The sequence below is a fragment of the Grampus griseus genome, assembly GCF_964374135.1.
Source record: "Grampus griseus genome assembly, chromosome: 9".
NCBI classification, from domain to species: Eukaryota; Metazoa; Chordata; class Mammalia; order Artiodactyla; family Delphinidae; genus Grampus; species Grampus griseus.
The window spans coordinates 27,342,103-28,320,393 of record NC_139003.1 but is presented as its reverse complement, the minus strand read 5'-3'; the positions used below and the strand labels follow the sequence as shown (position 1 = coordinate 28,320,393).

General features: G+C 38.8%; 7 protein-coding genes and 1 pseudogene across 12 annotated transcripts; 1 reads left to right on the top strand and 7 right to left on the bottom strand.

Moving 5' to 3' along the window:
- Positions 1-6,171: 6,171 nt before the first annotated feature.
- Positions 6,172-77,061, bottom strand: AASS (aminoadipate-semialdehyde synthase). 2 transcript variants are annotated; one of them, XM_082661637.1, is made up of 24 exons: positions 76,950-77,061; positions 68,140-68,361; positions 64,990-65,166; positions 62,170-62,254; positions 59,248-59,315; positions 58,993-59,139; positions 57,997-58,075; positions 57,736-57,863; positions 56,180-56,328; positions 53,780-53,902; positions 53,282-53,393; positions 37,429-37,488; positions 37,172-37,239; positions 34,618-34,739; positions 34,304-34,430; positions 31,375-31,485; positions 31,173-31,281; positions 28,629-28,769; positions 21,580-21,747; positions 14,081-14,176; positions 11,810-11,925; positions 11,057-11,145; positions 10,369-10,545; positions 6,172-8,690 (listed from the first exon to the last, which is right to left on the bottom strand). In XM_082661637.1, the coding sequence occupies exons 2-24, from the start codon at positions 68,344-68,346 to the stop codon at positions 8,572-8,574; spliced, it is 2,778 nt and encodes a 925-aa protein (XP_082517763.1). In that variant the 5' UTR covers positions 68,347-68,361; positions 76,950-77,061; the 3' UTR covers positions 6,172-8,571. The 2 variants fall into 2 exon arrangements, with proteins under 2 accessions (XP_082517763.1, XP_082517764.1); XM_082661638.1 differs by lacking the exon at positions 14,081-14,176.
- On the top strand, positions 17,253-17,649 carry LOC309827670 (alpha-N-acetylgalactosaminide alpha-2,6-sialyltransferase 5-like; annotated as a pseudogene). The gene has a single exon. The product of its transcript is annotated as an alpha-N-acetylgalactosaminide alpha-2,6-sialyltransferase 5-like (transcript).
- An 83,714-nt stretch (positions 77,062-160,775) lies between the features above and the next one.
- On the bottom strand, positions 160,776-165,018 carry FEZF1 (FEZ family zinc finger 1; the record flags this gene model as incomplete). Of its 2 annotated transcripts, none has more annotated exons than XM_082661571.1 (5): positions 160,776-161,113; positions 161,552-161,684; positions 161,941-162,075; positions 162,332-163,205; positions 164,942-165,018. In XM_082661571.1, 4 exons carry the CDS (start codon positions 163,130-163,132, stop codon positions 160,776-160,778), a joined length of 1,407 nt encoding a protein of 468 aa, XP_082517697.1. The 2 variants fall into 2 exon arrangements, with proteins under 2 accessions (XP_082517697.1, XP_082517696.1); XM_082661570.1 differs by lacking the exon at positions 164,942-165,018 and having other exon boundaries at positions 162,332-162,553; positions 162,704-163,132.
- A 13,780-nt stretch (positions 165,019-178,798) lies between these two features.
- On the bottom strand, positions 178,799-669,609 carry CADPS2 (calcium dependent secretion activator 2; the record flags this gene model as incomplete). Of its 3 annotated transcripts, XM_082661437.1 has the most annotated exons (30): positions 178,799-179,706; positions 185,214-185,318; positions 204,412-204,519; positions 218,013-218,045; positions 218,152-218,235; positions 235,209-235,283; positions 242,156-242,170; positions 242,897-243,044; positions 244,426-244,581; positions 249,185-249,304; positions 249,430-249,571; positions 262,072-262,228; positions 276,251-276,354; positions 299,221-299,241; positions 301,309-301,432; positions 304,850-304,913; positions 314,411-314,512; positions 339,124-339,311; positions 341,588-341,724; positions 352,798-352,998; positions 354,041-354,149; positions 375,799-375,865; positions 415,249-415,388; positions 440,478-440,589; positions 487,610-487,731; positions 493,063-493,299; positions 499,328-499,408; positions 525,016-525,348; positions 564,123-564,236; positions 669,268-669,609. In XM_082661437.1, 30 exons carry the CDS (start codon positions 669,607-669,609, stop codon positions 179,533-179,535), a joined length of 3,915 nt encoding a protein of 1,304 aa, XP_082517563.1. In that variant the 3' UTR covers positions 178,799-179,532. The 3 variants fall into 3 exon arrangements, with proteins under 3 accessions (XP_082517563.1, XP_082517564.1, XP_082517565.1); XM_082661438.1 differs by lacking the exon at positions 249,185-249,304; XM_082661439.1 differs by lacking the exons at positions 242,156-242,170; positions 249,185-249,304.
- Positions 544,804-545,984, bottom strand: RNF133 (ring finger protein 133; the record flags this gene model as incomplete). Its single annotated transcript, XM_082662436.1, has 1 exon — positions 544,804-545,984. Exon 1 carries the CDS (start codon positions 545,929-545,931, stop codon positions 544,804-544,806), a length of 1,128 nt encoding a protein of 375 aa, XP_082518562.1. The 5' UTR covers positions 545,932-545,984.
- RNF148 (ring finger protein 148) lies at positions 548,490-549,401 on the bottom strand (the record flags this gene model as incomplete). The annotated part of the gene is made up of 1 exon (XM_082661751.1): positions 548,490-549,401. One exon carries the CDS (start codon positions 549,399-549,401, stop codon positions 548,490-548,492), a length of 912 nt encoding a protein of 303 aa, XP_082517877.1.
- An 86,353-nt stretch (positions 669,610-755,962) lies between the features above and the next one.
- TAS2R16 (taste 2 receptor member 16) lies at positions 755,963-756,879 on the bottom strand (the record flags this gene model as incomplete). Its single annotated transcript, XM_082662405.1, is given in 4 exon segments — positions 755,963-756,216; positions 756,219-756,329; positions 756,332-756,843; positions 756,845-756,879. Coding segments are annotated over 4 exon segments (891 nt in total). The 5' UTR covers positions 756,859-756,879.
- A 78,665-nt stretch (positions 756,880-835,544) lies between these two features.
- Positions 835,545-909,735, bottom strand: SLC13A1 (solute carrier family 13 member 1; the record flags this gene model as incomplete). The annotated part of the gene is made up of 15 exons (XM_082662026.1): positions 835,545-835,682; positions 837,390-837,527; positions 839,054-839,215; positions 844,186-844,295; positions 846,393-846,499; positions 849,631-849,732; positions 850,150-850,248; positions 854,486-854,605; positions 864,252-864,403; positions 884,767-884,815; positions 884,894-884,951; positions 885,561-885,748; positions 888,126-888,262; positions 890,102-890,230; positions 909,637-909,735. The coding sequence occupies 15 exons, from the start codon at positions 909,733-909,735 to the stop codon at positions 835,545-835,547; spliced, it is 1,788 nt and encodes a 595-aa protein (XP_082518152.1).
- Between the last annotated feature and the right edge of the window lie 68,556 nt (positions 909,736-978,291).

Genomic DNA, 978,291 nt, shown 5'->3' with positions numbered 1-978,291 from the left:
TTGTTTAAATGGTTTTTATCCAAGGCATTGCAAAAATAAATATAAATATTGCCATCAATTTGTGTTTGCTTGTGGAGTGCTGAGGCATGTGTAGCAGAAAATTGTGGACATGTTTCCTCTGAGATTATGGACGTGAAAGAAGGTTGATGGGATGGGACAGTGTATAGAGCTGATTCCCAAACTGTGCCTTAAGGCACACAGGAAACTCACAAAACTGAAGATTTTTGAGGACAACACAGCAATGTGTACTGACACTACACAATTACTACAACTAAATTATTTGGATCTAACTACTTAATAAACAGAACCATTATGTATTTCCTTTGGTTTAGGGGAGCTATGAAAATGTTACTCAGAAGCTGAGGGCATGATGTACCAAGAAATGTTGGGAAACTGGTTTAGAACCAAGCTGGGAGTTAGAAGCAGGCAGATTTGCCAGCGAGGGAGAAGCTAAGCTGGTTTGGGAGACAAGTGGGTGAATGGACAAGGACCAGGAGGTCCTAACTCCCAGAGTGGAAAAAGGTTAAGTCCTAGGTGACAATCCTATTGTCAGGATTTAAGAGCTATGTGGAGGTGAAGGGCAGGAAAACAGGGAATCATGGGTAGCAAGCCTGCTCTGATACTGGAAGCAGTCCCCTGCCTCAGCCAGGAGTGTTTTAGAACACTGCCCGCAAAGGGGGCACCAGTCCCCAACAATGCCCAGGTCAGTGCCTAAAGCGGGAGGCCAGGAAAAGTTTTGTTGAAACCAGTGGTTCTCAGAGTATGGTTCCCAGACCAGCAGCATGAGAAAAACCCAGGAACTTGTTAGAAATGCAAATCCTGGACTTCCATCCCAGATCTAAAATATCAGAAACTCTGAGGTTGGAACTCAGCAATCTATCGCAAGGTGCTGGGCTTCCCTGGTGGCGCAGTGGTTGAGCGTCCGCCTGCCGATGCAGGGGACGCGGGTTCGTGCCCCGGTCCGGGAAGATCCCACATGCCGCGGAGCGGCTAAGCCCGTGAGCCATGGCCGCTGAGCCTGCGCGTCCGGAGCCTGTGCCCCGCAACGGGAGAGGCCCCAACAGTGAGAGGCCCGCATAGAAACTTAAAAATAGAAACTTACACATTTTTTTTTTTTCTTTTTTTCCGGTACGCGGGCCTCTCCCGTTGCGGGGCACAGGCTCCGGACGCGCAGGCTCAGCGGCCATGGCTCACGGGCTTAGCCGCTCCGCGGCATGTGGGATCTTCCCGGACCGGGGCACGAACCCGCGTCCCCTGCATCGGCAGGCGGACGCTCAACCACTGCGCCACCAGGGAAGCCCTATGTTTCTGCCTTTTTAGCTTTCCTTTTAAGGCGATAGTCATGAGGGCTCTTCCCAGACCGGGGCACGAACCCGCGTCCCCTGCATCGGCAGGCGGACGCTCAACCACTGCGCCACCAGGGAAGCCCTATGTTTCTGCCTTTTTAGCTTTCCTTTTAAGGCGATAGTCATGAGGGCTCTTCCCAGACCGGGGCACGAACCCGCGTCCTCTGCATCGGCAGGCGGATTCTTAACCACTGCGCCACCAGAGAAGCCCTACGTTTCTACCTTTTTAGCTTTCCTTTTAAAGCAATAGTCATGAAGAGTTTTGAAATAGAAAAAAATTCCAACAAATAGTGTCACAAATCACAAAATATTGATAAGTACTGACCTACAGGGTATAAAACAATTAACATGCTTCTTTCTCACCCTCCCAGGGAGAGAAGGCCAGAAGGTTAATTCTGATTCCTTGGTTGCTTTCCTAGCCTTGTCTCTTACACCTCTTGTTTTACAGTTTTGTTTCCCCGTAACCCACAAAGTCTAATCTGAAAAAGGAGTCCATGTGACAATTATTTTTTCTATTTTTCCGTTTGCCTTTGTCCCAGGAACAAATGGCCTTTGAAGGGATATAGAATTTTTTTCCTTCATGGTTTTTTTTATTAGTGAGGTGCCTTGTAGGGTCTCTTCCAAGAGAATGTAATGTTGCAAGTGCAGGTATGATAACCAAGTATTTTATAGACAAATTCTAATAAAAATACCCTGAAACCAATAAAAAAAGACGATCCTGTCAGATATAGCAATCTTTCCTCATCTTATGAAGCTTAACTCTGAGACAATAATCAATTATGAGAAGTGAAAATAAATGAAGCCTCGTAAGTAAGCCTCATAAGTCTTACCCAATTATTTACCAAAATTTCATAGTTTCATTGCATTCACAGCTTTTATCCACACATTGTTTTATTACATAATTGTGGCCTTGTTATGAATATATTTTTATGCTGCCTTTCATGTTGTTACATAGGCATTTTTATTACACGTAATTATAAACCTATCATTGTTACTGTGTAATATTCTACCTTGTATAGTGGTTTTCAAACAGGGATAGTATTGCGCCCCAGGGGACATTTGGCAGTGTCTGGAGACATTTTTGGTTTTCGCATCTGAAGGGGATGTGCTGCTGGCACTTACTGGGCAGAAGCTAGAAATGCTGCTAAACATTCCGAAATGCACAGGACAGCCCTCACAACAAAGAATCGTACAGCACAGCATGTCGGTAGTACCAGGGTGGAGGAACCCGCCCTCGTGGTGTACCGGGGCTCTTGTGATCACTTTCGTGATGTCAGCTGTTTAGGCTCTTTTCAAATTCTTCCTAAACTACAAAACTATGATAAACATTTCTTTATGTAAAAGCCTTTTACCATATTTAGGATGTTTCCTTAGTACCAATTCCTGTAAGTGCCAGTTGGTGAGAAGATTGTATGAATATTTTTATGTGTCTTAATACTCTTTGGCTTTCCGAGAGTTGTACCTCCCACTGCTCAGGTATTGGAGTCTTAGGGCTCCACTCCTGGGTTCAGGCTTCTGCTCAAACATCTCTTTGAGCAGCATTCCCCAATCGGCCTGTTGGAAGCAGCATCCCCCTCCTCCTAAGGAAGATCTTCAGAATATTTAGTGCTGATCATTGGAAGGGACTTGAGCTGCCTCAGTGTCCCGCGTGTGCAAGCCGAATGTGGGGCCCCCTCTCCGCAAGCCCCTCACCCCAGGCCCTCCCGTCTCCTTACCCTGCTTTTTCTCCGGAGCACATTTTGCTTCCTGACGTATTTTATATTTGTTGTCTGTCCCCCCCTATTTGTATATAAGCTCCATGAGGAGAGGAACTTTGGCTCTTGTAAACCTCTGTATTTCTATACCTAGAACAGGACTGGGCACGTTAAAAACACTCACTACATTTTAGATAAATGAATGAATAAGGAGTGAATTAATGAATGAATTGGGGTTGTTTTGTTTTGCTTTACCTAGGACAAAAATGCTCTTTAGTGATCCTGGGAAACCCGACACTCTATAGGTAGTGTTCCTCAACATACAATAAATGTGTCAATTTTGACCCATTTTCTTTTTCTGTAGCACCTTTGTAAATTAGCCCAATTGAGAAATGGTGTTCTATACAGACTTTATCTCCGATATTAAATCACGTAGAGCAGTTTTGCAATCTGCAGAGAGGTATTAAAGATGAGCATGACCCACCTATTTAGCGAAATGCATGGGACTCTATATAGTCCATCATGGGTCTCAGCCTGATACTACCTGAGAATTTATGGCAGCTGCTCCTTCATATCAAATTAATACAAATATTTAATATGTGCATGTTCTACTCAATATTACACCATAGGACTCTTACTTAATTTTCACATTTCTCATCTGAAAGCCCCTAATTTGTTAGCATCCAAAATGACTTTAATAGACAAAACTTAGAAAATAAGAACCCTTTATAAGCAGATACATTTTAGTTTCTTAGAATTGAATTCCATTCATAAATAGCACATAGAGTCAGAAACACTAAGTATTTACTTAATTAAAGTGAACTTTTTAGGGAAAGTGGGAAAAATATACACATTTGTCAAAATAAACAAAAACACTTTTATTATTATAAATCATGATTGATTATCTATCATCCACTCACTGGCTAATTGCAAAATATTCTTGTATATTAGAGGTTTCCTCCTCATTAGTACAATATTGGTGTGTTAGGGTAGGTGGTATTAAATGTTAAGGCATATAAATAAAACACACTACACTGGTTTTAAAAATCTGGACATCCGGGATTTCCCTGGTGGCGCAGTGGTTAAGAATCCGCCTGCCAACACAGGGAACACGGGTTCGAGCCCTGGTCCGGGAAAATCCCACATGCCGCGAAGCAACTAAGCCCGTGGACCACAACTACTGAGCCCACGCGCCTAGAGCCTGTGCTCTGCAACAAGAGAAGCCACCACAATGAGAAGCTCGGGCACTGCCGCGAAGAGTGGCCCCTGCTCGCCGCAATTAGAGAGAGCCTGCATGCAGCAACGAAGACCCAATGCAGCCAAAAATTTTAAAAATAAATAAATTTATATATATAAAACAAATCTGGACATCCTTGGCATTAAAGTTAACAAGTTTCTTAAGGTAATCATTTTTAAAAAGAAAAAATAAGATTTGGAAGTGGGAGTAAGAAAAATTGTGTGTGAGATTGAAACTTCTTGTTACGTACACAACAAACTCCTAATCAGCCTGTCACCTGGGACACATTCTAACCAGCTCAAGACACACAGCCTGACCTTTGAAAAACTTCCCGGATATGCTAATTTGTAATCCTTTCCTCTGAAGCTTTGGACATGACTTTCTCAGATTCCTATTATCTTGCTTCAATCCTAGGGGAGTTGCTTTAGTTCTGAATTATCCACATGAGAAATGAACCGATGCAAGTAATTTTTTCCTTGCTGCTAAACTGTTTAATGAAGGTATGTATTGAAAACTATAGCATTAAGTTTCCTAATGGAAACTATTAGAGAAGTCTCTTACAGCACTTTTACTTCAGGTAAGTGTTTTAAAGGACTCGGGAGGTTAAAAGCACACTTCTTGGGCTTTTTAGAGAGTAAATGAAAAAATTCCACATTTTGTTTACACAGTATGTCTAGTTCTAATCTCACAGGATACATAAAAATGTTCAAAGAACCACCTGGAGAAAAAAAAATGAAATGGTTAGACAATAACTAAGGCCAATGAGGAAACATTGATAACTGGGGTCATTTACTGTATATTCACAGAATCCACCTACATGCCACTCTCCTTCTGGGGTGCCTTCCTGTGGCAGATTGTATTTTCCAAAAATAGCTCAACAATAGCTTTCAGCCCACATGTGACTCATTGAAACTCATCCCAGTGAGAGGTGGATCTATGGTCCCTTGCCTTGAATCTGGATGGACTTGTGACTACAATGAAAGTGATGCTACGTGATTTCTGAGGTTAAGTCGTAAAAGGCAACACAGCATCTGCCTGGTTCCCTTTATAACCATGCTGTGAGTTACTGCTGTCTTCAGTTTATGGAAAAGGAAACAGCTAGTATGTTGTAGGACTAATCACACTACTTCTCAGAGAAACTTCTGTCTCATGAGTCTAGGGTGAGGAAAGCTGGACATATAAATATCAGTATTATCTGGAGGAAGCCAAAAAAGTTAGAAAGACCTGGAAGATGTGAGCATTAAGTCTACCGAAATGGTTAGACCAGGGATTCCCAAACTGTGGCTCAGGGGCCACATGCTTCTAAGTACAGTATAATCTACCCATCCATACCCAGATCCTACCACCACCACCTTTACTATTGAAATTTCTGGTAGAAAACTTGTTACTGAGAGCCAATGCCGTGTTTCACTCTATATATCTTTACTCAAGCTTACTGACATTTCCTTTTCTAGCACTAACGTTAGACAGCCCCCCTTCAATCATATCCCCTTTATCACTCAGTTAAAGCCCAAACTAGTTATTATATTATCTCAGTGGGTTCCTGCTCCCACCCAAGGTGCTAGTGCCCTAGTTCCCATGCCATCTGGGTGCTCATCCAGACTGGGGGTGGAATCAATGCAACACAAGCGTTATTTCCTAACTGATGATGTTAAAATCAATGTTGTGGTTAAAAACAAAAAACTTTCATAACAGTTATGTCTTTACTTGTTAATAGATTACTGATCTCCATTATTGATATTTTTGGCAGGTGGGACCAGCTCGTAATCAACTTTGATCCTTTTCCAAAAGCATAGATGCTTTCTCAACTGCCATGTGTCCCACATACAATACCTGCTTATTTCGATGGCAGGATGTTTCATATGCCAGAATATGAGCACAGTCCCTCAGAAAGTTTAATTTTTATCCCTAAAGAGAAACATTCCTTTCCTCCAAGGAGAAACAAAGTTTTATTTGTACATCTTGGTACCTAATTCACACAGCATGCGGTTCACACAAAGTGCACAATTCAGTGATTTTTAGCATATTCACAGAGTTGCACCTCCATTACCACAATCAACTCTACACTTTCATCTCCCCCCAAAAACCCCCAAACTCATTAGCAGTCACTCCCACTTGCCCCCAAACCCCCCAGCCCTAGGCAACCACTAATCTACTTTCTCCATATAGAGATTTGACTATTCTGGACATTTCAAACAAATGAAATCATACAATATGTGGCTTTTCATGCTTGACTTCTTTCACTTAATATTTATCCATGTTGTAGCAAGTAACTGTACTTAATCTCTTTTTAATTGCCAAATAATATTCCATTGTATGGATATGCCACAGTTTGTTTATTCATTTATTATTGGATGTGCAGTTGACTTGTTTTGATTTCTGGCTGTAATGAATAATGCTGCTACGAACATCTGTTTACAAGGTGTTGCGTGGACATATTTTCATTTCTCTAATACCAAAGAGTGGAATTACTGGATCATATGGTAACTCTATGTTTAACCATTTGAGGAACTGCCAAACTGTTTTTCCAAGCAGTTGTACCATTTTGTATTTCCACCTGCAGTTTATGAGGGCTCCAATTTCTCCACATCTTCACCAGCACTTATTATTTTTTCACAGTAGCTATCCTGGTGACTTTGAAGTGGTATCTCATTGTAGGTTTGATTTGTATTTCCCTGATAGCTAATGTACATTAAGCATCTTTTCATGTGCTTATTGGCCTTTTGTATGTCTTCTTTGGAGAACTGTTAATTGCGATCCTTCGTCCATTTATTTTAATTGGGCTCTTTGACTTTTTCTTGAATACAGTAGTTCTTTACCTATTCTAAGTACAAGTTCTTCTCTCACTTGGTATATGATTTGCAAACATTTTTTCTCATTCTATGGGTTGTCTTTTGCCTTCTTGAGGTATTCTTGGAAGCACAGAAGTTTTTAATCATGATGATACCCAATTTATCTTTCAGTGCTTGTGCTTTTGGTGTCATTTATTTAAGAAAGCACTGCCTAATCCAAGGTCATAGAGATTTACACCTAGGATTTCATCTAAAAGTTTTATAGTGTTTGCTCTCATATTTAGGTATTTGGTCCATTTTGAGATAATTTTTATATGTGCTGTGAGGTAGGGAGTCCAACTTTATTCTTTTGTATGTGGATATCCAGTTGTTTCAGCACAAGTTGATGAAAAGATTATTTTCCTCAATTGAATTGTCCTAGCACCTTTTTCAAAAGTCAATTGACTGTAAATATGAGTTCTTTCTGGACTCTCAATCTATTGCTATTTTACACTTTTTCTTAGAATTGTTTTCTTAATATTACTTTTGCTTCATTCATTGATATTGTATACAAATACAATTTTTGAATATTAATCCTGTATCATGCAACTTTGCTGATCTCATGTATTAGTTCTAATGTTTTCTTAGAGTATTCCTTTGAATTTTCTTTGTATAACATTAGAGATAGTTTTACATCTTCCTTTCCAATCTGGATGTCCTTTACTTCATGTTCTTGCCTAATTGCCCAGCTATACCCTCCAGTACAAGTTGAATGGAAATGGCAAGAGTATACATCCTTGTCTTGTTTCTGGTTTTAGGGGGGAATCCTTCAGTCTTTCATCATTAACTATGATACTAGCTATGGTTTTTTCATAGATGCCCTTTATGAGGTTGAAGAATTCCCTTCTATTCCTAGTTTGTTGAGTGTTTTTATCATAAAAGTGTGTTGGATTTGTTAATGCTTTTCCTGTGCCTAATGAGGTGACCATGTGGATTTTGATTTAGTCTTACCTATTTCCTTCTCCAAACATTAAAAGAAAGCTATAAGAAATGTCACTTTCTAAATGAATCATCATTTTACAAAAAGGCATAAAATAGTATTATTGCAAAGCTTTGGTGATCTAAAAGCATCCAACTGAATCCGTTAGAAAAATAAAGCTGCATGAAGAAATTTTTTTCTTACTAAAAAGATAAAACTTCATCTGCTAATTATCGGAAAATGTATTCTTGTAAGAAAAAAGTTGCATAATAAATTAACAAGTAGTATAATCATTGTCACTTTTACATACACATGAAAAAATACATGATAGAATTATTAAAGTTCCCTGGTAATTACTGGCATCTCTTGTTCCAAATGTTTTCATATTAAAATAGAGATTTATATTTCAAAAACACCATTGTATTGACTTAATCAAAACATATCATGCTTTATGTTTTAAAATATCACATTAGCAAGCATGTTTGTGGCCTAAAAGTTCAGAGCTGTGTTGGCTGGGAAGATAAAAACAAAATATAATTCTCAATTACGGTTTGATTGTGCTCTGTGTAGTATACATAATGCCCTCTGCTTTAATTCGCTCCAGTATTGGTCCATAGATCTCCTTTGAAAAGGGCCCCATCAGGCCTTTAGCTTGAATTTCACCTAGAAGAAAATAAATTTGTAGTTACCATTTTAAAGGTGGTATGAAAGGTTAACTTCTACAGCAAGAGTCTCCATACAGCAGTAAACTGTGAGTCAACAAGTTGTTGGAGGCCTAGGGATTTTTCAAAATAGCAGCTTAAATGTCCCCTACTAAATTATTACTTTGGGACTTCCCTGGTGGTCCAGTGGGTAAGACTCTGCGTTCCCCATTCAGGGGACCTGGGTTCGATCCCTGGTCGGGGAGCTAGATCCCACATGCATGCCGCAACTAGTAGTTCGCATGCTGCAACTAAGAAGTCCACATGCCACAACTAAGAGCCCACATGCCGCAATGAAGATCCTGTGTGCCGCAACTAAGACCCGGCGCAGCCAAAATAAATACATAAATATTTTTTTAAATTATTACTTAATCAACACTGTAAGAAAAAGCAGTTAATTGAAAGCACAGCTGGAGTTAGGGACAGAGTCTGAATTTATACACTTAACTGCATTAACTACCAAATCAGAGAATAAAGTCTAGTAAGAAAGTAAAGTCAACCTAACGGGTCTGCTTTATTTGCTGATGTCATTTTTTAAAAAGCATGAGACCAACAGAATGAAATTAAAACCAGTCTGGTTATTTGGGCACTGGCATCTGTTAGGGTGGCTGAAAGAGTAAGTCTGGGCACTTTCCTTAAAGACTATGATGCCCTCATCCCTCATCACTTCTTCACTCTGGTTCCTCAATAACTAAGTAGGTGGTTTAATTTTTTTTCTTTTTTTTTTTGCGGTACGCGGGCCTCTCACTGCTGTGGCCTCTCCCGTTGCGGAGCACAGGCTCCGGACGCGCAGGCTCAGCGGCCATGGCTCACGGGCCCAGCCACTCCGCGGCATGTGGGATCTTCCCGGACCAGGGCACGAACCCGTGTCCCCTGCATCGGCAGGCAGACTCTCAACCACTGCATCACCAGGGAAGCCCTAGGTGGTTTAGCTAATATGATACTGTACGTTTTTTCCCCATTATTTCCCATTTATGTTTTGATGTTTTTTACTCCCCTCACACCTTCACAGGGGCCAAAGGGGTGTCATATTCAGAGCTGATGCTTATTGAATGCAAACATCATCTTAAGGGGAGAGTGGAGAGTTGAAATTTGAATTCATTTAGTTCAAAATATATATTTAGTATTGATAGTATGTTGAGACATGAGGATTAATAAAATGTGGCCTATATTTTTGAAGATCTGGAAATGAATACCCTCTGCTATTTCAGTGTTACCCCAAAAATACAAAAAAATAAGGAAAGAAAAGAAGGCAGTTAACATTCCCTGGGGAACCCCTCTATGTGGTAGGAGCTTTATGTATGATTTCACTTTAGTGTCACAACAACCCTACGAATTAGTCATGACAATCCCCACTTTAAAGATGAAGGAACTCTGACTCAGAGGTGCTAAGTAACTTGCACCCCATCACTCAGTCATCTTGCGACTGAGCTGGGACAGAAATCAGGTCTAACTCCAAAGCCAAGGTTTTTTATTCATCACAACGTGATCTCCCAGTCAGCCAGCCCTTAGATCTTCTGAACTGGCTCACTTTTAGTGAAAGCTATTGTCATACTCAAGACTAATTATTTGACATCCAGGCCCTGAATGACTTGGAGATAATATGGAGACAAACTTGGTCCCCCAGTGAAAGAACTTACCATCAAGTAACATCTTGGCTGCCATAGCAGTGGGTAACCCCACAGTTTTAGCCATAGCTGAAAAACCATTGACATCCCCGTAAACCACAAGATCAATAGTTTTATTTTCTAAATGTCCAGAAGGATGTCTGATTCCAAAGTTGTCTCTCATCACAATCATATCTTTCTCTCCAGGGCCTTAAAATAAATAAACATACAGTTTAAAATGTCACTATCATTACAACTCCAGTAGCGTACTTCATCCCCCTGCGCCTGCCCTTCTGCTCTCGTTTCCCTTCCCATTATGTATATCCTTAAACAATTATGTATACTGCTTTTTAGCCCAAAGACCAAATTAAAAATTCAAGGAAATGATAACTCTCACCAGGTTCCTCTGTCTAGGTGGGTATCACTGTAACCTGGTTACAGACACGAGGGCACTGCTGTAGAGGCCGTCCCTGCTTCTCCCCAAAACGCTCCTTCAGCATTTCCCTTAACGTGTCAAAAATTAAAAGTAAAACTAATGATTTTTTCCTTTGTCATATTACCCAAGTTCACTCTTACTTAATAGTTCTCTTATCCTCCCCTCTGGAAAAACAGTCTGCGTGTTCTTTCCCCATTCCCACTGTGTAGCTCCCGCCCTTCAGTCTAATTCACTGGTTCTTATGATTCCTCTGCTGGGATGTTTAGCCAATAGCCCACAGCCTACCATAGGAAAGCTTCATGGCCAAATGCTTGGAGAGTGCATCCACGAGAGACTCTGCCCGAGGGACTTGTTCATCCCCAAGCAAGCCCAACCTGAGAAGCACGAGAGATGGCTGCATTAGTTCAAGTCCTATACATATGCTCAGTTGGGAAGCAGAAGGGAACGCTCACTGGATTTTATCTTGAAAGGGCAGAATCACAAGACGACAGTTCAAGTTATAGGACTCTCAAGTTATTGTAAAATAATAATAATGAGAGTAATGTTTTAACCGTTAGAATCATCCCCAGACTCTCCCAGGAGTGTTGCCTGGAGCTAGACCTGATGCACTGTAAGTACACACTGTTGCAAAGCTTTTCATGAGATTAACTTACAGGTTAGTTCTCCCACATGAAGGATACCAGCAGAATGGGCCACAGCCACATGAATAAGTGTTGTAAAGTAGTTAAAGGAAGACTGGGAGAATGTCCTACAGGAGAGAAAAAATATCCCACCTTTCTCAGGAACTGAGTAGTGAAGCTGCTCAAAAATAAGTATTTCCCAAGTTATAATTGCCATTGACTTTCTCGCTTTACCTACTTTTCATCCCCACGTGAACATGGTACGTGGTAATCTCTGTACAACAGGCCAACATTAGAGCAGCAAATTAATCAAAGACAATGTAAAATGTTTGCTTCTATCTTGACTTTTCTTTGACTAGAAAGCACTAAGTAATCATTGATCCAGTATTTTGCTCTAGGTTGACTGGTGGGTACCTACCATTCAACAGCCTCCAGCTGGGTATTGTCTCCTTCTAGTTTCTTAAAGACAGCTTCCTTAAGCACATCACACTTGGAGGAGGGTGAAATTCCCACTAGATCACAGAGGAGTTCTTTCTGGTTATTAGAAAAACAAAGATACAAATTCTAAGCTCCAAATAAAATAAAAAATGAGTTGAGAAATTATCCTATTAAGACATTGGACCTCAAAAGAACCTCAAATTTTAAATTAGAAATAATTAGAAATAGTAAATTGTGGCACACACATGTGCATACACACATCTGCACACCCACACATCAATAAATGGGTATTTCAGAATGATATTTCAGCAATAAAAGAGTCATGACACCAAATCAATACCAAAAAGGTGACACCATATTTACCATCACATTGACTACCTTTGCAGGTCCTCTCTATCACCTTATCCCTCATTATCCCTCACCGTCTAGAAGTCAATTTTGGCCAGGATAGAGTGAAAGGGACTTATTGCTGTGGTTGCTAGTAGCAACTAGAGTTCTTTTGTAGGTTCAAGAAATGAGGAAAATTGTGCAGATAATAAAATCTCAAAGGACGAGCACTTAAACAGTGGTCATAGCTTTTTCTAATTTCTAAACAAGACTTTTTCCAGGCTCCCAAGGAAAATGTTATGCTCTAGATTAAGGATCAACAAACTAGTTCACAGGCCAAATTGAGCTCACCACCCGGTTTTGTAAATAAAAAGTTTTATTGGAACATAGCCATGCTCATTTGTTTACGAGCAGTCTGAACTGAGTAGCCTGACAGAGACCACATGACCCATAAAAGCCTAAAAAATTTACAATCTGGTCTTTTACCAAAAACAAAAAAAACGTTTGCCAGCCCCTGTTCTAGACTGTAGCTACCAAGACAAGGGGACCAGCCACAAGAATGCCTGCACCAACCTTCCCAATCAAACTGCCTCAATATCAGATTCACTATGGGTATTTATTCACTCCTGTCCAACAAGTAAGTTTATGAAATCTGAAACTTAGATTGAAAAGACTCTCAGATACACAAAAGAACTGAATTTAAAAGCAACTGGTGGGCTTCCCTGGTGGCTCAGTGGTTGAGAATCTGCCTGCCAATGCAGGGGACACGGGTTCGAGCCCTGGTCTGGGAGGATCCCACGTGCCGCGGAGCAACTAGGCCCGTGAGCCACAACTACTGAGCCTGCGCGTCTGGAGCTCGTGCTCCGCAACAAGAGAGGCCGCGACAGTGAGAGGCCCGCGCACCGCGATGAAGAGTGGCCCCCGCTCACCGCAACTGGAGAAAGCTCTCGCACAGAAACGAAGACCCAACACAGCCAAAAATAATAAATTAATTAATTAATTTTTTTTAAAAAAGCAACTGGCTAACCAGAATACCCAAGATCCAAGTTTCTTTGGGACACTTAATGGGATTAGCAGTATTGATTCTTTTCTCTTTGTGATAAATTTCTAGCATTTCTATTGGAATATGGGCACATTAATTTAAGTTGAATGACCAGCTGGTAACAAGTTAATTCCTGGCAGTTAGTGGAAGCTCTAGATTTTAATACAACACAGATATGGGCATAAACTCAGTAATTAAAAACTCAGATTACGCATGGTTACAAATGGTCAAATAAAGGAACGAATGGGATTCGGGCGTTGGGAATCTAGTTCTGCGATACCAGCCGGAGCTCTCCTGCTTTCTCAGTTTCAGGAGGCCCAAGCTTAACTCCTGTCATGGGGTCACCACTCAGACAAGCGGCAGAGCCCAGAGCACAGTGCAGAGAGCAAGCGCATCTCTGCTCAGGGCTGAGGGAGCAATCAAGTGGTAGAAGTTGCAGCAGGAAACGGGCCCCGAGAGTCAGCCTCCGTGTGCTCTCCATCCTCCGCAAACAATGAAGTGTGGAAAGGGGGGCTTTGGGGCTAGGACTTAACTTCCTGCACATAAGTCACAGAATGGGTTCTTTGCTGGTCCAAACCCACGTTCAAACCTGACCATTTCAGAAGGCATTTCTTTTTTTTTTTTTTTTTTTTTTTTGTGGTACGCGGGCCTCTCACTGTTGTGGCCTCTCCCATTGCGGAGCACAGGCTCCGGACGCGCAGGCTCAGCGGCCATGGCTCACGGGCCCAGCCGCTCCGTGGCCTGTGGGATCTTCCCGGACCGGGGCACGAACCGGTGTACCCTGCATCGGCAGGCGGACTCTCAACCACTGCGCCACCAGGGAAGCCCTCAGAAGGCATTTCTGAAGAGCAGCAGACAATGTATAATTCCGGAGTCACTCACCCAGGTGAGCGGATTGGCATCAGGTCGAAGGGCAGGAAATGCATCTCTGTTTATAAGACCCAATTTTACAAATCCATTCAAGGCTTTGGCATATCCCTGTAACAAGAGTTATTAAGCAATATATAAAAATTTGTCTTCAAAGAAAAACATTTTTTAATTTCTTGAAAATAAGGACCTATTTTTGTAGTTCATTTAGAAAACAGGCTGAGAATAGCCATTTGTGCTGCTAGTATTGATGCAGTCACCCTCGGGTTCAAACCAAAATCAGCAGCGTCACAACAATTCCACTGGTTTACACAAGAGCCCTTGCAAAACGTGGGTCTTTACTTTTGTTTCTGGGTAACATGCGAGTGGTGTTTTCTGACAGCATAAGGGAAAGTTTCATCTTGTGTTACATGCTCAGGTCAGCAGAACTGTATTTAATAGAATAGTTGTTCTCTCTCTTATAATGGAAGAAGGAGCTTGTAAGAATATCTCCCAACGAAGATAATCCATCCTACTGATTAAGAGCCATTATCCTAACGTATACAAGGAGCAAGGGGGAAAGGCAGGCATCAGAGAGGTATTTCTAAAATGCCATCACGCTGATAGAAATTCCTCACATGTCCTTCATTCTCTACAGGACAGGCCGAGGTTCTTGGCACTGTTATGTAGAACCCATCCCAATAAACCCCTCCAGCCTGACTCACTAATCATCCTCTCCACCACTCACCATCCTCCAAACAAGCTGCTGTGCTCTTCCAGAGACCTGGGGCTCGGTGCACGCTGCTCCCATGCTTGGAACATGGTAACCCCTCTTTCTCATCTATGAAATGTTTACTTTTCTCTTAAGACCCAGCTCAGCACACATACTGAGCTCCCTAGGTGAGTGGGCACTCCCTTCTTCTCTGTATTCCTGTAGCATTTTGTACATACGCACTCAACACAAACTGTAATTAATTGTCTATTCAGCTGCTGAACGGCAGGCATAGAAAGTATGTGTATGTGTGTCCTTCAACCCCATGTCCTCACCCCATTATCCATCATTCCAATATGCTGAAAGAGAACAAATGACTGGATGAATAGATTCTGAATGAAGATGAAGTGAAGGAGGATCATAATGTATGTTCTCCTGTGAGCAAGTTACACTGGGGGCCGGGAGGGAGGGGGGATTGGAAAGCCAAAATAAGGAGCTTTATAGCCACTGCAACTGAGAGACAGCAGGTGGGGGGAGGAGAAGAAGAAGAAGAAGAGAAGAAGGGCAGGAAATTATTTCAGGAAGCAGTAAAATTATTAAGATATAAAATAGTTCCTGTTGCCACTGGATGTTTCACAGTTTAATGTGTGAATTCTCACACGTCTGAACGGCTGTATTATTCAAACTGTCCAAAGTTACTAATTAAAGAATTAAAATTCATTTGCTCTAACCCAATGTAAATATACTTCAAAGAGGAGAAGCAAAAAAGCAATACCCCGAGCCTGCTTCTAGGATCTGATGAATGCTGGGGGCCCCTTCTTCCAACATCTCAAATACTGAGACATTTCTCAGCTATTTCTTCATCTCAGAAATAATTTTATGGTGACCTCTAGAAATGAATTTATTATGTGTATTCATTTATCACTAAGTACTTAGCAAAGTGCTGCCATGTGTGAGACTTGTGCTAGGGGCTGAGGCCACAGAGACGAAAAATGCAGTCCCTACCCATGAAGACACTACAGTCCAGGAGAAGGGTCAGATAAGTCCAACAAATAAGGCCTGGCCCATAGTGAGCAAAACCACGACCACTGAGGACTACGACACACTGGGCTATCACAGGTGCTACGACAGGTAAACGCCGAGCTGTGGGCACACAAGGAGGGGAACTCACGTAGATGTCGGGGAAGGGAGTCAAGGAGAGGAATTAAGAAAGATCCTGTAAGGTGATACAAGCTGGGTCTGGAAGGACTCAGGTGACAGGCAGGTGCAGGAGAGAAGTCAAGGTCTCCCTGTCATACTTGGGTGACAGGGTCTCATCTCTAACGCTGGAAAGAATCTTCAGGTTACTGAAGGGTTGCTGACATTGCTCAGGACGTGAACTCTATGACATCTTCCATCCTCTGGGGTTCTGTGGGGATGGCTCTCATCCATGCACATCCTTGAGAGCTTTAGTTAATTCTTAAATCTCAAAATCCTCTATTTCTGGGTCTATATGTTTGGCAGGAGCCTAAATCTATTGGAAAATCCTAACTCCTGAAACCCCTAGGGAAAAGAAACAGAATCAAGAATCTGTCAGATCTGAGGACAGTATGGCTGCAATTCACACTAGAATTTCTGCTGTGCTTGAAGGCTTCTGAAGCATCCATGGTTCCTCGATCTCCTTAGGATGCTGTCACTGACAATTCCTTTAATTCCTAGACAATGAGGACATCGCATTCATGAGAGCACAGGTACCGTGGAATCTCACAGGGCATCGAGATCTGAAATCAGGTCTCTAATTTTTAGAGATCTCTGTATTTTAGGTACGCTGGTTGTAGTGGGTTGAGTAGTGTATCCCTCATAACTCACGGCCACTCAGAACCTCAGAGTATGACCTTATGTGGCTCTTTGCAAATATAATTAGTTAAGGACCTCAGTATGAAGCGACCTATATTCGGGGTCCTAAATCCAGTGCCTGGTGTCCTGATAAGAAGAGGAGAGGACACAGTGATATAAACAAGAGAAGGTGGTATGAGGATGGAGACAAAGAGATGGGACCAGTATGTCTACAAGTTAAAGAACATCAACAGTCGCCAGCAACCACCAGAAGTGAGGCGAGAGTGGCAAGGGACAGTTTCTCCCTCGACGCCTCCAGAAGGCTTGCCCTGCCCACACTTTGATTTCAGACTGTGACCTCCTGGATAGTGAGAGAATAAATTTCCATCGTTTTAAGTTTGTAGTAATTTATTATAACCACCCTAGGAAACAATTACACTCATTGTCTCAATCTGGTCACACTTGTAACTACTCTTTAGTGATTACAAAACGTGTGCTGGAATCTCTGCAACGGCGGTGCTTCCTGGGTCCCGCGGCGGCTTCCCTGGTGAGTCAGGCGTGGCTGGCTGCTGGGCAAAAATCAGACCCGCCTCTGTCCCATCACCCACGACGGAAACCCTCCAAGAAAAAGTGGTCCCAGATGCGTGTGCCTGAGGATTCCGCACGAAAGAGGTGCCCAAAATGAAGACCCTGACGCGCCCGGGGCTGGCAATATGTTTTGCGCTCACCAGCACGTTCACCAGCTTGCAGCTCGTGTACAGCGGCCTTGGCGGCCAGAAGGAGCAGCCCCCGCAGCAGCAGCCGGCAGCGGCGACCGGCAGCGGCGACCGGCAGCGCGCAGCGGCCCGCAGAGAGCAGCCCCCTGCCGCGCCCCGAGGCCCCCGCGCGACCGCGGTCACTGCAAGGATACCTTGGCGTGGCGGACCACAAGGAAGATCTCCAACACTTGGCTCAGCACTGGCTGGTTCACAATGACGATTGCCCTGGAGCTCTGCGACAGGACCAATGTTTATGGCATGGATCCCCAAGACTTCTGCAGGGTTCCCAACCACCCTTCAGTACCTTATCACTATTATGAACCTTTTGGACCTGATGAATGTGCAATGTACCTCTCCCGTGAGTGAGGACGGAAGGGTAGTCATCACCGCTTTATCACAGAGAAAGGAGCCTTTAAGGACTACGCGCGAGGCTTCCCTGGTGGCGCAGTGGTTGAGAGTCCGCCTGCCGATGCAGGGGACACGGGTCCGTGCCCCGGTCTGGGAGGATCCCACATGCCGCGGAGCGGCTGGGCCCGTGAGCCATGGCCGCTGAGCCTGCGCGTCCGGAGCCTGTGCTCCGCAACGAGAAAGAACTGGGCACAGACATTAAATTTTCACTTTTCTCAACCAGACCGGAAACCAGAATCGCTTGCTAGAAGTCATCCTGAGAACAAACCTGTGTTCTGAGGAAAGTGTGTGGCCAGACTGAAATCCCAAGTACCCTCTGTATCAGACATCGGGCCCCTGAACTTCCTGAGTCACCAGACATGGAAGAGGAACAGAACTGGTCGCAGGGGTAGCTGCACTCCTCAAGAAGTGCCATGTACAGCTGCCTCTGAGGCCTGACTGCAAAGCAGTGCAGCTGGTTTACAAGGGGAAATTCCAGAACTAATACACCCTAATGAGTGCTGTCCCTTTCAAGAGGGGTGACCTTAGGACCTGAACACTCATTTCAATGATGCTGCCGTGGCTAAAAACATTTTGGATCTCTTTAAGTATTGCCTTTGAAACTGAGACACGAGCAACTCAACATTAGTTGTATTCCTTTGTAGAAATATCACGTTAAGAGTCATTTTTCTATCAGATTGTATCCTAACCTGAACCTTTGTCATCTGTTGGACTCTGTGTGGTTTGTAAAAAGCAGCCTTGAAAGTATGGACATGACTTCTGAAGAGTACATCTTTACTAAAACTAAAAATAGAATTACCATATGACCCAGCAATCCCACTCCTGGGCATATACCCAGAGAAAAGACATACACACCCCAATGTTTATTGTAGCACTATTTACAATAGCCAGGTCATGGAAGCAACCTAAATGCCCATTGACAGACGAATGGATAAAGAAGATGTGGTACCTATATACAATGGAATATAACTCAGCCATAAAAAGGAACAAAATTGGGTCATTTGTAGAGATGTGGATGGACCTAGAGACTGTCATACAGAATGAAGTAAGTCAGAAAGAGAAAAACAAATATCGTGTATTAACGCATATATGTGGAATCTAGAAAAATGGTTCAGATAAACTGGTTTGCAAGGCAGAAATAGAGACACAGATGTAGAGAACAAATGTATGGACACCAAAGGGGGAAAGCGGGGAGTTAGGGGGGATGAACTGAGAGACTGAGATTGACATGTATACACTAATATGTATAAAATAGATAACTAATAGGAACCTGCTGTATAAAAATAAAGAAATAAAATTTTTAAAAAAAGAGTACATCTTTACTGACTTTCAAAAGCAACTGCCCAATATTTATTTATTGAGAGTTTTTTAGTGTGCTCTAGGTCAGTATTTTTATAGATTATGATTATGTGGTAATTTATCCTTCCTAGTTCTTTAATCCTGAATGATGGTTGGAAAAGGCCCGGAACAGGGAGAGACGAGTTGCCGTGTTCACAGTGCTCACTGTTAGCATGTGATGGTATTTGGCTTGGAGATGTTGTGTTGCGTTTTTTGAACCCTCAGGCTTCAAGAACAGCTATGACGTTTTCCAAAGTGCAGAAATGCTCCAAGTGACAAAATTGAAAACCAAAAACTTGTTCATTCAAACAAAAAAGATACCAACAAGAGAAACTTAAAGACAATTTGCTTTAGTAATAATTGATGTAGGTCACTTCACTTAAGCCCTAGTTTCCTCTTCTGCAGAATGATATCACTGTACCAGAGGACCTCTTAAGTTTCATTCCAGATCTGAAATTCTCTCAACAAGCCTCTCGTTGACCCATGTAAGGACTTTGCACTTGGAATGATGGAGCTCCCACAGTAGCAGAAGCCTTATTTTAGGGGGTCTTTTATATCCCCCTACTACCTATCCCCCTCTTGTGGTTAAAAGCATACCTCCTCCCCAGACCCCATTGGCAGAAATCCATCCCCTGCTTCTCTGGTGCTTCTTGCACCAAAAAGAGTTGGCGGGGGAGAGAATTTTCATGCTTTTCCTTGGTGACAAGAATAAGGAACTGCACTTCTATGAGTTTTTGAGGAGAAGAGAATATAAGGAGATTCCCCATTATACTGCTCATTTATCCTATGAACTATTCAGATTCACTCACTGCAAATCTTACATTATGTTCACTGCCATTCCTTGGTGTTCAGGAGTATAAAGGACTCATTTTACTTAGAACCAAGATCAAACAGTATGACAGATTTTCATTTATGCAAGTAACATTGTTCAAAAATAGCCTTTAAAAAATATACCAATGTTTTCTTTACACATGGCTTAGGAGGCATTAATTCCTCTAATGCCAAATTTGAAGGCGTCAGCAAATATTATGTATGGGGACTGACGTTGTTTTACAAAACATGACCTGGTTTGTGATTAAAGAAGCTTTCTCACGTTAAAAAATAAAAAATAAAACCATTTTTAAAAATGTGTACTGGACATTCGTATTTATGGTCCTAGTAGCTACACTCCATTTTATGTAAAAACATTTCAGATTCACTCTGGGGAAAGTGACGCTGACTACATCGTCAGCACTGGGGACATAAAACAGGGGCCAAAGCTGATTGGCACCTTTTATTGCACTAACCTCAGGGGCTAATGAGACAAAAACTCGACTTCTGGCTGTGAAGAAGTACTTTTTCTTTCTCACTGGATTTGAACCTAAGAGGCTGCCACCATCTTGCCATCCCTGTGAAACAGGGGACGCAGCCAATGCTTGAAGGAAGAGCTGAGAGGTGAAGAGAAACTACTATGTGCCAGCGAGGTCATAACCCTCAAACCTCAGTACACCTGAAGCTGACCCTTCACCTGCCCCCCTTCTCCTGAGTCAAGAATTCCCTTTTTGCCCCAGCCACGCTGAGTTGTCTCCTGAAATGGTCAATCAAAAGAGCCCTGAGGGGAGAGCAGCTCAGGGCTCTGTGACCACCTAGAGCAGTGGGATAGCGAGGGTGGGAGGGAGACGCAAGAGGGAGGGGATATGGGGATATATGTATATGTATAACTGATTCACTTTGTTATAAAGCAGAAACTAACATGCCATTGTAAAGCAATTATACTCCAATAAAGATGTTTAAAAAAACCCAATTTTTAAGTAAAATATTTACATATAGAGTAAAAAAAAGAAAGAAAGAAAAGAGCCCTGAGAAAAAAAGATGCCAATCTGGTTTGTTTGTTTTGTTTTTTGTACATTACAAAATGCTCACCATGAAAAGTCAATTACCATCTGTCCCCATACAACGATACTACATTATTATGGACTACATTTCATACCCGTGACATGTACATTTCATACCTGACTCATTCATTTTGTAACTGGAAATCTGTACCTCTTAATAGCCCTCACCTATTTCCCCTTCCCTCTGGAAGCTACCTGTTTATTCTGTGTATCTAAGACTTTGTTTTTCTCTTTTTTAACATTTGTTCATTTATTTTGTTTTTAAATTCCACATATAAGTGAAATCATATGGTATTTGTCTTTCTCTGACTTATTTCATTTAGCATAACACCCTCCAGGTCCATCCATGTTGTTGCAAATGACAAGAGTTCATTCTTTTTTACAACTGAGTGATATTCCACTGCGTGTGTGTGTGTGTGTCTGTGTGTATGTATACACCACATCTTCTTTATCCATTTGTCTATTGATGGGCACTTAGCTTGCTTCCTTATCTTGGTTATTGTAAATAGTAAGCATAGGGGTGCCAGTCTGGTTTATCATCTTAATTATTTCAATTATGAAGAAAAATTAAGTGTTCACATCACTTATATCAAAACAGGCAACATGATCATCTCAGATAGAGCCACTTACCTTGTACCTCAGCGTCCCCCGTAATAAAGTGTGAGCAGACGGAATGCCATAAATCTCAGCATATTTGGTACTGTCTCTGTTAGGATAACTTTCCAAATTCAATCCAGGGAAATAATCCATAGGAGTAACCGAATCCAGAAAGGAGACACCCCCGACCACATTCACAACCTGAGGAACATTGAAAAGGCACACGTGGGGTTAAGAAAGTGCATTCCTCTTTGGATTCACCTGCATTCGTTTCATAAGGAAGAAATCCAGGTTTTACAAGAAAGCAATAGGGGATTTGAAAAAAAAAATGTAATGAAACTACGCTAATCAACATCCCATATTCAAGCTGTTCTACTAATATCATAATTCACAAGGCCATTGTTCTCCCAAGCTTTAAAATCTGACTTAAAGCATTTCGTTTTTTACTCAGATCTTGTTTCTGATTTTTCCTTGCCCCTGGATGAGATGGCACTGGATTATGTCTCAGTAGAGTTTTGTTTTGTTTTTAAATAAACAATACGCTATAAGCAACAGATACTCAAAGTGGCTTCTGTGCTCAAACAGCAATGGCCACGTTCTCACTCTGTTCTTTCTCTTCACTCCCATCCCCCTTCTCGAATGCTCGCTACATCAGGCACCAGTCTTGCACATCCATTCACACAGCTAGCATTTACGGACCACCTGCTACGTGTGTGCCAGGATCACACCTGGGAATAAGGACAGTGATGGATAAGATTCAACTCCTGCCTCCGTGCAATCCTTTGTTCATTGAACAAACCTTTACTTAATGTCTACCAAGACCCAGGAGCTGCACTAGAGCAACAATAAAGTGCTACAGCCTGGACTAGTCAACCAACATGTGTACGTTGGGAAATGGAGTGGGGGAGATGCCCTCTCACAAGGACAATGCAATGAACATACAGTGAAACTCAAAAAAAAAATACCACCTCCTGATCTTACTGCCTCTGAGGAGTTATGTCACCGATTCCCAAGCTCTTCTGATTTCTCAGTAATCCTCGTTCTTACATCTCTCCCCCCATCATACACAATCAAAATGCAGTGAAGCATTTTTTCCCGTTAATTTTGATTAAAGGGCTAAATTTTTCTTTCAGTTTGTGAGGTTGATGATCATCCTTGAGATCATGGAAAACATTCTGGAGTAATAAAATCAGGGCTGAGAATCCTGGTGGAACTAGACTTTTTGTCCTGCTTGCACCACTGGAAACAATCTCTGACCACATCTAAAAGCTGCACGAGAAAACACTGCACAAGGGAGCTGGTGACGTACCTTCTGGCGGAGTCTGAGCAATTTGCTCAAAGGAGTCTTCAGCTAAACTTAATGGTTCACAGGGTTTATTTGTAGGGAGGTTCTGCGTATGTCTTGGTATGAAAGGGAAAATGGAAAGGTATGTATATGTATAGCTGAAGCCCCAGAAGGAAACGGGCAGTGCTGACCACAGAGTCATGCCTGGAGGGGCCTCCGCAGTCAAAGCCTCACTTTGAAGAGCACCAAGGACCATCAAAAATCCCAAGAGTGAGGGGCTTCCCTGGTGGCGCAGTGGTTGGCGGTCCGCCTGCCGATGCAGGGGACACGGGTTCGTGCCCCTGTCTGGGAGGATCCCACATGCCGTGGAGCGGCTGGACCCATAAGCCATGGCCGCTGAGCCTGCGCGTCCAGAGCCTGTGCTCCGCAACAGGAGAGGCCACAGTGGTGAGAGGCCCGCGTACAGCAAAAAACAAAACAAAACAAAACAAAAAAATCCCAAGAGTGGGAATCAGAAGAAAGTGAGGAATGCTTTTCATTTAAGTTTCTTGTCAAACTCTTCTGAACTTCACAGTAAACATTTCCTGAAGAGCAATTTCTGTACTTTTTCTTTAAAACAAATTTCTTCCATCAGGATTCTAAATTTTTTTTAAAAGTCTAATAAAGAGGCAAATGTTGACTTTTACGGTCTTCCCCCCTATCTCTCTTCTACAACCTATGGCAATTCTAAAGTTTGGTTTACTTGTTTGCAGGTTACGGATTTTTAAAGAAAAATTCAATAAAGACCGCTATATTCCAGCACTGTACTAATCAGAAATAAATCAGCTGGTTCCTAAGTCTATCACGAGGTCCTTGTAAAGAAAACAGGGAAAATATAAGCTGAATGGTAACGATCCGTTTAGAGACTGACGGCTGCTAAAGGAACCTGACCCCAAAATCACTGGGTCATTTGATATCAATTCAGAGTTGTATTTCTAATGTCCTATCATGGGATTCATTAATAAGCCCCCCCCACATGACAGATAAGAAAGAGAGGCATATTTATCCATTTGCCAGAGAATATGCATTTTTTTTCTGACTCAACAATGATTCCATCCAAGACCCACTCCCAGCAGAAACAGTGGCTCAGTACTCGCTGCTGGTGCAGACTGCTCTAAGTGTGACTCTTCCCCACACATGCGTCCACACCCACACGTCCCCCAACCGCTGAGAACCACTGACAATAAGCTGGATTACTAAACCAACAAGACATTTAACACAGGCAATATACGGACAAGCATTTATGAGGGCCCACTGTGTGCCAGGTGCCTTATATACATTACCTTTAATCCACGCAATAACCCACTTTTCAGAGGTGAAAACTGAGGCTGATAGTCACCCCGGGGCAGATTTAAACCCATGTCTATTTGACTCCAGTGTCCGTGTTCTTTCTACTATATGATACTGTCCCCTTAATTGTGCTCATCTGTGGATCAGTAGTTTGAAAAGGATGTGAATTGACTAGGTACAGCATTCCTGATCATGCCACCAGTGATGCTCCTGAAAATTGAGTTAAGAATGGCTGCAGGTGGGCTTCCCTGGTGGCGCAGTGGTTAAGAATCCGCCTGCCAATGCAGGGGACACTGGTTCGAGTCCTGGTCCGGGAAGATCCCACATACCGCGGAGCAACTAAGCCCGTGTACCACAACTACTGAGCCTGCGCTCTATAGCCCGCAAACCACAACTACTGAAGCCCGTGAGCCACAACTACTGAAGCCTGCGCACCTAGAGCCCATGCTCCGCAACAAGAGAAGTCACTGCAATGAGATGCCTGTGCACTGCAACGAAGAGTAGCCCCCGCTTGCCGCAACTAGAGAAAGCCCATGTGCAGCAACAAAGACCCAGCATAGCCAAAAATAATAAATAAAATAAATAAATTTAAAAAAAAAAGAATGGCTGCAGGCAATAGAGAGCAGCAGCTACAGAGGGAAGGCTGGGTGCTACAGTCAAGGGAGGGGAAGGCAATAGGAAGAGAGCCAGAAAACCTATCTCAAATCTGTGTTTGCAGAGCGAGCACGATCCTTACTTAGTGTATTTGTTTAGCTTGGGAGTGGCTTGGGATAGGAGGCTGAAGGAGATGATGGCGAAGGTCTGCCATGTCACCCCCAGGTGTCACCAATGTCCCACCACCCATGGAGGGAACAGAACTCAGAGAAGACACAGTCACTGTCTCCAAACATGTGGAAGGAAATCAGATGCATTAGAAACAGGATTAGAAGTTAGAAGTTAGCAGTAGAACCAGAGGTAAATCTTGTCCTACATCCTTGCAGTTATTTCCAATGAGATACATCCTAATTCCTAGGCTACTGCCTGAGTTGCTGGAAAAGTTTAAGGTTTCAACTTAAAAGCAGAAGCCAGGGGTTTCTCTGGTGGCGCAGTGGTTGAGAGTCCGCCTGCCGATGCAGGGGACATGGGTTCGTGCCCTGGTCTGGGAAGATCCCACAGGCCACGGAGCGGCTGGGCCCGTGAGCCATGGCCGCTGAGCCTGCGCGTCCGGAGCCTGTGCTCCGCAACGGGAGAGGCCACAACAGTGAGAGGCCCGCGTACCGCAAAAAATAAATAAATAAATAAATAAAAGCAGAAGCCAGAGAAGTCACCTGGCTCCCCCATGATGATTCTGTGCATTACATAAGGCCTGCTCCATGGTGGAGGGTGATGGTGACAGAGGCAATGGAGGAACAAGAGAGGTTTTGAGATGTTTAACAATGGGTGAGAAGACAGATCGACACACTTGAATTACTGAGTGAATAATACAGCATCTGGAAAAAGTGTTAGATACAGACAACCAAAGTGTGGGAGTTCAGACAAAAGAATAGTGAACAGGGGCTGGAGTGGTCAGGAGGAGCTGCGTCCACAAGAGGAGACCTTGAAAAAAGTATGATTTTAGCAAAGAGAAGAAAAGCATCGTGTTTTCTCTGGGTGTCCTCCACAGTGTCAGGGAGATGCAAAAAGCACTCCTCTTTTACAAAAGGAGTTCAGGATAAAAGGGAAAAACTTCAAATTCAACAAATACAACTTTTGCTGCCTGAAAATAACCTCTTGCTTTTCCTGAGCTCCTACCACCATTAATTTCTTTATGCAGCTGATGTTTGCTAGGGGCTTAGGACACGCCCAGAGATCTGCTGTGTGGCAGATTGTAATCTATATGACCCCACTGAGCCCTACCGCAAGAACCCTGCAAGGCTGGTGTGATTATGCTTACCTTCAGGCAAGGAGCTCAAAGCTCAGAGAGATGAAATGATTGCTCTAGTGCCACCCAGCCAGCCATGGCAGAGCTAGAGGACCAAGTCAGACACACTGGTATCAGGTTCCATGCTCTTTCTGTTGCACATTGCATTCCACTGACCTCCTTGTTATCATCTTTATCTCTTTTTTTTTGTGGTACACGGGCCTCTCACTGTTGTGGCCTCTCCCGTTGCGGAGCACAGGCTCCAGACATGCAGGCACAGCAGCCATGGCTCACGGGCCCAGCCGCTCCGTGGCATGTGGGATCTTCCCAGACCGGGGCATGAACCCGCATCCCCTGCATTGGCAGGTGGACTCTCAACCACTGCGCCATCAGGGAAGCCCTCTTTATCTTTTATATGGCCTCCTGAGAATAAGCATTTTACCCAGTTGAAGCAAGAATTCTTCCTGCATTCACATGTGAGTTTATACCAAACATAGGCCAGTCTCTGTTCCATGATTGCAGAAGGTAGAAGGGGCAGTTGAAGAGGAGATCGGCAGTGGCATAGAAAAGGGCGTGTGTCTGGTAGAACGTGAGACTGAGACCCAAACCTTCATGATTCTTAGAATTGGAGAACTAGATTGCCTGGCCTTTGGTGACACTGAGGGATGTCAGCACTTGGACCACAACTCAAGGGTTCTGTTTCATATCCTGAACCATGTGAATGTGTCTTTCCAGAATCAAGGTCAAGTGTCTTGCTTGTCCAGTAGTGTTTTCAGTGCAGCTGTGGCCCTCTGGTCACTAAGTCAGTCCATCTCAAATTCAGCTGCACATTAGAACCATTTGGGAAGTTTTTAAAGATCCCCAAGCCCAAGCAAGTCAGAACCTCTGGGGATGAGGCCCAGACAGCAGGATTTTTTTAAGCGCCTTGGTGACTCCAGTGTTCGGCCACGGCTGTGAGCCGCGCTCACAGGTACAGAAGTCGATGGCTGACAATGACATTCACCTTAAGAGATTCTTTCAATTTACTCCGGTTTTTACACGAAATACACTTAGATCACAGATACACTGAGAACTTATAATACTGCTGCCAGAATAATCTTTGTTAAGACCCACATCCGATCAAGTAATTCATCGCTCCCTGCAGAGCTGGGACTACGGTGAGGTGAGTGAGGTGCTTAGGGCACAAAATATAAAGAGGAAGCCTTGGTCTAGTTATGTTTGTTCCTAAATGTGAGTCTTTCCTTACAGTCAAGAGCATAAACTACGAAAGCAGACAGATGTGATTTGGACACTGCTGAGCACAGTCATGAGTGGCAGTGTCTCTGCCAGGCTGGCGCCTTCTTATCCCTCAAGGCTGAGCACATCTTCTCTTCCCTGTTAATTTTCCTCTCCCTGACCTCCTCACCAAGGTCAAGTCAAAAGTCAATTGAACCTTGGGGTAAGAGAGGAATAAAGACACAGACCTACTAGAGAACGGACTTGAGGATATGGGGAGGGGGCAGGGTGAGCTGTGACAAAGCGAGACAGAGGCATGGACATATATACACTTATGTACTTATATACACATATATACACATGGACATATATTACGTTTGGACATATATACACCAAACGTAAGGTAGATAGCTAGTGGGAAGCAGCCGCATAGCACAGGGAGATCAGCTTGGTGCTTTGTGACCGCCTGGAGGGGTGGGATAGGGAGGGTGGGAGGGAGGGAGACGCAAGAGGGAAGAGATATGGGAACATATGTACATGTATAATTGATTCACTTTGTTATAAAGCAGAAACCAACACACCATTGTAAAGCAATTATACTCCAATAAAGATGTTAAAAAAAAAAAAGTCAATTGGCCTCTCATCTGCATCGCTGTGGCACTTTAGCATACTTTGGAACTCTCATTGAATTATACCTATTTATTCTACTGTCTGCCTTTCCTGCCGTGAAGCGATCTGGTAAAAGAGGGGGAAAAAAGGCTTTAGAGTTAGTTAGATCTGGGTTTGAATCCCAGCTGCATGACTGTGAACATTCTCTTTGCGCCACAGTTTCCTTATAGTAAAATGATGAAAACAGTACTAAACTCAGAGCGCTCTTACGTTCTGCCACACAGCAGCTGGGAAGAAATCTTAGTTTCCTTCCTTGACCCATCACACCCTCCATTCCGAGAGCTACCCCCATTCTAGTTGTGAGTTCTCTGAGATCAGAAACTTCATTCAGCATGACAACCTTTAGTGCCTTGGCCCAAGTCTAGCACATAGTAGGGATTCAGTAAATGTTTGTCAGGCTGAAATAAACTGCAAGATGACCAGTAGTTATGCACGCAGAGAAGTTAAGAAGTGAGTGTTTCAACGGCAGAAACAACTTGCAAGAGGGCAAAGAGGAAAGAATGAGCCTGGGCTTTGCTGGGAACCGTGAGGAGACCACACGGAATGGAACAGTAAACACACACTGGGAAACAGTGCAGGAGGAGAATGGAGAGCAAGCAGCACAGCCAGCGTTAAAGGGCGTTGGTATTGGGGAGAAAGTGTTTGGCCTTTCTTAGGCAGTTACTGCAGGTTTGTATCTCTAAAGCTTTGATGATGAGCCTTCACCTTTCCATTGAGCAGGTAGGTGGCGGGCTGCATTATGTTCATCAAAACTCCCACTGGACTCCAGCTAAATTTGTATCTCAAGGGATTGTCTGAATGTTCAGGGGCTGGAAGGCCACCGCAGTAGGAAACATAAGATTCAATCTGTAAGATAAAGAATCAATAAATTAGGGAAATTAACAATTAGTTACGGAGAATAATCTATCCAAATCTATCCGAGTAATTAATTGAGTACAGTGACACAAATAAGGTAAACTTGTTACAGTTTCTCCTTTCTTAAAGTTACAAAGGCTTTCAAAAATACATCCTTAAAGCCAAACACCATTTGGTGTTTGTCAGTTATATCTAGATTAAGTCAGTTATATTTATATATATATATATGTGTGTGTGTGTGTATATATATATATATATTTTTTTTTTTAATCATCTAGAGATTGTGGCTAACATTTTGCTCCGTTAAAAATCCAACCATTAGTTCAATTCTGCTTGGTCAGTGCCTCCTGACTTTTAATTCAAATTATATACTTCATTATAATTTGATTATATATGTATAATTATTAGTATTAATTAATATGTAATTAATATAAATATTATTAATTGATATGATATATAATTTAATTAATTTGATTCTATATTTGATTATATATATTACATATGTGTGTGTATATATATTATATAAAATATATATAACCTGTTTTAGGTTATATATATATTATGTTAGGTTAGGTTTAATCTGAGTCATCACATTTTCATGTCCAATAGTTCTTTCTTATGTGTAAAAGATACTTTATATACCAACAGGTTGATAATATTACAAAGAATTTTTCCCACTTTTAAAAGTCAAACCTTATTATAGAATCTCCAAAGCAGTCTAAAATCTTTTATCAAACCAAAATATATATTATAGTAGCATCTATTTCTCTAAAAATCTATTGTTAAAGCTTGGACTTTTTTTTTACCATACAAATATTTCTGCAGTTTCAAAATTTTACTTGAAATTTCTAGTCAAAGTATGAGTTAGAATATAGCAGTTTCTTCTCAAAATAGACTAAAGACCCTAAATGTAACACCAGAAACCATGAAACTCCTAAAGGAAAACATAGGCAGAACACTCTGACACAAATTGCAGCAATGTTTTTTTTGGATCTGTCTCCCAAAGCAAAGGAAATAAAAGCAAAAATAAACAAACGGGACCTAATTAAACTTAAAAGCTTGTGCACAGCAAAGGAAACTATCCACAAAGCAAAAAGACAATCTACTGAAAGGGAGAAAATATTTGCAAATGATATGACTGATAAGGGGTTAATATTCAAAATATAAGGGCTTCCCTGGTGGCGCATTGGTTGAGAGTCCGCCTGCCGATGCAGGGGACACGGGTTCGTGCCCCGGTCCGGGAGGATCCCACATGCCGCGGAGCGGCTGGGCCCGTGAGCCATGGCCGCTGAGCCTGCACGTCCGGAGCCTGTGCTCCGCAACGGGAGAGGCCACAATAGTGAGAAGCCCACGTACCGCAAAAAAAAAAAAAAAAAAATATATATATATATATAAATACATATAAATAGCCATATAACTTAACATCAAAAAAACAAACAACCTGAGTAAAGAATGGGCAGAAGACCTGAATAGACATTTTTCCAAAGAAGAAATGCAGATGGCCAACAGGCACATGAAAAGATGCTCAACATTGTTAATCATCAGGGGAATGCAAATCAAAACCACAGTGAGATATCACCTCACACCTGTCAGAGTGGCTGTCATCAATAAGAACACAAATCAAATGTTGGTGAGGATGTGGAGAAAATGGAACCTTCATACACTGTTGGTGGGAATGTAAATTGGTGCAGCCACTGTGAAAAACAGCATGGAGGTTTCTCAAAAAACTAAAAATAGAACTACCACATGACCCAGCAATCCCACTCCTGGGTATATATCTGAAAAAAACAAAAACACTAATTCAAAAAGATACATGCACCACAATGTTCATAGCAGCATTATTTACAATTGCCAAGATATGGAAGCAACCTAAGTGTCCATTAACAGATGAATGGATAAAGAAGATGTGGTACATATATACAATGGAATACTATTCAGCCATAAAAAAGAATGAAATTTTTCCATTTGCAACAACATGGATGGACTTGTAGGGTACTATGCTAAGTGAAATAAGCAGACAGAGAAAGGCAAATACTGTATGATATCACTTATATGTGGGATCTAAAAAATACAACAAACTAGTAAATACAGTAAAAAAGAAGCAGATTCACAGATACAGAGAACAAACTGGTGATTACCAATGAGGAGAGGGAAGGGAGGAGGGGTAGAGGATTAAGAGGTACAAACTATTAGGCATAAAATAAGCTACAAGGAATATATCCAACACAGGGAATATAGCCAACATTTAAAAATAATTATAAATGGAATATAACCTTTAAAAAAAGAATACAATAGTTTCTTTAATCAGAATTATAGAAAGAGTATTTCTGTACACAAAAATTGGGACCTCTTAATATTTTCCTAAATGGACCTTTGGGTGTCAGTTGGGCTCACCGTGGCTCCCACTTCTTTGGCCTTATCTATCGTTTCCATTGCCAACATATGATCAAGACCAGGGTCCAATCCCAATTCGCCAATGACTGTGATGCCAGCATCTTCCATACTGAAAGAGGTGGAAAGAGAAGGAAGGAAAATTTGGATAGAAAATAAGAACAATTCCATGGAGCTACTTTGTTGAAAACCTACAGAAACTTACCTCTTTTCTAATTCTTTTAGCACCGGGGTGATGTAGCTTGCAGTGATCATGTTAACCTTGCTTGCGATGCATGCCTTGGCCACAAGAGGATGCAATACATAAGGCAACAAGCTTAAAAACAGGAGAAACTAATCAGAAACTTTCTTTGCCAACCGTCCCTCCAATGCACCTTGAACTGCAGTAAAGTGAAGATATCACACTGATTATTCTCTCAGAGATGATCAATGACTCCTTGAAGACTACAGAATAAATTCATCCTGTTATCATATTTAAAACTCTCCACAATATGACCTTCACTTAACCTTTCTATTTTTCCTCCTTGCATCTCCTTCATAAACCATATATGGGGACCAAAGAAGCTATTGTAATTCTCCACTCACAGTCTTTACTTTTCCATTTGTGAATTTAAAGAAGATGTTGGGGGTAGGAGTTTAGTAATTTATTTATTTATATTTGCTGTGCTGGGTCTTCGTTTCTGTGCAAGGGCTTTCTCTAGTTGTGGCAAGCAGGGGCCACTCTTCATCGCGGTGCGCGGGCCTCTGACTATCGCGGCCTCTCTTGTTGCGGAGCACAGGCTCCAGACGCGCAGGCTCAGTAGTTGTGGCTCACGGGCCTAGTTGCTCCGCGGCATGTGGGATCTTCCCGGACCGGGGCACGAACCCGTGTCCCCTGCATCGGCAGGCGGACTCTCAACCACTATGCCACCAGGGAAGCCCTTTTTGGCTTTTTTAATCAAAAATAATTATTACTAAATGTGGTAGCCCTTTAAAAGCCAATGAATGAAATACTTGCAAAACTCTTAGTTGGAAAAGTATTAATAGAAAATGTTCAGTGGCATCATCTTAAAGGTTAGTGGGGATTTTTTGTCGCATTCTCCACGTTGAAAACCTGTCTGATAAAAATTTTATCCAGATCTAATATTTTTAAATTTGGGCATTATCAGCACTAACCTAATAATATGCTGAGAACTAGAACGATAGAACTTCCATTGATGGTGCCTATTTTAGACAAAGGGATTAGAGTTCATAATTCATTGTGTATGTAATATAGCAACTACTCAAGAGGACATAATTAACCCAAATAGTTGGAAATGCCACTTGTGAAAACATACACAAATAAATACACATCTAATTTTCAAAGTAATTTATCAAACTCAATTCCTACTTTGCATTAAATTGTTAAAAACCAGAACTGCAAAATAAAACCATGAGAATTTGACATATTATAAAATTTTTGTGAAACATATTCTTCACTCATTTTACTTTGATAGTCCCTAACATTGTGTTTACATCAAAACATTCTTTCTCCAACTTAAAAAATGAAAAGCTATGTAAGAAACACTACAGGAATGTTTAACATCATTTCCACTATTCACCACAGAAATTCAACCAACTGAGAAAAATGAAATATAAAACAGATTTTGCTCATGCTAAATCTTATTGAAGGTCACCAAGTCGTGGAATTCTAAATTTTACACCTGTTAATAGATTATTATCGTGTCCATTATCTTGTCATATTTTGCTTCTGATTTTGTTCAAAATGTGTTTTGTTATGTTCTTTTCTTTTTTTAATCAAAAAACAATGTTATGTTTAGGTACCTATGTGTGGCAAAACAAATTCTCTTTGTTTTATTCAGTAGGCTAGAATATTACATTTTGAAGGACTTACTTTCATAATTATAACCTGACAGACAAGGTCTATTGGTTATTGATAAACTTTTGCTAAAAAATAATTAATTCACATTAAATTTTTATAAATTGAATAATGTTTTTAAGTGTCCAAAGTGAGCCTATATTAAGAGATAATGCAAAAGTTCCCACTTAGAATTACCTTTCTTTGCGTCTGTTTTCCAACACCCACCCCCTTTTTTTAAGGAGGAAATCACAGAACTTGCACAGAACTTGCAGAACTTCCTCCAAAGATACCATTTGAATCTGATCTAACTATGAAAGTGATCTAATTATGAAAAAGCAGGTTAACTTTCTTCCTTCCATCTTGGAAAAATTATATTCTAAGAATAAACGGCTTATTCTTATCGCTTTGGTATTTTCAAAGTGAAGTATCTAGCCTTCATTTTGTAGCCCTGTATCTAGAGTTAGATCTGCAGTTGTATTAGATAGTAATGAATGATATATTTCAAGATATGTTCCTCTGCTAAGGCTAAAAATGGTCATAGGGCTAGAGAATCTACTCACTTTCATTTAAGCTTTATAAGTCCAAAGGAAAAAATAGCCACCAAAATACGTCGTTAGTGCCTCATGACCAGCATTTCCACTTCTAGGTGAATCCAACAGAAGTGTGTGTATACGGTAACCAAAAGACAAACACTACATTGTTCATGGCAGCACTATTCATAATAGCCAAATTCTGGAAACAACCTAAACACTCATCAGCAGTCAAATGGATAATAATAGTATATTCACGTAATGGAATATTACACAGTAAACAGAATAAACTACAGTTACAGACAACAACGCAAATGACAATCACAATGCTGAAGAAAGAAGGCAGCCACAAATGAGGACATACTGAAAGATTCCAACTGTACAAATTGAAAACCGGCAGAAACGAATCTCTATGTTAGAAGCCAGGACAGTGCTTACCCTTGAAGGATGGGGCTGGTAATAAAAGGGGGCACAAGGAGCACTTCTTGGATACTATTATATTCTGTTTCTGATGTGGATGATGGTTGCACCATGTGTTCACTTTGTGAAAATTCTTTGAACTACAAACTTATGATTTGTGCACTTTCCTGGAGGCACATGTGAGTGTAAAAGTTTACTGAGAGAAGAGAAGAGGAGAGAAGGGGGAAGGGAGGACAGGGGAGAGGAGGGGAGAAGAGAAGAGTAGAGAGGAGAGAAAATAAGGAAAGAGAAGTAACAGCAACGACAACAAAATATACGGCAATCATTTCTTACTATTTACTAACCTGATGACAAGATCCTGCGTTGCCACCAAGGAGTTCAACTTCACTTCTTGTTTACCGACGTACAGGCTAACAGGATTAATATTATATTTCTTGCCTAACTGTTCGATTTGATTCTCCATGTCAGAGCCTATTCAAGAATCAAAACATCCAATCTTTAGATCTCCTTCCACTAGTCAGAGAGTAAAACACATTTTAACATCTTCAAAAATAATTTTTCGAAGTTTAGAAGCAAGATAGTCATCTAACATTCACAGAGTAGCCATGTTTTGAAATCAATTTTACTTCCTCTTCTTTAAAAATTGGGGCTTATTTACCTACTGTTATTTCTATATTGTCGTCCCTCGACAGGTATTCCAACACCGGCTCAGATACGTAACCAGATCCAAGAACCAAGACCTTTTTCTTGGTGCTCGCTGAGAGTGACTGAACACGTTCCCTATAAATAAAAGGGGGGGGAGGGAATTTGAACAAAGAAACATTTCAAGTAACAAAATGTTGCTGTCCCCAAACCAGACTAAAACTTAGACTGTGAAGCAATTATTTTTTTCCCACACTTCTTATAGTAAGAACCTCAACAGGAGTTCCCAATACCAACATTTTTCATTATTTTAGATCTTGTATGATGAACAACAGACCCTGAGATCTTTGAGGTGTATGAGTTCCCTATACCACTAGTGAGGTGCAGATGCTGGCCCAGCACCTGGCTACTCACAACTGAGTAACTTGGTGTCACACTCTATCCTTCCGGGGGACATGATTCAAAATCATGCTGGGGGCCTTACATCGAACCTTATTTACTCCTCGCAACAATCCGAGAAGACAACGATCTGAGGAGGAGATTATTATCATATTAGACACTGTCTTGTGATTTATCTTCAGGGTCACTTGAAAACAGTTAAAACCATAATTTTGAAATCACAAACGCCATGGGTTAAACGTAGAAACCTACATGAGTCACTAGGCAGAACTCTAATTCTTGAATTTTTCTGTTGTTGGAATTTGTGCCTTCCTGACAGCTAACTCTTTGTCTTTCCTGCAAACTCTGACCTCCAAGACAGTGACTGAGTCTTAGCTGTCTTTATAAACTCACTATTGCTCACTGTGTTTTGCCTTAAAGATGGAAGATACTCATTAAATGTCTTTTGAATCAGAGTCCCAGATAACCATGGAATGGCTTGGTGACAGGGACTTAAGCAGAAGGCTCTGTTGCTGGAATCTTTTAGGACAGGATGTCTCTCAAACCTTAACCTTTATTTAACTTCACTTCATTTCATTAATTATAAGTGAATAAAAATAAATTTAAATGTAAAATGTTCCTGCCCCCTCTTCACCCCCAGAACTCATATTACTGATGAGGGGACGACTCCTTTAACTTCCACCCCCATCCCATTTCACCTCCCAGAAAGAAACACTATTACAGATCCTCTCTAACAGCACTTTCTGTAGTTTGTGTAATTGAAACACATTATTTTGATGTCCAAAAAATAAAATGTTCAAAATACATATTTAAGAACTCGCTCCTAGATTTTAATACTCTCCACCCCATCAGCAACCCCAAAACGCTCCAGGTTAATAATCATTGTGCTAAGGAACGAAGAGAACAAAAGAACAAGGCAGGGATTCAAGATAACTCCAATTTCCTTCCAAAATGCAATCTTCATTTTCAGTCTCTTGGCACAAGGTTCTACCTGGGAAGGAGGGCAGGAAGTCCTAGCAGTTGGGGCCAGCAGACCTGCCGCTACGTGAAATATAGTGTGTAAAGAGCGACTGGTCATGGTAGACACGTCATTGGATTAGTAATGTAAGAAAGAGATCATCTGATGATGACAATTCAAAGATACACAGAACTATGAAAAACAAATATGTGCAGTTTCCCCTACGAGACACTCTCCTATGGAGTTACAGAACTAGTTGCTTTTTTAAAAAACAAATTATACACTCTTGTATCATGCCAGAATATTTCACTGACACACAAAAAATTACTGTAAGCTAACAAACACATTTGGAAAAGGCGTAACAGTAGTACTTGATCTGGTCATATCTCTTATTTACTTCTTACAGGTGGAAAAACTGAGAAAGAAGACCAGGCAGTTTGTTTGTTTGTTTTTAATTTTCCCACTCTGGCTTCTCCTGAGAATTCAGTGCATGGGTTATTTTTTTTTAATGTGAATAGACCAGTGGAGCAGATATAAACATGGATCAAGTGCAATCAGTTGGAGACAAGAACATTCCAAAGAAATGCCAATGTTTCCAAACTTTTAGTAGTGAAACCAATTATAGAAACCAGGGCCTTAGCTAAGTATCTTCCTAAGAGAACTGTTCCCTCCAGTAGATTTGCCACATTACTTCCTGACACTTTCCTCCTAGTAAGAATCCCCAGGGGAAACTGACCTCTCATGATTTTCTTTCTTCACTACTTTTCTTAATTTCTAACCAAAGGCTCACTTTTCCGAGTATTATCCGAAACAAAAGAGAGTCCAAATCCTCAACCAAAAGTCAGCCTGAAAGCACCACAGAAAGCGTTAGCAAGCTCATTTTCCTCTGAGAGAATAGCTGAGACATTACAACATGCAAAATGCTGGAGAAGGAACAAGGACAGAGCTTTTGGAGTTTTGCTTACTTACACCCAAGTCTACATGGATAACAGAAAGCCAGAACGATGCTACACTACTGTTGAAGGGAAAATAATTCACAATGGTTCCAGGCAGTCACTTCGTTTGAATTTCCTATTATGTACAGACATTTTTTAAAATTACATATTGCATAATCCTAGCATCACGAACTCACATGGAAGCATTAAAAAAAAGGACTCATGAGATCCATGATAAGAATAAATGTATTAAACAAGAGGATGTGAATGATGCTTACCTGCTCTCCCGGAGTTTCTGGATATATTTATACTTATTAGACAATGTGCCGTTGGATGTAATCACTGCCTGAATATATACGATACAAGACATTTCTTTAGTCACCACATTTAGTCCCACAAACATGGGCTCATGACTAATAGAGAAAAGAGAGAGTAACAGAGAAAGACAGGGAGAGAAAAAGGAAAGGGGAGAATGGGGAGCAAGGATAGTGGTGGAAAAAGACATTCATGAAAAGAAATTCTTTTCATAACTTACATCTCGCACCACAGGAGAAAAATTCTGACTCTCAAGAGGCTGTGTCGCGTCTGATAATATCTGAAAAGGAAATGAGATTGGAAAGAGAGAAATGACATTGCAAAGAAGGCTTCTTGCTATTTTATCCATATGAAAGTATTAGTCAAAGGAAAGAAAATAGTTTAGAAAACAGTTTTTTGAAAATCACTGAATTGTATAGATAATTGGTAAAAGAAGTTTTCTATAAGCAATGAATTCTGCCCCCCTAAAACATTATTTTAGTACAATTATTTCAGTACAATTTCCAACTCTAAAACCAAAATTTAATCATGTTCGCTTACTGGAAGCACAAAATAACTTATGCTTCCCCACCAGTTAAATGTGTCACGTTGAGCGTGCTGGTAAATACCATCACACGCTTTATAACCATAGTCCTCCCTCTGAGGAACTCTACCCCTTCGCAAAAGGTTCAGGCTGGGGCTTCCCTGGTGGCGCAGTTGTTGAGAGTCCGCCTGCCGATGCAGGGGACGCGGGTTCGTGCCCCGGTCCGGGAAGATCCCATATGCCGTGGAGCGGCTGGGCCCGTGAGCCATGGCCGCTGAGCCTGCGCGTCCGGAGCCTGTGCTCCACAACGGGAGAGGCCACAGCAGTGAGAGGCCCGCGTACCGCAAAAAAAAAAAAAAAAAAAAAGAGTTCAGGCTGTTCTATTAGAAGTAGAGAATGGGTCTTGCAGACAAAAGAGCCACCAACCCTACAATAGAGAGTCTCCCTCGGGTCAATATTAGTTCTGTTTATAGGCACATCAGCATTTCCAAAGTGTCAAGGAAAATGCCTTGACCTAGTAAACTCAAAAAGTCATTCACACTCTTCCCATTATCTTGCAAGAATGAGTCAGATGGCCAACAACAAAGGCCACACCTCTCATATTAACATCCCAGCAACCCAGTCCTCCTCTTTTCTTCCAAGGTATAGAATCCTTGAATAGACTGCTAAAGGGTAAAGGTCATACAAGTCAGTATGATTGCTTCTGATGGCCAATGCGAGGATCATTCCTTCTTTATCCATAGGTTAAGGTCCAGAGCACTCATCCAACTATGAAAGTATAAAATGTACCTACCAGATGCTGGCAAGACAGTATCTGTTTACTGTATTAAAATAAATATAAAACTACTTCCATGTGTCTAAACCATAAGGCACCTAGGCTCTCTATTGCTGGGATAATGGCAAAGCCAGGGCATTCTTTGGGAAACTGATGAAATGGACACACCTGGGGTCTCCCCACTGCTTGTTTCTCCCAGGCACCTTTGGAGTATTTCCTTCTCAAGCTGACTTCTCCACCTACCAACCCTGTCTACAAGCCAGGAGCCATCAGTAAGTAGACAATGAAATGAGTTCGCATTTCACTCGGTATACGGTTAAACTGCTGAACTCTTGTGTATCTTTTCACTCTCTCTCTGCTCTTTATCTCTTAATTCCACAGCTTTATTTAGGCCTTACTGGGACCATGGGAACTACTTCCCACCTCTCTTTCCTCCATTTATCTCCAATCTACAACACAAATCTGATTATTTCTCCTGTGCCTATTTAAAATAATTCAGTAGCTTTCCGTTGCCTTCAAGTTAGTCTCAGGCTCCTCTACAGTCTGGCTCTGCCTCTCCTGCCTCAACCCTCCCATTGGCCTCACACCCAGCACTTCAGTCCTGCTAACAGCGTGGAGCTGTGTATCTGCGTCACACCCTCACCTGCCTCTGTGCCACGCCATGTAGATGCTTCCCATGCTATTCCTCTACCTGGAACTCCTCCTCTTTGGTCTCCAAGATGCAGCTGAAGAATTGCCTCCTCTGAAAAGCCTTTACCAAAATCTGCCCCCAGGCAGACCTGGAAAGTAGGAACTGCACTTGGCATCTTGCTGTATGCCTACTACATTATAAAATGGTAAATATTCAATAAATACCTTAGTGGATACATGCAATAATTACTTGAAGTTCAATGGATTTTTTTTCCCCAAGGAAACTAATAATTGTCTTGCACTGCAGTCCTCAGAGATGCCAATCCTCATTTCGTTTTTTTTTTTTTTTTTGGCCATGCTACACGGTATGCGGGATCTTAGTTCCCCAACCAGGGATAGAACCCGTGCCCCCTGCAGTGGAAGCGCGGAACTTAACCACTGGACCAACGGGGAAGTCCCTAATAATTGTCTTGAGTCCACCTAAAGAAACGCAAACATAAAAGACAACAAAAGGCTGTTTGATCACTGCATTTAACTGTCTCCCTTGCTAGAATTCGACCAGTACAAAACTTGCAAGCACAAGCCTCCTGGAACATGTGGTATGTCTCGTCACTTCCACATATAACACCTTTGAGGCTCATCACTCTTTTTTTTTTTTAATACATTTATTTTATTTACTTATTTATTTTTGGCTGTGTTGGGTCTTCGTTGCTGCCCTCGGGCTTTCTCTAGTTGCAGCAAGCGGGGGCTACTCTTCATTGCGGTGCGTGGGTTTCTCATTGCGGTGGCTTCTCTTGTTGCGGAGCATGGGCTCTAGGTGTGCAGGCTTCAGTAGTTGTGGCACACGGGCTCAGTAGTTGTAGCACGCGGGCTCAGTAGTTGTGGCTCACAGGCTCTAGAGCACAGGCTCAGTAGTTGTGGCCCACAGGATTAGTTGCTTCCCGACATGTGGGATCTTCCCGGACGGGGGCTGGAACTTGTGTCCCCTGCATTGGCAGGCAGATTCCTAACCACCGCGCCACCAGGGAAGTCCCTCATCAGTCTTTTCTAAATTAATTTCAAGCTATTTATCCTGGTGTTAAGACCCTTTTAACACAAAACCAACATATTTACCTTAACCCCACCAGACCAGACAACGCACAGAAAGCTTACATTAAATTACTCCCACCTTTGCTGCCGTCTCCATCACACAGGATGCCTCCCACACCTATGCAAATGAACAGATCCTATACATCTACCAAGAGCCAGCTCAAATGTCACCTTCCCTGACTTTCCCAACAGGGCAGATCCTCTCCCTCCACAACATCATTGGCATCTTTCTGATGGCTGTCACATTCCATCTTATGGCAGAGTTGCACACTCATCTTATCCCCTTCCTGGACCTCATACTCCTATAGGTCAGAAACTGTGTTTTAATTCTCTTCACTTATATGTGTGCCTTGTTCCAACAGACAAGAAATATCTATTGAACTCAACTGAAACAAAACTTCCATATTGGTTCAAAATGATATCTTGTGCCCTGCAGTGCTACAGGGTCCATAGGGACCTCAAGTCAAAAAGGAAAATCTGTGGGAAATAGGACAGTGCATATACCGGCATACCTTGTTCTATTGTGTTCAGTTTACTGTGGTTTACAGGTACTGATTTTTTTTTTTTTTTTTTTTTTACAAATTGGAGGTTTGTGGCAACCCTGTGTCGGGCAAGTCTATCAGTACCATTATTCCAAAAGCATTTGTTCACTTCATGTCTCTGTGTCACATTTTAGTAACTCTCCCAATATTTCAAAATTTTTCATTATTATTATTTTTGTTAAGCTGATCTGTGATCAGTGATCTTTAATGTTACTATTGCAAAAAGATAATGACTCATTGAAGGCTCAGATGATGGTTAACATATTTTAGCAATAAAGTATTTTTTTAATTGAAGTAGAGTTGATATACAATATTGTATTTCTTAATTAAGGCATGTACATTTTCTTTAGACTTAATGCTATTGCACACTAAATAGACTACAGTATAGTTTAAACATAACTTGTATATGCACTGGGAAATCAAAAAAATTTGTGTGACTCATTTTATTGTGATATTCACTTTACTGCAGTGGTCTGAAATTAAACCCACAATATCTCCGAGGTACTTTAAGTATAGCTCCCATACCATTATCAGAAAAGAATACAGAAAATATACTTAATTTTTTAGTGGTAAGCAGATACACATAGTATTAAAACTACATAGAGACACTCATCAGTTTTCAAAAATGTCCAGTGCTCAAAGATAGGCTGAGATAGATGTCTCCAAGACAATCCCACCACACTGTTTGGAAGACCTTAGTGACATATAAAAGGAAGGAGCTGTGACAACTTAGGGAAGTTGGCTTTGTCAACAGACATCGAAGCACTTTTCTTAGATGTAGTCACCAATGTGGAAGCAATGGCTGGGACGCTGAGCAGAGAGAAACTGAGAAGAGCTTTCGGCTGACCTTAAACAATAGGGTGACAAAAACTGGAGCTTAAGTTCTGTTGAAGGGGATCCTAATAAAGGCCAGATTTTCATTTGTGATCCTGAAAGACTATATTCTAAATAAATGGTAAATTGAAAAACATCAGTTTTCCAAAGGACCAAAGCCCACCTTTGAATCATCAATTGAGGTGATTTTTTTCCTAGCCTATCCCCCGTCAGAAACAAAGGAAATCTTCTCTGAAAAAAAATACACAAAATCCAGAGCCTCAAATCATCTCTAAAATTTTATAGACACAATATCCAACATTCAATCAAAACCAAACAGGCATAGTAAGTGATAAGAATTGACTGAAAACCAAGAAGAAGTAAAACAAAGAACATAAACAGACCCAAACGTTCACTGTAATTATCAGAAGTGAGTTTAAACTCAGATTAATATGTTCAAAAAATAAAATTTTCCCCAAAAAGGCAAAACTAATCCATAGTTTTTAGTCAAGATGATAGGTACCTTTCAGAAGGAGAGTGGAAACGGTGCTGGGAGAGGCACAAGGGGATTTCTGGGATGTTAACATTGTTCTCTTTTTTACCTATGTAGTGTTCACATGGGTGTCTTTGTGATAATTTATCATGCTGTATACTTACATATCACTTATCTGTGAGACTTTAATATTTTATGCTATTATATAATGTAAAAAAATTATATTTTCTTCTTTAAGAAAAATTTTATTTAAATTTTACTTATCCCTCATCAGTTACATGGGCTAACCCTCAAACACACTTTACTAAGGATTTCATTGAATTGGCTTGCTTTTCTCCTAACATCTGTATGAGATCAACTGTACTGAATGAATGGCAATTTTGATTAAGGACAAATTGGAATGAAAAACTGTGATCTAAGGTTCAAAAGAAATAAACTTGTAGGGCTTCCCTGGTGGCACAGTGGTTAAGAATCCACCTGCCAATGCAGGACACATGGGTTCAAGCCCTGGTCTGGGAAGATCCCACATGCTGTGGAGTAACGAAGCCCACGGGCCACAACTACTGAACCTGTGCTCTAGAGCCTGTAAGCCACAACTACTGAGCCCACGTGCCACAACTACTGAAGCCTGCACATCTAGATCCCGTGTTCCATAACAAGAGAAGCCACCGCAATGAGAAGCCCGTGCACCGCAACGAAGAGTAGCCCCTGCTCACCGCAACTAGAGAAAGCCCACGCACAGCAACAAAAGACCCAACTCAGACATAAATAAATAAATAAATAGATTAATTAATTAATTAAAAAAAAGAAAGAAAGAAACTTGTAATTGAAATTTTGAAACATAATAATTTGTGACTCGCAAATGGCTAGTAACAGCTTCTTAGAATGGTACATGATTTTAGAGCAGCCAAACCAAAAGACATTTCAAGAAATAACAGTCAAATCCATTCACAAAGGCAAATTAGCATGCAACATTTTCCATATTTTGGCCTAATAAGGTAAGAGTTGCACTGAAATGCATACTTGTAAGATTCAAAAGATGAATTAAAGCCAAAGGCTCACCGATAGCTCTTTTAGCTACTCCAAAGCTCTGCTGGAGTCAAGCTGATTTAATTAATGTATTATGACTGGGGAGTTCTCTTTTAGGTAGGGACTAAGCTCTAACAGACCATCCCTTCTACGCATAACAACGATAAACTCTGGACAGAATACAAACAAAACTAACTACGTGAGGGCTTCAGAGAATGAAGAATAGCAGGCGGTCTGGGGAGAGTGTCAAAACTCGGAAGAAATCAGCAGTGCCGTAGTTGAGCTTGCTGTTCTCTTGGCATTGCCCTGAGGAGGGGCCACGTGGTGTGAAGAGCTAAAAACCTGCAAGCAAGCTCATTGACTTTCTGATCTGAGGAAACAGGGCTAAAACCCACAGCACCACAGCCTCTGGAGTGTGACTGGAAAATGCCAAAAAGGACAGATTCAGATAAAGTGAAGCCCAACTTCCATGTAAACTCTGGTCCAAGTCTGGAAGGACTGAGCATGTACAGGTCAGATTACAAGCAATCCAGATAAAGATGAAAGAGCTGAACTTGAGCTACCTGTCTCAGGTGAGACAGAGTTTTCAGTTTAAGTCTAGCCAAGTTAATAAACCAAACAAAATCAACACTTTTCAGAGAAATGTAGCAATCCAGAATCTCCACAGCATGACTCTTCAACTCATCCAGGATGTTCTCCAAAACTATTCAGCTTAAGAAAACGAGAAAACTATGACGTGATCCATTCTCAAGGGAAAAGACAATCAATATATGTCACGCCCAAGTTTACCCAGAATTTTGGAAATATGAGGTAGACTGTAAAGTGGCTTTTACAGCTGTGCTCCATGTGATAGAGGAAACTACACTCAGAATAAATAAAAAGATAGAAATTCCCAGGAGAGAAAGAGAAAAACACATACTAAATGGAAAGTTTAGAACTAAAAGAGAATATCTGAAATAAAAATTCAAGTAAAGAGCTAAAGGAAGTTATTGATTCTTCAGGGAAATGATACCAGAGGGAAATGAATGAACATCACTGAAAACAGTAAACATCTAGGTAAATTTATTATTACTTTTTAAATATACACATGCTTTTCACCACTTAAACATTTACAATTACAGAATGTTAGAACTAGAGGGACCATTAAGATTATATATTAAAACCACCTTACTTTACAGGTGAAACATCTGAGGCTCAGAAAGGAAGTGACTGCCCGGCTCAAGGCCATAAAGCAAGTGATTGTCTCCAGTAAAACCTGGCATTTATACTCTCTTTCTCAGGCTACTTTAATCCCTCAGCACCAATTCCAGACACACTGCAGATCCAGTACTGCATCAGCAAGCTTTCTCAGCCTTAACTTCTTTGTGTCTCAGTTTTCTAATCAGTACAATGGGTTGATAATGGTACCTACCTGAAAGGGTGGTCACGAGTATTTAAAAATTAAAATATATAAAGTAATTTGAACACTGTCTGGAACATAGTAAGTGCTATATAATATTGTTTCCAACCATGATAATGCCTGCCACCATCATTTTCTAAAGCCTGTTACATCTCCCTGCTGACATATTCCAGGAGGAAAAACAAAGGGTCAAAATAGAATAATTTGTGAAAGAAAAGAAGAAAATGGGCTGGAAGTTGCACTTATTAATACCACACTACCTATTGCCCCATTTTAGTATGAGAGCTCCTGAGTGAAACCATGGATGAAAAGGACAAGAGCCACTCTTCATACCTTTGGAACCATTGCCTGAGGCAGACAGCCATAAGCAATAGAAATAAAGCAGGATGGGTATAAATGCTTAGGATAAATACTGAAATAAGAAAGCTTTTCCCGAAAAAGAAAATGGAATTTAGATAACACCGTATTTCAGCAGTCAATCGCTGATCACAGTAAATAATACATGACCAGTGGACCTTCAAGACAGCAGAGGAGAAAGATGTGGAGATCACCTTCCTCCCCACAAATACATCAAAAATACATCTACATGTGGAACGACTCCTACAGAACACCTACTGAACGCCGGCAGAAGACCTCAGACTTTCCTAAAGGCAAGAAACTTCCCACCTACCTGGGTAGGGCAAAAGAAAAAAGAAAAAACAGAGACAAAAGAATAGGGATGGGACCTGCACCTCGGGGAGGAAGCTGTGAAGGAGGAAAAGTTTCCACACACTAGCGGGTGGCAGAGGGGGGAAGCTTCGGAGCTGCGGAGGAGAGCGCAGCAACAGGGGTGCCGAGGGCAAAGTGGAGAGATTCCCGCACAGAGGATCGGTGCTGACCAGCACTCACCAGCCCGAGAGGCTTGTCTGCTCACCCGCCAGGGGGGTGGGGGCTGGGAACTGAGGCTCAGGCTTCGGGGGTCAGATCCCAGGAAGAGGACTGGGGTTGGCTGCCTGAACACAGCCTGAAGGGGGCTAGTGAGCCACAGCTAATCGGGAGGGAGTCCGGGAAAAAGTCTGGAACTGCCTAAGAGACAAAAGACCATTGTTTCGGGATGCGCAAGGAGAGGGGATTCAGAGCACAGCCTAAACGAGCTCCAGAGATGGGCGCAAGCCGCGGCTATCAGCGCAGACACCAGAGACGGGCATGAGATGCTAAGGCTGCTGCTGCAGCCACCAAGAAGCCTGTGTGCGAGCACAGGTCACTATCCACACCTCCCCTCCAGGGAGCCTGTGCAGCTCAGCCTGCCACTGCCAGGGCCCCATGATCCAGGGACAACTTCCTGGGAGAACACACGGCACGCCTCAGGCTGTTGCAACATCATGCTGGTCTCTGCCACCAGAGGCTCACCCCTCATTCTGTACCCCTCCCTTCCCCCAGGTGAGTGAGCCAGAGCCCCCTAATCAGCTTCTCCTTTAACCCGTCCTGTCTGGGTGGGAATAGACACCTGAGGGCGACCTACACGCAGAGGCGGGGCCAAACCCAAAGCTGAACCCCAGGAGCTGTGCGAACAAAGAAGAGAACGGGAAATCTCTCCCAGCAGCCTCAGAAGCAGCAGATTGACTCTCCACAGTCAACTTGATGTACCTGCACCTGTGGAATACCTGAATAGACAACGAATTGCCTCAAAATTGAGGTGGTGGACTTCGGGAGCAACGCTAGACTTGGGGTTTGCTTTCTGTGTCTAATTTGTTTCTGGTTTTATGTTTATCTTAGTTTAGTATTTAGAGCTTAATATCACTGTTAGATTTGTTTATTGATTTGGTTAGTCTCTTCCTTTTTATATATTTTTTTTCTTTTTCTCTTTTTGTGTGTATGTGTATGATTCTTTGTGTGATTCTGTCTGTATAGCTTTGCATTTACCATTTAACCTAGGGTTCTATATGTCCACTTTTTGGGGGTTTTTTTGTTTTGTATAGTATTTACCGTTAGTTATCATTGGTAGATTTCTTTATTGGTTTGGATGCTCTCTGCTTTCTTTCTTTTATTTTTTTTTTAATTTATTTTATTTTTATTCTTGGGTGCATTGGGTCTTTGTTACTGCGTGAGGGCCTTCTCTAGTTGCGGCGAGTGGGGGCTACTCTTCATTGCAGTGCGCAGGCTTCTCATTGCGGTGGCTTCTCTGGCTGCTGAGCACGGGCTCTAGGCAAGCGGGCTTCAGTAGTTGTGGCGCGCAGGCTCTAGAGCACAGGCTCAGTAGTTGTGGCACACAGGCTTAGTTGCTCTGTGGCATGTGGGATCTTCCCGGACCAGGGCATGAACCCGTGTCCCAGGCATTGGCAGGAAGATTCTTAACCACTGCACCACGAGGGAAGTCCTCTTTCTTTTTTTAAAAAATTATTTTGTTAATTTTTAATAATATATATTTTTAATAACTTTATTTTATTTTTTTTTTCTTTCTTTCTTTTTTTCTCCATTTTCTTCTGAGCCGTGAGGCTAACATGGTCTTGGTGCTCTGGCTGGGTGTCAGGCCTGAGTCTCTTAGATGGGATAGCCGAGTTCAGGACATTGGTCCACCAGAGATCTCAGACCCCACATAATACCAAACGATGAAAGCTCTCCCAGAGATCTCCATCTCAATGTGAAGACCCAGCTCCACTCAAAGACCAGTAAGCTACAGTGCTGGACACCCTATGCCAAACAACTAGCAAGACAGGAACCCAACCCCATCCATTAGCAGAGACGCTACCTAAAATCATAATAAGTCCACAGACACCCCAAAAGACACACCAGACGCAGTCCTGCCCACGAGAAAGACAAGATCCAGCCTCATCCACCAGAACACAAGCAAAAGTCCCCTCCACAAGGAAGTTCACACAAACCACTGAACCAACCTTACCAACTGGGGGCAGACACCAAAAACAACGGGAACTACGAACCTGCAGCCTGCAAAAAGGAGACCCCAAACACAGTAAGTTAAGAAAAATGAGAAGACAGAGAAATACACAAAATATGAGGGAGCAAGGTAAAAACCTACCAAACCAAACAAATAAAGAGGAAAAAGGCAGTCTACCTGAAAAAGAATTCAGAGTAATGATAGAAAAGATGATCCAAAATCTTGGGAAACAAGTGGAGAAAATACAAGAAACATTTAACAAGAACCTAGAAGGACTAAAGAGCAAACAAACAATGATGAACAACACAATAAATGAAATTAAAAATTCTCTAGAAGGAATCAATAGAAGAATAACTGGGGCAGAAGAAAGGATAAGAGCAGAGCAGGAAAGGATTTTCTGCAGAGCAGAAAAAAGAAAAAGAATGAAAAGAATTGAGGACAGTCTCAGAGACCTCTGGGACAATATTAAAAGCACCAACATTTGAATTATAGGGGTCCCAGAAGAAAAAGAGAAAAAGAAAGGGTCTGAGAAAATATTTGAAGAGATTATAGTTGAAAACTTCCCTAATATGGGAAAAGAAATAGTCAATCAAGTCCAGGAAGCGCAGAGAGTCCCACACAGGATAAATCCAAGGAGGAACACACAAAAACAAATATTAATCAAACTATCAAAAATTAAATACAAAGAAAAAATATTAAAAGCAGCAAGGGAAAAGCAACAAATAACATACAAGGGAATCCCCATAAGGTTAACAGCTGATTTCTCAGCAGAAAATCTGCAAGCCAGAAGGGTGTGGCAGGACATATTTAAAGTGACAAAAGGGAAAAACCTACAACCAAATTACTCTACTCAGCAAGGATCTCATTCAGATTTGATGGAGAAATTAAAAGCTTTACAGACAAGTAAAAGCTAAGAGAATTAAGCACCACCAAACCAGCTTTACAGCAAATGCTAAAGGAATTTCTCTAAGAAGGAAACACAAGACAAGGAAAAAACCTATAAAAACAAACCCAAAACAATAAAGAAAATGGTAATAGGAACATACGTATTGATAATCACTTTAAATGTAAATGGATTAAATGCTTCAACCAAAAGACACAGGCTTGCTGAATGGATATAAAAACAAGACCCACATGTATGCTGTCTACAAGAGACCCACTTCAGACCTAGGGACACATACAGACTGAAAGTAAGGGAATGGAAAAAGATATTCCATGCAAATGGAAACCAAAAGAAAGCTGGAGTAGCAATTCTCATATCAGACAAAATAGACTTTAAAATAAAGACTATTAGAAGAGACAAAGAAGGACACTACATAATGATCAAGGGATCAATCCAAGAAGAAGATATAACAACTGTAAATAGTTATGTATCCAACATAGGAGCACCTCAATACATAAGGAAAATGCTAACAGTCATGAAAGGGGAAATCGACAGTAACACAATCATAGTAGGGGGCTTTACCACCCCACTTTCACCAATGGACAGATCATCCAAAATTAAAATAAATAAGGAAAGACAAGCTTTAAATGATACATTAAACGACATGGACTTAACTGATATTTATAGGACATTCCATCCAAAAACAACAGAACACATATTCTTCTCAAGTGCTCGTGGAACACTCTCCAGATAGACCATATCTTGGGTCACAAATCAAGCCCTGGTAAATTTAAGAAAATTGAAATCGTATCAAGTATGTTTTCTGACCACAATGCTATGAGACTAGATATCAATTACAGGAAAAAAAACCTGTAAAAAATACAAACACATGGAGCTTAAGCAACACACTACTTAATAACCAAGAGATCACTGAAGAAATCAAAGAGGAAATGAAAAAATACCTAGAAACAAATGACAATGAAAACACAACAACCCCAAACCAATGGGATGCAGCAAAAGCAGTTATAAGAGGGAAGTTTATAGCAATACAATCCTACCTCAAGAAACAAGAAACATCTCAAATAAACAACCTAACCTTACACCTAAAGCAATTACAAAAAGAAGAACAAAAAAATCCCAAAGTTAGAAGAAGGAAAATAATAAAGATCAGATCAGAAATAACTGAAAAAGAAATGAAGGATACGACAGCAAAGATCAATAAAACTAAAAGCTGGTTCTTTGAGAAGATAAACAAAATTGATAAAACATTAGCCAGACTCATCAACAAAACAAGGGAGAAGACTCAAATCAACAGAGTTAGAAATGAAAAAGAAGTAACAACTGACGCTGCAGAAATACAAAGGATCATGAGAGATTACTACAAGCAACAATATGCCAATAAAATGGACAACCTGGAAGAAATGGGCAAATTCTTAGAAAAGCACAACCTTCCGAGACTGAACCAGGAAGAAATAGAAAATATAAACAGACCAATCACAAGTACTGAAATTGAGACTGTGATTAAAAATCTTCCAACCAACAAAAGCCCAGGACCAGATGGCTTCAAAGCCATCAAATGTTTGACTTCAAATGTTTGAATTCTATCAAACATTTAGAGAAGAGCTAACACCTATCCTTCTCAAACTCTTCCAAAATATAGCAGAGGGAGGGACACTCCCAAACTTATTCTATGAGGCCACCATCACCCTGATACCAAAACCAAAGATGTCACAAAGAAAGAAAACTACAGGCCAATATCACTGATGAATATAGATGCAAAAATCCTCTAGAAAATACTAGCAAACAGAATCCAACAGCACAATAAAAGGATCATACACCATGATCAAGTGGGATTTATCCCAGGAATGGAAGGATTCTTCAATATACGCAAATCAATCAATGTGATACACCATAATACCAAATTGAAGGATAGAAACCATATGATAATCTCAATAGTTACAGAAAGCTTTTGACAGAATTCAACAGCCATTTATGATAAAAAACTCTCCAGAAAGTAGGCATAGAGGGAACTTACCTCAACATAATAAAGGCCATATATAACAACCCCACAGCCAACATCGTCCTCAATGGTGAAAAACTGAAACCATTTCCACTAAGATCAGGAGCAAGACAAGGTTGTCCACTCTCACCACTATTACTCAACATAGTTTTGGAAGTTTTAGCCACAGCAATCAGAGAAGAAAAAGAAATAAAAGGAATCCAAATCAGAAAAGAACAAGTAAAACTGTCACTGTTTGCAGATGACATGATACTATACATAGAGAATCCTAAAGATGCTACCAGAAAACTACTAGAAGTAATCAATGAATTTGGTAAAGTAGCAGGATACAAAATTAATGCACAGAAATCTCATGCATTCCTATACACTAATGATGAAAAATCAGAAAGAGAAATTAAGTAAACACTCCCATTTACCACTGCAACAAAAAGAATAAAATACCTAGGAATAAACCTATGTAAGGATACAAAAGACCTGTATGCAGAAAACTATAAGATACTGATGAAGGAAATTAAAGATGATACAAACAGAGAGATATACCATGCTCTTGTATTGGAAGAACCAACATTGTGAAAATGACTATACTACCCAAAGCAATCTACAGATTCAATGCAATCCTTATCAAACTACCAATGGCATTTTTCACAAAACTAGAATAAAAAATTTCACAATTTGTATGGAAACACAAAAGACCCCGAATAGCAAAAGCAATCTTGAGAACAAAAAACGGAGCTGGAGGAATCAGGCTCCCTGACTTCAGACTATACTACAAAGCTACAGTAATCAAGACAGTATGGTACTGGCACAAAAACAGAAATATAGATCAATGGAACAGGATAGAAAGCCCAGAGATAAACCCATGCACATATGGTCACCTTATATTTGATAAAGTAGGCAAGAATATACAAGGGAGAAAAGACAGCCTCTTCAATACATGGTGCTGGAAAAACTGGACAGCTATTTGTAAAAGAATGAAATTAGAACACTCCCTAACGCCACACACAAAAATAAACTCAAAATGGATTAAAGACCTAAATGTAAGGCCAGACACTATAAAACTCTTAGAGGAAAACATAGGTAGAACACTCAGTGACATAAATCACCGCAAGAGGGCTTCCCTGGTGGCGCAGTGGTTGGGGGTCTGCCTGCCAATGCAGCGGACGCAGGTTTGTGCCCCGGTCCGGGAGGATCCCACATGCCACTGAGCTGCTGGGCCCGTGAGCCATGGCCACTAAGCCTGCGTGTCCGGAGCCTGTGCTCCGCAGCGGGAGAGGCCGCAGCAGTGAGAGGCCTGCGTACTGCAAAAAAATAAATAAATAAATAAAAATAAATCACTGCAAGATCCTTTTTGACCCACCTCCTAGAGGAATGGAAATAAAAACAAAAATAAACAAATGGGACCTCATAAAACCTAAAAGCTTTTGCCTAGCAAAGGAAACCATAAACAAGACGAAAAGACAACCCTCAGAATGAGAAAAAATATTTGCAAATAAAGCAACTGACAAAGGATTAATCTCCAAAATCTACAAGCAGCTCATGCAGCTCAATATCAAAAAAACAAACAACCCAATCCAAAAATGGGCAGAAGACCTAAATAGACATTTCTTCAAAAAAGATATACAGATTGCCAAGAAACACATGAAAGGATGCTCAACATCACTAGTCACTAGAAAAATGCAAATCAAAACTACAATGAGGTACCACCTCACACCAGTCAGGATGTCCATCATCAAAAAATCTACAAACAATAAATGCTGGAGAGGGTTTGGAGAAAAGGGAACCCTCTTGCACTGTTGGTGGGAATGTAAATTGATACAGCCACTATGGAGAACAGTATGTAGAGGTTCCTTAAAAAACTAAAAATAGAACTTCCATACAACCCAGTAATCCCACTGCTGGGCATATACCCTGAGAAGACCATAATTCAAAAAGAGTCATGTACCACAATGTTCACTGTAGCTCTATTTACAATAGCCAGGACATGGAAGCAACCTAAGTGTCCGTCGACAGATGAAGAGATAAAGAAGATGTGGCACATATATATAATGGAATATTAGCCACAAAAAGAAACGAAATTGAGTTATTTGTATTGAGGTGGATGTCCCTAGGGTGTGTCATACAGAGTGAAGTAAGTCAGAAAGAGAAAAGCAAATATCGTATGTTAACACATATACGTGGAATCTTAAAAAAAAAAAAAAAAAAAAAGTTTCTGAAGAGCCTAGGTGCAGGACAGGAATAAAGATGCAGACGTAGAGAATGGACTTGAGGACACACGGAGGGGGAAAAGTAAGCTGGGACGAAGTGAGAGAGTGGCAATGGACATATATACACTACCAAATGTAAAACAGATAGCTAGTCGGAAGCAACCGCATAGCACAGGGAGATCATCTGGGTGCTTTGTGACCACCTAGAGGGGTGGGATAGGGAGGGTGGGAGGGAGATGCAAGAGGGAGGAGATATGGGGATATATGTATATGTATAGCTGATTCACTTTGTTATACAGCAGAAACTAACAAACCATTGTAAAGCAATTATACTCCAATAAAGATGTTAAAAAATAATATTAATAATATATGACCAGAACATAGGCTGTCAATTAACCAAGCATGAGTGAGTAAAATCCAACAAAATTTTCTGTATTTCTGATTTTTCCAATCTATTAATCACAGCATAGTAAGAATGCCCCAAAATATGAATTGACCTAGAAAAGCAGAGAAAAAGTGAAAATAAAGTAAATCTTATTTCACATGTCAGGAACATTCTTAATAAAGTATGCATAATGAGAGGCAAATGCAATTGTAATTAAGCATGAAGGCAGTTACATATTTCCCATGAAACAATTATGCAGAATATGTAAAAATAAGAGTGTCAGTAAGTACTTCGGGGAAGCGCTGGCATTTCATTTTACAACAGATTTCTTAGACACAGAAGACCAGAACATTCATAAGATCACTCCAAAGTCCTATTTAAAGCCACAGAGGTGTTGCTACCAGTCCGCTTACCATTTCTTCAACATAAGGGTAAAGCATGTCTCCAAAGTATTCGGTAGATTCGATTGGAAGCTGTGCCGGCAAATTGTCAATGGAGCACATCAGAATCCCAGAGCCTTCGACGCTAGGAGAAGCAACGTGCTTTATTCGGATGGACAAAATTTATGTGTAAGCGCTAACTTTCGCAGATGTCTACTGCGTTATTTACACTTCATAATCATTTGTAATCTTCTACCACAGTATATAGGAAAATAAACAAGACTTTTCAAATAAAACTTTTCCCTTCTTCACAACCCATGGAAATGTAGTATGTGTGTGTGTGTATTTAAGTGCTCAAATCTGAATGTGGTTTTTCTACCAAATTTTTTAATATGCTTGAGCGTATCTCTGGAAATTTGCATAGCCTTCATAAAGCCGTGAAATATTGAGTATTTTAGAGTAGTATATCAAAGGAAGTAAATGATGCATTATTATGTATCTCTCCCCATCTAACAGCTTTAGCAAACTCACCTGTCATGAATAATATGCTGATCTGCATCATACATGCAGAAGGGATGCTCTATTGTCGTGCACTCAGTCATAAACTCAATAGATCCTCCGGTGTCAGCTGAAATGTCACATATTGCCACAAGTCTGTAAATAATATCAATACTTAGATGTGAACATGGATCTCTGAAGTCTCCGACAGAATTTAAAATGAGTAAAAATGAAAGGTGCTTGAACAATTTTCAATGTAGATGCTAAATATTTCCTAGGCTCCTTAGCTCTTTTTCCTACAGCTCACATGTTCAGGAAACTGTTCTTTTGGGATACAGAGAATCTTCCTAATAGGAGTTTTAGTCTCCCCAAGCAAAAAGAAAAAGAGGAAGAGGAGATGGATAGAGGAAGATAAGAAAGGAAAAGAGATAGAAGTAAAAGAAAAAAAAACCCTCCTTATACATACTACTATATATAAAATAGATAACTAATAAGGTCTATTGTATAGCAGAGGGGACCCTACTCAATACTCTGTAATGGCCTCTATGGGAAAAGAATCTAAAAAAGAGTGGATAGGGAAGCCCCTGGTGGCTCAGTGGGTAAGACTCCACACTCCCAGTGCAGGGGGCCCAGGATCAATCCCTGGTCAGGGAACTAGATCTGCATGCATGCCACAACTAAGAAGTCCACATGCCGCAACTAAGACTCAGTGCAGCCTAAATAAATAAATATTAAAAATAAAAAAGAGTGGAGATATATATATATATATATATATATATATATATATATATAACTGGTTCACTTTGCTGTACAGCAGAAACAACACAACATTGTAAATCAACTATACTCCAATAAAAATGAAAAAAAAAACCCTCCCTAGAGAAATCATTGACAACAGCCTAAAGTTAAGCTAGTCAGCCAACTTTAAATAACTTAGCAAGTTCGACTACACTACCTCCACCCCGCTTAGTAATACATCATTTTATGTGTTATTACATAGAAATCTCTGGAATTACGAACAAAAGTCTCAGCCCAGGATTCGAAATCCTTTTGAAGTTGACCCCAATTTTCCTGCCCGATCTCTAATTTCCACTTGCCCATATAAACCCTATACTAGGGCTACAGTGTCCCACTCACTGTCTTAAACTGTGCTTTGGTGGCTCCATAGTTATCAAGCACCAATCCTATCACTTGAAATCCCTGTTCTCACTCCTCCCTAGAGACTTTGCCGAGCCCATGCTCCCACTTTCTTCTAAACTCTTGCGATATTGATTGCTCCTAGCATTCCTTTGGAATTGAATTGATGCCAGCTACATGCCTGAGGGTAGCAACCACATTTTTTCTTTATCTCTCAGCTTAGCAGAGTGACAGGCAGACCAGGTGCTCCACAAATATTTATTTATTAACGAATTCATTCAACGTTTAGTAATTATTTGAATGAACATTATATGTCAAACAACGTACTGGGTACCTGTGGCCAAAACAAATAGGGCCCCTATCCTTAAGGAGATTAAGTTCTAGTAAGTTCTAGTGAGGCAGGAAATATCATAAACACAGGAAAATAAAAATCATAAACACATGAATTTCAGGGAAAAATATAGTAACAGACTGAAGAGTGATGGGAATGGGGAAGCAAGAGACGACCTCTCTGAGGAGCTTACTTTTGAGCTACGTGTGGAGTCCCATAAGAGAAGAGAATCTCAAGAAGGAGGAAAGGAAATAGACTCACAAACATAGAAAACAAACATATGGTTACCAACGCACAAAGGGGGGGGAGGGAGGGATAAATGAGGAGCTTGGGATTAACAGATATACACTACGATATATACAATGGATAAAAAATGAGGACCTACTGTATAGCACAGGGAACTATATTCAATATCTTATAATAACCTATAATGGAAAATAATCTGAAAAAGGAAAATATGTATATATATATATATGTATATATATATACATATATATATATGTAACTAAATCACTGTGCTGTATACTTGAAACTAACAGGGCATTGTAAATCAACTAGACTTCAATAAAAAAAATAAACTTGCTCCCTAGAGCAAACAAACAAAAAAAAGAAACTTTGCAATCTCAGTTATCCCTAACATGTTATCACCGAGTCCAGCTGATCACTTAACACAGTTAAGCCCAGAACACTTTTTCTAACTTTCGGGATGTCACCTTATACATATATATATAACTGAATCACTTTGCTGTACACCTGAAACTAACAACATTGTAAATCAACTATACTTTGATTAAAAAAAAAAAAGGAGGGAAGGTTAACTGTCAAATATTTCCAAGAGATTAAATAAGATAAGTCAGACAACTGGTTATTACTAGTCAAGTCCTGTGCTATGTGGGTCCCCTATGTGTGATACCCTCACAGTGGGCCTTGCTGCTGAAAACTGCCATCATTGCTGAAGTCCTTACTTGTGTGGCAGTGCAGGGCAGCCTTCAACACCAGCAACTGAGGACTTGCCTGGAGCCAGGAGACTCTGAGCATCTTGGCGGGTTAGTAGGCGAGGAGTGTTTTGTTCCCAGTAGATTCCATTAATTAAACAAGTTGTATAGGGTGCAATCTGTAAAGCAGATTCCAAGGTCAGCGAGATAGGAAACAGCCTTTTTCAAAGCAGTGTGCTGAAAGAGAGCTATCAGTAAAGTTCATGAGAAATAATTTAACGTTATTTCTAATTGACTTCGTTATTTGCCAAGTCAGTGGCCACCTTTCGAAGCAAAGACGATAAATACCCACCCAGATTTCAGTGGAAAATTATCTCATTATAGAAAAACACATGAATATAAATACATTAATATCTGTGTTCTATAATGCCTTGCATAGCCAAGAAAAAGGAAATAACAGAAGTTCAAGTGACCAAGTGCTCTATTTCCAGCTCAGCCTCTAGTAGCATGTGATCTAAAGCATGCTACCTTAACTTCTCTGGGCTCTGTTTTCCTTACCTGCCAGATGGGGATAACATGTACCCTATTCCTCAAAGGAATGCTGTGAAGATTAAATCAGATAACATCTGTAAGCTCCATGGGCAAATGTGCTACATGCATGCATACATGGTAACTAGGTCATTATAAGTTTGGGGATGCATCCAATCACCAGTATTTCTGTGACTGGGGAAGAGAAGGGATGGAAACTTACTGGATTCAAAATTTTTCAATTTGAAACTAGTTTTATAATTCCTGTTTCTTAAGCATCTCAAGCATTTTCAAGCCACAGGTAAGAGTTCTTCTATAATATGCTCTACATGCTATAACACTAAATTTCATACCAGAATCTAAAAATGTTATATTGTTCAAATACATTTAAAATTATTTAAAATATTCCTTTTCACAATTAGATGCATGCATTTTTTGTTGGTTTATTTTAAGAAGGACTGTTGCATGACCAATGACTACAAAACACACAAATATATTATCCTTCTTATAAGACGAGACCAGAGTGTCCCCATCAGGAGGATCTGAACTGGAAGTAACTTTTGTACAGTGGAGATGGGTCTTCCATAGCCATACTGTTTCACTCTGGTCCCCTGTAATCAATGGCATGTATTTCAAGATGGCTGGCTGAGGTTGACTGCAATTTGTGGCCATAGAAGGGATAGAACTATGTTGAGAACAACTCTCATAGACACTATGGTTTCTCAACAGTACTAACTAATTCAGGGTAAATACAGAAAAGAGTAACCCACAGGAAATGGTTTAGAGCAACTGGGCACAGGCAGACCTGAAGGAGAAACACAGTCAGTGAAGCAATGTGCATACCCATAGAAACTACCAAAGCCACAAAGCAAAGGCCACTCCAAACACCAAGAAAAGCCAACAACACCTAAGGACAACTCATAATACCCAAAGGACTCCCCACAAGTCAATATGGAGAACTGAAAACCAATGTACACAATCACAATCTCTCTCCTTCAAAGCAGCCTAACTATAGCGTATCACGAGCAACCAACTCAAAAGCGAGGCATGATACTCACATCAGTATTAAAACGGCTTATGTAGCGCTCAGGATATTTGTCATACTCTACAGGATCATAGATACCATCTGTTTTCCGGACGAGATGATGATGGCGACTTAACACTGTCCCGTACACTTTTCTCAGGTCTTGCAGAGGAGAAAGGAATTAGTCAAGTGGGTCACAAATGATAAAGGGTTATGGTGATAAAATATTATAACACTGAAACTGTTAAAAAAAACAGTAAAAGACACGAACACTCGCCCGCCCCGCCCTCCCTACCTCCATTTTGGGAAACTTCTTTTAATTCGTGCGGCTCCACGTATTCACAAGGTAATTCATTGAAGATTTCTTGGGCTCCCTGTAAATAATGCATGAGTGAAAACTCTAAAAATCAATCCGAGAAGAGCCAATACGATTTCCTGCAAAGGTTCCAACTCCTCTTCCCCACAATTTTATAGCTCAACTTGCCCTGCCCCGCAACTGGGACCACAACACGGAAGCACAGGTGAGCCTCTTGCATGCAGCCTGTGAACCAACTTTTATTCCCATTTAAACACCACTCATTGGAAGGGGCTTTAATTTTTTTACTTAAAGTTATTCAGCATAGAAGCAAGGGGGTTTAAGAACTGACAGTACGATAAAAATATTTCTATTTAATTTTTGCTCCATTGCAGAAATTATTTCAAGTGGGGAAACTATATTTCCTACTTATATCAGATGGCTATCTCACAGTACAATATAAATAGTGATGTCCTGTTTGTAAAATATTTTCGCTGAAGAAAGATCTATTTTGCAATTACAAGTTTCTCCATGGGATCAAAAATACATTCTCGAAACTACCCCAGAAGGAAGAAAGTAACAACAGTAGTCTTGAGTTAAGCCTCTTAACATCTTTTGGCAAAACTCCAAATCTTGTAAAATTTACATCCTGGGGTCACTTCCAAATTTTGAGATATCTCAGTGATAGAGGTAAAGCAGAGCACCCTAAGAATAGACCTTTACACAACACGGAGTTATCCCTCTAAAAAGAAAAAAAGAAAAGAAACACCATTCAAAGCCTCTGACAGCTTGGAATCAACTCAAAGCAAAGACACTAAGTTTGGACCAGTACTGCACTTTACTGTGGGAAAAGTACATAGGTAAGAAAAGTACCAAGAACAGAATGCCCAGTCATGGAAAAGAAGGGCTCTGAAATGTTACACAAAATGCCCACATCCTTTGGGTTAGTGTCAGAGTTTCAGACTGCTTTACAGAAAGAAGACAGTTGGAGCATACCTTAGATACATTACCAGTCCCTGTGAACACAAATGTTAAGGGCCCTATCGACTTTGGCATCAATCCCAGAGATATTTCATAGCCAGTGTCTCGGACAGCTTGCACAGCCTGACTGCTGTTCCTGTAGTTATGAGCCATGCCAATGTGCTGCAAGCAAGCACACGTGGATCACATTAGTCTACCACCTGAGACAGGTTTCTATTCTTAAAATGTGACATGTATTTAAAAAAAAAATAGACACAATAAACATCTCACCATAAAAGGTGTGTGATGTCCCAAAGCAAGGAGCCTTAAACCCATTCCATGTAAAATGTTGATCATCCCTGTTGCAGAATCAGACCAACAGAAAGACCATTAGTTGGGAGGAGTTGAAGCTGTTCTCTCTACCTGTCCTCCAACCTGCTCCGTGCTCTGAGAAAGCACAGACCACAGCATCTCAGATTTGGAAGGGGCCCCGGTAGTCATCTTATCCATTCCCTCAACTTTCTGCCATCGAAAGCGTTAACCCAGCTGCACCCCGACCTGTCCCCTCCACATCCAATCCTGCTAAAACGGAGAGTGCCCCTCTTTTTCTCTAAGGTTAATCTCTCCACCTTTGCTCCAGATCCCATCCCTTCCTGTCTCTCTCAGGAATTTACTCTTGAATTATGTCCTCTCTCTATCCCTCTCTATTGGTTCATTCTTATCAACATTTAAACACGCCTCCATTTCTCTCATACCAGAAACAAATGAATAAGCAAAAAAGAAGTCACCATTGACCCTATGACCCCTCCCCCCATCATTTCAGTGACCTACACAGCTAAACTCGTGGACACTTTTCAGATCTTGGCTTACTTGTCAGAGGTATCTGGCAATGTAGAGCCCCTCTTTGTTGGGACTCTCTTCCCTCAGCTTGCCTGGCTTGAACATTTTCACCCTACATTTCTGCAGGCTCCACTTCCCATGCCCATCCCTTTTATATGAGTGCCTTGCCCTTTGCTTGGTATTGGTCACTCTCAGGATTCTGTCCCAGGCACTATTCTCTTCAATCTCTACATTTTTCCCTTAGCTAATCTCATGCATTCCTAAATTTCAAGTACTCTCTGTATGATGATGACTCCAAGTCTGTATCTCTAACGCAGATATTTTATTTCAAGACCCAACCAACCACCTTATGGATTTCTCAATCTGGATGTCCTTCACGTAGCAGAAACTTAGCATGCCTGTAACGAAGACCTCAGCATCCATTCTCCCCTTCTTTTCCAGAAGGGAACTTTCCCTCTCCATATCCCTGACAAATTTTCTTTGACCTTTTTTCTGATGTCAACTTTTAAAGGAATAATTTACATACAACAAATCACACCAATTTAAAGTCTATAGTCTGATAACTGTTAACAAATGCACACACCCATATTACCACCAACATAATCAAAATACAGAATATTCCCATCACTCCAGTCAATCCTCCCCGAACTTCGGCCCCAAACAACTACTGATTTTATTTGTCTCTATAGATTCGTTTCTTCTACAGTTGTATACAAATGAAATTTTAAGTATTTACTCTTCTTTGTGTGTCTGCTTTTACTCAGGAAAATGTTTTTGAGATTCATGCATACTTTGTGCGTACAAGTAGTTTGCTTCTTTTTATTGCTGAGGAGTGTTCCGTTCTATGGATGTACCATGGTTTATTTACCCATTCCTCTGCGGATTGTCTGGGCTATTATGAATGAAGCTACTATAAATAATTCTTTACAAAAAATAATTTGTTTCTCTTGATAAATGCCTATGAGTGGAATTTATTTTGTACATTGATATGCAAGTGTTTTATTTATTCTTGAGATGAGTCTTTCAAGGATTTGCCTATTTTGTCAACGTTGTCAAATTTATTGGCTTATTCATAATATTCCCTTATCATTTTTAATATCTGTGACATATATAGTGATGATTCCTCTTGTATTCCTAATATTGGTAAAAAGTGGCTTCTCTCTCTTTTTTTAAAAAATCAATCTAACTGGAGGTTTATCAATTTTATTGATTATTTTTTTAAAAAAAGAACTGGCTTTTGATTTTCTCTATTATTTTCCTGTTTTAATTTAATTGATGTTCCCTCTTATCAATATTATTTCCTTCCTTCTATTTGCTTTGGGTTAATTTTGGGTTAATTTTGGGTTAATTAATTTATTTTTCTAGCTTCTTCTGATGGAAATTTAGATTACTAATTTAAGAACTTTCTTCTTTTCTAATGAAAGCATTAGAATGCTATAAATTTCCTTCTAAGCACCACTTTACCTGCATTCCACAAATTTTGGTGTGCTGTGTTTTAAATTTTCATTCAATTCAAAATATTTTCTAATTTTTCCTGTGATGTCTTCTGGACTCATGGGTTATTCAAAAATACATTGTTTATCTTCCAAATATTTGGAAGTTTCCTATATATCTTTGTATTATAATTCCAAAATCAATTTTATTATAGTCAGAGCACATACTCTATGATTTCAGACCTTTTAAATTTATTAAAAATTGTTTTGTGACCTAGCATATGGACCATCTGGATGAATGTTCCACAGGAAAGGAATGTGTTCTATTCTGCAAGTTGCTGGGTGGATTGCTGGGTGCTCAAGAACTTCCACTGATGTCAGGGCGGTTGATAGTGTTTTGTGTCCTCTATCCCTACAAATTTTCTGTCTACTTATTCTGACAATTATACACCTTCAAGTAGTCTAATCTGATATAGAGTTATAACATGTGGTGTTTCTCAACTAAAGATGGTTCAAAGTACTAACTGGGACAAAAATCAAGTACTGTTTTTCCCCAAACTCCAGCTTGTATCCTTGCTAGACTGCTCCTCTGTTGGCTCCTGTCCCCATACCTTTTCTCCCTCTTTTACCCTTTCTTCCATTCTTCAATTTCTCATCACCAAACTGACCTCTCTTTCCAGTCTTCCAAACAGTAAAAATTAAGAGCCTAAGCATAGCTGTTGTCCTTCTCCCTGCTCTCTTTTTCTTAATTTTTGTAATAAATATAGTTTAATGATTTTATTTTATTCCCCTGATATTCATCACCCTTAGTCACACCCCCATGTTTATTTTTATTGGTGGAAATGAACACTCCCATCCCCTTGCCACAAAAAAGAGAGAACGCAGTTACTCCCCAGGCAAATTTAGAAAATGGGTGATGTAACAGCCTTGGCATACCTACCTGCCACACCTGCCCACTGTCCAAACGCCACTACCCGTATTCCTCTATGATCCACCATTTTCTCATAATCAATAAGTCGGATTTCCTGAAGAAACAGTAAAAAATTTCTCAACCAGACCCATCCAGCTTAATTTGAATGAGTACAAAACATATATGAGCAAGTGATTATTTCACAGTATTCCCTCATAAAATAGATCTTGACTTGCCAGGTGCACCATGAAATATTTAGAAAATGCTGGGTCACAAATCAATGATAGGTTTGTGATGAGAAATGAAAGAATGGTCCTAGCAGGGTGCTAACACCCCTTGATAGTAGGCAATAAAATAACAAAGGCATGATTTCTTTTAACTTTTAGCCCAGCACCACTGACAAATATATCCACATACTGCCCCCACTCATCCTCACATCCTTCCCTCTAGTCTCAAAAACCACAAGTCTTTCCTGAGACTAATCCCTGTGAGCTAGATGCCAGCTTTATTCTATGTCCTCCAAGCCCTCTCAAACTTTTTCTTTCTTTTCTTTCTTCCTTCTTTACACTGTTCCTTTCCCTCAGCCATTGTAAATACACCCAGGTCTCTCTTCTACTTTAAAAATAACAACTATACACCCTCTCAAGTCCATACACACAAATCTATCTCATTCTCTCTCTCTCTCCTTCTGTCTCTCTTAGTATCTCTGTTTCTCTGTCTCTCTCTTTTTTTTCTCTCTCCAGCCTTTCACAAGCAAACTTTATTTTAAAAGTAGCACAAGCTGCTTGCTCTTCACTTCCTCACCTTCACTAAAATCTTGTCCTTCCTCTTTCCTTGGGAATCTTCCCTCTCTCTTGGAAATGTCCTATTACCTCATGCTTAAAAACTGCTGACACATTGGAATTATAGAATGTTTTAAATAGTCTCTTTCCTCAAAGATGATATAATTTTTGCCATGTGCTTGGATTTAAGAATATTTAATATTAATCCAACTCCAAGTAATTTGTTACAAAATGTTGCCCAAAAGCAGCCCTGCTGGGTCTGTTTTCATTAATTTTCTTGAAATGAACGAAACTTCATATAACCAAAAAGAAAAATGTTTCTAAAGTACTTTTTGAGGAGTTTTATCTGCTTAAAGTGAAACATTCTTCTATAATACTATTTCCTTTAATTACTTTTTGAATTGATTCTTATGAAACACTGTAAATTAACTACAGTGTCTGTTTAGTGAATCTGAAATTAGTAAGAATGTATTCTACAGGTTTATGTAAAATACATTTTCCTCCATTACTTTTACTGTTTGTGAAACTCTCCTGTCCTCTACCTATCGTCAGATTCAAGTCTAGTTTCTAATGCTCTAACATCCTTACTCCAGGACTTAGACCTTGGACTTCTCCATCTACAGTCACTCCTTACCCTCACCCAGTCTCATGGCTTTAGATACCATCTAGTCTCTGACAACTGAAAAATGTGTATCTGGAGAAGCTGCCCTCCTGAGCTACAGACTCACATCCAATGGCCCACTCAGCATCTCCCCTTACATGTCTAATGGGCAAATTAAACTCGACAGGCCCTAAGCTCAAATCTTCATCCTCCCACCCAAGCCTGCTCCTCGTGCAGTAGCATCATGTCAATCTAAAGCAACTCCTTTAAGTTACTCTAACCAAAATCCTGGAGTCGCCTCTGACTCCTCTCTTTCTCTCATAGTCCACATTCACCTCATCCATGAATCCTGCAGGATCAGACCTCTAAAATACATCCAAGATTGTCCATGTGTCACGACCTCCACTCCTGCCGCCCTCAACATCATTTGCAGCCTAGCATCTGGACTAGTCTAGACTAACAATCTTCTTATCAATTTTGCTCTCCTTCTCCAGTCTCCAACTTTTATTCACAGAGCAGGCAGAATAAGCATCTTAGAATATGATTAACTCTAATCCTCCATTCAAAAAGACTGTCTGTCGGGCTTTTGCACTACTATTCTCTCAGGCTGGAAGGCTTCTCTCAGATGGATATGGCTTGATCCTTTGCCTCTTACAAATTTTTGCTCAATGCCAATACTGCAATGAGGCACTCCCTGATCATCCTATTTCAAGTAGCATTATCACCTCCCCTAGTGCCCAGCACTCCTTTTTTTCTCCTGTATTATATTTATCTCCATTACACATATCACCAAGCGACATATGAGGTGCTGTTTATTTATTCTAGTGTCTCCTCGTACTAGAACGTAAGCTATGTTCATTGCAGTGATCAGTGTCAGACACATTGTAGGCACTTGGTAAATATTTGTTGAGTATTTTAAATAGATGGATTTTAAATAGATGATAGTTTTTCCACAGTATTTATATCTCAAAAAATGTTTCTTTTCCTTATGAATGTTAATAAATGTAAAAATAGTTTCCAGTACAGTTCTGGTACTACAGAGCTGTGCAGCCTCAGTCAAGTCACTTCACCTCTCTGGGCTCCATTTGAAAAATTAGGGTGGTTAAGTTATATGATCCCTGAGGTTCCTTTTAGCTCTAAAATTCTACTTGCTAATATTTGAACTATTAACCTTATAAGTTAATAATCATTTGGAGCAAATGCTCCTATCATTCTTCCCATTTCAGAATACAAAGGAATGAAGTGTGTTTGGTTCCTCTTATCACAAACTCCAAACTTGCCCAGCAGAGCAGCCCGAAGAGCGGCAGAACTATACAAGCACTAACTGCAGATCACCTCTCCTACTGAGGTGAATACGTGATGTATTTTCTAGATGCTGAAAGAAAACTAAAACTCTACTTGACAGTTAAAAGTTAAAAAATATATATGTTTCTATGTTAATATTTATGAATATTGGCCACTAATTACCTGTTTTAGGATCTCATCCAACAAACCCATATTGGCTTCCTGAGCCTTTATGGTGTGGGAGAAGAATGCATAGGTCTTCTTAGGCATTAGTTTTTCTTCTGGGGGTCTTTTAACTCCCAAAATTAAACAAGCTTCAGAAATATCCTCCTGAAGAATGCCACCAGCTTTGACATATTCCTGGGAATGTAATTTTGATTAAAAGTTATTCTCTTGATTTGTTGTATCCATATTTTCTTTAATAAATAAATGTAGCAGTTAAAGTCACAACCTTTTGAAGGAAACAAATATAAGGAACAAATCATAGAAAAACTACTTCTAATATTCTTACTTGCTGGCTAAAGATCAATCTAACATGTTTGACTTTTGTACCAGAAACAAAAAATTAGAGAATTCAGCACATACTTTAATCTAAGAACTGTTAATAGTTTGACCATAACTGCTAGCACATGTGATTTAAATATACATGTAAAATGTATATTTTGTGCCAACAATGCCCTGAAACATTAAGTGCTAAATAGCAATATACTTTTATACTTTTAAAGGAAATATATATACTTTTATATACAGGTATACTTTTAAAGGAAAGACATATATGCAATATTTTCTTTTCTTTTGTTTTTTGTTGTTCAGTTAGTATTTATTACTGCCCTACTCTGTTCCATGGACTGTGCTACAGATGAGATAGGACACAAAGAAACAGAGACAAGATCTCCCCTGTAAAGGAGCTCACAAAATATTGTAAAAAGAAGTCAGAGGCACAGTGCATGAGGCTGAATTCAAAAGAACATTATGAGTAGCATAATCTAAGTGATATATTAATTTAATGGATATTGAGATAACTCCCAGGTGAGATGATCAAGGAAATGTGGAAATTTAAATTAATCTAAAAGGCTGGGTAGGATTTGGAGGGATGGAGATGGGAAATACAAGCTGGTAATATCAGTAAGAGATAGTGAAGGAGATGGGAAAGTAAGGAGATGTTTAGGGCATAATAAGTGAATCAATTTAGAAAAATAGACTGAATATTATTATGGTGAATATGAGCTTTATTGGATAAAAATAAAAATAATAATTGATTTTTTTTTTTTTTTTTTTTGCGGTACGCGGGCCTCTCACTGTTGTGGCCTCTCCCATCGCGGAGCACAGGCTCCGGACGCGCAGGCTCAGCGGCCATGGCTCACAGGCCCAGCCACTCCGCAGCATGTGGGATCTTCCCAGACCGGGGCACGAACCCGTGTCCCCTGCATCGGCAGGCGGACTCTCAACCACTGCGCCACCAGGGAAGCCCCGTTGATATTTATTAATAAATTACTATGTGCTTTGCTAAGCTCTTTGGGTGAATTATCTCATTTAATTCTCAAAACTCCCATGAGGTAGGTACTATTATTATCCCCAATTTATCAATGGGAAACCTGAGTCCTACACATTAAACTGAGATTTCATAGCTAGTACATGGAGGCAATAGACAATCATTTCAGATTTTTAAATAAAGGGGTAGCATGATCCAGGCAGAATTTTTAAAGCATCTTAGATGGCAGTTGAATAAAATGAAGATAAATCTAGTTAGGAATCTACTTCAAAGTAAAGTACAAATGAATAGGAAAGAAAGTAAAAGAATGAACATATGGTTCATACCTGGTTTCTCTGAAAACAATCTATTTGCCCATTTATAGTAGACTGGTTAAATAAATCATGAAAAATAATGGAGTAATTATAGCAGCCATTAAATAGAATGAAGCTGATGTCTATGAACTGACATGAAGTGATTTCCAGGTATGCTGTAGAACAAAGCAAGGTGCAAAAGAGTATATACAGTATAAAACGTTCTGTATAAGATTGAAGGGAAAATAAGAAAACATACATACACACACATACACATGCTTATTTTTGCAAGAAGAAACACAGGAATGATAGATCAGAAACTGATGAAAATAGTAACCTATAGGGTGGGTGGGAATGGGATGTAAGGGATTAAGATGAGAGCAAGACTTCTCTGTGTCGCATCTTTTTATACAGTTTTAATCTTTGAAGCTTGTAAATGTTTAACTTATTTGAAAAATAAAACTAAATCAAAAAGGATTTAAAGCAAATATTAAAATGTCATAGAAACAAAAATAAATCCAACTGGATATCACATTGACATGTAACCACAGAGAAAAACTCATTCAGATATCTTTTGAACACAGCACTCCGAATATTCTTTGTGGGATGTATTCTAAAGGCCAAAAACAAAAAAATTCTTCTAAGAAATATTAAATTCCATTCAATATTCTCTTATTGAGGTATAATTAACATTATATTAGTTTCAGGTATACATCTAAATGATTCGACACTTGTATATATTGCAAAATGATCACGACAATAAGCCTAGTTAACAATAAGCCCAGTACTGTTCTAGATTAAAAGAACTAAAGATACATAATAATGAACCTTAATTAAGCCTTGATTAAAATAAAAACCATAAAAGACATTTGAGACAATGGGGAATTTGAAATGTGAGATGTGAGATGATATTGTGGAATTATTAATTTCTTAGGTGTGAAAAAGATACAGTGGTTACGCAGGAAGATGATTTATTCCTGGGAAATGTATACTGAAGCACTTGGAAATAAAGTGGCATTGTCTGCAGCATATTTTCAAACGGCTCAGGAAAGGAAAAACACATGCATGTATCTAAAATAAAAATAAAAGTCAAACCTGTGTCATAAGATTATTGTGAAGAATAAACAGAATGATGAATACGAGGGGCTTCACCTGGTGGCTGGCAAGGTAAACACTCATGAACAAACTCTACTCAGTGAAGCATTTCCTGCAGACATTTGTCTTTCCAGTCCTAGAACCAGGGTCACACATGAAGGAGAGAATGACTGAAGGATGTCATCTCCTAAAAGCAATCATTTTATCCCTCAGCTGGAAGAAAGCATGGAATGGGGTGAAAATAATACTTACTGGCTAAATTATGGGCTCAAGAAAGGATTCTAACTAGAAATCTCATAACTATATAATCTCATTATAACCGAAGTAAAGAAATATTGTCATGTGGTCTTTAAGTGACACTAGCAAACATTTTATTTTCACTCAGATGCTCCCTATTTTTCATACACAGGGTCATTTCAGTCCCACCTATTTTTAAAAATTGGAAATATTTACCTTATCGTGAATGGCCCGCCGATTGGAAGGCTGTATTAAGACCTTGTACCCCAGATTGGTGATCCCTTTGATGTGCCGGGGAGCCAGGGGAGCCCGCCTCTCCCAGGCGTTCACATCCTCCCGCCTCAATGCCATCACCGCCTTATAGTGAAGCCTGGAGAGGCTGAGGCCCAGCCTGCCCAGTTTGGTCCTAGGTACTCGCAGCATCTTGAAACCTGGTGACTGTAAAGAAATTGTAAGAGCAGGACAACAAAAGGCAAGAAGACCCACAGGTCAGTTCTGGTCTCCTGAGAAATCTGCTGTAAAATCCAACCAACTCAGGTGGTAACAGATTCAAGATGAAGAAGGGAGAGTGAAAACCTGGATGACATGATAATTTGCTGGTCATTGGGATGCTGTTCCTTTACCCAAACAAACCCAAACCTCCACAAACAAAGTTACTTCCAAAAAAAAAAAAAACAATAAAATGTCCCAAGCAACTTATGGGACACTAATCAATATCTGCTAAGTTGAACTCATTTTTTTAATGTATGTTTTATCAAACACACATTCAGCACAAAAGTTTTAAGCAAGTTAATCTACAATGCAAATACAGGAAGATAATTTATGCCAATTTTGATGATTAAAGTTTAGAATCCTTTCATAATGTACAAGATCCTTGACAATCTAGCTCCAACCGCTTTCGAGTTTCATCTCTGACCATTTCCTAAACTAGTTCTACTCAGTGTGTTTTATAGCCTGTTGTCAGTCAGTGACTGCTTTGTACTGGTCCACAATGAGATATGTACAGAAATAGAAAGTAAGCACTTAGAAACCTTTATATGACAGGATCATTTTTCTAGTAATTCATTGGTATTGAATTTTATAAAAGCATTGGTCCTGGAAGATTGGAAATTTAAGAAAACAAAACAAACAAACAATTTATCACCACAGGTGTTAGAAGCTGAAGAAGCACCTGACACCCCCAGCCTCACTTCTCTGACCCTGTTGTTGCTCTAAACATTCTCTTCCCGGGTTTCCCTGGTGGCACAGTGGTTAAGAATCAGCCTCCCAATGCAGGGCACACGGGTTTGAGCCCTGGTTCGGGAAGATCCCACATGTCGCGGAGCAACTAAGCCCATGCACCACAACTACTGAGCCTGCACTCTAGAGCCCGTGCTCTGCAACAAGAGAAGCCACCGCAATGAGAAGCCCGCGCACCGCAACGAAGAGTAGCCCACACTCACAGCAACTAGAGAAAGCTCGCGCACTGCAACAAAGACCCAATGCAGCCAAAAAAAACAAAAACAAAAACCATGCTCTTCCCTTTTCCAGAGTTTCCTCTACCAGACCACCTCCCCCTGCTATCATATTAAACCCAGACCTGTCTCAGTTTTCTAACTGCTATTCCAGATTCTGTAACTCTATTCATTAATTCAATTAAGAAATATTTACAAGAGGCTTACTATGTGTCAGCACAGAATAAATTTTACAGAAAATTTTAAAGCATAAGTATCAAACAGTATTCTGTGCCTCTTCAAATGGTTACATAAATTTAGTAGTCAGAAGTCATTTCAGATGATAATTTGCTGGTCATTTGAATGCTGAACCTTAGTTTTCTATGTTTAAGGTTGGCATGAAAATATAGAGACTAAATGATTTTACATCTTCTAGAAATTCCCTAGCATATAGCACAATTCTTATGGAACACATTTCTGTTACATCAGACTACAATCTCTAAATCAGACCCACCTTATAGACAGGGAAGTTTTGTCCAACAATGGAATGCACAAGTACTATTTCCTGGGGGCAAACTACTTATCACCCTAGATAGAAAACTTGTAGGATAACTCACAACACAGACTAAAAGAATAAAGCAAACAGCAAAGAGTCCGGCTAAGAAGGCTTTAGGAAGAAAAGGGGCAGGCAGAGAAAACACTGCACACAGCAAATGAACATGCCGGTCATGAGGAGTTCAGGCTAACTTTTACTCAGGCCAAAGTACGGATGACCGACTTTTCAGTAAAAGTCTGTTATATACTTTATCTAACTTTTTGGTTTACTTATATAGTTTCGTTTTTAAAAGAGACTATGCTAAGCCCCAATCCAAGCCCAAGCCCATAACATTTATTCTCCCCCAAGCCAAAGGAAAATCTGCAACGTCCCATAGAACTTGAATCCCTATGTTTGTAAATGAAATCAATTCCAAAGACAAATGAGTCTTCTAAACACACTGAGAAGCCCAGAAACAGTCCCATCTTCTCAGCAGGGGCTGCATCTCGCATACCATAGTTGACCAAGTGATCCTAATCCTCTATACTTAGTAGCAGTTCTTGGCACAAAGATTAGGAAACATGTCCAAATAATTCAGTCTCTTTCCTCAGCCCAAGCTTGATTTATAACCACAGCTTCCCCTTTCTCAGCAACACTCCCTCCTCTTCCACACCTCCTTTGCCTGGAGTCGGGGGTACAGCGTGGGAGGAGAGACATAACCACATACACTCATGTAATACACACATACACGTTTGCAGCGGCAGACCTTCCTCGGGACCTAGGAAAGGAAAGTAGCAGAGGCTGGCCTTCTGCCTTTTATTTGGGAAGCTACTTTCACTTTCATTTTTTGTAGGGAATTCTTGAATCACAATTCCTGACCCTTTGTTTTCAAAGAAATAGAACAATAGTCACCACTGATTTAACATTATATGCTAAGCACTATACTGAGCACTTTACAGACATTATCTCATTTCCTCCTTGTGAAAATCTCATTTAGTAGATACTATTATTAGCCCCATTTTACAGATGAAGAAACTGAAGTGAAATCCAACTAGAGCTGTTGCTTTTAAGCAGAAGCAGAATCCCTAGGGTAATATTCAACACTCAGGATTTTCTCTTCTTTGCGAAAGCCTGCAGATCCACACCTCGTACATCTGACATATGTTACTCTTGCCAGCTCAATTCAGAAATAGATCAGATCCATATGGCATATTATTAGTTCTCGCACAGCATGGGGTTCCTCCATCAACCCCTTTCTATGTGTCACCAAAAATCCTTCCTGAGTCCCTGCCAAGGTAAATTCTAAGTTTCTGGATGCTTAGAAAAAAGATGATTATAGCAGGTCTGATTATGTTAGCAATTGCTTGAACCTTGAAACTTGGTCTCAGCATAGAACTTTCTGGGACCGCCATTCATTTCATTCTCAGGTCATCAAGAAATATGTAACAGTGAGAATTTCTGAATTACTCTGAGGTATGGCACTGCAGGTGTCTGACATTTCATGGAAATGCCCAAGTGGGTTATTCTGGACTTCCCTGTCCTGTGTTTTATGGGCTTTTCCAAGAATATCGTGAAGTAAATGTCATGTATATTTCTGGCAATGCCTTCAAGTGGAAGCAAGGCAGTAAGACTCCGGACTTATTCACTGGCTCAAGTGAGGTTAATTGACAGGGTTGTGTGCTGGTAACAGCTTCTGGCATGAGCAAGGAGAATGTGGAAAAGCAAGAGAAGGAAAGGAAAGAGGAAAAATAAGGAGGAGGAAGAGGTGAGAAATAAGGGGAGAACGAGAAGTGTCACCCAGTCAGGGTTGGAGAACAAGGTCCTTTCCCTGACAATTTCTAAACAGTCTTCCCTTCAACACATGAAGGGCCAATGTTTCAAATGGCATTAAAATAAAATTTTAAAAGATTCTTCTGTATGTTTTTGTAAAACAAGAATAGCACTACAGGGCTTCCCTGGTGGTGCAGTGGTTGGGGGTCTGCCTGCCGATGCAGGGGACACGGGTTCGTGCCCCGGTCCGGGAAGATCCCACATGCCGCGGAGCGGCTGGGCCCGTGAGCCATGGCCGCTGAGCCTGCGCGTCCGGAGCCTGTGCTCCGCAACGGGAGAGGCCACAACAGTGAGAGGCCCACGTACCGCAAATAAATAAATAAATAAATAAAAGCCAGACATTTTCTTGATGAGCTATAATTTGCCCATTGATTATGGGAGAAGTGTTTTGATTTTCTTTCTTTAATTAAAAATAAATTTGGGGTTACTTAAGGTATGCATAGCGTGATGTTAGTTTCTTGTAAAGCAGCAGCAATCCAGTCCCCTGCTCATTTTCATGAGATCCAACAGGAGCAGCATGAAACAATTTTATCTAATTAAATGACCTCAAGCAGTATCTGCTGGTGACTTATCAATCACTAATTATAGCTGAATATTAGAGTCAGAGTGGATGGGAGAAAAGATCATCTCAAACCAGATAATACAAATGAAGGTAGCGTGCCTCATATAAATATGGGATTTCTCATGTTTCATAAACAGCATTTTCCAAGCATCTATGGATGAATCATAATAAAACAGTCTGCTCTTTGGTTGGTATAACTTTTAAATGTAACTGGATCAGGTTACATTTATCTGTTATTGTTCAGGTAGTACTTATGCCAGAAGACAGAGTACTTGATTTGCGCTGGTTTTCACGGGTTAGAGTGGTAGGTGGATGAAGAAAGCTGAGATCTACAGAGAGCTTTGTATCCTTCCATCGAATGTTCAAAAATATTTTAAGTCTCTTCAATCCTTTCCATACTATCAACCTAAACAGAAAACTTTTTAAACCTACAAACCACCTACCAAAGCCAGAACAATGTGCAAGCAAACACAAGAGCTTAAGTACAAAAGAGGGTTAGGCTTGGCCCCTTCTAATTTCTGGTGCTTCCACTGAGACATGTCAAAAGGATTACACATTCAGTATTAAAGAAATTTTAAGGCCAAATCATCTATCTTTAGCCCCCAAAGTGAGAGATGTGCTCTTTGTCCTTATATTTTAGATCTTTGAAATAATTCCACTAGAACATAATTCAGTGACTCACACTAAAACCATCCAATTACATGGGGAGATTTCTCAATGCCAAGTTATTTGCAAATGATCAGGCATACATCTTGGTTAAATATTGAGACACTAAGGATGGAGTAGCCTTGAGCTGACTAAAATAAATAATGAGTGAGAAATGCAAATGTTTTATATCCACACTTCCAGTTTATTCAAAAAGTGCAAGTGTATTTAAAAAGCCATGGTTTCCCAGGAAGCCTTGGTACTATAAATAAGGGTAGGCAGCTGCATGGCCATGAGTCTTGGCCTACACAACATATTTGGCATCCAGAACATAATAATCCTGTAGAGGTCCAAAAGAGTTCCAAATTAACAGAACACCCAGTGATGGCCCAGAACTAATCCAAATACCTCCCAACCCCAAGGCTTGCTAGAACTAGGCTTGGGTATGCAGCAACACTGTCCTCCATACTTTTATTTCCTGTTGCATAGCTACATTATTTTAATATTAAACTCCTTACAAAATAGTTAGCTAGAAGTAAAAACAAGCAGACTTGGGGAGTGCTTATTAGTGCTAAGTAATCTGGTCTGAGAATATTCATATGTTCTCAAGCCTATAAGCTACTCAAAGTCATCCAAAGACATAAGACCTATGAGTCTCCTGGTCTCTAGCCCACAAATGTAGCTTCACTGAGATGGAATGCAAAGTTAGTTCTGAATTGGAGTCTGATCCAAAATGTTTATCTGCATATTTGTCTGTCTCTTTGTTAAACTCTAAATTCTTTGAAGAAATGAATTGTGTTTTCCTCATCTCTGTATTCCCAGTGACCGCCCCATAGGAGAACTCAAGTGTTTTGCGAAAGAATGAAGAAATAAATGAGAAAATTTAAATGAATGTCATAAAGACCAATGTAGCAGAGAAAACAAAATAGACTGATGAATAAGAACAGGAATTCATATCTCCCATCCCTCCAACAATGCCCCACAAAAGGTCTAATCTCTTGCTGAAATCTCATAGACCAATGAATATTTTGAAATGCAAATAAAAATGGTAGCAAAATCCAGACCTGGTTGCTGAGACATTTAACTAGATATGGGGCTCCTTACCTGACTTCAGTTTCCTAATCCAGACTGGAATATAATACTAAAGTCCTTTTCAGCTCTGATGTACTGATTCTATTAAGGATAGTAGTGACTAGGCACTGTGCATTACAAAAGCATTAGAATTTTAGAACATAAATAGGCACTCTGACTCATGAAGATCCAGGTGAAGTACAGTAAACAGGGAGACAAAAATACCAAAAACACTACGGAGGAAGACAGGATATTCACTTAAATTACCTGGATTAACTGCAGTGACTAGGAGCCCAGAGCTTAAAACAGGAGGGGGTACCTCAAAGGAATTCTGACTCCTCTCTTCCACAAATGGCCTGGGTTCCTCAGCTTCCCAGTTACTCTATGACCTTGGTGAGTAACTTAACCTGTCTGTGCCTCATCGGCAAAATGGGAATCATACTATCTACCTTTTAGAGCTATTGTGAAGTTTATTTGCGCTAGTAGGCATAAAGTGCTGAGCACTGCCTTGCATGCCATAAACACTCAGTAAATGTTAAGAAAAAGGCTGCAAGCCTGCCCACTCCTCAAAGGTGAGCACAGGGGCTTCCCTAGTGGTGCAGTGGTTGAGAATCCGCCTGCCAGTGCAGGAGACACGGACTCAAGCCCTGGTCCGGGAAGATCCCACATGCTGCGGAGCAACTAAGCTCATGCACCACAACTACTGAGCCTGTGTGCCACAACTACTGAAGCCCAAGTGTCCTAGAGCCCATGCTCTGCAACAAGAGAAGCCACCACAATGAGAAGCCTGTACATCACAACAAAGAGTAGCCCGCGCTCGCCGCAACTAGAGAAAGCCCGTGCAGCAACGAAGACCCAATGCAGCCAAAAATAAACTAATAAATAAATTTATTTTAAAAAAAGGTGAGCACAACCATCACCACTGACAGAAGACACCACTTTTCCATACTCTGGGTCACACCGTGGGAAGGCCTTCACAATGGCTCCATATTAATCCCTCCCCTTTCTTATTTTTTTAGAAGCCCAGTAAACCATCTCTTTACCTTCACCCTTTAGGCATGAGTGTTCAAGAAAAATAAGTTATCATTTTAATACTGTATTTCACCAAATTTAAAACATGTTTTTTCACATTTTAGCATCCCCAAAATGGGAATGCATCTTATAATTGGTTGCACCTTAATTCTATGAACACGGTAATAATGTTGTTGGTTATTTCCCATTCCAAATGTACAGCATTTCCGTGATTCCATGAATTCCATAGAATTTTTTTGTGGCCTCAGCAAAGAAACTTGCCACTGTTGTAATGTTATCTCTATGAGAAAATTAGAAAAAGAATATTTGGAAAAATGAAAACTTTTTTGTTAAATTGGCATTGGTTACATACCAAAGATCACTTCCAAAGTCCTGAACCAAAATCTGCTAATGATTAAATAGAAGATTAGTTAGTAAAGGGGGAAATTTTTCAATTACAAATAAATCAAAATTCTGATGACGCTGTCACCAGTAACAAGTGAGACTGATAACAAATATGATTTTCTGGAGAGTGGGAAAGTCACTTGGGGACATTGGCTTAACCTTTGTCGTCCTAGCTCATTTTGCAGAACGGCCACCAGGTTACATGGCTAGAAGGTAGTCTGGCCCTAGGTTCACTCAGCTTTATAGCAAAAAAAAGAGGGGCTTCCCTGGTGGCGCAGTGGTTGAGAGTCTGCCTTCCAATGCAGGGGACACGGGTTGGAGCCCTGGTCTGGGAAGATCCCACATGCCGCGGAGCAACTGGGCCCCTGAGCCACAACTACTGAGCCTGCGCGTCTGGAGCCTGTGCTCTGCAACAAGAGAGGCCGAGGTAGTGAGAGGCCCGCGCACCGCGATGAAGAGTGGCCCCCGCTCGCTGCAACTACAGAAAGCCCTCGCACAGAAACGAAGACCCAACACAGCCAAAAATAAATAAATAAATTTATTTATTTATTTTTTAAAAAAAGGGGGGGGGGGAGTTCAAGTTACAAAACACACACACACAGAAGCGTCCACACCAAGTGCCATGGGTTTCTTGGTTTTTTTTTTTCTTCCAATATAAAGTATATGAAAGCCACGTGTCAAAGTCAGTGATGGTTCGGTCCTGTGCATAGCTAGGTCGGCGTAATAACAGCTACGCCTTTTCCACATTCCGATAGCTGACGACCCACAATATCAAAAAATGTTCATCTTTGTTAGAGTCACTAAACACACTCTCTCCCTCTCACCACACCCACTCCCGCTCTCCTAAAATCAGTGCCTAAAAAGCATATTTCTTCCAGAAGTAGTCGGGCCATTTAGTCCCACTGAATTAAACAGGGTAGATAACTGCTTCTAACCGCGCCCCCTCCCCGCGCAAACGCTCACATTGGCCCGCACAGCCCCTGCGGTTTCTCCGCAGTTCAGATGCGCCGAAAGAAATCGGGGTGGGGGGGACCGGGGGGCCGCGGGGAGGCCCCCCTCTCCGTCAACCACCTCCCACAGCTGCCTATCTAAATAAGCACACAGTCCAAGAATTAACAGAGGGTTTGCTCTACAGCTTCAATACCAATGCTTTACTCCCCAGCAACCGCTCCCCACCTCAGCCCTCGCCAAGAAAGAAATCCGAATTGCCATCCCCTGCCTTCTTCCTATACAGAAACTCCGGAGCCGCGCCCGCTGCGCCCCACCTCCCAGCCCTCGCGTGCAGAGAAACGCTAGCCGGGGAGGCCTGGCGAGGAGGCCCAAGCGCTCGCCACCCTCTTCCGTACGCTCGTCCCGGCAAAGGCCGGAGTCCGCAGAGCTCCCGGGTCCCCAGCGGCGCGGGGAGGGGGAGGCAAAGCTCGCCAGCACCGCCCGGCGGACTGGCAGAGCCCCGCCTGCGATCTCCAAATCCTTCTCACAGGCTGAGCCCACCGCCCATCTGCTCAGCCCCTCCGGGCACCCTCTCCCTGCTCACCTCGTCCGGTCCCCGCCGCCTCTGCGCTCCCGGGTCCGGGCTGAGTAGGATCCGAATTCCCAGCAGAAATTGGGATGGGGGCCTTGAGGAGGAGGTGTTTGCTCAACTTCGGAAGTCATGCCTCTTCCTCCGCAGCCAATCAGCGCCCGCCCTGAGGGAACAACCTTCTCCTCCACCAATCCGCGGCGCTGCTAGGTGCTAGGTCATGCCCTGCCCCTGCTCCTCCCCGAAAATCCTCCTGCCTTTTAGATCTCTGACCTACGTCCTTAGCTGGGGGCGTCACGTCCTTCCAGGACTGTTATTGACCAAGTTTGTAAACTATCCATAGCAGGAGACAGGCGGAGACGGAGAAGGACGAAAATAGTCCGGACATTACACGCTCAACAGATGCATGTATCTCCTGGGAAAAAAGTTTCCGTTTCATGTATATCACATTTGCTTAGCGATATGCACTTCTCAAAGCATTTTCACAGCCTCATAACAAGACTGTGAAGCCAGATGACAGTTCTTAAGGCCATTTTAGAGTCCAGCAAACTAAGACTGAGAAATTAAGTGTTGTGTATGCACATCCAATGAATATTAATGTTCATTAATGAATTTACTAATTTGAATAATGAATTTTCATTTTTATGAATAGTGTGTAGCCCCAGAGGCTTTTTGCTCAAGTCAATGAGATGATCAGAGTCGTGCACTTAAGGGAATATGGTCTAGATAGTGTATAGAAGGGGGTCAAGTAAAAGTGATAGTAAAGGGATTTAAAAGGACAGAGTCAACACCACCAGTAAGACTAACAGGCTAGAGGAAGAACTGAAACAAATTTGGTGTTTCAGGCTTGGCTAAGTGGTGATTAGGAAGTTGGTGATATCAAGAACAGTGCAGTAAAACACAGCAAGAAGGGAAGGCTTTAGAGGAGTGGTTAGGAATATGATTTGGCATGTGTAAAGCTAAAGATACAGAGGAAAACCCCAGCTTCCAGAGAATCTTCTCATTTTCTCTGTAATTGGAGATATGAGTGGAGTTTATAAAAATGTTCTAGGTTCAAGATCGTTGACATGAGCATTTAATAGTTAAACACATCTGTGGCAGTATGAGAAAAGTATGTGTTAGAGAAAGTTACAAAAACAGAAAGGAATATTACCCTCTGGCCATTGATTCCCTAGGAAGCCCACAGATGGACTTCAAGTGTTTTTTTCTGCCTCTAGTGCTGAGGCTAGTCTTCACAAAATGCATTTCCCCCTGACCCTCTAGGGCCATTTAGCCAGGACTTTTAAAGAACACTGGACTTTGTCACATATGCGTGAATTCTTAATATTCATTGGATGTGGATACCGTAAGTTTACATCTCAGTCTTGGTTTGCTGGACTCTGAAACTGTTCTAAGAACTGTCATCTGGCTTCACGGACTTGTTATGAGGCTGTGAAAACACTTTGAAAAGTGCATATCGCTAAACAAGTGTGATAGTCGTGAACTCAAAACTTTTTTCCAGGAGATACACACATCTGTTTAGTGTGTCATGCCTAGACTATTTAGCCCAAAGTCTTTCACACAATGTATGAGTTCCTTCAAGGTATGGCCAAAATCAGCCATCTCAGCTTTATTTCAACAGGAGCACCAGCCTGAAAAGAACAGTGAACCACAATCTGTGCTTTGTTATCTCCTAAGGATTAAGAGCCTGGATCAGAATCCTTACTTTTTCCCCTCAAGGTAGAAATCGTGGACAAGTTACTCAGTTTTCAAAAAGGCCTTGGTTTCCTTACCTGCTAATAGGAAAACAATAAGAACTACTTCATGGGGTCATTATGAGGATAAAGCAAGATGATGGCCAAAGTGCTCTGCCAAGTGTTTAGCTAAAGAAACAGGCAATTATTCTCCATTTTCCCAGAATCTCATGCTGTTTACTTACCTGTGGTTCTCTGTAATTCCAACGGGGTACATTAGGAGACATTAAGAGAGTGGGTACAGGGATAAAGAAGGGCAACAAAAGATGGTGATGCACCCCAGGGCTAGCCATAGTGAGAATACCTGTAGGCCTTGATAGGGCCAGGGGAAGAGACAGTTACCAGAACTCAGGAAGAGCCCTAGCTGTGGTGTAGCTGAAGCTATAGGAGGGCCACTTGACAGTGGTGACTTTTGACAGGCATGGAGATGCCTAAGGAATCAATAACCCTGCCCAGAGAGGGAGTTACCTAAGGCAGAGGTCAATAAACTTTATTCTGTAAAGGACAGAAAATTAATATTTTAGACTTTGCAGACCATTACGTCTGTGTCACAGTTACCCAACTCTGACATTTGGAGAGTAAAAGCAGCCATAGACAATACTTAAATGGATGGGCATGGCTGTGTGTCAATAAAACTTTATTTATAGAAATAAATTGCAGGCTAGATTTGGATCGAGGGTCACAGTTTGCAGATGCCCCACCTATGGAATGAATAACCCTACTTCCCTCTCCTGCCCTCCCCTCTCCTGCTAGTGCCTTCTACAAATTGAGCCCAAGGAAAGCCTGAGGCTTGGTACAGTCCATAAAGGTCAGTCCCTCAAGGACAGAGCAGGTACAGGAAGGGGCAGAAGTTCTACAAGGTTCAAAGGAACGTATTCAGCACAAAAGGTATTCAGCAAATGCTTGTTTAAATGAATGATTGGTCACTGTGAATTACTCTGCAAATGGTTGAACACTCGTAGGAAAACTACCAAAATTACATCCCTTAATGGGCAAAGCCAGGAAAGGGTCCTGGATTACGGTGACTCCACCGAGAGACTGGGATGCTCCGTTAGCCTCTCTCTTGCTTTATTTTGAAATCCCATGCACTCCTGACCTGCCGATGAAACATTAACCTGGCAAAAAGAATCCTTCCTTTTAATTCCAAACTACCGCTCAAATGCTTATGGCGTTCAAGAATTTTGCAAAATATGCACATGAGAAAACCTGTTCCTTAAAATGGGGGATTCAAATGTTTTTCATCGTAGTGACATTTGTTGTAATAAGTGTGACAGTTCTCAGAAATTTCTTCACAATGAAGAGACAACAGATGCAAGAAAAACAAGTCTTGGATACACCCCAAGTGCTTCCACAGTCAACTTTGGTAGTCAACCCCTCAGACTCCTTCAATATAGGAGAATTCTTCCTCCACCTACGTGGGGTGCTGAGCCAATACTCCTGAAATTGGAAAGTTGATTCTAGGCCACTCAAGCTGCCTCTCTTTCTCCCACATTCTTTGGCTTTCTCTCTCCCCTCGTTGTTCCTTACTTTGGTTTTGTTCTTCCTGAGAGGCCAAGAGGGTAGCAGTCCAGCATGGGAGCACTGGAGTGAGCCAGACCTAGACTTAATTCCTCCTTTGCCAACTCCCTAGTAAGTCATTTTCCCCCACCAGGACATTGGCAAACATCATAATGTTCTCAAGAAGATTAAGTGACGCACATTCTCAGGATACATGAGCTATCACTGGGGTTTACTGTTTTACTCTGTCTCCTCCTCCCCTCCCCTTTCTTTGTATGCAGAACCCATTTTTAATCTTAAGTGAACTTTGCCATAAGGAGAAAAGAGGTGGACATTTGTTCTATTTTTTTAATTAATTAATTAATTAATTTAATTTAATTTTTGGCTGCTTTGGGTCTTCGTTGCTGCACGCGGGCTTTCTCTAGTTGTGGCGAGCGGGGGCTACTCTTCGTTGCAGTGCGCAGGCTTCTCATTGCGGTGGCTTCTCTTGCTGCGGAGCACGGGCTCTAGGCACGCGGGCTTCAGTAGTTGCACCACATGGGCTCAGTAGTTGTGGCTCGTGGGATCTAGAGCTCAGGCTCAGGAGTTGTGGCGCATGGGCTTACTTGCTCTGCGGCATGTGGGATCTTCCTGGACCAGGGATCGAACCTGTGTCCCCTGTGTTGGCAGGCGGATTCTTAACCACTGCGCCACTAGGGAAGTCCCAAGAGGTGGACATTTGTTCTCTTGATCTCTCAAGACTTTATATCTCTCACATGAACAGCAAATTTCACAATATCACCTATATCAGCCCACCCTAATAAAATATTTGATTATTATAAATAGAACTTTCTTACAGACAGGAAGTACAAAGTCATGTTGTATAAAATAAGAAGTAGTTTAGGAAAGAAAAGTTTCTAAATGACAATTACTATTGTTGCCTAACTCCCAAATTATCTTGGGAATGAAACACACCTTCTTTACCATCAAGGAATTTAAAAATCTGATTAGGTAAGATAAGAGCAGGAACCACCCACAGAAAAATCACAATTCCTGCAAACAGGTTCTGGGTGGAGACAGTGATGTCCTGGGGGATTGTATTTTCCCCCACCCTTAGAAGAAAGAAGCGGAGAAAACTAATTTTTAGTTCACCTCCTCTACCATTACCAGTCCTTAGGGAGCCTTCCTGAAAAAAAATTTTAAAAAAATCCCAAGCCCCCTGGCATTTCCAGGGTCAACATTTGTTGGTTTCACAAAGTCCCCAAGCGTCCATGACCTCCCTCGAGAGTTACTTATGCAAACATAACTCACTGGACACGTTTGCTGTCCATCATCACCTGCTTAGTAACTGTTATTGTAAGTCTACCAGGACTTCTAAATTTTCAGTTACACAACAATGCATTTTATAGATTGAGTGACAATTATATGCCATGACAATGCAAGCATTGTACTGGGGATGCAGATTGTGGAATATATCTCCCTGACCAATAATGGATCTAATATATTCAGATCTAGGAAGAAAATCCAGCGTTCCTCCTCTCAGCCTCATTTGCATGAAAATCTCAAAAGAGAAGATGTCTTAAAGGACTGAGAAAAGATTGGATAAAGGAGGGAGGAAGTATTTAAAGCACAAATAAAATACAAGTGTAGTTTTTCTGGAGTAACTGCAAGTGTAATTGAGCTGGAGACAACCAGCAGGCCAGGAGGAGGAGGTAGGAGAGTCAGGACTTTCTCACTCTAGTCCTAATCTGGGTTAGGGACTGAACAAAACCAATCTTTTACTGTTGTCATCTCACTGTAGACATAGGAAGGAGAAAAGAATATAAAAATTGTTTTTTGCAGTGTAAGAAGTAGCAGCTAGGAAAAATAATCTCAGCATAGACATCAGGAAGCAGGAAGTCAAGTAGAGAAAGTATCCCTGACATTGAACTGACTCTCATGATCACTGCCATCTGTATAGCTCCTCGGAAACAAAGGTAATAGAATTGGAAAGGAAGAGAGAAAGAATATCAAAGGAAGATGTTCTCACTGAATGGTTTAATAATATGGACATTGCCCATGACAGGCACAGGCTTGTCTGGCATTATTATTTATCATTATTGAACGAACGACTCCCAACCCCCTAAAACAAAACAAAGGCAAAAGCCTGAAAGACAAGAATTTACTCCATAAAGAGAGTACTGCCTGGGCCTATATACACAGGTTAACTCCAAATATTTGTTAGCTATTTTATAAACATAGTTTAAATAAACACTTTCCCTACCCTAAGAAGCTAAATGCCTACAATGCCAAGGATGTGCTGAGACAAACACCACAACAATGAATAAACTCTTAGGAGTCCAAGACTTGTGCTCTGTCTTTGGAATCTCAGGTGTCCCCTGCCCGCCCTACACCCACTAGGCCCTGAGGGATCTGTGCAATTTTGTGAAAGTAATAGATTTAGACCGTGGATGAAATAGGCAACTGAAAAAAAAGAATAAAATGAGGAAGAGTGGAGAAAACAAGGATAAAGAATGAAGTGAGTGGAAGGTGAGAGGCCAGCAGCAGAAGGATTACAGCAAAGTTTACTCACTGCATGCAAGTCCCATGAGAAGGAGACAGGAGGATGAGCTGCCACAGAGGACACAAAAGGGTTTCAGAAAGGACAAATATGTCAAAGGTTTGGGGAATAACACCCACATCTCAGAACACCTCTATTGAATTTTAAGAAGGAATTAAGTTCAAGAAACCTTTTCCTGCTAGAAACCACTTCTGCTTCTTCCCCTCTCTTTCTTGGGCACAGGCTGCCTTGCCTGCTTATATCTTCGGCTTCCTGTCAGCATCCTGGCCACCGTGAAAGCTCCATGGCTGGTGGGAGCCTGGCTGTGCCATCTGCTGAGCCCACAACAGCGAAATACCATCTCCCTTGTCAGGAAGGGAACTGCGTTCCTACCACCTAATGGAATTCAGTGGCCTTTGTAATGGGTTGAATGATGTCCCCCAAAATTCATGTCCACCCAGAACCTTGAAATGTGACCTTATTTGGAGGTAGAGCCCTTGCAGGTATAATGAAGGAAAGAATCAAGTTGAGATCATATTTGTTTCCGGTGGGATTAAACTCACTGTAAGTGTCTTTAAATGAAAAGGACACGTGAAGGAAGAAGCCCAAGACAGAAGCAAAGATGGAGTTATGCTGCCACAAGCCAAGGAAACCCAGAAGCCACCAGGAACTTGAAGAAGCAAGGAAGGATTCTCCCTGCAGCGCCTACGGAGGGGCCATGGCCCTGCCAACACTTTGATATCGGACTTCTGGCCTCCAGAACGATGAAACAATACATTTCTGTGGTTCTAAGCCCCCCAGTCATTGGCACTTTGTTACGGAAGCCCTTAGGAACAGCCTTAATCCACCAAAGAGCTAGATTGCCCCCCAATGTTGTGGTGATTGCTCATGTATCGCTGTCTTAGGACACAAAACAAAATAAAATCACGCAATGAATAAAGAAGGTAGAAATATACCATAACTGCATAGGCAGGAATTCAAAGTCAAGGTCACTTCTTTAGATTGATCTTCCAAAGACTGTTTGCTCTGAAGATCTAGAGAAAATGAAGCTGAGCTACAGCTTCCCTGTGAGCTCTAAAATCAATTTGAAATACAGGTACACTGAAGCTGGTTGATTCTACTTTTAAAAGACCTATGCCTATGGATTTTGGAGAAACACCCTTATACCTGCAGTTTCTACAGACTCATTTAGCAAGAGTACTTCATTTACAAAAATGCCTATATGAAAAGAGAATGGTGGAAACAAACATTTTTAACCACTTCATCTCAGACAAGTCTTCTGTAACCCATGTTTCTTCATTAGGTAGACTGATAAAAAGCATATCAGAGAATTGGTGAATACTATCTTGAAAATGGTATTATTGTTATTATTTTACATGGTACACGGCACACTAATCTGACAATGTGAGAAAAAAGTCAGAAAAGTATCACCCTCAGGTGAAACATGACCAGCACCAAAATGGAGAGAAGAGCGGCCAACTTTAGAAATTGTTTTTAAATGAATCGCTGAAGGTACTAAGGAATTTTCCAGGTCTCTTTCAGGAGATCCTGTTGTCCTCTCAAGATCTCTATGGGATACAATAATGTAGACAAACTGTAACTTAATTGCTTGTTTTCTGCCTGAAGCAATGATATGGTAACCCCAGAGCTGTGAGATGCATGGAATCTAAAAAAAAAGGTGAACAGAGTCTTACCTATGAAGGAGAATCCTCTGCTCAGGCCAGCAGTGTCCATATCCCTGCGTTAGAGACACAGGAGAAGATCCAGATGTGGGGGAGCCCGAGATATCATCTGTTGGACTTCCTTCAATAAAAAAGACAAAATTATAAATTCAAAATTAAGTACAAGAATAAATTCTTATTTATACTAAGAAAAGAATTCACGATGGATTATTAGAGCCTTGAAAATTCAGGTCTCATTCTTCTGAGATCTCTTTAGGCAATTTACTAAAAATGTTTACATAGAAATACTTCCTGGTTGCAATTCTGGCTTCCCCTCTCTACCTAGAATACTCTACAGTTCACGTTCCAGTCCGCCCAGCACTCACAGGACTCAGGTAAGGGAGGGGCTGAAGCTGAAACCTGTTTATGCTACATCCAATTCTGCAGAGAGGGTTGTGTCCAGCTGTAACAGAGATTTCCCTGTCCAGGACAGAATGTACTGTCAAGCAGTGACATGAATTTCTTATCAAATATTAATAATAAATTGACATTTTGGCTTTTGAGTTCAACCTGCATGAATCAGTCCCTAAGAACCCAAAGTGCTGATAACAATGAGGGAGCTTGAATGTGGAGACTCTAGCAAATAACGTCATCCTGAGAATCCCTGGCTGAACAACTAGTCACACTGTGTCTTTGACATCTCCAACAAGGACCACTAGCTCCGTAAATACACCTAGCAAGAAATACTAGACTCTTCGCCTTCCTGGACACACACAAACACACACACCCCACAAGATACAGCTCACTCCATTCTTTAAGGATCAATTTTGATCTCAGTTTAAGATGAATTGTACACACACAAACACACACACCCCACAAGATACAGCTCACTCCATTCTTTAAGGATCAATTTTGATCTCAGTTTAAGATGAATTGTACACACACAAACACACACACCCCACAAGATACAGCTCACTCCATTCTTTAAGGATCAATTTTGATCTCAGTTTAAGATGAATTTATATCTTCTGCAGCAGTGCTCAACCTTGGCTGTTCATCAGATTTACAAGCAAGAAAATGCTCCAGTAAGAATGTATACAGGGCTTCCCTTCCCTGGTGGTGCAGTGCAGGGGACACAGGTTCGAGCCCTGGGCCAGGAAGATCCCATATGCTGCGGAGCAACTAAGCCCGTGCGCCACAACTACTGAGCCTGCGTGCCACAGCTACTGAAGCTCACTGCCACAACTACTGAAGCTCACGCGCCTAGAGCCCGTGCTCCACAACAAGAGAAGCCACCGCAATGAGAAGCCTGCACACCGCAAAGAGGAGTAGACCCCGCTCGCTGCATCTAGAGAAAGCCCCGCACACAGCAACGAAGACCCAATGCAGCCAAAATAAATTAAATAAATAAATAAATTTATTTTTTTTAAAAAAAGAATGTATACAAAATAAATTAAAAAAAAAAAAAAGAATGACCAAGTCCAATGGACCAAGGGATAAACGAATGCCTTAATTAAAAAGAGCCACATCATGTTTCCCTGAGACAAGGTGGTAGCAGTGCTGGTCGTGAAATGCGGAGTGGAGGAGTGTTGTGCTTTTTTAGAAGATAATGAGTAAAGTTTCATGCATATTTGGTGTGAGGTACCTGCAGCATATACCGAGGTAAAGATGTTTAGTAACCATGTACTACAGTTACATTCACACATGTCTTCAGCTCCTGGTAAATTGTGATCCCCATGAAGCCAGATAATAGATCTTATTCACATTTATATCCTTGGCATCCAACTCAGGACCTACAGTATAAACGGAGTTCAATACACATTTGGTGAGTGGATGAACAAACAAACTACTGTATGAAGTAAATGAACCAGTGTTTGATAATCTGTTCAGGAACTGAGTCATCGAGACTGAAGCTTTTCTGTACACTTGCCAAGTCCCAAAGAGAGATGAAAATTCTGGTGCCTGAAGCCCTGACACCTGAAAATCCTGATTCCCTTATTTTGTCCACTTGGCTAGCGGGTTCTCCCAAAGACTATCTTCTCTTGGATTCTTGGCTCCCTTATCCTTCATGCTTAGCAATTCACACCACTACCCCTTGCTATGACTGTAATGCTGATTGCTCATCTAGAATACCGTTATCTGTGCCCATATTCTCTGTACTCTCTACTCTGCCTTCCTAGCTGCATTTTCTCCACTACTTGTAGCTGCATCCCACTGCCAATGGCTGTCCTTACCTAGTCCCTCTCAATGTGTCCTTCCTTCCGTGGTGTATCAATGTACTAGCAGGAAAGAAATGGCAAACACAAAGGCTGTAACTGAGAGAGTTCCATGAAAGCGGTATGGGCAAGTCTTGGTGAAACACTCAGGGATCAGCAAGAGTGAGAAATCATTGCTACGTCACAACTGAAGGCACAAGAATGGGAAATAGTGTTTCCAGAGCCTAGGAAAAGTTTGGAGCCATAGAAGAGGAACTGAAGGACAGAAGCTCTAACTATAGAACACAGCCACTGCCCAAACTGTGGCCAAGCAAATGTAAGAGTGCAGAGGGAATAAATAACCCAACATGCTTCTCCTTTCATCTGCCAATACCCTGCCGCTGTCTCCCTTTGGCTAAACCCAGCTGGAAGCCAAAGGGCAAGGGCAGTCTGGTAATGTAATCCATAGAGGTCAGTGTCTGACGCACAGAAGGTAAAGGGCATGGTATGGATCAAGGTATGACGTGGGGGCATGCAAACAGAGAATAACCTATACAGTCCATTCCTTTTGCTACTCAGCTTTTACTCTTGACCTCTGCCTAGATGAAGAACTTGTGACCCCCATACAGGAGAAACACAAAATGTCATCAGTCATAGCGTCATTGTTGAGTGATGCCAGTTCTGTCACACTTCCCACCACTGGAATCTAAACTGTGATGTTAGCCACCATTAGCACTCTTCATAAAATGTAAGAAGGAAAGGGGGGAAACAATTAATTTAAAACTGCTGCAAAGCTTTTTGTAGTTAGTTACGAGATCTAAACTGATAACAAGAGCTTCCGTGTTTTAGCATTCATTCCCTCACTCTCTACCAGCATCTTGACTGAACAGAATTCTTTATCTAGTAGGGTTACCTAAAAATTCTTGCCTGCAGAATCTGAGTCCTTGGTGTTTCTGATTTATTGAGCTACTGGAGTTTTCCATTGACTAGTGTTTTGAACTGGGAATTCTAGACTTTAGGTTTATCTTTTGTGTATACTCTCCAGAGCAGACAGTGTCCAGTCCATTCCTCAATCCACCCCATGGTTGCCATAGCAACTAAGTGAAAGACTATTTGATCCCTCACTACTTTGTTCTCTCCCTCTAACTCCATCACATGCCGCCTTTAACGATAATCTGAGTAATGTGATATTATTACATCTCCTTTCCTCCCAACAAGGAGAGTATCCATGCATTCAAATACGTGACCATCACAACCTGAGCTTCCCATTTTGAGGATCACTTCTGAGAGCAGTATCAGCCAGGGTCACAGCAGGAACAAAGATAGCTCACTCAGAGTCCCTTGGCATAGTTTCCTTCCCATGCTCCAAACTTTGGCCAGAGTATCTCATCAACCCAACTCAACAGGAAATCTTAGGGCAAACCCTAGGGTTGCAATCCACAGAAGTCAGCCTCCTGGGTGTGGCACAGAACAAGTTAGAAACCTGGAGGATGGCTGTGATGTAGCGCTCAGACAATAATCAGCATACTTGGTCACACTGACATCTTTTAAAAAACAACTTGTTTTTTAAGTTATAACTCCTGAATTATAACAGTTAAGGTTGAGAAGGTTTTAAAATCTTCTTTACAGAGCAAACATATCAATATTTATCCCTCTAAATCAATTAACATAAAAGACTAAATGAACATGTGTATGTAAGTCTCTCTGTTCTAGAGGCCTGGGACACCACTATCTAAATCTACTTCTCAATGGAAAGATTACTCGGCAAATGCCAACATGCCTTATAATTACTGTACTTTGATTGTGTTTTCCTTCTGAGGTTTAATGAGTTTGAATAACTTGCTGATGCAATTTTGTTACAATGGAATTTATCAGTTTTAGAAATAATTGATTATAAATTATATTTGATATAATTATAACTAGAAATATTCTTCAATAATACTCTACATGTTTGCTAATGTCATTTGGAGCAAACAAAATTACCAGAGCATATCTGGACTTTTTCTTTATCTCCTGGCACTAACGGATACTCAACTCTTATCCTTATAATAGTCAACGGTCCTTGGAACTGACATTCTTCTCTTTGTTGAATTTTTGTGACCTGTTATGATGGCTTGTAAAACTGGGAATGATAGGTGTGGGTTATCCATGTAAATAATGTTAAAATACAGTGTAATGTAAACACTAAGGAATATTTACGGATGCTAACGTGTTTCATTTGGAGAACTTATAGAGCTCTGCTACTGATGGATGGAAATTCAGTTTAACGGCACTGATTATACTTTGCCTTGAAATGGAGTGGAGAAGTGGGAAGTAGAGGGCTTGGGAAGAGTAATGTTTGGAAAGGAGAAGGATAAGTGATTGAAGAATCACCAACATAAGATCTTATTGAGACTCAGCATCCTGGCTGAAGGACCACCATTTCCACTGAAATGATTTTTATCTGGATAATCAAATGTGGACTTTGATTAACCACAGGACCTGCTTCTCCAGACTCAGACGTAATGGAGAATATGTAGATTTGTAGAAATATCCCCATATAAAATTCTAGGGACTTGACTTCTTTTACTTTAGCTCTTGGCATAGTATTCCTAACAATATTTTGATGATGGGCTTACGTTACTTTCATTCCATGGAGAACACTGATTCTTGTGACGATGTATTTAAAGCAGGAATGTAGGAAAGCTATTTATATAAACACAAATGTTGGATTCTTACAGGAAATCAATGAGTTCCTAAATGTTTTCTATAGGGTATCAGTGAAAAATATGCTGCAAAAATCCTAAAGTACATGAAAACCATAACCTTAAAGGTTTCCATGAAAAAAAAGAAGTATGAACAACAGAGAGCGGTGAAATAAAAGTGGTGAAAGTATAGGTCAGACTCTAAGAATATAATGTATATTTTAGAAAGTCTTGAGAGAGAAGTAAAATTCGTATTTTATGGCAAGACAAGAAAAATTTAAACATAAAAACTTTTCTCTGTCCTTTGGCCTCCTCTCTCCCCTCTGCTGTGCATTGTGTATCTGCATTACGCATCGACCAAACATCCCCATTGGCAGAAATACCTGCTCAACCATAAATAGCAACATTCTCCTAGCACCAACAAGACAACTCCTTAAAAGATAACATTCTTTCCTGATCTTGTAAAGGGTCACTACGACCCACCACTTTGTGCTTACAGACCTGGGATTGTGTAAACTGTCAAAAATACATCATTTAAAGTTCAGCTCTCTGTCTCAAAAAAATTTTTATAACTGTGCCTCGACTTCTAATGGACAGGACAGCTCTCAGAGACTTCTGAGAGGCTGTACCCAGGATATAATCCTCCATTTGGCTCGAATAAAATTTTCCTCTTCTTTCTTAGATTGACCAATTGATTGACCAATTGACACAAGAAAGAAATTTAAAAGTATAAATGTATACAGGGATAAAATACAAACAATTAGGTAATTATATGGTAATAAAATGATAATAAGAAAAGTACCATGTTTGAACACCTATATGCCAGATATTGTGAAAAGTGCTAAACCTATAATATCTCATGCAGGCCCTACAGTATCACATGGGGTAGATATTAATAGTAGTTGCAATCTATTTGAGAAAACTGAGGCTCAGAAAAGTTAAGTGAAGACACTCAGATCCCTGCTGAGGAGCTAAACTTAGGTCAATTCCCTGGTGGATTCCAAAGCTCATGCTCTTAACCACTGTGCTATGATTCTTCTCAGAAAAACAATAATTTGTGAGTTTGAACCGGGACTAGTGGGGGTTTTTTTGTTTCGTTTTGTTTTAGTAAGGTGACTGCTTTTCTATACAATTTCCTGTCATAGAACTTGCCTGCCACAAATGGCCCTGAAGCATGGAAGCTTTTATCTTTTAGGGGTGGCAGCCTCTCTGATTCTGGGTACTTTGCTTCTCTCATCTTCAAAATCAATAGAAAATATAGTCCATCTATACAAGATGATCTATTTATTTCCAAGGCTGTAGACTTCATGCTGTCTGAACTGAAAGAAATGGGTAGATCCAGGGTCAGGGGTGGAGAAGAAGCTGTGTTTGGAACATCCTGAAGGAATTATTTATAGGTGGACAAATAGAAAAATTATAAGTTGTCAACAAGGACCTTTGGAGAAAAATGTGGGAAAAGAGCAGAGGTGTTTGAAGATTACCAGTAGTACACAAATGAAAGTAAAATTGAAGTTCTAAGAGGCAAAAGGTGGGGGGGGGGATGGAAAAAGCTCAGATGAAGTAACAGTTTGGGTCATACTTAGGGCATATCAAATATAAAATTGTGAAGAGATGAAATGCTTGGGAAGAAGGAGATTGGGGACCATCAAAGTGGTTGGAGAAAGTGGGTAAAAGCAAACCAATTCTTTAATTTTGCCTAAATGAACATAATCAAGATGAGATGTGTGTAAAATAGAATAAAGATACTCACTGCTCATGGGACTTCTCCCTAGTCCTTCACCCCCGCCAAATCTCACATCCCCTCCAGAAGGAATATCTGCAGCTCTTGCCAAAATTGAAGGAGGAGGGGGGAGGGGGAGGAGGAGAAGGAGAAGAAGAAGGAGAAGAAACACCACTGGATTAAAATTCAGAGGTCTGATTGTGATAGTTCAGAAATAAAGGATGGGGGACTTCCCTGGTGGCACAGTGGTTAAGAATCCGCCTGCCAATGCAGGGGACACGGGTTCGATCCCTGGTCCGGGAAGATCCCACATGCTGCGGAGCAGCTAAGCCCAGGCGCCACAGCTATGGAGCCTGCGCTCTGCAGCCCACGAGCTCACAGCTACTGAGCCCACATGCCACAACTAAAGCCCGCGCGCGCCTAGAGCCTGTGCTCCGCAACAAGAGGAGCCCCCACTCTCTGCAACTAGAGGAAAGCCTGCACGCAGCAACGAAGACCCAACACAGCCACAGTTAAAAATAAATAAATAAATAAAGTTATTTAAAAAAAAAAAAAAAGAAATAAAGGATGGGACAAGCCATCCCAAGATATGTTTTAGCTCTTGGCTGCCAGCTTCTCACACAGCTGACTTTAAATGTTTAATAACCATGTTAAGAGATTGCAGAGGATTCCCATCACCCAGCCAGGATGGATTTATTCCCACCCATTCATATCCATCTCACAGAGCCAGAGAAAAATTTGAGGAAGAGTGGGCAAAAAGCTTCATCTCCTGCATCTCCCTTACGGCCTCTCACCAGCGACACCTACTACTGTTCCCCATAACTGTCCATTTGAAGTGAGGGAGAGAAAGCAGGAAAGAGGGGGCTTGTGTTCAGGCTACTGCTGCTGCTACAAAGATAAACAGATTTATTCCAACATATGTATATTTAAAACAACATTAGCATGACCTAACTCTTATGTGTATTATTGGCTCAATAAATGGGAAAAAAGAGATGAAAGTGGAGAAGAGGAATTTCCTTTTTTCCCTGTTCATTATGATTATCAAATTGGTCCAGGGTCTACTCTTTCACCTGGAGCCTGATCTTAGCATTTATACTAGTTTACAGCTTGCACAATGAATGCATTCCACTGCCTTTATTGATGTTGTACTAGTTTGCTAGGGCTTCCAAAACAAAATACCACAGACTGGATATATTAAACAGAAATTAATTTTCTAGAGGCTGCAAATCCAAGGTCAAAATGTCAGCAGATTTGGTTTCTCCTGAGGCCTCTTTCCTTGGCTTGCAGATGGCCAACTTCTCGCTGTGTCCTCATGTAGCCTTTCCTCTGTGCAAGCACATCCCTGGTATCTTTCTGTATGTCCTAATCTCCTCTTTCTTTTATTTTTTAAGATTTATTTATTTATTTATTTATTTTTGGCTGCGTTGGATCTTCGTTGCTGCATGGGGGCTTTCTCTAGTTGCGGCGAGCGGGGGCTGCTCTTCTTTGCGGTGTCCAGGCTTCTCATTGCGATGACTTCTCTTGTTGCGGAGCATGGGCTCTAGGCCCACGGGCTTCAGTAGTTGTGGCATGCAGTCTCCGTAGTTGTGGCTCATGGGCTCTAGAGCACAGGCTCAGTAGTTGTGGTGCACGGACTTAGTTGCTCCTCAGCATCTTTCTGGGATCTTTCTGGACCAGGGCTCGAACCCATGTCCCCTGCATTGGCAGGTGGATTCTTAATCACTGCTCCACCAGAGAAGTCCTAATCTCCTCTTTTTATAAGGACACCAGTTAAACTGGATTAGGGTCCACCTCACAAGCTCATTTTAACTTAATTACCTCTTGGAAGTCCCTATCTTTAAATTCAGTCACATCTGAGGTACTAGGCGTTAAGGGCCTCAACTCATGAATTTTGAGGGGGACACAATTCAATCCCTAGCAGATGGTATGTTTATACTGCAACATCAACTGTTACCGAATGCAAGTTCATTTGTCCAACAGAGTGAGGTCAAACAAACCTTAAACATCAGAGTTTGGAGCAGAGAAAGCTTTACTGCAGGGCCAAGCAAGGAGAATGGGCAGCTCATGCTCAAAATACCCCAAACTCTCCACTGGTTTTTGGAGAAGTGTTTTTATAGGCAAAATTGGGGGTGAGGGCTGCTTTGTCTACACTATTGTTTCTTGACTCTTCCTCCTTTGTTTCTGCATTTCCTCCCTTTCCTAATTAGTAACTCTACCCTTTCGAAATCAGGGAAGGTCTGGGAGGCTGAAACCTTTTTCCTACAAACTAAAAATGGGGGACACGGAAAGGCTTTTTTACCTGGGAGGGTCCCACGGGGTCCAGCTTGGTTTCAATCCCCCTTTTATTTGATAATCCTCAGTCTTGAGGGGAACAGGTGTTCAGGTGTTAGGCAAGAAAGGGAATAACATTTGGATAGAGACGTTGATTATAAACTCGGCAGAGGAACTTGGTTTTAGGAGGACTCAGTTTCAATGCCAGGCTACCAGTTACACCTCCTTTCCTTCCCCTCCTTGGTGAATGTTCAGAGTTAACTGACAGAATTTTTATTGTTAAAGCATGTGATGAAGTAACCTAGTGATGACAAATAATTTTCTGGAACTCTTTTGGGGTATGTTGTTACCTATCATAAATCACCTAGTTATAAAATTATTGGCATGGGACTAGAGTCTGACTGTGTAGATGGTAGCGAACCCTAGGGAGCACATGTTGGAGTAGTAGAGAAGAAAAATGGGACAGAGTATGATCTGAAACCAGTAGGATCCAACACAAGAGAAAGTTTGAAGGAAGAAAAATAAGAGCAGGCCTGAAGAAGTTTCCAAATCAAAGCATAGACAGTTGAAGAGATGTTTTTTCAGTTCTCATGACTACCAGCATGGATGTAGTCATGAGACTGCCTGGAGCACTTCAGAAGCAGAAGAAAAGTGCATAGACATGAAAAGGAAGACCTATCTTGATGAGAAAAATAGTACAGAGGTAGAATCAATAGAACATTGAAGATGCCTGGAAAACGGAGGAGATAGAAATGGCAGAACTGGAAACGGGAGAATGGCAGGATAGTGACCAATACAGTAGTAGGCAGAGTTGAGGTGCTGGGTTAGATGAATTGAATGCAATGTTCTGGCAAGACATCTAAATGACAATGTATAGTAGGAACCTAGGAATTAATGACTAGAGTTAGAAAAGTTAAGGTTGTAGATAGGATTTGGTATCTGTAGGCATAGACAGCAAAAAAAAGAGAGGACACAGCCTTGTAAAAGCCTACATGGAAGGGGAAGACGAGAGCAAGGCATGAGAAGAGAGTGCGCCAAGAGAGTATGACACAGGGGACTTCGAGAGAAGGAGCTTCAAGGAGAATGTGGATGTGGGTAGATGGTTTTAAACCTGTTTTATGTTGCATGAAAATTTGATAATTTGTAAACTTTTGGAAACGTGATACAGTGAAATGTCATGTTGATACTAAGCAACACAACGAACTCTGCTTGAAGGATGGCCCCTGGACTGAGAGTTCTAGGTATGAATATACACACCTAGTGAGGAGCCATAATTTTGGCCTTCAGTGAGTGCAGTGACTTGCAAGGACCCTGGAAGAGATGGCTAATAAGTTGTTAGAAGAGATGGGCTCATGTGGAACATGGGGTTTCTAAGCCAGGGCTGCTCCCACCCTGGCTCAACATGGATCTTGTCATCTTGCATGAACTGTCATGGGGGAACCAGGGCCAAAGAGAATAACCCCCAGACAGGTGAATAGACTGGTGGGTTAATGGCTGCCACGAATACCAATGAAGTACCGAAACAAACCAACAAAACTATCAGAATACAATTATATACTCAGCCCTCCCCTGCCAATAAAATCATTCAAAGACAAAGGTGAAATAAAACCATTTTCAGGCAAACAAAAACTAAGAGAATTTGTCACCAGCAGTTCTGCCTTATGAGAAATATTGAAAGAAGTCCTAAATAAATGAAGAAAACCGAAAATGACAAATGTGAGGGTAAATATAAAATTTTTTTTCTAGGGCTTCCCTGGTGGCGCAGTGGTTAAGAATCCGCTGCCAATGCAGGGGACACGGGTTCGAGCCCTGGTCTGGGAATATCTCACGAGCCGCAGAGCAACTAAGCCCGTATGCCACAACTACTGAGCCTGCACTCTAGAGTCTGTGAGCCACAACTACTGAGCCCATGTGCCACAACTACTGAAGCCTGCACACCTAGAGCCCATGCTCTGCAACAAGAGAAGCCATCTCAGTGAGAAACCTGCACACCTCAACAAAAGGTAGCCCCCTGTTCGCTGCAACTAGAGAAAGCCCCCGTGCAGCAACGAAGACTGAATTCAGCCAAAAATAAATAAATAAAATAAGTAAATTTCTTAAAAAAATAAATAAAATATATTTTTTTTAACTTTCTTTAGAAGGTAATTGACTGTTTAAAGCAAAAAGAATAGCAATGTATTATGAATTTTTAATAAATGTGGACATAAAATGTATGACAACAATTGTGAAAATATACTATTATAGGATTCTTACATTGATTACATTGTATGTGAAGTAGCATAGTATCATTTGAAGGAAAACTGTTAAGTTGAAAATGTATGTGGTAAACTCTAGAGCACTAAAATAATAGTGCTACCACTAAACCACTAAAAAAATAACAATATAATAAAGAGATAATAAAACAAAGGGAGGGAAAAAACAAATTGTGGAAAAAAATAATCTAAAAGGACACCAAAAATGTTTTGAGTTGATGGAAATGTTTTATGTCTTGATTTTGGTTGTGGTTGTATGACTGTATACATTTGTAAAAACTCATTGAGATGTATACTTAAAATCAACAACTTATATCATTTGTAAATTAAACTTCAATAAAGATGATTTCCAAAAAAGTGGGCAGAAGCTTTTCCCAAATTGTGGTCCAAAGAAAACCAGTGTTGTAGGCTAAATGTTTGTGTCCCACCAAAATTCATATATTGAAGCCCAAGCCCCCAGTACGATAATATTTGGGACTGTGGCTTTTGAGAGGTAATTATACTTAGATTAGGTCATGAGGGTAGGACGCCCCCCCACCCATGGAATTAGTGCCCTTAGAAAAAGAGGAAGAAAGAGAGAGATTTCTTTCTCTCTCCAGGAGAACACATCAAGGAAATGCCACGTGAGGACACAGCAAGAAGGAGGCTTTCTACACTCCAGGAATCTCACCAGGAATTGAATCTGCTGGAATCTTGATCTTGGACTTCTCAGCCTCCAGAACTATGAAGAATAAATTTCTGTTGTTTAAGTCACCCAGTCTACGGTATTTTGTTACAGCGACCCAAACTGACTAAGATAACTGGAATCTTAGTGAGATGTTAATCAGTACTTCAAGAACAATAGATCTTCTAGTCCTAGAAGGTGGGTAATGTTGTGCCATAAGTTATTCTCTCAGAACTTCACAATAAACAATAGCACATTAAAGAATCTAGGAAATACCTTGTTATAACAAAAAAGGAAAAAAACCTATTTGAGTTGGGAAAGTTTTTTCCCATCAAAACTATTAATTTCTCCTGGAACTGTTTCCCTGAATAAACTAGTTTGAGAAGTTCTGGTGTCCAACATTCTTTTGAGAAATTTGTCAGCTAGTAAAATGAGATCACTGGGTCTTTCATCTGACTGATAAGGAAAAAATAAAAATAAGCACATATAATCATGACTTGGTTTTTAAATAAACATAGAGTAAAAGTTACCTTTTTAAATACAGTTCTATGAATTTTAACCCATGTACAGATTCATGTAACCACCACCACAATTAAGATACAGGACAGTTATATCATCCCTAAAACTCCCTCATGTTGGTAACATTCTTTGTAGTGACGTCCTGCTCCCATGTCTAACCCCAGGCAATCACTGATTTGTTTTCTATTGCTATAGTTTTGTCTTTTCAAGAATGACATAAAAGTGGAATCATACTGTCTATAATGTTGAGATTAGCTTCTTCCACTCATAATGTCTTCAGAAACCATCTAAGTTATAGTGTGTATCAATAGTTCATTCCTTCTTATCATTGCATAATATTCCACAGTGTCAATGTACCACAGTTCATCCATTCACTCACTAAAGGACATTTGGGTTGTTTCAGCTCTTGACAATTCTGAATAGAGCTGTAAATATTTGTGTACAGGTTGCTGTGTTTTCATTTTACTACCTAAGAGTGGGATTACTAGGTTTTAGGAAGTTTAACTTTATAAGGAACTGCCAATCGGGACTTCCCTGGCAGTCCAGTGGTTAAGATTCAGCACTTCCAAAGCAGGGCGCACAGGTTTGATCCCTGGTCAGGGAACTAAGATCCCACATGCCGTGTGGCGTGGTCAAAAGAAAAAAAAAAAAGAAAAGAAAAGAAACTGACAATCTGTTTTCCAGAGTGGCTCTACCATGTTTTACTACCACCAGGAGTCCAAAAGAGTTCCAGTTATTCTGCATCATCATCAGGACCTGGTATGTTTACTCTTCTTAATTTTAGATATTCTGATAGATATACAGTAGTGGTATTAAAAATGTGGCATTAATTTGTGTTTTCCTAGTGGCTAATGATGTTGGATATCTTTTCATGTGACTATTTGCTTATTTTTTGTCTACATAACCTGTTTTAGCGAAGTGTCTTTTCAAGTATTCCCACATTTTTAATTGGATTGTTTGTTTTCTTTCTCTTGAGTTTTGAGATATCTTATGTATTCTGGATATAAGTCCTTTGTAGAACATCTGGAACGCAAATATTTTCTTTCAATCTGTAAATTCTCTTTTTTATTCTCTGAAAAGTGTCTACCATAGAGGAAAAGGTTTTATGAAGTCTAATGTATTAATATTTTTCTTTTGTGGACTGTGCTTTTGATGCCTTGCCCAGAACTCTTGCCCAGGTCATAAAGATTTTTCCTAGATTTACTTCTAAAAATTTGTATGATTTTAAGTTTTACATTCAGATTTATGATCCATTTAAATTAATTTTTGCATAGGTGTGAAGTTATGTCAAGGTTCTTTTTTTTTTTTTTTTTTTGCTTATGGTTGTCTAATTGTTCCAGCATGGTTTGTTGAAAGGTTCCCCTTTCAACATTAAATTGCCTTTGCATCATTGTCAAAAATAAATCAACTGGGCTTCCCTGGTGGTGCAGTGGTTAAGAATCCGCCTGCCAATGCAGGGAACACGGGTTTGAGCCCTGGTCCAGGAAGATCGTACACGCCGCGGAGCAACTAAGCCCATGTGCCACAACTACTGAGACTGCACTCTAGAGCCCATGAGACACAACTAGTGAGCCCGAGAGCCACAACTACCGAGCTCACGTGCCACAATTACTGAAGCCCATTCACCTAGAGCCCATGCTCTGCAACAAGAGAAGCTACCGCAATGAGAAGCCTGCGCACTGCAATGACGAGTAGCACCCACTCACTGCAACTAGAGAAAGCGGGCACTCAGCAACGAAGACCCAACGCAGCCAAAAATAAAAATAAATAAATTTATAAAAAATGTTATATGTCAGAACGGTATTGGCTTCCGGAAGATGGCGGAAGAGTAAGACGCGGAGATCACCTTCCTCCCCACAGATACACCAGAAATACATCTACACGTGGAACAACTCCTACAGAACACCTACTGAACGCTGGCAGAAGACCTCAGACCTCCCAAAAGGCAAGAAACCACCCCCCCCCCCCACGTACCTGGGTAGGGCAAAAGAAAAAAGAAACAAAAGAGACAAAAGAATAGGGACGGGACCCGCACCAGTGGGAGGGAGCTGTGAAGGAGGAAAGTTTTCCACACACTAGAAGCCCCTTCGCGAGCGGAGACTGCGGGTGACGACGGGGGAAAGCTTCGGAGCCGCGGAGGAGAGCACAGCAACAGGGGTGCGGAGGGCAAAGCGGAGAGATTCCCGCACACAGGATCGGTGCCGACCAGCACTCACCAGCCCGAGAGGCTTGTCTGCTCACCCTCCAGGGCGGGCGGGGCCTGGAGTTGAGGCTCGGGCTTCAGTCGGAGCGCAGGGAGAGGACTGGCAGCGTGAACACAGCCTGCAGGGGGTTAGTGCGCCACGGCTAGCTGGGAGGGAGTCCGGGGAAAAGTCTGGACCTGCTGAAGAGGCAGGAGACATTTTCTTCCCTCTTTGTTTCCTGGTGCGCGAGGAGACGGGATTAAGAACGCTGCTTAAAGGAGCTCCAGAGACGGGCGCGAGCCGCAGCTAACAGCACGGACCCCAGAGACGGGCATGAGATGCTAAGGCTGCTGCTGCCGCCACCAAGAAGCCTGTGTGCGAGCACAGGTCACTATCCACACACCCCTTCCGGGGAGCCTGTGCAGCCCACCACTGCCAGGGTCCTGGGATCCAGGGACAACATCCCCGAGAAAACGCACGGCGCGCCGCAGGCTGCTGCGACGTCACGCAGGCCTCTGCCGCCGCAGGCCCGCCCCGCGCGCAGTGCCCCTCCCTCCCCCAGGCCTGAGTGAGCCAGAGCCCCCGAATCAGCGGCTCCTTTAACCCCATCCTGTCTGAGCGAAGAACAGACGCCCTCCGGCGACCTACACGCAGAGGCTGGGCCAAATCCAAAGCTGAGCCCCTGGGAGCTGTGAGAACAAAGAAAAGAAAGGGAAACACCTCCCAGCAGCCTCAGAAGCAGCGGATTAAAGCTCCACAATCAACTTGATGTACCCTGCATCTGTGGAATACATGAATTGAAAACGAATCATCCCAAATTGAGGAGGTGGACTTTGAGAGCAAGATTTAGGATTTTTTCCCCCTTTTCCTCTTTTTGTGAGTGTGTATGTGTATGCTTCTGTGTGAGATTTTGTCTGTATAGCTTTGTTTCCACCATTTGTCCAAGGGTTCTATCCGCCCGTTTTTTTTTTGTTGTTGTTGTTTTGGTTTTTTGGGTTTTTTAAATTTTTTTCTCTTAATAATTATTTTTTTATTTTAATAACTTTATTATATTTTATCTTACTTTATTTTATTTTACTTTATCTTCTTTCTTTTTTTCTTCCTTCCTTCCCTCCTTCCTTCCTTCCTCCCTCCCTCCCTCCCTCCCTCCCTCCTTTCTTTCTTTCTTTCTTTCTTTCTTTCTTTCTTTCTACTTCAACTAATTCTTTCTTTTTACTTTTTCTCCCTTTTATTCTGAGCCGTGTGGATGAAAGGCTCTTGGTGCTCCAGCCAGGAGTCAGTGCTGTACCTCTGAGGTGGGAGAGCCAACTTCAGGACACTGGTCCACACTGATCCCAGCTCCACATAATATCAAATGGCGAAAATCTCCCAGAGATCTCCATCTCAACACCCGCACCCAGCTTCACTCAACGACCAGCAAGCTACAGTGCTGGACGCCCTATGCCAAACAACTAGCAAGACAGGAACACAACACCACCCATTAGCAGAGAGGCTGCCTAAAATCATCATAAGTCCACAGACACCCCAAAACACACCACCAGACATGGACCTGCCCACCAGAAAGACAAGATCCAGCCTTATCCACCAGAACACAGGCACTAGTCCCCTCCACCAGGAAGCCTACACAACCCACTGAACCAACCTTAGCCACTGGGGACAGACACCAAAAACAACGGGAACTACGAACCTGCAGACTGCAAAAAGGAGACCCCAAACACAGTAAGTTAAGCAAAATGAGAAGACAGAAAAACACACAGCAGATGAAGGAGCAAGATTAAAACCACCAGACCTAACAAATTTAGAGGAAATAGGCAGTCTACCTGAAAAAGAATTCAGAATAATGATAGTAAAGATGATCCAAAATCTTGGAAATAGAATAGACAAAATGCAAGAAACGTTTAACAAGGACCTAGAAGAACTAAAGATAAAACAAACAATGATGAACAACACAATAAATGAAATTAAAAATACTCTAGATGGGATCAATAGCAGAATAACTGAGACAGAAGAACGGATAAGTGACCTGGAGATAAAATAATGGAAATAACTACTGCAGAGCAGAATAAAGAAAAAAGAATGAAAAGAACTGAGGACAGTCTCAGAGACCTCCGGGACAACATTAAACGCACCAACATTCGAATTATACGGGTCCCAGAAGAAGAAGAGAAAAAGAAAGGGACTGAGAAAATATTTGAAGAGATTATAGTTGAAAACGTCCCTAATATGGGAAAGGAAATAGTTAATCAAGTCCAGGAAGCACAGAGAGTCCCATACAGGATAAATCCAAGGAGAAATACACCAAGACACATATTAATCAAACTGTCAAAAATTAAATACAAAGAAAACATATTAAAAGCAGCAAGGGAAAAAGAACAAATAACACACAAGGGAATCCCCATAAGGTTAACAGCTGATCTTTCATCAGAAACTCTGCAAGCCAGAAGGGACTGGCAGGACATATTTAAAGTGATGAAGGAGAAAAACCTGCAACCAAGATTACTCTACCCAGCAAGGATCTCATTCGGATTTGACGGAGAAATTAAAACCTTTACAGACAAGCAAAAGCTGAGAGAGTTCAGCACCACCAAACCAGCTTTACAACAACTGCTAAAGGAACTTCTCTAGGCAAGAAACACAAGAGAAGGAAAAGACCTACAATAATGAACCCAAAACAATTAAGAAAATGGGAACAGGAACATACATATCGATAATTACCTTAAATGTAAATGGACTAAATGCTCCCACCAAAAGCCGCAGATTGGCTGAATGGATACAAAAACAAGACCCATATATTTGCTGTCTACAAGAGACCCACTTCAGACCTAGAGACACATACAGACTGAAAGTAAGAGGATGGAAAAAGATATTCATGCAAATGGAAACCAAAAGAAAGCTGGAGTAGCAATTCTCATATCAGACAAAATAGACTTTAAAATAAAGACTATTAAAAGAGACAAAGAAGGACACTACATAATGATCAAGGGATCGATCCAACAAGAAGATATAACAATTGTAAATATTTATGCACGCAATATAGGAGCACCTCAATACATAAGGCAAATACTAACAGCCGTAAAAGGGGAAATCGACAGTAACACATTCATAGTAGGGGACTTTAACACCCCACTTTCACCAATGGACAGATCATCCAAAATGAAAATAAATAAGGAAACACAAGCTTTAAATGATACATTAAACAAGATGGACTTAATTGATATTTATAGGACATTCCATCCACAATATCAACTTTTTACCCACCTGTTGCACCCACGATTCCTCCCTGTGCCCTAGTCTGAAAATCATTAACAATTGGAATTGCTGTTTAAAGCTGAGGGGTTGCAAACTTCTGCTGGAGGTGGTCAGAGAGAATAATAATCATAACTTAATAATCTTTTTTCCTTATCCTGTGATATAAAGGGTGAAAATGGTCCCCACTTGGGGTACTGTAAAATATAACTGTGCTTTCATCAGACGAAAGTTGGGATTTGGTTGAGAAGGGAGATAAAGGGATTGTTTGGAGTATTTCTGAGTTTGTTGACAACAGAATATCAGTTGAAAGGAAGGGGAGAGGTGTTGTCAGGAGGAAGTTTCAAGGAGATACAGGCCTGAGCTGGAGGCACAAGAACAGTTAGACTGAACTAGATAGGGAGGAAAAAGTGGTGAAAGGTAAACTGGAGGGTTCTCAGTGACATTTTAGTTCCTGTAACTTGCCTCTCCTCCTTTCTGGGGCTGCCTGATGAGAGATTATATTATCAAAAATCAAATAGATAAGCAAAAATTTATTGCCAGTTTTATGAACACCAGGGCAAGTACCCTATATCTCAATGGTAAAGGATGGATAAGAAGATACAGTTTAGTTTTCAGTTGAAGGGAGATCTCTTACTCTGGAGATCTTACGGGGAGGGAAGGGCAGGTAGAGGGTGGGATACTGTGCAGAGCATACATCTAATCACTAACGCAACCAGCAACAAAGATTAGAAGGGGCAGGCCTACTGCATCTACCCAGTCTTCTGCTTGTCGTGAAGACACTGTCCAATTTATCTAACTTTTGTTTAAATCCAACAGCACGTCGGAAAGCCAAGAGACTGTGCCACCAAACGGCATTGATTTAGCACAGGGACTTAGACTCCACTGAGTCAGACTTGCAACTCTCCCTCCTATGGAGAGGAATGAGTATGGGGTGGAAAAAAAGGAAGGCCAGAAGGACTCACTTCAAGCCTCCTGGGAAGTATGGAGTGGAGATAAGACTTAAGATTTGTAGTGAGATTGGTATTGAAAGCCAAGGACCAGGAGTCGATGATGAGATAACACCCAATTAGTTAGAAGGCAAGAACGAGATGCTGTCTGAATTGTTTAGGAGATGGTCACTAAATGAGAGCCACCAGGCTTTCATTTATAACGTGTCTCATTTGTTGCCTCGATCCAAAGGACATAGAAAATGACCAAAACTAGGGCTTAGACATTCACTTGAATTTCCTAAAGACCCACTGGCTGAGCTCTAGTCATATCAACAGTGCCACGCTAAACACACAAACCTTTCACCTTTTTTGTTTCTCTGCTTCCCCACTCCCTAGGCTGAAACCCTGCGTGAGCATTAACAGGCAGTAGGGTCCTGGTTTAACTCCCCCAGACTTTGCTTAAGGGACTCCCTCAGCTACCTCCCCATATTCTCACAGATCCGTTTCAGACGATCTATTGAGAAAGGTTAGGAAAGAGACTTGTTCTAGCTTCAGTGGAGGGGGTCACAGGTTCATATCCGTTTATGCCTCCAATAATTCTATTTGTTGCCTTTGCATTGTGTTCCAAGATAATGAATACCTCCATAGTAACACAAGTCTGAAAATAAACTGTTACCTTGATTTTCACATTTTCAAAGAAAAATCCCTCAAAGGCAACCAAACCAGAAGTCTCAGCAGTGAATATGCAATAACGGCTACAAGGTGAACAGTGTTTTTTATTCCATTTTCTAAGCAGCACCACTGATTGATTATCTTGGAAAGGAATTTAGATTGGATTAGGTGATCTTTTTTTTTTCTTCAGTTGTATAGCTTGTTATTAGCAATTAGAACATGCAGTTGCTTTTGAACAATGCAGGTGATAAGTGACTTTGAAGGACATTTATTGTATTGTGATACAAATGCTTTATAAATGCAATTTTATTTTAAAACGTCCACCTTTTCCTTTTCTCTGGTTACAACTGTCAAAGTATTCTGAAAGCAGAAAGAGTGTGCATAACTGGAAAAAAATATAACGAAATATTCCAGATATACTAAACACTTTACAGGCTGAATTCAAAGGACTGCTGTTGCTGTACTTTTTTTTTTTTAACCTATCACCTTTTCTCTTTGCACAACATACTTCAGGGACAACCCCACTTACACTGTGTGAAACCAGAAAACCCTTAGCAATGAACTAAAATTAGGAAAGATTATACCTATCAACCATGAGGAAATTGAGTTCTGGCAACTTTGAGGGTTCGAGATTCCCAGTGTTCAGCAGTGATATCTTTGTAAGGGTCCAACTGGACCCCCATATAGAACACAGGCATGTGCAAACAGAGTCCTGTAAACTCAGAACTTCAGTGAGCTCAGCTTAAGTCCTGAAAGGACAGCTCCCTAAACATCTATACTGGCTTGATTGGGTATCATTTTTAAAATGAAATATTTTTATTTCAATTTTCTGGACCCTGTGATTGTGGTTTTAGAGAGCCAATAAATAGCACTCCGCTTTTCCATACCCCAATAGATGCAGGAATCTGACAGAGATCAAAGCATAATCTTTATTATTGATAAAAGGTAGAAGGAAGATGTGGCTTAAATGTTCAGTCTCAATAGATTTCCTAACACTTTGTCACTGTATTAAACTTAGACCCTCTAATTTGTCAAAGGATGGAAACTGTCAATAAAAAATTAATCAGTCAATCTAAGAAAGAAATGAGAAATTTTATTCAGGCCAAATTGGTGATTATAACCCAGAAACAGCTCTCAGAAAACTTTGAGAACTGTCCCACTCATTAGAAGTCAAAGCACAGTTATTTAAGTTTTTTGAGACAGAGAGCTGAACTTTAAGCGATGTAGTTTTGACAGTTTACACAATCTCAGATCTGTAAGTGCAAAGTGGTGGGTCATCATGACTCCTTACAAGATCAAGAAGGAATGTTATCTTTTAACGAATTGTCTTGTTGATGCTAGAAGAAGGTTGCTCTTTATGGTTGAGCAGGTATTTCTGCCAATGGGGGATGTTTGGTTGATGCATAATTCAGATACACAATACACAGTAGAGGGGAAAGAGGAGGCCAAAAGGCAGAGACATTTTTTTTGTTTAAATTTTTCTTGTCTTGCCATAAATTGCGAATTTCATTTCACAAAACTAAATTTTTGGTGGTGAGAATACTGTAGTGTGTACAGAAGTAGCAATACAATGTTGAACACATGAAACTTATATAATGTTATAAACCAATGCTACCCCAATAAAAAATAAACTTACTCTCTAGGGGCACAACAATGGATCCATGGTACTGGGAGGTGAGACTGGCACCTGGACACTTTGAGCTCCTCATGACACTGAATCAACAGGCAGAAGAAGCAGTGACTGTACTGCTAGGGGTTGATTCATCCTGAGTGAAAAGGGGGAAATTGAGGTTGCAAGTGCATAATGAAAGAAACGATCCCTGGGACACCTCTTATTACTGTCATATCCTGTGAGTAAAGTCCATGGAAAATGGCAACAATTAATTCAAGCAGAACTTCTAATGGCTCAGACCCCTCAGGAATGAAGCTTAGGGTCACTTCACCAGGCAAAGGGTCATGACCAGTTGAGGTAAATCCTCGGGGCAAAGGAAATATAGAGGGTTAGTGAAAGGATGTCGTTATAAATATTAGCTACAACCATGTGACCTGTTGCAGATATGAGGAATGCAATACTTATGAGTGGTTTTACTTATTTTTATATGAACATTTTTGTTTTCTTACCTCTTTCATCCTTTATTATCTAATATAGGTTGTATTAATAGTAGATAGCTAAGTATTTATCAGGTTATCAAAAAGAGAGCGTAAATCAGATGGGAGAAGGATGAATACCCAAAGACAAAAAAGAGATGTAGCCTCTCCTGGGGAAATGCTTAGATGGTTTTTCAGCTATATGTGATAGAGTTGCAGCAAGTGAGATGGAAGTATGACTTTCTTACTGTCATAATCTGAGACTAACTTTGGTTTAAGAAATGTGAATACATATGGCTGTTCCTCAACCTGGATGACCAAAAACTTCCTGGTACTTCAAAAAAATGCATTTGTCAGCAGGCAGAGAGTTTCCTACACAGTGAGGATTTTCACTCTTCATTTTGGCCCCTGGAGAGATGGGTCTCATATTTTTCCTGTGAACGACTGAATATTTCAGACTTTTGCAAGGCTCTCGTAACTTGAACAAAACATTAAAAAAATTTTTTCAAATACACAAATATAAAGATTTTATTTAACATAGTGTAATATAAAAATCTTATTTGTCTAATGCAGTTGATGCCAAAGTATAATATGTATTTGCAATTTAGATCTTAAAAAATACATACATTTTTCCAGCTCTCAGCCATAATGTAGGCAACATAGTCCCTTTTTATAAATGAAGCAACTCCAGAACATCTGTCTCCCTTCTCTTAATTCAATATTTTTTCTATATTATATCATGTTGCAGTTAAATGTAATTCCAAACATGCCATTTTTCTTTTATAGTTATTGGTGTCTCTGTGAACTGTAGGGTATAATAAGGAACTAGTTTACAGTTCCAACGTGAAATTCTCCTCACAATTGCTCTTATGCGGCAATTCACAATTTCACCACTGGACGGCACCAGATTTTATCTTTTAAAGTTGATTTTTCAATTGAAATTGAGACTAGTGCACAGCAGTAAAGTAAATATTTAAGTTACAGGAGTTAATCAAGAACAAAATACTTCAATCAGGTAAAATCACACCCTAATCCTCAAGTCAACGCTAAAAACTAACATTTCTGCACCACATGTTTGTAAGTGAAGAAACAAAATATGTGTATAAATGAGCATTACAACTCAAAAGTGTTGACTCAAAGTAAATTGTATGTAACAACACCAACGAATGTTTAACCTTGAAATTAGATTAATCCAAAGGAAAACTGTTCAAATCCATAAGTCACAATAAACTTTAACAAACTCACAGTACAAAGACAGAAAGTAATTCAAATATGCTCCAGCCACATGAATTCAAGTTGGAGACTATCCAAAGCTTATGATAACCACCTGTTTTCCTGAACTATCTGCTCTAAGAGTTCACTCCAGTGTTTCATTCCCTTGGTGGGTTTTCTCAGCCTTGCTGTGGTCTATGAAGTCATCCTTTGATTTCCCTATCAAAGTGACCTTCTCTTAAAGGGAGTGAACCTTCAAGATGTTCTCGTCTCACGCTTCCTCTTTCTTCTTCCCTCTGATGGTAATTTACACATCCGATCCAAAATTGTACTTTAATCATGTTGCAATATATACGTATATCAAATCACGTTTTACACCTTAAACTTCCACAGTGTTATACGTCAATTGTCTCTCAAGAAACCCAGGGGAAAAAATGTACTTTATATACTGACAGGCTGGGCATCGTAACCAGAAGCCTACATACTACCAAGAAAAAAATATGCACAGGAGAAGGAGGAAAACCAGAAAAACATAGTGCATGGAACGCAAGAGAAAAGTCTTGTGGGACAATTCCTTCCTTCCAGTTGCTCAGACCAGAAATACTTGGAGTTAACCTTGACGCCTCTATTTTTCTCACACTGCAGATTCAATTCATTACCAAACTCTATTTTCTCTACCTTCAAAATATATACAGGTCTGTTACGGTCTGAATGTTTGTGTGCCCCTAAAATTCTTATGTTGAAATCCTAACAGCCATTGTGATGATATTAGGAGGTGGGGCCTTATAGATGTGCTTAAGTCATGAAGATGGAGCCCTCACGAATGGGATCAGTGCTTTTACAAAACAACCAAAAAACCCCACAGAGGTCCCTAACCCTTTCTGCCACGTGAGGATACAATGAGAAGTGTGCAACCCAGAGAGGGGCTTTGCCAGAACCCTACCAGACTGGCACTATGACCTTGGACTTCCAGTCTCCAGAACCATGAGCAATAAATTTCTGCGGTTATAAGCCCCCCAGTGTGCGGTAGTTTATTATAGCAGCCTGAACAGACCAAGACAAACACCCACTCACTTCACCCTACTCCTTCTCCTGTAACCCTGTTCCAAGCCACTACCATTTCTTGCCTCAATTATTTCTATAAACTCACGACTGCTCATGCTGTCACTGTCTTCCCTCCTACAGTCTACTGTCAACACAATGATCCTTTTAAATGTGAAATATTACTTTGCTGCTTAAAATTCTCCAATGGATTTTTCTTCTTCATTGATTGGAAAGGTTGCAATTTTTAAGGTGAATCTTTATATTTCCTTACATCAAAAATTATACATGTCCAATGTGATAAAGTCCATCATTTCTAAAATGAGTATTATAGACAGTGAAATTCCCGAGTAACCGTCTCTTCCTAGTAAAAACTACTATTGACAGTTTGATGGGTATTTTTTAATGCAGGTAGGATCATAATATAATATTTTTCTGCAAATTACTTTATTGGCTTAACCTTATATTTTTGGACAATTTTCCATGTCAATATATCTAGACCTACCTCACTCTTTTAAATAGCTGTACCACAATTCAATAGTATATTGAATGGCTCTGCCACGGTTTATTTAACAATAATTGATATAGGAACATTGGGGTCATTTTCAAAACATTTTTTTTTTTACTAATACTTCAGTGTTCATCATTGTGCAGGCATTTTTGCATGCATGTGAGTGTATGTCTGTAGGTAAAGTCCTAGAAGTGGAATTACTGGGTCATAGGGTATAAGACACATACATTGGTGTCAAAGCCTTGATTCTCCTAGTTGCCACTCCCCTACTCTACCCTTTCCTGTGAGGAAAAGTGCCTCCTCCCCCCAGTTCTCCTAGGGTTCTACATTGAGATCACAGTGCCTTGACATGACGCTCACCTCCCCTGGCCACAACACAGATGATCATCTCCACCTTGCAGGTGAGACAGATGAGTTCAAAGAGCCATGATAAGACCTCACATGTTTAGTAAGTGCATAAAATAAATGTTAAACCCAAGTCTGCATGACTCCAAAGCTGTGTTCATTTTCCTATGCTGCACTTTGATACAAATATAAGGAATTCTGTTGAAAACCATCTGAATATAGAAGCTAAGTGGATTCTCTGGGACTCAGGGTCTGGACCCTGGTTGGGTTTGTGCTGTTTTCTAAGCAACAAGAGAGGGGAAATCTCCACCCTGGCATCTAAATATTCTGACTCCGCAGGACCACACGTCAATGCTTCCAGATCTCCTGATATTTGGGTTTTGTTAATAAACCATGGACTGGATGTTTTATATTTTGTCTGGGTGTTTGGGGACTATAGAGACCAACAGAATGTGATTAAGCACAGTGTTCACAGTGAGATGCTCTGTTAATTGCAGCATTTGTGATTCAAGGAAAGAGGAAAACTGCTAGCGATAGAAACATTCATTTATTTGGACCTGATAAAGCACTCAGATATTGTTGATATTTATAATCCAATATGTGCTTATAGTGATAAGGAAAAAAGAATAAGGCTGCTAATTCCCTTGCATTGTATGGAACTCTTTATGGTAGCAGACATTTGTTTCCCTGTGGTAGGAGTCTCTCTTCTAATTCTTCTAGAATTACTGAGGCCCAGAGCATACACAGCTTTTATGTTCCTTACCCAATCCCCAGCAGGTCTCCAGTGGACAGTGTTGCTCTAACAGAACATACCTGCCTGAAGCAAACCTGGGAAGTGAGTCATGCTGCTTTCCTTAAAGCATCTATCTTTCCTATTGTAATAAAACCAATCAACGACAATGGTGATGAAGATGACATGATAACAGCTAACATACATTGAACATCAATGCATACGCTCGTGCTCCGTAAAAGTATTTCTAAGGATACTTTTAAAAATTGTACCAATGCCTATGATCTCCTCCCAAAACTCCTCCCTAGTTTGATGAACCAAACTTGGACCAGTTATGCCTAGAAAGAGGAATGGAGTTTCAGATTTCCCAAGAAAATGATTGATAGTTTATTTGGCTTTGTAAGCTTCCTTGCATGGTTTTTATATCTGTATTTTATTCCTATATGGTCACAGCTCTTGAAATTAATAAAAACAAATCTCAAACTAGCATAAACCAACAAGGTAACTAGGAAGTTCAAGGGATGAACACACAGACAAATCTGAATTCAGAGGCTCCAATGATAACATCAACCTTGGTCTCTTCCCTTCGTGTCTTAATTTTGCTACCTTCTACACTGGCTTTCCTCTCAGGCATTTTTTGTTTGTTTTTTTATGAGATGACCCATGAGCAGCTTCAGGCTTAAATTTTGCTAGCATAATTATTCATTCAAAGATTTTATTTTGCAACAGCTCTAGCAAAAATCTCAGAATTCAATTAACTGACTTGGGTCCCAAACCCAGATTTGAAGCAATCATCATAGCTGAAAAGTGAAACTGTCCAAAAGGCCAGGCCTGGGACATATATGCCTACTTCTAGGTAAACCCCAATCCAACACATGAATTGAGAGTGGGGTGGTCAAGTCCTCACAGAGTAAGAAGAGGTGTTGGATGGGAAAAAAAAGGTCTTTACAGTGTCTGTGTCTTAATCAGACTATAAGCTTATCAAGAGCAAGGACTACATCTGATAATTATTTGTATTCCCCAGAGAGTATTCAAAACAGTGCTATACATGAGCGCCCATAAATAAATTTTTATTTACAAAGTTTCTAGCTGCCTGAATACAATGGCTTAAAAGGGGCCTTTATCAAAAGATGGTGACATCACCATGCCCACCAAAACAAAAATATGTGAAATTCAAACAATAAAAAGTATTTTCTCTTTTTTTTTGCTAAAAAAAGGTGGGGGCATTCTATATAGATCAAAAGATACAATATTTCCCTCTCTAAATAACTTACTGTTTAAATTCCATTAATATTTATTGAGCAAAGATCATTTACAAGGCACTATATATAGTATTTTATGCATATTATTGCATGTAATAACTAGTCCAACCCTGTGGGGAAGTATTGTTATTTCTTTTACAGAATGAGGAAATTGAACTTCTGAGAGATTAAGTAATTTGCTCATAGTCTTAAAGTTAATACATGGTGAAGCTTGGAGAGATTTTTGATTCTACGGCATTCTCTGCACCAGACCAAAAGTGGACATTTAGAGACCACAGATGTGTCTGGACAGAAAGTTATGTTAAAAAATTTAAATGGATGTTAAAAAATTAAAATGGAATGCTTTTAGGAGAGACATTAATCACATGTTTATTGTATAAACCAATTTTTATTGACTTACAGCTGACTTCATCACACAGTTGTGATACCTGCATGGTCTCCAGAAGCACGTGGGTGAGGGAACTGCACAGGACCATGATGGACTTAAGCCATTCATGCTCCGTAGGCTCCCATCAGTATTATTTCCTTGTTAAAGTATGATATTTATACTGGCTATACATTTGGGGGGGTGAATTAAATTAGATTCTGTTCACACTATACAAAAAGTAAATTCTAAAAATAATACCAAAAGAAAATACTAAAAGATAACATAGGCACAACACTCTGACATAAATTGTAGCAAAATCTTTTTTGACCCACCTCCCACAGTAATGAGAATAAAAACAAAAATAAACAAATGGGACCTAATGAAATTTAAAAGTTTTTGCACAGCAAAGGAAACCATAAACAAAATGAAAAGACAACCCTCAGAATGGGAGAAAACATTTGCAAATGAATCGACTGACAAAGGATTAATCTCCAAAATATACAAACAGCTCATGCAGCTCAATATCAAAAAAACAACCCAGTCAAAAAATGGGCAGAAGACCTAAATAGCTATTTCTCCAAAGAAGACATTCAGATGGCCAAGAAGCACATGGAAAGATGCTCAACATCACTAATTATTAAAGAAATGTAAATCAAAACTACAATGAGGTATCACTTCACACCAATCAGAATGGCCATCATCAAAAAATCTACAAACAATAAATGCTGGAGAGGGTGTGGAGAAAAGGGAACCCTCTCGCACTGTTGGTGGGAATGTAAATTGATACAGCCACTATGGAGAACAGTATGGAGGTTCCTTAAAAAACTAAAAATAGAACTACCATATGACCCAGCAATCACACTGCTGGGCATATACCCAGAGAAAAACGTAATTTTTTACTGCATGGGGGCATTGGTGCCCCTAACCCCACATGGTTCTAGATATATATATGTCCTGGAGATATATATACATATATCTCCAATTTGTTCTGTTTCTCTGGAGGACCCTAATACGCTATAATTATTTCAAAATAATACATTAAAAAATAAATGCGTGCATGCTGAACAAGTTTTTTTTTTTTTTTAACTTGTGTTTCATGGGAAGTAATAAACATAAGGGTATCTACAGAGAAAAAAAGCAAATAGATTAAGGTTTCCATGGAATAGCACTGTCAGCACTGTCCAGGCTCTGAAGCCAACAAAGCTGCCCTGAAGTCCTTGCACTAGGCAGGTCCCGGCAAGTTCCTTAACCCATAAGCCTCAGTTTCTCATCTGTAAAATGGACGTTATAATAGCTATTGCTTTGGGGATACCGTGAGAATTAAATGAGCTAACTCCTGTAAGGCACTCAGTCCTGTGCCTGCCAGATAGTAAGTATTCAATACATTTAGTTATAATTAAAATTATATTCATTCATATTTAAGTATATTATGTAGCAATGCCCACATAATTTTGGATTTTTGTCATAGTTTTAAACCTGGTACAAGTATAAAAAATGTATGAGAGCTATTTTCAATCTCATTTTTGTACTAGAAAATAATTTATGAAATCTTTCATGGGAAACCTTTGGAGATTTAATTTTCTTCACTCTCTGTTTCTCAGCCTGCTGGAAAGTGTATTATGCCATTGGCTATTTAGTCTTGGAATTTCGTTCACACTGTTCTCAGGAAGTGTTGCCAAGGAACACAGATGAAAACCGGAATTGTGAACCTTTCTTATCCAAATCTCACTGCTAACTCCATCTCTGATGGCTGATCATATTAAAGACTAAAGTAAATCGTTATAATGTAACCTTCAACTTGCATGATCTTTTTATTAAAAAAGCATTATTTACTCAAATGGCAGCTGGGAGCCCAGAGCCCATGGCTACTTAAAACATTTTCTAATACAGGCAATTTTCTGCCCTAGAGACAAAACATGAATGGACCATCTATTGGGATGACCAATGGCAGTGAGGGGGTGGGGAAGGGATGACAGAAAACTAGTTAAAGGATAAAGACATAATTAAATGTCACTGACCAGTCTCATTATCATTAGGACATCAGATTTTTTGGAAGCTTGGTTTATATGATCAACTACCGAAAGCTGATTGGATGAAGACGATCACCACTGGATAAAACTGGACAGAAAGAAAACTCAGGAGGTTTAAAACTCTTCATGTAAGTCAATCAACTCATCAGTTCAAACTGTTTTATGCCTAAATTTTTTAAAACTAGAGTTAGAATTTATATTTTTGTTTAAAGCTTCAGGTAATAAATGCAAAATATTAATGAGATTTAAAATTAAGGAGCTGTGAAACAGTATGTTCTAGTTAATTGAGGCAGAATTTTAAAGGAACACCAAGGGACTCTAACCAAAATGATGAATTCTCTGATCAAAGAGGACAATTTGCCTTGAGAGCGGTGGTCTGAAGCAAGAGCAGGGGTGCTGGGAAGAGGTTGCAATGTCTTAGCTCTACTGTCAATTATCCTATCATCCAGGCATTTGAGATTTATCGACTCTGACTTGTAAAAGTTGTTAGAATCTCCCCCAAAATTTGATTTGCCCCAAGTGACCAGAGTGTTATGGTTTTATTAAGGGCCCAACTCTGGCCTCAGCTCGATTTCACGAAGCTCTTATGGTTCAGCTGCCCTGGGCACTGCTCCCAGAGCCCACTGAACAACGTCTCTGGACATGGAAGACTCCTATTATCTCTTAATATTAGTCAGGACTCTTCTGAATGTGAGTGACAGAGCTCTTACTCCAACCAGCTTAAGGAATAGAAAGGAAATATACGGGATCATAGAACCATTAGAAGCTAATGTTCACTTTACTACTGGACCCACTTTCCCATTCTTTCCTCCTTTAACATATACAATGTCGTAAGCTACTTCATTATTATTTACCAGAATTTTCTATAAACATGTGGACTAATTACTTATCATTATGGCATATATTAAGGAAACTTAGTAATGATAAAAGCTATAGTAAGCAACTACTATATTGATAAGGAGGGATAAAAAAGATCTCGAGTAACTGACTCAACTCAGTCCCTTGCCCAGCCTAGGCTAATCACCGTGACTGGGGTTCAGACATTCTGATTGGCTGTGTTCAAATCATGTGCTCCAATCATGTGCTTCCCAGATGAAGGGGGAGGGGACTGCTGAACAGACCTAGAGGTGTTCAACTTTAAATGTGGGTATTTTAAATGTGCAAGGCATTATAATTGAAATGAAAATAATTACTATAATTATACTTATATAAATATAAAATATAATAATAAATACATTATATAAAATGTAACATATATTAATCATTAAATATATTTATAATGTTATCTATTATAATATAATATGTAACATAATTATACTTATATAAATATTATAATTAATAAGCATTGTAGTTATAGGATTGCTTCTCATCCTTCCATCCCCCCCCAAGAATTAGGTGTTATTCTTACTTCATGGACAAAAACACTGAGGATTCAAGAGGTTAAGTAATTTCCCAGTCTCACTGGTAGTGAGCGGAGGTATGGGGGCTTGAACCCACCGAGTCCAAGTCCTTCTTAGCTGTTACACTGCTGGCAGCAGAGTCACAACCCTTTTTCTTTTTTCTGCTGTTTCTTTATCTAGTAAACATCTGCAACCCCTCTGGTCTTCAAATATTTGGTCTTCACATTTTCTTAATGAAAGACTGAAGTGATTTTAGTAGTCTGATCTATTATTATTCAGGATGTCGGGGCAAGGACAGAAGGACTTAATTTACACGAGTGAGGAAACCAAAACACTAAGATGTCTAGTAAAGATTGGACTCTTCTGTCCTCTCAGCAAGGAGCAACACAGAGCTGAGAGCTCACAGGGGCATGAAGAGGGCAAGAAAGAAGGGGCCTCCCAACAGCAAGTCCAGGTTAGGGGTGCACCTGTCAATGGCAAGATGGCGGAGTTGTTCTCACTTTCTGATATAATTATTTGCCCAGCACATCCATTCTGGAGCTAAGTTATCCATATTTATACCCTAGTTCATGTTGATGTCAATAATATAGCTCAGATTCTGTAAGGCAAATCAGCTGTAGTCTTCTTTTTGTTACCTGAGCTCCCCAAACTCATGACTACTGAAAATGGAGTCAGCATACTGGTAACTTGCATTATATGAATCAAAGAATTGATGCTCAGGGCGTCATAAATAGCACAAGCAGTGGATAAATACAACCAGAACTTCCTTGTTATCAGTCTTTGATCATAACACTAATGTCCCTAAGGTATGTGAAGGGGTTATACTCAATTCTTATCGAAATTTTCCTTCAATTGTTGTCTTTATTAACCGATTCTGAATTGGTCGTCCAAAGATAGAAGTATATTTTATTAAATGCTTATATAGAAGTATAAATATTGTTCAAGGTATATGCTTATATAGAAGTATAAATATTGTTCAAGGTATAGTCACCTTATTATTCAAGTAAGGTGATAAATGACTTCCCTAGAAGTGTACGCAAATTAAATTAACTTTGAGAGTGAAGTCTTCATTTTCAAGAGAATCCCACACAATCTACTGCTTTCGCTCCTGCTGAGAGTGTTAATTTATTTTTTCTTAACTAGAAAACCATAAGAAGATCTCCTTTAGGACTGCGTTTTCTATTTATTAATTTCTTTCATTGATTCTAAGATACTTTAACAACAACCTTGCATCAATGGTTATGGTATTTTCAAGCTATTTAATGTAATGTCAGACAATATGTTTCATAGTAGTATCCCTTTGGAGTGTTAGGCAGTTTGCCTCCCTGTATAAGCTATCAAAAGACAAACAGTAGCAAGTATTTATCACAGCCTCAGATGTCCAGTGATTGGTTGGAATTCTTTGGTCAACAACAGATACAGAGAGATGAATGTTAATTTTCCAAGCATTTTATTTAGAAAGCAATTCAGGTGAACATGTTCAAAGGAAATATTTAGTATTAATAGTGGTTGTTTATGACTTTTCCCTCTATTCACAGGAACTCAAAAACTAAGGAAAAAAGATAGTGGCACTGCTCTGCTTGTCGAAGGTAATTTATACTATAGCTAGTAAGTAAAGACACCTAGGTTAAATGATTTAACTATGTCTTCCATGCCTAAGACTCCAATTTGAAAACTCTTTCTGCTCTAAAATTAACTTGTAGCTTTAAATATTGTCAGAGTAGGGCTTCCCTGGTGGCGCAGTGGTTGAGAGTCCTCCTGCTAATGCAGGGGACGCGGGTTCGTGCCCCGGTCCGGGAAGATCCCACATGCCGCAGAGCGGCTGGGCCCGTGAGCCATGGCCTCTGGGCACTGCGCATCCGGAGCCTGTGCTCCGCAATGGGAGAGGTCACAACAGTGAGAAGCCCGTGTACCGCAAAAACCAAAATATATATATACATATATATATATATATATATATATATATATATATAGTCAAGGTAGGAGAGTATAGCTATACTACTAGTTGTGTGACCTTGGGCAAAAAACTTAGTTTCTCTGAGTTTAATTCTTCATATACCTAAGGGACGTAATTTCTAACTTACAGGATTATTGAGGAGATTTAATAAGATAGCGAATGCAAAATATTTAGTACACTTCTTAACACTTGACGTTATATGGAATATACCCCACTAAGGCCAATTTGAGCCATTTTAAAAATTGAAAAAAAATTATGTAAGTTAGCATCTAGCTCTAGAATAGAGAACATACAGGTTGTTTTTACAAGTAAATTTTTTACTGAAGATGAATGAATACATATAGTAAAGTCCACAAGTAATAAGTACATTGCTCAATATTTTTTAAAATTAATTTTTATTGGAGTATAGCTGCTTTACAATGTTGTGTTAGTTTCTACTGTACAGCAAAATGAATCAGCTATACATATACATATATCCCCTCTTTTTTGGATTTCCTTCACATTAGGTCACCACAGAGCACTGGGTAGAGTTCCCTGTGCTATACGTTAGGTTCTCATTAGTTATCTATTTTATACATAGTATCAATAGTGTATATATGTAAATCCAAATCTCCCAGTTCATCCCACCCCCCCATCCCCCTTGGTATCCACATGTTTGATCTCTATGTCTGTGTCTCTATTTCTGCTTTGCAAATAAGATCATCTATACCATTTTTCTAGATTCTACATATATGCCTTTTAATATACAACATTTGTTTTTCTCTTTCCGACTTGCTTCACTTGTATGACAGTCTCTAGGTCCACCCACATCTCTGAAAATGATCCAATTTCGTTCCTTTTTATGGCTGAGTAATATTCCATTGTATATATGTACCACATAAACACACAAGGTAACCAAATCAAGAAATAGAACATTACCAGTATTTCAAAAGCCCGTTCCTCTGTTCTTTCTCCTAGTCTCTACTCCCTTTTCAAAATTAATCAGTGTTCTGACTTCTAACATCATAGGTTAGTTTTGCCCATTCTTCAACTTTATATAAATGGAATATACCATATGCATTCTTCTGTCTGGCTTCTTGTCTTTCAACATTATTGAAATTAATCCATGTTGTTGTTATGTGTCACAGTACTTCATTTTCATTGCCCTGTTGTATGGATGGACCACAGTTTACTTTTCCATTCTAATGTTGATGGATTCTTGGAACAATTATATTATGAGTTAATGCTATTATGAAGATTCCTAACATAGTGATAGTATAGGATAATGCTATAATACAATGAAGATTCTCTGTACATGCTTTTCAGTGCATATATGTATACATTTCTTTTTCTTTTCTTTTTTTTTTTTTTTTGCGGTACGCGGGCCTCTCCCTGTTGTGGCCTCTCCCGTTGCGGAGCACAGGCTCCGGACGCACAGGCTCAGCAGCCATGGCTCACGGGCCTAGCCGCTCCGCAGCATGTGGGATCTTCCCGGACCGGGGCACGAACCCGAGTCCCCTGCATCGGCAGGCAGACTCTCAACCACTGCGCCACCGGGGAAGCCCTTTTAAAAGAGGCAGAACTCACATTTTTGTCAGCTTTTTTTTTTTTTTTTGCAGTACGCGGGCCTCTCCCTGTTGTGGCCTCTCCCGTTGCGGAGCACAGGCTCCGGACGTGCAGGCTCAGCGGCTATGGCTCACGGGCCCAGCCGCTCCGCGGCATGTGGGATCTTCCTGGACCGGGACACGAACCGGTGTCCCCTGCATCGGCAAGCGGACTCTCAACCACTGCACCAGCAGGGAAGCCCTCTTTTTCTTTTTAAAAATTTTTTTAACATCTTTATTGGAGTATAATTGCTTTACAGTGGTGTGTTAGTTTCTGCTTTATAACAAAGTGAATCAGCTATGCATATACATATAGTCCCATATCTCCTCCCTCTTGTGTCTCCCTCTCACCCTCCCTATCCCACCTCTCTAGGTGGTCACAAAGCACTAAGCTGATCTCCCTGTGCTATGCGGCTGCTTCCCACTAGCTATCTATTTCACATTTGGTAGCATATAAGTCCATGTTGGGTGTAATTTCTGTTGGGAGTGGAATTTCTGGGTCATAGCGCATGCACGAGTTTATTTTCAGTAGATACTGCCAAATTTTTCCAAAGAGGTTGCATCAATTTACACTCTCAGCAGTCATGTATGGGAATTCCACATGCTTGCTAACACTTGGTATTACCTCTCTTTTTTTATTTTAGCCCTGTGTCAGGTGTGTAATGATATTTAATTTTAATTTTAATTTCCCTGAATTGTAATGATGTTAAACACCTTATTATAGGCTTATTGACCATTTGGAAACTCTCTCTTTTTTGCCCCTTTATTTCTTTAATGTTTTTCATAGGCATGGAAATTTATTGGAAAGTGACCCAAAACCAAACAAAAAGCCAAACCTGCTGCCTGGAAGTCATCAGGTAAGAGAAAAGAGAAACACCATATCATAGGTATTACAATAGTTACTCTTCCATTTTTTCATAACGTCCAGACAAAAAAAGCACTTGCAAGTAAATTATAGTGAATGGTAACTCATTAAGAGAAATGAAATTCCCATAAAAATTTTATGGAACTGGAAATTGAGAGAGAAAAGAGCTAACATTCAATTTTAAGTGATTGACATTCTTGATATCAGTGATAAGGAAAATAATATTCCAAGGTTGATATATCTGTGGAAGTATAAATTGATGGTGTGTATGGTGAGGTGGCATTCAACATTCTTTTTTTTTTTAATTGAAGTATAGTTGATATACAATGTTGTGTTAGTTTCAGGCGTATAGCAAAGTGATTCAGATATATATATATATATATATATTCTTTTTCAGATTCTTTTCCATTATAGGTTATTATAAGATATTGAATATAGTTCTCTGTGCTATACAGTAGGTCCTTGTTGTTCATCTATTTTGTATATAGTAGTGGAAACTCTCTTTTGTGAAGTACCTGTTCAAGTTCTGTGCCCAATTTTCTAATGGTTTGTCATTATCTTTTTGATTTGTAGGTGGTTGATTTTCTTATACTCTGGATATACCTTGAATCAGACACATGAATACAAAAAACTTCCTTCCCTCTAAATCTTTACTTTTACTTTCTTAATGACGTTTTAATAATAAAATTATTGATTTTAATGTGGTCTAATTTATCAATCTTTTCTTTTTTAGTTATAGGTCATATGAGTAACAAATAGCATTAAAAACAAATAACAGATTCAGAAGACTGGGGCTTTAGATGTTGAAATTAAGATGCGGAATATAAAATTATTAGATAGAAAACACTTAAAAAATAGAATTTTTTGAATTAGGAAAAACTATTTAAAGCTTCTGAGATGATTTGAAAATTTTTTTTAATTTGTATTGGAAATTTGGTGCACAGAATTGATTTAATCATAACCCTTTAATCATGGCACATTAGAATCATTTGCCCAAGAATGGCCTTTTTTACTTTATTTCATCTTAAAAACATAACGAACATTTGGAAATTCACCACCTAATGCAAGAATTACAATATTAACAATAACTTACATTTACTACTGCTAGTAATACCACCTCAGTGGATAGGTTAACAGCTTGTTAAATGCGGTTGGAAGCAAATTGAAGAACCAAAAAAGAGAGCTTAAAAATTACCCTTATGCCAAAGACCTACTGTATAGCACAGGGAACTATACTATACTCAATATCTTGTAATAACCTATAAGGGAAAAGAATCTTCAAAAAAATGTATATACAATATAAAACTGAATCACTTTGCTGTATACCTGAAACTAACACAACACTGTAAACCAATTATACTTCAATAAAAAAAAGAAAAAATTTACCATAGTACAACCCAAAGAGACAGGAATATGGAAAATAGGAAAAGAAATTTAAGAGATGAGAAATTTCAATAAGATGGTCTAATTGGAGTCTAAGAAAGAGGCAATAGGGAGAATGGAGAAAAGTCAAAATATGAAGAGGTAATGCCTAACAATTTTCCAGACCTGATAAAAGATATCATCTCATTTTCAAAAAACATTAAAACCAAAGCATAATATATAAAAATTTGCTTATAGAAATATTGTAATGAAATTGGAGAACAAAAAGTTTGAAGCGAACATTTTTCAATTTAAAACTGCATTTGTAAAACAGCTGGAGAGAAAGGACTAAATAGATCAAAAGCAACTATGCTAGTGTCCATTGTTGCTAGAGAACAGTAAAATAATATATTTAGAGGTCACTGAGGAAAAAAAACAACTAGAATTATAAAGCCATCAGAACTATCTTTTAAGAACAAAAATTTCCTTTAATATATGTCTGGGCCTGGTGTTGTTTTTGTGGGAAGATAAAGAAAAACTGAGCACATAACAATACAGCCCCACTAAGAAACTTCTTAAGATGTACTTCAGGAAGAGCAAAACAAGTCCAGAAAGAAGGTGTAAATGCAAAAGGAAATGAAGGGAAAAATTGTGATTGTACATAAATCTAAGGCAGCATCGATCTGAATTAAGATGTGCCAAGCTCTTTGTCTGGATTGGGGATTAACAATTAATTTTGAATTTTATTAAATGTAATAAAAACCACTTGCCCAAAGAGATCTGTATGTCCATAGTCATTGGCAGCATTAATCACAATAGTCAAGGAATGGAAATAATCTGTGTCCATTAATGAATGAATGGATCAAGAAGATGTGGCATGTATTTACAATGAAATATATTCAGTCATAAAAAATAAATATTTTCATTTGCGACAACATGGTGTGACGTGATTTATAAGAAATATTTATTTGGGAACTTCCCTGGCGGTCCAGTGGTTGGGACTCTGTGCTCCCAATGCAGGGGGCATGGGTTCAATCCCTGGTTGGGGAACTAAGATTTGCATGCCTTGCGGCAAAAAAAGTATATATATATATATGTGTGTGTGTGTGTGTGTGTGTGTGTGTGTGTGTGTGTATGTATGTATATATATAGTCTTTATCCCCATTCCAAGCACAGAGCTCCTAAAACCCTTGGAGGTTCCTGAGATGAGAGCAATATAAGTGTCTTTGTTATATTAATGAGGTGGCTTTTGGAAAGCTGGTTGCCAGGGGAGCCAGCCACATGATTGGAGAGTTAGAGCTTTCAGTCCCACATCCATGATCTTTGTGAGGGGAGAGGATGAAGGTTGAATTAATCACCAATGTCTCTGTAATGAGGTTTCCATAAAAACCCAAAAGGACAGGGTTTGGAGAGCCTTCCGGTTGGTGAATCTGTGGGGATTTGGAGAGAGTGATACACTCAGAGAGCACATGGAAGCTCCAAATCCTTTCCCCCTTTCTTGCCCTAAGCATCTCTTCTATATGGCTGATTCTGAGTTATATCCTTTTGTACAAAACAGATAATCTAGTAATTAAAATGTTTCTCTGAGCTGTGTGAGCCACTCTAACAGATTAATGGAACCTGAGCCATGGGTCATTGGAACTTCTAATCTATAGCCAGTCAGTCAGAAACACAGGTGACAACTTGGACTTGCAATTGGCATCTTAAGTGGTTGGAGGTTGGCTGGGGGTGGAGTGGGTGCAGGTTTCTAGGAGTGAGCCCTAAAGCTATGGAATTTGACGCTACCTCCAGGTAGGTATTGTTAGGATTTAGTTGAATACTGGGACACCTGACTGATGTCTGAGAATTGCTTGGTGTGGTAAAAAAACGCCACACGTTGGAACTGGATGCATAATTGCACATGGATGAACCAGAAGGGCGTTATGTTAAGTGAAATAAGCCAGGGAGAGAAAGGCAAACACTGTGTGTTATTGCTTATTTGTGAAATCTAAAAAAAAAAAAAAAAAAAAGTCAAATTCAGAGAAATAAAGAATAGAAAAGTAGTTGCTAGGGGTTGGGGGGTGGGGGAACTATGGATAAAATGGTAAAAAGGGTGCCAACTTTCAGCAGTACAATGAATGAGGATTCAATGTGTAACATAATGATATACTTGATTACACTGTATTATATAACTGAAATTTGCTAACAGAGTAGAACTTAAATGTTTTCACCCAGAAAATCCCAGAAGGTAACTATGTGAGGCAATGGATGTGTTAATTAACTCAATGGGTAGAATCCTTTCACAATGTATACATATATCAAGTTATCATGTTGTATACTTTCAATATATTACACTTTTGTCAATCCAGCCTCAGTAAAACTGAAAAAATAAATATCTGTTTTGCATAAATAATAATTAGAGTTCACACTTGCTGAGTGTTATATCAGGAAAGTATGTAACATAAATAACACATTCAATCCTAAAAACAACCTCTGAGGCTTATTAGCCCCATTTTACAGATGAAGGAACTGAAGCATGAAGAGATTAAATAATTTATTCAAAGTCACAGAACTAGTCATCAGAGGAGACAGGATTCCACCCCGGTTTTCTGGCTCTAGAGCCTGGTTGCCTAGCAGCCCTATGCTGTCTTAACTACAGTCCAAAAAAAGAATTTTTAAAGCATGTATTTTTATATGCTTAGAACATTTTCTGGGAAAAAATAAACTAGAAATGATCAAAATAGTAGTTCCCTTTAAGGCAAGTGCCTTGGGAGGGAAGAGATATTTTTCTTCCTTTCAATCTTTCTATTTTTGTTGTTAATTTATTTGGAGAGAGGGTTAAAAATCATCACGCACCCAAAAGAATAAACGAAACATATATTACGAAGCATATATTTTGAAGCATAACAATGAAATGAATCCCTGTGAATCATGATCTTAAAAACACAAACATTACCAATGCTATTACATTTAGACCTCTGTTGTAACTTCCTAATCATGTGAATGTAGTACTTTAATTTTTAATTTAAAAATTCAGCTAGAAGTATTCTGATGGGGCAACTTATACCATTTTTCTCACTGGCAGAGCCCATTAACAATTCCCAGGAAATAAAAATAGAATCTGGATAATAAAATGAAGTCTAACCTTTATTTGCTCTTTTCCTTTGTGCTCAGTCTCATTTCACTTGCTCAAAGCGTGTCTGCTGCATGCAGAGGCCTCCAACCCAGTGCTTCAGACCAGAGTTCCTAGTGCGAAACACCTTAGCTGGGCAGGCTATGCGCTGAAGCGCTGCACACGACACTGCAATTCAGGACGGTGGGCAGCGGGCCGTGTGCAGAGGTGCTGCACCTGGCACTGCGATCTGGATCCGTGAACGGCATGATGCACTTGCCCCCCACCGGCGAGCACTCGGCCCCTTCTCCCTCCCCGCTGACGTGAACCCTCAAACCATCCCTGCCCATGAGCTACAAGAGCTGGACGGTGTGCGCTCCAGCTGAGCTCACCCTTCTCCATTCTTTGATCAAAGAATAAAGCTTTCCTTTGCTTCTGAACCAACCTTGGTCTCCTATTGGAGAGAGAGGCACCAGGCAGGAGGACGCTTGTTGGGTACTGACTTGGGAGGGTCAGTAGCATTTTTGTCTTCTTTATACGTTTCTAAATATTTTTTTGAGAAACCAAACAGTAAAGTGGGGAGGTGAATCAGAATGTTACATTTTCAAAAATGTAGTGGTTGTGAGTTCCAGTCACACCCAGGGATGTGACAGCACATTAAGCCTCCCAACGCCCTTGATTAAACCCATGTGTATCTCACGTGAGGCAATATGAAACACTACTGAATATCCATTGTAAGTTTATATAACAGGTTATTTTACAACCTCTGAAAGGCAAGTGAATTCCAAAGGGGAAGAAAAGCGATTTTATGCAAGTACGTCGCTTAAAAATAATAAGTGTATGAAAAAACTACCCGCAGCTAGAGACTCTTAACACTATTAAGGGTAGTATGAGAACTCATCTCTGCTGTTACCAGCAGCTTTTGTCACTGTACTCTTTGTCTTTGCCAACATCACTTTTGGTTTAAAAAAAAGAAAAGAAAAAAGCACCTGAAAACCTTGAAACCCAACAATCTTTCCCACATGATTCTGGGACAAACAAACAAGTATTGTTCAACTGCTCCATAATAAGGTTAAGGACCTTTAACGATAATGTCAGCATATTGACGATATTGTCAAAAGCTTTTTTATAATTCTGAACACACAGGCAGAATAAGTTGTGTCATTGGTGCTTTTAGGTGGTCTTTCAAAAACCTTTAAAACCTGGTACCATGTGAAATCCTTAGCACTTAATGGGGAAGTTTCAATTCTTGAGGACGCTACTTACATGAAATAATGTTTTTCATTAGCAAATTGAGCACCCACAAAAATTTTTAAATAAATTCAAGTTTCTTAGAAATACATTCTGTATAATACATTCTTTTTCAGTGAAGTTTACTTCTTTCATTGCAAACTGTCGAAAGGACATTTCAGGAAATTGGACGTGAAGATGCTATTTGAAACACTACACACACAAACTTCTATCCTTCATTATATTCTTAGCGCTGCTGGCACAGGGATGCCTTAGAGCAGAAGGATCTGAAAAGTGTGAGCCAACACAAGCCATGCTTCTAGAATAATCTGTACATTAGATAGACAGATAATCTGACACATCCCCCATCGTCCTCCTCCTAGTATATATCCACTGCCTTAGGCCTCTCACCCCACATCTGCACCTTGCTGCTTTGTAGCAGGGCAGTGTAGTGGCTAAGAGCCTGGACTTGGAAACCAGACTTTCCTGGCATCCAACCCTGACTCTGCAATTTACCACCCTTAGCTCTGTGGTGATGGATGAGTTAGGTAACCTCTCTTTGCCTGTTTTGTCATATGGAAAACAGACATTATAGTGCTGTTACAAATATTAAATGTTACTCTATGTAAAACACTTAAACAACACCTGCAGATAAGTGCTTCGTAAACATTGGCAATTATTACCTCATACATACTCTGTCTTCTGTATCCTAGGCCTCTAATCTTTTCCATAACACCTATCTGCTTTTTTCCATTTTCTTTTTCCCCCAACAAACTCCCACTCGTGACCTTGACCAAAGTGCTGCTTTGAGTGGGTGTGAGTGTGGAAAGGAGACCCACAATATAATCAAGACTGTTCCCTGTTACTCTTCCATCTGGACAATTTCCCCTGTTGCATCTTTTTTTTTTTTTTTTAATTATTTATTTTTGGCTGTGTTGGGTCTTCGTTTCTGTGTGAGGGCTTTCTCTAGTTGCGGCAAGCGGGGGCCACTCTTCATCGCGATGTGCGGGCCTCTCACTATCACGGCCTCTCTTATTGCGGAGCACAGGCGCCAGACGCGCAGGCTCAGTAGTTGTGGCTCACGGGCCTAGTTGCTCCGCGGCATGTGGGATCTTCCCAGACCAGGGCTCAAACCCGTGTCCCCTGCATTGGCAGGCAGATTCTCAACCACTGCGCCACCAGGGAAACCTCCTGTTGCATCTTATGAGTAACAAAAGTAAAAACAGTTTTCAAAGGCCTATTTCTTGAACTAAACCATATCATGATGCTGGTAATATAGCAGATTCTGTGAGAGCATTAGTGATGAAAAACACATGAAGCTCTCTCTATCTGCCAAAGTCACCTTTTCACTCACGGTGCTGGTGATAACACTTCTCCTGTGGCTTATGGGACCCGAAACCTATACCAACCACACAAGTGTGGTCTGCAAGCCGCCAAAGTAACTAGCTTTGTGGGATGATAACTTTGCTAGCCTTTACAAACCTTTTTCTATCTCCACCTTTACCCTGCCATCCCAGAAAGATCTAAAGTATGGGATAGAAAGAGCTTGCCCGATTTTCCTGCTATCATTACGATCACAACTCATTAGGAACACAAAAGGTTTCATTCAGAGAAAATACAAATAACAACACTTAGTTATTGCCACCAGAAACTAAAACTCCCCGGTTCCAGTATCTCCCTCTCACGGATGTTCCTTCATATCCGTCCTGGCCATGGCTCAGCCTCTCAGCCCTTCACATGTATTTCCTCAAACAAGTACAGCACCATTTCTTTCAAGCCTCCGCTGGGTGCTCGCCGCTTTGGATTACTTTAAACCCACCACTTATTCTCCAGAGCCTTTAAAGGTTCTTTCATTGTTGTGATCCCATAGGCCGTGTCCTATGCCTACAATATCATCCCTTCTAGATGATATTTGGGTGAGGGGGCAATAAGGGCCAGAGAGGGTTGCTAGGCAATCACCAGCCATCTTGGGCAATAATTTTGATGTCTTCTTCCAATCAATTCACAGATTGCACACCACCACCACCATACTGAACAGTTTTTTTTTTTTTCCAATTCATACCATATTCTCTACCGGTGACATGCCACAGCTGAACTTGTTGGTTACAACTTGTGAATTACAACACGGCCTACTTCTACTTCTAATCCTAATCAACCCCTGGCTTGGTGACCAGGTCATCTCCCTCTACTCTCTCTTCGTTGCAGTGCGCAGGCTTCTCATTGCGGTGGCTTCTCTTGTTGCAGAGCACAGGCTCTAAGCACATGGGCTTCAGTAGTTGCAGCACGCGGGCTCAGTAGTTGTGGTGCATGGGCTTAGTTGCTCCGCGGCATGTGGGATCTTCCTGGACCAGGGCTCAAACCTGTTTCCCCTGCATTGGCAGGCAGATTCTTAACCACTGCACCACCAGGGAAGCCCACAACCTGTACTCTTTTTCTTTTGATAATTCCTATTAAACAGGATGAAAGGGGAACTATTTAAATGTGTAATAAAACTTGAACTGTTGTATATATATATTTTTAAACTGAGGGGAAAAAGTAAAGTCAAAGCAATGTAGTTTTTTTTTTAAAACTGAGACTTTTCAAGGTATCAAGGCAAACACTGGAACATTTTAATTATAAGCTTTTATGACAACGCAAGAACAAATAGCTGGTTTGGCTGAATATTTCCTTAACGGACTTGCTTGATCAAGTAAATAGCTTGGTTTGCTACAAAGCAGATATATCCTAGACTTTCTGAATTTTTCTGATTTTTACAAGACCTATTTTTTTAACACCTTTCCAATTGCCTGTTTGTTATTTTCCTCACCATGGTACACAGCATAGGGGGGCAATATAATGCCTGGTTTCTAGCCACAATTTTTTTTTTTTTTTTTTTGCGGTATGCGGGCCTCTCACTGTTGTGGCCTCTCCCATTGCGGAGCACAGGCTCCGGACGCGCAGGCTCAGCGGCCATGGCTCATGGGCCCAGCTGCTCCGCGGCATGTGGGATCTTCCCGGACCAGGGCATGAACCCGTGTCCCCTGCATCGGCAGGCAGACTCTCAACCACTGCGCCACCAGGGAAGCCATGATTTTTTCATGCAGTGAAAGTACTTCACAAGTACTTTCTTAAACAAGTACTTTCTCTCCTGAGTATCATGACAGCTTTACTTCTGTAGTTCAATTAGATAAGTCATGGTATCTGTTATACATTCTCCTGCCAGATCTAATTGGTGACAATTAAATTTCACCGGTAGGTCTATTCCATATTAGTTTAGAGTGTACCATCCCAACTTAACCACAGGTAATAGATGCTGTTCTCGAAAAGACTCTCAAAGGGAAGCCTACTTTGCAATTACAGGACAGTGTGAAACTTGCATCTGTCTGCCCTTCTGTGTTCAATAATCACCGCCTTTGGGTTTCAGCCAGCTAACAGAAGACAATATATTGCCATCCTTCTTATTAGATTATGCAGGTGACAGCATGATGATCCACGTGCGTGAGCAGGACTGAAAAGAAGACGAAGGAGCAGAATTTTCTTTCTTCACAGCAAGCCTGTGAAGAAAGTCATTTGAATTTTGGCAAATGACACTGCCCTAAGAGCAGCCCTAGGTGTAGTTCGGCGTCTGCACTCTTCAGATTGTATCCTCGAAACATTTGCCTTATTTGTTTGCACTTTGCCCCCAGCCCCACCCCATGTTGTCAGCTTCTTGGAAGCAGGAAATCCAGTGTGTATTCCTCTGTGATCCCTAGGGAACCGGTGATCTTCTCTGAACAGTGGGTAATCAATAAGGACTCGTTAGCCTAATTTGTTTGCCACTCCTGTTTGCCAACAGCTCACAGCGACACCGCATTGCTTGATATAGTGCTTCAGTGAATCCCTTATGAGTCCTTATAACAGTGTCACATAATGGAAAAAGGAGGGAACAGAGGATTCTAATACCTGGATTTTGGTCCCAGTTTGCTGCTGACTTAGGTGTTGTGGAAGATGCTCAGGAAACTTCCCTTCTTTGGGCTTTCAGATTCTTTGATATCCTCCCACAGAGAACCTTTAATGTCACCTTTTTAAAGAGGCCTCTCCTAACTTAGTTAAAATTACAGCCACTACCAACTCCAACCCAGAAACCCTCTCCCTCGTCCTTCCTTTATTTTTCTCCATAAGACTTAACACCATTTCACATATTAACTTATTTTTTTTACTATCTCTTCTCACTAGAATGTAATCTCCATGAAATCAGGGACTTTTGCCTCTTGTAACAAAAGTATTTCCAACGTTTGGAACAATGCATGGTGATGTAGGCACTCAGTGAATATTTGTTAGCAAGCAATATATAACTACATTCTACTCACAGAATGAGGAGATGGAATTAATAGATTGGGACTGGACTAGGGTCCATTGCTCTTTGTGGGCTCTTTTCCCAGAAGATAGGACATATATTGCAACAAGGGAAGAGAACATATAATATTTGCAAATTTCTTATTACAAGTCCCTCTTTGTTTAGAAATTATGCAAACCCAGTCTTTGTGTTTCTTCTGGACAATAGGGAGAAACTTTCCCTCTAGCATTCCGTTTAATAGAAACTATCAAGAAAAAATGAGTGATGACTAGATTCCAGGTTATGTAAAGCATTTGCTGGAATTTGGCATCCCAGAGAAAGTTAACAAAAGGGGGTCATACTCACTCCTTCAGGAGATAGCACTTCAACACATCAGAGACTAAGTTGGAAGTTTCAAGAACCTCTTGTAGTCTATCCCCAATCCTGAGAAGATAATGTCATCTCATGGCCCAGAATCTTTCAATAATTGCAGAATCCCACCTTTAGGCAAAAAACCGGAAGTAGCAGTGAAACATCTCAGTATTGCTTAGTATTCTATTTGACAGGAAATAAATGGATTGAAAAGCTCTTTAGTATGTTCTGTCTCTTGGTGTCCTGCAATTTTCCCTTTTATTGTCATTTTAAAGAGTTAGAGAATAATGTAGCCCAGAGAGAGAAGTGCTGTGAGAAAGAGCCTTGCAAATTCTGGCAAGTATACTTCATAATAATTCTTCCAATCCTTCCCCAAAGGGTCCTATAGTTAGTTACTTGGGTAATTGCTTACTGGGGAGAGGGAATGCACAGTTTGGTTTGTTGTCGTTTTGCTTTTTTCTAGGACTCTTGGACAAATGGTCTGGGTTGAAATTGATATTCAGGAACTTGAAGTACCATTAGAGCCCAATTGCTAGAGTGGAAAAATATGGGAACCAAGTAATAAATGGTGCTCTGGCCTAGATTTGACTCATGGTAGGTCCACTGAACCCACTTCGATCATGGACTTACCCAGTGCCTCAATGTACATATTGAGTACTTAGTATTTGGGCAGAATTAATACAATAATCCCTTGACATGTAGGATAAGAGCCCCTGCAGTGAAGAAGACCAGGTGGAAACTTCTGAATCTTCCCTTACTCTCGCTGAGATAGTGAACAAAAAGCAAGAGACTTCCACTTGCAGTTAGAATACAGAAAGTAACAAGAGATTGTTCCAACCCTACTGCCAACAAGTTGAAAAAGCTAACCTTCCCACAAAAAAAATAAACCTTAAATCACGGCTTTATTTAACAACCAGAGAGCTGAGGACACAAAGAAACCAAAGTAAACTGAAAAACGTGAAGTGATGAGAGGCTTCCATCTCTTGCAAGGCAGTGGGAAGAGGAGGAACGCACCCTTGGTAGTGGTAAGGGGAAACCAACTGACCTTTAACAAGCTTCTGGAAGCAGCATCTGGGGATTGGAACCCTGAGAAGCCCAAGCCAAGAGAGAGCGCCTACTCGAACTTTCCTACAGGTTTTCATGGAGTGCAGAGGGAAGATACACAAAAGAATGGTTACAGTGCAGGAGAGCCAAGAGAAATACCCCCTGAAGTGCTCTCCAACCCGAAAAGCTGGTAACTAGGCTTTGGAGCACAAAGATCTCAGATCTCTGGCAAATTTCGGCACAGCTCAAAAACCAAGCACTACTGAAGAAAAGTCCTGATGTTTCCCCCAAAATATTTAAACCAGAGGTGAATTGAATTTAACTAAAGCTGCAACAAAGTTGAGATTCAGTTCAATTATAGATTAGATTACCTTAGTGTCCCATACCAGTAGCCTGCCAGAAAAAAAAAGGATTATCGTATTATTTACTTCAATCTCTATTACTCTCTTACATGTAATGTCTGGCCATACAATTAAACTGTGTAAGACACAGAAAGAAGCAAGAAAAAGACATCTGCAGCCAAGAAAGGAAAACCATGAATAGAAGCAGATTAAGAGATATTGCAAAAAAAGAATAAAAAAAAAAAAAAAAAGAGAGAGATATTGCAGAAAATACCCCATCATTAGAAGATAGTGATTTTAAAGTAATTATGATGAATGTTAAAAAGAGGTAGTGTAAAAGATGGACAACATGTATACATGAATTAATAGATGGAGAATTTTAGAAGAGAAATAGAAACTAAATAGAAGTTAAATAAAATTGCTAGAAATGAAAAATATGAAATCAAAATTAAGAATTCAAGAAATGTTCAACTATGCTTCAATAAAAATAAATTTAATTAAAAATTTTTTAAAATAATTCAAGCGATAGCCTTAACAGTACACTGGGTACTGCAGAGGAAAAATAAGTAAACTTGAAGATAAATCAATAAAAATTATTCACATTGAAATGAAAGAAAGGTGAAAAATGAAACAGAAACCTTAAATGTCTGGAACAATACCCAGGAGTCTGATATACATATAAATGGAGTGCCAGAAAGAGAGTAAGAAAATGGAACGGAAGAAATGTTCAGAGATAATGGTAATTTTTCCTCAAATCATAAAATATATCAATTCAGGGACACAAGCAGCTCAGTGAACCACAAGTGGAGTACAGCACACACGCACACACACACACACACACACGTGTAACACAGTCAAACTGCTGAAAAACAGAGACAAAGAGAAGATCTGAAAAAAACAGCCAGAAGAAAAAAACACATCATATACAGAGGAAAACCGGTATGGATTATGGCTCACTTCTCATCAGAAACAGCAAAAAAGTTAGTGGAATAGGCAAAAAAAAAAAAAAATGAAAAAGAAACTTTAAAATGCTGTAAGAAAAAAATTCCTAACCTAGAATCCCTTTTCTAGCAAAATTGTCCTTCAAAAATGAAGATGGGGACTTCCTTGGTGGCACAGTGGTTGGGAGCCTGTCTGCCAATTCAGGGGACACGGGTTCGGGCCCTGGTCTGGGAGGATCTCACATGCCGCAGAGCATCTAGGCCCGTGCGTCACACTGCTGAGCCTGCGCTCTAGAACCTGCGAGCCACAACTGCTGAGCCCGTGCGCCTTGAAAAGAGAAGCCACCGCAATAAGTCCACGTACTGCAACGAAGAGTATCCCCGGCTCGCTGCAGCTGGAGAAAGCTTACCCTGTACACAGCAATGAATACTCAACACAGTCAAAAATAAATAAATAAATTTTTTTTAAAAAAATGAAGATAAAATAAGGATATTCTCATTAGTGACAACCTGAGAGATTTTGTCTCCAGAAGACCATCAGAAACACTAAAAGAAGTTTCTCAGGCTGAAGAAAAAGACTGTCAAATGGAACATTGGATATGAGGAAGTGAAAAAAAACCATATATATATATATATATATATATATAATTTATTTAAAAGACTATTGATTATGAAAAACAATCACATTGATAATGTAGGGGTTATAGAATATACAGAAGTAAAATATAAAAGAATAAGAGAACAGGTGTCAGGAGAAGGAATAAAAACACTTGTTTTAAGATTATTACACTTTTTCATGAGATAATAGAATATTATTTGAAGGCACATTGTGATGAGATAAAACAAACAGAGATATAGCTTAAAACATAATCTAGGAGATAAAATAGGATACTTAAAACGTACTCACTTCATCAACAATAAGGCAGCAACGCAGGTGGGAATAAAATACACATAGTAAAATGAGGGGGGAAAAGTAGACAAATCCACTTGTTAGTTAGAGATTTTAACGGGTTTTTCTCAATATTTGGTAGAAAAGGTAACCCCACCCAATCACTGAAGATATAGAACTTTTGAATGACATTATCAACCAACTTTAATTAACATTGAGAGAAAACCACAAAGTTTCATAAGTTGGTGTATAAGAACAATTGTCAAAATAAATGACATACTGGACCATAAAACAAGTCAATAATTTAAAATGATAAAAATAAAGCAAAGTATGTTCTCTAACCGTGATGGTTTTAGATTAAAACATGCCTAGTAAAAACAAGGCATCTAGAAAATCCCTAATATTTGGAAATATAGCAACACACTTCTAAATAACCCATGAGTCCAGTGAGGAAAAATTACTAAAAAAATTGGAAAATATTTGTACTGAAAGATCATGAAAAGATAATGAAATGTTAGCATATCAAAATTTGTGAGATAGAGCAAAAAAAGTAGTGTTTTGAGAAAAATGTACTGGTCTAAATGCCTATATTAGAAAAGAAAGTGTAAAATAAATTATTTAAGCTTCCACCATAAGAAGTTATTTTTTAAGTAGAGCAAATAAAATCCAAAAGAATGGAAGAAACAATAAAAAGAATGGAAATCAATATAACAGCAAATAGGCAAACAATAGAGAAAAATCAAGAAAATTTTTCAAAAGTTGAAAAGTTCAATTGAATTTATAATCCTCTAGCAAGACTAATCAAAAAAACAGAAGAGACAAATTACTAATATCAATGTAGAAGGGGACCACACTACAGATGCTACAAATATTAAAACAATAATAAATGAATGTTATGAACAACTTCAATGCCAACAAATTTGGCAAATAAAGGAAAAGAACAAATTCCTTGAAAAATACAACTTTCCAAAATGGACAGAAGAGAAATCAAAAAGTCAAGTAGCCTTCTATCTATTAAGGAAAGTGTATTTGTAACCAAAATATTGTAACAAACAACTGCAGGTCCAGATAGCTTCACCAGTGAATTCTATTAAACATTTAAGGAAAAAATAATTCTAATCTCACACAAACTATTGATATTTCAGGAAATAGAAGAGAAGGGAACACTTCCTAAATCAGTTTAACAGGTTAGACTTGAAAGGACATTAACAAGGTATAAAAGCTACAGGATAATATCCTTTGGGAACATGGGCAAAAAATAATCTTAACAAATTTTTAGCAAATCAAATTCAGCAGTGCATATATAGGATAATACCACATGATCATGTGGGATTTAACTCAAAAATTTAAGATTGGCTTAACATTTTTCTATCAATCTATGTAATTCACCTTATTAACAACATAAAGGAGAAAATCATATTATCATCTTAATAGATGGAGAGAAACTATTTGACATCTTAGTAGATGGAAAAAATGTATTAATGATAAAAACTATTAAGCACACTATAAAAAGAAGGAAATTTCCTTTTGATAAAGGACATCCATGAAATACTATATCTAACGTTATACATAATGTGAAACACTAAACTCTTTTTCACTTATATTTGGAACATTGCAAGGAAGTCTGATCTCACTTCTTCCAGTCAACTTTGTAATATAAGTCCTAGCCAATGTTACAAAGCAAGGAAAAGAAATATAAAAGACTTATTAGAAAGGAAGAAGCATAATCAACACTACTCTCAAACAACATGCAAATACACATAGAAAACCTAATTAAATCTCTCCCAAAGTACTAATAAAACCACTAATAAAATAAAATACTAATAAATAATACTACTAATAAAAATACCAGTACTAATGAATTTATTAATTTGGTTGAATACAAAGTCAGTATGCAAAAATCAGTTGTAATCCAAAACACTGTAAAATTACATTTTAAAAAATATAATTTGTAAGTCCATCATAAACACCGTATAACTAGGAATAAATCCAACAAATGATACATAATACATCAACATTGGAAACTACAAAGCATTGCTGAAAGAAACTAAAGAAGACATATACAAATGAAAAGACATACCCCATTCATGGATTAAAAGACTCCATATCATAAATATTTCCCATCTCTCCAAATGCAGTGCAATCCCAGTCAAAATTCCAGGAAGGATTTTTACAGAAATGTACAAGTTGATTCTAAAATGTATATGAAAATACAAAGGACCTAGAATATCCAAAGCAATATCGAAAAAGAAGGACAAAGTAAAGGACTTTCTCTGCCTGACTCAAAAGTCTTTATAGCTACAAAAATAAGACATTTATTAAACATTGAATTGGCCTAAGCATCAATGAATAGATCAGTGAAGCAGAATAGAGAGTCCAGAAATAGATCGACACACATATGGTCAATTCAATGGGAAAAGGAAAGTCTTCTTAACAAATGACTCCAGAACTGGAAAAACATATGGAAAAAAACAGACCTCTACGCTTGTGCAACCATACACAAAAATTAATTCGAGCTAGATCATAGACCTAAATGTAAAACTAGATCCATAACCTTTTAGCAAAAAATATAGGCATATATCTTCATGACTTTGTGGTAGGAAGTTTTTTTTTACATCACAAGAAACATTAATCATGTAAGAAAAAAAGATAATTAAAAAACAAAAAGATAATTTAGATTTTATTAAAAGAAAAAGTTCTGCTCATCAAAGGCACCTTTAGAAATGAATAGTCAGCCCACAGATTGGGGAAAATATTCACAGTATATGCTTAAAAAAGAACTCATGGGGCTTCCCTGGTGGCGCAGTGGTTGAGAATCTGCCTGCTAATGCAGGGGACACGGGTTCGAGCCCTGGTCTGGGAGGATCCCACATGCCGCAGAGCAACTAGGCCTGTGAGCCACAACTACTGAGCCTGCACGTCTGGAGCCTGTGCTCCACAACAGGAAAGGCCGCGATAGTGAGAGGCCCGTGCACCGCAATGAAGAGTGGCCCCTGCTTGCCACAACTAGAGAAAGCCCTCGCACAGAAACGAAGACCCAACACAGCAAAAATAAATTAATTAATTAATAAACTCCTACCCCCAACATCTTCTTTAAAAAAAAAAAAAAAAACTCATGGCTGCAATATATTTTTAATAACTACTACAAAACAACAATAAAAAGAAAAACAACCCTATTTTTTAATGGGCAAAAGACTTGAACAGACACTTAATAAGAGAAAATGTAGGTATAGCTGATATCATATGTAAAGATGCTCAAAATCATTAATCATCAGGAAAATGCAAATTAAAACCACAATGGGGTACCATTTCACACCTGTTAAGAGTGGCTAAAAGTCAAAAAGTATGCCAGTACCAAATAAGGTCGTGGAGCAATTGATCCTCCCATATAGTCCCAGTGGGAGTGAAAAATTAGTATAACCTCCTTGGAGAATTGTTTGCAAGGTTTCCTGAAAGAGGTATAGACCATCTGGACATCCCTTGTGACATAACATTGGCCGTGATACCAATGTTATCATGCTAATTGAAACAGATGAGCAAAAGAAGCTAATATGTTGAAGCCTTTGGTAAAGTACCTGTGTTCCAGAGGGTTTAAAATAAACCTGATGAAGACTCAGAAGTCAAACACATCAGTAAAAAACTTTTTAGGATTTTAATGGTCTGAGGTATGCCAGGATTATCACATATTAGGTTCTGGAGACAGCACAGTTCACACTTGCAAATACTGCTCCAACCCATTTACTGAGTGACATGGAAGGCTGACAGATTTTAATGAGATCCAGAGAAGTAAAGGGCTCTGGGGCAGGATTAGGCTGTGGGACAAGCAGCCCTGTCACTTGGGCTGTGTAACCCAGCAGACACTATGATATTAAAGGAATCTGCGATGAAAAAGATGTTGCGTGGATTTATGGCAAGTTCCTGTAGGAGAATCATAACGTTAGACAAGTAAGGTTCTGGAGTGAGACCATGGCATCTGCAGCAGAGAATTAGCCATAATAAGATGGACGTGGTACACTGGAGATCGGTCCTGAGCAGGACGAAGAGGCACAGCAAGCTGCATGAGCCCAGACTCCAGTGACATACATTAGTATTGCAATGATGCCTCCTGCTGAGCTTACACCCGAAGGGAGTGCTACCTGAGGCCCAGAGGACAGAGGTGAAAAAAGGCCAAGCTGCATTCACAGGTGAGTTGGCTCAGTATATATATATGTGCAAGACAAAAACTGGCTGCAGTTTCACTATCTCCTCACTCAGAGGGAGAGGAGGTGTCTGAAAGAAAATAGTGACAGGAAAATCCTCCCCAAAGGCAGTCTTGGATGTGGGCTGCCCCTGGGGAAGCGGTATTCAAAGGCTTAGCCCCTCGCCTCGGTTCAGGACATGTCTGAAGTATTATCCCAGCTTCATAGCACAGTGTGGGGTTGGGTCAGGCTTCTCTGAGGCTGCACTACAGTCCAACTTCTCCCTCTGCCCAGCCCTGCTTCCCTCAACTCTTTATAGAGGTTATGCCCAAAAACACATCTCAATTATCTCCAGTTCAGCCTGTTTCCCAGGAAACCCAACTTGCAAACAATGAATAAAAAGAACCAGTGAAATAAATCAGGATTAACATTTCTACATTTAGAAAGTTTGTGGGAGGCATGGAGGGATGTTATTTCTGCTTGGAAATTCAAGTTATCAATTTTGATACTTGTTTTTTTAGTGCTCTTATTTCTGATGGTGGAGACATACACCTTGGCTAGAGCTATACCAGAATATAGACTTGGACTGCCACACCGCTACCCGAAAGCAGAGGGCGCTTTTGCCTGGAACATGTGAGAACAAATTATTTTCTCGTTACTTTTCTGCAGCAAGGGGAGTGTACCTCCCAAAAGGCTAATGCTTGCTGGTGGAATTGAGAGTTCTCTAGAGCTCTATCTATCTATACATAAATATATAAAAAGGCAAGGTGGGTAATTAATGTCCAGTACTGGGGGAAAAGACACATACTACAGTATAGGAACAGCCATGCTTAGAGTATGTTACTCAAAGGGCAAAATATGTATTTCTTTCCTCTTTTCCTTTGTCACATTTTTTTGATTGGGCGTCGGGTGCACAGAACTGCACTAACCATAATCCTAAATTCAGAACAGGCTTCCATCATCTATATATAAAAGGCTCTCTTTTATTTGTTTGTTGTTCATTTGTTGGTTTCAATAACAAAATAAACAATTGTGAAATCACCACCCAAGAGAAAATTTAAACGATGACAATATGATCCTCCTTGGGATCCAAACAATTCTCCTTGGGTGAGGATCTCATGGGACAATAACATTCACATGAGAGCCTCACCCATCCTATCCCCCTGGGTCTCACCTTGAAACTTGAGTTCACGTTGTCTTGCTTTCCTTTTGATATAATTATATTACACTTAACTCTGTTTCTTAATAGCATATACTTTTGTTTGGTCATTTTTAAATTTATAAAAAAGGGTCTCAAACCAATTTTACTGTATTATATTTCACAATGAAAAGGATTATTTAAAGGTATCATGCAAGATGTAATCTCTGGAGACTTTTCATTTAAAATTATATTCCTAAAATTCACCCATAGTGTCATATGTAGCTATGTTCATTCATCTTGTTTACTGAATTTTTTCTATCTTCAAGATCCATTTCTGGAAATTCATCTATAGACATCACCTTTTTTTCTTATCTTTTCCTTAAAAAACATTAAAACCTTTTTTTCTTTATTTCCTCTCTCCTCTTCCACAACATTCTCGTTTACTTTACTGTGTATCTCATACATGCCTTGCTTCTTCTTTTTCCAACATAGTTTCAAGGAACCCTGGCATCTCTTGTTTAGTTTCAGGAAGAGGGGTGTTTGTTTTCCTAGAAAACCAGAACAGAGAAATTCAAAATGCCTTTAATATAATGCCACATTTGAATACCCCCTGCGCCTACACATCCACCTTGTTCTCGTGGGTCCCTTAAGCCTACCTGAGGCCTTACACCAATTGAGCTGGTTGTAAAGATTCATTTGGTTGGGCATAAAGAAATCTCCTGCGGTACTGAAAAAACATCCCTCATAGAATAAAGGACCAAGCTGTTGGGCATAATGAAAATCAAGTATTAAACGTAAGCCATACAGGCACTTCACACACCTGGAACAACAGCCGGATGGTTTGGAGAGACAATGGCAGAAAATGAATCTCATGTGTATTCCAGATGGTTCTGAAGGCTCACAGACAAAAAGCATTCATTCTACCCCCTTTTCAGAGCAACTCCAATGAAAATGTCCTCCTACTCTCAGCTAAATTCGAAAAGTTAAGTGGTTAAATAAATGCCTGAGATGGGACGGGTTATCCTTATCCTTCCAACTTGCGTATGAATGTGAAGTCGTCTTGCAAGAAGAAATGACAAACACCCAAACGACTGTGATCACACTGACTTCTTCCTAGTGGACATGATGACCGACAGAACGTACAGATCACCACACTGAGATGAACACAGATGAGAGTTTAACACATGCTGAGACCCACAGCGCTGGACAGGCCAGGATGGGGACAGAGATCCCTCGCTCTGAGGAGTAGCAACAGTGGATGGTGCAGCCACATTTCTGCAGAGACAGAAAGAACGCAGTTCCGCCATTCACAACAGCTTTTAAAAGAGCAAATATTTTCTACTCGTTCTAAAGAAAATTATGTTTGTGAGAATAGAAAATTGTGTGGATGCAAATTCTCCAACCTGGTAATTATCTCCGATCCATTTCAATAAGCAAAGGTTTGGGGGAATTATTCACATCTGAATCATTTTCACTGCTTTTTATTTGCAGAATAGATTGGAACTCTATGAATAAGAGACCTTCAACTCCTATTAACATTTTTGCGTACAACTGAGGCTCTCCGGAAATGAAAAGACAAACATCAGTAAATCAATAAAAGAAAACATTATTTTATTTCACCTTGGGCTCAGCCACCCACTGCCTAGCTTCTCTCCATCCTTGGAAATTTTTCTTTTGAGCTGACCCAGCTGGAATGCAGACAGGCGGTGAGGAGGTGGGAGTGGGCATTGCAGCTGAAGGGAGCTGCTTGAGCAAAGGTGAGACTTCACCCAAAGGGAAAAGATGAAGTGACTCCTTTGGTTGGATTGAAGGGTTCACGTGGGAAAGTGGTTGTAGAGGAGGCACTTTGTGGAGGAATTTTAATGTCTGGATAATTGGAAGCCTCAGAGGCCACTGGGGTGAGTGTGTGTGTGTGTGTGTATGTAGGGAATGGGTGCTGTCCAAGGACTTCGGCTAATAAGGGACAGCCATAAGTGGCAATAGACCATTAGAGCACCGTAATGAAGATGGAAGGACTTGTGTCAGACCTACCACAGCTGAAATATTGGCTTGGCTACCTCCTAACTCTGCCACCTTGGGCAAGTTACTTATCTAAGGCCAAGGTACCGCCTCTCCTTGGGGAGAGGGGTGATATTATCTCCTTGGGGAGAGGGGTGATAAATGGGGGTGATATTAACAATTCCTAATTCATGGGTTGTTTGAGAGGCTAAACAGAATCATCTCTATAAAGTACTGGACACATTGTAAGACGAAGTATAAATATTAGACATTATCATTTTTATCATCTTCGTTATTATCATTATTATTTCAGGAAAATTAATTCTCTATATGAGATGAGTAGAGATATCATTCCACTACTGCGCATGGCTCTGATGGAAAGAACCCCATTCTCAGCAATACTATAAAGCAACTAAGATAGAGGCTGTTTTCATTTTGAACAGCCTCTAAAAATCTACATTTCTTGGAACAAGCCGTTATAAATTCCTTATTTAAAATATCCTTAGGGCAAAGCGAATTTTACCTCTTTAAATTGCAAAGAATAAACACAGGTGGACTTCAACTTAAGTTTCTCCGTAAACTATTTGTGGGAAAAACTTGGCCCAAGTCTAGAAAAAAGAAATAACTTACATGTTAAAGGCAAGTCCGTGCAGAGAACATACAGGAATGGCTGCATCAGCCAGGGAATCACCTCCCTCAGGGAGGAGCAGGGAGCTACAGATTGTAGCAGATGGGGATTATGTTTTCTTTGTTTGGCTTTAAGGGTTTGAGGCACAAGAACACGATGGAGTTACTCAATTGCAGAGTTAGGCAACTCCATACCCACCTACTGCCTCCAGTTTTCTTTTTATTAAAGGAATGAGGAAATTCAAAGGAACAGCCATGATTATTTTCTAAACAGGCGACTTAAAAGTCAAGACTTTTGTTACCTATTTAAGTGGGTGGCTGTGTGAGGTACAGGAAAGCTTACTGACATAAGGATGGGGTAAGTGAGATCAGATTCCACCTCCTAATTTAGGGACACTATGCACTACCTCATTTATAAGAAAAGGAAAGGGTTTGAATTAGATGGTCCAAAGGTTTCTCCCAGTTCTCAAATTCTGATTCTACATTAGCCACATTTTACATAGCAGTGTCTCCTAACTCCTCCAAATCAATGACCTTTCCCTGCATTAAAAACCTGTACGATTTTCCCCTCTTTTAGAATACTTGCTGTGCTCCACCTTGGATTATAGTTAAGGGTGTACCTGTTTATTTCCCCCTAATTGACTATAACATCCTTTAAGGCAGGAGACTTTTTTTTTTTTTTTTTTTTTTTTGCGGTACACAGGCCTCTCCCGCTGCGGAGCACAGGCTCCGGACGCGCAGGCTCAGCGGCCATGGCTCACGGGCCCAGCCGCTCCGCGGCATGCGGGATCCTCCCAGACCGGGGCACGAACCCGTGTCCCCTGCATCGGCAGGCGGACTCTCAACCACTGCGCCACCAGGGAAGCCCCAGGAGACATTTTTATTCATATTTGCATAATCCAAAAATGGATAGAAAGAATTTTATACACCACAGCCAAGAGGGACTTATTCCAAGTATCTAAGGCTAATTCAACATTCAAAAATCAATTAATCGGGCTTCCTTGGTGGTGCGGTGGTTAAGAATTCACCTGCCAATGCAGGGGACATGGGTTCGAGCCCTGGTCCAGGAAGATCCCACATGCCGTGGAGCAACTAAGCCCGTGCGCCACAACTACTGAGCCTGGGCTCTAGAGCCTGTGCACCACAACAAAGAGCAGCCCCTGCTCGCCGCAACTAAAGAAAGCCTGCGTGCAGCAACGAAGACCCAACAGTCAAAACTAAAATAAATAAATAAATTTTAAAAAATCAATTATTGTAATCCACCATATCAATAGCCTAAAAGAGAAAAATCATATGATCATAACAATTAATGCAGAAGGAGCTTTTGACAGTACCCAACTCTCATCAGTGACAAAAGCTCTCAGCAAACTAGGAACAAAGGAGAACTTCCTGAACTTGACAAGTACTATCTTCAATAAATCTATAGCTAACATCAAGCTTACCGATGAGCAACTGCATGCTTTACCCCCTAAAATTGGAATCAAGGCAAGGATGTTCTGTTTTACCACATTGTTCTTCAACATTGTTCTAGAAGTTCTAGCTAATGCACGAAGACAAGAAAAAGAAGTAAAAAGGCATACAGATTGGGACTTCCCTAGTGGCACAGTGGGTAAGAATCTGCCTGCCGATGCAGGGAACACAGGTTCCAGCCCTGGTCCAGGAAGATCCCACATTCCACGGAGCAACTAAGCCTGTGTGCCACAACTACTGAAGCCTGCGTGCCTAGAACCCATGCTCCGCAACACGAGAAGCCACCACAATGAGAAGCCTGTGCACCGCAACAAAGAGTAGTCCCTGCTCACCACAACTAGAGAAAGCCCGTGCACAGCAATGAAGACCCAACCAAAAATAAATAAAATAAAATAAAATAATTTTTAAGGCATACAGATCAGAAAAGAAGACATAAAACTACCTTTAGTGAGAGATGGCATGATTTTTATATAGAATTCGCCCGAAAATCTATGAAGAACTTCTGGAACTAAAAGGCTGATATAGCAAGGTGGCAGGATACAAGGTCAATGAGCAAAAGGAAAAAAATTTTTATATACCAGTAATGAACAATTGTAACCTGAATTTTTTTCTTTTTCTTTTTTTTTTTTGTGGCTGCACCACGCAACCTGCATGGTCTTAGTCTCCTGACCAGGGATCGAACCTACAGTGGAAGTGTGGAGTCTTAACCACTGGAAGTCCAGTGAAGTCCCAGGGAAGTCCTCTGTAATCTTAATTTTTTTAATGTTATTTACAATAACACTAAAATATATACTTTGGTATATATCTAGCATAATTTATACAGAATATATGTGGAAAACTATAAAACACTGATGAAAGAAATCTAAATAAATGGAGAGATAGTTTGCCTGAAAACCAATAAATGTTTGCCAGGGGCTCAAGGGAAAAGTGGGTTGAATATGTGAGGCACAGGAGATTTGGGGGGATGGTGAAATAATTCTGCATGGTACGATAATGGTGGATATATGATACCATGCATTTGTCAAAACCATGAAAGTTTATAGCACAAAGAGTAAACCTTAATGTGTGCAAATTTTAAAATTTCACTCAGAAGATCTTGGAATCCCAGGAAGGAAAGCAGACTGTCAAGAGGCTCTAACTGTATTACAAATGTATGATACAACATCAACCTCACTGAGTGGGATGGGATGAGATACAAAATGCTAACTTAAGTAATGTTGGAAATAAGTGGACATCGTATGACACAAGAACTGTACACAGGCACTGACCTCCAGCTGATGAAACCTTTTCCCATGAGTGTACAGGTTACCAATTCAGAAACCACTATACATGAACAAATAAATAAATGGATAGTGTATGGTGGGAACCAGATTTCTCATTGTTGGAGTGAGAAATTACAGATAAGAAAGAAGGGAGGGCTAGAAAGATCCATGTTGATTTTGACTCAAGTTAGAGACATCAATATGAACTCATGTTTAGCTTAATATAAATACATATAGAAATATTTATAAGTACATATATATACACCAGTTAGTATACACACACCTATCCCTGCTCTGACAGCTTAGAGGGCCGAGAAGCAATGACAGCTTAGTAGCAAAGAGCACATCTAGTGCCTAGATCTTGATTTCTTTTTTTTTTTTTTAATTTCTTTTGATGTGGACCATTTTTAAAGTCTTCACTGAATTTGTTACAATATTGCTTCTGGTTTATGTTTTGGTTTTTTGGCCGCGAGGCATGTGGGGTCTCAACTCCCTGACCAGGGATCAAACCCACACCCCCTGCATTGGAAGGCAAAACCTTAACCACTGGACCGCCAGGGAAGTCCCCTAGATCTTGATTTCTTATATCATTCTCCAAAAAAAGGAATGAGAGATCCTTAGGAAAATGGTTGATTCCAGGACTAGGGCAAGAAATGTATAGGATGAGCTTGAACATCTTGCAGTGCCAGCATGTAAGGAAGTACTCAAACACTCACATATACACGCACACACACATACACACACACACACACTGACAATGCTGGGATTATGTGTCAAAGGGACACAGGAGCCAACTGAAAGAGCTCTCAATGGCCAAAGCTGGAAAAATTTGAGCAAAACAATAAAGTAGTATTTTATTATAACTCAAAGTATAAAATAAACATCCATCAGTCCATACTGATATACATAAATGATTAAATAAATAAATGAATGGGGAAAAAAATCTCTCGTGCAGAAAATTTCCAAGTGCCTTAAGGGGGGTAGAACTCCCCCGCTGAGATTGAAACCAGGCGTATATAGTGGCATAAATCCACTCAGTTTTGTGGTTTTCTCCAACAGCATTTTAGCAAACTGTGTAATAAGAGAGAAAACAGGTATATGAATTGATTCAAGGTTGAGGCTTGAAGCTGGGGTGCAGTAGAAATAGAAGGAGACTAGTATGCTGAAAATGCTTGCAAGCGGGTGGCTGACGTCATGCACTGTAAAGTGTAGTCTAACTGGGGAAGGAGGCGAGGCTGTGAGAATGGCAATGACCTGGATGAAACAGAAGGAGGTCTCCGAGAAGTGTATTGAAGAGCAGCTGGCGATGGAATTGATGAATGGCTTGAAAGATGACGATGACTTTGTGTAAGTACAAAATTGACCAGGGAGACTTGCATTTTGACTATGGCAGGGGGTGAGGCGTGACAGGACAGCAGGATTGAATGGTCTTAAGGCTAAGTTTTTAAGCAGGCCTGAAGGAAACCTTGAGGGGTGTCAGCCTCTGTACTCCCCTTATCCTGGAACCCCACAAAGCACGTTGTGTCTGTTTAGTGTCACAAATAAAAGGATGGTGAGAGACTACTTGGCTGCTTTTGAAAAGTTGAAATTGGAAACTTCCTATTGTTCATCCACCTCTGAGGAACTGGTTCTTTCTCAAAAGCATTGTCGATGTCCTTCATTGACTATGAGTCTGAGCTTCTTTTTCCCCCAGCTTTGTTGAGGTATGATTGACAAATAAAATTATATACATTTAGGTTGTACAACGTGATGTTTTGATAAACGTATACATCGTGAAATGATCTCCACAATCAAGCTAATTCACATATCCATCACCTTATGTAGTTACTGTTTTTGTGTGTGGTGAGAACACTTGAGATCTACTCAGCAAATTTCAAGCATGTGATACATTATTATCAGCTATAATCATCATGCTATACGTTATGTCTGCAGAACTTACTCATCCCATAACTGAAAGTTTGTACCCTTTGACCAACATTTCTCTTTTCCACCCACTTTATAGCCCTTGGTAACCAACATTCTCCTCTCTGTTACTATGAGTTCAACTTTTTTTTTTAGATGCCACATATAAATGATACTATACAGTATTTGTCATTTCTTGACTGGCTTATTTCACTTAGCATGTTGTCCTCCAGTTTCATCCATGCTGTTGCAAATGACAGAATTTCCTGCTTTTAGGGCTGAGTAATATTCCATTCCGTGATATAAATATATATATATATATATATATATATATATATATATATATAATCTTCTTTACCCATTCATTCATTGATGCACACTTAGGTTGTTTCCATATCTTGGCTATTGTGAATAATGTGGCAATGAACATAGGAGTGCAAATATTTTTTTGAGATAGTAATTGCATTTCCTTTAGATATATACCCAGAAGTGGGATTGCTGGATCATATGGTAGTTCTGTTTTTAATTTTTTGAGGAACCCCTGTACTGGTGTGTTATCTTGTTTGTCTTCGTGTTGAAGAGGCTTAGAGAACACCAGCGTGGAGATTATAGAGCAAATGAGAGAGGATGCGGCGGACGTTTTAGGTGTAATTATTTCACCTTTGACCTGTTGGAGAAAGGTCTTAAGAATGACAAAAAAAAATTGTTTGAATCTTCCAGAATGTGGGAATAGAGAGTTCAGAAGTCCCGCTCCACAGCAAAACGACAGCTTAACTGGTAAAATAAGGATTTGTTTTCCCTTCCTCATATGGTAATAATTGTTACAATTTGCAGACGAAGAGCCTCTCCACCACCCCACCGCCCAAACTAACAGTATAATCAATTTTCTGTCCTACTTGGCTATACGTTTACAACCAGTTTATCTTGGAAATTTCATCAGTGAGTAAAGTTACACGGCTCAATGTTATATGTTACAAGATAGCTTGAGATTTTTTTTTTTTTTTTGAGATGAGTATTTGGTTACAACTGCCTTAAAATTTCTGCAGGCTAGATTCATTGCAGCCCTGTCCTATAACATAGAAAATTCGATTTGATGACTCATTGTAAGTAAGAGCAGAGTCAATATTAATGTCTTACAGGACTCTTGACCCTGTATAAAGGTATCCCTTGGGCCTCATCTATGGTATTGTGGTGTAGCAATCTATTCCAGCACATTACCTAGCCTAATTCCTCAATTTTCATAATAGGATTTTTAAATTTTTATTTATTTTTATTTTTGACTGTGTTGGGTCTTCGCTGCTGCACACAGGAATTTCTCCAGTTCTGGCGAGCGCGGACCACTCCTCGCTGCAGTGCGCGGGCCTCTCATTGCAGTGGCCTCTCCTGTTGTGGAGCACGGGCTCTAGGTGCGCGGGCTTCAGCAGTTGTGGCACGCAGGCCCAGTAGCTATGGCCCACAGGCTCTAGAGCGCAGGCTCAGCAGCTGTGGCGCACGGGCCTAGTCGCTCTGTGGCATGTGGGATCTTCCCCGACCAGGACTCGAACCCGTGTCCCCTGCATTGACAGGCAGACTCCCAACCACTGCGCCACCAGGGAAGCCCCATAATAGGATTTTAATCCTATCTTCCATCTCTATTGATTTTTAAAACATTGTTCATTGATTTAGTTAGCAATGTACATTACGGGTTCTATTACCTTAATTCACTGATGCTCAAAATTTTTTAAATCTCCATTAGGGGAAACACAATATTCATGAAAAAGTACCTGAAATACAGTCTAGCTATACCTGCAGAATCTCCATGTTTAGGAAGAACTGGAGAATTACATTTCTGAGTCAAACTGCTAGGCCCCTCAGTTGTACTTGGACATTTTGCCAATAGCCCAGGCTGAGCAAAGCTACACAAAACAATTTTGAAGAGTTTAGTGCTTACTATAAAGACATTTTTGAGGATGAAATTCTCTGTATCCTCTCAGTGTCTTCTCTCTAGGAAGACCTACCTGTGGAAATTGCTACCGTGTCTCACTACCAGCATAGTTATATTTCTTCCCAGCAAATCTTTTTATAGGTACAGTCAATCACACCACTGATGATTTCTCCCTTTTCATGTTTGCTTTTTGAAAGCGTAAAACAAAATTGGTGTCTCGGTGACAGGAAACCAACAAGATCCGGCAGCACTGTTCCGTGCACTAAACCTAATCCAGGCTTGATTTTATCTTTCCTGCCTTCTCATCTGTTCATTTAAACTTTATTTTCTTATTATATGTATGTATTTCAGTAATCTGTTTTAAATTCTTCCTGGAACAAAGAGAGTAATTTCTAATGTCCCTAAAGAAACCTTTCTTGGAATGTGCTTCCTGCTAAATTAAATGAAAATTCTGAGGGCATTTCAGGTAGCCAAGTAGAAAAAAACATTGTGTTTCATCACAAGGGTCCTCCTTTAAACGCTACTCTTCAACCTACTTTACCAGCCTATATAGAATGTCACTGTGAGGGAAGAAAGAAAAGATCTTTTGTAACTAATTTTTTTTTTTTTTTTTTTTTGCAGCACGCGGGCCTCTCACTGTTGTGGCCTCTCCCGTTGTGGGGCACAGGCTCCGGATGCGCAGGCTCAGCGGCCATGGCTCACGGGCCCACCCGCTCCGCGGCATGTGGGATCTTCCTAGACCGGGGCACGAACCCGTGTTCCCTGCATCGGCAGGCGGACTCTCAACCACTGCGCTACCAGGGAAGCCCTGTAACTCATTTTTGAAGGCTTTTTGATGAGCCTTGAATCTCTAATCTGGGGAAGCTCAGGCGGATGAGTGGAGTAAACATCCAAACACCATTCTCTGAGAGGCCAACGTGGTATTTCTGGCCAGGACTCATTGTTCTGAGCTATCAGCACTAGGACCCATGGCTGTGATGGAGTCATGTGTCCAGTGCAGTGGTGCTTGTGGCAGCATCCTAGGCAGGACCTTGGCTATGCCTTGCCTCCCTTTGCTTCTGTCTGAGTTCACTTCAAATCTCTGTAATCCAAACTGTGAGCAATTGGGTCTGTGAGCCAAATAATTCCCACTCAAGAAATTCCTTTTCTTTTCAGATCCACAGATCCAGTTTTGTGGGTTGTTTTTACAAATCTTGAATAGTACGTAGGACCACTCTCATTTTCTTTTTCTTTTTAAAATTTTTTTTTGGAGTATAGTTGATTTACAATGTTGTGTTAGTTTCAGGTATACAGCAAAGTGAATCAGTTATACATATACATATTTATATCGACTCTTTTTTAGATTCTTTTCCATATAGGCCATTATAGAGTATTGAGTAGAGTTCCCTGTGCTTTACACATATACCATAGATCCTTATTCGTTATCTATTTTATATATAGTAGTGTGTATACACTCAGTACACCCAATCTCTCAATTTATCCCTCCCCCACCTTACCTCCTGGTAACCATTAAGTTTGTTTTCTACATCTGTGACTCCTGTTTTGTAATTGTGACTCCTGTTTTGTAATTTGTACCCTTTTTTAGATTCCACATATAAGCAATATCATACAATATTTGTCTTTCTATGTCTGACTTACTTCACTCAGTATGACAATCTCTAGGTCCTTATAAACTAGAAGTAAACGATTAGAAAATTAAATTTAAATATAATTCAGTATACAGTAGGATCAAAAAATATTTAGGAATAAATTCAACAAAATATGTGTTAGACCTCTACACAGAAAACTATAAAACATGTCTCAGAGAGATTAAAGAATGTCTAAATAAATGAAGAGATAAGTCATATTCATGGAGTGGAAGACGATATTGCTACTATGTCAATTCTCACTAGGTTTATTCAGCACAATTATAATCATAATTCCAGGAGGATTTTGCATCAAACATGACAAGCTGATTCTCAAATGTGTATAGAAATCCAAACTGTCTAAAATATTGAAAGGAATCTTTGAAAAGTAATAATAAAGATGTACTTTAAAGATATAGTAATCAAGATACTATTAGATACTATTAGAATAAAGATAGACATATAAACTAATGAAACAGCATACCAACTCCAGAAATAGATCCTCAGTTATATGGCTATTATATTCTCAACAAAGGCACCAAAGAAATCCAATGAGAAAAAGAATAGTATTTTGACAAATAGTTATGGGAAAACTGGATATGTATATGGAAAAGAGATGATTCTCAACCCTTACTTCATATCATAGTCCAAAATTAAATCAAGATAGATTATGGACCTAAACACAAAAGCTAAAGCAATAATAATTTTAAAGGAAAACAGGAGAAATTCTTAATGACTTTGGAGTAATAGTAAGTTTCCTACAGAGAATGAATAAAAGAAAAAGATTAATAAATTAAATTTCATCAAAATTAAAACTGCTTATCCAAAGTCACTATTAAGAAAAGGTGTATGGAAGCTGCAGACTGGGAGAAAATATTTGCAAAATATATTTCTGATAAAGAACTGGTATGTAGGTTGTGTAAATAATTCCTACAAATTAATAATATAAAGAAGAGCACCTCAATTAAATAGGTAAAATATTTCAATAAATACTTCACAAAAAAGAATGTATGAAATGCTGATAAACACATGAAAAAGTGCTCAACATTATTAGTCACCAAGGAAATGAAGTACCACTGTATACCCACCACAATGCCAAATTTGGACTAACAGAGACTTGCATATATTTTTTTGTAGAGTGTAATATATTACAACCACCCAGGAAAACTTTCTTATAAAATTAAACATACACTTTCCCTATAACCCAACAATCCTACCTCTAGGTGGTTACTCAAGAGAAATAAAGACAAGTTTCCACAAAAAGACTTGCATAAAATGTTTATAGCAGCTTTACTAAAAATAGTCGAAAACTGGAAAAATCTCAGATGTCCATTCATAGATGAATGTACAGCTCTGATATAGTCATATAATGAAATACTACTACGTAATTAAAAAGGAAGAAACTACGATGCATGCAAGGACATGAATGAATCTCAAAAACCCTACGCTGAATGCAAAGAGTCTTACACGAAGGAGTACACAGATGTATGATTCTATTTATATAAAAGTCTAGAATAGGTAAAATTAATCTATGATAGAAAAAAAAACAGAACAGTTGTAGCCTCTTGGGGGAAGAGGTAGGGTTGACTTAGACGGGGAATGAGGGAAACTTCTGGAGTGACGGCAATGTACGTTGATAGGGATTTGGGTTACACGAGTGTATGCACTTATCACTTAAGATTTTTACATCTCATTTGAAAATTTTACTTCAAAAGAAAAAATTATAAACATATAATGACCTCTAGTTAATATTACATGTCTGAATTATCTAGTGAGAAGGGTAGGCATGTCTATAATTTACTTTGAAGTGCATTAAGAAATAAGATGGATTGATGGAATTATAGATGGATAGATATGTGATAAACCAAATACAGCAAAATATTAGTAGTAGAATCTTGGTGATACACATATGTGTTTACTGCAAAAATCCTTTATCTTTGCTAAACATTGTTTCATAATAAAATGCTGGGGAAAGAGGCCCAGAAAAAAAATTGTTTTATTCTTCTGAGTCTCTTTTTATGAGCAATGAAGCCTTTCCCCAAATAATAGAAGAATTTCCCTCATTTCTCATTTGCAGGAAGAGTGGTATCTTAGAGCTGGCTCATTGTGGCTTGCAAGAGTCAATTGTTAAATTTTCAGGAATTTTGTGAACCAGTTGATGTCACGTTGGAGTTTGAATTCACTACAGAGGGAGTATTCACACCAGAGAAATTGTTGAACGCTCCAAATCAGGACTTTTTTTTAAAAGAGCCAGTTGTTAAATATTTACCAATACACCACTGCCCACTCTCAACAAACCTCTGACATAGAAAACAAAACACAATGATAGGCATAAAGGAAAATACATCTGAGTTACAAGTCAGAATGCGAACACCTGAACCAAATTAGGTCTCTTCCAGCATGGAAGAAAGGAAAATGACTAATGGATAGGCTAGTAACAGTCTGACACACATTTACACAGACTCACAATTCAAAAGAGTATATAGTACTGTTTTGGTTCAAAAGGATACACAGTAAAATCTCTCCTCCCACCTCTCTCCATTTTCCCGCCCTTCCAGTCAGCCAGTTCTCTGACTGGGTAACCAAAATTACCTGTTCCTTGCACATCCTGCCAGTAAGATTACATGCATATACAAGCAGATGGCATTTTTCTTCTCACAGTGATAGTATACTGCTACTCTGCTTTAAAACCTTGTTGTGTGTGTGGTTTTTTTTTAACCTAACTTTGTAAAATTCTACCCACATTCTCATTTTTTGGTGATCGCATGGTTTCTATTATATGAATATAATGCAATGAATTTAACCTAGCCCTAGACGTGGATATACAGGTTGTTTCCAGTCTTTATTATTACAAATTATGCTGAAATAAATTATAGAGTATTTCCCACATATGAGATCAATTCCTAGGAGTAGAATTGTGGTGTCAAAGGGGATTTGCAACCTGTAATTTGAATGATATTGCCAAATTGCCCTCCACTGATATTGTATCAATTTAAGACACCACCAGCAATGACTGAGTGCCTGTTCCCACAAAACCTCACCATCAAAATGTGCTAAATCTTTGCTAATCAGATAGTTGAAAATTGCTTTATTGAAGTTTTGATCTACAATTCTCTTAACACAAGTGAGGTTGAACATCTTCTGATGGCTAACAAACATTTGTACTTTCTTTTTTAAGAACTATTTCTATAAACATTTGTAAGGTGCATCCTTTTCATAACAAATGTGTAAGGAACTCTTCTCATACAGTAAGGATATCTGCACTATGTTTGTTTTTTAAGTTGCAAATATTTTCCCCAGTTTGTCATTTTTCTTTTGACTTTGCTTAGTTTTTTTTAGATATGCATGACTTTTTTCATTTTTATGAGGTTGGTTTATCGACATCTATTTAATGTATTCTAGTTTTGTTGCCATACTTAGAAGGTTATACTTATCATGTGAGTATTTAAAAATATGCCATAATTTCTTCTATGACTTTTATGGTTACACACCTTTCATCTAAATTTTTGTCCTTTTGCAATTTACCTTGGTTAAGGTAGGCAGTATGAACCGTATTTGTTCTTCTCAATGACTGCTCAGCTGCTCCAGTACTGTTTAGTACTATGATTTATCATTTTTCTGAAAACACAGCATGGTCTAATTTATTAGTTATCTTGTTTTTCTGTTACTTAATTTTTTAATGATCAATTTTATCACTTCTATATTTCCTTCTGCTTCCCTAAACATTTTTTGTTCTTTTTCTAACTTCATGAGTTAAGTGCTTAATACATTTCTCTTCATTCTTTCCAGATTATTACTATAAATATTTAAGGACATGAATTTTCCTCTGATTTAGATGTATCCTAAAGGTTCTAAAATGTAGTGGTTTAATTTTTTTTATTAAATTTAATCAGATAAAAATAATAGCTATAAATTCTATTAGGAATCATCACACAACAAACACCTGTATACACACAGGCTAGTTTAATAAAAAGACTACAACTATTAATATCAAAGCCTCCTGTGTACCCTTCAATCTCATTGGCTTATTTCCTGCTTATAGGTAATCACTATTCTAAACATTTTTCTTCATTTATTGACCTTATTGATATATTTTTAACTTTTTAATGGATTCACATAGTGTGCATTCTTCAATGACCTGTGTTTTTGCTCAAATTATGTTCCTGAGATTTATCTATGATTTTGCATATAACAGTAATCCATTTATTTTCACTGCTATATACTATTACATTGTATAAGTATACCACAATTTATTATTTTCCTGTTAATAGACATTTGAGTTTTTCCCAGTTTTTTATAATTATAACAGTGTTATTATGAAATCTTGTACCCCGGTACCTATATGGCTCTGGTAACTGTGTGTGAGACACTCTCTAAGTTATGTAGCTAATAGAGGGATTTCTAGCTGATAGAAATAGTGTATGTATAGACAAATTACTAGCTAATGCCAACATGTTTTCTAAAGTGATTTCTAAAGTTAGTACAGATTCATTTGCTATCAAGAGGATATAGACGTCTTGGATGCTTTATATATTCACCACCTTTGCTATTGTAAGAATTTTAATTTGCCCAATTGGTTGGGTATGAAATTGGATCTCACTGTGGTGATATTTTGTATTTTGATGATGATTAAGAAGGCTAAGCATCTTTCTACATGTATATGGGCAGTTTGATTTCCTTCTCTGTAATTCCTTATCAAGTTTTTGCCTGTTTTTCGATTAGGTTTTTTTGGCCATTTCTTTTTGTTTTATAGATTTCTTTATATATGTTGGATGTATGTGGGATAACACAAATTATATGTGTTGAATGTTTTAGCTATTCTAGGCATTGCAAATACCTTCTGTATACTCGCTGTATACTTAGTAGCTCCATTTTCTTACTGTAAAATTTCTTAGTCTGAAAAATTCATGTGGTATGAAAGTAAGTGAGGAATTTAGAGAATCCATAGACGCAAGTGCTGGCAGAAACACTATGTACAAGAAAGACAAATCTATACAGAGTAAGTGCCTTACATACGAACGAGTTCCGATCCGAGAGCATGTTTGTAAGTCCAATTTGTTCATAAATCCAACAAAGTTAGCCTAGGTACCCAACTAACACAATCAGCTGTATACCGCTGCTTTTACGCTTGCTTCCGGACAGCCTGGGCTTGAAATAAAGACACTGTACTACTGTACCCTATACAGTACTGTACAGTGAAGTACACAAAAGCACAACCACTTGTAGAGGATGCACACACGTGACAATGTATGTGACAATGTACGGCCAGACACGTGAACTAACTTACGTGATTGGACATGCAAACGCACGTTTGCAACTTTGAAAGGTGACGGTTCGTATGTAGGGGACTTACTGTACAGAATATGTATCTCTTCCAGCAAAGACAGCATGATGTCCTCCATGCGGAAGGAGTCCAACGTAATCAGCGTATCATCAGCTGGTCACCTGGTCCCATAGTACCATGCCAGAGGTTCTGCATTAGATTCTAGTATTGGCTAGAAGGTCATTCATCCATGAAAACCACATCAATCTTAGTGAAAGGGAAATCTATTGATCCCATGCAAAACACTCTGTTTTCCATGATAGAATGTGAATTCCAGGAAGATAAAAAACATATGGGTGTTAATTCCTATTGCATACCCTCCACCTAAGCTGGCGCCTTGCACTTTGAATGAATCAATGAAATAATGAATGAATATTGAGTTTTAGTTCTGGTTTTCTTGGGACTTGGAGTGACTATACAATGCTGAGGTAGTCTCCATTTTATGTATTGCCTTTCGATTAACCCGTGCATGTATATGTTTCTTCTCACTATCTGAAATATCCTAGCCAATATAAATTTTCAATTGTCCTTTACCCTCAACATTTTGCTTCTCAAGAGAGTAACAGGTTCACTGATTCTCTTCCTTTACATTCTTTTATGTAAACTGACAATTATTTAATTGTTTTATTGTAGAATTATTTAATTCTACAAAAGGTTTAAAGCTCTATATTGTAATGGGATTAGTCCTGGAATCAGACTAAAAAGAACAGTATAAACAATGCAATTAATGCTTTATGGTGATAGGATTATGAATGTTTAGGGGGGAAATGTTTTCTGATATGATACAACTTACTGTAAAATATTTTTAAGTGAAAATTTAATCCAAGTATTCAGAATGTATAATATAATCTTGTTTACCATCACCCAGCTTCAACAATGATTAATTCATGGCCAATTTTATTGATCTGTACTTACACCCCTTCCCTTCTCCTGTATTATTTTTAAGCAAATTCTAGGGATCTTATCACTTCACCCTTAAACAGTTGAATACATAGCTCTAAAAGAACTATTTTTTAACAAAATCACAATGCTTTTTTCATATCTTAAAAAGTAAACATAATTCCTTAATTTTATTAAACACCCAGTCAGTGTTCAAATTTCCAGTAGTCTCGGATGTCATAAATGACTTTCATTTTTATAGTTTATTTTATTGACTTGGGATTGAAATAAGATTTACAGGTAGCAATTGATTATTAATGGCAACTGTTTTTAGCAACTGTTAAAATAAATAGCTGTGTTAAAAACATAGCAACTGTCTTTAAAATCTCTTTTACATGGTAGGTTTTCTTGTTCTGCTGTCCTGGTCCCCTTCCTCCTCTCTTTCCCTCCCCCTGCCCACTCCCCCTCCACTCTCTTCTCTTTTTCTAGCTCTCCCTCTGCCACTCTCCCTTACTACTGTTTGTTGAAGAAACTGGGTTGTTTGTTCCACAGAGGTTTGTTCCAAACTTTGGTTTTAGCTGACATTTTAAAAAATGCAAATCTTATTCGGAAATTTGTGTAAACAATTTACAGGTGTAGAATGTTTCACCAACTCCAGCTCTGGTTCACAGTTAACTGAAAAATTACCTTTCTATGGTGAGCTATCAAAAGACATCACTATATTTGTTACTATGATTCAAGGGCTCTGCATTTCTCACACGTAAAAAGTGTATATTATCATTATCAAGAAGAATAGAGTTAAATCAAACTGAAGATCTGTTCTTCATGTGAGTAAAGATTTCTAGCTCCAGTTAGGAACTGGTACGTGATGCTTTCTCTCCCCACTCCCACACCTTTGTACCCATGAGCAACATTTGTTTGACAGCAAAATATTAGCCCTGGAGACTTGTACTGACAGAATTTTACTTCATCTTTATTTAGTAACTTGATCTCCATACGACCAATAGCAACGTGATTTCATTTGACACCAATATCACCTCGAACTTGAACAGAAAATGTACACAGTTATTTGTGATAACTTTGTACCCATTCAAGTGCATGATGGATTTTGACTTTTCTTCAAAGTTCATTATGGGCAGCATGTCACAATACAAGCAGGAATAATATAATAGCAGAGGTAGATTTTCCTATCAGGGTCATTTAAACACCAAGTTTCCTCTTCTCTATTGCCTGGAGTGAGTAACCTATCCTGGTTTGAACTGCCCATTGCTTCAACACCAAGAGAATACAAATGACCAGTGTGTAGATTAATATAGCTTTGTTTTTAGTTAGTCTGCCTGGAGCTGGAATGGACATATGCACTGACTTCTAGAAACAATGAAATTTATAATAAGGTATCTGCTTACACTTATAAATATGATTTATTTTTTGGTTTTTAATTAACCTAATGGAAACATATAATTTCTTGTGCAAAATAATATGTGTTTTTGGCAAAAACATAGCAAAAAGGCAATGCTTTTCAGGGCCAGGCAACAACTTCATATTCTTACCCACTGAGATTTAGGTTTGTCTTTAATTTTTATGCTTTTAAAAATGTACTGTTTGGTAACAGAGTAAGTCATGATCATGATCCCTTAAAATCATAAACTTTATGTGTAATAAAGGTTCTACCCATTGAAAGTGTTTATAAAGTGACCCAAAAAATTTCTGTAAGAAATAAACCCTAATTTTGAATTTGAGATCATTTGTATTTTATATCGTATATTTGGGGGTGAATATTTTGCAAAGACAAAACATCCCATTACAGTTATAATTTAGTCACTGCTTTGAGCTGTCACCAAATCTAACAAAGTTATGATGTCTGACATTGTTACCTGCCACTAACATAAGGGACATCTATCTATCAAACAGTGTGCACAGTTCTGGAACTCATGAGTCCATTGCGCCTTGTGGGTTCATTTCTTCCATATTTGGAAAGGAGCAAAGTTCTATGATAGGCTCACTAAGCTTCAGACTTCATGAACAAGTAACTGCTTTGATGAGGCCCCTAAAAATGCTTTCATTTACTATTGAAAAATTGACACTTCACTCCTAATCTTGCATGATAATAACATGTTCTCAAACTAAATTTTTTTTAAAGTCGAACATATTATATCCTTTGGGAAGAGATTATTAGAAATCAGAATTTGGGATCTGGGTTAAAATAAAATCGGTAGGAATTAACTACTTAACGTTATTAATTCCATTCTATATTCTGATTTCCAAAACTGAACAAAACACAAGGCTCCAGGTCAGGAACTTTCTAAAACTGGTTCCTGCAGTCCAATAGGCCACCTTCCTCTGTACCAAAAGTTAACTCCAACAGACAGCTGGACATAAAACATTTCCCTCTGCAGATGATCTGAACACTGGCCACTCTTCCTAAACATGAGAGAATTTGCTGGCTAACTTCAAGTAAAGAGAAGGTGTATGGGGATGAGCCAATTTGCTATTCATACCATTGGGGTGCCTATTTCATGAATGAACATAAACATTTATATAAGCACACACAAATACAAACATACAGGTTAGAGAGTGAAGGGGCACCTTTTCACATTTGTTGGAGGTGGGAGAATTGTAAGGTCTTCCACTGACTATTAGCTAAGTATCCCTCTTCATCAATTTTTAACACCCCCCTCCCAGTCACCGCCACTCCAGCTAATCTCTAAGCTCATCCTATCTTTAAGGAGATTCTCCTTGATGTTTAGTGAGCTCTAACAGCTTTGTCATAAATCAAAGTTCATCGATAATTCACCTCCAGACAAGTAGTCCTCCTGAGTGCTTATTTTAGAGGATTTCCTTTTGGCTTCTCCTACTTAATCACCACTACTTCAGACTACTCAAACCTGTGACCAGACAGACTACTGTTTCCGTTGCCTGCCTTCTCTGGAACTGTTGCCCCATCCCAAATCAGACCTGCGCAAAGTCTCTCCAGATTACAATAACAGATCCCCTATATGCTCCCACCTCCCCAAACAGACCAATTCTATCCTTCCATAGAAGACTTCTTTTTCAATACGTCAAAGCACACTGACAGGGGCTAAAAGGTGGGAGTACCACATATAAGTACTTCCTAACTGTAAGTATTTTATGGCTTAGTAATTTTCCTCAACAATGTTCATTTTCTTTTCCACCAGTGAAATTGTGTCACCTTGAAAGTCTGGGAGAATTACATCCTGGGGTTCTGAGAATAAGTTCAAATACTGATTGAGAATAAATTCAAGAGACAAAAGCCATTTTCTGCCCTTTATAATTACCCCTGACCTCATTCTGTTTACTCAAAGAGAACAAACGCTTTCAAGGTTCGACTAAGTTACCTCGAAAAGGTGGCTACCCATAAGCTAACAGACATTTCCCCCAAGCTCCCTGGGGCACAGGCAGCTGTGAGGGAATGTGACAAGCACCTGGAAAAAGATTTTTCCACTTGGCTGTGATATTCAGGAGAAATGGCTCTTCTGCCAGCCTCTAAGATTCAGAATTTACCCAACTATGGAATTTCAAAACTATCTCTTTCTGAAGTCAAATCTAACACGGATCTAGCCTCAGTAAAGGATAAGGTGGGGTATGGGGACGTCAGGAAAAGAGAAAGGTAGGGATTCGATCTACTGATTGCTGGATTGGGACTTAAAAGTCCCAGTGCCCGAGGGCTTGCGTCCTGGGGCAAGAGCTGGGAAGTCTGGACCCGACGCCTGCACGTGGAATCAGGAATCCCCTGTTCTCGGGATCCCTCCCGTCCAGCTCCGTGCCCAGGATATTGGGGTCCCCCAACCTGAGAGCGGCCGCGGTGGAACTTGGCTCGGATGTCCCGTGGGGCCCGCTCACCCGCTTGTCCGCGGTCACCTCACCCAGGGTGTCTATCACCTCTCTGACTTGGGCCGCCGAGGAGGGCCTCGGGTCGTCGGCTCTCGGCGCCCGGAGCGGTCAATCCTTCCCCCACCTGGAAATGCGGGCTCTGGTTGCCAAGGAAATCGCCGCCTCGCCCCGGCGGTGCCCCCTACCCATCTCCCTTTCGTCCCGCCTGTCGCCTCCTGGCTCCGCATTTCCTTGAGCGCCCCCCAAGACGTACAAAAGCGGGGCAGGAGAGCAAATTTAAACTCGTTCCCTACGCCTCTCTTGCGACCGTCGAGGCGCTCGAAGAGCCGGCGAGGCCGCCCCGGGTGGGAGGGGATCCTGTGCCCGCCGTGCGGATCCGCGGTGGATTCTCCGCAGCGGCCAGGCCCGGCGGGAGCTCGAGGCCGAGGGAGGGGCCGAGACGCACCCCCGAGGCAGGCGGGGCTGCGGGGACCCCTGCGGCCCACTCCCCCCAGCCTCTGTCCCTGGATGTGGCCCCGCTGCAGCAGGGTGGCTGGGCTGGGAGCTTGTCTGGCAGCTTCTACTGAGCAGCTAATAGTATAACAACCCGGCTTTGATAAATCTGAACTAATTACCCCTCTTAATTAAAGTCTTTAGCAGTTGTTTCACTGTTTTGGCAAGAAAACAGGAGAGACTTGCAGTTAGAAAACACCAGAGCCCGAGCTCACAGCGGAGATGCTGATTAACACTTGAAGCATTTCAAGGACCTGGCACCCGCCACAGTTTGGTTTTCATCCATTTTTCCTCCTTGAACGGAAGTATATTCGTCTATAAACATATACACACACATAAAAACATGCAGGCTCCCTTTGCCAGCTATGTACAAGTCAGTATGTGCATTCAGAATGCAAACAATAGATCCCCGTCCACATGATATCATTGTAATGCCTGTGTGGGGACGTATATTACACACAGCTCCTATAGATATGTTGTTCCCACTTAACTTTGCACTACAAATATACCAGATGGTCCAGGACAAAGACGTGCTTCTGTTAGAAAGCTCCACATCTTCTGTCTCTGAACTTATCGAATTTCATTACTTTACCAAAGTTGTAACTATTTGGAGAGACTATTATTTGCTCCTGGTGAATTTTTCAGATGAAACATTGGGTGATACTAACCCAGGGTTGAACTTTTTAAAAAGGAAGAAAGAAGGCTGAGGGGGTCAGAATCAGGGATCCCTAGCTGAATAATATGAACAGAGCCCTGAAGGGTGTTGATTAAATAAGCATGTTCCAAGGATTTATTTCCAACAGTCAATGAATCAGTTTTCACGTGCAAGAATCAAAACCAAAATTCAAATTCATCCATAATGAACCGTCCTTATCTAATGTGTGTGTGTTTGTATGTGTGTGTGTGCTGATGAATGTGGACTGTGCCTTTACAGGCACACACATCTATGCGTGTATATATAACATACACACAGAATTGGGTTTTTTTTTTAACCTCAGGGAAAGAGGAACTGGTAATAAACAATCGGCAGGCATCTCGAGACCACAGAATCCACACAATGGAAGTATATACAATAATAAAATTAAAATGGTGCAGCATTCCCGGGTAGGATAATACAGATCTCAATAAATACAGCAGAAATTTGTGTTTAAAAAGCAAAACAAACACGATCTCTCCACCCGAGATGAAAATTCTTTGCAAATTTAAAAAAAAATCAGAAAACAAACCCCCAAATTTTCTCATAATTGTTAGTGCCTATATAGGATATAATACACAAAACCATTTAGCAGGTGCATGCAAGAGGCGAAAGGCCGGGGAATTCAGAGGCTTCTGGTTGGCGCTAACGTGTAAGGCCCAACATGCCCTGGGTTCTACAGGTGAGCTTGGGTAGAGAGGTCCAGCTCTATTCCGCCGCTGTCTCAGTAGTGGGGACCCCGGCTGGGGCTGGGAAGGGACTTCGGCCTTGATCACTGGTGGCCCGGGGGGAGCCCAGGCTGCAGGGGCCCAGGGGGCGGCAGTGGCGCGGGCAGCGGCTGCTGTAGAGGGGGGGACGGGTCCGCTCCCGGCTCCCCGGCAGAGGTGCAGGGCAGCCCCAGGCCGCTGTCGTGCAGCTTGCGGACGTGCTTCTTGAGGTCAAAGTTCCTGCAGAAGCCCTTGCCGCACGTGGGGCAGGTGAAGGGCTTCTTGTCATTGTGGGTGTGCATGTGGAATGTGAGGTTGTAAATCTGGTGGAAAGCCTTGTTGCAGATATTGCACTTGAACTGCTTCTCCCCGCTGTGGGTCAGCTTGTGGTTTTTGTAATTCCCTGAAACAGACAAATGACAGGGATGTGGATCTGAAAAGAAAGCTTGGAACGGGAGAAGCAGACGATTGAAGGACAACGAGTCTAGAGAAGAGGGGCCACAGCGCGGAGGGCCGGTGCAGTTCTATGCTGCCCGCCTGCACTTCGCTCCCCAAATTTATTTTTAAACATCAGCAGTGAGGTCGTTCCCTCCACGTTTTAATACAACAGTTATTAATCCAATTCTATAAAACGAGGACAAGCGGTTAAAAAGAAATGCCCCCTCTGTATACGAGCCATGCCTTTCTCTAGCACTCATCACACTTGAGGGTACGACGTTGGAATGGCAACACATGCGCTGGTAACTAGCTGCACTTAACAAATCGTTTTCTGAAATACCCCCCAAAGTTGAGGGCTTTTGGTAAGACTACTGCGAAAGACAACGCCTCCTGGGTTCGATACCTTTTTGATGAAATCCTTTGCCACAGAATTCACACACAAATGGTTTGTAGCCTGCGTGTATTCGGGTATGCGTGTTTAAAGTAGAACTTCTATTAAATGCTTTGCCACACTGGTTACATTTATGAGGTTTTTCCTAAGCGGAAAGGAGAAAAAGCAGAGAAGTTAAGGTATTTTGCTATTCAGTGGAGTCTGAAAAACTCACAAACACTGTAATGCTCTTCCACATGCTTTTAAGCAAAACAAAGGCAAACAATACCTGGCATTTCTCTCTCTCACACCCGGCACATTTTAAACAAACCTTACGCTAAAGAGTAAGAGTTTACTGGCCATTAAAAAAAAAACAAATCGTTCGGAAATAAACCAGGTGAAATTGAGACAGCCGAACACACCTGGGTGTGAATGATCTTGTGCCTGCACAGGGTGCTGGCTTGCCGGAAGCCCTTTCCACAAACTTTGCAAACGAAGGGTCTGGCTCCTGTGTGCACCGGCATGTGACGGGTTAAGTTATAGTGCGCGTTAAAGACCTTAAACACAAGTACAACAGGTTAGCTCAACAAGCCCTTGGAGATCAAACCAGGCAGAGGGAGGGGAGGGAGGTGATAACGTTATAACAAGTGTATACAAATAATTACAAAATAAAATTAAATGTGGAAAGAAAGAAGGGAGGGAGGAAGGGAGGGAGGAAGGAAGGAAGGAAGGAAGGAAGGAAGGAAGGAAGGAAGGAAGGAAGGAAGGAAGGAAGGAAGCCCCCCCCACCCCCACCCCTTACACAGTACTTGCCTTTCCACACACTTCGCAAGTGAAAACTTTGGGCTTGGTATGAGGAGAGCCGCGGCTGAAGTCAGAGGTTTTGAACGCTATTTTTTCCGACAGGAGCTGGGCGCTTTCTTTCATGTAATGCTGCAGCTGAGCCTGGGACAAGTCTTTGAAAGCTACTCCCGAGGGGTACTTCTCCACCGCCGGGACCACCAGTTTATTCCTTTCGGCTAAATACGTTTTTGGCTGCGGGTGCAAAGGGGAACTGAGGAAGTAGGAGGCCACCGGGTGGATGTTAACGCCGGCCGCCGGGTGGCACGGGCCGTCACCTCGATTCAGGTAGCACAGGGCTCCCATGGCGTGGAAGGAAGAATGGTTGACCACCCGCGGCCTTACCAGCTTGTACTGCTGCAGCGGGAGCGCGTCGCGGGCCAGGTCGCCCTTGAGAGTCAGCGCGCAGTTGAGCAGGTCGCTGCAGCTGAACGCGGGCGCCACGGGCGCTTCTGCAGGTGCAGCCGGAGCCTCCAGACTCGCCTTCCGCGGCTCCGAGCCCGTCATTCCCGCCTTAGGGCTCGTGTCGTACGCCACGGGCACGAAGGGGATCATGCAGGGGATCGACGAGTTAAGATGCAGAGAGTGCTTGGGGTCCCCCTTGGGCACGGCTCCCTGCAGGAAGTGGGGGACGGGCAGGGCTTTGGGCTCGGGGGTGCGTGCCATGATTCTTTCGATGGAGAAAGCCAAGGGTTTGGAGGTGTTCATCATGTTGCCCCGGGCCGGAGCGGTCGCTAACATTTTGGCAGTCGCGTTGTGGCAGCTACTGTCCATGTCTGAGTCTCCAGCGTCCCTCAGCCGGGGCCGGGCTGCGCCGTCGTTGCCTTGTTCCCTGCTTGTCACAGACCTGCGGAGAGGGGGACGGGCACCATCACCACCAACAGCCTCCTCCTCCTCCCCAGCATCACCAGCCGAACCTGCCTGCCCAGCCCAATGGACTCCTGCCAGCCCATCGCAGAGTTCTTGGCGCACCAATGACTCGGGGACAATCACTACTTATTTCTATCAATAGAAAGTGTTGTGTCAATAACGCAGCCAAGATCTCGCCAATCGTTAACTTCCAAGAGGAGAAGGTAAACTAGATAATTGCTCAATTCGCTTCCAACACTCAACAGGAAAACTTTTTTTTTTTCCTCTGCAGTCAGTGACTACTTTTCATTGGTGAGCGAGGTTCCCCCGCCCAGAAGAGGCGGGGGCGCTCTCCGAGGCGCGGCGGACCGTCGCCTCCGCGCACACACTCGCCGGCGGACACTTCGCTACCCTCCGCGTCGGCCCCCCCCCTTTGCTTTTTCCTGTCTTTTTAACTCTCAATCTGCTTAACCGGGCTTTAGAGGCCAAGCAAATCTGAGATCAATTTTCTCGTTTAGCTCTAAATGACATCATCTAAAATCATTGTACAAGGGCTAAATAAGGAAACAGACTCGAATTCAGGGGCAAACACCAGGCTATATTTATCAAACGCCAGGCTCTAGAAAGCCGCGGCCAGAAAGCCTCCGGCAAGAGAAATCCGAGCCTTCCAGGCATGGTTCCGCCGGGCCCGAGGTGGGCCCGGGTCGGAGCCCCGCTGCCTCCTCCGCAGTCCTCTTTCTTCCTCTAGAGCCTGGGGCTGAGGGCTCCTGGAATCCCGAAGTCTCCGTGGCCTGAACCGAGTCTGGACCATTTGGAAGACGCCAGCAGGTAACTGGCCTCCCCCCAAAGCCCCTGAGAATTAAAGGCCTTGGGAGGCTTGTTTTATGTTTGTGGTTTTGTAAGCGCGATGCCGTGACCTAAGCTTGGGAAAGACACGCTCCATCCACAAAGTTGAGGAGGAATTGCAAGGAATAAGCGGGTGTCACACCAAAAGAAACCTCGGCTAGGACTAGACACCCTCCCCCCACACCCACCAAACACACACGCGCGCTTTTTGGCGTTTCCATTGAGAGCCCGGAAAGAGAGTCTTTTAGTACTTGCGCTCAGCTAGAGCTCTCTCGGAGCATTTCAAATCCTGAATGTTGGGCAGAGAAGGGAAGCAACCTATTGATTCCCTCCCCCAACCTCCCGACTGCTGGTGTCCGCGCGCCTCCTCAAAGCAGCGCGGGCGGCAGCCAGGGTGTGTGTGCGCTCGGGGGCGACGAGCTGGCTGCATGCCTGTCGCGGCCTCAGCCGCGCTTTCGCCTCCCAGAGAGCGCGCGGAGACTAGGACCCGCAACGCCCCCCATCAAGGCGCCCTCCGTGTCCGGTGCCTGGGCCAAAACTCCCGGGGAGGAGCTGTAGAGAGTAAGGAATGTTCCCGGCAGCGACTCCGGCAGCGCGGGTTCTCATAGCTTAGGCGGGCGCCGCCCGGAGCGCGCCGGGAGCAGCAGCGCGCACCGTCCTCGTCGCTCCCCTTGGCAAGCCTGCAATCGTGCGGAGCTTAGCCCTGGGGCCAGGTGTGCTAGTGCCGGGCGTGCCCTAGCCGCTACACCGGGAGGACGCGGTAGCCGGGAGACCGCGCCAGGAGGCAGAGGAAGAGCACAGAGATGCCAGCTCCGGGCCTTGCGGCCTGCCCGCCCCTGTGAGTGGCCGCCCGCAGCAGCCCAGGGTGCCATCTACCTGGTGAGTTACCCCGAGTGGGTGCTTGTAGAACGGGTGGTGACGGGCGCCAGACATCGGGCCAAGCGGGTGTGGGCGTCCTCTTCCAGCAGGAGCGGTGGAAACGGTCGGCAGTGGGAGGCTGGATGCAAGCGGACTAGAAACCCTGGGATTGTTGAGCCGCTGACCAAATTACACACCAAATGCAAAGCCTGGACCCCAAACGGAGGAAATCGACCTCAAAACAGTCCCTCTTCCCTAACCCATTGCCCAGCACAGGCCAGGGACCACTCTCTCTAGCTTTGCTTGGGGGGTCTGCCCCGCCCCCGCCCGGCGGGCCAAGAGGAGTGGAAACCGAGAGAGTCTGGGCTGGGAGCGCGCCCGATGCCCAACCGCGAAGCAGAGCAGCTGGATGGGTGGCGAGGAAACCCAGTTGCTGGGGCAATGGGGGAGGAGACGCGAGTCCGCCTGGAAGTTGAAGGCAGCCAAAGGGCCAGGTGGGGGAAAGGTCCGGTTGCGACCGGCCTTAGCAACCAAGCCTGCAAGTGCCTGGTTTCAGGTCTCGAGGCGGCGTCGGGCTTGGAGGACAGATGCGGCGGTAGAGAAGTGCAGAATGAGGCGAGCGCAGAGCGCGGGGCCCGAGTCCAGGAAGAGGTGCCACACCCCCAGCGGTACTTTGGGGCGGTTTGAGGCCCAGGCGCAGTCGCCCAGGGTGCTCCCAGGCTGGAAATTTTCTTTCCGTTTGCTGCTGGGGCCGCAGAACCTGTCTCCTCTTCTCCCCTGCTCAGACAAAGAGCGCCGGACAGCTTTGCTAGGGGAAAGTGGGGGCGGGTCCCGCCACAGATGGGTCGCGATTAAGACTTTAATTGCTGCCTTTTGGGGGGCGGATCAGGTTTCCTTTCCTACCTGCCGCTTCCCAGCATCGAAGAATCCCCCTCCTGCTGCCCTCCTCCGAGGCAGGGCCAGATTTAAAGGAAAAAGCAAAGAAGCACGAAACTGCCCGACTCTGGAAAGCTTTGCAGCGCCCAGCTGACATATACAACTCACCCGCTTCCGGAGCGTTACCTGCCTTATTGACTGAATGCCACCAGTTTGTTTTATGTTCGTCGCGTGTCCCTCCCTCTCTTCCCCTCCCCCACTTCCTCCTCCTTAACGGCAAAAGAGCCTTGGTTTGACCTCGGTAAATTTCCCCTTCGTTGGACAGTGAACTAAAAAGGAAAATTATTGGCTAAGGGGTATACGTGTTTTGTATGGCTAATACTTCAGTAGTTTGCTTTCCACTGGTCTTTTTGGGATTTGCCTTTTTGACAAGTGTTGTTTGAAAGTACAGTGTCATTTGAGTAACACAAATAGCGCAAAGTAGCAATTATACCCTTCCTTTACTAGTGCCGAGCTTCCTAATCCTAAAGACCGAGGAAGTTCTTTATAAATCCAGGTCTTGTTATTCCAACATTTGTTGATGAGTGTTTTCCATTTAAAACCTAACATACATATATATATATATATATATATATATATATATATATATATATATATATAAAAGCCTAACCTATATGTTAATTTTAAAAAATCTCTATTAAGTAAGGATGGTCTTAAACAAAATGCACAATGTATTCAGCAAAGTCTTCCATTTTATTAACTAATCTATCCAGTACTTTGGGTTTTTTCCAAATACATTTGAAAAATAACAACAACAAAAATACCACCAATGAAAGCAGAGCTTATCTGACAAATTTAGAAGCTTCTAAATCAGTTCAACACTTTAAAATTATTTATTAAAAGAATGCAAAGAAGACTTGTTTGTTTTGTTAATGGCAAAATAGAAACTCGGTTATCGTTTCTTTGGATTTTCTTGGAGAATCCTATAATCCCCCCTTTTTCTCATCAGAGCTGATGATTAAGTTCCCTCCCCTTCCCAGCCTTGGAAAGCCAGTATTCATTTGCTCTACTACTTTAAATCCTTGGGGAAGGTGAGTTTTAATGTTTGGTTTATCCTGCATGAGATGTCCTAAGGGAAGCAGAAAAACCTTTGGTACAAAGAGACTAGGTAACAAGCTCCGAGTTAAGACTTTCTGAGAAAATAAGAAAGAAGTTCTACTCCGCTAAAGTAATTCAAAGTTCTCTTTTTCCTGGGGAATCTGATTTTGATCTCAATGCTTCCTAAACTATGTTCTTGATATTTTTCAAGAACTTGCATAATTTTCACATGCTTTTGATTTACATCCCTGTCATAAGGAAATGAAGCTTCTGGTCATGATTACTGCAATAAAAGACAATATAACAGAACCATCAATTGCCAAATAATCCACAATTTTTAATCTTTTCTCTTTAATGTCATCAAATACTGTTGACTATTTTAAAAATAAAAAATGGACTGGGAATTATTCAGCCTTCTGCCAAGTGCGCTAATTCATCCCTGGTCACGCTTTTAAGGTTTTCAGGCCTTTCCAACAACATCTACCACCCCGGCCTCTTTTTCAAAAGCAACAAACCAGCTTTCTTTTTGCTTCTTATTAACTACTGCAAGCTAAAAAAAAAAAGGAGAGAAGATTATTATTATGATGACCCCCCTCTCCCAGGCATTCAGGTTCATCCACACTTTTTCCTATTTAATAAATAGCACCAAGGGCAACGTACCTTCCTTCTAGAGGAGGAAAAACATTCCTAAATTCTTCTACAGTTTTGCTCAGTCTTTATCTCCGACTGGTCTTTTGTTATTTCTTGTGTGTGATGGAGGTGGGTGATGGACTAGGACACAAATAGGAAGGGTCTGCAAGGTTCGAGGAAAGAGTCTTGTTGAGTTCCTCTGATTAATTACTGAATACACAGTGGGAACTAACTTTCCAGTACATTAACAAATACATGGGCCACAAGTTCATACTGAAGGCTACTGCTTTTGCTTTTAGTTAGTTTAGTAGCAAATAAAGAATTCTTGCTAATTTCATATAGCACGTGAAAGGCAGTAAGTATCACAGGTTAGGAGTATAGGAGGCATCAGTTAACTCGCAGAGCCCTCTTTTCTTTGGGGGTCGGAGAGGCGGGAATATGGCTTGTTGTTTATCTCTAGGTCTTTGTTGTTAGTATTTCTTTCATACTAGGATTTCCCTTAAACCTAGTGAAATTATTCTCCTCAAAACAGCATTTGCATATTAAATCGGTTTGTGAAAGTAAATGAAGAGCCCCAAAGGTGAGAGCTGGTAATGAGCTGGCAGGCATTACAGACTCCGATCACCTGCCCTGGGTTTGTTGCTGCCCCTCCACTAATGCTGGGCTTTTTCTCACCCGTTCCAACAGGCCTGTGAGGTGTTTTCCCTCCAGACTGCCAGGCTCCGACTCAGGGCTGGACTTGATGGAAAAAGAAGTCTATAAACAAGCAACCCAATTTATCCAACATATTCGAGGAGCTGCCCCGAAGTCAAGCAACAAAACCCAGCAAAGTTTTACTTGCAATTTACAACGGTGTTATTGAAACCCGGCAAGTGGACAATTAGAAGAGGATGCCCCAAGTATGCGCTCTTGCCCTACACTGATAGCTCGTTATGCAATTGGCCGATTAGCATTTTGCCGCAGTCCCCAGTTTTTTCAAAGTCATTTCGTGGTCAAAATAAAAACTATATTTAACACAGCGCTACTCTTTCTTTGATACCACCCACAAGATTTAGAGCGGTTTTCATGTTGTTTTCAAACTTTCTTATCTCTCACACGAAATAAAAGTCGACAGTGGCCATTCAAATAACACAGAGCAAAGAATGAGCTTAGAGCAATGGAGAAGCAATCGAGGTAAATCAAAATCTTTGGGCGAGAAATCTCTGACAGCCGTTTATAAATTCAGTTTCCTCCCGGACCCCGGCCGTCGCAGCGCCCCGCGCCGACCCTCTGCCTCGGCCGCCTGGGCCTCCATCACAGCGGCGGCCTCGGCGCCCCCTGCCGTGGCCTCCAAGGGAGACTGCGTCCGGCTGTCGGCGTGGGAGCTGGGGCGCCCTCCTCACTCCCGAAGCGCTGGCCCGCGCTGAGCGAGGTGATAGAAGCCCGAAGTGAAACAGAAAAGCGGACCCACTCTCCCCGGCCGGCCGGGCTCTCTACTCATTGGCCCTTGCTCCCGAGTCCCAAACAGTAAAACTGACGTTGGCAAGGCCTAGGGCGACCTGGCTCCGTGCTGTGGCCTTGGAGGGGCCCGGGGGCGATGGCGCCTGGCGCCTGGAGGGGACTGGGACCTGGGGCGCCACTCGCTTAGCCCGACCTTCCCTTCCCGCCCGCCGCGCGGTGCGGTGCGCGTCCAGCTGGGCTCCGGGCCCCGGCGGGGCCTCCGGGGTGCCGGGTCCGCCAGCATCGCGCGGTCGCCGACCTGGTCCCTCTGACCTCGGGCCTCGGGGACCGCCACCGACCCCGCGGGCTCCGCGGCCCCTTCGGGGCTCGATCGCGCTCCTCCCCCTCCCCGCGCACCCCGCGGCTCCTGCCGCGGCTCCCTCTCGGTCCTCCCCTAGGCTGCAAGAATGGGGGGAGTCTCCAAAACTCCAAAGAGTTTCGGGAGGGGGAGGGGCTGCCGGATCGTGTTTAAAGACCCAGTAACAGATGGCAGAGAACTTCTGTTTGAAAAGTTTTTGAACAGAACATTCGCTAATAGACTTGCTTTGACGACTCCGAGTGTAACTGAAGGGTCATTTAATCTAGATGTCAGGTGAAAGAAAACAGGCCTGACGCTGTGGCACGCCCAAGAAGGAACTAGAGCATCTTTTTTACTAGTTTTGCCTGTCATTTTGAGTTTCCCAGAAAACACTTTCTTAAGCCAATTTTAAATGGGGGCGAAGGGGGGGCACCACTGTGTTCTCCCCAAACCTGTCACGTCCATTCCCGTACCGTATTTTCGTGCCCACTCCTCGCCCCCCAACCCCGCGAATCCTCCTTTCAGAGCCGTTTCGCTTGTCCTTACAATTAGTTGGAGTCTTCTGAAAGTCCTGGGGATGAGAGAGAGTTTTCTAACTAGATTCTCCTGTTTTAAGACATTTTCCTTCTACCTTCGCCTCTCGGCCCATCCTCCAACTTGTCCTTTTATTCGGGTTCCTGAGCTCTCCCTGTCAATCCCTTTTTTCCCCCCTTCAAAGGAGGAGATGGGACGGCTGTCCCCAGAGCACAATGCCCCCGCGGCCACCTCCAGCAGACCGCCCCAGTCCCGAAGGGGAGGAATCGCTCAGCCACTGGCCGGCCCCTTTTTCTCAGGGGCGCTGGACGCTCTTCTGCGATTCCCCCCGCCTCCCTCCCTAAGGCCTCTCTCGGACCAGATCCTACAGGCGTTGACCCTGTTTCAAGAGTTGAGCTGTAACATCCACGCCGAGGAGATCCCAAGATGACGCTTGATCCGTCGTTAAGGAATCTGACTTTTACAATGTTAGGTTAAATCATTGCCTTTGTTTTGGGAAGTCATTTTTCTTTTTCTCTTCCCACCGTCTCCTCTTTAAGTTCAGTTGATTCTTTGAATTTCACCAGCAGTGGGTCTGCTGCCCTCAAAGTTTCCCATCAGTCTCACAGAGGAAGAGGGTGCTGGAAACACCGCGAAGCTAAGCGGCCCGAGTCCGTGTGAACGCCGACTACAGGGGAACGGCGTCCGGCGGCCCGCGGTGACCTCGAGGGCCGGCCGCCTGATGTCACGAACGCTGCCCCGCCGCGGCTCCCAGGGCCCGGGTTGGCGGCTCTGTTTCCCTGCCGACCCGCGGGGTGGAGGGTGGGAAGGAAAGCTGGGTCCGGGAAAAAAGCGCGAGGAAGAAACGAGGCTGTGAATCATTCAAAGACTGAATGGGGTCGGTTCCAGTTGCAAGTGGAGGTGGGGGGACCCTCCTCGATCTAACCCTGTGATTCACAGCTTTTCAGAAATTTACATAATACCAGGGCGTGGATGTAAACCTAAAGGACAAAAATATGAATTCGACAGCACATGTTCCATTATTCGCACCATGGGCCTGGATATGTTCCCGGCGTTGGCATAGTAGCTGATTCCCCGAGCTTTGTACTCATGACGGAGAGTAACTGAACTTTCACAACAGCGTTGAAAGGAGAGGCAGAGAGGGAGGAAAAAAAGGGAGAGAGAGAGAAAATGGCTTTAGTGACTCTGATTTAGATTTCTTACTGACGGCAAAAGAGTTTTAAAAATTGAGAGCATATGCTGTGTTCAAAAGGCAGTGGGCATGATGGTAATTGGGGTCCCTCACTTTCCAAAGGATCTGTTCCCCTTTGATTTGGCTAACATGGACCTTTTATTTGAAAAGCAAATTCATTACCCTTTAATATTAATAGGACATTCCAATTCATTATTTCCCTAGATAAGTGAAGGCCACAACATCTACTGAGAGGCCCCGCTGTCAACTGGGCTCCAGCTGGCCAGCTCCAATGTAAGATCAAAAAGTAAGACGTGGCAGCTACAAAATACACGTGATTGGCTGTCTTGCCTTTTGGACTAGTATTTTTGTTTTGTTTTGTTCCTTCTGCATTTGAACTCGACACCACTAATAAATTCAAATTCTGGAGCCCTGCTGGAGGCATTTTCTCAATGATTCCCTGTGGAACACCGGGCATGGGGAAATCCAAGGGCAAGGTTTGTGGGATCCCAGCGTGCCCTTATTTTAGCGGGAAGGCTGCAGGAGTGCAGGTACCCTTGGTTTCGTGCTGTGCCTCGGCCAAGTGCATCTGGCATCCAGTCCACCCGCGGGTGAGCAGTGGAGCCCTCCCCTCTTGTTTAGTGGCGGACGTGGTGGTCACTGGAAATCGGAAAGAGGAAAGGCCTTTCTTCTCCCATCTCTGCCTTTCTGCATCTTACTGCTATTCCAGCCTCCCTCTTCTCTCCAAAACCTATGTGCAAAATTGGCCATATTCTCTCTCATTCAGTCCAACCCATCAGTAGTTTGCAGTTATTTTAAATTAATTTCTAGAGCTTTTAGTTAAACCTGTATGGGCAGGAACTTAAGAGGAGAAATCATCTACTTTTTCAAGTATGCAGTGAATTCTGCCTTCACTAACCACCCCCCCCCCGCAATTGCTGCCCCATAAAGGGTAAATAGTAATCCTCTTTTCTCCTCTTTGTCCCCTTCTATACTTTTAAAACTTGATTCTTCAATTATCCATTGAAATTGAGAACGTTTCCTCCCTTCTAAGAAACTTCTTTTTCATTAAGTACTCCTACCACCGATGTGTCCCAGGAGTTTTGAGGGCTGAAATAAATGATGCCAGTTTCCTGTCCTGCTTTAGCCTTCTAGCCAGGGAGTGCCAGGTTGGGGAGGGCCACCCAGCCAGTGGACTCCTTGTTAACCTGAATGGATAGTGGCAGTTCCCCTTTGCCTTGTTTTTCTGTAAAATGGGACTAAATCAAAGCCCACTTCATTCTTGGGAGGCTTTGAGATTGAAAAGAGATTTAAAAATAAAACTACTTTACATGTGAAAAGCTATCCATCACCTTGTTAAAAAATTAAGCTATAAAATTTTCCCAAATATTTTTCAGACAACTGTTTTTAAAAACAACGCTTCTGCTCAGTGATTTGCTTTCTGGTTATATACATGGAAATGTTAAAATACACATAAAAAAATCACATTTGCTAAATTATTTTTCACAACCTTGAGGACTTCCCTTATCCTTGGGGGCCTGCTCTCCCACGTCCAGTCTTGAGTTCCCCAGGGGACAATTTCTTCTGTAGATTTGTGAATTAACCTTTCACAAAAGCTTTTCAAAAATCCCAATTTGATTAAAGCTTCTCTTTCGAAGCTGTTATTTCTAAAATTAATCAACTTCCTGATAGACCATCATGATTATATGAAAGAACACACCAAGCTATCACCCAATGTAACAAAAAACTGGGCAGCTTGAATGAGTGACAGTGAACAAGCTTCTTCAATACAGCAACTTTGTAGTGTGTTTAAAAAAATCATTACCCAGCTTTGGGGTATGTGTGTAGGTCAGGGACACCTAACAAAAGCCCTCCCCTGACACAATCTGCTGCTATCCTGGCATTTCCATATTTCACTTTCCACGTTTTGAAATCCAGTCCTATTGGGTTCTGACCTTTTACTAATGTAACCCCTCTTTAATGAAACTTTTTCTACCTCCCTAGCAAAATCTCCTTCCAAGGTTACAATTAGTTTTGCTTCCTTGGCATTTTAAGGAAGCACCCTAAACAACAAACTTCAGCATTTTAAGTTTTCTTTCTGTCAATCACACCCAAGACAGGGGTTACCAGTTGGGTGTCAGGAAGGAGGCAGTGTTAAAAGGCAAACCAGAAGTGACTTAAAGTAGAAAAAGAAATAATTTGACATACCACTTTCAATTTGGCAAAGGTACATATTATGTGTAGGGGCTCCATAAACAAGCCTGTGCCAGGGGCCAGGAAAGAGTATCTACTCTGCCTGATGGTTCTTGTTTGAATTCAACTCTTCACTTCCTCTCAGACCAGAGAACCACTGATCCTAGGGATGGACCACGTGAAAGGAGATTTCAGACAACTCTAGACTATGTTTATTGTCTGATTTATTTATTTATTAAAAATAAATTTCTTTATTTATTTTGGCTGCCTTGGGTCTTCGTTGCTGTGCACGGGCTTTCTCTAGTTGCGGCGAGCGGGGGCTACTCTTCGTTGCGGTGCGGGGGCTTCTCATTGCAGTGGCTTCTCTTGCTGCGGAACACGGGCTCTAAGCGCGCGGGCTTCAGTAGTTGTGGCACGCGGGCTTCAGTAGTTGTGGCTCGCGGGCTCCAGAGCGCAGGCTCAGTAGTTGTGGCGCACGGGCTTTGTTGCTCCCCGTGTTCCCTGCATTGGCAGGCGGATTCTTTTTTTTTTTTTTTTTGGCGGTACGCGGGCCTCTCCCTGTTGTGGTCTCTCCCGTTGCGGAGCACAGGCTCCGGACGCGCAGGCTCAGCGGCCATGGCTCACGGGCCTAGCAGCTCCGCGGCACGTGGGATCTTCCCGGACCGGGGCACGAACCCGTGTCCCCTGCATCGGCAGGTGGACTCTCAACCACTGCGCCACCAGGGAAGCCCTGATTTATTTTTTTTAATCGCACTGCAAATAAGCACACAAATACAGCGGCCCGCAGTGTAAAGTTGCAAAGTAGGGGAGATTAAAGGCAACGTGGCATTCCGGAGTGGGAGGATGGGCGTGGGGCACGAATCCTGTTTCCTAGGTCTGGAACTCAGGAAGCTGCAAGTAGGCTATCTTAAAGGAATGATGGGGATGGGGAACATCTCTCCAGTTAAAAAAGCAGCTCTACGTCTGGGCCTGTGAGCCATGGCCGCTGAGCCTGCGCGTCCGGAGCCTGTGCTCCGCAACGGGAGAGGCCACAACAATGAAAGGCCCGCGTACCGCAAAAAAAAAAAAAAAAAAGCAGCTCTAGTCCTGGCACAAAGCAGGGTGCGATCTCTTTCCCCTTGGTGAGTGATCAGTTTCTCCCTCAAGGCCACCGCGTTCTTGGCCCCGGCACCACCTGGGCTCGCACCTCCCTCGCCACGGACATCCTGGCTTGTGACCCTGGGCGCGCCCTCGGCCCCGCGCTGGGTCTCTACGCTATTGGCGTTTCCCTGACGGCTTCGAAGGGCGGTCAGTTCAACACTCCGGGGCAGGACTCCGTGCTGGCTGTCGTCCTCAGAGCCTGCCGTTTTTTACTCTGTTGCCACGGCGGAGGTCACCTTGGGGCGCGCCGGGGCGGCCTTCGGTCTCCTCGGCCTCACTCCCGGTGCTGCTTCGCATTTTCCCGTGCCGTGTGCGCATCCCTGGGCTGAGACGCAGGACGCCATTAAAGGCCTCCTTAAATCTGGGAAAACACTAATGAACACCAATTTGCCCTTGAACTCAACCTACTGGTCACAGGCAGAGGCCTGAGATTCCTCGCTTGTGGTCTGACACCCCCCCACCCCCGATCATAACCGTCCGGTTTCGGAGGCCCTGACCAACAAACAATATCCTCATGTGGACCCAAAGACACGTCTCCAGCCGCCTCCCCTCCTAACTGCAGCTCCAAGGGCTGCTCTCGGAATACTGGCCCTTTTGGGAGACAGTCGACTTGCCCCTCCCGGTCTCCTCTCCTCCCACTAGGCTGGCTGTATAAGTAACCTTGAAACTGGACAGTTCTAGCCAGTCCACTGACACGCTAGGGACGGAGCCAAAGGTCCGCCGAGATGACTGTGATCTACACCTTGTGCCAACCCGGCGAGAACTGGGCGGTGCGAGTGGTGGTGTATGTTGGCAGGGGCAGGCCTCCCACAATTTCTTTCGAATCCACCCCCACATGAAGAGTCAACAACGGCCACAACTTATACGCATCACCTTCGTAACTGAGCGCCCACTTCACAGAGAGGTTACATAACTTGCCCAAGTACACAGAGCTCGGACGCGGGTAAGTGTAGTCGTTGGCACTCAGACCCAGGCTTTCCTGGCTCTAAGGCCCTGGCCCCTTACGGTTCCCCAAGCTGTGTCACGTTCACACGTTTCTGGGTAGATCTTTAAATCGAGGTCTTTTTCAACTTGGGAAACACATCGAATTCTTGTCTTACTTCCTGTCTCTCGGCTGTACACACTCACAGTCTAGTGCCTCCTTCTCCCTTAAAACGATCACGTATTGCACCTGGATAGAGGCTGTGGCTGACCGTCACCGTGGCTTCTAGAACCCAGGCTCAGAGCTTTGCGCTCACAGCCTGCACTCGCCTCGGGCCCCTTAAAGTATCATGCTTCAACGTTACAGAGAAGGGCAGTTGAAGGCACATCTGCCCTGCATCTACCAGCCCACGCGGCGGAAGGCGGGGAGGGTGGGGGAGGACGCCTCGCCCTGGGCTCTGGGGTGAAGCGCTCTGGAGCCGTCGCTCCTGCGGAGTCGCAACTGCTCTTTGCCTCTGGCCTGCTGCCCAGGCCCCTGGGCTTGACTCCATCTGCAGCTAAATACCGGGGCCAAACGAGCCGCCAGCTTTTCCCTAAGGTTCCTGCGGGTCCAGCGATCTGGACTTGAAGGGAAAAGGAGACCCAGGCCCATGGCGTCTCGCTACACAGTACCGGGAAGGGATGGGGACTCCGTGTAAAGGCGGGATGAGCCCCATCCTCCCGAACCCCCCCCAAACCAGGCCCGAATTCCGCACAAACCCCGCGGGGCTGGGAAGGGTCAAGGGCTGTGGGCGGGGCCGGGGTTGCGGTGAAGCGCGAGCGCGCGGGGGCCGACTCGGTGGCTCTCCGGCCGCGTAGCTGCCCCGCCAGCGGCGCGTGAACAACTCTCGGGAACATCGATTTGTCACCTCCCTTTAGGGACCCGGACCGGGAAATTTCCATTTTCTGTGCTGGGAGTAAGAAATGAAAGCGATCGAGCTCTTGCTCTAATTTCTTCCATCGGTCCTTCTACCAAAGGCGTGGCGGGAGGGGCTCGGAAGACCGGGTCTGCGCGGGGCGCCGGGCCTGGGGTTCCCCCGGGCTTTCGCGGGGTGGCTCGGGGCGCGCCCCTCTCGGGAGGGGTTTCGCGGTCCAGGAATGGCGACAGCTGAGTGGCCGCTTTCCCACCAAGGGCACCTTCCCGGAGCTCACGGACCCCCTCACCCACGATCGCCGCGGGACCAGGCCGGCTGTGACCCTGGAGGCGCGGGGGGAGCCCCGAGACACTTTGCATGGGCGCTTACTGCAAAAGTAGCAGGAAATCCTTTCTCCACAGCGAGGGACAATGAACAAGAACTAAGGGGAATTCAAGTGGAAAAATCCGTGAATACAAGAACGACCCCCAGCTGGAGCTGGGAGGTTTGCGTTAAGCTCTATGTGGTTCTCTCCCTTTCCGGGAAAAAGGCCTTATTATTATTTTTCTCCAACAAGAGCTTGGAGAAACTTTCCATCTAGGTGTGTTCTTTAACAAACTCATTCCGGCTGGACATTAGACTGTATTAGTTATTTTCTCCTTCAACATTCACCGAACTGGCCGAAGAATGCACTTTTTTCCCCCCCTCCCCAAGACCGTTTAGGAGAGTGGAACTATTTCTTTGAAGTTAAAAATGATTTTCCTTTCAAAAATTGTACTACATTTGTTAGGTTTTCAATTAAATTCTTTTTTAAAAGATTTTTGTTGTGTTTTGTTTTTAAAGAACACTTGGTATCCTTTAATAGACAGATGCTTGGGCATCCACTCTCACAGCTATACATATGGATGAATTATGAAGTCATTTCAAGCAATTTGCAGTTATGTTGAAGAGCATTTCTGGGTAAAAGCCCCAAACTAACTTTTCATTCTTTTTCAGGGTGACTTTATAAATTTCTCTCCATACACCCCTCTGTGGCTCAAAGGTTAGTCCACACAGTCCTCAGAAAACTGTGAGCGTCTCCACTACCTGCCCTTGATTGCTATTGTCCTCTCCCTGCAAGCCAGTGGAGGCTGGAGTGGGGGTGGAAGGTTTAGAAATCTCCTGGGTGTCTAAGGGAAGGAGCAGAGAATACCCAAATCTGGAGAGAAGCTACAAGAGGCTGACCAGCAAAGAGGGCCAGTGGGCAGGTTAAATAGGTCAGGTCAGCAGGGAGACCCTGCTGGCCCCAAGTACTTTCCCCTGTAACACATGCTTTCCCCTTTATTTCCGAATTCTATCAGCTAGATATTTCCTTTAAAAAAAAGTATATATATATATATGTATATATATATACACACATATATATATATACATATATATATATATATATATATATATGGCTAAGGGGGTGGGTTCATCAGTTATTCATACTTTAGGACAAGATGGGCCAATTACTCTGAGATAAGCTGCACCAAAGAAATAGACATTCGATATAAAGGAAAAGAAGGGTGGGTAAGTTCCAAGTAGAGAGCAATTTGAGCTGTGCAGAGCCAGCTTGGGGAGGGTACCGTTGGGGATTTGAGGGTAGCCTGACTAGACACCTGAGGGCTTGAGAAAGGATAGTATCGGCATGAGGGTGGAGAAGAAAGGGAAGGACAAGCATTCCAAGACAAACTGCCTTTCAACAATACTGAGCTCGTAGAGTGGGTCTCTAATCCAGGAAAGGAGAAGAAATTTCCATTCATGTTTATCTTGTAGCACAGGGTCTCTTACCCCTAGGACCCAGAATTGAGCCCAAACAATATTATATAATAACTGTGGATTAAATAGGTTTTTGTGGGCTAGTCTAGGTCAGGCACCAGAATAAATTTGGAGGGCCAAGAAGTTGTTTCACTTCCAAAGCTTCAGAACTTATGTTTACACAAATTCAGGGGTACCTTCACTTATTCTGCATTAACTCACTTCATTTAAGAACTACTTACCAGGGCTTCCCTGGTGGCGCAATGGTTGAGAGTCTGCCTGCCAATGCAGAGGACATGGGTTCGTGCCCCGGTCCAGGAAGATCCTACATGCCGCGGAGCGGCTGGGCCCGTGAGCCATGGCCACTGGGCCTGCGCATCCGGAGCCTGTACTCCGCAACGGGAGAGGCCACAACAGTGAGGGGCCCGCGTACCGCAAACAAAACAAAACAAAACAAACTACTTATGAATGAGTGCCAGCACATTTTTGAAAAAAATACAAAAATTAAAATTCAAAGATAAATTACAATTTAAAATTGTAGCCAGAAAATACTTTGGGGGAAGAAAAACTGTTAATATGTCAATTGCTAGTTAACATTACTAGCATTTCTAGTATTACTCATTATTAACTAATTGCTAATGTTAACTAGTAATACACAATCTATGAGTATGTAGTCAACATCAGCTTTGCTATGGAAATATGCTCTCATATTTAACCAGTTCTTTTAACAAGTGTGAGTGCCTACTAGATGGAAAGCAGTGTTAATACCTTTTACTCATTTGATTGTAAATAAACACAATAAAAACACAGAGCCAAATTGCTGAGATGGTTATAATACTGCAAACATATTTTACTGTATTTAATTTATACAAGTCTAATAAATACATAAGTGGTTAGGACCAAGTGGACTTTTATTGCCTGCAAGCTGTTACACTTAGTAGTAGGAGAATATGGTATGCTGACGACAGCACACTTACTACCCCACACTTTGGGATTTTTATACTTGAAGGAAAAAATGTTCAGAATGGAACAAGACACAAGCCCATTGGATAATCTAGCTTATATTTGGGTTTGGCGATCCTTTAAGCCCAGGAAGACCAATTCAGAGTACTAAGAACCAAGGTTAAAGTTTTAACACACATCACAACAATGATAAATTAACTAGGAAACAAACCTTGCACGTAAATGATAAACTGTCAAGTGCACACAATTTTAACAAGGGTACGTACAATAGAGCTGGCGCAATGATGAGAAGTGGCTTATTCTCACAATGTATCATGAGAAATACATATTTCACTTCATACAAGCGACATGACTTTGATGTAACTACAGGAAAAAAAGTCGAATCTTCTTTTAAAAAAAAAAAGGTTCATGTTCCAATCACAGAGCCAAAGGTCATCATTTTAGATCAAGCTACACAAAAAAGGCTGATCTTCTTCAAAAAAAATACTTGGCATTTTCTCTTTTAACTCTGCTTCAGGTTAACTTTTTAAAATGTAGAGTGAAATATAAGCATTTATATTTGGTCCAAACTATCAATGTAATTACAAGGACAGGTACAAAATAAACAATGTCAAGGCCCTCCTTCCTTCTGCAGAGCTGCATTTTATTAGCCTTCTTCTTCTTCGTCACTGTCTTTCATCGTGATGCCCTGAAGTCCACCTCCTTCCGAAACAGAAGCTGTAGCCTCCTCTACTGTTAAACGTCTGTGCAGGGTGTCATAGGTCTTACTGTTCAGGGTGCCTTCCAACACACCCTGCAATCGGAAGTCCCTATAGGTTTTCTGGAGGAAGGAGAGAGAATTTGCTTAGATCCCTTATGGATTATATGTCTGGATGGATGTATATGTGTATGTCTGAATGTATATATACTCAGTTGGCATTTCAGAAATGATCTTGGACAATTCACTAATGGATTCGGATTGTAGCTGCCCAGGCCAGTCATCCTGTTGGTGTAGGTTCTGGGGAGCAAATGAAATGAGAGACTTTTGATAGTGCTATTCAAACTAGAATCACTCTGAGTAGATCAAAATGTTGTGACTGTCAGATGACAAATGAGCTTTTTCCCCCCAAAATATTACTAATTGCGCAGAATTTACTATTTGAATAACCTGTAACAAAGGTAAAATTATATGTACTTATGTACATTTTCAATATGAAGGAATTCTTAGTTTTTCAATTGAGGAGGCTTTATTTTATTTTAGTATTGAAAAATACATTACATTTTATAAAATGCATTAGGTTTTTGGGGAAGGTGTGTGGAGGGAAGAGGATTAATCCTATTATCACTAAAAGAAGTTTGCATTTTCAGCATTTGTGAATTATAAAGTTTATTTATATGCACACTGGTTAAACTCTGTGTACACCTAAATGTCTGTATGAATTTTGCCCTTCTGAAATTGTCTTGGAATGTGAAGTGTTAAATTCTGGCATTAAACTTCCATTGATGGGCTAATAAAACATATTTACTTTTTTTGGTGTGAAACAGTAAATTATTATTTGGTGTATTATCTGTCAAAAATAGTGCAAATATCATGTTACTGTTTATACAGTGATTCTTAAAAACAAGAATAACAACGAAACTCTCATTTCTGTGGCTCTTAAGATATGTAACCTATAAAACTTTCCTTATTTTACTTTTCTCCTAAGTGAGACTTTCTTCACACATGAGTTTTTGATGACAAACAAGGCTGGTATTTTATTATTGATTTTTAAAGTTGTAGAAAAAGTCTAGAGTTAGTTCAATGGGGAAACAAAGCACAAATGAAGATAGCTCATTCTGTAGGGGCACTTCTAAGGCCGTTAAAATGCTAAATATCTTTAAAGATTTTTTTTTTAACTGTCCTATGTTAGATTTAGAATACTAAACAGCCAGATGTCAATTGACTGGACCAAAGTATCAATACATATCAATGTGCCACTTTTTTGTTCTAAATGATTGCTAACAGTCACTTTTTTGGGGGTTTGCACTTAACAGATGAAAAAAGTCAAATAAAAAAAGGAATGTTGTACTTCCTGGCCCCAAATTACAACTCCAATAGCTGAAAATTAACATTAAGGAATGCCTGATTTCACTCAACACAATTAGAAGGAAAATATAATATTCAAACAGCTCAGCTGAAGGTGCTTATTCACTTGAGGTAGGAAGTGCTGATGGATGGCATCTTAATCCCCTGGATATACACACCTGGTCTACAAACAGACTTCTGGGAAGGAACAGAACCATTACAAGGTAGTGGTGTCACTGGTGTTTTCACATTTTATCTTCCTGTCTTATATCATCTGCCTTATGCCCCACGGTACCATTCAAGTTTCAGAAGTGATATTCACTTGTTATAAATAAAATGTATAAATAAAGTCCACCTCATGTCCAAAAAATAAACTGGTGAGGAACACTGTACTGTATCTGAGGTCAGTATCTCAACAGCAAGAAAAATTTAGTGTTTTTTTCCTTAAATGACCCAAACTATTTAAATTTGATTATTTATTTATCTATTTATAGATAATGTGTTGGGTCTTGGTGCTATGTGTGGGCTTTCTCTAGTTATGGTGAACGGGGGCTACTCTTTGTTGCAGTGCACGGGCTTCTCGTTGCGGTGGCTTCTCTCGTTGTGGAGCACGGGCTCTAGGCACGCAGGCTTCTGTAGTTGTGGCACGTAGGCTCGGTAGTTGTGGCGCCCGGGCTTAGTGGCTCCGCGGCACGTGGGATCTTCCCGGACCAGGGCTCGAACCCGTGTCCCCTGCACTGGCAGGCGGATTCTTAACCACTGTGTCACCAGGGTAGTCCTTTTAATTTGATTTTAATATTTTGTATTAAGACACATAAATCCCACCATCCTCATATTCTCTTTCTAAACCATTAAAGCTTATTATTACTAAGGTGATACTTTCACACCAAAACATATGGTCATTTGCATCAGAACCCATGAAGTAACTCTGTAAGGTAAATTTTGTCTGGAAAAATCCGGTAACTAGTAGGCATGGTATTACTACCACAGAGATTTCTGTTCAAGCCTCTAACACTCTGATAGTTAGATTAAAAATATATCAAGCACAAAAACATTCATCTACAGCTAATACATCTGAAATAAAGTATTAGTGTTCCACTGAGAATTATATGCCAAGTTTGTGAGTCCCACTTTCTTATTTTATTGGAATGACTTTCCTTAGACTTAGCTTAATTATCAGTAAGTTGGCCAGGACAGAGTTGTATTGTGGATTTGCAGCCCTAAAGGCTTTCTAATTTGTATAAAATTAAGACTCTGCTTCCGTACTTTACTAGTAAGCAATAAGCAGTTAGGGGCACTGCAGGGCAGGTACCCTTGCAATCTCTCTCTTTCTCTTTTTTTAGAATTCATAACATGTTATTGACACTTAGAGATCCTCTGTGGCTGCCAAGAAGGTCTGCTTGGCTCTTATTTAAGACAAGTGCCTGCCGCAGGGTGCTGCTCACTTGTCCTCTTTTCTCCTAGTAAAAGAGGCAGCTCGTTTATGTTAACCGCTTTTAAATGTCAAATGGCCTCTAGGGAGAACAGAAATCCATCAGCCATTTTGATTATTTGAGGATTCTATTTTTCCCTTCCCCAAATAAACCATTCTGATGTTTACACTTTGTTAATTTCTTAGTCCTAAATCTTCTGTGAATATCTTACTGCAATTTGTCTCTTCTTAGTGAGCAACGTCAATGAACCAACTGGCGTCTAAGTGTCTTTGTGGGGCAAAGTTGGCTATCGTATACATCTTGATGGCATCTGGGTCTCCGTGGGCACAGGAGAATGACAATGCTTCTAAGGACTAGGCTGCCAGAGTCCAGTAGCTCTCGGCTCAGCTCCTGAGTAGAATGCACTACCCTACTGTAACATGCAGGTCCAGTCTAAGTGATGTGGATGGAAGGAAAGCCTACTCGGGGCCTGCACAATTCTATACATGTGCTGTTTAATAGCCGCTTAAATTCACTGGAAAATGAACATTATAAACATAGCCATATAGGCTCTGAAGAGCGATGAATCTATGTATGAAATTGGTTAAAGTCTGTTTATATTCAAAGTAGAAAAAAAACCAATTAGAACACTGAATTAATTCATCCTAATTTTCATTGTGAGAATAATCACTTTTAGTTATTAAATAAAGCCCTATGAGTTGATTAAACGTATCAGCCCAAGAAAGTAACGGCTGAGTTTGGGGACCTGCTTGCGAAAAACAAAACATGGAAAGTCAAACATATACATGAAATTTAATTTCATATTTATCAGTCTTGACTGTTGGTAGCCATCATGAAGACTATATTAAAATAAGATAAACTGACTGGTTTAGAATACAATGGAAATGTCACCCTATAATTAACAAAATTATTAATCATTTTTTCTGCTAAAATATTCGCTGGTGCTTGAACTGTTATGACTGTGAATATGAGAAGAGGAATAACTTTGAAATAAACAGATGATGGGCTAATAAAAAATGGAGATTATTATTATAAAAACAAAGAAAGAGCTTACCAATCTATCAACTAATACCAATCAGCCGACTATGTAATTTCTGACATCCTGAACGCAGTAGACATTAGCTTGAAAATATGGCTTATCCTAAGGGGAACAAGCTAATCCCAATATTAGTCACAGTATAGACTGCAATCTTAACATGTACACCTATTTAGAAGGTAAACACAGATTATTCTGATTCTCTTTTATGAAAAACAAACTTCAGTTGAAAGCTCTCCAAGTGACATTTGTAGAAACAAGGAAGAAACCATGGAGGAACTAAAGCAAACATGAACGTTATCATAATGTGTTTTCAGTTTCTTTGTAAAATAAATAACACCTGGTAAAAAGTGTTTTAGATCAAAGGTAGTCTGTCAATTGAAATGTAATGTTTTAGTGTATTAAAATTAGTGGGTGACCAATTTTACTTGTTATTTATGGCTAATCATGATTGCTATTACTGTGACATTATAGGTCTGGGTCTATGTTCCAGTAGATTTGCTGATTTCTGACTTTAGAACTTTCCTCTTGGTGGATCTTTCTATAACCTATGTGTCTGTGGCACAAAAGAATTCATATTCTGATGAGACTGCAGGAACCAAGAGAATGGTGGAAAATATTTTAATGTGGATAAAACTTTTAATGATGTGATACAGTGGTTCTTCTCAAACTTTATCTCTATCAGAATCCTCTGGAGGGCTTGTTCATGTACAGATGGCCAGGTCCCACTCTCAGACACTCTGACTTAGTGAGTCTGGTGTGGAGCCGAAGAATTTGCATGTCTAACAAGTTCCCAGGTGATGCTGATAATGTTATATCAGGAATGACATTGTGAGAACCACTGTGTGTGTGTGTGTACATATACACACATACACACAAATATACACATATACATATATATGTACGTGCAAATATAGATATACACATATATAGGCACACACACATATATATAAATACATCAATGGCATATGTATACCATTTGATAAATGGTACTAGAATGGAAGTAAAAGTTACTTATTTAAAGGAACAGCTGATTCACAAGAGCTTAGAGTTATGTTTTTTGCCATAATGTAGAATTTGTCTCAATTTTAAGAAAAAGTTATACCTGTGGTAAATTTTGTATTTCCACTGGAATTTATAAGGTGTGAGAAATCATGCTGAATAATGTATTACTTTAAAGCCCCTACTCACTCAATATAACATGCACGTGATTACATTTCCTCTTGAAAAGCAGACGTCAAAATGGCCTCATTGGACTGATATAACATCTGTTAGTGGTTATGGATGGTCCCGGACACTCATACTGATCATCTCTTACATATAAGAAGGGGCATGCTTCCAAAAGAATTCAGGCAGTGACAATGTTTTACTTTCATATCAGGATATAACAAAATAAAGGAGACTCTCCTTATCCTAGGGGCAAATATAATTCAAAAGCCCTCCTAATAATATATTAATAAATATGAAGGAAATATATTAGGAGAAAACATTTCTATACCTAAGACAATTCATACAAAATTATTGTGGACCTACTAGATTCAGGTAAATGTGCTAGGGGCTTTATGTATATATTATCTTCAAATATAATTACTTGAAACAAAATACTTTTATTAATACAAAAACAATAAATTTATGTTTATTTAGTAATCTAACTGAAAATGGAATAAACAGCAGCACATCATTGCTGAAAGTGATGTTTTTAAAGTACTTACATCCACTCAGGTATATTAAATACGATTTTCTTATATGTCAATATCTTGCCATTATTCTTTATAGCTTGCTGGGCAATACACATCTGAACACATTTTGTTTACCTTCACAATCTTGATTAGTGTCTTCAGTTGGTAAATATGAAGCTGCAGGTCTAACCTATCAGCCAACCACACACAAATGACTTTCATGGAACTGCTGTACCATTGCTGGAAAGAAGGGTGGGGGTGGGGGGGAGAAAACAGAAAAGAAAACAACCTCTGCAGTATTCATTTAACAGATTCGGTAATGAGGGGGTAATGAAACACTCTGAAATGACCATAGATCAGCACTTGAAGTCAATAATGCTATAATTTCCTGTTAACAGAATTGTATGTTTTGCTAGAAAATCTGCTAAGTTGACCTAGGCTGTTCTTTACATGAATTAACATTACAGTCTTTTAGCTGTAACATATTCATGGGAAACAGTGTTTTTGCACTTGCAGCCTAGCGGCCTGCTTTGTAATTTGTAGGTAACAATGGGTACTAAATACATGTTATGGGACTGAATGGACTGCCAAGCAGCAGGAAAAAAACAGGTAAATTATTTTCAAAGGGAAATTTCCCATTAGCCTGCATGTTATGTAAAAATCAGAGTAATTACCATCATGCATGTAGGCAATACCTAGAAATAGCATTTTAAAGGAGGGATGGTGAAAAACATCCACAGCTTACTAACCTCTAATCCCCAGTCACAACTTTATCTACTATCGGTTGTTAAGTATTTGCCAAGATGGTCTAAAACCACCTAAAATAAAGATTTCAGATCTTAGGAAGGAACATTATCAGGATGGAATTCTTGTGTCTTATAAGAATCACAAAAACAGATGTCAGTTGACCAAATTATAAAAGAAAACAATCTGTTTCATTTTGCAAGTGTTTTTGGAGGGTTCATATTTTCTCTCTGTTTATTATAACTCTCTTGGTGGGAAAATGGAAATTCTTCTCTAATGTACTTTCCTGCTCCTATATAATGCCTGTGAGTATAGTAAAAGAAGAAATTTTGTTCCTATTTTCAAAAAAGGGCAATCTGCCATTAGTGATGGCATTTTAAGGGATTCAGTACTTACACGCCAGAGCCAGGTTTAGGTAATACTGTAAGAAAATAATGCTAGTCATTCAGATAACTGTGAGAAATATCAATGTCCACGCAGCATTTAGGAAATGACAAAAGAGTTTTTGAAAGAGAAGGTATTTTGTGCCTTGCTTGTGTACACACAGTGACACTACAGATCACATATGTACGTGCATATGTTCTTAGGTATTCAAACACAGAAAAAAATCTTAAAAGATATTTTTCTTCCATAATAAAGCAGTAAATACAAATTTCTAAAAGAAATCTCAAGTGATACAAGTAAGTCTGAACTTCACCTGGACTTGTATTTATTAACATTGTTCTAATAAAATTTAGTATAAAGAATGGTAGTTTAAGCATAATATAAAAATGAATTAGTTTAACATTTCATCAGACTTATTTCTATTAGTTTGTTGGCATTCTGGACACACATGCATAAAATGAGATAAGCTAATGAAAATGAATAACTGATTTACTGAATACTGTGATATTAAATGGATGAATGAACATTCAAGTTTTTAAAATGTGAGATGGGCTACGGTTGTTTAAAAAAAATATTATTCATGTACCCAGTTTTTCTTTTTCCTAATGATTACTTTCCTAATTTTCAGGACATGTAAAAGTATCAGAAATAAGTTTTATAAAATGAGATACTCCTAAATTCTTAAAAAATAAACTGCTAAAAAATTCAGTACTTCAGCTGACATATTAAATCTTAATAGATTAGTATCTGGTATTTAAATTCTATACTTCCTTATTTCAATATAGCCTCAACTACTTGAGTTCTATTTTAATGCAGGTAAACACTCATAGGTATTGGTGATATTGAACATGAGTATACTGAATTAAAACCCTCGCCCCCAGCCCACCCTCCAAGTAACTTGAAAACTAAAATGTAGTCATAATAGTTATGACTCTTAAATTATAGTGCTTCTTCGAGGAATAATTTTTTTTTTTTAGTTGGGGGGACAAAATACGATACATTGTACAAAATTTATAACATACAAGTTAATTGGGCTGTTAGACTGTAAAGTTACTATATATATGGTAAGTTGCATGAATCTGAAGTAAATGAAAATGCTTTCTTAAAATTACTCCATATGCATCTTATGTTCTTAAAAAATCCTTAGGTAATTTAAAATTAATTTAACTTCATTTTTCCATTACATATGAGTGGTACTTATGATTAAGCGATAACTGAAAGGACATCTAACATAACACAGAAATTTATTTTTAATATAACTTCTTTAACACAATGCCAAAATTATAATTTTAAAGAAGAATAATTTGGGAATAAAATGATCTAAAGTTAACTATAAAAACAGAGAAAAAGAACTAATGTTAATAAAGTGCTTAAGCTACTTCATCATCATCTTACTTTAAAGGCAAACAAATTATTCTACAAGGAACATTCTATAAGAAAAATTATTCCATCTGCTAATCATGCATATTTCTTGGTTCCAAAGTCAAAGCATTTCGAAGAATTTCAGCTAAATCAAGCAAATGATGAAGAAAAATCAATAGCTTAGCTTAGAGTTTACGTTGCTATGAAGAATAAGCTAACAAACAAACAAAAAACCTTATTAGGACTGCTTCTTTCTTATATATGGTGAAACACACACACACACACACACACACACACACACACACACACACACACACACACACACACACACACACACACACACACACACACACACACACACACACACACACACACACACACACACACACACCAAACAGACAAAACCACAAAACAGAAATCACTAGCATTTTCCTATTTCTGGTGTTGGAATGGTTATGTCCTTCTTCTGGGTGGAGGACCATAGATTCCATTTTTTTCATCTTGAGAAAAATGTCAAAGGTAAGTTAGCATCATTCCCCCCACCCCACCAAACCAAACCAAACCACCCTCCAAAGCAAAGAAAAAAAAATTTGAAAGGGGTGAATGTGCACTGAAGTGTGACTGTTAGAAAATGCGCTTGCATTTTGGAAAAGTTAATTTTATAAAGCAACTTGTTTGACTATTCACTTTTCCTTTCAGGGGATGACAACGAAGGGGCACTGGAGCTTGCACTCAAGTCGTGGGTATGGCATTACTGCTTTATTCCCTGCTTGGTCTACTTAAGAATAAAGCAGTTAGTGTATATTCTACGCTTTTTTCCTCCATCAATCCATGCCAGCAGCCTACCACTTTAACAAAATATATGTGTTTTTTTTTTTTTCTTTTTTGTGGTTCATTCAACTCCTGTAAGGGCATGCCTTACTCACTTCATTTTCTTGAGATATCTCTTTTAAAGCAAAAAGAAAAGCAAAGGAAAGGCTAGGGTTGACTCTGTGAGACCCCTGTATTTATTCACACTTATTGTGCATGACTGTAGACTGGTAAATCATATTAGCAGCCCGTCTCCCCATCAAGCTGCTACTTGCTTTCCAGCCCTGGGAAGGTTCAACAAATCAACAGGAGCACGGAAAACAGAACATCAGTCTAATCTAGTGTTTAAGGTGAAGTTTTCAAACCCAATCTAAGATCTTTAGAGCAAGCAACAAGCTGAAGGGCTCAGAAGGTGGTATTGACAATGAAAGAGTGTTGAAATATTGAGGAGCGCAGCACTTGTGCATTTTTAATAACAAGAGGGTCAACAAGGACACAGCTCCCTCAGTGCCAGGAGTTGCCACTGACTATGGAAATTGCCACACCAGGGCTATAAACGCTTGCAGTTCATCAGCTTTTTTAAACAGTTCATCAGCTTTCTTAAACACCCTGAACCCCCTCAGTGGACCTTTAGTCTTGAATTAACAAACGAAAGCAATGAAAGAGGGTGCATTCTGAATGGCTGGCATTGATCCCCAACTGTGTCAGCACTGCTACAGGCCCTGAAAAACTCTCTCCATTGTCAATAGAAATTGACAAACCTCCTCTCCTAAATAGTGCAGCTGAGCCGGGCGGGATCCACGCAGCTGTAAAGGGCTCTGCTCTTGGGGCCGGGGAGCACTAACAATGGAACAAGCATGAGCTCTTTGTCAGTCCCAGACTCGGCAATTTTCTAACAAGGATTAAAGTTGTTTCTCGGCAGTGCTGGTGAAAAGAGATTTAGCAACATACCGTGCTTTCTTCATGCAAGTTAAAGAGAAGTAGTTAAGGAATTTCATTATGCTGTCGACTAGTGGAAATACAAAACAAATATATTAAATATGCACGGCTCCCTTTGCTGCCTAATTTATAACATTTTGAGGAGGATTCAATTAAATATAACACTTACTGCCTGGAAACAGGCGCTTCGCCTTTATTTTGGAAGTTTTATTTTTTAAAAAGTCCAGCTGCTTGCCACCTGGAATGAGGTCTCAATACATACTAATGCACAATGTCTTCAGACCTTCTGGGGCTAATATTCCTAAATCTGAGTCACAGGACCACATAGGGTTCCCATATTGCGGCTGCTTCAAGCAAATGATTTCTGTCAGAATGTGGCTTCTGAGGATGATGGCAGGGTAAAAATAGTTGCTTTGCTGGGGAACAAATCTGTGATATATTTTCTGCTTAAGTGTTTAGCTTTTTATTGATTATGAACTTGGTACAACTAGCTGATGTATTTTCATTCTTCTCCAGCTAGGCTCGTCTCAATAGGTTAACAACAACAACAACAACAGCAACAAAACAAACCCAACACTTTTTAGCGCCCCCAGATATGAAATGGCTACATTTCCACAGTATGTGTGCATTTCTTCATTTATTTCAAGAGAAGCTGATAGTTTTACCAGAGTCAAGTCACCGTGTTGAAATGACATACCATCTAGAAAATCTCATCTTAGGAAATATGTGTCTTTCAAATGTTAAGTTGAATTGGATAAAAGAATAATGGTTTTGAAAAGCTTGAAAAATATAAAGCACCCTTTAGGATCACTTCGTGGCTTCAGAGGGCAACCAATTATTTAGAAATGTTAATGCCCTACAATTTCACCAGTACATTAAAAAGTAAATAGAAATGTTTCTCTATACATGGAGTGTTCCTTTTGTCAATTGTACATCTGTTTAATATAACGAAATTCGTGGTCACTTCCCATTTCTAGGCACTAAAATGCAGATCTATATTAACGGTACATTTGATATAATAATACCAACATTTCCACCCTCTTTTCAAGCTAACCCACTCAAAATGATTATATTTGGTTCCACAAAACAGACCCTCAAAACACAAGCATTTAGGGCTTCCCTGGTGGCACAGTGGTTGAGAGTCCGCCTGCAGATGCAGGAGACACAGGTTCGTGCCCCGGTCCGGGAAGATCCCACATGTTGTGGAGCGGCTGGGCCCGTGAGCCATGGCCGCTGAGCCTGCGCGTCCGGAGCCTGTGCTCCGCAACGGGAGAGGCCACAACGGTAAGAGGCCCGCGTACCACAAAAAAAAAAAAACCCACAAGCATTTTGAAAGTTTTAAGTGTGAATTTTGTGTTGGCTTGGAATAGGATTAAAGGCTATATTTAAGGAAAACTGAAACCAGTCTATTAGGTTAAGAATACAGGAAGTGTTCAACCCAACCTACATCTATCAACCAGCTAGCCCCGGAGGCGCTCAGGAGGAGGGAAACAGAGACTCGCATCTGGACATGGAGGCTGAGGGCTGGCCGTGAACGCACCAGAGAAGAACATCAACACAGAAGCTGCAGGGGCCGCAGTGCCGGCCCCTGTGATGCGACTATTTGCTTGATTGAGTCTGTCGCTTGCTTTCTCTATGCCTCAGTTTTCTCATCTGTGATATGACGGACAGATTATATGAACTAGCTTTAAAATAAGATTTTTATGCTCTCCAGAAATACTATGAGATTAGATTTGACTGTGAAAGGAAGGGGCATGATTAGAAGCAATATAGCTTGTGATTCTCCTCAAAGAAGGGAAAAGCCAAATTGTTTTTTTTAATGCTACTTAAATATAGCTTTGTTCATCCAAATATGCAAGTCTAGGATTCCAGAAGTTTCATTTGGCCTTTTAATGAAGTACAGACATATTATAAAAATGAAACAATAAAGTACAATGAGGAATAAATGAAATCTATTAAGAACTGTGAAGTATTCTTATTATGATTTTATAATAACAAATAATGTTATATACAATATATTATATAATAATAATACTCTGATTATAAAGGTATCTGATGTTTTTAAAAAATCTTCCATGGGAAGTTCAAGTGCATCAGTTTTCATTTGATTCTTAAAACAACCTTGGTGAAGTGGTTATTATTCCTATTTTGCAGGGAAACTGAGCTCACGTAGGTAGAAAACTGAGTTTAGATTAAGCAATTTACTTATGTAAGTTTATGTAAGTGGCAAGGTTAAGATTCATCTTATATCTGTGCTCCAGAGTCCGTGCTCATGACTACTAGGTTATTCCATTTCCTTCTATGAAATAGTCTGTTCCATCAGTGAAGTCTCTGATTTTTTAAGAGTAGTTTGATGCTTGCAGCAAACAACTAAGAAAACAACTCTACCATTCCTGGTGGTCCCTGATAGTTATCATAACCCAGGACTGTGAAGTAATACAGGAGATGCTTGTTGTTTCAAAGAAGTCCATCACATTTTCTTGCAAGTTACTGTAATCTGCATTTCCAAAGATATTTGTACACCTGATAATGTAATTACATAATGTAATAAATTTTTGGAAGAGCCACACTCTGTTAGGGTAACCAACCAAATGGTCCTTGTGCTATGCATTTCCCACGTGTTTACTTCTTAAGTTGTTTTACAGGGCCATATACCCTAATGCTTAGGAATCCTGGGAAGAATTTTTTTTTCACTGCAACAAAACAAAGCAATGCGGAAAGAAGATCCTTAGTACATTCATGAGGGGACTCGATCTATATGTGCAGTTTTCTTCATCTTTTTTAAAAATACAGAACAGAGAAGAACTTGATTCATGCCTTTTTCCTTCCATATTCAATAAACTCACATTCAGGGAGATTTTCATTTCTTATCTCTATGAGGAAGTCTGCAAAGGAGAGCTCATGAGCACTATGATGTCTGTTAAGAAAGGGAAAATGTACAAAGTACTAACATGGGAGGGTTGGCATATAGTAGGTACCTAATAAATGCTTGTTGAATGCTGAAAAACCTTTCCTGCTCTTGAAGTTCAGTACTTTTTTTTTCCCATTCCTTTTTTTAAAAAAAATACATGAATATAATAACCAAGACGCTTCCAAGATGCATTCAATCCTCTTCACTTATAAAATAGGATAAGTTACATAACAGGGTAAGTTCCACAAATTGGGGGTTGCAAAAGCTCTTTTCCACTCACTACTATTTCATTAACCCCAAATTTCCTTTCTTCCAAAATATCCTGAAAGTAATATTATTAAACTAGCCTACCTATTCTCACGCTAGACAAAGAGCATTAAAATCAATACTATTCTTCACATTCATTATCATCAAGTGGGCAAGTGCCTTTGTAAATTTATTCTGTGGTTCTTTCCCTGGTGCTAAAAAGATTAGTGATTACAAAGTGAAAATTTCAGATCATCAGTTGTTCCCCCTCTCGCCTACTTATTGACAAATGATGGAATGCATACTGGTTTGGCTAATCTTTTGACTAATCAGTGGTTTGGTTGAACTCAGTGGTCAACCCAGTTATAATGGTGTGTGCACCAGTTTGGGGTGCAGACATAGACTATGAATGATTTATTTGGGCATATGACCTGTTCATCTGGTTGAATGACTCATCTTAAGTACTATATATAAAAGTTTGGTCGATATTGCATTTAAATCAATAATGTAGGATCCGGATAAAAATAAATTAGACTATTAAATGGTACAAGTTTGAGATAAAACCTAGGTCTGAGAATTAATGGTTAGCAAGTCTCTCTGCTTCAGTTTCCTTATAAAAAATAGGGAACAATTATTCCAAAGTCCCGTTTCCAGAGTGTGGTAGGGACTGGGATAAATAGCTGCCTTCCGGTCTCCGACTCATGGCGCACTCCCACAGGACCTGAATGACCTGCTGATCTGCTAGATGTTGGGTTTCTCTGTATCTATGGTTTTTGGACATGCCAATCCCTCTGTCTGGACTTTTATTCCCATGTACGTTTCATTGGCCAGATTCACGTTGACCTTTAAGACTCAGTTCAACTATCATTTCTGCTACGAAGCCAACACTATCTCTTACCAGGCAGACTTAGATGCTCCTGTATTTCCTGCTCCTAGAACCCTGTACAGGTGTCTATAAAAATACTGCACAATGTGCCCTATGTCTGCCTCACCAGGCTGTGAGTATCCATAAGGCAGAAACCAAGTCTTTTTATTGATATCTTGAGCCCTTGGCAGAATGTCTGGCACATGACATGCATTACATAATTGTTGAAGGACTGAATGCTTTTAAATATTTGGAAACATAAACTGTTACGTATATAATAGTGGCAGGGCAGCTTTTCAACAGAAAAAAGATAAAAGAATATCAGAGCCAGAGGAACTGTTGACTTGAATTAACATGTTTCATTAATAGCAAAATAATTTAATGCATGCTAAAGTTGTAGATATCATCAAAAAGAAAACAACTGCATCTGGCTAAAGACATTTAACATAGAACTGAAAATGTGACAGTCTAATTTCGTTTTAAGTGATGAATTAAGTAAAGGAGAAAGTACTGTAAACTAACAAACCCCCATGTCTATGTACATATATGAGTGTCCGCATATATACTCTTATACACAAAGATATGATGACATTATGTGCTCAGCGGTTGATGTGCTCAGCTCCTGGATTGGCCCTCAAGAGTCTGTCACGCATGCAGTGAGCTGCCCCTCCAGCATATGCTCAGGGGTATTGGTAGCTATTCCTGGGGGGTATCTGAGGCTGTGGGGGCATATCTGGTGTATGGCTGGCAGCACTGCCTGTGCATTTACACCAAGAAGTGACATGTCCTGGGTGCTTTCAGTGCTTGTTGGTTTTGTGAGAGGTGTTAAAAAAAAAGTGAGAAACATCATTGGTATGGCACTATTGACTTGAGTCTGAGGGGACATGAGAGCTCTCCTGGGAGCTGGTATAAGTCTGGCTTTTGAGCAAAGAATCCATGAAGGGTAGAGAGGGAGAGTGTGCCCTTGTTGTAACGTCACGGCATTTGATATTGCAGGCACTAGAGCTACGTACAACCCTTGCATTGGCCCTGAGTTCTGGCAAGTTTCCAACCATCCACTTGCAACGGAGAGAAAAAAATAAACGTCAGATTTAGATAATCACTATCATCTATTTTGAAAGGGTACTAAATTTTAATTCTCCATAGTACATCCATTTGGAAAAAATCTATTAAGGTCTATTCAATAGACGAAAATATGAAACATTTTAATGTAGAAATTAACAACTTTTTCAGAAGACCCACTTGGCCGTAAGAATGTAAGCTCCCTTAGGGCAGGAACTTGGTATATCTTATCTAACATTGCCTTCTCAGCCTCTAGCAGTGTGTGGCCTCTAGAAAATAAATACTGGTTGTATGAATAAATAATAAGAGGGGTTTTGATTTCCTATTTTAATTAGAATCCTACCGAGTCATTGTGACAGAGATACCCAACTATGTGGGAGGAAACAAATGCCTAACGTTTTTTTTTTCTTTTTTTGGCCGCACAGCATGTGGGATCTTAGTTTCCCAACCAGGGATTGAACCAGTGCCCCCTGCAGTGGAAGTGCAGAGTCTTAACCACTGGACCATCAGGGAAGTCCCAATGCCTAACCTTTTAATCCCAACATTCACCACCATCCCTTGCACTTCCTACTTGAAGGATGAATTGGATTTGTTTTCTAGATCTTATGCATCCAAAACGTCACATGAATGACCATCCTACATCTATAAACATATACATTTTTAACTGTATAACATAGGCAGTAAGAGGAAAGTCAACAAGAAATATGGGGAGTATATGGGACCAAATTTATAAGGATCAGTAGAGCAAAAGTATGGGAAAGTTATCCATGAGAATGCATAACTAGGAATATGCCTTGAAAAAAATATTGTTCAGCCACATTCAAATACTGCGTCCTATTCCTGACTCTAAACCCTAAGCATGACCGAGAACATTTTGAGAAGTTTCAAAGGACAGCCACAAAGATGATTAAAGGGCTAGAAAAGGGGCCTATGAAGAGAAGTTTAGCAAATAGGGATTATTTATCCTGGAGTAGACAAGTATGACAGGTGCCTTAATAATAGTCTTTATATATAGGAAGGATTATTCCCTAGAGATGCTGGCTACCTGCTTTTTGTTCTCCACTGAGAGGAAAAAGGGAAATGGGTTTAAAAAACAGCATGAAGAATTTTGGTGATGTAGGGGTTAGAACTTGCTTTATTTCAAACAAAACATCTTGCCCATATTAAGAGAGCAAAATTTAGATGGTCTCTTAATTAGGACTGGGCTGCGATCAAGAAATTGAGAGCTCTCTGAAGTTTAGGTATTTATAAATACCTGTGAAAATTGTTCTTTTATAGAGTTTCCTTTCAATGCATTCAATAAACACATGTTTTTGCCACAATGATGCTGATTTACTACAATAGCCGTTTCCTTACACGGATTTTTTTTTTTTGTAGTTGGACGTAGTCAATAGTGGCAATCTGGCTGCCACTGCTGTGCCCACTTGTGAATGGCACTGACCATGTAGATGGGGCTGCATGGAAAGCTTGCAGAGGGAGTGTCTGACGGAGGAGGAGTTCAAAAGGCTACCACAGAAAACGGCTTTAAAGCCATGTGTCATTTGCTTATGAAGTTAGGTTTGAAGAGAAGAACGGTAGCTATCATTTCTATGAAAACATCACACTGGTCAACTGAAAGAGATGCTGGTCTCAGGGGAGTCCTGGGTATTTTCTTTTTTTGTTTTTTCTGCGGTACGTGGGTCTCTCACTGTTGTGGCCTCTCCCGTTGCGGAGCACAGGCTCCGGATGCGCAGGCTCAGCGGCCGTGGCTCACGGGCCCAGCCGCTCCGCTCCGCTCCGTGCTTCCCAGACCGGGGCACGAACCCACGTCTCCTGCATCGGCAGGCGGACTCTCAACCACTGCGCCACCAGGGAAGCCCTGGGTATTTTCATTAATAAGTCAATGGTTGCCAGATGCAGTGCAAGCATGCAAACCACCGAGGAAAAGCCAGGCTCTGTGTGGAGAAGTCAGAGTTTTCAGACCATACTACATGTGAAGGCAGCATGAAATCAATACTAAATAACTTTTGAAATGCTCAACATGTTGCCTGTAATTATTTCAACTATCTTTGATAAAATCAGGAGGGAGAATATTCTAATTTCTTCCATGACTATTAAGTCACTGTTACCGGCTTGGGTGAATGAAAGCAAATGCGTACTTATGCGTTCGGTGTGAAGAAAAATTTCTCGATCGAAATGCAAGTTTTGACATTTTCCATTCATCAGAGAGAGTTTTACCATTGCTAAGGGATTTTAGGTGATCAACCACAATTTTTTTTTTTTTCTATTCAAACAAAAACCTCAGATCAGTTCACATGTGAGTTTTTTTTTTTGTTTTTTTAAAATTCTGAGCACAATTAAAGGTGAGTTAAGGCTCTGGTGGAAACCTAAAGAGCATCAGCAAATCTGAGCACTGCTCAGCTTTTGAATTGCTTTTCTACTTCTCAGTTCTTTTAAATGGTTTTCTATGGCAGGAACATTTTTCTTAATTAGTCACAGCTAATTAGTGTTCGGGCATAGACAAGTAATCAGAAATGTCAGAGCTGCAAGGCTACATCTCCCTAATCCTTTGATAATAATTTAGCCTCCTGGGAGGGCCCCAAGCTGCGGTAAGTAGTGACTGACAATAAGGCAAAATTAGGTGGGCAGCAGACCATTAGGGTAGAAAAATAAAAAGCACTACCCGGTCCCGCTGAGCACCATCAGGCAACTAACTGCGCTGCCAGATGAGGTGCCTGTTTAAGCCTGTGTTGTTAATTAGCTGATTCTACCAGACCTGCCACATATGTCCAGGTGCCTCACGCAAAGATGTGTATTTCTGGGCAAGCGCCAAATGACAATTGTGTCCCGTGATCACATTTCAAGAATCTAAGGAAGAAGTCCACATATTTCTGGAAGATTCTTTTGAATTATTAAAGAAATAAGATCAACACGCTACAATACATTTTCTTGTTGAGTTTCTTTTAGGCAATTAGGCACGCTTATCTCAAGTTTCTCAGGTCTTAATTCACCAACAGCTTAGGTTCAAATGAGGGCCTTTGGCCGCAGAGCCGCGTCTGGACTTGCCAAAGCTATTCTGGCACACACCGTACATCAAAAGTAGATCCTTTCACAAATCCTTACACTTACAAATGATAACATGAAAATAAGGATTATTAACTAAAATGAACGAGACGGCTGTAATTTGAGAGCAGAGGTTTTGAAGAGAAACAAACTTTGAGGGGAAAAAAGAAAACAGCTAAGGGGCAAGCTCTGTATGGCATTTACTGAGGCAGACATGACCATATACAGAACAAGTCTGACTACAACTGTCTTAAAAGACGTCCAACAACTTCAGTGGGAGTCTGAATACTGTGGGTAAAACAAAGCAGGAATATATATAATGAAAATAAAAACCACCACCTGGAAAACAATGTGTTAAAGCAGCGAAATCAGACATTGTTTAAATGTAGGAGATGTGAGATGCCGGTCCTATAACACAAGTAAGAAACAGACAGTTAAACTTCTTATCTACCTTTAGTGCGCAGTGTGGCCCAGGGTACACGACCTAACAGTGGGTAGAAATAAATGATCTCAAAGAGTCTCAAGGACATCCCTGAGCTTCTATCATCCATCTTTTCTAGTGATGGAAAAGGAAAAGAATGGAATGACATGAGAGTGATGGTAACATTTGAGTGCTGATAGGGAAATCATGACTGGGCATAATGTGCCAAAGTAATGCTTTCCATTTGACTTCTTTTTACATAGGGACAAAACCAAAAAGAAAATACGCTGTAACGGGAAGCTATACTGATTTAGGCAGGTGTATAACCACTTGCTCGTCATTTGAAAGTGAAAGATCATTGAAAAGAGGAAAAGTGCTATTTTTAAATCGACATTCACATATAAGAGAATATATCTATAATATCATGGAATGATAAGAAATGCAGGAAGGCAAAGAAGTCTTCTTAACGGGTCTTAACGGGTTCCAGCCTGCATTTCTAATAATGAGGTTGATTACATACACAAAGAAATTCATCCAAGGAATATGACTGAAAAAGTAGATGGTCAGTTCTAAATATATCCTACTATCTAGCAGCCATTCTTACCCATGTCCTGTTGATTTCATGTATTCTTGGGAAACCAACATGATAAATTTAATTTTTAAATAAGTTAAGAATAGTAGTGTCAGTCTTACTGAGGATGAATAAATTCTCAAATCAAAAATTTGGGCATTGGTGTGTGAAACAGTTAACTCAAAAATTCTGAGCATTTCCCCCCTTTTTCTTATTTGGGAGTCCAGAGACAAACAAGAGCATAGAAGTGCAAAATTAGTTTTATTTTGAAAAGCATATTCACTTGCAATAGTTTCATTTCTTTTTCTTACCATATCTTAAAATGACTACTGAACTCACTGACATAGTTTAGGTCGATTTTACTTAAAATGTTTAATTTAGAGTTTCTTTACTGAAAAGAATTCTTTTCAAGGAAAGTCCTAAGAAATTAATCCTTCATAAAACACTATTCGGATGAATATCACTGATTAATTATCATTTAAAGAATTACTTTTAATTTTAGAAGACATCACAACACGATTTAAAAAAAATCTCATTGAGATGAAACTCTTCAACAATTAGATATTTAATCAGTTTATAACACAAGAGAATGTTTAATCTGCATGATTTACCAATTAAATACTGCACCCTGATGTGTCTTCAGCAACACTAGAGCTAAATCGAAATTGTTTCAAAGGGACACAAGATGGGAAACGCCCTATAGATGCACAAAGGTTTAGAGAGGTAGGAAGGTTGAGTGTCTCTCCTGGGCAGCAGGATGCACTTCAGTCGACCCCTACGGGCCTCAGCATTGTAATATTCTTGGACATTAGGAAGTGACCACAGAGGATGCTCTCGTGGCGATTACCGTGGTGTCAGTTTTGATTTCTGAAACATCACCACTTTCCGACCCAGAGATCCAAAGCTCTCAGGGAAGTTGCCCAGCCTCTCTCCTGACCCATGGGCACTTGGGGCTCTCACTGTGTTTGCTGAAACTTGAGAGCGTGGGAAGAAACATCCATAGTAGGCATTAAAAATGGAACTTAAGAATTAGAAAATCATTGCCATGCCTTTATATTGGGATCAGACAAGTTGTAGACGGTTTTGATTTGATAAAATTTTTAAACAGCTACTGACAATGATGTTTTATACACTGAGGTAAGGGAGATTGCCTGCAAAGCAGAACACCTTCTTTTGGTGAATCCATATTCTCTTCTGCTACAGAACTTCCTTTAGATTTCTCTTACCCAGATAAGACACATTTTTTTAAATTGAAAAAGTAGATTTAACATGTATATTTTTTTCCTTTGGCTAAATTCAAAACATAATAAGTGAGTATAATTTTTTCTTTTTTAAAATTTAAGTATAGTTGCTATACAGTATTATATAAGTTACAGATATACAATATAGGGATTCACAACATTTAAAGGTTGTACTCCATTTATAGTTATAAAATATTGGCTATATTCCCCATGTTGTACAATATAAGCTACAAGAATATACTGCGCGACGCAGGGACCATTATATTAACATAAAAATTTTAAACACAGCTTGTGTACCACCAATGACCACTTGACAGGCAAAGACAGCCTCTGTTTAAGATATTCTGGTCACTCAGAAAGACTTAACATGAACACAGAATATATGAGTTCCAACCATTTTTCTAAATGTAGGGTTCAGAACCATGGTGGTAGCTGTACAGAATGTCAAATGACAGTCTTTACATAGAATCTATTTTCTACTTATCTACTGTAATTGCTACTGCTTATTGCTTTCACCTGGCCATCACAAAAAAACTTAAGAATTGATTGCTACTCCGGGGTGCAAGACTCAGCATGCAACCAACCCAGTAACTTTTGGCGCCACTGCTAAAATTAAAACTAATTTAATTGGTTGGTTTAAAATCTGGAAGGGATTTCAGAAACCATCTGGAGTTCTAGACTAGCTTCTTCAGTTTATATGTACTGCCTATACTGAGTCTCAAACAGGCGACATAACTTCTTGAAGCTCACTCATCCAATTAATGGCAGAACTGTGGCTGGAACTGAGGTTTCTGGATTCCTGGCCTAGCCCTCTTCCTACAAACACTGTTTTACCACTTCAAATTTTGTAAGTCTGAAGTATGGTAGACATAACATGGACTTTGAAACTAGAGAGACACAATTTCAAAGTCCGATTTAGCACTTAACAAGTCCTTTATTGTCTCTGGGTGGGAGATTCCTTAACCTGAAAATAAGGCTAAAATGGGGGTGGATGGCATCTACCCAGAAGGTTAGAAATGATATAGGTCAAGTATCTAGCACATTTCCTGGTACACGGAGGTGCCCTGCGAATAGTAGTGGTGACAGGGAAGGCTATTATAATTATTTTGACACTTTGAAAAGATTAGGGATGTACCTTAATCAAACTTAGTACCTTCCATTAAACAGGGGATCTGCCATCATTTACTTACACTTTTTGGAAATTATTTCCGTTTTAAGCAGAAAGTGTTTTATAAGTTTAACCATTTGTGGAGTAAAGCAGAATGTCTTGATATTTATCCTAATATTAACTGTTTTGATCTTCAAATGATACTTTTAGTTTTAATATTTCAAGATTTGATGTAAACGTCTAAGATTATCCTATCTATGGTCTTTCAGATAATACAGATTTTAGTCATCCCCCTCTTTAACACATTGAAGAAATAAGAAAACTTCCATTAGGGGCTAGAACAATAATAATAGCAGTGCAGGATGCTTAGGAAGCAGTCATGGTGTACGGCTGGGTGGGGGGCTGCACATGGACAACAGTAGAAGGTACCACTCTCCTCTGCAGGTGCCTCCCCAACACAATGGATGCAAATCCAGGGCAACGGTTATTTTTTTACCTTAGTCCCTGGTACAGTTATTTAATCAGAACCCTAAGGTATTTAGCCACAAGTATCAGGAACTAGTAAGATGCTTAATGGATCAAAAAGTTTCTGAGGCCAGGAACACCACAAGTAATTAATTACTACTCTCAGGGCCAGTTTCACAGAATTTTCAGCAGTCTTTTTCACGCGTGAGGCATCATGCGGAGAAAAATTCTTTAGTAAAACACATGCATTCTTTTTTAAAGTGTTGGTGTTGGTGGCAGGATGGGTGTTTTGTAGAATAATTGTTTTATATGGAAATACTGCTATGTGTTCTAGAACGAAGCGAACTTCATCTGGATAAAAAGCACATCTTTTGTAAGAAGTTAAGCTTTCCTATTTCATGACCAGAAACTGCAGGCCCTGTACTCTCATCTGGGTGGGTTAAAACCACTAAGTATTGACTCACTGCAGCGAGTGTGCGCGCGTCTGCGCGCAGGCGTGTGAGTGTGTGTGTGCGCATTTTCTTCTGCATCTGAAGGTGGGAGGCTCCATTTCCTTACTCAGGAAGCGAACTGGAATAGCAAAAGTTTGTCATGATGCCTGAATAAAACTGTTCATTCTTTTATCTGTAATAGGCTAAGGTTGCTAACAGGATTTATAGGGTCATTACTTTCAACTGTTTCTTGACACCTAACAATATTATTTTAAGCTCCAGCCAAGTAATTATATAACGTCTCTCAGTAATGATCTGTTGCTTAAGATACACATTCTACTTTACCTTTCAACACATACTTGATAACCTCTCATTTACTAACTGTAATTGAGGCAAATTCAGTCTTGGCTAATTAGGGGCTCTTGGTACCCCTTCATATGTTATTCTTGGTGACATATCAATAGAATTACAGTTTACTTTTTATTTTTAATTACAGTAATAAAAATGTGCAACTTAAAAATATTAGAATGTTTAAGGACATTATAACTATTTTACAAATAACAAGTCCAATGTTCTACTGGGGATACACAGAATGACAAAACCTTCACAACCAAAACAGAATGGTGGCTTGTCAAGGGTTCCCTTTAGAAGCAAACTCACAGCCATGTCTGATGCTTAGGCATTGAAAGGAAAGTATATACCTATCACCAGGACAATCAAACTAGCACATCATTTTAATGTTGGCCTCCTGGCATCCACTTTAGTTAGCTCCGTTTGTTATTGCTGCCATACAAAAGGTCTTCAAAAGAAGTTTGGTGAATGAAGGGGAGTTTAAGTAGGAAATAACTTTATGAAGAAAGAAATTCTGGGACTTCCCTGGTGGTGCAGTGGTTAAGAATCTGCCTGCCAATGCAGGGGACATTGGGTTCGAGCCCTGGTCCAGGAAGATACCACATGCCACGGAGCAACTAAGCCCGTGCGCCACAACTACTGAGCCTGCGCTCTATAGCCCGCAAGCCACAACTACTGAGCTCGCGTGCAACAACTACTGAAGCCTGCGCGCCTAGAGCCGGTGCTCCACAACAAGAGAAGCCACCACAATGAGAAGCCCGCGCACCGCAATGAAGAGTAGCCCCCGCTCACCGCAACTAGAGAAAGCCCGCGCACAGCAACGAAGACCCAACGCAGACAAAAATAAATAAATAAATAAATTTATAAAAAAAGAAAAGAAATTCTACCTCTGTTACAATCTGATGGCAAGATTTGTAGTAAATAGGTTGCCAAGACAAAAAATTTAAGATGTTAAGAAACACACACACACACACACACACACACACACACACACACACACACACAGTGGCCTATTTCCAGAATGACTCTACCATTTTTTCACCATAGAAGATGTGCTTTAGCTATACCAAGAAGAAACATAATGGGAATAACATCAACTCAACTTTTCTTTTCTGTTCAACATTTTTGAAAATTACCACATAAGCAAAAAAAGTAAAAGAGAACTTGGAAGTGAAACATATGCTTGTAAATTCAGAGCAATACCAAGTGGAAGCAGAAGTTGCTAATATGGTTTCAGTATTTTGTAAAGGAGCCAGCTGGATGGATGATAATTTTTCTACCCCTGCAGGGCATCAAAGCTTTTAGGAAATCATTCTTTTCACACATATTAACACTTAGCTTATTAAAACAGATGATACTTTTATTGTAAAACAGCCTGGGTAGAGGCTAGAAACATAAAATATGAAAGATAAGGCTCATTTTGACCACCCAATCTGACAAACAGCAAACACTGACATGACAGACCATGGTGGAGATGATGACGTAGCAGGACCTTCTGTAACTGCCACAGCTGAAGTGTCACCATGAAGCCCGTGAACTGCTGTTATGAAAACATTTGCAGTAACTTGCATAATTAAATGAAACTGCCAGAAAAGCATTTCTAAAATGCAGAGAAGATGTACATAAATAAATACAGTTCAAAGCAAATACTCCATTTCAGAATCAGCACTGTAGTGAATTATGCCAAGTTATGTCACAAGCAAAGTACCATTTCCTTTGAACTGACTGCTGAATAATTACAAATGAGTGACAACATTGTTGTTGAAATGGACTGCTCTCTTAGTCTCTTTTACAGGTACTCGGTGAATGAAACTTGCTGATCAGGCCATCTAAAACCACAACCTCCTCATTCTAGGAGCTGCCATGCCTCAGTGAAGACCTCCACGAGACTACAGCAGTATTCTGTTAGCAAACGTCAGTACTGGAAAGCAAGATGAAAGTGCACACTAACAGTACAGTGGCAGATATCTGCCTTTATTGCAGCTTATTTCTTTGTTTAAATGAAGAATATTATACTGACTTAAGAAAAACTTTTATAGTAGGGGCCAAATCCATTACAGTCTGATTCTGTTTATGGATTGCTGCAAAGGCAAGTGATGTAAACTATATACAACGGTAAACTGGATATCACCTTGCTTGCTAAAATTAACCTTAGAAGGATTTTGAGACTCTCACTCTAATAGTGACAGTTTTCAAGTACAGAAAAAAGCCAGTTAAGGCTTCTGTCAGCAGTCAAAGAAATAAAATGGGCAACTATATTAGCTGCGTAGAAGAAAAAGAAATAAAAAAAGAGAGTCTGCTTGGCAGACATACCATCAAAGTGTAACTGTTTCCTTCACAGTACAGCTGCAAAGCCAGCATGATTTGCAAGGGTACTTACATCAAACAACTTTTCTATATACATTTCCTCATTGACCTTTTCTCGAAGAATATCCTGGTTTTGCCGAACAAACATAATATAGGTGTCTGCCAGGTCCATTCCTGGTTTCTGTTGTGAGGGAAAAGCACAGGGAATAAAACAATATCACGTCTTGATTGTGAAAATGTTATTTAATCACCATCCTAGAAAATCATTCCTTATATCCTTTCAAAAGTTACAGTAGAAAAATATGCTTAAGATCAAATCAACAATGGACACCTTCAAATTCCATAATTAAAGTAAATGAACGTTTATTATTGAGGTCTATAACTTGAGGTCATAGTTACTTATCATTATTAAGATGATTAGAAATATGTGGTTGTAAGCTAGTAGATACTCTTTTTTTTTTTTTTTTTAATGGCTAACTTGCTAGGTCAATATGCCAAGCAGTATAAATGAATACATTTTTCAAAAAAATTCCCACATACAATAATCATTTCCTAATTGTAAGTTCAATTTCCTTTTCATCATTTCTGGCTGGTTTATCCATATATATTTTATTTTATTTATTTATTTATTTTCCCATATATATTTTAAAAAATGTTAGCTTTCCTTGGTTTGCCTTCCTCAACTACTATGGGTGTTCAAGGGATACATAATAAATTTTCTTATTAGGAAGATATTGAACAAAAAATATTTAATGCATTACAAAGTGAAATGCAAATCAAAATTTTGTGGGTTATCCATTGCTTCTACTCATCCATATTTATCAATACTACCTCAAGGATTTATATTATTTTAGAAATGCAATAAGAATACTGATGAACTAGTCTCCCATGAAGAGCCAAAGGTGTGGATTAGATAAGTTTCCCAAGTTACTCAACATTTGGTGTCTTCTAATATTAGACAAGATAAGGCAGTTAATAGAATTCCTCCTCCCTACAGAGTCTACAGAATCAGCACCAGGGAGGGACAAAAACCTGAATGGCTCCTAGAGAGTTTTCCTTCTAAATTTATCTCTAGTTCTTCTTTTAGTTTCACACAGCTGGACTAGATGATCTGTATACTCTATACCTGGGGTTGATTCATAGTCTGTATTGAGTAATTCATTTCATTAGAATAGGACAATAATAATGATGAAATGGTAGAACTGATGCCCGAATAAGTCAATGTCAGTCGTGCATACTTTCTTATCTATAGGATGCACTTACAGACTCCATCAATGGACTCTTTGTAAAAGTAAATAATGTAAGGAAACTAGGTGAAAGAGGATATGAATCATTTAACTATTACTACTGCAGGAAAGACAAGATATACATCTGAGTGATGCTAGGACAGTAGTAGTGCCTTTTCCTCAAATGAAGGACAAAGTTCTTATCACTTCTTTTTCTGGGAGGGGATTGTATTTTATGTATTGATACAATGATAAAACCGCCCATCTCTTAACCAGTGCACAGTATAGACATTGGGCATATCTCATTAATAAAAATTAATTTGATTTTTTGGTAACAAAGTTATTTCTGGGCAATGAAAATCACAGAAAGTTCTTATATATTTACCTCTTATATTTAGCCTAAAGGGAAATTTATAGCACATGGACGGAAGGATCCTTTCAAACATAACCTTGAGGGAGCTTCCCTGGTGGCGCAGTGGTTGAGAATCTGCCTGCCAATGCAGGGGACACCGGTTCGAGCCCTGATCTGGGAAGATCCCACATGCCGTGGAGCAACTGGGCCCGTGAGCCACAGCTACTGAGCCTGCGCGTCTGGAGCTTGTGCTCCGCAACAAGAGAGGCCACGACAGTGAGAGGCCCGCGCACCGTGACGAAAAGTGGCCCCCGCTCGCCGCAACTAGAGAAAAGCCCTCGCACAGATTTGAAGACCCAACACAGCCAAAAAAATAAATAAATTTATAAAACAAAAACCATAACCTTGTTATAACAAAATTCGTGACTAGCTATAATCTGAAACAACTGTTTATATAAATGTCTTCACTGATCTTTCCTTCCAGAGCATCCAAACACAATGTAGGAAATATATTCCAAACTTAATGGAGACAACTTACCAAATTCACGCCTTCACTATTTTTCTACATAATTCTCATAAGCAATGTCTGAAAGTTTAAATAATTACAAGGCTACTCAAGAGAAGCCTAGGTTATTTTCTTCTTTGGGGGCGAGGGGTGTTACACGTAAGTTTTTCCAGTAAAAAGGCAGGGTAACTTGTACAAGATTACTAACTACTATTAATGGTTGAAGATAGCTAGCCCATAAGATAAGGATTTCTCTCGGTGCCTCTCAAATTTGTCAAGACACCGAAAGTGTGAACATTCAGAAAGGATACTGCCGCAGAATGAAAATGACAGGAGAACGACTTTCTATACATGATAACAAGTCAGCTCCACATCTGAGTTTCAGTCAGGTGCTTAGAAACAAAATGCTGTGATATATATAATACCAAGGCAGCTGGGCACAGCCCAGAGGAACTGAGAGTTAAGAATCAACACATGAGAAGCGTGCCTCCTCCACCATTTTTCCCCACCGCTACCCCATTTTTATTTCTGCCTTTCAAAAGAAGAGTACGCTTAGAAGTTTAAACTAGTCAATCACTTGACCCATCAGACTCACTGGAAACTGAGTTACAGCCAGGAGAAATGGAGAATGATGGCTTTAAACGCTTGCCACAGACCCGAAGGTAATTTTTTTCCCATTTCCTTGATCACTTTTAAGATAACATTAGACATCATGAAACACTGTCCAGGAAGAATTTATCTTTTGTCATCTAAAACTAACAAATACTTTTAGAGTTTAAGCCTAAGAGAAAACTCAGTGCTATTTCCTTCTGCAGACCCGAGGGATATAATACTGAAATCTGTAAGCTGAGACAGTTCTACAGCTCTCTAAGAAAATCACAACCGTGGTTGAGGGTGTGAAGTAAAGCTCATTTAAAAGTTTATTTCAACAAATTAAGTGTTGTCTTTTTCTTTTTGAAATTACATTTTCTCCCCTTTGGCAAATTAAGATCCACTTGCCTAGAAAACAAAACCTACAATTCCTACATTCCTCATTAGTATTATTTCTTCCTTTATCTTTGAGCTGTTTACGTATTCTTGCAACTGTGACATACGGGAATTTCACACCTAGTGAATATATTTTCATGTAGCTTGTGGCATGAGACTATAATCATTAAAAGAATATACACAAGTAAGGATAACTGCAACAGCTGGTGACATTTACCAATTAGAATTATAGTTCTTTAAAACACTTTGTCCTTCCTTTGGTGTATGAAGGGTAATTATCTCTGATAAACTGCTGAAAAAGATGTAATTTTCCTTTTAAACAGTTTCTACTTACAGTACAAATGTGTTTGGATAGAAGACATTATCGCTGGTTCAGTGCTCCTTTGTGCAAAGACTCTGTTTTATGGCAGTAAGATCTACATATTTTGGAAGTCACTGCGTCTCACTCCATTATTACATGTTATCTTATTAGGAAATAAAGTTTAGTTAAAAAAGCAAAAAACTGAACACACTCAGTTAAGTTTTTGTTTGCTGGTGTGTAAATGAAAAGCATGCATGTGACTGCATCACCAGGTAGAATATTGCTACACATTCTGGTGCAAGTGGGTGTCTCCAACCTTATCAAAGGAGCAGCCTGTTAAACTTCAACAACTGTAGATCTGGATGAATTTTTATCACGGATATTTTGTTCTGGAGAGCTACATTTAGAAATCTTCGCTATATCTGTAATTACAGTTTCCTTAATGAACGAGAAAATAACAATTAAAAACCACATAGCGAGCACATTATGTATTAAATACCACTAAGAGAGAGTAAATGTTGTTTTTCATTCTCCCATTTAAAACTTTGAGATCATGCAGCGTAGAGAATGGGATTGAGGACACGGGGTCGGGGGAAGGGTAGGCTGGGACGAAGTGAGAGAGTGGCATGGACATATATACACTACCAAATGGAAAACAGCTAGTGGGAAGCAGCCACATGGCATGGGGAGATCAGCTCGGTGCTTTGTGACCACCTAGACGGGTGGGGTAGGGAGGGTGGGAGGTAGACACGAGAGGGAGGGGATATGGGGATATATGTATATGTATAGCTGATTCACTTTGTTATAAAGCAGAAACTAACACACCATTGTAAAGCAGTTATACTCCAATAAAGATGTTAAAAACAAAAACAAAAACTTTGAGATCCTCAGTTCATTAAGCACTAACTTCTCCATCTTGTTTCTTAGGGTAGTCATCTCTAAATCAAAATAAGCCTTCCTGGATTGCTTCTAATTCGATTCAGAAAAGAACAGAATTTGGCTAACGAAGTTATAGTAAAAGGATACAAATATCTAAAAACATTCCCCCACGAGCATAAAGAAATCAAATATGGACGGGAATGGAGTATGGTAAGGTGAGCTCCTCTGACTTTGGCTGCATAATAGAATACACCAGCGAGGGAATGAGTTTAAGTAAGGATGCAGACTCCAGCACATTTTTTTCGAGCGCTAATCACTGGTTAACCCAGTGAGATGAAAATGCCATTTAAAAAAAAAGAAAAGCAAAAAATTCCTTGTTAATTACACACTGCAAATGCTCTTACTTCCTGCTGCTACACCTAATCCCACAGGTGCAAGTCTTCACTTTCCCCATTCACGGGTGGGTGGGTGCAATGCTGCAGACATTTTTCACAGCTACAGATTTAGATACAGAAGAAGCCCGTTTAACCTTCCACAGGAGGTTAACAATACACTATGCAAACACTGTCACGGTGTCTATTTAACAAGGAGACAAATATATATATATTTTTTTCCTGCGGTACGCGGGCCTCTCACTGCTGTGGCCTCTCCCGTTGCGGAGCACAGGCTCCGGACGCACAGCCTCAGCGGCCATGGCTCATGGGCCCAGCCGCTCCGCGGCATGTGGGAATCTTCCCGAACCGGGGCACGAACCCGTGTCCCCTGCATCGGCAGGCGGGCTCTCAACCACTGCGCCACCAGGGAAGCCCTCCCACTAGGTTTTAGTCACTGATCCTAGTTCTATCCTCTTGATTGATACAGACTGAGGCTTCTTTAAATGGGAACTCCATGTATTAAACATGACTCTCTTGTCTCTTAGCGTTTTCCTCTCTCAGGGATAATATTCCAATTTCCCTTTTTTTCTTTATAAGCCATTATTTCCAGATCCCCTTAACTATGCTGGCTGCTCTCTTCAAAAGGAGGCGAAGTAAAAATTATATGTCGTTTTTAAAAGACTACAGATGGATTTTCCCACAGTAACACAGATGTGAACAAGATAGTATAGAGCAGAATGATTATTTTTTAGAATCTGGACACTAGATTTATTATAATCAGTAATAATGTATGACGACAACTAACATTTATTGATCACTAATTTCATTCCAGGAATCCTGAAAAGTGCTTAACATATTTACAACACGCCTAGAAGTGGTATGATTCTATTTCCATTTGATAAAGTAATTGATGTCCACACGGGTATATGCCTATGTCCAAACTCATCTAATGATGGACATTAAATATGTGCAGTTTTAAATATGTCAATTATACCTCAATAAAGCTGTAAAAAAAAAAAAAAAAAGGAAACTGATGCCCAAGGTCATACAGATACTGAGCAGAAGTGATGGAGCAAGGGTCCAAACTCAAGCAGTCTGGCTCCTGAGTTTGGGTTTGTAACTTCTCTGTTGTGCTACCTCGTGTTTGTTTTTTTAAGCAGCTACTTTACATTATGGTCTCACTTAATTTTTCATACAACTTTTTAACATACATTGCTATCATCTATATCCTCCCTACCTTATAGGGAGGCAATATTTTTGGGGGGGTGGTTAGTTTTAATATTCTACTTTAAATCTACTGAAGTTTTGGGTTGGGCCTAGTGTTCACGTCTGTAAAGCTAAAGTGAATGTTTTCATGCTGGTCCTACATCTACTATAGCCATTCTCCCTTCCCCTCTCTCAGGTCTGAGTTCCCTTCATCTAAGTTACTGTTGAGCAGGGGGAACAGATTCACGCCCTCGAGGTCTTGCTTTTCTTATATGTCTAAGGGCTTTGCCACCATGAACATTCCAAGGTTCTATGATGGAGCCTTGAACTGTGCACCTACAACAGGAACTGCTCTCCAGAATAGGGTTGTTTAACCAAGAAAAAATCTACCAAACCATCCGAGGGTCACAGTTTATCACCCTGATTAGAAAGATATCACGGGGGTGGGGAGGGGTCGGCTACTAGCTTCTTTGCTAAGAAGCAGGAGATAATGAAATTCACTTCTGTTCAGGAACATACTGATGATTTTTCTCTTACGTATGATATTTTTTCTTTCATAAAGAAGTGTCATGAAAGTACAGATTACAAAGATACATAAGACTATGGTCATAACATGTTATATTTAAATGACTTGATTTGAATCATTTTCTGTTATTGACTCTTTTTTAACATCTTTATTGGAGCATAATTGCTTTATAATGTTGTGTTAGTTTCTGCTGTATAACAAAGTGAATCAGCTATACATATACATATATCCCCATATCTCCCCCCTCTTGCGTCTCCCTCCCACCCTCCCTATCCCACCCCTCTCAGTGGTCACAAACCACCAGCTGATCTCCCTGTGCTATGTGGCTGCTTCCCACTAGCTATCTATATTACATCTGGCAGTGTATATATGTCCATGTCACTCTCTCACTTTGTCCCAGCTTACCCTTCCCCCTCCCCATGTCCTCAAGTCCATTCTCTACGTCTGTGTCTTTATTCCTGTCCTGACCCTAGGTTCTTCAGAACCATTTTTTTTGCTTTTTAGATTCCATATATATGTGTTAGCATACGGTATTTGCTTTTCTCTTTCTGACTTACTTCACTCTGTATGACAGACTCTGGGTCCATCCACCTCACTACAAATAACTCAATTTCGTTTCCTTTTATGGCTGAGTAATATTCCATTGTATATATGTGCCACATCTTCTTTATCCATTCATCTGTTAATGGACACTCAGGCTGCTTCCATGTCCTGGCTATTGTAAATAGTGCTGCAATGAACTTTGTGGTACATGACTCTTTTTGAATTATGGTTTTCTCAGGGTATATGCCCAGTAGTGGGATTGCTGGGTCGTATGGTAGTTCTATTTTTAGCTTTTTAAGGAACCTCCATACTGTTCTCCATAGTGACTGTATCAGTTTACATTCCCACCAACAGTGCAAGAGGGTTCCCTTTTCTCCACACCCTCTCCAGCGTTTATTGTTTGTAGATTTTTTGATGATGGCCATTCTTACTGGTGTGAGGTGAGACCTCATTGTAGTTTTGATTTGCATGTCTCTAATGATTACTGATGATGAGCATCCTTTCATGTGTTTGTTGGCCATCTGTATGTCTTCTTTGGAGAAATGTCTATTTAGGTCTTCTGCCCATTTTTGGATTGGGTTGTTTGTTTTTTTGATAGTGAGCTGCATGAGCTGCCTGTATATTTTGGAGGTTAATCCTTTGTCGGTTGCTTCATTTGCAAATATTTTCTCCCATTTGTTATTGACTCTTGTACATCTTCAGCTGTGCTATAATTATATGGAATACCTGACAATCAGGTATGTACTAGGATCATGAATTCCTCCTTCTCTTTTGTGTTAGGAATGCCACCTGATATCATAGATAATTTTATATTTCTAACGCTTCATTTCATAAAATGTATTTATTTTTTGCTTTTTCAAAATTTCAAAAATGAGATTATTTGCTAGAAGATGTTGTTCATTTCTCTGAAGAATTTTTTTTCTAGCTCTTTACCTTACTATCATCTTCTAAGTGACATTTATGGGCTCTGTTGTTTCTTGGATGGAATAGGACAGAGATCTAGAATTCACAGAATGATAGAATATCACAGTTAGAGGGACTAATGCAGTTTATATAACTTATTCATCCATTTTATAGATAACTTAACTGAGGCCACTGAAGTGAAGTAATGCCCAGGGTCATACAGTTAATCCAAGGGCATAGAGCAGCATAAGAGGAATTAAACCTCAGGTATTACGTCCTAGTCCATTGTCTTTTAATTTTTTTAAATTTTAGAATAATTTCAGATTTATAGAAAAATTGTGAAGATTGTATGGAGAATTCCCATTTACTCCCCACTAAGTTTCCCCTATTATTAATATCTTACATTAATATATTTGTTACAATTAATGAACAAATAATGATACATTATGAACTAAAGTCTATACTTTATTCGTATTTCTTTAGTTTTTACCTAACGTCCTTCTTATGTTCCACGATCCTGTCCAGAAGACCTCATTACATTTAATTAGTCATTATGTCTCCTTAACCTCTTCTTGTCAATTTATAAGACTTTCCTTCTTTTTGATGATCTTGAGAATTTGAGTACTGGTCAGATATTCTGTAGACTGTCCCTTTATTGGGATGTGTCTGTTGTTTTTCCTCTGATTAGACTGGAGTTATAGGCTTCTGGAAGGAGACCACAGAATATTTATCAAGAATAAATATTATCTATATAACTTATCACTGTTGATGTTGACCTCAGTAAACTGGCTGAGGTAATACTGTCAGGTTTCTCCCTGATAAATCCATTCTCCTCACCCTCCTTTTCATACTGTGCTCTTTGGAAGGGAGTTGCTATGTACAGCCTTAAGGAGTACGGAGGTGTACTGTCTCCTTGGAAGTAAAGTATCCACATTATTTATTTGGAATTCTTCTGCTTGGGAGATTTATCTTTTCCATTTCTTTTTTTTCTGGCAGCGCCGCACGTAGGATCTTAGTTCCCTGACTAGGGATCGAAACTGCGCCGCCTGCATTGGAAGCACCGAGTCTTAACCACTGTACCACCAGGGAAGTCCTTCCCCCATTTATTTATTTATTTATTAATTTTTGGCTGTGTTGGGTCTTCGTTTCTGTGCGAGGGCTTTCTCTAGTTGCAGCGAGTGGGGGCCACTCTTCATCGCGGTGCACAGGCCTCTCACTGTCGCGGCCTCTCTTGTGGCGGAGCACAGGATCCAGACGTGCAGGCTCAGCAGTTGTGGCTCATGGGCCCAGCTCATGGGATCTTCCCAGACCCGGGCTCGAACCCATGTCCCCTGCATCGGCAGGCAGATTCTCAACCACTGCGCCACCAGGGAAGCCCCCCTCCCCATTTATTTATTCAGTCAATCATTTACTTACGTCAGTATGGACTAACAGATATATATTTTATACTTTGTGTTATAAGCTAACACTACCTAATTTATCTGGTTGCTGAACTTACTCTAGCTCAGGCCATTGGGAGCTCTCTCAGGGGTCTCCTGGGTCCCTTTAACATATCTCCTATCATTGTGGGTTTTTCTTTCTAGACACTTCCTTACTTTCTCTGACACATATATAAGATGCTCCAGGCTCATCTTGTGTTTCCTGCCCCAGTCCTAGTGTCAGCCATTTCTTCAAGGAATCCTGGTTCATTTTATTGGAGATTAGAGACCACGATCTGGGCACTGGGTGTGCTTGTAGCTACTGGGATATCGCTGCTTCTAGGCTCTCTCAGCTAACAAACCGAGGAAATATATGTGTATATACTAACCCGTGCATATACGTATATCTAAAAATATTTCTATATGCAACCAGCTCTATCTATATTAAGCTAAAGACAAGTTCACATTGATGGCTCCAACTCCAATCCATTACCACAGCAATAATTCTAGCCTCTTCCTCTTGTTTGTCTTCAACATCTCACTCCATGGGAAACTTGGCTCCCACCAGCCACCACCCTTTACTTAATTGTTCAATTCCATTATACACATAGAGTGGTTTCTGAATTGTTAACCTGGGAGGAAACACTTTCTCAACAAGAGTACAATGTTTATGTACAGTACCTTTTTCCTTTATTTTTACATATGCCACCCATTTCAAAAGTGACTCAGATCAGCACTTTTTTCCTTCAACTTTTTTTAGTGAGGTTATTCCATACATTTGCAGTAGGGTTTAGATTATTTTATCACAGTCTCCATCCTAGGATCCCATGATATCCTAATTGATTTAAAATTTTTTTTCATATATTCAGATTCAATTTTTGTGCTATAAAGTTAGGACTTGACAGAAGCATAGTGTTTTATATCTATCATTACAGTATTACATGGAATAGTCTCACTGCTCCAAAAAGTTCCCTTGGCTTCACCTATTCAAGTCTCCCTGACCTTGAACTTATGGTAACCATTAACCTGTTTGTAATCTTTATACAGTTTATTTATAGTTTTTTAGATGTAGTTTTCCCTTTTAGAATGTGATATAAATGATATCATACAGTACGTAGCCTTCTCAGACTGGCTTCTTTCACTTAGCAATATGCCTTTAAGATTCATCTGTGTCTTTGTGTCACCTGATAGCTAATTTTTCTTCTTCTTCTTCTTTTTTTTTTTTTTTTGCTGACTAGTACACCAATTGTATGGATATACCACTGCTTGTTTATCCATTCACTGACTGAAAGACATTTTGGTTGCTTCCAATTCTTGAATATGAATAAAATTGCTATGAACACTTGTGTGCAGGTTTTGGTTGTGGACATATGTTTTCAAATCAGTTGGATAAATACCTAGGAGTGCAATCGGTGGTTTGCTAAAGACTATATTTAGCTTTGTAAGAAACTGCGAAATGGTCTTCCAAAATGGCTGTACCATTTGGTATTTCCATCAGCAATGAATGAGAGTCCCTACTGCTCTGCATCCTTGTCAACATTTTTTTTTTTTTTTTTTTTTTGCGGCACGCGGTCCTCTCACTGCTGTGGCCTCTCCCGTTGCGGAGTACAGGCTCTGGACGCGCAGGCCCAGCGGCCATGGCTCACGGGCCCAGCCGCTCCATGGCACGTGGGATCCTCCCGGACCGGGGCACGAACCCGCGTCCCCTGAATCGGCAGGCGGACTCTCAAACACTGCACCACCAGGGAAGCCCCCTTGTCAACATTTTGCTACTGTCAGTTTTTAAATTTTAGCCATGCTAATAGGTAATAGTATCTTATTGTTTTAATTTTCATTTCTCTAATGACAAATGATGTTGAGCATCTTTTCATTTGCCTATTTGATACCTATATGTCTTCACTGCAATGTCTGTTCTTATCTTTTGACCATCTTTTAATTGGGCTGTTTGTTTTCTTATTGTTGTGTATTAAGAGTTCTTTGTACATTTTAGATACAAGTCCTTGATCAAATATATGTCTGTGGCTTGTCTTTTCATTCCCTTAACAGTGCAGAGCAGTCAATTATTAAGTCCAACTTACAATGTTTTTCTTTCATGGATGCTTTTGGTGTTGTATCTAAAACCTTATCACCAAACTTAAGGCCATAAATATTTTCTCTATGTTTTCTTCTAGAAGAGTTTTATATTGTAGTTTGCATTTTACAGGTAGGTTTTTGATCAGCTTTGAGTTAATTTCTGTGAAAGGTGAGCCAGTGTTGTTGTTTTTTTTCTCATAAGGTTCTCCTTAAAAGACTGCTTCAGAAAGGTATCTTGCTGGAGTTTTAGCATAAACAAACAAACAAAAACAGTAACAGCCAACAGCACCTCATAGCTTTTGAAGTTAATGCTTACAGACATCAGTAATAGAGGTGTAATGTCTGGATCTAAGGGAGAAATTCTTCCTATAGCAATCTGCCATGGCCAGACCATATCTATGGTTTAGTATGCTTTGCTCTGGGTGGCAACTTGATTTAATAGTGAAATTGGTAAGCTGGAATTCATCTAGAGAGCGATTGGTATGATAAAGAGTCTGGGTACAATTGTTACAGCTGTTTTCATGATATGTCTATTTCCCTATCTCTTTTATTCCTAGACACTGAACAGCTTGTGGGCAGGACATATATATTTTTTCATCATACATGCCCAGAGTCTAGCACTTAGTACGTGTTAAATAAGTATTTAATTAGTGAATTCAGTGAAGAAGTTAAGGATGTTTAATACAGAAAATAAGAATTCTTCAGACAATATATCCCTTTGAATAGCTACCATATCTCTTGGGAAGAGGATGTATGATAATTATCAACAAATATTTGAAGGGCTATCATGCAGAAAAGGGATTAGAACCAAGACAGAATTCACAGAGGTACAGAATTTCAACTCATTATACATAAAAGGAGGCTGTCTTATGGTGAGCCTGCAATCACTGAAAAAATTAAAAGAGCTTGACTGAATCTTTGTGAGGGCTATCAGGAGAGGGGGCTTCTGCACTGAGAAGGAGAGTGAATGAACCACTTTCTGTGTCTTTCAATGCTGAAGCTCTATGGGCTCTAACAGATCTAGTACACAGTCAAATAAAGAATTTCAAAAGCTCTAAGAACAGAAATAATTATGGTGTCCTATTCAAAATTAAAAACAAAAATCTATATTATAAAGTATTTGCTAGGAATTCCAATAAAATTCATGTGTTCCCATGATTACTTGTCTTTTTTTTTCATACAGCGAGTATAAACCATTCCCCCCTTAATTCTCCCTTTCTCTCTTTCATGCTGTTCCTTTGCAGGACCATACAAATGTGATTATTTCTGCTTATTGCCCAGTACTGACTTTCTGATTCTAGGTACAAGACAAGGAGTATGCCGAGACTTCTTTTGGAATCATCTGTAAAACTAAAAACAAACAAACAAAAAACTACTCTGAAGAAACTCCAGGCAAAGGCAGGAAAGTCCATGGCCTTTTCATTTAAAATGTTCATTTATAATAACTATAGCAGCAATAAACCTGGAGACTGTCTAGTCCATAGTATAAAATGCAGTTATGCATTTCAAAAATAAGAGCCACCTACAACTGATACACAACGCTTGCCAGCTCTCAAACCACTAACATTCATAATGATGATCTAGAGATGGTGATGCTATTCAAGTACAGCCTTAATCAAAGATGAGATGACTTATATTCCACTTAGTTTTAAATTTTAAGTTTCTTCCCATTGTGCTCTAATTCTTTGAAAATTGATACACGTGCCAAAACACATGATTAAACAGAACATTTAGGCCTTGATCATATATACGTGATAACAGAATTTAAGGCAAAAGCTAATTTGTTAATGACTATCAACTTACAAATGCTGTACTAACTTGTTGATTATATTTAGCACATGAATTTTTTTTCATTGTAGCTAAGTAAGTTTCATACTTTCCTCTCATGGTATCTTAATTGTTGAACAAATTTACACGTCACGCATTATTTCCCAAGAATTCTGTGAAAAACCAAATGTTGAACTAAGTGAATACTGATTTATTTATAACACTTCTGTATTCAGAAAACTAGTTCTTTGATTCAACAGGTCTTGATTGTTACTTTAACTCCTATAAGAAACCTGTTAGAGCTTTCATGGAAAGGGAAGGAGAGTGAACCTTTTCCTATAAGTAATGTGAGTCATTTTCTCCCCCATCCTACAGCTGCCACTGAGCTGATATGTTCTCATGATGAATTGACCTCCCCAAGTTACAACGGAAAAGGTACACTGAAATAACCTTGCCAGGCCTTGCTATGAGGGTTAGTGCTTGCTTAAGAAAAATAAACTGCTCCCTGAGGCAATGATGCTAGATTAAAGACCTGAAATACACCCGTGGTGAACCATAATTATTTTTTTAAAGACTTATTTATAATTTTAAAAAGCAGATAAAAAAATACTTACTGGAACATCAACATATTTTGCGGCTGCTTTCACCTTAAGTGGAAAAGAGATAATTATGAGAATTATTTTCTTAACTGTTTGATAAGTACTGTGACAGCAGTCAAAAGACAGCAGAGGAGAACTCATTCAAAATACTCACAGTGAATGACAGAATGGATGAAAAGAAAGTACCTTCATCATATCTTGACAGCTTAGACAACACCCCTTCCAACACTGAAACAAACTAGAATACACGTTATAGTGAGTATTTAGGATAGTACTGTGCATACAAACAAATAACGGGGCAAACAACTCTTGGACCAACTTCTCCCGTGGCACAAAAACCTGAAATGTATAAAGTGACACAATGACAAAATCTCATTTTGAAGATGAACTCTAAGGTCCTTTTACATTGCTGGAAAAATACGCACATTTTTTAAGATAAAAGAATAATGTGTAATAGGAGTCTGGTTACTACGTGTGAGATGACTTAAACCATTAGTAAAAAACTTTAAATCCCTGTGACTCTTCCTTAATATAATTTTCAACTCCAATATAGATGTTTATAAGTCCTCATCACAAGAAAAAATGTTGTAACTATGTATGGGGATGGACTTATTTTGGTGATCATTTTGCAATTTATACAGATATCAAATCACTATGCTGTATACCTGCAACTAACATAATGTTGTATGTCAATGATACCTCAATAAAAAAAAATAGAGAGATGTTTCAAGGCAACGATGGTCAAGCTTCATCAAATTCCTTTCTATCATATAGCACTTGACCATTCCCCAACTTTTTCTATCTACAGAAGAGGTTGAATGACAAAGAACAGAAAATGAAAAGGTGTAACATTTGGGGCCCTTGTAACATTGAAATGAAGTATGATACATCAGCTAACGAGTATTCACCAAGCAGTTCCAATTGGGACATGTTAGGATCATCCCTGCTTTCAGAAGCTTACAAAGTAGTTGGGGAGCTCAAACAGATACACGCACTGCAGAGTACAATGAAAAGAGCACCAGACTGAGAACATAAATCCTGATTCTGTCATTGACTGACTGCTATGTGGGCTCCAGCCAACCAGTGCACCGGTTCCCCCATCAGTCAAAGGTGTGTTTGTGTTGGTGGGACGGGTATGGAATTAAAATTGTCTTAAGAGTTTTACATTTCTAAAATTTTATACTTCTATGAAATGAGAGTTAAGACATATATACTGTAATGTAATTAAAAATGTGGAGAATTTTATTTCATTGAGCAGAAACATTAAGATCTGGCATGAAGATAAATAAAAGATATTAATAAGGATCTACTGCCCTACATCTTTCCTCTTTAGAAGCAAAATAATATGCACTATTGACAAATTATACCTTCCCAAAGGGAAAATACCGACAAGGTTTTTTAAATACAAAAAGGGAAATTAATGAAGACTGGTTTTTGTTCACGTAGCAGCTTCTTCAACAAAGGGATAATAGTTCTAGGGACACACCTTATTGGTCTCTGGTGAGCAGAGAACTCGCTGAGAGTGCACAGGAGATAATCTTTTCTCTATGGCTGGTCAATTACTGCAAAATAGTTTATGCAAAAGAAACAAAAACTTCCCTGCAGGTTTCTCCATCACATCATTTGAGACATGATGTAAGAACACAGAAACAAATTCATGTGAACTGCTGACTAAAATTTTATTTTTATTAAAGAATGAGAACTATGTATGGTTGGTTAGTTATCCTAGGGGATACAAATAGCAAAAAACATAAAATTACAAATTGCTCACAACTAAAAGTCAGTTTAGCACGTTCCTCCTGCCCATTAAGATTTCTTACCAATCACAGCTGGCTAACTCAACTTCTTGTGGTTGGCAAAGACCCAGAAGACCTATACTCCAGGGCTATGACCAGGGGAAGGGGATGCCAAACTTAATGGCCCTCTGTGGAAAATGCCTCACCTCTTGTAACTCAAATCTTGAAAGCCAATGTGTGATGGGTGATATCATTTGCCATGAGGAGAGAGACAATTGCTATGGTTACCAGACAACGTGAACCACTGAAGGCTCTAGCATAGCATCTGGTTCACTTGCTTTTAAGGGAGTATGTGTTTACACAGGTGAGTGATGCTGCAGGACTAGGCAAAGTAGAGGCAGGTCCTGTGGATGGATTTAGAAGATCTTAGCTCGAGTTGAAGCTCTGCCACTCTCTGGAGGTGAGACAACAGTCTGGACATTCAGCTTCTCTAGCCTCAGTGTACTCATCAGTAAAACGGGGAAAATGTCACTGCTTTGCTCACAATAAGGTTGGTGTGAAAATCAGCAGAGATGATTTAGGTGAAGGAACTGTGAAAATGGCAACACACTAAGAGATATAAAGAATGAATATTATTGGTATGATGAGCTAAATCACTAGCCATTATATGTCTAAAAACCTACACAGGTTAAGTCACAAGTTAACGGGGGTAGCCTTGGGATTGTTTAGTGATAAGGAGAAATAATGCATTTGGTTACCAGCGAATGCGTCTAATTCAGTGACATGATATCTATGGAGGCAGGATAGAGTTGATGCTGTAAGTCAGAAGACCCATGTCGGAATCCCATCTGTATCAAGGTCATGTGGCTGACAGTAGAGGAGGGAGGCTTTGGACACAGGTGGTCTGGCTCCAAAGCCCGTGTTCTTTGCCATCACACTACAGAGTTGTAAGCATTAAATGATATAACTAATGTGCCTGGCATATAATAAGTGCTCAATAAATGCTATTTTCTTCTTCTTATTGAGCACCTAATACGGGGAATACAAAAAAAAAAAAAGAATCTTAGACCCTTCCCTCCAGGAATGCACAAACTAGTAGGAGAGACAGACGTGTACACAGTTGGTCATGACACAAGGCAGGAAGTGATGAGGGACAAACAGTGTAACTGAAACTAACTTCCATTGGAGGATACTGGGTAAGCTTCATTTGCATGGTGGCACAGGGGCTGAGCAGCAGGGTAGCAGAAATCGAGTGGCTAAAACAACACTTGGGGAAGCCCATTAGCAGATGACCTTAGGGCAGAAATTGCCCCACTGTGGCATCTGACAACCTGTCTGGCTCGTCTTCTCTTTAGAGTGTGAAGCAGCACCAGGTTATATCCCATGAAGTCCAGTGTGTGCACCTGCTGCATGCATGTCACAGCATTCTTGGGCTCCATTTTTTTTTTTTTTTTTTGGTATGCGGGCCTCTCACTGTTGTGGCCTCTCCCGTTGCGGAGCACAGGCTCCGTACGCGCAGGCTCAGCAGCCATGGCTCACGGGCCCAGCCGCTCCGCGGCATGTGGGATCTTCCGGGACCGGGGCACGAACCCGTGTCCCCTGCATCGGCAGGCGCACTCTCAACCACTGCGCCACCAGGGAAGCCCCTTGGCCTCCATTTTAACAATAGTGTAGAGCCTCTCCCTGGGATCCTCCCTACCCCAAATGGTCCCTGGGGAGGCCCAATACAGCAGGGACTCTAAGTGCTTACATGGCAGTGAACAGTGACTGCACCTCTGGGACCAACCACATGAGCCATACAGTTCCAAGAGGAAGGTTTTCTTTGTAAGATTTCTGTCAAGGCACACGTGGTGGAAGAGCTACCTTAAAACCCAAAATCTATTAACAAGATTGACTAATAATGATGTAGTTTCCATCTGGCTTTTAATTGTAGAAGGCAGCAAGATTCCAAAGAAATCCAGCTAAATGCTGGGTTTAGTTGCTGTGTCTTTAATTGCTTCCTGTGAACTTTCTCTGTACAGCTCAGGGAGGATATAAATACTTACAGGTTTGCCTTGCGCTCCCTGTTCTCCTGAGGGTGTCAGGTTGGAATGAAACCCTGTAATCTCTGTTTCCCTGCTTTTTATTGCGGATGTCATTTACTGGGTTTGTTTGAATAATATTTAGCGCCCAAAGTCTGTCCGGGTCATTACCAACTTTGCCTCATTAGGTACACTCTCAGGGAAATTAAAGATGAAGGTATGTTGAAAGAACTGGTAGAACGAAACATGAAGTACGCCACGAGGCATGTCGGTTTAAATCTCCTGCTGGATTTTAACAGGATATAGGATTCATTTTCCTACATGTATGGAAAGTAGAACGACAAATTCTGAGAAGTGATAGGAACGATTCAGCTGTAGATTGGTGGGTTCAAAACACGCAGTTCTTACTTTTTTCAACTGTGAAATTTCAGGAAGTAAACAAGGAATATTTGCATCATTTACACTGCAAGTTATTAAATCTTCCACAGAAAAAAGATGCACCCATAAACAAGACTAATCATGAAAAACTAGGTGTATTTTGGAGGGGGGAGGATACATAGGGCTGGAGATACCTATCAGATGTTTTATTTTTGTTTGGTACAATCAGGACTGACTAGTACTGTTAAAAATCCACCTGGAACCAGAATGTCATGGATTGGAAGAAAGCAGGTTTCCTTCCCTGAACTGGAATGTTAATGTTATGATACAATGGAAAATAATCCTCGCTTCTCCCACTGTGTATCCACGTCCTCTTTGAACCTTTGTTCCAAATGACTCCGAAAAGGTCCTTCCAGATGATCCAGATCGGTATTGAGGATGGACAGGATCTGACAGCACGTATTTATACGACATGCCTTGTTCTGCACAGTATCTCAGACAACTTCCAAAACAGCACGCCTAGCCCGGATGTTGGTGAAGTCTCCACATTCCTCTCATTGTTCCTTTCTCCCTTGTCTCCGAAATAGACTGAACTATGTTAGTTTGTATTTCTTTTCTTCTAATTACTCCTAACAGTGCATGTTATTCCTTTCAAGCACATTCTTGGGTTTCAACAGTTGTCTTCTGAATACATTGTCTTGATCCAAACAAGTAAATTTAACCAAGTTAACTTAATCAGACTGAATTGGTGGTGGTGGAGGAGACACTTTAATTGCATCATCTAGACAGTCAGGTCAGATTTGTCCTCTGTCCCTCTTAAGAGAAATTCAGGGTAAAATATTCTAGGTTATTAAAAAGAATAGGTGGGGCTTCCCTGGTGGCACAGTGGTTGAGAGTCCGCCTGCCGATGCAGGGGACGTGGGTTTGTGCCCCGGTCCGGGAAGATCCCACATGCCGCGGAGCAGCTGGGCCCGTGAGCCGTGGCCGCTGAGCCTGCGCGTCCGGAGCCTGTGCTCCGCAACGGGAGGGGCCACAACAGTGAGAGGCCTGCGTACCGCAAAAAAAAAAAAAAAAAAAAAAAAAAAATAGGTGTTGTGGTATGCACAGGTATTTACACCTACATACCTATATATCTATATATGTACTTAGTGAAAAAGTATATACTCTTTCCTAAATCCCTTTTTGCAATAGTTGAGAATTCAGGAAGTTGAATATACTGCTCTGGTCTTTTAATTCATACCCAGAATTTACTGAGCCCCTGTTACTGGAGTGCATCGCGAGAATAATCACTTTCTCACTCTTTGCTCTGTTGACCATTTCCTCCAAGCAGTTCTTTCCCACAGCCTTCCCAGTTTTTCTTCAGCATCCTGATGTTACACACAATGAATTCCACTCTCACCTACCTGACTCACAGCTGTCCCACATGATTGCCTGCCCACGCTGGTCCCACAGCGTGTATGCCTGCATGTAACAAATAGCGAAGGAAATATCCACAGAGCCTGGACATATAAAGGGGACATGAGAAGACTGCAGTGAAGCTCCCATTCTTTTCCTCTTGCTGAGTTCTGTGTGCTGTTGTGCAAAGATGACAGGCTTAGGGCTACAGGGTCAAGTCCTGGCTTCTCCGCCAGCCACTGTAAAACCGTGGGCCTTTGTTTCCTCATCTGTGAACAAGGAGACTGGACTCTGGGTGGATCAGGCCTGCCTTGGGAGATGGGGCTACACAGGTAAGCTCTGGCCTGCTTCCCCTCCTCAATCAGAATAGCTTTGCTTCCACCAGTGTTGTATCTGGGGTGCCACCTAAGATATATCTGAAGACATCAAATATATCTCATAAACATCATAAAAGTATTTAGAAATATGTCCTATAAACATTACAGAAGTGTTTGAAAAGTCTCTGTTAGACAATCTCAGGGTTCTCTTCCAACTCGTGTGTGCTATGGGACTTCAGAGCCTGCAGAGAAAAGATGCAGGTCCCTGGAAGCCTCCATACACAAACATATAGAAAGATCTTTGCTTTATTTATTTATTTTTTGATGTGGACCATTTTTAACGTCTTTATTGAATTTGTTACAATATTGCTTCTGTTTCATATTTTGGGTTTTTGGCCACAAGGCATGTGGGATCTTAGTTCCCTGACCAGGGATCGAACCCACACACCCTGCACTGGAAGGCGAAGTCTTAACCACTGAACCTCCATGGAAGTCCCCAGAATTTCTGCTTTAGACTGAGAAAAGGCTGTAGGTTTTCTTCTCATCCAGTATGCCTGCTTTTTTTTTAATGCGGAAACTGAGTCATGCAAGGAGACCCAGCTGGTAACATGAAGAAACAGGAATGGAGTCCAGTTCTCCTGAGCCTCCCACAGTTTATCTGACTGAATTAATTCTAATATAAGGCAGCAATAAATATAGCATTTCTTGTATCCTTTCCTTGGCAAGAGTTAATGTTCCTGCCTTCATTTTTTTTTTCTTGGTAAAAATTATCTATATCCTTTTCTGGATAGAAGCTTCTTTTTTGTTTTTGTTTTTGCCTTCTTTAAAATGGTTTTTATTTCTTCCATTTCATTTCTCCATGTCTTCCACAGGAGTTCCACTTATAACATATATACCTGAGAACAGCAGCCACTGATAGAATCATGTTCAATGGCTGAAATCTTATAATCCCATTGGTATTTTCATCCCATATCCTTCCTGTGAACTCCAGCCCCAAATACCTAAATATCTGAATGTCCCCTTGCTATCTCCTCCTTCAGGTATCTCAGAGGCAGCTCGATTCCCCCATGTCCAATTCTGACATGGGTTGTTCCCTCCAAATCTGTCCCTCTTCCAGGGGACCCTGCATCACCGAATGGCACAACATCCATCTCCTGCTGTAGGCTATAGACCTAGAGGTAATTGTCAACGTTTTCCCTTCTCTCCCCATTACTAACCCCTTGTCTTAGTCTTCTCAGGCTGCTATAACAGAATGCCATAGACTGGGTGGCTTATAAACCACAGTAACTTCTCATACTCTGGAGGCTGAGAAGGCCATAGTCAAGGCGCTGGCAGATTTCATGTCTGGTGAGGACTCAATTGCTGGTTCATAGATGATACCTTCTGGCTGTGTTTTCACATGGCAGAAGGGACTAGGGAGCTCTGTGGGGTGTTATTTATAACAAAGTGAATCAGCTATACGTATACATATATCCTCATATCCCTTCCCTCTTGCGTCTCCCTCCCACCCTCCCTATCCCACTCCTCTAGGTGGTCACAGAGCACCGAGCTGATCTCCCTGTGCTACGTGGCTGCTTCCCACTAGCTATCTATTTTACATTTGGTAGTGTATATATGTCCATGTCACTTTCTCACTTTGTCCCAGCTTACCCTTCCCCCTCCCAGTGTCCTCAAGCCCATTCTCTACGTCTGCATCTTTATTCTGGTCCTGCCCCTAGGCTCTTCAGAACCTTTTTTTTTTTTTTTAGATTCCATATATATGTGTTAGCATATGGTATTTGCTTTTTTCTTTCTGACTTACTTCACTCTGTATGACAGACTCTAGGTCCATCACCTCACTACAAATAACTCAATTTCATTTCTTTTTATGGCTGAGTAATTTTCCATTGTATATATGTGCCACATCTCCTTTATCTATTCATCTGTCAGTGGACACTTAGGTTGCTTCCATGTCCTAGCTATTGTAAATAGTGCTGCAGTGAACATTGTGGTACATGACTCTTTTTGAATTATGGTTTTCTCAGGGTATATGCCCAATAGTGGGATTGCTGAGTGGTCTGGTAGTTCTATTTTTAGTTTTTTAAGGAACCTCCATACTGTTCTCCATAGTGGCTGTATCAGTTTACATTCCCACCAACAGTGCAAGAGTGTTCCCTTTTCTCCACACCCTCTCCAGCATTTATTCTTTGTAGATTTTTTGATGATGGCCATTCTGACTGGTGTGAGATGATACCTCATTGTAGTTTTGATTTGCATTTCTCTAATGATTAGTGATGTTGAGCATCCTTTCATGAGTTTGTTGGCAATCTGTATAACTTCTTTGGAGAAATGTCTATTTAGGTCTTCTGCCCATTTTTGGATTGGGTTGTTTGTTTTTTTGATGTTGAGCTGCATGAGCTGTTTGTATGTTTTGGAGATTAATCCTTTGTCGGTTGCTTCATTTGCAAATATTTTCTCCCACTCTGAGGGCTGTCTTTTCATCTTCTTTAGGGTTTCCTTTATTGTGCAAAAGCTTTTAAGTTTCATTAGGTCCCATTTGTTTATTTTTATTTCCATTTCTCTAGGAGGTGGGTCAAAAAGGATCTTGCTGTGATTTATTATAGAGTGTTCCGCCTATGTTTTCCTCTAAGAGTTTTATATTTTCTGGCCTACGTTTAGGTCTTTAATCCATTTTGAGCTTATTTTTGGATATGGTGTTAGGGTGTGTTCTAATTTCATTCTTTTACATGTAGCTGTCCAGTTTTCCCAGCACCATTTATTGAAGGGGCTGTCTTTTCTCCATTGTATATTCTTGCCTCCTTTATCAAAGATAAGGTGGCCATATGTACGTGGGTTTATCTCTGGGCTTTCTGTCCTGTTCCATTGATCTATATTTGTTTTTGTGCCAGTACAATACGGTCTTGATTACTGTAGCTTTGTAGTATAGTCTGAAGTCAGGGAGCCTGATTCCTCCAGCTCCATTTTTCTTTCTCAAGATTGCTTTGGCTATTCGGGGTCTTTTGTGTTTCCATATAAATTGTGATATTTTTGTTCTAGTTCTGTGAAAAATGCCATTGGTAGTTTGATAGGGATTGCACTGACTCTGTAGATTCTTTTGGATAGTATAGTCATTTTCACAATGTTGATTCTTCCAATCCAAGAACATGGTAAATCTCTCCATCTGTCTGTATCATTTTAAATTTCTTTCATCAGTGTCTTATAGTTTTCTGCATATAGGTCTTTTGTCTCCTTAGGTAGGCTTATTCCTAGGTATTTTGTTCTTTGTGTTGCAGTGGTAAATGGGAGTGTTTCCTTAATTCCTCTTTCAGATTTTTCATCATTAGTGTATAGGAATGCATGAGATTTCTGTGCATTAATTTTGTATCCTGCTACTTTACCAAATTCATTGATTACCTCTAGTAGTTTTCTGGTAGCATCTTTAGGATTCTTTATGTATAGTATCATGTCATCTGCAAACAGTGACAGTTTTACTTCTTCTTTTCCAATTTGGATTCCTCTTATTTGTTTTTCTTCTCTGATTGCTGTGGCTAAAACTTCCAACACTATGTTGAATAACAGCAGTGAGAGTGGGCAACCTTGTCTTGTTCCTGATCTTAGTGGAGATGGTTTCAGTTTTTCACCATTGAGAATGATGTTGGCTGCGGGTTTATCATATATGGCCTTTATTATGTTGAGGTAAGTTCCCTCTATGCCTACCTTCTTGATAGTTTTTATCATAAATTGGTGTTGAATTTTGTTGAAAGCTTTTTCTGCATCTGTTGAGATGATCATATGGTTTTTATCCTTCAGTTTGTTAATAGGGTGTATTACAGTGATTGATTTGTGTATATTGAAGAATCCTTGCATTCCTGGGATAAACCTCACTTGATCATGGTGCATGGTCCTTTTAAAGTGCTGTTGGATTCTGTTGGCTAGTATTTTGTAGAGGATTTTTGCATCTAAGTTCATCAGTGATACTGGCCTGTAGTTTTCTTTTCTTGTGACACCTTTGTCTAGTTTTGGTATCAGGGTGATGGTGGCCTTGTAGAATGAGTTTGGGAGTGTTGCTCCCTCTGCTATATTTTGGAAGAGTTTGAGAAGGATGGTGTTAGCTCTTCTCTAAATGTTTTATAGAATTCACCTGTGAAGCCATCTGGTCCTGGGCTTTTGTTTGTTGGAAGATTTTTAATCGCTGTTTCAATTTCAGTACTTGTTATCGGTCTGTTTATGTTTTCTATTTCTTCCTGGTTCAGTTTCGGAAGGTTGTGTTTTTCTAAGAATTTGTCCATTTCTTCCAGGTTGTCCATTTCATTGGCATATAGTTGCTTGTTATAATCTCTCATGATCCTTTGTATTTCTGCAGTGTCAGTTGATACTTCTCCTTCTTCATTTCTAATTCTGTTGGTTTGTGTCTTCTCCCTTTTTTTCTTGATGAGTCTGGCTAATGGTTTATCAATTTTGTTTATCTTCTCAAAGAACCAGCTTTTACTTTAAGTGATCTTTGCTATTGTTTCCTTCATTTCTTTTTCATTTATTTCTGATCTGATCTTTATGATTTGTTTGCTTCTGCTAACTTTGGTATTTTCTGTTCTTCTTTCTCTAATTGCTTTAGGTGTAAGGTTAGGTTGTTTATTTGACATTTTTCTTGTTTCTTGAGGTAGGATTGTTTTGCTATAAACTTCCCTCTTCAAACTGCTTTTGCTGCATCCCATAGGTTCTGGGTCGTCGTGTTTTCATTGTCATTTGTTTCTAGGTATTTTCTGATTTCCCCTTTGATTTCTTCATTGATCTCTTGTTTATTTAGTAGCATATTGTTTAGCCTCCATGTATTTGTATTTTTTTACAGTTTTTTTTTCTGTAATTGATATCTAGTCTCATAACACTGTGGTTGGAAAAGATACTTGATACGATTTCAATTTTCTTAAATTTACCAAGGTTTGATTTGTGACCCAAGATATGATCTATCCTGGAGAATGGTCCATGAGCACTTGAGACACAAGTGTATTCTGTTGTTTTTGGATGGAATGCCCTATAAATATCAATTAAGTCCATCTGGTTTAATGTGTCATTTAAAGCTTGTGTTTCCTTATTTATTTTCATTTTGGATGATCTGTCCATTGGTGAAAGTGGGGTGTTAAAGTCCCCTACTATGATTGTGTCACTGTCAATTTCCCCTTTTACGGCTGTTATCATTTGCCTAATATACTGAGGTGCTCCTATGTTGGGTGCACAAATATTTACAATTGTTATATCTTCTTCTTGGATTGATCCCTTGATCATTATGTGGTGTCCTTCTCTGTCTCTTGTAATAGTCTTTATTTTAAAATCTATTTTGTCTGATATGAGAATTGCTACTCCAGCTTTCTTTTGATTTCCATTTGCATGGAATATCTTTTTCCATCCTCTTACTTTCAGTCTGTATGTGTCCCTAGGTCTGAAGTGGGTCTCTTGTAGACAGCATATATATGGGTCTTGTTTTTGTATCCATTCATCCAGTCTATGTCTTTTGGTTGGAGCATTTAATCCATTTGTATTTAAGGTAATTATTGATATGTATGTTCCTATTACCATTTTCTTAATTGTTTTGGGTTTGTTTTTGTAGGTCTTTTCCTTCTCCTGTGTTTCCTGCCTAGAGAAGTTCCTTTAGCATTTGTTGTAAAGCTGGTTTGGTGGTGCTGAATTCTCTTAGCTTTTGCTTATCTGCAAAGGTTTTAATTTCTCTGTCGAACCTGAATGAGATCCTTGCTGGGTAGGGTAATCTTGATTGTAGGTTTTTCCCTTTCATCACTTTAAATATGTCCTGCCACTCCCTTCTGGCTTGCAGAATTTCTGCTGAGAAATCAGCTGTTAACCTTATGGGGATTCCCTTGTATGTTATTTGTTGCTTTTCCCTTGCTGCTTTTAATATTTTTTCTTTGTATTTAAATTTTGATAGTTTGGTTAATATGTGTCTTGGGGTGTTTCTCCTTGGATTTATCCTGTATGGGACTTTCTGTGCTTCCTGGAGTTGATTGACTATTTCCTTTCCCATATTAGGGAAGTTTTTAACTATAACCTCTTCCAATATTTTCTCAGTCCTTTTCTTTTTCTCTTCTTCTGGGACCACTATAATTCGAATGTTGGTGCGTTTAATGTTGTCCCAGAGGTCTTTGAGACTGTCCTCAATTCTTTTCATTCTTTTTTCTTTATTCTGCCCTGCAGTAGTCATTTCCACTATTTTATCTTCCAGGTCACTTATCCGTTCTTCTGTCTTGGTTATTCTGCTGATTCCTTGCAGAGAATTTTTAATTTCATTTTTTGTGTTGTTCATCGTTTGTTTGCTCTTTAGTTCTTCTAGGTCCTTGTTAAATGTTTCTTGTATTTTCTCCATTCTATTTCCAACATTTGGGATCTTCTTTACTATCATTACTCTGAATTCTTTTTCAGGTAGACTGCCTATTTTCTCTTCATTTGTTTGGTCTGGTGGGTTTTTACCTTGCTCCTTCATCTACTGTGTATTTCTTGGTCTTCACATTTTGCTGAACTTACTGTGTTTGGGGTCTCCTTTTCACAGGTTGCAGGTTCGTAATTCCCGTTGTTTTTGGTGTCTGTCCCCAGTGGGTAAGGTTGGTTCAGTGGGTTGTGTAGGCTTTGTGGTGGAGGGGACTGATGCCTGTGTTCTGGTGGATGAAGTTGGATCTTGTCTTTCTGGTGGGCAGTACCATGTCTGGTGGTGTGTTTTGGGGTATCTGTGAACTTATTATGATTTTAGGCAGTCTCTCTGCTAATGGGTGGGATTGTGTTCCTGTCTTGCTAGTTGTTTGGCATGGGGTGTCCAGCACTGGAGCTTGCTGGTCGTTGAGTGGAGCTGGGTCTTAGCATTGAGACGGAGATCTCTGGGAGCGCTCTTGCTGATTGATATTACCTGGGGCCGGGAGGTCTCTGGTGGTCCAATATCCTGAACTCAGCCTCCCACCTCAGAGGCTCAGGCCTGACACCTGGCTGGGGCACCAAGACCCTGTCAGCCACATAGCTCCTGTTGCTTGAGGATCCACATTTCTTCTGGAAAGGACATAAATCTGGCAATCTCACTTCAGGCCTAGCCCATCCACCTTTTCTCCCTTTGTGCTTAGTCTGTTTCACTTGCTCATAATGGGCCCCATGCAGAGGCCTTGCCCCCGGCCTTCAGACCAGAGCTCCTCGTGAAATGGCTGGGCCGACACCTCAGCTTGGGATGTGCACTGAAGCTCCTCACAGGACACTCAACTCCTGTGGGGTGTTTTTTATAAGGCCACTAATCCCATTTATGATGGCTCTAACCTCATGACCTTATCACCTCCCAAAGGTCCCACCACCAAATACCATCACATTAGGGATTAGGTTTCAACATATGAATTTTGGGGGGACACAAACATTCAGTCTATGGCACCCTGCCCATTGTATATCTTAAATGCCTTTGGACTAGTCCAATAGAGAGAGACTAATGTTATAGCCTCCTTACTACTCCCTCTCAATCCGTTTGCTGTGGGCAATCAAATGAATTGTCTTACAATGCAAATATGATTAACTCTATACCCCTATTCCCCGCCTCTCCAACCATTCAGTGACTTCTCATTGTTCTAATGATGAAGACATTAAACTCCTCAGGCCTGTAGTTGGGCTTTTTTTTTGTGTGTGGTCCGCGGGCCTCTCACTGTTGTGGCCTCTCCCATTGTGGAGCACAGGCTCCGGACGCGCAGCCTCAGCGGCCATGGCTCACGGGTCCAGCCGCTCCGCGGCATGTGGGATCTTCCTGGACCAGGGCACAAACCCATGTCCCCTGCATCGGCAGGCGGACTCTCAACCACTGCGCCACCAGGGAAGCCCTGTAGTTAGTCTTTTAACCATGATTCCCTACTACCTCTCAGGTACAGAAATCATCAGCATGTAGTTAAACCAGAAGTGTGAAAGTCACAGATATATATATAGAATGAATTCAAAAGAAGACTAAAGATGGAAACCCAAGAATCCCACCATTTAGCTGCTAGGTGGAGAGAGAACATAGAGATGGAAAGCCAAGATCTTTTCTAGGCATGGGAAATGTGTGTGCAGGTGGGACACATCCTGTTGAGTGTTACATGTGATTAAGAGCCCTGGATCATTCTCAAAATATTTGTGAAGACATGTGGATAAAAGGAGGATGCAGAAGTTGAACTTAAGAAAAGAGATGAAAAGAATGTAGCAAACATATTTCTCAATATGCACAGAAGAATTGAAATATGGGCAGAAACATTTGGGATACAATACAAGGAATTCACTATTTTATGCATCTACTCTATATTGAATTAATTAATATGCTATAAAAATGTCTAGGACACAGCTCTTAGAATTTTCCAGAATAAAGACAGTTAATGTAGAAGTTACATATTTTAATTTTTAGTCTTTTGCTTTTTACTGATTTCCTGGAGATCTGGAATCAGCAAGTGCACTGGATTAGGAATCTGAAACTCAAAGGTTTGAATCCCAACTCTTGCACTTATTAGGTGTGTGACTCTGATCAGTTTACTATACTACTTTGAAGATTACATTCCTCTCTGTGAAATAGGGTAAGTCCACCCATTCCATAGGTGCTATGTAGTTTGAATTAAATAACATATGTATAGTAGCTGCTTCACAGTAGGTACTCCATAAATACCTCCTTTAAAAAAATCATTTCTTCTTTGGTGAAGACAAATGGGAACATACTATCTAAGCGGTTGTCTTGTTTTTAAATATACTGAAGTTTTAAGGTAGTTTGCATGTCCATCTGAGTGGAGGGTCATCAGAGCAGTGGTTCTCAAAGTCTGGCTCAGGGACTCCTACATCAAAATCACCATGGTGACTGGTTAAACATGCACATTCCTGCCCTTCTTCCAAAACTTCTGGAAAGCAGGGCTAAGGCACCTGTATTTTAAAAAGCTCTCAGGCAATTTTTTGGCATGCTAACATTTAAGGATTGTATTACAGAATCTTATTCATCTTTGTTTAATGAAATAAAATGCACCATTTATTGTCATCTTTGATGGAAGCTTAAGACAGTTGTCAAAACTATCAAATTAATTTATTTTATTCTTTTCAACTAAAGATTATTAAAAAGTACCATTTGACTGCAGGAGAATGGATCCAGAGAGAAAAACTATAATCTAGACCTGATTTCTAAATATAATAGCTAGTTACATTAGGCTATATAAGTTAAAATTAATTACAATTAAGTAAAATCAAAATTTCAATTCCTCAGTTGCACTAGCCACGTCTCAAGTGTTCCACAACCACATGTGGCTACTAGTTACCATACTGGATGGTGAAGGATAAACATTTCTATCATCACAGAAAGTTCTATTTCATAGTGCTGATCTCTAGGACACCATTTCCCAGCTTGACTCAAATATACTATTTTTTCAATTAACCAGATGCATTTGATATAGAAAAATTTAAGTTTTTTACTTTGCCAGAAACAAATGCAGAAATGATGTATAGACCTTCCTGCCTTTTCTGCAACCCTTCCTCCCCTTCGCCCCAAACCAAAACTCATTGTAGCCTTTTTGCCTTGTTGCCTATTTAACCCTTTATCAACTGCATGCTTGCAATTCAGTGGCTCTCTTTATGTACCCTTCTCACAGAAGACAACTTCCACAGGAGAACTGTGCTGATGGGAAGGCTCTACCTGGATAAAATTTCCCTGGATGGCTCGCCGACAATAAAGGTGCAGGGTTAACTATGTCTGTTCTATGGGCTGTAAGCTGCTGGGCTGGGCTCCTGGGAGGGCGGGAATCTCATGGTTCTTCCTGTAGGAGCTTCATTCTCCAGTGATCCACCTCTTCCTCTACCTCCCAGATGGTTTTCCTGTTAACACTTCCCCTTTCCCCCTGCTGGTGAATTTGTGTTGTAAGTGTAGGTGTTCAGTGCTGGGGTAGAAGCTGGGGGGCAAGAACAAACTGGGGAGGTGGCGCAGTTCTAAAATCCCCTTTCTTTGTGACTTTTTTTCTACCTCAAGACCTGTTACCAGAGAATTAGGAAGCACAAAACAATTTGAACCCCACCACCCCTGAATCAACTATAATCCCACCACCTAGATAAAAGCTCTGTTGGTACTGTGGTGTTTATCTGTCTTTTCTCTATGTGATGACAATTCAGATCATAGTTTACATTTCTAAATAGTCAGCTTTTTTCCCACTTACCACGATATTATGAAATTTTCCTTTAACATTATAGTCTTTGAAAGCAAACTTTATTAATATAGATGTCCCATAATTTACTTTACCGTTGCCCTCATGTTAAAGTTGATTCCTGTATTTTTCATTAGAAATAATGTGACATCTATCAATGTATATAAATTTTGTGCATCTCTCTGAGCAGTAAGAAAAAAGAAACGCAGAAAGAATTTTAGGTGAAGGGGTATTAATGTACTTGACATAGTTCCAAACTATCTTCTAGAAAGGCTGTAGCCATTTATACTCCCATAAATAGAAAATGTGAGTGTCCCACTTCACCTTTTCTAAAACTGGGTGATAGCTTAAAAACATCTATGCTAATTTGCTATAAAAATATTATATAAATTTTAGTTTTATTGGTATTCCTTAAACTATTGAGGCTTAACAGCTTTCATGCTTGTTGGGCATCTCTATTTTTTTTCTCTTCTAAACAATGTGTCCTTTGTCTGTTTATTGAATTGAGGGTGGCTTTTCCTTTGCTTTTTGCACATTCTTCCAATTGTCTTATGAAGCCTGGTCTAGGGCTCTTTGATTCAGCACCCGCTCTTATGAAAGTGACTCTTTGGGAGAAATCCATCCTCTCTCCTTACCCTCTTTCAGCTCCCCGTGCTCTCCGGTTGTTCATCTCTTTTCCTATCAGACCCTGATCTCAAATGTCATCTATGGCAGTCTGTTCCACCTTAGTGGGATTTTTAAATCACCTAATCATTCAGTGGAACACTCACTTATACTTCATCTCTCCTTATACAGCTAAAGGCCATAGCTTTTGTCAAAGATATCTGAAGTCTCAAATTTCCAGACCTAGAGTCCCAGTGATGTCACCACAAAAAAATAGGCTAAATTCAAGAACTGATGATGACTCAACTCATCCGTGGAGACAAACAATAAGAGAACATGAATGAGAAAGAATAAGGTATTACTGGAAGATAGAGTTATTTTTAGAAAGACAACAATTGCAAAAAAGCCAAAATTAATTATAAATGAAAAACCAAAAGTTACTGACAAAGTGTTCATAGTTTGCTCATAACTTTTCTTAAAATTTGAACTTTTCTTGCATCTGTCTTTAAAGCTACTATTTCTCCATTAGGTATTTAGAAACCTAAGACAGATATTTCTAAAAATTCTCAGTTGAAAATTATTTAATGTGATTTAAAAAGGTAAATAAAAAATACCTTACCTTTGAAACTAGAAGTGAAATGATTTCTTTTACAGTGTTGTCAATCAAATCATCTATTTTCGAATGGTACTGCTGCTGGATATTAAAAGACAATGATGCATTAGTTGATGTGGACACAAAACTTTTGTCGTAAGTCAAATGTTTTAAAGCTACTAGTTATGGCATATCCGATTTATACAAAATGGCCATTTTGCACATTAGAAGAACAAAACCTTGAAAACGATCCACCCAATCAACAGTTTTTACATTGTGGGGTTTGAAAATTTTCCCATGTGCTCTGTTGAGTGAAGCAGCTAATGGGGTTATTATATAGATGAATTGAGTTCTTTTTCTTATTCAGGAGAAGGAATGTGAAGGATACTTTTTGTCTTCTCCTCTATAATTAAGGTGGCTGTGTATTTTTCTAAAGGGTTGGTTTAGCTGGAGAAGCAAAAAGACTGGAAAAAGATTTAATTAATACAGCATTTCATGTCTGACAACTCTCATTCATAAGTTATTTTAAATGTGCTCTAGAAATAAAATGAGCTCCCAATTGTTCACACTGAAAGGACCTTTTTGTCAGCACAGGGAGCCGCAGTTTATACAATTCTTACAATATGCTCAAGCAAGGGCAAAATTAAAATTTCATCAACAAAGGTGATAGATGGTAACAAATTAATAGGCCATAAAAGGTATAATGAAACGGCACTCACTCCCCATAGTTTTATTACTGCTTCCTCTGAAAAAGACGCCTTTAAGTAAATGCAAAAAAGATGTATTTAAAATAAACCTGAAAGACTCTTTTTTTGCTTTCTTTAGAGAATACTAGAGAGTCCCCTTCTTAAGCTAGCAGGAGCTTCGGGCTTTGACAGTGTGTGAAGGCACACTTCACAGAGAATGTGACTTGTAAAGACTAACCCTATCTTGATGGTTCAAGGCTTCTTGCAACAGCTAACGTAATGCATAGAGTAAAAGTACTCAGGTCAGTATAAACATTAGACCAACTTAACAGCTGCTGGGTGAATGGTTTCCAAAGATGTAAGTTTTTGAAAGCTATTTTTTCTTCTGAAAACATGTCTCAAAGTTTCTACACAGAACAAAACATCAACTTAGGTCTGCGTTGGAATACGCAGGAATGAGGTCTCCCCACAGGCTCTGACAGTTACAAGCCATCATTTACCTGCACAAATAATGAAGAAAGGAAGCATAATTTTGGAGCATGTGAATTATTTTCTTTTCCTGCTTGTGTGTGTGTATGCATGTGTGTGTTGACAAGTGGTCTAAAATTAAGCATGCATATATGAACAAGGAAATTTCTAGGCATGTATTCCACTCAGTGAAACAAAATACTAAGCGTCCATCTCACGTAAAGCCTTACTGATCCTCAAATTTGTGCTCCCCAAAGGACAAACAGAACGGAAACCTAGATGGGGGATTTCTACTGCTGTAGTACTGACACTTTTGCTTTCAGAACAGCTTGAAGAGAAGGGAAAGGGAAGAGAACAAAGAAAAGCAAGGCAGAAGAGGAAGAACCTGAAAAACCTGGCTGGTAGTTGAGATGTCCAGGAAGCCCCCCACAGATACAGGTACAAAAACATCACTCCCCCTGGCCCCCACCAGCTGAAACTGTTCCAATGCCTCTGCAGTGGAGGAGCTTATGCAAATGAGCACAGCAGCTCTCCCTCCATGCACACACTCTTTTCAAATCCTTCTCTCTCCAAATTCGTGTCTGTGTAGCAGGAAGAGCTAAAATAGCAGCCTGAGGCTCCCTCCTCTTTGGGGTAGAATAAGAAAGGGATACAGGAGATGGGCTTCAAGCTTCTCTCATCCCTCTCACATGGAAAGTGCTACAGAACATTCAGGGGTTGAGGCACCCGAACCTGCAAACAGTTCCATCTTCTTAAATATGCCTTATCCTCCATGTTCATCTCCCTTTGCCATAAACTTTATTTTTAACTCAAAAATAATGAAATGCCATCAGAAGGCTATTGGATATAAAATAGTAGAGCTTATACATGTTAAACTTTTGCATTGGACCGATTTTGTCAATTCTTAAAGTCAAGAGATGAGCCACTGAAGAGGCCATTTATATCCTTTTTATCGAAAGGCAGGGAAAGCCACAGACTCTAGGAGCCATCAAATTCTCCTACTATACACATCTTTTGACTGCTGTTTTCTTTCATATCTAATCTAGCCAAAAGCAGAGATGGAGGGAAGGAGAGAGAGAGAGAGAAAGTCAAAAAGGAAGAAAGAAAATATACTATACATCTTAAATGTGTTACCCAGGGGGCAAACCCAAATAGTATAAGGGTTGCTAGATTTTTTTAATATGGGATTTTGCTACTGTAAATTTCTCTGATTAGCTCTTACACTAATTCTAAATCTGAAAGCTGTTGGGAACTTCCAGAGTCTGCTCTAGCTGCACAGTTGGTAGAGGTGGTCTAGGAGAACTGTGGGTGGAAATGGGGAGGTGGCCTGAGAATTCATAGTTTACATACATATTCTGCAAAGAGAATAGTTCAGAAATGCCACATACAGATAACAGATAATTAGCTAGAAAAAGTTATTCATTAGGAGATCCAGATAGCTTCCAAAGACAAATACAGACACATACAAAAACCACAAAACAGGTAAGAAGAGAATTTATCTGGAGACATTTACATTTCCTAAGCTAAAACTGATAGGTTTTTCATTTAGATTAGCAGACCAAATTTTTGTTAAAAACTTGCAAACTTTTTCTCGGCAACCATAAAAGCCTATAAATAAAATTCCTATCAGGATATTTCAAGTTGGATCAATGATTCTACAGACCAGGGTTTTGGTAATTTCCAGACCATTCTTAGACTAATTCTCCCCACATCTGCCCTCAGAAGTAAACCGCTGCTGCCTTGCTTCTCCAGTAGATGACTCCGAACTTAGATTAAGATGACCGTTGAGGAATTTTTACTTCATGGAGCCCAGGGAATTCAGATCAGGCACAGGTCTGAAATCCTTGCCCCCCTATATGTGGGTAAATATTCTCATTTCACCGGACTGTTCTCATGAGGAAACACGCAAGAAACGAAGACTAATCAAAGGCCACTGCAATCCAGCATTCTTAAAAGATTTTGGTCCTTCTGTTGGATTGGATTGTTCTGGTAACGGAAGTATTATACTGCAACTGAGAACAAATCCCGCATAAGTAGGGGCTCCCGAGTAGCTCCATTAATGTGCTTCCATCTTCAATGGACGGACCATGAGGTACAGTAGTTCTGAGAGCATATGACTGCCTAAGGCCCACGCAGTCATCTGCTTTTCTGCAGGAATGGATAAGGAGGATTTCTAAACACTGGTGGTTTTCTGATCCCCACATCTGTCCCTGAGGGCCTGGCCTGAGATTGCTGACTCATTACACACAGCTGTCACAAGAGCAGATCATTCACTCACTAATCACTCCATTAAATGCTGTTCTGGGCTGTGGCCCAGAGTGCTTGCATCATTGTGTGCCACGTAAGAAAACAGAATCATAATTTAGGAGCCCAGAAGAGGCTTCACTGTGGGTAAGGAGCTGGGAAGGTTTTATCCCAGCAATGACGATATAACAAATTTACTAGAGACTGTGGAGAGGTAATTCCCTTAAATTTAGAAAAAAAAAAAAAAAATCTGCTAGGTTTACCAATGTAGTATATATTTTTATAAGGTTCCAAATTGTGTAATAATCTAGTTTTTTCAACAACTTTATTTGTTGCTTGCTATACACTGGGGTCCGTTGGTTCACCTCTGTATGTAATGTATTCACCACTTTGCAATAATTCCAAAACTTGTCTCAAACACGTACAGGGAGGAAAAGCCTGTGCAATTATGTGCATATATTTCCTGGAGATTAAAAGCAAAGTATAAAATACTTCTTTTGCATTGAAATTCTTGTTTACCACTTTTCAGGGTTGCTAATGAGTTTTACACCTGCACATTTTGAACTATATTAATTGTGTGAAAGTTGTGGGAAACTAATTGTCTCTGGTGAGAAGGTACAGGTGCAAACATAATGAACAATAGCAGATTACTCTTCAAAACCATCCACCTATTAATGTAAAGAATCATTTGACAATGCAACAATGTTTTGTCATTTGTGCCTGTTTTGCTTTCAGAGTCCTACAGTGAGTTGTTTCTTACAGAGGAGGATTTTTTTTTTTTTTTAATGGGGGTAATATTTTTAAAGCAAAAAAAATCAGTCTGCTCATTCAACAAATATTTATTACGTGCCTATCAGTATCAGGTACTGCAGTGTATGTAAAAATAAGAACAAATGGATAAATTCAGTATTAATGGAAGAGGCAAGATCATTCTATCAACCTGATGAGAAATGGATGTGTGTATAAAGAAACTTAAGGCAATATTCCCAAGCAGACAATCAAAGGCTTACATCTGGCTATAGAAAACCAAGAGAAGGTGGTTATGAGCCATTGAGAGCCAAGCCAGCTGCCCACTCATTCAGGTAATTAGAGATAATAAATCACATCATAAGAGATCAGAGAATAATTACTGAACACTCTATAACACATACCAGCTACTTAATGTGTCTGTATGGTTGTATGCTGTGGTATTAGAAACACATCTTTTCCCCCTGAATTGCTCAAAGAATGAAAGATGTGTACACACACATAAGTTACAGCCAAATAGCTAATGTTTATCTCTGGGTTAAAAAGTATGAAATTCACAAATAGTGGGCCTTCTCATCCTCTTAGCAGTTACTTAAGCCTTTCTGCTTGGATGAGAATTGTTAGCCCAGTGAAGAGTTGGTTCTGAATTTGATTCCCAGGTGTCAACTGTAAGACTTGTAAGATTTAACATATTCATAGAGCACAAAAGCATTTGACCTATTAAAAAATATTTAGTCAATCCTGTAGGTATAAAAGGTTTTCTTTTTTTTGAAAATTTTAGATTTTATTGTCTCATTAGATGTAATTTTTTGATAAGAACATGATTAAGATATAGTTCTATTTTTTTTTTTTTTAAAGATGACTGGTTTGAACAAGAAACAAAGTGGTTCAGCAACTTGTGTTCACTGAATACCTGAACACTACAGAACAATGAACTTTGGGTGCATTAAAAATCAGTGAGAAATCCATAATGCATGAATCCTTCTGGAGAAGGATTTTTTTTTTTATTGGCGTATAGCTGCTTTACAATACTGTGTCAGTTTATACGGTACAGCAAAGTGAATCAGCTATATGTATAAATATATCCCCTCTTTTTTGGATTTCCTTCTCATTTAGGTCATTAGTTATCTATTTCATACATAGTTATCTATTTCTAGGTCATTAGTTATCTATTTCATACATAGTATCAATAGTGTATGTATCATACAGTCAATCCCAATCTCCCAATTCATCCCACCACCACCACCACCCCCTGCTTCCCCCTTGGTGTCCATACGTTTGTTCCCCATGCCTGTGTCTCTCTTTCTGCTTTGTAAATAAGATCATCTATACCCATTTTTTCAGATTCCACATATATGTGGTAATATATGATATTTTTCTCTTTCTGACTTACTTCACTCTGTATGACTATCTCTAGGTCCATCCATGTCTCTACAAATGACCCAATTTTGTTCCTTTTTACGGCTGAGTAATATTCCATTGTATATATGTACCACATCTTCTTTATCCATTCCTCTGTTGATGGACATTTAGGTTGCTTCTATGTCCTGGCTATTGTAAACAGTGCTGCAATGAACACTGTGGTACATGACTCTTTTTGGATTATGGTTTTCCCTGGGTATATGCCCAGTAGTGGGATTGCTGGGTCATATGGTAGTTCTATTTTTAGTTTTTTTAAGGAACCTCCCTACTGTTCTCCATAGTGGTTGTATCAATTTACATTCCCACCAACAGTGCAAGAGGGTTCCCTTTTCTCCACACCCTCTCCAGGATTTATTGTTTCTAGATTTTTTGATGATGGCCATTCTGACTGGTGTGAGGTGATACCTCATTGTGGTTTTGATTTGCATTTTTCTAATGATTAGTGATGTTGAGCATCCTTTCATGTGCTTCTTCTCCATCTGTATGTCTTCTTTGGAGAAATGTCTATTTAGGTCTTCTACCCATATTTTGATTGGGTTGTTTGTTTTTTTGATATTGAGCTGCATGAGCTGCTTGTATATTTTGGAGAGTAATCCTTTGTCAGTTGCTTCATTTGCAAATATTTTCTCCCATCCTGAGGGTTGTCTTTTCATCGTGTTTATGGTTTCCTTTGCTGTGCAAAAGCTTTTAAGTTTCATTAGGTCTCATTTGTTTATTTCTAAAAGGTTTTCAAACTGTGTTCCTCCTGAGGTTCTGGGTAGTACCTCAGGAAAACCTTGTGTCAGGGAGGAAGAAGGCTCCTGACACAGGCCTGCCTCTTCCCTGCCTCTGATGATGGTTACATCCCACACCATGAGTGGGAGGAAAGGCTGTTATCATGGTGGGCATGTCCCTCACTGAAATCCACATCTGGGTTCTTCTGTATGAAGTGACCTTAAGAGTTGCCTCCTGGTCTTCAAATTTAGAGGTCACCCTCATATATGCTATATGTCATCCAAAGCCCCAAACTCTAAATTCTTCTAGTATTAATGAAAGTACATAATACAGGTATATGCATCTTGAAAATGTTAACAATCACTCTGCTTCTGAATTTATTTAGAATTTAAAGGAGGGTGAATTCATTTGGTTTTAAATAATCTTATCTTTAAAAATTTTAAAGTAGTTTGCTGATTCTGCAGCTTAACAGGGAAGAAACATTCCCCTTGACACTATTTAAGGTATAAATATCGACACGTGTTTTAATGAGTCATTGGGTATTGCTATGTAGTGTTATATGCAGAAACCAAAAACCTGAAAATGGAATTAATTATATTATTTTAATTTGAAAAGACGAAAATAAAAAATGTACACATACGAAAATAATAATTCAAATGAAAATGTGCTGTTTTTTTAAAAAAAGAAACTTACCCACTGACTACCAAACTGGATCATGCCATGGGGGGGAAATGAAAAGATGATGAAGGAGAACATAAGGGAAAAATAAAGAAATGATGAAAAGGTAATTACCATGGGAAAAGATGCAATAAAACATCAACTTAAACAAATAATCTAAGAAAAAGAGATCCATTTCACCCAATCACCACTCTCAACAAAAATAAATCATGGGGTAAAATAAACTGTATTTCTGAGTATAGAATCAAAGAAAATAGAAATCAAATTGAAACAACGGGGTATTTATTGAAGAAAAGCAAAGCCCGATCTTTAAGTACATTTCTACTTGATCTTTAAAAGAAATGGAAACTTTTGTGTAAATAAAATATTTCATGCGCTATTTTCTGTGGCCTGTTTTTTGTATGCAAACTCTGGATACTCTATATTTGTATAAACAAAGTAAGTAGCTTTCTAGCTTTCTCATTTGCTTGTGAAAAGCAAGGTTTATGTAAATACACAACACCTAAGCCGTTAAAAGGTATATCTGAAATTCAATGGCCACTTGTAAAATTTTGGGCTGTCTTTATATTAAAAAGAAGAAATTGACAAGAGCAAAGGATAAAGGGGCATTCCATTATTATAGTAAAGATCAAACACTTGTATGGGGGAACGTGGTCTTTTTAATCTAGTCAAGTGAGAGACTTCTAGAAACAGCATCCTCCTCCACCAGGGCACCCAGTGGTGCATTTCCACATGGGACATTCAGTCTCCACTTACCTCCTGTCCTCCATCCAGGGCACAGAGTTTGGTGCTTTGCTTTTTGGCATCAACTAATACATTAAACATTGTACACACAGAGGCTGGGATGCGCAAGTCAGTTGTTTTGCTTGCCTTTTGCAGCTTGAGTTCGAATGCAGTTCTTGTTCTATTCATTAAAACATGAATTCAGAGTAAGAACTTCTGACATATGTCCCACCTGTTTTGTAAAAGTGAAATCAAAACTACAAGATGCTAATTTAAAACATGCAAATATGGGGTGTGGCATTGCCTGGGAGCGAGGAGGTAGGATGCTCTTCTTTTCAGGTGTCTCGTATGAAAGATCAGACTGTGGTATTTTATATTAAACATAGCTTTTGCAGTTGCTCAGACAATATTTCTACCCAAATGAAGCTATTTGTTACATCTAGTGTGTACTTTTCATGGAAAAACTTCATAGTTGCGCTTAACTGTCTGAATGAATATCCAAGTAGAAAAATCACCTGCTTCTCTATGTTAAAGCAGAACAAATCCTCTGTGTGTGTGTTCACCACATCAAAAAAAGGACAAGTCTAGAAAACACTAAAACACCATAATCAGTGTGCAATGGAGAATGTGTAATTCTTTTATGTCATTTAGGTTTCTCTTTCAAATACCTGAAGTTGCATTTAGGTTTTTTAAAGAAACTGCATAACAGGTAGTTTGGAAATGGTTTTGCCAAAGTATCCAAAGAATATCCATAGATTTGATACATCAGAATCACAGATGACGAACATGAATTTTTTTAAACATTAAATAATCTAATTCATGGCCTTGCTTTACAAAGCCATTAAACATTATTCGAAAGACAGGATTTTTCTTGCTTTAAAGAATTCAGGATTATTAATTGCTCCAACCAGAATCTGTTATTCCCGTATGCTGCCCTCATTGTTCTTGCACATATTGTGAACAAGGGCGATGGGGAAAACAATGCTAATTAGGATGCAATACTGATTTTGTAAAAAGTATTAAAGAAAAGGAAAGCACATGTGGAAGAATCCAAAGCCTCATAACTTATTTCTGGTTAAGTTCTGAAAGAATGTAAATAGATACTCGGAATTCATCCGATGTGGATAGAGAATGCCAGAAAAACAGAACAATTGATGGCAATGATCACCCATGGGGTTTGCCATGTCATTTCACAGCACACAGACACAGTAAGTAATGCATAAAGTACTTAACAGATCTCCTCCATATGTCTCAGGAAGTATTGCTTTGGGAATTTAAAGCACAGTATTCCCAGAGGATAATAAGCACAACAGAAAGGATTAATACGGTACGGGTGCTATTGATGAGGCTAATGGTTAGGAGACCCGAGAAAAAGTAGCAGGCCAATTTTATCAATTACACGGGTCCCCAGAATTCAGGTCAAAGGACCTCATGTCCTTGAAATTTCGGAAAAGTGGTACATGTTGAAACCTTCCTTGTGACAATTATATAGAAGAGACTTGGTGAAAAGTGGTATTTTGGGGGTTGGCAGAGTAAGCAGCAACTTGAAAATACATGTCTACCTTTTGACACAGGCCTCTATCATATCACTGGCCATTAGTTTAAGTCTTTGCTCTAAGTGATGGGCAAATTCTTGTTCTGGCCAGTGAAGATCAAATATAAACATTTGCAGTGCATCAAGTTTCCAAAAAAGGTCTTCTGATGTTGCTGAGCCATTGCTAGAAGAACAGGGAAAAATGAAGAACATCGTGAACTTCCACTGTTAGCTGCGTCACCAATACATTGTTTCTTCTTTTCTGTATCACTTGCCATCAGTGAAAAAATACTCCGTAAACCCCCTAGTGATCAATACTTTTCTTTGTTCAACCTTCTAATTTTCCCCTTTCACTTCTTCTTAATGAATAAGGCAAGGAGAACAAAATGGAAATATAGTAGTAGGGTTTCATTAAAAAGGGGTAAAATGAATAATGACTCTTTACTAAGGAAATCAAATTATATACATAGGAACAAATATCTTAAATCGTTCTTTACCAATCTCTAGGATAAAGATAAAATACACATTTCCTCCTAGATATTCAGAAAAGTATGTTTTATGCCAGAAAATTCATATAACAGCAACTAGCAGCTTTAGTTAACTCATGCATATGTGCCTCTGTCATCATGATGACAGCCATGATGATGGCTTCTGTTTATCTGTAGGTATGTAGCCTTCAGGGCCTTAAAATTCTCAGTTACAGGTAAAGGTGAAACAGGTACTGGGAATGAAGTAACAGGCTGGGTAGGGAAGCAAATCTTACTTTTACTTTGAAATGCTTTGTGCCTTTTCTCGTTCATAATCAAACCTAACTTAGTACCAGGTATGGTCTAACAGAGAAAAGATATTCAAGGTGCTCTCAAGTTGGAGCACCATCATATATTTCAGGTCCTTCCATCTATCTAACCATGGAGCCAAGGTCTGCTATGCATTCACTACTATGGTAAAGTTACTCTAGGGACCATATTTTCACACCATGTGAGAAGGTAATTTGTGTCAGAGTATACCATATTTGAGTAAAGGATAATATTATTACTTTTCATTAAGCAAGTATACAGCCTAATAGGAAAATAGATGATTTGAAAATAAAATATTCCTATGTATACTGAAACTTAATTGTAAAAGAGAACAAAAGAAAAAGAAAAAAACAAAAACTGCTGTATGATTCATTTCTGCTTAGCTTTCCAAAATTTTAACATACACTAACCTAAAATTTATATTTTAGGTTTGTAAAAGAAAAATATTAAAATAAAATAAACTAACTTATCACAAGGGCATGGTAGAAAAATTTTATAAAAAAGTCTTTTAAATAACCACATTGTTTAGCTAAATATATCTTAATTAGCCAAGCGTAAAAACAATCACCTCCTGCTCTGGCTAATTAAAAGCTTATTTCTGCCCTGCAGCGCCCAGCATCTTCGCTCCATCACCAATCTACTGTGCTTTCCTCCTCCCATTTTGCCAGTAATTCCTCATGATCTCCTCGTCTAGCCAAGATGTCCTCCGAGTTAAATTCTCAAGGGAATGATCACAGCAAAGCAGTGAACACTACCCATAGCACTTCCCTCACTCAATATCTCCAAACCTTAATATTCAGTGCCCCAAATGTATCATTGAACAAAAGAACCAGACAACCATGCTGACATTGCTGCAAAAAATGTTTGAGAAAACACTATAGTCAATTTTCCATTTTGCCATTTATATAATAAAAAATAAGAGAAAAAAGTCCTGAAGCAAAATCCTCCTGTACATCTGTAGTGTACAATTTAGTAGATAGAGGAACTATGTTTTAAGAGCTATTGAATATAATTGTCAAAGAAGCAAATCTACTTCTTATAATATTCTAATTTGGAGAAATATAAGTAACAGCACAACAAAACAACAGCAACAAAAGCCACCATCAAAACAAACCCCCAAATAGTAAAGGTAGAATTCTATTAAAAATGGACTTTCTCATCGTATGTGACAATTAAATCTTTATAGAGAAGATGGATATATGTTTTTTCTGTTCTTTGATGTTATGGTGAGATTCTGAATGATACATGTGCTTAATTGGGAATGTAAGTAAGATAACAAGAGTTTGTTATAATCAAATAGATGAAAAAATGTAAATAGGTTTTCTCTCAAGCTGGCATGTATAACCCACAATTTATTCAGAGCTTTTTCATTTTAAAATTATTTCTAATCAGTGACCTATCCCTAAAAGTATTAGTAACAGATTAAAGAATTCAAACGTGAAAAATGGAGTCTGAGATAATTTTCTCAAAACGCCAGCAGTAAACTTACCTGACTGGCATTCACTTCTAGAGCAAAAAAACCCAGAATGAAGATTTTACATACAGCGAGAGATTTGGAGGAGCACCTCTTAAGGTGGTTTATACATGAGTATGTAGAGATGCATCTTCAGACTCATGGCTAGTTTGGTATTATTTCTCTTTACTTTATCAGTAGTTGTATTTTTAACTCCTTATATATGTGAAATGGGATTTTTTTTCTTGTTATTTAATGCTTTATAAGAAAAGTTAAAAAAAACTTTGCAATGACATCAGAACATGATCAGTAATTCTGGCCACCTTGACACAAAGCCTAGTGTTGAAAACCTTGGCAGGTAAAGATAATGGTAACTAACTTGTAAAACATAATTTTTTATTTGCCCAGAATGATGAAAGTAGAAGCACTTTATTTACAAAGTCACAATTTGTTATAAAGACAGGACATTCCTGTCCTGAGACAGGTTATTTTTAAAAAGGGGCTCCTAATAATGAGATTTAGGGCTCACATATATCTCAAAGCTAATAGAGTAATTACAAAAAACCCCCACTAAATTTCACAAGGCAGTGCCCAAAATAGTGTTCTTCATTAAAATCAAGGATGTTAAACAGATGGGAAATGAGGAAGAAGAGTTAAATTAGAAAACCATGTAAAGAAGTACAAAAAAAATCATAAACTTAGAAAGGTTCACTACACTTCCTAGATAACTGAGGACACACAGACACCACTTGTAAAGCCCAAAGCATTTGCTTGTAAGAAAAAGATTCACATGTAACCTAATATCTTAATAATTATTATGAGTATAGTGTTGATGTTTAATTTGGAGAAAAACTGCCAAACTATTTTGCAAGTTATCATTCTCTTCCTTGGTCTTTGTTTCTCTCTCTTTTTTTTGATTATATGCAGATTAGACTGGGAATAGATTTGACATGTGGTGATGGGATAGGTTTTGGATGTCGGACAACTTTTTAATCAGTATATTCTCTGGAAGCAAAATATATTAATAATCGGAGTGAGAGCTTTGGAGTCAAGCAAACCTGGGTCCAAATCTTGTCTTTGTCATTTGCTTACTGTGAGACACTCGTAAGTTTTGCCTTTTGACTTCTTTGTGACTTAGTTTCCTTAACTGTAAAATAGGGAAAGTGACATTTACCTCACAGGGTTGTTACAAAGCTTAACCGAGATAAAGAATTTGGCACTTTATATAACAAATTCTCTATAAATGGTAGCTGATTTTCTTCTTATAATTATTATTCTTTCTAGCTGACTTCATGAGAGACCTTGTGCAAAGCATGGGCTGTTATTGAGTTCATTTGCTGTGAGGCTCATACTTTTGACAACCATACAGTTATGAGTAATAATGATGATTGACGATACTGTAATAATAATTATAGTAATAACAATCATAATGTAGAATAGGAGTGGTTATCATCTATCGAGGCCCTATGCTGTGCCAGGCACTTTTCAGTTTTTTAAAAAATTCTCACAAAAAACGTCTTTAAGTTAGGTGCCATAACCATTTCAGAGTTGAGGAAACTGAGGCAAAGGAAGACTTAACAATGAATAAGCTGGGATCTAAATGTGGGGCTGATCGATTTCAAAGCCCATGTCCTTTTCACTTTAATGACTCTTGGTTACTGAATCTGCAATAGGTAGGCTCAGCAAAATGTGGAGTTAATAAATATGGTTTGTAATGATATAAAGATTACTTAGGGCTCCCCTGGTGGCGCAGTGGTTGAGAGTCCGCCTGCTGATGCAGGGGACAGGGGTTCGTGCCCCGGTCCGGGAAGATCCCACATGCTGCGGAGCGGCTGGGCCCGTGAGCCATGGCTGCTGAGCCTGCGCGTCCGGAGCCTGTGCTCCGCAACGGGAGAGGCCACAACAGTGAGAGGCCCACGTACCGCAAAAAAAAAAAAAAAAAAAAAAAAGATTACTTAAAAATAACAAGGTGCGTCAAATGATATATGAAAGGACAAAAGAAGAACTTGTTGGTACTGAGAAACAAAGGACAACCCATTCTCTGGAGCCTGCATTATTATTTCTTTAAAGGTGAGACTAAGATTAAAGCAGAAAAAGATTATGTTCTTGAAACTGTTCTTACAAGGGTTTTTCTACATATACAAGAGAAATCAAGTGGCAGTAACAAAGCTGGAGCCAACTAAGGATCCTGGAGATACATACCAACCGTTAACCACACTGCTTGTCTGAATATGGAGAACTCTGGTTATACCACTTAGACTAGAGTCTACAACCTGGGTCACAAAATGACCCTTGCCCCACAGATTACATATGAATGACATCAAACCAGTGAGTATTTTTTTTTAAAAATCTATATTATTTATCATTGATATGCTAAGCTTAGCTTAATAGCTTCAAAAACTCAAAACAAATAAAATCAAACATAGTATTCCTCAACCAATGATAAATGCCATGCAATCTAAACACATCTGCACAGAATACAGCCCAGGCCATGCACCAGCTAACACAGCACCAGGAAATAAGTGAGGGATACACACGTGGACTCATATAAAGAAGCCATCCACGAAGGAGTAGAAAAGCTAGGAATCTGTGGAAGATTAAGAGGCAGACTTGGAACTTTTGGAAGAGCTACATTGGGAAGACTGTTGGCGATATTCCTGTAAAGAAACAAACAACGTGGGAAGGGACCACCATAAGCAATAACTACAGATGGCCACGTGTAAAGTCATAAGGTCAGCATAGAAGAGACAGGGGCTCTGTGGACACTAGGCAAGATACCTACTTGACAGGCTGCCATGTCTCTTGCTCAAAACCTCTGTGAATTGACTGGGCGATGGAGGACTCCATGAGATCCACGTAGCGGACAACCAAGGGCACAAAGATTTCTTGCAAGTGTTTATGAAATTTTCCATTACATAGAAGTGCTGAAATAGTCAAGCAGAAACAGTGTTTGTCAGAGGGATAATATCAGGCATTTGGAAAATATAGACGAAAAACTTTTCTGGAAAGAGTCTGACACAGAACCAATAAAATACAGAGGTCTGGCCCCTCACATTGGATATCGTGTCATGAAAATTGATCAAGAAGTACAATTGACCTCCTATATATGGCTGTCAAAACCACAGATAGATTATATCTCTATAAAATGTTCCTGCCAGGTGGTATGGTTTTATTTTCTAAGAGGTTTAGCACACAAGGCATCTGACCACTTGCTGGAGATTCAAGGGAGCTGCCGAATTCCCTGAAGGTCTTGACACGTGTAAATACAGCAATTAAACAGAGTTAGAATACCTGTGGTATGCTGTGTATCACAGAAGAGCTAAACCTGTTCAATTCTAAGAGATAAGTTTGATTGCTTCTAAGAGATACACTAGTTTAATTCAGCAGGAGGGTGACTGTGGCCTTGCGAATGTCTATTCTGCTTCATGCACTTTTTAGTTATTTGTGGATTTTCTTCTTAGGCATTTACTTTTTCACATGGGTATTAAAAAAGTCAGCATATCACATGCATTTTTTAGTTGTCCGTTAGTCTTCACTGAATTATGATATAGGACATCCAACCTGAAGCCGTTGCAGACGTCTAAGAATTTGCACTACTGGGACAGGACTGCTGGACAACATGCACTTACCTCCACTAAAAGATGGCTGCTTTCTATGCACAGGTCATAGTTTTATTAGAACACAGGTCAGTGCTGTAGACTGAATGTGTCTCTCCCAAATTCATATGTTGAAATCCTAACTCCCAGTATGATGGTATTAGGAGATGGGATCTTTGGGAGATGATCAGGTCTAGGGCAGAGCCCTCAAGAACAGGATTAGGATCCTTATCAAAGAGACCCCAGAAACATTCCCTTGACCCCTTCACCCTTGAAGATACAGTGAGAAGACAGCTGTCTGGGAACCAGGAAATCTAGCTCTCCCCAGACACTGAATCTGCTAGTGCTTTGCGTACCGCAAAAAAAAAAAAAAAAACAACTCAGTTACAACATGAAAAAGTGAAAAGGTTACCAAAACGATTATATTCAATGAACTGAAAAGTAAACTTAACTCAGAGAACATGATTCCTGCAGCTCTGCTCTTTCTCAAGATTATTTTGAATATTTGGGGTCTTTCTGCAATTTCACTCCTGTGTATATATCCAAAAAAACAAGAACACTAATTCAAAAAGATACATCCACCCCAATGTTCATAGCAGCATTATTTACAATTGCCAAGATAGGAAGCAACCTAAGTGTCCATCAACAGATGAATGGAGAAAGAAGATGTGGTATACGTATACAATGGAATACTACTCAGCCATTAAAAAAAGAAAGAAAAGAAATTTTACCATCTGCAGTAACATGGATGGACTTGGAAGGCATTATGCTAAGTGAGATAAGTCAGACAGAGAAAGACAAATACTGTATAATATCACTTATATGTGGAATATAAAAAATATAATAAACCAGTGAATAAAACAAAAAAGAGCCAGTGGGAAGGGGGAAGGGGACTAAGGGGTATAAACTATTAGGTATAAAGTAAGCTCCAAGGATATACTGTACAACACAGGGAATATAGCCAATATTTTACAATAACTATAAATGGAGTATAACCTTTCACAAATTGTGAATCACTATATTGTACACCTGTAACTTATATATTATACATCAACTATATTTCAATAAAAAAGTGAACACTGTGAAAATATTCAATGCGCTTATAATACGCATTGAAAGCTGGATAATTTTACATTGCTATACAGCTAGACTGTGTGCCTAAGCCTTCATTTATATGGCTTACTAATAAAAAGTATAAAGAACCTTAGGCTCTGCACCTTGATAGGTACTGTTAAATACTGTCATTATTTTTAAGTACACCAAAGCCAAAACATATGCTAGTGTTAACAAATCATTACCTCTGAAAATAAGCTTTCTACCTGATCAGTTCAGATGCTACTTTATTATACATTTAGAGATTAGGTATGTTGGCTATTAAGCCGTACTTACTTTCTTAAGATGAAGAAGCACATAAGGAGAATCACTCTCAGTTATTATTAAATGTTATAATGATTCTAAGACTAAGTAGCAGTTGACTCAAATGTGTTTCTAGCAAGAGCTCTCTTATGTAACAAATTATATCTACAAATGAGCACTCTGCCTCATCCATTCAAATGCTACTTTACTGTACATTTAGAGATTAGTTATGTTGGCTATGAAATCATACTTAGTTTGTTAAAATGAAGCACATAAGGAGAATCACACTCAGTTATTATTAAATGTTATAATGATTCTAAGATTAAGTAGCAGTTGACTGGGATGTATTTCTAGCAAGAGCTCTCTTTTTTGATAGCCTTGATAAGCACCGAATTCATTATCTTGTTAAATAAGCCTACTTCTCTTCTCTTATTCTCACCCTAGGAGTGAAAATAGGGATTGTCCACCTGATCATTATACCAGCAACCTGGAAGTTGTACCAGAGGTCTCTCCTTCACTTCCTACCTCCAATCAGTAGTCAAAACCTGCATATTTTATATCCTTATTATCTTTCTAACACTTCTCATCCCTCTCTTCATCACCACTGCTGTTGTCCTAGTTCCAGCCTTCTCATCTCCTGCTTTGGCTAATGCAATAATCTCCTAACTGGTCTTAGGCTCCTAATTTTCCTTCTGCCCATTCATCTTCTTAAAATCTCAAGCAGAGGGGCTTGCTAAAATGTAAAACAAATAATGTACCTCCCAAAGATTATAATCCTTTAATGGATCCTCAAGAAAAACTTCAAAAGCCTTAGCATGGAATGAAAGCCATCTATGAGATGTCTTTTTTTTTTTTTTAAAGATTTATTTATTATTTATTTATTTATTTTTGGCTGCATCGGGTCAGTTGCGGCATGCGGGATCTTCATTGAGGCATGCAGGATCTTTCGTTGCGGCATGCGGGTTTTCTCTTCTCTAGTTGTGGCACACAGGCTCCAGGGCGCGTGGGCTCTGTAGTTGTGGCGTGTGGGTTCCAGAGCGTGTGGGCTCCGTAGTTTGCAGCACGCAGGCTCTAGCTGAGGCGCGCGAGCTCAGTAGTTGTGGCGCGCGGGCTTAGTTGCCCCGTAGCATGTGGGATCTTAGTTCCCTGACCAGGGATCAAACCCACGTCCCCTGAATTGTAAGGTGGATTCTTTACCACTGGACCACCAGGGAAGTCCCTATGAGGTGTCTTAATATGACCTCTCTGGCTCTTTTCGTTTGCCTGACCCCCCTACTTCCTGTGGTCCAGACATAATGATTTTCATGTTTCAGTTCGAGTATACACTTTCCCCTCCAAGTCTTCCTTGAAATGCTTCATTCTGCTGTCCCTTTCCCTGATTACTGGTTTCCCATGTTTATTCTCCACCCTGCACAGGTTTCTACTGTAGTCCATGTTATACTTCTGTACTCATTGACATATCTCTTTCTTCCTATGAGTGTGCAAGGTCCTTGGAGAAGGGACCATGTCTGTATTCTTAGTATCCAACAAAGTCCCTGGCTAAGAGCAAGTGTTCAAACGTTTGTTGAATGAATGACTACCTGTATACACTATTAAGATTACTACATAGTTACTACATTATTATTCTGTATAAGAACGTCTGAGGCCTGTGTAGCTCTTCATATTTTCTATAAAATATATAGTACTAAATATTTTTATGAGAAATCCTATTTTTAGACCCATACGTCCAAGATCATGCTGCTAAAAGTTCTACTGGATATGAATGTTGTCTATTTTATGTCTCTTATTTTATTACTATTATTATTCTTTCGGCCATGCCGGGTTTCGTGGCTCGTGGGATCTTAGTTCCCTGACCAGGGATCAAACCAGGGTCCCGTCAGTGAAAGCCCGGAATCCTAACCACTGGAACACCAGGGAATTCTATGTCTCTTATTTTAATGAATGTACCAAAGGGAGGATTTTCTCTGTTCAGTCATGACTTGATAGCAAACTACTGCATCCTGCAGAATGAGGAGAAAATGGAGAGTTCCTGTATTTCCTAAGAATGGTCACAAATATTGAATTCTGGCCAAAAGTTTGCTTACGTTTCAGCAGAGTTTTCCTTTTCATTAAAGTAAATCCAATTATAAACCCATGTTCAAAAGTTTTAGAAAATTGGCAATTGGTAGTATTTCTTTGGTAATCAGGTTCAGGAAAGGCGAGGAAGAATGGAGGGAGAGATGGGATGGAGGGGAGAAAGAGGAAGAGGAAAAATGAGAAGAAATGAAGAGAAAATACACATAGAAAGGGAAAGAAAGAAAAGGGAGAATCCGGTTTCAAAAGGCAAGACTCCTGGAATACAGATGACACTATACTTGTGTATGTAAAGGCATGCTCCTTTTCTCAGTTGTCCATATGCCAGTTTGCATCCCATTCCTATCAGACACTGTCAAAAGCCTTCGTAATATGTAACCCCAGGCATCAGAATGAGTGTTTCTATCTTCTGCATATGGTTTAATAAGGATAGATTAGGATTTGGGGCTGCCACCTGTCCAAATCAAGCCTTTTCAAGGCTCCCATTGCAAAAGCTCATTGGAAGAGGCCAGTTCTCAATGTGGCCTCATCCAAGAACGCTTCTGACATTATACCAGAGGTGTGGAAGTAGAAAGAACTGCTCAGAAGGAGTCTCAAATAGTGGTCACGAGAACATAAGTGGAGGATTAGCATCTAGTTGGTTGATAAAAATATTTTTTTCCAAAAGATTCTATTCTATATCCCCAAATATCACCTTGTCAGAAAATAGGGAAGCATCAATGACATCAAGCCCAACAGTACAATCAGAAATGGCAAAGAGAAAGCAAAAGGCTTAAATAAAAGGTAAACTAGGGGGGCAGATGTGCCCAGTTATTTTGAGCATCCCAATAATTAATAAATTAGTGTTGATTCTTTACAGACCCAAAAGAGTCTTACATTTACAAAAGTACTTGTCATAGGCTTTTAATAGTAAGATTTCAACACAGAATTTAAACTACAATCCAATTAATAACGATTACTGAGACAATAACCACTGGATAAATTAAGGATAAGCAGATAAAAGAGTTCACATACTGTGTTTAGGGTAAAAATGCGCTGTTGACTCCTGAGACCATATAATCCAATTTTATATCTGCATTCCTCCTTCTAATTAGTCAGCATTAGTGGATTACTAGGAAGAATGAAACTCCCCCCTAAAATTCTAATTCTAATTAGGCATTTCAGAAGGGAATGAGTAATTTATGACCAGCAAAAAACCACAAAAAATACCCAACCACGCGAACCACAATAAAAACAATAGATTTTGCCAGAAAACAACAATTATTCAAGGGACTACAAACTGTACCAATCCTTAACAATGCAAGCACCATGGACTAAGATATAAAATTAATAGATCACTCTCTATGTTGACAAATACGTATAATGGGATCCCCATCACAGGAAATATGACTATGGGCTTCAGGAGAAAAGCCCGGAGGACTGCAGCCTAGAACAGCAGTATGTAAAAAGAAAACACATACACACAAACCAAACCAAACTTCCTCCCCACTCAGATCTAGGAATAGCGCCCAGCCAAGAAGCTGGCACATTAAGCAGGCACTCAATAAATATCTGTTTATTGAATAATCCACCCCCTAAAGGAAACTCTGAGAGCATCCTGCTGAGGTTTAAGTAAAATAGAAAACTCTTCAGTTTTTATTCTCCTTTTAACTAAAAATTTGATAAGCAATTTTACATAGTTTGGTAATATTTAATGTATACTATACTGGAATGATAACCTCCTAAATCCACACCCAACTCTTCCTTTCCTCTCAGGGCACTTGTTAAAAAATACCTATCTATCTATCTATCTATCTATCTATCTATCTATCTATCTATCTATCTATCTACCTACCTATCTATCTATCTATCTATCTATCTAGAGATAGGAGGTAACAAGGAATGAGAGCACTGACGTTATAATGTTTATTATTTTGGGGGCAACAAATCCAAATCAAACAAAACCAAGTTTAAAACTATAATTAAAAATGTCAGGGCTTCCCTGATGGCGCAGTGGTTGAGAGTCCGCCTGCCGATGCAGGGGACGCGGGTTCGTGCCCCGGTCCGGGAAGATCCCACATGCCGCGGAGAGGCTGGGCCCGTGAGCCATGGCCGCTGAGCCTGCGCGTCCGGAGCCTGTGCTCCGCAACGGGAGAGGCCACAACGGTGAGAGGCCCGCGTACCGCAAAGAAAAAAAAAAAAAAAAAGTCATAGCACAGAGTACACATAATTGAATTACAGTTTTACAATCTGTTGCATTATAGTTAGTACTGCATATATGCCCATATCCTCCACTAGCTTATATGCTTTTCAAGGGCAGGAATTGTTTTTTACCCATGTATCTGTAAGGTGACTGGGATTTGGTAAATTGTAGGCATTCAGCCCCCGTTTCTTGCAGAATTAATTCAGGAAAAAATCAATATAAACATTAAGCAAGGCTTAGGGCAAAAATAAGCAAAGTCTCGTGGTCTAGCAATTCTCATGCTGGATTTTATGAGACTAGTATTAAAGCCAAATGGAAATGTCTGAAATTTTACTCCAGTTACATACAACCTTCTGATCTTTGGGGTTATGTCCCACAATACCGTCCCGGTAATGGAAACAACTGAGTACGGCTGTAACATGATCAATAGCCCTCAAGTGTGGGGTTCCTGACGTTCATGGCCTTCAAGAGTTAAAGATGTTTCTACAAATCCATAGTGAAGAACACTGTTAGAGCATTTTAGGTTACTTTCTCTAAGGCACTAATTTCTAAGAAAATATACAGATTAAAATTTTAAAATGTCTACATGTAGTAAAAAGATACTAGAGCAGTACTGCAGCATTCCATTTAAGAAAAAGCTAGTGACTCCTTGCTTTTTCATTTCTTTTACTATATTAGTCAGTAAAACAAGTTCTGACACACAATTTTGAATTCAATCAGCTCTTGGGATTGGTGTTAAATACATTTTTGAGTTTTAGTGGTCATTTCATCATTTGTAAAAGAGCTATAAAACTAACCTGGCACACAGCTCTGCTATAATCTAGAAGTCATATCCTTTCTGCATTATTCCTAGTAGATGTATATACAGATATAACTGTAAACACCAATTTGTGAATTTCAGAGGTACAGCTCATTTAAGCTCTTGAGGTAGAATGACACGCAGGTGCCAGCCCTCCATATTTCAAAGCCTGAAAATTAACCTAATATGCAATATGGTGACCTAACTGTTCTTCATTTGAAAGAAATCTAAAAAATAATCTCTGATACAGCTGAAGTGTGAGAATAACCACCAGGATTTCCACCTCTTCATTTCTTAATGAGTTTTTTGATAATGAGAGGTGACTTTGCCAGTCACTCTGGGCTCTATTATGGCTAATTTGACTCCACTTCACTCTCCTTGTTAATTATTAACACTAGCCTTTTTATCCTCATGAGACCACATTCCAATTTTTCTTTTTTCCATTTTTATGAGCCCATCTTTATGAAGGTGAAAGTCTTGGAGGATAGGTTTTCACTTAGTGTAGAGCCTGAACATTTATTATTCGTTTAGGTAGAGACGCTGTGACATTGATTATATAAGCACGGGTGTTCTTAAGGATGGCTTTAATGTGCTAGCAATGTGAAAAGGCTGTTAATTAAAGAAGAAGCACCGTGGTATTTTTCAGCTGGGAATCAGTTCCCAACAGAATGGTCATTTGCCACTTGCTAGCATATCCACAGATTAAAAGGTGACTAGCTCCAAGAGTCTGTCTTTCGGTAGTACTGAAAGAGATGATTTGTGCCATTTGCAGATGGCTTTCATTTGTCAGAAGCAGTCACTTGCCATACGGATTATCGACAGGACAGGACAATTGTGGAAAACGGCACGCAAGGGTAGAATCTATTTGTACCAGCTTCACAGTCATTCAGGATCATTCAACTATCATGCTAATTGCTTCATTATGAAAACATTTATTTTCCCTAATTTTAATACATCTGTTTTTCAAAACTGTTTCCTGAGATACCATTTAAATTGATTACCCATCTAATTAAGACTTGAGTTGTGGGGAGTGGATCAGGATGTATGGAGGAAGGATGGAGAGGTAAGCAGGACTTCAGTCTTTTTTGGACAGAAATGAGGGAGCCGGAGTTTGTTGTCTTCATCAGTCCTTCTCTGGGAGTCAATGGGTGAGCCTGTGAGGGGCGGGAGACTGGGGACAGTTGCTACAATTGTGGTGCAGCTGGTACTCTTCCCTCGAGGAAAACCACATTTCATCTCCAAGGATCCTTGAGGCTAAGATTTTCCCTAATCACGCCCAACTGTAAGGAAACACACCTACCCCAGACACAGTTCTTTTTTCCCTCCTTAAAATAGCAACCGAATTCACTGTCTTGAATCTCTTTCCTCCTCTAATTAGTTCAGTCCCTGGAAATCTCGTCATGGATGTTTTATAAGGTACATGCTAAGACAATACTTTATCTCGTCCCTTCTGCACCCTTTAACCAACCTGCTTCCTTTGCCCCCATAATTCAAGGCCCTTATAAACATTTTATGAGGTAAAAATAAAAGTTCAAGGAATCTCCTATCTTCTTTAAAACTATGATCTTATTTTATAAATGCCCCCAGAATCTGCATTTGCGCCTGTAGACTGAGGTGGGCTGGAGACTAAGTGATCAGGCTGCAACTTGCCGCTGCCTTGGTTTCCTACCCGCAAGCCCCAGCCCAGGCACCTCGCCTCCTAGGGGTTTAGTTTGTTCATCTGGAAAATGAAGACGTTTGTCTAAGATCCTCTCCGCTCCCCTAAAGATAAACACTTATTTTTAAATATCAAAGCATAAATATTTTAACAAAATAAAGATGGTAAACATCCAGCAGGAACATCTAAATTATTCATTAAAAAAAAAAGCCCAAAACAACTCAGCTATAAAGCTTTCAAGGCACAAATAAAGCACAGATTCTAACTAATATTTCTGTTAGAGACGTGTTAGTAATTTTTATTTTGGAAAAGCAGACATAAGTATGTGACATTATTAGTAATAAATCACAACCACTTAAAATCTCTATATAATTAGTGGTATGCCACGTGTGGGGTAATAGTAAGCACTGTTATCCAGCAAATTATCTCCCTTAACAAGATTGGACATTTTGGAGCAATCTGTTCCTATTTTACCCCTGGCTAGTTGAGGTTTAAATTAATTAGAATTTGGACTATACCTCTAGTTGGGTCAATATGGTAAAAACTGTCAGGCCATGGCCAGTGATGTAAGAATCTTTCTTTCTTTGGGAGGTGGTGGTAAAGGACAGAAGTTTTATGTTTTCCTATAAGCTTTCCAAAAGGACAATTTGGGGGCAGCTATAGGTTGACATTTAACATTTGAATTGAATTCACTAAATCACCATCTGAATATTTCAGGAATTTAATGAAACAAACATAATTATTAACAATATTCTTCATTATTATCAAGGGTGATATTAATAGCAAAAAAAAAAATATGTCTTACCAACTACTGAGATATTACTAAGTGGTCTTGGCTTTGGATGGTAACTTGTGAGTTTGAGTTGAAAGTTACTGCATTCTATTTCAATTACCCAGACCACACTGTTCTCCCAGTACCAAAAGGAAATTACAGCACTGGGGAACTTTTCTATTTACCTCACTACATAGAGGAGCTGTTTTTCTCTGAAATAATTGATGTTTTCTAAAATATGTTAATCACTGCAAAATCAAAGCCTAGATCTAGACTTCCCCCCCCAAATTGATAACATTCAAAAGAAATCATTAATCAATGCTTTTGTGTGATTGAGTAATGTATACCAAAATGACATAACACAATACTTTATGTATTTAGTAGTAGCCAATATTATAAAAATGGTTTAAAACAGGAGAGGAATGTGATATTCTTTTGAATTAAATATTTGGCTAAAAATCACATTTCTGTTATACTCTTTTTACTGTTCTTTTTGATATGACTCATAAAATTACACTTGAATGTAAGAGCTCTTCTTAAAAATAAATTTTAAAAGATGTTAATTCATTGGCATTATAGTAGAGGTTCCCCAATTTCTAAGAAATCTACAGCATATTTATTTTCCTTATAAATAAATTCTAATATATTGAATAAGTTAAATGATTCAACATCTTTACTACTTCACTGAGAATATTAATAAATACTTTCATCTTTGAACAAACCCCCCAATAAATCTAAATATGGTCAATTCTTGAGTTTTCATGCAAGTGGAAAAGAGCAATGTTAGAAATAATCCTATGTTTATTTATTCTCATTTAGGGACTAAATGTATAATACTGTACATGTATTTATTTTTGGCAGCAAGTTTATTGATATATATTTGTTGTAAGAAAATATTAAACCTCGCTTGTAATTTCTTAGCAGAAAATAAAATGATGATAAGAGACTGGGAAAGAAGAAGGTCATTTGAGGTCTGCTAGCTGGCAGGAGGGAACCAAACTGGAATGTAAAAGTTGTCTGAGGACAATTTGCAGAATAAACGATTCACAGACGGATAACTGTGGGTATAGCAACTCCTGAGAGAAGACATTGTTGTTGAATCTGAACTAGGAATTGTAGCTTAGTTCTTTGGCTTTTTAATAAGGCCTTTTGGAAATGAAATTGGATAAGAGAATGAATAAGATGGCTAAAATAAATCAAGACTGAAATTGTAACTGATTAATATCTATAATATTTATTTAGCATTCATTATACATGAGCTATTACCTTCTTTAATCCTCACCACCAATGACACTGTAGGTACTATTATTTCTTTCTTTTATAGATGAAGAACCTAAAGTTTACCAAGGTTAAGCTATCGTCAAAGGTCAAGTAGTGAGCAGCAGAGACAGATGTGAATCTGTCTGGCACCAAAGCCCATGTTATTAATTAGCATAATATGATGCCTCTCTCTCTTATGTAATTAGTATAACATGTTATTAATTAGTATAACAAAGGTTCTTACCCTGGTGTCCCAAATCCAGATGTCCACGGGCAGTCCAATATTACACACAATTTCTTATCTATGTAGCTGTTTTTCTCCAGTAAAACAGTTGTAGTTTTATCATAGACTCAAAGGGATGAATAACCAAAGGAAGGTAAGAAATGATAGACTAGGGTGATGAACAAAATCAAGAGAGTCATTTTTAAAAAAACAAAGATAAATGTCAAAAAAAAAGATTTAAATTTAAACCTGGAAATACAGAGTAGTGATATCCTGGAAAGAGAGAAGCAAAGAGATCTGGAGTTTTAAAAGACAGCAAGTGTGAACTGTATCACCAGTGTGACTAAGCTCCTGGGAGAGAGGGCAGCCGTGGGCTGCAGGAAGACAGGGCAGAAGGCAGGCAGCTCTCCCTGGGGCCTGGGTTACCCAGGTAACGTTGTGGGCACCGTGTACTTCTTAGCATCACACTCCAGAGCAATATTGAAAAGCGGAGTGAGACCTTCTTAGAGGAAGGTGATAAAAATGGTGATGGGCATGAAAACGCTATCACATGAGAAAGAGTTAAATAACTGGGAATAATAGCTGGGAGAAGAACTTATGAAACAAAAGAAGGCCATTCCATGGATCCGGCAGAACAAGTCAGAACCAGAGGTTAGAAAGAGGCAGAGTTCAACCTGGTTTATACTGAGAGTAGTGTGATACAATAGGGAATTAGTGACCCCAAGACCACTGCAAGTGTTGAAGCAAAAGGCTGTCAGTAGAAACCAAACCTGAGTTGAAGGGAAACTTCAAAAAGAATCATCAGAGGAAAGGCCCACAGGAATCTGTAGGCTAAGAAATGCCTCCAAAAATCCTGACTGAAAACTAGGTTTATACTGGCTGCTAGAAGACCATGTACCAGAATAATTATAAAAGTTATTACTGCATTGGAAAAAAATATCGCAACAGAGGCCCGCGTACTGCAAAAAAAAAAAAAAAAAAAAAAATATCGCAACAGAGAACCTTTACGTTCTCTTCAATTTCTAAATACTGAGAGAGCAAGCAATACCGCAGGGCAATATTCCTATCATCTGTAGAACCGAATCTCTTCAGGCAAACAGTATTAGCACAGTGTGTGTTAGTAGAAGCCTTAACATGGCATGATGTCGAGAATAATAAGTTTCTAAGGCGTCTTTCAGAGATCTTAAATTCTCAGGTACTTTAGAAATGTTAGCCTTTGAAGATTTTCTGATTCCCAGGTACACTGAGAAGGTACCTATGTTGTCAGTGCCTGATGAAGCAGGAGGGTAGAATGAGAGCAATTTTAGAGGCCAGTGGAGCAATGTGAGAGTGCTGCTGGTCTCGCCCAGACCCGGGCCGGATATACCGGGGGAGACTGAGCAAATGTTAACGTTACCCGTGTTGATTCTTGTTGGGTGACCGCTAGAGCTCCTTAAATCCAGACTCACACACACAAAGTTCTCCCCTCCTCCCCATTTCTACCCTAAAGAAAATGCAAGTGCTTACCGTCATTTCTGAGGAAATTATTAAGCAGCTGGAAAAGAGGAAAACTGTCCCAGGAGTCTTGTGGTTGCGCTTCCAGTGCAGTATCCATATCCACTGTGAATAAAGCCCAAAATTTCTCTGCATGCTCTGCCAATAAATCAGGCCACCAGGCAAACGCCTGTAAACAAATAAAGAAATGATGTAAACATACATTACCTGTTAGAAACACACACAAATACTGTAAAAATATGTCATTAAAAGTGAAACTGTAGGACACTGTTGTAGAGTATGATACCAAATGTTTTAATATTTCTAGTCACAGAAAAAAGAATTGGAAATAAATATGCCAAATAGTAGTTATGTATAAATTATGAGATACAAGGAATTTTTGTTTTATGTATTTTTCAAATGTTCTAAATCACAAATGTGTTTTAAAAAATAAAGCAATAAATGTCATTTTACATTTTAATTCTACATTAGATTTCATATTTTATTTATCAATGCCAAATTTGTTTACTATTTAAATACACGTATCTACAAAATTATTTCCCATTTAAAAAAGATTACACTTTATTTGTAGTATTTTTTTATGAATCTAAGGTCTAAAGCTAAAACACACTTTCATAGAGAGGGATTTCCTGACCCTCCAGTGTAAATTATGTCCTCCTAGATAGTCTCTCTGATACCAAGTATTTCCATTTCACAGGACTTAGTACTGTATCTATGACCACACATATAAATATTTTAATGTCTGCCTCTTAAATTAGACTGTAAACCCCACAGGGGCAAGGCTGTGTTATGTCCTGTTTATTACTTTATACTCCACTGGGCATTTTTTAATGCCTTTTAGGTAGTAACAATAATCACTTAAAAAAAATCTCTGCTGTTTAGATGGGTGAAAAGAGTATTTACTTTTTAGGAGGTTCTCAAAAATAAGGTGGCCTGCCCATGTAACCTGGCAGCAGGCCCACCAGCCAGCCTGCCTATGGATCCTACCAACCAGACCACCCGGAATATCTGGCTGGGCTGACTGGTGAAGGCTTTCCCTGCTGAAGTCAGTCTGTAAAGAAAGGAAGAAGAGACAGTTTCTTCAAATGCACAACACCAAGGTAAGATTACCAGATCATGAAGAATCTAGAAATAGGATACCAAACAAAATAAAGCTCCCATAGACAATCCCAAAGAAATGGAGATCTACAAATTGCCTAAAAACGTTCAAAAATTCTTTTAAAGAAGTTCAGTGAGCTACAAGAGAACAAAGACAGACAACTAAATGAAATCAGGAAAATAATATATGAAAAAAATGAGAAGTTCAACAAAGAGAACCATAAAATGAACCAAATAAATATTCTGGAGCTGAAGAACACAATAACCAAAAAATTTAAAGGACAGCTTCAACAGTAGACTTGACCAAGTGGAAGAAAGAATCAATGAACTTGAAAACAAGTAATTTGAAATTATCTAGTCAGAGGAACAAAAAGAAAGAATGAAAAGGAGTGAAGAAAAGCCTATGAAATTTGTGGTACATCTTCAAGGGAACCAAGTTGATATGTATTATCAAATACATATTTCTGGAGTTCCAGAAAGATAAAGGAAAGAGAAAGGGTCAGGAAATTTATTTAAAGAAATAATGGCTGAAAACTTTCCAAATCTGAAAGAAATGGACATACACATTGATGAAGCCCAAAAGATCCCAAATGGGTTGACCAAAAGAGGTCTACTCTGAGACACATTATGACTAAAATGTCAAAAATTAAAGACAGAGAGAGGATTTTGAAAGCAGCAAGAGAAAAGTGACTCATCATATACAAGAATAAGGCTATTAGCAGATTTCTCAGTAGAAACCTTAGAGGCTTCGAGGGAGTGGTAAGATATATTCAAATAGCTAAAGAAAAAACTGCCAACCAAGAATACTATACACAGCAAAACTGTCCTTTAAAAATGAAGGCAAGATAAAGACTTTCCCAGACAAACTAAAACTGAGGAAGTTTGTCACCACTAGACCTGCCTTACAAAAAGTGTGAAAGAAAATTCAAGTTGAAACAAAAGGATGCTAAATGCAACACAAATGTATACGAAAGTATAAATCTCACTGGTAAAGGTAAATATGTAGACAAACAATACTGTAATGCTGTAATGGTGGTGCATAAATAACTTTTAACGCTAGTATAAAATCTAAAAGAGAAAAGTAGTAATAATAACTATAACCACAAAAATTTGTTACTGGATATATAGTACAGAAGAGGTAAAATTTGACATGAATAACATAAAGTATGTGTAGGAAGTCCAAGTGCAGGATTTTGTATATGATTGGAGTTATAGGTTTAAAATAGATGGTTAAAAGCTCTGAAGTCCAGTTGAGAGGTCAGCTTTACCTATTAGTAATTAATTTAAATGTAAATGGATTAAAATCTTCAATCAAAAGACACAGAGTGGCTGAATGGGTAAAACAACAAGATAAAACTATATGCTTGCTATCTATGAGAAACTCATTTTAGATTTAAGGATACACATAGGCTGAAAGTGAAGGGGTAGAAAAAGATATTCCATGCAAGTGATAACCAAAAGTGAGCAGGGGTGTCTATACTTATATCAAACAAACTACAGTATATGTTAAAAACTGCCAAAAGAAATAAAGAAGGTTATTACATAATGGGAAAGGGTCAATTCACCAGGAAGCTAGGACAATTATAAATATATAAGCATCCAAACATCAGAGCACCTAAACATGTAATCCAAACATTGACTCTGTAGGGAGAAATAGATGGCAACACAATTACAATACGAGACTTCAATACTGTACTTTGAATAATGGAGAGATCACCCAGACAGGAAGTTAGGAAACAGCAGACCTGAACACCACCAAATGGGCCTAACAGACACATACATACATTCCATACAACAGCAGTAGACTATACATTCTTCTCAAGTACTCATGAAACATTCTCTTGGAAAGATCACATGCTAGGTCACAAAAACAGTTTTACAAATTTAAGAAGATTGAAATCATCCCCAGTATCTTTTCCAACAACAGTAGAAAAAAGCTTGAAATGCAGAACAAAAGGAAAAGAGAAAAAACATAGAGACTAAACAAGATACTCTTGAACAAACATCAGATCAAAGACGAACGCAAAAAGAAAGTAGAAAATATCTTGAGACAAACAAAAAACATAACATACCAAAACTTATGGGATGCAGTGAAAGCAGTACTAAGAAGGAAGTTTATAGCAATGAACACCTACATTAAAAAAAGTTTAAAAATCTCAGATAAACAATATAACTTTACACCTCAAAGAACCAGAAAAAGAAGGACTAAGCTCAAAGTTAGAGAAAGAAAGGAATAATAAAGGTTAGAGTATAAATAAGTGAAACAGAAAATAGAAAAACAATAGAAAAAAATCAAGGAAACTAAGAGCTGTTTTTCCGAAAAGATGACAAAACTTTAGTTAGATTAAAAAGAAAAAAAACAAAGAAGACTCAAATAAATAAAATCATTTAAATGGAAGGGAGACATTTCAACTGATGCCACAGGAAAGAAAAAAGAATCATAAGAGACTAGAATGAACAATTATACATCAACAAATTAGACAACCTAGAAGAAAAGGATAAATTCCTAGAAATATATAATCTATCAAGACTGAATCAAGAAGAAACAGAAAACTTGAACAAACCAAAAACAAGTAAGGAATTTGAATCAGTAATCAACAACCTCCAAAGAAGAGAAGCCTAGGAACAGATAGCACTACAGGTTAATTCTATCAAACGTTTAAAGAAGAATTAAAACCAAGTCTTCTTAAACTCTTTCAAATAATAGAAGGGGGAACATTTCTTCTTTTTGCGGTACGCGGGCCTCTCACTGCTGTGGCCTCTCCCGTTGCGGAGCACAGGCTCCGGACATGCAGGCTCAGTGGCCATGGCTCATGGGCCTAGCCGCTCTGCGGCATGTGGGATCTTCCCGGACCAGGGCATGAACCTGTGTTCCCTGCATCGGCAGGTGGACTCTCAACCACTGCGCCACCAGGGAAGCCCAAGGGGGAACATTTCTAAACTCATTTTATGAGGAGAGTATCACCCTGATATCTAAGGCAGAAAAAGACACCATACGCAAAGAAAAATATAGGCCAATATCCTTGATAAACATGGATGTGAAAATTATCAACAAAATATTAGCACATCAATTTCAACAGCATATTAAAAGGACCAGACACTGTGACCAAGTGGGATTTACCCCTGGGATGTAAAGTTGGTTCAACACACACAAATCAGTCAATGTGATACACCAAATTAACAGAGAGAAGGATAAAAATCACATGATTGATCATCTCAGTAGATGCAGAAAAAACATTTGACAGAATTCAACATCCTTTTATGATAAAAATTCTTACAAATTAGGTATAGAAGGAACTTACCTCAACACAACAAAGGCCATATGTCAGAAGCTCACAGCTAACATCATATTCAGTGGTGAAAAACTGAAAACTTTCCCTTTAAAATCCAGAATATAGCAAAGATGCCCACTCTCATCACTTTTTTTTCAACACGGTAATGGAAATCCTTGCCAGAGCAATCAGGCAAGAAAAGGAAATAAATGGTATGCAAAGTGGAAGGGTAAAATTATCTTTGCAGATAATGTGATCTTGTACGTAGAAAAACCTAAATACTCTATAAAAATTGTTGGAACTAATGGACAAATTCAGCAAAGATGCAGGATATAAAATCAACATACAAAAATCAGTTGCATTTCTACACACAAACAATCTGAAAAAGAAATTAAGAAACAATCTCATTTACAATAGTATTAGAAAGCGTAAAAATTCTTAGAAGTAAACTTAACCAAACAGGTGAAAGTCCTGTAAACTGTAAGTATAAAACACTGATGAAAGAAATTAAAGTAGTTACAAATAAATGGAAAGATATCTGGTGTCATGGATTGGAAGAATTCATATTGTTAAAATGTCCATACTACCCAAAACAATCTTACAGATTCAACACAAACCCTATCAAAATTCCATTGAACTTTTTTTTACAGGAATAGAAAAAATAATCCTAAAACTCATATGGAACCACAAAAGATCCCAGATAGCTAAAGTGTTCTTAAGAAGAACAAAGCTGAAGGCATCACACTTTCTGATATCAAAATATGTATATTAGTAAGCTGTGGTAATTAAATCAATCTGGCACTGGCATCAAAACAGACACCTAGATTAAAGAAGCAGAATAGTGATCCCAGAAATAAACCCACACATATATGGTCAACTAATCTTCAACAAGGGTGACAAGAATATACAACGAGGAAGGGACAGTCCCTTCAATAAACGGTGCTGGGAAAAGTGGATATCCACAAGCAAAAGAATTAAACTGGACCCTTGTTTTACACCATATACAAAAATCAACTCAAAACGCATTAAATACTTAAACTTAAGACATGAAACTGTGAAATTCCTGGAAGAAAATAGAGAGAAAGCTTCTTAACTTTGCCTTGGCAACGATTTCTTAGATATGACACCAAAAGCACAGACAACATAAGCAAAAACAGGCAAATCATCAAACTAAAAAGCTAATGCACAGTAAAGAAAACAATCAACAAAGGAATGGGAGAAAATATTTGTGAGCCATATACTGGATAAAGGGTTAGTATCCAAAATATATAATACACTCCTAAAACTCAAAGCAAAAAAAGAAATAACCTGATTAAAAGGTGGACATGTGACCAAACAGACATTTCTCCAAAGAAGACTAACAAATGGCCAACAGGTATATGAAAAGGTCCTCAACATCACTAATCATCATTTGATTTTCAAATGCAAATCAAAACCACAATGAGATATCACCTCACACCTGTTAGAATGGCTATTATTAGCAAAAACAAAACGAAAGGTAAGTTTTGTTGAGGATGTAGAGGAGAGAACCCTTGTACACTGTTGGTAGGAATGTAAATTGGTGCAGTCACTATGGAAAACACTTGAAGGTTCCTCAAAAAATTAAAAATAGAACTATCATATGACCCATCAATCCCACTTCTGAGTATATATCTAAAGGAATTGAAATAAGGATCTCAAAGAGATACATATTCTACCATGGTCAATGCAGTATTAGTCACAATAGCTAAGACACAGAAGCAACCTAAATGTCCACAAATGAATGAATAGAAAATAAAGTATGATATTTATATACAATGGGATATTTTTCAGTCTGATAAAAGAAGGAGATCATGCCATTTGCGGCAACATGGCTGAACCTGGAGGATATTAAGTATAATAAGCCAGACACAGAAGGACAAATACTGTATGATCCCACTTATATGAGGAATCTAAAATAGTTAATTTCATAGGAGTAGAGAGTAGAATGGCTGGGGAAAGAGGGAAAAAGGGAGGTATTAGTGAAAGGGTACAAAGATTCAGTTATAGAAGATGAACACATCCTAGAGGTCTACATACAGCACAGTGCCTTTGGTTAACAACACTGTATTGTATGCTTAACATTTTGCTTAGAGGGTATATCTTATGTTAAGTGTTCTTATCACACTCACAAAAAATAATGTGGACTTCTCTGGCTATTGTATCTCAGTTTTGTTTTAATTTGCATTTGTCTAATTTTGAATGAGTTTAACATTTTACGTATGTTTTAGGGCTCTCTTTATACTGTTTTTAGTGAAATGTCTCTCAGGTCTTTTCCCCCTTATTTTCATTTAACTTTTGATAAGTGTTACAATTTTGTAACCAAATAACTACAAAGCACACACATTTCTGTGATACAGATGTTCTTGTTATTCTTCCAATTAAAAGTAACTTTTAATAAATGTTTAATCATACTATATACTCAGAGAAGTCCATATTTACTTTCAAGAACTTTCTAAGAACATGTGAGATTTGTGGTCGCAAAACTCCATTCAATTCCCTCCAGTATAAATTAGATTATAACAAAAAGAGTCAAACCACAAACCAAAAAAAGGTGGATTATAAAATATTGACATATTGAGTATTTTCTTAAAAACTTCTGTCACAATAATAATGTTCAATATGTTTATAAAAAACATTACCGTGTAACTAATTAGCAGACGGAAACTGAAGAAAACACTGGCTAAAAAAAAGAGCGGTGTAGTACAAATCACAGACTACAGAGGTAGGAACATTTTTAATGGTTGGCTCAAAGCATATAACTTCGACTTTGCTGTATAAACATGTGAATGTGAAAACCTGCTGGAAGTGGTATGTTCTATGTAAACCAAGCTATTGCTCTTTGAAAATATTATATTTGAATAATTTTTGTTTAAATTTCTACTAGAATGGTTATATGACAATAATATAAAAGGAAAAAAATAAAATAGCATACACAATTTCATTGCATATACCTTGCTCCTGTCTTTTAGAGCTGTGTTGGTGACATAGATAAGAAGAATCTGAGATTCCTCCCTCTGAGTAGAGCAGGATAGAAATGCTACTGAAAATGCAGCACTGCAAAGAGAGACATTTTCAAAGTCTCACTTCCAGTTCACAACCAATACCTTTGCGAAAGGTTAAAATTAAGACAATAACAGCCACGTTAGGTCAAGATTGTATCAAGAATCTGAGAAAAATTTCCAAAGCTCTTTTTAAAGTTTACTTGGAAGACAGAGTTGCAGTGGGGAATGGAACACGATGGAAGATAATTTTCTTTAAAATAACAGCTTCAGGTCGGCAAGACTTTGCTATCAACTGGAAATTTACATTATGTTTTGCTGAAGTATATATTTATGTTTCAAATTGTATCTCTGATGATGTTATTCCTAATGAACGTAAGCCAATCTGTGACGAATGCTTATTGTTCTAATGATGACCAGAGAAAGCTTTAAGGAACCACTGTCCTTGAAAACGAAAAGCAAGGGTTGCAGGCTGTTACCTTGAGAACACAGGGTCAGTTCTCCCACCTGTCCCCTCCTGCTTTTTGCCATCCCTCTGGGTGGCAGTCCTCGCACCCCGGGTTGGTGGTAAGAGCAGAGGCTATATAATTTCCGTCCTAGAGCGCCACTTCCTGGGAGTGGCTGAGGCTCCACAGCATGAGGGGCTCCACCAGGGAGGAGAAAACCCTTCTCAGCAACACACCCATCTGTAGGGCACCAATCAAAAGTCACGATTATCTAGGTTAGAGTTATCTTGGCTCTAAAGCTAAGCCACTAATTAGTGTAAATGAGACAGCACAGGCAGAAGGCAATGTTTAACTTGATTAAGAAGGAAATACAAAACAAAACTTGATTGTAATCCTTTAGCCATACGATTTCTATCAAAGTTCTAACAGTAAATAAATCTTGTACAGTGAGAACAATATTTGTGGCAGGCTGACAATACTTTGAAAGCCGTGTCTGTTTACTCAGAGTAGTTGAAAATAGTGGCAGGTAAGACTATCCCTGAAACTGGAAGCAGAGTACTGAGCTTTTGAACTTGGTGAGATTTAAGTGATGATGGGCAAATCAGTTCCCTCAGTGGATTTCCATTTCCTCATCTGCAAATTGCTAATAACGATACTTGTACCAGCCTCCTCCAGGGCTGTTTGGAAAAGTCAAGGAATATGAAAATCTCTTGCTGTACAAAAGTAAAAAAATGAATCATTATCAGTAACATAAAAATGAGACAAAAGTCACACAAATCTTATATTGTGACTTTATATATTTTTAAAATAATGATATCCAACATGAATGGAATAGTTTCTATGTGCCAAGTACAGTAAGTCCCCTACATACAAATGAGTTCTGTTGCAAGAGTGCGTTCGTTAAGTCCAATTTGTTCGTAAGTCCAACAAAGTTAGCCTAGGTACGCAACTAACACAATCAGCTATGTAGTACTGTACTGTAATAGGTTTATAATACTTTTCACACAAATAATACATAAAAAACAAACAAACAAAAATAAACATTTTTAATCTTACAGTACAGTATCTTGAAAAGTACAGTAGTACAGTACAACAGCTGGCATACAGGGGCTGGCATCGAGTGAACAGGCAAGCAGAGTTAGTGACTGGAGGAGGGAGAGGAGGTGGGAGATGGTAGAGGTGAAGGACTGTCAGCAATAGGAGACGGAGGGCAAGCTGCAATTTCACTCACGCCTGACACTGATGGCACAGGTTCTGGTTCCTTGCTGGATCCAATTCTATCTACCGTCTTGAAAAAACGATCCAGTGATGTCTGGGTAGTAGCTCTTTTTTTCTCGTCATAGATGACACGGTAGCACTGGATTCCATTCTGAACGGCTGCTGCAACCTTCGTGTACCATTCTACCTTCAGGTCCCGTGCCTCAAAAACTAACAGTGCCTCCCAACTAAAGAAAATCCCCTTGCCATTTCCTGCATCGTGAATCTCTTAGTTCTTCAGTTACTTCTTCTTCCTCTTGTCTCTCTTCGTCCTTCCTCTGGGCCTCCAATTCCATCAGGTCTTTATTAGTAAGCTCCTTGGTCTGCACAGGAAGGAGTTCGGTGAAGTTGTCCTCTTGTAGATCTAGCTTGAAATAAAGATACTGTACTACTGTACTCTATACAGTTGTGTACAGTAAAGTACACAAAAGCACAACCACCTGTAGAGGATGCAGGCACGTGACAATGTACACCAGACAGGTGAACTAACTTACGTGATTGGACATGAGAAAGTATGTTCGCATCTTTGAAAGTTAGCAACTTGAAGGTTCATATGTAGGGGGTTTACTGTAATATTCGAAAGGCTTTTTATACATTATCTTACTTATTCCTTTCAGGTAGATGGTATAATTATCCTTATCTTATAGGTTAGCAAACTCAGAGATTAAAGAACTTGCCTAAAGTTGGTAGGTAACAGAGCAATAATTTGAATCCAGGTCAGCTGGAGTGTAGAGACCAAGCTCTTACACATACAGCCTCTTCTTAATTAACTATACATGGCACAGGGCCTGTCTGTCTGTTGGTCTAGTTTTGCAGATCAGACCAATGTTAATGTCCTCTGATTTTTTTCTTGCCGGAGCACCTTTTAACGGTCTGATTTCTTTATATCTCTTCAAATTTCTTTGAGGTCTTAGGCTTTTGATTACTTTTACCCTCAAAATATAGTAAACATTTCATAATTTAAAATACCACAAAAAATATGGCTGCATAAATGAGCAAAAATAGCATGTCTGATTTTGTAATGTATTACATGCTTTTTCCCCCCCCCCAAGAAAAGATCAGCTTGCAATCCTGTATTTTGTAGATGATCCTAAAAGCCCTGGTGTCTAGGATACCCAGTGTCTAGGGCATCACCACAACCCCCAACATACACACAGAGCAACATAATGCTAAGGGGTCATATTCTAGAAATATTTAAGTGCTTTTGAGGAGCCAGCAGAATGGACTAAACTAAACTGGTGACACCTAAACTACTGCCAAACGAATCATAAGTTTTCTGCACTCTTGATTCACGAAAATCTTTCCCTAATTGTGTTCATAGATGAATATAAATACTGAAATAACCAAGTGAGATGAAGAACTGAAAATGCTTCAAAACATGTTGGGGTAAAGTGCTACTCTTAATATTATACATTTATAAGTCAGTGAGTGACTAACAAACATTTTTGATAGGATATTTTTGCCGATGCAGTTTCGTTTGAGAGTCACTGCTGCAAATTGAATTCTGCCTCTGTAGCTTAGTTGTATGAAAGCCACTTACTGGTCATCTTCTTCCAAAAAGAGGAACATTTGTTGGACCACAGGCTAATCTAACCCTAAACCCGTCCTAAAAAAGAAAATATCGATTTATCTCACTGGCTATCCAGATATAAATACTAGGCAAATAAGATGAACTCAACTGTTGAGATGAGTGCAATTTAGTTAGTAGTAGGTAGTAAACAGATCTTGTCTATGATCAAGTTTTGTATAACTACACTTTAAGATGGTCCTTAGATATGCATGGTAGTAGAGAGGAATAAGAATATGAGGAAGTAAAAACAATGGAAAAAAATTTAAAAATCAAACATCCATTCTCTTTATGTTAGAATCCATCCAGACGCATAATCTGGTCCAGATACCAATGTTCATGTGAATGACCACATGCACAAATATGTGTGTCCGTACTGAACTCCTCTCCCTGCCCTGACTCTGCTGCTGGAGCAGCCTGGGACCCAGCCAGCTGGAGGGCAGGATGCATCAACCATTTGCAGTGAATCGAGAGCTAAGTTGCAAATACTGAATTACCGCCAGACATCCCCCTGGCCTACAGTGTCACTGATATGGTGGACAATATCATATTTAAAATATTTCAGGGACCCTCAATTAAGATTCTGCTGCAACAATAAATCACAAAGTAACAACCTGAGCTGTGCTCATGTCGATCATGTCGCCTCTCTCTCTGCCCCTTCACTGAGGGATATTTCCAGCCCTCCATCCCCATAGCAGAGTCCCAAGATATGCCAGGAGAAGAGCCTGACAGAAGAGAAGGGACATCCCGAGGCTTGCACCATCCTCCTCCTCTCTGCGTTTATATCCCTGCTACGATGCTAAGTGCCAAACCTGCCAGCAAAACTAGGACAAGGCACTCATACCTGCCATTCTACAGAAACCAAGAAATAACAATGTGGTTCCCTGGAAAGTGTGGAGTATGGAGTTGGCCTGCGTCTTCACCCCGTCACTGACCAGCTGTGCACCTGGCAAGTTTTCTTAGCAGGAAAGTGCTGCGTGTGTGTGGAGGGAGTGGCTGGTGAGAGCCTAAGGCTTCCTGGTCGGCATCTGGGACTTGCCGCCTTTGTCAGAGTGAGTGGCCTTGGATGGACAGTTGTCAGATCCGTTTGTCTAAATTTCTGGTCAGACACAGTCTCATCACGGGAATGTGGAAGACGTCCTTCAAGATTTTCTGGAAAGGAGTGTGAACTGTCTTTCTCAAAAGAAAACACAGAAAATCGGAAGAAAAGCCTGAGGGGAGAGGTGGAGAGGCCTTCAGAGAGAAGGGAGGACTGTGTTATGAGTAAGTTACTGTCAAAGATCTGAAGGACGTGAAACCTGCTTAACTGAGAAATTGCTGAAGGACAGAAACAACCTCTTGGCCTTGTGAAGTGAACCGCCTCTGTGGAGGAAAGGAGAGGGAAATGAGAGGAGCTGACACACGGCCACTTGAAGGTCTCTGAGGCAGACGCATTAACCTTCACCAAGGGAGCCAGGCCGGGTCCTCTTTTGTGCAGTAGAGTCTAGCCTGGACATTCAGCAAAATCAAGATCAGTGTACAATGCAGTCCATCAATTCACTGTGGAAATGACTTTGGAATCAGATCAATTCACCCCCCCAATATTGTTCAAAGGAAAAGCTGGATCTCCTGGTTAAAAAAAGAAAAAGGCCAAAAAATCCGCTAAAAGATAAAACCAAAACCAAAATGGCAAAACCCTCTCAGTTGGCCTGTACTTAGATGGCCAGCAATAATTATGCATGCAATTACTAATAAGACACATTCACAGAAACAGTACAACAAAGAGTTGCCCATTTAAAGAGATACAGTCTTTAATTCCAAGGAGAGGGACTAAGGTGGCTTTAAAAGTGTAACCAGAGTGTGTTCTATCTTATCTTCACATAAAAGAGTTATTCCATGCTAGAAAAATGGTGAAAACAATTTTACTCACCTCTCTTCCCTGAAGAATCCCAAGAATTTGGAAGCATTGTGGAATGAAGACATGTCATGGTGTTACAAAGCATTTTAAAAAGAGGTCCTCATAACACTTCTATATTTTGGCATATAGTTGAGTTACATTTATGAGTTTTGATTACCTCTGTTCAAAAGAGTCAACTGTATTTTTGTGGATTAGAAACTAAGTAATATTTACATTTTAATTGTGTTTGGATACACTGTACTTTAACAAGCATGTAGTGGTTGCAGGGAGTATATAATGCTAATTACATTTAAAAGACAGGAGAGTTATTATTTCCCTTATTAGTGCAGGAAAATTAAATGTAATTTTTGTGAAAGGTATAGGAATATTAGATGTACCTGTTTAGATGAAATTGGATACCCAATCAGAATTTTTTTTAATTCAAAAAGGTCTAATACTCTGATGATAATACCTTTTAACAAAAGACAACACATACATACATTTTATCATATAATCATTTTCATTGTAACACAGCGGTAGTATTAGCCTAGAAAAGCTCCTCCTGGGAATTCACTTCAAATTATTGAAGCAGCTGTTTCTTCAGTTTAAAATAAAATATCCATAACAAGTTCACACATGACAGATGCAAGGTAAAAGCTAGATTCCATAGTGTGAGCTAGAAGCAGATGTTTTGAATGATCATATTTATAACCAGATACAATAAATCTTAGTTACCTATAGCAAGGTTTCATGAATATTCTTTTCTGAGAATTTGCTTAAAACGTACTTCCTGTAGTTTCTTATATTTTTGAGAACAAGGTTTCATTAAATATAAATATTCTATAAATTCTTCTGTACCTGGTCTTTTTCATACTTACTCATTTCACGCGCTTCCTCGAGAATAAAAGCACTGTTAGGGCGCTGAAATTTATTACATTTATTTAAACCTACACATTTCCCCTACCTAATTCAGTCAGAAGACTCTTGTTTTCTAAAATAAACTCATGGCTATTAGAAAGAATGACACTTTTAAGTCTCAGAATAAGCAGTTTGCCTGATGAAATACCATTCTATATTTTTAGTGCATGTCAGTATATAATTAGTACTAGAACTTTTAAAAACCTCTTAAAAACGAAAGTTTAGTGAAAATTTAGAAAAGTTTGACGGTGAAAGTGAAAGACTGGAGTTATCAATCATACAGCTCTGAACGTCTTCTATTCAGTTTTGGTGTCCTATAGTTTATCACTACTTTCCCTTTTGCACATGGATTAACTTACATTTCGAAACTAAAGCAATCGGGGCACGGGGGAAAAGCAAGTGATCTGGCATCACGAGATGGGGGTTCGTGTTCCAGCTCTGCTTCTTACTAGTTGTACACCTTAGGCAGATCCCATAAGTTCTCCCACGTTCCTCACAGGAAGACAGTTGTCAGGAACAGATACTAAATTATATACATATACAATTCCTTTGTAACATATAGGAGTTATATTTCCAGGAAATGCACACACGTTCTCAGTTTTCTGTAGATAAATGGCCAGATGTGTATCAAAAGGCACTTCTTAAAAAAAAAAAAAAAAAGCCACTTCTTCAGTGCTGCTCCCACTATGGTGAAACATTATGCGACGCTTTATGTGACAGTTAAAACAAGCCATCACCTCTGCATGATGCTCTTCATTCTGCTGTAGGACTTCTATGCAGAGCTCTGCTAGATGAAGAACCTCTTCCAGCTTCCTAGCAGGAGTCGCCTGGTTCATGGTCTCTGCATTAAAAACAGATCATAATAATGTTACCTTGAAAATAAAAAGCCAAGCAGATTCTAAGATGTTAATGATGAGACCAGGGTGTTGAAATAGAATGAGAAAGCACAGTTTTGAGAAATGAGAGACAAGAAATACAAATGAATACAGTCTTTAAAAAAAAATCAGTTCACAAGATTGCACAAAATATTTCACCCACAAAGCAATCATGGGAAACTGCAAGTGCTTTGCCATTTAACATATTACAACTAACAGGTGCATCAGCACATTAGATGCTCAACTTCTGCAACAAACAAGGTATAATTCTCCTCAAGGTCAGAAATACAAAGAAAGGCAGATACCACAGTCTTTTCCTTCTCTCTGTATTGTATTAGCAATATAATACCATTCTCACGAGATGAGTCATTCCTGGCATTAGTGAAACGCAGGCTTTTCTGTTGCTATTTAGATTTCCAGCCTGAAATGTCTAAGGTTCATGTTGATCTTAAATGGAAGAAGTACAAAGTCACCTAAAACAGCTCTGACAGGCTGCAATTAACTGATTTCCTCTCCTCCAACCGGGGAGGGCTTGAAGAGCCATTCTTTAAAGTTGAAGGTTCTCTCAGCATTACAGCAAACTGGTATAAAAAGGCCAGGCCACAATGAGATTAAGTGCAGCTGAAATTCAGCAACAGAGAAGGCAAAGCAGTTGATTTCAGAGATAAAACGAACTGGCAAAAATTAGAGGTGCCCTGTGTAATGAAACTGTTTCACAACTGTGAGGAATAGACTTTCCAATAAGCATACTAAAGATAAACGTTTCTGGACTCTCTCTTTGCCCCTGTATGGAGATTGTAAGGAAGAGAAATAAAATGTTTAGATAAAGAGCTTTTTCTGTGGAACCTAAGGAGTTCTTTTGTTTTTTGTTTTTTTGGCAGGGGCAGGGCAAGAGATCTATTCCCTCTACATCTCCCTATAACTTCAGCCTTAACTTTGGAAGACTTCCATTTGCTCTTAATTTGTTCCCAAGGGACATACGATTCAGTGAAACAGCCTATGATTGGTGCTTGTTCATTAAACACTTTTTATAAGCTCACTATGGGTCCCAGTGTGATGCACGTGGGGTTTCCCATCCTCCAACCCTGATACACATCCTCCCAAACTCCCCTGCAGGATTAAAGCCACTGCTCATCTGTCACAGGGATCAAAGAGCAGGATGATTCTTCAGGAAAACAGTCCGCCAAACACAACAGAGTTGAGTGTGCCTACAATAATCTTAGCTGTGGGAAGTAGGAGGAAGTAGATGACACGTCCCTGCTCTTAAACCACTCAGACTCCAAAAATCACTGCTGCTGGGACCCTCAGACATCCACTATCCAACCTCCCGTCTGTTTCATGATCACTTCAACATCCTCAAACGAGGGTGAAGTCAAGGAGGCTTGTGACTTTGCACGACAGTCTGCTCCACTTGGGGGCAGCTCTCGCTATTGCAGTGAGGAAACTTCAAAGTTTGGAAACAGTGTAAAGCAAACAGAGGGGAGGCAGGCGATGTTAGGAGAGACTGCTGAGAGCAGGTGTATTTAGGGGGGGCGGGCGGGATATCAGTGGGAAGATAAGCAGAACCTGAAGCAGGTCCTAAAGGAGAAGCAAATGACCTGGGTAAGAGGAGCAAGGGTTTCTAGAAATGCTTGCATGTCAGAGATGTGGTGCGTTTCAGAGGAAGGTGATGATGAAGGTGGCTACAAATGTCACCATTTATTGAGAGCCAATTACGTGTCAGACCCGGCACCAGGCACTTCCCATGTGTCATCACACTAATTTTCCTAACAGCTTTAAGCCGTTTGGTTATTTATTCATGTAAGTCGTAAATGAGGAAACAAGCTTGGAGAGATGAAATGCCACAGCTAACACGTGGTAAAGGTGAGACCTGACTTGGTGTGGGCTCTTAGCATCTCTACCCTGCATTTGCCTGGCTGGAGTAAAAAAGTTCTGGGAAATGATGGGTGAGGAGCCTGAGGTTGGATCGTGGCTTCCCTGGTGGTGCAGTGGTTGAGAGTCCACCTGCCGATGCAGGGGACACGGGTTCGTGCCCCGGTCCGGGAGGATCCCACATGCCGCGGAGCGGCTGGGCCCGTGAGCCATGGCCACTGAGCCTGCACGTCCGGAGCAGGGTTCTCTCAGCTTTTCTCTGAGGCTTTAAGTAAGAAAATAAATAGACTCAGTAATTAGATCCTATCTGGTAACCTGGAGCAAATGTTTCTTTGCCGGGCTTCAGAATAAATTAATTTTGGGAGAACGTATTTGTGGTTGTGTAGTACAAGGAAGGACTGGTGGGGACCAGGTCTAGCGTATGGGGAACTATGGGAAGACGGTAATGGGAACAGAAAAGAAGAGAAAGGTAGAAGGGACGCTTTGAAGAAAGGACTTGCAAGCCTTTGTGAGTGACTAGAAATTGCGGGTCAGGGAGGACAATGACCTTGAGGTTTGGAGACTGCATGGCTCAGAGAATGGAGATGCGTGGCTGATGAAACCACCAAATGGGTCTTCGGTGGGCCACCCCACCTAATTACCATGTACATAAAATTTAAAGCAAGCAAATTATTCTAAACTAAAAGAAAAGTGGTGCATTGTAAAATCTACATGCACAGGGAGTTAGGATATCTGGATCCTTTGCCTGGAAAACTCCTACTCATCATTCAAGACACAGCTTTAATGCTACCTTAAATGTAGGACCTTCTCAAAGTTCTGGGGCTGGGTGAGTCGCTCCTCCCTCTGGGTTCCCCTATTACCAGCTCATGAGCTGTTACTAGACGAGGCCCAGATCAGTCAGAAACTGGGTCTCATGATCTTGTGCTCTCACTACCTTGAATAGGCTTTGGACCATGACAGGTACTTAATGAATGTTTACTGAGGATGCAGTAGTATAATTTTTGGGAAAGGGCATGTTAAAAATAGAATCAATGCCCAAATTATTTCATTTCACTTTGTGTGGGATTGCAAATAGCTCTTCTGTCACTCACAAACCAAGGGTGAGTGACAGCAAGTCCATCAATGAAATGCAGCTGTAGTCCAAGGACACTGCTCAAATAATTGATGAAGCTGTGTTCTTAAATTATTAGAGATTTTGGGGTAGAGTTTTCAAAATAATTTTTAATTCTCAAGAGCATATCACTTATATTCTTTAATGTTTCCATCTTTAGATTTTTTTGTTTTTGCTTTTTTGGGCTGCATTGGGTCTTTGTTGCTGCGCATGGGCTTTCTCTAGTTGTGGCGAGTGGGAGCTACTCTTCATTGCAGTGGCTTCTCTTCTTGTGGAGCACGGGCTCTAGGCACAGGGGCTTCAGTAGTTGTGGCTCATGGGCTTAGTAGTTGCGGCTCATGGGCTCTAGAGTGCAGGCTCAGTAGTTGTGGAGCACGAACTTAGTTGCTCTGTGGTATGTGGGATCTTCCCAGACCAGGGATCGAACCCGTGTCCCCTGCATTGGCAGGCGGACTGTTAACCACTGCGCCACCAGGGAAGTCCCTCCATCTTTAGAATGAGGGTGTTGAATTAAGTTGAGGATTCTTAACCCTAGGGGTTAGGAATAGGTTTTAGGGAGTCCTTGAACCCCTTAAAATTATATGCTAATTTTTGTTTATAGAGGCATTTTTGGGGGAGTGAAGGATCACAACTTTCAGATTCTCAAAGTAGTCTATGAGCCAAACGAATGGTAAGCATCACTGAACCATATATGCGCTAAGATTCCTTCTAGCTAAGAGAGTCTATGCTTCCTATAAATTTTGGGCTTTACCTATATTGGATTATATCATTTCAACTTCATGAGGAAAGGGAAAGGCAACAAAATGTAATTGTTTTGATCACAGAAGAGAAACTTATTTTTCCTACATACTTTAGTACAATATTTACTCTATCCCTAAAACCATTCTGAAAGTTAGGGAATCAGGAGCCCCATTTCCAGATTAGGGAAAAGTGTCTTAGAGAGGTTAAAACAGTGATAATCCAGTGACTTGAATTCTTTTCCATTTTCAAATTCTCTGAATAGGATTAACATACACACACATACACTCAACTGAATATATATGTTCAATGTAAATTTCTGAAATAGCTGAAAGCTTGAGTTTATAAAGTCACCATATCCTTAGCCACAAGTAGGCAATAATGGGAAAGAATCAAGGAAGCAACCTGAAAACGTATTTCTGTTTATGTGTGAATATATCAAAACCAGCTTTTACATTTAACACTCCCTTAAGGAAAAACTCACAGAGTACCCTGTGTTCTACTGAAACTTAAAAACAGTCTGAAACACTTTATTCTTTCTAGATTAAATTTACTGAGAGGATCAAAACTTTGTACTTGAACATAATGACCACTCTAATACTTTAAACAAACAGCATTTTTATCAAGTACACTACGTATGCCATCTCTGGCTGCCACTCATTTGAGTACAGCCAAGAAGTTTAATGCATTTTTTAGCTAGAACTCTGCTAGATAACAAGGTTATCAACAGCTCCATTAAAATTCCGAGCACTGTGAATATTTGAGAATTCCCCCTTAAAATGTCCACTTTCCCTCTTTTTGCAACATTTCTACAGCATTACACAGATGCCTCTATATTCTTCAAGCTTCACGCCAAGTTGCTGGTAGTTGGTAACGCATTTCAAATAGTGGCATTTAAAACAAATACACCCCAAAGTAGCAAGGTTTCTTGATGACTTTCAATGTATTGCTCTTGGCTACGATACTTCTTCATTCTGGAACACTTTTACTTTTCTATGGCAACACTGCTAGGCTCCTCCAAGCAACCCCTTGTAATTATGCACCTGTGTACATTGAAGAAGAGATCTCACTGGAAAAAAAAGTCGGAGGTGGGGAGATGTAAGAAGACAGCCTGACCATTGTGTTGGCAGGCTTTAACTCTGCTCCCCTGCTTCAAAGAGGGTGCATACTCTCAGCATCCTCTCCTTGGCTGCCTCCTTTCCTGCCACTGCCTGTAACATTGGATACACAATGATGCTCACTGTGAAGGCTGTAAGGGGATATGGGGAGAAGACCAGTAAAATCATTTCAGTCCATTTTTCCCCATATAAGATACAAAGAAATTTGAAATATATTTGACCTTAACTTTTAACAGACTGATTGTATCTGTACTTGCAGCTAAACAAGGACTAGAATTCAAGATGGTGTTGGATTGAAGGGCTATGGTGATAATCCCACTGCAATACTGCCTCATCTACTCTCCTCTGCATCTACATCATGATAACAGCTAGAGTGCACCAACATATAATTCCTATATATGCGCTAAGATTTCTTTTTTTTAAACATCTTTATTGAAGTACAATTTATTGGAGAAACTAATAATATAGTTTCTGCTTTATAACAAAGTGAATCAGCTATACATATACATGCATCCCCATATCTCCTCCCTTGCGCTAAGATTTCTTGCTGGTTCTTCAACATCCCCAGATTTTGTGGCCCTGAATTTGATTCAACAAACATATATTGCATGTAAGATATTGTACTAATAACCGAGGGGATAAAATGATGAACAAAACAGTATTTCTGCCTTCAAACAATTTATGTATCTCTTTCCCTAACCAGTTTATAAAGTAGAGGAGAGAGCTGCATCCCATGCATTTTTGGTCAATATGAGGAAGTTCTATAATAAAGCTCTGATAAAGAGTGAATTAAATGCATTCAATACGCAAGAAAAGAGTTACTAGCTTGCAAGAAATAGGATCAAAGATATATCAAAAAGAGGGCTTTAAATTGCTCATGCGTAATATATGGAGTTCTTCAGAATCAAATTATCCTTTTAATGGGTGGGTGTTTGAGTTCAGAAACATTAGATCAGAGAAAGCAGCAGTCTGACACTGAGGTCTCCCATCTTTTTCCTCCTCCCATCTGAAGAAAAAGAACTCCCTCCCTCCAAAGGACAAAAATCAGATGAATGCGGAGAAAGCCCTGACATTCAGGAGGTAACTGAAGCAAGAAACTTGTATGCCTGAAGAAAAGACTGGGGAGAACTGCAGGTTCTGGGGAAAAAAAGAAAAAAAGCAGCCACATAGCACAGGGAGATCAGCTCGGTGCTTTGTGACCGTCTGGAGGGGTGGGATAGGGAGGGTGGGAGGGAGGGAGACGCAAGAGGGAAGAGATATGGGGACATATGTATATGTATAACTGATTCACTTTGTTATAAAGCAGAAACTAACACACCACTGTAAAGCAATTATACTCCAATAAAGATGTAAAAAAAAATCCTAAAAAATAAATAAAAAATAAAAGAAAAAGAAAGAAAAAAGAAGAGGAATGAGGGGGAGAAAATGGGCAAACGACTACTTTCTAGAGAAAGGAGTTAAAGGAAGGCCTACAGTTTGGAAGGAGTAAGGATGTCAGCAACATGGAAGCATCTACATGGGACACTGTGGAGATTCAAGTAGTGAGGCTCTGCCTTGTGAGGTTTAACTAAACAAGGAAGTTGGGCCAAGGGTACAACACCTGAGTTCTTCTACCTGAAACCCTAAAGTTCATTCAGTAGCAAGGACTGTCAGCACCCTCTCTGTGGACTGCTGGTCAGAAAAACTTATCTACCCACAGACCCCGATGAGAAATGGTGGAACGGACCCCTCTATTTCCTTGTGCCCCTTCTGCACCAAAGTAGACGGTGACTGCTCCCACCAGCCACCTCACCCTCTTACAAAAACATAGGGCAAAACCACAGTACACACGTTGCGCACTGCTATGGGCACATACATGATCTGTACCAGTTAGAGAGATCAGAAATGGTTCCATCTGAGCTACCACCTCCATCTTAAATGCCTTTTTCCATTCATACACCCCTTTAGGCCAGCCCAGCTGGCTCAGGGAATTTCTACTGGCTCCCTAGTTTGTCCTAATTTAAACCTACCTTAATTCTTGTCTGGGATCAGTGTTCTCCCTCTTCGCATGATCCAGACTGAGGACTCAGTTGGAAAGTGTAAATTTTATTGTGATTTTCTGACCCATCCTTTAGCTCCAGGCATAGCAACCTGTGGTGAGTGATACAGTACCAGAGTCTAGTACAGCTAGGCCCTTGGGAGTCCTACCCCTGCCAGATCTCAATACTCATGGGCCTTTTCATCCCAAGAGGGAAGGAGGGCAGGAGATCAAACACTTTCCCATTAAACAAAACAACCCCTCCCCCTCCCACCTGCCTGCCACCTTTAGAGCTTGTGACTAGATTAGATGATTCCGGGCGGGGGAATCTCCCTCGACTTAGTCCCCTAGAGGGAAGAGTATATAACTTTCTGGCTAAGAAGACCACCTCAGAATCCAGGAGAGAGGCGGTGTCTAAATCTAAACGCCACTTCTCCAGCCTGACCTATACTTACTTGCCCAGTATGTGACGCCCCAAGACTTGGTACTGTCAACTGATGCAAAAGGATGGAGAATCAGTGACTCTCTCTTGGTTTGTCTGACTGCAATCTATTATGGTTCTATGACTGCCAGACATAATACATCACTCTAATCAATGAATGGAGTATTTTCAGTATACGTCTGTAGTTTGCAACTTCATCATGCACCAGAATCACCTGGAGGGCTTGTTAAAACACAGATTGACAGCACTACCCCTAGAGTTTTTAGATTCAGAAGGTCTCGCTTGGGGTCAAAGAACTCGCAGTTCCCAGGAGATGCTGATGGTGCTGGTTTGGGGAATGCACTTTGAGAACTACTAGTGTTTATGAAAAACAAAGATGAACTGTTTAACCTTCAGATTATTTCCTCCTTTACCTACCCGAAATCAAGCGCTGTATATATATATATATATATATTTTTTTTTTTTAAAAGAAGATGTTGGGGGTAGGAGTTTATTAATTAATTTATTTATTTTTGCTGTGTTGGGTCTTCGTTTCTGTGCGAGGGCTTTCTCTAGTTGTGGCAAGCGGGGGCCACTCTTCATCGTGGTGCGCGGGCCTCTCACTATCACAGCCTCCCTTGTTGCGGAGCACAGGCTCCAGACGCGCAGGCTCAGTAGTTGCGGCTCACGGGCCTAGCTGCTCCGCGGCATGTGGGATCCTCCCAGACCACGGCTCGAACCCGTGTCCCCTGCATTAGCAGGCAGATTCTCAACCACTGCACCACCAGGGAAGCCCAAGCTATATCTTTACATAAAGTTCATTTTAGGAAAAAGGTGACTTTTGTGTAGAATCGGAACACATTTTACCTTTCAGTATTGTTATCCCAGATAGGATGAGGTACATATTTGGACAATCCTTAGATGAATGAAAATAATCTACGATGTTATGGCCTGCCTATGGACGTTTAAAATCCATGAGAATACCAATGCCACAGATGTTTGAAAACAATAGGTCTATGGCCTCCTAATTCCAAGGCTCCCTTTGGGGCCAACTTGTTTAATGACCCTGTCATTTAAACCAACAGTTGCAGTTAATATCTCCTTGGAACTAACCATGCTAATGATACACTGCTTTCGAGTAACTGTCCTGCAGCCACAGTCACATTAGCTGCTTTACCTGGATTATCTTTTGCATCAATAAGTTCATTTTTAAGGAAATGGTCAGCTATAGAGCAAAGGAGAATTGGACACTGGACTAGAGGCAATGGCAGTCAAACTGGATGCAAACTGAGCAATCTCCATAAGGCAACAGCCAGTGGTGATCCATGAGTGACTGGCCATAAAAAGTCAGATACCTCTGGATGTAAATGTCAGTGACACTTCGTGAACCTTCCTTGAGGAGGAATATGGAGGCATCGTCTCCTCTTAAGATCTTAAAGACATGATGGTGATGGAATTACAGAGAGAGGATTATTAGGACACACACACACAATTTAATATTATTTGGTTTAACATTTGTCACAGCCTTTCATAATTATGTGACTTATAGGAGTGGAGAAATAGGGGGGTTCCCTGGTGGCCTCATGGTTAGGATTCTGGGCTTTCACTGCCATGGCCAGGGTTCAATCCCTGGTCGGGGAACTGAGATGTCACTCAGTGCGGCCAAAAAAGAAAAAAAAAAAAAAAGATTGGAAAAACAGACACCTTGGTTTGAGTTTTATTAAAGTTTTAACTTAGTCCTTTTAGCTGTTGAGATTCTGGCTCTCCTTAAATCTGTGAAACCAGAAGATCTAAGATCTCACAGGAAGAAAATATCTGCATCGTGTTGCTGACTGCAGAGCCTGTGAAGGCTTGAAAGAGAAAAAAATTTTCTTACATGCATTTTTACTTTGCTCTGGTTAGCTCTGGCTAGAACTATGTGGTAGGATTCTAATGACAGCAGAAATTTTCCTCCACTGGCAGTTCTGTCAGCTAGTTGCATAACAGGGGCTTTTCTAGAGACTGGGCTTTAGCCATGATAGCTATATCTGTATTCACATACACAGATTACATTCAGCAGCTGAAACTGAGAAATGGTCCCTTCCCTGGTTTATTGCTCTTCATATATATATATACTGTATTTACTTCTCCCCAATATAATTCAGATTCAGAAATTGAAAACCATCAGAATAATCTCAATTATGCCATGCCAATACTAAATTATCATATAATTAAAGCCTATAGCGTCTTAAATTTCATGCCTAGATCTTCTTGTCTTCTAATTACATTTACCTGAAACAAGCAGCCTGTCCATAGTCGTTTGTTACATTCCCACAGAAAGGGAATAATACCCTTACACCTCCACACTTATACTTCTCCTGCCACTTATGCTCTTTTTTCCATTCTCAGGGAGAAAGTCTGCCTGTGAACAGTGGGGGTTAGGCAAGCAGGATCCAGTGAGGCAATGGAGGTGAAGACGGTTTGTTCAGGAATGAGCAGTGATTAAGGGGAAAGGCACTCCAGAGGCTTGCCAGCTGGGTAGCAAGCTGAAGGAGAAGAAACGAGAAGTTTCCCAGACACAGCAACTACAATATGAAAGAGATAATTTGAAGATTTGTAGCCTTGGGTGCTAAGAAATTAGTCAAAAGATCTTGACGTCTGTACATATGTCTTTGATTCCTTTGACACATAATCAAGATCTGTTAGGGCAGCCACCTCATGCATTAATGGTGATAAAGTATTTGATGCCAAGATTTGGAGAAAGTCTCCTAGCTGGACAAGTGTAAAGACCAAGTGTAGAGAGTAGGGTTGGGCTTGGTGACTTCCTGAGTATTTCTATGGTTGGTTTGAACATCGTGGGTCTGCCTGCCACTGTGAATGTGTGTGTATGCACCGATGATGCCTCAGGGATATTTTATAGGTTTCCCTTTTGAAAAAAATCCGGCATTACAAATTATTCAATTATGTCTTTAAATTGAGTGCTTGAAGCTCTACGTCCACTTCGCTCTGGTCTATAAGAAATCTCCCTAATTTCCCAAACTAGTCATCTGTCTAGGCTTTGAGTACTTACAAACTCTGTTGAGAAATAAAGAGGTGAAATCTGTCAGTTTGCATTACTCTCGTTTTGTCCAAGTGAAAAGACTTTTTAATACATCTAAACTACTCGGATTAACAAGGTGCTGCAGAAGCCACACTGCTGCATGTCACTTGGTTACCTGTTGACATGTGTTAGTAAATAAATAAGAGGGTCATCAATCAGTTGGTTTCAAACCCTGGATTTAGAGAATGATAAATTCTACAGAATTGCTCATGAAAGGAGGAAAGCTTGCTATTTCAAGACTGCATTTATCTGTGAATCACATTCCATATAAAAGTAAAAATAAAACAAAAACACAAAAAATACATGACACACTGTCAAGTGAGCTGAATAACCTGACATCATTTCTGAGACCTTTTAGGAAACAGGTGTTGAACACTTGTAATGAGATTTCCATGCATCTTCAGAGGAAGGAGATAGGATTCTAGCGAGAGCTGTTCAGAGTGTTACAGATCATGGCTGAGGGAACAGTTCTCAGTAAGGAACAAACTGAAAGAGATATTACATAAACGTTTGGTTTTCTCAGGAGGTGCTTATGTTTTAAGAATTTTTGCAGAAGGCAAATGTTCACACAAGAGAAGCTTTTGGAAGAATATAATTTTTCCAGATCCTGAGGAATCTGGGATATACTTAATTAAGTAAGTACTCCTGATACAATATCTTGTGCATTTACCTCATTATTTTACATCTTCTTCTGAAACTCTGAGAGTCAATGTGGTTCATGGAGCTTTCATTTCAGAGTGTGAAGTATTTTTTTCAAGCATAAATGGTTGGTTGACAATTCTATGTAGAAAATGAAGTAAGTAAATTGGACACTTAGAAAACTGAGGATGTGAAAAGGTAAAAATATTAGTTGAAGATAGTTACAATAAAGAGTAATGATGCATTTATAGTGATAGATGTTTTCTTCAACACTTTGAGGTCTCTCTGGAGACCACGTTTTTATCAGAGAGGGCTTCAGTTTATCTTAATCCATTTAGTGAGCCCTTCTTTCTAACATCTCTGAAACAGCCCATCCTTCCATACTGATTTGTGGTCCCACTTTATTCTCGATGAAGCATATCAGTCTCCCATTTATACATGACTCTGTCTCTGCATTCCTCTTCTGAGTATCCGCCTGATCCTGGGCTTTGGTGATGGCTTTGTAATTTGTCTTAGTATCTGGCAAGGCAAATCTCCACACTGTTTTATTTTTTCCTTAAGGTGATATAGTTTTCCAGTATCCTTTATTCTTTTACTTAAATTTTGAAGTAACTTTATCAAATTAAAAAAAAAAAACCCTGGAATTCTGATGGACATTGCAGTGATTTTATAGATTAATTTGGGGGGAGAGTTTATATATTATTAAGTCATCTCTCTTAAGGGCATGAACTGCCTCTACATCTATTTACATTACTCTCTGTGATCTTTATTTGAATTTCAAAATTTTTTTTATAGAGGTCTAGGAAGTTTTGTATAATCTGGTGAAGTTAACTCTTGGATGCCTTATAGTTTGGTGGTTACTATGAAAGGTACCTTATCTATCTATTTATCTATCTATCTGTCTATCTAGTTGAATGATGGTGCAGAATAGTGTTTCTGAGTGTGGTCCATGGACCACTGTGGATCCCTAAGACCTTTTGGGGGCCTGCATAGTCAAAAGTACTTTCATAATAAGATGTTTTGCCTTTTAAATTCTGTTGACATTTACAGTAATGATGCAAAAGCACTAGTGGGCAAAACTGTTACCTCAGCATGAATCAAGGTTATGGTGCTAAATTATACTCATCACGTATTCTTTATCACCATTCACTCAAGAAAAACAGCTAGTTTTACATAAGAATGTCCTTGAGGAAAGAGTAAAAAATTATTAATTTCATTGAATCTCTACGCTTGAGTATACATTTAAAAAAGTATCATCTGTGACAAAATGAGAAATTTGCATAAAGCACTTTTGTGTACTGAAGTATGATGACTATCTCAAGGAAAATTGTTTGTGTGACTGTTTGAGTCCAGGGCTGAGCTAATTGCTTTTTGTTTTCTTTCACAGAGAACCACTTGACTACTGGCAAAGTATGGTTATTCAGACTTGGAAGTTTGGTAGACACTTTCTGAAAAATGAAGTAAACCTCTCACTTCAAGGAAACAATAGATAGTATTTGTTGCCAACGATAAAACGGGAGCTTTTAAGGAAAAGTAGAATTTTAGAAAACTTGTATCTGTCAGGAGCTTGACAGCTTCCTAATACTTTAAGACTCTTCTGATGAGTCGGGGTGATATTCACAAGGGTGATTTTTTTGATATTACATAATATTTGTTAACATTAAGAAGATTGCAATTCACTGCATATTTTTCAAATAATCAATACATAATGTTAAAAATTATGCACGGTGAAAGATGTATTCAAAATACATGATAAACCAGTGGAATTTAATGTAATAGCATGAAAAGTTCATTGATGTACTTTCAGACTCCACATTTCAATTAAACTGCAACGAACTTCCAGTTGCCAAGTTTTGGTATAATATCAAAGAAGAAAACCCACAATTATCTGAAAAGTTTTCTAAAATATTCCTCCCTTTTCAACTACATATAAGCCCAGATTTGTTTTTCGTGTCTTAACCAAAATAATATATTGCAATAGACTGAATGCAGAGCAGGTATGAGAATCTAGTTGTTTTCTATTAGGGAAGCCATTAAAGAGATGTACGAAAAGGTAAAACACTGTAAACTTCTCACTACATAGTTTTTTGTTTGTTTTGGAAATTTTTTCTTTCATAAAAATGTTTTATGTTGACAAGTAATGAGTTTATATTTATTTTTAAACAATGACATTTTATAAATTTATTTCTAGTATGGTAAATATTGGTAGATATAACCTACATAAACAAAAGCTCTTTGGGATCTGTGTTAATTTTTAAGAGTGTGATGGGTCCTGAAACTAAAAAGTTTGTGGACCTCTGATCTAGAGAAAGGCTATTGATTTTAACAGGCTGGCTTTACAACCTTGCTGAACTTTTGTATCTAATAGGCTCTATTTAGATCCTGTAGAATATTCTAGGGAGATGATCATTTCATCTGCAAACAATGATGGTTTTATCTCCTCTCTTTCCACTCTTTTGATTCACCTTTTTTTCATTCATTTTATGTAGAGTCTGAGACTCTCAGTACTGTGAAAAATGAAAGTTTATGTACTTGTCTTGTTCCTAATCCTAGAGAATGCCTTTAAACTTTCTTCATTAAATATTCACTGTAGGTCTTTTCCTATATGGATTTTATAAAGCTAAGGAAGTCTATCTAGGCTAACAGTCTATTTTTTTTTTTTATTTTATGGCTAAGTGTTAAACTGTTTCACCCTTTTAAAAATATCTATTGAGGGGCTTCCCTGGTGGCGCAGTGGTTGAGAGTCTGCCTGCCGATGCAGGGGACACGGGTTCGTGCCCCGGTCTGGGAAGATCCCACATGCCACGGAGCGGCTGGGCCCGTGAGCCATGGCCGCTGAGCCTGCGCGTCTGGAGCCTGTGCTCCGCAATGGGAGAGGCCACAACAGTGAGAGGCCCGCGTACCGCAAAAAAAAAAAAAAAAAAAAAAAAAAAATCTATTGAGATCATTTGATCTTTAAGTTTTTTAGTTTTTTGATGTTGAATCACTTTTATATTCTTGGAACAAATCCCATTGACTATGATATATTATTTTACAAATACACTGTTGGATTTTGTGAGCTAATATCATATCTAGGAACTTTGCATAGATGCTTATAAGGAAATGGACCTATAATAATTCTTTTTTAAAAATTTTACTTATTTTTGGCTGCGTTGGGTCTTCGTTGCTGCGCGTGGGCTTTCTCTAGTTGCACCGAGCAGGGGCTACTCTTTGTTGCGGCACAGGCTTTTCACTGCGGTGGCTTCTCTTGTTGCAGAGCACAGGCTCTAGGCACGTGGGCTTCAGTAGTGTGGCACACAGGCTCAGTAGTTGTGGCCTGCAGGCTTAGTTGCCCCGTGGCACGTGGGATTTTCCCGGACCAGGGCTTGAACCCATGTCCCCTGCATTGGCAGGCGGATTCTTAACCACTGTGCCGCCAGGGAAGCCCTATTTCTCTCTTATTCTATTGTCTTGATCAGGTTTGGGAATCATGATTATACCTGCTTCATGAAATGAACTCCCCTCACTTCTCATTTTACTGAACCTATTTTGGATAGGAATTATTTGTTCCTTAAAAGTTTGGTAGAACTTACCTCCTAAAACAACTGGGTCTAGGAATTTGGGGATGGGAGATCTTTGACAACTATTTCAATTTCTTTAAAATTTATTGGCCTACTTGAGTTTTGTTTTTTGTGCTGACTTTACCAATATACAGTTTTTTGAGACTTTCAATTTTGTATTGGTTCACAATACTCTATTATTTTGTTTTGTGTCTCTAGTTACTTTTTCTCTTTCATACTATATTTATCTGCATCTTTTTCTTAACCAGTCTGATGGAAGTCTGTCTTACTCTATTTCTATTCTCCATATCACTTAGCTTTCCTTTTGTATTGTCTACTTATTTCTCCTTCCCTGCAGCCCCCATTCTGATCTCCTAGGTCACTATCAAGTTCTTCAGCTATATTCATCCTGTATCCTGTTTTTCTTACAACCATATTATTTTCATACCCCATATTTCACTTGGTTCTTCATGACTTCTTGTTCCTGCATCAAGAAGGGACAAGCTAGCATCCTCCTGTATCACCTTGAGAGTATTATGCTCAATTTAAATTCTTGCTCCATCAGTTCCAGGTGGTACATATCACCTATCGTCTTTACTAAGAGCTGCACTCCTTAGGAGTCTAGTAATTTTAGTTTGAGAGCTCACGATCATTTGGAGGTACAAAGAATGGGATGATGGGCAGGCTTGTGTCCTTTGCAGGGACTTCGAAAAGACAGAAGCTTAAGCTTTGGAGCAGAGAGTTCCAGGCAACACAGAACCAACACTGATAATTTCCTTTTCCTACTAAGTCATTAGACAACTCCTGTGGACAGGGATTCACCATTAATTTGTTAGATTCAAAGCAACAGCACTTGGTCAACAGTCCTGTAATTCACCAGGCTACAGGGTTTGGATGTAGAGGAGTGAAGGGATGAGCAGGTGTGGCTCAGCCCTTTCCTATCTTCATCAACATCTCACTGCAGCGCAGCTGAGGCCCTGTTTTGATAATACCACAGACACCACCTGACCTACTGCTACCAATTCCAATGACAAAAGATAAGGAGTTGGACATCTCAAGGCAATGTAGTGGGGAGGCAGGAGCAGAATTTAACAGTTTTCCTCCCTTCCGCTCTCCTTCTGACCAGCCATGCTCCAGGCTAGTGTAACTAACTCCCCACAGGACAGACTGGTGAGATTGGAAGCCAAACTTCTTTGGGCGAAGTGGAGTGAAGGTGAGTACAACGAAGGTGAGAGTACAGCCTGCTTTTTGGATGGCAGCTGAAAGGAGGTGTAGAGCTCAAGATAAGGCATTATTTAGGGAGATACCATGATTATAAATGGAAGGGAAACATGTAAAAGAAGACAGCGGTACAAGCCACAGGAGAAAGAAGAGATATATAATGCAGTAAAATACATCCGGAAAGAGGTAAGTGGAATTGGGGTCAACATGATAGGTGGACACGTTGGCCTTGAAGAGGAAGATACCTCATCCCCTGATGATGCAGAAGAGAAGACACAGGTGAGTATAAATAACAGGAAGTTGGGAGGTACAGAGCTGGAAAGCTGAGGCTTACTATGCACTTTACAAGATTGAAAGGAAGTGTCTGCCCTTAAATAACCTTTAACTTAGGTGTCATTTAAACTTAAGCTCAAGTTCCTATTATAGCCTGATCCGGAAGGAGAACACTGTTCAAGATTCAATCAAGTTTTCATTTTTTTTATATGTGGAATTAGCTACAACTGTCTCTGATTGAGGTCGTCCTTATCTATTGTAATTCACACTCAAAATAGAATGACATAAAAATGGAGAGAAATGATGGATGACTCATTGACAAAGAGACTGTGGATCAAGGAAAAGTTCTGCTCATTTGGGTCGCAAACGATCTCATGGCATTACAAATCACTTGGCACTGGTAATATTAACCCCAGTATAAGGGACAGAAAGCCAAAAGCAGAGGGCAGCAGGACAGAAGGCCAGCAGTTGTTTTAGACAGAGTAACACATACTAACGCTTTCCAGAATCAAACGAAGATCAGTCAGCAAAGGATGTTAGAGGAATGCAGACCCAGAACTAATTTTAGAGGAGAGAGACCTAAGTGTCTTTAAATGTCTCCATGCTTTGGAGTTGACAGAACCCTCGTCCTTTGGTCACTAAAGCTGTGGGTAAACAGTGGGTGCAGAGGTCCCAGGAGTGCTGAAAGCACTGCCATCGGGTTGCCACTGGTGTACAAGGGTGCACCTCGTCTCTTCATTTGACTTTTCACTTAGTTGGTTAGTGACCTGAGTGTTCTGAGAGCTACTGAGCAACTGCACCACACTCTTGTCCTCTGTCCTAAGCTGACAGAAGGTACATACAGAGCTTGAAAGCTCTGTCAGACATAAGCAAATCACGCCTTTACTTGCCTTTTCTAATCAATAATCCCTGCAACTCCTGCTTGTTATATTCCCAAACCAGCTTTGGATACATGGGGATGAATCTGTCAACGTTGTCATGAGCTGACTAATTGACAAGAACACAAATTATATAGTGCAGGGTTCTCATCTTGAGGGGCTAGCGAGTTGGTGGGAGAGAAGTTGGGGCAAATGTACCAGAAATCCTCATTCTTCCAGATCGGATGTGGAAATAGCCAAAGTGAATTCATACTACTTACGTAGTACTTAAAAGAGAATATGGTTTTAATACTTTCTGGCACACACATTATATAGAATAAGGCTAATGGTGTGGCAAGGAGATGTGAAAGACATCTTATTCAATATATTGAGAAGAACATGCTGAAAAAAATAGTTTAAAATTAGCATTTCAATTGTATCATACTCGGTGATAGAATCAAAGTAATTTATGGTTATCAGAAAACAATTATCTTCTTAGGTAACTTAAATAGTTCATTGACCATCTGAAAAATACTCACAGCTTTTCTTTGTATATAGTGCAAAAATAAATTTTAATTTGATCCTATCCAGGTAATCACAGATGCTAAGTCAGGGTAGCTCAAGCAATGAGTTTTTACTGTATATGCACATATTGCCTTACAAACTAAAAAAAGAAAAAACTTTACAGATTTATATGATGTTCTCAAATATTTTAAATAAAAAGACAATAGGTCATTCTCTTTGTTTTAGAGCCGGAAATCGTATCTATCAATTTGTCCCTAAATCATCAGGTGAAATCATCCAAAGCAGAAATGGTCACAGAGGTTTTACTTTCAGGCCTAAGTCCCAGAGTCCAAGCCACACTGTCCAAATAGGCTGGACAGAAATTCTTCAGTTCTTTAATTTTGTTTTATCATTTCTAAGGTGAGGGCCCTGTTTCTTTTAGTATACAAATTACCTCCTGCAAAGTGTTGCCAGTGCTATGGGAGTGCAAAATTTCAGGTCTATTACTTAGGCATTGTAGCCTGAATTCATGGTAACATATAATACTCAAAAAATTTAAGAATCAAATTTATAAGGAAACTCAAAAAACTTTTATGAGAGTACCCTGCTAAGTTATCCTAGAAATATTAATATGAAATTATTCATTAACAAAAAGCATTTTCATCAACTGTGCGGTTTATACACTCATTTCTGTGCACACACGTCCTTCAGTAGAACAGATTTCACTTATTTATTATTTATCGCTACACTCTGACAATGAAGTGCTAACTTAAAATGCCACGCAGATGGCAAACACATCCTAATGACGTAAGGATGGCCACAGTGCAACTTCTCCACTCGAAGCAAGCAAGCAGCGTGGCCCTCTGGGAAAGCATCTCTGTTCTGTTCAACTGAGACTTTGAAAATGAAAGCACTGGGGGTTAGACCTGGGAACCTGGCAACCAGAGGGCCCAGAGAGATCATCACTGCACAAAGCCTCTGCCTGTTCATTCCATGCTACCTTTTGTTTAGGGCACCTCCACGTTTCGAGATTCACAAGAAGCTTAGGTACCAAATTTACATAAAAGATCTCAGGTCAAGGCAAGCTCTAAGGAGTGGTCTCCCTCTTTTATCGGAAGTCACAATATGTTATGTAGTTTTCAGGAGAAGACAGGGACTGTTATTAGATGTTTTAGAGTTATTCTTGTCCATAAAAAATTCCGTGAAGTAAAGAATGGATTCTTCTTTAAAAGTAACAGCTAATCTGCATCAACAAGGTATGTGATTTAAGAAAAATACAATGAGAAACATAAAGTTTCAGTATCATTTTGAACCTTGGATTATAAATAAAAATAATCTTACTATTACATAAAAAGTTAGGGATAAAATTAAACCAAAGAAGAAAAGTAGCTGATTTCACAACAGTGTAAATCTCAAACTTTGCTTAAAATTTAAAAAAAAAAATTGCTTTCTAAAAGTTTCAAGTTCTTAAAATGGACTATCTGTTCTCATAAAACACATGTGAATAATTCCCAAGAAGGAAAGAAGGCATTTAGAGAGAGGTCATCTGTTTTATTTCATCTATTACAGAGTTGTAAAATTCCTTTATTCTGCAAATTTGTGCTGCCAGTGGAGAATCTGAAGAATTCCCAAGGATAGACAAGAACTATGAGTCAAACTGAGCAACACGCTGAATTATAGAAACAACTGAAACAGGTTAGATTCTTAACTATTATTAATACAGCTGCTGTCTATAACTTCTGGCGTCTGTCATCCAGAGTTAGTGCCTCCTCACTCCCACGCTACACCATTGTAAAGGGCATGAAATTCTGGTTTAATTGTTCCAACCTTGTTATTTTTTAGCGGTTAGTTTTTGCTCTATATTGTTAATTATTCAGTGATTGGTTTGAATGATCTTTTGCAAGCCAACCTGCCAGCTTACAGATGTTCTCTCTGCTGTAAAGAGCCTGATCACTCTCTGGGCCATTAACTCAATCGTTTATTCAATGAAGTACTTATCGAGTAACACCGCACCAGGCACTTTTCTTGGCACTGGAGATACAGCAGTTTTGAAATACATAAGCCCTGCCCTTGTGGGGCTAACATTCTAGGACAATAGCTGGGTGAAAGAACTATCTTGTGTGTTAGATCAAATGGGCTATGGAGAAAAATAAAGCAGGGAAAGGGAAGAGACATTCGGGGTTGGGGAGGCTGCACATTTTAATCACGTTCAACACCCGACACTTAACATGTGTCTGGGAAAATAAAAAGAGTCAGTTTCTGGAGTTCAGCTCTTAGCCTTCCAACCAGACACCTGTGTTGTCCAATTCAGCAGCCACTAGCCACATGTGGTGGATGAGCACTTGAAACGGGGCTACTTCTAATGGAGATGTGCTGGGAGAGGGAGATGCCCATTGGATTTCAAAGACATAGGAAAAAAATAATGTAAAATATCTCAATAGTTGTGTATACTGAATACATTTTAAAATGATGATATTTTGGGTATATTGGGTTAAATAAGCTATATGCATAAAATTAATTCCACCTATTTCTTTTTACCTCTTTAATGTGACTATAATTCTTTTTCAAGTTACATATATGGCTTTCATCATATTTCTATGTGCAGTACTGTTCCAGACTCCTTTTTAAATGTCCGTGAATTTTAACTGAGTGCAAATTGAACTATGCAAGCTTGCCAAGAATGGAGAGGAAGGAAGACATAGGAAAATAAGAAGATATCTTAATAGGTAGACAGTGGGTTCTAATCTCCCACTTACTAGCTATGTGACCAGAGACTGGCTGGTAGATAATAACCTCTCTGCTTTGGTTTACTAAAAAAGGAATAATAATAGTAGTATTTACTGTAAAGGCTTGTTGTAAAGAATAAACAGATACATGTAAAGTGCTTACAATAGTGCCTGGCATGTAAGTGTTTGCTCCTATTATTAAATAAATATTATTTTTGGAAAAAGAGACGCTACCAATATTAACCCTTGGCTTTTGTGATGTGTGTGAGGGGTTTATCAGAAAATGCCATGACTTTGGATCAGACAGCCTTGGAGGCAGGGCAGCCAGGGGGAGAGGAGCCCTCTGGTGTCCGAGGAACATGGGTGCGAATCTCAGGTCTGCTGAATTTTAATAGCAGCACAACCTTGTGCCAGTTACCGCCTTTTTCTGAAGTCTTAGTTACCTCTTCTGTAAAATATCTGTTTCGAAGAGTTGTTTAAGGAACTACTGAAGCAGTGTAAATGAAAAACCTCTGGGGCAACAGGCAGGTCAACAGAAGACAACATGATGACAAACCTTGAGCCAAATTTTCCTCTTCTCTATGTGGAACAAACTAACGGGGGATAATGATTATAATGCTCAAGAGAGTACTGTTTCAAAGTCTTATCAAGCATTTAAGCTCTTACACATGCAATTGATATTCTCATTTTTACTCACTTTTAAAACCACCTCCAAGAACATTTACTAGGTAACCCTGTTAACTGGCAACCAAATACAACTAAAGGAATGTAACTACATTTCTTAAAAACCTCTCTTCTGTTACTTCAGAAGTCTTCAATGGAGGGTAGCTTTCCCTTCGATTCACTTAAATTACTGAGGCTATACTGATTTTTTTCTCTTTTCTATACAAGCATTTGACTTTTAAAAAGTATTTTTCCCAGAGTCTGCAGCCTAGACAGTTGAGCCATGGTACGGTGTTAAACACAAGTGAAGGGAAGCCTTTCATCTGGTTGGAAGTGCTGTACACAGCGGACAGCAACTGTCACAAGCAGGGCAACCGCCTCTGCTCCATCCTCGTCATGGCATATGGTGGCCCCTTCCTATTTCACAGGGACAGAAGTGTAGTCTCTGTAGGCTGGGGATCAGGACACCTGACTCCAGTCCCAGCTGGCTGACTTATTTACTCTATGGCAAGTGGGAAAACCACGAACAACCTTAGACTTCTTGTCTGAAAGTTATATAAAAACTATTTTTACAACAGAAATGCGGGAGATAAGATGCTATACGAGGTTTTGAAAAAGTTTGTTAAAGATCACGGGGCTGCTGCTATCACAGCGGGCTGTCATAAGAGGGGATGGTAATATTTTTTTCCAATTCATCTTTTCTAAAGTGCACTTCAGCGATCATTGCAGGTGTGTTCTTTCCCCTTTTCCTGGCTCTGAGTGTTTTGTTCCTGACACTTTTTGAGGTCAAATACTGGGAAAGAAGTGAAGGTCGGAAAAAAGAAATAGCATCCTTAATGGAAAACTTCAGTTAAAAACAACCCAAACAACTTGTCCATAAGACTGCATGCAAAATTTGACTAAGATGAGAAAACTCAGATTAGAAAGGTTCATCACTTGTCTCTCACGCCACTGATTTCAAATGGAACTTAACTCATGGACCTCTTGTCTCTTTCCAACTACTAAGTACCTACTTTGTGTCATGGGCACAGTGCTGGGTGCTGGAGATACAACAGTGAACAAGTTCAGTAGAGACCCTGCCTGCAAGAGGCTGAAGCGGAGATGGACAGGATGAATACATAATGGCCCATTAATTAAATTAATTACAACTGTGGGACTTCCCTGGTGGTGCAGTGGTTAAGAATCCGCCTGCCAATGCAGGGGATGCGTGTTCGAGCCCAGGTCCGGGAGGATCCCACACGCCGCGGAGCAACTAAGCCCATGCGTCACAACTACTGAGCCTGCACTCTAGAGCCTGTGAGCCACAACTACTGAAGCCTGCACGCCTAGAGCCCGTGCTCCGCAACGAGAAGCCACCGCAATGAGAAGCCCGCGCACCGCAAGGAAGAGTAGCCCCCGCTCGCCACAACTAGAGAAAGCCTGTGCGCAGCAAGGAAGACCCAACGCAGACAAAAATAAATACATACATACATTAATTACAACTGTGATAAGTGGCGTGCGCGCACACACACACAAAAGTAACAAAATCTTTAAAATCTCAGAGACCCAGAGAAGAACTCTTTCCTAGCAATTTCTTGAGAATGGGATTTTATAACCTCTGCTCATTACTATGATTAACAACTTTCAAAGTTAAGAGCTGCTTACTTTTTACTTAATAGCATTTATGCATTTTTACTCTCAGGTTATCTTCCAGGAGTGATAAAAGAAAGATGGTCCTCTTTTCTAGTTCTAAGAGTCCTTCAAATATTGGCAACAGCTTCCAAATAAGATTAGTGTACGTGGTTAAAACCTAATGCATAACATTAATACAGCCTCAGGTGTTTTGCTTTGAATTCATATCAAAAAAACATTGCTGAACTTTTGTAGAGATAAATGGCCTATATTTTCCATACAAAGCATTAGCAACAGTTCCAATAAAATCAAAGTCTTTTCAGTATCTTAGTCAAAGTGATCTAACAGGAGCCCTGAAAAGGAAAGAGCTATATTCATCCATATCAAAACACAACACCGCCACATTAGAAATAATGACACATGCATGTACAAACATTAATTACCTGTTTCCTTTTCTGCTGGGCCTAAAACACAAGAGAAGAGAATTTAGGAGAAAAACAAACTCTACACGTGTTGCTCACTCACGTAACGTAAAAGACCAGTCAAGCAAAGAAAAGTAGCCCATTTCCTATTTCTAACTTAAAGTCGACTTTGGTCTTGGTCTGAGCCTGAGCATAAAACAAAGCACCTTATTTTTTAAGATACAAAAAAAGGGGGAGAAGGGAGAAAATGAAAAGGATAAAAGCTTTTCTTACCTAGTAAGTATGCATTTTATTTTTTTTTTGAAAAGAGACTGCTCAGCAGTCCTACCTGACTAGATGTCTAGGATCCTTTTTCTAGAATGTTCTCACACTGGACTCGAGATAAGAGAGGGGGTGACTCCAGAAAGGCAGAGGTGGGAGAGTTCCCTGCTCACTCTCCATTGGGTCCTCTTTTAGGCTTTTCTCTAACACAGACTTGTTTTTGTGTGTGATCCAGAAGAATAACTATTCCTTTCTGATCACCACTGTTAACGTGTTTATCTAGCTGATTAACGAGAGGAGCCCATGGCTGTGTACAAATAAAAGAAAGTTCTTCATTTGTCCATATTAAAATGGATTCTACAACTAGAAAATAAATACAGAGATAAAACAAAAAGTATACTGCATATCTTTTCAGTATTGCTGGATAAGGTAATGGTCAAAAATAACTAAAATAGTTAAGACCAAAAGGATTCTCATAGTTTTTTGGAGCGCATTCATAATATTTAGATAAAACGATATTGTGTTTACTCAGGTTGCCTACAATTTTTTCTCTTTGCCAGAGTTGAAAGGTTTTCATATGTCTATTTTTATATCAATTCTTTCAATCCATGTTCACAATACCCAATATTCCCAAAACATGAAAATTGTTTGAAGGAGTATTCAAAACGTGAAAACCAATCTGTTTATCTTCCACTTTCCCCAAATGACCTAATATTCACTGCTTCTGCTTTAAGACAACATGATATCATAATTAATGATGTTAAACTGGTATCTAAGGAGGTTGCATGTTGTTCCTCTCGTGATATAATATTGGTTGCTATAGTGATGGGATGGCTTTTTTGTTAATCACTCAGGAGGCTGGCTATCACGTGCTTGTTAGAAAGCTTGATCAGATTTGGAGAGAAAAAAGGATATAACACAGCCAATTATAATCATCTTTTTCATTGTCCCAATTTTGATGACTCTATCACAGTATCAACTAATTAATAAATTTATAATTCATTAAATACAATTTTATATTAAAAGTTACTAAATTTTTTCTAACAGATGATTTACTTTTTATTTTTAGAGATAAGTATTTAACACTATAAACTTTTTTCCTCCCTAAGTTAATGCTACATGTATTACACAAGCTAGTTTTATGATAATTAAAGAACCTGAGGTCATTTCTATTACTTTTAATTATATCAGTCAAAGGATTGTCAGATAAAAGCTGATTGTGTGACTTTGCCACAAATTTCAATCTATGTATTTCTAAGTTATCTTAAACCTTAAATGAATAAAATAATTATCCTTAATGAATAAAACCTGAAGAAAGAGAAAAAATGCACAGTCCTCTCAAGAGAGCTAATCTTACAAATGCCTCAATATATTGTAAGCAATTAAAAGTTGCAGGAAATTCTATCAGTTTATTTCAGCCCTCACGACAATCAACAAGTTTCCGCTTTCTCTGAGAGATGCTGCAGAACCAAAAATAAAATAAAATAATACTACACTGTTACTGATCAGGAAAGAATACACTGCCCATAGTTTAAATGTTAGACATACTGTAATGTCAAAAAATACAACCCATGAAAACACGTTTTGGTTTCTTCAAAACTCAAAGTAAGAACAAAGGACAACTTAAGCATGAATCCTGGGTCTTTCATTCAAGCAGAGTCCCAGGAGGCATATTAAGGCAATGAATAGGAAAAAGCTCTTCAGTTCACCAGCTGAGATTTTAATGAGACATTTCCCTTTGCCATGGCACAGGTTTGTTCAAGAAAGGAAAGGACTTCTCACAGAAAATGCAGTTAATAGGCAATGTTGGCTCTCACTGCCATTTCGGCAATTGCTCACTGCACTGACCTTCTATCTTGGCATATTCTGTGAGTCTCGTGTAATTGATCAAGGCAGCTCTCTCAAGACATTTTCTGACCACTTTTTTCACCTCTTCCGCTGGTATGGGAGTGGCAATATCTTTCATTAAAACCTAGAGAGAGAGAGAGAGAGAGAGAGAGAGAGGGAGAGAGAGACGGCATAACATATTAAAACACAAGTACACAAATTGCCCTAGACCTATTGGTAGGAAGGGGTCCTAGGTAACACTGGGGGAGGTGATGAGTCAGCACTCCACAACCGGGAAGTAATTTCTCCCAGTCTTGGCTCCGCCTGTCTAAGCATCATTTAGGCACATCAAAACCTCCCTTGCCCAAGCCACCATTCAGTGTGACTGTCACTTTTCCTCCAGGGACCCACAACGCCACTAGAGCAGCTGTTTCAAAGGAGGATTACAGTCCTTAGGATACTTTGTAATAAAGTTTACCTTGCATACCCCTGATTTAAAAGCTTTAAATCTTTTGAGCAATATATATATGAAAACATAAATTCCATTAAAATAAGCACCATTTATGGGCTTTATAAAAATCAAGACCACTACTCTCACTAATTATACTTTAGTTACTTTGATCTGCTGGGGATAGGGGGAACTTCTTTGTCTTAGTGAAATGAATGGAGTATCAAATGTTAAAACACAAGGAAAACTTTCTGAAATTTAAAAAAAAACAAAAAACGGATTATTTTCTGTTGGGTTCCTAAATTGTGTTTTTGGATTTTTCACTTAAAAGTATTACTATTGGCAAATGGAAAATACAATTGTATCCAGAATTCAAAATATAATGTATTTAAGTACTTTTCTAGTTACTTATTGATAATTTTCCTTAAAACTTTCCTAGTGATAAAACTGCTCACAGTAAGTTTTGATTATACAATTAGTCAAACGCTATTTTCCATATAATTGATGTGGCTTTCCGTGCTTTGCTTACATTCAAATTCTACAATATATAGGTATAGCAAAATCTTAACATAAAAAAGACAATACTTTTGTAAGTGTTCTGACTATCCTATTAGTCTTTTACTTTGAAAGAAATATTGAAAGAACATGAAGACATCCATTTCATGGTTTGTTACTTCATTCTATTTCGATCAGCCTCTGCACTACGTTTTTTTTTTTTTTTTTTGTGGTACACGGGCCTCTCACTGTTGTGGCCTCTCCCGTTGCAGAGCACAGGCTCTGGACGCGCAGGCTCAGCGGCCATGACTCACGGGCCCAGCCGCTCCGCGGCATGTGGGATCTTCCCGGACCGGGGCACGAACCCGTGTCCCCTGCATCGGCAGGCGGACTCTCAACCACTGCGCCACCAGGGAAGCCCTGCACTACGTATTTTATAATCTCAAATTCATTCAGTCATTCTAGCACTGGTGATCCTTGACAACATATTTTCATTCTGTCAGACAAGGTTTCCTTCTGAAAACAGCAAACTTTATCACTTAAAGATTTCCTCCCCTAACCAATTAAATTTTTCTTCATATTTTCACATTAAAAATCTTCAACACTGATGTATATTTGGCACTTTAATTAGAACTGCACATTAGACTTTTTATTGCCAGAAAAATTCTTGTGTTTAGAGTAAAAACATATAAGCATTAACAGGCACTATCATTTTTAAGGTGATTATTACTAAAATTTAAGATTAATTTTACTATTAAGCTTTCCCATGGTGCCAAACTTTCAAATAATAGAAATAGCTGTTAAAATTAGAATGTCTGTATCTATTACAGAGGTGAGTCTAGGGTTGAAATCAGGCAATATTTCACAGCATCTAGGAGCTGGACACTTCATTTGAAGTGTGTGTGGGGAAACTAAATCCCCTTTCCTGGAGAAGCACAGATAAAGGGCTAGCAAGTCCAAAAAGGGAGACACACAATTTGTTTCATGTTTCTGCCCCAAGTTCTTCCAAGATACCATTTGTATCAAGAATTCACATGTAGATTTTATTTTTCTAAGATTTCAGTAAGTACAGAGACATGAAAATGAAGAAATAGCCCTTACCATTTCTCTTTCAATTCAGCAAGAGACATGATTAGTTACTGTAACTGGAATAAAGGTCACTGTTCATCCTGCCACCTGTCAGTACGGGGCACAAGGGCATCTCTTCTGTTACTAACTCTTCCCTGCCGGGGGGAGGATGGGAGCTCTGCCATGGAAACCAGCATATAGAGAGGCTGTACTAGGTATCCAAGATGGGATGCTGTTCCAAAAAGCAAAGCTGCCTTTAAGGATTTTTATCTCATTGATCATACCTTAATGGATAGGATGAAATGAAAACTCTGAAAAGCCTGAGTTACATGCAGCTTTTAATATTATAAAAATTCTAATAAAACAGATAATTATGACAATAATATTTCTATCACACCATTCACAGTAATCAAGGATAAGACAGGGATATATAGATAAAACCAATCTATAATCCAAAGATCTCACTTTAGTCATCAGTTCTAGCCCTCCTCTCCCAAATCCTTAAATCACTGAACAATGTCTCCCCTTTTTGCTTTTCAGAGGTGCGAATAAATAATATATTATCTGCAATTCCTTGGGCAGAAAAATCAACAAGAGCCAAGTGCTTAAAGTCAACAAATCAGGACCAGAATAATCAAATCAAGAGATAGAGATGATCCCTAGATATTCTTTTTAATACAGATAAGGAATAAAACTTGTTCACATTACTTAAGCTGTTAGCTTCCAACTAGCACATGAATAGTTTTATAGACAGGTGAAAGGATACTTCCCTTTTTTTTTTATTGGGGTATAGTTTGGGGTAGAATTGCTTTACAATGTCGTACTAGTTTCTGCTGTACAACGAAGTGAAACAGCAATTTGTATACATATATCCCCTCCCTCTTGGACCTTCCTCCCACCCCACCCTCCTTTACACTTAATCTACCACAAAAACAGCAGTGGAGAAGAGACTTTCATTAATAAATGATTTCTAGCATGGGTATAACACCTTATTTGCTATTTACTTTTTGTATATTTCTATAATTTCATGACTTCTATAATGATCAATTTCTGTAATTCATGAATTCTTTCAAAGTAACACAAATTGAACTGAAATAAATTCTGAGATAAACTTAGAATGAAAGAAATTATATGTTTGTGAATATTAAATGTTAAACTCTTATAGGTATGAGGGATATGACAGACAGAAGTACAAATAAGTCAGGGGGATAATAAAAGACAACTGTAAAGTCTGAAAAACAGATAATTGTACTTATCTGAAATAAGGAGGGGAAAAAAAGAGGTGGGAAAAATGCATACTACCAAAAAGATGGTAACTTTAACCCTAACTCAGCATAGGATGGCAGTGGTAGGCTTCAGAAAGGCTTTGGAGAGGAAAAGCAGGATATAGAAGAATTTGAATGTAGCAAGAAAAAGTGAGAAACTGATGAAATGCAACAGACTCAGGTGACACCACACTCATGAGGAATGGGACCATCTGCCTAGTTCAACACTGAAATACACAGCCATTGAGAATGCAAATAGTACTTAAAAAGTAATGTTCAAACATACCCTTTCAAGTAATGAAAGTGTAGCTTTCAGTGCACCTTCAGGTCGTCCAAAGGGAAAACAGTATCTTTAAAAAAAAAAAAAGGAGGAACAAAAAAGTCAAACATTTAATATCCAAGACTGCTAAATAATTCCCTCTTCTATAACTTGGTGTTATTGGAGAACATTTGTAAAAAGTGGTTAAAAGGGCATTGACCCATGCAGGAAATTTTTAAATGCTGAAATTTACCTAGTCCCATGATTCAAATGTCTTAAACAGTAAAGGTATAAACTGTGATAAAAAAGGTTCTCGAGTTTCGATGATACATGTACAAAAATACAGTAATCAAAAAGGAATCTCTAGGGTCCTATAAGTAAAGAGAGACTTAAAATGCATTTCCTACTAATTTCTTGTCTAAGGTGTTGTTATTCAAGCTCTATGATAAAATGAAACGATTCCCCCTATTTCCTCCTATATATATGTGCGATTTAAGATGGAAACACACACTGCATACATAACTTCTAGGAGAAGCAAGGTTCCGGCTCCCTCCTGTCCTTACATTTGCCTGTCTCTGCTGGTGTCTAGCTCTCCAACCTCCCCATCCCCTCACGTAACCCTTCTGCAGCTCTATTGCCCGCAGTCATTTATCCAAAGTATTTCTAGTCCCATGTATTCCTAGTACACACCAACAACTAGAGGGCAGGTATTCTGAAATCAGGGTCAGAGCTGGGAGGATGCGTAGGCCCCTCAAAAGTTAGCTGCCACATGGTGGTGACAGGTTTACTGCTCTTTACAAGAGGGTCCCTCTTCAGGTCACTTTCCACTTAGAGAGTACAGAATGTCAGGGCCACTTCATCCTGCGGGTGCGCCTCGCTTGTTCAACCAGGTTCAGCAAAGCCTCCCTGACCGCTGCCTCAGCCCCAAGATGAAGTGCTACACAGGCAGCTGGGCTGTCGCGGACTGACATTTTGCTCTTAGACATCTTCAAACTAATAACTTGAAAAGTTTACTTATTTCCATGTCTTTTGCCATTATCCAAGGACTAAGTAGACGTATTTTCTAAGACGTAATTACAAAGAAATTCTTTTTTTCCACACTGTGATTTGAAGAGGTTTCCCTCAAAAGCACATATAGTTTAAGCTCACGTTCTTTTACAGGACCAAATTTTAAAGAGAAACTTTACTGGACCTAATTTTAAAGAGAAAGAGAAAGATGGACTCCTCACAAAGCAGTAGCTGAATTTATATTCGGATTAGCTTTTAGTTTTGCGAAACTTCCATTCGCGTCAGATAAATGCAAATAAGTGTCTTATAAATCTAGCCCCTCACGTTTTTCTTCAGAGCACTGTTTATCATTCCATTTACTGTTAAAACTTTTCTTCACTTAATCTTGCCTCTATGCATCCCCCCCTACTACCTCCCCCCGCCCATACATAAAAAAACATGGCCAATTTATTTTGATAAGAGTTTTTCCTGCACAGTGGTGCTTTTTAGAGCATTAGCAAATTAGTAAAGTAGCTTTAGTCATTTTGTATACCATAAACCTTAATCCACGTTTAAATAAAACACAAATTGGGTTCTTGTAGTCCCCTCCTCCTGCTTAAATCTTTTCAGTGTTTCTGCATAATCCACCCATTGTCTTTCCTATTGTTTATTTCCATTAACCTATGGGTGACACATTTTATGAATGGAATGTTACTGATCCCCAGATTACATTTAGCATTTCAGGGCTTTGAGGTCCCACTGGGTATGCTCTGAATTAGCATTAGCTGCCCATGATGTGTAAATAATTCAACACATTTACAGAGTACGAGTAATCCTGAATCAATAAAATACAGAAAATAACTACACAGAAGCTTAATTAATCTTCACAAAACAAGTTTTAAAAGAAGGGAATCATTTTGTTCTGCCTTTCAGGATAAATATTTTGGGTTTTTACCACTTGGATAGCTCTAATAGCTAAGCAAAGTGAAAAACACTCAATTAACAAATAAAATTCAACCAAGTTTAATACCTAATCTGAATAAATCAAAGTCACGCTGATTTTCACTTTAGTCAATTAATTACACAGATAAGTGAGCCTGCATAGACCTGTCCAATGATTAAACTGGTTTTCTTTGAATTTTAAATTAAAATGTTAAATACAGTATCTGTTTTTATCAGTTGTATATGCACATAGCCTGAAAGGGAACTTTTCCTAAGGGGATTTTTATGAAAACCGTAAATCCTTTATGTCAGTTCCACCCCCATTTCCCAAGTAATTTCTCAAGAAAAAAATGGCTTTAACTTTTAGCTGATTCTTTTGGTATTTAAATGTCATATCCCTAACCTACATGATAATATTTCAAATTCTTGATTTTCCAGTTTTAGATATTATCCTACTAACTTTCCACTATGGAAGACGAGTTCTTAGCTTTTTTAAAAAAATAGATTTAGAGGTGTAAGTGGCATACAATGAACTACACAGATTTAAAGTATACAATCTGATAAGTTTTGACATATGTATACACCTGTGAAACCATCACTACAATCAAGGCAATATACATATTCATGCCCCTCAAATGATTCCTCCCGACTCGTGGGGCCCAGGCAACTACTGATTTACTGTCATTTAGATTAGTTTGTGTTTTCCTATAATTTCATGTAAGAGGAATCATACAGTATTGAACTTTTTTGGGTCTGATTTCTCTCAGCATAGCTGTTTCGATATTCTTTCATGCTATTGCAATGTATCAACAATTCATTCCTTTTCATTTCTCAGAAGTATTCTAATACATTTTTTTATCCATTCCTTGTTGACGGTCATCTGACTTGTCTTCATATTTGGGCTATTATGAATAATGCTGGTATAAATATTCATATTAAAGTCTTTGTGTGGATGTATGCTTCCATTTCTCTTGGGGAAATACCTAAGAGTGGAATAGTTGGGTCATACGTTAGGTGTTTAAATTTTTAAAAACTGCAAACTATTCTACAAAATGAGTTGTACCATTTTATATTCCTATCAATCACTGTGGCTTTAGTTTATGTTTCCCTAAAGAGTAATGATGTTGAGCATCTTTTCATATGCCTTTTCACCATCATATATCTTTAGTGAAATATCTGTCAAAACAACTTTTTATTGGGCTGTTTTATTTCTTATTGTTTTAAGAGTTATTTATAGGGAGTTCCCTGGTGGCCTATTGGTTAGGATTCTGGGCTTTAACTGCTGCGGCCCAGGTTCAATCCCTGGTCGGGGACCTGAGATCCTGCAAGTTATGCAGTGTGGCCAAAAAATAAATAAATAAATTTATATATTCTAGATAGAAGTCTTTTGTGGGATATGTATTGTGAAAATATTTTCTCCCATTCTGAGATTCCCTTATAATGTCTTTGGAAGATCAAAAGTTCTTAATGTTGATGAAGTTGGAAGTAATATTTTTCCATTTATGAATCACGATTTTGGTGTTTTATTTAAGCATCTGTGCTTAGTCCAAGGACACAGAGATTTTCTGTTTTCCATGGCTATCCATCTTGAGTTAAATTTTGGATCAAGTGTGAGGTACGGATCCAGGATTTTATTTTACATTTGGATATCCAATAGTTCCAGCACCATTTGTTGAATAAAGTATACTTTGCAAATTACCTGTACATTTGTTGAAAATTAATTGACCATATGTATGTGAGTCTGTTACTGGACTCTCTATACTACACTACCTTGATTTTTCAGTAGATAGTCTTGCCTTGTTTTTGACTGTAGGTGGAAAACATTCAGTCTTTCCTACTTTTTTGCTATTAAGTATGATGTTAGTTGTAGGTTTTCCATGATGCCCTTAACAGGTTAAACATATGACATGTGGTAATAATAATTATTTTGATACTACTGTTTACTAATTCTATCTTCCCTGTCATTTTCACTTTTGCTTGTTTTTTTTCTCTTCATTGGTCGTATTTTACTACTTCTTTGTATGCCTAGAAAATTTTGACTGGATGCTAGACATTGTTATTTTATCTTCTTGGAGGCTGAACACTTTTGTATTTCTTTAAATATTCTTGAATTTTGTTCTGGAATGTAGTTAAATTACTTGAAAATAGTTTGATTCATATGAATCTTGGTTTTAAGCCTCATTAGGAGAGACCATGACAGTGTTTTTTCTAGGGCTAATTTTTTTCCACTACTGAGGCAAAACCTTCTGTATTCTACCTGATGCTCATGAATTAGGTTTCCACTCTAGATATTGAAAACTGGAATTACTCTTAGCCCTGTGTAAAGAAACCCCTGTAATCCTTTCACATAGTTCTTTGCCCAACTTTGAATAGTTTCCTCACATCCATGCACAGATCAATACTTAGTTGAAGACGCCAGGAGGACCCTCAGCAAATATTACTTGTAGGTCTCTTTGCTCTCTCCTTTAGAACTTGGAGTTGAAAACTCTGGCAGCCTTACCCTCCATGGACTCTCAGCTCTGTCTCCTCAAGTCAGGGTGTCCACGGGGATCCACCCAGATTCCTCCTCCCTGGACCATGATCTAGAAACACTGTGCTGTCAGTAAGCTGGGGCAATTAAAGGGCTTATCCATTGTTTTCCATCTCTCAGGAATTACTGTTATTGTCTTATGTTTAATATCTTGAAAAGCATTTTTTTCCCACATATTTTGTCTTTAAAAAATTGTTTCAGGTGGGAGGGTAAATATCATCCCATTACTCCATCTTGGGCATAAGTTGCTTTTTTTTTTTTTTAAGACCACTTTCCACCACCCTAGACATAATTTCTGTTCCTCCTTCCCTTAATGCAGTTACATCACTTTTGTGTGTTAGACCGAAATTCAGTATCTACATTAATTACATCAATGTCTAGATAACTGAAATGTATCCAATATGATTACTTTCTAGTGTCACTATTTTGTTTATAATACTTTGCTATATTTGTTTTAATTTCTTCTTTTTATTATGTACTTAATCTAATACAATTCCAAGCTCTAACACAATTAATATAATTCCAAACTCTATTCCAAGTGGGTGAAACTTCTCTCAATATGTTAAAATATCTCAGTGTTTTGTCAATTTGATCTACTTGAAGAATTTTCTGACCTGCTCTGGTTAGAACTATTTCCTCTCTAGGCTCAGTTGCCACTTTGGGGTCTCTATTAGCTACCACTACGAAGATTCCCTCCTCTCTCATGTTGATTTCCTGTTGCAGGGATCTTAACTCTCCCTCTTTGTTTTCTCCTTTGTCTTGGTAAATTGCATTCCCCAGAAAGGGAATATGGGAAGCACATCTTTTGATGTCCAGTATGCCTGAAAATATCATTATTCTACCATTACCCTTAATGGAGACGTCTACTAGTGTAGAATTCTAGGTTGGAAATAATCTTTCCTCAAAATTGTGAAGCCACTGATGCATTGTTTTCTGGATATCAGTACTGCTCCTCACATCAAAATGAAAGCTGCAGAAGAAGAGGATCTTTTTAAACATTTTGTTCACTGCCCGACACATAGTAGGCACTCAGTAAATTACTGTAGAATAAATCAGTGTTGAGAAGCCATTCTGATTCTTGATGCTTTGTATTTCAGCATCCTCCCTTTTATCTCCAAGATTGTGAAAATTCACAAAAATGCACTCTAATGAGTATCTATTTTAATCCCTTGTGCTTGGTACTCAATGGGCTCTCTTAATCTGAACACTTATGTCTTTTAATTCTGGAAAATTGTTTTGAATAACTTTATTGATAATTTCCTATCTTCAACCTTAACTGTTTCTGGAATTCCTATTATTTATGATGATGAAACTCCTAAGCAGATCCTTCATTTTTCCTGTCTTTGTACAGTTGCCCCTTAGTATCTGTGGGGAATTGGTTCCAGGACCCCCATGGATCCTAAAATCCACCGATACTCAACTCCCTTATATAAAATGGGGTAGTACAGTTGGCCCTGTATATCTGCAGATTCAACCAATCCAAATCGATCTGGCCAGGGATGTGAAACCCAAGGATAAGAAAGGCCAACTGAACTCCTATTTTCCTATCCCTGCCACCCTCCACCCTGTACTTTCTGGAAGATTTCATTAACTTAATCTCTCAATAGTATGTAAGTATTTGTGTCATTTGCATCAATTTCTAAGAGTTCTAATTTTTTTTCCCTAAGATTTTTTCTTTTTCTTTTTTTAAGCAACATCTTGTTTTTGTTTTATGGATGCTCTATTTTCTCAAATCTCCAAGCATATTAATAATAGATTCCCACCACCCCCTCCACCATTTCCTTCTTCCCACATAATCTTTCTTTTTTCCCCAAGTTGCTTTTTTGTATTACTTGTTTGGGCTCTGTCTCCCACAGTAAATACCTTCCTCAAATATCTGATGCCTTACCTTGGCTGTCAGATCATTTTCAAAATTACGTTATTAAAAACTTGAACGGAAGCTATATGCACCTAGGTGGGTACGTGCAGACTGTGGTCTTTGCTGAAGGGCAATAGAGCTGCCTGTTTCGGTGGGAGTCTTTCTTTTCCACAGCTTTAGGTCTTTTCTCTTGGGCTAGTCAGAGTCCCGGGGGAAGGTACTTACAATATGTATGGAAAGTGTAAGCCTGCCCGCCAGCATTTTGGGTGTCAAGTGTGTGAGTTGGAAGGAGAAGGCTGTGATTCTCAGATTTCAGAATAACCATTTATCTAATCCCCATGTTTCTATGTAATCCCAAACTCCAACTGTGCCTGATGTTTCCTCCTCTCCTCTACCTCAGCCCAGGTACCCTCTAATTTTACCCTCTCCAGGGAATAAACCAGCAGCGCTCTTCCAGGGAAGGGGAGGGGCAGCGGCCTGGCTGATGAGGCGGAAAGGAGATCTGGGGATCTAAGTGCGTCTTAAACAGATTTACGACAAATCATCCTTTACTCTTAATTTCCAGGAGGGCTTACAACTGGCAATTCCGAACGTTTCGGTGATCGTATGACATAAATCAGATTGCTTCTCTGTATTCCCCATTGCCTGTTTATGATCCAGTTTTTCCTGGGTGGCTAAATTAGATACCATCCATCCATCTGACTTCCACATTTTTAATTTATTTTTTCCATTTTTTTCCCTCTTACTCTTGCTGTCCTTGTGTGTTTATGTCTTCTGAAAAATACTGTTCTGTTGTTTTGGTTAGGTTCTGTGAGGAAACTGAGCCAGACATGCATTTAATCTGCTGTCTTTAACCAGAAGTTCCTCATTTTTGTTTAATTTAGTTTGCCTTATTATTTTACCTGTATCTTTGAAATCCATTTCTGAAATACAGTTGGGCCTGAATAAATAAATTTCTATACAAGAGTTATTAACAGTACTCTGGTTACTTCTTTAGTGTGAGTTGATAAGTAATTTACGTTCTTTCTAAATTTTAATGTAAGTGGCTAAGGAAGATCACTTGGCAGAATCCTTAGGAAGATCTTCATGGAAAATTTAAACATTTTTCTATATTTGCCTATATGGATACCTAAAATTTCCTCTGCTTTACTTTAATCCCATTTCCTCTTATCCAGTTTTCTATGGACTCAGGAAAAATAAAACTGGTAAAATTTATACAAACTCTACAAATATCAAAAGGGAATATAAAAGTCAGCCTAAAATGTCTAGACCAGTTTAGTTCAGTTCTTTACAGTACATCAAAGAAATAAAAACAAAAAAGAATTCTAGCGTACATCTTTACAGACATTATTAAGAGAAACAGAGAAACAAAACTGTAAGAGAGCGAATACTAATACAATAAATGATGTGGACAACTGTCATTCCCCGCCTCTACTGTGTAGCTGTAAGCACTGTGGGGGACAGGACCCGCTGGTGGGCTGGCTCTTACCAAGCTAACTCGATCATGGCGGTCCCATGGCTTGTCAGTGACTGAGGACCTAGTATGTGGGCTTCCTCTGGCCCCTGGGTTTGGTTCAGGACTGGGCCTATGACCTATCTAGGGCAAATGAGATATGAGGGCTGGTTTGCTAGGATCTTCTAAGGAAACTTTTCACCTTAAGAGAGAATCACAGAAAGAGACAGCCTCTACTACCTTCCCTTTCAACTCCACCATGTATGGATGTGAGGCCAAGGAATTCTGTGGTCTTGTTACCCATCTGGGGATGAAGCCATCCCATAAAGGAGAATAGCCGTGTGAGAATTACAAAGAAATGGAGCTACGGCTACTAAATTCAGCCTGTCTTCAAGTCCACCCCATCTGAGACCTGCATGTAAGTGAACATATCCATTTATTTGTTTAAACCAGTTTGAGATAGGATTTGTTACTTGCACATGAAAGCACTACTACAAATAACCATAGAGACTTATAGTTACTGATGTATATAGTCAACTGAATGAACAGCTCTGTCTCAATAATGTCAAAAACAGGAAAATTATATATTGACTTTCATTAAATGACAAACACAATGAATATAAGGGTCTCTACACAACCTAAAAGACAATACTCTTAGCAGCAAATGCAGAAACATCCTCTGCAAATGTGTTTCTTAATATGAATTTATTGGCCTTTTGGGAAGAACAGTTCTCCAATGTCAGACTGTTCCATGAATAGCATTTCTAAATCCAGCACTAAATGACTGCCCCTATGCCCAGTTATCATGACAAAGAAAATCCTCCCTCATTCGCTTACCTTCAGGTAGTGGTACCAGCCCCAGATGAAAACACCAATGCAGAGAAACAGATGGATAGTACATCCTATGATAATTTTTTCCTTCAGTATCATTTTAAAGTAAGAGTCTAAGCTTTTCATATTACAAATAAGGAAACTGAGGCCCAGAGCAGCCATACTCTATTCATATGGTTAAACAACAGTGTTTTCAAACTGTTGAGGGGGAATATTAACTGAATTTATTTTTCAGTAAGTTCGCATGAAATGACATACCTGTAACGTGACAGATATGCTATAAGATGCAATACACTGACATAGCAACATTTTATAGGATCTAATGATGAGACTGATAGAAAAAGGTATATTTCTGTTTTTAACCATTAGGTTCTATTAAGCTAACTGTAATCAGGGGAAACAATATTATCAAGATATTTATCCTTCACCCTGCAAATGCTTCTTAGTATCAATACTTAATTTTTTGATAAAGAAACTGTGCTAGACGCACTGTGGTCCTTGTTCTCACAGAATGTAAATAAAAGGATAACCAAGGACTATATGATAGGTGGCCAGGGCATAGTACAGATGATGAATGCTAAGAAGACTTCAGCTTTTCCACTCTCTGCTGGAATAAATGAAAAAGTCTCCCCTGTGAAGGTGGGGCTTGAGTCTCCTTGCCTGGCTATGCAGTGAGAGGGAGGAAAAGCTCCCAGAGCTGGGGGAAGAGGCTATGCAAGGCTGAGAACTGCACAGGGCTAGCAAGAGGGCCAGTGGAAAGGATACTGCAAGGGGCGGGTTTGCACTACTGAATGAGTAGAGCAAAAACTGAAGGCAGGCCGAGAAGCAGAACGCAGACCTAGGAACGTGGATCATACCTTGCGGGCAAAGGAGGAGAAGCTACTGATTGTGCTTGAGCAGTAGCAGAAAGACATAATAAACATTTGTAGGGGATTAGAGGGTTGAGTGAATTAAAGAAACAAACACTTGTACTAATGGAGTATATACCTGAAATGGCTTATCTGATTCTCTAAAAGGGAAGACAGTCTTTCCTTTATCTCCTCAAACTTCTCTTTTTCTTCCATTGAAATAGTTCCAATTCCATCAGGCCTGGAAAAAAAGAGTCAGTAATTTATTGTGATAGAACATTTACCTTTTTTAAAAAGTATCTATTTATTTATTATTTATTTTGGCTGCACTGGGTCTTATTTGCAGCACACGGGATCGTCGTTGCGGTGTGCAGGATCTTTAGTTGAGGCGTGCATGCGGGATCTAGTTCCCCTGTTGGGGACTGAACCCGGGTGCCCTGCACTGGGAGCGTGGAGTCTTACCCACTGGACCAACAGGCCCTTGAACATTTACTTGTATATATTTTATATCTTTCTATTTCCCTGAAAAATCCAAATAATTAAGGAAAATGCATATTGGTTCACAGTATACATACTACTTGTGTCTACACTGGAAATTTATTGGAGATATTTATAGCCATTTGCTTCATGTTTCGACCTGGAATGAATGGAACAGAATTATTCTCTTTTAGACAGCCTTCAAGGTAAAGGATTACAATAAATATTTTTCAGATCTACAGAAAACAATACTACTCCTTGAGAATAGCAGTGAAAAGTGTTTTATAGTGATACCAAACATTTGACCAATTAAATATCATGAATGGAATTATTATAAAAAATATACTGAATGTAAGCTAAAATGTCTTAACTCCTTCTCTTCCAAATAAAAATTAAGCTAATGTGAAACTGGAGATTTAATTTTAATTGTTGTAAGGAACAGACATTTTGGATTCATGCAGTGGTGTACTGCTCTATTTTTTTGTTTAAATATAAATGAAACACGAATACTTGAATAAAAATATACAGAGAAGAAAGACCACCTATGTTTCAAGATTTTTGTGCTTAACCAAATATGCCTATGAAGTAAAGTATCAACTTTATAAATAAAGTAGTACCTTTAAAAGTAGCAACAGGGACTTCCCTGGTGGTGCAGTGGTTAAGAATCCTCCTGCCAATGCAGGGGACACGGGTTCAATCCCTGTTCCGGGATGATCTCACATGCTGCGGAGCAACTACTGTGCCACAACTACTGAGCCTGTGCTCAAGAGCCTGCAAGCTGCAACTACTGAAGCCCACGTGCTCTAGGGCCAATGAGCCGCAACTACTGAGCCCGCGTGCTGCAATTACTGAAGCCTGTGTGCCTAGAGCCCGTGCTCCACAACAAGAGAAGCCACCGCAACGAGAAGCCCGCACACTGCGACAAACCACAACTAGAGAAAGTCTGTGTGCAGTAACGAAGACCCAACGCAACCAAAAAAAAGAAAAAACAGTAGCAACAAAGATTGAACAGAAGTCTTCTTTTACTAAGATTAGGATTGAAACCATAAAATATATCCAATAGGGATTCAGAATTTATTCTATATCAATTTAAGTATCTGGTAGTATAGCAGTCATCTAAAATTTTGAATATATGAATTTCACTGTCGGTTAAAACAGAGAAAAGGATACATTAATTTCACATTTACTTTAAATATTTATATATTTCAACAAAATGAATCTTTTGCATTTCTTAACACCAATCATATCTTCTCAAATTAACTTATTTTTCTGAAGGTTGTTTTAGTTTCCAAAGACTTATCATTTGAACTTACGAATTTTTAATGTTTATGTATAAAATAGGTACAAGTGAGGATTATGAAAAAAATGGGTATTTAAAATAACTTTCCCAACAAGATTTTTATTTGCTGTTCCCACTGTTTTTTACCTAGACATCTAGACGTGTGTGTGTGTGCATTTTTGATATTTGTAAACTAGTCAGTTAGGATAAAAGCAATTAATTCTAAAGTTATACCTGAATCATACTGGCTTAAAGACCTTTTATTCATATCAAAGCATCATTTTTCCCAGAAAAAAAGCATCATTTAAATCTGAGAAGTTTTTTCTAAAACAGAGTAAATAATTTGTTATTTCAGAAACTTGCATCCTGCTTGAATTTATGCTTTGAAAATACTACTTACAATTACATTTCATTCTGATCCATCAGAATGCAGTTTGAATGTTAACTGCAGAAAAACTAAGGGCAAATATTTGGTCTTTCAAAATTTTTAGGAAGGAAAAAAGAAAGTCTGATTTTAAATTCTAGAGCAATGAACTATGAACTAACCCCAATGTTTTAGAATAATTTAACAATGGATTTTTTTTCACATATTACTTCAGAGTCAACTCCTACCAAGCAAACAATAGCACAAAACCCAGACTGTAACCTAAGCATAACTATTGCCAATGATCACAAAAGTTGAATTGGATAGTTCTATATAAATCATTAATTTGGGAATTTGGGCAGACAAGAACTATAACTACATTATGCTATTACATAGACAGCAAAACATCCCATACCACAAAGTTGCAAGTGGTCAATTCACTAAATACACCTATGCAAACTTGATGAAAAAGAGCAAAGAACTTCTCATTGTTCTGATGATTGACATGGTCCTTTGGCCTTGCGCTCTGACAGATGCCACACAATTATATTTGAGTGAATTTTACTGTTTGTTTCAACTGTCAAAGGAGGCTGTAATCCACAGTGACAGAGTACACTGGTGGGTCATATGAAGCTTCGCTGGGGCACATCGCCTACCTGACTGAATGAGGCCAGGGGTTCAGTCAATGAACAGCGAGAAAAGTCAGTCGGGGGGAATGTCACTCGTGTCACTTTCACTGAGATAAAGACTGTTATACACAGTGAAGGGCTGTCACTTCACTGAGCTTATTACTCAATTACGTATACATCTGACAGGTTAAATACATTTTATATTTTGGACTTGCCCTTATTCACATATCTTTATTTTAATATGTATACCAGACTATATTAGGTATATGAAGTGGTCTTCTGTATCTAAATTATTGAGGCTAAATGGCAACTGTGCTGCAGTCAAGCCTAAAAGTAACAGCTCCTTCTAAAATTATTCTTCCTAGTAACTGCAGATACTTCCGTTTCATCAATATCTTCTTGTCATGGTTGCTATTAAAACAAACACAGCAATTATCAACGTGCCTCGTACTGTTCTCTTTTATATGTATAACAACATAGGGTGCCCACAGCAATCCTTTCTCTAGTCTCCAAGAGAGGAGTCTGTTGAGCCTCAGGGAGGTTAGGTGACTTCCCCAAGGTCACACAGCTTGTAAGGACAGAGCCTGGACTTGAATCTAGGTCTCTTGCCTTCCAAATCAGAGACTCTCAGTGCCCATGCCTTATTGTCTTTCCTCTGTGTTTTAACAGAAAATCAAGAACAATACGAAAAATCCCTAATAAAAAATGGAAGCTATATTTGAGAAGCAACAATGGTGGAACTATTTTAAATACACTTCCTCACATCACACATTTTCTATGTTACCTGTGTAAGGCAGAGAGCTTAAATACCAATACAGTTTAAAATACCTACCACTGAATCAGTGATTCAGTTAAAAAAGACCCTAACAAAGGAAATCCTAAAATTTGCGCTTTCGTGCATTACGACACAGGTACTTGCAGAATCCTGGAGAGATATTTAAACCAGTTTCATTTGATGAACGTTTGCCTAGTAGACTCAGGGTAATAGAGATTCAAAGTATAATAGTTTTATAAGCTCAGTTTATAAATTAATTTGTCAGCTATATGTTCAAAACATTTTCAGAACTTGACCACCCTTGACCACTTCTGCGGCTCCCCTGGTTCCGGTCATCATCAACTCTTCCCTGAGTATGGCTGTAGCCTTCTTGGTCTCTCTCTCCTCCAGTCTTTTCTTTGTCAGAGTGTTGGCTACACACTATTGTGAGCCATTTTCAAGTGTGAGTCATATCCTTGTAGTGGTAACACTCATTGTAAAAGCCAAAGCCTACTCTGATTTCCTCTGCCCCCTCATGGCAAGTCCTCCACTCTAGCCATGCTGGTCTCCTAGCTAGTCGTCAAACATAGGAAGCAGGCTCTGCCTCAGGGCCTTTGCACGTGTAGCTTCCACTGCCCAGGAGCCTTTCCCTATGCACACATATGGCTTGCTCACTCACTTCCTTCTTTTTATTTATTTATTTATTTATTTATTAACATCTTTATTGGAGTATAATTGCTTTACAACACTGTTAGTTTCTGCTTTATAACAAAGTGAATCAGTTATACATATACATATGTTCCCATACCTCTTCCCTCTTGCCTCTCCCTCCCTCCCACCCTCCAGGCGGTCACAAAGCACCGAGCTGATCTCCCTGTGCTATGCGGCTGCTTCCCACTAGCTATCTATTTTACGTTTGGTAGTGTATATATGTCCATGCCACTCTCTCACTTTGTCACAGCTTACCCTTCCTCCTCCCCATATCCTCAAGTCCATTCTCTAGTAGGTCTGTGTCTTTATTCCCATCTTACGCCAAGGTTCTTCATGACCTTATTTTTTTCTTCTTAGATTCCATATATATGTGTTAGCATATGGTATTTGTTTTTCTCTTTCTGACTTACTTCACTCTGTATGACAGACTCTAGGTCCATCCACCCCAATACAAGTAACTCAATTTCGTTTCTTTTTATAGCGAGTAATATTCCATTGTATATATGTGCCACATCTTCTTTACCCACTCATCTGTCAGTGGACACTTAGGTTGCTTCCATGTCCTGGCTATTGTAAATAGAGCTGCAATGAATATTTTGGTACATGACTCTTTTTGAATTATGGTTTTCTCAGGTTATATGCCCAGTAGTGGGATTGCTGGGTTGTATGGTAGTTCTATTTTTAGTTTTTCAAGGAACCTTCATACTGTTCTCCATAGTGGCTGTATCAATTTACATTCCCACCAGCAGTGCAAGAGTGTTCCCTTTTCTCCACACCCTCTCCAGCATTTGTTTCTAGATTTTTTGATGATGGCCATTCTGACTGGTGTGAGATGATATCTCAGTAGTTTTGATTTGCATTTCTCTAATGATTAATGATGTTGAGCATTCTTTCATGTGTTTGCTGGCAATCTGTATATCTTCTTTGGAGAAATGTCTATTTAGGTCTTCTGCCCATTTTTGGATTGGGTTGTTTGTTTGTTTGTTTGTTACTGAGCTGCATGAGCTGCTTGTAAACTTTGGAGATTAATCCTTTGTCAGTTGCTTCATTTGCAAATATATTTTCCCGTTCTGAGAGTTGTCTTTTGGTCTTATTTATGGTTTCCTTTGCTGTGCAAAAGCTTTTAAGTTTCAGTAGGTCCCATTTGTTTATTTTTGTTTTTATTTCCATTTCTCTAGGAGGTGGGTCAAAAAGGATCTTGCTGTCATTTATGTCATAGAGTGTTCTGCCTATGTTTTCCTCTAAGAGTCTGATAGTGTCTGGACTTACATTTAGGTCTTTAATCCATTTTGAGTTTATTTTTGTGTATGGTATTAGGGAGTGTTCTAATTTCATACTTTTACATGTACCTGTCCAGTTTTCCCAGCACCACTTATTGAAGAGGCTGTCTTTTCTCCACTGTATATTCTTGCCTCCCTTATCAAAGGTAAGGTGACCATACATGCGTGGGTTTATCTCTGGGCTTTCTATCCTGTTCCATTGATCTATATTTCTGTTTTTGTGCCAGTACCATACTGTCTTGATTACTGTAGCTTTGCAGTATAGTCTGAAGTCAAGGAGCCTGATTCCTCCAGCTGCATTTTTCGTTCTCAAGATTGCTTTGGCTATTTGGGGTCTGCTGAGACTGAACCAAGAAGAAATAGAAAACGTGAAGAGACCAATCACAGGCACTGAAATTGAAACTGTGATTAAAAATGTTCCAACAAACAAAAGCCCAGGACCAGATGGCTTCACAGATGAATTCTATCAAACATTTAGAGAAGAGTTCACACCTATCCTTCTCAAACTCTTCCAAAATATAGCAGAGGGAGGAACCCTCCCAAACTCATTCTACGAGGCCACCATCACCGTGATACCAAAACCAGACAAAGATATCACAAAGAAAGAAAACTACAGGCCAATATCACTGATGAACATAGATGCAAAAATCCTCAACAAAATACGAGCAAACAGAATACAACAGCACATTAAAAGGATCATACACCATGTTCAAGTGGGGTTTATTCCAGGAATGCAAGGGTTCTTCAATATACGCAAATCAATCAACATGATACACCATATTAATAAACTGAAGGAGAAAAACCATATGATCATCTCAACAGATGCAGAGAAAGCTTTTGACAAAATTCAACACCCATTTATGATAAAAGCCCTGCAGAAAGTAGGCATAGAGGGAACTTTGCTCAACATAATAAAGGCCATATATGACAAACCCACAGCCAACATCGTCCTCAATCGTGAAAAACTGAAACCATTTCCACTAAGAGCAGGAACAAGACAAGGTTGCCCACTCTCACCACTCTTATTCAACAGTTTTGGAAGTTTTAGCCACAGCAATCAGAGAAGAAAAAGAAAGAAAAGGAATCCAAATCGGAAAAGAAGTAAAGCTGTCACTGTTTGCAGATGACATGATACTATACATAGAGAATCCTAAAGATGCTACCAGAAAACTACTAGAGCTAATCAATGAATTTGGTAAAGTAGCAGGATACAAAATGAATGCACAGAAATCTCTGGCATTCCTATACACTAATGATGAAAAATCTGAAAGTGAAATCAAGAAAACACTCCCATTTACCGTTGCAATAAAAAGAATAAAATATCTAGGAATAAACCTACCTAAGAAGACAAAAGGCCTGTATGTAGAAAATTATAAGACACTGATGAAAGAAATTAAAGATGATACAAACAGATGGAGAGATATACCATGTTCTTGGATTGGAAGAATCAACATTGTGAAAACGACTCTACTACCCAAAGCAATCTACAGATTCAATGCAATCCCTATCAAACTACCACTGGCATTTTTCACAGAACTAGAACAAAAAATTTCACAATTTGTATGGTCACCTCCTTCTTATCTCTACTGACATGACTCAGGATGAGCAAAGTTATCTCTAACCACCTGGTGTAAGAGTGTTACCTCCCACTTCCACAGGCCTGTTTACTACTTGCCATTGTATATATTGCCATCGTCCAACACATGATATATTTATTTGTTTATTGTCTGTCTCTTTGTGCTGCACTCCTAGTGCATAGAACAGTAGCTGGCATACAGTTAATATTCAATATATAAATGCTAAAGAAATGAATGAGTGCTATATAGAATAAAAAGTATCAGTTATATATGATTATAAGAATTCATGAACTAGTAATATCACATAATATTATTATTAGTATTAATATGACATGAATTATTTGGAAAATTTTTATTATGTAACAGTAGGTAAAATAGAAAATTTTTTGAAAAGCAAGCTAGAGCAGGAATTATAGTTAAGAATTCTGGGTAAAAAGATCTCTAACAAAAAATTTGCATGTATTTACACTTAGCAGAAAATTTTTAGTGTTTACCTGCCATGAAATGAACTGGTTTTAATCTCAAGAATAGTTTTCCTGAGATAGTAAAAGCAAAAATAATAATGCCTCTTTGACATTCATAAAAAGATGATGTTAAAATGTGGTTATTTAAAATTCTAACAAAGAAGACCAGTTTTCTGATTTGAATGTTAACTGAGGTTTAACTCTATGCCTATATTATTATATTATTACGTTAAAGCAGTTCCAATGGGAAGGAAGTGTATGTTCTTGTACCAAGAGTTAACATTTTCATTTTTTCCTGAGGCTTGTAGTTATAGAAGTTACATGATTTTAATAAAACTAGAGTGTTCTGTGAAATAAATTTAAGATATGAACAAGTTATAAAGCAGGTACACTTCTTTTAGTTATAGATACTGTCAAACGAGCTATGACACAGAACTTCCTTCCAGTATTACGTAATAAGCAATTGAACACCACATGCAGTTGTGTCTATGTTAATTATATTTGAAAGATTCTTAACAAACAGGATCATACAACACAACTTTCTGCCACTGATTCATACTGAATAGACTGATCTTACATCTGCCTATGGGTCATATTCTGTTTTCACAGAAACCATCACATGTGTGCACATGCGCACACCCATGCACACACACGCACATAGAGAACACCTTTTCTGAAAGGCGGATTCCTCCAAAAAATAGTTCCTATACATATTAAGGCCTGTACAAATTAATTTTACTCAATTCCTCCATGAACTAAGGGATTTTATAATTTGTGCTATTCATCAATCTGGCATATTAGGTATTTTAAAGCAAACAGAATCCTTTCTGTACATGTGACATCTTGTCATGATTACCAATTCCTTCTGTAATGAGTACAACATAAGCTCTAAAGTGAGGAAGATGTTCTGAAAAGACAACTCTGGAACAAGAGGGAAGCACAGTATTACCCATCCACTTCCTGTGATCTCTGATGGCTTTTGGGGTAGTTCAGAGAACAGTTTCCATGAAGGGAAATGATGATTTCACTGTATTTCAAGAAAGGTCTGAGGAGAAGAGTACACAACTGGGTTGCAGAGTTGGGTATTTGAGCAGAAGAGAAAATATCAAGGAGGGGATCTGCCTAAATGTTCTGATGTGGACGAACCCAGTAACTTCACTTCCCTTGGCTCGACAGTAGACAGTTCATGTGTTTTTCAGTATCATACATTTCAGAGGCCCATAAGACTAATACAGACTAATTCTGGCATGTTTAACATCCATTTCATCTGGGTGAATTTAGGTAAAGACGATTTACTGGCTGCCAACATACTTTAAGGAGTAATGGTTCTGTGACACACTCCAACAAAAAGGGTGAAACGCCCCATGTATCTTTTTTTTTTTTGAACACCACGAATCATGAGACCTTGTTGGAGGTTCTTAGTGCAACAGTGAGGTCTGAGAAGGCTGACAGTAAAGAAATGGGTTTAATTTGTTTTAATAGCACATCCGAGAATTGTTTAGTCATGGTATCTCCCTACAATTCCCACTTAAAAAGCACTATTTAGTGCTGATGAGCATTTGTTCTATTACTCAATGAAAACTATAACATCTTCTATGGTTATTTTCTTAATCACTTTTATCAGTGGGACAGCTTCTAGATACTCGAAGGATAAATGTGCCCTTTGCTTTATAATCTCTAGGAGTGGACATACCGCCTGGAACAGGGTGCTTGGGAAGTTTGTGGGTTGAATAAATACACCAGGAGTTAACATATAGAAAAGTCCTGTAAATTGATGAGATTTCCTTTACCTTCCTGCCTCATACTCCCTCCCTCCCCAAACTCCTCAGGTAGGTTTGCTTGTCCTGGAAGTTTGGTGGTTTGTGGTAAAAGATATTTTGCAAGCAATGAGTGGGCAAATGATAAAGTTCATGGTGCTTTTGAGTTTCTTATAGGCTTCTTTTACCTGCCCTCTCTGATGAGGAATGTATGACATCTTAGCTTCCTCCAGAGACAGTGAGAAGGCGGGAGGCACCTAGAGGGTGGTATTTCTGAATTGTCAATTCTGCCTACAGCACAGCAGGTAAAAGTCACTTTGCACTTCATGTATTTCCCACCAATATCCATTTGTGAACAGAATAAAAAAAAAAAAACAGAGGAAGACACAGGACACAAGAAAATAAGAAATGGTGGAAGATGAGGGAGAAAACAATAATCTCTCATTCTTGTTCTCAAATCTATAACACCTCCTATTGTTTCAAACAAAATGATGTATCATTTGGATGGTCATATAATATATAATCAGTGTCCTTTTACTTCCCCTAAAATTTTCAAATATACAGAAGAAGAAATTAATTCTACCCCTATACATTCATTGAAATAGAAGAAACAGATTTTCTAGGAGAAAATATCTTGGAAATGAAATTTAAAAATCATATTCTCTTTTTCCAAACCCTCCTCCCTCCTGATCCTTTCCATATTTGAATTTCCATCTGTATTCTATTTTCTTTGGAGGTTTTAGATACTTCTACAGAAAAAAAAAAAAAGGCAGGAATCTGACACTATGAAGATACGTGATCTTGTGACTTAGTTTTTGTGGTGAAGTAATGATGGACAGACAGGTCAAGGTCAGGTATCAAGGTGTCTCATAACTGTCCTCTCCCGGAACCAATTAAAATACTGCACAAAATTCTAGAACTCAAGAAAAATAAAATATCAAGAGGAGTGTAAAAATAAAGAGAATTAAGGTTGATAGTGTTCTCTGATGTAAGTATCATCTCTGCCTAATATTTTTTAAAATAACTTTTTAAAAAAATTAAAGAACTATATACACATCATAATTTGGGAGGAGAATTCAGAAAAATACAAAGACAAAAGTTTTCTTAAATGCCCCAATCAGAAATAACTGGTAATACCATTTTGTAAATATAATCCGGCCTTCTTTCTATAAATCTATACATATATTGCACATTCTACTGTATAATTTGATTCTTTTAGTGAAGTATAAACATTTGCTCAAATCATTTAAATATTCTAATATATGCTTTTTAATGGAAGAATGATATTTCATTATATGGATGTACCATGTATTTTTTTAAAAATTTATATTGGAGTATAGTTGCTTTACAATGTTATGTTAGTTTCTGCTGTACAGCAAAGTGAGTCAGTATACAGTATGTATACGTATACATATATGCCCTCTTTTGTGGATTTCCTTCCCATTTACATCACCACAGAGCACTGAGTAGAGTTCCTTGTGCTATACAGTAGGTTCTTATTAGTTAACTATTTTATACATAGTAGTGTATATATGTCAATCCCAATCTCCCAGCTCATCCCACCCCCACTTCCCCCCTTGGTATCCATATGTTTGTTCTCTACATCTGTGTCTCTATTTCTGCTTTGCAAATAAGTTCATCTGTACCATTTTTCTAGATTCCACATATAAGCGATATTATACTATATCATATAGAGTGACTCTGTGACTAACTTCACTCTGCATGACAGTCTTTAGCACCATAATATATTAATCCAATATTCTATTAGTAGAAATTTAGACTTTTTCCATTTTTTTCCTACCATAAACACTGCTGTGATAACCAATCTTACACTAAATATTTTTAACCCATCTCTGATTGTTCCCTTGGGATAAATTCCTGAAAGTATATTGTTAGGTTAAATGGTACTATGGATCAAACTGTATTTCCCTAAAAGTTCATATGCTGAAGTCCCAACCCCCAATATTACTGTGTTTGGAGACAGGGCTTTTAGGAAGTACTTAAGGTGGAATGGGGTCATAGGGCTAGGACACCAATCTGATAGGATTGGTGGATTTGTTAGAAGAGGAAGAGTGAGATCTTTTTCTCTCTCTTCTGTAAGAACACAGAGAGAAGGGAGTCATCTACAAGCTAGGAAAAGAGTCCTCCTCAAAGCCCAACTACACTGGCGCCCAGACGTCTGGTCTCCAGAACTGTTAGAACATAAATTTCTGTTGTTTAACCCACCTAGTCTATGGTATTTTGTTATGGTGGCCTGAGCTAAGACAAATGAGATGACACTTTCAGGCATTTGATACATATCACAAAACTGCTTCTTAAGAAAGCACTTACCAGCTTATACTCTGACCCACAGTGTGTGAAATTATTAATTTCCCTCTAACCTCATCAACTGTGGTCTTTATCATGTGTTATAATCATTTTCAATTTTATATATAAAAAGGGTATTTCATTGTTTCAATTTATTAATTTCTATGTTGTAAAATGGCACAATCTTGCTGGTTACATGGGGTCTTTCCACGGGCCATAAAACTCACTGCATTTAACTCATGAAGAACATGTAATTGTGAGATCTATTTATGAAGTGCCCCAACATGTCACCTATAAAATTTGTAAACATATGGTCCAATGTCATTCATTTACTTACTCAACAAATATTTATCGAGTACTGGCCAGGTCCTGGGGATACAATATAAGCACAACAGAAATGACTCCTTCCCTAATAGAATTTATAATAGGGAAAGGCATAAAAAAGAAAAATTAGAGAGTAAGTGTACATTACATTTAAGAAGGGCGAAAGTACAAAGCTCTGATGTAGTTTGAGTTTCAGGTAAGGATTCAGTTTGGGAATATTAAAGCTGAGATGCAATGGATGAGCAGCAGTTAACCAGGGGGCACTTGAAGCAGAGGGGTTAGGGAGAGAGTCCCAGGAAGTTCTCCTTTGAGATGTCCAAATGTTTTTCTCAAAATGCAAGTTTTATCATGTGATTTCTGCTCCTATTATAGTAGACTGATGTGGTACTCCAAAAGTCCCTCTTCACTACAAAACTCCTGAACACTGAATAAATTATAGCAAATACTGTTAAATGTTATGTTGTACTTACAAGAAAGTAAAAAAATCTCCCAAGAGGAGGAAAATAAAAATGAATTAGGAGCTGAAATCAAAGTAGGGGTGCATGTGAATACCAGGGCTGCCTTAAGGGCAAATGTCGATTCCAAGGAGGTTCTGTAGCTGTGTTGTTCAAGGGAATGCACCACGGGCTCAGAGACCTAATCTGCATGGGCAGCTAAACTTGAGATGCCTGCAAAAAATGGGACGCTTGAATGGGCTATACTATCAGTGAAAGGATGGGCTAGAAAATCAATATCCTTGCCAAGGAGGACAAACAAGGAAATCTGTCTGTTTGTACAACATCTATAGACTGAGTGAAAAGAGTCTTTCTTGAGAATATGCACCACTTGCCTGACCTCATTAAACTGGGTACCACCTGTGCAATCGAGGAATCTCCAAGATGGAAAATAAAGCAGCTCCAGTAGCACCTCCTATCACCAAGTAAAAGCAAGAGCAGATCCTTTTGCGAAGCAAGCATTCTCCACCCTGGCCTTGTAGAATTTCCACAGATTAATCCAAGTATATGTGCTTACTACAAAAACTGCTAGCAGAATAAGCAAATGGTTGACCATGGCAAAAACATCAGCAGAAACAATGGATCTATTTAAACACCTAGAAATTTTAGCTATTGCAATGATCAGAATACAAAATAACTAATTATAAAAGGTCTAAGGAAACAGAAAAGGAAATAAAAGCCAAGAAAGGAATGAGAGCTACTCAGAAATTACCAAATGGATTTAAAAAAGAACCTAAGAGAATTTCTAGAACTAAAAAAATTTAATAATTGAAATTAACAATTCAATGAGTAGGTTAGAAAAGCAGGTGTCATAGCTGAAGAGAGAAGTGTGGAAGTAGAGCAAGGGCCAGCAAATGATAGTCTATCACCTGTCTTTGTGAATCAAATTGTATTAGAACACAAGCCACACTCAGTCATTTACATACTGCCCATTCGGCTGCTTTTGCTATACAGTAAGAGTCAAGTAGTTGTGACAGACCATATAGCCCACAAAGTACAAAATATTTATTATGTTTACTGTCTAGCCCTTTACAGAAAAGGTCTGCTGAGTCCTGAAGTAGAAGACAAAACTAAAAATATTATATAGAATGCAGCTGGAGAAATAAGTAGATAGGATATGTTTTAGAGACATTAAGGGATATAGAAGATAAAATACCTAATATATAGGTAATTGGAGTTTGAGAGAGCAAGATTGGAGGAGAGACCATATTTAAAGAGATTACAATATTCCAGAACTGATGACAAACATGGATCTTCATATCCCAATCAAGGTAAATTCAAAGAAATTTGCACTTACCCAATATCAGCGCACATGGATCAGAAAGCCACAAAATTCCCAAACAGAATTATTTAAAAAGAAATCCACACTGAACAGTGAACCCATAAAACACAAAAGAACAAAATAATCCTAAAACTATTAAATCAAATCTCCCTCAAAAGAATGGCAATGAAGCCTTCTTAACCCAGGAAGTCAGAAGAAAATGGAGTACTATCTGCAAAGTTCTGAGAGAAAATAACTGTCAGTGTAGAATGTATAACAAGCAAAATTTTCTTTCAAAAATGTGAATGAAACAAAGAAATTCCGAAATTCATTATCTATAGGTATTCCACTGTATGAAATTCCAAAGAATATATTTTAGGAAAAAAGTAATTTCTAAATTGAAGCAAGTATTGAGTATAAAATAATAAAAATAATGTCTAATGTGTAAGATTAGAAAACAAATAAGGATACAGTTAAAATACCAGATAACATAAGCATGTAAGCCAGGAAGCGGGTGACTGGAGGGAAATGTTCTAAGGTCTCTGCACTTGGCAGAAGGAGGGGAAAATTTGCTGATTAACATAGGATTTAAAATTTTAGTCACATACATGGTAAAATCTTCAAAAGGTGAAAAATGTAAATGAGGAGAAAAAAAGAAAATACACTGGGTGAAACAAAAAGGAGGCAAGAAAGAAACAAAAAGCTTAGAGACATGAGCCAAAAAGAGTCCAAAATAAAATAGTAGAAATGAATTTACTTATATCAATACACATGATAATTGTAAATGGACTAAACTAATTAAAAAACAGAAATTGTTATATTGGATAATTAAATCAGAATCTAGTGTGCTATTTATTTATTTATTTTTTTAACATCTTTATTGGGGTATAATTGCTTTACAATGGTGTGTTAGTTTCTGCTTTATAACAAAGTGAATCAGTTATACATATACATATGTTCCCATACCTCTTCCCTCTTGCCTCTCCCTCCCTCCCACCCTCCCTATCCCACCCCTCTAGGTGGTCACAAAGCACCGAGTCGATCTCCCTGTGCTATACGGCTGCGGCTGCTTCCCACTAGCTATCTACCTTACGTTTGGTAGTGTATATATGTCCATGCCTCTCTCTCGTTTTGTCACAGCTCACCCTTCTAGTATGCTATTTATAAGACACAAGAATACAGAAAGATTAAAAGTAAGAATAAACATATATCAGACAAATGCCAAAAGAAGGCTACGCTAATAACCATCTAAATAAACTTTAATGTAAAATGCATTATTAATTATGAAAAGGGTCACTAAATCTAATAATAATTTCCATTCACCAGGAATATTTAATAATTTTTAAACTTCAACACACCTAAGAAACAGTCTCAAAGCAAAAATTTGCAGAAGTAGAGGAAGAAAACACCACTGCAGTGGCAGCTTTCCATTCACCTTGGTCATAACCCCACAGGTCAAGCAGACAAAAAAACCAGTAAGAATTTAGAAGATTTCAACCACAGAACTCCTGCTTGCCCTACCAAGCTACAGAATATACATATTTTTTCAAATGACATGAAACATTTACAACATTTAACACATAACTGGACATAAAGAAGTCTCAAGTTATGAAGAATCAGTATCATACAGATTACATTCTCTGAACACAAAGAAATTAAGTTAGAAATCAATTTTCAAGAATATAACCAAAAAAAAAATTCACTTTCCTAGAAATTCTAAAATATACTTATAAACAATCCTGTGTCTAAGAAGAAATTATAATGGAAATTAGAATTACTTAGAGTGAATTTGAATCAAATACATTATCAAAATGCATATATGTAGGAAAAGCGGTACTTAGTGGAAATTTAACCTTAAATACTTATTTTAGAAAAGAAGAAAAGATGACTAGTAATGAGTTAAATAGCTAATTTAGGAAGGTAGAAAAAATAATCCAAGAAAGTAGAAGGATGGAATAATAAAATCAAAGACTAAGTGTAATGAAATGGTTGACTACAAAAGGGGGCACACAGGGGAACTTTTAGGGTGACAGAACTAGCACTAGGGTGGTGAATATATGACTCTATGCATTTGCCAAAACCCACAGAACTATAAGAACTGTGTAGCAAAAAGAGTGAACTTTACTGTATACAAGCTTAAAGAAGAAAAAAAAAATTCTATATCAACTAGGACACTGAGGGATCCCAGGATGGAATGCATATTGTGCAAGTGACTCTACCTGTATTGTATGACATAACCTCATTAAATAGCGTGGGGGAAAAAAGAAGGTGTCATATTGAACTTTGGAAAACTTTTTTTTTTTTTTTTTTTTTCGGTATGCGCGCCTCTCACTGTTGTGGCCTCTCCCATTGCGGAGCACAGGCTCTGGACGCACAGGCTCCGCAGCCATGGCTCACGGGCCCAGCCGCTCCGCGGCATGTGGGATCTTCCCAGACGGGGGCACGAACCCGTGTGCCCTGCATTGGCAGGGGGACTCTCAACCACTGCGCCATCAGGGAAGCCCGGAAAACATTTTTGATTGGAAACTCTAAGGAACTAAAGGCCCTGTACACAGTGTACTCTAGTTGGCAAATTCTGAAACTGCTTTACATGTATACTGGGGTTGAACAAACAAGTAAATGGATGGGATGGTGGAAGCCAGATTTCTCACTGTTGAAGAGAGAAGTTACGAATAAGCAAGAGAGGGTGGCTAATATGAGCTTTGTGGTATTGAACTAGAGGCGGAGACATCAGCATGAACTCATGGGTTAGTATACACACATACATACATATCACCTAGCTGTGTCCACTCAGAGGGCCTGGAAGCAATGGCATCCCAATAGCAATGAGCATATCCATCATCCTGATCTTGGTTTCTATATACCGTTCTCTAAGAAAAGGTATCAGGGATCTTTGGAGAAATGGCTGATTCTAGGGCTGAGGCAGGGAAAAACCAATATGAACTACAAGCATGTTTTAGTACCAGAGTGTAAGAAAGTGCTCAAAAAAACACACCAAAGGGAGTCTGTCCGAAAGAGCTCTCAACGGCTAAAGCTGGAGCAATTCGAGCAACAAAACCAAGTAGTATTGGATTATAACCCAAAGTACAAAGTAACTATACGTGAATCCATATTGATATAAATAAGTGGTTGACTAAATACACAGGGGATAAGAGACAAATCTTCATTGCAGAAGAATTCCAATTTACTATACGTAGCTAGTCCTCCCTCTAGGAAGTAGGGTTTAATTCTCCTCTCTTCTTGAGTATGAGTTGGACTTAGTGACCTACATCCAAAAAATAGCACATGGAGACAGCAAAACAATATCTTTACAGTGGAGAAAGCTGGCAAACACTACCTTAACTAAGTGATCAAGGTTACCATGACCAGCTGTGTCTTGTAGATACCATGTGCTCCCAGAAAGGATGAGATGAGAGGGTATTTCATTTCTTCAAAAACCTGTGGCCCCAGTCTAACTGTGAGAACGTCAGAGAAACCCAAATTGAGGGACCTTTGACAAAATATTTGGCCAGTACTCCTCTAAACTGTCAAGGTCATGAAAAACAAGGAGGAGAGACTGAGAAACTGCCACAGATCAGAAGAGACTTGAGGACTGAATGTAATGTGGTATCCTGAGTTGGACCTTGGAAAAGAAAAAAGGGCATTTTAAAAAAAAGAAACAACAACAAAATACCCCAATGGACTGGTGAAATCCAAATAAGGCCTTGTGGTTAGTTAAGAATAATGTGCCGGGCTTCCCTGGCAGCGCAGTGGTTGAGAGTCTGCCTGCTAATGCAGGGGACACGGGTTCGAGCCCTGGTCTGGGAGGATCCCACATGCCGCGGAGCATCTAGGCCCGTGAGCCACAACTACTGAGCCTGCACGTCTGGAGCCTGTGCTCCGCAACAAGAGAGGCCGCGATAGTGAGAGGCCCCCCACCGCTTGCCACAACTGGAGAAAGCCCTCGCACAGAAATGAAGACCCAACACAGCCAAAAAAAAAAAAAGTAATGTGCTAATATTGGTCTTCTAGTTTTGACAAATGTGCTGTAGGAATGTATGACATTATTATGTATGTAACATTAGACTAAATTGAAATACAGAAATTCTCTGTACCATCTTTGTAATTTTTCTGTATATCTAAAATTATTCTAAAATCAAAAAGTTTATTTTTTTCAAAAAATTAATGAAATGGAAAACATAGAAGCAATAGAGTCCAACAAAGCCAAAAATTGCTTCTTTGGAAAGACCAATAAATTTCACAAACTTCTGTTAAGATGGATTGACGGGGAAAGAGAGAGAGAAGGTAAAAATGAACACTATTAGAATGTGAAGGGAAGACATTTATAGGCAGGAATAAAAGTATAAAAAGAACAATTTGAATAACTTAATATCAATGCATTTGAAAACTTTGATGAAATGCACTATTTCCCAGAAAATCATAACCTGACAAAATTAACTCAGGAAATAAATGGAAAACCTGATAGTTCTTTAACTATAAAATAAACTGATGCAGGGTTAAAAATCTTTTCACAAATAGGTCCCTAAGGCCAGATGGTTTTGTTTTCCTATTTTTTGATGTAACTTTTATTTTTTGGAATAGGAAAAATATTTCTTTATTTATATTGATGTATAGTTGATTTATAATATTATATTAGTCCCAGGTGTACAATATACTGATTTGATGTTTTTTATGCATAATACTCCATTTAAAGTTATTGTAAAATATTGGCTATATTCTTGCTGTTATACGTTATATGCTTATCTCTTGTTTATTTTATACCTAGTGGTTTGTACCTCTCCCAGATGGTTTTAAAAATGGGTTACTGATAGACCTTTCGAATCTCGAACAGAACAAGTGGGAAAGCTCCCCAACTCATTTTATATGGCTACAATACCTTGGATACCAAATCCTGACACAAACAGTATGAGAAGGGAAAATAATAGGCCAATCTTGTGCCTGTTTAGATCAACACAGATCTAAAAGTACCAAACTGAGTGGCAACAGTAATGGTAAATGGTTCAGATGTATATATACAGCTTTTGGGTTTTGTTTGATTGTTTTTATGCAACAGCATCACATACTGTGTTCTTTAAAAATTTTAGTATGTTGGAAAACTACATGGAGATCCAATGCAAGACCCCAAACTCCTTTCCACACTTTAGATGCTAAGAGGCTTTAAAGGTCCCAAGCTTCAGAAAGGCTACACCAGAAAAGTAGCTCTTGCTTCTGTTCATCGTTAACTTGATCTATATTCAAAGTCATAGTGAAAAAATCCCTTTGCTTTATCTCTTCCTCAGTAATTTACCTTCAGTAGGCTCTTTCGTGCACTGTTTCAGAAAAAACCAGGAGTTGTTTGCTGTGCAAGAATGGTGTGGAGGGAAAAGAGAGAAAATTGACTAGGTGACCTTAGTAACCATTCCCCCCAGCTTGCAGCCTGGCAACTTCCTTACTCTGGATGATGGGATACCAGGCTCCTGCTTCTGGCTGTGTCTATGCTGCTGCCCCATTAGGCCCACAATGCTTTCCAGCAACACGAGGGGCTGGGACGGAAGGGGGGTGATCCCAGAACCTCCCCATGGCTCCTTCTAATGCTTATGGGTGGTAGTTGAAGTGAGGCACCTATTCAATGCTTTTCCAGTCTCATCTTCCTGCTTGAGGCTTGTGTAAATTGTAACACCACTATCAAGTTCACCTTTGCACTGTCAGTCTTTTACAGAGCAATTCCCCAAAGCTTATTTAACTACCATACCATATGTAAAATGTCACTGCTTGATACTTACGTGATATTTTTGTCATTTACAAAGTGCTTACATAATAGTATTTGACCTATTCAGGAACCTCATCAGGTAGGCAGCATCGATGATATTACTCACAAGAAACAGGTTGGGAAACTGAGGCTCAGGACCAACTGCTCCAAATGAAATAGCTCAAAAGTGGGGGAACCTCGGCAGGAAGACAGTTGTGCTGACTCCTAGCTCCGTGCTATTTCCAACTTAGTCAGTCTCTACCCACATCACTCACTTTCTGTTTTTGCCTTATTTTAAAGAGCATAATTATCTTTAGTATTGAATTCCAGCTTGAGTAGGGGTAGATATTTCTGTTTGAAAGTCTGATTGAGGCGCATTTGGGTTGTACTATAGTTTCTGATAGAATCAAAAACGGTTCCTCAGTGTATATTTAAAAGGCCCTCATTGGTAACTTATCTCTTCCACCTCTGCACACATATCACCTGGGATAAAATCTGTCAGGTTAGCCACACCGTGTAAATTTCACCTTGCGATGACACTGTATCTGGTTGCTCCCCTGTCCCAGAAGTGAGTCTCTAGATTCACAATGGGTGTGATACCTAGACTTAATTTCTCTAAGTCATTTATCAAAGACTAGAATTAAGAACTGGTAATGAAAATTCTTGATGAGCCTATTTGATGCAGTCTTCTATGATGTGACTCAAAATATGCAACCTTGTCTCCAAAATGAGAGGCAGGAAGTTGAGGCATGATTTCTGAAGTGATAGGTAAGAGGAAATGTTATGATCTCTGAAGACGGAGGTATTGTGATATGATGATTTGACTGATTCCCGTGAAGGTTGCCTATTACTCTGTGATATGATCTGGAATCCACAGAAAGTAGGGATTACTTTCCATATAAATTATAGTCACGTTGTACTCCCTGTACCCTGTACTCGAAAGCTCGCACAGCTGAGCTGGTCTTTGCCGGGTGTGTAGCAGCTCTAGGATGGCCCTGCTAGACATACAAGAGTCAGCGACTCCACTGCATCCCTTACATTAAACAGTGACATAAAAGCCATTTTGTGTTGCTGCTTTAGTTTCTCCACCATCAGCCTGACTCACAAAACCAAGATGTCTAACCATGCACATCAACCTGGAACCTTGCCCTACAGGTATCGTCTCCGAAAGTCTCTTTTCTCCTCGCTGACAGCCCTGAGCTGCGCTAACGCTGAGTGCGGGGCTGTGTTCTTCACGGCCGTCCGTGGCTAGCATCCTGCACGAGTGGGTCGGTTTCTGTCCTTGACTCACTTTTCTCTTTCTTCCTTGGTCTTAGTACCAGCCAGACCTTGTCTGTTTAACTCTATTCTTTTACTCCTGAAACACTCAGAGTGCTATTCAGAGACGCTGTGTCTGCAGGGAAGGCACACGCCTAAGCGCGCTCAGCGCCATGTGACACGATGGGCTCCTGGAAACGGTTCAGATCCAGACAGCACTGCTGTCCTTCGTGTCCATCCATAACAAAAGGCAGTCTTCTTTTCTTTTGAATTTTTGACAGAGGCGGTTCAGGTAATGAGCAAAACGACTCTTTGAGTGTGTGTCTTGACAGACGGAAAGATGATCTTAACAAGAGAATACGGCAAACACTGTAGAAAAGTCAGACTTGACACTGACAGTATTTTTAACGGAAGTCTGTATAAATATGAGATGCCACAGACAGGGATGAGAGAAGCTTATTTTCACAGAGGGAGGTTGCTAAAACCCAGAATATTCTATTAGCAAAGAAATTAAGAATATAATTATTTGCACGCTGAAATATTTCCACTGAGCAACTACCTATTTTTCACGTTTTTCCTCCTCTTACAATTTACATGCTTGTGGCTGGCTGACAAAGGGAAACATACTAGAATAATGACTAATCAATACTGATAGAGTATTTTATCATTATCCAGGACCCTCACCTTAATATTTCCCCTTTTCCATATAAGAACGCCCATTTCAGAAATGTTAAGTGATTTGCCCAACATGGGTCAGCTTGCAAATTTCAGAGGCAAGATGCAAGTAGAGATCTTTTGCCTCTTTTAATTCTTTCATCGAGACAGCACGACATCTCTGAGTGACATCTGTTAGACTCTAAACATTATAGGAAACATTAGGCCTTTTGGGTTATCTTGGAATATTTCTACCCTAACTGAGGTTCAAATTTCCCTAAAACCTATACTCCTTCCTTTCTTTTTTTCTTAAGTTACATATGACCTAAATGCTGAATCAGAGACTGACTCAAATTTCTATTCTAAAGCACCACCCAGAGATACCTTCATAGGTATATATTTTAACCTGGAAAATGAATTTAATGTGTAATATTAAGTATAATATACGCACGAACGTATAAACATACCTTACATGGTATTTTACAGTGTACCATCATAAGGAAAACAATCGTTTACAGAATAGAAGTAACTATGGCAACCCACAGGTTCAAATCAGGCTGCCTCCCAGGTGGTGGCAGCAGCTCCCAATGGCCTCAGTAACTTTCCATTAAAATGTGTCTCAAACACATACATTTTGGGGGCACATAAGCTGAATTTTCCACTTAATGTTCTCAATTTAATTTTACCTTTCTGTGTTAATGACTAAAATAATCTGATCATACAGGGCTCTCTGGGTTTGTCTGTTCCACTGTAACCTCCTTACCCTCTTGCATTTCAGAGTGCTGCCTAACACTGGGGGGCCGAGCTTTTGATATCCATTGGTCAGGAGGAATTAAGACAGTGCCCAGAGAGATAAGAGACAGTTTCTACTATTGTACAACAGCCCCTCACTTTGACTATCAAAGGTTAGCCATCTGGTTATTCTCAGGGTCCCCTGCTTGCCCTGGCATCTCACCCAACAGCCACCCCCCCACAAAGTATGCTGAGTGTGGAGGGTTTAGCTTGGGGTAATAGGAAAAGCGACTAAACTCTGTAACATTCCCCTAATTTCCAAGTAAGGCTGAGTTCCATAATGAGGTGAAAGTCTGAAGAGATTCTGAGATTAGGATCGGTCTTATTTTATTGTAGGACGAGAAAAGGCAGCAGTGGGGACTTCAGCAAGTACTTATTCTACACCCACAATATGCAAGGCACTGTGTTAAGGTTTACAGAGGATCATAGGGGAATGAGAAGTAGTTTTTGCTTTTAAAATATGATCTAGTGCAGTAGAAGCAGGCGTGCACGTGTGCGAGTGTGTGTGTGCATACAAGTATACATGATAAAGTTTATAACTACAGGTAAAAGGTTTGTAGTGTTTGCTTGAGTTAACAGAAGTCTTCTTAGAGGAATTTTGTGATATCTGACTGTTTAAAAACTTGAAAAAAGAAACCTTACAGGGAGGATAAACAAGTTGTCTGAGGTAAAGATTATGTAGCGAAGAATACCGGGACTTCAAACGAGGTAGACAGAACATGATGATATTGGAAAAACCCGATACTTGTAATTTATTTTTAATTTGTTAATGAAATGAGAATCACCGAAGGCTTTTGCAAAGGAGTATGGTAAAAGTTAACCTGTAATTTTGAAGGTGATTGCTAGACTAATGTGGGGAGGAAAAAGCAGTAGAGAGATGAATAAAGGTAGATAAGCAAGAAAAAATAAAGGCCAGAATTAGGGTAGACACAACGGAAATGCTAAAAGACAAATCTGAGGAGTACTGTAAAGACAGAATATTGACATTGGCAGCAAAATGGGGCTAGGAGGTAAAAGGGAAAGATAAATGAAAGACGAATGGCCATTACTGGAAGTGATACTAATACAAATAACAAAGTCATTCATTCATTCATCAAGTATTTACTGAACACTTACTTTGTGCCTGAGTGTTACTTCTTGTCAGGCACTCTGCTAGGAGCTCAGAGAGGTACAGGAGCGGGTTTCATGAGATGATGGATTTAGTTTTAAATGTGGAGAGTTTAAGGCATCAGCAGAAGATTCAAGCTGCCAGTTGTAGACAGAGATCTGTAGCTTAGGAGAAGAGTTGGGTTGGAATTATCTGTATGAAGAGAGGTCATACTTGAAGCTGTGGAAAGTGGCAAGATCACCAACACAGAATTTTTCACTGAAGTAGAAAAAAATTCTCAGAAAGAAGAGAGCAAGTTCAAGAACAGACGTGAGAAAATGCCACACTTGGGGTCTGGAGAAACACGAACTATGAGCAAAGAGACGGCAAAAAAAAAAGAAGGTAATAGAATAAAATAAAAAGAGGAGCGCTGAGATAGCTGCATCAGGGAAAATGAGAAGCATTTACAGAAGCACGGGGACTTGGATATTCCACAGCGTCAACTCTCCCATGAGAGTAAGGAGGGTGGAGCTGGAGAAGGCAATCCATTTCAAGCAGCCTCACCGGCAAGTGCGGAGCTGGGGGCCGAACGGGGGAAATGGTGAGAGGAGTTTGGTGGGGAGGAGAAAGAGAACCATGGAGAGGTAGCTTGACGGGACCATAGTACTTAAGACAATGTAAACTATCCCTTCACATTTTTTTGACCACTCACAAGCCAGGCACTGTTCTAAGTGCTTGATACACACGAGTGCGTTTAATCCTTATCACAACTTATGATTTGAGAGAGATACTATCTTATGTCTTTCTTAAAGATGGAGAAATAGAGACAGAACTCGATGCAGAAACTTGCCCTACCTCATCTAGTTAGCAAGTACTACCACTCTGTTATCTTGTGCGGCTAGATGAAGCTTTTGGGAAGAAAGGAAATATAAAGGGGGGAGATGGAATAACGGGTGAGGCAAGGTACAAAGGGGATGAGATAAAGGGCATCTCCTTTATGGGAGGAGCCCCACCTAGCGAAGGTTCCCTGGAACAAGATGGGGAGGAGAGAGGGAGCAAGGTGGAGAGATTTTTAAGGTCAGAGATGCATCGTTGCGGGGGCCTGCATTAGGTGATATTTTGCTCTTTTGGTAAGACAAGAGGTGAGGTCACTGGCTTAGAGTGCTAAAAGGGGATACTTGTTCCTCAAGTGTGGATTAGGGAAGGGGCTGGGAGGAGACTCTACATAAACCCAGTATTTATCTCGCTTTATCGATGAACACTTGTTCCACAGCGGAAAAGCAAGGATCATTAGGTATACACAAACCTGTCAACAAACCCTACCCAGACATCCACATGCATTACAACAGAAATACAGATGACACTTAAGCTGGGCAGACCCTAATACTAGGTGGTACATAAGAACTAAAAGGCGACTTCTAATCTCATAGATTCTCTCTCTCTCTGTTTCAAGTGGCTTTAATGGCAAAAAGAAACATAAAGTGCAGCGCACCTAAATCACCGGCATATTGATGTACATTTTTCCTTTGTGGGTTTTTTTTTTCCTCTTGCAAGAAGCATTTGCTATTTAAAATCTGTAACTAGGTGATAATAGCATTTTTCTCTCTTCCCAAGTCACCCCTCCACATTTCACTGTGTGTTTGCAAGTAAAAATACCTGTTGCCATGCACATGAGAGGCGCAGAACGCAAAGCTGTAATGAAGCAGGGTTGGGTCAATGACAGCACCGTTTTCTGAATGCTCCATCAGTTCTGTAAGGTAGCAGAGGTGTCTATAACAGCCCCTCACGCCATAACGGGCACAGTACTCATCCAGCACAAAGACCTGGCCAGGGCTAAACCACCCCTGCAAAAGGAAGAACAGAAATATATATATATATTTTTCTCTTTCTGTACCAGGATTTGCTTTTCTGTAGGCACTCTTAGGCATTATAAGCAGAAGCTGCATTACAGTGTCTTTTGACAATATTTTTAAAATTAGTAGTATGTTTCCTATTGTTTTCTAAAGAGCGAATGTCATCAATTTTGGAACTGATCTGGGCCACTGACAACGTGAAAGCATCCTGTCTTTATTGCCACAGTGAGGCATGGGCAACCTGTTCTCCTCCACTGTCACTCACAATTAGTCAAATTTATTCACAGCATCTAAACTGTCAGTCACAAAGAATGACATTACAAAAAACTTCAATCTCTATATGAATCAATTAAAAAGAGAATGGTAAAGCAGACCTGATAACTGAAATTGCCTAGTTTCCAAAAGCATTTTATAAAGTGAACTAAGAGAATTTCAGTAAGTCTAGCAGTGGTAAACATGTACTACTTGGGTATTTAAATATTTGGGATATTGTTCTCATTCTATTGTCTTTCTATGACCAATACAACAAAGTTAATGTTTTACAGCAGTAGTTTCTGGTTCTCTTGAAATGAGATGTTAGGATGGGTGTGTATGCTTGGCTAACAAGAGAGGGCCAGGTTAGGTAGAGCTGGTTTATAAAATATTTCAGAGGATTATATGGATTAATTTAAGATAAAAAAGAGAAAGAAGGGGGAATGGAGAGTTTTCAAAGGGGGCAGCATAATTGTGCAAGAGAAGGAAAAGAACAGTGAGAAATACAGAAAGATGAGACTGCAATAAAAAATAACTAAAAAGGAAGAGGAGAAAAAAGAAAACCAGAATACTACTTACTGTGGTGATAGTATAGGCACTGTACCAGACATACTATGTATATATTTAATATTTAGAACCATCATGCATAGTAGTTACTATGACTCCATGTTACAGATACAGAAACTAAAGTTCAGAGGTAATCAGTGACTTGCTCAAGACGACAGTGCAAATCCGCTGCTGAGCCATGATTTACATCCAGGGTCATCTTGCGCTCAAACACTCTTTCTAATCACACCTACCCTCTAGGTGCAGTTGAAGACACACTGTAGTGTTCTCCTCATACTTCATATGGCACGTGAGGTCATCCACATAATGAAAACGACTTTTGACAGTTCAGGAACTAACCCCACAGAGTGGAATCCCAGAGGAAAGTGTTCTTACTGATGATCAGTCTACGTGTGCTTGTCCACAGAAAGATACATTAGGGTTTTGTGATGCCTTGTTTTACTCTCCATGTAATCGTAAAGTTTGGGCTGGATTGGGTTTAAGCTACACAATTACTTGTTGAATCATAGGTACTTAAAAAAGAGTCTATAAATGAATTAATGAACCATCAGCATGATCATGGCAATAAATTGTTTAATTTCTTCCTGTCTACTGAAACATCTCTGATGAGCTGACAGCACATCCTGTCTAAAATCTTATTTTAAACAGAGTGTAACTTTACTGCATGCAGCTACCATGCTCAGTAGCCAACAGACTAAGTGGTGATAGAAGTAGGGATATTCCAGCTGGAGAAATTCCAGAGGAACTGCCATGAACAAAAATCCTTGGATTTAAAGGTACATACGATTTTTAGGCTATAGTTTAATGCCCACATTCTAAGGAGTCAAGCATTCCTTCTAAATGTAAATTATACTTTGTATCCCGAATTTTGGCTGGTTTAAACACAAAGTAGCAGTTTAGCTACTCGATTTAATGCCTTTTTTTTTTTAAAGGAAATTCAAATTATCTTTGGAGGGTTAGATGAAACTAAAGCTTTCCTCTGTTACATACAGCCCCTGTCATCGTATTATTTATTGCACTGTTCCTTTTCCCTGTCACTTAGATTGTCTTTCTAGGAACAAAAGAGAGACATGAACAGTATCACCATTAGGTGAGCAGAATTTAAACCTTAAAATGTCTGTACAGGTGTTAGTAAATTCTATCACAGAGGTTTTTTATCTTTAGTAAAGCCTTCTATTTTCATTCCACCTTCTCTGGAGGACTGAGAAACCACAGTTCAGAGTCTGTTCGAGTCCATTCTCCTGTCTATTGAGTGGCACAGCAGTGGTCTTCAAGTGTATAATTTTCAAATTGGGAAGCAATCGATTGGAATCCTTTATCCCTAACTCCAACTATAGTTATTAAATGAGTCAGGGATAATAAAAGGCTGCTTCATAACAAGTATTTCTCACTTTAAAAAATCTTTCACTCTAACCTATAGGGGACGAGATAGACAGATTTGTACTAACCAAGCAAGAATAGGAATCGTTCAGTCTGTGATCCAATGTCTGCCTCTGGAGTATTCTAAAAAGGAAGGCGTGGTCAAGCTTGCAGGGATTCGCAGAAATAAACTCATCCATACCATGTTTCTGAAAACGGTCTGCATCTGTAAATTCAGAAAGGCATGTACATTTATTTTTGTGCTTTAATAACAGGCAAATGCGGTTTTTGAACAACACAAAATGTATGTCTCATGATAACAGATGACTACTTTCCATTACATAAAATATGATGCCACAAATTCAGCATATAACCATAAAATGCAACATTTTTTGGAGCCTAAATAAAAATGACAGGGAAAAATCTGCCAATCATTTGGAATGAAGAAATTCTATTCACATTCAAAGCTACTTCAAATATCCATCACAGGAATCATCTTTTTTCCCCCTAATTTAAGAAAACTTGATGCATTTGAAGTATACATTTACTGAAGGAACTGCCTGGAAAAGAACCCGGGCCTATTTATAAAGAAAACTGACAACGATGGCTAGAAGCCTGCTTTCCAAATGGCAAACTAGGGCAGAAATGAACATACTAGCTTCAGCTGGATCACTTCCAGTCTTTTTTTTGTAGGGAGCTTTTAATGGGACCAACTTTAATGTAGAAATGGCAATGAATGCTCTCAGGCTTCAAGTTTAAGAGACATGAAAAAGGGAGCATCATGTTTGTGCAAATATGCAGACAAAGCACAACGTCCCAAATGGCCCTTCAATCAAAGGCCCAAATTTATTGTTCTTTACAGATTGCATCTTTCAACGCCTATAGACCCTGCGGGTTTATCAAAAGGCAAGCTTTTATGATTGCTTTCATTAATGGTATGTTTTGTCAACGTCTTCAATGTGAGTTATTTACTAAGGAGAGAGAGAGAGAGAGAGCGCCACACACCACCCGAAAGGAGTGCTGGGGTGTTACTACATTAGCTCTGTTAGAGATGTCGCGCATATTGGGCAAGCAATCACTTATCAAGATAAAAGTGGGCTCTCCTCACAGTGGTAGAGCTGACGCTCCATTGTTCCTTAAAATTCACGGATAGATCTCATTACTGGTCATCACAAGAAGCAGAGTCCTAAATGTAAGCTAAATGCAGTTTTTAAAAATCTATATGGTCCAACCCTAAAACTGCAAAGGAAAGGAGACAAAAGCTTATTGATTAAACCCAATTATAGAGTCAGGCTCATAATAAAACTCAATATTGATCTGTGGACATGATGCTAACATAATCAGTCACATTTAGATATTTAGCCCAGATCATATTGATCCATGTCAAGTTCAACTTTCAGCCATATTTGTGGACGGAAGAACTATATAATTCAAGCTGAAGGGTCTTCAGAATCACATGTAAAAAGAAAAGATACACAAACTAATTTATATCTCACATCAGTGACAGATATCAAGAGGTGAATGCAGCAAGCAAGCAATGAATGGCCATTCATCAATGATGTAAGGGATACAGTTATGATCCCTGGAGAAAGTAGCATATGTATTCTTTTGCATTTAGTAATTACTTATCTGAATGATTAAATACATTACATGTTGTAATTAGTGTTAGTTGCATGAACACTAAACTAAACTGCTTTTCCTGAACTGAGAAATGAGATAATCCAACTGCTCCTGTATTTTATTCTTATGCCTGATAGTCTTTTAATATAAAGTTAAGTATATGATAATGTGAAATAATATCAAATGTGGAGGAAGAATATTGAAAAATGCAAGGCATACATATTATAAAATCAGAAGATTTTGTATTTTAAAGAATTTATCTTAGAATCTTCATCTCTTCATTTGAGTAGAAAAATCTTTTAGTATCACCTTTATGAAATTAAATTACTAGTTTTATAAAACATCTGCTGAATTTTATTCATTATTTCTTTCACCAAAGAAGGTCATAACAAGAAGTTAAAAATAACACCCATTAATGGTTTATGTGTTGAGAAAAGGATATGTAATAAACTTCAGAGAAAAAAATCCATAATTCTCCTTTTACTATAAAGGTTTGTAGAAAAAAATTCTTATTTTAAAATAATGGGTATACAGTCTTTAAATAAGATACACAAGTTTCTGAAAAAAACTGAGTCTATAGTTCATTCCCATAATTAAATCATATTTTCAAAAATAAAGGTACTTTATGAATTATCTTCCTTATGAAATATAACTCAAAACCATATATTATTTAATGTGAGAAACCTTTCCAAATCACACACATAAAAGGAAAAGTACTTTTCTAGCAAACAGTATTACTGATAAAAATAATATTTATGATAGCAATTTAAGTCACAAACATAGAATGTACATTGACGGTGAAAAAACATACAGGCAAACAAACCTACTAAAATTTTTATTAAAAACAGCAACAACAACCTACAATTTCTTCAGGGCTGTAAATTCTATGAAAGTGAAATGTACTTTCTATGCCATCTGATCAGCACAATTCAAAATATTTTATGTAAATAAACTTCACCATGCACTATTTTACCATTAGTTTCCATGAATTTATGAATAAAAATAAATTAGAAAGGCAATAAATTAGAAAGGTTTCCCTGTGTGGGAAACCTTTCATTTTAAAATCCTCTCATGAACTAAAGTAAAATAGGAAAATAATTATCATTAAAATAGCTAGTGTCTTATTTTTATAAAAGAATATTTTCATAAAGTTTTCTCTTGGCATAACATGTCTTTATTAACTGTGAGGGTAACCCAGAGTTATCATCTGGGTCAAATGGAAAACATGCTTTCAATCAATTACATAACCAAATCCAAGGCTTGGAGACTTGCTTTAAAACTGAGTTATACTCGATCATCTTCAATTCATGTTCACCATAACACAGAATTATGGTGATGAGCCTTAAATGGAAAATTATTCATGGCACTAATCAAATGTTCAATGACAACTTAGTTCAGTTCAGTTTGTCTTCTGAAACAATATAAGGAAATCATCGAAAGAAACCAACAAGGTAAGAGCTAAAACAATGTACTGTAAAACTGTCATATACTGTGATGATTAACCTGTGGACTAAGTACAGATGTTGGACGTGATAAATGAGGGTACTGGTGGAGAGTTTCTATGGTAACAGTTGGATACATGCTCCAGCATCTTTAGGTAGTACTCTCACCAGGTGTGGTAAAAGTGGGTGGAATAAAACCCAAATTGAGAAGGATTACTATTGGCTATAGATTTAAGAAATTATAGAGGCTTTATTCAAATGGGACCTGAAAATTTAAGTTTTTCATTAGGGTAATAGCTATTGGAAGTCAAGAGAAAAGAATAATTAGCAGGTTCACAGTATCAATTTAAACAGTTAACAACGACTTGAAAATAGCTAGCATAGAAAACCATGTGAGGTCTACTAGCAAGCTGGCAGGCCCCACTGTGGTGGGAGGGCTATTTGGTGGGCATTGACCACAGCCAGCTCCTATGTGCTCAGGAACCCAAATCCCAGGAAGGGTACCTAAGTCAGAAATCAGAATGTGAGAAGGGTAAAAATTAACTGAAATGTTTCTCTTTCCTTTGCAACTAATTCTAAGGATGCTACATGTTTTTCTTTTTCTTTTCTTACCTTTCCTTTTCTTTCCTTCCCTTCCCTTCCCTCCCCTTCCTTTCTTCCTTTCTTTCTTTCTTTTTTTTCTTGCTGTTCCTGGTGGTGTGAGAGATTAGGGATATAAAAGGGAAAGGGGAAGAAAAAGAGAGTTGGAGGAAGGGGCAAGAACAGGACGGCACCGTAGAAGAGGAGGCCATTTATCAGCCTTCTGAGACCACTCAGGTGTTTGGTCCCAGGCCTGGGACTCCAGTACCAAAAGGACTAAGAAGACGGTGCTGCTAGCTAAGAGCCTGTCTTCTCTGCAAAACCTTGAGCTCAACTAAGCAGCAAATGAACCTCTGAAATACAATAACTTGTTTTAAAATTATCCTATGTTCAGGAGTTTGCCTGTAACTGCATTTACCACTACCCACCCCAATTAGAATTTCCTTTTAGCAGCAACTCTCACTGAGCTTGAAAATTTACAGCAAGTTAAAAGTGGCACAGAGAAGTACCACTTCTCTTTTTAGAGCACCCATATAGACTTCAATAGGAAAAGTTTAAATGTTTTAAAATTTTATGTAGATTATCTTGTTGGTATGTTCACGTACATATGGTTTATGCTGAAGACCTAACAATAAAGGTTGGTACATATATTCATGAGGGGTCTGTTCATGCCTCTATTATTGACCCAAATAATTTCTTAGCTTGTTTTCGTTAATTGATTAAAAATGAATGTATGGATTTACACATCTTACTTTCTGCAGCAAATAACAAATAAATAATACTTATATATGATGACAATCTTAATCAACACATACAGACCTATAATCATAGGCAAAGTACACATATTCAACATTTATTTGAAATAATATATTCAATATAAAGTAGGATATATTTTACTGATGAAGGGTGAAATTTAACTTATTAGATCAATCAGGAGAATTAACTTATAAAGTTAAATAAGTTTACAGTCTGATTTAAGAATTTTTTAAAAGTTTGGCTAAAATTGAAAAGAAGGTAAGTACTCTGGTTCATTTTTAACATTGATTTATTATTGAAAGTCAACTAGTACTGTGTTGTATTGTATTATGTAACATACACATTATATGTGTGAGAGGAAAATGAAAAAAAGAAAAAGGTGCTTGCATAGTATTTTGTTTGGGGACAGCAAAGAAGGACAGTTTAAACAACGTCATCCATCTGGCAAGAGGCAGACTGAAGCAGAAAAACTCAACAGTACTCCCCCAACCTCACTCCAATTTACCCTTTTCCTTAGAATTTCTGTAGACCTTGAAAGTCAAAGAAATATGGATGTAGAATAGATACACTTACTGGATAAATCTATAAATACACACCATTATATATACTTTTTAAAAGATAATAAGGTTGTATCCTAATAAGTTAGATTTCATAAATTTATTATTTTGATCTGACTATCCCTAACCATTTGGTATGCTTGGATTTAAAAATGAGCTTTTCTTTTTAAAGTTATAACATAGATTGTAGAAATTCAGGCAAGAGAGGCAATGAATTAGCAACCAATCCCTCCAATTAAACGCATCCACTGTAAATATTTTAGGTATCATTCTACATATATTTAAAAATCTTTTTTAATAGAGTGAAAAGAGCATCACATATATAATTTAGCATTTTTCTACTAAACATTACAGAGAATTTTTTGCATGCTGTTGTTAACACCTTCATAGCCGTTTCCTTTATGCCCACATGAATGATAGATATGAGTTTGTTTCTACTTTCCTGTTGTGGCAAAAATAAACATTTCTGTTTCATAAATGGTAAAGTTAATGTAAATATTCCAGGTTTGCCTAGAAAGCAGTATCATGATACCATAAACAAGATCATGATATTACTTTAAAAAATCTTATCATTATATGACAAATCCACAGCCAACATCATACTCAATGGTGAAAACCTGAAACCATTTCCTCTAAAATCACAAACAAGACAAGGATGCCCACTCTCACCACTATTATTCAACATAGTTTTGGAAGTTTTAGCCACAGCAATCAGAGAAGAAAAAGAAATAAAAGGAATCCAAATCAGAAAAGAAGAAGTAAAACTGTCACTGTTTGCAGATGACATGATACTATACATAAAGAATCCTAAAGATGCTACCAGAAAACTAGTAGAGCTAATCAATGAATATGGTAAAGTAGTGGGATACAAAATTCCTGCACAGAAATATCTTCCATTCCTATATACTAATGATGAAAAATCTGAAAGAGAAATTAAGGAGAAACTCCCATTTACCACTGCAGCAAAAAGAATAAAACTAGGAATAAAACTAGGTTTATTCCTACCTAAGGAGTAAACCTAGGAATAAACCTACTTAAGGAGACAAAAGACCTGTATGCAGAAAACTATAAGACACTGATGAAAGAAATTAAAGACAATACAAACAGATGGAGAGATACACCATGCTATTGGATTGGAAGAATCGACACTGTGAAAATGACTATACTACCCAAAGCAATCTACAGAGTCAATGCAATCCCTATCAAACTACCAATGGCATTTTTCACATAACAAGAAGAAAAAATTTCACAATTTGTATGGAAACACAAAAGACCCCGAATAGCCAAAGCAATCTTGAGTAAGAAAAATGGAGCTGGAGGAATCAGGCTCACTGACTTCAGACTATACTACAAAGCTACAGTCATCAAGACAGTATGGTACTGGCACAAAAACAGAAATATAGCTCAATGGAACAGGATAGAAAGCCCAGAGATAAACCCACGCACAACTGGTCACCTTATCTTTGATAAAGGAGGCGACAATGGAGAAAAGACAGCCTCTTCAATAAGTGGTGCTGGGAAAACTGGACAGCTACATGTAAAAGAATGAAATTAGAACACTCTTTAACACCATATACAAAAATAAACTCAAAATGGATTAAAGACGTAAATGTAAGGCCAGACACTATAAAACTCTTAGAGGAAAACACAGGCAGAACACTCTATGACATAAATCACAGCAAGATCCTTTTTGACCCACCTCCTAGAGAAATGGAAATAAAAACAAAAATAAGCAAATGGGACCTAATGAAACTTAAAAGCTTTTGCACAGCAAAGGAAACCATAAACAAGATGAAAAGACGACTCTCCAAATGGGGGAAAATATTTGCAAATGAAGCAACTGACAAAGGATTAATCTCCAAAATATACAAACAACCCAATCCAAAAATGGACAGAAGACCTAAACAGACATTTCTCCAAAGAAGATATACAGATTGCCAACAAACACATGAAAGGATGCTCAATATCACTAATCATCAGAGAAATGCAAAGCAAAACTACAATGAGGTATCACCTCACACTGGTCAGAATGGCCATCATCAAAAAATCTACAAACAATAAATGCTGGAGAGGTTGTGGAGAAAAGGGAAACCTTTTGCACTGTTGATGGGAATGTAAACTGATACAGCCACTATGGAGAACGGTATGGAGGTTCCTGAAAAAGTAGAACTACCATACGACCCAGCAATCCCACTACTGGGCATATACCCTGAGAAAACCATAATTCAAAAAGAGTCATGTACCACACTGTTCATTGCAGCTCTATTTACAATAGCCAGGACATGGCAGCAACCTAAGTGTCCATTGACAGATGAGTGGATAAAGAAGATGTGGCACATATATACAATGGAATATTACTCAGCCATAAAAAGCAACGAAACTGAGTTATTTGTGGTGAGGTGAATGGACCTAGAGTCTGTCATACAGAGTGGAGTAAGTCAGAAAGAGAAAAACGAATGCTGTATGCTAGCACATATATATGGAATCTAAAAAAAAAAAAGGTTTTGATGAACCTAGGGGCAGGACAGGAATAAAAACACAGACATAGAGAATGGACTTGAGGCCACAGGGAGGGGGAAGGGTAAGCTGGGACGAAGTGAGAGAGTGGTATGGACATATATACACTACCAAACGTAAAATAGATAGCTAGTGGGAAGCAGCCGCATGGCACAGGGAGATCAGCTCGGTGCTTTGTGACCACCTAGAGGGGTGGGATAGGGAGGGTGGGAGGGAGATGCAAGAGGGAGGGGATATGGGGATATATGTATACATATAGCTGATTCACTTTGTTATACAGCAGAAACTAACACAACATTGTAAAGCAGTTATACTCTAATAAAGATGTTACAAAAAATCCCATCATTACAAAAAATTTAATGTAGTGAAGCAAAAAAGTATCATAAAAATACTTACCCTTACCAGCTATATAGGTCAGCAAAGAAATGAAAAACATATTTAAACATTTAAATAAATGTTTAGAAACGTTTATTTCGAGTCATTTTAATTTCATGTTATTTTCTCAGTTTCCACTAATGACTCTAAAAGTTGTTCTTCCGAGAGATGATCAAGAAAGAGAAAAAGAAATAATACAGAAGCCAAGGAAGGGAGGAAAATACTAAAGGGAAAACTACTCTCTGGGGCAGTCAAGTCGCATCTCTGATGAAGGTCATGGTCAGTAGCTCATTTGGATGAGATAGAAACAGATTTTTCTTTCTTCTTTCCTTTTCTTTCTTTCTCTCTCTTTTTTTTTTTTTTTTTCTTTTTTAAAGAAAGGTAAAACAGCATGGTCTGCTCTGACAGAAAACTTTACTAAGAGCCTGGAATACAAGAAAGCTCTTAACGCGACTGGAACAGTTTGGCTTTTTAGAACAAATTTAGCTTTTTTAAAACAAGTTTAGCAAGGGGCTAGAAAATTCAGTTCCACTTAGCCTGATCAACACTGCCTTGACAACACATTGTTATCTAATAGAAAGGTTTTGCTAGAAAGAAATTATACGGCTATCCGAATAAACTGATTATTAGATCCTTGACTCAGTAATTCTGTATCATGTAGTCATGATATCAATGTTCTAGACCAGTGGTTCCTGTCCACTTTTCTTGCCATTGTGTGTAAGATGGTTGATATCCTTTATGATACCAGCACACTCCTTGGGTATTCCTTGCACACAAGATGTAAAGAAAAAATACTGGAACACAAGTGAATGAGGGAAACATTTTCACAAAAATAATTTTCAAGTCACCGTAACTCGGCAGTTCTCAAATGGGGGTAAACCTTCTCCACCTTTTCCCCTGTCCCCTGGAACATTTGACAATGTCTAGAGATATTTTTGGTCGTTAGACCTGGGCGGGGGGGGGGGGGGGGGGGGGGGCGGGCAGTGCGATCAGGTGCTACAGGAAGCTAGTGGGTAGGAGACAGGGATGATGCTAAACATCCTATAATACACAGGACAGCCCTCCCCGCAACCCCTGAAACAAAGAATTATCTGGCCCAAAAGGATAGTCTTGCTGAGATTGAGAAACACTGCTCTAACGAAGAAAACAATCACTCTGCTTCTGATTAAGACAGTGTCATTAAAAACAGATTAAACTTCCTACCTGAAACAACTAAAAATTCATGTAAAAATATTTTTTAAAATGTTCTCAAAATTTTGGACATCGTGCAACATAGGAGAGTGATTCCTAAGAGGTGGGGAAACAAATGAGATGAGCCTTTTAGTTGCCCCAGGTTAATGCCAGGAGAAACTTTCAAAGCTGTGGCTCAGGGAAGGAGAACCCAGGGAGAGCCAGTGGTCTCCCTGAGTTGAAAAGATGGAGTTGACAGTTCAGGAAGGCCAAGGCTGCTGGAGTTTGCAGGAAAGACTACTGTTCCCTCTCGCTGCCCCATTTTGTATTCAAATGAATACTGACCACCTCACGCAAGGTAGGCAACAATATGAGGATGGGGAAAGAACCACCCTAAAGGATTAGACGGGCCAATGTCCCAGATTCACACAGAGCCTGGAGCAGTGCTTGTTCCCAACAGCCAGAAAATAAAACCTCAAATTTCATTGGTCAGCAGTTGGGGTCTTTAAGAATAGTCTTGGTCCAGAACTGGGGACAATTAACCAAAACCACACCAAGGCTGGGCTTCCCTTGTGACGCAGTGGTTGAGAGTCAGGTGGCACGGGTTCGTGCCCCGGTCCGGGAAGATCCTACATGCCGTAGAGTGGCTGGGCCCGTGAGTCATGGCCGCTGAGCCTGCGCGTCCGGAGCCTGTGCTCCGCAACGGGAGAGGCCACAACAGTGAGAGGCCCGCGTACCGGGGGGGAAAAAAAAAAAAAAAAAAAACCTACACCAAGGCACATTATAATCAAATTGCTCAAAACCAGTGATTAAGAGAAAATCTTTAAAGCAGCTTGAGAAAAAAACCACATTATATACAGAGGAAGAAACAAAAATGATAGCACATTTCTCATCAGGAGAAAAAAAAGCAAGTTAGCAGAGAGTGGAGCAAAGTCTTTAAAGTACTGAAAAGAAGCATTTTTCCAAGTGAAGGTAAAATAATGACATTTTCATATAGAAAAAAGCTGAAAGCACTACAGAAAAGTCAAAGGAAGTCCTTTCAGAAGTGAACTATCTCTATAAGAGAATACAGAGTGCTAGGAATGGTAACTACACAGTTGAGTATACAACATTTGCTCTTATTATTTAAATTTCTTTAAAAGGTAATTGACTGTTTAAGGCATAATAATAATATCAATGTATTGTGGGGTTTACAACATTTGTAGAAGTAAAATGTATGACCAGAAGTGTGCAGGGGCCAGGAAGGGAGATATGGAAGTATACAATTGTGAGATGCCTATACTACGTATGAAGCACCAGCATCACTTGAAGATGGATCGGGATAAGTTTAAAGGTGTACACTTCGAAGCCTAAAGCATGCAGGAATCTGGAGTTGAGCTCATATTCCATCTTTATTTGGCCTAAAGTACCTTTGTTTAAGATGTCTAAATGTAATACTATCGGGTGTCTAAAAAAGAACAGAAAATAGTTATTTGCTGCATGAAAAGTATGAGAAGAGAGAAGAAAATAATGAATGTCAAAATGCTGCTCCCTGGAGAAGAATCTTGAGGGTAGAAGGGTGTTGAATGAAAAGTTCCAATTTGAGCTTACAGTTAAAGACAAACTGATTTATTATATTACAGAAGGAACCAGAGAAGTTTTAAAAAGGAGTATAACAAGTGAAAACATTTGGTTTAATGATTATTAAAGCTACATTTGAAAATGTTTCTATCATTATTACATAATTTGTTATTAATTACTTGTAAATTAAAATGAAAAATTTAGTTCTTAATGATTTACATTAGCATTGAGAAAATGGCATGAATATAAAGGTATCTAGAAAAAGAAAGTTGCCTTGATGACTTTTTTTTTCCGACCTACAACAGAAAGTAGGCCTATTATCCTTTTGGTTTGTTAGGAACAACTCTAGAAAGTTATGGTCCATCATTTTGGTATTCTGGAATCTTAATGCCAGTTTGATTTCGCAATACTTTTCCCATTTCAATAGAACACGTAAGTTAAAATTACAGTAAGTTAAAATCAATTTTCTTTTATGCTCTTGAGATTCCCAGAGACATCCCAGTGCTTGGCAAATTCATGACTGGAAATCATAGGCACCATTTATTCCAGGTTTGTCTGAAAAATTAGATAACTGATTCTATGACTACTAAAATGAACTATTCTTATTCAATTAGGAATCAGTTAATGATGTAAACTATAATACTGAACAAATTTGACTCAGGCAATTTTATATCTTATTAAGGTTATTAATTGATAATCAAATTATTTTTCAACAAAACTTACAAAGTTGAGCATCTGCATGGAGAGTTCCTCCTTTAGGATTCAGCTTCTGGGCCTGAACTGCAGGAATGGGTTTGTACGATTGACCTGTGGCCCTATACATGGCCTGAACCCACAATATTCTATCCTGTTCATCCTCACTTGCAAATATTACAGTGTCTCCTTCTTTAACAGCATTGAAGAACATCTGACCACCCTGAAGGCCTGTGGAGGAAAAACAAAGACATTGTTTAAAATGTACACAATTGGCAGATTTTGAGCTCAATGCCTTGAATCATTTTCAGTTGAGGATCAAATCCAGAATCCAAGAATTGAAGGAAAACAATAAGGCGACGCTACACACTTCCATATCACTTTGGAAATTAAAATTAGCTTAGGGGACCGTTCGTAACAAAGCAGCATTCTGCAAGACATACAAACCTACCCCAAAGGAATGTACAGCAAAGTCTGATATTCCATGCCGGGGAAGAACGTCATTATCTGCCGGCACATTCCTCATTCTATATGCAGGAGATATATATGACCAGTTTAGCAGTAAAAAAAATACAGCCAAGACAAAAATGATACTTACGTTGCAAGGAATTTTACTTTTGCAAAATTCTTTCACAGAGAAGATATTTTGCATTTTAAGTGATGGATCGGTGAATGGGATCACTGACTTCTATTTTTAATCTATAATAATTTCTTAATCTATTCATTAGTATCTCTATATTTCTTAACCTCACTTTATTAATTTCATTAATCTCCATATATTCATTCATTCATTCATTCACTTATTCATTCACTCACTCATCTCCAGCACTGAGTGTCCAGTACTATACACAGCATTAATATATTAGGAGGGAGGGAGAGAAGTACAAGAATGTGATGCTGGGGAGAAAATTAGTAGTATATAATATACAGTTATTCATTAGCTATTTCTTTCCCTGTTTCTGTCTCTTGTACCTTTTGCTTTTCAGTAAAGAAGTTTCTGAAAGCACTGCTGATATTTCTCATATAATTTCCCCGTTACAGTAACTTTCACATATTTCATCCTTGTACTGAGATAACAGAGATAATGAGTTATGGCTAAAACTAAGTAGCCTCATAAAGATATAATTCAAATCCTATCAAATCTTGTCTAGGTATATAAATGGAAAATGTACCATTCACTGAATGGAGTTTGAAATGGAGAATAGACACAGGATATTTATGACAATTTCATGAATACATGAGAGGCAGGGAAAGTGATTCAACTAAGAATTACCTGGGTGGGGATCTGTGTAATCCACAGTGTATCCTTCAAGCTGCATTAATTCTTGTGGTTCAGACTTTTTTTCTCTATAACTGCACATAGCAAAGGTGTATTGGCTAACCTGCATGAGAAAAAAAGTTTACATATTGGTTACATTAATTTTTTTTTTTTTTGCGGCACGCGGGCCTCTCACTGCTGTGGCCTCTCCCGTTGCGGAGCACAGGCTCTGGACGCGCAGGCTCAGCGGCCACGGCTCACGGGCCCAGCCTCTCCGTGGCGTGTGGCATCTTCCCGGACTGGGGCACGAACCCGTATCCCCTGCATCAGCAGGCGGACTCTCAACCACTGTGCCACCAGGGAAGCCCCTACATTAAATTTATCTTCTAGTTTTTTTTTTATCAGAAGACTCTTTGACCAAAAAAACCCCCAAACATATGATCTGCATATAAATTATTAAATGTTCACATTTTTTAAACCTTGCTCAGAGATTAAGCATCTTTCATTTATCAGCTTGCAGTTAGGCCTTTCATGCCTATGACCCAGCATTTCACAGTTTGATGATCTGCTGGCCAAGATTCCATGAGCTATTTGTTAACAGAAGAGCCATAAAAAAAAATAGTTGTGTTAAAAATAAGTTTGGGACCATAAAACTTCTAGAGGGAGACATAAGCAGAACACTCTGACATAAACTGCAGCGATATTTTTTTTGATCTGTTTCCTAAAGCAGAGGAAATAAAAGCAAAAATAAACAAATGGGCCTTAATTAAACATAAGCTTTTGCACAGCAAAGGAAACCATCTACAAAATGAAAAGAACCTACTGAATAGGAGAAAATATTTGCAAATGATATGACCGATAAGGGATTAATATCCAACATAAAAACAGCTCATACAACTCCATATCAAGAAAACCAAACCGCCTGATTAAAAAAGTGGGGAGAACACTTGAACAGAAAAGAACACTTGAATTTTTCCAAAGAGGACATGCAGAGAGCCAACAGGCACGTGACAAGATGCTCAACATCGTTAATCATTAGGGAACTGCAAATCAAAACCTCAGTGAGGTATCACTTCACACCTGTCAGAATGGCTATCTTCAAAAAGACCACAAACAAAAATGTTGGAGAGGATGCGGAGAAAATGGAACCCTTGTGCACTGGTGGTGGGAATGTAAATTGGTGCAGCCACTGTGGAGAACAGTATGGAGGTTCCTCAAAAAACTAAAAATAGAACAACCATATGACCCAGCAATTCTACTCCTGGGTATATATCTGAAAAAAAAACCCCACACACAAAAACCCACTAATTCAAAAAGATACATGCACCCCAATGCTCCTAGCAGCATTATTCACAATTGTCAAGATATGGAAGCAACCTAAGGGTCCAGAAAGAGATGAACAGACAAAGAAGATGTGGTTTATATACACAATAGAATACTACTCAGCCATAAAAAAGAATGAAAATTTGCCATTTGCAGCAATATGGATGGACTTGGAGGGCATTATGCTAAGTGAAATAAGGCAGAGAAAGACAAACACTGTATGATATAATTTACAGGTGGAATCTAAAAAATACAACAAACTAATGAATATAACAAAAAAAGCAGCTGTCTCACAGATACAGAGAACAAACTAGTGGTTACCAGTGAGGAGAGAGAAGGGGGGAGGGGGAGGGGATTAAGAGGTACAAACTACTATGCATAAAATAAGCTACAAGGTTATATTGTATAACACAGGAAGATAGTCAATATTTTATAATAACTATAAATGGAGTATAACCTTTAAAAACTGTAAATCACTATATTGTACACCTGTAACTTACATAATATTGTACATCAACTACACTTCAATTAAAAAAAAGTTTGGGAATCATCAGGTTAAATAAAGACAAACAGGCTTCTTTTACTGCAGGTTCTTTACGGCTTTTAATATGCTAATACACATTGTGAATCTCCAAGAATGAGACATATTACGAGCATTCTCAAACATACAATCATGGAACCACATTTTCAAGCACACATATTTCAAGACTTAACCAAAGTAAGAAAGATCTTAAGTGTTGGAAATTTATTGGGCCACATAGCCAACCCCACAGGAAGGTCCAGGGTGGAGTTAAGGTTTTAGGCAGCCAGGGACTCAACATGGCCAAGGTCTGCTGTCTCTCTGCTCTGCTTCTCTTGAGGAACTGGCTTCATGTTCTCACCCAGAAGTCTCACCGGGCTAGAACCATAGCTGCCAACAGCTCCGCAGCCACCTCTGATTGCCTCAGCTTAGGTGTAAGGCCGTATGTGGACCATTCACTGTGGCCAAGGGGCAAAAGTACCACTGTTAGCCCAGTCTGGGTCTGTGGCAAAGACTACTGAATGCTACAATGGGCAGGCTCTTAGAAGTTCCCCCAAAGCAGTGGGGGGGAGGTGCTGCTCCGAGCAGGAGAAAAAGATGTCTGGTGGATTGATACCTAATTGCAAAATTTCCTACAACACAGGTTTCCAGGGAAGACCCTTTGCTTAATGAGAGTTCCCTTTCCCACTTTTGAACAGAAATTAAAACTAAGGAAACATAAGCACACCTTTCAGTAGATGAAGATTAAAGAGGACTGAAAAAGGAACTAATTAGGAAAGAAAAAAAATAGATTACATGAACTAACACTAAAATTAAGAACGTCTCCTCATTAAAGGATACCCTGAAGAAAGTAAAAAGGTGTATGCAAAGTATATATTCAACAAAGAACTAATATCAATGTGCGGTGATTTGTAGATAAGAGCAAAAACTGAGGTTACTTGAAGAAGAGGAAATTCTGCCTCAAGACTGCAGCATTAACTCCTGCCTGAGTTTCTAGCCTGCTGGCCTTTCTGGAGAACCCTGACTGATACCAAAAGACTTATGATGGATTATGAACACTTGATCCAGCCAATTTCCTTCCAGGAACTTACCCAAGGAAACAAATGGACAAATACTCAAAGATGCATGTGCAGTGTGTTCACGGCAGCATTGCATATGAGAAAAAACTGGAAAAACCAACAGTGGTTTGATTAAATACATTATGGTATAACCACACAGGAGTATAATGCCATACAGCCACTGAAAGAAATATGACGTTTTTTTTTTTTTCTGGACATGAAACTATTTCTAAGATATAACATGAAGAGTGGATTTAAAAAATGTAGAGTGTGCTTTTTTTTGGTAAACACTCTATATACATATGAATAGAAGGCTGTATACTGAAACTATAAATAGTGATTATTATTAGATAGTACAATTATAGGTCATTTAAAGTTACTTTTTTCAGTGTTTAAAGTTTTTTTTCAAAGAATATTAATTACTTTATAATGAGACTTTTTCTATTTTGGGAAAAAAACCAAAGCCTTGTTTGGGAACAGCGAGTCCAATAACTTGAGACACTTGCAGTTCTTACTACTCTTAGACTTCCTCTTCTTTTTGCTTTCCGTATCTTATAGATGGCCAATGAATCCACTTTCTCACCTGCATATGCCTAAGGCTTACAGATGAAACCCACTGGCTCCCATCGGAGCTTCAGTTTCTTTGTGTAAAAAGGTATGACTGTGGGTGTTTCTTTAGGGGGTGTTGGTAAGTGGTAAACTGTAACATTATACTTCCATTATTTATTCTGAAAAGGAACTCACTCTCTTACTTAACTTAGTCCAAAATCCCACCATTCTTCCATAAAGTGATTTAACATAGTGTTAGCTTAAAAATATTATGAAATATTTCAAGCGTAAAAAACATGATAATATATTAACATGTATATACCCCCCATTCAGCTTTGTTCAATCATAACTTCTTATACATATATATACATATATATATACACATATATATATGTATATATATGCTTTAAGCCCCCACCCCCGACCCCAGCTCCTTCGGACAGAAAAAGTTAATGCCTACATATTACACCTACTCAAACCCATTTCCTTTTCTCTCTCCCCAGAGGTAATCATTATGCTGAATTTTGTGTTTATTATTTCCACTCATGCTTTAAAACTTTTATTTTACATGTAAGTTCTTGTAGGTTCCTGGACCTAGTTCCAACCTGTGTGTGGGGAGAGGGTGAGGGGTGGTTTCTGTACCACCACCAAACAATGCTCTGGACAGCAGCTGGTTTTCCTACAACTTAACTCAATTGTGATACTATCTGCCAGGAGATAGCATCAGATTCCACAGGTGAAGGGTTCAGTCTGAAAAGCTTGCCCTCCCACTCCCCCTACTTGAGATGCCAGTTGCAAGCCTAGGTTGTTTACCTGTGCTCTGGTCAACCGGTTACAGACTGGAGGTTCCCATGACCCCCTCCTGTACTTCAGAGGCCAGTTGCAAGTCCAAGCTGTTACCTGTACTTCTGACCAAATGGCTATAGATCAGAGGTTCCCAGTATTGCCCCACACACCCCCTCGGGTTCAATTAATTTGCTAGAGAGACTGATAAAACTCAAGAAACCCATTTATTTACTAGATCACAGGCTTATTATAAAAGAATATAACTCAGGAAATGCCAGATGGAAGAGATGCATGGGGCGAGGTATGGAGAAACAGTGAGGAGTGTCCATGCTCTCTCCCAGCACTCCATTCTCCCCAGATCTCCATGTGTTCACCAACCTGGAAGCTCTCTTGAACGCCCTCCTTTTGGGTTTTTGAAGCTTCATTACATCGACATGATTTATTAAATCACTGATCACTGGAGATTTATTCAACCACCAACCCCTCTCCCTGCCCCAGAGGTCAGGGTGGGTGGGACTGAAAGTTCCAGCCCTCTAATCCTGTGGTTGTTTCTCCTGACAACCAGCCTAAGGTGCTTCCCAAAGTCACTGCATCAACATAACACCTTTATCACTCTCATTACTTAGGAAACTCTCAGGGTTTTAGAAGCTCTGTGTTAGAATGGGGATGATGGCCAAATATCTATTTCTTTTGCTTTTAACTCATCTCCTAAGTGTAGAAAACTGAGTGCTTTGCTTCTATCACCAGCTCCCATCTTACAAAGCAGTGCTCATTATATGCTAATTCTACCTTATTTTAGTAATAAATAAGGTAATACTTAATTATACTTAAGTATACTAAGTATACTTAATACTTAGTATTAAGTAATACTAAGTATTACTGTACTAATACTATTATTAATATACTAATATTAACATTTAGTCAGAAAATATTCATTATCAAATATGTTATCTAGTCAATATTTATTTGCCCTTGTCCTTTTCTTTTTTTAATTTTTATTTATTTATTTTGGCTGCGTTGGGTCTTTGTTGCTGTCTGTGGGCTTTCTCTAGTTGCAGCGAGCAGGGGCTACTCTTGTTGCGGAGCACGGGCTCTAGGCACGTGGGCTCAGTAGTTGTGGCACACGGGCTTAGTTGCTCCGCGGCGTGTGGGATCTTCCTGGACCAGGGAAGGAATCTGTGTCCCCTGCATTGGCAGGCAGATTCTTATCCACTGCTCCACTAGGGAGGCCCTCGCCCTTGTCTTTACCCATATTTTGTTTGTGACCATTACTTCTTGAATTACACTCCATCATTCTGAGTTCAATTTCCTTCTTCCTTCCTTTTAGCAAAAGCTGAGTCAGTTTTTCTTTTTCTTTTAAAATGTCTTTAATTCTCCCTTACTTATTAATGATGGTTTAGTTGGTTATATATAGTATTTTAGGCTAGTAATCTTTCAGCACTTTGAAGATACTACCCCATTGTCAGAAGGCTTATATATCTAAGTTGAAAAGTCTGATGGAAACCCAGTTGTGGTTCCCTTGTAGTTAATCTGCCTTTTCTCTCTGGTTTCTCTTAAATGTTCTCTTTATCTCTGTTGTCCTGCAGTTGCGCTGCAAAACTTCTACTTTTATATTTACCGTAGTTAGTATTTGTTGTATTTCTTATATCTGATAATGCATGACTTGTATCAATTTTAGAATCTTGTTCAGTATTTTTTCAAAGGTTGCATCGGTCCCATTTTTCCTGTATACTGCCTTTTCTTCCAATTCTATCAGAAGTATCTTGAAACTGTAGATTCTTTCCTCCACATCTTTTAACCTCTTTACATGTTTCATGTTTCTGCATTTCTGTATGCTGAATTCTGAGTTATTTCTTCAGATTATAACTAATACGCTATCATTAATTACATCACTAACTTTCTCTTCAGATGTGTCTAACCTACTGTTTAACATGTCCAATAAGGGTGTAATTTCAATGACTGCTTTACATTTTTAGTTAGTAGCTGTGCATAGTCCCTTTCCAAACCTGCTTGTTTATTATTTCATAGTGTTACATTCTTTTCTGTTGTTGTTTTGTTCTTTTCTTATACTTCTGAACCCACTTATAAATTTCAATGCCTTAAATACAATTATTTTATAGTTTATATATGTGATATTTCTATTACTGAAATTCTTGGGGGTGCAAATAGTTTATTATTCTATAATTTTAAATTACGAGCTCATATCCAGCACAGTTTTATCTGTAGATCTCTTATAAAGCCTAGGTTAAGGGATCATTTCTCTAAAAAAAAAAAATTTTTTTTTTAATGCCAGATGCCTCAGATGTATCACCAATCCAGAGGTACTTTTTTATGTTAATTTCTTAACTTGGATGTTTCCCTTATATTTGGAGAAATAAATTAGAACTTCAAAACTTTCTAAGTCAAGGCTAACAGTTACATTCTCAGGCATCTATTTTACTCCACATTCCAAACCTAAGGCCAAACAGAAATTTACCAGCCTGAGGGCAGGCTTTTTCTAGTCTACCATTTCCCTGAAATCTAACTCTTTTACGTTCTTTAGGAGAAAGTCTCTGTTCCAAATTCCCACTTTGAGAATGCCTCAGGGTATGTTTTCTTTCTCTTGAACAATAAAATCCCTAGCCCCTGACAGACCAACATCAATATCCCTTGTCCCATACCCCAGCCCCAGGACAGCCACAACGTCAACTCACAAGCTTCACTATTTGGTCCCTGAGGTTTTCCTTTCTTCTTACAGTTACGTATGTAAAAAGATGTGTATTATATCATATTTCTAGATGTTTGCCATAAAATAATTCTTAGCATTATTTTTATGACTAGCCAACACCACCAATTTAAACCCTTTGGCTAACTCTCGATTCTAATTTTGTTTTATGGAGTTTCTGAATAGTAGGTCTAAGTTTTATATGCATGAGAGAGACTATACGTGTCTTTTTCACCACATTCCAGGAAAAAAAAAAATCTATGATGGATAGTATATAAAACCAAACATATGTTCAAATTTGTCTTATAATTAAAACATAATTATTAGACACCAGAGACTATTCCAAAGTCATCATTTTGTGATCAATTATTAACAAAATAGAACTATTTATTAAGCAAATCATTCATGTTTTCCATTTCATTCTTTTGGAGAGTCTTCAAAACCTGACTAAAAGAAAGTCTCCTGACAAATCACCACAGGAACGATCTGGAACCCGCTGGGAGAGAGGTCTGCTTCCTTGCAAGGGTTAGCAACAATCTCCAGTAATTACTAGCTGGAGTACAAGCAACCACTGCATCTGCTACTCCAGACAGGCTCTCTGGCAAGACTCGCCCACTTCTATGCATTTCTTCACCTGAACTGCCGAGCAGGAAAATATCACCTTCGCCTTTAAAATCCCACTTTCCATGTATTTCTTTATCTAGTAAAACCCTATTCCCCCTTCCAAGACCCTGACAAATGTGTCCCCTTTACCTTTCTAACTGCATTTCCTGTGTGTTGTTCCCTGTTCTTGCCTCACTGGCTCCTACACTGTCTGGCATATAGTCCCTGCCTTTTAATTTCTCCACGAAATCCAACTTATTTCAGTTCGATAAATATTCTATGAAGCCACATTTGAAAACGTATTCTATCTGAAAGTACAAATCACATACTTATCTTGTTAAAAAAAAATAATACTAATAATCCAGCAGCCCAAATTACCCAACGTGTACTTAAATGGATCCTCCACTACTTGGCACACAAATGATATTTGAGTTTTTGAATGTCGAACACTCCACTTAAAATGTTCAGGAAATAATAAACATGAGGCCAAATTCATTCCTTCATCTAAAGAGCCTGTCTTGAGTACCCATTATGTGATGGGCACACCTGTGAGGGCCACGGGGACCCAGATCTTACTCCTTCAGGATACACAGCTGTGATGTGACCACAGTCATCAAAATGCTAAGAAAATGCAGGAAAAACAAAGTGAAACAACAGATAATATAGCAAAAAATAATATGGGAAACAACTAGTTAGGGAGTGACTATTCATATTAAAAAGAAATTCTTAACCTTCTCAAAAATAAGTGGTTCATAAAAGTAAAGAGATCTGTCTATATTTTATGTATTTCTACTTAGAGAAAAAAACAAGGCCAAAATAATGAAATGTACTGAAAACTGATCAGAAAAAAACAGTAAGCAGTTTTAAAATTGTAGTGGAACATCATAAAATGTATAATTTCATTCAAAATCCCAGATCTTACATATATCAGATACACATTATATAATAATACATGGGATTGTACTTCTCAACATTATAGATTTACTTTTTTAAAAAAATTAATTAATTAATTTTTTGGCTGAGTTGGGACTTCGTTGCTGTGCATGGGCTTCAGTAGTTGTGGCATGCAGGCTTAGTAGTCGTGGCGCATGGGCTTAGTTGCTCTGCAGCACGCGGGATCTTCCCGGACCAGGGCTCAAACCTGTGACCCCTGCATTGGCAGGCGGATTCTTAACCACTGCACCACCAGGGTGCAACACTTTTTGATAGTATTGTCCTAACATTCTACAAGGTATTTACTTAATCAGTAAAAATTCACCAATGGAATAAAATATTGTTACATTTGCTAGAATCACAGATTTCAATCATGTGGTGAGGAGTTTTAATACTTTGGAAACAAGAGGCTGTGATATCTAGAGGACTCAAGTCTCACTAAGTGACAAATAGTTACTCTCAGAGCTAAACATCACTGAAAAGAAAACATATGATTATCCTCTGAAACATACTGGTATTGAGGGATGAGGGTTATGGATCCCTGAGGTTGCGACCTCAACTTGAGAGTTCACGGATGTGGAAACTGACTTTCCTGAGGTCACCCAGAAGGAGATGGTCATCTTGAGTGTAGAACACAAGTCTCCTCAATCCAGTAAGTACTCCTTACGATATACCACATTCTAATTCACATTCTGAAACTTAAAAACTGTATTCCCAAATAACAAGCCAATTGCCCCTTAATTTCTGGCAAAGTTACTATTTAAGAGAGCTATAAGGTATTTAGTTAGGTATCTGTAAGAAACTATAATCAAAGACTACTAAGGGTAGGGGAGAGAAAGAAAAGTGAGTTGAACAGCAAGCAAGTTGAGGCATTTCTCTCAGGTACATATTCAATAAATCACCATCATTTGTTTTATAGTACTGTTAACTATATCTTTAAACAATATAAAATTATAATCCTTTCATATATTTAATACTTCTCTTGAATTTTAATTGGTCTGAATTTAATACTGTCATCCTACTTTCTCTGTGTTTTGGCCTTTTGTTTGTGGTGTATCTCACATATGGATTTTGGTTTTTATCCCACTCCGAGAATGTTACTAGGTCCATTTAACTCATTTATACTAAATATTCATATATATACGTATACATCGCTGTCTTCTGTAATATGGCTACTACCATTTCCTTGGCATCCTATTTTTAATCTATACTAGTTACTTTAAAAGTTTTCAAAGACATCATTGACCCTATCTTTTCTCTATTTATTGAAAGACAAATCATTTTTTACTGTGTCTTATAGAACCTGAAAAATGTAGCTTATTTTTATCACTCCATTCATTAACTTTCACAAAATCGGGAGTTTAGTTTTCACATATTGTTATTATTACTTAATTACTTCATATACCTATAACGTATTTTAGGAATCATCTTTCACGTTTTTGAGTCAAAATATTTTATAACAGTAATTTAGATTTAGCTATTTCTTATCATTATGCTCTTTTAATCTTTTATATTTTAAGTTTGATATTTCTGAGATACCACACTCATTCACCTTTCAAATATCAGGAACTCCACTTTAAATATTTTCAGGAAGGTGAATTGTATCTTTTCTGAATCTCCACCCATACTATAATATTTTCTAGTGCTTTTATTCATGAACAACTTCTTGGATGTATACTACTCTCAAGTCACACAATTTCCCATCAAATTACATATACTGTAGATATACCCTATTTCCCATCAAATAGAGTATATCTACAGTATATCTCTGTAGATACACTCTATTAAGTTCAGTAGTTGAGTGTTAAGGAAATACGAGGCAACATACACATCTTTTTTTTTTTTTTTTTTTTTTTTTCGGTACGCGGGCCTCTCACTGTTGTGGCCTCTCCCGTTGTGGAGCACAGGCTCCGGATGTGCAGGCTCAATGGCCATGGCTCACGGGCCTAGCCTATCTGCGGCATGTGGGATCTTCCCAGACCAGGGCACGAACCCGTGTCCCCTGCATCGGCAGGCGGACTCTCAACCACTGTGCCACCAGGGAAGCCCTGTACACATTTTTAACTGCAGAGAAGTGTGATAGAGTGATAAAAAAAATTTTGATGCATAATACTTATTTCCTAAGAATAAAATTCTGTTGGGGAACAGTCATAGAAATAAGAATTCAAGGAGAAAAAGCTAATAATATACAATTTGCAATGGTTACAGGTGTATATAAAATCACAACAGCATGTAAATTCTATTGAGCATTTTTACGATTAATTTAATGGTTTTATTTTAGAATCTGCATCTGTTGCAACTATTTAAATTTATGATAAAAAGTTTACAGTGATCTATAGTTGTAAAAAATTTAATTTAAGGGACATACTAGGAGAACAGTTTGAAGACTGATGTGACTGCTCCTGCCTAACTGGTCTTTTTTTAGGAAGACACATCTGGTCCTTCCTTGATACCTTTTAGAACTGTGAGAATTAGTCTTTCATTCCTTACTAGTCAGAATGGTAAGTAACGGGCTGTAGTTTCATGTACATCTACAATTTTTATTATCTTCTTCCATGTTCTTATGGGTCGTTTTTCCCCTGTTATTCATTCATTCATTCAACAAATACTTACTGAATAACTACAGTGTATTTTTCTAGGCCTTGAGGATACAACAATGTCCCCAGCACCAGAATCAGAAAAAAAAAATTAGAAAAATAAAATCAATCTCACATAGTGAGGTGGAGAAGACTGAATTACAAATAAACAAGGAGATACCTACAACAATTTTGGGTGGTGAATTGCTTTGAAGAAAAATAAAGCAGAGCAAAGAGTATGTCATTGAAGGGAGTCTATTTTTGATAATGTGGCCAGAAAAGGGCTCTCTGAAGACAATCGTATTTCAATATTGGAAGCATTTCAATTGGAAGTGAAGGGGGATAAGCCAGGCTTAACAAATGAGTCTGCCATTTCAAATCCAAGTCCCAGTTTCATATCCCCCTCAATTGCTTAACCTTATTCTTTCCAACTTATCTTTGACAAGACTGTGGACAAATTACTTTAAGCCCTGTATAGTTCAGTTTGATTTTCTGTAAAACAGAGACAACAATGACTCATGTTATAAAGGGCTTTGAGAGAACTGGAGATACTGACATAGAGCACCTAGCACAATGCTTGCCTGTTATGCAGTGGTCTCCCAATAAATCAAATCCAACTGTCAGGGAACCATCAACCTTCTCTCTATGCTTTTGTGTCTTCCTAGAGTCATTTCACTGTGGGTTAGAGATGCAGTTTGTTCTGCAACAGGTGTGAAGATACCTGACTGACTTGGGGATTGACCCGATTTGGGGGCTGTATGCTTCCATGCTGGGAATGACTATGGACTGTTGACTTTCACGCCTCAGCCTTCTGCTTTCCAGCCTCACTTGGTTCTCTCCCCCTTTAGCTTTCTATTTCTCCCCAGTCTCAAGCGCTGTTTCTTTCCATTAAGCAGACAGTGACTATGTTACTGAAGATACCTGTTGAATGAATATGTAAATGAACAAGAAACTGAGGGAGAAGAAAAATTGGAGATGCTTTTAAATGTAGTTTTAGATATTAGTCCCTCCATTTCTAATGGACATTATCTTGAATACATATTTCAATGTATATTTAAAAAAATTATTCTCTTAAAACAATAAAGATTAATCTCTAAAGCTCTTTATATAAATCATGTTCGTGTTGTCACACATTAAACAATCCAGAATTAATATGCATAACGCACCTAAAGTGCTAAAAATGTGCTTGCTATTTAAGATCTAGCCTTAAAAACTACCCGCCAAAAGGCTACTTGTTTTTTTCAGTCAGTGTAAAACGCTTACATCAACGTTGCTCTTTTCTTTATATAACCTGAAGTACAGGTTCAGTTGCTGTTTTCTGCTTTACGTATTGTATTTCTAGCTACCTTTAAATAATACAATTATCTCTTAACATGATGGATATGTTTAAGTACCAATTTCAAAATCTTTAGAGATACCAAGAAAAAAACCCAAAGCCAAAAAAACCTCCAGCTTTAGAGAGATCGTCTACTTTTGAAAGTCATGGTAATTTAAATGGTATTAAATATGTATTATTTTGTACTTCTTTTAATATTTTGTTTACTCTAATATCTCAAAAGTCCCCTAACAGTCCTGGAGTCTATCACAGATAATTGGGCCCAGAGTTTTAATGAAGAGTACAGATGGAAGAGTAACAAAATACCAACGACCAACGAAGCTGTCACTGACAATTAGGAAATCGGACCCAGGAGACAACTGAAAAAAGTGCAGTTTGGCTTTCGAATACTCTGGCTCAGGAAGCAACTAACTACGAACACTATCCTTTTGACTCATTGGCTCCTGGTTCCGCTTCCATAAAATGATGCTGTGTTTTATGCGTTTGATTCCTCTAACGTCCCCAAGCACCTTCACTTTTGCCCATCTCTTTTGCAAGGTCATGCTAAATCACATTCCAGAGGCAAACCCTACAATGAACCTGTAGGATATATTCAAGTGAATCCTTCAGAATAGTGTCAACACCTTGTAGCTACTGGTTTGCTCGCCAGTCTCCAGAGTGAGGGTGAACTGGAGGAGTTGCACTCTGAACGAAAAGAACTGTCAGTATCAGTTGGCACTAACAGTTAATGTATGCTGCTGAAGGATAAGCTACAGGGGCCGGGGTTTACCATGCTCCCCATGCTTCCAGCTGAAGGCAGTCTTGCAGCCTCCACTCTGCTCCATCTTCACATACCAGGGAGTTAGATAGAAACAGGTGGTCTGACCTACTCTGATCTAGCATTTGTTTTCATGTATAAGCTTACTTATAAGCTTATATACTATAATTGCAATTGAAAATCCATTCAGTGGAGAGACAGAACAATGATAAACATTCAATATCCTTAACCCAATCCACTCTTAATAACTCCATAAAGAATGGATTTGTTGAGAATTGGGGGATATAAACAGACTTTAATCTGAGGACAGCGTTAAATCAGGTTTTGGCATCATTACCTCTGATGGGGCACCTGAGTTGCTGAGGTCCCACGAGGTACCTGCATCTGGTCTGAGAAACCTCCCATTTTATTTTCAATTGCCAACCTGTTTCACACCTGTCTGTGTCCACAGGTGTAACCGCTAACGGTGAGTTCTTAGACACCACAGCATTCAGGTTCGTGTGCTGTATTCCTACCGCAGGGATCATGTTAACAGCTGGCAGCTTAGCAACTGCCACCGTCTAATTTCAGTAAAGATTAAGGCTTAAAAATCCTTAGCTGGAAATGTTCTTGGCAGAGGCCAAAGGTGCTGCTAGAGTTATTTAAAAAAAAAAAAAAAAATCCCAGAGCTTAATTTAATCAAGGAAAATGAATATATCTTCAAGATCATGATGGATTTGAAGGAAATATATATTTACTGTCTTGACCAAATGGCATAAAAAAGATTTAGCAATCAGTGCATAAATTAGAAAGAGGAAAGGCAGTCTTTTTAAAACAATGCTCAGACCGATTCACATATACTCTTTTATTGAACAAATATTTCGGCAGTTTCTACTCACAGTAGATTATAAGAAAGACAAGGTCCTTATTTTCATGGAGCATATATTCTAGAAGGGGTAAAGAGATAATTAAAAAATCGATATATAAGGATGACAACTTTGATTAGAGAAAAATGCTCTGAAAAATATAAAACAGGGTAATGTGACAGGGAGTCACTGTAGATTGGGTGGGTAAAAAAGACCTATTTAAGGTGACATTTGACCTGATACCTAAGTGGGTAGGTAGAATGAGCCAGTCACAGAGGAAATATAAGCAGTAGAAAAAATGTTCAGAATTTCTTTAGATGCATTTAGGGGTAGCCAAGCAACAACTGAGTGGAAGAAAGGTAGGGAGACTTAATTCAAAGGCATATTTGCATAGGAATCACACTTTAGAAATAAACTCATATTATCATATATTTGAGAGAGGGGGCTGGTGACTTGGAGGTGCTAAACTCCAGCTCTTGGCACTGCGATTAATCTGGGCGCAGGGCATTACAAGTCACGGTGCTGCTCAGACACAGGCAGGGACTCATCAAAGAGGAAGCTAGAGGCCACAATATGTACAATATATAGGACCTTCTCGAGGTTAGAGTCAGAGGTTATTCTAAGTGTAATGGGAAGTCATGGAGGGATTTAGACAGAAAATTGGCAAAATCTGAGTTATGCTTCAAATAGATTATTCTGGCAATGTGAAGAATAGATTGTAAAGAGAATGGTAGAAAGTAGAAGCAGGGAGAACAGCTGGGATTCTATTGTGAAAATCCATGTGAAGATAATAGTGGTTTCAACTAGAACAGGAGCAGAGAAGATGGAAAGAATTGAATGTAAGCAGGATACTGTTCTGGCTGTAGATAAAACAGTATTTTCTGACGGACATGGGGGCAATGAAAAAAGAGTCATCAAAGACGACACCAACATTTTGGTTCAACTACGCTCAAATATAAGTCAGTTTTTATGTTCCATATAGAGGTTTGAGAAGGAACCCAAATTAAAGGTGAGATATTAATTTATCTTACATTTACCAAGTCTTAATTATGTGGCAGGAACACTACACATGTATGTGTAAAGATATATATGCATACGAATGCATGCATATACATAAAGATATACACATACAGCATTTTAAAGTTGATTTTATAAAACAAAAAAATTAAGCCCATTAAAATTTAATTCAGATAAAGGATATTGTCACAATATTGCACATTGCTCATTCATAGGGCCTTTGCTCTTTCATATAGATATGAGCTAGAAAAGAAGAGAAATAGACATTTCTTTGCAATCTAAACATGAAAATAACAACACAAATTTTAAGGGAACACAGGGTATATGCAAAAGAGGAATTTTTGCATTTGCGATCATATCCTGATCTGTATGAGATACTCCTTACCAAATTCGGCCCTACTCGCACTCTACTTTCTTATATAGTTTTAGCTCTTGAGACATAGGTAAATGATATTTTAGAACCATTTTGAAGAGTAAGTGCATTAGTTCGCTAATGCCCAAAGGTAAACTGTATAAATTAATATGGCCATTTTCTTGTTTTTGGTTCTTTTTTTTTTGGCTATGGAAAACTCAATTATCACAAAGCAAAAGTTATCTTAAAAATGAAACTTAAAAAAATTCTTTTCCTCTGAGATTTTGCTCCAAATAAGCTCCACAACCATAAGAATTTTCGAGTTTCTTTCACACGTGCATTTTGAAAGATAATACATGCAACTCGACACATAATGACCATTAACTATAAAAAAAGACAAATTAAAAAAAAAAGTTTTGGTGAGTATTTAAGCATTCATGAGTCAGCTAGAGCTTTATAAATCTTACTTCGTATTATAGGTATCTATGCCTTTGGCCCAGCAATTTCATTTCTATAGGAATACTCCCAATACACCTAAAGATTATGCATATATATTGATTCCAGCATTATTTGTTGATTAAAAAAAGGAACTTAACTGTCTCAAAAAGGGGAATTGTTGTATAAATTATCTTAATCCAATCGTCCATTAAAAAGAATAAAACAGATTTTAAAATACTGACATGGTAACTTTATGATATATTTTAAAAGAAGAAGTGGTACATATATACAATGGAATATTACTCAGCCATAAAAAAGAATGAAATTGGGTCATTTGTAGAGATGTGGATGGACATAGAGTCTGTCATACAAAGTGAAGTAAGTCAGAAAGAGAAAAACAAATATCGTATATTAACACATATATGTGGAATCTAGAAAAATGGTACAGATGAACCTATTTGCAGGGCAGCAATAGAGAAGACGCAGACATAGAGAACGGATGTGTGGACACAGGGGATGAAGGGGGTGGTGGGATGAATTGGGAGATCAAGTTTGACATAAATACACTACTTTGTGTAAAACAGACAGCTAGTGGGAACTTGCAGTATAGCACAGGAAGCTCAGCTCAGTGCTCTGTGATGACCTAGACAGGTAGGATAGGGCGTGGGGTGGGATGGAGGGGATATATGTATACACATAACTGATTCACTTCATTGTACAGCAGAAACTAACACAATACTGTAAAGCAATTATACTCCAGTAAAAAAACAGGAGGATCAAAACAGTTCACAAATGTATCAATACATGGAATGATTCCATTAGGGTTGGATTAGACTGAAACAAGTTTAAAAGGTCAAACTACTAGCAATGGTTATTTGGCTATTGGGGGGGAAGACTGGAATAAGGTGGCCGTGCTGGGAGGGGTGCTGAAGAGGGCCTTTCATTTGCTGCCATAAATACTTGTGTATGGTTTGGTTTTATCCTATACTGAGTATGTCTTGGGTTTGTACATTTTAAATCAGTTTAAAACATGAAGCCAGAGAGCCACTACCCTATGACTTTCTTGACTTGACAGAAGCATATTTATTCACTTTGCATTACTATAAGCAAACATCAGCTTATGTCCTAAGACTAAACCTAGACCATATAATTTCCTGCAGTTAGTGGCATTCTCAGAACTGTGACAGTAGCCTGCTGCAGTGCTTCTCCAGGTGTGCTGAATATTTCAGATATCAATAGGCTGGGGCAGCCACTTCTTTAAGCTTAGAGCAGATTTTGATGGCATGTCACTAACAGAGTGGTTCTCGTATGTCTGCAGCATGTAATGATCACTCAGGGGCATGGCTGACTGTTTATATCCTGTGCCAACTCAGCTGATGTGTAATTAACATTATGTCTTGATAGCCTGCTGTTTGCAGCAACTTCAAGTCATGATTCTGACACATCGACAACAAGCAGTGAACACTCTGATACAGGGCCAAAGCAACATAGATGTCTATCTTCTTCAGTTTCCAGGCATGTCATACGGTAAGTGGCCTTCATGAGCATGGGACTCTTTATGCCATCAGTCACTGGCCATTTCTTTAATGGAGTGACACTGTCTTGTACTTCGTGAAATGAAGGATCCACAGTGATTATTCGTTTTTTCTGTTTGTCTTCAGATCAATTGTAGTTGTGTGCATTCATTTGATCATGGCACCGTGACAGAGGACATAAGAGCTTAGCCTCTAGAGACTGACAGAACTGGATTAATCACTTGACGCTGCCACTTACTAACTGTATAATTCTGGGCAAATTATATAACCTCTTTGTATATCAATTTAATCTGTACAGTGGGGATAATATCTACCCTCAAATAAACCTTATTCTGAAGAGTAAAAGAGATAATGTAGTAAAAGTGCTCCCCATAAATGCCTGCCACATTTGCATAATAAATATTAGATTAAATATAGCAATAATTGTATTAATAGGTGAGTGATTCAGGAATTTGTATATTACCACAGAATATGCAATATCTGGGGGCATACAGTTTTTTGAATAGGCATTAGCTGAATACAGAATTATGAAATAATTCAGTCTGGTTAAATCACAAATACAAGTATAGAATTTTAAAGCTACTGAATGGTTTATTATAATGAACTAAAACATATTAGTGTCATAAGTACTTTATGCCAATGATATCCTCCAAATGTAATACTAAAACACTGAATAAGCATAACAAACACATATAAGTTTAATACAAACACATGTAAGTTTTGGTAAGAGTTCAAACATATTCCTCAAAATCACTGTTCTTTCAGTTTGGCTTGAACCAAAATTTACCTTCATGAAAAACAAATGCAGCCTCTTAGACATGAAAGATCTAATTAATACTGTCACTATACTGGCTTCAGAATCTAAATGGGGTCCAAAACTAATCTTACTTAGAAGCTAAATAAACACCCCACATTGATAAGTAATTCATTTTCCCATTTTCAACTCTGATTTAAATGTTTATACAAGAGTCTTTGAAAAGTCTCTTCACCTCAACAGCTCTGCAAGTGTTCCCTTTGAACAATGACTTTGCAGCTGACAAAACCCGACTCTCAATCAATTTTTATGAGTACAAATTCTTGGGCTGATGGCTAGATCTCCAGCTATATCACTCATATAATACACACTCACAAGTGGTGATGAGATTCACATTATCACCAGAGCACCATTCTGACGATGGCGGCAGCAGACACAGCAGGGGTATACTGTCCTCTCTGAAAATGACTCCTTCACCTTTTAATAGTGCAGCCTGCAGGTATAGATCTATGAACTATTTGCCAATAGAATGAGAGCTATCTTTAAAAATACTGATAAAACTACCTGGCTCTTCCCAATGAATCCTTCTTGCTCAATCTCCATACATACCCATCTTGATTTTGAAGTGGGTACATTCAATTTGTCTTCCCATTACATTTGGAATTGAAAGGAAGATTCAATTGTCTTTAAAACTTCAAAAAGTTGCCAGACTACTGGCGTGTAAATCTCAAAACACTTGGGCATGGGATTCTTTGTGTGAGTACACGTACTTACATATATTTGTGTTAAGATACAATGCTTAAATATGACTTCAAATTTTAAAATGATACCTTAGGTAGAATAAATCTGAATTCATGATAGTTTGGTGGTGTTTCTCCTAAATTTTAATTACGGGGTATAGAGGTTTACCTCCTTTGGTTTAAACTGAATTTTGCCTTTAAAATGTTAAACATATTTTTGTTACGTGGAGAACTTTCTAGCTCTCCAAAGACATGGTTAATGTTCCTAAAAGACATACCAATTAATGATCTCAAAAGTATTCAACTTCCTTCTTTCATTTCTAAACTCTCTTATGGGGTGATAAAGTATACATGGTTGTTTTATAACTTGATTCTTGTGATCATATGCCAGAAAATAAGGTAAGAAGCAAAGGATTACCTTGAACTTTACCTGGCCAGAAGCATGAGGTGTCCATTTGACCTCTCAACACTGATCTGCTAAGACCTAGTTTTCATATTAAAACAGTCAGTATATAAGAAACTCTTTAGCCTACTGTCACTTCACTGGATCTCTACACAACAAACACTCTCTGATTCATTCTTTAAAAAAATAATGAATATGATCCAGCAATCATATTCCTTGGCATTTACCCAAAGGAGCTGGAAAGTTATGTCTATACAAAAACCTGCACACAAACGTGTATAGCAGCTCAGTTCATAATTGCCAAAATTTGGAAGCAACCAAGATGTCCTTCAGCAGATGAATAAATAAACTGTGATTCATCCAGACAATGGAATATTATTTAGTGCGAAAAAGAAATGAGCTTTTGAGCTATGAAAAAACATGGAAAAATCTTAAATGCAAATTCGTAAGTGAAAGAAGCTAATCTGAAAAGGCTACATGTTGCATGATTCCAACTCTATGACTTTCTGGAAACGGCAAAACTATGGTAAAAAGATCAAGGGTTGCCAGAGGTGGAGGGGAAGATGAATAGGCAGAACACAGAGGATTTTCAAGGCAGTGAAAATGCTTTGTATGATGTTACAATAATGAATAGTATGTTTGTCCAAATACACAGAGGTACACCACCAAAAGTGAACCCTAATAAAAACTACGGACTTTTGATGAAGATGATGTGTCAACGTAGGTTCATCCTTGGTAACAAATGTACCATTCTGGTGAGTGAGGTTGACAGTGGAGGAGGCTATGTCTGGGGACAGAGGATATATAGGAAATCTCTGTACCTTCCTTTAAATTTTGTTGTGAACCTAAACTGCTCTAAAAAAAAATATCGACTAAAAGGTATGACATGTTGAACATCTGTGGTTACTGGGTGACATTCTCATGTGCTCTCATACATATTTCCACCAGTTAAACTCTAGGCTTGCTAAGAGTCAGTAGGGTTTGCTTATTAGGCCAATAACATCAGCTATTGAACTTATGGGATGGGAACTTATGAGATTCTATGTAAATGAATGACATATGACTATGAAAAAGAAGCTGCACTTCCTACAAAAAATCAGTTGAATGCTTGGAAAGATTTGACAAAGACAAGTCACTAACACAAACTTGTCAAATTAGATGTGGGTGAGACATCTATAACTGGAGAAAGATCTGCACTCAAACTGCCTGGTAAATGCATTTCAATTCTTGTGCCAATGTCAAGAAATTAAACCTGGAAACCAAAGAAGATGGCTTATAGGTGTGGTTTTTGGAGGAGGATCACTGAGAACTCCCAACAGGGAGCCCTTTCTCAAAGCAAGTGATTGGGGTTTGTATCAAAAGATTGTCAGTGTGTGTGCGCACATGTGTGTGCATCTTTTATTAAACTCGTTGACCAAATATTGGTTCTATTTACATAAGAAAAAGTCACACTTTACCCAGGCAAAAAAAAGCACTTTTGATGAAAAGGTTATACTTTTCGTGAAGTTACCACGCTATTATGGCACATCACTAAAATAATTTTATCCAGCAGTTGATAGATGGCTTTATTTCTGCAAGACAGCAAATAATTTTCTTTCCTTGGAATTTCACCATGTTAGTCTGATCTGGGCTATTTAAACTACTTACGTGTGACTAGGAATTGATGAGATTTTACAGACTGTTTTGTGTTAAGGATCCCAAGAGAGCTTCTCTTTTCATATATATTCACTGGGAACAAAACAGCTTGGATTTATCATGAAATGGAATGACTATTACTCAAATTTATTCTCTAATGTAACTTTAACTAAATGAGTATATTCCATGAGCAAAGGTCATCCATGATTCAAAAACCAAACCAAAACAAAAAAAGAGTCAACTGAAGTGTACATTCCAATATCCTGTCTACATTCAGAATCCTATCACAAACAAATCTACCAGTCAAGGTAATTTAAAGACCTGTACATGTGAATAAGTGATATATATGGTACATTTTTATAAAAATGCATGTTTCTATGTATTAAGTTTTATCTATGAACTATCGAACAATGCAGTGACTCTCAAGGTATGCTCTTGGGATCCCGGAGCTCTTCAAGATCCTTTCAGGGACTTGGGAAGTCAAAACCATTTTTCTAACAATATTCAAACATCTTTGCCTGTTTCACACTTACTCTCTCAAGAGCGTATAGCGGAGTTTTCCAGAGGCTAAATTTCACCTGAGATTGCGACAGATTGAAGGCAGAAGCTGATGTGAAAATGCAGCTGCATTCTATTTTATTAAGCCAGAATATTAAAGAGGGGTACAAAAGCAAAAAGTAATGCCACTCATATCACTAAAATGTTTGGCCTGAAAAATAGTTATTTTAAATAAAAAGGTTATTTGCATTGGCATATAATGGGCTTACCAATTTTATTTTAAAATGAATTAAAACATTTTTTAAATTTCTCAGTTTTAATTTCTGATACAGTAAATATTGATAGATACAACCCACAAAAAACTTGAGAATGGCTTAGAGTGATTATGTGACAGGAAAAAAGTCTACTTACCTGAACAAGAACAAAGTAACGTTTTTTCCATCTTTTCCAAACCTTCTGTCCAAGGGCATACAGATATCTGGTAAGAAAAACAAGTAAAAGAATACTTTACATGAATGGTGTGGTTCCACGTAATCGTATTTCTTCCATAGGTATTCATCCTTGCAACAAGCCTGCTAAAGGCAAAGTTTAGTTCATTTGGAATCTGTGACAGCACGCAGCTTCTGTGTTACAAAATGACTGAGCCTGTTCTACGGCTTTTGAAAGGGAATTGATTTATGTGGCTTGTCAACTGTCAGTTCTTCCCACAAATTGAGCGAAGTTGGAGTTAGAAAGGATAATCAAAGAAGCAGTAGGAATTTTATTCTTATACATATTTCTTAGGAGAGACAAAGGCTATGAATTGAGGCTACAGTACCAAATGTTTCAGCTCTCAGCTGACCGGGGCTGAGGAGTGTGGCCTCGCAGGCAGCTGGCTGCAGAGTCCAGAACCCATGGAGAAGGGTCACTGTTCAGCTGAGTGTTCCCGAGATGTGCCTGCACCAATCTCAGTTTCCATTTCCTCAACTATCAAATGAAAGGACTGGATGTGATGATTTCTGAGGTCCCTGCCAGCTCCATAATTTGGAGATTTGCCTGACTTATGCAAGCTTCTTATTGCAAATTTTCCTAACTATGAAATTTAGATACTAATGAAGATGACACTGTATAATTTAACACAGTTTCAACCAAGGCTTTTGTTTAACTTTGCACTGCTATTAGTAACCTAAATTGAAATGATTCAAGTAGTCAATCACTGGAGAAGAGAACTTTTGTTCTTACTGAATATACAGATGTAAGCTTAAGTATCAAGGAGGAAAGAGAAGAAATTAAAAATTAATCAGGTATGAGTGTGTCATGGAGGGCTATTTAAAATTATACCACATACCTCCTACAAAAGTGGGAAACATTGTTAGAAGTTTAAAATATGACAAATAGAGAGCTAATTTTTAAATTAAAGTAAGACTTTTCAGTATTTTATCACAATCCCTTTTTCTAATGTGGAGGTTTAACACTGCTGAGGTTATTCAAACTAACTTAATTTATAAACAATTCTGAGTGATTTAAGAAAAGGACTATAGCTAATAGTTTGTTTAGGGGCTTAAAGTCTTCAGACTTTCTCTCAATTTTTAAAACTGAAAACTTAGCTTGAATTTTTAGTTTCTGTCTTATGAAAATAATTCTCTTTTGTAAAACAAAACAAACATACTCTTTGCCCCCTTTTGAAAAAAATATGGGATATTAGCTAAGGTGTGCTGAAATGATGGGATTTCTTATTCACTGCTAGTGAAGTGTAACATAAGACCACCTTCCTGTAGGATAACATGGCAGTATATAGAAACGGTCTCCACCTCTTCATCATAGAATTAGGGAAATAATTAGATACATACACAAAGATGTATGCTACATGGATACTTAGAACAGCGTTTTTTATATTATGGAAAAGGTGACAACTTAAATGTCCAACAGTAGGTGAATGTTTAATAAATGCTAGAAAATGCATAGAAATACTATGCCACTGAAAAAATATTTTTGATAAAATAACATAAAGAAAATTTCATTGCATAATATTATGGGAAAAGAGCAGATTCAAAACTATTGATACATAAATACTTAGTGATTTAAAATTTGTAAAAAAAAATACAAAATAGATATTCCAAAATTTTAGTCATAGTGCCTTTGAGTGGTGGGATTATGGAAGATTTGAGTTGCCATCTTTATTCCCTGTGTTTCTAAATTTTCTGAATAAAAACATACAAACAAACATGGGGTTACTAAAAGTCGACATAAATCCTAGGCTCTTGCCTAGAAAGCATCACCCCAAACTGCCCAAATTAATTATATATTTTCTTTCTCTCAGACACATCAGCTAGCTGAAGGGTTTGGCAAACTTCTATTTGGTTCTCACAATACCCTTGATGACCTATCATCTGTGCTTGTGGATGTAATGCGAATGCATTTAGAGTCTATCAGAAATATCTACCGCTACTGTTCTCACCTGTTCACTATCTCCTCCTGAGGGCCCCTTGAAACCCTTTGCCCCATCTTTGCTCTAGCCTCTAATTTCTCTTCTATGGTGCCAGTGATAGGTGTTTAGTTGCTCTCTTTCTGTCTTCCCTATGTAATTTTCCTCTGCTGAAAGGCATACACCCAAGCTCCTATTACAGGGTTAACAGCAATGACCTCAGGAGCTATACACTGTGGACACGACAGATGCTCTCTGTACAAGTTCACTAGCAAGGAGTGCACCAAATAGCTGCTGAGGAGCCAAGAGGGCATCTGGAATAACCTCTGCCTGTGACCACAGGCTGGTTCTTCAACGTGTCTCACTTAGCATGCTGCTGGGCTACTAGGTCAGACATAAGTGAAAGTGAATAGGGATACACAAACCATCAACACCACAAGCAAGTGTAAGTCTTGCTGACAGTGAAGGTTCTGCATAAGGGATAATACTGTCATCTGCAACCTCATTAAAAATGATGCCTCACCACATTTGGAATGAAAAGGTATGGTTTCTGTGAAGACAGAAAGCAGAGGGGTGGGTGGATGTACACATGTATACTGAAAGATATTATTAGAATAAAAGACAATTCAAGACTGGAACCAAGGTAAGCATTTGAATGTTGGGCCTTGAGGTATTATGGACTATTGCACTAGAATTCAATAGAATATATACAGAAGAAGTCACAATTGATCAAACATTTCTAGAAAGGAATTGCTCATAAGAGTTTTAGTCTCTATAGAAGAAAAAAATTACATTCAACAAAAGTAAACATTTCTGCATAAAGGAAATGTTACAAATGTTATGTAGGAAAAATATGATAGCACCTGCCCTTTAGTTTTCATATTAGCCAGACAAAAATTTTACATAAAATTTTTTTGAACATATACAAAAGATATCAGAAAAGTTAACTATACTGAATAAGAACAGATTAAACTTCAACAACTCTGAGTTTTTTCACTATAAGCATGAGTTCTGGAATCAGGCATCAATATCACCATCTAGCTGCTTTTTCACTGTATAAAAGCAGATTCTTGGTGTAAAAGACACATTTAAAATTGAGGGGAGAATGAAGAAAAAAGATGTTCATCAATGTCATTTAAGAGTAAAAATTCAAAAACCATCTAAGAATCAAGCAGTTAAAATGATTACGTTGCCATTAAGAGTGATGCCAGAAACAAAAGCCCAGGACCAGATGGCTTCACAGGCGAATTCTATCAAACATTTAGAGAAGAGCTAACACCCATCCTTCTCAAACTCTTCCAAAATATAGCAGAGGGAGGAACCCTCCCAAACTCATTCTACGAGGCCACCATCACCCTGACACCAAAACCAGACAAAGATGTCACAAAGAAAGAAAACTACAGGCCAATATCACTGATGAACATAGATGCAAAAATCCTCAACAAAATACTGGAAAACAGAATGCAACAACACATTAAAATGATCATACACCATATCAAGTGGGGTTTATCCCAGGAATGCAAGGATTCTTCAATATAGGCAAATCAATCAATGTGATACACCATATTAACAAATTGAAGGAGAAAAACCATATGATCATCTCAATAGATGCAGGGAAAGCTTTTGACAAAATTCAACACCCATTTATGATAAAAAAATCCTCCAGAAAGTAGGCATAGAGGGAACTCACCTCAACATAATAAAGGCCACATATGACAAACCCACAGCCAACACTGTCCTCAATGGTGAAAAACGGAAACCACTTCCACTAAGATCAGGAACAAGACAAGGTTGCCCACTCTCATCACTCTTATTCAACATAGTTTTGGAAGTTTTAGCCACAGCAGAGAAGAAAAAGGAATAAAAGGAATCCAGGGCTTCCCTGGTGGCACAGTGGTTGAGAGTCTGCCTGCTGATGCAGGGGACATGGGTTCGTGCCCCGGTCCGGGAAAAATCCCACATGCCGTGGAGTGGCTGGGAAGCAGCCGCATAGCACAGGGAGATCAGCTCGGTACTTTGTGACCACCTAGAGGGGTGGGATAGGGAGGGTGGGAGAGAGGGAGACGCAAGAGGGAAGAGATATGGGAACATATGTATACGTATAACTGATTCACTTTGTTATAAAGCAGAAACTAACACACCATTGTAAAGCAATTGTACTCCAATAAAGATTGAAAAAAAAAAACTACAATGAGCTATCACCTCACACCAGTCAGAATGGCCATCATCAAAAAATCTACAAACAGTAAATGTTGGAGAGGGTGTGGAGAAAAGGGAACCCTCTTGCACTGTTGGTGGGAATGGAAATTGATACAGCCACTTTGGAGAACAGTATGGAGGTTCCTTAAAATGCTAAAAATAGAACTATCATATGACCCAGCAATCCCACTACTGGGCATATAACCTAAGAAAACCATAATGCAAGAAGAGTCATGTACCACACTGTTCATTGCAGCTCTATTTACAATAGCCAGGACATGGAAGCAACCTAAGTGTCCACCAACAGATGAATGGATAAAGAAGATGTGGCACATATATACAATGGAATATTACTCAGCCATAAAAAGAAACAAAACTGAGTTATTTGTAGTGAGGTGGATGGACCTAGAGTTTGTCATACAGAATGAAGTAAGTCAGAGAAGAACAAATACCGTATGCTAACACAGATATATGGAATATTTAAAAAAAAAAGTTTTGAAGAACCTACTAGAGAATGGACTTGACGACATGGGGAGGGGGAACGGTAAGTTGGGACAAAGTGAGAGAGTGGCATGGACATATATACGCTACCAAATGTAAAACAGATAGCTAGTGGGAAGCAGCCGCATAGCACAGGGAGATCAGCTCGGTGCTTTGTGACCACCTAGAGGGGTGGGATAGGGAGGGTGGGAGGGAGGGTAATGCAAGAGGAAAGAGATATGGGGACATATGTATATGTATAACTGATTCACTTTGTTATAAAGCAGGAACTAACACACCACTGTAAAGCAATTATACTCCAATAAAGATGTTAAAAAAAAAAAAAAGACTGAGGCCAGAAAGAATGATAATGGAAAATCATAATAATGTTGTTTTTAAAAAGCTGTCACATGAACTTATACTGTATGCATGGGGAAAAAAATCCAGAAAGATGTATCAAAATGGGAAACCTGAAGTGAGTATCTGGCTGGTGAGATTAAAGATAAATTTTATTTTCTTCTTCACGCCTTTCTCCATTTTCATAATTTCTATCTTGAGCATGTCTTCCTTTTTTGTTGTTGTTGTTGTCATTTAAGTAAGGTATACTGGTAGATTACCTAAAGTAAAATTCACCCATTTTAGGTATATAATTGGACGAAACTTGAAATAGGAGGGATTTAACCACCACAGTGAATTTATAGAACACTCCCACCCCCCCACCCAAAGGTTCCTTCATGCCTTTTTATGAACCATCTCCTCCTCACATCTGCAGCTTTGCAGCCACTGATCTGATTTCTGACCTTATAGTTTTTTGTTTTCCAGGATGTCATATAAGTGGAATTACACAGTATGTAGCCTTTGGTGGCTGGCATCTTTCACTTAGTATAAAGTTTTCGAGATTCAGCTTTTGTCTGTATCAGGAGTTCATTCCTTTTTATTTCAATGTATGACTTCAATGTGTTTATCCTTTTACCAGTTGGTGGACATTTGAGTTGTTTCCACCTTTTTGGCTATCGTAAATAAAGCTGCTATAGCCATTCACATATAAGTCTTTGTGTGGGCACATGTTTGCATTTCTCCTAGGTAAATATCTAGGATTGGGATTACTGAGTTACAGTGAAAGTGTGTTTAACTTTATAAGAAACTGCCAGATTGTTTTCCATGGCTGTACAATTTTTCATTGTCATTAACAATGTATGAGAACTCATCTTACTCTTATCATTAGAAAAAAATCACTTTTATTAAGGATTTGAAGGATGTGGGCATTACAGCTCCATAAACAATACTTCTGACATGACTAAGTTGAATATCTATAGACCAAAGATGAGGATCTTTGTCACTTTATCTTGAGTACAGTGGCGAACTCCTATAAACTTTAATGGTTAAATGGGTTTTCCAGTTTTCAAAGCTGTTCTCAAGTTCTGATATTTAGAGCAGTCTAAATTCACTGTAGGTGGGTTGTCTTATCAGGGGACGATTAAAGTGTAAAGAAAGTAAGGAAAAAGGAGCCAAAATCATTTGAATATTTGGTTACAATCAGATAATCCATTTATTAGAAAGCATCTGTAAAAATCAAGATGCATTCTTTTTTTTTGAATTTATTTATTTTATTTATTTTTGACTGCGTTGGGTCTTTTTTCTGTCATCAATTTTATGCACATCGCTGTATACATGTCAGTCCCAATCGCCTAGTTCATCACTCAAGATGCATTCTCTCGTAACTCATCTTTATGCCTAGCACTGCTGCTGAATTCAGAGTTCCATTTTTTTTTGTTGTTGTTTTTAATGTTGAGTGTTAGGTTATAAATTATCTCTTTTATGGATAAAAATCCAGTAAGTTTTTTTTAATTTCAGAAAAATACACTAAAGTTACATTTAACATGTTATACTAGGCAATAGATTCATTTCGTTATACTTACACAGCAATGATTACTGAAAAATGAGTTATTCTGTATAGAGACTGTATATTCATCTATAATGAATTTTTAAAGAATCTGTATACAATAGGTTGACTTCAAATAGTCATAAAATATAATTTGATCATTCTTTAATGATTTAGAAAAGGATCCTATAAACATCTTGGGGTCATTACCATGAACTTCAATTATAACTGCATAGTTCTGTAAAAGGAGAAGGTACACCTGGTGGGACCAAATCTATTTGACATACAATGGCAATAGTGATGATTAAACAAATCCTTGAGAGTTATTTACTTGTCACTTATTTCTGTTTCATAAAAATAGTTTAGAATTTAAGAAATCTATTATTAATATTATTTTCTTGCTGTCTGAACTCTGGAGAAATTCATTTTTTTAAAGCTTTATGAAATCTGATTCTACCCCATAAAGGTGTAGAGAACATCTTCCAAGAAGTGCATTTGTCACCTGGGACAGAGAGAGTACCTTGGCTCGTACGGTAATGTTGTTAAGGGGGTGTGGTCTGCTCTGCAACTGTATTCTCCCTGAATATTTAGTAACCTGCTGAGTCATTACTAGCTTCCTCTCAATTGTAGGATTATCTCAAATTAAAAAAGTTTTTTTTCAGAGTATGTAAATTAGACCTGCCAAATACCAGGCAAACTGGGAACACACATTTAACTGGGTTTTGTGTGACAATTTACAATGTTACCCAATAAAATAAATATTTATCACACAGCATGAGACCAACATTCTCTAATGAGTGAATTTTTGTCACCTTATTTAAAGGTTTTAAAGAGCAAACCAAAAGCAAGTCTTCTGTTTTAGTTTTGGTGGGGTCTTCAACATGATTCATCTTCATCAACCTACAGAATTTGATTTTAAACAAAACATGTTTTCTCACCCTTGTTAAATTATCTCAGTTACTAAGAAATGGATGGAGGGAATTCCCTGCTGGTCCAGTGGTTAGGACTCTGAGCTTCCACTGCAGGGGGCCCAGGTTCGATCGCTGGTCGGGGAACTAAGATGCAACAAGCCGCGTGGCATGGCCAAAAAAAAACCAACAAAGAAATGGATGGAAGAGGAACACATACCAGCAGTTTTCACAGTCGTAGTCATATTACATTCTCCAGTACTCTATACTAGAGTACGACCCTAGGAAACAAATTCCCTAATCGGAGTTAAATTTGATTCAAGATTATTTAAATGAGGACAGAAGATATATTCTAATGTATGTAACACAGTTCAAAAGCACATATTTCCAATGCTAAACTGATACTAAATATAACACTTTTTCCATCGAAATATTTCCAATACATCACAATACTCATGTAACTAGAGTATTTTGGGTTATTTAAAAATAACTGCTCAGATACTATTTTAAAGTGTTTACTTTCATCAATACACCCAACTTAAGTAAGGTATTAAGAAGCTGTTCCCTTTGAACAAAAAATTGCCTGCTTAACTTTAAAATCTTCTCTTCTTACATGGGATTAGGTAACAAAGAAATTAGCAGCCCTGACACAAAGCTCGGATTTAACACATAAGAGTAAAGCCTTGAAGCATTTGGTTTTATAAATCAGTATAAATACAGCAATAATCTTAAAGTATTAATCCCTCTACTAGGGCTGTTTCTAATTGAGAGTACTAGTTCCCCCAAAGAAACATAGGAATCAGCTAGGAAACAAGGCACAAAACAAACTAACGTGTTATCAATGATCCACTCACCTACGACTTTTTTTTTGGTATTTATTTCTAACTATTCTTAGGTCGTGCTCTATCCTCAAATACCAAAGCTAAGAGACAATGAACTTTATGAATTTCTGCTTGTATATTTAAAATATGATATGGACATAGATTATGTACCAGGCTGTTAGGAAAAATGTCAAGAAAACAGAGAAAAAAAAGAAGAGAAAATAAAAGTTTTGGCATAGCCAAACCTCAAGTCAATACATTTACTATCAACAAAGCAAACGGGTCATTATTTTTCATCTATTACATCACATTTATATATGTCATTAGAGAATCTCAATACTTAACATTAAAAATTATACAACCTCTATGGTCTCAACGTGATCCTTAAAAGAGTTATCTGTTAACTTAAGAAGCCAGCTGGAACACATACCACAGCTGCTTCTAAAAGTTTTCATTTGTGGACAAACAAAAGCAGAGTCCTAATGAAATCCATCAGAATGTTCTGTGACAACAGGAATAAAAACTTTTCTGTAGAGACATGTTGATCATTAACAACATACATTACTCTATTACCAATAAAATGGTCTCAATATATTTATGGAGTAAAATGAAACTTGGTAAAAATAATCTTCAAGCAAAACAAAAATCAGCAAAATATGAAGCTTATTTTTGCTGAATTTTCAAATAGATATTTACATTTCATCACATGTTCACATTGCAATGCTTGTAAAACAAAATTACTTTAAATGCTTGTTTTTTATTCAGTACCCCTTGAGTATTTTTTTTTTAAAAAAACAGATTCCCATATAACATTCTGTGATTTGCCTTCCTTTAAGCCAAAAAACCTCTGAAATTAGTCTTAGGAATAAATTAAGCCATTTTCTAGAAATGCTATATATTATTTGCTAATATATATAGTCACAAAAGTTAATGAAATTTCAAGAGCTCATTTTGATTAGTTTTAAAAACTGAGATTTAACTCATCTTCATAACACAGTATGTCTAAACTACAATATACCCTATATTTTTCAAGTATAGTAAAGAAACAGCTAATATTCTCTATGCCATATTTGAAATAGAAAATGGTAATATGAAATAAAGAACTCATCTATCCAAACGCTTTAAAAGCACCTTATAAAACCTTTCTAACTTGAAGATTGTTCAAGGAACACTTCAACACACACAAATTCTCCAGACATCTTACTAAACATTGTAGTTTAGTTTCAATTAGGGTGGTGGCATACAGTTCTAATAGAAAGGAGCATATGATGATTTATTTGCACGGAGTCCATGGTGTGGGAGTTCATGGTTTTACTTTATGGTGAAAAATCATCACTAATGAATATTTGAAAAACATAATTGTATACAGAAACTGGGAATTATGCGGTGCTTGAAAAAAAAGACTATTACTTTTGGCAGATCACTTATGACTCTAGCTTTTTATTCAAAGAAATGGAAAAATCAATCTACATGTTGAATGATAAAGCCTATTCTTCTACAAGCCTTCATTTCTCAAGGAAAAATACAGAAAGAAAAAAAATCAATATATAGAGTAGTTTAGTCCTGGAAAGGGCTTTCTTAAAGAGAAACCTCAGTCAAGGTTGAAAGAGCAATTAATGCAGGCTCAAAAATCTGGGCCATTCTGATAGAGTTCAGTTAACATGTGGCAGAAGTAATCATCCACTTGTGAAAATGATTTTCGGTTCATTCTCAAACACCTTTCAGACACTCATGATCCCATTTAACTGACAACAATACAGGCTATCCGTGGGCATCACTGCATTTGATGTGAAAACCAATAGGGACCAAATGCCCTCAGGCACTTTCAGTCATTCCCTGCAGTCTGTGCTCACAGCTTCCCCGCATAAAAGGAATCTTCCTTCTTTCACTACATTCTTTCCTTTATTTAACCCCACAAGATTAAGTCTTTTTTTTTTTCTTTTTTTTTGGTTTTGTTTTCAGCTAAGGATGAGAAAAAGAAACTGATTCAAAACAACAGTGTGACCTGGGCATTAAGAAACCTAGAAGTAAATACTTTCCAGTTGGCTTTTATATACTTCCTGAATTCTTATGGGAAAGAGAACAAGAGGTGAGGCTGCAAGGAGAGGATCATCACCAAACAAAATCACAGAACATTTTGAAAGAAATGATGAATGATGAAAAATCAGAAACTCCTATTGTTCAGTAAGAAGTTAAAATGCGCGTGCTATGTCAGCAGGAGACCTGTGACAGCAAAGGAATAAAATGTAGTTCTTCCTTTTCTGTATCACGTTTTGTAGAATCAGCAACATGAACTGCCTCCCCCCACCCTTTTTCTGAGAAGTCTCATCTTCTGCTAGTTTAATCTCAGCTAGATGGGAGTTAAACTTGAGCTCATATCAGCATTTTCAGATTCAGTCTAACAGTCTAAGGTATAAATGCTATCCTCTAAAAACTGGCTTGCTGGGACTTCCCTGGTGGCGCAGTGGTTAAGACGCTGCACTCCCAATGTAGGGGGCCCAGGTTCAATCCCTGGTCAGGGAACTAGGTCCCACATGAATGCCGCAACTAAGAGTTCGCATGCTGCAGCTAAGGAGCCCTCGAGCCTCAACTAAGACCCAGCGCAATCAAATAAATAAATAAATATTTTTTAAAAAATTGGCTTGCTATTCACAAACTAGAATATGAATATAGGCAAACTGCCAAGATGAGAAGACCATAAAGCCCTATTCCACCCTCAGATTAAGACATCAAGATCTACAAGTGACCACTCTTAAAGGAGGTGTTCTAATATAAATGGCAATGCACTACCACCTAGAAACAAAACTGATCTGGGTAAATTATACTATAAGCAGTTCTACAAGAAGCAGTTTTAAACAGCTAAACACAAGCCAAACCATGGAACTAAATCAACCTGTACAGAGAAATCTTTTGTTATGAAGGCAGTTTTTCCTATATTTTTTGATAACTGATCATCAGTACACTTTCATATCTCAATTAGCAGAAAAAGTGCCCCAATACATATTTTTGAATGGTTCATGACCTTACCAATGCTGATATTTAGAAAGTTATACAAATATCTTAGGGTCTCATTCTAATATACTCTACTACAGAGTACATATTTTGTAGGCATAGTTTCATGTTTTTCCTCAGTTTAAATGTCCTTCGAAAAATAATAATACTTTTCTGCATGTGCAGAAACTTTACTGCCTTGTTAAAAGTTAAAATTAGTGACCTTTCCAAGTTGATTATAAAATGTCTCAGAAGAGGACAAGAGGGAAAAAATGTCACAAGAATGTACTGAGTAACCTACCCCAACCAGGCAAACTTGCTTAGAGTCAAGCCTATGCCTGCATCTCCTGGGAGAAGGGTGGAGGGTAGCTGCTATGAAGATGTGACTCTCTAGGGGCTATGACACATTCCAAAGGGAAGGATGCCCCGCACCATTTAGCAAAAAACCTCTGGCACACGTGATGATGAAAATGAAATAATTTACTTAGGCGCTCCTAGATATTTTTGTGATACAATCCATTACGCTTTCTTCTCCCTGAAAATGCAAATGGTTTGGAAATCAGGAAACATAAGTTTTAGCAAAGGCTTTTATGCATGTATCATAGTACATATTATTTATAAGGTATTGGAAGGTACTGGAAATACCTTCCCTTTGGGGGCACAAAATTCCTAAAGCAATGCAAAATGGTCACACACTTTTACACTGTATATACGGTACAGGTAATCCTGAGTTAACACAGATATGGTAGGCCTCAGTTTCCTCTTCTGTAAGTGGATATATCTGTTCTACCTGCTTCATATTTAGGCTAAATTCAAGTGAAATATGTACATAAAATGCCCATTTTATAAACTGCACACACTCTAAAAAGAAAATCATCGAGAAGATAATTTGGGATTCCGTGTTTTCCACTGTATGTCTCAGGACATCTGGATAGAAAGAAGTAGTACACAAAGACAGAACGAGTTTGGCAAGCAACTAACTGTGAGAGATGCCGAGCTAAACAAAGCTAAGTGCTGTGTGTGTGTGAGGACTAGTAAAAGCCTGTAATAGACCTGGGAAATGAAACGCTGAGGAGTGAAGACAGGAGGGGGGAGAATAGTGCAGGCAGCGTCTCCAAAATTACAGACTCTCTCTCACTGAAGACCATGTAGGAGTCACGCTCTCCAGCACACACTCTGGGAAGTTAGCTGGACTAGATGACTGCTGATGAGTCTTTAAGCACTACAACCATATAACTTGGATTTTGCATTCTGTTCAGAATTAACTAATATCCTAATCATGATGAAAAATATCCTCTTCAGGGACTTCCCTGGTGGTCCAGTGGGTAAGACTCCGCGCTTCTCCGTGAACCCAGGGGCCCTGGGTTCGATCCCTGGTCAGGGAACTAGGTCCCACATGCATGCTGCAACTAAGAAGCCTGCATGCTGCAACTAAAAAAAAAAAAAAAATCCCGCATGTTGCAACTAAGACCCTGCACAGCCAAAATAAATAAGCAAACAAATAAATAAATATTTTTTAAAAATCCTCTTCACTTCTGACACTGCTTTACTTAGAATCTATAAACATTTATATTTGAAAACAAAAAGTTTTCTGTAAAATTTGGATCATAATCGCCATGGATTATGTTTGATTCCAGAAAGGTCTCTTTTTCTGTAACATTATTCTCTGGTCTTAGTTAATGAGGACATTTTGGAGGGCTCTGAAAACTTAGAAAACAAACTGTCTATGTCCATCTTTAACTTATCTTCATGTGAATTATTTGTAAAGGTATTTGAATTCCTCCTGACACTCGGCATTCTGCAACAGCCTTGTTTTACCTAAACTGTATCACTTGAACTTCACTTTTGTGCTTTGTGACCAATCTTACCTGCCATCAAGGAGGACTGTGAATTCTGGGTCAAAATTTGGACTGAGCTGTGAGATCCCCTTGCTGTCCTGCCAGCTCTGACCTGTACCTTGGCCTCAGCGTCTCAGTCCCTGTTCCTTTGAGCTTAAGTGGTTGCTTTGATAAGCTGCCCAATACTCCAGGCTGAGGACGCAGCTTTGCTCTTGTTCTTGCGAATCTTTCTCTGACACCCTGCTCTTGAATTCTAGACTTATTAGTTGGTCACAGACATTTCCAAGACAGCTCATATCTGGAACATTTCTGTGCTGAGACCCTTTGATACTTTTCTTGTGTTTTTTTTTTGGACACCAAGTGCTCCTTTGTACCAATACTCTGAGTTCTTGCTGCTCCCCTGGTTGTGTGTTGGCTGTCTTACCCCATCAGTCCCACATATCTTACAATTCCATCCATTTCCAACAATTTAAATTCATTTAGTTCTCACCTCTCATGTTTCCAATTTCTTCCCATCCCTCAGAGTTCAACTATCACTTTCTCAGAGAAGCCCTCCCTGACATCCCTAATGAGGTCATACGCCCTTCTTACATGTATTTGGTGAGATGTGGACATTCCTTCCACAGCCCTGCCATGGTGTATGGCATGGCACATTGGATGAATGTCTATTTCCAACACAACACATTAAGGTCTGTGAGGGTAAGGACCACATACATCAGTTACCACTCACCACCCTGTCTCAGCACTGTGACTTTATACAGCAGATATTCCATAAGCGTTTTTGGAATGACTGAATGGCTATTTCTAGTCTTGTCATTAGGAATGATTATAAGAACATAATGAAGAAAGTAAATCTTCAGCAAAAATTTATATAATATGTACAAGTGTAAAAAAAAAGCCTTAGACAGACTTTGGATTTTCCATAAAGTTGGTATTTTCATATTTATCTAATCAAGAGTATTCAAGGTTTTAGCAGCAGAATTTTATCCTGATATTTAACTTAATATAGAAGCTCAGAACACAGAGGAAAGAAGAAGTGGCTGCTGGGAAAGGAGGACCGAGGTGCAGGAGTCCAGTTCGCCTACAAGCCCATCAGTCACGAAAGGGACTCCCAGGGTTTCTGGCAAGACAGTTTGAACCACAGCTGGAGATGGCCCCAAGGTCACAGTATCACAGGGGCCTTTAAGTTAAAATGCAATAGAATATATTCTATGTCTAAAGATTTCTAACTCCCTCATATATATATATATATATATATATATATATAAATAAAATGTATGTATATATATATATATTTTATCTTTCATGATATACAAACATGGTTGGAGTTTTTGAGAAGGCCCAATAATTTAGTACCTCTTTTCTTTGCCTGAGTTCCGAGCTAACTGGCTAAAGACAAAGAGTTGTTAACAAGGGTTAAAAGATCTCCTTATTAGTGATAACAATAATACTGAAGAATGTGGCTTATTTCTGTAAGAAGTGGGCTCCCTTATGAGGTTCAGTATTATTATCAGACATACTTTCCCCACTCCAGTGACAGACAGCGCTGGTCAGGCCACGCCTGTCCATGTGGAGATCCCGCCCCTGACAAACTCACACAGGAGGCAGCAGCAAGCAGTTGCTTGAACAGGTGTTCCAGGGACAAATGGAGTGGAAAGGGCTGATCTACGCATGCCCAGTCCCTGCTCTCAAGCTAACTAATCAGATGCGCCAAAAAAAGAAAAAGAAAAAGAAAAAAAAGGGGGTAGAGAGAAGCCAGGAGTATTACTGTCACGGATATTCCTCCACATGGAAGCAAATACTGGGGCACAGAATAAGAGCTTTTTCCAAATAGAGATGAAAGAGTGAAAATATGAGAGACAGAGACAGAGAGAAGAATGACAGAGAAAGAGAGAGTGAGAGGGAAAACAAATGAATGATTTTCTTAAGTCTCTTTAACTTCTAACTGCTATGTGCCTGGTATGAACTTCACTATTTTTCACCTGTAAAATAGAAATAGCAATATTTGTTCTGATTATAACAGATAGTGTCATTACAAAAATCTAGTTAAATGATGTGTAAAGGAGCCTTTGAAATTATAAAGCATAATGTAAATGAAGGCATTATCATCATCTTTATGATATTAGTAGTAGCAGTATATACTGAAAACTATTTCAGTCTAACTTTTTAAAGGACTCTTTGGAAAAGGTTGGGGAGAGTGGCAATGAATTCTTCAATGTTTCCCATTTACGAAAAAAAGACTTTTGAAGAGTGGCACAAAAATTTAAGTATACATTTTCCTACAATGAAGTATAACTATAATATCACACAAGTTACAACAAAACACCTAGCTCTTTTCATTCATCAGATAAAAGCAATATTTCTATAGAGTGCATGTATTATCCTTCCCAGCTACTGAATTCCTTAGGTTCTTAAGAAATTGCTACTTAACCACCTACTAAAAAACTCTAGACTGCTATGAAAAAGTACACTTCGATGTTCAGTTTCTCTCTCACACGCATCTATTTATTTGGAGGAGAATGAATAACAAAATAAAGGTAACAGTAATAAGAGGGCTATGTACAATCAGGTTGGGATTCATTGGGCTACACTTGTAAAATGTTTCTCCTTTAACTTAAAGCTTAAGAATTGCACTTATTTACTTACTTGCTTATTAAACTATAGACACAATGCTTCTGCCTATGAATGCAGGATACAAAGAAAAATGAAATCAAGATAGTGAATCGAGGGCTTCCCTGGTGGCGCAGTGGTTGAGAATCTGCCTGCTAATGCAGCGGACACGGGTTCGAGCCCTGGTCTGCGAGGGTCCCACATGCCGCGGAGCAACTAGGCCTGTGAGCCACAACTACTGAGCCTGCGCGTCTGGAGCCTGTGCTCCGCAACAAGAGAGGCAGTGATAGTGAGAGGCCCGCGCACCACGATGAAGAGTGGCCCCCGCTTGCCACAACTAGAGAAAGCCCTCGCACAGAAACGAAGATGCAACACAGCAAAAATAAATTAATTAATTAATAAATTCCTATCCCCAACATCTTCAAAACAAAAAAAGATAGTCAATAGAAAAAAAAAAAAACCTTTGACATTTAATGAAACATATTCAGAATTTCAAGTCTCAGATATTTTTGGTTAAAACTGACATTAGTGACATCTTTGATTATTCATATAGTGCTAAACATTAAAGTTTTTCTGTATTAATGTGATAAAATGTCTTGACAAGTTTAATATGTCCAAAATGAACTACCACTTCACCTAACATTTTCTTACATTGTTTAAAAAAAGAAAACGTCTTGAAGATTACTTAATACTACTTAAATAATGCCACCTTTATTATCAAGTTCTCCATTCAGTAGATAAAAACACTTTGTTTTTTGGGGGGGATGCTTGCACCATCTACTGGAGAAATATATTACTACTTTTGTCAAAGGACAACTTTAACACCATTTCCAAAGATTCTTGTGAGGTACTTCCCTCCAAAATGCAACACTGGAACAAAATCTGGTCCTTTTCTTTGTTGCATGTGTCAGTAGAGGAAATCAGCACGTTTTTCCGTAAAACAACGCAAATATACGTTAGTTCAAGTAAGTCAATATTTCCATCTTAATTTGACAGAGTTATTAATCCACCAGCAAAAGTAATAGATGTGGAAGAGAAAGAAACACAGATGGAGGAAAGGAGATTATACAACCATTTTACTATTTATTTAGAAAGTATACAAACACCTAATTTTAAAATGAATATAAGCAGAGGCTCTCTCCCATTCAGTCATACAGCTAGGGATAAAGACTAGAATGGTCAGATGAATTGGTATAATGTCAAGATTACTTCACAGAAGAGAACTGAAACCATTCTGAAGGTATCTCTGGGTTTTTCTTATTAAATAACCACAACCATAATAATATGGAGTGTAAAAAAATCAGTACACAGAAGACAATGATCTCTAAATAGCTCTTTTCCCCTCTCTCCGTATGAGGTCACCACCTAAAGCAGAAGAATTTAAGATCAGTTCATTTTCAATTAAGAAGGCCGGCTATTTTTTTCCTAGCAAAAGAAATGAGAATCTTGTTTGAAGGTCCATATTTGTTAAGAATCCAAATAATTTTCAATTTATGAGAGGCCCTACCCCTTCCTCTCTATAATTAGAGGAAATAGACCAAAAAAAAAAAAAAACCCTCACTGCAGAGACTGTAAGACATATCCTGGAGTTGCTGCTCCTTAGTGATAATTGATTTATATTTACTTTGTGCATTTCAGGATGGAAGATATGCTCACCATAAACATTAACAAAGGGTAGGAAATACAATGAATAGTGAAGATAAACTACCATGGGAGTACCTATAAGTCAGAGAGAATCAGACAGATGACCAGAGGTGAATAAATGATCCTTAATCGTCAAATAAAATTAAAATGTACTTATGAACTCTAAAGAGAAATACAGAATTCTAGTAAACATCAAGGCAATTTTAAACAATAAAGTCTGAAATTTAAAAAGGTTTAAATAAGTTAGACTTATTTTGCTAGCATTCAAGTTAACCTTTTGAATCAATCTGAAATTTAAAAAAAGTCAAAAACAAAAACCAACAAAAGTGAGTAAAATGATAGACTATAATATTACATCAGAATATATCCCGTCATAGCACACATCCTATGTTGATATTCTTCGTATCAGGTAACTATTCACAATGCATTTCATCATTGTTTTCTTTATAACAGGTTACATTTCATTTTTTGAGATTTACTGAATTCCAGGCATTGTACTTTGTATTTTACATATATTATCTTGATTAATACTCATTAACGATCCTATTAGGTAGGTATAGTTATTGCTACAAACGACAGGAAACATACAGTTTATAACCAACTTCCAATACTTTCAATACTGTAAAAACTATATATTAAGGACCACCTTTAAGTTTTAATTAGCAACACTCACTGAATATACTTTCTGACTTTGCTACAAGATTCACTTCACAATTGTAGTTAATTGTGAGGGAACAGGCCCCAGCTTCTACTGATATATACATAAAACGCTTCTCTTCACCTAAGGTTTAACCTCTCATATATGGAGAAGGTGGTCTTGAGCTCAGAACAGGAATATCAAGACCGCTCCTTGTACACTGGGTGAGGCACATCCTGTCCTAGTTGCTGGACTGGTTGTGAATGGGAGGGGTTTACTTACTTAAACAGGAGGCCGCTCCTTGGCGCTGGGTGTTAACGTAGGAGTCTTCATTTGGAGAAAAGGCTAAGAGCAAAATAGCAGGGGACCCGCATGAAATGCCATCTAACTCAGGCCAGCTTTTTGGATAGACCCCCTAGTATCCCAGGACAGTAGATAAACAGGTCAGAATCTATAGAATAATGGCAAGCTTTACTGGTAGTTTCTTATATTCTCTGTGATTACTTTCTTATTTGTTCTCCCTTAGCATGAAGACTTTCAAAAGCTCTACCTTATTCTAGCTGACCAAAGAGAAATAGGAAGGGAAGTCTATCATGGGAGAGAACGAGAATGAGATAAGGTCTAGCACAGGACGGAGGAAGGATGTGAGAGAGTATCTCCAGGAGGGGAAAACTCGGTCCCGACCTCACAATCCAGTCACCGTATTTCCAGAAGATTCTCCTACCTGACTCAAATCGTTGGAGGTTTGCAGTTGTTCTTTTAAGGGCAGAGGCATTCTCTCCCAGTAGTTTCCACTAACTCTCAGAGACGAGGAACAAAATTAATTTATTAAAAAGAGAATTAGCATAGTCCCTACACTAATATAACACTTAGATAAGAATTCTGAAACTGTTCTCAGTTGAGCCTCAGTTTTTCTTAACCGTAAATAGAGCTAATGATTGGTTCTTAATTGGTTCTTAAAGGGTTATCATTAGGATCAAATGACCCAATAGGTATAATAGCCCTTATAATAAATATAAAGATACTATTAGGACGTAATACTGTTAGCAGTATTACATTAAAATGTAGGTCATGTCTTGTTACTATCACAAGGAGTTAAATATGAGAAATTCCATTAATTGGCTTATTTATTTACATAATATAAAACAGATGATTAAAACTGGTTTCTTGGGCTTCCCTGGTGGTGCAGTGGTTGAGAGTCCGCCTGCCGATTCAGGGGACACGGGTTCGTGCCCCGGTCCGGGAGGATCCCACATGCCGCGGAGCGGCTTGGCCCGTGAGCCATGGCCGCTGAGCCTGCGCGTCCGGAGCCTGTGCTCCGCAACGGGAGAGGCCACAGCAGTGAGATGAGAGGCCCGCGTACCGCAAAAAAAAAAAAAAAAAAAAAAAAAAAAAAAAAACTGGTTTCTTTTTGGGAGGGGGGATGAAAGTGACTCATCAACTAACTGTTGTGACTCATATGGACCCAGCTGTATAATCACGAGCAAAAAAATAAATTTAGACTCATTTATTGTTAATGTAGGAGAGAAAACTTTCCCGAGAAACATTTTCACAACATTTCAAGCACATCTGATAAGTTAATTTTTAACCTAATGATTTTTAACAGTTAGAACTTTTTAAAGTATGTCGACATTCACTTATTCTAATCCAGTGCTTCTCAAGTGTTATTAGCAAGCAACGAAATCATGCACAGAGAGCTTGTGAAAACACACATTGTTGGGTCCCACGTCCCGAGTTTCTGATCCACTGCAGCTGGCCTGAGAATCTGTATTTCTAACAAGTTCTCAGGTGAGGCTGATACTCCTGGTCCAGGCAACCCACATTAACCACTGGTTAATCTATACCTATTCTGAAGCTTGAACAAAAACTTCAGCCACCTCGAGTATATGCTTAAAAGGTATTTTACCTAAAAGTATACAATTAGTTAAGGTTTCCTTATAGTAGTATTAGGAACAATTTTTCTAACTGAAATAAACCTAACAAAATAACATTTTTCCCTTTTTCTTCTTAAATTTGATCATAGTGCCCCCAAGTGCATGAAAATGTTACTAACGGGAAAGGAAAACAATTCTCACTGGGAGGGAGTTAGGTAAATTTATCTTTGTATTTGCCAGGATACATTCAGGACAGGTTAACGGAATAAATACTCACACATACTTTGGAAAGGCTTACCACTCTTTCCCTCAGTGTTTTATTTATAAAACTCTAATGTTGGGTCAGGTAATCCCCAGATCTCTTTTAGTGCTTAAATTCTATGCTGGCATGAAGTAAGCACAAAAACCTATTTAGAATCAAGTAGAATATAAAGTAGTAACAGAGAAACCAGTATTATTCTATGCTCTTTATTCTCACCATCACATAGCTCCTCAAAGCTGTGATGGGATTGCAATAAGCATTCATTTAGGGTTTAGAAAGAAAATATCTGTACTTAAATGATCGAATATAATGCAAGGTGGTTAAATGGGCTCTGGCTAAACACTTGCCTCCCCAGTGCGGCTACTTGTGCCACAACCCTGGAGGAATTGTTAGGAAGAAAATCAATCTTTCTTCCTAGGCGTAATTAACAGTATCTTTACAGTACACTCCACAGCAATTTGTATATCATTTTGTAGCACTCTAATTCATTTAAAAACTTATCAGCTGAATTACATATATTCTTTTACTTCAACGGGCATATGCGGAATCAATAAATTAAAGGACCTTAGTCAATGCCACGAAAGGGATACTTGTGGATGGGTTAAAATTATTTCTAACATAAAACACTGGTGAAGAGGCTTGGGGCTTAAAGGCTTGATACTGACTAAATGTTTTTCTTTATTTTCTTACATGCATGTATCTCTCTGCCTACCTTCCTCCCACCTATTAGCATTTATTTATATACATGTGTATCTCCATCTCTTCGTCATTTTTCATCATTCTCTTAATTTCAGAAAAGTGACATCTATTTCAAATGTATATCCACAGTCTCACATTTTCATAAACCGCTCACATAAACTCATTCTGCCTAATAGAAGGACAGAAATTCAAAGGGTTCCGAGGAACACAGGCTTCGGTGGCACTGGTACATGGTGAGGGGGGCTAATGCATACATTTACCTCTTCGCGTTTCCCCTGGCTTCCTTAGGCCCGTGTATTTCTCGTACAAAATACCCTGAAAAGTCTCATGTTATTTCATGCCAATTAACAAACTGTTAACATGTCATGTTAATAAAAAAAGCAATTGACCTAAGTAGAAGGGCTAATTAAATGGAGTAAGATAATTAAACGATTCTCAATATGTAATCAAAAATTATGGCTGGAAGTGTTTCACAATGTTGTCTTTTTGTTTTCAAGTATCTGCCTATCTGCAAAATTCTAATCATTGTATCCATATGCAGAAAAGATCCAGTGCAGATGTTAATTTGTTGCATGATAGAAATCAGGTGTTCAATTACAAATAATGGGGTGTATGAGAGAACGTCCAAGACTTCCATTTAGCTGAACACACGCATCTCAACCGGCAAGTGATTGCAAAGCATTCATACTGGAATTAGCTACTAACATGCACCCAAGGCACATCACATTCAACTCCTTTATTATCTTCATTATATAATATTCACATCTCCAGCCCTGTGTGTTACTTTGCTACCGATTTAGGAGTTTGAATATTTGGTGATCTAAATTCTATTTATTGTATCTGAATTCTTTTAAAGGGATGTTTTGATTTTTATCTAAACTCTAGAGCACTTTAACATGAGCAATTTTGTTTCCTAATATTACATTTTAAACAATCAAAACCATCTGCTTTTGTACTAAGGTAAATTCCTTGAACTAAGAATATTCGAAGTTTTTAACATGTAAAGCCTATTTCAACAAAGCCTTCTCAACATGGTATCTAAATGTATTTTAGCAAAGTAACCACATAGAGGGGCCAAATATATTCACTTGGCTAAAAGATTTGCTTTTTTGAATATAATTTACAACAAAGACACAGGCTTAAAATTTACTTATTAAGATATTCACCATGCCAAGCTTGTAGACTGACACAATTCTGAGAGTATGAATAAATACCAGACTGATGCTGAATTATGTCCTAAATCAAGACCCTAATATTGAGAGTTTGCAAATTAGTTATTCAATAACTGGCAGGGCCATACCTCTAAAACCTTAATGTCAGATAATCACAGAGGAGACAACGAAAAAGATCATCTGATTAGATGGCAGAATAACAGCAGTGTACATCAATGGGGACTTCATTATTTTAAAAGAACATATGAAGGAGGTTTAAAAAAAGGAAAGTGCATTAACTTTTCATTCCTTTCATTCTCTTAAAATCACTTTCAGAATATGTGACTGTCTAAGGTTCCTTACTCATTAAGAAAATAAACAAATGCTATTTCTGAGTATGTGGCAACTAGCAAAGCCTCAACAATTATTCAAAGGTAAGAATAGTGAGGGATAATTCCTGTAACCAAGAGATCCAACACGGTGACCTGATGGGCCAAATGGGGCTGCAGATATGCTCTGAAAGCCCAGCATCACAAAAAGCGATTCTGAATTTCTTTTTATAGGGCATGTTATCTTGATTCCACTAAACCTGACTATTCTACTCTTCCTGACCTTAAAACTTAATCATTTCACACTTTCGTTTGGCTTGCCTGGCCTATGGTGCCATTTGAGTTTTGTGAACACCTGGTTATCACTTGAGAAAAGTGTTCTATATTCTTAGGGAATGTTGTCTGGTGGTTTAGAGAACAAGCTCTGGAATGAGACAAAATTGGGTTTAAATCATGGTCACTTACTAGTTATAAGACTTTGGTCAAATTCCTTAACCTCTTTATGCCTCAGTAATCTCTGTAAATTGATATAATAGTGATGTCAATCATATTATACAAATGATACACAAATACATAAGTTATATAAACATATCAGAGTTGCAAGAAATAAGAATACATCATAAAAATATAATCAACTAAGAATATATTTATATTCAAATAAGGTTTTTTTAATTTAATTTTTTAAGAAGAGTTTTAGGCTCACAGAAAAAATTAAAAGGTAGGTATGGAAATTTCCTTAGACTCTCTAGCTCGATACAAGCAAATTCTTCCCAATACTGACATTTTACACCAGAGTGGTATATTTGTTACAACTGATGACCCTATATTGACACATCACAATCACCCAAAGTCCATAGTTTAGGACATGGTTCACTCTTGGTATTGTTCATTATATGTATTTGGACAAGTGTGTAATGATACATATATACCAATCATTAGAGCATCATGCAGAGTATTTTCACTGCCCTAAAATCCTCTGTGTTCTGCCTATTTGTGCATTCCCTACCTCCACCTCTTGGCAACCACTGATCTTTTTACTGTCTCCATAATATTGCCTTTCCAACAATGTCATATAGTTGGAATCATACAGCATGTAGCCTTTTCAGATTGCCTTCTTTCACTTAAGTTTACTTAAGGTTCCTCCATGTCTTTTCATAGTTTGATATTTCTTTTTAGCACAGAATAATATTCTGTTGCTGGATGTACCACTATTTATTCACTCTGCTACTGAAGGACATATTGGTTGCCTCCAAGTTTTGGTAATTATGAATAAAGCTGCTATAAACATCCATGTCCAGCTTTTGTGTGGACATAGTTTTCAACTTCTTTGGGTAAATACCAAGGAGCATGATTGCTGGATCATATGCTATGAATATATTTATTTTTGTGAGAAATTGCTAAACTGTGTTCCAAAGCAACTGTACGATTTTGCATGCCCAACAGTAATGAATGAGAGTCCCTATTGCTCCACATCCTTCCAGCATTTGGTTTTGCCAGTGTTCCAGAATTTGGCCATTCTAGTTGGTATGTTGTAAGATAAGTTTTTAACAAACTTCCAATGACAGAAAATCTCTCTTATACAAGTTATTTTAATAAAAAGGAAAAAGAAAAGAATTGAGAAAAAAAAACTGCCCAAGAGGTTTAAAGAGATTAACTTTGATTCCCCAAATTAAAACTAAATGAAAACATTAAAAGAAAAAAAGTGTAGGCCAATTTCACCTATAAACAGAGATGAGAAACTTGGCAATGGAGATGAATATATGAATTACAGAAGAGAAGTCCAACTAGTTAAAAAGCAAATGGAAATTTACTCAAACTCATTAGCAGTCAGATAAACTGATGAGAATATTTAAATTTCATTTAATTTTAAATAGTTTCAATAATAAAACATGTGTTCCATGAACGTAAGGATGGTTGAACATCAGAAAACCTACCAATGAAAATCACTATATTGATGACTTAATGGAGAAACATATTACTACCTTAATAGACACACAGAAAGCATTTGATAAAGGTGAACAATTTATGGTTTGATAAACAATTTAGTAAAGCTGTATATCAAGAACATAAAGCAATCATCGTGCTTAATAAAAGAAATTTTACATATTGCGATGGTTAATTTATGTCAATTTGCGCCACGGGGTGCCTAGATATTTGGTCAAACGTTATTTTAGGTGTTTTTGTGAGGATATTTTTGGATGACAGTAACATTTAAATCAGTAGGCTGAATAAAGCAGACTGCCCTCCCTAATGTGGGTGGACCTCATCCAATTAGTTGAAGTCCTAGCTAGAACAAAAAGCTGACCCTCCCCCGAGTAAGAGACAATTCTCCTGTCTGACAGCCTTCAAACTGGAACACTGGCAATTCCTGTCTGAAACCTTCCAAACTGGGACACTGGCTCTTCCTGGTTCTACAGCAGCTTCTGGTCTTTGGACTAGAACTGGACCACTGGCTCTGTAGGTTTTGGAATTGCCAGCTTCCATAATCACAACAGCCAACTCCTTATGATAAGTCTCTTAGTGCACACACACATGCGTGTATGCGTGTGTGCGTCCTACCGGTTCTTTTTCTCTGGAGAATCATAATACAGATTTAGTTATTCTAAAACTGAGAAAAGGCAAGCTTGCCTGCTGTCATTTCTAAATAACATAGCATTCAAGGCCTAGGCCCATTGTATAAGACAAGAAAAAGAGAGAGTAAAGACAGCAAATTAAGAGGAAAAAACTGCCATTATTTGCAGGTGACACAATCACCTACAGAAAAACTACAATAAAATAAATTGTTAGAATAAGAGAATTGATCAAGTCAGCTTACTACAATCAGTACTATGCTTCTATCCCACAAAAGTAAAGGTGGAAGGATGGGTTGCCTTCCCAACAAAGTTAGAGGCCTTTCTTATTACAACATTCCAAAAGGGAGCTCTATGTGGGTTAAAGACATAAAAGTATAAGATAAATCTTTAAACCTAAAAGAAGAAAATAAAAGGGATTATTTCTGTGACTTAGGGGTAAAAGATACTTTTAAAATGACTCCAAAAGCACAAATACACAGAAAGAAAACTGATGAATTTGACTACCAAGCATTTCTGTTCAACAAGGTTATCCGTCAGATAACAGATCAAGAGGGTATCTGTAACAGCTAAAACCAACAAAAGTATGTGTATGTCTGATTCTTGGTTATGTATGGGGGAGAAATTCTGACATAGGCCTACAAGTGGACATGAACAAGGACAATCAAGGGGGCACTGTGTATGGTGATGGACTGGAGAAGACAGTTCGGGTAGGTGGTCATCATAAGAGGACTGCATAGGTAAAATATGATAAATACTATGGAATGTACATAATATCAAGAAGCAATGACCTAGAATAATGTAAGCATAATTATGTACATAGGTCTTAAATACTTAATGTTTAATGAAAACATAAGAAGTTGAGTATCTTTAGCACAAAATATATAAACTTAAAAGACATACACATACAAAACATATTCTATAAGGTTACCTAACATTCAAAGATACACTCTCCAATACAGGATGGACACCTATGCAGGTAGGAGCAGAGTAAGAGATGGGACAAGGGATGAAAGGACTAAAAAGTAAAACAGAGGAAGAGCTGGTGACAGTGTGCCATGAAATGAGGAATATGAGTATGTGAATTTCTGTGCCTCAAATTCTAGAGAAACATGTAATTGTTTAAACTCTTCTCAAGTACACGTCCTTTTAGGTGAATTTATTTTAACCAGAAGTTTTTGAGATATAATCTAGAATTTTAAGAGTCCATTGAATATGACTACATTTATAAGTTGCCGTGGAGTGTTAAGAGAACATGTAATTCATATAATATTGACATCATTATTTATTAAAGAAGATTTTTCCCAAGTGGCGAAAACTGCTGAAACAAAAAAATGAAAAAAACATCAATACTCAAGGAAGCTGAAAACAATTTAGGTACTCAGTGTTATAAAAATTTTAAAAACATACTAAGTTTTAAAGTATTCTAAACTCTATCTGTTCAAGTTCCATAATCAATCCAATAAAAAATTAACTTGTACCAAATTAAAGTAACTTTTAAAATTTTATGACTGTTAACCTTTCCCAACCACAGATCACTTTAACAAAGTCTGCTGTGGGTATGCTCTTGAATTTGGAAGTAAATTTATACCTCAGCTCTTACAGATATTCAAACTAATTATTTCAGAATGAATGTAGAATGACACTTTAATTAGTAATGCATCTCCTGGCAATTTAGATTCTCTTGCTTCTCTCAGTAATTAAAATGGCAAGGCATACTATTAAGGTCCCATGATTCTTCATACCTCTTCCTGACAATTACCACAAGAAACACTAAAGGCAAGATCGCAGCTATAATCCATTCACTGAATATTCGGTAGCAGGATAAACACTTTCTCCTCCTTGCCTAGTAATTTTTCATTTCACTTATTACCCTTCAATCATTAATGCAACTTGTGCTCTGTCTCACAAAGTTCAACTTTTCATTTTACATAACCTATTAAAACCAACTGATCTTGTAGGAATGCAAGTAGTAGGGATAATTTTAATTAAGAAATAATTTTTAACACATTTATTCATGATATGACTTTAACAGTCAGAACATTAAATACATAGAGTGGTTGATGTTGGCAGAAAATAACAGTGGTGGAATATGAGACATCAAAAATTACCGTAGGCCAAAAAGAAAAAAACCAAAATTACTGTAGGGACTTCCCTGGTGGTCCAGTGGTAAAGGATCCGCCTTCCAATGCAGGCGACGTGGGTTCGATCCCTGGCCGGGGAACTAAGATCCCACATGCTGCGGGGCAACTAAGCCCACGTGCCGCAAACTACAGAGCCTGTGCCACAACAAGAGAAGAGAAAACCCGTACGCCACAACTAGAGAGAAGCCCGCATACCACAGCGAAGAGCCCGCGCGCTTCAAAGAGTGCCCTAAGGAAGATCCTGCGTACCACAGCGAAGACCTGATGCAGCCAATTAAATAAATATTAAAATAAATTACTGTACATTGAATATATTAACATAACAAAGATACATGCACAAAATTGCTGATACGGCTGGTGGGATCAGAGAATAAAGAGAAGCACTTTTTTTTTTTTTGCGGTACGCGGGCCTCTCACTGTTGTGGCCTCTCCCGTTGCGGAGCACAGGCTCCGGATGCGCAGGCTCAGCGGCCATGGCTCACGGGCCCAGCCGCTCCGCGGCATGTGGGATCTTCCCGGACCGGGGCACGAACCCGCGTCCCCTGCATCGGCAGGCGGACTCTCAACCACTGCGCCACCAGGGAAGCCGGAGAAGCACTTTTATTTTTAACTTTTAAATACTTAAGATTCTTTTTCTCTCTCCAGTTCCTTTATTTTTTAAAAAAATTTTATTGAAGTATGGTTGATTTACAATGCTGTGTTTATACCTAAGATTTTTTTAAAAAGTTGTTATTATGAGGTGACTTCTATGTTGATTCTCTTATAATTCCAGTTTTTTATATTAAATATATATTATTACAGTAATAGGAAAATCTCAGTCACAGGAATTATTTTTATATAATACTGTATCATAAAATTAAAACACGGCATTCACATGTGTGAAACTTCTGAAAATTGTAAAGCACTATAAAATTTAAAGAATCTTTAAGAACAAACATGGCACTTATTTGTAAATCATAGTTTGAATTAATTATTGTTTCCTGAGAACAGCTAAAATGTACTGAACATTTATGTGCCAGGAACTTTAGTGATACTAACTCATTTAACCCTCACAGCAACCCTGTGAAATAGGTGATTACTATTCCACTTTACAAGTGAAGAACTGAGGCACAAGGCGGTTAAGAAATTTACACCAGGAGTACACAGTGATGGGGCTACAGCCGGATTGTACACTCCCAGCCACTGCAACAAAGTTGTACTGCTATGGTATTACATTGTCCTTTAGTAGTTTTCATTATGCCTTAAGACATTTCATCAATTATTCACATCTTTCACTACAAACACACCTAACACTATCACTCTCTCAGATATACTTAGTCAATCTGATGGTTAAACCTTTCTATAAATTTATTCATTTTATCAAAATGGACATCTGAGTGATTTCCAGCAGTTCCCTCAAAACCAGGGGCATGGAGATGAAGCGATGAGGGTTAGCTGGGTTTCTGCTCAAAAGGAAGTTAGATTAACAAATGACCTTTCTTGGTACATCTGTACTAGTGTGAGAAAATGTGTAAGCTAGTATCAGACTGGCAGGGTTTGTTGATAAAAAAGTGGAAATAATAAGGTTGTGTTAGTAAAAGCATGTTCAGTGTATACAAACTGATCGATTTGGTTGAAGCTGGGGGTTTGTGTTGGGTATGGAAAGGAGAAAAAGTTGTAAAGACTAGATGGGGACAGGTTTTTGAAGAATTTGAATGCTAGGCTAAAAAATGTAACTCTAATCCTACAGACAATGGGGAAGCACAAGAAGTTTTTTAGTAGACACATTAAATAGTATTCCTAAATTCCTGACTGCGTTGGAAAACAGGTGAAACAGGAAAATCAGTACAAAAGTCACTGAACAGCTTTTTGGGTTGTTTTTGTTGTTGCTGTTAGAATAGAGATTGAATTGGGGTTGGCAGAACGAATGGATTTATCTGTGGGAAAGACTATAGAGAGAGAGGTATTAACTACAATGGGTGAAGAGGAAGTGGTTAAAGACAAATGTAAAGATCAGTCTAACTGGCAGAAAGGATAAGGCTCCCAATTTCACAAAGCTGGAAAGAGCTGACATTCAAATTTTCTCTGACTTTTGTTCTATTGCTATGCCCTTCTAATCTACTGTCAAAAGAAATTTTAAAAAATTTTTTCGTAAGTTCTGATACATGAAATAAACAAAGACACTAAAAGATACTCATAGTTTTATAAAGGCAATAAACATTCCTTTTTTAAAATTATGAAAATAAGATGTGCTTTTCCTCTGATTTAATACTAGCGTACTATCCCTTAAGGATATCAATGATTCCGGGATGAATGATTAGAAATGTTAATACTTGCAAACCCTTTGCTCATGCTCATTCATGTCATCAACACTGGTACTAATGAACATTTAAATTGTGGTGATGATTCTTTTTATAATCAGAACACACGTCTATCTGACTAAAACAAGCTCATTTGCTATCTTCCCCACGATCATGGGCTTACAACGATTTTCAGGCATTTCAAACACAGTCTGGATGGGAAACTGTGGCTGTGATGTTACCTCCTGTCACCAATACCCAAACCTGCTAAACTCCAGCTCTGATCATAAAGAGAAGATTAGGAAATATTCCTAATGATCATGTGTTATTTGAAAGAATTACCGAATTAAGTACACTACTAGACACGTTGGGACTACTTCTGAAGAGATTCTTTTTAATCAATTCTGTATTTCTAGACACTACCCTATCGATCACTACTTCCCACCAACACTCATTTTCGTCCCTTTGGACCTCTCTCATATGCCCCTAAGCTATTTTACTCCTCCTTTTGTTTGGGGCTTCCCAATGAGGCCAGCTTTGCTGCAACATACGTTGGTCAAGTTCTTTTAGTACTGTTGCCCTTCTCTGATGCCATGCTTCATTCTTCCTAACTTATGTAATCTTCAGGTGCCTACATTTCTTGATGATTTGGGCCATGTTTGGACCCTTTGAAATCTTTACAAATCTTGGTAGCAATCAGCCCATTCTTTTGCTTGTCCCCTCGACTCCTCTCCCATGTAATGTATCCAAGACCCTTCCTATCTGACTGATGGCCAAAGTGCTGGCTCCTTTTTGGTTTCTCTTCATTCTTCTTCGGCAGTTGTCGGGAAGAATATTTTCATGAAGTATTTTTGAGCTTATGTAAATGGAGTAAAAGTGTTCACCAAACAGAACTGACAGAACAACTCCTGAAATAAATGGGACTACTTCAAATCAGGAGGCGCTGTAGGAGAAAGAAAGTGAGTAACTTATTGATTCCACAAACATAGTATGAACAAAGCTCAAGTCTAGCTCTTTTTTGCCCTTAATAAGTATGGGTTATGTGATCCGTCATTCTTATATACGAACCCTGAGGTATAATGCTGCCCACACAAAATGCTGCTAAAGCCTCCGCCTACATTCCAACCACATATCACAGGAAGAGTCTAAATATAAATGTCTGCAGATAATAGATATTAGAAATTTACTTCCTCCATCATAGTTTAGACAAAAAAGCCATTTAAAAAAAGAAAGCATCGCTACAGAGAATAACAAAGTTTTTAGACAAGAATACATTTTTTTTCATAATATAACTTTTAGATTTCATATAGAAATCTGTGGACTAATGAAGTTTCCTGCACTTCATCTGGGGCAATAATGTTCTGAAGCACACTCCAATAAACTTATATTACAGTGGTGCCAATTAGACAGCATTATAATTGGAAGTTTATAACCAATATATCCAAACAACCAATCCAAAACCTTGAATACAAAAGATCTGTGAACCTAAGTTGTGCATTCTCCTCTTTCTTTGGAAAAGAAAACATTCATTCATTCAACAAGTATTTATTTAGCTTCTGATAAGTGGTAGGCAATTTTCTAAAAACTGGGTTTAAAAATAGCAGTGAATAAGGCAAGGTACTTATCTTACAGAAACTAGATTTGGTTGGGGAGCTAGTTAACAGCAAATCACCCAAATGGAGATAAAATTCTAGATGGTGAGACAGTCTATAAGCAATAGTCACTACCTATAATATCAGGTAATAAGAGTTTTAAGGATTGAAGCAGGTTAAGAGAGCTGGCAGCAAGGAAAGAAGAGCACCGTTCTATACAGGGTGGTCAAGATGAGCCTCACTGCAGAGATGGTATCCGATCTGAAAACTGGCAGAAGTGAGGCGGGGGTGGATGTGGAGTAAGAGTATTCTGTAGTAACATCAGTAAATGCTACAGTCCTCTACCAGGAGCCAGCTAAGAATGTCCAAGATGCAGCTGTAGAACTCTAATCTCAAAGACACCAATCACTCCCAGTGATTATTTTCATAAAATGTCAGCATATATAATTGACTACTCAATTACCTGAATGTCTTGGGTACTATGCTAACTACAAAATAAAAGTCTTTTACTCAATAAGTATTGCATAAGCTATTCAGGCTTACCAATGCCTCCTTAAACAAAGCACATCTACAACACTAATTTAAAAAAACAAAAAAAATACCTGAGATGAAATTAAAACTAACTTATTTGGTATATACAAATTGAGATCAACAACTTATTGAAAAGAGAACAAATTTTAATACCACAAAGAGAAAGATCTGATAGACTGTTTAGACCTATGTCGGTCAAGTAATACTTGTCTAATGATTTAAGGAAATTAAAGCTAGCAATTGCACTAAACCTACAAAAGGCACCACACTAGTTATTTAAGATAATACACTTTGAGAGCACATGCCATTTTTCAAAGAAGTTAGACTGCACTGGACTAAAATAAAGAGAGAAATTCTATCAGATTCTTCTCACTTGCTATGAAATGATCTCCAGGTGTTCTTTCTTAGAACTGGAGCTTATTTCTTAGATAAATCATTCAAGTCAGTTGCTCAGACACAGTTGAAAGCTCTTAGGCAATACAGTTGACCCCTGAACAACGTGGAGACTGGGGTGCTGAACCTCCACTCAGTCAAAAATCCTCCTAGAACTTTGGCTCTCCGTATACACGGCTCCTCCGCATCCTTGGATTCAACCAACCGCTGATGGTGTGGTACTGCAGTATTTACTACTGAAAACCATCCCAGTGTAAGTGGCCATGTACAGTTCAGATCCATGTTGTTCAAGAATCAACTGTATTTTCCTTTTCCTTCCTTTGGACATAGAGTAGACAAAATAAAGTGAGCACCCAAACGTACACACTAAGAGAAACAAACCACCGCCACCACCTACAGCCATAACAGCTGTCAAATAAAAATGTAAATGAAAGCCTAACAATAAGCAGAAGGCCCTAATGGGGGATTAATGGGGATATAACTTTTATACTCTCAAGGAATCAGGGAGGATTTGTGCACTGCTATTTTCCCATCTGTCTTTGAGCATTTTCTTCCAAATAAAGTCAAATGATGTGATGTGATTATAATGTGTATTACAGTTTAAGGAATTATACTTTTTTAATGTTTATTTTAATGATTGTTACTAGTTAAATGAGAATTTACTATGGAACAGGCACTGTGCTACATGCTTTATCAGTCAGTATATCTCATTTCATGCTCAGGACAATCCAACTTCATGGTGGAGAAAAGTGAGGCTATGAGAAGTTAAGACCTGACCAAGTTTGCATAAAAAGTGACAGGACTAGAATTTGAACCCAGGTCTAACTTCAAAGTCTGTGTTCTGTGTCACTCTGCACGTTGCTTCATGTCTATGGAAATGTCCTCAGAGAGAATAATGCGGATTGAAAATCACTTAACTGTTTCCACCCTGCCCAGGAATATAAACACTTCCATCTTTCTTTCCTTAAGGGAATCCTAATTTTAGACGTAAAGAATTAAAAGATTTCAGAGCGGGAAGAAACTTAAAGATCATTTAATGAGTTCAATATGTTGTATAAAGATGAAGAAACCAAGGAGGCACGTGACTGTGGACTCAGTGCTACCTGAAAGCAGAGCTGGCTGGAGCCCAGGTCTCCCAGTCCTGGCCCCCTACTGCCCAGCTGCAGCCCTCCTGAGTGCTGGAGAGGAGTAGAGCAGGGGGTCAGAAGTTGGGGGTGAAATGGAAATGTCTTATTTCTTAAAGTGTTTTTGTCTGTTTCATATTTTAAATATTTCATATTTTTCCTTCTTTTACTAGTATCTCAACTCAAAGATGTACCTGCCTTAGGGTTTTATTAATAGCTAAATATATTATTACTGTGAGCTAGCCAGCCACCCCTGTAAGCACATTATACACGTTAAAATATTGCTCCTCCAGACAATTCTATGAGGTAGGTTCTACCAACATTTTAATTTTGCAGATGAGAAAACTGAGGCAAAGTTATGAAAGTTTTATAACTTGCCCAAGATCTCCTAGCTACTAAGTGATGGAGCCAGAATTTGAAGGCAGGCAGTCTGGCTCCAGAATTTACACTCCTAAATGACACTGTCCCTTTAAGTACTGGAAGGGCAGGACTCCTCCCAGGCTCTCCTGAAGGCATCCTCTCAAAGGTCTCCCTAACAATCAGATTTCTGGTAAAACAAATTTAACTGTTTTTAGTGAAAAGAAAACCTATTTCCTTTTTTTTTTTCAGTTCAATAAACTTCATTCTTTCATCATAAAAGAAGTATGATGACATCGCAGAAAATTTGGAAAACAAAAACAATGTCACCCATAGTTGTAGTCTATTTAGTATATCTAGTATATATCCTTTCTGAATTTTCATATGCATTTGTTTAACACCATCAGAGGACAAACAATTCTATATTGTGCATTTTTCAAATTAATCTTATACAACAGAAGCCTGATGTTTCTAAGTCAGTCATGATACTTCCTTTCCTTGCCTTGAGAGGATTCAAATATACCCCCAAATCTGCCACATCCCTCCATGTTGCCCTCGCTTTTACCACTTCTATTCCCCCTGAACCCTTACACCCTCTCTCTGATGACATACTATGGAATGAGTAAAATATGCACCTGGCGAGGTCAGGGAGGAAATGATTCACTGAGTTATAATTTTCCAGGGGTCTAAGGAGCCATTCAAATTTTGTAGCCCACTGTCTCCTTCAGTAATTGATGAAACTGAGGCCAAAAAAGATGCAGTGACTTACCCAAAGTTAGTGACAGAACTGGGGCCAAAATACAAGCATCTTGGCTCTTAAACTAGTGCTTACTCTTCAAACTCTTATAGTACTGTCCTCCATCTATGCCACTATTCAGCTACAAGTACCAGAGAAATGAACTAAAAATAAATATCTTCAAATAACGTACAAATTTTTCTTGACCTTCCACAATGCCCAGGCCTTTAACCAGCCCAAGATTTTTGCTTTATTAACACAGTGTTACTATTTCCAAACTTCTGGATATGCACAAATGCACAAATAAAAAGTACCACTGTGTCAAGTGTATAGTACAAAAATTTTACAGCAAGGCATCAGTTAAGAAGAGGAAACCATTCCATTACAATTATGTGCATTAACTGTTTATAAAATTTTATAGTATTCCTAAATAGTTTTCACGATACCTTCTTGAAAAGTGCTCCAAATTAATTAAGATAACCAATGAATATGGTCTGTGGTTTCTGAACGATAATAAAGAAAAAAGGAACTCATCTGCTACCCTTAATTATTTGACCTAAAGTACCTTTGTTTAAGATGCCCAAATGAGATACTGAAGGGTGTCTAAAAGCAAGAGAATAGTTATTTGATGCATAAAAAGTAGAAGAAAATAACACAGGTTAAGATGTTAGCCTCCTAGAGAAAAATCCTGTGTTGAACAGAAAGCCACAGTTTGAGCTTAAAGTTGCAGACAAACTAATCCGTCACAGGAGAAATCAGAGAAGTTTTGCAAAGGAGTATAATAAATTAAGACATTTACCTTAATAATTTTTAAAGCTATGTTTGAAAATGTTTCTAACATTATAATAATTTATTAATCACTAGTTAATTAAAATGAAAACCATAATTCAATGATTTATATTAGTATATATAAAATGACATGAGTAATTAAGGTATTTGGAATATTTTTATCATTCTACAATGACTAAATCAACATTTATAAAGGACCACAGACAGGCTTCTCTCCTGAAAACTGTATCCAGAAAAAGAATCAATCATTTATTAAGAAACTAGCAAACACTTTGTCAGAAGTTTTGGCACGGCTACAAGGAGTGGGATTTCTATGAAACTGGGGTAAGCCAGATTGAGGTAATAAATTGGGAATGCAGAGATGTCAAAACATGGTTATTTTAGACAAGGACATGTAGAAAAGTCATGCTAAAAGGTCGATTTAAAATGAGGAATCAATTTTCCTTGGAAAAAAAACCCCCGACTTGTTATTTTTTGGAAGGTCCAGACCCTCTAAGTAAGCACCACTTTGCCAAAAATAAGATTTTCCTCCTTTTGGTCTTCAGACTGTCCCCTAAACTACTTGAAGATAATAAACCCTAAGTCATAAACAAAATAATTCAACTTCATTAGAGTGCAGTCATGTCACTTTAGAGCAAATGCCACACTTGAACATTAAGAGTATGACTGAAAGGTTCCGTAGGCATCACACAGCAGACCCTGAATGCCTGGCCAGTCCTCTCTACAGGGAAGCACACGAAACCAATCAAGCAGCCAGCTTGGGGCTTATGCTGTTCTTCCTGCTGGAAGCTCACATGCTGTCTTGCCCCTGCAGCAAGCAATGGGCCCAGGGCCTTTTCTACCTTTATGATGTAAGTTAGGGAGTTTTATATACGATACTCTCAAAGTATTTCAAAACATCTATTCATTCAGTAAATGTTCAAACTGCCAAGCATGACTTTACACACAGAGAATTATGAGATTTATATGGTAGTGATTTGGCTAAAATTTTATCTTACTGATTTTAACTGTGAAATAATCCTTCTATAGTTATATACTCATGAAGTTTTCTTTTTCTTTCTTTCTTTTAACTGTAAAAGTAATCAGCTTCATGCAGACTACGTAGATCCCAGTCATAATGCTTCTACATATTTGTGGCAATTGAATTTTCATCTTTCTCCTTTTCAGTTGTAGATTTGTCATAATAGTCATTTGCTTTATTAGCCCCATTTTATTTTGCCTTTCTTTGGGCTGAGAAAATAACATTTGAATTAGGAAAACATGATTTAATAAAAACGACGACGGTAGTTCTGAGATTTAAGTTAATACTGCCTCTCAGCCACTAGGTTATGCTAAAGGACAGTCCATTTGTTCACGAACACTTCTGTCTTCCAGCCACCCAAAAAAGGAAGGAAGATAAATTCTAAAGCTGAATGTGAATTATTTAACCACTTAAAACCTAGCTGGAAATTCATTTAACAGATTTATATAAGAGTTTATGTAATTAGTTTATATGACATACCCCCAAAGAACAAATGAACCCAAATTTTTTATTTTTTTTTTTTGCGGTACGCGGGCCTCTCACTGTTGTGGCCTCTCCCGTTGCGGAGCACAGGCTCCGGATGCGCAGGCTCAGCGGCCACGGGTCACGGGCCCAGCCGCTCCGCGGCATGTGGGATCTTCCCGGACCGGGGCACGAACCCGTGTCCCCTGCATCAGCAGGCGGACTCTCAACCACTGCGCCACCAGGGAAGCCTATGAACCCAAATTTTTACTAGCTAGATGTCACATAGTAATGTTTAGTTTGGCTTTGAATGAATGAGTCGTCATTATGCTTGTGTTATCCAAATTAAATATCTATTTTCATTTGCATGTAGTCAGTCCTATTAAAAATTTATAATGTATAGTCATGGACTGATTAATTACCAGAAGCATGAGCTTTAGATTGGTTATATTTTTCCTTCTGGTTCAAAAAAAGGTCATTTTAAAATGCAACAATTCGGCTTCAGTAAAATCCATCTGTGAAGCACCACAGAAAAAGATGTATAAGGTTAGGATTGTCATGTGTGTGTCAAGTCATGTTTTCCCATATACATCTAAACACAGGGTGATATTCAAAATATTTAAAACTGTTACCACACAGGCACTGAGAAACCTAGACAGGTGCTTGTGGTCCCTGCCCATAGTGATAAATTGCTATTATAGCAATGTTGAAATTCTGGTTGATCATTATTATTACATTCAATAACGGTCTTACATAGCTTTTTTGAATAACTATTAGGAAATATGATATTCTTAATTATGCTCCATAACACACCAACTAGCAGAACAACGTCACAGATATTTTCAATTCTAGAATTTCTTCCTTTTACATACCACAAACTGCAGTTACCCAAACGTCTGGCAATGCCTGCTCGTATCTTCGTAAAGGCAGGTCACAATAGCTCTCGAGCTTTACAGATTAAGTTCAGAGACTATGAGACATTCTCTTTAGTCAGCTCTTTCACCCATAGTCTTGGGCAGAAGTCAACACCAGAACCATTCTGGGGGTCCTAATTTAGTCAAAGGTCTCTGAGATGTGATACAAACCAATTCTCCTTCGTTGCAAAGGAGTGATTAAAAAAAGCAAAAAAAAAAAAATCAAATCTTAGAAAGCAGCTAGATTGTACCACTTGCCCTGAAGCATTTTAGAGCAAGAAGATGCCAAGGATTAGAGCAGAGCTTTCTTTCCACGGGAGCTGAAGGCTTCAGAACTTGCTACGTGCCCAACTTCATATTCAATCCTGGTTCTTGGGTCAATCTGAAGGCTCAAAGGGTATTCATCACAGTGCTGCCCATGTGTAAATCAGGGGCCATCTTGGCGTTACAGTGCATAGGTTCCCATTTCTTGCTGTACTATTCATCAAGAGACTGAGTTCAAAAGAGTAGGGAAATAACTACAATGTTTGGAACATAATGTGTTCTTTTTTTTTTATCTCCCTCTAGTTTCTACTAGTCTCTAAGCACTTTAGAGCAGTAGTATTCTCTCTAGTCTTAAAGCACTCTCCAGCCATACCAAAATTGTCATGGTTGGCTAACAGCCCTTCCAGATCTCCTGCCTATGTACAGGCTATGCCATGTGGCTGGTGTCTGGACTGCCCTTCCTCCCCACTGCCCACCTGCTGAATTCATCCCTCAAGCTTCATCTCAAAAGTCAGTTGTCTTGTGAGACTTTCTTTGACTCCAGCTAGAATCAGGTGTTATTTCCACCCGTTCCCATTCCTCTCTTGTAGCGCTTATCACTATTATCATTATTCGTACACAAGCCTGAATCCCTGGCTAGCCAGTTCCTTCAGGCCTGGGATGGTATCTCATTGAGGCTTGCTCTGGTTGGCACAGAGGAAGTGCTCAATCCATGTCTGCTGCATAAATCAACAGTGAGCAGGTAGATGGAAGTGGGAAGAAAGAACTCTCAGTATTAAATCCCAGGAACTCCATCTGCATCATGAGTCATAGTTAGACTCTGCATTACTACATTAAAGACGCCATACTGTGGGATACCTAAATTATTGTTCCCTTTCTAAGAGCCCACCCGCTGAGGTCTTCTTCCCCCAAGTGAGACTAGTTCTGACACTGCATACACTACTGCCCACCCAAACCAAGGAAGCAATATGGTCCTTAGAGTCTCATCCCGGCTCTAGTAGATACATCTGGGCTGCCTCCTGCTCAGAGCCTAACCTGGTTTTCCCTAACAGTCATCTAAAGAATCCTTATCTTGTGGACTTACCAGTTAACTCTGCCACAGTGCTAGTGACTTGGCTCCAAAGCCAGCAGAGATGCCCCTCTGTACAGGCATGCGCACAGACTGTTAGATTTGCTGCTAAACTTGGGAGGAGACACTTTAGCAACTGCTTCTCTCCTTAATAAGAAAAGTCTTCACATTCTTTCCTAGCGGCTAACACCCCTACGCTAGAATTTGGCTGTAGCAAGTCCTAAAGTATTAATCTGAGAAAGACCTGGGTTTTAAAAAACTCATTGAATTGTACTGAAGAGTTCAGACCTGTTTCCTCATCAGCTACAAGGGAAAAAGAATCTCAGAGATCGAAGTTGACTCTGACCCACAGCAATCCCCAGGGGCCAGCCCCTGCACTTCTGGTTATCCACCAACATCAGTTTCCTCCGGTATTGATCTAGTTTCTCACTCACATATTGCAATGAACACTCACGCCCCTCCCGTCAAAACTTGTACAGCCTCCTGGGTTATATCTGAACCACCATTAAACTCTAATGTAGTCTATGTAGGTTTAACTATTTCTGGGGATCTGAATTCTAGGCTTGTTTCAACTACTACTGTATTTTGAAATATATCTTACACGTTATCTCCATACATCACTGTTCTTTATCAATATAAGTGATGTGCAATACCAACACAATCAAGTACCAATAGTGTGTTAGCATGCAATCAGTTATATGAACTAAGTACCCATGTATTCAGCTATAAAGATGTCTACAGATTTAAAAAATTAAGTTAACCTATTAATGTAACTTGGGGGGGGAAACTCCATGGGAATGTCTGATATATTGGCTCTCAGTAAAATGACAAATGCGATACAATGAAATCCGATAATTCAGGAGAAAACCACCTTCAAGTACACTCACCCACTATGTTTCATGTGTGGTGGTTTATCCATTCGCACTGCCAATTTGATCTTTAAGTCAGAGTCCTGGCTATTTTTTGGAACGATCATTCGGTGCAACTCAGCTGACTTGGAGCTATTAGAAGTTGGGTATAATATCACCTGTAAGGGACAAAAATAACACATTTAGGTGAATACAGAACGTCTAAGGAGTAGAAATGAAATCTTTTCTATACATTTTCCTGTTTGAAAAGGTGGTGTCATGCCCAAATGTGTCTAATAAAACCATTTCACTCCCACCACAGCAGATGGGTTTTCAATACAGACTGGTTTATTTATTTATTTTTTTGACAAATAATGTGTTTTCACATTATCACATAACGAGTTTTCTTCCTGTGTCACTTCATAATGAATTAATAGCACGGCGGCTACGGTTGAATTGACAGTTGAAAAATACTTAATAGACACCTATAATTTCAAGACCACTCTAAACTCCTCAGAGCAAAGAAGTTCAGAAAGAAATATTCTTTGAAATTACAAATAGCATGCTCAAAAAGCAAAACCAATTATTTGAAGCAGCAAAAATATACCTCATGTTTTAATATTTTCATTGCAAAGTAGTGTTAAAGGAAATCAACCCAATAAGAGATGGAAAAGACGGATCGTCGCATTTTCTGCTCTAGATCAATATCAGAGAAGGATTTTTTTCCTGACTACATGTTCTCAAAACTATAAAGATGATATTATGATGACTGAAACAAAGTAATTATTTTTAATAAAACTGCCAAATTATCAAGTCGTTATTTCACAATCCCACATTCCACAGAGCCAACACAGGAAAGAAAAGCTTACTCTTCAGATGTTACGTACCATGTAGATAAAAGAAAAAAAAAAATATTTTCCCCTTTTAGTCAGTCATGACACTACTTAGACACAGCCTATATTCAAGCCTTAATGAATATTTTTAAATGGGAGCACTATATTCTGAAGGATAAAATGAAGATATGAAATGCAGTACATCATATTTTAAGCCATTTCTTATTTTAAAGCAACGTGAAAAGTAAAAAACTTTGAAGTTTCTAAGAAAATGAAAGAACTATAAACATGCTCAGGTATGATAAAATGTTTTCAGAGCACATCATGGCAACTGAATTTGACATGCTCTGTCAAAAAAAAAACCTTCATTTCCATGTATGAGTGAAAATATGCATGGAGAAATCTTCAGGCAAGGCTCTTTCTCTCTCTAGGAAAAACAACATAGTCACAGTCTCCAACTTCCAAGTTGTTAAATATATCTACTATTTTGAGACTTTTCTCAAACCCATCCATAGCCAGGTTCAGTCCAGCGTATCTACACACGTCAGCATATAAAGGCTCAGCCCAAAGCAGATTAAACGGCATTTGTGACGTTTTCAAAAATTATGATCAGATTCTAGAAAGAGTTCTTTTTGATTGCTGAAATAGCCAATGGAATATTTTACAGATTCTTTCTTAAACAACAGTAAAGGAAAATAGATTAGTAATTTCTGGCTCAAACCAGCAGACAAAGGTATATCATTTTCAACTCAGAAGGTGATTCCACAAGAAGAGTCAAAGACTAAAGAGCTATACATCCTCTGTAGCTTTTACTGCTATTTCCCAGCACGTCTGAAAAGCTTTTTCTATTTCTCCGCACCCCATCCTTTTAAAAAGAATTTGGCACGAACCACCTACAGACTTTATTCCTTTTTAATTCTTCTTTCTATGTTTATAGGAACACTGGTATTGTTCCAAACTCTAAATGTCGTATACAGGAAGAGAATATTTAAATTAAAACTTTCGACAATTTCTCATTCTCTAAATGCCAATAATGGGTTACTAAAAAAGGTCCCCAAATAACTGCAGTTTATCCCCAATTAAGGATCATCTCAGTACTGAACACCATCATTTCTGCCACATTTTCATTTTCTGATGGGTACCTCTAACTGAAGTCGGTGGAAGGATTTCCTGCGTATCACTGTTCAATTAAACATTTGAGTGCTTACTCTGTGGGCACACAGAAAGGTGAAAGAATATGGAAGACTCCATAAGGAGTTGATGGTTTCTTCTTATCAAAGCTAAAAACTCAGATAATATCTGGTAATGTCACTTCTTTCTCTTGCCCTTCTATCCCTAGGGTGTGCAGCAGTTTCCGATATTGTTAGTCTCTGGGTTTATTCACCATCGTTTGTTTGGCTTCTCTGTTCTATCACACATGTAGCTAACTCCCCGTGTTAAATTTCCACCATTTGAATGGCCTGGAATTTTCTGTCTTTCTGGACAGACTCTAATAAAGGTGTAAACACTGCCATATGTAACAAATGAAGGCCCAGAGATATGAAATCTATTACTTCTTAAAATGGTACTGGTGAACAAACTCTGTTAAATTGTCACCAGGTTCCCAAATTGTACAAGCAGAAAGCGATCATACTCCTTTCCATGATTCAGCCATGGACGATAACAGACAAGGAAGAAGCACCCAAATGTGTAGAGCCCAAAGGGCCAGGGAGAATAAAGGACAAAACAACTCTTTTCAGATGCATAACAAGGGTCTAATCAAGAGATCCTGAACACTGTCAGGCAGGGTGTCTTCACAGTGCCTGCCATGACAGCATCTCACTGCTCTCCCTGGACACGTATTGCTCTGTATTTCCCACTTCACCTTTTTTCAGAATGGGAAGCTTAATTGTAGCTTTCCTGCCCCCTGCTCCACTGCTATATATTGGATTTGTGCTTGAGCAGGGTGGGGAGGGGAGACGGAACAGCAGGCAGTGAACACGAACCCTAGCTCATTGGGCACCAGGCTGCAAAGAGCCACAGCTGGACCTGATTGAGATGCTGGACCTTGAACTGGAAGTAAGGACAGGATGAAGCTTTGGGTTGTCTCCCTTGAAGTAAATGCATTCTATGGGTAGTTGGAAGGGTAACAGAATTGTTGTTACCTTGGCTATAGGGGTGAGCTATGGCAGATGATCTAACGTGTTCACCAGGATTCATGCTTTCCCTAGTACAGAACTGTTGCCAAGAAGCAGCTAGCCAGCCATATTTTCTAGCTCCCCTGGCATCTAAGCAGGGGCACATGAAAGTTGTAGCTAATGGAATATGAAGAAAAGTGGTAAATCGTTTTGGGGAATGATGATTATGATATAGAAGTGAAGAAGGTATGCCGTCTTCACTCATCTGCTAGCCAAATGCAGAGGACTCCAATGCTCTAGCAAATAAGAGAGCCCTAAGAGGGAAGAAACTAGGGCCCTGAATCACCACACGGAGGAAATCTACCCATCCATCAGGAACACCCATGATAAACTATTATACAGGCACTATCATTTTAAATTACTGAAATGTTGTCATTTGTTACAGCATTTAGTATACCAACTAGTATATTAACACAGAGTTTTGCTGCATAAGACTTGCACAGGTAGTAAGTGCTTGAAGAATTTTCTTTCACGATAAGCAGATAAACAGTTCTACTTCAACACGACTTAGTTCACGTTCAGAGAGGGATGTCTGATGTTGATGGTACAATAATTAGAATACTTAAGAGACATAATTTACTAAGGATTCTTCTTGTATTTTAGGTTCACACAAAAGTTAAATCGTAGCTCTGTACAAAATAGTTAGCTTCTTACAGAATTTAGCAAAGTAGCTTATTCTTTGCTATTCATTTCTTAACTTTTCTACACGTATTTCTGCTTCTTCTAGTCTTTTAGTTTATTTTTGTCACCAACACTTTAAATGCCTTGTCATTTAGCATAACACAACACATTTTATGATTTATCTTAAATATAAAGCCAATGTATCTTCTTCATAATAAAACGTCAACATTACTTTCCATCTTTGCTAAAGTGTAATGGAAAACACAAAATGTTTTTTTCAGGCTTTGTTTAAAATTCTGTCAAATTTAATAGAGTCAAAACTTAAAATGAAGTGTAAAAATACACATGTACATAACATCTAGAGTAATATGGGGTACAGAAGGATCTTTCTCTTAAAATATACTTGTACAAACTGACACCTCTACATTATTTTTCTTCTATTAAGATACATTAATTAAAGCCAAGCCATGTGCATCTGTACATATACATTATTTGAACTTTGTGGCCTATGAATTCACGACTTTCTAAATTTCTAAACTGTTTCAAAACTAAAAACCTAAAAACTGGGAGGAACAATCTAGAAGAACTGAGAGGGAGCTAGGTAGGCTCTGGGGTGAAGTAAAGAATTCACTGCCTTGTCCCATAAATCTTAGTCCAGAGGAAGGAGAAAAAAGACCACATGACTGCAGCAATTGCACTGTGGTCTTTGAGTAAAATAATACAGCTACATTTTTGATATGAATCTAGCTCAGAGATAGGTGCAATCCACAATTCTTAAAGGAATCAGGACAGACTTCACAGAGGAATCACTGCTTCATTCCGGAGTCTAAAAGAATACATAAGATTTCTAAGATATTGTAAGATACAATATACAAGACACAATAAAAGACACAGGGAAGGGACTGATAAAGACATGAGGCCATTGGAACTGACCCACCCTTAGAAAGTAGGCACACAATCCCGATGCTGACATTCTTACCACTACCTTTGCTTCTCAAGCCCTTCCCCAAGCGTGACTGGTCAGCTCTTTGTTCCCAGGGGCCTATCCTTAGTCAGTTTCCATTGCTTGCCACCAAGGGAGCTTCAACCAGTACAAACGTTCATGACATTTTCTGCCATGTCAATTCTCTACCTTATCAAAAGGTAAGGGGAGAGCCCCATGGAACAGTAACTTTTAAGGGTTAAGAAAAGGAAGAGAACTCTATAATCAAGACCAGAGGCCAAGGAGACAGAAGAAAAACCAGAAGGGTGGGATGCACGACATTCAAGGCAGAGAGTGTTTCGGGGAACAGGAAGTGGCTGTCAGTGCCAAATGACACTCAAGAGGTCAAGCGTGGCAAGGAAGGAAAGGCTACTGCTTGGTTTAACAACAGAGAGGTCACTAGAGATCTCAGCAAGAGAAAGTTTAGGTGAGGCCAGACTATAATGGCTTGAGGGATAAAGTCTATGAGAGGAATGGAGGAAGACATCACTTAATTCTTAAATGAACAAGATGGGGTGAGATAAGCAAGATCGTTTTGGCTGGAAGGGGGATTGTGTACAAAGGTGGGGGCGGGGTGGGTGGTGAGGATATGGCCACGTAGACTGAAGAGGGTAAGGAAATGGGAAGGTTGTGCTGATAGGTGAGATCCGAAAGGAAGAATGGGGATAGACTGTAAAAGCATAGGTTTTGCTAAGGAGTTTGTATGTTATCCCATAACGTGTAATCCAAAGATGCTTCTAAACCAGAGAATGACATGATCAAAACGTCATACTCTTGTGTAAAGGATAATCCCTGTCTATCCAGCTGTATACATTCTAGAGAGGAGTCATGTGTAGTCAAGTGTCCAACATCCAATTAAGAAATGAAATGGCCTTAGAAATACATCTTTAAAACAGAGTAAGAAGGGACTGAAAATGCTTTTAGCTGGAATGTTTCAGTTTGTGATTAAATTTTTTTTTTTTTTTTTGCTGACAATCAGATGTCCTTGAGGCATAGGGTATTTTAAGGAAATGTCCAAGGGATCATCACTCCAGATAAGTAGAGCTATCTCTATGAGAAACCTTGACTTTTGGGGTTCAGTTGACATTTTTCTAACTTTCTCTTTCAACTGACAAATTTTTCAGTTTAGCAAAGATTCATGACAACTATGCCTTGTGAACTTTTTAAGTACCTTCTTGAGAGCTTAGAACCTTGAGAAAGTATGTACAGTGAAAGGACCAACTGAATTTACTTCATTTCAATAAATTTTTATTTAGCACATGTTAATAACTAGCATGTATTTTCTCCAATATCAGAGCCCTGTATTTTCACTGTATGGAGAAGATGAACTGGATGACTTCTGAGAGAAATCTACAATACATCCTTCTTAGTAACATTTTCCAGTGTTTTAATACACCTGAGGTTTTTTAGTCTAAATAATTTCTCCTTTAATGTCATTGCTTCCTGTCCTACTTGGTTGAAACAAAGAACACCTGCTCACTTTCACTAACACAAGGTCCTTCTGTATACTGAAAAATTAGCATTAAGTCTTCTGTGAACCTTATTGTCTGTAGGCTAAATCCAGTTCCCTTTATTTTCAAAGCTGGAAAGAATCCTGGAATTTACAATATAGAACTGATCAAACTCCCAACCCCTTAAAAATGTGCTGATGGCCCGACAGGAAATTACACATTTCCTTCCTTCTATATAGTACTTTTTTTTTTTTTTAATAAGAAAAGCCTTTAAAAAAATGAGTAAAAGAAGAAAAAGGAAAGTATTATCTGAGCTATATATTTTTTCTTGGCATTTGCTTGTTAAAAAAATAGGGGTTATAAGCTTTGTTATTTGCATGATGGGGGTTGGAGAGAGCATGAAAAACAAACATCAAGGTGTGTAAATTCTTCCTAAATCTTTTCTGGCATCACTACTTAATAATGAACCACTGTATGAAGGGGCTCATGGACTGCATTTAGCAGAGTATGCTCCTTGAGGGCAAGGGCTCATAGTGATACCTAGAGTAATTCACCTGTGGCTGCTAGTGTAATTTAAGCCAGTATCTTTAATTAAGCCATTCTTCTGTTTTTGAAATTGAAGTACAGTTGGTTTACAATATTGTGTTAGGTTCAGATGTACAGCATAGTGATTCAGCATTTTTGCAGATTATATTCTATTATAGATTATTATAAGATAATGGCTATAACTCCCTGTGCTATACAGTATATCCTTGTTGCTTATCTATTTTATATATAATAGTTGTAGCTTAATCCCATACCCGTAATTTGTCTCTCCCTCCTCCCCTCTCCCCTTTGGCAAACACTGGTTTGTTTTCTACATCTGTAAACCTGTTTCTGTTTTGCATATACATTAATTTGTATTATTCTTTTAGATTCCACATACAAGTGATATCATATAGTATTTGTCTTTTTCTGACTTATTTCACTAAGGATAATATGGTCTAGGTCCATACATGTTGCTTCACATCCTAAACTAGACACTTACCAAGTGTTTGTTGCATAGATGGGTGGATGCTTAGAGAAATTAGAAATAAAAATGCAAACCAAACATTGATAACTTCATTGAGGTGAAAAGAGAAAAAGGCTTGCCAACTAAAGTACTGCCAAAACTTGATAACAGAAAATGACAGTAGCAAAGGCAGAATTCGTACGCCATTTACCTGCCGGTCTCTAAAAGCTTCTGAAACTCTCATCTTTCCATTTCTGGACTGTAACGGGTAGAATAATTAGTCTCCCCCAAAATGCCTATTCCGAATCCCCAGAACCTGTGACTATGTTACTTACCTGGCAAAGGGGAATTGAGGTAGCTGATGGAATTAAGGTCACTAACTGGTGGGCCTTAAGAAAGGGAGATTATCCAGGTGGGCCCAGTGCAATCACAAGGGTTCTGGGAGGTGGAAGGGGAAGGCAGAGGAGTGACGAAGCAACGTGATGTGAGAAACACTTGACCAGTCATTGCTGGCTTTGGAAATGGAAGAGGACCATGCACGAGCCAAACACAGGCAGCCTCCAGAGGCCGGAAAAGGTAAAAAAACCTGCATTCTCCCTTTTTGGTCTTCTGGAAAGGAACACAACCCTGCCAACACCTTAATTTGAGCCCACCAACATTCGCTGTGGACTTCTGACCGGCACAACTGTAAGATAATAAATTTGTGTTGTCTTGAGCCACTAAGTTTTCAGTAATTTGTTAAAGTTACAATAGGAAACCAATACACAGCCAATAAAAGCTGCGATTTGATTACAAAAACACTAAATTTACCTTTTAAAAAATTTCTTCTGCTAACTGTGTGATTCAAAGATTTTTACAGACAGATTTCTATCATAATCTCTGATTATTTTAAGATGTTTTGGGGTGTGATTATTTCTCTCACTTTCCTGAGGTATTCTGCTTGTATTAAATCTTTTGAAAAATACTCACTCAGTGTTACTTAACTTAAAGTTTTCATTTTCCTCACCATAAAACAAAAGAAAAAATTGAAAAGGATTCACAATGAGACAGATTATTTTGGTTACTAGAATGAAGACCATCATGCAAATATTTCTAACAAATTTCAAGTTCCATATACCCAAATGATCAAGGATTACATCTTCTATTTCAGTCTTCAAGAAAGACTTTGAAAGACATAGTCAAATTTGTCAAGATATTTTTCATGGCTCAATTAAAGATACTGGCCTTTACTAATCTTCATATATCACTTTTATTGCCTGTAAGTTCTCAATTTCATACTTCTCCTTGAGTGGAGCAATATATTCCATCCCAGCTACATCTGTGTCTTTAAGACTTATGTAGACAGGAAAGCATTATTATTCTTGATCTATTCCCCTCAGCCATAAATTATGAATAGCAGTAACCTTTATATTTCCTTACCAATAAAGTTTCTATTAGAGGACACTGCATGAGTAGCTTTATCATGTTTCTTTTTACTAGTCTGGTTATAATAATGCCTGGCATTTATAAAGAACTTTTCAACTCAGTGCCTCAAAGTGCTTTGTGAAATTTAAACTAATTCTCACATCACCCTTAATAGATAGGCATTGCTCTTGTTGTGTAAATAACTTGACACTGAAGTTAAATGAATACCTAAGGGAAATTACTTCAAGATAACAACAGACACTTCCAATATTACATACCCTCCCCAACACATTCCCTTCATAATTTCACATACATTATAATAACTAATTTAGCTTTGTTCTCATTCTTTGGTTATTAAGAACTATAAGAACTCTTAGAGCCCAAATCAATTTTATTTCTGTCAATCCATACATAGGATGGTAGGATGGAAAGGAGGAAGTTATGTTAATGCCTAAACTTGGATTACTTCAGTTGCAGTCCTTAAACTGAAGACAATTATAGCAAAGTGTTTGGGAACTGAATAATTTACAGATAAGTGTTGGTATTTTTATTAAAAACCAACTGCCACCCTGAAGAGTGAACGTGAATTATTATTCTTCATTTGAATAAGGAATCAAAGCAAGGTCTAATAATTACAAGCTAACAATTTGCCAAAATGATAAGATTCATGAAAATCTTCCCAATTTGTCATTCTATATGTATACAAACTAGTCAGAAATCCTTTAAAGAATAGAAAAGGAAGATAGGAGAGTAGGAGGTTAAGAATTCTCGGTGTTCCATTTTCACATGCTCCAAAGAACTGCATGAATTTAGAGAAATATGATAAGATGGAAGTAGTGGGGAATAAAGGTCAAGGGAGAGAGCTTCAGTGACCTGTTCATGCCCTCTTGGCTATTACGGCAGAGCCAAGACCAGAATCAACGTCTTAGGGAAGCAGGTTTCAAACTTTCAGTTTGTGGTGCTCAACAACCAACTAATCTGAATGTTGGACCTTGGACCTAAAGACTTTATTTCTGACTCATACAATACATATAATAAAAACTAGCAGGGAATAAAGGTACTTAGCTTTTCAGTATCAGTGCTAGAGACAATAAAGGTGGCTATTCCTAAGAGGCTTTGTATAGCTCCCAGATGCACAGGGACTTCTTCATGCAGTAACTAAAAGAAGAAGTTAGTAATGGATGTCAGGATGTTCCAACCTGCTTCTTCTATATATTATAACTAGGAGATGGGCTGAACATCCTAGAACCTCACTCTTGCTATAGGATCCAAACCATGTATCATTCCACAGTTGCTGTTTCAGCTTATCAGTTGGTTAGGGAGCTCAGGTGTTCAAATAAAAACTGTCTACGATAACTCTGCAAAGGAGAAATGAAACTGAAACTTCAGGAGATTGTTCATTTGTTCATTCATCCTTCCAACAATAATTGGACACGTATTACACATCAGAAACTGTTAGACAGGTGCTATTGCTGAAATAATATGTTCTATGTCTTACCTTCAATGGGAAATGGAGATATAATATTGTAAGGCTCATAAACTACACATGAAGTGTTATAATATCATTTGAAGTTAGACTAAACATAAGCAACACTTAAAATAACAGTTACCAATAATAAGCAAAGAAGAAAAAATGGAACCATAAAAAATATTCAATTAGTCTAAAAGAGGAAAAAAAGGAGGAAAAAGGAAATAAAGAACATATAAGACAGAAAAAACAGCTAAATGACAGATTTAATCACATCAGTAATCATATTAAAATACAGTTTAAATACTTATTGAAAGGCAGAGATTGTCAGATTGAATAAAAAATAAAGACCCAATCATATGTTGCTTCAATCAACATATTTTAAATGTAAAGAAACAAATAGATTAAAGGATGTAAAAAGATATAATAAGCTAACACTAGTTAAAAGAAAGCTGGGATAGCTAAGAAAAAGAAGATTTTAAACCAAAGTATATTACCAGGGATAAGGAAGTTATTTCATAGTAACAAAGTGGTCAATTAATGAAGAGGAAATAGGAATCCTAAATATTTGTGCACCTAATAACATATCTTCAAAATACAAGCAGCAAAAAATGACAGAATAGATCCATAATTATACTCAGGTTAGTAACAGTCTCTCAAAAATTGCTTTTTAGGGCTTCCCTGCTGGCGCAGTGGTTGAGAGTCCACCTGCCGATGCAGGGGACACGGGTTCGTGCCCCGGTCCGGGAAGATCCCACATGCCGCGGAGAGGCTGGGCCCGTGAGCCATGGCCGCTGAGCCTGCGCGTCCGGAGCCTGTGCTCCGCAACTGGGGAGGCCACGGCAGTGGGAGGCCCGCATACCGCAAAAAAAAAAAAATTGCTTTTTAGAAAGTAGATACAAAAATTCAGTAAGGATATGGAAATAACAGTAACTTGAACTATCTGACATGTATAAAACTCTACTGAACGAAAGAATATGCAGTCTTTTAAACTGTGAATGTGGAACATTCACAGGATAGACCCTATTATAGGCTATAAACTAAGCCTCAATAAATTTATAAAGGATCCAAGTCATATCAAGTATATTCTCTAAGCCCAATAGACTGCAATTAGAAATTCATAACATAGAGAACTCCAAAAAAGCTCTCACATATGTGGAAACTAACACAGTTTTAATAACCCATGGGTCAAAGAAATCAAAATAAAACTTAGAGAGTATTTTGAACAGGATGAAAATGAGAAAAAAATCTGTGGGATGCCACTAAGGCAATATTTAGGGAGGGTGGCACTTAGAGCACTAAATGTCTATATTAGAAAAAACAGATTTTTCTCAAATCATTGGCTTCAGCTTTAATAGAAAAAGTATCATGAATTAAACTCAAAGTAAATAGAAGAAACAATAAAGATCAGAGCCAAAATAGATTAAATAAAAATTAGCAGAAGGAACTTTATCAACTTGATGAAGGGGGTCTACCAAAAACCTACAACTAATGTTATACTTAATGTTCAAAGACAATGTTTTTTCCTTAAGATCAAGAATAAGACTAGGATGTCCACTTTCACCACTTCTATTCAACACTGTATCGGACATCCTAATAAGTACAATAAGACAACCAAAATAAATAAATAAAACCATCTAGATTGGAAAGAAGAAGTAAAATTGTCTTTATTTGTAGACAACAATATTGTCTATGGAAAAACAATCAATCTACTGAGATACCAGTAGAACTAGTAAGTGAGTTTATCAAGGTTGCAGGATGTAAGATCAGTATAGAAAAGTCAACTACATTTCAATATACTAACAATATCTAAATTAAGAAAATTAAAACTAACAAAATGATGCTATTTAAAATAACAAAAATATGAAATACTCAGTGATAGATCTGGCAAAAGAAATGCAAGACCTGATCATTGAAAACTATTAAGACATCACTATGGGGAATGAAATAAGACCTAAATAAATGGAGGGATATACTGTGTTCATGGGTCGGAAAACTCAACTCTGTTGATCAACTCCCAAACTGATCTACATATTCAATGCAGATTTCTTACATATGGCACCAAAAGTACAAGCCATAACAGAAAAAAAATTGGACTTCATCCAAATTAAAAACTTCTGCTCTTTGAAACACACTGTTAACAGAATGAAAAGACAAGCCAAATTCTGGGAGAAAAATATTTACAAATCATAAACCTGATAAAAGATGTGTAAACAATATATTATGGTCTTTCCAAACTTAAGAATAAGAAAACAAGTAACCCAATTAAAAACTGGAAAAATGTCTGAACAGATTCTTCATCAAAGAAGAGGTACAAATGAAAAGTAAGCATGCAAAAAGATGTTAACATGATTAGTACTAGCTGTTACTGAAGTATAAACTAAAACCATAATGAAGTAACACTACACGCCTATTACAAATAAGGAATTGGTACAGTGTGTAGGTTGAATACTTGTTCTATCTGGGACTGAGGCAGCCCTCTATTTTTCTGAGGAAACTGAAATGTCAACTTCTGCTACTATAATCACCCACATGGACCCATCATGGAGGATGCCTATTTATAACTTGCTCTTTTAGTGGTGAGAATGTAAGGAAATGCTTTCCTCTACCTCTACAGTGAGGATGCCAGCCAACTCCTCAGAGAAGGTCTGAGGGAGACTCACTGAGGAACAAGTGATGCACATTATCAAAGGCTCCTTTCCAAGTCAGACTCAGGATGGTAGTAAGTCCTCTCCTCTAACACTTCACAGCACGTAATTAATGACACAGATGTAATCAACTGCTGCTAGAAAATATATCTAGAAAGACTTCGCATCATATATGAATGATCTCTGGCCCTTCACCTGTTTGTGGTCCCTTTCTTGTCACTGGAATGGCTTCTGAGATATGACAACAAAGGCTTGTGACAAATGGCTACATGAAAGGACTAAAGGAGGAAGGAGAGCTTTTCTGTGATTTTTAGTTTCAGAAAAGGAATACCACTTGTTAGAACTACAAAAATAAAAGTTTGCTCTGTTTGAGGAGGTGAATTAGACATATATGAAACGCAAATGAATTTCCATTCCATTTTGCAGCAAATGATATTATTAACTTGCTGGCTAAAACAGCAGTCATTGAGTACCGGCTATTTCAATGAAATTGGACCTTAAATTTTGCTTTCAAATTGAAGTAAAATGCCTATGATTATGATTTCACTAGCAGCTTCTTTAACGCTTTTTTGACATATATAGATGAATCAAATTTATATAATGCTGGAAAGTTTAATCCTCAAATATAAATTTTGTCTGAGTGAAGGGAAGGCCTAAAGTGATTTTTATGCATTTAACTCTATAATTATTTGTGAAAAATCAGAATGTTAATTAGTCAATAAAACATCTGTAGTCTATTCCTGATCTATTACTTTGTATGTTGAAATAAGTTCTGTGATGACTCCCTATAAACCAGGCAATTAGAGACATGTTTTAAACTCTATAGGTCCTAACCAAGGTGCTTGAAAGATAATAGTACATTTTAATGGAATAATCTATTGAGCGAGGCTAATTTATCTTAATATTTAAAATGTACCTGAAATTTCCATATAATATCAATATTTAAATTTGTAAAACATGCATAGTGATTGTCACTCTGCATTATTAGCTATGAACATCTCCACATTAAGAAATGTTTACTAGAAGTACAGGTGTTGAAATATTATTTAATCAAATGAGAAAAAAAGATGACGTTCTAGCTCCACTGCACCATAAAGGAAAATAGATTCTGATTTATACACTTCTCCAACTTCAGGGAGGCAGAAGAACCAGCACCTTCCTGTGTATATTGATGATGTGATACCAAGGCCACAAACTTAAGAGTGTACGAATAGACAATAGGTTCTTTTTCTAACAACTGTCAGAAAGAATGTCTTTACAGCAACACTCTAAAACTAAAAAGTTATTTGGGTAGAAACTTCAAAAATCCATTTTGGGGACTTCCCTGGTGGCACAGTGGCTAAGACTCTGCCTGCCAATGTAGGGTACACGGGTTCGAGCCCTGGTCCAGGAAGATCCCACACGCTGCAAAGCAACTAAGCCCATGCACCCGCAAGCCACAACTACTGAGGCCGTGTGCCACAACTACTGAAGCCTGCGCTCCTAGAGCCCGTGCTCGGCAACAAGAGAAGCCACCGCAATGAGAAGCCGGCGCACCGCAACGAAGAGTAGCCCCCACTCGCCGCAACTAGAGAAATCCTGCATGCAGCAACGAAGACCCAATGCAGAGGGAAAAAAATCCATTTTGGACTCGAGAACACCATTTGGCAGGTTAAATAGTACCCAGGAGTACATTAATTCATTCTGAAAGACCAATGCAAACTGCATTGCTCACAAATAGATGCCTTGTGGGATCATTTAGATTTTTATATGGCTATGTTACAAAAGCCCCACTTTTAAATTTTTGTGGGGACAATTGATTATGATGAACTGTATAAGTTTGGGTGCTTAACTGGTCTACTATTTACCTGCTCGGACATACCCATAGTAAGAAAAATTCCCTGTTCTGTCTCGAGGTATTCCCTTAGCACCCGGTGGAGGGCTGGCCACCAACTTGGATGAAAAATCTCCATATGCCACCCCCGTTTCCCTAAATAGGTATTTGCATTTGCCATCTACAAACAAAATCTGCAGGCCAAGCATGTGCCAAAGAACATATCCTTTAAGTGCCTAATGCCGATTTAAATTTGAGCTATCATTTCACAGACTATGTGCTACAATAGATCTTTTTTTTTATGTGTTACTAGTTCTCAACCCTGGCTGCACCTTAGTATCGGCGATACTATTTGTGCCAGTGCCTCTCGACCCTATATGCACATTATCAGCTCCTGAGAAGTGCTTAGAATTCTCTTTCCTGGGCTCACCCTAAACCAACTAAAAGTGTGAGCCCAGACCTTGAGTCTTTTCAAACACTCCCTGAAGCAGTTCTTATGTGAACATCAAGTTGAGACGCACCATCACAAACGACAGTAATAAAAGCAGCCAGACAGTACCCTAATAAGATTCAAATCACTATATAAAATGATATAAAATGATTATGCATGAATTGGCTTTAGCTTAAATAATATTCAGTTCCTGCTTTAAGTCATGAAATTAAATTGGTCCACACCAACACCAAGATTTGTAAAACAGTCACATTACCTCATCTATGAAATGTAGCATTTAATGATTGTTTTAGGGCATAGACTTTGGGGTCAGAAAACTGGAGTTCAGATCAGGACTCTCGCAGTTGCTAACTGAGTGGTCTTAACCTCTGATTCTCACTCTTTAACTAAATATGGACTGCTACTAGCATCTTCAAAGAGGATTAAATGGGATATGTGAATAGTAAGCAGTAATAGCAACCAGTAAATCAATATAATCATAGAAAAGGAGAACAAGAAATGACAACACAGTGTGTATTTCAGACAAGGGGTCACAGATCCAGAGAGTAAATGCCTCCAGATAACGCTTAATAAAAAGTCAGTGGAGTTAACCTTACTTAGTATGGCAAAACTGATCTAATAAATCCTTCAGTGAGCTGCTTGGATGAGAATTATTATGATAGACCTGTTGAAGGAAATCTCCATAATGACTGAACCTGTAGTATCTTCAGTGATTTTTACCATTTAGAATATAAGTAAGAAGCTTTATCTTCTATTGTACTAGGTTACTTTTGGTACACGGGCCTCTCACTGTTGTGGCCTCTCCCGTTGAGGAGCACAGGCTCCGGACGCGCAGGCTCAGCGGCCATGGCTCACGGGGGCAGCCGCCCCGTGGCATGTGGGATCCTCCCGGACCGGGGCACGAACCCGTGTCCCCTGCATCGGCAGGCGGACTCTCAAGCACTGCACCACCAGGGAAGCCCTGTACTAGGTTACTTTTAATGAAGTAATCACACATACATCCTTACTGAGATACGTTCTAAGGACAAAAAGAACTACAAAGAAATACTGACCATTACTTGGTAAGTTCTTTGTTGGTTATGGTACTGGTACAGTATTTCTGGAACAATTTTGTATGTATTACAAGACAGAAGATAAGTAAACATATTGATGCTGCAGGGAACCTGTAAACTCATGATTTTTAAAAAGTATATATTCCTTAACCATAAGTGATGATACACAGAATGTTGATTTCTAAATTCCATTATCACTAAAAAGAATCAGTGCTGATTATAGCCCCGGGATAGGGAGAGTACAAGCTGAGTCAATCAACATCTCAAGCTCCAAAAAACAAAGACTGATGGTATCAAGCTTAATTAACTTCACTAATACCAGGAAAATCTACTACTATATGACTCCCGATATGATGCTATGGGAATCACAAAACATCACCTATGTAGGGTTCTTCCCAAAAATGTTTAGCTGAATCCAATCATGAAAAAACAGTAAGACAAATCCAGAAGGGAAAACATTCTACAAAATTAAACTCGTTAAAAATGTCATCATCAGGGCTTCCCTGGTGGCACAGTGGTTGGGAGTCCACCTGCCGATGCAGGGGACACGGATTCGTGCCTCAGTCCGGGAGGATCCCACATGCCGTGGAGCGGCTGGGCCTGTGAGCCATGGCCGCTGGGCCTGCGCGTCCGGAGCCTGTGCTCCGCAATGGGAGAGGCCACAACAGTGAGAGGCCCGCATAACGCAAAAAAAAAAAAAAAAAAAAACATCATCATAGACAACCCCCCTGCCCCGCCCACCCAATATATGATCCTGAATTGTATTCTGGATTGGGGGATGGGGAAATCCAGCTTTTACAGACATGCTAGGATAATTATGGGACTCTGAATGTTGACTATATATCACATACTAATATTCATCAATATTAAATTTCCTAGGTGCAATAATGGAATTGATATAAGAAAATGTTTGTCTCTTAGAAAATATAAGCTGAAGCATTTTGGGAAAAAAATGCTGAAAAGCCTTTTTTATTACAAATCTTTTTAAAACTAAGCTTTACATTCTGAAATAATTTCAAAAATTTACAGAAAAGTTGCAAAAATATTATTGAAAGTTCCTGTATACCTCTCAGAGTTTCCCCCATAATTAACATATGATACCATGGTACTTCTGTGAAAGCCATGAAACATACATTGTTACATTACTCTTAACTAAACCCCAGACTCTATTTGGATTCCATGGGTTTTTCCATCAGTCTTTTCTATTCCAAGACCCAATCCAAGACACCACGTCGCATTTAGTTGTCATGTCTCCTTAGTCTCTTCTGATCTGTGTGTGACAGTTTCTGAGTCTTGTTTTTATACCTAGACAGACTAGAAAAGTACTAGCCAATTACCCTGTACAGTGTCCCCTAGTCTGGTTTTGTCTGATATTTTCATCATAATTAAACTGGGTTTAAGTTGGGGTTTTCAGAAATATCACAGAGGTGAAACGTGCCGTTCTCATAACATTGTAACAGGAGTACATGATAGCTATGTGGCATCAATGGCAGTGTTAATCTTCATTACTTGGTTAAGGTAGTGTTTGCAAGTTACTGTTTTTCTCTTATATTGCTTAGGTGTACATTTCTCACCACTCCTTTCAGTGCAGTTATGTTGTACCTTGTAATACAACTAAGTTCATCTGTGTTAATCTGCATACATTAAAGTACATGCTTTACGATGTACAGTTCTTTTTGTTTATTGAAGTATGGTTGATTTACAATATTAAATTAGTTTTAGGTGTACAGCATAGTGGTTCAGTATTTTTACAGGTTATAAGTTATTACAAGAAAATGGCTAAAATTCCCTGTGCTATACAATATATCCTTCTTATCTATTTTACATCAATACATAGTAATTTGTATCTCTTAATCCCATACCCCTAACTTACCCCTCCCCACTTCCCTGTCTTTGCTGGTAGCCACTGGTTTGTTTCCTATGAGTTTGTCTCTGTTTTGCTATACCCGTTTGTTTTCTTTTTTAGATTCCACATATGATTTCCTTTTTGAGTTCTTCACTGACCTTTTTTTTTTTGTGGCTGCATTGGGTCTTTGTTGCTGCATGCGGGCTTTCTCTAGTTGCGGTGAGCAGGGGCTACTGCTTGTTGTGGCGCACAGGCTTCTCATTGCAGTGGCTTCTCTTGTAGCTGAGGACAGGCTCTAGGCACGTGGGCTTCAATAGTTGCAGCACGCAGGCTCAGTAGTTGTGGCACGCAGGCTCTAGAGCACAGGCTCAGTAGTTTGGCACACGGGCTTAGTTGCTTCACAGCATGTGGGATTTTCCCAGACCGAGGATCAAACCCATGTCCCCTGCACTGGCAGGTGGATTCTTACCCACTGCACCACCAGGGAAGTCCAATCCATTGTTTTTTAATAGCATGTTTTTTAAGTCTGCACGTCTTTGTTCTTTTCTCATTTGTTTTCTATAATTGACTTCTAGTTTCATACCATTGTGGTCCAAAAAAATGCTTGATATAATTTCCATCCTCTCAAATTTGTTTAGACTTGTTTTGTGGCCTAGCATATGATCTATCCTGGAGAATGTTCCATGTGCATTTGAAAAGAATGTGTATTCTGTTTTTGGATGTAATGTCCTGTAAATATCTACTATGTCCAACTGGTTTATTGTGTCATTTAAAACCACTGTTGCCTTATTTTCTGTCTGGATGATCTGTCCATTGATGTCAGTGGGGTATTAAAGTCCCCTATCATTATTGCATTACTGTCAATGTCTCCCCTTATGTGTTAGTATTTGCTTTGTATGTTTAGGTGCTCCTGTATTGGGTGCATACATGTTAATGAGAGTAATATTCAACTCTTGTATCGATCAATTTATCATTATATAATGCCCTTCTTTGTGGTTTGTTAAAGACTTTGTTTTAAAGTCCATCTTGTCTGATATGACTATTGCTACCCCCATTTTGTTTCCATTTGCATGAAATATCTCTTTCCATTCCCTCACTTTCTGTCTGCGTGTCTTCAGCTCTGACGTGAGTCTCTTGTATTATCCAAAGAGCCACCCTATGTCTTTTGCCCTATGTCTTTTGATTGGAGTACTTAGTCCATGGACACTTAAAATAGCTATTGATAGGTACCTACTTATTGCCTTTTATTACTTGTTTTTCTGTTGTTTTTATAGCTCTTCCCTGTTCACTTCTTGCTTCTTCCATTGTGGCTTGATTTTCCTTAGTAGTATGGTTGTGTTCCTTTTTCTTAGTTGGTAGGTTTTTAATTTGTGGTTACTGTGAGGTTCATGTATCTACTTGTTTTAAACTAGTAGTCATTTTAAGTTCAAACACACTCTAAAAGAGCCACATTTTTTACTCCCCTCCTTTGCACCATTTTTAATGTCATATTTTACATTTTCACACGTATCCCTTTACAGTTTTTTGTGGTTATAGTTGCTTTTACAATTTTTGTCTTTTAATCTTTGTACTGGTTTATGTAAGTGGTTGATCCTGAGTCCTTACTATATATTTGCCTCTCCTAGTGGAATTTTCCTTCTCCTATAGATTCCTATCTTTCCACTTAAAGACACTTTAACATTTTTTAGGATAGGCTTAGTACTGATGAACTCTTAGTTTCTGCTTGCCTGAGAAGTTCCTTTTGTATTCTAAATGATAATCTTGCTGGGTAGAGTATCCTAGGTTACAAGTTTTTCCCTTTCAGGATATTGAATATATCATGTCACTCCCTGCAAAGTTTCTGCAGAGAAGTCAGCTGATAGCCTTATGGGGATTCCCTTGTATTTGACTCTTCTCTTGCTGCATTTATAATTCTTTATATTTTGCCATTCTAATTATGATATATCTTGGTGTGGGTCTGTTTGAGGTCATCATGTTTGGAATCCTCTGTGTTTCTAATACCTGGATATTTATGTCCTTGCTCAGGTTTGGAAAGTTTTCAGCCATAGTTTCCTCACATACATTTTCAATCCCCTTCTCTCTTCTCCATTCTGGGACCCCTATAATGCAAGTATTGGTGGGCTTAATATTATCCCAGAGTTCTCTTATTTTTATTTTTTAAAATTTGTTTTTCTTTTTGCTGTTCTGATTGGGTGATTTCCATTATTCTATCTTCCAGATCACTTACTCATTCTTCTGTATCATTCAGTGTGCTATTCATACCTTCTTGTGTGTTTTTTTTTTTAATTTCAGGTATTGAATTCATTTCTGATTGGGTCTTTCTATTTTTTAACTTGTTAAAATTTTCACTGTGTATATCTATTCTTTTCCCTAATTTAGTTAACATTTTTATTACCAATATTTTGAATTCTTTATCTGGCAAATTGTTTGTTTCAATTGCAAATTGTTGAGGTTTTCTCTTGCTCTTTCAATTAAGAGCAATCCCTCTACCTTCTCGTTTTGGTGAACTTTCTCTGCCTCTATGAATTTAGGTGAAACAGTTACCTATTGTGGTCCTGAAGGAGTATTCTTATGTGGGAGAGTCCCCATATAGACTGTGTCCAATGCCTTTGGTAGGAGAGCTGGATTTGATGAGGATGCAAGTCATATCTTTCCTCAGGGTGTTCTGGCAGCTATGACCTTGGTAGGGGGTGGGGCTGGAGATGGAGAGGCTAGAGCCAGGTGTGAGGCAGGACCTCCCCTCTGCTCAGTGGCCAGCAACACCGTATTGGGGGGAGTGGTCTGATCCCAAGTTGCTGGAGCAGACTCCCTGAGGGTCAGGCCTGAGCTGGCTCTATTCCGTTTAAGTATGTGTTTATCCCTCTCCCTGCACTGGGGACCCTTGCCCCAGAGGGGGTAGTGCTGAAGCAAATGGGGCCCTTGGGGGCTCTCTGCTCCTGTCTGCCTCAGACAGAAGTCCAAGCTTTCTCTGCCATGCTGCCTGTGCAGGCACCCACAACAGTTTCCCTCGCTCTCCTCAGACACAGACTCAGGTGCAAATCCCTCTGTCCCTAACAGCTGATCCCTCTCCCCAGCCTCTGCCACCCTCGCCCTGTGGTGGAGCAACACTGCAGGGCACGGGGGACCCACATGGACTCTGAGCATGTATGGGGGTGATGAGCTGTGGTGGAGCAGCTGCCATAGAGATCTGGGCTGCTTTTGATGGGCTGCTTAAGTAAGTGCCAACAATGGCTGCCACCCCCTCACCCAGGCTCTGCCCCAGTACCTGGTAGTTTCCGTGTCCCACAGTTGAGTCTTCTCCCCAGTCACGGCTGCCCAAGATCCCATGTCTTGGGAAACCTGGCAGCTGCTAGAGCAGCCCTCTCTTCACCCTGCCTTGGGGGGCAAGCCAGTGTGCTCGTGCTGCCCACAAGCTGAGTCCAGTGTTCCCAGAGCCCTCCTGTTAGCCCTCCTGTTCCCAGAGCCTCCAACCAGCCAAGTGGTTCATGTCCCCTGTTTAGGACCCTGGGACTGGGGTGTCTAATCTGTGGCTCTCACTGCTCATTCCTCAGGGCAGGTGTCCAGCCGTGTATTCTCCCTTTTCCTCTAAGTTCCCTTCCAGGCACACAAGTCCCAACCTGATCGTTTTTCTTCCCTTCCTACCTGATTATATGTGTATCTTTCTTACAGCCTTGGTTGTATAGGAGTCCTTCTGCCAGTTTCCAGTTAGTTTTCAGTGAGAACTGTTCAACATGTAGGTGTATTTCTGATGTATTTATCAAACACATGTGAGTTCCACATTCTCTTACTCCTCCATCTTGATTGATCTCCTCCTGTGACGTACAGTTCTATGTGTTTAGGCAAATACATATATTCATACATCCAATACCCAGTATCACACAGAAAAATTCCTTCACCTTGAAAGATCCCTGTACACCCCTTTTCAGCCAACCACTTCTCCCCTGGGTCAATCCATGGCAAACACTCATCTGTTTTCTGTTTCTATAATGTTGCCTTTTTTAGAACAAATCATACATTATGTAGTCTTTTGGGCCTGACTTCCTTCACTTGCATTTAAGTTTCATCTACGTTGTTTCATGAATTAGTAGTTCATTTCTTTTTACTGCTGAATAGTATTCCACTGCATAGATGTACCACAATTTATCCATTACTCTGTTGAAGGACATGTTACTGCTTCCAGTTTTTTGCGATTATGAATAAAGCTGTTACAAACATTCACATGCAGGTTTTGTGTGGACATGAACTGTATAAACCCTTGGGCAAATACCTAGGAGGGCAGCTGCTGGGCTATATGGTAAGTCTAAGTTTAACTTTATAAGAAACTGGCAAGTTGTATTCCACAGTGGCTGTACAACTTTTCATTTCCGCCAGCAAAGATTAAGTTTGTTGATTTGAATCCTTGTCAGCTTTTGTTACTGTCAGTTTTCTTGTGCTATATCCATTTAGTGTATCTTCTTGTGCTATACATCTATTTTAAAGGCTGTGTTACTCATCTTTCAAATACGGCACAAAATTTTAATTAAAAAACTTCACTAAACTAAGATCGCCAGATACAAGAGTTACATCATTTTAGACTACAAAGCTCAGTAATGCCTTTTTCTTCAAATTAAAATGTTGTTACTGTTTCTAAGTATAAAAGTAGGTAAATATATAGAAAACATTACCAGTAGCTCTACCCTCCAGCGATGACCACCATTCTCTTCTAATTTTCTTCTAATTGCACACATGTGGTCAGATTATAACACATCTAAAGACCCAAAGTGTAAACCAAGAAGGAGTCTGATATGTCTGAGGAACAGAAAGAAAGCCAAACATGAAGGAAGAATGATAGTAAGCAAGGAGTGTGTAATAGGAGATGAATTTGGAGAGAGATCAGTTCAGGCAGAGCAGAGTTCTTCAATGTTGGTGTGTGTCCAAATTATAAGGCGGCCTTGTTAGAACAGACTGCAGCACCCCACCCCCAAGTTTCTGTGCCAACAGATGGAGAGTTGGGTCTGAGGACTTGCATTTCTAACAATTTTCCAGGTGTTGCTGATGCTGCTTGTCCAGGGTCCCACTTTGACAACCCTTCTTGGCCATACGACACTATGATGAGGGGTCTGATTCTTTGTTCCAAATAACTGAGAAGATAATGGAAGATTTTAAGAACAGAATGATGTGATTCTGTTTTGAATTTTAAATAGGTCATAGTGGCTGAGGTGTGAACGCTGGATCAGAAGGAACGAGATGACAAATGAGGAAGCAGTAAGCTGACTACTACTAGTGAGAAATAATGATGTCTTGAATTACGGTCAAGGAAATGTTAAAGTGTGAACATACTCAGTATAAATTTAAGAAAAAGCTGACAAAACTTGCAAACAGATCGGGTATTAGAGTCAAAGAAGAAGCAAAAAAGGGCATGCTGAGGTCACTTGCTTGACAATGGCCCCTATGGAAGACTTGATGGGGTTGCTAATCAAAAGTTCTTATTTCAAAAATATTTAGTGTGAGATATCTGTTAATACACAATTAGAAATACCAAGTAGGCAAGTTGGATATACAAATCTGAAGCTCCAGAAAACTAATTTAAAAATTGGAAGTTATTAACCCCAAAAAACATTTATAATCATGGAACCTACTGAGGTCATTAGCATAGATCTATGCATCTCAAGCAGGGGTGCTCCCAGGGGACACTTGGCAATGTCTGGAGACATTTCTTACCATCTTTACTTAAGAGGGGACGAGACTAGTGGCATATATTGACTGGTCAGGAACGCTACCAAATATCATAAAATGCACAGGAGTGCTCCTAACAACGAAGAATTATCCTACTCAGAACATCAATAGTGCTGAGGTTGAGAAACTCTTATACAGATAGAAAAATTGTCTTTCATGTATCACAGGAACAGGGGAGCATGAGGTCTTTCTCAGATATACAACTGATTGGAAGATATACCACTCATGTACATAATTTAAAAATTGCTTTTATATATATAGATATCTATATCTATCTAGAGAGCTGAAAAATAAATTAAAAATACCTTAAATTACATTATAGCTTTAGACTTAAAATGGCTGCTATTGGGCTTCCCTGGTGGCGCAGTGGTTGAGAGTCTGCCTGCCGATGCAGGGGATACGGGTTCGTGCCCCGGTCCGGGAAGATCCCACATGCCGTGGAGCAGCTGGGCCTGTGAGCCATGGCCGCTGAGCCTGCACGTCTGGAGCCTGTGCTCCGCAACGGGAGAGGCCACAACAGTGAGAGGCCCGCGTACCGCAAAAAAAAAAAAAAAAAAAAAAGGCTGCTATTACACAGTGAAAAATAGTTACAATAAGGAAACAAGGTAAAATGAATGTAACAATAATTTAAATGAGAAACCCTGATTCACAAATCCATCAGACCACGTGCAGTCTCCAGGGTTCTGCTCTTAGATTATGCCACCTGTATACCTTTGTTGAATGAATAAATGCACAAATATATAAGCACATGAATGAACGAACATTATGGTTTAGCTCTCTTAGGTATTAAGAAATACATATAACAGGGAAACAGAAGAGGAAATCTAGCATATGAATGCAGACTCACAATTTCTGGAGTGTGGGTATCGATTCACAAAATCCCTAGAAATGAAAAAAACTTCAAAGGTGAAAAGGATACAGAAAAGGAGGAAGAGTTGAAAGGAATAGAAATCCCAACTTTAGGGGGAAAAAAATCCAACATACACACGAATCCTAGCATCCTTTGACACCTAGCATCACACCAGCTATCCACCATTACCAGACATTTTCAAGTAAGATTTCTTAAGGCTTTATTTTCTGGAAAATATATGTGAAAGCAGTGCTCAGGTCTGGATAAAATAGATCCACATTACAGAAGATAACTTTATAGTCTACTCACTGGAACACATCTACCTCGTTAACAAAACTGCAGATAATCTTTCACAGAGAGGTGTTAAGATCACACATCTACCGTAACGTCAGAAGAAGCTGAGAGATACTGGATTAGAGAATAAATATATTATAGGTATGAGGAGGAGACTATAGGAAAAAAACAATTCTATGCTAAAAGGTGTGTGGCGAAGACCTTCTCACAGGGAAAATGAGAGAGGTACAAGAGATAAATACACTTAAGAGATATTCTGTAATCAATCTAATCACAACGAACATAAAGAGCAGATGACTTCAAATATAAAGAGGATGCTTGTAACCCACGGACAGAAATGTCTGAACTAGGGTTACCTTTCACCAAGAAGGACAAGTTGGCCTATACCATTCACTCATTGGCCAGTGGAGTACATGTGACAAGAATGACTCAGTCAGTGACTATGACCTTATGTGTTCCCCTTAAACACCCAAGGCCTATCACAATACTTTCTCCATTACAGCAATTACGTTTAGTAAATCAGAGCTGTAAGCTGGGCTCGTGGGAAATTACAAATAAATTATTAATGTACGAACAGAAGGTTTACACACTGCATACTGGTCCACCTTAACTCTAAATCAAGAGAAGTTAAAATTGTGCTCTCTGGGAAACATGGAGCTGACCATAACTCACCCTTCCCAGTTCTTTATCTTCAAGGGCCAGGACCCCAGTGCTTTCCGTGAAGAGTTTTACTTTGACCACAGGCCGTGGATGAGTAGTGGTAAAATCTCCTTGGGTTCCCCACCTGCAATGAAGTAACAAAGATTCTCTTTGAAACGCAGCATTAATTGTGTTTTCCATGTAGATGTGTTTCCTTAGAAGGCAGATTAAGCAATGGAGAATCTTTCATGGCTCAGAGATTTTTATCTTTGCTTCTGTTTCTGACAGATGGCACAGTCAAGAAAGAAAATAACAATAAGCTTTATAGCTTGTAATAATTTTTCAGCTGTTCTAAAAATTAGCACATTAGAGTACAAAACACAGTGTGCCGTAAGAATTTAGGTTAAGGTAAAGCATTAAAGAATATATATATGTAACTGAATCACTGTGCTGTACACCTAAAACTGACACAACACTGTAAATCAACTATACTTCAATTTTAAAAGAAAGGTAGAGCATTATAGATATAGCTATTGGAACCTATTTTATTAATTCAAACACAAATTACAACACAATTTTTATGGATGGCTGGGGAAAACTGTTAACGGTTGGAGTGTGTAAGAGGTCGTTTCTCAGAAATTATTTTTGCATGCTGAAGATTTCACACCATCTCTTCTTACAGAGTCTTCACTAGATATTTTATTTATATTTTTAAACGTGGAGGTAATCATCTCATCCCTTACTTTACATGATTTTTTAAAGCTCCTGTCAAAAGGAAAGAAACAAGCACCATAAAGATAGGAGTGTTTTGCCATTAATTTCCCAGTACACTCTGCTAAGAAGGAAGTCAGTCTGTCGATACCTGGCTTTTCAAATCATAACAAAATAACATGTTCCCATGGCTTATCTTTTAATTAATAGCATCTCATCTTTACCACATACCAACTCATTCTAGTCTATTTGCAAACTCAGATAGCACACACCTGATACTAAAAAATCTTATCAATGTTTCTCATAATTCTGAGATCAGACGTGATATTCAGCACAGCATAAAGAAAACACCACTGAGAAAAACAGACATAACAGGAAGAAAAAGAGAGGCTTAATGAGATAAGATTTCTGTTAAAAATAAATAACCAAATAAAAATACCAATTTCTTATTTTAAAAAAAACAGTTTAACAGGACAGTGCCACATTCATGGCACTGTCTAAACTTTATTTTATAAACCTTATTCAGAAAGCTGAAATACAGAAAACTGACATAAGTATACCAAAAACTAAATAATCATGATGTCTTCTCCGATCACAGCAGTTTTAATTTTTAACATTGTGATACATGTACAGTAAAAGCAGAGGCCATTTCAATGACTGAAGAAACCTGCCTCAAGATGCAGTTTGTTCTTTTGAAATTAAAGTCATACTTCAGAGGGAAGGGAGAGATTCATTCAGGATGGAAAGCAACTTAATTTCTATTTTAGATTTCTAGAAACTGATTAGCAAAGAATCTTTTTGCCATTTCATAGAATTAAGATGGTCTGAGATAAAGTAGAGCTAAAATAGGAATAAAAATAAAAATAGATTCAGAACCAAAATAAGGAAGGAGAGAACAATTCTTAATTTAGAGTGTGGAATCTTAAGCCTTGAATACAGTCAGCCGATCTGGATAACAACTCCGGAGTTGACGCCCATGACATACCCTTCTCTTTATTGAGTAACATGTGGTTAAATTTGGAAAACTAACTTTTGGAGACATTTTCTTATAACTGAAATCAATGATTTTTAGTAGTCATGTAGACACAGCCTAATAGTTTTCCACAGAATTTGCTGATCTTTTAAATTAAATTCTCTTCATAAAAATTCTTTGGTGTATTAAATCAATGATATTTTGTCTCCTCTAATGTCAAAAATCCTTTGAAACTATTATTACAGTTTTAGATGATTATTTGAAATTCCTAATCTACTCCAATATGCAGTTCTCCAAAGAGAAAAATATTGACTGACCCTATTAACCATCACTGAGGGACTTGGTGAGTTTTGTCTTTTACCCTCATCCTCCTGTAATTTTACCTGAAGGAAGGGAAATGTGTTACCAATTCCACTTTGTTGGATACAATAAGACAAATAACATCGCACATGTAAAGAGCTGTGCTCACCCATGATCGCACGAACTTCTGGAAAACTGCCTACTAACTCAGATCCTTGACAAACAAGCATCTTCAACAACTGTTCTTCAATCTTTATTCACTGTGGTACGTCTCTCATTTACTCATTAAAACCATTTTATTGTGAACATCCTATATAAATTGCCTAAAAGTGAAATACAATGTAAATAATAATAAAAAGAAAATCGATATTCCCACAGCTCAGGTTAAGATAGAAAATGTACCAGGACATTAGAAGAGCTCTGTTCAGGTCTGCAGTGGTCACATCTTCCTCTCGCCCCTACTCCACACTACCACCAAAGTAGCTAGGATTTTGGATTTTATGTTAATAATTCCCTAGAATTTCTTCTTTTTTTTTTTGCTGTACGCGGGCCTCTCACTGTGTGGCCTCTACCGTTGCAGAGCACAGGCTCCGGACGCGCAGGCTCAGCGGCCATGGCTCACAGGCCCAGCCGCTCCGTGGCATGTGGTATCTTCCCGGACTGGGGCACAAACCCGCGTCCCCTGCTTTCTTCTTAAAGGGAATATTTTCAGCATTTTACCTCTGAGTGTATCCTTCTTCATCTCTTGTAATAGTCTGTATTTTAAAGTCTATTTTGTCTGATGTGAGAATTGCTACTCCAGCTTTCTTCTGATTTCCATTTGCATGGAATATCTTTTCCATCCCCTCATTTTCAGTCTGTATGTGTCCCTAGGTCTGAAATGGGTCTCTTGTAGACAGCATATATACAGGTCTTGTCTTCATATCCATTCAGCCAGTCTAGCTCTTTTGGTTGGAGCATTTAATCCATTTACATTTAAGGTAATTCTTGATATGTATGTTCCTATTACCATTTTCTGAATTGTTTTGGGTTTGTTTGTGGAGGTCTTTTCCTTCTCTTTTGTTTCCTGCCTAGAGAAATTCCTTTAGCATTTGTTGTAAAGCTGGTTTGGTGGTGCTGAATTCTCTTAACTTTTGCTTGTCTGTAAAGGTTTTAATTTCTCTGTCAAATCTGAATGAGATCCTTGCTGGGTAGAGTGATCTTGGTTGCAGGTTTTTCCCTTTCATCACTTTAAATATGTCCTGCCACTCCCTTCTGGCTTGCAGAGTTTCTGCTGAAAGATCAGCTGTTAACCTTACGGGGATTCCCCTGTATGTTATTTGTTGCTTTTCCCTTGCTGCTTTTAATACATTTTCTTTGTGCTTAATTTTTGAAAGTTTGATTAATATGTGTCTTGGTGTGTTTCCCCTTGTATTTTCCCTGTATGGGACTCTCTGCACTTTCTGGACTTGACTATTTCCTTTCCCATATTAGGGAAGTTTTTAACTATAATCTCTTCAAATATTTTCTCAGTCCCTTTCTTTTTCTCTTGTTCTTCTGGGACCGCTATAATTCGAATGTTGATGCATTTTTATGTTGTCCCAGAGGTCTCTGAGACTGTCCTCAATTCTTTTCATTCTTTTTTGTTAATCTTGCTCTGCGGTAGTTATTTCCACTCTTTTATCTTCTGCCTCAGTTATTCTATTGATTCCTTGTAGAGAATTTTTAATTTCATTTTTTGTGCTGTTCATCACTGTTCGTTTCCTCTTTAGTTCTTCTAGGTCCCTGTTAAACATTTCTTGTACTTTCTCCATTTTATTTCCAAGATTTTGGATCATCTTTGGATTTTGGATCATACCATTACTCTGAATTCTTTTTCAGGTAGACTGCCTATTTCCTCTTCATTTGGTTGGGCTGGTGGGTTTTTACCTCGTTCCTTCATCTGCTGCATATTTCTCTGTCTTCTCATTTTGCTTCACTTACTGTGTTTGGGGTCTCCTTTTCACAGGCTGCAGGTTCATAGTTCCCATTGTTTTTGGTGTCTGCCCCCAGTGGGTAAGTTTGGTTCAGTGGCTGGTGGAGGCTTCCTGGTGCCTGTGCTCTGGTGGGCAGGGCTGCGTCTAGTGGTATGTTTTGGGGTGTCTGTGATCTTAGTATTATTTTAGGCAGCCTCTCTGCTAATGGGTGGGGTGGTGTTCCTGTCCTGCTAGTTGTTTGGCATGGGGCATCCAGCTCTGGAGCTTGCTGGCCATTGGATGGAGCTGCGTCTTAGCGTTGAGATGGAGATCTCTGGGAGAGCTCTCGCCGCCTGATATTATGTGGGACCGGGAGGTCTCTGGTGGACCAGTGTCCTGAACTCAGCTCTTCCTCCTCAGAGGCTCAGGCCTGACACAAGGCCGGAGCACCAAGACCCTGTTAGCCACACAGCTCAGAACAAAAGGGAAAAAAACGAAAGAAAAAATAATAAAAGAATAAAATAGAATAAAAGTATTAAAAATGATAAAAGAAGAGAGCAAGCAAACCAACAAACAAATCCACCAATGATAACAAGCGCTAAAAACTATACTAAGATGAACATAAAAATCAGAAACAAGTCAGTCACAGACAGCAATCCCCAGGTCTACAGTTGCTCCCAAAGTCCACCTCCTCAATTTGAGATGATTTGTTGTCTATTCGGGTATTCCACAGATGCAGGGTACATCAAGTTGACTGTGGAGATTTAATCTGCTGCTCCTGAGGCTGCTGAGAGAAATTTCCCTTTCTCTTCTGTGTTCGCACAGCTCCAGGGGCTCAGCTTTGGTTTTGGCCCTGCCTCTGTGTGTAGGTCACCTGAGTGCATCAGTTCTTCGCTCAGACAGGAGGGGTTTAAAGGAGCAGCTGATTCGGGGGCTCTGGCTCACTCAGGTCAGGGGAGGGAGGAGTACGGTAGTTATAATTGGAATGTGGGGAGAGCCTGCAGCAGCAGAGGCTGGCATGACGTTCCAACAGCCTGAGGCACGCCATGCGTTCTCTCGGGGAAAATGTCCCTGGATCACGGGACCCTGGCAGTGGCGGGCTGCACAGGCTACCGGGGGGGGGGGGGCAGTGTGTGTGTGGATAATGACCTGTGCTTGCACACAGGCTTCTTGGTGGCTTCATCAGCAGCGTCAGCGTTCCATGCCCGTCTCTGGGGTCCAAGCTGATAGCCGCGGCTCGCGCGCCCATCTCTGGAACTCATTTAGGCGGTGTTCTGCCTTCTGTGGGCAGACAGGGAAGGAATCCTCTCTTCTCACGTACCCTGAAACAATGGTCTCTTGCCTCTTAGGCAGCTCCAGACTTTTTCCCAGACTCCCTCCCAGCTAGCTGTGGTGTATTAGCCCCCTTCAGGCTGTGTTCACGCAGCCAACCCCAGTCCTCTCCCTGCGCTCCGACCGAAGCCCGAGCCTCAGCTCCCAGCCCCTGCCCGCCCCGGCGGGTGAGCAGACAAGCCTCTCAGGCTGGTGAGTGCGCAGGTCGGCGCTTATTCTCTGTGTGGGAATCTCCCTGCTTTGCCCTCCGCACCCCTGTGTTTGCACTCTCCTCCGCAGCTCCAAAGCTTCCCCCGCGCCGCCACCCGCAGTCTCCGCCCGTGGAAGGGGCTTCCTAGTGTGTGGAAACTTTTCCTCCTTCACAGCTCCTCCCAGAGGTACAGGTCCCATCCCTATTCTTTTGTCTCTGTTTATTCTTTCTTCTTTTGCCCTACCCAGGTACGTGGGGAGTTTCTTGCCTTTTGGGAAGTCTGAGGTCTTCTGCCAGCGTTAAGTACGTGTTCTGTGGGAGTTGTTCCACATATAGATGTATTTTTGATATATCTGTGGGGATAAATGTGATCTCCACATCTTACTCCTCCACCAAGTTGAAGGTCCCTCCTCTACTGTGCTATTTAAATCTATTTTATCCTTGATGATTTTTGGTATCCCTTATATAGCAAGGTGTAAGTATTGAGGTCTCCCACCAAAACTGAAATTTTTGTCAATTTCCCTTTGTATTTTTGTCAACTTTTGGTGTCCTTTTTGGTGATGTAAAGTGTTCAATAGTAACCAAGCCCTTTAAGTATGAACAGTTTATTTTTTCACGATCCCAAGGTCATGATTACTTTTCAACCATCAGACTTTCGTAAAATTAGAGAACTAACACTATGCCAGGAATGGTGATAAGGTACAGACAAGCTTAGAGAAGTCAGACAAGGAATCTAATCAATATATTCCAAGTAGAGACAGTAATTTATTAGAAAACAAAGAGTTAAAATTTATGAGAAATCATTAGTAATCTATAACTTGGAAGGGAATCCAGGGTATCCATTCTCAAAACCAGTATGCCAATGAAGGCAGGAAATAGATGAATATCAGAGGCCTGACGGGCGATCCACAAGAGTACATTTACCTACAAACCAGGTCCAGGAACTCTGTATGTGGAGTATGGATTGCTAATGGCCAACTCCTGTGAAATGAGGAAAGCTTAAACAACATGCTTTCAGGCAGGGAGAAGCTGAGGCACAAGGATACTGGCAGATCCTAACTAACAGCTAGAGACATTTGACAAAAATGTGCAATTTTAAAGGGTGCATGAATATAAATATGGTGACACTTAACAGTCCTTATATATTCCAACATTCTAGGATACAAGCAAACTGGCATCACCTTGATAATTTCTCCTCTGAAAAATAAGTTAAAAAGATACGTACAGTTAAAACATGCTTATGAATTCTGTAACGAATGAATTAAAAACCAAAGTCTCCCTCCCCCTCCACCAAAAAAGTCAGGGAAGAAAGGAAAAAGACAATAGGCCTATCTTCAATATTCACCATGATATTTCCTTGTTTTCTACTTAATTGGCATGTTTAAACACTTTCAGGAATTAATACTAGTTATCATCTTACTATTTTCTCTGTATTATGTGATGAAAGAATACACTACCCTTGCTGTCAATTTGCTTTGTTTCAAAATGCATTGCCTTTTTGTACATCTATGAATGTATTATTTATGAGGATTAAGACTTCCAATGCAAATCTTCCAATCAATAAAATATCTACAAAGCACCTGCAGGTCTTCGTGGCTATGAAAACAGGGTAGTTCGTATACAACTGAAATAACTGACATTATTTATGTATTTGCTAATAAATAAAGTATGCTGGAAATTTGTATCAGGATCCAAAATATATGTTCAATTTATTCATCCAGTAAGACTATTTCTAGGAATTTATCCTAACAAAATAATGTGTAATAGAAAAGTATAAGCAGGAACATATTCCCTATAGCATTAGGTATAATAGCAAAAGCAAGCAACTTAAATGTCTAATATTAGGGGAAGGGTTATGTAAATTATATGGCGCACAATGGAATATTTTGCTGCTACCTATGACAGCTATGAAGGTGATGTACAACCATGCATGATGTATTAAAAAAAGAGAAAAAAAGAGGGGACACAAAACTGAATCAGGGCCTTTTATTCATTCAAAAAAAATTGATGAGTACCTTGTGTGTGCCAGACATATTCTAGTGTCAGCAACCAAAGTCTAGCCTCTTGAAACATATTCTAACAGAAGATTATAGACAATAAACATTTTTATTATTCTATTCTGTAACGTATCTCTCTCCACCCTTGCCCTGCATTCTTAACAGCTAGATACCTCCCATGGCCTCAGAGAAGTTAGAGAACCAGATTTATATTGTGATCGGAAAGAATTCTCAGAAGTTAATAGCATATTTGTTTTAAAGTATGTTGAAAACCATGAGCAGTACAACAGTTATGTCAAAAACCATTCAAATCCCTTAACTCAAAATTCTTACTCATTGTGACCACATAATGCACCATGATTACAGAAGCTAAGAACTTAAAAGCAGTCTCAGTCTATATTCCTCATTATAACCAGCAGTAACGAGTTAAAGATATATGTAACTCAAAAAATTATTTCATCCATCATCTTATCTCTTCATTGTTTTATCTAGCCAACTATGTGACTGGTATTGGGAAAGGCAGTGGGCATTCAAAAAAAATCAAGACAACAGATCCTGTACTAAGTAAACTCATAGTAGTAGGGGAGACAGACATATAAACTCAAATATAAACAATAAACTAAATCATACAGAACTGAACAGGGCTCTAAATTACTTTTGAGGTCTAGCACTTTCTCTTTATTAGTCATCTGCATTTCTGACTTGCCTTTTTATTATGACGGTCCATTTCTCTCTTAGCAGGCTTTCTATCAATTGGTGATTTTTAAAAACTCTTTGTAAGATAGACATTAACTGTTTCCATACATGTGGCAAATATTGTCACACTTGGTTATTTTCTATTTAACTCATATATGACTTTGAAACTGGGATTCACATATATACACTACTATATACAAAACACATAATAAGGACCTACTGTATAGCACAGGGAACACTACTCAGTACTCTGTAATGGCCTATATGGGAAAAGAATCTAAAAAAGAGTGGCTCTACATATATATGTATAACTTATTCACTTTGCTGTACACCTGAAACTAACACAACATTGTAAATCAACTATACTCCAATAAAAATTTTTAAAAAATAAAAAATAAGTTTAAAAAATGTATAGTTTAAAAGTATTAGGTAGCTAATTCTATCAATTTGATTTATAGTCTCTGATGTTGACATCCGACCTTAAAAGTTTCTTCTTAACCAAAGATGAATATTAACCTATATTTATTTCACACATTTCCACTGTTTAAATCATCAAGTTGTCTGAAATTTAGTAGTGATATTAAATTTCAGTTTCACTTTTCCTTTTATCCCAATTTCATTTGGTTTAAAAGTCAAATGCATTTACTATTATATAAACTTGAGGTTGGTTTTGAATTTTCTGTCCTAAGTATCTATCTCCTGAGCTGTGCTATTCTGTTTTAATTATTACAGCTTCATAAGATATCTGTTAGAACAAAAAAAAGACATTTTCAAATTATATTTCTATTCAAGAAAAAGGGAGGTCTCCATGAACTAAAATCTGTTCTGATATTTCTTGGTGAAGACTTTTTTTTCTTCTTCTATGTAGGTCTCACGCATTCCTTGTTGAACTCATTTCATAGTACAGTTGACCCTTGAACAATATGGGGGTTAATCCCCATATAAGTTATAGTTGACCTCTGTATCCGCAACTCCTCTCCATCTGCAGATTCAACTGACCACTTATTGTGCAGTACTGTAGGATTTACTGTTGAAAAATATCCACATGTAAGTGGACCTATGCAGTTCACACCCATGTTGTTCAAGGGTCAATTGTATTTATTTTGCAATTCTACGGAATCTATTTCCTTTATACTGTCTGACTATACTGTCTATGTCCTTTATACTGTCTGACTATTGCTGTTATATTGGAAATTTACAAACGCTTATTTCCAATCTAGTGACTGCTTTTTAAAATAAAGTCTTCACCAAATTATCTTTAATTCTACTACACAAGTTGAGTTATTAAAATGATCAAAACTCAGTGACATAATTCAAATACATCACTAATTTTATAATAAAAACATTAAATAAGGATCCAACTACAGAGGTAGAGATCAGTCTTTAAAGAATCACATATATTTCTTAAGATCTTCCATGCTGCAATTACTTAACCAAACAATCCAACTATAGATAAGTTATCATTTTCATAATTTAGGCATTTTAAGATTAAAATGATGCAACATTCATCCAACAATCTTTGCCTAAATAAAAGTTTCGGTTGATAAACATCCAAACATCAGATATTTGGTAGCACTGACTTAGATACTCTCTTGGAAAGTAGAAAACACTTCCAAGTTTTCTGCAATTGATTTCAAATAGGTCTGAGGTCTCTTTCTGCTGTCCTACAGGGAATCTGCCCAAGAAACTAGATTTGGATTCGCCCAATTCATGATGAACAGTCAGGACTGTCTTGAGTTATTTTCAATTACTCATATTTGGTGACAAGGTAGTTGGACATTCTTCACAAGCTCCAAGGACCAAGAAGGAATAAGATGCTTGAGAATGGGATGCAGTGAGTTCATGAGGAAGGCCTGATGGTATGTTGTACCCACAAGAGTTTCAAAGAGTTATCATCCACAGACATGTGCCTTCTTGGGGACTGGATGCCAGGGAAGTTTGCCTGGTTGACTGAGGGCAAACAGCTGTGTCTCTGCTTGTGCAGCTGTCTTTATGCAGCTGAGCTCTAGCATGCTTTACTTACATAAAGAAAACCTATACCCCTTGCCTGAATCTGTTGGTATATTTCTGTCAGCCATTGTCCCACTCATCATGGCCATGAGTATTCTAAAATCACTCTGAAATAGATGTGTGTGTAAAATAGGTACATTAATAGGACGTATAAAATATACCAAGCAGATACAAGACCTCACTATTACAAATACACAGGACTATATTTTTAATTGAATTATTTTAAATGGGGATTAATTTAAAAAGCATTACAAATAGCCTGATTATTAATTACATGAATATAAATTAAATAAGAAAACACTGAAAGCATTTTAAAAATTGTTAAGCACTGTATAAATCCTTTAAAATATAGCATTTGATTAATATAAGTAATAAGACAGTTTCATGGAAAGCTCTTTTTAAACAGAAGACATTTTTGGAATAACAGATCTTCAAATTTAAAAAGTTCAACATTTCTAAGTCATTTCCCAGGGCCCAAGTGTTTCAGAGTTTTATCCAAAACTGATGGACTTAAGCCAAAGATTAATGGAAGAATGGTGAAGATAACTACATTTTCATGGGAATTTGGATGACTGGTGATGTCATTTACCCATCAAAACTATGGTCAAAACTATGAGAGGGACTTATTTCAAAAATTTAACTGCTTGCAATAGGCTGCTGGAAACTCAGGTCTGGACTTTTGCTAAAACGCTGCAAATGAAGATACGGATTTGAGAATTATTAACATAGAGATGGTAGAAGCTATGACAATGAATGAGCTTGTGAAAGGTGCCCATTAAAACTCAATGATAATGGGGACCTGTATCTTACAAGTCTAGGTCCATATATGTATCCATATGCTTGTGTGTGTACCTAAGTGCATACTTATTTCTAACAATTTAAATTGTTCCATAACTTGTACTTTAACACTACGTATTCTTTATGCATCAGTACGTGGATTTACACAATTTTTAAGACTTGTAAAGCATTCCCCTTATATGGCTATGTCACCATTTATTCAACCGCTCTTCTGTGAATGGATCCTAAGGTTGCTTCCAGTTTTAACTATTACAAGAAATACTACAAAAAAGTCTTTCTATATATTCAATTGTTTTTACAACAATATTAAAAACAAAAGATCAAGGACAGAATTCCAAGACATCTTTTATGTTCTTAAATATTAAAGGTTTCCTAAGTAATTAAAAAGGTTGATTCATAAGAAATTTGTCTATGTATTACATAACATTTGTCACAAATAGCTATTGTAATTAAAATTCCAGATTTGAAAATAATGCATTGTAATACAAAACCCAAGATTACTGGATAGAATTTCAAACTTTTATTACAAACAAACACCCCTCCCCTTCAATTTTAATAGTTAATCTGTAGAGCAGATTTAAATTTCTTCCCTTAAAAATATACTGAGTATATTTTAAAATAATTTTCTATATATTTAATGGAATTAGTTTAAGTTAGGTGATCAATAATGTTTATAAAAGTTGCCTTACTTATTGTCGTAACAGTTGACATACTTTAAACGTATTTGAAATTTCAATTTGAGATATCTAAATTGAAATGCAGAGGTTAATAATATGCCCAAGGCAATACTGTGGTAATGAATAAAATTATGATATAACTTCCTAGGCCATGAGGATAACATTTATTCAACAAAGCACATTTCCATTTAAGACATCATAGAATACTACTGTATCCTTTCAACAAAACCAAAGGAATTATTCTGCATAGCTATCTGTGAAATATAACAACCTTAATGAAATTAATGACAAGTGTCACAACATTGTTCTAAAGAGTTTCATATAAAGATGTGGGGGGGGGGGAACAGATTGACTAAAAAAAAAAAAAAAAAAATCCGAACCAGTATCTGAGCCCTTGCCTCAGTGGAGTAACAGTGGTAGTGAGACAGGGCTAAAGAGTGCAGGTCCCAGAGACAGACTGTGGGCTCAAACACCAACTCTAATGTGCAAAGGGACTCCAGGCAAGCAACTCTGTCATAACTAACATTTCCCGCATAAAACTGTTGAGGTATAAATGAAGACAATTCATATTAATGCTCATAGTGGCACAGCACCTGTCACACAGAAAGTACATACAGAAGGCTAACTATTACTATTAGGATCCACAGTAGTATTCCTTTAGCTTTACTAAGCAAAGTGATACCTACCTGGAAAAAAACTGATACATTTGAACGTTAAGATTTTAATCTGTTTCATAAAACGGCAACATTAAAATCCAGACAATATCAGAAACTAGAGAGAGATATCAACTAATAGCAAAAGACGACAAAGGAGAAAAAAAGAAACAGGAAGAGAAAGAGATGGGGGAGAAAGAAAGTAGGGGTGAAAAAGAGAAGAACAATGGAGAAAGAGGGTAGAGGGGGGAGAAAAGAAAGGAGGATTAATAAAAGACCATCTGGAAAGGAGAGAGAGTAGGCTGGATCTTAACCCGTTTTTGCACATTATCTTTAATCTTTCTTCTAAAGACAATGTGCAGTCTCAATGCTGACATGACGCAAATCTTAATAGAAGAAATAAAAAATATCCTTTAAAGTAACTAAGTTTGATCACTCTAAGCTTTGGGAGGAGCTTTCAAAAACACCACACTAAAAGCTTTTTATTATGATGAAAAGACAATACAAAGTTCTCTGTTTCTTCAACATGACAATGAAGAAATCCTGGGATGGTACCTTGCAGTTTAAGGTAGAACAATATTTGGGGATGACTCAGGATGGGTAATGATCACTTTCATAATGAAAGAAAAACGCTCTGGGCTTCACCTTCATTCTGGCTCTTACCCTCTACTTGATGATGTCTCTGCTAGCCTTCAAAGAGCTCCATTTTGTTGCTCTCAAGATTGGTAAAGCCTCAAGAATAATAGGATAAAATTCTCCTCTAAAGCCTGCATTTCATTTATGAAGTTATTCAATGCCATTAAACTTCCATATCCAGAGTACAGAAATCATTATATTTGAACCATTTTCTTCTGAACAAGTCTAACAAGCATGTTAGCACAAAATCGGATTTCAGGAACGACAGAAGATATAATCTCTCATACGCATTTTTCTTTTTCTCCCTCAGAGCAAGGTAGTTCAGAGACATTAGCTTGATGCATCTAATTTTAAAGAGAACCATTTGTCACATCTTGCATTACAATTGTACTTGGTCAAGAAAGCACCCAAAAGTAACTTTTTATAAGCTGGAAATCAAGATTTTTAAGAACTTACATTTAGAAAGACAGGCTAAATAATTGATATAGAAGATAAATTAACTTAACTTTAAAGCATAAAGTCCACTATACACATATAAATCCCAAGAAAAGGATTTAAATAATAAAATGCAATGGTGTAAAAATGAGAGCATAAACCACTACAGAAATTTACCAATGTATGTGCATACTGTTCTCATACCCGTAACTTTGAGGCTTATGTGAGAATATCAGTCTGATTTTTTTCCTGTTTTTTTGACATGAAAATAAAAGGTGGATGTGTTATATAAACTGGAATTTAAAAAAAAACTTTCAAATGTCATAGAATTCATGCATTATCCTTTAAAGATAAAAAGAAATTTAAACTATACTGTTTCCAAATACTAGGTTATAATTATCACTAATCAGGATAGCATACTGTTATTAGTAAGTTGGAGTGTCCATCAGTTACTAGTACAGATGACCCTTGAACAACACAGGGGTTGGGGTGCTGACCCTCTGCGTAGTCGAAAATCCAAGTATAATTTACAGTCAGACCTCCCTATACACACATCTGTGGATTCAGCCAACTCAGATGGCGCAGTACTGTAGTATTTACCAGTGAAAAAAATTCACGTATAAGTGGACCCATGCAGTTCAAAACCCATGTTGTTCAAGGGTCAGCTGGTGCTTGCTTTACCAGATCTTCCAATGATTACTCTTTAATTTGATAGAATTTCAAGCAGGGGTTAATGTTCTTTGGGGCTAGACAATATGGGCATGAAAATATTTTGCTTTACATATTTTTTAATGTGAAGGCCTTGGAATTGCTAAAGTAATACAATGTTAGTGCATCCCATTCTTAATGACTTACATTTGAAAGCAAATGCTCCTCAGCTGTTTCTAGCTGCTCCAAAGGTAAAAGACTCTTGGTTGTGTCTTCAAGCAGTAACATCGGGTGGGGGGCAGGGGGGTTGAAAGGGAAACAGCAGACTGAATCATCTACACAGGTTGTTTTCTCCTAGAAAAATCCCTCCTGGGGTCTCCCTGCAGATAAAACTACTTTTTTTTCATTCCTAAATGACTATTTACGTGAAATAAAAAGATGTGCCAAGTGCAGAGTAGTTTGGGAACAACAGGAGAAGTCTCTGAATTATACCAACATCTCAGATTCCAGAGAGGGTAGGAGTCACCTGGGACCATCCTGAAGGGGTTAAGAAGACAGCCAAGAGCAACAAGCACTCAACAAGAGCATGATGTATGGAGCTGAAACAAGCAGATCTAAAGCATGCAAAACATGGCAGGGCCCAAACCAGCCCCAAGAGCATCAGTAGGGTACTTGTACTCCAGTCCACTGCCCGGAGGACATCACAGGAAGACGCAGGAGGAATCCGGTCAAGGAGCCGGATCTGGTAATTTTCATAGGACACAGTCACTGCTGGCCCTTGGTGCTTCTAGACCCTATGAGACCTACCCTGTGTTACTCAGGAAAAGAAATCCCCATTAGCTGGGGACTTCTGATGGCCGGTGACTACTTAATTTTGTGATACTTTAGAACGTAAATGCAACGCAGACACGCTTTTAAAAATTAAGGACATTTAAATTGATTTTTTTGAAAAAAATGTTTGATCCTTATGAGACAACGGGAACTCTGTTAAGGTTTTAAAGGAGTGAAAGTGATTTATGTTTCTCCATAACTTACCTAATTGGCACTTGAGGAAACATTTTAATAACGACACTTTAATTCTTGCCTCATTTGTGCAACCTCTAGAACGATATTTAATAAGCACCTAGTATGTGACCATTGTAGTGATGAATGTTTTAAAATACGAAGATGAAAGAAAACAGACTACGGCATCCAGGGACTTAGCTTGTGGGAAAGGGAGAAGCGTGAAACAAACAAATACTATATAGTACAGATTAAAGGTACATAGTGGCCTCCACATTAAGACCAAAGTCTCCCCCCTACTGCATTATCCTTCTACGTTTATGATTTGTCTCAGCAACAACAGCTAGACCCCTCACTGCAACCACCACTGTGCTCTGTACGTAACAAGCATACATTACATATTCAAGAGAGAAGATGATGATGTGTTAAAAAAAAAAAAAAAAGTACAAAATTTGTAGTATAAGAGGACTGGGCTTGAAAAGCTGAGTTAAATCATGTATGTCAAACTTTTTGAGGATACATTCTCCTACCTAGAAAACAGGAATAGTAGTAAGACCTCCCTGACAAGGATTCAGAAGAATAAATGAAATCAGTAAGAAAACACCTATCATAATGTCTTGAAAATTAGAAGGGCATACTAAATAAATGACTATTCTCAATTCACCCAAGCACCCTATTCTCCTGATGTCAGGATAGAGATCCAAGTGAGCAATTCCTGACTGCTTCCTCATACCCGTTTCTCTGAAGGGAGAGCAGCCCTGAGAGTGACCGTACATTCTGTTCTCAGCTGAAAGCAGCAGCAAATACATCAAGCAGGACAGAAGACAGGCCCTGAAACACCACAGGTTTTACCCAGATTAGGTGGGGATGTAGGTTTTGCTGACAGCTCTTTGACTTCTGGGAAGTCCATCAGTGCTGAATCAGCTCCAGAAAACACGGCTGATGCATGTTTTGGCTTTCTGTGCCCCTTGGTCTGTGAGAGTAAGGCACAGTTATTTTCACACAGTCATGGTACCCAATTTCGAGGCAGGAAGCACTTTGGGGAACGTTGCATCCAAGTCTAAGATATAGATATTTGGAATTCCTAGAATCCTTATTAAATCTTTACAGGTGCCACTTGGAGGAAATTCTGAAACAAAATAAAATGAAAATTCCAGTCCTATAGTACTTGGTAACAGTACAAAGCTGGTGCTCATCTTGGTCAGGCTAAGAACCTGATAGTCCAGGTGGAGCTTTTGTCATCAACATATCAGTGGGAAATCTAGCCTAGAGAAGAATTTCTTAAGATTCAAAACCAGCTGGCAGGTCTCTCCCCCATTTTGCTTGGCATGTGCAGAGGGAGGCTTGGGATTTTTTTGTTTTCATTTTTTGTTTTTTTCCTTCGTTCATTCTGTCCTTGAGCTACTATGGTTAGCAACAGAGTCTTACCTTCAAATGGTGGAGATATGGTAAAATGTAAAGAATGGCTACAGAGGTGAGCCGACCAGAATGACAGAGTCAAGAAACAGGCCAAATCAAGTAGTAGGGATGTGGTGGTACACACAGAGCAGCGCATGGCCCTGGAAGGAATGGCCAGATGATGCAGATTTGGTGCCACCCAAAAGAGTCAACTACGGATGGGAAAATCAGAAAACGATAAACCAGGAAAAAGGGTACAGGAGAACAGGGCTAAGGTAACCTGAGAAGCATGATTAGAAAATCTGTGGTGGTCTCTACCCAGCTACAGAGCTGGAGTAACTACTTGTGAACGATTAACTCGCTTCCCGCAATGATGCGAGAAGATACCGCTGCTTTACACATGAGCTATCCTTACAAATGGTTCTTTCCCACCAAACTCCACAATATGAAAGCAGTTCCTTTTTATTTTCCCTAGAAAAATCCTACCACTCTGAGACGTACTAAGCAAGCAAGTCTATGTTTATGAACAGAAGCAAAAACTCGGACGTACACTGAGGTTTCTACCATAGAAGATGGGAAAGGGTAAAAGAAAAAATTTAAGATAAGGAAACAAAGACACCAGAATGAAGATTAATATCCTTACCATGGCTCTCAAGGTTGGGCATACCCGGCCCTTAGCTATGCCTCAGGCCTCATGTCAACCATTCTAACCCCAGTCGATGCCCATCCAGAAGGTTCCCGCCATAGGGCAGCTGAACTTGCCTGTTCCTTCATTAGTATAGATTCCTAGTTGTCCCATGATCCTCTGCCATCATCCGATTAACTACTACTTGTCCTTCTGTTGACAGCTCAAGGGTTACATTCTCAGAAAGACTTCCCTAGCCAACTCCATTTGCAGCACTGGACAATCCCCCAAGTAAGTAACATTACTGTGACATATATATTTGCCTAGGATCAGATTCCTTTTCTTCAAAGCAGTTAACTCAGTTTGTAATTATGTGTTCCTGTACATGTAACAGGGTGTCTCCCTGCTTTAGACTTCAAGCACCATTGGCAATAGCTCTTTTTTTTTTAATTTTTATTTTATTTTTATTTACTAGCCATTTCTGATTTTAGTCATCACTTCAAACCCAGTACCTGTGTGGCACTTAGCACAGAGCGACTCAGTAACTGTTTGTTGAATGAATGAATGACACCATATACTTTATTCTAACCAGTCCTCAAAGGACTATGAAGTGATTCACAGCAGTTGAATGACCAAGTTTGGTTGATAGTATATTTTACTGAGCTATACAGTTGTCTCTTGGTATCTGCAGGAGATTGGTTCCAGTATCCCCCTCAGATACCAAATCCATGGACGTTCAAGCCCCTCATATAAAATGTCATAAGTATAGTCGGCCCTGGGTATCTGGCGGGTTCCACATAAGCTGATTCTACCAAATGCGGACCTAGTGCCGCTGGCTGAAGCTGTGGATGTGGAACCCACAGATGTGCAGGGCCAACTTACATGGAAGGAGAACTGAGATCAGGAGCTGAGTTCCTTTAATTACTGCCACATCGGACAACTGCACAAGTTGCATGCACCAGAGCTTTAGATCAGACTTCCATTAATATATACAAAAAATATAGAAAATATTTCATGTTTACAGACACACAGTTCTGTGGATAACGCAACCAACTCAAGGTGGGGGGATGGTGTTAAATAAGAGCAATCATCTGAATCTGAAAGCCACTTTTGTATTTTAAAATATAACATTACATTTAACTAAAATAATATTGCCAGTAATTTTAATATATTTATAGTGGTTCAGAAAGATTCTCAAATAAGTGAATTTCTACGTATCAGAACTGTCACGGCTGATAAACAATACACGTACGCTTTTTAAGTGTTTACCTGAGACTACTGTCCGTTTCTTACCCAATCTCTGTCTTAGCCAACTGTGAAGATGTGGAACTTTCTTTAGGCAAAATTTGTTAATGAGTAACGTGTGTGTTTTACTAATTTATTCAATAAACATTTCATTTAGTTTTTAAGAGCTTAAATTTATTTCAGCTCTTTTTGGTGCTTGAACGAAATGATTTTGTGGTATTTTTCCACTTGTCTTTTTGGGTACACGTTTCTTCTCCTATCATCACTGCACCTGTGCCCTGCTTAAGTAGAGAATTAGTACGGAATATGTCACAAGAATTAAATGCTACCTGACTGCTTAAGTAGTAATCATAATTTTCTCTATGAGGTGAATCTGATAGAGCACTTATTCACTAAAGTCTTCCCCTGAAATAAAAATGAAATACGGAGGCAGAGTCTGTTTGTACATATTATAAAAGCAAATACTAAAGATCAAAAAAGACTTTGTCTCCAATTTCCCTTTGAATACCTCACAAACACTAACTTAACCAATCATATCATATGTCTGCTATGTTTATAACTTAAGAAGAATCACAAAACTGTGGATCATATTCCAATTTAACCCAGTAAAATACATCTGTCACAGTTTCAGTGGAAGTACACAGAGCTTGTGTAAAGCCAGGTTTGGCTTACTCTTAACACTTTTAAAGGGAATAATATGATTTTAGAAGATGAAATACCTGGGTCCTCTGATCACCAAAATCATATGTATTTACAAACCAGGTGGAATTTAGTTGCCTGGTTAGACACTTAATTATTTTGGAACTACAACTTCCTTTTTCTTTATTACCTATATGCATATATTTTTAGCTGCTGCTTTGTTAATCCTTATTTACATATGCAAAAGTTAGAAGTAAACAACGTGGCTGGAAAATTTTTAAGTGGAAACAAGCACAGTTGTGTATCTGGTTAAGTAAAAATATTCTACCTTTGGTACAAAGATGTCTTTTTGCAAAGTACCCATATATGCTTTAAAAAAATTAGAATATTATAATAGCTTTAAAGAAATTTACAATTCCAGCTTAAATTTAAGGGGCATATTCTCCGAGAAATTCCATTTGATTTACAGAGGAGATTTTATTTATATATAACATTTTTGTCACTGCACCAACGTTCTGGATATGCAAGATGGGACGGCAGTGTTGTGTTAGTTGTAATTTGTGAAGATCTGGGCCACAGAAAGTGATTTGTACACTGTCACTCAGCAGACTGTATTTCACTGTGTAGTGGGTGGAAATTAAGGTGACAACTGGCTCCCAGTTGCTCTCAAGTCCATTCAGACTCAGGTTTCTCATGCATGAATACTAGAAGGCTGTCAGTTTTATTTGCATGTCTTATTTTTGTTAAAAGTGTCCTTCTTATGGATGAATTACTCTCACTGATGCTTAATAGAGTCAAGAGAATTTTGTCAATTATGTGAGGTCAAATGCTTCATCAGATAGAGGTCAGTCACTGAGCCGGATACTGGGAACACAAGGCTGAACAAGACCTGGCCTCTGCCTTTAGGGGGCTCACAGTTTTGGGGGAGCAGCATACAGAGGCAATTACAACACAGAGTTCCAGACTATACACAGGTGCTAAGGAAGCTGCCGTAGGGAAATGGGGGACAGGGGTTCAGGACAGCTTCACAGAGCAGAGCACCCTAAACTGAGCCTTCAAGGAAGAAAAGTAAAAGATAGGCAGCTAGGTGCAGAATGAAAGGTAGGCAGGCCATGGGTGAGAACAGACAGTGGCTCTCCCCAGGGATGGTACCTCCCCCTGTTAGGGGCATTTTGAAACGCATATGGGCAGAAGCTATGGAAGCTAACTAACCTGTGATAGAAGGGATAGTTCCACTGATGAAAACTGCTCCCGTAAAAATGCAACAGCGCTCCTGCTTGGAAACACTGTGGCTGGCAAGACGTAAGAGGTGGGGTGGAGTGGTAAGTGGCAGTCAGGTAAATGTAGAGTCTTTCATCCTGAGGGCAAAGGAAAGTTACTAAAAAATGTTGAGGGAAAGGACATAATCAGATTTGCGTTTTAGAAATTGGACTGAAGTAAAGGAAAGAACAGAGGTAGGGAGACCAAATAGAGGCTTCTGAAGTAATGTTAGCAACGGCCCAAACAGAGGTGTTGGCAATGAAGATGTGGGAAGAGAGTGAGATTGGCTGGACATTACGGAAGCAGAATCAATAGGATTTAGTTGTGGGGATCAGAAAGAGAAAGAAATGATGAATGCCCCCATTTCTGCTTTGGCCACCGCTATAATATAAAGGTACCACAAACTGAGATGTTAAACAGAAAGGAGGAGTCTGTTAAAGGTGAAAAAGAATTGTTTCTATTCTGAACATGTTGAATTTCAGAGTCTGCAAGATACCCAGCTGAAGATATCCAGACAAGAGAAGGATATGCTGTCCAGTATTAATCTGCATAACTACAAAGAAGACTCTAGATTGTAGAATTACTTTTAGTAACAGCTTTCTCAACTTGGAAGTTTTTTTCTTTGTATTCTACCACAGGGGTTGGCCCATTATAAAAGTTTCTTTCAGAATGAACAATACTGCACACAATATGAATTCCTCACCTATTAAAGTAAGAGAGAATAAACTGTATCTGTTGCCTATCTAATAAAAGAGAGTGATTATATTCTACTGTGAAATTATTGCTCATCCATGCCATATGGATAAATTTTCCTAGATCAAATTAATTATCCTCCTTGTAATGTATCTTACTTTACATAAGTGGTGCTATAAAACTGTGAACAATTTTGATCACTTTATAAGAATGTGCTGTTGGAGTATTACATCTTTTGATTGCTTTTAAGAAAAGGATCATTATAAAACGGACGTACACTTCTTGTCCAGGCCATCACAAGCTACATGATGGAAAGAAAACAAAGCAAAACAACACATGCAGTAGCTAAATAAAGGAATTAGCCTCTTTGCAAGCAGAAAGGGCAGCCCTGTGGAGTCAAAGCAACAAAGCCAGGCTCAGCTTGGTGTAAACAAGCTTCCTCTTTCTAAAGATGCCACCAACTGAGGGAAAACAGCAAAGGTCACTGGCTAGGTTGGGGACCTTCTCTGAAAACCTGAGCCATGAAACATTCACAGATATGCCCAAGAAAATATTAATCATGAAAATTTAATGTAATCACTAATCTGTCTGATGATGAGGGAAACAGGTCCAGCTGTCAGCAGGTCTCATCACAAAAGTGACTAATCATATTAAGTTCATAAACCTGCTCTGAGCCTTCCAGAAATAGTTACTTCTGCAATTTTAATGGGTTGGCAGCAGAAATCGAGACCCTTACTCTAAGCCATTTACCATTCTAGTCCCACTATAAGTAGGATGTGCACTTAAGCAAGGGGCTCAAATAAATACTGAGGTCCACCAAGTTCCTGCTATGACCTGAATTTGCTTGAAGCCAAACTTAGAAAAACATGTCTGTTTTGGTCCTAACTTGCCAACGGTCTTATTTACTAAAGAACTAACGAGTCTCTCCCCTAGAAGTTCATTCTGGAGCTTTCACCTAGAATGGAGTATTTGCGGAGAAATAACATGAGAAGGAGGTAACCTGAAACACTGCCCCCCTTTGTAAAATAAGTAATTGGATGAGAACATTTTGAATTTTTAGAGGGAACCTACAGGAAAAGGTGTTTGACCCTGATAGAAATGTTGACTTTCAGCTACTGGTAATATTTTAATAAAAACACAAGTTGTTACTTTAGGAACACAGTTTTTAAATATGGAAGATAAAAGGTTAAGTTTTTACAACTCTAAGATTATGTTCATAGTAAATAGTTTAACTTTTTTTTCCTAGACATCAATCCTATTTAACTGTAACACAGGGCACGAAAAGAAGAAAAATGCCTAAGAATTTGTCTTTGCCACTCTGGCAGAGCTATGTAAAAATTGTGATTTTTTTTTCCACATGCAAATATTAAAAATTTTAAAGATTCTTATGAGAATTTGCCAATTTCAGTATGATCCAAATGTTGCCATCTGCCAGCAAAGCTATATTATGGCAAGAAGAGGAAAATTAAACATTAGAACACAGTGAGAATTCCACAAAGTTGCTTCAGGTAAAATTTTGCTATTTTATAAGCCAAAGATATAAAATCTTTGCCAACCAAATTCATCTTGCATTTTATGTAATAAGGAAATTTGTGCCAGGATAACAAAAGTGTTACTTGTCTAAAAATTGACTGATTCTTCACGTACATTTCTTTTGCCAAACTTACTGTCACTGTGGCTTCTTTGGTCATCTTAAGTCAATGAAGTGTTTTCTGAGAACAAGAGAAATTCAAGAATAGGCTTCTTTTCCCATCTTTCAAAACTCTCTTTAAATGATGCAATGTCAATAACTTTGATGCCATATTTCCAGAGCTGATAGTTTTAATTGGGAAGATGGAAAGTGCAAAACAAACAAACAAAAATGCCCTGAAATTTACATAAGACTTATTCTTTCTTTAAAACAAAAGAAAGCTTAAGGAAAAACACTCTCACATCTTCTAGATCATAGGGTTCCCATGCATAAAGAGTTCTCTTCAAATTTCAGAAAGAAGAAAACATACCGTGAACAAGGGGTCTCATTCAGCAAAAGTTATCTGATAATTGTCACTACTTTAGATTTATTTAAGTGTCTACTTCCTTCTAAACAGAAAGGCTTAGAAATTATGATTTTTGAAAATACATTAATTTAAAAATTATCAGCTTGTAATTAATCTTACTAAATAAACTAGTGACAAAATATCTCATAAGTAAAATTGAATGAATAAAAGTGCCTTAGCAGGGGAAAAAAATGTTGCATAGGTGGTTTAAGCAGAGATTTGTTAAGTTGATGAATCTTTAGTTAGACTATGTAGGATAAAGAGAGACTCAAAATTAGAAATTAAAGAGGGTACATTACAACTGATGCCACAAGAATCATATGAGACTACCATGAACAATTATACACCAACAAGTTGGATAACCAGAAGAAATGGATAAATTCCTAGAAACATACAACCTACCAAGACCAATACATAAAGAAAAAGAAAATCTGATCAGACTTATAACTGGCAAGGAGATTGAATTAGTAATCAAAAACCTCCCAACAAAGAAAAGCCCAGAATCAGATGGATTCACTGGTGAATTATACCACAATTTTAAAGAAAAGCTAATGCTAATCACTTCTCAAACTCTTCCAAAAAATTAAAGAGAACACTTTGAAGCTCATTTTAAAAGCCTAGCATTATCCAGATACCAAAGCCAGACAAAGACACTACAAGAAAAGAAACTACAGGTAAATATCCCTGAGGTACACAGATACAAAAGTCCTCACAACATACCAGCAAAACAAATTCAACAGGATGTTAGAAGGATCATGCACCATGACCAAGTGTGATTTATTCCTAGGATGCAATAATGGTTTGACATATACAAATCAATGTAACACAGCATATTAATAGAACAAAGGATAAAAATCACATGATCATTGCAACAGAGGAAGAAAAAACGTTTGACAAAATTCAACATACTTTTATGATAAAAGATCAACTAAGTACAAAAGGAATTTACTCAATATAATAAAGACCATATATGACAAGCAGACAGCTAATACCATACTCAATAGTGAAAAATAGAAAACTTTTCCTTAAGATCAGAAACAAGGCAAGGCTGTCCACTCTTACCGCTTTTATACAACATAGTAATGAAAATTCTAGCCAGAGCAATTAGGAAAAAAAATTTTTTTAAAGGATACAAATGGGAAAGGAAGAAGTAAAATGATCCAGATGACATTATTCTATATGTAGAAAACACTAAAGAGTACACAAAAAACTTATAACTAATAAATTCAATAAATCTGCAGCATACATAATCAACATACACAAAAACTGCATTTCTGTACACTAACAACTATCCATGAAGAAATTAAGAAAAAATCCCATTCACAACAGTGTCAAGAATAACAAAATATTTAGGAATAAACTTAACCAAGGATGTGAATGACTTACAGAATGATAATGATATAAAACTGATGAAAGAATTTAAAGACAACACAAATAAATGGGAAGATATCCCATGTTAACAGGTTGGAGGAATCAATATTGTTAAAATGTTCATACTATCCAAAGCAATCTACAAATTCAATGCAATCCCTATCAAAATTCCAGTGGCATTTTTCTGAACAGAAATAGAAAAAAATCCTAAAATTCAAATGGAACCACAAAAGACCTTGAATAGCCAAAGCAATCTTGAGAAAGAAGAAAAAAGCTGGAGGCATCACGTCTTGATTTCAAAACACATAACAAAGCTACAGTAATTAAAACAGTATGGTACTGGCATAAAAACAGAAACATAGACCATTGGAACAGAATGGCAAGAACAAAAATAAACCCATACATATATTGTATGATCAACTTATTTTCCACAAGGGTGTCAAGAATACGTAATGCAGGGGCTTCGCTGGTGGCGCAGTGGTTGAGAGACTGCCTGCCAATGCAGGGGACACGGGTTCATGCCCCGGTCCAGGAAGATCCCACATGCTGCAAAAAAAAAAGAAAAAAAAGTGTAACTTTCGGCTTCCCTTGTGGTGCAGTGGTTGGGAGTCCGCCTGCCGATGCGGGGGACATGGGTTTGTGCCCCGGTCCGGGAGGATCCCACGTGCCGCGGAGCGGCTGGGCCCGTGAGCCATGGCCGCTGAGCCTGCGCTCCGCAACGGGAGCAGCCACAACAGAGAGAGGCCTGTGTACCACCAAAAAAAAAAAAAAAAAAAAAAAAGAATACGTAATGCAGAAAATGTAGTCTCTTCAACAAATAGTGCTGGGGAAACTGGATATTCACATGCAAAAGAATAAAACTGGACCCTTACTTTACACTACACACAAAAATCAAGTCAAAATGGATTAAGGACTTAAATGTAAGGTCTGAATTTAAACAGCTCCTAGAAGAAAACATAGGAAGAAGTTTCATGACATTAGTCTAGGTAATGATTTATTGGATTTGAGACTAAAAGTATAAGCAACAAGTAGAAAGAGCCAACTAGGACTACATCAAACTGAAAAAGCTCCTATAAAGCAAAGGAAATAATCAACAGAGTGAAAAAGGCAACCTATGGAATGGGAGAAAATATTTGCAGACAGTATATCTGATAATGCGTTAATACCCAAAACATATAAGGAACTCATACAACTCAGTAGGAAAGAAACCAAGTAACTTGATTATAAAATGGACAAAGGACACAAACAGCCATTTCTGGAAGGAATGTATACAAATGGCCAACGGGTATATGAAAATTTGCTCAACATCAGTAATCATCAGAGAAATACAAATCAAAACCACAATGAGACATCACCTCACACCTGTTAGGATGGCTATTATCTAAAACAAACCAAAAGATAACAAGTGCTGGCGAGGATGTGGAGAAATTGGAGCCCTTGGAACACTGCTGGTGGGAATAAAAAATGGTGCAGTTGCTATGGAAAACAGTATGGAGGTTCCTCAAAAAAATTAAAAACAGAATTACTATATGACCCAACACAATCCCACTTCTGTGTGTGTGTGTGTGTGTGTGTGTGTGTGTGTGTGAAAGAACTGAAATCAGGATTTCAAAGAGATATACTCCCATGTTCACTGCAGCATTATTCACAATAGTTAAGATATGGAACAGCCTAAGTGTATATCAATGGATGAATGAACAAAGACGTTTTATATATGTACAATGGAATATTATTCCACCTTAAAAAAGAATGAAATTCTGCCATATGTGGCAATATGGATGAACCTTGAAGGCATTATAAGTAAAATTAGCTAAGTCACAGAAGGACAAATAGTGCATGATTCCACTTATATGAGGTATCTAACATGGTCAAATACATAGAAACGGGGAGTAGAGTGGTAGTTGCCAGGGACTGGAGGGAAGGGAAAAAGGAGTTGCTGTTCAACAGACATTTTCAGTTCAGTATAAATTCTACAGATCAGCTGTATGACATTTTGCCAATAGTCAACAGTACTGTATTGGGCCCTCAAAAATTTATTAAGGGAAGAGATCTCATTTTTTTGTGTGTGTGTATTCTTACAATAAAAAATAATTTTTACTTGCAAAGAATGTCAGTCTTGATCTCATTACAACTACTGCAATTATATTTCATACAGTTACCTAACTTAAAAAAATCTCCATATAATAATGTATACATACATATTACGGATATTACCCCAAAATGAGTTTTCCTATGAAGGAATATAAAACCAGCATTAGTATGAACGTAAAAAATAAAATACATTATTATATGTGGTATTATGTTTATATATTTATACTATGTTTATGTATTATATTATACTATGTTTAAGTAAAAAGTGCTAATAAAAGGAGAGTGTGCTGAGATCAACCTGGGTGCAAAACCTGCACCAAGCTGAACTGGTCTTAGAACATCATTCACATTTCTTGGGCAGAGAAAGGCAAGGGGAAGCACCCTGCTCTCACGTACAGAGGCATGACCATACCGCATTTTTGACCCTGACTCTGCGTGCATCTCCCGGTCACCAAGGCCATCTGAACACTCTGATTTGCAGAAACAACCTTCTGTATTCCCTTCATTCCAGGGAGGGCCTGCAAAGGGTTGCAGGATATTTTTCCCAACTGTTCTAGATTTCCCTGTATCTGAAACAATCCCAGTTATATAAGTTGCACTGAATTTAGGATTATCCTTTCTTTTACTGATGCACACGTCAGTTGTAATGGGAGTCCCCAGCTGCATTTCTATTCCACAGCTCTGGTACAGGTCACGCTTGAGTGCCCTGCACATAATGTATTAACACGGTGCCAACATGGGAGATGCGGCTGCAAAGTCACCGTCAACAATGGCAGAACACTCTGCTGCTCAGAGCTAGTGATCCTCTGACAGCTGCATTTTACCAGAGCAGATATAAATCTTCAATGACATCAACTGAGAAACAAAACCAATACTGATAGTAAATAGATGACAACCGAAGCATGTTGTTCCTTCAAACTGACACTGGAGCATTATTCATGTTGAAAACGACCTCTTTTTGATTGAAACTAACTCTCAAATCTTAAAAGAATTGGTCATGGGGTTCTCACCAAATAAATATTGCATGCCAATGAAAACACCCAAGCCAAAAATCTCAGACGGGACTCAGGAGACAAAAGCAAATTTCGCTTCATAAAATGTTCTTTCATGTTGTCAGCAGCATTGAATCTTTCTTCAACTATGAGCCCCCTCCTGAAAATTCTCAACTTTAAAGCAGGGTGCTACGAGAAAAGGTTTAAAGAAAGTAGAAAATGAACACAAGATTTAAAAAACTGAAAACAAGCACAGGACACAAAGCAAAGGCTAAAACAAAAACTGGTGAGTATATGGGGAGAGGTAAAAGCAGAACATGATCGAGTGTTCCTGCATACATTACGTCAATTAACTCACAATACAATCCTTGATATAGGCACTACTGTCCCCATTTTACCCATGAGGAAACACACACATGACAACACGGCTAACCTGGGGTGAAGCTGAGATTTACCCTCTGATTTGTCTCCTTTGGCTTCGAGCCATGTTACATATCCACTATCATCACCCTGAAATTAACATTTTAAAATCCTGAAATCTGAATTTTAAAATATCTTACTCCCTTTCCAACTTATTTCATTTCTAATGTATTTCTTTCTATTTTTAAATATTATAAATTCTGCTGAAATTCTGAAAATATGAACTTATTTTACGAACTCACACCAAATGCTATACAGGTTTCATAAAATGTCTTTCCTACTTATTAGCATTCTTCTCATTCCTTGACTGTTCTGAGGATCCTGGAAAATCCTTTACATGTACTACTCCCACTCTCTCTTCACAGCAATGCTCTAAGTAGTGATTACTGTGCACGTGTCTCAAGAGAACATAGGTCCTTCACTGCTGCCCACCAGGTGCTGGATCTGGTCTGGGTGAAGATGTGCACTGGTGGAAGTGAGCCCCAAAGATATCTCTTTGGCTGCCGGTCTGTACTCTAGGACAGGAGCAGCTAAGAATAAAGGCATTTCTTCTGTCTGGGCTAAGCAGTCTGCATCTGAAACACAGCAACAGTAAAGTCTTTTGACCACAGGACTTGGTCTGGCTCCAGAACACGACATGTCCTAGAAAAGCGGCCTTCAACCTTTTTCTCATGAACTTCCTAAAATAATTTTGAAAAATTATGTACCCTCTTCACACATTTTTTAAATTGACATCTAGAATTTTTAAATATAAATTTAAAGAGTTGCAAAGGGTATAATTTCTGGTGTGTTGGAAACACTGACATTTAACTTGAAACAGTGATATCATTCTTAAGTGGATCCAAGGGAATTTATCAGAGCAAAATGATGCCACCATCGTCCATTAAAAAAAAAAACACCTGTACAACTCCTCTTTAACAGAAATTTGACACTATTTTTTTATACTTTGATTCTACTTACCCCTCATAAATTTAGAATTTTAGCCTACTATATTTTAATGCTTGACCATGTTTTTTATATATTTTTTTAATCATTGTAAGGCTCAACATGGGGGGGTGGAGAGTAAGAAAGAGAGAGGGAAGGAATACATATATTTCCTTCTGGAATATACCTCAACATTATAATAGTCGTATATGACAAGCCCACAGGTATCATACTCGGCAGCAAAAAACTGAAAGATTTCCTTTAAGTTCAGGAACTAGACAAGGGTGCCAAACTTACCAATTTTATCCAACATAATAATGGAAGTCCCGGCCAAAACAACTAGGCAAGAAAAATAAAAAGCATCCAAACCCAAAGGAAAAAGTAAAATTGTCTGTTGGCACATGACATGATCTCATCAATAAATGGTGCTGGGAAAACTGGATATCCATATGCAGATGGTGTATCTTACACCACACATAAAAATCAACTAAAATGGATTAAAGATTTAAACATAAGGCATAAAACCATAAAACTCCTAAAAGAAAACACAGCGGAAAATCTCCTTGACATTTGTCTAGGCAATGATTTCTTGGATATGACACTAAAAGCACAAGTTACAAAAGCAAAAATATCCAAGCAGGACTACATCAAACTAGAAAGTGTCTGCAGAGCAAAGGAAACAATCAACAGAGTGCAAAGGCAACCTATGCAATGGGAGAAAATACTTGCAAGCTGTATCTCTGATAATGAGTTTATATCCAAAATATATAAGGAACTCATACAACTCAACAGCAAGCAAGCAAACAGACAAACAAAAAACCCAATGAGAAAATAGGCAAAGGACATAAATGGACATTTCTCCAAAGAAGATATACAAATGGCCAACAGATATATGAAAAGATGGTCAACATCCGTAATTATCAGGGAAATGTAAATCAAAACCACAATGAGATGTCACATCACACACGTTAAGGATGGCTATTTTCTACATAATAAAAGATAACAAGTGCTGGTAAGGATTTGGAAAAACTGGAAGCCTGGTTAACCCTGTTGGTAGGAATACAAAATGGTGCAGTTGCCATGGAGAACAGTACTGAGGTTTGTCCAAAAATTAAAAGTAGATCTACCAAACCATCCAGCAATCCCCGTTCTGGGTATATACTCAGGGACATAAAATCCTCATCTGGAAGAGATATCTGTACTCCTATGTTCACTGCAGTATTATTCGCAGTAGTCAGCATAGGGAAACAAATTAAATATCCATCGTAGAAAGGAAATGTATATGCATACAATATAATATCACACAGCCTTACAAAAGAAGGAAGTCCTGTCATTTGCAACAGCATGGAAGTACTTGGAAGACATTACTTTAAGTGAAATAAGCCAGACACAGAAAGACAAATATTGCATGATCTCACTTGTATGTGGAATCTAAAACAAAAAAAGTCAAACTCATAATAACAGAGTAGAATGGTGGTTACCAGAGCCTTGGGGGTGGAGGAAAAGGAAAGATATTGATCAAAGGGTACAAACTTTCAGTTAAAAAAGGCTTAAGCCTACACATACCCACGGGTGACCACAGCTTAATTCTACTGATACACTGAGACAGTTCAGCGTCAATTTTAACCCAGAAATTCATTCTTTCTGTTGTAAGCTCTAAGAAAATAAGTAGATGGGACACTATTATAGCAATGTCTATCAATTTGTTTGTTTCCGTCCTATTTGATTGTCCCAAAATAATACAGTGATTGATAAGCAAAAACTATTTCTCCATCATTCAGCAGCTGAAAACTTGAATAAATCCTTCAGCAACTTTGCTGAAAGCAGAGAAATAGACGCCATCTAATTTCCAGGAGGATTTATTACATCATAGGTAAATTGCTTTCCCAAAACTAACAGGAACATCTAAATTTTTCCTTTTGAAAGGTGATGTGGAGGTTTTTTTCCACTCCAGAACAAACACACCGTGGTTAAGACTCAAGTTGGGTTAGAGGTGTACCTTTTTGTGTAAAGTCAAGGAAGGGAGACTGAAAGTGGCTTGAGAGAGAACTGGCATTTAGCAGGTTCTTTCCTAGATAGAAGGGCTTTAGGGGAGAGTACTTATGAACTAGAGGAATCATATATCAATTCTATTAAAACTGAACTTGTGCCTGTCTATCCCTTGGCAAGTCATCTTGTTTACGCAGGTGGTCCCCCATCTCAGGGTAGTCAGCACAGCAAGGATCTGGAAGAGATCCTGAATCCCAGCCTCAAGTTACCACACAGAAGCAGAAGAAATGGCCCTTTAAAGTGAATATGTTTTCCAAGGAATTTCTAGAAAAATGGGAGCTTGGGGTGTGAGAATGAGGACTAAACATCGTGTTAATCAGGGTAGGTACTGGCTCAAGTGTCATAGCCTGACACCTACTGAGAGACTGTATTTTTTAATACTCTAAATAGTAGAGAAAAAAACTTCCATGAGCCATATTACTTGGGGCTGGTGCTAGACAGGAACCAGGAGGTATATTATAGAGCCTTTGTCTTTAAGGAGCTTCCAATTTACTTGAGCCATCTGCTAAGAAAGTTAAATTCAAGCAGGAAGAGGATATGTGGGTGATGTTATTAAAGCAGTAGCTCAGGGGAAGCAGAAGGAAGGCAGCTAGAGGATGCATCGTTCTAGGACGGAAGGGTGTGATGTCAGCAGTTCCGGGCAGCACGAGGTGTGTCTCCCAGGAAGTGCACCAGAGAAAAGTTAAATGTGTACATTCCCCATGACAGAAGGCATTTGCTACCCAAGAGAGGATTACAAAGAGTACCTACATTAAAAGACATTTTGCCCCTTCACCTCTTCCCCTCATCCCCACCTCCACCCTACCCAAAATTGGTAGAAAGAGCATACGAGCAGGCAAAACAAGAAGCATGTGAGGAACAGAGAGCAGTACCCTTTCCCCGGGGCAGGTTTCTGGGAAAGCTGGGAGGAAGGAAAGGAAAACCCTACCCTTTTGAAATGGGTTTTGACTTAAAGTGGTCTGAAATTTTAATACCCAAACATGTTATTTAATACCTGAAAATGGGCAGCAAAGCTATGGTTTCTGCCAAGATCTCTCCCAAGGGCAGGGGAGGGTGACCCTGGAGCACGTCTGAGAGCCGTACCAGAAGAGAAGTTAAGTTTTTTGCTACTTACACTTTGCCAAATTTATCCCGTGCAATAAACTGGCTATCCAGATCAAATAAAATAATGATGAAAGCAACTGCAAAACACTGCTCTGGAAAAAAGTCACGGATCATAAGGGGCAGTTATTTACAAGCTGCAAATCCATCCTCGAGATGTTGATAATCACAGTTATATACACTTTCTCCCAAGCTCTCTCACTGCTGTTTTCCATCAGTGCTCTTCAGCAAGCATCTGGAATCTTAATCGATCACATTTTCCCCTCTAATTCAGATGCCACGAATTATGAGGATCCACACATTAGCTTCCTTTACTTGCAAATAAACTCCATGAATGTAGTTTCTGTATACGGCCAGTGTTTGTCTCTTTAGGCCTCATTTTCTTCAGCACCAGCAGTATGAGTTTTAGAGAAATGTTATTTCTGGTGAATTTATGTAAGAGGAAGGAACCTCATATTTTTAAAGATGGAAATGATAAAAGATGAAACTTGTGTGCTGTTTGAGTGTTTTCCTTTTGATTCATTAAAAACAGGCAAACTTTCTGATAGATCATTTAAAAATGTAGTATATTCTCTCTCTCATCAGCAAGAGTAGCTGGCTGATGAATTACACTTCAAAACTAATGCTGGCATTAGTAAATTAAAATGAAAACTACTATGTTTTTAAAAAGCACGGTTACCTTTCTATTGGTTTATTTGAAATCTGTATTTAATCTCTCTTAAACACTTGTCCTAGTAGCTTGTCATTCTGATAAGCTTTCCATTTATCGCGGCAATATTCTTTCAATAGTTTCACAGATTATTACAATTATGGTTCAGAATTTAAAGTTTCCAGAAACGGGTAGTGAAGCCTTTGTTTCCCATCATTTTCATGAGGTAGAAGAATGTTCTATCCTAAAAACCATAAATATATTTCTCTAATGATGCAACTCATCAGTTTTTCTTACTGCTCCCTGCCTTTCTGTTTTATTACTTTGAAGGGGGGGTGGGGACAGAGACCAATTAACCTTCAAAGGTCTTTAATAAAACAGCATTATGGATGAACGAGATAGAGAGTATAGCAAAACACAGCGTTGCTTCCCCAGGATCTTTTCTTGTGTGTGGCAAGAACATTTAACATGCGATCTACCGTCTTAAAGAATTCTTAAGAGTATGATGCAGCGTCGTTAACTATAGGTGTGATGTTGCACAGCAGCTCTCTAGAATTTAGTCATCTTGCATGACTGAAACTTTAAGCTCCTCAAATAGCAACTCCCCATTCCCTGCTCCCCCAAGTTCCTGATTTGTTTTTAACAACGCATTTCCTTCCTTCTACTTCCCCAGAACCAAGGTCTATCTTGGCCCTCCACAGGGTATTATTAGCTTTTCTGCTTTTAGGCACTCAAAGGATGCTCATCATCTGCAGGGAAAGTGCTTTAAGATCACCACGTATCAGGAGATTGGTGACCACTACATGACCGTGACAAGTCACTCCCTACCCCCCTTTCAGCTTCAGCTGTCGTCTGACTACCCCTCCACTGCCTTTCAGCTGGTATCGTTAAGGGTATGGGCTAAAACTGAAATAATGAAACGTCTGGAAATGGTAGGAAGCTATAAAAGTGGAGCAACAATGCTTCTGTACCTCATTCATAGAGAACAAAACTTTCCCTGGTTGACCGAGAGACTATGAAACGACTTAAAAATTCAGAAGTAATAGAATTTTCTCCACTGAAAATACCATTTGTCTACATTCCTTTCCCTATATTAAAAAATCAAAATTAAAAACAAAACTTCAATAGATGACCTCACTACCACTCTTCACAAATCAAACTTGTCTCTAAACACCACTTTTATTAGCTCCCAGGTTCCATATTCTAAGTCATGTACCAACCTCACATGCTGTTTTCCACATAACTGCTGGCAGGAAATCTGAATTACAAGAATGAAATAGGCAATGGCTAGAAATCGTGATTACATTTATTGGAAATATGGACTAAATAAGGCACTTTAATTAGTATCAGACAGAAGAATGAATTGATCCCCAACAAAGCACAAAGTGTTGAAGCAATAAGATTTAGAAAACGTGTCCAAGGCATAATTCACTATGATGATGGAGGAGACGAATCTCTTTCCTGTTGTGCAAGATGAGTTCAAGATAAAAGCAACCCCACTGCTGAAAAGCTGCAGTTGGTCAGCATTCAGGAGATACATTTTTAAGGAAATCTGCCCCTGGGATGCAATGAAAAACAAAAATCTTTTAATTCTTTTTAAAAGTTAACTCAGTCTGCCTGAAGAAACAGGTAAGATATTTTAGCCAAATTTCCTTGTGAAAAGAGTAATCAAAAGCATATTGGAGGCTTAACTGTAATATTTTCTCTCTAACTCACAAGTGTTTTAATTCATTTAAATTATGCATGTATATGTTCCCTATTGTAGCATCTCTTTATGAATACATTGAGTTTATCAGAAATAAAATGAGACGTATTCTGTGAAAACTTTTACTATTTGTGGAAAAAATTACTGTTAAAATAACTACTTATGTAAAAATTAACTCATTTGATTGACCAAATATTTAAGTATCAATTAAATAAAAGACTTTGTAGAGATTATGCTAAGTGAAAAGAAGCCAGATACAAAAGACTACATTTTGCATATCATTTACATGAAGTGTTCAGAAAAAAATGACAGAGCTAGAAGGCATACGAGTGTTTTCTCGGAAGTGAGTAAGATTGCAAATGGGAATGAGGCAACTTTGTGAAATAATGTGTTTTGAAACTGAATTGTGATGATAGTGGCACAAGTGTATAAATTCACTAAAAATCATCTAAATTTCAGTAAAAGAATTTTATGCTATATAAACTATACCTCAGTAAAACTTTAAGAAAAGATTCTGTAAAAACATCATGACATTGAGATTCTAAGGGCATTTGCACTCCCTTGAGAAATCACGGAGTACTAGAGTAGGGTAGTGTTTGTGACACCCCCCCCCCCACAAATTAATATGTTGAGGCCCTAATCCCCAATGTGATGGTATTTGGAGGCGGGGCCTTTGGGAGGTAAGTGGGCTCAGATGAGGTCATGGGAGTGGAGACCCATGAGAATATTGGCGTCCTTATTATGGGATGAAGAGAAATGAGATCTGTCTCTTTACCATGTGAGGACACAGCAAGAAGGCAACCATCTGTAGGGCAGGAAGAGGGCTCTCACCAAGAACCCAACCTAGCAGGGCTATTATGGTTCACTATATAATCAGGATTAGTAACCAGAAAATACCCACAAAGAAAAATCTATCTCCAGATGGTTCTACTGGTAATTCTACCAAACACATAAAAAATAATTAATACCAATTCTTCATACCCTTCCAAAAAGTAGAAGCATTTTATGAGGCCAATATAAAATCAGACAGATGCCAACAAAAGAAGGATATTAGAGACCAATCTCTTATGAATATAGATTTTAAAAATACTAGAGAAAATAATCCAGTAACAAAAATAATTATAGGGGCTTCCCTGGTGGCTCAGTGGTTGAGAGTCCGCCTGCTGATGCAGGGGACACGGGTTCGTGCTCCGGTCCGGGAAGATCCCACATGCCGCGGAGCGGCTGGGCCCGTGAGCCATGGCCGCTGAGCCTGCGCGTCCGGAGCCTGTGCTCCGCAACGGAAGAGGCCACAACAGTGAGAGGCCCACGTACCGCAAAAAAAAAAAAAATTATATACATCACGGCCAAGTGGCAATTATGCAAGGTTGGTTTAACACCCCCCCCCCCGCCAAAAGCATATAATGTAACGTACCATATTGATAGAATAAAAGGCAAATACCATATGGTCATCTCAATAGATGCAGAGAAAACATTTGACAAAATCCAACACCCTTTCATGGAAAAAAACCCACTCAAACTAGGAATAGAGAGGAATTTCCTCAAACTGATAAAGGGGCATCTATGTAAAAGGCACAGGTAACATCACGTTTAATGATGAAAGACTATGCTTTTCCTCTAAAATCAGGAATACAAGGATGTCTTTTCTTGCCACTTCTATTTCACATTGTACTGGAGGTGCTAGTCAGGGCAATTAGGCAAAAAATGAAATAAAAAGCATTCAGATTGGACAGTAAGAAATAAAACAATCACTATTTGCAAATGACATATAGTAAGAAGTCTAAGAAATCCAGTAAAAAAGTACTATTAGAATAAACAAGTTCAGCAAGGGTATGGAATTAATATACAAAAAATCAACTGTATTTCTATACATTGGCAATGAACAATCCAAAAGTGAATTTAAAAGAACAATTCCATTAATAATAGCATCAAAAAGAATAAAAATACTAGAAATAAACTTAACCAAAGAAGTAAAAAACATACTTTGAAAACTACAAAACATTGTTGAAAGAAATTAAAGATTTAGATACACGGAAAGATAGCCCACATTCCTGGGTAGGAAGACTTAATATTGTTAAGTTGGCAACACTCTCCAAACTGACCCCAGATTCAATACAATTCCTATCAGAATCCAAGCTGGTGGTATTTACAAAATTTTTGCAGAAATTGACAAAGTGAACCTAAAATTCATATGGAAAACCAGAATAGCCAAAATAATCTTGAAAAAGAACATATTTGGAAGACTCACACACCTGATCTTAAAACTCAATACAAAGCAATGGTAATCAAGATAATGTGGTACTAGCATAAGGATAGACATATAGATATATCAATGAAATGAAACTGACAGTCCATAAATAAACCCACGTATCTATCGTCAAATGAGTTTCCAAAGGGTACCAGGAACATTTAACGGACCAGGAGTAGTTTCTTCAATAAATGGTGTTGGGACAACTGGACTGTCATACACAAAAGAAGGAAGTTTCACCCTACATCATACCATGTACAAAAATTCAAATGGAGAAGGTGGAAGATGGCGGAAGAGTAAGACGCGGAGATCACCTTCCTCCCCACAGATACACCAGAAATACATCTACACGTGGAACAACTCCTACAGAACACCTACTGAAGGCTGGCAGAAGACCTCAGACCTCCCAAAAGGCAAGAAACTCCCCACGTACCTGGGTAGGGCAAAAGAAAAAACAGAGACAAAAGAATAGGGACGGCACCTGCACCAGTGGGAGGGAGCTGTGAAGGAGGAAAAGTTTCCACACTCTAGGAAGCCCCTTCGCGGGCGGAGACTGCGGGAGGTGGAGGGGGGAGCTTCGAAGCCGCGGAGGAGTGCACAGCAACGGGTGCGGAGGGCAAAGCGGGGAGATTCCCGCACAGAGGATCGGTGCCGACCGGCACTCACCAGCCCGAGAGACTTGTCTGCTCACCCGCCAGGGCGGGCGGGGCTGCGAGCTGACGCCGGAGCGCAGGGAGAGGACTGGGGTTGGCGGCTTGAACATAGCCTGAAGGGGTTAGTGCACCACAGCTAGCCGGGAGGGAGTCCGGGGAAAAGCCTGCACTTGCAGAAGAGGCAGGAGACTTTTCCTTCCCTCTTTGTTTCCTGGGGCGTGAGGAGAGGGGTTTAAGAACGCTGCTTAAAGAAACTCCAGAGACGGGCGCGAGCCGCGGCTGAAAGCGCGGACGCCAGAGACGGGCGCGAGCCGCGGCTGAAAGCGCAGAATCCAGAGACGGGCGCGAGCCGCGGCTAAAAGCGCGGACCCCAGAGGCGGGCGGGAGACGTTAAGGCTGCTGCTGCCGCCACCGAGGGGCCCGTGTGCGAGCACAGGTCACTCTCCACACTCCTCTTCCGCGGAGCCTGTGCAGCCCGCCACTGCCGGGTTCCCGGGATCCAGGGACAACTTCCCCGGGAGAGCGCACAGCGCGCCTCAGGCTGGTGCAAAGTCACGCCGGCCTTTGCCACCGCAGGCCCGCCCCGCACTCTGTGCCCCTCCGTCCCCGCCGGCCTGAGTGCGCCAGAGCCCCCAATCAGCGGCTCTTTTAACCCCATCCTGTCTGAGCAAAAAACAGACGCCCTCCAGCGATCTACACGCAGTGGCAGGGCCAAATCCAAAACTTAGCCCTGGGAGCTGTGAGAACAAAGAAGAGAAAGGGAAATCTCTCCCAGCAGCCTCAGAAGCAGCGGATTAAAGCTCCACAATCAACTTGATGTACCCTGCATCTGTGGAATACCTGAATAGACAACCAATCATCCCAAATTAAGGAAGTGGACTTTAGGAGCAAGATCTATGATTTTTTTCCCCTTTCCTCTTTTTGTGAATGTGTATGTGTATGCTTCTGTGTGAGATATTGTCTGTATAGTCTTGCTTCCACCATTTGTCCTAGGGTTCTATCCGTCCATGTTTTTTTTTAATTTTTTTTCTTAATAATTAATTTTAATAACCTTATTATACTTTACCTTCGTTCTTTCTTTCTTTCTTTCCGTCCTTCCTTCCCTCCTTTAGACAACGAATCATCCCAAATTGAGGAGGTGGTCTCTGACAGCAAGATTTAGGATTTTTCCCCATTTACCTCTTTTAGTGAGGGTGTATGTGTATGCTTCTGTGTAAGATTTTGTCTGTATAGCTTTGCTTCCAACATTTGTCCTAAGGTTCTTTCCGTCCCTTTTTTTTTTCTAAATAAGAAGTTTTTAATTCAATAACTTTATTATACTTTATTTTATTTTTACTGTATCTTCTTTCTTTCTGTCTTTTTTCCTTCTTTCCCTCCTTCCTTCCTTCCTCCCTCCCTCCCTCCCTCCTTTCTTTCCTTCTTGCCTTCTTTCCTTCTTTGCTTCTTTCTTTCTTTCTTCCTTCCTTCCTACCCTCCTTTCCTTCTTTCTTTCCTCATACTTCTACTAATTCCCTCTACTTTTTCTCCCTTTTATCCTGAGCCTGTGGATGAAAAGTTTTTGATGCTCCAGCCAGGAGACAGGGCTCTGCCTCTGAGGTAGGACAGCCAACTTCAGGACACTGATCAACAAGAGACCTCCCAGCTCCACATAATATCAAACGGCGAAAATCTCCCAGAGACCTCCATTTTAACACCAGCATCCAGCTTCACTCAACGACCAGCAAGCCACAGTGCTGGAAAACCTATGCCAAACAACTAGCAAAACAGGAACACAACCCCACCCATTAGCAGAGAGGCTGCCTAAAATCATAATAAGGCCACAGACACCCCCAAACACACCACCAGACGTGAACCTGCCCACTAGAGAGACAAGATCCAGCCTCATCCACCACAACACAGGCACTAGCCCCCTCCACCAGGAAGCCTACACAACCCACTGAACCAACCTTAGCCACTGGAGACAGACATCAAAACCAGGAGGAACTACAAACCTGCAGCCTGCAAAAAGGAGACCCCAAACACAGTAAGATAAGCAAAATGAGAAGACAGAAAAACACACAGCAGATTAAGGAGCAAGATAAAAATGCACCAGACCTAACAAATGAAGAGGAAATAGGCAGTCTACCTGAAAGAGAATTCAGAATAATGATAGTAAGGTTGATCCGAAATCTTGGAGATAGAATGGACAATAGATTGGACAAAATGCAAGAATCAGTTAACAAGGACCTAGAAGAACTAAAGATGAAACAAGCAACGATGAACAACACAATAAATGAAATTAAAAGTACTCTAGATGGGATCAATAACAGAATAACTGAGGCAGAAGAACGGATAAGTGACCTGGAAGATAAAATAGTGGAAATAACTACTGCAGAGCAGAATAAAGAAAAAAGAATGAAAAGAACTGAGGACAGTCTCAGAGACCTCTGGGACAACATTAAACGCACCAACATTCGAATTATAGGGGTTCCAGAAGAAGAAGAGAAAAAGAAAGGGACTGAGAAAATATTTGAAGAGATTATAGTTGAAAACTTCCCTAATATGGGAAAGGAAATAGTTAATCAAGTCCAGGAAGCACAGAGAGTCCCATACAAGATAAATACAAGGAGAAATACGCCAAGACACATATTAATCAAACTGTCAAAAATTAAATACAAAGAAAGCATATTAAAAGCAGCAAGGGAAAAACAACAAATAACACATAAGGGAATCCCCATAAGGTTAACAGCTGATCTCTCAGCAGAAACCCTACAAGCCAGAAGGGAGTGGCAGGACATACTGAAAGTGATGAAGGAGAAAAACATGCAGCCAAGACTACTCTACCCAGCAAGGATCTCATTCAGATTTGATGGAGAAATTAAAACCTTTACAGACAAGCAAAAGCTGAGAGAGTTCAGCACCACCAAACCAGCTTTACAACAAATGCTAAAGGATCTTCTCTAGGCAAGAAACACAAGAGAAGGAAAAGACCTATAATAACGAACCCAAAACAATTTAGAAAATGGGAATAGGAACATACATATCGATAATTACCTTAAATGTAAATGGACTAAATGCTCCCACCAAAAGACACAGATTAGCTGAATGGATACAAAAACAAGACCCTTATATATGCTGTCTACAAGAGACCCACTTCAGACCTAGAGACACATACAGACTGAAAGTAAGGGGATGGAAAAAGATATTCCATGCAAATGGAAGCCAAAAGAAAGCTGGAGTAGCAATTCTCATATCAGACAAAATAGACTTTAAAATAAGGACTATTAAAAGAGACAAAGAAGGACACTACATAATGATCAAGGGATCGATCCAAGAAGAAGATATAACAATTGTAAATATTTATGCACCCAACACAGGAGCACCTCAATACATTAGGCAAATACTAACAGCCATAAAAGGGGAAATCGACAGTAACACATTCATAGTAGGGGACTTAAACACCCCACTTTCACCCATGGACAGATCATCCAAAATGAAAATAAATAAGGAAACACAAGCTTTAAATGATACATTAAACAAGATGGACTTAATTGATATTTATAGGACACTCCATCCAAAAACAACAGAATACACATTTTTCTCAAGTGCTCATGGAACATTCTCCAGGATAGATCATATCTTAGGTCACAAATCAAGCCTTGGTAAATTTAAGAAAATTGAAATTGTATCAAGTATCTTTTCTGACCACAACGCCATGAGACTAGATATCAATTACAGGAAAAGATCTGTAAAAAATACAAACACATGGAGGCTAAACAATACACTACTTAATAATGAAGAGATCACTGAAGAAATCAAAGAGGAAATCAAAAAATACCTAGAAACAAATGACAATGGAGACACAACGACCCAAAACCTGTGGGATGCAGCAAAAGCAGTTCTAAGGGGGAAGTTTATAGCAATACAAGCCCACCTTAAGAAGCAGGAAACATCTCGAATAAACAACCTAACCTTGCACCTCAAGCAATTAGAGAAAGAAGAACAAAAAAACCCCAAAGCTAGCAGAAGGAAAGAAATCATAAAAATCAGATCAGAAATAAATGAAAAAGAAATGAAGGAAACAATAGCAAAGATCAATAAAACTAAAAGCTGGTTCTTTGAGAAGATAAACAAAATAGATAAACCACTAGCCAGACTCATCAAGAAAAAAAGGGAGAAGACTCAAATCAATAGAATTAGAAATGAAAAAGGAGAGGTAACAACTGACACTGCAGAGATAAAAGAGATCATGAGAGATTACTACAAGCAACTCTATGCCAATAAAATGGACAATCTGGAAGAAATGGACAAATTCTTAGAAATGCACAACCTGCCGAGACTGAATCAGGAAGAAATAGAAAATATGAACAGACCAATCACAAGCACTGAAATTGAAACTGTGATTAAAAATCTTCCAACAAAGAAAAGCCCAGGACCAGATGGCTTCACAGGCGAATTCTATCAAACATTTAGAGCAGAGCTAACACCTATCCTTCTCAAACTCTTCCAAAATATAGCAGAGGGAGGACCACTCCCTAACTCCTTCTACGAGGCCACCATCACCTTGATACCAAAACCAGACAAGGATGTCACAAAGAAAGAAAACTACAGGCCAATATCACTGATGAACATAGATGCAAAAATCCTCAACAAAATACTAGCAAACAGAATCCAACAGCACATTAAAAGGATCATACACCATGATCAAGTGGGGTTTATCCCAGGAATGCAAGGATTCTTCAATATACGCAAATCTATCAATGTGATAAACCATATTAACAAATTGAAGGAGAAAAACCATATGATCATCTCAATAGATGCAGAGAAAGCTTTTGACAAAATTCAACACCCATTTATGATAAAAACCCTGCAGAAAGTAGGCATAGAGGGAACTTTCCTCAACATAATAAAGGCCATATATGACAAGCCCACAGCAAACATCATCCTCAATGGTGAAAAACTGAAAGCATTTCCACTAAGATCAGGAACAAGACAAGGTTGCCCACTCTCACCACTATTATTCAACATTGTTTTGGAAGTTTTAGCCACAGCAATCAGAGAAGAAAAGGAAATAAAAGGAATCCAAATTGGAAAAGAAGAAGTAAAGCTGTCACTGTTTGCAGATGACATGATCCTATACATAGAGAACCCTAAAGATGCTACCAGAAAACTATTAGAGCTAATCAATGAATTTGGTAAAGTGGCAGGATACAAAATTAATGCACAGAAATCTCTGGCATTCCTATATACTAATGATGAAAAATCTGAAAGTGAAATCAAGAAAACACTCCCATTTACCATTGCAACAAAAAGAATAAAATATCTAGGAATAAACCTACCTAAGGAGACAAAAGACCTGTATGCAGAAAATTATAAGACACTGATGAAAGAAATTAAAGATGATATAAATAGATGGAGAGATATACCATGTTCTTGGATTGGAAGAATCAACATTGTGAAAATGACTCTACTACCCAAAGCAATCTATAGATTCAATGCAATCCCTATCAAACTACCACTGGCATTTTTCACAGAACTAGAACAAAAAATTTCACAATTTGTATGGAAACACAAAAGACCCCGAATAGCCAAAGCAATCTTGAGAACGAAAGAAGGAACTGGAGGAATCAGGCTCCCTGACTTCAGACTATACTACAAAGCTACAGTCATCAAGACGGTATGGTACTGGCACAAAAACAGAAAGATAGATCAATGGAACAGGATAGAAAGCCCAGAGATAAACCCATGCACATATGGACACCTTATCTTTGATAAAGGTGGCAGTAATGTACAATGGAGAAAGGACAGCCTCTTCAATAAGTGGTGCTGGGAAAACTGGACAGGTACATGTAAAAGTATGAGATTAGATCACTCCCTAACACCATACACAAAAATAAGCTCAAAATGGATTAAAGACCTAAATGTAAGGCCAGAAACTATCAAACTCTTAGAGGAAAACATAGGCAGAACACTCTATGACATAAATCAAAGCAAGATCCTTTCTGACCCACCTCCTAGAGTAATGGAAATAAAAACAAAAATAAACAAATGGGACCTAATGAAACTTCAAAGCTTTTGCACAGCAAAGGAAACCATAAACAAGACCAAAAGACAACCCTCAGAATGGGAGAAAATATTTGCAAATGAAGCAACCGACAAAGGATTAATCTCCAAAATTTACAAGCAGCTCATGCAGCTCAATAACAAGAAAACAAACAACCCAATCCAAAAATGGGCAGAAGACCTAAATAGACATTTCTCCAAAGAAGATATACAGACTGCCAACAAACACATGAAAGAATGCTCAACATCATTAATCATTAGAGAAATGCAAATCAAAACTACAATGAGATATCATCTCACACCAGTCAGAATGGCCATCATCAAAAAATCTAGAAACAATAAATGCTGGAGAGGGTGTGGAGAAAAGGGAACACTCTTGCACTGCTGGTGGGAATGTGAATTGGTTCAGCCACTATGGAGAACAGTATGGAGGTTCCTTAAAAAACTACAAATAGAACTACCATATGACCCAGCAATCCCACTACTGGGCATATACCCTGAGAAAACCATAATTCAAAAAGAGTCATGTACCAAAATGTTCATTGCAGCTCTATTTACAATAGCCCGGAGATGGAAACAACCTAAGTGCCCGTCATCGGATGAATGGATAAAAAAGATGTGGCACATATATACAATGGAATATTACTCAGCCATAAAAAGAAACGAAATTGAGCTATTTGTAATGAGGTGGATAGACCTAGAGTCTGTCATACAGAGTGAAGTAAGTCAGAAAGAAAAAGACAAATACCGTATGCTAACACATATATATGGAATTTAAGAAAAAAATGTCATGAAGAATCTAGGGGTAAAGCAGGAATAAAGACGCAGACCTCTTAGAGAATGGAATTGAGGTTATGGGGAGGGGGAAGGGTGAGCTGTGACAGGGCGAGAGAGAGTCATGGGCATATACACACTAACAAACGCAGTAAGGTAGATAGCTAGGGGGAAGCAGCCGCATGGCACAGGGATATTGGCTCGGTGCTTTGTGACAGCCTGGAGGGGTGGGATGGGGAGGGTGGGAGGGAGGGAGACGCAACAGGGAAGACATATGGGAACATATGTTTGTGTATGACTGATTCACTTTGTTGTAAGGCAGAAGCTAGCACACCATTGTAAAGCAATTGTACCCCAAAAAAGATGTTAAAAAAAATAAAAAAAAATAAAAAAAAAAAAAGAATACAAAAAAAAAAAAAAAAAAAAAAAAAAAAAATTCAAATGGGTCAATCACCCAAATGTAAGGGCTGAAATTATGACAGTGTTAGGAGAAAACACAGGGGTAAATCTTTGTGACCTTGGATTTGGCCCTGGATTCTTAGATATGACACCAAAAGCACAGCAACAAACAAAAACTAGGTAAACTGGACTTAAAGTTGTAAAACTTCGTGCTTCAAAAGACAGTACCAATAAAGTGAAAAGATAATATACAGAATGGAAGAAAACATGTGCAAATCATATATATGATAAGGGTCTAGTATCCAGAATATATAAATAGTTCTTTCAACTTAACAACCAAAAGGCAAACAACTCAAAAAATAGGCAAAAAACTTGAATAGACATTTCTTTCTCTAAAGAAGCTACATGAATGGCTACTAAAGCATATGAAAAGATGATCAACGTCATTAGTCATTAGAGGAGAGCAAATCAAAACCACAAGATACCACTTTACTCTTACTAGGATGGCTATATATTTTTAAAAGTCAAACGACAAGCACTGATGAGAATATGAAGAAATTTAACTCTTATACATTGCTGGTGGGAAGATAAAATGGTGCATTGTGAAAAAGCATTTTGATAGATTATCAAAAAGCTGAACATAGAATGACCATATCATTCAGCAATTTCACTCCTAGCTGTATACCCAAAACAACTGAAAACAGGTACTCAGATGGGTATTTGTATACCAGCCCTAACTGCAGCATCATTCACAGTAGCCAAAAGGTAGAAACAACCCAATTCTCATTAGCCTAGATGAATAAACAAAACGTGGTACATACATACAATGGAATATCATTCAGCCACAAAAAGGCGTGAAGTCCTGACACATGCCACAAGATGGACGAACCTTGAAAATATGCTCAGTGAAAGAAGCCAGTCACCAAAGAGCACATATTATTGTTATATATGATTCCTTTTAGATGAAATGTCCCAAAAAGGCAAATCCATAGACACAGAAGGTCAATTAGTAGTTGCTTAAGGCTGAGGTGATTTGAGGCTGATACGTAAAAGGTAAAGAGTTTCTCTCTGAGGTGATGACTATGTTCTAAAATTGACGATGGTTGCATAACACTGTGATTATACTAAACCAGCTAATTTTTAAAACAGACACCAAACCCCTCCCTTGACTCCATATGCCTTGCTAGAAATGGTCCCAGTTTCTCTGTCTCACACAGCCTCCTCTTGAGAGGTTTTAACCTCTTAAAGAGCTGTTTATCCTCATTATTTTCACTTCACCATGAATTAGTAAATTCTGACTGAGTACCTACGAGGTGCTAAGACGTAAGATCAATAGGACAAGAGCTCTGTCCAAAAGGACAGAGGAAGGGAAACAGTACAAGATACACAGATGAGGAACCCATTAATCTAAAAATTATCAAGTGATGAGCCAGAAAATACCCCCTTAGCATTGCGTTGTCTAAAGGAAGGGGCTGTTCTCAGCAAGTGATGTTTAAGTTTCTCAGTACTAAGGATCCAGCTATAAAAAAAGGTAAGGGACAGAGCAACTGCAGGCAGAGGGAAAAGCAAGTGCAATGATGAGAGAAGGCTGAGAGGAACTTCATGAGGTCCAGGGAGGCGGAACAGTAACTGACCGGAGGAACAAGAGAGACAAGGTGAGGTCCCAGAGGTAATGAGAGGCTGGTCAGGGGAGACCTGTAGGGCTTTGTAAGGCAGGGTGAGAAGTTTCAGTTTGTTTCTTCTCAATCCCATAATATTTTGTGCACATCTGTCCTGTTACACGTAATTCTCTGTATATCTCCTTAGACTTTGCCCCAAAGAAAATCAAAGTTTCTCGTTCATCTCTATCTAGCCAGTGCTCAGCCAGAATCTCAGAGGTTGAGGTTTCCTGAATGAAGAATCCACATATTGACACCGTTATAAGGCAAAAATCCTAAGGCCTGTAAGAAATTCTAAATAAAGTTTAAATGGAAGAAAAAGTGTTATCGAAAGGCAATGTGCAAATGAAGGCCAGGCAATTTTCATTTAAATTCCTCTGGCCCACGTGGTTATTTCTACCAGAGACTGTGATGTTTCCCACGTTTGAATCAGTTAAAAAGAACATCTTCCAAACTTAAACTCACTCCCAGAATCTGAAACATAAAACTGCCAGCAAAGAACAGCTTTAGCATCTCCAGTTACTGCACGGTAGTCATTAACCGGTTCTCTAACTCAAGCCTACTCGCTAAAGTATCCCAAGATGTTGTCTAGTATCTACCTCAGCACCACCACAGAGCTATAATACACAGAAACGGAAAAGCTATAGATTACATTTCTAGTAACTGAAATAGGATCAAGCACTGCCTTTTAAATAACACATGATAACAACACATGCATTCCTTACAAGTGACTTACAAACATTTAATTGCCTAATAATTAGCTTCACATTTGCATGTTGGATTTTCTGTTTGTGCTACACAGGGATTCTGCATAGCTCTAATTATAGCCTCATTATCCAGAAAGGCACACACTGATTCTAACACAGTTGAGACAAAGCTAGCCAAATAACAGTTTCAGAGTGTAAAACCATACGACTCTTCAAAGAGATAAAGCACATTTCTTCAAGAGGGAAGAAAGGCTTCCCTGGTGGCGCAGTGGTTGAGAGTCCGCCTGCCGATGCAGGGGACATGGGTTCGTGCCCCGGTCCGGGAAGATCCCACATGTCACGGAGCGGCTGGGCCCGTGAGCCATGGCCGCTGAGCCTGCGCATCCGGAGCCTGTGCTCCGCAACGGGAGAGGCCACAACAGTGAGAGGCCCGCGTACCACAAAAAAACAAAAAAAAAGAGGGAAGAAAAACACATTTTTTTCAGCTGGCTTACTGTGGCCTTGAGGCTTCGGCCTGGTCTGTCTGCAGTTTTTCTCCTCCTTCCACTTCCATTGTACAGTAAACAATTCGATTGGGAGCGACTGACTTCAAACCTTCCACTTCCATTATGACAATCTAAGGATAAGAAAAACGTTTCACTGATTCGTCAAGCTGACAACACTTAGCAATAGAGACGGCAGTATGAACTACATACGATTAGGAAGACCAACTGATAACATTATCTGGCAATATCATGGTATTTTATCTTCTTTATAATTCACCTTTATTCATGGAAGACAAGTAACATTTTGAGAAAGTCTGGTATCTGAAGACGCATCTCCTGCCAGTTATGAGAGATTCAAGTCTCTAAATATGAGCCACAATGAAGTAAGTGAGATATAAACTCAGAGCCTGAAAAGAAATTATGGCAGGTCTGCATGAGGCAAAGCAGAATTATTAATGAAAATTCAGTGCATGTGTTAAAAGGATTCAGGTTGAATTCCACATAAGGCGACTGGTAGACACTGTCACCATCACACCAATTCATTGATATCAATACATGACGTCAGAAAATTTCTATGTTCACTTATTTTATATGACTACTAGCATTTATAAAAGAATTTTCTTCATAGCTACTGTTTACCTTATGAAAAGATGGAAAATATAACTTGGCAATGAATATCTTACTATTAACTTGACAAGGAAAACAATTTTCCCCATCCATTAAAGGTATATACCAATTTGATGTAGTCTACTGGAAAAGGGTGGAAAGACTGATATTACCTTATATATTTGCAACTCCTGGGGGAAAGGGAAACATAGTTTTCAAGTGTGCTTTTTATGTCTGTATAAAAGACTACCAATCTTAAAATACTGTAACCTAACATTCTTACTGGATGTACACATAAAATATAACTATTACTAAATATCATTTATAATAGTTTTTTAAAATCAAAACTTGCATCATTCAGTTTCCTAAATTCTCAAAATTAATAAAATATATTCAATGACCTTTTTATACATGCACATGTATTGATCTCCTGTTGTATATGTATAAACAAGATTAATAGCATCATTCATGCCATGTAGCTACCAAAATATCCACTAAAAAGATGTGTGTCAGGGCTTCCCTGGTGGCGCAGTGGTTGAGAGTCTGCCTGCCGATGCAGGGGACGTGGGTTCATGCCCCGGTCTGGGAAGATCCCACATGCTGCGGAGCGGCTGGGCCTGTGAGCCATGGCCGCTGAGCCTGCACGTCCGGGGCCTGCGCATCCGGAGCCTGTGCTCCGCAACGGGAGAGGCCACAACAGTGAGAGGCCCGAATACCGCAAAAACAAAACAAAACAAAACAAAAAAAAAGATGTGTGTCATTTATTGATCTTTTAATACATTATGAAAATCATTATACTCTTCATAGAGTTCTGATATGAAAATTCAGGCAAAAAGCCTCAAAGGAACAAACCATCTTAAAAGAAGTTTTCTTCCTTTCAGTTCTGGTACAACAGCTTTTTTTTTGTAAATACAAATGTCTATTATTTTTGTTGCATTTTTTCATAAAAACATATGGGAAACTGATCACCAAAAAATACGGGTCAAATTCAGAACCATTTTCGTCCCCCAATCAAGGCTTTTGTCATTTTGTCACACTGAAACGCATACCAACATATGAATTAAAATGAAGACAACTGAAAACAGACTATGAGAATTGATAATAGTAACAGTTTTCACAGTCGCTCTAATACTCAAGGAAGTTTAGATGAAGTACTAAACATGAAGCAGAATTGAGTACACAAGATAAATCTAGAAATCCTGATGGCACTGTTTCCTATATGGGAATATGACTGTTTGTCCTGCATCTCTTTCTGTAGCGTGTTTAATAGCCAAAGTGCAAGAGAGAAGAAAGGAAGCATCTGCTTAACACTATTTCTGTCACCTCTACTACAAAGCTACTATAAACAGGACCTCCTAAAACATACGAGTTGTGAAACAGTTTTCTGTCCCTCAAAACAATGCTCCCGTCTGTTCCGGGAATGTTCTATCCTGCAGAATTGCCACTTTCAAAAGACGTAACTTCTGTTATGAATCCACACATATAAGTAAATAAAACACAGTTCTACAGATCTGACTTCCAAAAGGAATTTGAAACGTGCAGCTAGTCTCAATCATTAATGATAAAGGCAGCTAAGAATTCCATGGACCATCAACTAACCTAAGTTATCTTAGGCAACTGTTTCAACCAATTGCCAGTAAAACTTGATAATGAAACTACAGAAAATAAAGCTGATCTGTGTTCTGCCTTTTCTTCCCAGATCTCTGGATAACTGACGTAATCAGGATAAAACAAAGTTATCCTAGAAGCATAAAGAAGGGAGGCATGTACAAAATATGAAACCAGATAACACGCTTCTGAATAATGCACTGTCCGCCCACAGAGTTACATGGCACTCAGGCATGTGCGGGTTGTGATTAAGGTAGCTGACCAGTATGGTGAATAGGGGGACCACGCACGTACCTCCAAACACAGAGGAGGTCACAGGGTCTGCCGGCCCTAAAACACTCAGTGTGAACATCAACTATATTCATGCCACTGACACCATTCCCCTTACAACAGACTCATAACTTCATGGACGAACGTTTTCCTAACCTTACTTGAATATTAAATTGTAACAGACCGTTGTTTGGCTTAGTGTTTTGTGAGTTAGCTTGTCTCTTGCTTTATAAGTCTCTCTGAAGGCTTCATAAATGAAGAGACATAAGAGTAATCTTGTGAGGCTAACTGCTGTGTTTTGATACCATCAAAGTTCCCAATTCGATAAACAATTATTGAGTCAACTGTTTTAGGCTGTTGGCACTGTTTTAGGCTCCTGGGATACCTCAGTAAACAAAAAAGAAAAAAAAAAGACTTTAACTTCCTAAAGCTTACATTCTAGTAAAGAAAGCCAGATAATGAATAATAAATATAATAAATAACTGATTTATATGTTAGGTGGTGTGGTGCAAGAAGGGAGGAGTGGGTAGAAATTTTAAAGAAATGATAAAATTTTTAGCAGTGTTTCAAATCTGCACTTATTCCTTTGACTCAGACTTCAGTTCCTAGAAAAACTCCTTCTCCACTGGACCAGCTCTAAGCCTGACGGATGAAATGTGAAACCCTTAAAATGGATTAACTGCTTGCCCTTCAGAGTTTTGTTAGGCTGAAATCTGGTGTCTGATGAGCGAGGCCTGGATAATGGGCGAGAGATAATTATTCAATTTAGCTAGGCTGAGGTCAGAGGCCTTGGGGCTGGAGGAGGTACCTGGTCCATTCCCTCAGGTGTCCCATAGACAAGCACTGTGTAGTCTGCCCTGAAAGAGACTTCATTTTGTTGTGAGACACAACTCCTCTTTAAAATACTGTAGGCAACATGGAACAGATCTGTACTATGCCATGATAGGAAAATATCTGCCTTATATAGACCTAGTAACAGAGGATGTCAAAACGATTGTAAAAATATGGAAGCTTCTCAGACCATGGCAAAATGAAGTTTTAACTCATTTCATCCTCCTAACACCCTTTTATTGCTAACTGAACAACCCTGTTTAACATACTGGCAATGAAGCACAGAATAACAATTCATAGTTTCACAAAAAAACTAACTCATGGGGCTTCCCTGGTGGCGCAGTGGTTGAGAGTCCGCCTGCCGATGCAGGGGATGCGGGTTCGTGCCCCGGTCCAGGAAGATCCCACATGCCGCGGAGCAGCTGGGCCCGTGAGCCATGGCCGCTGAGCCTGCGCTCCGCAACGGGAGAGGCCACAACAGTAAGAGGCCCGCGTACGGCAAAAAAAAAAAAAAAAAAAAAAAAAAAAGAAAGAAACTAACTCATGAGCATAATTTTGTTTTCAAAAGGGAAAGACAATTCATAAAAGCTAATTACTTAACAATGGTGTAAGATTTTTAAACAATAGAGAAAAGAGAAAGTGTTTTGAACTGTTTTCAGTTTTGCATGCTTATAGAGATAATGGTAGGTTCAAACATTACACAAATCATTTGCTTTCCAAATTATTTTTTATTATTAATGAATTTAAATGCCAAACTCTTGTTAGAAAAAGTTAGACTGTAATTAAAGAATTGACTTTGTTTTGTATAAAACCTTAAGAAAAAAAGAGTTGGCAGTTTTCATTTTAGTTGGCAGGAAACCTGACGCAGGAATGATTGGGAAATTCTACACCTGAGATACTATGTAGTTTCAAATTAAACATCCTGAGGTTATGAGGTTAAAGAGATTGAGAAGAAATCCAGGAACAAAGCCACTTGGCAAAGTTATTAGCTAATCCCTGAACTGGGTATGGAGTCAGAAGAAAATCTCCTATTTCTACCCTGACACTGAATTGAATCTATTAATCTACAAAGAAAATGTTAGCCTGGAAGGGAAGAAAGACAGGCAGTTGTCTTATCCTCAAGCTTGAATTTCTCTTAGAGTTGAATAAGTGGAGGAAAGAACAGAAGCAGACATTTGCTTTTTCTGCCATAAACGAAGTAAGTCAAGTGTAAGAGGGATCAACAAAAAAATCTAAAGCTGTACCTCCTAAGACTCCACATCTTTTGCTTTGTCAACGAGCAAACTCAAACAGCAGTACCGGGACCTAGCAGAGAGAGTGCATAACAATGCAAGAAAGGAGTTACAAGCTTGAATTTTTGAGAGGCTAAGAATTTAAGCTGGATAGTGCAAGCGTATGTGCGGGTGTTGGGTATAAACCCACACACATATCCCTGGATCAGCCCATATACAGAGTTGAGCAGTGAGGAAATGCCATCATGAAAAATATCCACAGCGAGCAGTGGTAGGGGTCAGGGATCAATGTCTTTGGTTTCCAGTGATCTGTATAAAAGGGATGAAACTCTGAAGTCTTGGGGAACACAATTTTAAATGCACAACATTTATTCTCGTTTCTTTTTAATGATATTTACTGTACCTGTAATGAAACGGCAAATCCTAGAAAGGAAGAAGTCTTTACTTCTCATCATCTATAGTACCAATACTGTACACTACAGCTGGTTTATGCGATTTGATTCTAGAAAGATGATCTCGTAGTTAAAGCAGATTAACAACAAGAATAACCAAAAGCTTGAAAGGAGTTTCCAAATTACAGAGAATTCAGTTATGCGTTTAAATCCTATTTCCACTCAAGCGTGTTTCAGTGCTTACTCTACCAATAAACTTCCACCAGCCTAGGTGGCGCCAAGAACACTTGCCTCAAAACTTGTATTATTTTATTATTTAACCCTAACACCACTGTTACGTTTAAAGGACAATTTGCGTTAATTTGCATTCACACTCTGATTGTCTAGCAAATGAAGAATAATTTAACTTCTTCAAAATATATTACATTGCTTTAAATTTGAAACGTTACCACCAAGGTCAGCGGAAATGACCCTGTAGCCTCATTTACAGTGCCGGAAGCAAACGTGGGATAAAGCCACTTACCTCTAAGGTGAATGACAGCACCACGTCGGACTTTGACAGCTGAATCTCATTCTCATCTCCTATGTCCAAAAAGGCAGAATTCTGCGAACGTTTTAATTTTTGTAATTTAAATTCTGGACCACCTTTCGAAACTGGAAGACTCTCCAAATTGGCCATTAGCAAATTCACTGAAGACCGCAACTCTTCGATATACATATTCTCCATCTCTTTTGCTATAAATCTGGGGAATTTTCTTTCCTTGAAAATAATTTTTAAAATAATAATGTTACACAAGTCATATTTCAATTTTATCGTAAAAGATTATATGATGGCTATATACTCGACTGTCTTAGAAATTGTGATGCTCAATGATACTTTAGTCTCTAGGCTTTAAAAGACTCAGGCTCTGGCAATTTTGATTATATTTAACTGTACCTTATCTACCTTATGGAGGATCATTATCATAAAAAATGAATCACATGATATACATTTTCAGCTTAACTTTATTTTTGATATGGTATTTATTTAAGGGAAAAACCAACTCTAAAAAACATACATGTAAAAAGTTTTAGTGTATAGATGAATCTTAATTAGCCACTGATATCTTTGAAATACTTGGAACAGCTGGTCTATAAGAAGAATGTTCAGTATATACTGCTCTGTTAAGAAACGAACATTTTAACAGTATCTCTCTTTCATACCACTGATGTGTTAGGCATTCAAATTGAAAAACCTTTACTATGAAATAGAAATATGGCCATACTTCTAAAATTAGTTAACTTTCATGTCATACAAATGTATCAAGATCCCTTATTGCCATAAATTCAGTTTTTTAGTAAAGGTTTAGAAAAAATTAAGTTTAAAGCCTAATGTAAATTTATGATAAAAGCTGTACATGAAAAAGTAGTAATATCAAATTAGGAGATTCAATTTTCTTCCCAAATTACATGAGTGTTGCCATTCAGTCCTCAGACCTCTGCAATCAAACTTCTGTTTCTTTCACTCAGTTAAAAGGACATTCCAAGTATTGATACTTAGATAGATATTAACAGCTATTGCCAAATTGCCCTTGGAGAAGGTTATACCCATTTACATTCCCACAAATAGCAAGTGAGGGTTCCTCATACTCTTGGCTCTTTCTTTAACCTCTGACAGCCTGGCACTTAGGTCTTCTCTCTGAAAGGTAGAGGGTGTACAGCTTTATGATGGGAAATGCGATGTAATGTAATGACAGCGGTATAAAACTGGCTGGGGGATGACAGCCTCAAGCTGCCATCATTCAAATGAATGACTGCCTAATGTTCCAGAAAAATCAATGCCTTTACTACTGTCTCCTTTGGCATCATTCAAACTGTTACCTAAGAAATCCCCATCTCCAGGGTGAATGGAATACATCCACAATGCATTCATCAACCTGCCCCTGGTCTGACTCACTTGCACCAGTTTGTTCATGGGCTGGAAAGGAGCATCTGGCACCACCTCATGAATCAGTCCCAGAGTCCTGGACCACCTGTTTTTCTTTTCCCCCAATATAACCTTGACATATTTCTTTTAAAATAATTTACATATAATCAATGTTAAAATTGCGTATTTATATCACAGAGAGATTAAATATCTACATCCATAATAAACTTTCCCAAGGAAGATTCTTAAGTATCCTTTTAATATTCCTCTATAGCTTGAAGCAACATTCTGACACAGTAAGTTTGCATCCTCAGGAAAAACACATAACTACTCAGTTATATAATAACTTGGATTCCTTTGGGGATGCAGGGAATAATGTTTTGGATAGTTTTTCAATACATGCAAAAGAGGAAAAAGATAAAATAAAGCATAAAAACATTTTTACATTTGTGGACTAATTTTAAAAGCTGTCATAAAAAGCATCCAAAACTCAGATATAAGGCAAAAAGGTGAGGGAACAGGTCCTTCCAACGTCATATGTGAGCAAAGGCCATCCAAGGACCATGTGGGGGAAATGTACCTAGTTCAATTTACTGTTTACATTGATTAAAGATCCTGTTTACAAGTGAAGTCACACGTTACTTTGTAGAATTTTGTGTGGTAAAGATATAAATAATGTGTGTCTGGCGACTAAGATAATCCAATGGTTATAGTTTAAATCCCTGTTGGAAATTAACCACTGGTTTTTTTTTAACCACTTTTATATCTAATACTTGAATCTTATTTTAACTTTGCCTAAAAACACCTACTTTTCAAATGCCCTTCAGACTAGTTTTAACATCTAACTAGTATGCTCATTAATTATACACTGAGTACAATCATTATTGTTTGTTCATTTTATATTCATGTAACAGTCACAGTTTTGCCTTTCAGAAACATTTTAGCAAAGCAAAAGGCAAATATATCACATGTTTGAAAGTTTGGATGTACCAGTTATTTTCTCCAAATTTTTAAGGTGTTTTTTAATGGAAAACTTAGCATTAGCACATGAAAAAAAAATCTATTCTTACTTAGCTTTCATTAAAAACACTTCAGTCATTATAATTTTTCAAAGAGGAGACTGGCAGGAATCACCCAAATTGACTGTTTCATAAGCATTTTCAAACTTTTCAGGAAATAGACTATACTAGATTTTCTTTTTCTCTCTGGGGAAAAAACCCCAACAACTCTCTTTTAAAGTTTTGAGGTTTGTCGATAATATTTCATAAATTTTATTTAGCCTGCTTATGTTCCCTCTTTCTTGGAAACAAAACCAACTGTACAACTAATGTACATATTAAATTTGATCTTTTAAATTAGAACAGCATCAGAAATAGGGTTATTCTGTAGTTTACCTGTGAGTTGTTCCTATAAACCACAGTTTCAACGTTCTAATTTAGTCCTCTGTACAGCTTAGCCCATTAGCAGCCCTAACGCACTATATACATTAAAAAAAATTTGCTCCATAAAATTTCCATTTTTCAACTTTAGTCACTGTAAGAGTTCTTAACTTTCCAGTAGATGAAGCATGGACCAGAGTGGTAGGATGAACGCGGTGACAACTGTCAGATCGTGGAAATACTTTGAAGATAGATAGAAATGGATTTCCTGATAAATTTGGCATGAGAAAAAAAGGAGTCAAAGATGATTCCAAGTTTCTGACCCTGATGTACTAGAAAGACAGTACTGCCAAGAACTGGCCTACCCTGACCACTTGACTGGAAATTTTCAACACTCTACTTCCCTCCCACATTCCCGATTCCACCTTCTCTGCTTTATTTTCTAAGTAGCAAATGTTCACCTTCCATAATTCAGTTACAGTAATTACTGTAAGTCTCTCCCAAATAAAATGTAAGCTCTCTGAGGGCATGGCAGGAATATTTTTGTCTGGTTTTATCCTAAGAGAACTACATTTGTCTGGATATATCTCAAGTGCCTAAAATAGTGCCTGGTTATCTTAATAGGTGTTCAAGAAATATTTATTCATTGAATTTATGAATAGCAAAATTCAGGCTCCAAAAGGTTAAATAAGTTGCCTATATCGAGGAAACAGCAATCATGGATCTGGCCCACAGGTCTTTCTGGCCCAGTCCAGCCATATTTTTTTCTCCTACTACTTCCTAATTATGCCTTGGCTAAAATATTAAAGTCAATATTTACATCCCTTGAAACAGACTTCTGCCCTGTGGCTTCAGTGTTATTATACTGTGTTGTAAAGCATGACAGGTGCTACTAATAGTTGACTGCAAACTATAAACTATGAATAAACCACACTTCTGGATTTATGAGACTGAAGAGGTATCAGGGCCTAAGAGAGCAAACCTAAGCTCTGGAGTCCAAAGACCAGCGTTTGAGGTCTTTTGATTTGTTAAGTAATCTTCCCTAAACCTCAGTCTCCTTGTCTATAAAATAAATTCATTATATCATCTGCCCTTGTGGAGTCACAGGATTATTGTAGAGATCTAAGACAACAATGTCAGTAAGTTATAATTAGCCTTATATTTTATGAAGGTGGCTTAAATTTGGTGAAACTGAAGTAGAAGGCAATTAAACATGCTCTATCTGCTATGTCAATATATTTACCAAAAGGCATTATATTTTGGGGTGTTTTTTGCTGTTGTTGTTGTTCCAATCCCATCAGTTTCAATTCCTTCCTTCTCCACGCTTTTTCTTTTTTTTTTCCACACACACACACACACACACACACACACACACTGTATTTTATTTTTACTGACACCAAGCATTGTAAATGGATGACCACAACAAAAGCAACAATGATTGTAATTACCAAGCATGAAACACACTCATACTATGTCATAATATTGACATTCAGTCCAGGAATCCTCCACTGTAACAGCTCCTTTACTTTAAGTGAAAATTGATTTGTATATTTTTTGCCTCTGAGTCCTTGTGGGATTTTTTTTTTTTTAATTCGAACAGAAAGTCACAAAAATTATAATCATCCTCATCAGTTCACTCAGTCCCATGTAATTTTTTTTATCTTGATCTTTTGTTAGCACTTTTATGAATTCATCAGTTTTCCATTAGAGTTCTGAAAATGCTTATTCATTCAGTTCAGCAGTATAGTCAGTTCCCAGACACCTGTCTCCACGCTTTTTCTACTTTATCAGCACTTCTGATGAAATCATCAAGGTCCCCGCAAAGAGAAGCTGCTGTATGTGCATCACTGACCCTGCTCCTCTCACTCAGTCCAGAGGTTACACACACATCACACATCCTCTTCCACAGACATGAGCTCGGGGACACACCCAAGGCTTTCCATCCTGTTCTGTAACCCTCTAGAAATTCATCTAAACTATCACATATTCAGCCAGACCCTTGAAGAAGTTCAACTTATGACAGTGTGTTCAGCTCAGGTACAATCTAAATACAAGTAGGCAACTGAAAAATGCTGATCACAGGTCCAGAGTCCTGCCCACACTGTCGAGCACATCTCTCTGGATTCTCTCTTAGCCTCAGGCCTTCAAGAAGAGCAGTGCCCTTCCAGACACAGACAGCTTCCAACTCAGGTTAGGATTCTGGGGAATGCATTTCTCTCCCTAAAGCTTCCAAAAGCCTCAAGCTAATACTTGATTCCTAGCCTATGAATTCCACATCTGAATCTCTAGAATGATGTAGTACCTCTCCAGAGGGTGGTAACAAGGTGTGTTGTCTTTTCACTCTCTGCCCTTGGCTTGGTTCTCACAACTTACGGTCATCTCTGTTACCCAATTTCTCTCAATTTTCTATGTATTTCTATTTATCTCTATTTCTCAACAACTTGGCTACTTTTAAATTTAATACACATTTAGATAAACACAGTACTAGTCTTAAAACTTACATATTCATAAATACATTTTTCTTTGAAAAACACAAAACTTCAATAGTCACATGCAGTATGGGATATATCTCCTTAAAGTGCTGGAAAAGTTCACTATCTTGATTTGGGAGGTAGTTAATACAGGGCATATACACATTCATCAAGCTGTAAACTTAAGATCTGTGCACTTTGCTATATACATGTTATGCCTAAAGTTTTTAAAAAGAAGAAAAATCCCCAACAGAGAGGATTCTTCAGAGAGACAGGACAGAGACAGACACAGAGGGAGGGAGGGAGAGTCTATCAAATACTCACATTTTTCATTTAGCAAAAGGAAAAAAATCTTATTCTCAGATCAACAGCATTATAACCTCAAGTCTATTTTAAGAGACTAAAATTTTATTTTTACCACTGAAGTAAATTAATGCATCAATTTACTAGAGAATGATTTAGACAAAGAGTCCTCAGAATTAAAAAGAAACTCGGCTTTTGTTTGAAATCTATTTCTGTTCACACAATGATTGTATAAATAAAAGTAAACAAAATATCGTATTCAATATGCCCTATGAGACTCTGTACTAGAAACTTCAAATTATATTTTTCATCCATTCAAATATTAGTTGACACCACTGTGTGCCAAGCACTGTGCTAGATACTTTGGAATATATTGTATGATTCTGCAGGCAGGATGGTTTTCTCTCATGCACTAAGCATGATTATATTATGCTTAGTGCAGTATTAAAATTCTTCTAAGTCTGGCAGTTTGAGAAATTCAGGCATTGCTTTAAGAATAATCTATAAAAGTTACCACTGAATTTAAACATCTTATATAAGGATGGATATGTAAAATAGATAACGTGTTCCATTTCAGATAATATACATTCAGGTACCTGGGCTTAAGAGGTATGCATGGAGATGAGAAAATAAAATTATTCTGGCTTTATCTACACAAAACTCTTTCAGCTCACAGAAATCTAAGTACAGAAAGAAATGTGGTACAGTATATCAAAGTTAACAATTTACCTTTGCCATTTTCTCTGCCAACTGCAAACGACCATCAAGTTCCCTTCTGATCTGGGCTGCTTGTTCATCTGCATTATCCAACTTAAAAATAAAACAGAAATCACACATACATGATTACTTAATGGCAGTGACCTACAGATTAAAGCAAAGACAAAATGACTCTGAAAAAACTTTATAAATTCTCTCAACTACCTACTGAGAACACAGAAAGTTGTTTAATTAGATTGACACTCTAATTAAATTTCTTGGGCACTTTTCATTGTGGTTTGCTCACAAAAAAGGTAATAAATCTCTAAGGTTAATAGCTCAGCTTACCAAAAAATCTAATTATAATAATTCTTTGCCCAACCTGTCCACAACAGAGCTAAACCAAGAAGTCCCTGTTTCCTTGAGGATGCATTAAGCTGTCATTAAGTTTATTCAGGCCATCATTCTGCCTTCATTAAGGTCAGTCCTAAATAGTTCAAAATAGATAAATCTCTTCTTTTGCTGTTTCAAATTCCCAGAATGCATTTCTGGATAGTGAGATACTGAGTAATGTTTCACTTTTTTCCTTGATCTTTCAAAAAATATTTCCTTCATTTTTATAATAAGTTTTTATTTGTGCTAAACTATCAAGGCACTATTTGATTGATTGCTATAACTTTCTACCATTTAGGTCTTCATATGCTCCTCATTCTAGTACCAACAGGCTCATACTGCCAAGAAATCCCTTCACAGACCGGCACCACGTTAGAATTCCATTCTCTTGTTCTAAATTTGATTGAAAGCTTAGCATGCTATCCTCATTTTTATAGATATTTCCATCTACATGGAATATTACTTTAACTTCTCCACTGACATAATCCTTAACTTTTTCTATAACCTCTTTTAACTTCTCCTCATGATTCCTTCTATCTCCCTGTATTAGTTCATTAAGACCTCTTAAATCGAGGCAGTCCTATGGGCCATGCACAGTGTGGGCTGCACTGGGTGGGTTACAGATGTGAACAAGGCCAATGTTTCTCTTTAATTCCTTCCCCTCTCCCACTTCCCTCATTAAGAAGCCTAGACCACACAATACAACCATACTTTAGTAAAAGTCCATCTAAAAATTGGATTAGTACTGAGTACAACATTAAACACCCAGGAGAATAAGATTAACTTGTCCCTTTGCTGAAGAACTACAAATTTACCATGTTACATTAAAAAAAATAGCCTTAATAAGAAAAATTCTGAAAAAGATGAGTAGGGGCAAAGCAGGTCAGTAGGATGGTGGTGTCGGAATGTATACGAAGGGTCAAGAAGAAGGGTAGGTGCTCCAGTAAGAGGGCACCAAATGTCTGGAGGTGAGAGCAGACAGTGGTTTGGGGAATGGAATGGGGGGAGAGGGGGAAGAAGGGAAGGTCCATGAGAGATGGGGCTGGAGAGGGAGGTGGGACTACCTTATAAGCTACTCTTCGCAGGCAAATTAGGGAGGTTGGAATTGGTTCCTATAGCACCGGGATTTCACCGAGAGGTTTTAAACAGGACTTTTTGGAAAGGTCACTGTGCCTGTCTCCATCACAAACAGGTTAAGAGGGACATAAGGAAGTCTACCTGTCCCTCTATATCAATCCATCTATCTGTTTGTTTAACAGATCTAAGGTCACCTTTCCAAACATATTCCAAAAAACATGTTCCCAAGTTTATATAAAAAAATCAAGTTTATTTAAAAACAAGTTTTTAAATAGCCAAGATTTTCTTAAACTAAATCCTTGTTGTAAAGGAGCTGCTATGTCATCTCAAAAAAAAATACACTTTTTATTTTAATTGATTCATATTCAAAATCAAACAGAAACAAGTCTCTCTGTTCACTGCATCTGAAGTCAAAATGACTTACATTAAAAACTAACAAAATTATTAAGGAAAAAAACAGATGATAAATGCCTATTCCAGGTAACCGAAATCAAGGTCCTAAAAACAAAAATTATGTGTAAGAACCCTAACTACAATACCTCAAATACAGTAAACGTAATATGGGGTATCTTCTCATTTTGCTTAAATGCTGATAAATATTTTTCCACAAAAAATAAAAAGGTTACTTGCAGTGAAGAGTTACAGTTCCACCAAGAAATAGCATTTGACATCTTAAAACCTTAAAAATTCTCCTTCATATTTCACCACCAAATATTATTTAACATCTTTAACTATTTGTATCTTCATATTAACAGTTCTTATTTAACTTTAAATGGAACTGTTTCAGTCACTTCTGCAGTCTGCAAGTGTTTTCCTTCTCAGAGTTTTCTACTACTTTAAAAAAATATTAATGCCTTAACTGCATTTGTCTGAAAACATATAGACAAAGAAAAGCAGAGCATTACTGTACTAAACTGTCCGTTAATAGCAATCAGAGACTGAAATGTGACTGATGACTACAGTGCCATTTCTGTGAAACTAGAAAAGCATACTCCCAAACATGTTTACAAAAAAAAGAGGAAAAGCTAATATAATAAAGACAACCAATAAAACTTTTTACTGGTTGTCTTTGTTTTATGTAATGCTAGACAGAATTCAAGGAGGTAAATCAGCTGGTTAACTATAAGTAAGAATTTTATGTTACCATTCCATGTACCATATGTTTTGTTTTCTTTTGAGTATTACCAAACTCAAACACAGTTGAAAGTTTATATAATTTTTATGAATGCTTTTTTTTAAACATCTTTATTGGAGTATAATTGCTTTATAATGGTGTGCTAGTTTCTGCTTTATAACAAAGTGAATCAGCTATACATATACATATATCCCCAGCTCCTCCCTCTTGGGTCTCCCTGCCTCCCACCCTACCTATCCCACCTCTCTAGGTGGTCACAAAGCACCGAGCTGACCTCCCTGTGCTATGCGGCTGCTTCCCACTAGCTATCAATTTTACGTTTGGTAGTGTATATATGTCCATATATGTCCACTCTCTCACTTTATCCCAGCTTAGCCTTCCCCCGCTCCATATCCTCAAGTCCATTCCCTAGTAGGTCTGTGTCTTTATTCCTGTCTTGCCCCTAGGTTCTTCATGAATTTTTTTTTTTAAAGATTCCATATATATGTGTTAGCATACAGTATTTGTCTTTCTCTTTCTGACTTACTTCACTTTGTATGACAGATTCTGGGTCCATCCACCTCACTACAAATAACTCAATTTCGTTTCTTTTTATGGCTGAGTAATATTCCATTGTATATATGTGCCACATCTTCTTTATCCATTCATCTGTCTCTGGACACTTAGGTTGCTTCCATGTCCTGGCTATTGTAAATAGAGCTGCAATGAACACTTTGGTACATGACTCTTTTTGAATTATGGTTTTCTCAGGGTATATGCCCAGTAGTGGGATTGCTGGGTTGTATGGTAGCTCTAGTTTTAGTTTTTTAAGGAACCTCCATACTGTTCTCCATAGTGGCTGGACCAATTTACATTCCCACCAACAATGCAAGAGGGTTCCCTTTTCTCCACACCCTCTCCAGCATTTACTGTTTCTAGATTTTTTGATGATGGCCATTCTGACTGGTGTGAGATGATATCCCATTGTAGTTTTGATTTGCATTTCTCTAATGATTAATGATGTTGAGCATTCTTTCATGTGTTTGTTGACAATCTGTATATCTTCTCTGGAGAAATGTCTATTTAGGTCTTCTGCCCACTTTTGGATTGGGTTGTTTGTTTTTTTGATATTGAGCTGCATGAGCTCCTTGTAAATTTTAGAGATTAATCCTTTGTCAGTTGCTTCGTTTGCAAATATTTTCTCCCATTCTGAGGGTTGTATTTCCGTCTTGTTTATGGTTTCTTTTGCTGTGCAAAAGCTTTTAAGTTTCATTAGGTCCCATTTCTTTATTTTTGTTTTTATTTCCATTTCTCTAGGAGGTGGGTCAAAAAGGATCTTGCTGTGATTTATGTCGTAGAGAGTTCTGCCTATGTTTTCCTCTAAGAGTTTGATAGTGCCTGGCCTTATATTTAGGTCTTTAATCCATTTTGAGCTTATTTTTGTGTATGGTGTTAGGGAGTGTTCTAATTTCATTCTTTCACATGTAGCTGTCCAGTTTTCCCAGCACCACTTATTGAAGGGGCTGTCTTTTCTCCACTGTATATTCTTGCCTCCTTTATCAAAGATAAAGTGAGCATATGTGCATGTGTGTTTATCTCTGGGCTTTCTATCCTGTTCCATTGATCTATATTTCTGTTTTTGTGCCAGTACCATACTGTCTTGATTACTGTAGCTTTGTAGTATAGTCTGAGGTCAGGGAGCCTGATTCCTCCAGCTCTGTTTTTCTTGCTCAAGATTGTTTTGGCTATTTGGGGTCTTCTGTGTTTCCATACAAATTGTGAAATTTTTTGTTCTAGTTCTGTGAAAAATGCCACTGGTAGTTTGATAGGGATCGCACTGAATCTGTAGATTGCTTTGGGCAGTATAGTCACTTTCACACTGTTGATTCTTCTGATCCAAGAACATGGTATATCTCTCCATCTGTTTGTATCACCTTTAATTTCTTTCATCAGTGTCTTATAGTTTTCTGCATACAGGTCTTTTGTCTCCTTAGGTTTATTGCTAGATATTTTATTCTTTTTGTTGCAGTGGGAAATGGGAGTGTTTTCTTAATTTCTCTTTCAGATTTTTCATCATTAGTGTATAGGAATGCAAGAGATTTCTGTGCATTAATTTTGTATCCTGCTACTTTACGAAATTCACTGATTAGCTCTAGTAGTTTTCTGGTAGCATCTTTAGGATTATGAATGCTTTCTTAAAGGTTGACTCCTCAGTTGAGATAACTGCAGTTTCACATGCAGTTGTAAGAAATAATTGAGAGATATCCATTGTACACTGCCCAGTTTCCCTCAATGGTAACATCTTACAAAACTAGACCATCATGTACAACCAGAATACTGATTGATACAGTCATCCATCCTATTCCAGTTTCCTTAGTTTTATGCACACTCATTTGTATGGATTTCTATACAATTTATTATCTGTCTAGGTTCCCTCAGTCACCACAGTCAAGACACTGAACAGTTTTAACACCATGTTGCCCTTTTATCACCACACCCACTTCCTCCACCCAATCCCCAGCTGGTTAGTTTTATACAATGTACCTCATTTTCAGAATGTTTAAAAATAAATTTAATAAGGCAAATAGATTTTAATTTCCATTATTAAATTGGAGATGTGCTCCCATGCACGAGAGATTAACATTTATAAACAATGGATTGGGGCCACAGACCTCTTTAATCTACACGTTCACTGCCTAGGTGCTTTCCTCAAAGCACATGGCCATAAACAGCATCTATTCACTGATAACTCCTAAGTATGTATTTATAGCTCCAACCTCTCACCAGAGGGCCAGTCTGTTATTTTCAACTGCCTACGTACCATTTCAACCTGCATGAAGACAAGGCACATTGCATTTAACATGCCCCAAATGGAATTTTGATTGCCATCTCCCCACCTCAATCACTCCTTCCGTGAGTAATGCCATGTCATATAAATGGCACACCTATTTACCATTTGTTCAAGCCCAAAGCCTAGGTCTCATCTTTGACCTCTCTCTTTCTTTCACAGCCCACAACCAATCCAATTAGACTTATGTAGTGAAACCCAGAATCACATAGTTGAAGGCAGACCAAATCCAGGTACTCTTACTCCTTGGCCAAGACTCTTTTTTTGCGTGGTGTAGTGTATCTCTAGCCACTTGAAGTGCATTTCACTTTGTCAATACAGTTGTATACATCATTATGGTGAAAATAATCTTTTCTTTTCTGAAAACTTGGCTTTGCACACTACCTCCTCTCCTCCTTCCCCTCAAGAAAAAAAAAAAAAAGTAGAAAAAAGCCCATATGGATGGTTTAATAGATGTGGGACATCAGACTTTAAAATGTTGGTGATGTATCCATTTCTAGTGCCTGATTTGGGCTGTGAGATAAAGACAGTGGGGATAATTTGGGGACCATGGAGTTGGTGGTAGAGGCCAGAGACAAGTCCTCACTCCACAAGGTCATCTTTTAATTTCATTTTCTTTTACTTTAAATTCCTGATTACAACACTTTATATGACAATAGATTACTTATACCTCACAGATATCCTTTCCTGGCACAGAATATTTTCCAGGTCTTTCAAAGAGGGTCATTCAACCCTGACCATAACAGATGCCCAAACGTATCTTTATTCTCTGCAATGCCTTGAGTATCTATTATACAGAACATTTTATCACTTTAATTATCAAAATATTTCAATGTCTTGACAAATATTCAGTACTTTTATTTTCCTCCTGTTCATTACACAGGGATTGCTGTTTCCAAATTCAGAATTCTCTTGGCTATGAAGTTCTTAACCTGGACCTTCAGGAGTCTGGACCATTCAAGTTGGGAGCAAAATTTGGAGAGATATGCACTTTTCTCCTTGAGGAATTGTTTGAATTTCATAGCTTACCCAAAGGGGTGGTTAACTCAAAAGAGGTAAAGAACCATGGCTCTAGGAGAATCTTCTTTATAGAAGTCTCCATTTATTCTAGAAGAGGCTGTCTGGCTTCTCAAACATAAGCAAGGAAAATGGCCACCACAGGCCTACATCAACCTTACCCTTTCGAAGATTTGTTAAATTCTTCATAAAAGGACACTAAGACAAAGGCTCTGAACAATGTTGACTGAATGGCCCACAATTACTTTACTAACTCTATGTTTTTTATACACCTACTGTACAGCAAGCACTGCTGAAAGCTATTCTGTAGCTGCAGAAGTAGTGGCCTTCCAGGAGTTCACATTTCATACAGAACACAGTAAAAACAGCATTTAAAACAGAATAGAATTGCCACCAGAAAGCTACTGATCAAGGAGTGTGGGAAATCAGTGATGGAAGAGATGTTTTTCCTGGTTGATAATATCAGGATGAATTTGCTAAAATGGAAATATTAAAAAATGGACTTTGAGGAATAGAGAAAATACTGATCTGATGCCGCATCTATTAGTCTTGACTTGCAAATCTCAAACCCTGGGCTCTCTGGGCCCCAGTCCTCTCAAGTTCCATGGGAACAGTTCTGAAAAGAGAAGGTCTCAGAAATCAACAAATCTCCCTTTGCAGAAGTCCTTGGGAAGACCCAAAGACTTCATTGGTGGCCAACTATCTTACAGGTAAGAAAATTTTAAACCGCATAAGAACAACCTTACCAAGTTTTACCCAACAGCTTCATTTTATAGCATCTGATGTCATTCTTCTAACGCTGTAAAAACTACAAACATCAAATACTCAAATTCATTAAATTTGCTCATATCTTCAAGAAAAAAAAAAGCACTTTTCATAGCACTGTTTAGCATCATTGCCCTCTATGATTAATCTATTTTCTAGAACCAGGATAACTGTCTTCACATTAATATTGTCAATCACTAAAAATGGGGATTAATAGCTGTGTTTTTCCATAATGATGCCTTTGTTTGCGCTAACCCTAGTCAATTGTGCCCTTCTCCCACTGAAAAAAAAATTAGTTCTTTTCTGAGTCCCCAGTCCAATTATGGCATATCTCTTTTCAAACAAATTATATTCTGTTACTTTCTTATAACATTCACCTTTATCTTTTAGTATGAAATATACAAGTAGACTAGGATTTGCACTGTTACATAAATAGTGTTTTCCCTGAGATTAATTCATTTGCTGGTTATTCTGTTTATATCATCTATAAATCTGGTGATCTAGAGATAATACATCATGAGAAGGAATTTACACAAACCTAACCCCAATTCCAAAAGAACACTCCACCCAACATTATAATTTTCTCATAGCCCAGTGTTTGACTTATTTGACAGTGCCAAATATGCATGGATTTTGTAACACAGCCTAAAAACCCTGATCAAAAGCTGTATTAAGAATCAGCAAATTCATTTACTTCATCAATAAATTTGTTAATTTTCTACCATCACTTGAATCAAATTACTTATCGTGAAGATAGAGTACTGATTGTTCCTGCTCTGTTTTCTGTGCTGAGCCCCCTCATTCTCTCAGCCCATAAGCACACACAGTTGGTCCTTAGCTGTTCTAGACAGAGTGTCTGCTGTTGTATATGATGTCATGACATAACTCAGCACATAGCTCTGGTCTCTCTCCTGAGTCCCAGTTCTCTATCTCCAGTTGAAGGCAAGGTCTTTCCTTTCAGGCACCCAACAATGGCCTCAGCTAAGACAGAAGTGTCCTTCTTTACAATCCACTCTTCTGCATGGCTGCCCTGTTTCTACACATGATTCTCACTACCCTTGATCAGGCTAACATCTTAGAAGAGGAGGAGGAGTAAAGGGCAGGGGGATGGAAGGATGGGTGGAAGTGAATGAAAATAAGTGGATATGAATGAGAAAGAATGATACTCAAACATCTCAGCTTAGTTTTCAGGTCCACCCTATTTTGTACCAATCTCACTTTTTAACCTCTTGGATACTTGCATTATTTATACAAATTAGTTTGCTCATTATATACAAAACATATTACATTTCCCCAATCATATACCTTGTTTGTGTTTCTCCTGCCTGGGATGCTCTTCTTACCTACCTTCATTGTCCAGATCAATCTCCAAATCTTCTGAGAAGACTACCTGCCTACCTATTGGGTAACAAAGCAGGTACTATCTGACAACATGTCTTTCATAGTAGTCTTCTCATTATTCAACTTCTCAGATATTTATGACCCCTACCTCACACCGCAATATATGACCCTTGTTAGCTCACCCTACCACCCTAACAAGAGGCCTAAACCAATCCATTGCCAATGGTGGGATTTCCGTAACCAGTCCCAGGTTTTAATGTAAATGCAAGGAATAATTCCACCTGTATTTGAAAGGTTCTTGGACCCTAACATCCCTCCAGACTGACCCATCTTCCATGAGGCAACCTCCCTCAAAAACAGAAACAAAAAAGTCCTTCCTCCCCGCTACCTGATCATTGACAATTAGCCAGCAACTCCAAGGTAACTAAAACTCTTTCTGCAACTTCGTGCAGCACAAAGAGCACAAGGAAGTGAAGTGATCCCCGTATTCTCAAGAGGGACGCATTGCCTGGATGCTGTTACGTCTGAGTCAGGGAGCACTCGGCTGCTAAAGGCAGAGCCTGTAAAGATCACTCTCACGTCTACTTGCTAAACTGTGCATAAGAAACCTGGCTCGGAAAGAGCAGTTCTGTCGCAGCTTCTCAGAGAACAGTTCTGAGAGTCTTAAAATTGCATTTCCCAAACCACACTTCCCTTTGAATACTACTTAAAAGTAGGAAAAAGACGAACAAGTTAATGAGATATAAAATTAGCCTATGTGAAATGAACTAAACTATATTAAGTAATGGAAAAAATGTTCAAAAGTAAGAACGCAAGAACTTTCACCTCAAACATAAAAACCAGGGGACTTCGATAGCCTGGAGACTATGCATACATTATTGCCTAAAATGGTAGGTATAACTTCGCAAAATTTTGCACATCATGAAATTTTCCTTAGGATTCCATTTGGTATTAACATTTTATCTTCTAGACAGAAGTCATGAGCTAACATTTTCAAGCAATTATTTACTAACTATACTTCCCTCAATGAAATAATTGAATATACATTTACATTAATAATGATGAAACGGAGAGATTTTAGCCCTAAGTAAAATAACACAGACACTATCAGCGACTTTAGAGGACGCTGTCAGAGCAGATTAGAACTTTAGCCTCATCAGGACTAGTAAGAGGTGAATTTATACAGCACTGTATGTCAGGAACCGTTCTAAGTGTTTGTAAACATCATTACATTTAAGCCTCAGAGCAACCATATGGAAGGAGTTCCTATCATCATCCCAGGTTAGTAATGAAAAAATCTAAAGCACAGACAGGTTTAAACAATTTTCCAAGGTCAAGGTCACACAGTTCATACTCGGCAGGGCCAGGGTCTGAATCATATAGTTTGACCCCAGGGTTCAACGTAACCACCTCCCTCTCCTTCACGACACCTCACCCTCAGTTTCCATTCTGTCAGTCACTTGCCATGAGTGCCCACAACAGGAAACACGTTAAATATTACTGGACAATTTACGGTAAAAGGATTTAAATATTTATCCTATGTTCAAGTTGTTACAATGCAATAAGAGAGGCATGTATAATTATCTATAATACAAAGTAGAATATCACAAGCTTTTCGGTATGCCAGGGAATTATACATTCCTCACGGATTTCTCCCTCTCCCACAATATTTAAGAAAAATGAGTGAAGGCAGGAGCAGAGCAGGCTTTGTGGAGGAGGAATTTTGCTTGATTCTTTAAGAACAGAGAAGGGGGATTCCAAGTGAAGAGAATAAAGTGAGACAAAATTAAAATTCAAGAAAATACAGGGTGTAGATGAGGAACAGGGAGTGCTTCGGCTCACCTGGCACAGGGGGTGTGTAAAGAATCGTCACATGGGGAAGAATATGGGAAAGAACATAGAAAGGCAGGTGGGGGCCAGGCCGAATGCCACAGGTGTTGAAAGCCTAGCCAAGGGCTATGAACTTCATTCTGCTGACAGAGGAGCCATATTTTTTTTCCCTGTTCAAAGTTGGGTCATGATGACAACAGGATGGTGCTTCAATAATATTAATCTGGGGCTTCCCTGGTGGCGCAGTTGTTGAGAGTCCGCCTGCCGATGCAGGGGACGTGGGTTCGTGCCCTGGTCCGGGAAGATCCCACGTGCCGCGGAGCGGCTGGGCCCGCGAGCCGTGGCCGCTGAGCCTGCGCATCCGGAGCCTGTGCTCCGCAACGGGAGAGACCACAACAGTGAGAGGCCCGCGTACCGTTAAAAAAAAATAATAATAATAATATTAATCTGGCAATAAAAACATGTAGGATTAGAAGGGAGGAAGCAGGTGAGAGGTTACTGTCACGCTCCATGTGAGAGGTACTGAAGTTTCCAGCTACGCGGGTGGTTGTGGAAGACAAGAGCAGACACTGCAATATAATGGAGGAAGTAGCAGTACCAGATTATTGTTTGCACTGGGAAGGCAATAAACACGAATGGCTCCTGGTGTTGAGTCAGAAAGCTGAACATACATAAATAGAACCAGGTTTGAGATGAGAAAAAAGAGCACTTTGAACCTGTTGAGTTTGAGAAGTTTCAGATTCAGCAGTTTGCCATGGATGTAGAGTGGAAAGAAGAGCTGACCTACGTGAAAAGGCTGAAAGACAGGGAAACTCAAAATAAGCATAGCGAATCTGTATTTTTATCACTGCAGTATTTTTCAGTGCAACAATCCTAATAGCATCTGAATTCTCAAACAAAACAGGGTAGCAAACCTATCTATATTTTTCAAATACTATTCCTCTTGGTACCATACCATGTACATAGTGAGTGCACAAACTTCTGATGAGGCTTCGTGAAACAAGATGTCAGCCTCCTTCACCCGGAGACCTTCACAAAAGAATCATGAAAACACTTTGCAAACAGGAAATGACATCATTTAAACACATTTAACAAGAGAGGCCTTTCTACCAGTTTGTAACAAACTGAAAACACTTTGCAAACAGGAAATGACATCATTTAAAAACATTTAACAAGAGAGGCCTTTCTACCAGTTTGTAACAAACAACTGAAAACAGTTTGCAAACAGGAAATGACATCATTTAAAAACATTTAACAAGAGAGGCCTTTCTACTAGTTTGTAACAAATAACTAGAATCATCACTGCCACCCATTACACAAGTAAAATCTTACTAAGACAATGATCAATTGGCCCTGCTCTATCTAAGGTAATTAGGGAAAACGGAAAAAAGAAATTTTTTTTCTGGTCTTAAACAAAGAGGGTTCAGGATATTATGACCCCAATAATCATCTAAAAGTGTCAAATTCACAGGATACTCTTCGTAAGCATACAGTCCTTTTTCTTCCGCCCTTTCCAACTGCTTTTTAAAAAAAGTGCTTTGTAAAAAGTTGTTCTGACCCCCTACCAGAAGCAATCGGGATTTCGTGGGCCATACATTTCTAAACGTCCGAAAGCAATAAACAATTAAGAACCAAGTCCGATAGTGTGAGCCTGACACATAGTAAGGTAAGGGCTCAATAATTTTTTTTTAAATAAAATGATTCAATATACTAAATAGAAGGAATTTCTTGACTATATAATATTCTTCATATTAGCTGATTCCCTGAAGTTTTCCTATTAACACCACTTTCTTACTTTCTTGGTTCTTCTTCTTTTTTTTCTTTTTTTTTTTTTGCGGTATGCGGGCCTCTCACTGTTGTGGCCTCTCCCGTTGCGGAGCACAGGCTCCAGACGCACAGGCTCCACGGCATGTGGGATCTTCCCGGACCAGGGCACGAACCCGTGTTCCCTGCATCGGCAGGCGGACTCTCAACCACTGCGCCACCAGGGAAGCCCTCTTGGTTCTTCTTTTAACCCACTCCAGTCAGGTTTACTCCCAACCACTCCAAAAAGTCTTCCCTTGTCAAAGCCAACAGTGGCTTCCACTTCACAAACTCAAGGTCACTTCGTTGCTGTGTGGCACAGGTAAACTCTCTCCTTGCAATGTCTTCCCACGGCTTTCCTGACACCACACTTTCTGGTTTCCTCCCTCTTCGCTGGCTCTTTTGCCTTTGTGCAGCCTCTAAATCCTGGCATCCCCAGGCCTCTCTATCGTTGGCCCTTTTTCTTCTTGAGCCCCAGACTCTCCCAGTATGATTTCATAATGTCTCATGACTTAAATTAAAACACTAACTTTATCAAAATGATTTCCAAATCTTTATCTCCAACTCTGACCTCTCACTGGAATTTCAGACTTGTATATTCAACTACCACCTGCCATCACATGGACGTCTAACATTCTTATTTTATCAGGTACACAACAGAACTTTTGATTCCCCCCGCCCCCTGCCACATATGCCCCTGCCCCAAAATACTGCTCCATGGGAAGAGGGACCACAATATATGGAGAGCCTTGATCAGTGGCTGACCAGAGTAGGTGCTATATTGAAAGAACACCCTCATCAAAGATGCACCATCAGAGCACAATTAATAGAAATGCTGCATCAGATAAATGCTGGAAATGTAAATGGGAGACAGCCATCAAAGGATACTATCTTTTCTATAAAACGTGAGTGAGGGGAATAGGTGGATGTTACCCGTAGTTCTGGAGAATGGTATGTCTTAAACTACAGACTCCAGCTGATCCCTTTTTCTGCTTGAATTCCTGGGCTTTCATCATGGCCCTTTTAAGGCAAGTAGGTGGTCTAGTGTTCTGACTCAGGCCAAAGCTCCCAAGCGCGGGAGCACAGAAGAATTCCGAAGCACAAAACAGGGCATGGATCCAAGAGGATGTGACGAGACACCCAGGTGAAATCCAGTAGTCTAGGAACTTCACAGCAACACAGGAAAACAGGACCACTGTAGGGCAAGGAGCAGAGCCTCATGACTACTCAAAACATTAATATGCAGGTCCTGTTCCACTTCCTTTTTTGTGTGTGTGTGCGGTACACAGGCCTCTCACTGTTGTGGCCTCTCCCGTTGCAGAGCACAGGCTCTGGACGCGCAGGCTCAGCAGCCATGGCTCACGGGCCCAGTCACTCCGCGGCATGTGGGATCTTCCCGGACCGGGGCACGAACCCGTGTCCCCTGCATTGGCGGGCGGACTCCCAACCACTGCGCCACCAGGGAAGCCCTCCACTTCTTCTTTAATAATGCTGCGCCATGCCCACAGGTGGGGTGAGGCAGGGGATGGGCCACATGTAATCCATTCTTGAGACCACAGAGAGTGATCTTTCCAGAACCCCAACTTGTTCCTGTCATTCCTTGCCTCACAGACCAACAGTGTTCCCTATCTTGTGATAGTTCCAAGCTCTTCCAGCTAGCATGTGAGGCCCCTTAACATTCAAGTCCTTCCCTAACTCTAGCTTCATCTGCTACTCCACCAAAACACAATGAATCTCCCATAGACTCCAAGCAATTTCATTCTCCTCGTGCCTTCATAAGCGTTGTTTTCCTCCAGTCTGCTGAATTTCTATGCATCTTCCAAAATTCAGGAATTGTCCTTGTTAGAACCTTCATTAAAGTTCCAACAGAGGATTGAGTTTCCAGACTTCCAAATCATTTCTTCTTCTGGGCAGAGAGCTAGACTGTTTCCCAGCCTCCTCTATACTTAGATATGACCATGGCATGAAGACCTCAGATGAACTGTCAGGCCAGGGGTCCTTAAGCCTCAGCATCACGTAGGAAGCTTTTAAAAAACAGACACTTAGGCCCCACATCCACAGACTGTTTCACTTAGTCTGAGGTGGGGGCCCAGGTACCCAGTGGTTTGTAAAGCTCCTCAGGTCATTCTAATGTGGAGCCAGGGTGGAGCATTAAAGAAATCCACGCAAACTATCCAGTATCAAATTAAGAGACTGTCATCCACGTGTTCACATTATGCCCTATACACACCCTCAGAGACACACTGATTAATTATACCATTCGTCACATTTTAGTTACATATCTATCTCCTGACCACATGCAAACACCTTGAGGGAAAGAATAAAATCTTGTCATTTTTGTATTTTCACTGTTTCGCCCAGTAACTGATATTTTTAGAAGGCATTCAATAAGCATTTTTCAATGTATAAAATATATTTATCACATATATTTCATTTTGACAGAATATTTTCATTAACCATGAACAACCTAAGAACAATATTCATATTATTATAGTTGGAACAGTAGATTCATATAATCTTTTATTCATTAATAGATGAAAACAGGTCATAAAGTGCATTGGCAAATACACTTTTCCCTTCCATTACGATTACAAAAATGCCTGATCTCTGAAGATTTGTGTTCTCTTATCATTAAGAAAAAAAAAAATGTGGACATGCTGGGATAAAACCCTAATTTCTATAGGCTAGATCTAAGTAAGGAAGAAAAGTCTAAAAATAAATGCATGGAATATCTGACTGTAGCCTATATTTTTATCTGATGAGATTTGGGAGAAAGCAGAAATAAGTTAAAACATCTTTAGGAGAAACCTTACTTAGAAATATTTTTATGTAGTTCCTCTGCACGTAGGCCAAAGGTAAAAAAAAAAAATAATGCATAGCCAAATGAAGCAACACTGATAAAAGTTATAACTTGATTTAAAAATATAACACCGTTGTATTCACAATTATAAAAACAATTTTTATGGATTACAGACCTAAATGTAAGGCTAGACACTATAAAACTCTTAGAGGAAAACACAGGGAGAACGCTCTGTGACATAAATCACAGCAAGATCCTTTTTGACCCACCTTCTAGAGAAATGGAAATGGAAATAAAAACAAAAATAAAAACAAAAATAAACAAATGGGACCTAATGAAACTTAAAAGCTTTTGCACAGCCAAGGAAAACTCTTAGAGGAAAACACAGGGAGAACACTCTGTGACATAAATCACAGCAAGATCCTTTTTGACCCACCTTCTAGAGAAATGGAAATAAAAACAAAAATAAAACAAATGGGACCTAATGAAACTTAAAAGCTTTTGCACAGCATAAATAAGACGAAAAGACAACCCTCAGAATGGGAGAAAATATTTGCAAACGAAGCAACTGACAAAGGATTAATCTCCAAAATACACAAGCAGCTCATGCAGCCCAATATCAGAAAAACAAACAACCCAACACCAAAATGGGCAGAAGACCTAAACAGACACTTCTCCAAAGAAGATATACAGATTGCCAACAAACACATGAAAGGATGCTCAACTTCACTAATCACTAGAGAAATGCAAATCAAAACTGCAATGAGGTATCACCTCACACCGGTCAGAATGGCCATCATCAAAAAATCTACAAACAGTAAATGCTGGAGAGGGTGTGGAAAAACGGGAACCCTCATGCACTGTTGGTGGGAATGTAAAATGATACAGCCACTATAGAGAACAGTATGGAGGTTCCTCAAAAAACTAAAAATAGAACTACCATACGACCCAGCAATCCCACTACTGGGCATATACCCTGAGAAAACCATAATTCAAAAAGAGACATGTACCACAATGTTCATTGCAGCACTATTTACAATAGCCAGGACATGGAAGCAACCTAAGCGTCCACCGACAGATGAATGGATAAAGAAGATGTGGCACATATATACAATGGAATACTCCTCAGTCATAAAAAGAAACAAAATTGAGTTATTTGTAGTGAGGTGGATGGACCTAGAGTCTGTCATACAAAGTGAAGTAAGTCAGAAAGAGAAAAACAAATACTGTATGCTAACACATATATATGGAATCTAAAAAAAAAAAAAAAAAAAAAAAGGTTCTGAAGAACCTAGGGGCAGGACAGGAATAAAGACACAGATGTAGAGAATGGACTTGAGGACACAGGGAGGAGGAAGGGTAAGCTGGGACGCAGTGAGAGAGTAGCATTGACATATATACACTACCAAACGTAAAATAGATAGCTAGTGGGAAGCAGCCGCATAGCACAGGGAGATCAGCTCGATGCTTTGTGTCCACCTAAAGGGCTGGGATAGGGAGGGTGGGAGGGAGACGCAAGAGGGAGGGGATATGGGGATATATGTATATGTATAGCTGATTCACTTTGTCATACAGCAAAAACTAACACAGCATTGTACAGCAATTATACTCCAATAAAGATATTTAAAAAATAAAAACAATTTTTAGAGAGGAAACTGATTCAATATTACTAATCAGATTCACATTTATTTAACTGAAATCAGATTCATCAATTATATATCATGATACATTTATTTTTTAAAAAAAGAAGTGAATATTTATATAAATATTATAGCTAATTATTAACTCCAGAATTTCAAAAGTCAGGTATTATACGATCCAATCAGTCTTAAGGTCTTCAGTTGCTCCTTGCTGTTTCCTAAAGCATAACAATTGCTATTTAATGACATTCACTTGAATATTTTCCTCAGACATTTTGAGATTTAAAATTATACACACAGGGAAGATATATCTTGCTAACAATCATTTCCTCAGCTTTATTTTCCTGATTTGCAAGTGATTTTTGTTATCAAATGTAATTGTCTCTGTAGAATGTGCTTTTATATTTCTGCCAAAGTAGACAAATTATGTTAAAATGTATTATCAATCACATGATACTAGTTGAGAAAAAAGATGATGACAGTGAAAGGCAGATACCAATTTCCTCTGAGCGATTCACATGTCTCTCCCTATTTTCCCTTTACACACCGTGAAAGGGGGTCTTCAGAACAGAACGCCTCATGGTTCCTGCACTTCCGGGGGAAGACTTTCACAGTGAGAGGGACAGGAAGCACAGCAATTGCCTCTGTTGATTTTTTTAAAAATTCCTAGACCTCAAGTGCTTAATCTCTAAAGCTTGAGATTTCTAGGGGAAGGGAATCAAACCTGAACACTATACTTTTTAACCATTCATAAATATTCCTGCTTATTCCTTACAAACACACAACCAGTTCTGTAATATTACTTAACACAGTTCTTACAGTCTTCAGAATATAAGGAATTTGGTGAGGGCAGGTGGGAGCGGTATTTAGAGAGGAAGGTTCCAGGTAACTTTGCTTTGACTCTTGGGTAAACATGGGTGAAACTTCTTCAGTTAATGGAAGGAGATTATGAAAGATTAATGAAGGTTGCTTTCGGCAGAAAAGATCAGGATCTAGATGGCTGCAAAATTCAGTTAATTAATCCTCTTAAAAGGTAAAAGGAGAATGACAGTGTATATGGTACTATGTATTCCACTACTCAGACTCCGGTCACTTAGGATTGTGTGTCTCTGCAATCTACAAGAGCCACACCCACACGTGCTAACGTCACCTCAAACCACAGCCCCAACCCAGCCCTCCTTATGCTAGCAGCTCCCCTCAGACGCCAGGGGCTGCTTCACATCTCCACACCGGCACATGCTCACCCCTCCCCCCTCACAGAATATTTAGCATCTTCTCATCCTGGTAGCCCTCTTCATGACACACCTGAAGATTACACAATTCTCCCCAATACTGCATTCTCCTCAACCTCAAGAAGGTAGAGCCAGGGACTTACCACACCACTGTGGCATTTACAAGAGTGCTTCCTTTGAAAAAAATTAAAGCTAGCAAATAACTAGATCTCCTTTCTATGTTACCATCTGTATTCTCTACATGATTACAGAGAATGGGTTAACGAACTGATTTAAACACAGTGTACCACGCTTTGTCGTATTTTAAAATAATCTTTAAAAGACATTTCATTTCTGTTCAAGGAAAGCTGATTCATTACCGGTACCACTTAAGTAACAATATTTTAATTCAAAAATATGTGAAATCAAAATTATTCTGAAGACTATAAAACACATAGCTTTAATATCAACTAACTTCATTTCTCTAAAAGTATGACTGTATTTATTTGAAATTCACTGCATTTCCTTCAAGTTATTCTGAAATTAAAGTCTTTACTGACAGACTGGGCTTCTTTCACCCCGTTAATATCCTGATTCAAGTAAATGATGGCTAACAATTTCAGATTCTGGTATTGTTATGTTACTCATTGTAGAATGTACAGTTTGCGCTCTTTTCTTCATCTTTTTTCTTAGTGTTCTGTTCTATGAATGTGCACCAATGCAAACACGATATTCTCAAAGCAAAGAATCCAAAACCTGACAGGCAGTTTCAGTAGCACAAGAACTAATCCATGACATTTGTGGGTTGTTCTTATGTTTTTCTGATAACATGTAAATAACTTTTCTTTCAATTATCCCTGGTTTCATAACTTAATTGTTACACATGCTATCTTCTAAATTAGTGCTTTTAAGAGTTTCCTAGAGGAAACTCTTCAATGCCTTAATTTTGAAATTAATAAGTTCTTGGCTCTGACCGGAAGCAATATCAACACCCATGCTTCTTCAGAAGACAGCTTCCTGTTTTTCCATTATGGATGCTAAACCTACAGCTCTGGGACAAGGGCTACAAAACCACGTGAGGCTCCTGCCAGCTTCAGGTGGCAGCCTTGGCACTGCTCCCTCCTCATTCACGTCCTTTCCTTTCCGAGTCCCCAAGAGCTGTCTGGCCGTTGCCAACCTGCACATCTCAGCAGAGCAGCTTCCTATCCTGAGCTTCGGACCCTGAAGCAACAAAACATCTTTGAGATTTCCTAGGAGAACACTGTTGGCAAGAACAAGGGACCAGACAGGGTAAATAAATACAGAAGCAAGAATTTTACAGTTAGCAAGAGCCTCAAAGCCTTTCCTGAGACACAGGGAAAGTGGAGTAAATTCCACCAACATGTACCTGGAGCCAGGTGCCCGCAGCTTGGCTAGCTTTAGACCAAGCCGTTTCCCCGAGCCCTGCTCTACTAATTCCTCTCCTCACACCATTCCTTCCCTATAAAGGGCAGGCTATCTTCTGTGATTTCTATAGCCTTTTCTTTTTAAAACTCTGTTGAAAGACAACAAAGGAACAAACAAGATAGACAGGTCCTTGAGGGTAAAAGAAGAACCTCAGCTGTTTTTCTCAACAATCCATTTCCTTAATTTCTGTAAAATGATTCTTATTCCAAAGGAAAGCTCTTCCCTTACTTATGAGTATTTCTGTAATTTCTTTAAGTTAATCAAAAAATCTTTAAGCTTTTCTTTCAAATCTCAGAGCTGAAGAGAACTCTAGTTTCAGTTCAGACATGTAAAGAGCTTAGGAGAAGTCATGCCTCCTGTCTTTACAGTAAACAGCTGGACAAGCTGAAAATCAATGACTTTTCCGCACTTATCAGGGAACTGAGCTTTCAGGGCAAACCACTAACCCAATATCTGGAGACACAGGAAAAACAGAGATACTACATTTAAAGCAGAAGTCAATGGGTGCCAGAAATACAGAACCACTTATCTGACTAGTAATTCGGACAACCTACTGGAAGCTGAGTGCAGAGAGTGAGAAACTCCTGGGGTTGTAATCATAAAGGGGCTTCCACACTTTCCTGGGCTTTCTTCCAGTGACCCCACCAAGTTCTCACGGTAAGGAGCCAAGAAGGTTCCCCTTGGGAACGTGGCCGGAAGAGGGGGAGAAAAGCCACTGTTATACCGCCCAGATTCTTTTCCCTAACAAAGGGGAAAGGACTTTGTTAGAAGAAAACGCTGAAAACTTATTCTAGCTGGAGGAGGAGAAGGCTGCCCTCTGCAGTCCTTTGCGGCCTTTCTGTCTTGTCTATTTGAAAAATAATAACAAAAAACCCAACATGAACAGGAGACAAGACTTCAAGGAAACAAATGGGGGATGCTTTAGCCAGGGAGGGAAATAAGGGGTGTGGGTGAGGAGGAAAACAATACTCGGGGACAAAGGTTAGAAACACTTATGCAAGGCTTCCCTGGTGGCGCAGTGGTTCAGAGTCCGCCTGCCGATGCAGGGGACGCGGGTTCGTGCCCTGGTCCAGGAAGATCCCACACGCCGCAGAGTGGCTGGGCCCGTGGCCGTTGAGCCTGCGGCCCGGAGCCGTGCGGCTCCTGCGGCCCGGAGCCCACGGCCGTTGAGCCGTGGCCGTTGAGCCTGCGCGCCCGGAGCCTGTGCTCCGCAACGGGAGAGGCCACAACAGTGAGAGGCCCGCGTACTGCAAAAAAAAAAAAAAAAAACAAGAAACACTTGTGCAAGTTACAGCCCTGAGACACAGGCCCATGGAAAGACTGAGACTTTACCAAATGGTAGGATGAACACTCCCTTCTCCCCAGCACCCTACCACAACACCAGCGTCGCTCCAGAAAAACAGCTGATCACGGTTAAAGAGCCGCAGATACAGACTCTCTGAAGAGGAATACTTCGGGAAGCCCCAAGTCAAGACAGGAGAAAAAGACAAGGACACTAGAAGAATGTGAAGCTTCTTGCGCCTGTGGCTACAACAAACATTAAACACAGCCAACCTCCCGGTCAGATTAACATAAATCCTCACACTAAAGGCGAATATACCGCAGTTTCTCTTACCTGATACAACATGTCTGGCTCTCAACAAAAAGTTATACAAAGCATGCCAAAAGGCAAAAGAAGAAAAAGGAACACAGTCGGTGGAGACAAATCATGCATCCAAAACAGATTAAGATGTCACACGGACGTAGTTAACTAACAAGGAATTTAAGTAACCGTTAATAATATATGAAGGGCTGTAATGGAAAAAGTTGAAAACAGGCAAGAACAGATGGATAATATAAGCAGGGAGGTGGAAACGCTAAGAAAGAATCAAAGGAAATGCTAGAAATCAAAAACACTAACAGACGGGACGGGCTATCAGCAGACTTGCTGATTCTGAGCAAAGAATCAGGACACTTGAAGGTCAGCCGAAACTTCCCTCTCTGAAATGCAAAGAGAAAGAGAACTAAAAAGCAAACAAAAAAATAAAAGGAACATCCCAGAACTGTGACAAGTAACATAAGTAGACATAACAAATATAACTAAAATACTGGCAGGAGAAGGTGAGAATAGGATATAAGGAACGTTTGAATTAATAATGGCTGAGAATTTTCCAAACGTAATGACACACACCAACCCCTAAAATTCAGGAGGCTCAGAAAATACCGAGCGGGAGAAATATCAAAAAACTCATACCCAGGCGTATCATATTTGAACTGCAGAAAACTAAGCCAAGGAGAAATTATTAAAGGAAGCCAGAGGACAAGAAAACAAACAAAACACCTTACAGAGAATCGAGGAAAAGAGCTTGATCGGACTGCTCATCAGAAGTCACACAAGCAAGAAAATGGAGTGAAATCTTTAGAATATGTTAAAAGAGAAAAAAAGCTAACTCTACATCTAATGAAATTATCCCTTAAAGATAAAGAACAGAGACTTTATCAGATATACAATAACTGGGGAGTTCATTATCAGTAGTCCTGCCTTTCAAAAAATGTTCAAAGAAGTTTTTCAGATAAGGAAAATGATGTAGGTCAGAAACTTGGATCCACATGAAGAAAGAAAAGTGTCAGAGAAGGAATAAATGAAGGTGAAATTATATATACACACACACACATATATATATCTTTTACTTTTCTTATTAATTGATCTAAAAATTATCTGTTTAAAGCAAGAGTAGTAACAATATGTTTGGTGAACAGAGCATATTATAAGTGAAATGAATGACAGAAATTTCACAAGGGACAGGAGGGAGGAATTGAGAATTCTCTATTATGGGAGAGCTGTATGACACTGGAAGCCTTATAGTGTTATTTGAAGGTAGACTTAGATTAGATTATTTTAAAATACATATTGTAAGCCCTAGGGCAACTACTAAACACACTTTTTAAAAAAGATAAGTACTGCATCAAAAGAGAATATAAAATGGAATCATATAAATGTTCAATTAAAATTAAAGAAGGCAGAAAAAGGAGGGGAGACAAAGAACAAATGCAAAGGAGAGTCAACACTTAAAAAGACTGCAGAATGTGATCCAACTACATCACTTTATATACAAATGGTCTAAACACACCCATTAAAAGACAGAAATTGTCAGACTGGATTAAAAACAAAAACAAAAACCAGAGGTAATATGCAGCTGTCTACAAGAAACCCACTTTAAACAAAGAATCAGACAGGTTAAAAAGAAACAGATGGAGAAAGATACACCCTGGTAACCATAATCAAAAGAAAGCTGAAGTAGCCATATTAGTTTGAGACAAAGTAGACTTCAAAAAAGAAAAAAAGATTATCAGGGACAGAGAGGGACTTTATATAAAGGGGTTAATTCCACAAAAAGACATGACAATGCTAAATGCTAAATGTGTATGAACCTAACAAAGCATCAAGATACATGAGGCAAATACTGATAGAACTGAAGGCAAAAATAAATCCATTATTACAGATAGAGATTTGAACTAGAAGTACTGGGTTGGCCAAAAGGTTCTTTCGGTTTTTAAGTAAAAATAAAAGATATGTTTTTCATTTTCACCAAGAACTTTATTGAACAACATATTCACTGTTTTTGTTCCACTACCTTCTGCCATTTTTCAGGCAACTTCATAATTCTATCTTCCCAAAACCTTTTATCTTTTTGAGCAAAGAACTGTACCAGATGCCTTTTACAGTCTTCCAGGGAATCGAAATTTTTGCCATTAAGAGAATTCTGTAAAGACCGAAATAAATGGAAATCCAAAGGTGCAATGTGTGGTGAATACGGCGGATGAATCAGAACATCCCAGCCACGGGACTTCCCTGGTGGTCCAGTGGTTAAAGACTCCGCCTTCCAGTGCAGAGGGTGTGGGTTCAATTCCTGGTCGGGGAGCTAAGATCTCACATGCCTTGAAGCCAAAAAAACAAAACATAAAACAGAAGTAATATTGTAACAAATTCAATAAAGACTTTAAAAATGGTTCAGATCAAAAAAAAAAAATCTAAAAAAAAAACCAAAAAAAACCCCAGAACTTCCCAGCCAAGCTGTAACAGTTTTTGCCTGGTCATCAAAGAAACATGCGGTCTTGCATTATCCTGATGGAAGATGATGCATTTTCTGTTGACTAATTCTGGATGCTTTTCGTCGAGTGCCGCTTTCAGTTGGTCTAACTGGGAGCAGTACTTGTTGGGAATTAATCGTTTGGTTTTCTGGAAGGAGCTCATAATAGAGAACTCCCTTCCAATCCCACCATATACACAACATCATCTTCTTTGGATGAAGACCGGCCTTTGGTGTGGTTGGTGGTGGTTCACTTCGCTTGCCCCACGATCTCTTCCGTTCCACATTGTTGTACAGTATCCACTTTTCATCACCCATCACAGTTTGTTTTAAAAACAAAATGTTTTTGTTACGTTTAAGTAGAGACTCACATGTGGGAATATGGTCAAGAAGGTTTCTTTCGCTTATGTGGAACCCAAACATCAAAGCGATTAACATAACCAAGCAGGTGTAAATGATTTTCAGTGCTTGATTTGGATATTTTGGGAATGTCGGCTATCTCCCGCGTGGTATAACATTGACTGTTCTCAATTAATGTCTTGATTTGATCGCTATCAACTTCAACTGATCTACCCGACCGTGGAGCAACGTCCAGCGAGAAATTTCCAGCACGAAAGACACGTTCTATCAGTCACAGCACCTTCTCCATACGCTGCACGAATCTTTTTTTGTATTTTAGTTGCTTTTTTACCTTTCTTGAAATAATAAAGCATAATATGCCGAAAATGTGTTTTTTCTTCCATCTTCAATATTAAAATGGCTACACAAAAATTCACCAATTTTGATACTTTTTTTTAAATGCGTGCTGCTATGACAGCTGTCATAATACAATCTAACAAAACTGTTTTGAATGAAGTTAAAGACAACTAAGCACTACTAGAGCCATCTGACAGAAAACATCGAATGAACCTTTTGGCCAACCCAATATGTTCCAAATCACAGAGGACAGAAACCAGGAGGTCAAAACCCTTGCTGTAGAAGTGATCTTTAAAAGTAAACAAAAGATTAATTTTAGTACATTTTGAGTAAATAAACATAAACTCGTAGGTCCACAGGAATTTATGTTATGACCCTGTAACATTCAGGATAAATTCTACTGCATTTGTAACAACTTATTTTAGAGGTCTACCTGCTCTATTAAGACTTCAGCACATAGAGAACAAATATTTTATTTAGTTAAGGTTGGTTTCCCCAACACCTAGCAAAGTTTTTGGCTTGAATACTTGGTAAACATTTACTCAATGTCTGAATCTGAATTTTACTAATAAATTTAGTTCATCAATATTTAACTATACAAGTGAGCTACTGCTCCATTAAAAACAGAAAGTCCCAGTTGTGTTTCTTTTACAATGGAAGATTTTGGCTGTACAGTCATCCTCCAATATTATCAAAACCACCACCTGGTTTAATAATGCAGTAAAATCAATTATAGTGAAAGCATGAATTGTTCACAGGGTTAAGGTTCCACACTGCTTTTCCATTAATTAACTCTGCTAATTTATTCATTGGAAATGATTCACAAATTAGTAATGCAAAGTAAATGATACACATAGAATACAGAAATTGAGAAGTAGATTTGCAAAAAGATTTAAAATAAATGTAAACATATGTACATTATAGAAGTGTGACTCTTAATGAACACAGGAATTTTAAAATGCCAGAATTTTGGCAATTTAAATTGTATATTAGGGCACAGTTAAATAATTTATAGCTCTAAAATAAGCAAACAAAATACAACTAAGGGAGGAATACATTTAGACAAATCATAGGATCTAAAGATGAAAGACATGGAACAAACATGATATTATATTTAGTTTTTCATATGTATGATTAAAATAACAACTGAAGAGAAAATATATTATTTACTCTGTCACCTCTAAATTATGTAGTTTAGCAATCTTCTTCAATTCATTTCTATCTGGCTGGGTTAAAGAAAAAATTTTTGAAATTTCAGTCACTTCCATAAAACTCTGAAGATGAGTATCATACCTTTATGAAAAATTATTCTGCAGTGAGGAATACCTGTTTATTATAAATTGCCAATCTTCTTCAGATAAGAGACGATTTTCACTTTACTACTCAGGGCATGCCCCATACACATATACCCAATAGGTATAAATCTGATGTCCTAAAATAGGGCACATGGAACAAATTACTTACTGAATAAAATGCACAGATATTCTTCTCCTATCGAATAATTCTTTCAAAGCTTCTTCCAAATGTCATTATTTGACATATTAAAATTCAATTTCACTCACCTTTTCAAACAAAGTGATTAGAGAAAGTAAAGTACATCTTCATAGGCTTGTAAAGACTTGGTGTTCATTCTGTGAGTCAGGGGAATAGGAAATATCATGATCACTTACCTGACATGCATTATAAAGAAGTTGGTGTTCTAGTTTTTTAATTCCCAAAATCTGCTGAAACATTTCATAGAGTTGTTCCTTGCTCAGAATAAGTTCAGAAACAGCGCTCAGGGCCATCCTGTTTTGCTGTTTACACAAGTCCTCTTCACCCCTGTAAATGGCATCATATTTGGCTATCCAGGAGCTCAGCACTGTCTCTTTGCTCAAGCCATCAATTTCTGGCAAACTCCGCACACGTTTTTCTATGTTTTTCTTAAACACCTCTCGGAAGTCATTAGCAGAACATCCTCCACTCTGAACCATTCTGGCCACTCGATCACTCTTCAGAAAAACCTGAAAACAAAACAAAAAGCAAAAGAAAACAAAAACCCACTTACAATTAGGCGTGGACACTAACACCAACTGCTTTTAGCAATCCAAGAGTCATGACACCAAACATTCACAACGGTTCAAATGTTTCATAATACGCACTAACTAATGACGAAATGGAGGCTCCGAATCATCTCTCTTAAAATGTTGAAATGTTTAGGAGAGAAAATAATGAGTCTTGAGGAACTTGTATGACCCAACCTTGACCTACACGTTCCCCACCTGAAGGTCATGGGGATCTCTACAACTGAAACCCTTAAGAGTCGACTGAAAAGGTAATTGGAGATATGAACCCAACTTCCCTATGTGTCCTTGGGAGCTCTGGTTAGTTCTTCAGCAAGGGGAAGGTCCCTTATTGTCTGAAAATCTGAAGGCCAGTAGTGTGGTAAGTCTAGTATCCAAGTCAATACCCTCCGAGTATAACTGTTAATCAAAACTACTCCAGAGCTGGGGGGTACACCTGTCCCCACCCCTGACTTCACTACCTCCCCAACTTCTCACACACTTCTTGTAGCTGGGAAAAAATCGATGATGAAAAAGCAAACTCTAAAACTTTTAGCTGTCCGCTAATATCAAGTAAGAAATAAAGCACAAACAACGACAACCAGGGAGAGAGACAGTTTTGAAATGGGTAGGAAGAGGTGGGTAATAAGTAATAAGGTCATACTGTGCCAGGGACATCAGACTTGGCCTCGAATCTCTCCTTTCTTCTAAGTCACAGACCCAAGTATCAACAAGTATCGGCCAAGATTCATGAAACATCTATTCTGTCATCAATATTCCTAAGAAGCCTCTAGGGGTCATATGAGACTGATTTGATTCCTGTTTTCTTCCTGTAATAACAAAAACTCCTTCCAAAGAACCCGTAGGACTATTTAATGCAGCCCCCATGAGTTATATCCGTTGTTAAGGCTTATGGAACAAAAATTCGTGTCAGTCTTTTCCCTAAGAACTGACTCATGATACTGAGGTACTCCCAAATTATGACCCCACTAATTGCTCTAATGCTACTACCATGTCCGTCTGCATGTGGGCAAACAGCATGTGTGGTCTGTGCAAAGCAGCCTCATTTGTCCCAGCGACTGGCATCTCAGCTACCAGGTCCCAAACCTTCTCCCCACTTAATTTCTCCTCTTTTCAGACCATGCATACAAAATATTGTTTCCTATCTTTGCTCAATGGCCAGAGGGGATTCCTGACTCTTGAATATTTTGGTTAACTAACGTACTGAATTAGGAGTGGTGAATTTTACACTAGGCAAACATGCATGACACATAGACACAGCGCTTCTTCTCTTTTTACTAGCTGTGGCTTGATTACAGTCAAAAAGACTCTTATTTGTTATGTTTCTAAGCCAAAACTAATTCTTAAGCCCCAAGTATAAGAATAGTGTCTTTAATTTATTTAGATGAAGGAAAATAAAATTTAGATATTTAATATTTTATCTAAAAATGCCATTTAACTACCTCTAAACAGACAGGGGTCTCTCCATCTTCTTTCTCATCCTCATCTAATTGCACTACTCTCCTTGGGCACTAGGCTTCAAGATAAATGTTATACGGACATAATTTTTCTCATTTCTGTTACAGCTGTATCTTGTTAAATGGGAACGTACGCAGGCTCAGGAGTCAGAGGGGGCGGACTGCGCCAGTTGTCAGTCCACTGCTTTCCAGGGCTGTCTTCCTGTGGCCTTGCCACTGGTACAGTTTTAGAGGGTGCTGGAGGGACACTGGAGGAGGAAGGGCCCTGGTTCCCGGTTCTCTTCTTATACCAGGAGGCACGTGGCACCCACCCCTGGGGCAGCTTCTCTGCAGACCCCAAGGATGGCTTCGCAGGGCGCGCCCACACTGGCAGATTCCCGGGCAGTTCTGCAGTGCAGCACTGCAGAAGGCAGGCTCCCGTGAATCCTGCCGGTGCGGCACTGCAGTGGACTTGTCTGCCATCTGGTAGGATACACCACATCTTCTCCGGTGAGGTCTGGATCCCAGGCTTTTCCAGATTTGCTCCTTCCTTGGGCGCTCTGCTCCCTGTATCTGCTACTCCTATATTCTTTAGTCGCCCATCGTAGCCAACCCCTCATTGTTCATAACAAATTTTCCCTGATCGATTATCGTGTGGTTTCTGTCTCCAGATTGCACCGTGATACAGAAATACTGAAATGCTGCATGGGACACTGTATCTAAGAGAAAATATTTGAAATTGAAACAGCTTTTAAAAATTTGGTATTTGTATAAAGCTGGAACGGCAAGATGTTTTTAAAGCACAACATAAATGCCTTACAATTGGCTTCAGAAAACCTTTTAATTGCTTGATATCTAATACTCTAAGTTAGGAGGCATTTCATTTTTTTCAACCTCTTCTGTCAGTGCTAACTTCTACCAAGTAACCAAACAGTGTTTTTGAAGCAAGGGCGCTGATGAACTTAGGTTTTTGGAGTCTTAATTTCCTCTGTAAAACCATACCTAAAGCCATACTAACAGTCCAATTGCATGTTATTTAATCAACATTTACTAAGTGGTAACAACATGTCAGGCATTCTGCTAAGTGTTGGGGACATACAGACAAATGAGCCAAAGACCCTGCCCTCAAACAGCTCACACCACCTGAGAGAGACAGGATACACAGTAAAACAGAGGGCGGGAGCAATCATAGAGACCTATGCAAAGGTGGGGGGAAAGAAAAGGAAGTTACTGACTCTGTTATCTGGGGGACAAGGTTAGGGAGGAGAGGGGAACAGGACAAAGGACCCATGATTTGAATGACCTGTGGGGTGAGTAAGGGGAAAAGGGAGAAGAAAATACATTTCAGGAAAATAAAAGAGGTAAAAAGCAAGAAGCATCAAATCGCATGACCTTTTGAAGGAAACATAAGAATTTTTATACTTCAGGAGCATCAAATATAAGGGTGAATGGAACACAAGTTGTGCCAATCAGACCAACAGAGACCAGATGGCCAAATGCAGTGTGTGCCAAGCAAGGAATCTGAGCTCTGCCGGTGGGTCAGGAGTCGATGATGGCCAGGTAACCTCGGTGCTGAAATACTGAGAAGCGTGATTGAGACAAGTAACTGGTAGCAGCATCAAGGGTAGATGACGACTGACCAGAACAGAGATTGGGATCAGTTATCTGGAGGCCAGGTGAAAAGCAGTAAGGGCCTCATCTAGGGCAATTCATGGGCTAAAGAGAGAGAGGCAGAGGAGAGACAGCTGGGAGACAATCAACATATCCTGCTGAGTTACAGGATGTGTAAAGGCAGGGAAAATATCATTCACAGTTTTTACTGGGGTGTCTGGATTCCACTAGCTAAAAATAATTAAAGAATACAGGTGGAATGACGTGCGCGCGCGCGTGTGTGTGTGTTGCTTGTACATGGTGGTGGGTATATGGGGGGCATGGTCCTGGATTACTAGTTTAGTTTTGGTAGAGGTCAGCTTTGAAGACCAAGTATAGTAAATACAGAGTGAGGAACAAAACTCCATGAAATACCTATATTTACAAAGCTGGCAGAAGAACTGGATCCAGGGGAGGCTGGTAGCGTCAGAAGCAGAAGGAATAATATGACACATTCGCAGTCAAGAGGGGAGACAGTCCTGAGAGAAAGAGAATCAAGTACCACAAGGGAAATCAGCAGAAATTTGATTGTCTCTACCACCATCTGGTCACCTTTGGCAGAGAAGATAGTAGAGTGGTAAAGAGTAGGAACTGATCTGCGGAAGGAGGAAAGGACAAGTTGTAATAAAGTTAAGACAGCAAATATTGGGTTGGCCAAAGAGTTCGTTCGGGTTTTTCCATAAGACGTTGCATAAGATGTTCCGTAACATCTTATGGAAAAACCCAAATGAACGGCCAACCCGATATAAACTGTTCTTCTAGAAAGCTTGGATGAAAAGGGAAATGAGAGGAAGGCAAAAAGCTGAACTGGGAAACGACATGTAGGCAACGAGGGAGACAAGTCAGGAAAGAGAGGCAGCTTATGGTGTGGATTACAGAAAATAGTGATGGTACGTCACTTCTGAGATTAGTCTGTGGAAGCCTGCAGTGCACTCTCCCATCACGTGCCCGGGGGGTGCAAGCTGCTGTGACGCAGGTACTGAAGCCCTCGGTCTAACAGCCCTCAGTGAACTGAGGTCAGCCCAGAACCACGCGGAGTGGACTGGAAAGCAAATTCATGACTAACTGAGCCACGAGTGTGATCTCAGCAGACAGCCTGATTGCAACTTCACGAGAGACCCGGAGCAGAAACATCCAGCTAAGCCTGTCTCAGATTCCTAATCCTGAGAAATGCATGTGAGATCACATGCATTTACTGTTTTAAACTGCTATGTTTTGGGATAAATTGTTACACAGCAATAGATAATACATGGTTTACACTGTATTCTAGCATATTCATGTCATATATCCACATGGTTTACGTTCTTACTTCACATGGGTGTCAGTACCATCATTTCCTCAGAGGAAGCCCCAGCCCTTCCCCCTATTCATCATCACACCCTTTTTTTTTTTTTTTTTTTTTTTTTTTTTTTTTTTTTTTTTTTTTGCCGTACGTAGGCCTCTCACTGTTGTGGCCTCTCCCGTTGCGGAGCACAGGCTCCGGACGTGCAGGCTCAGCGGCCATGGCTCACGGGCCCAGCCGCTCCGCGGCATGTGGGATCTTCCCGGACCGGAGCACGAACCCGTATCCCCTGCATCGGCAGGCGGACTCTCAACCACTGCACCGCCAGGGAAGCCCCATCACACCCTTTTATCTTGCTCTGTTTTTCTTTTTAGCACACAGCACTACCAGATATGTATTTACTGTAGGTCTGTCTCCCCAAAATACAAGAGCCACCAGAGCAGTGACTTTGTCTTGTTTTCTAGTGAACCCAGTGCCTAACACAGTGCCTGCCTACAGTAAGGGATCAATAAAGGTTTGTTGAAAAAAGTGATGACTATCTATAGACACTGAATCCTCTCAGGCTAAAGAAGAGAATTTAGACAGGCACCTGGATCACAGGCTTCCTCAAATACGGATGCCCATGGGAGAGGAACCAGGAGATGGATAAACACCGAAAAACTGGAAGTGTAATAAGTGGTAACAGTGAACAGGAATGCACTCCAGAAGGCAAAAGAGATTTCGCCTGAGGGAGGAAGAGCAATGATCTGAAAGCAGGAATGAGGAACAGCCCTCTTGGCCCTAGATGTGGAGGAGAAAGGAAGGCCTACCATCATCAGAAGGCTGTTCCTCCCTGTGTCCTCGCTAAGGTTCCATCCCAACCATCGTTAGGTCTGAGGGGCTCCACTTTGCACGTGTTCCCAATCCCAACACCATCACAAAGGGTGATCCACCAACCCCTCCTAATCTCACTTCAGCTTCAGACTTGCATCTCCAATACCACCCATCAGCTCTCCTGACACGTCCCACTGACACCCTAAAGTTAAATTTCAGACGGGATTCATGACTTCTCCCATTATTTGCTCGACCCCCTGCTTACCTGCTTCAATGAGTATCAAAACCTATTTCCCTCCTGGAGAGACCTGGAAACCATTCTCAACTCCACCATCTCCTCCATGTTTATTTCCCAACATACAACTTGTCCCTAAACCTTGCTGGTCCTGCTCACCCTGGAATTCCTCTGAAATCCTTGCACACTTCTTCACACCCCACAGGAGCCGTTCCTGCCCCTCACTGTGACTCAGCTGGCTAAGAACAACAGCCTCTTAAGTGGTCTTCCTGCCTTAGAAATTTCCCTGATAGCCACTCTACTCTCATTTTCCCCAACTTATCCCCTTCACTGGTATCTATCTTTTTTTTTTTTTAATCTGGCCGTTTAAATTCTTCTCCAGCTTAAAAATTCTTTGCTGACTTTCCACCAAAAGTCATCAGCAAGGCCTCTGAGGCCCTACACTTCAACTGGCTCCAAACTACCTATCACTCTGGCTTCATCACAAATCTCTCTCTCTCTCAATCTCCATGCCCCGCCCTCCACCATCCTTCCTTCAAAAACTTCACATTGTCCATCTCACCACCACCAACTTACCTCCTACCAACTATTCAGATCCCTGCTCAGTTGACCCTCAGTGATTCCCCGAATCACCTTGAATCGGCCATATCCTATGTTGTTTGTATGCAATCCTAGCACCCTTTCTTTTTCCTTTAAATTCACTTTGTAACTGTAATACTTAACTGCAAATTCTATTACCGTCTTACTTTTTACTCACTAGACAGTAAGCTCCATGAAGCCAAAGACTGTTTCATTCACCACTGTATCTCCCCCTCCATGCAACTGCATAATTTAAACAATTAACCAGTATGGTTTACTGAGTTTCAGTTACTTGCTTACAGAAGAAAGTATAGGACATGAACCTTGCCCATATGAACGGGAGAGGGAAAGATATCTCAGAGGGAAGGAGGCACGATGAGTGATGCCACAGAGAACTAGTTTTGTGAGAAAAATAAGATGTTTATTGTCTAAAAACATAATACTGTCTAATTCTCCATCTGTGCTGTTCTTGCAGAGATGACAGTTTTTAATTTTTCAGATGTTATCAGTTATGAAACTGTAACCATGATGGATTTAGTCTCATTAGATATCAACTGTCTTAATCCTGTGTCCTTTCATAAGAACAGTTAGCAAGTTAAAGGCGGGTAAAGTGTGACCACGTGCAAAGGCTAGTCCTAGATGCCGCTCTCCAAGCCAAGCGTGCACATACGCCAGCTTTCTGCTCTAGGCCCCAGGATCCTCAGTGAACTTCTGTCCAGAGAACACATAACAGGGGGCCATCCTGGTGCAGAAGCGGCCACGGGAACTTAGTATATCAACACACCCACCAATGAGCAGATATTCTGTCTCCCTAGAGCTCTTCATATATTATCTCCTTTCATCCTCATCATCACCCTGCCCCTTTCTCCATTATCATTCTCTTTTACAGATGAAGTGGTCAGGATCAGAAGTGACTAGCCCAAGATCACAAAGTTACTGGGAGAACAGAGACTGAATCCCTGCCTCTGGAACCCAGAAGCAACATTTCTTTATTCTCCTTACGCACTCTTCCACCCCACCATACCCCACTCCTACCACGGGTTCACCCCTGCACACCGTGTATTTTGCTGGGTGCTGGCCAACACATGTGGAATTACCCATCAGTGACCTCCCTGTGAAAAGGCCACTGAATATACAACCAACTGAATACACACCTGGCGTGGCAGGGTGAGGGTGGGGAGTTACGATCCGGACATCAGAAAAATAATACACCACACACGCTACCTTTCTCCACATTTTACTGGGATTTAACTTGTACGTGGGCCCTCTGAGAACCACCAACTGCCACCCTTCCCATTCACCTGCTCAGCTTAGAGACCAAAGAAGTTACTGAAGAGCTTAAAGTCATGGTGAACTGATAACACAATTGAGATGTGGTGACTGCAACGAGCAGCTGTGTCTGCAAAGGGTGAGTCTGCTCAGCTGTCCAAATAAAACCTCAAATACACTTTTCTACAAAAGTACTTATTGTTCACATACTGCTTTTGATCTGAAACATGCATTGCTTCTTTGACTCAAAAGGATTGTATACGATGAGAAAAACATTATCTGCTTGCCAAATCACTGTGGTCATCTATGACATGGTTCCCGGGAAGGCCGCCAAGGTGTGTTCAGCCAGGAAAACGCCGAGAAAGTACAAGAGCCCCACTTCAAAGAGACGCCTTTTTCTCCTGAATAATGACAAATAAAATACTGGCTAATGATTCGAATACTCTATGCGGCCCATGGAGAAACAGTTTCTTAAACTGTTTTTCAGGTGTTATCAATTCATGATCAATTTTTTTGTAACAATGATGAATTTGATTTTACTAGATATCAAATAATTCCCAGTTTACCGGCATAAATACCAGTATTTCCTATTGTTCACGTCTCACGCCTAAAGCCAGTCAATGGCTTATATTCCCTGTTGGCACCCTGTTGTGCCAGTCTCTTCACCCATCCAAGTCCCCCTCAACCTACCTTTCCAGCCTTCTCTTCCACTGCTCCTGAGAACATAGTTTCTCTTCTGATAAAGGGAACCGCTTGTTTAGCCTTTGACATTCTCTACAAGCTTCCTCCCCCTTACCGTACCTCATCCACTTGTTCCATAAATATTTAGCAAAACATATTCCCTGCTGGGCAATGTGCTCAGTGCTGGGGATTTACTGGTGAGCAAAATGACATGGGTTTGCTGCCTTCACAGAACTTATAGAGGAAGAAACGAACTACACGAACTAAAATGACTGCAGCCTGATGTATACTACTGAGCATTTCTGGCACCGTAAGAGTCTGTAGCAAGACTTTGAATCTATCTGAGGAGGTCAATGGAGGCATGAAGACCAAGAGGAACCAGTTGGAAAACGAGGGGAGACCAAGGGACCATGGGGTAGGGTGGGACACGGCTGGTCTCAGCGGGCTTCAGTGAAGGGAATGAGGCTATAGTGGTGTGAGAAGAGATTGGAGAGAAGGGACAGGCTTTAAAAGCCTTGGAAAGGTATCTGGTCTTTATCCCCAGAGCAGGGAATGCCACCCAAATATTTGTCAGTCACATGATAAAGACTGCATTTTGAAAACAGCTAAAATTTACTCTAGGGGCTTTATTTATATTAACGCTCAAACACATAAGGTAGGTGTTAGCATCTGTTTTAAAGCACAGAGAGGTAAAGACACTTGTCCGAGGTCACACAGCCAGATTGTAGAGGAGTGAAAATCTAAGCCCAGACCATGCAATCAAGTGTGGTGACTGATCAACTCGTGGCTCATTAAACTGAGTGGGATAGAGCAAGGAGCCAGTAGAATGCAGAGAATGAGGAGGCCGAATGCACTCCTGTTATCCTCTGCTCCTCTGTGACACTTTCCCCAGCTTATGCCAGGTCTTCATCCTGTGCCTTCTTAGCACTTCCCATCCTCTCTGAAGGTATGAAATATACCTGTCCTCAAGCAAGCAAGTTCTGTACAGCATCACTGTATCTCTCCCCTGCTTAGACTATGAACTGCATTAGAACTGCACCTTTAAAGCCTCTGCAGGGTCTGGTATCATTGGATATTCAAATTTTACAGAAAATAATGAGGTTCTTATAGTCGTAATGGATTTTCGAAAGTTATTAAATCCGAAAGGGGGGGGTAGTTTTGACCAGTGTGGAATGAGGTTTTCACTGATTCAATGTAAAGAAATGAACATAAAGATTACAAAGTAATTCTAATAAAGCTAAATTTCCTCCATATTTTAACAGTAGAAATCGTACGTGCAAGTCACTTCTATGTAATACAGTGTTATTAACAATGGATTGTGGGTTAGTTTTTTTGTTGTAGTGGTTAATGATCTTTCTTGGCAAAAAACTAAGAGGCTATATTTGACATTGGTGTTTTTTTTTTAAATCCATGAATTCCCAAAGTTTATAAACCACTGATTTAACCAATCCCATTCCCTTTTCAAATGTTAAGAAATCATACCTTAAAACTGATAGCAATCTTTAAAAAAAAAAACATATGATATGTGTTTAGACCTTTGTGATATGTCTAGACCTTTATGTGTAAACTAGGAAGCAGGTGCTCACAAAAGACCCTGCCTTATAACTTATCTAAATCCCTTATATCAACTCTAAAGCCCTTAAAGCAAACCTAAACCCCCTAAACTACCAAAGGCTTCTCGCATTATCTGCGGGTAGGAATTGAGGCGAGTTTACATCCAAATGAACATAATGTGATTTGAGAAGTATAAAACTATTTTTATGGAAAAAAGAATACACATGCTCTTCCCATCATCAATATTACAAGGTTTTTATAAAGCTTTTTTCTTCTAATATTAGCTAATAGCAGATCCTTTAGTCTTCCTTTATAGATATCTTCCAACTCAATGATTAGCTTAAATCTCCCTAAGCCGATGGCAAACTCTCCTTAACCCTGTAACTACAGAGCCAGAAACTGAAGAATTTACCAAACCACTCACTCCGAGCACAAATCTTAACAGAGAAGCAGGATCACTGAGCACTGGCCAGGCTTCCAATCTGCACAGACTGAAAGTCTTAACGGGAAAAAAAGATCATGTTCACAGTGGAAAAGGGAGCATGATAAATGTAAATTTGTGAAGTCAATTTCTGTATGCATACATAAAGTGGAAGAAGGCATCACCCCCTCCTAATCAATCCCCTCACCCTTCCCCTATTTCATTCGATGTTTCATGGTATTATAGAAAATTTTAGAAAACTCTACAAGTTCCTGGGTTGGGCTGCCTTGTTCTGCCTCTTCTATGAAGAGGTTTTTTGTTTGTTTGTTTGTTTTGGGGGGGGGCGCAGTTTGTCCTCATTATAATGATACAGAAAGTAAATTTTTTAAATGTATATTACATTTACAGTCTTATACTATCTAATGTTCAGTAAATCCCTAAAATCATTTATCTTTATTGTATGGAAGAAAATGTGCTGTTTACACGTTTACAATATTCCAACCCCGGTTGTGTAATGCTGTTCACCTCACCCTCACGTCTGCTGCACCGCTCTCCTCTCGACGAGGAAAGAATGTACCAAAACCTGGAAGGAAATCAGACCTGAGTGGTTTGCTCCTGATAAGCCAAGAGCCTTCAAGGTGTGACACAAGCTGAGAGACTCAACTGTTCTCGAGCAGTTTTGCCACTCGTGGAACAGGAATTATATCCCTTTTTTCAAACAGTTTTTTTGAGTATTATATGACATAATACAGTAAAATAAGCTTTTCATCAGTTATGCGAAGTGTGATCCGTGGACCAATGCCACGGATTGTAACCTGTCCCCCGACAAGTACAGAGAGTATGTCTGTAGAAACTTGCAGTGATGTGACACTGCCATGACATCCTGATACATGATTTTGTACCAGTATTTTGCTATGAAAATGTCCAAACATACAGAAAAGCTGAAAAAAGTTTGTAGTGGTTTGAAAATCACTGACTTAACTGATCCTATTCCTTCCTTTATCAAATGTGAAGAAATCATTAAGTTAAAACCCACAGCAAACGATCTCTCCTGTTCCGACATTGACCTTCAACCTAGATTCCACGAATAACATTTTACTCAAGTTTTTCTTTCACATAACTATCCGTCCCCTCCATCAGTCCAAATTATTTTCACTATACATTTCAGAATTAGTGAAATGCATGATCTTGTGTTTTTACAAAATAATCCACAATGGATTGAAAATAATACAGGTCCTTTGCTGCAGATACATCATCTCAAAATTTTTTTTTTTTTTGAGAAGATGGATGATGTCCTAATGTTGACACAGAAATTGGGAGCAGATATTTCTAAAAACCAAATTATATTTTCCACAACACTATCAGCCTACCAGAGAATGAGCTACTGTCCTTTCAGATGGAAGGTTTATAAAACATGCATCTTGAGGATTGCGAGGGGTTTGCTCCGGATAAGCCAAGAGCCTACAAGCAGACAAAGTTCCAAAATGAAAAAAGAATTTCTGGAAAGTAAATCAATCTTAAAAGCAAACATTCTGTTAAGTCAGAGAAAAATAAACCCCAAACCTTCTGAACTACATTTCCCTGGCTTATAATGACTCTCACTAAATATCTGTTGAACGATACCTTGTAGTTATTTGTTTTTCCACCAGATGGCAACTATGGGTGGAATAACAATGATTTTAATCTCCACATGTGATTTTCAGGATTGTGCAAGACTTCAAAGGTATAAATCCAGTCACCCTTCCAGAGCTTGAATTCCCTCACCACTGCTGCTGCCACCACCATCAAAACGACATCCAAACCACCAAACTCCTCTAGGGAAGAGAAACTCTCGGCACTCGGAGGCAATGGCCTGTCTATGGGCAGGACCCACTACCTGAAAGTTCTTTGTTTCCAGGGGGCAACGCTCTCCCTGTAGCTGTCACTCTCTTACCTACTTGTAACCCCTGCAAGAGAAAAGACAATCTAAATTCTCCCCAGGCCATTCTTCAGGTGTTCAAGTCAGCTAACACGGTCTTCAACCTTCCAGGTTAAACACTCCTCAGATGACAGGGCGCCCTCACCAGCGTGAGGGCTCTCCTGGCACAGGGCCCTCGCTCCTTTCAGGCCTTTGTCCAGCTGTTCATCTTCTTGACAAAGCCTTCTCTATTTAAAACTGCAACTCTGCCTCTGACAAGTTCCCATCCTGTATTGTTTTTCTACACAGCACTTATAACTATTCAATAAATTAAATTTTTTTAATATAATTTATTTCCACTAGAAAGTAGAAAGTAAGCTCCATGAGGGCATTGGGTTTATTCACCCCTGTATTTCCAGGGCAAACCAATATTTAATGAATGAATGCATGAAATGATTCATCAATGAATTTGCCACATAAGTAAAATCTCACCATTAATGTGAAGAAAAGGACAGCAATTCTAGTTACAGAAGCAACGCTGCTATTAATGCAGTAGGAAAGGCCACACACCTTAAGATGGCCTGCTTAGATGCTCGATGGTCCTCCTCTTGTACTTACTTTCAGCTACAATGTTCAAGATAGTAAACTGAGTCTCCCTCCAGTGTTTGTGAAGCTGGTTTTACGGATCCAAACCGAGGAATTTACATAATTCTTTTTTTTTCTTTTTTTTTTTTTGTGGTACGCAGGCCTCTCACTGTGGTGGCCTCTTCCGTTGCGGAGCACAGGCTCCGGACGCGCAGGCTCAGCGGCCATGGCTCACGGGCCCAGCCGCTCCGCGGCATGTGGGATCTTCCCGGACCAGAGCACGAACCCGTGTCCCCTGCATCGGTAGGCGGACTCTCAACCACTGCGCCACCAGGGAAGCCCCTACATGATTCTTTTTTTGAATTTCATCTACAGCCCACCATTTTAGTATGTTATTTTCAGACCTTTAGTGAAAACAGGTGGAATTAACCACTATCCTTTGCCAGCGCGGACTGCTCAGTCCAGTGCATGGATTGCCCTAAGCTGTTTCTGCTTCTCAGGTGTTTTTCTATCCTTATGCTTTGAAATTCATAAACCATCTAAAATCTATTCATCTCCTCACAACTCCCTTGGCAATGTGATAGTGGTGGCAGAGAAACCAGAACAGGGAGAGAAAAGGAGCAAGCATTAATGCAAAAACCATGCATAACAGAGCAGCTGGATACCTGAAATATGCCTAAATGTGTCTCTAGAAAACTCAACAGCAACTATTATTTGTGTCATGCTTTAAAATTCACACTTATTTTCATTTACGCTATTTCTGATTACAACCGTATGAGGCATCCTTCTGTGAAAATGAACTGACCCTCTGCGACAGAAGAGGTTCTTAAACTGGAAGGTCCATCAGAATCAGCTAGAAGACCTGTTAAAACAGACTCTTGGGTCCTCCAGAGTTCCTGACTCCACAGGTCTGCAGTGGGGTCTAAGAATGTGCAGTTCCAACAAGTCCAGGTGATGCTGATGCTGCCGGTCTGAGGACCACTGTTCCGAGATGCTCTGCCCTGGGGCAAGGATATGAATGTGCAGGCCATCTGATGTAAAGGCTTGGTGTTCTTTTCAATAGGCAACTGTGCTTCCTAGGCCTGAACTTTTAAAACAAACTGCTATTATTAAGAGAATTATAAAAATTACTTTTTGCCCCTTTCCAACTTCAGAGGAAAGGAAGGCTCTATAAAACCCCTCTGACTGAAGTTTTTACACAAGAGAACTACCAATTCCAGAATCAGTACCTCCTAAATGGAAGTATCCTTTCCTAGAGCTTGACTGTCCTTCTTCCCTCACTCAGACACACCCTCCCCACACCCTCCCCTGCCCACACTCCTCTTTCCTAATTATTTATTTTGAGATCTCAGGAGTTACTGCTTTAACCATCCTGCTGCTAGCACTTTCAACACCTCTAGCTGGGATTTTTCTTCCAAGGCCTCATCCTTGAAGTCCTCAACACGAGACTTACCTAAACACTTTCTCCTTTACTTAAAAAGTAGCTTTCCAAGCTACCTGCAGTGTAGTGGTTAAGACCAGGAGCTGTGAAACCAGACCAAGTTCAAATACAGGCTTTGCCACATACTGGCTGTTTAACTTTGGGCAAGTTACTTAGCCTGGCTGGGTCTCAGTTTCCTCATCTAAAGAATGGGGGTACTAATAACATCTACCTCAGAGTTGCTGTTAGGACTAAGTGGCTTTCTACTGTTAAGTGCATATAACAGGTATACTGCAGCTGTTAAGTGCATATAACGGGTATACTGCAGCTGTTATTTTTCACAGCCGCCTCATTGCCACCTTCACAATCATCAGCTTCACTCAGGCTGCTACACATTTGAGAGGAAAAGTCATACAACTTTGTAATTGGAGATACGGGTCCAAAATAGTAACATTACATTTCACATAATAGTAAATTACAATCAATGTGAATTGTCTTGTTAATAAATTACAACTAAGTACTGCCTTTTGCTATACTGTTCCAAGTATCTCATTTAATTAGCACAGACCTATACTTTCAGCTATGTAATGAACAGCACCTATAAGTTCTTTGGGTTCCTCAAATTCAGCATACTAAAAATTTGAACTCCCCTTCCACCCTAAACTTGCTTCATCTAACTATTTTCTACCTCAATGAATGACACCATCACCTCCTACTGGCCCAGGTCAGAAACCAAGGAGTCATCCTTGACTCTTTTTCTCAACTCCTTCTGACCCATACCCTTTCTCTTCTGTATCCACTATGTGTTGCTAAACTGAAGATGAAAGCTACAGGTACAGGCAAGTTTTCAAACCACTGTGACTGTGGTCAGTAAGAAATGAAGTAGAAAATTCCTATCAGAAAATGAGATCAAAGAACATTACCCTGGACATGACCCACCTTCTATTCATCTCACCCAATTCATCCGTCACTGTTTTCGTTCATATTTTCATCTTATCAACGCCTGGATTATTGCAACTACCCGCAAAATTCCCGGTCTTCATTTTCCTAAACCAAAATTCTACATTACACTTAAAACTTCTTTAAAAAACACTGTTATTCACTGTTCCCTCCACGAGCATGCCCTCTGTCCCAATCCAGTAGTTCCATTTCAAATGTTATTTTCTTATTTAAGCATTCCTTGCCTTTCCAGTTGAAATCCACTCCTTCATACTCCCAGAAGCCTTTAACAATTCCTCTCCATGAAATGTAACCCTTTATAACTTGACATTTAGATTTTTACCTGTATTTTTCAGGAAAGTGAAAACCAGTAAAGCTGAAGGAATCAGAGGATAAAACTAGAACTTGACTAACATAAAGACTCTTTGGAAGAGCCCTATGGCAGTGGTTCTCAATCTTGTCTGCACATTGGAAACACCTGGATACCAGGTACCTGGGCCCCATCCCAGAGGTCTTGGGTACAGCAAGGGCACTGAGCATTTTCAAAGCCCTTCACGTGATTCTGACATGCAGCCAATGCTGAGAAGTACTGCTCTATGGGGAATATAAAAAGGAGTTGAGATTAATAAAGGATTCTTAAATAGCAGTAAAGATCTGGTGGAAATCAGTAGAGATGACTCAGGGTAGGCAAATGGTACTGCAGAAAAAAAGTCTGGAAGTGAAGGAATTCAGTAGCACTTCGTAGACAGAGTAGGACTAAAATGGCTTACAACTGGCTGTAGGCTGAAGTTGGAGAAGATGAGATGGGCTTGGAAAGGATGGTTAAGGGAAACTAGGCTTGGAATGAGAACAAAGAGCAAGTGGTGGAAATGAGGTCAAGTGAATTCACAGAAGGAATTCTGAAAAAGGCGCCGTAAGTTGGGAGGTGTTCAAAGACGACAGAACTTCTGGGGCAGCAACGAATGTTACAGATGTAGGGAAGTTTCCAAATCAGGGTTACCCTGCTTATCAACAGTGATGAGGAAAATTCCTATCAGCAGCTGAAGTCAAAGAACACATATCTTGGAGGTCTGACGAAGATGACAGCATAGTTGCAGAGAGAGGTGTTATAAGCTGTGGTGTAGTTATTAAAAAAAAGGGACGTTTTTTGGAGAGATTGTGATGGAATAACTCTAACACCTGTGCCCAGGGACCAGCTCATCTCTCCAACTTAAAGTACATTACCCACCCCCCCAAAAAAAAGTTCTTACAGTTTAGAAAACCAGGTATGTATCTTAAGATATTTCTGTATCAGTAATTGTAATAATCCTTATTTTTCATTACTAAGCACTAAACATTTTTTAAAATGAAGTACAAAACCAAATAAATTCTAAAAAAAAACAAAAAACCCCAGTGCTCACAGTAAATGATGGAGTGGGAACATGGAGTTGCCATTAAATGGACTCCTTCGCAGTTTCAACGTGTGAAGGCTTCCTCTGTACTTCAGTGCATCTTCAAATTCTGATCCTTTCTCCCACTTGATTCCTGCACGCTGCTTCAAAAACCAGTGAGTTTTGCAGAAGGAGAAAACACTTTAACTGTATATACTAAGCTTAAATACCATCAGAAATGCCAGATCCTGGCTCACTAAATCCTTTGAAATACATTATTGTAAATATTATGGCTGACCAACATCTCTACAGGACAACTGTGTTACAACAATTCTACAGCAAGAGACAGGAATACATCAGTGTAGTGCCATATAATACGAGGAACTATACAGGTAACTTCACCTATGGCATCGCCCAATCAGTGGTCAAGTGCTTTAGAATCATTTTCACTTCAGTAGGTAGTAAATCCAATTTATCCCAGTTATAAGGAAAAAAGTTTAATTTTTATAAGGAGTATCAAACCCCTACCTAGCGAGGTGAGCATGGGGAATCAATTACCAGAGAAATGCAAAAATATATACAAAGGAGAAATGCAAGGGAAATCCATTATGACACTGGTATTGGGGGCAAAATAATTCATATTATAGCCCCATGCCATTATGGCAAAATACATTTGCATCACTAGGTACAAGAGAAAATGGTGTAGCCCACAAAATAGGTAAAAATCTATTACAATGAATAATACCTAACATTTGACATAGCAGTGCTATTTCCAGGTTCTAGTTATTCAACCCAGAGTGAAAGTGGTTTATTGATCTGTTTACAGCATTCTAAAGACAAGGATTAAAACTGCTGTTTTGTTCTGACATAAGAAACAGCTATGGAAAGAATTTAGTCCACTGCCTGCTACATGGTAGGCACTCAGCAATGACAGTTCCCAAGTTCACTGATGTGAGCTTTCCTTCCCCATTTCAAACACAGATTCTAACTATCCTTTAAAGAACATCTGTTGAAAATTCTCAAATCAAAACCACAAGCACACTGTGTTAAATGTTTGATGTTCACATTAACAAGAGACATTACATGCGAATTTCTTACACATGAGGGTTAAGTCAGGTCTAAGACTGACAATGATGAACGAAGTGTTAGAAAAGGAGGGAAAGAAAAGGAGAAAGCAACGAGAGTGCAGAGGAAGGATGGAAAGAACAATGTTGGTGTCAGTGTGAAGAGCAAATAAATTCCTCAAGTGTTGGGTCTATCACGGAACACATACCCCACACGAATCTGCTGAAAGTACACAGAACTATAATAACCTGAGAACCCTGGGCTTGGGGACTGCCAGCATTACCAGATGCATTCATTTCCATTGCTCCAATGATTCCAGCAGGTAACCGGAGAAAGTCAGTCTAGCCACCCCTATAAGCTGCCAGCCCCTCGTGGCAGAGATGCCAACAGCGGCCAGTCTGAGAATGACAGCTTATTCTGGCTTGGGAATCCTACCAGGTGTGGCTCCCATGGGGTCCTCCGTGTCCTGTCTCTTCAGTGTGATCTGTGGACCTTCAGGAAAGGACTCTACTCTGAAGATAAACTCAGAAAGACACATGAAACAGTGTTCCTGCTAAATCCTTCAGCAGCCTTGGTGCTATGCAAGTCCTTCAAAGAGCAGCTCTTGGGATTAATTTCATCAAAACACCTCTCCACGGTTGGGTATAAAAAAAAAAAACCTGTTATCTACCAAGCAAGGCATCACCCCCATCTGGCCGTCTGCCTAGTTTGTGCTGTGCCTCAGTTCTCCCTGGCCTTCGAGGAATGTCTTTCCTCCGTTAAACAGTCTTCTCTGGCACTGCAGTTAGAATCAACCACTGCCCTCCTGCCAGTCTCTGGATTCCAGTACCGTTAGCACCGAGCAACTCATGAAATTCCTCTTAATAAAGCTCTCTCTAGGGTTGCACAAGAAATCAAATCCTTGTGTCAGCCCTGGAGAGTTCAAAGCCCTTTGTTAAAATTACACATGCTAAATTGTAATACTGAGTTCTGGGCTAAAAATTGTAATTTTCTATATTTTCCAAAGCGATTTGGGATGAAAATTTTCAGGATTATGTTCCCATTATTTTGTATGACTGGGATAAAACTGTCCAGTTTTTCAGATTAACACATAATAGTTACATTATTTAAAAGATAATACTTATTCATTTACTCAAATATTTGAGGGTCCGGCACTGTGCTGCATCCTGAGAATACAGTGAACAAAACAAACAATCCCAATATGTCATAATAACTTCTACATTGTGGTACTTATCTACAAAATAATATGACATAATTAAAGTGCCTTATTTAATTGCTAGGGAGTAGGGTGGGACACATGGGAAATAAATACACAATTACTAAATATAGGAATTCTTCACTTAAGTCTTTCTATACATTATGAACGTGTAACAATTATGATAAGCAATACTGGGCACTGAAATCGCTCCTATTCACTTAAGGAGTGCTAGTATTTTATTAAAATTTCTATCATTATATATACGCAGATCACATAAGATGTACTCATGGCTGAACAGAACTATTTGTCAAAATACTAAAATTCTATACAACAAAATTTTCATGCCAAGAATGAAGAAAACACAGCACAATGACCTCAAAATTAGTATACTGTACTATAAATATCAAAAGACACATTTTATTCTTCCTAGTATATAAAAGGTAATTTGTTTTTCAAACTTCATCGATAGTTTCTGTAATATAAGGAATGTGTAAATATGTTAATTTTCTTACCAAAATAAAGCCATATATATATATATATATATATATATATATACACACACACACAAAAATTTAGGGAATAAAGTTTGTCCTTGGTTGGGAATTCCCTGACGGTCCAGAGGTTAAGACCTGGCACCTTTCACTGCGGGGGGTCTGGGTTCGATCCCTGGTCGGGGAGCTAAGATCCCATAAGCTGCATGTTGTGGCCAAAAAAATAAAAAGCAAAGTTTGTCCTTGGTCATGTGCATACAGAAATAAACATATATACTCACAGGAGTAACACACACTGACAAAAAGTTACATTTAGTAAAGGTGAAAAACGGGGAAAAAAAATCCTGCTAGTACTTTTCTTCTGTCTCTGAGACTGGACAAAGCATGTAGAAAACTACCGAAGTAACAAAAAAAAAAGACACAGAAACCACACTTCAGACAAACTGCTTGTTAGTACTTAGGACCTGATTTCACAGACAGGTTTAATCCACTTCCTCAAAGGCCATGCTGTCAAGGTGGACGATGAACGTTTGCTGCTATTGAATTAGACGGGCCATCGTTCTGAGAAGTAGGGCACTCCTCCACGTGCGTCCCTTTATTTGACCTTCCCGCAGGAGGAAGTTCATTACTTGTGCCCTCTTCACGAGGTGACAGGATACCAGGCAATTCATTCAACATTAGAACTTGCACAGATTCTGTTCCATCTTCAACATCCACCTGAATCCCCAAAGCTTTAAGAATGTCACATTTGCACATGGGGCATGTCCCACGGGCTAGAATCCAGGGGTCAATGCAGTTCTTGTGGAAAAAATGTTTACAAGTCAGAATACGAACTGTATCATTAGGCTTATAGAGTTCAAAGCAAACTACACAGCTATCTCCATTTGAACTTACTTCCTTGTCCCCCTCTTTAAGTACCCGAAGTTGAAGCTGGCCACATGCTTTCTTGAGATCACTTGTTAACCGCTGCCATCTCCTGTTCTGAATCCTTGCTACCCAAAGTCTTTGAATATGATAAAAGATGAAATACGCTAGCGGAGCGGTTGTGACAATCACAAAAGAGACAAAATAGTGATTCATCCAGATGATGTGTTTTCTTCCCACCTCAATCATGACTGTAACGTGAACTCCCTTCTGAATTAAATGCAAAATCTCCATGCCTTTCAAGTTACCAATCATCACCACGACGATGTCTTTAAACGCCTGATGAGACATGGGAAAAACCCGATTGCCAGTTCCTAGGAAGTTATAGATGATCACTCCGCTGGCTCCCTTCTCCACGGCCACCTTGATCTTCTGTGTGAAAGTACAGCCTCCCCGTTCAACAAGTGCGAGCCACGTCTCCGAGTTCTTCGATGTGCTGAAACTGGTACCGGGGTTACATGCGTTTTGCGTTTTTCCCTCTGGAGACACGATAACTCCCGCCACTCTCTTGAGAGCAGAGCTTCTTCCAAACACTCCAGTCTCCCCCAACTCTGACAACATGCGATTCCCAACGTGAAATGATATGTTCGTGTATGCAGTCCAAACAGCTCTGGCTGTGCAACAGTGCTGGCTAAGCAGCCAAAGGAAACTGAATTTCATGAGCCAGGAAGAGGCAGTGTTGTTTCTCCGAGCGCCAATCTTGAGTAGATGCATCTCTCTCTTACTGCCTGAAGGACTAACCCAACAAAAAGATGTGGCTTCCACATCTGCTGACAATCAACATAAAATATTAAAGTGAAAAAAACCTTCTGGGTGAAAACAAGTTCCACTGTCTTCCAGCATGTTTTTGTAAGAAAGATGTCTTATGAGTTTCAGATGTTTTTTTGAGAGAAAGAGAAAAACTTTAGATTGAAAAAAAAAATCCCAGTCTCACTACTGTAACTCTACATACTGCTTACTGTTGGGTGGCATGATTATGACATAAAAGACAACACGGCCAATTAGGTAAGAGCTTAGAGCATGCTGTACCTTTATTGGCTTGACTGTTTCAAATGTTGTTATGGGTAATTTCAGTGTTGTTACAGGATGGATTCAATCCTTGAGCTACTACATGTAATGTTACCTGGTATCACGTTAAACTAAAGAATATTAAAAATTGTATAATGCAACGCGTTTTAAAACCTGAAAGCATATGCAAGAAAGACCATACGATTAACACTCTCCTTCACAATCAGTGAAGTAAGTATCTGTATCAAAATGGCAAGTTTCAAAACCATGAATGAGAGTTAAAAATTAGCACTATGACCAGATATGGGATAAAAGTGGTAGGTAACACTGTTTTTAACTCACATTTGGTCACAGTGCAAATTTATCTATCATGTAAATTTTTGAACTGAATTTATTTAATAAAGCTTGCTCAGAAATTTGTTGGACAGGTTTGGTTTTGATTTAACTTTTAAAAGCAGGGCATCCCGTTAAACCACTTCAGCCTCACTACCCTCACTCTTACATTGATTATACGTAGGGATGACAGCAGTAAAGACGAAAAAGCCTAATCTCATTTCTCTGCAGACCTTGGGTCTGCAGAGACATCTGTTAGCAATCTCACAATATTTTGAGGGAAGAGGAGGACGGGTACAGGGGAAAAGATTAAATAGAGCAATATTAGTTTAGCACAATTTACTTTGATCCAAAATGTAGCTATAGATTTTAAAAAGAAAAACTTCAAGGTCCTCACTTAAATTTAACCACTGACAGCAGTGATTGTTAAAGGTCATAGATGCTTTTAACAAAATGTTTGCCAAAATCAACAAACATCGTTGGTGGAAGACCCCGCATACACTGTCAGTTCTGCCTAGATGCTGCTACACTCGGGCCAATGGCACAATATGACTTCAAAGCCAAAGAATGACATGTGAACTAACAAATACGGGCAGTCACTGGCACTGCCATACGCTTTCTCAGGGGTATCTCTCAGTGGTTCTCATTCACCAGCTAGGAAACCAAAGGCAAGGATTTTGACCTTGGACATAAATGTCTCTGACCTCTATGCATAGGGTACTAAGAGACATTTTAGGCTGGGTCTCACCAGGACTACGGGAGCTAGTGTATTCTTACGAAATATCAGTCAACAACGTGACAGCTCAAAGTAGAAAAGAGGAAGGAGGAAGGGTACCTAAAGGCCCAACACAAAGTGGCATTAAAAGAAAAGAACATTGATGTGACACCTCTGGCTCACAGTGGTCGATTTTCTTTCCCAAAGACCATTAATCTGATTTCCACACACCCACTCTTTAAAAAAGACAGTGAGGCACACAGTGGGTTGATTCACAAATTGCCACTGGAGTTGGACATCAATGCTTTAGCATATTATCCAGAGAGATTTTCATCAAAACAACAAAACCCACGTCTTCAGGCCTCTCATTGCTATACAGGTGTTTATCTACCAGAAAAAAGGAAGAGGCAAAATAAGGCAAGAGATACAATTTGGAAAGGCAAATGAACAAAACTGCAGTTCTGCTCTAGGTCTATATTATCAAAATGTCCCAAATAGAGACATACCACCATCTTAAGAGGAGCATTTACTAGAGTCAATTCTAGAAGGAAAATTTGCAACCATAGCCGATTCACTATGCTAGGATTTAAAGGGCTCTGGCAAACAAAGGTGACTTTTTTTTTTTATAATGCTGCCCTAAATTAGGCCTATAGTAATTTAAAATATTTTTAGATACATAACCAGAAGTGCTACCATCTAAAATAATTATTTGGAACACATTACCTACCCAGTCAATAGCTTTGGCAACCAGATTTTCTGGGTATTAATAAAATTAACCACGGAAAATTAAATCAAGATCTAAACGTATAATGAAGTTTACTGAACAGAAGTATTATTAGATATCAAAAATTAAACATATGGAAGCAAAGTATAAAAATGAGTATAAAGAAACTTTAAAATATGACTAACTCTCTGTGGCATCAATGTCACAATCATTGTAATCTGAAAATCAAGACTAAATTGCTTTTAATATATACTAACATCCTTATTTAGATAAAGGCAAAAATGTATAACAAAACAATAGAAAAACAAGTTCAAATAGATGGAGATGATATGGAGTTTTATTTTTAAAGTACACAAATGTCACCCTCTTTAGTACTTGCGTAGACAAGCTGCAGTTGAATTTTCTCTCTACATAAAGTGCTAAAAGAGAATTCATCTTCATTGTAACCTTTGGTAAGACTCAGTTACATCTTCAGGAGACTCTCTGGGTCTCTTAAGTTTTCAGAATGTGACACTTGCACATGGGGCATGTCCTATGGGCTAAAAGCCAGGGGTCGACGCATGCCTTATGGAAAAAATGTTTGCAAGCTAAAATACGTACTACATCTTGAGGCTTGTATATGTCAAAGCAAACAACACAACTGTTTTCATCTGGATCTAGTTCCTTATCCCCTTCTTTGAGCACCTGCAGTTGAAGCTGTCCAACAGCTTTCTTCACATCTGCCTTTCTCTGTCTTCGCCTCCTGGTGGAAGAATTGGGCACTCGAGGTTTCCAGGCACAGTACAGGAACAGGTAGGCCACTGTGGCAACCGCAAAGGTAAACAGAGATATGACATAATGGCTCAGCCAGGGCATGTGCATTCTCCCCACTTCAATGATGATCGTCACACAGACTCCTTTCTGAATCAAGTGCAAAAGTTCCATGCCTTTCAGGTTGCCTATCATCACTGCGACTATATTTTCCGTTCCCTGGTGAGACATGGGGAATACTTGGTTGCCCGTACCTGGATAGTTATAGATGATCACCCCATTTGCCCCCTTCTCTGCTGCCACGTTGATTTTGTGTGTGAAAGTACAGCCTCCTCCTTCAATGAGGGCCAGCCAAGAGTCTGCTCGCTCAGGCCTGCTGAAATTGGTCATAGGATTACAAGCGTTCTGATTCCATCCTTCGGGAAGTACCACCACACCAGACACCCTTTCCAGAGGAGAATGATTCCCAAACACGCCACTCTCTCCTAATTCTGATATACTCTGATTGCCCACCTGAAACGTTATATTCAGGTGGGCTGTCCAAATGGCTTTTCCTTTTGAGTCAGGAAGGCTAAGTAGTAGAAAGATGCCAAGCCTCCACAGTTGAGATGAAACAGAAATACGAATTGAAGGAGTAATTCTAAGTAGGCTCATTCCTCCATTTGCCTATTAACTGACAAACATGAAGAAAAAAAAACCATCCGTTGTAAAAGAAAGTCAAGAAGCTACCTTCAAGTGTTGGCAGTAGATCATTAAAGCACGTAAATGGAAAAGGCCTTCTATCTTGCTCCTTCTAGCATTTTTACTTTTGGTAGATTATCTTTCTCATAATGAAACAGAATAACAAGACTTGTTATTGGTACAATGTTATTTCAAGAAAACTGTGACTTCCTAATGGGGAAATTGTGACATCAGAGGTAGTTAGCCAATCCAAGAGTTTACATTAGTGCACTGCATACTGAAATCCTATTGGCCAAAAAGCTAGGCAGCAATGACTCATGTACCAACCTGAATAAACTCTAAAAAAAAAATAATTTTTTTAAATACCTCGAGTTTCTTTTCTACTTCTGGATAGCCTGAAAATCTGCCTCAACACTTTTTGCTCATTGTTTTCCTATCTATAAGGCAAAGGAGAAATCGTTCATGTATAAGTGTACGTCCCTGTCCAGTCACCAGTTCTCAGATATGGTTCTGTGCTACCCAATATGCCATTCTATGGGAAGCAGGAACAAATCATTCCCTCTCTCTTCCAACATTAAATGCTTATCCCAGGCCTAAAGAGGGTAATGTAATATAAACTTTTACTGTTAGTCTGATATATTGCCATCTTGCAAGGCGAATTCAACTTTATTCACTAAAATCACTACCAAGAACCTATACTATGTGCTGAGCAAGTACTAAGTATGGGTCATATGTTGGAGAAGACACATACACCTACTTTGTGGAGATTATCTGGTGAGGGCAGATTTTAAACAAAAACACAAATGTGTAACTGCAAGTTGTGATAAGAGCTCTGAAAGGAAAACAGAGTATCAAAAGAAAGAACAAATGTAAAGGGGATCCAAACTTTGATTCGAGGCCAGAGGCCCAGGGCACTGCTCTCTAAGAAAGTGACAGTCAGTCTGAGGCTGGACAGATACATCAGAATTATCCAAGCAAAGTGTGAGCTGAGAAGATTCCGGGCAGAGGAATCGGCAATTTCAAGACCCTAAGATAGCAAGGGACATGGCAAGTTAAAGGATCTGAAGGAACATGAGTTTGGCAAAGCAAGAGAGGCAAAAGTTAAGGTGATGAGGGGAGGCGAGGCCAACAGCAGTCAGAGGTTCAGGATCATGAACCATAGACTAAGGATTTTTGATTATGTCCCAAGGACCAGAGAAACACACTGAAGGGTTTCAACCTGGGGAGGTGACTTAAGTGTTTCAAAATGTTCACTTTTTTAAAAGTGCACTTTGGCTTCCTGAAGTGGAAAATGGATTGGAGGAAGAGGAGAATAAATTGATGAGATGAGTGTCTTCTTTTAGGCAAAAGAAGACAGTGGCTGGGACTCTTGAAATAGCAGTAAGGATGTAGAGACAGACAAATCAAGTTACTTTAAAGGTTGAATTAACATACGTGGTAACCGGAAGGGTAGTAGTGGGCAGAGCAAAGGATGACCACAGCTATCACAAGTCACTACATTACTTAGTTGAAGCAAACTGTAGAATCTTTACTGCTTTAAAGTTGCTTTAATGCTTGTTTGCGTTTATTTTAAATCTTCACCTGACTTCACTCAAGGATTCAATAAATTGGCAACACTCATTCAAACATTATTTACTATACACAGGACACATGCTACGCATGTCAAAAAGAAAAGGCAGCCTCCATTTGCTTGTGTGTGAAATAGACAGCAACATTTAAATCAGAGGCATGTTAAGAATTCTGTCATTTTCACAGAAGGAATTACTGTACTCCCTGGTCTGTAATATTTTAGTTAACATTTGCTGTTAAAAATAAAATTGGAACCAATCAACTTGCCCCATGCACAGAATTTTATGCAGGCAACATTTCAGTTCACATCTGAATTGTCTTTACATGTAGACTTTTCCCAAGTTCAAACAGTGTGAAATCCTGGCTTATTTATTAGCAAAGTGAAGCCTTATCACGAAGACAGTTATCATCATCATATCAGAGGCTGTTTGTTAAATATACCATTATTTAACATTTGAAGATAGAATTACATTAGTTTTTAAATCCTAACTTTGCTTTTCTGGTTTGCTGATTTTCAAGGTTGAAGGAGTTTAAGCAGTAACTATATGTCAGCTCAAAACATCTCAAATCTAAAGGTTCTTCATATGGTTGAAAAGACCAGTTTGAAAAACTTAGTAATTCATTGTATTTTCTCACCATATGAGGAAGCAGTTAAGGCAATGGAAGTTAGAACTTCTCCCCTCTCTTTCACCTGAGTCTTAGGACACACGCACCTACAAAAAACAATCCTTTATCTCTAACGCAGTGGTTCTCAAGTGGGGGATACTTTTAGCCCCCAAGAAATATTTGGCTATTTCTGGAGACATTTTTGATCGTCACAATGGGCATCTAGTGGGTAGAGGTAAGGGACACTGATAAATATTCTATAATGCATGAAACAGCCCTGTGCAGGAAGTAATTTTCTGACCCAAAATGTCAATAATAGCCTTGGGAGGGAGGAATCATCCCCAAACTCACGTGTCCCTGAGAAATGAGGCCTGAGCTCTTATCACAAAGTTTATAATTGGCAAAACATCCATCAAGGAGGATTCCTCAACCAGTCTCCGCTTCCTGTTGTCTTTGAAATAGAAACAGTGGACACCTGCACGAGTGCCTGTTAGTCCATGAAGCCTGATTAAAAATTGCATCCATTTGATCAGGACCAGATCCAAGAGTCTTCTGTGCTGGGGCCAGGATGTCTGGACAGGAAAGGAGGGAAGTGGGCAGTGGGGGTGGGAGAAGGAGTGGAAAATGGATAACTCGTGTTACTCTAATCTGTGACTTTTAGACCATTTATTCAATATATAGACTTTCTATCTTCTTAACAGGTTTTCATTAGCCTACCTGCCAGGTTCAACCAAAGGAGACTGAAATATACTAAGGCTGGCTGATCACGTTCAAAAATGCCTGCCTGTTCCACCTTGCCACTCTGCCTCTTTAAGGACAGTATGTTGATTTTTCTCTTATACAGGCCCATTTCATTATCCCCCAAGGTGGCTACTGCTGTTCCAGGCAGACCACATTCAGAAGCACAAAGAGACTTTTCTTCTCCCATCTCTCTATATAAGAGCAAGGCAATTTTCTTTTCCAGAAACCTACTAGACTTCCTTCAAGGTCTCTCTGGCTAGCAGTGCTTTAGAGACCCATGCTTAATGGAACCCCTGGAAATCAGAGTAGAATTATCATGATCAGCTAAGGTTAACCACGATTTATCCTGCTATGGAAAATCCCTTCCCTGACTGAGCACATGGCAGGAGGGAACACGAAGGTAATCAGTGCCCTACCCCCAAAGGGAAAAGGTATGAACTGGAAGGTGAATAGGTAAACAAAGTTCCTGAGGTTTACCCAAAGGAATGATACTTAAATAACCATTAACCACAGCAAACACATAATATTCACTATACACAAGGTACTGATATGAGCTGGAGCCTATGTTACCAGGGACACAGCACGGCCCTGCTCTCAGGGGTCATCATCTAGGTAGAAGAAGAGAGTAATACACCAATTAGGTACATGCATATATATATATATATATTAACTTCTAGGTTCTAATTAAAATTCAAGTAGGTTCTAATTAAAATTCAAGAAGGTTATCAATTTCATTAACTTGGCGGTGGGTGGGGGGTGGGAATCAGCAGATCTCTATCCCTCCACTATTCATCAACCTCTGTTAAGAATGCTCAAAAGTCCAGAAATCTCTACTTTGAGAAGAAAAATAGCCAAAAACTCTCTGGGCAATGCTTTGTAATTGTATCTCTAAATGCAGGGAACCCTGAAGAGACTTCAATAAATTACCTCCCAAGTCACCGTATCCAGGGCTATGATATTATTAGAGATCTCTAGGAATCCACAAAGCACACTGGATTTGTATTTAATCTTGAGAAAACAACTGTATAGGGTTTCTGTGAGTAATTAAATGCATCATAATGGGATTTGACAGGAAAAAAACACTGACTCTAAGTAGCTTACTGAGAACAACAAAATAGCAAGTAATGCTAATGATATTCTCTGAAAGAGATATCTTTATTTCTAAAGATTTTTAAAGGCAAAACTTACTTTAAAACGTTATTATCTTTGATTGCAAATTGGTAAATCCTTATAAAAATTTCTTCTAAATTTCTCCTGTAAATTAGTCTCTACTCCCACATATTCTCCCAGACATATGCAATAAAAAAATTATTCTCCACATACAAATACACTTTTTCCACTTAATATTTCTGAACCCAGGAAAGTGTTCTGAATATGCTAAAATGAAATACAGTAAATTAAAAAACTAATAAATCTTTGAATTACTTTCACAATCACATACTATACTAGAGGCAGGTACAGATGTGTGAAAGTCACAACATTTACTCAGGCTCCTATTCATTATTCTTTATATTAACCAATAAAATAACTTTCAATATCACTAAAATCTCTGGTAACTAAGTATACTAGAAAGTAAAAATAGCCAAGACAGACATTTTAAATCACCATATCACTAGCCACGATTTCTTCGCTATGTAAGCCAGGATTACTATTCCCCTCTACTTATCTGCACGCCTAACAGTGGGATGGATGATGAAAGGGTAACTTGTGTAAGAGCTCCAGAAGTCCAAAGCTCCAAGAAGCCTTTGCAACATTAAAGAAAGGGAATTCTCACTGACGGTTCTCAAACACCTAACACAGCACCTGGCTCAAAGAAGTTTGTCTGAATGAATGATTAACATGATCAGGTTTACCACACTTGAATTCTTTCCACTGCTTTAGTTTGGCCTTCATAATCTTTCCACAATCTAGAGTTTTGCAACAGCATCTAATCTTCCATCAATGTTCTGCTCACCTTGAATTCATTGTTGCCAGAGCAACCTACAGAAAAAAATGAAATTTACAATGGCATTCCTGTTTGCCTAAAACCTTAGATGGCTCCCTCTATCCAAAGGGTAACACCCAAACTTCTAGAAGTGCAAATATAAGCCTCTCCAACCTGGTCCTCTTTCCTTCAATCCAGCCTCATTTTCTACTGTTATCAGTCCTGAAATGTATGCTTCTTCAATTCAAAGGGCTTATAGTTTCCTGTGCTCCTATTGCAGCAGTCACTGTATAAGCCCTTAGACAGGCTTTGTTCCTTTTACAAAACTCTGTCCCTACGATAGGAACAGTAATCACAAAATGGCCCAATTACTTCCCTCCCAGTGATGCCCTCCGCAATGTGACTTAGCAGGTCCTTCCATCAGGTCGTGGGATTTACCTCTATACCACTTGATTTCGGATGGCCTGATAACTCAAGCTGGTGAACAGACCGGCACGGACGTGATGATGTGCGAGTTCCGAGCCTAAGCCTCAGGTGGCCTTGCACTCCTCCCCTCACTCTTGGGACCCCACTGCCCTCCAACAAATAAGGTCAGCCTGACAGAGAAGGACGCAGGTGCCCCAGCTGAGGCTACCCTAAGTCAACCTACAGATGGGCAAACATATGCGAGCACCCAAGATGAGCAGAGACGTCTCCATAATCCTGAGGTGACCACACATGCATGACTCAGTACAGCTGAGACCTCAGTTGCTTAGCCTATCTAGACTCCTGAGCAATGACAGATACTGACCTTTGAAAAAAGGAGTTTATAAAAGAATACTGCCCTTATATACAGTGAGTTTTTATACAGCAGCTGATATAGTTCCCTCTACAAAATGATCTATTCCATTAATCTCCAGGTCTGGGACTAAATCTTACTCTCATTCTTTCAATACTCAGTTTCCAGCACATTGTAAGTTCTCAATGAAAGTTAATTAAATTGATAGCGTCTTATCCTCCAAATTCTAACCTGTAATATTACTCATGCAATAATGCATCTACTTAATTTTATCTTCGTCAGGGTGATCATTCTAGTTAGAGCAATAAATATACATAATAAGTTTAACCTTTAATTCTTCCACAGATTTAATACTCATAAAACTGAATTTCTTATAGCTGTACCTGAATTCTAATAAGATAAATGAGCACTTGGAATATGACCAAATTATCTTAAACTTTAATGGGTATAAATCAAACTACATAAATTGCACTCTCTTCCACATTCTGAATTCAACTCAAGGTCTACAAAACTTTAACACTAAATTGAAAACAACTTTTCCTTCTCATTCAATCTGCCAAGTTACAAGACAGAATGGCAATCAACAGAGTAGAAAAACATTACTAGTAGTTTGGAAAGTAATGAGGGCAAAACCTCACACCACAGCCTGTGCACTCAGAGGACAGAGAAAGTAGCTGAATATTCCTCAGCAAACACAAGATTAAAGACTAAGGACGGTAATTGGTGGTACTGTTCTCTTTCTTTGAGCCTAGGACAAAATACATCTTAATATTAACTCAATCATTTAGACTGGATTTTTGTTCGAAAGGGCGGAGAGAAGGCAACATACTCAAAAAAGGAAAAAAAATTAATAAATAAAAGCAGAATCTTTTGAAGAACCACCAGAACTTGCCCTGTTCTCTGAACAGACTATTTTGCTCCTGTAGTTAAGAACCGCCAGGGATGAGGAGCCTGCTTTTGGAGCCCTGTCATTTCAAAGTTGCCCTAAAACCCTTAGATTCTAGACCTTCTTAAGCCACAATCGGGGTCACTGAAGGTTTTTTTTGTTTTTTTTTTTTTTTTTGCGGTACGCGGGCCTCTCACTGCTGTGGCCTCTCCCGTTGCGGAGCACAGGCTCCGGACGCGCAGGCTCAGCAGCCATGGCTCACGGGCCCAGCCGCTCCGCGGCATGTGGGATCCTCCGAGACCGGGGCACGAACCCATGTCCCCTGCATCGGCAGGTGGACTCTCAACCACTGCACCACCAGGGAAGCCTTCAATGAAGGTTTTTATAAGCTTTGTCTTCCTAACACCAGTCCCCTGGAGTGCGGTTAACTCTGAGTGAGCTCTTAGCAGTCAGAAATAGCAGGGCAGCGGCGATTAAGATTTTCCCACTCAGATCCCTTACGTTTTTCCGATTCACAGGTCACAAAACCTTACTCATTTATTAGGTAATTTAATCCCTCCTGGGAAGCAGCAGAGAAGAAAAAAACAAGAATATGGAGTCATCACACTAGCAGAAACTGTACTGAGGCACAAAGTTATGTGCAACAGACCTGCCATGAAACCCAGTCTCTGCCATGTGCTAGCTGTGTGACGTAAGTCACACTGAGCCTCAGCTTTCTCATTTGTAAGATGGGGGAGTAAATGACTGCCTCTCTGGTACACAGTATCAGATGACCTATTTCACATCTCTTTGTAATTCACTAAGCACAGGGCTAGCTAGCATGGCAGGGGCTCAGCAAAGAGGCCCTTTCCCCCTTCCAATTTTATGAAGGCTCTTTTCTGTTTTCCACCTATTAATATTTTCTCATCCTTCAAGGCTGATCCCCATCTCCCTTTTGCAATCATCCCAGTCAAAACAACGTGCTCCCATTTTTTTGTGTCTATTTGACAGTCATTTAATTTTGCCATATATTATATAGTGTAGTTAGATGCTTATATGTCTGGCTATACTTTTGTTTGATTTAGAATGTCTTGGAAGAAGCAATGTCATCTTATTTCTGTAAATCCTGTTTCCTTCCCTTGTTCCCAGCACAATAAAATTTGCTCAGGGTCCCCAACCAATGTGTGACTTTTCAAGCACTTATTCTTCAAAATATTAAGACATAGCAGCAGCTTTCAGCAACCTCTGCATTATACAGTCATCCATTAAAAAAAATAGAACCGGCAATGATTTGCCATGTCGTCCCTCAGCTAAGAACTACTTTGACAACAGTTGTCCAGAAAAAGGCTTATTTAACATCACAGGATCAGAGGCCATGTGTCTCACATTTTCTCTCTAAAAGTCAAGAATTCCATCCACATCTCTGTATCTGAAAAATGATATAAAAATTGAGTTATAGCCATAAACTAACAACTATTTCTAATATATAAGCAACTAGACTCTACAATATTTTAAATGCTCCTTTAATTATCTTTTATATATCGATATATATATATATACACACACACACATACCTATATAGATATGTATCAAGTCACAAGCCAAATAGTCATTATCCAGAGAAAAGTATCAGAATAATTTTGTTCATTTCAGTGCCTCAAAGAAAGCCCTATCATCATATGAGCAGTAATAGTTACAGCAACTAACTTTCTCAACAACCCTTGAGGCCTTCTATTCCCGGCCCAAGACACACTCAAATCCTGCAATCCCTAGAAACCATCTGACTAACCAGGTACAAATCATGTTCTTTCTACTGTGAACTGCCTCTAATTTTTTATCACTAAAAAAACTTGTAGTTATACTTTAGAGTAAAAACAGTATATATCATATATATACATTTTTAAAATAAAAATAAATCAAGTACTATGTACATTTTTAAGAAAAAAATACTATTGTTCATTTTTCCACATCCTTTCTTAGGAAATTATATACTACCTGGTGATATTTTTCCACAGGTGTTGAAACAACATTAATTTACTTTTCATTCTAATAAAGGCTTTTTTGATTCTCAATTATAAGTTCTTTGAGGGTAGGATTTTGTTATATTCCTTTGTCTTCCTACAGAGCCTAGTACACTGATTTGTGTAAAATCAATTACTTATTTGATTTTTCATAATAAAAGTGATTCTCTGACACGAAGAACTTGGCAAGTCCTATTTTTCACATACGCTCCAGGATGACAATCCAAGAACCACTTACTCAATACCTACATGATTCTCTCACTCATTCATGCAAATATTTATCAAGAACCTACTATGTGCACAGTTCTCAGTGCTGAAGCTACAGCAGTGGTCAAAAAACCAATTTTCTATATTCATGAATCAATCTCTATTGTGTACCTGGGGATTCAAAGATGAATGAGGTCAAGGTTGTATCTCACCCAAGAACTCTGATGTGATAAATAAGTAATGTGAAGTAAACGGCAGAGCAGTAGGAAAGGATAATTCCTGCCCTAAGATGCAGCAGTTTATTCACACACTGTCCGGATACCCTAAGCTAAGGTACCACATTCACTAGTATGTTTCATGCAGTTTACAATAAAGCAGGCCAAACAGCACATGTGATCACAAAGCTTCCTTGACTCAGGTTCATGAAGCTCACGGAGCTGCTAAATTTCTATATTTAAAAACAAATCTTTGTTTCGTATCATGTTTCACAGTAGGTCTCATTAGTTTTAACAGGAATAGGAATTACTTAAATTTCACAGGTTTAATTAATTCTGAAGCTAAGCTGCCTGGGTTTGAAACCTGTATTTACACTAGCTCTGCAACCTTGGGCAGCTCACTTGAACTTATATGCCCTGGTTTCTTTACCTGTAAAGTGGGGAAATTAGCAGTACCAAACTCTTAGAGCTCTTATGAGGGTTAAACAAACAAATGTACAGTATCTAAAGCATTCAGAACACTGCTTGGCTCATACACAGACCGATATGTGTTACCACCACTATCATCATCTTTATAGTCTTATTCACTTATTTTACTAGATAAGAGTGATGTCAGGGTCTTTAAGGGACTTTCTCAATCCTTTAATTCTAAGGAAGTCTCTATATTGACATAAAACATTTAGTATCACTTTTCCATATATAACATACATAACTACTGATCTATTGCATAAACGCCTGTTAACATCTGCAGCTAAACAGTAAGTGATTGCCCATTAGAGAAAGTATTTCATGATTCATAAAGGATGCATGATAATAGAGTTGCTTATTATGAATATTATCCTCTTAATGTATATGTCAACTTCAAAAAACAGGTCCTGGGCTTCCCTGGTGGCACAGTGGTTGAGAGTCCGCCTGCCGATGCAGGGTACACGGGTTCATGCCCTGGTCCATGAAGATCCCACATGCCGCGGAGCGGCTGGACCCGTGAGCCGTGGCCGCTGAGCCTGCGCATCCGGAGCCTGTGCTCCGCAACAGGAGAGGCCACAACAGTGAGAGGCCCACATACCGCAAAAAAATTAAATAAATAAAAATAAAATAAAATAAAATAATGAACGTACTTTGAAGAAATGCTTTTGGTCAAATATTGTGGAGAAAAAGAAATATATTGAGTAGCACACCAAGATCCCAGGTATTAAAGAGAGGTAAAGTAAACCAAATATCCAAAGGTACAACCAGTTTAAGAAGAGACAGATAGGGACTTCCCTGCTGGTCCAGTAGTTAAGATTGCAAGCTTTCAATGCAGGGGGTGCGATTTCGATCTCTGCTCAGGGAACTAAGATCCCACATGCCACACGGCCAAAAAACAATAATAACAACAAAGTTTAGCTTAAAAAAAAAAGATAATTCTTAATTGTCTATATAAAACAGACATACAACCAAGATGGAAAAGACTATTCATAAAATCACTGAAGGAGTACCATTTATGGAGCTAAAAAAATTAATAGCAGACAGACTTTGGAGAATTTGTAAGCCCTGAGTATAAAGATATATTTTCAATTTAATTGGTGATACAGGTTTACTAGGGTTTTTCACATATATGGATATATTCACACACACATACACATACTGCCATGGTTAGAAATGTCCATCACAGCTAAAGGCTACCAAAAATCTAATATATTAGAAAATCGCTACTGATGGATTAATTGTTGAAAACAGCTGTATACAGGAAACAACATGTAACATCCCTGAAAAGGGAGACCTTGAAATACATAAGCCAAAAAAGATCATAAAATCATAGAATACTAGGTTAGAAAGAACAATAAAGCCCAACCGTGCTTCTGAAGCATCTGCCGTCTTTGCGGAAGCACAAAGCCATGAAATTGAGATCATAATGGAAAGAAATTCCATGGCACTATTGAAGTGATACTTTAATTTAAAAATTATGGAGAAAAAACCCCAAATATACAATTTTACACAGAACAATAAGTGCTCCAATACTCATCCACTTAGTCAACAAGCTTTTGTTGAAAGCATTTGTGTGCCACAAAATACTTGCTACATTTGTGGAATAAGATGATAACCAGGGCAGAAATGGTTCCTTCAGGGAACATACATTCAAGAAGTCATTAAGATCTAGGTCGACACGTTTCTCAAAATACAGACTGAACCAAAGTCATCCCCAGGTGCAAGTTCAAAATTCAGATGCTCCATCCCAAGGAATTATGATTCAATAGGTATTGGGTAGAACCCAAGATCTGTTTTTAATAAGCTTTAGTGGAAAGAGTGAGGTTTTGGCTCTGCTATTAGCTATGCAGCTTTGGGCACTAGTCACTTAACTTTGTCTCTAAGATGGGAATAATTCTGTTTAAAAGGTTTATTCTGAAGAATAAAAACATTTTCCAAGTGTTTTGCACAGTACGTGGCACAGGTGTATTCAAATGGCACCGTGAAAGTCAGAAAATCTGGATTCACACTGATCTCAGATGCTTACCAAATATACAACAGTGGACAAGTCACTGAAACCTCTGTGAGCTTCAGTTTCTATTTATGGAATTTGTGGGTAGTAATATTTTCACTGTTTAGCATAAAGATACTGGAAGAAGAAAAAATAGATATTTTTGGTAAGCTGTAAGAAGTACCACAGAGGTAATTATAGTAGAGGCTACCAGCAGGTTTTTAAAATTTTATTGAAGTATAGTTGATTTACAATGTTTTGTTTAATTTCTGCTGTATAGTAAAGTGACTCAGTTATACATACATTCTTTTCATATTCTTTCCCATTATGGTCTATCACAGGATATTGAATATATAGCTCTCTGTGCTATACAGTAGGACCTTGTTGTTTATCCATTCTATATATAATGGTTTGCAGCTGCTAATCCCAAACTCCCAGTCCTTCCCTCCAACCACCTGCCCTTTAGCAATGACAAGTCTGTTCTCTATGTCTGTCTGTTTTTGTTTCGTAGATATGTTCATTTATGTCATAGTTTAGATTCCACATGTAAGTGATTATCATGTGGTATTTGTCTTTCTCTTTCTGACTTACTTCACTTGAGACTACCAGCATTGTTAGTCATAGCAAAGTATACTAAAATATAATCCTTAAAAAAGAGGGTAAAGACTTTTGTAGGAAAAATTGAGAATTTTTTTACCTTATTTTTCCAACAAAATTTACTTATCAAGAGTTTGAGTACTGAACGTGTGCCACCTGGGAAAATGGTAACTCCCCAAATGTAAATCAGGAATATAGACTCCATAGACGTTAATATAAATCTTAACCCCTTTGAGAACTTCACAAAGACAAGTTAGCTACAGTCTCACAAGCCAACAATTGTTGGAAATACTACCCAAAGAATAGAAAACCCTGGATCACCTAGCCCAATACTTAAACATTACTACCCACCAATTAGATAATAGAAATAGAAACACTGGAGCTCACAGAGGTTCAATGACTTGTCTGTTATGTGTTTGGTAAGCATCTGAGTTCAATGTGAAGCCACATTTCCTGACTTCCTAATAGGCCGCAGTTGTTTCCCAGCTGCCATTTTGAACACTCTTCAGTACGTATATCACTTTCTGTAACAATCCCAGCAAGCGATCATCTAATTCCATTGGTCGGCAATCTACCAGTTGTAAGCGAATCACCTGGAAAGCTTTTAAAAATATAGATTCTGAAATTCTGATTCAGTAAGCCCAGGGCAGAGCTCTGGGACCCCTCTGTGCAAAATGCTTCCCAAGTGATTGTGAAGTGGGTGGGAATCTGGCCGCCAGTGATGCTGCACTCTCCAGTCCACTCTGTATCTGGGCGGTGCAACCAAACTCCAATAGTATTAGGTTGAAATCTTCCCCACTTCAGTTTCCATGTTAATTCTAGTTTTATCCTTGGGGCCACACACAACACAAGCCTCATCTGTCTTTAGGCCCTTCAAATGATCTATATTATGGTATGTTTCAAATCTGTTATCACTAAACTTATCCACATCTTTTCATTTGTAGTTTGTACCCAGAAGAGCACACCAGCCTCGTTTAGAAACCAAATGGTGATACTCCTTTATTACAGGAAAAATATTCTCATTAACACAACTTAAGTGTGCCTTTTACTAAACTGACAACAACATATTATGCTTACTTCTTTGTAATACCCTTATGAAAAACACTTACTTTGGAATATATTTATTTTGGAGTAATTTTAGGTTTACACAAAAGTGGCACATGTAGAACAAAGAGCCCCCATGCCCCCCTCACCCGGTTTCTTTTCCTAATGTTAACATGTACAATACCACAGTACTGAACCAAAAATGAGTTTGCTTAATTACATCTTTTTACACAAATTACTTAACCCATTTCTTTCCTCCTGAACACAGACGTTTGGCTTTTCTTTTACTACATGATGCAAGTATAGGCCCTTACATTTCATCTATTAAGATTCAAGGCAAGATTTCATCTTGCAAAACTTTGGCTCAAAGACTCAAGCTTTGGATACCCTATACTTGTTAAGATATTCTGAGTTGGGCTTCCCTGGTGGCGCAGTGGTTAAGAATCCGCCTGCCAATGCAGGGGACACAGGTTCGAGCCCTGGTCTGGGAAGGTCCCACATGCTGCAGAGAGCAACTAAGCCCACGAGCCACAACTACTGAAGCCCGTGCACCTAGAGACTGTGCTCCGCAACAAGTGAAGCCACTGCAATGAGAAGCCCGTGCACCGCAACGAAGAGTAGCCCCCGCTTGCCGCAACTAGAGAAAGCCCTCACACAGCAACAAAGACCCAATGCAGCCAAAAATAAATTAATTAAAAAAAAAAAGATATTCTGAGTCAAGGTTCAGTTAGACAGCATCCACTATTGCCACTAGATTCTTGCCACACACACACATCTGGTGATTAAGACTTCTATACTTTTACCTTGTTTGACAGGCCTAGGCTTGGGATAACATACACCTCCCTCGGGTTGCATTAAGCCGCTTCTGATACATACACACCATCAATTAATTACTAATCCAACCAAGTATCTGTACATCCAGTTACTTTGTTACTCCTGCAAAGATATTTCCCTGCCTCAGAAAACTTCAGACACGCTGCATCTCTATATTTTTAATTTGTACTAGTCTAATACACCTTTGTATGTTGTTCTTCAGCTGAGAGATGTACACTATCTTCACACTGGAAGGAATCCATGCACCAAATGACTCTAAAAGTCCTCAGGAAAAAAGGGAACTCTCTTAACATCTACTGGCCACTCACTGAAGCGGTTAATGACACTGTGTGAAAACTGGTGCCCATAGGAAGTCCACAGAGAATTCCTGATGACTCAGAAACTAAAATCAGAAGAAAGAGAAAGGTGGTATTGTAGTATTATCTCCCCGGGAAGAAAAGAATTCAATTTATCCTCGTGAAATTAGTTCCTGGCCTTAAATATTATAAAGTTTAGTGAAAGAATGGCACAAGATAGCAATTTACTATTGAAATCCTGATTAAAAAGGATAAATTAGACATGTGGACCCAGAGATAGCTACACTCAGCTATATCAATCACTGCCAGAAGATTTTTCTAAACAGCTTACTTCTCCCTCAAAGGATGTGAATAATTTCCAATTCTGTTTATCTCTCAAAACCAGGCTGTGGAATCTGTTTTTAAATTGCAAAACAGAATTGACAATGCTTTCAAGGAAGGTGGCAAATTCACAGCCATCCTGTCACACCAGTGAGCTTCTTAAAATGGGAAAGCCATTAAAAATGTCTTTTAAAAGGCATCAGACTCTTCAAACTTACCTCATAGTAACTCCGAACTGCATTGCAAAACGCTTCATCGGCTACAATCTGGGTTTCCCCATTGAGGAAGGCCTGGAACCGTTCTTTCAGTAACTGCAATTGCTGCTTGTTAAGCTGCAAGGAAAAAGAGGGAATCAGATCAAAAACTAGCCAATCCATGAAACATAATGACTTTTAAAAGTTACATTTGCTACTTGTGTCTAAGATTTCATACCTAGAATTAACTTATGGGTCATTTTAAAAATGTAGGTCACTGCCCCACATACTCTGCGATACCTGATACTGCGATGGAATCCAAATTTCTGCCCCAAACAGAATTCCCGTGATTACTACACTCTAATCTCTCTGTAGAGAGAAGAAAAAAAAAATCTAAAATTCGAATGAGAAACTAACTGGCAGCTGCCCTGAATAGAGAGAGCAGAAGGGACAAGTGCTCTTGGAGGTGAACGGCCAACCATCAGCTTTGGACAAAAGGTGACAGGAAAGACAGAGGGACCCAGAGAAAGAATCCTCTGGAAAAGACATCTGTGGTATGCCAAAAGCCTGGATTCCATGAGTAAACACACCTCAGTGCCTGAGCTGAGATAAAGGAATGATAAGGAGGCGAACAGAGAGGCGATCTGGAGGCAGGCTAGGGGAAGGCCGTGACGCAGGGAGTGGAGTGGAAGTTCACAACCAGATTTGTTCACCCTGGGTCTACCCATCACAGTTACGGAGGGTGGGTTAGACACGAACCATGACTTACTAAGCATGTCCTCTAGTTATCAACTACAAGAAGAGGCAGCTACTTCATTTGCAGGGCTCACTACAAAACGAGAAAGAGAAGCTCCTTGTTGAGAAAATTAAGTTCAATACAGCAGCAAAAGAGCATTAAACCAAGCATGGGACCCTTCTCCGCAGGAGCCCCAGGTGGCTGCACAGGCTCATCCCCACGAAGCCAGCACCGACTACAGAGGCATCCACTTCACTAGAGGCAGGGTGCGTTAGGTCAAGCAGAAGCATTTTTTTTTAATGCTTAACTGGAGACAGAGCACAGTCTTGCAGATAAAACAACAAATCCTGAGATATATAAGGAACAGAAGGAGTGATCTTTCCATTTCAGTCATCCTCATCAGACTGTTAAAGAACTCAGTCCAGTTCTGGATTCTACAGAGAGATGTGAAGCATTTGGAAACATGCTGAGGATAAAATGATTAAAGGATTAGAAAGACTAAACAAACTGGTATGATTTGGCTTCCAAAAGAAGGCCGATATGAAGTAAGTTTAAAACTGTTCAAAAGGCTTACTAAAATGCCATTCAAATATGAGACAAGCTCTTTCAAAACACGGGTTTTATTTAGGAGTCTAATAAACAAGACAGCCTGTAAAGAAACTGCTGCTGGTAGTAACAGACTGATAAAGAAGTGTCCTATTGTGCCGCAGTGTAAAAAAAACCCCTTGCCCCGAGCAGTGGAGAGAGGAGACCATTCCATTTCTTTAGTAAGGTTACCTTCTTCATTTTAGGGAAAGCTAAACCAAGCTGAAAAGCAGGAATGTCACCACTATATTACACTCTCCATTTCTATAATATGAAGAGAATGAAAGCAGGAACCTTTCCTGTATGTGTACTAGCAAGGCAAATTAAGCCCATGCCTTTAGCTCTCTAAACATGGTTCACAAAAGGGACCAGATGAAAGCAGGACAGCAACTGCTGAGAATGAAATGGCTGAGAGCAGTCTAGTTGCCAAGCCCTGGGAACCGCCAAGAAGGGCTTCAACTTGCAAACCAACTGTCCAGGTAAAATAATGTAAATGGAAATGTACACAGGGCAATGACAATGACCTGGAGGGGACCTTAATGATCATTTGTCCCAACTCCCTCATTCGATAAATAAAGTAAATATTGTTCAAAAACTACAACCTAGGGATATCTTCCTTCAATTTTCTTCTTTCAGAGGCATTTTATTCTTTAAGAACTAAATCTTTTCAATTTCTAGTTTGCCAGTGTTTAAGTTCAGCCATTGTGGCAGTGAGTTATGTTGTGGTGATTATGGTGTGGGAAATTCAAGCATATGAATCAAGAGAAGGAGATGGCACAAACCATCTTCTTGGAAACTAACAATGGTGGTGTAGTTCACAAAACACGCCAGAGGCACGTGGCTAAGTATAAGGCTTCAACTTTTTTTTTTTTTTTTTTTTTTTGCAGTCCGCGGGCCTCTCACTGTTGTGGCCTCTCCCGTTGCGGAGCACAGGCTCCGGACGTGCAGGCTCAGCGGCCATGGCTCACGGGCCCAGCCGATCCACGGCATGTGGGATCTTCCCGGACCGGGGCACGAGCCCGTGTCCCCTGCATCGGCAGGCGGACTCTCAACCACTGCGCCACCAGGGAAGCCCAGGCTTCAACTTTTTTATGAATAAAAATTACTGCAGTTACATTTAAGATATAAAATGACAGCCATATCATAACGATATACAAACAGTCAATAAATGGATACTCCATTAGTACAGAGAAAAGGTCTACAATTCTACATAAAAGAGATAGGAAGGAAAAAAGGCAATTTAGAATCTAGCAGTGGGAAAGCAGTCGGAAAGAATTTCCTAAAAGCTACTGGCATTATCAAAATAAACTATGCTATACATCAACAGATAGAGACCAATATAATAAACCCATGAAATAGATCCAAATACAACCAGAACTGTACTATAAAATACCTTTATTCCACCTCAAATCAGTAGTAAAAGATGGTTTCTTCAATCAATGATGTTAGAATAACTGGGTAGCCGTGGAGAAAAATATTAAGTTGGACCATAACACATGGTTACAGCCCAAATGAATGAAAACTTCTAATGTAAAAAAAGACCAAACCGTAAAGGTATGAGAAGAAATGGGAGAATTCCTTTAAACACGGGCATGAGAAAGATCTTTTTAAGCATGAATCAACATCTACAGGTCATAAATTTAGCTGCCTAAACATTAAAAATAGATTTAGTACTGTAGTAATCATTTTGCAATATATGTGTATCAAATCATCACATTATACTCCTTAAACCTATACAATGTTATGTCAAATATATCCTTTTTTAAATAAATAAATAAATTTAGCATGGCAAAACATACCATAAATAAAATCATTGGAAAAAAAGACTTACCAGAAAAAAAAAAAGACAAAAAACTTGCAACTCATACCCTAAAGAGCTAGTTTACCCTAAAGAGCTAGTTTTCAAACATATAGATCCTAGAAATTGACAAGAGTCTAACCTATAAGCCAACAGAAAGACAGGCAACATGGATGTACTGAGAGAAATGACTCAAGCTATGAAAACATGCCTAACTTACTTTACAGTTTTCTTTTCCAAATGAAGTCTACCTGAGAGCAGAAGGCTCCTGGGAAGATGGTGGAGCAGGAAGCACCAGAAATCTGTCTCCCAGGGGCTTCCCTGGTGGAGCAGTGGTTGAGAGTCTGCCTGCCAATGCAGGGGACACGGGTTCGAGCCCTGGTCTGGGAGGATCCCACATGCCGCGGAGCAACTGGGCCCGTGAGCCACAATTACTGAGCCTGCGCTCCACAACAAGAGCGGCCGCGACAGTGAGAGGCCCGCGCACCGCAATGAAGAGTGGCCCCCTCTTGCCGCAACTAGAGAAAGCCCTTGCACAGAAACGAAGACCCAACACAGTCAAAAATAAATAAATAAAATTTTAAAAAAAGAAAAAAAAGAAATCTGTCTCCCACCCTAGACAACAGCTGCATCCGCAGTATGTACCTGATGTAAATATTCTGGAACTCTGGAGTATACTTAAAGGCTTGCAACATGAAAGGGGAGGCTTGACTGGAAACTGCAGTTAACTCTATAATCAATTTCAGCTCTGCACAGTAGCACTTCCCACCCCTCAAGCCCCACATTAGCAAAAAACAAAACAAAAAAATGCCGACCACCTAACTTTTCATAAATAAAGGAGTAAATACTACTACATCAAACAGTGGTAATACTATTAGCTTTATAAAGAAGTATGACAAAGTTCTCTTATGTACTGATGTGAAAATATCCTCAAAATATCTTGGGGAAGGAAACAGTATAGAACAGTATTTAAAATAAGCCACCACTTCCATAGAAAAGGGACAAAAATCAGAACATGTATTTGCTTCCATATACAGACAAACTATGGAAGAAGGATGGCCTTGGACACTGGACAGATGGAAAATAAGGATGAAAAAGATCTTTCAACCTATATCACTTTATTCATTTTAAGTTTTAAATCACAGGACCCTTCTTACATACTCAAATTTTAATTTACATTTAAATTAAGCTTTAGGGCTTCCCTGGTGGTACAGTGGTTGAGAGTCCACCTGCCGATTCAGGGGACATGGGTTCGTGCCCCAGTCCGGGAAGATCCCACATGCAGCGGAGCGGTTGGGTCCGCGAGCCATGGCCGCTGAGCCTGCGCGTCCGGAGCCTGTGCTCCGCAGCGGGGGAGGCCACAACAGTGAGAGGCCCGCGTACCGCAAAAAAAAAAAAAAAGAAAAAAGAAATTAAGCTTTAAGAGCCACTTTACACATTTTTAAACTCAGAACAATTATGACTCATTGCAGACAGCTTAAATCTGATCATCCTGCAGAAAGACTGAACAAACCAATTGACTTTTTAAAATTTCTCCTTTCAGGTATAAGATTTGAACTTGACTGTATATCCACCCACCCCCCTTTTATTTATTTATTTTTTTTTAACATTTCAAGGTTGAGGATTTCAAAGAAACAGAAAGAGTCAGGAAAGAACCATAATAATCATGCTACTCAACACTCTAATCAATGCATTAATCTTTACAAAATCCATACCAAGTGATCTCTCGGTCTCCATTTGAGCCTACTGAAACTAAAATACACACAGACATACACACCCTACCTTTATACCTTGCAATGAAGCCTACTTTAACTTTAGACAACTATAAAGGATTGAAACCTGCTTCCTTATGCCTTGCATAAATCCTAGTTCTATACTACCTAAGACCAAACAAACTAAACATTACTTTGCTTCTTCAACATAGCAATTCAGGAAGTTGGAGACAAGTACTAGATTATTTGAGTCTTCTCTTTTCTAGAATAAACTTTACCAGTTCCCCCAGCATCCTAAGAGTACTCTCCAGTTTGCCCATAAATGAAGCATTACATAGCTAAATAAAACTTATTTACATAAAACTAAATATAAGAAAGTACTTTGAAAGCTATAACATCATGAAACTCATTACAACAGCCATGTCCCTTCCAAAATATACTCAACAGACTGATGATGATTCTCCTAGGATCATGTGGCCAACACAGAGACAAGTGGGAGGGCCACTTCTCACATTCTAAGTACTCTATGTCTATTAATTCAAACGAAAAACAAATTAACTCTTCTTGGCAGTCACATCAACTGACTCACATCGTGCTTACGATCAACAAAAATTCTAAAACATTCTTACATGTGCTTCATTGAGCCGTGTTTCCATCCTGGCTAGATTTATTTGGTCCATGGTTCCAGTTGATTCAGTTTTTTCTTTAGAATTCTGATTCCTTCACCCTGTGACCAAAGAACCCTCCTAGTTTTGTTATACCACTAACATAATAATGTGCTATCCATATTCTTCATCGTCCAGATCATTATAAAAATATTCATCAATTCAGGATTAAGCAAGAGGGAAACCTGTCATATGCATACCTCCTGTCTGACACAACCAATTAACATTTTGGAGGGCAGCTGGTTTTATTAGTCAGCCTATATATTAGTTTTGCCCATATACTGTCTTCACCCTAGTATATTTACTAATGAATGAAGAAAATATTTTTCAGAAGTAAAAAAACTGACCACCAGAAATTATCTAATGGGAATTTTAAGAAGAGCTTTTTATATGAAACCAAATTGCAAAAACTTAACTGGAACATAAATATCCTTGCAAACATCTAAATACAACCAAGAGATTTACCTTATAAAAAGAACACTTCAATTACTGACAGTAAAAGCTAAGTTTCATAAATCTTGGCTGGCAGTGATAATTTATCCATAATAATAGTGGCCTCAGAAAAAATACTTGATTTCTTGAGTTCAGAGATGTCTTATGCAACCTAGAGCGTTTTTTGTTTTGGGTTTTTTTTTTTTTTTGTCCCTGTTCAAATTATATCCTAGCCTTTCTATTCTAAGTCATGATCAGCTGAAGCCTTATGCCTGGATCTTGACTGCAGCAGGAGACCACCCATTATGCTGCTCAGGAACCTGGCAACCACCGCTGTGCAGAGCCTACCTGGCCCTGCAGCCCCGTCATGAGTCTGAACACTCATGGTGGGGCTGCATGACCTCCTGGTAAGTGAAGGAGGCCAAGGTCAGACTCTATAGCACAGTGGCAGGTGACCAGTGGGTAGGTACCTCCTCCGGGAGGGTGGGTGTCGGTGTACGCACAAACCTTAAAGAAAGTAGAAAGACAAGCACTTCTCAAGGAGGTGAAAGGATTTATTCCAGGCACAGATGGTCTCTGAAATGCACAAAGGCATAGCTTTAACACCCGTTAATGAGATATAGCAAAAGACATTAGCAGGAAAAGACTATAGGATAGGTATTGTTTTCTTTTTCCCTTCCTATGGACACTCTACCAGAAAGATCTGCATAAAACCACTGAGGCAAAATCATCAGAGCCTTTCTGAAACAGACCTCCCCAAACTGCATGTCGGAACAGAACAACAAAGAGCCTCTGGCCCATTTCACACTTTATAATACCCTGTGGGAGTCACTGCTATTAACAATTTCCTATCCAAATAATTTCTCACTCTCCTCTACAGCTGCAGATACTTGGGACAGTGAATATGCCTATCTAAGACTACAAATACCAGCCTCACTTGACAGTGGACATGGTCAAGTGACTAAGTTAAAGCCAACAAGATGTAAGCAAAAGTATACGTGACTTGCAGAAAACCATAAACGGTAGCCGAAGCAAGCACTTTTTGCCTCCTTCTCTTTCCTCTTTTCCCACTGGCTGGAATTTGATGTGCTAGCTGGGAATGTAAGCTTGCCCATGAGATGGTGAAGCAACAAATAAGAGCCTGAGACTCTCCCAAACGTGAAGCAGCCATTACAACCCTGGACTGCCACCTGCCAACTTGCTTTATGTGTGAGAGAGATAAACATCTATAGGTACAGATCACTCTTGGGGGCAGGGGGAGCTGGGCTTGGGTGCACTGGTCACATGTGACTGAACCAAATCCTAACTGATAGAAATCCCAATGAGATACCCCGTCAGGGAGAAAATGCCACAGCACTACCATCCCTGGCTAGTAGGTTTATCTCAATTTACTCTACAACAAAATCTTCTTTCCATATGTTATCTTATATGAAAAACTCCTCATCCAGTGAACTTGCCCCAATGAACAGTGAACACCAGATTCTAAGTGCCTGAGGGAGACTACAAATAAAGTTAGTTTGGCAGACTGAGTTCTATTGTCCCACAGTACTGAAAAGGGGAAATTTTAGAAAGCCCCAGATTTGCAAATACTGCTTTAACATATTTTATAATAAAAGCTATACTAAAAGATGAGTACAGAGCAGAAAAATCCCATTGCACTGTGAACAAATGGGTCCCAGGCTAGGCTTGCCCAGCTGCTAAGTATGACTTCTATCCACACTCTCACTGACCTCCTAGTTGAATTCAAGCCTCAGCAAAATTACAAGTCACTACAGGGAACTGGCTTGGGGGAGGGGAGCTGCTGGTGAACACTGAAACTAGGGAAGTTAAATCCATGATTCTATGAATTTCCTTGCTGCACTGTACTGAGCACACTTCACGCATGTCTCATTAAATCTCCCTAAATCTTCTAGAAAGTTCATCCTCATTTCACAAATGAGGAAGTTAAGCATCTCACCTAACTTCACATCTAGGAAGTGACAAGGGCAGAATCTCAACCAGTAACCTGATCTAAAGCATATATTCTTTCCAACCTCCACATTATTCTGTTTCCCTCACAGCCATGCTTTTTTTTTCAATAAGCGGTATGTAATTCCTGCATGTATTTGTTTATTTAACTCCTCCCACTACAATAAAACTAACTTTAGGATAAGAACTTCATTGTACCTCACAGCACTAATCCCATACTAAAATAGTGCCTCAAACCTCTACAATGGATGAGAAAACAGTCTATTATGTATATCTTTACTCATTTCATTATTTAATAAGGTTATATATGACTAACAGGGCATTAGAGTGAGTAAGAGCACAGGCTCTGGTTTAAGACTACTGTCTGTATCAGGATCCCCCACAATTTGTAGGGTCTTCCACAGGTCATTAACCTCAAGTTGTTCACCGAGACAGCAAGGAGAGTAATAATGAACATTTAGTAGGGTTGTTGTCAGAAACACATGGTGGGGACTTCCCTGGCAGTCCAATGGTTGAGATTTCACCTTCCACTGCAGGGGGTGAAGGTTTGATGCCTGGCTGGGGAGCTAAGATCCCACATGCCTCCGGGCCAAAAAAACAAAACACAGAAGCAATACTGTAACTAATTCAACAGACTTTAAAAATGGTCTACATAAAAAAAAAGTCTTAAAAAGAAACACATGGTGATGTTATTTCAACAACTTAAAGAAGCACCAGACAAAGCTGAATCTTAACATGGATGCAGGCACAAGCCTCTCAGATAGCCTCATCCACCAGAGGGCAGAGAGCAGAAGCAAGAGCTACAGTCCTGCAGCCTATGGAACAAAAACCACATTCACAGAAACACAGACAAAAGGAAAAGGCAGAGGGCTATGTACCACATGAAGGAACAAGATAAAACCCCAGAAAAACAACTAAATGAAATGGAGATAGGAAACCTTCCAGAAAAAGAATTCAGAATAATGATAGTGAAGATGATCCAGGAGCTTGGAAAAAGAAAGGAGTCAAAGATCAAGAAGATGCAAGAAATGTTTAACAAAGACCTAGAAGAATTAAAGAACAAGGACCTAGAAGAATTAAAGAACAAACCAAGACGAACAACACAATAACTAAAATGAAAAATACACTAGAAGGAATCAAGAGCAGAATAACTGAGGCAGAAGAACAGATAAGTGACCTGGAAGACAGAATGGTGGAATTCACTGTTGTGGAACAGAATAAAGAAAAAAGAAAGAAGAGAAATGAAGACAGCCTAAGAGACCTCTGGGACATTAAACACAACATTCGCATTACAGAAGTCCCAGAAGGAGAAGAGAGAGAGAAAGGACCAGAGAAAATATGTGAATAGATTACAGTCGAAAACTTCCCTAACATGGGAAATGAAATAGCCACCCAACCCCAGGAAGTGCAGAGAGTCCCAGGCAGGATAAAACCAAGGAGAAACACTCTGAGACACATACTAATCAAACTGACAAAAGCTAAACACAAAGAAAAATTACTGAAACCAACAAGGGAATAACACAAATAACATACAAGGGAACTCCCATAAGGTTAAAAGCTGATTTCTCAGCAGAAACTCTACAAGCCAGAAGGGAGTGGAACGATAAATTTAAACTGATGAAAGGGAAGAACTACAACCAAGATTACTCTACCTGGCAAATATCTCATTCAGATTCGACAGAGAAGTCAAAAGCTTTACAGACAAGCAAAAGCTAAGAGAATTCAGCACCACCAAACCAGCTCTGCAACAAATGCTAAAGGAACTTCGCTAAGTGGGAAACACAAGAGAAGGAAAGACCTACAAAAACAAACCTGTAACACTTAAGAAAATGGTCATCGGAACATACATATCAATAATTACCTTAAATGTGAATGGGTGAAATGCTCCAACAAAAGACACAGGCTTGCTGAATGGATACAAAAACAAGACCCATATATATATATGCTGTCTACAAGAGACCCACTTCAGACCTAGGGGCACAGACAGGCTGAAAGTGAGTGGATGGAAAAAGATATTCCATGCAAATGGAAATCAAAAGAAAGCTGGAGTAGCAATACTCCTATCAGATAAAGTAGACTTTAAAATAAAGAATGTTACAAGAGACAAGGAAGCACACTACATAATGATCAAGGGATCAATCCAAGAAGAAGATATAACAATTATAAGTACATATGCACCCAACACAAGAGCACCTCAATACATAAGGCAACTGCTAACAGCTATAAAAGAGGAAATCCACAGTAACACAATAATAGTGGGGAACTTTAACACCTCACTTACACCAATGGACAGATCATCCAGACAGAAAATTAATAAGGAAACAGAAGCTCTAAATGACACAATAGACCAGATAGATTTAATTGAAATTTATAGGACATTCCATCCAAAAATAGCAGATTACACTTTCTTCTCAAGTGCACACAGAGCATTCTCCAGGACAGATCATATCTTGGTTCACAAATCAAGCCTCAGTAAATTTAAGAAAATTGAAATCATATCAAGCATCTTTTCTGACCACAACACTCTGAGATTAGAAACCAATTACAGGGGAAAAAACGTAAAAAACATAGACATATGGAGGCTAATCAATACGTTACTAAATAACCGAGATATCCCTGAAGAACTCAGAAAGGAAACCAAAAACACCTACAGACAAATGAAAACGAAAACACAACAATACAAAACCTATTGGATGCAGCAAAAGCAGGTCTAAGAGGGAATTTTATAGCAATACAATCCTACCTCAAGACACAAGACAAAACTCAAATAAACAATCTAACTTTACACCCAAAAGAACTAGAGAAAGAAGAACAAACAAAACCCAAAGTCAGTAGAAGGAAAGAAACCATAAAGATCAGAGCAGAAATAAGTGAAATAGAAACAAAGAAAACAATAGCAAAGATCAATAAAACAAAAAGGTGGTTCTTTGAGAAGATAAAGAAAATTGATAAACAATTAGCTAGACTCATCAAGAAAAAGAGGGAGAGGACTCAAATCAATAAAATTAGAAATGAAAAAGGAGAAGTAACAACATACACCGCAGAAATGCAAAGCATCATAAGAAATTACTACAAGCAATTCTATGCCAATAAAATGGACAACCTGGAAGAATGGACAAATTCTTAGAAAGGTATAACCTTACAAGACTGAACCAGGAAGAAACAGAAAATTTGAGACCAATCACAAGTAATGAAATTGAAACTGTGGTTAAAAATCTTACAACAAATCAAAGTACAGGGCCAGATGGCTTCACAGGTGAATTCTATCAAACATTCAGAGAAGAGTTAACACTCATCCTTCTCAAACTCTTCCAAAAAATTGCAGAACACTCCCAAATTCATTCTATGAGGCCACCATCACCAACATACCAAAACCAGAAAGAGATACAAAAAAAAGAAAATTAAAAAACCAATATCACTGACGAATATAGATGAAAAAATCCTCAACAAAATACTAGTAAACAGAATCCAACAACACATTAAAATGATCACACACCATGATCAAGTGGGGTTTAGCCCAGGGATGCAAGGATTCTTCCATATACGCAAATCAATCAATGTTATACACCATAGTAACAAATTAAAGAATAAAAACCATATGATCATCTCAATAGATGCAGAAAAAGCTTCTGACAAAATTCAACACCGATTTATGATAAAAACTCTCCAGAAAGTGAGCACAGAGGGAAACTACCTCAACATAATAAAGGCCATATATGACAAACCCACAGCAAATGTCATTCTCAATGGTGAAAAACTGAAAGCATTTTCTCTAAGATCAGGAACAAGACAAGGTTGTCCACTCTCACCACTATTATTCAACATAGTTTTGGAAGGCCTAGCCACGGAAATCAGAGAAGAAAAAGAAATAAAAGGAATCCAAACTGGAAAAGAGGACGTAAAACTGTCACTGTTTGCAGATGACATGATGCTATACATAGAGAATCCTAAAGATGCTACCAGAACACTACTAGAGCTAATCAGTGAATCTGGTAAAGTTGCAGGATACAAAATTACTGCACAGAAATCTCTTGCATTCCTATACACTAACACTGAAAGATCAGAAAGAGAAATTAAGGAAACAATCCCATTCCATTCACCACTGCAACAAAAAGAATAAAATACCTAGGAATAAACCTACCTAAGGATGTAAAAGACCTGTACTCAGGAAACTATAAGACACTGATGAAAGAAATCAAAGATGACACAAACAGATGGAGAGATACACCACGTTCTTGGATTGGAAGAATCAATACTGTGAAAATGACTATACCACCCAAAGCAATCTACAGATTCAATGCAATCCCTATCAAGTTACCAGCAGCATTTTTTACAGAACTAGAACAAAAAAATCTTAAAATTTGTAATGAGACACAAAAGACCCCGAATAGCCAAAGCAGTCTTGAGGGAAAAAAGTGGAGCTGGAGGAATCAGACTTCCTTTCTTCAGACTATTCTACAAAGCTACAGTAATCAAGACAATCTGGTACTGGCACAAAAACAGAAATATAGATCAATGGAACAGGATAGAAAGTCCGGCGATAAACCCACACACCTATGGTCAACTAATCTATGACAAAGGAGGCAAGGATATACAATGGAGAAAAGACAGTCTCTTCAATAAGTGGTGCTGGGAAAACTGGACAGCTACATGTAAAAGAATGAAATTAGAATGCTCCCTAACACCATACACAAAAATTAACTCAAAATGGATTAAAGACCAAAATCTAAGACCGGACACTATAAAACTCTGAGGAAAACATAGGAAGAACACTCAGACATAAATCACAGCAAGATCTTTTTTGATCCACCTCCTAGAGTAATGGAAATAAAAACAAAAATAAACAAATGGGACCTAACGAAACCTAAAAGCTTTTGCACAGCAAAGGAAACCATAAACAAGACGAAAAGACAACCCTCAGAATGGGAGAAAATATTTGCAAATGAATTAACAAAGGATTAATCTCCAAAATATATAAACAGCTCATGCAGCTCAATATTAAAAAAATAAACCCAATCCAAAAATGGGCAGAAGATCTAAATAGACATTTCTCCAAAGACAACATACAGATGGCCAAGAAGCACATGAAAAGCTGCTCAACATCACTAATTATTAGAGAAATACAAATCAAAAGTACAGTGAGGTATCACCTCATACCAGTTAGAATGGGCATCATCAGAAAATCTACAAACAACAAATGCTGGAGAGGGTGTGGAGAGAAGGGGATGCTCTTGCACTGTTGGTGGGAATGTAAATTGATACAGCCACTATGGAGACCAGTATGGAGGTTCCTTAAAAAACTAAAACTAGAATTACTATATGATGCAGCAATCCCACTACTGGGCATATACCCAGAGGAAAACATAATTCAAAAAGACACATGCACCCCAATGTTCATTGCAGCACTACTGACAACAGCCAGGCCATGGAAGCAACCTAAATGCCCATTGACAGACAAATGGATAAAGGAGACGTGGTACAAACATACAATGGAATATTACTCAGCATAAAATGGGACGAAATTGGGTCATTTGTAGAGACGTGGATGGATCTAGAGACTGTCATACAGAGTGAAGTAAGTCAGAAAGAGAAAAACAAATATATGTGGAACCTAGAAAAATGGTACAGATGAACCGGTTTGCAAGGCAGAAATAGACACACAGATGTAGAGGACAAATGTATGGACACCAAGGGGGGAAAGTTAGGGGGTGGGGGTGGGGTGTTGGGATGATTTGCGAGATTGGGATTGACACATATACACTAATATGTATAAAATAGGCAACTAATAAGAACCTGCTGTCTAAAAAATAAATAAATAAAATTAAATTAAAAAAAAAAAGATGGATGCAGATGAACAATCAACAATAGACTGTCCGGAGCTGGGTTGCCCATCGAGGAGCCACTAACCACACGTGGCTATTGAGCACTTGAAACGCGGCCAGCCCAACTCAACACACACTCTATGTCGAAACACATCCTGGATTCAAATACTCTATGCAAGAAAAAGAAGATTACGAAACATCTCACTAACACTTGCATAGTGGTTACATGTTGAAAAAGTGTTTTGGATACATGGGGTAAAATAAATTATTAACATGACCTTTATCATTTTAATAATGTTTTAATATTGCTACTAGAAAACTCTGAAGTACCTGTGTGGCTCCCGCTATATTTCAATTGAACAGCACCGGTATAGAGAAATGTGCGAGGTGGTGAAATGTCCCTTGAAGACACAAGTGAACGAAGCCTCGCTGCACCATGCAAAACAGGGGTGGCCTCACTCACAGCAGCAGGCCCCACAGTATAAAGCTTGTGACGAAGCCTGTGGTATAACTGATTGAAGAGAAACGGAACAAAGGCCAAAATGCAAAACCTAGGTATTTGCCTAGCGTTTTTCACTGTCAGAGAGTGAAGTAGGTGTTATTAAGTCCCATGTTATGGATAAGAAAACAAACTGAGAGGTGAAGATACAAAATCAGTTAGCTCACAGAACTAGGACCCTAACCTAGGTCTCTCCTGAATCCAAGCCCACATTTTTTACTTGACCCTGCGTGCCCCCATCCCATCGGCATGTCCTTACATGACTGAGCCTTCATTCAGCCTACTCTTACAAAAGACAATCAAGCTAAGTACTGAGGAGTCATTCAACAGAACTGTCTCATACTCCAGAACATGGCGATAGGTAGGTGAGAGAGAACATTGGCAAGTCTTGTTGGTGATTATCTTCCCCAAATCTGCTTTTTCATTAGCATCTGTTTCACCCACCAGAGTGAAACAGATCTATGACAGTAACTTCTAATCGTCCCCATTAATAACACAACCTCATCAAAAGCAAAACCAATTGTGATGGTTAATTTTATGTGTCAACTTGACTGAACAAGGGGACACCCAGAAAGCTGGTAAAAAGTTATTTCTGAGTGTGTCTATCACGGTGTTTCTAGAAGAGATTAGCATTTGATTCAGTAGACCGAGTAAAGAGATCCACCCTCACCAACGTGGGCAGGCATCACATAATTCATTGGCAGCTGAATACAACAAAAAAGGTTAAGGAAGGGCAAATTCTCTCTCTTTCCTTGAGCTGGGAGGTCAATCTTTTCTGGCCCGGGGACATCATAGCTCCTGCTTCTTGGGGCCTTTCAACTTAGACTGAAGTATCCCACAAGCTTTCCTGGCTTCTCCAACTTGCAGAAGTCAGACTGTGGGACTATTTGGCCTCCGTACTGCATGAGCCAATTCCTATATGATGTTTACATATATAATCTCCTATTGGGCTTCTATCTCTAGAGAACCCTGACTAATACACCAATCACCAAAAATAATAACAGCCTTAGCAATCTAGCAATTCAGAGATAACTGGGGGCTGGGAATGGGGGGCAGGGTAGAAGGTTCGAAGAGAAACAAACCTTAGGAGCTACTCTGAGAACTTCTTACTACAATCAAAAGTCACTCCTTCCCCCATTAAGGTCTGACAAAAGTCAATAAGCCTTCCTCAACCAAGTAGTCTTGGAAGTTTACTATGGAGAAAAGACAGGAATAGGAGATAGTTCAGGACAAGCTTTGCTACCTTATAGTCCTACAAAGCCAGAAGAGTCTGTCGTCATGAGCCATCTTTCCAACTCTATTCAATGGTTTCCTACAAACAACACTAGTGAATTATGTCAAGGTACATCATGAGGGAACTGCCCTTTTGAGACAATATAATTTCCCCCTGACTAAACTTAATGTGTAATTTAATACCCAGTAGCTTATACTAATACCCAATAGGTTATACTAATTGACAACTTACTACATAAGAAGCACATTTCTAACCTCATCACAAGTATTATTTTAAACTTCCTATAAGGTGGGTTTTTTGTTTCAAATAGGAGGAAGCGAAGACCCAGAGAAATAAATAAAGTGGTCCAGTTCATGCAATTTAGGGGCAGGGACAGGTACACCTACTAGCATGCTCTTAGCCACTGGCTACCCTTGGGGTTTCTTCTGGAACTCCCCAAATCACATCTCCATACCCAGGTAAAGACACGGGGCTACCAGAGCCTGGGAAAGCTGGCCATGGGATTTGATGGGACTGAAGAGGCACATAAAAGCTCCCCTTCTTCCCATTTACCTCCAAAACATCATCTCATTCTCATCCACATTACTGAGCCTTTGCAAACACTTCCTCCTGCCTGGAATATCCTTTCATCCTTTAGGAACATAACTCAGATGAAACCTCCTAGAAATCATCTTCCTTCAGCTCCCCCCAAATTAAGTCAACTCATCCTCTCTGTCACTTCTGCACCGCATACATTCATCTATCATTTGCTTAATGTGGCTTTCTCCTTACTAGGGTACAGACCCCTTAAACAGCAATGCCAGTCATCTCTATATCCCCCTTCCCCACTCAGTACAATGTTTGTTGATTATGAATTTATCTATTGGTGAAGAAAATCCAGAGTGGAAGACAATATCACCATTCAATACTGCTTTTCTGGGAATGTATCCTGTCACAGCCATTGACAAAAGACACTAGCAGTGATATAATTGAGTGAGGCATAGGGAACAAACAGTCTTAGAAAAGAATTCCAAGATAGCTTATGTGTTGTCCAAATAATAAGTTCCTGGCCAGACTCGGTGAAGCCTGAAGAAAAAGCGAAGGATTTCTTGGTTGAGCTGCAGTGTGAGTGGTTCTGTCATGCAGATGATATTGTTCTTGGGCAGGAAGAACTCTGTGCCTCAGAACCACCTGGTATTGCATGAAAATGTTCTGTATGCTGAAAACATATTTGAATGAAACAGTGATTTTATATTCATTATAAGGAATTCAGACGGGCTCAGCAGTAGACACATGCTGGCCTAAAAGCTCAGACACACTGACCAGCTCCGAGCCCAACGGCCTTTTCCAGTAGACAGTTAAGTCGTTTGAAATAGTTCCTTTTGAAAGAAGAAAACATGATATAAATTTGCTTTCCAAAGAAGTGTTTGAAGTTTTTACTTTCTTTCTAAAGTAGGTATGTCAAGGATGAGAAATGTCTCGCTATAAAGGGAAAACGGAAGAATAGGAAGGAAGGTAAGGAACTTTCAGCTTGCCATCTTTGTGGACCCATCCTTCTGACACACACAGCGGTAGAATCTAAAAAGAAAAGCATTAAGTCTACCTTACTCCTTTAATTTAGTGAGGGTGCATGTGACTGAAGGTTGCAGAAGCCCCAACTCAAAATAGCCTGTTAAACAATAAAAAGGCTGATCATCACATTTCTCAACAAGTCCAAAGGTAAGAGGGTTCCAGAGTTAACCAGTCAGTTAACCTGGTCACTCGATGAAGTCACCAAGGACCCAAGCCTTATCAGTAAGTCTATATCCTCCATATGTTGGCTTGTTCTCAGATCTACTGCCTCCAAAGAATTCCATATTAACTCTACGCAAAGCATCCTCACAACAATAACCAAGATTGAAGAAAATATTTTCATTCTGAAAAATGGAAAGAGGGAGGAGAAAACTTTCCCAGAAACAGCACACCCTCCAGCAGATCTTCCCCCACAGGTCACTGGCCAGAAATGATTCATGCATCCATTCCTAAAGGAACCAGGGAGGGAAAGTAAAGGAAATATCATGACTGACCAATGAAAAGTCACCCAGAGACAAGAAGAATCCAGCCACTCCTGTAGAAAAATAGGGACTATATATCTGAATAAAACCAAAGGCCTGCTAAGGAAGAAGAGGAGCTAGAGCATGGCTACTGTGTGGGCAACACACTGCTGTTCTGTCCTGACCTGTCCAATAAGGAGGCCTGAACTGGAAAACCACACTCAAAATATCAAGACTAGTATCTCCTCATGTCTAACACAAATTCCCTAAGAAATAACAAAATTCTACCTCTACCTAGAACAGAAATCTTAGCTGCAACAACTTTAAAATTTTCAAAATAAGTTAAATCATATTGACTACTGCATTTGTATCTACATACTTAGGGACAAAAATGCCAGGGTTGGGCTTCCCTGGTGGCGCAGTGGTTGAGAGTCCACCTGCCGATGCAGGGGACACGGATTCGTGCCCCGGTCCGGGAAGATCCCACATGCCGCGGAGCGGCTGGGCCCGTGAGCCATGGCCGCTGAGCCTGTGCGTCCGGAGCCCGTGCTCAGCGACGGGAGAGGCCACAGCAGTGAGAGGCCCGCGTACCGCAAAAAAAAAAAAAAAAAAAAAAAAAAAGCCAGGGTCACATTGCTCCCTTAACAATGAAAATTATCTCGTATTTATTTCCTTCTTTAACTTTACAAAATTTATCCAGCAAAAAAATGCTATACTACCTCTAAGACATCATATATGTTGGCAAACTCAAGGATCTGTGAAGATTAAACAGATAAAAATCCTCTTCAAGAGTAACATTAAAAGAACTGAACACCTAGACTAGCATGATATAAATATTTGCTTTAGACTTTTGGATTCTAAAACCAATTCTGAATTCAAGTACAGAAGACTGCTGATAAATAAAGGCAAATGCTTAGCACATCTGTTCACCAAGTGAGGTCAAATAAGGAGAATATATAATGATTTTCTGATTAAGAGAGAAAAGCAAAATGAGGGTCTATTGTACCACTTACGAAGCTAGTTTTCAAGTGATAAACAAGAAAAAAAAACAACAGGTAGAGGGAGTTTCAAGGATGGCAGAGTAGAAGTACCCTGAGCTCACCTCCTCTCACAGGCACACCAAAATTACAGCCATTTACAGAACAACTAGGGGGCGGCCCCACCTACCAGTGGTCCAACACCAGCTCTGGGACATCTGGGCCCTGCAGCCAGACCCCAGGACATGGCTCTGCTCACTAGTAGGCAGGTACCAACCTCAGGATCACCTGGACCCCAACTCCGCCCTCCAGTGAGCCAGCACTAGCCCCAGGAACCCTGAGGGTTCCCCAGCCGGCCGCCTCATGAACCAGCCCCCCAATCAGCAGTTGGCAGCCTCAAAAGAAGGCAGGACCTGGCAGCCAACCAGATCAGGAGCTGGCCATGCCTACCAGACCACCCATAGCAGTCAGCCTGTCACAACCGAAGGATCCACAGAGCCCACTTGGAGGGCAATCCTAGAGTGTATAGCTCTAGTGACTAGAGGAGAATGCACTGGCAGGATACATAGGCTGTCTCCTACAAAACGTTACTTCTCCAAGGTTCGGAAATGTAACCAACTTACCAGATACATAGAAATAAACAAAAAAAGTTAGGGCTTCCCTGGTGGCACAGTGGTTGAGAGTCCGCCTGCCGATGCAGGGGACACGGGTTCGTGCCCCGGTCCGGGAAGATCCCACATGCCGCGGAGCGGCTAGGCCCGTGAGCCATGGCCACTGAGCGTGTCCGGAGACTGTGCTCCGCAACGGGAGAGGCCACAGCAGTGAGAGGCCCGTGTACCGCAAAACAAACAAACAAACAAAAAAAGCCCCAACAAGTTAGGCAAAATGAGGCAACAGAGGAACAAGTTCCAAATGAAGGAACAAGAACTAAGTGAGGTGGAGATAGGCAATCTACCCAAGAAAGCGTTCAAGGTACTGGTGTAAAAATGACTGAAGATGACAGGAGAAGAAGCCTGGATGAGCAGGGCAAGAAAGTTAGAATTTTTTTTTTAACAAAGGAAAAATATAAAGGACAACCAAACAGATGAAGAATATAATAAGTGACATGGAAAATACACTAGATGGAATCAACAGTAAACTAAGTGACACAGAGGAATAGATCACTGAGCTGCAAGTCATGGAAATCACTGAAGCTGAACAAAAGAAAAAAGAAAAAGAAATGACGGCAGGACTTCCCTGGCAGTCCAGTGGTTGAGAGTCCGTGCTTCCAATACAGGGGGCATGAGTTCAATCCCTGGTCAGGGAACTAAGATCCCACATGCCATGTGGTGCAGCCAAAAAAAAAAAAAAAAAAAACTAGGAAAAAAAAAAGACGAAGGCAGTTTGAGACCTCCAGGACAACATCAAATGTTCCAACATTCAAGTTATAGGGGTTCTAGAAGGAGAAGCAAGAGAGAAAGGGGCAGAGAACATATTTAAAGACATGAAAACTTCCCTAACTTGAGAAAGGAAACAAAGCACAGAGTCCCAAACAGGATCAACCCAAAGAGGGCCACACCAAAATGTACTGTAATTAACACGGCAAATATTAAAGAAAAAGAAAATATTAAACGTAGCAAGGGAAAAACAACATTAGATTTTTAAAAAAACCCTCCCATAAGGCTATCAACTGACTTTTCAGCAGAAACTCTGCATGCCAGAAGGGATCGACACTAAATATTTAAAGTGAGAAAAGGAAAAACCTACAACCAAGATTACTCTACCCAGCAAGGCCCTCATTCAGATCTGATTGAGAGATCAAAAGTATACAGCCAAGCAAAAGCTAAGAGTTCAGCACCACCTGAACTGCTTCACAAGGAATGTTAAAAGGATTTCTGTAGGTGAAAAAGAGAAGGCCGAAACTAGAAACATAAAAGTTACAAAAGGGAAAGTCTCATCAGTAAAGGCAAATATGCAGTAAAGGTAGTAAGTCAACTATGTACAACACTAGCACAGGAAAGTTTTCTTAAAAAGTAATAAAATCACTATATCCACAATAAGCAATCAAGGCATACACAAAACAGATGTAAACAAAAATAGTAATTGTGAAAGGAAGAGGACTTAAAATGGAGGGTTGTTAAAATACACTGGAAATTAAGAGATACATATCTATAGATTGCTATATATAAACCTCATGGTAACCGAAAACCAAAATTCTATCATAGATTCACAAAAAAGAGAAAGGATCCAAACACTAAAGGTAGTCATCAAGTCACAAGGGAAGAGAAGAGAAGAAGAACAAAAAAGAACTACAAAAACAACCCCCGAACAATTAAGCAAATGGCAATAAGTACATACATATCAATAATCATTTTAAATGTAAATGGATTAAATACTCCAGTCAAAAGAGAGTGGCTGAATCAATACAAAAGCAAGACACATATGCTGCTAACAAGAGACCCACTTCAGATCTAAGGACACATGCAGAATGAAGGTGAGGGGGTGGAAAAAGGGATTCCATACAAAAGGAAATAAAAAGAAAGCCAGGGTAGCAGTACTTATATCAAACAAAATAGACTTTAAAACAAAGACTGTTACAAGAGACAAAGAAGGACATTACATAATAATTAAGGGACCAATCCAAGAAGAAAATATAATAATTATAAATATATATGCACCCAACATAGGACCACCTAAATATATAAAGAAAATATTAACAGACAAAAGGGAGAAATCCACAGTAACACAATAATACTAGGGGACTTTAACACCCCACTGACATCAATGGACTGATCATCCAGACAGAAAGTCATTAAGGCAACACTGGCCTTACACTAACAATGAAAGATCAGAAAGAGAAATTAAAGAAACAATCTCATTTACCATCACATAAAAAAGGATAAACTACCTAGAAATAAACCTACCTAAGTAGGCAAAAGACCTGTACTCAGAAAACTATAAGATGCTGATGAAAGAAATCAAAGATGATACAATCAGATGGAAAGATATACGATATTGTTTTGGAAGAATCAATATTGTGAAAATGACTGTGCTACCCAAAGCAATCTACAGATTCAATGCACTCCCTATCAAATTACCAATGGCATTTTTCACAGAACTAGAACAAAAAATCTTAAAATTTGTATGGAGACACAAAAGACCCCGAATAGCCAAAGCAATCTTGAGAAAGAAAAACAGAGCTGGAGGACCCTGACTTCAGATTATACTACAAATCTACAGTCATCAAAACAGTAAGGTACTGGAACAAAAACAGAAATATAGGTTAATGGAACAGGACAGAAAGTCCAGAAATAAACTTATGCACCTATGGTCAATTAATCTACGACAATGGAGGCAAGTCTATACAATGGAGAAAAGTCAGTCTCTTCAATAAATTGTGCTGGAAAAGCTGGACAGCCACATGTAAAAAAAAAAAAAAATTAGAACATTCTTTAACACCATACACAAAAATAAACTCAAAATGGATTAAAGACCTAAATGTAAAACCAGATAGATACTATAAAACTCCTGGAGGAAAACACAGGCAAAACACTGACATAAATCGCAGCAATATCTTTTTGGATCGGTCTCCTAGAGTAATGGAAATAAGAACAAAGATTTTTTAAAATGGGACCTAATTAAACTCAAAAGGTTTTGCACAGCAAAGGAAACCATGAACAAAAAGACAACCCTCAGAATGGGAGAAAATATTTGCAAATGATGCAACCCACAAGGGATTAATCTCCAAAATTTATAAACAGCTCATGCTGCTCAATATCAAAAAAAAAAAAAAAAAAAAAACACACACAACCCAATCAAAAGACAGACAGAAGACCTAAATAGACATTTCTCCAAAGAAGACATACAGATGGCCAAGAGACAAATGAAAAGGTGCTCAACATCACTATTATAGAAATGCAAATCAAAACTACAATGAGATATCACCTCACACCAGTCAGAACAGCCAACATCAAAAAGGTTATAAATAATAAATGCTGGAGAGGGTGTAGAGAAAAGGGAACACTCCTACTCTGTTGGTGGGAATGTAAATTGGTACAGCCACTATAAAGAACATTATGGAGTTTCCTTAAAAAACTAAAATTAGAGCTACCATATGATCCAGCAAACCCACTCCCGGGCATATATATGAAGAAAAACATAGCTCAAAAGGATGCATGCACCCCAGTGTTCACTGCAGCGCTGTTTACAACAGCTAAGACATGGAAGCAACCTAAATGTCCATTGACAGAGGAATGGATAAAGAAGATGTGGTGCATATATGCAATGGAATACTACTCAGTCATAAAAAATGAAATTTTACCATTTGCAACAACATGGGCGGGCCTAGAGAGTACTATGCTTAGTGAAATAGGTCAGACAAATACTGTATCTTATCACTTATATGTGGAATCTAAAAAAACAAAACTAATGAATATAACAAAAAAGAAACAGACTTACAGATATAGAGAAAAAACTAGTGGTTACCAGTGGGAGAGGGAAGTGGAGAGGGGCAGGATGGGTAGGGGACTAAGAGGTACAAACTACTATTTGTAAAATAAGCTACAAGGATATACTGTACAGCACAGGGAATACAGCCAATTTCTGGAGTATAAAGTCTAAAAATTTAGAATCACTGCATTGCACACCTGAATATATTATAAATTAAATATACCTCAATAAAAATGTAGTATTTTCATTTTAGATTAAAAAACAGGTGTCTTAAAATAAAGCCTGCTCCTGGGGCTAGTTAAGTTGAAAGGCTGTTTTGTGGTACACTGCCGCGTCTAAGCAGTATGCCATATCCTCCTTCCACACTAATGGACTTCCAAGGTAGGGCTGCCAAATTAAATACTGGATGTCCCATTAAATTTCAATTTCAGATAAATAGGTAATGATAAAATATTTACATTAAAAATTTGAAATAATTTTTACTGTAAGTGTATCTCATGAAATATTTGGGTCATACTTGTAGTAAAAATTATCCATTATTTACCTAAAATTAAAATGTCACTTGTCATCCTATATTTCATTTGTATTATAGCTTTCGACCTTCACGCTAAGTCTTTGATAACATCATTCTTTCATTCATTGCACTGTTTCTGCCTAGTTTATCTTTGCCTCTTCGGACTTGATACTGTCTCATAGTCCCAGTCACGTCAAACTCCTTAATCTTTTCAGTGCTGCCTGAAAAGGAAGCTCAAAGGAAATTTCCATAGCAGAGCTCAACCTGCTGTGTAAGATTAAATCCAGGCAAACAGATGAGATGCCACGAAGAGGAAAGTCTGATCATTTTTCTATAACAAAAAACCAACAAGTTTCCCAAATCTGGCTAATCACAAACTTTGAAAAGCTTTTTCAAAAATGTACATACCGAATACCTTACCTATACCTACTACTTCTGAATTCTCAACAGAGTGGCCCAGAAAGCTATTCAATTTTTAAGTTCCTGGAGGTCTGATGTTCAGCTAGGTTAGGGGATTTGCTGGATCTGGTACTCGTTAGTTAAAAGAAATCTACCCAACTAAATCAAAGGGTAGGGAGGTATCAATGAATTGATTTAGATTTTCACACCATAATACTTGGCTGTAACTCCAGAATTTTAATTTTTGACCAACCTAAAGTGGAATGACAGATACACATGATACACAGGATAGGACTAAAACCAATTATTAAATTAGGCTTTTACTCATGACAAAGAAATAAGAGCAGATTCATCTTCTGCTTAGTATAATTATAAATCATGTTTTAAGACGTAAGTACTTCTTACATGTTACATCTTACCTGCTAGGAAAACCTAGAAATGCTTACATCTGAAGCAAATTTCTAATTAGGAACAACCTAACCTTAACTTGTCCGGATCTAACAAAAAGTGGTGGGTTTATACTAAACCCACAAGCTTGTTTTTTAATTTTAACTTTTATTATTATTATTTTTAAATACCCTAATATCCTGGCCATACCCTAAGAAATTAAAGCAATTCAAAGAAACATGGAAAGCCTCTGGCTACACAAACAGAATAAACCTCCAAATACAACAAAGGTGGAGAAGGACCACTGCACAGTGCCACTCGTTGTTGACCAGATGTCCCACGTATAGCACTGGTCTAGAGAGGAAACCTACACTATACTAAATATGCATAAATAAAGGCTTGTAAAACAGTGAAATGCTGTGTAATTCTGGCCATGACATATGCATTTTGGTCCTAAAACCCCGTCTACTGGTGCAAGGGGTGCCTTTGGTTCCAGTCCATCTGCTGCCCACCTAGTGGGAGACACTGAGCCAAACCAGCTTGAAAGGAGAGTCGCTACTTAATTCATTAATATTTAGAAATACTATCAGCTCCATTTTGTAGGAGAAAACTTAAATTCACAAAACAGATGTCCAAAACAACTCAAAAGTGATTCAAGATGCCAAAAACTGAAAGATATTCTAGGATGTGAATACAGAGAACAGAAAACTTAAATATTTTGTGCTACAGCAGGTCTGAAAATTTTTCACACTAAAGACATTATTCTAGTGTTAGTTTCTTTTCAGTTAATTTCTCTCACAAAAATTCCGTTAACAAACCTCACTTATCCTTTATCTATTTACATTGCTAAGTTACAGAACAACCCCCAATTTTTTTGTAGCAAAGAACAGCATATTCTATACTTTGTGGACAAGCTTTCCCAAGTCCTGAGTATTGCAAATTCCTGAAATGTACCTGGATATCATGGAGAAATTTGGTTCCAAGGGGAGGTGAATAATTATAACATCAATACAGGGATCAATATAGAGTAATATGTTAACAATCACGAATATAATTTAGCACCAAAATCATTAGTATATCACAAGGAATTACATGAGGTAAAGTGAAAAAGACAATGGGTAAATTTTACAAATTCAAAAGCTTCCACGTGACAGTTTTGTGATTTATTTTCCAAATGTTAGTCACACACCCTACCTTTGTCATTACAGAATGCCAGACATTTTGATAGGCAAACTCTTTGGGGTATTGTACTCTTCCCAGGACCCCTTCCTTGTTGAGATTCCTGCGATAGGTTAGTATGCAAACCCATCAGTCCTTTACAACACAAAAGCAGCTTAATGTTAGTTGACTAAGCTGACACAACCTGCTCCTAAAAGGGTACGGCACACCAAATAAAAAATTTCCCTGCTGACTGGGAATCGAGAGAGGTAGAGGAAAAGGAAGAGGAGGAAGAAGAGAAGGGCTGGCTGCGGAAGGAAGGAAGCAAGAGAAGGAGCAAGATGAGTGGGAGTGCCTGGTATGCTGAGACTGGCACTTCCACTCTCAGAAGAGAGACATCTGGACAGAGTACCCAGTGGATAGTCCTACAGTACAGCAAGTTCATCAGAAGTCCTCAGGTAAGAGATTACTTGTCACTAAATTCAACTAGTATCTGTAAGTTAGATTCTTGTTAATACATCTTATAAGCATGGTTTTGAAATAAAATTTGATAGGGTATAATTAAGTCGAAGAACTTTTCCAGGAAAAAGATGCACTTTATGCTACATACTTAGGAAGCATTCACTGTCTCAACTTTTATTCAGAAAGGCTATGCTGCTTTTAACGTTTCTTCAAGTATTCAGCAAATGAGCAATTCAACAAGTATTTATCGAGAGCCTACTACATTCCAAGTACTGTGATAGGGATGGGAAAGACAAAGAAATAAGCCTACCTTCAAATAAAAGTTTAGTGATATTTTGGGGGAAAATATCCTAATTTTCCAATACTTTGTAAAATAACCTGATACTCTGAATGGAGTGTTCAAATACAGTTATGACTGAAGAAAGCAAAATTTTTTCTTCCTACGATCTTGGTTTATAATATAGTACACATTACCCAACAGCCATGGCTGTCAAAAATAATATGAGTAATTTAAAGCACACTCAGTTGCGTATATACACACACACAAATGCTTGCATGTACTTGCGGGCATATATACTCCCCTACCCACCTACTGGGGGTAATATTTTACAGGGAGGAGCTTTCCAATCAACGTCTGCAGGTCGTGAACAACAAAAAAAAATTGTTTAATTTTTAACCACTATGCAAAAATTTTAAACCATTGAATAACATTTAAATATTATTTAAATAGCTCCCTCCATGAACTTTCTTAATGAGGTAATTGTCATTTTGGCAAATAAAACTTGATGTAGAGCAGTCCCCCCACCAAGTGAGGTGCAGGCCTACACAAATCTCATCTCTCCCTGACCTCTGGCCAAATCTGTCAGTAGGAAAGGTTTTGTCACAATTCCTTTATAATCAAGACTTTTTTTTTTAGCATACACATGTGAAGTACTTAGTTTTTATTCCATTTAATTTGCTTCTGCTTTTCACAATTCTTCCTTCTAACACAGAAAGAAGTTACCATTACTACTATCACTATTATTATTTTGTTATTGTCATTACCTTCTTATATTAGTATTTGTAAGTTGAATAGGACTGTGTGAATTTTATCAACTATTTATTAATTTATCTACAATTGGTTAATAAAACAAAAACAAAGTGACTCCAAGAAATTTGATAACTTGGAAAAATGTTTGCCTCTAAAATAATTAATGCAATTTAATTAAAAGGATTAAGTAAAGGGTCTTTAGAATTTTGAAATATATATTTCAATTTTTTAATCTCATGATTGTAATATCTATATCATGTGAATTTCTAAATTTTAACTATTGAATTAGATCAAATTCATATCTCAGTATTTCCTAATGCTATTTTTAATTTTTTGAAGTCTCTGTTTACACATTCTTAAGAAAACAGGTTTAATTTTTTAAATCAAGTTTCTAAACTCCTAACAGCTCAGTCTCCTTCAGAAGTTTTTATCTAAACTGATTTAATTTTTACAGATCTCTTTCCACTAAAACGCACAACTTTTCTTTTTAATCCAGAATGTCCTCCGATGACAGTCACAAATAAAGTTTTGCCACTAATTAGGCAATATGATGAGGACGATACAAAATCTAGATTTCTGTATTCCAACAATTTTCTGCAAACAAAATGTCTCATTTCATGTAAATATTATCAAGTTAAGCAAAAGTACCAAGCAAACCAGGCTGATACCTTCCTAGAATACATCCATCTTAAATATTAAAAAACTACAAATTCAAATAGCTTGACAATTGTTTCACGAGTTAGGTTACAAGAGTATCATACTGAAGTCAAGAACTCAAGGTCATGCAACTAAGAGCTAAAAATCAAAATCTCTCACATACACTGCAAAGTCACTTTATCAGCTTACGTGATATTATGGACCCTGTATTGCACATGGGACCAACGAAGCAAAGGATACTGGAAAGGCGTCAGTTGTCAAAACTTTTAGTACAAAGATGTCAGATGACAGAGACAACACTAATTCAAACTATTAAATCAAAAGAATTTCCGTTACATATTAACGAATCCCCAGCTGTTAAAAATATTTTATTTAAAAAAAAATTAAATCACTGGAAAGTAATGCTTGGAATAACACTACTTGTTTTGTAGGGAAATATCCAAACTACTGGGGAAAAAATAGTCTGTGTGGTAGAAGAAAACCAGGAAACCAATAAGACATTATACAAACAGGGCCTATGTTTATGTTCTGCACTGACAGGAATATGTAAAGGCTTTGACACCAAGAGTTTATTCTGAAAACACTGCAATTAACACATCGTTTTCTTCCAAAGAAGGCTTCCTATAGAAGTTTGCCTGAATTCCACACTAAGTTATGTTAACAAAATAGTGAGTACAATATAATCCAAGCTGCTACTGTCCCATCTGTTTTCAGCTTTTATGTGAAGAAACAGGATCAGAGCATCATTTATTGTTTCCTACCACAGCATACTGATGGTACAAAAAGGTTTAATAAAGAGTTTATAAACTAAAGGTTTTTTTAAGAAAATTGTTAATGCTTTATTTCCACCTTGCAGATTTGCTGTTGGATTATTACTGGCTTCAAAAGATGGCTAACTTAATTGACACGACAGCACCAGAATGAACAAACTGAAAGTTACAAGGAGTCCATAAATATATATTGACACATATTGACACAGCTAATGGATTCAAAATAAAAATTCGAAGTCAGAAAGGGAGATTAAAACAAGTCACTAAGCCCTGTACAGCTGCTGTTATCATTTGTATCCTAACATTGTAAAACAGCACCTATGTATGCTCATAGAGTCATTCTGAAATCTTGATGTGAGAAAGTTCATTCATGTTACAAAAGAAATATGCACATTTGTTAACAAAAGATTAGGTTTTAAAATACTTATACCTTTAACATGTAATTGAATTTCCAAACACATGGATGTTTTCCCATGTCATAATCATATATTATCAAGTCATGAATTCTTTCCTCAAACCCCATTCCCATGTCCCAATCCCCTCTACCTTGTGCCTCACAGTGCGGTACAGACAGTATTGCCATATTCCAAACCTCCGGGGAGCATCCTTTGTATGGAATAAATGTGAAGGGTACTTCCTGGAATTGTGCTGCAAAGCAGCCCTCCCCCTCCCCCTTTCTCCTTCTCTCCATATATTTATACATACGTATGTATTACAAATGTCCCTTTTCAGTGTGTTCCAGCACACTGGTGGGAAAGCTCTGAAACATGGCCAAGTGGCAATGTTTTCAAACACTGCTGTTCAGCTTCTGTTAACATAAGTTAAACAATTATTTTTCGAAGTGCTCTCTGGACTACCATCTGGCATCGCTGACCTCTACGTGGCAACACAAGAAGGGGATGGTAATGCCCCTGGTTGTGGCCCACCTGTCCAAACTCAGAATTCCAGTTCCTGGTCTAGATGCTTTGTAGTAATTTCTGTTACAATTCTAGACATTCTTGACATAGCTGTCACCAAAAACTGGCTGAAATTTGAAAGTACTGAACAATCCTCTTATAGTAACACTCTTCTTTGGATTCAATCTCTAGTTGAATTTTTAAAAACAAGTAGCAACTATTAAATACTTGCAGATTAGGAGAAAAAGAAATTATAATTAACTGAAGTAAAAAAAACTCACAGTAGCCATTACCCACATGATACTGTTTACACAGAACAGAAATACATTTTAAAAGTTAAGAAAAGGCTTATGGAGAGATTGGTTCAAGATGGCGGAGTAGATGGACGTGTGCTCACTCCCTCCTGCGAGAGCACCAGAATCACAACTAACTGCCGAACAATCATCGACAGGAAGACACTGGCATTCACAAAAAAGATACCCCAGATCCAAAGACAAAAGAGAAGCCACAGTGAGAGGGTAGGAGGGGAGCAGCCACAATAAAATCAAATCCCATAACGGCTGGGTGGGTGACTCACAAACTGGAGAACAGTAACACTACAGAAGTCCACCCACTGGAGTGAAGGTTCTGAGCCCCACGACAGGCTTCCCAACCTGGGGGTCCGGCAACAGGAGAAGGAATTCCCAGAGAATCAGAATTTGAAGCCTAGTGGGATTTGACTGCAGGACTTCGACAGGGCTGGGCGAAACACAAACTCCACTCTTGGAGGGCACACACAAAGTAGTGTGCGCATCGGGACCCAGGGGAAGGAGCAGTGACCCCAGAGGAGGCTGAACCAGACCTACCTGCTAGTGCTGGAGGGTCTCCTGCAGAGGCGGCGGGTGGCTGTGGCTCACCACAGGGACAAGGAGATGGGCAGCAGAAGTTCTGGGAAGTACTCCTTGTCATGACCCTTCCTGGAGTCCACCATTAGCCCCACCACCAAAGAGCCTGTACCCTTCAGTGCTGGGTCACCTCAGGCCAAACAACCAACAGGGAGGGAACTCGGGCCCACCCATCAGCAGACAACTGGATTAAAGTTTTACTGAGCTCTGCCCACCAGAGCAACACCCAGCTCTATTCACCACCAGTCCCTCCCATCAGGAAGCTTGCTTAAGTCACTTAGATAGCCTCATCCACCAGAGGGCAGACAGCAGAAGCAAAAAGAACTACAATCCTGCAGCCTGTGGAATGTAAACCACACTCAAAGAAAGAAAGACAAAATGAAAAGGCAGAGGACTATGTACCAGATGAAGGAACAAGATAAAACCCCAGAAAAACAACTAAATGAACTGGAGATAGGCAACCTTCCAGAAAACGAATTCAGAATAATGAGAGTGAAGATGATCCAGGACCTCGGAAAAAGAATGGAGGCAAAGATCAAGAAGATGCAAGAAATGCTTAACAAAGACCTAGAAGAATTAAAGAACAACCAGAGATGAACAATACAATAACTGAAATGAAAACTACACTAGAAGGAATCAATAGCAGAATAACTAAGGCAAAACGGATAAGTGACTGGAAGACAGAATGGTGGAAATTACTGCTGTGGAACCGAATAAAGAAAAAAAATTGGAAAGAAATGAAGACAGCCTAAGAGTCCTCTGGGACAACATTAAACACAACAACATTCGCATTACAGGGGTTCTTATTGAGTAAGTTATTTTATTGAAAAGGCATACACTCCAAGTGATAAAGCAGATGTCAGTGGACAAAAAGCAGAATTAAAACACAAGACAAAGGATGGACTGAAATGCAAAAGTTAGAAAAGAAAATGAAATACCATTTTAATGAAGTTACATTTCTAATTTTTCAAAAGTACAAATAGAAAAGAATTATTACCTTGGTACATTTCATTAAGCAAATCACAGTGTAAATTAAAGGAAAATGATAGGGGTATTGCTTCTGAATTCTCAGAAATTTGGGGTTTCATTGCAAAAAGGCTTTTGAAACATCTGAATTCTGTAGAAGAAATTTCATTAGACTACACAGATGGACTTTAATGATTTTAATGGATTAACTGATTATTCAGAAATGAGACTGAAGGAATGGAAAATTCCTTCTTGCCTAGACCTTTGCTATTAATCCAACTGTCACCATTTCTGAAGAAAGCTACTTATCTTTGTGATTTGATTTTAGTATTACTTTGTCTAATTCTATTCAAGTTATATGGCAAATGTTTAAAGCTAGTAGCAAATGAAAAATCTAAATAAGATTAATTCCTTAAGTGAGCATATAAAAGAGAAGACAGCTCATATGAATCTTTATCCAACTAATTCAGAATTTCAGTCACAAGTTTAATTTGTGTGTGTATGTATGTATACATTTGGCAAATATATGAATATAGGTACATATGTACAGTGAATAAATTCCTACAGAGAATATAACAGAATCGGTATGTATATGCATACTGTATATGTAGGTATTTACAGGTGTATATATATATATATATATATGCTGTATAATTATGAAACTGTATAATTAACTAATCAACAGTATATATCAATGTATTATTAAGTACTGTATACTTAAGCAAACAAGTCATCATTAGTTTCGGGAAAAAGGAAATACAATTATTGCACAACAATTCTCAGTTGTGAATATCTGTAAATGCATATATATATTTGGATAATATATAATTACATATACTCAACCAAGGATTGCCAGAGAGGTGAGAAAAGCCTCTAATATAAAAGAAAATAAAAACAAATAGAAAAAGGCAATTTGGAAGAAACAAACTATGCAGAAAGATCGTAACAAATCTATCCCTAATACTGTCTAAAAGATAAAAGATACAACATGAAAGAGCATAAAGCTATGAAAAATATTCAACAAAAAATGCTCTTGAAAAATATGGTAGCAGAAATGAAGTACTCCACAGACAGGCTGGAAGATAAAGTTCAAGAAATCCTCCAGAAAGCAGAGGAAAAAAAGCGCTTCAGAATACCAAAGTGAAAACGAACTGGAGGACGAGCTAGGCAATCAGGCTAATTGGAAATCCAAAAAAAAGAATAGAGCAAATTGAAAAGCAAATCATTAACAGATCATTTTTAATTCAAGAAAATCTCCCAGAAAGCAAACTTGTGAATTTCCAGATTAAGGCTGAGTTCTCAGCACAAAGGGTAAAATAAACACGAATCCAGCGCATCACTGTAATAAACAGATGAAGAATTAGAATGGCTTCAGACTCTTCCCTGGCAACTAAGACAACTGAGCAATGGCTTCAAAAACTGGGGGGGACACTGATTTGTACTTAAAATTCTTTACCCAGTCATCCTATCAATTGAGTGGGTGAGTAAAAAGGACATTTTTCAATATTCAAGGATTTTAAAAATATTCCTCCCATGCACCACCATCTCTGGGGAAGGATGTGCTTCCTTCCCCAAATGTGCTTCCTTCCCCAAAATGTGCTTCCTTGAAGCACATTTTGGAGGATGTGCTTCAACAAAATGAGATACTCTCCCAAGAAAGAGAAGGACAAGGTCGTAGAAACAGAGGCTTCAACTAAGAAGATGCGGAAATCTTCGGATGAAAGATATGCACCAGCCCCAGAGGGCTACCCTACCCAGACTGAAGCACTGAGAGAGTTAAAAGTAAGATTTGTTAAGGGTTGTCACCACAGTGCACTTTTCTGTCATACCTTCTTTTCAATCTGATGAAGCCATGAGAGAATGGGTCCCTCCTTAACAAAGGAAAGACAAAGAAAAAGGTAGGAAATCTAGGTAACAGGAAAAATAACTCAGAGAAGAGGCAAAGTGAGTATCTAGAATAGCAGCAAATGAAAAGTTTTAGGAAGGAAGACCTAGGAGGCTGCCTACAGAGCAACCAGTCCAGCTAGTTACATGGAGGTCTCCAGAGAGATGAAACCACAAAAACTGAATTAAAAGATGTCTTCCTGGGCTTCCCTGGTGGCACAGTGGTTGAGAGTCCGCCTGCCAATGCAGGGGACACGGGCTCGTGCCCCGGTCCGGGAAGATCCCACATGCCACGGAGCGGCTGGGCCCGTGAGCCATGGCCGCTGAGCCTGCGCGTCCGGCACCTGTGCTCCGCAACGGGAGAGGCCACAACAGTGTGAGGCCCGCGTACCGGGAAAAAAAAAAAAAAAAAAAAGATGTCTTCCTGAACATAGACCAACCTTGTAGAGGGCTGTGTTGAGAGGCTTTTGGATCATGGGGGAAAATCTGCAACTGGTACAGTGAAAACTAAGCAAGCAAGTCGCCGTTAGCTTCAGGAGAAAGAAAAGGAAATATGATCATACCACACAATTCCCAGCTGAATAGTATTTGCATATACATAATAATATAGTGATTTGAGAAAAAACTGAACACAACTCTATGGGAATAATGAAGGGACGGAAGGGAAGCAAAGGAAACTGTGGGATAACAATACTAAATCTTAAACCATGATAATAGGAAATCAGCAGAGATAATGGCTAAAACTGATCAATACACCAGTATATGGGCATTATTTAGAAATATGGGCATGAGTAATTGTCAGAAGAGGAAAGAACAAAAATCGTTCTTAATGTTATGCAAGTAGATGGAGATAACACTGTAACACCACAGCCATATTCAAAAAGCACTGTATCGCCAAGATCCAAAATGTAAACTCCATCCTTGAGAATAAGGGGTTTTGTCCATTTTTATTCACTGTGCCTGGTATAAAGGAGTTGCTCTATAATGCTTATTACTCAATGAATACACAAATGGCCCTAGTAAGGTAAATAAGACAAGCTCTGGAGAACTTTGTTAGAAAACACCAAAGGGTTTCTATTTATGACAATACTGACGTGGAAAATACACATTAAAGGCATAAATGATAATTATTAAAGCAGGAAAAGCAGGATTTTCCATGTATTGTTTTATATGATATGGGATTTAGTGTAGCCAAGTAAGTGTTATGAGCATATATTTATTTCATCAGTGTATCTAAAAATTTATATATTCAACTCGGCCGAAAAACTTGAAGATACACTCCTTCAGGCACATAACCTCTAAAATGTTCTGAGCTCTCCTTCTCCTGACAGTTCCATTCAGAATTCCCTCTGCCTGGTTTGCCTTCCCTATTACCCTTCCCACACTTTTGCTTCATTCAAGTTGCTTCTCCTCAGCTGCTTCTAAGACTCAGTAAGTTAAGTTATCACACCTCTCCAGGATACCTTCTCTGATCCCTAAGGCAGGAGACCCTATCCTAGGTGTTCCCACAGAACCCTGTTCACATCCCTATCACAGAATAGAACACACTAAGTTTCCTGGTTTTGACTCTCTTCCACTAGAAAATAAGATCTTGATCAGAGTAACTGTATCCTACTTATAATTGTACCCTCGGCAACCAGCATAATACTTGGTAATCCCATAAATGTCTGATTAACAAATACGTTTGTTCATTAATTTAAGTAATATTTACTTAGCACCTACTACGTGTCAGGCGTTTTCTAGGCATTGCGACTAAAACTGTAAAAAGCACAAATCGTCTGCCATTGTGGAGCTTACATTCTAAATGGAGAGACAGGAACGACACAAATACAGTGGTTCCTTGGTACCTGTGGAGGACTGGTTCCAGGAAGCCCACAGATACCAAAATCTGCAGATGCTCAAGTTCCTTATATAAAATGGTATATAGTTCAGTCAGCCCTCCATATCCTTGGATTCAGGGGGATGGCTGTATATATGTATAATATTTGTACAAAACACAATGGAAGACGGTGCTGAGTGTTATAAAGCAGGGTCAAAGGATACAGAGGGATAGGAAAGAGTACTATTTTAGAATGGTGACTCTTTAAGGATTAAGCTAGAGAGCTAAGTGAGAGAGTAAGTCACTCAAATCAATGGGAAGACTATTCCAGGTAGAGGAAACCGCCAAACACCAAGGCCCAGAAAAGGCAATGTACCTGATGCATTCAAGGTAGGCATGCCGCTCACTGGTTAAATAGCTGGCATGGAATAATCTCACCCCTCTAAGCCTTATGTCCCCCATCTACACAGTCTGGAGTCTATTAAACTAAAAGCAACACTTGCAGCCTAGGCATCCTACTACCCGGCTTCACTGCTTCTGCGCCTCCTACCACCGCTCAGCTTGGGGCAGATGGTTGGCCAAGTGTGCTGGCTTTCTGAGACTTACAGAGTCACTCCCTGACTCTTTCTCTCATGAATTTAATCCAAATGGAGGGGTTCATCTGACACTGATGGATCACACCAATTGAAGGCTACATGTTCTGGCATGTAACAGAGTTCATACGCGCCAAACAGTGCGCTGGCCAGATCAGGATTGAGAAGGCTCACGGTTGGATTCCACTCCAGCGAGAAGTCAGGGCTCCAATCTGAATGATATCAAGTAACCTCAGTATCTCTAAATCAAGGATTTTTAAGTTCAAGCCTAATAGTCTATACAATTCTTCCTCCTTATGGAAGACAACCAATTAATATGGCCAAAGAATTCTGGTCATCTTACACTGCTTACTTCTGACCTGTGTAAAAAATAAACAAACCCTGGCAGCTAAAAATAGTGCACAGAAGATGTAAGAACCTAAATATCTGATAAGCGCAGATGAGTGACTGACCAGTTACTCACTGGGAGAGGGCGGCAGCCGTTAGGAAGTCATGGATCGCTAGTGACCAGACTATCTTCCTACAGCACCCACTTCGATGTCTATTCAAAAATAAAGCTGTCTATAATATTCCTAAAACTAAGGGCAAATACTCTTTGTTTGGGATACAACGTGTCCTCTCTGTAAAGAAAGGTATCAAATAACAAAAACTCTCATCGTTGAAGGAGCAGCTGTCGATCAACAGCACAGAATGTGCTCTGCGAGCTAAAATGCAAACCCACTTGCTCAGCCAAACAAACCTATAGGGCAACCCTTATTATGTCTTACCGCTGAGAAAGACATACTCCAGGCAGATGACGTCTCCAAGGGCAACCACTGAGTTGGATGACTGTGGAGCTAATCCCAGGTGTTTGTTTTCTGGGCACCTACTTCTCTCGTGAAAGATAAACAATATGAAGATTTTAAAAAAATATTTGAACCACTGTCATGTGAATACAAAAGGAGTGCTTGTTAGCCAGCTATACTTTAGAAATATCTTACACTGATTTAAGAATATTCTTGTAACTGATCATTTTACCAATATGCCATTTGGTTCACTCTCCTCAAACAAAGCCAACAATTACTGTTACATGTCCCGAAGACCATGCTCATTGGACCTCAGGGTAGGGAAACAAGGCGAACTATTCATTCCTTTCCCTTTCCATATACAGACAGATTCAGCTAAGAAGAACATGTCCCTTAACACCAGGATAATTTTGAAAAGCTATCTTGCTAACACCCAAGAAAAAGTGTTAGCAAGGGTATGTGCCAGTGCAAGAGACAATAAATCTCAAGCAAGTAAGGGCAATTTAAAAGCTTTTAAAATGGCTTTTCAGAACACAGAAATGTGGCAGAAGGTGAGTCAGCAGATGATATCCTAGCTTACAGGATAAGGAGTGACAGGTAACAACTCAGGCCCTATTGATGGAGCTGAAGCTAAATCCCAGCTCCACCATTTGCTAGCTACCGGGAAAGTAACTCATTCTCATATGCTCTACAGCTCCCTTTCGTATCTGGAAAGTGGAGATAATAATAGCACCTACTTCACAGGACTGACATAAGAATGAAGTAAACTAATACATGTAAAGTAAAAAAGCCAAATAAATGTATAGCACTTGTTAACTACTTAATAAAAAATCATTATTCCCTAGGCAATGTAAGAAAAGATTCAGGAAAAGGCTGCCTACCAAAGCAGGTTTTCAGTGCTTATCAAACATGGACTGTTTCCAAGCAGACACTTTTAGAAATTTTATTTAGTGAGTTTAAATATGCATTTAATGTCTTTTTAACTTTTTTCCTAGAAAGTTAAGACATGTTCCTGGATTGAATGTTTCCTAGGTCTCCACGCTAAACATTCTTCTCATCTAACCTTCATGACTCTTGTGAGGAAGACGTTATAACCCCCATTTTACAGACAAGAAAATGTGGACTCAAGAAGTTAAGGCAACTGCCCACACAGACAGATGACAGAGCCGGGATTCCAAGCTCAGGTCTGTTTGATTCCGAAGTCTATGTTTTTAAATGTCATGTTACCCTAACTCTGTTTCCTCAGAGCCCATGGCTGTGCCACCCATGGTGCTTTTCAAGAAAGTTTAGCTTCCCAGTTGGGGAGGGATTACCGTATGGTTATTTCTAAAAGGAAAAGTCAATAGTTGAGAGACACATTCAAAGGCATGCAGTTAGACCAACAAAGGCTTAAATGCTCCACAGCTGGCACACCCACTGTGCCTTTTTCTTACTCCTTCTGCCTTACCCTAGACGGTGTGGTGTGTCAACAATTCTAGTGGATGTAAATTAGTCACTTACTGATGTTCCAAATAATCTAACTCCAAGTACCTTTAGGACAATATGACAGTGGAAGCTATCACTGATGGGAAGAACCCCCAGGTTTTCAGTCTATTCGTGAGACTATAGTTAAAAAGGGGGAAGGAAGTATTTCATAATGGAACGCAGATAATCTATACTGCAAAGTTAAGCTTCTGGAATCCTGATAGCTGTACTGTAACTGGCCTGTTGCCTCTCATTTTGTTATTTCACTGCAGAGACAATAAGCGCGCATTCCTTTTTATTCACAAATCTAGAAAACAGGTAAAGACTGGGTGGAAGAGATAGCTAAAATGAGTTTCTGGCCTTATATACAGCTTTTATTATAGTCTGCAGCCAGCTGTCAATCACAAATTAGCAAAGGGAAATGTGATAATTAAAGCCAAACTTGTCGCTTAATAAAGAAGGGCTTAAAGCAGGCACCTTTGAGTGTCTGTAACTGCCAACCTGGCTGAGTGAGACAAGCATCTGACATATCAGTCATAGAAAACAGTTTATATTGGCAAGCCCAGATCCAGGGTTATGAACTTCATTTGCTCTTTATGGCTCTGGTGTGCTTGAGTAGCGAGGGTGAAGGTAACATGAGCCACTTAGTTGCCCGTATCTGAAACATACAACAAAGTCATTATAAATCTAAGACAGACCATACTGTCAGGAAAACAGGAATTTTTTCTTTCAATTCCTACTTTGTTCCCATAATTATTTAAAAGCAAATATAGGAGCTCAATAGATGGTTACTTAATCCTAAGGTCAAATAAAAGAGGAACCTGAAAGGTTTCAGAAGTGTCACATTAGCTAACCCACTGGACATTCACTAGTGATCTTTAAAACTGTATCAGTCACAAAGAATTGCAACTGCTTGAGCTGAAAACAAAATGCCTAAAAAGGACAAAATAATGTTTTCCGTTTTGCAGAAAGAAAATGGACGCTATTTTTAAAGTTTCTGCTTAGATGTGAAGAAAATCATATTGTGGATAGTTATATAAGTAATAACAGTTCCTTTGGAAGCCATATGTTTATACTTATAAGCAAATATTTTCCCTTTTATGTCTTGTATTTCAGTACTGAATAGCCCAAAGATCTCGTGCATATAAAGTCACAAGAGCACAGAAGATATATTTTATTCTAAAGAGAAAACCCAAATGAGGAATAACAACCAAGTTGCAAAACACAGAGCTTATGATGGAAAAATGCAGATAACCTGAAAGACAGCATATGCTGCTAAGTGCCAATATCCAAAAAAAGTCACAGCTGCCATAAGTATGTATTTTTTCAGATCACAGCAAGGCTGCCATTCAAACTGTACCGTCAAAGTGAGTCTACATTTAATGAGATACATACCACAAGAGCTGGAGACCTCAGTAAGTAAGAGTGAGACATTAATGTGACTTTCTGCTTTTTGATTAGCACTGCCCTCCAGACAATTCAGCTTAGTTTTATGATTACTGGATAGACGGCACTTAGCTCTATTCTTCTGCCAACACGTGGTTTTAAAATTCATAGCTATAGAGTCCAAATCTCATCCTCTCCCTTTGACAGGGCTTTGGCAGCATTTCTGTTGCCTCCAAATTCATAGCACAGCAGAGCCCTCCATGCCTTGGGAAAGCAGCCCTTGGATCCACAGCTTGCAAGGGCAAAATTCTGAGGATTCCTTGACATCTCCAGGCCACAGCGTCTGTGATTCCTTGACTCCATCACTTTGTTCATTCAAAATCCATCATACCTCACCATTGCCCATTCTCTGCCCTACAAAAGCCCCTTCCTCATCTAACTTATTTTACACATGGAGCCAATTTTTCTTGAAATGCTATCAATCCCTCTGCCAGAAGTCAATATCCTCAATGGTCTCTTAGATAAAATAAAACTAAAACCTTCCTAATTAAAGACTTCAAAATACTAACGGTTTCAATACCCTCATCTTTTTTCAGGGACAGTATGGGCTGTCCATGAAAGGTGTGGGCTTCAGAGTGAGACAGATGTGGATCTGAATCTTACAATTGTTAACTGGGTAACCTGGAACAAGTGATTTAACTCACATCAGAGGCTGTTTACTCCTCTTCTAAAATAGGGATGGCAACAGAAATCTCAAATGGCTGTTTTGCGGGTGAAATTAATATAACTGTCCTAATTACTGTTAGAGCTAACATTTATTAAGCACGTCTGTATGTCAGGTATTCTAAGCACTTACATAATTAACTCTCTTAATCCACAAGACTACCCAGGAAGTGGAAACTAGTATCTGTTTTAGAAATCAGAAAACTGGGGCATAGAATTGATGAGCCAACAAGTGGAACTCAGGCTTGTCTGCATAACTGAACCCACAGAGGGCCTTGCCTCACTTACTGAGAATGCCATGGGTAACAAGTCCGTTCATACGCTGCCAGCCACACAAAGAGATGCTCATTTCTTTTCCTTCTTTCCTGTCCCATCTCTAACTTACCTTATATCATGCAGATCATGCAATGAATTTAATAACTTACGTGGGAAAAGAAAATAATTTTTTAATGTAATAGAAAATTCCACTGGAAAATTTAACCAAACTAAAATAGGAAAAAAAATGCAAGGTTCAAAGATCTATATAGAGAACCCAAGTTTTTACTAAGAGATTTAAAGGAAAGCTTAAATAATTGGAGAAACATACCATATGTTTCTGGATGGGAAGCTGGATGTCAGTTCTTCACAAATCCGCATGCATAGTTAATAGAAATCCAGTAACTACACTGGACTCTCTAGACAAGATACCTCCACCATAAAAGGTATAAGAAAGTAAACATAAAAATCAAGGCTCTTGATAGCAAAGAACTTTCCAAGCAAAGGAAATAAAAATCAATGCTTTTAAATGTACAAAATTTTGTATGTCAAAACAGATCCCAAGGAAAACTGTACAAAATTTTGTATGTCAAAACAGATCCCAAGGAAAACTAAAAAGCAAACAAACTGGAAGAAAACTGCACCGTATGAAACGGGCAAAAGTTAACTTTTAGAATTAGCACTGAATAAAACAAAAGACATGAACAATTCATATGAATGAAAACTTTTAAGTGTTCAACTGCTCTAGTATGAAAAGCACACTAAACAATAAGATTTTATTGATTAGATTAACAACTTCAAAATTGTGATGTTCAGGGGCTTCCCTGGTGGCACAGTGGTTGAGAGTCCGCCTGCCGATGCAGGGGACATGGGTTACTGCCCCGGTCCGGGAAGATCCCACATGACGCGGAGTGGCTGGGCCCGTGAGCCATGGCCGCTGAGCCTGCGCGTCCCGAGCCTGTGCTCCGCAACGAGGGAGGCCACAACAGTGACAGGCCCACGTACCACACACACACACACAAAAAAAAGTTTGGGAAAGGCTTCTGCTAGGAAAACATTTTTATATGTTTAGACACATGCTAAATGCAATACAGTGAACAAGTATTACTTTTACTGGCATTGCTTTAATGTCAGCAAAAGACTGGCATACAAAACATTTAACGTTCTTTTCTACTTGTAGCAAACCAAACTATTTTTCTATAACTGCACTTCAAATTCTCATCCCACTTTTCTTACGAAGCTTTCCTTAAATTACTTTTTACATTTTAAAGCAATGAAGACAGCTAGATCTCACCAGTTTTGCTCTGTTTAGCGTTCACATTTTCTGAAACCCTGTTTGCTCTGCATGCTATATAGATTATAAACTTATGTCTGCTTAGTTTTCAGTCTTGTGTAAACTTTGCATATTATAGGTCTATTTTTTATTAGTAATAGGCTGTAAAAAGGCAGAAACAGCCAGAAAAAATCAATGTAGTTCACAGATACTGAATTAAAGTCTTGTTAGCATTTTAAGATTTTAAAGGAGAAAAAAATAACTTTTCAATTTCATTTAATTTCAACCACTGCATAGCGACATAAGCACTCATCCCTAACAGTAGGTTTGAGTTACTGAAAGTTGTTTTTTGAACATAAGAAATTAATCTACTAAATTTTTTTGGAAAAAAAAATACACATTGGAAACATACTTACTGACAAAAAAGTCACCTCAAGCCAATTTATTTCCTTCAAAGTGAAAGAGCTATATTTTCTTCTTTTCCAAAAATGGAACAATGTGTTAGCACAGGCTTATATTTAGCAATAAGAACCAGAACCATTTCCAAGGAACAGTTAGTGTAGACTCCCTGGTTTCTAGACCTGAATTCATTTATTTTCAGGTCATTTTGTTTAATAAAAGCATAGGTTATATCCATTCATCTGTCGATGGACATTTAGGTTGCTTCCATGTCCTGGCTATTGTAAATAGTGCTGCAATGAACACTGTGGTACATGTCTCCTTTTGAATTATAGTTTTCTCAGGATATATGCCCAGTAGTGGGATTGCTGAGTCATATGGTAATTCCATTTTTAGTTTTTTCAGGAACCTCCATACTGTTCTCCATAGTGGTTGTATCAGTTAACATTCCCACTAACAGTGCAGGAGGGTTCCCTTTGCACCACACTCTTTGCAGCATTTACTGTTTCTAGATTTTTTTATAATGGCCATTCTGACCGGTGTGAGGTGATACCTCATTGTAGAGATTTTCTACCAACTATAGTTTATCCACTTACCATAACCTTTGCTACAGAACATGTCTCTTATCATTCCCACAGTCTAACTTCATGTTTGATATCCTCTTTGATCCCCAAGTGATTCAGAAGAATGTTTAATTTCTGTTAGAATTTTTATTTGTCTCAAATTCCCAATTTAAATGGATTTAGGCAAGCAAAAAAGGACTGAATTGTTTCTACTCTTTTATTGAAATTTTCTTTGAAACCAACTATATTTAATGTTTTAAACTGTTTCACGGGCACTTAATTTACATTACTTTTTTTTTTTTGCGGTACGCAGGCCTCTCACTGTTGTGGCCTCTCCCGCAGCGGAGCACAGGCTCCGGACGCGCAGGCTCAGCGGCCATGGCTTATGGGCCCAGCTGCTCCGCGGCACGTGGGATCTTCCCGGACCGGGGCACGAACCCGTGTCCCCTGCATCGGCAGGTGGACTCTCAACCACTGCGCCACCAGGGAAGCCCTACATTACTTTTTAAATACGATGCAGATGTATCCATAAATATTCAATATATACACTCACTCAAGCTTTTTGAGGGCAATAGGCAAATATAAATTTTGGGAGATTTGACTAGTTGTTAAATTTTGAAAGAACTGGTTAAAGTCTCTCAACTATGACTTAAAATACAAAATAACCTACCTTCTAGAAGTTTCACTTTTATGTATTTCAGTTACTGCGTTGTTTTGCATTATAAAAGTTTTAGGACAATTATTCTTGGTCTCGGTATACTGTACCTTTTATCCAGGTGTGATATGAAAAAAATTTAACAAACAGTACAGCACGATGTCTGTGAAGAGTGAGATTTCACTTAACTGCAAGCTAACAAATTAGCCTGCCACTGCTTTACAGATACCGGAGCAAGACATGAGACTCCTGGATCAAAGATAAAGCATATTATTATGCACAACACAGACGGCAGCATTAGCTTCACGTTTTCATGGGTTCTCCTTGGCCCAAGCCCCAAAGGGTGACGCAAAGTGGTTCAACGGGATGCTGCACACACAGTAGGTTTGAGTTACAGCTGAAGAATAGTGGAGTTTAGGGAATGCCACTTTTTCTTTGTTTTTAAAGGTGCTACTAAGCATATCTACCCAAACTTTGTCCCAGAGAGAGGCAATCTATTACCCCAGTTAGGAAACAAACCTGCCCTCTGTGCCAGAAAGAGATACTATATCTTTTTTTAAATACTGTATGTCTTTCTCACAAGTAGTTTCCTTTAATTTAGCATATTTTAACCCACATTTGCTTATCACCATCAAGAATTAAACACTATAGGGCTTCCCTGGTGGCACAGTGGTTAAGAATCTGCCTGCCAATGCAGGGGACACGGCTTCAAGCCCTGGTCCAGGAAGATCCCACATGCTGCAGAGCAACTAAGCCCGTGTACCACAACTACTGAGCCTGCGCACCACAACTACTGAAGCCCGCACACCTAGAGCCTGTGCTCTGGAACGAGAGAGGCCACCGCCATGAGAGGCCTACACACTGCAACGAAGAGTAGCCCCTGCTCGCCGCAACTAGAGAAAGCCCGCGCGCAGCAACAAAGACCCAACGCAGCCAAAAATATAAATTAAAAAGTAAGTAAATTTATTTTAAAAAAAGAATTAAACACCACATATGATGTTTTCCCCTAATAAAACACGACAGTAAACAAACTTTTAATCTCTCTTCCAGGCCAACATCAATTTTATTGACATTAAATTCCCGATGTGCTTCCCAATAGGATGGCCTGTGCATTTTGAAACTCTTTTCCTAACTGCATTAAGATTCACAACCTTCTTATGAATGGTTATTTAAACTTAATCATGTTTTTACTAGTTTCAGTGTTCACTGCTACTTCTTCCATTCCACTTCTTTCCTGTTCCTCATTATGATTCTTTTTTTCACTTGGGTACTTCTACAAGTTCAAAAATTTTTTTCCTACTGAAGTTAGATGAGCATATATTGATAGTTCCTAGGCCTGTAAAACAACAATAATTTCCCCCTGTTGGAGTTGTCTCATTCAGCTACTGCTATTGACAACCAGCCATAGACGCAGTGCACACAATAAGCATTTATTCTTACGCTCACTGGTCTTCGGCTGGAGCAGCTCTGCTCAGGCTGCAGGTAGACCAGCGTGACTGTTCCACTGGTCTCATTCTGGGACCAGGCTCAAGGAGCAGAAGATACAGCCTTCCCATGGTGGAGGTCAGCAGCTCTCAGGGGGCCAACCTCAGCTCGACAGCACATTTCAAGCCTCTGCTCACATTATATCCACACATACTCCATGGGCTAAAACATGTCAAAAGGCCAAGCTTAAGTGAAGGGGTAGGACTACACTCTGCCCAAAGTGAGCATTTGCTGGACAACCTAAGTGACACTCATCTACAATTATACAACCGAGTATAGACTCCTTGGTCAAGTCTTCCCCCTACCCCTCCCCTGGCTCCAGTAACTAGTCCTTCAAGGTCTTCAAGATTCGAGGGTCAAAGGAAAGCAAAGCCCACTGCAGCAAATCTCCCATTTATTTTGTCAACAGTCTTCAGTAAGCAAAGTCAGGAGTCACATGTGCAGAATTTGTTGATACATGTCCAAAGCCTTCATTTTGTCACCCTATGCACTACCTCATCCCCTTCCCATGATGCTCCAATACACTGCTACTCTGAAACTACAGACTGACTAAAGCCTTTGGGGTGAAACCCATCCATTTACTGGTTACTTGCTAGGCAGTCCCATCTGTTCCATGTGTTGACTCAAGGGCCAGTCAGCATTTCTCTTTATCTGATCCTGTCTGCTGCAGAACTGCTACAAATTCCACAACGTCTCAGGCTACTTGGTGGCATCCTTCCATGTTTTCTAGCACTACTGCCAAGTTTTTTAATTTTTATGTATTTGTTGGTCCTTTCAACATTTTTAGGAGGGAAGTGTGTAGGCTCAACTTATCTTGACATCAGAAGTCCAAAAGAGAGACTATGATAATTTTAATCTATTTCTTCATACATTACATAATTTTACATAAATACATGAATATCACAATCATTTTTATTTTTCTTTTCTGCCTAATTCCACACTACTGCTTCACAAGCCTTCTCTTTATATACTGAGTCTTATAAACAACCTCTGAACACCATCTGCATGCTACCCCACCCCTAAGTGAGAGCAACTGATAAAACTGACTATTTTTCCCTACACTCATCATACTACAGATACAAATACGCACACAACTACATGAACTGCACACAGAGATGTGTTAAATCATGGTTATTGTTTTGGTTTTACAAAAATGGGTAATTGTATAGTTTTTGGTAGGTTTCATTTCTCATTCAACTGTACCTCCAGGGAAACCTCCCTTCCTCCAAGTAATCTGGTTTAGCTCTGAACCATCTTTTAGGGGCTCCATAACGGTCCGCGATATACGGCTGCACCACAATTCATACTCCCACTCCCCCCGACAGCACTTACATTCTTTTCAGCTTTATAACATTATAAATAATACACCAAAAACCATTCTTATGCGTATACCCTTACTTAACAGTGCTTTTACTCTACCGGGTAGACTCCCATATGTGGGAATGCTGAGTTAAAAGGTACGTTTAATTTTCATAGATTTTGACAGATCACTCTAAAAAGTGTTATATGTAAGACTACCCTTCCTGCCACATCCATGAGAGACAAAGACAAAGCAGTGATAGAAAGCAACATGTTTGCCACTTTAATTTGCACCTTTTCATAAATGTGTTCATTTTAATTTGGTCTCCTCTGAAGTGTCTATTCATTTCTTTAACCATTATCCTGCTGTCTTCCTTGTCTTTTAGTAAGAAGTTTCTCCACAGAATTGCTATACTTTATCATCTATACCATATTTGCAGAGGGGGGAGACTTTTGACGTTGTTTATGGTATCCTCTGCTAATCAAAAGAGATTTCATGAAGTCAAATGTTCTTTTATAGTTTCTGTATTTCTTTTCTTGGTTAAGGAGGTCTCCTCTACTTCTAGGCTTTTATTTTTTATATTATGTCTTATCCCCTTTGTGCTTTATTTTATTCTAATACACAAGAGAATTCACATTTCCTTCAACTACACCTGTACCATTCAATAATCTATCCTCTTGTTTTTGTAATGAACTATCACTATCATATGTTAAATTCTCTAAAATATATTTCTAGATTTCACTTTGTTCCACTGACTTAACTATTCTTAATACCATATTGATTATAATGAATTTATAGTATTGGATTTAGAGAATATTTCAACTTGAGTAGCCAGTTTCCTCCTCAGTAAGTTGTCTATTCTCAAGCCCTTATTCTTCTCTATAAACTTTATAATTATTCCATCCAATTAAAAAAAAACAGGATAGGATCTGAAATGAAAAGTCTTTAAATATGTGTATTTTGAATGACTTGATATTTACAAGCTACTGAACCTTCCATCTAAGGATAAGAAATGTCCATCTACTTATTCAGATTTGATTTTACATCAGAAAAATTGTAGTTTTCTTCTCACATGTCTTAGGTTGATCTTGTTGACTTTACTACTAAATTTAGTTTTGTCATTCTTCTAAATTAAATTTGTATTTCTAGATGTTTAGTGTAAAGAAGAGCTATTGATTTTGGTGCATTTACCTTATATCCAGCAACCTTATCAAACTGTCTTTTTTTTTTTTTTTTTTAACTAGACTCTTGGGTTTCCAGGTAAAAAAATAACATCTATCAGTATTAGGGATAATATTCTCTTTCAATGCCTTTGCAGGCCATTTTACTACCAACATTTACTAAAATCTTCAAGAACATGTTAAATATAGCATGACTAGATAACTTGGCTGGTATTGAAACAACACTAGCAGCAACTATTCTAAATTTTGAAGATTGGTTTTAAGTTTCTTTCTATTCCTATTTTTCTTAGTTTTCATTGGAAATGACTGATGAAGTTACCACACATCAATAGATGCTTTTCATATTACCTTTTGTATTTGGTCATCTGCACCAAATGTGCTAATGTAATCAATTATGTATATGAGTTTTCTGTTCTGTTCACATCTTTATTTTTTTTGTTTTATGTTTTAACTGATTTTTTTGGTGCGTTTACATTTTTAATTTACCTTCAAGATAAACTTGCATTTTCACTCTGTATCTCTTTGTCCTAGAGTCTCTTTAATATTAATACTGCTCTATTGACATATTTTACATTTCCTAGCATCATTTTAATGCATCTCTGTATTTCAAACATTCTTATAAACATACTAACAACAAAGCAATGAACACAGCATATAACTGGGTTTACTTTTCTAACCCAGTTTCATACCTGGCTTTTGATTTTATAATTTAATCTGTTCATGCTTAATATAATGACTGGTATTTTAGTCGTTTTATTCCTTCCACCTTACTTTGTGTTTTAGTCATTTTATATTGCTATTTTTGTTCCATTTCCTTATTTTTGAGAGGCTGATCAAGTTATTTTCCCCCTCATTAGTTTAGAAATTCTGCTCTACTCTTCCATTCCATTAGTAGCCATCTTCCTTTTCCCTGTTCTCATAATCAGATGACTCTTCTTTGAAAACAAGAATACAACTACTCTGCTTAAGAAACTGAGTTTTCCAACTATGACCCTCTATTTACCCTCTTGTATCCCCTAGTAAGCTCACTCTTCTATAATTATTTTTTTTAATTTCTCCTCTCACTCTCCTCCCTAAAATCTTTTTAGAATGCTTCTTCTCTGCCTACCACTTCCAACAGTTAGGTTGTCTGGTAAAGTTTACTTTTAATATTTTTAGGGAGGCTTACTGTGTCCTTCTTTTGCACTTAAATTATAAATCCCCAGACAGCTATCTCCACCCATTTAGGTTTAATGTTTAAATAGCTATGAACCAATAATGTTAAGGTTTACTGTGAATACTTCTTTATCTTTTCCCATCTTGAAGTCTGTTCTAGTTCATCTACTATTTGGTTAGCATCTGTCCATAGATGGGGTATGTGGGTGATGTTCTGAATTTCTGCATAGCCTCAAATATGTTTCTTTCAACCTAGGCAGGTAAATGATGTAGGTTGGAAGTAAAATTCTTGGATTGTGGTCCATTTCTCTATATAATGTGTGGATACCCCCATCTCATCTCTTTCTGACTTACTGGCAGATGAGAAAATCAAGGCCAGCTGGATCCCACCTCCCACCATTTTCTTAAAATTATTATTTTTTTTCTTCTTGGATCTATATGGTTAGACAATGAAGAATTTTGCCAAAATATATCTAGACTGTGGAGCTTTTTCACCAGGTGAGCCTAGACCTTACTGAGCCCTTTCAATTTGCAGGCCCAGTTCTTTCTTTAGCTCAGGTCAGAAAGATTGTCTCCTATTGTATAATTATCACCTTTCCTATTTATGTCCTTTACTCACATCACTAACTCCAGTTATTTTCATTTCAGGTCTCAAATCTACTCTCCAACTCACATTTTTCTCCTCATGATTTCTATCTTATCTTTTCATATTTTTGCTCTATGATTTGAGGTATTTTTTGCACTTAATCTTCCAGGACACTAAATCAGGTCTCAACAATGACCAACCTTCCTCCCCTTTATACAGACACTTTTTAATTGGGAATTCATGCTTAAGATTTTTTAGGTGCCACAATTAAATCTTCATAGGTACACTTTTTTCTCCCTAGTGTTTAACAAACATGTCTCCTCCAACGTTTCTGCCTCACTTCATTTGCTTTGATTTTCCTCTCTCCAGCTACAGGTTTCATGTAAACTGCTATCTTGGCTCCAGTCTGATGTTGGTTCTCTAATTTGCACATTAGATTCACCTGGGTAGTGGGAAGTATAAAACTCCTAATGCCTAGGGCCTATAAAATGAGAACTGAAGGAAGTACTCAGGCATCAGTACTTATGTAAATTCCCCAGGTAAGTCAAGCTAAGAGACTAAAGCCCTAATGCTGTTCTGAATCTCACCCATTCCAGCCTGTTGCTGTCTCTGCAAAGGGAAGCCTCTTTGTTCTCAGGTCTACCTGTCCTCTCCTGGGCTCAGGAGCAGAGGTGATTCAGTCTAGCCATTCAGCTTCCTCTTGGATTTTCAGAGAGTCAAATATCCAGCACCCTTTTTTTTTTTAATTGAAGTATAGATGATTTACAATGTTGTGTTAGTTTCAGGTGCACAGCAAAGTGATTCTATTATACATTTTATATATATATATACATTATTTATATATATATGTATACACACTATATATGTAAATACTTTTTCAGATTCTTTTCCCATATAGGTTATTACAAAATCTTGAGTATAGTTTCCTGTGCTATACAGTAGGTCCTTGCTGTTTATCTATTATATATAGTAGTGTGTATATTTTACCCCCAAATTCCTAATTTATCCCTCCCCCACACCTTTCCCCTTGGGTAACCATAAGTTTATTTTCTACGTCTGTGAGTCTGTTCCTGTGTTGTAAACAAGTTCATTTGTATCTTTTTTTTAGATTCCACATATAAGTGATAATCATATATCTGTCTTTCTCTGTCTGACTTATGATCATCTCTAGGTCCATCCATGTTACTGCAAATGGCATTATTTCATTCTTTTTTATGGATGAGTAGTATTCCATTGTGTGTGTATATACATATATATGTATGCGTGTGTATATATATGCGTGTGTATATATATATCTATATATAGATGTGTATATATATATATACATACATACATACATATACACATCTTTATCCATTCATCTGTCGATGGACATTTAGGTGGCTTCCATGTCTTGGCTATTGTAAATAGTAGTGCAATGAACACTGCAGTGCATGTATCTTTTCAAATTATGATTTTCTCTGGATATGTGCCCGGGAGTGGGATTGCTGGATAATACAGTAGCTCTATTTTTAGTTTTTTTTAAGGAACCTCCATACTGTTCTCCATAGTGGCTGTACCAATTTACATTCCCACCAACAGTGCAAGAGCGTTCCCTTTTCTCCACATCCTCCACAGGATAGAAAGCCCAGAAATAAACCCACGCACCTATGGTCAATTAATCTATGACAAAGGAGGCAAGGATATACAAAGGAGAAAAGACAGTCTCTTCAATAAGTGGTGCTGGGGAACCTGGACAGCTACATGTAAAAGAATGAAATTAGAACACCCCTAACACCATACACAAAAATAAACTCAAAATGGATTAAAGACCTAAATGTAAGACCGGATACTATAAAACTCCTAGAGAAAAACATAGGCAGGACACTCTTTGACATAAATCGCAGCAATATCTTTTTAGATCCGTCGCTAGAGTAATGGAAATAAAAACGAAAATAAACAAATGGGACCTAATTAAACTTAAAAGCTTTTACACAGCAAAGCGAACCATAAACAAAATGAAAAGACAACCCTCAGAATAGGAGAAGATATTTGCAACCGACAAGGGATTAATCTCCAAAATAAACAAACAGCTCATACAGCTCAATATCAAAAAAAAAATGACCCAATCATAAAACGGGCAGAAGATCTACAATACATAGACATTTCTCCAAAGATGACATACAGATGTCCAAAAGGCTCATGAAAAGATGCTCAACATCGCTAATTATCAGAGAAATGCAAATCAAAACTACAACGAGGTTTCACCTCACACCAGTCAGAATGGCCACCATCAAAAGGTCTACAAATAATAAATCCAGCACACCTTCATACCCCTACTGCCAGGATGTCTGAGACCAGGTTTTTTTCCCCCGGATCTGCCTCTTTAAAGCTCTTTATCCTGGGGTTCCAATAGTGTTCTTCCAGCGAGGTTCACACCATTTAGAGCAAGCTCCCCACCCCCAAACACATGAACTAGTTCCCTTCCTTGAAGTCCCCACCTGGCACAAGGTCTCGCTTAACCCAGTTGCCTCTAGATCCTCCTGGGTTGGTCAGAAGAGCCAAGCAACAAGGTTCTAGAAGAAATAAACCATACACAGACCTTCAAACTATACCTCTTAGAAAGGATCAGATGGACTTTGGTCTTTTATGTTTCCACGTCTACAGTCAATATCTAAATACAATTTTTGTTGCTGTACATGGCAAATTAGCATCACTGGGTGATGGGCGAGAGGGAAAATGGTAAGTCAGCTAATAATGAGCATTAGAATGCCAACAGCAAATTTCAAAAGGGAGGGAGGAGGATTAAGCAGTCAGGAGACTGGGAGAAAGGACTGACAACGCCTGAAGCAAAGTCAACATGATACACAGATATAGACAAATAGACAAGGAGCACATTTATAGATTAGGTTTATACAACAAAGATGTTCAGCCAGAAGTGAGTGAACGGGGAGTGACATTCTTGTACCTCTTCTATTATCTGTCAATCTTGGGAAATTTTGCTTATAAGAATTTATCAAGAACTTTTGATATTCATAGATTTAACAGTGAGTGCATGGTACCCACTAGGTAAGAAATATATAGCACAACTTTTGTGAATAATGTTGCCTTCCAATTTTGAGATGTGAGCGTTTTTACTAATGTTGTGAGTCCTATATTCAAGACAGGATTGCAACTACTACTTTCAGAGCTCTCTCCAGTATAAGAAAAGTAAAGGACAATAAAGCATTACCAGATTCCATTCTTTTCTTCTATAAAAGTAGTTTTCAAACTTGTTTTGCCCACCATTCTTTTTCCCAAAGGGGTTTAAATAAAAGCTCACGCTGGCAAACAGAAGCCTGCTTATGACCCAATGCTCCCAGCCCTAAGCATCTCCCCACTAGAAACCAAGCTCCATGGTAATGAAGCCTTTATGTTTCTCAAAGCTACATCCCCATTGCTAGCGAAAGTAGGCCTTGTCTAATGTTTAAGAACTAAACCCCCTAAGGATATGAAGGACTATTTGGAAACCATCCTTCCTGACTCCTTTGTGTAAGTAGTCTCTGGGTAAGCCATTCCACAAAGAATAAAACTTAAAGCACAAGGAACAGGTCATGCTCTTCCCAGCTGAGTGATTTGAGACAAGATATCTCACCTCCCTGCATTTCATGAGGGTAGTTTGGTCACCTGTGTTTCATGCCATTTGACAGCATCTGACAGCAGAATAAAGTATCATGAACTTGTACATACACTTCCCTGGGGCACAGCAGAAAGGACTATAAAAACCACAGGCCTATGAGCTATTTACTTGTTATTACAAAACCTTCTGAATGACGCACACACTCTGTAAATTGACAGTAACTCTCGTCTTTGAGCCCAGATACATTCCAATGTGAAGCCCAAATTCCAGATGACTGAAGATTAAAGTTCGAATGGACATTTGGAAATGGGCAATGAATCACCACCAGCTTTGTGTCCCCAATACAGGTGGTTCATCTTTGATACTAACCACAGTACACTGCAACCATCTGCTTCCATATCCATCAACCCCAGTACAGGCTGGCTCCTCGAAAAAGAGAATCAACATTGTATTCATAGTAGTAATTAATTTAAGCGCCTAGTACACTGCACAGCTCATTGCAGGCTCCCAGTTACGTGTCTGGGAAGTAAATACAAATCTAGCGAAGTAACTGCACTCCAGGATGGCACTAGCAGGCAGGGCAACCTTCCACAGTATCTTTAATCACAGGCAAAAATTCACGTTACTCAGGGAAGGAGGCAAAGTATTACCGAACATCTGATCCCCTACCCTCAACAAGACACCTCCCAAGGTCCAACACCAGCTTAAACTGGAGAGGTATTTGTGCAGTACTTAAATGATCAAATTAGAGAAAAGGGTCCCTGACAAACAGTACGAGACTAGACAACATAAATGTCCTCCACAGGACACAGCATGCTACAGGAGACTGAGAAGTAAATATTAACTCAAAGGAAAAACCTGCCCAGCCATTCATCAGGCTGGAATAACAGATGCAGACAGAACCGGCGTCAAACAGGAAGCTATATTTTTCTCAAGGACATTCTGCTACTGTGGAGTGCCATAATAATCCCTTTGAGTGTCTACTGTTTTCTTACTCATGGAGAAACTTAGTTCTCTAACTTCAAACAATCAGAAACTTTGCTGTTTTGAAATTATAGTCAGAATGAAGCATTTCACTCTTGCCTGCAAGAATGATAAGTCCCTTAGACATAGAAGTAGCCCTGCTTTACAACTCAGGTGCAGAGCTTCAGAAAGAGGTTTCTGGATACAACATTCCACATTGCTCTTAGATTTATAGTTTCCAAGGAAACAGGACCATGGTCCACTTTGCAGTGATGCTGACCCATTTTAAACAGCTCTGTTCTGCTTCGAACCTATCAAAAAGTTGCTTCATTTAAATTTTACCTAAACTCCCTCCTTCTCCAAAATCCTGTAACAACTCTGTATTTTCCTTTCATTGGTGAGAAGTCCAAGGAAGGGTTCCTCTGGTGTGTGGTCACTCTCACTGCAATGAGTCAATACACGTGATCTTGTTGGACTACAGCTTTGTCCAGATGATCTTAGGCTGACTGGGCTACAGCAAGACTTTGTAGAAGCCGTCTGGTAACCACCCTTTCCATGATTCAAGACGAGTTTAGACTCAAGCAAAGCCTTATGCAATAAAACCAGTCTCCTGAGATGACAGGGCTCTACTTTGTCACCTATGTTCAATCAGGCATAAGTGGTCTCGTCCTCCCCAGGACATCAGTCCTCAGCCAGTCGCTAGGATTAATTATCTGCTTCAGCAGTAGAAACAGTTCAGTACTTCCCTTTCACTGACCCTTACTGTTTTCAACACTCAGAACACCCTGGCTCCTATCAGACACTGACCACAAAGGAGGAAATAGTACTTGCCCTCTCCAACTCTTTTTTTTTTTTTTGGTACGCGGGCCTCTCACTGTTGTGGCCTCTCCCGTTGCGGAGCACAGGCTCCGGACACGCAGGCTCAGTCAGTGGCCAAGGCTCACGGGCCCAGCCGCTCCACGGCATGTGGGATCTTCCCGGACCAGGGCACGAACCCGTGTCCCCTGTATCAGCAGGCGGACTCTCAACCACTGCGCCACCAGGGAAGCCCTGCTCTCTCCAACTCTTGATCCCAGAAGCTCAGAATCCATATGTCCTCAGAGATGGAAAGTGTCAGATGACAGAGGCAATGCTAGTGGCTCCTTCTGGCCCTCAGCTTGGCTGCACTGGATACCGTGTGAGCGAGAAGGATGGGGGTGGGGGAGGGGGTAGGTTTCGTTATTAGTGTATCATTCAGATGGGAAGAAAGGCCAACTATAGCAGCACCAGAGTATATTCAGGGCGTAGTGTTTTTAGAACCCTTTTCTTTTTTTTTTTATTAATTAATTAATTTATTTTTTGGCTGTGTTGGGTCTTCATTTCTGTGCGAGGGCTTTCTCTAGTTGCGGCAAGCGGGGGCCACTCTTCATTGCGGTGCGCGGGCCTCTCATTATCGCGGCCTCTCTTGTTGTAGAGCACAGGCTCCAGACGCGCAGGCTCAGTAGTTGTGGCTCACGGGCCTAGTTGCTCCGCAGCATGTGGGATCTTCCCAGACCAGGGCTCGAACCCGTGTCCTCTGCATTAAAGGCAGATTCTCAACCGCTGCGCCACCAGGGAAGCCCCAGAACCCCTTTCTTATCTGTCAGAAAGGAAGGCTTATTGCTCTACTACCCAACTTCCCCAAGGCCCAAACATTTCAAGGAAGGTTTAGCCTCTCATTGGTTCGTTGACTCCAAAGCCCCAGTAATTAGCAGTGAGAGCTCCTATTTAATTGCCTCAGCCACTTTATCTTGACTTTGGAAAACACTCAAAAGGAAAAGGCGGGGGGTGGCTTCCCTAGTGGCGCAGTGGTTGAGAGTCCGCCTGCCGATGCAGGGGACGCGGGTTCATGCCCCAGTCCGAGAAGATCCCGGCTGGGCCCGTGAGCCATAGCCGCTGGGCCTGCGCTTCCGGAGCCTGTGCTGCGCAACGGGAGAGGCCACAACAGGGAGAGGCCCGCGTACCGCAAAAAAAAAAAAAAGTCTATCTTGGAAGTTTTTTGATTTCAGAGTAAATTTTAAAATGTTTCTAAATGTACTCGATCTAATTATAATCCAAATGTACTTGATCTAGTTATAATCCTAAAATGTTTGTTCAAAGTTAAAGGCATGAGTATGAAGATTACCAAATAGGTTGATTAAATGACAAATGCGTCTTTATCTCAATTGTCATTAAATTAAATGATTTATATGCATCTGTCTCAAAATCATCACTGTCAAAGAAAATACATTTTATACTAATGTTGATGCCTTAAAGGTAACTAAATCAAATGGCTACGTCAGTCTGTAAACAACGGACCAGTTCCCACATATCACATTAGCTTTCTGTGTTGAATACTGAAAAGGAAGAAACCTAAAACAAAAGGCAGACTCAGTGTCTGCCAATCAAACCAACATATTATACCAAGCAAAATGTACTTTTCAAGCACACCCTTTGGTGAACAGAGATGATTATTCTGGTAACATACTACGTTTGGGAAAAAAAAGCTAGTGTATAAAAATATACCATTTTAAAGTAACTTCATTAAAAATGCAAGTCTTTAAAAGAAGCACCCTTACGATTCTCGAAAGTATTTAACAGCACGGCATTTTGAATTTTAAGTGAATTAGATTTGATGATCTTTCAAACAGTCTATTCTCTTTACAAAGCAAAGCAAAGCAAAGCAAGTGAACCAGCTACAAGATGTTCTGTTTTAAACAAGAACAGAATGAACAAATAAAGGTAAATGGCTCATTCCAGGCCAGGAAACAACTAACAGCAAAGCATCTGGTTTCTCAAGATCAACTGTTTACCTAACAGCATCATGCTTATTTATGTTAACTTCTAGTCCAATACATCATGGATAGGATTTGTGCAGTTCTAATATAATTCATGTAGAAACTATAATATTCCTATTGGATTGTTTTTCAAAGAATACTGAGTGCAAAGGAAGAAATATAAAAAGCTGTACCTGTCAGCCATACCGTTACATGCGCTAAAATCCTCCCCTTAAAAAAAAAAAAGCCCTCAAGGCCTTTATGATTTCACAAATTTTCCCTCATTGCCACTTCCATTGATTAAAACTCCTCAGTCCATCCCTCCAACCCCTGCCCTTTGAACATTATTCTTTGAAGTTCGAACACAGCATTCTCATTTTCACAATCCCTTCAAGTATGTCTAATAAAACCACTCTAACACCATGGAGAAGCTCTAACCAAAGAGTTCTCTTTCCTTCCCCAATTACTTATTTCAATTACCAAGGAAAAAAAAAAAAGATGCTACGGAACTCCCCAAACACACTGTCTTCCTACTTGACCCAACCGTCGCTGCCTGCCCAGGGCTACAGCTCACCCAGGCCCTGGGTCACCATAAAAACGCTACCCTCCTTGATGCAAAGCCGAAATAAGCATATAAGCTTCCCCATAGACTAACTAGGTTATCTGAGGTGTGAAGTATTAGTTGAAACAATGATAATTTTTTTTATTTAAACTGGAAACACAGCTATCAATAGCTAGAGGATATTTGTTTATTGCTTCTTTGTCTACATCGACCCATACACATGTACTCTATCATCCCAAATAATGCAAAGCCAACCAAAGATTAGTCTTCACAAAGCCTAATTTTATTTTAGTCTCCATGTTTAATAATACAGAAGAATCTCTGACTAAAAACTTCACGAAGACCTTATTGAAATCACTACAGGAAACTTTACCATTGCTTCCATCACAGACCTTTTTTGTAAACTCGATTGTAGAGAGACTTCTGTTTTATTATAAACTCTACTTCATGAAGTTCTGTCCCAGGAGGAAAAATAAAAGCACTATACTATGGGTGGAATGTCTGAGGCTTCCTGAGCTCATAGAAGATTACTTATGCAAATTTGCCTGATCCACTCAATTTTTCCAAGACAGGTAGTGTGGAGGGGGAGAAATCTCCCTTTGCAGAAGGCACTTGTTTACAGTTACTGTGGACAGCTAGCTGTGATCCAGTCAAAAGACAGCCTCTATGCATTGCAAGGAGGACAGGTGCATCAACTGTCCAGGTGTACCTCACATTTAGAAAGGGGTCTTCCAGGCTTCCCTGGTTGTGCAGTGGTTAAGAACCCTCCTGCCGATGCAGGGGACACAGGTTCGAGCCCTGGTCCGGGAAGATCCCACAGGCCACGGAGCAACTAAGCCCATGCGCCACAACTACTGAGCCTGCGCTCTAGAGTCCTCAAGCCACAACTACTGAGCCCGCGTGCTACAAATACTGAAGCCCACGTGCCTAGAGCGCATGCTCCGCGACAAGAGAAGCCACCGCAATGAGAAGCCCGTGCACCTCAACGAAGAGTAGCTCCCGCTCGCCGCAACTAGAGAAAGCCCGCACACAGCAACGAAGACCCAACACAGCCAAAAATAAATTAAATAAATAAATTTATCTAAAAAAAAAGTGGTCTTCCATTGTGAAAATGCTATTCACATGTTCACACAGTCACAGGGTACATAAATCATAAATGGCTTCATATACAAAATCTTAAATAGATTCACGTTTGTTATCTTCCTACCATTCAAGAATACTGCACCTTCCCTTTAAGTGCCAGCTTTGAAATATTGCCAATTTATCTATTACCTGTAAAATGTGGTGAATAATGCAAGAAACCGAACACAAAACAATATTCTTTTTTTTAGATTAAGAGAGAAGCATGTTATAAGTGAGTGCAGCTCATTAATATACAATATATAATTAACCTAAAGAATTAAAAGTGAGGGCTTTCCTGGTGGCGCAGTGGTTGAGAGTCCGCCTGCCGATGCAGGGGACGCGGGTTCGTGCCCCGGTCCGGGAAGATCCCACATGCCGCGGAGCGGCTGGGCCCGTGAGCCATGGCCACTGACTGAGCCTGCGCGTCCGGAGCCTGTGCTCCGCTGCGGGAGAGGCCGCAACAGTGAGAGGCCCGTGTACCGCAAAAAACAAAACAAAAACAAACAAAAAAAAAAGGAATTAAAAATGGAACCAAATTGTTGGACAAAATCTATGTAAGTGCCAAAAAGAGTCTGGACAAGGAGATGAAGATGTCAACACTGACAATCCAATTAGTGACTATATACTAACAACTGAACCTTGAACAGTCAGCTGTTCACTTTCTCTTATGGAGGATTTGGTTCAAAGCCTGATCGTAGTCATACCTCTTTCAGTCAACACATTTGCTGATGTAGGAGAAAAGTTACTGAACCACAAAATCAGGAGGTGAGTTGACATCTTGGCTGTGTCATTTAGAAGCTTTAGAAAGACTTTAGAAAGGCTGCACCTAGCTCCTCAGAAGAAGAAGTGTAACCCCTGTCAGTCAAGTTATCCCAGGAGGTATACAACATCATATGCAAATGGTGCTCCATAAATGGCATTTACACGGAAGGTTTTTATCTACTGTCAAGGTCAGTAACTAGGAAATATTATGCATTCAATAAATGAATAAGCGAACACATCGAGTCCTAGTACAAGTTTTATTCCTACTAGACATTTGATTCACAATATATTATTTATGAGAAATATTTTGATAAATGTAGTCATGTTGGAAATTTAACACATCTCAGGATTATCAAAATAAAGAGCGCAGTGTTCAACCTAACAACTTGTCAAAATAAATTAGAAAATTTTACCTCACAGATAATGCTTTTTTCCCCCCCAAACACCCATGTAACCTTTACAAACACCGATCAAGTTCCAGAGCAGTGATTCTTGAACTTGAACATTCACAGGACTCATCTGGGAGTCATTCAGATTCTGATTCAGTAGACACAGATGAGACCTGAGAGTCTGCACTTCTAATAAGCTCCCAGATGATAACGATGCTGCCTAAATCCACTAAGGTTTATGCCAGGAATGCATAGGTGGTCCAACATGGAAAAGATGTCCTAATAATCTGTTACATTAGCAGATTAAAGGACAAAATCCATGTGATAATATTAATGCCTGAAAAGATTTGATCCAGATATTTCATCACCCTCTGCTAACAAAAAGTACTAGCAAGCAAGGAACAGTATTCAAGGTAGGTTCTTCATTTAGTAAAGTGTGCCAAAGTATATCTAGCATAAAACCCCACACATAATAGTTAATAGTAAAATATTAGATATGCTCTCAGTAGATCAGGAAAAACACAAGGACGTCTATTATCACTGCTGCTATTAAGACACATACTAGACACTAAGTAAATGCAATAAAGTGAAAACGCTAATCAAAAAATATACACAGGAAAGGAAGAAAAATTTTAGTTGTCTTTACTGGAAACTATAACTGTCTACATGTAAAAGCTAAGAGAATCAATTTTTTTTAAACTACTATAATTAATAAGACTTCAGTAAGTATTCAAATATAAACCATACAATTAACTAAATATATTTTAAATCTCTAGAAAAAATCTTTAAAAGTCTAAAACTTATCACAATATGGGAAAAATCCATCTTTTAAAGACATTCTTGAAGGACATAATAATAACCTGAATATATGGAGTGAAAATTTGTGTTTCTATTACGGAGGAACCTATACTGTGAATATGTCAAATATCTCCCAAATTACACTATAAATGCAAAAACAACCAAAAAAACAGCTTTTTAAGACTGACACTGAATCTATAATTCATGTTCAAAGGGGAAAAAACCAGAGACGATAAAAGATCTTTCCCTTTCTCCAACAAGCTGAGTACGTTCCTGCCTCAGTCTTTGCACATCCCACTCCCTTTGTCTCAAACGTTGTACCTCAAAGTCTTCTCACTCATTGGACCTCAGCTCAAAAATGCCTTCTGATTTTGCCTAATGTAGATACGCACACGTGCCCACATGAACCCCCAGTGTAGGTCTATCCCATGATATATCTCAAACCATAACCATGGCATCCCATCCACCTGCCTACTCTTTGGCACTCCCATTAGAACATAAGCTCCATCAGCACAGCAATCGTGTCTCTCCTGTCATCTCCAGGGACTGGCATAATACCTGACATTCAGGCTTATTGTTCTTTAAAAAAAAGAATTTGAGCATGTTCCTCAAAACACGGTGTCTCATTTTTCACTATTATCAACATCACAATGTCTAAGTGGTTGGTTAAATAATTCCACATGTGTACAATGGAATAACATACAACCATTAAAATGATGTTGGTGAATAAGGATGACTGTTAGTCAAAGTATATAAAACAGAATGTAGAGCAAAATCCCATTTTTGTAATCAAATTCATGTGAACAAGGATGCACACAATTCTTACAACAACTAACCTCAGGTTAATAACATCAAGTGGGTTTTTTTAATTTTTAATTTTAATGCTTTTTTATGTTTTCTAAAGTAACCATGATTTTTAACAAGGAAAAGCTAATATAGGTGTGTTACTGTATGCGTAAATATGTATGGTTAAGAAACAGACCTCTTTACTTCCCAACTCCCTTATTACCCTTGTCCCAATGTATGTAACTAAGAAAAAAATATTAAAGAAAATTATACCAGTGAGCTTAATTATACCACAGAGCTCCGTGCTGTTTACAGAAATACACTTAATTCTCCTGTACCTTGCTGCTTTAAAAAAATTCAAGTTGTAAGTGAAAAAAAGTAAATATTGCCAGTGTTTGTTCTGTAAAGGGTAGTCACAGTTCAGGAAGATACAGTTCTTCCCTTTCAAGGTAGGAACAAGAACAAAACCTCTGAATTCCCGCCCTGGTCATGTACAAAGAAGAGCGGGGGAGAAAGGGTTTTGTTGTTACGGAATCTCTCATTTTTGGATCTAGAAGAATGTTAGATTGCTACCACTGTAACACAGAGTTTGTCATTTTCCACGGTGTTTCCTATTGGAAACGTACAAAAATGTGACACAAACCCTAATTCACAGCAGCCTTTCACCACTAGATGGTGATCTTGTGTCTTGGTCGCTCTTGCCTCTGACATCATCAACCAAAGAGAAAAATTAGACACTCAATTCATCTTAAAACTTTAATGGTTTAATTAGTTAACCAGTAATTTGCAACTGAGCATTATACAGTTCAAACTCAGCTATCAAAACACTCTTTAGAACAGGGGTCCCCAATCCCCGGGCCGCAAACCGGTACTGGTCCGTGGCCTGTTAGGAACCGGGTGGCACAGCAGGAGGTGAGCGGCAAGTGAGCAAAGCTTCATCTGCCGTCCCCCCACCCCGCCCCTGCCACCTGTCCTTAGAAAAATTGTCTTCCACGAAACCGGTCCCTGGTGCCAAAAAAGGCTGGGGACGAATAACCAAAATGACACGCTTAAGTCCTGGTTTTTCTAGTATACACTTATACTCAAATTTAAGCGGGGCTGGAGGATGGATTACTTAAAATGCGAATTCTTATACTTAGGCTTTCTAGTTTTGACTTCCCACCTGTACTGGTGTTTTTTTTAACCCATCTTAAATGGAAGGAACCACTGCCAGGCTTGCATTGAGGCTTACTGCTTCAACTAACTGACAGGCACACTTGGGTCAATGCCTGGGAGAGGTAATCCACTGTGGTCGTTCATTCCCAGCCATCAATTCTCTTGCCTCTGTGCTTCCTGATAGAAGAGGGGACTGGACCTCAACTCTGGTTTGTTTGGACAAATTTAGGGCAAAGCTTTAATCCTGACCCCTGCAGTTTCCTTTCCCCACATCAGTGCCAGGCCACCGGCATAATCAGTGTTCCTCAAAGAAGGGAAAACTGGTGAGCTTGTTTTTAAGTGACTTCTTAGAAGCCAGAACAAGACCTATGTATATAGATGTGATTTGGATATAAGTATTTACAACCATGGAAGACTATCATGTTGCATTTTCACAACCACAGGTATAAACTCTCTACTAGTTACCTTTACTCTTTTAGGAAAATAGTTTTGATAAAATAAAACATCTAGTGTCTCTGAAATACTGTGCAAGTGAATGACAGTTTTAGAATCACTGAGAGTTGTGTTTAAAGACAAAAGATCATTTAGTTTACTATTTTCATAGAATATTTTCTTCGATGGCATTCTAAGGAAATGACAAGGATTTTGGTATAACCAGAGTATATGGTACCAAGGCGATGAAGCAGAAAATACTTAACCCTTTCTTAAACTTAATTATTATGAATGGCAATTATTACTCTAAATCATTATAGAGATGCCCTCAGGACACAATATACCATAAAGGGTCTGTTTCCCTAGAGCTCCTGGATTGTTCCCTAGATTTTCTAGACTGACACATTTTTAAGTTCCTAGGTCCTGCCTTGAAGTCAACCATCATTTTTCATTCTAATCACTATTGCTGCCTATAGAATCTCTTATCCCCACCTATTTGCTATTATTAATATCATACACTGAAAAACTAGGTAAGTGAGTTTGTTAGAACCATGTGTGAAACAATGAATAAACTTCGGGGATTAGAAAGGAGCATTCTTATCCATCACAAGCTGTGTACTTCAGTGGGAGGACTATGTTATACCTACTGTTAGCAATAGGTTACCCATTTAATATTAGCTGTGTCTTATCTTCCAGTATTAACTACAAGTTCCTTGAGGGCAAAAGCCACACAGTACCTCCTTGTATTCCCAAAGCTACCACCCAGCAGAGTGCTTTGATGAACAATGAAGGAAGTCTCACACTTATTGTTTACTTCCTTTATACTTTAGATAGTTTAGGTCCAGATGAGTCAACAGTGGAAGCAAAGATCAAAACCCTCCATATTTACTAGCTTGTAAGGTAAGTTGTAGTGCTTCTATGTACCCTGACATGTCACACAAACATCTTTCCCGGTTATAATTAAGCAATTAGATTGGTAACCAGGACAAGTATCAGGAGAAGCCACAACTGAGGTTCTCAGAACTATGAAGGGCCGGTGAGAGGCCAAGAGTGACAGTGATAACGTTACAACACACAGCAGTTACCAGGAAACGTGCACCCTGTAACTCAGAGAAACCCCTCCGCCAACAACAGAGGAAAAGGGAAACAATGTGCACAGACACTACTAATTTCCTACCGGTGCTTAAACTTCAATAGGGTGATAAAAAGAGGCACACTGACCTACGACGCTAGCTCCTCATGGATGTTTTATATAGTTTTTCAAGTGACTTCTCCAACAAAACAGTACTTTCTCGTTTAAGTAGGAGTCATGCCTTTCTGACTATATTAATATTTATATTAGTGCTCTGGAAATGCAAAGCTTTGCCGCATGATCACTTCTAAAAGTAGCAATAAAAGGTACTAACCTTAGCATCTTCAGGTTTTTGGATATTTTTGCTGCGGCAGAGCCACCAGACCTGAGACTTGTGCTGTCAGAAGCTATTCATAATGTAGGCAAATTTACAAAATTATCTTGAAACTGTAAAAATTGATTCTACATAAGTGTTTTCTTATTTCTGAGGCTGTGGAATATTAGTGTTCTCTCTTGAATGAATAAATCATTTTTGTGGTGATCTCAGGTCTACACTGAAACAAAGTTGTTTAGAACTGGCAGTAAAAAATAGTTTGACCTGTTATTTTTTCCGTTCTCCTGCACCCAAACTAAAAATGGACACATCTAACAATGTTCTGATTGGAAATAAAGGCCAGGATCTAGAATTTATGGCCCAATTAATTCCTTCTCTAGTAACTTCACTACACTGGCAAGGACAGTTAGTGGATTTATAAATGCTACTTTAACACTGACAAATAATGTGTCTAGATAAACAAATTGATCGTCCAGAGTCTTGTCATTAGACTCTAATCATTAGCAACCCTAATGATTTTATCTTTCTCTCACAGCTTACCATAAAGTAGCCTGAAATACTCTAATATGGCAATCTCAGTGAACATAATAATGATCAAACCATGAGTTACTCAGATCAGCACTAAGAATTTTTGCCAAACCTACCACCTACGTAATCCTTCCCTCTGTGGTATTCATAATTGTATTCAAGTCTAGAAATCTGTTAGCTTAGCCTATGATCTGAAGATGGGGAATATTAGAACCAAAGTAAGTCAGCTGGAAGTTTTTTTTTTTTTTTAATGATTCCCAAAGAATTTTACAGACTGTCAGTTTATAGGAAACAGGGAGAATTTAACCTAGGTGGCTTAAACAACAAATTCATTTTCTCAGTTCCAGAAGCTAGACGTTCACGGATCAAGGTGTCAGAAAGTTCAGTTTCTTCTCAGGCCTCCCTCCTTGCCTTATAGATGGCCACCCTCATGCTGTGTCCTCACACAGTTTTTCCTCTGTGTGTACACGTCCCTGGCTCTATGTCCTCATCTCCTTTTGTCAGGACACTGGTCCCACTGGATCTGAGCCCACCCTAACAGCCTCATTCTAACTTAATCACCTCTTTAAAGAGCTTATCTCCAAGTAGTCACATTCTGAGGTCCTTTGGATTAAGATTTCAACATATGAATTTGGGGAAGTACAGACACAATGAGGCCCATAACACTCAGGTACTCTCACTCATCCAATGAAGACACTGTTTCAAGTTCTTTTTACCCCTTTGTGGGTAATCCCGTTATAGTTGCCTTTTTATTAAATTTTTCTTCAAATTACTTTGTGGTTTCTGCCTTCTGATACACAGTGATGGTGCAGTTGCATTGTTTGAACTGGGAACCCCCTCACATTCTAAATTCACATTTTTGTAACTTCAGCATTCCTGTAGTTTTGTACCTTTACTGATTTACAATTAAAGTAAAATGTAGTTTCGCAGAATTATAGTACAATTCTGTTGAATTCTCTGCACTTAATTACTCTTAACCACCATGACAACTTTACTGATCAAGACCATGAGGTCCTGTGGTACAACACTAAGAAACTGGGTAACAGCAGCTTAAAGTACCGCTAAAGTGACAAGATACCTGTAAACCACCTCCTTGATACTACAGAAGACCCGTGCAAATACGTTAAGTGTCGCTTTAAGGCATACTAACAGTGAGATGTCAAACTAACTTTTTAGATCCAAACTGATGTTTTTATCATAAACATAAAGCAAGCCCAATTCAGATAGCTCTGAACAGAGGCAAACTATCCACCTGACACTCTGAAGCTCCAGCATTTGCCACAATACGTGTCAATAACATTAAGATCCTGGATGAGTTTATGGAAAGCAGTATTTCAAGACCTCAGTCCTGGCACTAGGCATACTCACTATTACTAGGTTATTGTTTCTATGCATTTTCAGTAGAAAGAGGAAAAAGTAGAAAATATGGGCTTATTTACCTTTAATTAAATACTTTAATTTCATATAGACAGATATATAGGTATGTATATGTGTACATATATATGGAAGTTCATACTGATAATTCCAATTTAAGCTTAGGACTACAGTTGCTTATCTTCTTAGTAGGAGAGGACACTGGCTGGTTTCTGGGTACCTGGCAAGGCCCTATCACCTTGTCACCAAAACAGGGACACTTGCTTTTAATAACTCATTAAGCTCTATATTTGTTTCATGTGGTTTTCTGTATGTATATTAAATAAGTTGTTTCATATCATTAAAAAGTGTTTTTAAATGACTAAAATTGCAACATTAAAAAGACAGCACATTTTGAGATAAAAATATGCTCCTTCACATCCTAGTATAAAACAGCTTTGTAATATGGTATTTTAAAATATCCACATATGAACTGTCAAGCCATGAAAAGACATGGAGAAACCTTAAATGTGTATTACTAAGTGGCTTTTTACACAGCAAGATAATTTTTTTAAGAACATTTTATTACATTACACTGTGCTAATAAGCAGGACTAACTACTGATTAGGGAGATAATGTGCTAAACTCATCTTTTATTTATCTACTCAGTCATTTAAATCATTTGCTGTTACCTTCTCCTCTCCTAAGATTCCAGTATTCTTGGTCCCCAGTTAATTGGAGATTTCACTGATTTCTTTCCCTCCTGTATATCTCCTTTCAAGGAACTTAGAAACTGAAGTCCCAAAAGACTACATATTCTGCTTGTAACAGTATCTTGCTCAGTGGTTTCTTAAGCAAATCAATTCTTCATCTATAAGAAGGAAGTGATATATGCATGGAGGTTTTATGTGTTGGAAAAGCATTATTCTGAAGGATTTTCATGGCACTGATACAAAACAGAACTTCAGAAAACATAAGTAGAATTTACTTCTAGTTGTAGAAAACAAAAAAGAAAACTAGTATAAAAGAACTTTCTAACATGGGAATTACAAGTTAAAACACTGTATGGGTTGGGGTGAGGAGTTATTTTTATAATAAGGCATTGGTCCCTACCTTCAGAATTTCTCCACAGCACCCAGCACATAGTATTTATTCATTCAGTAAGTATTTCAGTCTTTACTATCTTCCAGGTATTACAGTAAATTAGATGCTAAAAATAAAACCTAGTTCTATTACTATAGTCATTTTTTAAATATTGATATAGTGCCTAACTATGAAGTTACAGAGGCAATGCTATTGCTTGTTAATGCACACTGAAAACCTATTTTCAGTTGGCTCTCATAAAGCTAGGATGCAAATTCTTCGGGAGGTTATACACAATGTGGAATGGAGCAGGAAAAGCTATGATAAAAGGACCAGGGGGCAAGGACCTACCACTGCCCATTCTTCTTTGTCCACACAGATTTCAAAGCAACATAGGTCAGAAAAGACTTTAAAAGTCAACGTTATTTACTATCTTAGAGAAACATGCAAGCTAATTATGTCTTTATCTGTACCAAGTCCCTTTTGCCCCTCCCTGCAAGATGTTAAGTCAGTACCTGCATTTATGTATTTTTATATTCTTCCCACTCCCAATTTAAAGACATACTTAAAGCAAAATCATGAAACACTTTCATTTTCTATACAAGTCCAATTTTTAGACTTAATTATACAACAGGCTGTAAGAATTATAATGCTTAATTATGCTAATTTGTAATGATTACATTTAAGTCTTTTTGCCACTGTTATTGTGAAATTATATAACTCATTTCAATTTATTAACCATAAATGGAGTGTTTATAGTTTTCTAGTCAAAAAACACTTAGAAGCACCATCACTTGTAAATTACCTTGCTTACTTATGCCTTTATCAAGGTGCAGAAATTCTCTTAAAAACCGAATTTTGTCAAAAAGCTGGACTTAAGTAAATGCCTGGAAATGCATGGAGGCCTCAAAGGGGCATTCTGACAATATCACTGCACTAAAACCATAAAATTCGATTTGCATTTCTCTAATGATTAATGATGTTGAGCATTCTTTCATGTGTTTGTTGGCAATCTGTACATCTTCTTTGGAGAAATGTCTGTTTAGGTCTTCTGCCCATTTTTGGATTGGGTTGTTTTTTGGATATTGAGCTGCATGAGCTGCTTGTAAATTTTGGAGATTAATCCTCTGTCAGTTGCTTCATTTGCAAATATCTTCTCCCATTCTGAGGGTTGTCTTTTCGTCTTGTTTATGTTTTCCTTTGCTATGCAAAAGCTTTTAAGTTTCATTAGGTCCCACTTGTTTATTTTTGTTTTTATTTCCATTTCTCTAGGAGGTGGGTCAAAAAGGATCTTGCTGTGAAACTACAATGAGGTAGTTTCACAATGGCCATCATCAAAAAATCTACAAACACTAAATGCTGGAGAGGGTGTGGAGAAAAGGGAACCCTCCTGCACTGTTAGTGGGAATGTAAATTGATACAGCCACTATGGAGAACAGTACGGAGGGTCCTTAAAAAGCTAAAAATAGAACTACCATATGACCCAGCGATCCCACTACTGGGCATATACCCTGAAAAAACCATAATTCAAAAAGAGTCATGTACCACAATGTTCACTGCAGCTCTATTTACAATAGCCAGGACATGGAAGCAACCTAAGTGTCCATCAACAGATGAATGGATAAAGATGTGGCACATATATATAATGGAATATTACCCAGCCATAAAAAGGAACGAAACTGAGTTGTTTGTAGTGAGGTGGATGGATCTAGAGACTGTCATACAGAGTGAAGTTAGTCAGAAAGAGAAAAACAAATACCATATGCTAACACATATATATGGAATTTAAAAAAACCATTTTTATAGTAAAAGAAATTACTGTGAATCAAGAAACTATGTCAACCATCAAACAGAACTGTCGTTTTACTAAGTTTGTCATATTTTGGTTAACCAAAAACCTCCTTCAGACACTTTCGTTTCAAGGTCTGCGTACTGTAAAAGGCTGGGTGCAAATCCTTCCTAGGTCAGTCCCACAGAGCATCTACGCAAAGCTCAAAACTCAAATTATAAAGCACGAAGGGAAAAAAAAAAATGGAAGCAGTTTTATAGGTAAAAGCCAAGACGCAGTTAAGGCGTAGAGGAGGCTAAATAAAGAGCCTGTTGTGCACAGACTTTGCGACACAACTACAATAAAGAAAGTGGTTTGAGTACGTTACTCCTGCAACACATTAAGTTATCCTACACAGAACATATGGTTTGCTTTCCCTAATCAAAACTGTAATTTCATCGATCTGCAAAAGCTCACCTACTGGAGATGCTCTCCTAACTAACCCAAAATGCTAGCTAATTCCCTTCTAGCAAGAAACGTGCTCAAGGTCCCGAGCAATGCCCAAACTAATAAAGGTATTAAAATGATTATGCTTTGACCTCATATCCAGAAAAACTGTTAATATAGCTAATTTCACAAAGCTGTACCCCAGAAAACTGCAATTTGTAACAAAGATCAAAACATTAACCCTCATTTAAAAGTCAATGAAAATATGCAATTCTAAAAGTTATTCCGTCTTGGGCTCAAGCAAGAAGTGGTATAGGAGGGTGGAAATGTGGAGAAATACAACAAATAAATCTGAAGGAAAAAACAGTCATGGCTAATAACGAAGATTACCCAAAATTTCATGCTTTATTCCAGAGGATCATTAGACCTTGATGAGGTTAATACAAAATAAGCTTGTATGAGTTCCCACATGATTATAAAACTTTCAGTTATTACCTCGAAACTAGTAGCCTCTAAACTAGTGATAGAAAAATGTTTCCTTTTAACTCTCAAAGCAGCTCCAATTGAAATTATTTTGCTTAGAAATTAACTGAGTTATTGTTAGCTGAAAGAAAAGATGAAGCTCTACTTTCACAAAGGTTTAAATTTAAGAAATTTCATGTCAAGCAGTGTGCGTCCTCAAAATTCAATCATCTGATGCTCATCTCAAATTTCTTATTTACACAATGCCATTCCATTTTGGGGGAAAAACCTCCTTAACTCAGTTTCCCCCCCCTCCACAAAATGGGTAGACTAGAACCTAACTCCTAAGTCTGAAGTATTAAATGACAATGTGTATACAGTATTTAACACAACCTTAGCATATTATGATTAATAGATCATTTCTGATATACCTGTGTCTCAATACTGAGAATGAAAAGGTAGCCCAAGTCACGTAATAAAAATTTTAATTAGGTATAGAGTTTCTGATAGCTTTACTGTAGAAGTATCCATTAGACAGTGCTTCTGACACTGATATACATATAAATCTTCTGGAAATCTTGCTAAAATGCTGATTCTAATTCAGGAGCCTTGCAGTGGGGCTAGCAATTCTGAATTTCTGACAAGCTTGGATGATACTGGTCCTGCATGTCCATGGTCTTTAAGTAGCAGGGCTCCGTAATTGACTATGGATGGAGATTGCCTGCAATTAGAAGGGCTATTTTGGATGCAAGGAACAGAGACTTCTCTGAGTCCACTCCAGAAAACTTAAAGCATAACCTGGAAGAAACCTAACTCTGGAGTTGGGCCTCTAGGAAAGTCTGTTTACCATTATGCACCTGGGTCCACTCTCCTCTTTCTCCTCTTCTACCCAGGTCCCTCACCACCTACTCCAGTAGGTGACTATCAGACTAAGGGTGGAGGTGGTGGTGCTTGTGTGTTTTTAAAAAGCTCTCTGGAAGTTCTGCTGGACCTCCCTCAGCAGAGCGCATAACACGCTCAGGCAAAAGGCACTGGCTTTCAATTACCGAATCTCAACCTCAAAGCACCCTCTTGCTCCTTGTTCTTCAGCTAAATGCAGTACTCTTAACTTTCCTGGTCCCTTAATGATTAATACCCATTGTTTAACCTAAAAGGTAGGAAACAGTGATGAAAACTGAGTGTTTCCATGTAACATTTAACTCTCACAGCAACCACCCAAGGTAAATATTTTTACCATCCCCACTTCATTGACAAGAAGACTAACGCTTAGGGAGGATAAGAAGTTTGTTCACAGTCACAGAGCTGAGGCCCATCTAGTTACGATGCCCACGCTCTTCACCGCACCCCGAAACAACTCTTGCCCAGGACTGGTGAATCTGAACTCACAGGCAATGTCTTTGAGTACCATCTTTCTCAAAGCTTTGCCAGCAAAGAAATGTTAAACTTCTGAATTTTGCTACTCCGATAGTGAAGAAAAGTCCCTTCTAATTAAGGATGACATATAATTGCAAATGTTTAAAGACCATTTGCACTTTTCTCTTTTGTCTTTTTTTTCTAATGGGTTTTATTCCCTTTCTTTTCAGTTGGTAGCTCTTTAAAAATCAAGATTAGTCCTTATTCTGTGTCTGACACGTAGCAAAAATTCTTAGTTTGAGTATGTTGACTTTGCTTATGATGTCTTTGGTCATGTAAATGTTTTAATGTCTTCTTTTAACCATTTCTGGGGTGTGAATCTTGTATTGGAACATTTTCACCACTCCTAAGCGCTTGTACTATTTCATTTTCAGTATTTAGAATTTATTCTGAATTTGGAATTTATTCTTGTGTATTATGTGAGGAACAAATCTAATTTTATATTTCCATATGGCTATCCAGTTGTTCCAACACTATTTATTAAAGTCTATCTCTTCCTCACTGATTTGATATGCCATCTTTTTCAGATACTAAATTTTGACAAATAAAACAAAATAATGTAGATGCAATCCAACAGCCAAAAACTAAACAGTCAAGATGCCCTTTAATGGGTTGATTTAAAAGTTCAAGGTGGAAAAATAAATAGCAAGAACAGCCAGAAAAAGCACAGTAATTGCATAAAGAGGAAGGCAGTCCAGCCATAGCAGATATTAAATGTCTTATAACCGCTCTAGAATTAATTCTGGCAAAATTACAAATACGTTCACACTTAATCCAAAAATCCTGTCTCTAGTGTATTCCAAAATACACTGGCAAGAATACAAAATGACTCAAGCACAAGGATATTGTCTCATTACTTGTAAGAGCAAACTATGGTTCGTCCATGCGATGCACTGATGAAGAGCTGAGCTCCCTACAGAGACTAGTCTATATACAGAGTGATCTCAACAAAAACTACTAAATGACAAGCGTGGTGCAGAATAATGTTTCATGATTCTTCATGAGGGGGCATCGGGGGAGGGAGCAAAATTAATAGAAAATGTTTCCCAAAGAAACAACAAAAGGATAAAACAAACTATTAATATGGTCACCTACAGAGAGAGGGAGGGCACAGGGTTGGAAACAAGATTTCTGTGACTAGGCCTTACTATGTAGTTTAAGCTTTGGAAACAAAATTTCTAATCATTAACTTATTTTTAATTCAAATTTTTGCCGAGATAAGTGCAGAATCACACAGTTGTAAGAAAGAATACAGAGAGATCTAATGTTCACTTTGCCAGTTGGCTTCAATGGAAACATTTTGCAAAACTAGAATACGATATCACAACCAGGGTTGTAACAGACAATCCATCTACCTTATTTAGTCTTGCCAGCTTTATCTGTACTCCTTGTGTGCGCACAGTAAGTTGCATATAATTTTATCACCTGTTAAGGTTCCTATATCCACTGTACAGACACAAAATCCATAAGGATTTTTCAAGTTGCCCTTTTATATATCATCCATATCCTTCCTGCCACCCCTCACCTGGTCCCTAAGCTCCTTACAGACACTAATCTGTCCTTGATTTCTAAAACTGTGTCATTTCAAAAATGCTATACAGTACTTTTGCTTCTGGGAAGGCTGACTAGACATACTTTTCACTATTCACGTCGTTAAGTACAACTGAAAACATGGGATACCATGTAAAACAAGCATAAGACTGGAAAAGAGAAAAAAGGTAGACAGGCTAGAAGCTGTGGGAACCAAGGAAGGACATGGTGGTTGTATCTGCCACCTCATATTAGCCCTGATTTGGAGATGAAGATGTAGGAAACCTAGAAACACCAGGCCCAAGCCAAACCTAGAAACAACAGGCCCAAGCCAAAAAAAAAAAGAAAAAAGCCCCGATAAAAGGCTTCTCTATGTTGCCAAAGGACCAGGAAACGGGCAACCTAACAAAAAAGAAAACATTTAGGCAAAAGCCTATTCCACCAGTCACCACAGAAAGCCTTTACCACCATCCCCCCTCGTGCCAGCGAAGGACAAATGCAACCCTAGAATTCTACCCTCTTGAGACTAACAAGGCCCCTAGTACCCCTGCCTGGGTGGTGCCCAAGAAGGCCAAGTAGGGAGTGGAGACTGTTATGCCCACTGGGCAGTAATGGCACGCCCTCCTTGTATGTCAGTGGAGACAACGTGGGGGGCCTGCACTTCAGCCCCCAAACAGCAAGGCGGCTCCCTCCCCCTCAGAGGTGGAGGCAGAGGAGGCCTAGTGGAGACTACAGACTTTCACCATCATCCAGTGGGAACACCATGGGTCCGTGGTGAGGGAGAAGGAGGGCAGAAATCCCACCACACCCAGCAGTGATTACGATTCCCCCTTCTCCATGTCAACTGCGGCTGAGTGAGGAACCTGGACTTCTATCTCCAGCGGCAGGAATGAGGCAGTATCCCTCCCTCCTGCCAGAACAGCATCAGAAACAGCCAGTTAAAACAAAATTTAAGCAACACCCAGAGCCTCCCATAACATGATACAAAAATATCTAAGTTTCAATAGAAAAATCACTCATCATAAACAAAAACCAGGAAGACCTCAAACTAAAAAGGGACGATCAGCAGACACCAATACTGAAATGACATGTTAGATTTACCTAACAAAGATTCTTAAAGCAGCCATCATAAAAGTACTTCAGGGAACATCTATGAATACATTTAAAACCCATGGAAAAAAATAGAAAGCCTCAAAAAAATGGGAAGTTTCAGCACAGAAATAGAAGATATAAAGGAAAAACAAATTTTAGAAATGAAATATATAATAACCAAAGTTTAAAACTCAATGGATGGGCTCAATGGCAGAATGGAGAGGACAGAGGAAAGAATCTGTGAGCTAGGAAACAGACTAGAAAACCAACAAAGGAAATACTGAAGAAAAAAAAAAAAATGAACACAGCCTCAGCGACCTGTGGGATGGTAACAATCTAACTCTCATGCCATTGGGGTCACTGGAGGAAGAGAAACAAGGGTGAGTCCGAAAAAGTACTGAAAAAAGTAATGGCTAGAAACTCTCCAAATTTTCCATGAGACAAATCTACAGATTCAAGAAGCCGAGAAGACCCCAAACAGAGTAACGCCAGGGAAACCCATGCCAAGACACAACATAATTAGAATTCCAAAATCTAACATTAAGAAAATAATCTTTAAAGCAGCTGAGAAAAGTTGACAACTTACCTATAGGAAAAAATTGATTTCTTATCAGAAAACAAGGAGGCCAGAAGTGGCACAATGTTATTCAAGTGCTGAAACAAAGAAACTGTCAGCCTACAATCCCACAGTCAGCACAATATCCTTAGAAAATAAAGGGTGAAATTAAGGCGCTCTCAAAGAAAAGCTAGAAAAATTTTTCACAAGTAAACCTACTCTAAGATAATGGCTTAAGTGTTTTCTAAACAGAAAAGAACACCCCTCCCACCCCCAGCCAAAAAAAACCCGCGGAACGTCAGGAAGCAAAAAAGAATAAACTAAAATCTGGGTAAATACAGTAAGCTTGCCTTCGTATGTTTTCTAAACTATGTTTGAAGTCTAAAGCAAAAATTTTAACATTGTCCCACGCGCTTCTAAACGTCTCATGTGGTTTAAATGAAATATCTACAACAATATTTTAAAGAGAGTATTAAGACCTAAAGGAAGGTAAGATTTCTATTCTCCAAATGAACTGGTAAAGGGATGATACCAGTAGAGTGTGATAATTTATGTGTATTTAGGTGATACCTAGAACCTCAAAAAAAAAAAAGCTATACAAAGATATATTCACTACAGATAAATCAGAACTCTGAAAAACATTAAAGGCAAGACAAAGAAAACAAATGAAATGAGATGACAGAAACAAAACATAGCAATCTTAAGCCCTAACAGATAAATGGTTATATTGAATGTAAGTGGTTTAAATATATCAATGAAAGACGGACTGGCAAAGTAGATTAAAAAATATGACCCAAATATATGCTGCTTACAATAAACTCAATTCAAATATAATTATACAGGCAATTGAAAGTAAATGTAAGGAAAAAGACCATGCAAATGTTAAAGGAAATCAGGAGTGATATCAATATCAGAGCAAAGAAGATTACTAGAGACAGAGAGGGACATTATATAATGATAAAGAGTCCATCCACTATGACAACACAGCCAACCCAAATGTGTATGCACCAAAAAAACAGAGCTGCAAAATATGTAAAGCAAAACTCATAAAACTAAGTAATATACAAATCTACAGTTGGAAACTTCAACACTCCTCTCTCAACAGTTACTAGAGCAAACACACAAAATAGGCAAGGCTATAAAAGAATAACACCAACAACTAACAGGATCTGTGAACACCCTGCCCAACAGCAGAATACACATTCATTTCAAGTGTCATGAGAGCACACATCAAGATAGAACACATCGTGGGCCACAAAACAAACATCAAGAACTTTAAAAGAATTGATGTCATACAGAATACGTTCTCTGACCACAAAGAATCAAACTACAAATAAGTAACAAAGGCGACAGGAAAATCTCCAGACATTTGAAAACTATGCAACACACTTTAAAGAAAACATCTAACTGAATTAAAACATACAATATATCTAGATTTGAGGGACACAGCTAAACCACTGCTGAGAGAGAAGCTATAGAACTAAATGTATAGATTTTAAAAATCTTAAGTTCTCCCTTTGAGAGCCTACAAAAAAGTTAACTCAATGCAAGAAGGAAATGAAAATTAAAAAAAAAAAATCAATGAAATTGAAAATAGGAAATCTACAAAGAAAAAATCAATGAAAAAAGCTAATTCTTGGGAGAAAAATAAAATTGATAAATTCCTAGTAATAATAAAATAAAGTGAAAAAAGACAAATTACCAATTGTCAAGAATGAAACAGAAGATATCACTAGAGATTCTGCAGCCATAAAAAATATGAGGGAATACTATGAAAAACTTTGTAAGTTTAACAGCTTATCAAAAATAAAGCACCAATTCCTCAAAACACAAAACCTGCCACAAGTCACCCAATGTGAAATGGATCATCTTAACAGCCCTATAACTATCAAGGAAATCGAATTAGTATTTAAGGACACGTTTAAAAAAAAAAAAAAAGCAGTCTCCAGGCCTAGATGGTTTCACTGGAGAATTCTAGCAAATGTTTAGAGAAGAATTAACCACAGTTCTATATAATCTCTTCCAGAAAATAAGAGAATGTTTCCCATTTTAAAATGAAGCTGGCATTACCTTGACACCAATATCAAAGAACAAAAAATATTGATACTATAGGTGCAAAAATCCTTAAAATATTAGATAGCATTCAGAAATACAGAGAAAGTATGTACTATGATCAGGTGGGGTAAAGTTCAAGGATGCAAAACAGTTCAACATTCAATGGTGGATTGTGTTGTTCAGATCTTCTATAACCCTGTTGACTTCTGTTTAGTAGTTCTACCAATGGCTGAGAGTGGGGTGTTTACATTCCCAACTGAAATTGTAGATTTCTTTCTCCTTGCAGTTCTACCAATTTTTGCTTTACTGTGAGACACTGTTGTTTGGTATGTACACATTTAGGATCATGATATATTTCTGGTGGACTTACCCTCTTATCATTAGGTAATGTCCAACTAATAACTTTCTTCCCTTCTGGAATCTAACTCATCAGGTATTGATATAGCCATTTCTATTATTTATTACTGTTAGCAGGGTATAATTTTTCCATCCTTTTACTTTCAACTTACCCACTGGTATTGAATTTGAAGTGAGTTTCGCGTAAGCAGAATTGGTTTTTTTTTTCTTTTTTTACCCACTATGCCAATCTCTGCAAATGGTCGGTGCATTTAGAACTTAATTTTAAGGTAATTGATATGTTAGTGCTTAAGTCTATCATGTTATTCATGTTATTATTTGTTTTCTATTTGTTTTCTTCGTTCCTCTGGATCTCATCCTGTTTCTCTTCAGGTTACTTGAACTTTTTTTTTTTTTTTTTTAGAACTCCTTGATTTCTTTAGTGTTTCAGTGTATCTCTCTGTATAGTTTCGTAATAGATGCTGTGGGTACTATATATATGAATTATAACAATTTACTGATTCCATTTTAACACCTCAAGTGTGGAGAACTCACTTTCATTGAGGTCCTTTTACCTCCCCTGCTTATAAACATCATTGTTTTGCATATTGATATCATGATTTGTTTCAATCAAGTATTATTTATTAAAGTCATGAGGACAAGCTTAGGCTCTTGTACACACTCATTTATGCTGTTTCTTCTTCCTTCCTGATGCATCAAGATTTCTGCTTACATTATTTCCTTTCTGCTTGAAGAACTTTAGCCAATCTTTGGGCAAAAGTCTGTTAAGCAACTACTTCTTTGTTTTCCTTCATCTGAAAAGCTTTTTATTGCCCTTTCTTTCCTGAAGGATAGTTTCACTGAACATAAAACTTGTAGTTGATAGTTCTGTTCTACTAGCACTTGAAAATATTCAGGGCTGCGGGTCAAGAAATGCTAAGTGTGGGTGGTCTTCTGTTGGGTGCTGGGGACACAAGACTCCCTGCCACTGTGCTGTTCCAATCTTGCTCACCTTATCACAGTTCTCCTTTGGTTGTTTCCTACACCATTTTTTCTGGAACTAAAATGTATAAAAGTTTTAAATAGTTTTTAAGCGTCCATCTCCAAACCACCATTTTAACAGCAAACATATGGTAATGGCGTCATTGTGTCCTTCCTCAAGAAATAACAGGACCATTACAACCTTGAGGGCTCAGCCTGAGGTCAGTGTAGTAACACCCAGGTATTCTCTTGGTCAAAGAGCACTCCACTCTCTCCAACCTGATTGATTTTACCCACATTTTAAGGTTATATATGCAATTTATACTACTTGCGTTAATCAATTTTAACGTGTTTTATTTTTCTTCAACACAAAAGTGAAGCAGAAAATCCAAAAGCAAAGCTTAAATCTTCTTCCTTTCACATTTCAAAGGAAGAGATACTAGATCAAATATCTTGACAAATGTTTTTCAAGACAAAAGAAATCTTGCGAACAGCATTACCAAACGAGCCTCCCAGATTCCTACCCTTGCATGCAAAAGCCACACTGAAAACAACTTTTTAAACTATCCTATGAATGAAGAATGATTGTTAAACTGGTAGACAGAGTAAGCTATTTTTTACATCTTATGTGAAGAAGACATTATATAAGTTTTGAAGGAAAAGCTTATAATTGTGTTCAGTTACTTAAATGGTCTACTTCACTCATAAATAACCTTAAGCCATCAGCTTTTTTTAATATAAATTTATTTATTTAATTTATTTATTTTGGGCTGCGTTGAGTCTTCGTTGCTGTGTGCGGGCTTCTCATTGCGGTGGCTTCTCTTGTTGCGGAGCACGGGCTTCAGTAGTTGTGGCTTGCGGGTTCTACAGCACGGGCTCAGTAGCTGTGGTGCACGAGCTTAGCCGCTCTGCTGCATTTGGGATCTTCCCGGACCAGGGCTCAAACCCGTGTCCCCTGCATTGGCAGGCAGATTCTTAACCAATGCACCACCAGGGAAGCTCAAGCCATCAGCTTTTATCATTTCATGTATTAAATGTATTTTAGAACCACTTTAAAAATATAACTTGAGGGCTTCCCTGGTGGCGCAGTGGTTGGGAGTCCGCCTGCCGATGCAGGGGACATGGGTTCGTGCTCTGGTCCGGGAAGATCCCACATGCCGCGGAGCGGCTAAGCCCGTGAGCCATGGCCTGTGCTCAGCAACGGGAGAGGCCACACAGTGAGAGGCCCGCGTACTGCCAAAAAAACCAACCAAACAAAAAATATATATATATAACTTGTAAGTCTTAAAACAATGAGCCCAGCAGAAAAGATAAAGCTTATGTTTATAAAAATCTTCAACAACAGAAATCATCTATGGGGCCTCAAAGATGGCTTTATAATTCAGAAGTTGCCAATAAAATAATTAAAATTCATTTAGGCCAACCTCATTCAAAATAGCATAAGAGCAGCCACCTTTTCAAATGTGTGAACACTGTGACACAGAGCAAGAATATTTATGAATTTATAAAACAAGGCATACTATATAACTATCCATTATACTTCATAGCCGTGATCACAATAGTATAAAACAGTACAGATAGGAACTATTACCCCCATTTCAAAGTGAGAATACTTTAGACACAGAAAGTTTAACTAGCTTGCTCAAGGCCATACAGCTAGTAAGAGGCAGACGACCATTCAAATCCAGGCAGTCTGTCTTCAGAGTCCCTGGCTCCTAACCTAACACTACACTGCAGAGACACTCCAGTCCTGGGAAATCACCAAAGGAGCATGTCTATTGCAAGATTAAACAGGTAAAGTAAATATAAAGTCTATAAGATTCTATTCTATTTTAAGTGAAATAAGGATAAATAGCATTCCATTTACTGACACTGCTACAGAAATAGCATGAAATCAGTTAAACTTTCTTATTCTGATGCTGCTAAAATCAAAGGATGCAAATCCCACTGATTTCAAAAGGCCTGCAAAGATAACAATCCAGAATAATATGCAACTATTGAAAAATAAGCAGTAAGTACCAAAATAAACTAAAAACAAATATAACTGCTCCCATATACAGTGCATTAGCAGAGGACAAACAGAAAAAACAGGCTTAATAGATATTTTTTCAATAAGTTGATTTTTCGATTTGTAATAACTGCAAAAAAATTTGCATCGGAACACTGCGGAATCTTCCATTTTTATTTAATAGGTTATTCAGACAAAAGAACAAGAAAAGCTAAAAGATCACAAGGCAAACAGTCTGTAGACAGCAAAAGTAGAAGGTTAAAGACAGTTCTAAGTTCAATAACTAAATATCCCCTTCAGCTATAAAATAACTTCATTCTACTGTATTTAATTTTTAAAAGTCATTTGACGTTTTCCATTTATAAAGTCCAGCTATAAAACCATGAAACTCAAAAGAAGATAGTTCTAAAATGTCATCATTAAAAGAAAGCAATCTGGACTTTCACTGAACAGAATTTTAAAAAAAAAAAAAAAAACCAGAAGATTTAAGTGGAAATAGGAAGAAAAATCTAACATCAGAAAGTTTTTAGAAAGTTTTCTTTTTAATGGAGAAATTAAACATTCAAGGGCCATTCTATTAATCTACTCCACGAGAAATTTAGAAGCTGGAGGAAGTACCAGGCAAAACTCAATGTCCTAATAAGAAGTAGAAAGTAGGCTTCCTCCCTCTCCTTCCCCACCCCGCCCCCCACACCCCCCAACCTCCTTGAGTAGGATCAATTGGGGCTGTTATTCGGCTCCTCTCCTGACTGCAAAAGGGAAACCAAGTTCAATATTACACCATTAAGTAAGATTTAAACAACTCAGACCTATATTACGTCATCACCTTAAGCAAAAAAATATGATGATGCCTTACTGGTGTGATTTTGGGTCCCCCCGCCCAGTAAAATAGAAATGTAACTATGTCATTCACACCTGAAAAACAAACATTCCAGTCTTCAAAAGCATCAGTATCTTAAGTTTTGATGAAAATCTGTAACTGAAGATCACATTTGTATTTCAGTGGGATATATACAAATAAAGCTCCTTTTTTAAAGGACTTCAGATCTGGGAGTTATATTCCCAAATGGGGAAGTATCAACACCTCAACAATTCCTGCTGTGGTGGGGATGGGGGTGGTTGTTGTTTTACATTAAGTCACTGGAACTGCTGCCGGTAAAATTTCAATCACTCCCAACTTCCCATCTCAGCACAGGCCAAAGCCTGAACTTGTGAAGAAACTCACTGTCACACTAAAGCAATTTTGCCACACATTGGAGATCCCTTTTTACTGAGTGCTGCACAAAGATGCTGATAAGAGGACACCACAGAGAAGAAAAGCATACACTAGGATTACCACTTTAGCTCTCAAATATAAAATAGACTGAAGTTTGTAATAAATGATAACCTTTCCCTTTCAAAACTAATGAAAATCTGTCTAGAAAAAGAGAAAAGCTATCACAGTATAAGTGTATTTCATCACTCCAAAGATAAGAGAATGGTTCCATTCTGGTTAGAGACTGTGAATGCAACAAACTATGCTATAAAATACCTTCACTGTAAGTGTATAGGGTTGTTCATGTACATGTGTATTTCATTCACTCTGAAGTCATTCAAAAATAAGTACTTACTATGTGCCAAGCACTGTTAAAATATATACATGAAATGTCAGTTCTGTCTTTCATAGAATTCTAGTCTAGTCCAGTGGAGGATGACATGTAAACAAATAATGTAATTCCCTCAAAAACATCAGCAAGTCACTTTCTTAAAAATCTCTGGCAAAGCCACCATTTGCAAAATCATGGTCTTAAGTACAACAGTTCGATAAACTAATATAAAAAATGTTAAAAAAATCACGTACGTATGCATACACACAATACTAAAGAAAAGTGTAAACTTACAAAAGAATCCTGAATCACTAGCATGTGGAAATCTGGTCTTGTAGGTGGCCCTTTGCTTGTACCACTTGCTCAAGAAAAATGTGACATACAGATTGTCAAAGCCTGTTTACCCATAAGTTAATCTTATCCTACCACAAATGTACCGAAGTCATCTGGAGATGTAAGTGCATATTTCCCTGAGTCTAGTCTTCCATCTGCATTAAGGGGAGATGGAACATAAATAGACCTCTTCTGCCTGTGTTACTAGAAATCTACCAGCATATCCATGGGAGTGGACAGCAGTATTACTGTCTGGTTCCAGCTGCCATTTAAAGACAAGTGAGGTAAACACCACATATGTAAAAGAACAGATGTTAAAAAGCTGCTATATATATAGTAAGAGTAATTCAAAACCACGGCTGGCGAAACTGTAGAAGAAATCGCAGTACAGTATGGAAACTGCCATAATATAGTTGAGACTATAAAGCACCAAAGTCCCCTTTGCCATGAAGCTAAGCATTTTTAAAAAGACAATTTGGGCAACGAAGATACTCAGTGTGATACGGTAATGGTTGATATGTCACTACACATTTGTCTAAACCCATAGAATGTACAATACCAAGAGGGAACCCTATGGTAAATTATGGGCTTGGGATGGTTATGTGTCAATGTAGGTTCACAGTTAACAAATGTACCGCTCTAATGGTGAGGCATATGTGTGGGCAGAGGGTATTCAGGAAATCTCTGTACCTTCCCCTCACCTCAGTTTTGCTGTGAACCTAACACTACTCTAAAAAAATAATAATAATAAAGTCTTTATCTAAAGACAAAACAGTTTAATGATAGTGAAATAATGCATTTCTCTTTACTTTTGTTTCCCTTAGCTTCTGTGAATACATTGCTCCTCTTTAACTACAGAATGGCAGTATGGTACTTTGACATCTATTTCCTTCCAAAAAATTCGGGAAACAATCTAGGGAAGGAAAAAGAGCCTCACTGTCCATGCACAACTACTATAACATTTCATTTATTTCCTTCCAGCCTTTTGTTCTATCCATGACACTTTTATTTTACCTACTTGTGATCATGAGATACTACTTTAAAAGCAGAATGACAGGGCTTCCCTGGTAGCGCAGTGGTTGAGAATCCGCCTGCCGATGCAGGGGACGCGGGTTCGTGCCCTGGTCCGGGAAGATCCCACATGCCGCGGAGCGGCTGGGCCCGTGAGCCATGGCCGCTGAGCCTGCGCGTCCGGAGCCTGTGCTCCGCAACGGGAGAGGCCACAGCAGTGAGAGGCCCGCGTACCGCAAAAAAAACAAAACAAAAACAAAACAAAAATACAGGGAAGTCAAGAAAAGCCTTGCTGAGTTGATGATTAAGCAAGAGTGAAGGAGAGGAGGGAAGGATAGCTGGAGGAAGAGCATTCAAGGTTCAGGGAACAGTAAGAACACAGGTGCAGAGGTAGCAACATGCGAACATGCTCCACAAACAGCAAGGAGGTGAGTTTAGCTAGTGGGGAAAGTGCCAGGGGGAGGAGCAGGAGATGAGGTGGGCAGACCACGCAGGGCCTCGATGGCCCCTGGGAAGACTCTCACCTGTACTGGGAATGCATGGAACCCGCTGCGGGTCTTGAACAGAGAAACAATCTGACCTGTGTTGTAAAGGAATCTCTGATTGTTTGTAAAGAGATGGGGGTGGTAAGGCTGGAAGCCGGAAAACAAGTTTAGAAGGCTACTGCAGAATCCTGCATGCAGACTGCTTTGCAATCTCCACTCCAAAAAACCCAATAAGAAATTAGGGGGCTTCCCTGGTGACGCAGTGGTTGAGAATCTGCCTGCCAATGCAGGGGTCACAGGTTCGAGCCCTGGTCCAGAAAGATCCCACGTGCTGTGGAGCAACTAAGCCTGTGCACTACAACTACTGAGCCCACGTGCCACAACTACTGAAGCCCGCGTGCCTAGAGCCCATGCTCCACAAGAGAAGCCACCGCAATGAGAAGCCTGCGAACCGCAACCAAGAGTGGCCCCTGCTCGCCACAACTAGAGAAAGCCCGCGCGCAGCAGCGAAGACCCAGTGCAGCCAAAAATAAACAAATAAATAAATTTAAAAAAAAGAAATCCCACAAATTAAGTTTTGTGAATTAAAGAATCTAAAATGGAAATGATAGAAGGTGCATTAAGGATGTGCCTTATGCTAGAAAAATAAGGCATGACAACAGTCATTGCAACCACACCTAAGGAAAAGGCCGTGGCCTTCATGCCAGTCCTCTGTTTGCTCTCCCATAGACTCCCCAGCTTTCCCCTTCACATGACTGAACCCCACGAACTTCAGCGCTCAGGTTTCCTTGACAGATTGGCTGTTGGTGTCTTAGGCTGCTGAGAGCCTAGCAGGTGAATGGACATCATAAGGGGGAGAAGTTCAGGGTATTTTCCCCCCGCTACCTCCTCTACTTCAGGGGGCACCTCCAGCGGTCACCACATCTCCTTCATTATTCCAGCTCTTGTGTAGGCAGCCCTACGTCCTGGGTTCTGCTCTCACCAGGCAGCTCCCCTCCCTGGCTGTGACAACACCCATTCCTTCCTGTATCCCTTTAGCCCAAGGGATGACAGCAGTTTCCTGAAGTTGAGGCATTGCATGACAGATCCACACTTGCCCTCTGGCTCTCCAATACCTTCATAATTAGTTCCCTATATTCAATTCCCTCTATTAAACCACTTTGTGACAGTTGTTTTTCTGACTAGATCCTGACTAATAAACTCCTACATCAAAAGATACACGAATGTTCCTATTGTGTTATAACCTTGACAATATCATATATCATCCTGTATGATCCACGCTATTCATATCCAATCCTTCCCAAGGAAATCACGTTGGAGGGATGGCAGGGGGAAAGGAAGAAAAGGGAGAGGCGCGTGCTTCCCTGTTGGCGCAGTGGTTGAGAATCCGCCTGCCGATGCAGGGGACATGGGTTCGTGCCCCGGTCCGGGAGGATTCCACGTGCTGCGGAGAGGCTGGGCCCGTGAGCCATGGCCGCTGAGCCTGTGCGTCCGGAGCCTGTGCTCCGCAACGGGAGAGGCCACAACAGTGAGAGGCCCGCGTACCGCAAAAAAAAAAAAAAAGGGGGGGGGGGGAGAGGCGGGAGACACGGGGACATGGGGTGGGAGGGGGGTGGGAGGGGGGTGGGAGGGGGTGGGAGGGGGTGGGAGGGGGGTGGGAGGGGGGTGGGAGGGGGTGGGAGGGGGTGGGAGGGGGTGGGAGGGGGTGGGAGGGGGTGGGAGGGGGTGGGAGGAGAAGAGGTGGAGGGCATGCACTGTGTGCCAGCTTCAGTGCTTTGCAAACATTTTCTCTGCAGTCCAAGGCAAAAGCCCCAGAGGTGCCTCCTGGCATACAACTCTGGTAGAAAACCCCATCCCCGTCCTTCTGGATAGCCTGCTATCAGTCAACACAATCAGGCTGCAGGCACTACCTAAGCAATGTCCTAGGAGCTGCCAGAAGAGAGGGTCTTGCTTTCACCAGCTCCGTACTTGCACGCAGCATATAATAATCAGAAAGTCAGAAGAGGACATGTATGCACAGAAAAGTCAGTGGAGAGAAGTTCAAGCCATTAAGGCGTCAAGACAAAGAGATGCCACCCTCGTTTGCTATAGAACATCGCCAAACAAGACACCCCACACTACCACGCTGCTTAGCTGTACTGGAACAAGGCGTGCTCCACACATGCAAGGGCTGAGAACTCCCATGAGCAACCTCAAGGCTAACACTTATTATCACTGCAGATAAATGTATGCATCAACAACGGCAGAAAATTTGCCTTCGAGTATGTGCAGAGAGCAACAAGTTCTACAGAAAGACACTTAAGATTATATTGTGCTGCATAACCGTTTGGTATGAGGGGATGATGAATTGAACCCGGAGAAAACCCTCAGTGAACAGAGAAAATGGCTTCGGTACTACAACTGTTAGTCACCACTTAGTTTAATTCAAAAGGGAATCATGTCCTTGAAAATCATAGTATAAAAGGGACATCACTATATTTACATAAGATCTAAAAAAAATTAGATAATGTTTATTGACTTGTTATATATGAAAATATAACCCATAAAAGCTCTGAATGACTTAAAAGCCTTTCTCCCTGGAGGGGAAGTAGTTTGTGGTGGAGTCTGAAAGCTTTTTAAAATGTGACTTTGATCCCCATCTGCAAGAGAGGAAGACTGATGGGAAAACAGCATGATGCTAGAAAAAGGGGCTGCTGATTTCATGGAGGGATCACTTCCTTATTGGTATTACTAGTATTCCTTAGCAGTGTTCTGCCTGGACACTAGGCCTCTTTTCAAAATTGTGGAGGGGGAGACAGGAAGGGAACAATCATGGGAAGTGAGTTAGTAGATACATTTATTCAGTCCTAACAATCCATTTCCTCAGATAAGAAAAGGTATACAGAGAGGGGTTGAAAAATGTGGTTATTGTCATATCTGATAAATTACAGACTGGAATTCGAATTCCAAACATGGACAAAGGACCCTACCATTAACACTATAAGTACATCCAAGAGAATTCTGAGGGCAATGGATGAAATAACAGTAAATGGAACCAGAGTGATGGGATGTCATGGGGAGTCTGGCCTTGCAGTTGGAAGGTACAGGGTGTGGTCCTCAGGAAGAAAAAAACCTGGAAACAGGAATTTGAAGTCCTTCCGTTACAAGACTGAATATGAAGCAAACGTAGACTGCATCTACATCTGTCCCCGAATCCCGAGAACTTCCGAAATCTACGTGCTATTTTCCACTGCACAAAAGCTTCTTCTACAAACATGGCCAAAATTTATATTCTGCCCTCTTGTTACCAGACTGTCAGTGGCTTAACTAACTCTCATTCCAAATCCCTTTCTCTGCTTTCCTCCAGCACAGAGACCAGTAAGAAAAAACTACTATCCCAGCCTGATTTGCAGCTATAGTTTGGCAATAAGGTACAGAAAGAAGTCGAGGTGGGGAGGGACACTCCTTTCCAGAAAAAAGTCTCTCCACAGCTCCTTCTCCTTTCCTTCTACCTGGAACAAATACCTGACTTGCAGGTAGCTGCAACCATGAAGGCAAAAGCTGCATGCCAGGGGCTTCCCTGGTGGCGCAGTGGTTGAGAGTCCGCCTGCCGATGCAGGGGACACGGGTTCGTGCCCCGGTCCGGGAAGATCCCACATGCCGTGGAGCGGCTGGGCCCGTGAGCCATGGCTGCTGAGCCTGCGTGTCCGGAGCCTGTGCTCCGCAACGGGAGAGGCCACAGCAGTGAGAGGCCCGCGTACCGCAAAAACAAACAAACAAAAGCTGCATGCCAGGGATGGAACAGCAGCGAACAGGAGAAGGCTGCATTATGATGGCATCACTGAGCCACCATCCCAGCCAGTGCGTCTTGTAAAGTGAGATAAATAAAGCCCAGTGGTTTAAGCTATTAGGCTTTCTGTTCAGAGCCAACATAATCCTCACTGGAATATACCCAAATCTTTCTCATGTTTCCCATCTTGGTAATGGTTCCTCATCCCACAAGTGGCACCAGCAAGATCCTAAGAATCATCTTTACATCCTCCTCATTCAATCAGTCCCTGTTGGCTTCTCATTCTATTTCTTACACGTCTCTTACAGCCCTTGTCTTGTTTCTCCATCATCCATCCCTTCATTCATACTCTCCTACACTACTGAAATGCCACCAAACTCCTCTCCCTATCACCAAGCCGCCAATCTTCTTAGACAAACCTCTATTTACAGGCTTTTCAGACACACCAACATGAGTTCTTGGCTCCTAGCCTGCTTCAAGAGCCTTCACAGTGTGGGGCTCAACGATAGCTAAAAAACACGTGATAAGTTAGCATTTTAACTAAAGTTAGCATTTTAAAAAGTAAAACAACATACCATGTGTGTCAAATATACAAAGCTGTCTAGCTATGGAGCAACAGTAAGGACCAGATGTCTGTTAAAAAATTAAAAACCAACTTAAAGACAATGTTCAAAGTTAGCAAGGACACAGTGAGATAAGTATATTTGTTACAAACTATTCATAGGCATATGTATGTACATTTGTTCAAGAATTATTCAATACATATTACAAATCTCAACATGTGCACATTCTTTATACTCAGCCTAGAAATGTGAAATCCATCCCTCATCCCATAAGACGTACTCAGATGCTCATCATAGCATAAATGTTATGATATGTATATATGAGGAAAGAGTATACAAAGATTAAAAAGTATCAGGAAGAGTGTTTTGAATAGGAAAATTTTCAGGATACAGTGCTAAGTGGGGGGGGAAAAAAGGCAAGATACCAAATTGTGTTTATAGCATAATCACCAGGGGAAGAGAGAAATGGAAATGAGAAGGATGAATTGTTCAGCACTCACCGCCCTTACCCTCTGGTTACAGCATAAGTATTTCCCTCCAATTTCTCTATGTTTCTGGACTTTATTATAAGCACATATTATTTCTATATTCAGAATATAAAGAATTCTGGAGATTGATGAGTAATAGAGAAAAAGATAGTAAAAACTGAAATAGTAAAAGAGAAAATTGGGTTGAACTATTTTTTTTTTAATGTTATTTATTTTTGCTGTGTCGGGTCTTCGTTTCTGTGCGAGGGCTTTCTCTAGTTGTGGCAAGCGGGGGCCACTCTTCATCGCGGTGCGCGGGCCTCTCACTATCGCGGCCTCTCTTGTTGAGGAGCACAGGCTCCAGATGCGCAGGCTCAGTAGTTGTGGCTCACGGACCTAGTTGCTCCGCGGCATGTGGGATCCTCCCAGACCAGGGCTCGAACCCGTGTCCCCTGCATTAGCAGGCAGATTCTCAACCACTGCGCCACCAGGGAAGCCCCGGGTTGAACTATTTTAAATGACAACTTTCCCTAGCCAGATCCAGAATGAGAAGCCCTGAGCATAGGTGCCCAAAGAGCAGGCACCTGGGATCAAGATCAATAACCTCCTTAGCAGTTTGACAGACTCTTTTACAGTTTGAGAATTCAGAATTCCCATTATGAGGTCCTGACATTTTAACATTTCCTATTCAAACAGTTTCCCATACAATCCCAACTAACTCCCTTTATAAAGCCACTGCTGAAGACCACAACAATACTCAAGTTTCCTTCTGTCAGCCTTTAACTGTAGGTAGCAATGCTTTAGGGGCATGTGATTCGTCCTGCAATATACCCACATACTCCTGACTTCAGTATAACCTAATAAAACAATTTTAAATAAGAGCTCTTATACCAGAAACAAAGTAGTTCTGTTCTTGCCAGAAAAAATTTAAAAAGACACCTGAATTAAAGATCCAAGGGTTTGCAGGCACAGAGATCTGAGTTAGAACTCAAACACCATCATTTACAAACTGAAGGACCTTAAGCAGATTGCTTACATTCTCTGAGCAAACACAGAAATAGAAATAAGATAAGCTGAAACTTCAAGACTTAAAAATGTCATTTAATCCTTCTCATTTCTTTTAAAAGCCATCGTGCATTTTATCCCTTTTTAACCTTCATGCTCTGAAGAACATCTCAGAACCTGGTAAACATTAATATTTCAGGCACATTATGTATAGTTGACATTTTTAGACTCTATATTTTTGTGAAGATACTGACTATTCTGCTGAGAGGCCTCTGAACAGCGATACAGTGATTGTGAAATTAATGAAAACATTGGGGGCCTAGGAAGGTCCTCGGTGAGAAAAAAAACCAAGTCAAAAGTGCAGTATTTAAGCAAATACTGCTGAAGAGAACAGTCTTTCATGAGAATAAAAGAAGCTGCTTTGTAAAAAGTTAAAATGTTCTCATTGTCAGGCACTTGTCTCTTGGTGGGGGAAAGACACAGACCGTACTACCTACTGAAGCCATTATCTATTGATATGGTCAGAGAGCAGGGCCTGAGGGCCTTGCACTATAAAAAGAATCAAGTAACTTTTGCTAAAAAGTTACTAATGGAATTCAGGTCTCCCTCTGACCTTAACACATACCTCACAAATTGATTCCCCTCATTACTCCCTTATTGGTTTCCTCCTAAAACTGCTTAAAATATTCAACTTACCTGGGTTTTATTTAATTGAAAGTTTATACTATTTTACATTAAATAGCCCAACAGACTCATAAAATTTCATGGACATAGGAGTCACACATACACACACACAGATTGAAAAGAGTTGGGTAACTAATTAGATGAGAACCTTTAATTTTATTCTTACCTTTACCATTACTGGTTAATGCCTAGAGGCAAAATGCTGAACAAGCAAGGTCCTTTTGAAATTCCTTTCTCCAACCAGATGTTTATATTCCATCATATCAAGGTTATTCTACGAACTATGGGTCTTATTCCAGTTAATAGCTTCATTAATGCACAGGGGAGTCAAGCATAAAACTAAGTCGCAGAAAATTATAACATAATAGGGAATATGCACATAATATGAATACACTGTTATAGCCTTTGATTCTCCTGAATTTTACATTACTCTGTGTTCCTAAAGTAAAGCCAAGAGGCAGATGAAAGGAAAACACGTTTGTTAATGACAATCTGAAGATTATGATTAGAAAATGCATCCAAATAGAACGTTCCAAGATCTTTAAATGTTCTAATAAAGACAGCAGGATGATTTTAAGAAGCTGTCTCACCCTAAAGAAAAGCAAATACCACCCTTTAGCGCCCAGCCTCCCTCCCTTTCAAGTTCACAAAAATACAAGAATTTCCAGGAGCTGAAAGACACACTCCTATAGCCATATTGAGTGTAAATAAGTGCCTAGCGCAACAAATTCTTTAAAAGCCAAAAGGATTGTTGCAACATTTTAGAACCCCCTAAAAATAAAGAACAGTAAAAGCATATGAGACAGGAAAAAAATGGGTCATGTAAAAACGACACCAGACTTCCAACTTCTCATTAACAACACTTGTGAAGCAATGCCTTCAAAGGTCTGAGGGAAAATGATTTCAACCCAGACTTCTATGGCCAGCCCATTTCTCTACCAAAATAAAGGTAACTACAGACTTGCATGGATTTGGGAAATTTATCACACTCTCTCTTACAAAAGCGCATGTGCAAAGGTTCAAACAAGAAGAAAAAAAAAGTGTTGCCAACTCAAAAGAACTAAGAAGGGAGAATGACAACTCAGCCTGCTGTCCAAACACCAGTTCAGATTAGTGTTACGCCTGAGGAAGGCTAAACAAGGGGGGAAAGGTAGAGAGAGAGATGAATGCTATCCTTTGGAATAGTGACTCTCAACCCTAATCAGACACGACATCCCCTGTGCTAGCTATTCCCCTCTGCCCTCCAGATCTATTTTCCCCCTGTAGTCTACCCTGTTCTGTGCCTTGGGGGACTAATGACTTAGAACAGCAAGCAATTCTGCTCTCCAGCTTCTCTCTGGGTTTCCCTTCTGGTGAAGGGCCAGCATCAGAGGAGTCAGAGAGAAGGAAGACAAAGCCAGCAGAGTCGTGCCCTTTGCTCCCTCCCTGCTATGCACAGTCTCAGTGACTAGACTCTCCACAGCCTCTGTCAGGCAGCCTTTCTCCCGCCCAGCTCAGACCACAGCTCCCTCCTCCCGCTCTTGGAGACCCAGGGGTAGTAAGGGCTCTTCCTTCTGTAGCCAACTCTTGAATGCTTCACGATCCCGTCACTGGTTCCCTTAAACCTGCCTGACCCTCTCATTTGTGAACTGTCCCTTGGAGTGGAACAGGCTATCTCCTACTGGGCCCTAACTAATAAACCCCCTATAAATGCAAAAAACAGAACAATAACCCTTTTGCTATGCAGCAATGAAATTTATCCCTAGGTATATTACCTGCCCAGACCCGTTTTCAAAAATATAACATCCTAACGGGAACAGAAACAAAGTAACTGAAATAACATGTATATTAGTATGTAAATGCTTAGGCGTAGCTGGTCTACAAGATAGTGGATGTATGCATCTAGTCTTACATAATGAAGAAGTCAGAACTTAAGGGAAGTTAGGCGATATTTAACTGAAATTTATCAAAAACAGAGTGCTGACATTTTGAAATAAGGGCTAAGAAGTTTTTATATATGTATCCATAAAATCAAGGAGAATGTAACAACTGAAAATGAAGGCTGACACAAGCACCTTGTATTGGTAACACAGTATCAGAAGCATCATTACTGTTGGTGACATTTTTCAAAATAGTGAGCAATGGGCTTCCCTGGTGGCGCAGTGGTTGAGAGTCCGCCTGCCGATGCAGGGGACACGGGTTCGTGCCCCGGTCCGGGAAAATCCCACATGCCGCGGAGCGGCTGGGCCCGTGAGCCATGGCCACTGAGCCTGCGCATCCGGAGCCTGTGCTCCGCAACGGGAGAGGCCACAGCAGGGAGAGGCCCACGTACCGCAAAAAAAAAAAAAAAAAAAAAAAAAAGCAATTCTCAGGAAAGTTCCTGACAAAGTTCAATCTTCCTTCAATTTACCCGGAAGGTGTCGCACTAGAAAAATAACTTAGTAAACCCATGCAAAAAAACTTTGCATTTTGTAGATGAAGAGTTATGCTCTAGGCTCAAATAATTATAAACCGGCTTTAACTACAGAAATGTCCAACACGGCATTCAAATGCCATGTGTGACGGACAATACAGCATGCATTCCAGGATTTCTAGAATCCTTGGATCCCACCCCCTAAATACCAGTGGCAAGCCCCCAGTCAACCGAGAAAATCAAAAACACCCCATACTTTTTAAAATGTCTGCTAGGGGTTATTACCATCACCGTTGATAGGCACCGGTTTGTAATTCTGGACAACTTAAGGAAGCAATGAAGGGAGACAAGATGGGTAAAGAAGAAAACAAGACCCCAAGAAAAATAAAATTTTAAGAAATGCAACCAAGTAATTATGTGGTTTTGCAGTGAAAAATAGTCTTGATGATGTAAACTCCATTAAATGGCCTTGAATTTCTAGAAGCAGCTACTCAAAGAGCAGAGAACTTAACGATTCTTACCATAAAAATCGTTCTTACTTAATGATTCTTAAACATAAAGTAGATTAGCAACCTTGGGAGGGTATTTTCCTCACAGAAATGTCTGGATGCAGGGGCGACTGGCAATGGTTTCAGAATCAAGTGCATCTGACCCAGCATCTCTCATTCCCTTAGCATCTTCCTCAGTCACAAGATGACTGTCTCCTGTCTCATACACCAGAACGTATGTCACATGGCCACCCACAGCTGCCAGGGAAGCTAGAGCTGAAAACTTAGCAAAGAGGAGGAGGGGAAATGAGCATCAGGTAATTAACACTCATAGCGGAAATAGTACAACTATAAGGTCTACAGAGGAAAAACGGAGAAATAAAAGGGGTGAGTATATTACGTAAATTAAAAGGTAAGTGTAGGTATGATGTGGATATAACAGATTATAATTAAAATCACTTAAGATTAGCATAAACATGACAGAAGTTCATTTTCTCTGAGACCTGAGCATGTGGCAGCTCTCCCCTGCAAAGCTTTCAGGGCGCCAGGCTCCTTCAGACATGTTCTGCTCTCAGCAGGCAGCATGTCCTTATTCAAATGGCTGCTCTAATGACTGACGTGGGGATTCCAGCCAGTGGAAAAAGGGCGGATGTGCCCCTCTTTCCAAGGAATGGCCTATAAGGTTTGCACAGGGCACTTCCGTTCATACCCCACTTGCCTGAACTTAGTCTTTTAGCTCTATCCAGCCACAAGAAGCTGGAAAAGACAACAGACCCTGATTGTTACATACTGTTCAGAGCCATCAGGAGAACAATCTGGGGCAACAGTCCGTCTGCCACATACTTGCTCCTAGTCTGGCAAGACTCACTTTCTGCTCTTCTCAGCAAAATCTCAGCCACATGTAGCCTGTCTTCTTGAATTCTTTAAGAACAGAGACATTGCCTGTGCAATTCGTCGTGAGAACAGACCCAGTCCTGTTCTCATGTGCGAGAAATAAAGTCGACATCCCCCTGGGCTGTGCTCTCGACCCACATTCTCTGCAGACAAGCACACCCAGTGCCACGGTTAACAAAAAAAAAAAAAGCGGGGAGAAGATGAGAAAAGGTAACCATGCTCCCAACTAAAAAGTCTGTGGCTTGTAAGGAGGGGAGAACATACTGGGGTCAACTAGCAGACTAATAATGGTAACTAACCACCTTCCAAGTAGAAGAAAGGAGCCAGATGCTTGTAAGTGGGCTTGATCTCCCCACCCTGCCCCTTCTACAGGAAGTAATGGCTGGAGTCTGAGGAGGATGGAGGACGAAAAGTGGTTTGTGCATCTTATTTCAATTTACAAAGGATTCGCCGGAAGAGTTAAAAACATAGGGAAGAGTGAAAAGGGTTCTCTCAGGAAATGTAACTGGGGTTGGGGAGAAATGGGACAGGAGACAGCTTTTTATTCCAAGTTCTGCAAGGCTTCAATTTTTAACCACATGAATATGTTTTATTTAATAGCATAAATAGATTTAGCACATTATCATCTTCAAAATAACACTATTACCATATGGTCCATTTATAATATATTCACGAACTTAAATGGTGAGAAAATACTACCCATATCCTATACTACCCGAGGCTACCACCCTCTTCAGACCGGAACCATTGCCACAATCTCTCAATTGGTCTTCCAGCTTCCACTCTTGCCTTGACAATCTATTCTCAAGGCTGGACGATGCTTCAGGCGTTGCCCTAAATTCCACGTAAATGGTGGCCCCTGGAGTTGTGCCATGTAGTGGCACTGGATCTTCTCAGGTACAGACTATTTTAGAATCTTAATCAGATCACTTTTTGAACCTGCTCAATACTCAATAGCTCCCCACCCTGCTTAAAGTCTGATCTTCCCATGGCCTAAAGAACTTACATAAGCTACCCCGTGCCTACCTCTCCAGACTCATCACTTCCTAGGATTTTTGCATCTATGTTCATCAGTGATACTGGCCTGTAGTTTTCTTTTTTTGTGACATCTTTGTCTGGTTTTGGTATCAGGGTGATGGCAGCCCCGTAGAATGAGTAGAATAAATCCTTGGATTTATCCTGTATGGACTCTCTGTGCTTCCTGGACTTGATTGACTATTTCCCGTATTAGGGAAGTTTTCAACTATAATCTCCTCCAATATTTTCTCAGTCCCTTTCTTTTTCCCTTCTTCTGGGACCCCTATAATTCGAATGTTGGTACATTTAATGTCTTCCCAGAGGTCTGAGAATGTCCTCAATTCTTTTCATTCCTTTTTCTTTATTCTGCTCTGCAGTAGTTATTTCCACTATTTTATCTTCCAGGTCACTTATCCATTCTTCTGCTTCATTTATTCTGCTATTGATTCCTTCTGGAGAATTTTTAATTTCATTTATCATGTTGTTCATCATTGTTTGTTTGCTCTTTAGTTCTTCTAGGTCCTTGTTAAATGTTTCTTATATTCTCTCAATTCTATTTCCAAGATTTTGGATCATCTTTACTATCATAACTCTGAATTCTTTTTCAGGTAGACTGCGTATTTACTCTTCATTTGTTAGCTCTGGTGGGTCTTTACCTTGCTCCTTCATCTGCTGTGTGTTTCTCTGTCTTCTCATTTTTCTTAACTTACTGTGTTTGGGATCTCCTTTTCGCAAGCTGCAGGTTCGTAGTTCCCGTTGTTTTTGGTGTCTGTCCCCAGTGGCTAAGGCTGGTTCAGTGGCTTGTGCAGGCTTCCTGGTGGAGGGGACTGGTGCCTGTGTTCTGGTGGATGAGGCTGGATCTTGTCTTTCTGGTGGGCAGTACTATGTCTGGTGGTGTGTTCTGGGATGTCTGTGACCTTATCATGATTTTAGGCAGCCTCTCACCTAATGGGTGGGATTGTGTTCCTGCCTTGCTAGTTGTTTGGCATAGGGTGTCCAGCACTGTAGCCTGCTGGTCGTTGAGGGGAGCTGGGTCTTAGCATTGAGAAGGTGATCTCTGGGAGAGCTCCAGCCATTTGATATTATGTGGAGCTGGGAGGTCTCTGGTGGACCAAAGTCCTGAACTCGGTTCTCCCACCACAGAGGCACAGGCCTGACACCCAGCCAGAGCACCATGGCCCTGTCAGTTACCCTGTCAGCCCTGTCAGGCTCAGAAGAAAAGGGAGAAAAAAAAGAAAAAGAAAAGAAAATAGTGTTATTAAAATTTTTAAAAATTTAAAAGAAAGAAAGGAGAGAGCAACCAAACCAAAAAACAAATCCAACAATGATAACCAGCACTAAAAACTATACTAAAAAAAAAAAAAATGGACAGACAGAACTCTAGGACAAATGGTAAAAGTAAAGCTATACAGACAGAATCACACAAAGCAGCATACATATACACTCACAGAATCACACAAAGCAGCATACATATACACTCACAGAGAAAAAAGGAAAAAAGTATATAATCTATATATTTTAAAAAAAAAGGAAGAGAGCAACCAAATCAATAAACAAATCTACCAATGATAATAAACTCTAAATACTAAACTAAGATAAACAAAAACCAAAAGCAAATTAGATGCAGAAAGCAAACCCCCAAGTCTACAGTTGCTCCCAAAGTCCACTGCCTCAATTTTTAGGTGATTCGTTGTCTACTCAGGTATTCCACAGATGCAAGTACATCAAGTTGACTGTGGAGCTTTAATCCGCTGCTCCTGAGGCTGCTGGGAGAGACTTCCCTTTCTCTTCTTTGTTCGCACAGCTCCTGGGGTTCAGCTTTGAATTTGGACCCGCTTCTGCGTGTAGGTCGCCTGAGGGCGTCTGGTCTTCGCTCAGACAGGATGGGGTTAAAGGAGCAGCTGATTCGGGGGCTCTGGCTCACGCAGGCCGGGGAGAGGGAGGGGTACGGATGCGGGGCGAGCCTGAGGCAGTAGAGGCCGGCATGACTTTGCACCAGCTCAAGGCGCGCTGTGCGTTCTCCCTCGGAAGTTGTCCCTGGATCCCGGGACCCTGGCAGTGGCGGGCTGCACAGGCTCCCCGGAAGGGAGGTGTGGATAGTGACCTGTGCTCGCACACAGGCTTCTTGGTGGCTGCAGCAGCAGCCTTAGCATCTCATGCCCGTCTCTGGGGTCCATGCTGATAGCCGTGGCTCACGCCCGTCTCTGGAGCTCGTTTAAGCGGTGCTCTGAATCCCCTCTCCTCGCGCACCCAAAACAATGGTGTCTTGCCTCTTAGGCAAGTCCAGACCTTTTCCCTGACTTCCTCCCGGCTAGCCATGGCGCACTAGCCCCCTTCAGGCTGTGTTCACGCAGCCAAGCCCAGTTCTCTCCCTGGGATCCGACCTCCGAAGCCCAAGCCTCAGCTCCCAGCCCTCGCCCGCCCCGGCGGCTGAGCAGACAAGCTTCTCGGGCTGATGAGTGCTGGTCGGCACCGATCCTCTGGGCAGGAATCTCTCCACTTTGCCCTCTGCACCCCCACTGCTGCGCTCTCCTCCGTGGCTCCAAAGCTTCCCCCCCCCACCACAACCCCCCCGTCTCCGCCAGTGAAGGGCCTTCCTAGTGTGTGGAAACCCTTCCTCCTTCACGGCTCCCTCCCAGAGGTGCAGGTCCCATCCCTATTCTTTTGTCTCTTTTTTGTTTTGCCCTACACAGGTATGTGGGGAGTTTCTTGCCTTTTGGGAAGTCTGAGGTCTTCTGCCAGCGTTCAGTAGGTGTTCTGTAGGAGTTGTTCCACATGTAGATGTATTTCTGATGTATTTGTGGGGAGGAAGGTGATTTCCACGTCTTACTCCTCCACCATCTTGAAGGTCTTCCTGTGAATTTTTTTTTTTAAGGAAAAAATCTGAAGACTTAAAACTAACATTAAAGATTAAGAAAATAAGTGAGAAATATGCCCAACTCTATGTTAATATACATGAAAATCTAGAATTGGCCGATTCTCTGAAATTATGCAATCATCACAATTGAATCTGGAATAAGAAGAAAAATCTAATAGGCTAGGGAAAGGAAAAAATCAAAAATAGGTTCTGGATGTAGTTCATTTCATGAGTCAATTGTTTCAAAAGTTCACGTATAATAGGGGTTACCCTAGCAATGCAAACATGGTTTAATAAGAACCTAGAAATATGTCACATCAGTAAAATAAAACTAGTCAATCACCTCAATTGATGCAGAAATCTGATAACATTCAGAGTCCATTCCTGACATTTTATCCTCTTAACGTAATAAAAACAGAATTATCCTAAAACACTAACCAACACTATATTCACTGGTAGAATACCAAAAGCATTCCCAGGAAAGCCTGGACCAAGCCTAAGGTATTGGCAACAAGTACACATACTCTTCTAGACATTGTATTAGGACAGTTGCCCTGTGAAACAAAAGAGGTACAGCTACTGGACCAGACAAAAGTTATAACTATTAGCAGATGATTCAACCACCTACTTAGAAATTCTAGAAGAATAAAGTACTAATTACTCAGTCAGTAGTGTACTGTAATATAACCAGCTGTAACAAAAATTAGAGTTTTACATTTATCCATAATAAAACAGGGAAGGATGTCACAGTAAAAACAAAAATTATAAAATGCTTAAAAATAATTATAATTATTAAGTATAAATGCAAAGGTTCTATATAATGAAAATGCAAAACATCACAAAGACATAAGAAGCTTAACTAAAGAGATATGCTGGGCTTCCCTGGTGGCACAGTGGTTGGGAGTCCGCCTGCAGTTAGGGGACACGGGTTCGTGCCCTGGTCCGGGAAGATCCCACATGCCGCGGAGCGGCTAGGCCCATGAGCCATGGCCACTGAACCTGCGCGTCCAGAGCCTGTGCTCCGCAACGGGAGAGGCCACAACAGTGAGAGGCCCGCATACTGCAAAAAAAAAAAAAAAAAAAAAAAAAAGATATGCTATGTTCCTAGAAGACTGAATGTAATAAAATATAGTTTCCTAAACAAGATTAAATTAAAAATGATAGCACCTAATTTGGAGCACATCCATGCAGTAGGCACTATACTAAGCACTTTATATGTATCACTTCATTTAATCAGAACAGGAATACTATGAGGTCATTATCCCCATTTTACAAATGAAAAACCCAGGGCCCAGAGACATGAAATGCCTTGCTCACACAGTGAATGAATAGAAAATAATGAAGCCCAGGCCCTCTGAAGCCAAAGTGATTTCCATCAGATATTAAAATATGGTAAGATCATAATTATGGTATTAGCAGTAGGAAAAAGTAGTAGATTAATGAATTAGAATAGGTAGCCTAGAAACAGATATAAAGAGAAATACATACAAATAGTCTATACATCACTGAACATTATCCCATGAGAAATTTTCTGCTTGTTTTATTCTCTAGTCTCAGAACATTTTGTAGTTAAACTCACATACTAGGGGCTCAATAAATATTTGATCAATGAATTAATGAAGGAAAGAATATAAATGATTTGGTCTAACACCTTAGTAATTGAAGTAGAGCTTAATCAAAAGTTAGGCTTCAAGAATTGCTTAGCTATTTGGGGGAAAAAAAGTCAATTCCTTGATTCAAATTTTAATTCAAGATGGGAAACTTATTAGCCAAGAATATAAATTAGAAATAAGTTTTTAAGATCAACTGAATTCTATCTAAAAAACGAAACGAAAGGCAGAAAGGCAGACTATAGAAACACCCTCCACAAAGGAATGCTACCTTCAACATACCGAGGACGGGGACACATTAATAAGTGACACCTAAATCTCAATAGAGAAGTAGGAATAGGATATTAGATCATATACATTCATCCTCCCAAGCAATCAGAAATGAGCAAATTAAATACCACCTCAGCTATCAGACTGAGAAGGATAGCCTTTTAATTATTCATACCCTTTGTCCCAGTAACATTTTCATCACAAAAATTCATTCCTAACTCGAAAGTTATAAAATGAAAATATTCAAACCATAAAGTTTACAAAGCAATGTGATAAAATTTCAAGAAGCAAAGCAAAGCATCAGGGATGCTCTACAAAGCAGAAGGCTCCCAAATACAAACAAAGGACTTAACCCATTGTGCAATCTGAGGAAAACAGGGGCTTTCCTTACTGTCTAACCTAACATTAGAGTTTTGGAAATAGCACAAAAATAAAGACACTCTTAGATAAGTCCTTAGTTTTTAATTACTTCACTTAAAACAATTACTAGAGAATGACTTCTAAGGTTTACTTTTTGAAAAACCCGTATGCATTCCTACTGCACACACTGGAAAAAACATTCCACCTGCTAATGATCTTGTAAGACCAGACCACTGTGAAATTCACTCTTCAGTTAGACATTGCTCAGGGTCAACTCCAACTTGGAGATTTCACTAGATTCTCCTTTCCAGTTCATTTTGTAATGGTAAACGCTCAGGCTTACCCTCCTATATTTCCCGTTGCAAACACTGTGATCTATCTGTGGTTTTGTAATGAATAAATTACACAATTGATAATGTAGTTCAATAGCCTCCAGCATGTCAGCAAATTAAAGACCTTTTAAAAGTCTAAATACGCACTGTCCTCCCACTGTATTGGTTCAATAGAGTCTAAAATATTTAGATGTTTTTTGTTCCTTGCCTAGAGCACCCCATTACCTTTTCCTCAATATGTAAAACGGGTTTAATTACTCAGTAATCTCACTCATTATTGCAAATATTATACTTTCACCTTGCCTAGGTGAAAATAAGCCATAAACTAAGTCATTTTCCTGTAGTTTCCCTTTAAAACAGGGATTATCAAGTCTGATCGTACACTGGTATCACCTGGGAAGCTTTACGACTCTAACCCAGAGATTGGTTTAATTAGTCTGGGGTACAACCTGGATAATGGGATTTTTTTTTTGAATTTTTGAATTTTGATTTATTTTTTATACAGCAGGTTCTTATTAACCATTTTATACATATTAGTGTATATACGTCAATCCCAATCTCCCAATTCATCCCACCACCACCACCACCCCGCTTTCCCCCCTTGGTGTCCGTACGTTTGTTCTCTATAACGGTGTCTCTATTTCTGCCCTGCAAACTGGTTCATCTGTACCATTTTTCTAGGTTCCACATATATGCGTTAATACACGATATTTGTTTTTCTCTTTCTGACTCACTTCACTCTGATTTTTAAAAGCTCTCCAGGTGATTCTAATGTGCAGCTAAGGATAAGAATCCCAGGGGTTTTTTTTTCTTCTTTTTTTTTCTTTAAAAAAAGGAAATCATATCAAAATCCTTAGGTAACTTAAACACTGGTCCTAAGGTGACATGTTACAGATTTGGGACAGTTCCATGATTAGCTTCTTGAATACTCTTAAAGCTTTGGAACAATATCATTTGTTCCAATGCTATTCTATTTACAATCATTAGTTTTTTTCCTGGCCTAAAAACTGAAATGGCAATAACACATGACTATGCAACCCACCCTCTTTGCCAAAGAAAGGTCTAATCTGAAATGCATAAAAAGTAGCACAATAACTCAAAAGAGGCCTGCCTCACTAGAAAACAATAACCGGTAGAATTTTCCATTCAGAATTCCCATACTTAACAGCCTGACAATTGGGTTTCTTAATTTTGTTTTGAAGGTCTTTCATGACTTTACAAACTATGCCATTTATCTTGTGAGTGTAGAAATGAAGGGAACTGCTTCCATTTAATAGAGGGAACACACAGCATAACAATATTTTACTTCACTTTATAAGCAGTAAACGTAAACCAAAATTACACCTGATTTCATTTTTGAAAGAAGCGAACTCCAATATCGCTTAATCCATTTCAGTTCTCATTAGCACAACTCATTCCACCAAATTAAGTGCCGTGGTCTCAAGACACCCTGCGGAGGGATAGATGAATCAATTGAAACAAGCAGCATTTTTTTCTCTGAGATAAAGTCCAGTCTGAGGTTTCACTCTAATGTGTGGTTTCCAACTCACTCCCCACAGGACAATGTACTCCATATTAAAAGCAGCCAACAACATAACCCATCCCTTCTGCACCATAAAGTACCAAAGCGCAAGGAGCAAAGCATGAATTATCCTAACTCCCTGAGAGGGTGGGCTTTTTAGACTATCACCACATCTCCTGGACACCTGCAAGCAAGAGAGCAAGGCATGCTGTGGGGCTTCTACACTGCTTGTCTCTCGGATTTGGTTGTGGCATTGGGACAGTCTTCTCTTCGAAGTCATTAGTTCTATACCAACAGGTATTACCCTTTTTATGGCTTTCTTTACAGAGGGTGGGGTGAGGCCTGGTGGTCTCAAAACATGTTTAGGAACGTTAATTTCCACAGAAGAGAGGTTGACTCTTTGCCTTTATATTCTTGCCTCCACCCTATACCTCCCTAATTCCTCGAGACAGGGACTAAATCTGACACTTCCTATCCAACAAGCATTTAACTAGGTTCTTATACATCATGCACTACGCTGAGAATACATCAGGCTACAGTCGTATCTTAGGCCCCAAAGATGGCACAACATAGCACTAAGGAACAATGACCCCTAGCATAAGGTAAGTGATTCCTGGCCTTTGTAAATCTAGCTCATTTTTTCATAAAATTGTCTTTTCTGAGCCTGGGGATCACCTAAGCAGTAAGAACATTTTTTTTTAAGCTACAGAAAGTACTGCCATTTCCAAAGAGGGATAAAAGTGGCCACTTTACTGCAGTATAAACACTCAGACGTGCCAAGTGCAGAACCCACTGTGTATTATTTCCCCCAATGCTATTTCCCCACAGTGCTCTCTTCCTGATCGGTTCTACCAAAGGAGATTACTTCCCCACCGTCTGCAATTTCACATTATTTGTATACATTTCTCAAACTTAGTGTGGAAAATTATGCAAAGTGGTGGGAGTGATTATATAAGCAGGTTTAAGGCAGTTTAGTGAGATTACAGTGACACATAAAAATGCAAAGAACAAGGGCAGATGAATCACATGTTAAGTTATTAGATACCATTTTAGTCTTTTTGATTCCCTCTTCATTATTTCTAGTTTAAGGTAGTTGGCTTCAACATCTGACTTACTTAATTTAATAAAACAAATAATGAACAAAGCAGCTACTGACTAGAAACCTATCGACTAGCCAACCAAAACTGTGAGCGCTTTAAGTCATGCACACCTGAAATCGTTATAAACTGAGACCTGCAATCTGTAAACCACATCTATGGAACATACTTAACCTCTTCTATGGTAGTCATTATGTTTCTCAGATTCTCCCTACCTTCTAACCACCATGGACTTTATTTTTCCTTCAGCGTCTCAATGTTTTCCAAAGGTTCGACAAATTGCCTTTATTAAGCAGTAACTGATTAGCTTTAACTGCATCATTGTTGTTTCCTAGTTTCAACGGTGATCCCACCTTTAACCAATGACCTAGAATCATCCAAGGTTCATCATTATCACTGTTAGCTGATGGTGCAAAGGTAATCAACGTAAATAAGCATCAGAGGCTTAAGCATTATTCACAGCTGAAGTCATTTTTGCCATTGGCTGTTTGTTACTCCACATTGGTAGCATGTGTGAACCGTTTAGGTGGTGTGACCACCCGGTACAAGGCGTTGTCAGTGCCTGGTCTACACTCCTCCCAGAGTTTTCTGTAAAGCCTCAAGTTATCAGACTGGCATAAGCTAACCACCATTATTCTTCTAAGCTGAAATTTTCCAGCCAAAAGCAAAGACAGACATGTTTTAGTCAACTGAGCTTAACGCTATTAAGCTTTTTCAGCTCGTGGATACAACCTCCTACTAGCTTTGTGGGCCATCTTAGCCAAGTGGGAAAACAAAAAACAGTGCAGCTCAGCTGGTTCACAGAAACCCACCAACCCTACTAGTGAGACAGCTTTGACTGCCAGGATAAGGCTTTTATCTTCCTGTGATTAATTTTCTTCATTTATAAGATGAGGACCCTTTCAAATCTCAATTTCTGAGTTTCTAAATTCTTGAAGTTAGAAGTGAGTAAGCAGCAATATGCATTTCAATTACAACAATTTAAGCTATTAAATCCTTTTACTAGATGTCTGACTACTTGAAGATACAGAATAAAAATATACAATGGGGGCTTCCCTGGTGGCGCAGTGTTTGGGAGTCCGCCTGCCGATGCAGGGGACATGGGTTCGTGCCCAGGTCCGGGAAAATCCCACATGCCACGGAGCAGCTAGGTCCGTGAGCCATGGCCGCTGAACCTGCGCGTCCAGAGCCTGTGCTCCGCAACGAGAGAGGCCACAACAGTGAGAGGCCCGCATACCGCAAAAAAAAAAAAAAAAATATATATATATACACACACAATGGATTAGTGATTTTGCAATTATCCTGTTACTTCTTTTATATAACCCAACTGTATACTTCAAGAACAAAGTTTTTGTCATTAATTATTGGCTTGTGCATCAAATCCGGAGGAATACAGTTAAATTCCCATTTCATTTTGTCCTGGGAGGAAACCCGACTGCCAAGAATTGCTCCAGCTCCCTTTAACAAGCAACTTGTTAAAAAAAAAAAAAAAAAGTGGGGAGCCTTTTGAATAAGTTTGAATAAGGGAAACACTTAAGTTGTTTGGGGGCCTCCCCTTAAAATATAAGAATAAGTCACAAAACTTCATCTCACAGCATTTAATGCTCTCAATATTTAGAAAATAGAAATTTCCAAGCAGTCTTAAGTATTTTTGTACAGAACATACGCAATGTTTTGCGTCATTTTTGCAGTTTGGAATTATTTTTGGTGATGCCTGAAGGAGGTTATAACAATGGTCTCCTCAGTGGTATTGTGAATGCACCTGTTTGCCTATTCAAATAATTTCTAGAGAAACATTCTATTTAAACAAGAGTGTCAGAGAAATCTGCCCTATTTGAACAAGCGAGAGTTTGTTTCATTAACAAAACGCAACAAGTATGTACAGTAAGAATCAGCTACCAGTAAGCGACTCTTTGCAAAAGCATCTTCAGTGATCATATTCCAGACAGGAATAGCCTTAGTTTCACCAAACGTTATTTTTATACTTTAACACACCGAAAATAAACTTAAATGCAATATGAATATTAAAACTGGAGACTGGATGATATTCATAAACTTATATGACTACATACAACATACACAAAAACTTAGTTTAAGAGTGACTGAAGATGAAAGTCTCTTGACCTACAGAGTTAAGAGGCACTGGGTGACTGTAATACAACCCAATGCAATCAAAGGATAACACAGTGTGGTACTCACCTAGGAACAAAATGGAAGGCTCACAAAAACTCCACAGGGCACTCAAAACTGACCTCACAAATGGTGGCTTCAATCATACCAATTGGTTAGGGAATAGAAAATGTTACTCAGAAATCCTTCTCTCCTCCAAAATGAAGGGCCTGCCTGGATCCCAAGGTCTTTTCCAACTCTAGCATTCTGTGACTAACTTACCTAGAGGGTTAGGCATTTGAAGGATCTGTGTAATTAGCCACCAACTGTAGCGAATCATCCCCTAAGTACTCCCAGGGAGCAATTCAAAACAGCTGCTTGGTTTAGGCCTGTTTTAAGAGGTTGGGTAAATGGGGGTGGGAGGGTAATAGGAAGACTGCATTTACTCTGAAATACCAGCTTCTCACAAGTCAATTCAGAAATGCTCCAAATTTCTAAGAAATGCTTCACATGCTTAAGTTAATGGTTCAGAAAACTAACAAACATCTATGCAACTAGGTATGCTTTGGACAAATTACAATACAATCTCTCTGGGTCTCCACATCCTGTCCCAAACTAAGGGGGCTAGTGCAGATTTCTGGTGAATCGTCTAGGTTCAACATTCTATCAAGATTTCTTAGTTTCTATTGAAAACAGTCACCCAATTCGGGCAATTTTGAGTCATCACTTCCGTCTGCTACAGACTATTAGACCCTGGGGTCTTGTTTTAAAACTAAAGTTGGCAGGTATTTCACCTGAAACTCTTTAGCTCTTTGGGGACGGGGACAAAAGCGCTTTCGTGATGAAGTAGTTATGAACCAGTCCTTTATTTTTCATCAAGAGCGTGTTTCCTTAGGCCCGCCGAGACCGGTAATTACTAACCCACAGCAACTCTCCAAAGCTGCGCACCTTCCCTCCTTAGGATCTGATGTCCTAGTTACACAGCAATACAGGAAAACTTGTCCAGTTAGCTTTGTTTCGTGGAACATTTCTACACCTTCTCCCCCAGAAACGACTTCTCCCTAGCTATCAGAAGTGTTCAGATTCCACACTCATTCAGACCCACGGTAAAGCCCAGCTCCAGGAGGGCCAAGCGGACAGGAATGCACCACTACCCTTCGAAATTAAAGTTGATGGGAGCTGTGTTCTCACCCGGCCGGGTGCAACGGCCGCACCGCCGGGCTGTCAGGTCGGTCTCGGTCCCGACCAAGCTGACAGCTTCTGCCCACCGCGGGGGAGAAGATGCGTACATTGCAACCTGATACCAAGCGGGCTAAAGCACCGTCCTCCCTCCAAAGATTCCCTTGCCCTCCAAGACTAACAAAAATACAGTGTCCTGCAGGAGGACAACGGGCAGGCGCCCCAGAAAAGCCCAGGGAGGAAGAAGTGGGGCTGGAGACGCCCGGTCCTGCCGGCAACTCACCTTCTGCTGCCTCCGGGCCATGTCGGTGGGCTGCTTGGCGTTGAAGGGGTACGCGATGCATCTCACCACGAAGACGTAGAGCTGCAGGCGGATCCTCCGCTCCTGCTCCTCGTCCAGCAGCCGTTCGGGCTCGTCTCGCCCCTCGCTGAGCCCCGAGGGGCTCGGGCTCACGGGTCTGGCTGCGCCGCCGCCGCCGCCCGCGCGCCCTGCCGCGTCCCGCCGCCCTTCCCGAGCCGGGGCCGGCTGCGCTCGCTGAGAGCCGCCGGCCGCCACCAGCACATCGCGGCTCTCCTCTTCCAGCCCCTCGTCCGACTCCTCTTCGCTGGAAGACGGGTCCAGCATAGTGCTCGGGGCACCCCGCCGCTCGGCCCGCGGCCCCCAGGCGCCTCACCCCCTGCCGCTGCGCCCGCGGGTCTGAGGGAGCCGCTCGGCTGGCCGCAGCGGCCGCAGAACGAAAGGGAAACTGGCCGAGGCTTTCCGGACACGTCGAGTTAGACCCAAGAGTGTTTCCTACCACCAGGGCGAAAGAGGCGGGCGGGAGCCGAGAGGAGGACTGGTAGCGGAGGGGGTGGAGGAGCCGCCGGGATTAAATAGGCGGAGTTAGCGTCGGGGGTGAGCCCGAGCGCCTGGTGAACTGCTCGGCTGGCCCGGGCCCCGCCAGCCCCGTAGTCCTCCAACGTCCGCCGGCCGAGGCGGAGCCGCCCGAGCGCCCGGGTGCAGGTGGGGAACCTGTGGCGCCTACAACAAGCAACACGTGGAATGGAAGGTTGAGGAGCGGGCACGGGGTCGCGGAGTGCGCGTGCGCGCGCCGCCGGCGCCGCCGCGACCCTGGCCGAGTGCCCGGGTGTCAGGCGCGTAGTTTGCAAAGATGCGGAGCGCTGAGCGCAGTGGCTCTGTGTGCGCCCACCCGGGACGCTTGGACTGCCGTGACACCACCACCACCACCACCACCTATCCCCTTTTCTCCCGCAAGCTTCCTGAGGGACAGGCGGACGTGGGGCAGGAGAGCTGGCCCTCTCCACCTCCCCGGGTGAGCGGAACAGCCAGAACGTGAGTCTCCAGCCCGAATTTGATACCCAGGGTTGAACCCCAGCACGGAAAAGTGGGGCCAGAGCCGTTTACCGCCAAATAACGTGGAGAAGAGACTTTAAAAAGTCTCTCGCTCAGCTCTGTTGCTGTTTGACGCTATGCTGAAGTCCAAATTGTAAAAGTCAGAGGAACATTCTTGAAAAGAAAAGCAAAAACAAAATACATGAGGCTTTCTTTTTAAACTGTCTTTATTCCTGTAGATGCATGAGTAAGACCGGTTTTATATCTGCGAAATGGCACTCTGCTTCAGCTCACACATAGCTTTATTTTCTGGGTTGGGATGCGGTTGACTCAAGACAGGTTGTGCAGTGTAGACATTTATTCAGCAGATTTTTTAGCACACGCCCGGTGTCCAGCAGTTAGCGTTTGGACGAGCCCGCAGCGCCCTGGGACACACACTTGGTCACTATCGGTTCCGGCCTCAAGTGGGCGTCTCGTAGCTGCATCCGAAGCCTGTCTTATCTGCGCAGATTTCTCAGTCCCAAAGCCAGAACCACCTAGGAGTTTCTTTCTGTGTTTTTTCCGGTATTCTTAATCCGGACAAAGGAGGAAATAGGGAAAATAGTGCATTCAACATTAGGTGCAGTGCGCAGTGGCCAAACTGGCAGGGAGGCGATGGAAGCTCAGTGCAAATATCACCCGGCCGGTAAAACTACCGGCTCTGAGCTCGTCTACCCCGTGGCCAAATAGCAGCTGTAGCTTTTTCAAGCCACTTCCGCAGTTAGGTACACATGAGGGAGGCTTTCCTTCTGCATTTACTCATAGTCTCCCAAGATGTAGAAAGACAAAGAAGCATTTACTCCTGGGGAAACTTGCCTATTTATCAATCCTTACAGGTGCCCACGGTGATGAAAGGTGTTCACTGAGGGCGTGACTGCTGGCTGATCTCCAACTGCCAAGGAACACAAATCTCAAAAACTGATGTATTTAAAGGCAATATTTTTCACTTTTTGGCAAGGTAAACCATAAATAACAAGCTTATTCATTTAAGTTATAGTATCTAATGTTATATACATAGCACTCTACATTTTGCAAAGTTTTGTAAACGTGCTTGTCAAATAATGTCACCAAAGTAAACTTTTGAGAAAGGTAGTGATGATAATGATGATGATTACCATTTACATGCTTTGTACGCAGTACTGCACTAAGCCCTTTACATACATTATCCCATTTATTTTTAGTTCCATTGTACAGATAAGGAACCTGAGACTTAGGGAATCCTCTTTCCTACAGAAGGAACAACTAATAGAACAAGGACGCAACACACTGAATCCTCTCTACTTCCAAATAGTAGCTTTACTATTACAATTTGTTTGATTATAAATCAGTATATTAAATGTATGATGTTTATTAAACTGATACTTAAAATAAGAATTTAATTCCTAGGCACATAAAAGTATAATTTATATACAGCAGCTTTATTGCCCTTCCTTTTCTTGCCAAGGAAAGGTATCTTTTCAGCTTCCTTTATTAATTAGTTAAAATTGCTTGATGTGATAGCTTATTATTCTCTTCCTATTAAAAAATGGTTATCAGAGATTCTCCAAGCCTTGGAAATCCCACTGGAAAACATCTAATAATTTGTAGAATAATACATACAGTGTTTTCTCTATAAAGATGAAAATGGTTAAGGGGCATAAATTAAAGAAATATCCAAAACAACAAAGAGAATGTTTAAGGATTTCATTAGTTAAACATACATTGGTTAAGAAACTAACATTGTTAACATTATGCAGGGTATATTTAGAAGAACAAGATACAGTCTCTGACCTTTAGAAGATTACAGTTTAAAGAATGACAGATGAGAAAAACACTAAAAAAACCCAGAAAATAAATATTGGTATTGCAATCTGATGATCGGTCTAATAACCTGGGAGATAATGGTTATACAGAGAAAAAGTAGCTTATTCAAGATAGAGTAAGAGAAGGCTTCCAGGATGCTTGACATATGTTTTGAAGAATGATTCATAGCTGTTTGGGTGAGGGCACTATAGACCAGAGGAACCACATTTGCAAAGGTATGAAATTGTTTGCCACATTTGGAGAACTGCAAGTAAACTTGGCATGCCCGAAATAAAGGCTACATGTGAAGATGGGGAAGATGAGGCTAGAGAACAGAGTCAAATTCAGCCTTGAGCAGAAGGACAGTGGGCAGGTGTCCATGGCCTTGTACGCCATGCTTTGGAATTTAAACTATGTCCTGAAGAAAATGGGTATACACATAAAGGTTTAAGTAAGGTACAACATAAGGTGACCTATAACTCTGAAGAGTCAATCTGGAGCAATGTAAGGGCAGTGAAAGATGCAAGATACCAGTGAGATTACTAAGGAAATCTGGGAGAGAAACAATGAGGGCTTGAATTTAAGATGAGGACAAGGGGTGGGAGTGGGGGAAGAGAGCTTAAGAGGTGGACAAAGGAATTAATAGAACATATATGAGGAGCTGAAGAAGAGGGTCAAGGGTAGAATATGATTCCCAGGATAGGGTAACTTGACTGGGAATAGAAGAAATATGAACTTCTAGAGGACATGTAGCTATAGAGAAACATCAAGTTATGAGGAGCTTATCAGAGTGCTCCTAGACCCATTTGGAAATGCAAACCTGTTAACTCACATCTGGATAAAGGAATCATCAGCATATTGGTGGCAGTTGAAGCTACAGACAGATATGGATAATGAGGTCCATAAAGCATGTTTCAGACTGAGAAAAGGGCCAATGATGTGTCTCTGAGGAACCCTCCCTTCCTCTTCTCCAAAAAGAGATGGTTTGAAGAAAAGGGATGTGAAAGGAAAACCCGATCATTAAACATTAACTGTGCCCTAATAATTATTAATTAACATTTTCAACTTTGTGCTTATACTAATGTTCTTGCCAAATTTCTACCTTAAATATTACCTTTTCAGGTAATTATAACTTCAGTTGATGCTCTGGGATAATTGAGTAAATGATGCCCAACATAAGACTATGATTGGTCTGTACCATTTCAAAAATACATAAAATACACTTGAATTTATTCAGTGATTCATTTTTATTTTCGTCAAGGTGAGCATAAAAACAAATTGAAGTTATACTGCTTTTTAATGAAACACCTCTAATGCTAGGGAAAGTTGGATGCACAATAATAAAATAGAATATAAAATGTGTTTTGGCAATGATATTTAAGGAAACAGGTGTGTGACCTGAATAGCTATAGGTGGTCTGTTTGCTCGTTGAGAATTGATTTGTGCATTTGACCGGAAAGCAAGGTATTAACTCTTTCAAGTCACAGATGAAATCATTCTTTCATTGAACAGACATTTTTGGGGGCACCCACTCTAGGCTATGCACTATTCTGAGTAGATAAAAACAGTAGAATTTAGTCGCTGAGGGGACGTATATGAAACAAACACGAGCAAAATAAGAAGTTATGGTAATATATGCTCTTGTGGTCATAGACAAAAATATTCACAAAATATCCCTTAAGTGTTTTGGGAGTCTATTATTTTTTGTAGTTATAGCTAAAATTACATAAAAACAGACAGAGGAATCTTTTTCAGGTCAAAGGGAAGGACTAGTTTTGCAAATATGTATGAGAAAAATGTCAACTCACAAGCCCAGCTAATAAAATGGTATGCATTTGCAAAAGTAAGATAAAAACCAATTTTTTGAAACTTTAAGATGAGTATTTATATCTTATGAGGCAATAATCCTCCTGGCAACCTTATTTAAATCCCTCTCCTTACTTTGCTCAGCTTTTTCTTTTTCGCCTCTCAAGTTAGAATTTGAATCCTAGAAAGAATCATTCTGTGACCCCACCTTTTACAGATAAAGGGTAAAAATATATGCAGATGATCAGCACAAATTGACCAGAAAAATGAGTAATCCACACTGATACCCACACAAGATACAGTCAAAGGTTTGTTGTGAAGATTAAATAAAATAATGTATTCAAGTACTAAAAGATTGTCTGGTATAGAGTAAATTCTCAGTAAATGCCAAGTATTTTATTGTTATTGTAATTGTTTTATTATGTAGCTCATTTTTAACTGTAGAACTATAGAAATAAATTGTAGATAAACTAGTAAATGGTTCAATGCATTTATTTATTGATTTTTACATAGCTTATAATTTGTGTTTCTAAATTGTTTGCCTTGAAACAGCCAGCCTAAAAGAACTCCCAAATACGTTAAGGTGTTTTATTAAAATCTTAAGGATTTCATAATTTTTATAAGATGGTTTGAGCCCACAATACGAAGCTACTTTCCTTCTGTTCCTATTCAATCTGTCAGCATTCATCAATGATTGATTACTGTTCCATTTTTCAATTTCCATTTTTTAAGAAATTTGGAGAAGGTAACGGAAATGAGTTTGTTGTAAAGTACAGGGAGTAAAGAAAGGTAAAAGCATACTGTGACCTTTGAGCCTAAAATTTCATGAGAAAAGTCTTGCCTTAATTCAAGATGTACAATATATGTGATGATAATTATGGTCTCCTAGAGAAGGAGGTACTTAACCTGCAAGAACTTGTTTGTGTTTTAAATGGTAATAGAGACACAAACTGCGCTTTTTGTGGGAATGGATTAAAATCTACTAATTATGTTCATAAATGGATAAAGCAGTAAATGGAGTTTTTTCCCTCTAGCTTTCACAGTTGTTTTGCACTTTTATTGACTTTGTTGTTTAACACATGTTCTGCCAGTCAGTAACACTTATTGAGTGCCTAGTCTATATTAAGCACTATACTAGGACACTGTAAAGAGAGCATTGCATTGATTGACCAGGAATTCAACCAACGTCTCAAGAGATGAGAATTCTACTCCTATTAAAAAAACAAAACAAAAAGCTAGACCATTTCAACAATAATGCTCAAGAAAATTAAACTGAAATAGAAAAGTAAACTGAAATTAAATTGAAATAGAGTTTTTATCAGAGAAAATTATAAGGGACAGTCAAATGATATTAAGTGGGGAAAATGAAGATATGTCTTTATTAATTATTTACTATTACCCTGGTCTGTAACAGTGATTAACACACTTGTTCTCAGGGCCTATTTACCCTCTTAAAACTTAGTAAGGACCCCAAAGTTCTCTTGGTTATGTGGGTTATATTTATTAGTATTTCTAATATTAGAAAGATAAAACTAAGGAAATTTAGAAATGACTATTAATTCTTTTAATAATAACCTATTATATAACATGTTATATATGTTTATGAAAAAAACACTATTTCCAAAAGAAAAAGTTGAGTGGGAAGAGTTGTACTGTTTTACACTATACAAATCTCTCTAATGTCTGGCTTAGTAGAATTCACGTGCTTCTGCATTCTCGTATCTGCTTCTACTTCAGTTTGTTGCAATACATTGTTTAGTTTGAAACAGATAAAGAAAATCCAACCTCATATAGGTATGTGGTTGAAAAAGGAAGGAGTATTTTAATAGCCTTTCACATAATTATGGATATTCTTCTTTGATATTAAACCAAAACTCAATGAGTGGTAGTTTCTTTAAGGTTAGTTGCAATGTGAAATCTATAAACACATCAGTAAATTTTTCTTATTCTGTGATTTTAAAAAATCCGTTAGTCTGTCTTGAACTTTGAATGGATCTTTTACTGATGCATGATTTCATAATGTCACTCATTGGTCATTTGGAAAACACTGGTTCATTGGGTAATGTAGATTGTCCAAAAGTTGACACATTTTATTTTATTATATAGTATCCAACAAATTACATTTGTCAATAATTTCATCAAAAAAGTCATTAAGTACTGGAACACTATCGTTTACTTTGGCAGATAACGTTTTACAAAATTCTAATTTTCACCTGGAAGCTTGAATTTATCACTGGCACAACAAAACTGTCAGTTGTTTTCCTTAAAGTGACAAGCTCACTTCACTCACATTTGAGAAAATGTCTGCCAAACATCTGAGTAACTGTAATTTGTCAAGTTGCTCTCTCAAGTAAAAATGGCGTTCTATGAAAAAGCAGATAGTTCAGCTTGCAACTCAGTTCTCCAGACAATCATTGTACTTCGTTATGCAGCAGAAGTGTTTTATGTATACTTCCCATTTCGCTTCACATTATTTTTTAAATGTGTACCCAAGGGTTGAGATTTTTAAAAATAATATTTTTTACTGCTTAATCAGAAATATTCATAAGTGAATCTGGCTTATTTTTTTCTGTGAGTGTGTGCCTGTGAACACAATGATTATTAAGTGATTTTGGTGCCATTGCCTTGATTCATGCTAAAGCTCCGGCATGAATCCACCATTGTTACTGCACCATCTATGCAATATCAACAGAGTGAAAAGACAAAGAAGAGATCTTAGGATTCCTATAAAAATAGTTTCAACCTCACAGACCTCCCTGATAGGGTCTCAGGGAACACCCCCAACCAGGAGTTTGAGGACCATATTTTGAGAATCCCTAGTTTTCAAGGTTAGGTCTCTAATTTTACCATTGCATCACTAATTCTTTTTTTTTTTTTTTTTCACTTGTTAACTTGTTTATGTCTCTCTGGGCGTCATTCCCGGCACGTGGGGCCGTGGTCTCTGGAACCTTCACTGGCCATCCTTTACTCGTTTCTCCCCTGGGCACCAGAACCGCATAGGTAGATACATCCACCCGTCCCCCACATCTGTAGACGCCTCCTGCCTCTTGTGCTATTTGGCCAAACTCTGAGGCTCCCCCAGAGCCTTCATCTATGGGTCTGTCCCGGTGGGGTCTTCCTCCCTGGGGTAGTAGTGCAGGGGATTGGGCCACAGGCCCTCACCGATGATCTCAGCAATCCTGTTAGACCCTGGGCAGTTGTGGTCACACAACCAGTTGAGGAAGTTAGGCTGGTGGTGTCCTGCCTGCGGCTGGGGGCACCTTGTTCATAATCCCAGAACCACTGAACTGGAGTGGAACGAGACGCCCTATATCCAGCGATGCTAAGGTGATACTCCTTAATGATCACGTCGTTCCAGAAGTAGGAGTTGTTCCGAAAGAAAAACATCAACTTGCAGCGGTGCCTGGGATGGCCCAGTTCCTGCACCTCCAAACTGATCATGTAGCTAAGCATGTCTTCATCTTGGTCAATGATCATGGCTGACATCTGGGGTTGGTTCATGATGGCTTTGGCCCAGAAGCCAGGGATGCCCCAGATGATGGCGCTTCTTCCATCCAAGTGAGGCTTCCGCGTCTGACCCATCATGCGCTTGAGCCAAGTGTAGGCCCTGCTGGCTTGGGCATTCAGAGGGCTCAGCTCTAACTACAGGGCCGCCAGCGCCTCCAGCAGGGGCCGGGCGGTCATGGGTCCCGGGTCCCGGCCCTGGCTCTTCCTGCCCCTGCTCCTGGGGCTCCTCCACCTGCACCTCCTCCTGCTATTCCTCCGCCCCCGCCTCCACCCCCTGCATGATGTCTTCCACCAACAGCCCCAACTCCTCCCCGATCCCCGCCACCTCTCCCTCCTCCAGGGCCGCGCCTTGCCGCACGACCCTCACCCTGAAAATGGTGGCCTCCTCGCCCGACCCACCAGCTAGTGCCCGCACGGCACCCACCTCCCCCACCGCATCTGGGGACCCGCAGGCCCCTGCTTCCTGAGGACCCCCTCCCACACGCAGGATTACCCGGGGTCCCCGGGGCGGCACCACGTGGCCCTGGCCCTGAGCTGGGGCAGCTGCAAAGGAGCGGGAGGTGGGAGCACAGCACGTGGTCCGCAGAGTAGCCCAGCGACTAGAGCCCCCCTGCGCCTCCTCAGACTTCGGGGTGGGGGCGGGGTGCCGATTGGGGCGGGGCTAATTCATCCTTTTACTTTCCTCCCAATTTAAGGACAAAGTAAGTATTACACTACGTACAGCAGATATATCCATCCCATGGATCGTATTACAGTTAAAGGTATAGGTGGTGGAAATATTTTCATTACCGTTTTAAATGATCAGATATCTAAATTTTTCATGAATTTTTATGGAATCTGCTCTTACAACTTAAAGCATTTTATTAAATTAGCGAGAGTGTTCTAGAGTATCAATAAAATAATTTTTACATTATGATAATTCTGCATTTGATAACACGAAAAATTAAGTTAACATCTAATATAGTGTCTTGGATCTGCATTTAAACATAATGCTACTATTATAAATTTATTAAATTTCCCTGGATTTCTTATTAAGCTATAAAATACCTATCCACATCTCAGAAGTAAACATAAAAATATGTATATGGTATGCTTAGAATTTTTCAACTTTATGTTGTATTTTTTCTATTAATATGGACATCCAGGAATAACTTAATTTTATTAAATCAGTTACAAGTTTACATTTGAAACAAAATTTAGAAATTTAGAGTCGTCTACATGATATAGAAAACTATTCATAATAGGACATTATTAGAACCTGTAGTATTCTGTGAGGATAAAGCCAAAAATTCTATATTGTTTGTAGTCAATGTCATATTTTTACATCTCACTGTAAATAACATGAAAATAAAATCTGTATAAAATAAACTAATAACCTCTTTATTTACACTGGTCTTTTAATATAATTTAGTTGTGGAAGAACATGAGTTAAAGCCAAATAGGAGTGTGTGTGTGTGTGTGTGTGTGTGTGTGTAAAAATTATGGATTGCTTCTACCACAAGAAGACCTTGCATTTTTGTGATAAAGCTCCTGGCTTTTACTTGTCAATATCACATCCTACGGAAATAAATGTTAAAATAAGGAGAATACTATTTAAAATCGTAGAGCATGGATGAGCTCCAGGGAGTCCAGAAGCCCCTAAAATTATGTGCAAAATGTATTGTATCTATGGACTTTTTAAAAAAGAGAGGTTCCAAAGCTTTTATCATGGAGTTCAGGACCCTAAAAAGTTAAGAACTACTGAATCTGTGCTTTGGTTAGAAGTGGGATAATTCTACACCATATAACCTGGGTAAATCATGTAGAGCCTCAGGTCTATATATGATAACTAAAGTGAGCTAAGCATGAAGGATATGAACCATACCCATGTAACTACACCTTAATAATTAATTGCGGAGTTTTGTTCATCCATTTTTCTATAATCACCTTAAATTGCCTATGTGTTTTATATTAAAATAATAAGAAGGATTATTAAGAAGTGTTTATTCAAAAATATCTGTATCTGGGCTTCCCTGGTGGTGCAGTGGTTGAGAGTCCGCCTACCGATGCAGGGGAAACGGGTTCGTGCCCCGGTCCGGGAAGATCCCACATGCCGCGGAGCGGCTGGGCCCGTGAGCCATGGCCGCTGAGCCTGCGCGTATGGAGCCTGTGCTCCGCAACGGAAGAGGCCACAACAGTGAGAGGCCCGCGTACCGCAGGAAAAAAAAAAAAAATCTGTATCTAAAATCAGAACAAAATAATGGGCATAAATCACTTATGAAAACATTTAAATTCTAGATAAATATGAGGAGACTTGATTACCAGTTCTATAGTATCAGCAGATAGTTAAATAGGTTTATTATCATACCTAAATTTCTCATCACTCTCTATAAAGTGTGGTTCATGTCTTATAAGAACACTTCTTTGCAAGGTGATAATCGGTGATGTCCCAGAGTCATTTAGAGACTGACAGTATTCTGAGCTACATGTCTTATTTCACAAAGTTATGAATTTGTATTGTAATAACTGTTGTTTGTCTTCTTCAAATTCTTAATTTTGAAGGGAAAAAAGAATTACAAATCTCTTTATTTACCTTGCCATCACAAACACACACATTCATACATGCATGCACACATACACATTCAAGTTATTCAATATTGCAACATTTTTCCTTGTTACAGTAAAATATTCTCCTCCTACATTTTTTTTTTACTGATAAAGCTTTTCTATTCCCAAACTCAAAAAGATTTTTATATTTATATATTTTACAGATATAGAAATATCCATAAGATGGTGCTGTATCTTTAATTTAATTTGGTCAGATACTTGAACGCTAAAATATATCTATTACACATGTGGTTAAAAGACTAGGTTAGAGTTTAATCTCTAAAAAGTCTTATGCTGTAAAGATGTCAGTATAAGTATAATCAGAATCTTTGCATAACTTATTTTTCATATATCACAGATTATTAAAGCATCTTTGCCCCAGATTTAGTTGCCAACTATAGGTGAAAAAAATAATTGAAATTCTCATTTCAACTGACATTTTCTGAATAATAGCCACTTTGCACATACCACATATGACAAATGAAGCAGTTGAATTATATACAGTATCCATTTATACCAAGGTCAATAATAGTCTTTAAAAGTCCTGTGAAACATCCAATTTGATGGAAATTAGAAATGACATTGCATGTAAGCACTTCCTTTCAAATGCTAAAGAACTGTAGAGGAATTAACTCAATAATTTTCTCTAGTAAGTTTATTTACCTAGTAAGGGAAAAGTAATTTAAGACATGCTAATTATATAATTTATTTCTGATTCAGGGAGATACAGTTAGGAGAAGTAATATTTCATACCCCATTTAATTATCACTTATAAACAGATTTAATAGAGTGCTTAAAATTGGTTATAGGATCTTTTATTTTTAAGATGAACAATCTTATGCCAAAGGAATAGAAGCCATTGCAGTGGAGGTGACAAGGTGACAAGGGAAAATGTGTTCATGAAAGGAAATATTTGGAGTCATGAAGGTTGATAATACCAACATATGGGTGTGTCCAAGACAAGAACCAAATCCTCATCACATAACCACATGAAAATCTCAAATAAAAAGTTTACTGCTGGGCTTCCCTGGTGACACAGCAGTTGAGAGTCTGCCTGCTGATGCAGGGGACACGGGTTCATGCCCTGGTCTGGGAAGATCCCACATGTCGCGGAGTGGCTGGGCCCGTGAGCCATGGCCGCTGAGCCTGCGCGTCTGGAGCCTGAGCTCCGCAACAGGAGAGGCCACAACAGTGAGAGGCCCGTGTACCAAAAAAAAAAAAAAAAAAAAAAAAAAAAAAATTTACTGCTATGATTTGCGGACATATTTAATTTTATAGATTTGCTTTCCTAGCAATGGCTCATAATTTTCTCTTCCTTTGAACAGAGTCATCTTCTGAATTACACCATCATTACATCTCTCTCTTTTTAAATATTTATTTATTTGGTTGTGCAGGGTCTTAGTTGAGGTTCATGGGCTCCTTAGTTGCAGCTTGCGGGCTCCTTAGATGCAACTTGCCGGCTCCTTAGTTGTGGTATGTGAACTCTTAGTCGCGGCATGCATGTGGGATCTAGTTCCATGACCAGGGATCAAGCCTGGGCCCCTTGCACTGGGAGCACAGAGTCTTAACCACTGTGCCACCAGGAAAGTCCCAATCATTACATCTCTTAATCCAAGCTGATGCTGTAATTTTGCTGAAAACTTTGACTAGATTAGTAGTCATGATGAAGTAGTGATAAACAGAATCCTATATAACATTATATTGCAAAATAGCAAAACCTAGTGACCAGTTATTAAGAACTTATACATTTAGGCTAAAATTTTCTGTCAACAAAATATCAAAATATACTGCTATCTTAAAAAGTTATAAAATAACTCTAAGAAATATGTGATACCAGATTTGTGGGGACATTTTCACCTTCTCAAAAATTTCCCAGAATTTAACTTTCTTAATTTTCCTTAATATATATATTTTTCTCATACTGAAATAGAAACTCTAAATAATATTGGGGTTTATATAAATAAAAGACAGCAAAACTTAAATCTGTGTGATTTAAAATTAACAAACTAAAATCAAGTAATGCTGTTGAAAACCATTTTCATTAAGATAATCTATCAGCCTTTCAATGAAATATTTTTCCATTCACTTGACCATAGTGTTGGTTATACGATACATAATAAACGTTTCTGTTGAAGGCACCTTCCCACAGACTGCTTTCTATGACAATGTTGTTTTGTATTTAGTGGGGAGAAAATAGTATTATGATGTAAAAGAAATAGCTAATGATTATTAAAAAGATTGAGAAAATAAATATTAATTATAAGTTTTGCCTGCACATTCATTTTGAAAATAGGACCAACTGCACCTGTTGGTAAAATAGTACCTGATCAAGTGCTTCAGAAGAAATCAAAGAGAGGATAGAAGTCTCTATTTGGAGAGACTAAAGGTACCACAGGGCAGGGGCTATATGCAGGAAATCTTTTGATATTAAAAGACCATGAAGAATGCTAAGAAGGCAGCAATGGGCAGGGTTCTATTATGAAAATCCCCGCAGCTTAATTAATGGATATCTATTAAGAATTCAGTCTGAGCCAGGCACTCTGATAAGAAGAGGAGGTAGAATGATGAGCAAAAAAGACACCATTTCTCCCTCATGGGACATGAAGTATAGGATGAAGATAGACACTAATACAAAAACCATACACATAAATATATAATTACATACTGAAATGAGTTCTTAAAGTAGAAGCGCTGGGTACAATGAGACCATATGACCAGGCAGTATGACCTAGATGGCAGAGGGATGGGGGAAACAGGTGGCGCTTGAGCAGAGACCTTGAGGGTAAGTGTGAGTTAGAAAGAGTCTTTCGTTACATGCCTGGGATTTGCTTCAAAGTTATCTGGGGTGGAGGTAAGGTGGGTGGTGCCATAGATGAAATATGATTAGACATGTATTATTAATATGAATATGTTTGATAATTTCAAAAAGAAATACTTGGGCTTCCCTGGTGGCGCAGTGGTTGAGAGTCCGCCTGCCGATGCAGGGGACACGGGTTCGTGCCCCGGTCCGGGAAGATCCCACATGCCGCGGAGCGGCTGGGCCCTTGAGCCATGGCCGCTGAGCCTGTGCGTCCGGAGCCTGTGCTCCGCAACGGGAGAGGCCACAACAGTGAGAGGCCACAACAGTGAGAGGCCCGCGTATCGAAAAAAAAAAAAAAAAAAGAAATACTTTATATATTTATAGGTAATAAATATATATATTTATTATATAGTATTTCAGGCAGAAGGAGGAACATATTTGAAGACCCTGAGGCAAGAAGGAATTTGGTTTGTTCTAAACCCTGGAAAGAAGGCCAGGGTGGCCGGAGCGGAGAGAACTGAAGCCAGACAGAAAAGAGCTCTGTAGACCATCCTAAAGGTGCTGGCCTTTATCCTAAGAGCAATGATGGGTGTTAGGCACCAGAGTTATAGTCATATATTTTATTTTTTACAATAAAAATCAGCCAGGTTGAGATTAGAAAATGGCAAGATAGTTGAGGGCGATGGAAATGTCAGAAAGAAAGTGACTGGAAAGAAATATAGGCGGTACAAATGAAATAACTTGAACAAATAGATATTAGGCAAAAATGAGAGGAAGATGTTAAGAAGGTCTCCCAAATTTTGGAGTTTGTGCAACACTGGGCTTAAGAATTTCTTTTAACTGAATTTTTTTTTTTTTGAATTTTACATTTCAAAAATAACATTTTTGTCTTGGTATCATTCTTATACCACGAAATCTTGAGCATTTCAATCCCTTTTGTCTCTTTTAAAAGATTTAAGTCCCTACTAGAGTGCTAAATTTTTCCTATTTAATTTCTATTTCATCTGGAGTGTGGGGACGATAAAATTAGATAAACTTTTGTGAGTAGGGTAAAACCAGCTTTAATACCCTGGATCCTGTCAAAGAATCTAGGATATCAGTTATATTTGTATTTCTGATGTTTATTTCCCTCCTTTTATCTTCTGGCATTTCCAAGTCAAGAATTGCAAACATATGGTCTTTGCACAGATACAATGGATTTACAATAAATAAAGAAATCATTATGATGAAAATCTGCAGCAAAAATAATGAGAAGATTGAACTTTTCCCTCCTTTCTTTCAGTACTAGGGTTAGTCTATAACTCTTAATATAAAAATGACACTGATAGATGTAATTACATTCCTAACACATGTGAACAGGAGGCCAGAACTGGTTCAGGATTAGGAGTAGCTATTAAAGGATTTTAGCGGGGACAGAAAGTCTCCACCCAAAATCTTCACTGGAGAATATCTGTCACAGGATGAAGCACTCACTACAATGAAATATACTTAAGTAAAATTTACTGCTTCCAGACTGTTAGTTTCACATTGGTGATGCAATACTGTCCAAATGTTCCCATTTAATATTTTAACAGGAAAGTTTAGAGCTGATGTAACCCTTATCTACACCACCAAAATTTTTTTCAGGTTATCATGGGAGAAGTTTTGGGATAAAAAGGCAACCTGTGCTATAATAAAAAGTAGAACAACCTATATAACACCTCTAATCCTTTAATGTCTCTGTGATTTGATGTGAGGAACAAACTTGCCCCCTAACCTGAACCCAAACTAACCATAACCTTGACCAGAATCCTAAATGAATTAAATGCAAAATGTATTAAAAGGGAGATATCTTATTTGGCTATATCTTGCTTTATGGTAAACAGAGAAGGAAAAAGCACAAATGAACATTTTCTTCCTATCATAGTGACCTAACTTTGGAATTCACAAGCTCATTTGGTTGTTTTCTGAATTATCTGTATTTTATAAATAAAACTTAATTTTTTAAACTGCAGAACAAATAGTAAATTCAAATATTTTCCCACTAACGAAACACTCTTTGGGGCAGAAAGTATCCTGTTAGAAGACTGCAGCAACATTCTCATTAGTGTTAGGATTTGCAGAACATCAGTCTGGTACCATTAGTTGGGTAGTAGAGATAAGAAACGAACATCCTCCGTATATTCCATATCAGTCTACTGCTGTAAGAGGAAGGAACTTCCTTGACATTTTTTCCTACTCTTGTCAAGAATAGAAATTAATTACTTTCCTAATGATAAATATGCTTTGTGCTTTTGTTATTTATGAACTAAGAATACTGTTTGAAAATAATTCACTTCAATTTATTTTAACAAATATGTACTTAGCACCTATGACACACCAGGCACTGAGATACAGCAGGAAACAAAATAGACTTAAAGGAAAAACTAGAATTTCCATAACACTTTCAACATTTTAAAGAGCTTTGACAGCTAGTACTTTATTTTTCACAATAGTCTTTTAAGGAAAGTACAGAGAGATTAAACAATTTGCCAAGGTTTAGTTCTTTAATTGATGAAATATTCTCTTAATTCCAAACCCATTACTTTCTCCTGAGTTATAGACCTTTTCTTCATCCTCCAACTGATTATCTTTACCTAGACATTTGAAAAGAATTCATTATTTCCTGTACAAGTAGCAGTATGATACAGACTCTGTACCCATATTGTCAGAGTTCAAATTCTTTCTGCCATTTAATTAGGTGGCTGAATAACAAACCACCATAAAACTCAGTGGAATAATCAACAATCAACTATTCTCTCTCACCATCTGTGGGTTGCCTGATCCACGCTGGGCTGTGCTCCAAATTACAGGTTGGTTCCAAGTCCATTCCACCTGTCTTTCATCCTCTTTGGACCAGTAGGCTATCCTAGGGCATGTTCATCTCATAGTGATGGCAGAGGCATAAGAGGAGAAGCCCTCCACACATGCATATTTCAAGCCTCTGCTTGTGTTATATCTGTTAGCATCCAATTGGCTAAAGAGAATCACATGGCCAGGCCCAAAGTCTAAGTAAAGAGACAAGGAAGTACACTCTGTCCACCATGAGCCCAAAGCCAGTCACATGACCAAACCAAGGATCAGTGGGATGGGGAAGTGATAGTAAGGGAGGGTGAATATTTTTGAACAGTAATCTACCACGGAGACCTTAACATTTCTTGCCTTAATTTCTCTCTTTGTAAATCTTTCCTAAGGTTGCTGTGAGAATTCAATAAAGCACTTAGGATGCTTAGCAAAGGGCGAGTGCTAGGAAACATAGACACTGCTATTTCTATATGGCTCTTTTCATTTAATGGAATCCCACCTCCAGGCCTCTTACAGCTATCCCATTTCCTCTCGTATCCATTCCTTTTCTTCAAGGAAGCACATTTGTTTAGCCCAAGGCAAATAGTTTGCACTTAGGTGCAGCTAGCTTTAGTAACCATAAACCATAGAGTATTCATAAATGAATACTCTATAGGGAAGATCTCTATACAGGTTTCCCTTCTTTATTTAAGGCACACCTCATCACTGAGCTTTCTGATCCAGATGAGATTGCTAACATCCAAAATCCAGATTAATGAGGTAAATATTTTCTAAATTTTCTGTGATGAATGTTTCTTTTTCAAAAGAACGCAAAAGGAATTATAATAAAGATAACCTAATTCAAGCTATGTCACCTCTGTGAAGTTTTCTGTAACTCTTTCCTCTGGGATTGTCAATATTTTTTTCTTAACCTTTATTACAGCAGTGACTGGATCCTATGTGACATGCTTTTATTCCTAGTTCCCAAAATGAAATCTTCTAGAAAATGGTTTCTTATTCTTGTCTCTTTCCTAACACAGTGCATGACACAGGCAAATGATCCATAATTTTCACTAGATAGAACTGGGGAGAAGCCAGCAATGGAACCTAGCAAAAGATCATTGATTTCACTTCTGACCCCCTTTCAAAAGTGATATTCACTAAAAGATACAGTCTGCTGTTTATAAACTATACCTCAGTAAAGTTGATTTTTGAAAAAAAGATTCCCAAAAGACAAAGGATAAATGCCCTATGGAGTATCAACCATTTACTGGCAGATAATGATACTTATTATAAAATGGGCATAAAATAATATTGCTGAATACTTTAAAAACGAGCTTTGGCTAGTACTAGAAAATCAGCATTGGACAGAATAGGAAAGGTAGCACAAAAATAATCTTTTCAACAAATGGTGCTAGAATAACTGGATACCCATACAAAAAATAAATATCAACCATCATCTCATGTCATACACAGACATTAACTCACATTGATGGTAGACCTAAGAGAGAAGCTAAAATCTATAAAATCTCTAGAAGGAAAAATAGGAGGAAATCTTTCTGACCTTGAGTTATGCAAAGATTTCTTAGATTAGATGCAAAAAAAAAAAGTAAATCATAAAAGAAAAAAATGATAAATAGGTTTTTACTAAAATTAAAACCATTTTTTTCCATAAAAAGACACTATTAAGAAAGTGAGAAGGCAAGCTTCAGATTGGAAAAAAATTTAGCAAAAACACACATATCTGGCAAAGGACTTGTTCCCAGAGTATATAATGAACTTGTACAACTCATTAATAAGAAGTCAAATAACCCAACATAAAGATAGGCAAGAGATTTGAACAGATACTTCACAGAAGAAGATATACAAATGGCAAGTGAGCACATGAAAAGATGCTCTACATCATTAGCCATTAAGGAAAATGCAGATTAAAACCCCAGTGAGATAGTATATACCCATTTGAATTAAAGTTAAAAAGACTAACAATACCAGTGCTTGGTGAGGATGTGGAACTCATGGAGCTTACACTTCATTGGAATGTAAAATGGTGTAACCACTTTGAAAAATTATTTGGCAGTTTCTAATACAGTTAGACATATAATTACCATATGACCCAGCAATTCCACTCCTAAGTATTTTGTTACCCTAGAAGAATGAGAAGCTATGTCCACCCAAAGATTTGTATATGAATGCTCAGATCAGCATTATTCACGAAGTTAAAACCTGGAAGCTATCCAAACGTTCATCAGCAGGTGAATGGATTTTTTTAAAAGTGGTAAATTGGGCTTCCCTGGTGGCGCAGTGGTTGAAAGTCTGCCTGCCGATGCAGGGGACACGGGTTCGTGCCCCGGTCCGGGAAGATCCCACATGCCGCGGAGCGACTGAGCCTGCGCGTCCGGAGCCTATGCTCCGCAACGGGGGAGGCCGCAACAATGAGAGGCCCGCGCACCGCAAAAAAAAAAAAACAAAAAGTGGTAAATTGATATAGTTGAATACTGCTCAGTAATAAAAAGGAATGAACTACTGATACATGCAACATGGATCAACCTCAAAAATATCATCATGAGTGAAAGAAGCCAGACATAAAAAGTACACATCATTCTATTTCATTAAAATTTTAGAAATTGCAAACTAATCTATCAGTACAAAAGACAGATCAATGGTTGCCTGGAGCCAGGAGCAGAGAGAGAAATGAATTGTATGGGGCCATGGGGAATATTTGGAGGGTTATGAAAGCAATCCATATCTTGATTTGTAGCAGTAGTTTCTCAGGTATATATATATATATGTCAAAACTCAAAAATTTTATAGTTAGTAGGCAGTTCATTGTTTGTAAATTATATCTCCATAAAGTTGATTTTAAAAATAAAAGTTTTCCAAAAGGCATGGGATGAAATGACCTATAGAGAATTAACATTTTATTAGCAGATAATTTATTGCAAAATAGAAAAGAAGTAATACTGCTGAACACTTGAAAAAAATTCTTTCGTGCTTAAAAAATCAACATCACAGAAGATGGAGGGTCACAGAATCAAATATAAAATTTTTTCTCTCCTACTTTCTGAGTCTATGAATTCTTCCTCCTGCCTCATCTCTACTCCCCACTTTTAGCTGAACAGATGGATGTTGCTTTCCCTTCTTCTTTCCCCCTCTCTCCTTACCCCCTCTTCTTCCCATGTTGAAAAAAGATCTATTATTTGTGTGATTAATGCTAATCACACAAAAGCGTTAGTTTGGGGGAGGAGTGAGAATTTTTGAGTGTAAAAATAAAATACTAGCGGTAGTACATGTACTCCCATTAAAGCAATTGGAAGTACTCATACACAAAAAAAATGAATTAAATATTTCACATGCAGTCTCCAGAATTCAGGGAAAGTACTCCCAAGTCAGGGTACAGTATTCAGTGCCTACCAAAGCTCATGCAATTCAGACCTAATTTAGTGTATCTCTGAGGAGACAGTTGCTGGTTTTTAGTCGCTATCCCCTCACAATTGACACACTTGAATCTGCAAGTTGATCTTACATTTGCTTTTTCTTTCCTAAATATGACATTTACAAAGAACAGAGTTTATGGGTCCATTTCCAAAGTAAACTCAATTTTTCTGTAGTCCAACCAAAAGTCCCAGTTAAGCTTTTTTTTTTAACAGGACAGTCTCTGTAAGTTCCAACTAATTTAATTTTTTCAACCTGATTTCAGAGGGCTAATGCTAAAGAGCTATAAACATAGTCAAGTGAGATTCTTTGGAATTCTAATGGGATCTGCATATCTGGGGATTATCTTTTTACCTGGAAGCATTGCCATTTATATTTCCTCTGGCAAACATACACCTACACGTATCTCCATCACACTCACAAATTTTCAAGAGCTGGAAGTGGGAAGAAAAAATTAAAGTTAGTGGAACAATACTAAATAATCAGCATTTTTTGTTAAAGATCAATTTTCTAAATCTTTCACCTATCCACAATGATATATCATTGTGACCTATCCACAATGATATATCATGCATGGAAATATGGGGAAGTTTGCAGTATTTTGAATATACAGCAAAATACTATTAACGTTTTTTCCCTATCACTGCCAACTCTTTATTTGAATTTTAGAGTTTGTGTAATCATATAACCACTTGCTAATACCCTGAAAATAGACACCAGGGAATTCAAATGATGGGTTGAAGACCGACTGGAAATATAAAACTTGCTTTCCTGCAAACAGGCAGCCTGTGAACAACAAAAGTACAATCCTGGCATGAATGCTTCTTGTTGATAATGTTAATTTTCAGCTGTAAAATGACCTGGAATTTTTCCAAAGCTAACAAGTCCATAGCCTTCCTTCCCATAATAAAATTCCATTATTATTGGAAATGTAATATCTAATCACACTGGAAGTAAAAAATTTGAGGAGCTAATAATAACAACAGTAATGATAACAGCTGAAGTTACACCCAGAAGCATTGCCATCTACATAAAGGTGAAAAGGTGTGTTATAAGCCAGCATTTTACTAAGACCTTGATATAAATTTTCTCACTGAATTTGTACAAACCCCCATGAAGTAGTTTCTCTTATTATATCAACATTGCAGCTGCAGAAATTGAGACTTGGAGATGTTAAGTAACTTCTTCAAGGTTGTTCAGCTAGTAAACAGCTGAGCTGGATTTTGAATGTTAATAGTCTACTCCAGAACACAGTCTCTTAGCCACGATGAACTGCAAATAGTTGCAATTTACAGAGGAGGTGAAAGGTAACTGTCTCTAATCTTTAAATAGAATGACAGAAACTAGGTACATTCCTTAGAAGACATAAATGTAATCAGGGGTACAAGAAACATATTGATTGCACCTGTGGCAGCTTTTGTGGCAGGCATTGAGGCCCAAAATTCTATAAGGTTGAGAGTCTACTGTCAAAGAGAGCACAGATTAGTGAAGGAGACAGCTATATAAAAAATTAAATAAAAGAAAATTGGTAAATGCAATGTCAATAGAGGTATGAAGAGAGCACTAGGGGAGCACAGAGGAGGGGAAGGCTGAGTGGCTTTAGGGGAATCCATACAGCCTTCCCAGAAGAGGTAATTTCTGAACTCAGCATTCATCAGTGAATGATTTTCGTGGCAAATAATATTTAAGATGTGAACAGACACCCGTGAAACAAGAAATAAAACAGAGGCAAAAGATTACTAGTAAGCAGAGCCTTTGGTTCTAATATCAAACCCATGGTTCAGTGGCAGAGCAACTAAGTAAATTCTTAGTAGTCTGGAATTTGTTAATGTTTTCCCCTAAAGCTTATTTCTGGAGAGTAAATTAACTAAGAACTGGTGAACAAATAATAAGAAAAAAAATCCCACTAAGGTAAAAGACAAGGAGTATAGTCATTCTTCGGTATCTGTGGGGGATTAGTTCAAGGACAACCAATGATACCAAAATCCATACATGCTCAAGTCCCTTACATAAAATGGTGTAGTATTTGCATATAACCTGTGTATACTTTAAATCATCTCTAGGTTACTTGTAATAGCTACTACAATGTAAGTGTTATGTAAATAACTATAAATACTACTTAGATGCTATGGAAACAGTTGCTGAGGGTGGCAAATTCAAATTTTGATTTTTGGAATTTTCTGGAAGTTTTTCCCCCGAATATTTTCAATCCACATTTGGTCGAATTCGCAGATGTGAAGCCCACGATACGAAGGCTTACTGTAGCATTTACAAGGATTAGAAATCAAATACATTTTGAAAGGATAGTGATTTGAAGATCAAAGACAAAAAAATGATGAGTCTGACTCGAAAATACACATTAATTCTGCATTATTTTTCCTCTAGTATATATTAATTTCAAATATTATTTTGTATTATTCAAATGGTAAGAATTTCAGAATATTTAACATGACATACAATGTGTACCATCTCTATTCATTTAAAAAGTAGTATAAATTTCATAATGTATTCATTTTAATTTAATTTTTATTTGTCATATTTTTAAATTTAGACAAAATTGTCCAGGTCAGAATCATCTGTTTTATCTCTCTCAGCCCCTTCCTTCCTATGAATGACATTTCTGAATGGAAATCCTCTGTTAGCCATACACAAATACAAAAGATGAAGGACTTGTGAAAATCACTGGGTACATCTCTTGGCGTTGTACCACATTCAAGCTTTACCTACATTAGCGAAAGAAAGCATGAGAAATAAATCTAATGTTTTCAGTAGTTAATCTGGAACAAAAGAAAAAGGAAAATTAGTGCAAACAAGTGGAAGATTTTCCTAAGAGAATGGTCTTTAAGAAGTTTTGAATCTTTCGGTACAGTCTCCAACCCCGCTATGGTAGGATTGTGATTGAACAGGAGACCCCTCAAGATTTTATGGCTAAAAGTCTTTCTGGCTAAAATACAGCATTTTATGAAGCCAACCAAACTGGATTAAGGGCACTCTGATAGGAGAATGAACAAGAAGCTCTTTGGATATGTATACTCAATTAACACACAAGTATCTCAAAATTCAGTTCAAACTGGCTTAAACAGTAAGAAAATGTATAAGTTTATGTGACTGCGAGTCCAGAGGCCAAAAGACTTTAGGTCTGTTTAATTCAGTAATGCTAGTTCTGTTTCTTCAGCTTCCTGTCTTGTGCCTTCCTCTGAGTATTGGGGTTTTCCTTAGGCTGCTCCCCACATTGTAGCAAAAATGCTATAGCACATCACCTCTCTCCATACCATGGAAAGGTAGAAAGGATTCAGGGGGACATCTTAAAATATCAAAGACCTCTTTTCCCCAGAAGCCTTCAGCAAATCTCTCCCAATTAGCCAGAATTTGTTTACATACCCATTTGTGACTGAATCTTGTAGCCAGAGACGTGCCATGTGCTGATTGGCTTAGGCCTGGATCCCTGAACCAATCACTGGAATTCATCTTTATTGTTTTCTTTTATTGAAGTATAATTGACTTATAATATTATATTAGTTTCAGGTGTACAACATAGTGATTAGATGTTTTTATACATTACAATTCACCTGCATTCTTAGACCAATCAGGCCAACTCTTGGAGCTGGGGGAAAAGTCAGTTTCTCCTGAGGTACCTGGACTGTGAGAAGGAATAGTCATATGATCAAAGATGAACTTCTATTAGGAAGGGAGAAAAAGGGCCAGATGGTAGGGACAAGCAACCATCATCAACTATAAAACCATCAATATAACAAACTAAATATTTAGTGACATTTTGAGGAAATTGGTGGAAAAACTAACTCCCAAGAAGGGAAAGTGTAGGTATAGTCAACAGAGAGCTCTGAATGGCTCCCTCTCTGCACAGTATAGCAATGAAAAGGAATCATAATTAATAATATTATTAATAGCGTGGTAAGAAGGATCTTCTGTTTCTTCTATATCTATGAACTTGCAGGCTCAAATTAAAATTCTTTTGAACACTAAAACTGGTTGCCATATTTATATTTTCTCCCATTGTTTTTTTTCCACAATAATACACTATATATAAAAACTCTCTCTCTCTCTCTCTCTATATATATATATATATATTCATGATGGATGGATGGACATACTGTACATTATTATGACAAAAACCATAATAATCACACATATACATATTTAACCCTTATAGAGATTACTACCTTGCCCAAGGTCACATAGCTAGTTGAACAGCAGAGCTGGGATAAAATCCAAGCCATTAGGCTTCGGAGATGGTATTCTTATTCTAGATTATACCTACTGCCTCATGGAATACTTTCCTCCTCACTTTGAGGGCTACTCTTTTTTCTTTCTGCCCACTCTTTCCTTTCCTCTTACTTCTGGGTTTATTCTGATGCCTTTATTACTCTCCTCTTGCTGTGAGCTCCCTGAAGATCTCCTGACCATGGGACAGTTTTCCACTAGTTTTGTGTCATTCAAGGTCTCTTCCCCATCTATTTGATTCTATTACAAGCTCCTATAACTGTTCTTCCATATTAATTTTTGATCTCCTATTTTGGGGAGTCTATTACAAGTGTTATTTCCTTGTATTTTCTAAACCAGAGCATAAGAGTTAATGCATGGAATTACTTTCCCTCTTAGCTTTATATTAACATATTGCTTTCAAGATCATGCTATTTGCTACATTATTTTTAATAACATTTAATAGGCAACTGCTTCCTTCTCTGTAATAGTCTTAAGTATTTTAATGTACCATTATTTTTCTCATTATAATTTGTTTTCATTTTCTTTCTTATATTGTTTTTAAATATGTAGTTCATTAACATTTTCCCAATATATTTCCTAATTGTATTCCACTTCAAATCATGATGTCCAAAGTTCTTAGGCATTTTTCAAATGAAATAAAGTAGAACTATTGACTGCAACAGGGAGGAACCAATAATATGTTCATTAGACTTCTATTTATATTTATACCATAAAAGCTAATCATTCTTATTATTTTATTTCAGAATAGGGTATCCTCATTAAAGTCCCTAGTTTTCCTAAGGAAATATTACATTTGAATTTCCACATATTTTCACAAAGGATACAGGTTTGGTCAAAGCTGTAATGTAATCATATAGAGATCCTGGCTTATCGTGTTACCACTTTTCAGTGTGTATTTAGTCAGAGACTAGCCTTGCCGCAGCCTGAATGGTGTTTCTGTTCATATTAGGAGAAAACCTTCTCTTCCTCAAGACAAGTACAGCCACCCGACAGACAACTATGGTGATAAACACACAAGTCCAGAGCAATTGTTAATGTGAATGACACTCCCTGGTGCTGGGCATGACCAAGCAGAGGCCCCGGCCCCGAGAGAGACACCATCAGTGCTCCTGTTTATTTCAGTGAACTTTTTCTGGCTGTACTCGGCCAGCCTGGAAAAGAACTGAGGTAATCAGACATGATTATTTGAATTCTTTGTGACTGAGAATCAGGTTTACTAAGACAAGAGAGGAAAATAATTTTTATTTTAGTTTTCATGGCACGTCAGGTTCTACTGAGTGCTAGTGAATCTTGCTATTTGTCAGAATCTTGCTGTTTATCGGTTTAAATCCAATTTCTCCTCCTGTCTTGATGTTTGAATATAGCATTTCAACACCCTCTAAAACAATATGAAATGAAATGACATTTTAACTGCCAACTATAATTACCTATTTAAATCACAAAATTTTATTATACTTTTTTTTGAAAAAATCACATTTCTTATGATATAATAATGTAAATATCTTATGTTACCAGAAAGAATGATGTTCTCTGTATATAATTTGCTTGATTAGCACTGAAAAAGGTAAGAAAAGAGAGATAATTAAGGCCATTATTACAAGTTCTTACACTTGAAGAATAACTAAAAATCGGTTGGGGTTGTTTGGAAGTGGAGGTGGGGATATGAAATTTTATAGTGAAGCAAAAAGCTGGCTTAGTAACCAACTATGTGTAACATAGGATGAAATAGGACATTTTTGAACAAGTGAAAAACAATATTAGTAAGGCTTTAAAAAAAAACTGTAGGTAGAAAACTTCAGACATTGATCTCAATCCTAAGAGGAGTACAAAATATTATGGGGAATTCAGAAAATTAATGATAAATCATATTGTGTGTATATGCATGTATATGTCTATATATGTGTGCATGTGATATATGTATTGATAGTTAGGTTCAGAAGTACTATTTAAGTTGTACTTGAAATATATAATTGAGTTCTTAATATTTATTCTCCTTCATTCTCTCTGCCTAATTTCCATTAAAAAATATTAGGAAGATTTTGAAAAAAGTCTATGAATTAATTATTCTTGCCATTATCAAATGCCCATTTTTTTCTACATTTGTTGTTCTTCACTTTTGATGAGTATGACAGACAATGATTATATGTTTTATACACTTTGAGACTGAAGTTGGGATAAGGCTTTCAGATTAGTATCCTACTCATCTAATACTCTTTTTCTTACAAAACATGGGAACTAGGGATGAGATTAAAATGTAACTAGGTGCTATGTTCATAAATATTTTTAGTTTTTGGATGATATTGAGGTGAATAATTGAATATTCATCTTTTGAATAATAAAATTTAGTCAAGGGCATACCATCAAAATGTATCATAATCAAAATTCAAGCTAACATCAAAATCAGGGACTCAAAAACTAAAAGGTTTCTTAGAAAACAATGATTGAAAAACTGGAGAGTAAGGTTATCTAGAATCAAAATTAAGTACCTCAAACTTCAAGTGAACATAAATCTCAGTGATTATATATCTTAAGCAATTTACAGATGTCCAGCCTGGGTATAGCCTGGTGAAATATATCCATAGTGTTAGATTATACATAGTCCAGAGAAAAGCTGATATACTTAAGATGAGCTGCTCTGAGAAAATGTGCTGGCATATTAAGAGGCTGGATGACAAAACGAGCATGGGAAGAGTAGATAGAAATGAGAGCTTGTTATTGGAACTTCAAGCAAAGGAACAGGGATCCAGATATGTTATCTAGGTAAAAGGTCAACTCCAGATAATCAATGGTATTTTGAAATTTCCCAGAAAATTGTTTCTATTTCAATGCTTCCTAAGAATATAAATATTCAACAATAATTTTCAAGAACTAAAAATATTTCCAGAGATACCTACAATATAATCTCTATAAATCACAGAGTATCAGGTTCTCCAAATGGTGGAGTTGTTGACTTAAAGAACAAAAATGTAATCTCTACACTGTTGTATATGGGAAGCAGTGAACCCTCATGCTAAGGTCAAAATAAAGAGGCCTGCTTGGTGTCCTCCATCAGCTAGACAGCTGTATATGAGAGATGTTAGGATAGGGACACTGTAACATAATGTTGTTGTTGTTTTCTTAATTCCTGAATTGAATACCTGTTTCTTTCTGCTTTGATGAATTCAATTGGCTATCACAGAAACAAATTTGAAGCCTTCTTAATAGGTACCTCTTTTAAGTCAAGAGCAAGACCTGAACAGACAACTTATTTTAACGTTTAGCAATTTTTGCTAGGGAGACAATTTTTTCCAATCTAATATCTGCTTCTTTCTGAAGAAATTTTGCACGTCTAAAGGAATTCACTAGGGAAGACCTGTTGGCTGTTTGTTAAGAGTCCTCACAGAATAGCGTTAATCTTGGCAATTCATCAGGAATTTGAGGTTGGGTCTCAGATTTACAAATCTAAAATCTTGATAGCGTATTAAGAATGGACTCTTCTTTGAGAGAGTGCTGACAATAATCAAACTCATAGAGACTGAAGTGTATAATCAAATCCTTATTATTTTATAATTATAAGAATAATCTTGCAAATCAACATTCTTGCACCTATTTAAGGCATTAAACTCAGACTTTTTAGGGAAAACCATTTATAATCAAGAATTTGGAATGAGCATGGAATCAGAGCAAAGGGATTTGTGTCAGAAAAATATAATTAGAAGCAAAATCCTCCCAACTCAGTAAACCTCACCACAAAGATAGAAGAGAAAGAAACCAATTTTACTATTGAATAAGCATTAATCAACAATGTGATGCACATCACAGACAATCTGCTAAAGAGAATGCAAATACAAAAAAAATCCTCACCGTTTTATATAGCCAAGCAGGTAAAATCCATTACATACTTGTTCTCAAGATGTACAGTGACAAGTTCTTAAGAAGTAAAATAACTTAGCACCATTTGTCACACATAGTTCATCCTCAGTTCACCTGGTAATTGGGGTGACCGGCAGTGTTAGCTAATTGGCCTTATCCAAAAGAAAAATAACCTTATGTCTTCTTACATCTTTATGGCAGGAAGTAGTTACGCAACTTGGAGTGGGGCTCCCACTGAAGTTAGGCCCCGATTCTCCCACAGAAACTGGGAGATAGGGTGATGTCTTCCTTGATTAGTACATTTCCAAGAGATGGTCCCCAGGTCCTTGAGAAAGACATTCTTGAGTCTTTAAGCTGGTAAGAGGCTAATTTAACTTCTGAAAAGACTTATGTAGGGAGTGGGGGGCGTGGCCAAGATGGTGAAGCAAGAAGACCCTGAGCTCACCTCTTCCCATGGGTACAACAAAATTGCAACCATTTACAGAGCAACTATCCATGATAGCAATCTGAAGACTAACAGAAAGGATCTTCCACAGCTAAAGATATAAAGAAGGGACCACCACGAGATGGAGTAGGAGGGGTGAAGACATAGTACATCAAGACCCATACCACCAGGTAGCTGATCTATAAACAGGAGAATAATTACAATTATAGAGGTTCTCCCCAAGGAGTAAAGGAATCCAAGCCCCACATTGGGTTCTGCAGCAGGAATTTGAGCCCCCAGAGCATTTGGCTTTGAAAGCCAGTGGGACTTACTTTCAGGGGAGCAAGAGGGTGGTGGGTAATGGAGACCCTACTCTTAAAGGGCACACACAAAATCTCACACACTCTGAGACCCATGACAGAAGCCATGAAAGGAACTTTGAAAGGAACATGGATCAGACCCACTTGCTGATCTTGGAGAGCCTCCAGGAGAGGCAGGAGGCAATTGAAACTCACCCTGGGGATGCAGACTCTGGCAATAGCTAGTTTGGAGAGCTCATCCCACCACAAGGACACTGGAGCTGGTAAGCACCATTTTGAAATCCTTTCTCTAGCTTATTAGTACCAGGATTGGCCCTGCCTACCAGCATGTGGGCACCAGTCCTGGGATGCCCTAAGCCAGGCAGCTAGCTAGGCAGGGACACAACCTCACCCACCAGCAGGCCAGCTGCCCTAGGACCCCCTGAGCCCATAGCTTCCCGGGGACCTGGCCCCACCCACCAGAAGGTCCAGCACCCAGCACCACCCAAAAGTGGGCCGGCATTATCTCCAGGACTCCTGGGGCTGCCTGCAGCTAGCCGTTGGACACAGTTCTGCCCAACAAGGGGCCAGCACTAGCCCTTGGATCCCCTGGATCTTGGCTTCACCCACTAGCTAGCTGATATCAAAACTGGGAGCCCCCGAGGGCCCCATAGCCAGAGACCCTGGGACCAGTTGCCCATCAGTGGGCAACACTAGCCTTGGGTCCCCCTGAGCCCCAAAACTGCTGACAAGTGGGCTGACACCAGCTCTGGGACCCCTCCCCTTGCAGCCAGAAACCCCAGGATCTGGTCTTCCCATCAGTGGACTGGCACTAGCCCCAGGACCTGGCCTCATTCACTGGTAGGTGGGAATCGCTCCAGGACTCCCTGGGCCCTGGCCCCACCCAACAGCAGGCCAACACCAGCTCTGGGACACCTTGGGTCCCTCAGCTAGCCATTACAGGATCTGGCCCCACCACCAGTGGTATATCACCAGCTCTGGGTCACTCCGGACACCATAGCCAGCCACCCCAGGAAAAAGCTCTGCCCACAAGTGGGCCAACAGTAGCCCCAGAAAACCTTGGGGCTATATACTAGTCATCTCATTACCTGGCCCCACTCACCTGAGGGCTGGCACCAGGACTCAGACTCCCCTGGCCATGCAGCCAGCTGTGCCAGGACCCAACTCTGCCCACCAGTGGCTGGCAGCCTTCACACGAGGCAGTGCATGATGACAAACCAGACCAGCGGCCAACAACACCCACCAGATCTCACACAGTAGTCAGACCACCACAATAGAAGGGCCCATGCAGCCCACAGAGAGGACACCACTAAAGCATATAGTTCTGGTGACCTGTACTGGGAAAACTATAAGACATTGATGAAAGAAATTGTAGATGACACAAACAAATGGAAAGATTCACCGTGTTCATAGATTGGAAGAATTTGTATTGTTAAAATGACCATACTACCCAATGAAATCTGCAGATTCAGTGCAATCCCTGTCACAATACCAATAGCATTTTTCACAGAACTAGAACACATAATTTTAAAATTTGTATGGAAACACAGAAGACCCCAAATAACCAAAACGATCTTAAGAAGAACGAAACAGGAGGTATCATGCTCCCTGATTTCAAACCATACTACAAAGCTACAATTATCAAAGCAATATGGTACTGGCACAGAAACAGACACACAGATCAACAGAACAGATCAGAGAGCCTAGAAATGACCCCACACTTATACAGGCAATTAATCTATGACAAAGGAAACAAGAATATACAATGAGGAAAACACAGTCTCTTCAATAAATGGTATTGGGGAAACTAGACAGCTATATGCAAAAGAATCAAACTGGATTATTTTCTCAAATCATATACAAAAATAAACTCGAATTAAAGACTTACATGTAAGACCTGAAACCATAAAACATCTAGGAGAAAACATAGGCAGTATGCTCTTTGATATTGATATTAGCAATATTTTTTTGGATATGTCTCCTCAGGTAAGGGAAGCAAAGCAAAAGTAAACAAATGGGACTACATCAAACTAAAAAGCTTTTTGCACAGCAAAGGGAACTGTCAATAAAATGAAAAAGCCTCCTACTGAATGGGAGAAGATATTTGCAAACAATGTATCTGACAAGTGTTTATATCTAAATTATGCAAAGAACTCATGCAATTCAACATCAAAGAAAACAAACAACCTAATTAAAAAATGCGCAGAGAACCTGAATAGACATTTTTCCAAAGAAGACATACAGATGGCCAACAGCTACATGAAAAGATGCTCAACATCTCTAATCATCAGGAAAATGCAAACCAAAACCACAATGTGATATCACCTCACACCTGTCAGAATGGCTATTATCAAAAAGACAACAAATAAAAAGTGTTGGTGAGGATGTGGAGAAAAGGGAACCCGTGTACAGTGTTGGTGGGAATGTAAATTGGTAGAGCCATTATGAAAAAAAGTGTGGAGAGTCCTCAAAAAACTAAAACTAGAACTACCATATGATCCAGCCATTCCCCTCCTGGGTATTTATCTGATGAAAATAAAAACATTAATTCAAAAAGATATATGTACACCTATGTTCATTGAGCATTACATACAGTAGCCAAAATATGGAAGCAACCTAAGTGTCCATCAATAGATGAATGGTGCCTATCATACAGATGAATGCGCGCGCGTGTGTGTGTGTGTGTGTATGTGTCTACACAGAGTGGAATATTATTCAGCCATAAGAAAGAATGAAATTTTGCCATTTATGACAACACGGATAGAGCTAAAGGGTATTATGCTAGGTGAAATAAGTCAGACAGACAAAGATAAATACTGTATGATTTCACTTATATGTAGAATCTAAAAAACAAATGAACAAACATAACCAAACAGAAACAGAGTAATAGACACAGAGAACAAAGAGATGGTTACCACAGGGGAGGGGGTGGAGGGAGGAGAGAAATAGGTGAGGGAGATTAAGAGGTACAAACTTTCAGTTACAAAATAAATGATTCACAGGGAAAAAGTGTAGTGTTGGAAACACCGCCAATAATTATATAATATCTTGGTATGATGACAGAAGACAACTAGACTTTACCATAGTGATCATGATCATACCTGTTGAAATGTATAGAAATATCGAATCACTATGCTGTGTAATAGGAACTAACATAGTGTTGTAGGTCAATTATACTTCAAAAACAAACAAACATAGAAAAAGAGATCAGATTTGTGGCTACCAGAGCTGGGGCTGGGTGGGTGTGAATGTGGGGGGAAGGGGAATTAGATGAAGGCAGTCAAAAGATACAAAATTCCAGTTAAAAGATAAATAAGTACTAGGGAGTAATGTATAATATGATAAAGATAATTAACACTGCTGTACATTGTAAATGAAAATTATTAAGAGAATAAATCTTAAGAGTTCTCACCACAAGGAAATAAAAATTTTTGTATTGCTTTAATGTATCTACATGAGATGAGGGATGTTCACTAAACCTATTGTGGTAATTATTTCATAATGTATGTATAAGTCAAACCATTATGCTGTATGCCTTAAACTTATACGGTGCTGTATGTAATTATATCTCAATAAAACTGGGGAAAAAAGACATGTATTTTGTAACTATGAATGGTGATGGATGTTACCTAGACTTATTGTGGTGATAATTTTGCAATACAGTCGTCCTTGGGTATCCTGGGGACTGGTTCCAGGAACTCTGTGGATTGCAAAATCCAGGAATGTTCAAGTCCCTTACATAAAATGGCATAGTATTTGCATATAACTTACACACATCTTCCTGTATACTTTAAATCACCTATAGGTTACTTATAATACATAATACAATGTAAATGCTCTATAAATAACTGAAAATACATAAATTGTTGGCAGAGTGTGGCAAATTCAAGTTTTGCTTTTTGAAAATTTCTGGAATGTTTTTTCAAATATTTTCGTTACTCAGAAATGTGGAACCCGTGGATATGGACACTAGACTGTATATACAAATATCAAACAATTATGCTATACACCTGAAACTAATATAATGTTATATGTCAATTATATCTAAGTTTTTTTAAAAATTAGAAAAATGAAAAGACATACATTTTGAAGAGGAGAGAAAGAACTTACAGACTTTGTAAATATCCTAAGAAAAAGGAAGGAAGAAAGAAGTTCTCTTATCTACAACAGGAAGAATTAGGCGTCTTATTTTTAATTTGTATTTGTCCTTAGAGGTACAATATTCCAATGTTTAATTTGCATCAGACTTGTTTTGGCCAGATTCCTTTTCCTCTAGATGCTTGGATTTTCACTTCCTAACTTTGCTTCCTCCACTTCCCTGCCAGCAAACTCATTTCTCCATTCATTAATACATTCTTCCTTTAAATACCTTGCTATGTCATTCAATCAGGTTACAAGTAGCCAGGGGAGCCATTTGCCTCTTTGAGACAAATTTGCTTATTGCTGCTTAATACATTGATTTCAAAGTTTGGCTCTTAAAGCAAACTCATTTCCCCTTCTTCCAAGTTTTTGAGAGGCACTCTTTGTAGCTCTACATAGAAAATGTAACAACCAGAGTTTACCTGGAGTAGTATTCCCGGAGCAGGCGCTCAGCAACTATTGCTGATTGATTGAGAAACCTCGTTAACTGAAAGGCTGGCATTGCTTTCATTCCAGTTCAACTGGTTTCTGTATTAAGCTGGGGACTAACAATTACAGGAATGGTTTCCATTTCCCTTTGCTGTTAAAGAAACCGGCAGAATTAAGCAATCAGTGACATTATCAAAACAATGACCATATCTAAAATGGAAACATTCCAACTGGCTTGTGAATCATTTATTCAACCTCTTGAGATTTACCTCTGCTTGTATAATCACTTTGTTGTGAAAATCTAGAATAGAAAAAAATCTTGAGGTTGAACTAGGACTAGTGACTTATTCGTCTTTTCTTTTCCAATTTGTACATCCAGCTACTTTAACATGTTCATTGCTGTGGGTTCTGTTATTGCCTTTGGCACTGTGAGGCATACTCAAATGAACATGAAACCTTTGCCTTAGTTCCCTTAGGGCTTGATTTGTCCAAAATTACCTTCGGAGGCAGCTCTGCTGATCCATGTCCAATGATTTAATAAGGAACAATCACCATTCTTAAGAGTAAGAAACTTTCAGCTGCTGAGTTAGTCGTGCTTCTTGCTTCTGAGGCATCTTCCTCCAAATAAGATCATTTATTTTGGATACCATGGGAAACAAAGAGAAATTAAACTGCTATCCTTAAACAGCTCCTAAATTTGTAACCAAATGTCATATTTCTGCTAGATATTCTAGTAAGGCAGCTTCTATAAGACCACTATCAACTGCACTTATGGATTTAGAAATGAGAGCCAGTTCGCTCTTTTTTTATGTCAAGATTTCATATGCTCCACCAGATAATAAATAACAATTCTTAAAAAGCCAAACCCCTCAATATTATTTCTGCATTTTTATAAACTTTCCCTCATTCGGTGTATATTTGCTGAGATTCAAATTGTAAGGCCAACTGGCCCGAGGCAGGGGAACACAATCAGATTCACAGGCTGCATCAGACCGAAACTCTCCGGACCACCCAGTTCCAGAAACTGACCTGGAGACTTTCCGGACCACCCAGTTCCAGGAACTGACCTGGGGACTCTGAACCCGGCCCAGCCTTCCCGCCTTTCGAGGGGCGGGACTAACGGTCCCCCAGGATACCCGAAAAGACCACCAAATAAGGAATACCCTGCGCCCTCCCAGATTCACCACACCCCTTTCCCTTCTTCCCCTATAAAATCTTGCCCAATCCTCGCCCGGGTGCGACTTCTCTGGCCCCTTTCTCTCGGACCAGTGAACCTCGCCTGGGAGCGCTCCCTAATAAAGCTCACTTGAAGCTTTCCTCTGTTTCGCGGTGCCGTTTGTTAAGATCCGACCTTACACAAATGTGGCAGAGATGTTTCACAGGGAACATAGCGTTCCCTTTTTGGAGATTACAAAAGGTCATGGTCTCAAAGTGGAAAAGACAAAGGTCTCATAAAATCCAAGGGACCTGAGAATGGATCCATGTCTACCAATTATCAGATCTGTGAGTTTACGTATGTTATTAATCTCTTTGAGCCCTAATCTCATCATTTCGTCATACATATATTTTACCTGGTGGTCACTACATACAACACTTCAATATGGTTTATAATAGAATGTTACAGAAAACATATAAAACAGCTGTCACATAGCAGATGTTCAATAAAGGATAGTGATTATTATCTTTCTATCCAGGGTTCTATAGCATCCTGTTTAGGGTTCACTGAAAGAATGACAATTATGATTCGTTTGGCACTATTCTCCTGGACTCAAATGCGTGATTTCTGTACCTCGTGTTAGTGCAACACGTTTTAATGATGAGCTCTAATCTATTCCTAACACACCATCCTTTTCCTGCAAAAGCATCCAAATCATGTGTTAGTCAGATCAGAGAAACAATCCCAACAAAATATGTAACCAGACTTCCATAAAAAATTTTCAGTATATATTTGTCATTAGATAGTGCAGCTCTGTTTTCACTCAAACCCTAATACCAGACAATAAGATTATTCCCATGGCATATCTGAATAATTGGGAAGCATGACATACTAAAAATGCCAATTTCTTAAACAGAAAAAGGAAAAATGAGGTTTTTCTAATCAAGAATCTTGAGAGATAAAGAAACATAGAATTTTGGTAGTGATAGAGCTTTTGATACTTTAGAGCTCATCTTATTCAATTATTTCTCTCCCTGCCCTTCCCCCACATTTTTAGAACAAGAAAACTCATGTCCATAGATATTAAATAATTATTTTATTTTTTAAAAATTTTTGGCTGTGTTGGGTCTTTGTTATTACGCGCAGGCTTTCTCTAGTTGCAGTGAGCGGGGTCTACTCTTCTTTGCAGTGCACAGACTTCTCATTGTGGTGGCTTCTCTTGTTGCAGAGCATGGGCTCTAGGCGCATGGGCTTCAGTATTTGTGGCACGTGGGCTCAGTAGTTGTGGCACACAGGCTTAGTTGCTTCGCAGCATGCGGGATCTTCCCGGACCAGGGATCGAACCCGTGTCCCCTGCATTGCAGGCAGATTCTTAACCACTGTGCCACCAGGGAAGTCCCGATATTAAATAATTTTGTTGTGATATTGCGAGACCAAATCTAAGATTTTTGACACTTTATCATGGTGGCCATTTTCTTCATTGTATTTGCATACAGAGCTTCAAGTGGAAGAGATAAGAATTAGCAAATTTTCAAAACTTCAATTCTCATTCCCATTTTTCCATGCTTATATAGATTTTTGAAAATAAAACATGTGGTGACTATTTGCTGCTTTTCCCTGCTCAAAAGGTATGACCTTACTTCTGGTAACAGAATAAATTTTTCCCGGGGGGCATCCATTCCACCCTTACTCTTGGTTCATGTGATGAGATGGACCAAATCCCCTCAATAAAAGTTAAATGTGTGAAATAATGAAATAAACTGTATTTTATTAATCAGCAATGCATTTATACATTATAAAAATAGCAATACATAGATGGAGAAGGTATATTATTTATGCTGTCTAAAGATAATTTCGGGTGTCTATATGTATTTTTGGCCTCAAGTTTCCCAAAGATTCCCAGCTGCAGTGCCAAACAAATGGTAGCTATTCTCAAGATACTAAAAAGCAGCGGAAGGCATTTTGCAGAGCATTTTGCACAGAAGTAAACAATAAGGACTGGAAGGAGTAAGATGGAACCTTGGGATCCCCTAGTGTCCTCTTGTACTATCATGTTCATTAGAATTAATGGAACACTACAGCATATCCATCCAGGCAGGATCATCACATGTTCACTACTCTAATGAATGAAGTTTGGTTCTCCTCGCCAGTCAAAAAGTGTTAATGAGCTGAGGTGGCTGAGGACAAAGGGAATAGTGTGGAAGGATGGAAGTTATACCAACTATGGTCTTTCATTTGTAGAAATGAAAATGGTATTTAAAGTATTATCAAGTTTTATTTCCCCCACTTCGTCTAGTATTTTATATAGGGCTTGTGGCTGGTGGTTATTCTTAGAATTTAGCTGATAAATTATAGAATATCAAATCAGCATTGTAACTATGCATGGTGATGGATACTAGCTAGACTTATTGTGTTGTTCATTATGCAATATATACAAATATAAAATTATGTTGTATACCTGAAACTAATATAATGTTATACGTTAGTTTATCTTAATTTAAGAAAATTTAAAAAACAAAACCAGCATTGTGAGTAATCCAGGGGAGAAGAGCATGTGGCCTAGGAATATAGAAATTGGAGTTGGATGCAGTAACTGATGAAATTTATGGATCATTCCTTTTTAGGGAGTGTAGGGGAGAAAGAATTTTCCTTTACCCTTAAAAGGTTCTTTTGGCTGGTCTAATAATCAATTGACATGAGACAGATTAACAGGAAAAAAACCAAATTTTATTTTATTTCAAGACAGAAGAGTTAAATGAGGGATGTATGCTATCCTGAGTCAAGGAATGGGAAAAGGGCCTAGGGTTTCAAAGGGGAGGAAGGCAATTCACAGGACAATAAGAAGAGCAGATGTATAGTAATCTGATGTTTGCCCTGAAAGACAGATGGATCACTCAGATAAAATTTATCTCTGGTAATAATTCTCATTCTGGGAAAGACCCCCAATTTAAATCCTTCTAGGTAGTTAAGGGAGGAACAGAAGTTTCGCTTGAGCCCACGGGGTCTCAGGTGCCTTTAGCTCAAAATATTCCACATGCTAATGTGGCACTTTGTGGGGAGGCTCATTCTGAACCCCTTTAGGGAGCAAATGAACACATTTTATTTTGCTTTGCCTTTACTGAAGCAGCATTCTTCTGCTGGGGTGAGAGAATTAATATTTGGAAACTTAGCATGCTGTTGGTGGGCAATCAAAGGATGGGATCTAGAGGATATTCATCAGATGGAGCTGTCCAACATCTCTGAACATTCTTCTTACTTTTCGGTAATTTTCAACATTGTAAATTAAGCCCTCCCAAGAAGCAAGTAAATTCACATAGCCAGATTTACTTTCATCTAGGGTACAGGCATGTGGTATACAAGTCTAGATTGAAGATATTTTCCACGGTTTTCTGGCTTCCAGGATAATTTGTCATTCGTTTTTCAGATAATTTTTCTTTCTCTTGCTGCTTAAATTTTGAGTTTATGTGTATGTGTGGTGTGTTGGTATTTTGTGTTTCACTACACTTTAGTGTGTATTGGTTTTTATTTATCCTCATTTGGATTTCTTGTGATTCTTCAAACTGAACATTTTAGTTTTTCATCAGTTTTAGTAAATGATTAACCGTTACCTTTTCCAATATTAGTTCTCCCTGATTCTCTCCATTCTATCCTTCTGGAATACTATTTTTTATATATTAGCACGTGTCATTCTACCTTCTGCATCTTTTAATCCCTCATCTTTTTCTTCTGATTTTATCAACATTTCTTTGGATCTGTCTTCCAGTTATCACCTTATTCCTCATTTCTGTTTAATTAGCTACTTAGTCCTTCCATTCAGGTTTGCTAATGTAAATACGATTGGATTATTACATTTTAAAAATACACAAATCATAAGAGTGGCTTAATGTGTTTTCACAAATTGAACACACCCACTTACCCTGCACATTACCAGCACCTCAGGAGGCCTCTTTATGCCCCATCCAGCCCCTCTTCCCATTCTAAGGGCAACCAATATCCTGACTTAATAGAATTGGTTAGTTTTGTCTGTTGTTTGACTTTCTATGAATAGGATCTTAGCATATATTCTTTTGGTTATGGCTTCTTTCTTTCAACAGTATATTTGTGCTGTTGCATGAAATTGTAGTTTGATCACTGTCATTGCTCTGTAGTGCTCCTTTTAAAAAAATATACCACAATTTATTTATCAATTTTACTGCAAATAGACATTTATATTTATCCAGTTTAGGGCTATTAAAACAGCATTGCTCGGAACTAGATCCTGCATGCTGCAACGAAGATCCCATGGGCCACAACTAAAGATCCCACGTGCCACAACTTAAGATCCTGCTGTCTCAACTAAAGATCCCGTTGTCAGAATTGAAGATCACGCGTGCCACAACTAAAGATCCCGTGTGGCAACGAAGATGCCACATGCAGCAATGAAGATCCCACGTGCCACAACTAAGGCCCCGCACAGCCAAATAAGTAAATTAATTAAATAAATATTTTAAAAAAGAAAAAAAAAACTGAAAAAATAAAAGAAGAAACGCAGTGTGCCATCCTAAGATTCGGGACTTACTCCTGTAGAAATTGAGTAACTATGCAGGCTTCTCTGCATGAGTATTTGTGGATCCTGATGATTTCTATTCTGGATTGAACAACTCTGTCAAGCTCCCTTTGGGGCTTTTGAATCTTTATACATAGATCCTTTTTTAAATAAAAAACTAAAAATGAAAAAAAAAAAAACAGCATTGCTATGCATGTTCTTGTATATGTTCTTCATATTAACATTTAAAACATTGTGGGAACACATCTAGGAATAGAAGCTTGATAACGTGTGTGTAAATTCCACATTAGTAGGTATTGCTAATTTTTCAAAGTGATTAATATCAATGTAAATGTCTACTGCAGTGTATGACAGTTCCAATTGTTCCACATCCTTGTCATCTTTGTTCTTTTCATGTTGACATTTTCATGGAGTTGGTAGTGCAATAAAATTGAACACATTTTAATACATTTATTAGCCATTTCGATTTCCTCTTTTTGTAATGCCTGTTTCAGTTTATGGCTCAATATTTTCTTGGGTTGTCTTTTTTTTTATGGATTTGCTTGAGTTCCTAAATATCTTGGATACAAGCCCCTGACAGTTATATAAACTGCAAATATCATTTCCCAGTAATGTTTTCATATCCTGTAATGGTGTCTTCTGATGATCGCAAGTTCTTAATTTTAAAGCAGTCCAACAAATCCATTTTTAATTGCTACTGCTTTGTGTCCTGTACAACAAACAGTTGCCTATCCCAAAATATTTACTAAAGATACTGTCTACTATGTTTTTCTATTTGCTTTATTTATTTACCTTTCACACTTGCCCTTGACAAATCTCAATTTTTGTATAGCGTATGAAGTAGGGAGTCAAGGTCCTTTAAAAAATTTATACAGATATCCAATTACTGCAGAACCACTTCCTGAAAAGCTATTCATTTCCCACGGAATTGCTGTGGTGCCTTGGCTATTTGATTCCCTTGTTCCATTTATTTGTCCTTGCACTAATGCCACAGTTTTAATTATTGTGGCATGATAATAAATGTTGAAATATTATAGTTTAAGTCCTCCAAATTTGTTTTTCTTCAAGTTTGTCTTGTACATTCAAGTTTCTTTGAATTTTTATATAACTCTTAGAAGCGTCTTGCCAGTTTACACTCTGACAAACGCTCACACACCTTTCTGGATTTTTGGTTGGGATTGCATTGAAACCATGGTTGATTTGGGGATAATTGATGTCCTAAAAATATTAAGGCTCCCAACCTATAAACGTGGTGAATGCTATATTTAATTACTTGATTTTTCTTAATAAAGTTTTGAAATTTTCATTGTAGAGGATTTTCGTATTTTCTATTAGATTTACTTTTAGGTATTTGATGCTGTTGCAAATGATGTTCATTTAATATTTTACTTTCTACTGATTTATTGCCAGTATACAGAAAAAACTTGATTTTTGTGTATTAACCTTGTTAATCCTGCCATTTTGCCAAACCCATTAGTTCTAACAGTTTTCCTGTATATTTTTTGTGGATTAAAAAAATATACACACACGTCACATGCAAATAAAGTTTTGCTTCCTCTTTTTCGATCTTTGTACCTTTTATTTCTTTTACTTGTCTTGTTACACATGCCAGGACTTCTAGTACAATGTTGAATAGACGTGGTGAGAGAGGGCATTTGAATCTTATTCCTGGCTTCAGGGTGAAAGCATTTACTCTTTCATCATCAAGTACAATGTTAGCTATGGGTTTTTCATAGACAACCATTATAAGCTTAAGAACATTCCTTTCTAGTCCCAGTATGCTAACAGCTTTTTAAAATCATGAGAAGGTATTGAATTTTATCAGATACCTTTTTGACACCTCTTAAAATGATCATCTTTTCTCCTTCATTCTGTTAATGTAGAAAATTACACTGATTAATTTTTAATGTTTACCCAACTTTGCACTCCTGGGATAAACCCCAGTTAGTTATGATGCCTTATTCTTCTCATATATGCCTATATTTAACAATTTTTAAAAGGATTTTTGCATCTAGAGAGTGGTCAGTAGTTTCTCTTTCTTGTAATATCTATGTTGGCATAAAGTGAAATGGGAAGTATTTACTCTTCTTCTACTCTTTTAAAAAGTTTATCTAAAATTGGTGACTCCCCTGGCAGTCCAGTGGTTAAGAATCCATGCTTCCACTGCAGGGGGCACGGGTTCGATCCCTGGTTGGGGAACTAAGATCCCGCAAACTGCAGTGTGGCCACCCCCCCCCCAAAAAAGCACAAAAAGCTCTTAGAATAAAATTGGCATTATTTCTTACCTAAATGTATGGAAATTTTCTCTGGTGAAGCTTTTGAAGAATGTGCTTTTCTTTGTTTTATAAAAATAATTAAATAATTGATTCAATTTCTTCAATAGATTTAGGAGTATTTAATTTTTTCTGTTCTTTTTTAAACAAATAATTGCATATATTTAAGGAATACAATGGATGTTTTGATATATGCAAACATTGTGAAATGATTACCACAATCAAGCCAATTAACATATCCATCACCTCACATAGTTACCATTTATTTTTGACTTTCTGGTCTTATATTCATTTTGGTACTGTTGAAATACAATGTGTTTGAACAAAAATATTACCAACTGAATTTTTCATTTTTGTTCAACTGAAACATACAAAATTGCTTCTAAATTCACAAACTAAATTATATTTAGGGCTAAACAAAGCTAATTAAAAGACTTTTTAGTAGGACACAAGCTGCCAAAATAGCAAATTTCCCCTGAATTTGTTCATTTATCTGTTGAGTGGTTCCTATGATTTCTCTATAGTGCTTTCATTCATTTTGAAAGTATTTTTAGACTGTGTATTTGGCATAAACATAAAATTTAGAAGTAACATAAAATTTACTTTTACCATATTTACTTGTTATTAAGGCATTTTCTTTCTGTTTCAAACCGACTCTTTTATATTCTGCCTTATCTTACTAGGGCTGGGACTCTGCAAATCACGTTTCTGTTTTGCCAGTTGTCTCCCTGTTAGACTTTGACAATGGAGAATTCTAAAGAAAGACTGGAGGCCTGGAGAAGGAAAAAGGGACATGTTCTTTCCTGTTCTGCTTCCTGTGACTGTCAACATCATATGAGCAATGATTTTTCACCTGGGCAGTAGGTACAGTAGCAGTTGGTTCTAGTTTCCACTTCTCCTCCCAAAATTTAAAAAACCTGTCTCATTTTGCCTTCTCAGAGACCAGCACCAGTTGGCTGGTATCCTTTCCTCACATATCTGAGTCCCAGCTCCCTGACACCTATCCTCTAGGATTTTGAGTTACAAGCCCCAGCCAGGCAATCTGTCCTCAAACTACTATTTCTTCTAGTATTCCCACTCTCTTCCCTTTATTATCCCAGCCCTAGGGGTGGTAGATTCCTCTACCATACTTCAGTGTTCTCTTTTTTGTCTTTTCAGCTCTCCAGTATCTAAATCAACTCTATCACATTCTCTTGTTAAAATAGTTGGTGTGATTTCTATTTTTTCTGAAGTGATAGACCATTTCTTAATCTATGCTTTTTCTTTGCAAATAACAGAAACTTACCTAAACTGGTTAAGAACAAAACAGACCATATAGGTTTCTCCTGGAATCCTGGGACAGGAAGTACAATCAGGCCTGGTCAGCTTTAGAAAACAGCCTGAAACTAAGATTAGTCCTTTTGGGCTTCCCTGGTGGCACAGTGATTGAGAGTCCGCCTGCCGATGCAGGGGACACGGGTTCGTGCCCCGGTCCGGGAAGATCCCACATGCCGCGGAGCGGCTGGGCCCGTGAGCCATGGCCGCTGAACCTGCGTGTCCGGAACCTGTGCTCCACAACGGGAGAGGCCACAACAGTGAGAGGCCCGTATACCGGACCAAAAAAAAAAAAAAAAAGATTAGTCCTTTTTGTCTTTCTAAAGGTACTCTATGGTCTCCCACCTTCTCTACTCTTTCTAGCTCTCTCAGTAAACCTATTTTCTCTACCTTTGGCTCTGGGATCAGTATGAATTCCAGTTCCAGAAGAGGAAGAGACCCTGAGTGGCTTTGTTTGCACAAATGTACTCACTTCGTATCACCAGCATTAGCCATTATAAATACAGCTATGGGCTCTACCACTGAGGTGAAGAAAAATATTTGTCAGAGATGAGGACATTGTGCTGAGTGTATGGCTCGAAGAGTTTCTAATACATTTTCTGATTTTCCTTCATTATAAAGGATCACCGCTTGAGGAGATTTTCTTTTTTTGGATGATATACTTAAGGCATATTCCATTTATATATAATAATTATTAGATTACTTTAAAAAACTTTAAGTACATATTCACTGAACAAAATTATAAATATAGATGAACCAACGTAAAAAATATAGATATTACACAAATTCCCACCACACAGGTATGTAATTTGGGGAATATATTTACATGCACTGATATTTATATTCTTTTCAAAAAATGGGTTTTCACATAAGCAATAATTTTAAATAATTTTATGTCAATAAAAATGTTTCTAGAACATCATTTTAAAAGGTTAGCCAATAATTTAAGAAACACAGTTACTTCCTTCACCCAGATTATTGGACACTTACAGCCTTTAATTATACAGTTAATTTTTGCAGATACATTATTTTCTCAGAACAACTTTTTAGCAGAGGTATTTCTGACTTGATAAACATGTATTTCAAGATATTTGGTACGCATTTTTTAATTGCCAGAAAGTTTGTGTACCTCTCATCCAACTGCCAAGAAGGCTGTATCAATTAACGTTGCCTCCATCAATGTAAGGGATTACCTGTTTTTTTCTCGGTACAATCGTTGTTACCAACTTTTAAAGTATGACAAATTGAGAGGTAAAACCCTCTGATATCACATTATTATTTTAATGTACGCTTTAGTTTTAAATATTTATTGGAAGATTTTTAACATTTGTTGGTCATGTGTGTGTGTGGGTTGTTCCCTTTCTATAGAGTTGTTCTTTCATTTGTAACAGTTGAAAAGAGTTTATTAAACTTTCATTTTAGGTTTTAGTGTTTGATTCTTGGACCTATAAACTTCTTAAGTTCATATTACACTTAAATTGTAAGTACCACTGAAGTTTAAGCTAATATCTCTGCCTCATCTCAATCTCTTATTTTATTTTAAAAAAAAAGTCTATCACTGAAATAAGTATTCATTAACCTATCAGGAATTGTATATTAAACTGCTCTAATTTGGTCAAAAGTTAAAATAGTTTTTAAATAAATAGCACTAAAAATAATAAATCCATGAAAAGAGTAATTGAATTATTTATAAAACTTACCTACTTAAGATTCAATGAACTATGTATATTTACTAAGTTGATTACAAGATGTGTTAGTGAATGATAATGACTTAAAACATTATTTATTCCAAGTATCACATCTGAATTTTAATAGGAGATTAAGGGACATGAAATGTTTTAATTTTAAAAGAGTGGAAAGTTCAGTAAGTAAGGAATATTCGGGGTGCTTATATATTCTCCACAGTTTAAATGATATCAGCAGTTATTCACCAACCTCACGGGCAGATGACAATTTAGTAAGGAACTGCCTAAACTACAAACATAGAAGATGAAAACAAACATGAGCAAAAGCAAAGTAAAATTCTATAGAACACGAAATAACAGATTAACCTTACAGTTAAAAGAATTCAAAATGCAAGGGAAACATTTAATCTCATGCAATTACTGGAAGAGTATTGCAAAGTTATAATTCAGTTTGTACTCATTGGATTCTCATATTTAGATTCACATCACATGATCTCCTGTAATTTGCAACGCTTTTACCATTTCCCAAGTACATATGGGTGAGAAGACATGAATGATAAAAATTTTTTTTTAAATATTCTAGACTTCTTAGGAAAAAATCACCCTGAAACATTCGGATTCTCTTTTGTTATATATCTTTCAATTCTGTGTTGTGGGAAACAGCAGAAGAATGACACATATTAATGTTTAATATGTAAAACTTATCCTGATACTACTTGAAAGGAAGAACTCTGGGTCTGTAGTGTCAAAGGCTCTGATTTATTTCTTACAGGGATCTGAGTAGTCTAATGAAACAACCTCAGAACTCAATGACAATGAAAGAAGTCTGCGAAGGCCTGAGGCTGGTATTGATTCCAGGGAGACAGGTGATGTGACAATATAACACAGGGAGCAAAGCACATTGCTCCATTAGGGAGGAATCTGTATGAGCTAAGTACATGTTCAATGGTGACGTCAGCGTCATCGCTAGTAAGACGTCCTTTGTTGTATCCCCCATCCTAACAACAACAACTTGACATCAATCCACAGGCAAAAGTGACTTCGTACACATTCAGCAGTGGCCTGTGACCTGGCTCCAGCCTCTCTCGGCTGCAGCCTGGGAGTCCCGGGAGAACAGTGCCTTAGACAATCACCTGCGGATGAGAGAGCCTTTTATTTCCAGGTTTCCAGTGGAGAAGTTCAGCACACCACTGGAGCCAAACAATACAAGTCAGGATGCATTACAGAGGTTAAGAGGAACTTTACCTGTGTCACCTGCCCCCCGCCCCCCGCCAAAAAAAAGTGGCACAGCTTAGTGCCAAGCGGGAACTTTCTGGCCTGTGATTTCTCCCATAAGGGAAAGTGAGTGCATGAGTCAGAACTTAGCTTCCCCCCTGTGTGGGATGTTGCCAAAGAGGCACATTTCTCTCTCGTTCCCTACAGAGTACTGAGTCAGGAGCTGCAGGACTAGGGGGAAGAGGGAGGCGAAGAGAGAGGACTCGAAGAGGGCAGTAAAGGGACTCGGGTCCTACTAAATGCATCACAGACTCCACCAAGAACCCCACCCATGAGGCACTGGGATGCCTCACCCACGGATCCCGCAACTGGCCCATGAGCACTCTCAGTGCTTATTAAAGAAAATGTGGTGCTCACTTCGGCAGCACATGTACTAAAACTGGAACGATACAGAGAAGATTAGCATGGCCCCTGCGCAAGGATGACACACAAATTCGTGAAGCGTTCCATGTTTTAGGCTCAAGAGGGAGGGGATATGGGGATATATGTATACGTATGTATAGCCGATTCACTTTGTTATACAGCAGAAACTAACATAACAATGTAAAGTAATTATACTCCAATAAAGATGTTAAAAAAATGTGGTTTACATTTTATTTACTATCTGTCTGCATGGTTTGAAGTAACATATTTATGGGACATTTATATTACCATGTGATGTTCACCAGTTGCCATTACTTTCAATAAACAACTCAGAAATAATTAAGTTAGTTCCTAAATTTCTAATTTGACTCCTATGGACTCATAAAGGACTAATGTTTAATGAACACTTATAATACGTAGAAGATTTCCTGGGTTTGTGAGAATCTAAATATGTGTAAGTGTTGTCCTCTGCCTTCAAGTTGTTACTTAAAATAGAAGACTAAAACCAAGATTAGAAAAAACTAAAATCATGTATTATAAAGTCCAAGATTCAAAACAAATACTCTGATATCTTAATATGGAAACAGACACTAAATTATTTTTACTTAAAAGATTAGACCTTTCCCCACATTTAATTTTAGTTCAACATATAGTAAAAAATATAGCTGTAAGAACACCTTTCTTACACATCTTTTGCACATCAGTGATTCTCTCTCCATGCTTTACTGGCCTAAAGATGGATTAAAAGAGTTTCCCTAAAGTGCTTTGATTTGGAGTAACCTCATTGATTGTTTCCTTCCTGACACTACTTTGTGAAATTAGATTGGGACACGCTTTTCCCTGAAGAGCTCTACATCCGCAAATGTTTCTGACTACATGAAATCAGAGTGTGAAGGGTCATCATGTAGAGAAAAGTGGCCGGCTAGTCCCTATTGCCATAATGACAGAATAAGAAAATATGAGTTTAAACTGAAAGAGAAGAAGGGATTTGGCTTGCTTGTGGGGAAGGTCTTATTATTTAAACCCTCTGTCTTAGAGTAGCATGGATCTCCTGTTAATAATAAAAGCCAAGAGCTGCTTGAAACTTACTATGTGTCAGGCACTGTCCAAAGTCCTTTACCTGTGTTAACTCATTGACTATTTGCAGCAGTCCTATGAAACAGATATTGTTATTATCTCTGCTTAACAGATAGAGAAGAGTTAGTTAGGATTATAAACTTGGTGGGGGGGAAGAGAGAGAGAGAAATATGACCTATGCTCTCAACCGCTCTGTTTTTGGGTCCTTTGTGCTGTCTTAGCTCTTAACTGACCCTAGCTTCTTTCATGCTTAGCCTTTCTGATCTATTTTCCAGAGCCCATCTTCCCATTCTTGCTGACAGACACTGCTTCTCCAAGTCCTATATGCTGAATTATGTAGTTTTAATTAAATCTTCCACAGTATTTTAGAAGTATTACCCATTTAATCTTTTCAGGAGAGTTACATGTAGGGGAGAGATCACCTCTATTGCTTCCTAACAAATGATTCATAAGTTTTACATTGCTACCTAGCAGCAAAATTTCCCACTGATGCTTTATAAACACTTAATTATTAAACCTAGAAGAAATCAATTAAAAAGTATTTCAAAGAAAGCTTGGTAATGGAAATATCTAACAATCAATATAAGAAGACAAATGATTATGTTTAAGTTCTCTATTAAAGAAATGGTCTATTCTTGTTTGGCAAAGTTTTTTTCCTAAAATCTCACATAACCTAATACTGAGGGCTTAGACAAGCTTAGTTAAACGAACTTAATTTCTCATTAAAGATTATGGTGTGCTACCTCTCAATATGCACCCTCATTTCCAGCTATCATTTAGTTGTGTTTTGCATTATTTTCCCTGTTACCATCTGTCACTGGGCTACAAGCTCATCAAGTTTCCAAGTCCAGCTGGTGTAGTCTTCTAATGGCTCCCATTCTAATGGCGTCTAACAGTGTAGAGGTGCTGATGATTGCGAATTACGGCCACTTTGCACGGAATCATTTCTGACACAGATTTTTTTCTTTTTTTTTCTTTTTTTTTTTTTTTGTGGTACGCGGGCCTCTCACTGTTGTGGCCTCTCCCGTTGCGGAGCACAGGCTCCGGACGCGCAGGCTCAGCGGCCATGGCTCACGGGCCCAGCCGCTACGCGGCATGTGGGATCTTCCCCGACCGGGGCACGAACCCGTGTCCCCTGCATCGGCAGGCAGACTCTCAACCACTGCGCCACCAGGGAAGCCCCAGATTTTTTTCTAATATTGATGTGACACGTAACATCTAAAACCCTTTTTGTTTTTCCTCTTAGGAGCTCTCTTCTCATTCTATGGGTATCTTGGCCCTATTCTGAAATGTTACACTTTAAAAGAAACTTAGTGCAAGATTATATGACCAGATTAAACTCTGAATAACTTCAAGTGACTCTGGATAAAGCAAAGCACACTAAGAATACATCTATTCCTGGGTTTTCTCTATATGGAATTCCTCAAAGCGTGATCCTCTACTATCTTCATCAGAAACACTGACAGTGTTTTTAAAAAATGGACGTACTGGTCTCCCTCTAGATCTATCCAGTCAAAACACCTAGGCACTGTGGATTGACATCTACACTTTAAATAAACATCACAGGTTAATATTACAAACTCATGTTTGAGAACCAACGTTTTGTTATTTAGATAGCACCTACCTCCAGAAGCAGTGATACCAGAGAGGAATAGTAGACAAGTACAGCTTTCAGACCCTTTGTAAGGAAATGAGCATCTAAGACACCATGGTTTATTCCAGGTGCATAAAATGAAATAGATACAGCACCCAGGGATCCAGCCATGGTTAGGTGCCCTGCATAATGTAAATTTATATGGTATGGACATAACGGTATGTCATCTGCTACTGAGATAGCTCGGTGCAAAATTCAGCCTAATTGGGGTGTTCCATATTGGATAGTCTCACTAATGGGTGACTGCCCCAATAGTAGGTGGGTTTTTAGGCCTCGGTCTGAAATATCCTGGGTGAAAATGGGCCTTTGTTCTGGTTCTTCATGGACCTCAATGTCATGATGCACTTCTGAATAAATATAGCTGCTGTGATGGGTTTCCATGCTTATTTATTTTCTAGGATATCTTTATAATAACCTAATATCATCTAACTTGGCTTGTCTTTTCCTTGCAACCTCAGAGAGCTTAGTAAAGAATTAGTATGCTGCTGCTCCAAGGCCTGGGCCCGGCCACTGGGCGGCCGTGGCGAGGGCTCTGGAGCCCTGCGGAACACAGCTCTCAGCCTGTCCCCGGACCCTCCAGCTCACCCGCCTGCCCGAGCACGGAGGGCCTCGAAGGCCCCGGGGGTAGAAGGCAGCCACTTAGCTCTCACCGCACTCTCCGCCCAAAGGACCACTGTGAGGTTAACCGTTGGCTAATGGTCTGCAGGTCTCGCAGTCTCGCGGTCTCGCGGTCTCGCGGTCTCGCGATCTCGCGATCTCGCGGTCTCGCGATCTCGCAGTCTTGAGGATTCGCGGTCTCGCGGTCTCGCGGTCTCGCGGATTCGCGGTCTCGCGGTCTCGCGGTCTCGCGGATTCGCGGTCTCGCGGTCTCGCGGATTCGCGGTCTCGCGGTCTCGTGGTCTCGCGGATTCGCGGTCTCGCGGTCTCGCGGTCTCGCAGTCTCGCGGTCTCGCGGTCTCGCAGTCTCGCGCTAAGGATCACGCGCTAACAGTCTCGCGATAATGGTTTCGAGAGGAAGGCCTACCACTAGCAGCCGTAAGGTAATGGCAGCGTGCCCGTCCCCGCCCTATTATAAAAAGGGACACCAGGCATATTGCTCTGGGGTCCAACCTAATGACCTTAACTTACTTCTAGAAAGACGCTGTCTCCAAAGAAGGTCACATTGTGAGGTACTAATCATTAGGACTCCAACATATGGATTCGGGGAGGGCGGGGGGAACAGAATTCAGTACTTGCCGTTCATATTAAACGGTATTTAAGTGTGATGGCAAAACAAAACCATTCTGCATCCTGTGTGACCAATATTTTCTTACCACTGGCCTAGGCTGTTCTTGAGGAAGGCTGATTCCAGCACAGTCATGGCTGCAGCTAGAAGGACTCCTGGACCAAGCCACCGTGGTGTAGCAGCATTCTTTGAAAAACAACGACTGAGCCAGTGAGTAAGTACAATCTTTGGTTGTAATTCTTTAATGGTAACCTTGTGAACCCAAGCTTCCTTTAGGAATAATAACACTGTTCTGAGAGCTGGACAACATATGCTTCACCACACTGGTGGACAAGGATGTGTTAACCATGCAAGATGAGTTGTTTTCAACAGCAATAGTGTAAACATATTAATAGAAGCAATGGCAGCAGAAAACTAATATGTGTAGAGGAAATAAGGAACTAATTAGCTCCTCTAGCACTTTCTCTGTTTGGCACTTGGACACAGGAATGGCCCCTATATGTTTTTCTATTTCTGTGTAACAAATCACCACAAATATAGAGGTTTAAGCCATATCCATTTATTAGCTCACTGGTCTGTAGGTCAGAAGTCTGAGTGCAGCATGGCTGCATTCTCTGCTCAGGGTCTCAGAGACAGAAATCTAGGTGTTAACCAGGCTGGGTTCTCATCGGGAGGTTCTGGGGAAGAATCTGCTTCCAACCTCATTAGAATTGCTGGCAGAATTCAGTGCCTTGCAGCTGTAGGACTGAGTTCATGTTTCTTTGCTAACTATTGACCAAGGGGCCTCTTTCAACTCCTTAATTCACCCTTTTTCTCATGTGGCCCCCCTCTATCTTCATACCAGTAATGGCATGTCAGGACTTTCTCATGCTTCCCGTCTCTTTGCCTTCCTTTTCTGCTTTTAAAGGGCTGATGTAATTACATTAGGCCCAGCTGGATAATCCAGAACACTCTCTCTATCTTAAGGTCAATTAACTAATTAGCAACCTAAGGTCAACTAATTAGTAACCTTAATTACATTGGTAAAGTCCCTTTTGCTGTGCAGCATGCTGTATTCACGGGCCTGATATTTTATCATACAGTCCCTGGTATTAGGGCAAGAAATCTCGGGGGGACATTTTTATAATTCTTTCTACTACAGCCCCTTTGGAATGAGCAAGCCTCTTGGATTCTTGGATAATTCAGGGAATGCAGGCCCAAAGAGAGACACAAGGGACTTGTCCCTCTGGGCATGTGGGTGCTCGATTGATTGTTTTCAGTATTAAAAAGAGATACGTTACTCAATTCATTAATTAAAAAGTATTTATTGATTACCTATTTGGGGCCAGTCCTCTTCTAGGTACTGGAGACTGAGTAAGGAGGAAAATATTAGGCAAACAGGTAGCTAATTCGTATAGGACCTAGTTGGCCATTATCAGGACTCTGGGTTTTACTCTAGATATTAAGAGAGGTTATTGGAGAGTTTAATGCATTGAGTGTTACGATCACACCTAAAATTTAAAAGACACAAACGGCACTTCCTCTTCCAGGGAGATGGAGCAGATGTGCTTTTTTTCTGTTCCTCCTGCTAATAACTAAAAATTCCTGACCTTTATATGTAAAATAAACATAGGAAGACTCTGAAAGGTGGAGAGAAGTCCAACTGTCCAGGGACCTTGGTACTCAAGGAATAACATGGTGGTGAATTCTCTGGGTTTTATGTTTGCCCCAGGTATCCCAAACTTAAAGAATCCACAACCTGGAAATGCCAACAGGCACAGACAATAATAGCTCCGACAAAAGCCTGTTCCACCTAGTTAAAGGGCCAGGAAAGGGGTATGCTAGCAAGACAGAAAAGTTTTAGACAATAACTGTTCTGCTCTGACTAAACACCACAGAGAAAAAAGCTATGGTTTCATCCCCCCCACTCTCACAACAGCAAAGGCCTAGAATTCTACCATTGCCAGGCTGTAAGGAGGCATTCCAATGCCCTTGCTGGGATAGTGTTAGAGAAGGCCAAGCAGGGAGCCAGGACCTTTATTCCCACTGGGAGCAATGAGACCTTCCACCCCAAGGTGTCAGTGAAGACCTCATGGGGAAAATAGATTCCATACCACCCAGCAGTAAAGAGGCATCTCTTCCTGGGATAGTGTTAGAAAAGGCCTAGTGGACAGTAATGACTTTCACCACTGCTCGTTGCTATTGAGGTTACCCCTCCTGTGGTGTCAGTGGAGGCCATGTGAGAGACTCCAACTCCTCCCAGGCAGAAATGTGGACCATCCGGACATCCTATAAAATAGCACATTGATCTGTTACATTGATGACATCATGCTGGTTGGACAGAATGAGCAAGAAGGGGCTAGCTTGCCAGAAGCATTAATAAGACACATACCCTCCAGGGTGTAGGAGATAAGTCCTATGAAGATTAAGGAACTTGAAACACTGTTAAGTTTTTTTGGGTCCAGTTGTCTCCTGTTGGCATAGGAGTTGAATAATATGGACACATAGGTCTAGAAACCAGGAGATAGAGGCAGGATTGGCTGCACTTACTAACACAGTGACCTGCTGGGAGACTTTCTGCCTCTCATCCCAACTCTGGGCTCTACAGGATCAGAAGTCCTGGTCCGCAAAGGATGCTCACTGTTTCTATAAGACAAAACAAAGGTCTCATTGAGCTATAACCGTGCCTACCACTTGATCACTTTGGATTCCTTGTGTGTATGGACAAGTAGAGAAGAGTTGCTAATATCTTAGCACAGATAATTGACCCTGATCAGAAGGAGGAAGGAGGACTGCAGTTACACAGTAGGGGCAGGTAGAAATAATTATGTAATTTAGGTGTTCCACTTGGATGTCTCCTGCCACTTGGATTACAGATGGACAAATGAAGCAATCTATGCCTGAGAAGCATATGCGAACAGGGGCCCAGAAGTCTTAGGAAGGAGGTATAGGTCATATCACCAGGTACATAAGAGAACTGTCTAGGTGATGGCTAAGAGTGAAAAGAATTTAACATACACAGTGGGGACAGAAGATATTGAGTACCAGCTGCAGACCCAAGGCCAACTTCAGTGATGGGGGCTACAGTTCATCCCTCTAATAAATTCCTCTCAAAGGGAGAGGCTTAGCAGAACCACAGAAGATCTCTTCTTGAATGTGTATGAAGAAATGAGTGTGCACAGTATAATGGGTGGGCTGTTTCAGTCATAGGGGTGCACCACTCTGATCTCCTTCAAGAGATAGCCTGCCAAAAGGAGTGCAGCGAGCTGACAGTGGTAGCACCTTCAGGATCTGCTACAGCTTTCAGACTGAGGTCATGCGCTTTCAGGGAACTCCCAGCCAATAACTGAGCATCCTGGGGGTACTAGGGCCTGACTGTTTGGCCTAATAAGGGACTTCTGTGTGGGAAACCTTTGGCTCAAGATCCTTACGGGACTAACCAGGACTTTTTCAAGCTGTCTCACAGTCAGAGGCTTGATTTACCAGTCTCTACTCACAGATATCAGATCTGAGTTATGGTCTGAAGCCTTTCCTTGCCGATTCCTGCTTCCTTTCTCCTTACGTTTTCTCAAGGAATACCCTCTTTAATTCTTCTGCATTTCTAACTGTATTAGTATATGCTTTCCGAATGATTGAAACTGACCCATACCCTAAAGATCTCCTGCATCCTTTCCTGTTGCATTGTATAAAAAACAAGCAAACAGACAAACAAAAAAACTCCCAAATTGCCCTCGACAGGTAGGATTAATAACTCCAGATGGAGCTGTAACCTTTGTTGCCTGTTGGTTCAGCTGTACAAGTAGTCTAGCACGGTCAGATGGCACTCTTAACTTCCAATTTAATGGAACAATTGTTGTGTCCCCTTGTGGAAGCACTCATATTTTGTGAACTAAGACCACTAAACTATCAGACTACAAAGTTGTGGTGATGAAAAGCAAAACTTTTTCTGAGCATCATTAAGGGTAGTAGAGAGAGGAACCACTCTCATTTCCACATAGTGATTCCTGGACCCAGGAATCCTTGCTATAAGAAAATCATCACCATATATTGATTGCCGTTTAGAGCATTACCTCATGCTGGTGGATATTAGCCATGCGCACAATGTTTTGTCACCTAGGTGGCACTGTAACTAACTGAGTCTTCAAAAGGCCATTGCATTACAATTACACTGAGGCCAACTCAGTGGATTCCATTAGCGTAAGCCATTGATGAAATTGTTTGCTCTACAGTGAGTTCCTTGGTCAGGAGCAATGCTGTGCGGAATACCACAGTGATGAATAAGTTTTCGTAAATCTTTGTTATTTTATTTGTTTATTTTCTTTATTTTTTTGGCTGCGTCAGGTCTTAGTTGCGGCCCGGGGGATCTTCGTTGAGGCACACGAGGTCTTTTTGGTGCAGTACATGGGCTCTTCATGGTGGCACCCAGGCTTCACTTTAGTTGTGGCGCATGGGCTCCAGGGCACGTGGGCTCTGTAGTTTGTGACACGAGGGCTCTGTAGTTGAGGCGCGCGAGCTCAGTAGTTGTGACGTTTGCGCTTAGTGGCCCTGCGGCATGTGGGATCTTAGTTCCCAGACCAGGGATTGAACCCATGTCTCTTGCATTGGAAGGCGGATTCTTTACCATTGGGACACCAGGGAAGTCCCTGTAAATCTTTGGATGGTGTTTTGATCAAAACATTGCATGTAGGGAGGGCAAATGCATATCCAGAATAGGTGTCTATTCCAGTGAGAACAAAATGCTTCCTTTTTCATAAGGGAGTGGTGCCACTTATCTCCCAGGGAATTATGCTGTTTCAGGGAATCGGTCTTGGTTTCTGCCGTTGGCAGCCTGGGAACTCAGTAGTATAGACATATTGGCTTTGGTGATAAGAAGTCCATGATACCGAGTGAAAGCATAACCTCTCTTCCTGCGGTCATGACCTCTTTATGCATGAACACATTGCCAACGCTGGAGTGGCTTTCAAAAGAGGCTGACTGACATCTACATAATGAATTATCTGCTCCATTGATCATTAAGTTCCTTTTCAGCTGAAGTTACTCATTCGCGTGTATTTACATGTGATATAAATATCCTTACACTCTGTGCTCGTTCAGGGAGGTCACTATCTCATCCCCAGACCTTCTTGTCATCAATTTTCTAATTATGTTTCTTCCAAATTTTTGACAGCTAGCCAGACCATTATCATTGCCTATAAATCAATGTAGATACACACATTAGAACATTTCTTTTTCCAGGCAAAATGAGAAATCAAAAGTACTGTTCTAAATTCTGCCAACAGGGAGAACTTCCTTTCACCATTGTCCTTCAGGGCTACCCATAGAATGGGGCTGCAGTGCTGCAGCTCTTCAGATGGGTGGTGCCAGAATATTGTGCAAAATCGTCTGAATATTTTCTTCATCATTTAACTGGTCATTGTGAATTTCCCATGAGATATTGGTGCAGGATGAGAGAAAAAAGAAGATGTAGCTCCAGTAGGACTTATGGGAATCTGAGCCATTTGCTGTTGTGTCTTGGGACCTACCTAATTCTCATCTCATTTATACTACTTTTCCTGATGAAGGTTGTTGCTGTGAACATTCAACTTTCTGGCTTGGGGTCAGACACCTCCCTCTTCATTATGGGCAGCTTAGAAAATATGGCAACTTGAGGGCCAATGATCAAGCATTCAGTCTCCATTTACCCTCACTAGTAAGTCATAAGATGTTTTTCAAAAGGAAAATAGTTATCAGCAGATGAAAACTTAGCTTTGCCCTAAAATCTGAAAGGTCTGTGATGTATTTTACCTATAGGGTCTGGCCAAAGACTCCATACAGCACTCCTATCTGCTACAGACATTTCAAACATATCTGGGTCTGGTGGGTTGTTTGAACCAAGTGGCAGAACAACTTGCACAGCAGCCTGGAACTATTGGTGAGCTATCTTTTGCTTTGTGCCCACTTAAAACTTGCAGCCTTTCTGGTTTCTCAGTAGATGATTTGGAGCAGTACATTCTAATAAAGTATATGATGCCTCCAAATTATGGAGAAGCCAATTAGCCCGTTTCTTAGTAGCTGAAGAGGACTTTTAACCATGGAGGGCTATTTCAACATGCCCCAGACCACTGGACTCCTATAAATTTCACTGAGGTGTCAGACCCCTGAATTTTCCTGGGGGGTATTTCCTACCCACTGATCCTCATGTGACATACAAAGGCTTCTACTTCCTGTTTACCAGAAAGGTTCAATCAATGTGATAATATTGCATTAGATCAGCATTATATGCTATGGGATAGATAGGGTATCAAAGTCCCTGCAAACTAAATATAACAGTGATGGAGAGCTGAAAGCAAGCTATTCTTGATGTTTTCTATCAAGTATAGAGAAAAAAGACAATCACCTGTTCAACACTTGTATACCACACTGAATGCAGAGAATCTATTTTAATAGCAGCATTTGCCACTCTGTTACTCCTGGCCTCCAAAGAATAGCTGTTACAGAGGTCTTCAAGGGTGCTGGTGCTCCCAGCCCCTAGTGTGCTTCTCAGAGCCTTTATAAAAGAGGTATCCTCCAGAGGTTCCCTAGGGACATAAATAGAAGACATGATTATAAAGTCACTAAAACATTCCAATTTCCTTAAACATCTGATACCCTAACACTAGGTTAGTTCTGATTTTTCAACCCCAGTTAGCATAAACCATATTTGATTCCAAATTTTAGCCAAGCAATCAAACCAGCCAATCCAAGTTACTTTAGTTAATGCATTAAATTCAAAATTTCTGCTTAATCCTCCTGCATCAGTAGATTTGGCTTCATCCAGTATTGCATTCCTTCTACCAGATTCCAGCCCCTTAGAATGCATTATGATAAATATTCCCCAGCTTTTAGTTAATGTATATTGGCAAAGTCTTGCAATATTGTATATGCCACGTTCTCCCAGGTCATACTTTTTGCCTGATTTCCTGGATTTTAATATAATTATCGGTCGGGAGTAACAAGAAGAAGATTAAAATTTTCTCTCTTGGAAAGATCATTACTGGTTCTTTAGGCAAGGAGAGTTGAACCTCCTTAGACAGCAAGAATGGGCTGCTTCCACTGGCAAATGTGGCAAAGCAGAATTTGGAGGTTCATGGTCCCCAGCTTCTCTAGAATCTAGCCAGTTGTGCCCATTCCCATTTTCATGGTTCTTACTCTTTTCCAATTAATGCTTCAACTTTAACGTAAGAGAATCTATGGTTGTGAATTCCATGCACATTATCATTTAGCTGCCTGCAGGACTGGACTTTGGGTTTGTTTTCAGAAATATCAACCATTTAGCTATAGGACCTAAGGAAGCTTTCTGGTTCATTCCTTTGACGTTGAGCTGGGAATGTAAAGCTCTAGCTCATCATTTTCCTTTTTCAAGTTTTTAAAGAAGCAATCAACCAACCCCACAGTTGTTATACTCTTTATTTTCACTAAAAACCTGGCTTCTGTAGACACTGGATTCCAAATGACAAGAGGTGATCTCATGCCTCACCCCAAGAGCTGAGGATGGGGTTATCCAACCCAAACTGCATGACCAGGAATGAGTGGGGAGTGAATTCTTTCATGGGAAACCAGGGTACTGTTGATGGGAGAGGGTAGGGATGGAAGCATAAACAAATATCTGGACACCCTGTCCATAGATGGTCTTTTCTCTCCAAAGTTGAATATAAAATGTAATGTACTATTGTCATTATTTAGAAGATCCTTCTCAGAGCAAAACTAGAATGGAGCAGGTCAGAGGCTGGGACAGCGGGTAGAGTAGACAGGCATGTAAGAAGACCAGGAACTTGAAAGATTAGCAGAAGAGGCCAGCAAGAAGAGGAAATTGCAGAACGGCTAGGCTGGAAGTGAAGACAGAGGCTCTGCTTGCTCTGCAATTATGTTTAGAGCTATACCTAATACCAGTTAAACTATTATTTTTTTAAAAATTTTATTGGAGTATAGTTGACTTACAATGTTATGTTAGTTACAGGTGTACCTCAAAGTGATTCATTTATACATATACATAAATTCATTCTTTTTCAGATTCTTTTGCAATATAGGTTATTACAGAATATTGAGTAGAGTTCTCTGTGCCATACAGCAGGTCCTTGTTGGTTGTCTGTTTTATATATAGTAGGGTGTGTATGTTAATCGCAAGCTCCTAATTTATCCCTCCCCACCATGTTTCCCCTTTGGTAACCAGAAGTTTGTTTTTGAAATCTGTGAGTCTGTTTCTGTTTTGTGAATAAGTTCATTTGTATCATATTTTAGATTCCACATATAAGTGATAGCATATGGTATTTGTATTTCTCTGTCTGACTTACTTCACTTAGTATGATAATCTCTAGGTCCATCTATGTTGCTGCAAATGGTATTATTTTGCTCTTTTTTTGTGACTGAGTAATATTCCATTGTGTATATTTACCACATCTTCTTTTCAGCATTACTTTTAAGTATGGGAAAACACAATTTGTTACATTTGAAAGATAAATGGTGTTAAGTCACATACATTTGAATGAGAACATGTTCTGTCCTGATATATAAGTGAATTCTTTTTTTCCCCAGTTTTACTGAGAAATAATTGATATATATCACAGTATAAGTTTAAGGTTTACAACATGATGGTTTGATTTACATATATTGTGAAATGATTTCCACATAGGTTCAGCTAACCTCCATCTTCTCATATAGATATAATGAAAAGGAAGGAAAGAAAACAAGAAATGGAAAAAGAAATTCTCCTTTTGATGAGATCTCTTAGAATTTACTCTCCTAGCAGCTTTCCTATATATCAGACAGCAGTGTTAGCTATAGTCATCAAGTTGTACATTACATCCCTAGTACTTAATTATCTTTTTTTAAAGTATAGTTGACTTACAATATTCTTTTAGTTTCAGGTGTACAACATAGTGATTTGAAATTTTTATACACTACAAAATGATCACCACAATAAGTCTGGTTACTGTCTGTCATCACACAAAGTTATTACAATATTATTGACTAGGGCTTCCCTGGTGTCACAGTGGTTGAGAGTACGCCTGCCGATGCGGGGGACGTGGGTTTGTGCCCCGGTCCGGGAGGATCCCACATGCCGCAGAGCGGCTGGGCCCGTGAGCTATGGCTGCTGAGCCTGCGTGTCCGGAGCCTGTGCTCTGCAACGGGAGAGGCCGCAACAGTGAGAGGCCCACATACCGCAAAAATATATGTATATATTATTGACTATATTCCCTGTGTTGTACATTACATGCCTGTGACTTATTTATTTTGTAACTTGAAGTCTGTACTTCTTAATCTCCCTCACCTATTTTACTCATCTCTCCATCCCTCTTCCCCATAGCAACCAACGGTTTGTTCTCTGTATCTATGAGTCTATTTCTGTTTTGTGATGTTTGTTCATTTGTTTTGTTTTTTAGATTCTACACATAAGTGAAATCTTATTTGTCTTTCTCTATTTGACTTATTTCATTTAGCATAATACCCTCTAGATCCATCCATGTTGTTACAAATGGCAAGATATTACTCCTTTTTTCTGGCTGAGTAATATTCCATTGAAATATATGCACTACATCTTCTTTATCTATTGGTTTATTGATGGGAACTTGGGTTGCTTCCATATCTTGGCTATTGTAAATAATGCTCAATGAACATAGGGGTGCATATATCTTTTTGAATTAGTGTTCTTTTTTTTTTTTTTTTTTGGAAAAATACCCAGAAATGAAATTGCTGGGTCATATTGTAGTTCTATTTTTAATTTTTTGAGGCACCTCCTTACTGTTTTCCGTAGTTACTGTACCAATTTTAAGTGCATTCTTATATTCAGATACCATTTGAGCAATGAGAAATAATGTAACTACTTTATTAAACATTGTTTCCATGCTATGTTCATTTTTATATTGGAATGAAAGCTATGCTACTCTTCGGAGAATTTGGCTAACCTTTCTGCTTATCACACGTCACAGTTATTTCCAGGATATTGTGAGGTTGGAAGTTATTTTCCCAATGGTGGTATCATGATAATGAATATTATTTAATTCTTATCTCTAGGACAGATTTTAGGGATTTCCCATAAATTAAGTTATATGACTTTGGGGCCTCATACAAAATTCCCCAGTGTGGGCAAATGCTAACCAAGCCTCCTGCTGCTCCCCAAACCTTGAGCAATTGCTATGAGGCCTCAGAATCGAGCTTTTTAGAGTCTCATGTAGACTTAAATTGGATGAGCTGGGTAACAGAAGCATCTGGCTTTAACTTCTATTTTTCTGAAGTTTTACCAGAGGGATTTTTATAAAGCTTCTGTTTAACCTCATTTTCATTTGTCAGTGTCAGCCTCTTCTGTGGGAGTCTTAAGTTTACCTTCTGTGACCTGCTGGTCGTTTAGCAGTGCTAAAAACATAAAAATACCTTTCCAGGCTTTAGTGTCAGTTGCTGTCTTTAAGAAATAAATCCTATATACATGCTCTTAAATGCTCAAATTCCCATCTTGCTTAACTATCAGATTCACCCAGATAAAGTCAGTCACATTGTATAGTTTTTTAAAAAGAAGCAGCTCTAACTTATTGCCATTTCAAACAGTTTTTGCAGCTTAATGCCATATTTTTATATTGTAGACAACTGTGAAGCACCTTGAACTGTAGGCCAAGGAGTTTCTATGTAATTTGGTATGAAATGGAACAGTAAAATATTATAAAATGCTGCATTGATAAAATAGTACTAAATGTAATTTCATCTTTTCTGTCCTGAGAAATCCCTTGGATCTTTAAACAGACTGCTATTTGTCCATCAACATCTTCTTCTTCTTCTTCTATCTGAATGGAATTTTCAGTGAACCATATGGCCAACCAACTAGCTTCCTTTATATTAAATGTGGCCATTGTGAGTTAGTCTCTACAACGATATAGAACTTAAAGAAAAGGAGCTTTCTCTCTTTTGGTCTCTTCCTTCCTCCTGCTACATGGGATGTAGACAGGGTGGTGAGGCATCTTTGCACCTGTAGCTGCTCCAGGGATGCAAGAGGAACAAAAAGAAACATGGGAACCTCCTGGACTACTTGTAGTATGACTGTTAGAGGAGAAAGAAAGAAACTCTACCCTATCTGAGCCACTTTTAATATGGTGATCAGTAATAGCAGGTGAACTTATGTCATAGATAATTCAATCTGGTTTTACATGTGTAAATAACTATTCCTTAGCATGGAATGTCCCCTGTGAAGAACAATACAAAGTATAAATATAATAGCTTTAGTACCAAAAAAGTGACCTCTGATGGTATTGCCTCTTTTTGCGTGTTATTTATGGCAATGACAGCCCTAGATATGGTGGAATGTATGTTGCATAATTTCCCCATACACTGTTTCCCAAAGTTCATTCATTATTGTACCACCTTCATAATACTTGCCATATTCATGTCCACTTTTAATATTAATTATTTAACATTTTGTTTAAATTGACTTTTTATAACTGATGTAAATGGAAATTGATGTGACTTAGAGTAAGTAGAGGGTAATTACAAAAATAACTGCATTAAAAAAATTATAGCAAAATATTATTACCTGCCAAAGGCCCTGGACCCGAGACCTGATCCTTATTTATTAAAAGAGATCAGTTAGATTTAGAGGTATGTTTAAGACACACTAGCAAGAACTTGAAACTTTCTATTTCGTATAATTAAGTGAAAGAGGATTGAAAAGGGAAAATCTTTATCTCTATGTGACTAAATTTTATATAATGCTGCATGAAACAAAATCATTCAAGAGTACAATCAAGTGCAATCATTCTTGCACTTCAGAAAATTCTGCTTTCTGATTCTGTTTCTTATCAATAAATAAAATATAGCAATGATCAGACAAAATGTTGGGTGGTGGGGTATCAGGTATATTCCAGTATGTAGTATAGTTTCTCTCTGTTTCTATGTCAGTCTCTTGCTCTGAAAGTAAATAAGAAGACAGCCAACTACTTAAAGACTCAAAGTCCTTGCTACTTGTTATATCATCTCATATTTTTGCTTTTGAGCTAGGCATTAGATACTTTTTAAAAATTATTATATTATTATTTATTTTTGGCTGCGTTGGGTCTTCGTTGCTGTGCGCGGGCTTTTCTCTAGTTGTGGCGAGCGGGGGCTGCTCTTCATTGTGGTGCGCAGGCTTCTCATTGCGGTGGCTTCTCTTGTTGCGGGGCACGGGCTCTAGGCACGCGAGCCTCAGTAGTAGGTGTGGCTCACAGGCTCTAGAGCACAGGCTCAGTAGTTGTGGCTCACGGGCTTTGTTGCTCCGCGGCATGTGGGATCTTCCCGGACCAGCGCTCGAACCTGTGTCCCCTGCATTGGCAGGCGGATTCTTAACCACTGCGCCGCCAGGGAAGCCCCAGCATTAAATACTTTTAAAAAGTAACTTCAGTTTACCAATATGTGTTCCCAAGAGTGAAATCACGACCTCATTGAGGTCCAGATCTGAAATGAACATCAGGAGCAAACTGTTTAGGCCTGAATGGACATTTAACCTTGGACATGAAAATAATAAGCTTCACTAAGGAACAAGATGAAAAGAGAGTGGGTCATTTTATAAGCAAATATAGATTTGTTTAATTTGGATGGCTTCTGATTACAGAGCAATCTTTGAGGTTCTTGTTTGAAAACTGTGAGCACACAATGATGCATTTCTGATGAAACAGTGTTTAAATGTGCTGCCTACAGAAGTGGCAGCTTAAGAGTGCTGCCTATGAAAGCAAAGTGCAGTGTGGGCAGACGTTATAGGAGCTTCCCAACAGGAATTCTCTTATGCGCTGGGTCATGGAGAAAGGGTTGATAATTTTACTGGCATAAATTTGCCATTAACAGGAACTGTAGCATGTTCTGAAGCATTTTCTCCATCCATAGTACATCTTATGAACGTTTCTAGTTTTAATTCAAACCTCTGCATTCACACAAAAAAGTCTTTTTTTATAGTGCTTATCAAACAAGTAGAGTTTCATTTGTTCAGGTTGTCATTTAGCACTTGATATTAGGTATCCCTTAGGCAGGAAACATGAAAAAAATTATTCTCTTTTCATACTAAAATACAACTGGATGAATTCATCTGGATTTGCACAACACCATGGTGCATCCCTGCTTCAAAGATTAGACAGCTGTGTGAGACAGCTGTGTATTCACCATAATCGATTTCCTTTTTCTTCTGGCCTCACAAATCTTATTTCCAGTTCTTAAGTGTAGTGGATACAGTGGAGTTCTAGCCAATGGAATGCAGAAGGGTTATATGCCATTTTCAGGCTAGTGCAGAAGGGGCTATTGTGTGATTTTCCCTGTTTTCTCTCTTTCCTTCTGTCAGCCAAATGGCTTTGGAGAACTCAGTGGAGGTCTGTGAGTTCCTAACAGATGGTGGGAGTATAGTATGTAAAGAGCCTATGTTCCTGAATGACTTCATGGAGCAAATTAGCCCCTGCCCCCAGGCCCTGCTGATTGGACTTCCTGTGAGTAAGAAATATACTTTTATTGTGTTAATCCACTGATTTTTTGAAGTAATCCCTAAATGAATGCAGCTTGATATGATCAAAAGTACCAGGTAACAGATGATAGTTTTAAAGCTGAAACAGACCTAGTGACCATTTAAACCCAGGCACCTACTCGACAGATGCTCTCATGGCCCAGGCAACACACAGTCCCCTTGCTGTTCCAGATGGGCAGGAAGGAGAGCAGTGCCCACTCCACACACTGCTCCAGGACTTCAGCACCAGCAACCCTCCAGGCAACAATCTCAAGATTTCCAGAGAAAATACTCAATTAAAATAGCCCAACATTCTTCTTTTATAGGTGAAAAAAATTGAGACTTGGAGTGTTTAAGTGATTTGCTCAAAATGACTTACTTATTAAATGAGGACTGTAAACTAGGTCCCCTAGCTCATCGTTGAGGTAATTCATATTTATAGGTCATTAAAAGCAGTTTTATTCTGAAATGCATGAAGATAATTACGAGCTATAAAGTTCAAGGAACTAGTTCTTGACTTTAGGCAAGTCAGTATCTGTAGATTAAAATAAAAGTAGATGAAGAATGGTCTCAAATTCTTAGCTACTCCTCCATTGAGAAGTAGAGTCTAAGTCTCCTCTTGAATTGGGCTGGCCTTTTCAAGTTGTTTGACCAAGAGAATATAGCAGAGGGGATTTCTAAGATTAGGTTATAAAAATCCTTGAAGCTTCCACTAGGTTCTTTTGGAACACTCTCTGAGTTTTCACTTAAGTAGTTTGACTACCCTCAGCCTGCCAGCTCTAATGGTCACGTGGAGGGCCTCCAAGCCAACTGCTCCAGCTGAGCTCAGCTTTCCCACCACCCCTGTGAGTGCCAGACCTGTGAGTAAAGCCACCTTGGACTCCTCAGATCAGCTCATTTGTCAGCTGAAAACCACAAATTGAGAGAATTCCCCAGCTGAGCCCCACTTGGATTTCTGACCCACGATATCATGAGATATGACAGAAAATGATGGTTGCTTTAAGCAGCTAAATTTTGCCGTAATTTGTTTCACAGCAATAGATGAATAGGATGCCCAGTGAATGAAGTATTCTCTTTAGTATGTAGTGTAAATGTTAAAAATGTGGAATGAGGCCAGTCTTCCTGCGTTCAAATCCTGGTTCCACCATTAACTAATTGTATGATCTTTTGTGTGTCTCAGTTGCCCAGTCTGTAAAATTTGGATAAAAATAATGCTTACCTTATAGTGGAAATTAAGTGAATTAGTATTCTTAAAATGTTACCTGGCACATAATAAATAAAACAAACATTGGCCCTATTCCTTGCTTATTAGTTTCTCACTATAATCCTCATAACACATTCTCCCTCTGGTTGGCTCATTAGGCTGCGAATGTGTTGGTTTGCCAACCACATCAGCCTGGTAAAGTTGGAACTGTTTTTCCCAGAATCCCCTTTCCTCTCGTTTCGGGTTAGAGCCAGACAAAAGAGGAACTTCTGCAGGGTTTGGAAGGCAAAAACGAAGCAGCAGTCATTTCTCTCTATTATTTTCTTGCGGCTGCTTAACGAATGACCATTTTGGCTTAAAAGACCAAAAATGTATTCTCTCAGAGTTCTGGAGGCCAGAGGTCTGAAATGAGTTTCACTGAACTGAAATCAGGGTGTCAGCAGGGCTGTCCTCCTTCTGGAGGCTCCTGGGAGAATCTTTCCCTTGCCTCTTCTAGCGGCCACGAGGGTTCCCTCACTCCTGGCAGTGTCACTGCAGCCTCTGCCTCCTGCCTCCTTTTCCCTCCTCCTCTACTGTGTGTGTCAAATCTCCCTCTCCCTTTCTCTTATATGGACATTTATGAGTAGATTTAGGGCCCAATGGACAAGCCAGGATAATCTCCCCACATCAAGATCCTTAATCACAACGGCAAAGACCCTTTTTCCTTCTCAGGTAATATTTGCAGGTTCCAAGGAGTTAGACCTGATATCCTTGGGTGGCCATTATTCAGCCTTCTGTACTCTCTCACTGTAGTATTCATTATTTCTTCTGATTGACTCAGTAGGCTACTCACGAGGTGGTTTAAAACCATATCGACTTGGTTAAGTGGGAACTACTTTTCCCAGAATCTCCATTCACTGTACGGTTCAGTGGTTAGAGTTGGGCAAAGGATGAATCTGTACAAGGTTTGAAAGGCAAAAGTGAAGCAGTGGTCATTTCTCTCTGAAGATCACAGTGGTTATGCAGTGACCGCGAGATGCTGATGGATTCTAGGCTGTCCCCTCTTTCCAGCATTAGCTGAAAATGAAGGAACAGTGTGATTCGACAACCTCAAAATGGTAGGTCATTTTAGGCCACATTATTAGAAGTATAGGGCCTGGAGTGATGTAGATAATAATTACATATCATTGATCAGATCTCAGGTGGAATCTTTTTTTGAAGATACATGCTAATTTAAAACTATTCAAGGAATACAGAGAAGTACAAAGAAAAAAGCAAAAAATTATCTTTACTCACAACTCAGAAATCACCATTGTAACTTTAGGTGAATATCACTCCAAACAGTACACAGGTTACTAGGAAAAAAAGGTGACTTCAAGGATTAAGGGATTTATGCAAGGATAGATTCATAGAAAATTATGTGGAAAAAATTTCATATACCTGAAGGCAGACAATTAAACTGAGCATAAAATTTGTGATTATATATATCTTATTTCAGAAATTTGTAGAACTTCACTGACTTGTTACTGAATAATATTTTCCCTTTATGTTGACTTTGAGTGTGTGTGTGTGTGTGTGTGTGTGTGTGTGTATAGTAACTGAAGAACTCATTTTTTAAGACTTTATTTTTTTTAGAGCAGTTTTAGATTTGTAGCAAAATTAAAAAGAAGGTAAAGAGATCTCCCATATACTTCCTGCCACCATGCATACATAAAGAAATCTCTATTTTTGAAGTATAGCAATTTAAGTAGGACATATTTATATAGATAATCCTACATTCATTTTTCTTAGATTACAACATACCCATTTGATCTATGTATTTGCATTTTCATTTCAGGGAAATTATTCTTCAGGTCTTAATTTTTACTAATGTAATATATGTATTATGTTTTAGCTAATTATTTTAATCCCTTTTGTATCTTCTGTATTTATTGGGATTACCTCAAGCCTTTCCTCTGCATAATTAATAGATTTTCAGCCATGTCAATTTTGTTCCTTGCTGATTCCAAGTTAGTGATTAGTTCTAAAATAATGTTGTTTCTCAAGCTGTTTATATAGTTGCTTTATCATCTTCTTTTTGAGTTTATGTTTTATTGAATTACTGTTCAGATTTTATTTTTCTATGGTTCAAAACACTTTTGGGGACTTTTCTTTACCTTGGATAATGTTTTCTTCCATATAGGGTTCTTCATCTGTCTTTACATGCTTTGTTCTCATCCTCTCTTCCTCCTCGTTCTCTCCCTAATATCTTTGATTGCTTTTTCTTTGTGGTTGTTTTTTGCTTTTTTTCCTCAGCTTACTCATATTTAATGTGGGCAGTTTTATCCAGATTCTCAATGTTTTTATGTAAAGTGGTTGGATTCTTTTTGGCAGCCTTAACACTTTACCTAAGATTGATTTATCTTCTGCTTGAATACTTGGAACTGTATTTTATCTCCTTTCTGAAACTTGAAATATATCTGAGAGCTGGAGCCTTCTTCACAGGACTTGAGAGCTGAGTTCTTGTTTAATATTTTGTTCATCACCCACTCCTGTCTTTGTAGAGTGTACATTATCTAGTCCAAGGTATGTTACATTTTCAAGAGACAATCAATAGTTTCAGGCTTTAGATTGTTCCCTTGTTTTGGAATTAACCCCTGGATTGTTCCCTTGTTTTGGAATTAACCCCTAGACAGTATGATCCTTAACAATATTTTCTGCCTCTCCTGAGCTTCTGAGAGCCTGATGTCAATTATCGTGGCTTCTACTTTCAAAGCTTTCTTCTGCTGCCACTCACTTTATAGTACATCTCTCTCCACATTAACCGTATTAGTGAGAATTCTTAGGATTTCATCAATTTCATTGTAATATATTTGTCATTTTTGATTATTGGTTAACTTGCATTTGGGAGCAGGAGATCTTGTAATCCAGTTTTTCTTTGTCACCATTAAAAAGAGTTTTGACAACACTTTTGAAATAGTATTATCAATCTAGAACTTATGTAGAAGAAAACAAGGGAGATAATAAAGTGATTCAAAACTTTGACAGTTAAGAAACACTTTAAAAATGTCATTTAAAAAGGAACAGAAGGTCTTTACCTTTAGAAGACTCAGATACAATCAGTAATTATTAAAAGCTTTCTGTTAGCACAATGAATAGTTTTAATGTGTGTGACCCCAGAGACAGGAGAAATACCAGTGGGTTGAAATCACAGGAGGACTGATTTCAAATTGATACAGTGAAGAAGCTTCAAAAGTAAAAGCATGCCTACCTCTGGGTCTTAGCTCTTGTTTTTCACCTTCTTGAAACTTCCTAATCCTGTGATATCTGCTGGAGGTGCTGCATTATTCTCATCAATCCATAGGATTTTCCAGATCCTCCTATTATTATTCCCATCTCTCCCACATCTTTTCTTCCACTGTACTGTTGAACTACATAAAAGCAAATGTGGTTTTATAATTATTAATGTTTTTGTTTCTCACTTAAAATATTTGGTCCACTTTAGTGCCTAATACAGGGTCTTGAACAAACAGTAGATGATCAGCAATTTTGACTGAATTAAATTAGATAATATATATTTAAAACACATTTACTCTTTACAGATTATTGAATTAGTTCACACTAACATAGTTGTCTTATTAATAAAAATTAAATTTACTGCTAACCTCTCTATGTATCCTAAAGTATGTTTTATTTAATGAAAAAAAATTACCTGGTTGTATTACCACTTATCTGAAAATTTATTCTTTAAAAATTTCACAAGATAATTAGACATATAACAATCACACAATCTGTTGGGTATAATCATCAAATTTAAAAAAAGGTAAAGTCTTATAGTATAGTATTATATTGAGTACAAATAAATATTTAGCAGTATTACAGCCCTTAGTTTTTGGTGTTCTAACAGGCTGCAAATCTCAGTTTTGCTTAAACTTAGAGGATTTTAACATTCCCTATAAGAACATATCGTGGAAAGAAACCGATTTGAATGCCTTTCTATCCCACCACTAACCTTCATAATTAATGAGGTCTTTCATTACTTAAATAAGTGTGCTGAAACCATTTGTCTGAACTAGCAGCTACATATTAAACTGAGTTATTCATAGTTTTGAGTGGGCAGCATTAAGAATTTATATATGCTGTACATTTAAGTGTTACTAATATATTTTTAAAGCAACATACTTAGCCACACTTTCACTTCATAATTGTTATGCCATTTGATACTATTAGAATAAAAGCCTTCATAATGGATTATCATATTTGCTTTAACCACTCAAAGCATTGAATATATATTTTAACAATCCAATTTACACATTTTTCTGTTTGTATTCACCACTAATCCTAATCTCTGCTCTCTTCATTGGCACCCTCTCTTATTTTTCTCTGTTGATCTCCCACGTTTTGTCTTCATCACTTAGTGCTTCAAGCTTACGTCCAATTGCCCGCAAAGGTCACTGGATATTTTCTGTGGAAGTCCCCTTCTCCTTCTCCTCCTCCTCCCTCTCCCTCCCTCTTCTTCCCTCTCCCCTTCTCTTCCTCTTCCTCCTCCCCCTCATCTTCCTTCACCTCCTTCCCCACTTTTTCCTTCTTTGTCCTGCTTTTGCAGAGGAGAGGAGAAGTAGAATTGAACTAACCTCCCAAATGTTCTGTATGTGTCTGTAAATTTTTCCATCATCATTAAAAATGGTCCTTCCATTGTGTTTTGTACATCACATATTTCTGGTGATTAGGAGAAGAAAAATAGGAACTGGAGGAAGAAAGACAAGAGAAGGAAGAAAAGAAGTGAAGAGAATCAAGAAGAGTGGAGGGATAGATATGGAAAGTTGGAGGGAAGGGAAGGAAAATTTGGAATGGGGCTACAGGAAAAGATAAAGTTTGTGTTTAAAGTGAAATCCAAAAGTTCTGATAAAATATAGGCAGAAGATTTGGAATGGAGGCTGCTAAGCAGCGCATCCTTCCCATCTCCATTCTTTGTGGATTTTCTTTTAGTATTTTAGTTTCTATCACATTCATTTTTCTCTCTCTCTGACTTCTTTTTCTTTATTTTATAAAATTAAAAGACTTCAATATGCCCTAAGAAAACACACACACACACAAACACACACACACACCCCCAACAAAAAAAACAGATTGTCCTCTTTCAAAAGCTCTCTAAAATCAAGTATGCTGTGACTGGTGCCCATCTACTGCAGTACCCGCTACTACTCCATGCACAGCAGGCTGTGTTCACAGACTCAGGGAGATATAATATAAACTTAATTTTCTTTTCAGTCTTTTTATTTTCTGTAGTACCTTTAAACAAAGTCTCAATTACAGATAGTTATTGCTCACAGTTTCATAAGATAGAACTTAATATTCTCTTTTTGATGTGACCAGACATCTTATGTTTGCTTTCCCCTGCTCTCTTAATATTAAGCTAAAAATGTTTTTCTTAATCTAAGCTGTGGCTTCGAGTTGGTTAATCCAGTTTAAACAAGTAGGGTTCCTTCCTTATTCTATCCTTCCTCCCTCCTTTCCTTCCCTCCCTCCCTCCCTCCCTCCCTTCCTTCCTTCCTTCCCGGATGATTTCTCCCTGACACAGTAAAGAGCTTCCTAGGCCCTCAGCACAAAGGAAGTAGGTATTATTTCCTGAGGGAGAGGCTACAGCAACTTCTAGTGTTTATATACCGAGGCATTACATTGCGTATAAGTACAAGCTGTACTCCATGTAAACACAAGGACCTTTTCATGCTCTTAGAGTTGTTTATTCAAAATGACTGAAATATATATTTTTAGATGGGTGAATACTTTATTCATGGTCCTGTCTTTAGTTTATAATCATTTTCTCCAATCCCACCCCTCCCCCATGTAGATGGGGAAAGAGGACTAGGGAGACTTTTTTCCACTAAGAATACAAATATTGAACATAATTTATAAAGCACATATCTGAAGTATTAATAACGACTTCTGTGTGTAATCTGAAGCACAGTCTAAAGAGGTGAGCCACGACGTTGAGTGCAGCACAGTGACAATGTTAGGAAATGCTGTTGTATTATAACCTTCCTGCTACACTTTGAAAAAACAAACTCTAGCCAGAGAATAAAATCCAAACACCAGAGCAAAAGTTAATCTCAGTTTTCACATATAAAATATTTATGTTTTAGTGAATGGTAAATTCTTATCTGTGCTTTCCTCCTGGCTTCCCCTGTCTCCATGATGTTTTAGCTGTGAAATTAGCCTTTCCTCTAAGAATGAAAGAATGAGCACTCTACAAAAACCCTTCTTATATGATTTGTCTCCTGAAATGATCAGCTCTGTAGGATCCTTCCATTCATGGAGATTATATGTGTCTCATGCAAATCAACCGGTAACCTGGGCAACAGTGCAGACAGCCTGGGCTGTGCTATTATAAGGTGACCAACAGAAGACATTCAGTGTCACAGCTCCCCTTGGAAAGAGCTCACAGGGAGTGGAACCAGAGACCATGAAACTTCTGTTACTCCTCTGGCCAACACTGGATCAGATTGTGAGGAGAATAGGCTGGGAAAATGGATTGTAATTCAACACAGATATGTTGAATCAATGTTTAAACTGCTAATCAAATCATTGATATGAGGATCAGAGTTTGTGTCTCCTGATGCGGGAGGGGAGGATAGAGTGGGTAGGCAGAACCAGTAGTCTTAGGGGGTAGGATAGGGTAGAGACAAAAGTTATGGAGAAGAAGACATACAGATGACCAATAGGTACATGAAAAGATGCTTAACATCACTAATTATTAGAGAAATGCAAATCAAAACTACAGTGAGGTATCACTTCTCACAGGTCAGAATGGCCATCATGAAAAAGTCTACAAGTAACAAATACTGGAGAGGGTGTGGGGAAAAGGGAACCCTCCTACACTGTTGGTGGCAATGTAAATTGGTGCAGCATATGGAAAACAGCATGGAGGTTCCTTAAAAAACTAAAAAATTGAGTTGGCGATATGATCCAGCAATCCCACTCCTGGGCATATATCTGGAGGAAACTATAATTTGAAAAGATACATGCACCCCAGTGTTCATAGCAGCACTATTTACAATAGCCAAGATACGGAAGCAACCTAAATGTCCATCAACAGATGAATGGTAAAGAAGTTGTGGTGTATATATACGTACAGTGGAATACTACTCAGCCATAAAAATGAATGGAATAATGCCATTTGCAGCAAAATGGATGGACCTAGAGATTATCCTACTAAGTGAAGTAAGTCAGAAAGAGAAAGACAAATATTGTATAATATCACTTATATGTGGAATCTAAAATAATGATACAAATGAACTTATTTACAAAATAGACACAGACTCACAGACATAGAAAACAAATTTATGGTTACCAAAGGGGATGGAGGGTGGGGGAGGGATAAATTAGGAGTTTGGGATTACCAGATACAAACTACTATACATAAAATAGATAAACAACAAGGTCCTACTGTATAGCACAGGGAACTATAGTCAATATCCTGTAATAAACCATAATGGAAAAGAATATGAAAATATGAAAAAGAATATATATATATAACAGGTATAAAACTGAATCACTTTGCTGTATACCAGAAACTAACACAACATTGTAAATCGACTATTCTTCAATAGAAAATTTAAATGATAAATAAATAAGCCATCTAAAAAAAGAGTTATGGGGAAATGCAGAGGATTGTTAGAAATCAAAGAAAGCTAAAATATATATGCCAGTTTATTTTTCAGAGAAGCTTTGTGTTCAGGAGGAACCAAGAACCTAGAATGAGTTGAACTATTCTAGAAGAGTTGACTGTTTTCTCATCATGTATGAGAGCAGGAAAGAGATGGAAGCCAGTGAACTGAAAAGAGAATAAGGGCTATGGGGCATGGGACAGTCTGGGGATGAAACATGGTCATCTCCATGTTTCTTTTATTTATTTATTTTTCTGTCTTTCCAAGTTCTTTTTTCTTTCTTTTCTTTCTGATTATGTAAGCAATATGTACTCATTTTTGAATATTTGGAAAATAGATATATGGCATGAAGAATAAAAATCACTTGCAATCTACCATTCAGACAACCAATAACATCATGAATATTTTGGTGCATTTTCTTCCTAATGTTTTTTCTTTGGCTTTTATATTTTGAAATATAGTTTCAGTTTTTATCTAAGTTATGCATGCATAAGGCTTTAAGAGAACAAGTGTTCTGCAAAACTTTTTGGGAAAAGCAGAATTTTCAAGTTTTAATGGATTTTTTGGAAACTAACCTTCATTTCTAAGTAACATACTATTTTGCCTTTTTTTAATTTTCCAGTTTTAGGCATTATCTCTTGCCTTGAGAAAGATGAGGAGAGGACCTGGTTGTTGCTAAAGTATAATTTTTAAAAAGGTAGCGCCATGAATCTCATGCCGTCTTAAAATGAACATGTCAAACTTAGTGGTTTAAAAAACCAATTCAATATACTGCTTTTCATGATTCCCTGGGTAGGTTGGGCAGTTCCTGAGTTCTAAGAAGGCAAGAGCAGAGGCTTCTAGGCTTCCTAAGCATACTCTCACCCCACCATTGGCCTATTGGTCAAAGCACATCACAAGCCAGCCCAGATTCAAGGGGGTGGAGAAATGAACTTTAACACTAATGTGAGAATGAGCAATTCATCCTTGCAAAGAGCATGGCCACGAAGAGCTGTGATGTATTAGGGGTGTGTTCACCACAAAGTCTTTTTTTTTTTTTTTTTTTTTGCGGTACGCGGGCCTCTCACTGTTGTGGCGTCTCCCGTTGCGGAGCACAGGCTCCGGACGCGCAGGCTCAGCGGCCATGGCTCATGGGCCCAGCCGCTCCGAGGCATGTGGGATCTTCCCGGTCCGGGGCACAAACCCATGTCCCCTGCATCGACAGGCGGACTCTCAACCACTGCGCCACCAGGGAAGCCCCACAAAGTCATTTTTAATTTTGGTTCCCACCAAGTTACTGTTCCCTGTGTTCTTGTTTCTCTGATTATCCTATTAGAAGCTTTCTTCAAATATTTGGAGATCTTTCAAATATCTGGAGATGCTATTCAATCGTATGAAAGGACATGGCACTAAAACACTGACGGGAAGCTCTGTGCACAGGATTGGGGTGTGTTGAATGGGGGGTTCACTACTTGGTGATCTAGCTGGGCCATTTGTTGGGGGAACCCCTCATCGTCAAATTTCCCAGGAAAATGTGTCTAATCTCCTGCCTGGAAGGTATAAACTTGGCTCCTGGGCTTCTCTATCCTGGGTCCTGATGCAAGTCTGCTTTTAGTATCTCGGCTGTGCTAATGGCCCCTGTTTCAGGTACCCTCTGTTTGATCCTCTTTAGAGAATAAACCTACAGGCTTTGCCAGGGCTGGCAGAGGAACTGTGGATTCCATTGCTCTCTTCAGTAGACTTTAGCAAAATCTCTTCTTACTCCACTTTCACTCCCGTTTCCAAGGTGACTGGTGCCTTGATTTCTTTCATGGGTTATGTGATGTAAATTGGTTTGCTTCTTGGCTTTCCATATTACCAGTTTAGGATTCAACTTTCCCAGTAACGGTGAGTCACTTACCAAACATCTGCTTTCCAGCTTCCAAAATCTTTCTGTTCTCTCCTCTCCCTTTCTCTTTGTCTGTATAGATTTATTCCCTGCCCTCACCCCCACCGCTCCTCCTTTATCATCATCATCAATGTGTTTCAGGAGTTACTACTGTGTACACACAGGTCCAACCAGAAATCTCACTGCTTTATGCGTGTTACACATGTATACTGTATATTAATTCATTTTGCATGTTTATTTTTTCAAAGTTTGGGTTTCGGCACAGACTGGGTCACATGAAGTGTTTGCAGTACCACAGCCCTTCTGGAAACCATAGTGCTGCTATACCTGTGGCCTTAGTGAGGAATTTCTTTTTTTTTTTTTTTTTTGCCGTATGTAGGCCTCTCACTGTTGTGGCCTCTCCCGTTGCGGAGCACAGGCTCCGGCCGCGCAGGGCCAGCGGCCATGGCTCATGGGCCCAGCCACTCCGCGGCATGCGGGATCTTCCCAGACCAGGGCACGAACCCGTGTCCCCTGCATCGGCAGGCGGACTCTCAACCACTGCGCCACCAGGGAAGCCCGGAATTTTTTTTTTAATAAATTTATTTATTTTTTTGGCTGCGTTGGGTCTTTGTTGCTGCGTGCGGGCTTTCTCTAGTTGCAGCGAGCAGGAGCTACTCTGTTGCGATGCGTGGGCTTCTCATTGCAGTGGCTTCTCTTGCTGCGGAGCACGGGCTCTAGGCACGCAGGCTTCAGTAGTTGTGGCACGTGGGCTCAGTAGTTGTGGCTTACGGTCTTAGTTGCTTCGCAGCATGTGGGATCTTCCCGGAGCAGGGCTCAAACCCGTGTCCCCTGCATTGGCAGGCGGATTCTTAACCACTGCACCACCAGGGAAGCCCCAGTGAGGAATCTTTAGGTCATATGATGCCATGTTTTGTGCCACCACCATGGCCAGAGCTGATTGAAGTAGGGATGAGCTTCTGATCCAGAGTAACCAAATCTTTGGGTTAAGTTGTGACCTTTGAAATGGCCACACACAAGTGCTCTATCTTACATGTGTTTTCCATATTGAATGGTGACTGCCATTTTTCTAAGGTATTAGTATTAGTCACACACACACACACAGGAAAAGGAATCTATTACTAGTAAAAACAAGAGCATCAGTTATAGAGATTAACTGAGTCAACATCATATCAGAACACTGGAATAGGGAACAAGGGATGTCTGCTGCTGGTTGAAAATGAAAGAATTGCTTTGTACTTACATTCCAGTGCTCTGTGAAGCCTTTTTATGGGATAGTTGATACCGTTTACTGTTTAATTTGCTTCCTTTATGTCTATCCAATAAACCCAGATTCAGTAGCATAAGCTAATCATAGTTCTGTTTCTTGTGCAATTTGGAAAGAACTAGATCCTTATAATCCTGAGCAATGGGGAATACACTGCCACTATTACTGTGATGAGAACGATCCTGAAAGAGAGAGTTTGAAAATGTCAGTCTTGCCTTACATGGTTAAGATGAGTATGTTCTGTAAAGAATGTATGAATAGAAAAAAATAGCATCTCAGTTGAAAAACTGGAAAATACAGTTTCTAATTCTAGGTTCCTTACCAACTACTTAAATTCCTGAAGCAAGTCACCTACTCTCTACTTCTATTTATTTATTTTTTTCTTCATCTGCTGACTAAGGGCTTTGTACTAGAGGACTCAAAGTTCTCTTCTAGCTCTCCAATTCTGTATCAGCTGATACCTGTTGTCAGATTATTTCAAGATCATGAAGGCAGAGATATATATGCAGCTCCCACTTCATTTCATTGCTACCCCCAAACATTTTCTCCATTCTTTTTCATTCTCTTTCTCTGTTATCATCAGTCACATTTTCTCCTATGCAAGCATTCTGTTGGGAAATAGGCAAAGCAACAGTGTTTAGGTGTTTGTAGCAAGAGGGAGGGTGTACAGTGCGTCAGTGTGAGTGTGTGTTTGAGCGTGTGTACGTACATGTGGTGGATATGGGGATGAGGGTGTGGGAATAGTGAAGGCAGGAAGAAAACAGATGATGGCTGGGAACCTGCCATATCCAGGAATACCTTTGGCAGGGAAGTTTATCTTTGAAAAGAACTTTATGCCTCTTGGACATAGTGAGTTTTCACTATGAAATAAAAATAAAGCTGATGCTAAAGTTTGATACTGGATCTAGAAAATTACAGAAATTTGGTATGAAATAAATTTTGTAAACATCAAAGTACATTAATCTGTCTCTCATTTAACAATGTTAAAAGAATAAGGTGAAAAGACATTAAGCCAAAAAGTTATTGGTGAAGATTTCAATGAGGGGAATAATACACTGTCCCCAGAGCTACAAAAGTCATAGTCATTTTCTAAATAAGCTAAAAAGAAAAAGAGGCACTTAATTATGACTAGCATTTCTGAGTTTTCTTATTAAAAATGCAATTAGTTATTAAGATTTTTTTTAAAGTAGACAACACAAAGACATTCTGGATAAAAGTAGAGTTTGGTTTATCCCTCTAGCTAAATGCATTCTAAAACTATATTGTCTCCACAAAAAATTAAAAAATAGAACTACTATATGATCCAGCAATCCCACTTCTGGGTATTTACACAAAAGAATTGAAATTAGGATCTTGAAGAGACATCTGCACTCCCATGTTCATTATTCACAATAGACAAGATATAGAAACAACCTAAGTGTCTGTCTGCAGATGAATGGATAAAGGAAATGTGGTATATATGTACAATAAAATATTATTTAGTCTTAAAAAAAAAGGAAAGCCTGACATTTGTGATAACATGGACAGACCTCGGGGACATTATGCTAAGTGAAATAAGCCAGACACAGAAAGACAAATGCTATGTGATCTTATTTACATGTGAAATCTAAAATAATCAAATTCAGGAAGCAGAAAATAGAAAGGTGGTTGCCAGGAGCTGGGGGGGAGAGGAAAATGGGGGAGGTGATGGTCAAAGGTACAGAGTTTCAGTTAAGCAAGATAAATAAGATGTGCCTAAAGCTATCAATACTGTATTATACACAAAATTTGCTGTGAGAATCGATCTTATGTTGTGTTCTTATCACACACATACAAAAACAATGATAATAATAATAAAGGTGAGGGGGGAAACTTTGGGAGGTTGAATATGGATATGTTTATGTCCTTGATGGTAGTGATGATTTCAGAGGTGTATACTTACCCTCAAACTAACCAAGCTGTGTACATTAAATATGTACCACTTTTTTTTTTTTTTTTTTTTTGCGGTACGCGGGCCTCTCACTGTTGTGGCCTCTCCCGTTGCGGAGCACAGACTCTGGATGCGCAGGTTCAGCGGCCATGGCTCGCGGGCCCAGCCGCTCCGCGGCATGTGGGATCCTCCCGGACCGGGGCACAAACCCGTGTCCCCTGCATCGGCAGGCAGACTCTCAACCAGGGAAGCCCAATATGTACCACTTTTTACATGTCAATCGCACCTCAAAAAAAGTGGTTTAAAAAGAAAATAAAATACTTAGTATTTGGTTTTTTTCCAGAAAAGATTTGCTGACTTCTGCTTCAGGGCACGAATTTTCCAACCTCAATGTTCTTCTAAATCATTTGGAATACTTTTTTAAAAAGGTAGCTTCCTGGGTTCCATCCTTGAAATGTTAATTCAGTAAATCTGCAGAGGCCTAGGAATTAGCATTTTAAACACTTTCATCAAATAGTTCTGACTCGGATAGTCTTGAGCCAAACATTAAGTAACACTGCCTACGGGTCACCAATAAAAGCTCAAGAGGTAGTTTGCAGGAAAATTCAGAGCTCTCTGCAGTCTTTTCATCCCTTTCCCCCAAATTAAAACCAAGCCTCAATGCTTTTTGTCTTTCCTACAAAAGACAAAGTTGTCCTCATTAGAAACTCTCCCTTTTGTGTAAAACAAATACATTTCCACTGAAGTATACAGCCCTGGATTTTTCACAAACAGGCTCTCAAAGTAGGTTTAGTCTGAGATGTACTCTCAAGAGGTTTGCAGAGATGATTCTACCCTCTGTCAGTCATGTGTTCGTGAATAAATTTTGCTTTGTTCCTGCTCATATAATTTTACATGCATTGGAATAATTCATTTAAAAATTAAAAGGTTATTTTAAATTAAAATTTAAAAAGGTTATCTCTTATCCTTGAATAATTTTCTAAAGGAAATTATCCAGGCAAAAAATAAATAAAATACTTGTTTGCTGCCAGCTTCTCACTAAAATTTACTATAAGGTGAATTCAGTATTGAGTTTCTTCTGTTTATACCTCCAGAAAGGAAATTATAATTTAACAAGCACACAAGCAGCTCCTAGCGTTTAATATTTTAGTGTTAAGCGTCAGGATTATCACGCCTTGATCATCAGAAGTGATTAGCTAGTAATACAAAAATGCTGTTGAGGGTAAGAAATTGTGAAGAGAGTATATTCTAACACCGTTTCCCTAATAATTCTGATCTGAGGAATCCCATGAACTTTGGTTAAAAGTGCACATTCTGAGGAGCCTCTCCTAGAGATTCTGATTTCTTAATCTGGAATGGTTCCCAGAAATCTCTATTTTTAATAAGAAGCCAGGTCATTTTTTAGATCAAGAAAGGTTAGAGGACATTGCTACAAGGTTAGATTTTCCTGATCAATTGTCAACATTACAGGCTTTTTTCTTTAACATTTAGGAATTACAGAGAAAGAAGAGGTGCTGTGTTCTTTAGGCATCACATTGTGGATGCTTCTGATTTATTCTTCACATAGATTTCTGCCTCTGGTCGAAGAATAGAGATGCTTGATTTGAATCTGTTCCATCACCTCAGTTCTTTGGCTGTTCGGTGCTTAACCACGTTTGGCTTAGATGCACTGAGTCCTTAGATGGGGCAGCCCAGTTTTATACAGCCCATCTTTTTAAAAATTTATTTATTTATTTGCGGTACGCGGGCCTCTCACGGTTGCGGCCTCTCCCATTGCGGAGCACAGGCTCTGGACACGCAGGCTCAGCGGCCATGGCTCACGGGCCCAGCCGCTCCGCGGCATGTGGGATCTTCCCCGACCAGGGCACGAACCCGTGTCCCCTGCATCGGCAGGTGGACTCTCAACTACTGCACCACCAGGGAAGCCCCAGCCCATCTTTTAACTTCCTTGCAAAAAAGCATAGCCCTGACCTCCCCCACTCTGCCCATTTTATAGATCCCCATCCTTGTGTCTACTATACTGATGTGTCAGTGTAAAGAATTTGATGTATAATACACTTCTCTCTCTAGGCAATATACAGAAGAAAAATATTTGTTTGGTGAGTGTTTGGTACAGTAAATTATTTTCAAACCGAGGAGGGGGAAGATTCCATATGGTGTTTTTAACCAGAATCAGGAAAGGGGTACACAATTTGAAAACATTCTCAATATTAGAATATAATTTTTATTTGTAAAATAAAAAAAATTATTTCTGTGCTTTTCATATCAGCTGAAAAAATTGCAACAGGTATTTTTTGACTGATGGAGATATGCAGAAGACATAGTAATTTTTAACTAGAAGCATTCTCCTGGAGGAAATATGAGAAGTGAAAATTTAATTTTAAGAAAAGAAGACATGGTTCAAAAGATTTTAAAACTAGGGTGGATGCCTTCTAATACATTCCTTCCAATGTTAGAATCTGTGATTTTTCGAACATTCAGAATCTCTTGCTTTAAAAAATATTATTCTGATCACTTTGCTCAATTTCATTCCTCCTACATGCATGTTTGATTGTAGTGTAGACAGACTTAAGGAGAAAAAACCCTGGAGTTCTGTTACTCCTAGGATGTAGAAAGCTGAAAAACAAACAAACCTAAAACCAAAAAACATGCTCCCATCTATCAGTGAGAAAGAGCTGGATAAATGAAAAAATTACAACTTTCCCTGAATCCATCAGAGAACTAAGGACACTAATCTTAAATTGATGGAGGGACAACCTCCTCCAAGAAGAGAAGGAACGTGTGGAATGGATCAGCTATGTAGAGCAAGGCAGGAAGAGATGCCAGCCACCATACTTACACCCTGACAGAAGAAATGGCATGCCTGTCTTTAGACACAAATATTATTTACCTCAGCTTCTACAAGTCTATGCAAAATGCGTGGCATTCAATAAAAAATTAAAAAACACAAAAGAATAATGAAATCATTCTCAAGAGACAAAGAAATGACCAAGAATGTTATAAGTATTAGGGAATTTTAATTGCTCTTTAACAATAAACTTTGATTTAAAAATACTTTTAGATTTACAAAAGAGTTGCAAAGATGGAACAAAGAGTGCAAGCTTTGCAGAGTCTCTCTTCTGTTTCTCAGGGGATGGTCTCAGGGTGGTGGTAAAGGTGGCAGAGCAGTCAGTGTGGGGTATCAGACACTTGTCCTAATATCCAGGATCTGTCCTGAAGTCTTGCCATGCTATACTCATGTATGTCATGGATTCTCCTCTTTCTTGTACCCACATTTTAGGACCTAGGAATTTTCTTTTTATGTCTACTTAGAGGCATGGTTATAGACTATCATAACATGAAATGCTAAATCATAATGAGTGAGTGAGAGAATATAGAGCAAAAACTGGAGGGATTTACATGACCTTGTGACAAACCTCTCAGATAATAGCTTGAAGGACTTGTCAATAGGACTAGAAAGCTTCAAGTTGGTTGACCAAAACGTCCCCCTACCATGGGCAGACCTGGATGAACATCATGAAATTCAAATTTCTTACCTTTTTATGTGTGTGTTTATTAGTTTATTTTAAGACATGTTTTACCTCTCTGTGTAATATGTTACAATCTGGACTCTGTCTAGACATACATCTTGAGATTTGATAGGAGTACGTTCTACCCACCCTTTTTCTGATTAATTCTTAGGTTACTACATTTAGAGCAGAGGTAGGGAGAAAAGTTGATTTCTTGATTTACCCTTCAGAAGACAATCTTATTTCCAAATTCTTGGAGTGGGTCTCATTCAAACCATCAAATACTGACAACACCAGTCGGCCAATATTCTCAAGAAATATCTACCTACACAGTCTGTCTTTAGACTTTAAGAATGAAGGCTTGTGAAATTTATCTTCCCTCTAATTTTAAACTTAAATTTTAAGATCTATTTTTTCCTGCAAATGCAAGTGATTATTCCCAGTCATTTTGACTGTATCTTGGCTGTGTTTGAGTTACTTACAGCTAGCATATTTTAATAAAAGTTAATTTTTAAAAATCTAGCATTTAGTTTAAAATTTAAAGAAAAACTTCAGTCATGATATAGGTTAGAATTTACATACTCTAACCAGTGTGACCTGTCATTTTTGATATATTCTATCTAAAAAAATTATTTGAAGAAACTTGGCACTGCAATATAGTTAATACAACTATCTTTGCCACCAAAACTAGCAAAAAGTCAATTCACACTTAGGATCAATTTTGTAAGTTTTATTAAAAATAGAACATCATCTTAAAGAAATGTTTGGGGAGTTTGAGACATGGCTAAAAATGGTGAATGAGTCTCAAAGATTCTATTTAAAAACTCTGTCTAGAAAAATCAAAGAAGATGCCTTTCCCCCTCTTATTAGGAAGCATTTTGACATTATGAATAGTCACAGGAATAAGTTATTTTATACTGATTGTAAAATATACTATAGATGCTCCTCTAGGCTTTATAAGAAAGAGTTCCCCCAAATCTCTCCTTCAATATGCATTTCTGGAATTAAAGTAAGTCTGGATAATTTTTTTAAAAGGTTTACAATTGCAGGTGTGCTGTGATTGCTTTTTTGCTACAATACTACTCATACTATTATCCTTGGTAGCCTTTCTCTCTCTTTTGGCTCTTTATCTTTAGCAAGACCAGTTTTGGAAAGAACTTGCCATAGTTTACAATACAAATACAAGAACAGTGAGGGCCATTAACACAAGAACAGTAACGCGATTAACAAAATATAAACACAAATACCAAAACAGGAAAAAGAGCAGAACTCAATGTTCTGCTCAAGATTTACCAGACACTGAAAGTTATTGTGATCAAGTCCAAACTTTAAGGCTACTCTGTCTGGATTCAAGTAGAGGGAATTGTGAAGTTTGTGGTGGCAGGAAGACTAAGGATCATCAGAGGTGAACCTTTACCTTGGCCTTTGGTTTGGTTCCTTCTGGGAAAGGAATTTATCTCAGGGTCTATTTATAAGGAGAATGTAATGCACAGTGCCTGACAAGCAATCTCAGAGAAAATGTAGGCACATTTAACATCTTACTGACTTTTACATCTCCTGTAAAAATTTTATTGAATAGACTGAGCTCCAAAGAAACAAGTTTTTCTCCAACTTCTGCCTTCAGACATGTTCTAGAGATCATCATTTGCCACCTCTTATGGGTATTATAGATTCCACAGGTTTCTACAAATAGTTCCCTTTTGATTTATAGTATGAAACTATAAATCAACAAGAGGAAAGCTGGAAAATTTAAAAGCATGAGGGAACTAAACAACATACTCCTGAACAACCAATGGGTCAAAGAAGGAATCGAAAGAGAAATTTAAATATATCTCAAAATAAATGAAAATGAAAACACAATAACCAAAACCTATGGGATGCTGCAGCAGCAGTTCATAAAGGGAAGTTCATAGTGATAAATGTATATGTTAAGAGAAAGATGTCAAATAAACAACATAACTTTACACTTCAAAGAACTAGAAACAAAAGAAGAAACTAAGCTCAAAGTAAGCAGAAAGAAGGTCATAACAAAGATCAGCATGGAAATAAATGAAATAGAGACTAGAAAGATAAAAGGTCAGTGAAACTGTTATCTGCTTTTTAAAAGATAAAATGGACAAACCTGAGGAAAAAAGAAGACACAAATAAAATCAGAAATGAAAGAGGAGACATAACTGACACCACAGAAATACATAGATCATAAGAGACTACTGTGAACAATTACATGCCAAAAATTAGGTAACCTAGAAGAAATGGATAAATTCCTAGAAACATAAAAGTATCTAAGACTGAATCGTGAAGAAATAGAAAATATAAACAGATCAACAATGATTAAGAAGATTGAATCAGTAATCAAAAACCTCTTAACAAAAAAAGCCCAAGACCGGATGATTTTACTAGTGAATTTTACCAAACATTTAAAGAAGAATTAACAATAATCCTTCTTGAACTCTTCCAAAAATTGAAGAAGAGGGAACACTTTCAAATTAATTTTATGAAACCAGCTTACCCTGATACCAAAGCTAGACAAGAACACTGATGAACATAGATGTAAAAATCCTCAAAAAAATACAAGCAAATCAAGTTCATCAGTACATTAAATGAATCATACACCACGATCAAGAAGAGGACTTTATCCCTGGGATGCAAGGATGATTCAACATGCACAAATCAATAAATGTGATACACCATATGAATAGAATGAAAGATAAAATTCAAATGATCATCTCAATAGATGTTATGAATAATGAGAGTTATGTAGGGTAGACTGCTTACAAGTTGGACAATACAGGTATTTAGGCCCTTGGTGCCTGAATCTCATATCTAGCTAACTCAAGCTCTCAAAAGAATTTCCTTGTTCTTAGCCCAAACATCTCTGTTATTCTTTCTAAAGTATCTTCCTTTTAAATCCTAACCAGATTTAATTTAATCCAAATTAAAACTTTTCACTTCTAATCATAGAACATTTTTATTTTATGGAATAGATTTTAATCTATTTACTACTTTTAATGTCAGCTTTCCATGGCATGTCCATTAGCTGAATATTCAATAACAGATGATCAGGGGTTTCCTCAAAACTTGTATATGAGGAAATTGCACATAGTACCCAAGATTTGGGGGAATGCAGAAAATTCTCAGACCATGAATGTTTCCATTTTTTCCTAATGGAATGTGAGGGTTTATTTTATTCTGAAGGACTTTAAAGGGAGGGATGCATGATAAAAAGCCTATAAAAGGTGAAATATGTGATGTTTGAAGTCTCATGGTAGACTTTTATATATATATTTTTAAAAAACACTCATCTAGATGAGGTGCTTTGAGCAGTTCTGAAAAATGTAGTTCCAGAAAGCAACTGCTTTGATTCCTAAGGAAGAAATTCTAAATAATGCAAACTTTTTTATAAGCATCTGGGTTTTTGATAATTCTGTCTGCCTACAACAAACTTGTGAGTGCATAACCACTATTTTAATAATTATTTTCCCTACACTAGTGTGTAATACCATATTTGACTTTGCTTATGCAGGTCATAAGTTCCAAAAGGCAATTTCCTGGGCCACAAACGCATCCATTTGAAAACACTTGAGATTGAATCAACACACTTTAATAAAAAAAGATGTATAATCTAAAAAACCAAACCAAACCAAAACAAAAAAAACTCTTCACTTCTTTAAAATTTATCTCTTCATTTCCTTTCCTTTTCCTTTGCTTCTTAGGTCTGGTATTAACAAACAGTATGAACTTAGGTAATTCATATGACTTTTGTCGGTCTGTTTACCAGGAGTGGATGATCATGACCTAACTTGTCCAGTTGAAAATGATTAAATGTACGTGGAAGCTCTTTGTGAACTATTAGATACCACAATGATAAGAGGCAGTTATTATTTCTGTTTCTACATTTTATTTTATTAAGTTCTGGATACCTTCCACTGGCTCTAACATCCCTACCTCATGCATATCCTTCCTGGATACCTTTTCCATTGCACCTTACTCAAAATAAGACAGCGAGAGTATTACAAATATTTAACAACTTCTGGAAGAGTATCTGTGTATTTGATAGTTGGGAGCAGAGGGGGAAGGTTTTTCTTTTGACTCTCTTCTCTATTTACACATATGTGTGGAATGCAGTTTCTGTTTCTTTCAGCTTTCTGAGATTTTTAGAACATGCAATATGTGGATACAAATGACCAATAGCAGTAATTCAAATTCCAGTTGCTTTTTTGTCTCACCTATTCTGGTAGGCTCCCAAACTCTTGCAACCTGCCACCCCACCAGCTTCCTAAGCATTCCTGGGATTATCTCGTCAGATAACACACGGTTGTTATCTATGTTTTATTTTCCTTTATTTACCCAGTCCCATTTCATCTGGTTATGACTCTGCTCCCCAGACATTACTGCATTCACCAGGCTCTGTCCCACCTTCTACTCCAGTTGAACCATTGGAGCTTGGGAAATGCTAAGGCTGCATGGGGTGCTACGGTGAAGTGAGAAAATACGCTTTACTCCCCTTTCTATGTAACAGTAGAAATGCTGCTGAGATATATCAAATGGAACAGAGTCTTTGGAAAAAGTTTTTTCAGTTTGTACTTATACTTCACAACCTCAGTTTCAAATATGAATTCAAGGGATGACTTGACTGGGAGACAAGTCAGAGTGATAGACCCAAGACCAGATCAGAATTTCTATTCCTTTCCAGGACTCAGCTTTCTTTTGTGGTCAAAACTTGAGATACCTGCATTCTTTTTCTTGTAGGATGGTTTTTTCCTTGGGAGGTGTTTGAGCCTTCTCATGGCAGAACCAGAAGTTCAGTTCATCAGACATGCCCCATATATATAAAAGGTGAAAACAATTATATTCATAAACTCTGGCATCAGAATGCTTTAAGAGATGAAGCTGTCCTTAGGAAAAATACCTTGACAAGTGCCTGGAACAGATGGAAGCTGAGACTCAAAGGTCCAGAGGTTGGCAATTACTAAGGCACTTTGTTGCTAGTGGGTGAGGGTGAAGAGGAGAGAAATAAGGAGGGAGATGCCGTGGGGATAAGGTAGGACTTAGCCCTATAAGGAAAAGAATATGAGAGAAACCTGTGGGATTGGGAGGTTGAAAGGACTTCTAAAAAACAGGAAAGTCCTATACGTGATTTTAATTCGATTCCTGTGTGGTTCCTGTATTCTTATCCATTTGGGAAGGACTTTGGATTGTCAGAGAATACAGAATAGAAAATTACAGAAAACTTAAGCCAATGTCACTCAGATTTTACAAAGAGGAGTTCCCAGCTGATATCTGGGTTATGTATGGAAGAGAATGAGCTAAGCCTCAATCTGGGAATATTTCTAGAAAGTCCATTCCAACTTGTGGTACCATGAAGAGGCAAGAATCCAGCCAATGGAAACTGTGTGCAGTTGGTCAAATTAAATTGCCAATATTTGAAGAGGTTCCAGGATGACCCTAGATTGGGTAAGTCATCTGCTATTCTGGGGGAAGTAATGTCTTGGCAAGAAAAAGAATAGTTAAAATTTGACTTGAATATTAAAAGCATAAAGGCCCAGTATTTGGAAGAGACACAAATAAGGAAAATCATATTATTGAATAAAAGTACAGAAGCAACGGAGAGAGAGATACAAGATCTTTTCTTGACTAAAATATGGAAAGTAAATCAAGGGCTTAGCATGGAGAACATTCAGGATGTGGGCAATAAATTCTTGTGGGGAAGGGATTCATACTAGTATGAAGAATTGGCAATCATGGAATGGGTCAAATAAAAACAAAATGCAGATACCGTGACTTTGGGTCTCTTGTGTTGAATATACTGGGAGAAAGATTTCAGAGGTAGAGAGGACTAAGGAGAGATGGAGATGTCATGAGAAAGTTGGGGCCAACCTGGGGACTGTGGAAAGGAAAAGAAAGGAGTGGCATAGAATAGAGAAGGGATTGCTTGTTGGAGATAGATGGCTGTAGGGAAAGAGATTGAGGCTTGCATTTATGGTGCGTCACCATCACACAGGGGATTGTCAAGAGTCCTGCAGGTTAGGTTATTGATATTAGTTGTATCAGTGCAAACACCCATTTGCCCAGGGGTCTTCTTGTCCCCTGTGCCTCAGGCAGCCTCTAGGTCCCAGCACTTTACCTTTAAAACCCTTTTCAGTTTAGGGCTGCTCAGCATCCATGAAGTCAAATGAATAGAGACCAGAGCACAGATGATAGCTTCCCAGGCCCAGAACCAGGACCCCTTATTAAAAAGGACACCCCACATGGAGATTATTAGGGTCAGAAAATAAGAGGTGAAGAAAATGAGGAAGACAGCAAGAGACCTCAGGGCAGTAGAGTGAGCTTTCAGGCTGGAGAGTGGCTGGTGTGATGATCTTTCATCTGCCTCAGGTGTTGGAATAATAAGGCCATGAGCAAGACGGTGGAGGCCAGGAACAGGAGGAAAGGAATAATCAACACAACCACTTGTGACACATGGAAGAATCCCACAGGAATATCTCAAGTCTCTCAGTCATGGTGCTGTTTCTAGGGAAATGCCTCATGGAGATTAGTTGAATCTTGCTGTAATGCCCAACAGCTGCAAAGATGATAGACACACAAGAAGTCAGCAGAGAACCCAGCAACAGCCAAGGAACCAACCTCACAATTCTCCACTTCAGCCAGAAGATGGGGTGGCTGAAGGAGGAGACTTTGACACAGTAGAAGACAGCAAACATGCTGGTCAACCAGAATGAAAGAATGTTAGTAAATTCCCAGACGATACTGAAGTACCAAAATTCGTAACTAGGGTAGAAGTGGGAGCAAAAGTTGTACAGCATTGATGACCACAGTTGACAGAAGCAGCAGACACCCAGGCCGGTGAGAATCATTTCCACAGGTGACAGCCTTTGGAAACTTACCCACTCTGTGCCCAGCACTACAACAGTTAAGCTGCTCTGCATAATTATTGTCAAGAGCTTGAGCATATAGATGATCATGAAGAAGACAGAGTTGGATGGTTATCATCCTTCTATTCCAAAGAAACTTCCTGGGCACAGACTCAGAATCTCTGCAACAATTTCCAGGTAGGGACCAGATTCCTGGCCCCACTAGTGTTTCACACAAGAAAATATCTCCCTCTGGATGCAAATTTTTCTGGGCTTATTTTTGACTTTCCCATTTTCCTATCTGCAGGATTTGCTTATGCTTTGCCTGCTGGTTTGTTATCAGGCCTGGATGCAGGGAAATGTGGTTTGAGTGTGGATTCTTGCTCCTGAGGTGATTTGATTATTCCCATAAAAAGCACCCCTAGGGCTTCCCTGGTGGCGCAGTGGTTGAGAGTCCGCCTGCCGATGCAGGACACGGGTTCGTGCCCCGGTCCGGGAAGATCCCACATGCCGTGGAGTGGCTGGGCCCGTGAGCCATGGCTGCTGAGCCTGTGCGTCCGGAGCTTGTGCTCCTCAACGGGAGAGGCCACAACAGTGAGAGGCCCGCGTACCGCAAAAAAAAAAAAGCATCCGTATTTCATAACCATGCTGTTTATTTCTTCTTTATCTGCCTGAGGTGTCTTTAGCTTATTTCCCCATCTTTTAAATAGAATATCCTCAGTCTTTTAACCTAAAGTTTGAACCACAGGATAGATAAATCCTTCGCTGTCCATTCACATCCTGGGTAACATTTCTGCTCATTGAGTGCTGTAACAATGTCAACTTCAGAAACCGTGTGTCCCCAGCTTCTACAGCAGCTGGGCGTGGATGCTACAATCAAAGTTTGAATGCATAGAAAAAACAATAAAGAAAATCTTTGCTTTGAGATTCCACCCACAAAATTGCTGGAAGCTGAGACCTTCAAGTGTCCTCATCCAAGACGGGCCACTTTCTTTACTGCCCATTGAATTTCTCAACTCAGAGAAATCACTGCACGGTGCCCCCAGTACTCTCCCTACAATTGAGGTGTGGCCTCCTTGGCTGTTGTTCTGCCGATTCCTGTGCCTTGAGCTCATGCTTTACATAGGTTTGGGAAATGTTCTTGTTCCATTATCATCACCATTTTTTTCCCCCTTACATGGCGAGGCTCTGTTTGTCACTGCTCCCATTGCTCAAGATGAATTGAAAGAGGGCCCTCTTACCACTAGTAAAACCATTTTGAAGCATGGGGTCTACTGAATAGAGAAGCGTAGAAGCCTTGCTCTCTTTATTTGTTTGTTTATGTATTATTGTCTTCAAGCTTTCCCTTCTCTAACCAGCCTGTGGAGACAAAGGTAATCGCTGTTGATGGTAACTTCGATGTCCCTGGCCCTGCTGTAATCTGGTTCTGTAAAGTTGTAGCCCTCTGTTAAGTCCCCACTAGGTATTTCTGGAAGTGTCTTATGAGGGCTCACAAGCAAGTCTGACCCCAGTGGATGTGGAATGGGCGGATCCGTCAGGCACCTGCTGAGGATAGGCACTTGGCAGCTGCTTCCCTGTCCAGCTGTGTAGCCTGGCCTGGGCTGCACCGTCCCGTCTGTGCTCTTGCTGCTCAAAGCTCCACCCCATAGGCCCTGAGGCTGAGCTGAGCAGCCAGATGTCTGTGGGGAAGCAGCTGAGTATTCACACTCTGAGCTGTTTGAGGAAACTTGGAAGCTTAACCCTTAGTCCTTCTATTCTTTGTAATCTCACTAGAGGCAAATTTGATGTGCAGTTGCCCAAACAACTACAATAGCACCCTCTTGAAGCAAGCCCTTTTTCTGCCTCGATTCTGGGACCACAGTTCCAAGTATCCAATGTCACTGGTGTGGAAGTGAATGTGTGGTGGTGTGTGGTACCTTGGAATATGAAGATGGTAATTGAAAGCCTCAGAGACACAAAGATCCCTATAAGCAGGACGCGTGTGATTTTGTAGACTTTCAATGCTGTTTTAGACAAGGGACAAACTGCACATTACTTCTAAATAACTCAGTATTTAGGAATCCAGAGCTATATATGCAGACCAGAAAATGAATTCAGGAAATTGGTTCTGGAAAGCTATACCAGATAGACACCAAATATTTAATTAGTGCCTTCAAAATTGAGAGGCTAATTCTGATAATTACTAGTTGATGAGGGAGACAAAGTGAAAGTCATAGAACCCTTGAAAGTAAAACAAGAAACCACTGAACTCATGGTGCAAAGGTAAACCACACTTAAAAATTACACTAGGAAACAGAATATTAGAAAGCATCTGATCTGCATTCTCAACAAAATGCAAGAATCAGGAAATTTTAAAAGGAAGATGGCACCTTTTAGTTTTCAATTAAAAGGTGAATTGGTTGAGATGTATCCAGGTATGAGAAGGGAGAAAGAGGGCTTCCCTGGCGACGCAGTGGTTGGGAGTCCGCCTGCGGATGCAGGGGACGCGTGTTCGTGCCCTGGTCCGGGAAGATCCCACATGCCGCGGAGCGGCTGGGCCCGTGAGCCATGGCCGCTGAGCCTGCGCGTCCGGAGCCTGTGCTCCGCAACGGGAGAGGCCACAGCAGTGAGAGGCCCGCGTACCGCAAAAAAATAAAAAAAGGAAAAATAAGAAATGATATGACGTGAAATATACGTTAATATATAGCATTAACACCTGCCTTTTGTCCTGGATACACTAGGCATGTTGCCTCCGGTATTCACTGCCTCATTCTGAGAACCCTCAAGGCCTGGCTCTACTGCACTCCACAGGGGCACTCTCCATATTGATAGTGACCAATCGAATAACCCAGATTCTCTTTGTGAAAGTTTGAATGTGAGACATATAAAGTGAGCCCCTAACTGGTGGTTGATGTTCCCTGGGGTTAGGAGTTCAAAGGCTGGCTCTTTTCTTGTGTGGGCCTGTGAATCCTGCAGAGCAATCTCTGGGGTCCCTTGATTCAGCAACTAGAACACAACAGCCCCTAGTAGGTACTTAGAAAATAGCTGTTGAATGAATGATGAGTACAAGGAGAGCAGACCATGTGTCCTACTATATCACAAGCGTAAGGGCCTTGAAAATCATAAAGCTAGCCTCCTAGTATAATAGAGAAATGCACACATGTAATTATACTCTTATGTCATTCAAATACTTGAAATTGACAAAGATGCTAAAATATAAGTGTGCCCAAATTGACAATTTTTTAGGGAAAAACTTGTGGCTTGGGCATTTAATTTGAACAAATGCTTCAAAATTGAATGAGACAAATGGTGATTATAAGTTCTTATACATCATATGTGATATTGTGGAGAGTGGTTCCCATGATCTGCACTGCTGTGAATGTGCATTTATTGATCAGTGTTTGGACCAGTGGGGCTGGCAAATGGACCCCAAGGTAGTACAATATGAACTCAACAATGTGACTTCAACAATTGTTAATATAACGTGGTAGTTTATTTACATCGTTAATGTCCCCCTTCCAGAATATTGACATCCTAATGCCCCAGACCTGTGAGTATGTTACCGTATGTGGCAAAAGGGACTGTGCAGTTGTGATTAACGACCTTGAGTGGGGAGATTATCCTGGAAAACCTGGGTGGGCCCAGTGTAATTACAGAGGTCTTTATAAGAGGAGGCAGGAGGGTGAGAGCCAGAGAAGGAGGTGATACAATGGAACAGATCAGAGTCACGAGCCAGGTAATGCACAGGAAGCTTCTTTTCAGTCTGTGCTTAGTCTCATTTTTCAGGATATATTTGTTCTGTGGAGGAAGATGGCATTCATCCTTGAAGGTTGTGGGAAAAATGATTTCATCCTCACCTTAAAATGAAGAACACACTTTGTTTACCTGCCTTCCCCTTTATAATTCCCTTTCCTGAAAAATAGAACTCTTTTCCCCACAGGCTTGTCGTGGAGTTTTGCCTTTGACCCTTGTTAAACCAATCCCAAATTTGACCAAAAAATAGTGGAATCGGATGTTTCCCAATTAGCCAAACACATTTTCTTCCTTGTGTTACTGGAATTCTGTAACAGTCAGAATCGATCTTTTTCACGTGGCAATGGCTCCCAAAGGGTCAGCATTTGAAAAGAATATCTAATAGTAACTAATGTGGTCCAAGCACAGGATCCAAACTCATTCTCTCTTCTATTTTTAATTCTGCCATCAACCTGTGCGGCCTGAAGCAAGTTCATTTTTTTCTTGCTTTTTATCTCATTCTTTAAGAATCATAGCATTAATTTGTTTAGTCTCCAATTTATTGAATGTACGCATTACTGAAACCCTGGGCGCATATACCCACTCAGTTGGCAAATTGCAAATTGTAGAAAATACAAGAACTATAATTTAATACTAAAATGATGCTATCCAAAGGCCTTAGGCAAAATTCTGGCCAAAAGGAGTTAAAGACCATCCCCACCATCAACAGCAAAACAACTGTGATTCAGGTGACAGACAGAACTCCATTCAGCACTGCCTCTGTTTTCATCACTCTTCCCAGGCACTGGCCCTGCTGCCTTAGAACGTTTCAACACTCAAGGTGCAGAGCCTCTGGTGATCTGAGGTAACATGGAGGAGAATAACACTCCTCCTCTCCTGTTACATTCAATTAGAGGGGGGAAAAATAAAGCCACAAACACACTCCAGAGCCTCAGAGATGTTTTCTTTACTTTGTGTCTCTCCCTAGGACATAGCACAAGTCCATGAGGTTGGGTGGGGTTAAGGCAATTGAATGATAAACACCCTCAGAGACACTCCTCTCTTGCGGTGTCTAAAGCTGTGATTCCTATGGGTTAACAGCATCAGCTTCTCCTGGAGAATAGTTAGAAATGCAGATTCTTGAGCCCTACTCACACCTACTGAATCAGAGATTCTGGGAGTGAGACCCAACAATCTGAATTCTAACCAGGCTTCTAGGTGATTTTGATGCTTGATTCAGTTTGAAAATCATTGATTGAAACACGTCATATCTGGTTCCTTCTAGCCTGGGGAGGACTCAGGTCCTTGTACGTACAGGCTACCCTGTGGCCACTCCTCAGGAAGCTCCAGTTTACATAGATTTATCAGTCTCTAATGGAAGGCCCAACTTTGGCCCAAGCTGAGACTTTCTCAACATTATAAAAGAAGTGAGATCTTTGGTTTGGTTTTTAATAAATGATATCCTTCTATGAAAATTTCTTTGTTGTAGTTTTGGGGCAGAATAAAATTTTCAGATGTTGCAAAGAGGGATTTTGGAATAAATCTTTACTAAAAATATGTGGTGATGGGGAGTGAGAGGTTGGCTATGGAAGAGCTGTGAGAAATCTTCACTTGGTTACCTTCTGTATGTTTCTCAACTACAAGGTCAGTAACTCATCAGCCAGTGCTGGGTGCACACAGTGGTGCCCACTCTGTGCACTCTGTGCACCCAAGGGATGACTTGGATACCTCTGTACCACCAAAGCATTTGCATAGGAAAAAAACAACAGGGAAAGTGCAAACAGCAGGATAGAAAGAGATGAAGATGAAGAAAAAAGGAATAAGAATTGAAGAGAAAGAGGACCAGCATTCTCAACCCTCCTGGTCTTTGTCCCATCTCAGAATTTGGAGTTGTTCATGGGCTGCCTTAAACCCTATTTGTAGAGGCAAGAAAGGCTCTGCAGGGACTATGTCCCTGGAGTTTGAAAACAATTTCTCAAGGATAAACCACATGTGACTATCCTGCTAGTCTAGGGCCAGTCACCTTCCCCCAAACCTTCATACACATAAATACATACATTTTTAAAAGATAAGTAACAGCATGTTTTTGTATGTAGAGTAGGGGAAACTGATGATGCAGGAGAGAGAGAGAGAGGGGAAACTAACTTCTGGGAGCGTTGTCTTTAGTAAGCAAGAGATGGTAGGGCTTAGTCAAGTGGAGGAGTTGGCCTTTGCTGCATGCAAGGATTTTTTTCCCTTAGTAGCAGGAGGAAAAGAAGCATACACGTGGTGATAACATGTAGAAGTTCCTTTCTTACGCGTGTTTTTCAGTGAGGTGGGAAACAAGGTTCCGTGAGTTGAGAGTGAGGAAGCGATGGGAATATTGGAATTTAAAGACAGGCGAGTTTGTGCAGTATTTAGGAGACAAAGACGTCGCGGGGTTGTGCTTTGCAGAACTCTAGAGGGCAGTATTTGCATGGACTAGTCAGCAAGGAGCTGTGGCGACTGTGGCTATGAAAATGTGCTGCTCAGATTGTCTGCTGCTGGGAATGTAATTGGTGAGCCAAGCTTCTGGATCCAGAACCACATTTGCAATAAGAGCCATGCTTCCCATGGGCTGGGCTCACCTAGTGACTAAGCATGGCAGAGGTAGAAGGAGGAATAATGCTGATTCATTCCCGTGAGATGGGGGACTCATCAACTGTGACTTTGACTCAAGGACACTCTTCATTCAGGCCGGGACTTTCTTAAAACTGCACTGCAGCTCAGGAATCTTCCTACCTGACCCTCTTGCTTCCCTCTACCCCTTCATAGAGGTCAAGTCTCATCTCAGTCTGGAGTCTATCTTTGTCTTCTCCAGCTTCATCCTCCTTTTTTTTCACAGACGTTTCTCCGATAAATCTCTTGCATATCTAATACTATTTTGGTATCTGCTTTTTGGAAGTTTGAACAAACATAAGTGATACCAGGAGTGGTCTGAGAAACAGGTGATCAGATGGGGTTTGGACTGACAAACTCATATCTCAGCAGGCAAAGAGGACCTCAATATTAGGGTTATTTAGGGCACAGATTGTCCCTAACACAGTATGGTAGCCTGGTTGCTAAAGATTTCACTAGTGGTGAAATAGTCAGAGAAAGACAAATACGGTATAACATGTGAAATCTAAAAAAGCCAAATTCATAGAAACAAGGATAAAATGGTGGTTGCCAGGGACTGAGGGGTGAGGAAAATGGGGTTATGTTGGTCAAAGGAGATAAAATTCCAGCTATATGATGGATAAGTTCTGGGGATCTAACATACTTGAAAGTTGTTAAGAGAGTAGATCTTAAATGTTATCACCACAGAAAGAATGGTGATTATGTGAGGGATGGAGGTGTTGACTAACCTTATTATGGTAATCATTTTGCAATATATACATGTATCAAATCATCATGTTGTACGCCTTAAACTTAAGTATATGTTTATAATGTCTCAATAAGGCTGGAAAAAATAACAAACTAGACTCTGCAGATGAAAAGATCAGTGAACTTGAAGAAATAACAATAGAATGTATATGAAACCAAACTCAGAAAAAATGGTAAGCCAGGGAGAGGGAGAGGGAGGAGGAGGGGGAGGGTTAGGGGGAGGGGGAGGGGACACAGCTGTAGAACAGCTTCAAGTAGCCTAATATACATGCAACTGGCATCCCTGAAGGAGATGAGATGGGGGAGAAGGGAAGGAACAAAGAAACATTTGAAGATATGTTTAAAAAAAATAAGGTAGTCTCTGTAGAAAAGTAGAAAAATAAAGCGTAATACATCCAAACAATGAAATATTATTCACTGCTAAAAATAAATGAGCTATAAAGTCATGAAATAAATCAAGGAACCTTCAATGAATATTACTAAGTGAAAGAAATTAATTTGAAAACCCTACATAGTCTATAATTCCAATTGTATGGCATTCTGAAAAAGGCAGAATTATGGAAGATCAGTGGTTATCAGGAGTTGGGGGAGTATGGAGGACTTTTAGGGCTATGAAACTATTCCATATGATACTGTAATGGTAGATACATGTCATTGTACATTTGGCAAAACCCAGGGAATATACATCACCAAAAGTCAACCTTGATGTAACCTATGGACTTTGGGTGGTGGCAGTAATGTGTCAGTGTAGGTTCACCGATTGTAACAAATGTATTACTCTGGAGCAGGATGTTGATGGTGGGGTGACAGGAGGTATGTGGGAACTCTGTGTGCTCTGCGTTCAATTTTGCTGTGAAACCTAAAACTCCTCTAAAAAAAATAAAATCTATTTTAAAAAAGAATGGTTGGAAAAATTTCCAAATTCATGAAAATTATAAACTTACGGATCCAAGAATCTCGATAAACTCCAAACACAAGAAACACGAAGAAAATTATGCCAAAGCATATAATAACAAAATTACTTGAAACCAGCGCTAATGGGAAAATCTTATAAGTAGCCAGAGAACAAAGATGCATTAGATACAGAAGAAAAATAAGTATGATAGAAGACTTCTTGTAGGAAACAATGAAAGCCAGAAGGTAGTGGGGCAAAATTTTAGTACACTGAAAGAAAAATTTTAAACTTTCAACCTTAAATTCTATAACCACAAAAATATCTTTCAGGAATTCAGGTCAGATAAATACTTTTTCAGGCATATGAAAGCTGAAAGGTTTCATCTTTAGCTGACTGACCAGATCCAGTGCTGGCAGTAATATGGAGAAATTGGAGTTCATCTATATTATTGGTGGAAATGTGAAATGCTGGGACACTTGGAAAACAGTTTGACGGTTTCTTTAAAAGTTAAACATACACCTACCATATGATATGGCTATTCCATTCCTAGGTATTTATTTACCCAAGAGAAAGAAAACATATGTTTGCACCACAACAAAAATCCCCAACATTTTGGGTTACCCTAAGTATCTGAAATTTTTTCTTATTTTTGTTATGGTAGTATCTTTGCTCATTTTAGACCTTCATAATTGAAAGTTTAAAAAAATGGAAAGTTAAAAGCTCTAACATGCAACTTATCTAGAGAATACTCATTTGTTGACATACCACAAATTACTGTTTTATGAAGTGAGATTTATTTGTAACATGAACTTTCTTTTTTTGATTTTGTTTTGGGGCATGTAATTCCTTGGTCTTGTTTTAACCATGTGGGGAATGAGCTTAAGAGACAGAAGGCTTTTTTGTTTTTCCTGGGATCCTCTAGATGTTTAAAAATTCTTTTTACTGTTAAGAAATCATGCTTAAGAGGCCACATAAGCTTTTTAACTTGCTCACCTCAAGAAAAAGTATTTTGTTTGTCTCTTCCCTCCCCTTCCTGGGACATTCTCATTTGATGGATTTAGGAATTTATTTTGTGTTTATATTGTGTACATTTTACACCGTATTTCTATACAATACAATTTCTGTATATTATGATGTTTTGACATGTTGAAAAACTTTTCTGGCGAGGGAGAGACTGGCCCTACCAGAGCTAGCCAATTCTTACAGTTAGCAAAGGGCCCAGCCAGGAGCATGCTAGTGATATGCAAACTAGCCTTTCAACCTCTATCTGGTTAGTAAAAGAAAGACTTATAAAATGTCTAATAAAATTTTGAGGGCAAAATTTCCCGACTGTAATTTGCAATCTTTGGTTTGCTTGTGAATCCTATAATATTTCTATTAACAAACAGAAAACGAAGCAAGTAGAACATAAGTCAGTGGAGACTGTATCCAGTAAATAACATATTCTCACGATTAGTCTGTTGCTTACATTTTCACTTATTTGTATTCTCTCTCATTTTCACATGTATGTATATTTTCAACTTAGTCTCTCTTAGATCTTCCTTTAATCTCCTTCCAGAGAAAGATAGTGGGCACAGAAAGACTCACATGAATTCAAATATTATAATGTATATGTAAGATAGTCACATTATGTTAAAACATACAGCATGCCAGTTTCAGTATCCCTTCCCAGTTTTTCACGATGTAATTTATTATTTTGGATATGATGCATCAGCTTATTTCTTTCCTTTGAATCTAGGTAGACACGCGGAAGTGCCTTTCTGGACATATGAGGAATAAAAATGTGTGAATTAGGTCAACTAGCTGGTCATTTAGTAATTTATTAAAAAAACCTTTATTCTCAGGGTAGCATACACAGGTTTTCTGAGGAATCAAAATCCAGATCAGAGTCTTCGGGCTTTTGCTTGACCTAACTGTTCTCCCTTATAATACTCTGCAGTTGGAGTAAAGGTGAGAAAAAAGGAAACAGAACAGAGAGAGTGAACATGAAGGCTGAGATTTTTTTCTTTTTTTTGATAGGATATTTAAAATTTTGTTTTGCCTCGGAAAATGGGGAAATAGAAAACTGGAAAAAAATAAAGATATTTATGGTAGTAATATAGTATTTGAGGTAAAGAAAAGTAGATAAGACCTTTCACACAGCAACAAATGTTTTGAGAATCATTTAACTTTGCTTAATTAAGTACGAGAATTTAGTTGATCCAATAAAAAAAAGTTATCCATAATGATTGGATTTTTCTTGGGAATCAATAAACAAGTTAGAAGTAAGCCCTTGCTACAGATGGAACACCCTTGGATGGAGGATGATGGTGAATGGGCCCGGCATGGTACAGATTCTTACTCCTGAGGTTGAGGCAGGAGAAAAAAAAGATTGTAAGAAACTCTGAGTCCTACTCAAAGACCTGTGCATCATCCTTGTTTCAATAAAAATTTAAGCGCCATTTCCAAGTTTTGGTTATTACCCATCCACTGTTGCTATGAAAATGTTGCTGGACCTCACCATTAATCAAACCCCATGGCAAGAGGAGCAATTAGCCTTATAGCCATTTCTCCCCCCACCCCCCCATCTCCCAGCCTGAGGGAGGACGCCCTGGGTGAGAGGAACCTCTCACAAGTGACAGGTATGGGGAGATAAGGTCTGGTGCCTCTCCCTCCCACTTTGTTCTTTGGAGCAAAATGAATTGGGCTTTGCTTCAAGAGTCTGGGTTTGATGAATATTCAGTTTAACTGGACTGCGATAAACGATCCTCAACCCCCTTCTCATTCCTCTAGCTAATCCAGCCATCTGGAAGAATTAATGGCATTTCTTATGTTCCAATTTATCATTTTTGAACCTCCTAGATCCAACAGCCGTAGAGAAGCAACAAGCCTGCCCCTCCTACAGTCACCTCCATGGCTCCAAATGACAATGCCAGCTTTTCAGTTGCTCATGACGAAAATATTGGAGTCGCTGCTGACTCCTTTCTTTCATATCCCAAATCCCATCCATTAACAAATACAGGTATTCAAAACCTATCACTTCTTATTACCTCTGCTACTAATATCCTGGAGTGAGCTGCCATTGTTCCTGACCTCGAGAATATTGCAATAGCCTTTCTACCATCTGTCTGATTCCACTGTTGCCATCCACTATTTATTCTCAACACAGTGTCCAGACATACCCTACCAAATGTAAAATAGATAGCTAGTGGGAAGCAGCCACATAGCACAGGGAAATCAGCTTGGTGCTTTGTGACCACCTAGAGGGGTGGGATAGGGAGGGTGGGAAGGAGATGCAAGAGGGAGGGAATATGGGGATATATGTATACTATAGCTGATTCACTATGTTATAAAGCAGAAACTAACACACCATTGTAAAGCAATTATACTCCAATAAACATGTTAAAAAAATAAAAATAAAAATGTAAGCCCTATCATGCTACTCCTCTGCATGAAATCCTCCAATAGCTTCTCATATTATAATGGTCTACCAGACCCTACAAGATCTTCCTTTCTCCAACTCCATCATTTCTCTGACTATGCAGGCTCCAACTGCAGAGTCTCTTAGGGTCTTTTCATTATTATTCCCAGTCTCACTTAACTTCTTCTCCCAGATACCTAGTTTATTGTCTCAACCCCTTCTGGTCTTTGCTCAAATACACCTTCACAAGGAGACTTCCTTTTATCCTTTATTTAAGATTGCATTTTCTCCTTCCCTAGCCCTATGTCACTGGTCTTATCCTCTCCTCCTCCCTTTTTTCTCATGGCATTTCTTCCCAACTGATATACCATGTACTAAATTATTTGTTTAGAGTCTGCTCTCTGCACCAGAATGTAAGCATCATGATTGCAAAAACTTTGTTTTGAGCACTGCTGTATCCCCAGTGCCCACAACAGTGTCGGGACCAAAATAAGCCCAGTGAACATTTTCTTGAAAGATTTTTTGAATTTTGCTAATGCTACTCTAAGCTTTTCTAAAGCTATTCCTAACTTCTTGAGAATATTTTGCTGATTATAACAAAGAGGACCAGATGAAGGAATGTGGATTGGAAGTACATCTCATGTTGCGGAAACAATTCAACACGAGTGCTATAATGGTATTGAAACCATAGGGGTCTCTTCATGGAGAAATCTAGCATCTGCATTTATACAGCTAAAAGTTGCCACTGGTGGCAGTTTGGCCTTGTATCTGGAGAATGTACTGTTTCATTAATTATTTCATGGAGCAATAGTCCAAGATTTCATTTCACCAAAGGGGTAAATTTGTAAACAGTATCAGAAGTCAAATGGAGAGGTGAGGAAAGTAAAAGGAGTACTTCAGAAAAATGTCAGTTGGGTACAGTAACTCTGTGATTACGAAATATGATAATAAACAATATGCTGTTGCTTTGAATATCCTCAAAGATTAGATATGTACAGAATGTTCCTTTCCTTTTCTGTTGTCATGTGCTAAAATAGCACATTTTTTAAAATTACCTTGGAATGCAGTGACCTGACTAGAGAATGTTTATCAGAGGAAAAGTCTACTTATCTCTCACCTCCCCGACATACCTCAGTCTTTTCCTCCAGATACCCTGCCCCAGTTGGTGTTGGTTTTCAGTACCCTTTATTTTCATCCATTTCACTTGCTCCTTTTTCCCTGGTGACTTCATCAGCCCTTCAGTATTGCTCTTGCTACCATCCTGACTTGCCCATCAGTAGTAATGTTCTTTGACGATTTTTCTCTGCCTAAGCTCCCATGTCTAGGTCTTGGGTCACTTCATAGCTCAACACCAACATTTTCCCTCCTTCCTATTTAATTTCCCCTCCTACTCTCCATTCCTCAACTAACAATAGCGCTTAACCAAGTCTTTGTAAAGGAGATTTTTTTCATTGATCCTATGTCTCTATCCTTCAGGGAAATGGATTTTTCTCTCCTTGCTGGGACTCTGCTCCTCACATTACCCCTTCATCTCATCCTGTCCCACTTCCTTTGGAGTTATTTTCACATTTTGTCCTCTCCCTTACCAATATTATCTTTCTGTCTCCTCAGGCTTTTTATACCCTCAAACATTCTCAATATTCCCAGGTGACAAAATCAAAACAAACAAAAATTAAACAATCAGAATCAAAATTGTGCAAAATCCTGCTAATCCTCATAGCCTTTTTTCAACCCCTAACGGTTTAAAGCAAAACTCCAGGGTGTAGACTTGCCCAATTTCTGTTTTCTATTTCTGTTTACACTTTATGATCTATTTCTTTCTGCACCATTTGCCTGAAACCACTCACAACTATATCATCCATTACTTTCTATTATTCTGCCCCTTCTTTCTGCAAGGGACTGTATTAGGAAGTATGGAGGCTGGATTAGACAGTGAGCACACTAACTCACCCCAGATTGCTTCTACGCAGGAAGTTTAGGTTATTTACTGAGTGTTGGTTAGAAAATGAGCAGGAAAAGGTAATTGGATGTAAAAAGCAGAAGGTAAGGGAAATAAGAATTGTAAATAGAAGTAGCACAAGAGACAAATGATAACTAACAGTAAGTGAAGAATGCCACAGTGTAATGAGAACAGAATTCCCTGGTTAGATTGACTGGGTTAAAGTCTTGGCTTCCCCACTTAATAGTTCTGTGACTTTGGCCAAATTACATACCTCATTAAATTTGTTTTGTATAAAATGGGAAGACAGTTATAGCCACATCAAAAGGTTGGCTTGAGGGTTTAAAAAAAGTCCATGTAAAGAATTTAGTTCATTGCCTAGTACTTAGTAAATGCTCAATAAATATCAATTATCTTTACTGTCAGTGGTCTACTAAAGATACCATGACACTATGAGAGACGAGAAGGGGAAAAAGATTGAAATTTAATTTTTCAAATATTCTTTTGTTTTAAGGAATTTGAAATAGTTTTTGTGTGTATGGTGCCACAGAGCTTATTTTAATATGATTAATGTCAGTAGTACCTACTGTCCACTGTATTCTTTTATGTTTTTAATGCTGTATTATTTGGAATTTGTGGTAAAGACTGCTAGTTGCTCTCAATATCCATTTCCCTCTTCCTCTGTAGTAACAGAATCTTGATTTTTAGCTGGTTACCTTGTAGTCCAGGGGTCCCCAACCCCTGGGCTGCGGACCAGTACCAGTCCTCAGCCTGTTAGGAACCAGGCCGCATGGCAGGAGGTGAATGGCAGGGAAGCAAGCGAAGCTTCATCTGCCGCTCCCCATTGCTCCTCATTGCTCGCATTACCGCCTGAATCATGCACCGCCTCACCCCCATCCATGGAAAAATTGTCTTCTACCAAACTGGTCCCTGGTGCCAGAAAGGTTGGGGACCACTGTTTCTATTTAAAAGACTACATTTCCCAGACTCCTTTGCAACTACATGTAACCAGGTAACTAAGTTCTGGCCAAAGGGTTGTAAGCCCACATGATGTGTGGAGTATCAAGGAGTCCTCCCCTTTCTCCATCTTGCTGCTTGGAATGTGGATATGAGAGCTGGAGCTCCAGCAGCCACAATGGATCATAGATCAGCCCACTAAGGCTTCTGAGGCAGCAAGGTAAAAGAAGCCTAAGTCTCTCATGGCCGTGGAGCTGCTTTCATTTCCAGGGACTGCCTACTTTTAGAATCTTTTTGTGAGCAACATAAACTTGTTTTCCTTAAGATGATATTATTTTTCTTCTTATTTTTGTTATGACTGCTATGTGCAACTGTGCCTAATTCTGATACAGACTGCTTTTCAATTACCTTCCTTTGATAATCTACTTCAATTTTCTCTATTTTACTTATATTTCTGATCTGAGATTTTCTAAAACATACAAAAGATGGCAGGCACTCCAAATGAGTTGAATTATCAATACATTTTTATTTTTAAATATTTTCTATTAATTAGTGTTGTAATATTCTACTAATTTGGTAACATGATCTCATTTTTTGTTTTACATTAATCCATTCATTACCCTGGTAAGAAACAAAACAAACAAACAAATAGTTTTGCTAAGTGAGAAAGTAGAACAATGGGTGGTTAATCATCAGTTGGAGAGAATAGGGAAGGAATAACATCATTAAAAGAGATTTTAAAAAATATTGCTTTCCTCAGAGAGTAACTTGAAAAGGGGCCAGTTATTTTAGTGTGGATTTTGTCATGAGAGGTGAGAAATATTGAAAAACGGTTGTTTGTGTTCAGGTGCTTCAATCACAATGTGGGAAGACTGCCTCCTTTAAAAGCAATTGTAGTGTATAAGTAAGAGGCCGACACAGAGAGAACATAGTAATCAAGATTTAATAAGCACGGGTCACAAAGGCAACGTAAGTCATTGAGGCTGAATTCGGAAGATGAACAACACAGACCCGTAACCATGGAAACACAATGGGCCAAGGATAATTCTAAACCTCTGATCAGTTTTTGTTTAGAATTAAATGCCACTTGGAAAAGAAGGAAAATGAAGTGCTGAGGATACCCAGCCGTACACTTCATAAACTTTTTAAAGCCAAATAAGCAGAGAGAGATTGAATATTTGCTGTGACTAAAGGCAGGTTCATATGCCAATACTTGTCTAATCAGACACAGGAATGGGTCTTCACAGAGGAAGTGCCAGGACTAGCACAGTTTTCATTCTTCTGTTGGTATAAAAGGTAGAAAATCAAAGTTACTAAAGGCACATGACTAGATATATGAAGTGATTGATAGAAATAAAACAATGTGAACATTTATAGACCATTTAGTCTCTAACACTCTTACACTGAAAGAAGGGGCATAATGTTACTGAATTTCAGGTTAATCCATTTCATTCAATTAGTGGCCATTTATTGGCATCTTTTATGTACACAGGACTGCAGTTAGCAACTGCAACCTGCCTGAGACTCAGTTCTGATGGGGAAATAGTGCAGTCAGGAGGCATGTGAAGATGGCCTTTGGAAAGTAACATGCTTCTCACTGAAATCTTGGAATGCAAGCTCAACACTCCATAAGGAAAATCTCCCAGACCCTCATCACAGTCTATTTATTCTTATTTTATACAGTATTGGGTTAAATTTGAATCTCTGGTTACCAAGCACCTAGCAGATTAGAAGCAAAACCTAAGAAGAAGGAACAAAGGCCCTACAGTGGTCACATTGTCACTGGCGGGGATGCCAAGTATGACTCCTGAGTACATGAGTGACGAATAACAACAAGAGATTGAAAAACATTTTTAAAAGGGATGATTAGACCTTGAGGATAATAATTTGCAGTGCCTAGCTTTGAATTTGATGACCCTGCTTAACTCATCAGGCATCAAAGTATGTTATATTACATATTATATAATAGAGAATAATAATTGTTGATAACTAACATTTATTGAATTCTTACGAAGTGCTAGGCACTGGGTAGGCATTTTGAATACATTTCTTATCTCATTTCATCCTTGTAACAACCATGTGCTATAGATCTTACTATCACCCTTATTTTACAGATGAGGAAGGTCTCAGGCATTTTACTGCAATGTGTCGGTAAACTTTGAGGGGCTGAAATGTGATTCAAACTCTGGTCTCTAGGATTGTAAGGCCCATGTTTTTAAAATATCTTTATGTCACCTTTCACTATCCTATGCTGCGTCTCAAAAGAGAAATACTATTTTGAACCCGTTTTCTTTTTACCTAGAAGAGAAGTGAGCTAATCAAGCTATAGTGGCAATAGCTGTATTCATTGAAAGTTTAGCATATGCCAAGCACTGAATTATAGTCATTATTTCATTTACCAGCACAGCTCTAGCAGGGGAACACTCTTAGTATGCCTGTTCAACTGCCAAACAAGCTAAATTTTAGAGATGTCACTTGTTCACAGTCACACAACTTTTAATTAGCGGAGTGGAGTTAGCGGGATCTAGATTAGTAGGATATAGAACCAGATATTCCTGTTTCCAGGGTGCGGGGAGGTCTCTGGCAGGTTGGAGAAAAGTGGGTTCTCTCCTTCACCTGAAGTCAGACTTCCACCTTAGTTTCTCCTAGACTTTTCCAACTCCCTCTCTATTTTTTCACATAGGCACTTATTTCTTACATTACATTCCTTGTACGTTTAGTCCCACCTTGATATCTACTTCTCAGAGAACCTAGACTAACATAGTTACTTGGTGTTTGCTCAAAAATTTGAGACAGGCAGAGGGTGGAATGATATCCTGAGTTGCCTTAGTAGGTACTGAAAAGTATAAGTTGACAAATCCCTTTAATGGAATTCCATTCCCTGGTATTCAAAAGCTTCCATCTCATTGTTTATTTTAAAAAATCAGTTATGGCTGAGTAATATTCCATTGTATATATGTGCCACATCTATACAATGGAATATTACTCAGCCATAGTTGATCTAGAGTCTGTCATATAGAGTGAAGTAAGTCAGAAAGAGAAAAACAAATACCATATGCTAACACATATATATGGAATCTAAAAACAAAAACAAAAACATGGTTCTGAAGAACCTAGGGACAGGACAGAAATAAAGACGCAGACATAGATAATGGACTTGAGGACACGGGGAGGGGGAAGGGTAAGCTGGGACGAAGTGACAGAGTGGCATGGACATGTATACACTACCAAATGTAAAATAGATAGCTAGTGGGAAGCAGCCACATAGCACAGGGAGATCAGCTCCGTGCCTTGTGACCACCTAGAGGGGTGGGAGAGGGAGGGAGGGAGGGAGACACAAGAGGGAGGGGATATGAGGATATATGTGTACATATAGCTGATTCACTTTGTTATACAGCAGAAACTAACAAACCATTGTAAAGCAATTATACTGCAATAAAGATGTTAAAAAAAATCAATTAAATTGGACCTATCTAAAGTGAGGTGTCATTCCCATTTTGGAAAAGTCCTAAAAGAAGTTGGTGCAGGGCATTGCAAGGTACTGATTGATTCCAAAGCAGCATCAGCTCTGCAGAGGAGTTGATTCAGGTGTATCTGTCTGGGCGCTACACTCAGTATCTGTGAAATAGAGGCTGGACACTGTAGGAGGGATGGTCCCCATGTCCTTTCTGTTTCACAAGGAAAGCCTGAAAAGTACTGTTTTTTTCTTCCCCCAGTCAGTTATTTAGTGTGACTCTATCCTAGGTTCTGGCCAGTTTTCCCACCTGTCCTAGAGTTGGGAGATGCTTAGACGCAATTTTTCTGTTTTCATGTACTATCATAGCAGGCAATTATGATTCTGCTAGCTAAAACCCATTTTAATGTCACTATGATTTGGATTAAAGTTAAAGGAAATGAAACTTTCACCTAAATGTGCATCACTTCAAAAACTTGAAGTATTCCTTATTAAAAAAAAAGGTTTAGTTTTTGTGGGACTATATAGGCTTTAAATTCCCTTGGAGAGCTAATGGTCTTTGAGTCTCTGTTTCTCCAGCTATGTAAGGAAAATCTATTTCTTCTATTGATGTAAGACCTATGATTTTATTCCCTTGGGTAGTAACCACAGATGGCCTCAGACTCTTGTCAAGCATTTTGCATGTTCATGAATGTAGAAGTGAAAAAAACAAATGTATTTATAGTCTTAAAGAGTTAGGTTATATATTTCTTGGTTTGGGCAACTCAAAAATCAGAAAATACAAATAATATGTGATAATTTAATAATAACCACAATTAATGAAAGCAGCCATGTTAGTTTCTGTTGTTGTTCTAACAAACCACTAATTTAGTGGTTTAAAACAACACAAATTTATTTTCTTACAGTTCTTGAGGTCAGAAGGCTAAAATGAGCCTGCAGGGTGGTGTTCCTTCTGACAGTTCCCAGGGAGAATTCATTTCCTTGCCTTTTGAGATTTTCGGAGGCTGCCTGCCTTTTTTGTCGTGTAGACTGTTCGTCTTCAAGGCCAAGAGTGTGGAGTCCTCAAGTCTCTCTCCCCTCTGCTTCAGTCACCACGTCTTCTTCTCTGCCTCTGTTGTTACATTGCCTTCTCTGACTCCTCCTGCCTCCATTTATAGGACCCTTGTGATTTACATTGGGCCCACTAGGATAATCCAGGGTAATCTCCCCACCTCAAGATGCTTAACTTAATCACATCTGCAAGATCCCTTTTGCCATGTAAAGTAACATACTCACAAGTTTTGGAGATCAGGACAAGGACATCTTTGGGGACCCATTCTCCTGCCTACCACAGTAGTCTTACCAGTAGTAACAGATACAAGCTAGAACAATGAGAGTTAAAAAAAATACACTCATTCCAATAAAACTACCATATGGCCCAGCAATCCCACTACTGGGCATATACCCTGAGACAACCATAATTCAAAAAGAGTCATGTACCACAATGTTCATTGCAGCCCTATTTACAATAGCAAGGACATGGAAGCAACCTAAGTGTCCATCAACAGATGAATGGATAAAGAAGATGTGGCACATGTATACAATGGAATATTGCTCAGCCATAAAAAGAAACGGAACTGAGTTATTTGTAGTGTGGTGGATGGACCTAGAGACTGTCATACAGAGTGAAGTAAGTCAGAAAGAGAAAAACAAATACCGTATGCTAACACATATATATGGAAGCTAAAAAACAACAACAACAAAATGGTCATGAAGAACCTAGGGGCAGGACGGGAATAAAGATGCAGACCTACTGGAGAATGGACTTGAAGACATGGGGAGGGGGAAGGGTAAGTTGGAACGAAGTGAGAGAGTGGCATGGACATATATACACTACCAAACGTAAAATAGATAGCTAGTGGGAAGCAGCTGCATAGCACAGGGAGATCAGCTCGGTGCTTTGTGACCGCCTAGAGAGGTGGGATAGGGAGGGTGGGAGGGAGATACAAGAGGGAGGGAATATGGGGATATATGTATACGTATAACTGATTCACTTTGTTATAAAGCAGAACAAACACACCATTGTACAGTCATTATACTCCAATAAAGATGTTAAAATAAATACACACATTCCATACTTGTCTGGGAGTGTAAATCCTTAAATTCTGTAAGGCATTTTAGTAATATTCGCCAAAGAGCTTCAGAATAGCTATATCCGTTTGGCCCCCCCAAAAGGATTGTATCATATGTGTGTACAATATATATCATGTATCACGTGTGTATCACGTGTGTATACATGACATTGTATACACACATATTTATCAGAAAGGAATTTAATTACAAAATGAAAAACATGCATCCTAGGGGAATTAAACATATTTTGATATATCCATAATAATATACCAACAGTATCTTTAGTAAAATCATTTTTGAAGGATTCTCAAAAATATTGAAAAGCCTTTAACTTATTTTCATAAGTGAAAAAAAGTTACACTCTATTATATACCATATGGCCCTAAAATTTCAAATTTACATATTATAATATTTACTTATAGGCATATATAAAGGAAGAATGGATATATAGCAAAAATTTTACTGTTCACGTTTGAGTAATGGAGTCTGAGTAAAACTTTGTGGATGTGCATCTCTACATTTCCCAATTTTCTTAGTTGAATCTGTATTATTGCCATGATACAAAGGAAAGTAAATATGTTCTTAGAAATTTCAGTGGTCTTGGCCCATTGGGGATAAAGAATTTTTAGAAGTAAATTTTAATTATATAAGCATACCAATAGCTTCTAAGATGATAAAGCGGGGATGATAGATGAACTATAGCATTTTAATTGTGACCATCACAAATACTTGTCTCTGTTATTTCACAGAAACACCTCAGACTTCTTATTTTTCTGATTGCTTTTTTGGTATTATTATTATTAATTCCTTAAGCTTTCTATTTATTTAAAATTTAGAGAATTTATTTTTCCTGTGTCCCTACTTAATTAAACTCCCTTTAAAATGTATTAATATTGTTATTGGTTATCTTGCTGTCAGGTTTGAGTTTACAGAATTACCATATTTCTAAAAACACATTGTTTAAAAATAAAACCATATAATTATACACACATAAAAGAAAATTTCTGTGGCAAAACCTTATGCAACCTTACTACATAAGATGAATGCTCAGTTAGCCAAAAAGCTTGAAGAGTAATTAAAACAACCGATTCCTCAGTTATACCAGTTAATAAATGTTTGTGTATTTAATACTTCTTTGTACCAAGATCTTAGAAATACAGTACAAATATATAATACTCTTCGTTACAATACCTTTGATAGCCTAATTTTAGTAACTACAAGACACTGAAGACATTTCCTTTAGTCATTCCATAGGTCAGCAGCAGAAATTCTACAATAGTCTCACAAGTAATTTTCCCTGGAAGTATAATGCATTCTTTTGGTGATTGTTTTAACATTCTAGTGACTTTTCAGTATTTCATATTTGCAGATCTAAGAAGGAAGAATCATTAATCTCTTGATTATAATAGAATAGTGTCTCCTAGAGGCCGTGTAGGAATCCTGTGCCATGACCTTTGTGTTTGTAGACAAATCACTTAGTTTTCTGGGCTGCAGTTTTCTCATCCCTCAGTGGAGGGCAAGAGAAGGTGGTGGAGGCATCACACGTCTAAGTTACTCCTCTAATGCCCTAGAGGGAAGACAGCTGGGATTTCAACAAGATGCTCTTTTGACAATTAGGAAATGTCCAAAAAGAGTTGCCAAGCCTAGAGAGAAACCAGATAACTGTCTAATATGAGGATTTGGAGAAATTTATCTGAAGGAAGTGACAACAGAAAAGAAACATTTAACGATATACGCAGAGCCATCATAGTCTACCCAGTGGGCTAGGGTAAATGAGTCTGGAGAACATAACCAAATGCTGGCACATTGCCCTACATAGAGAGTCTGGAGAACATAACCAAATGCTGGCACATTGCCCTACATAGAGAGGGTAAATGCCATAGATGCTTTGAAGCTGAAGGGAAGAAAATATTGACTCCGTAGAAGATAGGACAGCTCAAACTAACACTGGACCAGGCTGCCATAAACAAGATGGAATGCTCTCTGGCATTGGTATTTAAGAAGAATCCAGAGGATCTGATACGTTGTGGAAAAGATTTATGGATAGAATGAGAGACTGGCTGTTAGAGTTTTCTAATTTTTAGAGTTTATTTTTCAATGATCAGAAAGAACAATAGCATTTTATGAATGAAGAGATATAGACTCAGTTAAATATTATTTTATTTCATTTTTATTTTAAATGCATAGAAAGACAGTTTGGGGAGTGGAATCAGATGACTATTTTAGTCAAAGTTTGTTCTTCTTAAGTTATGACCTTGATGAAGTTACTTGAAGTCTCTAAGTTTCCTCATCTGTGGGATCTACTAGCTATCTACTTCCTAGGTCAAGTTAGAAAATATATATATATGAAACCTGCACGTGAAACCCCTTTGCATTGCTGAAACTGCTAGACAATCATCGGCTTCCTGTTATTATTATTCTTATTATAACTTCTTTTATTGATCATGTAATAGGACCTTTTTCTACTCTCATAACCACTCTAAAAAGATTATTCAGCCCTATTTTATAATTTAAAAATGAGATTAGATGTAGGTTAAATTATTAGTCATATCTAAACCCAGAACAGGACACAGACTTTCTTCCCAGCATAAAAATGAAGATGCTCTTCTCAAGTAAAGGAGACATTTCTATGAGCTTTTTCATTTCAACTTACTTTGAAATTCGTGTTCAAGGTTACTGGTGTCTGATGTGTAATTTGATCCGCAAATGGGTGAAAGCTGAAAAAGGACAGAGAGAAGTAATGGGGCTGAAACTAAGGGATAATTCACAGGGGAAAAGGAGAGAGTATTTGTAAATTGTACAAGATACGCGGGCTCCTGAGTAATCCTGACTGAGTGGCTCCTGAGGAATCCTGACTGAGTTCAACCGCTTGATGAGCAATTATAGGGCTGGGGGGTCGCTTAATTTGTCATAGATTTTATCATACTTTAAGCTGTCTCTTGAAAGGTCATATTTTCAATTTCCCCAATGGGTGAAGGAAAAATTGCCTTTCATTAACTTCAGACATTTTTCTCTTCACTTTTTGTGAAGGACTGAATGTTTGAGAATGAAAGTAAAGACGTGTTCTATATTTCCTGGCTGTCAGAAGTAGGAGATGAAAATAGAAGGCAGAAGGAACAGATAAACCCAAAAAAAGATGATACAAGTTCTGCCAAAAGTACACACACACAAAAAAAAACAAAACCAAAACCCCAAAAAGGTTACCTGAGCTGCCAAGAATATTTACCACTTAAAAAATGCAATCGTCATTATTAAGGAACTACAGAAAGCCATAGGGTGTGAAGCACCCAACTGACCATTGAGATGTGGTCAGCTCAGAGAAGTCTGAACATGGTATCTCTGAGCTGAGAGAATACACACAAATATAAGGAATGACTCCATTTCCTAAACTGCTCTAATTCTTGGTTGATAAATTTGCCTTTCACAAGAAATGAAAACCACTCTCACAATGGAGGTAAATGGAAAACAAAATTCTTAAAGGTTTTGTGTGGGATTATTTTCATAACACTGTCATAGCACTTACATTTTTCGCTAATTCGCTAAGTATTAATTTAAAAGGTAAATAGGATGGTAATTGAAAAGAAACTTATGAGTCACCGAAGGAAAAATGTTGAAGGGAGTAGGGTGATTGGCGGATATGATGTTTTTAAAGCAGAAGTGTCAAAAGTTGGTCTGTTTATATAATAATCATGACCATAATAAGTGATTTTTATTTAATGGGCAATTGCTTAGACAAAGAATATGAAAAGGTTTTTTGGAAGGATATGCAACATTCAGCAAATTTTGTCATTGTACTAATAACATTTGGCAGTGGGAACACCAGAGTACAAACTACAAAAATTGATTTATAAGGCATGTTTACCAGCAAACTAACATTGCAAGTGGACACAAGCAAAGAAAGTATCACTGGGAAAAAGGCTGCCCCTAAATGAAGTCACCTTTAGTTTTTTTCTTCTTTCTGGAATTAAAAGGCTCCCAAGCGACACTTCTTTATTCTATTTCTCTTCTCTTTCTCTGACCTTCTATAAATGTTGGCAAGCTTCTGAAAAATTCCAGAGAAAATATCTGAGCTCTAATCTGATCAAGACAGTGGAGATTGTTCTAGTTTTATTTCTCATCTTGTGACCTTCTTATGTTGTCATGTGTTCAAGTCCTAATTTTTTTGAAGATCTCTCCCATCTATACCAAGATGTTTAAATTAATTGTCAGCTGGAAAGGACCTCTAATCTCAGAGGTAGCAAAATAATTTGATAGAAAACAAACCCATTACAAGTTGATTCAGATGAAAATGAAGGCCCACAGGTGGGTAAAACTTAACATTTTATACCAAGTTGTCTTTCTGTACATGCTAAGCCTGCCTCCTGTGGGGATACTTTCTTTCTCCAGTCTCTTGCCCTTCTTTTCCTCTAGAGTCTCCCCTGACTTCTTTAGACTTCTGTCACCCTTACAGGGTCCACCTTTATTCTAGAGGCAAGTTGCAACATCTCTAGGGGTAAGGGTGACTGACAGTTCCCATGGCCAGATTGTGATGGGTTTTCATCATCCTCTCAAAGCAAGAGGCTTCTTTTTTCCAGTCTCTTCAGAATGGACCATCTACAATATACACATTCAGTTGTGTCTCATGGTAACATTTTATTAAACGAACAAAGTCTGCATTACCGAAGCCCCTCCCTGTCACAGTAAGAAACATATAAGAATAAAGGCAAGAGGGAACAAACGGTCTGATCGTCAGTTCTCCTGATGGCTCCTTACCCCAACTCATACTTGATAAGCGTCCATTTGAAGGGACTTTGTGATGCCACCCTAGAGTTGGCCCTTGAATTATTAAGGCGAATTGTAGACTCTTTTTTTTCCAAGTTGATATCAACTTGAAAATAAACTACTGTAATTTCCGGTACCTTCTGAAGGATGGAGAGAGACACTGAGACTACCTAATATTAAAGATGTCCTGTCAATCCAGTTAAAAACCAGTCAGTCTTTTTCCTTTTTCCCATGGCAGAAATCCTAATCTTACAAAATTTGGCTTCTCATTTTATTTTCACTGCTTACTAGCTCTGCTTTTTCTGTTGCTTCTTTAAAATAACTGAGAAAGCATTACTTCCCACCTATTTTACTGGGTGGTGTGAGGATCACATGCGATAATGTATGAGAAAGTGCTCTGAAAAGTGCAAAAAAAAAAACCTCAAAAAACCCTTATGTCATTGTAGAGTAGCATGTTTTCAAGATAAGCATTCAAATGATTTTTTCCTCTTTTTAATCTATGTAGGCTGAGTGCCAGGAACTACTAGTAATGCAGGCAGTATTTAATCTCCCCTTTTTCCTTTCTGACTGAACTTAGATTTATTTGAGATAGTAAACGTGCACAGCTAAAAAATCACATTCCCAGGCTCCCTTGCATATAAAGTCAGCCACGTGTCACAGGTTTTTTTTGTCCTTTTTTTTTTAACATGCCACAGCTTTCATCACCCAGGTATGGGTAGAAGTTATTGGGTAGGATCTGTGGGAAATCTTAAAAGAGTGACTAGACTCAGCTGACTTGTGCCTTTCATCCTCTCCTCTTGCTCTTCTTCCTTCGTGGATGGTGAATGTTTTGGTTAGAAATACAGTGGTCATTGTATGACATTAACTTATGGTTTTAAGGCTGGAAACCATCAGAAAGCATAGTACAGTGGAAAAGCCCATGGTGCCTGGGTCATTGCTTATACCCTGGAGCTGAGGCATCCAGTCCTGGAATATCCAACTCCAGATCAGTCATGCTACCTACGAAAAAAATCTCTATCTTGTTGAATACGTGTTTTCACATATTTGGTTATTCACGATCAAACGCAGATTTTAACGGGAGCAGGATAATCATATCTGTAGTTTCTATTACTTGATTTTAAGTACACATATACCCAGTAGTAGTATTTGATACTTCTTTTGACCTTGCAAATATATCTTATATGTCCCACTGGCATTTGACATACGAGGACTCTAACGTTCAACTCATCCTTCTCACAAAAGCCCTTTCTTATCTTTTATTGTTCAACTCAGTGAAAGGCATCATTATTCTCTTAGTCAGTGAAGCCAGAATGTGGGTGCATCCTTTTGCCTTCTTGGAGATATTAATGGTAACTTCTTGTTAGCAATTCTCAACTCTGTACTTGGTCTTTAAATCTTCTTTATCCTTTATGCAGCTGCTAGTGAGCCTTCTAAACTGTATGTAATTTACTAGTTTAAAAGTCTAGATACACAACAAGGTCCTACTGTATAGCACAGAGAACTATATTCAATATGATAAACCATAGTGGAAAAGAATATAAAAAAGAATGTATATATACGTATAACTGAATCACTTTACTGTACAGCAGAAATTAACACAACGTTGTATATCAACTATACTTCAATAAAAAATTTTTGAAAAAATAAGTCTTAAATAGCTCCTTACTATCTAGAGGAGTATGTCTCTATTTTTCCCTTTTCATCACACATAGAAAATGATGGTTGGGCTTCCCTGGTGGTGCAGTACTTGAGAATCCGCCTGCCGATGTAGGGGACATGGGTTCGTGCCCTAATCTGGGAAGATCCCACATGCCGCGGAGCGGCTAGGCCCGTGAGCCATGGCCGCTGGGCCTGTGCATCCAGAGCCTGTGCTCCGCAACAGGAGAGGCCACAACAGTGAGAGGCCCGCATACCGCAAAAAAAAAAAAAAAAAAAAAATGATGGTATCTTGGGGTAAATGGATGAGAGTACTTGTCCAGAGTGATTTTATTACACCCTCAGACACTCCAGAACTGAGTTGTTCATGGAATGGGTACCTGTAACAGAATCAGTCTATGAATTGGATGTTGTTTGGGAAACTCTGACTTAGAAGAAACAAAGTCAAGATATCTGAACGTGTCATACAAAGCTCTCCCAGTCTTTACTTCCCTTCCAAGCATATCTCAAGCTGCATTCCTTTTCTGCTCTTACCCTTCCTAATACATGGTTATATATACACACACACACACGATGTATTACACATATATCACAAATATCATAGATATTTGATGAATTATATATGTGTATAATACATACATATGTGTATACTTACATACTAATATATGTGTTTGTGTGTTTCTGTATCTATCTATATCTATCTCTGTCTCTGTATCTCTTTCTGTCTGGCTATTCTGAATTTTCTTCATGGAATATGCCAGATGTTTTCATCCTCCTGGCCTCTACTTCTTGCATTATCCCCATCTCTAATGGGCATGTTGAATATCAACTCATCCTTTCAAACTCAGTTCAAGTGTTCTCCTTTGTGAAGTCTTTCCTTCTCTCTCCTATGTAATTGATCTTTTCCTCTGTATATCCATTGATCCCTGTTAACACTTCTGTAACTCTTCACCGCCTTTTCCTTAACATACTGTTCTCCCTGTACAAGGCTATAGACAAATAGAAGTCAGAGGCCATGAAATATTCATTGTTATACCCAGTATCTATTTACAACAGTGCCCAACTCATGACTAAGTAGATATTTGTCAAATATTGCTTCTTGACTTAAAAAATACTTTGAAAAAATGTTCAGAAAAATTATTAGACCATATTTATAGATCCTGCTGACAAAAAATTTCCCATTTTACCCTGCTTAAGATCTTAGTGCTAGTTAAAAATAAAAGCCAAAAAATTTGTCCTCAAAATTTGTCCCTTGACAATTATACTTTATGGACTGTGGCTAATTTTAAAGACAAATGCTACATTTAAAATGTCTTGAATAATTTTGGCTTTACCACTCTGGCTATAGATGTAACCTGAAAATGTAAGACTTCAAACCACCCGGCTCTTGCATAAGAAAACAGATGTTCAGCTTGCCTGAAGATCTACATGTCCCTGGTATTTCTTGACCGTCATGAGCTTTTCTGTTGACACTCTGCAAAAATCATTTGGCAGTGCTTTAAAGTCTAAAGCCTATCCCAAGAAAGATAACTCTAGAATCAGAGTAACAGCAAGAAGAGTTTGATGCTCCACAGAAACATCTGCACATTGAGTTAATTAATTTTTATAGAATAGATGGGAGCAAGTAACTCTCTTTTCCCCTCCCCCTCCATAGTTTTTAAAAAATAAATTTTCAACAAATTTACCACATCCTAAGTGCCACTTCTCATTAAGACAAGGATGTTTACATCCCTAAAGAACAAGAGGGTTCATTATGTCGAGGTAGAGATACTTTCTATGGATTTGCTATTCTTATAAGTGATTTGCCATTAAAGACATTTATTGCGGGAGAGAAATTGACTGCATATATCAAAATTTAAAATGCACCTCCATTTAATCCAGCAATTCCACTTCATGTATGAAATGTGTGTACAAGGATATTCATGAAAGCATTGCTTATACCAGCAAGAGTTGTAAAATAACTAAACGTCCTTCGGTGGGGGCTGATTAAGTGCATTATGGTATATTCACTTTTACATGAACTGATATGGAAATATACAATCATAATAACTCTAAGTTATGATATTTAGTGAATAAACCAGGTACAAATGAGTGTGTATAGTATGCTGCTATTTATATCTAAAATCAGAGTAGGTATGTATAGTTTTCAAAGGCATAACACAAGAAAGTTATGCAAGAATGGTAAAAGTATTTAGCTCAGAGAAGGGGGGCCTGGTAACTATGGAAGAGAAAAGAAATTGAGATTTATCCTTCACTGTTTATATTTTACCTTTTGTTTTGTTCTTTTTGTTGTTTTTTGCAGTACGCGGGCCTCTCACTGTTGTGGCCTCTCCCATTGCAGAGCACAGGCTCTGGACGTGCAGGCTCAGCGGCCATGGCTCACGGGCCTAGCCGCTCCGCGGCATGTGGGATCCTCCCAGACTGGGGCACGAACATATGTCCCCTGCATTGGCAGGCGGACTCTCAACCACTGAGCCACCAGGGAAGCCCAACATAGAGATTTTTATGGCAAAAGATTAAGACCACAGAATTTATCTCTGAACAGTTAGTAATCAAGGGTCTATGCTCTTATATAGGCATGTTGTGCCCGTTTTTAAAAAAAACTCGAAATTTCCATAGCTTTATCAATTCTACAGACTTGGAATACAGCATGTGGTCTTATATTTATTTTTATATATATGGTTTTCTTCCCAAACTAGGTATTATATTCAAGTCAGTGACTTTATTTTTTAATGCATCAAAATACCTATCAGAGTTTCTTATATGGCAGGAGGTCAAAAATGTATTTATTGATTGTGCAGTAAAGAGATGAGTAATGGGGCTTAGCATCTTTAGTAATCCTTACCTCTAGCTGTGTGAAATCAAAATGTAATTTTATTTCAGTGCCTGCAAATGAAAACTTAGCATGTGCCACCTCCTTTAGCAACTGAGCGATCTTAGAGAGTTATTAGCTGTTAACTGGATTTATGGAGTGTACTCCTCAAATAGGCCTCTAGATATATTCATACAACTATGAAATAAAGATGGAATTGTTGCTGTTAAGGTTTATAATGAAGTCATCTAGAGGCAATTCATAAAAGCAGGTATTGGATATAACCACACATGGACACCCTACTGCTACTCATCTAGTTTAAGAAGAGGAATGAGCATAACTCCCCGTACTTTAGTGTGCTTATCTTTCCTAACATCCTGCCATTACTCTTCATCTTGTACAGTTTTTTGTTTGTTTGTTTGTTTTGGTTTTTTACTGATGCACTGAAAATTTTGAAAGTTTCAACAAAGGCTTGTTGACGAAATGAATATGTACCAGCTACTCTACCTGTGACTTAGAAGTTCAGCAAGCCCTTTTGGGCAGACCCTAAAGGAACTGACCTGGGTGAGCTGTTTTGCATGCAGCCTTCTGTTTATGACATTAGAGAAAAAAGGGCTGGAAGGGCCCAGGCAGGAAGGAAAAGAAAAGGAGGAGAGGAGAAGGGATGTGCACGAGAGAAGAATGACCCATTTTCAGGAAGAACACGTGAAATGGCCGAGCCATGGCACTGTGAGAACATGACCCCACTGGCGCTTCCTAGAGAAGGCTTTGAGCGGAACAAAAGCGGTGGAGCAGGAGTGATGTCTTACAGAATTACAATTGTTTGAGAACATCTGTGATTCATGGAAATCCAAAAAGCAATTAATGGGAATCTGCGTGGCTAAGTTTTAGTTGGTGGGACAACAAGAATGAAATGAGCTATTACCATTACTTTGTCTCTGTCGAAATCATAGGTCTGGCTTTTATAAAAATAATGTAGATAAGTCATATACTCAAACTTACATGAGTGAATTTGGTAAAGAAATGCCACCATGGGCATATATTCATAACATGTGAACTAACTGTTTTTTTCTGAACTAAAAAATATTAACCTGTTATTTTGGTATAGATCAGGATAAGCTTTCTGTTGTTTAATCGAATGTTAAAGCTCATGATGAATTAATATCATCTTTGTAACTAAACTTCATGGTGTTTTCCTACTAAGAATGTTTTTGTGTTCAAAGGAGCAGATGTAGTGATAAGAGATCTTGAGTTCTTCTAGGTTCTTCTATTAAAAAATACTAACCCTACCCAACTCCCTAGCACACTAGGAAAGGGTGGTATTCAAAGGTTTGGGCTTCAGTTAAGACAATGGAATTCTTAACTTAAAATCCAACAGTGACCATATTAGCATCACACATTTTTATAATTTTACAGTAATTGGTTGCTCAGTTCCTCAATAAAGACAAAAGCTTTAAAAAATACTATACACATATATATATATTTAACGTGTGTGTGTATTCCTTCATTTACAAATGGGGAGTATGTAACATTTATGATCTCTGCTGAGTTCCTGGGGAAAATTCTCTTTACAATGTGAAAGGGTTTGCTTTCAAAGCAATGCTGTATTTTTTGTATTTTTCTTATTTAACCTTCAGGCATTCAATGTTTGCTTGAATCATCAAAAAATTTATTTCAGATGGCAACTGACATTTCCTCATATTAAAAAAACAAATCCTTGAGTTGACAGACATCCAACAGTAGGAGGGAAGGCTTGAGCTGACAGTTGCTTCCTTGCACAGGCTTTTAATTACAGAGTCAGCATGCAAGCTTCAGAAGCCCCCAGGAGTTGGTAGCTAACACTGACTGGTGTTCAATCCATTGCTAGAACAGTAACAGAAAGAAGTGTGGCAATTACTGTGTCTCAGTGGGAACATGAAGAGTCTATATCTGCTCTGGGATCAGGAGTCTTAATTTCATATAGAAAAAGAAAAAAAGACTATCATTTCATCTATTTAGCTTTATCAGAAAATGAGTTTCCCATAATTAAAATTTTTAAATAGTTGAGACTTAGAATTTATTCAAATGTTTAAGCTGCTTAGATATTTAAGTCACACCTTCTTAATGTACATTAGATATTTTCCTGTCTTCTGAAGCACAGTATTCTAAACAAAATATAAACTTCTCTTATGCAACTCAAGGATAAATTTCAGTTGTTTCAGTTTTACTGTGAACACAATGAGACACTATTTTTCTAGCTCTGGGTCTTATTTATATAAGCTCTTTTTTCTCAGCGTGAGCTTCTAGCACAACAGTCTGGTCATTCTTTCCAAAAGATTTTTTTCTGTAATCTAGGGACACAGATGACCAAGTTTGTTAAATCAAAAAAATTTATTTCCTAATCATTGTAAACCAGTGGGCTTTTATCTGAGGCTCAGAAGAGGACTTCTTTTCCTGTGGATTCAAGGATTTTATAATTGCCATTTTTTCTAATCAATTCCCCAAATATTTACAGAGCATCTGTTACATGCCAGGCATTGGGTAGGTTGCCAGAAATGTGTTCTTTGGCTGAGCAAAATGCCACCAAACTCAAAACACTTTAGAAAACAGCGAGTATGGGTTCTTATATTTCTGCCCAGGCCTTCCACACCTCCAGGCATGATTAAGATCTCCTGCTTCATAAGATCTTCTATCTTCTTCTGCATCAGCAGAGGATGAGACGTGACCTCTCCAGACTTTCCATTTTAGAATCAGAAGCATAGTGTATTCTGTGGCTTGTCACCGTTTACAAGGCCTTAAACTCTACTGGGTAAAGTCCTAAGCTGACCGTATAAAGAGCTCTGGTCCAGATCTCCACATAAGGAAGCTTGTCTGTCAGTTTCACATCTAAAGTAAGATGGCTCATTCTGAGTTTCTCTGTTAAATTTGCTGTCTCCATGTGCTCGGTCAAAAACAAAGGCCCTGCATGAATTCAGGTAGATCAAATTTAAGAAAATATGTAGGAATATATAGGATATAGGAATAGCAAACATATGAAAGGAGAGAAGGGATTTTTGTGCCATTGGTTAGCCTTAAATCCTTTATGGAATAAAAAGATATAAACTAATGTACAAACAGACTCCTGGTCTTACAGTTTCTCCTGACTCTTTAATGTTCCCTTTTAGGGAAAATCAGTGGTCAATTCATCAATTCTTGGTTCTTTTTAGGAGGCCTACTCTTGTCCAATTAAATTAAAATCTTTAGGTTCCTCCACTATTAATACAAGAAAAAAAAAAAAGAAAAAACCTTCCCAGGTGACTCTAATTAATATATGGCACTGCGTTTGATTGATTTAAAAGGCACAGTGAATAGACATTGCTTTTGCAAAGTCCCATACCAGACAGGCATCTGATATTTTAGTTAATCTAATTTCTGAGACAATGTCACTTAAGCAGAAAGTTGGAACAAATATGATCTAAAGTAATCTTTGGAAAATCTGTAATCCAAAGACAACATATTAGGAATGTACTTTTCCTGCAAATGGGCTAATCACAAGCATAAGATGTGAAAAGAGTATGTCATATTTTGACATTTCAACAATGGCTATTAATCACAGCCTTATATTTTACTATTAAAATTGCCATTTAAATACCATTTGTTAATGATAATTTTTTGAAAGCCTAACCATATGTAATCTAACAGTGAAAATAGTTCATAGCCTATCTTGAATTATACATCAAGTTGAAAAACCTTTTGCTAAAAATAATCTGGAATAGAGAAGATATTGTGCAAGACACTAAAAATGTATGCTTTGGAAAGGAAAGTAGGTGAGCTAGTTGCTACATATTTTGATTTTTTTTTTTTAACAAAGTTTTCATGTAATAAAAAGGATAATTTACCAAAAAAAAAAATCTCAGGAAATAAGAAAGTTATATTAGTTCCTTCTAACTAATATGGATACTTTAAATGAAAGCATTATAACTTTCTCCTCCAGGGTGCCTAGAATTCCTTAGAGAATAAAATTTTAAAACCATTGGAATTGAGAGAAAATCACTTTCAAAACCACTGGAATTGAGAGAAGGTCACTTTCTAGTTCTTTAGAGAAATCTATAATGTATCCTTAAATTAAAAAAATAAATCCTATTATGAAGCATCAGAATTATTTTCAGGATAGTTCATTTACTTTCTGATCATTTTTTGGAACTGTTCTGGGTAAAATTACAGTGGTTTCATACATTTAAAAAAATAATCTAGAGTCTCAGTGCATTCCAGATTTTTTCACATGAACAATAGTGTCTCAGAATATTTACAAGGAAGAGATGTGGTCGGGTTAACTTAGGAATGAGGTCTTATCTACAGACAAATTGGGAAGAGTGGCACCTCAGGATATCATCACAGGCAGCTGAGCAGTTATTCTGATGCCACTGTGTCCAACTGACCATCATCTCTTGTATGGAAATAAGGCACAGAGCACTGGCTAAATAACCTCCAGGGAGCATGGAGCTGGGAGTCTCAGAACCTGCCTTCGTAACCATTGAGCTACACTGCCTCTCCACCAAGTCTCAGGGAGCCAGAATCAGATAACAGGAAAGCCTACAGGGAGCCTAGAAAGCCCAAGTCTAGAACTGAACTTTGAAATCCACTCAGGAGCCAGGACCAACGGTAAAACTTTAGAATTTAGTTTTGTATCTTTGCACTTACCTTGTGCATTTACTTTATCCAATTTCCTGAAAGCATTAATTTTGCAACAAATATAAAAGAAGAGAATTACTTCCTGAAAGCATTAATTTTGCAAAAAATAAAAAAGAAGAGCATTACTTTACAAATATGCCATTATAAGGCCCAGTTGAATGAAGAGAAAATATTCCCAGTCAGGACCATCTGGGGTGGCCTCCAGGCAGAGGGAGTGATTGGGTTTCTCCATATTGCCCGAAAGGTCAGTAAGATGAGTCTTTACACTTGGCTCAAGATGGCCAAAATCTAAACTCTGCTTCACACATTCAAGCTGGGGAATTCCAAAGAGCCTGCTTTTGTCCCCTCCCTCCCTCCCTTCCTCCTCCCTCTCTCTCTCTTTCCCTCTCTCTCTCTCTCTGCCCCCCTCTTTCTCTCTTTCTTTCTTTCTTTCTTTCTTTCTTTCTTTCTTTCTTTCTTTCTTTCTTTCTTTCTTTCTTCCTTCCTTCCTTCCTTCCTTCCTTCCTTCCTTCCTTCCTTCCTTCCTTTTTCTTCCTTCCTTCCTTTCTTTCTTTCCTTTCTTTCTTTCTTTCTTCCCTCCCTCCCTCCTTCCTTTTTCTTTCTTTCCTTCCTTCCTTCCTTTCTTTTTCTTCCTTTCTTTCTTTTTCTTTCTTTCTTTCTTTCCTTTCTTTCTTTCTTTCTTCCCTCCCTCTCTCCCTCCCTCCCTCCCTCCTTTCTTTCTTTCTTTCTTTCTTTCCTCCCTCCCTCCCTCCCTCCCTCCCTCTCCCTCCCTCCCTCCCCCCTCCCTCCCCCCCCTCCTTCTCTCTTTCTTTCTTTCTTTCTTTCTTTCTTTCCCAAGTGGGAGAGAGTTTCTCCTCCCAAGGCAAGAACTAGTTGCAGGAGGATGGCCTACAGGTTGGCCGGGGCTCTGAGTAGCAGTCCTGAAAAGAAAGAAAGCAAATGAGAGAGGAAGATCAGGCCTTTAAAAGGATTATGTGGAAAGAGAATAAGATCAATTTTTGACCAGCTGTATCCAAGAGTAGAAATTTAAGGAGAAATAGCTAGACACACCTCTGTGGTGTGTATGTTTTTCTGATGCATCATCATGTTGCATCCCCAAGGGACCAAGTTTTATTGTGGTCAAATTAAAATCTAAGATATATTATTTGCTTTGCCTCCCTACAACTCTGATAGAATCGGTAGCCTCTAACATCACATTTTCCAGGCTGCTTGGTTTGTGGTTTTAAAAGAAGGCAACCACCTTAGAATAAGAGGAAGATTATGAAAGCCAGTCTAGAATAGGAATTACGACCACTGTGACAATGCAGTGTCTGGAATTTGATGTATTAGACAGAACTGAAGAGGAAATCAACCCTCTTGTCATCAACAGAACTTTGTCACACTTTCTAAACATAAAAATCGCAATGAAAAATGTTCTGAATGGTTTATTCCCTTGAATAATCATCAAAACCTTTTATAGACCTCATCTTTGGTCTTCTGATTTTCCTGGCTCACTTTCTTTTCAAATACAAACCTGAATCTCTTTTGAAATATAATGGCCTTATGAAGTTTGTTCTCTTTCATTAAAGGCTCATCTTCCACTGTGGATCCTAAAGCAATTCCTGAGTATGCATGTGGGGGAATCTTGGGTTGAACTGTACACTGATATGTCAAGAAATGAGACTTGGCAGTCCCTGGTCTCTGGTTGATGATCTCCTCCTTGCCGTATTTCAAAGTTTCTGGTCTATTTTTCCCCCACACAGCTGAATTACGTTTAGGCAGTGTTATGTGAGATACCCAGAGTGAAAGAGTATAAGAAACTCTACTTCAAACTTATAGGCTGGAAACATGTTTATCTTTCCTCCCTCATACACACAATTTATTTAGGAATTTGAGTCTTTCCTGGAAATGGAACTGAGGTCTCTGACACTCATTATTACACCGGGATCTTGTCAGTAGCCGAGACCATCCTATGGAGACTCAGCTGTCAAGGTTTGGATAACACGGCTATAAGTTGTTTGCCGTGTTACCCAAAGTCAGGAATTTCACAGGTATCACTGTATCAGGTCTGAGGCAAGAGGACATTCTTTCATGCTTAGAAAATGTATTGAATTGTAACAGGGTCTGCAGACTTTGGGGGCTAAGCAGAGACTTAGGTTAATAGGATAGTCCGCAGGAACAGGCATTAGGAAATAATTATGTCCACTTCGATTTTTGTAGCAGAATGCTCATCAGTCACAGAGGATGTAGCAAGGAGTGTGGTTCCTGTGTTCACATGTTGAAATCCTACCTGAGTGTCTGCAGAAGGGTCAGGATGTGTCTGACCTATGTGTTTAGGCTTAGGAGAAGTTGACAGGGGTCCAGTTAACCCGGTGTTGTGAAGTGCAGTTTAGTGAAACTGAAAGATCTGCATTAAGCCGAGGCGGGTCTCAAAGATGGCCGGGAGTTCCTACCAAACTTTGATATTCCTCAAAACCTCTACATTCTTGCTACAAGTGAAGTTACCAATGAAGTATAAACATAAAAGCAATGCCTCAGACTAAACAGAGCCATTACGACCAGAGCTTTGGTGTGAACTTGAGGGCAGAGAGGTGAGGCAGGCACAAGCTGGGCTGCTGAAGCCAGACCCCTAGCCAGCAAGTGCTGGGTGAGCAGAGAGGTAGACCTTCCGCTGGGTCACCACCCCCTCATTATTCAGCATCTGGGTCATACCAGGTACCCCCAAATTTGCTTTCCTAATAGCAAGATGTTTTCCAAATCAGATTGTTGATAGCGCTTCAGCAAGAGTTCCTTGGGACTTCTCAGAACTCTTTGTGATTGAGACGTTTAGAAGTAAATCCAGAAACACCAAGACTCCAGAGAGGAAATATCTCTTCATCCCATGCCCAATTTGTTCAAGCTGCAGTAAGAAAGGAAGACTGATGGCAGAGTGAAGTCATAGGATAAAAAAAGGCAAATACCCTGTCATTCTCCCTCGGAAGAAGCTGGACCCATGGGGCAGTGGGAAGAGAGAATTCAATTCTGATGTTGCTGTGTTGGTTTTTGGATAGTTACGACTTTCAATGTAGGCTCATTTTCATGCTGGTTCTAAACACACAAGTACACACACACTCAAATATAGACTATCTATACCTGTATTCATACCTATGTGTGTTGTGCATCTGCACTGTAATAAATGTCTGTATACTTTGCTATATATAATAATATATTACATAATATATATCTAAACTGGATAATTTTCAAGGTAATAGAATTTATTCATTTTTTTCAACAAATGTTCACTGAACACTCACAGTGATTCAGATACTATGTTGGGTGCCAGGAATATAAGTCAGACAAGGTCCTTCCTTACATGGAATCTATTTTTCAAGTTTGGGGAGATAAACAAAATAACAAATAACAATATAAATTAAGTACAAGTAATAATAATTGCTATGAAGAAGTTAAAACAGAGCAATATAATTGGGAATGTCTGGAGTGAACAGAGCAGTTTAGGCAAGACCTTGCACAGCAAACTTTTATTGAAATCTGAATAATAAGAGTGCAACAATACAGGTGTCTGGAGGAGACAGATGTGCATAAAGTCTGAGGCAGATTGAGCTTGGCCTTTTTCAGGAACTGAGAGAAGCCTCTGGAGAGGAGGAAATTAATGAGAAAGTTGAGGAGTTGAGGTTAAAGAGGTAGGAAAAGTCAAGCTACTCACATTTTGCAGACAGTTATAAGGAGGAAGGATTCTATTTTCACAGCCAGTAGAAGCTACTGGAGAGTTTGAAGCAGGGGAGTGATACATTCTTATTTATGTTTTAACAAGTAAGTCCTTCTAGGTGTTGCCCAGATAGGGTAGAAAGAGTGGAATCAGGGAGATAGCCTTTGGAGTTTCAGACCCACCAAATTAGAGGGGCTTGGGAAATATTTTGGGCATTCCATATATACACCAAACAAAGCATAAGAGCAAACCTTTTCAAGTTCAAGGTGATCATCCTATAATTGAACTGTCTATTCACAGGAAGATAACAGAATCCAGAGTCTCTACAGTCTATCATCCTCAGAGACCAGTACATAATAAAAAATTATTAGGCGTGCAAAGAAAACAGGAAGCCATGACTCATAGTCAAGGAAAAAATGTCATTAATACCACCACCCACACCCCCTGCCAACAGCCCACATATTGGATTTATCAGACACATATTTTAAAGTAAGATTACCCAAAAAAATATGGAAAATATGTTCAGATAACTAAAGAAAAATATTTTCTTCATAAGGGAACAAATAAGAAATCTCAGCAGAGAAATGGAATCTATAAAATATTGCAAATTCTAGAACTGAAAAGTGGTACAGTAACTATCAATAAAATGGAAAATTCACTGACTGGGCTTAACAGATTTAGGGGAGTGGAAGAATGAGTTAGTGATCTTGAAGATATATCAATAAACATTTTCCAGTCAGAAGAATACAGAGAAAAAGATTGGAGAAAAGTAAACTGTGCTTCAGAGATATGTGGGACAATAGCCAACAGTCTGACATACATGTTACTGAAGTCCCAGGATAAGAAAATGAGAATAGGTAGAAGAAAATATTTGAAGACAATGACCAAAAGTCCTCACACTTGATGAAAACGTAAAAATGGATCAAGCCCAGTGATGTAAAGCAAGATATTCTTCCAGCTACTGATTCAACAGTATTTATTGAGTGCTTATTCATTTACTATTTATCGAGTACTTGCTGTGTTGGGCAAGAGAGAATATACATCTAAATATGGCACAGTGTCTGCCATAGATCTATAATACCCAGTTCCCTAACCACTAGTCACTTGTGACGACTGAGCACATACTTGAAATGTGATAGGAGGATAGTATAACATGATGAAATGGCAATGTTTTCAATTAAATAATATATAGAATTAATTTCATCTGTTTCTTTCCATTTCTTTAAACTATCTTAATAGAAAATTAAAAATTACACATGTAGCTTGCACTATATTTGTATTAGAATTGATCCAGGCAGTCATAACCTAGTTGGTAAAGTAGGGGTCATACATATAAATACAAAGTAGCTAAGTCTCAACTCAGATACATTGGGACTAGATACTTTTTGTTAGTATTTGTTATTTTATTAGTATCATTTTGATTAGTATAGTTTTGTGCTTTAATCGCAATAGTCAGGAAGGCTCTGGAAAACCGTGCTGACATCATGTAGTTTTCAGCAGGTACTTGGGTGGAGATCTGACTTACAGGAGAAACTTCCCCCAGTGAGGTCATTCTTTGGCCAAACCTTCTTTTTTTAAAATTAATTCATTTTAATTTAATTTTTTAACATCTTTATTGGAATATAATTGCTTTACAGTGGTGTGTTAGTTTCTGCTGTATAACAAAGTGAATCAGCTATACGTATACATATATCCCCATATCTCCTCCCTCTTGTATCTCCCTCCCACCCTCCCTCTCCCACCCCTGGCCAAACCTTCTTGTATGGAGTTAAAAGAAGTCCATTTTCCACCAAATTGTGTTTTGTCAAAATCATACTGTGGAGACACTCTCGTTCAGCAGTACCTAAAATAGCTTTAACATTCCCCTAAACTGGCCTGACTTTAGACAGGCTTCTTCCTAACTCCAGGCTCCTCACCTCCTTTTTGCTTTAGAAAACATTAAATTCTTTCTCTGCTCCTTTGAGATATAAAACTTTTAGAAGCTTCTTGCCAGTTTTACAACCCAGGAATGCCTTTCTCCAGGACCTGGGAGTCATCCCGTTGAAATGCAATCATCACGGAGATCAAGCCCCTATCTTTCATTTTCTGTTGGACAGTGGGAGCCTGACTTCTAACATCTATGGGTGCCTGTTGGTGGCATCATCACAGAGAAAAACATATATTTGCAAACTGAGGAATAACTCAATGGCTTCAGACATCAAGTTAACCAACCTTCCCCTTGGTTGATTGGGGACCTTCCCCCAGTGTCCTCCAGTACTCTTCCACAAGCTCACCCCATTGCTTAAAAACTCTCCTGCCTTTTGCTTCAGTAGTGATGAATTCAAACCCAGTTCTGGCCTTGCTCCCCCGTTTCAATAGCTTGGAATAAAATCGTCCTTACTTGTTTAACTTTGGTGGGATTTTTGCTTTGACACCCAAATGTGAATGTCTGTGGTGGGCATGAAAGCCTCTGATGTCCCTGTAAGCTGCCTCACGGAACATGTGGTTAACAGGTTTTTTGGTGGAGGATGGGGAACAGGCTGAGTTAAGGGAAAAATTTATTTGCATGTAGTGATTGGTTTCTACCACTTCTTCATCTATTCAATTTTACTGAAAATAACAATAGAACCATGGATTACATTTGTGTACCTATCTTATCACAAGTAGTTTGACAGTTTCTGGTATGAATAATTTAGTGTTTTGTTTTAGTTTCTTTCAGGAACATTATTGTCTGGGGCCTAGAAGAGTGTTTGTACCCCCATATCCTATTGATTGTTGGAGAGAGATTGAAAGAGAGAGCGAGCAAGCTGTGTTGGGGCACCCTCATTCTTGCATGCTTAAAAGAAATCAGGCCAGACTCATGGGGAACCCTGAAAGCAAAAATCAGGGACCGGAGCAAAGAAAGTTGCAAACCAGGGGGCACTTCCTGCCCTTGTGTTAATGTTGACTTCAGGCAGTGACCCTAGGGAGTGTTATTTTTGGAAAACATCTTTGGACTTAGAGAAGCTCATCCTACACATTTGTAGGTATGTGGTAGCTGTCCATTATGAATTCAGCTCCTTGAAATTTTTAAAACTCTAAAGATTTTTTAAAATGTTAAATATATCAATAATTGAACTTTCTGCTTTGAGATTTAAAAGTATTGTTTATCTTACAAACCATCCCCTGTTGAACATGCTTATACCAAAGAAAAAGTTTGGTTGTAGCGATAGAGGCACTGGTGTTGGGAGAGGAGTGGAGTGTAGAATAATACAAAGAAACAAAACGGTGTAACTGTAATCCCCAGGCATTGCCTAATCAGGCCGCCCTACCCTCTTGGAATTGATGATAGCACGATTTAATAACTTTATTTGAATGTCGAAGATCCATTTCACAGATAACTAGGAAATTGCCTACATCTCCACTGTTCTAAGTAAAGCTCCTGAGTTAAAGCCAGTTTTTCTTGGTGATGAAATACTTTCAGACTTCTAGGAAGAACAGAGGGAGGCTATAAAGTGGGTTTGAGGGGGAATAAGATACCAGAGACTCTTGTTTATGACAAAAGCAAACTTTGATCCCGCCCCCCCAAACTAAACAGTTTTCCCTAAATCAATAGCAAAGCAGAATCAGATGCACACTGATCTTTTGCAGAACTCGTAGATGTCAGAGCTGTAACTGTTTCGAAGGACTTCAGCTTAAATTCAGTCAGAGGCTTTCTCTGAAGATCTGGTTTGAAGCAGTTGCTTCCCCTTTTGGAGGTTCCTGTGATTTCAAGACCCTAAACTATATCACAGATTAAACCTAATCCCTGGCACATCTTCAAGGTCAAAAGTCTTTCACACGTATTCATTGTCTTGGAGAAAGATCTCCAGGAGCCCCACAGGACTGGGAATTTTCAAAGTAATGTAGCTTCTCTGAGAGGTGAGTGTAGAAGGTTGAAGTTTACAGGCATCCTTCCTCTGGTCCCACTCAAACTTCTTTTGATTCATTATTTTTAAAAAGACCAACCTTTATCTTCCTAGTGCAGACACTCCAACTCCATTGCGAAGTTCAAACATGTTGTGAACGTGCATCGCCAGGGATAGGTGCGGGTGGGGCGTGGGAGCCTCTGTTGCTCAGGTTGCTACGGAAGGGAATTCCCCAACTTCTGAGCAAATTCACTAAATGCTTATAGGATTGGTTAAGAATTCTTCTACATTGTTAACCCATCTGTTTTTAGACTCATACCCAACAAGTGTTAAAAATATTGTTTTCAAAACACTTTATTTACTGATAATACCTTATATCTCTACAGCACTTAATCACTTAGAAAATATTTTATACAAACATTATTTCAACCTTATTTCACAACTACCACCCACCCATGCATTTTTGTATTTTTTCAATCAATATATAATTTTGAGTAATTATTAAGTGCTAGATGAAACCATATAACTACATATTTATAAATGTATTTTTGGATTGAGGAAATTGAAGGTGAGGGAGATTAAATGACTGGTTCAGCATCACAAAAGAATAATTTTTAGATCCAAGGCTTGCACCCAGAGAGTAAGATGAATCCAGCACCCTTCTCATTACTTTTCAGTTTGGGAAGGTGGTTTATTCCGGCAGTGCAAATGACTAAGACCTTTTGTTGCTAGGTTAGGTTTCAGCTTTACAGTGTGTTTTTTTTCCCCCCGAGAAGTAAATCTTCCTTCCATGTAGGTGGCAAGGCTAGTTCAGGAACTAGAGAAATATTGTGATATCTGTGTTTTATCATTTCTAGAAGGAGAGGAAGTAGAAGAAAGATAAGTCAGGTATGTAATGTCAATTTGTGTCACCTTGTGATACATTTATGGGTCTAAAATTATGTAACTACCACTATTTTATTTGTATGTGTGCTGGAAGATCAGCCTCAAATAAAACTTGTGATGTTATTTGTTAAGTACTTTCTTTTGAGAAGCTTACACTGTTCAAAAACTTATCTTCCTAATTTTTACACCATTGTGGTAAGAAAATAGTGGCACAGGGAATTAAAATTACTTGGACAATGTCAGAAAAAGTGTGAGACAGAAGAGTTGTGTCTATACTCAAAAACTGATTTAAATACATCTGAATTCAGTCAAAGCATCAAATAACAGTGGTAATATTAATATTAGAACTTTATTATATTAATTATTTATTATATTAATTCTGTATTCAACTTATTGTTCTTTTAGAGAATCCAACCATGTTTCATTAGGATATAGTTGCAATCAGCTTTCCTTGCAGTATTTATATAATGCCAGCAAGGAAACACCGGCATATATATTAGTCAGGATAAACTAGGTTATGCTGTGGTAAAACATTAGCCATGAATTCTGGTGGTTTAATACAATAAAGGTTTATTCTGCATCAAGTTACATGTTCAAAGCAGGACAGAGGCAGGATCTGCTCCACTGAGCCACTCAAAAACTCTGATTAAGTGCGGGGGGGCATTGACATTTCGACATGAGCTTTCAGGGTTTGCTGCAGTAGAGGAAGGGGGAGACTGGAGAATTGCACAGAGAGGTTTTCACTCCCTCACCCTGGAAGTGACATAGTCCTTTCCATTCGCATTTCTTTGTCCAAGACTTAGTCACACTGGCCTGCCTAACTGCAAGAACTCCTAGGAAGTTTAGTTTCCCCATGTGTCCAGGAAGGAAGGAGGGCTGAATATGTAGTATTTATCTCAGCATGTTTGTGATACTCACAGCACATATTTGGGATCTGAGAGTAGAGAAGATGAAAAAGTGTGTAAAGTAATAGTCTGAATAAAAGAAAACACAACTGGCTACTCAACACTGTGTATAATTCTGCTTAGATCAAGGTATATGTTTATCAATCCATCTTTCTACATATTGCTGATACATCATAAATCATTTCTTTACATACTGTATCATTCAGGGTTCTCCAGAGAAATGGAACCAATAGGATGTGTGAATGTAATTTAGAAAGAAATTTATTGTAAAGAATTGGCTCATGTGATTATTGAGGTTGGCAAATCCGAAATCTGTGGGGTAGGCTGGCAGGCTAGAGACCCAGAGAAGAGTCGATTTTGCAGTTCTAATGTACAGATCATCTGCTGTAGAATTCCCTCTTGCTCAAAAGAGGTCAGTCTTTTGTTCTATTCAGGACATTACCTGACTGGACAAGGCCCACCCACATAATCGGGCAATCTTCTTTATTCAGAGTTCCAGTTTAAATGTTACTGTCATCCAAAAGCACCTTATAGACATATCCAGAGAAATATTTGTCCACTTATCTGGACACCATGGCCCAGCTAAGTTGACATATAAAATTAACCATGACATATTCTCAAGTATAACTCCACCTACCAGCTATGAGAGAAAGGATGATGGACTTGCCCTTTTGACCAATAACCTCAGCATGAAATATTCTTTTATAGCCACATCCAGATATATGATTCCTTGAGAATCATCAGATGCTTTCATAATAATCCCTTCAGAATTACTGCAAAATGTTTTGCTTTCAAACATTAAGCTTAGAAATGAAGTCTAATGAAGTCTAAAGCCTAATGGCATTGTTTTATCCTGATTAGTTTAGTGATTCCTTTACAATATCAGTTTGTTTGGAGGATTCTAAAACCACTACAGTTTTTTTAATAAAAGTTTTCCTTAGAGTTTCATTAAAGCGTGAACATATTTCTACCTGCCCAAATAAAATTTTAAAATGTGTATTAAAACTAGATTCCTTTCTGTTGCTGAGAATTAGGTACTTAGAATTCAATAGCATGTTAAAAAGAAGGAAGAGTATTTTTGCCTGAAAAAAAAAGTCGTCCAACTTTTATAAGCAGAAGAAAGGAAGAAACGATCAACTACCACAAAATAGCTGAAACACAGAACTTCATGAAATGTGTTTTTCACTACTTTTTCTTTTGTAATGAACACTGGTAAAACACATAATCTATCTCTGAATTAAAAAAACAAGCATAATCAAGTTGTCACCTATTTCTAGAGCATTGGATCAGGATTAACAAGATAATATTGGGGGAGTTTGGAATTGATATGTATACACTAATATGTATAAAATAGATAACTAATAAGAACCTGCTGTACAAAAAAATAAATAAAATTCAAAATGTGGATAAAATCACCCTTTAAAAAAAACCAAGATAATGTTGGTAAATTGCTTTGAGATTCTCAGATAAAGGGCATTGAGTAAGAAAGTAGCTAGCTAAGTACTGATTATAATACATTCATACGCACAAACACACTTATATGTGTGTGTGTCTGTGTGTGTGTGTGTGTGTGTGTGTCATGATGGGTGCTACATGTCCCTGTGTTATGTGGAGCAAAGATTCACAACCTGGGCACTACTGACATTTTGGGTCAAGCAGACTGTTGTGGAGGGCTGTTCTGTGCACTGTGGAATGTCTACCAGCATCCCTGGCCTGTATCCAATAGATGCTAGCGACACCCCTCACTCTGTTGTGACAGCCAAAAGTGTCTCCAGACATTGCTAGATGTCCCCTGGAGAGCAGAATCGCCTCTGATCTAAAACCACTGACTTACAGGTTATGACAGAACTAAAGTGAGGGAGTTTGAATATGATAAAATTCATAAATTTGGCTAAAAGGAAGCTTTCACATTTAAAAGAGAATAAAACAGTTATTTTTTTAAGGTGATAGCTTAAAGGAGGCTGTCTTTGAACTTTACAGGCTGACCCCCAGATTCATATTGGTGAACAAAAAGACAAGAATAAGATAATTTTGAACAAAATTGATACAGGAATCGTTCTTTTGATTAGTTGTTATTTTGATTAAGGCAGTGTGCTGTTGGAATAAGAACAAATAGACCAATGAAACATGATAGAAAGCCTAGAAACACACACAAGACACACCTAACATTTGTGGGACCTAGGACGAGGGTGCAAATGGAGGTCCGTATATCACATGTTTAAATATTTAATCAAGCTAGCAAACAATTAAAGAAAAAATGTTTTAGATTTTTACCTTGACATGTAAACCTTCATAATGACCTGAAAGGCAAGTTTAAATTTATGGTTCTTTGATCCCTGGAGTTCTCTGAAAGAAAGTGATGGAGCAGGAAAAGCAGGCCTCAGACTCCAGCTCCTAAGCCTTTCCCCAGCCCTGTTCTCTTCCCATTCCCAAAGGTCTCATGCACTTATCTGTGTGGACAGCAGGGCCTTAGCCTGTACGTCCAAGATCTTTCCACAAATCCTTCAAGACAGCTTCCACTTGGCCAGCCTCATGCTTATTGGTGGTACGGTCTGCCTTTGAGCGAAGCAGACTGTGCAGGCCCCATAAGTAGGCTCAGAATTGTTGGGCAGAAAATTCTGGGATCCAAAATATCTACCACTAGATAGGCTTAAACTTGGAACATGGGCTCTGGGTGGGCAGATCCTTTGCCTGGCCACCTCCTCTCACCATAGAAAGGGATATGGCTGGATGGGAACCAGAAAAGACCCTTTGAAACATGGATCCTAAGCTAGAGGCAATTCTTCTTGGAGTCCGTGGGTGGTATTGCACCAGTGTATATGGAAATATTTTTATATGACAGAGTTTCAAACCAGGGGGGAAAGACAGGAACATTCAATATTGGATTGAATTAATTGGTTATCCATATAGAAAAAAATAAAATTATATCTTTTACTTAGAGCAGCACAAGATAAATTCAAGCTACATTGAATACCAAGATACTAAAAGCAAAGCTATGATCTCAGGGAGAGTATCACGTCAGACCATAGGGGAAAGCCAGACAGGTAAAACACAAAAACTATCAGCACAGGCTCATAATTGATATCCTGTTGAGAAATTTGAAGGAATATTGTTATTCTGTAAACATTCACTGGAGTGCAGTTTAGAACCTCAATTCAAAGTCTAAATTTGTTTTAATGAACAATATAATTGTGGTGACCACACCACTGAAGCAGGATTAATTCTTTCCTCACCCCTTTCCCTCCCAAATCTGGTTCACATGTCTGGCTGATAATCCACACAAGCACCAATGGGGTATGAAAAGTTGTATTACTCACACAGTGAAGCTTTCTGGGGAGAGTCAGACAGGCACCCAAGTAGATAAAAAAGTCTGTGGAGCCCCAGTCTAATCATGAGAAAAACATTAGACAAATCTCAGTAGAGTTACATTCTACCAAATACTTGACCAGTACTCCTCAAAACTGTCACAATCATTAAAACAAAGAAAATCTGAGAAACTGTCAACTAGAGGAGGCTAAGGAGAGATGACAACTTAATGTAATGTGGTCCTCCCTATGGGATCCTGCAACACAAAAGGGACATTAAATAAAAACTAAGGAAATCTGACTAAAGAATGAACTTCAGTAAATAATGTATCAATATTCATTCATTAATTGTAACAAATGTATCATACTAATGAAGGTGTTAATAACAGAAGAATATATATATATATATATATATATATATATAACGTGCAAACCATATGGGAACTCTGTACTATTTTTGCGTTTTCTGAAATCTAAAACTATTCTAAAAATAAAGCTTACTTAAAACCTGTATTAAAGCTTTATTTTATTTATTTATTTTTATGTTGGGGATAGGAGTTAATTTATTTATTTATTTTTGCTGTGTTGGGTCTTCATTTCTGTGCGAGGGCTTTCTCTAGTTATGGCAGGCGGCGGCCACTCTTCATCGTGGTGCACGGGCCTCACTATCGCGGCCTCTCTTGTTGCGGAGCACAGGCTCAGTAGTTGTGGCTCACAGGCCCAGTTGCTCTGCGGCATGTGGGATCCTCCCAGACCAGGGCTCGAACCCGTGTCCCCTGCATTAGCAGGCAAATTCTCAACCACTGCGCCACCAGGGAAGCCCCTAAAGCTTTATTTTAAACAACTAGGACCAAAGGATCAATGAAAGAGAATACAGTCCCCACACAGGGATTATTCTCATAATGGAATTTGGCATGTGAAAAAGGTAGTTTTACCAATCATTGGGGGAAATGTTAGACCTTTTAAGTAATATTCCTGGGGCAACAGGTTTACACATACTGAAATGTTAAAAATAGATTCCTAGTCTCAGTATTTACAATTACATTTCAAATGGATTAGAAACAAATGCGAAAAGCAAAACAAATATTTTAAAGGAAGTTGTAGGGAATAACTTTGTAATAGGGGAGTAGGAAAGGCTGTTCTTAAATTAGATACATGTGGAATAAAACAAAAGAAAAAGATTAATTTGATAAAAATTAACTGGAATTTAAAGCTAATTTAAAGGAGGGGTTAAATCTAAAAACTTCAATATGATAAAAAACAAAATAAGCAAAGGGTAATGACAGTCATTCACCAGGACAAGATATATGCAACTCAAACAAATGTCAAAGAATTACAAGCAAGAATATACATATAGAAAGAAACTCTACAGATTAACAAGTAGAAGTCAAACAACTCAATAGAAAAATAAATCAGAAAAAGATATGACCAGGCAATTCATAGAAGAAGAAATTAAAAATATTCATTCTTATTAGTAATTATGGAATGCAGACTTAAATAATGAAATACTAATTATCCACCCATCAGATTGGCTAGGCTTATTGGAAAATTGCAATTATTAACTGTTGCAAAGAATGAGAGGGAAATTACCAATAATTTTGGTGGGAGTTGAAATTGATGTAACTACTTTCAAGGGTCACTTGGCAATATGCGGTGAAGATGAAGACGAGCACATAGCACTAAATGTCTACAGAACAGAAATTCTCACACAAGTGCGCAAGGCTTTTCATTGCAATATCATTTATAATAAGGAAACACGGCAAATGTTCTCAGTGTAGATCAGTGGAGGAGACACAAACACTTCATGGTATATTCTTACAAAGAAATTTTCTGCATTCATTGAAATGAATGAAATATGTGTATTATCGTGTTATATTTTGAATACATATTAAGGGAAATACAGAAATTGAAGAAACATATGAACATGAACAAATGATAAGCCAATTTCAAATCATGGTTATCTAGGCATTAAAACAGATTCCTAAAATTTTTAAGTGGCAAGTTTTTATTAATTTCATTTGAATAACAATAGAAAATGCAGAAAGAAGGTTTACTAAATAATTCTTGAGAACTTATAACAATTTTCCTTTTGCTAAATAAGATTAGGGAATTTTTCCTTTTTAATTTTTTTTAAACTTTATTTTATTTTTTTTTAAGTCTTTATTGAATTTGTTGCAATATTGCTTCTGTTTTTTGTTTTTGGTCTTTTGGCTGTGAGGCATGTAGGATCTGAGCTCCCCGACCAGGGATCGAACCCGCACCCCCTGTACTGGAAGGCAAAGTCTTAACTACTGGACCTCCAGGGAAGTCCCTACTTTTTTATTGACACCTGCAAAATACATAGTTTGGCAAAAGCTGAGAAAATGACAGAATTTTGAATTAAACTTTTATTCAATATCTACCTCATACTATGTTTATATTCCTTAAATTTATGAACATTATGTCTTTAGAAAAACTATCTTTGTCAACAACATTTTACTTGAAGAAAGGGACTGTTTTAATTTCTGTAATCTCTGTCCTCTGCACAGTTTCTAGAGCAAGGGAATCACTCCAAAATTGCTGAAGGAAAGAATGAGTAGTGCATCTTAGTTGCTATAATACAAATGCCTAACAGCTAGCTGTTATGCCCTGGTGGCTATAATGCAATGTTCTTAGTCATAAATTATTTAATATTTTTGTCAATATGATCAGTTAAAAAATATTCTACTTGCTTTTAAATATAAAATTTCAACCATATTTTGTTATAATAGCTACCCTGTTTTCTGTAATTATTTATCTTCTGTAAATTAGATTTATATTATCTATAATTGCAATTAAATATATACATAATTAATAATAATATATATCAGTGGTTCTTAACTGGGGGTAATTTTGCCCACCAAGGGGCATTTGACAAAGTCCAGAGATATTTTTGGTTTCCACAAATGGAGGGCATTTACCACTGGGGCCTAGAAGAAGGTAGAGGCCAGAAATGCTGCTAAACATTCCACAATGCAAAGGATAGTTCCTCACAAAAAAAACCTTAGCTGGACTAAAATGTCAATAGCGCTGTTTTTGAGAACCCTGATTTATATTGAAGGGAGAAGGAAATCTATTCAAAGATGAATTATTAAACTAATTCTTCAAAGTGAGCAAATGTGTAACAGAGAGCAGGATCTCCTAGAATAAGAAATTCTAATGCTTGTTAAGGCTGCATGTTTTGTTCGTTTGTTTTACTTCTTCTCTTCAGTGATGGTTAGTGGAGGGACCCCTGTCCTCTTCACTAAGTTTTACAGGACTGAAAGTGGAGCGGATCCTGACTGAGGGCAAACACTTACCTCTCTAGTGATTAGAAAAAAGGAGTTTTTGCCCAGAATAGAAACGATGAAGGGCAAGCCTCCCTGGATCCCTTGGTTTTATAACCTGTAGATACATCATGCAATTAAAAAAAGGAAAGGCAAGTACATAGTTACCAGCCTTAAGAAACAATCCTCTAGTGGAGATCTCAGCTTTTGGGAAAACAAAGTAAAGCCAGATTCCGTCTCCACAGAACGTATGAGGACTATACATGTACTTTGCCCTCATCTGTTTGAACATGAACAAAAACCATTAAATAAGCATGCAACGGCAGTGAATATAGCTTTAGTAAACAGCACCAAATGAATGGAGAAGGTAAATAATAAAAAACAATTGTGAAGGTCATTCATAATCTTCTGTAGTCAATGGCGAGACTTTAAGTGTACTAAAGGCCAGATAATAAATTGTTTCACTGACTTTGCATATTTTTCCATAGTCTATGCAAATAATAACTGAAATTATATTAATCTAATATGTTGAGGTAATCTTAACTTAATCTTAACTGTAAGGGCAAGAGGAAAATGATGAAAACTTGTTTATCACTAACCCTGCTGACATTGAATCTGAACTAAATTAATTTTTCCACCTTTAACAAATTGGGAAGACAAACATCAGATATATCTCACTGTAGGAAGAAAATGAAAAGTGTTACTATGATTACTGTGAAATAAAATATACACATCCCAAATACGAGATTAAGTACGTGTATATCCCCTAGAGCCATACCTGCTTCACGATTATCACTCAGTAAGCGTGAGCTACTGTTTTTATTAATGCTAAATCCCAGTACGGCTTTGAATCTAATAAGTATCTTGTGACTAACCAAATAAAGGAAACATAAGTGCAGTGTTCTCAGTCCAGAAGTGCTCATGTTGCTGATTCTAAACAGGGGAAAATATCTGAGGGAAAACCTATCTACTTATAAGAAGAATATATTTTTCTGAGATACCAGCACCAGTAAGAGAAATGCACAATGGTCATTCTTTGTGTCCAGCAAATGTTCTTTAAGCAACCCCTTTCCAGAGTCAGAGAAAGAATAGGCAATCTGAATGTGAACAGAAATCTGAGTAAGAAAAATCAATAATACATGCCATCTGCCAGCAAGAACAGATGGAATGACAGTTTTTAGCCATGTTGAGATGAGTGAAGGGAGGCATATACTGATTATGGTGAATTGGTGGAACATTGTATGGAATTCCACAGAAAGAGTAGCTCAGCTGAAAAGTGATTGTTCTGATGATAACATCAATAACATAAAACCAGCATGGGACCTATAAGAATAAAACTGTAGAATCTTATTAAAGTGCATAAAACAAGATCTGAACAAATGTAGTACAAAAGAAAATGCATATTGAATATAATCACAAATCAGATGGTAGCAATAAATGCCGAGAGCATAAAGGTGTTTCTGGCAAGTAACATATTGAACATATACAACATATACAACAACATAATATATAAATCATGTTGTATTAAAATTTATTAGAAAGGTTTTTAAAATTTTGAAACAAGTGGTGTTATTTTGAACTACCTTTTTGCTATTAGCTACTAATTTTATTGCCTTGTGGTCAGAAAACATTGTCTAAAATTGATTTGTTGTAATTTATTGAGACTTGTTTTGTGAACTAGTTCATGATCAATCAGTTTGTAAAAACAATAAAGACAGATGGGGCAGAGGGAGAAATACAGTAGACAAAATAACGAGGATCATGTTAAAAACTTTACTCCAATAATTTTGAAAACTAAAGTGAAAGTCACTCCTAACAAAATTTTTAAAAGTTTGTACTGATTTATAACATTAAAGCAGAATCAACATTTAAAATCTACTTACTGGAAGTATAGTTGGATAGAGGGGTGGACAGACAGACAGATGTGTGGTAAAGCAAGCAGAGTAGAATGTTAATGATAGAATCTAGGTGGTAGGAGCAGGGATGTTCACTCAAATTATTTCAACTTTGCTGTTTATTTGAGAATTTTCATAATAAAATGTTGGGGGGGGGGAATTCTAAGTATTTATGTAGTCAGTTTTTCTCAAGTCTTGGAAGAAAGACCATCCATACCTAAGATAAATGATTCCAGAGAATAGAAAAAGTGGAAAAGATACTCAACTCACATAATCAGGCTACTATAACCTTAGTAGTAAGATTGGACAAATACAAAAAAAAGAAAAAAATTATAAACTAATTTTATGTATGAGCATTGCTGCAAAACGTAAGAGAATAGCTTTATGACATTGTGGGCAGGGACATGTTTCTTAAGTAAGTTGCATAGAGTATATCCATAGGGGCAAAAAAGGCAAAAAGCACAAATGCTAAAGGAAAAAACACATTTTACTATATTAAAATTAACAGTCGATTCAAAGATAATACGTCATGAAAAGATTAAAAATAAAACAATCTGCCAACCAGAAGAACGATTATTATCTAAAGAATTACTATAAATAAATACTAAAAAGAAATAGCAGAAAATTAGGGAAAATATATTTACAGACAAAAGAATGTGAAATTCCAAGGGCTAATAAATATATGAAAAGATGCTCAGCCTCACAACACATTAGGGAAATGTTAAAGTAATATCAAGATAAAATTTCTATGGGAATAGCAAGCCCTGAAATATCTAACAATAAATGTTGACAAGGATGTGGACAAATGGAAACTTTCATACATTGTTGTCAGGAGTATTAAATGACTGCAGCCACTACTGAAAGCAGCTAGGCGATATCTAGTAAAATTGGGCGTGTCCATATTCTAGAACTGAGCAATATCACTTACAATGATCTCCTCTAGAAAAACTTATCCATGTGCACAACAAGCCATGTACAAGGTTATTACTAGGAAAAAATATATTGTCCATCATTAGGAGAATTGATAATGTTGTCCTTTAAAATAAAACCTAATGCTTTAGATAAATTAAAATGAATAAACAAGATCTACATATATGAATACAGTTACTAAGAAAAATATATTGTAAAAATATACCCAAAGACTAATAATTTTATAAAACTTTTTTAAATTTATGCTTTCATTTTATTTTTTTATACAGCAGGTTCTTATTAGTCATCAGTTTTATACACGTCGGTGTATACATGTCAATCCCAATCGCCCAATCCATCACACCCCCACCCCCACCCCTGCTTCCCCCCTTGGTGTCCATACGTTTGTTCTCTACATCTGTGTCTCAATTTCTACCCTGCAAACAGGTTCGTCTGTACCATTTTTCTAGGTTCCACATATATGCGTTAATATACAATATTTGTTTTTCTCTTTCTGACTTACTTCACTCTGTATGAGTCTCTAGATCCATCCACGTCTCAATAAATGAACCAATTTCGTTCCTTTTTATGGCTGAGTAATATTCTATTCTATATATGTACCATGTCTTCCTTATCCATTCGTTTGTCGATGGGCATTTAGGTTGCTTCCATGTCCTGGCTATTGTAAATAGTGCTGCAGTGAACATTGGGGTGCATGTGTCTTTTTGAATTATGGTTTTCTCAGGGTATATACCCAGCAGTGGGATTGCTGCATCATTTGGTAATTCTATTTTTAGTTTCTTAAGAAACCTCCATACTGTTCTCCATAGTGGCTGTATCAATTTACATTCCCACCAGCAGTGCAAGAAGGTTCCCTTTTCTCCACACCCTCTCCAGCATTTGTTGTTTGTAGATTTTCTGATGATGCCCATTCTAAATGATGTGAGGGGATACCTCATTGTAGTTTTGTTTTGCATTTCTCTAATAATTAGTGATGTTGAGCAGCTTTTCATGCGCTTTTTGGCCATCTGTATGTCGTCTTTGGAGAAATGTCTATTTAGATCGTCTGCCCATTTTTGAATTGGATTGTTTGTTTTTTTAATATTGAGCTGCATGAGCTGGTTATATATTTTGGAGATTAATCCTTTGTCCGTTGATTCGTTTGCAAATATTTTCTCCCATTCTGAAGGTTTTCTTTTCGTCTTGTTTATGGTTTCCTTTGCTGTGCAAAAGCTTTTAAGTTTCATTAGGTCCCACTTGTTTATTTTTGTTTTTATTTCCATTACTCTAGGAGGTGGGTCAAAAAGATCTTGCTGTGACTTTTGTAAAAGAGTGTTCTTCCTATGTTTTCCTCTAAGAGTTTTATGGTGTCCGGGCTTACATTTAGGTCTCTAATCCATTTTGAGTTTATTTTTGTGTGTGGTGTTACGGAGTGTTCTAATTTCATTCTTTTACATGTAGCTGTCCACTTTTCCCAGCACCACTTATTGAAGAGACTGTCTTTTCTCCATTGTATATCCTTGCCTCCTTTGTCATAGATTAGTTGACCATAGGTGCATGGGTTTATCTCTGGTCTTTCTATCTTGTTCCATTGATCTATGTTTCTGTTTTTGTGCCAGTACCATATTGTACCATATTGTCTTGATTACTGTAGCTTTGTAGTATAGTCTGAAGTCAGAAAGTCTGATTCCTCCGTTTTTTTCCTTCAAGACTGCTTTGGCTATTCAAGTTCTTTGGCTATTCGGGTTCTTTTGTGTCCCCATACAAATTTTAAGATTTTTTGTTCTACTTCCATAAAAAATGCCATTGGTAATTTGATAAGGATTGCATTAAATCTGTAGATTGCTTTGGGTAGTATAGTCATTTTCACAATATTGATTCTTCCAATCCAAGAACATGGTATATCTCTCCATTTGTTGGTATCATCTTTAATTTCTTTCATCATTGTCTTATAGTTTTCTGAATACAGGTCTTTTGTCTCCCTAGGCAGGTTTATTCCTAGTTATTTTATTCTTTTTGTTGTTGTGGTAAATGGGAGTGTTTCCTTAATTTCTCTTTCAGATTTTTCATCATTAGTGTATAGGAATGCAAGAGATTTCTGTGCAGTAATTTTGTATCCTGCAACTTTACCAGATTCATTGATTAGCTCTAGTAGTGTTCTGGTAGCATCTTTAGGATTCTCTATGTATAGCATCATGTCATCTGCAAACAGTGACAGTTTTACCTCCTCTTTTCCAGTTTGGATTCCTTTTATTTCTTTTTCTTCTCTGATTTCCGTGGCTAGGCCTTCCAAAACTATGTTGAATAATAGTGGTGAGAGTGGACAACCTTGTCTTGTTCCTGATCTTAGAGAAAATGCTTTCAGTTTTTCACCATTGAGAATGACGTTTGCTGTGGGTTTGTCATATATGGCCTTTATTATGTTGAGGTAGGTTCCCTCTATGCCCAGTTCCTGGAGAGTTTTTATCATAAATGGGTGTTGAATTTTTTCAAAAGCGTTTTCTGCATCTATTGAGATGATCATATGGTTTTTATTCTTCGATTTGTTAATATGGTGTATCACATTGATTGATTTGAGTATATTGAAGAATCCTTGCATCCCTGGGATAAATCCCACTTGATCATGGTGTATGATCCTTTTAATGTATTGTTGGATTCTGTTTGCTGGTATTTTGTTGAGGATTTTTGCATCTATGTTCATCAGTGATATTGGTCTGTAATTTTCTTTTTTTGTAGTATCTTTGTCTGGTTTTGGTATCAGGGTGATGGTGGCCTCATAGAATGAGTTTGGGAGTGTTCCTTCCTCTGCAATTTTTTGGAAGAGTTTGAGAAGGATAGGTGTTAGCTCTTCTTTAAATGTTTTATGGAATTCACCTGTGAAGCCATCTGGTCCTGGACTTCTGTTTGTTGTAAGATTTTTAATCACAGTTTCAGTTTCATTTCTTGTGATTCGTCTGTTCATATTTTCTATTTCTTCCTGGTTCAGTCTTGGGAGGTTATACCTTTTTAAGAATTTGTCCATTTCTTCCAGGTTGTCCATTTTATTGACGTAGAGTTGCTGGTAGTATAGTCTCTTAGGATGCTTTGTATTTCTGCGGTGTCTGCTGTAACTTCTCCTTTTTCATTTCTAATTCTATTGATTTGAGTCCTCTCCCTCATTTTCTTGATGAGTCTGGCTAATGGTTTATCAATTTTATCTTCTCAAAGAACCAGCTTTTTGTTTTATTGATCTTTGCTATTGTTTTCTTTGTTTCTATTTCATTTATTTCTGCTCTGGTCTTCATGATTTCTTTCCTTCTGCTAACTTTGGGTTTTGTTTGTTCTTCTTTCTCTAGTTCCTTTAGGTGTAAGGTTAGATTGTTTATTTGAGATTTTTCTTGTTTCTTGAGGTAGGCTTGTATTGCTATAAACTTCCCTCTTAGAACTGCTTTTGCTGCATCCCATTGGTTTTGGATCATCATGTTTTCATCGTAATTTGTCTCTAGGTATTTTTTGATTTCCTCTTTGATTTTTCCTGTGATCTCTTGGTTATTTAGTAACGTATTGTTTAGCCTCCATGTGTTTGTGTTTTTACGTTTTTTTCCTTGTAATTGATTTCTAATCTCATAGCATTGTGGTCAGAAAGGTTGATGATATGATTTCAGTTTTCTTAAATTTACTGAGGCTTGATTTGTGACCCAAGATGTGATCTGTCCTGGAGACTGTTCTGTGCGCACTTGAGAAGAAAGTGTAATCTGCTGTTTTTGGATGGAATGTCCTATAAATATCAATTAAACCTATCTGGTCTATTGTCATTTAAAGCTTCTGTTTCCTTATTTATTTTCATTTTGGATGACCTGTCCATTGGTGTAAGTGAGGTGTTAAAGTCCCCTACTATTATTGTGTTACTGTCAATTTCCTCTTGTATAGCTGTTAGCAGTTGCCTTAAGTATTGAGGTGCTCCTATGTTGGGTGCATATATATTTTATATCTTCTTCTTGGATTGATCCCTTGATCATTATGTAGTGTCCTTCCCTGTCTCTTCTAACATTCTTTATTTTAAAGTCTGTTTTATCTGATATGAGTATTGCTACTCCAGCTTTCTTTTGATTTCCATTTGCACAGAATATCTTTTTCCATCCCCTCACTTTCAGTCTGTATGTGTCCCTAGGTCTGAAGTGGGTCTTTTGTAGACAGCATATATATGGGTCTTGTTTTTGTATCCATTCAGCAAGCCTGTGTCTTTTGGTTGGAATATTTAATCCATTCACGTTTACAGTAATTATTGATATGTATGTTCCGATGACCATTTTCTTAATTGTTTTCGGTTTGTTTTTGTAGGTCCTTTTCTTCTCTTGTGTTTCCCACTTAGAGAAGTTCCTTTAGCATTTGTTGTAGAGCTGGTTTTGTGGTGCTGAATTCTCTTAGCTTTTGCTTGTTTGTAAAGCTTTTGATTTCTCCATCGAATCTGAATGAGATCCTTGCCTGGTAGAGTAATCTTGGTTGTAGCTTCTTCCCTTTCATCACTTTAAGTATATCATGCCACTCCCTTCTGGCTTGTAGAGTTTCTGCTGAGAAATCAGCTGTTAACCTTATGGGAGCTCCCTTGTATGTTATTTGTCGTTTTTCCCTTGGCTTCTTTCCATAATTTTTCTTTGTCTTTAATTTTTTCAAATTTGGTACTATGTGTCTTGGCGTGTTTCTCCTTGTGTTTATCCTGTGTGGGACTCTCTGCACTTCCTGGACTTGGGTGGCTATTTCCTTTCCCATGTTAGGAAAGTTTTCGACTATAATCTCTTCAAATATTTTCTCTGGTCCTTTCTCTCTCTTTTCTCCTTCTGGGACTCCTATAATGCGAATGTTGTTGTGTTTAATGTTGTCCCAGAAATCTCTTAGGCTGTCTTCATTTCCTTTCATTCTTTTTTCTTTATTCTGTTCTGCAGCTGTGAATTCCACCATTCTTTCTTCCAGGTCACTTATCCGTTTTTCTGCCTCAGTTATTCTGCTATTGATTCCTTCTAGTGTAGTTTTCATTTTAGTTATTGTATTGTTTATCTTTGTTTGTTTTTTTAATTATTGTAGGTCTTTGTTAAACATTTCTTGCATCTTCTCGATCTTTGTGTCCATTCTTTTTCTGAGGTCCTGGATCATCTTCACTATCATTGTTCTGAATTCTTCTTCTGGAAAGTTGCCTATCTCCACTTCATTTAGTTGTTTTTCTGGGGTTTTATCTTGTTCCTTCATCTGGTACATAGCCTCTTCATCTTTTGTATCTTTCTGTCAATGTGGTTTTTGTTCCACAGGGTGCAGGATTGTAGTTCTTCTTGCTTCTGCTGTCTTCCCTCTGATGGATGAGGCTATCTAAGAGGCTTGTGCAAGTTTCCTGATGGGAGAGACTGGTGGTGGGTGGAGCTGACTGTTGCTTTGGTGGGCAGAGCTCAGGAAAACTTTAATCCGCTTGACTGCTGATGGGTGGGGCTGGGTTCCCTCCCTGTTGGTTGTTTGGCCTGAGGCAACCCAACACTGGAGCCCACCCAGACTCCCTGGTGGGGCCAGTGGCAGACTCCGGGAGTGCCCACACAAAGGAGCACCCCCAGAACCTCTGCTGCCAGTGTCCTTGTCCTCACGGTGAGCCACAGCCACCCCCTGCCTCTGCAGGAGACCCTCCAACACTAGTAGGTAGGTCTGGTGCAGTCTCCCCTGGGGTCACTGCTCCTTCCCCTGTGTCCTGATGTGCACGCTACTTTGTGTGTGCCCTCCAAGAGTGGAGTCTCTGTTTCCCCCAGTCCTGTTGAAGTCCTGCAGTCAAATCCTGCTAGCCTTCAATTCTGATTCTCTAGGAATTCCTCCTCCCGTTGCCGGACCAGGTTTAGAAGCCTGATGTGGGGCTCAGAACCTTCACTCCGGTGGGTGGACTTCTGTGGTGTAAGTGTTCTCCAGTCTGTGAGTCACCCACCCAGCAGTTATGGGATTTGATTTTACTGTGATTGTGCTCCTCCTACTGTCTCATTGTGGCTTCTCCTTTGTCTTTGGATTTGGGGTATCTTTTTTGGTGAGTTCAAGTGTCTTCCTGTTGATGATTGTCCAGCAGCTAGTTGTGATTCTGGTGTTCTCTCAAGAGGGAGTCTAAAACTTTTAAAACACTCTAAACACAGTATTATAAATTGCTTTTACGTACATACAAATGTAGAAAAAGTATGAAATCATGCATAGATGGGATGATACATACCAAATTGAGGGTTGTGATTACTTCTGGGGGCAGTAATGAGTTGGGAGGGTTTAGTTGTTTATTTCTTTTGGGAAAATATATGGAACAGATACTTAAAACTATTAATTTAAAATTATTTCTTAATTTATTAAGTTTTAAAATTTGCACAATGGGTCCATGGGATGGTGAATACACTGGTGTTGTTAATATTATGTTCTGTACCTTTCTTTATGTTTGGAGTGTTTCGTAATTAAAAATTAAAAATAGATAAAAAGGATTGATATACATGGAATATATTCCTAAGACTATGATGTTCATTCTCTAGATAAAACATTCAGAGTCAAACCTGTCAGGTATCAGACACCTGAAACAGAATTGTGGCATTTCTCCCCCACTCTACCCTTACCACATGTCAACTCACCTCCCTTACCCCTCTCCTCCACCCCAGCTCATAACAAGACCTGCTTTCATAAATGATGTTTTGTTATTATTCTATGGGCTTTTATTATAGGACATTCTAAGAAACAGTTCAGGAGCTTAATTATTATAATAATATCATTAACGATGGGATCTTCTATATCACCAAGGTAGAAAGGCATATGACAATATGGAGAGTATCATAAATGTAGTGTAATATATTTAGCTTAGACTGATTTTCCCACATTTATTTTCTCTATGCTCTTTCTTCCTCTGTTTTCTTTTAAAATTTTTCTCTTTTATTTTAATAGCTATAATCCAATTGAAATCCTTCTTGGGAGGAAGTCCAGAGAAAAGTTTAGGAATAAACAGATTAATAGAAATTATCAAGAGGATTCAAAAAAGTATTTGAATCCCTAATCCTTCTCTTGAGTAAAAGCAGTTATTCATATAGACAAAAACTCATGAACAATACTAAAATTGTAAGGACTCTTTATTTAAAAGAGCTTCCTAAAAACTAAATATATGCATTATATCTTATAATCCTAATAGTTAAGTACTATTATTATGATCTTTTACAGTCAGGAAAACTTAAAGAGTTAAATAACTGGGCCAAAATAATGCAACTAGAAAATGGTAATATTCAAGCTCTGGTATTTCTTACTCCAAAACCAGGCTCTTAACTGGTTTTTCTTTATTACATTACCTTATTGAAAAAAAAGATTTAAATTGAGGTGACATTGGTTTATAACATTATATCATGACCTAAGTTTCATGTGTACAACGTTGTATTTTGACTTCTGTATACACTACGGTGTGCTCACCACCAAAAATTTAGTTTCCATCCATCACCATACAGTTGACTTCCTTTACTCCTTTTGCTCCTGCCTCTTCCCCTCTGGTAATCACTACTCTGTTCTCTGTACATTTGTGTTTTTTTGGTTTGGTTTTTGTTTTTCAATTCATTTTGTGTTGTTCGGTTTTTATATTCCAAATATGAGCAAGATCATACAGTATATTTGGTTTTCTCCATCTGACTTATTTCACTTCACATGATACCCTCAGTTTCCATCCATGTTGTCACAGATGGCAAGATTTCATTCTCTTTTAATGGCTGAGTAGAATTTCATCATACGTATGTACATATGTGTATACATTCATTTGTCGATGGGTATTTATGTTGCTTCCATATTGTGATTATTGTAAATAATGCTGCAAAGAACATAGTGGTGCATGTATCTTTTTGAATTAGTTTAACTCTTATTCTTTACTTTTCTAATCTTAAATTAGACAAGTGTACTCTGGCATTTAACCTAAATACAAAGGCATTTTAATAATATTTTGATAAGATTGTACAAAAATCTTCCAACTGCACTCTTTAATTAAGTCTCTCTTCACCTTACTTCCCCACCCTCAGCCTTCCACAACTCTACTCATACAATCAAAACATCAGCCTGGTATATCTTCCTTAAAATCAACTGATTAATGAATGAGCTTTTCATATCAGATCTTTATGATCTCATATTTATCCAAAAAGTGAAAATGTGGACTAAATGGTCTTTTCCAGAAGAGCATGGTTGATTTTAATATTTTTTCCTAAGAGGGATAGGAATATATATTACAGAGATGCAATTTCATGAAGAAATTCTAGAACCTCTCACAAGGTCTTGCTTTGGAATTAAGCTTTGTATTGATACAATGGGCTGAATCAGCCCACAGCTAATTCTAACCTCTGAATAAGGGGAAATAGCTGGTTTTCCAACTCTTCCAAGAATTCTTGTACTTTTGTAGGAATTCAGAACAATACTTGAGAGACAGAGGGCACTATTAAATCATCATTTTTTTTTTTTTTTTTTTTTTGCATTACACGGGCCTCTCACTGTTTTGGCCTCTCCCATCACGGAGCACAGGCTCTGGATGCGCAGGCTCAGTGGCCATGGCTCACGGGCCCAGCCACTCCGCGGCATGTGGGATCTTCCCGGACCGGGGCACGAACCCGTGTCCCCTGCATCGGCAGGTGGACTCTCAACCACTGCGCCACCAGGGAAGCCCCATTTGTTATATTTTTTAAAGAGAATTTTTTAAAGGGATTAGAAAATATCAACAATAAATTTTTGGAAAATCTCCTAATTCACAAGCTGACATTTCTTCATGGAGTTAGAAGATATACTGGAGATGATTGCTTTGATAATTCTGATATTGTTGCTTTGCCTCTGAGGGGGCACTTAATCAGACTCTAATAAAAGTGAACAATCTGAAAATTCCTTGAGAACATGCAATTATGGTGTGATGCATCTTTCAATTCACTCACTAACATTCTGAGTGCTTTAAAAAGGTACTCCAGGGCTTCCCTGGTGGCGCAGTGGTTGAGAGTCCACCTGCCGACGCAGGGGACACAGGTTCGTGCCCCAGTCTGGGAGGATCCCACATGCTGTGGAGCGGCTGGGCCCGTGAGCCATGGCCGCTGAGCCTGTGTGTCCAGAGCCTGTGCTCCGCAATGGGAGAGGCCACAATGGTGAGAGGCTGGTGTACTGCAAAAAAAAAAAAAAAAAAAAAGGTACTCCATCAGCCATTCAGATAGTAGAAATGAAAAGCAGATGGATTGTGAAGGATAAAGATTGGAAGAGAAAAATGAGGCTCAACATCACTCCTGCATGTGCAGAGTATTGCTTCCATCTCTTCAGTTTACCAAAGCTCAGGTGTAGCTGGAAAGTGATATCTGTACCTCAGAGCCAATCTGTCAACAGCATCTGCCATCCCAACCTCCATCTCCACATTTGTTTTTACCATAATTTACTATTTGTAGAGAGAGGATTTAGAACAGTGTAAGAAATAAATCTTTACAGCTGCTCCACAAAACGCTTAACACTTCACTAATGCAAAACATCACCAATACTAAAGAGACTCTGAAGGCATACCTGGGCAACTTGTGTCACTAGAGACACTTTAAGAATCCTACTGGAACTGAGATCTTAAAAGGACCCAACTCACTGAAAAGCAAAGATGGAAGGCTATAATTTGTAATTAGCAATTAATAAATAAGGTTGAACGTCCAGGAAAATTTCTGCAAACCTTCAAGCTTTCTACAGTCTTCTTTATGTTTTCTCCATTGATGTAGACAAAGTACAAGGGTACACAAAATATTTGCAGCCTGAGTTGAAGATATTTTAAAGACATTAGACATTAAAGACATTAGACATCCTATTGCCTCAGGAATAACTGGAAGTAACATTTTAAGTACTCTCAATAGGTATGAGTTTTTCCTGTCTTGACACTCAAAAATGTATATTTTTATTACTTTTTAAAAAGCATTCTCACCACACACAGACACACAGACATACACACATGTGTGCACATGCACAGGAGAAGTTAACTATGTGAGGTGATAAATGTGTTAATTATCTTGACCTTGGTAATCATTCCACAAAGTATATAAAAATCAAATCATCACATTGTATACTTTAAAAATGTATTTTTTAAGTTAAACTTTTTTACTTTGACATAATTACAGATTCACATGCTTAATACAAAGAAGTCTCCTGTACTTTTTGCCCAGTTTTCCCCATCTTGTAAAACTGTAGAAAACATCACAACCAAGATATTGACATTGATACAGTCACGATACAGAACAGTTCCATCCCCATGAAGATTGCTCTTGTTGCCCTGTTATAACCACACCAACTTCCATGCTGTCCTTTTTCACTCATCATAATTCTCTGGAGGTTCATTTTAGTTTGTAATGTATCAAAAGTTTGTTTTTTTAATGCTGAGTAATATTCTGTGGTATGAATATATCACAGTTTCCTTAATGATTCACACTTTGAAGGACATGTGGGTTGTTTCCAATTTTTGACTTTACTAATAAGCTGCTGTAAACTTTCGTATGTAGGTTTTTATATGAATAGCATTTTACATTTTCATTTCTCGGGATAAACGCCCAGGATTGCAGTTGGTGGGTCAGATGGTAGTTTCATGTCCAGTTTTTTTTGTCAAGAAATTGCCAGTCTGTTTTCCAGACTAGTTTGTACCACTTATATTCCCACCAGCACTGTCTGAGTGATTGTTTCTTCACACCCTCACCAGCGTTTGGTGTTGTCATTATTCTTTATTTGGGCCTTTCTGACAGTTGTGTAGTAATATCTCATTGTGGTTTTAATTTGTATTTACCTAATGGATAGTAAGGTTGAGCATCTTTTCATGTATTTATTTAACATCTGTATATGCTCCTCTGTGAAGTATTTCTTCATATCTTTTCCCCATTTTCTAATTGGATTGTTTATTTATTGTTTTAAGAGTTCTTTATGTATTATCAATATTAGTCTCTGTGGTTCGCAGAAATGTTCTCTCATTCTGTTGTTTGTATTTTCATTCACTTAATGGGGTCTTTTGCTGAGAAAAAGTTTAAAATTTTGATGTCCAATTTATTCGTTTTTGCTCTTGTGGACTATGCTTTTCATGTCAAGTCTGTTAACTCTTTGCCAAGGCTTAGATTCTGAAGATTTTCTTCTATATTTTTTTCTAAAAGTTTTATATTATGTTTTACATTAAAGTATTTATTTAAGTCCATGATCTATATTGAGTTAATTTTTGTATAAGGTATGAAACTTAAAGGTCAAAGTTTTGTTTTGTTTTGTTTTCTTGTTTTTATCTGTGGATGTCCAGTTCTCTTGCATCATTCATTAAAAATCCAATTTTCCTCCATGAATTGCTTTTTTACCTTAGTCAAAGTTCAGTTAGGTATATTTATGTGGTACTACTTCTGGTTTCTCTATCCTGTGTCAATTATATGTGTCTGTTCCTTTGCCAATACCATACAGTCTTGATTACTGTATCTATATTATAAGTCTCAAAGTTGGGTACACTAGTCTGGCTCTGTCTTGTCACTGAAAAAAAAAATTTAAAGCCTACTTTAAACGTCTTTGAATGCTCTTATTATATCCACAGAACCACCTAAGTAGTGATTCAATATCCATAATATTTGGCGAATAGATTCAGAGGAGGTTGCACAAGATGCAATAGCACATTATAGCAACTAGTACTTCAGTGTTTAGTTATCATGTCTGCTTTCCATATAAGTTTTTCCAGGACAAATACCAAGGATTACTAGTTTAAAATACTCTTTCTTGAAAACTTGCTTTACATTTTGTAGAGTACTTGACTACTATCAGATTTTAAAAGGTAAGCTACTAGAAATGCTCAAAAGCGCTTTAGGAAATTGTACAGAGTTTTGTTTCTTTGCTTATTACATTATTTAGTCAAGTGAATATACGAAGATAAAGAAAACAGATGTAGGAGATGGAATGTAAATAGTGGCCAGTGAGACTTCCTTCCGCATGGGAAGACTGAGGTTCTTTATGACCTCACAGTTCTGGCTTTCAAAAAAAATAGGGAAGTAAATATAAGTGACACTAGCCTTCAGAAATATATTAACTATAAAGCTGGCTTTAACTCAAAGTATAAATTATCTAGCACATTAAATCTCACATATAGTCTCAACTACAGTTGCAATAATAGAGAATGTCAACTTCCAGTTCTGAGGATGGATTCTGGCCCTTTTCAAATTCTAAGGAGGACCTATGAGTAGGTTCTATATGGAGGAAGATCAGGGCATCCCAAAGCAACCTACCAGATTCCCTGAGGACAGGACTGTTCACACCCAGTAGACCCCCAACTCTGACTGGAAAACAGTCAGTAGACCTCCAGTTCTTATCAGAAGTAATTACTTTCCCAGCTGAGATGGAGATTAAAAGTTTACGGAGAGGAAAGTCAAGGACTGTAGTAAAAATGACTTCCCAGATCCTGAGGAATAACCTGCCATTATTTATTATTCATTTAACATTTGTTAGATGAACCACAAAAAGCCCTGTGACTGTGAAAATAAAATATTCCTGTCAGACTGTAGCTTCTGTCAGAGACCTGCCTCCTCAGGTTGAACTGACTTTGAGGTTGAATTATTTTCTAAACAATTTTTGCAAGATTTAAACCTCTACATCCCCTAATTCTTTTTAGATAAAACAAGAAAGTTTGTTATATCTGTCCCAACATACTTTCAAATATGGCCATGAAATCTTGAGTTCTGAATTAAAATAATAATTTAAAATTATATATTTCATTCATCTGTCAGTGGACATTTAGGTTGCTTGTATGTATTGACTATTGTAAATAGTGCTGTAATGAAAATTGGGATGTGTGTATCTTTTCAAATTACGGTTTTCTCTGAATGTATAAAGATGTGGTATACTTATACAATGGAATATTACTCAGCCATAAAAAAGAATGAAATAATGCCATTTGCAGCAGCATGGATGGACCTAGAGACAATCATACTAAGTGAAGTAAGCCAGGCAGAGAAAGACAAATATATGATATTGCTTATATGTGGAATCTAAAAAAAATGATACAAATGAACTTATATACAAAACAGAAATAGACTCAGAGACATAGAAAACAAACTTATGGTTACCAGAGGAGAGAGGTGGAGGAAGGATAAATTAGGAGTTTGGGATTAACATATATGCACTACTATATATAAAATAGATAAACAGCAAGGACCTACTGTATTGTAAGCACCCCCTCGGCCTTAGAACTAAGTTTTACTTTAAACTCTTACGTCTTTACACAAGACAAAATAATAATAGTTTAGTCATTAAGCAAAGTCAAGGACCTTTAGTTACTCCTCAAGGGCTATAGATAATATTCTGAGCCATATCCTGTGAGCTGTTTTGCAGATAACAAAGCTCCTACCAGGTGGAGGAATATGACCAAATTGTAACCATGACAGAAGCAACTCCATTTCATAGAATTCCGAGAACTGGCCTCAAAATGATGCTGATTAGACCACCACATTACTGATTTAGAGATGACTCTTAGAGCTGACTCTGCTGCTCTGCCCCCTCCCTCTGCCAATACACCCCTGAAAATCCCCTTGCCCCCTGAGTGTCAATTGGGAGTTGGTTCTTGGACATGAGTCTACCTTATCCCCTGGTTGCTGGCTTCCACAACAATGCAACCTTTCCTTTCCTACCAATACTCGTCTCTCGAGTATTGGCTTTTGAGCGGCGAGCAACTGGACCTGGGTTTGGTAATAGTGTTGCACAGGGAACTATACTCAATATTTTGTAATAACCTATAAGGGAAAAGAATCTGAAAAAATATATATATATATATAACTGAACCACTTTGCTGTACACCTGAAACTAACACCTTGTACAACTATACTTCAAATAAAATAAATATCAAATAATTTAGGATATGAATATGATGTAGCTATCATAGTGTTGAAGTTGAAGAAAAGACAGTTTCTTACACATTTTTTTGTATGTTCTGGACTCACTTCATCTTATAGAAATATTATATTTTAAGCCAAAAATGAAGAGCTGACCACTGTCCTCAGCTTCACATTTGGATTATTTAAGTGAGTTTAGTCAGTTCTTCTTGACTCTCTCATAAGTGCTGAGTAAATCTCAAGGTCAACAAATTCAAAATTGCATTCACAGAAGAACCTTTTCTACTTCCCAATACCACCAGAAAGGCTCCTTATCCACTCTTTACTCTCTTATTTAAGATCTGCACTACACACTCAGTGATTAAAATTGGAGACTTCAGAACCATCCAGTTAACTCAGCTTGTCCTGATTCCAAGTTTACTAGGGGGAGAAGAAGATTATGATTAAATTTGACTCTTCTACTCTTGGCAAGATGAGACCTCCACTCTTGGCAAGATGCAGCATTAGGAAAAGGATTTACTCTTCTGTCTGAAACAATTTAAAAAAAAGGAAAAATCTTATGAAATAACAGTTTTCAGACATTGGATATCAGGCAAAACAGGACAGTGGTCTCTGAAAGGGAGGAAATAGTTGAGTTCTATGATTGCTCCAACTCATAGCATGGGAAGAGTTTCCAGGCAGCATCTCAGAAAAGGGGGAATCCAGGCAGAGTCTGGTGATAACCTAAGTTGAACAGATGGAGTTGGGAGTCTGGGGAAGACAGGTGGCTAGAGTTTGCAGGGCAGAGTACCAGAAAGGAGAGACATGCACAGATAGAAAGAGCTTCAGAAATTCTGTCCCTTATTCTCCTGAATACTGATCAACACATATCTGTCAGAAAACTACCTCAGGGTAAGGAAATAATCACTCAAAATTATTAGCTGAGATGATCACAAGGGCTCACACAGGGTTGAGACTAATGCACGTTCCAATCAGAGTGGAAAACCTCAAAATTAATGGAACATCAAGTACAATACTCAGAAAAATATTGCCTCAGCAGTGAGGCAAATGCAGTCCTAGATTAAAGGTTGTTTTAGTCTTACCCAATAAATCTTAAGAGCAAACTGTTTCAAATAACTGTGTCCCAGAATAACACTCAATAATATTATAGAAATAAAAATATAGATAGTATTAAACAAAGTAAAATGAGCAATACCTGGCCCTCAATTGAAAAAAATTACCAGGCAGAAAAAGAACAAAAATACGGCTCTTAAAAGAGAGGAGAATCAAACAATAGGAATGGAGGCAGAAATGAAAGAGATGTAGACAAGAACAGCAAAAGTTATGAAACCTATATTACATATGTTCAAGAAGGTAGAGGAAAAAATGAGTATGCTGAGTAGCAACAGGAAAAATATATAAGACCCAAATCAAATTTCTAGAGTAGAAAATTACAATGTTTGAGATGAAAAAAATATGCTTGATAGAATTAACAGAAGTTAATTCTGTTAATTAACAGAATTAAGTTAATATAGATACTGCAAAAGAGGGAATTAGTGAACTTAAACATGTAGCAATAGAAACTATCCAAAATGAAACACAGACAAAGAAATGGATAAAAATCCCCAGAGGTTCAGTGTACTCTGGGACAATTTCAAGTAACCAAATATGTGCGTAATTGTAGTCCCTGAAGAAAAGGAGGTGAGAGAGAGTATTTTAAGGAATAATGGATGAAGGTTTTCCAAATTTGCTTAAAAAATCTAAAAATACATGGAAACTTAATGAATGTCAAACACATAGACGCATAAAGAAAATGACTTCAAGTTACCTGACAATTAAATTGCATAAGATCATGTAAAGAAAATCTTAAAAGTGGCCAGAGGGGAAAAGATACACATTACATGCAGAACCACAAAGTTAAGGATAAAAGCACAATTTTTCAACAAAAAGAATATAAGCCAGAAGTCTTTCAACATCTTTAAATTCCTGAGTAAAATAACACTGTCAATCTAGAATTGTATTCCCAGTGGAAATATCTTTCAAAAATGAAGGCAAAATAGAGATTTTTTTCAAACTTACAAAGCTAAAAGAATAAAAGTTATAACAGGTATTAAATTAATTGAAATAACAAGCCTATATGAAAGGAAAGAAGAATATGGGAAGATATAAGACACTTTTTGATCTTTTATATTTTTTAATCTTTTAAAAGATTATCTACTGTTTAAATAAAAAACAATAGCAATGCATTTTGAGGTTTATGACACATGTAGAAATAAAACACATGACGAAAGAACACAAAGATGTGAAGGGAGCTATAGGTATGAACTCTTGTGAGTCTTATAATACACATGAAGTGATATAATATTACTTAAAGTAACTGTGATAAGTTAAAATGTATACTATAAATTCTTAGACAACCACAAAAAATTATGGTAAATAAGTCAACAAACGAAATAAAATTAAATCACAAAAATGGTCAATTAATCCAAAAGAAGGTAGTACAAGAGGAAAACAAAAACAAGAACAGGGCTTCCCTGGTGGCGCAGTGGTTGAGAGTTCGCCTGCCGATGCAGGGGACATGGGTTCGTGCCCCGGTCTGGGAAGATCCCACATGCCGCGGAGTGGCTGGGCCCGTGAGCCATGGCTGCTGAGCCTGCACGTCCAGAGCCTGTGCTCCTCAACGGGAGAGGCCACAACAGTGAGAGGCCCGCGTACCGCAAAAAAAAAAAAAAAGAGAGAGAGAACAAATAAAACAAATAGAAAGATGGTAGAATTAAGTGCAGTCATACCAAAACCACATTAAATATAAATGGCTTAAACACATAAATCAAAAGACAGAATCTGTCATATTTGACTAAAACCTAAGAAAACAAAATTCATTTATATTGGACTTCCCTGGTGGTGCAGTGCTTAAGAATCCACGTGCCAGTGCAGGGGACACATGTTCAAGCCCTGGTCTGGGAAGATCCCACAGGCCGCGGAGCAACTAAGCCCATGAGCCACAACTACTGAGCCTGTGCTCTAGAGCCCACGAGCCACAACTACTGAACCCATGTGCCACAACTACTGAAGCCTGCGCGCCTAGAGCCCATGCTCCGCAACAAGAGAAGCCACTGCAATGAGAAACCCGCACGCTGTTAACGAAGAGTAGCCCCCACTCGCTGCAACTGGAGAAAGCCCGTGCACAGCAATGAAGACCTAACGTAGCCAAAAATAAATAAATAAATAAAATTTTTAAAAAATCAATTATATTTTACCTACAAGAAACCCACTTTAAATATAATATAAAGATACAAGTAGTTTAAAAATAAAAGGATGGAAAAAGATATACACCATTATAAAATTTTAAAAAGTTGTAATAGTTACATTAATATCAGTGTATTTCAGAATGAAGAATATCAACATTGATGAAAAGAGCACTGTATTGTGATACAGGCATATACTCATAATGAATATATAGCAACCTTAAATGTTTACAAACTAATCAAATACCAGAGCTTCAAAAAACATAAAGCAAAACCAGATAAAAATGCAAGGAGAATTGACAAATCCACAACTACAGGCAAAGATTTCAACATTCCTCTCTCAGTAGTTGATAGAACAAGTAGAAAGCCAAAAAGGATATAGAATAATTGAAAATTCTATCAACCAACTTGATTGAGTGACACTCTAGAACACACCATGCAACAACAGCAGAATATATATTCTTTTCAAGGGCACATGTAATATATACCAAGATATTCTTTCATAAACAAATCTCAATAAATTTAAAAGGAATCAAATTCTACAGACTCTCCCAGATAATTGAAGAGACTGCTAACTTATTCTCTGAGGCCAGCATTACTCTAGTACCAAAACCTGACAAAAAACAAACAAAAGACCTATAAGAAGGCTAAAGACCAGTGTCCCTCCTGATCACTGATGTGAAAATTTTAAATAAAATTTTAGTAAATAAAATTTAACAATATATAAAAAGTATAATATATCATGCTCAAAGTTAGTTTAATTCAATGTAATTTAGCAAGTTAACAGACTAAAAAAGAAAACCATAAGCTCATCTTGAAAGACACAGCAAAAACATTTAACAAATTCCAACATCTATTGCTGATAAAAACTATCAGCAAACTAGCAATAGAAGAGTTTCCTCAATCTGAAAATTCTACAGCTAACAAACACTGATAACTAATGGTAAGAAAAAAGAGGGTTTACTGCTAACAGAAGGAAAAAGATAAGGATATCTTAAAGCAGAATAAGAAATAAAAGTATCCAGATTGAAAAGCAAGAAATGTAAGTGACTTTATTCACATAAGACATTATTGTTTATGTTAGAAAATCCTATGAAGTACACAAAAAAGCAGCTAGAACTAATAAGTAAGCTTAGCAAGGGTACAGAATTTAAAAAATCAGTGTATTACTAAATCCTAGCAACTATCAATCAGAAATTGAAGCTGAAAAATAGAGACTTCCCTGGCAGTCCAGTGGTTAAGACTTCGCCTTCCAATGCAGGGGATGCGGGTTCGATCCCTGGTCGGGAGCTAAGAACCCGCATGCCTCGTGGCCAAAAAACCAAAAACATAACACAAAGCAATATTGTAATAAATTCAATAAAGACTTGAAAAATGGTCCACATCAAAAAAATCTTAAAAAAAAGAATCTGAAGCTAAAAAATACAATTTACAATAGCATCAAAAAATGAAATACAAAAAAAACACAATAGCATAAAAAATATGAAATACTTATAAATCTGTTTAAAGATGAGGACTGTATACTGAAAACTATATAGCATTGCTCAGAGAAAGGAAGGAATACGTAAGTAGAGAGATACAGTGTTTATGAGTCAAGAGAATCAAAATTTTTAGGGTGTCAACTCTTCCCAAGTTGATTTATTGTTTATGACTAGAGTTTATTGAGTCCCTGTCGTAATCTCAAATGTTTTCACTTTTGGTATGCACTTTAAATTGTCTAAGGTGATAAAATCCATAAACTCCCTCAAGAAGTGTGAAGGAAGGAAGGATCCTGGAAGCTAGTCTGGAAATCCAACATCTAAAAAATATAATATTGTTTGAAGAAGGGGAGTCTTCACACTAGAAACGGATTTTGTGGCAGTCAGGTTTAGATGGATCAAACATGCTGTCTTTAGAACATCTCTTCTGCCCTAAGCTTTTCCACCAAAACTCTCTCCCACTCTTTCAGAATCACTTGGAGTTTGAAAACCATTGCATAATATAGAAGGCATGTCATTTTCAAGCTTTGTTTGAATATTTATTCCAAGGCCATAGAATATGAAGTAAATGGAGAAAGCTATCTGTTTGTCATTTCTTTATGTAGGAGCGCTATAAGAGGCCACTATTCTTAGAGGCTCTAACAAACACAGTCTCTGACTCTTCTGAAGAGTCCAAGCATATCTGCATCTCTTAAAAAAAGATACTGTGTCAAGAAAAAAAGTTGCACTAAATAAAAAAAGATAAGAATTAAGCATTAGAATAAATAAGAAAAATAATGGAAATGTCAGCCTTAACATGGATGCAAGAGCACACCACTCTTCTTTGAATGGAGAGGCTCTCTGACTTTTCTGGCATTTAGGTGATCTTCAGTACATACTTTTTACAGAATAATAACCACAAAGGCATAGAGTCTGATTCAGTGGCCCAGCCATAGACTTGCCACTGAAGAGAGGCCAAAGGGTAGGCTCAGCTCAGCAGGTGTGCAGAACTACATTTGTCCAGATTCATCCACAACCCTGCAAACAATGCTCCAGGGAGCCCTGACAATATGGGGTGGGAGGGGATTGAACTATCTAAAAATCCCTGAAGTGAAAACTAATAATGAGAGTAGTTTAATGGAGTTAGAGGCTCATTTGATACCAACATTCCACAGTATTCCAATAAGGTATTGAACTTGTTTTTTAGTATTGTATACAGTGTCTAAATTGTCCTATATTTTCTTTGTGTGCTGAATTCTGTAAAGTGAAAATGCATTTTTAAAAATGCACACTTTGTTCACTGTTTTACCTTCAGCGTGCTCTCTCAACCAAAGGGTAATTGGGTAAAAGTTAAATGATTCTTTGGGAATGTTTGTTTAGGTGTTATTACTAAGGGAAACCTTTTAAACTTAATAAAATTAGCTTACCTAAGGTTTCAATGAGATTCTGGCTAAGAGTCTTCTGAAGAAGGAGTTTGACCAAGCTTGGTGACTGTGTGTGAGCAATTACTTCTGGTGATGTGCTAAGGAATGATAAGAAAATAACAGTAATAAGAATAACCTAATATTGAGCTTTTATTATGGCCAGTCACTGCCCTAAGCGTTTTATGTGTATTAATTCATTTAATTCTCATAACCCTATGAAGATATTCTTGTGTCATCAGTGGTCCATTTTCAGATAAGAAACTGTAGCATGTAGAGGTCAAATTACATATCTGAGGAAGGTATGGTGAGTTGTGGAGCAAGCATTCAGTCCTGGAAGTCAGCCTCCAGATTCTATTCTCATAAGCAGTGCTCTAGACACAATGGTTTTGGTCTTCATTTGAGCTAGGCTGATTTGCTCTGTTCTGTGGCTCTAGGTTACATCAGTTATTTTTGCCATGAATTTATTAATATACTGACTCTTCTAGGTGAAGGATGTGAGCTTCAGGCTCCGTCTCTCTTGCACTTAACACGAAGCTCTGCAGTAGAGTTGGTTAATGGCAAGGAGTGTCTAATACAGGTGGGCCTGAGATACACTTTCCTCCCAGAGGATCCCAGAGAGGTGCAGAGGGCATCCCAGTTTCCCTACACCCTTGAAGTGGTGGGTCAGTGGGGCTTGTGGCTCCGTTCAAGAGATGTTGATTTTAGGCATGACATGAGAGGTACATGAGCCAGGGAGTATGAATAGATCTTGGAATCAGAAGTAAAAGATAAAACCGATAGGAATCATACATTTCAGAGGATTGTTCATCTCAGTGGAAGCCAACACGGACAATTGCTGATCACAAAGACCAGATGCATCTCACTCATCCAGTGCAAGTTTCATATGTAAGGTTCACAGAACTTAGATAAAAACCTCAAGAAGAAAGGAACAAGAGAGGGGATGTAAAAAACAAAAACCTAAGTTGACTAAGTTAAACTCTGAAATCAGAAAAAGCACTGAAATGACTAAATTGACTTCGATTTAAAGTGTGCCGCTGTTGTGAAAAGTGGAAGCTTGAGAGCTAAATTAGAATACTTTTCTTTGAACTTATTTTATGCTTTTTCAGTATTAATTCTAGTTTTTTTTTAACCCATATGTTTACCAATTTGGTTACTCACCATTTCTTGTCATGTCACACAACTTTTGTCTTGAATTGTTTTTCTCTTTCCTTTGTTACATATGTTAGACGTACCTTTATGAGCTTTGGTTATTGGTAAATTCTCTTAGTTTTTATTGGTTTGAAAACTCCTTAGTTTTCTTTCATTCTTGAAACATAGACTTTCTAGATGTACAATTTTAGGTTGATAGCTCTTTGTTTTAGCACTTGGAGATTCTTCACTGTTTCCAGTTGTTCTTGAGAAGGTAGCCTTAGTCTAATTATAGTTCCTTATATGTAATCTTTCTTCTCTCTCTCTCTTTATTACCTTTTCTTTCTTTTGAGTGTTCTACTATTTCACTCTCATGTAGGTGAGGGCAAATTTCCCTTTTAAAAATCCTGCTTTGGATTCATTATGCTTCCTGAAAATCTTGATTGGTTGTTTTCACTAATACTGGAAAATTGTTACCCATTGTACCTTCAATGATTGTGTCTCCCTCATTCATTTTACTATATACTCTTGGAATTCTGATTAAATATATGCTACATTTCTCATTCTAGCTTGCATTTTTCTTAACTTCTCCTTCAGAGTTCTATCTCTGTGTTGTATTCTAAATAATTTTTTAAATGTGTTTTCAAGTTCACACACTTTCTTCCAGTTTGTATAGTGCTATTTAAACTATTCATTAAGTTTTTAATTTAAATCATTATACTTTTTCTACTTAAAATTTCTATTTGACACCTTTCATATCTTTTTTTAAACACCTTTATTAGAGTATAATTGCTTTACAATGATGTGTTAGTTTCTGCTTTATAACAAAGTGAATCAGCTATATATATATATACATATATCCCCATATCTCCTCCTTCTTGCCTCTCCCTCCCACCCTCCCTATCCTTTTCATATCTTTCTGGTCACTTTTCAGGGTCTCTAGTTCCTCATTGTATTTGTTTTCTATTGTTGCCATAACAAACTACCACAATACTTATTATTATCTCAAAGCTCTGTAGATTAGCAGATTTGTCCAATACAAGTCTCACTGGACTAAAATCAAGGTGTCTGCAGGGTTGCATTCCTTACTGGAGGCTCTTGAGGACAATCTATTTCTAGGCTTATGTTGTTGGCTGAATTCAGTTCCATGCAGCTGTAGGACTGAGGCCTCTGTTTCCTTGCTGGGTTTCAACCAGGGTCATTCTCAGTTTCTAAAGGCTGCCTGCATTCTCTGGCTTGTGACCCTTTTCATCATCAAACCCAGCAACACTGGGGGGTCCAGTTCTCATGTTTCAAATCTCTCTGACTTCCCATTCTGTCTGATCTCACCCACCTGACTCTTCTGCCTTTCTCTTCTGCTTTTAAGAGCTCATATAATCACATAGGTTTATGAGTCTTCACTTTATATTCTTTATTTAATAATTAGAATATCTGTTGTCTTTGCACTTTGGATTTTATTTCTTCTGTTTATGTTGTCTCTTGCACAAAATGCTTTATGTCTTGGCAGAATTTATGGGTTTTGATTATAATCTTAGAAATTCTTTGAGCCCCAACTTAAGGAAAGTGTTCCTTTTTTTTGGCCAGGTAGTTGGGGATGTTATCAGCCTAGGACTGTTTTAAAATTACGTTTCAGATTGAGGTACCTACACACATTGCTATTGAGACTTTAGGCCCCTAACCTGGATGGTTATGAATTTTCAAAGGAGATTTTACCCCTCCACCAAGTGCATAGGCCAAAACATGAAAATTCCCTTGATGTTTCCCTCCACAAGGTGGGTTTTTTGTGTGTTTTTTTTCTCATTTTCACTGAGAGTATAGCCCTTGGAGATCCTAACTCTATGTAATTTTCCATTCAACCCCTAACTTGCTTGGGTCCTAGCTTGGTCTCCCATCCCTCGTACCCTGTGTACTTATTAAAAGAAAATTTCAATATCTCTAGGGACTAGCAGTTTCTATCTTCAGTCCTTGCTTAAGTCTCTGGACATTTGCTGGTCCTTCTATATATTTCTCTTCTTAAGGACTTCTATTTTTCTTTTTGCCTACATGGTAATGTATGTTATACAATATTTATTATTATTTGGCCTTAAGAAGATCTCCCCCACGTCTAGCCTCCAATGTCTATACCACCATACTGTCATTAAGAAAAGCCCTTTTATTTCTCTTTTCAAACCCCACATCTTTTTGTTCCTAAAGAAGGTCCTCATGTTTGGAAAACCTTTTAATTTTTACTTTATTACTTTATTTATGTGCTGTTTTTACTATTTACTCCTGGACTAATCTGATCTTACTCTGCACTGGGGACGTTTCCCAGTGCATTCCCAAAACTTACCTAGTAAATTGTTATTTTGACTAAAATACTTTGTTTGGGAATAACATGGCTGATGCTGCTCTGGGGTAATAATTTAAACTATTTTTATTTTTATATTACATTACAGTAATAAAACTGAATGTTTGGGTTTACTCTTTCATTGCTAGTACAATCCTCTCCCTCCTGAAAATAAAAGTATTTAATTGGGAAAAATCCACACACAAGTAAAGGTAATAAGCATTCAATAACTAAACCAAGAAAACTGGAACAAAAGTGTCATCACAAAGATTCTTATCAAATATTTAGCCATGGCAAAGATATAATAAAGTATCTAATAATAAACTTTGACATATAATAATATGTAGTACACATGTCCAGACACGTGTCATGATATTGTTTTATCAAATTTTGCTAATAAATTTAGTTAGTAATACTGGCTAAAAGTGTACCTTCCTACCTCCCAAGCTGAAAAAGAACAAAGTCTTGGAGACCAGGTAGGGTGAAAACAGTGCACACATTTGAAAGGAAGGAAAGCTGAATTCTAGAGGTGCTGACATATACAGTGGCAATTGTGGTGAGTGAAGGATACACATATGCTGCGGAGCCCTCTAAGCACTTGCAAGGAACAGACAGTAAATAGGCACTTAGTGAAATTGCTCCTATTATCTGGACAAGATCCAACCGTAAGCAAGATACAGGGATTTAAAGTGACAAAGACTTCTAGTTAACTTCTAAGTAAGGCTCAATATAAGAACAAAAGCACTGTCTACCCTAGAGTGGGAAGACAAAGATTTGTCTGATCATCTGTTTAGGCTGTCTTTTGGAAACTTTCAAAGACAGTATGCACCTCTCAAACTAAAAGAACTTGAGAACTTTGATGTAAATGGGACAAATATGAAATGGATGAGTTAAGTCATTTTTGATATATCAACTAAACATAAAGATGTTACAAGAGAACCATACGGCTCACTTAAACAAATTTTAACAAAGTATCATTTTCCTGCATTTTTCCAGCTGGCAGCTGTTGGAAGTAATTCTGTTAAAATGATTCAAGCTGAAATGTTTATATTATTTTCTTGAGAGCAAAACTTACTATAATTTGAAAAGTCATTTCATTTTTTCATAATGAAAATATATTCATCATATAATATAATTCAGCACTGATAAATTGAATGACTAGAAAAAAGCAGAAATGTAATAAATACTATGGATCATAAATAAATGTGTAACATATGATAGGGAAGGGAACAAGTGAACAGGGTGAACATAGATGATTTACACAAAGCAGCAATATTATATTGTCAGGCTTAAATAGACACATTTTTTTCTTGAAAAAGTGGTTAATTTTGCATTGAGTAATTAATAAACAGACAAATAATAAACATGGGCTATTATATATAATTTTTTAAAGAAATGTATAACTTTAAAAAACCCTCTTTACCATATTTAGTTTTCAAGAATAACTTTATAAATAATGTCATTTGCACAAAAAAACCAGGTCTGATGAGCTCTATGAAAATTAAAGCTATTAAAGGTGTTTTTTAACCTTGTCTTCCATTTTATTTTTAGCATGAGAATTGCTCTAACTTCTCCATATTTTCCTAACTGTACACATTTTTTGTCTTTTTCAGTTTTTTGCCTTTAGTCTAATTTTGGAATGCCAGTAGACCTTACAGTTTAACATCCTGAATGCTAGGAGACTATTTTCTTCCTACTCTTGTTCGAATGTTCAGTTCTTTTTTCTTTTTGGTTTGCACATAAATAATTTATTTTTTTCTTTTGCAAATATATCAACAGTTTCAATTTTTTATTCTTTATTTTCCCTCTGGTATTCCATTTCAATGTTGATGCAATGGAGTTACATGACTTTTTTCTGTATCTGCATACACAGTGATAATTCATTTAAATTTCGGAATTTCTTGTTTTTATGTATGACATTATGTAGTTCTGAAATAAAATAAACATTTAAGCAAAACTGTTATAAAAATCCACAAATGTGTTAATAATTTTATACTGTTTAGCTTTCTTTCCTAACTATACCGTGCTAATAGTGCGTCATAGCAAGCCTTAACCATAGCTCTACAAAGTACATTTCTCAGTGCACCGAGATCATAAAAGTATGAATTATCAATACTTTAACCATAGGGTCAAATAGAAATTAATCCTTATCTATTTTCTGTTGTTTAGTGGATTCAGCTATAATTTTGCAACTACTACTTTCAATTTTTTTTTTTTTTTTTTTTGCGGTCCGCGGGCCTCTCACTGTTGTGGCCTCTCCCGTTGTGGAGCACAGGCTCCAGACGCGCAGGCTCAGCGGCCATGGCTCACGGGCCCAGTCACTCTGCGGCATGTGGGATCTTCCCGGACCGGGGCATGAACTCGTGTCCCCTGCATCGGCAGGCGGACTCTCAACCACTGCGCCACCAGGGAAGCCCTTAACTTTCAATTTTTATACTATGTGGATATTTCAAGAGTAATCTGATTGGAATATTTTTTAAATGAGGGAATGTATATTTTACTTAGATTAAACTTTTCTTTTGCACTACCAGATGACCACAGCTTTGATTTTTCAGAAAATTCCCTTGGACACTACAGAAATGATTTATACAAGTAGCTAATAAACTTGTATATTTTATTTTCTATTTCTACCTTCATGGAAAGTTTCTGAAATAACAAATTGACATTTGAAATGTTACACTGAACCCAAAGTGTAAGATGAAGCAAATGACCTAATCTCTTGAAGGTCAAGTTATAAATTATTCTTATGATGAAGCAGGATGCATATGGTCCATGAGCAAAATCTCAACTGAGGGCTTCTTCGTGAAGGCACATAGATGGTCTTGGTTGCATCTCAAAGCAGGTTTGGGGTGTTTTACAGCAGCTACACCAGGACTAATTTAAGTGTCATCAGTTTTCTAGAGCCAAATTTTGTAGTGAATTCTTAGTGGTTCCCAAAACCCACCACAGGATAGTCAGAGCATTCATGCTTGTCATGGCATGGTCTCATTACTAACTGCAGGAGCCCAGGAAGGGTAAGTGTGGAGGTCAAACATGGGTACAATCCAGGTAAACATGCCAAGCATCACGACAGCAACACCCACAATATTAACGCCAAGTCCAGCTTTAACCTTGAATACGAAAGAACATGAATGTCAGTCTCAAAAACAAACAAACAAACAAAAAACCCCCAAAACAACCTATGGGAGAATTGGAATACTGTTGAAGAAGGCATATGTCAGATTTACATGCATCCTAAATGATTAGTATCAATGATTGGTTTCATAAGACAAGGAGTCCTTCCACTCATGTCAAAAAAGAATCTGTTCCCAACTAAATGCCATTTAGGTTGAGAGTCTCAGAGAGGTTCCTCTTAGGAATATACTGAAGTCATTCTGATTAGAGAAAAATCCCTTTAAAAATCTGCCGTTTCATGTCAAATCAGGATTTGAGTTTTGCGGTTTTGTATTTCAGTGAAAATAAGGTTCAGGTCACTATATGAAAACTGAATCCTTCATATTCACTCCATATTATTTTTAGTTTAGCCTTCAGTATTCTCTTATTGAGATTTAATACCTCTTCCATTCATCTTTCTTAGAGTTCCCATTTTTCTAGGTCTGACGTCATTATTCTGGTGGCACTAAACAATCTCAAATTGTTTTCTAGCTATTAAGACAGAGGTTGGCAGACTACTGCCCATAAACTGTTTTTGTAAAGAAAGTTTTGCGGGACCACAATTCTGCCCATTTGTTTACATGTTGTTGTTGGCTGCTTTCATGATTCAGTAGTTGTGACAGAGACCATATAACCCACAGAGTCTCAAATATTTACTCTCTGGCTCTCTACAGAGAAAGCTTGCTTATCTCTGCATTCTCTGTATTAAAACATGGAGCCCCAAGGCAAAATAAACGTTATAGAGGCCTCCTGTTCTGTCCATGCAAGCCTCTTGTTTATTTTAGAATCCTGGTTTTTTTTAACATTCATATACCTAGCACAGTTTATATTGTATATTATGCTCATTTTCTTTACCCAAAGGAGATTATACGACTTCTGCATAGAGGCATTTCCAGAATTTTTACGTTACAGGGGTTTAGGGACAGCAATCTGTCTGGAAGAAAAGAACCTGGGGCTTAACTTGGAACTGCATTTGCACAGCAAACTCACTGAATTGCCTTTAGTTATAGTCTTGCTTGGTTTGTTCCGAAAGCTGGTGATCAAGATTGAGAGAAGAGCAGGATATTCTCAAGCTAGTCCTTCTCTACCACAACTTTTGTAATTGGCAAAATGTGCACGTTTTGTCACTTAAAGTTTCTATTATTACTTGCTTGTGCTAATTTCATTTCATTTCACTTCATTTCATTTCGTTTTATTTCAGGTGCCACTATTAGAATCAGAAAAAGAAAGATGACTTTTCATCAGTCAAGCACTGAGCCCAACATCTTATTCAGAGCAAATGTCAGTTCTGTAAATATTCATGATAGTAAACCACAGTGCTTGATTGCTGAATTTCATTAACCCTTTTGCTTAGGTCAAGTTGGGTCCTGATCTTGACATGTAAGCTTAAGCCATTGTGTTGAGCATATTGTTTGCTCTCTTCCTCTGCCAGCGTATTACTGATGCATTCAATATCTCTGTATTTGTGACTGTAAATATTAATGGCATGTTTGCTTCTGGTTATCACTCTTAAAAACAATGCTATGGCCAGTCATGAGCTCACCTTCAGAAGTAGTACTCAGGCTATGCATTTCCTAGCAGTTGACTAGCGTATAGGATAGACAACCCAAGATATCACAAAATAATGTCTATTGGTCTTGATAGCATTCTTTCAGCTCACTCACCATGTCAGTAACTTTTAGATGACCATACGAAAAAACAATAGCATTGGGTGGATTTGCTACTGGTAGGAGGAATGCAAATGAATTACACAGAGTAGAAGGTAACAAAATATAAAGAGGGTTGACTTGAATGGCTTCAGCCTGTTGGAAAAGATAAAAAGGAGTCTAAGTAAAATTTTGAGATAGGCATCAAAATGAACAAAATTATTATAATAAACTTTCCCAGAAGCAGATTGATATATAAAGACATAAAATTATATATACATAAATGCAGTTATAATTGGAAGAATAATTTTTAGAAAACGTGTCTTCCTCTTATCATTGTTTATATGGTGATTGGCGTCCATTTAAGCATTATAGCTCGGTTCATTTAGAAAATAAAGTATCATTTATTCCAGAAACAAAATTAAAACAGCAGCTGTTTATTACTGATCTAGCGCTAAGTGCTGTGCTAAGTGTATATATATATATATATATATATATATATATATATATATATATATGTTATATATATAATATATATAAGATATATGTAAAATTTAACATATATATAATGTATAACATAATAACATTGTATATTTATATATATATAATTTAAATTTCACTACGACCTTAAAAGATCGTAACTGTAGTCCCAAATAGCAGATGAAGAAACTGAGGTCCATAAACGTTAAAGTAACTGATCCAGACACATAGCTGGCAAGCAGTAGAGCTTACGTAGTTCTCAGGTCCCTCTGGCTCCAAAGCTTCTCATCATTCCATTAACTTTACTACCTCTGTGACATACGTAATTTAAAATTTTCTTAGGGATCATCACAGAAGAGTTACTACTATTCTTAATTTATCACATGATTTTTTAACTGCTCCATGTTGAGAAATAAAAACCAGAAAAAACCCAAAATTGTATTTTACCAACATAACCTGCCTACATTTCTTTTCTAATTTGAAGCAGCTCAAGAATGCCAACATCTGCCCCTTGAGCTGGTAGCAGAACAATTCCAGAAGGGCAATTCTTCTTCATCCAAAGTGCTTTCCTTTCACCAAACTCATCTGTCCCAATAAGAAAAACATTTTACTTGAAGCTGTTTCTTGTAATTGCCAGCTAGTGATGGAGAGGAAGAGAGACAGTCTTCCCTCTCTCTCCTTGCAAATCTGCTTCTTACTTATCTTTTTAAATTCTTCCCTGGGCTGTAGAGAACTGCATCTAAGACATTTAAGCTTGAAGCCTGAAGTGTAAACATAGCTTTTTATTCCCTTGCAAATCACTTATATGAAGCACTTCTCAAAAATTCAAGACATCTTCTGGAGGGAGAAGTATCAGTGTTAGAGATCTAAATACTAAAGTTGCCAGGAAGCACTGAATCCCAAAGTCTTCTAGAGCTGGAAAGGATCTGGGCTGACCCTCCCGTTTATCTGCAAATGAAGAATATGGGTAGAAAGAAGGTAGAGGGTTCACTTAAGATCATGCTGCTTGAACATGGAAGAAAAGAGTTCTCCTGAGTTGAGGTCTCCTAAGAAAGCATGAATGCAAATAAGGATGACTCTGTAAGTTACCTACAGGGGGACCATTCAGGACCCAAATGATTCCACACTGCAATATGAGAACACACAAAGTAGAACACTGTTCTTTGAATGAATAGTGTAAATAGGATAAATGAGATACTCACCAATGGAGACAGTATTGGAAGAAGGAGGGTAATGGTAGCTGGATTGCTGGCTACCTCTGTTAAAGATGTGACGAGCAAAGAAGATATCAGAATTATTAGCCAGACTGGTAATGAACCTAGAGGAGATAATTTATTTCCTATCCATTTAGATAGTCCTGACTCCTAAAAAAACAAATTTGCGATATTTAGTATTCATTAATAAGTCATTTAATCAGACATTTAAATATATTAAAAAGCATTATTTGATCTAAGAACTCAGTTTCTAAAGTATAATTTTAATCTTTCATGTTTTTCTGTGGTTTGTTAGATCTAGGTGGGTTTGACATGGAAAAGTTCTCAATTATTCTCATTTTAATATACCAAACTTTAGGAAGTTTGAATTGTCTTCCCACATCTTTTCAATTAAATTTTAATTATATCTAATTAATATATGTGGGTATAACAAGCCATGTAGTACTATAGGGCTTTAAGAAAAGAGCAGCCTTTCTGGTCTACCTCTGTCCACATCTGTGTTCCCCAGAGGCAACAACTTTCATCCATATTAGCTATTTATAACCATGTTTATGTGTTGATAGCTATTTTACAAAATTCTACTTTTTCATATTTCTAAATTTTCAAATGTAGACATTATTTACTGATTTCCTAATACGTGCATAAGAATTCAGCTTTCTAACACCTTCCACCATACATAGAATTCAGCTTTCTAACACCTTCCACCATACATATATTTCCTGTCCCCACCCTCCATTCCCTTACACTCATATGTCAACATTTTTGGTTAAATCAATATTTAAAGTTTGCCATTATGATTATATGGATATCGTTCACAACTGAGCCACTTAGTGTACTGTGATTGCTTTCACTTTTTTGTTTTACTTTTTGTTTGTTTGTTTTTCCAGGAAATAATTTCCCTATTCTTTTGTTTGCTTAGTTTTCTAAGTATCTATCACTAATTCTCCAGTACACTCTCCAGTAAAAATGGAAAACTCTTCACAAGTAGATAAAAATTTCAGGTAATTGTCCTTTTTCATTTTCCCTAATGGAGGTATCAATTTTGTAGTATTCCCTTTTTCTGCTCCATTGGGACTAGTTGCTCTTTAGATCTACTTTACTGTTATAAAGAGACTTCTCTTCACTAGCATACTGTGGATTCCCTTCACCTCTCTCTGATGTGGGAATCCTTTCTTGCTCACTTCTTTGTGTTGGTGGGCCACAGGACCACATCTTCTGTAGTCCTGTTAATTGGTGCATGGGAAGTAATTTTTTTTAGTCTTTGCATGTCCGAAAACCTCTTTCTTTTCTTTTCACATTGCTTTGATATTTAGCTTTTGTAGAATTCTAGACTTGAAAAAATTACCACTCCAAATAATTATTGCTCCACTTCCTGTGGCTTCCAGTTGGGTTCTTTAGAAGCCGGATAATATTCTGATCTTGGATTCATTGTACATAATACAGAAAAATCTGCCACAGTCAAATTAATAGTCAAATGGAAGAGAAAATCCTCCATTTGTGAGATTTCAGTGAGCTGCTGCATGTGTGAATCTGTATGCTCATGACAAAGTAGGATGGACATCAGAAATGCTCTAATTACAAGCAGTATACCCTCAGATCAGAAGTTGACAAAAACATCGCCAGATGTGATAGCCAGATATTATGTATATTATTTGCAGTTCTGACTTACTTTTTTGTTTGTTTTGGGTTTTTATTTTTTATTATTTTATATTTATTTATTTTTTTGGCCATACCGCGAGGCATGTGGGATCTTCGTTCCCTGACCAGGGATGGAACCTGTGCCCCCTGCAGTGGAAGCACAGAGTCCCAACCACTGGACCACCAGGGAATTCCCTGGGTTTTGTTTTTTAGATGGAAAAAGACTATTTACCATTTAAATCACATTGGCACAAATTCATCTTTAAATATATTTTAAGAATGGATTTTATCTACACCTGATTAGGTACAGCTGGAAAAGATTACACCACATATTGTCCCTTGTCTCTGGAAGCCACTGGGATCATATCAAAATCCTACATGAGGTGGTTTGGTACTGGGTTCTCAGTAGCTCTCTCTGTCCAGAATCTCTAAGTCCTCGGTTCCATGAAATTTCTTGTGTTATTTTTTGGAAGTGGCCTTCTATTTCCATTTTCTTTCTTCCTTTTTTCCCCTTCTCTTTCTGAAGCTATTATTGATCAGCTGTTGGATTGATACTCTAATTTTCTTATCATTTTTTAATAATTTTATTTTCTCTTCATCTTTTTGTTCTATTTTCTGGGATAAGCTCAAACTTCAATTTCTAACCCTGCTACTGAATTTAAAAATTCCTGTTGTTCTATTTCTTATTTTCAGTGGCTCTTTCTTATTTTCTATCTAGTCCATTAAAAAAAAATTACATTCTCGTGGTGGGGTGGTGGTGGTAGGATGAATTGGGAGATTGGGATTGACATATATACACCAATATGCATAAAATAGATAACTAATAAGAACCCTCTGTATAAAAAAATTAAATTAAATTTAAAAAAAGTTTCCAGTGCATCCCCTGTGGAAATAAAATAGCCTATGTTCACAGAATTTTTCCAAAAAAAAAAAAATTACATTCTGTTTTACTTTCGTGACTTTAATGTTTCTGATATCTCTTTGAAGCATCAATGAAAAATTTTGAAAGTTTTCTTTTACTTTATACATTTTCCTTGTCTTTTTGGTATTCTTTCTCTTTTTGCTTATTTTTTGTTACTGGTTGTTGTATCAGAGGCTTTCCCCACTGTCTGGTAATCCTGGACTACCTATTTATGTTTTAAAGGGAGGCGAAAAAATCACAATTGGAAGCTCTTTGTGTCTAAGTGAAGATTGTTGAGAGGAAGACATTACTATAGGTGACTGATCTGTAAGCCAGTGTCTCAATGATTCGATTTTTTACAGAGTAAATCTAAATTTTCTACCAGGGAGTAGAGAGGGCAGTTGTCTCTCTGTTCAGCGCTGGAGGGAGTGTCTGGAGGCTCACACCTCCTTACAGACTTTTTAAACAATCTTCCATTTTTAGTGCTGGTTTTTTCTCTAGCTTTCAGTTAATCTGCTGCTTCCAATTCCTAAACTCTTCCAGAATCTTGTGGATGCATGTTTGTTTCTTCTTGGCTTTTTTTTTGCAGGCTGTAGATTGAATCTTTTTCTAATTCTTTACTGTACAAAGTCATTGACCCCTCATATATCTTCTTCCATCTTCTAAATTTTATCAGTATCTCTTGTATGTTATTGTTCCTGCCATTTATTCTTTGTCTTTAGAGATTGATACTTTTTTGTTGTGCTATTTCCATTTTAGTGGAGACCTGAGTCAAAGTGTTAAGTCCTCCATATTTAACTTAATAGAAAAATTTTGAGGAATGTGTGAAAATGGGAGAGGAGGAGTTGTTCACTGATAAGATTTTGAAGGTGACTGTCAGTTCGTGAGAGTTCAATCATGTTGAACCAAAATCAAGGGGCATTTAAGAGAGAGGAAATAGCAATGAGGTGAAAGCTTTAGGAGCTGCAATCTCACAGTTCCCGACTAGAAAGGTTATCTAGTTCTAGGCATTTGCCAAACTAATTACAGTTTGGAACAAAATTTTTAAAAAGGAACTGTCTCCAAATCTTTGTAAAACCAGTTTCTAGTGGAATAGTTGTCCACAGCTATAGAAATAGGGTGATTTGGGGTATCCCACAGAAACCTGATTCTTTGTACTAGGATTTTCACAGCAGAGTCCCTCCATGCTTTCCCTCATTCTTCCAGTGAGAGAGCCTAGTGCATCAGACTAAGTCCACACCTTTTCATTTCCTTCAATTTTGCTATTCTAGGGTCTGGCCAATCACTTTGAGTGACAGATATTCTAGGAAGGAGAGATGAACAAATTCACGTCAATGCTAGAATTGCTGATTCTGATTTCCTCACAATTCAAATTAGCAGACACAGGAATAGAAGTTATTTATTCTGAGAAACCTGATCTCATTACTACTGAGCTAGTAGAAAAGTGTATTTGTTTTCTATTTCTATCATTTATATTTGAACAGTCTATGAGGCAAGCCAAATCTAGACCTAAAACGACATTGTAAGGGGCACTCAGAACTGAGACAATTTCTAAGACTTTCACCTATTACTAAATTGCTGAAAACTCAGTATCCAAATATCATACAGAAGAATTGACAATAAAGTCAGAAGTAAAAACCAGTCTTCCCTTAGACTGTCAAGAATAGAACAGAACAGATAGTTATTTGTCTTGAAAAGTATAAAAATATAACTTTTCAGAAACTGAAGGGCTTGACATGATATCTCTCTCACCATCATTTTTACTTTGATGACTGAATAAGGAAATGGAATGTCCATGAGTTTTGAGTGTTTCACAGAAGGCTACTAAGTCCTGAATAATTAGTTAAAGAGGAGAGGATTTTCATGGAATTTCTGGAGAAGATACTTTTCTTCTAGCAACCCTATAATGACCAGGGCAATTTCAAGGGACAAAGGCTTCCCCAGACTTCTACTTTATATCAACTGCATAGATGACAGGCCAAAGAAATAGCCAACTTTATTTCTCATGACGGTTTTGTTTCTTCCTACAATTAGACATAATACAATATTAAACATGGCTATGTGAAATTCTTTCTGGACTTCATTCAGTAAGCATGTATTAAGTACCTTTAATGTATTTAATATGATATGTAATAAATAATATAATAAAGTACTGTTGTTTCTCATGCTTCTTTGGCAACATTAGGACCATGATATACTGCAGAGACATCTGAGAGCAACTTAAATTCATCATCAAATAAGGTGAAGGTATAAACAAAAAAAAATATGTACATATGATTTTTATATAACATATTTTTCTTATTAAGCTGGTCTTCTAATATTATTTCATGGATTAAGAATTCTAATTTTCTTTTTTTCTTTTGATATGCTGGGACATCATAAACAATGATGTTTTATGCTTATAAAGATTCTTGAACTCTGAACTTACCTCATCTGTGTGGTACAGTTACTGCATGGCTACTGAAATCTGCATCATTACAATGAAAGGATGAAGTCGAGCATTCCAAAAGCTTGACTGTCTTTGCGTTCTTCTTTCGAACAGTCTAGTTAATTGCTAACTATCTTAGACACAGAGTATTACCTCACAGCCATCTGCCAAGGCAAACCCTCCACCAACAAGAATGGCTATATCCCAGGGCATGAATGACTGGAATTCTTTCCAAGTAATCAGTGGAGAGTAATCAAAAGCAACTGAAAAACAAAAGTCCTACGGTTACACATTGCTTAAAATATGACAATATGACATTGCTTATTATCCTAAGTAGCCGTCTCACAAGAAGTTTTTAATATTCTTGTATTGTTCTTAGATAGGAAACTTGATCTGGACTTTGAGTAATTTCCACCTGGCCTAGGCAGAACATTATATTATAAAAAAAGAAAAAAATCCGTAACTTGTAAAAATCCTTTCTATTTTATTATAGAATAAATTTAGATAAATAACACTGTCATATATAATACTATTCATTCATTCATTTATTCATTCATTCCACTAACATCTTTGCCTACTATGAGTCACAAGTGCATTGGGCTATACTGTCCTTTGCTATGTGAAATGTCTGTAATACGTCATTGGTTCAACAGCATCAGTAGAACATTATAATTATTATTCACTTATATCTATTTGAATATTTTATTGTTTTTCAAATCATGAGGAGGGTCATGATAGATTCACCAGAATTTCTGTTTAAAATAATTTGAAGTTCAGATTTTAAAATTTATGTATTATTCATGAGACCCTTAAAATGCTCATAAAGCAATAATCATAAGGATTTCTCTTGATATTTGGGTCCTGATAGCTCCATTGATTTGCTTAGAAATAACATAATCCATGAACACATTATGCCCATTTAACATTTGTGTGTAACAGGCAAACTTCTACATGGTGAGGTTTTAAGGTTACTAATAAGTCCCCTTCCTGTCTCCTTATCCCAAACCTAAACCAAACCTACCCTCACTGTTGATGGAAATTTTGCTATTTCCTGCTCGAATTAAAGCCATATATCCTGTCAAAATGCAATCATCTCTGAATGTACCTCTCATCTAAAACTGAATATTTTATGTCTTATTTGGCATTTTAAAACCTAGTGTGAATGAGTTTATCAGGGAGAAGAGGAGCTGCAGAATGAGAAGGGAGAGGATGGTGGGTAGGGCAAGGCTCTTTCTGAGAAGGGGACTCAGATGTGGGAGCCAGAGGAGTTAAGCCAAGCATAGCACTTGCCACTGCAAGGCCTTAGGGCTTTGACTGCAATGGTCGGAGTCCTCAGGGTCTCACAGGAATCATTGCTCTATATTACAACACCTCCTTATAACACATTTGAGATATTCTAGTCTCAAGTGAAGAACAAAAGGCATGTATTTCTACACTATACTGTTTACATATATCATGTCCTGGAAATGTGACCCATTAGTCATTTATCTATTCTGACTCAAGGAGGCAGGTGGGCCAACCCAACTGCATGACTCCCAGTTCCGTCCCAGCAGATAAATAAAAAATAAAATAAATAAATAAATAAATAAATAGATAGATAAATAGATAAAGGATGAATGAAAAACCTACAACTCTGCTAGGCCATTTCCAAACAATTTTAAACCATTTTCCCATATTGACAACATATGAATCTGACTACCCAAAATACTCTGTGCTAGTATAAAGCACAGGCATGGATGGATCCTATGTTTAAGAAGTGTGTGTGTGTTGGGGACAGGATGGGTATACGCACATAAACACACACACTTTCTTGTCTGTGTGTTATAAAGACAATGAACGCTCCCACTGAATGTGGTTTCTTTCAACTGTGGCACTAGGTTATGGCTAAGTGTGGGGTTGATTTGCATTTTCTCCAAGGCTACTTATGAGGCTGTAAATACTCTTCCCATTGAAACTCCTCACCTTTTTAGATCCTCAGTATTTATTACCAAGGGCTCATCTTGAAGTATGACTTCCAAGTTCCTTTTCCTACGTTTGCCAATAGTAAGATTAATTCCGATTATGACCAGGGAAGTGGGTACATGGCAGACCAAATCCAAATAGTATCACCCATAGCAGAATCCTACATAACCATGGTGCATAAGGAAATCTACGTCTAGCTTCTGCAAAGTAAGATAATCCTTTGTATAAGGAGAGGATGTGTGCTGTCTGAATAGGGGTTGCAGTGTATAAACAGGAGATGTAAGCCAGGGGCTGTGTCCATGTCCATTCCTTCTGTTCTACGTGTTAACTGAAACCAAGGGAATTTTGTATTTTTGCTCTTCTGTCAAATTCATTCAGAATTATAAATAATACTCAACCAGTTTCTCCTGTAGGTATAGTTTTGGTCAATCTCTTAGCTGGGATAAGAAAGAACAGGAGTCCTACAAGTAAGGCAACAGTTGAATCTGTAGCAAAACCAGGGTACCTGAAAAAAAGACGTGTGTGCATTAAAAAATGCCATCAAGAATTTGTATGAACTAAGCACCAACTGATTATGCTGATAGCGTACAAGTAGAAGTGGTGGTGTTGGTAATTTATTCTGGGTAATCTGCTCTAAAGTCTGTAATTCCCAACTAAATATGTAACTTAGTGGGACTGAAAAATCTCAGATCATATCCCCATTGTTTTCATATATATCTCCTTATTTTCAAAACCATGTATACATATGTTGATATACTAGGCCAAGAGTTCACTTCTAGGTAAAGCTGACAGATCTGGTAAATAACTTCTTTGCATTATTTCTTTAATTTTATTGGCAAAGCATTGAGGTTGAAACAATAGGCCAAATCCTGTGTAACTGATTTATAAAAGGCTACTATTGAATTGTGGCACGGCATGGATGTTTTGAGTGTCCTTTAAAACTCTTCTGTAAACTGTGAAAAGGAATTGATCTGTTTTTCTAAGATATAACGTCTGCTTCTGTGTTTATAGGCCCTGGCCATATCGTACAAATGAAATCACCCATTTAATGCTTTGCACCCTGTGAAACTCAATCAAGGATATTAATTATTAGAATGGCTTTGAGGTACTCATAAATGATCACTGAACAAATTAAGAGTTATTCAGAAACAGATGGGGTCTTAGAATCACCAGGCCATTCCAGCAAGTAGAACAGGTTCCCAGAAGCCCCAACAGTTAAGAAGTACCTGGAGACCAGATATGAATGAAACAGGCATAAATAATTAGAAGTCAGTTTAGAAGTTAGCGTATTAACTAGTGAATCTTCGTAGTCTGAAAAGAAGTATGTACACCCTAAAAATTATTTTGCTACCTTGTAACTCAGCAGTGCATACATAGTATAGAGGCTCTTTATTCCTGTAATTTATTTGAACAATTTACATAATCAAGGAAATGCATTATTTTATTCAATCTGACAATTTTATAAAGCAGTCTGTTTTCCCCAAATACAGATTTTCTTTATTTCATTGTGGAGTAAAAAGCTGCCTTGGTGTAATTTATTCAACAAACTTAACCCATATTTATTATTTTACTGTTCCTTATTTCTCTTATTTCAGTGATAATTTTGGTTGAATTTTTGCCAAATTAGGTCAGGCATCATGTAATCTGATTTTGCTTTATATGAAAAGACATATTGAATTCCTTCCAGGTTCAAACAGATGGAATGAAAACATGAGGTGGTAGCTATAAATCTAGATTTATCATTCTAGCTTTGGAAACTCTAAATGCCTAAAACCTCTACATTACAAATGTATTCTACAGAATATATACTTTAAATAAAATCAAGCCATAAGTACAGAAATAACTGCTTTTTAAAAGACTTTTAAAACTACTATCATTTTATTTATTATTAGTTTAGTTTATTTTGGTTTATTATGAACTAAGGTTGTCTCAGTATTACAAAATATTAAGCTTATGCAAATTTTATTTGCCTTGGCAATTTATACATCTAATTGCCAATTAGATGTATATCTTCAAATCCCTTCCTCTTTCAAAGCTTTGTTTCTTTTCTTATTGTTTTCTCTCAGAATTCTAGATATCATGAGCACCTCCCCAAAGCAAGTACGCCTTGTTTTCCTGCTACAAAAAAAAACATCTCCTGAATTACATTTTCCTCCCATAAGGAGTAGAAATTAGAAGCTGATTATATTGAATTTCCTCTTGGGATTTCTGCCTGGTTTTTATTACCCATTGCCTGATTTCATTTGGTTTTTACATGCTGGTGTTTAGAGAAGACCCTCCCTCTCTAGAATGATAGGAGTGGAATTTTTAAAAGGAGGAAGAATTATTTTTTCTGTTGGTCTAGGTCCTATTCCCAAACTATGAAGTTCGAATCAAACTATTAAATAATAGTTTGCTTTGAATAGCTTGCTTTGAATGATTGGATACTGCCTTTTGTTTTGACTTCTTGAGATGAAACGTTTTTGTCCTAATGGAAATAAAAAGTTTATAAAGCTGCAGCTGATCCTTTGAAACATGTACCACACTGCATTGCTGCACTTGTGTGCTCACTAGGAATTGGGACGCCGACTTGGCAGCTTTAAAAAAATGTTGGCAATGCCTACATAAGCAGAAGGCTCCGATGCAAGAATTTCTTCATTCCATGTGGGCAGAATAGATCTGACTCAAATGTTTTTGGTTTCTACCCCACTACATGGATTTTTGCTGGGGGATGTGAGACAGGAAGTTCAAATCAGAGATCTGCTGAATTTAGGATCCAGAGGACTTCAGTGAAAGACAGATTTGGGAATGCGAATCTCAAAACCAAAGTATTTATATTGACATGTAGGATGGTCCTTAATTTAGAAAATTATGCTACAATCTTCCCCCTCACTTCACATGACTCAGCAATGTCTGCTGGGATATTAGACACTGAGAGATAAAATTAACTCTGACCCAGCTTCTAACATTAGTTTGTAAACTCAGTCTTATTGCTTACTCAGGATTTCCTTATTTATAAAATAGGGGCAGGATGGATTTATAGCGACTAACACAAAAATGGACATCAATAGAGGAAAAGACAAAATATGAACCAAATAAATAACCCTCCATAGAAATAAAAAAAATAAGCCAGCAAAAATCACAGAATATGAATTCATATCAGGTTACTAAGAAGCACTGAGTGGCATTGAGTTCACATAATAAACAATTATACTGCACTTCCTGTGGGGAGAAGCACAGCACTATTCTAATTAGCGCCATTTTACAGATGGAGAAACGGAGAGGTAAGTGACTTGCCCAAAGTAAGTGGAAGAGCCAGGAATGGAACCCAAGCAGTGTGGCTCCAAGGTCTATACTCCTGACCATTTTAAAACATGGCTTTCCTGCAATCATATTTCTAATTTTGTAAAGATGAAAATAGCCTTGTCTGAAGGAGACTTATCTTTAGTTACAGGGTAGTTTGGTTACCTTGTTTGCTGCCTTACCCTAGATTTCATTCCTTATCTTTTTTTTTTTCCTGAAAAGATAAGAATTAAATCTTTTCGATGGAAAAGAAGAAAAAAATCTTATACAGTTTTTCAGAGTTATAGGAACCACTTAGGAGAAAAGCTGAGTATAAAACAGGAAGTGTTGACAAACATAACATGTAATGCTTACTCTGAAAAAAGCACGGACCAACCAGACACAAACCCAGGATCTCGGGTGAACCATAGCAGGGCCATTACAATGAAGAGGACTAAGGTCACAATTTCTTGATACCTGTGGGAAAATTCCAATCCTTTCATTTATTTTTCTCAGTCAGGACATTTGTAGAAACTCCCTGAACTATTGTCAGAAGTAGTCTTAGCAGAACACTAAGCACTGTCAAAACTTGATGTATCAAGTATTTAAGAGAATCTGCAGTTTGAAAGGGGCTTTAGTCCTCTGTGGGCCTTTCAGCTTCTTGTCCTTCCACCTGGTAAGTTTTAGTTAGACAAGGTATGTATTTTATCATGTTGAGTTATAGTCACAAAGGTTAGAACATTCAGGGCCCTTATCAAGTGTAATAAATACACTAAGACAATTGTGCACATATTTGCCTTTAAACAGATACTTGCAGTATAAGCAGCATCTCTCTGTGTGTTTGCTTGCTTGCTTGTGTGTGTGTGTGTGTGTGTGTGTGTGTGTGTAACTTACTTTATTGGTCCAAGTTTTTGGTATTCTTGTTTAATAACCTCAGCACAAGCTTTTTGTTTGGCTGTTGCGGTTTTGCCACACTGTGCCATCTCCTTAAAGCTGAAAAGAATAATTAAGCCTGTTAAGCAAAGAATTCTCCCTTTATAGAAGATACTTGTGTCAAAGCGTCAGAAAATACAAATCTCCCTGCTAATAATAAAAAGCTGTGCTTTTTGCCTATACCCCTATCTCCTTCTTTGAATTTCTTCTCCCCTTTTTTCTGTTTTTCCCTGGTTTGCTTAATTTTCATTCCATATCTCCCATGACATCATCCACTGATCTCTTCCAAGTCCTTTTGCACCACTGGAATTTTGCCATGTACCACTCATCTCTAATTTAATACTTCATTATATACCTGTTATATATTTTAATATATTTCTTAAGTATCTTTATTGTTAATTTTCGCACATGTATAAGTTTTATCTCACTAGTGAGGAAACAAATTATTAGAGGGCAGGGGCAGTATCATGGATTTTTTTTTGGCCCAGTTATCTCTAAACACTGACATACACGGTAAATACTTGATTCATTCACTCAGTACCTCTGTCAAATTTATGAGATAGTTGGTTGCTAGATCCATCAATTTTCACAAAATATGCTAAACTCCAGTTATACACTAGGGCATAGAAGTCACATACACTGAAGATGAACAGAGTTCAAACTAGGTCTGTTCTCAGAACTAAAACCGATTCTATTAGTTGTTTTTTTTTTTGAGTTTGTTTACTCCTTATATCCTAATAGCATCAACCAGATAATTTTCCAATTTACTTCTAATAGTAACTGTCAGTCTCTATTTCTTTTAGCTGCTTGTTTTAGTGACCCCTTTCTCCTGTGACTAATTTACCTATCCTGAAGTCCAGGGTCTTCAAAACCTTGAACATTTTTTTGTGAAGTGCTGCTCTAAACCTTGATTTAAAAAAAAAAAAAAATCCCTCCAGAGGAAGAAACAAATGGGAAAATGGCCAGATTCTTATGGATTATCTCTTGGAATGTCTATGAGAAGCTCAGTTAGATTATATGTTGGTATAGAAAGGACTTCTGGGTATATATCTAAAGACATTGACATCTAGATCTTGAAGAGATATCTGCATTCAAATATATCCATTGCAGCATTATTCACAACAGCCAAAATATGGAAACAACTCAAATATCCATGGATGGACAAACGGATAAAGAAAAAGTGGTGGTATATACATACAATGGAATATTATTTACTTATAAAAAGGAATAAAGCACTGATACATGCCACAATATGGATGGACCTGGAAGACATGATGCTGAATGAAATAAGTCAGACACAGAAAAACAAATACTGCATGATCTCACTTATATGTGGAATCTAAAACAGTTAAACACATAGAAGTAGAGAGTAAAATGGTGATTGCCAGGGGCTAGGGTAAGGGGAAAATGGGGAGGTGTTGGCCAAAGTTTCAGTTATGCAAAATAAGTAAGTTCTGGAGATCTCTGTACAAAATAAAGCCTATGAAGAACAATACTGTATTATATACTTAAAAATTTGCTAAGAGGGTAGATCTTATATGAAGGGCGTTTATTACAAAAGGAAAAATGAAAAAAAAACCAAAAAGCAAAGGAGGTGGGAGGAAACTTTTGGAAGTGATGGATGAGTTTATGTCATTGATATTGATGATGGTTTCATGGGTGTATGTTTATCTCCAAACACAGTAAGTTTTGTGTACATTTAATATCTACAGCTCTTTGTATGTCAGTCATATCTCAATAAAGCAGTTTTTTAAAAAAAGAAATCAGGGACATTTTCTTCTGTAAAATTGCTGGGGTAAACATTGATATTTTGGGGAGGGCAGCTATCACACAAAGACACATTTCATTTATTTATTTTTCTGTAACTCTGCTACTCAGATTTGTTTGGACTATTACTCCCTGTGAAGGATCAGAGTTTCCTCAATTCGTAAGTCATCCATCCTACATATTCATAATGACCCTCATGCACACACAACCCCCAGGGAACATGATTGGTTGTTGTGTTTAAGATCAATGAGGTAATACTTAATTTTTATACCCTCAATTCAATTATGACTAGTGCCAGTCTTGAAGTTTTTCCCTTTGTCACAATATAAATCCTACCATTAAAAAAGAAACTGATCCATGGACTGCCTTGAGAACCATCTGTAGAATTAAAAAGTAGAGTTAAAGGAAAAGATGAGTCTCCTTAGAAACTGTTTTCTACCCAGTAGACTGCATATGTATTTTGTCACTTTGGTTGGGGATAATCAATAGTTAAGTCAAAAGCCATACTGGCTTTGCTACAAATGAAGGTTAATGCCTTCACAAAGGAGCTGATGAAGCGTATGACAATGCATCAACCTCTCCTTTTAAATAACTTCCGTGGCACTGATAGATGAGCTTCACTTCCCGAGTGGGTTGGGGTCATTTATGATGGGTGAGTTAACTGTGTTAACAGCCAACACGCTAATCAGAATGTATGGTGGCCTGCCAGGGGAGGGGCTAATAATTTCTGTTTCTCAATCTAAAACCTCTGGAGGTGAACACCCTGGCAGACTGAAAAGGACACTGAAGAATTAGCTGGAGCATGAAACTGTGCCATGTCTAACCAACAGTGGACCACAAGGGGACAGTTTCAACATGCTACTGATCATGATTTATGGACTTGGCCTAATATATGCACTTCACAGGATGTTTTTCCTCATAGAGAAACACATTTCAGTACATCTGCCCTTTATCTTCTTGATTTCTCCTTTTTAAGCGGTGGGCGACTTCAGAATAATGACAAGGGTTGCATACTTATTTTATAAAGTCATTATATGCAGCAAAAAAAGAACAAAACAGCTGTGGGTCTGAGACCGGATGCTTTCTCTGTTGGTTTGGGATTCCTGTCCCCTGCATTCTGCTTTGCTACCTGTACGATTGAATCGACCCCCAAAGGCTTGGATTTCCAGGAAAGGGCATTTAGTATGCAGCTAGCCTCTCCCCACTAATGCCCACCTGCTGAAGGCGGTGACATTCCACTCATTTGCTTCAGCAGGAGGACAACCTCACACTGCTCCCACAATCTGGACAAATAGATTTTTCAAAAACTCATCAGTACCGTCTCCCCACTACTAACAAAATTGTGGCAGTTCTGGAGAAAAACCAGGAAGAGGAAGGGAGAGAGAAGAATATCAGTCCTTACATGACTAAGCTTGGAAAATCTGGGCACAGGCATGGGGGGTAATACGACCTGATTGCAGTATTTTGCTGTTCAAAGGAAGTACAAAAAGCTGACTTCAGTCTCCCCTGCTTGGTGGATAACATGTTTTTTCATTCATAGGTCCTTGAAATTATTTAAATAAAACCCTATGAAAATGAAGTTGAATTTTTTGGGTTTTTTTTTAGGAAAAAGAATACTCAAGGTTTGATATACAGCCCTTTCCCCTTTCTTTTGGAGTATTGTTATATATGGTGAATGTATGATGCAGTATTTTAGATTTTGCTGTGGAGCCCTGTATAATTTTAAGTGTTGGCTGTCATTTAAGTCATGTAACTCATTGGTACTTATGAACCACCAACTTCAGTCCCAGCCAAAGAAACACTTGCAAATTCTCCTTGAATGCACATATTTGACATTTTCCAGCTCTTGATTGATCCGTGTTTCCTACCTTGACTTCTCTGTATTCAACTGGGGCCCATCCGTGTTAGAATTACAGCATTGAAAGTGATCTTGCTGATCTTCCAGTTAAATTCCATGGTATTTAGTTGAAGATACTGAGACTGAGAATGGATCAGGACTTGCAAAGATTACTCATCTGGCTCGTGGGCAGCCACAACTTTGTCCCTGGCCTCCCAATTCCCAATCCAATATTCTTTCGTTTTTCAAGGGCAAATCAATGTTGGTACTAGGATGAAGCAGGAAGCCCTGCATATTACAGTTTAAAGTAACTCGATAACCTGAGGAAATCCCCACATTAAACCAAGAGGAGGGACAAAACTTCTTAAAGTAACACTTGAACAGGTTGGACTGGGTCCTCACCATAATGAGCTTCGTATGCCCTTTTGGTCTATTAATGTCTTAATGGGTTGGGATCAAAGGAGACCAAGATGGAATTTCTGTCTACAAACTCTCTTCCACAGTCAACACTGGTTAGGTGATATTCTAGAGGGTCCTTAATGTATGTATGTGTTCATACGTGTCAGTTTTGTGGATAAGAGAAATGGAGAAATGCAGCACTCGTGAAATAGGTGTAAAAGCCCTGAATGAGGGGCTGAGAACATGGAACCCAGACACCTTTATTTATCTGATTAACGTGGAATATGTACTCACTTGAATCCTAAGAAAAGCCACTGAAGCCAAATCCATGACAAGAGGAGAATAATAATAGCAGCCGGGAAGGACATCAGAAACCATGATCCAAAGTTGATGCAGTGACAATCAGGGTAGCGCCTGTGTGAAAATATGGAAACGTGTTCACAGAAGGAGTACAAGAGGAATCCTTTCTGATGGTCAGTGGGAAGCAGCACTTCCCGTCTTTCCTGTGCCACCAGTCAAGAAGGAAGATGTGGGAGGTATTCACCATTAAATACAGAAGTTAGTTTTACTCCTTACCTCTTGAGTCTGTAACTGCTGCTTCCCACAAAAACAAGAGTGGGCATGTTATAACTTTTGCTCCCTTTATTCAATCTATAAGGAAGTGTTTGTGAAGGAACCTACCACGGTACCTGCTACTCATGGAAATGCACAAGAAATGGGTATGCATGGGTGTGTACGTTTTGTTGTTCGTACTCAAATCATCAGTATATGAGTGAGGAAAGACAAATAAGCAGACTTGGGAACAGATGAGAATTAACTAACAAAACTGAATGTGTCCATTACCATTTCGTCTTGGGAGCTGACATCCCAGACTCGGAAGGGACTCAGACCCCACCCGCGTTGTCTCTCAAAGCTGTTTCCTTCTCTGTTTCTTCTGCCCCAGAGCAACTGCAACCATCTTACCAGACATATTCTAGCCCTTTCTTCCTAGAATTAGACAGTGCTTTGGGGCTCAGTCAAACAGAATAAATCAGATAAAAATAATTAAAAGTCCTGTGGAAAACATCAACTTTTCCCTTTCTCTTTCCTAGTTATTTTCAGCTTTTTAGCTCACATAATAAGAAGAAGACAATAGCAACAAAAAAAGTTCAGGTACAAGCACAGTTTCTTTGGTAACCTCACATTCATTGTTTCAAAATGTAGTCTAAATTTCATATAGTTATCTATTTTATGACTGTGTGGGAAAAAAAAGAAAATTTGAGAAACAGTTGTCTTTAAATTTTCTTCGTGAAGCAGTAACACAGAGTCAGAAATTGGAAAAGTACAGAATATAATACAGAAGTAATAAAAACACTGTTAACATTTTTTAAAATTATTTTTGAAATCACAAAATATAGAGAACTTTATAAAAATGACAGATTTTCAATATATATTTTTTCTATTTAAATCGTACCACTTAAAATTTAAGTATTTTGCCACTTAAAAAAGATCATGTAAATAAATGAGAAGATTCATGCTACATGCCTCAACGTAAGCCAAATTTATTTATTTTAGAGCACTCCTTCTATTTTAGAATGGTTCCTAACAAATGCAAAGGCTGTTTTTAAAAAAACAAAATTAAGCTTTCAAACCTGCAGATTTCTAATGTTGTCTACAATTTCTTTGAGCTGATCTCCCTGGGTCCTAGAGTTATTGGCAACTTGAGGATGATTCCATCTACTTTGAAGAGATCCTAGGATTAGCTTATATATTTATGCCATTAGAAAGTGACAAATGATAAGTAAAAATTGCTATAGAATACAGAGAATTGATGAATGGAAAAAAATGCTTTACCATGTCCATGAGGTTTTACTGAGAATTGCCTGCTTAAAAATAAATGTTGTTTTCAGTTGGAAAATAAAATAAGTGGGAAAAGGCTTAAGCTTTTCTCCCATCTGTTAGACTTGGATTACAGGTCAGTGGTCTATGTTATTTTGTTCAGCCTGAAGACATTGAGAAATGCTGCTTGGATTAGGTTCAAAACAATGCCCCAAACCCAATTTCATTTTTCACCATCTGTAGCTCATACCTAGAAATCAGGCTGCATTGTTCTCCCCACCCACTGCAGAGAGTCCTGTGAGATTTGAGGAAGAGGAGCTTTTCAAAATTTTTGCCTGGAGGGATAGGTCATTTAGAAAAATGAAAGCTTAAAAAAGCTGAACTCTGGGGGTTGTTTTGTTTGTTTTGTCTTTGTTTTTTAAGTCGGTAGTAAGAAAGTAAACACCATGCAGGTGTAAATATTTTGAATGAAAGTGGAATGAGTGGCATACTCGGGGTTAGTTTCACTGTGGTAGTTCTTTTCCCACTTCCTCATATCCTGTAAGTGAAGGGACTGCAAGTATCTGCCTAAAGCAGATACAGATTTCTTCTATCATAAACTATGTTAAGTACATTTAATTCTAATAGAATCATTTTCTTTCACCCAACACTGTGTTTTGGGTGTCTACCATGTGCCGGATAGTCTAGTTTTGGGGATGTAGTAGCGAATTAGATGGACATAGTCCAGGCTCTCACAGTTTATATTAAATGAAGAACACAGGCAATAAACAAACAGGTAAGCATATAATGAATCAGAAAATAAAACAGAATAATATGATAAAAAGTTATTAGGTGGAGGGAGAAATTTTACATAGTGTGACCAACAAAAGAGATAGTTGAGATGAGATCTAAATGCCAAGAAGGAGCCAGTCATGTAGATAACTGGGACATAGCATTCCAGACAGAGGAAGTAGCAAGTACAAAGGCCCTGGGGTAGGAATGAATTTGGAAGACCAGTGTGGCTGTGGGTAGTGAGCTAAGTTTACAGTCACATGAAGTAAAGTCCAAGAAGTAGCCAATAGGGGTCAGATCATATATAACCTTGTAGGCCATCAGAAGGAATTTGGATTTTAATACTAATGCAATTAGAAGTAATTGGAACATAGTAAGTAAGCTAGTGACATGATCTAATTTAAAATCTATGTAAATTTATGAATTTCATAAAACATGTTAGCTAGGTGGATTGTCAAGATTGACCGTAACAAGAGTGGAAGTCAAGTGTGGTAGGCAGAGTTCCAAGATGAACCCCAAGAATCCTGCCCCTGGTATATATGCTTAGTATATTCCTTTCTCCTTCTGTGTGGACAGAACTTGTAAATAGGGCAAGATTTTATTCCTGGGATTAGGTTCTTTTATGGCTAAAGTGAAAGGATTTTGCAGAGGTTCCCACAAATGGACTCTGAGTTAATCAAAAGGGAGATTATCTTGGGTGGGCCTGACTTAACTCAAGGGAGCCCTTAAAAAAGAGATTTTCCTGCTGGCCTAAAGAAGTGAGCTTCCATGTTGCCGAAGGAAGGGGCCACACGGCAAGGATCTAGGGGTAGCCTCTAGTTGCTGAGAGTGACCTTACGCCAATAGTCAGCTATAAAGTGGGCACCTCAGTAATTCAAACACAGTGAATTGAATTCTCTCAACAGCCTGAATGAAGACCCTGAGCTTCTGTGGAGGTTGCAGGCCCAGCTGACACCTTGATTTCAGCTCAGCAAAGGACCTGGCTAAACTGTGCCTAGATGCCTGACCCACAGAAATTACGAGGTAATAAATTCATGCTGTTTTTCTTTTCTTATTTATTTGAAAATTTTTATTTTTCAGCTTTTAAAAACATACTAAAAACAGTGGAGTTGAGTAGGTTTTAGCTTAATTTACATGAGTAGCAGTGAAGATGAAGAGAAGGCAATAAATTTTACAAATGTTTGGCATAAAATGTACGAAATTGGGAAAAGGTGCTATTCATTGAAATGAAGTCTGAGGGAAGAACAGGTTGGCAGAAGGAATGATGGATTAGGAAGCTGCTGTGGGCATGTTAATGTGAGATGTCCCTTAGTTTCCCAAGTGGCCACGGTGGATAGGCAGTTAGACAAATGAGTCTGGAATTGAGAGGGCAGGTTAGAGATGTAAAATTGGTGGTTACCCACATACAGGTGGATTTATAAACCATGGAAATGGGTGTGATAATTTCGGAAGTAAATGGAGGTGAGCGGAAGAGGAAATGCACCTGGGGCTCCCTGTGTCTTAGAGGAATGAGCTAAGCGTATTTAATTCTAACAAAAATCCTGTGGGCAAAGCATTATATTTTCATTTTACACCAAAAACACTGAGTCTCAGAAGGTTAAATGGATCGCTCAAGGTCACAGAATGCAGTCAAGCTGGATATTTACACCCAGGACGAATGTTGAAAACACAACCTCTCTTCATTAAAGCCTAGTGTCCTCAACACCAGCTCCCAGGTGAGAAGAGAAAATTCCATATATATTGCAAAACATCCATAAGCTAGAGTACAAACTTGATGTTTTAAGGACATTTTCGAACACCATATAGGAGTGATGGCGCCATAGGAGAGACATGCTTTGACCTAAAGCATGTATGTGCGTCAGTGTTGATATTTAGGAAGATGGTGTTGTCGATGCAGTTCTTATGCCCACGTACAAGATCACAAATCATACTAACGAAATACACAGTACTGGTCTTAAAAGAATGGGTGCGGTTGTGGACGTTTACAGCCTTGAAACAGATTTTGGCCATTAAGAGTGCGATCAGCTGGTATCCACGCTGATTATAGTCCTTTTGATTAATGACTGTTTTGATGATTTCTGAGTCAAAGTCACTTTTCAGTTTTGTATTTATGTACTAACAGAGGTTTCTTTTGAAATATTAATTACTCGTTATTCATGAGCCAGGCTTAGATTTCTAATAGCAATGGCAAAAGTAGAAGCGGCAACAACAAAAAATGGTTAGGGTTATTGACAGTTTCCTACCTGCCAGGCCCTCTGCTAAGGGCCACGGATGCACTATGCCATTTCATCCTCATAATAATGTTATAAGTTCTAGTTTTGCCTCCATTTTACAGATGGAGAAACTGATGTTTGCAGAAGTTAAGCTAATACATGGCAAGACTGAAATCTGAACCAATGTCTAAGTCCAAACTCTGCAGTATCCAAATTTCTTCTCTATTATTTGCCAGAGAAATTCTTTCTTAGAAACACACATTGCTCTTTTCTGCAGGGGGGAATCATAGTAAGTTTTGAAAGTGGCTGTTGCTAGGTAACTGGTTAGCCTTCTTCCTCTGTGATTAATCAAGAACGGGGGTTAGGGAAGCGGGCTTTGAATTTAGGGTGCCTATAAACACATTTCTTTTACCATTTCTACGTTTGTGAAGCTATAATAGTTATTATTTAATGTAGAATTAGTGACTGTGCTAATCATTGATAATTCAGCTTCCTTCCAAGCTGTTTTGTATACCCATATTTCACTGCTGACACCTACAAGCTGAATAATATACTTTGATAATCAGCAAACTACAAAATTTTACTTGTGATATCTTCCATTCTTAATCTGATAGATTTGCCTTTTATGTTATTAATAGCTGTTGCATTTGTTAAGTGATATTGATGCATCAAAACTCCTGTTATGAAAGCAGTAATTGTCCCTAATAATATTTCCCTTAATAACTTTATTTTAATATCAAAAGATTATTCAGTTACTTAGATGATTCCCAGGAACAGTCAGCACTTCATTTATGTCTTGGTACAGTTCAATGCAACCAACGTTTATTGATCACCTACCTGTGCCCCTTATGGGCTAAAAGATGAAGAAGACAATAGTTCATGAAGCCTTTAGAAGTTTGCAATCAGGGGTGGTAGTTGTGCATAAGACAACTTTTGTGGATAAGACAAATTTATAGAAATGTGAGTATAGTTTATGATAAGAGGAGATGGGAATGGAAGTTCTGGAGTAACCGAACAGAGTTTCAAATGATACAGCATCCATACAAGGAGAGAAAGAAATTGGCAGAATTGGCAGGTCTTTCAAGAACCAGAGTAGAAAGAAATGGGTTACTTACAGGGTGAGATTTATTAACAATAGTGTTAGGAAAGGAGGAGATTGGGTGATGACTAGAAGAGTCTATCAGTGGAGCAGAAGGGTCAGGTAGAGAGCATTGAGCAAGCAGGACTTCCCTAATGAGAAGACGAAACAAAGAATATTTCTAGAATGCCCTATTCCAAGGATTAGTCATAACTAATGGTGAATTAATCACAAGGCAGTCAGAATTCAGGTGTCACAGGTACTAGATTCAAAGATTAAGAACACAAGAAATTTCCTGCCTTCTGGCTGAGTTAGAGAATTGGCTTAGTCTTCTCAGTATTGTTCTGAAAATCACTTTCTAAGCTATACATCAGTTTATGGCAATGAGGGAGTGGTTCAGTCAAACTAGCCACATTCCCAGCTTTGCAACTCTTTTAAATAATACTTGTTATGTGTGCAGGTTTATATTTTATAAAAAGAAAATGCAATGCATGAATGCAAATACCCATGCAGTCTTTACTTGTCACTGTCAGCAAACTTGCTTTTTCAAGACTTTTGCCAACATGGCCCCCTCACAGATGGTCAGAGAGGCAATGAGGCTGCAGAGTGAAAAGGGCAATGGGACTCAGGCCAAGTGCCTCCACTGACTAGTGACCATATTGTCAAAATTTCCCAGAGTTGCCTTAACCCCTCCTGACCCTTACATCCTCACACCTAGTTACTCACTACCTTCTGACTGTACAGTGCCCTAAGACTAAATCCCCCCATCACTTCATAGCTAATCTAGTTCTGCCTCTCATCATTTGTCAGTACATTGGTAATAAACTCCTAACTGGTCTCCCGTCCCCAGACTCTTATAACGCCAATGTGCACACTGCTATTCTCAACTGTGCAAAGACATGCACAGACTATCCACTGCCTCCCTGCAAAACTGATGACACGATTTTTGTGCTTTGATTTTATGGATTATTTGCATTCATTTTCTCCATAAACATGGTGTTTATCTCTTTTAAGATTGGGCCAGGTTACACAGACAGATTTTCTCTACTGATCAAGGGGTGCTGCACACAGCTAGAGTCCTCTTTAAGGATGCATGTTCAACTGTTACTAGGAAGGTAATATTTTAGGGAGACAGACTTTGGGGTCTGACTGATCTTGGTTTGGCCTTCAAACTGCTAAGCTGAATGCCAACTTTCTCAACTCTGCTAATAATAGCCAACATTAATGGAGCACATGCTTTGTGTTAGGCACTGTTCTAAGTGCCATTTATTTTATGTAAAACTCAAAACAACTCTCTGAGAGAGAGAGAGATCTTATTATTATCTTCATTTATTTTCTGGCAAAATAACAGGCTTAAAGACATTAAGTAGTTTGTCCAAGAGCTGGTATTTGAACACAGACATTTTAATCTCAGAGCTATACCTTTAATTACCACTGTATACCACTTCCACAGCAAGGATATATAGGATTCGTGTGCACTATAATATATGTAATTTATCTGGCAAGGGCTCAATACATGTCACTTTACCTTCTTCATTATATGTCAAAGAACGAATGTTATTATGTTTTAAATGTTTTCATGGTTTCCATATATGTATGTTTTGTCTAGACAATGAGATGGAATCTTCTTTCTGGTAATTTTTATTTTTTGCCTTTTCCAAAAGAATTCAAAACCATGCCTTGCACATTGTCAGTCCTCAACAAATGTTTGTTGATTGACTGAGTGAATAAGTGAAGATCTGTTTTTTATTTGCACAGAATAGAATTTAGGTTTCTCAGAATTCATTGTTCTTATTTCCTTTGTGTAAAAAAGAGAACAAAAGACATCACATGTATAATATATAAATATATATTATGTATAAGTAAATAGATAGATAGACAGATAGATAGATAAGGCTTTTAAATGTGTTATCCAGTCTCTTCCTCCCATAGTTTATTTGTAAGATAGCACCTTTTTCTAAATGTCAAAGGCAGGAAATCATTGACTCTCATGCTTATGTACCCTTTGGAAGTTGGCAAGACCCAAAATGAATTTGTACAAAATGATCGTTGGTATTGCTCAAAAAGATGGCAAGCAGTGTCAAGAGAAAAGGTGAGATTATTGTAGTGGATTTGGAAATAAAGGGCGATTTCTCTCTGGCTCCAAACATCTGAACATAGAAAATAAATCTTTTTTATTTTCTGCAGTTTTAAGTTTCTGAAACTTTTTCCAGTGAAACTGAAGGCATTTCATTCCATTGTTGCTTTGGGTTGCTGTTGTATTTTTTAGGGTCGATATTTAAGAAAACATTTATTAAATAGCTAGTTTGTTTAATAGTATCAATTATATTTTGTTACATAGGTTGTTTTCCCCCTTCTATTTTAATATTTTCTATCAAGAAGGGATACTTTGAGTTTTTTTCCAGTCTTCATATAACTCTTAATGTTAAAGAAAACTTGAAGAAAAAAAACCACTAATTTTAAAGTACATTTTAAGTATTTTCTAAATTTAAAGAACATTTTGGCCAAATTCCCATGATTAGAAGAACTAGAAGATTAGACAATTGGGGAAAATAGTTACTAAAACATTTTGCCCAAAGTGCTACAGTGCTCTCAATCTGTCATTGCAAATGGATGAATGCATTCAGAGTCAAAGGAACAGTTAAATAAAAGAAAGAAAATTTTGTCGATACATTGGGCAAGAACACAAAGACCAAGGGCAAACTCAATGTGGTCATTTTGACAATACCAAGTAATTTCATGGGAATGGTGGAAACCAGCAGTTCTCTAACACCAACAAAGATAAAAAATAAAAAATTGGTCTAAATTTTAGAAAAAGAGATTTGCAGAGAGGACTGAAATGTGGAATCTCTTTCTTTGGGGGATTCGTGGGAAAGGACAGAAGTCTAGCTTTCAGAAAGGGATCAAGTACATTTCCTATCTTGAACTAGGAGATAAATGAGATAAATCCTCTCTGCACTAGGAATTTTAGAAGTCTCCCACTTATAAACCAAATGTCTTTCTAAGGTTCCTTTCTAAGTAGGCCGTTGGAGTACACATGATGGTTGTGTACTAATAGAAACAATAAGCGCACATGGAGGTCTGTGTTACAAATTCCCTAAACTGTTCTGTTAGTGTTCTCTTTTGTACATAAGTTCTCATTCTTTCCACAACGGAGGGTGACATTTTTTGAATCTTGGATTTCTTGGAACATCTTGCAAATAATTTCAGAAAGTTCACAGAGTTTCTGAATCTGTTTCCTAGAGTGTGGTTTTCCTAAATTTTTCTGTGAAAAGGACCTAAATCCTGTTCCAGGCCATCCTCAGCATGCCCACCTTCCAGGCACTCTGACAGTTATCTGTCCTATTAGTCCTTGAAAATATACCTTGGGTGCAGGATCAGATTGAGCTCTCACAAAAAAGCATGGACTTTCAGACTATTGCTTCAATAGTCCTTACATGGTACCAAGTATTTTTACGTAGTCTACTTCATTTAATTCTCACAATAATCATATGAACTGTGACTATTTTAGGTATGAAAAAATTAAGTCTTGGAAGAGTTATTTACTTTTTATTGTTCAAATTCACAAAGTAAGTGACTGAAAGTTGTGAAATTTTTAACTCAAGTGCTCTGACTGTATCCAGGATTCCCCATTTTCTGCACTGGAGTAACATCACAGCATTAACTTATATTCAGATTCATACATCTGTCCTTAGAATACTTTGTTACTGCTATTTTTGGTAATTGCACAATCCTTCAAATCTTTTTCAACCTCAACACCAAATTTTCTGTAATGAGCAATTCTGTTTCCTGCTCATCATTTAAGTTCAGTTGCAAAACCCTACATAAATTGTCCCATGTGAACAATCCCCTTTCTTTGTAGGTAACTACCATTTGCAATATTATTTATAATGAAAAGTGTCTTCTGTGTTTGGTGAGCATGGTCATCCAGGAGTTATTTCTTTCAAGGTGACCTTGCAATCTGCAAACACCTGTTAATTCACTATGCCCTACATATTTAACTCCATGGGAACGAGTAGAAGGGCATGTTTCTAGAAATATAGAAGTCCTGATGGGGAACAAAGGAGAGTTAACTCAATATAGCATCTCTGTCTTTGGATTCTCTGAAACAAGTAAGAATAATTCTTATAATTTGTGTGTTGTCCATTTATTAAATCACCAGTCCAACAATTTTACTTACATATTGAAATGCTCAGCGAAGATCAAGTTGGTGGAGGTACCAGTGATCGTTGTCAATCCACCAATGGTAGAAGAGTAAGCAACGCACAGGCACATAAGTTTACACATCATGTGGTCCTTCTTTGTTCGATATTTGTTTCCTGTGCCTGAATTCTGTTCAACAATAAAACGTACATGAGAACAGCTCTGTTTGTGGTCATAACAAGCAGTAATAGCATTTGTTATGGGCTGAATGTTTGTGTCCACCCCACCGCAAAATTCATATGTTGAAAGCCCTAACCCTCAATCAGATGGTATTTGGAGGTGGAGACTCTGGGAGGTAATAGGGTTAGATGAGGTCATGATGGTCGGGGCCTTGCATGATGGGATTAGTGCTCTTGTAAGAGGAGGCACCAGAGAGCTTGATCTTTCTCTCTCTGCCATGTGAGATCACAGAGGGAAAGCAGCCATCTGCAACCTAAGGAGAGAGCTCTCATCAGACACTAATCCTGCTGGTACCTTGATCTTGGATTTTCAGGTTCTAGAACTGGGAGAAATAAGTTCCTGCTTTTTAAGTCACCCGGTCTATGGTATTTTGTTATGGCAGCCCAATAATGCAACATTTATCTTTCCATCAATAGAAATGTTAACAATAAAAATACATAACCACTGAAATACTTTACACAGTTTCATTCATTCATCCTTCTTTCTTATTCCTGAGCCAACTCTTAACTTCCTTTCTTCCCTTCTCACCAAACACTCCCAAATCTTTCCAGGGTTTTCCCTCTGAACTGGTGGTACATGGTCAGTGAATTCCTAAACCTCTTGTTGGAGTGTTTCTTTATTTGGCACTTTCACTGATCCTCCCCAGAGGATACCACTACTTGTGAAATTGAACGTTTTCACCCTCTGTACTTCACTGTTGAGAGAGAGAGTAAGTGTCCTCCTTGTTCCCAACCCTCTTCTAGAACATTAATCCTCTACTGACATGAAAACTAATCGATTTCTCTTTAAGGCTCATATAATTTGGCTCTTTCTCTGCCTATTCTTTTGAACAGGATGTTCTGATCTCCCAGTCACCCACTGCCATCACTTAAGATGACATGCCCATCTGGCACACAACATTCCTCATCCTGCAAATCCTGTCAGCATCTGGATAACTATACCGTCTTCATGAGTAACGCCTTAAATATCCTGGCTTTACACATTTCTTAAATCTCATTTCCAGAGACCTTCGACTCCGCTCTTCCTGTCACCCTCTCCTCTAGTTCCTGGACAATAGCACATCCTCAGATGGCTCCATCTGAAAAAAATCACTATTTCTAATGTTTCTGTTTAAGAATAGAGCTCCCTAAGGTGCAATACAAAAGCAACTTCATTCCTTCTCTCACCTGTGATCCATGTAACACACTCTGAGGTTGGTCTGATTCTTGCTATCCCTGGGGTGAAATCTGGAGTAGAATCTATAACATTTTTGGTCACTTCATTTAATAGAGTCTTTCAGTCATGTTTAGTTTTAATAAAAAAAAAGCAACCTCATTTCAGTAGCTGAAATAAAGAGTCCTCTACTAGCAAAAGTCCAAACTTTAGTAAAGTTAAACTTTTGCTTGTCCCCTAGATCAGGCTTGCTGAAAAGCCCATAGTTGGAAGTAGGTTTGTGGGTTTGTATTGTTCTCTCTCTTCTAGCTCCAGTTTCTCCCACCATTTGCTAGTTCAAGTTTCTAAATCCTCCATATTTGGAGTGGCAAGGGATAGACAGTATCGGGAGAAGAGCAGTAAGGATTAGGAGAGGTCTTAGTTGACTGGTTTAAATAAGATACGATGTTAGTACTCTTTATGGGTTTTTTTTTTTAACATCTTTATTGGAGTATAATTGCTTTACAATGGTGTGTTAGTTTCTGCTTTATAACAAAGTGAATCAGTTATACATATACATATGTTCCCATATCTCTTCCCGCTTGGCTTGCGTCTCCCTCCCTCCCACCCTCCCTATCCCACCCCTCTAGGTGTTCACAAAGCACCGAGCTGATCTCCCTGTGCTATGTGGCTGCTTCCCACTAGCTATCTATTTTACATTTGGTAGTGTATATATGTCCATTTGCATAGCAAAGGAAGCCATAAACAAGACGAAAAGACAGTGCTCAGAATGGGAGAAAATATTTGCAAATGAAGCAACTGACAAAGGATTAACCTCCAAAATATACAAGCAGCTCATGCAGCTCAATACCAAAAAAAAAAAAAAAAAACCCAATCCAAAAATGGGCAGAAGACCTAAATAGACATTTCTCCAAAGAAGACATACAGATTTCTCTTTATGTTTGATGGATGTTCCAGATGGCCTCATCTGGTGGGTGGTATTATGGATTTTATGCGTCATGGTGCTTTTAGAGATTCCTGTCACCCAAATAAGAACATCAGGTTGCTGCTCCTTCTGTGGAGTAATGCACCTCTTCCACTATGACACCCTGTGGTTTCTGCATGTGATGGTCACCCGATCTCTTGATGCAGAGGTCGCCTTGCCCTGTCAAGAAGCTGTCTTGGGGAAAGTTGCTTTTAAAATGACCCCAAATACCACTCCTGTCATACATCTGGCTCATGGGAAACAGGCACCTCTGCTCCGTTTGCAGTGAAAGAGCAGCTGACTCTCCATTAGATAAGGAGACTCAGCAGTGACTTTCACTTTTAAATGTTTCAAGAGTATGTCAAATACCAGTCCACTGATCTCTAAGAAACAGAGTTTCAAGTTTTCCAAGTGGTGATTCCTCAATATCTATTGCACTGTCTCGAGGTAAATGGAAGGCTCCCCTGCCAAAAATTGATCATACAAGTTGGAGTTTAGGAAAATATTCTGAATTTCTCCAAAGGTAGACTGTCTCTCAACCTTCTCATTTTCAACACTAAATTTAAGAGTCTAAAACTGTTTTTTGGTCACTTGCTTTGCAAATCCTGTGTAAGTAAAACACAGGAATACTTATGGGATGTGCTTGATATGATAGTTCTTCAGGGATAGGAAGAGCCTTGTTTTACCACTCCATTAACCAAGAATTCTGCAGTTTACCACAGCTTCTTTTCCAACTTAGCTGTTGAATTACTTCTGTCCCTGTTGTCCTTTGACTCTATTGACAAGTCTTGGTCACTAAAGCATCTAGTTATTATTCCCAATAGTTTGGTCCTCTCCTTTCTTCACTTCCTTTCTTATCCAGTTTAGATTTCTTGGTAAACCAATTCAGTAACTTTCTTTTTTAAGGCATTTTTTTTTTAACATCTTTATTGGGGTATAATTGCTTGACAATGGTGTGTTAGTTTCTGCTTTATAACAAGGTGAATCAGTTATACATATACATACATCCCCATATCTCCTCCCTCTTGCGTCTCCCTCCCTCCCACCCTCCCTATCCCACCCCTCTAGGTGGTCAAAAGCATTTATTTTTATATTTTTATTTTTATTTTTTTGCGGTACGCGGGCCTCTCACTGTTGTGGCCTCTCCCATTGCGGAGCACAGGCTCCGGAAGCGCAGGCTCAGCGGGCATGGCTCACGGGCTCAGCCGCTCGGCGGCATGTGGCATCTTTCCGGACCGGCGCACGAACCCGTGTCCCCTGCATCGGAAGGCGGACTCTCAACCACTGCGCCACCAGGGAAGCCCCAAATGCATTTATTTTTAAAACCACTTGATTGAGGTATGATTGATATGTAAAATGTTGTACGTATTTAATATATACAACTTGATGAGTTTGAGAATAATTATATACCCATGAAGCCATCACCACCATCAGTAACCTTCTCAGCAAAACCCTAAACTCTCTTGTCTCTCTTCAGAATGATAGTTCTTTAGCAAAATGTTAACTTTGGATTAACCCAACAATTTACTTTCTCTGCGTCACGTCTGCCCCTGAGCAGCCAAGTTCTGTTGATGAAAATTACAGAGTAGGGCTTCCCTGGTGGCGCAGTGGTTAAGAATCCACCTGCCAATGCAGCGGACACGGGTTCGAGCCCTGGTCCGGGAAGATCCCACAGGCCGCAGAGCAACTAAGCCTGTGCACCACAACTACTGAGCCTGTGCTCTAGAGCCCATGCTCTGCAACAAGAGAAGCCACCGCATGAGGAGCCCGCGCACCACAACAAAGAGTAGCCCCCGCTCGCCGAAACTAGAGAAAGCCCATGTACAGCAACGAAGACCCAATGCAGCCAAAAATAAATAAATAAATTTATAAAAAAAAAAAAGAAAAAATTACACACAGTAGAGGAGATTAGGCTCCCAACATTCATGGTCACAACTTTCAACTGCTTTGTTACTGCTGTACCTCTACCCTGCTGTGTTTCTCTCACCAAATGATTCTACCTGTCTCCACAAGAAAACTTAAAACCTTCCCACTTCTCTTTTCACCTCCCTCCTCTCACTCTTCACGGGTAGCTCTGCCTCCTATTCCACACAGAAAATAGAAGCTGGTAGAAGTCTCCCTGTCAAAGGTGGAAACATACTTGCATCTGCCCTTCCTTCCATATCTACATACAAAGAGAGTAAATCTCTCTCCTCCAACTAGTTTCTGAACCCCAATCTCTCAGGCCTCCTCAGAAACCTTACACAATAGACTTCACTAGAATTTTCCCACCAAAGTTTAATCATTTTCAAGTCATCTTTCCAAAAGAAAAACAGAAGGCCTTCTTAACCCCCCTCTCAATGAAACTACTGCCCACAGCACATCCATTTTCACAGCCAAACTACTCAAAAGAGTTGTCTGCATTCACTGACTCCATTGCTTTAACCTCTCCAATCTGGCTTCTGTTTCTTCAATCCACCAATACGTACTTGCTGTGATTATTGACAACCTTCATATTACTAAACCCAATAGATATTGTTCAGTGTCAGGTTTGTAGACCTCTCAGCAGCACCTAAGATAGTTGATCACTCCTTCCTGCTGCAGACCTCTTCTTTGGGCTCTGTGATATCTCAGTCCTCTGGGTTTTCTTCTACATTTCTGCCTGTTCCTCTGTCTCCCTTGCCAGTTCATTTTCCTTGATCCTTCCTTAAAACTGGAATTTCTTGAAACTCTGTCATAAGTACTTGTCTCTTCTCATAGTAATATTTCTCCTTAGGAAATCTCATATGCTTTCATTGTTTTAATGAAAGATAAAACCAGACCACCAAACTTGTTTTCAGCCAGACTTCTCCTTTTAGACCTATCAATCCAATTGTCTGTTCGACATAATTTGAATGTCTTAAATAAAACTCCAATCCCCAAATGTTCAAAACCGAACTCATTATTTCCTTCCTCAAGCCCTGTTCTTCTTCAGGATCATCTGTATAAGCTAATAGCATCACCATCACCACGATTACAAACACTTAGAGTGTGCCTAGTATGCAAAAGCACTGCTTCAGGTTAAAATCAAATAAATGATTTAATTCACATTTTTCTTAAAACACAATGAGGGTAGTACTGCTAGTATCCCACTTTACACATGAAGACATGAAGCACAGAGAGGTTAAATGGCTTCCCAAGGTTGTAGAGCCTGGAAATGGTAGACTTGAATTTTGAGACCATGGAGGGCTCATACCCTCAGCCACTACACAATATTTCTCATCCTCCTTGAAATCATTCTTTTCCTCATCCCACCAACTCCTGTCAATTGTATCTTCTTAAATACATCTGGAGTCTGTTGGGTTTTTTCCATCTCCACCATCAAGTTTGGTCTAAGTCATCGTTATCTCTGATTTGAGTTACTGTAATCACCTCTTTATAGGTCTCCAGTTCTTGCCTATTTCAGACCTGTCTTGCACACTGAGCCTTTAAAAAAAAAAAAGAACTGGATGTATTTAAGAAATATGCAGACAGAAGAATTGCCCCATTTCATACAGATAAGCATGCTGTGTGTGACATCGGCACTGAAAGATCCTTTTGAGAAATCATGATAGGAAAAAATGTCTGCTCACTAAAAGCCATCATGGATGTGGGAATGGCATTTAGCATGGCAGGGTCAGGACATTGGATTGTAATTTGCCTTTTACTTTCTAATTAACTTAAAGGTTAGCCCCCAAAGGTATCTACCCTTCACCCCAAATAAATTAATTTACAGATGTCTCCCTTTGCCTTATATTTCCTACATGGGAATGATTTGTATTTTCTACATGATAAAACTTTCCATTGAAAATTTGAAAAATAAAGGATATGTAAATAAAAGAGTAAAATAAGTTTAAAAGTTCTTATCAGTGATACAAAATGACAAATGAAACTTAGGGCTTAACTATTAGCTATTTACTAAAGGAGAGACTTCAAACACAAATCAGAAAGTGATATATAATTTGGATATTATTAAATTGATAATAAGATGGAAACTTAAAGATGTAATGTGCATGTAATTTCTCATCATCACATTAAAACTTTCAAAAATACAAAGAAAAAAATTGGATTTCATAAAAAATTGGACTTCATATATGTATATATGCAGTCATATATATAAAATGATAAAACTGCACTGACAGGTATAAAATTAAAAAATCAAAATAGAAAAATATTGACATATTTGCATGCTTTAGACCTTATGGACTTCTTGTACTTTTTTCCTATATAAAGACTTTAAAACATACATGAATGCTACAGCACAAAAGGTGATGTTTCTGCAAATATCGTGGACAATTTAGAAAAGCATTACAAATTCAAGTTAAATTCAAGTCCTGCAGTAAATGGTAATGGTAATATATCATAAAACACATCAAGGGTTAAGCGGAGGTCTTTGGGAGGTGGCATGGGGCGCACCACTTGCGTTATCTAGCCAGTAAACATGAATCCCATGCAGTCAGCTCTACTGTTATTTTTACTTAGGGCCTGTGATTGCTGGACTGAACTACTGTGAAGAGATGATACTGCAGTAAGGGGTAAAAGTTGAGGACCAGAGGGATAGTAGTAGAGGGCAATGGGCAGGAAAATACAGCTCTTAAGGAAGTCTGAGATGAGCCACTAATTAAGCCAACGATTGGTACAGAAACTATAAAAGGGAGTGGGGGGTGTCCTTAGCAAATTAATCTTCTGCTCAAGGCAGTAGTTTCAACCTGAGACCAAGTGTTTGACCCTAATCTAAGAGGGTGTTGGAATAAGTCACTCAGGGTAGAAAGTAAGATTCAGACCCTGAGAGCACATATTTGCAGATTATCAGACTAATCATTACATTTTTCCATGAGTGGAGAAGGAATTGGGGGGGGGGTATATTTTCTCCTAGGAGTTTGGGAGAGAAAAAAAAATCCAAAGTGAAGAAGGGAGAAGCAAAGTGTCTAGAGGGGTGAGGCTGGAGACAGTCAGGGATGAAGTGGCCAGAGAAAACCTCTTGTGCTGGTGACCAAAGGACATTGCCATGGCTATACTGTGAATGGGAAAGTACTTGTTTTATGTTTCATGATGAGAGACTTCTGTGAAATTAAATGTATAGAACAATGTAATTTTTAAAAAAATAAAAAATATATCTACATACACATATGTGCCTAGAAATAAGACTGAAATGAAATGTGTCAAGATATGAGAGTACGTGCTACCTTCTTGATACTTTTTGTATCTTCCACAATCATAAAAAAGTTTTTTTAATATATAAAAGAATCATAGACTATTAGAACAGATAGTATTTAGAGATAATCTGGTACACAGACCTAAATTTTCAGAAGAGCAAAAATAAATCTCAGTGTGACATAATGGTCACAGCAGAATTGAAGCAGATTTCTGTGTATCCAAGTTCCCTCTCAGTAATTTCCCTTGTGTCATCTTGCCTTCCAGAACACTTTTTATTTATGTGAGTTTTTTAGCCTACATCTAAATCTTTACATTTAATTACATTTCATATTGCTTAGTGTGTTTTTATTCAATCCCAGTTGTCATCGTACATTCGTATTTCCCACATATATATGACATCTAAGACCTTGTGAGTATGTCTCACAACTTCTTTCAAGTGACTGAGAACATTTTGTCCAGGACATGACCAAATTCAGAATCCTAAGATAACTGGGTGGTGCTCAAGGGTCATTTCTGAACAGAAATCCTGCAGGTCCAGATATAACTCACTATTGCCACCTGGTGGTAGTGATTGCAGACTCCAGTGATTAGCACCAACCCCGGGTGCTAATAATGCATACAAGAATCACCATGAACTAAACCAGTGGTCTCCAAGGCAGTGTACAAAATAACTCATTTGGGTGAGTGTGGTATAAAAACATTAGGGGTTCTATTTATATTTCTATATTTATTCAAGGCAAATTGCACAAAATATTAGTTCCTGCTAACCATTTTCTGCTTGCCAAAGACAGCCAGTTTAAAATCTTCCAGCTCTTTTTGGACATTTATTTGCACTTACTTTAACAGTATTCATATGATACCATCTCTTGATTTCTCAGTTGAAGGCATTACAGTTAAAACTCCACTATGTTAGATGATGAGAATTTAGCTATCTTTCACAGCATCCTCCACTGAACACACTTACACTTTTCATGTCTCCATCGTTCTCCCATTATGGCTATATCATAAGTTTGCTTAGAGCAGAGTTCAGTGTTCAGAATGTTGTCTAGATATCTGTTAACAGCTGAGCAATGGGATTTATATTACTTTTCCTGTTTTGTGTCCCCCGCTTACTTGCTTAGCTTTCTAAGTGGATACCACTAAATCAGCCCCAAGTATTCCCTGGTTGTTTAAATCTTCCCTTCGAACAATCAAGTGACAGAACACCTAATCTACATCAAATATTCTACCAATTCCATTGTCTTAAGAGACATCTCTTCCAGGGCTTTTCTGCTTGTCCTACATCTAGTCATTTTCTTCCTTGAAGCCATTTCCCCCTTATTGCCTGGGAGTTCCCAGTGTTGGTATAAAGAAGTCTTCTGCCATTCTTTTCATCTTAAGGAATCTGTTTTTCCCCCTTTCTGGAAACTTTTAGGGTCTCTCTTCATTCACCATGTTCTGAACTCTCAGTGCCCTTCCCTGTGTGCATCTGTTTCGTCAATTTTGCTGGCACGCAGCGGGACTTTATGTCATAAAAATTATACTCTTCTTTTATGGAAGTTTTCTTGAGTTTTGATGTAATCTCAGTTTTCTCTATTCTTTTTCTGAAACTCCTATTATTTTCTTATCTTGTTTCTTCCTTGTATACTAAAATTTCCACTTATGTTTTATATCTTTACATTATATTAATATTTTGTATTTTATGTATTTTCTATTTATATATTTATTTTTTGCTTCTCGTGCCTCTTTTATAGAATGTCATTCATATTTCATGAATGCAATTTCTTTGTTCACCTCTCTGAATATATTAATGATAGTTTCTTGTCTGTGTTTTCAGCTTCTTGCACAGTCTCTGTTTCCTGCAAGTTTCTGTCTCCTTTTTGTTTGTTTGGGTCTCTCTCTTTCATGCCTGAGGCTGTCTTCAGATATCCAGGAACTTTGGTGGTTTGCTCATATTTAAGGCAGTGAAAAGCTGGTTGGAAGTCCTGTACATGTGCTTTGGGATTTGTTGTTGACTGTGGGCACATATATAGTATCATCTGACTGGAGCTTTTTTTGAGAAAACCCAATGCTATATATTTTCATCTTTTCTCTTGTGCTCATTGCATTCCCCAAAGAAAAACCTCCTGGTTCCTTGCCTACTGTCACCTGGAGGGAATAGGCCTGGCTGTTGGGGACAGTGGGGTGGAAGGTGGGGCTCTCACCATTCAACATATTAACTGTCACTCAGTGTCCCTGTTTTCATTGTGAAATCTGTTCCTGACCCTGAACTCCTTCCTGTCTGCTTTACTGTGTAAAAAGACTGCACTTCCCGGCTTCCCTGGTGGCGCAGTGGTTGAGAGTCCGCCTGCTGATGCAGGGGACGCGGGTTTGTGCCCCGGCCCGGGAAGATCCCACATGCCGCGGAGCGGCTAGGCCCGTGAGCCATGGCCGCTGAGCCTGCGCGTCCGGAGCCTGTGCTCCGCAATGGGAGAGGCCACAATGGTGAGAGGCCCGCGTACCGCAAAAAATAAATAAAGACTACACTTCCGTTTGGTGGAGGAGGAGCAGCTGCATCCATGTAGAGGTTGGGAAGAAATTTGTGGATTTAACTGTTCCATAAAATTTTTTTACTTACCCTCACTTTTCAACATTTTTAAAAACTTTGAGGGCTGCTGCTAGGTAAATTAGATTTTTTTTTTTTACATCTTTATTGGAGTATAATTGCTTTACAGTGGTCTGTTAATTTCTGCTTTATAACAAAGTGAATCAGTTATACATATACGTATGTCCCCACATCCCCTCCCTCTTGTGTCTCCCTCCCTCCCACCCTCCCTATCCCACCCCTCTAGGTGGACACAAAGCACCGAGCTGATCTCCCTGTGCTATGCGGCTGCTTCCCACTAGCTATCTATTTTACATTTGGTAGTGTATATATGTCCATGCCACTCTCTCACTTCGTCCCAGCTTACCCTTCCCCCAGCCCGATAAAGAAGATGTGGTACATATATACAATGGAATATTACTCAGCCATAAAAATAAACGAAATTGAGTTATTTGTTGTGAGGTGGATGGACCTAGAGTCTGTCATACAGAGTGAAGTAAGTCAGAAAGAGAAAAACAAATACTGTATGCTAACACATATATATGGAATCTAAAAAAAAAAAAAAAAAGGTCATGAAGAAGCTAGGGGCAGGACAGGAATAAAGACGCAGACCTACTGGAGAATGGACTTGAGATTGCTTACTTCTGTAACTTACTGTTGACTTAGAATTCCACTTTCATGGGATAACTGAGGCATCTTTAACTTTCCAGCTTCCAAAATGATTTTGCTGTCATCTCCTCTCTTGATATTTTTATAACTGTGACATATGACTTAAAAATCTATTCTTGTTTTAATGGAGATTTGGGATAGAGTGAAGGTAAATGGACCTATTCAATCTGCCATCTTATTGGAAGACACGATATTTCTCTTTTTATATTAAAAAATCCCCAAGAAATAAATGATTCTTGACTAATAATTATTGCACAGATTGACCTTAGTGCCTTCATGGCCCATACATTGGTGGATGATGGAGGTAAAGGGAGAGGAGAGGAAAGCTCCATGTGCACAGAGGGACTGACAATAGGGCCCTGCCCACTTCGTTCACTCTTGGCATATTGAGTTTATATGGGCTTGGTAAGTGGATAACAAATTATCCTTCCTAGTTTTAATTAAACTAGCCCTCCCATAATGTGCTTACGGCTGTACATGATTTCTACAGGAAATGACTTATGTAAAAAAAAAAAAAACACACACCTAGAATGAAAATAATACAAGAAAATATAAGAGGATATCCTTCTCCTACTTGTAATATGAATTCTTCATGAAGATCTAGAGAAGATCTAATTAGCAATAACCTGAACAACTCAGAAGAGCTGGTAACAAATTTGAAGTTATCAATAAGACTCCTTGAAATAGGATTTATATCCACTGTAGTTAATAAAGAATTATGATGCATATTGTGAATTGGGATATTTGTTTATATAGTAATAGTATAACAAATAGATATTCAAAATTTAGCACTCGAGACAGAACTTTTCATAAAAATTCTGTTTCTAGCAATGTCAAAAATCAATTAAATCCAGGATTTATTTTACAAAATGTTATATCCTAAATGTTAAGTATGTAGAAGCTTCCTTTGTAATTTCTTAGTGAAGAGCAAAAAATCAAAACATACATGCTATTAGAAAAAAATCCTGTTCTTTTTATAGTGGTAAAAATGACTGAAATGATATATAAATAATATAGCAGCATAGGACGTCAGTATAAGTGTGTGTGTGTGTGTGTGTGTGTGTGTGTGTGTAGGATGATATAAATAATAAAGAACAAAAAGAAAATAAAAAAGAATGCAGGAAAGAGAGATGGAAAGAATAAATATTTAGAAAAAATAGAAATCTGGCACTAAAAATTATTCTAAATTTATAAAGTCACAGAGTTCAAGGGGATCAAACTTGTCAGGCAAAAATTTCTAACCTGGATAAAAATGCAAAAGCCAACAATATGCTTTTTATAAGAGAAACATCTAAAGTATAAGGACATAGAACTGTTGAAAGTGAAAGGATAGAAGTAATGTCAGGTAAACACTAACCTAAAGAAAGCTGGCATTGCTATTACATTATCATCAGACAAACTCAAAGACCCCAAAACATTACCATAGATTGAGAGGGACACTGCAAAATGGTAAAAGTGTTAATTAACCAGAACATATAAACATTCTAAACATTATTACGTGATAGGGACATAATAACATAATCTGAAAATGTATAGAAACCAAAATTGACAGAACTATCAGGAGAAATAGATATAGCCACATCATGGAGGGAGATTTTTAACAAAACAGTTGCATTAATTGCTGGGTTAAGCAGACAAAAAATTGTTAGGTCACAGACAATTTGAAAATCACAACTGGCAAACTTGATCTAATAGACTTGGAAAATACTGCACCCAGTAAGTTGAAAATATGCAATCCTTTTTTAGCACAAGGAAGTATTTATCACAATTGGCTACATGCTAGTCCACAAATCTGCCTCAACAAGTTTAAAAGAACTGATGTCATACAGACCAGTTTCTGACCACAGTAAATTTATGTTAGAAATAAAAAAACAAAACAAAAAGTAGCTACAAAAGACTCATTTATTTCAAAACTTAAAACACATGTCTAAGCAGCTCATGGATCAAAGACTCTAGCGTAATGGAAAGCAAAAAACACAAAGAACTAAAAAATATGGAATACAGCTAAAGTGGAAGAAATGGAAGAAAATTTGTCCCCTCAAATTCTTACTTTGGAAGAGAAGAAAAGCTCAAAAAAAGTAATGCAAATGTATACTTTTAAAAGTAAATGAACAGAAACTAAATGCAAAGATTAAATAGACAGAACGAAGTAATAAAGAGAAGAAACTGATAAAGTAGAACATGAAATAGGATCAAAAGAGCCAAAAGCTGGTTCTTTGATGAGACTTATAAGACATAAAATCAACATACTTTTGGAAGAATTATTTCAAAAATGTTTAAAAGCATAAGTAAAAATATTAGTAACTAAAAGATACATAACTAAAAATACTGTAGAAATTAAAGAGGTAATAAGTGAATATTATAAACAACATGCTACTAAATTTGAAATGGAATGCATAAATTCCTAGAAAAATATAACTAAAACTCAAGGAGAAATAGAAAATATGAATAATTCTGAATCCAGGAAAGTAATAGAATAATTACTAAGTATATGTATATGCCTTCTACTTTCTCCTTTCTGTTTCCTGCTAGCTGGAACAGAGAATGGATAGAGGGAGATGAGGCAGCCATCTTGAACCATGAGGTAGCCATCAAGTGCTGAGGATGGCAGAGCAAGAATAGAAAGAGTCAAGGTCATCATGATTGTGGAGCCACCATACCAGCCTATATCTATCTTATTAAAACTATTGCTATTTTTGGTCTTTGTTGAGATGAAGAAGTAACTAATATAAGTCGTAATACTGAAAAGAAAATAAGAAAATTATTAACATGAAATTCTGGACTGTGGCTATATTGATAAGGGGATGGATATGATGGTCTGAAGAAAGGAGATGGAATCAGAGAAGAGCTCATGGAGATTTCTAGAAATTGTTATGTTCTATTTCTTAAGCTGGGGTGTTGGTAAATACCATTTTATTCGTTATATTCTTTTAAATTTGTGTTACATTCTTTAAATATGTATATATTAAAATATTTCATAATCAAGATATATGAAAAACAATTTGGGGACAAAATAAATGTATTCCTTTGTTAGGAAATATCATTGGAATATGAAGAGAAAAATATTGTTGAAGATTTTAGGAAACAAAGTACAGTATTAGAATAAATTTTATGGTATGGGAGGTTTATTGTACAGTTAGAGGAAAGTACAGATGCTTCCAACATGGCTAAGCTCATGTTATTTGCTAGATAATATTTTAACAACATGAAATGTGAAGAACCACATTTTTGTGATTCAAAAATGAAAGATACATGGAAGAAGAGGTATCATCAGTAGTCAGTTATTTCTTTAATAACAAAATGTTTTGTGGAACCCTAGCTAAGTAAACCAGTGGAGCCCAGCTAGGGCTTTGACTACAATAAATATTAAAATCTGAGTGAGGTTGTGTTCACAGGTTGCTGCTACGATTCCTCTTTTTTTTTTTTTTTTTTGCGGTACGCGGGCCTCTCACTGTTGTGGCCTCTCCCATTGCGGAGCACAGGCTCCGGAAGCGCAGGCTCAGCGGCCATGGCTCACGGGCCCAGCCGCTCCGCGGCATGTGGGATCTTCCCGGACCGGGGCACGAACCCGCGTCCCCTGCATCGGCAGGCGGACTCTCAACCACTGCGCCACCAGGGAAGCCCCCCTCTCTTTTTTTAATGAATATTAAAATAAATTATTTACTCAGAAGTGAATTTACCTCACCAACGGTTGCCACCCACTTCTCTCTTCTTTCGGAAGATGCACCTGGCAGAATTTCACGTGGATCGGGTGTGACCTGTTTGCTGACACCCAGGCATTTACCTTCACTTTAGTGAAGCCTCTTTGTGGGGCATATTGGATCCCCAGTGTACGTCAGAAATATCATCCTTTGTTCTGATTTAATACCATTGATAATGAGGCTTCCAAATTCTCAGTTGAATGGAATGAGTTCTCATAAATTGGATTAGTGAGTAGAATAGTTACAATTTCTTTTGAAAGTTCAACTTCATCTTGTATTCCCAGAGGCACAGAAAACTGCCAGGTTAAAAAAGGACCAAGTAAAGGGTACAAACTTTCAGCTATAAGATGAGTAAGGAGTTAAGAGCCATCGCAAAACATGGTGACTGGAGTTGACAACACTGCACTCGACAATTGAAATTTGCCAAGAGAGTAGAACTCAAATGTTCTCACCAAAAAACAAAAAAGAAAAGAAAAAAGGATAAATATGTGAGGTGATCAATGTGCCAATCAACCAGATGGGGGAAACCATTTCACCATGAATACTTCATCAAATCACCATGATGTACACTTTAAATATCCCATGATCCTTTTCAACTTTATTGAGGTATAATTAAAAAATAAAATTGTAAGATATTTAAAGTGTACATCATTGTGATCTGATCCACATATACATTATGAAAAGATTACCCCCATCCAGCCCATCAACACATCCATCACCTCATGTTTCTCTTTCTTTCTTTCTTTTTCTTTCTTTCCTTTTTCTTTTTTTTTTCTTTTTGTTTTGGTGAGACATTCAAGTATCAGTCCCCTAGCCAATCTCAACCATACAACAGTATTATCAACTCTAGTCCCCATGTTTTACATTAGGTCCTCTGACTTTATCTTATAGCCAAATGCTTATACTCTATTACCAACCTCTCCCTATTTACCTACCCACCACCCTGCCCCAGCCCCTGGCAACCATTTTTCTACTCTTTGTTTCTATGAGTTTTATTTTAAAAAAAAAAAAGATTTCCATATATAAATGAAGCGATGCAGTATTTGTCTTTCTCTGTCTGGCTTATTTTACTTAGCATAGTGCACTCAGGTTTCATCCATGTCATTGCAAATGGCAGAATTTCCTTTTTTGCCATGGCTAAATAATATTCCATGGCCTATACATACCACATCTTCTTGATCCATTCATTCACTTACGTTTTTTCCATATCTCGGCTACTGCAATGAACATGGGAGTGCAGATATCTCTTCAATATCCTGTTTTCATTTCCTTTGAATATATACCCTGTAGTGGGATTGCTGGGTCCTATGGTGGTCCTATTTTTAATATTTTGAGGAACCTTCATACTGCTTTCCATAGTGGTTGCACCACTTTACATTCCCACCGACAATGAACAGGGGGCTCCCTTTTCTCGACACCTTCAACAACACTTGTTATCTCTTGTCTTTTTGATGCTGCTGTGATTCCTAAAGGGTGTGTAATAGGCTCTCTCTCTCAATCATTCTCCCTCTCTCTCTCTTTCTGCTCACTTCTCTATAAACCGCAGGGTTTGGCAGGATGAGTAAAGGAGACCCGTGAGTTGTCTCAAGTGAGGTCCGAGAGGCATTAACAATTGGCTTTGCTGCCGAATTTCACGCGGTCTAAGAGAAGGCAAGAGTAATCAAGAAGAACTTTTGTTTGTAGCACCTACTTGATCTAATCTAAAATTCCTTTTCTACATTTGATCTAGGGACCAGATAGTCTAGAACTGATATCTCCTTACTCGGCAGCACTAATGCCCCTAGTCCCTGACATTATGACCCATGCTAATTACTGTTATATGGTTCTTAGAATTTTTGGAGAATATTAAAGAGTGCCCTCTTACGGAATTTGATTTTGAATAATAAGAATTTCACCCCCAAACTAAACAACATGTAATTAAAAGCAAAATTCAATTTGTTCAAGGAAATTTTCCTTTGAATTTTTCCCTTTGGGGAACAAGAAATTATATAAGATGAATGGAAAACAATTATTTTAGGCCTTTCATTAAAAGTGTACTGATTTTTCAGTTCCTTTCATTCAAAGATGTCTGGAGGTTTAGAAATTGAGCTAGTGTAAAAATCTGAGGTATCTCTTTGATTAATACTAGTGCTTGAAAGAAGGAAAATATATAGCAACTTGATTCTTCTCTTGGTATGTAAAAATTGATTTTTGGAAACCTGGAACTCATTTCTTATGGAAATAATATGAGTGATGATTGGTCTCCCAATTGCTCCATTGGAACCTGACAAATCTATTCCCTCATGTATGTCAGTGTCATTTTGGGGTCTTCCTTTCTTCTTGTTCCTTTTCTTCTCTAAAAATATTTCAGCTACTTTTGGAGTAATATAGAATTTATGGTCAGTTAGGTCTAAGTACCTACCCACCATTTTTATTCTGGGCATGAGTAGGGAGTTCTGCTAATGGGTGGGCCATTGCCTATAGTGAAAAGGGAACTTGGTGAGTCATGGAAGACATCTCTTTTTTAAGTATGCAGCTTAGGAATATGACTCTTAGATAGGAGTGCTTCTTAATCAGTTCCTGGAATCTGAGGAACTGCTGAATATCCATCAGCTTCAAAACCAGCATATAATCATCACCATCAGCTGCTGCAGCAGCAGCAGTGGGAAAATTATCATCAAATTATCATCGTTATCATCTTTACCAAAACTTTGCAGTTCTATTAATAATAATTTTAGGACTGATAAAGTATATAAAGAACCCATACAACTCACTAGCAAAAACATCCAACCAACCAACCAAACAAAAATCCCCAGACAAGCCAATTGAAAAATGGGCAGAGGAGCTGAATAGACATTTTCACAAAGAAGACATCCAAATGGTCAACAGGTACACGAAAAGGTGCTCAACACCACTAATCATCAGGGAAATGCAGATCAAAAGTATAATGAGTTATCATCTCACACCCGTTAGAATGGCTATCATTATAATAGCATTATGCTAAGTGAAATAAATCAGACAGAGAAAGACAGATACTGCATGGTATCATTTATATGTGGAATGCATAAAAGCCAAACTCATAAAACAGAGAGTAGAGTGGTGGTTACCAGGGGCTGGGGGTGGGCAAATGGGGAGATGATGGTCAAAGGGTGCAAGCTGCTAGTTTTAGGATGCATAAGTTCTGGGGATCTAATGTACAGCATGATTATTATAATTAGTAATACTATATACATAGCTGGAAGTTGCTAAGAGAGTAGATCTTAAATGTTAACACTGCAATAAAGGAATGGTAATTATGTAATGTGATGGAGGTGTTAAATAAAGCTATGGCGGAGATCATTTTGCAATATGTGAGTATATCAAATCAACACGTTGATGATTCAGATGTGTAAAAACATGGCAAAATGGTGCAAATTACCAAAAAAATCTATGACTTTCATTTTTTTTCTCTTCTTTGAAATTTATTTTAAACCATCCCCTCTCAAAAGGAGTAATATTTGGATCATTTTTGACTTGTAGTTCACATTCAAAGCCAAACCACACAGGATTTATTTTAATTCAATAAAATGTCCCACCAACTTCATGTAAAAAACAGAAGACTAAAACATTATGAATATAAATATCCCTTCCATTTTATAGCTAGATTTAGTAGACATAGATTCTTCCACATAATCAGTTAATCTTAAATTATCTAGTTTAAATCTAGCAAAGAACAGGTGCAATTAATTATAATTATAACACAAACTATACAATATGTTTATATCTGAGAAGAGATGTGTAACTGCTAAAAATCAAAACATATCTTAAATGTACAGTATGTAAAAAATACTTCCAGGTGATCTCTTATAAATAGCACTATTACAGAGCAAAAAGTGATCCCTTAATTTTTCTTTTACACCAAGCTAAATTTGTATATATAAAGTTCTAGAAAGACCATAGAATCATTGTTCAAAGGTCTTCTCTTCCAAACTCAGATCTTAATCTTTACTGTCTAAAAATACCCAAATTACCTTACTTCTCCCCGTTGAAAACTTATTTCCCCTCAGTGTTTCCCATCTCAGTCTGTGGCATCACCATCTGCCTTTACCTAGCTTACTGTAGCAGAGGCATCTTCTATACTTTTCCCTCTCTCATCCACAAAGTCAGATAAATCAAAAATTCAATTAGGTCCATACCCTCTGCCTTTCACATTGTTGCCACAGTAAGCTTCTCAAAGGGCAGAATTTAACATGCTGCCTCCTGGCTTCAAAGCTCTGTATTTCCCTTAAGATGAACTAAACTCTTTTGCATGGCATGAACAGCAATTTTTAACCTGGTCCAACCTATCCAAACATTTCACTTTCCACAGCTCATTCCTGGCACCTGCACTGGAGATGTTTCCCAAAAAAAGCCCTGCTCTCGACATTTTGGGGTCTTTGAATTCATCTTATTCTCTGATTATGTTACCTCTTCCTTTTTCTCTCCTTCGTTAATTAGTCAAGATAAATATCTATTGAATACTTACTCTCTGTCAAACAATGGAATGTGCTAGGGGATTATATGCTGAAACAAGTGGACACAGTCCCTGCGCTCATGGAGTTTGCACTTCCCTGATTGCACACGACATCTTGCTCCAGACTCAAATTCCTTTACCTCACATTCCCTCTGGCAATATTCCTAGATTGAGCTAGTTGCTCCAGCTTCTGGGAGATCTGGCCTCTGTGTGCACCTTTGCTGTGGTATTTATGTCACGCTTTTTTTTTTTTTTTTTTTGCTGTATGCGGGCCTCTCACTGTTGTGGCCTCGGGAGCACAGGCTCCGGACGCGCAGGCTCAGCGGCCATGGCTCACGGGCCCAGCCGCTCCGCGGCATGTGGGAGCTTCCCAGACCGGGGCACGAACCTGTGTCCCCTGCATCAGCAGGCGGACTCTCAACCCCTGCGCCACCAGGGAAGCCCTATGTCACGCATTTTTTTTTAAGTCCATCTTCCCCATTAGACTCTGAGCTGCTTATGGTAAGGAGTAGGTCATCAACAGACCTTCCTACAATGCCTAGGACAGTGTTGGATGTCAAATCATTGGAAGCCAAATTTAGGCATCACACCAGAAAACTGGGTTTGTAAAGATGACCACGAGAAAGTTACCGAGTGCAAGTATATCCAGCAGTTTTTAAAGACTATTTATAATGCATTCTTCTGTAATACAGCGGGCATACTGTTCATTTTCTATGTTTTAAAAGAATTACTTCTCTCCCTAAAGATGATAATGTTTTCATAAATATGTATTCAATTCTCATCTTAAAAACCCTTAATACACCCTGTAGCTAGTGGTTTAAAACTTATCTTTGTATTAATTTTCTCTTTACATAAAATTCGCTCTTTCCTTGAAGATTTCTGTAAATAACAAGAAAGTTTTTTTTTTCCTATTGAGTTGCATGCTAATGCATTATAGCCTGAGGAAGGAACATATGCCCCACTCTCATATTTCTAATGCCATGGTTACCGTTGGACTATTTCTATGCAGGATTATTTTTCAATGGTCTCAAGATATATTGCTCCCAATACAACCTAGTATAGTATTTTTACATTGATTTATTCTGGGGAAATGAATTCTATGGGATAGTTTACAAAAGTCTCTTTCCTTCCTTTAATAGGCAGAATAGCTACAACAACTCCTCCATCTGTGTTTGACAGTAGCAGCTCATGAATTCTGCATTGAATTTAGTGGTAAGGAAGACACTAAAGATAACTGGATTGTAATTACATGAATAGGAGTTGCTCTAAGTTCATACCCTGGGAGAAATAGGATGAGCCTAATAAAAAGGCAGCAAGATTTTAATAAGAAAATGAAACAATATTCTGAGACTAGCATTATATTTCTTTAAACTACATATGCTAACTGCCATCACCATGAACCTGGTAAAAGGAGAAAATGAGGCTGATTTTCAGAGCCTAAAATGTTTCCTATCAGGATGTTGATTTCAGTCCATCCATGAAGGCTTATCAAACCATTACAACATGCTTTGATGTAAGCAAGTAAAGTAATTTATAGACAAGGAAGCAAGTAACAGGTTTTAAAATGCATACGTATCTAACTGCAAATCTAATATAATTTTATGTATAATTATTCAGAGAGAATCAAATTTAATGTACCTTTTCCAGCTCCATCTTGCTTGAAATTTTCCCTGCATCATTACTGTATCTGAAAAAGAAATTGACCCAGTTTATAATTTTATTAAAATGTAATTCAGAAAATCCTAATCAAAATAATATTCCTTACCCTGGAACTGGTTTTGTTTTCTCTTTTCTCTCACTTGTTTCATGTCCATTAACATTTTCTGCAAAACATTAAATAGAAAAAAATAATAATTTAAATGAAGGGTTATCAGTGTGTGTATGTGTGAAGATGGAAGCATTATTAGAAACTGAAAATAAACAAATTCACCTTGTACTGACGTAACAGTCATCATAATAAAGTATTTTACGAACACCAATATCCTCCCAACATTTTTTTTCACTGCATCAGAGCAGTTTATCAGACCAGAAATAACCAAGGTAAAATGTGATGCTGTTTCCAAATAGAATATAAGAATTAAACGGTCCCAATATTATGCAGGAAAGTCATTTCAGTATAAAAGAGTAACCTGGAGGTCTACTGATAAAGGCATGAAAGACAGAGAAAGTTCTAATAGACTGGCTGGAGGATAGAAAAGTCATACTTATTCTTTCCCTTTTGCCAGAGAATGTAAATTCAGCCATTAACTGAAAGTAAAATATTTGGGTAAATGTAATTCCCTTGTATAAATACTGGAAAATAGAGAAAGAAGAAGGTTAAATTCCCATCATGCATGTATGGACAATTAGTTCAAAATATAACTCAGAATTCTTGAGCTTTTTCTATTGCCCAAATGACTAGACCCCACTGTGGCCAAATCAACATGTGATACCATCTGTTTCCAGTCCATAGTTGGTTGATCCACTGATATAAGTCATCTGAGTAGCCTCAACCTCTGCTTCAGCACTGATGATCTGCTGGGCCACAGCCTCCATGATGGGCATCACCATGGCAGTAGTAGAGGTGTTGCTAAGCCACATAGATAAGAAGGCGGTACTGCTCATGAACCCCAAGGTCAGCCTGAAATGAAAGGGCCTTTATTATGAAGTGTGCTCTCTAGCTTCACCAGCTCCATATCACTTAACTGTAAAGGATGTTGTTCATGAGTTGTGAATTAATTTTTTCAAAACATAGAAGGTTAAGATTCCTCCCAGATGAGGAACTCTGAGGAGAGCTATAGCCGGGTAGAAATCAAAATGGCACATGTAAGGGCAGATTTCTTACGAGGTTTGTCTCCCTGAAAACCATAAGAATCTTCTCTCTGAAACCAGAAAAATGATAAAACTTATAATCAAACTGCAAGTTGGTAGATGGTGTAACAGCTTATAATATTACACCAATATTTGAATGCCCTTTACAGATGACACATCTTCAAATACTAGTAAGATAAGGTGCAGTCAGCATTTGCATTTAAGATCCCTTATCCTTTCTTTTATGTTTGGGTCGTATCTCTGATTATTAGTATATGTGCCAAGGAGGCACAAGGGCAAGGAGGGAGGTTAATATTTATAAATCTGCTTTTTACTTGTTAACTACTCTGGTTCAATATATGGTGGGTGGAGGAAATGGGTAAAATCACTAGCTAAAATGAGGTTTCAGAATTTTCTGTAGATTCAATTATTCATGCTGTCCTGAATCTGACATCCCTGCCTGTTGTCAAGACTGGATGTATTACACTGTCTCCTCTTACAAATAGAGTAATTCTTCTCCCTTAAAAAATAACATACCTAATAGGATTTTAAACCATGTCTATAAGCTTTCAAAATCACAATTGGGAAAAAACATGATCTCTTGAGTAGGAGGTCCAAGAAAATCATTCAGAAGCACATCTTTCCATATAGAGCCATTTATGAAATTCTCTGAGTCTCTTTTGAAATAGATCTATAAGAAAATTCCACACTATAAATTCCAACTACAGATAAGGTGGATATTTTCTATGTGTAAAAGAAAACTTTTAAGAAAACTGTTTAAACAAGAAGTGATTCTTAATAAAAAAAAAAAGAAACAATTTTAACTTCAGGCACTGGCAAAACAAGAAATCTTTCAATACACAAAGGGTGGGAACTGATAAAACTTCTGCGTGGTAAAAATGCCTTAAATTGAAAAACCGCTTAGTGGTATAATGGACAGGACCCTTGCCTCACTGTGCAGTGCATGACCTCACCCCCTGGGGCCAGTGAGCAGGTGGCCAAGGAAAAGAGACACATTTCTACAGCACTTTAAGAGGCATGGAACACCATTTCATTGTAAGAGTGAAATACCCTTAATACATGTCGTAAAATTTTTAAGTAACAGATATTTTAAAAAATGTGTCTGATCTGAGTTATTGAATTTTTTTTCTATTTAACAAAATAGTTTGCTCCATAAATGATAAACACAGATGTGGTTATACCCTGGAACGAATTATGCAACATAATTCAATACAATTTTCCTATGTTTTAAAGAAAGATGAGAAGGGAAGAACCACCTAAGGCTTTAAAGCATAATGCCATTAAGTAAATGATTATGACACTGGAATTTTTTTGTTTTAGCTCCCATCTATGTTCTTAACAAGAGCTAGAATTAAAACCAAAACAGCCAGTTAATTTAATGGAAAAAAGCATTTATTTTAGTGGGGAAAATCAGTCTAATGAGTGATTTCACATTCTATAAATGAACCTTCTTAATTGCTTCACTTTGGAACAGTTCATTTAAAAAGAGAAATGTTCACCTTAGAATTTTTCTGCACATATTTGTATTTTGTCAGCAATGTCTTTGGTTCTTAACATCCTCCCTGATGATCAAGGATACTCTTGAAAGAGACTTGAATGTGTAATCAGCCAAATAAACAAGCTAGCACTGAAATCTACTCTGATGTCTGTCAGTCTTGTCTGTTGAGGTTCAAGGCTTCTCTCAGCTCTGACTCCTACAGTGCATAAAAGGTGAACGAGTTGTGTGCACTTATTCCAACCTCCCTGTAGTTAGACCTGCAGTGGGAAAGTTTTCTTTCTTTTCCTCCTCCAACTCAAGTACCTTTTTTTTTTTTTTCTTTTTGCGTTATGCGGGCCTCTCACTGTTGTGGCCTCTCCCGTTGCGAAGCACAGGCTCCAGACCCGCAGGCTCAGTGGCCATGGCTCACGGGGCCCAGCCGCTCCGCGGCATGTGGGATCCTCCCAGACCGGGGCACGAACCCGTGTCCCCTGCATCGGCAGGCGGACTCTCAACCACTGTGCCACCAGGGAAGCCCCTCAAGTACCTTTTATATCACTTTCATATTTGCAGAGAAAAATAAAGTCATGACTTACACTGCCATACAAATGATTGTCTGGATATGCATTACTTATCTGTTTATTTGCTCTGCACAAAAATGGTCTGTTTGGAATGTAAACCTGGAACGGTAAACACAGTACTTACTTACCATGCTGGGTTCACACCCACCATCATCACCATTCTCAGAGCAATCCTTTTGTGCAGATTCCATTTTTCTATTGATGTTGCTAAACAGATGACTCCAGTTAGCAGTAGGTGAAAATCTTTGAAATAAGCAGATGCCACCTGAAATTACAGTTAAACCCATTATTTACATTGGTGGGGGGAAAACATTGCACCAGAAAGACATTGTTTCACTGCACTTAACTTTGACCTTCAACTACATGATCTTTCTATTTTGTTGAAAGAAATGTAGATGTGTTTGAATACAAATTTAAATAAGTTCCACATCCTTACCCAGAAACAGTAGTGCTATGAAAAAAGTATATAGAAAAGAAAAAGGGTACCCATATACTAAGTTTTTAAAGAGCTGAGCAACATCAGGGAGGTGCCTTCTATGCCTTAATTTCTCCATCTGTAAACTGGGGTTAATTAGTTTGTACTCCTATGGCAGAACGGCCATGACTATGATCTGGGAAAATCTCAAGTCAAGTTTTGGCGTGCCAATATCTTTATCACCACCATTATACCAAAACTGCAGTCACTCTTGTATCTTGAGTGGAGACTAGTAGAGTATACAGATACTTGGGCAACCACTTGCAGCAGGACTTACCAAAGAATGCTCTGAAAGGTACATAATATTTTTCTTTAAAAAAAAAGTTTCTGGGCTTCCCTGGTGGCGCAGTGGTTGGGAGTCCGCCTGCCGATGCAGGGGACACGGGTTCGTGCCCCGGTCTGGGAAGATCCCACATGCCGCGGAGCGGCTGGGCCCGAGAGCCATGGCCGCTGAGCCTGCGCGTCCGGAGCCTGTGCTCCGCAATGGGAGAGGCCACAACAGTGAGAGGCCCGCATACCAAAAAAAAAAAAAAGTTTGTGGTCAAATAAGTTTAAAAAAGAGTTTTCTATGATTCTAGAATTTTCTTTCTTGTAGGCCTTCTCAAAACCTTTAAACACTGGTGTATACTATCACTCTCAAAGTGTGGGATACCCTATACTACATATTTTTCAAACTTATCTAATCATAGAAACCTTATTTAAAAATACCTCATGGTACTGATATTCAAGAGACCTGACTTTACGAAATGCTTGGCTTAAATTGAATCACAAGGCTGTGGTAAAATCTTCTCCCGCGGAAAGGCGAAGAGAACTGTATCATGGGTATTATGGGTTAGTTAAAAAACAGAAGTCTCCACCCACGTTACAGGACAGATGAGCCTCATGAAAGCAGTACTGGGCCCAGGCAGAAGATAGAAATCCAAAGGTGATAAATTGCATGGCCTGGCATCTTGAACATGACATCTTGCCTGAGAATGTTTCAGCTGTGGTTTAGGCAGTTGTGTGCTGGGTGGCTGAAAGCTACATGGAGATAGATATTCTGGTTTCAATGCATTTCATGCTTTTAATGGGAAACTGAATCCATTTTCTTCAGATGGGTACCCTTAGATTGTATAAAGGTAAGAAACACCTCTCAGCATGAATAAACTCTCAGCAAGAACAAAATGGAAATACATGTGAAAGTTAATTTGGCCTTATCTTCTGAAATGGCAGGTTTCTGGAAAAGAAAACAGGGAAGCTTTTTCTTCATCAGAAACAAAAATTGCTTTTCCAACACTGTGTGAGACCGAATTCTGTTGACTAGAAAAAGCTGATGCAGGACGTGAAAGAATTGGCCCTTTTCCTGGGAGGTAGGCACCGGGCATGGATGTCAGCCTGGGAAGATTGGACACACATTTCTCCTACTGGCACACATGACTCAAGAAGCCACAGTCTGTGTTTTGTTTTTGTCCACCTGAAGGTGGACACACATGCAGAATTCTAGAGGCAAGAAACAGCTGGAAGTTTGGAGGACTTATGTGGAAGCCTTATCAACAGGATTATTGATCCTTTTAAGTACAGCTTTCTCATTGGAAGTAGCAGCATGAAGTAGGGAATCTAATTATGTCAAACATTCGCAGGAGAACTTACCTTCTTGGAAGGCATGATCCCAAACATAGGGAGCATTAAGGCAGGCAGCAAAGCTGTTACCGACAGAGGCAAAGCTTCTGTCAGCCAAAACGTGGCAACGACAAACAGGATGTAGGCACATTCTGCTTCCTGGACAGAACAAAGGCAAAATGCCAGGTGAAATAATGAGGCTGGGAAATTAGCATTCAAACCACAATTACATTTGCTGGATAGAGTCGAGTCACAGAGAAAGTTATGAAGAAACTCTGAAGGTCCCTGGCCCTTTGAGTTGGGCAGCAAAATGGTTATTTCTGAGGGGTTCCAAGAGTCAAAATTTAATACACATGAAAAACCAATGACATAAAAACATCCTTATTTGTTATGTTTCCTTCACATTTTCTTCAAAACAGACAACAGCATGCAGTCAGTTTTCTGTGTTCATGTCAGCGTATATAGTTGTTTGCCCTCACCTTCATTTGGCCTGTGAAATGTACTCCCTGCCTTTTCACTGCATTTCTTGGTTGGGTGGGAACCATGCACACTGACCTTCCTCTCCCTCTACTAAAAAAGGAAATCAACCTAGAAGAAAAGTATTGGTGTACCTTTTTACAGGGAAAGAAGGACAGTGCCCTGTTACATGCATGGATAAGACTGAATTTGCTCCTAAGTGACACAGACCTGGAGGTGAAGAGCCTCTGCTTTGCTTTTTAGAAAGACAGCTGAGCTCCTGGGAAGACACAGGGGGACTCAACAGGATGGAGACTCTTAATAGAATGTTTTGCTTTGCTAGGTATAAAACTGTGGGTTTCTGTTTTAGGGCATTGTTAAGGAATGGTTGGAATTTGTCATTGTGTTTGGCTTATATAAATAATTTTGATATGAAATCACCCAGGATGTACTAAGTGATCAGTAAAGGTTAGCATCTCTTATAGGCTTTGTTTTGCTCTCACACTGCTTAATCTCTGCAAATTCTGGGCTGTGTTTGAAAAATTTACAAATTTACAAAAACTGCTGTCTGAGTTTAACGAGGTCTTTTATTTAAGGCTTTCCCAGGACAATAACATTTCTAGCTCTGCTGCCCTCTGATTCACCTACCTCAGGGTGAGTCCTCTGGGCCTGGTATTTACTCATCCAGAAATCCTGTACTTTCAGTGGGTTTCTAAGAAATTCTTAATAAGCCATGATTGTGTCATGTCTTTGTTGTGCTTTTTCAAGGAGAAAGACTAAAGGTGTTTTGATGTTGACAATATTACACAAAGTCTGCCTCTATAATCTTGACAAACAATGAAAAACAGTGAAACAAAGCTGAGCTTTGACTAAATCTTCCTGACTTGCTCTGGAGAGAATCTGTGAATATGAGCTTAATATAAAATGCCAGTGTAGGGCTTCCCTGGTGGCGCAGTGGTTAAGAATCCGCCTGCTAATGCAGGGGACATGGGTTCGAGCCCTGGTCCGAGAAGATCCCACATGCCACGGAGCAACTAAGCCTATGTGCCACAACTACTGAGCCCGTGTGCTACAAATACTGAAGCCCATGCACCTAGAGCCCGTGCTCCGCAACAAAGAGTAGCCCCCACTCCCGGCAACTAGAGAGAGCCCGTGTGCAGCAACAAAGACCCAAGGTAGCCAAAAATATTAACTAATTAATTAATTAAAAAATAAAATAAAATGCCAGTGTAGAGAATGACCAGGCCTGCTTTTTCTCTTAGTTAGAACACATGGATAACCCCAAAGCTCTTCATTATGACCCTATGTTTTCTATCATACTTACAAGAACCTAGATTTCAAAGATAAAATGGACCTTTTTATTATCTTGCTTTTTAATCACAACCAACCAGTCTCTTGGTCCTATCCACCCCCCTGTCATTTTACCTCTAAAACCTGACCTTCTGCTTCCATTCTACTTCCTCCACTGCAGGCAAGGCTGTTCCAGAATGAGGTGATCTTTCAAAAAATCTGCTTCGTTTTCGTCATTCCCTTTCATGAGGCTGGATTAAGGGACTAGCTACCCTGACAAGTGTCTGGCGCACCAATCTATAAGGGACTGCAAAAACATCAGAAAAATAAATAGAATATGGTACCAGTGAATTCTGTTCACCACACATAACCCCTGCCATAGTGTTGAAATTTCACTTCCACATGGGTCTACTTCAGCTAGACACTCATAGTCTGCTCAGATGGGGCAACTTTGGGGACAAAATAAAAAGCAAAATTTCAAGTATTATTTGCTTGTGTAGATGACTTTCATGTTTTAACTGGCCCAGCCCTGATTTAAAATGATCAAGTCAGTGATTTTTCAGTTGTTTATTGAAAAGAATCCAAAATCCTCTTCTTGCATTCAAGGCCACCTTCACTCTAACTATAAGACTCACTCCAGGGCTTCCCTGGTGGCGCAGTGGTTAGGAATCCACCTACCAATGCAGGGGACACGGGTTCGAGACCTGGTCCGGGAAGATCCCACATGCCGCAGAGCAACTAAGCCCGTGCACCACAACTACTGAGCCTGCGCTCTAGAGCCCGTGCTCCTCAACAAGAGAAGCCACCGCAATGAGAAGCCTGCACACTGCAACGAAGAGTAGGCCCTGCTCGCCACAACTAGAGAAAGCCCGCGTGCAGCAACGAAGACCCAACGCAGCCAAAAAAAAAACCAAAAAACAAAAAAACCTCACCCCAGTACTTCCTGAAATAATTCTAAAGAGTCTTATCTATATTCCTTCTTCATATTTGGGTTCTGATCCCTGCTCCTCATCATACACCCTTCTAAACTCTAATCCATAACATTCAATCAGGCAGTCATACTAGTGAGCCCCCAGATACTCTTTTTTTTTTTGCGGTACGCGGGCCTCTCACTGTTGTGGCCTCTCCCGTTGTGGAGCACAGGCTCCGGACGCACAGGCTCAGCGGCCATAGCTCACGGGCCTAGCCACTCCGCGGCATGTGGGATCTTCCCGGACCAGGGCACGAACCCCTGTCCCCTGCATCGGCAGGCAGACTCTCAACCACTGTGCCACTAGGGAAGCCCCCAGATACTCTTATGTGACGGCTTCTACCTGCATGTGACCATACCTTGGCTTCTTGGACCCTCTGACCTAGTTTAACTATGTAGACAAAGCAGTTGCGAACTGATGGCCAAATCTAGCAAAAAATACAGTTTACTTGACTTACAATGGTATGTGTGTGTGTGTGTGCATTTAATTTGAGTCAAGATTTACAAACAAGCAGATTTCATATTAGATTTAAAATCCAGATTTCTGGCTTCTCTTGAAAAACGAAGGAATTTGGTAACACTGGAATCATATTCTTCCAGGTCAATAATTCTCCAGACTTGAGGACTCCGAAATTCCCCTTTAGAGACTGACTTGTGCTTTTCAGTTCTGCACAGTACCTCTGCACCATCTCACGCACTCTCTTACCTGCTTGGCCTTAAACAGCATTTGAGTAAAATCTCTGGTAATAAAAATGCTGCCTACCTGCTCTTCCTTGCAAATCACCAAGTGAGAATCAACACTTGGATCGCTCATTTGGATTTCTCTGCCTACCAGCTGTGTGGTCCATGGACCAGCAGCATCAACATGATCTGGGAGCTTGTGAACAATGCAAGCATCTCAAGCTCTTCCCCAGGCGTTCTGAATCAGGATCACCATTTTAAGGTTCCCCAGGTGATTCTTACATAAGTTACAGTTTGAGAAGCCCTGGGTTACTACCTCGTTCGAGGAAGTAACCTTTCGGACCTTCCCTTTTATCATTATCCCTGGGTCCAACTTGCAAACCAGAAACGTGCTTCCAGTAAGTGTCTTTTTGCTCAAGCTGAATCCCTAGACTCATAATCTATTGTGAAAACTTGGCCATTCTTCAATGTGAGGTTCATATTTACATCTTGTCTATGGAGCTTCCCACAAACACTTACATACATTTCATATTTCTGCCTATGTGTCCCAGGAGATTACAGCTGCATCTGGCTAAGGCACTATATCTGTTGTCCCTGATAGCTACATTCCCACAATGTGTAAGAAATGCCTCTTTTTCCCGTATCTTAAGGAAGCTCGAAGTCTAGAAAAGGAGGAAAACAGATGTATCCCCCTCTGAATGGGTAGGATGGCCATCTGTGTCAGTTTTCATGGCGTAGTGCTGGTTTACACCTGTTGGGCAGGTATCCCTTTTGATTAGCAATCACTTTCATTCTCCAAAGTGTCCCTCTTTGGCTGACAAATTATGCAGTCATCCTATTGATGGATCTATCCTAGGACTACCTCCTTCCTCAAATTCCTGTTTTCCATTATGTGATCTTTCTTGGTCAGGCTTGGAGTCCTGGACAGGAAAGTGTTCTTTCCTATTAGCACTTTAGGCCTTCAACAACACAAGGTTAATCCAGGCACAAAGTCAAGTATTTTAAGAATCTTATATTAAATATATATAGGATTTTTTTAAAAAAATCAAAGATCTGTGGATGTTTTTGTTAAGAAAAAGAAAGAGACAAAAGATAGAGAAAAACATTTCATTTGTTATTTACATCATATTCAACAAAACTAAAATGAGGGTGAATGATTTTGCGTGAACACGTTCTTCTGATGAAGAAGAAAGCTCAGGAGTTATCTCAGTGCTCACAACTCAAAAGTCATTCTGAATGTTTGAACCATTCTGAATGTTTGTAGAACCATCTCTGAGATAGAGGAAAAAATTGCTTCATTATATCACTGGAATTCTTAGAGTGACCCATTATCTCTAGCTCTACCATCTTTGTCTCTTTAATTTTTTTCTCTTCCCTCTCTTTCTCCACCTTCTTATCAAGCCCCCTACTCCTAAAACAGAAGGACACCACTGTAACGACCATTATACACCACAATCACCAGTACTACCACCATCAGCAAACACTGATACAACAGTAAAAGACCAATTGTCAAGTAAGTTAGACTGTGGGTGAATCATTTTCCTCTCAGTCCCTCTCAAGTCTAGTGAAAATCGTGAGTACCTCTGTTGTCTTTATTAAAATTAACCTTGCAACCATAACAAGTAAAAACTTGAATCAAATTCTGTTCCACAGATAGCAAAACATTTTAGTATTATAAATTCTTGAACTGAGTGAGAGCAACACAAGTAACGTCTACTTTCATTTTGTTTATTGTGAAGGAAAATATAGGAAGGAAAAAAGATTCAAAATTATGAGTAAGACTGATCTTACAGAAATATTTTTTAAGTCATGATCTCTTCTCAAAATACTATATGAAACAAAGGGGGAAAAGTCCAGAGGACTTCCCCAAAAATAAAAACACCGATTTTCTGTTAAAAACAACCTATACACTTCCAAAAGTTACACCGAGAAGTTCAGCAAACCACATCCACCAGGCAGAGGCAGCTATGCAGAATACAGATATTGTAAATTCCATTCGATAGTGTGAGGTGTAATGTCACTTGACTGTGTTTTCCTGGTCTGTGTGTGTACGCTGTGCCTTTCTGGCTCATTTATGGGCCATCTCCACCTTTCCTGTTAAAAGAAGATTCTCTCAAACTACCAGAGAGATTACGTGCAGATGATTACCAACCAATATGGGCAAGAAATTCCTGTTCCTGATTGACATATACACATTACTATATATAAAATAGATAACTAATAAGGACCTCCTACTGTGTAGCACAGGGAACTCTGATCAGTACTCTCTAATGACCTAAATGGGAAAAGAATCTAAAAAAGAGTGGATATATGTGTGTGTATAACTGATTCACTTTGCTGTACAGCAGAAACTAACACAACATTGTAATCAATTATACTCTAATAAAAATTTAAAAAAAGAGATTCCTGGTCCTTGATATTTTTGAAAAAATGAAGCATAAGAAGCCTTCTAGCAGTATATGTTTTAAAAGCATTTTTTAAATTATGAAATATTAAGAACATATGGAAAATTATATAATAAACACATTCGTACACATATTTTTAAATATTTTGCCACATTTGCTTGAATTTTTAAAAAATAAACAAAACATTCAAGATTTATATACACCACTCCACTTCCTTCTCTGAAATCCTGAAAGTCAACCACTGTCTAGAATGTGTGTCCTTTCTATCCATGCTTTTGTGATTTTACTACATGTAGCCTTTAATGCATTAATAAACATCATGTGGTTTTGAGATTAAATAAGATTCTCTGTATATGTGATTTTTCAACTTGCTTTTTCACTCAATGTTTTATCTATTTCAAGTGCATTCATGTTGATACATGAAGGCCTATTGTTAATTTGTTTTAAATGGATAGAGCATTTCTTTTTATAAATACATTAGAATTCATATGTCCGTTTTTCTACTGATGGCTGTTTACGGGCTACGAACATCTTTGTACTTAGTTCCAAAGTGAATATAGGAAAGAGATTTTCTAAGCTAGTGTATAAAAGCAGTTATCGAAGTTTCTGAGTGGAAAGTATGCAAGATGGTTGTATCAGTTTATACGGTATTAGCACCAACAATGTGAGAATGTTCCGTTTCACCAACCATTGGCATACTGGACTAATTTATTTATTGGACAATCTGATGGTATGGAAAGTTCTTCTTAATTTGCATTTGCTTGAATACCACTGAAGTATTTTTTCATGGTTATTGAACATAATTGTTTCTCTCCTGAAAATTACCTTATTTATAGTCTCTCCATCTTTCTGTTCAGTTGTTTATTTCTTTTTATCATGAATTTGTGGAGTTATTTTTAGATTCTTAATAATATTTCTTTATAAGTATATATTTGCAAATATTTGTCTTACTCTCTGACTCATCTATGAAATTGGTTTTATTCTATTTCTGGTTGATAAGAGGATTTTAATTTTAATGCAGTTATTTTAAAATCCTTTCTGTTATATTCTGTGCTTTTACTACCTTGTATGAGAAATTCTTTCTATGTTCTATTACATTCCCATATTTTTTTCTAAAACTTAAAAAGGCTGTTTTCAAGTGTAGGGCCTACATTTATTTGTAGACGAATCTGATGCCTTTTTTCTAAATGTATAGCCTAAATGCCCTGGCTTTTTTTATTAGATGGTCCATCTTTGGTCCATCTAATTTGTGTTGCTATATTATTTCCTGTGCCAAATTGCTACAAATGCAGGCACATGTGTTTATGGACTCCTTGTTTTGTCCCTCAATCACCTACTCCCCCGACCGCCTTTCAAACATCAACTCTTGCAGAATTACTAAACTCTTTTAACTACTATAGCTTTTCAATAAGTTTTACAATCTGTACCTCAAGTCCCTTATCTTACATTTTTCTCAAACTTGCCTTGATAGTTTTAGGCTTTTACATTTTGAATTTTAGATTTTTATTGAAATTACACAGAATTTATAAAACAAGAAATGGCCCTAAAGTATTCCCATCTATGAACACTTTCATTCATTTAGGTATTCATTAAATTCCTTCTATAATATTTTGAAGTTTTCCCCATAAGGGTCATGTAAATCTGTACTAGACATCTTCATTATTGTTGAAAAAAATGAGAAATTAATCTAATTATCATCCTTTTGTATAATTTTTGTTCTCTTTACTGTTTGGTAGCTTTAAAATTTTCTCCTTATCTTCGGTGGTTTGAAGTTTCATTTATGATGTGTCTAAACATGGACTAATATTTAATTAAATTATTTTGTACTTAGAAATGCATATTCTATCTGAGGATTCATATCTTTTTTAATTCTGAAAATTTTAACCATTATTACTTTGAATATAATCTCTCTTCTAGTCCCTCTTTTTTCAGGAATACCTTTTACATGTATGTTGGAAATTCCGAATTCATCCTTCAAATTATTCTTTCATGTAAAGCATATTTATTTATTTATTATTCTGTCTGATTTTTAGGTGAATTCCTAGTATTCTTTCTTACCAGTTCACTGATTATGTCCTCAAGTGTACTCAGTTTAAAGTTTACAGTTTATTATATCTTGAGTTTTTAAAATTTAATTTTTAAAAGAATTTCAGAGACTTTATTTTTCATTTCCAAGATTTCTAACTAGTCTTTTTTTTTATATTCACCTGCTCTTGGTTTATATTTCTTTTTAAAAAAATGAGGATTAATAGGTACACAAAAAACTGCACATATATATTGTATACAGTTTGCTGAGTTTTGGATATATGCATATACCTGTGTAACTATCACCACGATCAGGGTAACAAACATATCCATCATGTCCAAAAGTTTCCTCAGGCCCCATTCTGGGTTTTGTTTGTTTTTGTTTTGTGTGTGTGTGTGTGTGTGTGTGTGTGTGTGTGTTAAAAATACTTAACATGAGATCTACCCTCTTAAAAATTTTAAGTGCACAATACAATATTGTTAACTATGGTTACTGTGCTGTGCAGCAGATTTCTAGAACTTACTCATCTTGCATAACTGAAACTTTTACCTGTTGAACAACTCCCCATTTCTTCCTCCACCCAACTTTTGGCAACCACCATTCTACTCTCTACTTTTATGAATGTGACTATTTTAGATACTTCATAAAAGTGGAATCATGCAGTATTTTTCCTTCTATCACTGGCTTATTTCTCAGCATAATGTCCTCCATGTTGTCGCAGATGACATGATTTCATCCATGTTGTCTCAGATGACATGATTTCCTTCTTTTACTTTAAGGCCGAATAATATTCTGCTGTCTATAGATAACACATTTTTCTTTATTGATTCATTCATTGATGGACATTTAGGTTGTTTCCATATTATGGCTATTGTGAATAATGCTGCAATGAACATGGGAGTACAAATACTTCTTCAAGATCCTGATTTCAATTCTTTTGGCTATATACCTGTAAGTGAGACTGCTGCATCATACATATGGTAGTTCCATTTTTAATTTTTTGAGAAACCTCCATACTGTTTTCCATAGTGACTGCATCATTTCATATTCCCACCAACAGTATACCATGGTACCAATTTCTCCACATCGTCACCAACACATTTTTTAAAAAAATTAAAACCATTCTAATAGGTGTGAAGTGATAACTCACTGTGGCTTTGATTTGCATTTCCCTGATGATTAGTGATATTGAGTACCTTTTCATATGTCTGTTGGTCATTTGTATATCATCTTTGGAGAAATGTCCATTCAAGTCCTTTGCCTATTGTGTATTTTTGTTACCCTGGTCAAAGATCAGTTGACTACATATGCATGGATTTATTTCTGATTTCTCTATTCTGTTTCATTGGTCTATATGTCTGTCTTTATGCCAGTAAGATACTGTTTAATTACTGTAGTTTTGTAATGTGTTTTGAAGTCAGGAAGTGTGATGCCTCAAGCTTCATTCTCTTTGCTCAGATACCTTTGGTTATTCAAGGTCTTTGTGGTTCCATATGAATTTTAAGATTGTTTTATCTATTTCTGTAAAAAATGTCATAGGAATTTTGATGGGGATAGCACTGAATTTGTAGATTGCTTTGGGTAGATGGACATTTTAGCAATATTAAGTCTTCCAATCCATGAACATGAGATGTCTTTCTATTTATGTGGGTTTCCTTTAATTTCTTTCATCAATGTTTTAAAGTTTTATAGTTTTCAGAAGGTGAAACTCCTGGTTAAGTTTATTCCTAAGTATTTTATTCTTTTAGATGCTATTGTAAATGGGATTTAAAAAAATTTTTTCTTTTCTCATAGTTGTTAGTGTGTAGAAAACAACTGATTTTTTGCATTGATTTTGTCTCCTTCAACTTTACTGAATTTGTTTATTAGTTATAACAGTTTTTTGTAGAGTATTTACAGTTTTCTACACATAAGATCATTTTACTTCTCCCTTTCCAATTTAATGCCTTTTATTTCTTTTTCTTGCCTAATTGCTCTGGTTAGGACTTCTAATACTGTATTAAGTAGAAGTGGTGAGAGTGGGCATGCTTGTCTTATTTCTAATCCTAGAGGAAAAGCTTTCAGTTTTTCACCATTGAGTATGATGTTATGTACTCAGGGCTTGTCATATACATCCTTTATTATGTTGAGGTTCATTCCTTCTATACTTAATTTGTTGAGAGTTTTTCATCATAAAAGGATGTTGAATTTTGTCAATGATTTGTCTGCATCTATTGAGATGATTATGTGATTTTTAAAAATCCTTCATTCTGTTAATGTGATACATCACATTAACTGTTTTGTGTATATTGAATCATCCTTGTATCCCAGGGATAAAACCCACTTGCTCGTGTTGTATGATCCTTTTAATGTGCTAATGAGTTTGGTTGGCTAGTACTTTGTAGAGGAGCCTGTAATTTCCTTTCATTGTATTGTCTCTTTGCCTGACTTTGGTATGAGGATAATGTTGGCCTCATAAAATCAGTTTGGAAGTGTTTGCTCCTCTTCAATTTTCTGGAACAGTTTTAAAAGGATTGGCATTAATTCTTTTAAAATATATTTGGTAGAATTTACCAGTGAAGCCCTGGTCCTGGCCTGTCTTTGTTGGGAAGTTTTTGATTACTGATTCAAGCACCTCACACTCATTATTGGTCTGTTCAGGTTTTCTGTTTCCTTATGATTCAGTCTTCATAGGTTGTATGTTTCTAGGAACTTATCCACTTTTAGGTTATTTAATATGTTGGTGTGTAATTGCATATTGTAATACAATATTATATACTTCTATTTTAAAAATAATTTGACATCTATTGTGGATTTTCCCCCTTTCCTCATCTATTGATTTCCCTGTTATTTTCATTTTATTTGGAGTGTTTTCATCTGTGTTGATTTCATTGTCAGACTTTCTTGGTTGTCTTATTTCATTTTGAAATTTTATTTCCAGATTTACCCTGTATGGTAGTTGTTTTGTTTTTGTGTTTTTTCTTTCTGTACTCATTATTTACCATCTAGAAGTTTTACAGTTGCCTCCAGCCAGTCCTTAGCTCATAGTACACAGTGTGCCTTACCTTGTCAGCCTGAGGTCCTGTCCTCCCAGGACAATGCAAATCCTGTCATCTAGCTGGATCAGGAAGCTTGGATCAGCTCTGCCTGGGAGGCTGGGCAGAATCTGCTTCCTCTGAATGCCACCACAGAGAGTGGTCAGTCTAGCTTTTTTTTGGTCCTGTCATAGTTGCCAAGAAAACCATTCTCCAGCCCTTAGTTTGTGGCACTAAAATTAACTCTGACCCTAGAATGATGTGGGAGCACTTCAGACCACAGGTTCTCACATCTGCTCTGCTTGCGTGCTTTTCTGACCCATTCTGGTCTACAGAGTTGTTTATTAGCTTTGTGTTTATGGTGGAGAAAGGGATGAGGGGGGTCTTAATTGTACAAACTTCATCTAAACTGGTAATCACAGCCTTTAAAGATAGGAAATCTTATTTAAAAGATGAAGATATTTGCCAAATAAATAGGCAAATCTGTTTTTCTGACTTATGACTAAGAGGAGGGGAAAATAACATTTATGAATGCCTGCAACATGCCAGATATAATATTTGTTTTATGTAGACCTTACCAAAATTCTATAAAGTAGGTACGGTAATTCCATGTTGAACTTAGGATCAATAATCACATTGCTAGTATGTAGTAGAGTTCAATCCAAGTATATCCATGAGAGCACATCTCATTTCATTTACTGCCTTATTCCCAGCACTTAAACCAATGCCTGGCATACAGTAAGTGCCCAGTAATATTTATTAAATGAATGAAGCTTTTTTCCCTCGGTGTCTTTCCTACAGCTGTTTTTATTCATATATCTTGATCCCTATATAAAACAATCCCTCTACTAGGCATAAATTCTTTAGCCTAGGAATCTCTTTTCTTTGCCTTGTTCTCTTTTCTGTTTTCTCTCCTACTTGCCTGGCACTGGATGTTTTGGCGCTCATCCTGGTGGGTGAATTGTCTCTATAGTTCTCCTGAGGTTCTCACCTCTCTTGCTAATAAGCTGAAATTGGAACTAAAACTTTTACTTGCATAGGTCACTTCCCAGTAGCTGCCACTCTCCCACTTTCCCATTTCACAATATTAGTCGTATGTTGTCTTAACAACCCCAAGTAAGCACAGCCAGGAACTTGCTACCGAGGCAGAAAAGGCAAATGACCCTATGACTAGGCAATGTGGATAATGACTCCCCCCTACTGAAGTTCTGAGTGTCAAATTATCTTGGGAAATGTGGCTGATTATATTTAAAAATCACCTTGGTTCTCTTTCAAATTATTGTTCCGGGTGGAATTGAAATATAAATTAGGCTTTAAAATATAGTTTTTTCACCTCTTCTCCCCCTTTTTAATGACATACTGACTGATATTATGGAATAATTTCACCGAAGAATTAGTACATATGTAGGTACCATCTCTCAGCACAGCTTGAGAAGAGCAGGACCAATCACAGGCCTCACTCACTGCAATTGATTTTCAAAAAAGAATGCAAAGCAATTAAGACAGGAGAAAAATAATGCATTCTAAATCTGTGTGCTACAAGAAAAACACTGTTATTATTTGACAGAACCCATAAAGGGCTTTGCATGGTTCATGACACACCTACCCCTACTGCTGCAGGAAATTCTCAAGACTCAATCCATATTAACTGCAAAGGTTAAAGTGACTCCATCTTGGAAGATGGAGAGTAAGAAGCTCAACTACAAAGTCAAGGAAAAATAATTAGCATTTCTAGTTAGTTTTCAGCCCAAAATGGGTAGCAGGGAAAGGCAATTGGTGGCTCCACTATGTCAGTTACAAGGGAATTTTTAACTCCTTTTCATCTAACTTCTAAAAGCAATTAGCAAAGGAGACATGCTGTATTCACACCCCATGCACACAGTGGAACTGGACATAGCCATAGAGATCATCTTGTTCTCCAGTGCACCAGGGTGTGATAACAAGTCAGGCCACGGATTAACTGCTTCCGAATCACGATGAGTCTGTTAAATGTGCAGCATCCCGGACTTCACATCCATAAGTGCCTCAGGTGACTCTGGGGCAGCCAGTCCGCAAATAACATTGAAAACTCTTTTAAGTCTTGTCCATTTTACAGATGAGGACATGGGCCAGAGGGTAGCATGACAGAATCACTTGGCGAGTTTTTCAGAATATGCTAGATAAGTTGGGACAGCCTAGCTTATGCTGTGGCAAAACCCCCTAAATCTCAGCAGCTTGAAACAACCAAAGTTTATTTCTTGCTCACATTATTTGGTCATCAGGGGTCGTGGTTGCTCTGTAATCCAGGCAGTGGGAGACCTCATCTCAACATGTGTTTTGTAATTACAAATGCAGGAACAATGGTGCACGAGGTTGTAAAAATCTGATATAAATGCCATTAAGGAAGCAATAGCATCAATGGGCTTGGGAGCCAGACAGCTTGTCTTTAAATCCTCCCATTCCCCTTAGAGGCTGTGTGACTTTGGGCAAATTGCTTAATCTCTCTGAGTGTCTGTTTGCTCATCTGTAAAATGGGGATAATATTGACTATACTAATGGTTGTTAGGAGGTTGACAGTAGACATTCACATATACTATTGTTACCAACCAAGGCATAAATATGTATCATGAAAGGAAAAGAAGAGCTTCATGGAAGAGACACACTCCTGTTACACCTACATTCTTGTTCTGTCCCTTAGTCGCTCTCTATACTCTATTTGAAGTTCTTTCCTTTCATCGTCTCCTTTCTCCTGTATCTTATCCCTCCTACAAGATCTAGCTATGTACCATATCCTGCTGCTGCGAGAGGTCCTTAGTCCATCCGTTCAGCACAGTTATCAACTATCTAACTGTGTGACAGGCACTGTGCTTGGGCCGGAGGAAACAAGTTAAACAACATGTTCTGTGTTCTTGAGGTATCTGCAGTTTAGAGGGGGAGGCAAAGATAAAGGCAAAATGGAATACATGCTACGATGGAGGCCGATGTCTCCACGACTGTGCAATGAGAGCATGGAGGATGATTCTGTTTGTATCACAGCCCAAGCCGCCTTTCCCAAGAAGGACAGGGTGAAAGGAGTGGGCATTCCAGGAGGAGGATGCAGCATGTGCAGAGAAAGAGAGGGAAGAACAATCATGGGTCTCCTAGGGCGGCAGATAGTGAAATATCGCCGCCATGGGAAATGTGAATGCAATGCGGGAGATAGGTACTGGGGGCTTTGGGGAGGGCTATTAGGAGGAATAAATGGCAAAATCCCAAAGATCCATCAGTATATACATGTTTGGTTTAGATACTTTCCCCCTGTCGGCAAAAGGGAGCCATGGAAGATGTCTGACCAGTGGTACAATAGGACGAGGTTGACATTTTAAAAATAGTCCTCTGGCAGGAGACTCTGGGGGAAGAGTGTGAAAATGGTCTATGAAAGAGAGAGGAAAAGACAGGATTGAGGAGAGCAGTGCCAGCAGGAACGGAGATGAAGACACAGATGGGAAGCGGGTGGATTCAGGAGGTAAAGCAACATAGACTGAGTGATGAGGGCTTAGGAATATCTGAGGGATCTGACATGACACACAGATTTCAGACCTGGAAACGGGGTAGCAGATTCTCCGAGACAGGGAAAATAGAAGGAGCAGCAGGTTGTGGGCAAGTGGGATGTGTGTGGCTGGGGGAATGGAGGGGCTGAAGAACAATGAATCCCTAGAGATATAGTCACCTTTTAATTACACGTCTATAACACAAATCATTTGTTTCCATCATTCGGCATGGATTTATATACAACCTTATTTTGTGATGAATGTTGGCCATGGTATATATTGACTTTTCAGCAATTGTGCAAGCTACTTGAAAGCAGAAACATTAAACTGCGTAATGTGCCACTGTTCACTGAGCACAATACTTTGGGCCTAGCAAGTTCTCATCAAATATTCATGAAATAAATATATATCACATTTGGATTTTCTGGTTTTGTTCATCTCCTACCACATTAATTAGCATGATTCCATGCCTTCTTTTTCTTGCCCTCCATCATTCTGACGCTCTTTTGTATCTAAAATGTTCACTTTCTTGGAGTTTGTAGCATCTCCCCCCTTTATCTTAAATCTCTACAACAGTTTAGACCAACATTAAAAACAATATCAACTGTTTCATTACTTGATTTGCCCCTTTAAAAGTTCTGTATGTTTTCTCAGAATTCTGCCCTCCCTCTTCTCTCACCTGTGGTCTTTTTAAATTTTCTCCCACTCATTTTCCTTTCGTTTGTCAGACTTCTCAACCTACCACTTTCCCCCTTCCATCAGAGCCTTTATCACTTTAAGGTTTACATTTCTTTACAAGAGCTACCTTTTTCCCACCTGTTTAGTTTTTCTAGATGGAGCACCATAAGACTCTCATTATGTGTCATTTCTTTTACTTATTATAATTTCTATTATAACTTTGAAATTTACGGTGCATCAGATGCATAGACTCTGAAGGAAACAGAAGCAGGTGGCCCTCCCAGCTGTGTTTCCTCCATCCCTAACCTGGGCTGGTCCAGGGCTCTAAGGCTCTCTGCTCGGCTGACTCTTCCCCTCTCCTCTCTCCAAGTTTCTCCTGGTGTAAAATATCTTCCAGAGAAATCCTGAAGTATCTGACAGAAACCTGAAATCTGGTCTCAGATTTACAACCAGTCAACTAGGGAATGCTGCTCAGTATCTGTGTGGCTGTTTTCCTGTCTCCTTAACTGAAAAAAAAAAAAGGGGGTCCATAATGAATGGGTAAATTAGATGGAGTGACACACCTGGAAGGATGCTGTCTACAAACAGAAAATATTATTGTTCAGTTTTCTCCTATTAAAACTCCTCAAACAAACTTGGCCTTCTTTTTATCATTTTGTTCCATCAAAAGAAATACAAAGAAAAGCCAAGAAACTAGAAAAATAAGTAAAGAAATAGTACGGAGTTCTGAGAAGTAAAATTAACAAGCTGCTAGAAATACTCATAAAAGAACAAAGTTGCACTGTGAATATCACTGGGACTACGGCACGTAGCCTAGGCCAATTTTAACAAGTTTTTATCTGGGAATATTTAAGATATTCCCTCTCCAAAAAGAAAAATTCAGTGAAATTATTAATTTTACTCAAATATTTACATAAATATCAATTACACTACAGGCTTGTTTTACTGACCACTAACTACTAATTGGGAAAGGACTAGGACCACCCTTATACTTATGTGTTGATTAAAAAGACAGTATTTTTGATGTTTCAGTGTAAAGCAATAAGGAAATACAATTCCTTTAGTAAAGTGACATTTACACCAATGTGTTAGGAGTATACTTATTACCCTCGGAAGCTATAAAGACACAGATACTCAGTTGTGGTTGAGATCACTGGCTCTAAAGTCAGACAGATGTTGATTGGAAACATCTGTATAGCCACATTTTGGTAAGCTATTTGCATGTTTCTATCTCCATTTCTAATCTGCAAAATTTGACCAGTTACAATACCTAATTCATAAGGATTCAATTTGAGCTTCTGTTTGACTTATGCTCATAGGCTTCTGGGGTGATATCAGTACATATTTTCTTTCGTTGTAAAATATTATTTCCATGAAAACACTGAAATACACAGTTCCAAGGTCTCTTCCAACTAGAAGATTTTAAGATGCCTACTAAATGCCATGACTCATGGTAAACATTTGGGCACAGGTGTGAAGGGAAGGGGCACCATATCCTGACAAGCTGATAATACAAGCTTGTATAGCTGGGACTCTGGGACATTCAGCAAATGACACACATGAGACCGCTACTCCAGTTCTCACAGGTCCGCCCCAGTGGTTAGAATCACTGCAATTCTCTACCTTTTAAAGACATTGAGTTGCATGAGGTCAATTGAGGAAATGGCAAAGATGCACCTCTTCTCTGGTCTGACCTGTCTAAAGCATTATTGTAAAGAGTTATGCCTGAGTTGTTCAGAAATGATTATCAAGCCACACTTTATGTGACTCTTCAAAATAGAGGATAAATCTTCAAAAGTACAAAATATAGAAAAGAGTAAAACAAAACCACTGTTAAATCATGAATTCTGAGTTCTGACAGAACTTGAGTTCAAATCCAGTTTCAGTAGCATCTATTTGGCCTTTGTTGGGTCACATGTCTGCAAAGCGAAGCCCTTCCCCTCCCTTTTGAACATTATATTGCAAAGCCACTTAGGGGCTCTCATAATTGACGCTACATTTTTGAATTAAGGTAAAATTAAGGTAAGCGTTAAGGCTGGTCTATAGAAACAACTCAATAATCAGAAGGAAAATGAAAAAAAATCAGCCAATAACTTATTGTTTGTTGGTTCTACATCATGTAGATTCACTGTGCTTTTATAAAGCAAAATCGACTTTGTTTTGCTTGACTATTATTGTGGGTTTGGAAGCAAGCATAGGGTTCTCCGGTTTGGTAACATGAACGTTACAATAAATTGATTTGCTTACAATAAATTGATTTGCATTCATGTCAAAGTAAGCCTCTACCTAACTTTTAAACACTCCAAAGGCCCACATCCTCTGAAACAAAGTTTTGCTCTCCTTGTATGCAGCAGTTAAAATAATATTCTTTGGGTTTGATTAGCGGTTGATTGAATGGTTAAGTATGCATTTAGAGTAAACAAAAAATGAAATCATGTTACTGTACTAGAAAAAAATCCTCCCATTAACATTAATTGAGTTTTAACAAATGAGTTGATTAGAGGGAAAGGAAAGAGGAACACAGTTTGTCAAATGCAACTTGTTGCCAGGTTTCCCCACAGACCTAATGTGCACTTTCTGATTAATGACTCATGCATGGAGAATGTTGCTTTCTATTAATTTAATTGTTCTTCCTTTTCAAGGAGCTTATATTCACTTCCTCTGAAAATTATGGAAGATACTCAAAGTGTCATATGTGTATATGTCAAAGGAGCAGCACAGATGATATGCACTCATGGCCAAAGTTTGTCTTGACTAGTTTAACTTATTTTCTCTGCCATAAGTAAGGACTTATACTGAGAGTAACCCAGAAATATTAAAATAGAGCAGGTGTCCAGGTATGAATCAGGATGTACTCATGGTAGGAGTCAGCCAGGTCTGGGGGACGGGTAGGACCAGGGGAGTTGGAAAAAGAAGGCCGTCATGCGCACTAGATGGAGTGACGAGTCTTCGAAGCAGGTGGGGGTGGGCATTCAGATGAAATCCCTATGTCTGTGATTCACATTTGTCATCTAGTGGCTGCCAGAGACTCACAGAAGAGTCCTCAGAACTAGCTGGGGTGGGAGGGGCAGGGGGAACAGGGGAGGATTAGTCACAAAGAATTTGCAAAACAAAGCCAACCAAACCAAAGACCATGGAGTGTGCCCGCTGTTTTCACTAGACATTCTCTAAAACTTTGGGGGTTCAGAACAATATTTGACGAAAAGTGGGAGAGAGTTCTTCCCCCGCTCCTCGGGGCACTGTGAGACCTCCGTTGCACCTCCTCCTGAAGGAAACACCCCGCAGCTGTGGGTGGCAGAGGCCAGATCCCTTGCCGGCTTTGCAGGTAGAGGAGGCCTTGACAGAGTCAAAAGAGACTTTTCAGTAGCTGATGCGACTTTCCTTCAGACAGTGGCAGACTTCTGAGGGAGGGTGGAGTATTATAATTACTGCAATTCTATTTTTACCCAGACTAGTATAACCTTGGTTAATGCTTATGAGAGAAGAACATCAGAAAGGTTCTCTTCTACTCAGAGAAAAGGCATCATGGGGTGGCGGGAACTGCACAGCTGTGGGATCAACAGATTTGGGGAGATTCTCACTAGCCCACTTACTGTGTGCCAGCCACAGCTCCAAGTAAGTGCTTGATGAGTGCTTATTTATTTAATCCTCATAACAAGCCTGTTACTCTCTCACTCTTACATATGAGACAATGGAAGCACAGAGAGGTTAATTAATTTGTCCAGGTCACACAGCCTCTAAGTGGAAACCTGGGACCTAACTCTGACTCTGGTGACTGTCCTCTTACCACCAAGAGACACTCATCGTGCCTGGCGTTGAGAAGGTGCTCACTAAGTGTTTGCTGATACAGTCATTTCCCCAAGGTATTAAAAATGCATTGTGTTTATTATTCTGGACTTAGACTGACCACACTTAAAAGGAAACAGAAAAATCCCTACAAGCACACCAAAATGATAAAAAATCTCAAATGCTCAGAATATGTACAGTTATTTATTAGACTTTTCTGATTAACCAAGGAAAATTACTTCATGCTTTCAATGAAGCATAAGGAAACTAGATTTCCAGAAGATTCCATGGCCCACACCAAGCCACGGAGCTGTCAAGTAAATTAGTTTGCGCTAGACCCTCCCTAGGACTCCCAAGTTTTCTTCTATCTCTTTCCCCCAGTGTCACATTGCTGCCTCGTCTCAGGGGAAAGGATTGTGTTAACCCAGGATGCTCTCTGGAGATTGATAACTAGAATGACAGGATCTCAAGGGCTGTGATTCTTTTGCCCTTCCTCTCATCTGGTTGCCAGGCAGAGAAAAATTCTGACTGAATATACTATTTAATTATTGCAGTTAATCATACCGAGGATCAACAACATTAATCATTAAAAAGGAGAAAAAATGGACAAAACACAATGTATAACCATCCTGATTTCAAGCCCAAGGTGTCATCACCCATTCAGCTCTGAGCCAGACAATTACATAGCAACAATAAAGGACAATTAGATAAATCAGAAAACCCACCAGCCCATTCTCCGGGTTCACTTACCTTGTTGCGGAGGATGAGTGGCAGTGGCAATAAAATCAACAGAGTGAAAAGTACAAGGAGAAACCGGCGATAAACTAAAATATAACTGAAGAATTTCATTGTCCCGAACTGGTGCCTTCAATAGTGTTCTCCTCCAAAAAAAGGCAGACGTTAAATAGCCAACCTGGATTAATATTTCTCTAGCCCATCGTCTTCATTTACTGCCCCAGACTCACCAACGAGTTAAAATTAAATCTCGATTTTTATTGTTTTACTGTCACAATTCACATGGAGAGATAAGCTCAAGAGTGTTTGCAAGAACTCAAAGACCATTTTCTGTTATGTTTTTGAAGGGCAAAACTGTCCTGATTTAGTCTGTGCACATTAACTGGAATGTGAACTGGCCAAGTCTAGGAGAAGGCAAACCATGAGGCTGGCTGAGTCTGCCCACGATGAGGCCCCTCCTTACCTTTTGATGTTCCCTGAATTGGAGGCTCCACACTTGCGTGGTGCCTTGAGCAGGTCTTTACTGGGTGCCTCCAGTACCCTTTCCAGTGAAGCTCATTTTCAGTTTGTGAATCGAAATAGCAACCCCAGTAGTAGGAATTCCAGTGTGAAAAGGCAAGTTTTTGCTACAGATGGGTTCTTCTGGGACTTCTCAGATAAGGTATTGAGGCAGCCGAATGCACTGCCTTTGTGGAGTTTGGCTCAGAGGAGAGCTCCTGACCGCTCTCATTTAGGACTTCTCTGTTCTCATTCGAAAGATAAATACCACTGCTTCTGAGAGTGAATAGTATTTTTCTCCCCAGTACCACACTCAGTTGCACAATAATTTCTTCACTGTTCGAAAGCAAAGTTCCGTGTTTCTTGGACTCAATGACCTCTTTGGATAGGAAACCAAAAGTTACCATAAAGTCTTCCATAAGCCCTCACCTGTAAGACTTTTTCAGAACTGAGTTGATACTATTGTGCTGATACTGACTATATTGACTGTATAATTATCAGGGAATTTGTACAGAGATAATTTGTACAGAGATATGGCCATTCAAGAGGAGTGTGTGTGTGTAAACGGGAACTGTTCTGACAGTGACATGAAGGATCTGTTTTGAAACACCTCAGGGCTAGGGACTCACTGGTTAGTTTCTCATTGTGTCATAAATTAATCATACAACAAACCTCAACTAAACAACTACTATGCACCTGGCTCTAGGTATAAACAAAACACATTTCCTTCTATAATCTATAGTCAATTTCTCTTGCCACAAATAACCTTAGTTTTAAATAATCTGTGGTTAGCATTTAGACCTTATTTCTATGCCCCATGAATATAACTCTGCCTTCTTTTCCCTTCAAGAAAGATAATTCTTTCACCAACACTCACCTCACTGTATTGTTAATGCGGATGAGAAAACATTTTTTCGCCTCTAAAAGTCTAAATTTCTAAAGATATATCATATATAGTGATTCAGGAAAATCAGTAAGCAGAAAAAAAGTCTCCAAACCAGAAAGGCACATTACATCTTGAATTTCTCAGGTGAAAAAAAGGAGGGTAATTATAAATAATAGTAGTAAATAGTGAGCAGTAATAAAAGCGTTAAAAAACACATTAAAGGAGGAGAGTTAAAGCAGTTTTGATACTTTTTTTTCTATATAACACTCAGTACAGTTCATTGCATGCTATTTTTATATATATTTTTTGAAGAAACCATGTCTGTTCTCAGATTTCCTTCAGCCACCTGGTGAGACCATTTGAGCCTCATTTTCTCATCTTAGAAGATCTTACTCTGTGAGATGATACCAAAAATGAAAAGGTATTTGTATGATATTTAATGGAAATGAAGGCCTATGCATGCAGGGAACAGTGACACTCAAGCCAGACAAAGGCTAAAGGTAAAACAATTGACATTTTGTCAGGGCCTCCTCTCAGTGCGCTGTTTTCTCTATTCTGGCTCCCATTTCTCACCAGACCGAGTCTTGCAGGTCCCTCCTCTTATGGCCTGAGGTTCTAGCCAGCTCCATCTTCTGTGGCTGCCCTTTATCACAAAATGGTTCTACCATTGCTTTACGTCCAGCCAATTTCCTTTTCCTCAGGGGTTTTCTCTCCATTGTTGTTGAGATAAAAGATCTGAGAAAACAATTCACACTAAACACAAAAGACTAATATGAGCGGCACACCTCTGCAAGAGCCAGCAGGGAATGAAACTCTAATGGGAGACTTTGGGCCACTTGGAAACACATCTTAAGGTATCTTTCAAATCACATCACGGTGCTATCCAGTTCCACACTTGTCAACTTTCATCTCTTATTTGTATAGAAAAACATATATCTCTCTTACTACATCAGAATTGTGCTGTTTTATCTATCTGACCTAAAATGAATCACACCATTGTGTAACTGTCCATTTAAAACATCTCTATGAATATAAAAATATTACAAATACTGCTCATCCATTTACAATCAACTGCTTTGTGTCAGGAAGGTTACTACCTCATTTAGTCTTCAAAACCCAATACAGTTCATTCCTATACACTAACAATGAAAAATCAGAAAGAGAAATTAAGGAAACACTCCCATTTACCATTGGAAAAAATGAATAAAATACCTAGGAATAAACCTACCTAAGGAGACAAAAGACCTGTATGCAGAAAACTATAAGACACTGATGAAAGAAATCAAAGATAATACAAACAGATGGAGAGATATATCATGTTCTTGGATTGGAAGAATCAACATTGTGAATATGACTGTACTCCCCAAAGCAATCTACAGATTTAATGCAATCCTTATCAGATTACCAATGGCATTTTTCACAGAACTAGAACAAAAAGTTTTACACTCTGTATGGAAACACAAAACCCTGAATAGCCAAAGCAATCTTGAGAAAGAAAAAAACTGAGCTGGAGGAATCAGGCTCACTGACTTCAGACTATACTACAAATCTACAGTAATCAAGACTGTATGGTACTGGCACAAAAACAGAAATATGGATAAATGGAACAGTATAGAAAGCCCAGACATAAACCCATGCACATATGGTCACCTTATCTTTCACAAAGGAGGCAAGAATATAAAATGGAGAAAAGCCAGCCTCTTCAATAAGTGGTGCTGGGAAAACTGGACAGCTACATGTAAAAGAATGAAATTAGAACACTCCCTAACACCATACACAAAAATAAACTCAGAATGGATTAAAGACCTAAATGTAAGGCCAGACACTATAAAACTCTTAGGGGAAAATATAGGCAGAACACTCTATGACAAATCACAGCAAGATCCTTTTTGACTCACCTCCTAGAGAAATTGAAATAAATCCAAAAATAAACAAATGGGACCTAATGAAACTTAAAAGCTTTTACACAGCAAAGGAAAATATAAACAAGATGAAATGACAAACCTCAGAATGGGAGAAAATATTTGCAAATGAAGCAACTGACAAAAGATTAATCTCCAAAATTTACAAGCAACTCATGCAGCTCAATAACAAAAAAACAAACAACCCAATCCAAAAATGGGCAGAAGACCTAAATAGACATTTCTCCAAAGAAGATATACAGATTGCCAACAAACACACGAAAGGATGCTCAACATCACTAATCATCAGAGAAATGCAAAACAAAACTGCAATGAGGTATCATCTCACACCAGTCAGAATGGCCATCATCAAAAAATCTACAAACAAAAAAATACAAACACATGGAGGCTAAACAATACACTACTTAAAAACGAAGTGATCACTGAAGAAATCAAAAAATACCTAGAAACAAATGACAATGGAGACACGACGACCCAATATCTATGGGATACAGCAAAGGCAATTCTAAGAGGGAAATTTATAGCAATACAATCCTACCTTAAGAAACAGGAAACATCTCGAATAAACAACCTAACCTTGCACCTAAAGCAATTAGAGAAAGAAGAACAAAAAACCCTCAAAGTTAGCAGAAGGAAAGAAATAAATAAAAATCAGATCAGAAATAAATGAAAAAGAAATGAAGGAAACGATAGCAAAGATCAATAAAACTAAAAGCTGGTTCTTTGAGAAGATAAACAAAATTGATAAACCATTAGCCAGACTCATCAAGAAAAAAAGGGAGAAGACTCAAATCAATAGAATTAGAAATGAAAAGGGAGAAATAACAACTGACACTGCAGAAATACAAAAGATCATGAGAGATTACTACAAGCAACTCTATGCCAATAAAATGGACAACCTGGAAGAAATGGACAAATTCTTAGGCACAACCTGCAAAGACTGAATCAGAAAGAAATAGGAAATATGAACAGACCAATCACAAGCACTGAAATTGAAACTGTGATTAAAAACCTTGCAACAAACAAAAGCCCAGGACCAGATGGCTTCACAGGCGAATTCTATCAAACATTTAGAGAAGAGCTAACACCTATCCTTCTCAAACTCTTCCAAAATATAGCAGAGGGAGGAACACTCCCAAACTCATTCTACGAGGCCACCATCACCCTGATACCAAAACCAGACAAGGATGTCACAAAGAAAGAAAACTACAGGCCAATATCACTGATGAACATAGATGCAAAAATCCTCAACAAAATACTAGCAAACAGAATCCAACAGCACATTAAACGGATCATACACCATGATCAAGTGGGGTTTATTCCAGAAATGAAAGGATTCTTCAATATACGCAAATCAATCAACGTGATACACCATATTAACAAATTGAAGGAGAAAAACCATATGATCATCTCAATAGATGGAGGGAAAGCTTTTGACAAAATTCAACACCCATTTATGATAAAAACCCTGCAGAAAGTAGGCATAGAGGGAACTTTCCTCATCATAATAAAGGCCATATACGACAAACCCACAGCCAACGTCGTCCTCAATGGTGAAAAACTGAAAGCATTTCCACTAAGATCAGGAACAAGACAAGGTTGCCCCCTCTTACCACTCTTATTCAACATAGTTTTGGAAGTTTTAGCCACAGCAATCAGAGAAGAAAAGGAAATAAAAGGACTCCAAATCGGAAAAGAAGAAGTAAAGCTGTCACTGTTTGCAGATGACATGATACTATACATAGAGAATCCTAAAGATGTTACCAGAAAACTACTAGAGCTAATCAATGAATTTGGTAAAGTAGCAGGATACAAAATTAATGCACAGAAATCTCTGGCATTCCTATACACTAATGATGAAAAATCTGAAAGTGAAATCAAGAAAACACTCCCATTTACCATTGCAACAAAAAGAATAAAATACCTAGGAATAAACCTACCTAAGGAGACAAAAGATCTGTATGCAGAAAATTATAAGACACTGATGAAAGAAATTAAAGATGATACAAATAGATGGAGAGATATACCATGTTCTTGGATTGGAAGAATCAACATTGTGAAAATGACTCTACTACCCAAAGCAATCTACAGATTCAATGCAATCCCTATCAAACTACCATTGGCATTTTTCACAGGGCTAGAACAAAAAATTTCACAATTTGTATGGAAACATAAGACCCCGAATAGCCAAAGCAATCTTGAGAACGAAAAACGGAGCTGGAGGAATCAGGCTCCCTGACTTCAGGGACTCCTGACTATACTACAAAGCTACAGTAATCAAGACAGTATGGTACTGGCACAAAAACAGAAAGACAGATCAATGGAACAGGATAGAAAGCCCAGAGATAAATCCATGCACATATGGTCACCTTATCTTTGATAAAGGAGGCAGGAATGTACAGTGGAGAAAGGACAGCCTCTTCAATAAGCGGTGCTGGGAAAACTGGACAGGTACATTTAAAAGTATGAGATTAGATCACTCCCTAACACCATACACAAAAATAAGCTCAAAATGGATTAAAGACCTAAATGTAAGGCCAGAAAGTATCAAACTCTTAGAGGAAAACATAGGCAGGACACTCTGTGACATAAATCACAGCAAGATCCTTTTTGACCCACCTCCTAGAGAAATGGAAATAAAAACAAAAATAAACAAATGGGACCTAATGCAACGTCAAAGCTTTTGCACAGCAGAGGAAACCATAAACAAGACGAAAAGACAACCCTCAGAATGGGAGAAAATATTTGCAAATGAAGCAACTGACAAAGGATTAATCTCCAAAATTTATAAGCAGCTCATGCAGCTTAATAACAAAAAAACAAACAACCCAATCCAAAAATGGGCAGAAGACCTAAATAGACATTTCTCCAAAGAAGATACACAGACTGCCAACAAACACATGAAAGAATGCTCAACATCACTAATCATTAGAGAAATGCAAATCAAAACTGCAATGAGATATCATCTCACACCAGTCAGAATGTCCATCATCAAAAAATCTACAAACAATTAATGCTGGAGAGGGTGTGGAGAAAAGGGAACCCTCCTGCACTGTTGGTAAGAATGTAAATTGGTACAGCCACTATGGAGAACAGTATGGCGATATCTTAAAAAACTAAAAATAGAACTACCATATGATCCAGCAATCCCACTACTGGGTATATACCCTGAGAAAACCATAATTCAAAAACATACATGTACCACAATATTCATTGCAGCACTATTTACAATAGCAGGACATGGAAACAACCTAAATGTCCATTGATAGACGAATGGATAAAGAAGATGTGGCACATATATACAATGGAATATTACTCAGCCATAAAAAGGAACGAAATTGACTTATTTGTAGTGAGGTGGATGGACCTAGAGTCTGTCACACAGAGTGAGGTAAGTCAGAAAAGCAAATGCCATATGCTAACTCATATATATGGAATCTAGAAAAATGGTACTGATGAACCTAGTGATAGGGCAGGAATAAAGATGCAGACGTTGAGAACAGACTTGAGGTCATGGGGGTGAAGGGGAGGCTGGGACATTGTGAGAGAGTAGCACTGACATATATACACTACCAAATGTAAAATAGCTAGTGGGAAGCTGCTGCATAGCACAGGGAGATCAGCTCGGTGCTTTGTGATGACCTAGAAGGGTAGGATAGGGAGGGTGGATGGGAGGGAGGCTCAAGAAGGAGGGGATATGGAGATATATGTTTGCATATAGCTGATTCATTTTGTTGTACATCATAAAATAGCACAACACTGTAAAGCAATTATACTCCAATAAAGATGTGTTAAAAAAAAAAAACCCAATACAAGGGATTGGTACGGTGTGTATTTTTATAATTGTTTCTCTTTACAGATTCGGAAACTAAAATTCAAAGAGGCTAAGTAAAATTCCCAGGTACTAAGTGGTATAATGATTTAAATCCAGTTATTTCCGGGACCTAAGGCAATGTGGGGTGTTTTTGGTACTATGTCACGTGTCTACCATAATGACTATTAGTTTGACACCACACACTAAAACCTGAAACCTAGCATTTGTATGTATGTATATGGTTTGGCTGGCTTAGGGACTGTAGCTCTAGGGCTTGCTTTCTTAATGTCCATTGAGACTTATGATTGGACATACCTTATGTGAAAAGCAGGTTCAGCCACAAATAGAAAGATTCCTTCTTTATATATTCTGCTTATTTTCATAAAGACTTTAGTTGTGTAGACAATCAACATGGGGGAAAAGGAAACCAGACTTTATGTGCCATCCCTTAGGCTTCTCTCAGGCTTGTTTTATGGTTTTCTCTTTCTTATGCCATATTTACTCTCAAATTTGTGCTCTTCTTCAGGCCTTTCCCTCTTCCAAGGAAATGCTTCCCTTCTCTGTCTTTAAATCCCACCCATCCTTGAAGTTTGACCCAGTAGACTCATCTCAAATCTGCTGCTTTCTATAAATCCATCCTGACAATTCCTGACTTTCCATGGACCCACCTGGGAAGCTCCTTTGGCCAACTGTATTCAAATAACCTGGAGTGCTTGACAAAAGTGCAGAGTCCCTGCCCTATTAGGTCAAAATGTGGCTTCATGTTTAGTTGGCTCCCTACATAGTTTTTATGCACACTAAAATTTGAGAATCATTGACATAGTATCTGTAAGATGCATCTCCCTGTGAGTAGACACACTGACATTAATTACTATTTTAAAAATGCATGTAAGTCTTAAATCCTCAATAAACCCTAGCATGCAACAAGTGACTACTCAGTGAAAAATTTCTCTAAATTTGCCTATAAATATAGATAAATGGGAAAAAATTAACCCCATTGCTTATATAGTATGGGTTACAGGAGCAGTTCTTTTTTGTTTTGTTTTGTTTTTTTGCGGTACGCGGGCCTCTCACTTCCGTGGCCTCCCCCATCGCGGAGCACAGGCTCCGAACACGCAGGCCCAGCGGCCACGGCCCACGGGCCCAGCCGCTCCGCGGCATGCGGGATCCTCCCGGACCGGGGCACGAACCTGCGTCCCCTGCACCGGCAGGCGGACCCTCAAGCACTGCGCCACCAGGAAAGCCCACAGGAGCAGTTCTTCAATTAAGTATTTAGGTTTTCAAAGACGTATGGCTTGTTCAGTGGGGGAGTATTTGCTCCATTCCAAATATACCCATAAATACTTAGATGAGAAAGTGTATATGCTGAGTGTATGCTTTGACCAAGGAAAGAAAAGTCAAAATGCTTTTCCTGTTGGTGAAAGCAGCCAGGCACATTTGTACATAAAAAGACCACGTTGGCTTCATTCTTAGAATTTGTGGATGCCAAAGTGCATGCCATTTTGACTTGATTGCTATTGCTGAGACTATAGAGGCAGGAATGTAAGACAGATTTTCTCTTCACAGTCATTTGTTTCTAGGCCTTCACTAGTCCCTAATTCTGAAACTCACTCATCGTGTATCCCCATTTATATATTCCAGTTATCATCATAAATTCTATCATTTCCAGACACTGTACTGTAAAGTGTTTACTCCCTGAGTTCCGTATGTGAGCTGTGCCCTAAAACCTTTTCAGATACTATGAAAACTAAGATCATTTTTTTCCCCTCGTAATTAGCATCCAGTAGTCATTTACTTTGGCACTTTTTAATATTTTCGATTTCTTCATGCTCACTGTTCTATTCTTTAAGGTGATGAATTCTCTTGATGAAAGTGAAATGTACAGATAATGTGTATGTAGTGCAATTTCCAGGCCCATGTCAATGAACTGTATCAGTTTTTATTTTCATTTCCTAAAATAAAGGATAAAGGCATTACCTAGGGTAGGATAATCTACCCTAGAGACTCCAGATTCATGCGCAACTCCCTAGACACCTAAATTGGTATATTGTTCATTATTAACCACAACTTCAATAATCATTCCTCTAATTCCGTGAAGTAAATGACTGACTGAACAGAGAAAGACTGAACTGTGTCCTATGAGGTGGTGACCTGAACTCCCATGAACCGAGAAGCAAAGCAAATTCCACAAGAGGCAGATCTATTTTTGGCAAGAACAGCAGCTTCCTGGACACCTTAGCACTCCTGCCCAGACACAACTGGTCACACCCTCCACCAGGGTGCACGGGATGGTTTTCTCTTGACTAAGCCTGACCATGTCTTTATCTTGGGCTCTCTGGGGGATGAGACGGGAAGATTCAGGGATGGAGGAAGGAAGAGGGGGATGTTGGGGAGAATGGAAGAGAAAGGACATTCTGGAACACTTAGCACATTGTTAGAAAAGGAAACTGAATAAAGCTACTCAAAAATGTCTAGAACTCTGTTTATTCCCGCTCCCTGCTTGTCCCTCACCTGCCTGCCCAGTTGCCTTATGAAATAGTCCTATTCCAGCAGCTTTCACACAGGAGGCAGTTTGGGACTCCTCATGAGAACTTTCAGGGTATGCAGAGGTGAACCAGGACTCCCAAATGTAGCATTTATTGTCAGCACCTGGGTGGGAAAGCAGACCAGAGTGTAAGGTGCTCTGAGAGGACTGCTATGACTCCAGGACTCCAAAAAATGGAAGCTGAGGATCCCCAGCAATAGATCACATAGAACAACCCTGTGATCCCAGCCGATCCAAGTGCTCACTTCTTTTCTAGAGTCAAAAAAGGATTTCACAGGGTTCAGTTAGGCAATCAGAAACTGGTTTGGGTATAGCTCGAGACCAGTTTAAAGAAACTAGAAATGTACAAGTTCTCCCCTGGTAACGTTAGTGCTGCTATGAATTCACTGTTTTGTTGCTCATAGCCACATGGGTCCATTTTTCTCCCTCAGAAAAAAATTGGTATTTCTCCCACCATTTTGCTACCAAAAATATTGTCCATTTGAGCTCGGTACATCTCTTGTCCTTGATGACAATGAAAAGAAAAAGTTTCTAAAGGTGATTTCATTTTAAGCGTAGCAAGTGGCATTGACACAATCCAGCCTACTGTGAAGCTGACCCATCTTCCTTGGAAATTCATTTCTACCTAAGTGTGGACTATCTCACAACATGTCGTTAACATGAATACAAGGAGTCAGCCGGGGGCCGCGTGGAGTAACTTTCTTCTGGCATAGCTACCGCATTCACTACTCTTCACCACTTGACTTTGCTACTATTTGGGTTTGGTGGCTTTCGGTTCAAAATGGTTGCTTATAGAGGCAACTCATCGTTTAAGGGAAGGAAATGTGTGCCTCGTGACTACTTACAACCTTATGAAGAAAAATACCAACATTTGTTCTGACAAGTTATTTATGCTTTCATTTTTGTCCATTTTCTTTACCATAGACTCACAGAGATACATTTTCAGAACAATATTTTCTTCTTCATTTGTAGGACTGTACAGTTAAACCACATTAATGGACAGACCATGAGGGGTCAGCTTAATTTATACTTCTGGCCTGGACAAACATGATATAAAATGATAGAGGGGGCTTCCCTGGTGGCGCAGTGGTTGAGAGTCCGCCTGCCGATGCAGGGGATGCGGGTTCGTGCCCCGGTCCGGGAAGATCCCACATGCCGCGGAGCAACTGAGCCCGTAAGCCATGGCCGCTGGGCCTGTGCGTCCGGAGCCTGTGCTCCGCAACGGGAGAGGCCACAACAGTGAGAGGCCCGCGTACCGCAAAAAAAAAAAAAAAAAAAAAAAAAAAAAAAAAAATGATAGGGGTGAGGAATAGTTTGAATTCTGGGAGGTTTTTAAAAGAAACAGGGCTAATAAAATAGACTCTTGTAGTGATTGCATTGATGTGAATAAGATACTGTCCCTTCACAAGGGACCTTGCCATCGAATGGGGAAGACAGCATGTATACAGCCAAGAACTCCTGGTGGCTTTGTAGAGCTTAAGACAAGCGCTATGGGAGGGCAATTAATTCTGAGCACTCTGGTATCTTTCATAATAATCTCCATTTTCACAGTCCCTAAAATAACTAATTATAAAATTTCACGGCAAGAGTCTTGATCTAATGTGGTTTTCTCTACTTTTAGAGAATCATAGCATCTCTGGTTTGGAAAATTGTTCTAGCCCCCCCAGGAAATATCGGTGCCCAAAAGCCCATTCTTTCCCAGCCCATTCTTGAATGACTCATCCCTCATTCCATATTTAAATATCCCCTCTCTTCTCTCTTAGATTTTTTTTCCCCTGGAAGTTGAGCCAAAATTTGTCTTCCTGTAGCTTCCATCTACTGTTTTAATTCTGCTTTTTGGGATCATTGGGAGGGAAATCAAGCTGCTCTTCCACATGACAGCCTTTATATATTTGAAGTCTTCCCTTACCCATTTGCTTCAACCATTTCTCACGTCTCAGATTTTAAGTTTCTTCACAATCTTGGGAGCTCATCTTAAATTAAGAACATGGACTAGTCTTTTTCTATATCCCTGGCTGGTGCCTGAGTTCAATGCTCTATTGCAGATGCTGTTTGGCAGACAGGAACAGAACCGGACTATCACCTCCCTGGTTCTGGATGTGGTTCCTATAGCAACACCGGCTGCATTTGCCCCATGACATTGCTGAAATATTTTGAGCTTGCTATCCCATAAACTTTGAAACTATTTTTCTATGTGCTATTGCTAAGGAATCTCTGTCTTGTCATCTTAGTAAATACGGCAAATTTTCCCTACTAATTTTCATCATGTTAGATTTTTTTACACATGCTTTAAATTGCCATGACTTCTGTAATTCATTACACGCATGCTATACACATATTTAATGAGTGTCCACCCCATTTTTATTCAAAATCATTGATAATGTATTCAGCAAGCTCCCTTCTCCAAGTACCTCCCTTCAAGTTGACACTCTCGCATTAGAAAGTAGCTTTTGGATACTATCATTAACTCAGGCCTACTGAATCATCTCCCTTTCTAGGCAGACACCTCACTCTCTGATATACATAGAGTTAATAGCAATGACTTTTGCCCTGTTGACCATCAGGATGGCATTTTCCTGTCTTTGAGCACAAATTCACATTTCCTATAAAATTTTTGAAATCTACCTTCCCAGAAACTTAGATTACACATATGATTATGTCCACCTTTCCCCTCCTTGGCTGGCAAAAATGCCAACAAGGACATAAACAGTTTTTTCTAAGGCATAAGTTACTTTCAACTTCACAAACCAATCCTTCTTCTATGCTTCAAAATATGCATTTGTCTGGATAAGAAATGTTAGTTATTATACTTATTGTGGCATTGATTTCTCCAAACAAAGAAGGATTATCCATCAATCATTATTTAAAAATTAGAAACGTTCATTCTTTCTAGAAAGGAAATGTTGTCAGTATTAAATATGTATGAATGCCTATGTGTGACTCTATAAATAGTCAACCAGGAAATCACCTGTGGAGTTAGTGTGAACCTAATAGTCCTGGAAACCACTAGCATGTTTCCTCCAGGCCATTCTTTCCTTTCTTTTCTCCTGTAGGGATGTTACCTCCCAGGCAGGTTCAGCGCCAGCCACTCAGCATCTTGGCAGAGTCTGCTGGGGAAACAGAAAATCTGAACCGGGAAGCAGCAAGGCTGAAAGAGTGGAAGGACCTCAAACGCTCCCCTCAGGGGAAGGAGGCATCCCCTGAAATTATAAAGACCCAAGGAAAGAAAAATCAAATTACTGATGGCTAGTATTTTGTCACACCCTTGATTTCCAATGGCAATCTCATTTTTACGGATGAGGCTTCAGGAGGTGAAGTAACTTGCTTAAGGTCACTCAGACCAAGTCCAGATCCAGATTTGTTTGATTCCAAAGCTTGTGCTCTTTTCACCCAACTCACCACTAGTTCCGACTTCATATGGGACAGCATACTTGGATGCCAACTAGCGAGGAAGGCACAGAGCACAGGGCTCCTAAAGTGAGCCTATCTAAAGACACAGGAGCTAGAGTCATTTCTGAGTAGCCTGTCTTGTTTGCTATTGGGAATATGGGAAACGGAGTGCAGCCACTGAAAGGAGGGGTCTACAGAGCACCCTGGTCAATTGCTCTTATGTCCTGCCCAGATGGGTGATTTTTTCTTGGATCAGGAACTGAAAGTGGGATGCAAATACATTAATTTATAAAACTTGGCAGAGATTGGGGAGGTGGCAGCTTAGTGGCCATGAAGGTGCCTGGTGTGGTGACCTCAGGAGCCAACATATCAGGCTCGTGAATAGGGCGAAAAATTGTACCAGTTTTCCCAGACTGAGAGTTTTCTGGGACGTGAGACTTTCGGTACTAAAATTAGGAGAGTCCCAGGTGAACTAGAATGTGGAGTCACTCTGTCATGGCATCAAGAAGGCTCCCCACCCCCATCCACCAGCGATCTGAACATTATGTTGACTCTGTCTTCTCATCCCCACCTCCCCACTGCATCCATCATCGAGGTCTCTTCACTTTACGACTGCAATGCTCTCAAATTTCTCGTCTCCCTCATCTCCAAGACCACTGCTCTTTGTTCAGGCTCTCGCCATCCCCTACGATTACTGGCCTCCTAACTGGTCTATGTCTCCATTCCTAAAAACTTACCCAATGATACATCCTCCACAGTGCCACCAGAAAGCTCTTCCCAAATGAATCTGACCACATTACTTTCCTGTTTGGACATATCAATGCCTCTCCACTATGGAAAAAAAAAAGCCTAGTATCCATACATAATTTGAAAGGCCCTACAGAGTATAATGACAGTCTGTGTTTTCATCTTCTTCCTTCTGCACTGCCCTGTTTCACCTTTGATATTTTTCTGTAAAGCAGTTTCCCAGCAAATTATCTAGCAGCCAGTGCTTGGTCTGGGAATGTGCACTTTGAACTTGGGTGAAAGAAGCAACTGGTCAAGACTAACTTAGAAGCAAGAAAAAATCAGGCACAAGTAAAACTACTCTCTAAAAATAGAACTACCATATGACCCAGCAACTCCACTCCTGGGTATATATATGAAAAAACAAAAACACTAATTCAAAAAGACACATGCACCCCAGTGCTCATAGCAGCATTATTTACAATTGTCAAGATATGAAAACAGCCTAAGTGTCCATCAACAGAGGATGGGTAAAGAAGATGTGGCATATATAAACAATGCAATACTACTCAGCCATAAAGAAGAACAACATTTTGCCATTTGCAGCAACATGGATGGACTTGGAGGGCATTATGCTTAGTAAAATAAGTCAGAAAGACAAATACTGTATGATATCACTTATATGTGGAATCTATAATATATGACAAACTGGTGAATATAACAAACAAGAAGCCAACTCGCAGATACAGAGAACAAACTAGTGATTGCCAGTGGTGCCGGGGGGTACAACATAGGAATGGGGGAGTAGGAGGTACAAACTTTTGGGTGTAAGATGGGTTACAAGGATGTATTGTACAACACAGGGAATATATTTTGTAATAACTGTAAATGGAGTGTAACCTTTAAAAATTATATTTAAAAAAGTAAAAAAAAAAGAAAAAGTAAAACTACTATGATGAGGTACCAAGACACTCCAATGGGGAAAGAAGAGTCTTTTCAATAAATAGTGCTGGGACAACTGAATATCTACATGCAAAAAATGAAATAGTGCCTCAAACTGTATACAAAAATTAACTCAAAATGGATCAAAGAACTAAGTGTAAGAATCAAAACTGTAAAATTCTTAGAAGAAACATAGGTTTAAATATCTGTTACCTTGGATTTGCCATTGGTTATTTGTTTGTTTTTGTTGTTGGCTTTAATCTAGTTTTTTATATATAATTGACTTATTTAGTTTCATGTGTATAACTTAATCATTTGATATTTGTACATGTTGAAAAATGATCACCACGATAAGTCTAGTTAACATCCATCACCACGGATGGTTGCAAATGTGTGTGTGTGTGGTGAGAACTTTGAAGATTTACTCTCTTAGAAACTTTCAGTACGCAATTAACTATAGTTACTGTGCTGTACATTACATCCCCATGACTTATTTATTTTTTCCTGGCAGTTTGTACCTTTTGACCACCTTTCCCCATTTCACCCAGCCCCCCACACCCCTGGCATTGGTTATTTTAGATATGATACCAAAAACACAAGTAACCAAAGTAAAACTGGAAAAATTGAACTTCATCAAAATTAAAGACTCTTGTGCTCCAAGAAAGTGAAAAGACAACCCACAGAATGGGAGAAAATATTTGCAAATCATATACCTGATAAGAGTCTAGTAACCAGAATATATAAAAATGATTACAACTCAACAATAAAAAGATATAATAACACAAATAACATAAATAACAATTTTTAAAAACTGAGCAAAGGATTTGAATAGGCACTTCTGTACAGAAGGTACACACATGGCAAATGTGCACATGAAAAGATACTCAAGATCACTGGTCACCAAAGAAATGCAAATCAAAATCACAGTGGAAGACTGCTTTATACCCACTAGGATGGCTAGAATTAAAAAGGACTGATGACAATAACAAGTGTTGACAAGGATGTAGAGAAATTGAACCCTATACAAGGTTGGTGGGAACGCTGAATTGTACAGTCACTTTGAAAAACATTCTGGAAGTTCCTCAAAAAAGTTAAACACCAAAAAACATCAAAAAAAAAAAATCAGACAATTTGGGACCTGTCATGTCTCATGCCATCTGGTCTCATTTGGGACCTGTCATGTCTCATGCCATCATGCTACTATATGACTCAGCAATTCCACATTTAGGTATATACCCAAGAAAAAATGAAAACATGTCTGCACACAAAAACTTATACATGAATGTTTACAGAAGCATTTTTCATAATATCTTTGAAAAATGGAAACAACCCAACTGTCCTTTAATGATGAATGGATAAACAAAATGTGGTATATCCATACAACGGAATATTATTCAGCCATAAAAAGGAGTGAAATTCTGATACATGCTACAACATGGATGAACCTTGAAAACATTATACCAGATAAAAGAAGCCAAACACAAAAGTACACATATGGCATAATAACATATGTATAAAATGCTCAGGATAGGTAAATCCATAGAAACAGAAGGTAGATTAGTAGTTGCCAGGGGTTGGGGAAAGGGGCACAATGGGGATTAACTGCTAATGGCTATGGGGTTTCTTTTTGGTTATGAAAATATTCTGGAATTAGACAGTGGTGATGTTTGCACAACTTTGTGAATATACTAAAAACCACTGAATGGTATATAATATAATGTTCATTAAGAGTGAACATTATAGCATGCGAATTATATCTCAATTTAAGAAAAGGTAAAACTCCACTGTGTACTTGTGAAAGAATAAGAGAATTAGGCAAATAATGTCTTTGTCATATTATTAAAGTAGTTTGACCTGGCAGACCTTCTGAAAGGGTCCTAGAGACCCACAGGGGTCCCTGAACCACATTTTCGGAAGTGCTAAACTAAACAAATAAGAGATAATCTATTGTTATTCAAAAGAAGTTTGTCTTATGAGGGAGGTAGTCAGAGGTGTCCATTAAATTTGATGTTGATAAAAAGAAATCTCTTACTCAAAGAAGTCTGCTATTCAATAAGAAAATTGTAATTGCTAAACTCTAGAACATGGACACTTCTGTGTTATGGCAATTGCAAACACAGATATCATTGAGGTAGCCAAGGGTAGGACTCAAACCTGGAGAGTTTTGAGAATAAAAAAAATGCTGTTAATAATTCCTCTGGGACTATCACAGACAAATTGCATCATGTGGTCCCCTTAGCCAGGGCAGAAACTGAGAATAAAACTGGGTCTAAAAGGAAAGATTTTGAATATTTAGAGGGCCTGGGGAGAGTGTCCTGCTTAGAGGGAATGACACGGCAAAAGGAATGCAGGCTGACATGAGCAGACTGGCTCATGGTATAGAGGACTTTTATAAATCCTGACAGCTTACAGATAATTTTACTAAAAATTTTAAACATTGAAAGAAATCTATTTTCTGAGTGTCAAAAATTAGTTGAGTTACAAGAATGTCTGTTAGAGACAGATCTTCTCTATGGTCCTGATAGACTTGCTAATTCACAGGCCACAGGGCTTAATCCCATTAAGAGAATAAAATGCCTTTTTGGTGAAAGTAACGGGGAAATTCATGCCTCCTCCATCAGAGAGGACCACTGGAGGGAAGTAATTTAATTAAGGCCACTGTCCTTCCATGGATAACAACTAAAGCAGAGATTGCAAACCCAACGCTTTCAGACACCAGACTGTCAGATATGAAAGGGAAAAGCAGGCTGGGGACCTCGGTAAAAGTGAAAGTAGATGGCCCATTGAAAGAGGCAGCCATCCTCAGAGCCAGATGGCATGAGACATGACAGGTCCCAAATTGTCTGATTTTTTTTTTTTTTTGATGTTTCAAAAACAAGTCAGAAACATTCTTTTATGTGAAATGTCCTGATATTTAAATGTTTGCAACTGATTCAGTATGACTCTAATAGAATTAAAGCCACGAGAGTGATCCTGTCTGTCAGTCTTCCAACCAAAATTCTGTCCTGTAACCCATGGCATAGGATCAATCTAAACCTAGCCAGCTACACATCACAGGAAGCATGGATGCCTCACAGAACAAATCCGCACCATTAATTAAGAAAAAAAACCATCAAAGCCATGTCTAATTGAGGGTCAAAGCATCCTCGTATCCCAAAAGGAGCACTGTTTATTGTACACTGTAGCTAAGCAATCTCTGGAATATAAAATGAATCTCCCATGAGTTATGCTTGGGGATGCACTTACAGATGCATTTATTATTGCAACATTAAGGTGAGTTAACTATATGCTATAGAAGCAAAACTGAAGTTGGACGTTTGAATCTTATATTTCGAATCCTTATATCAGGGATGAGCAACTGAACTTTCATGGATGAAAGCTGACTTAAGCCATGGTCACCCTAAGACAATGCTTGTCTCACCTCTGCATTCCACCGTAATTTAACATCCCATTATAACATAACACACAAACAGTCTGATAGTATATCCTATGCCCACTCCTTACTTATAAATTATGTACATTAAAATTATATTAAACAAAATAATCTACTTTTTGTAGGGAAAAAGATTGCAATGATGACTTTGTCCAAGGCTTGCCATTCTGACCATTTCTTCTTGATGATCCAAGACCTGAAATACAGTGTTCCTTTCCAGAAGGTCAGTATTTATCCCAGCATCAGTAGGATTCTGCCACTTCAAGGAGTTCGACTCAGACAGCCAGTGAATGTGATTATAGATGAGGGTCAGTGCTTTGAAACTAGTCCCTACCAGAGAATCTGAGTGAGGTGATCTATGAAATCCCCATGCCACCAGCAGCTTTAGAGAGAGGAAACAGCATTGCCCAAGTCACTCAACTTAAAAGAAAGAAGAAAGGGAACAGGCAGAGAAAGTGAGAAAACAGACTGAAATCCCAGCTGTAGAATCAGTCAACTCAAATAATTTCAGACTGAAATCTTTGCAGATGCCCAAATGAACTCTTCGGGAGATTTCTTTAGAATTCTGCAGAAATACCAGGGTAGAAATTGAAAACCCAACAAGCCCTGCATTGGGTGGTTTGCTGCAAGGCCCTCTGATCTGCATGCCAATGTGCAACCAGGCTGAGGGCACCTGGCAGTGAGCCCTGGCACATGTTAGTGAGGCTTCTGCTAGAAGGACCAGTGGCAGACAACTCAGCATCCCAAGGAAATGGGTGCTATGGGCGCCAACTACTTTGGCATATGATGGGTGGTGCCTCCCATGGAAAGACAGAGGCATGAAACACCAGTAAATGATCAGCAGATTTAATACTTTTTAAAAAGTGCTAAAAAAGAAAAACCCTATATCTGCATGCACCCCAATGTTCATTGCAGCACCGTTTACAATAGCCAAGACATGGAAGCTACCAATGGATAAATGGATGAATGGATAAAGAAGATGTGGTATAATATACAATGCAATATTACTCAGACATAAAAAATAATGAAATAATGCCATTTGAAGCAACATGGATGGACCTAGAGATTATCATATAAAGTGAAGTAAGCCAGACAGAAAAAGACAAATAGCATATGATATCACTTATATGTGGAATCTAAAAAAGTGATAAAATTGAACTTATTTACACAGCACAAATAGACTCATAGACATACAAACTTATTGTTACCAGAGGGGATGGGGTAGGACATAAATTAGGAATATGGGATTAACCTATACACACTACTACGCATAAGATAGATAAATAACAAAGACCTACTATATAGCCCAGGGAACTATATTCAATGTCTTATAATAACTTATAATGGAAAAGAATCTGAAAAAGGATATATATATATATATATATATATATATATATATATATGGATAACTGAATCACTTTGCTGTACACATGAAGCTAACACAACATTGTAAATTAACTATACTTCAATTTTTTAAAAGTGGCTTTTCCTTACTTCCAGTCACCTTCCCCCTCGTTCTCCATGTTCCTCATGCCTCAGACGACCCTGCTTCTTTAGCCCATAAATACCCCTAGCCCCTTACCTTCCAGAATATGAATTTGAGATTTGTTCTTCTTTCTTTTCGTCTCCTGCCCTGTCTTGGCTGCTTTGTGAATAAGCCCTTTTTTGCTGCAAACCTCTGCCTCTCGGTGTTTTGGCTTGCTGCGCAGTGGGCAAAACAAGTCCAGTCCGATGCCAGTGCTGGGGAAGAGTCTTGATGAACACCCTAGCTGTGGATCGACCCTTCTTTTATATGTTGAAGGAAGAGTGTGTTGAAGGTCAGTGACTTCATTCTTGTAGAACCAGATGTGTTTATAAGGAGTCAAGCAACAGCAAGAGAAAACTGTGGGCCAAGTGCTCCCCTGCCTTCTTAAACATATTCGTTCAGGACAGAAGCTGTATGGCTGGCAGGATCTTGGTGCTCCAGCCAGGGGTCAGGCCTGAGCCTCCAAGGTGGGAGAGCTGAGTTCAGGATATTGGTCCACCAGAAACCTCCCAGCCCCACGTAATATCAAACGGCCAAAGCTTTGTCAGAGATCTCCATCTCAACGCTGAGACTCAATTCCACTCAACGACCAGCAAGCTCCAGTGCTGGACACCCCATGCCGAACAACTAGCAAGACAGGAACACAACCCCATTCATTAGCAGAGAGGCTGCCTAAAATCATAATAAGTTCACAGACACCCCAAAACGCACCACTGGACGTGGTCCTGCCCACCAGAAAGACAAGATCCAGCCTCATCCACCAGAACACAAGCACCAGGCCCCTCCACCAGGAAGCCTACACAACCCACTGAACCAACCTTAGCCACTGCGGGCAGACACCAAAAACAACAGGAACTGTGAACCTGCAGCCTGCGAAAAGGAGACTCATGGTCTCCTTTTCTCTGCAGCAGATGAAGGAGCAAGGTAAAAACCCACCAGACCAAAAAAATGAAGAGGAAAGAGGCAGTCTACCTGAAAAATAATTCAGAATAATGATAGTAAAGATATCCAAAATCTTGGAAATAGAATGGAGAAAATACAAGAAACGTTTAACAAGGACCTAGAAGAACTAAAGAGCAAACAAACAATCATGAATAACACAATGAATGAAATTTAAAATTCTCTAGAAGGAATCAATAGCAGAATAACTGAGGCAGATGGACAGATAAATGACCTGGAAGATAAAAGAGTGGAAATACTTACTGTAGAGCAAAATAAAGAAAAAAGAATGAAAAGAATTGAGGACAGAAAGATTACTCTGGGGTCATTAGAGGCAAGAAGAATCAGCTGACTTTACTGACAGTACTGGATGATGCATGGAACCCCTGGGAGAGCTGAAGAAAACTAGGCTCAAAGGTACTTTGAAGAATGACACCCTACATCGCACTCAGGACTGGCTCCCCATGAGATGGCCACCTGAGACGCTGCTGCCACAGGATGCTGCAGACTTCCGGCCACAACATTTGCCAGTGAAATGGAATTCACACGGAGCCTCTTCCTCCATTTACCTACTTTGGAATCCAAATGTGTGGCATGGGTGAGCCTAATTCCCAGAGCCCGGGGCTCACGCCTGTGCCTTGGCTACCAAGCAGCCAGAAAGGTTGATTTCTGACTTCTGCCTTAGGAAGTGGATTCCATAATGTTGGAAATTCACCAAGTACAGTAAGCCTGGCCCCAAGGTGCTGGGTTGTCATGACAGATGGCATCTCATCTGGCAAGAGAGTTAATGATGAGTTGGAAGCAGGCAACCCTGAGAAGTGTTCAAAACATTCTGCAATAATTCAGGTGATGTGTCATAAACTGATGCCAACAGTGGGAAGGGAAGAGAGGAATCAAAACTAAACGTGAACTTTTAGAAGGTGGAATCTATTCAACCAGAAGACAGATTGGATAAAGGATCTGAGAAATAAAGGGCCATGGGGAGCCAGCCTTGAGGGACAGGGAAAATATACTAAAGGGTGGTAAATGTGAAAATAGGGGAATATACATTTTGACATTAAAAGTTTTTGCTTTTAGTGATATAGAAATTCACTTTTTGATATTCTGTTTTTTAATAATACTGACCAAATGAGATAATCATGAATTTATAAAACCCTCGATTACGTTCAAGGAATTGAGATGCTCGCCCAAATTCAAAACAGTTTGGCTTCTATTCTCTGAAATATGTATGTACTATATTATTGTAAATTCAGGATACAGAGGAAGAAAAATATGAAAGAAAAATATGAAAGGTCGTCAGATGCTACTTTTCCTGGCATTTAGTTCTATCTAGTTAGTGGTTTACTTATTTAAAGACACAGTATGTGTCCCAATTTCATATCTATAGGGAATGTTTCTCTCTGAAACATTTTGTGGTGATAGCCGCTACAATCTATGCAGTCTGGACTACTAGGAAAAGTGACAAGAAGGATAAATTGCTATTTGGCTCATGTCTACCACGAATCTTTTCTACTCAGGCAGGTACTCTGTAGATTCCTTGGGGGTGTCACTGAGGGGAAGTGGCCCACCAGCAAAATGCAGGCCAGTGAACATGCTCCTGGGTGAGCCACGTGGAGGCAACTCTGGCAGGTACAGCTTTCCTCTTGGCTGGGCACACGGAGAGTGAGGCCTTAGAGCAGGGCACAGACCTTCCCTTATGTTGGCTGCTTTCTCAGAGCTCCCACACGTTCCTTGGAACCTTTGTTTGACAAACCAAAGCTCTTTTCTTTACTTCAGTGGAATTTGGGTAGTGAGAAGCCTCTCTTTTCTTTATATTTAGTCCTAGGGAGTGTAGGTATTCATTTCCTCTTAGAAGCAGTTACTGAGGAAAATAAGGTCCCTCCGGCTCTAAACAAAGATCTATCATCATAGCTTCCTTTCATCTAGTCAGTTCTCCCTAGCTACCACTATATGGCCTGAAAATTCTGCCTTTCCATCTTTTGATTCTATTATTATTACAAAAACAAACAACAAACCACAAAGTGCTCCTGACATCTTTGTACTGTCATAAAACTTTGACAAGTGATTCTAGATTTATCAGAACTTTACTTAGCTGCATACAATATATCATCTGATAAAATATTTTCTGTGATGTGATGGAAAGGGGCTCAGATTTCGACTCACTAGCCTTGAGTTCTAACCTTGGTTCTTAGGATTAATTTTAAACTATGCAAACTTGGGCAAGTCAGTTAGCATCTCTGGACATTAACGAAGAGACAGGACTGTCTTGAGGACATTGGCAAACGTGCTGATAATCTCCAAGACATGCACAAACCGATGTGTTGCTGATGCAGTACAGGAACAGAAGGGATGTGATGCACTCGGGACCCAGTGTGGTCCACAAGGTCCTGGGTTGTCTGGCCACACTGAGGGAACGTTCTGCTTCTTCACCCCCCATCACTCTACCCTAACTCACTGTGCTTTGACCACCCACTGACCACACATCCACATCAGGGCTTTTCACAGCTCTTCTGCCAGCAGTTCTCTGCATTGCATTCTTGCTTCTGCTGACTACTTCTTCAAATTTCAGCCTAAATAACAATTCTTCAGGTGAGCCCTCCTAGCTTCCCCAAAGTGAGAGGGATCTATTCCAACTACCCTCATAGTTCCTGTGCTTCTGCTCTGTGGTATTTCTCAGAACAGCAATTTAACAATCATTTCTACAGTTAATGGTATGCTGTCAATACTTAACTATCCTACTATAATTTTTATAAGAGCAGGAGTGATTTGTCTAGTTACTGTGACCTAGCTCTTGGCTCTAAGCAAGGCACTCAGTAAGTATTTGGTGAGCAAAGGAATAAATAAACCCATCATGTGCCCTCCCACTTTCATGTTTTTGCAGATACTGATGCATCTGGTTGGGAGAGCCTTCTCCCTGCTTCAATTAGATATTCCTTCTTCACTGAGTGAATCAACTCAGACATTCATTCTAGGTCCTAGGTAACTCCTAAATGTTTCCACAATACCTTAGATTTTCCTCATCTAGATGCTACTAGGTTTACCTGGGTGTTGTTAAAAAATACTGATGTTCAGGCATTATCTCAGAACGATTAAACCAGTACCTCTTGGTCAGAGACAAGCATCACCATTTCCTGAAAGGTCTCTCTGATGATCCTATTATGAAGTCAGGGCTGAGGACCACTGATTATTACAACGTATCTTTATCATCTATTGATATGTCTATCTCTGCCAAGAGGCTCAGGCCTTTGAAATAAGACTTTGAACTAAGACTTTGTCTTATTCATTGTACTATTCTCTGGATCTAGCATAGAACTGAGTATTTCACTGAGTCCTCAAAAGAAGATCTTTGAATGAATGGGTTAGATGAATGTAGACCACAGGGATAGAAGTAAGCACATGTCAACACCAGACCACTTTTATGTCAGATATGGGTGTTGAGGGAATGCTTTAATAAAGACAATGACTTTTAAGTATTACACCAAGGGATCCTCCGCTGAGTGAGAAAAATCTATAGGAACCTTTTGTTGACAAAACTCAAGATGCTTTTTTCCCTCTTGGATTTATAACAGTATCTCAGTCATATGGAGAGCGTTCCAAAAGTATTTGGTTGCAAGAGAGAAACTGGATTGAACTACTGTGAATTGATGCCATCACATGTAAAAATTTCAGACAAAAAAGGCAAACATATGCCAGTAGAACAACCAGTGTGTTTTCTTTTTAGCAGTAAGTGTAGAGCAGCTGAACAGGATAGTATTTGGAAAAAATAAAAAAGAATAACGTTCAGTTTTTCTAAAACTTGATTGCCAAGAACAATACTGATTTACTTAGTGAAGGCTTCTGGTCAAAGGACAAACAAATAGGTTAATGGGTGGGGTGTTCTACCTGCTTGCAAAACTTGGAGCTTTCCATAATTTAGAGTAGGGACCCATGAACCTCTTGAATTCACATCTAGAGCACATGTTTGAGTTTCTCTAGGAAGATAGAATATAACTTTCATCAGATTCTCGAAGGAGTCCGTCATCCAAAACACCTCACTACTAGAGGGAGTTTGGGGCCCCTACTGACCACTGTGGCAAGAGCCCGCGTGGGCCAGGAAACCTGATCAGGTCTTCTGATCCAACCTGAGCAGAGCTGAGATCCTACAGCCTTGTCCAGTCTTCTGTGCAGCCAAACAGTGACCGTGAGGATTAGCCTGCTTCCCTGTGTCTTATTTAACACTTTTACCTTTAGTTTCCATTCAGTTTAAATCTACCTTATTCACCTTAAAGGTCTCAGAATTGCCATCATTCCAACACTACCCTCTCTTCATCTTCATCTCTTCATCCGCATTTATTTCCTGACCATTTCAGTCTCTTCTTCAAGCTTGTTTCTCTTAGATTATGTTCATAATATATGCAGAATGTTTCAGATTGCATCATACAACAGGACTCCAGGGAACACTGGCTTTTGTCAGACAGTCAGATGGGATAAGAACATGTGAAAGAGACGGTGATAGATACATCAGAGATTGGAGAAGAAGCATAGAGAGAGAATGGGGTCAAGGAAAGAGTGAGCTACAAAAGGATTAGTTCTTGAATGTGTCCTTGGATGGAGATCATGATGGATCTCATGTGAGAGCACTTTCCTGGGGATGTGGGCATGGAAATCAGACTGAGGTAGGTTGAAGGGTAAGTGGAAGATGAGCCAATGGAGCCAATGAGATGGTTATCTCTGAAAAGTAGGAAAGAAGGGGAGTACAGGGTTTTAGATGACTTATTTATTTGTATAGAAGGCCTTTACAGGAAGGAAAGGATGCAAAGGAGGAGAATATTTAGAGGCAAGAAGGGATATTTGATGGAACAATATCTCAACATGAGAAGAAAGTCCATTTTTGGTGTTTCGTTTGTATTTCATTGTATAATCTCTTTGCAGATGAGTTGTTTATTGTTCTTAGCAGAGTGATATGTAGTGAGCCACTGTATCCATAAAGCACAGTTTCAGGAAATCAATATTAGAGTTATATCGAGAAGATAAAGATTCCTGATCCTTCACTTCAAAAATGTCTATCTCCATGTCCACGCGCTTCCCCTTTAATGTTAGTGGGAGACACATCCGTTCTCCTTTCTAGAGCAAACACCTTCACCACTGGTCTTGGTCTCGGGGGTTAATCCCCCCTTTTCCAGCATTTTCAATCTCTAGTTACATACGTGTTTAATTCACCCCCCTGTCTCCCAAATGTTAAGCTAACCTTTAAAATCAACATTCCATTGCTCCCAACCCTTTTATCTCTAAAGTTCTCAAGAGAGTAATTTTTGCCGTCTCTTTTTTCTGCATTTCTATTTATTTGTTCCCCCCTCACCCCCAATCTGGTCTTTGTTCTCACTACTTACTCGCCTTCACATGGCTCCTCACTTGCCATGAGGAGAAAGAGGCCTCCTCTACCTCACTGCCTGCTGCTTCCCAGACTCTGGAGCCAAGTCTCACTGCCTTTGCCCCATGGAATTCCTTCCCTGTTTTCCAATATCATTGTTTCCAAGTTTGGCTCTTGCACACAGTAGGTATTCACAGCTGTATAACCCATGGTGCAGAGGTAAAGGGTGCCACGGGGGCACAGAGTTACTATGGTGTGTTGTAGTGGTGAGCAAAAAGTCCTATGATGTTGTGATTTATGATAAGAAATATATACTTGGTCTCCCTCCTGGTTTCTGGCACTGAGCTCCTAAAACCCTTGGGATTTCCTAAGTGAGGACAGTGACAAATGTCTTTTGTTATGCTAATGAGGTGACTTCTGGAAAGCTTCTGAGGAGGGGGGCTAGTTGCCAGGAGAACCTCAATCTCAATTCATTTCTTCAGGGAGGCGTCCCCTAACTTTACACTTGTCTGGGAGGTCATCTTATTAAAGTCTATCTTTTATCCACATCTAAATTTAACGAGGACTCTCTATTTTCCCCAACACCTAGCATGAGGTATGTGCTCAAAAAATAGTTACTAAATCAATAAATGAATAAATTATTCCTCTGACTGAGTCTTCAGTCCAATGAGAATGTGTCAGTCTTCCTTCAAAGATCTGCTCCCACTCCATTTTCTCCTGATTCTTATATACTTTAACAACTCCAGCTCAAGACACCCCTGTCTAGACTGCAAACTGCTTAAGGGAAGAAAGCCTGTCTTATCATCTCCTTAATTTCCACAGTGCCTCGTGTCATGTTTTGAATGCAGTGAATGCTCAGGTACAACCCTGTGAATGGATGAAAGGAAAGTATGAATGAATGCATGACCTACCCCATCTATTCTTGTTTTGTTATTCTGATTCTTGTGGACCTGAGCCCCTTGGTCATCTAACTTGATGTAAAGCCTTTGCTATCTAATATTATTCTAATTTCTTGAATAATACCACCTGTCTCCTGTCTGACCCACTTCAGTTCCACACCTTGGTTTGTGTAGATTCCCAGCACAATGCTGTGCAAAGCAGAGCCACTCAGCTTTTACAGTCCTTTATGCCACTAACTTTCTACTCTGGACATGCTCTTTTCCACTGTTCCTTACAGACCTCATGCTCCTTCTTGTCTCTAGGTGTGTGTGTATGCTATTCCTCCTATTGAAATGCCCTCCCTTATTCTCTTCTGACTTTTGGAATCTTCATATATTTTTTAAGACTGACCTCATGGACTTCATCCTGCTACAAAGAATGGCAATGTGCACATACTAGTTTGGGGTGAGACAAATTTGCATTCTAGTATGAATTCTGGCGTTGCTAACTCTGTGACTATGGTTGAATTTATATAACCATCTGAAGATTCAGTATCCGCATGTATAGAATGTGAATAATAAGAGTATGTTGTTTTTTCTTTTAAGTGGCAATAATAAAAAGGGTTGTTGTGAGGATTAAATCAGACAAGGCACACAGAGTACTTTGCATAGTACCTGACATATGGTGAGCACTTAATGACCAATAAATGCTGACCATTGTTGCTATAATGATAGTCATTGATAATAATAATTTGAAAACCTTTGGCTATTTAGCCCACACTGATCTCTCCTTTCTCTGAGTTTCTATTGCACTGAGAGTGAGCTGCACCCAGTTTGGCCTTTGTTGTTCCCTTATTATTTCATATGTGTAGGTTTTGCCTCCTCAATTCAATTGTAGGCTCTTAGCACCTAACACAAAGCCGACTGCATAGTAGGGATGCTCTATAAACTTGCTGCTTGGTTGATGGTTTTTGCCTCCTCAATTCAATTGTAGGCTCTTAGCACCTAACACAAAGCCGACTGCATAGTAGGGATGCTCTATAAACTTGCTGCTTGGTTGATGGTTTTCGCCTCCATGCTGAACTAAAACCCAATAATGTCACCAAGGGAAACAATTCAGATCAGGAGTGAGCTCTTTCTGAATCCTCCGAAATCTAATTAAGGGAACAAGGATTGTACTGTTGCACCAGACACAATGCTAGAGGAGAACAATTAATGCTCTTGTTGAAATCAAAATGGAAAACGTTTCTCATCTCAAATGTCCTAAACCTGGGCTGCAGAACATGACATGTACTGTTCTCCCTGAGAGTAATATCCTTGAAATATCTATTCTGCTTCTGTAAACATTCATTTGTCTTCAGACGGGAACTTCCGTTTCTGAAGCCACAGATTTGTTTGCCGTCAACACCTGTGATATGAAACTCTTTCATCATTCTGACGATGAAAATTAAGAACGTTCACCACATCCTCTGGCAGAGTAGAGAATGATCCCAAAACATTCACAAAACAATGAGGAATATAAATGCACAGAAATACCTTCATTTACTTATTCTTTGAACTTATTATAGATGCTCCCACTGTTTACCTTTTAGTATATATAATTCAACATGCATAAAACTTGGCTTTAAAAGGATGAATGTATTACCTAAAGCAGTTCTGGAAAAGTGAATTGCAGCAATAGTAGAAAAGAAGGAAGCAAACTTCCCAAGGATTTTGTGAGTGCTTTGGAGGACTTTACTCTCCTTTTCAAGCAACCTTTAAATTCTCCTTTCCCAATCACTACTACCACCACCATCTACATCTCGTGCTTGTTCTGCTAGACTCACTTTTCTTTTCTAGATGTCTTCAGCTACTCATTTATGTTTTTCTTCTTTACCTTTCCAAATGTATCTTCGCATCCCCAAATTCCATGATGATTTAACACCCTAATATCAACATGAGTCACATTCCTCAGTAGCATTTGTTGCACAACCACTCAGTAAACATTTACTATGTGCTGATACCGTTTTGAACACTTACCTACATAACCTCACTTAATCCTCACTATATTTATGAAGTAATCATTCTTACTTCTTCTATGCAGATGAAGTTCTTCATCTCCATGCTACATCAGCCGTTTGACACCCCAGCTACACACTGCATCTAAGTCAGCTTGGCCCGCTGTAACAAAATACCATAGACTGGGTGACTTAAAAAAGTCATTTATTTCTCATAGTTCTGAAGCTTGGGAAGTCTGAGATTGGGGTGCCAGTGTGGTGAGTTCTGGTGAGAGCTCCTTTCCTAGCAGGCAGATGGCCACCTTCTTGTTGCATTCTCACATGGTGGAGAGAGGGATCAGCTCTGTCATGTCTCTTCTTATAAGGGTACTAATTCCATTCATGAGGGCTCCACCCTCATGACTTAATTACCTCCCAAATGCCCCACCTCCAAATACCATCACATTATAATCTGTAATCTGTGAATTTTGAAAAATGCCTTTCTCTCCCCACATCTCCATTCTGTCCCAACTCCAACCTTACCATCATCAAAACAACAAAAAAAGAGAGCCGGTGAGTGGCAGCCTTTGTCTCAATCCCCAATTCTTGTCCTTACTTTTACTGCTAACATATGGCGGAAAATGAAGTTTTCCTCCCCATAACCAGTGCTGCCCTAGGGCCTATTAAAGCTTTCCTTGGGCCAAGAGAGGGAGTTGCAGGCTCATTACAGGGAAATCAGAGATGGATGACTTGTGCTTTCTTACTAGCTTCTTACGTTAATAGATGTAGCTTCTGCTACCAGTATTTAGGACTGTCATCAACAATTAAAATGTAGGTTTTCAGATTTTTTTAAATTAATAACAGAATATTTTTTCCCTGTCTGTTGATCAAACTACTAATCCAACTGACGGAAAGCCTTACTCCTGGAGTTGTTTTTACTTTGAGTTGAAATTACGGTCCTTCACCAACAGCCTCTCTTCAGGGTTCTCTTGTGGCCCAATGCAGATCAGCCGAGGATAATGGCTGATTTTGAGGCCACTCTGAACAAAGGCATCTTGCCATCAGAGATACAGCTCATAACTCACTGTATCATGGTTGAACTTCAGCACTCGAATGCCTCAGTGCTGTAATAATTTGTAAAGAATAGAACATCCAGGCAGGTGAAACTGAGGACAACTGACAAATCCAGGAGAAACAAAAACAATACAGGTAGTCACCTATATCCCCTAACTCTCTGTTTTGAGCACTGTAAAGTCCCTATCTTGCGCATGATTTCTTGATGAGAGTGGAAACCCTTATTCTGCATCCTTGTACAATCAACTCTTCACATAGATTACGGTATACAGTAAGGTCTAGATGTCCTCACACCCCCAGGACATCCCCTAAACAAGATTCCATCCACATTCTCATCCGACTCCTGACCAATTCCAGTTCATCTTGCCTGTCTGAGATAAAATGTTGCCTCTTCTGGGAAGTCTTCCCTAAGCCCAACCGAAAGATTAGGCCCTCCACTATGTGCTTCAACATACTGCCTACTTCCCTGCTTTGTAATTACTTGTGGAACCAGGGCTATTATAGCTCAGGCATCTAAGAAGTGTTCAGATCTCCAAATATTTACTGAGCACCTACACACTGCCCTAGATGCTCTGGATACCGCAGTATGCAAGACAAGCATACCTTTGCCTAGTGGACTTGCATTTGGGGAAAGAGACATAATGAAAGCAAGTATATAAAATAATTACAAACTGTGGTGATGCTATGAAGGAAACAAACAGTGGTGAGAGAGAAAATAATGAAGAGAAGGCTACCTTAAGGTGGTCTGTTAGATCTTTCTGAAATCCCAAGGATGGGAAATGGCCAGCCATAAAAGAACAGAGAAAATAAAACACATACACAGGCTTGAGATGGGTAAATCCAAGCAAGTTTGAGAGTTCGGAGGAATGTCAGAGGGGCCAGAGCCACGCTGGGAAAAAAAATGGAATGAGAGAAGGGAGGGGGGCAGATCATACACGGCCTCTGGGTCTTGGTCAGGAGGTCAGATTTAGGGTCTCATTCTGATCTATTAATTTTACTGAATAACTTAATTCTGAAAGCACTTAAGAGCATTTGGCTTTGGAGTCATAAAAGGTTGGGTTCAAATATTGGCTCTGACACTAATTATATCTTGTTTCAAAATTTGAAAGATGTTTCGCCCAGAGGCTTGAGGTAAGAATTAAATGAGACATTGTGTGTCTATAGCACATTTAACCAGTAAATGTCCAATTAATAGTTGTTATTATTGTATTAGTCAGCTATTATTGCATAGTGAACAACCCAGGAACATACAAACTTACAGGAGACGTGTATACAAGTCAGCTGAAGGTTGGCTGGCCTAAGGCTAGACTTCACTGTTGGTGAGCTCTTGTCTCCACACATGTCATTCTGGGGCCCAGGCTAAAGGGACAGCAGCTTCCTGGGGGTAGTACGGTAATGGCAGAAAGGTAAGAGATCAAGGCCAATAATGCAATCACATTTCAAGTCTGCTGATAACCCTTCGGACAAACCAAGGCATAATCTGAGCCCAAAATTAAAAAGCAGGGAATTACTGGGCTTTGAGTCCTAAACCCAGTATGTAAATATTTTAATTAATAATCTAATCCACCACAATTACTGCGGCGGATAATAACCTAATATGTTACCTTACTCAGGAATGCCACTGTTTTCATAAGACTATTATGAACACAGAGAAATGAATGAATGGAATCTACAGCAAATACTTGCTTCAGAGTAAGGAAAAGTTTCTTCTTATTCAATACCTGACCCACCACACCCCTAATCTATTTGTTTTGTATTTTGGAAATTAGTACTTTATTGCATTTCTATGAGAAATATATTTTCTTTTAAAAATCGTTATTATAGAACCACTGAGGTTGAAAATCATTTCACTGATTGATCCTAATGTAGGGCTTGCTGTTTTCCAGAAGTGACTTATTATGCATAGGCCAATAGAAACAAAGTACTGGAGTAACAGAATCAATTTAATTGTCTTTAGAAACCAAGAAGAGAGCTGATTGATTAGGAAGGCTGTGCATAATCTTTCCTCTCTGTAACTTCAAGCCAGCCACTCAGACTCATTTTACAGAGGAGGAAGTGAAAAAATGGAGAGTGGTACACATAAGCAATAACCATGAGGAAGTGGGACATTTGCCTGCTCTCCATGGGGGGTGAGTGAAGATACTAAAATACATTATAGCCCAATTCCTTGACGAAGTCAATCCAGCCAAACCTCCTTATATTGGTGCCATGATGGCTCAGGGAGAAAGGCATCCTGCACACCAAAATCCAGTGTGAGAGCAGCTTTCTGTGGGTCTCTTCACAGACACACCAGAGCCTCAGAATCACAGAGGGAGCTGAAAGGTTGTTCAGAGACTAAACAATTACGCCTCCCATACTGCACTTGCTTTTATAAAAAAGCAAAGAGGACCTAAAGTGAACAAAATTGCCAAAGATCGTATTTGAGTTTTCATTCACAGGCCTTTGAGGGACTGTTTATCCCAGGGATGGAAATTAACTTGATTTTATAAGGTACTAAGCTGGAATCACTTTATATTTGATCTCAGTAAAGATGCTGTTAATTTTCACTTATTCCTGAACCATGAGAGTGCGGAGAAAAATCAGCATCATGCTGTTTAAATTCTAATTACGTGCAAGGAAATAACTTGCCTACTTAAAAATCTCCCTGGCTCTACGACCCTATCACACACCCTTTCCCCACCAGCCCTGTTCCAGAAATGTCTTCAAAATACAAAACAAAAGTTCTTTTATACTGAGAAGACAAAGGTACAAAACAAACAAAAGAAAGGACGTCCTTTTGATATCTGAGGGTTTAATAACTATTTTCTGAGTGGACTAACTGATACTTTCCGTTTCGGTCTATTGCCATATTTTGCTCTCTTTATCTTTCCGGATCAGAAAATACACACCTGAGTTGTTATGTTAACCTGGAAACTACACCTAATGAGGTTAAGGTAGTTTTATTAATGTAATTGATTAATGCGTGTGTGTGTGTGTGGTACAGGTGTGGGGTGCGTGTGTGTGTGTGTGGTACAGGTGTGGGGTGTGGAGTAGAGTGTGGACTAGAGGTGAGGAGTCCAACCAGAGATGGAGCCAGGAAGCTACAGAAATTACCTATCACCAGATCAGGAAGAAGTTGGTGAGCTTTGCGCAGGAGTTAAAGTCTTCTCCCCAGGACACTGTGAAGCTGCTGTGTAAGAAAGCTGGGAAATTCCTCCTGGCATAAAGTAAAGGATATGTAATAGGAAGGTACTATGAATTCAAATAAGATGTTTGTTCTGACCTTAAATAGATGTTGTACGGCATAAAAGGGCCGTCAGAGAACTCTTGGGGAGAGAGGCTTCTATACAGGAGGAGGTAGCCGGGAATAGTAACACCACGTTCAAAACCATGCCCCAGCCCTGCTGAGGCCGTCAGACCTCTACCCACGTTAAGGCCTCAGATCATCAATTCTCCCTCTGATGATGTGAGTTCAACAACTACTCATCTTTGTCCAGGGAGTTAAATGAGACAACGTACTAATGCACAGAACCACCTTTTGTAATTTGTGACAAGGTGATCCAGCAGTAAATCCTGTCAGCTCTACCTTCAAACCACATCCAGATTCTGATCATGTTTTATCACTTTCGTAGGCTTCACCTTCAGCTCTGGCTGGATTGTTGTGACTACTTCCTAATAAGGCTCCCTGCTTCACTCTCACCTCCACTGCCCACTCCCTTCAGTCGGCTCTCCACAGAGTAGCTGGAGGGACCTTCAATACATCGGTCAGATCACGCTGCTCCCTCCACTCAAAAACCCTGCACTGGCTTCCCATCTTCACTCAGAATAAAAGTCAAAGTCTTTACATTGGTCTTACGACCCTATGTGTTTTGCCCACCTCCCACCCTCCCCACTTGTCTGACCTCATCTCCTTCACGGGTCTTCTTACTGCTCATAAAACAATCCTGACATGTTCCTGCCTGTGGGACTTTGACGTTGCTGTTCCCTCTTCCTGAATTCTCTTCCCACAGGTGCCTTCATTGCTGTCTCCCTCTGTCCTTTCTTCACTGGACACCTTACAGTGAGGCTTCATCAGATGGACTACTCTATATAAAATCCAGGATTTCTTTTACAGAATTATTCAATGCAATCAATTCTTAAGTGTCCATTATAACCGCTAACTTAAAGTTGTTTTCCTTTCCTTCTGTCTCTTCAGATCTTCATATCTGGAAAAGCAACTCTGTGTTGGGAAGTGCTGGAGTCCACAGTTCACCTCTCTAAATTCCTTTCTAGCTCTGTTCTTTTGATACTACCCTTTAGTGTCTCTTCCATATTACATGAGTACACTGCTATATTCTCAAAATTTCCTCACGCAAAGGACAGTTGTTTCTGCTGTGTGTCCCACCTGACAGCCCTGGGCTATCCTAGAGCCGTCCCAGCTGATTGCACTGAGATATCCCGTTATCTGCAGGCTGATCTGCTCCTCTTATGGAACTAGTAGAGGTCAGTCAGGCAGAAGAGCAGTCTTCGAATTAATTAATTAATTGGTTAATTAATTAAGAAGAGAAGAAGGAGAGGAAGAAATTCCATATACCTCATCCTGCCTTATTTTTCTCTATTCTACTCATCACAATCTGATACACTGTATATATTTTTTTTTCTTTTTTTTTGCGGTACATGGGCCTCTCACTGTTGTGGCCTCTCCCGTTGCGGAGCACAGGCTCCGGACGCGCAGACTCAGCGGCCATGGCTCACGGGCCCAGCCGCTCCGCGGCATGTGGGATCTTCCCGGACCGGGGCACGAACCCGTGTCCCCTGCATCAGCAGGCGGACTCTCAACCACTGCGCCACCAGGGAAGCCCCTGATACACTGTATATTTACTAGTTTATTTACTCTACCTGCCTCCCCTAGGATGTAAGCCAGAAAGGAACTTTGTGTTTTGTTCACTGCTCTATCCCCTGTGCCTGGAACAGTAGACATAGTAGATACTCAATAAACGTATGTGAAAATATTTTAAGTAAATGAATAAATATTATTTATGAATGAAAAATTTCAGGAAGCCAATATATTAGCAATTAGATTTTTATAAATCCTTATATGTAGACATCCTGCCCTTTAAAAGGGCCTGTTCCCCACTTTTGTTTCATCCTTTCTTTGAAATTGTGCTGGAGATCACCCTTGAAGGGAAGATTAAAGCACACATACACATTCACACATAGAAACACTCCCAGAGATACAGAATAGGATTATCACTTTGATCTACCAGTCACAGGATGCTGAAAATACAGTAGGTACTGTGCTAAACGATTTACATGGATGCTCCCATAGCATCTCTAGTAAAGAGTAAATAACTTCCCCAAGGCTCCACTTAAAACAGATTTGGACGAGGCAGTCCGAACCCACAGCCCACGTTTTTAACTGCCATGCCACCTACTTTAGTCTTCGTCATGCTTGAGATCTCTTCTTGGGTACACAGCAAGAGTCCACTGCATTTGTTTTATGCTGGTGTAATACGTGTCACTGTGTTGACTTATACAGAGTTCAAGAATCATTAGCAATTAGGGTGTCTGCATATATCTCTGTGAAGCCAGAGGTTTTAACTGTGTATACCACACTTAACCAGGGAACAAAGATCTGTGTGAAGCCAGAGGTTTTAACTGTGTATACCACACTTAACCAGGGAACAAAAAATTAATGATTTGGAAGTTTAGTAAACCTGTGCTCAAAATACAGTTTTTACTAGTTAATTCTCATACTAGGATTGTATTTGCCAGCCATCCTGTAGTGGAAGGAAAGATAAGGGCTTTCTGTGGACTGAGAAGACAGTGAAAGCAACTACATCAGGAAAGTAAGAGAGCTCTTAAACCAGAAATCTGAGGGATTATGTGGGCGGGAGAACAGGAGGGCAGAGACCCAGGGCAAGAGAGGCAAATGTGGCACTTTGGCAGGAGAGAGGAATGGGGAAGAAGGAAGAGTTTGGAGACGTTTCCCAGAGTTGTAACTGGTGAAATCTGTGACAATGGCTGGTGGTCAGGAGCAGTGAAGGACTGCAAGGTCTCTCAGGGGCCAAGAGGATTGTACTCTTGGTGGGTGTGTGGATGGTACCATCAGTTGACCTGAGGCAGATCTTGTCCAGTGAGTTCAAATTCATTGATGTCAACTAGTTTTCTAAGAGTTAATCATCTAATTATAAGTTCACCACCCTGAACTACTATCCTGCAAGCTTTGGTTTAATTCACATGAATATTCTGAAAGTATCTTTCAAACGTTAGCTGAAATCTAGATACCTTCTGTCTACTCATCCCTCTTAGGTACCAGTCTATAACTGGGAATAAAATCACTTTATAGTGTAACAATATAATATAATATCATTTAGTCTAATGTAGTGTAATATAATACAATACAATATCATAAACTTCATTATTAATAATAATAACTAATCAGTGTTGAGCACTTACTATGTGCCAGACATGTTGTCGACTTCTATCCAAACAACAAACATATGAGTTAGGTAGCACTGAAATAAGGCTTTGAAGAGTTCGACAACTTGTCCAGTTCACATATAAATGCCTAAGCCAAGGTTTAATTCATGTTATTTGATTCCAGAGCCAAAGCCCTTAACAACTAAGGTATCTTGCTTTTCTTTTTGTACTTGATCTCCCCAAATCATTTGTTATACTACTAGAGACCTTTTAACTCCTACAACTGTCTTCATGTAACTTCTACTAACCATGCTTGCTTTCATGTGTGTGTAGACAAAGCACCATTTAAAAATACCTGAAAAGCAAATTTATTCTTTTAATTCAGTCAAAAAATTAGAATTATATAGGTAGGCTAGCAGATTGGTATAAGAAGAATATTTCTTCTTATCCTTCCTCTCTAAATTGTTTACTCTTTTCTTATTTCTTGTGATTGAAGTTTTCACACTTAAATATTTGTCTTGATACACATAATTAAATTCAGAGCAATTCAAGCTTAAATGGCTAAATCTTGGCAGTACTAAATTTAATGCATGAATTACGGTGATGGACTAAGATGGCGTATAATTTTTCAATATAACTACTGAAACTCCACTTTCTGTTGCCTGAGCCCACCATGCTAATTTGATAGATTTAAAAAGAAAAAGCTCTTTGATTTGGAAAGACAGAGCAGAAAATTGATGAGCATGAATCTTGCATTTTATCATTCAAGTGAATATGATAATGATGGTATCATTAGGCAAAATAATAATGTGACAGTTTCATATGATGAAGGAACACTTCTGCCACAGAGATTTTAAATGTCGAGCACCTGGATTCCCAGATGTTTACCAGTTTCATCAGTACAAATCCTCTGCTAACCTGTACTCTTTGAATAATAAATTTGAAAGGTGTTGGGTAGTTATAGAGCAGAGATCAAAACACATAATCAGGGCTTCCCTGGTGGCGCAGTGGTTGAGAGTCCACCTGCCGATGCAGGGGACACGGGTTCGTGCCCCGGTCCGGGAAGATCCCACATGCTGCGGAGCGGCTGGGCCCGTGAGCCACGGCCGCTGAGCCTGCGCATCCAGAGCCTGTGCTCCGCAACGGGAGAGGCCACGACAGTGAGAGGCCTGCGTACCGCAAAAAAAAAAAAAGCAAACAGACAAACAAAAAAACCCACATAATCATTGCTGGTGGTAGGGAGTATAATATTCCTTTATCCATTTATTAAAATCAATCTGTATTTACTCAATTAACACATCATAATTTGGATTACTTCAGAAAGACTAAGAAAATCGAATTCAGTTGTGACCTTCATCTTCAAATAGTTTTTAATTATTCTTTTATAAAGGATACTTTCACTGCCTGTGCATGCATGTCAATTTCTTCAAATGTAAACAGTCTTGAGCGTGTGCGCGCGCGTGTGTGTGCTGGGATGGGAGTGTCTTTCTGTTAGGAATGGATTTTTCTCTCCAAGTAGAAACAATTTCTGCTTCCTCCTATTGTCCCATGATTACTGCTTTACAGAAGCCCTGGGTTTTGTATGGAAGCCAAGTTTCAGAGAGGCCAATGTTTGTTCACCCACTTACTGTAATTCATAGGTGTCTTGGCACCTGGCAGAACAGGTTAGTAATTACTAAGCTTCCTCTTTCATTTTCATCCCAAGGTCCTACCTTCTTTGTAGTTTGGAAACACAACATAATAACTGAGCGAGTTTGACCTATCAAGAAAACGGCTTTGTTTAGGTGTGGTGAATTGTTTTCACCCAGTTCTTCAAAGCAATCACACAGTGCACACTTGCTTACTGACAGGAGGCAGCAAGTTGTGCCAAATTCTGTGCCCTTTACCGAATGAACTTCTCATCCTGAGAGTTCTAGATTCCAGTTCCCTAAGATTCATGTAAGTTTGGAGAAAACACCTAAGTAACCCTGATGGTAAAGCACCACTGTCATGCATCAGTGGTTTCATCATAGCTGCATATGGGGATCACTTGGGGACCCTCAAAAACCATCATACCTGGGGCCCTCCTCCAGAGGTTCTGCTCAGTTGGTCTGGAGCATGGCCCGAGATTCAGCATGTTTCAAAGCTTCCCAGGTGATTCTCATGTGCAGCCAAGGCTGAGCTCCTCCAGTCAAGACCCTGAAAGGTCATTCAGTCAACAAGAGCTCACTGTTTGGATCATCTTTGGCCATTGGTTGTTATTTTCCACATGTATACAGGCTACTTCACTGACTTAATTACTTACTTAAAATTCTCAGAACACAGCAAAGCACTCTCTGTGAATGTCAGTTTGTTGAAGAGTACTGTTGTAGGGGACAAGATTTGATTTTTGCTTAGGTTAAAAAAATCAGCCTAAGCTTATTTGAAAGAGATTTAGAAAGGACGTTCAAGTTTTCTTTCTTGTGATCATTTTGTTTTTATCATTTTCAGAGGTAAAAAAAAAAAAACAGCAGTTCTTTATTTTCTGGCCATAAGGTAGATAGAATATTTTTACTGTAGGAAAATGACAAATTTTACCAATGGGTTAGTTAGTATTCTTCTTACTTCTAATACAGTGAGGGGGCCTCAAACCCTGATGTTCAAGGGAATAAAAAGATAAACAGGGAGTCAGGACCTTGTATAGAACTCAAGGAATTTCTGCCTAGGTGTAAAAAGTTTACGGCTTTTTAAAAAACCAGGCTTGGGACTTTCCTGGTGGTCCAGTGGTTAGGACTCTGTGCTCCCCACTGCAGTGGGCACGGGTTCGATCCCTGGTTGGGGAACTAAGATCCTGCATGCTGCACAGTATGGGCAAAAAATAAAACAGTGGACATGTAAATCAACTATACTTCAATTTAAAAAATTTTTTTTAAATGCTAAAACACAACAACAACAGGCTTCCTCTGAAGTATTTCTATAAAGAATAAAATGAAAAATATATTTGAAAAATAAATGTTATTATTTGCTAGAAAAATGTCAATTTTGGGGGGAAACCCTGGCCTCTGGTGTTTACAGCCTGCTTCAAAGAATCCTGTTTCATTACCTCAATATCTGGATCCTTTCTTGATTCAAACAGAAATTCAAATAGGCTGAAATTCAACATATGAAGTATATTTTTCTTAACTGAATGATATACTGGTTTTCCAGATTTTCTTAGGCTTGAGATGGCATCATTTAGATATGTGAGCCCAGGATAATTTCAATCAAAAACTGTATTTTCTACAAGTCGAGATTCATAGGTAAACATTCCTATTGGGTTTCCAAGTTCTTCTAGAAGGGTTCGTGGGTTATAGGTATCCACTATGGAGCCTAGAGCAGGCAGGAATCTGTCTGGCCTGCTTGAGTGGTCATTCAAGAATCAGAGCTCCAGTACTGGGAAAAACAGGAGAAGGGACATTCTGAGGGATGGTGCAAAGGGGATGGGTTTCCCCCCGCTTTGTTGGGGGGTCCAATTCTAAGCTTCTAACACTGAGGAAAGGTAATCAATCTTGATTTAAATGTTGCTAAGATCTCCATACTGTGTATACCTCTGCTATGACCGTTAGGGCCTCTTGTCTTGTGTTAATGTGATTAATATCAGATTATAGGTCCCCTATTACATCACATAACCTGAATATTTGCCCCAACATAATGTCATAACCCTTCCTTTAAGATCTGAATGATTTGCTCTGCCTCTGAAGTATATCCTGACTCCAGCCCCTTCTATCCTGTTCCACTGCTACCACCTTAGTCAAAACCACCACTCTGTTGCCTGGACTCCTGACATAGCTTCCTTATGGATGGTCTTCTTCATGCACTCCTTCAGCCTTCCCAGCCCCAGCCTTAATCTATTCTCCACACTGCAGTCAAGTGATCTTTGCTCTGATCGTGTTGCTTCTTTCCTTAACTCTCTCTTCTTAGAATAAAACCCAAACTATTTATCACAGCCTTGCCTTCCTCTCCAGTCTGACCTGTAATCTCCTCTTTCACCTCGAAGGTTTTTCAGTGTCTCAAACTTGCAACCGGGAATTCCCTAGCAGTCCAGTGGTTAGGACGCTGCACTCTCACTGCTGAGGGCGCAGGTTCAATCCCGGGCTGGGGAACTAAGATCCTGCAAGGCTTGCTGTGCAGCCAAAAAACAAAAACAAAAAACAAAAAAAAAGCAACAACAACTTGCAACCATCTTAGGGCCTCCAGTCCTTATCTCCAGAGAGCTCTGGAATTCATACTGGCCAATATTTTAGACTTGCCAAAATGCCTACACCTGTAGTAGGATTCCATGGTAAAAGGTTTTGCAGCTGTATAATTGTTTTTAGCACCTGTTCAGACTGTGCCCCTACCAGTCCCACTCCCTTGGGAGGAGGAGGTAGATGCTAATAGCAAGGTGGGATCACCCAGGGATTTCCCTGAAGAAGGCGTCCCAGATGAGTGAGCTCACACCCGATGCCCTCCTAGTGCCTAGCTGGCTCAGCAGCAGGGTATCCAACATAATATGCAAAGCCTACACGTTAGAAGCCAAGTGTCTGCTGTCCAAAGTAAGACTGTAGTTCGCCCTGAGAGCCCAGGTTCCCAGCCAGTATGCAGCAGAGCATGCACTACAAAGGCACTGAAATATCGATGTTTTCAATCTCAGTGTGTTCTCCATATATGATCAGTTTCTGTCTGGACTGTGATGCAGAAGAAAAAAAGCTGGATAATATTGCAAGGTCAGATATTGTGTGGCTGGTCCCCCTCACCCCCACGTCAGCAAGCTTAGTCACTGCCCAGGGCCCTCTGTAGCACTCCAGCAGTTTCCGATGGAAACTTTGCTCTTACCCTGTTCCTCCTCTCTTTTTCTCAGTACTATTATATGTACTGTATTCTCTTACGTCAAGCGTTCTACTAGGAAACATTAAAAATATATCTTAGCAGTATACTCTGAAGTCTGGGAGCCTGATTCCTCCAGCTCCGTTTTTCTTTCTCAAGATGGCTTTGGCTATTCGGGGTCTTTTATGTTTCCATACAAATTGTGAAATTTTTGTTCTAGTTCTGTGACAAATGCCATTGGTAGTTTGATAGGGATTGCATTGAATCTGTAGATTGCTTTGGGTAGTATAGTCATTTTCACAATGTTGATTCTTCCAATCCAAGAACATGGTATATCTCTCTAACTGTGTCATCTTTAATTTCTTTCATCAGTGTCTTATAGTTTTCTGCATACAGGTCTTTTGTCTCCTTAGGTAGATTTATTCCTAGGTATTTTATTCTTTTTGTTGCAATGGTAAATGGGAGTGTTTTCTTAATTTCTCTTTCAGATTTTTAATCATTAGTATATAGGAATGCAAAAGACTTCTGTGCATTAATTTTGTATCCTGCTACTTTACCGAATTCATTGATTAGCTCTAGTAGTTTTCTGGTAGCATCTTTAGGATTCTCTATGTATAGTATCATGTCATCTGCAAACATTATTCAGCCATAAAAAGAATTGAAACTGAGTTATCTGTAGTGAGGTAGATGGACCTAGAGTCTGTCATACAGAGTGAAGTAAGTCAGAACAAGAAAAACAAATACCGTATGCTAACACATATATATGGAACCTAAAAAACAACAACAAAAAAATGGTCATGAAGAACCTAGGGACAGGACGGGAATAAAGACGCAGACCTACTGGAGAATGGACTTGAAGACATGGGGGGGGGGAGGGGTAAGCTGGGACAAAGTGAGAGAGTAGCATGTACATATATACACTACCAAACGTAAAATAGATAGCTAGTGGGAAGCAGCCACATAGCACAGGGAGATCAGCTCGGTGCTTTGCGACCACCTAGAGGGGCAGGATAGGGAGGGTGGGAGGGAGAGGCAAGAGGGAGGAGATATGAGGATATATATATATGTATAGCTGATTCACTTTGTTATACAGTTGTAAACACACCATTGTAAAGCAAGTATACGCCAATAAAGATGTTAAAAAAATATATATCTTGTACCAGGGAGGTCACTTTGATAATGATTCAGTGGATTTTCATCAACCCCAAAGAGGACTTGCAACTACCGTCTTTGGATCCTGAAGCAATTAGTGATGCTGGTGTTTCAGTCCTGTGAGCAAACCAGAGATGAACTATCTTTGGGTAAGCCCTGCCGTATCTGTGACAGTCTTCTCCATCACCACCTCAAGTGCACTCTGTTCTTTAGGTCCTTTTCCCCACAGTTTTAGTCTTTCACTGACATAAAGTACAGAACATAAAGAACAAAAATGACAAGTTACTTATTCAACAGTTAATGAGGCCTTTTTTTATCACTGTTTTTGAGGACAAGTTACTTTGAAAATCTTGCCTTTAAGGTCTAGATTTCATAATCACCATAAAAGAACAACTCCAAATGAGCTTCAAGCGTATACTGAAGGTATATTACTTCTGTATATATCTCTGACTCCAAGCTCCTGCTGAGTAGTTTGCTATTAAGGAATGCAGGATCAGCCCTCACCTCGTGACTTGTCTTAAGATGTAAAACAGCTAACACTTTCACTCTAAAAGCTTCTTTCTGCATAAAGGCATCAAATTACAAACTGATCATAACGATCACTTGGGGGCAGATGTATGTATGCATTTATGTTCATACATATATATTATACACCTAGTGAACACTGGAAAAATAAGAAAACACATTTAACAGACACGACTTGCTTAGCCCCACCTCCTTCGAGGTGGCTAAATGAACGCATTGCAGTCGATTTCATGAGTTCCACGGGGTGCTTTCATATCCTCAGATATATTTCTGGGGGCATATCCAAAAAGCAAGGTTACATTCAGACTCATGCCCTGTTTACCCTAGCAGCAGGCAACCTACCAAACGTAAAATTGAGTTTCTCCCCTAGATTCTAACGTCTGCATTTCTGCTCTCCCTGCAACTGTTACATAGAATTTGGTATGAGATTCGTTTTCTCTGCACCCTCCTGTGAAATACTGTACTATGGATTCTCAAGGAGTAATACCCTTACTCTCTCAAGGAGAGTACCCTGGGCATGAGTGAGCAGCCAAAGTGACCCAGCACGAGGCTCGACTTTACTGTGAGTCTCAAGGAAGAACATTTGGGAATCCTACATAATGTTCTCATATGAGTATGTGGCACTCAGAGGGGTTAACTTGTTCTTTATAGGATAGGAAAAAAATTGTCTACTTATTACAGAAAGAACAAAAAAAAAAACCTTCAAATTTTTGGTAGAAATGACAGGACTTGAGAGGGGGAAAAGAAATAGATATTTAAGGAAACGACAGGGATTCACTTTGAAGACATGGCTGGCTAAATCCTATCATCCAGAATATCACCCTCTAAGCCCTGGTACCTAAGAGGCCAAAATGGACTTTCCTTCGAGAAGGAGTAAAAATCAATTTCTTTTGAGTCTCACCCTTTCCCTACAGAGTATTAAGTCATGCATTTTAAATAGCTTGTTAATTACTTTTAAGAACCTAATTTCTATGTATGTCTTTTTTTCTCTGACCTGCAAAGTGCTTCAGAGCTGAGGGCATCAGTAAACACAATTTGAAATGTAATCTCCACTACTTCTTTGCACTCCAGTGAAAAGAATGAGACCAAAATGAAAGATGCTGTCAAACACCAGACTGGATGGTGTTTTCCAGGCCATTTCTTTAAAAGACTCCAAAAAAATCTACATTTTCCAAAGGGCCGAGCCCACTTGATTTCAACAGGTCGGCACTGAGAGCCCTGGGCATGGTGGCACAGGTTGGAGCCTGTGGTCCTACCTTCTTATCTGGTCTCCCTTACTTGCTATGGGATTCTGTGCTTCAGTTTGCTCTTTATTAAAATGAAGGGACTGAACTAAAGGATCTCTAGGTTCTTTTTTTGGCTCAAAAATGTAAAGATTCTATGACGCTTAAAATTTGTTTGCTTCCAGCCCACTCACACCCACAAGCACAAGCCCGAAAGGAATCGGCTTTTACATGGTGTCATTGACTGGGGTTGTTTGTGATTTCAAACAAATGAAAACACCCAGGAGCACTGAATTAGTGATTGGATTAGGAAATTTATCAGCAGTTAAAATAGCAATTTGGGAAAGCTCCCTGAAAAGAGTTTACCCACCAACCCACTCTTCATAAGCACTGGGTAGGAGAGGAAAAAAAATCTCCATATTTACGAGTAAACAAAGGATTGTCAATGAAACAGGTGATTTAGAGTGAAACCTACATAGTAAGCCGGAAGGGATAAGTGGAAGAGTTTTGGGGACAAAGGGAGAGATTGGAATGCACAGGAAATAAGACAAATTAGGATTGCACGTGGCGGTGTCAAAGACATCAATAGAAAAAGTTGAGTGTGTTTTTACGTCCCTCACTTAGAAGATGATGTTTCTCAAGCTGAAAGAAATAACTGTATTTCACATACTTTCACTAATTGGGGAAGGAAAGATGAGATTTCTAAAGACCGTTCAGTTATTAGGAAAGGAAGATCAGAAGGAAGTAGTGTCTAAGCAGAGTCTTAAAAGGATAAATTGAAATTTGTAGGAAGTCTAGGTGGGAAGTTTATAATCATAAATGGTCAATTTGCAGCTCAACCATTACACTTTAATGAAATGAAAAGACCTTCTTCTCAATGAAAAGACCTTCTCAATGAAAAGACCTACTGACAAACAATCCTGAAATATGCTTAGGGAAAAACAGTGTTATTAGATAAATGTCTTTAAGAGTGACAAGTAGACAACAATGAGAAATCATGCACAATTCTCTCCATGGATCTATGTTACCACAAGAGGTCTTACAAGTGTATATCCTCTTGAGAAATCAGAAACACGCTTTTAAATTAATAATGCTAATACAAAAATAAAAAGTCACTTGTTTTAAAGGAGTGATCAGTTTTCAGACAAGGCAACTTTGTTTTTCTATTTTCTCTTTACATAGTGATATCATAAAATCTCATCCTTTTCTCCCATGGTTGAAATCGGCTTCGGCACCCATCCTCCCTGGAACAATTCAATTCATCCTTCAAATCTCTGCTCAGACAATACTTCCTGCCTGGCATTACTTCCCTGACAACTCCGAAAGCCCCCCAACGAGAATCTTACCCTACATATTCATTTGTCATTATTTGTTTATCATCTTACCCATTCAACTATGAGCAGCTTGAAGCCAAAGAAGATATTTTACTTATCTCTGTATCTCTATTACTTGGCATGGCATGTGGTCAGAGTCGGTGTTAAATAAATTTTTTTTTGAATGAACAAATAAAAGTAAAATAACACATGGGCATATTTGCCATATATTTTTTGTAGCTCTGAGACTTTAATACAGCCAAGTACACAAGGAATGAAATAATTATCATTCCAGGGCATCTACTAGAGGCAAGAGAAACATCATACATGATAAATTTTCAACTATACACACTCACCTTATTTACTTTGATAAAATATTTTGCAGAAGCACCCATGCATTTGTGTGGGTCAATTTCATCAATTCTGTTTGATCACTTCCTAGGCTTTGGAACTAAATAGTCTATGATTTAAACCCTGGACCACCCATCATTATGAACTTATTTAAAATTTCTGTGCCCCAACTGAAAGCATACAGAATTATTGGTCAATTTCATCATTCACTCAAAATCCTTTTGTCCCTACTTCCTCACCTATAAAATGAAACTAACACCTACAGAAAGGGCTACTGTGAGAATTAAGTGAGAAATATATGTATTGTGTTATATTGCCTATCACATAGAAGGTGCTTTATAAATTGTAGCTATCAATTATTGCGAAGTATAGTAGAAGGATTTTTCCTGAACCAAAAGATACTGCATCTCCGTTCCTCCTTGTGCCTATTCAGGAAACATAATTCTCAGTTCTTTTTCTCCGTGCCTACTTAAGTATTAAAGGTTTCATCATCTCTGATAGAAATGGGATATCGTATTACCACAATAATCATAATTCTTAGATGGTGATCCTCTAGCTACAAAACCAAATAAATTACCATCGGCCAGAGTTTTTAACAAACTAATTACAAACAGAGTAATTAACAAACAGCACAGTTTACATTACCAGCTATGTGATTTGAGGCAAGTTACTTAAACTCTCTGTTCCTTGTAAATTGGGGGTAATAATAGTACCTATTTCACGAAGTGTTGTTATGATAAACTGAATGAAAACACACACACACATCTCCTAGAATACTGCCTGCTAGTTGTGAGTGCTACATGTTTATTATTATTGTTAAATCAATAAATACTGAATATACTAAAACACAAGTACATACACCACAATCTGGTTATTGGTCCATCTAATTCTTCAATACTCTAACCTTAGGAGCCGAAGGTCAAGAGTAGTGAGATCAGTCCCTGACTACTGTACTCTTAGAACCATAGCAGGGCCCTAAGAATATTATCTTGCACCAGAGGCCACATGTCCCCTTAAGTAAGTCAGAAATGATAAAGTCTGCTATATTTTGTTTTCCAAAAAATGCTTCACTCTGCAAAAGCCAACTTTTTAATATAGAGAAAAAAAAGAATAAATGGTATTTAAAATTTAAGAGCCAGGTAACAAATAACTTTCAAAGAAGAACTTCACGTTAAGAACAGAGGTGAAAGAGAATGTTTACATGGAAACAATTTTCTTATTTTGCTAGTAACTTTATAAATTCCCATTACCGTATCTCTGAGCTATTTTTGATTTCTCCTTCAAGTTCCTCTTTTTGTTACATCAGAGCTTGTTGCTATGGAGATGATAGAGATGGCACAGATTCACCAGCATGGACCATTTTCCAAACAACTAAGTATCTTTCCCTACCATAAAAGAAATATTCCTGTCTTAGACATTTCTTATGTTTTCATTCTGAGAGATAAAAAAATAGATGTCACATTTTCCATTTAACAATGAAGGATGGTGAATTCACCATTAGGGATGGTGAATTTCTTAAAATATTAGTTACATTTGGAGAAGATGGATTGATTGATAAATACTTTGATTTATTTTCAACATCAATCTTAGTAACCATTTAATAGTATTTTTACAACTCACACAATTATTATCACATGTGCTATATTATTTGATTTATGCAGTCTTCAATGACATAAGAAGACATGGTTTTATTTTCATATCTTATAAACGAGCACATGGAGCCCAAAGAGACTAATTTGCCCAAGAGAAAATGGCAAATATAGGAACCTGCACCCAGATCTCTTGATAGTTCCCCTTCAACTTATTGTACCTCCCCATATCTCATTAGAGTGTTATTTTCAAATCTGGTAATAAAGTTTTCTGAATCCTTCATCTTCCTCTTGTAACAGAGACGAACAAACCTGACTCCATATTGGATCTATTCTCTTAGGTCTAACCTTTGTGCTCTGTTGTCTGTGCTTCCTCATGCTTGCTCTGCACTTCTGTAAAAGAATGTTTCCTGTAGCCTGAAATATACACAATAACCCATTCTCAAGGCTCTGCCTTCCCAGGCTTGACCTTTAAAGGTATAACACTTTACCATTCATATAAAGATAAAAAGTTGCTGAACAGAAAATAACATTTGTCTTGTTGGAGGTTTAAAGGAATATTGTGGGACTTCCCTGGTGGCACAGTGGTTAAGAATCCGCCTGCCAATGCAGTGGACACGGGCTCGAGCCCTGGTCTGGGAAAATCCCACATGCCGTGGAGCAACTAAGCCCGTGCGCCACAACTACTGAGCCTGCGAGCCACAACTACTGAGCCCGCGTGCCTAGAGCCCATGCTCCGCAACAAGAAAAGCCACTGCAATGAGAAGCCTGCGCAGCTCAACGAAGAGTAGCCCCCGTTCGCCACAACTAGAAAAAGTCTGCACACAGCAACGAAGACCCAACGCAGCCATAAATAAATACATAAATAAAGGAATGTTGTGACCAGACCTACCCAGACAGCTGCAAGAACAAAGGATTCTGGCACCAAGAAGTTTGCAACAATAAGCCACACCCCATCCCCTTTTAGAATAAAATAAGCCTGAACTCTAACTCAGGGAAGATGGTTCTTCGGGACACCAGTTCACCATCTTCTTGGTCTGCTGGCTTTCCAAGTGAAGTCGCTATTCCTTGCCCCAACACCTCCTGATTTATTGGCCTGTGGTGTGGTGAGCAGTAAGAGCTTGGGCTCAGTAACATTCTTCCTCCTCCTCAGAACTAACCTCTATTGACTGGTTCCATGTTCAGACACTGTTTCAAGTGTTGTTTATGTATCACATGGAGGTAACTGAAGAAATGAGAACTGCTATGAAGGCAATGCATTAAATTCAAATACATTTGTAGTATCTTTTCTTTGTTTACCACTAAGTACTTTAAGGCAACTAGAAATGCATAGTTAAAAACCAAAAAGATCTGTAATAAAAGTATAAACAATTAAACTGTACTCTAAGCTGTATTTGTTTTAATTCATTGCTTTATCGACAGCATCTAATACAAGCATATGGCTTGTCATAAACACCCAATAAATATTTTTTGAGCACTATGTCACAATTAATACATGCTTCTGACACATATGAAAAACTGACTTATACAATTTTCCCACTATGTGCCGTGTATGCATTTCTACAGCTCTAGGTCCTAGAGAAAGAAATGATTCTACATGTTTGAAAGTGAAGTTCCAAGCAATGCAGGTAGGTTCCTGAGATGACATTTTCGGCAGGCTTCATCTAGCCTGCTTGCTTGGAAAATCAATAGAGAAACACCACTTCTTAGGAGACTTTTGAAGAGGAGAATATTTGGTTGTTGCAGACTTTCATTTCTCTTTCTGTGTCTACTCCTTCCTTTCTGTACTTCCCATCTCTGCTCTAGTAATTTCTCCTTCATGAACACTTGGTATGTTGAAAAGATTCTGGGAAAAGCTGCTTATGGCTAATACCAGACAGAGTAAAAAATGAGATCAGATATTAACTTAGTTTTAAGGAGAGAATCTAAAAGAGATAAGGTTGTCCTAGGCCCATTTAGTGGATGGGAGAGGTGGGTGGAGATTCAAGCCTGCAACAAAAATGTCAGAGAAGGAACACTTAAGATAGAAGAGCAGCTGATTCACTTTGTTATAAAGCAGAGACTAACACACCATTGTAAAGCAATTATACTCCAATAAAGATGTTAAAAAAAATTAAAAAAAAACAAATAAAATCCTGTAAAAATAAATAAATAAATATTTTAAAAATAAATAAATAAATAAATACAAGACTTTGCAAAATGGCACACACACACACACACAAAAGAAATGTGAGAGATCAAGGGGAAAGAATATAGTTCCTATATTTGCAGGGAGACCACAGGCTATTTAAGGAGAGGAGGAGATCTTAGGAGGAGCAGAGCTGATGCAGGACCCCTACTGGGCAACCTCTTCTCCTGAAAGGCTTTCTGAGCTTACCAACCCATGCTCGGTGCTTGGTGAATACCACCACATTCTACTTGTACATTGGCTTGCAGATTTTCAGTTTTTCATAATCAGTTTTCATTAGATCCTTTTGGAAATCTGTGAGGCCAATACAGAAGGAGCTGTTATCTTACTTTTACAGGTGAATAAACTGAGGACCTCAAAGGTGACATAATGTGCTCAAATTGCCATTAAGTATCAGAGTCAGGTATAACCAAGGCATCATTTCCTACATTCTCCTGGGGAAATGGAGGTGAGCAGAATAGTAGCCAGACCTATTCAGAACAAGATGAGAGAAAAGGCTTAGAAAGTCAACAGGCTATTTGGAATATGACAGGATAAAACATAAAGGAATTAATGGGTTGTCGACAGTTATGCTAATTGTTTTTTCATCCATTCAATCAACACCTTTATTTTACTTGAAGCATATAGACCACTATATTACATACACAGGGGAATACAGTGATGTTAACATATGGCTCCTACCAAGAAGGGTATGTATATATTTCAGAAGTAGATTGAAATTCTACAGGAGGGCCAGTCTGTGTTTTGGGACCCTAGAAAATCGTTTGAGAGGCATGAGGCTCCCAGCTGTAAGGAAGATTCACGGTGACTGTATAAGAGAAACTGTGAGACACAAGTTACAAGTTGAAAGAGATCTTCTATTTCTTTGAATAGACTTTGGTTGGTTCTTGAGTTCTTTTTTCCCTTGAAATAAAAAAATAAAAGTAAACACTTTTCTTTGGCCTTGTGTATACTGCTTATTCATGTTATGCTTATCTCTGGAGGCAGATGTCATTTGGACCTTGAGTATGAAGGTAACACAGTAGCATGACAAAGCAGTGATTTTAAAGGTATACGCGTCCCCAGCTAGTTGGTGGAACTTCTTCCAGATCAGTCTGGGCAGTCTGTCTCCCAAATGTATTTACCTGAGAGAAAATAAGCCTATCATTTATTTAAGCCTGTTTTCTTTTGTATTTTTATTTTATACACAGCCAAACCTAATCCTAACAGACTCACTGATATGGTACTGTAACACCATGATACCTTACCTCTCCTTTCCTCATCTTCCCAGTTTACTTACATCTCAGTTTTTTATGAACTCAGTACCAGCATTTACATTATCATTAGTATAGAAATATTGAAAGAAAATACACTTCATTTTCCATGGCACACCACAGATTGGGGGGTTTGTTCACTTCCTTTCTGGCCACACTAATGCTTCAGCACAGAATTGCCCTTTGACCAGCTCTAATTATGGTGTTCTGTAAAAGAACCCTAGCTTCAGTGCCTAAAAATGATTTAGTCAGATTGTAGGCTCACCAGCGGGAATGAGTGGTGCCCAAAGTAAAAAAAGCAAACAACAGAACTTTAAGAATTTAAACTTTGTCACAGCCCATGTGCCAGCCGTGGTCTCTCTCCCTACACTTAAGACTGCCCACTCATTGAAAATGAATTTGTCATAAAGTATGTTTGGGGACTTCCCTGGTGGTGCAGTGGACTCCGCGCTCCCAATGCAGAGGGCCTGGGTTCGATCCCTGGTCAGGGAACTAGATCCCACATGCATGCTGCAACTAAGAGTGTACATGCCACAACTAAGGAGCCGGCGAGCCACAACTAAGGAGTCCTCCTGCCACAACTAAGACGTGGTGCAACCAAATAAATAAATTAATATTTAAAAACATAAGTAAATAAAGTATGTTTGAGGGTAATATACTGGTTTTTATAAGAACAGTCTTTTATACTCAAAACTTCTTAGAAGACTGTCAAAATAAATCATGATGTATCAAAATAGCACAATAAGAAAATATTGAAAATATTGCAGAATATTTAAGGACTCGAAAGAGTTTCATATACGCATTGAAGTGAAAAAAAAGAAAATCATAAAACAAAAAAATTTACTTAAAAATGGAAGAATATACTGCTAACCATTAATGATGTTTTATATCTGAATTACAGGTTATAGTTAATTTATGTTTCCTTATTTATGTTATTTTATGGTTTCTAATTTTTTTACAGTGTAATTATTTGAAATCAGGAGAATCTGTTATCACAGAAAACTAGGGGGAAATTATGAAGAGGTCTTCAAGGCTAACATAATCACTTTAGGCTCCCTGGCAAAACAAGAGAAAAGGCTGAAACACTGCTCCTGTGATTTTGTGTAATAATTAGAAAATTCCAAGAGAAAACATTTAAATATCTTGAAACAAAAGCAATTAGGATCTTAAACGCCAGGATGGAAATGCTCAATTAACTTAAAAAAAAAACTTCCCCATTGAATTTAATGTTGTGATTAGAACAAATGTAACATTTATTGTGTGCCTGGACTTTAGAAGACATAATGCAGCATCCTGAATTATAAAAATAGTATTAATTCAAATTAATTTGCATAAGTACATGTGGGAAACATCAGCTGAAAGACACTGAGAAGGAAAAAACACAAACGATGTGTTAGATTGAATGGCAATATTTCCAGTTCTAAGGAGGCATTTGCACAGTCTACCACAAATATCCATAATAATAGAATTCCCACATATTTACTAAATTCCTACCGTGTGGAAAGCATTATGCTAGTCCCTGTGGAAAATGCAAAGCCGCCTCTCCTCTGCCCTAAAGACACTTATAATCCAGTAGGGGAAATGAACACAATTAATCATATGCAAAGCTGTCTGGGAAGTGATAAGAGAGAAGTGTAAGCAGTGTTTTCTAGAAGTTAGAAGAGAGGAACAGACTCTGTGTTTATTAATAATCTGAGATAGGAAATGAACTTCTCAAAAACAATGTTGGCTGATGATTTCAAACTGGAAATTGCTCAACAAAGTTAGTGTGGAAAACAAGATGATGTAAATTTCCCAAAAGACTTGGGAAGTGGGAACAGAAATGAACAAAATGAGACTCAATTTGAAAAGGGCGGGGGTGGGTAGGGAGAGCAGAGAAGACATATAGACATCTGAAAACGAATCACTCGAAAGCATGAAGTATCCAGTGGGCAGAAACCTAGCCCTAGCATATGGGCTAGTGGATCCCACATTAGCTGCAACTCAATGTTACAACACAAAGGCTTAGTCAGAGTGTTCAGTAGGGTGAAGGAGATAAAGGGGCCTCCACAAACAGAGCATGAAAAGGTTTATTCTAGTGAAATCACAGCTAGAAAAGAACATTCCATTAAAAAGATAATAACCACCTGGAAGGCATCCGAAAAAGCATTAAAGGTCTTTACTGAATTAAGAACAGGGAAAAAAAGAAAACCCAACTCCTCACTTAAATACCGATACCACTTAAGTAAAAACAGAGAGTCAGCATACTGGAAAGGAAAAGTTGAAAAAGACAGAATTATATGAGGAAGAAAGGAAGCTAGCCATGGCATTATGCCTTCCAGCTAAAATAATGATAAACCATGTATCACAACATGGTTAATTCAGGAACCATAGCTTTATTAATCATTGACTAAATGGGACTGCCACTGAGTCAATCAAATTAAGGCCAGAACAAACCAAACCTACTTCACTCTTGCTTATTAAACTGCTTTTTAAGACACGAACGTACTAGGATCAACTTAAATAGAGTTTTGATTCAAAGTCAGGAAGATACCTGAAACAAAGCATGGATTAAGCTGTCTTTTAACCATGGCGTCTAAGAGTATCTGGAATAGTTTTGGGCTGGTAAGTAGCTATTTATTTGAGAGCACTTCAATGCTAATTCCTCCGTGGGTCACTCCAATTCACTGTTGTATGGCCACAGGTTTTTAGCCCTGGAGAACTTTCTAACAAAGGTGTTGGTTGGGTGTAACTTGATGTCTTTGGCCAAGGAAGTGGAGGGAGCTCAAACAATCTATCTTCTTTATTAAGCAGCTGGCAAAAAGCATAATATGCCTGTTCCAATAATTACAGTTTAGGGCTAGAAGACGCTAAGCAAACATTTTTTTCTTCTCTCTTTGCTCTGTCATCTACTCCTCTTCTCTATACTATACTTCTTTATTGCAAATTTATATTAGCTTAAACGTCCATATATTATTTAGGGAGAACAAGTTAAACTGATACTTGAGGTTTAAACATCTTTATGGTCATGCCATAATGGCCAGTTTAAAATTATCTTTGGTTCACTCACTCAAAACAAAACAATATGTTGTATACCTAAACACTGTAGGTTTTGTTTGTTTGTTTTGTTTTGTTTTTTGCGGTACGCGGGCCTCTCACTGTTGTGGCCTCTCCCATTGCGGAGCACAGGCTCTGGACGCGCAGGCTCAGCAGCCATGGCTCATGGGCCCAGCCGCTCCGCGGCACGTGGGATCTTCCCGGACCAGGGCACGAACCCGTGTCCCCTGCATCGGCAGGTGGACTCTCAACCACTGCGCCACCTGGGAAGCCCAACACTGTAGTTTTTATATCTTCTAAAAGTAAGTTAATCATAAACAACATTCAATGAAATATTCTTCATACTCAGGCTGATACCTGAGTTCATCCCTTCATCAGCAAAGGAGAGAGATTTATAAGCCAAACTTTATGTAGTGTCCAAGTTTGAGAAGGATAAATAAATCTGAAGCCCCTCCACATCCTAGTTTTACCCTCTGACCACCAGAACTGGGACTCTGAACCACTAAATAAATTCCAGAGCATCAGCCTAATTCTACCTGAAGCAGAAATGAGCAGCTCTTTGAGTCCTGGATGTCCCAGATATCACCCAAGGTCAACTCAGTTTGGGCTATGAAAGTCTTCTCCATATTTCAGAAGAACCTGAAGTACCATCCTAGTTTCTGCTTCTGCTGTTTGCTTCTGCTTCTTTTATTCTTTTTTCTAGTTGCTCATGTCTGAACCTTTGATTCTACCTCCTTCTCTGGGGCACCTCAACATCAGACCTCCAGAACATGCCCAGCTGTGTCCACATCAAACAAAGAAGGCATACATTCATTCTCAACACAATACTAAGAAACTATGCACAAAGGTAAATCAGACAAGATTATATTTTCTGAGGAACTGTCCAAGGTCGGTCTCCTGGGTCATCTATTCTACTGTTAGCTGTGAGATATAAGATTACGTGCCTCGTATACTTCAGGCTCCAGAGTGAATTTATTAATGTTCTGCAGATATTCAGACATCAGGAGGGAGGAAAGAGAGTCAATGCATATGAATGCAAGGTGTTTTTGACACCATAGCCTGGAATATACAAACAGAAGAGGTCGTGGAGGCACAGAAAGATTCCTGGGAGGTTTGCTCTGCTAATGTAACTTTTAAAAATAAACACTACAGAAAGTCTTTTTCACTTCAGTCAATTCCTTTTCCTCTGAGGAGGCACAGATCTTTACTAATATAATCTTTATTTACCAGCTGCTCCATCCATTTTGCAAATTCAAGCCTATTGAGATATAATACCAGGGAGAAAAATACTGAGGAAACTTCTGTAATCAGTTAATAGTCAGTGTTTTCTTGGAGCCAGAATGAAATTCACCATCTGTAAATGCTAGAGAAAGGTATAAAAATAAAGTTATCAAACCATCAGTCAATGCTACTAGGAAGCTTGGTAATTGTCATATTAGAAATGACAAGAAAGTAATAATACCAGAGCAGAAAACAAGCTCTCCTCTGAAAACCAGAAGGGGAGCTTCTGTCTTCTCAATCCTGAAAGGTTGCTCTGTCTTCCTTTGATTTACAGGCAAGAGTCACTGTGCCTGTAAGATTTTGTCAGTGAGAATTATGCTATAATCTTCTATCTATAGATTTGGAGGATCAGGAAGGAGCAGGCAAGACAGGGTAAGCAGGCTTAGAATTAGCCAGTCTGAATAATTTCAGTGGGTTCCAGGGCATAGGGACTGTCCCTAGTTGTCTGGTACCTGGTCCTGAGATGATTAGGGCAGATGGATAGTGACTGGGAGTGTGAGAGCCCAAGGGATGTGGGCTCTGGATTGATTGATTTGCCATCAGAAAGTGTTCTGATGAGCAAGTTGTTTATTATCTCTGAGAGCTGGCTAATTCTGGAGGGGTAGCCCCTCCTGGTCAGAAAGGCCCCAGATTTCAAAACATCAGAATACACAAAATAAAAGACATTGTTAATCCATTACAATAGACTAATAGTCTAATAGACCCCCTAGGTGTCAAGTTGTGTGTTCCTATCACAGTTCTGTCAGAAATTATCTGTGTAACAGGTCACTTCTCTAGCCTTTAATTCTTCCACTAGTGAATTAAACATTATTTGACTAGATAAATCTTAAATATATTAGGTACATATTTAGCATTCTTTGAGTTATGATCACATGACAAAAGGAGATGCCTTATTATATTCAACAAGATAACTCTTATTCAGGACAAGAATTTGGTAAATTCAGTCTGATATAGGAAAATTAGGTTTGAGTACACCTGTTTTTTTAGGCAATCTGTAAAGCAGACAAGTTGTTACTGCCACATGCAGTCTAAAAAACTGCAACTTAAAAGCTGGAATGCCTGCTTATGCCTCAAGGCTTCTAACCACACTGAACTTGGCTGCTGGAATTTGTAAGCACTGCCAGGTCCAGGACCTCCTTCAGAAGTGCTCTCTCATTTTTACTGATTGCTGACATAAAGAAACAGCAACTACTTTTTACCTTCCTCTTATTCAGCTTTCATATAGCAACAAGGATATGGAGAGCTCACCATATAGCTGGTAACCAATAAATTTATGCATAACTATTGGTAACCAGCCCAGCAATAAAGTATCTTAAAGAAAAATACAAATGTAGACTTGAAATTGTAAGATGAAAATTGGATTGCTGTTCTCAGCCATATGGGAGATCACCACTGTATTTCTGTATCATACCTGAAAGACATATTTCTCAAAATTCTGCCTTGGTGCCTCTGCCATGTTAACCTGGGTATGTGATCCTTATGAAACATAGAAACTTCTGGTATTTCTCATATTTAAGTAATAATCCTTTACCTTTCCTGCACCTAAATAGAAAACCCTCTGATTAGACGTTATTCCACATCTTTATGTTTTGGTTGTATATAAGCACATTTTTTAAACGGAAAAATTCCAGTGGGGTGTGCGTGCATGTGTGTTTGTCTGTGTGTGTACGTGTTTGTGTGTTTCTGGGATGGGGGATCAGGTCATAAAACAGTATATAAAGTATGATCATATCTTCATAAGAATAAATAGATATATTTTAAAGGTCTGGAAAAATATATAGTCAATTGTAAGCAGAATTCATCTTTCAGTGATGAAATTATGGTGATTTTAATTTTCTTCTTTATATATTTTTGTATTTTCTGAATTATTTGCAATGAATATACATATATTCCTTTTATAATGGAGGAAAATTAAGTTACTTCTATTTTGCAAAACAAATATTCCTACATCCTTAGAGAATTTTTTTGTGAAGACATTATTTTTTTAATTTATTTTTTTTTTGCATTACACGGGCCTCTCACTGTTGTGGGCTCTCCTGTTGTGGAGCACAGGCTCTGGACACGCAGGCCCAGCGGCCATGGCTCACGGGCCCAGCCGCTCCATGGCATGTGGGATCTTCCCAGACCAGGGCACGAACCCGTGTCCCCTGCATCGGCAGGCGGACTCTCAACCACTGTGCCACCAAGGAAGCCCAGTGAAGACATTACTGAACATTACAAAACTTAGGTCAAATGTCAAATGGTCACTCTCATGTAGATTTACAGATCACTATACAGGTTGTTTTCCCCACTTTATCTGGGACCTTCACTCCATAATTGTTAAAATCTTTGGCTTATAGATAATATTTAAGGCCAAAAAAACCCAGCCACTATGGTGGAGACTGTAAGTAAAGATTGTTCCTGGTCATACCTCAGTAGCCCTATATTCTTAAGGCCACAGGAGGTGAACTAAAAAGAGAGAATTGCAGTATTAAAAAGAATCAAAATAGTTCATCAGCCACTGCCAAGGTCTCAGTTCAAACAAGTTCTCAGCCCTCAGGCCTCAGAGTTTACTCTGGTAGGCAACTGAGTATGACGGTTGTATTTCAAAGGTTTCCTTGCTTGATTAGGGTACCATAGTAATGAGGTCATGGTCTCAAGAACACTCCTTATACCAAATAGCTTTACATAAGGAGCAACTGTTCTGCAGCCACAGACTGCCAGTATAGTCAGCAAGGTTGAACCAGGTTGAACCTTGCAAAGGCAAGGTTCACAAACAGGGGAACCTGGGAATGAGCGTGTGGCTAAAGCAACAAAAATCTATAACTACCCTTTCCAAAGTAGCTTAAGTTTGCTCCTGTGACAACAGGTCAATAACAGCTTTAAAGAGAAATACTAGGATTTCTAAAGTGGGACTAGAGTTATAGATACATCATTTTAAGATGTCTTTTAAGTAAACCTCCTGGTTCAGAGCTATGGGGAAGCTCATGTGACCCAGCAACCTATATCATCTGATATCAAAGGGGCAAAATCACTCTCTGAGCTTGATGCTTTGATGTCCATCCCATCTTAAAAGTCCTAGAATATTAAGATGGTACGTAAAATTTGAAAAGTTGGGTAAAAGACCAGACTAAGATCCTCAATAAGTAACTGAAGTGGCAGCCCCTCACTGTCTTTGTGCTCATTCCTGCTTGTTATCTACGTCAGACTTTATGGTTCTCACTTATTTCCATGAGTTATTACAAGAGAAAACATAGGAGAAACTAATTTAAGTTGGGTGAAACTTTTGCAAGGAGCTGTATTAAAAAATTAACAGTCTTTATAGAAGCACTAATTAAATTTTCTCATTGCCTACAACACAGTAAACTCCCAAAGTCTGTATTTTAACCGCCAAGCATGTCAGTAGAGATATCACAAATATTTTATCAAATATGCTTAGGGTTGAAATTATTTTCATTAATTAATTACACTTTGAAATCATCAGTCAAAAATTCATGTTAAGGGCTAAAACATTCTCAAATACACTAATCCCCATCATTCTCCTTCAAGTGAGTATTATTAGCCCTGTTCCAAAACCAAATCATCTGAATGGCCATAAAAGAATGTAGTTTGATAGGTAGAGCTAAGGCTACAATGCAGATGTAATGATTCATAGACCATGGTTCTAAGTCTTAGCTAGTCAGTATTTTTATAGGTTTTAAGATTAAAGATTCATAGACCATGGTTCTAAGTCTTATCTAGTCAGTATTTTTATAGGTTCTAAGATTAAAGGTCATATATCTTCCCTTAGATATGTCAACCGTAGCGTGATTTTACCAGATGGAATTAGAGGTGAATGACTGGTGTGTCGATACTCTAGTTCTCTGCCAATAAACTCAATTTATGTCATGTAGTGTCATGGCGGAATAAGATCGTTACCTACAAAGTAAAAATGTAAATGTTTTTGTTGGAATTGTTTGGATAATACACTAGCTCTCCAGATTAAGTAAAATGTCTGACGAGATTATAACAAATGGGAAAGAAAAGGAATGCAATATTTGACAATCATCCTTCAGTTATTCATTTGTCATCAAAATATGTAAAATGGTGACATATCTTTGTTTTTTATTTTAAAAACACATAAGATCTAGCCTCAAGTTTTTAAGTGCACAATACCATATTGTTAACTATAAGCACAATGTTGTATGGATTCCTAGAGATTTTATATCTTGCATAGCTGTAAACGTATCTGTTGAACAGCAGCTCCCCAACACCCCCACCTCCTGGCCCCGGCAACCAGCATTTGACTTTCTGCATCTATGAGTTTGACTATTTAGATGCCTTGTATAAGAGGAAATGCAGTATTTGTCCTTCTGTGACTGGCTTCCTTCACTTAGCATAATGTCCCCAAGGTTTGAGATATTTGCACTCCTGTATTTATTGCAGCATTTTTCAGAATAGTCAAGAAATGGAAGCAACCTAGAAGTCCACTGACAGATAAACAGATAAAGAAAGTGTGCTTACATACATACAATGGAATATCATTCAGCCTTAAAAAAGACATATCTCTATTTTTAACTTTAACTTCTTATTATGAAAAACTTCAAACCACAGAGCATGATGAATCCCCATGCTTCTGGGACTCCGATTCAAAAATCATCAATTCATAGCCAACTCTGTTTCATCTCTCCCCTTCTCCTGTACTGGAAGCAAACCTCAGGTGTCATATGATTTCATCCACTAATATATTATATGTATCCCTAAAAAGTAAGAACTGTTTTATATACATTACCGTAATATCATTATAATATCTAAAATATGAGGTAACAATCTTTCAATATCATTAAATATCTTGGAAGTTTCACATTTCCAATTCCTTACAAATATAAAAAAATGTTCTACAGTTGTTTCTTTGAATAGGAATCCAATAAGACCCACCTTGCAACTGATTGCTCTATCTCTCAAGTCTCTGTTAGTTTACCAGTTCCCCCTCTATCTTTCTTCTTCCTCTTTGAAACTTAATTGTTGAAGAAATATGGCATTTGTCCTGATGTCTGGATGTTGTCATTGTATCCACTGGTGGCATTTAACATGTTCCTCTAAATTTCATACTACTAAAATTGGTAGTTGGATCTAAAAGCTTAAGCAGAATCAGGGTCAATTTTTTTTCTAGACTACTTCATAGATGTGGTAATATTCTTCCATCAGGGCACAAAATGTCCAATATCATCTATTTTTGTGATATTACAGTCATTGATGATTATTACCTATTAGAATTTGCATAATGATATTATGCTCAAATAACCTATTAGAATTTGCATAATGATTTTTTACTTCTACCATTTCTTCATTTTTTTAGCTGGAATTCCTTTAGAAAAAGAGTATCTCCTCTATTAATACTTGGCTAAACAATGCTACAAATTTGATAAGAAAGACAGGATAAAGAATTTATTTCTTCCTTTACTGATTAGTTTATTTACCAGCTTACCTTAATTATCACAAGTTAAGGGTCTTTGTTTTTTAAGTATTAAAATTTATTTTAAAGGATTTTATACTGGTGAGCACCTGTATGGTAAAAAGTTGGGACTTTTTTTTAGAAAGCCAATGTATGAAGTTGTCACTTTGTACACTGTACACTTTAGTCCTCCTAAGTAAATGCGTTTCAAATTAATAAAAGACAACCAAAGAGAAAATATAGAGATGCGCCAGGTGTGACAGGTAGAACTTTTCACTACTAAAGGATTGGTAAAGTCTAAGGGGCTGAACCTGCAATAAAACTAAAGGCATCTTTCTGGAGGCTTAAATGTTGAAAAGGCAGGAGACTACTCATCTACCCATGACAGGAATTATGATTTTTTTCTACCTGTTTATTTTTTTTTTCCAGTTTTATTGAGATATAGTTGACATACATCACTGTATAAGTCTAAGGTGTACAGCACAATGATTTGACTTACACACGTCATCAAATGATTATCACAGTAAGTTTAGTGAACATCCATCTTCTCATATAGATACAAAATTTTAAAAATAGAAAAGAATTATTTTCCTTGTGATGAGAACTCTTAGGATTTACTCCCTTAACTCTCATAAATAACATACAGAGGTGTTCATTATATTTATCACATTGTACATTGCATCCCTAGTACTTATTTATCTTATAACTGGGAGTTTGTACCTTTTGACTGCCTTCCTTCAACTCCTCCTCCCCTCTGTCTCTAGTAACCACAAATCTGATCTCCTTCTCTATGAGTGCGTTTGTTTGCTTGCTTGTTTTTGAAGTCTAATCGACCTACCACACTACGTTAGCTCCTGTTACATGACAAATTGACTCAGTATTTCTATACAATTCAAAGTGATCACCATGATAATCTAGTTATGATCTGTCACTACACTATATCCCCACACTGTGCGTTTCATACCCATGTCTCATCATTCTGCAACTGGAAGTTGGTACCTCTTAATCTCGCTGCCATATTTCCTTCCTCCACCCACCTCTTCCCCTCTGGCAACCACCTGTTTGTTATCTATAACTCTGTTTCTGTTTTGTTAGGTTTGTTCATTTGTTTTGTTTTTTATATTCCACATATAAGTGATATCATACAGTATTTGTCTTTCTCTGTCTGACATTTCACTGAGCATAATACCCTCTAGGTCCATCCAAGTTGTTGTAAATAGCAAGATTTCATTCTTTTTTAATGGCTGAGTAATCATTCATTGTATATATACCATGTCTTCATTCGTCTATTGATAGGCACTTGGGTTGCTTCATATCTTGACTATTGTAAATAACGCTGCAGTGAACATAGGGGTGCATATCTTTTCTAATTAGTGGTTTTGTTTTCTTTGGAGAAATACCCAGGAGTGGAATTGCTGGATCATATGGTAGTTCTATTTTTAAGATTTTGAAGACTCTCCATACCGTTTTCCAAAGTAGCTGCATCAATTTAACATCCCCAGCAACAGTGCACAAAGGTCCCCTTCTCTCCACATCCTCACCAACATTTGTTACTTGCTGTCTTTTTGCTAACAGCCATTCTGACAGGCAAGAGGTGACATCTCATTGTGGATTTTATTTACATTTCCCTGATGATTAACTCTCTTGAGCATCTTTTCGTGCGCCTTTTGGCCATCTGTACGTCTTCTTTGAAAAAATGTCTATACAGATGCTGTGAACATTTTTTAATTGGGTTATTTGTGTTTTTGTTTTTTAATGTTGAATTGTATGAGTTCTTTGAATATTTTGGTATTGACCCCTTATCGGATGTATCATTTGCAACTATCTTCTATTCAATAGGTTGCCTTTTCGTTTTGTTGATAGTTTCCTTTGCTGTGCAGAAGCTTTTTAGTTTGATGTAGTCCCATTGGTTTATTTTTGCTTCAGTTTCCCTTGCCTGAGGAGATACATCCCCCAAAATATTACTAAGACCTATGTCAAAGAGCTTACTGCCTATGTTTTCTTCCAGAAGTTTTCTGGTTTCAGGTCTTACAGTTAAGTCTTTAATCCATTTTGAATTTATGTTTATGCATGCTGTGACAGAGTAGTACACCTTAATTCTTTTGCATGTAGCTCTCCAAAATCAGGAGGTGGGTCTAACCCAGGCTCCTTTCAAATTATTGCTTCTGCCCTGGGTCCCGGAGTATGTAAGCATCTGTATGTACCCTTTAAGAGTGGAGTCTCTACTTCCCACAGCGCTTTGACTCTCTGGAAAGTATGCCCTGCTGGCTTTCAAAGCCAAATGTTCTGGGGGCTTATCTTCCCAGTGCAGGATCCCCAGGCTTGGGAGCCTCATGTGGGGCTTGGATCCCTTGCTCCTTGAGAAGGACTTCTGCACCTGTAACTTTCCTCCCCATTGTGGGTCACCTACCCAGGGGTATTAAGTGTACCATCTCTCCATCCTCCCACCCATCTCGCTGTGGTTCTTTCTTTATATCATTAGTTGTAGAAGATCTTCTTTGCTAGTCTTCTGGTCTCTCTCATCAATAATTACTGTGTAAATAGTTGTAATTTTGGTGTGCCCATGGGAGGAGATGAGCTCAGGGTCTTCTTACTCTACCATCTTGGCCCCTCTTCCCTTACATGTTTACCTTGAACATAAAAAGTGAAGAGATTCCATCGTCAAAGTAAGGAAGTCTCTGGGTGGCCAGTGCTGATTCCAGGGGCCCCTTCTTCCTTCCTGATACGCTGGAGGTGTCTTGAAAAGAGCGTGCTACTCAGAACCCTCTTGTTTGCAATGCAGCCAGGCTCATGGCTGCATATGGTTCTAGTGGGTCAGAGAGGAGAACATTTTTCCATCTATATCTGAGAGGGGATGAAACTAAAGTAGAGGCTGACCATGCTGCGGCTTGCTGAGCTTCTTCAGTGCCTCGCCACTGCTCTTGGGATAAACCCCATCTGTATAACTTGCTAATCAAGGCCACTATTACCTGGTCTACCCTAACTATTCTAACTAGCATCCACTATATTTCTTTCACAGCCTCCCTACTAGAGTGCCTATGGTCTAGAAGAAAGACAATCAAATTTACTACTCTTCTCTGATCATACTTGAAACTCTTTTCCATGTCTGTTCATGATGTTCCAGTTTCCTATTTATGGACTCTTCTACCAAACACCATCTCTTGACTCCTCCACTCTTGAGCCACAATTAATACGCCTTCTGTGGTGGGTAGAAGGATGGCCCCCAAAGATACCTACATCCTAATCCCTGGAACCAGTGAATGGGTTGCTTTACATGGCAAGGTGGAATTAAGGTTACAGATGGAATTAAGTTTGCTGATCAGCTGATTTTAAAATAGAGAGATTATATTGGATTATCTGCATGGGTTCAATGTAATCACAAGTCCTTAAAAGTAGAAGAAGGAAGCAGAAGGGTATGTCAGAGTGATGTGATGTGGGAAGGATCCAGCTCATCATTGCTGGTTTTGAAGAGGGAGAAAGGAGACCATGAGCCAAAGAATGCAGGCAACTTCTTGAAGATGGAAAATTCTGCAAGAAAACAGATTTTCCCCTGCACCCTTCAGAAGGGGACACAGACTTGCCGACACCTTGATTTTAGCCCATGAGAAGTGTTGGACTTCTAACCTAGAGAAATTAAGATAAGCTACTAAATTTGTAGTGATTTGTTGCAGCAGTCGTGGAAGACCAACGCACCATTCTTTTTGCTCACATGGCACTTTTTAGCTGCATAGCTGGAGGCAGCAAATGTAGTGCATCAGAGTAAGATTCCACCTGGATGCAAATTTCTGCTTTGCTACTTCTAAGCTGTATGATCTTGGGCAATTAAAGGCACTTCTCTGAACCTCACTTCACATCAGATCATCTGCTTACACCTTTCCACTGCACAGAGCTCCAGTCCTTTGAGGTATTTCTCACAATTATAATTAAATAATCAACTGGGTGCTTAATTAAATGTCTGTTTCTCCCTTGAGATAGTGGTTTCCCCAAGGGAAGGAGCTCTGACTATTTTGTTACTATCTTGTATCCCTAGCACAGAGCTCCAGTGCTAAGCAAAAACAGGCATTTAAAAATATTGGCCAATTAAATGGATTTGATTAAACATATCACCTTGGGTGTGATGTAGACAATACTGTCCAGTAAAATATCACTACATTCAGAATGTAAAAATACATTCACTGTACCAGTATAATTCAGGGATTCAGGGAGCCATGACTCAAGAGATTCCATAATCTCCTCTTTTCAAACCCCATTTTTAAAGTTATTCTATTTTGTCCCCTCCCTCCTTACTTTGCTTTCCTAACAAGGAGGTGTTTTCACTGTTAGGTGTACCTAGAACAGATGGAAAGTTTCATAGCTATAGGTAGGGCCTCCCCAGGTATATCTGCCCTGGTAGAGTCCCCATGAGGCCAGGGTCTGATACTCATATTTATAGGTAAAAAATATAAATTTACTGTGATAAGCTCTAGGGGACTGATTCAGCTCAATCAGCTAAAAGACCATTTGTTAATTTACAATGAGGAGTATTCCAGGAGCAAAAACAAAATTTATTTGCACTGGATCATACCTTCTTTATCCAGCAGGAAAATTTAATAGGAAAAACTTTTTTTAAGTTTTAGAAAACAGACATGTACTATAAACATAACAACTTATAAATACAAAGCATATATACCGAGTACTCTTATAAGCAAGTAATACTCGTAAAAGAATGATTCAGACTTCCATTTCAATGCATCCAGAATTGGTATTTGCTGTTCAGTGATCATTATAAATGGTTAGTAGATCATATATGTAATTGTCTTGCCTCCAGACCATAGAAAAGAAGAAGAATCTTTTAAAATTTATAACAATGCCAACTTTAACACTTCACATCTTGTTTCTAAATCTTAAAAACTTTTTTTCATCCAATAAATACTTACACTTCAGGCATTCTCTAGAAATGGATCCCTGCAGAGCTCTTGATATAAGCCCTGTAAAGACCACTAGTATGTGAAAGGAAGTCTATAAACATGCTAGTGATTCATCACTCTAAGTTACTGATACTCAAGCCTTGAACTGAGCCGAACCTCCAAGAAGCCACATATTTGTCCCAGAGAAATTTGAGTCCCTATAGAAACAGAGGGCCCTCAGCTGCTATGAAGTTTGTTTATAAGGAATAGTTACGTGAAGAATGTGTCAGCATCCTTTCTAAAATAAACTGGAAGATGCTGTATCTTATACTGTTCACTATCCCTGTACTATCACAAAGGTCTGAATTATCAGTCAATGAAATAAGAGTCTTCCTCAGCCTTAAGCTTTATTAATGATTAGCAGAGAATTCAAAACAATAATGCAAGCAGCACCAATATCTATGAGGCCCCATACGTCAGATGCAGCTCTTAGAATACTCATTTCTGCACCTGAGTTCATTTGGTTTCAGAGTTATGCTATCTAATTGGGTATCAGTCAAGCACAGGGGTCTCTTGAATTTATATGCCTCATTAATCATACAGACCTGTTCTGGCTACATAATTAAATCCTATTCTTCAACACAGCAGCAGGAGCACGTAATTCCATAAATTTCAGATTTACTTATAAGACTCAAACTAGATAAACCAGGTACACCCTTCTAAAAGGATTCCTGTTCCATAAGTCAATGTTTGCACAAGTTCAGGTCAATCTTCCCTCCAGCATCCCTGAGGACAGGAAACTAGTTACAGACCCACTGTTAAATCTTTTCTTCCCTATGCCTATATAAGGATCCTTCAGGTAAACTATTGAAAGAATTTAGCAATAGAAAAAATAGCTCTCTCTCTTAAAAAGAGTTCAAATAAATAAACAAATATCGATAAATAAAATAGAACTATTAATTCAAAAAAGATGTGCTTACTTTTAATTGACAATAGGAATTATATAACTCAATATAGCTCTCCTTTTTTGGCTTTAGCTGCTACAGTATCATGCCTTAAATAAGTACATAATCTTGAAACTATTTATATCCAAGCTTTTATATATAATTACCTTCAATCTCATATACCACATGATTTTTTTCCTATAGAAGTGAATCTTCTACCTCCTACACTTTTGGTAGGAATGTAAATTGGCGCATCCACTATGGAAAACAGTATGGAGTTTCCTTAAAAAACTAAAAAACTAAAAATAGAACTACCATATGATACAGCAATCTCATTCCTGGGTATATATCTGGAAAACCAAGAAGATACATGCACCCCAATGTTCACAGCAGCAGTATTTACAATAGCTGATGAGCCATCAACAGATGACTGGCTTAAGAAGATGTGAGATATATATATATAATGGAATATTACTCATCCATAAAAAAGAATGAAATATTGCCATTTTCAGCAACATGGATAGACCTAGAGAATATTACACTGAGTTAAGTAAGTCAGGCAGAGAAAGACAAATACTGTATGATATCACTTATATGTGGAATGTAAAAATAATACAAATGAAACTATATTCAAAACAGAAACAGATTCACAGACATAGAAAACAAATTTATGGTTACCAAAGGGGAAAGGGAGGGGGGAGAGATTAAATTAGGAGTATGGGATTAACAGATACAAACTACTATACATAAAATAGAAAAGCAACAAAGATTTACTGTATAGCACAGGGAATTATATTCAATATCTTCTAATACCCTATAATGGAAAATAATCTAAAAAACACACATATATACATGTATATATAAAACTAAATCACTTTGCTATATACCTGAAACTAACACAATATTGTAAATCAACTATACTTCAATAGAAAAAGGAAAAAGAGATGCATCTTCTATTTTAAGCAACCTCAAACAATTTTTGGAATAAATATATTCTAAATAGCTAAAAGTTGTATATTTATCTAGAATAAAATTTATAGTTAGCTTCCTATTTCTGAGAGCAATATTGCTTCTCTTCCACATCTGCCTCTTCACCCTCTTACACTTTCTTTTCACAAACTACCACTGATAAACATCATAGTCAAAGGTCATGCAACTTACTTCCTACTACTGGGTACTTTCCTTCCCTACCACCTTTCCCAAGGCGAAAGCTCTGAGTTAACTGCATCACCCTCACCCCACAAACCCAGGGGCCTTAATCAAACTGTTGTCTGTTCACTCTGAAATTCCAAAGTTCCTGGATGCGGGAGGGTTTGAGGAAACAGAAATTCTCATCCATGAGATTTGAATAACTGCTCATGGGGTAATGGCAGGATCACCATATTGAGAGGAGGAATAAGGAGTGAAGGCTATCAGGAGAAGAAACAGTGGAATAGGGCCTGTATTTTATGATTAGGCAAAGAGATTAAAAGGATATGCTCAGATTATTGAGAAGGGAAAAAAAGACCAAGATTCAACCAAGCATATAACTGTCTTTTTCTTGTATTTAGGTAGTTCAAGCATATTAGAATTCTAAAATATTAATATTAAAAGGACTTTAGAAATCATTTTATCCAGCCTCTTTATTCACAACCATTTAAGATCAAATTGGGAAGGGGAAAGACTGACTATAGTGGCAAAGCAAGTCTTCTTTTCCTTCCCTCTCTAAATCTCTTATTCTTCTTTTAAATTCTTTCTTTGCCTTACAGATTTTTGAGGTCAAATATTTTGTATTTTCTTTAATAGCTTTAAATGTTTTAGTCATAATTAAGAAAGCTTTTTCCATTTCTAGTTGATAGAGGAATTCACTTTCTCTGGTACATATATAGGGTTTTAATTTTCATTTTTAAAATATTCAGATATCTGATCAATCAGTGGAATTTATTCTGATGTATAGTTTGAGGCTAGAATCTAAATTTTATCTTTTTTCAATATTTCTCCAGTTGTTGAAAAATGTCTCTTTCCCCCAATGATTTAATATACATACATTGTCCTACATACTAGGGTCTAATTTTTAGTTTTCTATGTGTTCCCTTGGAATGTCAGGCAGTCCATTCATACACAGTCCACATTGTTTTAATTAGAGGCAATACAGTATGTTTTAATATCTATTACTTCTAGTCTCCTTACTTTCCATTGCCCTTTTTCTCCTGTGTTTTTTTCCCTCCATAGTAATTTGAGCTTCATTAATATTTTTCATATAAACTTTAGATTCAGTTTATCTAATTCTGTCTTTTTAAAAATTGGTATTTTTATTGGGGTTGTATATTATCTTGGATAGAATTAGCATCTTGATGATGTTTATTCTTTCTTTTTAAGAATATGGAATAGCTTTCCATGTGTTCAAATATAATGTACGTTTCATAAATATTTTAAGGCTTTCTCTATAACTTTT

Bases quoted from the DNA above. Each gene is read 5' to 3' on its own strand.
- AASS (XM_082661637.1), bottom strand. From the start codon at position 68,346: ATGCTGCGAGTACCTAGGACCAAACTGGGCAGGCTGGGCCTCAGCCTC. The intron at 53,394-53,779 runs GTGAGTTTGCTA...TGCTTCTCCTAG, and splicing joins CAGCATATTATTCATGACAG to CGTCGAAGGCTCTGGGATTC. The intron at 37,240-37,428 runs GTAAGTTATGAA...GTATATATTCAG, and splicing joins TTTCTCCTGTGGTGCGAGAT to GCAGTGATTACATCCAACGG.